Raw genomic sequence first — 1,100,465 nt, forward strand, 5'->3', positions numbered from 1 at the left:
AGAAGGAGCAACAAACACCAGAGAAGGAGTATGACCAGAGGGAGGGCACAATCTAGAATGAGGCTGTGACAGAGGCCCTGCAGAGGGCAGGTGGCCTGGGACGTCCTTGTGCAGCCCCCAGGCCTACAGAGACAGAAAGGGTGCCTGGGAGGGAACAGGAGACCTAGCCTAGACCTTGGCTGCAGGTGGGCATAATGAGGACAAAGGAAGCAGAGGCCCAGAACACAGACACAAGCTTCCAACCTATGTCTCAACTCGGACCTCTGGGTATTCCTGTGCATATTCCAGAACCCTGCCTGGCACAGAGCGTGTGCCCTATAAACATTCGTTAAATGAATGACTGAAGAAGAAGGAGATATTTCCATTAGCTTCTTAACGGCTCTCTCTGCCTCCCTCGACTCTGTGCCTTCTTGCAGCCACCCCCAGGACCACTGGGACCCTATCACTCCCACTGGGAACCTGTGGGTAGAGGTGGGGGAAGCATACCAGTGGCCTCTGAGCCAAATCTGGATCACTGACCCTCCCTGTTTGGCCCACACTGTGTGTTTTTGTTTTGTTATGTGTTAAATTTGAATCACTTGCTAACATCTAAAAATAAAAGTGCCCACAGAAAAATCTGGGTTTCTAGCCTCTCTGAAGAGTCAGTTGGGTGACATATCAACAGGTCCTGCCCACTGGACAGTGGCAGGAGCTGCTTGGAGAGGGCCTGCCCTCCCAAAAACCTCTTCCTGCCCTGGTGCCTTCAACCTCCAGCTTCCCACCCTGGGCCCTGCACACAGTGGAGAGAGTGACCCCTGCCCACAGGCAGAAGTCCAGACCTTGCGCATGTGACCCTCACTCAGGTTGAGCATCTCCATCTATCCATCCTCACTGTCCTTGCCCCCGAGATTCTGTCCACATCACACTACCTCCGATACTCCTACAACCCATGCTTTTACACACCTCGGAGTGCTTGCAAAGGTGGGACCTCGGCCACGGTGGGGACTGTTCTGATGTCTACTTGATCCTCAGTCTAGGCTCAAGGCCATCTTGGCAGAGGCGAGGCTTCCTGCCACCCCTTCTCAGGGAAGCGCCTCTCTGTGTCGTGACAGCCTGGGTACTCACACCACAGCCTGGGGACCCACACTACAGCCTGGAGACTCACACTACACCCTGGGGACTCATACCACAGCCTGGGGACTCACACCACAGCCTGGGGACCCAAACTACACCCTGGGGACTCACACCATAGCCTGGGGACTCATACCACAGCCTGGGGACCCACACTACAGCCTGGAGACTCACACCACAGCCTGGGGATTCAAAGCACAGCCTGGGGATTCAAAGCACAGCCTGGGGACCCACACCACAGCCTGAGTACTCACACTACAGCCTAGGGACTCACAACACAGCCTGGGGACCCAACGACAGCCTGAGTACTCACACCACAGACTAAGTAGTCACATCACAACCTGGGTACTCACCTCATAGCCTGGGGACTCACACCACAGCCTGTATACACACACCACAGCTTGAGGACTCATGCTACAGCCTGGGGACCCACACCACAGCCTGAGTACTCATACCACAGCTTCAATACGACACCACAGCCTGGGGATTCACACCACAGCCTGGGGACCCAATGACAGCCTGAGTACTCACACCACAGCTTAAGGACTCACACAATAGACTAAGTAGTCATATCACAGCCTGGATATTCACATCATAGCCTGGGGACTCACACCACAGCCTGCATACACACACCACAGCTTGAGGATTCACGTCACAGCCTGGGGGCTCACACCACAGCCTGAGTACTCACACCAAACCTGAGTACTCACACCACAGCCTGGGGACCCACACCACAGCCTGAGTACTCACACCACACCTGAGTACTCACACCACAGCCTGGAGACTCACACCACAGCCTGGGGGCTCATACCACAGCCTGAGTACTCACACCACAGCCTGGGGACTCACAACACAGCCTGAGTACTCACACTACAGCTTGAATACTCACACCACAGCCTGAGTACTCACACCACAGCCTGGGGACTCACAACACAGCCTGAGTACTCACACTACAGCTTGAATACTCACACCATAGCCTAGGGATTCACACCACAGCCTGGGGACCCAATGACAGCCTGAGTACTCACACCACAGCTTGAGAACTCACACCATAGACTAAGTAGTCACATCATAACCTGGGTACTCACATCATAGCCTGGGGACTTACACCACAGCCTGCATACGCACACCACAGCTTGAGGAATCCCGCCACAGCCTGGGGACCTGCACCCCTACTCATGCTTTCTGCACTGTGCTGCCAGGCCAAAGGTTCAGAGCCGTGGGAATCACACTTTGTGCTCCCTTTATCTCTGGGAGGGCCAGTCCCAACATAGAGAACAATCTTCTGGGCTGAGCTCAGCACATGCCTAAACGAATGAATCAAATAGAAGCCTTTCATTTCATGTGCAGCAGGAACATAAAAAAAATCCCCAATCACCGAAGAAATTGAGAAACCTTTCGATGGTGCCTTATCAAGAGCTGCGTTTGTCACATCTACCCCCAACACACACACACACACACACACACACACACACACACACACTGCCTTGGCAGTTCCAGGACACACACTGCCCCAATCAGGCCGGCTCTTGAAAAATAAGAGCCTTTTTGGACAAATGTTGTGTATGCACAACAGCGACTACTAGACACACACACACACACACGCACACACACGCACACACAGGCACACCATTGACTTCAGCCACAAGTACATGTATCACAGACATATCCCATGTCAACTACAGTTAAGCGCCTCCTGTTTCACCTCCACCTGAGCCCCCTGCCTCCCTCATGGCCCAAGCCTTTCCTGCCTCCTCTCCCACCAAAACAGCTCTGTCCCAAGTCCTTGGCCTTGGCTTGCTCTTGAAACCCAGCTTGCTGAATGAAGCCCGGAGCCTGAGAGCTCAGGCGTGCTGCCAGTGGTAGAGACTATCACACTGGAGAGCCAGCAACTTCGTCTAATACGTGGGGGCGCTCAGTCTAGAATCAGACTCCGAGGGGCCCCGTGGGCAGGGCCTGGCTGGGGGAGGCAGAAGGGTGCGCCAGGGGTGACCTAATCCTCATGACTGACAGAGTCCTGGGTCCTGCTGGCCCTGGTTGAGATGTGGAACCAGCCCACAGAGCCAGCGCCAGGGCGCCAGGGCCAGGTTTGCTCCTGTCTGGCTCTGGGCCTGAAGACTTGCTCTTCACCAAGAGGTTCCACATGTCGTCTGTGGCTGTGACAGGAAGGACGGGGACAGAGATAGAGGAGATGGAAACTCATATACCCGTGCTGTACAAGGGAGTGCATTCAAACGTTGTCCCGGCACATGTGTGTTTGGAGAGAATCCTCTGGCAGACAGAAGCAGAAGCGTTGGAAGGAGGGGCAGCTCCTCCTCAGTGCCCCTGAGCTGTGGGATGACACTGAAGGAGGCCGTCACCCCCACCCCCTGCCATCTGCCTCTAAGTTGCCTCCCAGCCTGTTTCTAAGAGGAAGCCCAGCTGAGCAAGGTGTCGCCCCAGGGCCCCAGGTGCATTTCCCACCCCGAAACCAAGTGGCCTGTTCCCAGCCCCTGCTCCCAGCCCCTGCTCCTGGCCCTTGCTCCTGGCCCTTGCTCCTGGCCCTTGCTCCTGGCCCTTGCTTTGGCCCTTGCTCAGGCCCTTGCTCCAGCCCCTGCTCCAGCCCTTGCTCCAGCTCCCTCCTGCCTCATTGAGAGCAGCCCAGCCCTCACTCCCTGGAAGTCTGGAAGGCATTAGCTTCTCCGCACCTAAGCCCCGGGGGCGGCAGAGGGGAGTCCTCCTGGGCACCCACCACAGCATGGGGACCCTCAGGCATCGACCGAGAGCTCCTGCTGGCTCCCCCATCTCCCCTGGGGCTGTCCAGCTACCAGAGCCCATCCCAGAGCTGACCCAATCCCCCAGGAATGCCGCGGTCTCATAAAGTGGGCCCTGGGTTAAACAAACAACCAACCTGGCTTCTAAGTCAGCTGCTCTGCCCGGTTTCTGGCCTTTCTTCCTCTGCTCTGCTCACCGCCCTCCTGCCCCAACACACCTCAGAAGTACCAGGACACGAGGGCACCATGTCACCCATGTGAAACCACCTTTAGATTGGGGGGGTGCCCAGAAACCTGAGAACTACCTCCCCTTGCCCAGGCCTCCCCTCTCGACCTACTCCCACCCCCCACCCCCTGTCTCCCACTCCTCAGAACACAGAGGAGTACTTGGGGTCTCACTCTCCAACCTGAGACTCTGCAAGCCACCTCTCATTCTGCCCTGGGACCCTATACCCGTCCCCCCTCCCCCAATGGAATAGGACATTGTACTGGAGACATCTCCCCTAAGGAAGTAAGAGACCAGAGGGGTTGGGCCAGCAAGGAGGCTCTGGGAGCCCCAACCTGCCTGACTCCATCCCCTCTTCAATTCCCAGGACTCAGCACCAGCAAAGTCTCCCTGGGCCTGGCCTGAGGGTAGTAGATTCAGTCCAGCCTCAGGGACTTTTTGGTGAAGGGAAGGTGGAACCACATCCCTAAGTGCCTATAAACAAAGGAGAAAAAATGCATCCACTCCACCCACTCACCAGAAGAAAAGAATCCACAGCTGGACAGGAATGCACACAGGTGCAGACCACACTGCTGCTCTAGTGAACTGCATTAAAGGGGCCAAATCTGGAGCTGCTGCTCCCATTCTAGGGCCCCAAACTTCTAGAGTTTCTTAAGCCACTTAAAATATTTCAGAAAGCCAACGGACATCCTACATTTAGCCATGGAGAAGCTTCTAGGATTAACAAAAATTCCAAGGCTTTGCTTTTGGCTTGGGTTACACCAGCTGAATACAGAAATTCTGGCCATCTTGGGCTGTTAAACATTCTGAGGGTCCATGTACAAGGATCAGATTGAGAGAATGCAGTACGAAATAATAACAACTGCTGTTTAACAAATTTTCCCAAACATGGAGTTTGTAGTGGAGGAAATAATAAAATGGCCCTTAGATGCTCATTTCCTTAATATACAAAGAGCCCCTACAAATCAATGAGAAAAAAGTGAATAGCTTCCCCCCAAATAGTTGAAGGTCAATAACATGATATTCACCAAAAAAAAAAAGAAAGAAAGAAAGAAAGAAAGAAAGAAAGAAAGAAAGAAAGGAAGGAAGAAATTCATATAGCTAATAAAGATAGGAAAATATATCCAGCCTCCCTCCTAAAGGCATCTAAATTTTTGAAGTGAGATGTAATTTTTCACCTATCAAATCAGCAAAGACTTAAAAGATTGATAATACTGTATTGGTGCAGATGTAAGGGTATGAGAAATCCCATACATTGGCAGAACTGTAAATTGATACAGTGTTTTTGGAAGGCAATTTGGGAACATATATTCAAATTTAAACACACACTATATTAGTTAGCTGGCAACTAATCTACAAATACAGCTGTTTATCCCAGCACTGTTTGAAATGGCAAAAACCAGAAGCAGCCTAAATGTCAAGAAGAAACATCATCAAAGAAGAAACTGGTACCTCGTCTATAGAAAGAACTCTGTAGTCATTAAAAATATGATGGGTACATGGCACGGAGAAGATGTCAAAGATATGATGTGAGGTAAAAAAAAAAAAAAGGAAGCTATAAGACAATATGGTTATAATATGGTCCCATTTGTATTTTCTTAAGATTTTATTTATTTGAGAGAAAGCCAGCATGCGGGAGGGGGCCTGGGGGTGCAGAGGGAGAGGCAGAAACAGGCTCCCCGCTGAATGCAGAGTCACTCCACACGGAGCTCGATCTCAGGACCCCGAGATCATGACCTGAGACAAACTTAGCTGCTTAACCGACTGAGCCACCCAGGCGCCCACCATTCATACTTTTTTTAAAGCGTATACAGGGACTTGCACTCTCTCTGTTTGCCTATAGAAAGACATGTCTTGGGGATAAACAAGAGGTTGCTCACTGGCTCCCTGCCGCAAAGGCCGCAGCGAGGGCCAAGAGGCGCAGAATGCCTTTAATTTGGATGTGCCCTTCTCTGTCATATTATTTACCATAATTTTTTTCTCGATTTTTTAAAAGCGATCCCTGGCAAGGACAGGATGAGAGTTCCAGTTTATAAGGACTGGACGCATCCCGAGGAGGGTGTGGGGATGGCTGCACTGAGGCCCAGAATGGGGAGGCTTGGAGGGTCCTCCGCAGAGAAAGGGAGCCCCGCAGGAGCAGGCTTCTCTCGCTGGAAGAGGAGGTCCCCTTGCACCTCCATCGCATCAGACAGGGGAGACAAACAGCGCGGGGAAGGAAGCCAAGGAGCATTGCCTGGCAGGCTGACTTGCCCTGACTTGAGCAGCCCCATGCCTTTCACCCCTCCTCAGGCCTCTTTCTCTTTCTCTTTCAACTGGGCCTGGACAAAATCTGTGACCCACAGAATGAAATCTGCACAGGATTTTTTCCCATAGGAAAAGAAAAAGTGACAAGTCTGACAGATAGATCGCTGTTCGAGAAGAGTCTTCTGAAGAGCCTAAGAGTCTGGCCAGAGATGCTGGGGCCAGCGGTGAGGTCCTAGAACAGAGGAGGACTTTTCTGGTTTTTGTGCGACCCTTCCTACCTACACACCCACCACCTTAACTCCAGTCCTCTGGAGACAGTGGGGTCACACCATCCTGACCGGGACATCAGCTTCTGAGCTTCTTACCAGGGCTGTCACTTTGCTTCCCTGACCTTCAGTTTCTTATCTGTAAAGTGTGGATCATGGTACCTTGAGGATTGACATGACAATTAGAAATGATATAAATAGGGGCAGCTGGGTGGTTCAGTGGTTGACTGTCTGCCCTCCACTCAGGTCAGGATCCTGGGTTCCCATAATCGAGTCCCACATCAGCGCCCCATAGTCCCACATCGGCCTCCCTGTGTGGAGTCTGCTTCTCCCTTTGCCTCTGTCTCTGCCTCTCTCTGTGTCTCTCATGAATAAATAAATAAAAATCTTTTTAAAAAAGGAATAATATAAATAAGTATGATAGTATGATGTCTGCCATACATCAAGCGGTCATTCAAAAGCAGATAGTTAAGGAACCTCACTGTGGTCATCATTTTGCAATATGCACACATGTCCATTCACTATGTTGTACACCTTAAATTTACACGGCGTTCCACATCAAACAGCTGGTGGAGGGTGGAAAGCAAATCTAACCATATCTGTTCATCGATATTCTCTAGACACAGCCTCGCTTCTGCACCTTTGCTCATGCTGGGTCCCTCTGTCCAGGATGGCTCTCCTCCTCCACCTGGCAGAACTTTACTCCTGTTCACAAGCCTGGCTGTGATGTCCTCTCCTTTGTCAAAACTCCTGCAGTGCCTGGCTGAGCGGAAGCTGCTCGGGTCCTCAGAGCTTCCGGGCACTCTGTTCATAGCCCTTGCGGCCCTGCGGGCTGAGTCACTGGAGGCCTGAATTCACCCTGTGCACTTGGGGTCCCAGCGCTGGGATACCCGCTCTCCCATCTTTAGCCCCCGGCCCTAGCAACAGCGGCCACGGGATAAATCTTTGTCAAACGCCCACATGAGTGGCTTCTCCTCAAACTGACAGCCTTCCCTCCTCCTCTTGAGGCACAGGAATGAGCCGAGAGGAATGGGACTTCTTTCTCCTCAAATTCCTGGATTAGGGTTGATTCCCAAGGAGCTAGGGTACCCTGAGGGCCCAATTCAGACCCCCCTTGACGCTGGGGCGCTCGCTGGGAAGGAGCAGCTGAGCATACGAAAGGCAAAGGGGCACAGTTGGAGAGCTAGGCTGGGGTTGGGGTCTACGCCCAGGAAGAGTGGGTGCCATCCCAGGGCTATCCTGTCAAGTCACCCGACCTGGCATTTTCAGTGACCATAAGCTGGCCTTTTGAGGCCTGCCCCTCCCGCCGCAGCTGTGCACAGCTGGCCTGTTCTCCCAGGGCCTGGTGTTGCTCCCTACCGCCAGAAGGGCCAACCCACTCCAGACCCGGACTAAGGGAATGTTGTGGATCGGTCCTGCCCCCTGCTGGCCACCATGGGGATGGCCCCTCAACTGGTGAAGTGGGGCGGGGTGCAGAGGGAGTTGGGCAGGAGGAGTGCCGGGGGGCTACCTGGCCACTCTGCAAGAGACCATTCTAGAAGACAAAACCACCCCGGCCCCATTGTCCTGAGGGCCTCACCATTGGCCTTTACTAGCTCAAGTGGGTGTTACACAGAAAAGACACAAAATCCTGTCCTCAACATCTAGTGGAAGAAAAAAATCGCAATCTTCACCAATATCCTGCATGAAGGCTTCTGACAAGAGATGAAAAAAGAAGTGTGCCCTCTCAGCTCAGAACCCTGGACCAGCTGAGGGGAAGGCGAGTCCGGGAGGTTCCAGGCAAGAAAGGTGGGGAGACAGAAGGTGCAGCAAGGTCAAGGCTCTGGGTACCTCTGCGGCCAGGTCTGGGGTGGGAAGGGCGTGAAGCGGAGAGGAGGCCGAAGGCAGATCTCCAGTGCCATGGACGAATCTAGAGTTTGCTTTTTTCCTTAAAGCAGCGGGAGCAACTGGAGGATTTACAAGCAGAGGAGTGACTTGTGTAGATCTCAATTACAAAGATCGTGGGACAGAGGTGGGAGGGATCAGAAGGGGAATCCCAGGGGAGGACACCCTACATGAGAGGTTTGCAGGCTGTGGTGGACTAAGGGAGGAGCAATCTGAGTCAAGGCAGAACAGCAGAGAAGGGAGATCATGAAGAGATTCTGGAGAGCTGAAGAAGAAAAACCCAGGACTCTGTGGCCACCTGTGGGGAGTAGATGGTGGGACCACAGCCGGGATGGGGGCCAGGGGGAGGAGCAGGTGGGAGCTGGGGGAGGAGCTGGCTCAGTGTGAGGCACACCGAGCCTGAAATGTTTGAGGCTCAAATGTTTGAGGCTCAAATGTTTGAGGCTCACTGGCTGAGGGTGACCGAGACGGGCGTTAGCTGGGTCAGAGGTGCAAAGGGACTGGGGCTCAAGCCGTTGGCAGAGGCCTTTTCAGCTCTCGGACTGTGGCTAAAACTATGGGAGTGGACACGCTCATCCAGGAAGGGAGGTTGAGAGGCAACGATGTGCTCATTTTAGGGCTTGTGTAATTAATCTCTGGGGAGATGGGGAGGCTAGCACAACTGGAGGCAGAGCAGTTAGAGGCACTCACACCGCAGAACATGGGCTCGTATCCCAGCCCCTCCGGATGTGTAACCATATCTTTACCTTTTTTTTCCAGCCTCAGTTTTTCCATTCATGAAATGGCCCCAACAATACCTACTTTATTGTATCATTGAAAGCCCGTCACACAGCTCCTTACCCAGGGGAATGCAATAAATAAGAGCCACTATCATGACCGGCAAACTCAGAGAGGCTACAGAAGCTTCCAGAATTGTCCAAGTGTGCTAGTGTTATGGGCCAAAAGCTCCTTTGGGCCTCCACCTGAGAATTTTGTCACCAGCCGGATGAGCGAATCCAGGCAGGACATGGATGCCCCTGAAAGTGCCACTTATGTCCCTGAGAGGCACAGACTGGGACACCGGCTGCCTGGGCCTGTCTCTTTCCCCGGGATGGTGTTCTCTGCACGGATGGAGGACCTGGGAGGGGGGGGCGGGGGGGGGGCGGGGAGGTCCCAACCCAGCGGCAACGCAGACAAGCTTCACCCCGTGAGCCGCCGCCCTCGGAGGCTTCCCCCGTGGAACAGCGGGCTCCCTCCTCCTCCTCCAGGCAGGCGCTTCGGGGCTCCCCCCTCCTCTGGGCAGGCCCCTCGGGGCTCCTCCCTCCTCCGGCAGGTGGGAGTGGGGTGCTCCTCCTCCGGGCAGTCCCCCGGCCTGGCCTTTCCCGTTTGCGATTCACCTGCCGTCCAGCAGAGGGAGCCGGCACCTCCCCGCAGCCTGGAGCCCGGGGGGCCAGAGCGCTCCTGGGGCAGCCGATGCCCCCCCCCCGCCCCCGCCCGGACCCCGCGTGCGGTCAGTGAGCAGCAGCCAGTTGTCTCCACTTCACAGATGAAGAAACTGAGGTGCCAAGAGTTCGCTCGAACCCGGCGGCTCGGGCGTTAGTGACGGCGTGGGCGGCTCTCAGGGTACCGTACTATTTCTAGGTATCTGAGCGACTTGCCTGAAAGGGGGGGCGCACACTGGGTAGATGCGGGCCTGACACGGGGGAGAATGTGATGGTCCGAGCGGGCGGCTGGGACGGGCCTTGGCTCCCCGGGGGGTCAGGACGCTAAGTCTAAGGCCACCTCCAGCCGAGGACCACATTCTGAGAGGAGGAGGGGCCAGGCACAGTGGGTGCCTGCCGAGTGACAGAGGCCACCGGCCCTCGGGGTCTCGGCCCTACTGGGGCCTCACTGCTGTCTGCACTCTCCCTGGAACTGTTCACCTCGGGGCTAGATAGGCCTGGTATTTTCTCTGGATCCCTGCCTCGGACCAAGGGGCACACCCCATTGGCTATGTCTCTCACCAAAGGCTTCCCAGGTAGGCCTCTAGGTGGCCGGGGCGGGGGGGGGGGGGGGGGGGGGGGGGGGGGCGGTCTTCGGTGGCCTGAATTCTGTGCTTGCTGTGTTCATGGGGCTAGTGATTCAGGAATGAGTTAGGGGCAGACTGGGCCAGGCAGGGAAAGGCCCCAAAGTCAGGCTCCTGCCCATCCCAAGGGAACAGAGATAAGACAGTAAAATCGGAAAAACAAACCTGGCTCCCTAACTCCAAATTGTTAGGGAGTAACCCCCTTTAATGGTTATTAGGCTCCCAGAAACCCCAGATGTAGAGAAATATTATGGAGGAGTATTAACCAGAGAGAAGGGAACCCGTGGTTTGTGCTCCTGATATTCACAAAAACATCTTGTTTGTTTCAAGTCCACCGAGTTCCTTCCAAGTATAGACAGGAAACTTACAAATCCCCCCCTGATACTGATGAGAAATTCCCCAAGGTCTCTGGTCTGTTTCCTAGAAAGATGGTTAAAGCCCTCCTGGGGAACCTTGGGTGGCGCAGCGGTTTGGCGCCTGCCTTTGGCCCAGGGGCGATCCTGGAGACCCTGGATCGAATCCCACGTCGGGCTCCCAGTGCATGGAGCCTGCTTCTCCCTCTGCCTGTGTCTCTGCCTCTCTCTCTCTCTCTCTCTCTCTCTCTCTCTGTGACTATCATAAATAAATTAAAAAATAAAATAAAATAAGTTAAAAAAAAAAAGCCCTCCTTAGCCACCGTTCCGATCCCTCTCAGGTTGAGAGCTTTCTCTGCTTAACAAATGTCTGTCTGTGGCTGTGGCTGTGCTCACTCTGTTGCCTGTGAGATTGGGTCTTCGGCTCTGTGAGACGAGAACCAAGCTGTCCCGTGTCACCATGGCCCCTCCAGCCTAAGGGCGTGGGCAGCGGAGCCGCAGGCAGGACCACCACTCGGGATCCAAGTTGGGGGCCCCCGGGCTCCTGGCCGCAGCTGCTGTCCACGTCCGAGCAGAGCACGCCGGACGGGCTTCTCTGAGGCGAGTCTGGCGCGAGCACGGCCCATGGGGCACACCCAGGGAGCCGAACAGGGAGACTGAGGGAGCCCAACGGAGTCTCTCGGGTTCAGGCTGGTCAGGCAGCAGCAGATCGGGGTGACACGCAGGGCAGAACAGGACCAACTGGAGGAAGGTAGAGCACTGCTCCCGTTGGAACCCCTGGGGAGAGTGTAAAAAACTGGATTCTGGGACTCCCTTCATGGAGTCTCCATTCTCAACCCAGTTTCCCAGGGATTCCCATGGAGCCAGCATCTGAGAAACTCCAGAGTGACCCACACGGCAGCCTGTGTGGCACCCTGCCCTCCTGGGGTGGCGGAGGGTACTGAGGAAAGCTTGCCGCATGGGGAGACACCTAGGAGGGATCCAGTCTAGTCCCAGCGGTTCTGCCAGGGTGCTGGGGGCAGCAGGAAGCACTTGTAGGAGGCCAACTTTGGGGAGCATTCATGGAGCTCCTCCCCTGCTCAGACATGTGACCCTGCTATTGCATAACCCTCACTGCCCTCCTTAGCCCCCTGGACAAATGATGAACCCGAAGCTCAGAGAGCTCAGATTCCAAGGCCACGCAGCTGCGAGCCAGGCCTGGGTTCAAACCAATTCTTTCTGACTCCAAGGTCCTTGCTCTGTCCTGTGTAGAGTCTCACACCACCTGCCCTGCTGGCAAGGTAACAAGCGCCTGGTCACCAAGAGAGTCCCAACGGCAGCGGGGAACCCGGCTTTAGGTGTAAACCAAACAGTGTGGGTTGGGAATGTGTGTGGTGGGCGTGTGAGGGCCCAGAAGTCAAGGGGAGGTTTTCAGACTCCTTGGCTGATTCTGTGCTCCCCCCCACCGACCTCCTCCCCCCCACACACACACACACACACCTCCCCGAGCCTCAAAGAAGCCTGACAGCCAGTCCAGTGCTAAACAGAGGAGGCCTGGCGCCAGCCCAAGACCTCAGTGGCCTTGGTGGGGTGGCCTGAGATTCTCAGGGGTACAGCACAGGTCTTTGGGACCCTCAACGGCCATGTGGGACAAAGGGGAAATCTGAGCCCTTCCACTGGCCTTCTCACTGGCTTTCCCAGGCTTCAGGCCACTGATCACACCCTTTAGCAGCCACCCCGGGGTGGACAGAGGTCCCAGGGCCCCAGGAGTGGCTTCCTGGGATTTGTTTGTCTTGTTTTGTTACTTTTTAAATTCCCAATTACTTTGTGTGTGGTGGAATGGGAGCAGAGAGGCATTGGTTACAAAAATAGCATGTTCTTTGGGAAGAAGTTGGAAAATGTATAAAAGCACAAAAAAGAGAGTGAAGCCACATAGAAGCACCCACACAGCTGGAGATAACTGATCTTGTTTCTTGTGGTGTCTTCTCAAGACCAGCCTCCTAGGTTCAGATCACAGGCCTATTGCTTGGTGCTGGGTGACCTGGGACTAATTACTTAACCTCTTTGACTGTTGGGCCTCAGTCTCTTTTTATGTAAATCGAAATGCAAATAACAGACTCTACCTTCCTGGGTTGCAGCAAGTGCTGCCTAAGTGTTCAGATTCACAGGGTGACCATTTTTTTCCTTGCTCAAGATTTCGTGATTACAATTTTTTTTTTTTTTACAAAATTGAGTGTTGCCATTTTGTAAGTAGGCTTTTTCATCTAGAGCTACGTGAACTTCCTTCCCTTTCCTTTCCTTTCCTTTCCTTTCCTTTCCTTTCCTTTCCTTTCCTTTCCTTTCCTTTCCTTTCCTTTCCTTTTCTTTCTTTCTTTCTTTCTTTCTTTCTTTCTTTCTTTCTTTCTTTCTTTCTTTTAGTTTTAGGTAATCTCCACATCCAACATGGGGCTCAAACTCAACAACCCTGAGGTGGAGTCACAAGCTCTACTGACTGAGCCAACCAGGCGCCCCTATCCTGAAGATTTTCTATGTGTAGACTTACATGATTGCACTGTTTTCTGTTTAGATTTACAGGATTCTAGGTTTTGTTGAGGTTCTTTCTGTTTCCATTGATAGGATTTCAGTTTATGTATTTGTTCATTGGTTTGTTTCATAAAATGAGATCACACAAAACTAGGATCTGCCATTCTGTAGCCTACCCTTTTCAGCTTATCCCCATCATGAACTTTCCCCCACATCCCGACCGGTCTTTTACACGCTGTTCTGAATGGCTGCATTGTAATCATCTTGGGCATCGAGCTGAAGTAGAGGCCAGAGCAGAAGTACACACTGGAAATGCTGGGGGGAGGCCCCTCCCAGCGCAGCCAGGGCAGCCGCTCCCCACAGGGCTGACTCAGGACACTGACCCCCTCCCAGAGGCAAGGCCTGAGCTGGGCCGGCCAGACCCCTCCCTTGAGATCGCAGAGGACACGCATGCCCTCCCCCACCTCCCAAGCCGCCCTTCCAGGCCTGCTTTCCTGAAACCCTGCTCTAAATCACAGTGCAAAGTCCAAGCCTCTGGTGAAGGGCTTTCCAGACAGAGGGCCTTTCCTCAGGGCTGTCAGGTGAAGGGTGCTGGGTGAATCCGGGCCTCTGGGACCACCTACACTCCTACCCCCTGGATGAGGGATAGGCCCCAGAATGCAAGGGAGGGAGGAGGAGACATGTGTGGGAGTGACCCAGTGGATGGAAGGCTGGAGAGAGGCGGCACCAAGTGAGCAGAAGCAGGGAGAGGAGTGCTGAGAAACCCCTAGAATGGCATCCTGCTGCCAGGGACATGTAGAGAAAGTAGGAGAAGTAAGACCTGAGTGCTGGCTTTGGGTTTGGGGGTTCAGGAGATTGAGGGACTGAGGGCAAGCTAGGTGAAGGGGGCTGGTCTGAGATTCCAATCCTGGTCTCCCAGTCCCTGGATGGGGAAGTTTCCTGGGGCACCTGGGGCCTGGCCTTCTCTCTGGAAAATTCAAGGCCGGGACACCACACTGCCTCTGGAGAATGGACCACATGCCCTGAAGTCACCCCTTCTCCCAGCCTCCTCCTGCTCCAGCCTCCTTGCCTTCCTCTGCCTGTCTGGGGAGTGGGGAGCACGGCGGAGTCTCCCCCAGCAACACCAGCCCCTCCATCTACGCTGGACCTCCTTCTTCCGCAGCTTCCTAAAGCTCCAGGCCTTTGCTGTCTCTGTTCTCTCACCAGTAGCTTCTCCCCAGCAGCAAGTATGCCAGAGTACCTCCCCCCTTAAACACATTTCTTTTTTAAGATTTTATTTAGTCATGAGACACACACGGAGAGGCAATGACACAGGCAGAGGGAGAAGCAGGCTCCTTGCGGGGAGCCCCATGCGGGACTCGATCTGGGTCTCCAGGATCACGCCCTGGGCCGAAGGCAGAGCTCAACCACTGAGCCACCCGGGTTCCCCGCCTCCTGAACACGTTTGAAAAGGTTACCATATGTCATCCCCTGACCCCACCACCCCATTCCCAGCAGAGCCTCTTGGAGGCGCCCACACTAACCCTCTCCAGCCAGCTCCGTCCACCATGGCTCCAGAGAACTGCCCTCCCCTCCCCCCCCCCACCATGGCCTCCATGTGGACAAGGACACAGATTCTTCTCTCAGCACTTTTCCCCACCTGTGGGTCACACCTCAGCCAGGTGTCTACTCCTTCCTTCTAGAACCTCTGTCCCCTCCCAGCTCCCCTGAGAGCTCAAGGGCTCCTTAGAAGGCTCCTCTTCACCTTCCAGTCTCCTCATGTTGAGTGCCAGGGCTCAGCCTGAGGCCACTGCCCTTCATTCACAGTGGCCTTCTGTGGCCTCCTCCCCTGAGAACACTGGGCATCTGTGCACAACTGCCAGGTACCGGCCACCCTGCAGCAGCTCTTCCATCGAAGGCCGCGCCGCCAACGGCGCCCCAACACGGCTGAATGGTCTTGCCACCCAGTCTTGAATCAGGGTGCATCAGGGTCATCCCACCGTGCTTCCTACCTTCTCGATGCTTCCAGCAGAAGTCACAAAAGCCCTCCAAACTGTAGCCACCCAGCAGAACTGAATCTCCTCCCTCTGTGGGCTCCTCCTCCCCTGCGCCTTCCCCACCTCACCAAGAGCCACCACAGCCTCTCTGTCCAGCCCCCACCTGGAGTCCCCCCAGGCCCTCTCCTCCTCAACCCATCTCATCCCTAGTGCGCGTGGCCAGCCCCCCACGGCCCCGCGTCCTCCCTGTCACCGCAGAGCTGCCCCCACCGCAGCCTGCTCTCCCGGCCAGGGGAAGGTTGCACCTGAAACACAAATCAGATCACACCAGTCCACTCCAGACCCCCAGTGTCTCCCAATTGCCCTCGAAGTAAAAGCCACACTCCTGGCTGTGGTCCGCTGAGGCTGGTGCTCTGTGACTGCGGCCCATGCCTGCCTGTCCCGCCTCAGGCCACTTGGCAACACCTCTCTCTGCACTCCTTAGACTTCAGTCTCCCGGCTGCCTTTCCAGCTGCCACATCTCCGTCTTGCTGCTCCCTCCCATGGGCACTTCGTCCCACTGGCTCCTTCTGAACCCCTTATCGAAGCTCAAAGCTCCCGTCCTAGTCCTCGGAGATGTCTTCTCTGATAACATGCACCCAAAGTATCCTCCCACACCCATGCCCTCAGTTACACCACCCCTGCTGGTTTCCTTCCTGTCGCTTATCAGTGCTTGAGGTATCTGCTCATTTCTTCTACCTCTGGAATGTAAACTCCAAATGCAGGGATGAGATCTCTCATACACGCCTCTACCTGGCTCATAGAAGCCAACTGCCCGCCCCCCAGCCTCATGTGCCAGGACCAGATGCAGCAGTGGCACAGAGGAGGTCTGTTTCTGTGGCTCCCCGTAGCCCCAGGACCAGGCACCAGCGCCCAGCCAAGGCCATGACTCAGGCCCTGGCTCCTGATCCGAATCATCCATGCAGCCCACCAGCAAGAGCTCTGGCTCGACCCACCCTGGCAGCTGGCTCCATGAGCCTGAGGCGCTCTTAGCTGGCACTCTACCCCTTTCAGCCACAAGCAGGCCTCTGTCCCCAAATACCAGAGTCCTGCCCTACCTCCCTTACTGCCCTCTGTGAAAGTGGACCTCTTTCCTCCAGAGTTCCTCAGCACTGAGTAGGGCCTGGGACCTGCTCTGGAGTTTCTGAGAGGCCCAGGCCAGGGGAGCCTGGAGGGACTCCTTGGCCTCTTCGGCCCTAAACCTGTGCACCTAGGTCTGTCCCTACCCCCCCCCCCCAACTCCTCAGCCACTGCTCTCTATGCCCTGAGAATCAGCAAATGGCAGGGCCTTCTGAGGAGGCAGCAGACCAGCAACATCGTCGCCACACCTTTGTCCAAAGCCACTCAGTGATTCCACTCACCACCAGGTGATGAGGACACACATATCCTCTGTCACCTGCCACCACCTCCCTGTTACACACGCACATACGTAGACACACACGGAGTTCATGCTCTGGCCATACACCACTTCTCACCACACCATTTCACCCACTTGTTCAGCAGGATTGCTACTCCCTCCACCTGGCATTCCCTTCCCACTTCACCCCGTGGCCAGACTCCTATTTGATTTTTAAAAGCCCACCCCAGCGTTCCCTCCTTTGGGAAGCCTTCCCTGATGCCCCAAACAGAGTATGGTCCTTTGTGCCTGGGATGCCACAGTCCATATATTTGTTGACAAAGTCCTTCTTTCCTCTAGACTGTGGCAAAAACTACCCTGGGTCCTCAGGAATCCTAGTCTGATGGGGACATGCCCCTCAGTGTGACATGTACAGTGATGGAGGGTCGTGTGTACCAGGGACCTGGGAGCCGAGGACCAGAGTCGCCACCAGTCCTGCGCAGTGGAAAACCTTCCAAAGGAGGCACAGCTTGGGTGTTGGCCTAAAGGCATAAAGGGATGAATGTTCCCAGCTGAGAAAGGCGAGGAGCCAGCTATAAAGGTGTGACTCCTCCAGATTCCCGGGTCACTCCAAGCTGAGTGTAAAGTGCAAGGGGCAGCGAGGTGGGGGATAAGACCGGGCTCAGAGGCAGGAGCCTCAAGTCTATGAAGCTTCTACTCTGTTCAGTAGGAAATGTGGCACCATCTGCATGCTTGGAGAAGAGTGAATACACATCTTTCGCCTGGCCTTGATTTCAGGTTCTACTGTGGACTAATTTATCAAGATAATAATTCAGGGGTGAAATGATGCCCAAAGTGCCCCCAAGCCCCAGTTTAATAAGGAATGTGATATTGAAAGCTTTTTAAGGGATTCTTTCTAAATCTTTTGAAATCTAATTCCCGAGACTTCTGGGTTTCCTAGAGTCCATCAGAATTTACCAATAAATTGTCAAATACCTTCAAAGTTTTAATTAATGTATGCATCTTTTCATGTAGGTGCATGATCAGGAGTTTGGATTGTATCCTGAGAGCATCAGGGAGCCAGTGATGGGTTTTAGACACAGAAGGATGGTCACCTTTCTGGGTGAGGATCATCCCCTATGTGCAGGGAGGAGGGAGGATGAATAAGAATATGTCTGGAACCAGGCATGGTCACAGGTGGCCAGTTTGATGCATCTGAGCTCAGGCCACAGCAGTGAGGTGGGGGGACAGGTGGATCTATCTGTGGAGACTCACAGGGTGGGGGAGGGGCTGGGTGTGGGGGCCAGGAGAAGATGGCCCTGGTCCCTGCTTGGATGCTTGGCTGGGTGTTGGTGGCTCCACTGAGCTGGGGACGTGGGTGGAGAGCCTGGGTTGTTTGGAGGGAGACACCGAAGTCAGGCTGAGTCCCAAGGTGTCTCCTAGCATCTAGCACAGGGCCAGCCGATGGGAAGCCTTCCTTTTAGAGCCAGGGAGTGCATGAGTGAGTGGATGAGGTCCCAAGCCCACGTAGCCTCACAGTTCAAGGAGATGCCCTTTGAGTCCCAGCTCTCGATGCCCCAGCCAGGATTGCTTCGCTAAAGCACTTACTTTGTGGGATGCCCAGGTGGCTCACGGTTGAGCGCCTGCCTTCGGCCCAGGGTGTGATCCCGGTCCTGGGATTGAGTCCCACATCAGGCTCCCTGCATGGAGCCTGCTTCTCCCTCTGCCTGTGTCTCTGCCTCTGTGTGTGTGTGTGTGTGTGTCTCTCATGAATAAATAAATACAATCTTAAAAAAAGAAAAGAAAAGAAAAAAATAAAGAACTACTTTGGCACCGGGAGCTTTCTCTGTGTAGAATCCTCAGTTACGGCCCCCACATCCCCAGGGGTGTGTGGCCTGGCCTCTCCATCCCTCCTAATGCCCCCTCTTCCCTGGAGTGGCTCCACCCTGGCGGGTGTCCACAATGTCCGGCCCGGAAGAATCCCTGAGTCCAGCCTCCACCCCCCAGGGCACAAAGGGCTCCTGTCTGAGGACAGCCTTGCTGCTCCCAAGGGCACCCCTACAGGGACTGTGGAGTGCAAGAGCCCATCGTGCCAAGGGCTGCTCCGTATCTTTCTGCCCTGAGGTTCACGTGCATCTCTGCAGTGGGCTGTGCTCCCCCGCCCCCCCGCCCACTGTCTGCTGTGCGAGAGCCCACTGTGCTTGCGCTGATGTCAGGGGAGGCCTACGGCCTGTCCTGAGCTGGGTAGGAGCACAGGCTTAGGTGGGCCCCCGGCCTGAGCCAGAGGTGGAATGTGCCCACAGCCTTGATGAAGCTAGGCTGGGACTGGAGGAGGCAAGGTGACAGGCTGTCCTATCGGGAAAGAAGTGAGAAGCAAGAGGCCCCCTGGGAGGCCATGGCTAGAGGCTGGCCCAGCTGGCACCTCATCCCTGGGCCTCTAAAGCTGGCAGCCCTACAGACTCTCGCAGGGGGGCTGGCCGTGGCCAGGATGCAAACCCTGGCCTCCAGACCCTCAAGGGCAGTGGTGGCTGGGCCGGGGGCTGGGAGTCAACCAAGACCTCCCAGGATGGCCCCAGGAAGCCGAGGATGGACGTGCAGACGCAGGCCCCGCTCCCAGACCACGGGCCTCCCCGTGGATCCTAACACCTAGCAGGTCCTGACCTCCGCCCAGGAGATCTGCCACCAAATTGGACTCCCCTCCCCTCCCCTCCCCTCCCCTCCCCTCCCCTCCCCTCCCCTCCTCTCCTCTCCTCTCCCCTGCTGCCTTGTTCCCTTTGATCTGTTTCCATGACCCCCTTGGACTTCAAGCTCCCAGAGGGCAGGCTGCCCAGCCCAGCCTGGGTGCCAAAGAAGTTTTTTAAGTAAAAGGAAGCAGAGGGACTGGGACATGAACAGGGACAAAGGCAACCTCCAGTCTCTCATCTTTCTCGAAGCCCGCCAGGTATGGAGCAGAGGTCCGAGGGCATAGGGCAGTGGGGAAGGAAAGTGAGTGGGGCACAAGAACTGGGGCTGACAGGTCCCCTGCGGGGTGGGAGGAGACAAGAAAGGACAGAATGGTGTGGCCCTGCCAGGAAGAGTCTCCACCCTCTGTAATGCCCGTGGTGGTCCCAGCCCCTGGTCCCCATCTGCTTTTCCGAGATCCAGGTCCTGCTCACAGGCACCACTGGGCACACGTAATCATGCATCCACACGTGCCGCACTACACCCGCTCGGGCACACGTGCCAGTCCATGGCCTCCCCAAAGCCTGGGGTCCACCTCTAGCCACCTGTCCCCGGACCACAGAAGCCAGACCTCCCTGGGCCAAGACAGTCCTCTCCTTTCGGCCCCAGCCTAGTGCCTGATGTGGACCTGGGGCCTCAGAGGGGGCACCAGGCGGCAGAGGGAGGAGAGGCCACGCCCTAAGCTGGAGGAAGGCAGAGGAGGAGGCTGCGCAGCAGGGTCCCTGGCTAAGCCTGGCGCTGCCACAGGTCCAGCTTCCTTGCTGAGCGGGTGGTGGCCTCCGAAGCCTCCACGCCCACCGGAGTCCAAAGAGCACAGGTGTGGCTGCCTCGTGGCCTCATCATCATAAGGCCCGCCTGCTCCCCAGGGCCCACGGCTCAAGGGCCCCTGTTCACAGCCGCTAACAGAGAAGCGCTGCCTTCCCACCCCCAGCACCAGACCACCAGCTCAAGCACCGGCCCCCTCAGGGGGACAAGCGCCTCTGGAACACAGGTAAGGGCCTGGCCCACAGGAAAATCGGGGCTCCGCCAGCTGCAGGTGATCCCAGGCCCAGGTCTCCAGCTCATTCCCTGCCGGGAAGAGCATGCCCCAGCAAGGCTTGGCACTTGGCTGCAGCTAGCTGGCTAGGAAGCAGGGGAGGGGGAGCCAGGGCTCCAGAAGAAACTCTGGGCTCCTTCTCCCAGTGTCTGCGATGCAGACACCCCTTCCCTGCTCCAAGCCCCTAAGTTAGGAGGATACATCTGGGAAACCAGCCTGCCACAGCTCTACTCCCCCAAGGGCAAGGCAGGCCAAAGCCAGCCGCCTCCCCTCTCCTGCTGTTTGGGATCTTGACAGTTCCCTGGACGTACCCACAGGAATCATGCTGGCATGGGGGAGGGCAGTAGGGCCAACCAAGGCAGAGTTCATTTTCTCTTCTTTCTCTTCCGGATCTAGAAGCAGGAAGTGTTGCAGCCTTGGGGGGTAGAGTAGGGAGGAGCAGGCTTCCAGCATCCTCCTCCCCTTGGAGGGGACAGAGCCAAATTCCCCTTAATTCAAGCTCCCAAACAAGGAAAATAGAGCCAACCATCTCCTCCACAATCCCTCAGTTGTTTCCTAGCAACTGATCTCCTCATCACTGACTCATCTTATCAGACCCACTGTTATTTTCATAACAGTCCTAATAAATGGGTGTGGGCTGCCTTCTTACACTTTGCCCGGGCTATTTCAGGGTTTCTGTATGACGCAGGCACATCATGGGGATGCATGGCACCCACAAACTTGACACCCTATTCATGAAGCATACACACGTCATTCAAATGACACTTACCCCCTGACTCACATGTTCAAGTCACTCCCACCCCACCCTGCACCTGTACACGCACTGCACTTACCTCCATTCCATTTCAACATGTGTGTGCATTCTGGACACACACATACACACACACACACACCCTGTGCCGGGAAGGCACTGGGGAGACAGTGGTAGCAAGACAAGTCTGTCCTTAGCATGTTGCAGCCCCGTAACAGAGACACATATACACAATTAAAGCATGGGGTTTGCAGCCAGACTGGGCTAGGCTCATTTTCCAGGAAATCCTCTCCGGTGACCTCAGGCTTGTTACCCTCTTTGAGCCTCAGAGGCCCCATCTGGTTAATGGAGCAATAACAGCACCCACTGGGTGAGGTTGTTTTGAGGATTAAATGAGCTGATGAGGGTGAAGTCCATAGAACAGTGTTCAACGTGTAGAGCCAAAGAAGTACGAGCAATGGTAGTGAAAATTAAATAGGATGTTTGTAAGGGGCACAGCCCCAGGCTCACACGCTAACCAGAGGGGCTATCTTTGTTAGAGATAAAACTACAAGGCTGGGTGTAGCATCAGGAAGGCACTCTGGGCAGGGGAGAGTGTGGTGGTCAAGGGGGGGCTTCACTGAAGAGGTGATCCTTGAGCTGGATTTAAAGAGCTGGGTAAGGGGCACCTGGGTGGCTCAGTGATTGAGCATCTACCTTTGACTCAGGTCATGATCCCAGGGTCCCGGGATCAAGTCCTACATCAGGCTCCCCTCAGGGAGCCTGCTTCTCCCTCTGCCTATGTCTCTGCCTTTCTCTGTGTCTCTCATAAATAAATAAATAAAATCTTTTAAAAATAATAAAACTTTAAAAAAGGCTGGGCAAGGGGGACCTGGGTGGCTCAGTCAGTTAGGTGTTTGCCTTCAGCTCAGGTCATAATTCCAGAGCCCTGGGATCGAGCCCCACATCAGGCTCCCTGCACAGTGGGAAGCCTGCTTCTCCTTCTTCCTCTGCTTGCCACTCCCCCTGCTTGTGTGCTCTCATTCTCTCTCTCTCTCTCTCTCTCTCTCTCTCTCTCTTTTTCTCAAATAAATAAATAGAACCTTTAAAAAAATAAAATAAAGGGCTGGGTAGAAAAGGGCTCTGAACAGAGGGTTCAGTGTATGGACAGATGAAGAGACAGGAGTCTTGATAAGACATTCAGGGAAGTGTAGATCATTGACAAACCCTATAGAGCCACATCATAAACATGCATTAACACGTGCATGCAAACAGATACACACACACAACACACACCCCTCCTGGGTAGGTCTGCAGCTTAAGAGGCAACATGGACCTCCTCCCAATTTGCAGAACTGAAACAGGCTTGGACAAAAGGTTTGCTTTGGCAAGAAAGGCTGTTGTACCTGACACTTTTCCTCCAGAAGCGAGGCATCTTCACATCCAGGCCCAAGACAGGATGTTTCCAGGTGCCTGTCCACAGAACTTTCCTAAGTCCACAGGAATGGGCTTTACTGAACAAATAATAATAAAATAAAGGAGGCCAGGAGCCTGCCTTGAGGCCTCCCAGGCCCAGCCAAAATGGGGCTCCTCAGAGGAAGGCAAGGCTGAATATGGTTCCAGAAAGGCCCCTGGAGCCAGGTTTGGGTTTGGTCCTGGAGGCCCCAAGTCAGAGTCTGGCCCAAGCCTCCGGCCTGGGTGAGTGATGAGCTGCAAGAGCAGTTCTCCTGCCAGGGTCTGTCCTGGTATTTTTCTCCCCAGCCCTGATGGCTGTCTCTTTGGTTCAGTGTAGATTCTCAGAGTCATCTAACAGTGCCAACATGTCCCGGCCCAGCAGCAGAGCCATTTACCGTAAGCTCCCCTTCTGGTCCCCTCTCCCCTTCCCTTCCTGAACCCCTTGCCAACGGGCATCTCCCTCCCCTCGCTGACCACCCCCTGTAATTGTGTCTCCCCGGCCTGTTCTGTCTCCATCCCCTTGCTCCGCACCCCTACAGTGCAGCGGAAGGAGTACTTGCAGAACATCTCCTCCGAGCCCACCTGTCTGCAGCACAGGGTGGAGGTGAGTGGGTCCAGCATGGCAGGAGGAAGGAACGTGTGAGGATAACCTTCCCTGCAAGCACTTGAACAGACCACTGTCTCAGAGGTGTCTGGGCTTGAGTTCCCAGGGCAGGCACGGGGCCGCTTGGGGGCTGGAATGAAGGCTCTGGCCCTGCCTGGGCAGACAACACCGCGAGCTCTGGTTGCCCAAAGGGCTGCTGACACCCCAGGGGAAGCACAGGCCGGAAGGGTGTTGTGGGGAAGAGCAGACACCTGATCAGGCTGGCACATCCAGGGTAGACACCAGCCCTGGGCAGCAGCCGATCCAGGCTCTCAGGGAGAAGAAGCAGAGGAGGACACAGGGCCAGTGGTCTGGAGGCTCACGGGGCAGCGGAGGCCAGGTTCCTCCAGCCAGCCGGCTTGGGGCCAGGAGTCCTGGGCCTCGCGGTAGAGGTGGGCGTGGGAGCCGGCTCCGTTTAGGCCTGGCAGGTGAAGTCAGGAGGAGATGTGTCCAGGATGCCAGGCATTTGCTCATGAGATCAGGGGCCCCTGAATATGTAAGCAGCGTGAACTCCCAGAGAGGCACTGAGGGCTGGGCTGAGAGCAGGGCAGGGGATCAAGGAGCAGGAGACAATGGGAGCCCCCCAACAAGGGCCTGGAGGGGGGGCAAGGGGGACTGTGGTGTGTGGGGGTGGAGTTTGGATGGGAAGAGGGAAGGGTCTTCTCAAGGAAGGAGAATAACAGCAAAAACCTGCCAGGGCGATGGGACTAGCAGCGGGCAAGGCTCTGAGCAAGACCGAGATGACCGTGGACCTCATCGGGCAAGAATCAGGGGCAGGGGGTTCTGGATCTTCCTGGGAGACTGGGAAGGGACAGACTAGCAGAAGTGGGAAAAGCATTCAGGGTATAGGGAACAGCATGAGCAAAGGCAAGGAGGCAGGAGTGCTGAGTCAGAGAAGAGAAGGACCAGGCTGGGGTGGTAGATTCCCAAAGGGGGCAAAGGCAGCCAGGGACAGAATTGGAGGGTCCTATATCCCGCCCAGAGGAGTTCAGACCATTTGTTGGGTTATTAGAACCCACATCTACCACCATCCAGCCCTGTCTAGTGACCTGGACTGTTAAGGGCCATGACATCCTTCCTCCAGGGTTCTAAACCCTCTAGTGCAGCTCATCAGACTCTGCCTCCAGGGCTCTATCCCAGCCCAACTGCTTCCAGCCCTCCCACTGGCCCAGAAAGGCTGCTGTGTGGGGATGGCCTGGGACCTCCTGAGCAACAAGGCTAAGAACGTGCCTTCCCCCTCTGCTGCTTTTCCCCCCACCCCTACCCCATCCCGCCACCACCTGTGGGCCCCTGATCCAAACCTCCTTTCCCCTCAGCACCTAATGACATGTAAGCTAGGATCTCAGAAGATCCAAGAACCCAAGGATGCGCTGAAGAAGCTGCAGGAGATGGATGCTCAGGGCCGGGTGTGGAGTCAGGACCTGTTCCTGCAGGTCAGAGACGGCTGGTTCCAACTGCTGGACATCGAGACGAAGGTCAGCCCCCCCTGAACTTGGCAATGGATAACAGCTAACGTGGGGTGTAGAAAAGCAAGCACCTGGCATGGGCTTCACCCTCCCTGCCCCAAAGAACAGCCTGTCCCAGTATACAATACACATTCAGGCCTAGGAAGAGAGGGGAGACAGAGGCACTGGGTCAGAGAAGGTGACACCCCTGCCCGAGGCCATGAGGAGCCACCATGACTCTCAGGGACCTCACCGCCAAACTCTGTGTGGCGCAGGAGGAGCTGGACTCTTACCGCCTGGACAGCATCCAGGCCATGGACGTGGTGCTCAGCATCGGCTCCTACAACGCTATCCTGTCCATCACGGTGCAGGAGTCCAGCCTGCCAGCCACCAGCACTCTGCTCTTCCACTGCCAGGAAGTGAGGGTGAGTGACTAGGGGTAGGGCTGGGAGCGAGAGAGGGTCCAACGCCCATCACTTCCCCCTAACATCCCTCACCCCCCAACATAAACACACACACAGCCTGCCTGACTCCTGCTTCCTCCAGGCAGAGCAGCTAAGGAACAGCCTGAAGAAGGCCCTGGAGGAGGAGCAACAGCAAAGGTAGGCAGTCTCTGCCCCAGCCCACCTGCAGGACCTCTGACCTGGGGCCTGGGTGGGCAAGGCCCTGGCCCCACTTCTGGGGGAGCCCAGAAGCATGTGACCCAACCAACCTGGGCCTGGAACTGGGGAGGGACCAGCCTGGGGCTAGGGTGCAGATGAGCGTGGGGGAGGAGCGGGGGCCAGGCCCAGGGAACACTGGAGACTGTCCCTGGAAACTAATATCGGACTGAGAGGGCCTACAGGGCAGGCACATGCGGTGGGGTGGAGTCCAGATGGAGACCAGGGAGCAGGGCAGGTGGATCTTCTAGAGAGGGATGGTAATACCCTTTGATCTGGGGCAGAGCCTCTGTCCCAAGAACCCTGTCAAAGCTGTGTCCCCATCATGTGCTCAGCAGACCCCACTCTAGAGCCCGTCACCCCAGCCAAGACAGATGGAGGGGGCCTTCTCCAGAGAGGTCATTCTCTAAGGAGCAAGTACCCCCACCAGAGCAGGGGCTCCCTCCAGAGCAGTCCTACTGGATGACCCCAGAGCACAGTAAGTTTGGGGCACGAGGGCAGGTGGAAAGGAAGGTTTGAATCAAAGATCAGAAAGGCTCATGGTCCCCCTACATTGTAGGTACACCGCCATCCCCAAGGCCCCTGCTATGCAACTCCAGTACCCAAGAATCAAGCACCCTCACTTTGCCTCCTCCAAGGCGGACCCCATCTCCCGAGAGCCCAGAGAGGGATGAGGTAACTGTAGATCATCCTAAGCTGGCTGAAGCTTTCCAGCCCAAGGGAAGACCGGGTCCCAGGATGGCCAAGGCAGGCCCGGGACTGAGGAGGGACAGGGAGGCTTGGTCAGACCCTGGGCTGGGCCTGAGGCTCTGGCTGGAGGTAGGGAAGGGTCGGGGGCAGGGTTGGGAGTTCCAGGGTGGACCCAACTGCCCACTCAAGGGCACGGGTTGTTTGGGGTCCAGGAGATACTAAGCCACATCCTTAGGGATATCGAGCTGTTTGTGGGCAAGCTGAAGGAGGCCCAGGCAAAGAGCAGTCATAAGAAGAAGAAACTAGGGAAGAAAAAAGGCAAGGATCAGTGGGGTGAGTGCTGAGGGCTGGGGGGGAGGGGGAGGATGTGGGGGTGTGGTCTTGGGATGATGAACAACCCCCCACTGTCCCCCTCCCCTATAGGAATGACACAGGCACAGTACATTGATTGCTTCCAGAAGATCAAGTACAGCTTCAACCTCCTAGTATGTGACTCCTCACCAGTTCACAGTCTTCCCCTCACCCCTCCCCAGCCACCGCTTCCTCTCTGGTCTCCTAGAACCCCAAGTCCTTTTCTTCTCCAGCTTCTCCCCCTGGAACCTCCCCTCCTCCACTTAGCACTTTTGGAGATCTCCAGGCTCCCAGCCAAGGCCCTGAACAATTATAGGGTCCTGGGGTCCTGGTGAAGGTGGGGAAGAATGATGGGTAGTAGCACATAATGCCCTGTGTCCCCAGGGCAAGCTGGCCATCTGGCTGCAGGAGAAGAACGCTCCCGAATTTGTGCACATCCTCTTCCAACTTCTAGACTCTGTGAGTTTGGGGTCGAGAGGGTGATAAAGAGGGACAGGCTGGAGTGAAGATGGAGCAGAGGCCAGGGTGGAAGGCAGGGGACAGGGAAGGTTGTGGGGTCTGCCCCTTGCTCATCACAATACAGCCTCCTCATTGACCCCAAGACACCATCCTTGCTGTCTACAGCACCTCTCAACAGACTAGAGGGGCTGGGGTTGGTCCGAGGACCCCAGGGATCTGAGGGAGACAGGAATGTGGCATTACAAGAGTTGGAAGCTCGGAATTCCGGGCCCCTTCCCACTCCTGTTTGGCCCTGGGAGACCTAGGTTGCCTGACGCCTTGCATTCCCTCCCCTAGATCCTGGCCCAGTGCCCTGAGCCTGGTCTAGCAGCCCGAGTGATTTCACCCCTCCTCACCCCCAAAGCCATCGACCTGCTGCAGTCCTGTCTCAGCCCGGCTGAGAGCAACTTCTGGAAGAGACTGGGTGCGGCCTGGACCACCAGCCGGTGAGTGAGGACAAGGCCTGAACTGCCCTGGGTCAGGACATTAGAGATGGTAGGCTCTGTTGTTGTCACAGACCAGAAATATCTCAAAACAAATTTCGGGGGGACCTCTCCGTGGAGTTCCCAACTTTTTATTAGACTAAGTACAAACAATTAAAAAACATTTTTTTAATTAAAAACCCCACCAGTCACCATCACTCACCACTGAAGGAAAAAAAGGACAGCTCTTTCCAAGAAAGTAGAGTTGGCTGCCTGCTATGAGAAATGTTCACATTTTGGTCAAGGACAAAGTGAAAACATTGTCTCACTCCAGCCAGAATTTAAGAATTACTGACATAAGAGATGCCGATGTAACATCAGTAAGACTTGGCAACCGGTCAAGGGGTTGAGGGAGAAAGAGATATTCCACGCAGTGTGATGGTGAGATAGGCCACAGCTGAGCTGGCTGATGGGAGCTGTGGGGAGCAAGTGAGGTGGGGTGGGGGGTGTGGACCAGTGGGGGTCGGCTGAGCTGAGGCGTCAGTGAGACGGTCCCCAGGTACAGGGGGACCCAGAACTCGGGAGAGAGTTCTGGCCTGCGGGTCTGAGAGAAGTGGGCACAGAAGTGGAGCACTCCAGAGGGAACCCCAAGGACCCGCTTAACCAGCGAGGCCCCCTTGAGCCCACGGGATAGGAAGGGACACTTTCACGTGTAGGTAGCAAAGGGAGCAGAGGGTCAAGGAGGCAAAGAGGAATTCCAGAGAGTTCAAAGGAGCAACCAAAAAGCAAAGGCATGAAAACCAAGAGAGAAGAGGGTTTTAGGAAGAGAGAGAGGAGTCAACCAGGAAACAAGCCAGTTGGGCTAGCGAGTCCCTTGCCTACCGGGGTGCTCTTCTCAGTACAGACTCATTAAAATAATTTTTGTCCAATCCACCTGAAGATGTGGATTATGGTTCAATGTAATCTATTTATTTTGTTGTGGTAAAACATGCATAAGATAAAATTTGCCATTTTAAAGAGTAGAATTCCACAGCGTTAGGTACGTTCTCAGCGTTGTGCAACCGTCTCTACTGTTCATCTTCAGAACCTTTTTCATCGTGCCAAACAGAAACTCTGTACCCATGAAACAATGAACTAAACAGAACTCTGTACCCATTCCTCCCTCTCCCCAGCCCCTGATAATTTCTCTTCTCTTTTCTGTCCTAGTTTATTATTATTATTATTAAAGATTTTTTTTTATTTATTCATGAGAGACAGAGAGAGGCAGAGACACAGGCAGAGGGAGAAGCAGGCTCCCCACGGGGCCTGATGTGGGACTCGATCCCAGGACCCTGGGAGTACGCCCTGAGCCAAAGGCAGATGCCCAACCACTGAGCCCCCCAGGTGCCCCCTTGAGCATATTTTTAAGGTAAAGAAAGGGAACCAATTAAAAAGGTTCAGAAACGGAATGATTTCTTCATTCCTGTTGAATAGATATTTATTAGCTGCTTCCAATATCCCACCCACTGCACTCAGGCTGCTGCTCTCAAGGGGCTCCCTAGAGTTAGAAATACAGACTCATGGGAAGCATGTGGGATACAGTGGGGGAGGAAAGTAATTGGGGTGATCCAAGAGGAAGGAAATGCCCCAGTGAAGAAAGAAAGGAACTTGCTCAAGGTGAGCAGGGGTTCCCTGGGACAGGCAAGCGGAGAAGATTCCCAGCAGAACAAGCCTGGACGCCACAAACAGCACTGCCCCTCCTGCAATAGGGGTGCAGCGGGCGATAGGGCGGGAGGCTGGGGAGCCAGGAGCAGCCCCCACTCCGGAGTCAACCACAACAGCTGCTGTGACCTCAAGCCGAGTTCCACCCATTAGTTAACTCAAAAGAAAGAGAGCTGCTGCCAAGAAGTGAAAATCAGGTCAGAAAAGCCCAGCCTGAGCCCCGGGAGGGTCTTCCAGCACTGACACTCTGTGCTTCCATCCTTTCGATCCAAACTCCCAGGGAGTGCAATAAAGTGTCCAACGTGTTCTTAGGGAGTGGATGCATCTTCACCTCACGCGCAGAGGTGAGGCTGGGCTCTAGAGACCCACGCGGACACATGCATTCTGCTTAACTGGGTGCCCCAGTAAGGGTGTCTGGGGCCTTTCATCTTTGCTCACGGGCCATGTCCTCCCTTGTAAGACGTCGAGGCCAGGGCCTGCCATCTCCTCCCTCTCCACATCCGACAGCCTGGCACCAAGTGGACTCAGCTTTGTTCTCTCCCCAGGGCCAACTGGACAGGCAGTGAGCCCCCACCGTACCAACCCACATTCTATGATGGTTGGCAGCTTCCAGAACCCTCCAACCAGGTAAGGGATGCTTAGCAAAGAGCCCTGCTCAAAGCCCTGGGCTCTGGCTATTTTCTGCCCTCCCCATCCACCATGGTCACATGACAGCTCTAAGTGGTAGGTGGGTTCAGGTAGGTCCCAGATCTGCGAGCTGGGCAGGCAGGGAGGGCGTGTGAGGCAGGCATGTGTGAGTGGGGCTGTGGTCTGATACGCCAGCTCCCATACCAGGCTGGCTGACTCCCTGCTCTTGCTCTCTCTGCTCTTTCCCCCCAGGCACCCTCGGGATACCAGAGCTCTACCTCTCTACGGTATGCCCTGGGCTTAGTCAGGACTCTATGATGGCGGGGGGGGGGGGGGGGGGGGCGGTGAGACTGACCCTATGGATCTGTGGATTCTACAACTCAGAGACCCTCTGAGCTCACTTTTGGCCAGTCACATGCCTGTACAGCACCTCCTCACCCCTACCTTGAATCGAAAAGTGGTTTTTTACCTTCCCAGTCTCCCATCCTGCTTCCTGTGATATGACCTACCATGCCTCTGATTTCCCAGAGCTCAGGTATAAAGCACTCAGAGGAGAGCTCAGACAGAGAAGAGTCCATTGCTAGCAGAGTCTTCAGAAATCAGTGACATTTCAGCCCCCTCCTGCCTACAGAAACCCCCACCCCAAGCCCTGCCTTACACTGACCTGCCATTAAATCCCAGTGGCAGCCGAAGGGTCACCACCAGATTCCAGGCAGGAGATCTCTGGGTCTCTGGGGCTGGGACAGGGACTCAGTCTCTGAGACTCCATTCTCCAGCCCTCCTGACTCTGTGTATGGTCGGGGTGGGGGGGAAGCCCTGGATTAGGGAGCACCTCCTACCTTGCCCAAGAGGAGACACACAACCATGGCCCTCAACCTGGGGACCCCAACCACGTGCCCTCCAGCTCCAGACCCATGAAGCCAGCCCTGAAAATGCAAGTCCTATACGAGTTTGAAGCCAGGAACCCACAGGAACTGACTGTAGCCCAGGGAGAGGTGCTGGAGGTGAGACTCGGGCTTGAGCCTAGAAAAAGAGGTGGTGGTGGGTGGGAGCTGTAGGCAGCCTGGCATTGGTGGTCTGGGTGTGGGGCTGCCTAGAGAGAAGGAGGGTGGGGAAGGGCAGGAAGGAAGAAAGCCGTGTTGGGGATTGGGCGTGGATAGAGGCTCCGGTGACTGAAGTAGGGACTCTTGGCAGGTCCTGGACCAGAGCAAGCGGTGGTGGCTGGTGAAGAATGAGAAGGGACAGAGTGGCTACATTCCCAGCAACATCCTAGAGCCCCTACAGTCAAGGGCCCCGGGGGACCAGAGCCAGTCGCCTTCTTGGGTACTATCCATCCTAGACCGTCCAGAAGCTACAGGCCGAGGGTGGGAGCAGGAGGGATTCAATGACAAGTGGAGGAGATAGTCTTGGTTCTATTTAATCGGCATCATCACAGGCTCCCTGTGTGCCAAGTTTATCCTGGGGCCTGAGCAGAGAACAAGGCCTTGTCTCCACCAGACAAGCAAACCGCAGAGTGAGATAAGTGATTTGATGGGAGTCCAGAGAAAGGGCCCAGATGTTGGGGACCGTGGGTAGAAATGAGATGAGACGGCCTCTTACCCGGGCTCCCCTGGTTCCAGGCTCCAGTGCTTCGACCTAGCTCGACGCCTGAGGAGGTGGCGGCCTGGCTACAGGCACAGAACTTCTCCACCACGTGAGTGTCCCGCCCTGCTGTGCTGGGAGCACTTGGGAGGGAGTCAGGTTACAGCCAAGGCAGCCCGGAGCCCCAGAACACCCAGAACATGCACCGCACAGAAGAGACCCGCAGGTGCCACCCTCTGCTGAGTTAGAGAGAGCGTGCTAGAGCACTGAACGGGGAGCCTCTGCCTCGGGGGGACAGTAGGATTCCAGGAAGCCCGAAAGAACTTCAGGTGCCAACCATCCCTTCCTGCCGCAAAATTCTCTTCCAGGGCATTCCTCTATTCAAACCCAAGAGTTCTGAAGTCGGTTTAAGCCAACATGCGTATCTTACTCCGTCACCTCCAGATACACTTTTCCCCAAATTCTGTAACCCCAGCGCCCAAGCCCAACAGCCCCTCATACTCCAAAATGTACCACGCCTCCAACACACAGGCCCCCGCCCTCCACTCCACCTGCCGACACCTCCTGTTTTTGTTCCCAGCACCGTGAAGAGCCTCAGGTTCCTCACAGGGAGCCAGCTGCTTCGCATGAGACCCGGGGAGCTCCAGATGCTGTGTCCACAGGAGGCCCCACGGGTCCTGGCGCAGTTAGAAAATGTCAGAAGGACGTTGGGGGTGAGGACACCCTGTGGCCCTGACCCTCACAGGGAGTGTGGGATGCTCCCTGGGTAGGAGGGAGAGTGCCAGGTGGACAAGCCCGCAGGCCCAGCCCTGGGCTAGGAGCGAGTGTGGCGGGTGCTGGGCACAGGACAGTCCCCTCAGAGGCCCGACTTCCCACGCGCAGCCAGGGTGCTCAAGCCTGCCATGAGGCTCCAAGCTGAGTGTTGACGTGAGCCCTGGGGATCCCTGGCCTGCCACCTTCCTCACCTCGATCCTTTTCTTTCCTCAGATGAGCCTTTAGGCACCAACCCAGACACCTCTGAGACCAAGACCCTCTCGCAAGCAGGATGGCAGATCTGATACTTTTTGGCATCCTGAGAAATCCACACTCACGTCCCCAGTTTGCAGTGAACCCCACGCCCCAGCTCACACAGCAAAGAGGATGAGCAAGCCCGGAGGCTGAGACAAACGGTGCCCCTTCTCGCTGTGTTGAGAGCCCTCCCCAGTGACCACCTATTTATTGTGTGTCTTTCCTAAGACTGGAGCACTTTGTGCTTGATTTGTCAGGACTCTCATTCAGCCCCCCTCCTCCCCAGTAAAAGCATCTGCGAGCTTAGCATGTGCCTCCCAGTGGCTTCTTCTGGGCCTGATGGGAGCCAAAGGCAGGGAGGCTGGAAGCAGTGGGATGCTGGCCGTGAAACAGTGGTAGCCCCACACCCACCACTGGGCCAGACTGTTTGAAGGTGAGTGGGAATTCCCGCCGCAAACCTGGAGCTGAGAGAATTTGAGAATAATGGCCCAAGCTCTCCTTAGTCTCTTTATAAACAAATTCTAAAATAAGGTGATGCCCACCACCTTCTACCTTCTGTGCACACTTCTCCCAGTATGTCCCAAGGCACCCAGGGCAGCTGAGGGTACAGCTCCTCAGAGGAGGAAAGAGTACTCAGGCTGACAGTAGTTGGTGTGGATCACACTGGCTGATGAGCCAGAGAAGCACTAGCAAGTGTGTCAGCTGCTCTAGGCTCTACTTGGCAACTTCCTATTTTATTTTAGTTTTCTAAAGATTTTATTTATTTATTGGACAGAGTCAAAGAGCACAAGCAGGGAGAGAAGCAGGCTGAGGGAGGGGGAGAGGCAGGCTCCCCACAGCCAGGGAGCTGGATGCCGGATCAGGAACCTGATGTGGGGCTGGATCCAAGGACCTGGGATCAGGACCTGAGCCAAAGGCAGACGTTTAACCATTTAACCGGTTAACTGACTGAGCACCACCACCCCCACCCCGCATCCCCGGGCCCCTGCAACTTTCACTTTCAATGCAACTGTTGTCCCCTCCTGTTGGGGGAGCCAACCATGAGCTCCCTCCTCAGCTTGTCTTTTAGTGGCAGAGCATAAGGAACATTGGACTAAAAGTTGACAGTCCACCAACTGGCTGTTGGAACCATAGCAAGTCACTTCACAGTCTGAATCCCTATTTTCTCAAAGGTGAAATGAGAAGTTTGGACTGTTTGTGGCTTCTAATATTTAGTATCCACAGCCTTTTCAAGTTTCATAAGCTGCCCTAGACTCTCCTCCCTACAGAACAGAGGTTATACTTTTATTGATTTTGTCTCCGAGAAGTGTTGTGCCTATGGATCAATGGCCCTGGAGGGTTCTTAAGATGTTCCCTTGAGTATCTCTTCTGTCTGGGCCCCAGATTACCCTATTTTTGGACTGCCTGTGCCATTCCCTTGAGTGCCTGGCCTCCAAAAATCACCTCTCTTAGCTGGTAACGCTGAATAGGGAAGTAAAAGCTTTTCTTCACAAAAGAGATAAATGGTGAGACTCTTAGAATCTGACTGTCAAGGGTCAGAGCCAACCCAGCAAAGTTAATTTCTTAGATGCGGAGAGACGATAGTAACCCACTGCCCTTTGGGGATTCAGAGAGCTGAAGGGGTCCTAGACACAGGAAAAGACTTCAGGGCCAGAAGGAAAAAAGGTGTTTTAGCCCAGGGCTCATCAGATTTCCCAGCAAAGACTGAGATAAGGTGAGGAGCTGCTGGGACACCCAAGCTTAGTGAACTGGCACAAGCTGTGCTGCCCGACAGACCTCGGTTTGGACCCCCGGCCACCCGTGGGAACTGAAGCTTAGAAAGGCAACTTAACCTCGCCAGGCATTGCTTATCTTCTAAAAAGTGGGCATAAAACCTATTTCACAAAATTGTTGTGAAGCTTAAAATGGAATTAATCAGCCAACCTATGGGAAACAGTTTTTTTTCTTTAAGATTTTATTTATTTGTTTGAGATAGAGAGAGAATGAGCAGGGGGAGGCGTAGAGGGAGAGGGAGAAGCAGGCTCCCCGCTCAGCAGGAGCCGAGCATGGGGCTCTTCCTGGGACCCTGGGATCATGACCTGAGCCAAAGGCAGACACTCAACTGACTGAGCCACCCAAGCACTGCAAAATACCTAGATTCTTGTCTGACATATCATAGGTGTTCAAAACATGTTTGCCTTTTTCCTCCGGTTAATTTGTGACTGGCCTTTTGTTACCTTGGAAGAGAAATGCAGGCATTTTAAGTCATCTGTCCCTATGCATTTGTACTTTTTTCCTTCTTCCTTTTAGTAAGGTGGCCTTTTAAGAAGTCTCAACCTTGGGGCACCTGGGTGGCTCAGTGCGTGAGTGTCTGCCTTTGACTCAGGTGGTGATCCCAGGGTCCTAGGATCAAGTCCCACATCAAGCTTCCTGCTGGGAGCCTGCTTCTTCCTTTGCCTATGTCTCTGCCTCTTTTTCTCTGTGTCTCTTATGAATAAATAATATCTTAAAAGAAAGAAGAGAAATCCCAACCTTGCTTCAGCAAACTAAGGGGGAAATGTGATTTCCCACACCAGGGCTAGAGGGTTGGGAGCTCAGTGTCCTGACGAGCCACGCTGTGGAGGCCGGGCCAGAACCTTCTGCGTAAGCTGCCTTTCTACCATCCTCAATAACAATTCCTTGGTGGTCAGAGTCTCAGTCCCTCTGCCCATGACAACATGAACAAACTTTTTAGAATTGCAAAAAAAAAAAGTGGGGGGGGGCCTGGGTGGCCTCAGTTGGTTGAGATCATGACCTCAGGGTCCTGGGATGGAGCCCTGCATCAGGCTCCCTGCTCAGAGGGAAATCTGCTTCTCTCTCTCCCTCTGTCCCTCCCTCTGCTCATTCTCATCTTAGGCTTATTTACTTATTTTTAAAGATTTGATTTTATTTATTCTCAAGAGACAGAGAGAGAGAGGCAGAGACACAGGCAGAGGGAGAAGCAGGCTCCCCCTGCAGGGAGCCCGATCCTGGACCCCAGGATCACGCCCTGAGCTGAAGGCAGATGCTCAACTGCTCAGCCACTCAGCTGCCCCAATATCTTAGGCTTTTTACTATGTGCAAGGCTGCAGGATTCAGAGGTATGAGACAGAACTTAGGGAGACTTTTACTCTTATCTGTAGTTTGAAATATTTTTTTAGGTTATTTGCTAACGGACAACGTGTACTCAGGGCAGAGAGAGAACCCATGCTTTGAAGTTTGGTGAAGTCATTCTGACCTTGGTAAGAGTAGAGTTTCCCTGGGAGCCCAGGAGTAGGGCCACTGACACTGAAAGTTGAAAATTTCCTTTATCATTTCCCCCTTTTGATCACTAGTTTTTCCTCAGAAAACATTGAAAATCAACCTTATTTTATGTCTCTTGGTGCAAGGGTGACTGGCTCGTCTGCCCTGGGTGCATCAAGTCCCTCGTTGTTAGGTACGAAAATATATTTTTTTTCTCTCATGAAATAAATGAATAAAATCTTTTTTAAAAAAGGCAAAATTAAGTCCCTGATATCAGGAGGTTTTTTCTTAGGATAAAGAGAGGGGGCTATGGGCATGCTCCAAGAGCTGATGATATGGATGAGGTCTCTGGAAAGGAATGCAGAGCCTTGTTCATTCAGAGGCTGGAACCATATCAACTAACCTTGAGTCCAGGCTTCTACAGGAACAGCTAGTGAATTAGTGGGGTCTGAAAAGACACAATAGGGGGTTGGGAGAAATGGTTGTTTAAAAAACAAGTTTCAAACTTTTTGTTAGTTTTAACTTCATTAACCCCATGGGGCACAGTTGCAATTCTCCTGGGTTATGATCATTTCTCCATCTTGAAGAACTGAAATGATGAGCACTCTGGCCACTTCTTTTTCTTCAGGTGAAGTAGGTTTAGGGTAAAGAGCAGTCTTGGCAGATCTTATCTGTAACACGCCTATGTGCCGGGCTAAGCAGAAGTTTTTAACTTAAAAGCCATCGCAGCAAGGGAAATAGAAGCAACACGGGGTCGGGCATACTAAATTTTTTTCCAGTTGTAATTTCCCATTGTCAGTCTTTTGCTACATTTCTGTGGGATATGGGCAAAGATCCGTCTCCTGTAACTGCTTCAAGCTGAATCAGGGTGCAGTAGAGGCTTTGCAATGGAAGGAGTTGCCATGGTATAGGATGCCGCTCTCAGTCCCTTGTGGTAACAGAAACCAACTACCAGAAATAGTTCCTTATCTAAGAACTTGGATATTTTCCCACATAATTTGGTACTATATGACATCATTAATTTTATCCCCAGTATATTTTAAGGGAAAGTAATAGTACAGTTAAACCTACCCGTCCCTCTAAAATTGATAACAATGGGTATCCAAGAGAATAGATCAGTAAACCAGTCCCAGCCACCTTGGAGAGGGCTTCTTATAGCCAAGTGGCTTGGGCCTGCTTCTATCTATATGGATTCTTATTTCCCAGGAGGAGTTCATATAGGGGCAGCAAGTGGTATTAGCCATCATATAGACTCTGCCTTAGTTAGCAAGCAATCAAGTAATCAGGAAGAGGCATTTTTATGAAAACAAAAGTAAAACACAGGTTAATGGTTGGAGCAAATGATAAACCCAGCCTCTGAGTCTCAAATGCTGCCAGTGAGATTTTCAGATGTCAAGCTTGAAGCATCCTCAGATGGAGTGGGAATAGGCAGTGGAAATCAAATGGGTTTTTCCAGTTTATAATTCAAATGTCTCCCATGATCTTTTTGTTTTTTTTTTTTTCTAAGATTTTATTTATTGGGCAGTCCGGGTGGCTCAGCCGTTTAGTGCCGCCTTCCGCCCAGGACCTGGTCCCAGAGACCAGGGATCAAGTCCCACGTTGGGCTCCCTGCATGGAGCCTGCTTCTCCCTCTGCCTGTGTCTCTGCCTCTCTCTCTTTTTAACTTAGTTAACTCTCTCTCTCTTTAACTAAGTTAAAAAAAAAAAAGATTTTATTTATTTAATTGACAGAGCAAGAGCACAAACGGGGAGTGGCAGAGGGAGAAGCAGGCTCCCCGCTGAGCAGGAGTCTCCATCCCAGGACCCCAGGACCAAGCCAAAGGCAAACACTTAACAGACTGAGTCACGCAGGCGCCCCCTCATGATCTTTTTGAATGACCCATAGAGCAACAGGCACAAAGATTGTCTATGAATGAGTTTTGTGGCAGTTACTCTGAAGCTGACTTCAAGTTGTCCAGCATCAATTTTTAGGGCTTTAGGAAAAAAAGGCAGTTTTAGTTAGGAGAATGGAAGCAGACTAGAAACCTTAGCTTGGAGAGCCATAGCCAGATATTTGAGGAAACCAGAATTCAGGACTAGTCTAGTTTATAATAAATAGTATTAATATCTAATATCTACAAAGATGTGTTACTGAAACGCATTTTCTCTATATAGTCACCCTCAGTTTTAAACATAGCCAAATCAAAACTAATTTGTTTGTAATAAATTTTTTAATAAACTTGGCCTAATTATTTACTCAACAAGAGCAGTGACTGACCATGCAGATTCTTTTAAACTTGTGTTACTAGAACTTTTTTTTTTTTTTTTTTTTTTTTTTAACCAGGCTCCATGCCTAACGTAGGGCTTGTACTCATGATTTCCTTCGAAGGATCAAAAGTTGCATGCTTGGGACGCTTGGGTGGCTTCTCCTTCCCTCTGCTGCTCCCCCTGCTTGTGTTCTTTCTCTCTCTCTCTCTCTCTCTCAAATAAATAAATACAATCTTTTAAAATTTTTAAAAAGAAAAGGAGGGTTACGTGCTTTACTGACTAAGCCAACCAGATACTCCTAGAACTTTTCATAAGGCATCTCTAGATTGAACTTTAAGTAGCCTCTTGAGGCCAAAAGCCAAGCCAAATATTGCCATCAGACTTGCCTTGTGATACCTGTAGATTTGAGTGGATTCCTCTTCTCAAGGTCCCCAAAATATCCTGAGGTTCTTGCACCTGCTGGGAAGCAATATTCTTTACTTACCTGGTAAGACTGCTGAGAACCCTATAAACAAGGGAATCAGACCAACATTTCCAAGGGGCTGTATTGGCTGGCTTCAAAAAGTCAACCTTAATTCCTTAAAATTATCTGGTCGTATGAGTCTATGCATGTCTCTCTCAAATATGATATTTCTGTCAAAGCGTTGAAAATACAACCAGTGTTTCCAAGGTGTCCTCTTATACGGAGAACAGATTTTTATTGAACTTATGTAAATAATTATAGATGCCATGAAAGAAAGAACACTCACTGAGAGTTTCTGAATTTCAGAGGTTTCAGGTAGGGAGAAAAGTTAAATGTCTCAATTTGTTCTCAAAGGAATATTTTATTATATTTCTGTAGATCACGGATATAATTAAGAGAAGGCTTCCTTAATCTGAAAGAGCAAACATTAGAGAATCAACAATGTTTTAAATAAGAGTCATAAAAAACTATAATCATCTTTTTTGATCCATTTAGCCTCATGTTATTAATTCTTATTTTGTTTGAATGCAATTTTTTCTATTAGTTCTGGAAATTTTTATTCAGCTTACATTTATGATCTTAAAAATATTAAACAACTGTATTTGCCAAAAATTCCTTTTGTGAATCTCCTTGAAGACAAAACACATTTTGTAAGAGCATGAGAACAATAACTAGAAATGACAAAAGACTCAAAAATGAACATGAGGGATCCCTGGGTGGCGCAGCGGTTTGGCCCCTGCCTTTGGCCCAGGGCGCGATCCTGGAGACCCGGGATCAATTCCCACGTCGGGCTCCCGGTGCATGGAGCCTGCTTCTCTCTCTGCCTGTGTCTCTGCCTCTCTCTCTCTCTCTCACTGTGTGCCTATCATAAATAAACAAAAATTAAAAAAAAAATGAACATGATTAAAAATCTGATATGAGTTCATTATAATATAGCTGGCAAGGAAATCCAGTTATTTCTGATATATAACATTTCAAAAATCATAATATCAAGTGATGATCTAACCCAGGACATAGTAAAACTTTAGGAATTTCATATATCTTCTAGAACAGTTATAGCATTTATCCATAAACTATAACCTAAGATTTATCATTATTTGTTTGACAGTGCTTTCTAAGTAACTTAACATACCAAAAAGACTTCATTTAGGATTTGAATTTCTGGGAAGTGTATTTAAAAAAAAAAAAAAAAACTAACCTCAGAATGTTTTAAAGCATGTGTCTACATAGGATCATAGGTTATTACAAAATTTAATATTTAATTACTGCTTAACTAAGGTGGCCATAAGAGATTTTATGGAAGGATATATAGTTCTTTTTTTTTTTTTTTTTTTTGTTTTAGGATATATAGTTCTTAGCAAAACTTAGCTCCTTTAATATTGAGAAGATTTAGTTTTGGGATTTTTTTTGTTTGGTTAGTTTTTTTTTTTTTTTTTTTAGAAGATTTAGTTTTTTTTTTTTTAAATAAGCAAAGACCTGATAAAAACAACTATGGAAACCTTGTTTTTCTGGGCAAATAGGGAAGAAAAACCACCACCTTGTTTATAATTTCTTATCAAGAGCAGACCAATAATCCAAGAAACTTTTGTCTTTTTATTAACAGAGAGAAAAGCCAAATTTTAATTTTATATCAGGGTTTTTTTTAAGACTTTATTTTCTGACAAGGAGAGAGAGAGAGAGAGAGAGCGCACGCGCGCATATACAAGCAGGCTCTACACTGAGCAGAGAGCCTTACTCAGGGCTTGATCCCAGGACCCCAGGATCATGACCTGACCTGAAGGCAGACACTTAACCGACTGAACCACCCAGGCTCCCCTTATCAGTATACTTTTAAAATTACTTTATTCCAATCTTAGTCCTGACCACACATAAAATTTTTTTTCAAGGATTCACCTTCACAAATCTTCTACAACTTTCTTTTTTATTTAGATTTCATCCTACATTTTACCTCTCTAAATAACCAGTCTCATTTCAGGATAAAATTATTTTCTTTTCCATCAACAAAAATGTTTTTTCATTCCTTATATATTCTAATATACCTCATATTTTCCTACATACAGAGTTGCTTTTTAAAATCATTTTCTAGTAGTCTCAGGCATATTTATCAGAATCCTAATTCTGGAAAACTTATTCTTCTGTGAAAACTAATTAGTAACAAATTGTGAGTCATGATCTCAGAATTCTTTAGATTGGCAAATTTATGAATATATTTTATAATTTCTCTAAACATTTTTTCTTTTCATAGTACAATCTTTCAATAAGGCACAAAGCATGTTTACCAACTAACTCGAATATCTTTAATTTCTCTAAATAAGAAGCCAAAAGCAGACAAACATATTCAGTGGTATTAGTATTTCATCTTATTTGGATAAGATTAGATATTCAACGAATTTAAACTTATCATTTAACTTAGCAAAACTTCAAAGTTTTGGGTAACCAATGATTTTTTGGAAGCTATTTTTTTTTAATGTTTTGTTTGGAAGCTATTTAAAAGTTTATCTGTAAACCTTTTTATTTATTTGACCTACTTATTCTTAACAATTAACCATAAAAACTTCGTGACAAATACAAAATTAACAACATTTTAAGTCCTCTCCAGCTAAGAGATTGAAACAGAGATAACACAAACTTTAAAAAGTCAGGTAGAGGGCTCCTGGGTGACTGAGCAGTTGAGCATCTGTCTTTGGCTCAGGGTGTGATCCCAGAGTTCTGGGATCAAGTCCCACATTAGGCTCCCTGGGAGTAGCCTGCTTCTCCCTCTCCCTATGTCTCTGCTTTGTCTCTGTGTCTCTCATGAATAAATAAATAAAATCCTTTAAAATAAATAAATAAATAAATAAATAAATAAATAAATAAATAATAAATAAATTCAAGTAGAACAAAAGTGAGTTATATGTGTAATATTTGACATTGGTAACTCTAAAGGCATGTTTATTTTAGTTAAACCAACAGCCTTGGTTTAGCTTTAATACTGAATATATTACATCTGTATCCCCTGAAAAGTCAGTTTGTTTCCCAATGGTCAATTTCCTTTGGACTTCTGTGGGGAAATCTGAAGTGAGTGGTTTAGTTCAAGGGAGTCCTTGGGCTCCTTCATGTTGATTTGGGAGGTGCTTCAGTTTATTTTAGAATAGGAATCTTAGAATAAAACCCTTAAGGAGGTAGCCCAATAGCTTGGGGTGCCTTTTCCTCCTTGATAGTGAGGGTAGGAGGAGAAGGTGGTAGAGGCACCAGGGATGGCATAGGAGCTGGCCAGGTGGGGTCCAGGGAACAGGAGGAGGCAGAGACAAAGGAAGCAGGGGTGCTGCTGGCAAGGCTGGAGGCAAATTTAAAGTTTTGGAATAACATTAAAAAAAAAAATCTCCATCTCCTGCCTCGTTGCATTTCAGCCCTCTAGAAGAGATGGAGGAGCAGGCAGTGGATTGGGCACTGACGCTTGTGCTTGGAGAGCAGGGGTGGATTTAGAATGTCTAGTGGTGGCCTGTCTTCGTCCTCCTCATCCTCATTCAGAGAGGGGTCGTCTCACATTTTTGTTCATCCGTATGTCTTTGGATCATCAGTTAGGTCCCTTCCTGTGATGTGTCTTTATTGTGGAATAACATAAAAATTTGAATTTGGAGAATTTTATCCCAGATCATGTGAACTTGAAAAGCATTTGGGTGAGTTTTTATCCTTTGAGTTTTAGCATGCCCAATCTTTACAAGTGCTAGCCTTTAAACCAATTAAATCGAGCTCTTCCACAAATTAATTTTAGCAAACCATTGGAAGGTAGAGCAAATATCTTATGTTTACAATGCACATGGAAACCTGTACACAAACAATGATTCAAATGCTTTTAGTCTATGTTTCATTATTATTTGTGGAGAGGACATTAGAGACCCAATTTCCAAATATTCCCCTTTTATTAAAACCAACCTAATTATAAGGTGGCATTAAAACTTACAGATCTATTAATTAGTTATTTTCCACTTCCAATTAGAACAAGGTCGGTTGTGTACAAAGATACCAAAAGTTGTAACAACAGACAAACCAAATGAAGCCAGAGCACCTCTGTAATTGTTGGTTCCTCCCCAAAAGCCAGGGACTTCATTGACTGAACCAAATGACTTCCTAATTTCTGGTTATTAGTCTTATAGCTGGCTTTCTCTGTGCACACAAGAAACTAATTCAGACATGTCGAAAGAACCCTATTTGGGCCATGTGAGACTCAGATTATCCTTAAATTTTCCCTTTTAAGTACATACTTGCAAGTATAGGCTCATGTGTACTATACATATAGCCTGCCAGAGTTTCTGTGGGTGGCTGCTGGTTCTCTGGGAGTTGTTCTATCCTTTGAAGCACGGTTCTCCTATTTCTTTTAGTTTCAGCTTTATTGTTAGAATAAGGCTTGAATAAAATCTAAGGATATTAAGTGTGGTGGATCAAGAGGGTACTATTCATGGGGGGCACTTTCCCAACAGCTGTGATACACTCTTAGGTGTCTCAGTTTTTCCCAGCAAGCTCTAAGACCACCAAGAGGGATCTGGAGCAGTGGATGAGCAATCCTTCTGGCTACCCCAGAGGAGCCATTACCTTACCAGATGGATGGGACCCTAACAGGGCTTGAGGAATATCCTCAGACACTTCTTCTAGTTATTCAGTCACCTGAAAGCAGGACTGGCTTTGGCTGGAAGGGACAAGTGTCCCTTCTCTTCAGAACTGAACGGTTTAGTCTCTCCTACTTCTAGCCAGAAAATTTATTCAAACTTTAATGATATTAGTATAAAGCCAAAGTGAAACAACCAACGCATGAACTCCCCCCCCACCCCGGGCTATTCCCAGCTACAGAACATTACCAGGTAGACTTTATTTTTTTTTTTTATGATTTTATTTATTCAGAGAGAGAGAGAGGCAGACACAGGCAGAGGGAGAAGCAGGCTCCACGCAGGGAGCCCGACGTGGGACCCGATCTATGGTCTCCAGGATCACACCCCCCCCCCCCCCCCCCCCCCCCCCCCCGGGCTGCAGGCGGCGCTAAACCGCTGCGCCACCGGGGCTGCCCTCCAGGTAGTCTTTAGCCGCTAGAATAAAAGTCAGGAGCTTCAACTGATTGACGAGTCCGGATACCAGGAGACCTCGGCAGATACACCTGTGAGCACTGAGAAGTCAGAGGGGCAAGAGGGGCACAGGGGTCCGAGCATCGAGTTCCAGGAGGCCCCCACTGTTCTCAGATAAGTTTCTCTGATACTGTGCCTGCTACGCCAGGAACTGCCAACGCCTAACAACAAACCTTTTAGAACTGCTTAAAAAAAGAGAAAGGAAAGGAAAGGAAAGGAAAAAGGAAAGGAAAAAGGAAAGGAAAAAGGAAAGGGAAAGGAAAGGAAAGAGAAAAGGGGGCGGGGGGGAGAGAGTTTTATTGGAGCCCAAGTCGGGACAGCGGCCCGGGATACACTATCTGCAGAGAGAAGAGAGTGCCCCTGAGAAGGAATGCTTACTACAGGGTTAGATGTGGTTTCTTGTTACATCAAGAGTCACAAAATCACCACGATGAAGGACATTTCAGAAAATCACAAACTTTATCTCAGGCTTTTACTGTGTGCAAGGTTGCAGGCTTCAGAGGTGTGAGAACAGAACGTAGGGCGATCCTTACTCTTATCTGTAGTTTGAAATGTTTCTTTTAGGTCACTTGCTAACAGACGGACAACGTGTGCTCGGGCGGAGAGGGAACCCGTGCTTCCAAGGCTGCTGAAGCCATCGTGACCCCGGTAAGAGCAGAGCTTCCCTGGGAGCGCGGAGCGGGGCCACCGACGCTGCAAGCTGAACCGTTCCTTTATCACCTCTCGGTGCTTGTCTACAGCGCCGAGCCCTCCGGCTGGAGAAGTGCTTATGGCCAGGCCGTCACCGTCCGGGGTTCACCAGGGCCCTCAGCCGGGCCGCCGGCCGCCCGCGCAGTCCCAGTCCGCGGAGCGCAGAGCCCGCTCCGGGGCGGCCCGCGGGCTCGCGGACCGAGCGGAGGCCGGCGGCGGAGGCGGGGTCAGAGCCGGCGGGGGCGGGGTCAGAGCCGCGGCGTTGGCCCCGCCCACTGGCGTCGGGTATAAAGCTCCGCCCGTTCGCTGGCGACTCCCAGTCGTCGAAGGAGTGGAGGCGCCGTCGCCATGTCGTTGTCCAAGTCGAACATGGTTCTGGGGTACTGGGATATTCGCGGGGTGAGTGCCGGCTCGACGGCCGAGCCGCTGGGTCGCGGAGGCAGGGGCCCCGCGACCGGACCTCAGGGTGGCGGCCCCCGAGCGGAGCTGAGGCAGCCGGCCGCCGAGGCGATGTCGGGACGGCGGCGGGCGGCCTAACGAGCGCCGCGGCGGCGTGCGAGGCGGGATGCCAGGCGGGCAGGGGACGTTGGGGGCGGGGCGGGGGCGCCGCGCAGGCGCTGACGGGGTCTTCTGCCCCAGCTGGCGCACGCCATCCGCATGCTCCTGGAGTTCACGGATACCTGCTATGAGGAGAGACGGTACACGTGCGGGGAAGGTAATGCGGCCCGCGCGAGCCCCCGCCCCCCGTCGCTGTGCCCAGAGGGGCCCCACGCCTGAGGCGGGTGCGAGGCGGCCCCAGTCACCCGGGAGCGCCGAGCCCCCCGCCGGACGCACAGATGCAGCCTCTTCCAAGCCGCGGTCCCACCGTGTGAGCGGCCCACCGAGTGGGCCCGGAGAGCAGAGGCCACCCTTGGGGGCCCAGGGTGCGAGGTGCTAGATCTCTCCACTCCCCTCAGGCGGGCTGCTAAGGAGGTTGGGCCCCGCATTCTCTTTCAGCTCCGGACTATGATAAAAGCCAATGGCTGGATGTGAAATTCAAGCTCGACCTGGACTTTCCTAACGTAGGTGGCCTCAGGAGAAGAGGGGTCAGACGGCAAAGCCGTCCAGTATAGCCGTGCCGCTTTCCTCTCTGGGCTAGGGACACCGAGAATGGGGGCTCGGAAGCTGGCTAAGAGAAGTAGAAAGCAAGGGTGCCCGAACTCGAATGGAGAGAAAAAGTTTTCACTAACAGTAACCACTAAAAAAGTTAACAATCCCTTCTATTGTGAATCTAGGTAATAAGTGACGATGCTGATTAGCCATGGCTGTGACTTTGTCACTAGTAGAAATTGAGTATTTTCATATCACATATGTGGCAGATACTGTGCAAAAATATTATTTACACGCATCATACTTTGAAATTATGATAGTTGTATGCCTTGCCTTGTTATTTAATGCAATAGGCACATATTACTTGATTATGATTTTGTTGCTTTGATGTTTTATAAATTTCGAAAGCATGTAATTTGCTTTATGCATTTAAAAATCTTATTCTGACAAAGGGTCTGTGGTATGCCCGTACACATGCACAGAGAGATTAAGAACTCTGGTCTAGAATCAGGTGGGGACCCAATTGCTACATTCCACATATTTTCTTCTTCCTCCTAGCACAGCATCTTCTCTCTACTTTTCACTTCCTGCAAGTCTCATGTTCCCCGAGAGAGAGAGAGAGGCAGGGAGGCAAGAGAGAGTTGGTTGTTCATCTGACATGTCATTTTCCTTCCAGCTGCCCTACCTCATGGATGGTAAGAACAAGATCACCCAGAGTAATGCTATCCTGCGCTACATCGCTCGCAAGCACAATATGTGTGAGTGGCGTAGGGCCAGGGAGGGAGGCCAGGCTGGCAGTTTTCCTGGAAGTGGATCATTCCAAATGTGATTTCTCATCTTTTGGCGTACAGGTGGTGAGACTGAAGAAGAAAGAATTCGAGTGGACATCATGGAGAACCAAATAATGGATTTCCGCATACAGCTGGTACAACTGTGCTACAGTCCTGACCTTGTGAGTTTCCTTAGCAAGCAGGCATTGAGGAGAAGGAGTGTTGAGAACCCAGGGGTTCATCCGCTGCTTCCTGCCACTTCTGCTTTCCCACCAACCCAGTCTGCAGATCTGCAGAATAGGAAAGAACTGTTTTATGGCAGGGAGGGGGGGGCTGGGGGGGTCCATTTGTTATAGGACTCTGGTGTTGGCCCCTCCCCCTTTCTGTCCTGCCACCCCTACTGCAGGCAGTAAGAGGGAGGCACACGGAGAAGGGACCACTGAGTGTCCCCCACTGGCCCATGCCCTGACTAGCTCTGAAGACGCTGACAGCTGTGCTCTTACTCTCTTTATCCTTCTCTCCCAGGAAAAACTGAAGCCTCGGTACTTGGAACAGCTACCTGGACAACTGAAACAGTTCTCCTTGTTCCTGGGGAAATTCTCCTGGTTTGCAGGAGAAAAGGTAGGAAGAAAGGAAAGAGGAAAGATGCCTTTCTATCTCCCAGGATTAAGGATCTCTGCAGACCTGACCATCTTACTGTTCTTCTAGCTCACCTTTGTGGATTTCCTCACTTATGATGTCTTGGATCAGAACCGTATGTTTGAGCCCAAGTGCCTGGATGAATTTCCAAATCTGAAGGCTTTCATGTGCCGTTTTGAGGTGATGCTCCCTACACTTTTCCTGTACAGAAACACTCGCAGGCTCTCCTGATTCCCAAGGGACCCCACTGTGGTAGATTCTCAACACCAGCGTTTGTGTAAAGGGATCAGTGGTGGTACACTTCTAAACCTACGAGTCTTGAGAAAAGGCCTCGGCTTCTACACCCTAAAGCACTGTCTACATGAAATGGTAGTGGAGGGAGGAAGGGGGGATGGTATAGAGGCAGGCAGTATGTGAGTGTCACTGGTTCGGCATGGGTCTTTTGGACTGGGTTAGAGTATCAGGTTTGGTGTGCTTTCCCTTCAGGCTTTGGAGAAGATAGCTAACTACATGCAGTCTGACCGCTTCCTGAAGATGCCCATCAACAACAAGATGGCCCTGTGGGGCAATAAGAGAATATGCTGAGCAGGAGGTGGACTTGATCTGCTTGTTTTATTCCATCCTGTGCCTAGGGAGCCTGTACTCTCTCTTCTCTGCTCTTTTCAATAAATAGCGTTTAGGCTACTGGTGTCTAGCTGGATTTCTCTTGGGACTAAAGGCCAGGGGAGAGTAAGGATATATGGAAAATGTCCAAGATGTGAATACAGTCACTGTACACTGACAATCCCCCTATATCTCAGCTGTGTTCAAAGCTAGAGGTTCTTGTCCAAGCACTAAAAACAAATGTGATATTGTACAGTTGTAGAGGACAGATACATTAAATGGGACTGAAGCCCTATGAAGAGGTGGTGTAGATACCAAGCAAAACTATATGGAACTGTCGATTTTACAGAACTGAGTTCAGAAATGGATATTTTTACACGGGAATGTAGTATGATAAAGATGGACTTTCAAACTGGTGGACTAACCAATAAATGGGATTGTATCAGTTACCAATTAAAAATAATAGTGGGGAAAAAAATAATAATGGGGCATTGGGCTCCTGCATGGAGCCTGCTTCTCCCTCTTCCTGTGTCTCTGCCCGTCTCTCTGTGTGTCTCTCAGGAATAAATAAAATCTTTAAAAAAAAAAAAAAGAGGGGGGGGATCCCTGGGTGGCTCAGCAGTTGAGCATCTCCTTTTGGCCCAGGGCCTGATCCTGGAGTCCTGGAATCAAGTCCCACGTCGGGCTCCTGCATGGAGCCTACTTCTCCCTCTGCCTCTCTCCCTCTGTGTCTCTCATGAATAAATAAAATCTTTTAAAAAAACAATAATGGGGCACCTGGGTGGCTCAGTTGGTTAGGCATCCAACTCTTGTTTTGACTCAGGTCATGATCTCCAGGTCATGGGATTGAGCCATATGTTGGGGCTTGTGCACTCTCGCTCGCTCACTAAAAATCTATAATAATAGAACCTTACCTCACACTATTCACTAAAACTAGCTCATCTACAACTTAAGGCCCAATATTAAAGCTGTAGAAGTATTAATGAAAACAGAATATTTGTGATTTTATGATAGGTTTCTCTAAATGAGACCTAAAAACAAAAAGCCATAGGTATACCTGGGTAGCTCAGTGGTTGAGCATCTGCCTTTGGCTCAGGTCGTGATCCGGGGTCCTGGGGTCGAGTCCTGCATCAGGCTCCCTATAGGGAGCCTGCTTCTCCCTCTGCCTATGTCTCTGCCTTTATATGTCTCTCATGAATAAATATTTTTTTAAAAGCCATGAAGGGAAAGATTTATAAGTTGAACAGTTAATCAGATTTAAGAATTTTCTAGTACAAAGGCACAAATACACAAAATTGAATGGCAAGATGGCAAACGAGACAAAAGGACAAAACTGACAAGAAGTCCCAACATAAAGACTATAGAAAGAACTCCCATAAATAATTAAGACTTATGGACAAACAAAAAGGAAAAAAAGAAAATGGACATGAACACATGATTTAGAGAAATACTTATGGCCAAAAAAAATGTTAAACAGATGTTTATAATCCAAAAACTGCAGATTACAACAGCAAAAGACCATTTTCTATCTAGCAGGTGAACAAAAAGAAGTTTGTGAAGTGTTGGCATTTCCTGCCAGTGAGCTTATAAATCGGTATACTTATATTGGAGGACAGTTTGCTAATATCTTCTAAAAATCAAATCATGTCCTTTAACCCAACAATTTCTGTCCTGGTGAAAACTACCCCATGTACCTAAGCTATATAACTAAGATTGTGGTATTGTTTGTGAGACCAGGTGAAAATCCTGTCCGTGCCCATCAGTACTGTGGAATACCATAAAGCAACAAAAGAATGAGATTTAACTGTGTGAACTAATGTGGAAAGATCCAAGACACATTGGTGAATTTTCTGCAAATTAGATTGCAGATGAGCATGTACAGTAAAATACCTTTTATGTTTTAAAGAAGGAAACCACGAGGTAGGCATTTTCATCAGATACATTTATGTATTGAATGGCTAGAAAAACAACTGGAGGAGGTCTCCTGGGTGACACAGTTGATTAAGCATCCAATTTGTGGTTTCAGCTCAAGTTGTGACCTCGGGGTTGTGAGATCAAGCTCCGCATCCGGCTGTGCACCCAGCATAGAGTCTGCTTGAGATTTTCTCTCCCTCTCCCTCTGCCCCTCCTGCTTGTGCTCACTCTCTAGAAAGAAAAAAAGAGAAAGAAAAGAAAGAAAAAAAAGGAAAAGAAGAAAAAGAAAGAAACATCGATCAGTCGATCTGGGAGGACACACTGAACCATGCTTATTCAGGCAAATGGGAGAGAAGCCCAGGCTTCAGGATGAATGGGGATTTTAGAGATAGGGCTAAGGATTTCTCTCTATTTTTCTAGAACCATTGTGCACTGGGGACCATCTGTACTGAAATGTCCATTTTAAAAGGCTGAATTTCAGGGCGTCTGGGTGGCTCAGTGGTTGAATGTCTGCCTTTGGCTCAGGTTGTGATCCTGGGGTCCCAGATTGAGTCCCATATCAGGCTTCCCATAGGGAAGTCCACCTCCCTCTGTCTCTCACGAATAAATAAAATCTTTTTTAAAAAATGAGGGGAGTGTATTCAAGTATTTCTGTGTAAGAGAAACTAGCTTTAAGAAAAAGCAAACCAAAAAAAAAAAGAAAAAGAAAAAGCAAACCAAGAGGAAGTGAACTCCTATGACTGAATTGGCACCAGCTCCATTTGCAGAGCTCCATTTGAGTAGTTTCCAGCCTTAAACAGGGACTTGAGGGCCAGATTGCTTTCCCCGGTAGACCAGAAGGCAAAGATCTCTCTAGGGAGGGAAAGACAGAGGATCTAAATGGCCAGGTGATATCAGGAGGACGACCTCAGAAGATATTAGACACAAAGTTTTAAGCAGGTGGTTCACCTGCCACGTGTTGCCACCCCTCGTGACAGTAGTTAGATATCTAGGGCCATATTTTGGGTATGGGGAGGCAACGGCCAGAAGAGGTACAAAGCTAGAGATTGTTTATTGCATGAATTTCAATAGTGTGAGTGAGTAAAGTGTGCCCTAGGGGAAGGAAAGGCTTTGTGGATTTAGGGAAGGCCAGAGGAGCTGAGAATGCCTCTCTAACTAGACAGAGGATGTGGCCAGAAGTCAGAAAGGGAATGTATGAGTTATTGCTGTGTAACAATCTTACCACCAATTTAGCAGCTTAAAACCACACACACTATCCCATAGTTTCTGTGGGTTAGGAGTCTGGGCACATCTCTTACAGGGTCTTCTGCTTCAGGGGCTCATCTGAAACCCACAGTCCATGTGTCAGCCAGGGCTATGATCTCATCCTAAGGCTCAACTGGAGAAAGATCTGCTTCTGAGACACAAGACTGCCAATAGAATTTAGTTCCTTGTGACCTGTTGGACAGAGAGAAGGCTTTAGGTTCTTGCTGGCTGTCAGCTGGGGCCACCCTCGGTTCCTTGAAAAGGGGGCTTCTTGCTTCATCAATACCAACAAAGGGGAAAGTCTCCTGGGGAGTCAGATACTACAGCCCTATGTAATGTAATCATGGAAAAACATCCCACCACCTTTGGGGTCCTCTATTAGAAGCAAATCACCAGTCCCAAAAACACTCAAGGGGAGAGGATGGGATTATGGGGGACTGTCTGTTCACCACAGGGAAGAAGGCAAGAAAACAGGAAATTGGCCCTGCAGTCCTCTGAGAGAAAATTCCTGAGACAGAGAGATGACAGAAGACAGCAACGAGGAAGTCAGAAGGGAGGGATTTTTTTTTTCTAAAGATTGTATTTATTCATGAGAGACATGGAGAGAGACAGAGACCCAGGCAGAGGGAGAAGCAGGGTCCATGCAGGAAGTGCCATGCGGGACACGATCCCAGAACCCCAGGATCATGACCTGAGCCAAAGGCAGGTGCTCAGCTGCTGAGCCACTCAGGTGCCCCAGTCCGTGCTTTTTAAATCTCTCCCTTCTGGGGCCCCGGGTGGCTCAGCGGTTGAGTGCCTGCCTTCAGCTCAGGTCATGATCCTTGGAGTCCTGGGATCGAGTCCCGCATCGGGTTCCCTGCATGGACCCTGCTTCTCCCTCTGCCTGGGTCTCTGCCTCTCTCCGTGTCTCTCATGAATGAATAAATAAAATCTTAAAAAAAGAAAATAGAAGGAAATAGCTTATGTGATTAAAGAAAAATGAGTCATAGAATCATTTCATTGTTGGGCCGAGTGGACTAGGGGACATTGATGGGTATGGACATGGATCTGCCTTCAAAGCTAGCTTGAGGGCCTGTGAGAATGTCTGGACTTTGCACAGAAATTGCACATTCCTTATCCTTCATCTGCAGGACTGGGTGGATCAATGAGCCCCACGAACAACATGGATTTAGGGAGTTCAGATGGACAGTAAGGAAGAGAAAAGGAATTGACCATTAGCCAGTGATTTCTCTAATGCGGAAATGTGCTCACATCCCTCCCCTCCTTTAATTATCCTTCATAATCTCACCTCTGTTTCCTTTCCAGTGACATCTCTGGGCTTGTGCCTGCCCCTGCCCTGGAGCCCTGGGTGCCAGCCTTGCTGAATTCCCTAGGAAGTAGCACACCCTCTGGAGTCTGGAGGCTGCTTGGGTAGAGATCCTGGCTCTGCCCCAGTGCACTCTGGCCTCCTGTGCCTCAGTGCCTTCTCCCATCAATGAACCCTCCCTCACTGGGTTGTTATGAGAATTAACCCAATATTTCTAGAGCACTCAGAACAGACCAATGTTATATAAATGTGTAAATATGAATTATCCAAAAGTACCGTGTTCTCTTTTATCTTCATGCCTTTATACTTGCTGTTCCCTCTCTGCCTAGACTGCTTTTGCTCCAGCCCTGCCTGCCTAATCATGCCCATGCGTCTTCTAAGGTAAGCTCACAAGTCACTGCCTCTGGGAGGCCACAACTGATAACCCCCATGAAAATGGTTAGTGATGGTCACCAAAGATTTGTGATCATTTTCCTTTTAGGAAAGTTTCACCACCCTCTTGAAATTAAGTGCAGCTCCATGACTTGCTTTGGTCAATGAAACATGAGGAGAAATTACACCCATTTTCCAGGCAGAAGCGTTAAGAGCCAGGATGTGAGTTTCCATACCCACTTCCTACCATTGTGATGACTGTGAGCAGGTGTCAACCTGAGTCTCCACCAGTCAGACAGACTGCAAAACGCAGGGCTCCTGTTGACCACATCTGACATGAAGCATGAGTAAGAAATAAACATGTATAAACCACTGAGATTTAGCTTAGAACTGACATTTGTCCATCTCCCCCCAGGCAAATTTAAATGCATTTATTTTAAATCTTTATTCCCTTAGGATTAAATGTTTTCTTCCAAAAAAAAAAAAATGTTTTCTTCCATCAACTTACTGCACTGAACTATTTGCTTGTTTAAATGTCTGTCTCTGCCATTAAACTATAAGTTGTCTGAGAGCAGGGACTGTGTCTTTTTTTTTTTTTTTTAAGATTTTATTTATTCATGAGAGACACAGAGAAAGAGGCAGAGACTCAGAAGTGGCAGTTCCCTACTCGGACCCCAGGATCATGCCCTGAGCCAAAGGCAGATGCTCAACCCCTGAGCCACCCAGGTGCCCCATCAGGAACTGTGTCTTTAAAAAAAAAAAAAAAAAGATTTTATTTATTTATTCATGATATATTTATTTATATCAGAGAAAGAGGCAGAGACACAGGCAGAGGGGGGAACAGGCTCCATGCAGGGAGCCTGACATGGGACTCAATCCCGGGTCACCCTGGACTGAAGGCTGCCCAGGGATGGAGTCTTAAGCAAATTTTTATATCTAGTGCTTGTATAGAGCCCAGCACAAAGCAGGTACTCACTATTGCATTGATTCCACTTTGTTCTGATGAGAATTGGAAGGAGAAAAAGGGTTTGCTTCAAATAAGCGCTTAATGCTCTCGGAAAACTTTCTCAAATTCTCCTCTGTTTGGGAGATGGTTCAGGTAGAAGTGCTTAAAGTCAGGACAGAAGTTCAGGTTCAGGTCCAGGGAGGTCCTGAGGACCAACAAAGAACTCCGAGCATGCGGAGTGGGTTTTAGGATTTCGGAGTCTCGCTTGTTCCTTGCTTAGGCCAGTTTGGAATGGAACATTTCTAAAAGCCAACAGGGAGAGGCTGTCAGCATTCTTTTGGCATTTTCAATGGAAAGAATTACAGGTGGCTCACATGGGATTTAATCCAGAAGAAAAGATTAACTGAATATGTGTTTATTTGAATTTCAAGTGAATAGGTGCTGCCATGTTGCCCCACATGGAGACAGAGGGCCAACTGAAGGTTATTAACAGGGAGTGTTTTCAGTGGTGCGGAGGATAGGATTAAAGGAAACAGGGTAACGTTCCGGTTGGTAGAGGCCTGAAGGACAATTAGAACAGGCCTGTATTTCATCTTCTATGGTATAATGTTTCCAAATTGCACTAACAGATTAAAAAAAAAAAAAAAAAAAAACTGTGACTGAAGGGGCACCCAGGTGGCTCAGTGGTTGAGCTTCTGCCTTCGGCTTAGGGCGTGATCCCAAGGTCCTGGGATCGAGTCCAGCATCAGGCTCCCCGCAGGGAACCTGGGTCTCTGCCTTTCTCTGTGTGTTGCGAATGAATGAATGAATGAATGAATGAATGAATAAATAAATAAATAAATAAATAAAACCTTTAAAAAAAAGAAGAAAAAAAAAAAAAAACTATGGCTGAAGCCACATCTGCTTCCTTCCAAAATTATGTTTCAAATGGGAAGAGAATGGGGAAGAACGTGGGAAACACAGGGTATGCGGACTCTGGGTGTTTTGGATGGAACTGTGCTTTTTTGGGAAATTGTTGGGGCTACCTCACAAAGTGAAGTCTGTTGGGAAAAGCCAGATCTGGTTAACTAGGAATGTAGCAATTAGCACTACAGGAAGAGTTGTTCTGGAACCCACAAGGATTGGCCCTTCTTATCCTCTGCTTCCCAGGTCTTGAGTCATGATGTAGCAGCCGGCTGGTCTCTGTGTATCTATCTGCCTTCAATAAAGATTTTGTTCATCATGTCACCTGAGTTAGGAAAATGTAGGCTAACAAAGTGGGATGACAGTGAACCTGGAAGTGTGGTTATCAGAGGGATGGAGACAGAAAAAGCCAATCGGGAATACCTCTACGCTGCTGATACCCAAGTATAAAAGCCTTATTATGCAACATCTCTTTGGAATCTCAACAAAGAAGGGCAATTAAATAAATGCAAGATATAAATAAGTGCAAAATGGCTTATCTGCAGATCTGAGTGCAGGTTACTTTCTACTACATTATTGAGTTCATCTCATTTCCCTTTTTCCTGCCTCCCATTCCTTTACTATTTTACATAGGGCGAATTGGAGGTCATTGGCATTACACTTCCGACCGTCATTTTCAAAATATCAGTGAACATTTCTCAGAGATCTCCAGCTTGGAACTGGATGCAGTACTTGATGATCCTGAGTTGTTCCTGTTTGGGGTAAAATGTGTTTTTGTTTGTATCAGGGATGGTTGCATTACGTTAGGCAGGAGCATTTTATGGTGGTGGCTATTGCTTGGAAATGCACATATGGAAAAGAAAGTGTTTATCTGGGACACCTGGGTGGCTCAGTGGTTGAGCATCTGCCTTCAGCTCAGGGTGTGATTCCAGGTTCCTGGGATCGAGTCCCTGCAAGGGGCTCCCCGCGGAGAGCCTGCTTCTCCCTCTGCCTGTGTCTCTGCCTCTCCCTCTGTGTCTCTCATGAATAAATGAATAAAATCTAAAAAAAAAAAAAAAAAAAGAGAAGAAGAAGAAAGAAGAAAGAAGGTGTTTATCTTAGGCACCTAGAGGTGGGGAATTTCTTATGTTTTAAGCCCTACCTCCCCAAAGTCGTGACTGCTAGTTCACTCTTGAGATCCATCTCCCCAGCTTCTGCTGTCACGACCCTCCGTGACTGCCGGGCACATTACTTCTCAGGCAAAAGATGTCATTTCCAATCTGATTAAATTCTGGCCAAGGAGGTATAAATGGAAGTGTTCTACTTTACTTCCATAAAGTTTCCTCAAGACGAAAAGAGAAACCCCCATTCCTCGTTCTTTCCCTTGCTGTTTGGAATGCAGATGTGATGGGGCTCTAGCAGTCACTTGGGGCCATGGTGACATAAAGAATGGGTACCGCATACTGAGAATGATGGAGCATAAAGTTAAACTAGGTCACTAAGGCTACCATGAAGCCAACGTTAACGAGTGTTTACCTCCAGGTCTTTTTTTCAATGAGAAATAAACATCTGCCCATTTAAGCCACTGTTACTATTTAGTTACATCCAGCAGAACTTAATCCTAATTAATCCAATTGTTTTTCCAGCCCCCTGAGGCTGAGGCACAGGCCTGTGACCCGGGCTCTGGTCATTGTGCACAGGAGTGCAAGACTTCAATTCTAAAAATCAGGCTCTGGGATTCCTGGGTGGCTCAGCGAGCGGTTGAGCTGTTGAGCGTCTGTCTCTGGCTCAGGGCATTATCCTGGAGTCCTGGGATCGAGGCCCACATTGGACTCAGCCTGCTTCTGTCTCTGTCTCTCTCTGTTTCTCATGAATAAACAAATAAAATCTTTTTTAAAATAAATAAAAAATAAAGAAGCAGGCTCTGAAAATTCCTTTTCTGGCAAGGACAGGAGTGGAAGGGATCGGGGTTTCGAGGCAGCAATGGTGAGAGGCATTGGCATCTGGTGCCACGTGGCAGGGGTAGGAGCTGTGGAGTCTGCGGCCCACAATGGCTGTGGGGCTTTCTCTAGAATGTTCTCACATGTGGTTAGCCACACCTCCTGGCCGCCCAGCTTCCAAGGCCAACTCACTGCTCCTCTCAGGGATTCCGTGAGCAACCTGATACCTCTAATAAATCATTTTCCTGTTTCTGCGGCAAGGAGCCTCAGGTTTATCAAAAATAAAGATTTTTTTTTTTTTTTTTTAAATAAAGATCTTGTGTTTCTTAGGACCTCAGCTAGATCCTAGTCACAGGAAGATCATCTTTTCTGGTTGCCTCAGTTTGAAGTACATACATTCTACTACTTCTACCCCCAGACTTTAAAATATACTATTTTACCTTTTATGATTTTGGCTACACGTTTAGAAAATTGTTTTTGTTTGCAATTATCTCTATCACATCGTCCCTCTATTCTTTGCTAATCACCCCTCTGTCCTTTCCTCCTCCCTCCCTCCCCATTCCCTCCCTCTATCCCTCCCTTCCTTCTTTCCTTCCTTTTCTTTCTAAACTCTGCCCCCAAAATGGGGCTTGGACTCATGACCCTGATATCAAGAGTCACATTTTCTTCCCACTAAGCTAGCCAGGTGCCCTGGTAATCACCTTTCTTATTTCAAATTTCACATTTAAACTTCCATATAGCTAATTTAAGCTTCTGGATCAGGAGTCAACTGTTTCTATAGAGAAGTTTGGAAACTATAGCCACCTGTTTTTGAATTTTCTTGGACTACATCCCCACTCACTCATTTCTGTATTGCCCATGGCTGCTTTTACACAGGGTTGGGGCAGTCATCCAGAAAATGTGGCCTCTGGTTGGCCCCTGACCTGGACCCCAGCAATCAGAATCTCCTCATTCCCTGTCCCTGGAAGGTACATTCCGTTGCTTTCCCTGCTCCCAAAAGCTGTCGCAAGGACAGAGTCTTCAGATAGTGATGTGATGTTGAGACCATCTGGACAGTACACATGACTGAACCCAGTTAAGGCCTCTATATAAACTTATGATTTGCCAGGCGGGTGTGCAGATCTACTCATCTTGCGGCCACCCAAGACAAGCCTCGTATGATCCGTTCCCATGCTTGGGTAACCTCCCACCTACCAAACTGGAGAGACCTGCCTCTTCTGTCCCTCCCTGCCCTCCTAGTACAGGGAAAGGGCTCAGATTACACCCAGGAAGCTTCCAAGGAGCTCGCAAACAGACTACAAAAGAACTGAGGTTAACTGTGACTGAGATGTGGCCCACAAAGCCAAAACTATGCACTATTTAGCACCTTACAGAAAACATGTGCCAACTCCTGTTCTAGATCTATTTTACTATGATCTAATATTTTTGTTCTGCTTATCTTTTAACTTAACGCCCCTCCTAGTTTCTATTACATCTTTCCTTTTTATTCTTAGCCCTTCTTATTCTATTGAGATATGTACGTTGACCACTGGCAGAGCTGAAATAAAGCAAAAGCACATATTTAGGGTCTCAGAATTGTAACTGAGGGAGCACAGATTTGGGTAGCAACCCAAACTGTGTTCCCCTAGAGAACAAAAGTCAAAGGTTTTAAAAGACACTTGTATCAGGGTGCCTGGGTGACTCAGTCGGTTGAGTATCTAGCTCCTGATTTTGGCTCAGGTCAAGATCTCATAGTGGTGAGATTGACCCCCTGTGGTTATGGGACCACACATGCTCAGCAGGGAGTCTGCTGCCCCTCTGCCCCTGCCCCAACTCGCACACGCACTCGTGCACACAAGCACACACACTCTACAATAAATAAATCATTAAAAAAGAAAAGATTTGTATGTATTGTTTACAAAGAATTGTGATTGGTGTTGGTGGCAGAAAACTAACCTTGGCCGAATATAATTGGTTTGCTAAGGCTAATACTGAGCAAGATTTCTTAATTCAAGAAAGTTGCAGGTATTTCGGCAGAGTTCTTGGAATAGTTGCAATTTGTCCGGTTCAAAGTTCACGGTTTCATTAATGAGGATGAGCATTAGGTCCATCTCCTTAATAGCCTCCCGGCTGCTTTTGAAAACCCCTGAAAAGAAGTCATTACATTTCATTTCACTTTCCACAGTTATCTGAGCATGAAGGAAAGGTAGCCAAAGCAGGGAAAGCACCCAGGAAGGGGTGACAGTATGTCCTCTGCAGTGGACTCCTCAAGCCCCCAGGGCCCCCAGATCACGACACAGAGTGCTTTCTGCAAGCTTATAGGCGGCACCCCATGAATGCTGCATTAAGGAGGGACTCAGGCACAAAAGGGCCTCCCTCTTTCTATAAGACCCCAGGCTGAGGCTCAGCAGTGTATGAAGTGGGTAGAAATGAGCAAGAATCCTTAAAATCCTATGTGTCCCGGGCAGCCCCGGTGGCGCAGCGGTTTAGTGCCGCCTGCAGCCCAGGGCGTGATCCTGGAGACCCTGGATCGAGTCCCATGTCAGGCTCTCTGCACGGAGCCTGCTTCTCCCTCTGCCTGTGTCTCTGCCTCTCTCTCTCTCTCTCTCTCTCTGTGTCTCTATGAATAAATAAATTAAATCTTTAAAAAAAAAAAAAACCTATGTGTCCCCTTTCTTGGCACCACACACACATCCCAATCCACTGAGCTGATACAACAGACGCCAGAAAAGGGAACTCTCATGTTCCCAAACATGGTCAGTCCTGAATCCAAAGGCCAGAAAGGAAGAACACAAGCCAGGTCATAGTGCTCAAGGCTTTACTGGGGATTAGCAGGGCTGGGCAGGGACCACCCCAGGGGAGCAACATGGGCACACCAGGTCACACCAGGCTTCAGGGCAGTGCTCCAGAGCTCAGGGGCAGGCTCTGCAGGCCAGAAGTCCAGGCCAGTTCCTGCAAGTGGCACAAGCACCGAGGGAAGAATGATCTGGTTGGCTTTAGCGTAGGAGGGGTAACACTGGGGGAGGAGGAAAATTGCTGAAGTGGATAGCTGACGTCAAGGGCCATTGATGAAAATAGGGTTGGGAAGGAGAAAAAGGAGTCAATAGGTATTTCATGGGGACAAAAAAAAATGTAACAAAGGGGAAAAAGCAGGACACCTGTTCTGGTACATGGAGCAAGCACAGCTCCAGCTCCTTGCTGGCATCTCCTCCTATGCCCCCCCTACTTGTTGCCCCACATGGCAATCTTTAGAAACAGAGGGCCTGGGACGAAGCGGCTGGACTTCATGTAGGCAGATATGTTCTTCAAGCCCTGAGGGTGGAGAAAGACATGTCAGATTTCAGGTCTGCTGACCTACTGAGCAACCTGAGGTGAGGAATATTCCTTGTGACATCCGGTATTGAGATTACAGACAATCAACCTGGGGTCTGCAGATCTCCTAATTCACCTCTCCAGCAACCTCTAACTACTGTGACATCTCAAAGAGTTACCACATCTGGAGACTGTCCCTGCACTGGGTGCTTTCAATCCACCAGAGATGACAGTACAGGTAAAGGACCCCCATCAACCACCCTACAAGACAGGTCCTACTATCTCCCTACAGCAGAAGGCAAACAGGCACAGGGGCTGCAGCGGCCTCCTCAGGCTCCCAAGGCTAGCAGGTGGGAAGGGCTGGAGGGCAGCTGGCTCTCTTTCCAGAGCTGAGCTCTTTCTGCCTCCCCCCTCCTCCTCTCCCTCCTCCACCCTCTCAGGAGGCCCTATCCCTCCCTGTCATACAAACATCCCCAAGTGCAGAGGGAGGATCCTGGCATCTCAGGGTTTGACACACACGGAATCCCAGCAGAACAGGGGCGCTCAGAATGTGCCACACAGCTTGCAGGAGAGCCCAGACCTCACCCAGTGACTCAGCAAAATCTGGAGCAAAGAGGAGAGGCTGGGGAGCATGAAAACCAGCCCAGGCCAGACTCTATTTACGCCTCAGAAAGAAGAAGATCCAACTGCTTGGCCTGGTAGCTGAGGCCAATGTCATGGGCACCACTACCTCCTCCCTAGTGCTGCTGCAGCCAGTGGGCACAGGACACTCAGGGCTGTCTGAGGCCCTCCTTCCCAGCACACGGAGGGCCCAGTGGGTTCTAAAGGACTCAAGATCCTGGGACTGCCTGTACCCAGCAGGCCACACACTGCAGCCCATGGATGTCCTCTGTCCCTCCTGCCAGCCAGTCCCTGGAGCTCTGGCACAGTCCCCAAGGCCAGTCACCCAAGCCCAAGCCAGGGCTGATAAGGACCAGCTGAGAAAGCAGATCTCTGGATGAGGAATGGGGAAGAGACTCAGACTGCAGGCTGAAAGTCCTGCTGGACAAATGCCTCAAAGCCGCCCATGGCTCACAAAGCACACCCGAAGCCCTCCAGCCAGTGACATCGGGTGAGGTCCAGGCTGTGCTCCTCCAGCACCCAGCTGGCAGCACAGCACACACACCACACGGCGGGGTGCTCCTCTAGCTCTCCAAGTGCTCTGAGCCCCAGGATGGTGGCCCCAGGCCCGGCTCACCCTTGCATCCCCACTGTGCCTGGCACGGTGCCTCACACCCCAGGGGAAGATTGGATCGGCCAACAGGACTTAAAATAAACGGACTGCCCGCCTCTGACACGGAAGCTTCACTAATGGAAAAGAAGGGAAGGGAGTCAGGGAGGGAAGGAAGGTGCCCACCACAGAAGACGCAAGGTGGTCTCCTTCCACGGGGGCACCCACCTAGGCCTGCACATCCAGGACCAACTACATTCCTGGGGATCTCAGGGTGGCCCCCGACAGGGATCAGGTGGCTGCAAAGCTGCCTGGAGATGCAGAGTAAATGCCGTCTGTGTCCTTCCTACATAGTATCATCCCCACCATGGCTCTGCTCTACTAATGCCAGCTCCGTACACACCCCCGAACATCGGCTTCATTCAGGCCATCCTGAGCCGCAGAGCCCAGCATAAATAGATCCAAGGTGTACCAACTGGCCCAGGAAAGGGAAAGCCACTCACTGCTGCCCACCCCAACCAGCCGCTACCTGGGAGCCCAGGACAGCCTCACTGCCCCTGACACACTCTGCAAATGACTTAGCCTTTCTGCCTCATTGCTCTAATCTGTAGTATGCAGGCAATAATTCCTCTGCCGTGTAGAAATGTTGTAAAGACTGCATTTCATACACTATATGTAAGATGTGAGCATGGGTCCTGGCATAACCAAATCCTCTATAAATCCTACTTCTTTTTCTTTATTTTAGCTGTAAAGCTAAGAAAGCCTTAGAGAAAAGAGAGAAGACAAGAGACCCATAACTAGTAAAGAGGGTCGAGAATCACCTCAAAGCGAGCCATGAACTCCTTCAGGTTCGGGAACGCGTCCAGGGAAGTGGGCTCAAATATGCGGTGCAGGTCAAGGATGTCGTAAACCAGGAAATCCACGTAGGTGAGCTAAAGAAAGGCAAAGAAGGAATGAGCACCTAACTCTGAACCTGGGCAAAATGACGGCCTCCCATCGCCCATAGCCTTCCCCTTACCTTCTCCCCTGCAAACCAAGGCCTCTTCCCCAGAAACTGTGAGTAGAGCTTCATCTTGTCAGGGATTGCCTTCACGTACTCAGGCTTCAGTTTCTCCTGAGACACAGAACAGCCGTCACCACCTCAGACACAGGCCCCCCGGGCAGACAGGCCGGTCTCCCCTGGGCCGTGCATGACCCCAGCTGCCGGGGGTGAGCAGCTGTGTCCCCCCCACCAGAGCCGAGTCACTGTCCAGGCTATGATTTAGCGAAGCTGTGCTCAGCAGAGTCCTCCTGGGTCCCACCGCCCACCTGTGAGAGACTGTGGAAGGCAGAGAGCACCACCTCACTGTCCCTGAATCTGCCACGGCTCCTCTCCAAACGCCCTCCCAGAGGTCACACCCAGGTGTCTGTGAGAACCCAGCAGCGCTCTGCACTCAGATGGCGGGCAGAGGCAAAGAAGCACACAACTGAAATGGCCTAGGGAGACACGGTCTATCGCCTTCTACTTGGCAGGTGATAGGTAGGAGTGGACACTCGAGTAGTTTCTGGAAAGATGTAGAATTTGAGAGACTGAGAGGAAGGAGAGGGAGTACAAAGCCCTGGGTCTGCCCCTGTGCTGCCTGCTGGGCAAATGTGCTCAGGTCTGGGGGTGTCAGGAAGACATTGCTGAGCTAACAAGGTAAACACACTATCTAGGAACTGAATTTCCACCCTGGATACTGAGTCACAGTACTCATCTGATGCATTAAATTATATGGGTCAAAAAATAAGTAAATAAATAAAAATAAAAATAAATAAAAAATATATTATAAGGGTCATTCTGGTGAAAGTACAGAGAATGATTTGCAGAATCAGCAGCGCCTTGGGATTCAAATGGCAAAGGAGACCAAGGTAGATGGCACAAAAAGTCCACTCTCCCTAAAACACCCTGTCCATCTCAGCCCACAGGTAGGAGACTCACAAAATCAGGGCTGTAGCAGATCCTGGCAAAGTATATGCGGGTGTCCATAACCTCATTCTCCAAAATGTCCACACGAATCTTCTCCTCTTCCGTCTCCCCACCTGAGGCCCACATAACAAGAGACTCACCCTCTGCATCCCACCCAGGCATCCCCAGGGGCATGTCACCTGTTCCCCTGCATCCCCACCCAGCCCCACTCACAGAGGTTGTGTTTGCGAGCAATGTAGCGAAGGATGGCGTTGCTCTGGGTGATCTTGTGAGCCCCATCAATTAAGTAGGGCAGCTGCAGGGCAACAGGGGCAGGTGGGTAGGCCAGGGGCTCCCCTGCAACCCCTCCCCCCTTGAACAAGGGCACTTCCAGAGTCTGGCTCGTGTAGCCACTCAATCAGTACACTGTAAAATGACTGAATGAACTAGAACGTAGAGCATGGGGGACAGGCAGTGACAAGAACTAGAAGGCTGAGAGGCTGAGCAAAAGGCAGCAAATCCTGAAACCTCTGAGCTGGGAAAGCAGGTGGAGTAGACACCCCCCCACTTGCCCCCACATCACCCCCACCCCCTGCACCTACATTGGGGAAGTCCAGACCCAGCTTGAATTTTTCATTCAGCCACTGGCTTCTGTCATAGTCGGGAGCTGTGGTGGAGAAGATGGAGTGAAACAAACCTCCCCAGAGCCCACCCTCACTGGGCCTGGGGCGGAGGTAGGGCCGGGAACACCCCCCACCCCCCAAAGATCAGTGGCAAACCCCTGTACCAGTTGCATCTAGAATCTGGACCACGGAGTCTCACGTCCCAGGTCAGGGGACAGTGTAGGCTTACAGGGCTCTGGGACTTGCGTGAGTAAGCTTACAAAACGTTTAGAGCAGCCCTAAGGGGAACCCATCCCAGTTCCTGACGCCAACGTCCAGCAACTCCCTCTCCCGTCCCGCCTGGGGACCCTAAAAGGCGTTAGGGTAGGGCAGGCCCTGCTCCAGGTGGTGGTGGGTGACGGAGTCAAGCCGCATGTGGCTAAGGCAATGGCTGCTGGGGGACAAATCAGCAGCAGGTGGGCCAAAGCCAGAGGGCACGGGGCTGCGTTACCGTCCCCCATCGTGTACTTCTTCTCCTCGTAGTGCGAGTCCGTGTACTCCAGGAGCAGGCGGACGGCGTGCGCCAGCTGCAGGACGGGGTTCTGGCTTGGTGCTCGCCCGCGCGGGGAGCCTCGGCGGCCCCGGGACCCCGGCCGCGCGCGCGCCCACCTGCCCCCGCCGCACCCCCGCCCGCTCACACACACGCATGCGCGCGCGGAGTCAAGAACACGCCCCATGAGGACAGACTACGAGGAAGGACTGAGCTGCAGAAGCCCTGAAGCGGACTCTGGTACACACGGTCCCCAGGACGCAAGATTTCTCCCCAGGAGCCTCCATCCACCCAACCCGGCAGCCCCAGCGCTCACCCCGCGAATGTCCCAGTAACCGAAGATCATGACCATGGTGCCGGATTTTTGCGCTGAGTGGAGGGACTGGGCACAGCCGAGCTCGCAATTTATTGAGCTGATCTGCGGCGGGCCAGCCCCCGCCCCCGGCTCTGTCCCCGGCCCCTCCTCTCGGCTCCGCCCCCTCGGCTCCGGCCCGGCCCATCCTCTCGGCTCCGCCCCGCCCCGCCCCCTCGGCTCCGGCCCCCTCGGCTCCGGCCCCCTCGGCTCCGGCCCCCTCGGCTCCGGCCCCCTCGGCTCCGCCCCCTCGGCTCCGGCCCGGCCCATCCTCTCGGCTCCGCCCCCGCCCCGCCCCCTCAGTCCCGCCCTCTCGGCTCCGCTCCGCCCCGCCCCCTCGGCTCCGGCCCGGCCCCTCCCCTCGGCTCCGCCCCCGCCCCGCCCCGCCCCCTCGGCTCCGGCCCCCTCGGCTCCGGCCCCGGCCTGTCCGAGCCCCGCCCCAGCCTGCCGCGGAGGCGCGACGACCCGGCCGAGGTGCGGCCCCGGGCCACTCGGGCTCTAGGTCCCCCAGCCGCCGGGGCCGGGCCGCCTCTGAAGGCGGGGGGCTGCGGGCGTCTGTGCTCCGGCTCCCCGCGGCTCCCCGCGCAAACCAGGGCTCTGTTTCTAGGTCTAGGACCTGACGGAACCCTCGGGACGCGCGGGGCCCCGGGATGCGCCCCCGCCCCCGCCCTGCACTTGGCTCCGCCCCGCGCTGCCCGGATCCCACCTGCGCTGCGCTCTCCGCCCAGGTGCAGAGCCGGGAGGGCGTCCTCCGTCGGGGTGCAGAGCGGCCCGGGGCGGGGGCCCAGGACTCAGACCCGCCCCAACGGCCCCCCCCCGGGACGGGTCTCCGGAACACGCGGTCCCTGCGTGGGAACTGCCGCCAGGACGACGTGGTCTCCGTGTTTGCTCCTTGGCCTGCGGAGGCCCCGGCCCTTCGGGCACGTGCCTGAGGGCCCTTGGCTCAGCTGGCAACGGAGCCATTACCATTAGGACCCAGGCTGCGAATCGGAACCCAGAACCCAGCCGTCCCAGCAAAGGGCGGGGCTGTGGGGTGCAGCCCCAGAGATGTCGTCCATGTCCAGCACAGCGACAGGGAGTGTGGTGCTCACACACAGCACGGGGCTGAAGCGGCACGGGAGCCCTGACGGCCACAGAGGGCAGCGGGGGTGGGGGGGTGGGGGGGGAGGATGGGGGGAGAGCAGGAGGGTGGAGGGCGCCCCACAGGATGGCAGTCGGGCCGGCTGCGCTCCTCGGCTATGTGGGCCCACGCATTCCAGCCTGACCCTAGCTGGCGTCCACGTGTGCTCCCCTGTATGTCAGGGTGGCTCAGATGGCCTTTGAGGCTCTTCTGTGACCTCTGACGTGTGGCACGACGTCTACAACCACGGTGTCCTCCCTGCCACCTTTCTTCTTTGGAGGCAGAAGACTATTTCAGAACTAGGTGAGTAGGCCAGAGCTTGGCCTGTGCTCGTTTCCCTTTGGATAAAGGATATTGCAAGGTCTGGTGGGTATGTGAAAACAGAAGCAGGGACCTCTTTTTTTTTTTTAAGATTTTATGTATTTATTTGAGAGAGAGTGAGAGCAAGAGCAAGCACACGCAGGAGGTGCAGAGGGAGGGAGGTGCAGAATCCACACTGACGAAGAGCTGGCCCCGGGGCTCCATCCCAGGACCCTGAGATCATGACCTGAGCCCAAACCAAGACTGGACGCTTAACCAACTGCATCACCTAGAAGAAGGGAGCCTTAAAAAACAAATGGGGGGCACCTGGGTGGCTCAGTTGGTTAAGCATCTGCCTTTGGCTCAGGTCATGATCCCAGGGTCCCGGGATCGAGCCCTGCATCGGGGTCCTTGGTCACCGGTAGCTTGCTTCTCCCTCTGCCGCTGCCTGTGCTCCCCCTGCTTGTGTGCTCTCTCTGTCAAATACATAAATAAAATCTTTAAAAAATAAATAAATAAAAATTTAAAACAACAAATGACTTCTTTTTTAAGATTTTATTTATTTACTCATGAGAGAGAGAGAGAGAGAGAGAGGCAGAGACACAGGCAGAGGGAGAAGCAGGCTCCACGCAGGGAGCCCGACTTGGGACTCCATCTCGAGGTTCAGGATCAGGCCCTGGCCTGAAGGCGGCGCTAAACCGCTGAGCCACCCGGGCGGCCCAACGAATGACTTTAAAACTCATTTAAAACACAGAAAAATGCACTACAGAAAAATAAGCCCGAAATGACTTAACACTGTGTTAGGACAGCAAAGTGCGAACCCGGTGTTTGATAAGGATTTCAAAGCACCATGATCAAGTGTGGAGTGGGGAAAGAGGAGGACACAGAGGCTTCCCCTAGGGGCACCTGGGTGGCTCAGTCAGTTAAGCATCTGCCTTCAGCTCAGGTCCTTATCACAGGTCCTGGGATCCAGCTGCGAGTTGGGGTCTCTGCTCTGTGGGGAGTCGGCTTGTCCCTCTCCCTCTGTCCCACCCCGGCTCATGCTCCTGCATGCTCTCTCCCTCTCAAATAAATAAATAAAATCTTTAAAAATAAATTAATTTTAAACATTTAACAGACAAAAACACCCACAGGCTTCCCCTGATTGATCAGCTATCGAAGAAGTCAGAGGTCTGTCCATCTGTGCTAGGCTGGGGAGCTGGGAGGGTGTGTCGCCTGAGGCCAGCAGAGCTCAGTCCCTGTTGCACGTGCTGCCCACCCATCCACCCCCAGCCAGTCCTCAGTGCTCCAGGGCTGGGTCCAGGCTCAGGAAGTAGCCCTTGGGGTCAAGGTGAATTCCAGGTAAGTCTGGCCACGGGGAGGTGATGGGGGCCAAGTGCAAACACACATGAGTGGCCCTCGACGTGGCTACACGTTCATCATACATTAAGGAGTTGTCCCTTTGACTTTTACACATCCTCAGCCTGGAACGGCAACATCACAAGATTCCACTGAGAAAGTTCTATTTTTGAAGCTAAGGATAAGCAGAGTAAGAACATGTAAGAGTGGGACAGATGTTGGTCCACTGGCACTCATCCCTGAGGTCACTCCTGTAGTGACCAAGAGTCACTGAGATGCTGTCACCAGGTGGGCACCGTGAATAAGATGATCCTGGCTGCGAATGCTGGGAGTCCCAGGGCACTGCCAGGGAGAGAGGTTTTCAACTGGGGGACACATTTCCCCTGTAAACACCAAGAGGCAGTGAGAGGCAGAGAGGAATCCAGGGAGGGATTCCTGGGGGGGGGGGGGGGGGGGGCAGTGTGTGGCAGGAAAGGACACCGAGGCAGGCAACAACTGGAGATGGGCCCAGAGCTCCCATGGCGCCTCAGAAGAAACAGGGCAGTTCTGCAGGGGTGCAGGAGGAGGGCTGGCCTGGGTGCAGGGGCCCAGAGGGTCAGGGCGGGGATGCAGTGGGTGCAAGGAGAGGGGAGCAGAGGGCCGGGGAAGCGGGAGGCTGGGCTGAGGGGCGCCAGTGTGGCCAGCGGGTGCCAGGGCTTCCAGATTCATCCGGGTTCTCTCCTGTTTTTAGACCATTGACCAGTTCATATTGAAAAGCAAATTGTGTCAGATTTTGGCTAAGGGACTTTAATCTGACCTCTGGCTTGTATTCCATAACTCCTCCCAGCTCTATATTCTAAACCCTCAAGGTAAAAAATTTTAAATCTATGTAAAATATCCTCAGGATATAAAATGACATGTTAGAAATAAATACCAACAGTATAGTATTAAAGTTCCCATGTCCTGGTGATTTTTAAAATTCTTTTGAATATTATTTGAGGGGCACCTGGGAGACTCAGTGGTTGAGCATCTGCGTTCAGCTCAGGTCGTGACCCAGGTGTCCTGTGATCGAGTCCCACATCGGGGTCCCTGTGAGGAGCCTGCTTCTCCTGCTGCCTTTGTCTCTGCCTCTCTCTGTGGGATTCTCATGAATAAATAAATGACACCTTTAAAAAAAAAAAAAAAAAAAACAGACTTTCAGAAAATGACTCTTTAGATCCCCTTAAAAACATATTGTGGTAAAATACACAGAACATAAAATTCTCCATCTCTACCTAGACCACACTTTTGGGGGCCCCCATAGAATGGCTTTAAGAGAGCAGGGCTTAAAAAAAAAAAAAAAAAAAAAAGAGAGCAGGGCTTTGGTATTTTGACAACCTGCCTGCTATGCTGGGAGACCTGGGGAAAATCTCTATGGGACTTGAGCCTTGAGCCCCTCTGACGTCAAAGCGAGCAAGCAGAAGGGATCAACAGCCCCTGGCTACTGTTTATTGCTCTTACAATAGGAACTCAAATGCCTGTGTGACCCTTCCCTTGGGCAAAAAAAGAATATCAAGTGTTTTAAGTCCTCCTGGCCTTTTTTGCGTTCCCATCAGAGAAGCAGGAGGAAGCTGTGGCTCTGAGGTCAGGAATAAGAGAGAACCAGGCCTCGCTGGCACCTGCGGCCCACAGGACCTGTGCTGAGGAAAGCACTAGGTCCTTCACCTCAGTGAGCTGCCCACAGGGTTCCAGGGAGGCCCAGAAACAGGTAACGGGCATTCCTCAAAGCCCGGGATGGATGGATCCCGGGATCATCCATGTTCCAGAAGATCTGCAACTTCAGGAGAGAGCAGGGCAGCAGGGCAGTGCACGCAGTAAAGGGGGCGGAGCCCTTGTGGCAGGGAGCCCCGTGATGTCCTCACATGGTCATTATGAGGCTCCAAGTACAGCTTGGTCCAGGAATGGAGTGGGGTAGGGGCCAGTCCTTATTGTGGTGGATCCTGAAACACTTCCTTGGAAGGATGTTGCAGTCCCTTGAAACCTGTCATGGGGTTTTCCCTTGTGGGCGGTATGGTTTGTATTCAGTACATTTAACCGGGATCCTGCAGGAAACATTCTTCTAAGGGGTCATTCCTGGAACAGGGCTGCTTTCTCCAAGCCACTGGTTCACATTTTTAATTTTTATAGGCACAGAGGTACATAACAAATTGTAATTCATTCTCGCCTTGAGCTCTAGACAAATCACAGCCAAATTTTATCATGTGGAAAGAACACGGGATCTCATGATATTCATTCTGTGTAAATCTGGCCTCTGACTCAGTGCTATTTCTTGTCTTTTTATTTCAGTTTTCCTCTGATTAACTCACTTTTTACAATTTTGAATATATTTTTATAAGACTTTTGTGGGGAGGGTGAGGAAACCAGAGTAGAAGACAGACAGTCATGGGCTCATGGACATCTGAGAAGTACAGTTATCGTAAAAGAAAGCAACAACCTTAACAATCACTGTCAGACCCGGCATTGCTTTAATATATGGATTTCCAAGAATCTTATTTTTTTAATTTAAATTCAACTAGCCAATATAAAGTGCACAGTTTCAGATGTAGTGTTCAATAACTCATCAGTTGCATGTAACACCCAGTGCTCATTCCAGCAGTGCCCTCCTTAATGCCCATCATCCAGTTACCGCATCCCACACCCTCTTCCCCTCCAGCAACTCTCAGTTTGTGTCCTAGAGTCAAGAGTCTCTCATGGTTTGTCTCCCTCTCTGATGATTTCCCATTCCATTTTCCCTCCCATCCCATGTGATCCTCTGCACTACTTCTTATATTCCACATATGAGCAAACCATATGATAACTGTCTTTCTCTGATTGACTTATTTCACTCAGCATAGGGCCAAGAATTTTAAATAACCGTGATGGACTCTGTCACTGTCCTCCAGCCAAAGACCACCAGGAACACAGAGAAGTAGAAATTGGGTTTGTTGGTCCTTGCAGCCAGGGAGAGTACACAGAGAACCAGAGTGTCTCAGGAACAGGGTGTGAGAAACACACTATCAGAGGGTTACAGTTCTGCTTGGGTGATTTGGGGGAGGGCCCCAGGAAGGGGGGCTCACTCTAGAATGGACGCTGTCAGAAAGCTGGGGAGAATTCTGTGGTTGGGTGTTTTTGTCACAGTGACCTTTTGTCTGTGATTAGGTAAAAGCATGAAGTGGTTTTGTTTTGTTTTGTTGTGGTCTCAGAGTAACTGGGAGATTGTTATTATGTGGGATTGCTTGTCCAATAGGGGAACAGAATGAAGAGGTACAAATTCCAGTTATAAAATAAGTATGTCGCAAGAATGAAAAGTACAGCATGGGGGAACACAGTAACATAATGATGTATGGTGACAGTTGGCAACTACGCTTATCATGGTGGACATTTCCTGATTGTGTTAAATGTCAAATCATTATGTTGTACCCCTGAAACTAATGTACTCTTGTATGTTGACTATACTTTAATTTTTAAAAATAAACAAACAAATAAGAGAACAGAGTCCAGCTGTATCAAAGGAACTTGCAGCAACACTGAAGCCTACACTCCATGCACTCTCTTCTGAGCCACCAGGGGCTACTTTCTCAGTCCCCCACACCCCACCTTTGGGCCAATGACAAAGTCAGACCCCAAGACAATAATTCATGAAATCCAGATTTCTTCTCCCAATGCTGAGATTTTCCTAAGGTCAGAAGAGTGTGCACGGAGCATAGTTTATACTTAAACCAGAGTTCATTTTTTCTTTTCCCTCAATTATGGGATGAGTCATTGAACTATCGAAGTGACAGTGGCTGTGCCAGTAACATTTAAGGGTACGATACACTGGCCAAGTGTAAAATAGGCAATTAACAGAAATAAAATGACTATTAGTCATGGTAATAGGTCTCCAAGTCAAAAGGTAAAGTGACAATTTCTTTTTCATGGAAATAATTTTTTAAAAGATTTTATTTATTTATTTATTTATTTCAGAGGGGGACATAGTGAGAGAGCACAAGCAGGGGAGAGGGAGAAGCAGGGATCCCTGGGATGATGACCTGAGCTAAAGGCAGATGCTTAAACCACTGAGCTACCCAGGCACCCCTGAAACGAAGTAATTAAGTTATCCTCTTTTTAATAGGATTGATGAGATTTCATTTTTCAATTGACATAAATTGAAACAGAATGTTAATCTCAATCTGAAGTCTTGAGCAGAAGCTGTTCACTTCTGAAATAGCATCTTCTAGAAGACTCCTAAGAATCTCAGTTTCAGGGATCCCTGGGTGGCGCAGTGATTTGGTGCCTGCCTTTGGCCCAGGGTGTGATCCTGGAGACCCAGGATTGAATCCCACATCGGGCTCCCGGTGCATGGAGCCTGCTTCTCCCTCTGCCTATGTCTCTGCCTCTCTCTCTCTCTCTCTCTCTCTCTCTCTCTGTGACTATCATAAATAAATAAAATTTTTTTTAAAAATCTTTAAAAAAAAAGAATCTCAGTTTCAGATTTCCAATAGCATGAACATCCAGTCCTCAGGAGGAAATGTTGTATATCTTTTGAGCTGGTATATATTACCCTAAGGATCAATACTTTACAATTCTGATGTTGGGTCAGTTAACAGGATATGTAAGCTCCTTTTCATCCAAGCTCAAGGGTAATTTACCTCAGGTGTCTTTTCCAGAGCATGAAATCTCCTCTTGTTAAGTGAGTGGTTTGGAAAGGCAGCTCAGACCTGTTAATGATAAAGCTAGAGTTATTGTATGAGTTCCTTGTAGAATATAATCATATTTCAATCATATCCTGTAATAGAATAGAATCTAACATTGGGGGTGGGATTTTCAAACACATGGACCAGCCTCTTATTAATTGATAAGAATATAACATTTGAGTCCCGGAGGGAATTCATCTTATATATGTTAAAACTAATGGTAATATTTTAGGCCATGGAAGTTTAAGGAAGCTTTGTTAATTTCAGCTTTTAGGATTCTACTAGTTTTTTGGTTTTTTTAGATTTTATTTATTCATGAGAGACACAGAGACAGAGAGGCAGAGACATAGGCAGAGGGAGAAGCAGGCTCCATGTGGGGAGCCCAGTGCAGGACTCCAGGAGCACGCCCTGAGCTGAAGGCAGATGCTCAACCACTGAGCCACCCAGGCATTTTTCCTAAAGGACTACAAAAATAAGTTAATGATAAAAGGATGACAATAATAGCAAAAGTTTGGGGGTAAAAGACAAACTTTATAGAGTTCCTTAATAACAGCACCAGTATAATGAGTGTTGTTATTAGAGAGACAAGCGGAAATTTCCTAGGATAGGAGATGAAATCAAGCAGATTTATTTTTTTCTTTTCCTACAATTAGAACCGTAGCTTCCTGGTAAGGAAAATCTTTAATATTCTCCGAGAAGAAAACAGAAAATAACCAAAACACATTTATAATCCATTGCAAGAGGCAACTGTATAAAGTCCATTAGCAAGTATGAAAGGCTCTCAAGACTTCAGTTCTTGTCCATATCCTACCTTTATGTTACACCAGGATCACATCATCAGCAGTGTGACATGTTTTAAAAACATCCTTGGCAATGCTTCTAAAGTATCCTACTGGGCAGCCCAGGTGGCTCAGCGGTTTAGCGCCGCCTTCAGCCCAGGGCATGATCCTGGAGACCCGGGATCCAGTCCCACGTCAGGCTCCCTGCATGGAGCCTGCTTCTTCCTCTGCCTGTGTCTCTGCCTCTCTCTCTCTCTGTCGTTTCTCCCTCTGCCTGTGTCTCTGCCTCTCTCTCTCTCTCTGTGTGTCTCTTGTGAATAAATAAATAAAATCTTAAAAAAAAAAATAAATAAAGTATCCTACTGATGTTGGCTCAAGATTGCTGCCGGTGTATCTCTGCTATTATGAGTAATAAGACGAAGCATCTCTGCTAAACTTCATTTAACATTATTTGAGGTTACGCATCAGCCACTGTGAGAACGCAAAATTCCTCTTTATGCAACTTCTGCTTCTGAATTTTTCCACTTTCCGGTTTTCCAAATCAGGGATTTGTCTATGACAGTTTAAAAATAGCCTCTTTGTGTTCTTCCAAGAGTTTCTTTTCACTGTGATTACTGGAACACTGTCTTGGGCAATGCTACTTGCAGAGCAAGAAGGTCAGCCACAGCACTACCGTGAGATCCCCGGTCTTAGTGTTGTGAATGATGTTCTACTTTTATTATAACTATTTCCTTAGGTAACAGCAAATCAGCTAATCACCCCCCCCCCCTTTTTTTAACTTATCCAATCTTTATGGTTTTGTCAAAGTTAGAAAGCTCTTCCTAAAGCATTCCAAATTTGCAGGCTACCCCAAAAACATATCTGCTAATAGCACTGGTGCTTGCTCTTTTCCTTTTTAGCAGCTGGGAGGCCCAGGTAAGGATAATTATCTTAATCTTTGGAACTGATTTGGTTTCTGGAGAAGTCTATATTTCAAGTGTGAATTTAGGTCTGTGCTAGCATTTTTAAATATGAGCAAATACAGTGAGGTCAGGGCTATTCAAGGGAATTTCTAACAAAATGATTTAAGAGTGTGGGGAAAGCAGTAAAGGTTCTGAGAATCATTTGGTGAAGAAAAGGAACCTCTACTTATCTGTGTGTAGAAGCACATAAGCATTTTACATGAAGGACCCCAATATTAACTTTACTCATTAAGTGCATTATTTTTGTAAGAGATTATAGTAAAGGATCTACTAATATTTCATTTGTATGTATTCAGATACACAGGTACATAAACATACAATAAATATTACTTTAAAGATTTTGGCTATTGCTTTAAGTATCATTAACTTATCAGCATATTAAATAAAATAATAGGGATCCCTGGGTGGCGCAGCGGTTTGGCGCAGGCCTTTGGCCCAGGGCGCGATCCTGGAGACCCCGGATCGAATCCCACGTCGGGCTCCCGGTGCATGGAGCCTGCTTCTCCCTCTGCCTATGTCTCTGCCTCTCTCTCTCTGTGACTATCATAAATAAATAAATAAATAAAATAATATGTATCATATTAAATTCATCATTTGAATTAACTGTAATAATTTTTCTACATAAACAGAAAATCACATCCTATTTTATATAGATATATATACCTGTATCTCCGCCGTTACTATATCCAATACAATTAATCATCCACGCTAATTATTATCTTTAGAGTAACCAATCTTTTCTTTCTTTCTGCAGACACAAGAGAAACTCAAAGGGAAATAAGTTTAAAAACCATCCAGCAATTTTTTATGCATGTTTATCTCACATTATGTAAACCTTTTAAGAAGGCCAAAACAAATATACATGCATTATCATCCAAAGGCATTTTCATGTTTTGTTACTCTGCTGGCATTTTTAAAATAAGGACAAATTAAAATTAACTTTAGTAAACAGTGTTTTGTATCCACACCTTAAAAATCAACTTAGTTCAGTCTACCTGGAATCAGGAGATCCTGATGAATGATCCTTGGTCTTTGACCAAGTCCCAGAGACACATGTCACATAGATGGTCACACTACAGGTCTCAACGGCACCCATCCCGGCCAAACACCTGCTTCCTTCGCTCTTGCTCCTATAATGTTAACACCTGTATATATCTTTCTAACTGGCAGAGTTCACCAGTGACAATTTGAAATTATACGGGCCACTTTGGGGGGACTTTGAGGTGGGCAAATTGTTCGTTTGAGCGGCAACTTAAAATGAAACAAAAGACTCCAAGTGTCCAAAAGCTGGCTTTCTTTCATTGGGTTTAGGAGGCACAGTTCAGACTCTGAAATTGCCTGAAATTTCTTTAGCATAAGTAATTACAAAACGTGAGAAACTGTCTCTCTAATCATCCACTTCACATGTGAGTCAGACCCTTTCTGCTTTTATTGTAGATGGTTTAATGCCAAAGCAAACAGAAAGTGACTGGCTTATCACTCCATTGCATGAAGTTCAGCATTCGATGAAGCATTTCCAAGAGAATTTGAGGCCCAAAAACAAAAGAAATGTCACCAGGAATTGTTCGTCCTGTTTGTCTGAAGATATCGTTTTGTATAACTACAGAAGCATCTTCTTCGTTTGCCTACTTCGGGGATTATTAAGTGCTCGCTTTTTAATCTTAGGGCTTTTTTTTAATTTTATTTATTTATTCATAGAGAGAGAGAGAGAGAGGGGCAGAGACACAGGCAGAGGGAGAGAGAGAAGCAGGCATCATACAGAGAGCCTGACACGGGACTCGATCCAGGGTCTCCAGGATCACGCCCCGGGCTGCAGGCGGCGCTAAACCGCTGCGCCACTGGGGCTGCCCAATCTTAGGGCTTTTGTATGTGCGTGTCCCAGGCTGGGTGAGGGCTTCAGAGCTAGGTGGGAATATTGCTCTCCAGTGCCTGCTTAGGTTCCCAACCTGAAACCTTGAGAAAAGTAATGGTGGACTGTCTGTCACACCTGCCCAATCTGACTCTTCTGGATCATACCTCCCTTGAAGGGGGGGAGTGGTAGAAGCTCTACAAGGGGGATATTCTCACTAACAGAGAGGATTGTCTCAGACTGGAAGAGAAGGATGGGGGATAGATGAAGTGAGGAGGGAGGGAGTTTGACCTGGAGTCTGAGGTTCAGGGAGCCCCCAAATCCATACTGATAAAGGCTGGATTCACATTTCCCATTCAGGGTCCTTTGGGAGTAATTGCCTGGGACCTTCAGCACCATTTTCACCTGTGGCTGTGGCTACTAACAGTAAACCCTGCCAGGAACACACGAGCTTTGTTAGCTTTGGTGCCTGGTACTGGGAAATTTGTTTCCTCATCTACAAAATGGAGATAACTGTACCTACCTCCCAGCATCACTGTGAGGATGAGGTGTGATGGAGCAATTGGAGGGGCCTGGCACACAGAGTTTGCTGTGAAGATGATAATGGTGATGGTGATGACGGTGATGATAATACCTTCCATCAGTCTCTCACTGGGAGGAAAGTCTTGTCAACTGCGTTCTACGGCTTTCAGTTCCAGGTGCTGAGGTAGAAACACAAGGCTGTCGACAATTGTCACCACAGAAGACAGCTGGGGAGCAGGGGGCACAGGTGAGACCAATACTCTGGGCAACAGCAGAAACAGTATAAATGATCTGGCCCTTGGGTCAAAGAGGGCTCCTGCTATGCAAACATTGGCATAAAAATGAAGTGTTATCAGAATGGGAATGGTATCTCAAGTAGTTTCGCACAGCAAAAGAAACAATCAACAAAATAAAAAGGCAACCTATGGAATGGAGAAAGTATTTGCAAATCATATAACTGATAAGAAGACAATATCCAAAATACATAGGAAACTCATACAATTCAAAGGGGTGGGACTTAATAATCTGATTTTTAAATGGGCAGAGGACCTGAATAGACCTTTTCTAGGGGCACCTGGGTGGCCCAGTTGGGTAGACATCTGCCTTTGGTTCAGGTCATGATTCTGGGGTCCTGGGGTTGAGACCTACCTTGGGCTGAGCTGGGAGCCTGCTTCTCCCTCTGCCTCTGCCCCTGCTTGTGCGCGCGCTCTCTCTCTCTCTCTCTTTCTCTGTCTCAAATAAGTAAATAGGTAAAATCTTTTTTTTAAACAAGACATTTTTCCAAAGAAGATATACAGATGGACAGCAGGTAAATGAAAAGATCACTCATCATCAGGAAAATGCAACTCAAAACCACAATGAACTATCACTTCATACCTGTCAGAATGGCTCATATCAAGAAGACAAGAAATAACAAGTGTTGGTGAGGATGTGGGGAGAAGGGAATCCTAGTGCACTACTGGAGGGGATGTAAATTGGTGCAGATACTGTGGACAATAGTATGGAGGTTCCTCAAAAAGTTAAATGTAGAGCTACTATATGATCCAGCAATCCCACTTCTGGTTATATATCTGAAGGAAATGAAATTTCTATCTCAAAGAGATGTCTACACTCCCATGTTTACTGCAGCATTATTCACAATAGCCAAGATATGGAAGCAACCTGTGTCTGTGGATGGATGAAGACATAAAGAAAATGTGGTGTATTTATATAATGGACTATTACTTAGTCATAAAAAAGAAGGAAATCTTGCCATTTGCAACAACATGGATGGACCCCGACCATTACACAAAATGAAATGTCAGACAAATACCATCTGATCTCATTCATGTGGAATCTGAAAACGCCACACTTGCAAGAATAGAGAACATACTGGAGGCTGCCAGGGGCTAGAAGGTGGGGGAAATGAGGAGATATTGGTTAAAGGATACAAACTTACAGCTCTATGATGAATAAATTCTAGGGGTGAGTGCACAGCATAGAGACTACAGTTAGCAAGAGAGCATTGTGCACTTGAAAATGGTTGGAGCTCCTGGGTGAGCTCAGTCAGCTGAGCATCTGACTCTTGATCTCAGCTCAGGTCTTGATCTCAGGGTCGTGAGTTTAAGCCCCACGTTGGGTTCCATGCTGGGCATGGAACCTACTTGAATAAATAAACAGTTTTTAAAAACTGCTAAAAGAGTGGATCTTAAATGTCACCAGGGGGCACCTAGGTGCCTCAGTCGGTTGTGTCTGACTCTTGATTTTGTCTCAGGTCATGATCTCAGGGTCATGGGATCAAGCCCTGAATCGGGCTCCATGCTTGGCATAGACCCTGCTTCTCCTTGTCCCTCTGCTCCTCATCCCCCACCCCACCTCCTGCCAAAATGTTCTCAGCATACACACAATAAAAATGGTAATACATGAGATGATGGAGGTGTTCATTTACCTTATTGTGGCAGCCATTTCACAATAAATACCTGTATCGAACCATCATGTTGTACACCTTTAAAGTCCACAATGTTTTACATCAATTACGTGGTGAAGCTGAGGGAAGAATCCCAAGTAGGCCTCCTGAGTGCATTAGTTCTTTCCACGGTATCAGCACTGTGATTCTAGACGCATCCTTTTATTTCTTCTTCATATAGCCCTAAGTTAAGGAAACCTAGCAACATCAGAGAGCAGCCCATCAACCAAGGCCATGCATCAGTAGTACCACTGGCTGTTACTGCAGATTCCTGGACTCGCCCAGACCTGCATCTTAGGTGCACGCAGTACAGGGCACTCGCACTTATTTCTTTCCAGCCCCAGAAGCACTGCCAATGGTGCAACCAGGGTGGAGAGCCTCAGACTGCAGCAAGTGTCCTGGGCTGGGCCAGGCACTGCCCAAGTCCTCCAGGTCTGGAATCTGGAAAGGAGCCTTTGGGGGTGAGGTGGGAGGGGAAATAGTGAGAAACAGGTGGAGGGGGAGGAGGGAAGATGGGGGAAGGGGGAAGCAGAGAGCAGAAGAGGACCTTAACTGAGGCAGAGACCAACACACTGGTGGCTTGTTCTTTTTCATTTCCTTCCAAATTTCTTGGACTTGGGGGCGGGCGGGGGGAGGGTGGGGTGGGAAGAACATGTTCAGACACCATCACCTCCTTCCTCACATCCTCACTAAACATGCAGAACATGCCTGGACAGCCTAGAAGGAGGACTTGAGCCTGCGTGTAAAGGCTTCCACCCACGAAACTGAGTTCCCTTTAACACCCTGGTCTTCATGAAGAACTAGAGTCTGAAGTACTTATAAACCAGACCCTTGAGGCACCTGAGTGGCTCAGTGGTTGAGCGTCTGCCTTTGGCTCAGGTCATGATCCCGGGGTCCTGAGATCGAGTCCCGCATCAGGTTCCCCGCAGGAAGCCTGCTTCTCCCTCTGCCTGTGTCTCTGCCTCTGTGTGTCTCTTACGAATAAATAAATAAAACCTTTTAAAAAATAACAGACCAGACCCTTTATTGCTATACTTTTTGTGAAATTGGGAACTTGATAGCAGATGGAGCCAAGGGCCCCAAAGGTATTTTGTCGGAGTTACACAAATGTCTACAGACAGCCAAGGTAGGAAGAACACACAAGAAGGAAAAGAAACTGGTCAAGCATTCAGTGAGAAGAGGTAGGAGGAAGACGGGCAATCTGGAGGCGGCTTCTCACTGTGGCCCGGGTTCGAATGCTGGCTTTGCCCTTTACCCTCCGGGGACTCTGGGGCGAGTTACTGAATCTCTGTGCACCAGAATCGCCTCCTCGGATTACAGTAGCCCATACATGCCCCTTAGGGTTTCAAATTTTTCTCAGGAATCTCACTAATGGGCTGGGCACTCTTGTGAAATTCAGTAGTGACCAAAATAGACAAAGTTCAGACTTTACAGAGCTTTCATTTAGTGGGAGTTGATCTACTAAGACGAGAGAAGCACTTGGAAGCGGTGCCTTGCACACAGTACATGGCCAACAAATGTGCAGCACCTCCCGTCCACGTGGGACTCCGCTGCCCTCCTGCTGGGGGGTCTCCAGCAGCTGTCAGCAGATTTGGGTGCATGGGTTCTCATCCAAGGTCCCATGAGGCTCCATTGTTCTCTGAGATTTGATCCCGCATTTGGCTCTGGGCCTTATATCTAATACCTCTGAGAACAACATCGCCTCGGCCCAGACAGAGGGCTCCACTTCTCAAACCAGCAGAGGTTGGAAATGGTCTTTCTCCTGCTTTTTGCCTTTAGTCCAGGACACTAGCACCACATGGCGGCCCCCTGTCCCCTGCCCCGTGCAATAGCCCCTTCCCCGCCTCTGCTTCCAGACGCCTCGAGGAGTGATAACTTTCTGGCAGCCAATTCAAGTGTGACAACGTTGTTTAGGAAAGAGCACTGTTTTCCTCTTTCAAGAAGTGGCACGTCTGCATTTACTAATAATCCCGGTCAATAGCCATTGAGCACCCATTGCACATCTACTACATATACTTTCTCATCGAATTCTTGAAACATCTCTTTGAATTACATATTTCTTCTCCCCTTTAATAGATGAGGAAGCTAAGGCCCAGATAAAGTAAGTAACCTGCCCAAAGACACACAGTAAATCAGAGAGGAGCATTTGGACGGCCTCTCCCGGGACACCACACTGCCTACAAGAGGCCGCAGAGTGAAACCACCGGACCGGAGGACCCAGCAACAATCCAGGACTATTTCCAAACCCTGTGCAAGCTGACACTAGACAAACTTGGCAAGTAAGCCAAAAGGTCCTCACATGCCAAGCACAGTGGATGTTTCTTAGATGGCTTTGTGTCCTTTGTATTCATTATCAGCAAGAAACTCAACTGCACTGGCCAGAATATTTCATTCTAATGTAGATCTTTTTATTTTTTTTTAAGATTTTATTTATTCTTGAGAGAGAGAGAGGCAGAGACACAGGCAGAGGGAGAAGCAGGCACTATGCAGGAGCCCGAGGTGGGACTCGATCCCAGGTCTCCAGGATCACGCCCTGGGCCAAAGGCAGGCGCCAAACCGCTGACCCACCCCGGGATCCCAATGTAGATCTTATAATCACTTCAAAGTGGTGTCAACACAGCAACAGATATGGCCAGAGAGAGACCATAAGCCAGAAAGCATGTGCTGGAAAGCTTCAGAACAGTTCACTGGGGATCAAAACCTCATTGAGCTACAAGAAGCCTCTTGTATTAAAACCTCTGGGCTTGGGCCCCTGAGTAGCTCAGTGGTGGAGTGTCTGCCTTTGGCTCACATCGTGATGCTGGGGTCCTGGGATCGAGTCCTGCATCAAACTCCCTGCAAGGAGCCTGCTTCTCCCTCTGCCTGTGTCTCTGTCTCTCTCTCTGTGTCTCTCATGAATAAATAAAATATTAAAAAAAAGAAAACCACACACACAACAAAAACCTCTGGGCTTTTGGATAACATGAGAAGATTAGTGGAGTTCTAAATACAAAGAAAGTATGCAGAGAAAGGGTGGGGCCAGGTGAGGGTGGCAATGAGCTGGATCCGGCCGGAGCCAGGCAGGTTACAGGCTGGGCCCCAGGACACTGGGGATGGCCTTGTGTGTGCTCACGAGGTCTGGCCTAGAGCAGGGAAGAAGCCGGGATCCCCGGGCACCGCGGTGGTGCTGGTGGTGTGGTCCAGGAGGTGCCGACCCTGTGGAGCATCGGGGCTTGGGGACTGCCCCGGAGTGGGGGCCAAGAGGGCTGGGTCTCACCGGGCAACGTGGGATTCCAGGCCGACCCCAGCCTGGCTGAGCAGAGCCCGTTAAACCGGAAGCCGAGGTCACGAGCTCTTGCCAAAGTGCGTGGGGGGTAAGGAAGGGCTGTGGCTTCGCAGCACAGAGGGATCAGGCCACACCTCGGATCCAGCCTGGGAGACCAGCCCCCCCCCCCCCCCCCCCCCCCCCCCCCGGCTGCTGGCTCCGGAAGCTTCTCACGCTGGGCCTGCGTCTCGCGCTGGGCCGCTCGGAAGGCGAGGCAAGGCGAGGCCCTTGGTGCACTAGCGGGGGTGGCTGAGCCCAGTCGTCCGGTCGCCTGCTCGCCTCGGGAGCTCACCCCGTTCACCGCAGAAGGTGCAGTAACCCATTTACTCGGGAGGGGGTGCAGCCTGGAGAAGGATGGGAGAGGGGCGTGGAGGCATCGTCTGGCTTCGGGTAAGCGACGCGGAAGGCTGGGGGACCCCGCACATCCCCTGTGCAGCAGGCCCCACGGCCACCAAGAGGTTGCAAGTTGAAGTCTCCGCGTCCTCTGTAAGGCCAAGTCGTCCCGGGCCCGGGCCGCACGGGTCGGGCGGCGCCCCCTGCTGGCCGAACGCGCAGCTCCCGCGCAGAGAAAGGCCCGATTCGGCCCCGCGGCCCCGAACCTCCGACCGCTTGCTTGTCCGCGCCCCCGCCGCCCCCGCGCCCCCCCGCACACCCGCCGCCCCCGCACACCCGTGCCCCCGCCGCTCCCGCCGCCCCCGCACCCCCCGCACGGCCCCGCACACCCGCGCCCCCGCACGCCCCCGCACACGCACCGCCCCCGCACACACCCGCGCCCCCGCCGCCCCCGCACACCCTCCGCCCCCGCACACCCGCCGCCCCCGCCGCCCCCGCACACCCGCACGCCCCCCGCACACCCGCCGCCCCCCGCCGCCCCCGCACACCCGCAACCCCACCGCCCCCGCACACCCGCGCCCCCGCACACCCGCACGCCCCCCGCACACTCGCCGCCCCCGCACACCCGCACGCCCCCCGCACACCCGCCGCCCCCGCCGCCCCCGCACACCCGCAACCCGCCGCCCCCGCCGCCCCCGCACGCCCCCGCCGCCCCCGCACACCCGCCGCCCCCGCACACCCGCACGCCCCCCGCACACCCGCCGCCCCCGCCGCCCCCGCACACCCGCGCCCCCGCACGTCCCTGCCGCCCCCGCATAACTGGCGCGACCCGAGCCCGCGGCACCGCCGGTTCCCTCCCTGCCGACCCCACGAGCTGCGGGCAGGAGAACTGCTGGTTTCTCCTCACTCACTTGTTTTTTTTTCTGTTGCGGCGAAAGTGACATGAGTAAGAAGTTCATAACGTGAAACTTTTTGAAGTGAGCGATTCAGTGACAGCGAGTGAGCGCATTTACAGCGCTGTGCGACCGCCACCTCTAAGTAGTTCCAAAACATTTTCATTGCCCCAACAGGAACCCCCTAAAGGGGTTCACATCCATTAAAGGGTGAGTTGTTCCTCATTATCCCCCTTCCTGGCAACCCTGGCCACCCCCAACCTGCACTTCGTCTGTTTGAAGTCCCACATCTGGCTACTTCCTGCAGGTGGAGGCTGTGTGACCCGCCAGCCCGGCTTCTGCGCTTACACAGCGCGTTTGCGGTTCCTCCGCGGCGTGACCTGTGTCCGGGCTCCTCGTGGCGGAGTAATGTTCCCTGGTGTGGATGTACCGCGTTTTGTTTCTCCATCTGTTGACCGGCGTTTGGGCTATTTTCGCTTTCGGTTATTGTAAACAGTGCTGCTATGAACACTCACACTCATCTATTTATTTGAATAACAATTCTCACTTCTTTTCTTTTATCATAGGACTGGAATTGCTGGGTCAGATGGCAATCCTGTGTCTCACTTCCTGAGAAACCATCAAACCATTTCCCCACTGGTTGCACCATTTCACATGACCCCAGCACTGTATACGGGTTTCAGTTTCTCCGTGTCCTGGCTAGCGCCTGCGATTTTTTCTGTATCTTTTTAAAAAAATATTATTTTAAAAATTATGAAGTTGTACCATGGCTAATTTTTCAAAGCGAATTAACTTAATATTTAAAGAAAATATTAAGAAAATAATAGCATGGCATATACGGATAGGGCAGGTAAGACTGGCAAACCCAAAGCCTGCAGTTTGGAGGCAGGAAAACAGATGTAGGCCAGTGTGTCACTTTTCTCTGGCCCACACTACCTCCCCTCCAGCAACCCAAGCCAAACCCAAACCTGACTCTACAGGAGGCCGGCAAACATCCTCTATCTCCTTCATCAAGGTGAGCTCAGGATGAGGCAAATCTCTTCCAGGTCAGAGGGCCTTCCTTGGGTCTCCCATCTTCTTGCTGCAGAGCCCAAACCACCTCTGGAGGCCCTACTGTGGTCCTGTGCACCAGAACGCCCAGATTTGGATCACCAGAGCCCCCAGGCCAGGTCTGTGGGCTACCTGACTTCTCCCCATGATTTTGGTTTTTAACTTCATTTTAAAGTATAAAGTACAGGAGTTTTAAGCCTGCAATTTGTGTCGTTTCACAAAATCGACACTCTGGGTAGCCAGCCCCCAGATGAAACAGAACATTATCAATACCCCTGAGCATCCCCAGAGGTTCATACTAACCCAAGAGTAAGCACTAGTTCGGCTTTTTTCTTTTAAGATTTTATTTATTTATTCGTGAGAGACACAGAGAGAGAGGCAGAGACCCAGGCAGAGGGAGAAGCTAGGCCTTCTGTAAGGGGAACCCAATGTGGGACTCAATCCCAGGACCCCAGGATCACGACCTGAGCCAAAGGCAGACACTCAACCACTGAGCCACCCAGGTGCCCCCACTAGTCTAACTTTTAATGCCACAGCTGAGCTTTGCTTGCTTTGAAGCGTATATAAACGGGCTTACAGAGTGGATACTTTTGCGTCTGGCTTCTGCTGGTGGGAGAAGTGTTGCTGTCTGTGCAACACTTCTTCACTGGAGTGTGTGACCGCCCTTTGTTCATGTCCACTGCAGTCTGGCATCCCCATTGTGTGGCTGTGCCACATGTCTTTATGTGGTCTGCAGGGGGCATTGAGTGGTCTACAGCTTTGAGCTCTGTGCCCAGTGCTCCTGTGACATTCCACCTATGACCAGGGTACACAGGCCACCGTCCACCCATGTTCTGCTTTGACAGATGCAACCAGTTGTCTGTAGCTGTGCCAACTTACACTCTCACCAGATTGCACGAGAGCTCCAACTGCATGTCCTCACCAGCACTGGGCGTTATCAAGCTTTTTCCTTTGGATTATTTTGATGGGTTGTGTGGTCATAGTTGTTTGAGGTCTTAGTTAATATTTCCCTGATAGCAAATACAAATGAGCTCCTCTTCATGTGTGTACGGGTCGTTTGGATTTCCTTTGTGAAATGCCTGATCAAGCCTTCTGTTTTCTGTCAGTTGTCTCTTTCTTACTGATCTGTAGTTCTTTATTCTGCTCATAAGCCCTTTATTATCCACTCTCATTCTGTGGCTTTTGAGAAATAGAATTTCTTAATCTTAATACAATCTTTTGTTAAAAGATTTTATTTATTTATTCATGAGAGACCCAGAGAGAGAGGCAGAGACACAGGCAGAGGAAGAAGCAGGCTCCTTGTGAGGAGCCCGATGTGGGACTCGATCCCAGGACCCCAGGATCACGCCCTGAGCCAGAGGCAGATGCTCAACCACTGAGCCACCGAGGTGCCCCTTAATACAATCTAATTTATCATTTTTCCCCCATCATGCTTCGTGCTTTAAAAAAAAAAAAAAAAGATTTGTTTATTTACTCATGAGAGAAAGAGGCAGAGGCACAGGCAGAGGGAGAAGCAGGCTCCATGAAGGATCCCGGGTCTCCAGGATCGTGCTCTGGGCCAAAGGCAGGCGCTAAACCACTGAGCCACCCAGGGATCCCCGGAATACAGAGCTTTCTTAAACAGGATACAAAAAGCACTAAGTGGGCAGCCCCGGTGGCACAGCGGTTTAGTGCCGCCTGCAGCCCAGGGTGTGGTCCTGGCGACCTGGGATCGAGTCCCACAACGGGCTCCCTGCATGGAGCCTGCTTCTCCCTCTGCCCCCTCTCTCTCTCTCTCTGTCTATCGTGAATAAATAGATAAAATTAAAAAAAAAAGCTCTGGGAAAAAAAAAAAAAAAGCTCTGTATTCCAAGTTCATCAAGGTGTTCTTTTACATTGTCATCTAAAAGCAGATCTTTAAGACATTTGAAATTAACTTTTGTAATTGGTGTGAGGTTGGGCCTGGCATTATTTCCATGTGCATATCCAGTTGCCCCAGCACTAGTTATTGAAAAGGCTGTCCTTTCCTGACCCCATTTTGGGGTGAGTGATGATAGCAATTTCTCTTCGAGTGAAGGCAGGCGTGGATGTAAGGCATTTTGCTTTCTCTAAGTCTGGGAAGAGGGTTGCACTTAGGACTGTATCTGTCACAGCCACACAAATAGCAAATAGGCCCTAGGAGAAAAAGAGTCCTGCCCAGGAGCCAGGAGGCTGTCAGGAAATGAAGGAAAAGCCCCAGGGACTGACAGAGGTATATAAATGGGACATTCACAGGGAGTTCAGGGGATGGGGTTTTGGCTTGGCAAGTGCAAGACGGAAAATGCGGGCAAAGAATTGATTAACTTTGACCGGGTCCCAGAACCAGGGCTGCCCTAGAGTGCAGGAGCTGTGGACCAGGGCCCAGGGCTGCAATCACCATCAGGATGTCCCACCCATGGAAATCTACTGAGAGGAGCTGGTAAGGCCCAGGACATAGGCCAGCCTTCCCTTGTAGTGTGAGGGGTCAGCCCCCATCCTGCGCAACCATGATGGGCCCCAGACCACCTCATCCACAGAACCCAAAGGAAGAAGGTTGGGGCACAACCCGTGGAGCATTGCCTCTGGAGACAGACCTCCTGGATTGACATCCTGGATCCACCACTTGCTAGCTGTGTAAACATGGGAAGATGACTAAACCTCTCTGTGCCTTTGTTTCATTTTCTGTGAATGGCAGTAACAATAGTGCCTACTTCCCAGGGCTGATCTGAGGATTAAATTGGGCCTACTTGCATCTGCAAGTGCTCAATAAATGTCAGCCACTGTTATTACCTTGGACGGCTAAATTCAGCCTCCCCGCTGGTGCTTTTCCCTGAAAAAGGATCTTGAACAGCACGACCTAAGGGCCAGAATGTACGTCTCCAGCCTTGTCCAGGAGAAAGCGTGTCCACATCAGCTGGCCCCTGGGCACCTCTCCTGCCGGAGTCCTGGCTCAGGCTAAGGACTAACTGGGAGGACTCCTATGTGAGCCAGCCTGTGTACTGAGCCGGCCGGCCAGCCGGGGCCCCACTGGAGCCCAGCGCATGAGTTAGCAGGTGTGGGCGCCTGGAGAGGGTGCCCAGCCCCAGAGCCAGAAGCTGCAGCCTGCAGCCGAGGCCGGTGGAGGGTCTCAGTACCGCCACCCTGTGGGAAGGTGGACACTGCAAAGAGCTACCAGGCGGGAGCAAGTTCAGCAAGAAGCGGAGATCTGCCTGCGTTCTGCTCACCAAGGAACCGGCCCTGGCCCCGCCAGGACACCTGGACGGAGGGACACTCCCTTGGCTATCCAAAGATATCAGCAGTTCTGTGAGCTGTCAGGGTCATGTCTGCCCAGAGGGCCCACCTGTTCCTAACTCAAAGGTGACATTTCGGTGAGCATCAGTCCCGGGTTTGTGCATGACCCGGTTGCCCAGGCAGCCACAGCAGCTATCTGGCGCACAGGGACAGGACAGAGGGGGAGGGAGAGAGCCGTGCACCTGGATTATTCACAGTGGGGGCTTCAACCACACCTCCGGCAGGCTTCCCCAGGGACACGTTGGCATGATCTATGTACTCCCACAGCAGCGCTGAGGCCCCCACACAACTCTGTGGGCCCTGAGCCCACAGCTCCAGAACAGGATTGGAGGCGGAGCAGAGGTGGCTGGAGCCTCACCTAACATGTAAGCTTGTGCAGGGGGCTGCTCAAGTCCCAGACCCAGCTGGGGGACGTCTACCAGGAGCAGGTGCAAGAGCCGGAGGCCTCAGTGGTAATACAGCTGCATGCACACCCGCAGGCTGCAGGGGCCCAGGGACTTCAGGGCCAGGCTGCCACCTATGTCAGACAGGGTATGCATGGATAAGAGCCCGTGGTGCTTGGGGAGCCAAAGTAGCCTGTCCTCTGCTCACCAACCTGTGCTCCCCAGCATGAGGCTGTGTTGACCCAAGGAAGGGGCATCTTTTACACAAAGCCACTCAAGAAGCCAACACGGCTCTGCCCAGGGCACATGGGTGCAGACAAGGAGGCCCAAGGCCAACGAGCTATTCAAAACCCTGGTTCCAATTCACTGTTCACTGACTTTTGGGAAAAAAAGCTTATGCTTGGTGTTTTGATTCCCCTGTTGCAAGCTGGAAAGTAGCTTGCCTGGTCTGGTGTACATTTCCTGTGAGCTGGGTTAGTTCCTGTAGACTAGAGTCGGTTCCTGTGGACTGATCATCTCTAGGTGCTCAGACGGATTGAGCATCTAACCTGCAGGACCACCCCCCACCAGCAGCCTCTTGAATCCCGTGTCCATCTCCATCTTGACCTCTGCTAATATATTTATCCTCCTAAGGCCCTCAGTGAGTACCGTAAAGGATTCTCTCCTCCCTTCTCCTCCCCTCTTTCCACCACTTTCCCAGCACCAGCCTCCCTCCCAAGCAAATGTCTTTCCTGGGATGCCTGGGTGGTTCAGTGGTTAGCATCTGCCTTTGGCTGAGGGCATGATCCTGGGGTCCTGAGATCGAGTCCCACGTTAGGCTCCCTGCCTGGAGCCTGCTTCTCCTTCTGCCTAAGTTTCTGCCTCTCTGTGTGTCTCTCATGAATACATAAATAAAATCTTTTTAAAAAACAAAAATAAAATGTCTTTCCTGAGTCTGAGATGTGATGGTAATGGATACTATCCATTCTCCACCATGGATATGTAACATTTTTTTACTTCTATTTGGATCCTACCTTATTTCAAAATAATTTTAGGCTGCTGGTAGGAGTAAGCACACCCCTGTCCAAGTCATAAGACTGTTGTAAAAATTAAATGTGGAACATTATCAAACACAATACAAGTGTGATGTTGTTGCTATTTTCTCCAAAAGGACTTAGCCCACCCTAGTCTGCCCCCCTCCACTAGTAGAGTTGCCAATGGTAACCCCAAAACTTTCCAAGTTCTCTGAGCTGAACTCAGGCCTGATGCATGATTGCCTCCTCCTCCACCACCTTCCACTATGGCTTCAAAAGTTCCATAGATGCATTGAGGGTTTTCTGTGTGTTGGTCAATGTGCTAAGAGCTTTAAATGTAGCATTGAATGTCAACTTAGTAGACTTTTGTTGTCCCCATTTTTTTAAAAAAGATTTTATTATTTATTTGAGGGAGGGAGGCAGAGAGAGAGTGTGCACAGGCATAAGTCGGGGGAGGGGCAGAAGGAGAGAGAGGAGCAGACTCCCCACTAAGCAGGGAGCTCCATACGGGGCTCGAACCCAGGGCCCCTAGATCATAACCCAAGCCAAAGTCAGATGCTTAAGCAACTGAGCCACCCAGGTGCCCCATTCCTATTTTATAAATAAGAGGACTGAAGCTCATAATTCATATAATTTACCCATGATCTCGCAGGTAATAAGTGAAAGGGCTATCCCACGAAATGGTGATTTTATCCCCAGGAACACAACTCAGATGCCTCCCTGGCAATGTGTGGATTGGGCCAGGTGTAAGGCAAAAGGGAATGGGGGGTGCTCTAGGTGGCAACTGGAGCACACACCCACCTGGGGACATTCCCACTCTCGGTCTTTTGTCCAGCCATCTGACCATGACACTGTGGCCAGTTCTGCCCCCCTGTACCAAGGCTTATGCAAGTCCTGACTGCACCCTGCAAAAGCTGCTCTCTCCCTCCCCGCTGCCACCACCCAGGTCCTCATCACTCACACCTGGGATGCTGCAAAAGCCTCCTCCGTGGCCTTCCTGCCTCCAGCTTCTCCAGAGCCAGACAGCAGCCTTTCCCTGGGTACCCACTCCTACAGACACCAGCCCCACAAACACCCAGCACTCACTGGCCCACCCCACGGACCGTCATAGAATGGAAGGAACAAAGACTTTGCAGCCAGACGTTCAGGGTTCCAATATCAGCTCTGCTATTTGCTAGCTGGGTCACCTTGGATAAGTTCCTTAACCTCCCTGGCCCTCAATTTTCTCTAAGAGGAGCGTGAGGACAGTGGCATGCAGGTGCACTGACTGTGCTGCAGGAGAATGCATGGTGGACACAAAGCTGCCAACGGGTTGGTGCTCTCTCCCCTGGGAGCGTGGCTGCCCTCCCTGGGAAGTCAGAGGACTGCGGATTGGCCGCCTAACAGAGGAGCACTCAGCTCCCCACCCAGGGCAGCGTCCCACCTGTGAGACGGAGACCAAAACTCCAGCTACACGCAGTCTTGCGTTGACACAGAGAAGGTGTGCGTGTGGCAGGAGCAGGTGCTCTGGATCTGCGCGGCTTCCTCAGGGAGGCAGGAGGGCCCCCCAGCCCCCAGGCCCTGGGGAGGAGGGCTTTGCTCGCGGGCCGGTGCGCAGGGGGGCCCCCTCCAGACCCACAGGCCGCCCCACACAATACCCACCCCAGACTGCCCAGGGCTGCCCAATCTGGGCAGCTTTATTCTCATCTTTTTTTTTTTTTTTTAAGATTTTACTATTTATTTATTTACTTACTTATTTATTTATGAGCGAGAATGCAGGAGGGACAGGAACGGGCGGACACCATGGTGCGCTTGGAGCCCAGCACTGGGCTGGATCCCATGGCCCCAAGACCATGACCTGAGCCAAAATCAAGAGTAGGAGGCTCAACCAAGCCACCCAGGTGCCCCAACCTTATTCTCATCTTGAAAACAAAACGATTTGCCCAAAATTAGGTTAAATGTGATTTAATACTTAAGCCTTTTTTTTTTTTTAAGATTTTATTTATTTATTCATGAGAGACACAGAGAGGCAGAGGCACAGGCAGAGGGAGAAGCAGGCTCCATGTGGGGAGCCCGATGTGGGACTCCATCCCCTGAACCCAGGGATCATGACCTGAGCCAAAGGCAGATGCTAACCACTGAACCACCCAGGTGTCCCAATACTTAATGCTTTATTGGAGTTTCTGAGAAATGAATTTACAAATGAAGCAATACTTTGATGGAACGAATGTTCTGTTCTGATGTAGGGTTTGGAAATTAGGATGACTGTCATCCTAACCAAACCATACCACCCCATCCCATGTGGGGGCACAGCCAGGACCCTCCCCTCCCCTCCCAGAGGAGCCACAGGGAAGGTGAAAGTTCTGTGACTGGTCAGGAACAGTCTCCTGGTGAAGAATTCATTGAGGGCCTGCTCTGCAGGGCAGACTGGACAAGGTGGGGTATTGCACTGTGGGATATTTATTATTTTGGTGGGAGCCTTTTTAAAAACATTTTATTCATTCATGAGAGACACAGAGACATAGGCAGAGGGAGAAGAAGCAGGCTCCCCATGAGGAGCCCAATGCGGACTCGATCCTAGGACCCCAGGATCATGATGTAAGCCAAAGGCAGATGCTCAACCACTAAGCCACCAAGTGCTCCTAGTGGGAGCCTTTTAAAGCAGATCAGGTTTTTTTTCTTTTTTATATGCCCATCATGGGGCTCAAACTCATAACCCCGAGATCAAGAGTCACATGCTCTACCAACTGAGCCAGCAGCCATCCCTAAAGCATATATAATACATTTTTACTTAATAATTTATAAAATCTTGGATCCGATCATTTCATTCATGGGCATCTAGACTGACGGACTATCTATAAAGCATGTAAAGGTAATACTAGCTACTACTTATTGAGCACTTAGTATTTTATATCCAGAGATGGGATTGACTGAATGATTCCAAAATCAACCCTTGAAGACAGTGCTATTATCATCCCCATGAAATGGGTGAGGACCTAGACGCACAGAGAGGGGTATTAACTTGCCCAAGGTCACACAGCCAGAATAGCAGTGGAGCCAAAATGCAATCCCTGGGCGGTCTAACTCCAGAGTGAACACCATTAGCCATGACGTTAGGCCACAGTCATTCTCAAGAGAAGAGCTGTGATGATGAATTACGGTGAAGCATACCATGGGACGGTGAATAGTAATTAATATGTATACAGGCATACCTCGTTTTATTGTGTTTTGCTTAATTGCTCTTCACAGATCATGCGTTTTTTAAATAAACTAAGGGTCTGTGGTGACCGTGCCTCGAACAAGTCTATCAGTGCCATTTTTCCAAAAGCTTTTGCTCACTGGTGTCTGTGTCACATTTTGATATCTCTCGCAATTTTTCAGTTTTTTTTTTAAGAGAGAGCACGTATGACAGCAAGCGAGTACATCTGCAAAAGCCGGTGGGGAGGGACAGAGGGAGAGGGAGAGAGAGAATCTTAAGCAAGCTCTATGCACACCACAGAGCCCAACTCGGTCGATCTCAGGGCCCTGAGATCATGACCTGAGCTGAAACCAAGAGTCAACGCTTAACTGACTGCACCACCCAGGCATCCCTCAATTTTTTCATTATTTGTCATGGTGACCTGTGACCAGTGATTTTATGTCACTATTGTAATTGAGGGGCATCACAAACTGCATCCATATAAGGTGGCAAACTTAATAAATGTGCACACTCCGACTACTCCACCCACCAGCCTTTCCCATGGCTCTCCCTGGGCCTCCCTCCTCCGAGACACAACAATGTTGAAATGAGGCCAATTAATAACTCTACAAGGGCCTCTAAGTGTTCAAGTGAAAGAGTCTCACACTTTAAAGAAAAAGAAAGAGAGAGAGAGAGAGGGAGGGAGGGAGGGAGGAGGGGAGGAGAGGGGAGGGGAGGGGAGAGGAGAGGAGAACAGCCTTACTGCTGATATGGAGAAAGTTTTGGTGATCTGGATAGATGATCAAACCAGCCACCACGTTCGCTTCGGCCAAAGCCTCTTGTAGGGGCTAATGCAGCTGGCGACTTCACCTGGAAGTCGGTACGCCTGCACAGTGCAAAGGTCCTAGGGCCCTTGAGAATTGGGTTAAATCTACTCTGCCCGCGCTTTGTCAGTGGAGCAATGAAGCCTGGAGGACAGCACATCTGTTTACAACATGGTTTACTAAGTATTTTAAGCCCACATTTGAGACCTGCTGCTCAGGGAAAAAAAAAAAAATCCTTTCATAATATGACTGCTGACAATACACCTGGTCGCCCAAGAGCTCTGATGTCAAGATGTGCAAGGAGATGAATGCTGTTTCGTGCCTGCCAACACATCGACCCTGCAGCCCACAGATCAAGGAGTCATTTCAATTTTCATGTCCTACGACTTAATGAGAATTGCATGTCGTCAGGCTGTAGCTGCCTTGGCCAGTGACTCCTCTGATGGATCTAGGTAAAGCAAACTGAGAAGCTTCTGGAAAGGATTCACTCTTCTAGACGCCATCAAGAATATTTGTGACTTGTGGGAAGAGGTCAAAGATCATGAACAGGAGTTTGGAAGAAGTGGATTCCAGCCCTGATGGCTGACTTTGAGGGATTCCAGACCTCAGCGGAGGAAGTAACTGCAGATAAGGTGGACACAGCAAGAGAGCTAGAACTAGAAGAGGAGCCTGGCGATGAGGCTGAACTGCTGCAGATTCAGGAGACAGATGAGCTGCTTCTTAGGGAGTAAAGACAGTGGCTTCTTGCAGTGGCATCGACTCCTGAAGATGAGGTGACGGTTATTGAACTAACATCAGAGGATTTTGAACAGCATATAAACTTAGTTAATAAAGCAGCAGGAGGGGAGGGGGCACCTGGGTGGCTCAGTTGGTTAAGCGGTGGTGGACTCTTTATCTCAGCTCCAGTCATGATCCCGGGGTGGAGGCCTCAGGGCCAAGAGATCAAGCCCAGCATCGGGCTCTGGGCTCCGTGCTTGGCGTGGAGTCTGCTTGGGATTCTCTCCCTCCCTGCCCCTCCCCCTGCTCGTGCTCCCTCTCAATAAATACATTAAATTTTAAAAATAAGGGGATCCCTGGGTGGCGCAGCGGTTTAGCACCTGCCTTTGGCCCAGGGCGCGATCCTGGAGACCCGGGATCGAATCCCATGTCGGGCTCCTGGCGCATGGAGCCTGCTTCTCCCTCTGCCTATGTCTCTGCCTCTCTCTCTCTCTCTCTCTCTGTGTGTGTGACTATCATAAATAAATAAAAATTAAAAAAATTAAATTAAATTAAATTAAAAAGTAGCAGGGCTTGAGAGGACTGACTCCCAATTTTGTTTTTAGATATTTTATTTATTTGACAGAGAGAGAGAAAGCACAAGTAGGCAGAGTAGCAGGCGGAGGGAGAGGGAGAAGCAGGCTCCCGGCTCAGCGGGGCTCCATCCCAGGACCCTGGGATCAGACGCTTACCAACTGAGCCACCCTGGCGCCCCTTGACTCCCATTTCTGAAAGAAGTTCAACTGTAGGTAAAATGCTATCAAACAGCATCGCTAGCTACAGAGAAATTGTGAACTGCCACCGCCACCGGCCTTCAGTAAATACGAGCAGGATCAGTCGGCAGGCCTCAACACCCAGGCAGGACCCTCCACCAGGAAAGAGATTAGGACCTGCTGACAAGTTCAGGTGATGGCAAGCATTTTTGCAATAAGGCACTTTTCAATCAAGGTATGCATTGTTTTCTTATACATATGCCATTGTATTTTTTACATATTCTCTACATATGCTGCATTTTAGACAAAATGCTATTGCACACTTTACTACAGTATAGTGTAAACATAAGTTTTGTACACATTGGGAAATGAAAAATTAACTCCTCACTTTATTGTGATATTTGCTTTCTTGCAGTGGTCTGGAACCCAGCCTGCAACCTCCCTGAGGTATGCCTGTATTTATAAAGGGTATCTTAATGACATGTGGAAGGACTTATGTCAAAGTATCTTAGGAACGCAAAATTACACATATATGATCTCAACTCTAAAATGTCTTCTTAGAAAAGAGCTGAAAGGAATTTATACATGCATATTTAAGATATATAAAAGGGCACCTGGGTGGCTCAGCCAGGCACTGGACTCTTGATTTCAGCTCAGGTCATGATCTCAGGGTCATGGGATCCAGCCCCACATCAGGCTCCATTGCCGAGCGTGGATCCTGCTTAAAATTCTCTCTCTGGGTGACAAAGCATGAGAGACTCCTAACTCTGGGAATCGAACAAGGAATAGCGGAAGGGGAGGTGGGCGGGGGGATGGGGTGACTGGGTGGCAGGCACAGAGGGGAGCCCTTGACATGATGAGCCCTGGGTGTTATATGTTGGCAAATCGAACTCTAATAAAAAAATAAAAACGAAAAAAAAAAGCTTCTCTTCTTCTCCTTCTGCCCCTCCCCCAACCCCATTCTTGCATGTGCGCTTTTTCTAAAGAAAAAATACATAAGTAAAAATAAAATACTTAAATATATCTCAGACATGCAGATGATCAGCAAATAGTTATTGAACGTGGTAGACTCTTGAGTGGGCTTTTTTTTTTCCTTCTTCCCATTTTTCTCTAGTCTCCAAATTTCTCCAAAGAAAAACTATTTTCTTTTCAGAGAAAACTATTATGGCCTTGTGGTTTTGAAATTATTTGCTCTCAGTAAATGCTTAAAAGAAAAATTTCAGAGAAACTAAAAATCCAGAAGCGTTTTTTAAAAAGATTGAGAGGTTGTGAAGAAACTCTTCAAATTGGGAACACTAGGCCTTAGCACACCCCGAGAACATACAGAGAACGTGGAATGGATGGTTGGGCACACGAGGCCCAGGCGGGGCTGGGGGCCCTGGACCAGAAGCTCATGGCCTCCGACCCACGGCCTGCCACTCAGACCTCCCGGGCCTGTTTCACCAACCAGGAACCAGCCAGGGTGGCACAATCTCCGGGTTAGCGTTCTGCTCTCGGGTTTGGTTTTAGTATCTATCCACGAGTGGAACGAATTAGTACGTGATGCCTTCTGGAGGCCGACGGACCCCTGGTCTTGGCCAGGAGTGAGCCTGGTGGCCAGCGGCCCTCGGGAGAACTGCCCAGAGGTGCCTGGTGAGACGCAGAGGCGCTGTGCCCGGGAGAGGCCCGGGAGAGGCCAGTGCACAGGAGGGGACGAAGCCTGCCTCCTGCTGCCTCACCAGGCCAATTCCTCACGCTCCTGCTGTTCCAGGGCTAACAGCTGGTGAAGCGCCAGCCCACCTACCTCCCCACTCAGCAGCTGCAGCAGCATCCACAGGCTTCTGTCACCAACCCCAGACCGCAGACAGCACAGGGCACATTCCACTCTTCTTCTTTACTCGGGCAACACACCCCAGCAACTTCTAGGCCCAAGGAGGTAGTCGGAGACCGTGCATCAAACACGAAGCGAAGCTAAGCTGCTTAAGCCTGGATTCCAAAGGCACAGGGTTGCTCCAACCCTCGTAAGAGAGCGTGCAGGTGGAACTTGCGGGTGTCCACACCACACCTTCTGCCTCCGTCAGAACCTCTGAGAGGAGGACCCGGAAATGGCATCTTAAGCAAGTTCCCCGGAAAAGCCTGATGTCCCAAGTTTGAGAACCACTGGCCTCAGGTCTGCTTGTGAGGGCAGACTCCCACGGTTACCCGAGGCTGGCAGTGAGGAAGCAGGAGGCGGAAGGAGATGCTAGCCGACACGTGGGTCTGACGGCCGTGTGCCCCAGACCGGGGGCCAAGTGTCCACTTCAGAGGGCCTGGGGAGCAGACGCATCCCCCGCGGGCTTCTCCGCCCTCCCAGCTTCCTGAGTGAGTCTCCTGCGTGCACACTCCTCAGCCAAGCCCCGTCACCCCCAGAGCGGCTCTGCCTCTGTCCACATCGCTCCTGGATCCACCCTCAGCCACCCCCACTGCCAATGGCTCCCTCTCTCCCGACAGAGATCCCACCTGCCTCATTACTTAAATAATCTTTATTTCTCATGCACTAGGAAAGATGGGATCGTATGAAACACTGCATTTCACAGCAAAGGCCTCTGACCAGAACACAACACAGGGGACCAGGTGGACTCAGGTCTGGTCAAAACTCGGGACCAGAGTGGGGATACCGCCCTCAGGGCTGCTGGCAGCTTCAGATGCCCCAGCTGCAGCGGCCCCGGACACAACACAGGGCAGCCGCCCCTCCCACAGAGGCACAGGGAGCTGACACCAGAGGAGCATGTGGACCAAAGAAGGGACAGGGGGGGCTGCTAGGCAGTGACTTGGTCAAGGCGGGGGTCTGGCACCTCCACGGCCCGAGTCGAGGGAGCCAGGGCTCTGCGCCCAGCTGTGCTCACCGCAGAGCCGCCGAAGGAGCTGTAGAGACCCCCCCGGCCCGTCTGCTCCTCAGCCACATACACAAGACAACATCTGCCCAGGCGGGACCCCAAAGGCTAGAGGGGCCAGCCCCCCTCAACCATCCCTAGCCCCTGCAGACACACTGACGCCCACAGGACAGCCAGACTTCGGAGGTTCCTGGGACAGGGCCACCGGTGTGGCAGCCAGCAGACCGGAGGCCATCGAGTAGCCGAACCAAGACCAGGGCAGGGCAGATTCGGGGCACCATTTTCACTGAGGTGGCATGGGAACAGAAACAGGTCGGAGACGTGCAGGACAGAACAGAGTAGAAAGGACACATGCAGACACAACAGGGTGGGAGGGGCCGGAGGCTAAAACGTGGTCAAGGTGCCGAGAGGCAGGGGACACGGTGGGCCGGCCTCACTGAGGCCCCGGGCTGGTGGTGACCCCGGCCTCCTCTGGGATGGTCTCCAGCATCTCACTCTGGACAGCCTGTGTGATGAGCGCCAGCTCCTGGCACAGAGTCTCGTAGCGGTAGCCCACACGGATGTCCGGCACGTTGGTACGGCGGATGTCATTGCCCTCGGGGCCCTCCTTGGTATAGTTGGGTCCCAGCCAGTGGCTCTTCACCTGCAGTGAGCACGGGTATCAGGCAGGGCTGCCGCTAGCTTTGAGGGGCCAGGGCCAGCATCCCTGGGACCCCCCCCGGATGCAGAGGGGAAGGCGGGCACCAGGCTGCAGGCAGGTGGGTGCAGTACCTTGTGGGAGAAGCCGCTCATGAGCACACTGTTGCGTGCCAGCTCACACATGTCGCAGGAGCTGAGCTTCCACACCTGGGTGGCAATGCTATACTCCTCCATCAGTGGTTCCTGCACAGGCCAGGTTCCCTCAGACAGTGCACGCGGACCTGCCACCCAGTCCCCACCTCGCATCCTGGTACCCATGCCTCCCCGCCGCCCCCTCCACCATGGGATTTGCCACAAGACTGCTGCCCTCCACCAGCAGGGGGCAGCACCAGCCCTGTGACCCAGGTGCCAGTGTGGCCTTAGAGTCCCAGAACCATCACGGACCTGGCCACCCTCTGAATTCTGACCTTGGTGAAGTGGAACTGCAGGGGATCATCCGTGGACAGCGAGACCATGAGACCACGGGACAGGTACTCAGGTAGTGGGTTCCGGTGGTAGCTGAGGAAAAGGCTGTTGTTGCTGAGCGGAGACATGGCGATGCCAATCTGGGCCAGGTAATACAGGTACTGCAGGACCGGGGCCTGTGTGGACGACAGTAGGGGAGGGCCTGTCAGGCAGCCTCAAGGCTGGGGAGGACACCTGGTTCTGGAGGGCACAGGATGCCGGGGGTGGGCAGGGAGTCTGGGCTCATGTACAGCCAAAATCAAGCTGAGGCCTCAGGGTGGAGGCTGGCGTGTGGCGGGACCCAAACTGGAGGTTTGGGGAGGAGAAGATAAGTTGCTGAAGAGGCTCAAAGGGTTGAGAGGAAGGTGAGCGATCGGGAGGGGAAGCTGTGGGTGCAGACCCTGACCTTGCGCAGAAGTAGCCCATGAGAAATGTTCTCCGCCAGCATGAAGGCTGACACCAGGTGGTGGATGGGCCCGGCTTCCCCACAGTGCGGCCTCAGTACAAACGTGTGGAAGCCCCTCTGCCTGGGGGCATAAAGACGGCCTTAGCTCCCGTGCCCGGGCTTCTCAGCCCCCCGCCCCCAGTGATTGTGCAGACCTGGGACAAAGGGCCAGGAGTGGACTCTTGGCTGTGAGGGGGTGAGCCGTGGAGCCCTGAGGGCACAGAAAGAACTTGCTGGGTCAGGGAGTGGGGGACAAGAGGTGGGTCAGGGCTCTGGGGCCCCCAGGGCAAGGTGGGTAGAGACATCACACTGATGGAACAGGCACCTGCGCAGGTGGTTCAGCATGGCCATGTTGGCAAAGGTGTAGTATAGGTAGTAGGCGTAGGGTGGGTTGTCCTCCTCCACCCAAGCCTCGGGGAGAGGGCTCTCCAGGTTGAAGACGTGATTCTCGGGCTTAGACTCATCATCCACGCTGTCAAAGCCATCCACCTGGCACAGGTCCCTGGGGTCAGGCCCAGAGCTGTGGCTGCGCCTGAGGCAGGCCACCCCTTCCCCCTGCCCCCCCTGGCCTGGTGCTAGCCCCCCTCACGTGTTCCAAGAAGAGGTGCAGCTCTGGGTGGCTGGCAGGGTGCACGGTGGCCTCAAACAGTGGCAGGAAGATGTTCTCCAGCATCTCCTGGAAGTTGGCCAGCTGGCCCTTGGTGCGGTACACGTCGCTGCAGCAAGATGTGTGCACATAGTATGTACAGGTCAGTTGGCGTGGGAGCTTGGCCCGAAATCACGGAGGGCACTGGACACTGGGTGGGCCAGGCTGGGCAGGTTCCACACGTGGAACCAGGGGGTTCTCGTCTACTCGGAGGGCTCGGCTGGGACCGGGGAGGATCCGCCACCCCAGGTGGGCAGAAGGTGGGGCTCTCCCCTCGAATTCCCCCCCGCCCCACGGGCACCCCTGCTCCAAGGGACACTCACAAGAGGCGGGGCACTTGCACGAGCCAGCGCACATTGGGAGAGTGTACTCGGTGCTTCACGGCCCAGCAGGCCAGCTTGTCCCACTCATCCCTAGAGCGCCCGTAGATGGAGAGCCGCAGCTCCGCATTCTGGTATTTGCTCTCCTCCAAATCTGACATCACCTCCTGAAAGACACACAGGGGGTGATGTCACACCCACCCAGCCACAGCACCAGACTCCCGTGCGGCCAGGGGGAGGGCTGCTCACGGCTCACGCTTCCCCTGCACGCGGGCCTGGGCAGTGACTCCTCCTCACCTTGATAATGTGGGCAAAGTACTTTCCAGAAACCCTGTTGTCAGTCTTGATGAAGATCTCTCGGAGGACAGACTCCCCAATGGGGTTGTATTTGGCATTGAACTTGTCAAAACGATGGAAGGTGTTCCTGTCCTGGGGAAGACGGACAAGCCCAGGTCACCCCTGCCCCCGGTGTACCCAATGACCCAGTCCCTCGGCCCCTCCCCTGTGCCACCAGGACAGACCGCGTGCATGTCCAGCGTGTCCACACTCAGGTCATAAGCAGTGAGATTCATGCTCTCGAACACCTCCCGCAACGTCTGCTCGCGGCCCTGCTCCACATGCACGATCTCCTCCAGGTGTCGCTTCATTGCCCGTTTGATGAAGCGCAGCAGGTGCTTCTGGTTCATGCAGGACGAGGCATGGATGTGTGTGTCCACCTGGGGCAGGACAGGGTGGGCGGTTGCTGGGTTCCCTGGAGACTGGGAGGGCCCAGGGCTCGGGCAGTGGGACGAGAGAGGAACCTTCCACAAGGGAGGCCAGGCAGGGGCGCAGGGCCGGATGCAAGAGAGAGGACCCACCTTCCGGATGTTGTAGAAATCTCGGTGTGGCACCTTCTTCTGGGCGGCCAGCTCCTTCATCTCGTTGAGCAGCACGTGCATCTGGAATTTGGAGCTCAGGTACTGTAGCCGGCGGTAGCAGAAGGACTTTCTGGGCAGGGAGAGAACAAAGGGGGGGGGGGCTCTGGGCCACACAGACACGCCTTGGGAGGGCCTGGGTAGCAAAGCAGAGGGGGGCAGGAGAGGGGTACACTGAGGCAACAGATGGAGGGAAAGTCTAGGACTTGGTGACCATGAAGGTGGTAGGAGGTGTCTGTGGCAGGGCTGGGGCTGGATGGGCCAGGAAGCCAAGTGTCTGGGACAGGCGGGGACTCACATAGGGCCATTGATTATCAGGGCCATCAACACATTGACATCTGCCACGAATTCCTGCAGGTCAGGGTACGGCAGCTCCACCTCTGAGCAACTGGCAGGTAAGCAGAGCTCGGTGAGGAGAGCAAGTCACGTCCCACAGACCCTGCTCAGCCAGTGCAGTCCCCACACAGCTCCCCTCTACACACCCTCCCAAGCCAGGGTACTCCCCACACCCGCTTACTGCTCATCGGCTTCCCTGCGGGTGTAGACATGCACCACGCCCTGCACCATGCGCAGACCCAAGCCCAGGTCCCCAGGCATGGTGCTTGGCTCACAGTACTCGTATGGGTGCTGCTCCAGCGCAGGGGGGTGCACCGGGGCATCTGCAGGATGGGGAGGGTGGAGTCAGGGCCAGGGATCTTCCAGGCCACCTGTTGCCTGGCCCAGAGGCCCCACGGAGGGTGGGAGTTCCTGCCCGTTTCCACCCACCATGTGCCGAGAGAGGTGGGAATAAGCCTGGGTGGGAAGCCGCAGGCACGGTGGAGGCTCCTGGGCACCAAAGCTCGGGGAGTCTGGGACAGCAGGGTACTTGGAGTAGGGCAAGGATGGGGGGTCCCACCAGCGGACACAGGGGTGTCAGGGCCCTGCTCGTAGGTCCGCGTCTCCAGGGGCTTCTCAGCCAGCTGCTGCAGGTACCGGCGGGTCGTGGGGCAGAAGCTCTGCAGCGACAGGGCCATGTACTTCTCCCGGATGAAGAGCGCCCGCACCACACTCTTGGCTGCGTCCAGCAGGTCAGTGAACGGCACCTGGAGACAAGGACACGGGGCTGCTTTCCTTGGTCTCAGCCCCAGACTAGGCTCACTTCTTCCCCCAAAGCCTGACCCTAGAAACCGTGTATCAACCAGTTCCCAGCCAGACCCTGTGCCCCTCCAGTTTTTGGAAAGAGAAATGCCTCCTCATTTAGCTGCACCCCATTCCCAGGCTAGGGGAGCCCACTGGTACACCGAGTCAAGGGGTGGTGGAGACCCAAGGCCCACACTGACCCCACACTTCTCCTCGCCAGAGATGGTGACCCGCTGAAATTCTCGCTCTAGCACCACGTCTCTTTCCCGTAGGCCCCGGTCGCCTTGCCCCTCACCCTTCTCCTTGTAGAGCCTATAGGAGGACAGTCCAAGGGAGGGGGCTGGAGCCAGCAGCAGGACAGGCCCCAACCCATCCCCCACCCCCCTCCGTGCCCCTCCGCCCTCCTCACTGGAGGTCTGAGTCACTGTCTGTCTTCAGGAAATCTTGCTTGGCCCGAAGCAGGATGTCTGGCTCCAGCCTAGAATTGAGAGGGGCAAGACGTCAGTCAGGTGACAAGGGATGGCCCCTATTCTCGGGGTCCTGCACCGTGCTGGCTGCTGAGCACATGTTGGTCCTCGTGGCTGCATGGGGTCACAGAACCCTGCACCCACCCTGCACTGTGGGTGCTCTCTTGCTCTACCTTAGAGATGAGAAAGCACATCCAGAAGGTGAGTGACATGTTTTAGGCCACACTGGTGGGTAGAAGACAGAACTGGAACTCAACAGCCTGACTCCAAAGCCTGCACTTCACACGACTGTTCTATGCTACCCAAAAGAGGGGGCAGGATGGGACAGGGACAGAGACACGGCTCTCAAAGTGCCCAGACAGAGACAGGCACTGGGCACTGTTCTGTGCCTCCTACCTGCCCCGCAGCCATCTGGCTGTGCCCCCTCCGTCCCACAGCTGCCCGGCCGTGCCCCCCCACCCCGCAGCCCTCTGGGTGCGCCCCCTCCGTCCCACAGCTGCCCGGCCGTGCCCCCCCACCCCGCAGCCGTCTGGCTGTGCCCCCTCCGTCCCACGGCTGCCTGTGGACTCGGGGGCTGGGGCCTTACTTGACATCCTGGCTGATCTGCCTCTCCAGGCGCTGCCTCCGCTCCTCCAGCTGCTCAATGGGGCTCTCCTCAGGGAACTCGTACGGGGCGCTGCGGAGCTCGCTCTCAGCCAGGGAGCGGCTGAACAGCTCCTGGGGGGGAGAAGGAAGGGTCAGTGTGCCAGGCACTCGGCCGCCAGGCCCTCCCTCGCAGAGTCTAGGGATGGGGTGAGGGCAGCAGGAGCCAGAGGTACCTGGGAGAGGCTAGGGATGAGGGCACAGCCAAGCGTGAAGTAAGGGGACGGCTGAGATGGAGGGGTGTGGGGAGCAGAGACAGGGCATGGGGACAGCAGTGGAGGGACACAGGGTGAGGTGTCAGGCGATACCTCAGCGATCTCCTTGCATTTGCCATCCATTGACGTGCGTAGGTCGAGTGGGAAGTGCTTGAGGCAGGGGGCAGGGCCTGGCAGGGACCGGGCAGACTGCAGCGGAGGGGCCCCCAGCCCACCCCGAGCCTCTGTGGAGACAGCGATGCCAGGGTCAAAGGGTGGAGGGCAGGGCCTGTGTGCACTGGGAGCCCTGGGCCCCTGCGTGCCCCAGGCCTGTCCCAGACAGAGGCTAGGGCCTAGAGAGTGGGCAGTCCCTCCTCGGAGGCTGAGGAGTGGGCCTGCACGTGGCTCCCAAAGGACCTCACCCTCACTGTCTGGCAAGGGGCCCCTCACCCCCTGCAGGCTCAGGAGTGGGGGTCCTGAGTCAGCCTCGAGGGCCAGTGGATTTGCTCACTCCAGAAGTAAGAATCTGAATCCTGGACTAGGGGCGCTGCCTCAGTGAGCAGGAGACCTCCTACAGGCAGACCCACGTGTACATGTTCGGGTGTGCGCACACACCGCACACACACCTTAGTGCTCACTAAGGACCTGGTGGCTGTGCCAGCAATGCCTAGGCCGCAGCTTCCAGGGCAGGCAGGCTGGCCGGCCAGGATTAGACCTGCTTCTGGCCCCAGCAAGCCTCCTCTCAGAAACCCAAGGCCTGTGCCCGACATCCCAGACCTGCAGAGACCTACACTGGCTGCCACTCGGCTCTGAGCTGAGTGCCAGCCCCCTGGGGCAGAGGAGGAGAGGAAGTGCAGGACCTGCCTGGCAGCAGGACGGCGACCTCCTCCCCAGGGGCGTGCCTCTCCCCCAGGACCCCAGGGCTGCCAACACCGGCCTGGCCCCAGCCTGCCCCTCCCACTGCTGGCTGCCCCTCCGAAGGGAGCTGCCACAAACAGTCTGCGCCACTCAGAGGCCCCAGGATCTGGGCCGGAGGCCCCAGGGAGGGCCTGGGGAAGGCAGGCAGTTTCGAAGCCAGGGTGTCCCCACAAGGAGGGCGGCACTCCTCAGCGGCACGACCAGGAGGCTGGCAGTAAAGGCCGTGCGGGTGAGGGTGCTAGTCTCGGCCGGTCCTGAGCTCCCAGCCACCGCAGACCCTCCCTGGGCTCCAGCCCCACCCTCCGGGCTAGGAAGCTCTCCACACCCAACTGGGCTCTCCCAGACTGCTCTGAAGGTACTCCCTTCCAGCACCCTCCTTTCCCCTCTCCGCCGGGTCTCGGGGCCAGGACTGGAGGCTCTGCCCAGGTGGCGTGCACCTTAAAGTCTGTGGGCTCACTTCACGACCCCCCCACCCCCGAGTTGGGTTACAAAGCTGGACAAAGGGAGGAGGAGGGGCCTGCCCTGGATCTAGGATCCAGGACCCAGCTCCCCCCACCCACTCTCCCTAGTGCCTGTCTGGATCCTACCTGCAGAGTTCGGGCGGCCCCAGCCAGCAGCCCAGGGCCCCCTGCCCTCCGGTTTGCTGAGTGAAGCTGTAGCCAGTCCCCCAGGACAGCTCAGGGGCCGGCACGGGCTGTACCAAGTGCAGCTGCATGCAGGGGAGACCCTAGGATGGCAGTGAGCAGGGGGCTAGGGAAGCCCAGGGGAGCCAGAAATCAAGGCAAGGAGTATCAGAGTTGGGAAATGAAAGGAATCTCAGAAGGGAACAGGGCCTTAACCTCTCCAGTACCAGAGTGGAGCCCCCAAGGGGGTGGAGCAGGGTAGGCCAATAAGGCCAGGGCAGTCTGGGGGGGGGGTCAGGCCTCCTCCAAAAGCACTACCCTGGGGACTGGTGAGCGGGTAGGGCCAGGGTGGCCAAAGGATGGCGGGGAAGGAGGGGGGTGAGCAGCCCTCCTGTGTGTGCACAACACTCCCAGGCCAGCTTCCCCTGCCCGGGGGCCTTGTTTTGCTCACCACTGTCCCCTGGGGCTCGGACTACGGGGTCCCCTGGGACAAAGCATCTTCCAGGGTGAGAAGTTGGCTGGCAGTGAGGAAAGTGAGTCGGTCCAGATAGAGACCAGTTGCTGAGCTCCTCTGCTGCCCATGGGGGCTGACTCACGGCTCCCCAGGCCTCCAACCTCCTTTCTAAGCCTATCGCCAGGAACAAACTGTCCAGGAGGAGAAGTGTGGGAGATAAGGGACTAGAATTTGGAGGACTTGAGTCTGAGTCGGACTCTATACCCACCTACTAACGGGTCCCTGCCTCCCGGAGGCTTCAAGTCCTGTCTAGAGTAGGGTGATAAGCAGGTCCTGCCCTGCCTAGCCACAAACTGCCGTAAGGCTAATGGAGATACGGTCTCCAAGTGGTCCGTGAAACACCATATTCTGGGATTGTGAACTCCTGAGACCCTCCAAACACCACCTATAGTGCCACCTACCAGGGAGGATGGGAGGTTCTGCACCCCGTGCCGGCCAGCACAAGCCAGCAGTGAAGGGCAGGAAAGAGAACTTGACACAGGCAGAGATGGGGGGAGGAAGGTGACACTATCTCATACTCAGAAGAGGGCAGAGCAGGAAGAGAAAAGAAAGATGGGCACCTACTCCACACCCAGGGTATAAGCCAGAGCCCAAGGTCCTCACCTGCCCAAGAACCTTGACCCTACACAACTCCTGGCTGCTTCTAGACCCCGGCGGGGCGGGGGGGGGGGGGGGGGCATGGCCCACAGACTTCCATGGCTGGTCTCAGTCAGGTCAGCAGGAGTTGAATTGAGGGTCCTATTTTCAACCTCCTCTCTTAGCAGAGTGACCCAAGATCACAGAAACGCTGGGGTGACCTGGACAGGTTCCAGCAGCTGGAGCCATTCCTCCAGGCCCCTGCAAAGGGCTGCCGGGTTTCACTAGAGGTGATAGTAGTAGTAGTAGATAGGCAGTAGTCTCCACACTCCCTGAGGCCAGGCCTAGAACACCCAGCTTCCTGCCTGCTGCTCCCTTCCCCAGAATCTATGCCACTGCAACACACGCACGCACACACACGCACACACACACACACACAGGAGCCAGGGGAGACTGCTCCCTCCAACCAAGGTCTTGCCACCCCATCTACCCTCTCCCCAGGAGCCCCCCTCACCCACTGCCAGGACCACCTCAGGAGAGAGGCAGGGACGTGCCCAAGGCTTTGACCCATAAGTCTCAGATGCTCTCACTGGGTGACCACCCAAAGATGTACAGACCTAGCCCCAGGGGACACACTCTGGAGGGCTCAGACCTGGCACAGAAAACAGACCCTCAGGACAGTACTGACCTCTGGTCAGTATTTTCAACAGCAGAAGAAAATACAGGAGGAGGAGGATCTGGCTATAGGTATAGACAGCTGCTGAGGAGAGGGGGAGAAGACACTGGCTTGACCTGGTCACCAGAATGGAGGCGGTCCTTCCTTAGCCACGAGGCCTGGGGACAGCAGACAGCAGGTAGCTGGCCCTCAGCAAGCACACACTCCAGCACCCACCAGGCCCTCAGGCGGATGGACACAGCCCCACCATGCTGCCTGCTCCAAATGATGCAGACATGCCTCCCAGAGTGGGAGCCAAACCGAAGGGTGCAGGAGCACACACAGGCAGGCAGCCCACGGCCCGGCCTGAGCCCCTAAAGCAGGCCTGGCCCAAGGACACCCCGTACTGAGGAAGCCCACAAGCAAAACCATGAATAGCCAAACAGCAGATGATGGATACAGTTGAGCCCCCAGCCCCTGGATGCCTGGCAGCGGTGAGTGTGCCCTAACAGCAGACGCCCACCCCACCCCAGGAAGGGTTTTGGAGATCTGGGGTCTTAGGAAGAACGAAGCACAGGAGGACGCCTGAGCCTGCTGGGCAAAGACACAGCCGCCAGCAGTGTGACCAGCCCACGAGCCAGTCAGTCCCACACATCTCCCTCTCCATTCACACACGCTCCACATGCAAACAGTCTTAGCACATCCACACGCTGACACGTGTGCAAACACACCTCTTGCGGCACCCACACCTGCGCTCATTCCTCTCAGAGGCCAGCAGCCGCGTCGCTGAACCTGTCACCTCCCACTGTACCTCCGTGTCCAGAGCACCTCCCTAGCCAGCTGTCCCGGGCAGAGGACTAGGAGGGGCGCCGCCCCAGGCAGGGTGCCCCAGGCAGGGTGCAGGACAGGGGCGGCCCCTCCGTCAGGACCAGCGGCCCGGGGCCAGCCGCGGGGGGAGACCGGTGCCTGGGGCTGGGCAGCACTCACCTGGCACTGCAGAGGCGGCCTGCACGCTGGCCAGCTTCTTAAAGGGATATTTGGCCTTGGGGCTGCCGGGGCCGGGTGGGTTGGATGCCATGGCTCGCGCCGCGGGGACGGCGGGGGCACTCGGAGGCGCACGAGCGGGGCCCGGCCCTGCCACATCCAACCCCTTCCTCCGCCCCGCCCCCAGCGGGCCGACCGGTGCAGGAAGCAGAAGCCCCGCAGGCGGAAGAGGCCCTGGCCACGATTCCTGAGGTTGTCTAGGCAACCTCGGGAGGGGGCCTCCGTCGCCTCCCTGCGCCCTCCCTCGGCTCCGCAGAGCCCGGCGCGCCGCGACTGCCGGCAGGCGGGCGGGGGAGGCGGGGTGGAGAGGGGCAAACCGGGAGGGGCGGGCCGGCGCCCAGCACCGCCCCGAGCCCTCCGGGGCCCTTGCCCCTCGCCAGGCCCTGGCGCCCCGGGGTCCGAGTCCAGCTAGCTGGTCCGGCCGGCCTGGGAGAAGGAAGACCATAAACGGGAGGCCAGCGCGCGCCCCAAGCTCGGAGCGCACCGCTCGGAGCGGCGGGCCCGGGAAGCCAGGCCCTCGGGGGCGCCGGGCCCCTCGCTCCGCCAGCCTCCGGGCCCCAGGGCTGGTCCAGCTCCGCGGGAGGGGGAGAAGGGAGAGCCCCGGCCCCGTAGGGAGGAGCCTGTCTTGGGAAATTCCACTGGCCGGCAGAAGCTCGCCTCCAGGAGGGCAGGGAGGCCAGGGGCAGGGGCTCCTGGGGCGCTTGGAAACGGACCCCGGCGACGGCGACTCGCCCGTGTCTCGGCGCTCGGGCTCGGCTCTCCCAGGCCCGCCCGGGAGAGGGCGGCCGCCTTCCCCAGGCCCGCAGGCCGTGCGGAGACCCCCACCCCCGCGGCACCCAGGCCCGGCACTTCTCGGAGCCTGAGCCCCTCCCCCGACGCACGCGCGCGGACACTCACCTGAGGCCATGCTGCCCGGGGCCCGCGGGGTCGGGGGGCTGCCCCGGGGGGGCCGCGGTCGCCGGGGAGCGGGGCGGGCCCGGGACCCAGACCCCGGCCAGGTCGCTCCGAGGACCTCTGCCCTGGCGCCGAGATGGATGGACTAAGAGGGTCTCCCCAGATTGCCCGGAGGCGGGACGCAGACCCGGGCCCACCCGGCCTCGAAGACCCCCGACCCCCGCTCTGTTCTCAGAGGCGAGCAGCCCACGTGCTCCGCAGAGAGCAGGACCCGGAACTCGTCTGGGCTTCGCCGCACGCTGCGGGTGTTCAGGGTCGGACGGCCGTCGCCGGGCCCTGGGGGAGGCACGCAACAGGTGCGACCCCACCGCGGGCTCTCGGCGCCCCGAGCCTCCCGCCGCCCCGGGCCTCGCCGCTCGGCAGCCCCGCCCCCACCGGGCAGGCCCCGCCCCGAAGGCCCCGCCCCCGCCGGGCAGGCCCCGCCCCCGCCGCGTTCCGCTTCCCCGCGCCACGTGGGCGTCCGCCCCTCCGCAGTTGGCCCCGCGGGTCTGGGCGAGTCCTGGGCGTCAGCTTCCTCCTCGGCGACCTGGGTGGGGCCATCGCGCTCCAGGGAGTCACTGTGAACGTGAAGTGTCAAGCACCTTTGCTCCGTGCCTGGCACAAAGTCGGTGGGCAATGAAAGAACTAGAATTGTCGCAAGATTCATTCACTTTTAGAAATCCTACCCTGGCATTCTCACTCTAGTTCCTGTTTTCTTCCGGCGGGAGCTGATAAGCAGGGTGTGCCCTGAACTCTGGCTCCCCTTCCCGCATTTACTTCTGTATTTATTGGTTAAAAGCTTAGACTCTATACCCAGAATGCCTGGGTTCAATTCCGTACTCCGCCTACTTTGTGATTGACTTGGGAAAGTTAACTGGACTCTGTGCTCTATCTCTTTTGGAAAATGACTGTAAGAGACCCTGCTTTGTATGGTGTTCGTTAAGACAAATGAGTTCATGTAAGTCTAGTGCTTACTGGGTATCTACCCCAAGGATACAAATATAGTGATCCGAAGGGGCACCTGCACCCCAATGTTTATAGCAGCAATGTTCTCAATAGCTAACTATGGAAAGAGCCCAGATCTCCATCAACAGATGAATGGATAAAGAACATGTGATACATATATATACACAATGGAATATTACTCAGCAAAAAAAAAAAGAAAAGAAAAGAAAAAAGAAATCTTGCCCATTCCCAATGAAGTGGCTGGAACTAGAGGATATCATGCTAAGCAAAATAAGTCAATCAGAGAAAGATAATTATCATATGATCGCACTCATGTGGAATTTAATAAATAAAGCAGGATCACGGGGAAGAGAGGAAAAAATAAAAGAAGATGAAATCAGAGAGGGAGACAAACGATAAGAGATAAGAGACTCTTAATCAACGGAAACAAACTGAGGGCTGCTGGAGGGGTGGGGGTGTGGGGTGATTGGGGTAACTGTGTGATGGGCTTTAAGGAGGCCTGACTATAATGAGCACTAGGTGTTATATAAGACTGATGATTATATACCTCTGAAACCAGTAACACATTATATGTTAATCAAATTTAAATAAAAATTTAAATGTAAGTGCTTAGAACAGTGCCCGGCCTGTAGTTACTACTCAGTTAATAATATCTGTGTCTTATTCTTGCTATGACCTTGGCCTTGGTTCCCTGCTGACAGCCTCCCGTGGTGATGATCCTCCTAGCACTTATAAAGAAGTGGAGCTGGGCTGTTTGGGGAGACTGTAGACACCCCACCCAGGCAGCACCCCCATTTCCAGGTGACAGTGAATCCTACCTAAAGGGAACTTGCAGGGGAGCCCTAAGACTTCCCTGAACATAATTAAGTGTATTAACAGCAATTAATCTTTTTTCTATTCCTCCACCTTGTGGGAGCCTTTTGTCCCCCACACCCAGTTGTACTAATGCTGTTTGTCCAGTTCCTCCCAGTTCTCACCACCCCCACAGCCAGATTCCTCCCCAAACTCTGCCTCCCCCACCTTTCCCCAAGCTGGATTCTGGACCCTGAACCCAATGATCCATGCGTATCTGGTGTCACCTCTATTGATCTCTGTTCCTCAGCTCTGGGCAAACTCAAAAAACCATGGCCTCCATACACATGGGGGTGGAGGAGTTCACCTCACAAAGAAGCAATAAAACCAGTCAGAGACCATGTTTACCCATCAAATTAGCAAAGATTAAAGGGAAAAAAATCCTAATGCAGGCAAGAGTGCGGTGAGATGGGACACATACACTACTGTTGGACACCAACAGCGACATAATCTTTCTGAAAGCCATTTGCTTCATAACTAATCAAGAGTCTTTAAAAAGTTCTTATTATTTGATCCTGTAATTCCACTTTCAGGAAACTGTTCTGCTAAAAAGAGCTGCCAGAAAAATATGCACAAATTTGTTCATTACTGCAATGTTTATCACATAGAAAGACTGGAAACATAAAGGTCCAACAATAGGAGGATGTTTAAATTTTGTCATATGCATGCAATGAAATACAACCATTAAAAATTGTTCTTGGAGAATTTCATGAGGTGGAAATGTTTACAATGTAAAGTTGGGTTTAAAAAAATGAATGTAAAAATCTGTACATACAGTATGGGCCTAAATATGTGACATATATGCATAGAAAACAAACACACCAAAAAGTTTACAAATGATTATCTGTGGGTGGTAGAATTGAGAATTATTATTATTTTATTTTTTAAAAAGATTTTATTTATTTATTTATTCATTCATGAGAGACACACAGAAAGAGAGACAGAGACATAGGCAGAGGGAGAAGCAGGCTCCATGCAGGAAGCCCGATGTGGGACTCGAACCTGGGTCTCCAGGATCACACCCTAGGCTGAAGGCAGAAGCTTAACCGCTGAGCCACCCAGGCGTCCCTTATTATTTTTTTTTAAAGATTTTAATTTATTTATTCATACAGACCGAGGGAGAGAGGCAGAGACACAGGCAGAGGGAGAAGCAGGCATCATATGGAAAGCCCCACGTGGGACTCGATCCAGAGCCTCCAGGATCACGCCCTGGGCTGCAGGCGGCGCTAAACCGCTGCGCCACGGGGGCTGCCTGAGAATTATTTTTTCTAAAGATTTTATTTATTTATTGGAGAGAGAGAGAGAGAGAGCACGCACACACACTCGAGAGACCACAAACAATGGAGAGGGAGAAGCAGGCTGCTCATTGTGCAGGAAGCCTGATGTGGGGCTCAATCCCAGGACCCTGGGATCATGACCTGAGTTGAAGGCAGTCACTTAACCCACTGAGCCACCCAGGTGGCCCAGAATTGGGAATTATATTTATTTCCTTCTTTATACTTATCTGCATTTTAAAAATTGCCTACAATCATATCCATTACTTTTATAATCAAGAGAATAGAAAAAAAAAAAAAACATCTGTAATAGGCTCCACCCCCCACCCCCAACAGACTCTCCTAGGTCTTAACCCCAAATTAAATGTCTTGGGATCTTTAGGAGTTTTGAAGCCATTGGGCTCTCAACAATGAATAACAGAAAATTAAAAATCAGGCAGTAGGTAACCATGTAGAATGTCATCTGCGTCCCGACAAAATGCAAATTTTGACATAGTTTTAAGGGGTGGTATTTAAGCACTGAGCCAAGTCTCATTAGGATTCCCCCATTCAGACCTACATACCTAACCAGCCCATAGGTGGCAATCCCTGCCCTCCACCTTACCCAGGCAAACCGGTTCACAAGTCCCTTCAAGCTCCTCCCTAGTCCCATCTGCAACACACCCTCCACCCAGTAACCCTCCCCTATTTCAGGCCACTTGGTACACCCTCCCTGCTAGGAAGTGTGTCCTGATTACAACAGCTACGCATCGATCTCCCCACCTACACAACACCAGCAAAAAAATCTCAGTGGGGTTCACTGTCGAGTAGAACAGTTTGGGAAATGAAAGAGTGAGTCATCCCCCTTGGCCTCCAGCGTCTTTCATGTTGGGTTCTAAATGTTTTCTTTGAGCCTCTGGGATCTTCCCTAGCTCTAAACTCAGCTTCCTCTCCTCCTACCATATTCACCAGATGGTTCCTTAAATGGCCCTCCCTGAACCCCAGGGCCCCAGTCAAGTGTGCTCCTTAATTCTCTGAAGAACGCTTGCTTCTATTAGCCTCTGGCCTGCAGCCCACGCTGAGGTCAGCCTCCCCCCCTGGGCCAGACTACTCTGCCCACACCGGACTGGGGAGGGAAGGCCGGCAGCCTCACCCAGATCCTCGGCCACAAGTTTCCCAAAGCATCCCCTATGCCTAGATCCTTCTGGAACCACACTGCCCAGCTCCCGTGCCTCAGCTCTTCCAAGCAGCCGCCCCGTCACCCCCGACCTATCTGCCAACTGTCTAGTCACACGCAGCTGTATCCACCTGTACTTATGTCTTCAAATGGTTTTAGCCACGCCGCCACCGAGGCCCTGGCTGGCTAGCCTCAATGCATTTGCTGTCCTCTCCCCGGGGCTCGGCTCGCATCCCGCATCCCGTTTCTCAGTCTTCCCTGAGCAGTTTGCGCCTCGGGCCTCCAAGCCTTCTCTCGGGCTTTCCTCTCCCCAAAATGCCTTACCCCCGTTTCTATTGTTGTTCTGCTTCTCTGTTGAAAGTCTGTTCATTTTAGTCGCTCCCTCCTTTCTTGTACAGAATTTTTCAGTCTGACAGTTAAATGTGTGTGTAATTGTCTTTTCTACCAGGGGTGGAGGTTAGGTTCTAAACAGCTCAGAATTCTCCAGCACAGTGTTCCTTTAATTAAACATTCTCTGTGAATTTGCCCCTCCTCTTCCTTTGCACTGGAAGGTCCTGAAGGCAGTTCCTCATTCATTTCACCCCCACTGCAGCCTGGGATGAGGCATGAGGCGTTACCCACAGTCTCCAGCACTGAGGGGAGAACAGATCCTGAGATCTCCCCTCAGCTAGGCAGGCAGGACCAAATTTGTTGGGAAATGGTGAGTCTTCTGTCAAGCTGATTTGGCTATCAGGATTCCTGAGCTCTGGCTGATTCTGATACTAACCTGTTTCTTAGTGGGAGGATCATCTTTCTGAGCTGCTAAATGGGAACAGGACCTACATGTCTTCCCTATTCCACCAGGAACTCAAATGCAGTAACAAGGTACAACAGCTCAGGAAAAGCACAGGAGTTGAAGATGGAAGGCAAGAGGTCACTGGTGTCAAGATGGGTCAGCACACTTAGGGGCCAGGCGAGGGTCAGGAGCTCCCTTACTCAGCTTTAGTAGTGGGAGGGGGAGCCCAGCAAACTAGGAAACAAGTAGAAGCAGCCCTGAAGCTTGCAGAGGTGGTGGCTGAAAAAGGAACAGCTTGGGATCCCTGGGTGGCTTAGCGGTTTAGCGCCTGCCTTCGGCCCAGGGCATGATCCTGGAGTCCTGGGATCGAGTTCCGCATCGAGTCCCGCATCGGGCTCCCTGCATGGAGCCTGCTTCTCCCTCTGCCTGTGTCTCTGCCCCCCACCTCTCATTCTGTATCTCTCATGAATAAACAAATAAAATCTTAAAAAAAAAAAAAAAAAAAGGAACAGCTTGAACATTTTCCCCGTGTGTGGAACAAGTTAGTGGTTCCTTTAACAACGCAAGGGCTACTGTTAGCAAGGTCATGCATTTGACTTTTTTTGTCCAAGTATTCTTTACTGGCTGCTTATGTCCAGGTGAGAGAAAGAGCACCTGACTTGTCTGCTTATTATACTACATGACCTCGAACAAATTTCTGAACCCTCAAGTCTCAAGTTATCTGGTCTGTAAACTGGGGACAGAGTAGTTACCTTGAAGTTAGTGTGAGAATGAACTGAGAGGAGCCACATAACTTGTCTAGCAGTTCCTGGCAGTCCCCTGCTCTGAACAGAGGCAGCTTCGGCATAGCTCTGGCCTGCGTGTAGGCTACCAATATTGTGGGTAGGCTAGGGCAGGGCTGGGGAGGTATGATTACTCAAACTTTATAACGAAGATTCCAAGACAGTCACAATTTCAAAGACACTCTCCTGTTTTCTCTTAAGTCGAGAAGCACTTGCCAAGTTCTGATTGGGAAAAACATGATCACTATGGAAGGCACCTTGGTGGCTACCTATTTCTCCATCAGCCCTGAGAGGCTGGGCTCCAAGCCCAGAGGTTCTCAGCCAGATACTCAGATATGCAACTGAAAGGTGGTGGAAGGAAGAAGATGCTCAGCAGTGGCTCAGGCCACCTAGAAGGTAGGAGATCCAGGTGCTACTGCCCCCTTTCTCCATCCGAGTGTATATGGGCCACTGCAGCACATTTCTACTCGAAAAGGAAAGGAGCACATTAAACCCTTCGAACTCAAGTTAAATCCTCAAGTCTTTGGATACACATTAGAATCACCTGGGGAAATTTGGCTATCTTCATGTCCAGACTATATTCCAGACCAATTAGATCAGTAGGCTTTTTAAAGCTCCCTAGGTAAATTCCAAGTTACACCAAAAGTTGAGAACCACTATTCAAGATCTTTTCTTTTTTCAAACTTGCCACATGATGATAATCACCTATATTGGCTTAAAATAGCTTCTCAGTCTCTGAAATTAGCACCATTACCAGAACATAGTATTTCTAAAACACACCTCATTTTTTTTAAAGATTTTTATTTATTTATTCATGAGAGACAGAGAGAGAGAGAGAGAGAGAGAGGCAGAGGGAGAAGCAGGCTCCCTACAGGGAGCCCAACATGGGACTTGATCCTGGGTCTCCAGGATCACGCCCTGGGCTGCAGGCGGCACTAAACCGCTGAGCCACCCGGGCTGCCCTAAAACACACCTCTTTAAAAATATACAGGGTATCTTAGTATCTTTGAAATCTGAGTGATCTTCCAATCAGTGATATTGAAGATTTTATGACACACAGAAATCAGCATCTCAGGTGATCCTCACAATTAGGCAGGTTTGAGTAAAAAACAGTTCCCTCTACTTTCTAGAGAAGCACTTTGCAAATGTTAACATCCTTAGAGTCACCTGCAATCCTGTTACAACACAGGTTCTGAATCAGAAGGTCTAGGTTAAGGCTTAAGATCTTGCATTTCTAAGAAGTTCCTAGTTGATCTGTGCTGGGCCAAGACCATTTTGTGTCACATTTTGGGTAGCAAAGTTCTGAAATGTCTTCTTCTGAGGAGGCTCCACCAGCAACTCATTTAATTAAACTGAAATAACTGGTATAGAGAAATACGACCAATGGAGAGAGTCTTCGATAGGTCTGAGAGGCAACTGCTGGACTGCACTCTAGCATTTCTCCCCAGGAAGGGACAGCTGGGATGAGGACCAGAGCGAGGGCCATCCCGACGTTTGCAAAGCCAGAGTCCAAGTTCCCAAGGAAGCAGTTTGTTATATGAGGCAACATAGATCCCCACTCTAAATGCCAGCAGAAGTTCACTCACCAACTGAAATTGGGCCTTTAGGTGGCTTTAGTGGATTAAGGGGACGCAGCCCCATTCTCTGTACACATACCCCTTTTCCTTCATTTAGTCACCAAACCTTTACTGATGGTTCACTAACAAACTACAAGGTCTGAAGCATTCAAAGATGAATCAGATTTGGTCCCAGACCCGCAGGGGGAGGAATTCACCCTGGGGGAAACCCATTTGTAAAGTAAAGTACAGTATGAAGTTATAAGTGCTATTAACAGAAGAAGCACATACAAAGAGATGAGCCAAGAGAAAGGATGATAAGAGCTTCCTGGTGCAGCAGTCACTGGAGGAAACATTTATAATCTTTCCAGATAGGGCACCACCTTTAACAAAACCACCTTTGCCAGAACCAGCCTGGTATGATGGAGAGGGTGCTCTGATGCCTTGAAGCCCTTGAAACCAAGACCCTAAAATCTGGAATCTCAGGATGGGCAGAGCTTCCTGCATTTATGTCTTTAATCTCTAGTGCTAAGATGCAAGTGAATCCCAGGAAGGGATTTTTAGGGGATCAGCCCCTCAAAAGGATGGGTCAACTGTGATCTCATTCCAGAGAGCTTCAGTTTCCCGCATCCTATCCTCCTGTGTGAGAATCCAGCAGATCATTTTCCTAGTTACATAAATACAAGTCTCTGCCCTTTGTCATACTGAGCTCTTAATTGGCTTTGCTCCGTCACATTGCTAGATATAAAGCCTACAATCCCTAGACTAAGTAGACCTCCAGCTGGATAGGGAGTCTCGGCCAAGACAGGCAGGGTATAAGAACCTAGAGCCTGCTTCCTCACCGAGGCCCCTATAGACCAGCTTTTTAGGAGGACTACAAAAGGGATACTCATCCCATTTTATTTTTTCCTTATCTTCCATCTCACAGACAGGAAGCTCTAGAGAAGAAGCTTAAGGGCCAGAAGAAACAGCTGAGGAGGAGACAGCAAAAAGATGGGGAGTGGAGTCAGTGCTGAGGACAAAGAACTGGCCAAGAGGTCCAAGGAGTTAGAAAAGAAGCTGCAGGAGGATGCTGACAAGGAAGCCAAGACTGTCAAGCTGCTATTGCTGGGTGAGCAAGATGGGAAGATGAGCCAGAGAAGGAGAAGGTACTGCTCCTTCCTGCTTATCCTGGATGGTAGGTGGGTCTTAGCCCACCCATGGAGAGGGGAGGGATGGCAGGTCATTTTTCCTTTCCCCATCGGGTCTTGGTCTAGGGAATCAGGGCTCTAGGGCTGAGCACAGCCACCCCAAAGAGGTGCAGAATGCCAAAGCTACCCTGGAATTGTTCTGCTCTTCCTTGAACCAGAATTAGTGCAAGGGCTGGGGCAGACCTATCCATCTCTAAATCTAACCAAACCTAACAATTCACAGCTTGGCAAATACCGTGAACCCTAGGCTTGCAGACAGTTACTGAATCTCCAGTCAGAGCTCTGAGTCAAGGACTCAGAAGTCCTACCATATAATCAGTGCCATGTAGTCCCAGGGACAGGCCTACTGCTTCGTGCCAAGCAAACTGGTTCCTTCTCTTTGCTTCCAGTACACAATTCATATACATTTTAGAACTAAGGAGCCTGAGGGAGGAGGAATGGAGTCTTTACGGCGGTCCTTTCCTGGCTTTCTGTTGAGTAGTTGCCCTCAGAGCCCCTGCCAGATGGGAGGTCCATCAACATGATGAGCTCCTAAGCAGATCACAGGTCTGTGCTGAAAAAAGAAAAACACTTCTATTGGTCAGAGTAAGTGGTCACAGCTGTAAATAGAACCAAGACAATGAAGAGTTTGGGACACCTGGCTTAGAGGTAAAAACTCCAATGGTAGTACAAAGGTAGGCAAGTTGGAGCAGGTGGGGTCTGTGCAGCAGCAGATTAGCTGGCTCGGCTATTTTGAACCCATTGCACCTCCTCTTCCCCAGCTGATCTGTGAGCATACCACTATAAGCTGGAACCAGACTCCAAGGAGCCCAAGAACCTACAGAAGGGGAAAGAGATGGCAAGGCCACTGAGAGATCTTTTAAGCCTAAGCAGCTTTCTTCCACATACAGGATAAGCAGCTTAGAGGGAACAAGCAAGCACAGGTTAAGTGGGAGGGGGTTAACGTATCAGGGCAGTGCAGACAGGGGGAGAGGGTTGAAGGGCATATGGAGGGGGAGCGGAGTGTGAATGAGAGGATGGTAGGGCATTTTAGCCAATAAAGGAAAAAGCAAGATGATAAAAAAATAATATTTCAGTGAAATCTGCAATACTGCCCCAAGATCACTCTCCTGAGTAAAAATAGAAGAAAGGTATTAAAGGAATTCCCTTGAATCTATCAGTGGTTCTCAATGAAATTTTGCCATCACTCCCTGCACCTCCTTGGGACACTGGGAAATGTCTAGAGACGTTTTTAGTTGTCACAACTGGAAGGGAAGAGTGCTGCTAGCCTCCAGAGGCCGGGGAATGCTTGCTAAACACCCTACGATTCACAGGACAGTCCCCCACAAAAAAGAATTGCCCAGCCCAAAATGTCAACAGTCCCGAGGCTGAGAAACTCTGCTCTAAATCCATACTGAATGGCCTGAGCTCAAGGTGGTCAGAAATTGAGGGCAGCAATCAACCCTATGTGTTCTCCCCTAACAAGGCTCCCAAACAAGTTCTAGCTTGGACTTCTTACAGGCCGTCTACTGGAGGGTTGGGGAGAACTGGTGGAAATCTGAAGCATAAGCATTTCTCCCTGCAGGTGCTGGTGAGTCAGGAAAGAGCACTATCGTCAAACAGATGAAGTGAGTAGGAAAAAAGCCCCAGAGGACTGAGGTAGGGTGAAGTCAGAAGAGCCCATAGAAGCATGGAGGATGAAGGGCTCTTCGGCCTCAAGGAACCCAGATGTAAAGGATATAAAGAACCTGATCTCCAATGTCCCTCATCTATATGCCCTTTTCTCCTCACTCTTTACTTTGGGACAGCCATAGGCATAGAAATTGGGTTCTCATGACACTTTAAATCCTTCCAGATTCTCAATCCCTTAGGTCTGGTTATTCAGGTCCACTTAAGGGCTGGGTGTCTACTCCTTGCAGGATCATCCATCAGGATGGCTATTCACCAGAGGAGTGCCTGGAGTATAAGGCCATTATCTATGGGAATGTGCTGCAGTCCATTCTGGCTATCATCCGGGCCATGTCCACACTGGGTATTGACTATGCTGAACCAAGCTGTGCGGTAGGTGGTTAACAGTATGTGGTTAAGGGTGGGAGGAAAAGCTAATGAGAAGAAACAGCAGCCAACAAGCTATGAGGAAACATGGGCCAAAAAAAGTTTCATGTAACTAAATCCCACCTACTGAGCTTCCAGTTTTTACTTCAGTTCTGGAAAAGTGTGCAATCCCTACCTTACAACAAATTACAAAAATCTGCTTTCAGCTTCCTCTGCCTTTTTGTCTTATTTTACCATTTAAATTGCTCTCCTTGGGCTCCCTACCCTGGCCATGGAACTTTTACAAGCTAAATCCCTAGTTCCAGTATTGGCCTTTTCCTAAATTGGAACCACAGAGAGACCAAAGGTGGTTTCCTGTCTCCCATGTTGTCTATTTCATGGTCAATCTGGTTTTTATTTTTTATTTTTATTTATTTTTTTTATTTATGATAGTCACAGAGAGAGAGAGAGAGGCAGAGCCACAGGCAGAGGGAGAAGCAGGCTCCATGCACCGGGAGCCCGACGTGGGACTCGATCCCGGGTCTCCAGGATCGCGCCCTGGGCCAAAGGCAGGCGCCAAACCGCTGCGCCACCCAGGGATCCCTCAATCTGGTTTTTAAATTCCAACCTTACTGTAGCGGAAGACCCACTAAAGTGGCAGTACCCTTTTAGACTAAGGCTGGAAGGTAGAAACACCAAAGAGGAAGCCCCTGGAACCTCTGTTTTCCCCTAAGCATCCCAGGACTGGATAAATTACCACCTTCTATATACCCGAAGCACATTCAAAATTATCAGTGTTTTCTTAGCATCTCCATCTTAGGCTTCAGTAGCAATGCAAAATGCGTTCCTTTCAGCAGTAGTCCCAGGAGTCTCCTGGAAAGCCATTACTCCTGTGCAGTTCTCAGCCAGGTCTTTGCCTTACAGGATTCTGGGCGACAGCTCAACAACCTGGCTGACTCTATTGAGGAAGGCACCATGCCTCCCGAGCTGGTGGAGGTCATCGGGAAGTTGTGGAAGGATGGTGGGGTGCAAGCCTGCTTCGACCGAGCTGCAGAGTACCAGCTCAATGATTCAGCATCTTAGTAAGACTCTGGGGAAGGGGTGGGATGAGGCGTAAGCAACCAGGATTTTCAAGAGAAATCACACCCAGCCTAAAATTTCAGGCACTGAAAGCTGGAGTCCCAAGGACTGAATTCAGCCTGGACTCCTGTTTAGGCTTGAGCAGTGTTCTACTATGCTTTGAATGTGATGCCCTTAGATGGACACTGCCATAGCTGTCACACTCTGTATTGCTTTACGCTGGCTCACTGCAGCCTACAGAGCTGAAGACCCCCAAAATTCAATCGAAGGTGCTCTGTTTAGTAGCCGTCAGACTGCTGTCCTCTTCATTAATTCATACACATAGCCTGTCCTTTAGAACCATGAATGCGAAGACCGACCTGCAGTCCTGCCACATGTTCTCCCAGGAGGCGCATGATTCGTGATGGTCTTTCCAGGGTGGAATTTTCTAGCTGGTAATCTAGGCTCTACTTAGGCCACTAACCAGAAACTAAAGCCTCCTTCACCCACAGCATCTCATGTCAGGGGGCCAGGGCACGGGACAGACATTTTCCGGGCAAATGAAAGGAAGTCGGTCAGGGGATTGAAAAGAAGCAACTTTGCAAGGCTGGTTCCAAAATGATAAGGTACACAGATGCACGTCAAGTCTACCTCTAACAACGTGGTCTCTATCCTAGATGGGCAGGAACTTTGCAGTCAAACAGACTTGGATTCAACCCCTCTTCTGTCACCTAATTCTGTAGTACAGTGATCATCTACCACCCACAGAGCACTACTCACCAAGGCCAAGGCACCACCAGGTGCACTAGGTACACCATCTCATTTGGTCTGCACAGTGAACCTTTGAGATACAGTAATTATTAGTCCCATTTATAGATGAAAAACTGAGGTTCAGAGAGATTAATTAATTTGCCCAAAGTCATATTGATAGATGGCAGCAGCTGGATTTGAATCCAGTTCTATTTGACCACTAAGCTGAAGGCTTTTTACAATATATCACATTGCCTCTTGACCTTGGACAAGTCATTTAACTGTTCTGAATTTTCCTTCATCTGTAAAAGGGGATATGAAATTAGGAAAGTGTATGAGGTTAAATGACCATTTAAAGGTGCAAAAGCCTGACATACAGTAGGCACTTGTCAGTTTTCCTTCCCTTTTTCTGTCATCTCACTTCATATCTGCCTTCCTGTCTTTTTAAAATTTTTTATGGTAACTGTCAAACATATATGAAAGCAGAATATAGTGAATCACCTGGCTTCAACGGTTAACAACTCATGGCCATGCTTGTTTCATTGTACTTTCATCTCCCACTGGATTATTTTGAACGAAGTCCCAGATATCCTCTCATTACACCCTAAAAATTTCATTATGCATCTCAAAAAAAAAAAAAAAAAAAAAGAGGCCCGTTTAAAAAAAAAAACTGTAACATAATCATCACACCTGAATATTTAATAATTCCTTAATATCATCAAATATCCAAGCAAGTGCTAATTTAAGTTTCCCCAGTTATCTCAAATGTTTGCTCCCCAACTTGATTCAGGATATAAATTATGTTGATACATTGCACCAATTGACACCTCTTAATGTCTCTGATGTCTTTTAGTCTATTCTTAGGTCTTCACGGAACTTTTGGCACCCATTTAAACCACCAAATCTCACTGAGGGTCTAGAAAACCTTGTAGTCATGCAAAACTTAAGGAAAATTTACCTGAGTTGACTTATATGGGCTAGAACCCCATGCCTCTCAGCCCATCCCACACTCCCTTTTGTAAGGACACAAGGGGATCTGAAGGGAAGAACCCTAGGTTTAACAATATGGATTCTAGTCTTGATTCTATCACCAAGTTAGTTGTGTAGCTTTGGGTAAGACCCTCTACCTTTCTTGGCAGTGGCTGTGGAAAGTTTAATGTCATCAATTCCAAGCTCTCTTCTCTAGCTACCTGAACCAATTAGACCGGATTACAGCCCCTGACTACCTCCCTAATGAGCAAGATGTGCTTCGATCCAGAGTCAAAACAACAGGCATCATTGAGACCAAGTTTTCTGTCAAAGACTTGAATTTCAGGTGAGTACACAGTTCCCTAGGGCACTGCAGATACACACTTGGCTCCTGGGGACACCTCAGATACCAAAAAAGGGCAAGGGCATGCTTCCTGGCCTTCACTAAAGCCCAATCTGAATGACTATCCTATTTCTCCTCCTTTCCCATCTCACTGCCAAATGGCCCCAAAGTAGCCACCTCTCTAGAGCATGTGCTGTTTTTTCCCTCAGGATGTTTGACGTGGGAGGGCAAAGATCAGAGAGAAAGAAGTGGATACACTGCTTTGAGGGAGTCACTTGCATCATTTTCTGTGCAGCCCTCAGTGCCTATGATATGGTGCTAGTGGAAGACGACGAAGTAGTAAGTGGCCTTTGTACCAAGCAACTTTTGAGAGCTCCCCCGTGATCCTTCCTCTAAGCTTTATGTCACCAATTCTTCAACTTGGCTGCTTTCAAGACAGTCTAGCAGTCCTCTAGCACACAAATCAACGTCTCAGGCAGTAATTCTAGAAAAAACTCCTTTACAGGTTCCAGGTTAGCACTTTAGAGCTCCAAATTTACTGAGAGTGAGCTTGGTCTCAGATTTAGACATCCAAGAATAACTTGGACATCACAGAGCTTACAAGAGGAACTGAGTATTAAGGGGACAAGGAAACACAACTGGATTCGCAAAGCACAGGAGTTACACTTAGGACTTTCTCAGGCTGCCTACGGAAATAAAGGATAGGAGGTGAAAATGATAGAGCAGAAAAATAACGTATGATGTGTATCTTTGTGCAACAGGATAGAGGGGTTGGACTAACCTCACTTGGAAGCCTAAATATGTACTGTCAACAGGACTAAGGAGAAACTGGCAAACCAGATTTCTTACATGCCACTTAAATTGGCAGCTGGAAGACTACCTGAGACTGAGTCTCTTGAGCCTGCAGAGCTTAATCTGCATGCCAAGTGTCAGCCCAGCCAATTACCTTTGGAGTTTGAGACAGGGTATCAGGCATGGAAAAATGCTAATGGAGGCCCACAGCTCACCCACATCAAACAAAGCTACTACACTCCCATCTCTTGCTTCAGTTCTCCCTTCTCCCTGGTAGTTCAAGTTCACATTAGAGCTCTAAGAATATCTTCTAGCCAAATTTGATTTTTTCAAGATCTCTTCTGTCTTTAACCCCAAAGTCTACGAGGTTTTAAGGGGTTCTGCAGGAGTATTAGCAATGACAAAAGCCACAAAAAGTTGATTTCTTTCTTCATTAGATGAAAAGATTGAGCACAAGTCAACTAACAGAATACTTCAAACCCTCAAGGCCTGCTCCTTTTTTTTTTTTAATTTTTTTTAAATTTATTTATTTATTTATGATAGTCACAGAGAGAGAAAGAGAGAGAGGCAGAGACACAGGCAGAGGGAGAAGCAGGCTCCATGCACCGGGAGCCCGATGTGGGATTCGATCCCGGGTCTCCAGGATCGCGCCCTGGGCCAAAGGCAGGCGCCAAACCGCTGCGCCACCCAGGGATCCCTCAAGGCCTGCTCCTTGAAAATAGGCTGGTCTGGGGCACTTGGCAACACCTAGACTCTCAGATACACAGCACCACTCCTCACTCACTCAAAAGTTCCAATCACATGAGGAAATAAGGCAGAAGTACTTGTGGTGCGGCACTGAGAAATTCTCTGGCCCTTACCATTTGACACCAAGGCAATAGTCCCTATTATGTTCCTGCCCAAACTGAGATCCAGGACTCTTTAACAGAAGCCTATCAAAATCATCCTGGAGACACATATGGGGACATGATAACTCAGGCCTAGTTTCAACCCTGTATCAGCAGGACTTACAGATGTCGAAGTCCCTCACAGTACCCCAGCAGCCTAAGATCAGCATAACAGTTACTGTACACCTATATGCCAACCACTGTCATGGACACTACATACTTGATCTCATTGAACTTCCATAATAACCCTAAGAGATAGGGAAACTGAAATTCAGAAAAGCTCAGTTATCTGTCCCAATGACAGAAAGAGGATTAGAAGAGCAGCTGTATCTCTTTGGTTCTATCCCACCCACCAAAAGGAGATAAGCTGTTCCCCAACATCCCTCTTACATTCAGAGCACTAATCTCTCCAAGGAGAAGAACAGGAAGTAGACACTACCCTGTTAGCTCAGTCTGAAATCTCTAATGGTGTTTCCTCCTACTAGAATCGTATGCATGAGTCATTGCACCTCTTCAACAGCATATGTAACCACAAGTTCTTTGCCGCCACTTCTATTGTCCTCTTTCTCAACAAGAAGGACCTCTTTGAGGAAAAAATCAAGAAAGTCCATCTCAGCATTTGTTTTCCAGAGTATGATGGTAAGTCTCAAGCCCCGGAGACAACGGTAATGCTTGCTTGGTAATGACTGGTGATTGCCTCATTTCCTATACCAAAGATACATAAAGGAACCTGTCTTTAAGAAGTACTAAGTGTATAACTCCTTTGCTTGGCTGGGTTGATGATCCCTTATCCCTTAATACTCAGTTCCTCTTATGAGCTTTGTGATGTCCAAGTGATACTTGGATGTCTAATCTGAGAAACCTGGGTATTTGGTCATAGGTTTAAATTCAGATGCCCCTGGAACAGAACAGATGTCAGATGCAGGAGAGCCACTGACTGTTCAAAGGATATCTACCAGAAATCAAGGGTGGGGACACAAAGATCCCTCTCCTCAATTTTGTCGCTCAACTCAAGTGATAAACACTGGAGTGCAAAAGAGGAGAGGATCCTCCCTCCAAAAACAGGCCCCGAACTGCAGCTGTCCAATACATTTTGAGGGTCAAAGTGGTCACCCAAAAAGTAAGTACGTAGCTAAGAAGGGTTAATTTATCCCACTTCTTCACTATTTTTTCTGGAAAACCAGGAAACAACTCTTTTGAAGATGCAGGGAATTACATCAAGAGTCAGTTCCTTGACCTCAACATGCGAAAAGATGTCAAAGAAATCTACAGTCACATGACCTGTGCTACAGACACACAGAATGTCAAATTTGTATTTGATGCAGTTACAGATATTATCATCAAAGAAAATCTCAAGGACTGCGGGCTCTTCTAATCCTCATCACTCCTCTTGTAAACATTCCATAAACAGGCTTGGAATCTGGCTAATTTCAAGCAGAAAAATCATAGGTCAGCATACCATGGCAGAAGAAAGATTCCATTCTCCCTTAGAGATGGACTTCTACATGATTGCAACTGTGTCCCATACATTCTTTTCAGAGTGGGATAGCTAGTGCAGTTTAAAGAACACAAGGCCAGAAGTCAAAGACCCAGTATAACTTACTAAAAGGTATAAATATTTCATTTCTCTGAGCCTTGAGTCACTCATCTATAAATGAAGATAACTTCTCTACTACTTCACAGGGTTACTCTAATGATCACAAACATAAACTGAAGGGAAGGAACATAAAAGCTGTGTGGTTAGAGTCACAGAAAGAAATCCTATATAAAAGCAGCCATTTATGAAATTCAAGACTAAGTTTTTAGATGAACTATCCTAAAGAAAGCAACAAACCTTCACGTTCTGCAAAAGAAAACAATTAAAAACAAGACCTCAGTAAATCTACCACTGTTTTTTACTAACAAACCTTAGCTCAGAGATCTGAATCACTGGATAGGAGATGTGAGTTTATGTTAATTTCTAAGGTACACATCCAAAACTGATCATCTTTATTAAGCAGACTATCGCTTTGCCCCCACAATTGCCATAAAGACTGAGTTTCCTAATTTATCTCTGTAAGTAACTGTATCAGGTATATAAGGCACTTTTTTTTTTAAGTAGGCTCCATGCCATGCATGGAGCCCAGTGTGGGGCTTGAACTCATGACCCTGAGATCCAGACCTGAGCTGAGATCAAGAGTCAGACACTTAACAGACTGAGCCACTCAGGTGCCCTTCAGATATATGACACTTTCTGAATAAACTTAAAGATTTCAACACACTTTCACTTGGAGTATTAATGATTTTATTGCTACCACTTCTCAATCACAGAATTTTTTTTTGTTAAGTGTATTTATTTAAGCAATCTCTACACTTAACATGGGACTCAAACTCACAACCCCGAGATCGAGAGCTGCATGCTCTACCAACTGAGCCAGCCAGATACCCCTCAATCACAAAATTTAGAATAAGCAAAGCTAAAATTTGCATTTTAACTGCTACATGTTTCAGAACAAAAAAGGCAGCTGATCTTGCTTTAGGCACTAAAAATCTTTGCAGTTGAATCCATGGGAAGCCTGGCTGAAAACAACATCTCCCCCATACAGACAACAAGTAAAAATTATTTCTTTTAACTACTCTGAGGGGAAAAGAAGCTTCCATTTATCTTGACAGGAAGTGGTGAAGTCAAGTACAGATTTAGCACTTACAACTACTATGAGGAAACCTCGTGGCATCCAAGATTTAGTATTTAAAAGAAAGTGTCAATTAAAATGAAAATCTGTTCTTTGCCAGAAACGCACATTCACACTTAGGCTGCTACTAGCAATATTGATACTAGAGAGCCATATGAGCTTGAAATACACTTAAGAACAAATTTGCAGCTGTTAAAATTGGATTCATTTAATAGTCTTTGTGATTCCATGAAAAGAAATCAACTTGAGAGAATTACCAGAGAAATAAGGGAAAGTACTCTGACTACTGCTCATTAAAAATCTTCACCAAAGAAAAAACCTGGGCAAGATTTCATGCATCCAAGAGCTGTTCAGGGACTACATTCTAAATGGCATATTCCAATTACCACTAACCTGCTTGTTTAACTCACTATACAGGGGTTATAATTCTTTTTTTATCATGGATCCCTCTAACAGTCTGACAAAACCTATGGACCTCTTCTCAGAATATTTAAAAATGCATAAAATAAAATTCAGAGAATTACAAGGGAAACCAACATACAGGAATACAGCTTTATCTTTGGAGCCCGAAAGCCCCAGGTTAAGAATCCTCACTATAGCTAAGATCTTGTCTGTTCAGGCCCCAAAACTAACGTATCCACTTATTCCATCTTCTAATAGGATAACCCAACCTCCCCACAAATTGTACCAGATTGTTTGCTTTTTTCATTATCTTTTCCTTGATCTTTGACTCCAGGCAGGACTTGGTGATAGGCCAAAATATAAAAGCCCATCCCAGGCTTCTTGGTTATGGATGTTCATATAGAACCAGCCTTACAATCCTAGCACAAAAACAGTCAGCAAGTGGACCTGGTCTTCTGGCATTCTACTCACTCTTTTATTTTGTGCTTTTGTTTCATTTTAAATTTATACTATAGTGTCAATCTTATGCATCATCAGAAATTCTTTTTTGTAACAAGGTAGGTTAAGAAGCAGTTCAACCCTATTTTCATGAACCATAATCTTAATTCTTAGAATGATAAAACTCAAAGGAATTTTAAAATAGTTCAGACGCTGGACTATTCACTAGCAATTTATAGGTAAGAAACTGAGGCCCACGGAGGTGGAATGTCTTCATCAAGATCAAACTACTAGAGGGCAGCCCAGGTGGCTCAGCGGTTTAGTGCTGCCTTCAGCCCAGGGTGTGATCCTGGAGTCCTGGGATTGAGTCCCACATCGGGCTCCCTGCATGGAGCCTGCTTCTCCCTCTCCCTGTGTCTCTGCTTCTGCTGTGTGTGTGTGTGTGTCTCTCATGAATAAATAAATAAAATCTTAAAAAAAAAAATCAATATCAAACTGCTAGAAAGTAGGAGAATTAGAACTCCAAAACAGGTCTTCCAAATCGCACACCAGTGTTCTATATATGCACCATGCTACTTTAAGTCCACCATATACTATATAAAGTCCAAGTCAATTTTCTCATTTCCCTAAGCTCCTCCCATTCCCAAATTCTTGTTTTTAAATTATGCCATCTCTAAATCATAGATATTTAACAGTATTATCTCCAAAATGAATACAAATCAGTCTCAAATTTGAATGTGAATTTAGCATAAAACAAAAACATAAGCTTTAAGTTTGTTTGTTGAAGGTGTAATTAATTTTCTGTTCATATCTTCAGAAGGCAGAGATCTGAATGCAGTTCCCTTACAGTACATTAGACACTGATGACAGTATGCCAGATGTGAATTATGTTACACTTGTGAATCTGGTGACAATTATTCTTTTTTTTACAAAAGTACAGTATGATTAACACAAAAGGACAAATATTGTATGATTCTACTTATATGAGGTATCATATCACAGTAGTCAAATTTATGAAGACAAAGTAGAGTGATGGTTATCAGGACCGGGAGGAGGCGGAATGGGGAGTTAGTGTTTAATGGGTAGAGTTTCAGTTTGGAAAGGTGAAAAAAAGTTCTGGAGATAGATGGTGGGTGACGGCTGTGCCACAATGTGAATATACTTCAGACCACTGAACTATGTACTAAAAAATTATTAAGATGGTAAAGTTTATGTTATGTATGGTTTACCACAATAAAAAAAATAGTGGAGAAATACAATATAATTGGAAATGTGCTTTTATGTTCTGTTGATAAAAGCAGCAAAAAAAATTTAGTCTTAAAAGCAATATAAAAGACATTTACTTGTAACAGTTCCTACTTGGATAAAAATTTCACTTACATGTACCCCAAATAGTCCAAATCAGGGTAGCCCAATCCCCAAGGTAAAAAATAACAGCATTCAAAACCCACTCTATAATTGGAGATGTGCCGTAGACCATAGTGTGCCGGCCATGCTGGGTGGAGAAGGTGGTGAAGGGTGAAGAGCTCTTACCTCCCACTGCCCTCTCTACCCGGCACAGCCCCCGGAGCACAGATTCCAGTAGGACTTCAGTGTTGGCCCAGAGACTGCAAGTGTGCCACAGCCACTGGTGTTCCTGCTAGGTAAAAGGATGAGGACATTTCTGTGAGGTCAAACAGACGAAGTGCAGACTGCAGAAGGGAAAGTTTCTGCCTTTTGGTCAAACGAGAAAGTAAGCACTGGTATGAACAGAAATAACTGGATTTAAACACAAAACAAAGCAAAGACCTTTCTTTTCACCCAGCTTGACAAAATTTAGAGCCACTTATAGTTAAACTTCATTTCAGGTGTTCAAAATGAGTATGGGAAAAGTGATGCTGAGAACACAGCCCCCTACGATGAATACATCTCCTGGTATTATCTTAAAAGATGACTTGTTTTGCTGTAAAGTATAATCTTGAGTATCATAAAGGATATCTACAAAGCACTTTTAAATGTTATTTCAATTGGATCAGAACCAAAGCACATCATAGCTGGAAGGAATAATTTAGTGCACCTCTAGGTAACAGATGAGGATTTTAGAAGAAAAAGATTTCATAGCTGTTTGGAAGCAAGGAAAAGACGAGAACAAGGTGTGACAACTAGCTCTCCATAAGATTCTAAAAGGTCTCAGGGACCTTTATACCCCATGAGCAAAGACGAAGAGTTAAAAAGAACAGGTAATTTCTCGTGTTTTGTTATGTCTGCTAGGAATCACTCTTACATTTAAACCAGCCTCTACGTAAAAAATATTTGGATAATCCAAAGGAATATGGGGGCAAGAGCCAGGTAGTAGAGAATAGGAGATAGATAAACCACATTGTACAGAATTTAATATTCCATCTGTCAAAGATCTTAAATCTGGATGCTAAAACATTGAGATGGTGTATCCCAACAGCGTATTTACTAGTACTGGATTATTTCTGCTACTACCTTGTTGATTCCCACTAAATTTCAGGAAAACATTAGCAGAGAGCACACAAAGATTTTTCTATTCAACTCCTCATTTGCCTTCCATACCCCTTCCCCAGCCTTTTCTCAAAAAGACTTCCCAGTCTGCTCTTTACCCACCAACTGTAAATGAATATTCATATTATTACATATATATAGTTAGACCTCTGTCACAGGATTTTATCTTTACTTTGATGTATCTTTCAATTTTCACTGAATAAATGCAGTAACACAAATGAACCAAATGTTTGGAAACTCTAAGTTTCTTGTTTTGTCTTAATTTATATAAAAACTAAATACTCTGTATCAGAAGCGTAGGAATGTTCTTTGACTAGACAGTTCTCATACTAATTTTTTTGGTGAAAGGCACTCTAAGGTCACATACAAAAGATGCTTCTTCTTTATTGGTAAATAAAATATGCCTCATTCACTAGTGACTTTATGGTTACATGTCTGTGTTGATCTTTTTTCTCTCAAAGATTTATTTATTTATTTATTTTCATTTATTTATTAAGGGGGGGGAGTATGAGTGGGAGGAGCAAAGGGGGTGAGAGAATCTCAGGCAGACTGAGAAGGGCTCAATCTCTGGACGCTGAGACCATGACCTGAGCTGAAACCAAGAGTCAGACACTTAAGACTGAGCCACCCAGGTGCCCCTATTTGTGTTGATTTTTAACACTAGGTCCTATTCAGTCATCTGCAAATGTTGGCCCAGGTTGGCTTCATCAGAACCACATAGGGAATTTATCTAAAATACATGTTCCCAGGATCTGTCTTCAATATCTCCATTTAGTACAGTTTAGCCAGGGGATCTATACATGTTAATCTTGCACCTCAGGTCTCTGCTGTTATTATAACCTACTGTATTCTCTCTCATTCCTAAGAAAACTTCAGTCAAGCCAGGTAGGTAAGCCTGACACAGTATCAGAAAAAAAACTGTCCTGTCCTAACTTTTCTGGAGTATGTTCTCCTAGCAGAGGTAACTCATATAAGTTATGAGGAAATGGGGGGAGGATAGTTAAAAACTAACCAAAGGTAAAGGAACAAAGATCTTGACCATCCAGGAAGTCTGTTCCCCAGTGCCTCACCTACACCTTTTACTTCCTGATAGATGACAGTAAAGCTAACTTTCAATTTCAGGCCTCAATGCAGCCTGGTGTTCTCTTGTGCTTAGATGACAATACAGCTATGTGGAGAGCCATGACTGGTCCAGGTGAGAACTCTGGCTTGTACTATGAAGCATGAAGAACACAAAGATGACCTAGTAGTACTGGGAAACTGAAGTTACTTTGTTCTTAAAATCGGTATAAGATATGAAAGATTTCACAAGCAGTAAGAATGAAGAAAATTTGTGCTTTGCTAGGTATGTTTAAATGAGTAGAAGATTGGTTTTTTGAACATCTGGAAAGGGAAAAAGATCAACCAAAGGGATGTTTTTAATTGGACTGAAAGACTAACTTTACCTTATATGTAGCAGCCAATACAGCAACTAGCTCTGCAAAAGGACACTCCAGAACTATGCTAAACAAATGTGTATATATATATATGAAGTAACTAGTCAGGCTAGGCAAGCAATGTCCAAATAGAGTCACAGCTACAAATCAGAGAACAGTGGCCAGGATATAAGAATATAAGGTGGGCAAATAAATTAGAAGAACCAGCAGTTATTTTTAAATGCTCTAAAATGTGCATGTAATAAAACACAAATAGAAGAACACATAAGAGTAAGAAACAAGGCAAGAAGATAGTTTTTTTAAATTTGGTCGATCTATTCTTAGAATGCAGCACCTTGTAAAAAATAACAATCCATTACTGGAAATAATAATAAAATGATACACTGAACTAAAGATTTAGAATTCAAACTATCCAAAATGAAACGTCACCCCAAAATCCACTATATAAGAATAACTGTAAAAGTCCTTGGAATTTTCATACCAGGAGGTGAAATCTGTTACAAGTCTTGAACTTATATGCATAGTTGAGGAAGACTGGCTATTAAGAATACTTCCTCTTTACCTTTAGCCTAATGAATGGTATTTTTTTACGGCCCAAGATTTTAATCAGGTGGATGTGACTGTCAACAAAATAAAGCTATTGCTGCAGTCCTTCATGCTGGGGTCTATTTACTGTTCTTTATTCATTAAAATTTATTTTTCTTATATATGCTGGTTTCTTAGATGGTCCAGAGCCTGGCCACATGAATACTGAAATGTGGTCCATCACAAACCTCCAGCATTCTCCACAGAAAACACACAAGGCAAGTTTTAATTTCTTTGATTACAAATATCAATCCTTTTTCTCCAGGCTAGTACACGTTTCTTCACCCCCGCACGCTGACTCTCCTATTAGAAAACATCTTTTATTTCAAAATACAACAATGATTTGCAAAGCCGATAACCAGAATCACTTTTTAAAAATTATAGATCACTAGCCCACCAGCCAAGAGTTAATCGCTGAGATGGATCCTGATGATTTTGACTTAAGGCATATTTGAAAACCACTGACTTGAATTGTGTTCCTGTATCCTCAAAGACTGTGCATTTAAATAAGTTATATGGACTGTAGGGTAGAGGGTGATCTTCATGTAAATATAGAACAAAGGTAAATGGTATAAAGGCAGAATAGTGGAGAACTATTTTTCATTAACATTAAAAGCTAAAAAATGAACATATCAGACAGATGTATTCAAATGAAATTACAAAGTACATTTCAAAGTATAATTAACTTAGATTATTTGTTATTTTGGATTATCAAAACACCATCCTATTAGCCCTGACTATATAAAGACTATGGTTAAAACAATATTCCACTAGTTCTCATTTCCAGATGATCTTCTATCACAGGATACAGTAGGAAAAGATATATTCAAAGTGAACAGGAACTATCAACTTATGTGTGCATAAGTTAATCACCAATTGGAGCTGATCATTTTTAGATCCAATTTTCCCAACCCTAAAAAAAAAAGAACTGTTTAGATAATAACAGTTATACCATCTACATAGTTATACTTTCCCAAAAAAGAATAAAAATTCCAATAAAGGCACTGAACTGCTGTGGCTTGCTTTCTGAACCAGCTTTGATGATCAACTTTTTTTTTTTTTTTTAAACTAGTAAAAGGTCACTCAAAGAGGACACAGAATCCAATCCAAAAAGACTGGACCCCAAAAGGCACTGCTCAAACTGCTGATTTGGAATGTTCAAAATACATTCTCTTCATCTGCCATCCCCCAAAGGCCCATTCAATATTTAAGGACATTTGCTGTACATTATACAAAAGGACCTGCAGGCTGATGTGAATAAAAGCTCTCCACAAAACCAAAATGTAAACCTGGAAAATGGATTATGACTACATGTCACTTACACAGATGGGACATAAGACCCTCAGTCAGGCCATGATTCAACAATACTATTACACCAAAGACTAGCCTAGCCCTTCAGGGAACCCTCCACCTACACCCATTCTGAGACAAAGGCCAAAGCACATTTAGCAGGGACAAAAAGAAACAAGAAAATATTTCCAGAAAGGACTAGTTACAAACAGGAACAAACCTGGACTCTTTACTCACCATTTTAATACTGCTGCCAACTATAACAGATTAAAATCTGTATACACAACATAGTGGAAAAAGTCCCAAAATGCAATCATTTCGGCAAAAGAAGGTACTAAGGATTACTACAATTAACATTGCTACAATAAAAACAATGGCAAACAGGGATTTGGCACCACATTTACAAAGTAAAAGCATGCACTGTTAATACACTTTAGATGTTTCCCAACAAAAAAGGCCATGGAAGATGGAAAACAAGGGGCATCTTTTACAGAACTCCCTATGACTGAGACAAACAAGCAAGAACCAAAGTGGTCAATTTAGTAGATCTGTAGCAGCAAAGTCACTGTTTCTGTTTGGAATTTAGCAATTTGCATTTCTAATCAACAGCTGCCCTGGGTGTGTCTGTATCCAAGAAACTAACTTTACATACTACATCAGCATTTACCTAGTAATTTGGTAATCAGCATAAACCAGGTTAACCTTAAACCATAAGCTTAAACAAAACTTAGCTAGAATCTTATAGAACTCTCCAATGTGATTACCATTTAGAAAACATAATGGTACTTTGAGCAGGAGAGTAACATAAATTTCATCCAAAAAAGCTAAAATCATAGCCCCAATAACCATAAAGAATTAATTATGGAAGTATTATGTTCTGACCATACCAAAGTTAGAAACAAAGAGTTCCTACTAAGAGGAATATTTTCAAGATGATCTGGCCACATCATGTGCATAGTTAAGGTTGTGTTTTAATAAAGATTCTTTTGCAAACAAAGAAATAAAATTTAGTCACATTATTCTCTTGGATGAAAAAAAAAACCTTTAAAAATGAACTACTGGTGGTTTGTTAAGAAGGAAAAAAAGAGTAAGCTACATATTAAAGTTCTGGAATGCAGCACCTCAACTTCACATCGGCCCTAAACTTTTGAGATTATGAAATCCAAGTGATGTCTTGATGATCAAATCATACTTTACAGTTGCTCCAATTCCAATGTCTGACTTTAGCATCTCATGTCAATTAAGAGTTCCCTAATACAGAAGATTGTGCTAAAGAGTGCTAATATTCTGCATGCTGCTGCCATTCCCTGGTCCCGTTCATGCTTGTAGCTGCCCACTGAGACAGCAAAAGAAGTCTGGTCTCAACACTCCACACTGTAATAACTAGAAAAGAAGAACATTCTTAATTAGAAAAGCTTACAATGTCAAGAGACATCACTATAGAACTAGAACTAAATTGTCTCAAGTTTTACCTTTTATTAACATCCAACCCTCTTCAGTAAAGTCCACATTCCTTTAAGTTGTTTTTAATGATGACATCTGTAACAGCATCAAAAACAAACTGCACATTCTTGGTGTCTGTGGCACAGGTGAAGTGGGTATAGATCTCCTTGGTATCTTTTCTTCTGTTCAGATCTTCAAACTGGCACTGAATATAAGCAGCTGCTTCTTCATATGTATTGGAACCTGAAGCAGACAACCAATATTCTCAGTTCAAATCCTAACAGCTGCCTGAATTCAACTAAGTCAGGCCATCACCTAAGGGAATATAACCCAAATGAATATAAGACAGATTTCTTTATTTCTGTAATCATTAGGTTATTCTACAATCATCAGACTTTTCTTGAGAGCGGACTAAGTAAAACAAAATTATCACAAAAAAAGATCTTGGGAAACAAAACCTTTTCTTTTCCTCCTTTCATTTAGATTTTTCAGCTAAAAAACCTAGAATGCATAAAGGAGACTAGGGAAGTAGGAGGACACATTGCTAGAACACAATTGTTTAAAAGGTCAGAGAGGGATCCCTGGGTGGCGCAGCGGTTTAGCGCCTGCCTTTGGCCCAGGGCGCGATCCTGGAGACCCCAGGATCGAATCCCACATCGGGCTCCCGGTGCATGGAGCCTGCTTCTCCCTCTGCCTGTGTCTCTGCCTCTCTCTCTCTCTGTGTGACTATCATAAGTAAATAAAAAAAATTTAAAAAAAAAAATAATAAAAAAAAATAAAAGGTCAGAGAGCCCGTGCTCCTCCGAGTGATCTTCAAACAATTCAAAACAGTTAATCATGCTTCTTTTCAAAATCATACCAGTTTTAAGGGGGCTTTAAAAAAGGGGGCCAGGGCTTAGCTTCAGAGCCTTTCAGCAATAACTTAATGAAAGGTAAACCAGTACATGTAAAAGCGAAAGGGGCTTGAATTTACACACTTTAAAATGTATTTTTGTGACATATAAGTTACATCTCAATAAAGCTATTATTTTTTTATAAAGGGGGGAGAGACTCAAAAGTAAACTTTATTTTCAACATTTGTAATTAACACTCATTACCACATGCTTCCTACACCATCTCATCTACCTGTGAACCTTTAGAATAGCCCTAGAAACTGACTAGAACAGGAAACCTCAACAAATACAAGTCTTCACTCCTGTAAACTAGAGGCTGTTTTCAACAAATAACATCTATGAAATTAAGTGATATTAAGCATGACAACAAATGCCAAAAGCGAAGTGTTTAAAAAAAGACTAAACAAAGAAAAACTTAAGAAAGAAAGGAGTGTTATTTAAACAGAATACTTAGAGAAACAAAGGAAGATAGGTTGGTAGGTGCTTGAAATAGGTTTCTTGAGATGAGCAGAACTTCTGTAAATTCAAGGAAAAACAGCACTGAGAAGCGAATTCTGTCTGGCAGGAACAGACAGTGATCCTTGGGCAATGAGGACTGTTAAGACTTCTTAAAAGAAAAATGAAGTCAATGGAAAACAGGCTTGGAAGGTCGCCCCCTCTACTCCAAAAAAGGATATGACACTGAGGGCTCTTTGCTTTGTGGAAGATTCTCAGTCAGAACACTGGCAATCCTCTTAAGTAAGATTTCTCTCCGCTTTAAAACTTGGCTACTTTCTATGAACTCCCCTAATTCTCCCCTCCCTCCAGATTCTGGCCACACTGCCAACTTCCCTGAGAAAACAAGGGCCAGGGGCTTAAACTATACCTCGACTCTTGAGCCGACCACCTCACTTAGAAGTCACCTATATCCCCACATATTTCTACCTTTGGTCTTACAGTGGTCTTCCTTCCAGTTCAAAATTTAACTCCTCTACCAAGATTCTTTTAAGCTGAGGTGAAATTAATATAACATACAATTTTAACATGTACAATACAGTGGCATTTAGTGTATTCACAATGTTCTGCAACCACCACCTTTCTCTAGTTTCAAAACTTTTTCACCAACCCAGAAAAACACTCCATTCCCATTAAGTAATCATTCTTCATTCCTCTAATTCTATGCTCCCCCATCTCCCGCTAACCACCAACCAATCTGCTTTGTCTATGGATTTGCCTATTTGAGGTATATCATATAAAAGGAATCACATAAATGTGACCTTTTGTGTTTGGCTTCTTTTCACTTGGCATAATATTTATGAGGTTCATACAATGTATCAGTACTTTATTCCTTTTTATTATTCTATTGTATGGAATTCCACCTACTTACAAATCTTGCTCCATTAATTACATCTACTTTTTACAACTTCTCTTGTTATAAAATCTTACCTCTAAGCATATGAACATTCTTTTTTTTTTTTAAATTCATAGAGACAGAGACAGAGAGAGAGAGGCAGAGGGAGAAGCAGGCATCATACAGAGAGCCTGACGTGGGACTGGATCCGGAGTCTCCAGGATCACGCCCTGGGCTGCAGGCGGCACTAAACCGCTGCGCCACCGGGGATGCTCACATATGAACATTCTTAAATCTTTCCTTCTCCTGTAATCCAAGCTGCTCAAGAGTAGGCTACACCGGTCTTCATTTCTTTACTTCCTACTCAAAAACTCACTGCCCTGGCTCTGCTCTCACTGACACTGCTCTCAATAACACTCACCATCTCCTGGACCACTAACTTCAGAGGGCATTTTTCAATGTGTATCTTACTTTGTCTGCACTAAACATTACTGACCACACTTCGCTTCTTAGTTTCTCAGTTTTTGATAATTTGGCTCTCCTGGTTCTTCTCTTTGTATCCAATATAAACCTTTCTTTCTCTCCTGCCAATAGTCTGGTATTCTCATTCTTTCTGTGGTCTTTTCTGTCCTCATTCTGTATCATCACCCCATGTCATTTCATCCATTTCCATGTTGTAGTTATACATGATCTCCAATCAATATATCTAAACCCCAATCTCTCATAAAAGCTCCAAGGCCACGTATGTATCTACCTATTAGATACCCCCATCTGGATTTTCCACAGATGCTTCAAAATCAAGATTCCTAAATATCAATTCAGATCATAGCACCAGCAGCCAATCAAGGCAGAATTCTACGAGTACTCTTCCCACTTCCTTACCCTAGTGACACTCTTCTACTTCATTACAGAAAGCCTTTACAGGGTCTGCTCAGCCAACATATGTTCTCCTTCCCTGAAAACACCCAACTCTGATCTAAAGGTTATAGTGGTGCAGCCCGGCATTCATATTTGTGTCCCTAACTTTGATTGAATGACTGGGCTAAGGATTTTTGCCTAAATTAATACTGGCCAGAATCTCTCTTCTAGAAATTTGAACTTGGGGCCAGCCACTATCAGTGTACCCTGGTCTTCTTTTTTTTTTTCTTTTTAAGATTTTATTTCCACATAATCTCTACACTCAATGTGCAGGGCTCAAATTTACAACATGAGACCAAGAGTCGCATGCTCTACTGATTAAGCCAGCCAAGTGCCCCTAACCTGGTGTTTTGAATACAGGAGAGATACTGTGGCAGGGCCATCTTGTATCACATAAAGTGAGTAGCACAGAAGGCTGGTAAACAGAGAGAAGAATAAAGATACATAGAGAGAAGGAGAAAAAAAAGAGACAGGGAAAAGGTGCTTCCAGAGTCCTTGACAGCTTTCTATTTCTTAGTTCTAAATGCATTCCTCTTTTTTAAAGGAAGAACTCCCTTTAAAAAAAAAAAATTCATTTATTTGAGAGAGAGAACACACAGGAATAAGGGAGAGGGGCAGAGGGAGAAGCAGACTCCCCACTGAACAGGGAGCCCAAAATTGGGCTCAATCCCAGAATCCTGGAATCATGATCTGAGCTGAAGGCAGACACTTAACCAACTGAACTGCCCAGGTGCCCTCTAAATGATTTTTTTTTTAACATTTTATTTATTTATTCATGAAAGACACAGAGAGACAGAGACACAAGCAGAGGGAGAAGCAGGTTCCATGCAGGGAGCCCCATGTGGGACTCGATCCCAGGACTCCAGGATTACACCCTGGGCCGAAGGCAGGTGCTAAACTGCTGAGCCACCCAGGCATCCCCCTCTAAATGTATTCTTTTTTTTCCTAAATGTATTCTTAAGGTATGTCTGCATTCTTGCCCTTGGCTTCTAGGATATATCCCTGTATCTTCACCTAAAGTTTTTATTTGCATCCTAAGAGACTCCTTACTAATTCAACTCCCTACTATCTTTATTGCTATTTACTGCTTATCTTTCTAAAGCACAGTTTCCACTATATCATGTACCCCAATCAAAATCCTTCAATAGCGCCCCACCATCTCCATATGAGATACAAGGCCCTCCATGAGCATCTCTGCCTATCACTCTAATGACTCTTTCCCATCACATTAAACTCTGGCAATATCAAATTCTTTCTAGGTTCCAAAAACAAAAATTTTTTTTAACAAATTTACTTACTTTTATTAATAAATGCAGGGCCTGAACTCATGACCCTGAGATCAAGAACTGAGCTGAAATCAAGAGTCGGATGGTCAACCAACTGAGCCACCCAGGCACCCCTCATGACATTTTTTTTTACCTCCCTATTTTCATATGCACTATTCCTTCTTCCTAAAAAGCTTTTAATTCTCTGTCTGCCTAGTGGTCTCTAATTCATCCTCTCATTATCTCACTCCAAATGTCATTTCCTCTAGAAAAAAGGAAACACACCAAATTTTTATTTTTATCTTTCTCTATTTTCTTCAAAAACTGAGGACAGAAATGTAATATACATAGTAAACTCAATTATATCTGGAATAGCACTTTAGACTTAAAGGGTCTTAATCACATGCTTAATGCTAATATCACTACCAGTGAACACTCTCCATAAGGACATACATACATTGTTCAAAATAAAAGACAAATTTAACAATGTCACTGAAGTGTTGATCTAAGATGTGTACCTCCAACAAAATCATTCAGGATCCCTTACCTGTGTATTCTGGATAACAGATAGTTAATGGACTCCTCTTTATTTTTTCCTCAAAAAGGTCTTTCTTGTTGAGGAAGAGAATGATTGAAGTGTCTGTAAACCATTTGTTGTTACAAATGCTGTCAAACAGTTTCATACTTTCATGCATTCGGTTCTGAGGGGGGAAAATGATGTCAGTAGCAAAAGGTAAAAGTGCATGAACTGTTCATGAAAAAAACAGACCAATAAGTTTTAGAAGAACTGAATGGCACTCATGGAAATAAGCTAGACACTGATAACACAAAAGCTAAGTCAATCCTCATTTTCGTAATCCCTGGAAGTTGGGAAGTGGGAAGAAGACTGGCTAACAAGAGGCCTTAATCCTGCCCACATACTCAATGTGCTGTCCTACCTCTTAAAGAATAAGAAGGGCATGGATCAATATTTTAAGTCTAATCTCACTGACAGGAAAAAAAAATTAAGGAATCAAGATTTGGTTCAATGAGCAAATGAATGCACATCTTCCTACGAATTATTTTCTACTTCCTGGCTACATTAAACAGAAGATCCACATACCATCTCCTCATCCTCAGCCAGAACAAGGTCATAATCACTGAGGGCCACACAGAAGATAATTGCTGTCACTCCCTCAAAACAGTGAATCCACTTTTTTCGTTCTGATCTTTGGCCACCTACATCAAACATCCTGAGTAAAGGGAAAGAATGCACAAATTCAGCAAGGTCACAAATACACCTCTCCCTAAACTGAAGTGGTTAGAGAACTTCCCACTAATGTATATTCAAAACTCCATTTATAATAGAAAAGACAAACAAGGAGCAGATAAAATGCAGTCAAACTAATACTGTGGTTAAAAGTAAAAGAGAACAACATGAGAAAATAAAATCTAGGAACAATCAAAATCCTCGTTTTAGGTAACTAGTTGCACTTCCTTTAAGTTTGTTATCAGGAGTGCCAAAAGTCAGCAGAAAAAGCACTGAAATGGACTAAAGGAAGGAGGGGGAAAAAGGACAGGAAAAATAAAGAGCTAAATAATACAACTTAAGATAATAGTAACAAAATATTAACATTTATTGTTTACCATGGTACCAAACATGATCCTATACATCTTAAGTACACTAACTCCTTTGACCCTCACAACACTGCTGCTAGTACTATTGTTTCCAGTGCACAGATGAAGAAATTGAGGCACAGGTATGGTAAATAACTGGGTCTAGGGCACACTACTAGCAAATGGGGACTGGGACTCTGAACCCAGGCACTCTAACTGCAGCACCCAGGCTCTTAGCCGTAACACCATTCGACTCCCCAAAATGGTTTACCTCTTCAGTCAAAGAGAACAATAAAAAATAGAAATATCCAACTTGCATTCTGCTTCCAGAAAGTTTGTTTTCCTTACTTTTTAACTTTCTTTTTTTTTAACTGAGGTATGGCTGAGGTATGTTTTCCTTACTTTAAGGAAAAAATATTTCAGAGATTAATTACGGGGGGAAAGTAAACTGTTTTTCAGGGTAGGACTCTTAAGAGCCCAATATAACCACTATTTCCCAACTCTATGTCCTAGTTGAATCTAATCAATAATAACAAAGCCTCAGCTGTTCACAGATTTTATGTTCCACTCCTGATTAGTTTCAGTCCACCACTCCCTTCTGGGGGGCTTACTTGACATCCTGGCCCACCTACTGCACTTCTGTCAACAGTGTCCTCATCTACCTCCTACAGTAAGAGGAACACCTGCAGTGCTCTACCTCTAGCTAGTACCAGCATCTGAGGAGGTATGTATACAAATGATTAGATGCTCTGAAGATAGATGTTTAATGACAAGGACAAAATTTTAAAAGGTAAACTTTGCCAAGCTGGTTTAGTATGCCAGATCTAAAGTGACTCAATGTCTATTTCCAAAGACTTTTCCCCTGAAGATCAAGAGAAATAAGACATAACTGAGTTTACAACCCAGTCTTTTCTTGTGGTTGATCTAGCATAGGTTTTTTTCAGCCTTTGGACATGACACTTGGAATGATGCAATCACAAGTTGGCTTTAATACAAGATCATATAATAGGTTTTAGGAAAGCAAACATCACATATGCCACAGAAATCTTTCAAGGAGAGACACATGCTGGTACAGCAATAATTTCAGTTTATCCCTCTGTTGTCTTCTACAAAGTCCATAAAAGTTGCAGAATACCATGACGTCCCAAGGGTGGGCTTTTAGCACATATAACATTTACAATATAATTCACTAACAGATCAACATGTTATAAACATTACCTCATAACTGAGAGGCAAGTAAGCAATTACACAATGCCTTGCATATAGCAGATGCTCAATAAGTGTTTGAATAAATGGATAGTGGTTTTGCCTAGAGAGAAGAGGAAAAGGAAGAAGTGATAGTACTTCATAACAAGATCTCTATGCCAATAATAAAGTGGGTGTGGCATCTTAACTAGAGCTGGCTACTGATTCTGACACAAGACCAACAGGATTTACCCAACTAAAGATCAACCCATGTCAACATCAACAAGAATGTTTCCCACACTAAATAAAGTTCACCACATTTAATTATAAATGGATTACTGATCTTGTAGTACACAAAAAGACATCTCATTCTTATAGGTTGCACAGGTGATAAATTCATATGGCCTTTGCTACTCTAGTTAAATATATCAGTCCTAAAAAAATAAGCAGCTCTTCTATTCTACTAATATTCAGCTGAACTATTTTCCTGCACCATGTTTCAGATCTGTTTTGGTTTATTAAGATTTCAAGACCTCAAATGGTATCTAGTAATACCTGAACTCTGTAGATTTCACAAATCCTGTGAAGTAACTGTTTTCAGAGAGAAGAACATGGAGAAGCTCTCAGCTAGAAATTACAATTTTGTGCAAAAGTGATGATTATCACAGACTACATACAAGCATAATGAGGTAGCTGGAACAAACATCATATATTGAAGAGAAGTTTATTCCTAATCTTAAAGGTCACAAAAGCAGAAAACGGGAACCAAAAAGACAGTTATTTACAAAAGACCATTAACACAGAGACAAGATGAAGCCTATTTTAGAAAGACTAATGCTAATGAGAAAGTCCTTTGTATTCATGTACTAGAATTCTCTCTCTCTAAAACCACTTTTTATGTTATCATACTTTACCAAAATACCTCTATGTCTATATCAATTTTCCATTCATACTACATTAAGAACTTAGTTGTACATGACATTATGCACAAATCAGTCCAAGAGCCATGACAATATTAGCTCCATTCCATTAAACTTAAAGGGAAATGTGCTTTGGTAAGGAAAGATCAACACTGGTGAGTAAAGCATTTCTATTTTAATATCAAAATGGCAGAACAAAGCCACATCACTAAGTATCTATACTTAGTATTATTGTTACCCCTTCTAAACAACAAACATTCAATACCTGTTTTGACGATTCCAACAAAAAAGCAGCTGAAAAGACTAAAATTAAAAATAAAATAAATAGATAACCATGTGATTACTTTTATTGATATTTACAACTTAATTTTGAATTTAAATTTCTCAAATAGACAAAGGTATTTGATGCTATTTGGAGAAAGAAGAAAGGTTTGGGCCCTCATTCAGTTAAAATTCAAATACTGGCTGATGAATATGATGGTTGGTTAGTTGGTTGTTTTGATGATAGGTTTTTAAAGCAAAGAATATGGCCTGGAGAAATTTTACCCTGATTAAAGATACAAACTAAAGGAAAGATATTTGTAATTCGCACATCTAGCAAAATAATGACTTACTTGAAGTATAGGTCTTTGAAGGTGAAATGAGTTTCCACAATGCCTGTGGTCTTCACTCTTGTCCGCAAGACATCTTGCTGAGTTGGAATGTAGTTGGTTTGGGATATCCTATCCAAATCATTTAGGTAACTAAATAAAACACACATTTATTTTAACTTGGTGAAGCTAACCATGTACACACCAAATCAACAACCTAAACTAGTTCCTTGCCAAAAGTAGATTCTAAACCTGTCACTAAAGTGGCAGAACAAGGGATCCCTGGGTGGCTTAGCGGTTTGGTGCCGCCTTCGGCTCAGGGCATGACCCTGGAGATCTGGGATCGAGTCCCATGTCGGGCTCCCTGCATGGAGCCTGCTTCTCCCCCTGCCTGTGTCTCTGCCTCTCTCTCTCTCTCCCTCTCTCTCTGTCTCTCATGAATAAATAAATAAATAAAATCGTTTAAAAACATACAAAATAAAAAATAAAGTGGCAGAACAAAATCAGAGCTTCGGTATCACAGAAATGATGAGGAAAAAAATGTGAATCTAGCATAGGACAATTAATGTAGGTTTTATAAATGCCACACAAAGGGGGTTTTAATTCTACCACAATTAAGCTGTGAAGGCCAATTAGAAGGAAACAAATATGGAAATGTCATTCTTATTAAAAAAGATTTCTGGGGTGCCTGACTGGTTCAGTCAGTAGAGCATGTGACTCTTGATCTCAGGGTTTTAAGTTCAAGCCCCAATGTTGGGTGAAAAGATTACTTAAAAATAAAAAATTTTGGAAAAAAAAAATCGAGAAAAACCAAAACAAAAGCCTTCAGACATTTAAAGTTAATAGGTCATTTGTATGTTCTGACATTTGATGGGACATTAGAGAATGGTGTTTGAATTACTAAAATTAAAATGAGAACTATGTTCAATAAGAATATTTTCTGGTTTTATTCAGGAAAAAAAAAGTTGTGGGTTTTTTAAAATCTAAGTCAAAAATATTGTAAATACTTCCAAGAAATTTATTCAGGGAATTAATTAAAAGATGGCTTCAAAGCTAAGTTAATTTTTTTTAAAGCTAAGTTAAATTTTTGGTAATTTCAGATTCCTAAAGAGTTTTTAGCTAGAAAACTAAAGAACAGGTAGCACTATTATAAGTGAATCATTAATGAGCCTCTATAAAACTAAGTACTACCATCAATGTTAAGGAATCAGGCAAGTCTCAATCAAATATTATGGAAAAAAAATTATTTACTTTTATATTTTTATTTAAAAGATTTTATTTATTCATTCATGAGAGACAGACAGAGAGAGAGAGAGAGAGAGAGGAAGAGACACAGGCAGAGAGAGGGAGAAGCAGGCTCCATGCAGGGAGCCCCACGTGGGACTCGATCCCGGAACTCCAGGATCATGCCCTGGGCCGAAGGCAGGCGCCAAACCGCTGAGCCACCCAGGGATCCCCAGGAAAAAAAATTTATAAATCACATGTTCTCTGGTGTAGTTGAAGGATTTAGAGCTTAATGAACGTATGATAAAAAATAATAACAATCTAGCTTTCATGACTACTGGGAGAATTATTGAAACTACCAACATATGCAACTAAAAAATATTAAAAGGTGGGCAAGATTAGAAATGACAAATACCCACCATTTCTTCGACATGGATGGAATTGGAGGGTATTATGCTGAGTGAAATAATTCAATCAGAGAAGGACAAACATTATATGGTCCCATTCATTTGGGGAATATAAAAAATAGTGAAAGGGAATAAAAGGGAAAGGAGAGAAAATGAGTGAAAATATCAGTGAGGATGACAGAACATGAGAGACTCCTAACTCTGGGAAACGAACAAGGGGTGGTGGAAAGGTAGGTGGGGGGGGGGGGGGTGACTGGGTGACGGGCACTGAGGGGGGCACTTGCCGGGATGAACACTGGGTGATATGCTGTATATTGGCAAATTGAACTCCAATTTAAAAAAAAAAAAAAGAAAAAGAAAAAGAAAAACGAAGACAAAAACAAAAAAAAGGTGGGCAAGAATCCTGAAATTTTTCTAAGGTTAAGTTTTCATTTCAAGATAACTAAGTTTTTCAAATATAATTTAACTTCTTCCTACAACAACTTAAATAAGAATGAAAGATAGGAAAATGTGAATATTGGAGAAAATACCTTAATACTTAAAAGTGCCTCCAATTAGAACAGAGATAGATACAGGTACAAAGAACTCACCAAGTTCCCAAAAGGCACATTAAAAACCTACATTCAGAATATAGATCTTATATATACACATGTTGTATAAGAGGCAAAATCAGCACATCAAAGCCTCACACAAGTATTAATTACACATTCTCTCAAACTATTTAACACTTAACAGAATTCCCTTGACAAACAGATGCTTTGACTTCTTACTAAGACTCAACATTCTCTGTACAAAGTCTACTATTGTGATCTGGCCAAAGATTTATTAGTGGTGACTAGTACCAGAGAAATCCATAGTGCAGGCCAGCCACAGAGTTGGATGCATAAAAAGGGATATCACATTTCTAATTTCCCTCACTAGCTGGCAATTAATGCAAAGTCCTTATGCAGAAGGAACTGCATTGGAAGAGATCCAGGATCCAGCTGCAAAAGATTTCTCTCCTCTTTCACTTACTTATTATAAACTACCATGGAGCTACTTTTCATGGTACTAATTCTCCCATTTACATTCCAAGAGGCAATGTTGTTCTCCAAGTCATACAAAATGACGAAGGGCTTGTAATTACCCTAACCTGAAATCATGCAACAGACTTCTAAAAGTGTCTGTTACTTAAGGTTTTGTCAAGGACAGACTCTGAACTTTCTTAGTGTCACCAAATTATTTTCTATTATGGAAAAATTACTCACTATGAAGCAGAATCATTGAGCTGATACTCCCTGGATCTGCTGAAACAAGCTTGCACGCCACCGTCTCGCCATAACCGTTTAATCACTCCTGCTAGTTCTAGAGTCATGACTCCTTCTTCGGCACTGCCAGCCAAAACAAATAATTGCCGGGCATCATCCTGAAGAAAGAAGTTAAGAGACAGAATGCTTCTCCGCTCCTTAAAGAACTTGACACGCACATTATATGTTTCATTATTTTAAGAGAAGTATTGAAGAGATCTTTCCAGGCAGGGCTGTCTGAGAGAATTTACAATGAAGTCACTCCCCCTACTCATTCCACTGTAGTTAGAAGTGCAGAGCTGAGCTGAGGAATGATTTCAGTCCCCCCACCACATACCACTATCTCCTAAAAAGATCTCTTCTGAGTGGCTTACATATCTCCACCCTGCTTACTCATAGCTTTTTGACAGAAAAAACCTGGTCTGTGATATAAACACATGTAACACATTACCATTTTGTTAACAAACCTACAATAAAAATAGAAACAAAAAAACTAGCATGTAAGAGGTAAAGTCTAAACACTTCAGAGCGAGTAAAACATTAATGGAGTTTAAGGAAAGTGTTCTCTTCTTCCTCAGCTCAGACAGAGGAACAGGAAGAGGAGACTGAATTATTTAAGAAGTCTAGAAGCCTAGGGGGGAAAATAAATCCCTGGGGGCAAAATTCAGTTTGTAGATTCCCCAAGGAATAATAATCCTTCAAATAAGAGAGGGGGGGGGGGGGAAAGAGCAAGAGGAAAAGAAAGTTACAAAGAGATGTGATCAAAACTCATGAGTCAAAAAGCTTTATAAGTGGCTAACGTTTTTAAACCTAAAACATGAACTGTAAAGAGGACAGAAAAGGGCTATGAGAACTCTGATTATTTTGCTTTATTCTACCTACCCTTACTTGTCAAATAGTTTAAAAACAAACCCAGGTCTCAATCTTTAAAAACAAGATAGAAGAGAAAGGAACAGAACAGAACCTGGCGCCTGGCTGGCTCATTCAGAGCATGCGGCTTCTGATCTCAGGGTTGTGAGTTTCAGCCCAACACTGGAGATAGAGATTACTAAAATAAATAAATAAAATCTTTAAAAAACCCCATATACTGAAATCTCATGGGATGCTCTCCCCACCTCAAATCTCATATTTATCTGCCTTAGGAGAGTTCCAAATAACTATTAAGATGCAGATACTAAAAAAATACCCATACTTACTGGGTAAAGGAAAAGTAAAGAGGGAAAAGGAGCAGTTGGTTGTATCGTAAGTGGTCATTAGGACAATAAACTAGCAAGCAAAAAGCATTTCAGACCAGAGGTGAAATCACAACCCAAAACTCCTAATACTTGTGTGTTTCCAAAACTCATGCACCCAAAAGTATGCAAAAAACAAGACTAACCATTGTGAACTCCAGTTAATGCTGTCAAACTCAAGATCTTCAGCCAAGTAATAGCCCTCCTCTAGAAGCTGCCTTTCTTAATAATAACACTTTATGCCCATCCTTCTCTGAAACTTCATCTAACATCTATATTCCCCTCTTCTCTTTTCAAAGATAAAAATTTTAAATAAAGGAACAAATGACAGAGGAAAGTTGAAAAATTACACAAATTGGCAAACATACTCAATATTGAACATGTCCTTCTATGTCTAATGCTTTAACATGTGAAGACTTTACAGTCCATTCTGAAATTTGAACTATGCTCATACAGCTATTCAAAACCTCAATAAGCATTACATTTTACTAGTGCAATTCTAATTATAAAAACTTTAAAAGAGAGAGAGCTATTGCTACATATTTCTGCTGTCCTGCCTTTGTAAGGACAATTTTGAGCAGAATCACTTTCCCCTTACCACTTACATCTCCTCCACTGACCTACTCTTGCTTCTCCACAATAAACCCTCTTTAGGCCTTTAAGGAGGCCCCTCTTTACAATGAACTTCAAACCTCCACCTTTAAGCAGATATGAAAAAGCAACCTACCCCTCACCTGGCTCTATTCTTGTCCATTCACTCTCTAAACAGCCGTAAGAAACTAGATAAAGAGAAACTTCAAAAAATTACATAGGGTTGCAGATTAGGATGGGTAGATGGTGGAAAACTAAGTGATTCAGGAGGCCTAACAGGAATGAAGGAGATGTTGACCGCATCTGGTGACATAGGAGTGTTAGGACCCAAAGAGGAATGACACTCATTTGATAAAGGGAAGGAACGAAAGGAGAACAGATGCTGTGGTCTGAATGTTTGTGTCCTTCCAAAATTCATATGTTAAATTCCAATGCCCAAAGTCATAGTATTAGGTGATGGGGCTTTGGGGAAGTACAACTACAGTCATGAGGGTGGAGGTCCCATGAATGGAATTAGTGCTCTGATAAAAGGGACTCCAGAGAGCTCCTTTCTCCTGCCATGTGAGGACATAGTGAGAAGTCTGCAACTGAAGAGGACCCTCACCAGACTTCCCATCTGACCTCAGACTTCCTGCCTCCCGAAGTGTGCGCAATAAATGACTGTTGTTGATAAGCTACTAAGTCTGTGGTGTTTTGTTACAACAGGACAAAGACAGAAAATGTCAACTGTATTGGTGACAAAGTAGTGTGAGGACCCAAACATTAATAACAACCAATTTGACAAGGGAGAGACAAGAAGGGAGAGGTTCATCAAGAGATATAAAAGAGGACAGTGAAAAATTAAAAAGGAAGGAATGAAGAGAAGACATAAAGAACTGAGATGAAGAAAAAGCCAACAAAGTGAGGGAAAGGACTAAATACAGTAGCATCGACCAGTTATAACGGATCTGGCAAACAAAACAGACACGCAGAGCTGGGTGACAGGAAGGGATAAGAAAAGGGAAGAAAATAATACTGGGGGGGGGGGGGGGTAGTGGCCAGAGGGAAGAAAAGAAAAGCAGGAGGCAGAGAAGGGACAGAAAGATGTAAGACAAAAATGCATTGTTCATTCTTACATTCACAATCCCATTTTCCCCTCAGATGCTTAGAAAAAGTCTCAGGATGTTATGCTATGACATCTTTTGTTACAAAAACATAAAAGTTGTGCCTCACATATTTCCTTGTCCCCTCTTCTGCTACTCTTCTTTCCAGTCATTTTACAAACTTAGCCCAGCTCCTCTTCCCTTAGGTCCACTTCTAGTATCCCTAATCGAATACCAACCAATTACAACTATCCTTTAGTGATTTTTTCCCATCAACAATTTCTCCACTTATTTACTGAATATTAATTTGCATTTATAATAGCTTGTTAATGGATAAATCAAGAGCAGCTAAGAGTTCCTAAGCTACTTCACGGACACACAGGCTTTGCCTTTCCAGGCAGCCTCCCCAAGTCACCCCCTTTTGTTGTCTATAGCACTCTGAACACAGCTGATGAGTCCTTTAGTTCTAGGAAATCATTCTTAGGATCAGCGTTCTCTCAGTGCAACTAGATATAAAAGATCTCCTGCCTTCATTTTGGCCCTCTTCCCATTGCAGCAAACATCCTAATTCACAAATGAGAACTTCATGGTGCACCACGTATTATGATTCATCAACACAACTTTTGAGTATCTGACATGTGCAAGAATTGTCCTAGGACATGCAATAATCCAATTGTATAGGTTACAGTCCAACATAGTACAGTGATATAGTATTTTTGAATACCTAAAAATTGTACCTAAAATTTTGACTTAGCATTCATGTCCTTCTCAAGTCTGATATTTGCCTTTTATCTTTACGCCACAGAAAGCAGATCTACCTCTTTTAGATTATTTTAATTTACTAGTATTTACTACTTTAATAAAACAGTGCTATAAAGAAGCAAATAAAAAAGATCTGTCACAGAAACCTACAGTATATCCACACAATTACATTTCTTCAATTCTTCTTTCTGGTGGTAATCTAGTATCTCCTAAAGCAGATTGCTAATACTTTTCAAATGGGCACACAGTACTTTGCTCCATCTTATCTTGTTGCTTAAATTCATTTCCCTAAAACACGAAGAAAATTTTCCTTAACTGAATCTACTAAAAGAAAGCAAGTGAAGAGGAAATGAGAAACACTTACTGCTCTGGCAGCTTCCCCAAAGTCAATCTTTAGCCGTCCCATGGCTCTTATGATCGCAATGATGGACTGTATAGTATTGCTGTAGACAACTACTTTATATTGTTTACATTCTTCCTCTGAATAGCCATCCTCATGAATGATTCTTTAAAAAGAAAACCACAAATCATTACCACAGACCTAAAAAGAAAAAGATACTATGGGCTTTTGTGCATTATGAGGAACTGTAGTTTTACAAAAGGCCATGTTCCAACTTACTTCATCTGTTTCACAATGGTGCTTTTACCAGATTCTCCAGCACCTGAAAGAAAAGAAAATCAGACTTTGAATTCACCTGTAATCAAACACAAAGTATGAAATCAATGTGAGTGCTAATTCTAGATTAATGGAAACCAAGGTCCCAGGGAAAACTTAAGTGAGGCTATCTAGCAAGAAAAATTACTAAGCTTTGTTATCAGAGTTTTTCACTTTAGCGTAATTCAGCGACCAAATATAATTCCCTAAAAGTAGCCCAGACGCTACTTGATATCATTTGTGTCAAGCAGGCATACTTAAGGAGATATGGCAACATAAACACCTCTAGGAACTCATCCTCTACATGGAATACCATGATACAGAAACTGAACATAGGCAAAAATGAAATTATTTGTTCCTGGCCTATTTGCTTTTATTAATTCCTCTGTCAGTATCTTGTGGATCTGAGGAAATATTCCAAGAGTGATCCATCCTCTCAACCATGTGACTAGAATTCAAAATAGAAGCAGAGGAGGCGTCGTCCCCACTTTTTAACTATATATGCTCTCAGGACCACATTTCCCTTGTCTGTCAACTGGAATCACTTTAGTGGTCACCCATGTCAGATCAGCCCTCTAAGAATTCCTTAACATTTCACTGGCATTTCCTTAGTCAATTCCTTCTCCCACATTACAAGATGCCTATTTCACACCATTTCCTTTCTCTCTCAAACCTTACAAACTCCTTCGCACTTCTGACTTTCACCAGATCATCTTGCCTCTTTTATTGGAAAAATTAAAGCACTCAAAAAATGATCTCATTTTCCCATAACCAAATCTACCAATCTAACTGTACTCCCACTAATATTCTCTACCTTCATCAATGGGTGAAGGGTTCCTGCCAGCATCTAAGACTAATCTTTTCAATTGTGTCCTAAACCCACTGATTTTACCTATTCAAGGTCTTGGCTACTGCCACTATCCATGTCACTCACATATGAAGTTTTCTCTTCCCACTGGGGCACTCCCATCAGTATACAAACCTGTTGCACTTTTTTCCATTTTAAATCAACATATACTCCTACTCCAACCTTTCCTTGACTCCACACATATTCCTCTGCCACTCTAATTTCTCTCTTCCTCCAAGTAGAAAAACCCCTCTAGGTTGTTGATACTCATATTCTCCAGTTCTGTACCTCCAATTCTTCTCCTTAACCCACTCTTATCCACCACTCTAACTGAAACCACTTCTCATGTTTTCCAGCAACTTCCAATTTAACAAGCCCACTGATCAATTCTAGGTCTTTGAGCAGAAATGATCCAATGATGACTTCTCCCCTTGAAATATTTTCTTCACTAGGCAGGCTTCCAGACCCCACATCCTCCTGGTTTGACCCCTATGCTCACTCCTCAGTCTCCTCCCTCCTGTCTCTGAGTCTTAAGGTTTGTACAATTTGAGTACTCCTTCCCTGGGACCTTTTCTCCACCTACATTCATTCCCTAGGTCATCTCATCTAATCTCCTGGTCTTAAACACTATTCATAAACTGATAGTAATAGTTAATACCTAATGTGTACTGTGTGCCAGATGCTGTTCTAAGCACTTTGCTTTTATTAATTCATTTAATCCTCACAATAACCCAGTGAGGCAGACACTTATTACCTCCATTTTATAGATGAGGTAAATGAAACAGAGAGATGCCAAGTTAACTTGTCCACAATTAGTAACTGGCAAAGCTGAAATCTGCATTCACACAGTTTGGCTCCAAAGTTGTTATATACTGCCTGTATGCAAATGATTTCCAAATTTGTATCTCTAACTTTGGCTCCAGAGTCATGCATCTAAACCACCTACCTGATAACTCTCTTTAGATTTCTAACAGTCATCTCAAACTTAAAATGCCCAAAAGTGAGTTACTGTTTCCCCACTGTAAGGGTGGGGAAAACAAAACCTGCTCCACCCTGTTTTCTCATCTCAGTAAATACCAGCACTCACCTAGCTGCTTAGGCCAAAAATGGCAGGTCACAAACAAAATGTGGGTGCCAGTACCAATATATACATCAAATATTAGTAAAACTTAATTTTTAAAAAATAAGTATAAATATAGTTGTAACAGTTTCTTCCTGGATCATCATGAACACACTAAAAACCATAAGCCTAGATTACTATTAAAGCTTCCTGAATGGTCCACTGCTTGAGACCTTGCCTTTCCTACAGCCAGTTTTCCACTAATAGCTGGACTGAATTTTGTGAGATGTAAATCAAATTATTTCACAACTCTGCCCCCAGGTTTGGACTACATAGGTCCACTTATACATGATTATTAAAAAAAAAAAAAACACAGTACAGTACTATAATATTTTTTCATAATTAGTTTCTTTTCTCTAGCTTACTTAACTGAAAAAATGCAGTATATAATATATATGGCAAAGTATGTGCTAAGTGACTATGTATTTTATCAGTAAGACTTCCAACCAACGGTAGGCTATTAATAGTAAATAGGTTATTAGTAGTTAAATTTTGGGAGGAGTCAAAAAGTTATATGTGGATTTTCAAGTATGTGGGGTGGGAGGGGGTGCTGGCACCCTTAACTCTATACTGTATGTCAACTGTACACTCAAAATAAAAATCCATGGGCAATAAAGGTCAAACATACTCCGGCCCCTGATGCTTACCACTTCCTACCACTTTACCCTCAATTCCTATCATTCTCCACTTCATTCTCTCCACTCTTGTCAGACCAGCTTTCTTGCCTTTTCTTCCAACATATCAAACTGGTTCTCAATGAGCTAGATCCTGACTCATGCTCTTTGCCATTTACTATTCCTTCTGCCTGGAGTAAGTTTTTACAAAATTTTCTTATTCCCTTAGAACAGCCTTCCCTGACTAATCTATTCCATCTTATTCTCTCTCCTCACTCTAGGTTATATTTTCACAAAGCACTTATCACTTCTTCACATTACAGATTTGTTCATTTCCTATCTCACTAAAATATAAACCCCATAAAGGATTATTCATCCCTGTATTCCCAGGGCCTACAACTGGGCGTGTCATAAATTAGCTAGGCAAATAAGTACTGTTGAACAGATACATTACTAATGCTTAGTTAAGCATGATCCCTTACTAAATATTTCTCAACTCTATCAACCAAAGCTGTTAGTTAAAATTCAAATAATTTAAAAATCCAGACAACTACATTTTTACACACTCAAAGAGGACATTTCTATTTGACTTTATTTCTGCACTTATCATCTAATGATAATCAGGAGTAGCACTAAATATTTACATAACACACAAGGAACTTTTAATGATATTGTTTCTCCAGGGGAGCCTGTGTAGCTCACCAGTTAGCTGAGTGGCCGACTCTTAATTTTAGCTCAAGTTCATGATCTCAGGGTCCTGGGACTGAGCCCTGCATCCCGTCAGGCTCTGTGCTCAGCAAGGAGTCTGCTTGAGGATTCTCTCCCTCTTCCTCTATCCCATCCTGCCACTGTCCCCCCAATCTCCTCACTTGCCTGCCTGTCTGCCTGCTTTCTCTCAAATAAATCTTCAAAACAAGAAGTGCTTTCTCCCATGCATATCTACAAAAAAAAAAAAACCTTTTTTTATTCTGAAGAAAAGAATACAGAAATATAATACTAGCTTAAGTACTAGTTTAAAACAGAATTCCCAGATGATTCCATGTTAGCACCAGTTACTAAATTAACCAGGAAAAGCAAAGATTAATGAAGTAATGTGCACCATTCTTCTACATATTGCAAACAGGATTTCTACCACTTACATTGGACTAAATGAAATAATCAACGAGTCCATTATCCTCAGAATCAATTTCTACTCATCTCATCAAGTTCCATCCTATGAAGGTGATTTCAAAGGAGTATGTTGCCCTGTGTCTCTCAAGTTTTTTCAAGGTTCCCTGATAAGATGTCCTTCTCTTTATTTTCAACTACATCTATTTACCCAAGGTTTTACTAAGCATCCAGTTCCTCTCCTTACAAGCACCTCCTACGGACTACAGAACTAAATACAAATATAAGATTTATCTTATTAAGTGTTCCAGGGCATTGTACAGAAATAAAGAATGAAAAAAAGAAAAAAGAAAAAAGAAATAAAGAATTGGAAAAAAAAAAAAAAAGAACTGCTTTATACCAAAAGTCTTTGACCCATTCAGCTTCCAGATCAGAAGAAAAGTGCCACCATCTTACCTTTCTTCCAAGTACGAAATCTAAGAATCATCTGGAACCCACTCACTCTTCTCTCCTTACATTAAGCTGTAACAAAATCTTTCTTCTTATTCTTTTCTCAAAGTAATCCTTTCTATTCCTCAAATGGCTGATGTTGTGCCTACTGTATGTTACTGCTGTAATTTTCTCAACTTATAGCTCAAAGCCCCTCTTCTTTCTTATCATTTCTAAATGGCACTAATAATTCTCTACCATTTTCTATAATCTTTTCTTATTAGGTCTGAATTCTTCATTTTTACTTCAATCCTATGTTTCATCTCCCACCCCCAATATATGTGATGTTTGGAACTTCCTAGTTTTGTTTACATCTTCTAAACTATCTTCCTTCAAAATTTATCACAAATTTAAGGAGAGATTCATTTGTCCATCTTCAATCTACCAGGGTAATAATACTAAGGAAACAAATAATGTAATGGATATAAAGGAATTGCAAAGAAACAACCTATGGTTAGGAGAGGAAGAAACTGAAGGTGACTCTAGGCAGGAGGGAAGGAAATGGGTGGGGGATAGGATTTTGAGAGGAAAAAAGTCTGAAAGTTCCCAACAACAGGAGGGGATGGAATCATCCCTAAAACAATATACATCTAAAGGATGTCTTATATAAAGAGGAAGAAAGGACTAAAGGGAAGCCACAGAGATTTTTGAGAGAAAAAGGAGAGAAAGAGCCAAGGCAGGCAATCTGCAGAGGATAAACAGGTAGAATTAATTTTGAAAATCTCTTATTAACAATCAAATAAAATGAGTAAGAAGTATGTGTGGCAGTTAAGTTTGATCAACCAACAAGGTCAGATGAAAAGTAATTCACCAGCACATACTCTACTGTAAAATCAGTATATTTACCTAAAAACATCCTAAGTTTTATTTTTAAGGAGCTCCTGGAAAGCAGGCACCATCACATGTTCCCTCTATTTCTTCCCATAACATATACTGTATTATGGGTATGTAAAACGAGAGATGATGATAACGTCTTTGCAAAATTTTTATAGGCCAGTGAATTGGTAATCAAATAATTATCATGAGTAAACACATTCAACTCACACGATTTTAAGAATTAACTCTAAAAGATGGCTGATACTCAAAAACATTGTATCATCCAATAGTCTTCTCTTTTCTTTCACTTTGATTAAAAGAAAACTTAAAGCCAGTCTAAGGAAGTACATTATACCTGCGCCTTCAGGTACAATGAATTTCCTTATCTGCAAAAACAAGGGTCAACAGGAGATGCTTAGAACAATAGCTGGCATATAGTAGATATTCAATAAATGTTAACCAGCTGGCTATTATTTGGGAATGCTGTTTTCACTGTTTGGAATACCAACAAGTCATGTTAGGTCCCCCAAAGTTGGGGTACCTGGATGGCTCAGTGGTTGAGCATCTGCCTGAAGCTCAGGTCATGGTCCCTGGGATCAAGTCCCCCATCCAGCTCCCCACAGGGAGCCTGCTTCTCCCTCTGCCTGTGTCTCTACCTCTCTGTGTCTCTCATGAATAAATTTTTTTTAAATCTTTTTTTTTTTCCTAAATCTCTTTTTTTTTAATTTTATTTATTATTTATGATAGTCACACAGAGAGAGAGACACAGGCAGAGACACAGGCAGAGGGAGAAGCAGGCTCCATGCACCGGGAGCCCGACGTGGGATTCGATCCCGGGTCTCCAGGATCACGCCCTGGGCCAAAGGCAGGCGCCAAACCGCTGCGCCACCCAGGGATCCCAATTTTTTTAAAATCTTAAAAAAAAGAAAAAGTCCCAAAAAGTTTAATAAAAACTCTTTGGATATTGATGTTGGTTCAAAATCCCAGCAGAAATGGTATAAATACTTATCAGCTAGTTCACAATAACAAAAATCTAGATGGAGTCTGGATTCACACACTAAAACAGCAACTTAGAACCTAAATGCCACAGCAAACTATGTCAAAGCATTAATCATTTTTTCCACCCCACCATGAGGAACAAAAACACTCTCTTCCTCAAATATATTTTCAGCCCCTAGATACTCCTAACTACCTCCTCTCCCACACTTCTCACCCATCTGTACGTTCCTTGAATGTTCTTCAAAGGTTTTTGTACCACTATCATGTATACTAGCAGTTATTCCAGTAGCAACTGAAACGTCTCCTTTTCCTTTTAAATACTAATTTCTGTGGAGAAATCTTGAAACTTATAAAAGTGCACATTATAACTAGGACAAAGCCCTCTTTCTAGAGGTCTGCATAACTTAAGACCCAGTTTAGCACTATTTTTAGATAATGCTCTAGCCAGGGTTAGACCAAAACACTCTTCTTGGTCTTTCTACAGCCCATCCTTCTCCCCCCACCCCTTCTCAGACACTTGGGCACATATGACTAAAACAGGCATAGACAGCCTTCCTCTCACAGCAGGTTAAAAGTTTGATCAGCATATATATTTGATTTTTCTAACTTCACTTAAAAAGATTTTCTTAGTTAATGATACCATATAGTAATAAATTCAATGGAAGAGTAGATTTTATTCCTAGCTTTACCATGACTAGCTGTGTGACTTGGGCAAGTCACCTAACTTCACAATGCCAACCCCCTAAATATAAAATATGAAAGACTTTGGCCTAGATGTGCTCTTTAACATCTCAGTTGCTAACATTCTATGACTACAATTATAAGGCTAAAAGCAGATTAAATCTCTACTCCTGACACACAGAGGCTTCAAATCAAACCATGAATCCGTATCTTCCTACTAACCCATTCATTCAAAATAGCTACCATAATATAATGACCAGCATGCTCTCCAATCATGCACTCCTGATCAACACAGAGAAGACAAAGAAGTAAAGAGTACCACACTGTAAGGAAGTAAGAGTTGTCAGGAAGCCAACCTTCTATATTCATGCTTGAGGGTATTCTATAATTACACAGTCTCAAACTAACAGAACATTCAAGTTAGATTGCTATTTTTAAGAAAAAATGTATCTCTAACAAAAGGTCACAGCAGCACAGTTTATGCTATTTCCAATAATAAGCTTATCTATTGCTCCTATTGATTTGTTTACTGACAGGCATAACTAACAGAGTAAAAATTCAGATTAAAGTTAAAATGACATTTCAAAAAAAAAAAATGACATTTCATTCAAAATGCTTTTCAAAGTACCAGACTTAATACAAAACCAGTTGCTCCCTAATTCAGTAAAAGAAAAGGTTAGCAGAATTATAGATGTGAAACACATATGGAGCAAATTAAAATTGTTATTCATTAAAAAAAAAAGTCTCTTGTATGTATCTGGAACCGCTAGACACAAATACAAATAAGGAATGTGTGGTCTAATGATGATGTTAGATCTATTTTATGTGTGAAATTATCAAGTTTCCATAGCCTAAAATATCAGAACAATTGCTTCACCCAGCCCACTGCCTCTTTAAGCATGCCAAGTCTCTACATATGAACATCCTTGAAAACCTTATTTAACTCAAACATCAACTTCTTGCTGAAGCCTTCTTCATTTCCTCTCAGCGGAGATATTACTGCCACTCTGATGGCTAATACAGATTCTTCCCTTTCAGCCTAAATCCTAGAGATTAATTTCCAAAACTAAGTCCCAAATTGTCCTTCCCAGGCTCTTTTTATCTCTAGCCAGGTGTGGCTACTCTAAAAAGAACTTATTTGACTGTCTTCCAGATCCTAATCTTGCTTTACATAAACTGCTAACTGGTTTTCTTGATTTTGATTAAAATGGTAATGAAACTCTTTCTAGTATGATCTGAAAACCCTTCCACATCTGTGTACTTCTCCCTCAAGGGCATCCTGACAAGACTCAACTTGGCCCTATAGTTTAGTGTCAAACACCATCACACTAATACTTAGTCAAATTACTGTAATTACTTGGGTTTATACCTGTTTAGGACTCCATTAGTCCTAAACTCAAAAAAGCACACTCCTCGAAAGCACAAAACAGTGCCTTCTTTTTGTGTTTCTACTACCCCCACCCCCCGCCATATCTAGGACAGAGTGCCAAGCACATAATAACTGTGGGATGAATGATTTGAGTTTCTATGAGATTCAGTAGTTGCCTAATCACATTTTGTAAATGCCAGCTGCAATGAATGGAATTTTCAATGTGGGCAGTTAATAGATTTCCATTCCTCTGCTATCTTTACTCAGCCCCACATCCATTCCTGGCTAGGCCTTCAGCTCTCAACCCACAACCATACCTGTAAATTTGGACTCATTCACAAGTCTCCTATTCACCTTATTCCCCTCTAAACCTCTCAAACCCTGTCACAGCTCCCATGCAATTGCACCCACCACCTACTTCAGTGAAATAAACTACAAATTTGTCCTGAACATCCTGTATCCTAAAAGAGTACATGAAACATAATGAGTACTCAAATACCTGTTCAGTGAATGAATAAATGAATGAATATATTAAAGGTAAAAGATGGCAGTTAGTTGTGATTGACAGATTATGGGTCTCTTCTGTGAAAGAGTTTTCTTCTTTGGGGGGAGGAGCGGAGCAGGGGAGAGGAAGAGAGAGATCTCAAGCAGGCTACAGGCCATGTGGAGCCTGACTTGGGGCTGAATCTTACAATCTTGGTATCATGACCTGAGCCAAAACCAAGAGTTGGATGCTTAACCGACTAAGCCAATCAGATGCCCCTGAAAAAGATTTTTCTAGGAAGCAATCACATACCAACAACCAAAAAGGCTTAAGACACATATAACAAGTTTTTGATAAAACTTTGCTGATATACAGGTGCCTAGGTGGCTCAGTCAGTTAAGAGTCTGACTTTAGGGCAGCCCTGGTGGCACAGCGGTTTAGCACCGCCTGCAGCCCAGGGCATGATCCTGGAGACCCTGGATCAAGTCCCACGTCAGGCTCTCTGCATGGTGCCGGCTTCTCCCTCTGCCTGTGTCTCTGCCTCTCTCTCTCTCTGTGTGTCTCTATGAATAAATAAATAAAAAATATTAAAAAAAAAAGACTGACTTTAGCTCATGCCATGATCTTGGGGGTCTGTGCTTAGAGGGGAGTCAGCGTCTCCCTCTGCCCCTCCCCCAGCTAGTGCTCTCACTCTCGCTGTCTCCCCTTCTCTAATAAATAAACAGAATCTTAAAAAATTATATTACACTGATACATTAAAATAATTAACTGATATATTAACTGTTTATATTAGACATAATTTCAGAATATATGTCTGCCCATAACCTCTAGAGAAATCCCTACTTCCTTTCCTCAGGGCAACTGCCTACTGAGCCACGCCCCTCTCTGTGATTGGATCAGGATACCTGACACAGGAATCACCCAGTCACAGGCTGACAGGGCCTACACCCTGTGTGACCTAGCTCCAAAAGATGGGTAAAAACATGCAGATTATCGAGGAATCTCCACTAGAAGATACAGAAAAAGTCTTAATAATTACAAGATCAAAATGTTTTAAATCCTAGATTAAGAGGGGGAGGGGGGAAGAGCAACTCACTTAGCCTCCTCCAAATGTTATCACTTGAGAATATGAAAAAGGTAACTTGAGTGTTGCTAAAGATCATGTGTACTCTTCTGGCAACTGGCCAATTAAGAGGGAGAAGCAGGGTTTCTTCTTCACCTTTGTGGAATATAAAAAGAATGCTTAAGGGAGCAGTCATTTGTGAGCAAGGAGGGAGATTATCCTCTGGGGGCCTCAATGTTCTAATTTTGGCCCCTGGTAAGTTTGCTTTTATGTCTTCAAAAGCAGGGCAACAAATAGCCATTTTGATGCTAACACTAAATTATATAGTATGTACATAGAACATGACTGAACACTATTTTTGCAAAGATGTGTTTCTTTCTAGCTCTGCCTCAAAATTTTCTTGTGAGACAGAAATGTAAAATACTCAGTTTTAACCCATACAAATAAATTTTTATATGCAACGGAGATGTCCTCCAAAGGTAACTGTAATGTTACATCCATTCACCAAAATCCATATATCCCCAAATTTTACACTTAAAGATGTTAGAAACAGGGCAGTCCCGGTGGCCCAGCGGTTTAGTGCCGCCTTCAGCCTGGGGTGTGATCCTGGAGACCCAGGATCGAGTCCTGCGTCGGGCTCTCTGCATGGAGCCTGCTTCTCCCTCTGCCTGTGCCTCTGCCTCTCTCTTTCTCTGTGTCTGTCATGAATAAATAAAATCTTAAAAAAAAAAAAGTTAAAATCATATCCCTAAGTCTCCCAAACACTGATGGCAGCACATAGCACTTTTCCACAGGTCTATTTAATTAAATGCAAATACCACATTTTGAAAATTCACAAATAGCAAAACATTATAAATTGAGTTGCCAGATCATAAGGATACCTACAATTTCAACTTCCCTTACCTTAGATATTCATCAATGCTGTAAGTCAAAACCCAGAAAGTTTGGGGTTCATACCTATATTTACTTTTACTAACCTTTTGTGACAGCATAAATTAGTATAGCAACTTAAAAAAGGCAGTTAAATACGAGGGAGGAGAATACAAAGTCCCCAGATGATTTCCCCCAAATTATATCTATATTTATCTCTGTCTGTAAACTAAAATAGGGCTGAAAAGACAGCTACTAAAAATTCAAATCAACACTCTCCAAATCCCGTGCACACCTTTCCAGCCTTATCTCCCACAGTCCTCCTATACCAACTCTTCATTTTAGGCCAATCTATTTGTTCATATTCCTGAGCCTTTATTCCCTGCCTGGATGCACTTTCTTTGTCTTTGTCTTAAGAGTTCTATTTATCCTTCAAGGTCCATCTCAAATGTTGTCTTCTCTGGGAAGACTTCCTGAGGTATTTCTTTCTCCTCCTCAAATTGGCTACTCCTGTAACCACATTCCACATACATTAGAATGCACCAATATTGTGCAGTGTTGACAAATATACCATAGCTATGTAAGATGTCAACACTAAGGGAAACCAGGTGAAGACTATACAGATACTCTATGTACTATCTCTGCAACTTTCTTATAAATGTGAAATTATTACAAAATAAAAAGCTTATCAAAAAACCTTGTAGGGGCACCTAGGTGGCTCAGGTCGTTAAAAGTCTGCCTTCGGCTCAGGTCATGATCCTGGGGTCCTTGGTTCAAGCCCTTTATCAGGTTCCCAGCTCAGCAAGGAGCCTGCTTCTCCCTCTCCCTCTGATGCTCCCCCTACTTGTACTCTCTTGTGCTGTCAAATAAATAAAATCTTTAAAAACAAAACATACGGGATCCCTGGGTGGCTCAGCGGGTTAGCGCCTGCCTTCAGCCCAGGGTGTGATCCTGGAGTCCCGGGATCGAGTCCCACGTCGGGCTCCCTGCATGGAGCCTGCTTCTCCCTCTGCCTGTGACTCTGCCTCTCTCTCTCTCTGTGTCTCTCATAAATAAATAAATCTCAAAACACACACACACACACACACACACACACACACAAACTTGTAGGTAGTCTAGAAAAACTCAAAAAACTACAAATACTGAAGAGGATGTAAATTTTAGTTATAACCATAACAACAAAAATGCAAGGATAAGAAACATACTTCTCAGGGTGGCTGTGGCTCAGTTCCTTAAGCATCTGCCTCAGGCTCAGGTCATGATCCCAGATCCCTGGGATGGAGTCCCGCATGGAGCTCCCTGCTCAGTGGGGACTCTACTTCTCCCTCTCCCTCTGCCCCTCCCCCCACTTGTGTGCTCTCACTCACTCTCTCAAATAAATAAAATCATAAAAAAAAAAAAGAAAAAAGAAATATACTTCTCCTCTGAGAAGTTGAGGAAGAGGGGTACCTGGGTGGCTCAGTTGGTTAAATGTCTGCCTTCAGCTCAAGTTATGATCCCAGAATCCTAGGATCAAGCCCCATACAGCGTGTCCTTGCTCAGCAGGGAGTCTGTTTTTCCCTCTGCTCTCCCTCAACTTTTGTTCTCTCTCTCAAATAAATAAATAAAATCTTAAAGAAAAAAAGGAACAGAGGAATGAAGGAAATTAGTTTTTAACAACCTGAAATGAACCAAAATATGTAAGTAATGCTGAAAAATGGTGAGAGAAATTTATGTTATTAAACTGAAGAATTCGGGATCCCTGGGTGGCGCAGCGGTTTGGCGCTTGCCCTTGACCCAGGATCGAATCCCACATCGGGCTCCTGGTGCATGGAGCCTGCTTCTCCCTCTGCCTGTGTCTCTGCCTCTCTCTCTCTGTGTGACTATCATAAATAAATAAATAATTAATTAAAAAAAAAGTTTAAACTGAAGAATTCAATTTCTATTTTCAAAAATAGAGAACACTGAAATAACTTCCATGGAAAGTTTAAAACTGCATTATCCTAACACATACATCAGAACTACATTATATGTGTAAATCATGGTAGTGATTTTATCATTACATCAAACAGAACCTGGTTTGTTTGTTTGTTTGTTTTTTAAGATTTTATTTATTCATGACAGAGAGAGAGGCAGAGACACAGGCAGAGGGAGAAGCAGGCTTCCTGCATGGAGCCCAACATGGGATCCCCATCCAGGGATCCCTAATAGTTGGATTTTAAAATTAAAATAGTATTCCATTAAACTCTAATAGCTTGGGCAGCCCGGGTGGCTCAGCGGTTTAGCTCCTGCCTTCAGCCCAGGGCATGATCCTGGAGTCCCGGGATCGAGTCCCACATCGGGCTCCCTGCATGGAGCCTGCTTCTCCCTCTCCCTGTGTCTCTGCCTCTCTCTCTCTCTCTCTCTCTCTCTGTGTGTGTGTGTCTCTGGAATGAATGAATAAAATCTTTAAAAAAATAAAATAAAATCCAACTATTACAGGAAATTATAAAATGACAAGAATCAAACTACCTTGCTAATTAATTTTAAAGAAGTCTTATTTATATGGTCCCCATATCACCAGAGTAATAACTATAAACAGCAGGCCACATAAACAAAAACAAGAGAGGAGCGCCTGGGTGGCTCAGTTGGTTAAGTATCTGCCTTTGGCTCAGGTCAAGATCTTGGGATCCTAGGATCAAGCCCCACATAGGGCTCCCTGTTCAGTGCAGAGGCTGCTTCTCTCTCCCCCTCTTCCCCACCCCCTGCTGTGCTCTAATAAATGAATATAATCTTAAAAAACAACAACAAAAAACAAAGTCACAAGATACAAGCACAATTTAAACACAAGAGTATGTTTTAATCATGATGAGACACACCTGACTAGACAGCTGTAGATTTAAACAAGCAACTAGAAAAAAATTTAGATTATCTACTTCAACAAAAATTTTTCAAGGTATAAAACATTAACAATTACCAAAAAAACTCAGTCTTTTTATACAAATATTAAAAACATTTACCCATTGTGAATTAGACTTGGTGACAAAAAAAAAAAAAAGACTTGGTGACAAAAAGAAGCCCATAACAGCAAAACAGTAATGGAACAATGAACATACTAATGTCATCAATAGCCCTTAACAAATCTTAGACTTTTAAGTATCTTCCAAGTCCAACTTGAAAAATCAAAGGAAATCCACTAAAGACTATACCCTCTTGAAACTTGTTTCTAAGATTACCAGGCCGTTATTCAGGTACAAGTCAAACAAATTTGGTCATTCTAGTTCTTCTTATTCATTTGTTACAACTTACTAAATATCAAGACATGAAAAATAGGGAGAGCACTGTATCAAAACTGGGACAATTAAACAGTGCTCCAAAGACAATGTTATTCAGCTCAAGCAGCTTGAATTACAGATATGACACAGATGATTGCTAAGCAGGTAACAGAATAGCCTGGAGAGATAAAGGTTTAAAGATAAACTCTAACTTGCTAAACACTGAAAAAGAATTTTACTAAAATGAAGACAGTTGAAAATCAAACACTACAACAGTTTCTTTTCTTTTTATTCTCTTGAACATTTACATTATGGGCACTTTACAAATTTATGTCTTTCAAGCCTTTTAACTATCTTCCTAAACAGTTTTATTACATTACACTAATTTCAGCCAAACTAAAGAATAAGAGAAATAACAACACAAAAGCAGCCCTCTTTATAAACCCTGCTAAAATATTTCATCTGGTTGATAATATTAACATCATAGACAAGAGACCCCTGAAATCAGACTTCATTGTACAGATACACAAAAAATGAAGCTCAGAGATTAGAACAAATCCCCCAAGTTTCAGCATCTTTGCTCTTTAATCCTATACTACATGGGATCTCCTATTTACGAATTAAGTTACCAGTTCAAAGAACTGTCTTTCATTAGTGCTAGTCTACTACATTCTTTGACTAGAAAACAAGTTTTTTGTTGTTGTTGCTTTTTTTTTGAGTTTTTTTTTTTTTTAAGATTGTTTATTTATTCATGAGAGACAGAGAGGCAGAGACATAAGCAGAGGGAGAAGCAGGCTCCATGCAAGGAGCCTGATGGGGGACTCGATCCTGGGATTCCAGGATTGTACCCTGGGCCGAAGGGAGGAGCTAAACCGCTGAGCCACCCAGGAATCCCAGAAAACAAGTTTTAAAACAAACTTCAGTTACCTGAACAAATTTAGTATCCACTGCTCTAAATAATTCTTATAAGACCCATATTTTGGGGGATCCCTGGGTGGCTCAGCGGTTTAGCGCCGCCTTCAGCCCAGGGCGTGATCCTGGAGACCTGAGATCGAGTCCTGCCTCGGGCTCCCTGCATGGAGCCTGCTTCTCCATCTGTCTCTGCCTCTCTCTCTCTCTGTGTCTCTATGAATAAATAAAATCTTAAAAGAAAAAAAAAAAGACCCATATTTTTATTCTTTGGTCTTTACTGCTAATATTCTAGTTCCTGAGGACTTAAAACATCTTTTCCTCCCCACCTTCCCTGACAAGCCCATTCCCCAATAAAATAAAACTAAGCTAAACTAAACTAACTAAATATAAGACAGAACATGGACAGCCGTAGGAATAATTAAAAGGTCACATGCTGGGCAGCCCAGGTGGCTCAGTGGTTTAGCGCCACCTTCAGCCCAGGGCCTGATCCTGGAGACCCGGGATCGAGTCCCATGTCAGGTTCCCTGCATGGAGTCTGCTTGTGTGTCTCTGCTGCTCTCTCTGTCTCATGAATAAATAAAAAAAAAAAAAAAAAAAAGGTCACATGCTTGTCAAATCTATTAATTACGAAGACCCTATTCTATGGTCATCTCTGTACTTCAGAATTAGCATACTTAGGGAAAATCGCAATATTGTAATTCCTGAAAAGGACCATATTTTCAGACTAAACAAGTAATGACATATATACATTTAAGAACAAAGAACAGTTAAGTGCAAATAAAAAACAAATCTATCTTTGAACTGTGACTTATTTTTTATGCCAGTTCATTTTCCCCCCAGACACAAGATGCATCTTCACAAGAAATCTAATAACTGCTTATGAATCTTCTGCCAAATAAATGGCAAACCTTAAAGAATATCATCCTATAAGAATTTAATTTAATCAATATAATAACAGTATTATTGTTATTACTAAGGCAAAATGAAAGCAATAGATTATAGGTATTATAAAAAAATCAAATTAAGAAGCTAGTATGGGCTAAATTAAAGGAAAAGTTAGGTATTATAACTCTAATTATCAAAAACTCTTATTTTTTTTTTAATTTTTATTTATTTATGATAGTCACAGAGAGAGAGAGAGAGAGGCAGAGACATAGGCAGAGGGAGAAGCAGGCTCCATGCACCGGGAGCCCAACATGGGATTCGATCCCGGGTCTCCAGGATCGCGCCCTGGGCCAAAGGCAGGCGCTAAACCACTGCGCCACCCCAGGGATCCCAAAAACTCTTATTTTCAATAATAAGCATATTCAGCCGGTAAATACTGATATTTATATATGAGTAATAAATTGTATAAGATTTTTTTTTTTAAGATTTTATTTATTCATTCATAGAGACGGAGAGAGGCAGAGACACAGGCAGAGGGAGAAGCAGGTTCCATGCAGGGAGCCCGACACAGGACCCGATCCCGGGTCTCAATCCCAGGTCTCCAGGACCACACCCCGGGCTGCAGGCGGTGCCAAACCGCTGCGCCATCAGAGCTACCCAAATAGTATAAGGTTTAAGTGAATTAGAGGATTCCAATCCTCTGCATGCAACTTAATTTTTGCCATACCACCACCACAAAATCCTAAAGAACAAAGCGTTAAAATTATTTTGTATAATAATGTTTTCTCAAGATCTCCTAAGGGGAATTATCAAGAAATAAAAATCTAAATATAGGGATCCCTATATCCCTATATAGATGTGGCGCAGCGGTTTGGCGCCTGCCTTTGGCCCAGGGCGCAATCCTGGAGACCCGGGATCGAATCCCACGTCGGGCTCCCGGTGCATGGAGCCTGCTTCTCCCTCTGCCTGTGTCTTTGCCTTTCTCTCTCTCTCTCTGTGAGACTATCATAAATAAATAAAAATTAAAAAAAAAATCTAAATATAGCACAGGAGTAAATCAATAACTTATAAAATTAAATTATAATATTTAATTCCTTGAGAATCTCTGAAAAGAATATATTATTTTATTTTTAAAGATTTTATTTATTTAAAAAAAAAAGATTTTATTTATTTGAGAGAGAAAGTATGAGTACACCTGCAAGCAGGAGGAAAGGAAAACACAGGCTCCCCGCTGAGCAGGCAGCCTGACATGGGGTTCCTCCACCCAAGGACCTTGAGATCATGACCTGAGCCTAAGGTAGATGCTTAATTGAGCTGCCCAGGATCCCCAAGAATATACTATTTTAAAAAATCAAATTACTGGTCAGCCCGGGTGGCTCAGCGGTTTAGCACCACCTTCGGCCCAGGGCATGATCCTGGAGACCGGGGATTGAGTCCCACGTTGGGCTCCATGCATGGAGCCTGCTTCTCCCTCTGCCGGTGTCTGCCTCTGTCTCTCTGTGTCTCTCATGAATAAATAAATAAAGCCTTTAAAAAAAAATCAAATTACCTGTCTGAAACACCCTTGAAAAAAGTAGCTAAATGATAAGCTTTCACAGACATTATCATAATAAAAGAAATTACCAATACTGAATACTTGTTTGCTAAGCATTTTACATGTATTTTCTTATTGCAATATTATAAAATAAGCATCATCATGCCCACCTTATATATATGAAAAATTAAGATTCACTGGCTAAGTTATATGCTCTGGGTCTCACAGCTAGTAAGTGAAAGGGAACTGAATCTAGTTCTATGAGACTCTGAAAGCAGTGCTCTTATCCATTCATTAAACCAATGCTTCCCAATTTCTGTCACATGATGGCCACACTGAAAAATGATATTTGTAAGGCTTACTAAGGGAAGCTGGCAGGCTTGGTAAAAATAATATATATTTTCTTTATATCACAAAATTATGACATGAAAATAAGATACAAAGTATTGCAGATGATATTAAATACTAACTGGCATAAACCTTCCTAATAAAATATTTTCAACTACCATCTTCCCAAAGTTTTTTTTGTTTTTTTTTTTTTTTAATTTTTTTTATTTATTTATGATAGTCACACAGAGAGAAAGAGAGAGAGGCAGAGACACAGGCAGAGGGAGAAGCAGGCTCCACGCACCAGGAGCCCGATGTGGGATTCGATCCCGGGTCTCCAGGATCGCGCCCTGGGCCAAAGGCAGGCGCCAAACCGCTGCGCCACCCAGGGATCCCCACCATCTTCCCAAAGTTTAAAGAAATCGTACTAAAAGTGTTCAAATATCATTTCAACTGTTGCAAAATTTTGAAAAGTTATGAAAATGATTTAAAATCTCAAAAATATAGGGGTGCCTGGGTGGCTCAGTCAGTAAGCACCTGCCTTCAGCTTGTATCACAATCCCAGCGTCCTGGGATGGAACCCCTGCACCGACATCAGGCTCCCTGCTCAGTAAGGAGCCTGCTTCTCCCTCTCCCTCTGCAGCAACCCCTGCTTACGCTCTCTTGCTCTCTCTCAAATAAATAAATAAAAATCTTTAAAAAATAATAAAATTTCAAAACTACAAAAAAAATTTACAAACAGCATACTTGTATGCCATCCTATGCACTGCATTCTGGTTGGGAAGCTTTGCAATAATATAACTTTGTCTTTCCACCTACTATTGTGACTAAACATTACTTTGGCATTTTCAAGATCTTCTCAAAAACATACCTAAAGGAAATTCAAACCAAAGGTAATCAAAAAATTGTAACACATAAGTATTCCTTAACTAATTTATTTTTTTTAATGATTTTATTTATTTATTCATGAGAGAGAGAAAGGGGGGGGGGCCAGAGACACAGGCAGAGGGAGAAGCAGGCTCCACGCAGGGAGCCCCATGCGGGACTCGATCCTGGGTCTCCAGGATCCCGCCCTGGGCTGAAGGCAGCGCTAAACCACTGAGCCACCAGGGCTGCCCTCCTTAACTAATTTAATTAGAATTTGAAACACTCTGACTTCATAGTCCACCTTGTTAATCACTATACTAAACTGCATCTCTCCAAAAGAGAAAATACAATACACCTATTGTGTGCCAGGAGAGACAAAGGTAACCAAATACATCCCAACTTAGACAAGTTGGTTAGTTCACAGAGATGAAGTAAAAACTTGCATGTACATCAAAGGACGTATTCTATAGCAAAAAAAAAGGTTATCTGTATATTGTGATGAGTGTGTTCTGCTTACTGAAAATACGGGGTAACTTTAACTTCTGTGCATTATGATATGGTTCAAGCAAGAGCATCTGTGTTTGCAACTATTTATATTTGTTGACTTGCTCAAGAATATTAAAAAATCTTACTTAAAACAATGAAATTGATAAAAATTAAAAGCAAATGTCTTAGTACTTTGATTTTTACTTACTGTTTTTGAAGTTCGCTAAGTCATGTGTTTAATTTTGTTTTTAATTAAATGCACTATTTATAAAATCCCAAATAAAGATTTTTTTCCAGACATTTGCTTGCCTAAATTCTCCCTGCCAAATCCTGCCATTTGGAAGAAAACCTCACAGTTTACAACTGTACTACAATAGGCTAATGTCCTGAGGAGATCTCTGATGGTCAATGTAATTCAAAACATTTACAGAAAATGAAAATACACCTTTAATTTCATAACCAATCAATCAATACAGACATTAATGCCTTGAGTATTATATAATGGTTTGTATTAAGCATCCGAAAGAGCCCCAAGAGCAATGTCCAACATTAGGTGGTTCATGCTAGTAAATATGTAAGAAGCACCTACTATGTGCCATGGACCATGCTCATCCACAAATGATACTTGTTAAACAGAAAGTGGCAGTCTAGAACTACAATTCAAATTCTTGTGTTATGAATATCACGTTAGATATTCAAACCAAAAGCTCAAGCTCCAATGCATAACTTTCTTCCTATATCCAAAGAGTTATTCCTAGGGCTTCTGCAATCTACAAACCACTAAATATGCTAACATGAAGAGACTAGCATGGGCACCCAGCACAACCCGGAGTACAAAATAAGCCTTGGGTTATGGTGGTGTACTCTGTCCTCTGGAGCTTTACACCATGAAAATTTGGCACTTCTCCTAACGTGACTTGTTTTTCCCAAAAATTGTTTTAAAAAAGAAAAAAGGGGGGGGGGGCGCTTTGTTGCTTACAAAAACTATTACTCCTACATATTCTTCTCTAACAGAACTTTAGAAAATACTAATAGTAAAGAAACAGTGACAACTAATTAGTAAGCTGATGCCAGGGTACTTTATATGACTTACTGAGCCTCTAGAAACTGGTCTCAAAAATGCTTAAAAATCATGCTGAGTGGGACGCCCAGGTGGCTCACCGGTTGAGCGTCTGCCTTCGGCCCAGGCGGTGATCCCGGGGTTCTGGGATCGAGTCCCACGTCGGGCTCCCTGAATGGAGCCTGCTTCTCCCTCTGCCTGTGTCTCTGCCTCTCTGTGTGTGTGTCTCTCATGAATAAATACATAAAATCTTTGAAAAAAAATCATGCTGAGTAAAACGCATCTGACTGTACCTAAAAGCTGCTCATAAAGAATGTGGGGTAAAAAAAAAACAGTAATTTCTGAAGCCAATATTTTTAGTTTGGAGAGACAGCTCACCAGAAGTTTGTCACAGCTTTTATAGTGTGTCCAATTCCATAATCTATCCTAAGATAACTCCATTCCCACTGCACATCATCCCTAGCAACTATTCAGCAACTCCCAATATGTAATCTACTGTCCACTGTATCTTTGACCACAAACCTCAAACCAGCCAGTCCTTAAATTTCCTCGGCTCACAAAACCTCCCCCTTTATATAGACAAGAGGAGTTACAAAAACTTTCAGAGAGTAAAAGTGACATAAGGCGGTGAAAAAGTATACACAGCCCGTGCACGCAAGCTCTTCTCCTTTGTATCCAAGAACGTGTCATGGATCCCAATCACACACCTTCGCACTCCTGGTTAATCCAGGGTTCCTCTGCCTTATCAATAGTTGAAAACGCCCACGTGCTAATAAAGGAGAGTCCTTACACCTCCACTCAGTCTCAGACCCTGTTTACATTACTCATTCGCGCATCCCAACTCCATCCGGTCGAGGTATCGCTCCAACTCCTAAGCCATCACACGAGCCTCACCCACACTCTCCCGTCCTCTTCGCTATCAACACGCTCCAACTCCCTGCAAAGCCTTCCCTACCATCAGCTCTCCCTTCATGAGTCTTTCCCGGGTCCCCAACACAGCCTCCACGTCCTCCTGCCCAGCGCCGACTCCAGCACGGAGTCACGCCCTCCCCGCAGCCTTATTCCTACAACCCCAAACCCCACCCCTTCCTCGCGCCCGCCGGGCCTCCCGCCCCACGGCCGTCACGCCCCCAGATCCCTCCGGGGTCCTTCCAGCCGGCCGGGCCTCCCCCCTCAGGGCTGCCGAGCGCCGGGGCCTCCCGCCCCCCCGCCGGCTCCGCCAGCCCCGCCCTCAGCCCCTCACCAAGGAGCAGCAGCTTCACTTCTTTGGCCGCTTTCTCCCCGTCCTCCCGCAAGTTGCGGTCGATCATCTTGCTCCGCTCCACCGCCGCCTTGTCCTCGGCGCTCAACGTGCAGCCCATGGCGGCGGCGGGAGAGGGACCGAGGCCGGGCTCACTCACACACCGCAGAGACTGCGGCTCCGCGGGCGCAGACGGCGTCTACTGCTGGGCGGCGGCCCTCTCCGTCAGCTCCTTGAGCGCCCGAAGCAACCGGATATCCGGCGTGTACGACACTTCCGGCGACGCCCCACGGCGGTGACTGCTCCGCGTCTCCCGCTGGGGCCGAGGAGGAGCGATCGAAGGCGGAAGTGCGGTGCCCGGCGGGCGAGGCGTCGGCCAGCCCCGGGGACGCCGCTAGGCTTACAGCTTCTTCTCCTTCTCGGCTGCTTTATTTGGATAAATGTAGAAGAACCAGGGACTGGCTTCCCCAGTTCGTGGCGCCCTCCCGAGTCCCAGCCGGCCTTGGAGGGCGGCGGAGTTCCCAGGAAGAGTCCGCTCCCCGCACGGAAGTTCCTGCTGAGGGCTTCTCCCCGGCCTGGAAGCCCCTGTGGCCCCAGGCTGTGGGGAGCCCGAGCGCCCTCCCGAGGGTGCCCTGTCGAGCTGTGTCGGCCCGGCCGCGGTGGGAGCTCGCCGCGCACCCTACCCCCCGCGCCTGCGCCCCCCCGGGGCCCGCCGCTGCCCCGGTGGGACCGCCCTCCTGGACGATCCGGTGCTTGTGCTGCTACCTGCGGCTTGCGCGGTGCCCGCGCCACGTCTCTCCAGTGTGAGCCAGTTGGGCGCGGATAGAGAGGATCCTGCGTTAGGCGCCTCGGACTCCTACCAAAATCAGTTAACCTCAGGCCCACGCCCCAAAACACACCAGCGCATCCTGTCAATCTCCCCGCTGAAATCTCCTGTTGTAGTACCACACAAAAAGGGAAGTTCTGGTAGATTTGTCTTTCAGCTCCTGCGTCACCTGAAAACAAACCTCTATGAAAGCCCTCGACTTTTCACTCCTAGTTCTGAGTACTACCTTCAAAGTGACTCTGAATTACCTTGATGGCTAAATAGCTGCACAAATACCCTCCACCCTACATTCTAGAGATGAGAACTCTTGTGGTCCCCCAAACCTTTGCCTGGGATTAAAAATTATTTCCCTAATAGAATCTCAACCTTAGCGTATAAGATCCAAACAGAAAGGTCTATATGGCGATGATTCATTCATTAGAGGGATTTCTTGAGAGCCACCTTAAACAACTTCATCCCCTATAATTTAGTAATGCCAGTCCTTCAAAGTTTGAAGAGACTCCTACTCATTCCCAAATGACTGTTACAATAAGAATGATGGCTTTCCCGTAATCGGTACTTATGGGAGAGGAGGGCAAGAAGAAAGGGAAGAAAATCCAGTATTTATGGAGCACCTATTTGCCAGGTATGGCTAGGTGCTTCCACGTGCTCATCTCTTAACCCTCACAACAACCTGGGAGATAGGTAATATCACCCCCATTTTTTTTCAATTGAAAAAATAGGCTCAGAAAATTAAGCATCTTTCCCGAGTTCACACAGTAAATAGAGGTCTGACTCCAAATTCACCCCTTTCCTGCCATGCCGCTGGAAGATGTTACCTGGGGAGACCTGACAACAGAAAGTCGTCATCCAGGCTTGAGAGCTACCGCCCAACACCACCAGGTGCAGGAAAAGTAACTAACAGGACGGCTGTCTCAACCTGTTGAGTCTTGCGCCCACTAGAGAGGTCAGATTTTATCCAGGAACAGCTTTCCCAGCCAAGGATTACATAGCAGACTCTACCAAGCGACCCTGATGACTAGAAAACAACTGGAAGGTGGTCACGGCAGAAACTATTGGGAGAATACTCAGCATAATAGAAATTTTTATTTCCTTCATGATCCCCGGCGGGGGGGTGGGGGGGTGGGGGGGTGGCAAATTGAACCAGCATGTGTCAGATTCTGTAATCAACGCCAGTGAGATCACAGTGTCAGGAAATTTCAGCCTGAATTAAAGATACCCTTGCACTTCAAATTTTCTTTTTTGATGTATGTGAAGGAAGGGTTGGAGGGCAAAGTCAAAGGAAAAGCAAAGTAAATGAACAAAATGGCTGCCAGGCAATGTTTCCAGTCCTCCCCTCTCCCCACTCCCTCTCCCCACCCCCAGGCGCGCACCTTTCCGGTTTCCACTGGACTCACGCTGCCACCTGCTGGCAATGCTTAGGGCCTACGAGCTGATCCGCGGTACTTGAGGAAGAGTTTCCCCTTACCTAAGAATGAGATGCCTCCCTTACGAGTTAAAAGGGAGGAGAGCAAGAAGAACATGTTTCTCAATCATGAAAAAGATTCTCCTTGGTAGATATACTAAGGGATTTCCTCAGTTTAATAGGTTCTAGACTAGAGTAAGTCTGATGGTAGGAAGACGGAAACCTATAAATTTCCCTAGATCTAAAGGGGGAAAGCTATTTGCCCAGTTTCAATTAACAAATTCTTTTCCTGGACTAGAGTTGCATCTAAGACCCTCACACTTTCCACAATCCCCAGAAAGCTTCCATGTAGGTATTGCTGCAATGGACTGAGCTCCAATATATTTCTCAAACATTCCTTAGTGCTTTACCAGATATAAATGCTCTGTAAAAATACAAGGTACCTGATCGAATTAGACAATTCCTCAAAGGCAGTGACTCTGTGTGGGCCCCGGAGAATACTAGGTCTTCAACTATTATGCACTGACTTGAACTGAAATAGTAAATGTTGATATCAGTATAACTTTTTATAATAAAAAGTATTTATTGGCCATTCAGAGGGAAACTATCCCACTCCCACCAACCCATCTTACCCTTTAATGTTCAATGAGCCAGGAATTTCTTCACATACAGATCAGAACACCCTCTGGTCCTGCCTCATCCCTTTAATATTACTTGATTCAATTGAGGGAAATGGATGGACAGGGAGTCCCAGATGGGTATCCTGTCCAGTTTGCAACTATTCCTCTTCCCTTGAAAATACCACCACTGATACCAACCATCAAATTCCTACAGCCTCAGTCAGTGAACAGCTGAACCCAATTCCTGTGCCCTCTCTCCACCCCAGGGCTGCAGATAGGAGAGAGATTTAAGTCTTTGTCACTGAAGCTAATTTTGAGAGCGATGAATGGGAGTAGGGAAGCATTTAATGGACCATGGAAACCCCACCCTTCCCATTCCCAACCTTAGTCTCTTGTACCCGATTGTCCAGGGGGCTGGAGGTGGGTCACTGCCATGAGGAGAGATTATCAGGGAGGCCAATCCTGGGAAGAAGAAGAAAAAAAAATTTACAGTGTTATTGGTCAAGGTGATCATCTGGCCTGGCCTCTGTATCCAACCATCTTAGCAATTCAAATGCTAACCCCACCTTCAGCCATCTAACCCCAATCTTTTCTACTTCTTCATTCTAAAAAATAAGGAGAAAGAGCCATCCTGTTGTATCCTTGCTTTACTGAGATCAAGCTTCCGGGAGAGAGACTGCAAAATAGAACAGAAGGGCTGTTCCCAGAGGGTGGGAGAGAGCTGCAGTCAGCTTTCCTGCCTTCTACTCTTTGTACCTTGCCTACTATTTCCCCTTGCTTCTGGCCAAACTCAGGAAAGGAATATACTCAACTGGCCCTCTCACTTTAAGGAAACATCATGTCTAAAACTAAAAAAGACCCATTAACCCAAATGGAAACACTTAGCTGTGTTTTATTTAGTTCTTTTTAAACCTAGCAAGGAAAGGAAAAAACACAGGTCATTTTCTTACCTTGCTTGGGTGCAGTTCCTGCCCTGAACAATTACACTGAAATGAAATATCCTAAAGGATCCCTGAGATAACTCCAGACCTGGCCTGCCGCTCTATATCCCCCAACTCCTACCCATAGAGTTTCCCTGCTTCCTGAGGCATGGAAGGTTCACTGGTTGAAAGGCATCATCTCACCTTCGTGACCCTTTATTCTCATTACCATTTCACCAGGTTCCCTCCCCCAGTAGTCAAGGATCAAAGCCACGTCCAAGGTTTGTGCCACACGTTCATCCCGTTGGCATCGTTCCTGATCCAGAAAACACTAAGCAAAAGCCATGTGCAGAGACCCCAGCCCCAGCCCCTGCTAGCCGGGAATAGGTGACCCCACAAGGTGTTCCTTCAGTCACAAGCAGCCCCGGCCCCATCTCCCTCCGGGTGTCCAGCAGCCCAGTCACGATTCCCGTCGAGGTGAGGGGGCCGGATGGAGGTAGCTGTCCGACATGATGATGTCGCTGGTGAGTTGCTGCTCCAAGAACTCAGAGGTCTCTTCAGCTATCTGGCCTGGAATTCTAAAGTCTACAGCAGGTGTCTCCTGCTTGGGGCTGGGGAGGGGTCGGGCAGCCCAGGACTCCGTGGGACAGCCGGTACCCTGGAGGAACTGCAGAAAGTTCTCCTCGATGGAGCCCTCCCGGCTGGGCAGCCTCAGCTCCTCCTCTGGAGCTGGCTTGAAGAAGCAGACAAACTGCTTGCTGAGCTCCCCCCTGATCTGTCGATTGAGACACCCATAAAAGAAAGGGTTGGAGGTGAAGCAGAAGTAGCCGATCCAGGTCACCACGTTCTCCACCTGCCCAGTGGAAATGGGCTGAGCACTGAGGGCAACGTAGAGGTGGAAAGAGAAGTAGGGCAGCCAACAGAGCAGGAACTGTCCCCCCACAGCCAGCAGGACCACTGCGGCCTTCCCTCCCCCGAACGTCCGGTGCGGGGTGGTCTGGGGAGCCCCGGAGCTGGTGACCATGGTGGAGCGGCTGCTGAGGGACTCCGAGCGTTGGCGGGGCGTCTCCATCCAGGTGGGCAGCGGGCCGCGCTGCAGGGCGGCCACCCGGGCCACCCGGAACATGCTGCAGTAGACCACGAGGATGAGGAGCAGAGGCAACAAGAAGTAAAGGACGGCGAAGACCACCACGAACAGCTGGCAGTAGGCGCCGCGGCTCCAGTGCAGCGAGCAGCCCGGGGGGAGGCCGGGGGCCCCCTCCTCCCGGGAGGCCCGGCCCAACACGGGCACGGAGGCCATGGCCAAGGCCTTCACCCACACCCCTACCAACACGGAGGCCACCAGCCCCAGCGTCATGCGCACTTCGTAGCGCATGGGGTGGACCACGTAATAGTAGCGCTCCACGTTGATGGCCGACACCGAGAGGATGGCCAGGCTAACGAAGCATATGCTCAGGAACAAGTAGAGGCGGCAGGCGACCTCCCCAAAGAGGTCGTGGTCGAAGAGGGCAGAGCTGGAGAGCATGGCCAGGGGCATGAGGGTCAGCGCGGCCAGCAGGTCCACCAGGCAGAGGTGGAAGACGAAGACAAATTTTCGGAGGGCGGGGGTCTTGGCAATAACGGCCATCACAGCGGCGTTGCCGGCCACGGCGATCAAGTCCAGCAGGAGCATAAAGAACAGGGCCACGGACTCTGAGGCCACGTCCTGCAGCCCCACCTCCGGCACCCCGCTGGCAGTAGAGGGACCTGGGGTCTGAGGGACCCTCCCCAGAGTGGAAGAGTTCCCTGATGACTGGGGGATGGGGGAGGACTCCATGGGGCCGAAAGAGGACACCCAGGGCACCTCCTGTCACAGGCCCATCCCCCATCCTAGTCCGGTGACCCTGGGATGGCCAGCCCAGGCCCAGGCTTGCCGAGTTCGAGTTCGTGCGTGGGGATGGGGGCAGGGGGTGCCTCCTGCTGGAGCCTGCCAGGCAGGCTCTAATCGCCAGCCTTCCAGGCCGGGCTGTGCATATAAGGGAACGGAGGGCTCAGCAGCTCATCTCTCCTCTCAGGCAGGAAGGAGGTGGCTCTGATCTGCCTTGGTGACCTCAAAGAAGGAGACGTGAGAGATGCCAGAGCCTCACCCACTCAACACTCCACCTTCCGAGTGGTCTCCAGCTCCTTCTTTTGCTTTTCCTTTCCACTGTCCTCCATGCCCTTCTCTTCTCTCAGGGACTGTTATCCAGAGATCCTAAATCCTCTGTCTCCCTCTCCTAGGGTCCCGCTGAGCTCCGGGATCGTGCCCCAGTTTTCAAGTAGCTTATGTAAATTTCTTGATTTCTTGTCTCAGAATGGCAGGAGCTGTTGGGGTGCAGAGGCGACACAAAATCTGGTTTCTAGTCCTAGGCCTGGGAATGATGGACTCTGTGACTCTGCTGGACTTCAGTTTCCTCATGAAGGCATCTGTAAAATGAAGGGAACAGCAGCCACTTCACAACTGTGTTTGGAGGAGCCTGTGAGACTTAATAACAATACCACCCATATGTAGTAACATGTTTAAAGATGCTTTCCAGGTGCCAAACCCCGTTCTAAGCACTGTACCTAAATATGCTCATTTTAGTGCTCACACAACCTATGAGTATTACTCTCATCCCCATTTTGCAGTTGGTGAAACTGAGGTCCAGAAAGATTAAATAACTTACCAAAGGCGGCAAGGTCCAGGTAGGTGCCCGTGTGGTCCGGCTCCAGGGTCAGTACTCCAGCCCACCTGATGGTGCCCTCTACAGCGACTGGAATGCAATAGGCATTCAATGGATAGTTGTTGCATCTGAATCATCTCCAAAAATGTCTATTAGTGCTCTGGGGCTACCATTGGGAAGAGATCACCTGAAAGAGGGAAGGACTGTGTTTGGTGTCCTGTGACATCACCACCCCCAAGATAAAGAGCTGCCATTTGGGGAGTGTTGAGGAGGAACCGTGAAAACAAAACATTCCAGCTGGAAGGAAACTGGGATGCTAGCCCATTCAGGCTCCACTGCCCCCCAAACCAGAAGGGCATAGGTCACTTGAAAGCTGCCCTTCTTTACCCACTCATTAGCTTTTCCAAGCCACCATACCCCTGCAGGTGGGGGAGGAAGTGCCTAACCTTCCACTCCCGGGGTCCTCAGATCTCTGATCATTGGAGCAGATCCCCGGCCCAGAGTCCTCTTGATCCTGGACCATTAGCACATTCCAGAGCTAGGAGGGAGGAGTAGGTGTCTGGGGGGTGGGGGAGGAGTAGGTGTGAGAGTGAGTAGGTCACTGTGATGGTGGAAATGGGTGAGCATAAAGCAGAGAAGACAACTGGAAGGCATTGAGAGGGGAAGAAGTCTGGGGTTTCAGCGTCTCTCATTTCTCCCGGCCAAATGGCAGATCAAATGTTGTATGTGTCTCATTATCCACATTAAGTTTGCATATAGTTGAAATAATAATGCCTTTAAATTTTTTCATTTCCGGGATCCCTGGGTGGCGCAGCAGTTTAGTGCCTGCCTTTGGCTCAGGGCGCGATCCTGGAGACCCGGGATTGAGTCCCATGTCAGGCTCCCGGTGCATGGAGCCTGCTTCTCCCTCTGCCTATGTCTCTGCCTCTTCTCCCTCTCTGTGTGTGTGACTATCGTAAATAAATTTAAAAAAAAAATTCATTTCCATATCCTATTCTTGCAGTCCAGTTTCTCCCAGTATAATATAGAAAGGTATGCAAACTCAAGGCAAGCTATAGATACGCCAAGTCTGTAGCCAGGTCACAAGTTCTCTGGATCACGGTTTCCTCATCTGTAAAATGGGAAGATTGAACTGGACGACCTCCAAGATTCCCATCTCTGACAACATTTGATGACTCTGTGAGTTCCTGGGCTGCCAAGGGCTTGGTGGTGGCTGAATTTAAAAACCCATCATTTCTCTGACTGCAATGATGTGGACCACGTGGGGCAGACCGTTCCCATTCCCTCTCCGTAGTTACAGCCTTACAACCACCCTTGGGTTTTGGTAACCACCAATAGTGTATTCCTTTAACTTCAAGCATGCCATGCATGCAATGGGTGCTCAGTATAACTTTGTGAATTGTATCAAACTCAAACTGATCTGTTGAGTCCCTGCCCCTTAGTACCTGCCCCTGCCCCTTCGTACCTGCTCCAAGTACACTCAGTAGGGCAGCTGCGTGCCAGCCAGAGGACTCTGCTCTGGAAAGGGTAACCTGGTCTCCTGGACTTGGCACAGCCCTAACTTTGGACAATTGCCTAGGGATTTGCCTCTCCCCAGGGATAACAGGAAGCTCATTTCACAGTTAAAATGGCCACATTGACCCAGGGTCTATAGAGAAGGTAGGTGGAGATGGTTCCAAAGTGGAGACATCAGCTTCTCATAAGACACTACCAGGAAAAATGCAGAAAGCAACGCTAGGGAAGGCATCCTTGCCCCTTACTTTCCATGCCGGGCTTCATATCTTTCTCATCCCTTCTACCTGGGAGTGGAGGCCTGAAGATGTGGCTCTGAGGCCCCGGGAGCTAAAGGAGTGAATGCCCTCCATGTCTGCATGAACATCAAGAGTCTGCCAGCAAGGCCCACCCAGGGCCCCAGACCGAGGGAAGCAGACATGGTTTCCACGTGGAGATGGAGGGGGCACTGTGCAGCCATGACGGAGCCCTAGGCAAGAAGGCACTGGACGTTTCTCGTTTCCACAGCCCCCTCGGCCTGGGCAGGATCTCCACACTGACTCCTAAATGCCAGGATTCCAGTTTCTGTCCTAACAGATGGACCAACGTGCCTGCTCCCCAGCACTCCCTACTGATGGATGGGGGTCAGGGAGGGCAGGGTTGTGCATCACAGTGTCAGAGGGGAAGCCCAGAGAGCCTCACTCCACTCCTAGCTCACAGCATCATGCCTTCTCACTCGCTCTCATCTTGCCACTGCTTCCTGACAGCAAGCCCTCCCTCACCTCCAGGACCTCTCAGCACCTGGCAGGCTTTACCACCATAGGGGCCAAGGTCTGGCCCCCTGGCCAGGGCATCGTCAAGTTACAAATATCTTTGTTTCAGGATGCAAGATGTGCATAAGTGCCCACCCCAAGGCCACAGAGATGTTGCTGGGATTCGAATGCACCTGTTTCCTAAATACAGAGCTTCCAACCCAAGGACCCCAGCACGGCCTTCCTTCAAACAACAGTATGTCCCTCCTAAGCCAGGAGAGATTTCCAGGGGGCAACCACACCTCTCCCCAGCAGAGTTGCCCACGCCCAGGACGCAGAATTGCCCATCAGCCTACATGCCAAGGGACCCATTCCTAGGATGCGGGGGACCCATCTCTATGACATGGAGGAAGACAGATGGGGAACCCTGTCTGCCTGTAGGATGTGGGTACTCCCTCTGGCAGGAGATCAACCCCCATCTCTAGGCTTCAGAGGTGCCCACACCCCAATACCTGGGAGCCCATCCCTTGACGAAACTGCCCACCATAAGGTAGGGTGGGCTGGTCCTGGGGACGCAGAGCTACCCTCCTGCAGAGTACCTCAGCACTCACCATCAGGCCCTGGGACAGGCCCCTATTCCTGGCCTAGTCGACAACTCCTACCTTTGCTGAGCAGCTCCCGGCTCCCATGTGATAGCTCCTCTCAGCTGATGCTTCTCCAAGGCTGCTGAAGCCTGAACCACTGCAGTGAGTGGTGAGAGGCAGCAGGCAGAGCAGGATGCTCCAAGAGCTTCTGGGTCCTAATGGCCTCCTGCTTCCCACCCAGCCCCTTGGAGCCACTTCTGAAGCAAGGAGCCAGGCACCAGTGCCCCCACGGAAAATGCTCAGGGGTGGTTCCAACCCCCCTCACTTCTCTTGGATTGCTGGAGTGGCATCTCAAAACCTTCTTGGGGCCAGTGACCATAGTCAGGGGAGACTCTCCTGGCCAGCCTGGTGAAGTATAAAGGCTACTCAGAATCAGAAAATCCCAGTTTAAGGGCTGGCTCTGGTACTTATGAGCTGTATGACCTAGGGCAAGTCACTTCCCATTTCTGGCCTTGATTTCTTATCTGTTCAAAGAGAATATAGGATAGATGATCCTGAGGCTCCTGACAGCCCTGCCATCGCATGCTTCTGTGTGACATCAGAACCAAGATGCTTTTGTAGCAGGTTGGTCAATGCAGACACAGAGTACCAGGTTAGGCCTGGCAGGGGCCAAGGTTCCAGGGTCAGCTGCCAAAAATGTACAGGGGATAGGTTCAGGAGTGGCATTCAGGTTCGACAGGGAGCTAAAGGCCTTTTCCTAACTCTGCATTATCCCTCAGGAGTCACATTACTATTGTTTTCTTAGATTGTATGTTTATTTGGTGTGGGCTTGTGAGAACCGATGGAGGTGGGGGGATCTAACATCCCCATGAGCCACCATAGTGGTACCACCATAACACTGTTCCCTGAAGACAGAGTGGGCACCAGGAACTCAGGAAGGCTCAGATTGCTCTGGATCTGTAGGACTGGACTGAGCTGCAGGACACCATCCTTACAGCGTCCAAGGCCATGTGATGAGCCTTTGGAGGCGAGATGGAGGGGCATAGCCTCCCACTATAAAGAAACCCTGCTCCCCTAGGTACATGCCTGACACCCAAGGATAGGATCCTAACACTGCAGAGTTGAAACACACCCCACAGGCCAAACTACCCATGTTTCTGAGGCCCAGAGAGGTGAAGACATTGTCCAAAGCCACACATGGCAGAGCCATGAGCCTAGGTCAGGAATTCAGGCATGATACCTACTCCCGAGCCCTCTGCCCTGAGACTTGCCCATCCAGAAATTCTTTCTGCCTCCAAAAGGAAAGAAAGACCAGACTCAACTGAAAGAGCCATGAAAACACTGAGTTACCCAGAAAACCCAGAGAAGTCAAGGTCTGCCCTGTGCCCCAGGTTAACTGTGAAGAGGCCACTGACCAGCCCAAAGCGCAGAGTGATCACCAGTATCCCCAAACACATTTTCTTGAGCTCTTACAAGTGCCAAGTCCTTTATATACTGTACCTTCAATCCTCACATAAATTCTATGAGGCAGCCTTTATTCACCTTATTTTATGGATGAAAATATGGGAGCCAGAGATTAAGGGACTTTCCCGAGATCACACAGAGAGGAAGTGCCAGAGCCAATATTTGAACCCAGGCCTGTTTGAAGCTAAAGCATTTACTCCTTCCTCCATGCCCCCATGGCCTCTCTGGAGACCTGACATGGGACTCTGGGCTGAAGCCCTAAAGCCTATTCCACAGAAGTGGCCGTGGCTTTCCAGGAGACAGCCTGAAATAAAACACATATGTTACTTAGTACAGGGAAATCAAATTAAAATATCAAATGTAAACCTGTAAACACCATCCTTACAGCGTCCAAGGCCATGTGATGAGCCTTTGGAGGCGAGATGGAGGGGCATAGCCTCCCACTATAAAGAAACCCTGCTCCCCTAGGTACATGCCTGACACCCTGTAAACAGCAAAATGATTTTTTTCTTTTTCTTTTTTAAAGATTTATTTATTTATTTTATGATAGACACAGAGAGAGAGAGGCAGAGACACAGGCAGAGGGAGAAGCAGGCTCCATGCCGGGAGCCCGACGCAGGACTTGATCCGGGGACTCCAGGATCGCGCCCTGGGCCAAAGGCAGGCGCCAAACCACTGAGCCACCCAGGGATCCCAGCAAAATGATTTTTATTAAGCCCTGTGCTGACATGTTGGCAAGATCATCTTGAGATCGGCCAAACCCTCTGGGATCAGGTAAGGCATGATCAGCACCCGCATGCTTCCTGAAAGGAAGCCAATGGCCCCTTCCAAGGACTGAGAAAGAACCAGAGCACACACAGGCTCACCAGTACAGGATTATCCAAAGGGCACTGGATTGGGAGGAGAACCTTGGTTCTAGTTGGGCTCTACTCTACTGGTTGGTGGTAAGCCCTTGGCCTGTGAGTTGGCCATCTGTGCCTCAGTTTATCTACCTACTATAGTTTTTTCTATCTCTAAAATTGGCAAAGATTCACCCCTCAGTTTATCGAATAGGGATAGGAAGCCTGCAACCCAAATATAGTCTTATTTTCCGGCTTGGGGGAGCTCGTACAGTTTGCCCAAGCAACTGGCATGATGGCCAGTGGGCCAAGTCTCCAGGTCCCAGAGAGCTGTTAGGAAAGGTGGCTCCAAGCAGCCAATGGATCCTGGCACGTCCTCCCAGTTGCTGGAAGACATTTTTGCTTGGGAACATGGAGTGAGAGAAAACCGCCTATCCTGGCCTGGCGGCAGCTGATAACAACCATGAACAATAAGGGCGCCTGGGTGGCTCAGTCGGTTAAGCATCCGACTCTTGCTTTCGGCTCAGGTCATGATCTCGGGATCCTGGGATCCACCACCATGTGGGGCTCCACACTCAGTGGAGAGTCTGCTTGAGGAGTCTCTCCCTCCTTTTCCCTCTGACACTCCCTCTGCTTGTTCTCTCTCTCTCTCTCTGTCTCTAATAAACAAAGAAATATTGTTTTTAAATAATAAAAACAGTACTGGAGATGATGCCAGTTTTTGAGTGCCTAGCCTGGGGAGGCACTTCTTACGCTGTATCTCGTTAAATGATCTCAGTCAGGGTTTGAAGTAGCTATTGGCACTACATTCCCCCCACCCGCTCTGCCAATCCCTCCTTTCAGACTTTAGTGCAATAGACGATGTGGGAGACGGAGGTAGAGAAACTGGGGTGGCCTCACAAGCCACATCAGAGGTGCATGGCCCACCATGCCGCGCGGAGCCCAGGAGGGGACTCCTGTCCACTGGGGCAGGGTGGCGGCCCTCCCTCAGTATTCTGGTGGGGCCCCTGGTGCTGAGGTCTGATATCTCCATCCTCAACTTGCTCCTCGAGGTGGCCCTGTCCCTCCCTTGCCCACCAGTGCCTCTTGACAGGGTCACGTCCACCCCCACCCAACCTCTCCCACCCCCTCAGGAGATCAGAGCTAACCAAGTTTATCTTCCATCCATCTGTCCGTCCATCCGTCCATCCATCCACTTATTCAATAAATATCTCTCTAATGCCTTTTAGGCTCCCACAGCACACTCCCGGTAGCCCCTCACCTACTTAGTGGCACCCATTGCCCTCCTCTGTTGTCTCTGCCTCTGTCAAAACCTGCTGTCAAGGAAGAGGCTGATAAAGCCACTCGCGCGGGTAGCAGCTAATGTGTTCTGTCTCCCAGGGATTTTAACAATCTAACAGGGAACAAAGGGAAGAAGCTGAAGGCTGGGATTCCAGCATCCACCAGGGGTGTCCCTGAGATCCCACGACACAGACTGTGGGTTCAACCGTCGGCTCCCCCAGCCTGGGCTTGCCCCCAGGACGCCAGCATTGCATCCTCTGCACCCCCTACATCCGCATGGACACCCAGCTCTCCTCATGAGACAGCGGCCTCACAGCAGGGCCCTCCCCACCGCAGCCCCGGCTGTGCCAGCACTAGCCATGCCTGCTTCCAGGCCCCCACCCCCATGCTCCCCATCTGGGGGCCAGGCTGAGGGGCTGTGGAGGAAAGCAGGGGTGAGAGCCTTTCCATTCCCTTTATTCCCCCACAGTCTGGCCTACACCCCCTGCCAGGAGCCAAGATCCAACGGTATATTCAGCCTGCAGCTGCCACTGGTCATGTGAGCCCATTGCTAGGTTACAGGGACCCAAAAATAAATCCTTCCCAACCAGATTAGAAACTGGGGGCCTTGGATGAACCAGGCTCAAAAGAGTGGCAGGAACACCCACAGTGTGTGTGCAGGCCAGGCCTGCTATGAGACTGGGGAGCCTTCCCCACACAGCCCCCGCTTCATCCACCAGCTGGGGCTCCATGCCGGACCCCCAAAGAAAAATATAGAGAGCTCCAGGCTCCTTAACGCAATAAGTCAATCTACAGGGGAATGGGCCTTCCTCACTAGCAGTAGGGGTTTGCTTGGGCAACAGCCCTCTCCGTCTTCTTCCCAGACACACTCCCCACCTTCAGCCTAGCCCTCGGAATGCCCCACCCCCAGTGCACCTGCAGAGCACTGTAACCCTTGGCCCTGGGGCCTGTGAAGCAATCTGTATCAATTCTCCTTTTGCAGACTCAGAAAGGGAGATCCAGCAGGAAGCACGGTACTGGGCACTTACACAGAGTTTCTCGACCATCTTCCAAGTAACCCCATTCACAAATATGGAAACTGGGGCTCAGAGAGGTTAAGTGATTTTCTTTGAGCCACACAGTTGAGCAGCTGGGCTCCGACTCAAAGATCTATATTTTATGAGTGCGGGGTTGTGGCAAGGAAGAGGACAGAGAAGCACAGCAAAGGAAGGGGAGTCCCTGAAAACCCTTCCCTGTGGTCTGATAACTGGCCACTTGACTTGCTCTGAATTGGGCACACTGTCTTCCACCGCCACCAACCTCTACAGCCTCTGAGTCAGGCCACAGCTGTGGGCTCTGTCACCTTCTCCGGGACTATCCAGGACTTAGGATCATTCCAGTGCTTAGGCCTAGTGGGAAAGAGGGCATGTACACCCTCCCCCACCCCCCCATAATCAAAGGGTCACTGGAAGTCAGGTACCTATTTTACAGACGAAGAAGCCCAGAGAGGAGAAGCAACTTGCCCAAGGCCACCCAGCTGACCAGTGAAGTAGACCAGGATCCAAGCCTTTGGATTCCTACTCCCTTTTCTGCCTGTTATTAAGGATGCAGACAGTTGGGGTCCATCAGATCTGATGCTGTGGTCAACCTGTGGTCCCCTATCACCAATGCCTTTCTCTAACCCACCGCATCCCCAAGACCTGCCCTATTCTCCTCAGCAAAGTGCTCCTCTTCTCCACCAAGCGTCTGAGGGTGCCCAGACTCCCCCCTCACTTCCCCATATAGGTGCCTCCCCATTCTGAACACATTCTGATGGTCTCCTAAAGCTTCAGAGCACCCCATTCCTCAGCTCTCAGCAGCCCAAACAGCAAACTCCACTCCACCTAATACAAGAAATGCGTATTGAGCACCTACTATATGCAAAACTCTGTTGGGGGGGGGTGTTAGAGAGAGAGGTATGAGGATGAAAGGAATACAAACCCTGACCTCTACAATCTAAGGTGTTTACAATCTAAGATGGGGATGAAGCAGGCTGTAAGCTTCAGCTTCCAGTCGTCGTGGAAGATTTAAAGGAAAAAAGGTGAACTTACTCCCTCAGGAAATCTGGGCAGGCTTCATGGAGGAAGCAGCATAGGTCTTAAAGGAAGGTAGAATTTTGACTGGCCATAAATGAAGGGGGTTGGGGAAGAGAAGAGTCAAGAAGGAAGAAGGTGGTCTGGAAAAAAACATGGAGACAGACAAGCTTAGGGAATATCAGGGCACTGTGACTTAATCCACGTGTAGGGAAAAAGAATAGAGAGGTAGGTTGGCAGGGCTGTGGGCAAGCCAGTCTGAAAAGCCAAAGCCAACACAGCAAAATGTTTTGGGGGGGGCGCGGATGAAGGGCCTCACTCCCGGGACCATCCCCTGTCTTCTGAGTGAGTCAGTCAATCAGTATTTACTGAACTCTCGAGTTCCAGAGTGAGAGGTTGAACTCCAGGCTGGGAGTTGTCCTTGTCACTCAGGCCTGGAGGGAGGAGGGAAAACATATAGGTCACCTCAAGGACGTAGCGTCTGTGAATATATGACAAAGTCAGCTCAGAGAAAAGGGGGGGTCAGAGAAAGCAATGAACCCATATGGCCCTTGTGCCCCGGGGGGCGTTCTCAGAGCCACCGGTGTGTCCATTCCACGGGGAAGAGGCAAAGGGTGGAGTGCTTAGGTCATTTGAGAGCCTGGAAACTCTCTCCTCGAGATTCACGATGTCCTAAGAAGTTGCCCGGCCTGATGTGCAGAGACGCAGCACCCTGGGCCACCTGGCCGTTCACACCTGTGGGAATGACATCCTCCGCTCTGGCCTGAGAACAAAGAGCTGGGCTGGGTTTCCCGACTTGAGCTCCACAGAGCAGACCAGCTGTGCCAGGTCTCTGGTCTGGGGTGGGGGGTGGGGGCGCCCCGATTTACATTTCTGGGGCAATTCCATCTAAGAGAGGGGCCCTCACCCCACCAGCCCCCTTGAGGCCCCAGGCAGCCTTCCCTTCCTTCTGTAAGCGGGGCACAGAGATGCAGGCTCTGAGGCCTCTTTCCCAGACATTCTCTTTTCCTACAACGTCCTCCCCATGAATTTCTGATCCACCTAGACACAGGATCCTCCCCGCGTTCAAGTCTTGCGCCCCTCAGTCCAAGGAAAGGCCAGGACTCCGCGGGGATTTGGAGAGATGGCTTCTAAGTGCCTCCCCAGAGGGGGTGACGCCCGCCTGAGGGCCCTCAGCGCTGTGACAGCTCCGTCTCCCCGAGGCCCAGGCTGGAAGGACAGCCCTGCGGCGGCTAAGTCGGGCCCGCCTGAGCCCGGTCCGGCGAGGGGGCACCGGCCGGGAAGAGGCCCCATCCCCAGGCCGCCCTGAAGGCTGGCGGCCGCAAGAGGGCAGTGTCGGCCACAGAGACCGGTCTCCGGAGGCCAGGCTTCTACTTGGGTCTCTCCTGCGGGACTCACTGTCCCGTGGGTCCCGATCTTTTCACCGATCTGACTTCCCACAATGTCTGCTGGGAGGTCCAGGCAGGAGCGCCAAGCCTCCAGGAGAAAATCCCTTCTACTCCTAGGAGATGCCGTGGGAGAGATGGACAGACTGGCGTCCTGGAAGGAGCTCCCAACTCGGGAGTCCAGGAGCTGCAGGTGCGCAAGTGAACAGCGCCCTTGGGGCTACCCTCGTAACGTCTCTGAACCTCAGTGTCAAAGGAGGGCTTGGGAGAAGCTTGTAGATGCCCAAGGTCCTCTGCAGCTCTAGACTGAGTCTGAATCTGCAGCCATCCCTGAGTGCGGCTTCTCTGGCCCGGGCCAGGACAGCTCGAAGGATTCAGGGCCCCAGGGCCAGCGGCAGTGGCCAGAAATAGCACTGGGCACTCCTACTCTCCACAAACCAGGCCATTCCACCGGGAATCATAGTCAGGAAGAAATGCAGTGCTGGCACTGGGAAGGGGCACAGGAAGGCTGACCAGGGTCAGCTGGGCCCCAGAAAGACCCCTCCTCTAAGCAGGTCCAGCTGACGATTTGTACGTGACTGTGTGACTAGTAGGAAGGCTGGAGGCTGCCTGAACGATGTCACCTGCTTAGGCCCAGGCTACCCAAAAAGCCTTGGGGCAGATTGGGCTGCCTACAGTGGAGGCTGGAGAAAGCCTAGATCCCTCCCTCCCAGGCCTTTGCACACCACACTCCCCAGTAGTCACCTCCTCCCTCGCCGAAGTTGCTCTGACCTCTGCTTCCAGCTCCCTGCCCACACCTTCCCAGCCCCAGAAAGCAGAGCCCACAGCCTGGATTCTAGGGGAAGATCCTTGCCCAGCCCCAGACAAGCCCTGTTCCCTGTGCCTCTTTGACCCCAGCCATTCTCACAACGCCTGTAATTTCACACCAGGCACCTGGACGCAGGGACCAGACCAGCACCTGCCCTGATGGGGCATCTGATCTGGCACCTGGGGCCTGACTCCACCCAGTACAGGGTGTGTCCTGCTGCTTGGATCCCATCTCTTTTTTCCCCCATGGCCCCATTTCTCCCTTTTCTCTCTCTTATTTGGCTTCCCTCTTTTGATCTCTCTTGAGAGTTCACTCTCAGCTCTTAGGACTCTCCAAGTCCCAGGGCCTCTTCACCGTGGGCCTCACTGCCCACCTCTCTGTTGCTTTGCCTCAGTGAACACCTTTCCCTTTCCATCTCCCTCTCCACCCTCACTTCCTCCTCTGCAGTGAGCACATTGAGAATCTGATCCATCCTTCCCTGGACCCAGGGTATAAATAGCAGAGGGAGGCCAGGCCAGGAGCCAAACTTGCTCACAGCCTCTTCCTCACGGCCCCAGGGTTGGGCGATCAGCACCAGTAGTGGGGCGGGTCCCAGGCAGGATCTTGGGGGCAAGGGGCTGGAGGGTTGGGACTGAAGGGCACTGTACAGAGTGCCAGCCCCTGATGGAGAGGGGGTGTGACAGTACACTGGGAGTCCGGAGCTTCCCCTGCAGGCCCAGCTCTCCCCGCGGCGATCCACCCCCCCACACCTGACACGGTGAGAGAAGCTTCTCCTGCTAGAGAGGAGTCTGGGTCAGAAGACTTCCCAGGGCCACTGGAGGGCCCGGCCCCTCCTCCAGGGCGCAGATGCGCGGGGCCCTGGGGGGGGGGGGGGCAGGTGGCTGCCGGCAGCCAGCAGCTGGGGATGCAGTGGAAGTGGTGCCCTCAGGAAACAGGCCGCACTCTCACCCTAGCCAGCTCCCTGGCCTAATTAGACACCGGAACGGGCATTGATCGTCCCTGAGCTCATTATGTCACAGCTGGGGAACAGCTGGCCAGTTTTTTCCAGGCCATTAGCTGCACAAGGAGGGGGGCGCAAGCAGGATCAATACCCGGTCTGTCTGTGGGGGAAGCGGCCGGCGGCTGCCTCCGTTGGCACTCGCCTCGGCTCTCTCTCGGGGCTGGGCTGCCAGGGGCTGAGCTCCTTGGAATTCTCATACAAAGCTTGTCTCCTTCCTGCCTGGAGTGACAGACCCGTGGCTCCTGAGCTGACCCTGACCTGGCCCACAGGTACCCTCTGAGTCTTCTCTCCCAGGGCCTTAGTAGGGCAGGGAGGAGGTTCGGGTTACGGGCGTTGGTCTCAGAGGACACCTTCAAAGTCCAGCTTCTCTCCACCCCCACAGCAAGATGACACCTCGTGCAGCTGCTTCTGCTGGCCTCAGGCCCACCTCTCTGTGCCCCTGGGCTCAGCCAGCGTTTGGTTTCCCGGGAGGTGGGGAGATGGCAGGGGATGCTCTGATCCTTAGGGGATTGGGAGGGGATTGAGAGGGGGTGGGAGGAGGGAGGAAAGAGGTGATAGTTCTCATTCTCTTTCTCTCTCCTCCTGGCCCTGGGGAAGCAGGTCAACTGGGTGGCACCCAAGCAGGAGGAAAACTATCCACACTGCCTGACCCCAGGAGGCCCACTATCAGAGGTGAGTTCAGGGTGAAGTGAACTGGCTTTTTATTTATGGACTCATAGAGTGTCAAGTCTGGAAGAGACCTCCAAAATATCCTGAGCTACCCTCCAGAGGCAGGAAGCAAGCTCTAAAATGCCTTAAGGTCTACTATGCCTGGCTGACTGCTGACAAGTGGTGCTAGTCCCCTCGGTTCTTCTGTTTGTTCTATACTGTGCTCTAACCTACCCCAAGGTCTCTCTGGGCTTGTCCTCAGGCTACCGGTGGAGGCAGCACTCACCAGGAGAGTTGTGAAGACTGCTGGACTCTAGACTCCCCTCCACCCTGCCTCCACCCCTGCCCCTAGCCTCACCGCACCACCACACCCATCGCTGGAAGTCCTGTTGGGTCCAGATGCTGAGTTCCTGGGCAGTTTCCCTGCTCCACTCAACAGAGGCCAGGCAGTGCCTTCTGCTTCCTAAACATACCACAGTAGCCTTGCTTTCCAGAATTAGCAGTGAACAGAGCGTGAGAGTCAGAAGTTCTGATTTCCAGACCTGAGTTCCTTCCAGCCAGGCTCCAGCCCTGAAGAGCCTGCAGAATGATACTAACCAGAAATACTGAAAGGCCAAAAGGGCCCTTAAAATGTATTCCTCATGTTACAGATGAGGAAACTGTCCCAGTGTGGAAAAGTGATTTGCTCAAGGACGCCTCACTGGTTAAGGCAGATCTGAGACAGGTTTGCCAACTGCCAGGTGGTTGGTATTGGTTCCATTCCACCACAGGGCCTGGTCTCTAAGTTCCAAAAGTCACTGATCAAGGTCTAGTGGATCACCCATGACCCATCCAGCATGTCCCAAAAGCCCAACAAGTCTGTCTAACAATCCCAGAGTGCACCCTCTTTCTCAGGGCTCTCAGAACACAGAGGGCACCTGAGGCCCATCAGAATGCTCCTTGGTCACACCACCACCAACAGAAGTAGCCCTTTCTCCTGTGAGCCCCCATCAAGTCAGGAGCAGCTGCTACTCAAGGGATCAAGCAAAGACCAGCTGGGCTCTGCTGTGTCTGATGTTTGTCTGTCTGTCTGTCTCTCTGGGTCAGAGGACAGCGGGAGCCTAGAGATAACGTGGCATTGCTGGAACTTCCTCCAGCCTGAGTCACTGGGATGGAGTACATTAGAAGAAATGAAGTATTGCTCCTTCTGCTGGCACCGTGAGGAAAGAAATGTCTACATGGACTAGAAGATGATGCAGCAAGTGGCCTGGGAATCAGAGAGGGTGCGAGATGAGCTCCCGGGGACGGCTTCCCAAAGCCACTGGCAGGAGAGCTTCATCCTCACTCTCTTCTCTCTTGGCTCCAGATAGGGAGTGACATCCTTAAGCAGCAGGTGTAAAACCCTGAACCCTTGTGTTTCTAGCAAGGCCATGTGGGAAAGGAGATGGCCAGACGGCCTGGAGAGGAATTCTAGCATAGGATGCTTTGCAGTGGCCCACCGTGGTAGCGAGCTCTGGGAGGCAGAGCAAGAGGAGAGCAGCGCCCGGAGGCAGGCCAGGGGTCATGGAAAGGGAGTGAGAGAGGTGCCAGCGACAGACCATCTCCAGTCCAAGTGTCATGGAAAGGAGGACAATAGTTAAAGTCCTGGCTTGATGTCCCATCAGTGTCATTCATTAGCTTTGTGGACTGGAGCCAGTCCTGGACTCCCGGACCGTCAGCTTTTCCTGATCTGTGAAAAGATACAGGGAGCAATTAGCTGTGCAGGTTGCTGTGGCTCCAAGGCCTACGTGAGGGAAGGTCAGCGAGAGGCTTTGGGAAGGGTACAAACAGGAATGGTGATTTTTATTACCCCACGCTGCTGTCAGCTCATCGCAGTGCATGGCATAAGGACACTGATTCCCAAGCTGCCAGAGAATGGTTTGTATCGTAACATTGTGTGCACAAGCATTTTTGTCAGGAGTGACAGAAGCAAAGGGGCTTTCCTTCTAGAAGGGACTTCCCAGGCCCCACTAGCAGATGTTTATGAATCTATAACAGCATTCATCAGTCCCCACAGGGTCTCTCTGCTCGCAGAGAAGGCGCCTAAAATTGAGGCTTCCAGGATGTGTATGCACACACACGCAAAGGATACAGACCCATGAATCATGTCAATCCCCGGTGGCTTTGTCATCAACTGTCCCCCTTCCTAGGTGCCAAGCCTCCTCGGTTCTCAGTCCATTAAAAGAGTAATCTTTTTGAGAATAACAATGTCCTGATGGTAACCAGATGAAGAACTGAAAGAGATACCAGGACTGAAGGGGTAGTTTTGCATTCGTTCGTTGTCGTTGGCCCAGGGAAAGAAGCTACCTCTCTAACAATTATATTTGGTATCATGTTTCCTGACTTTCAAAGGACTGTCATATATATTATTAAGCCACATGGCATTCTTAGGAGACACATACCATCGTCTGAGGCTTGTAGATGTGAAGTACCTTTTTCCAGATCACCCAACTGCTAGGTGACAATCTAGGTCATTTATCCCCAATCCTGTTTGCTTCCTGTGACACTTTACTACTTCTCACCTCCCGTGAACCCTCAACCCTCACCAGTGTCTCTTCTGCCCGAGACCAATAGCAGAGTGCTATGCTACTGCTACTGAACACCTACTACTAGAGTCTGTGATGTTTTTAACTTTTGGATTTGATATAGATTTTTTTTTAAATTTTATTTATTTATGATAGTCATCACAGAGAGAGAGAGGCAGAGACATAGGCAGAGGGAGAAGCAGGCTCCATGCAGGGAACCTGATGTGGGATTTGATCCTGGGTCTCCAGGATCGCACCCTGGGCCAAAGGCAGGCGCCAAACTGCTGCGCCACCCAGGGATCCCTTGGATTTGAAATAATTGCAAACTTAGTGAAAAGTTGCAAGAAGGGTACAAAGGACTCTTCTATACCTTTCGCTGAGTTCCTCGATTTGTTTTCTGTTTCAATTTTACCACATTTGCTTCATTGCAGGTATGTCTCTTTCACTTCCCCTCTCTCCTCTCCCTCCGCCCCCCGCCCATATATATATGTAAAATTTCTGATCCACTCAAGAGTGAGTTACAAGTATGGTGCCCCATTAGCTCTTAACACTTCAGTGTATATTTCCTAAAAACAAAGACATTCTCCCACATAACCGTAGTACAACAATTAGAATCAAGAAACTAACATGATACAAAACTACCATCTATTCCAGAGACCCCATTCAAATTTATCATTTGACATTTTAATGCCTTCCCTTCTCCCCATTTATATAATTATATCAACTCAACCATTCTTATCCAGTGAGTCACAACCTAATAATAAAATTATTTATTTTGATGCCTCAGTTGTCCCAGTCTTGGCCTGTAGATAACCCTTCAATCTGGATTCTGTGTATTTTTGACATGGTCCCGTCATTCTTTGAGCACATCCTTACTTTATAGCACAACCAGATGCTCCAGGCTCATCTAGTACTTTCCAGGCTGATCAGTCCTGGTTCCTTTTAGTGGAAAATGATATTTAGAAGCCAAGATCTGGGTGTTGGGTGTGCTCGCTGCTATTGGGTTATCATTGCTTCTAGGACCTCAAAACAGACAGAGCTAGAAATACATATGTGTGCACACACACACACCACTCTATATTAAAAACATGAGTTCAAAGTAGGCACCCCAATTCTGATCTAATACCATGGAGTGTATTCCCTTTCCATAATGTAACTCCTTTCACTAACTAATGTAATAAATTTCCTGGCCACATAGGCCATCTTCTCTGCCCTAGATTCACCAAATATGCCGGTTGGCCCAGCCAAATTTTGCCCCCAACTCTTCTGACCACACTAGCTGTACTGGCTAAATCCTCCATCCAGATCAAAGGGAAAGAAGACAGGAAGGCGAATTTGCCATATTTTTTTTAAAGGATTGGATTTATTGAAGAGTTTGTCTTCATCACACATTGAAATCAATTTCACAATCATTCAAATACTTGTCATATACCCTAAATATACCTGTTCCAATAATAGAGCACTTTTAATATGTCTAATAGAGTTAAGGGCCAATTATTTATGAAGTTATTTCTGGATTAATCTGAAAAAACAGATTATAATGTGTGTGTATATGCTCATTCTGCATCTCTAAAACTTCTCATAATCTAATTTATATTCATGCTGACTTGTAGAAATGGCAATGCAGAAGCCCTTTGCCTGTACTGATAAGTTTGGAAACAAAAGTTCAAAGAAAGTATGTTTACCAAACCATTTTCTTTTACCTACTGCATGCATAGCTTGACTACATTTCCCAGCCTCCCCTGCAGCCAGATGTGGTCACGTGACTGAGTTGTGCCCAGTGGAATGTGGGCAAAATTGATGAACACCACTTCCAGACCTGGCTGGGAAAACTTTCCACACAATTCTGCACGCTCCCTGTCTCTTCCCCCATCTGCTGATTGAATACAGAGGATCCTAGTAGAAGATTCCAAAGCCTGTAGCAGTTAGCAGGGCCGCAAGATGGACAGTGCTGGGTACCTGAACCATCACATCAATTGAAGACCATCAACTGAATATCAGTATTAAATAGTCATGTGAGGGCAGCCCGGGTGGTTCAGTGGTTTAGCGCCACCTTCAGCCCAGGGTGTGATCCTGGAGACCCAGGATTGAGTCCCATGTCTGGCTCCCTGCATGGAGCCTGCTTCTCCCTCTGCCTGTGTGTCTACCTCTCTCTGTGTGTCTCTCATGAATAAATAAATAAAATCTTCAAAAAAATTTTTAAAAAATGGTCATGTAAGTGAGAATGTCAACTTCTATTGTGATAAGCCACTGAAACTTGGGGGTTATATCAGTTAGGTCACCCTAACCAATACAGCAAGTAAATGAATTGTCCAAATTTACCCTTGGGATGCAATTAAGCATTGGGATACCTGGCTGGCTCAGTCATAGAGTGTGCAATGTTTGATCTCAGGGTTGTAAGTTTGAGCCCCACGTTGAGTGTGGAGATTACTTAAAAATAAATAAAAATAAAATCTTAAAAAAAAAAAAAAGACAGTGAAGCATAATGTTGAATGAAACCTTCTTATCCCTACCTGAGGGTTCCTCCCATCAGGTAAGACCATGTGGCATGCACTTGATACCTCAGGACACTGTAACTCTATCTTTCAGAATCTCTCAGTATTCTGAAAGTGACCTTTCCCTCCTTTGCCCAACTCTAAACTAGTGCCTCCCACTTCCTGCCCCTGCTTCTCCCTTTTCTTTTCCCAAGAGGACTGTGACCTGGAGTTTGCTCTTTCATGGGTTTATTTTTATCAGATGGAAACATCTGGTTTGTCTAACACCTGATCTCAGGCATAGAGAGTCTTACCTACCCTGTAGAGGTGAGTATCCCCAGTGAAAGGGGACAGCCCTTTCATTTCCTTTTCTTTTTTTAAGATTTCATTTATTCATCCATGAGACAGAGAGAGAGAGAGAGAGAAGCAGAGAGAGACACAGGCAGAGGGAGAAGCAGGCTCCATGTAGGGAGCCCAATGTGGGACTGGATCTCGGGACCCCAAGATCACACCCTGAGCCAAAGGCAGTCGCACCACCCCTGAGCCACCCCGGCATCCCAGCCCTTTCATTTCCTATAAGCAGATTCTGTGGTTGGTGTGGAGGTAGTGACAATACCTGTAGTCTCAGGATGAACCAAAATACGCGGAGGTGCAAGTTGATTTCTTCCTCTGAACACGGTAGGTCAATAGCAGTTACGGGTCATCTCCATATCCTGGCTTTTCATGGGCTGATAATTGGTTCAGCAAGTTAGCATAGCCCAGGCTGTTAGAAACTTACATCTTCCCAGAAAGGTTGTTCTTCACCCTTTTCCTTCTAGGCTAGACAAGTTTTCAAGTTTTGAGAGCACAAGAGAAGTCAAGTAAAGTGGGAGGGGAAGGTGGGGAACAGTGCAATTACAGGAAAGGAAAACAGCCTAGAAATGTGGACGTATGAGGTATTGAGAGCTTTCCTAATATCACAGTCCAAATTACAGAGTTAAAGTCACACGGTCCTATTTCTAGAGTTAGCCAAAGCCCTGAGAGTCGCCTCATCTTCGTTTCATAAAGAGGGAATCAAGGACCAGAGTGATGAAGGAGCAGGTCCACCGTCACAGAGGGAGTCAGGGGGAGGACTAGAACCCAGAACTCTCAAGTCCCAGACCAGCATTCTTTGCACTTTTCTTCTCTGCTTACAGGTCTGATGGGAACCACTCAGTTCTAACAGTTGGAGCAGCAGATGTAATTAGGATACTAAGTGCTGGAGAGTGTGCTCCCTGAGGACCTATCTCTCCATGACCTTGGCCAACCCCCAAGCCTCCCTGAAAGCCTTTCCCTGCTTCTACCAGGAGCCAGCTCCCATCACCCACCAGGGTCTGACACAAACAGCCTGTCTGGGGTGAGTCTCTCAATTCCAAGGTGAAGCTCGAGTGAGAACATCTCCACCCAGAGCTCCAGAGTATCTGGGAAGGGAAAGTCTCCAGACTGGAAAGGCATGGAAATTTCCTTGAACCCAGAAGCATGCTTGGAATAGTATCAACTGCCGCATCACCACTCCAGCCTGGCCTTGTTAGTGAGGCAAGCCACAATCAGGAGATAATTAGCTTGCTGTTATTTATTCCCTACACTAATCAGCAGCCCACTGCTTGCACAGCAGAGAGGGCTCCCCCACCCCCCCACCCTGAGCTGTGGGGGTTCTCAGGGACCTTTAGTTACCAGCCAGGAAACAAGTAGCAGACAAAGGGCTGGGGAGAGGGGGAGAGAGAGGAGGATCCCCCACCACAGGACCTGAGCACCAACCACAGGACCTGGGCGCCGCAGGCTTCCACACAGCACAGAGCTCCCTGGGGAGAGGCAGCCCTGGGATCACCAGGAGCCCCAGGCAGTGCAACACCCCTCTTCGTTTTGGTCTTGGGGTTGGGCTCTGGTCGATAAAGGGCAGCTGGCCTTCAGCTCCTTGTTCTGCCTCACTGCAGTCAAATTGCCTTTTTCCAAGGCGACTTTCAAAAAAAAAAAAGATGACATTTATCAAAGCCTGCTGAGTGGTGACCTTGGTGGGAGGGAGAGAGGGCGGGTGTACTTTCTGTGGAAGCAGGCAAAGAAAATAAGAGAAACCTGGAGGGAAGGAAATGCTTTCAAACCTCAAAGTTTTTGGAACAATCACAGAGAGATGGCTGGAGGTTTGAGGATAGCCACTCCGTGCTCACCAGCACTCTGTCCTGCCTCCTTCCTCATCCTCACCAGCACATTCTCACTGGCAGTCCTGTCATTCCAGCCCAAATAGGAGACCAAAGGTGCTCCATTCAAATAACAATCTTGGGTAAGGGCTCAGATCTGTGACTTGATTGATAACTTCACGAGATACTGAAGCTTAGGTCAGTAGTAATTCCAAAATGTCTCTACAGCACAAGCTAGGAGGCTGCCATTTGGTTGGAAGGTAGAAGTAAGGGGAGGTGAAAGGCTTGCCCTGAAGCTATGTTTGTATAGCAAGCCCATCGGGGTTCTTTCCATATATTGTACATCTTTCTGGAATGGTGTAGATAAAGCCCTTTGATGCCACTTCTTGGCCCCATTGCCACCCAGAGGACTTTGGGGGACATCTGGTCAACCTCCACCCTTACACAGGAATCCCTACAAGTTTGCTTAATACTCTTCTCTGGCTTTCTAAGCCCTCTTTATACATGGGCTCATATATTACCTGTCACCATGTATCATGACCACCTGTGTCTCAGTTTCCTTCACCAAACCATGATACTTGAGAACAGAGACAGTTTCTTATGTGTCTACCTTCATATTGCCATTTTTCTACTCCTAAACACTCTCAGGACTTCTTGCTATATATGAATGAGGTGTGTGTAATAGAATGAATGAACAAACACGTGAAAGGACATCTATGCAAAGTAGTCATCCAGCCTCTGCTTGAATGCTTCCTGCAATGGGGAGATCATTACCTCAAGATGGAAAAGATCCATTACTGGACATTTGAAATGTCAGAAGATGTTTCTGTCCATGGGATAGAAATCTGCTTCTCTGACACTTCTACCCAGTAGCACACTTCTTCCCTTTAGAGGCCCAGAAGAACAGAGAAGTCCTCCACCTAGGATTCCACGGATGAGCCTTATGAGATCTCTGCCCCCAAGAAATGTGTGTAAAATTGTGTGTGCCCATGTGCTTAGGGGGAGGGAATCCACTGGTTTCACCAACGAGTCTGTGTTACCGAATTTTACAGCCACACTACATTTGTTTACTCCCTCTTCCCCATGAAAATGTATATTAGACAAACCAAGCAGCTTCAAAATGCTTGCTTTTGTAAATTTTTCCCTCCTTACTCTTCCAAAGAAAGCAGATCTGGGCTATGTGTCATGAGCAAAATTAACTCTGCTACTCTAACCACAGATGATTGGATGGGGATCAATTCACATATTCAAGTGGACCAGGTATGGGAGGGACACACAGGAGGCTGAAGGAAAGGGTTTGATAGGACTTCTGCTCCAAAGGGTTCTCCATACTGGATGGCAGCAATCTGGCTCATTCAAAGCCTCTTACTGGGGAAGCACACATCCTAGTGGTACCCACAGAAGGTAGGTACATCTGGGCCTACAAACCTCTTTCTGCCATTTCAGACCACTATTTCAGCTCTCCAAGTCTTAGAAACATTGTGTTCACAACTCCTATAGCTAATAAAGCACCTCCCTAGCTACAGTAAACCTCTCGGTGGGACCCTGCAAGCCACCTGTCTTCGGAGCACTATGAGGGGTAACTCTTCTATATGGTTCCAAAGATTCTGACTAATCCACAACCTTTCAACTTCCCGAAGTGGTTATTATGACGTCCTCCCAAAGTAGAAGGTCTCATTGTTAAAGCACCCTTCATACATGAACTACCAAAGGATTCACATGCATTCTCATTTAATCCTCATGAAACTCCTTTATTTTCTATTTTTTAAAAAAGATTTTATTTATTTATTAAGAGACAGAGAAAGGGGGGTGGGCAGAGGCAGAGGAAGAAGCAGGCTCTCCATGGAGCAGGGAGCCCAATCCGGAGCTTGAACCCAGGACCCGGGGGTCATGACCTGAGCCAAAGGCAGATGCTTAACTGACTGAACCACTCAGGTGCCCCACGGAACTCCTTTAACAGTGGTTTTCAAATTTAGGGGTACCAAGAATCACTGGGCTTCTTACAAACAGATTCCCAAGCCCCCATCCCCAGAAGTTCTAAGCAGGTCTAAAGTGGCCTCAAAATCCTCTTTTTAATCAAGTTCCTTGGAGATTTCTGGTGCAAACAGCCTGAGGCCCACCCAGGGAGAACATGACCCTAAAGGGTAATGTTTCCTAATTGTCCTGATGATCAAAATGCTTTCTAGACTCCTCCTCAAAGATTTCTAGTTCTGTGGCTCAGGGGCTCTGGAATTTGTACTTTTAACTGAATAGGTATTACAACTTCCATTCTATAGATGAGAAAGCCGAGGCTCAGAGTAATTTATCCATTGTCTTATAACTAGCTGATGACAAGGGTGAAATTAGAACCCAGCTCTCTTGACACTCAGTCCAATGCTCTTTCTACTAGGCCACAGAAGCCACCACCTATATAGAGACCTGAATGTAACAGCCAATAGATAGATGTTTGTTAAATTGAATAGAATCCACATATATACTTTCTAGGTCCTGGGGGAAAGAGATGATTTCTAAGGCATATTTGCATCCCACTCCACCCAGCCTCACCCCAAGGCATACAACACAGTGGTCTGCCCGAGGGGTTCCACAGATGTTTGTGAGAGAATGCATTATGATATGATTACTGGACTGTGTATCATTCCATCAGCTACCTCTGGCTGTGCTCCAGGCTGTAAATGAGCTGTCCAAAACTGAACCTGATATTCCTGCTCTGGTCTGGCCCTAACTGAGCATAGCAGGAGCTTCTTTGCCCATGGTTTTAAAGGAACTACTACTGCCTGTTCTGGGAAGTTGGGCCTTGCCCTTCTTGCGGGTCTAGTTCTGTGTGTCCTCACAGAACTAATAGGAACTGACTCCATTTTGCTAACCCTGGGCCCTCCTCAACATCTTCAGCTTCTACTATGAATCCTAATCCTAGCCTCCCACTCATTAACACATAGAATCCTGCTAGGCTCAAAGTCTGGGCCCGGAACCCCTGGAGAACCTGGGCCACAGATTCAGATTTCTCCTGTTTCTATTTGCTTTGCATTGTCCCAGGAAGTGGTATCATCAGAATCCCAAACAAGGATGAAGGATGCAGCCCACTCCTACCTCCTCACACTTATAGAGCACCTACTACATGTTAGAGACTATGTTAGGTACATGAACTCAGTGAATCCCCACAACAAATCCATTAGGTAGGGCATCTTACTGTACCCATTTTACAGGTTAAGTAATAGCTCAAGTCACACAGTGAGTAGCAGAGCTTGAATATGATCCCAAGAAGCCTGGCTCCAGAGACTATCTCTTAACCACAAAGCAAGACTCCCTCTCCAGGTTAACTCAGGCCTGGTGTGAACCAGCTTGTGAACTTGACTGCTAAGGTATCTTCTAGGCCTGGTAGTCTAAATGCCTGTCATTATGGGTATGGGCCAGACAGGCTAACATTATGATTATTAGCCTTAGAATCAGCTAAAAACAGTTTAAGTGGTTAAAGAGTAGAAACTTCAAGCATAAATGAATAGCTAAGGATACAAAAGGCATGATTAGAGGAAAAAGATTAACTCGGAGAGTTAGTCAAATGGTCTTAGATAAGGGAGAAAAACCCTCAGCAGTAAACTTAACGTAGTTTAACTATAAACCTTCCCCAAATTACAACAGCACTGACTTCCTAAACTAGAATATTAACTTCCCAAATATAATGCAAACTAATCAAGGATTCATATGATAAGAATTCAGTGATAAATCTCACATTAGTTAGAATTTAATTTTAGATATAAAGGCTTTAGAAATGCCTAGATGGTTCAGTGGTTAAGCATCTGCCTTTGGCTCAGGTCGTGATCCTGGGATCAAGCCCCGCATCAGGCTCTCTGCTCAGCGGGGAGTCTGCTTTTCCCTCTGTTCCTCTCCCCCCTCAACCCCCTCCCCCCGCCCCTGCCTTGTGTTCTCTCTCTCTCAAATAAATAAATAAATAAATAAATAAACAAACAAACAAATATCTTTAAAAAGGGGGGCACCTAGGTGGCTCAGCAGTTGAGCATCTGCCTTTGGCTTAGGTTGTGATCCTGGGGTCCTGGGATGGAGTCCCGGTCAGGCTCCCTGCAGGGAGCCTCTATCTCCCTCTGCCTGTGTTTCTGCTTCTCTCTCTGTGTCATTCATGAAAAAAATAAATAAAATCTTTTTTTAAAAAATCTTTAAAAAAAATAAAACCTTTAGAAATCCAGAGAGCGGGTTGTATGTACAGGAAAATAAAATATTTCTAGACTGATGGCAAAATTTCTTAATGAAAAAAATCCTAAACTCCCTTTAGAGGACCCCCTGGTTATCCAGGTTCACATGGCAGGAGCTCGGAGGAGTCTTATAACAATGCCTTGGAACAAAATCTTCCATCTCTGGGATGTCTGTCTGGTCAGCGGCAGGGTGAATGTGGTGGTGGAACCCCACCCGTAAAGGCGGAGATAACATTTTGTGCCATGAATTTATTTGTCAGCAATATTTCAAAGATGCATTTATTCTGATGACTCAGTGCTGGGCTATTTTGAGACATCCATATGTGAGTGTCAAGAGTCAAGAAAGTGTTCGTGATTTAGCCATCAGGAACGATCCTTCGCCTACGGAAGGAGAATAAAACCCTGACCAAGAGCACAAGCTGTAAATTGAATAAGGTGCTCTCAGATTTATTTGACAGACCTGAAAAGCCCAGGACACTCAAAGGTGTCTATGGCACCCCTCCACCTGCACCAACCATTCCTCTTTTGTCCATAGTTAATATTCCTATTCTTATGGCTTCTCCCGATCAAGTGGAGCCATGGTTGAGGTGGAAGTGGGTAAGGAATAGAAAGGCAGTCAATAGTGGGTGGGAATACTAATGGGCAATTGAAAAGGTTAAAAGAATCAGTGAAATGAGTGATAGTTTATGAAAGTGGGTGGGGGATGGCAACAGGAATCCTCCAAACTGAGCACCTTTAGGGAGAAACCACAAATGGTAACATGAGTGAACTGCTAGATACTGAAAGGGCTCAGCCCAATGCTAAGGGCTCACATTTTAGCCTTTTAAGCAATACTTCACAAAGGACTAATCGTTATTGCTACCCCTCCCAGAAATAGCTTCATCTTAGAGCCCCCCTCTTTTCGGAGATACTCCAAGAACTACAAAAATAGTGCTGATATTAGTAACACCACTGGGGTTCTGTACAAAATATAAGAATGTCTCAAATAATTTTTTAAGATTATTTATTTATTTGAGAAAGAGAGAGAGCGAGAGCACACGCACACTTGGGCAGGGGAGAGGATCAGAGGGAGAGGGAGAAGCAGACTCCCCGCTGAGTAGGGTGCCTGACATAGGGTTCAATCCACACAACTCTGGGATCCTGATCTGAACCGAAGGCAGACACTTAACTGTCTGAGCCATCCAGGTCCCTCAAGAATTAGGACAATGTAGTCTAATTTGCTGGGTGCACGTAGATTAATTTTTTTTTAATTTTTTAAGTTTAAAATTTTGTTTAAAATTTGTAAACATATCTAAATTGTAAAAGTTAAACCAGTGAAGGAGATCTTATAAATCTGAATGTATGCCCCAAATACGTGATACCTTGAATGTAAGAACAAGGCATATAATTGGGCAAGGTAATTTAAACACATGGTGACAGCAAGACCAAGGGATCTCCTAACTCTTACGGAGAAAACCGGGATTTTTTTTACAAAAGTAATACTTATAAATGATAAAGCACTTTCACAAAATAACCCTATGAAGTAAGCTCAGGTTCTGTTATTGTTCCCATTTTATAGATAATGGAATGAGATTTAGTAGAACAAAGTGAAATACCCAAAGTCACACAGCCTAAATACAGCTATGATTTGTCCAAGCCCAAATCCTATGCTTATCCTTACTTCTAAAGCAGGCACTGAGACTAACATATAATAAATGTACTAATTTAATGGAATTACTTATTAATGTTAATTCAACAAACATATTTTGAGCGCCTACTACTAGCCAGACCCAGGGCAAATCCCTCCTCTCAAGGAGCTTACAACTAAGCAGTCATGTAAACAGGCAAAATAGTAGGTGAGAAGTGCTATAAGGACATATACACAATGTGAAATGGATCAAAGAAAGGGACATCTACGTGCACCCAGCAAATTAGACTACATTGTCCTAAAGAAGAGTGGCCAGCCTCATGGAGTCTTTAAAACAGAGTCAAAGGTAGCTAGGGTGCTTTAATTCCTCCAGTATTCTCTAGTTTTGATTCTGATAGCCAGTATGTACTAGCTATTAAGAAAAGAAAAAAAAAACTACTTCTAGTGTAGAGAAAATTAATTCATCTAGTCCCATAACCTGGTAGACATATCCAACCTCTTTTGCTCAAATGCTGAGCTGCCCAAACAATCTTCCAAATTGTATTTAGGAACATTGGGTTGATCCCTTCCAGCAAGATGAAATAAATACTCACTATAAATAACCTGTTTATCCTATCAAGTTCTTCTTTTTATTGTGAATTAATAGATAGTTATTCTGGCCTAGAAAGCAGCTGTGGGAGAGTTAGCTTCAGTCAATTCTCTGAGCCAGTGCTATCCAATGGAACTTTCCACTATTCTATTCAATAGGGTAGCTAGCCACATGTGGCTATTGAACATTTGAAAGGCGTCTAGGGAAACTGAAGAGGTGATTTACAATGTTGTTTAATTTTAATTAATTTAAACGACCACATGTAGCTAGTGCCTACCGATTTGGACAGCACGGCTCTAGATCCTTGCTACTCAAACTGTGGTCTGTGAACTAGCAAGGTCTACGTCACCTTATTAGTTTGTTAGAAATACACACTCTCCGGACACCTGGGTGGCTCAGAGGTTAAGTGTCTGCCTTTGGCTCAGGGCATGATCCTGGAGTTCCGGGATCGGGTCCCACATCGGGCTTCCTGCGTGGAGCCTGCTTCTCCCTCTGCCTGTGTCTCTGCCTCTCTCTCTGTGTCTCTCATGTGTAAATAAATAAAATCTAAAAAAAAAAAAACAGACTCCCAGGTCCTACCCTAGGCCTCTTTGATTCAAAACTGTATGTTAGCAAGATCTGTATGCACAATAAAATTTGAAAATGGCATGGTTACTTCTGGATGAGCTGGATGAAAAAGGATTGACTGGGATCCCTGGGTGGCGCAGCGGTTTGGCGCCTGCCTTTGGCCCAGGGCGCGATCCTGGTGACCCAGGATCGAGTCCCACGTCGGGCTCCCGGTGCATGGAGCCTGCTTCTCTCTCTGCCTGTGTCTCTGCCTCTCCTTCTCTCTCTCTGTGTGACTATCATAAATAAATAAAGGAAAAAAAAAAAAGTCTGCTAGTAAGCTTTAAAAAAAAAAAAAAAAAGAAAAGAAAAAGGATTGACTGAGGACCCTATCTGTGGTGACCTCTCTGAAATGCAGACATCCACACTTGAGACTGGTGTCCAGCATGAAGGGCCTTCTTTCTTTGTATCTGTCTCTCCTTGGGGAAACATGACCCCATGTTTCCCCATCCCTAGAACATGGGATCTAGGGAAAGTTAGTATAGAATATGCGGAGGGGGATGGAATGGGAAGAGCATGTGTTTCATGGGGATACCTATACATAATAAATGATATACAGAATAAATGATCCCTTGATAATGACTGAATATGGATGATGGGTATATGAGAGTTCATTGTACTATTTTCTCTACTCTGTGTATATTTGAAATTTTTCAAAATAAAAAAATAGATATGATTTCAAAGATGATGTGAGTGATAACCTCCAAGATGGCCCCCAATGATCCTCTCCTTCTGGTATCCATGCCTTTGCATAGTCTTCTTTCATATTGAATCAGGGCTGGTCCATATGACCAAGATGGAGATAGCAGGCCTGACTTTGGAGAGCTAGGTCATTGGGACTTCTGCCTTGCTCTCTGTTGGCTCTCTTTCTCTCTTTTAAGATCTATTAATTTATTTATTCATGAGAGACACAGAGAGAGAGCCAGAGACATAGGCAGAGGGAGAAGCAGGCTCCCAGCAGGGAGCCCAATGTGGGACCTGCTCCCCAGACCCAGGGCCACACCCTGAGCAGAAGGCAGACGCCCTACTGCTGAGCCACCCCGGCGTCCCTCTCTTGGATCTCTTGCTCTAAAGGCTGTCAGCTACCATGCTGTGAGGACACTCAAGCAGTCTTGTAGTGAGGCCTTTATGGAGAGGAGCCAAGGCCTCCTACCAACAGCCAGCTGCAAGAACGAGCCATGTAGCAAGCCTCCATGGAGTTGATTTTCTAGCCCCAGTCAAACCTTCCCATGACTGCAGTTCCATCTGACATATGACTGCAATTTCATGAGAGGCCTCCAGGCCAGAACTGCCTGCCAGGTTACACCTGAATCTCTGACCAACAGAAACTGTGAAAGGCACTGAATATATATAGTTGTATTAAGCCACTGAATTTTGGGGTAATTTGTTATGCAGCAATAGAGTACTGTTTCGACGTCATCTCAGTATTTCCTACTCCCTGAAAACTCTCTCCACCTTATCATCAATGCTTCCAATGAACAGGAAAAGACCTTTCACACTGTGCATATGTTAACGTGCTAATACCCCTTGAAGAGATAGTACATTCACTTAAATTCAATGTAAAACATATGTGACAAATATAAATTCTTTCTTTTTAAAACTTAGCAGGTTAATGTATTGAGACATTAATTTCAGTCTTGCTCCTGCTGTTGTAAGAGACTGGAAAGAATAAAAAGGTAATTTCTCAGGCTCTATCATCCCAAGAATAGCTATAGTCTTGAGTTATAAGGTCTAAGGTCTCCTTACATCTCCCTCAGTCCATGTCCACCCCCCCACCCCACCGCCACCCTACACTGATTATCAGCTTCTTGATCAGAGGGTCCTGGGATCCAGCCCCATCAGGGTCTCTGGTCAGCAGGGAGCCCGCTTCTTCCTCTCCCTCTGCCCCTCCACTCCACTCATTCTGTTTCTCTAATAAATAAAAAATCTTAAAAAGAAAACAGCTTCTTGGTGTTAAAGAAGACCACCACCCTGACCGCCCCCCCCCCCCCCCCCCCCCCCCCGCCATCCCAGCTTTTCTTGGGGATTAGGTAATAAAGAAACTATGTTAGAATTGCTCCATAAGGGGAGGGGAAAGAACTGGTCCTGGTTCAGGAAGAGGGCAAGCAGCCAGGCCAAAGGGATGAATGGCTTTCCCCGGCCAGCCGGAAAGGTTCTGGAATTTCCAGACGTAGAAGGTTGTCCCTGGCTTGTAGGAAGTGTGTGTGTGTGTGTGTGTGTGTGTCAGGGATGCAGTAGGGATCGCTTCATGGGAAAACTGGGCACGTGGGATCGGGGGGCCTGGCCGTACACCAAAGACCGCACCTACCCCTTTACCTCCACTCCGGCCCACCTGCCCGGCCCGCTGTGCGAGCGTACCCGTCGGGGTACCCCGGGGGTGGGGGCATAGTAGCGAGACTGAGACACACACGGAAACAAGGCTCTTCCCAAACCTTTCCCCAAATCTTTGAGACTTCACAGCCCTAGAGAGAGAAGTGGGGGAACCTCAGAACGTGACTAATGAATCTCCCGCCAACACTGACAGGCGGGAGCCGAGCCAGATTTCTTTAATTTGTAGGATTCCAAGACGTGTGACGCTCCCTGCCCCGGAGTCCCCGGCAGCGAAGTCACTCCGGCTCGACCCAGCTTGGCCGGGAGCGGCTCCGGTCGGGGCAGGGGGGGCGGGGGGCGAGCGGAGCAGGCGGCCGGACCCCCGCCCCCGCGCCCCCCCCCGCGCCCTGCGGCCCCCGCGCCCCCCGCGCCCCCCGCGCCCGGGGGAGGGGCACCGGCGCGCGGCCGCTCGGCTCCGACACAAACACACGCACGTGCGCCCCGCCCCCGCCGCGCACGCGCCCCGAGGCTCCGGCGGCGGCGACGGGCGCGCGCGCGGTGCTCGCTGCCCCCACGCCGCTCCTCGGCTCGGCTCGCGGCGCCTCCCGCTCCCGGCCGGCTGCCCGCTCGGCTCCACGCCGGCCCCGCGGCCCCGGAGGCGGGGGGTGGGGGGCGGCGGGCCCTGCGGGTGCAGCGGGCGAGGCGGCGCGGAGCCGGCCGGCGCCCGGAGGCGATGGGGCCGAGCGCGGGCCGCTGCGGGAGGCGGGCGCCGCGACAGGCCGGCGGGTGAGGCGCCGCGGGCGGAGGCCGCGACGGAGCTCCCGGACCCGCCATGGGCTGAGACGCGTCCTTGCGAGCAGGTGCGGTGACCAGCGGCCCCGGGGTGCCCGCCGCGCAGGCCCCGGGGACCCCAGCCCCGGGAGCGGCCCTCCCCGCCCAGCCGGCGCCCCGCGGACCCCTGACCCCGCTGACCCCGCGGTCGAGGCGCCCCCCCCGCCCCCCGCCCCGCAGCCCTGGGACCCCAGCCCGGAGGCCCGGCGCCCGCCTCTCGGCTCCGTTGGGAGCCCACCGCCTGCGCAGCGCTTGGGAGCCCCGCGGCTCCTTTCCCTTCGAGCCCCACGTAGAGGGGGAGGGGGAATGTGACGGGGGGGGGGGGGAGCGAGGGGGGGTCAGTGCTACCTTCGCGAGCCCTCGTGGCCCCACACCCGCCACTGTCTCCCTTAAGCCTGCAGTGAAAGTGACCCTTCCTTATCCCACCAGAACATGCCCGGGTGACTCTCCCAGATCTTCCTAGTGGCCTTCCTCGCCCTTCCCAGTGACACTATGCAACCCCAGCGTGACCCTCGAGGCCTCTGGCTCCTGCTGCTGTCCTTGTTCCCGCTCCTCTTTGAGGTGGCCAGGGCCGGCCGTCCTGTGGTTAGCTGTCCTGCTGCCTGCCTGTGCGCCAGCAACATCCTCAGCTGCTCCAAGCAGCAGCTGCCCAACGTTCCCCACTCCTTACCCAGCTACACCGCGCTGTTAGACCTCAGCCACAACAACCTGAGCCGCCTGCGGGCCGAGTGGACCCCCACACGCCTGATCCACCTGCAGTCCCTGCTCCTGAGCCACAACCACCTGAATTTCATCTCCTCCGAGGCCTTTTCCCCAGTGCCCAACCTGCGCTACCTGGACCTCTCCTCCAACCAGCTGCGAACACTGGACGAGTTCCTGTTCAGCGAACTGCAGGCGCTGGAGGTGCTGCTGCTCTACAATAACCACATCATGGCAGTGGACCGCTGCGCCTTCGATGACATGGCCCAGCTACAGAAACTCTACTTGAGCCAGAACCAGATTTCCCGCTTCCCTCTGGAACTGGTCAAGGAAGGAGCCAAGCTACCCAAACTAACTCTCCTGGACCTGTCCTCCAACAAGCTGAAGAACTTACCGTTGCCCGACCTGCAGAAGCTGCCCGCCTGGATCAAGAATGGGCTGTACCTCCATAACAACCCCCTGCACTGCGACTGTGAGCTCTACCAGCTGTTTTCACACTGGCAGTACCGGCAGCTGAGCTCCGTGATGGACTTCCAGGAGGACCTGTACTGCATGAGCTCCAAGAAGCTGCACAATGTCTTCAACCTGAGTTTTCTCAACTGCAGCGAGTACAAGGAGCGGGCCTGGGAAGCGCACCTGGGTGACACCTTGACCATCAAGTGTGACACCAAGCAGCAGGGGATGACCAAGGTGTGGGTGACACCAAGCAATGAACGGGTGTTAGATGAGGTGGCCAACAGCACAGTGACAGTGTCCAAGGATGGCAGTCTTCATTTCCAGCAGGTGCAGGTTGAGGATGGGGGTGTGTATACCTGCTACGCCATGGGGGAGGCTTTCAATGAGACACTGTCTGTGGAGTTGAAAGTGTATAATTTCACCCTGCACGGCCACCATGACACCCTCAACACAGCCTATACCACCCTAGTGGGCTGTATCCTCAGTGTGGTCCTGGTCCTCATATACCTGTACCTTACCCCTTGCCGATGCTGGTGCCGGGGTGTCGAGAAACCGTCCAGCCATCAAGGAGACAGCCTCAGTTCGTCCATGCTTAGTACCACACCCAACCACGATCCCATGGCTGGTGGGGACAAGGATGATGGTTTTGACCGGCGGGTGGCCTTCCTGGAACCTGCTGGTCCCGGACAGGGTCAAAACGGCAAGCTCAAGCCAGGCAACACCCTGCCTGTGCCCGAGGCAACAGGCAAGGGCCCTCGGAGGATGTCGGATCCGGAGTCGGTCAGCTCGGTCTTCTCTGATACACCCATTGTGGTGTGAGCAGGATGGGTTGGTGGGGAGATTCCGCCCCAGGAGAGGTAATGCACCCCTGAAGGATATGAGGGGATGGAAGAGAGAGCTGGCTGCCCAAGGGAGTGGGTTCCCCCGACCTTGAGGGAATTGGTCACGGGTACCATAGCTAGCAAGACCTCAACCACGGTGTGGCCGCCACGACTTTCCATATGGATATACTAATCCTCAGGCAAGTGCTACCCCCTTACCCAAAGCCCTGGGAATTCTCAACCTGGTAGAGGAAGAGGAGCATGTCTGAGTTGGGTGGGAATGAGGAAGGGGTGGGGGGAAGAGCAGATTCCCTAAACTTTTTCGAGGTCATCCTTAGCTCCTTAAGAGAAAATCATTTTGGGGGAAAAATTTTTTTTGCTATCTCTGCCCACCCACACCTGTGATGTGTGTGCTGGGGGGTGGATCTTCCACGGGAGCCACCCTGGGGAAGAGCTGTAGTATCTTCTTTGGCCAGGAAGTCACACTTCACAGCCGGGGAAATTGGAAAAGCCTTTGGCAAAATGAATCGGGAAAAGGCTGAGACCTCAATCAATAACGCTCCCCAAAGCTGTCGTGATTTCCCACCAATGCCTCTTTCCCAACGAGTCCTGGATGGATGGATCTTTGCGGGAGCCTGGCCTGTTGCCTATCAGATATGGCAACAATGTGAGGTGTGGTATCTGTGCCAAGCCCTGGAACCAGTGACCCAGAGGGAGACAGCATGAACTGAGGGGTCTATGTCACGGCATAGGTGCCAGCACAAAACTTGTAGATGGGGGATAAACTCCAGATTTGCTAATTCTCCGGTTGGTGAAATCCTTGGTTAGTTAGCATTTGGTTCCCAGCGCCTATGTGTCAGACCAGGGTGGGGGCTGCTGAAGGCAGAGCTTTTATGGATGCTTGCCTCAGACCCGGGATGTGGGGCCACGTCAGCAGTGGGAGGAGGAGGAGGGCAAATCAGCCTCTGTTATGTAGCGTCCAGCTGGGCCTACCAGATTCCCTGATGCCATCTCTTCTCTCAGCTTCTTAGCAAGCTCAGGTGGGATTGAGTTTTCCCTGATATGCTGCTCTGCAAATGGAGGAACCCTGGAAGGTCTGGCCCCAGCTGCGTTAGACTGGGCTTGGGGACGGAGGGGACCAGTTATGTGTCTTCTCTATGTTGGCAAAGCAGCCTTGGTCCCCTCTTAGGTCTCACCCTGCTGCAAAGCTGAAGCATGGGATTTCATCATCCAAGGGGTTGGAATTGGGTGGTGGTCTCTGCCCCAGCATGGCAAGTTGGAGTGCAGCTTAGAGCTCGGCCCCTCTCCACAAGGTTCCAGGCAGTCTTGTAGCAGAGACAGTGGCACTAAACTTTCAGAAGGGAAGTTCTGCTGCCGGCAGCCCTCTCAGCCAGAGGTTTGTGCTGTTGGGGTGGTCAGGCCAGAGGAGCTTAAGAACAGGCCCAACATTCCATTCCATCCAGGGTTGTGGAATACTCTGGGCACAGAGATGACTGCACCCTTTGACTATACCGCAGGTCCAGGGAGATACCTGGGTGCTCCAAGCTCTGGCAAGGGGATGAGAGGAGCAAAGGTGAAAATGTTCTCTGACGTTGGTCTTTTTCAGTGTCTCCCCTTCTCCCAACCAAGCTCCCTGTCCATTGGAAGTTCTCCAGATCTTCTAGCTTTCTGACCTGCTCTTTAAGGTTCCAAGAGGTGTCCTCTCCCTACAGGTGAGGGATGCTTGCTAGGAGGGCCTGACTCCCGCTGCCTATTAAGATTGGGAAAGGGGACTGGAACTCACCATCTTCCCTTGTCTGTTCCTGGGATGTCAAGACTGCTGTCCATCCTTTATTAGTAACCTCATTTGTCAAGAGGTGCAGCATTTCCCTCAAGTACTTGCATGCTCCTAGGTATGCATGCTTCTAGGTGTGCATGCACACTAGCACCTTGACTTCCATCAGGACAGTGACTCTTTAGTCCCCACTAATTTCCCCTGTCACAGTGGGTTCCATCTATGAGCACAGCTTTGTGCAGACAACTTTCTTGCCCTATAGGAGAGACAGTGACTACGCCAGGCTCCCCAGATACAAACTCTTGTACTTTTCGTTTCCAAACTCCCTGAAGCTTTACCTAGCATCTCCCTGGCACTGAATAACTTCTCTGCAAAGGCTGGAGTTAGGAGAACCACAGGTTGAAGACCTGAGGAAAAGGGATGATGGGGGACTGGCCAGGTCTTCAGACCCCTCAGAAACCTCCTTTGGATAGAAGGTAATATATATGAGAAATAAATGGAGAACTGGGTCAGTGATGGACCCAGAAGGAAACTGGCAGGGGAACAAGCAGCTAGAAGTTATTCTTCCTGTGTTAGCTGCCCTGGAAAGACAGGGGCATGAAGGAAAAGTTGTCTTGTTGTATATTCCAGAGACTTCTGAGGATTTGTCACTGGAGCTATAGTAACCAGGCCACCCTCCTCAGACTTACTAGGGAACCTGGGAAAATCTCATCTCTCTGTAGTTCCCCACTAGGCACCAGCTAGGGCTTTGACAATCTTTAAAATAAATGTCAAATGAAATTGGCCTTCTAGAACATTCGGAGCTCCTGAGGACTAGGAAGGCCTTTTTCTTCAGAAGTACTACCCAGTTCAGGGAATAAGAAAAGACCCTGAGGCTCTAAGTCTCCCTACTATATCCATGAAGTAGCCTCCTTGTTTGAAAGACTGGTAGATATGTCTGGCTGCCCCACCAAGAGACTGAACTGATTGGCCTCTTCCCATGGTTTCAGTTGGTAGAACCCAAAGGTAAGCTTTCCACATGGGGGATTAGGTACTCAGCCTATATAAGCTCACGAGAACGTTGTGTAGGAAACTGCCAGTTCTGGTTATAAGAGAAGGCTGAGAAATCACTCCCTCCCTTCTTCCACCCTGCACCCATAAACCAGACATGTCTCCCAGGAAGCAGGTGTCCCTGGAGACAGAATATGACAGGGCTCTACAATCTGTCTGTGTGATTATTTGTGATCTTTTTTTTCTTTGCCTGTATTTATGGGGCTCCTAGGAAGGGGCCTGGAGAGGGTACACCCCACCTGGGGACAGTAAAGCCAACTGATTCCAATTTTCTGTGTGTTCTTACCTCTGTACTTCCTTGTGGCCCTGCTGGCAAAGCAAGCAGGCCTTCCTGTGTCCAGGACCCTGCCCCTCGCACTTATGTACACCCAGGCTGGCAAATCTTGGAGCCTCTGGGCTCTGAAAACTAGACTATGATCATTAAACCTGGCTTGAGTCTCTGTTCTGGCAGTCTGTGACTGGTTTATCTTTCTTTTCAGCCTGTGGGTGGGGCTCGCTGTACCTCATAAGTGTGTGCCCTAAGGAGAGGATACTTAAATGCTGTTATAAAGGCAAGAGTAGAATCCACATCCAGGCATGAAAATAGACCAGGGTCAAGGAACTTTGACCTGAGAGTAAATACGGTAGGCTCTGCAGGCCATGAACACTCCGTTACAGCTGCTTAGCCGTGCCATGGGAGCAGGAAGGCTGCCCCAGACAGTATATAAACTGATGATTGTGGCCCTGTTCCAGTAAAACTTTATTTACAGACATTAAAATTCGAATTTCATATCATTTTAACATGGCTTTTGAGTTTTTTCAACAATTTAAAAATGTAAGAACTCTTATTAGCTCACAGACCATACAAAACCCAGCTGTGGGCTGGTTTTAACCAGCAAAGGATAGTTTCCCAACCTGATAGATTCTCAAAAGAAATGTTACTGATGCTGTAGCAGGAGAGAGTTTAGAAATTCCTTAACCTGTGGCTACTCCCTGTAGATAATGAAGTCTTTCTGGATCCCTGGGGAGGAAGATCTGCCTCCCCACAGAGTTCTCTTAAAAGTCTAGATGAAGCCTACTAACTGTGCTATGGAAAAACGCTTGCACTGGATTAAAAGAATTGGTGGAAAGTAGCTAGCTCAGTTTCAGTATTTTGATTATTACCTGTATTTTTATCATACTGTAAATGGTAACTATCTTAGTTTGGCTAAAAGCATATTCATTGAATAGGCAGGTTACTATTCATTGACACTTTAATGTGTCCTAGGCATTGCAAAGAAAGAAATGCAACCCCCCACCTTCTTGGTACAGACACAGCCTATCAGAAATTGGACTGGATTCTACTAAACTCTGAACATGCATATTCTTTGGCTACTGTCTTGGTACTTCTGGAAGGGGACTGTCATGGTAGATTCCAAGAGGGGAGAGGAAATGGTATAAGGAAAAAAAGAAAACCCAGAATTTGAATCATTACCTGATTTGCTAAATTGGTAAAATCTTGACCAAAGGGCAGCCCTCCTCTGTCTGGAAAAGTTTTGTTCTCTCTGTGAGGAACCACCAAAGTGGTGAGAGGATGGAGATACCTTACTCCAGACACATCAGACAGATCAACCTTAGCAGTCCGTGAAATCACAGATGTTGATGCCAGAGTGCCCCCATAGTCTTGTAGCAGTTTTTCATTTTTTCAAAGCAGCTTTTGCTGTGGCTGATGTTGGCCAAGAAGAGGATGCTGGCAAAGAGAATGGGTCTGGGAAGACTGCTGGTGTTTCTGCCATCATGGCCTGTGCCAAGCCCTGTCTCTGAGCCTGCAAAGTCCTCGTGCTCCTTTCTCCCATTACGCCGGAGAAGTGCATGGCTGCATCTCAGCCCCCAAACCACAAGAAGTTCTCTAAGATTCTGGTCAAGACATGCGATGTTGTCGGTCATGTCTCGCAGCTCTCTCCTTAGCTCCTCTTATGTGGCATTTTGGAGGACTGGAGGAGGCTGATCGTACTGTTTGTTGCCTTGTAGAACCGAAGTTGAGAGTTCAGTTGCACCGGCCAGCCTAGTCTCCCTCTTGACTTCTCACCTCCTTCCCCTCTGCAGTTGTACTTCTTATACCACTTACCTTGGTCTCCCAGGAAACCAAGCTCCTTTCCCCATCCAAATCATAGGGACAGTTCAGACCTTTGCCTTAGGAAGGTTGGCTTTTCTGGTCTGGCGGCAGTGAGCCCATGCTCCCCCTCCCGGGGCTCGAGAGGAAGGCTAAAAAGCAGCTGCCACATCAAGCCCCTTCATCAGGCTTCCATGCTGTTGGGCAGGAAATACCAAGTGGTAAAGATGCACAGACCAGCCCTGAGGTCTTCCAGTCTATGTCCAGTTACTGTCCCAGAAACTTAGAGGGTGTGGAACTGTGGCCTGAGAACCACCCTTCTGTGAGCCAGGACATGGAACCCTGCAGGGAGACTTCCTGGCACAGGCATACAGAAGGTGAGAGTCCTTGGCCCCAAAGTTAGGGGTGTGTGTATACACATGCATGTGTAGGTGTGCAAACATGCACATAGGGTGAGGAGTGCCATACCTGGGCAGAACTCCGTGCTGCTTTCCTCTCACTTTCCGCTGCTCCCTCCCTTGGCCAGTTTATTTTTGGTGGGGTCCAGCTGGAAAGGCCCAGCTCAGTCCTGGGCATCCTTAGAAAGCGTGCCAAGAGAACTCACTAGCTGCTTTAAAGAGAGGGGTGCTGGGGGCCCCTCATGTATACTCGGTGAGACCCAAGAGTTGAATCCTCTGGTACCACAGAATGGCCTGAAGTAGCTCTTTGATCTATAGCGGAGGTTAAAAAAAATCCTCTGGGAAATTCTGACAATAGCAGGAAGATTAAAAACTGGGGCTCTTAGTCCCCGCACACTGGTGACTAGCTAAGCTTTCTGGGTGGATGGGCAGAGGGAAGGCTGCCTTATTGGAGGTATTCTGGGTTTGCTTTAAGCTTAGCCCAGAGCTGGGAACGGTCTCCTTCAAGCCGCCCCTTAGGGCAGTTCTGGGGCCCTGTCGTTCCGTCTGTCACCTATGTCTTCTCTGTGCCCATGTTGGGGAGAAATGCCAGGCTATGCCCACAACAGCTGACTAATGTCTCGTTGCTGGATCCCAGGTTAGAAAAGAAACGATAAAAAACTGAATACCGAAGCCTCTGCACTGCTGTGCTACCTACCTCTCGGTGTGCACTCCGGGTGGGCTGCTGGCAGTTCTCAAATGGAATGGAAAGTATCCTTCCCCTAATTTAACATTTAAATAGAACTGTTTTCTTGGTGTGTGTGTGTGTGTTTTAATTCCAATGAAGTCCTTTAAGGAGGAAGGGACAGATCCTACTCCAAGGAGAGAAGCCTGTGAAGGAGCTGGGGGCCATGTGTCGCAGCTCTCCACCTCCAGTGCCTGGCATGAGGGCCCGATGCAGGCCTTGCTCAGCCTGAGGCTACAGGGGAAACCAGAGGGTCAGGGTGGCAGTGTTGTGTCCATTACTGTTGCTCCTGCCTTCCTGGCCTGTCTGCTCCACTTTTCCTTCCGAAGTGCAGAATTAGGTAGGAGAGATTTAGGCAGACTTGTGACCTGCTCCATGAACTTTGGGCTGGATGAAGGGACAACTGTGCTGATCTCCAGATTTATAATCAGCCCCATGCCTGGAAACCACTGGGTGGGCAGCACCCAGGGCTGGCTTCGCTAGGGTCATAACCTTGATGGCATTCCTAACAGTGAGTGACAGCTGACCTTGCATCTAGAAGGAGGAAGTGTGTGTTCTCTTACAACGGCCGACAACACAACCTCTCAGAGTTGGGTCCCCTCAGCATCATTTTCCGTAACTGTCGATTGCTTCCCTAAAAGAAGCGTCAAACCCAGAGCCACGCTGAGTAAAAGAGAGTCAAGGACAAGAACATACTTCTCAACACAGCTGTTTACATTTGTTTAATGCTTTGGACTCTGCAATCCCTTGTTAACATGCATTCTCTCCTCTGACCCTCACAACATCCCTGTGAGGTAGGTGGGTGGAGCAGTAAGTGGTTTGCCTTTGGCCACACCCTTGTGAGGAGCTGAACAAACCCAGGCTTCAGCTCTCCTGGCTCCCAGGACAATGCACTTTGTGCTGCCTGATTCACAGGCTCTTAGGTCAACCAGATACAAGGGTAACAGAGCACTAACCCAGAAGCCTCCCTGCTCCCTAAGCCTGCAAAGGGCCCCCAGAAATGCTGAGATTGGGGCATCAGGAGCAGGGGTGTCCTCTAGAAGTCAAGACAGGTAAGAGAAGGACAGCATGCTAGCGGTTCAGAGTCAACAGCTGCCACTGCTATTCTCAGTGGAGCCTACGCTTTGTTCCCCACGTCTTGACTTTTGTCAGGTGAAAAGACCTTAGTGATTTACTCAGAGGGTGCTCGGGCCCCACTCCCAGAGGACAGCAGCCTCAAGCCATGGCTAGGAAGTGAGCCTCCGACCCCCCTGCCCCTCCCCATTCTGTTACACTCCGGCGGGGGGGGGGGGGGGGGGAGTGGCTGACTCAGCCTGCAAGTGCCTAGAGCTCTGGAACTGAAAGGCCCCTGTGCAGCTAATGATTATTATTAACTCTGAACAGGCCTTGGCACAGCAGCCAGCTGGCTCGGGGAGGATGCCTAGATCTCCCACAGTGAGGTTTGAAAAACAAGACCCAGAGCAGCCATGCACGGGGGTGGAAGGGTGAGGACAATGAGGAAGAAGGTACAGGCCAGTGTCGGGATGGGCTGGGCAGTCGGCCCCCTGGGGTGGCACGGAGAGGAGGAACGGGCCAGCAAGGGACCCGGTAACCGACCTTTGCTGCAGCGTAGCAGCCAAGAAGGTGAGGCTGGAAGACTTCCCCAGACACAGAGCTCCTGCCATTCAACACCAACCCCAGCTACGGTGGGGCTCAAGGCAAGGAGTGGTTCCGGGAAGATGGGGGGAGGGTCTGAACCCAGGACGATAATCCTGTTACCATTTGGATTTGGTTACAAAAAACATCTACATTTCTAATGTCCTCAAGGTTGAGTTTGAAACATAATCATATTTGGAATCAAGTCTTAGTGAGCCTGATATGCAAATCTGTGCAAATGACATGCAATTTTTTTTTTTTAATGTGAGCACCCCGGCCTTTTTTTTTTTTTTTTTAAAGGCAAAACAGGCTGACTACTAGCAGCTTTCCCTAGTCAGGGAACAAGGGCAAAAGGGCAGCCATTTGCTCCTTCACCCCAGAGCCTCTGCCTCACTGCTGAGGAGCCCAGCTAACATCCCAGATGGGGAGAGACAGGGAGGTGGGAACAGGGCGTAGGGAGGAGGAAACCACACAAGCCAGGGGCTGTGCAGCAGGCAGCCACCCAGATCCCAGCTGGAGGAAGAGTGCCCTGGCGCCAAGGTCTAATGGTTGTCCAGCTGCTGCCTCAGGATGGGAGGGCAGGTGGTGATGCAGGGAGAGACGCAGAGGAGGGGGGCGGGAAGTACCCCCCAGGCTGGCCGACCGGGAAGAAGGGCTCCTCCTGGTGACCTGCTCTGTCTACTGCAGTCAGACAGGCTCGGCAGAAGACCACCTGTGCCCCTCCTGGCCCTGTGCCCCTGCCCCCCAGGCCTCCCGGTCAGAGAGGTGACAGCTGGGGCCCCCTTCCTCCTGCAGAACATAAATGACGTCCCCCTTCCTCCCAGGGCTGGGAATAGACATCAGCTGGCACAGCCCACGCAAACCACCGGCTGTCAGCCCGCCGCCCGCCGCGGCCCCCGCACCACCTGGCAGCAGCCAACACCTCCGGCAGGCTGGGCTCTGTGGCGCTGGCTGCCCGGCTCGCAAAAGCTGGTGAACCTCACCCGGACCTGACGCCCTGCTGGAGACAGTGACACTCCCAGCACTGGCTGCAATGGGGGGGGAGACGGGAGTCCCTGAGCAAAGTGACCCTGGATAAGAATGCCCTTCAGGCAGCCCCAGAAACTACCTCTCCCAAGTTTAGACCACACTGGGTAGCCTGAGAGCGGAGAGGTGACAGTGAGACAGGTGTAATCACCTGAAGAGCAGAGACCCCCTTTACATGCCCCTGGAAGATGCCATCTGACCCAGTGAGATCCACTCAGAGGATACTTCTGTCCTTGCAGTTCCCAGTGCCGGATTGTTAAACCATACCAACCTCCTGGTTTCTGAGCCACTCAGAGACGGAGGTCTTAAATCTTAGGAGGACCTAAGACATCGAAATTACTGCCACCTAGGAACACCTGCCCTGCTCCTGGGACCAGGAGCTCCAGCCCCAACACCCAGGCCTCCCAGAGCTTCCATTGAGCTGTCTACCTGCCTCAACACCAGCTTTCCTGGTGTGGCAGTCTTCAATCCTTGCCACAATCTACGGCGGTGCATCTCCCCAACCAAACCAGTCTGGCATCCAGCTCACCACTGAGGGCAGCTGGGGAACTACCTTCAGTTTGGAACAAGGAAGGGTCTCTGCAGGCAAGAGGGCCCAGCGCTTTTATTTTTTGCCAGCTGGCACCACACTTAGCCCCCTCCTGGGCCAAAGAGCTGAAAAGAGACAGCAACTGAGAAAAGCTTGGCTGAGAAGGGGAACCAGGGAGACTTTGTTTTTCCTCGATCAGAAAAGCCCTACCCCACTTCTTTAGCTTTTATTTTGTTCTAAAAGCTTTGGAATACCTCCACAGAGCTACGTGCTAAGGCAAGAGCCCGAGCCTAAGGATGGCTACGAGATGCTCAGGACTACTATGCAACCCAGAACACATGGCAGGGAAAGGCACCGCCCCATGTGCTGCAGTCCTCAAGTCCAGAATCTGAGGTGGGGCGAAGGAAGTTCTCAACTGAGCTGAGAAGCCCTGCCCGGAGCCACAGGCTTGCTGAGGCTAACGCCCTTCTGCTCCTTCAAAAGCTTTAAAGTGACTTTAGTGCCTTTATTAAAGTCTTGGAGTTCAAGAGAGCCTCATCTGGGACCCTTCTCTCCACAGTGCCTGACCCCCTGTGCCCTAGGTCCAGGAGCCCAATCAGCAGATTATTCCTGGAGGGCCATGAGGGACAGGGGGATAATGAATGTGACAATAACATCCTGAGTCTGCTTAGTGGTCCAGCCCATGGTCCAGAGCAGGAAGAGTGTTCTGTGGCATCCATCTGACAGACACTGAATGTTGGAGATTGTTTAGAAACACTCACCTGCGACACGGATGCAGAAACCGGTCCCAAGACATGTGACTTGCCTAAGGCTGCCCAGTAGAGCCTACAAGAACCATAACCCGTGGTCTCTCTCCATACTCTACCCAAAGTACTACTGCTATTGTTCATAAATTACTGGAACCCAACCGCCCATCAGCCACACAGGCAAGAAATGACTGCGAACACCCAACACTACCACCACCCGACACTTCTGTCTCCCAACAAGAGTAGAGGCTTCAGGAGCAAGCCCCCCCATCACCTTCTATGGGCACCCAGCAGATTTCCCCATCGGAGTCACCATCAGCAACAGCAGTTTGGGTTTCTGCAGCCCCTGGCCCAGCTAAGAGGTACAAAAACCCTACCACTTCTGAAGTGGATCCCCTGAAGCGCACCAATGGGAACCTTTAAGTCCAAGGCAAGTGTCCCACCTGCATTCAGAGTTTGGAGAAACTCACATTTCCATTTTCTTCTTTGGCAAGTAGGAGCTGGAGATCTGGTGCATGATCACCAGGGCAGGATAGAGGGGCAGTGCCAGGCACAGGTACCAGGCTGTACCTTTGATCTGGGCCTGGAACCACACTGAGTACATGCCCAGGAGCACCGTGACCGTAGCCGTCAGGTAGACCACCAGTCCACAAGTAAGATGGTAGAGTTTGAGGCGAGCCACCCTGGACACCCCGGCTGCTCGGGGACAGAGAAGGCAGGACCCGCACAGCGCCTGCCCACCCGTGGCCAGCAGCGTCACCACCCCCGCCCAGCTGTGCCAGGACGCCAGGTGGGGCAGCTCACTGCGGGCCCTGCTGAGGATGATGAAGCCCAGGCCCAGGGCCGCACAGAGGATGGCTAGGGTCTGTCCCGCCCAGTGGAGTCGGATCCGGGCCTTTCGGGAGCAGAAGAAGAACAGAGAGTGTTCAGGCGAGAAGAGCAGGATGGCCTCAGCCATGCAGAGGCAGAACTGTGAACACAGGAGAGGGCCAGTGAGTGCAGGCCCGGCCTGGAGGCCTAGGAGGAGGTCGTGCTTGCACTCCTCCACACTCCTCAGCAGGGAGCCTAAAGAACTCCCCCAGGACCTCCTGCCTCGGGTCAGGGTCAGCGTCTGAGCACAGGCAGGAATGGACAGCTGAGTGAGGTCCTCCTTCAGGCCACAGCCATGCCCACCTCCTCCACAGGCGGGGCTCCCATTTCCTGACCCATGTTAAGCAAATTTTTAGCAAGTGTTAAACCTCCTCCTGAACTTCGTGGGGCTGGAGTTGGGGGTGGGGGCAGGTGACTGGACACCACTTCTACTTCCTCCTTTCAGGTCTTAGAGGAGAAGAAACGTCTTCCACGGCCTCCCAACTCCCCTCAGCCACGGACACTAACTACAGCCCAGCCTTCCATGTCTCCCAACCATAAGCTGCAGGGGAAGATGGGGCCCTCATCCTCTCCCCCTGGTCTCTGGGCCTTAGGAAGGCTGGATGCTTCCCTAGGGGCATACCAAGCAAATCAGGGGCAGAAAGGAAGCCCAAACTCACCGCCAAGGCCATGAATACAGGGTGCCAGGAGAAAAGACCTAGGAATCAAAGAGAACAGACTGACAGCCGGGCGCCAGGTTTCTGCCCTGCGGCTGGCGGGAGCCCGAGACTCCGGCTACGGGGAAGGTCGGCGCCCTGCTGCCGCCCCAATCAGCAACTCGTGCGAAGTGGAGCTGCCAGTGGGGCTTACGGTGAGCAACCAAGGGGGAACCATCCACCAGGTCTGGCCTGGGCTCCCCCTCCCGCAGCTCCAGCTCAGCTCGGCCCTACACTGGCCCTTGGCCTCCTTGTATCCTCCACGAGGGGCTCCGCTTCTGCTGAACCGGTGAGTTCGGGGGGCTCTGCCTCTGCGGCCCAGCACCCACAGCGCCCCGCCAGCTCGCGGGGCCCCGCCCCACCACGCCCTGAGCCCCGCCGGGCCCCTCCAGGGACCGAGGCGCCCGGCCCCGCCCCGGCCCCGCCCCCGGCCGCCAGGCCCCGCCCCCGGCCGCCAGGCCCCGCCCCGCGCACTCACTGGTGCCTGGCCGGGACAGCGCGGTCAGGAAGATGGTGAAGCCCAAAGCCACCAGGTGCGCCAAGATCCCACTGCCTCTCCGCAGCCAGAGGCTCAGTCTCGGCTCCCTCGCCGGAGCGGGAACCAGACCCACCTCCAGGGGCTGCATGGCCGGGCGGGCTCCCGCTCCCAGCCGCCGGGGCGCGTCTTCCGGGTTTGCGATCGCTGAGGCGGCGGCGGCGGCGGCGGCGGGAGAGGCCCCTCCCCCGGGCGCGGCGGCAGCACGGCGGCCTCGCCCACAGCGCCCCCTGGGGCCTGGGGGGAAAGCGCGCCGGCCCCAGGGCGCGGGGGGCTCCAGGGCGCCGGGGGCTCCAGGGCGCCGGACGGCAGGCGGCCCCTGCCTCACTGTACCTTCCTGCCCGCGAGGGCTTACGTCTCAAGTAGCCTATGGAAATGACACTTAGGGCAACTGATCCCACCCAAACCCCAATGACCGACTTCGTGCACTGAACCGAGAGTGTGAAACCAGTGCTTTTTGAACGGTCTTCTAGAAACTCTGAATTTCTCGGCTCACACCCTCCCCCCGCCGTCCCTTCTTCTGTCTTGTAAAGGGGGTAAGTGTCCTCCCTGCCGAAAAGCAAGGAGACTGAAAGGTAAGGACCAGGTCAAAAAATCGTGCTCGTGCCTGGTGAGCTCAGGTTTGGAGGAGAAGAAACCAGCTGGTGCTGGTGAGCTCAGGTTTGGAGGACCCAAGGAGGGAGATGCAACAACAGTCTCATCCCCTATCAGCACGCCAGTCGCCAGTGAGAGAAACGGAAGAACTAGGGCACCCCCAGGCCTTCCCACCTCCACACCATCTGCTCAGCCCTGGGGAGCCAGGTGATCCGGAGGGACCAGGACCTCCCACATTCCTGCTGCCTCCCACGCCAGAAGTTTTGTAAGCGATCATACCTTTCTCCTTCCTGCCTCCAGAAAGGTGTGGTGCAGCTTAAGGCCTACCTGGGAGGGACTCTCTACCCCTTCCTGAAGGGCAAACCCACAGGCCTCGGACAGAGACCAAAACAGGCTGTCCACGAAAATCATGGACATCCTTAGAGCGGTTACCAACTCCATTCGAGCTCCCCTAGTGGTTGAGAAAACAAAGCTGCTAGTGAGAGGTGGTTAGGGCAGCAACAGTGGAAGAGACTGAGGCAATGGGTTCAGAGATAGCACGGAGGCCCAGTGTTGCCGGAGGGCAAGAAGGCCCAGACTGATGCCCACAGACCCTCAGGGCAGAGACCTGAGAGTAGAGCCAGAGGTGTGCCCCCACCTCCCCACCCATCAAGTTTCCCTTCCCAGTGGGACCAGGGTCATTTCTGGGATAAAGATTCTCGTGAGCCTTGCTCACACAGAGCCATATGCCTCATCATCCTCTCTGGAGGGAAGACTCCCGCAGGACACAAATCCCAGCCATCCCCACACCATTTAAAAGGACAAAAATATATGAGCATAAGAGACTTCTGCAGGCAGGCGCTGGGAGCTGGAGTCTGGCTGCCTATCATCTTCGCCTCCTGGGGTGCGGATGGGGACAGCAAGGATACTCATTTTATTACATCTTTTCCTTCCTTTTCTATGTTTCTGTTTTTACATTTTCTTTAGCAGCAACAGAACAGGGAGACAGTCTTGAGGTATTTTAAAGAGTTTTTTTTCTTAAAAAAAATAATATAAAGTTATAAAAAGCGGCAGCAGCCTGGGGCCCGGATCTGGAGGGGAGGAGGTGCTGGCGGCTCCATCGCAGTGGGCAGGCACTTTCTTGTTAATGGGCTTTAGACTGCAGGAAGACAAGAGGCAAGAGACACCATCAGGCTGGGGGCCTACCAGTCCTCCTACCCAGTGGACTGTGGGCCATTAGAGCTAAAGCTTGCTTTCCTCCTGGCGGAGCTGATGATGACAGCTGGACGAGGGGACAGATGAAGGCCAGCCGAGCAGGGACAGCCTGAGAACATCCGCATGCACATGCGCACACATGTGGGGCACCGTCCGACTTGCTACTCATGCAGGTGCCCGAGGAGCGGGTATGCATCTGGCCCGTGCCTACACCAGAAGAGTATCCATCCCCTTCTCACTATCAGGAAGTCCCTCCAGGATGAGATCATACAGACAGCCCATAGCATGCTGCTCTGGGGCTCCCACCAGAAGAGGCACATAAACCTGGCTGCTGGCTTTACCAGAAACCCTGGAGGACTAGCCTGACACCTGAAATCCTGGAAGTGGGCACGTGTGCAAGGTGGGCACATAGGCATACGTGGACTTGGGTGGTGTCCCTGCCTTTCCAGGCCCTGATGCCCAGAAGCAGAACCAAGGAACAAGAGTGGCCCACCCACCCTGCCACCCAGCCTATCAGGCCATGGCTCGGGGACCCAAGTTCAACGCCCCTGCCCAAACCTTTCCCATCAGAGTTCATGAAGTCCAACTTCCTTTCCTTCGGGGACAGAGGGAGCTCCAGTTCCTGGTGTGAGGAACAGCTGATTCAAAAAGTGGCCCTTTCATTACAACAGAAGCAGATGTGGGGGCAGAGGAGAGGCAGCCTCTCCGTAGCTCAAGGGAGAGAGAGGGGAGGGCCCATCAAGCAAAAGCTGGGTCACCTTTCAAAGAGCTGACCTACCTCTGCCTAGAGAAGGCGGCCCAGGACTCTCTCAGCTTCCCCTTTCATCCCTTCCCCGCACAAACATTGCCTTAGCACCTTCTCTGCACCAGGCTCCCACTGTGCGCTCTACCCTCGTCCATCCTCATCTCTCCCTGCCCATGCTCTCCAGGGAGCTGGGCTGGTACCTTCAGTGTGGAACACTTCTCCTCAAAGGCCACGGCAGGACCCGGCTTCTTGCGGCGCACGGGGCAGGCCGCATCGGCAGGGGTGCCGGCCTGGCAGTGCTTGGCCTTCACCGGCCGGCAGTAAGTGGCCAGGTTTTTCCGCTTCTTGGCTACCTCCTCCTCAGAGAGGCAATTGGTTGGCAGGGCCTTGGCTGGGTGTCCAGCCGCTCCCCGGTTGTCCAGCTGAGAAGCCTTGACGGGTGCAGGGGCCTGATGAGGGGAAGCCCGACAGTCCAGCGGCCCTGCCCGCTTCACTCTTGGCCCCACCGTCCCATTAAGCCCCACGCCCAGGGCTGTTTTAGTCTTGGCCGAGAGGCCTCGGCAGCCGGAGGGTTTGCCTTTGCCAGAGGGCTCCAGGATGCAGGTCCGTTTGAAAGTGGTGGGGCCTGGGGATAACTTTCGCTTTCGAGAAGGGGCCTCCGCCTCGGGCCCGTCCTTGCCTTTGGATGACTTGCTAGCCTTCGATGGTGGGAGTTTGCTGAAGGATGGGGACGGCGTGTTGGCAGGCAGTGGTGAGGTGATGGCCTGGCTCCCGCCCGTGCACTCTGCCTGGCTGCAGGCGGCTGCCACACTGGGGGAGCCGGCAGGGTAGCTGGGGACCAGGCTGTCCTTGGCGGGGGACGTGGAGGCTGGGCAGGCAGGTCTGGGGGGTGGGCCTGGGAGGCGGGGGCAGCTGCCCGTAGAGGATGGGCTCAGGGGAGCAGAGAGTGGGGAGCTGACAGGGTGGGATGGAGGTTCCGCTGCCGGTGGGATCTTCCTGCAGCAAAAAGAGCTCCGCTGTGACGCCACCCTGCAAACAAGAGGACCTCCCCACCAACCTCCGCCTCTGCCCCACCTAGAAATGGCCCACAGAGCCCCTGGCCTTGCTGCCATCTGCTGGGAGACCGTGGAACTGAGGGTCAGGAAGAAAGCACAGCGGGTAGGCAGGAATGGAGGGCTACAGAGACCCATTAAGAACCTCATTTCAAATTTCAGTTTGGCTGTCCCCTATGCCTAGTCACCCAGAAGGTACTGGAAGCGATGGGTAAGGGTCGGGATTCCCTCCCCCACCACCCACTCATGCCCTGCCTCAGCCCAGCCTCGGCCTGTCAGCTTCCCACCTCTCCTTCATTCTATCTGGGGTCTTGCCAAACAGCCAAACCGCATCTCTAGGTGTGTGAGAACGAGGGCTTCTGAAGCCCACGTACATCCGGGCCCCGGGGGACTAGGGAGGGTGGTTCTGGGCCGGAGAGACTCACTTCCACATGTGAGAGCTGAGGTGCCGCTCCAGCATGGAGCTCAGTGCTGAGCAGAACCGGTCCAGCCGGCGGCTAAACACGTAGCATCCTGGACTCACCAGCCGGCTCCCAAAGGTGCAGAACTAAAGGCAGAAGGAAGGTGCACGGTTAGTGGGGCCTGGGACGCAGGGAGGGCTCCTGTGCAGAGGATCTGACCTCCTCCCCACACTGTGGGCCAGGAGGGCTGGGCCACCCCCCGCCCCAGGTCCCTGCCCCAGGTCCTTACCGCCTGTGGCCGCGGGGGCCGGGTTGCATAATGGCAGTCAGGGGGGAGGTGGAGGTCCTCAGATGTCCCCTCCTCCTCACTCTCCTCGCTGGAGGCCTGGGCCCCACCCCGGGGCAGGGGAAAGGGGAACAGGCCTGGGTCCCCATCACCACCACAGGGGCCTTCATCATCCAACTCACTCTCAGAGGAGGCCCGGGACCTGGAAGGGCCAAAGGGGATGTGAGGGCGATGAGACGGGAGTGGGTCAGGGTGGGGGTGTCCCTGAACCCGCCAAGCTCAAAAAGCCAGGGCAGACACCCTGCTGGGCAGTGAGCCAGAGAGGAAGGATAGGAAGGAAGGGAACCACAGAGCTCACAGAGTAGGAGCCAGAAAGGTCAGGGGCCACGGCTCCCAAGGGATCCTCTCCCCAGCCCCTTCACTTCCCAGGCCCTGCCTCCTGAGGGGCGGGGAGGGGGTGGGAAATCTGCTCCAGATTCGCCTCCTCCAGAGCATCTTCTGAGTTTAACTGCACCCAGCTCTGGTCAGCCCAGTCAATTCTCTCAACCCCCTTCTTGCATCACATATTCCTGTGAGCCTGTCTGTGAGCTGAGCCTGTTTCGGGTCTGCCCCTTGTGTTACAGGCAGAGATGCGTGTGTGTCTCCTTCGGCCAGGCAGGCTCTCCCCGGGCTCCGGCGCAGCCTCTGCACACGAAGGGGCCAGTGAATGAATACGCGGTAGGACTGCCTCACCCAGGACCCTGACCCTTTCGGTTCCCCAGGTACGAGTGTTGGCCTGTGCGAAGCAGCTGGGCACATGGTTTTATCCCGGGTATGGGCACCGGCACCCTACGGAGAGCCTGAGGTACGGCGGTATGCTTGGTGAGGAGCAGCAGTCGCCCACCTCCGCGCCATGGCCAGGGGCCCCAGGTGTCACCCCCCCCCCCCCAGCCTGGGGCAGAGTGAGACTCCCTGGACCTCTCTCCCGGGGTCCCGGGTGGCTTGGGGCCAAGTGTCCCCAGGTGGGGGACTGGACTCTGGACGTACCTGGGCAGTGCACAGTACGGGTAGGTCTGCTTGGCACGAGCAGAGAAGGTGCTGCTGGGGGCGGCCGCTGCCACAGCCTGGCCTGAGGAGGGGTGCTCCTGGGAGGGGCGCTCAAGAGCCGGCTCCTTGCGCCCTGGGCTCTTCTCTTTGGGAGACTCCCCTTTGCGGGAATTGGCCTTCAGCTCTGCCACTAGCACGTCAAAGTCCTTGGCTCTGCCCTGGACCTCCCGGCGCTGGTGCACCGAGTGGATCTAGAATAGAGCAGGGTGAAGGGTAGGGAGGGTGTGTGAGCCGAGCAGTGTCGCGGGGCGGCAGTGCGCTCCCCTGGGCAAGCAGAGGGGCGTGTGCGCATGTTCCTGGGTGTATTCGTGTGTCTTTGTTTCACACCTGCACAGGCCCAGAACCTTCCTTTGGAGTGGGGCAATCTGCCTAAAGCTCCCATGCTGGGCCCCCTGGGGGGCACTTCCTCTCCTCTAGCCTCACCTGGAATTTACCCCCAGGCCCTGAGCCGAATCTTGGATAACACTGCAGTTTCTCTCCTTGCCCAGGGTCCGGGTCTCTGCTGTCCCCCTCACTGTGCAGTGGGACTCAGATTACCTTGCAGGTCAGCAGCCGGGTACAGATCTTTTTGGTCTCTGGGTTTATTACCCCACACTGCCTGTTGAGGTCGCACTCCTTCCCTGTGGGGAAAACAGTTCCCGTGACCCCCCAAGGCCATTTCCAGGAGGCCCGAGGGAGAAGAGCTGGGCCTAAGGCAGAAGAACCTCTGGCCTTCAAGTCCAGGGCTGCAGCCTTCTAGAGAAACTCCTCTGGGCATCAGACAGAAACTCTCTGCTGGACACAAGAACCATCCCCGTCCCCACTCCCAGCCTAGGCACTCCTGGCGAAGACACTCCAAGTCCACAACAGGGCAACACGTATCAATAAACAAAAGCAGCCATAGGCATCTGAGATGCCAGGGAAACCAGCTGTGGGAGGGGTCTGATGCCCTGGATCTAGCTGAGGACAGAGATAAAGGTCAACAGCCCAGGGTGAGAAAGAATACCTTCACCCACTTGGGCTTAAGGTCCCTTAGCTTTGAGCAGGACACCTGGGCTGGAGAGAAGCTTCCTAGACAGCAAGGAGTTCAAGTGTATGTCCACATCAAGCGGTGACCAGGGGCTCCTGCACCCTGGCAACCAGTGATGGCCAGGACCGCTCCTTCCTGAACCCCCTCCATCTAGTCCAAGGACTAAGCAGTCCAAAGGGGTCCCCACTCTACTTTCCTGACTCCCAAGACCAGGACTACTCACGGGCCATCTTCCGGTGGGTTTTGTGGGTCAGCCTGGCCCCACCAGGCTCCTTTTCAGGGGGGCTGCCTTCAGCCCGGTGACTGGGGCCCTCACTGGGGGTCATCTCGATGCTCTCTCTCCCAGGAGGTTCTTTAGAAGGGGGTGCCATGGGAGTTTTTCCAGGGGAGTCCTTGGTGAGGCCACCAGGCTGGCTGAGGAAAGCAGAGGGCGGGGCCACCCTGATTCCATGTCCATCGGGCTTCGGGAGACTGGACATCTTCTCCAGATTCACCACAGGCACGAAAAGGCTACACACGGAGAGAGGGTGTGGGCTGGGGGGCAGGGGGGCTGGGCCTGGGCCCTGGACTCTAGCCCAGAGCCATCTCCTTCCCAGCCCTTGAACTTGGGTGGGCTATAGCAGGGGTGCAGAACATGGGGAAAGGGGACCCCATATTCCTTGGAGCACCTGGAAGGGAGCTGCAGAGAGAATGGCTGCCTCCTGCTGTGAGCAGCCCCCACTGCCCCATGGCTGCCTCCATTTGTATTAACCCCTCCCTGGGCTAGGGTCAGGGTCAAGGTTGGTCTCAGGGAGTCTCCAGCCTCTCCTTACCAGAGGTTGTCCTTCTGTGTCTTCTCAGGAGGCTGGTGGCCACGGCTCCGGGACCCCTGGCCCTTCTCCCTGGAGGAGGTTTTGGTGGAACCTGGGGCCCTACAAGCTGGGCCCTGCCCATTCACTACATGGCATTTCTGAGAGCTGGCAGGGGCTGGAGGTGGGGGTGGGGCCCGGGCATAAAGCTTGCTGAGGGGCCCATGTCTTCTTTCTGTCACCAGGAGGTGGAGAGAGTAATCAAGGTGAGTGGTATCAAAACAAAAAAACAAACAAACAAAAAAAAGGTGAGTGGTATCAACTGGCTCCTCCCCCAACCTCCTAACCCTGGCCACAGACTCACGATACAAAGTCTGGAATTTCCCAAGCCTAAGATTTTAAATTTGCCCTCTTTCCCCTTGCATGAGCCTTCAAGACTCAAAATTCTAGGACTCACCTTGCTGAACCTCTTAGTTCTTCCACTAATTCCCCTAGATGCTACAACTTTGCTCAAACAAGCACCCTGACCCGCCACGATCCTCTGAAGCCACCCCCAGGACCTTCTGACCCCCCCCCCAAGGCCTCCCCGCGCTACCCACATGACCTCCCAACTGACCCTTTCCTCAGAGGCCCATGTTCCACCTTCCCCTGTCCCCTCTGTCTCCTCCCTAGGGCTCGCCTCACCGCAGTGCTTCTGGAAAGCTTGAGGCTTCACCACTTGGCTGCAGTGGTTACACACAACCAAATAGAAGTCGTCATGGGCAGGGCAGTGCCCGAAGATGGACATGTCTGCAATGAAGAAGCCCTCATCACTGGGGCTGGGGATCCCAGGGGTTTCCCTGTAAGGTCAGACAGCACTCCCACCCACCCCGCGCAGAAGACACCTCCCCCTCCCAGCTGACATGACAAGCTTTATGCTGCATGCTCTCAGCTTCTAGAGATTCATCTAAGAAGGAGCTGTTGGGTGAGTGAGCCCAATCACCTATGATTAGGATCTCCCACAACAGGTCACAGGCGGTAGGTGAATGGGCTGACTCAGATCTAGCAAAGTGAGGCTCCCCAGGCCTGCTGCTTCAAGCAGCTACCTCCTGGGATATGCTGGAAGAGAGGAAGGTGGTCCTGTCTGCCCTAGGCCCCAGCCTAATGTGTGTCAACTCCCACCTTCTTTAATGAGGGTCATGGCATCCAACTTCTTCGTGTTTTTGTTACTCTCCTCCAACTCAGCCCCTAGAGGAGAAACACAGCTCAGAAGGAACACCTCCACCCCAGAAGCCCCATCTCCTACCCAAGCGGCAGCGGCCTGGCAGCAGAGCAGCAGGAGCCCACAGTCCCTAACACGCTTCTGGTGCTCAGGATCTGGTGCTCAGGACCGCTTACAGTGCCTTTCAGCAGGTCATTCTCAAGTGCCCATTCTTCCTTCACCTGCTACCTCTGGAATGGCCTGACCCCATTAGGAAGGATCCTGTCACCTTTCTTATGGACCCTTCACTCCAAGGTGCGATTCCCAGCTCCACTGCAAACTACTGGGCGATTGTGAATAAATATGATCTCTTTTCTGGGCCCGCTTCCCCATTTAAATGGGAAACGATCCTTAACATATTTTACTACAAATCTCTAAGTCCCTTCTTTGGAGATTTCTCTGATGCGTCCTTTCTGCTACTCTGTGCCGTGCCAAACAGGTACCCTCCCAGGTCCCCATCCCCATGAATGCTATTCTGTTCCACCTGGGTTACCCTGGTACTGACAAAGTTACACCCAGCTTCTGAGGTCCTGTGCTGACAGGATGGTCACAGAGCATCCTGAGAAGAGAAACTGCTGTCTGGCTGGGGGGGTCCTCTGGCATCCTCAAAGTCCCTTTGGTCACCTATGCAAGCCCCTCCCCTCCTTAGGAGGGCTCTGGGCAAGGGTTGCCCTTCTACCTCAGTTTCTGGGTTGATGACAAAAACATCTTAGCTGTGCAAAGCAGCTCTTTCCCCCATCCCCCTACCTTACTCCTCTCCCCTCCCTCCTCTATGCCCCCTCCCTGTCCCTTGGAAAAAAAATCAATTCTGAGTCACCAAACCCGTCTGATTCCATTTCCGGTTCTCAAAGCACCCAGACCCTGACAATGGCCCCATCCTTGCCCACCCAGCATGGGGCAGTCCTGGGGTGGCCTGGGCTTCCACTGAGATGTGCTTCTAACACCTACCAACAGATTTGCCCCTTTCTAGGATGAGAAGATCACTGACAGTCTTACATAATCTCTGTATACGAGGGGTAGTGGGTTAGGCAGGCAAGAGACAAGGGGCAGCTCCCACTCTTAAGTCCCTTAAAATGCAGTGATGGGCAGAGCTGAGCTGGGAGTCAGGATGTCTCAGAGGAGAACAAGTGTCATCAGAGACGGCTCCATGCGGTCTCCTCCTCCACCTCTTCTCACTTGCAAACTTCTTCAGGGCTGTGATGCCTGCTGTCACCCCAAAGGCCACGAGGCCAGGTGCCCCCTGGGGCCCAGGAGACAAAGATCAGCAGAAGGGGCTGTCAGCCAGCTTACCAAAGGCACTCGGGGGCCTAGAGAAGGTGGGTGTCAGGGGAGAGAGCCAAGAGGCAGGGCAAGAGGCCCGGGAGAGGACTGAGGGTTGGAGGCACAGAGGGATGGATGGACGAAAGGAGGGAGGAAGGGAGGATGGATAGATGGATGGACCGACGAACTAAAGCGGAGGGGGCGGGGGTCCAGTAGCACTGCAACCCGCAGGCCCAAACGCCGTAACGGAGCAGGAGGTGCGGGGCAGAAGGCGAAGGAACAAGGGGGGTGGGAGGGGGGCACAGAAGTGGGGTGCGTGGGAAACACGTGGAGAGGGCTGTTGCGGACGGGGAAAGCCCTGGGCAGGTGCAGGAGGGGCGGAAGCTAGAGGACAGCAGGCGAAGAGAGAGATAAAGGCAAGCAGACGTGGGGGCAGGTGCCGGGCACCGGTAGAGGCAGAGGTGGGCAGGGTGGGCTGCGGGCGGTGGGCCGGCGCTAGGACCCGGAGGCGCGAAGGTGATGAGCGGGCGGGCACTAGGACCCGGCGGGTCCTTTGTTTGGGGGGCCGCGGAGCCGGACGGCGGCTCCCGTCGGCGGCTCCCCTCTGCCGGCGGGGGCCCGGAGGGGGGGAGGGGAGACGGTGATGGGGTCCCCGGACTCGAGGGGGGCTTCACTCACCGTCGGCCGCGGGCAGGTCGGCCCGTTCCACCCACGAGCTCCAGCTCTGTCCCGCGAAGTCATCGAGACTCGGCACCCGCCGCTCCAGAGCGGCCATTGCTGCCGCCGCGCGTTCACGCACCGCCATCACCGCCGCGGACGCGCGCCCGCCCCGGCGCCTCCGCCGCGCGGCCCCCGCCCCCCCGCCCCGCCGCGGGCACGCCTCCCCTCCCCCTCCCCCCGCCAGCTCACGCTCTGCGCAAGCGCGCCACGGCTCGTCGGCCCCTCGCGCTCCCTCTCGTACAGCCTTCTGGGAAGTGTAGTCTTGGGGGGGCGCTGTTGCCTACCGAGCTTGCAGCCAGAGCCCCTCCAAAATGCACAACTGCGGGGGGCGAAGAGACCGAAGGCCCGGGACCCCCTCTCTTAACCCTTGTGCACCCACTCTCTGTGCTACCAGCCCGCTCCCGCAAGCTCCCTGCACCCCCAGCCCCAGCCCTCTCTCTGCCCGAGAGCCCTTCTGAGCCGTGCCTCCGCCAGCTGGCTGGCGCCCCTTCCCGGGCTGGCGGTCAAGAAGCGACTTCGCTCCCCCGTAGATCGAATAGGGTAGGTGCAGGGAGGTGGGCGCTGTGAATCAGAAGGGCAAGGGGAGGGAGTCTGTTGGATGTGCTGAAGGACACAAGGGTTGGAGTGGGGGAGGGTCCTCGGCTCCCGTGTTGTGCCTCCTCTGTGGGCCACCCACGGTGCCCTGATGCAGTCTAGAGGGCTGGGGTGGCGTTGTCTGGGTTTGGGAGGACCTAGATGAGCTGATCAGGATCACCTGTCAGGATGACAGAAGGCTGTCTCCGAGCCAGAGCCGGCCCCGAGGCTGCTGGTCTTTGCAGCATCTCTGCTGATCCTTCTCTCCTCCTGAGAACTGCGATCGATACCCTGTACCGCCTCTTCCCAAACCCTGGCTGGACCCTGACTCCATCCATCACTTTGGCTTCCTTTTTCTAATGAATATTTTCTCTGCTGGAAGGGCTGCTACCAGAGCCTAGGCATAGGGAGATTTCTCATCAGATCTGTCATTTTCCTTACTAAGGCCTGGAAAATACCTTAATCATCCTCTTTCTTCTTTTCAGCTGATAACATTTCTTCCCACCCTCCCACAACCAAGAGACAAAGCCTGTCCCCCCTATCACATCAGAAAAGAGATACTAGTCCTCTTTTCCCTCTTCAACCCTCACAGCTCACCCCAGATTCATTCCTTCAGCTAAAGGAAACCAAATTGGAGGCAAGTAAGTCAAGGTCTGTGACTTCAAGAACTCAGACTTTCTTTTCACTTTCACCCAGGGAATGTTTAAGTACTAGGAAGATAATCTCTGAGGGCAGAGATTCTTAACCCGAGAGCCACAGATTGTGGGGGGGGGGGGGTGTCCAGGAACTTGTTGAAATTGAATTTAACATTGTGTCCAAATGTGTTTTTTCTAGGGAATGTAAGGGTAGCCTGTAAGAAGGGCAAGGGATATAGAGGTGCAAGTTTGTTCAGAAAGAACCTTCATAGTTAAAAGGGCAAGGCATATGGCCCTCACCTCCTGACAGGAAGTTTAGAAGAGCAAATGGAAATAGCACTGTGGAAGCCACTGTCTCTTGCCTTTTGAGTTTGCTCAAATTTGCTAATGAGTCTACTTGCCTTGAACTAACTGGTGCCACCAAAAGAGGAAAAACTCAGACTCTACTGCTTGGGATGCAGAGTGGAGAGGAGTAGAATAATGTTTTGGTAGAAATGCTGACATTTGTCCAAGAACCTAAAGCAATGGTAGGAAGAGAAAAAAAAAAAAAATCCCTGGAAGGGTTCTAGTCTTGGCTCCTTTATGGCAAATGCTTTGAAGCACTGTTTATTCAAATGTGTAATAACAAGCACCAGAAAACAACATGCAACATTCTCCCTCCCACCCCGATCCTCAATCCCAGAAGTAGGAGACCTATGATCATAATACTGGAGGGAACGCAAATTCAGAAAGGGTCCTTGGCGGGCACCCTGGCAGGGTCAGCATTTAGTAGGGCAGAGGGCATGTTCCCTGCCTGTTGGCCTCCTGTAATCTGGAGAAACCAGACTCAGTCCCCTACTCCAGGCCCCACCAGGCAATGCATTGGTGCCAGCCCTGACTGGAGGGGACATGAGTCCTATGAGAACAGCTCTGCCCTCAGCAGTTGGCCTAGCCCAGACATCTGGAGGTAATGAGGTGAAGTAGCCTTTCCTCTTTGGGTGGTCACGGAAAATGAGGCCATAGCCTAAATCAAGGCCCTTCTGGATGAGAACAAGCCGGCCTCTTGAGGAGGAGAAAGAACCTTCTCTGCTCTAGGAAGAGTTCTGGGCTAGGAGTCCTTGGCAGGAGTGCATACCCACCCCACCCCCCTTCCCCTAGCTCAAGGGCCAGTTGCTAACTTCAGCCCCCAAATCAGAACACTTTATCCATCACATTTCAAATAAATTATAAATACATATACAGAATCCAAACGAAGTTCCAGTAGAAGCTGCTCACAGACCCTCACAGGGGCCAGCTTAAGAAAAATGGTCACCTCTTTGTTCTCTGTGTCTCTGGAGCTGTAGGCAATACTGTTCCCCCCTCTTTCTTGAGTAACCATGGGGACAGCTCAGGACAGAGAGAGGTTCAGACTTAGAAACACTCTCAACCCCATCCCCTCTCTTCCCTCCTCAAATCCCTTCCCCCAAAATCTAAAAACAAAACAAAAAACTAATTCTTTCACTGAAGGGTTCTAGAGCATTTGAGGACGTAAATCTCACACTCCCCCTGTCCAGTGGGGAAACTCTGACCCAAAGAAGAAATGATTGGCCCAAAGTCAAAGACTCTGTCCTCTGGGGACCCTGGTAATCTGCACTGTGAATGGTGTTTAGGGAGGTGAGAAGGTTGGAGGGGTTGTCTCCGTCCTGAGGAGAAATTGGCACAGGGCACATTCACCTTTGGGATGATAAATCGGTTAATTGGCACTGGATTGGGAAATGGCTGGATTCTTCATCCTTCTTCATCCTTCCCTGAGCAGCCCGATGGCCAGGGCAGACTGAAGTGCTTCGAGTTGGGGAGGAGCTGGATGGCCTTTTCCCAGTCAGCATTGACTCTTAGGCCCTGGGGTTCAGAGAGGGACTGAAGGAGGTGTCAGAAAGAGGAGACACATCAAAGACAAATATGGAACTGGGTCCCAAAGTGAAGAAGCACCAATAGCATTGGCCTGCCCTGGACTGGGGTTGGGGTGGAGAGGGTTAGAGCCTGGGAGGGACAGAGGGCAAACCGAGAGGCCACATTCTTTCGTGAAGGTGAGACAAAGAAGTATGAAAGAGAGGCCAAAGAAGGAATTGTGGTTTGGGGGAAATGAGGAAGAAATGGGCCCATCCATCCATGTCCTGGGGCTCTGGGGCAACTTAGCCTCGTGATGGTCCTTTGGGCCCTTCCAAAGCCCTCTCTGGACCCACAGGAATGAAAGGAAGGCCTGGACAGACATGGAAAAGGATCTTGAATGCCTCAGACCCAAGAGGCTGGGGAAGGGAGATGGACGGAGCGTCTGGAGGAAGGGAGGGCTGAGATGGAGATGCTCCTAGACCCCTCATCTTGTGTCCGATATGGGAGACTAAGCCCAAGAAGGAGGACAGGGAGGAAGGTCAGGAGCTTCTAGTGTTGGTAGAAAGTGCCAGAGCCTGGAGGGGTGGGAGGATTGAGGGAATAGAAGAAACTGCTTCCCCAGACAGTTTCCTGGCTTCAGTTTCTTGAAGTTGCAAGCCAGTTGCAATATATCTGCTCCCCACTGAGTCCAGGCCTCATCAGGACCCTCTACAGAGCTGTTTTCTAGGCTAGTTGGCCTCTTGGGTTCCCACATGATAGGCTCTGTGGGTGAGCAGGGGCCAGAGGAAAAAGTAGGAGAGCTCCAACTGACAGGAGATCAGGGCAGAAACAAGGCTTAGATGACAGCCATTGAAGAGGGGCCACCAAACCACTGGTGGGCTCTTCATGCAAGAGACCAGGAAGAAGGCTGCCGGCCAATCCCCTCCCCCCCCTGACTTTTATTGAAGCCGACAGGTTGATAGAAGTGGCTGCTAGGAACCGGTCTCAGGACTCTGGTCTCCTGCCCCAAACTCTCCTGCAGTAGAGGCTCGTTCTCAGAGGCTGTAAAGGTACAAGTAAGATCCCAAGTAAGATGCTGAGGTCCAGGCAGTGGACAAGGAGCACTGAGCTCCTACCACCAGAGGCTTCAGTAAAAGGAGGGATAGGAAGCCACTGGGTGGGCTGCCCTGGGTTTCTGACAGCTGATGCCCATCCATCCACGATGACGTCTCAAAGCTCAAAGCCCAGAATGATGGGGGAAGGGGAGTTGGAGAAGGAAGAGGGAGGTCTTGGAAGCTGGAGGTTGTTGAAGAGGTGCTGTCCTGTTCAGGAGTAGCCAGATGGGGGGCTGCTTACTGCTTCTCCACCGCTCCCTGCTCAGCTGCGCTCTCCTGGCTAGGGCCCTGGCCCTGGTCCTGGCCCTGGCCCTGGCCCTGTCCATGCCATGGGGTCTCCTTGAACACAAACCAACAGTTCCCGGCCCACAGGAAGAAGTTGATAAAGCCGAAGAGCTGCAAAGACATCAGAGAAGTTTGTGAGAATGGTAAGGAAAGCATTGTGGGAACAGGGAGTTGTTCGTGTGGTGGGTGGGAGAAGAGCATAGAGGGCTAGGGAGACTGGACTTCAGGGGACGGGATGTAGAGACCGGGTTCAATGCCAGTGCCCACTAGGGGTTCTCTGGTAAAAGTCTGTAACTGTCCACAGCATGCACCTGAGCTGTAGCTTGATCACTAGGAGAATCTGGCCCCTGGAGTGAAGCATCATGCAAAACAGAGCACGGAGCAAGGGCTCTAGTGGCGCTATCCACAGCACTGTTTTGAGGCCCTTTTCCAAGGGTGGGTGGGACCAGAGCTGTCCAAGGTGCTCCTTTCCTAGGGCCAGGGACCCAGGCAGGGCCATATTCAAATATTTATTCAAAAATACTTAAAAGCCTATCAGCAGGATGTATTCGGGTGGGAGTGTGCTGATGTCTGCAGTTAACTTCAAAATGCATTAAAAATAAGATGGTTTGATGGATGAAGAGAGGCAGATAGGTATGTGATAAAGCGAGTCTAGTAAAATGTTAATGGTACAGTTTGGGCGACGAGTGTGTGGGTGTTCATTGTAAAATTCTTTCAACTTTACTGTGTGTGTGAAAATTTTTACAATAAGCTCTTGGGGACTAAAATCTATCAGCAGGGTTCTAGCAAGGTCTAGAAGGCTCCCTGGTGTGCCAGCAATGAAACTCTTCAGTTGCTGGACCTTGGGGAGTTCCAGGTCATTTTCAGGGCAGGGCTAAGGTGAGGGCACATTTGAAAAGCTCGAGGGCTCAGCTATTTACCAACTGATATGGAAAAATTTCCACAATCTTAACAACTGGGGTGGCCAAACATGTGCGTACCAGCTGGACCCACCTCTGCCCAGAGCCTCTTTCCAGTCTGGAGGCCCGAGTGACAATGAACCCCTTTTCACTCCGGGTCTGCTCCCAGTCTTGAGCCCAGCCACACTCTGTGCTCCCCTTCACATGCTTGCACGCGCACAGAGACACACACACACACATATTGTAAAGAGGCAGGAGGAGTGGGAGGCAGTCGCAGAGAGCATGCCTGGACATGGGGAGAAGGGAAATGGGAAGACACTACAGGAGGAAAGAACAGGAGGCTACGTGGCTCTTAGGTTCCCCACCCCCCAAACCAAAATGTCTTCTCAGGGTCAACCAGCGACCAGCAGCCACTCTTAGGTGCAGGGGTCACCAGCTCCAGTTGCAGGGAATACCAGTGGAGAGATGGCCTGTCTGTTCCCCTCAGAACCTGCCACCGGGCGAGGCCCAGGTACCTGAGATAGCACTGCCTCCCCGACGCCCCTTCAGTGGTCACAGGTCTCACCACAGAGATGTTGGCCAGGCCCATGGAGGGCGTGGCGCCGGCACTGCACACTGCTTCCTCCCCGTGGCACACAGACATGGCTGCAGTCAGGCTGGATGGCCGCGTGGCCCCCTTGATGTCTGTCAAGCCCTTGCCCCAGGCAGCTGCAGCTACCAGCCAGAAGAAGGTGAAGGAGACAGTCACACAGAAGTCCTAGGAGGAGCAGAGGGACAGGAAACACACTCAGAAAGGGCCCCTCTCGTTGTCTACTTTTTTTCCTCTGGTCATAAGGTCATAATGCACTGGGATCTTGGGGTCCGGGACAGCTACCCCTTGCTATCCTACCCAACACCTGGAGCCTCAAAGAGCCCAGATCATCTTAAGGAATCTCTTCACTGCCACCAAAGGAACCCTGCCACCCAGGGCTACCCCTGCCCAGGCCCTCAGAACGAAGTCAGACAACAGTCTATCAAAACAGCTGCTAGGGATCCCTGGGTGGCGCAGCGGTTTGGCGCCTGCCTTTGGCCCAGGGCGCGATCCTGGAGACCCGGGATCGAGTCCCACATCGGGTTCCCGGTGCCTGGAGCCTGCTTCTCCCTCTGCCTATGTCTCTGCCTCTCTCTCTCTCTGTGTGACTATCATAAATAAATAAAAGACTAAAAAAAAAAAAAAACAGCTGCTAGTCACTGTCACCCCCAAACCTAGGTGGCCTAAACTCCCCACCCTCGCCTTCAAGCCTTTCCTCTGATCATCATTGCTCAGCTACAACTGAAGGCAGTGTGAAAGCAGACTGCAGGAGACAAATGGGGTTCTCTAAGGCACCCCTTCCACCCTGCATGCCTGGGATAGGAAGGTGGTAGAAGGGGAACAACATTAATGATAGCTAACGCTTATTGAAGCTAACTCTACACCAGATATTTTATATGCAGCTTCACTCACCTCCCCCAAACACTATGAGATAGGTATTATCTTATCCCCATTTTATATTGAGGAAACTGAGGTCTGGAGAGGAGAAGTGACTTGTCCAAGAGCACAGTTAGTAAAGACTGTCCTGGAATTTGAACCCAGGCAGTGTGACTCCAGAGCCTACTTCTTGATGCTATTATGCTTTCTGTGAGCACAGCAAATGATGGGAGGTTGGGAGAGGCAGCGTCCTTGGAGCCGTGGGAGCCACAGAACCCAAAGGGTATGAAGGGCAAAGAGCTGGTGGGAGACTCAGGAGGTTCCACATATGGATGTCCTCTCCCCCCCATGTGGCCTCAGTCCCAGAACGCATATCTCCTTAGTTTCCCCGCCCATCCCTTCTGGCCTGTGCCCACTCACCACCAGTGGGAAGCGCCTGTTCTCTGTGTAGAGGTTGTGAAAGCGCAGGTACAGGACCAGCGCAGCCATGGTGTAGAAGAAGGAAAAGATGCCCAGGGTCACAAAGAACTCAGCAGGAGCAGAGAAATCCCCCATCAGGTGCATGATCTTGGAGGTGGAGTCATCATCGCAGAGGGGCATCTCATACTGGACCCGGTTCAACCTGCAAGTGGCAGGGGATGCCATCCTGAGCTCGGGGCAGTCCTCTCCCAGTGGAGGCAGGGGACTGTCCCTGCTCTGGGAGTAGTCCTGTGCTACTTCCCACCCCGGGACTCTTACAGAACCAAGAAAAGGAGTGTGGGGGGAGGGTCGTTCCTGGAGGCAACCTTGTAGTCAAGACAGGAACATTCCCAGGGACGCCTGGGTGGCTCAGTGGTTGAGCAGCTGCCTTCAGATCAGGGCGTGACCCCGGGGTCCTGGGATTGAGTCCCGCATCGGGCTCCCCACAGAGAGCCTGCTTCTCCCTCTGCCTGTGTCTCTGCCTCTCTCTGTGTCTCTTATGAATAAATAAAAAAATCTTAAAAAAAAAAAAAGACAGGAACATCCCTGGAATTCTGGTCCAACTCTACCTCCCATTCAGCCACTACCCAACAGTCATCCACCTTGCCCAGATATGGTGACTGTTAAACCACCAGGGAGATCAGCTTCATTTTGCCCCTGGGAAAGCACAGGTCCACGGTGGCCAGGTTAAGGTTGGACTTGCCCATTCTCAGGCCTTATTTAGTGAACGCCCCCCACCCCCACCCCATGAGACTATATGGTACAAAATCAGGACAAAGAAAAAAAATCACTCTGTTATAAACAAAAGATAGTTAACCTAACTTAGCTGTTGGTACTAAAACTTTCTGAGAAAATGAGCCCTGTCCCCGATTCTCCTCTGAACAGTTGGGATTCCCCTCCCTAGGCTCAAGCTCCCTAACCTTCAAGGCAGGAAGAAGGTTGCTGGAGGTCAAGAAAGACCTGAACAACTAGCCCCGACTCCTGGAAACCTCCATCCCAAACTGCAAGGGTTCTTCCTGTAGGAACTATGTCACCTGCTAATGGTCATCTGTGGACTGGAACATTATTATAACAATGATCTATTTGAGTTTCCTTGATGTTTCCGTATGGCTAGTGTGTCTGAAATTCTGTGTGTGTGTGTGTGTGTGTGTGTGTGTGTGTGTGTGTGTGTCTGAGATTGTTAACGGGCAGGGAGGACCCAAGTCTTATAGTTCTATCTGAACCTGGAGTGGCACTCAGCAAAAAAGTCTTTAGGTTTCTGGAGGAAGAAGAGACCAAGCAGGTCCTGCCAAACCAGCGAGAGAGGCTGTGTGGGGTCGGAATCAGTTCCTGCTCACCTGAAGGGATAGCCGAACAAAACAATGATGGAGCTCACATCTTTGGCTTCGTTGTTGCAGCGAACTGTTGCTCCTGTCTCCCCGCTGTAGGAGCCGCAGGACCCGAAGGCGAAAATAGCAAAGAGCTGAGGGAGAGGGAAGCCACTTTGAGAGTCGGAAGCCCTCAACCAGCCAAGGTATATCCCATCAAAACCACCTTCTGACTCTCCGCAGGTGCAGTTATGGGGGTGGGGGAGGATTCCCTTTAATCAAGTCCCTCCTGGGCAGGGACTCGTGGCTTCCATTGGCCTTCCAGGCTCCAGATGCCGTGTTCACTGCACCTAAGTGCTGGACCAAATAGCCAAATGAATGAGGTTGACTTGGAAGGGAGATGTAGAGAGAGGAAATGGATACTTTCCACGTCTCCCCGGTGGATGTGACAGTGGAGCACAGGTAGTCTCCTTAAGAGGATGACCAACACAAAGCAAGTTAGACTTTTGGAAATATCTAGCATAAAGCTGGACTTGAACTTTCTCCCCAAGGGAGAGCCACCCTAGAAATAGGTTCCTCTGTGCCAGCTGAGATCAGGCGTGTGTTGGAATTCCTAATATTTCTCCTTTGAAGCTGTCGTTGAATCTTGTCATTACCTCGTTGCTACCTTCCAGTGGCTTCTTTCCTCACTGGAGGTATAGCTAGAAGGGACACCTGTCGCCAAGCCTTCGGAGGGGCCAGGCAGGGAGCTGCCGTCCCATGGTCTGGCAGCCCAACCCCTCTTCCCCCAAACATACTTTTCTCGCAGCAGCAGGGCTGGCTGCGTCTATGCTGACAGTCCTGGCTCAAGCCCAGAGAAAAGTACCTTCCACTTGCCTTATCGGCCTCCACTCTTTCTCCAGTGGTGTTGCCCTTTGTAATCTGCGGGTGCTGCCATCACTCAGTGTTAAGAACCCGAGGCATTTCAGATCACTTGAATTGTTTTCCTCTCCACCTTTCATCACATCTGACTAAACCTCCTGTCTTGAGTGAGATGAAATTTCCCCAACCTATGGTTTTCAGATTTCTTTCTGGGGAAACACACTGGTTAGAAAAGGAGGTGAGAAGCTGGAATCTCTGATCCTCCCACGTCATCTGCTCAGGCCCCATTTCCTGTGCACTTACCTCGTCCAGGCTTGCACATGATGTAATCATTCTTAATAAGCACAGAGCTTATTCTGTTAATGACCGTTTTCTGTATGTTTTTCCATGTCTTGGTGTCTTGGACATTAAGCACCTAGAAGACAGCTCATCTACATCCCAGCCTTGCACCCAGAGTTTAGAGTAGAGTTGTGTGCACAGGATTTTGCTAATGCTTGACAGTGTTACAGAGGGAAAAGAGACCTGGGTTAGGAGTTTGGAAATGTGGGTTCTAGTCCGGGTCCAGTCACTCATTAGCTGGATGAGCTCAAGTAAGTCACTCCACTTTGAGTCTCAGTTTTCTTGTCTGTAAAATGAGGGCTTTGGAGCAGGCAATCCAGAGGCCTTTCTCTCACTGGAAGAGAGTAATGCTATCAGAGTGCTCTTGGCTGGGCTTGCCAGCAGCTGTACTCTGCCCCTGGGTGGTGTCTGGTGCCACTGCCCTGCCTTGCATCGCCTGGCCTGGCAGCTCTTGTCCACGCTGGAGCTGCTCACCCCTCTCTAAAGGTCATAATGAGCACCTCTCTGTCTCCATGAGGTTTAGTTCAGACAAATGAGAATTGTCTTCATTTTTAAAAACATTCAGAAAAGGAGAGAGTATAGCTCTTTCCAATGCCTGAATAACCTCATCTGGCTTCATTTACAGAGGCTGAGATAGAGACCTGTTTGCTCATGTTGACAGAGCTGAAGAGAAGTTGCCCAAAGCTTCTGCATCATTACCTTTTATATACTCCAAGCCTCCTCACTGGCATAACAATGGTGCTCCTCTAGCTCTTTTGTCATAGGAATTCTGGAATTTATGTCAGCTTCTTACAAGTTTCTTTATCCCTCTTAGCCTCTGGCGCTGAGAACTGGACACACAATTAGAGTGTCACATTCTAGGAAGGGCAGCACAGTTGGACATATTTTTATCCGTTGGCAGTTAGCGCTATAGAGGTCCCCTAAGAAAATAGGTATTTCTAACTTGGGGCAATGAGTGGTCAATTGTGGAGCTTTCTCCTCACCAGCACTTCCTTGACAGGCACATCTACAGAAGGATGACACTGAGCATCTACTGTGTACCAGGCACTGTTTTAAGCACTATCATTTAGTAGTGAACAAAAGAGAAAAATCTCTGTCTTCATGGAACTCGTAATTTAGAGCTGGACTATCCACCATGGTAGCCACTAGCCAAGTGCGGCTATTTACACTCAAGTTCATTAAAATTAAATAAAATTAAAAATTCAGCTGTTGAGTCACAATAGCCACATTTCAATAGCTACATGTGACTAGCAGGTACCATATTGGACAACACAGGTTATAGAACTTTACCATCATTGTCCAAAGTTCTGCTAATGTCTAGATGGTAACCTAGAAGTTCTGAAAATCCTAAACCCTGCTCTATGATTCCTCAAAGAGTGAAATATACCACAAATAGCTGGAGTACTAACTGTTTCCTCTTCTATTTTGATTCTTTGAAAGTCAGGAATCCAGAAACACCTTACATAATTCTTTATCAATCAGAATACATAATTAAATCTGAATATCGGGCAGTCATGTGATGCCAGATAACATAAAGTTTGCTGTGTAAGTGGACAAAGGGAAAAATCTGAGGGGAACTTCATAGGTTCACAGGACATCAGAGCAAAAAAAGATCTCAGAGATCGTTACGCCCAGTGGTCTCACTTCACAGAGGTGGAAACTAAAGTCCCAAAAGATCAAGTAACTCTCCCAAGGTCACATTTAGTGATTGTGAGAGCTAGCCTTAGAATTCACATCTCCTCATTCCCTGTCCAGGGCTTTCTACTTCATTCACTCATCAACAAACAGTTATGAACCATCTGCTATGTGCCAAGTGCTGGTGACACAAAGATGAATGAATAAGACCCAGTACCTTCTCTTGACAGTTTATGTCAAGGAGAAAAAAAGTGTAATGTTCAAATAAACAAACTAAAATTCTGCATCACAAAGTTATTAAGGCCAAAAGAGAGCGAGAGCGAGAGCGAGCAACAGAGACAGAAAGAGAGGGAGAGGGAGAGGGGGGGAGAGAGAGAGAGAGAGATCTTTCCTATGTTCAGTGAAGATTATAAGGAGGCAGGGAGGAGCTCTGCACCTGGGATGCAGGTGGCAGAGAAAGACACCCTGACCCAGCCTCCTCCACCTTTTGGAACCAGAATGTGCCAGGTGACTGAGGCACAGAGAGGAGCAGGATAGAACTGAAACCATCCATATCACTGAACACAAGGGCCTGAGTTCAGCAAACTGCTCAAAAATAGCAGTAGCCAAGGAGTCACTGAGAGGGGAGAGGTGGGGAGGGAATCTCTAAGTCTCTAATGCCAACCAGCCTTCTTCCTCTTGGAACTGTATTGCTGGGGACAGTGATGGTCATACACTGCACTCCTGCTCGTCTCTGTATCTCTGATACAGGTGACAGGTGGCCAGAATCACCTTGCCAGTTTGGTGCTGACTTGCTGGATGGTGATGATCCTTTGAGAACCCCAGTTAGTGCAGGGCACAAGGAAGATGAGTTCTCCCCCTACTCTTACCTCTACAGTCATCTCAGTGGTTTTATGGACTCTGGTGGTATTCTTTCGCATTCCCCTACACCAGCTGAAATAGCTTATTTTCATTATAGAGATCCTGGAGCCAAGTAAGTGGCTTTGGCACCTCAAAGGTGAATTATTGATTAGGGATACACCCAGTTAATGATAATATGACTTACTATGGAAACAGTGACTGAGTAATCCAGGATTCCTTGATGCCTTACCCTCAAAATGAGGATCTGGTGGTGACATTTGAGTAATCTAATCAAAGGACAAATCTAGCTGACAGTCTGTATACAGAGGAAATTTAGGGGAAAGGGGAGGTCTATAAACAAAAGGAAGGGGAGCCAACACTTACTGAATATCTCCTGGATTTCTTGGATTGAATGCTTGGATGCTTTATAGAAGTCACCTCCTATAATAGATCTCCCCTCATTTACAGATAAGAAACCACGGCCCACAAAGATTTTACTTACCCCAGGTACCCTAGATTCCATGACTAGAAAGCAGAGGAGACTTAATGTAAACCAAAGCCCATTGACCTCACAATCTGCCTTTTTCTTTTTTTAAGAAACCAATTCTTTAATAATTGGTCTATACCTATGTCATTTCACTAGCTTTGTGAAGATTTAGTGAGACATCAGAATTGGAAATGAGGTGTGGCTTGGCGGTTTAGCGCCGCCTTCAGCCCAGGGTGTGATCCTGGAGACCAGGAATCGAGTCCCACGTCGGGCTCCCTGCATGGAGCCTTCTTCTCCCTCTGCCTGTGTCTCTGCCTCTCTCTGTGTTTCTCATGAATAAATAAATAAAATCTTAAAAAAAAAAGACACTCTAAGCCACACTCCTAATGAATAAAAGACTAACACTGCTTTCTTCTTACCAGGGTATCAGCAAACTGCTTTTGGAGAACAATAAAAACACAAGTTTTCAAGCATCATTACGATAAATGCAAGATTTGTGTTTTCTCTTTTTCCTTTTCCAGTCCAGGAACATTGGATCCCCCAAGCAGGAGATGAGTGAAAATCCAAAAGGATATTTTACTGTCATTTCTGGTGCTGGTTCCTGTGTACTTTCACATTAGCTCATCCTGGAGAGACTCAGGGCAAGTGAAACTCAAGCTCTGCTAGCACGGCAGCAAAAGCAAATCATGTCTCCCTTTGACGCTGTCCTTCGAATGAAGGCTGAGTTCAGAGTCTAGCCTGGGCCCCTGGATTTAGCACTGAGAGAAAGGCATCACCCCCTCTCTGAGAAGGTGAGGATCATAAAAGTCAAATGGGTCTTGACGTAGGCATCAGTGCTGGCCCTGGGAGGAGACTGGATCATTTTCCTAGGCATCGCTTTGCGCAGCCTTTACAGAAATGTGGGTATTGGGGTGGGGGGCATTCAGAAAAGGATAGAAGGACTGAAGAGGGAAGCTTTTCGGAATCCCCCCCCCCACCAACGAAGATTCCATGGTCTAATAATGATCCTCATTGTTTCCCTCACCCCTTGACAGTCTTTGTCAAATTCCCCTTAGATCCATTTGTCTAGTTTAATGATAAAATTGTACTCTTATATTTCAGGTTCTGCTCCTCATAATGGCTCCCTTGTTCTGGATGGCAGTCACATGGAGCCTTAACATCATTCTTATATGGCCACCACTGGTACTGAGACCTTAATATCATTCTTATATGGCCACCACTCTAGTCCTGAAGGGAAGTGGGGGTGGGAGTATAAAAGAGCTCAGTCAGCAGTCCATCCAACTGCTCTTGAGGCAGTGAGGAGAATGGAAAGTCCCCACTAGGTCCCAGAGTTTGCACTTGGGAGCGCCTTGCCTGGCCTGTAGCCCCAGTCAAGGTCTCAGATATCTGGAGATAACCCTACATGCACTATTGCCACTGAATTCCAGATCTGATGATTCCCATCCAAAGGATGATTCAGGAATTGGTGACACAGCGCTAACTCCTATCTCCAGTGAGTTAAAAGCCCTTTAGAACTCCATCCTCTTCCGTATTAACGGTAACTTATTGCCTAGCTGAATTCTGTGCTGAAAGCACATAAATTAATTAAGTGAAAGCACAAATGGTGTGTGGATTGTCTAACTTAAATCTCTTCTGTTATAGTGCACTAAATGCTTCCAACAAGTTGTCATGATTTGAAAGACTGACCTGTCCACATTCCTGACTTACACTCAGGACGCCTTGGGCACTGGTAAGGACAGAGAACATACCTATATCTCCAAGTACCAGTCAGGCAAGGAGATGGTATTTCCCCTGGACCATTACAGAGGTAAACTGAGGCCACAGGCAAGTGATTTCTTCAAGGTCACAGGGTGAGTCTAATGGAGGGCAATATTCTAGCATACCAACCCGTTTAGAACAGAAGGGGACCCTAGGAATGGTGTGACTAACAGTTAACTAACGTGAGAAACTGAGGTCCAGGGAAGTGACTTGCCCAAGGTCACATAGCTGGAAAAGGCAGGTAGGTCCAGGTCTGAAACCCAGAGCTCCAGCTTCCCAACTCAATGTTTTACCTTATTTTACAAGCACATTTGGACACAGTGTGATGTTTATTGTCTTCATATTTTTTATTTAATCCTAGACCCATAGACTTCATTCATTCATCCATTCATTCATTCATTCATTCCCCCTTTCACTCAGTCACTTGAATCCAGATTATTCTGGCGACCTGGACAGGACAACTCCCAGCCAGGACCCTGTCCCCCGGAGCCCATTTTCAAGATCAGCCAGATCCTAGTGGGTTTGGGGGCAGGATGGTTTCCATCGCCCGCCTCCTTCCCTCCTCTGCCCTCCGTGGCTTTCCTCGTCCTCCTTGTCCTCCTCCCCCCTCTGCCACCGAGGAGTGGTATGTGCAGGATCAGAGTTCTGGAAAGGTTACACCCGGGTCCTGTCGCCCGGGTGAAATGTGAGCGCCCTGGGCAAGGGCTCCTTGCACATAGAAGGACCGAATCCCGGGCTCCGCGGGCCCCGCTCGCACCCCCCTGCCCCCGGCGCTGGAGGAGCAGCCCCGGCCCGCCCCTCCCCCGCCCACCTGTCGCCGCCCCCCGCTCCGGCCACATTGCTTCGGGCCGGCGTCACGGCCCAAGCTCCCGAAATAGCCCGCGGCCGGAGCCGACTCACCCACTGGAGAACTTTGATGAAGCCCAGCGGCTCCTCCAGCCGCTGCCAGCGCAGCCCCACCAGCAGGCGGTCCACCTGCGGAGACGGGCGGCGCTCAGGGAGGGTCCCGCCGACTCCCCGGGGAGGGGGCGACAGCCGGGGCGGGGAGTACCTGCTGGCGCGGCGACTTGTCCGCCGCGCGACTCGAGCCCTCGGTCGCAGACATGCCGGCGCGGCGGGGGCGGCGGGGGCGGCGGGGCGAGCGGGGACCGGCGGGGCTCGGCGGGGCTCGGCGGGCGGCGGGGCTCGGGGGCTCGGCGGGCGGCGGGGGCGGCGGGGGCGGCGGGGGCGGCCGACGCGGGGACCGCGCGCTGCCGCTCCGGCTGCACCGAGCCGCCGGGGCCGATTCAAACTTCTGTCAAACTGGCGAGCGCACTTGGCCGCCGAGTCACGTGGCGAGCGCCCGCGCACCCTCCTCCCGCCCCCGGGCTCCGGGCCCGCTCGCGGGGCGCCTTAAAGGGACCCGTGGCCTCCGCGGGCGCCTGGGCGGCGACGGGCTCGGCTTCGGGGCGGGGAGCCGCGGGAGCCGCGGTCCCCAGGCGCACCCGCAGCCGGGCCGGGCCGAGGCCGGCGCTGGGCCGCACGCTCGGTCCCCAGCCCATCCCATCCCGCCCCGTGTGCCTTCGGCGCCGCGGTGCTCAGAATCCACAGGACTTGCATAAAGCATGATCCGTGTCGAAATAAGGTTCTAGACCCCACTTGAGTTAACAAACTGCTTGCTCCCAAGAATCTCCGGGGGCCACTACAGAGGGGAAGGGCAATACCAGGGAAGTCGCTCACTTTTTATTCCGTCTAGCTGGGCGTCCGCTTAATCTTTCAACAACAAAAGGCGTTCGTATGTTAGTGGCTGACAAGTTATTAACCTTTGCAAAGTATAAACTCATTCTCCCTTAAAATACGCAGCACTACTTAAATGAGAGCGAAAGAGTCTTTGAGGAATAGGGGGCTCGCAGAGTATTTGCATTGAGAAGTTGGCAGTTGCGTTCTGATCGGCCTTACATCGGTCCCTAGTTTTCAAAGCAGTGTTTGGCAGGAGGCCCGAGGGAGCAGTTATGAATGTGACACGTTCGGCCTCCTGGATTGTAAGTGTAAGTAGTGGAAGGTTAAGGGATTTGTCCAAGGTCACCGAGTGAGCCAGGGGGCTGCGGCCAGGAGGTGACACCCGCCTGTGCCTCTGTAGAACGGGCTCGCGGTATGTATCCCTCCCACCCCGTCACAAAGTCATTACTGGAGCGCTTTAGAATGACTACTTTTTAAACAAACATTTAGCTGGGTTTTTTTTTTTTTTAAAGATTTTATTTATTTGAGACAGAGAGAGAGAGAGAGGCGGGGACAAAGGCAGAGAGAGAAGCAGGCTCCACGCAGGGAGCCCGACGTGGGACTCGACCCCGAGTCTCCGGGATCACGCCCTGCGCTGAAGGCGGCGCTAAACCGCGGAGCCACCCGGCTGCCCTTTAGCTGTTATTAATACAATTCATACCCACATTGGGTAAAGTGACTTACCAAAGTTCGGGTAGGAGGGAATGGCTGCACTTGAACGAAACTTCTCCAACATATTTCCATGCAAATCTAGATGAAATAAGAAACAAGAGAGTCCCAATTTTTAAAAGGATTTTATTTATTCCTGAGAGACACAAAAAGAGGCAGAGACATAGGCAGAGGGAGAAGCAGGCTTCCTATGGGGAGTCTGATATGGGACTCGGTCCCAGGACCCGGGGATCACGCTCTCAGGGGCAGAGGCTCAACCACTGAGCCACCCAGGCTTCCCCCAATCCAATTCTTAATAAACTATTCTACAGTTTTAGGTTCCTTAACCATAGAATAGGAATAATAATGTCTGCCCTACTTACCCCAAAGGGGCGTCAAGAGGATTAAGTGCTGTGATGTGTGTAAATGCCCACACTACACAAATATGAAATACTTATTACCAATGTTTACAACGATATGCATACAGAATATAACACAACCATAAGATTCAGAATAATACAGCAAAAATCCCACATCTACCAAGTAGTCTTACTACTTGCTGGGGGGTTGACTATAAAAGGGCAAGAGGGAGCTTCTTGGAAAGATGGAAATCTGTATCTCAATCGTGGTGATGGTTACATGGTTTCATATATTTATCAAAACTCAAAGTTGAAATATTCACATCTTATGACCTAGCCTGCTCACTTTTAGGTATAGAGTGATGTTTATCAAACTGCTGTTAGAGAACCATTATTAGGAACCATTAAAGCAATTTAGCGTGTCTCCTCTATGGGGCATTTACCCTGAAACTAATTATGGTTAATCTTCGGGCTCCCTTACTTGCAAAACCTTCTTTCAAGGCCAGGTTACTAGTTCTGTATTCATAATTTTGTGTTCTTTTTCTGCAGGAGGGCCCCAAATTTTATAAATTTTAGGCAAATTTAGACAAAACCTAGATTGGCTCTGGATGGCCAGATTTTTTTTTAATGAAATGGAATAGAAAATAATGAGAATGTTTTATGAAATGTTTGTTTCAATTCATACAATGGGCGATGACTTAAAAATTTGTCTTTTACCAGGGATTGTGTCTAAGGGGAAAAAGAAGAAAGTTGGAAATTCAGGGCTATGTGGCGACGTATAGATGTATGTATATATTCAATGCAACACTTTGTAAAAGTAAATATTTGGAAAGAACCTAAATGTCCATAGATGTGAGAATAATTCAGTGGTTTATATATATGCTGTGGAATTCTATATAATTAAAATGAAGGGACTAAAGGCACATATATCAGGCTACATGACTCTAATAAACCCACTGTTAAGTATTAAAAAAAAAACCCCAGGGATCCCTGGGTGGCGCAGCGGTTTGGCGCCTGCCTTTGGCCCAGGGCGCGATCTGGAGACCCGGGATCAAATCCCACATCAGGCTCCCTGTGCATGGAGCCTGCTTCGTCCTCTGCCTGTGTCTCTGCCTCTCTCTCTCTCTCTCTGTGACTATCATAAATAAATAAATAAATAAAAATTAAAAAAACCCCCACAAGTTAAAGCCCAATATTTAAGTTAAGTTAAAAATCATGTGAGAGGGGATCCCTGGGTGGCTCAGAGGTTTGGCACCTGCCTTTGCCCCAGGGTGCGATCCTGGAGACGCAGGATCGAGTCCTGCATCAGGCTTCCTGTGTGGAGCCTGCTTCTCCCTCTGCCTGTGTCTCTGCCTCTCTCTCTCTATGTCTATCATGAATAAATAAATAAATCTTTAAAAAAAATCATGTGAGAAACAATAGAATAAGTCTGGTGAATTTTGATGTCTTGTTCATAGTTACAGTCATTCTACAGTACAAGTTTTAAAATACTTTAGTACAGAGCTAATAAAAAAATTCAGGATGGGACAGTGGTTACTTCTGGGGAGGAAAGAGAGGGGAGGGAACGGTATCAGGGTACACACAGGGCTTCGTTTTTATATACAATTTTTATTTTGTTAAAGAATGGATTTGAGGCAAGCAAGGAACTGTTAAAATTTAGTAAGACTACTTGGTAGAGTTATTTTTTATATAAGGTATGGGATTTAAGTTAGGGTTATTATTATTATTATTTTTAGCATGTAGATATCCAATTTTCCTAACACCAGTTTTTGAAAATATTATTCTTTGTCCATTTAATTGCTTTTGCACTTTTGTAAAAAAAATCAATTGGCCATATTTGTGCGAGTCTATTTGTGGACTTTCTATTCCATCTATGTGTCTGTACCTTTGCCAATACCAATACCACATTGGCTCAGATACTGTAGTTTTCTAGTAAATCTTAAAATAGGCTAAAATGAGTCCTCCAACTTTGGTCTTTTTCAAAATTGTTTTAGTTATCTAGTTCCTTTGACTTTCAAAATAAATTTTAGAATCAGCTTGTCTATATCTACAAAAAATTCTGCTGGGATAGTGATTAAAATTGCATTAAATCTATAGACCAATTTAGACAAAATTGACATCATTACTATGTTGCATTTTCCAATCCATGAACACTGAATGCCTCTCCATTTATTTAAGTCTTCTTTGATTTCTGTATCAGCATTTGCAGTTTTAGGCATACAGCACTCATGTACATGTTTGGTAGATTTATATTGGATTATTTAATTTTTTTGGAGCCACTCGTTTCCATTTGACAATTGCTAGAAACTGATGTTTTTCTATTGATCCATTATCCCATGACCTTTCAAGGCTCTTATTTTAGTTCTACGAGTTTTTTTGTAGATTCTTTTGGGTTTTCTGTATAGACAATTATGTTGTTTGCAAATTGGGACAAGTTTTCTTTCTCTCTTTACAATCGAATGCCTTTTATTTATCTTCCTTGCCTTAGTGCACTTGCTAGGACTTCCATCACAATGTTGAAGTGCATAGTGAGAGTGGACATCCTTGCCTCATTCTTCTTAAGAGAAACTGTTTAGTTTTTCACCATTTAGTATGATGTTAGCTCTAGGTATTTCATAGACTCCTCTTATCAGGTTAAAGATATTCCCCTCTATTCCCAGTTTGCTGACAGTTTTTTATCATGAATGGATGTTGAATTTTGTCAAAAATTTTTTGTATCAATAATGATCATGGACTTTTTTTTATTAATATGGTAGATTAAATTGATGTGTTTTTTATAATATTTAAAGATTCATATTATAATTAAATAATATACTATAATAATAATATAAAGTACATAATATTTAAAGATACATATTTCTCCCAGTCCTTGGCTTGTCTATATGTATATATAACTATACTTTATTTTTAGAGCAGTTTTAAATACACAGCAAAACTGGGCAGAAAGTATAGAAAATTCCTACTTCGCCTCCCCCTCTCCACACATAACCTCTCCCATCATCAACATCCTGAATCAGTATAGTTTATTATTTATTTATTTATTTATTTATTTATTTATTGTTTTATTTGTTTTATTGTTTTATTGGAGTTCAATTTGCCAACATATGGTATAACACCCAATGCTCATCTCATCAAGTGCCCCCCTCAGCACCAGTCCCCCTAGTCACCCCATCCCCCTGCTCACCTCCCCTTCCATTACCCCTTGTTCTTTTCCCAGAGTTAGAGTCTCTTATGGTTTGTCACCCTCTCTGATTTTTCCCACTCATTTTCTCTCCTTTCCCCTATAATTCCTTTCACTATTTCTTGTATTCCCTGGATGAGTGAAAATATAATGATTGTCCTTCTCCGATTGACTTACTTCACTCAGCATAATACCCTCCAGTTCCATCTACGTCAAAGCAAATGGTGGGTACTCGTCATTTCTAATGGTTGAGTAATATTCCATTGTATACATAGACCACATCTTCTTTATCCTTTCATCTTTCGATGGACACCGAGGCTCCTTCCACAGTTTGGCTATTGTGGACATTGCTGCTGTGAACATTGGGGTGCAGATATCCCGCCGTTTCACATCTTAGGGGTAAATCCCCAGCAGTGCAATTGCTGGGTATAGTACATTTATTTGTCACAGTCAGTGAGTCAACACTGACACATCATTATCAGCCAAAGACCATAGTTTATATTAGGGTTTACTCTTTATGTTATATATTCTGTGGGTTTTGACAAATGTATACTGACATATATTCACACATATAGTATCATAAAGGATAATTTCACTGCCCTGAAGATCCCTTATGTTTTACCTATTCATCTCTCACTCCCCCAACCCTCTGGCAACCACCAATCTTCTTCTTTTTTTAAGATTTTATTTATTTGAGAGAGAGAGCACAAGCAGGGAGAGTAGCAGAGGGAGAGGGAGAAGCTTCCACTGCAGGGAGCACGATGTGGGGCTCTATCCCAGGACCATGGGATCATGACCTGAGCTGAAGCAGGCCCTTAACCAACTGAGCCACCCAGACCCCCAACCACTAATCTTACTGCTTTCACAGTCTTGCCTTATCCAGAACACCATGTAGTTGGAATCATTCAGTTTGTAGCCTCTTCAGAATGCCTTCTTCACTTAGTAATATACCTTTAAGTTTCCTTTGTGTCTTTTCATGGCTTAATAGCTCATTATTTTTTAGTAATGAATGATATCCCCTTGCATGGATGTACCACAGTTTATGTATCTACTCACCTACTGTGGGACATCTTGTTGCTTCCAAGTTTTAGCAATTATGAATAAAGCTGCTATAAATATCCTTGTGCGGGTTTTTGTATAGACAAATGTTTTCAACTCATTTGAGTAAATACCAAGGAGTGTGATTGCTGTATTGTATGGTAAGAGTATGTTTAATTTTGTAAGAAACTGCCAAACTATATCTGAAAGTGGCTGCACCATTTTGCATTTCCATCAACAATGAATGAGAGCTTGTATTGCTCCACATCCTTGCCAGCATTCGTTGTTGTCAGTGTTTTGGATCTTAGCCATTCTAATAGGTAGTGATATCTCATTGTTTTAATTTGCAATTTCTTAATGAAATATGATGTTGAGCATCTTTTCATATGCTTATTTGCCATCTGTAAATCTTTGGTGAAGTGTCTGTTCAGATACTTTCTCTATTTTAATTGGGTTGTTCATTTTCTTTTTTTTTTTCTTTCTTCCTTTCTTTTATCTTTTTTGGTTGTTCATTTTCTTTTTGAGATTTAAAAGAATTCTTTTGTGTACTTTGGGTAACAGTCCTTTATCAGATAGATATGTATTTTGCAAATATTTTCTCCCAGCCTTGGCTTGTCAACTTATTCTATTGACAGTGTCTTTCACCTAGCAGAAGTTTATGATTTTATTTTTGTGGGTTTTTAAAAAGATTTTATTTATTTTTTGGAGAGAGACCACGAGCAAGGAGAGGGATAGAGGGAGAGGGAGAAGCAGACACTCCACTGAGTCTCAATCCCGGAACACTGGGACCATGACCTGAGCCGAAGGCAGATGCTTAATGGACTAAGCCACCCAGGTGCCTCAGATGTTTATAATTTTAATGAAGTCCAACTTTTATTTTTGTTTTTTTAAGATTTTATTTATTTATTCATGAGAGACACACACACACACAGAGGCAGAGACACAGGCAGAGGGAGAAGCAGGCTCCATGCAGGGAGCCCGATGTGGGACTCGAACCCGGGTCTCCAGGATCACACCCTGGGTCAAAGGCAGGCGCTAAACTGCTGAGCCACCCAGGGATCCCTTTTTTTTGTATCTAAAAAGTCATGACTAGGGGTATGTGGGTGGCTCAGTCAGTTAAAAGTCTTGACTCTTGGTTTTGTCTCAGGATGTAATCTCATGGGTTTTGGTATGGAGCTGCATCAGGCTCCGTGCTCAGCAGGGAGTCTTCTTGAAGATTCTCTTCCTATGCTGCACCCCCCACCCCCGCCCCATCTCTCTCCTTCTCAAATAAATAAATAAATAAATAAATAAATAAATAAATAAATCTTTTTTAAAAAAGTCATCACCAAGGGCAGCCCAGGTGGCTCAGCGGTTTAGCGCTGCCTTCCGCCCAGGGCGTGATCCTGGAGACCCAGGATCAGGTCCCGCGTCAGGCTCCCTGTGTGGAGCCTGCTTCTCCCTCTGCCTGTGTCTCTGCCTCTCTCTCTCTGTGTCTCTCATGAATAAATAAAATCTAAAAAAAAGAAAGTCATCACCAAACCTAAGGTCATTGAGATTTTCATATTATCTTCTAAGAGTTTCATAGCTTTGCATTTTAGATTTAGGTCTATAATCCATTCGAGTTAGTTTTCCTACAGAGTGTGAGGTCTGTGTCTAGATTAATTTTTTTCATGTGGATGTCCAGTTGTTCCAGCACTATCTGTTGAAAAGCCTGTCCTTTCTCCATTGAACTGCCTTTGTTCTTTTGTCAAAGATCAGTTGAATATATTTTTGTGGGTCTATTAACTGCTCATTGAATATTGAGCCATCTTGAATTTGTGGTCATGACATGTTATTCTTCATATTTTTTCTTTATATATTGGCTATATTTTTACATATTATATATATTGCTGAATTCAGTTTTCTAATATCTGTTGAGGAACTCTGCTTCTATGTTCATGCGGGTTATTGGTTTGTAGTTTTCTTTTTTGGATTGTCTTTATTATCAAGGTAATGATAGCCATCTAAAAGGAGTTGGAAAATGTTCTCATATATTCTGGAGATCTACTGCTTTTTAAAAAGCTGGCATCATATTTTAATTAAACCAATTGCATATTCAAAGTAACACCATTCTTCCAGCATTTTTTTAATCCATGAAACTATTACGTAGCAGATATTCATATTTTGAAAATTCTGCCTGTTAGGAGTAGAGCCACCCTACAAAAGGAGATTGACAGGTTGCTGAATCCCTGTCCTAATAGTTTTTTGCTTGTGTGTTTGTTTGTTTTAGATAACCTTAGGAAGCACTAAAAAATTCTTGGATTTTGGGGTGCGCCTGGGTGGCTCAGTCAGTTAAGTATCTGACTTTGGCTCAGGTCATGACCTCGGGGTACTGAGATTGAGCCCCAGGTCAGGCTTCCTGCTCAGCAGGAAGTCTGCTTGCCCCTCTCCCTCTGCCCCTTCCCCCCATGAGGCCACTCTTGCTCTCTTTCGGATGGATAAATAAAATCTTAAACAAAAAAAATTCTTGAGATTTTGGTAAAATTACTTTTACTATCTGGAATCCTAATTCTGTTGGATTGGTATTTATAAACAACTTGTAAAGGCCTAATATCAAAAACCTCTTAATCTTCATCCATGCCTCAGAAGAAAATAGTTTAAGGGAAAATACATATTTGAGAGTAAAAATCAATAGCTATTATTGTAATGAAAAATAGAAGTCATGGTATTATTGTGTAAAACAATGATTTAAAGTTGTTTTTCTTTTTTTTTCCTGGAGCTACTGACACAGAGAGAGCAATTTTACATAAATAAAAGCATAGAAGTGTGAACTATTGAGGGATATTGGTGATCAGCAAATCTTGCCCTGAAAATAGGACATTTGAAGGGGAGTAGTAGAAAATAAAATTGGAAAGGCAGTTAGAGGTAAAGACCTTGCATGATAAACCCTTAGACATCATTGACCACTTATTCTCAGGTTTTGAGCAGAACAGTTAATATAGAAGTGTTAAGGACCAAGCTTCCAAGTCAGCCAGATCTGAGTTCCCTACCTCGTTCTGCCATTTAGTAGCCTATGCTTTTTTTTTTTTTTCCAAGAGATTTGATTTCTCTAAGCTTATCTTCTTATCTACAGAATAGGGTTAATGATAGTACCTACTACAAAGTTATTGTGAAAATTAAATAAGATGATATATGATGAGCCTGGTGCCTGGAACTTAGCAAATATCCAATAAATATTAGTGACTACCTAGTTAGAACTGTGCTTCAGGAATATTAATCTGGCAGCTGTGTGCATAAGTGGTATAAGCATATGGCTTTCCTTTTTTTTTTTTAAGATTTTATTTATTTGAGAGAGAGAGAATGCACATAAAAGAGCACAAGCAGGGGCAAGAGGGAGAAGCAGGTTCTTAGATGAGCAGGGAGCCCCATGCAGGGCTCTATCTGGGATCACCACCTGAGCTGAAGGCAGCCACACCAACTAAGCCACTTAGAAGACCCCAGGCTTCCTTTTTAAAACAGAACCTGGGCCTTCCAAGGTCTGTGCCAAGAATATTTCAGAAGTTAGAATCTCAGCGTGGAATTTCATGTCTCTAAAGTCAAATTAACAAGAGTTAGAGGCTACCCTGACTGAAGGTCAGAGAAGGAGTCATGATTACTGTTTTCTATATTCCAGTATTCTGGTGTACTGTACTATGTTTAAGCACTCAAATGGAGGTATTCTTGTACCATTTACATTTCTTGTACCATTCTACTACTATTGGTAGTGCAATACCATTATTTTGGACACTGGTCACCAGCTTCATTTACTCTTCTTAGGTCTCTGCAAACCCTCCTTCCTCTCTTACCCCACCCCCTCCTCATCACTGTCACCACAAGCATCCCCCCAACCCCTTTTAACCACCAGTTCCAGCAACTTCCCACCTCTTCCAAACTCCTTCATCCTCTACTACACTCTCACAGCAAAAATGCTGAGCAAGGAATAGGGAGGAGGAGGCTGCGAAGTAGGAAGTCTCCCCATAGGAGATGGGGAAGATCAGACCCAGTTCAGATCATGTCTCTTAGACTAATGGGGAGAAATCATTTTCAATCAGAGACAGTAGTCCTGAAAACTCCATGAGGAGCTAGACATCAGGAAAGCCTCAAAGCTCTTCCAAATCAGCTATATTAGAGATGATGATGGATGGATGTGGCAGGGAATAGGGGAGCAATGAAGTTGCAGAGAGCCACAATGCCAGGAGTGACCAGAAGGGTATTTTGTAATGTGTTTATAATAATTTTTGTTTTAAGATGTATTAAATAATACTTTGTTTCATTAGTTTTTTAAAAACTTTATGAATTCTGAACATATACAATTTAAAATCCAGTATTTTGGCTTTGCAGGAAATTAAAACAGAAACATTAATAACACAGTTTTGCCCTAGTATCATTAATACTCGCTGAAAGCAGCATCAAAGAAGTGTGAGAAACCCGGGCACCTGGGTGGCTCAGTCAGTTGAGTGTTGGCATTTGGTTCAGGATATCGCTTCTCGGCCTTTTGGCTAAGATCAAGTGCATTTGGTTCAGGTCATGATCCCAGGGGTCCTGGGATCAAGCCGTGGATTGGGCTCCTTGATCAGAGGAGAATCTGCTTCTCCCTCTACCCCTCTCCCTACTTGTGTGTGAGCGCACTCTCTCTAAAATGAACACATAAAATCTTACAAAGAAAAAAAAAAAGAAGAGTGAGAAACCATTGAGGACAGTTATAAAAATAAGGAATGTCACAGGATTATCAAACATTGTCCTGTACCATAGCATATTGTACTGTAAGATATGTCATAACTAGAGTCCCAAATTGTTTGTTTCCTTCCTTCCTTCCTTCCTTCCTTCCTTCCTTCCTTCCTTCCTTCCTTCCTTTTTTAATTAGAGAGAGGGAGGGAGATTTTGTAGTTTTCATTTGCCTTCCTTTGATATCAGCACCAAGTACTAAAAACTGGACTTTAACTTCATTGTTTTGAATTTATAACGCATAAGCAAATTGGAGAAGCTGCTGCTAACTCACATGCCTTCAAGCAAAAACCTCTTCTATTGTTACTTCTAACTTGCTTGACCAGAAAACCAGATGAATTAGTTAAAACTCTTTCAGTGCAGACACTCAACTAGGCTTAAGGAAAAATGTATTGCCTCCAGCAACTGAAAAGTCTGAGTTTTAGTCATGACTGGTTCCAGGGGCACAAATTATAATATCAGAGCTGGGCTCCTCCTCTCTCTGTCTCTCCATCTCTTTGCTCTGATTTCCTTTATATTGATTTCATTTTCCAGCTGGATTCTTCCCATGATATCTCACATCAGTCTGACTTTACTACTACTACACTACTACTACCACTACTACTATTACTACTACTACTTCTTCTTTCTTCTTCTTCTTCTTCTTCTTCTTCTTCTTCTTCTTCTTCTTCTTCTTCTTCTTCTTCTTCTTCTTCTTGTAGTAACATTATCCTATAGGATATAGTTCATACAAAAATGGACAATTTAATGAAGTAAAAGGTAAAAGTTGATACTATTGCTCAACCTTGGTAGAAATCTAAGGATTTGCAATTTGGGCAGGGAGGCTATGTAGGAACAAAGCTAGTCCTAAAGATAATTCTCAGTGTGTAAGGGGTTTGGGGGGCTGGACACTCATTCACAGCTGGTGAGGAACACATTTAGACAAGCTATGGCAGTATTTATTTTATTTGTAACAGAAACTAAGCTGAAACTAGTTTAAGCAAAAAAGGGGGGGGGATTTTCTGGCTTATGCATTGAGAAGTTCAAGGAATGGGAGTGGTTTATGCAAAGCTGGATTCCTTCTGTCTCTATTTCTGCCTCAGTCTTTTCATTGCCTCTGTGTGATGAAGAGATAGCTGCTGCAGACCCAAGTTTACATTGTCCTTACTGTTTACTGACTGGGTCAAGGGGATGGAGCTCTCTTACTGGCGAGGCCAGGTCACCATCTCAGCTCTGGAGCCTGGGAGATAGATCAGCTCCGCCTGAGCCATATGTTTGGGGTGAGATTACTATAGAATGGGAAGGGATTCTCCAAAGGTAGGAGAGCTGGGAAGGCAAATGTGTGTCCACAACAAGGACAACTTGGCAGTATGTACCCAAAGTCTTAAGAATATACATATCTCTGAGCTTAGCAAAACCAACCTTGGGACTTAATTCTAAAGAAAGAACCAGAAACAAACTTTTACTCCTGATGTGCCTGTGATGATGGGTAGGAAGCTGAGAAGGAGGCCAATCTGGCCTTACATCTTAACAGTCTAACAACCCCATAAGGGCTGTAGGCAAAATTGTGGGTAGGGCTCCTAATGGCCCAATTTGGGCTGCATTCCCATTTCAGAGTCAGTCTCTGTGGCCAAGGACTGGCCAGATCTTGGCCACATGCCCATTCTTGGACCTTGTGGGTAATATGAGTCCTATCAGACCCACAAAACTGAAAGTTAGAGAGACTCTAGTTTCCCCCAAAGCAAATCAGGGTGTTTTTGTCTAAAGAGGAAAGAATAGACAGTGAACAAGCAAAAGCAATAAACATACTACATCAGATAACTAAACCTTTAGAAATGCATCTAGAATCATGGCAAATTTGCTCTAAGTGAGGATCTGGGAATGTTTCCCAAAAGTTAAGTCCATCAACACTGGTATATAAATTTTGTGACATATATTTTGGAAGTTCCAAGTGGTTTTGCAGAGCTGAGGGCATATAGAGACACTCTTTTGCAGGATCATCTTCCTCTGTCAGCTCTTTAAGTGCAAGCATTTTTTAGGGTTTTATTCTCTGAATAATTAAGTTGTCACATAAACAAGCTCTGGAGAAGATGAACTGTACCATAATCTGACAAACCGTATTTCTCTCTTTCAGAATTGTACCAGCAAATCATTAGGTTTCCAAGAGAACCTTGCAGGATATTTAAGCCACCTGGAGAAGAGATAGTACAATTCCTTAGTGTAGAATTTAAGAACTAACAGAATCTGGGATTGCTTTCCAGAATGCAGCTAATTTTCAAAATGAAGAGTCAATTCAATAAATATCAACTGAACACTTTCATTATTGGTTGCTCCCACAGTATTAATACCCCCATTTTTCCAATGATAGTACCCGCATTTTGCTTAAGGCAAGCCATTCATGGCCAAATGGTTTGGGTATGATAGATCCCACTTCTGGCTTTAGAGGTAGGATCTAATTGACTTATGGCAACACCCCAGGTCATGATAATTCATTCAAGGATGGAAATGCCCCAATTCAAGCCAATTAACTCAATTCTTGGACACTGATTTGAATAAATAAGAATTTCTCTTTCTCTCTACCACCCCCCTCTAATTAGATATAAATTCACAAGCACATAACCTCAGGAAAAACTAGCAGTCATCCTTATCATCAGGAAGGGAGAGTTTGCCTGAGAATGAAGAAAATCTTGAGAAAAACTAAAAGAGAAAAACCTGGTCACATTGTTTGAGTTGCTGGATTTGAGTTGTGCTAGTCACATCAAGTTGCTGGATCATGCCATGCCTGAAGCAATATTGTTCACTTTTCAGTAATATGTACCAACAAATTCTTTTTACTTTTTAAAGTCAGCTTTTAAAAAAGATTTTATTTGACAGAGAGAGAGCACGAGCAGGGGGAGCAGCAGGTTGAGGGAGAAGCAGGCTCCCTACGGAGCAGGGAGTTCAACACAGGTCTCAATCCCAGGACCCTGGATCACAACCTGAGCTGAAGGCAGACGCTTAACTTACTGAGCCACCCAGGCACTGCTTAAAGACAGTTTGAGTAGAATTCTCTATTCTGATACCAACCTCAACTCCAAAACAATTCTGATGCTAACCGCCCAGAGTTAGTGTCAGACTTTGCAGGTGTAAGGGCACAACCCTCAGCAAGACTGCCCTTACTTCAGACATCAACTTACACTTTGGGAACCTCCAGGCCACCTACACTTTTGACCAATTAGTGAAAATTCAGGGGTTGTTATGACCTCCTTATATTCAGCAGTTCACAAGAATGACTCACAGAACTCTCTTAGGAAAGTGCTATACTTACAATTAGTTTTATTTTAAAAATACAAATCAGGGTCAGCCAAATGAAGAGACACAAGGCCAGGTCTGTGTCTTTTTTTTTTTTTTTTTTTTTAGAGGGAGAGAAGTCTTACGCAGACTCTGTGCTCTTCAGAGAACCCAATGTGGGGCTCAAATCCCGACCCTGAGATCAGGACCTGAGCAGAAACCAAGAGCCAGCCACTTAACCATTGTACTACCTAGGCATCCCATGGGAAGGTCTTAAACACAGAACTTCCATGCCTTCTCTCTGTGGAGTCCAGACATATCACCTTCCCAGCACACCCTATGCTCACTAACCAGGAACTTCTCTGAGCCACAGTATCCAGAGATTTTACTGGGATTTCATTATGTAGGCATGATTGTTTGGATCGTTGGCTGAACTCAATCTCCAGCTTTGTTAGAGATGTTTCTTCAAGCTCTCCCTCCAGTTCATCCTCTCTGTCTCTGTATTAGTTCAATCTTATCACTCATTTAGTTCCCACTCTCATTCTATGCCACATTCCCACAGTTTAGGCCTCACTCTATCAGCTTCCCTGCTTTGGTTAAGCCTCAGGGGGACTGGCTTATCCTGGAACAGCAGGGGTGGAATTTCTTTGAGCCTATTTAACCTGCAAAGTCTGAAGACATTCTTGAAGATTCTCATTACCTGAAACAGAGATGGTTAAACATTTAGGTTGTTTCTCATTACTCCTCCTTCTTGTAAAGTCTCTTGTTGAAGTTCATATCATTCATCCACTCATCTTTTCTCCCCTCTCAGTGCAATTATCTTCCAAACTCTTGGCCATTTTCCTCATTCTTTAACAAGCACCTGGTTCACAGCCTTCCTCCTCCCTCAACTTCTGCCATTCTTCTGGGCAATTTTAAGGTCCATATGGCTTCTTGGTTTCATGTTCTCATTATCTCCAATCCAATGAATTTCTTCTCAACTTCACATCATCCATAATCCTCTTCTCTTTTCATGCTACAATCTCTCCCTAAGCACTCTTATCAATTCTTACGGCTTTACACACAATCTGTGTGTTCACGACTCCCAGTTATTTTTCCAGCCCAGACCTCTCTTCTGAAATCCATACCTCTATCTATATTCAACCGAATTTTTGGCATATCCCTATACATGTCTCATATTCAGGCATCCTATACTTACCCTCTCAAAACTTACCCATTGCTCCTTTGACTCTCCTCTGGCAAATCTGCTTCATTTCAGCAAATGATCCCACCAGCCATTCAATTGTGCAATCTTCCTTCTCCATCCCATCATTTATTCTACCACTAAGTCCCATTTTACCTCTAAGATACCTCTTGAGGTACTTATTTATCTCTCACCATCCCCACTATATCAACCCAACCCAACCAATCATCACTTTTGCCTAGACCATTGCAATAATGTCCATCTGGTCTCTCTGCATTCATTCTTGCATCCTTTCAACCCATTCTTTACATAGCAAGCATCATGGCTAGGTTTTTAAAAATATATTTATTTATTTACTTTGGTTGGGCAGAGGAGTAGAGGGAGAGAGTCCTAAGCAGATTCTGTGCTCAGTGGGGCTTAATCTCACAACTCTGAGATAACAACATAAGCCAAAACCAAGAGTCAGCCACTTAACCGACTGTACCACCCAGGGGCCCTGCATCATGACTTTTTTATTTTTATTTATTTTTTATTTTATTTTTTAAATTTTTATTTATTTATGATAGTCACACACACACACACAGAGAGGCAGAGACATAGGCAGAGGGAGAAGCAGGCTCCATTCACCGGGAGCCCGACGTGGGATTCGATCCTGGGTCTCCAGGATAGCGCCCTGGGCCAAAGGCAGGTGCTAAACCGCTGTGCCACCCAGGGATCCCTCATCATCACTTTTTTAAATACAAATTTTGTCTTGTTGTTCCCCTACTTAAAACCTTTTAGAGGCTTCCTATTTCTCTTAGGATAATGTTTGAGATCCTTTGCATGTTCAACAGGGCCTTCCATGATGTGGTTTCCACAATCCAGCTTATTCTTCTGCCATAACTCCTCATTCACTGGGCCAGTCACACTGGCCTTTTCTTTTCTCTGAAGATGCCAAGCTCCCTATGTCTCAGAGTATTGGTACATACAATTCCTTCTACTTTGAACATTCTCCACGCCCTAATCCCACCTCCATATACTACTTACTATGTGACAAGAGCTATGCTCTGAGTAAAAGAACACCTCTCTTCCCTTAAGAAGTTCACAGTTTAATAAGAGACATACATATATGCAAAAAAATTCACCACTTTATAATAAATGCAATAGAAGTATGGCCACAGAAAGAAATATTTATCTATTTCTGAGAGTTAGGAGGGGCACTTAAATAGAAGAACCAGCAGCATGTCTTATAGACAGAGACAAGGACATGAGGAGATACAAGACGTTTGGTGCTATTGGAGAGTTATGGCAAGAAGGTGGCAGGAGGCACCTTGGGTGTTGTGTTAAGGGGCTTGAACTTTATTCAAAATGTAAAATGTAAAAGAAGGTGTCCCCTACAAAGAGTTTTATGTAGAGGCATTAATAGTGCTATCAAGTTGGTAGTAGTTTGGGGAAAAGGCTGGATAAAAGAAGGTGAAGGCAAAATGTCAAGTAGAATACTAAAATAGTCCTAGCAACTGATGATGACAACTGAATAAGTGCAAAGGTAGTGAGAATAGAGAGAAAGTGAACTGAAGATGTATTTAAGAGGTAGAATTTGGGACGCCTGGGTGGCTCAGCGATTAAGTGTCTGCCTTCTGGCTCAGGGCATGATCCTGGAGTACTGGGATGAGTCCCACATCAAGCTCCCGGCATGGAGCCTGCTTCTCCCTCTGCCTATGTCTCTGCCTCTCTCTCTGTCTCTCATGAATAAATAAAATATTTAGCAACAACAACAAAAGCAAAAAAAAAGAGAGGTAGAATTGACAGGACTTGGTGACTGAACAATACAGGTAACTTCCTTGTCCTTATGGAGCTTGCATTCTAGAATGGAAGGCAAATAATATGTCCAATAAACAAATGCATACATGATATGATCCCTGTAGTGTCACAGGCTGTAAAAGAAAATAGAGCAGAGTAAAAGCACAGCAAATGAAGGAGAGAGTTCTGGATAGGGTGGTCTCTGTGAGGAGGTGACATTTGAACAGAAAAGAAATGAGCCATGTGAATATCTGAAGAAAGATTATTTCAGGAAGAGAGAGTTATAAGTGCTAATGTCCAGAGATGGGATATGCTTGTCATATGTTTGAAGAATAACAATAAGACTAGAATGGCTAAAGTGCAGAAAAGAGGAAGGGGAGAGTAGAGTTAAAGTCAGAATTTATTTTTTTTTAATTTTTATTTATTTATGATAGTCACAGAGAGAGAGAGAGAGAGAGGCAGAGACACAGGCAGAGGGAGAAGCAGGCTCCATGCACCGGGAGCCCGATGTGGGATTCGATCCTGGGTCTCCAGGATCGCGCCCTAGGCCAAAGGCAGGCGCCAAACCGCTGCGCCACCTAGGGATCCCTTAAAGTCAGAATTTAGCAAGAGATCAGATGATGAGTGTCTCATAGATAATGAAAATAGCTTTGGATTTTATTTTAGTGTAATGCAAATCACTGGAAGGTTTTGAACAGGGGAATGGCATATTCCAACTTACACTGTGAAAGGGTCACTCTCAACAGATTATAGTGAGGGAAATGTGGAAGCTGGCTAGTCAGTTAGGAGGAAGGGATCTAGGTGAAAGATGGTTTGGACTAGAATAGAAGTGATCATGGTGGTGAGAGTTGGTCAGAATTGGGATATGTTTTGAAGGCAGTGCTGATGTAATGTGTTGATGGGTTGAATGAGGGTAGAGAGGAGTCAACAATGATCCCAACATTGCTGGCTTGAGCAACAGGCTGAATCATAGAGCCATTTACTGAGATGGAGAAGATTGAAGGGAATTAGGTTTGATAAATGCAAGAACTGTTTTAGACTTATTAAGTTTGGAATCCTGTTAGATGTCCAAGTAGAGTAGCTAGTAGAGATAGCACTCTGGAGTTAAAGGGAGAGGTTGAGTCTATAGATGTAATTTTTGGAATCATTAGCATTTAGATGGCATTTATGATGATAGCACTGGTTAAGATTTTCTAAGATGAAAGAAAGCAAAAACTAAATAGAAGTCCAAGGATGAAACACTAGAATACTCTAATACTTAAAGGTTGAGAGGAGAAAGACGATCCAACAAAGAAACTAAGAAAGAGTGGCTAGTGAGATGAGAAGAAAATTAGTAGAGGGTGGAAGTCAGGTAAAGATAGTTTTTCAAGAAAGGGAAAATGGGGCAGCCCCGGTGGCTTAGCAGTTTGGCGCCACCTTCAGCCCAGGGCATGAACCTGGAGACCTGGGATCGAGTCCCATGTTGGGCTCCCTGCATGGAGACTGCTTCTTCCTCTGCCTGTGTCTCTGCCTCTCCCTCTCCCTGCGTCTCTCATGAATAAATAAATAAAATGTTTTAAAAAAGAAAGGGAAAACGGTCAACTGGCCAAGCTGCTATTGGGTCAAGTCAATTGAGAATTGGATTTGGCAATATGAAGTTTATCAGTGACCTTGATAAGAGAAGTCTCAGGAGAGTAACAAGGATAATAGGCTCATAAAGTATTTTATGTATCATAAAGGTTAAGATATGTAGAAAGAAAGTGAGAAGCACCACCATATAAAGGGAACAGAGAAGTAGTGCAGTAGCTGGAGAGACATACTATCAAGGGAGAGGTTTGTTGTTGTTGCTGTTGTTATTGTTATTTGAGAAGGGAAGGAAGATTGGTGATGCAGGAGAGAGGGGGAATATATAAGTGTGGAGGCAAAGTCCTTGAGTAGTTGAGTTCTCTAGACACTTGAATATTTAGGCCTAGAGCTGAAGAAGGAGATGGAGATTGGAGATACAGATTTTGAAATGATTAACGTATATGAAAGGGACAAATGTGGAAGTGAACAAGTTGTTTGGGAGAGTGAAAAGCCAGAAGCCAAAGACAGAACTCTGAGGTATCAAAAAATTTAAGGGAATAAGGAGAGAAGATCAAGTAAGGAAGACTGAGAAGAAATATCCTCTATTTTCCAGTTATTTTTATGTCCATAGCACACGGCACATAGTTTCATCTATCACGCCTGGAAAGCCTTCCCTTCCCTGGATTCATACCCATCTCTCATAGTACTTTATGCAAATCTTTATTAGCACTTATTTCACTGCATTTACATTTTATGTTGTCTTCTTCCATCAGCCTGAAGGGTCCTCCTGCCAAAAACTTTATTCATCTTTTTATCTACAGCTTGTAACATAATGCATAGTAGGTGCTAAATAAGTGATGCATAGAGCAGCGGGAAGCTAATCCACAAATAGAATGTGTAATATATATAAGCATTAGAAAGCGTCAATATGCATTTTATGACTTTCTAAAAGAAGTATACATGTTGGAAAGAGTTCACCAGTAAAGCCATCTGGAGTTTTCTTTGTAGAAAGATTTTAAATTATGAATTCAATTTCTTTAAAACATAAAATACAGAATTTTCTAATTATTAGTCTATTTCTAGTTTTAGTCTTCGTAAGTTTTGTTTCTCAATAAAATTTTCCCTTTTATCTATATTGCCAAAATTTTTTAAAAAAATATTTTATTTATTTATTCATAGACAGAGAGAGAGAGAGAGGCAGAGACACAGGCAGAGGGAGAAGCAGGCTCCATGCAAGGGAGCCCAATGTGGGACTCGATCCTGGGTCTCCAGGATCACACCCCAGGCTGCGGGCGGCACCAAACCGCTGCACCACCGGGGCTGCCCTATATTGCCAAATTTATTGGTAATAAGTTGTTTATAATATCCTCATATTTTTAATGTCTCTAGGACCTATGCTAATGTCCTCTTTTTTATTGCTGATATTGGTAATATGTTTTCTTGCATTCTTCCTTGATTAGTCTTGCTAGGAGTTGATTAATCTTTTCAGTCCTTTTGAAGATTAGTAAGCTTTGGCTTTGCCGACTCTGTTGATTAATGAGTGTTGGCTCTTGTATATCTGCTTTCTATTTCATTGATTTCTGATTTTATCTTGATTTCCTTTTTAAGCTTTCTTTGCGTAAACTTGCTGTATCTTTCTTTAAACTTCCCTGTGAGCTCTAAATCCCATGGGTAGTTCTCTAGCCAAAGTGGCGCATTAGTAGAATCCCAAGGCTCAAAGGAATGAGTCTGATTTATTAGCCCATGATGCTCAGTCATTAGCTAGAAATGGGTTGTGAGAAGAATGGCCTCAGTTGTGAACATATGGCAGATCCAGGTCAGTAGCTGGGGCTATCAATTAACTATGTTCTGCACAGAAGGGAATCCAGTGGCCCATTTTCAGAACCACCACAATTCAACCCTTTGCCTCATAGATCTATTTCTTCAGAGGGTGCCTGGGTGGCTCAGTCGGTTAAGCAGCCTACTCTTAATTTCAGCTCAGGTCATGATCTCAGGGTCCTGGAACTGAGCCCTGTGTAGGGCTCTGTGCTCCACATTTAGCAGGGAGTCTGCTTGAGGATTTCTCTCCCTCTCCCTCTCTCCTCCCACCTCCCCTCCCCCCACTAACACACACATTCTCTCTCTCAGATAAACAAATCTTTAAAAAAAATAATTATTTAAAAAAATCTATTTCTTCATTTGGATTTAAGAAGCTCTTCCATGGTTCCCACGGGCCTCTCTTCCTGATGGGAACTTAGAAAAGTAAGTTTAGTGGGATGAACTACAGCAATTGATATAGATGCCACAACTGACACTCATCCTATCCCTTTTCCACTATCCAGTCTAAATTCCCCTCACTCTCAGTTAGCATCTTAGCAGGTCTTGGTGGTTTTTGTGGTAACATAATCCAAAGCTTTATTCTTGGTCTGAGCTTTTGGTAACCATTCTCTCTTCTCAGGTCAGGGCTGCTGAATATGTTCACAGTTACAGTGGGGCAAGGGAGTATCAGATATCCAAGAGGGACCATATGAATTCGGTAAAAAGCAGTGCTACCTTTTCCTACTAAGCAGTTATCCTTGTCATGATCGTGACTCCTCTTTTTGCCTACAGGTCCTAGGAATAATGAGTCCGAAGTGCAGCAATCATAGCTTATAGTTCAAAGGGACACTCGTTGTGTCCTTTAATAGAAGTGTGAGCCCTTTGAGGACCAGCATCTTCAACCCTATAGATCCCATATTTGTGCGTATGGGAAGCACAAAATCCTCTAGTGGGTCATTGGTAGTAAAAGTAAATGGGGCTATTCCTGCACCCATTCGTTGGCTAGTGGACCCATGTTTTTTCTTAGTGGGGTCATAAAGACCTTTGATTTAATGTATATGACATATTCTGAATAATAGCACCCAATTTTTTCAGAATGTTACCCTTCAGGGGCACTTCACCTGTGCCTTTATAAAGTCATTCTAGCTCTCTATGAGGTCAGCTTTTTCTGGATTGTATGGTATCACCATAGGATTCTATGTCTGTAGTTCAGGCAGGCATTCCATAAGCCCCAATATAGTAATGTTGGCTAAGGATCTGTGGGTGGAAAGGAAATCCCATGCCCAGAATAGCCATCTATCTCTGTGAGAATAAACCACTGGCTCCTTCAAGATGGAAGGGACCCAATGCAGTCAACTTGTCACCAAGTAGCCAGTTGGTCTCCTTGAGTAATCGTGACATATTAGGGGCTCAGCATTGGTCTCTGTTGCTGGCAGGTTGGACATTAAGACATCAATAGCTATATTAGCCTTGGAAATTTGGGGTCTATGCTTTTGGGACCTGCACATAGTCTCCATCCCTGCCACTATGGCCACTCCATTTATGCACTTGTATTAGGTTCTTAGGGCTCCCTAAACAAAGTACCACACATTTGGTAATATAAACAACACACACTTACTGTCTTACAGTTCTAGAAGCTAGAAGTCAGAGTTCAAGGTGTCCGCTGGCTTGGTTCCTCTTGCGGGCTGTGAAAGAAAATCTGTCCCATGCTTTTCCCCTAGCTTGTGGTGGTTTGCTGGCAATTTTTGGCATTCTTTGGCTTCTGCTACATTACTCTGATCTCTTGTTTTTATTTTTACATGGTATTTTCTCTGTGTATCCCTGTCTTCACATGGCTGTCTGCTTATTAGAACACTGATCATATTGAATTAGGAGACCATCCTACTCCAGTATGATGTCTTCCTAACTAATTACATCCACAACAACCCTATTTCCAAATAAGGTCACATTTTAAGGTATTGGGGGTTAAATTTTCAACATGAGAATTTGAGAGGGGGGATAAAATATAACATATTTGAGAGGAGGGATAAAATATAACATAACAGTGCCTATAACAATCATGCTGGTTCCAAGGTAGCCAATGATTAAGGCTGGTAATGACAACTAGATGAGTCATTTTGTCTACTTGATTGCTTAGTGCCTCTTCCCTGGCGGATGCAAGATGTGATCAAACATCTTCACACTTCATGCCCACTTCTGTATATTCATTCACATGACTCTATCCCAGATCTCTTGGTCTTTGATCTTCTAGTCCTCCTTCTAGGTCTAGGTTCCTGGACAGGCCATTGACACCTGCCCAAGAATCTATATACATTCTTACTTCAGTCTGCATCTCCTTATACATAAAGCAGATGATCAGGGACGATCCTTGCAACTCTACCAACTGGGAAGATTTTCCCTCTTTGCTGTTTTTCAAGGACTCTCAAGAATATAACTATAATGCAGCTACTATTTAATTTTGGTTTGCACCCATATACTAAGCTGATTCATCCATAAGCCAAACTTTGGCTTTACCCTTCTTCCTTCAGCTGGTCATGGTATTGGTGCAGCTGTGGTGGGTTACATGGGGATCTGGGCAGCCTGATCATGCAGTTTACAAGTGCCCTAGTTGTGCTTGATCTCCATCCCATACGTACTATTTCCATCTTACAAAAGATGCTGCTGGGTCCATCTGAACCAATAGAACCCGGTCCATAACCAGTGGTTCTGGACACATGGTTACTTAGTGTACCGTGGTTAAGTGTTCTGTCTCCACCAAGGCTCAGTATTTGGTTCTCACTAGTAGCTGGTTCTTAAAATGTGTATAATTCTCTGTTGCAGATGGCATGACCTTGCTCCAGAGTCCTGGGGAATGTATTGTGATTTTTCCACTAGGGCTTACCATAAGCTCTTAGCTTGGGCTGCCAAAACAAAATACCATAGACAGGGTGGCTGAAACAACAAAAATTTATTTCCTCACAGTTCTGGAGGTCAGAGGTCTAAGATCAGAATGCCAGCATGATCAGGATCTGGTGAAAGCTCTCTTCCTGACTTGTAGACAGATTTACCTTCTCACTGTGTTCTTACAGGGTAGAGAAAGAGAGGAGTGGGGAGGGAGAAAGAAAGAGAAAGAGAGAGAGCGAGAGCGCTCTGTTGCCTCTTTATCATCACATTAGGGGTTAGGGCTTCAACATATGAATTGTAAGGGGGACACATTCAGTCCATAACATTCCACCCGTGGCCCCCTAAAATTCATGTCATCATTGCATGCGAAATACATTCATTCCATCTTCAAAGCCCCGAAGCTCTTATTAATTCATTCCAGTATCAACTCTAAAGTCTCATCTGAATATCATATAAATCAGATATAGTGAGACTGGGGGTATGATTCATCCTGAGGCAGCTGTGAATCTGATAAATCAGACAAGTTATGTGCTTTCAAAATATAATAGTGGGACAGGCCTAGGATAGACATTCTCATTCCAAATGGGAGAAGAAGGAAGGGATTCCAAATGGGAGAAGAAGGAAGGGATGATGGTCCCAAGCAAATTCAAAATTTAGCAAGGCAAAAATTCCGTTAGATTTTAAGGCTTGGGAATAATCCTCCTTGGTTTGATGCTCTGCCCTCCAGGTACAGTTGGTGGCAGTATCAGCCCCAAGGTTCTGCTGGGTAGTCCCACTCCCAAGGCTGTTGAAACTGAGGCAGTGGCCCTGATGATCTCTCAATCAATTTCAGGGTCATTTTTCCCCCTTTTTTTTAAATTTAAATATTTTATTTATTTATTCATGGAAGACACAGAGAGAGAGGCAGAGACATAGGCAGAGGGAGAAGCAGGCTCCCTGCAAGGGTCTCCAGGACCAAATCCTGGGCTGAAGGCAGTGCTAAATTGCTGAGCCACCCAGGCTGCCCCATTTTTTGGTTCCCTCTTCTTGAAGAATAATGCATGTTCACAGTTAAATAGCTCTATCATTCTGTCCTGTCAAATTCAGTAAGTCCAACAGCGTTCCTTCATTTGTTCTCATCTCCACCTCCTTCAGTTTAAACTGGCTGTGTTGCTGCTTATATAATCCCATAAACTCTATCAAGTGATAATCTAGTTGTGCCATTGGTGTTCTCTTTACATCATGCTTTCTCATTTTTTGCAATATGGATAGGCTGAGTATATTTGAAATCATCAAGTTCTGGTTCCTTTTTGCTTAACAATTCCTTCTTCTTCTTTCTTTCTTTCTTTATTTTAAATATATATATTTTATTTATTCACCACACACACACACACACACACACACACACACACACACACACACACAGGGGCAGAGACACAGGCAGAGGAAGAAGCAGGCTCCATCCAGGGAGCCTGACGTGGGACTCAATCCCGGGTCTCCAGGATCACACCCTGGGCTGAAGGCAGCGCCAAACCGCTGAGCCACCTGGGCTGCCCCCTTCTTCTTCTTTAAAAAATATTTTATTTATTCATGAGAGACACACACACACAGAGATATGGGCAGAGGGAGAAGCAGGCTCCCTGCAGAGCCTGATGCAGGACTCCATCCCAGGACTCCAGGATCAGGACTTGAGCCGAAGGCAGATGTTCAACCACTGAACCACCCAGGTGCTCCAATAATTCCTTCTTCAATTCACCTCTCTCCTTTTGCATTTTACTATAAGCAATCAGGAGGAACCAAGCCCCTCCTTCAATACTATGCTTAGAAATCTCCTCAGCTAAACATTCAGTTTCATTGCTCACAAATTCTGCTTTCCACAAAATACTAGAACACAGTTCAGCCAAGTTCTTTGCCACTTTATAACAAAGTTCACCTTACCTCCAGTTTCCAGTAACATGATCCGTATTTCTGACATCTCACCAGAATTGCCCTTAATGTCCATATCTCTAGCATGTACTGTAAAACTCTTCCAACTCCACCCATTATCCAGTTCCAAAGCTGCTTCCACATTTTCAGTTATTTGTTTCAGCTGCATTCCACTGGTGGTGTCAAGATCTATATTAGCCAGAGAACTCCAGAAAAACAGAGTCATTATAGTTATATGGATGTAGGTATAAGTACACATAGATTATACAGCAATAGCCATTGGCTTACTATAAAGAATTGATTCACATGATTATGGAGGCCAAGAAGTCCCAAGATCTGCAGTCATCAAACTGGAGACCCAGGAAAGCTGATGTGTAGTTCCAGTCTGAATCCAAAGGCCTGAGAACCAGGAGGGCCAATGGTATAATTTCCAGTCCGAAAGTTGGCAAGTTCAAGATCCAAAAAGAGCCGATGTTTTAGTCCAAGCCTGAAGTCTGGAAAAGACGAGCATTCTACCTATGCAATCAAGCAGGAGTTCCTTTTTATTCAGTCTTTTTGTTCTTTTTGTTTGTGGGACTCGATCCCGGGACTCCAGGATCGCACCCTGGGCCAAAGGCAGGCACTAAACCGCTGAGCCACCCAGGGATCCCCTTATATTCTGAGATGTTTAAGAGGTTTATTATTACAGAAGGCAGAGCTAACTGATCCTGAGGCAAAACTGTAAATGAATAATTATTTGTCCCACATGTATGTGAATCATTTCTGACGCTCTTCCCGGAAAATAATTCATTCAACAAATCACTGGCCACATATCACGTCCTGATGCCTTATTAATCTGCTCCAGTAATAAGACCATATCAAGCACAGCATGTGCAGTTGGGGCTGTTTCTTGCTGAAGCCTATGGCAGTCTAAAGTCATTCTCCAGAATCCACCTAGTTTTTGCAGTGGCCAGACAGACATTCCTTAGGTCTTTAATGGTAGCACTAACTTCCATCATGCCCCCTGTTATGTGATATGTTTGTTAATTTACCATGTTGGCCGGGTGGAAGGTCATTTTCAGATGTTTCTACTTGGCTTTCCCCATTGATAGCTGTCACTTCACACGGGTCAAGGATTTAACTTTGGTATTACTGCAGCTGCTAAGTATATCAATTCCAATTACATACTCGAGAACTGGAGAAATGATGTGGGTGGGCTGTAAGCTAGACTTTAGTCAGAACTCCATTTGCCTCCACTCTAATAAGAGGCCATGATAGTACTTTGGGCCTCAGCATATTGATGTAAACTCAGACCCTAAGTCCAATAGTTCTCAAATTCTCTGGTTACTCCTCTTCCCCACTGTGTAATCACTGAAGAAAGTGGCCATAGTTATCTTTTGGGAAAGGACCAGGGAATCATTACATTTATACTCCCTGCAGTGAAGCAGGATCTTCCACCTCTAAGTCAAGCTGTTTCAGATTGGGACACTGACAAGGGATAATGACTTTTTGGGTGAAATCACCCTCAGTATCCTGCTCCTCCATGTTGGTCTGTTTTTGGGTTATTGATGTTAATAGGCTTCCCATCTATTTCATCCCTACAGATGCCCACCTCTATATCCATCTCCACAACTCCCTGTGAGTCAAGTCCCTTTGGCTGCCACTCATTAGATGTTGCTGGTCTTTATAGTTGTGGCCTCCTCGCTTCTAGTGACTAAGTGCCACCATCTGGCCTCTACTACTTGGGGAAGGGGAACTTTATTTCCCTAGTTATTAATGAGCTCTAACTCTGTGACTGCTAGTATTAGCTCAGGACTGTAGAGAATTTCTTGGTGTTGTTGCCCCTTACCAGAGGATTTCTAATGGCCTTCTGGCTTATCTTCTGGGCTCTCCTATGAAGTGTAATCCTTTGATAGGATTATCAAAGGATTGGCCTCACCCATATCCATCCCAGCATGCCCACCTCCCCCAGTCTTTTAATTCACTCTCCTACCATATATGCCTGGGCAACTCTCATGTTTCTACTTTGCTCAGCGTTGGCCATCACTTTCTCTAGGTTTCTAAGAGCCCCCCCAACAGTGAGTTGTTTTATCTCCAAGATAAAACACCCTTACCAGGGTGTTAAGTCCTGACTCAAGAAAATGCTCCTAAGTCAATAAATTCTTGATTATCTAGTCTGATATTCCAGCCTCCATGATCAAACAACTTCAAAACTCAATTGTACTCTCCTGATTTGTGTGTGCTAGCTAATTCTTACAGCTCCTTTGTACATGATCTCTTTCCTCCTTTATCAGGTCAGGCATGTTTTCAGCTGGGTAATGCTAGGATTTGGTTCTGGTTATTAGCACAGCAGCCAGAGTAGGGGAAGCTCTGCATTGTCTTTCAGCATGGAGGAAGTACTAGTTCTTACTATGAAGGGACAGACCATCTCTTTGCAGAGAACTCTGAAAGTTTTTGAGGGTCTGTAGAGCTGATATCCTTACAGTTGTGCATTCATGCATCCAGATGTCCCAACCCTTGTTTCGGGGTTCAGGTTTCCTCAACCAGGGCCCTAACCTGCTCTGGCCATACATTTTAATGTTTCTGGGGCTCTGTGCCTCTATCATGTCCTGAATCTGTGGCATAGCTGTGTCAGCTCCTCCACTATAGGAGATAGAAGCCTCTTTGTAAGTTACTGAAGAGGTCCTCTGTCTCTCATACTTGGCCATTAACCTAGGGAGACCTTTGCTTTTTCTTTATCCCTCCTGAGTATCAATATAATTTAGCAGTAACCAGCCAACTCCATTCCTTGTGCTGGGAACTACCCATGGTCCTATCCTACTCAGGATAATATTGTCTCTTGCCCACCAGGTAGTGTGTGAGCTGGTCCTGAAACCTCATTTTATTATTCAGCTTTTGTTTTAGTTTTGGGTTTTTTGAACCTCTGCCGGTATCACTTGTATTAGTTAGGATCCTCTACTCAGAGTTGCCAAGGTGGAATTTGGCATGTGTATTAACTAGGGCTGCCATGACAAAATATCACGGGCTGGGTAGCTTAAACAACAGAAATTTATTTCTCACAGTTTTGGAACCTAGAAATTTATTTCTTACACTTCTGGAGCCTAGAAGCCCAAGATCAAGAGTTCCACAGATTTGGTTGCTTCTGAGGCCTCTCCTTCAGCTTGCAGATGGCCACCTTCTTGCTCTGTCCTCACATGGCCCTTAGTCAGCACCATACCCCTCCTGTCTCTCTGTGAGTCCAATCCTCTTTTGGAAAGATTGGGATTAGAGTTCACCCTAACAGCTTAGTTTTAACTTAATTGCCTCTTTAAAGGAGGCTGTATTTGAATAAATACAGTCTGAGTTACTGGGTGTTAGGGCTTCACCATATGAATTTCGGAGAGAACACAATTCAGCCCATAACATGCAGATTTCTTAGGGGAAATGTCTATGAAAGATAGAAGGGAAGGGGAGGAGAAGGTGGAAAAGTGTATACACTGTGATACAGATCTGACACCTATGAATGAGAGGGAAAAGAAATGACTGAGTAGACAGGGTCTCAGACTGCAGCATAGTTCTAAGAGTTTCAGCTAGACTGATAGGTGGTCCTCAAGGCAAAGCTACCCATTAGAGGAGTCCCAAATATTCCAACAATGAGGCTCCACTGGTACTCCTGCCATGCTCAGTCATTGGCCAGGACTAGCCAATTATTATTTAAGAGGCCTGCAAGAACCAAAGCCAGTTAAACCTCTCAATATCCTTGGTGAAAAATCTTTGCTTATTTAAAAATATTCCTACAAAATGACTGAAGTAAAAAAACAAAACAAAAAAAAACCCAAAACCCAAACAAGGTGAAGGAGCCAAATTTAAAATGTCCCTTTATGTAAATAATAAATTGTAGCTACTAAAGATAAAAGTAGATAGATAGATTTGGGGAATATGGTATCTAGGAAGAGCAAAGGGACCTAGATTATAAATTGATTTGAAATCACTTACAGGGCAGCCCTGGTGGCGCAGGGGTTTAGCGCCGTCTGCAGCCCAGGGCATGATCCTGAAGTCCCGGGATCCAGTCCCACGTCAGGCTCTCTGCATGGAGCCTGCTTCTCCCTCTGCCTGTGTCTCTGCCTCTCTCTCTCTCTCTCTGCATCTCTATGAATAAATAAAACCTTTTTTTTTTTTTTTTAAATAAAATCTTAAAAAAATAAAAAAAATAAAAAGAAATCACTTACAAAATTCTCCACATTAAGTATATTTTATGCCATTCACCCAGGAATATCTGACACAAAGTAATAATACAGGACATTTACTAACATATCTGAATATTTTCAATATTTGTTGGGCTATTAATTTTACCAAACTATTTCATTTACTTCCAGTGGAATGACAATGCTTCTAATCTGTAGATACTTAAATAGTTAAGACCTCTGTGTTTCATTTCTTAAAATGATTAAAGCAGCTTTCAATTAGGGGATCATTTTTATTTGAAAAAATGTGCAAAAACGTACCAAAATATCTGCGAGCTCTCATTCTGTGGGTGAATGCAGAACTTTCATTAATGTCCAAATGATCTGCATTTCTCTGGGAAGAAACAGTCCTCATTTCTCAGTATGTCACCTAAAAAAGTTGTGACCAACAAACTTCTGTCATGTTTATAAAAAAAACTACAACCAACCAAACAAAAAAAACTCCACAAAGGAAATAAAAGGAAAAGAAATATTAATGTTAAATTTTAGGGATCCCTGGGTGGCGCAGCGCGATCCTGGAGACCCGGGATCGAGTCCCACGTCGGGCTCCTGGTGTATGGAGCCTGCTTCTCCCTCTGCCTATGTCTCTGCCTCTCTTTCTCTCTCTCTCTCTCTCTGTGTGACTATCATAAATAAATTTTTTTTAAAAATTTAAAGAAAAATTTTTTTAAAGTGGCAATTTGAACTGAATTTTCTACTTACTCTAATTCTTCAAGTGACACACACTCACTCACACACACACACACACACACACACACACATATATTTTTAAGATTGGACAATTTATTGAAAGCCGCCCCACCCCATCCTCGCAGTCTCTAGGTCACTTTTTCCTCTGGTAGATGTTGTGCGCCAGCCCCAGGAAGATGGCTGGGGGCAGGGGCGAGGCACATTGCTCAATGAGGCTCATGAGGCGGCTATCGCTATCTTCCTCATACTTCGTGAAAACGGCTGGCAGGTTCAGCTCCTCATACAGTGCCTTCACCCGGGCCACATTCTCCGTCTCCTTCTGCCCATAATTCTCCTGAAGGACCTTGTGCTGCTCTGGAGATGCCTGCTGCAGACACTGAACCACCAGCCAGATGCACTTGTCCTGAATGTCTGTGCCAATCTTGCCTGTCACACTGGGGTCCCCAAAGAGATCCAGGAAATCAGCCTGAAACTGAAAGAACTCCCCCATCTCCAGCAGGATCTTCTTAGCATTGGCATGGTCTTTCTCCCCGTCGATGCCTGCCACATACATGGTGGCAACCACGGGAAGGTAGAATGAGTAGAAGGCCGTCTTATACTTGACAACGTACCTCTTGACTTGTACCTCTTGTCAGTGAACCTGCTGAGACCCACACTGCCCTGAGGGGCGGTGATGAGGTCCAAGGTCTGTCCAATCTCAGTTTGGTAGGAACTCTGGAGGAAAAGCTCAATCAGGTTCAGGTAATAGGGCTGCTCCCAGCAGTAGACTTCAGCAGGCGGTAGATACATGATTCCGGAAGCAAAGCGTCATTGATGGCATCCAAGCCTATGCCTGGATTCTGATACCAACAGATCTGCCCCCATCGGGTGAGGGTCAAGTCCATGATGTCATCTGATACCAGGAAGAAAGCCTGGAGCAGCTCCACACACCAGCCCACGCTCAGCGCCCGCCGCAGACTAGTAGCATCCTGCTACCTGGGCTCCACCAGCTCCTGAAATGCTATCAGCACCGTCAAACCCCGCTGGTACCTGCCTCCAACAGCTTTGTACTCCAAGACCTCCTTGAGCCGGGCAATGGCGTCTCCCATCTCGGGGTGGCCCATGTCATCCTCGGTCAGCATCTTGACAATCTAGGGGAAGTGCTGGATGAAATCCTGCCTTGCTTGGGCATAAGCATCCAATTTCTGGTCTCCATTCATTCTGAGGGAGGAGCAAAGTGCTCTGCTCCTGGATGCCGAAGTGACACATTTTTTTTTTTTTCTGCAGCTATCCAAAGTGACACATATATTAACCTCTATACAACTAGTATGTTTACAGCAATCCATCAATAATTGTCTATTTACTCAACAATCATTCTAGAGCATATAAGAGGTGCTAGGCTGAGTAAGACATAGTACTGGTCCTCAGAGAACTCATGTTTCAATTACTTTTCTTCTTAAAAAATATTTTTATTGTGGTAAAATACACATGAAATTTACTATTTTTTCCATTTTTAAGTGTACAGTTCAGTGCATGAAGTACATTCACACTGTTGTGCAACCATCACCACAATCCATCCCCAGAACTTTCCGTCATCATCCCGCACTGAAATTCTGTACCTATTAAACAATAATTCCTCAGCCCCTTTTCCCCCGGCCCCAGGTAACCACTAGTCTACTTTCCATCCCTAATGAATGTGACTATTCTAGATACCTTATATAAGTACAATAATACAATATCCATCCTTTCATGTCTGGCTTATTTTGTTTAGCATAATGTCTTCAACCTCCATCCAAGTTGTAGCATGTGTCAGAATTTCATTCCTTTTTAAGGCTAAAATAATATTGTTGTGCATATATACCACGTTTTGTTTATCTTTAGCTAGCTAATCTCTTAATTTCTTTCAAAAAGATATGACAATGCTTTTAAAATTACTGTTTTAAGCTAGAGTATGCAGCATCACAGTAGCTCCCCAGACGCCAGTTCCCTGATTTTGCTCTGACCAAAGAACAAGGTGCTCTCTTTCACGGTTTTAGTTTTGTTTTGTTTTTTTTTTTTAAAAAGACTTTATTTATTCATTCATGATAGTCACACAGAGAGAGAGAGAGAGAGAGAGGCAGAGACACAGGCAGAGGGAGAAGCAGGCTCCATGCAGGGAGCCCGACGTGGGATTCGATCCTGGGTCTCCAGGATCATGCGCCGGGCCAAAGGCAGGCACTAAACCACTGCGCCACCCAGGGATCCCCGGTTTTAGTTTTTGAAACAATTCCTGACACTTCTGTATTTCTCCTTAAAAGTACTTGGGACAGTTATACACTTTGAGGTGTCTTTTTTTACAGCAATATCTTCTAGTTTATGTAAAGTCAGAAGTATTTAAAAATTAGGCAATTTCAAGTACGTAAAGAATTCAGTTCGGGGATCAGTTCTTACTGGCGTCCTCATTTGGGGGCATCTCCAGTCCAGCTGGGGCTTATTTTGCCACAGTTCATTTTGCTCCAGGACCAATGTGCCTAGGTTCCCAATATATTTTCTGAATGTAGGGAGGGTTTCTGAATGTAGCTCATTCTCTCATGTTTTATTACATTCATTTCTTTTTTGTCTTTAATGGCTCCATTATCATTTTTCTCAGAGGGATGCATGGTTCAACTTTTTTTTTTTTTAAGATTTTATTTATTTATTCATGAGAGACACAGAGAGAGAGACAGAGACACAGGCAGAGGGAAGAAGCAGGCTCTACACAGGGAGCCCGATGTGGGACTCGATCCCAGGATCTGGGATCACGCCCTGAGCCAAAGGCAGGAGCTCAACCGCTGAGCCACCCAGGGATCCCAAAATATTTTTTTAAAAAAAGAAACATTTATCGAATTGATCATGGTATGAAACTATACTAGGTGCTGGATTTTTAAAGCCAGGACGATCCATTTTCTTGGGAGAAAACAGGATTTCCCTGATTACGCACCATCAGCTACTGGCTCCCCTTCATTTATGATATACAGGGCACAGACACACTTACCCAGAAGAGATTCCACTTTCAAGTCGTTTTGCGAGACATTCACTGCCATACCTGAAACTAGTAGGGGCTGCAGAACACCTTGCATCCCTGAGTGTTCAGGAAATATTATTATGCTCAAGTACCTATATAGGTTTATAGGTAATACCTATGCAGGTGTATAGATAGTTACTATACATTAATTTTAACATAACTTTTAAAGTGCAGGCACAGTATATTTAACTGGCATTTTTCAATAGAAAGGTCACATTAATTGACCAGAAACCTAAAGGATACTCTCCTTTTCTCAGAAAACAGGTTTCTGAGGATTGCTACTTGAAACTTCTCGGTTTTATTAGTGTCAAACATCTGATTGGCCAGGGACCACAAAAACGATATCTCTGCTGAATTTATGAAGGCAGGAAATAAACGATGGGAAAAACAGATCTCATTACTCTAAAGGCTTATGTCTACATTCCCCCCCCCCCCGACTGAAATGCCTTGATTGTTTACAAACCTAATCTAGGACCAAATACGAACTTTTCTTGAGAGACACGGGGCCTGGGAAGCTAAGACTTGATCAGACTGACTGGAGTGGAACTGGTGTCTCCCTTTCAGTCATCTACCGCCCCCGCACAGGGCTTCTTAAGGGGCTGCCTCTCTTGAGCAAATCATTCACTTACAGCCTTTCTATGAAGCGTGAAGTTGCTCTCCTACCTTTACGGAAGGGAAGCACCAGAAGGCGGCACGGTCAGCTAAATTCTCATGAAGAACAGAAAAGGCAGCGAGCCATACGAATCCCGGATCCAAGGATGTGCGTTGGCCGACCTAAAACCCAGACTGGAGGGTGGGGGGCGGCGGGGAAGGGCAAAGAGCGGAAGGAAATGCTGCTAAGGTTACCTTGACCAGGTGACAACGTGGGAGACTCTTCCCGCTTAACGGAAACCCATCAATTTTTCTCAAACGGACCACGCAGTAGCGAGGGCAGAAGCGGATGGCCTAGGCCGCAGCGGCCCGCGCGCCTCGCCGCCGCCACGGGGAGCCCCGCGCCCCGCGCCTGGAACCCGGGAGCGCCAGAGCCGGAAGCGCGGGGATCCCGCCAGCGGCTGGGCGGGGGCACAGCGGAGGCAAAACGGGACCGACGTACCCTGGCGGGGATTCCGGGAGCCGGCAAGGAGCCTATTGAATCACAGTTCACACGGCCCAACCCTCGCAGCCGGGCTCCGGCTGCCAATCTGAGGGCGGCTCGCACCTCCTCCGGGGGAGGAACTCTCTCCACACGCCTCCGGCACCGAGCGCCCCTAGCAACCACCTGCGCTGCGAAGCGGAAGCTCGGCCCTGGTCCCGCCCTCCCCGAAACCAACCGCGGCCTGGCAGGGAGGCACGTTGGGCCAATCACGTCGGCGGGAACTACGACCAACCAATCGGAGGCCGTCACAGGCGGGCGGGCTGAAGGGGTCGCAGGCGCACGCGCGGTCGGGAGCAGGGCCTCGCGCTGTGGTGGTGCGGGCGAGCTGGGTGCCGGCGGGCTCGTGTTGGCTCTCAAAGACCCCGCGTAGCGGCTGCCGCCTTCTGCCCTCGCCATGTTCCTCACTCGGTCTGAGTACGACAGGTCTGTGCGTCGAGGTGGGGGGATGGGGCCGGGCTTCTGGGCGGGCAGGACCGGGGCCCGGCCCGGCCTGGGTTCTGCCGTGTCATGGGGCGCCCCGGGAACCCGAGTCTGGCCCGGCCCGGGGCATCTCTTGCCGTCCCCGGCCGCCCGGGGCGATTCCCCGAGCTAGACTCGCGCCGGGTCCTACCGCTGAGTCACTGCTGGGTCGCGACTGGGTGCGGAAGCGGGAAGCTGCGCTTTGTGCTCAGAGAGGCCGAGGGGCCGGGGCTCCGACCTTTAACCCGGAGGAGTCCAGGGGTCGCCGCCTCCCGCGTTCATCATGACTGCCTTTAAAAAAAAAAAATGTGCACGTGTTGCCTGAAAGAAAAAGCAACTAGAGATTCTTTAATGGCTTTCATAATTTCAGCTCCCCTTTCCTTCTAGGGAAACAACCTCGTTTTGTTTCTTAGTCGTGGAAGTACAGCGGCCTTTTCTTGAAATGTAGGAGGGCGTGCTGGGATGTGTACTTTTATGCAAAAGCGCCGAGGCATTCTCAGTTCTGCAGAGATAAAGAGTGTGGAGTCTGATTTTATAGGAACTGGAATTTAGAGTGGTTCTCAAGAGTTTCCTCATCACGCTGAGTCGACCAGACCTGGGCTTTTTTGACTTTTTAAGAAGCTTATAGCAAGCTAGTTGTGTGTTAGGGCCAGATCTGTTCTCGAAATTAAGGTTGTGAAATTGTTGTATTTATTTTAAAAAGCAACAGTTTTCAGGACTTGGAAGTACTAAATAATATTAAATTGTGCATATTTAAGCTGTAGACATTTTCACTTTCAGTTTTTGTTTTGGTCAGTTAGGTTTTCATCTACTATAGAAGGTTTTTTTTAAGCCCAGAAGGGCAGATTTTCCTTTCCTACTAGGTCCTTAGGAGCTGCATTTCTTGTGAAAGTATACGTTGACCCTGTCAAAATTTTAACACCTGGAACTACCACTTTTTTATTCTTTTACTGACTCTTAGAATAGATAATGTGAAGTTTAAAAACTGACAGCTTTTCCTACTGTCCTATAAAATGACTCTTAGTATGTATATCCCAGAGCATTAAAAGGAATCTTCTTTAGGTGATAGAATTTTGAGTTAGGGTGTACATGATAGAAATTGTTATCCTGATTTATCAGAAAACCTTTATCAAGATTTTGTGATCTTTAACATCTTCAGTGACTGCTTTGTGTTACTCATTTTTGTATCTTTCCAAGAATGCCTAAAATACAGCTTTTTAAAATTCTCTTAGCTAATATACTTGAATGCTTGCTGTGTACAAGGCACTGTTTAGTTGCTGGCCATACAGCAGTGAACAAAATCAAGATCCTTACTCTCATATGGGAGACTGTCTTTTAAAGAACTATCTACAAAAATAATTATAGTGTAAATTGGAAGTGTATTCATGTCATTAGAGAAATTCAAATCAAGTACTATAGGAGTTTTGTTGAGAGAGATTGCATTCAATATTAGAGGATTATTGAAAACTTTAAAAAGGAGCTGGTATTTAAACTGAGTCTTGAGAAAGAGGAAGATTTTAATAAATATGGACTGTAAAAGTCAGTAGTTTTTGAGGCCAAGAATATAGTATGAAAAAGGGAGGGCAGTGGGAAAGCACAGTTCATGTTTGGGAAAATTCTGTTCTGGGTGGCATGTATGATGCATGTATGTATGGGAATGGTGAACTATGGGAAAAACAGGATGGTGCTAGAATCTGAATGGTTTTTTTTTTTTTTTTTTATGTGTGGTTGAGTTCAGGTCTTACTCTTTGGGCAACCATATGCTATTAATTTTCCTGTTAAGAAGTTTTATAATTGTGTTTGCAGAGATTATTTGACTGAAATAGAGGAAAGAATGAATCAATACCTGTTAGAAGGCTATTATAATAGGTGAAAGGTAATGAGGGCGTTGAGACTGAAAGAAGAGTGTTGAGTTACTATGTGGGAGGAATTGATGTGACTTGGCATGTTGTTAATATGAGAGATGGAGAGAAATGGGTCAGATCATTCAGAACTTTCTAGCTTGGGGAACTGGGAGATTGGAGATGTTTTAAAATAGAAATGAAATAGGAATGGCAGGAGATGGAGCTGATTTTGCAAGGATGGCTGGATTTAAAGAGATATTTCTGGGATGCCTGGGTGGCTCAGTGATTAAGCGTTTGCCTTCGGCTCAGGGCATGATCCCGGAGTTCTGGGATCAAGTTCTGAGTCCTGCATCGGGCTCCCTGTGGGGAGTCTGCTTCTCCCTCTGCCTGTGTCTCTGCCTTCTCTCTGTGTCTCTCATGAATAAATAAATAAAATCTTAGAGAGAGAGAGATTTCATGTTGGAAAATGTTGAGTGTTTGGTGCTAATGGGATATCCTTTTAAAAATGCTTAGGAGGCATTTAAATTAGGAAAGAGGTCAAATTGGTAATAGAGATTTGAAAGTAGTTGGTGCTTAGTGTAAATAAAATGACCCAGGGAAACAGTAAAGTTTGAGTTAGAGGGCTAAGAGTAGAGCCCATGTTAGGATTTGGTAGTACCTCACTAGGGTGAAGTGCTTGAATTAGAGTAAAAATGCTATATTCACATAGTACTTTATACTTTACAAAGTTCTTTCATACTCTATGGAATTCAGTATTAATTATCTTGTAACAGATGCAGCATAGGTTTTGGTTTTTGCTTTTCATTTGAGGGAATTACAGCTAGTTGCAGAACTAGAACTTAAGTCCAGGTCTTCTGTCCTCGCTTTTCACTCAGTCATTTTTAAAAATTGTTCATTGGGTGCCTAGGTGGCTTAGTTGGTTAAGCCTCTGACCAGCTTGTCCTGATCTCAGGGTCCTGGGATCGAGTTCTGCATGGGGCTCCCCTCTCAACATGGAGTCAGCTTATCCCTCTCCCTCGGCTCCACCTTGTGCTTATGCTTTCTTTCTCTCTCAAATAAATAAATAAAATCTTTTTTAAAGAAGTTGTTCCTTAGAGGGGCACCTGGGTGGCTCAGTGGTTGAGCTTCTGCCTTTGGCTCAGGTCATGGTCCTGGGATCAAGTCCTCCATCCAGGGATGTTCCCTACAGGGAGCCTGCTTCTGCGAACTCTGCCTGTGTCTGCTCTCTATGTCTCTCATGAATAAATAAATAAAATCTTTTTTTTTTAAAAGTTGTTTCTTAGAGTTCTGAACTTTTTAAAAAATATTTTATTTATTCTCTGACAGAGAGCACAAGCAGGGGGAGTAGTAGACAGGCAGAAGCAGCAGGCACCCTGCTAAGCAGGTGTGGGGCCTGATCCCAGGACTGGATCATGATCTGAGTCTAAGGCAGTTGCTTAACCAACTGAGCCACCCAAGTGCCCCAGGTTCTGAACTTTTTAAATGACCTCTGGGAAAGGGGGATACTGGGATGGTGGGATTCTTCTTTCACTCCTCATTTAACCCAGAGTAATAATTCCCAGAGGTGGTATAGTGAAATAGCTAAAAGCTTGGACTCTGCAGTCACTTGTGTAAATTCTAATTCCACCTCTGCTGCTTATATGCTGAGGGACTTTGGGCAAATTAGGTAACTTCTATGTGTCTCAACTTTCTCATCTGTGAAATAGTATCTATCTCAAAATGCTACTTCGTAGGATTATTTTGAGGATTAAGTGAGGTAATCATTTAAAAGTTTATAACAATGCGAGGCATATAGTAGATATGCAGTTAAGTGTTAACTTGTATTATTACCTGTTTTATATTTGGGGGATATATATGAATTTTTTTTTGAAGACAGTTTTTGATAAATTTGAAAATGCTGTATTACACATCATATTACATGTTATAAAATCAAAACTCCATAAACCAAGGATTGTAACTATTTTCATTCATTTGTTCAAGTATTTTTGAAGTGTCCATTGTGTCCTGAAAACTTCTGTAGCTAAGACCATGCCTGATGTGTCTTCTCTATAGTGATTTCCAAAAGACTGGAGCAAGGAAAGGTGGGGAAGTGTTTTGGAGAGAAAAAGAAGTCTGGCAAGAAATGGATATAAATCTGTATGGAATAAATAAATTAGCTTAGGCTTTAGGAACTACACAGACCTCCGTCTGTTAAGATACTAATAGTAATTGCTACAAATAAATAAACGTGCTTATAGCTGACTTATACTAAAAAGTAAGATATTAACAGCAAATCCATGTAATGAGAAGAGGATAAGAATAAATACTTATTTTCTTGGGAATCGCCTGGTAGTTTTGGGGCATGAATTTATTGAAGGAATTACAGATTGATTCAGGGTTGAGGCAGAAGATCACCTGCTCTCATTTGATCAGTTTGAAGTCTCTGGGAATAGGACAGAAGTATTCCATACAGAAGTTCCATTTTCTTAAAAAGCTGTACAAAAGCTTTTACAAAAATGTACAAAAAATAGCTACAGATTGCTTTGGGTGAAAGAATAATGATATTTACATCTTGTAGCCATTTGAGCTAAATATCAAGGAACTTGAGTTTCATGTATCTATGCTTATTTTTTCTGCCAATTTTTAATACTTTTTTTTAAATTATAGGGGCGTGAATACTTTTTCTCCTGAAGGAAGATTATTTCAAGTGGAATATGCCATTGAAGCTATCAAGGTATACTATCAAGTGGCAAGTTTTTGAAATTTCATGGCAACCTAATGCTTTGCTGGCAAAATATTTGGAGTGAATGTGTATTAGCTATTTCTTTAGAAAATATTCTTTATCTCCCTTTAACCAAGAACTAACCATTCTAATAGCAATTTCAATATCATTCCTAAAACCTTTTGAACAGATAACTGCTTCATAATTCTATATTATGTAGCTTTTTCTCGTGGGGCTGAAGGGACACGTTTGTGTTCGTAATCTTCTTGGTCATACAGAGAGGGGTATAGAAGTCTAGAGTTAGCACCTGGGAGACATTTTGAACAAATCATTTAAATGATCACCTGTAAAAAATTAGTAAGTAAGCTATACTTAAAGTTAGTTATCACATGGGATTGCATTTGTTGAACTGTGGATAGTCTGAATTCTGATATAGACTGTCCAGGGTAAAGTCCAGGCATCAGTATTTTTAAGGACTCCCTCAGTGAATCTAATATCTAGCAAGGGTTGAGAATCCCTGATCTAGTCCAACCCTTCACTCTGTACTTCAATCAACTCTACATCCTCAAATATTTATAGAATCCTAGTCCCACCCAGATGTGCAAACCAAGAATAATCCTCAGTTTTGGAGGGTTTCTCCGTTAAGCTCCTTACTGTGATTTTCCAGATTGCTTAAAGATAGGTAGGTGGCATCCGATCCCTAGCCCTATGTTGGACTAAGAAATAGTGATGTGGCCTTTAATAGATGTGACTTAACCTGTGTGAAAATTCAGGCTTTTTGGTATTTAAACTACCTGGTATTTATTTATTTATTTTTATTTATTTATTTTTTTATATATATTTTAAATATTTTTATTTATTTATTCATAGAGATGCAGAGAGAGAGAGAGGCAGAGACACAGGCAGAGGGAGAAGTAGGCTTCATGCAGGGAGCCTGACGTGGGACTCGATCCACGGTCTCCAGGATCACGCCCTGGGCTGCAGGCGGCACTAAACCGCTGCGCCACCGGGGCTGCCCAACTACCTGATATTTAAACAATTTATGAGCTGCCAGTGAGAAAGCAATTTGATAACTTTAAATATTCAATAGTATGAAAGGAGCTGGAGAAATGACTAGGAATGGCTGACAAGTAGGAATTGTCATTTGAAGGTACTGTATGGATGGCATGAGTGAGATACAGCCAGCAGAAATGGAAAAAAATTGCCTTTGGAGTAGGTTTTTTTGGGGGGGGAATAATTTGTGGCAGTATCAAAATTAATGTATTATACTGAGGATCTGGACATTGGTTATAATTAAAATACTAAAGAAATAACTACGTAAAGTTAAATGTTCTCTCACTTTGCTTCTCCGTTTCCCCAGTTCCCATCAAGGGTTAGGGTGAAGTTTAGGCAGAACTTTAATATTGAAACATCTGGGGGTAAGTGTAAATGTTCAAAAGAAAATTATCTTGATTTTGATATATTTTATAAAGTAGACTGTCTTGAAACTATTAATCCTTTTTTGAGTGGAAGCTTAGGAAGTTATTTAAGTGGAGGCCAAATTGAATATGCTGAGAACTTATTCTTGTAATATGAGAATATTTCATCCACAAAATAATTATAGTACCCAGGGACTGACATTTTGCACCAGGTATTTCTTTGTTGGGGGACCATCCTGTGCAAGGTAGAATGTTTAGCAGGATCACTGGTCTCTACCCACTAGATGCCAGTAGCAATACATTTCCAACCATGACAACCAAAAATGTCTCAAGACTTTCCTCTCCAGATATATGTCCTCCAGAGAGTAAAATGGCCCCTGGTTGAGAACAACTTCGCTAGATAAAATTTAAAAGTAGGTATGAATTCTGTCCTCTTCTGTTCAGTTGGAGATTTAAGAGCAATACAGAATATATAAAACAACTAGAGAACAACTAAGTGCCAAATTAAATTCAACGATAATATTTTCTGATTAAAAATTTTATTAAGGTATAACTGTATGTAGTTTCAGAGTCAAAAGATAAAACAATTACAAAAACTTCTTTTTTTTTTTTTTTTTTTTTTTAATTACAAAAACTTCTTAAAAAACAGCAGTCCCTGAAGATTGTCCCCTTTATCTTCAGTTTCCCGAAAGCAACACTTTAAAATCTTTTTAGCTGATAATTTTCTTGGCATTAACTTCGTATTTCTAGCACAGACTTACATATTTTTGTTTTGTTTTGTTTAGGTATTATCCACAGACTTTATATTGTGGAGTGTGATAATTTCTGCCCCTAATGACACACAGACAGACAGATAGACATACACACAATTTCCTACTGTGGTGGGGGTAAGGTGACCCACTCAATATATATATCATATTTAGCATAATTTTGTAAGATCACTAGTCAACATTTTTATCTGTATGATTGTGTAAGTACTATTCACAGTAAGCCATTTTCCCATTTCTGCACAGTATTTTCCTGGGAGTTGAGTACTCTCTTCTTAAAAAAAAAAAATGTGCTTAATTTAATATTTATATATCACAAAATCACCCCAAAGTCTCTCAAAATACCCAGGCACTTAAAATAGCCTATTAAAGATTCTTAATCTTGGGGCTTGATCCCACCACCCTGAGATCATGATCTGAGCCAAAATCAAGAGTCGGATGCTTAACCAACTGAGCCACCCAGGCATCCCCTTTTTAAAGATTTTATTTATTTATTTGAGAGAAAGAGCAGAAGTGCTCAGAAGTTTGAAAATCACTGCTCTAGAGAAAACTGCCCCTTCTCATTTCATGCCTGAAGAGCGTTTCAACTAGTTTGTGAGAGCTGAACGGGGAAAGGCTGAGGTTCTTAACATTAAGCTTGTCAATTTTTACTTAATGCCCCTATTTTCACTGTAGTCTTTGACTGTGCTTAGTGTCCCCCAACCCAGAGACCACTCTATTTTACCCTCTCCAGAGTCTTCTACAGGAGTTAGGGTGAGGCCATTATCTAGCTTTACAGCACAGGGACAGGGATCTGGAAATCTGTTTCTTAGGTAGACATTGAACTGATCTTAATTTTTTTTAGCTCCTCTGTCTATTGCCAGAGGTCCTTGTTGCCACCATTTCCTTTTTTGGGGGGTTCTATGATATAAATCAGATAGTTTCTTGATTTTCTTTACCACTGGTTTAGGATTCAGAATTCACAGATCTGCTAAGTAATTTATCACTAACTCATCTTCTTTGAAATTTTGTTGCTTGTCTTTGCCCATTCTCTTTGTCCCAGTATATTTGTTTATCTCCCCCACCCCACCCCAGCCTTTAATCTTGTACTATTACCAGGCTGGGGAAAGGAGTAGAGCTAATGTGTGTGTTCAGTCTATACCTTTTAACTAGAAGTATGAATACTCATTTTTTTTACATAAAATTCTTTTATAGTTCATCTCCTAGAGTTATGCATGCAAACACTGATTAAGATATTATATAATAAGGGATCCCTGGGTGGCGCAGAGGTTTAGCGCCTGCCTTTGGCCCAGGGCGCAATCCTGGAGACCCGGGATCGAATCCCACGTCAGGCTCCCGGTGCATGGAGCCTGCTTCTCCCTCTGCCTGTGTCTCTGCCTCTCTCTCTCTCTCTCTGTGTGACTATCATAAATAAATGAAAAAAAAAAAAAGATATTATATAATAAAAAATTGGTATGTGCATTTAAAAACACTTAAAGTCACGACTTTACCCATTTGAAAAGTAGTACATCTATGTATGAGACATGATCAGTGTGCAAACATGTTAAACGTGTTATGCATAATGATTCGTGGAATTCTTTGGAATCCTTTGCAATAACAGTCTGGTGGCTTGCACTGGCAGGCATTGGTTTGTAGAACTAACTAAATAATAATGGTAATTCAGAGGAAAAAGCACATTTAGTCATGGAAGGCTTTATGAATGGTGGGTGGGATTTGGATAGTCAGAAGATTGTATTCAAGGGGAGAGACTGCATGAGCAGAAGTGCAAGGGTAGGAGATAATATAGCATGAGAAAATGGGTTAGGCTATACCTGGTGGATTTTTTTGGAGAATACTGAGTAATAAAGTTGGAAGAGAAGAGTGAGATTAGGTTTTGAGGGCTCTGGAAGCTTATTTGGATTTTATGTTACAGACAATATAGGGAGATGTTAATTCTTCAGAGAAGTATAATGAAAATAGCATTTATTAGATCAGTCAGGCCATACATGAAATATACATGAAGAGAAAGATTAAGTAGGGGAGCCTAAGTAGGAGACTATTGAAGTAATCTAGGCGTATAAGAAGAATGACTAAATTTATTATTCATTTATTAGGCACCAGGCACCATTTTAAGCCTTTTATATATTAATATGTTTATTCTTCTTGATGTATTTTGCAGATAAAGAAATATAGGAGGGTGGTGACTAGGATGGTGCCATGGAAATGGAGAGATGAAATTAAGCTATATTGTGAACTGCTAGTGACCTCAAAAGATTAAGTTAATATTTTTATGTTGGTAATGGGTGTTGCGATTTCTTTTTCTTCCTTTTTTTTTTTTTTTTCTTTTTAAAATACATTATTTTTCTGGAGGTCACGTAAATTTGAGAAATAATAGTGTTTGGGACAAGTCAAGATGGCAGAGGTGAAAAGAAAAACATTAGAGTTTTATTGTTTTTTTGCATGCATGTTTAGAACTTTAGAATCTGCTCCTCCAAAATATTGGCATTAGAGTTGATCCTTTCCCACATATTTTTAAGAACTTAGTGAACTTTCCCGTTAGAAGAACAAAATTCTGTAAATTAGTGCTCTTGCCATAGATAGGAATACTACATTACTTATTAGGGGTCTGCATACTAGATATGACTTGAAACTTCTGTCTTGTGAAGTTATTCAGAGAGATCCCTGGTGAGTATGTGAGACTGTTCTTTAACCTGTACATGATAACCATAACACGTTTCTTTTTAGCTTGGTTCTACAGCCATTGGGATCCAGACATCAGAGGGTGTGTGCCTAGCTGTGGAGAAGAGAATTACCTCCCCACTCATGGAGCCAAGCAGCATTGAGAAAATTGTAGAGATTGATGCTCACATAGGTAAGGAGTAGGGGAAAGCCGTTCTGTAGGATCTGGCTTGGGTTAGTCTTCTTTGGCTTTCCAAGGGAGGTGCATATTAGATGAATATCTTATTCCTTTGTTAGCTATGGTTTTTCAGGTAGTAGGCCAGTGTGCATAATATAATAGTAGGAAGCAGCTGTAGAGCTCACCTACTCCCAGAAGTTCCTTTCTCCTTCAAATTTAGACTTGGCATGTATGATGGTTGTTGAACTATGTAAAGGTTGAATCGGCCAGCTCCCTATGATTGGGTCTTCAGTGATGCATAATGTTAATCCTGATAGAAAACCATGAGAGTGATCATGTGGAAAACTAGAGATGTCCACTAAAAAGAGGAATTCTTAAAGCTCTTTAGGGTGACTAAGGTTCAGAGAGCATAAGAATATTTGAGCAGATCCGTCCTCTTCCTCTGTTTTCAGATTTATCTTTTTACTCTCTGTCACCCTCTACATCCCTCACCCACACCGCAGCACTTTTTTTTTTTTTTTTTTTTTTTTTGGTCTCTGTTTAAATTCTCCTGCCTTAGCTTCTGGCATCATTATAGTATTACAGGGTGAGTAGTTCTGCTTATTTATAGCGTGGTATTTTAGTTGGCTGTCCAAATTTTCTTAACCTACTAGTCATCTTATTAATGAAACATCAGTAAAATCAGTAAAATAATTACTTGAAGGCCTTAGAACCAAATGCCCTGGTGACTCTGAGAGCTTGACATTATTTCTTTCATGGATATAGAAACTAAGATTTAATCTTTTAAGATTAGAACATTGTTTCTATTTTAACTCAAGTCACCTGTCTTTTGGAGATAGATCAGTGTCACTTTAGCAAATTGAGAACCTACCGTGTGCCAGATACATGCTAGTCATCAGGGATACAGAGAGAAATGAGACATAGTCCTTGTATTTCAGAAGCATACAGCCTAATGGTGAAGGTGGACATGTAAATAAGAATATGCAGTTGAGTGATATAAGGTATTAAGAAAGGCTATAGTATGTGCTCAGTAGGGGTACAAAGGAGGAAATAATTAGTTTTGTCTGGAGCCAGTGGTAGTGGGTGTTGAGAAAAGGATTCTATAAAGGTGAAGCTTGAGCTGAGTTGAATTGCAAAAGATCAGGAAGTGTTCAAGTGAACAAGTGTTTGGGTATAGCAAGGGAGAACACTGTGGTTAGAGAGAATAGAAACCCTTGATGGTGTAAAATATGGAATACGTTGGCACAAACAGTTTGGTATAATTGGGAGGCAGACTATAGCAAGAAGTGAGCTTGGGATCAGATAGTTGGAAGTTCTTTTTATTATTATGCTAAAGAGATTGAACTTGATCCTTTGCATTGATGAGAAAGATTTTAAGCATTGAGGTAATATGATCAGATGAATATTTTAGAAAGGCCATTCTGATTAACAAGGTTGCATGGTAGAGTGAAGGGATTTGAGACTGGAAACAGGGAGACCACGTAAGAAATTTCCTTTAATCCACATGGAAATAATGAGGGCCTTAACCAAAGCAGTAGCCAGAGAATGGAGAAAGTAGGATTAATGCCAGACAGGTCAATTTGATAGAGATTGATAGAATTTGGGGTCTGATTGGTTGTGAGGGCCAAGGAGTCTAGAAGGGAAAGAACTTGATTTGAGTCAGTGGTACGTCCAAGGAGATATTAAGCTAGATTTGAAATGTGGGAATAAGGCTTAGGCTGGAGATACAGAGTTTGAGTCATGGCATATAAAGTAATAGCCATAACTTTGGCATCTTGGACCGTTAGGTAAACTTTCTCTCTAAACTATGTGGTTTGTATTTGGTCAGAAAGATGAAAAAGCTTTTGATTTTATCATAGGGTCTTTCACCATAGCTCATAGTGAGATGGTTATTTTTTTATCTTTATTTCTTCTGTTGGAATACTAGTGTTTGCTTATTTTGAAAGTGCATTGTGGTCACAAAGTGCTAAAGGGATGCTTAAGGATGTAATATGTGGAAAATCATGTTTGTTTGGCTGTTCTTTTCTGTCTTCTATCTTATTGGACTTCTGTGTTATTGTGGGTGGTTTTTTATTTATTTGTAATATAATTCTATTTGTGTTCAGTACAGATAATCAAATAATTTCCCATCTGTCTCTTGGGTATATTGCCATGGGATTGCTATATGGCTGCCATGATTCCATTTCAGTATTTCAGTTACTTCCTGAGTGGATGAAAGAGTCTGCAAGGATTTGGCCCCTGGGTCACTATTGCTTTTACATTGCAGGTTGTGCCATGAGTGGGCTAATTGCTGATGCTAAGACTTTAATTGATAAAGCCAGAGTGGAGACACAGGTAAAATTAGCATCATCTCTCTTTTTTACCATGATGCTTGAGTTCCTTGTTAATGACGATATAGCTGCCTGGGCTATCTTGCGGGTTATCTGTGTTAATATCAAATGTAGCTGTTGGGAGTGGTTTTGGATAGAATCCCTAGTTTATAACTTTCTGAGGCTTGGGGTCTAGCCATCCAACCATTGCAGCTTTAAGGAAGCTGACAAATAGTGCTGACAGTCTCTTGCTTCTTTTTGATTTGCCTTATATAAAGCAAGCTTTACACTGCCTTCTGTTCCCTAATTGACTTTTTGTGGGAGCACCATAGCAAGAAGTGGATGTAGCTAAAGAGCATTCTATCCCAACTGCTTTGGTGTTGGGCTTGCAAATAACAGCTCTCCTGTGGCAAGTAATATTATGGTTCCAGGTGACAGATACTGATCAGGAATACTGATATTTTCTGCTTGGAGAATAGACCAGTAAGAAAAAATCTGATTGGTAAAATTTTCTTTGCATTTATTTTCAACTTTGCTGTCAGACTTATATACAAGTAAGTCATTAATTTAAACGCCAGTGGGGCACTTGGGTGGCTCAGTTGGTTCAGCATCTGCCTGTGGCTCAGGTCATGATCCCAGGGTCCTGGGATTGATCCCCACGTGGGGCTCCCTGTTCAATGGGGAGTCTGCTACTCCCTTTCTCTCTCCTCTCTCCCCCACCCTGCCTTGCTCATCATGCATGCTCTCTCTCAAATAAATAAAAGCTTTAAAAAAAAATTTAAACACCAATAAACACAATGATGAGATAAGGTCTGTGAGGGAAAGTGGCACTTAACTGTTAGCATTCACTTTGTGCAAAGACTAAGTTTGGTTATATGAGGGGTTAACTGGTTTTCAATGGAGTCATCCTCTAGTCTGTCATTACTTAAGAGTCCTTTTGATCAGAGTTTATTTGCAGAGCTATTTCTCTTTCTCATGTAGTCCCAAGCATTTGAGTTTAGTGTTAAGGAAAACGAAATGGAGCTGAGCATTCAGTTTACAATCACAGTTCACAGGGATGTGTGTAGTGGGATGGTGGGCTGCTTTAATGCTTTTCTTATTTAAAAGGTAGACTGTTTTAGGGGCACCTGCGTGGTTCAATTGGTTAAGCGTCCAGCTCTTGATTTCAGCTCAGGTCATGATCTCAGTATTGTGGGAGTGAGCCCCACATCATGCTCTGTGCTCAGTAGGGAGTCTGCTTGAAATTCTCTTTCCCTCTCTGCCCTCCACCACATGTGCTCTCTCTCTCAAATAAATACATAAATCTTTAAACAAAAAAAAAAAGAAGAAGAAGAAGAGGTAGACCACATTTTGCTCTTCTTCTAGAACCATTGGTTCACCTACAATGAGACAATGACAGTGGAAAGTGTGACTCAAGCTGTGTCCAATCTAGCTCTACAGTTTGGTGAAGAAGATGCAGATCCAGGTGCCATGGTGAGTGTGGTGTTTGTGTCAAGTTTTCTTGCTGTTCTAAGGGATGCAGGATATTTGTCTTCTGAACATACCTTTCTCAGCCCCTCTGACCGCCTACTTCAATAGCCATTTATCTTAAGACCTCTTGTTTTTTGGTTCTAGTCTCGTCCCTTTGGAGTAGCACTGTTATTTGGAGGAGTTGATGAGAAAGGACCTCAGCTGTAAGAATAATTTGCCATTTTTTCCTGTTTCTTTTTTGGTAGAATTTTTAATTTGGGTTGGGGACTTGCTTAAATCAACTGAGAAGATTATTATAGAATTACAGAAAATGAGGGGCGTCTAACTCTAAAGTTCAGTGATTGTGTGCTCTTTATATAGAAAGACAAATTTGGGGATTCTATGAAAAACTATTGACACCACTGCTAATTCTGGGAAGAATTAAAAGTAACTTTGTTACTATGGTCAGGATGCATTTTAGAGCTTTGTTTTAGAACATTGATTTGCTCCTTATTCTCAAATATTATTTAGGTAAGCCTACTCAGGTGCAATATTTATATCATCTGTACTTCTGAATCTCTGAGGAATTTATTAAACGCTTTTTGAAAGATCTGGTTCTCTAGGCACAGAATGTCTTTGGACCTGTGCCTCAGTATTTTGGTGGTTTCCTGGCTGCAGAGCCAAGCATTTATATTCTTCAGTGAGATGTTTGTTTCTTAAAATGCCACCACGCTTCATTTTAACCACCCCTCCTTTGGGGGAGTTTTGTAGGTTTCATATGGACCCATCTGGAACCTTTGTACAGTGCGATGCTAGAGCAATTGGCTCTGCTTCAGAGGGTGCCCAGAGCTCCTTGCAAGAAGTTTACCACAAGGTAATTGAGCCTTCTCACAACTTTTATTATTATTTTTAAAATCAGGGTATAATTTACATATAATACAGTGGGCAGACCTTAAGAATTGAGTTCTAGGAGTTTGACGGTTATATATACCCTTGTAAGCACCACCTAAAACAAAATGTAGACTACTTCCCTCACTCCCTAAAATGCTTATCTCCTCTCCAGTCACTTTCTTCCTCCCTGGTAACCATGTTTACCACTATAGATGAGTTTTGTCTGTTCTTGTCATTTTTATAAATACACTCATATAGTTCGTATTTTGTGTTTGCTCTTTTTTGTTCAATATATTGTTTTTAGGATGCATTCACATTTTTGTACTTAACAGTAATTAATGCTGAGTGGTATACCATGGTGTAGGTTTACCACAGTTTATTCTTTATCTTTACAGCTTTACTTAATAATTATATTTCCTAGTCTGGCTCTTGAAGCAAGTAGGTATTTGGTACTTTTTATCTTGTAGGCTGGGAAAACTTGGTTTTGGAGGATTCATTGTTGTAGTTGAAGGCTGCCATACTCATTCATATGATTTACACAGGGGTGCCTGCTTCCATGAACCGCTGGTAGTTTTGATTTTATGTATGAAAAAGATTGGGTTCATGGGTTCAAAACAGTACAAGAGCAGATTTGCCAAATCAGTGGGCAACCTTTTTAGATTATTTGGGAATTCTCATTCATAGAATATTCCCAATATTATCTTGCTTCTGTATTAAAGAAGATAACTAGGGAAATGTAGCCCTTTCCACTTTTTCAAAGATCACGTAGATGAAAGTGGGTGACTTTGATCTGGTTCAAAATAAGATTTTTTTTTTCCTTTGAATAAATGTATTAACGGTTTACTTGAATTCAAGAGATACTTGTCATGCACTGTACTTACTAAGCCACTTTATTTATTAATATTTGCCAAGTTATTTCTTCAGGGAGATACAGGGGAAATCTTTGAAGGAAAGTGGAATTAAATTATAATGGCTACTCTCCTTACCCTTTTTGTTTCAAGTCTATGACACTGAAAGAAGCTATCAAGTCTTCACTCATCATCCTCAAGCAAGTAATGGAGGAGAAGCTGAATGCAACTAATATAGAGGTATTTTTTGTTCCATTATTTTTATTCGGATATCATAGCTCCTGTTGCTAAAGGTTGAATGGATGGAGATCATTCATCCCTTCAAAAGTTATTACTATCCTTTGAGTAAGTGATAACAGCAGAAGCCAGAATTGGATGTGTTAAAGAGTAGAAGGGAGGTGGACAAAACAAAAGTGGGCTCCTTTCTCAAGGAGTTATTACTATCCGCAGAAGGCAGCATTAAAGAAAGGGATTTTTGTCTTTTTAAGCATGAGAAAAGACTTGAAAACAACTTTTATACACTGAGAAGAAACTAGTGTATAGAAGCATGCTAAAAGAAACAAAAGCAGAGGTTAGTGATGGAAAACTAAAAGAGGGAAGGCATATTACAAATGAAGGAATTGATTTAAAGATTAGAACTCATTGGGATCCCTGGGTGGCGCAGCGGTTTGGCCCGGGGCGCGATCCTGGAGACCCGGGATCTAGTCCCACGTCCGGTTCCCGATGCATGGAGCCTGCTTCTCCCTCTGCCTGTGTCTCTGCCTCTCTCTCTCTCTCTGTGACTATCATAAATAAATAAATTAATTAAAAAAAAAAGAACTCATTCAGCTTAATATTGAATAGCCATTATATGTCCAGTACTACACTAGATGCCAGGGATACAGACAGAAAATCCAGTTCCCCATTCTGGGAGTATACTGTATGATATAGGGGCCATATAGATAATAACAGTTTGAGACAATACTTCTATAATAGTAATAAGAATGGATTGTCACAAAAACATATGTCCTAATATACTAGGACATTAGGAAAGCTGGCTGGAAGAGGTGATGCTAAAGAATAGAAGAGAAGGGAGTCTAGGAAGATGGAGCAGCCATGGGCAAAGGCTCAAAGATGTGAAATAATATTGTATGTAAAAGGAAAAAACTTTTAAAGATTGATTGATTGATTTGAGAGCGTACTTGTGCAAGAGAACACAGTGTGGAGAGGGGCAAAGGGAGAGGGAGAGTCCTAAGCAGACTCCTCACTGAAGGGGGAGCCCAATGATGAAGGGCTCTATCTCACAACCCTGAGATCATGACCTAAGCTGAAACCAAGAGTTGGATCTTAACCCACTGAACCATCCAGGCCCCCCTTATAAAAGGAACTTTGAGGGTTTTCTGACTGTTGGGGTTCAAGATAAATGTAAGGTAGTGAGATGGTAAGGGTGACATGGGAGGGTTGTGGACCAGATTCTGACTGCCCTTATTTAGGATGCAAAGTGTAGATGGGAGAAAAAGGGGGTGGTAGTGAGTAAAGATCAAGTAGGTTTGCAGGTGAATTGGGAGAGGAGAGGTCCTGTATTTCCTTAGTGATTGTTACATTATCTGCTGAGGGTGGGTGAATGCAACAGTAGAATTTAGGAGAATGGGAACTATTTGGAAGAGTCATTATGAATAGGGAAAAGGAAGACCAGGATAAGTAAAAGGATTGCTGGGCTACATTAAAATACTAATAGAGGGTTTCTGGGTGGTTCAGTCAAGTGTCTGCCTTTGGCTCAGGTCATGATCCCAAGGTCCTGCCATCGAGCCCCACATCAATTGATCAAGCCCTCTGATCGAGCCACCATCAATTGGCTCCCTGCTCAGCAGGGAGTCTGCTTCTCCCTCTCCTGCTGCCCCCCCCATGCTTGCTCTCTCTCGTTCTCTCTCAAATAAATAAAATCTTTTAAAACATTTTTTCAAATTATTTTTTTGTCAATTTTTTTTTTTTTTTTAAGATTTTTTTAAAAATTTATTTATTTATGATAGTCACAGAGAGAGAGAGGCAGAGACACAGGCAGAGGGAGAAGCAGGCTCCATGCACCGGGAGCCCGACGTGGGATTCGATCCCGGGTCTCCAGGATCACGCCCTGGGCCAAAGGCAGGCGCCAAACCGCTGCGCCACCCAGGGATCCCTAAAACATTATTAAAATACTAATGGAGGGCAGCCCGGGTGGCTCAGCGGTTTAGTGCCACCTTCATCCCAGGGCATGATCCTGGAGATCCCGGATCAAGTCCCACGTCAGGCTCCTTGTATGGAGCCTGCTTCTCCCTCTGCCTGTGTCTCTGCCTCTCTCTCTCTCTCATTAATAAATAAATAAAATTTCTTTAAAAAAATAATAAAATAAAATACTAATGGAGAAAAATAATTTTTTAAAATTAGCAGAAGGACACTTGGGTGGTTCAGTGGTTCGGCTCAGGGAGTGATCCTGGAGGGATCGAGTCCCACATCAGGCTCCCTGCATGGAGCCTGCTTCTCCCTCGGCGTGTGTCTCTGCCTCTCTTTCTCTCATATAAATAAATACAATCTTTAAAAAAATAAAAAACTAGGAGAAGCTGGAATCATCAAACAGATTATTATAAAAAGTCTGGATAGTAGGCATAGTATGTATGTATATTATATTTCAATTAGACAGAAATTTTAAAGGCAACTGCAGTTGTAATCACAAATCTGTAATTAAACCAATTAGCACTTACCACAGTATTTATCAGCGGTACTGAACATAGACTGAGATACTGTATGTTTGTATTAATCCCTGGTGCAGATTTGCTGGTTCAGGGCCTAAGGATGGCTTACCAATAGAGCCACTTCCACAGACTGAGTGAAAGTGGCAAACTTGGATGATGAAACAGAGGCTGGCCTAAAGGTGGGAAGGTCTGAGTGGAGTTGGAGAAAGGGGTTGGGGTTGGGGGGGGCGTTGCTCCTTGAGCAGTAATGGGGAAAGGAGGGCTTTGGAATGGAAATGGAAAATTTTACTATGTAAATACTGTTTTTCACTTTCTTAGCAAAGATCTTTAAATATTTACCCTTGCCAGTCTTTGAGATGATCAAGCACAGCAAATGCCATGATACCGCCTATCTTGACCCTTTAGGAGGGATTTTGTCATTTCCTTTCTAGTACTTTGTGTTGGTACTGAATGAGATAGGGTCTTAGCATTTCTGCTGAGAAAATCCCCTACCCCTCTCAGAGTAATTCGTAGGTAGCTCTGTTGATTTCACAATGAAAGTTCTGAGGCCTGGGACACCTTGGTGGCCTAGTGGTTGAGCGTCTGCCTTTGGCTCAGGGCATGATTCCGGAGTCCTGGGATTGAGTCCCACATCGGGCTTTCCGCAGGGAGCCACTTCTCCCTCTGCCTGTGTCTCTGCCTCTCTCTCTCTCTCTGTCTCTCATGAATGAATAAATAAAATCTTAAAAAAAAAAAAAAAAGTTTTGAGGCCTGCTTGGTTCAGTTGAAACTGCAAAGGTTTTTGGCTCATTCAATTTCAGTGTTGCTTTGTTTGTTTGTTTTTTAAATTTTTTTATTATTATTTATGATAGAGAGAGAGAGGCAGAGACATAGGCAGAGGGAGAAGCAGGCTCCATGTACCGGGAGACGTGGGATTCGATCCCGGGTCTCCAGGATCACGCCCTGGGCCAAAGGCAGGCGCCAAACCGCTGCGCCACCCAGGGATCCCTTCAGTGTTGCTTTGAAAAGAGCATCAGACGTGTCTCCTTCCTATCATTAACTGCATTAATACCTGACTGTGGTTTTTTTCACATTTAAGCAAAAGGGCACTTCGCTGTCCAAGACAATTTACTCCACCAGTACTGATGTTTCTAAATCTAACTGTCCATCAGTCTTTGGAAATGAGGCCCAGAAATCTGTATTTTGAAGTTGGGTGAGTGTGATGGTCAGTCTGAGAAAGTCGGACATTTGGGAGCCACTGCTCTAGAGCATTTCCTCCATCTCTTTTAGGTCCCTGCTCCATCAGTTGTCCCTTGGATCCCTAGCCTCTCCTCTACAAAAAAAATTTCCAAGTCACATATTTTTTAGAAAACAAAACAGGGGCACCTCAGTGGCTCAGTCAGTTAAGCGCCTGCCTTTGGCACAGGTCATGATCCTGGGGTCCTGGGCTCCATGCTCAGCTGGGAGCCTGCTTCTCTCTCTGCCCCTCCCCCACCTGTGCTGACATGTTCTCTCTCTTTCTGTCCCTCTCAAATAAATAAAATCTTTTAAAAAATAAAAGAGAACAAAACAAAATCCACTTTTGTTAACTCCTCCCCCTATCTATGTCCTGTCTTTAAAAAAAAAAAACAGAACCAACCTTGTGGAGATACAGTGTATGTACTATAAAATGCACTTATTTTAAGTGTACAGTTAAGTGAATTTTGACAAATACATAATCGCCACCTCAATTAGGGTATAGAACATTTCTATCATCCAAAAAGTTTTCTCATGTCCCTTTTTAGTCCATTTCTTCCCACTGATCTGCTTTTTGTCCCTATAGATTTGTTTTGGGTGTTCTAGAATTTCATGTAAATGGGTCACACAGTGTGTGCTCTTTGGTGTCTGACTTCTTTCACTCAGTATAATGATTTTGAGATCCATCCTGTGTGTTATCAATAGTCTGTTATATTTTATTGCTGAGAGCTATTCCATTCATCCTTTTTTGTAACCTTTATTGCTAGGTCTCTTTCCAGCAGAACTTTGTTCATTGCCTTCAGCGCTTTCCCCATCATTTGTTCCTCAGTTGCTACCATTTGTTTCTGTTCTTAATATTTCCCTCAGACTGCTTCTTGCTAAGATAACTCCTGTTGGTCAGATTTCATCGTCACATTTTAGACCTATTATTTGACCTTTCTGAAGCAGACTCCTCAAAATTTTGACAGTTCTAAAACTAAACATTATCTTTCCTGAAAACCATTTCATCTTCTCATCTTCCTAATTCTGGCAGATGACACCACTGGGGTACCTGTCATTCACAGCAGAAACCGAGACGACTCTGGCTTCCCCTTTCCCTTCACTGAATCATTCTCTTCACTGACTTTGCACATTTTTAAATAATTCTCATGTCTGTGCCCCCTCTCCCTCCCTACTTTCAAGTGCCTTCTTTTGTTCAGGAACTCCGTTTTCTCCTGCCCTGTATATTTTCAGAGGTTTCCTAACTAGTTTTCCTGCCTGTAGTCTTGCCATCCTTCATTTCATTACAGCCCCCATCATTGTGCTTCTGAAGTTGATTTTCTAAATTACACATCTAGTCTTGCTTGTTCTCCACTTAAAAACATTTTTATAACTCCTGACCACAAGATGAATTTGAAACTTCTTCCACAGTATGATGATTCACTATTCTTAAGTCATAATGTTTAATCTGTTAGGCACTTTGCTAAGCATTTTGTGTGCAATTATTTCTTTTAATCTTCACAGCAACTCTCCAAATGGGTATTCCCGTTTTACAAAAGAGGAAACTGAGGCTTTGAGAGGGTAGAATCATGCCCAAAATAACAGAATTGGTAAATGGTAAAGTCAAAATTCGAACCCACTGTGATTTTGAGGTCCTATACTTATAACCAGTAAATATACTGTCTTTCCTACTTTCCCTTCCCATTTTTATCTCATCCTGTAAGCAACCTCTGCTCCAGCCATTCAGAATCACTTTGTTTTGCAAATATATCATCTTGTTTCATGCTTTTATGCATTTGCACATTCAGTGTGCCCTTCTGCTCCTCCACTGTCTGACCCATTCTTGGAAAACTTTAAGACACAACTCAGCGGGCGCCTGAGTGGCTCAGTTGGTTAAGCATCTGAATCCTGATTTCAGCTCAGGTCATGATCTCAGGGTCTTAAGATTGAGTCCTACTTTGGGCTCCCCACTCAGCATGGAGTCTGCTTGGGATTCTCTCTCTTGCTGTCTAAAATAAATAAAATCTTAAAAAAAAAAAAAAACCTCAAAAGTTGCTTCTCTTTGAAACCTTCTTGACCTCCCTTAGGTCAATCTTTTGTGCCTCTACATATGCTTAGCTCTGTTGTAACACCTAACATTGAAAGTATTTGGCATCCAGCACCCTTAGTAAATAAGAGATTTTCTTCATTTGGATCCCTAGTGCCTAGTACAATTGTACTAGTACACACGTGCTTAATAATTATTATTCAATGAAAGAAAGTATGTTTTACCTATCTCACAGAGATTGGTCAGTTGGGTTTTTGTTTTTGTGGTGTTTTTTGGTGTTTTTCAGATTGGTTTGGTTCTTTAGATTTATTTTAGAAAGTGAGTGCACAGGGATGGGGAGACGGAGAAGAGAGAGAGAATCTTAAGTAGACTCCCAAATGATAGCAGAGCCCCACATAGGGCTTGATCCTACAACCCATGAAATCATGACCTGAGCCAAGACCAAGAGTTTGGACACTCATCTGATTGAGCCACCCAAGTGCCCCCTCACAACGGTTTTTGAAAGAATAAGAAAAATAGAAGAGTATCTTTCATATTATATAAATAAAATTATCATTATGCAAATCCAAGGGGTTCTTTTTATTCATCTAGTGATGAGTGATATTATATAAAGACTCGGTGGCTCAGTCCGTTCAGTGTTGGACTCTTGGTTTCAGCTCAGGTCATGATCTCAGGATCATGAGATCAAGCCCTGTGTTGGGCTTACAGGGTCTTCTGCTCCAGATAATCTCTCTCTCTCCTTCTGGCTCCCCCTCCCCCCACCCCCACTGTAAATAAATAGATAGATAAATAGATAAATAAATAAAATATATATTTTTTTAATGTGCAGTATTGGGCAGCCCTGGTGGCTCAGTGGTTTAGCGCTGCCTTCAGTCCAGGGCCTGATCCTGGAGACCTGGGATCGAGTCCCATGTCAGGCTCCCTGCATGGATCCTGTTTCTCCCTCTGCTTGTGTCTCTGCCTCTCTCTCTCTCTCTCTCTGTTTCTCATGAATAAATAAATAAAAAATATATTTTTTAATGTGCAGTATTCTGTTTTACCTTAGATGAGGCAGAAAATAATAAACATCCTGTAATTGGATGATGCTAATTCTGGCAGTTTTCAAATTATTTAAATATCAGTAATGAATATTACCAAAAATGCCCTAGTATATTTAATTTTAAAGTCTAAAGAAAAAGGCAATATGAGGAAATGACATCTACTGCTCAGTATTGCCCCCAAAACATGGGGAACTATGTTATCAGCAGAGGTAATGGAAAAGTTGGTAGTTTTAGTTAAATGTGAAACTAACTATCTTCTGACCTTGGTCTTTTATTGCTTAAGTAGATTATATCTGGATTGTTGGTTATTAGTAATATCTGCCAATCACAACTGATTTCCTGTTGTCAGTGTTAATGGAATCCTTTCATTTTCATTGCCAGTCCTTTTATTTTTTAATTTTAAAAATTTTTTTAAAGTTTCTTCTTTAAAAAAAAAGAAAAGATTTTTAATTTATTTGCTTGAGAGAGAAAGTGAGAGAGAGAGAGAGAGCGAGAAACAGCAGAGGAAGAAGCAGACTCCTTGCTGAGCAGGGAGCCAGAGCCAGAACCAGAGCTCAGCTGGATGTGAGGCTAGATCCCAGGACCCTGGGATCATGGCCTGACCTCAAGGCAGACAGACACTTAACTGACTGAGCAATCCAGGTGCCCCTCATGGCCAGTCCTTTTAAAAAACAAAAATTTGGTGGTTAAGTTGCCTTATGAACAATTTTAGAGAAGACAAAATATACTTAATATTTCGTACTTTTGTTTTTTATTTAGTACTTATTATAATGTTCTAGGCAGTGTTGTAAGCACTTTACATATGTTAACACATTTAATCTTCACAACTTCTGTATAAGTTAGGTGCTATTATTATCCCATTTTACTGATGGAAATTGAAACACTGAGTGGCCAAGAAACAGGTCACACAATACAAGCTTCACTTGCAAGTGGGTAAATACACTTTAAAAATATTTCTAAAAAAAAAAAAATATATATATATATATATTTCTAAAGGAATCGTTAACAGAAAAAAGTACTGATGCTATGCAATTTGCTGTTGCTTTTCTGATCCTTATTGAAGTAACTTCAAGAAATGACAATGACACCAGGCATTTGGTTAACTATTGTGTGGTAAGTTAACCTCAAAATAGAAAATTTGGTCAATAAGGATTTTAATTTGGGAGTCAGAGAGCTATTTTAGGAACCCACGGCTGGAAAGGATATCCCTGGGACAGCAGATCCCTTAGTTCCTAATGAACAGCTGCATCACTAACACAGCTTCTCCTGACCTAGTGCTATCTGCATGGTAATCAAGCCCAGCTCGTCAACCCTTCTCTGCTTTCTTTGCAGCTAGCCACGGTGCAGCCTGGCCAGAATTTCCACATGTTCACAAAGGAAGAACTCGAAGAGGTTATCAAGGACATTTAAAGAAGCATGATCCTCAGAACTTCTCTGGGACAATTTAAGTTCTCTTAAATGCTTTTAACTTTTAATTCCAGCTTCTGTTCCTTGGAAGAGATCCAGTGTATGTGCATTTTTTTATGATGTCTGTACATAAAGGCAGTTCTGAAATAAAGAAAAATTTCAAATTTGTTAATAGACCGTTCTCTTCTAATGCAGTCTTTTGTTAATATCCCTGTCCTATCAGAGTATCTGTTTGTTCTAAAATTGTTCTCGTGTCTGACTATCTCATGAATCCCTTGAAGTTGGCAAATGAACTCACACTAGTCCAGCTCCTCCCAATGGTTTAGAGATATTAATACCAATGTGAACCCATTTCAGTCCTGCAGTTTCTCTTGATTAAATAGGTACTTTGGCTGCTTTTCTTATATGAAGATGTTAACAAATTGACCATAAAAAACATGTTTTGAGGGTTGGAGTTAATTAAACCAGCTACAGTGTTGTCCCAGTTTTTCTATCTTAATAGATAATTTGGAGGGAGATTTTCGCTTTTAATGAAGTTAACTATAGAAGCCGCCATCTTTTGACCCATTGAGATTATTTAAAGAATCATCTGTTGGAGCCCCCCAAATAGCCATATGAAGTAGATATCATTATCATACTTTGACAGATGAAGAATCTAAGGCTGTGTGTCCATAGACACAGAAAATTAAACTGGGGATTTGAACTCAGATTTTCTGGTTTCATATATCAACTCTTGATTTTACAATGCCAGGTCCTTTGAGCCTACACCCCTATTGAGTGATAGGGAAAGGTCATAGAGATTTGTTTTTTTTTTTTTAATAAATTATTTTTTATTGGTGTTCAATTTACCAACATACAGAATAACACCCAGTGCTCATCCCGTCAAGTGCCCCCCTCAGTGCCCGTCACCCATTCACCCCCACCCCCGGTCATAGAGATTTGAAATATACCTGGACTATATACAACATGGCTAATCCATATGTGGATAATGCAGAATTGATTGCATGTTATCTTCATTGACATTTGTAGGATGTTGTAGTCCATGATGTCAAAATAAATGATGTTATTTGAGTAGGTTGAATTCATACTAAATTTCATACTGTGTTTCCAGGGAAAAAAAACAACAAAAAACTTGTGTTTATATACATTTGGAAATTGCAATGGCAGGAAACATTTGGAAGAAAATAATTTTGCCCTAGATACATACATAAGGAAAACAGGGAACTAGAGTTGTCACCAATGTTCTGGAGACTGTTTTGGTGACTTTAACCCTGTTATTAAATATTACATGATAGGGGTGCCTGGCTGGCTCAAAATAGAGCATGCAACTTTTGATCTCAGGTCCATGAGTTTGAGCCCCACATTGGGCACAGCAATTATTTTTAAAATAAATACAACACGATAATCATGAGATTCATTTCTCTCATGTTCACTTTAATTAGATCATAGTAGAAATGCCACTGAAAAGTCCTATCACAACTTCTATTTATTCAAATCTAACAAACTTACCGAGTACCTATCCACTATATGCCAAGCAATGTATTAGGCATTGGGGATAGAGTTGTGAAAATATTGGATATGGTCTGCTCCCACGGAGCCCTTAGTGGGGAGAACTAGACAGTACATTCCCTTTAACTATAGGTTCATGAACAAAGCATGTTCCTTTAGGGAGAGGTGGGAGTTGTGTCTCTGAATTATGGATATTATGTGGGGAAAAGCAGATCTTGGCATATCTCGCTTAGCCTCAGCTTCCACTGTTACTCCTCTCGCTGCCTGGGCAGTGTTATTTGTAGTTGGGACTATACAACTAGTGAAACAATAAATGTCATACTCTATAATTCAAACTTGATAATTCTTGAAAGAATAGAATTCCAGCATTCTTGAGAGAGAAGTTTGGTTTTCTGTAGAATTTTAAAACTTTCTACAACGTTTCTATTGTCCAATTTAAATGGGAGGAGAAATGGTCTCACTAGGAAAAGTGATGATTTTGTGATGTATAACTGCTTTCTATTGATACTTCTGCTATAGAATGTATCTTGGAGAAAAGTACAGTTTTGGGATCCCTGGGTGGCGCAGCGGTTTGGCGCCTGCCTTTGGCCCAGGGCGCGATCCTGGAGACCCGGGATCGAATCCCACGTCTGGCTCCCGGTGCATGGAGCCTGCTTCTCCCTCTGCCTGTGTCTGCCTCTCTCTCTCTCTCTGTCTGTGACTATAATAAATAAATAAATAAAATATTTTAAAAAGTACAGTTTTTAGTAATAGGTAATTGATATATTTTAGTCCTGCAAGTGAGGTAAGATCTTAACTGTAGTATTTCACAAGGGAGGTCTGACAGTGCAACTTTTGTATATAGTGCCTTTGTCAGATGAAAGTAAAATTCAAAAAGTTCATTCACTCAAAACATTTTCTCAGTGCCATATGCAAAGTACCATGTTCCTAGCAACTGGTCCAGTTTGAAGAAGGCAATATACATTCTGTAAGCATATGGTTGGTAACTAAAAGCAATATATTCAGAAGTGAAGGTACAGAGAACTGCAACAATACTTGTAAAGAAGTGCATTTGGTAATTTCTCCAGGAGATGGCACTGTTGAGTTGGCTTTTTTTCTTTTCCAGACAGACAATAGACCATTCATCTTTGTGTCACCCAAACAAAGAAATATTCCTCTGTAGCCCCTCTTCTTCCCCTAGCTAATCACATGCTACTGGAACTGACTGTCTTGTGATCTACTCCATAGTTGGCATAGATCAAAAAAATAATCTGTATTTAAAAAAATAATCTGACACATGGTAATTAATGGAAAGGTACAAATTGTACACCAGTTTTCAAGCTTTGTCATTTCAGCAGCTGAGAACCTGGAAGACTAGTCTAGTGATTTCAACACTCTGCTCAGATGCCATTCAAAAATATTTTTCATTCCTCAGTCTTACTGTGGTTGTTCTGGGGGAGGGGGGGAATGTAAATTTGTAAATCTTTTTGTTTGCAAATCTCTGTGAGTAGGATTTTAATGTAAACATCGGGTGGGTGCATTGCACCATTTTGCTCTACAGTGAATAATATAATCTCATTTGGGTTTACCTCCAGTTTATAGCTAAAAGTATCAGTGATCTTATTTGGGTGTAACGTTTTGCATATTTTGTCTCTTTCTATTTACTACCTTTTCTACTGAACAGCTTTTAGCATTCCGAAGGGTTGGAGTCCATAAAGTCAAGATTCAAAACTGGTTTTACCTGCGCTGCATGTTCTAAAAGTTAAGTCTGCGGTTTTCTGCGATAAAGGGAACAGCATGGGGGTTTTATTGATTAGAGGCAGAGCCCTTATTTGGTGGGCATCACATACGGAAAACCAAACTTGTGCAATGCACTGCCTGCGGGGTTAAGGCACATCGGTAAAGGCAGCATGCACCCATGAAATGATCGTGTCTGAAGTGGGCACTGGGGAATTCTCTGGCCCCTTTTACCCAGCCCTGATTTCTAAGCTACTTTGTTGAGTCCGGGGACACCAATGAGCCAGTCTATTCTGCCTCTGGCCTAACTCCCTGCAGGAGAGGAAGGTGAGCGAGACCCTAAGTGGTGGAGGGCTCCCGGGGCTTGCAGGAGTCACGGAGGTCCCGGTGTCCATCTGCCTCTGCAGGACCTGCCCACACAGCTCGCGTTGCCCCGTCCGGCAGCGAGGCGGCGGCTCCATCGCACAATGGGCGCTCCCTGCGCCGGGCTTGAGAACCCGAAGCACCGGTTCGTGACGAAGCCCCCTTTCCAGCAGAGCGAGCTGAGGGATTCCCTCGGGAGGCTCTCCCGGCGCCGCCGCAGCCCAGGGGCGGGGGCCGGGGAGTCTCGGCGGGCCCGACCCAGGGCGCCGCGGTGGGCAGCGGGGTCCGCGGCGGGGCGGGCGGGGCGGGGCGGGGCAGCGCCCGCGGAACTCGGGCGGCCGGCGAGGCCGCGGGGCGAGCGGGATGACCTCAGCCGCCTCGGCCGCTCCAGCCAATCGGCCCCGCGTCCCGGCCTCGGAACGCAGGACCCCCGCAGCCGGAGGCGACGCGAGCCAATGAGGAGCGGCCGCCGAAGAAGGACAGGCGGCCCGCCTATGGGGCGGAGGGGCCGGGCCGCGCGTCCGCGGAGCGCCGGGCCGGCTCGGGGGTGTGGCGCGGCGCCGGCGGCGGGGGCGGGGGCGGGCGCGGGCGCGGGCGCGGGCGGCAGGTGGCGGCGGCGTCGGCATTCGGCGGCGATGGAGCGGCCCCGGGCAGCCGCGCACGGCCTCGGCCTCCCCCTCCTCCTCCTCGTCCAGCTGCTGCCGCCCGCCAGCCTCGGCCAGGACCGGCTGGACGCGCCGCCGCCGCCCGCCGCGCCGCTGTCGCGCTGGCCCGGGCCCGTCGGGGTGAGCTGGGGGCTGCGCGCCGCCGCGCCCGGGGGCCCCGGTCTCCCGCGCCGGCCGCTGGCGCCGCAGCGCGCTCCAGGACGACCAGGACTGCGGCCGCGTCCGGGACGTCGTGGCCAAGCTGGCCAACAACACGCACCAGGTGAGCGGCCGCCGGGCCCCCCCGGCCCCCCCCCCGATCCCCCCCGGCCCCCCGCCCCTCGCCGCGCGCCTGGCGTGTCCACCGGGGCCCGGGGGCGCAGGCCGCCCCCCCCCGCCCCCCGCCCCCCCCCCCCCTCGCCGGGCCCCGGCTGCGGCGGCGAGTCCGGCCCGCGCGGCTGTGTCGTCACAGCGGAGGCAGCCTAGACTTCCACGGCATTCTTTTTTTTTTTTTTTTCTTTAAGTTGTCACAGTCTCTCGAGCGTCGTTGCTTTGCGTCGTGTCAGTAATGAGGCTCCCGTGGCCAGGACCCGCGGGGAGGCTGGAGGAAGGACTCCCCAAGCGCCGAGCAGTTGGGCTGCGCGAGGCGAAGGTGCGACCTCGCCGGCGGCCCTTCCCGGAGCGCGGCGGGGCTCGGGTCGCTGCGTGTCCGGACGTGGAGGCGCCGGCTTGCAGGGGGCTCACGGCCACCCACGCGCTCTCTCCTCCGCCTTCAGTTTGACCTTCTAGCCTGGCCTTGGCCTCGGACCGGGTTGTCTTCATCCTGCTGTAACAAGATTTCCAGCAGTCAGGACCCACATTGCGGATGGTCTCCTGTGCGCTGGGTTCTCCTTGGAAACTTCAAAAATTGTGGTAGCTCTGTCCCAGGGGACAGGCCCCTCGACCTTTGCACACTTACGGGCTTGACAAAGCCCATTGTTAAGAAGGTCCTGGCTCCTTGCTCTGGTGCAACACGGCATCTTCCTCATGTTTCTCAAGAACTAGAGCTTTAATTGTTGCCACCCGTATTTGCACAGTGTATTCTCAATTTGATATATTCTCTGTTACATCCCTTCCTCTTTCGGGAAGAGTTGCACAGAGGAATAAAGACAAGCGCTTAACTGCACTTGGCCCGGTATAACCACATCCCCTGCCTGCCCAATCTCAGTCTCTCCTTGAACTGCCCTTCTCCCTCTGCCTGGACTAGTTACCTGTGCAGAGTTCTCAGATGTGAGGTCCCCGGGGCAGCTGCAGTCAGAGCCCCGCCAGTCAGGGAGAGCCCCCACTTAAGGCCATACAGCCAACAGCTGCACCAACAGCCAAAGTAGTGCTGATGGGTGAGGACCAGTTGGGTACAGATAGGGTGGAATGAGTACCGGAGAGATAATGGTGTAGATTCCATCTCACAGTGGGGAGTTGAGAAAGGCTTTACAGCGCTGATGGTGAACTTACAACAGGATCACTTCCTTCCGGGAGTCAGCTGGACACAGAAATCTTACCCCACATTTTAGATTCTTCTCTTGCTGCTTGCCCTACCCTAGGACCTGCTGCTACTCCCGAATTATTCCCTGATTGGTTTGACTTGATATGTCTTTTGTAAACTATTGATTTCTGAAGCTAGAGGTTGAAAAAACTGGAACTTGTTCTTTTAGGTCCATATGAAAAGAAACTTCCCTCTATTTCTGTCATTTTATTTAGCTACTGTTTCCAATATATTCTTTGTGTGTGGCTTCCCCCCCCCTCAGTTTTCTTTCAGTGACCTATTTTTTTTTTATTTTTATTTATTTTTATGATAGTCCCACACAGAGAGAGGCAGAGACATACATAGGCAGAGAGAGAAGCAGGCTCCATGCACCGGGAGCCCGATGTGGGACTCAATCCCGGGTCTCCAGGATCGCACCCTGAGCCAAAGGCAGGCACTAAACCACTGCGCCACCCAAGGATCCCCATCAGTGACCTAATTTTAAATAGCTCTTTTTGCACTTGTTAACCAGCCATGGTCTCTTCTTCAGAAATCCCATCCTGTTTATAACATGTATACATGGTGAAAGTGAAGCCGTTGTGAATAATCTTCACCTTACACATAGTTGAGTAAAGCAGTTCTTAGAGGTCCATCTCCTTAACCAGGAATTACGTAGTAGGCTGTTCTGCTTTTCGGTTCTTCATTTTTAGAAGTCCTGATAAATCATCCTGAACCGTACTGAAGAGATCTAGTATTTTGGGACCTTTCATAAGCAGTGTGAAATAAAAGTATCAGCGTGATAGAACAACTTTTTATCAGGGATATTATATACTTTTTAGAGTAGCCTTTCATAAGATGGCAGGATTCAGTTCCCAAGAAAATCAGAAGTTCTTGGTTCTCTTATTTGTTAAAACTTGCTGTTCATGTTAAGCCATGTTAATTCGTATAGTCAGTGTATGAGAATGGCCTCCAAATGTCCAAGATGTGCCGGATGCTGGGGGTGCTGAGATACAAAGAAAAGATAATTCAGACTGGACAGTGAAAAGCCTCAGAAGGTTTTAGCAGATCTCCTAGACTGTTGCTTGTTTGGCCTGTGAGAATATATTGGCATTTAATCTTTACAAAGCAAGGTAAAACTAAAGCACTCTTTTATATTCTTCTGGTTTTAAGAGATCTGTGCCCTAATGACCTATAACTTAGGCTCCTTCCCTCATGAAATTTGGCAGATATGTATGTGTATTTATAAATGCCCTTCTTTTATTTTTTATTTATTTTTATTTATTTATGATAGTCACAGAGAGAGAGAGAGAGGCAGAGACACAGGCAGAGGGAGAAGCAGGCTCCATGCACCGGAAGCCCGACGTGGGATTCGATCCCGGGTCTCCAGGATCGCGCCCTGGGCCAAAGGCAGGCGCCAAACCGCTGCGCCACCCAGGGATCCCAGTGCCCTTCTTTTAGACTCAAGAAATAACCTCCTTTTTTGCCTTTAACACAAAACTGTTTTCATGCCACACTTTTAATTGATTCTTTCCTTTAAGCGCTCGGAGTGTTTGTGACATGTATAGCCTTTGCACATGAGAGAAATTGAGCAAGCACAGAAGATTTTACTAATGTTGGTTGCTAAGTTGGATTGCTTCAAAACATTCCTCCTATAAGTACCCCTTTGAGGTTAGGCATGAAAACTGTCTTAAAGAAACAGATGAAATGCTTTGGCCAGAGTTGCAGTGGTTGCTGACATAATTTCCGTACTTTTCATTCCTCGGTTCTGTTTGATAATTTCCTTAAAACTTTCAAAACTTACGATTAAAAGCCAGCAACTGCTCAGTCTCTGTCCTCCCTCTGCTCCTGTCATTAACTACTCCTTCACACAGAACTCCCCAACTTCTACCCCAACATCAAAGCATCTGGTTTCTTAAATAAACAGGCCCTGTAGAGAGACTGTGTTGTATGGCATGTGGGCTCTGAGAAGAATGTGCGTGTTTGTTTGCTGGTGCTGGCAAGGCTGAGTCCAGGCTGACAGGACTGAATGTGCCTGTTGGAGGTTCAGGGAGCTGCCGCTCCTAGCCAGTTGTGGATCTTTGTCACACCCGGAAATCTGAAGGGGTCAGTGCCTTTAACTGCCCTGGAACTTTCTAACTGCATTATTTATTACCACATCCAGCCTCTCCCCACGGTACTGTCCTCCCCAGCACTCCACAGCTCACCCTTGAGTTAATAGCTCGATCCCCCCCCCCCACCCTTGAGTTAATAGCTCGATTCTGTTCCACTCGTTTGTTTTACACCAAAGTCAAAGAAGAGGAATTCTGTTTCCTTCTTGGTCCTGGTTGAGCAGAAGGAGCAAAATCCTCGTGAGGGTTCTACACCCATGCAGTGTACTAATCAGACCTTTAACCCCTAAAGGACATTAAAATGACTTCTGCATTGGGGATTTCAGTTCCGAGTGTCAGCAGATTTGATGAAGTATATTTATATGGGGAAAGGTTAATCTTCATCTGTGGTTTGGTTGAGCTGAGGGTAGAAAGCTGTCCAGGCAGGACAAATGGCTCCGAGGGAATGCAGTGTAACAATTAGGTAAGTTCTCTGCTGACTCAAATATTTGGCTCTGTGTGTAGTGATTTTTAATTAGAAATCTGAATCTCCTGTTTGTGGAAATAATTGGAAGAAGGCTTATGTTCTGGTCAATTTCTAATGGTTATTTTCTTTCTGTAATGATAATAATAATAGGCTCTCCATCCTGCTGTTTTGATCTGATCTCTCATGTCAGGTTCACAGAGGCTATTAGCTTCTTCTGCACTCTGCTGATTTCCAATCAGCTCTTGCCAACAAGCATTGGATTCTCAGTGGGTGTCTGCAGAGACTCTGCTCCCCAACTTTGTCCTAGTTGGCCTGTTATCCTTGTGTGATCCTCACAAGAAGGGCAATGCTTAACACTGAGTGGTAACTTTCAGAGCAGGAGTGACGTCTGCTCACCTCTCTCCCTTTCTGTCCACCCCATCCCTCAAGTTGTTTTTTCTTTTTTAAAGATTTGAGAGAGAGAGAGAGCGCGCACATGAATAGGAGGCACAGAGAGAGAGGAGGAGAATCCCGAGCAGATTCCATGCGGAGTGCAGGAGCCCAACTCGAGGCTCAATCTCATGACTCTAAGATCATGATCTGAGTCGAAACCAAGAGTTGCATGCTTAACCAACTTTGCCGCCCAGGTGCCCTTCAAATTCTGTCTTTACAGAAAGTGAAATGTGTTTCAAGACTGGAGAAATGATGCTCAGATGTTTTATATGGTTAGAAGCTAATATTACGGTAGGCAAAACTATCAGATTTGACATGTAATTAAAAATACAGCTTTTCAGGGCACCTGGGTGGTTGAGATGGTTAAGCACCTGCCATCAGCTCAGGTCATGATCTGGAGTCCTGGGATGTAGTACTGCATGGGGATCCCCACAAGGAAAGAGCTTGCTTCTTCCTCTCTCCTTCTCTCCTACACTCATGGACTCTTTCTCTGAAATAAATAAATTAAATATTTAAATATATAAATATATAGCTTTTCTAGCAAAAGGCGTTGTGATAGTAGCTCTAAAAATATTATCAAATTGATAGTGCGTTTGTAAGTTTCCAAAATTTTTCAGTTACCTTCCTATCTCTTTGTAATAGTGTTTCTTTTGCATCTGTTACTATTTTAAAATTTTGGGAGAGATTTGTTCTTCCCATTGTCTAGGTAGCCTCAGGGATCTGTGTGTAGGTGGGTTTGAGGAGGAATGGCACTTGAGGAACATGCTGGTCAATTTCTAATCAAAGTCGGGTTAGTAATATGTGGCTGTGAGCTAGCTGGGTTGAATGAATCTTCCTAACAGACCCTTCAATCCTATAGAGGTTGTTAGGTGAAAGCCAGACACGTGGAGGGTTTTTCTGTTTTTTGTTTGTTTTTGTTTTTTTTTTTCAAAGATTGAGGCTCTTTTCCCTGCTCTACCCCGAACCCTAGTCTCAGGAAACCACAGTGAAAACAGAATCTTCCATTCAGAGCCTGTGGTGTTTTGCTGAGGAAGTTTTCTGTGAATGCAGTTTATTTTCTGTTTTGCGTTTCGGAATCTAGCTCTCAGTTCCTCATCTACAACATGAGAAATTTTGGATTAAATTTAAAATGTCTAAAACAATTCTGACTCATATGGAGAGGGGGAGGCCAGAGGTTGTGATCACAAATGTTTATTGGTTGTTTCCAAATTTAGAAGCAAATTAAGGCTGTTCTGCTTCCCAGGTGAACTTGAACATAGCCTGGGATTTCACATCTGGGGGTAATTTGTTACCACCTCCAGAGCTTGCTTCACTGAAATACGAATGTTCTTCAAGATAGCAGGATTGGGTTTTTTCATATAATTATGAAAGACACTTGACTCATTTGTTTTTTGAGTAATACTTTATCATTCTCTGTTGCCTGAAAAATCTAATGCTAAGCAAAGCTACTAGCTTGGATAGTCCAAAAGCAAACCCAGTAAACATGTAACAGTAAATTTTTTTTTCTTCCCTACAGTACTATGCCAAAACTGGGGCCTTTTTCTTTTTCTTTTTTCTTTTCTTTTTTTTTTTTTTTTTTTCAGTCTTGGCTGCTTGTGTGTTTGAAAATACATGATCAACTTACCCATTAATATACTCAGCCCTGTGCTAGCTAGAATCATATGAGTGATTAATTGGCTTGATTTTTTTTTTTTTGTCAGAAGAAAATGTGTGGGGTTTTTTTTTCCTTCTAGAGCTTGAATACTCTCTCTCTCATATTTGCTTTTGTTAAGAGTTTTGTTCTTTTCTTCTTGTGTGTTCTAAGAAACTAAGTTCTGATATTGTACTTAAGCCAGTTTGCAAGTCTGGTTCAACAGTAAGATCACTCTGAAGGACTAAGAGAATTTAACTGGGGAGGAAAATTTTGATTGACTTTGTACTTCCTAGACAAGATAGTTCAAATCAAATGTCGTATCTGGGGGCAGCCTCCGTGGCTCAGCGGTTTAGCGCCGCCTTCAGTTCAGGGCGTGATTCTGGGGACCTGGGATCAAGTCCCACATCGGGCTCCCTGCATGGAGCCTGCTTCTCCCTCTGCCTGTGTCTCTGCTTCTCTCTCTGTGTGTGTCTCTCATGAATAAATAAATAAAATCTTTAAAAAAAATGTCTATCTGGTACCTACTGTTTGTCAAAGGGATGCAAATGTTTTTTTTTTTTTTTTTTTTTTTTTTTTTTTTTTTTTTGGATGCAAATGTTGTATACAAAATTCAAAAGAGAGATCTCAATACCCAGATTTGAGTCCTGGCTCTGCTGCTTTATAGCTGTGTGATCATGGACAATCACTTAACTTCTCTGATCTTTATAGTTTTTTAAACTAGAGAAGCAACTTTAGGATTATTTGGAGAGTGAAATAAAAATTTTACAAAATGTTTTGTTAAATGTATTATGTTCATGTAATTCACTTAAGCACTTAGTAAACTACGTATAGTGGAGTCCAGGCCTTTTGACATCCAAGGTAAATGTTCAAGATATTCTCATCGGTGCTGCTTTAAGGATTAGGTGTTCAGAGACGGCTTGATGGAAATTTGGAAGAAGTTTTTAAAAAGGCAAGCCCACTATAATGCAGTGGTCTGGAAGACCTCTTGGATGAAGAGAGAATCAAAAGTATGGAAGTAATTCTTAAGGAGATCTGTAAAGGCATGATGGTAGGGAAATCTAGGATGTCCTCAGAGAATGGTTAATGGAAAGTTTCTGTGGAGCAGAAGGAGCTGATGAGTAGTATATCTAAGGTTTCCAGAAAAACATATAGAGAAGTCAAGAAAGGTAGGTCTTGGGCAGGGCGGGAGGAGGAAGGAGAGGGGAGGTCTGGGCAGGGAGTTGTACATTGGGACTTCCTAGGGAACATCTCTTAACAGGTAGTGCTGGACATGAAGCCAGAGCTGGAGAAAGCAGAGGTGGGAATGGGGAGCCAGGAAGAGTTGAGCGTTCAGAAGTTGGCCATTGCTGTGGTTTTGAAGAGTAGGTCTAACAGGAGGACAGAGTAGAGGGCAGGGCAGACCACCTTTTATACTTGAAGTGCTAAGGGTCCTAAGAAACACTCTTGGACTCCTGGATCTCATCAGGGGAGAATGGGAGCCAAGGCGTGAGAAACCCAAGAGCTCTGAGATGGTGAAGCCAGTGAACAGATTGCTCTTAATATTTGTGGGAAAGGATGAGGTTGAGTTCTTGCTGATAATGTGCTTAACAGTGTGAATCATAGATTGTTAGGCTGATTAGCTGCCCAGATCTCTTACTTTTACTGATGAGGCTAAATGATTTGTATGTGGGCCAAGAGCTGAGAGTAGAACACAGATGTCCCAACATGGTGCTACATTTGGAAGTGCTTCATAGAGATATTTTATTTTATTATTTGAGAGGGAGAGAGCACACAAGCAGGGGGGAGGGGCGGAGGGAGGACAAGCCAACTCTCCGCTGAGCAGGGAGCTTGACTCAGGGCTCAATCCCAGGATTCCCTGGGTCATGACCCGAGCCAAAGGCAGACATGGAACCTACTGAACCACCCAGGTGCCCCTCATAGAGATGTTTTGAATTAATGCATTTGCTTTAGGGATAAGGCAAGGTTATAGACCCCAGCTATAAGTCATAGAATTGTGAATTCTCTGCTCCTTAAGGTCATTGAACCCTCAGCAGCGCTCAGTTAGCCTTTTTTTTTTTTTAAGATTTTATTTATTCATAGAGACAGAGAGAGGCAGAGACACAGGCAGAAGGAGAAGCAGGCTCCATACAGGAAGCCTGACGTGGGACTCGATCCCAGGTCTCCAGGATCACACCCCAGGCTGCAGGCCACAGGGGCTGCCCTCAGTTAGCCTTTTTAAGCCTTAGTTTCCCTTCATATAAAATGTAGCATCATCAGGGGCTTTGAAGAGAAAATGTCTTGAAAACCTTAAAGTATGACATATGTGTGATTTATGTCATTTCTTAATAAGCCTGTTGATCTGGCTGCTGATTCCATAAGGTCCAATTGTCAGCCAGATGATCCTGATAAATACCAACCCCAGAGGAACACATGCATAAGAGGAGATACATGAGATGAGGTGGTTTTATCACTTGGCAGAGTTGGGTGACAGGCTTGGGTGGGGGTGGCAAGAAGGAGGCTGAGTCAAGATTGGCAGCAATGTGAGAAGTGTATGTGTTCTTTTTTTAACCTTCATGATTACATCAAAATTTTAACTTGTTAATATGATTGGCAGTTCTTTGAAGCAGTGGATAGGAGGGAACATGATCTTAGATCAACCTGGCTGGAGTCAAACTTCAGTGGTGAGCATGGACACATTAATCTCAGTGAGCCTTGGTCTTTTCATCTATAAAATGGATATCCTAATATCTATGTCTTAGGGTCATTGTGAAGATTAAATGAGATGTGGGGTTTAATGTGTATCCATCCTTTATCTTACAATAATTCTTTCCACAAAGATTCTGATGCATTACCAGTTAGATGCCCAAGTATTTGTGTATGTACTTGAATTTTTTTTCATTGCTGTAATATTCCTAGAAAATCATCATGGATACTCATAGAAACCAAATCTGGCTTAAGAAATATATACTACTTATGCCCTTGGACTTGGGATTTTACGAACAAGGGTATATAAAGTAAGAGAGAGATTAACTCAAGTAAGTGTCTTTTCCTGAAGCTATGGGAGATTCAGGAGAAATAATAATCCTACCATCATTTAGTTCTAGTAGTTTTCAGTATATATAGTTGTTTACTCATAGTTTTAAAGAATTTACGATGGTAAAAAATAAGACTACTTATCATTTGATAACTACTTCTGTTTCATTAAGCTGTAGTTTATTGGAGTTAGTGACTATGGTTTTAACAGCTCTGAAATGGCACGTTGCTGGCTTCACCCTCATTTGTTAACAGGCACCACTGTTAGATTTGCACGGTACTAACCTCTGTGAAGCTTTGAGAAATAGTAACAAGATGTGATAGGTGCTGCTCAGGAACTTTGCTTGGAAGCATAGCAGACCAGAATGTTAATGGAATTATTTTTTCTTAGGTGCATGTCTCTTCAGTCTAACATTTGACCATTTCCTGGCCTGTGTTAACCCTCTGTTCAGTTAGTGTGATCTGTCCACCAGTCCATTGAGCTGGTCATGTGCTATGTACTTCTCCATCTTTGTTCACATGGTTTTCCTCCTGTCTCAATGCCCTTCTAGCTCTAGTGGCTTTCTTTTTTCCTACAACATTTAATAGTGCCGCGTAATCTAGCATTTAACTGTATTATTCCATCTCATGTTCACTTTGGTTTATGAAACTTTTTTTTTTTTAATTTTTATTTATTTATGATAGTCACAGAGAGAGAGAGAGAGAGAGGCGCAGAGACACAGGCAGAGGGAGAAGCAGGCTCCATGCACCGGGAGCCCGACGTGGGACTCGATCCCGGGTCTCCAGGATCGCGCCCTGGGCCAAAGGCAGGCACCAAACCGCTGCGCCACCCAGGGATCCCGGTTTATGAAACTTTTTTGCCTCGGATTATAATTTTATTAAAGGTGGGGGCCAGGCTTGTGCTATTCCTGCACCACTTTTGCCTCACACAGTGCTGGAGGGAAGAGTAGTCATTACACCTGTAGTCTGGAAGCAGGCAGGTAGGAGTTTGAATCATTGCACTGTCACCTACCAGCTGTGTAATTCTGCACAAAGTACTCGACCGCTCTGAGGCTGCTGCTTCACCTCTAGAAGGGTAGGGGTATGTCACCTGTCATAGGTGCTCAGTAAGAGTTCACTACCATTATTGGTATTCTTTATCTCAGCCGTTGCAGATTGCATACCTTCCAGATGTTGGACATTGTACTGGATCCTCAGTCCTGGAAACTGATGGTGGCACACGGCCGACAAGAGCCAACAGAAAACATGAACGTTAAACAAATATGTAGTCATAAATATACCCGGAAGAAGAAAAGTACCAGCAGGAGAATAATTGACAGAGGTCCTTTTAGTCAGGGGACATTAAGGACTCACTGAGAAATTATTCGAACTGAGACTTGAAGATGAATAGAATTTGATCAGTAGGAGTACCATGGGCAGAGAGAACCGCAGGTTCGAAGGCCTGGGGCTAGAAAGAGCTCGGTGTGCCCAAGGGTCTGGAGGAAGGCGGGTGTGGTTGCTGCAGAGGCAGTGAGGGCTTGGTCACCACCCCCAGTGGGTCAGTGGCTGCCAACTAGGGCCTATCCCTTATCACTTTTTCTTTGAAGTGGGACTAAGATTTGGAAATCCAGCTTTTATTGGGCATAAGGAGAACTGAGTTATCCCACAAAAGTGAACTTTGCAAAAACTAAGCCCACCCTTTCAAGTTCCAAAGGTTTTTTTGTGGTTGTTTAATGAGAATCTTTCTAAAATATTTCTCTGCCTTCTTAGTCAACAGTATGACGCTGGATCATTTAAGAAGAGATTAAATTATTTTAATCTGGCGTGGCATTCATGCCCTCAAGGCTGTTGAGATGTGTGGGGCCTGTTTGCTTGTTGGAGCTTACTTTTTTGTTCTGCAGAAATGACAGTCCCCTTGGAATATCCATCTCCTTCTTGCTGCTGACCCTGTCTTGAGACGTACTATCCCCCAGATTTTATTTGCTGCCTCTGTAAGCTAAGAAAATGGGTCACTAATTTTAGGCAGTTCTGACAAGTTTAGCAAATTGATCAGAGTGATGGTCTGTAGGTTTATCTTAGAAGTCAGATGCATAAATTTCTGCTACATGGATCCTGGCCCCAGAGGCCTCCCTTGCTTCCTTCCAGTGAGTGTGTGGGTCTTTGGGGTTTCTGCCTAAAGCAGGTTGCTGTTGCCCTCTCCTTTCAACACTGACGTATTGCAGAGCCGGCAGGCTTAGTTGGTTTTTTGTTTGTTTTAAACAAAGAGCACTGGAAAAGCAAACGGAGTGGTTAAATTATTGATGAGTCAGAATTTTAAAGTTCATAAGGAGTAGAAATGTTGGCATTCCATCCCCCTCACCTTGGCTGTGAAGTTAGATTGCACTGCTCAAGTTCACACAGCAGAGCTGGAAATAAAATTCAGATTGAATGTTAGCCCAGGGCTCTCCTCTGTATCGTCTTGCCTTGCAGAAAACTGAATAATTGAGTAGGTATGAAAACTTGTGTAATATTTTGTGTTTAGTGTTTTCATTTCTAAGAATAGTCTCCATGAGAACTGGAACATTTGTGATCTTATTTTTAGCTCATGTTTTATGATCCTAGCAGCGCCTTATTTAACGGAACTGAATTCTGTTAAGATGTTCTTCCTGCCTGCAAAAGCGTCACCTAGGTTGTTTCGCAGACCTCTTCTGCACAGCCCTGTGTCCCGTCTGTCCCTGTGTTCCCTAGTTGGGGTTAAGAAGCCTGAATCTTAAATTTCCAGCTTTTATGAGATCACCAGGGCCTTGCCTTTGTATGTTATTTCATTTGATTCCTATTATTCCAGTGAGTGAAGGAGCATAATTCAGTTTTACTTCTGAGGAAGTGGATTCCCAAGAGAGAAAATAATTTGAGCCTGTTTTTCCAACCAGCGAGTTACTGGTCTGGGCTTTCATACCTACTTTCATAGTTGTATTTTCGCTGTGACAGGCTGTCGTCTCTAGATTAAAGGTCTACTAGCATGGTTAGCCTTCATTTTTAGACTTCTGCAGGAAGTGTGTTTTGGGGTATAAATGCTCCATGAGCACGGAACATGTACTCTCACTGCTGTTTCCCCAGTGCTCCAAATAGGGCATGGCACGTGGTAGACAGAGGTACTTGTCAAAAGAAGGAATTTGTGCGAAGGATGCCGTCAAGGGATTCATTCCCTCGTTTACCAGCCAGAGAAGCCATTCCTGGTCTGGTCATCTGCAAGTGGATTCTCAGTTGGGGCCAACCCTGTGAAACTGACCCATGTTTGGTTGTGCCAGTGTTGGTTCTCTCAGTGTTTTACTTTCCATCAGGTGTGTAACTAAGACAGGCAGAAGTTTCTCATTACCACATTTTCTTTCCAAGCTACAGTGACTCTCAGGACCAACTTTAAGTTCTCTGAGCTACAGCAACAGTAATTTAATTAGGCTTCTGGCTTAATTGGATGTGAAGATAAAGTTATCCTGTGAAGGATGTTGTGTTTTGTGGCCTTTCTCATTTTCCAGATGGAGCTAGCAGTCGGCCACAGGACCACAGAAATGGACATTTGTGTTAATTCATGGTCTCTAAAATGTGTGGACCTCAGACTTTAAAATGGTAGGCAGTAAATGCATGGGTAAATCTTACCATCATCTGTCAAGGTGAATGTTTCAGAAAAGGTAGTACAAGCTGTCCCCTACTTCCTAACATAATGAGTCCCTGAAAACCAATTTGGTTATAAATGCCAGCCAATGATTCCCTGCTGCCCAGAGCTTCCCTACTGGGGGCAGCAGACGGCTGCCAGTGCCATCTGGGACGTTAGAAGTCACGGTTCAACAGGTGATGAACAAGAGACTGTGAGTTTATCAGAGAAGAATGATGTTGGGATGTGGTATTAGGAAGTCTACTTTAAATTGAGACCCACCCCTGTTAGTGTGGCTGGGAGGAGCGGGGCTCTCTGACCTGTCCTGTAACCTTCTCTTGCATCCCGCTAGCCAGTATAACAGAAGAATAAACTGATATGCTCTGTGTATACTTTTTATACCACTCACCACTCTTTTATATATCCTTTTTTTTTTTTTTCAAAATAAAAAAATCTGGGATCCCTGGGTGGCGCAGCGGTTTAGCACCTGCCTTTGGCCCAGGGCGCGATCCTGGAGACCCGGGATCGAATCCCACGTCGGGCTCCCGGTGCATGGAGCCTGCTTCTCCCTCTGCCTATGTCTCTGCCTCTCTCTCTCTCTCTGTGACTACCATAAATAAATAAAAAATATTAAAAAAAATAAAAAAATAAAAAAATCTGTAGTTTTATTTTTATTTTTTAGGGAGGGACAGGGAGAGGGAGTGAGAATCTTTTTTTTTTTTTTTAAGATTTTATTTATTTATTCATGACACACAGAGAGAGGCAGAGACACAGGCAGAGGGAGAAGCAGGCTCCATGCAGGGAGCCCGACGCGGGACTCGATCCCCGGTCTCCAGGATCACACCCTGGGCCGAAGGTGGTGCTAAACTGCTGAGCCACCCAGGCTGCCCTGTAGTTTTATTTTTAAACATGATTCCTGCTAGTTGGAGGTGGCATGGGGATTAATTCAGTCAATCCAGAAAAACTAAAAAGAAGAAAAAGTGTCACCATAAATTCTACCATATAGAGACAGGTGCTGTTAATTTTTTGAAGGCCCTCCCTCCAGGTAGCTTCTAACCAGAAGTACCCACACAAGATTTCACACACTGTCCTGTAACTTGCTTTACACGCACCGCACTGCAAGTATCTTCCAGCGTCAGTGAATACCTGAAACATTTTCAGCAGCACCCAGTATGTTTCATTGCGCATCATTGCATATTTAACGAGGCTTAATCCTTCACCTAGAATATACTGAGAGAGTGATATCTATGGCGTTGTTATATGGATTAGATGATAATGTGTTAAGATGCTTTCGCACAGCGGCCTATAGGGAGTGCCCAGTAGTTGTTAGCTGCAACATCCAGGTACGATCATCCTTTGTCAAGACGTGTAATAATCTCCCTGTGATAGATCCCGAGGGTGGGTTTGCTGGGTCGCATGGTATGGACATTTTCAGTTCCAATTCACATCAGTGAGCAGATCTCCAGAAAAGTGGTAGCAGTTGGTATGCTCCCACCCACAGGTGCTGGTCTCCCTGTCCTCCTCACTGGATATGTGCTGTCCAGCTTTTCTGGAAGGTGGAAGTGTCATTACATTATTTTTCTGTGACTTTCTTTGGATTACTAGTGAAATTGAATAGCTTTTCCCATGTTATTAGCCACTTCCTTGTCCTTTGTGAATTGCTTGTTTGTGTCTTCCTCCTAGTTTCTTTGGAGGTCTTTGTCTTTTTCTTATTGACTTGACAGCTATGATAGAAACCCTTTGTCTTGTTGCAAATAATTTTCCCAATTTTTTCAACTTGCCATTTTGTGTTTTTTTTTTAATAAATGAATCTTTTTTTATTATTTATTTATTCATAGAGACACAGAGAGAGAGAGAGAGGGGCAGAGACACAGGCAGAGGGAGAAGCAGGCCCCATGCAGAGAGCCTGACCTGGGACTCGATCCCAGGTCTCCAGGATCATGCCCTGGGCTGAAGGCAGCGCTAAACCACTACGCCACTGGGGCTGCCCACCATTTTGTGTTTTGCCATTAAAATTCTTTTATATAGTCCAGGTAATCCCTACGTTATATTATGGGTTCCAGTTTCTGTATTATTTTTTGTAATTTCTCATTCTAAGATTATATCAATAGTCACTCATACTTTCAAGGGTTTTCAAGATTTGACTTTTTATATTTAAATCTTTGCTGTATGTGGAATTTATTTGGGAGTGGGGGTAAGAAAGGTTTTAAGGATCCAGCTTATTTTTTCCAAATAGCTAGTTTCCCCAATACTTCGACCACTAACTTGAAATGCCAGCTTCATCATAGGCTGAAAAAAACCTTGCCTGGTCTTGGACTTTGTTTTGTTCCATTGATCTATCTTGTCTTTTCTTGTACCAGTAACTGTGCTAGGAAATTAATAAATCTGTCTCTAGGAGTGGCAAGTTCCATGCTCATCTGCTTCTGATTGAATCAAGCTGAGGTTTTTCTTGTTTGTTTGTTTGTTTTTTTACGTAGTCTTAAACTGCTTGGTTTCTGAGCTTCCTACCATAGGGTATGATGAAGTAATCTGAATTACTGTATTTACCCTGTGGCCCCTCTGGATACTGGCTTTTGTACTGTTTGTTCATCATATAAACAGCATGTATACACGGTTTCCCTTAATTTTGGCCTGCTTCTGCAATGTGCATTTGGCTCACTGCTTAGCAATAGGAAGTGGCCAGATCATGTTCTCTTTGTGCTAAATAATCTACCTCTTAGGGATAGTACATTGGAGCAACACAGCCATTGTTTTCTGGAAATGAAACATGCGTCACCTCTCCCCACCTTCTCCATTTCAATTGTCACATATACCTCTAATACATAACATCGTTTTTGCAACACTGCTTGAGGTAGACACTCACTCTACCTTCTGTTGGCTGAACTCTTTGCCTCCCACATGTTTTTATATGTTCAGTATTTTAATATTGTGGCCTATTCATTGGTAATATTGTGCTGATGGTTTGGGGTTTTCTCCCCTTAAAGGGATTATTTTGCCTTTCAGTTCTTTCTAGCCACACAGCTTCGTTCTCTGCTCATATTTCTCTTATTCATCTTACTTTGCCTTGATTAGAACAGTTGAACCATAACTTATTGGTTGATTATGTTCAGCTGTATATATGATTGGAAACCATGCATATTCGAGAGTGATCCTGTGGCCTCATCTCCTTTTTTCTTTGTGCATGCAAGCAAATACTCTTCTTCTATACACTTTTCCTTTTCTGTATTTTTATTTTCCTTCTATTCCTACTACAACTTTTCTATCATTTTTAACAAGCACTTATAGCATCTGCTGTATACTCAGCCCTTGACTGGTGGTGACATTAGTAGGTTACTTGTGTTATCCTTTGACATCTTTCAGAAGGCTTGCATGTATCCTCATGTTTGTTGTACCTGCACAGCCACCTTGTTATTGTTTGTGTCTGCTTCCACCTCTGGAAGTCCTGCCTAAATCTCAGTATGCAGATCACTATTCTTCGTACTCAAATGTGTGAACTTCTCTTCTGTACAGTCTTCCCCTGGCCTGTGTCTCCAAACACTTTGATGCAGGCAGGCCATCTTGACCAGTTTGGGCCATATGGAGCTGATGGTAAGTATAGTGGGAAGGAGGAGTGAGGTCACTATTATGTGTGTGGGCTAGTGTTAACAGTGTTCTGGCTGGCAGAAAGGCCATAGGAAGAATCCCTATTCAGCCATTATTTATGGAAATGTTGGTAACTATGCTAGAAGGAAGATGACACACAGGTCAGTAGTGTTGGTAGCAGGGGTTTGTGAATAGACTTCTACAGAGATATTTGTGGAGCTCTTAATGCATGTAAGACCTTGTACTAGGCCTGATAGGTGATACCAGAGCACAGTGCTTGCCATCTAAGAATTCCTAGCATTATCTGAGAGGTAGTCAAAGAGGCAAATAGTTATAGTACCAGCAACATCCATAAGTGCTGTGAGAATAATAGCTAAGAAGAGATCACGTGAGCTGTGTTAGGAACCAGAATGGTTGGTTCTACATGGTAAGTTGGAATTTCAGCTGTCTTTCAGATCTTTTGCACTGGTGTAGTCCCTCTCTTGTGGCTGTCAAAAAGTCATGCCCACCGTATAATACTGAGGGGCAATGAACAAGTTCAGAAGAACAGAGCTTTTCTTTTCTAAAGCCTGCATTTAACAACTATTTTCACTGGCCATAGAATTCTGTCTTTACAATTTCCCCCTAGTTCTTTAGAGATACCAATACACTGGCTTGCACTGTGACCAAGGAGAAGTCTGCTATGATTCTTTGTTTTTCTGTGTATGATGTTTTTGTTTCTCCTGGATGCTTTTAAGATTTTTATCACTGGTTTTAAACATTTTGAATGTGATGTGCTTCAGTGTAGTTTTCATTATGCTCCTTAAGCTTGGGATTTGTAAGCTTTTTAGCTCCCTGGGTTTATACTTTTCATTAAATCTGGGAAATTTGAGGCTCTTATTCCTTTCAATTTTTTTTCCTGTTCCCACCCCCCATCTTCCAGAGACTCCTATTACATATATATTAGGTTACTTGAAACTCTGTAGCCCAGTGATGCTCTGTTCATTTTTTCCTGTCTTTTTTGCTATGTCTCACGTGAATAGTTTCCATGGGTATGGCTTCAAGTCTATTAACGGCCTCTTCTGCAGTGCCTCCTCTCCTGTTAATGCTGTCCAGGGTAATTTTCATCCCAGACACTGTAATTCCCATCTCTAGAAGTCCAGTTTGAGTCTGTTTCCTATCTTCTGGGCCTTTATTTAGCATGCTCAATCTGCTCTCTAATTTCTTGAACCTGTGGAGTATAATTACAGCTGTCTTCACGTCTTTGTCTATTAGTTCTATTATCTGTGTTATTTCTGGGTCAGTTTGATTGATTTTTCTCTTCATTATGGTTCCTGTTTTCTTGCTTCTTTGGGCGCCTGGTTTTTTTTTTTTTTTTTTTTTTTTTTTGGGCGCCTGGTTTTTTGATTGAATGTTGGACATTGTGGATTTTATCTTCTCGAGTGCTAGATATTTTTATAGTCCTATAAATATCTTGAACTTTGGTCCGAGGCATAGTTAGGTTCCTTTTTTCTTTTTTTAAGATTTTATTTATTTATTCATGAGGGACACAGAAAGAGAGAGAGGCAGAGACATAGGCAGAGGCAGAAGCAGGCTCCATGCAGGGAGCCCGATGTGGGACTCGATCCAGGAACTCCAGGGTCACACCCTGGGCTGAAGGCAGGCGCTAAACCAGTGAGCCACCCAGGGATCCCCATAGTTAGGTTCCTTAGCAGTGAATTGGTCCTTTTTGTTTTTGTTGGTTTTTTTTTTTTTTTTTTAAGCTTTTTAAGGTAAGACCATTATAGCATTTAGATGAGGGTTAATTTTTCTCCTGAGGTAAGGAGAAGTGAGGTAGTGAGGTAGAGCTTTTCTGAGTACTCTATCCAATTACTGTGACATAAGAGGTTTTCTACTATGGTTGGGAACAGGAATTATTTCTGGACCCATGTGAGGCCTGGATATGGTCTCTTTCATTTCTTTCAGGTAGAACTTTCCTTGGTCTCAGGTAGCTTCCTTACACACATATGCTGATGAGGACTTAGTTGAAGGCTTGGCAGTTTGGTTGGAGAGCCTCTGGCTGTGGATCTCAAGTTCTCTTTCTGTACAGCTCTTGCCTTTCTAGTACTCTATTCTGTGAACCCCAACCTCCACGGCCTCCACAGACTACCACCTCATCTCTTCAACTGAGGAGACCTCTGGGCTCCACCCTGGGTTTCCCTTCCCTGCACTGTGGCCTAGAAATTCTCTCCAGACAGTAAGGTAGGGCAGATGGAGGCCCTCGTTTGTTTCCTGTCTCTCGGAGATCATTGTCTTTCATTGCCTGAAGTCCAGTGCCTTGAAAACTATTATTGTTTTACATATGCTGTGGTCTTGGGGTTTTTTTTTTCAGGTGGGAAAGCACATCTGACCCTTGTTACTCCATCTTGGCTGGAGGCAGAAATCCTCTCAGAATAGAACTTTTACATGTCATACTCCGTTCTGTCATGGGGAAATTAAGTGGGTCTGGCCTTTCTACTTCATCATCTTCCTTTTCAGAGCTTCACAAGTAGTTCATAAAGAAAATGAATTGAATATTTATGGAGTGCCATCCATGTGCTGTGCTATATATTAGTTCCTAAAATGAATAGGTTTTGTCTCTGCACTAGATGGACTTCAGGGCTAATGAGGGATGCAGCCAAGGTTCTTGTTGCTGTCATTAAAAGTAATACATATTTTGAAACATCTAAGATGCCACTGCGTTGTAGAGTGACACTTGTGTTGTACCGAGTATAATCGGTCACTAACCATTAGAATTGCTAGCCTTTTGCTGACGCTTGTGAATTCTGTCTCCTAACCATGCCTTGGTTGTCCACTCTTTCCTGAACATCCAAAATCCTTCTCCCACTGAAGGGGTAGGATTATATCCATGCTTTTAGTTCCCCAGTGTTTCTGGGTTTGTCTTCTTTCCATATGTCCTTTTCTTTTCATCTGAGGTTTGGACCATTGTTAGATCTGATTTCATTTTTCTCTTTAACTTTCACTAGTATAAGAATGGTAAAGACTGGAATATAAAAAGTTAATTGCATTTGCCATAGGTGAGTGGGTTTTTTCAGTGAGTTTGCTTTCAAAAGGAGAATGTACTTGGTTATTGGGAAGGGAAGGGGGCTTAGGGGTCGCAAAAGACCACAATTATAGTTAATAAATCTGGCCTCCATTTCCAGAGGAACTCTTTGAATGATAATGAGGTCCATAATGATCCTTTGAGTTGTTCAGGTGAAGCTAGGTGTTGCTAGCGATATCTAATGATCCTCCTCCTACTGTGACTGGGCAATAGGAAAATGTGAGTAATGCCAGTGTGCATTGACTGGGTCAGGTATGTAGGGCTTTGTCCGAAAAGCCAGAGTTGCAAATCCCGATTGGCTCAAGACTATATTGTGGCCTGATCAAGATAGCCAGGACTCCAGAGATACAGGTTATCTTTTATCCCAGTCAGTTGTGACCAGAGCCTTCCTTGGAAAGATAGCCTGTGTTTAGATGACTGTGAGCCCCTGTGGTCTGTCTGGTGCCTGTGGTAGCTCTGGATATTCCTGCTCCTCAAGGAGCTCATTGATGTAATTTCAGACACTATATCCTCACTCAAGAGAACAGGCCGTCTTGCTCTGTGTGGAATATCTTACAAGACACATGGCTGTGTCAGTCTTTAAGCTTCCGGTTCCAGATGTTTCTAGCAGCCCTACTTTTTCTCCAATGCTTAGCCAGCTCACATGTATGAATGGCCTTTCTGTCCCACAGGGCTGTGAGCAGCTCTGGCTGAGCGTTTGGTGGTTATCCAGCGTTTAGTGAGCAAGTCGTCCGTGAGGCCCTGCTTGGACCTCTTACAGAGGTTCTCCCAAGGCTTCTGCTGATCTAGAGGTACTTACGATCCGGGGAGGAGACAGCAGAGGTGAATTCAGAAACCCATTCGGGAGGACCATGAAAGAAGATAGAAGATCAGCAAAACAATTCATGTTTGAAGTCATAGTTCTACAGACTTCTCTCTTGGGGCAATGGCTCAAGTGACCACGTGGCGGGAGTCCCACCATTTATAGACATGTTCTATTTATGGTTTGGGAAGGATGTAGAATCATTGTCAACAAATGCTTAGTAAGTGTGTAAAGTAGCATGGTGGGCACAGAGAATACCAAGAAGTATAAAGTTGTAGCCTCTATTCTAAGGAACTGCTCAAACTCAGAAAGGCAGGGCCTGCTTAAGATTTAAAAACTTAAAAAAGAAAAGATTTAAAAACTTAAGAAGTTACAGTAAGTCTTTGTAGGTGAAAAGCATAATCGTCAACATTTAGCAGAAATCTATACTAAACTATTAACTGCTCTCAGGGGAGTGGGGCTTGAGGTGGTGGGACGTGTGACGGGGAAATGAAAGCTCTTCACTTTTTCCTGTACATTTGACCCTTGAACAGTACAGGTTTGAGCTGCATGAGTCCACTTACATGGAGTGTTCTGTTTGTTTTATAAATGGAGTGCAGTACTCTAAGTGTATTTTCTCTTCCTTATGATTTTCTTTGTAACATTTTATTTCCTCTAGCTACTTTATTGCAAGAATACAGCCTGTAATACCTGTAACATACAAAATATGTGTTACTCTACTATTGATGATATTATTGGTAAGGCTCCCAGTCAACAGTAGCCGATTAGTAGTTAAGTTTTTAATGAGTTGTATGTCAAAAGTTATATGTGGATGTTTGACCATGCTGGGGTGTCAACACCCTTTACCCCCGTATACATTTGTGTATGGCTGGAAATTGTTACCAAGTGTCAGTATTGCCTTTTAGGAATTCTTTTTTTTTTTTTTTTTTTTTCTTTAAATTTTTTATTTTTTATTTATGATAGGCACACAGTGAGAGAGAGAGAGGCAGAGACACAGGCAGAGGGAGAAGCAGGCTCCATGCACCGGGAGCCCGACGTGGGATTCGATCCCGGGTCTCCAGGATCGCGCCCTGGGCCAAAGGCAGGCGCTAAACCGCTGCGCCACCCAGGGATCCCAGGAATTCTTTATCAGTTAAAAAATGGTAGAGACCAGGAGATTATACCCATAATGTTAGCCTTAAATAGCTCTGTGTGATAGGACTATAAATAATTTATATTTTCTTTATTATACCTCCCTAGTTTTTCTATTGTACCTACATTTTCTATAATGGGTATGTATTATTTTATAAATAGAGAAAGTATTTGAAAACCAAAACCCTAAAGAATCCATAATGATCATTATAACTACATTCCAACATGCTTAACATATCTTGGAAATAATATACCAGCTTTCCCTTTTCTTTCTCCTCACTCTTACCATGACTTTTAAGACTGTTCTGTCGTAATTCATCATGCTCATCATTACTATGTATTTATTTTTAAAGATTTATTTATTAGAGAGCAGGGGGAGGGAGAGGGGGAGAGGAAGAGAGAATCTCAAGCAGACTCTGCGCACTGAGCACGGAACCTGACATGGGGCTCGGTCTCGTGACCCTGAGATCATGACCTGAGCCAAAATCAAGAGCCAGATGCTTAATAGACTGAACCACCCAGGCACCATCATCACTATTTAAAGGTGAAGCAGGGCATCAGCTCTTGCTTCTGTCCCTTGTGATTTTGAGTGAGTGAGTTAGCCTAGGAGCAAAAGGAATCTGGCTAATAACTACTCAACTGTACTGTGAAGGCTGCCTAGAAAAATTCAAATTATGCCGATTGGGTTACAATTATATCTGTCAATGTGGGCTGTGATCTCTTGTTTTAAAGCATCCTAAGAATACTTTCTATATCTTTATATTTAGTTCTTTTGGAGAAAGCAATTAGATTATTCCATCTCCCCATCTGGTGCAGTAAGAAAACTCATCTGCTTGGCTTACTTCGTATGTGAGAGAATTAAAATGTCCAAGTTATTTGTAATTTGGGTTAAGTAGTTCAATCCTAGCTCTCCCAGATTTTTCTGGGAATCCGTATCCCCTTATAATAATGAAGTTAATTACTTTGAAAAGAATAGTGCTCTGAATTATTTAAGGAAACCGGAGATCGAAAGACAGATGACAATTCTAAATCAAATTTTTTTTTTCCCTTATAGCATGTGTTTGATGATCTCAGTGTCTCAGTATCCTTGTCCTGGGTTGGCGATGGCACTGGGGTAAGTAGCATTTTGAGTCTGTTAATTCAGTGCGGTGAGAAAAAGATGTTGATTGTAGGAGTTTAAACACTGAATGTTGTTACTTTCTGAAATGGTCTCCAACCTCCGTTGCAGAAAATAACATGTTTGCAGTACAGACTTTCAGGAAGCTGTGATTGGTTTGGTTTTGCTTTAGACCTGGGAACATCTGGTCACCTCCTTCTTCCATAATAGGAAGATAGACACCTTTTTAGTTTTTGGTAGCTGCTTGGCATCAAGATGAGCAAGAAGAAGAAAGAGGAGGAAGAGTGCCATGTGCCCAGACAAGAGCCTCACAATACTTGGGAAGACCCCTGTATAGAAGCAGAAAACTGCACGTCGCACATCTTGGCATTTTTTTTCCTCCAAACTGTTCCTGTGTCCTTTCCTGTGGTTAGCGTTGAAGGACTATGGCGCCCAGGGCTCATAGTTGTTCGACTCCATCTGTTGTCTCTTCTCCTGTCACAGAGGAGCCACTGCCAGGACTGGGGCCATGGAGAAAGAGTCCGTCAGCCCCTTATCCCTGCTGGTATATATGATTTCCCAGTAGGAGGGTGTGCTGAGGGTGGCCTCAGGTCTTGAATCAGGGCTTGGTGTTGCCCAGCTCTATGTCCTTCTGTCTGAACAAAGGCAGAGGAGGCCACAGCTCATACCCTCTGGTATTCTGGTAATGTATATATCCTGGCACTGGGGCACATAACTGCTGTATCAGGAACCAAAAGAAATAGAATTTTAGTGTTGAAAAGCAAGTTAGAAATTTCTTATTTTAATTAATTTTTAAACTTCTGGTAGAATGTCTTTAAACACATCTCCGGTTCTTCTACAATTTGAGTAGCATGCTAATTTCCAGAATGTATCCATTTATCTAAGATAGTTGGTATCTCTAAGGTTTCTTGTTATATGGCTACTTGAGATTCCCTCCCCTCTTATACTAAACTACTATCAGAATCTTTTCCTCATTCATATTTATGTCTAGAAAAATACTTATTTGAAAAATTAATTTCATGGGGAACTAACAGCAAGGAAAGGAAGAAAAGGATAAATATATGTGACATATTGACCTCTGTTAGAACACCCATACTGTTTAAACCTCTGTAAGCAGAAAAAGGGATGATCTTTGCCTGAGACTATCTTACAATTATAGAGATACAAAATAGTTGAACCCTTCCTTTATTATAATGTGTAGTTGATGAGCTCTGCCTCACTACTTCAAAAGTATGTGATGGAACCATTTCAACAAATTGAGTTGAGATCCTGTGTCATGGTGAACCCTAGTAACATGGTCCTTCTTGGTTTTCTTTTTCTTTTTTTAAGATTTTTATTTATTAATTAGATACAGAGAGCGAGAGAGAGAGAGAGAGGCAGAGACACAGGCAGAGGGAAAAGCAGCCTCCACGCAGGGAGCACGACGTGGGACTCCATCTCAGGTCTCTAGGATCAGGCCCTGGGCCAAAGGTGGCGCTAAACCACTGAACCACCCAGGCCGCCCCCTTCTTGGTTTTCTGACATTAGGCTACCACAGAACAGGGTTATTGACGATCTTTTAGATGTTGATTTAATCCCATCACATGCAAGCATGTAACTGGACTATCTTTCTTATTGACTGCATGCTTTTGTCTCTTCCCAGATCATTCTAGTCTTGACTACCTTCCATGTACCACTGGTAATTATGACTTTCGGACAGTCCAAGCTATATCGAAGGTGAGGTGCATAACATGTGGCTGGGGCATTGGCTGAGTAACACATTGTGAATGTAAGTTCCCTACTTTTATAGACATGACGGAGTCTAAAAGTTGATTTAAAGGATCTTCTAGCCATCTTAAATTTTCACCAGACTGTCACACTCAGCACACTGAGTGTCCGTTTAGCAACCTGAAGAAGTATGAAAAGGGATCTAGTTCCAAGGAAATTAGGCTGACCACACTGAGTGGCAAAACAAGAAAGGAAGATGAAGGAAGGTCTGTAGGGGTCTGTATCTCTTCATTTAAATGGGTATTTATTTGTGGGAGGGTAGCATAGAGTTTTAACCATCTTTGTATTTATTGTGAGTTTTTATATCCCTGAAATAACACAAATGGTTTTTATATCCCTGAAATAACAGTCCTTACTGTACCTCCAAATGAGTGTGATTTATCTTACAATAAAATGGATACATATTTTGAGCCCTAAACAGATTGTTTCCAGGTCAGAAGGAAGTTCTCAGGTCAGACCTAACCCAAGTGCGTCATCATATTCACACTGGTAATGATGGTGGCAGTATGTTCAGGAACCATAATCTATACTGTGACATTCACAAAGTTTTAGAGTTGTCTTCTCAGAGGTACAGCTTGGTTAAATACTAGGTTCTTTCCCTTAATTGTAAGATTCGAGACCAGCTAATTCTCAGCAATTACTAATTGTCTTCTCAGTCATTTGTGCCTATCTCATTTTCCCCCCAAGGGACCTAGAGAAGTATGACATGCCAGCAGATGACATAGAAACTGCCTCCCAGGGCCAAGCGATCTCCCAAGAGCCACAATACTCTCTCAGAGTTCCTTCTTTGACTATTGGTCTTGGTCCAGAAGGGAGTGAGTCCATGTTGAAGCTCTCAGATGGATCAGCCTAACCCCCCTTCCCTAGTAGGTATGATCACTGGCTGCTGCTCCTGAGCCTGGATCCAATGCTCTCTGCCCTTCAACACAGCAATGTTGGTTTAAAAATTGGCCAAGAAGGAATTGCCATCTTGAAATTGCTGTATGCTCCATGAAAGCAAGGTTCTTGACTAACTTAGTTCTCCACCAACTGGCCAAACAGCTGACTCATAGCAGGCAGTACATAGTAATTGAATGAATGAATACCTTGGCTTCTCTATAATTTTTAGACTGATGGTATTTTTTATTTGTTTGATAAAGATTGACAATGCATGTAGAATCCCAGTGCTAGAAAGGGCTATAATCTATAGGTGATCTTGTTTATTCAGATAGAACAGTATTTGAAGCATTTCAGACAAATGAAAAGTATCCTGTTTTGAGGAGGGGGAAAAATTGTTTTAAATTTGTAACTTCAGTAACTCTTTCCAGTGTTTAAAAAAACTTGCTGTCATAAAATCTTTCCTTATGATAGTTTTTCTTACCAGTTTACTTTTCATTATAAAAGCAAAACAACTGTATTACAAAACATTTGGAAATTTTAAAAGAAAGAAAAAAATCACCCTAAAAAAGTAAAATGTAATCTTAATTTATTTACACTTTATTATCTTGATTTTTCCCTTTTGTATTATTCATATAGCTACATAGTCTTGGGAAAGAAGCAGTGTGGTCCAGGGTAAAGTTGCCAGATTCTGTTGGCAAACAGGTCTGAGATTGAATCTCAGCACTGTCATTTGCAAGCAGAATGAATTCGAACAAGTCATTTAACCTCCCTAAGTTTTTTGTCATCTGTAGGAGAAAGATGGTAATAATGATCACCGTAGAGCTGTTGCAAGTTGTGCTTTGCAGTGGCTGGCATGGAGTGAGGGCTCAGTGGGGTTAGCGGCTGTCGGCACAACAGTCAGGGATGGCACGTAGCCAGCCTGTGCTGGCACTGCTGCATCAGTTGTTAAAATGAATTTGAAAGCCTTTGGTGCCAGTTGGTTAAAAACGATTGCCTGCCCCCACATGCTTCCATGGCTTCTGCAAATGCAAACATACCCTTGCCCCAGCAAATATTACTAACACCTGGTGTCACAACAGAATATGTCAAACCTATGTCTATTCTGTTTCGTGAGTGCTCGTATATTTTTCATAACCCCTCTACTAGTAACTCATTATTTTTGTTAGATTGACAGAACTTAATCACTATCCCCTTGAACACTTGGGTTGTAACTAATGTTTTCAGTATTCCTGATGCTGCTGTGGTAAATATCACACGTTTGTGTCACAGAAGCTGCCCTCCAATTTTTTAGTAGCAAATGAAAACCTCTTCTCTGATGGATCCCTCCCTGTATGTTGTGAAGGCTACTTGCTAAATTCTTCCCTCTCCAGGTTGAATTATCTTCTCTACCTATTGCCTTGGCCACTTGCTTGCTTGCTTTCTGAATTCACTGCCCCCCCCCCCCGCCCCGCCCTCTACACCACTCTTTAAGCGTTTGGCTAGAACTGGACCTGGCAGGTTCATGAGTCATACCCAGGGGAAGTAGAATGTGTTTTCATGACTCTCTTTCCCATCCTTTTACTTCTCAATTTTGTGCTTTAAGATAGCCAAAAAACCAAAACAAAAGCAGTATCACTAAATGTTACTGTTGAAATAACCTACCAGCCCAAACATCCTATATTTCTCTAGTCTTGTGAGGAACCCTCAACACACACTTTACTAGAAAGCAATCCTATTTGCTTCTCACATGGTCTCAAGTGACTAAGGTTCTTCTGCTTCGTGTTGCACAGCGGGGTTTTTGTTTTGTTGTTTTTTGTTTTTTCCAAGGTCATTTTGAATATTATTTCCTCCCTGCTATGAAGTGAGACCTCTTCCAGAGTTCAGGTGGAAACTGCAAATAGGCCTTGTTGCTTTTCCAGCTGGGCTGGCCACTCTGAAGTGACTCATGGTGTGGAGCATGCCAGTAATGTGTGGCTTCAGAGGGGAGGGGGCAGTTTGATTAAGAGGAGTCATGGATATGGTGAGGTTGCCCAACTGAAAAATGAAATTAAAGCCTGTTGAATCTACTCTGAAGACTCTGTTTTTCACAGTTCTCACAATTATTTATTGGATTATCTTTCTGTACTAAATCTTATGTGGCCAAAGGTTCATTTGGGATTAAAAGAAAAAGCACTTTATCACATGCCAGCTGCTCTGAGTAGTACAGCCCAGAGGCTCACAGGAATAAAACGAAGTTGTGTTTGTTAACTACACCAAGTTAGAAGGAAATATACCTTGATCTTTAGGTTATAAAAAAGAATTGTAGAAAGATTTGGGAAATAATAAATACAGTTCCTAGGCATTGATTAGGTAAAATCGAATAATATATTAATACCTTCAGTTTAAAGGAGTTATATTTAAATAGATGTAATTTTGATTCTCTGTTAAGCAATAATTTATGTAATTGTAAAGTACATTTCCTCTTTCAAATGTGAAGTTAAAAAGGAAATAAACTATATCTATGGTTAAGATGATGATTTGATTTTTGGCAACTGAAAAATGTTTTGCATGCTTTTGTCTGATGGCCTCTTGAGTAACTTTTCATTGTAAGATCAACTTAATCAAACACCACATGTAAGTATGATTCTATACCAAAATTCTGTACCCAGTTGCCATAAAACTATTTCAGGACACCTGGGTGGGTCAGTCAGTTAAGTGTGTGGATTTTGGCCTAGGTCGTGATCTCAGAGTCATGACACTGAGTCCTGTGTCAGGCTTCACGCTCAAAGGGGAGTCTACTTGAGATTCTCTCTCTCCTTCTGTGCCCTTCTTCACCAAATAAATAAATAAATAAATCTTTAAAAAAAACTGGTGCTATTTTATTTGTAATTTTTACTTTGTATCGGTAGTCAAACTTTTAGAAATTAGAGCATATTGTGAGTACTTAATTTCATATTAAATTTTATTCCAGTGTCAATGTAAATTTTTAAGGATGTTACTTGAGGTTAAAAAAAAAAAGTTAATGTAAAGGTATGTAACAGATATTAAAGCAAAACAGGGCAGCCCCGGTGGCGCAGCGGCTTAGCGCCGCCTGCAGCCCGGGGTGTGATCCTGGAGACCCGGGATCGAGTCCCAACGTCAGGCTCCCTGCGTACAGCCTGCTTCTCTCTCTGCCTGTGTCTCTGCCTCTCTTTCGCTCTCTCTGAATAAATAAATAAATAAATCTTTAAAAAAAAAATAAAGCAAAACATAGTGAACTGGCTTATCGGAGACATCTTGTATGACAGCCTTTTTAATGTTATGCTTAGTTCAGTTTTCACTGCAGTAGATTATTAATAATGATTGCATATTTTAGTTACAAGGTGAGCACAAATTACATTACAAAATATATTTTACTGTTTTTTTTTCTTAAAAAGTTTATTAAGATGTATGATGATGGCATTTTTACTACAGCTTCACTTTTATAAACTTAGGGCATATAAAAATCATGAAACTAGGTGATTTTCCTCATTTAGGAAATATTCCCATGAAAATGCCTAGTAGACTTGCCTTGTTAACCAAAGCAAAATAGAGATACCGGATACATACTCATGTTCCTTCTCATTAAAAGTTTCAGGATTTTATTCACAATGTCTTAGCCCTTTATTTTATTACTTGCATTTTCAAAACATCTACAGAAAACATGCATGCGTTTTTCGGTAAGATAAAACAGAATAAAATATTAAAATAAAAAGACATAAGGTAGCCTTAGACAGCTGGGGGTAAAATAAAAAAAGAGATAGAGACTGAGGTATTGGAAGTTCAGCTTAATGTGAATTCAAATTCTACCCATTTTACTGACCAGTCCATGATGTTGGGTCTGCTGTTATGTTGCCACATTTTAATAAGCTACATTCTCCCTGTTGGTCTTTTAACTAGAAATTTCAGTACAGTTGATTTTCATTATTTTACAAAGTCTCCATGAATACTGAATTGGCGAATACTCAAACCATTGCTCCTACGGGAAAGAAAGATTTAGGCTCCTGCAGACCTCTGGTCACAACATTCATTTTTGTTAATTGATCGGTACATAATCTGGTTTTATGCACCTTTCTGTTGAAAGACACCTTATATAATGTATATTGTTGATTCATTAACATTGAGCTGATACCCGGAAGACACTAACTCACGTATTTTCTCCATAAGGCACATCAAAGCCTTCTTGTGCTCAGGAACACTAGCCCTTTAACGCTGTGCTTGGATGCTATTCTAAATAGCAGAATCACCAACAAAAAATGCAAAATGCATGGCACTAAATAGACTGTGAAGAAGATACTTAATGGCAGTATAAGAGCTGAAACAAGAAAGCAGAGGGTCCCCTTTTTGGACCTCAGCTGGAAAAGTGCGTGCTGGGTTACTCCCAATGTTCTTCAGTCTATGCGTGCTTGCAAATGATTGCAAAAGTGCCAAAAGTATTGATTTTAGGGTTACAAATACATTTGAGTGAGTAGTCAAATTTGCAAATATGGAATCTAGAAACAATAAGGATCTACTGTATAAGCTTTGCTGATTAGTGAAAACTACAAAACAGTAGTTTGGGTTTTTTGTTTGTTGTCATCCTTGTTGCTTGTGTGTTGCAATTTCTAGCAACTTAATCATGGTAAAAATGAACTAAATAAACAGAAATGGTTAGGCCTGAAAGCCAACCAAACAAGGATATCTATACTTGTTGGGGTTTTGTTTTGTTTTGTTTTTAAGAGATAGTGAGCAGGGAGGGTTGAGGGGCAGAGGGAGAGTGATGTGTATTTTGTGCTGATAGAAAATAAACCCACTTTATTTTTTTAAAGATTTTTAAAATCTATGTATTTTAGAGCAAGCAAGCAGTGGGAGGGGCAGAGAGACAGGGACAGGAAGGGAGAAAGAATGTCACACAGTCTCCACATTGAGTGTAGAGTGTGATGCAGGGCTGCATCCCAGGGCTCTGAGATCATGACCTGAGCTGAAACCAAGAGTTGGATGCTTAACCAGCTGAGCCACCCAGGTGCCCTAAATAAAGCTACTTTAAAATCAGGTGTTAAGGGCAGCCCAGGTGGCTCAGCGGTTTAGTGCCGCCTTAAGTCCAGGGCCTGATCCTGGAGACCTAGGATCGAGTCCCACATCAGGCTCCCTGCATGGAGCCTGCTTCTCTCTCTGCCTGTGTCTCTGCCTCTCTCTCTGTCTGTCTCTGTCTCTCATGAATAAATAAAATCTTAAAATAAAAATTTTAAAAATCAGGTGTTCTATTAAAATATATTCCTTGGACTTATGTGGCCTTAACAGAACCCTACATAAATCCTAGCAGGTCACTACTAGTCCATTGTGTTCCAGTTTTTTTTTTTTGTAAGTGGCTAAAGTAGTGTTGTTGCAGATGATTTTTTTTCCCTCAGTGTTGCGCTCTTTTTCTGAAGGGCAGGGATGTGTTTGTTGTGCCAAGTTCTTAAAAAGCAAGCAGGCTTGCCAACAGGTCTGTGGAGGCTCCCTGGGGATGTCATGAAGGAGGGGAGATTTGTAAGCTGGTGATAAGCAAACCACTACAGTAACCCTATTAGATGGTTGGTTGTCTGAGCGCTGATGATATGTACATCATAGAGCCAGGGATTGTTTATGCATATCCCTTTGACCTGTTATCCAGAGGATAAGAACACTTCTTGTACTCCAAAGCCAAGGAAAGGGTAGTAAAGAATCAGTTGGGTAGTGTCTCATCCCTATTTTGTTTAGGTAGAGTAAGACAGCTTAAAGTTATGTGTATTTTACTCTACATACTGTCGAGGACCCAGGCAAATGCTCAGAGACTCTGCCTTCCTCTCTGTCTCCAGCTTCCTCTCAGCCCATCTTTACTGCCAGCCCACCAGCCCGGACAAGACTGTGGAGGTCTACACGTTGTAAGAGAAAAACTAGGGACACCCGGGTGGCTCAGCAGTTGAGTGCCTGCCTTCAGCCCAGGGCGGGATCCTGGAGACCTGGGATCGAGTCCCACATCGGGCTCCCTGCATGGAGCCTGCTTCTCCCTCTGCCTGGGTCTCTGCCTCTCTCTCTCCCTGTGTCTTTCATGAATAAATACATAAAACCTTTTAAAAAGAGAGAGAGAAGGACACCTGGGTGGCTCAGCGGTTAAGCATCTGCCTGCAGCCCAGGGGGTGATCCTGGAGACCAGGAATCGAGTCCCACGTCAGGCTCCCTGCAGGGAGCCTGCTTCTCCCTCTGCCTATGTCTCTGCCTCTCTTTCTGTGTCTCTCATAAATAAATAAATAAATAAATAAATAAATAAATAAATAAAATCTTAAAAAAGAGAGAGAGAGAGAAACTCCTCACAAATAATTAAAAGCTGCCTCTAGTATAGGACTGAGAGTTAAGAGACTTGCATTGTAGTTTCAATCTTGCCCTGAATTAACTGGTTGGCTTTTGACAAATAATTGCCTCCTCTTGAACCCTCATCTGTGAGATGAGGGAGTTGGACAAGATGTTCTCCTTAGTCCCTTGCATCTCTCGTGTTCTGCATTTCTGTGATTCTTTATTTGTTGAGGCCACTACCAAAATTGGTTAGGTCATATATATATTCTATCAGTGAAGACCCCTGAACATTACATTTATCACTTGGAACTAACTTGCACTATACAGTGGTCTACACTGATGAACATTTAGATTTATTTTTAAGATTTTACTTATGTATTCATGAGACACAGAGAGAGGCAGAGACATAGGCATCTGGAGAAGGAGGCTCCCCACAGGGAGCCTGATGCAGGACTTGATCCCAGGACCCCGGGGTCACGACCTGAAGGCAGACATTCAACCACCCAGGTAACTCTGAACATTTAGATTTAATGAATACTGAGGGTTTGCATTCTATGTCGTGTTTTAGCAGACTGCACACAGTATTAAACCCGTCAGAGGCAGATAGCTACTGACTTTTGCTTTTAGTTTTCAAAATCTAAACACGAAATTCTCTCAAAAATATTGTTGGAATGAACTTTTTGGGAAAAGCTTGGACTACCGAAGAGATGAGATTAATTTGTTTGTTTTCCTTAGCTGTGTTGTGTGCACGGCGAGCACTCGAGACCAGTGCCTGGTACAGCAACCTCTGGGAGTGGGGGTATTTTGGGACTCCTGCTCCTTAGCTTACAGCTTTATCATGAGTACTGTGCGTGAATAGATTAGTTAGGAGGCCTTGGGCTATATTTAGCAGACCTCCCAACCCAGACCAGCTTAAATAATAAGAGAATTAATGGCTCATAACTAAATACAGAAGAAGGATGGGCTTCAGCGTTGATTTAATCCAGTGTCAAAGGCTCTGCTTCTCCGGAATTCCAGAATTCCCTCAACAGTTCTCTCCACTTATGTTGGCTTATTTTTCAAGTTGTGCTCTGTGTCAAAATGCCTGTAGTAATTTTTTGCTTTGTATTCACATATTATAGTGTTGAGGTTTCTCGACCTTTATATTACTGACATTTGGGGCCAGATAATTTTTTAATTTTTTTTCTTTTTTAAAGGTTTTATTTATTCATTTGAGACACAGGCAGAGGGAGAAGTAGGCTCCCTGCAGGGAGTCCAGTGTGGGACTCGATCCCCCCCGACCGGGATCACACCCTGACCCAAAGGCAGATGCTCAACCGCTGAGCCAGCCAGGCAGCCTCAGAGAATTTTTTTCTTATTGTGAAATCATCCTGTGCATTGTAGGATATTTAGCTGCATCCCTGGCCTTTACCCATTTGATGCCAGCAGCATCTTACCCCTGCGTTGTGATAATCATGAATGTCTCCAGACATTGCCAAACGTTTGTGGTCGGGTTGGGGGATGGCACACAAAAATGCACTGATTGAGAACCACTGGTCTAAAGGAAGATCATTTTGTTAGGTGTTTGTGTTTCCTCAAAGACCCCAGAATTCCCCTTATTGGCTCAACCTGGGCCACTCCCCATTTCTGACCCCATCACTGGGAAGGGGGTGGAATTTCCTTCAGACTAATCTGCCCACCACTGGAGCTAGAGATGAATCAACTCCTCTGAGGCAGGTAGCTGTTCAGAGGAGAGCAAGTGCCTCAGCAAAGCCAGTGGGAAGGGGTAACGGAAGCCAGGCAGGAGCCCAGGAGCGTCCTTGACCACTGCGTACTAAATGTGTCTTGCTTTTCTTCCTCTCAGTGAAGACTATGGAAAGAACTTTAAGGATATTACAAATCTCATCAATAACACCTTCATTCGGACTGAGTTTGGCATGGCTATTGGTCCTGAGAATTCTGGAAAGGTGAGACTCATTCATACGCATATGAAGCTGCACTTGATACCACATGCAGGGCTGTCATGACAATGTTGGAGTGATCCAGTTATATACAGTGATGGATTTAGTTTGCTATTAGTATGCTTTAAAATTAAACATAATTTAGTGTTGTTCACAAAAGAATGGAATTCAGCACACAGGTTCTTTTTTTTGGTCCCTGGCCAAGAGCCAGCTAAACTCTTTGTAATTATGTAGCAGTTGTTTGGCATCACAGCTCATAATCCGCAAGACAGCATTTTAGTCTTTGGGCAGCTAGCTCATCGCAAACTGAGCAGGCTATATTCGTGGTTATGACCCACTATTTCAATCTAGGATAATATTTGTTATAAGACTAATCCTTGAATAGTACAGTACACCAACTAATCTGTTTTTATGACTCTTCTTTTGGAAATTTTCTTAAACACATATCTTGTGAAAATGGTATAAGAACTTCCTGTGCTTTTATAGTATTATACTCTGAATCTGAACTTTTTTCTTCCTAATCAGGTGATTTTAACAGCAGAGGTATCTGGAGGAAGTCATGGAGGAAGAATCTTCAGATCATCAGATTTTGCAAAGAACTTTGTTCAGTCCAATCTCCCTTTCCATCCTCTGACTCAGATGATGTATAGTCCTCAGAATTCTGATTATCTTTTAGCTCTCAGCACTGAAGTAAGTATAGTTGAGGAACTTGTCTTGCTTTTTCTCATTTTTATAGGCTCAAATACACTGTTTTAAAAGAACCCTTTATGAAATGTCTTTATATTGGGCTGCTTTCTAGTGACTTCGTAAAGCATGAATTTTGTATTTTTTTGCATTTTTTTCCTGTTTATAAAGGGCACAATTTTCATGTGCTACCTCTTCTAGACAAGTATGATATCTAACTGTCGTTACATATTTTTTTTAAGTAAGTGGATATGGTGTGCTATCGGAGTAATAAACTAGAAAACAGTTGAGTGTAATCATTCTTGTGCTTCAAGATTGTCGGACTCTTGACGGTGGTTTTCCTTCCCTACAGCCAAACCACATCTTTGTAATTGTTCTTGTTAGTTCCCAGTATATAAAGCATATTGATTTCTGTCTTTGATACTCCTATATTAAATATCCAGAGTTTTAAATCTCTGCATCCCCTACCATATTCCTATACTGTCCCCAGAAATCTGTGTTGTCCCCCCCCCCCCCCCAGCCCTCACACCTCTCCTCTGAAAGTTCTCTGGGGAGCACGTTTCACTTTTCCTTTCCTGGGGGACTAGTGTCCTTTACCATGGATTTTAAGGACCCAAAGTTGCTGAGTTGCTAAACTATGATAATCATAATTATACTTTACGCTTACATGGCTCTCTCTCACCTTATTTCTTAGGGCATGGTCTCCTGACCAGCAACATCAGAGAAACCCCTGGGAAACTGGTTTCATTTGCAGTTCATAGGCCCCAATCTAGACATGGTCCATCACTGACTTTCGGTTTTGGGGTGGTTAGTGTTTTTAACAACCTTCCCAGTGGAGTCTGCACACAGCAATTGGAGAGCCACTGCTGTGGTGACCATTGAGGGGACAGAAACTTGACCATCGATTTGGACAAGTCGGGCTGAGCAATGGGGTGACCCAGGAAGTGTGAAGTGCGCTGGAAGAGTGGTCTGGGTCTGGGCCTTCTGTGTGCAGATATTTGAGCAGAGGGAAGGCTGAAGACTCAAGGAAGGTCACAGTTAAGTTTAGCCAGAGGAGGCTAGAGGAAGGAAACTAGCCTGCCGGGTAGGCTTCAGATCTTGAAGCAACAATTCCAGGAAGCTGACCGCCAGCAGCTTGAGCTACAGGCCCTTCAAGGGTACAGAGACATCCTCTGAGGAATGGATAGAATCACCAACCCCCCTTTGACCACCCCATCGCCCTTACCTGTATGTTAAGATCATTGAAACATGTTCTCCTCAAGAAGAAGTAGCCTGGGCAGCCCAGGTGGCCCAGCAGTTTAGCGCCGCCTTTGGCCCAGGGCGTGATCCTGGAGACCTGGGATCGAGTCCCACATCGGGCTCCCTGCATGGAGCCTGCTTCTCCCTCTGCCTGTGTCTCTGCCCCTTTCTCTCTCTCTCTCTCATGAATAAATAAATAAAATCTTTAAAAAAAAAAAAAAAAGAGGTAGTCAGCCACAGTTGGCTTTTATACCTCAAGTTTCTTCCAGTTAAAGGCAAGTTGGAAGTAAAAATAATCAGGTTGGGGCACCTGGGTGGTTCAGTTGGTTAAGTGTCCCGCTCTTGGTTTCGGCTCAGGTCGTGATCTCAGGGTCGTGAGATCAAGCCCCTCATCAGGCTCTGTGCTGTGCATGGAATCTGCTTAAGATCCAATCTCTGTCTCTCTCTCTCCCCCCCACACTTTCCCCCCTCCCTTCCTCCCTCTGCTCCTCCCTCCGCCCTGCACTTATGCTTACTCACTCTCCAATTCTTTAAAAAAAAAAAAAAAAAAAAAACAGTCCAGAAGACAGACCAATAGGTACTAAAGTGCAGATAGATGATACCAGACCCTTTCCTATTTCCAAGTAGAATTGGGTAAATCAGGAATGTGGGGAGGTGAGTATTACCAGAGGAGAAAGGAATTACAGAGGAAGAATGGTGGGTGAGAGTGGGGGAAGCACTGCCTAGATCAGTCCCGTTTAATCGCAGTTGTTCGGGGACACTTCTCTCCCGCCCCCGTGGGGTCTGGGCCCAGGAGGCTTGTGTTGCCAATGTAACTGACATTGTCTGTCTTTACCTAAGTCTCTGCTACATTGGAAAATGTTGACCAGTCTCTTCTTTTGGGAACTGGGCTTGCTTGGCCTCTGTGACCTCATTCCTTTGGTTCTTTCTTACCTTCTAACCTTTCCTTCCTGGTCTCTATCGTAAACTCCTGTCAACCTCTTCCACTCTGACCATTTGAACTGCCGTGGTTATATATAAGATCTATGTTTCTGACTTCCTTCTAGGGCTCCAGATTTGTCTTGCTGCTCCCCTGTTGTGCGCGTGCGTGCGCGTGTACACATACACACACATACACACTCATACACTCTGCCCTACAGCGGGGAGCTCCCAGTTCTACGGAATCTAGTTCCTAGATTCTTTCTGAGCCTATTCCTCATAGCTGTGGTTTAGGGCCTCACTAACTTTTTTTTTTTACATTTTATTTCTTTATGTGAGAGAGGCAGAGAGCGAGCATGAGCGGGGGGGGGGGGCAGAAGGAGAGGGAGAAGCAGCCTCCCTGCTGAGCAGGGAGCCCAACATGGGTCCATCCCAGGACCCTGAGATCATGATCTGAGCTGAAGGCAGACGCTTAACTGACTGAGCCACCCAGACCTCACTAACTCCTAATGAACTAATATAGAACCACTTTTTCACTACTTTTCCTGCCTCTGGTCTGAAATCCATTTTTCCCATTGCCATCCAAGTATTCTGCCTTTAAAAAAGTAAAACCAAGGGGCACCTGGGTTGCTCAGTCAATCCAACTCTTGATTTTTGACTCAGGTCATGAGCTCTCGGGCTCTTGAGATCGAGCCCTGTGTCAGGCTTGATGCTAGTCATGGAGCCTGCTTAAGATTCTCTCTCTCCCTCTGCTCTTCTCCTCCTTACCCCCCATTGCACATGTGCATGCTCTCTCTCTCTCTCTCAAAAAAAAAAAAAGTAAAACTGAGGGCCAGTTCACAGAGCGGGCCCTTCTTTGCTCACCTTGGAATTTGTGCTGCATTGGTGTCTAAAAGCTTTTAGCTCCTTGCCCATGCTGTCATGTGTTCTCACCTCTCACCTTGGCTAGTACTACTGTGTATTCATGCAATAATATTTCATCTCCCCTATTTGCCTTCTTTTGGTTACACTCCTCATTATTTAATACTAGTTCCGCTGTCTTCACAAACCATCCAATGCAATGTCACCCGCTTCTTATTCCCACCCCAGCAACCATGTTTTCATAACTTACTACATAACTTACTACATCATATCAAACTACTTCTCCCCGCCCCTTGTTAAACCCAGAGCTCCTTGAGATCCTGGGTATATTTTGTCTTTGTATCCCCAGTGCAACATCTAAGACAGTGCCTGGCTAATAGTAGGCACTTTGTAAGTGTTTGTTCTTCTGAACTTCGAAAACCCTGAAGGGGTCCCCATCAGTGATGGGGGGAGGGTGCAGGCAGCTTGGAGGGAACTTCAGCGTGTGTTTCACTGCCCTGAATGATTAGATATGAATTATTAAAGGTCGTATAAGCAGCTGCACAGGACAAAGCTAGAATTCTGATAAATCCTTTATAATATTTCAGAATGGCCTGTGGGTGTCCAAGGATTTTGGGGGAAAATGGGAAGAAATCCACAAAGCAGTATGTTTGGCCAAATGGTGAGTAACAGAAGACTCTGTATGTGCAGAGCCCTAAACCTTTCCTGACAGTGCTGCCAAAAGTCACATGAATAAATATTGAGCACTTATTCTCTGCCAAGTACTCCTCAGGGTGCCATAAGGGATATAAGGGGGGAGGGGTATGACACAGATCTTGACCTGGAGGAGCTTCTAATTTTGCTGGGAAAGAATACTTAATCTCACTAAATGTTAGAATATAAAGCATAAAACTAGGCACGTGACGGAGTAGCTGCTGCCTGCAAAGGTTTATTCTCCATAAATGGTGACATCAGTTGGAGTAGCATAAAATACAGCTTTGATTTGGGGACTTACGTATTTCCCTGTACCCAGATTTATATTCCTTCATCTGAAGATCCATTTCAGTTGTGTGGAATGCAGCAGGGAATCAGGAAGAAAGCCCAGACAGCTTCCAGACCAGCAGAGTCACGCTGTCTGTGCACCAAAAATCCTTCACTTCTCTCAGTGGAACACCCCACCACCACCACCTGTGCAGTGGAGGGACTCTTACTTGGGAGTCAGGTCACCTTTGTTCTAAACTGGACAGTCAGTGGCTTAACATATCTGGGCTTTCATTGTTACCTTTTATGAAGAAAGATTTATTGGGAGAGTTTAGGAGTTGGTTGAGCAATAATTGAATTAAAAACTTTCATAGCCAAAATTCTGATTAGGCTCACACTCTTGTTTAGAGCCTCTTTCTTCTTTCTCTTTGACTAATTTTAGCACATTTGTTAGTCTAGTTTTCCTGTTGATAGCATATTGGTGCCAGAGGTTGGGTATGTGAGTGCTAACAACAAGCCCATGCCAGCATGAGAAACCTCTGCCTGGGAGCCTCGTGGAGGTGTAACTGTACAAGCAGAAACAGACTCTGATGGGATGTGATGATTTAATGCTAGACCAGGAGAGCACACGGACCTCAGTAACTTCTAATGGGAACACTGTGTTGTGGTTCCATATGGTTGATGCTCATGAATGTGACCCATAGTCCCAAGGAAGAATTTAATATTTAATGGCCTCTAATGGCCTCTACTTAGGGAGTCAGGGAGATGTGTAATACAGACATTGCCAAATATATCTCCTGAAATTAAAATACTAAAAAAATACTGCTTAGAGTAGCCTTTCCCCAGAAACTCTTGGTAAAATGAGGTCTGTGCTGCCCTGCTAGGATACACATGCTACATCTGCATTCATTCTGTGTATTTTAAGGAATGTGGTTTGTGCCTTATATGGTCTTATCAGGAAGGAAGGAATTTTAAGATTACTAAGTTAACAAATTACTTCACTCTCGATGGATCTAAAGTATATAGGGTGTGTTCAAGTAAGCCTAAAATAAATTTTGGTCATTAAAACTAACCTTGATATATATCACACTCCACAGTGTGCACTTTAAATGTTATATTTCAATTATACCACAATAAAGCCAAAAGAAACCAACAGAAAACTCATCTTTAAAACTAAACATTTAGGGATCCCTGGGTGGCGCAGTGGTTTGGCGCCTGCCTTTGGCCCAGGGCGTGATCCTGGAGACCCGGGATCGAATCCCACGTCGGGCTCCCGGTGCATGGAGCCTGCTTCTCCCTCTGCCTGTGTCTCTGCCTCTCTCTCTCTCTCTCTGTGACTATCATAAATAAATAAAGAAAAATAAAATAAAATAAAAAGGTAAAAAAAAAAAAAAAACTAAACATTTAGGGCAGCCCAGGTGGCTCAGCGGTTTAGCACCACCTTCAGCCCAGGGCGTGATCATGGAGAAGACCTGGGATCGAGTCCTGCGTCGGGCTTCCTGCATGGAGCCTGCTTCTCCCTCTGCCTCTCTCTCTGTGTCTCTCATGAATGAATGAATGAATGAATGAATGAATGAATGAATAAATCTATCTATATCTGTCTGTCTGTCTGTCTATCTATCTATCTATCTATCTATCTATCTATCTATCTATCTAAACATTTAGAGGCGCCTGGCTGGTTCAGTCAGTAGAGCTGCAACGCTTGATCTCAGGGTTGTGGGTTCCAGTCCCACGTTGAGTGTAGAGATTACTTAAAAAATTTTTTAAATCTTTAAAAAAAACTAATGGTATTTTATTTTGTATCCAATATTTTTTTTTTTAAAGATTTTATTTATTTATTCATGATAGTCACACAGAGAGAGACAGAGAGGCAGAGACACAGGCAGAGGGAGAAGCAGGCTCCATGCACCGGGAGCCCGACGTGGGATTCGATCCCGGGTCTCCAGGATCGTGCCCCGGGCCAAAGGCAGGCGCCAAACCGCTGCGCCACCCAGGGATCCCTTGTATCCAATATTAATTTTTTACTTTTATGATCCATTTCTTTGATTAGCATCTAAATGTAAGATAACTTGTAGATCTTTGATTTCTGGAATTGACAGCCTGAAGTGCTGAAAGAACATGCTCAGACCTGCACCTTGTGCTGGTGCTAATCCATAAGTACTATCAGAGTCTGAACCTGCTTTCCTGAAAACTCCCTTTCCAAGTTAGAATTTAAATTATTCAACATCTGACCTAGCTATCTATTCAAGATGAAAGAACTAATTTATTTAGCACATGCAAAGCATTGAACTAGGTTCTGAGGGGAAACAAATCCTAAAACTTCATACCTGTCCTGAAGAACCTAATAATGTAGAAGGAAAAGAAGTAAGCTGTTGGATTAAAATAATTAAATAGGAGACGGAGGAGTGCTGAGCGGCCGGTACAGAATGGCACAGTGCTCTGGAACAAGGTTTCTCAACCTTGGCACTAATGACATTTTGGACTGGACAATTCATTGTTGTGGGGGTGTTGCCCTCTGCATTGTAGGATGTTTAGCAGCATTTCTGGCCTCTTCCCACTATATACTAGCAACAACTCCCCATCCCCCAGCTGTGACAACCAGAAATGTCCCCTGGGGAGTAAAATCACCCCCAGTTGAGAATCACTGCTCTAGAAGTGTGTAGCAAAGAAGCTTTCCAATTGGAGTGCCAGGAAAAGTTTCATGAAAGAGCTAGATTTTAAGCTAGACCCTAAAGATTGTGAGGGTAAGATTTGGTTACATGAGAGAAAAAAAAGCATTTAAGCCGGAAACAGGAACAGCAAATGCAAGAGGCAGACTTGCAGAGAGTAAACAGACCAGTCTGCCCAGCTGGAAGAGTTCACGTGAAGAAGTAGTGGGCTGGAGGAAATCCTGGGGCCAGGCTGGGGGCGGTGGGGGGGGGCTTGACCAGTGAGGCTGGGAGAGTCTGGCGTACAGCATCCCATCCCAGAAGGCTGTTCCGGCTGGCCCCTGTGGATGGAGCTTATCATTAGCAGCATTGCTTGGAGCTTTGTGACTGCAGTTGATGTTCAGCTGTCTTGAACCCTGTCTTTCCTCTCTTTGTCTGTCTGTAGGGGTTCAGAAAACACCATCTTCTTTACCACCTATGCGAATGGCTCCTGCAGTAAGTAATATTTTAGTTCCAAATAAGAGTGTTCTGTTGTCCATTCATAGTAGAATGTTCTGGGTTATAAGAGATAGAAACATCAAAGATCCTTCCATTCTCTAGTAATTTTAATAGCTAAGATAACTGTCAAGGATTTTTTAAATTTGGAAGTACTGAACCTAGATCAAATAAAAATGCAAGCTATACATAGAGACAATGTACTTAATTTTACCAGCGTATTTAATAAAGTAAATATTAGGCTACAGACAATAACAAGTTGAAATGCATAGTGATTTCCGCAGAAGTGGATGGGGGTTGTGTTTGTGTCAGTGGATGTTGTTGGCTTTCCAATCTGTGACACCGTTTTAAAGCAGAAAGCATAATCTTTCATTTATTCATTCAACAAATTCATTTCATTTTTTCATTCATTGATTTTTCACACCTGCAGTAGTATGAATCACTGTTCTAAGGATGGAGAGAGGAAGGCACCGAAGCCCTTCTCTCTTGGGGCCTGAATTCCAGTAGGGGGTTAGATGATGAGCAAGAAAACAGAAAACTCAAACAATACTACTTAAAATAGAGTAAGATAAGTGTGTCGTGAAGAAAGCAAAAACAGGACGCTGTGGCTGTGATGTGTTTATGCAACACTGTATTTGAATTAAGTAAACTCTTACAGAAGGGGAGAGGGTGAGGGGTTAGAGTAACTGGGCAATGGGCACTGAGGAGGGCACTTGATGGGATGAGCACTGGGTGTTATACTATGTTAGCAAATTGAATTTAAATAAAATATTTTTTAAAAATTAAGTAAACTCTCTGTCCAGTGCAAAACCTTACATGTATAAAAATAAAACCCAAATTATGAATTCCCTATGTCTAATGTGTGGTATTTCCATGGTCACTTGACTAACATGCGTAGAATTAAAAATCCTTTAGCTGGGCAGCCTGGATGGTTCAGCAGTTTAGGGCCGCCTTCAGTCCAGGGCATGATCCCGAGCACCCAGGATCGAATCCTACATCAGGCTCCCTGCATGGAGTCTGCTTCTCCCTCTGCCTGTGTCTCTGCCTTCTCTCTCTCTCTCTCTCTCTCTCTCTGTCTCTATGAATAAATAAATAAAATATTTTTTAAAAATCCTTTAGCTATAAAATTAAGAACATTCTAAAACAGTTATTTTGAACTAGAGATTCACCTGTATGTGAAATTTTAATTCATATTTTGTCTTGTTTAAGAAGCTGACCTTGGGGCACTGGAATTATGGAGAACTTCAGATTTGGGGAAAAGCTTCAAAACCATTGGTGTGAAAATCTACTCATTTGGTCTTGGGGGACGTTTCCTTTTTGCCTCTGTGATGGCTGATAAGGTGTGTATTGCCTCTCTTGGAGGTTCTGAAATTTCTCTAAGTATGTGTTAAATGGATCCCTATTATGACTAGTACTGACAGTTTCTTGCCTTTTTGCAACATTTAGTATCGCTAACATTTGGAGGTAATTCTTTTGAGAGGCTGATTGATTCTTCTGGGCTACTCTGCACTCCAGCCTGTTGTCACCACAGGAATTCTGATATCTGTTTTGTGACACTTAGTCCCAAAGTTTGGACTTCACTCAGACACAGACATCTGAAAAAAAGCAATCCACTTGCTCGTTATCCAATCTGATAATAGAAATAGGTAACATTAATTGGGTACCTGCTATATTCTAGGTACTGTTCTAGGCCCTAGGAATATAGCAGTGAACAAAATAGATAAAGGTCCTGCTCTCAGAGCTTATATTTAAATAAGGAATTAGATACTAAATGAATAAATATGACATTATATACAGTAATGATCCAATCTATAAAGAAACATAAAACCGAGTAAGGAAACAGAATGTGCTTGGAACTGGAGCAGTCCTGTTTTAGGTAGGGTGGTGTGGATGAGCTGTCTGAGACCCAGCTGGAGTGAGAGCTAGTTCTGTGTACATCTAGGCTGAAGGAACAGTAAGCGCAAAGCCCCTCAGACTGGAACATGTTTGAAATATTGAAGAAAAGTGAAAAGGACAGCATGGCTGGAGCACACTGAAGGGTGGTCCAAAGAGGGGGAGCCAGTGGTCAGATCAAACAAGACCTTTATAGGTCATGATTAAGACCTTGGCTTTTAAAAAAAAAAAAAAAAAAGACCTTGGCTTTTATTCTTCATGTGTTGGGAAGCTGTGAAAGGTGGTGAGCGGGGGACTGGCATAAGTTGGCTTCCCTTTTGACAGAGCAGGTAGGTGCAGAATAGCCTCCTGGGGGCAAGAATGGAAGCACCAGGCGCAGCTAGGAGTCCGTGACAGCAGTGAGAGATGGTAGATGGGACCAGGCTATTAATGTGAATGAGGGAAGAAGTGGTAAGATTTTGGATATATTTTTAACGTATTCCCAATAGGATTTGCTGATGAATTAGCTATGGTTTGCGAGGGAGTAAATGAGAGGAACCAAGGATAACTTTAGAGTCTTTGCCCTGAGCAACTGGGTGAATGGTAGTACCATTCACCGAGATGGCAAGAGAACCAAGTTTGTAGCAGGAAAATCAAGAATTAGGTATTGGGTATGAGATGCCTCTTAGATATCTAAGTGGAAATGTCGAGTGAGCATTTGGGCATGTGAGTCTCCCCAAATTATATGATACATGATATATGATTATATGGTATATGATATATGAAGAATTATAAGATGATATCTTCTGGAGGGCTGAGCACTCGCTGGAGCACCCTGACGACACTGAGGGGCTGGGAAGAGATGAGAATGTAGCAGAGAAGACTGAAGGAAGGAAAACCAAGTGGACTGAGCCACGAAAGCCAAATGGAGGAACTGCCTCAAGAAGGAGGTTGGCTACATGAAACTCAACAGAGATGCGGAGTTAAAGGAGTCCTGAGAATTATCCACTGGAGTTGGCAAAGTGGTGGTTGCCACTGCACCTGGTGCCAGGAGGCTATTCCTGCCCCCAGGAGGCTATTCTCCACCTACCTGCAGACCTTGACCTTGACGAGTGGAGTTTCATCGGAGGACTGGGGTTAACAGGCTGATTACCGTGGGTTCAGAGAGAATGGGAGTGGAGAAGGGGAAGTAGTCACAGTAACCACACATAACTTCCTCCAGCAGTTTCATAAAATCTTCCCAGCAACCCTAGGAACAGGTCCTCTTGCCTCAATTTGTTTTTGAGGAAATTGAGTAAGTTGCTTACTACCCAAAGGTAGAACCATGGTCGAAAGCAGATTCCAGAGGTAGCCTCCAACAGTGTACTGCTACTATCTATAAAATCATCATCCTACTGTATGCTTTTGAATTCTAGTTTCTAAGTGTAATAATGGGTAAGATTGAAAGTAAACACCTAGGTATAAGTTAGAAAAATAAGTTAAATGTACTTGTCACTGAATTTTAAAAAGTATTTAACATAAGGAGGCCCTGGGACTAATTCTTGTGCCCTGGCCAACTGTGTTGAGCTGTTTATCAAAGAGGAGGTGTTAATTGCCTCCTTAACGGACTCCTTTTAGCAGATAACTACTCCCTGATCAGCTCCTTTATATTAATTTCTGCCTCTCCTTGGCCACTTCCCAGCCTGTGCATGTGACCTTCATTATGGCTGTTCATCGACACCTATTTCCGTAAAGAGGAGATACGTCACATCTTGACTTCCCTGTGATCTCCCAAGCATGGGTTTCATCTCCAATTTTTGGATTCTTAATTATTTAATTCTTTGGATTATGTCAGGACTATCTCAAAGGGATCAAACTTTTGTGCAGCAATTGTAATTTTATGAATTATCTGAGCAAGCATATGCAAATGGCTATAAAGCCAAACTAATGGTGGCTCCATCATACTCTTAGCTCAATTGAAGGAAATGGGAATGTCAGAGGTTGGAAAGATTCTGTCTTACAGGGCCATACTAGAATGAGGAAGCCAAAGAGGAGGCCAAGATAGCCTTACTTACAATAGAATGGATTGTTCCTTTGCCTGGAACTTTGCCGGGGGTTAGAAATTGCTTTGGTAATTGGTACTGGACCTGTCATTTACAGCAGTTATATGAGGAAATGGATGATACTCAGAATTATGAGTAATAGTGTTCCTATTCATGTCCCTATACATGGCATCTTGGCTCAGCAGTTTAGCGCCTGCCTTTGGCCCAGAGCGTGATCCTGGAGTCCTGGGATTGAATCCTACATGGAGCCTGCTTGTCCCTCCTCTGCCTGTGTCTCTGTCTCTCTGTCTCTGTCTCTGTCTCTGTCTCTCTCTCTCTCTCTCTCTCTGTGTCTCTCATGAATAAATAAATAAAATCTTAAAAAAAATAATAAAATTGAAAAGGTAAATATTGGCATTTGTTCCAGGATACAACAAGAAGGATTCATGTGTCGACAGATCAAGGGGACACGTGGAGCATGGCCCAGCTACCTTCTGTGGGGCAGGAGCAGTTCTACTCCATTCTAGCAGCTAATGATGACATGGTGTTCATGCATGTAGATGAACCTGGAGGTAAGAGCTTTTTTAGTGGCCCACCCTTGATGCATAGAGATTTAAGTTTCATGTTCTACTTTGAGCTTCCTTCTTACATGTTGACTTTTCCTCTTACCCGTAGGCATAGGCATTAATTAGTGAGTGTCCTACTGAATACACTATCTTACAGATAATACAGTCTCTGTTAAGAAGGCCCCTTGTTTTGATCCTGTAATATGGTTTACGTGTATGTCCAGGTATTCTAGAGCAGTGCTGCTTAAAGAATGGTCAGAGGACTGATACTGGTTTGCAAACTCTTTGTTACCAAGTAAGCACAGAAAGCAGTAGCAAGCACTGAGAAACATCTATAGCCATTTGTTTTTTTGTTTTTGTTTTTGTTTTTTTTGTTTTGTTTTTTTTTCTTTTCTTTTTTTTTTTTTTTTTAATTTTTTTTTTTTTATTTATTTATGATAGTCACAGAGAGAGAGAGAGAGGCAGAGACACAGGCAGAGGGAGAAGCAGGCTCCATGCACCGGGAGCCTGACATGGGATTCGATCGTGGGTCTCCAGGATCGCGCCCTGGGCCAAAGGCAGGCGCCAAACCGCTGCGCCACCCAGGGATCCCTGTTTTGTTTTTTTTTCTATAGCCATTTGATAAAGTAATCTTATATCTGTTAAATGTAATCATTTAAAAGTAATGGATCATATTTCCTCTCTCTTTTGTATTTCACTCTTCTTGTGATTAATTTTTTTATATGTCACAAAGGACCAGTTTGTGCTAATAATAATAGAAATTTAAAAATTAATTCTTCAGGGCTGGCTCAGTCAGGAGCATGTTACTCTTGATCTTTGGGTTGTGAGTTCGAGCCCCACGCTAGGTACAGAGATTATTTAAATAAATAAAACTTAGGGGAATCCCTGGGTGGCTCAGTGGTTTAGGTCCTGCCTTTGGCCCAGGGCGTGATCCTGGAGCCCCGGGATCAAGTCCCACGTCAGGCTCCCTGCATGGAGCCTGCTTCTCCCTCTGCCTGTGTCTCTGCCTCTCTCTCTCTCTGTGTCTTTCATGAATGAATAAATAAATAAATAAATAAAATCTTAAAAAAAAACTTAAGAAAAAATTAATCCTTCACCACAAATAGTTTGAGAAGAGTTGTTCTGGAATATAAAGATTTAGAGATATGTATGAAATGAATATAAGTGCATTGCCTCTGCCATCTGAATATACCTGGGAAGGGCTTTTCTGTAGCACCTAATTCATCCAACAAACAGCATCCACCATGCTGGGTGCTGGAGTTAAAGGTGGACATCACACTCATGAGTATCAAACCAGGACCTATTCTCAGGTCTGCATCCACATCATGAAGAGAGACAGTTGGCTAATGTATGCAGGCAGCCATGTGTACAGTTGGACTGTTGTTTTCTCTCTGTTCCCTCCCAAGACAGTGTTTTTGCTTGTTCACCTATTTCAGATACTGGATATGGCACAATCTTTACCTCAGACGATCGAGGCATTGTCTATTCCAAGTCCTTGGACCGACATCTCTACACCACTACAGGTGGCGAGACAGACTTTACCAATGTGACCTCCCTCCGTGGGGTCTACATAACCAGTGTGCTCTCAGAAGGTGAGTCTGGCCACAGCTGTCCTTCAGCCGAAAATGTTGGGAGTTGAGGTTTTGCGGGAGAAGAATGGTCCTGTCCCCCAGGAATGTTGCTTGCCTAGCCTACAAGCCTATCCATATAGATTCTGGTCCTTTATTTTACATAAGTCATGGTAAATAGAACTAAAAAAAGGCAAAACAATAGCAGGTAGAAAGAAAGACTTTTGGGGTTCCATGTTGTTTAGAGTAAGTGTTAAATTAAAATAAGTTTTCTATAATGAGAGGTTCAGGACTAGAGGAATGAGCTTGAGTTTGAACCACTGCCCGCTTTCCTCCTTGTAGAGGGCACAGCGGTAGCCAGCATTTCTCTTGTGTTATACTCGGTGGTTCTGCAGAGCTCACCTTCCCTCAGGCCCAGTTATACAAATAAACACGTCACTCTGAAGTACAGAACGACTCTTAAGGTTTTGTTCATATATGTATTTATTTTTTGGTAGGAGGTGGGGGTTTGTTTTTATTTGTAAAGATCTTGCAGCAGTCTGCAGGTCCTAAATGGTATTGGTCCCGTTTCCTCCCTGACCTCACCTCCCACCCCTCTCCCCTCTGCTGACCGCATTCTGGTCACTCCAGCCCTCTGCACACACGCGGGTTAGAAATTTGCGGGCACTGTTCTCTGTTCCCCAGACAGCTGTGAGGATGACACCATGCCCCTTCCCATCTCTGCTCATATGTCGCTTTCTGACTAGAACCTGCCCTGGCTATCCTGTTGGAAGCTTGTCTGCTCTCCCCTCCTCACAGACACATTCAGCCTCTCTTGAGCTGGGCAGGTTTTTCTCATAGCACTTACTATCTAACATACTATATAATTTGCCTATTTATAGCATCTGGTGTTCGTTGTCTGACCTCACTAGGATGTATGTTTCACAAAGTTTTTTCCTGTTTTGTTCACTGATAGAGTCCCAAAGGCTCACAACAGTCTTCATAGTAGGCACACAATAAATATTTATTGACTAAATGAATTGTCCTTCACTGGCCTTCTTGTTTGATTTTTCTTGGAAATCTCAACGCAAATTGTTTCTGAATTTAAACCTGCAGTAGGGCAGCCCGGGTGGCTCAGTGGTTTAGTGCTGCCTTCAGCCCAGGGCGTGATCCTGGAGACCCAGGATCGAGTCCCATGTCAGGCTCCCTGCGTGGAGCCTGCTTCTCCCTCTGCCTGTGTCTCTGCCTCTCTCTCTCTCTCTGTGTCTCTCATGAATAAATAAATTCTTTTAAAAAAATAAAAAATAAATAAACCTAAAAAAATAAATAAATAAACCTGCAGTAGTGTATGTCATTGATGAGACATGTAGAAAAAAGAAAAGGTATAAGAGAGGGTAGTGGACAGACCAAAACCAGGAATTATTATGCCAGACTTACACATATACATTCAAGTCTTGAGAGTCCCTAAAACAAGCCTGATATCCTGGCCTTATCTGAGGAAGGATTGGGATGCCTTCCCAGTGTCCATTTTACTTCTAAGGCAAGCAGGCAAGCAAGGAGAATGGACATCAGCCTGTTTGTGTTGGTGAGGAGATAAAAGGTATCTTTCAAGAGTATCAGTCTAGATGGTATCTGGAATCAGCTGGGTCCTACTGAAGTGGGAAATCTTCCTCAAGTATCCTGGAGTTCTGCTCACCAACACTGAGCCATATTTGTTGGATGTTACAAGCTTGTGAGACTCCAGACTTTTAATGGTATTATATCGTCTCGAGAGAGAGAGATGCAATGATAAACAAATTTAAGAGGGGGCACCTGGGTAATTGAGTGGTTGAGTGTCTGCCTTTGGCTCAGGTCCTGCATCGGGCTCCCCACAGGGAGCCTTCCTCTCCCTCTGCCTGTGTTTCTCCTTCTCTCTCTCTCTCTCTCTCTCTCTCTCTCTCTCTCTCGAATAAATTAAATCTTTAAAAAGAAAAAAAAATTTAAGAGGATGCTTCTGGTGTTTCAGACTTAATATCATTATTTTCTCATTCAGATAATTCCATCCAGACTATGATCACTTTTGACCAAGGAGGAAGGTGGAAGCACCTGAGGAAGCCTGAAAACAGTGAATGTGATGCTACGGCAAAAAACAAGAATGAGGTTTGTTTTACCCCCAAGTGTCCTGTGTATTGGGAGCAAGGCAGCCATCCCATTCTGCTTTGATCAGTGTCAGGCCTTTGACTAATGAACATGATTAGGGGCCACAGCTACAAGTGGAAAGTTGGGAAATGAGAGTAATGAAAGTGACTTCGAATGTAGGAAAAGGAACTGCAAAGAAAAGCCCAAATACTATGGATTATTCGTCTTTTAAAGAAAAAAACTGAAGGCTACAATTTTGTGTTTTACTATGCTGCTGAATGCAGAGTGGAAGACAGGCCAGGGATCAGTTAAGAATCAGTGTGGCAATGAATGAATGAATGAATGAATGAATGAATGAATGAATGAATCAGCGTGGCAAGGACTCCCGGTGGCTCAGCGTTTTAGCACCTGCCTTCCGCTCAGGGCGTGATCCTGGGGTCCTGGGATCTGGCTCCTGCATGGAGCCTGCTTCTACCTCTGCCGTGTGTCTCTGCCCCTCTCTCTGTCTCTGTGTGTGTCTTTCATGAATAAATAAATAAAATCTTTTAAAAAAAAGTAAAAATTTAAAAAAAATTATTTCTTTTAGAGAGAAAGTTCACACGTGTGGGGGGAGGGGCAGAGGGAGGGAATCTTCAAGCAGACTCTCTGCTGAGCAAAGAGCCTGATGCAGGGCTCAATTCCAAGACCCATGAGATCATGACCTGAGCCGAAACCAAAAGTCAGAGGCTTAACCGACTGAGTCACCCCAGCGCCCCTCAGAAATCTCTCTTAAAGACAGGACTAGGTCTTACTTTTAATCACCACCATATCTTGTACAGTATCTAAACAACGTCAAGTGTTTATCAAGTTTATCTGTGTGGAATCAGGCTTTAAATTGATCAGAGGCTTTGTATAATGCAGGAATAAGATAAACTAAGACATTACACATAAGAAAATAATTACATAATTTGCTCCCAGATATATACTAATGCATTTGGAATCAAGAATATCCCACTGGAGGGCACCTGGGTGGCTCAGTGGTTGAGCCTCTGCCTTTGGCTCAGGGCATGATCCTGGGGTCCTGGGATTGTGTCCGCCATCAGGCTTCCTGTGGGGAGCCTGCTTCTCTCTGTCTATGTCTCTCTCTGTCTCTCATGAATAAATAAACAAAATCTTAGAAAATATATATCCCATTGGGACTATAACTCAACAACAAAAAAAAACCCAAATTAAAAAATGGTTAAAGGACTGGAATAGGCATTTCTCAAGAAAATATACAAATGGCCAATAAGCACATGAAAAGATACTTCATGGGCAGCCCGGGTGGCTCAGCGGTTTAGCGCCGCCTTCAGTCCAGGTCGTGATCCTGGAGACCCAGGATCCAGTCCCATGTCAGGCTCCCTGCGTGAAGCCGGCTTCTCCCTCTCTCTGCCTATGTCTCTGCCTGTGTGTGTGTGTGTGTGTCTCTCATGAATAAATAAAATCTTTTTTTTAAAAAAAGATGCTTTACATCACTAATTATTAAAGAAGTACAAATCAAAGCCACAGGGAGTGATCATCTCACACACACAAGAAAGGCTACTATCAAAAACAAAACAACCTGTGTTACTAAGGATGTGGAGAAATTAGAAACCTTGTGCACTGTTGGTGGGTATGAAAAATAGTGCAGTCGCTATGGAAAATGGTATAGTGGTTCCTCAAAAAATTAAACGTAGAACTACCATATCCAGCAATCCTACTTCTGGGTATATATCCAAAAGATTGAGAGCAGGGTCTCAAAGAGCTATTCGTGTGTCCATGTTCATAGCAGCATTGTTCACAATAGCTAAAAGGTAGAAACAAGCCAAGTGTCCATTGACATATGGATAGATAAGCAAAGTATGATTGATTGATATATATATATATATATATATATATATATATATATATATATGCAACGGAATAATATTCTATCTTAAAAAGGCAGGAAGTTCTGACACTTGTTACAACACGGATGAACCCTAAGGACATAACACTAAGTGAAATAAGCCTGTTGTAAAACAAATATGGTTCCACTTCTGTAAGGTACCTAGAATAGTCAAATTCATAGAAACAGAAAGTAGAATGGTGGTTCTCATTCTGGGAGGTCTGGAGGTCTGGGGGGATCTGGGAATTATTGGTTAATGGGGAGTTTTAGTTTTGCAAGATGAAAAAGCTCTGGAGATGGATGGTGGTGATGGTGGTACAATATTGTAAATGTACTTAATCCTAGTGAACTGTACACTTAAACATGCATGGTCAAGATGGTAAACTTTATGGTATGTGTATTTTATCACAGTTTTTTTAAGGGGTATCCCACTGAAGTCTGGATTAAGTTCAAAACTGCCATAGAAGGCTCTGAGATGAGTAAAAAATAGCACTTTGATTTTAATCTAAGCTTTGGTTTCTTTTCACAGTGCAGCCTTCATATTCATGCTTCCTACAGCATCTCCCAGAAGCTAAATGTTCCGATGGCCCCACTCTCAGAGCCTAAGGCCGTCGGCATAGTCATTGCCCACGGTAAGCAGCTCTCCCCTCATCTCCCTGGGAACTATCAGCTGAGCACACTGAGACTCAGTCCCAGCCTTGAATCCTATAACAAAACCACCATATGTGACTTTTATCATTCTTCGTAGAATTTCTTGCACAATAATGTTACTTTGGGTTTTTCCTAGAGAGAGAAACGTGACTTCTCCCTTTCCCAAATTTTGTGGCCCTTTTTTTCTGTTACAAGAAGCACGATGGGAAATTATCAGAGAAAATTCATCGAAAATTATTCTCTCTGCAGTAAATCCCCTGTGTTTCGTTGCTGATCTTGGCTGATGAGATGGTGTATTGTGTTGCAGGTAGTGTAGGGGATGCCATCTCAGTGATGATCCCGGATGTGTACATCTCAGATGATGGGGGTTACTCCTGGGCGAAGATGCTGGAAGGACCCCACTATTACACCATCTTGGATTCCGGAGGCATCATTGTGGCCATTGAGCACAGCAGCCATCCTATCAATGTGATTAAGTATGCATGAGCTCCACTCCACCCACACTATCTGCATAGGGGGCAACTGTGGGGTGTTTTTTGGTTGTGGGGGTCAGAGTAGGCTGATTACTGACCCTGATTCAAATGGTGCATCCTGTGCAACTGTAGGGAACGTTCTTGAAGGGAATGCAACCCTTCAGTGGCTTTGCTTTTTCCTCTGACTTCTTCTAGCTAACACGTTGTCACTTTTTAAAAATATCCTTCTTTTTCTCCATGAGAATCTTACAGGAGTGTTTAAGCATTTGGGGTGGAAGATGACTCCTTAAGTATAAGTTATATAAAATAATTCCTGTTTTGTTTATTTATAAGCCCATTCTTCCCTATGAAAGAATTTTTATAAAGGCATTTTCCTCTGTACTCTTTGAATGAATCCTTTTTATCTACCCTGTTAACTGTAGGCATTAAAAATTAACATAATTGTCAGTAAGACATAACCTAAAATATGAAGGGTTTTCTCTGGTTTGGGATCAAACAGCCAGAGTGGTTTCCTGGTACTCCAGAACATGTTGATGTCTGTCCCAACTGTTCTCTAATTGTGGTTTCAGGTTCTCCACGGATGAGGGTCAGTGTTGGCAGACCTATATGTTCACCAGGGAGCCCATCTACTTTACCGGCCTAGCTTCAGAACCTGGAGCTCGGTCCATGAATATCAGCATTTGGGGTTTCACAGAATCTTTCCTGACTCGCCAGTGGGTCTCCTACACCATTGATTTTAAAGATGTCCTTGAAAGGAACTGTGAGTATCTCCCTTGGCATTTTCTACCAGAAGCTTAGAAGCCCATTTTCCTAAATAACCAATTCAGTTTCATTTCTTTGAGCTGGAATAAGAAAATGAATAGGGAAAAGGGTTGAAGGATGTCCCATGTAGGTAACCAGGCAATGGAATGGTATCAGAAATGCAGCTTCCCTCTTTGGACTAGCACTGTCCAAGAGAAATAAAACAAGGATCACATGTGCCATTTAAATTATTCTGTTGGCTGCACTATCGGAGCAAAAGAAGTGAAATCCACTTTAGTAATAATACAATCATCTAACATATCCAAAATATTATCATTTCAACATGTAAGGAGTATTAAGAATTATCAATGAAATGTTTTGTATTTTCTATTTCTTTTTTTTTTTTAAAGATTTTATTTATTTATTCATGAGAGACACAGAAAGAGAGGCAGAGACACAAGCAGAGGGGGAAGCAGGCTCCATGCAGGGAGCCCAATGTTGGGACTTGATCCCAGGACTCTGGGACCACGCCCTGAGCCAAAGGCAGACCCTCAACCGCTGAGCCACCCAGGTGTCCATTTCTCTTCTAAAGCTTCAAAATCCAGTGTAAATTTGCCACTTAGCCTTATCGTAAATCTCAATTCAGACTGGCCATAAGTGGCGAAGGCTGTCATGTAGGAGAGCCTGGCTTCGCACTGGTAGAGTTCTGTAACATTCTATAGGACTTCCTTCTGCTTGTAAGGATGGTGCATGCTTGTGTTTATCTTAAATTACTTCATGACATTTCAGGGATTTTCACCCTTGATTGCAACAGAACTGTAGAGAGAAAGCTTTAGAGGGAAGTCTATTGCAAAGAGCATCTGACTGTGTCCCTTATTAAACATTGAATGAAAAAAATAAAAACATTGAAGTGGGCAAGTTTTCATGCAAAGAGTTTTGGCTTGAATATCCGTCACAAGTGAGGCTCTAGAATGGCTACTGGGCAAGCACGAAGCCTACACTGACCATTTCAGAGTTCTGTGACTTCAGGCTGGAAGGCATGTTCAAGGGACAGGAAATGACTTCAGAAAAGGAGGTAAAATGTTCGTCGCAAGCTGTTGCTAAAGAATCACAAGCCAACCCAGGCCCCCAGTACCCAAGATGCTGACATTCTACTGAAAGATATGGAGGATAAAAGAGAAAACTGGAGAAAAGGCCCCCACCCTGTGAACTCTGGGGTGTTATAATAAAAGACTTAAGGTTTTCAGGTCACTTTGGTTGAGTCCTGGTCTCGTTATTAGATTGTATGCTGGCTCTGTTTCCTCAGAATGTTACTTCAGTGACCCCTGGAGGAAGCAGGAGCACTCGTTTGGACCTTACTTTTCTACAGGTGTTTAAATATGATTTAATATTCGAGAGTCATTATTATCCAGATTCATGAAATAGGCTGTAAAGGAGCCAGCTTACGAGTTTTTCCTTCGTAAGGCAGCTCTACAGTTATCCCTAAAGTTTAACGCCATTAAAAGATTTGGTAAGCACCTGCTTCTTAAAAGGCTCTGTGCTGGTCTTCATATCCCAAAGGATAAAAACCTAATGCACAGTCTTCAGGCCATAGCCTTTGAGTCATTTTTCCAGTATGATAAGACTCACGAAACCAGATTGACTGTCACTGATTGGAAAGCCAGTTGACTAGAGTTAAAGGTCTAGAAAGACCTTGTCTCCTTCTACTTGAGGCAAGCTAACCTAACGGTGAAATTGAACCCCTGCTTTGGGCTGGCTCTTATCTTGTCCTAAAAGGGAACACCTGGCCACTTACTAGTGGCAGCCTCTGCTGACCAAGAGCACAGGTGTACCAGACGTAGAGACAGCAGCCTCTCCACCTCAAAGGGAGCTTTGAGGTCCCCCATCCAGCTGCCCACTTTGAAACAAATAGGGTTTTTCCTAATATCCAGATGGACGGTGAGACATGAAGAGTCCTCCCCTGACATGAGTAATGCCAACTGCTAGCAGGCTTCAAGTCCTGCAACTTTCATCTGCAGTTCCAAAATGAGGCAGTAGGATGAGTCAGACACCCCCATTTCCCGTCCGTGTTCTCCTCCCCGCCTGCAACCGCCTCTCGCATGTGGGTGTGGGGCCAGGCGGTCACCTGAACAGCCTGTGTTCTCTCTAGGTGAGGAGAAGGACTATACCATATGGCTGGCTCACTCCGCAGACCCCGGGGATTATGGAGATGGCTGCATCTTGGGTTACAAGGAACAGTATCTGCGGCTCCGCAAGTCGTCCGTCTGCCAGAACGGCCGGGACTATGTTGTGACCAAGCAGCCGTCCGTCTGTCCCTGCTCCCTGGAGGACTTCCTCTGGTATTGGCCCCCCTCACATCCCTGTTAGCCCCTTTGCTGGGCGGGAGGGGGCAAAAGGCAGTTGTCTTCGGGGGCTGTAAAGGATTTCAATCCTTCCTTCCCCGAGTGTGGCGAGCTGCTGCTGCTGCTGCTTATTGAGGAGCTGGAGGCACAGAGAAGGGATCCACAGTTACAGTCCTCAGACAGGTGATCTGTCACACCAGACAGCAAGGGAGAGAGGTGTATAAGGAGAAAGAGAACTCAAACCCAGAGAGGAACCGACAGTGTGGAAACCACCGGGAAGGGCAGTGCAGCAGCTGGGGGGAGGTTGGGCCTCCTGTGCTCACTAAATACCGACCGCCCGAGTGCAGCAGGTAGGGCGCTAGGTTTTGGATTGTCTGCACGCCTGAAGGCAAAGAGTGCTTCTGTCCTGAGACAGGAGGGGGCATCGGGGTGGTGATGTCCAGATGTCCCATCAGGGTCTAGAGGCCATCGTGGTGGACTCCCTCGAGTTCAGGACCACCAGGTACAGGGCTAGTGACAAGGCCAGCGTGGAGTTAGCTGATTATCTAAGGGTGAGACAGGCCCCAGCTAGCCAAGCAGGGTAGCTTAGCACAAATGAGAGGGGCTGCATGCCGTCACAGCCAGTAACCTCATGGAACTCGTTTCTTGCAGAACATACTGGCAGGAAGGTAAGGTGAATCCTAAAGGATCTGGAAAGAGTGCAGGCAGATAGCAGTCGTGTCCTCCCGCATAGACATTTCTCTAGAACTGCGGGTGAGGGGAATGGGGGATGGAGCGAACCCCCGGTCTGACTGCTGTGGTCCTGCCTGTGTGGCTCACGTCTGTATGTGGAGCAGGCCAGGGGTGACCTGCTGTCCTTCCACAAGGAGTGGGATCCCTCAGATCACTGCGGTGTCCCTCTGGGGCTAGAGCTTGCTGACACTGATGCTCCAGCGGGCTGTCTTCATCACACAGACCAGGCTCTTAATTACCTGGCCTTCCCCTGCTTTCCAGACATGCTGTGCTCCGTCAAAGCTCCACACTGTTGTTTACGCAGCTTCCTCCACCCGTGAAGTCTTCCCATGCTCCCTGCGTGACCCCCAGGCTTGAGGAGGTCCTACTTGGCCTTTAATACATAGCGCCCTTCTTCTCCTCACGTGGGCTCCTGCAGGATGCCTGCTGCTAGGTTTTGGTTATTGTGCATGGATTGGTTCCACCGGTAAACTCCCGACTCCTTGAGGGCACATTAGATTTGATCATCTTGGAGTACACGCAGCCCCTGACGTCTACTGAGCACGGACCCGGTAGCCAACCCCATCCTGAGCAATTTACATTTAACCTCAGCAGCCTCTGAGATAGGGCCTGCTGCCATTTCCATCTCACCAAGAAAGAAGATTCAGAGAGGTCCCTACTAACTTGCAGCCCACACAGTGGCCCAGCCAGGAAGCAGAAGAGCTGGACTGTGCTCCTGACAGCCCCACTCCAGAGCCTGCACGCTTCCCTCCCATGCTTGAGAAATGTGTACTTTGTGAGCAGGAAGGACATTTTCCCTGACATGTGCGATTGGATACCTAAACTTTTTGCCAGAATTTTCCCCACTGTCAGAGGGCTGGTGTCTTGGCATCGCTTGTTCTCTTCTTACCCCGTTCCCTAAACATTTGTCAGAAACACCTTGAAGTACAAGCGCAGCATCAGTGCATTGCCTAAACGTCCATTGCATCCTTGCTGTGCTCAGGGTAGCACAAAGTGACAGTAAGTTTGTTGTTGATTGTCCTGGTCAGATGCACAGAATTATGCGGTGAAACAGTGCCTCGGGGATTTAGCGAAGGGAAAGGCCATTCCATCTAGAGCTGAAAGGCGGTGTGTCAAAGAAGGCTTTGTTGGGCAGCCCGGGTGGCTTGGCGGTTTAGCGCCGCCTTCAGCCCAGGGTGTGATCCTGGAGACCCAGGATCTAGTCCCGCGTCGGGCTCCCTGCGTGGAGCCTGCTTCTCCCTCTGCCTGTGTCTCTGCCACACACACACCCTCTCTCTCATGAATAGATAAATTTAAAAATCTAAAAAAAAAAAGGCTTTGTTGAGGAGGTAGCATTTGAGCTAGGCCCTGGCAAGCGGTAAGACTTGTCCTTGCACATCTGGGAAGAAACAAGTCCTTAAAGCCAGTGGACTGGTACAAGAGTAGATACCACCAGCATGCTCAGGAAGAGTGTGCTGGGAGATCGGCCATGAGGGGAAGTCCCCATGGCCACGATAAAGAAGCGAGTAGGGGGCAAATAGGGGATGCCCAGGCTGAATTTTCAGCTTAGATAATGGAAGGAAGGTAGCACCGTGGCAAACACAGAGAAGTGATGGGAGAGGCTGGCTTGAGAGAGAACACATGATGCGTTTTGGATGTTTTCATTTATTTGGGGTTCTGATTTAGGTGGTGATGTCCAGCAGGTACTGAGAATGGAGGCTCAGAGCTCTAGAGAGGTGAGACCTACAAGTTTTAGTTGCAACAAATAATTATGCTCAGACACAGGCTAAGAGAATGACTTGCCGACGCTGGAAAGTGTGTGCATTTCCAGGTTAGAAGATGGAAACCGAGAGAAACAGGCAAGCACAGCTGGCCAGGGGCTGGGGCAGGCAGTGTGTTAGGTGCCACAGCACAGGCCAGACCAGAGGGCCCCCCAGGGTTGCAGGCCTAGTGAGTCCTGGGGGCCTTAGAAGTTTACCCCCAAAGTTGTAGAGGGTGCTAAAGCCAACATGCACAGAATGCAAAGTAAGAGTATAACAGAAAAAATCCAAAATATTATTTTAAGAAGAGAGAGAAGGAAGAGGAAACACATAGGCTAAGGAGAAGCCCCCAGCTGCACGGGCCTGGTGGTCCCTCTACACCCTCAGGGAAGCTAGGTCCCGGGACAGGAGGAAGGACGGACCAAGGATGCTCACATAAGGCGTCAGCCTCTGAGAGGGGGCAGTGTGTGAGTTCTTAGGGGAAAGGGCAGATGGGAAGTGCGGTGGAGAGATAGGGTAGGATGGAGGGCAGGACAGGGCATTCACACTGGAGACAGAGGGACAGAAATGAGGCAGGCAGAATCTGACCTACACCCTAGGGCACCCTGCCAGAGAACACAGTAACGAGTGATCAGGAGGGAAATAAAAAGATCACTAAGCGGCGTGGGTTTAGATCTGTCGCTGATGCGACAGTTTTTTGGTGTCGTGAGTCCCTGGCCTGTGCAGTTGGCCCCTGCCTGGAGCCAGTGCTGTCTGTGTGTGAGGGGGGGGGAGGCAGTTCCCGAGGCCCAAGCTCACCAGGCCTGCCCGTAAGCTGCCCGTGGCCCCCCAGTTTGGTCTTCTCCATGCCTGTTTCCCTAAGCAGACCTTCTCTACAGATGACACTGAACTGCTTCCAAAGACTGGAATATTAATCTTCCACTGCTCCACACAAAACCTTCAGTACTAGTCACTTGACTGTCTTCCAGCAACTCTGAAAGATACTTTATTTGTTGACTCTTACAGTGATTTTGGCTACTTCCGTCCAGAAAATGACTCCAAGTGTGTGGAACAGCCAGAACTAAAGGGCCACGACCTGGAGTTTTGTCTGTACGGCAGAGAGGAGCACCTGACAACAAATGGGTGAGGCAGCTCTCCTCCAAAATCAGGGCAGACACGTCCTCAGCAGGCAGAGCGAGACCCCAGATCTCCACACAAACAGTGTTCGGAGCACGCTAGCCAAATACTGTCTGATGGAACATTCTGCGGTGCTGGGAAGGCCCTCTGATCTGCTGTGTCCGACATGGTAGCCACTAACCCTGTGTAGCAACTGAGGCACTGAGTTAATTTTAATTAGTTTAAATGTAAGTTGCCGCTGTACTAGGCAGGGCTGCTCTGGAGCAGACACAGTACCTCCCTCCCCTGCTAAACACTTCCCTTCCCCGTTTTATACCACATGTTAATGTGCTTTCCTTGGGTCACGGTTCTTTGGCCCCATCTCTTCAGGCAGAAAGGTAGGCATGCCCCTGCAGCAAGGCTGGGGATGCCTGGTCTTTTCAAGGCCTGAAACTACACAATATCCCCCAAACACTCCTGTGGCTCTCCCCTCAGGCCTAAAGGTGGTGTAAGCTTGAGAAGCTCTTCTGCAGCTTTTCATATCCTGTTTCCAGGAACGAGGCAAGAATCCAGGAATACATCCTAATGGTCTGATAACAAATGGTCTCTGCCTTTTCAGGTACCGAAAAATTCCAGGAGACAGATGCCAAGGTGGCGTGAATCCAGTTCGAGAAGTAAAAGACTTGAAAAAGAAATGCACAAGCAACTTTTTGAGTCCTGAAAAGCAGGTACATTAAAGTAGATCTGGTTTAAAGTAGATCTGCCTGGAACAAAGCAACAGCATTAAGAATTTTATTACTGAATACAGAGTGGTCAGACCACTTCCAGCAGGCCTCACTTTGCACAGGAAACCATTAGGATGGCGGATGGGTCACCCATGCAATGATAAACTCATCTACTAATGGGGGAATGAAAGTGGAACTCCATAAAGTTGAGCTGAGTCTTGGAAGCATTGGGTTGAGGACATTTCTGAGGCTAACAGTCATTGAGGAAAAAGGATTGAAGTCTGGCTATAAAGTGCTGGAGCCTTGCACATGTGAAAGAGAGGAGCCCTGGGCCATACATAGATCAGGTGGTCTCAGTGCCGAGTACGCTGAGTGCGTTCAGAGTGGACAACTGAACCATGATAGTAAGGAGTTTTTGATGTAGAAGCAAGTTATGGGTCTGATTACAGATCTGTAGGACTGAGCTGTCTGGCTGCGATGTGGGAAACGGTAAAGAGGAAACCTCTTGTTAAAGAAGCTCTGGACCAGCAGTGTGATTGGGGTAGTCAGCTGTGGGCCCCAGTTTCCTAATCCACAAAATGAGAGGTGGCCAATCTACAGTCACCTTCTTTCTGGCCTTCTAAGGATGAGGGCCTGACACGGGTGGAATTAGGAAGGTTGTGGGAGAAAAAAAAAAAAAAAAAAAAAAAGGAAGGTTGTGGGAGAGAAATGTGGCGGGGGGCGGTGTACTTGTCGGGGGGCAGGTTCCTCCTCTGCACCCCCACCCTGCACTCCTGGCGACTGTTCCCAGAGTATATGTGCCTGTGATTGCACAGGACTCCCTCCCACAGGGACACAAATTGTCCCAGAATCCGCAGCTCCACCTCCTCTTGGGTACACTGAAAACACGCTCCATGTCTCCCACCAGAAGCAGGTAGGTCTCGTCATAAATTTAAAAAAAAAAAAAAAATAGGTAGGTCACACGGTCACACTCTGACAATGATATGAAAAGGCTCATTTGTAAAAACATACCAAAAATTAAGTACAAACAAAAGTCTTAATGTCAGATGATGTCCTGCCTGATATGGCATCGGCACAGCTTCTTCCCGGGTGCCGGCCCTGTTCTAGATTCATTCAGCCCACTGTTCTCAGAGTCGTCCTTTCCCGCCATGCCCTTAAGTGCTCCACGACTCCTACACTGCTAGCGGGCAACAGCCACAATGGCTCTTTGACGCAGGTCGCTGCCAAGGCCCCCAGGGTAACCGGGACATTGAAGGCCGTACCGTTCAGGCCGCGCCGAGGCAGCCAGAGTTCTGCTCCCCCTCTGTGAGTGGTGTACTCTTCCAGTGGCATGGAGACGGACCGCCGGGGGGGCGCTGGGAAAGCACGAAGTGCCTAAAGATTGTAGATCGCTCACAGAGAAACAAAGGGGAAGGAACAGCCCCTTTGAATGCAGTCCTAGAATATGCACACCTGAAATTGTTGTGTTTTAATTTGTCCAGAATTCCAAGTCAAATTCTGTCCCAATCATCTTGGCCACCGTGGGATTGATGCTAGTCACAGTCGTAGCTGGGGTGCTCATCGTGAAGAAGTACGTCTGCGGGGGAAGGTAAGGAGCATGGATATCAGTCAGAGGTACTGAATTCAAACCACAGAGTCAGCCAGGGCCGTGTGGTTGAGTCTGCGCCTGGCGAAAACTGACTCATTGAGGTGATGTTCCTGAAGTGTCAGGCCCAGATCTTCTCAGAGCTTCTATTTGCCTTATGCCGACTATGGGCTGTGCTCCCTGTGTGTGTGACTCGTGCTGTAAGTGGATAAAACTCTGAAGGCCACAGCCCTGTAGGCAGTGCATCCCTCCTCACCGCGTGAGGGCTCACGGAGGTCTCCACCCACAGGTTTCTGGTGCATCGATACTCTGTGCTGCAACAGCACGCAGAGGCCAACGGCGTGGATGGTGTGGACGCCCTGGACACGGCCTCCCACACTCATAAGAGTGGTTATCATGACGACTCAGACGAGGTGAGACCATTTCTTCTCGAGGGGTGGTCCAGAAGTACAAAAAAGAATGTTTCTTTTCCTGTTCATGACCAAGATCCAATTGAGGCAAAAGAGGGTATATGCCAGACGCAGCAACTTGATGACTGTAAGAGCTGGCCAGCCCAGAAACTAGGTCATAACTTTCAAAATAGGAATGTTTTAGGGTGTAAATAATATGGTCTCTGTTTTTCTTCTCAGGACCTCCTGGAATAGCTCCTCAGAGGAGCTGGGCCCGAGCACGGATGATGGAACCGCAGTACCTCTCACACTCCCTGTGGCTCCGACTTGGGGGAATAAATTTCCCATTGCGAGAGACCCAGCTCTGTTTCTGCTGCTTCCACCAAAGCCAAAAGGACCTGCGCTAAAGAAATGCAGCCGGGGGAGGGGGGGGGAACCCTAGGGGGGACCCTAAGCACTCATGATTGGCTCTGAGAAAGGGGGGGAAACTTTAAATTCTTGAACTTTTTGTTTCAAGTTCTGTCTTTTTGCAAAGTGTGGGTTCTTTTGGTTTTGTTTTTGTTTTGTAAGGGAAATGAAATGGGATTGGAAGGGACCGTTTCACTAACCCCCCTCTTGCATGTTTTGCATGGCGCCTGCCTCAGGGCACCTGCCAACCCCAGCATCAACTCTCACAAAGCACTCGGTGCTGTCCCTGGGCTCTGCTGGTGACCCGAAGCAGCTGCTGAGAGGGACTCGGGGGCTGCAATGACTGGCACAGCCTGGCGGCCTTTCCCTGGCCGGGGACAGCCCTGTCCTGAGAACGCCGCACACCGGCTCCTCACACACACCCGGCCTTTGCTTGCTTGCTTTTTTTGGGGACCATAGACTGCAGTGGTGTTTCTTCCCCCCTGTTTAATTAGGCAATACCCTCGTTAATTGCCCTTTGGCAACTGACTTAACCATGTGCTTCCAAAACACTAAATCAGGAAAACTGAAAGGGCAATATTTTTAACTTGGGGCAGGAAGTAGAGAGCAGCAGGGAATCGACTAGATTTAACACCTATTAAAGGACAAATTCTTGATTCTTCCAAGATCTCTCCAGCCGTGCTTCGTGTTTGTGCCAGTGGACTTGCTCAAGGATAGGCTTAGGGTCTGCCCCGGATGTCTGCCCAGGCCGAGTCGTCTCTCTGCTGGAGCCGAGGGAGGGTGCCTGGTGTGTCCCCTGAGGACTGAGCATCACAGTCTCCCATGTCCTCTGCTGCCCATTGGCACGGTGGTGAATCCTTAGGATGGCCACTTACTTGCTTGCTTCCTCTTAGATTGCCATTGTACACGGAGCCAGAACTAGACGTGTTTTCAGATTTGTAGGCTATTTTTTTAAAAATCAGGATTTTTATTACCAGGCTCTCCTCCTCACCCCTTTCCCCAGCTTTGCCAAGTAATTTGTGGGCATGAAACTTGTGGCTAAATCAACTGAAGACACACTTGCAGCACAGGTGATGTTTTAGGTGATGCATTCAGTTCATATTTTAAATTTCAGGAAGTTTTCCATTTGACATTTTTTCAAATCAAGTTAATAGTAGAATGTAGCGAGGTGGATTTTTGGTGGCTACATAGTACTGGAAACACTGCACTAAGTAGTTTTAATACAGCTTGACCATTTGCTATCCAGGAATATAGTATGGTACATTCTTGGTCTTGGTGTCCCTACTGTGCTGGCCACAGCTTCTCCCAGTAATTATGATTGGGACGTTCTTTGGTAACTGCCATTTTGCTGCTAGTTCATTTTATGGTGATAAAGTCACGAAAAAGTAAACGTGCCAAATCAACTTTTGTCAGAATGTGTGAGCAGATGGCTATGTTCTGTCCTCCCCAGAATGGATTAACAGCAGCAGGGAAAGTGGGAGAGGGGGTGGATGGAGAAGGTTAGAGACTTCGAAGCTGCAGCAGAATTAAATGAGTCAGAGAGCTTCAAGCTAGGGCGGTTTTGTGAAGAGAATTCATATTTGTTCGAGCCAGAGAGCACTGGTCTTTTAGGAAAAGCTCTTTCATTTTGCATAGTTTTTAAATTTGAAAAAAATTCCAAAGATAGACCAGCTCACAAATGATAAAGCATCGGTCTTTGTCCCGGTCACCCTCACCTGCCCAAAGTGAATCTGATGCCCAGAAAAGTCCCACTCCTGCTGCACACCTTCTCCACTGCAGCACACACCCGCTGGGGTAGATATGCCGGTATTTGGTAATTCTCTGATTCGTTTTAGGACGTAGGAAAGCTAATCTTCTCTAACCAAATAAGGTTAGAACTCTGTGCTTATAATAGTATCTGGGATTTCTTTAGAACTTAGCAATTTTCAGAGTACTTTCGCTTGGCATCATGTCATTGGAAGCTTACAACATTCTCAATGAGATTTCCTCCTTGAAGTCAGGGGCTTGTCATTCCCATTTTTCAGGAGACAGAGCTGAGATACAAAAGGAGTCCATCGTCCAGGGTCCCTGTGTGTATCGTGAGCCATGTTGGTTGGTCGTCTTCAGAGCTCTCGACCGTTTTTAGGCGTGCAGGTGTTGCCTACCTGGAGCAAGCCGGGCTCCTTTCTGATGGATGACTTGCTGTTCTCTAGGAGAGGGGTCAGTGGCATCTCTGCCAGAGCCAGTATGTGGCGCTTTTTTGCCACGGTGGTAAACAGAAAATTTTATTCTCCTGTTTTTCATGCCAAAAAACAAAAGTTAGTGGTCATTTTGAATATGTGTTTAGAATCTGTCCCTCACCTAGTCGTGGGAGTAGGCTCTCCCTTAATGAGCCACCCTTCTCCCATATTGTTTTTTTTTTTTTTTTCCTCATCCCTGGTTGGCTGGCTAGTGAGCCCCGTCATTTGGAGGACTGCTGATAAGCCTGGCTGACCCCCTTCATTGGCTAGTTAGCTTCCCATCTCAGCCTGCTCACCCACAAATGGATGCCCTCAGCCAGAAAGTCTAACAGCTAAAACCCATGGTAGCTTCGAAGAGAAAACAATTTCTAATTTGTTCTACTGATGTTAGGTTAGGAGCATTATCTTTGAAACTAAAGCGTAGCTTGTCCTTGTATAAAATCCCAGGTTTGATAGTAGCAGAAGAGATTATTTCTGGAGGTTTCAGCAATAGAAATTGAGCACTGCAAGATACGTTGGACATAGCAAACTGTCTAAAGTGGTCTGAGCTTTTAAATCCAGGTGGAGAACTCACCATCCCTCACCTGTGACTGGCATCTTGGACCTAAGGGGGCTTTTGGTGTTTATTGAGTCCAGAGACCAGGGGTGCATGCACCTAGGCTGGTAGTTGAATGGGGACACAATTTAGGAGAGAAATATCCAGAGTGTTCTGGCAGCTTCTAAGCTGGGCTCAGGAGATTGAATAGATTAGCTATAACTGAAATCTAGAACTTGCCATCTGCCTCTGAAAAGGCTTTCAGGTGCGTAACCCTAGTCCTAGGTTTGCCTCTGGGCCTCTCCGTGTCCACGCTGCCCTTTCATCCCTGACACATTAGTAGCAAGCTAGCCACCTGCAGCCCCTGCACTGGCTCTCTAAACTGTAGCTGGTTCCCCCAAGGCCTTGGTCACAGTACCAGGATACAGAGAGGAGTGCAGGCTGGCTGCACCCACCCCGGGGTGGCAAGGCCGGCCAGCGCTCTGTATTCTAGGCCAGTCCTCCTAGTAGAGAGGTCCTCTTTCCCTTCAGCAGAGCTCTCTAAAGAACCCTGCCTCCATATGCAGTGGTTTGGAGCTCTTCCACTCATCATTGGTACATCCTCCTCACCCCATATGAAGCCTGGATACTTGGCACTGCTAAAATAAGGAATTCAGCTTTTCAGCGTCGCTACTACCTGGCCTCAAGCAGGGAGATAAACATGGACTTAAATGTCCTTTGAACAAAACCAAAGTGTAAGATGAGCCGCATGAGGGAGTGCTTGGGAGGGCCAGACCTTCGGCACTGGCCCCGGGCAGGTGCCAGACTTTCTGTTGCACCTGCCACTCGTGTGCCCAGCAGCCCTGGGAGCATCGTCCTGCCCGAGGAGAGCCGGGCCTTGCCCTCGTGGAGGCTGACATAGCAGGAGCATGTTGATTCCTCCGTTATGTTGCATTATAACAATAAGAATCAGAACATTAATTTGAAACTGTCTAGAGCAACTTGCTGTGTGCATTTTTTCACACCAGTACATTCTTAAGCATCCTTGTTTATATAGAATAACAGAAACTAATCTGTACCTTTATATATATATGTACATATATACATGTATAAACTGTATAGTGTACATGGTAACGATCTATTGATACGTCCCACACCGTCACGCGGTTCTCAGCCTCCGCATGCCCTCACTTTGCGGTCGGGTAACTTGAATGTGCCCTGACGATTCTGCTCACCTCCGTGTTTGGACGTTTAGGGAAGGAGGGTTTTGGTCGTACCCTCCTTATCCTCACGCACAGAAATGCTCAGGGTCCCCATGTGCCTGCTGTTCACCCCTCTCTTGCGTCTCATTCCCTTTCTGAGCATGTGGCCCTTCCCGGTCCTGTAACCTCTCTGCCCCCTCCCCAGGCTGGGGGCAGCTGCCTTCCTCCTAACGTGTAAAGCAGTATTAACATCATTACTGCATGTGCGCTAAAAACCCAAGTCTTCTGTTCCTTGGGACAGAACGTTGCATGTGGGGTGGATGATCAAGTTTCTGTGACCCATGTCAGTTACACAGCAAAGCCAGACCCCATAGCAAAATCCCACAAAATGGAAATCAAACTTAAATTTCTTTATTAGCATTGTGTAAATAAATCTGGATGTGTTTAACTTTGTACTGGTAATTTTCTGTATATTTGCAATATTTGGGTTAGAAATAAAACAGACTGGACTTTGTTACCTGACCTACCAAAGTGCCTAAGCTAGTTTGTTAACATGACAGGTCTCCCAGTTTTCTAGCTTCAGAAATCAAACTCCAGCAACCAGAGAATAAGCCTGTCAAAGGGCCAGGACTGCCATGGTAGCCTGGGAGGGATTAGGTAAGTTATTGGGGAAAACTTAGGTGGTTCTTGTTCTTTTCGGCCCCAAGAGGTCTAGCTCTCACGGGTGTTTTAGGACCAGCTTTCCTGCTCTTACCCCACACACCATCTCAGGCTGTGACTGCTACCCACCTCCTCTGGACATGACAGCATAGACTGAGTGTTGCGAATTAGCTGTTCCTTCTGGCAACTTTGACAAACGACAGTACTGGAAGCTTCAGTATCTTCGCAGTTGCCTCCTTAGGTTTCTCTTGCTGCCCTTAACTCATAGTCCTGGCTGATCCATTTCATTTAAGGATCTTTCAAAGAATTGCAGCTTCCCTTTCTCCTCAAATATTTATTTTAGGAGAGGTTCCTGCCCACCCACCCCCACCCCACCCCTTGAGCCTTTAGCAGAGCCTGGAAGACTGCTGCTCAGCCTGCCATCCTGGGTGACAGTTCCAACGAGTACTTACTGTGACATCAAGATCTGAAGACCTAGCTCCTGAAGAGTGGGCTGTCTGGCTAAAGAGTTCCTCCCCCAGGAGATAACGCATGCTAGTTTTATTTTCAGGAAGTCTAGCTAACCTAGTGTCCAGAGACTTACTGTACCAGAATCACGGGGTTGCTTTTTCAAATGCAGATTCCTGGACTCAACCCAGACCCATTAAAATAGACTTTGTAATGGACAATCCCTAGGAGTCTGCGTTTTTAACTTGAGTCTTTTATACTTTTATTGCAACCAAGGGCTCAGACTGGAAGCCTAGGCCAATTTCGTACCACCTGATGTGGGCACTCTGTACTTCAAAGGGCTTTGGCTGGGTCAGGCTGAAATCGGGCAGAGGCCTTCATACTAGTCCTGATGTGGTCTGAGAGCAGCCTCAGAGGTCAAGCCCCGTAGGCCCCTCCTCAGCCGTAGTAGCTCCTGATAAACAGGCTCCTGGGCCGGAAGTGTGTCTGCAGACTGTCCTGGCCCTCAGCCCCTGTACAAGTTGCAAAGAGGAATTTCTACACCCCATAGTAGCACAGGTTCCTCAGATCCTATCCACTCTGCCTCCAAATTGAGGGCTAAAGGGGAAGGGGGGGTGGAATGAGTGTAAGGAGCCCATTCAAGCACACTCATTTTTTTTCCATAAGAGAAAAGGTCAGTGGGAAGGAGGAGAGGGTATGTGAGAACCTTGTACTTTCCACTCAAGTTTGCTATAAACCAACGCTGCTCTAAAAAGTAGTCACACATACACAGACACACACACACACGGAGGAGGGGTGCTGGTCCCTGGAGCTAGTAAATTGAGAGTATGATAGGAAGCCATCTCGATGCAGTGCACAGAACGTGAGGAATGATGGCTTGGTCATCAACACGGGTCATGGCATTGTCATCCCTGGTTTCAGAGCTCAGGGCCCTGAGGTTCAGAGTAAGTGATTTGCCCAGGGTCACCTAGCTAATGGGCAAGTAGAAGTAGCAGAGCCTGGGAACCCCAGGGGGCTCAGCGGTTTAGCGCTGCCTTCAGCCCAGGGCATGATCCTGGAGTCCTGGGATCGAGTCCCACGTCGGCTCCCTGCATGGAGCCTGCGTCTCCCTCTGCCTGTGTCTCTGCCTCTCTCTCTCTCTGATTCTATGAATAAATAAAATCTTTAAAAAAAAAAAGGTAGCCGAGCCAGAAGCCACCCCACCCCCCGCGGCCTCTTGCCCTCTGCCTCTGCTGGTGCTTCATCTCCGAGGCCCGACCTAAAGGTAGCTCGCACATACGGAGCACTTAGCTACATTCTGCTAAGCACTTTACACAGATTACCTCTTGTGATCCTCACGACAACCCTATGGTCATTATCCTCTCCGTTTCACAGGTGAGGACGCAGACCCAGGAGAGACAGGGATGTGTGGCAAGTCACGCAAACTAGCGGGTGATGGAGCCCAACAGGAGTCCGTGCTCAGGGCGCAGACTCTACCTTCCACTGCCACTAGGGGTGAGGTGGAGGGGACGGGGACAGACCCCGCAAAGGGTGAGTTGGCAAGACTGCAGCTCGCCGCGGAGCAGAGCGAGGAGGAGCCGCTAAGCCTGCTAAGCCGGGCTGTCGCCGGCCTGTGTGCCGGAGTGACCGCGGCTGCGGGCCAAGCCCCCCCCCCCCCCCCCGCGTCCCCAGCTGCCGTGCGGGACTGTCAGCCCTCTCCCAGACCCGCCAGGCCACCTCGGTCCTCCCGCAGCTCTTCGGGGCTGGGCTGCCGTCTGACCTCCTCTCCTGGGCCCCTGCTCCAGCCTCCTGCCCAAGCGAGCTGCGAGCTGCGGGGAGGAGGCCAGGCCGCTCACATAAGCCTGTGGCGGCGGCCGGGCCAGAGCAGGTGCTCGGCCTGTCCCCCAGCACCAACAGCCGGGATCTCCCGCTGGAGCCCAGGCCTCGGCCGCCTGGCATGGAGGCGGCCGCGGGATCCACATGGAAGGGGGAGGAATCGAGCCCGGCCGGGGCTGAAGGGCACCCAGCTTCACCTCAACAAGAGCCCGGCAGCCCCCTTCCCCAGCTCCTGCCCCCTGTCGAAGGTGACCCGCAGGGGTGGGAAGGGGGGTGTCTGGGAGGCAGGAGTTGGGGAGGACATCCCAGCCGCTGGCTGCAGCTCCTTAGGTTTGTGCAGAGGTAAGCGCCCTCATGGGATTGGTACCTGGGATGGAGGAGCAACAGTTGGGCCCCTACCCTGTTCCTTGGTGGATTCTTTTTTGCTGCTCAAGTGTCTCTGCTGGGTTTGTGCTATTTAGCTGAGAGGTCAGTGAATGGTGTTTGTGGCACTTTACAGTGACTGTAAATGGCCTGTTTGTATTTGTACCTGTAATAAAATGTCTGTCCTGGGCACTGAGGGCCTGATCTACTGAAGCCAGCTAGGAAGGGAATGTGGGGTGAGGGAGATGGTGGCCGTCTGGAGTAGAAGGGGGAGATGAAAAGCTTCTAGCAGCTGAGAGGCTGGGTGGTGAACAGAGTATGTGACACCCTGGTTGTCCCTGGGCAGAGCCATGGGTCCAGGACCTACCCTACCACTCCTCCGGCTCCCAGGGAAACCCCAGCCTCCCAGACCTGCACTCCACGGAGGCAGGGCCCATCTAGGAGAAGCGCTGGCCTCCCTCCCCCACGGGCTTCTGTGAGCCCTCTCAGCAAAAAGGCACTTTGGAGCTGGGGGGGGGGGTCGGTGGGGCGGTGGGTGGCCCCTGTGGGGCCGCCCCCTCCCCAGCTACCCCTGGCTGAGGCCTCTGCAGCTAACAGGCCTGTGAGCCCCATGATGTTCCCTCGGGGTGTCACCCACTGTGCCAGGCTCAGCGGGCCAGAGACCAAAGGCAGGAGCCAGGCTTTTCCCTTCTACGCAGTAACTGGCAGAAGGAACCACGGGGGCTGCCTCAAACATTTAAGATAGTTACCTGCACAAAGTCCCTGCTCTTTGGCCTCTGGACATCTTGAGTGGAGGGCCATGCAAAGACCGCAAACAAAGAGCTCATGGAAGCCCAGGGTAGGAAGAGGTAGAACACCACGTCGTGATCTAGACTCTACCCTGTGCTGCTTGCCCTTGGACAAGCCAACCAGTGGCTCAGTTTCAGTTTCCTCTCTGTAAAATGGTAATTAATAACATCTACCTAGTAGGGCAGTTGAAAGGATTGTCGAGATGATCTGAAGTGCCTCGGAAGAGGCCAAACTAGGATGTAAATAGATAATATTTCCAAGTCAGGAGTGAAGACTAGGAGTTCTATCTGCAAATGGGGTGAAGTAGGGAAAGTTGGCTGCTTCTTCTCATCCTAATGGGAAACACTGGGTTTTCAGGAGCTATTTGAATGTCACAGGCAGCCCGCCAGCTGAGTTTGCTCCACTGAGAAGGAGGTCGGGGGAGTGGAAGTCATCGTGAGCATATCAGGCTGAGATGGTCTTGACACCGAAAACCAATTTCTTCCCCAAAAAGGTCCAGGGAACAAGCTACAGAGTGAGCATGAGAGCCGGGACTGGGGACTTCTGACTTGGCTGGTCTCCCCAAGGCCCTAGGGGAGGGCGTGCATCTCACCCACGCTCCTCCCTCTGGCTGCGAGTAGACACTGTGGGCCACGGGCTCTTGCTAGCTCCTGGCCAGCTCCCATGAGCAGCCTCAAGAGCCCTGGCCTTGGGTGTGGCAGCCCCCCTGGAGAGCAGGCCTCAGGGCCACCAGCGCCAGCAGCTCAACTCCTTAGCATCCCGGAGGTCAGTGAGAGTAAGCATTGCTTGGGATACTTTGCAAAGTATGTTTGCATCTGTTATCTGCTTAAAGACATGAGTTCAAATCCTAGCTCTGTTCTGTGACCCTAGGCAAGTAAGTGCACTTCTCTGGGCTTCCATTTTTTCATCTGTTTGTTTTTTTTGTTTTTTTTGTTTTTTTTATTGATAGTCACACAGAGAGAGAGAGGCAGAGACATAGGCAGAGGGAGAAGCAGGCTCCATGCACCGGGAGTCCGACATGGGATTCGATCCCGGGTCTCCAGGATCACGCCCTGGGCCAAGGCAGGCGCCAAACCGCTGCGCCACCCAGGGATCCCCTCCATTTTTTCATCTGCAAATTGAAGGATAACCTTTTGATGGCTATGGACCCCTAGGAAAATCTAATGAAATCTATGGAATCTTATCCCAGGAAAAATACTCAAAAAAGTTCTGGGAGCTCACAGAAACCCTGAAGCTCATTCAAAGGTCCTTCAGGATGCCATGGACCTGGCCTAAATGGCCCCTAGGTTCCTGTGAGCTCCAAGGCCTTTTTCTTCCTCTTAAGTCCTCCTCTACCTTATGGGGAGCACTGTGGGACCTGGAGGGGGCCCTGCAGAGAGCATGTGTGTGCATGCAAGCACCAGAGGCAGAAATTCATTTGTAACATCAAAATGAACTACATCTGGCCAACACTGAGCTTTTGGTCAAGAAAGCCTGCTACGTCACTTAACTAAGCAGAAGTAGGCAGCCGGCATTGGGAAACAAGTTCCTGTCTGCTCCCAGCACTACATGGAGGCACTGGGTCCCGGAGGCAGCATCTGGTGGGAGAAGACACCTTGAGACCCAGAGGAAGAGCCCATCTGCTGATTTCAGAATAACTGCATCTCCTGTCAATCCAAACTGTTCTGTGTCTCCCAGGCTTGGGAAGCTGGAGCCAATGCCTGGGAGTAACCTTCCTTCCTTTCTTCCTTCTTCCCTTCCTCCTTACTTTCCTATCCTCTTTCTTCCTTCTACAAATATTTATGTCTATTATGTGCCAGGCAGTGCTACAGAAATGAACAAAATAGGCAAAGATAACTCCCCTTGTGGAGATTACATTCTAATGTAAGGAGATAGACAATAAATAACCAACTAAGATATATATAATATGTCAGATGGTAAAAGATGTTGTGCTGAAAAATGAAGCAGAGGAGGACAGAAAGTGCCGGGGGTGGAAAACATGCTTGCTGTTTTCAACAGGATATTCAGTGAAGGTCTCATTAATAAGGTGCTATTTGAGCAGGTACTTAAAGGAGATGAGAGAACAATGTATGCAGATATTTGAGGGGATTGTTTTCCATGCCCAGATTACAGCCAATGCAAAGGCACCGAGGCAGGTGTGTGCCCTATGGGTTGGGGCCACTGTGCCTGTAGCAGTGTGAGGGAGAAAATGGTAGGTTTGGGGGCAGATAGGTAGCAGGACCATTGTGAAGACTGGCTCAACTCTGAGGCTGATGGGCAGCCTGGGCAGGGTTTTAAGTGAGAACTGACATGATCAGGTTTAGGTTTTAAGGCTTTTTCTTTTTTTTTTTTTTTTTTTTTTTTTTTTTTTTTTTTTTTTTTAAGGCTTTTTCTGACCACTGAGTTAAGAATAGGCTATCAGGGCAGCCTGGGTGGCTCAGTGGTTTAGCGCTGCCTTCGGCCCAGGGTGTGATCCTGGAGACCCAGGATTGAGTCCCACATCAGGCTCCCTGCATGGAGCCTGCTTCTCCCTCTGCCTGTGTCTCTGCCTTTCTCTCTGTGTGTCTCTCATGAATAAATAAAATCTTAAAAAAAAAAAAAAAAAAAAAGAATAGGCTATCAGCGGGCCTGAGAAACTAGCAAGGTCCTCAACTGAGGATGAGGATGAGGGAGAAGGTAGGGAGGTTTTAGAAGAGGAAGGTGTACAGTTGTCACCCAGAATAGGAGGCTGAATGGACCTGGGAAGTCTAGATAAACTGCCAGGGGCCATTAGTAGTTAGTGGTCACTGTTGCAGTCAGCCTTGCTTGTGTTTTTCTCCAGTGTGTGGATGGGGCATTGAGTGGATGGAAAGCTTTTACCCGGGGTTGGCCTTGCTGGGAAAGTGCAGTGGAGTGACGGGATTAAGGGAGCTGAGTGGGAGCACAAGGGAATGAGTGTAATGACTGGATTCTTGAGTTGGGTGGAAAAGAGGGTGGTAGAGCAGAGAGGGTGACAGGGATCGCCGAAGGTGCTGAAGGATCGCTGGTACTGGAGCAGCAGAGCTCGAGCGGCAGAGACTGCGCTGTCAGGGAATGCCCATTGATGTAACAAACAGGCCTCAGAACTGAAGACCCAGAAACAATAGATGTTTATTTCTATTAAAAAGTTTCTATTTATTTCTATTAAAAATAGTTCTCCATGCAGTAATTCCACACCCCAGGCCTTTTCCCTCTTGTGGCTCTGCCACAGATTTTCTCAGACAAGCATTGCCCATTTCTATGTCCTTCGGGTTTTTCTGACCTTAGTTTCAGAGTCTCCAAGGAGGTGACACTCCTGTCCTTCACAAGGTGCTTTTCGGAGGTCACCTTTGCAATGACGCTCCTCCAGACAAGTTTCTGATAAGGCCAAGGCCACATCCTCTTTCTTTTCTTTTCTTTTCTTTTCTTTTCTTTTCTTTTCTTTTCTTTCTTTTCTTCTTTTCTTTTCTTCTTTTCTCTTTCTTTCTTTCTTTCTTTATTTCATTTTTTTTAAGATTTTATTTATTTATTCATGAGAGACACACACAGAGAGGCAGAGACACAGGCAGAGGGAGAAGCAGGCTCCATGCAGGGAGCCCGACGTGGGACTCGATCCCGGGTCTCCAGGATCAGGCCCTGGGCTGAAGGCGGCACTAAACCGCCAAGTCACCCGGGGTGCCCCAACCCACATCCTGTTTCAAAGCCATAGCTCACCTTGTGCATTTGCTCTTTGTGGATAGCTGCTCACGTACACAGGCACGTGTATGCATGCACATATGCTCACAGTCTCACACTTACCCACAGACATGCACACACTGTCGCACACTTGCACACGCTGGCACACACACTGTCTTCCACATATGTGCACGCACACACACACCCTTCATTCTTGCAGCGTGTCTGGTTCTTTCAGGCTCCAGGACATAAGTAATAACATCAACATGAACTGCATAGCCCTTAAGAAATTGCTAGAAAAAAGTCTTTAACCGTGGGAAGGAAAATTTTGAGAGAATGTGAACACTCATTTCCCATGAGCATAGAATAAGGAAATGGGCATAAACTTCAGCAGAATGAAATTAGGATCGAGTTAAGAGGGATTTTCTAATCCAGAGGAGTCAAGATCTTTGGATTCTAAGGGGTCTTCTCTGCTAATTTCAAAGAAAGCATTAGACAGCATTCTGTCTAAGAGAAAGAACAGTGCTGAGAGCAGCACAGTTCAGAACCCGATGTCTCTCAGAGGACTTTTCAAAATGCCTTTTCCCCAAGACTCTGTGAAGGGCATAAAAAACAAGCTGTGGCTTCTCAAACCTGGTCTCAGAAAACCCAGGTTGTGCTGTAGGGCTCCAGTCTCTGGTTCACACCCCTCCTGGCATCTGAGGAGCAGAAAGACCTTGGGCATCAGGCAAAAGCCACATTTCCCCAAGGTCAGTACAATTAACACCTCTCTTGACCGCAGATGTGTGAAAAGAGATGCCCCAAATGAGCCTCCGATTAACATTCTTAGCAAAGGGTCAGACTGCTTATTTGGGCAGACGGGAGAGCCTGAGTGGAGCTGAGGAAGAGCATTCTGCTGCCTGGGCCGCAGCTGCCAACTACTCTCCTGCCCGCCCCCCCACCTCTGTCAGCTGCTCTGGCCTCAAGCCCATCCTCTTTCCCCACACTGGGGGCTGGGAGCCTGCTGAGAGCAATCCTCACCTACTAATCCTCAGACGCAGAACATTCTACCAACGGTGAGCTTGTTCCCTGTCAGTTCATCATCTTGTCAGGGAATCTGGCTTATAAAAGCCAAGACCCGGCCGGGGAGCCCCCAGGGAGGGAGAGACCACCGCCGGGCAGCCAGCCCTTCGCTGTCTCTCTCTGCCCCCGCCCGGGGGGGGGGGGGGGGTCTCGGGATCTCAGGCCGTTCTGTTCTCCTCCTAATGCCACCACCGTCATTCACGTGCCACATAAACCTAGTTCTCTAATTATTCTCTTCCGTTCAGGTGAAGCAACGCTGACATCTCCCGAGATTTTTCTAAGGAACCCTTCGGTGGGCACAAGTACAGGAGGCGGCTTGCACCCACCTACAGGAGCCCGCTGCCCACCGAGGCCTAGAGCCGGCCTGAGCACCGGGCTCCTCCCCTCTCCGCACCTGCTCACTCCCTGAGGCCATCCCTCTGCCTCGGCCTTTGCCTCCTCCTCCAAAGGGGGTCACTTATGCCGGGGCCCTGACCGCGCAGGGCAGGGCAGCTGCGCCACTTCACAGCCTCCCCTCCTGGGGCTCGATCCGGGGGCTCACGCGGGGCCCTCCTGGGTCCCACGGGCAGAGCCAGCCTCTCTCTGGCGAGGCTGAAGGGCCCTTCCCCACCGACAGTGCCGAACCGAGCCTGGCAAGATGAGGCCTTGGCTCTCCTTTTCTTCTTTCAGAAAACACGCGAGTCCTATCCGTTGTTCTCGGCTCCCTGGCCGCTGGCCAAGAGGCCACAGAGGAGGAACGCCCCGCACAGCCGTCTGTTCCGTGGCCCCCTGCACCCGCCCACGTCGGGGGAGGGCCCCGCCGCGGTGCCGCTCCTCCGGGGACAGCGGCCCTGAGCCGCCCCGGCCGCCGAGTTCCGGCTTCTGCTGGGCGAAAAGGGATCTCGGAGAGCGGGAGGGCGCCGGCTACGGAGGGAGCGCGGCTCTCTGAACGGCGGGCTGCGGATGAGGTGGAGGAGGAACGCTGGAAACTCCGTTTACTTTATGTTAAATTTCGCCATTTAAAAGTTTGCACTGTGTAATGCACATACTTAAACAATTCAACTTAGAAGTAAACACACATAGGCTGGGGCAGAATGTTCAGGAATGCTCTGGCACGGAAATGTTATCACACAGTTCGCAGTCCTCTGACAAGCGGTTGCGCTGTTTGCCACGGTTGTGAACGGGGTGAAATTCTCCAACTGCTCTAATGAATTGTGGGGAGAGGCGGGGAAGGTGTGGCCACGCTCCCAAGGGAACCCGGCTGGGAGGTCTGCACTTTCTCAGCGGCGCCAGGCAGCCCGAGGCGCCAGGGGAGGAGAGAGCTCACACCTGCTCAGCCTCCACACCTTGCACTCAGCACTTCCCTGAGCATCTCCTGCTTCCATCCTGGAAGCCAATGGACAGAAACCAATCCCTCTTCTCGTTGGAACACGCCTGGGAGATCAAGGAGCGGGAGGAGCGAGCCCAGTCTCCCCCAGATTCTGTTCATACAAAGCGATCCTCCGTGAACTGGAAGAGCACTGCGCAGGCTCCCGAGCCGGCAGCCCAGCAGAGGAAGAGGCCCAGCTGCCAGCTCCCTCTGCAGTGATGTCCCTGCTGCCTGGATTGCTTTCTCCTTGAGTCCGGCATCAAACTGGGTAGCAGGGCTGACACTTGGAGGTCAAGACTAACATTGAAAGTGGCTTTGAGGAACGCCTGGGTGGCTCAGCAGTCTGCGGTCGGCTCAGGTCCCGGGGCCGGGGATGGAGTCCCATATCAGGCTCCTTGCAGGAGGCCTACCTTTTCCCTCTGCCTGTGTCTCTGCCTCTCTCTCTGTGTCTCTCGTGATTAAATAAATAAAATCTTTTTAAAAAAAGGATTTTATTTACTTATTCACGAGAGACAGAGGCAGAGACACAAGCAGAGGGAGAAGCAGGCTCCATGCAGGGAGCCTGATGAGGGACTCAATCTTGGGTCTCCAGTATCACTCCCTGGGCTGAAGGCGGGGCTAAACTGCTGAGCCACCTGGGCTGCCCAGTAAATAAAATCTTTAAAAAAAAGTGACTTTGATAAAAGGAGTGTTAAGAACAAATGTAGGGGCAGCCCCAGTGGCCTGGTGGTTTGGCGCCGCCTTCAGTCCAGGGTGTGATCCTGGAGACCTAGGATCAAGTCCCACATCAGGCTCCCTGCATGGAGCCTGCTTCTCCCTCTGCCTGTGTCTCTGCCTCTCTCTCTGTGTCTCTCATGAATAAATAAATAAAATCTTAAAAAAAAAATCTTAAAAAAAAGAACAAATGTAGAAAAGGGGTATAAAGACAAACCACACAGGCTAGACCAGTCTGTGCACAAACAGAAAGAAACCCCAGTTGATGAAAAGTCAGTAGTCAAGTTACACATTAAAAGAAGTAAGCATCAGGCTCACACTCCAGTGCTTTCTGCCAAGACTTGAATGCTCTCAAGAGGGTCTTTCAGCCAATCACTCTTCCCTAAATTTCAGCAAGACAATGGGAGCAATCTTCTCATTTCCTAGGAGAGGACTGATTTACTGAGTACCTGGGTCATCTGCCCATGGAGTACGGTCACATGCAGTGTCCACTTCCTCTGAGCTCTGCTCCTTCCACCACAGGAGGCTCACCACCAACTGTTCTCTTTCCTTCCATCACTCAGAGCACCCCAAGATCTGGCTACCTCGGACCCTGAGGCAGACATATATCCGGAAGGTCGGAGACACTGTGAACCTACTAATCCCATTCCAGGTGATCATGCTGTTCCCATGCTGGGTCCATGTTGGGTCCATGCTGGGACCAGGCCAGGGTTTTGATTTGGAAATAGATACTAAGAGTCTTGCTGGCACTGGGACAATCATCCTGGCCTGGAATGGAGGGGGCCATGTCACCAGAAGTCTGAAGCAGAAGGACCCTTCCATCTGTACTCCTAAGGTGGGGTTTGGGTTGGGCATGTCCCATGGACAAGCTGAGGCTAACCTATGTCCTTCGGTCAGCAGAGGTCTGGGAGCTCTTGGTTTGGAGGGCTCTTAGGAGTTTAGGCAGCTATTGTTAGTGCAGCTGCCCTGGGGTGACTAAACTCCCAGGAGGTGGGAGACTCAAAGCCAAACCCCTTCTTTTCCCATGATCCTTAGGCTGTTGATGAAAGACATGAGTCCCCTGAGACAGTCCACTGACTTCTAACTCAAGGCATTTGCAGTTGCAAGTCAAGTCACCATGTGGACCTGGGGTGGCTCTAACCCTCCACTGAGCAGGGAGGGTCATGGGGTCTCTTGGGGGCTGCTCACAGCCTTATTCCCATTTCTTAGGGCAAACCCAAACCTCGAGCCACCTGGACACATGACGGCTATGCCTTGGATGCCAGCCGTGTGAGTGTGCGGAATGGGGAGCAGGACTCCATCCTCTTCATCCGAGAAGCCCAACGTGCTGACTCGGGTCGCTACCAGCTCAGTGTGCAGCTGGGAGAGCTGGAGGCCACTGCTACCATTGACATCCTGGTTATCGGTACACTGCGGGGAGTGGGACAGAGGTGGTCATCAGGGGCTCCCTCTCCAGGCTAAAGAGGAGCCATTACAGAGAGCTAGGGAGGCCAGGGTGACTCCCCACACCAAGGGTGGGGCACAGTGGTGGGTGAGAGGAGGCACAGCTGAGCAGAGAAGAGGAAGGGCACCCCTGAAGTGATTTCCATGCATATGTGAGTTGCACCATGCCCACTGCCATGCTTGACCCTTTCAGAGAGGCCAGGCCCTCCTCAGAGTATCAAGTTGGTGGATGTTTGGGGCTCCAATGCTACTCTGGAGTGGACACCTCCCCAAGACACAGGCAACGCAGCACTCCTAGGATACACCGTACAGAAGGCTGACACAAAATCTGGGGTGAGGCCCAGATGGGAGGGAATGGGGAGAGAGGAGTAACACATTCTGGAATGGGGCTCTGGTAGCTCCACATGGTGGGCTGAGGTGGAGTGAGTCCACAAAACAGGGATCTCATTCAAGGCATCTTCTTTGGACCCCAAAGCTATGGTTCACAGTGCTGGAGCGTTATCACCACACCAGCTTCACGGTTTCCGACCTCATCGTGGGCAACTCCTACTCATTTCGAGTCTTTGCTGAGAACCAGTGTGGCCTCAGTGAGACAGCCCCCATCACTGCTGACCTTGCCCACATCCAGAAAGCAGGTAGGGCCCAGGGCCTGGGAGCTGGGAAGAGCTGAGGATGAAGAGTCAAAGCAAGGTGGGGGAATCTCAGGCACTACAGCACGGCCCTTCTTGGTCCTCTCAGCTACCATTTCTAAGACTGAGGGGTTTGCACAGCGAGATTTCTCTGAAGCCCCGAAGTTCACCCAGCCTTTGGCAGACTGCACCACAGTCACTGGCTATGACACCCAGCTCTTCTGCTGTGTCCGCGCCTCTCCCAAGGTGAGTGAGAGTTCTGTGGGCTGGCTGTGCCACACTGCTTCCTGCTCCTGCCCTAACCTTCACTATGTGGAAGAGCAGTCTAACCCATCACCATCATCCACCCCTCCCACAGCAGGTTAGGTAAGTTCTGAACAGTCAGGGCACTTAGAGTCCAAGACAGGCTGGTGTGGATGATGTTTCCAGCTTCCGTTTTAGTGTCTGTTCCTCATATATGAAGATGTTACTTACTGATCTGCTAGCAATTGGGCATGAGCTTCAAGTTGTCTCTTGGCTGAGGTGATGGAGTCCCCTGGTTTCTCCTTAGTCACCCACTATGCCTCACCTGTTCAAGGCCATCTGCATGCCAGCTGTCTAGAGTTGAGGCCACAACCCCGAGCAAGTCTATTTCCAACTTAGTCACTGTACTTCTGTACGTTATACCACATAAAACACCACTACCAACCTTACCAAGCACCTTTTGCATAGGAGTCCGGAGCCAGACTACATGGAGAGAGAATATAGAAAGCCCACTCTACACACTACTTTCTAACCAGAGGGGGCAACAGTGACTCCCAAGCCGACAGTGGGAACAGAATACAAATGATTCAACAACATATATACAAAAAAGAGGAGATCCTGAGGCCCGGTACTTAGGATCCAGGAAGGGGCTGCTTGCACAGGATGGAGCAGGAGGTTCCACCTTTTTTCCAGTCAGGAATACTTGATGAATAAGGCAAGGTTTCAGGTGCTCTTTTAAACCAACAGAAGGAGCTTTAGAAGGTACTGGAAAGAGGGGTCCCTGGGTGGCGCAGCGGTTTGGTGCCTGCCTTTGGCCCAGGGCGCGATCCTGGAGACCCGGTATCAAATCCCACGTCGGGCTCCCTGCATGGAGCCTGCTTCTCCCTCTGCCTGTGTCTCTGCCTCTCTCTCTCTCTCTCTCTCTATCATGAATAAATAAATAAAATCTTTAAAAAGAAACTAGACCATTCTCTTAAAAAAAAAAAAAAAAGAAGAAGGTACTGGAAAGGGAACACACACAAACACACACACTGCCAATGTAAGGAACGGGGAGCTTTCCAGAAGACCATTATCTCTTCTAGATCCAGTACCACCTGTTCTTAAGGCACCCTACTCCTCTGACTTCTCTGGTCTGTGTGTTTCCAAACCTTATCAGCAAGGAGCCCAGGGATCGAGCACAGAAGGAACAATTGGCTCTCACCTCCCATGCTGCCTCCCTCATCTTTATCTTGCAGCCAAAGATCATCTGGCTGAAGAACAAGATGGATATTCAAGGCAACCCCAAGTACAGAGCTCTCAGTCACCTGGGAATCTGCTCTTTGGAAATCCGCAAGCCTGGTCCCTTTGACGGGGGTATCTACACCTGCAAGGCAGTTAACCCCCTGGGGGAGGCGTCTGTGGACTGCCGGGTGGATGTCAAAGGTGAGTGCAGAATGCATCCCCTCTCTCCACAGCTGAAAAATTCAGAGCCAAGCCACAAGCCTGCATGGAGCCAGGCTTGGCTGGCTCCCCTTGCAGGTGTTCTAGGCACTGTCATCATCAGGATGTATTTGGGGAGGCGCTTTAATTATCCAACATCTTATTTATCTCCCAACATAATTCTGTAATATAGAACGGCTAGTTCCATTCAGCAAAGGAGAGACCTGAAGCACTGGAAGCTGATCGGTTTACCCAAGTTTCCCAAAATTGATTGAGGACTTGGCACTGTGGTGGAAAGAGCCCAAGCCTCCTGGCCCTCACTCAGATTGTCTTGAAAGTATACAGTCTTTGATTTAGTCCAGGAAAGCTGCAGCTGTTAGGCTTTTAAACAAACCAGAGGGGCAAGTCCTCTGGTTTGTTAAAAGGGAGAATTGCACATCCTCTCTACCCTTTTAAAGTATTATTCATCCGTCCATTCCTGTCACCTTATTTGAATCTCCATCATTGCATTTAGCGTATTGTTATATAAGTGCCTATTTACTGATCTGTTTCTCCATTAAACCAAGAGTACTGCGAAGGCAGGGACAGTCTGACTTGCCTTTGTCCCCTCCCCCCAACCCAGTGTCAAGCCCAGTTTCTGACACACAGTGGGCACTCTCCGAGTGTGCATAGCATGAATCAGGAATGAACGGGCCATGACATGCCCTATTCTTCCCCATGTGGAGACTCCTAATTAGCACCACAGACTCTGGAGAAACCTGAGAAGTCTATCCCTTCCCAGTGCTCCACAAGAAGGCTTCCCAGAGATTTCTGAGATGTTAACTCTGAGAAATGTGTGAATTCTTGCAGCTCCTCACTGAGGCTCCCCAAGAGGATTAGGGCAACTCTGACAAAGGTAAGGAAAGAGGGACTGGGGTTCTGAATGGAGTATTCCATGCTTATGGCTAGTGTTGAGTCTGGGACAGATATGTATTCCTGAGCCTCTCAACCATGCACTCATGGGTGACTACTTTTCCTTTTAAACACTTTTTTTGGTAAGTTAATCCTATCATCTTCAAGGAAGGAATTTACCATAGACAGTACTACTTTTGTCACATCCTCTATCTATCTGTACTTGAGTTGATGATAGGTATTAAACCTAATGGTCCTCTGGAAAAGGAGTGATAGCATCTACCTAACTGTAAGGAGGTTCCATGGGAGGGAGGGGGCAGGTGCTATAAGAAAAGGCATCAAAGGAACAATCAGGAGTGGTGGATGGATGGGGGTCACCACCAGCAAGTGGCAGCAGCATGGAAAAAAAAAGACAGAAAGCCGCTCCTGTCAACTATTTCTACTTCAGTATCATGAACGTGGTGAGAAACAGATTCATTTGCTTGTTTTTCACTTTGAAGTTTATGGATTCCTTCCCTTCTGAGAGAAGAAACCACCATTACCATCATGTCAATTATAACAACATGTGGGTATGTGGTCCCATGCAGCACATACTGGCAAAGGGCAGCTCAGACCATCATTTAAAACTGGGTAACTCCTTGAGGTTCTTAATCACTCACGGTAGAAATGCTGTGTATGAACTGATGAGTAGGGTGAAAAAGCAGCTCGTGGGAGAACCAGGGAGACCTGGTTCCCAATGTCTCCTTGGATTTGCAGTTCCTGGCTGATGAAAATTGAGGATGAATACCATCCCAGAAGCCATTTATTTGAGTCCATCATTGATACACAGCAAATAAAACCCCTCAGGGATGCATTAAAGTACAGCCTTTTCAGGAGAGCTCTCCCTGTCAAGTGGCTTGCAAAGACAGTTCTCGGGCCATCCCGGGTTCCTTCTCTGTGTTAATGTCAGTGTTATGTTGGAGTCAGCCTTGTAAGGGGGACTTGCTCTGTTACCTCTCTCTCAGTCAGCACACAGAAACAAAGCTGGGTAAGTAGAGAACTGACAGCACAGGACCCCAGGACCGTGAAGAGGACTGCCTCAGCATCGTGGATGTGTGCTGGTTGTCTGCTTGTTACAGCCACAACATACCTTTTTTTTTTCTGTGCCTTTAGGAAGCCTGACTGTGGCGAGACTGTGTTCTTAAGGAGCTCCAGCACAGCATCTGGTTTGGACTAATCTAAATAAACGTGTGTGTCTTCAGGGCCTAAGTGTCCATCTGTTTGAGCCTTTCTATATGGGAAAACCATTTAGAAAGTTGGAATTCTTTAGCCAGATGGTACGGGATCTGCAGACCCTCAGACTCCTCTTTTTCCTTATACCCACATTCTCTTCCACAGAGATTCTAACACTGTCCTTTTGTCTAGAGTCTATGACAGAGCTGAATTCAACTCTATCTAGTGCCTGGTGCTGAAAGAGATTCTGAACATGACTTGCTCCCTTCCTCTGCACTTTCCAGTATAAACTGGAAAACAGGATGCACATCTATCACAGAGACAGAGACAGCAGAACACAGAAACATGTACATAGCTAATCAAAGACAGAGCACTAAGATTTGAGGGCTGGGAGATACTAACAAAACTGGCACAGTCTCATTAAGCCCTGGGGAAAGAAAAAAGGTGAGATGTCCTTGCTTACATGTTTGTTTTCATTCTTTCATTCTTATAATAGGTAAGATATTAAAGGCATTCTGTGATGGACTCTTCAAAAGATAGCAACAATTCCTCCCATCCTAGGTAGGATGGGCATGGTGCTCATCATGGTGCTCCACCAAGAGTTAGAGTCAATTTCCCTTCCCCTTGAACCTGGGCTGACCATGTGACGTGCTTTAACTAAAAGAATATAGTGGAGGGGATCCCTCGGTGGCTCAGCGGTTTAGCGCCTGCCTTCGGCCCAGGGCGCAATCCTGGAGTCGCAGGATCGAGTCCCACGTCGCGTTCCTTGCATGGAGCCTGCTTCTCCCTCTGCCTGTATCTCCACCTCTCTCTCTGTGTGTCTATCATGAATAAATAAATAAATCTTAAAAAAAAAAAAAAAGAATATAGTGGAGGTGATGCTGTGCCAGTCTGGGCCTCGACCTCAAAAATTCTAGTAGTTTCTGCTTTTGCTTTTGAAGTCAGGTCCCATGTAAAGAATCTCAGGACGGATTACTGAATTATGAGAGGCCACATGCAGGACAACCAAACATCCCTGCCAACATGCACCACAGCCCTAGACATGTGTGGCCACCTGAGACCCTTCAGCCCTAGTCAAGCCCAATCTACTCCCTGTGGAGTAGAGACAGGTGGTCCTTGCACAAGCCTGCCCAAGTTGTAAAATCATGAGACGAATGGTTGCTGCTGTTTCAAGCCACCAAGTATTGGGGTGGTTTGTTACACAGTAATATGTAACTGAAACAACCTTCTCTGCATCAGATACTGAATGTCAGGCTTAATTTTTTTAAATGGGGAAGTTAAGTTTATCAACTGTTTCAAGTCATGCAGCTGGTAAGTAACAGAGCTAGGATTTGACCCAGGTGGCCTGACTTGAAGCCTTCCCTCTTTCCTCTCCTCTCTTTCATCCAGCGACCTTCACTGTGGTCTGGGTTGGGATCATGAATTTAAGAAAGAAAAGATTTCTATAGGAGGCAGTAAATCTTAGGCAAGATTTTGGCGGCGGGGGGAGGGGAGGGGTGGACTGAGAAGAGTGAGAACGGCTTTTCTGTTCACACTACAGGTCTATTTTCAGTTGAGGCAAAGTGTCTATTCCAGCCTTTCTCAACTAGAGCACTATGAGAATTAAACCCCACTGCCTCCCAAGGCACCCACTGTATGTCATAAATTAACTCCTATGCATTCAGAACATTACTAGTTATGCAGCATCTTGGGAAAATTGAGAAAGTAGCCACACAAATTATTGGTGGGGTCTAATGCCCTTGCAGGCCCCCTGCTGAGAGTGCTGGACAGGGGAGAGAGAGAAGGGGACCAGAGTTCAGAGCCAGCTAGTCAGGTCCACGATGGCCACAAGGCCTCCCCTCAGCTGAAGCAGGGCTTAGGTCGGGAAGGAGTGGAATACTCCCAGCTATGATGCCTTCAGGATAAGTTAGACCTCTGGCCTCAGCCCACAGCTCCTTGCTGCCTTGCTGTCTGTTGAAGTACTCAAGGGCCATCCCTTATACTCTGAACAAGACTTCCGGTCATAGTTCATCTTTCCACGTTCCAGAAGGATTGTGCTGGCATCCTTAATTTTGTCATTTATCCATTCAACACTATGGAGTTCCTTCTGAACTAAGCCCTACCATGTGCATGGGAGCAGGTGTAATCTCTTTATTAATTCACGTATTCACTACCCTAGATCTTTTTTTTTTTCTTTGAGATTTTGTTTATTTATTCATGAGAGAGACAGAGAGAGAGTCAGAGGCAGAGGGAGAAGCAGGCTCCATGCCCGGAGCCCAACCAGGGACTTGATCCCGGATCCCAGGATCACGCCCTGCGCTGAAGGCAGATGCCCAACTGCTGAGCCAGCAGGCGTCCCTCACTACCCTAAATCTTAAACATCTCTTCATACATATCATTTTGAGGTTGAGCTGAGAGGGACAAATAATTCCCAGGGTAGAAACCTGAGGCTGAGGCTGAGTAAAGAACTCTTGTGCCTGAAACCTATATTTTCTGCTTCTGTTGTTATTCTGATGGAGGAGCAAGTAGTTCGATTGCTTTTTGTCTTGTACTGCAACAGCTTTCAAAATCATAATTTCGTGACAGGAAACTGAAGAGTTTCCTTAGGAGAAACCAACTTCCAATTTGCTAACACTGCCTGCGACGCTCATCCGAGGTTGGGGAAGCAGCAAGTGCTGGGTTTCCCTGCAAGGCAAGGCAGGAACGCAGGCTCCCAGCGCTTCTCTTCCTCCACGGGACTTTGCCACGACCTGCCCGGAGACAGGGAAGCTACTGGCTCCCGTCCTCCCACCTCCACAGAACCCGAGGCAGCCCCAGGGCCAGCAACTAGGCTTCCACCCGCACCAGCAGGCCTGCAGAAGACCAGGCCACCCTCTTCTCTCAGCTCTTCTTCACACAAGCCTCCCCACCCTTTCCCTCAGCACCGACCAACTCCCAGGCTCCTGCGCTCGCCGCGGCATTTATCCCAGCAACCGCTGACGCCTGCACACCTCAGGGGTCTAGGAAGTGGACCCCCAAAGCCCATAAATAGCCAAAATGATGGTTATCAACCCTGGAGACTAAGCTCGCCAGCCGGTCTTTTAAAAGTTTAGAACAGGGACCCCCGGTGCCTCAACGGTGGAGGTCGGCCTCCGGCTCAGGGCGTGACCCCGGGTCCGGATCGAGTCCCGCATCCGGCCTCCCGCAGGGAGCCTGCTTCTCCCTCGCCTGGGTCTATGCCTCTCTCTGTGTGTCCCTCATGAATAAATAAATAAAATCTTTAAAAACTAAAACAAAAAGATAAATGTTTAGAACTGCTTCTAAAAAGCCCTGTCAGCTGGCGGCCCGGCCTATTCCCAGGCAACCCCTGGTAAACAACAAAGAGAAAATCTCGGAGGAGGGTTAAGCACCTCACAAACACAGCTCGCAGTGGGAGGCAGCAAGCTGCAAACACGCTCAAAAGCCCCCGAGGCACGCGGCAGAAAACTCGAGGCGGCAGCTCGAACCCCGAACCCCGAACCGACTGCCGCTCCGCATCCTCGCCCCGCAGAGAAGCCGGGGGTCAAGTACGCTCAAGCCCGCCCGCCTCCTGACATGGAGCCTCGCGGCAATCGGACTCAGACCTCCCCGTCCCGAAAGCCGATTCTCTTCACACCTCGGCTACCTCGGGTTCCGAATGCCCTCGCTTAAAGACGATGGAAGATGTACTGAGAGAACCTCAATACGCTAGAACAGCAATGTCCCGCTGCTTCCGTAACGTGGAAAAATCACAACCGACGAGACCTGGCAAACGCGGCGCTTGCACAAGGAGCAAACCTCCGGAAGCGAATTTCCTCAGGCGCAGCGCCAGTCTTCGGGCAGAAGGCTGAGCCGCGGCCCCACCGCCGGGGAGGGGGCGGGGAAGGGGAGGAGCTCGCCGGGCGCGAGGCCTACATTCATTGGTCAGGTCCGTCGCGCGCCGTCACGAGGCCCCGCCTCCTGGGGGGGGGTCTTCCGGGCACGCGCGCGCGCTCGCGGCTTCCCGGCTTCAGCCCTCCGGATGAAGTCTTTCTTAGTACTGCTCTCCGCACGGCCCCCACCTGCAGACTTCCGGCCGGCGGCTTTTCGCCGCCCCGCCCCCGAGGGCGGGATGCTGGTATCCACCAATCACTGGGCGCAGGTGGTCGGAGGGGGTGGAGCCCGAGAGATTCGAAAGGAGCCCCACCCCCTCGGGGCTGTTTCCCGGGGCTAAGCGGTGGGAGGCGGGCGCCTTCTGCAAGAGGTGAGGCGGGGCGGAAAGTGAAGACGGAGGGTGGCCTGGAGGTGTGGTGTGGGTGCGGTGCCGTGGGAGTGGAGAGGTAATTTGGGGAGAGGAAGAAGCGGAGAATGGTGGCGGGGAAGGAGATAGGGCGTGCAGGCCGCCCCCGTTGAGGAGAGGCCAGCTCGTAGCGGGGCGGCTGGGCCGCCTGAGGAGGGAGGGTGGCGCGCTCTCCGCACCTTCCCCGGAGGTCGCAGGGGCAGGTGCTACTCCTGGGACCCCTGCTTTACCCCCAGCGTGATCCTCACCCCTGGTTTGCACCCTGCGTGCAGCTGGGAGCCTCGGGCAGGATGGAGACCTGAAGCAAGGGTGCATTTTCTCTCCAGCTCAGGTCTCAGCTGACTCGCGCTCCTGCCGGCGGGAACATGGAAGATTTGGAGGAAGGTAAGGAAAGGAAGAAGGGAAGAATGAGGCGCTGCGACCGAGAGCCGTTGCAGCGACCGGAGGCTGGCATTCATCCCTTCCTCCCCCACAGATGTGAAGTTTATAGCGGACGAGACCTTGGACTTTGGAGGGCTGTCGCCGTGTGACAGGTACCGTCCTCTAACCTCGTTGCTTTCCTCCAACTATACCTCTTTGTCTCCAACCCCTTACAGCTGAATTACCGGCTTCAGGGGTCTGGGTTGGTGATGTAGCCAGGCTGGGTGCGGTGGGGCTGCTGAGTGACTTGTTGACATGGGCCTCTGTGACAGTGCTGGGGGAAGGGAAACGGATAAGCTGGAATGAGGTTTCAGGATGTTAAGAAGCAGGGTAAGTGGATTTGTTGCATCTTCATCCTGGCATCATTTCCAATGTTGCCAAGTGCTCAAGGCATATTAGGCCCCCTAGAACCGGGTGTCTGTCTCATCACCTAGAGGCCAGATCTCACAGCCAGCATGGGCATCAGGGTTTGGGGCTGTCTCCCTGGCTTTGTAGTGGGGTGGGGAGGTTGCCCAGTCTCTTTTGCACAGTCTCCTGCTCTCATCTGCGTGGGCGTGGTGCCTGGTTTGTTCTCTGTCTCAGTCGTGAGGAGGAGGAGGACGTAGCAGTGTTGGTGACTCCAGAGAAACCCCTCCGAAGAGGACTCTCCAATCGAAGTGACCCAAATGCAGTGGCCCCAGCACCCCCAGGGGTGAGGCTCAGCTTAGGCCCCCTTAGTCCAGAGAAGCTGGAGGAGATTCTCCACGAGGCCAACCGGCTGGCAGCCCAGCTGGAGCAGTGTGCCCTGCAGGAGCAGGACAGCACAGGTGAGAGCCTGGGGCCTCGCAAGGTGAAGCCCAGCCCTCGACGGGAGACCTTTGTGCTGAAAGACAGTCCAGTCCGAGACCTGCTGCCCACTGTGAGTTCTTTGACTCGGAGCACCCCCTCCCCAAGCAGCCTGACACCTCGACTCCGGAGCAGCGATAAGAAGGGGTCAGTCAGGGCTCTTCGGGCAACATCTGGAAAGAGGCCTTCGAGTGTGAAGAGGGTGAGTTTGGAGGGTCTGGGTTGGACATATGCCCTCAGATACAGTGTGTGATTTGGTACAGCCAGAGTGGTTTCCTTGTTGGTAAAATGGAGATAGTAAAATTCTACCTCAGAATTGTTGGAATTAAGCAAAATACCATAAGCAAAGCACTTACTGTATCACAGTGACTGCACATATCTCTATAGTGGTTTTTTTTTTTTTTTCTATAGTGTTTATAATAAGCTCGTGATAAATGGTATTGGTGAGGATGATGATGTTGGCAAAAGTCTGCTCTTCCTTACTGGGATCTAGACAACTCTCCACCTCTTATTTCTCCAACAGCCAGCAGAACAGATTCTTTTTCCATTCTAGTCCTATTTTTTCTCTCTTTGTATTTCAGGAGTCACCCACTTGCAATCTGTTCCCTGGATCCAAAAGCCCAGCGTCTTCTCCTCTTGCCCGATCCACTCCTCCAATCCGGAGCAAAGCTGGCCCCAGTGGGAGAGCAACAGCAAGTGAGAAGGCTTGGGCAGCAAAGCTGTGGGTGAATGTGAGGGGAAAGGATGTGAAGCTGATGCTAAAATTCCTCTACTCCTCTCCACCAGGTCCGCCTGCGCCTGTCAGGCCAGTCTTGGCCCCACAGCCTCCAACCGGCAACTCTCAGCGCCTCTCTCGGCCACAGGGAGCAGCTGCCAAGCCTTCCAGTCGACTGCCTGTTCCCTCGGCCATCCCCAGGCCTGCCAGCCGAATGCCACTCACCAGCCGGAGTGTACCACCTAGCAAAGGTGCCCTGCCTCCAGCCTCTCTGCCAACTCGGAAAGGACTTCCACGACCAAGCGCTGCAGGGCACAGAGGTGAGGAAGAGTGGACATAACAGTTGGAAATCAGGTGGAAGAATGCTTACCGTTGCCCAACTTGAATGCGCCGTCCCAGAGCTGGGCACAGTAACCACTTTCTCTGTCTGTCTTCATTACAACTCAATTTGAAGATGAGGATACTGAGTTAGAGAGAGGATGTGGGCCCGGGCAGAGTTTGAACCCTGGTTTTCAAATACATTATTATTATTATTTTTTTTTACCTTGGGTGGCAAGAAACTCACTCTGAGAAGGTCACTTGAACTCTCTAACTCATTTCTTTTGTCAACCCTCAAGTTCCTGTTACCCAGAGACTGAATCTTCCTGTCTCTGGTGCCACTCGTAGCAATCTGCAGCCTCCCAAGAAAGTTGCAGTCCCAGGACCTACCAGGTAAGACTGGTTGAGATGCTCTCTCTCTCCTGTCATCTGGGCTCCAGAAATGTTATGCGCATGAGCCCTGAGTCTTGTGTGGCAAGATGGGGATGAGGAGGGGAGCCTGGAGGGGTAGGGAGTCCCATTTCTTCCTTCCCTGAGAAACTTGAACTCAGCCGGGACAATTTAAAGCAGCTCTTCCTTCTGACTCTTTAGGTAAAGAGATCAGGACAGCAAGCAAGAATTCAGTAGCAAACCACTACAGTCACTGCCTGGGCTCACCTATACTCAGCCTCCCAAGCCCTTCCGTGGAAGACAGGCCCTGACTCTAGCAGATTCTGGCCCAGAAGCAGGAGGAAGAGATGCCACTAGGGCTGGTGCCCCAGGAATAAAGAGATGGGAGATGGGGTGGATTAGGGTTGAGCTGGAGGGGAATCAAACCCTGTGGGTCCAAAGAGGATTAGGGAAAAGAGGTCACCTCCCAACAGTGAAATAACAAGCAGAAAATGAGAAATGCGGGAGAATAGTCTGTCCTCATCCACCCCCACTCTTGTGTTCAGTCCCAGAGAGTTTGATAATCTTCCCAGGCATTGGTTCACTGGACATTTACATGTGAATGGCCTCTGTAGCTGGCCTCTGTAGCTAACCTCCTTGCTCTCTGAGGAGTGGCCCTGAATCACATCCTCTACTGGACGCAGGCCTGTTTGGAGAGGCAGAGGCAGGCACCTGGCCTCCAGAACTTGTTTCCTGTGAATTCTATGACTCCTAAGAGGCCAGTTGACAATAAGCTTACATTGGTCTGCGTTTTTCTAAAATAAAGTGAATGTATTTTTCTAATCTCTGTATATGTGAAAGTAAATTCTCCAATTTCAAACAAATTTGTTGTAAACTATTATTCTGATGGGGGAGCCGGGATGAACTTCCCTGGCTAGGGACTAAATAGGCTGAAGGAGCTTTGTTGGCATTAGATGGGAATAAGCTGCTTTCTTCCAGGACTCATATGTTACCGAAAGGTCCAGATCAAGCTAAATATGTGAGTGAGGCTATCAAGGCAGGGTCTTGGTCAAATTATTATTTATATCTTAAGCTTGGGTGTCCTTTTCTGGCAAGAGCACGGAGCCTTCTGAGAATGCTTCAACATCTAGTCGACTGTACTGATGAGATGAGGGGACCCTTTGGTGGGTACCCTGGCATTCAGTTTTGCAGACTGCTTCAGCAGAAGACCCTGGAACACCTTGTCACGTTCTGCCTTATATCATTAGAATGGTTGGTCCTGGACCTGAGGGCTGACACTAGGTTTTATAAACCTCTGCTGTGCCTAATGTTATGATTTGTATGTGGTATAGAATTTCATTTGTTGAAAAATATTGGTGAGGGGTTGTTGAATGAATGACAGACTCATTTAACAGATTTCACTAAGGGTCTCCCTTATTCTCATAGCCATTGACTTGCAACCAGAACCAATTCCTTGGTTGTTGTTGCTTTTTTTTTTTTTTTTTAAGATTTATTTATTTATTTATTTATGATAGAATGAGAGAGAGGCAGAGACACAGGAGGAGGGAGAGGCAGGCTCCATGCTGGGAGCCCCATGTGGGACTCGATCCCGGGACTCCAGGATCGTGCCCTGGGCCAAAGGCAGGCGCTAAACCACTGAGCCACCCAGGGATTCCCCCCCACTTTTTTTTAAAGATTTATTTATGCTTGGGATCCCTGGGTGGCTCAGCGATTTAGCACCTGCCTTCGGCCCAGGGCGTGATTCTGGGGTCCCGGGATCGAGTCCCATGTCGGGCTCCCCATGTGGAGCCTGCTTCTCCCTCTGCCTGTGTCTCTGCCTCTCTGTGTCTCTCATGAATAAATAAATAAAATCTTAAAAAAAATTTATTTATGCTAGAGAGAGAGAGCACCAGGGGGTGGAAGTAGGGGCAAAGGGACAAGGAAAGAGTCTTAAGTAGACTCTATATTAAGCATGGAGCCTGATGTGGGAGCTCGACATGAGGCTCGATCTCACGACCTGAACTGGAACCGAGTGAGATGCTTCACCGACTGAGCCACCCAGGTGCCCCTGATTTCTTCTGAGTTTTGAGAGAACTTCTCTCTTTGAAGGCCAGGTGATGACTTAAGGAAGCCAGTAGGCAACTGAGTAGAGGAAGTGGTGTGTCAGCTGAGGCCCCCCCCACCTCGCTGCCTCCCACATATATATGCCCATCAGCATCCTATGTAGGCACCGAAATGTCCTTCCCCAGACAGAGAGGCCTCCACTGCTGTCTTCTCGTTTGTGGCTAATCTTCGGGTTCACTGAACACATTCACCTGTATCACAGTGGCAGCCGCCTAGGCATGCACCCTCTCCCTGAGCCTCTTGCAACAACTCCTACAGCCTCCGGGATTCTAAGAATTGAGCTGGGGGAGGGGATGTGGAAACAAACAGTACTTGGCTCTGGAGAAATCCAGCAGAGGCAAGAAAACCTCAGGTGTGTTCTCCAGCTGAGACCTGCACTGGCGTCTGGTGAGGAGGGCCGGTCGTGACTCCCTGATGGGGTGCCCGCACGCCTAGGCAAGCCCTGAGGTGTGGCCAGCAGATGGCACATGTGTGGCTTGGGAGGCAAAATGAGTGGCAGACCCACAGGCTGTTGCCACCTGGTGGCCAGAAAGGACGAGGCATGTTCCTTTCCCCTTTTGGGTCAGTCTGGAATTTCGCAACCCCCACCTTGCCTGCCTGCACAGCTGCCCCCCTGGGCAGCTACCTGCTTACTTCCTGCCCTTCGGATCTGGCTGTTTTTCTCTTTATGCACTGTAGCCCTTCCCCCTCCCCCCAGTAGCAACAATGAGGGAAGCCAACATTCACTGGCCTCTTACTATGCACTGTGAACTGTTCTAAGCACTTTACGTGTGTTAACTCATTTAATTCTCATAAAAGCTCAATTAGGCGGTTGCTATTATCATACTCGTTTTGCAGGCAGAGAAACTAAGGCCCAGAGAGATTAAGTCACTCGGCCGTCTGGAGGTTTGTGCTCTTAATCACCACCCTCTACTGCCCCCATATTAACCCCCTAAATAGTTTGCTGAACAGACCTTTGAAAAACACAACACTTGGGAATAGGAGTAATGTTGCAGAACATATAGGTGGCTTGAGTGTGAACTGTCACTTCATTTCCAACGGTAGAACACACAAAATGGCCCAAGAGGAGTGGCGTCAGGAGATACCACGTCACTGAGCCACTCAGCCACTGACCTCTGCTCTCCCTGCCTCCTGAGTTCTGTCCCCAGGGCTCAGCCCTAAGGGGCTGCACTGAAAACCTGCCTGCTCTTTGCAGCCTCTCCAGGAACACAAGTCCCTCCAGTGCTGGGGAGAAAGAGCCTTTCCTGCCACCTGCCACATCCTCCTTGGACATGCTAGGACATGGGCTCTGTGCTGATGAGGCCATCCAGGGAGCACTGCTGGGATGTCAGTAGCAGGGCTAGCTCAGTGGCCGCTTGACATCCGAGGCCCCTGTCCCCCAGCCCTCCTAGGACCCTGGCTGCTCTTATTTTCCAGAGCACTGCACAGAAGCACATGATGACAGTGCTCAACCCGCACAGAACTAGAGTTTATTCAGTAGTATGGGGAAATGAAAAAACAAACACAAAACCCTACTGTATTTACAGTAACAATCAAACTGTACAATCTGATGGTTAGTATCAAGTTAGCATCCAGCATCTTTGTATTTTTTAAGTCAAGTCATCAGTAGTTAAAAACCAGTTAAATTTTTAACTCTTTGTAGGAATTGCTGAGGGGAGAGTTCGCGGGGAGAATCCATGGCAGAAAAGCCAGCAACCAGCCTTACAAATGAGAAATAGGTACTTTTTTTCCCACCCATAGCCTCTTTTTCTAGCCACCTGCTCCAGAGTAAAGTCAGTGACAAATCCGTAAAACATGCTCAGCGCAAATGGTACCTCAAACAGCGGTTGGCAAACTAAGACGGCGGCGGGAGGAGAGGAGGCGGAAGGTGACAGCCTAGGACAAGGGGAGGGCCTCAGGCCCCTCGCCAGGGCTGCTGGGCACACACCCAACCTGTCTCGGCCACATCAGACCCCTGGGACCGGACACAAACCCATCCCAACACAAAAAGCAAATAAATAAAAATATATATTAACTCTCTCTTCGCAGGGAGCTGGGAATGGGCGCCGGATGGGGGCAGAAAGAGGAACAGGACCCGGTCCTTTGAAGAAGAGAGCCCATTCCCAAAAGGGGTTAAAAATCAAACGTGTCTCAGAGGCCACAGCAGGTCAGACAAAGTGGCATTTGCCTGATCTTGGGCGGTGGGGGGGTGGGGTGGACAACAGCACCCAGACTTGAGACCTGTGCTCGAGACTTCTGGGGGGCAACCGAGCCAGCCCTGAATTTACTCTTCCTCCCCGTCCCACCCCCACCGCACAGCAAAGAAGCGCAACTGAACACATGACTGGCCTTCCCCGGGCGGGTCAGGCAGGGAAATGAAGCACTTTTGGGTCAGCAAACTGAGCAAACGCCTGGGCTGCAGCACATGGCCAGAGTCCAGGAAAGGGAGAGGGACTGGGGTGGCCCGGCCTCCGCCCAGGGGCACGGGTTCCCCTCAAAATGTGTTCATGCAGCATTTGGGGGTTTGGGGGGCGCGGAGTCCTGCCCCCTTGCCAGACAGGGCCTTTTCAGTTCCTGGGCGGGACGGCACAGGCAGGGTGCGGCATGCCTTCGCCCTGGCCGCCCTCGCCATACTGAGGCCTGCAGGGGTGCAGCCCACAGGGCCCGATGCCCTGGGTGCGCGTGGCTTCGTCCTTTCCTTTTGGTGATGGCAAATGAGGGGCAGGCCCCCCACGAGTCCCTCTCCTCCCAGAGGCACAGCAGATGGGAAACCGAGGAGAGGCTGGGAAGTATCCTGGGAGGTCCTATCCTCTTTGGGAAGGGGAAGGGGAGTCAGTTTCCAGCATATAAAAAAAATTAATCCCTGAAGTCATGAAGAGTGGAGATCCTTTTTTAAATTCTTTTTTTCCTCTTTTCTGAAAAACTTTGTCTTGGAGATGTTGGCCCCAGGGTTCCAAAGTGCAGTGAAGGGGATGGTGGGGGAGGGAGTTGGCACTAGATGGCCTTAGGTGGGGTGCGACCCCTCCCGGCAAGGCCCGGGCTCCTCAGATGGACGTTTCATCGCTGCTGCGGGCAGGCGTTGGGGAGCAGGGGCAGGATAAAGCACAAGACAGGAGTAGGGGCATGAGTGCAGCTGGGGAAGGTAAGGGAGCCTCAGGGGTGTAGGAACCACCGGCCCAGGGTTAATGCAGGAAGTTAAAGAAGAGAAATCTGGAGAGGCAGGAAAGGAAAGTGACAGAAAAGGCAGACAGCGAATTAGTCAGAGCCGAGAAGACAGTGAGAAGCTTTCACCAGGAGGAGGAAACAGGAAAGCAACCCCAGCTCCCCACCCTCCCTCACTGTGCCTGCTGCAGGCCAAGCTGAGCCGGGCTCCACGGTTTGGGGGAAGGTCATGGTGGAGCTGGGCTACACCGGCCCATTCACCCCCCAACCGCCTGCCAGGGCAGCCCAGGGAGGCCCAGAAGCCGCTCTGAGCCCAGCCAGGGCCTCTGTGGGGCCGCACCCTGTCCCACCCAGCCAGACCCACTCACTCGGAGCCCGATGAGTCCTCATCCACCGTGCCCGCCTTGATGCTCATGGCGATGGGCATGACCCCATTCAGCTGCTCCTGGAGACTCTGCCGGGGTGGAGGGCGGGGAGGGGGCCCGCCCCGGCTGCCCTCGCTGGCTGAGGAGCCCCTAGAAGACCCTGTGCCTTGCTCCAGGGGTAGCCGTAAAAGGCTGCTCTTCTCACTGATGGTGGGCAGACACTTCTTCTTGAGGATGCCTGTGGGCCAGGGTGGGAGGGCGGAGGGGGCAGGTGCCATGAGGAGCAGGCGGTAGGATCATGGGGCTGCCCTAGAGAGCCCTACCAGCCACAGGACAAATGTGAGGTTGCTGGCCGGGGGAGCATGGCAGCCGGTCATGCCCCACTCACCTTTGTGAGGTTGGGCAGAGGGGCCTGGGAGGGGGCCAAGGGACCCCTCCCGAGGCAGGGCATCTCCATTCTCCCATGGGCGCTCCTCGGAGGCCCCATTGCCACTACTCTCCTTTGCTGTGGTCCCAAAGTCTCCCGGCCAGGGGGCCTTCCCCGGCCCTGAGCCCCCATCTGGTGGAGAAAGGAAGTCCATAAGGCCCAGAGAAGGCAGACAACTAGGAAAGTCACCACCCAGGGAATCCCTGGCTCTCTCCCCTCCCACTGCCCCTCAAAGGCCACGGCCCTGGCGCTGGCCCACCCTTGGGGGTACTGTGCAATGGCAGCCTCTCAGCGCCAGGCCCCAGCAGGCTGTCCCAGCCCGGCTCTCCAGGGAAGACGGCCTCCTCCTCCTCCTCCTCCTCCTCCTCCTCGCTGTCTGATGAGTGAGTAGAGGCATAGGAGCCACTCTGGTCATCTTCCAGGGACAGGTCGCTGTCAGAGTCTGTGTCAGGATCTGGGAGATGAGGGAGAGATCAGAGCTGACCCACCCACCTCTGCACACCCTCCACAAAAGCCAGGCAGCTGCCCCCCACTGGCCAGCAGGAGCTTCCTTTCTCACCATGCTGCTGGTCTTGACCTTCCAGGAATAGGCTGCCTGGGTCCCCCAGGCCAGGGGGCCCTTGGCCAGGGTTCAGTGTAGACTCTTCCCTGAGAAGACAAGACCATGCTGGAGGGGTCACCCATCACCTTGCCCGGTGTCCCATTCTCTTCTCTCTCCCTGATTTCCCAGTTCCCACCTGGTGCCCCTCCTGATTTTTTTTTTAAAGATTTATTTATTCATGAGAGGGGGGGAGAGAGGAATAGAGACACAGGCAGAGGGAGAAGCAGGCTCCTTGCAGGGAGCCCGACATGGGACTCGATCCCTGGTCCGCAGGATCAGGCCCCGGGCCGAAGGCGGCGCTAAACCGCTGAGCCACCCGGGCTGCCCCCTCCTGCTTCTAATGGAAGCTGCCACCCTATGAGCTAGTCAACTCCCAGCCTGGCCGGCCTGGCTTCCAACATGCGTGGGCTCTTCTCCCTCTGCTGGTGCTCCCAACACCAGGGCTCACCTCAGCAAGAAGGGGATGTAGCTGGGCTGACTCTTGCCCGAGCGGCTCGCGCTGTGCAGAGAGCCGGCTGAGTCTCCGTAGGGCTGGTACAGCCGCCCGTCCGCATAGGGGCTGGGGCAGTTGTAGGACTAGGCAGGGGACAGAGAGCTCAGTAAGCAGGGAAGTGGGACGGGGGAAGGGTGGCGAGTGGAGGGGCCGAGGGAGCTTGCCCTGAGGTCTACCTCCCACACGCCCAGGTCTAGAAGAGAGAAGCCCGTCTCTGCTGCCCCCTCCGTATAGGGCCCAGTAGTGGCTGTTGCTCAGCCATAACCGTGCCAGCCCTATGCGCCCCAAGTACTCCGGACTCGGCTATGAGGGCTTCCTGGTAAAAATGGTATAAGGAATTATCTCCCAAGAATGTGCTGGCAGACAGAAAGTTTACCAAGATTCGCCAAGTATTCTCAGATGCTGGGTATCCATGGCTGGATCCCATCTTGTCCACTTCCTCGCCTTATGCCTCCTAGTTCCATCCACTCCCATTTCTCCTGAGTCAAAATCCTCTTCCCCACCCCACCCGCCAGCCCTCTCTTCCCGGGCCTCACATACCATTTCACCACCCCTTCCTCCTTCCAGGAAAGGATGTAAGGAGGAAGATGAGGTGGGGCAAAGGCACAGACAAGGAGCTCCATGGGGCTCCTGCCTCTTCCTCCCCGCCTCAGACCCCTCCACCTCCCCGTCCCCAGCTCCCTCACCGAGGTCAGGGTGGACTTGGTGGTGAGTGCAGGATCAGGGCTGGGCTTGCGGCTACAGGCAAACTTGAGTGCTTTCCGGACCTCTTTGCTAAGCACCACGTAGGAGAGGAAGATGAAGGGGCCCTGGTGGACAAGAGGCGGCAGCAGCTAAGTGCGTGTGTGGCCCCCCCACAGCCGAGCCGCACCCCCTCCACCCATCTCCATGGGGCTGGGCCAGGTACCTGGACGCAATTGCAGGCAGCAAAGAGGTAGTGGAAAAGGAGGGTGTCGCTGTTGACAGAGAGCAGCGCCAGCAGCCACGTGGCGCTCAGCAGCAGGAGGACAGCAAAGGACGGCCTCAGGCCCGAGCTGGAGACAGACAGGCTGTGAGCCCAGTGGCCTCCTACACCCAGGCCTGCCCCCAGCCCGCTGCCCAGGCACCCGCCCCCTGTACTCACACAGGGCCTTTCTTCTCAAAGCCCTGCCGCTGGGCAGCACAGGAGGCACGGGCCGCCAGGATGTACAGGAAGACACTCATCTAGCAGGGGAGGGGGTGGGGGGAATCGTCAGGGGACAGGCAGCTTGTACCCACCCCACGGGGGCCCAGGTCCTAAGGACACATGCAGCCTGCTCACCCCACTTTCTAGCACCTACCGAGACAGCGAAGGCCACAGGGCCAGCAAAGCTCCAGATGAGCGTATCATAGATGGAGAGCCAGCAGAAGTCAGGGTTCCCATAGCCCTCAGGGTCCAGGCCCACAGCCAGACCTGGGGGTATGGTGACAACAGCAGGGGAAGGGGTGGTGGGGCCTTGGGAATTGGTCAGGTATCACGTGGGCTCACAGGGCCGGGGTGCCAAGGATTGAGGATTCCACCCACCATGTGTCAACACTGACCTCTCCAGGATGGGTGGGGGGAGCCCCAGCCCCTGGTGGGGAGCCTTGGGGGGCTGAGAGAACTCAGACCGGGGAATGGGGATGTGGGTGGGGAGAATAGGGCATGAAGGGAGACCCAAAGCCTAGAGATGTAGAACCTCAGGCCGAGGAAGGGGTGGGATGTACCTGTGATGAAGGCGGGCACGCCCCAGCCCAGCATGTAGTAGAAGCGCATGGGGCCAGCATTGACGTCACGCACTTCGGTGAGGGCCCGATAGAGGTGCAGGGCCTCCAGTAGGCCCCAGGAGAAGGTGCAGAGGTACAGGAAGTGCAGCAGGATGGCAATGACTGTGCAAGCAAACTGGGGGGCCCGGCCATGCCAGGTCAGTGACCAGGGTGCACCCAGAGCACGGATTCTATCTTGTTAGGCAGCGGGGAAAGTCGGAGTGTCAGGTGGTGCTTCGGGAGGTGTGGGCCAGAGGAAGGTACTTCTAGGGTGCCAGGGAAGTGAGGGGGAGCTGGAGAAGGGGAAACCATGGGCTGGGTGCCGGGCTGGGTTCTAGCAGAACCGGAGCAGGGACCAGGAGCAGGGAGCTGGGGAGGACTCCCGAGAGGACGGCAGGTTGTGGACAGCGTCTGGGTGAGGGGAGACAACTTACAGGGAGGTCAGCCTGGTTGATTCCTAGGAGGAAGACCAGCTGAGCCAGGCCCAGAGCAGCAGTTAGGTTCCGTCGGATGCCATGCTGGTTGGAGCGTAGGGCACGCAGGATGGTGAGGAAGAGGAAGGAGAGCAGCAGAGCGGCCAAGGTGACCCCTAGGGCCACGTATGTCAGTGTCTTCAGCGGCAGAATCTCTCCATTCTGCAGAGCGGGTGGCAGGAGGCCCAGAGAATTAGGAGGGGCGGGGCCTTAGCATCCAGCCCCGCACCCTGGGCTCCCACCCCTAGCTCCACAGCTGCCCCCTGCCCCGTGGTGGGTCCAACCTCCCGCCGGGACACATCCATGAGCACGGCAAAGCTCGTCATGTGGTTGCACTGGCAGCTGACATGGCTCTCATTGCGGAAGACGACCTCGCAGCCTCGGGCTGACCAGCCACCTGTGCCACTGACCCTGCGTGAGGAAGGCGGGATCAGGAGATAAGGAGGGTAAGGCACCCAGGGAGGCCTGGCTCTCCGCCCAAAGCCTTGGAGGTAGGGCAGTGCAGGCTCACAGGATGGAGTGGTTCCAGAAGACACAGATGGGCTTGGTGCGCTCCTCCGTCTCCAGCAGCCGGAACTGCACGGTGACCGGTTTGTCCAAGGCTCGGGGCAGAAGCTCCTCATCGTCATGGACACTGATACTCACCACGGGCGTGTTGATGACCGGGCGTTTGGGGACTCTGATGAGGAACAGGCAGGTATACAGTCACTATGGCAGTCTAGTGGCTGAAGGGACGCATCTCTGCATCACTCAGGGGTGCCTCCAACCCCTGGCCTCTCTCTAGGCTTCAGCACTCAGCCACCCAACCCACACGCCCACCCACCCTGCATCTCCCTAGCTGCTCACCTCAGGCTGCGCTTGTCCGGGTCATAGTTGTGGGGCAGCAGCCCGGCCAGAGTGCGGTAGATGATGACGCTGGCCACAGCCTCACCTTGGCTCAGCTCTGGGTGCCGCCGCTGACGCCGCGCCAGCTCCTCTGACTCTTGGGGCTCTCCAGGGCCCGCGGGCCTGACCACGGTGGGTGTTTCTGGGATCGGGACACTGTCCACTCAGCTGGGCCCTGCACAGATGCCCCAGCCTGACCCCGACCCACCCTTTAGCTTCCCACTGACCTCTGAAGACAGAATCAGGCAGGATGACCGTTGTCTCAAGGTCTGGGGGCCGCTCCCCCCGCAGCGCCTCATAGCGGGGCAGCTTGGCCCCAGCAAAGTTCCCTTTGTCCAAGCGAACTACAGAGATGACTAGGGAGAGGGTCACAGGTCAGACCCTGGGTCAAGCAGGTAGGCCCGCAGCATGGCCACCTTTGCCAGGGATTCTCTCTACAAACCCTTCCCTGACCCAGTCTCACCAATGTTGGGTGTGACAATGGTGAAGGGGTTCAGGTAGGTGTGCCGCATGTTCTGAGCCAGGGCGCTGGCATAGGCCTCGTAGTGCTGGAGAAGCCAGGCGGTGCCACCCTCCGTCTGCTGGATCAGCTCCCAGTGCCGCTTGTTGGCCGCATCCAGGAGGGCACTGCCCACCCGCAGCAGATTCTAGGGGGGGCACAGTCACGGTGTTGTAGCCCCACACCTTCTCATCCCCACCACCAGGCCTCACCTGTGCCGAGACCAGCCCCGGCTACCCACCCTAACCACAAACCTTCCCTCCTCATTCCCCAACTAAGAGCTTCCGGGTCCTGGGCCTGGACCCCCACATATGTACTAGATGCTGATTCTCCCCACCCTGGCACAGTGGGCAGGGCCTCTGCTCCAAGGAACCGGGTCACACCACGCCCCCCACAAACATTCAGTTCTATTAGCACCTTACTAGGAAAAGGGCTGCAAAGAGATGCTCTAAGTTCCATGGCTCAAGGGAGCTCCTGGAGGCCTCATGCCAGCTAGGAAGTCCCTTCCTAAAGGTAGGGAAGGCCCCCAAGTGGCCCTGGCAATAGGCTCACTCACCATGACCCCCATTTAAGGTGCCAGCCCTGCCCCATCCAAGCCCCACCTCAGTGAAGTGCACGTCCTGTGTGGCGGACAGTCCAAAGCCCCGCTGGGCACTCTCATGGGCCAGCAGCCGTGTGGCCAGCTGGTAGGCCACCTTGACATCACTGCCAAAGTAGCCGGCCGTGTGCTGGGTGGCGTTGCGCAGAAGCAGAGCCAGTCGCTGGGAGCGCCCAGAGTCCAGACCCGACTCGTTCCGCTGCAGCCGCTCAGCCTAGGATGGAGCCAGACAGGACAGGGAGCAAGGGAAATCAGCACAGGAGGGCGGCAGTGAGGTCCCCAGAGGGCAGACCTGGAACTCAGGAATAAAGGGGCCTCAGGAAAGGGGAGAAATGACCACTCCATGTGGAGGCCCCAGGAGGCAGGGCCTGGAATTCCAGAAGCCCCTTTCTCAAAGCTGGCAGCAGGGAGGGGAGAGAGGAGCTAGAGATGAGGAGGTTCACTTACAAAGCCCTTCAGCTCTGAGAAGGTGACTGATGTGCAGTTGAAAAGGTTTGGGGGGAGCCACCCCCTGTGCTCATCACAGTGGCGCACGGCAGTCCCTGGGGGAAGGAAGCCCAGAGGACAGGCCTCAGGAGAGACACAGGAGGCTTCAGGGACCTCTCTGAGTTTCTGGGGGCCAGCACCTCATAGGCCAGAGATAGAAGACAAGCACACAGGGGCCCTGCCTTCCTGTAGTCCAGGTGAGAAGAGGAAGACAGGTGCAGAGAACACTAGAGCCAAAGCCTCTGCATGATGGGCCTGAACAAGGACTATAGGAGTACGGGGCATATGTTCTCCTCAAGCCCCCAGACATGGTTACCCCTCTGCAGCCGCCCCTTGGTGCTCTCTGCCCCTCTCTGTTCATCATCAATCCAAGGACCAGCACCAGCCCCCATCCCAGCGCTGTGTCCCCTGGAAGAGCACCCAACACCCCCAACTCCCCTAACTGCCTTTCCAGTGGCATCACTGCCCTTCCAGGTGGTGAGTGGAGGATGGGAACCCTGTGTGATTCATCTTCGAATCTCTAGGACCCAGCCCTATGGCAGGCACACTGTGGGTCTTTCAGCATTTTTTGCTAAAAATTCAAGATATAGGTGCCCTTTATTCTGGCAACCTTGGGAGCAGAGAAACAGTGTGCCAAGGAAGAATGGGACATGGGGTCTCTAGGACCTGGACACCAGAGAGAGGTCCCAGGATTTGCAGTCAGGGGCTTCCCACCCTCGTCCCAGCGATGAGAGGCTGAGTCCACAATATTGCATTCGAGGCTTCCAGCACCTACCAAAGGAACCTCTGGGGCAGGGGGCAGCAGCAGGCAGCCCGAAGCGGGTACGGGGCCACCAGATCCCAGCCTCTATGGCCCGTGGGCAGCTGTCGTAATTCACTGCAGGGAAGCACACTGGGTCACCCAGGAGCAACTGTCCCCCGGGAGCTGTGCTTAGGCTCCCAGCCCTCCCTCAGCAGCCTCAGGCCTGCAACCAGCCCCCCATGCCTGGCCTCCCTGGCACACAGCGGGACAGCCACCAACCCACTACAGGAACCCCACCTTCACAGCCATTGGTGGTGACCTCAGCAAAAGGATTGTCACAACGGTCACACTGGCGCCCAATGACGCCTGGCTTGCATGGACACTGGCCGTCCTCAGGGTCACAGACGCGGGACAAAGAGCCCGTGGGGTAGCAGTCACAGAGGAGGCAGGTGGGGCTGCCAGGGGGCCGGTAGTGGTTCTCCTGAGAGGGAGGACAGAGGACGTGGGTCATTGGCTCAGGCTCTCTCTCCGGGATGCTCATGGGTTCTTTTGGTGGTGGTCCCTTTAGGGAGAGGCTCGCTGACTTCAGGTCTCCCCAGGAGTGGTATTCAAAATATTTAACTGGTAACGATTTGAGGTCACCAAATCGGTGCTCTGAGGGACATCCCAGAGACAGGCAGTGATCGATGAGCAGGCTACAAAAAAACAGTATAGCTGGCCTAGAGCTCACCGGTAACGTTATCGGTCCTGGGTGCCCTCAAACCACAGACACACAAGAGCCCATGGCCACCTGTTCCCCACCACCCACCATCAGAACAAGGGCACATAGCTTGGAGCTCTCTGCAGGAAGGCTCTCTCCACGGCCTCCCTGCAAGGGCCCAGGCACCCACTGCGAAGGCCCAGGTCAGAGCTATCACCTTGCAGTGGCACTCGCCGCTTGTCTTGTTGCAGTCTGGGTCGAAGCCTTTGCTGACGTCACAGTTGCACGGGCCGCACGTGGGGTGTCCCCACCAGCCTCGGGGGCATGGCTGGTCAATCCTGTGGAGAGGGCCCAGGAAGACATGAGTTCCTTCTGCCACCCCCATCTGCTATAGCCACATGTGGCCCTTCTGGCTGGCTGTAGCTCAGCCTGGTTCTCGGTGCTCCGAGGGACACCCCAGAGACAGGCAGTGGCTACTGGGGCCTGCTGCAGCATGCCCTGGTCCACTTACCTGGTCTCACAATATGGCCCAAGGTAATTTTGGGGACACTCGCAGGTGTAGCCGTGGGGGGCACTGGGCTTTCGGATACACACGGATTGATGTTCACATGGGTTCAGGTCACACACATTAGTACAGTTGTCACCATAGTAACCTGAAACCGTAAAGACAAGAGAGGCTCAATACCCACCCTGCCCTGGCACTCTAATTTTTTTTTTAATTTTATTTATTTATTCATGAGACACAGAGAGAGAGAGAGAGAGAGGCACAGACACAGGCTCCATTCCATGCAGGGAGCCTGATGTGGGACTTGATCCCGGGTCTCCAGGACCACCCCCAGGATGGAAGGCGGCGCTAAGCCACTGAGCCACCCAGGCTGTGCCCCCTGGCACTCTCTTTAAACTTGCCTTCAATCCACCTCCTTCCACTCGGAGAATCATACCAGCTGGCTATGGCTTTGCAGTGCAGGAGATGAGGCCCAGAGGTCGCATGACTGGCCTCAGGTCACACAGCAGAGCCGAAAGGAGTCCCTGGGCCCCCGCCAACCTGCCCATTTCCCTGGATCCCTGGCACACCTGGATCACAGCTGCAAGAATAGCTGTCCCAGTCATCACTGCAGTAGCTGTTGGCAGGACACGGATTCGAGTCACACGGGTCTGGCAGGCTACAGCCGGGCTCCACATTGACGCTTTCCCCGCGGCTAGGATCCAGACTGCTGACCCCCTCCGACGTCTCGCTTACCCTCACACCCTGGCGGGGACAGAAGCGATGTTGGCCCTCTGTGGCGCTGGCCTCCAGATGGTGAGGAGGGGAAGGCAGAGGAGGATGCTCACCTGCAAACAGCCCCGGAAGCCGCGGGCCACACCACTGGCTGGCCCAGGCACTCCCCCGACCGTGATGTTGCTCAGATGCAGCCCGTGCAGCCGAGGGCCTAGGTTGCCCTCTGCCCGCTGCTGCCCGTAGTCGAAGGACAGGATGGCGTGGCCGGGGCCCCCACTGGCTCCCAGCGCCAGCTGTGCATGGTGCCAGTCGCCATCATTGGCTCGGCCTGGCTCCAGCTGCAGAGACGAGGCCTGGAGCCCTGTGCCCTCCACACTCAGTACCACATGGCCTTCCCTCAGCTTTACCAGAAGAAAAGAAAAGAGGGTCAGCCGACTGCCTTAATTGGCTCCTGTAGCCCACCATCCTCCTTCCCAGACCACCACACCATCCTACTGGCCAGCCGAGGCTGGAGAGGGAAACCTATTATTTCTCTCAGGGCCGAGAGGTGGCAGCAGTGATCCAACAAACAGCTCTAGCTGCCTCTTCCTCCGGCAAAGGATAGACCCTGCCCAGCCATCTCTGGCCAGCCTCCTGGCCAGCCTCCGGGAAGCACTTCAGCCAGGGTCAGGGCCCGCCCGCCCCCCACCCCTCCTGGCATCACCTGCAGGGTGATGGTGCTGCGCCCTCTGGTGACAGCCTGCAGCAGGACACCGTTGGCCTGGCGCGTGCGGAACATGAGGCTGAGGTGCCAGGGCTGGGAGATGGGCAGCGAGAGGCCGTGCCAGGCCACCAGGCTGCTGCCCAGGAAGCGCTGTGGGTTGGCCATTTCTGGGGAGGCAGATAAAGGTAGACTGTGACGGGCGGAGCAGCCAAGTGCCCCGGGGGGTATGATGCTCAGAGGCGGTGGTTCCCCGGGGAGGCAGGGCAGGCCTCCTAGTGCCCACTCCCCTTGCAGGCCCCGCCCTCCAGAGCGTTTACCTGTCCTGGGCCCGCCCCACACTGTGCCCAGGCCTGCCACTGACTGGGCCCTTTGTCTCCTGTGCTCCCCTCTCAGGGCTCTGCCTAGACATGCTTTTCCACCCACAGCCCAGCGTGGTTGGGCCCTGCCCAGTGCCTGCCCCGACCCTGCCAGCGTTCCCAGCATTGTCGACAGCTCCCAGGCCTTGGCTTCTCTGGTTGCCTCCCCTACCCTGGGCACAGCTCTTGCCCCCGAAGCCCAGAGGACACTCGCAGCTGAACGCATCCCACTGGTTCACGCAGGTACCCCCGTTGTTGCAAGTACTGCTGTCACACACGTTCTTCTTGGCAGGGCAGCCTAGAAAGGAGAGCAGGGGGCTCGGTCGGGGCTCCAAACAGTAAACCTGTAGCGGAGGGGCCTCTGAACCCCCCAGCACGTCCCCACACCAGGCACAGCCCTCCCTTCTGCCCTGGGCTCCTGGCCTCGCCCCTGGCCCAGGCTCCCATACCAGGCACGGTGCCATTGTTGGCGACGAAGTCAGCCATGTCCACATGCCGGCTGTCCACCTGCAGATTCCTCATGCAGCCCACAAAGTGCCGCGTCCGGACAGGGAAGCTCTCGGGCAGGTCAGGTACCCCGCCCAGCAGCAGGGGCCCGGTCAGATCCAGAGACCTGGTGAAGCAAAAATGGTGGCCACATGAGCAAAAGTGGTGGCAGATGGGGGAGCTCCTGGCTCTTCCTTCTCCCCTCTCCCTGCCACCAGGCTAGAGTGGGGAAGGGCCGAGGCAGGAGCCCACGGGACCCTGAAGAACAGCACAGGGGAAGGGAGGCACCCCGACCTGGAGCCGCTCTCATCTGGTCCCCACCCTTCCCGGGACCACTCCACAAGACCCTGCTCAAGGCCCTAAATCTTGCCGCTTCCACCCCCAACCCTGACCCCTGCAGAAGGCTGAGGGAAGCACAATGAGGGAAGGCCCCCATCCGGACTGGTTTCCATTTCAGGGTCCCCTAAGGCCTACCCTCTCAACCCTCCCCCACTGCCACACCCCATGCCTCAGCCCCCTTCCCAGCTCACTTTTTGCTGCCACCCTGGGTGCCCTGGGCAGCACAGGAGTAGTTGCCCAGGACAGCTCCGAAACGCAGGGCCACCCCCGTGTCACAGCCATCCACGGTCACCACAGCTACCTTCTGCTCAGATGGGCCCTGCGGGAGCCCCGTCTGACCTAACAGTGGCTGTGGACAGGGAAGGGCAGAGAAGGGAAACGGTGAACAAGGAGCCCAGCAGGTCCATGGGCCAGGCACGAAAATGCCAGCACATGCTGACACTTCTTCGTACCACACATATACACATGCGTGTACACATACTCACTTGCACATACAGTGTGCTCACATGACACACATGCTCAGCTGCCTTCCTCAGCATCCACCAGACTTTGTGCTTGTTTATCAGGATGGGGAGCATCTAACGCTCTGGGGTGGTAGAAGCGGAACACCCTAGCAAAGTGGCAAGTCCCCACCCCCGTCCCTCCCTTTCTGCCAGAAGTGCCATGAGCAGCACCCCCTGGACGAAGCGCCCCCTACGTCTGAACACTGAGACAAGGACAGAACCTTCCAACTCCTTGACCCCCTCCTACACCCACCTTATTATAGTACTTCAGCTGTACTGTGTGCCACTGGCCGTCACTGACCCCTCCAGGCACGAATGGGGACACGGTGGTGGTCGACTCCCCTGGAGAAAGCACCCAGGTGAGCTGGGACACTGGATGAGGGCTGGGAATGGGGAGGGCATGCTCGTGGTTGGGACTGGACCCAGGTTTGGCTCGGGGAGGGGGAAGTGTGTGTCTTGGGGTCAGGGGCCAAGACACATAGGGCCTTCCTGAGATGGGCAAGGACATGGGGCAACCGGGGTCACCTGCAGAGAAGGTGAGCTGGACCTGCTCCTGGATCACCTCGAGGGCCACAAAGTCATGCTTCTCATTGAAGCGCCCGTTGTACAACAGCAGCCCATCACGCTCCTTGGTGGCAAACCTGAGCAGGGGTTGGGGATGGGGGTAGGGAATGGGCCACCTACCTAACCCCAACCCCCAGCCACCTAACTAGCCCCTGATCCTACCCAGGACCCTCCAGAGGGCTTACACCTTGGCTAAGGTGATGGACTGTGGAGCTAAAGTGTGGAAGATGAGCCCAAACCAGAACTAAAACCAGAGCCCCTGGCCCCTCGGGCTCCCCACCCTCAAGGGTAGGCAGGAGGAGTGATAAGGCAAGCCTGGTGGGTGAGGAAGGTCTGCTAGCCAAGTGCACAGGTAACTCTCAGTGCAGACCTGGCTCTGCCAACAACCTGCTCCAAGCACTTTTGCTGCCCTTTCTCTCACCTTGTCTGTAGAACGGGAGACACCCCAGGGGCCCACCACACTCCCCATACACCCCACCCCCAGTGTCCAGCCACTCACGAGAGGGCCAGAGTGAAGTGGAAGCGCTGGCGCAGGCCACGAAAGGTGATGAAGGAGTGGGCAGGGAAGCTGCGTGTGGTCACCTGGCAGTAGGGCTTCTCGAAGTCTCCAGATGGGCAGTCGCACTTGAAGCCACCCACCAACAGGTTGACACAGGTGCCACCATTCTTGCAGACACCTGGGGTGCAACGGCCTGAGCGGGCACTCACCTCGCAGTGCTCACCTGGGCAAGGAGAAAGGCAGAGTGAGCACCAAGTGCCTGAGGAGGTGGAGGGGAACTGGGATGCCTCCCCACCCAGCCATACCTCCTGGAACACTCCCAAATTCTCCCACACTGCCTTTCATGTCCTCACCTTCTCTGAGATCTAGGCAACCGGGGTGCTGTGCTTAGCCCACCGCACCATCCTCACCACCATCCCATTATACTGCTGCCCTGCAAGTCCCTGAAGCTCCCAGGCCCTTCTGTACTCCTGTTTGGGGCTCAAGCCACAAGCCTGCCAGGGCCCCTGATCTAAGGCCCAGGTCCTAGTTATCCTTTGGTGTCAAGGCTACTAAGAAAGCATGGGGGTGTTGTGTTCCCACAGGGGTGAATGTGCATGGAGGAAGGCACTGTAGGACAACACGAGGGCTGGTGCCAAACCCCCTCCCTCCCCACTCCCTCCTAACTGGTGCTTTTGTCTCTGTTAGGAGCCAAGATCAGTTTCCCTCTCCAGGGATGAGACCAGGCTCCCACTTGGATTGTCAGAATTATGGGTGGACACGGGTGTGTGTGGGGGGGGGGGAAGCTGGGGACTCCTGGGAATGGGGCAGAGAACTCCTACTCTCAGCCCTGGGGTCCAGACGGAGGCCCTCTGTGCACTTGGGAGATGCTGACAGCGTGGAGATGTGAGACTTGGGAGCAGACCAGGCTTTCAGTGGAGGAGATGAAAATTCCAACAACATCAGATGGGAAAATCCACTCCTCTCTCTCCCTCCCCATTCCCAGATTCTAGAGATAGGTTCTCAGCTCCTGTGCCTAGTGACTGGCTCTTGTTTCCATGGAAACTGTTGTTCGCCTACCCTAAGCCCCCCTCCCCATCCTCTTGGACAAAGACTCCCTTCCCATCCCCCAAGCCCTCCTCTCCCTCCCACCCCCACCCACAGCAGCAGCTGAGAGGAGTCAAGTCTGGCAAGTTCTGGGCGGCAGGGACGGCGGTGGGGGTCGGCTGCCACTGCTGGCAGGGCCAGTGGGCATGGCTGTGGAGGAGAGAGGAAGGCCTAACCTATCTGGCAAGGCAGGGCCCATGGAGGAGAGGGGAAGGGGGTGTCCTGAGGAGAAACAGGATCCTGCAGAGCACAAAGCGGAGGCAGTGAGCCTCCCAGAGAGGCTGGGGAGGGGATGCTGTGTCAAGACTCAGGTCACAGGCCAATGGGGAGGCCTGACCCTTTCTCCAGAACCTGGGCAGGGGTGAAGCTCTGGTGCTAGGGGTCACACAGGTACAATGACCTTCTGAAACAACCCTACCCCACACCCGAAACCTCCAGTGTCTTCTATGCCTTTCCTTCAATGCCTGGGAAGAACAGCACTGCCTATAGCCCGGAAAGGTAATTCCCTCGGTGTTGGGGGGTGGGGGAGGCCAGGTCCCAGGCCCAGCTTTGGAGCTAGTCAGGCTGTGAGGGGACACTCGGAACAAGTCACCTGATCCCAGTGGTCTCTTACATCACAGCCAACAGCTTCCAAAGCTAGCTCTTTACATGTATTAAGTTCATTATATTAATTCTTACAACCGTGCTATGACGTAAGTTGACGTGTTATCTCTGTTTGAAAATACTGAGACACAGAGAGGTTCAGGTGCCCAGGGTCGCACAGCCAGAACCCCGAGGGGCTGCCTCCCGAGCCGGCCCTGACCTCACTCACTGCGGCCCTGACCTCGCTCACTGCCCAGGCGGCCGCTGCTCCGGGAGGGGCTCGCACAGCTCCTCCCCACAGGCCCAGGCCTGTGGGGCTATGCTGGCCCCCAGAAGGGAACAGGCGCCCCCCTGCAGCCCCCGGGCTCATGCGTGGGGGCTCACCCGTGGGGCTCTCCCGTGGGACTCACCCGGGGGGCTCACTGGGGGGCTCTCCCATGGGGCCCTCCCGTGGGGCTCTCCTGTGGAGGCTCACCCGTGGGGCTCTCCTGTGGGGGCTCACCCGGGGGGCTCTCCCGTGGGGCTCTCCAGGGGGGCTCACCTGTGGAGGCTCACCTGGTAGGCTCACCTGGGGGGCTCACCCGTGGGACTCTCCCGTGGGGGCTCACTCGGGGGGCTCTCCCGTGGGGCTCTCCTGTGGGGCTCACCGGGGGGTTCACCGGGGGGGGGGGCTCTCCCGGGGGGCTCTCCCGTGGGGCTCTCCAGGGGGGCTCACCTGTGGAGGCTCACCTGGTAGGCTCACCTGGGGGGCTCACCCGTGGGACTCTCCCGTGGGGGCTCACTCGGGGGGCTCTCCCGTGGGGCTCACCGGGGGGTTCACCCGGGGGGGGGGGCTCTCCCGTGGGGCTCTCCCGGGGGGCTCACCCGTGTAGCCGTCGCGGCAGAGGCAGGTGTAGCCGCCCTCGCGGCTGCGGCAGCGCCCGTGGGGGCCGCAGGGCCGCGAGTAGCACAGGTCCACCTCGGTCTCGCAGTAGTCGCCCGTGAAGCCGGGCGGGCAGCGGCAGCGCAGGCCGCCGACCGGGTGGATGGGCCGGAAGAGCACGGAGGACGAGGCGATGAAGGGCGCCGAGGAGTCGAAGCGCAGCACCGACACGCAGCGCATGTAGTTCTCGCAGGGCTCGCGTAGGCAGATGTTGTCGTCGAAGGGCAGCACGCGCTGCGCCGAGATGGCCGCGAGCAGGCTGCGGTTGAGGTACAGGCGCTCCTGCAGGTCCTCGGAGGGCAGGAAGGGCGGCCCGCCCCCCGGCCCCGGCGGCCGGCCCACCGACAGGCTCACGTTGAGGATGTGGCCGCCCGGGGCGTCCGTGTCCCGCTGCACGTTGAAGACCACCACGTGGTCCGGCGGTGTGGCCAGCGTGGCGGCCACCGCCTGGATGAAGAGACCCAGCAGGGGGGACAGGAAGCGCTCCGGCGACATGTCCTCCAGGCGCAGGGTGATGCTGTGCGTGAGCATCTCGTCCGTGATGATGGTGACACGCAGGGCGCACTGGGCGGTCACGCTGTGCACGCCATCTGCGGGGAAGCGACACAGGTCGGGATGCGATGAGCGGGGCTGGAGGGTCAGGGCTGCCAGGCCACAGACCTAGCCCTCCCGAGCACCCGACAGGGGAGGGGGGACTGAGATCCGGCCCAGCACCCCTGCTCCGCCCAGATGCCACGATGGACTGACTCCCTTCACTAACTGGCAAAAAGTGCCCAAGGGATCCCTGGGTGGCGCAGCGGTTTGGCGCCTGCCTTTGGCCCAGGGCGCGATCCTGGAGACCCGGGATCGAATCCCACATCGGGCTCCCAGTGCATGGAGCCTGCTTCTCCCTCTGCCTGTGTCTCTGCCTCTCTCTCTCTCTGTGACTATCATAAATAAATAAAAATTTAAAAAAATAAAAATAAAAAAAAGTGCCCAAGAAACTACATGGACGTCACTTGTAGGCAAGTCACACCTTGAGGGACTAGCCCCCATAGACACTTAGGGCGATTTGATTTTCAGAGGCTCTCTTGGCATGCTTTCCCCAACACCGCCCCTCCCCCCCCCCCCCCCCCCCCCCCCCCCGTGCCCGCGATCACAACGTCTGAAGAATGGCACATGTTTGAATGTTCGTGCACCCTTCCCTGCCCAAGCGGAGGGTCTTGCTCTCTTAAACCGGAATCTCGGCTTCCCTGCACTAGAACCTGATTTTTCCTATTTCTTACCTTTCTACAGGGCCCAGAGCACCATGAGAAAGCCACAAAAATGATCATCCTGCCCCCTCAGCCTCTATATCTCAAGGCTCCCATACCCCTGACCCTGGCTGTGCTCTCTCCTCCCCGACCAAGGCAGAGTGGGGGTGGTGAACTGGGTCAGTGGGCCACCCAGTCCCCCTCCCACTGAGCCCCATAGCTGCTTGGGCGCAGGCCTGCTATCCCCATAGCAACACCCCACACAAAGCATTCTTCCTGCCCAACTCCAGGCTGCTGAAGATAGCCTGGTGGGGGCCTCACCCCAGGAAATCCAGCTGAGCCACCCTACCAGAGGCTGCACCACCCATTGCCCTGATGCTGTGAGAGATCTTGGGGGCAGAGATGGAAGGGCCTGGGCAGCTGGCCAATCCGAAACCCCAGAAGAGCCCCACGAGTCTGATCTCTCCTCTAGCCTTGGGCCTCTAGCTATCCATCGCCCACTTGGCTTACCACATTATACCCGAGTGCCTGCCACACCTGCAGGCCACACACTCACTTATTAACACCTAGGTGCTAACACACTCTAGTGTCTCACTCCACCCACACTCTAAGCCCAGAAATACCATACACACCTGAATGCACATACACATGGCAATGGGTTTTATTTAGCTCAGAAATGAAGGCTGGAGGCCAGTGGAGAGGGGTAAATGGCTCAGCAGGGCTCTAAAGGGTATTTGTATTTTTACTCACTATAATGTTCTACACAAAGTAGGTGTTCAGTAAATATTAAGATGTCTCCATAGTGAAGAAACGTCTTTATTTTTTTAAGATTTTATTTATTTATTTATTTATTTATTTATTTATTTATTTATTTGAGACAGAGAGCGAGCATGAGGGGGGGAGGGCAGAAGGAGAAGCGGGCTCCCTGCTAAGCAGGGGGCTCAGCAGGGGACTTGGGGGCTGGATCCCAGGACCCGGTGATCATGACCTGAGCCGAAGGCAGACACTCGACCTATTGAGCCACCCAGGTGCCCCAAGAAATGGTCTTTAAAACACAGCAGGAGGGGCCCTGAGTTGATATGGAAAAGGACTCCCTAGCAGGAATGGGTCAGGAGTTGTGTTTCTGGGATGGGGTGGGAGGAGGAGGAGGAACCTGGGAATAGAATCTGTCTCCAGAATAGCCAGGCCTATTTGAGGTGGCTCACTACACCAGGTGGCTCAGTTGAGCCTGAAGGCTGAAGGCAGAGACCATCTCAGCCCTGTCCTTGGTCCACCTCCCCTCCAGCCTCATCACATGAGACTGCTGAAGCCCTCCTGCTCTCACCAGCATGCTTGCTCGTCATTACCCACTCCCTCTCCTCCTACTCTTGTCTATAGCCACTGAACATGCTGTGCCTTCCCACCTGGCCTACCCAGACACCAGCTCTCTGCCCTCCTACATTTCTCACCTGCCCTAAGCTCACCGACTCCAGGAAGCCTGCACAGATTTATGACCTCAGGCTCCACTTTCCTCCCTCTTTCAGGCGGAGCTGGCACAGGACTCTTGTGTACTTGGTGCCTCTGCCCAGTGATTCCTCGATGGGACAGTCCCTCTAGGCAGAAAGTGGCCCGAGAGTCCACACAGTGCCTCTAACTTATTAGGGAGGGAAGGGGGCAAAGCCTGTGAGCAAGAGAAACCTCACCACCACTCAGCCCTGCGAACAAGCACTCCTCCCTGCACGCCCCCCCCAGCAGCCCCAGGCCCCGCCCCTGCCCCTCACCCAATGTGTCTCTGTTGCTTCCCATCTGGTCTACCATCTGTGGCCACCTGCCCCTTCCTCTGTTGTCCCCCTCCCCAGCAATCAACCTACTGCACAAGCCTTCCTCTTTGTTCCTCTCCCCTGCCTTGACCTGGCTCACCCCTCCAGTGCCAGGGCAGGGTGGGAACAGGGGACCCAGGCCCTGGACTGTGGCAGGATCAGACTCCAAGCCTCTCTTCCCCAGCAGGTGCGCTGGTGGGAGCTGTAGCCCCAGAGAGGGTCCCCCGCTCTGGGAGCTGACCAGACCACACACAGGAGCTCCTGTGTGTCCCAGCAGAGGAGGAAAGAGGCAGGGAGAATTGAGGCTTCAGGACAGCCCCCCAGCCCAAGCTGGGGCAGCTTCAGCCACGGGGAAAATGAGAGGGGGAAGTCAGAGAGGCAGGAACGCGGAGACTAAACAGGGGAAAACAAAGATCCAGGGAAAGACCCAGCAATGGAGAAAGTGGGGAAGGAGAGAGCCCCGCAGGAGATGGGGAGAGCGCCCTAGAGAGGGGCAGCACCAGAGGGCCCCGGTGGGCAGGGGCTGGGCAGGGGCGGGAAGAAAGAGAGACAAAGAACAAGAAAAGGAAAACAAAGGGGCAGTGGGAATCAATTCCCCCCCTCACCCCAGCCTCCCTGAACTTTGGGGTTGCCGTGGTGACTGTGTCCAAAGGTCAGGGCGGAGGGGACAGGATGGAGGGGACAGGATGGGGTCGGGCTAGAGGGCCAGCCTGAGGCCTTCCCTTCTGTTCTAGGGGAGCTGTGGTCAGGGGCTCCGCAGGTAGGAGCCTGAAGGCTGCGTGGGGCCTCCTCAGTGCCCTGCCACACTCACCTAGGACAGGCTGGGGGGAGGACACGAGGGAGAGCCCCTTCTTTCCCATCCCTCCCCACTGCTTGCTTCTCCCAGCACAGAGAAGGATACAGGATACAGGAACTCCAGCCCTTCCCTTCCTCCTGGAGAAAAACTGAAGCTTCGACAGGCACAGGGCCTTGCCGATGATCTCTAAAAGCTCACATCAGGGCACCTGGGTGGCTCAGTGGTTGAGCATCTGCCTTCGGCTCAGGTCATGATCCTGGGGTCCTGGGATTGAGCCCCGCATCGGGCTCCTCGAAGGGAGCCTGCTTCTCCCTTTACCTGTGTCTCTGCCTCTCTCTGTGCCCCTCATGAATAAATAAATAAAATCTTAAAAGAATATTAATAAATAAATAAAAATAACGGCTCACATGTCCTGGCTCCCATGGCCACCCGAGGAGGGGAGGCATCTGTCCAGGAAGGACCCAGAGCGAGGAGGGGGCTAAAGCCACACCCTGCATCTCACATGCCTCTCGTTCCCCATCTCGTTCCAGTCCAAGCCCAGACTCCCTGGGGTGGCAGTAGAGGGGTGCCCGGCTCTTTTCCTCCTCCATGATGTGTCTGGAGTGGGGTACCGTGGCCCACCCATCCACAGGGTGCCCCTAACAAGGGGCCCTCAAGGGAGCACCAGTTGTTCCCCAGCTAGGGAAGGGCCTTAGCAACCTGGGGCTGGCCCCCTCCTATGCCACTGCCGATCACTCCCCACAGTTGACAGAGAAGACAGAAAGCGGCCCCCCTCAACTCTCCTCCCCCAGCCCTCTGTCCAGGGAGTCTGCAGGCTGAGCGCTTGGCCAAGCAGCAGGAATGTCCAGCCTGGGTCCCGGCCAGGCTCCCACGCCCCAGGACTCAGTTCTCTCCCCACCGGAGCAGGGGGCTGTACCCTCAAAGGCCACCGGTCCCCTGGCTCATCCTGGTTCCACACTCCATTCCTTGAGCCTGGGCTGGTCACAGGAAGGCCTAACATCCTAAGAAGAGCCCATAGGGTGGCAAGGGGGCCCAGGAGGCCTCAGCCTGCCCCTGGCTTCCCTGCAGCCCCTCCCCCAAGCTGGACCCCAAACCATGGCCTCTGACAGTGGGGTCTGTTTGGACAGAGACAATGAGCTCTGGCTTCACTTCCTGCGGGAGCTCTGAAGGGATAGCCAGGCCAGGCTCTTTCTGCCTGGAGGGAAAAGAATGCTCTAGACAAAGTCCCCCTCAGCCAGTCTGGGACTCAGCCGGGAGCCAGAAGGGGCCAGAAGAGGCCCAACTGCAGGGTCCTGACCCCTCGGCGGCAACCCTGTGCCCCGTGGCCCTCTGCTCTGTCAGAAGGCTGTTATGAGATCACAGGAATATCCTGCCGGGCGTGAAGGGGTGCTGAGGGGCCCGGCTCGCCTCTCCCCCCACACACACCACAGTCCTCTCTACCCCTCCCCCAGCTCTCCTGGTCCCCAGTCTTCCCCGCGCCTTTTTTCACAATCCTGGCAGCCATGGCCAGGGCAGCCTCGCAACACTTCCCCTGCCACGTCACAGGGTGGTAGGCAGGGGGCAGCCAACCGAAGCAGCCCAGCCCAGCCTGGGGCAGCAGGCGGGGCCTACACCAGCTGCCAGGATTCTGAGGGCTCCTTCCCAAGCTGCTTCTCGCCCCTCAACCTCTGCACCAGACACTGGGCAGAGAGGCGGGTCAGCGCTTCCTTGAACCTGTGCCCAGGCCCTCCCCCAAGGGCCACCCCCACCGGACGCCACCTGGGCCCTTCCTTACCTGACACTAGCACGCTCATGATGGCCTCCAGAGGACGGTTGTTGTCCAACGCCCGGCTCAGCCTCAGTTCGCCCGTCGAGGCATTGAGCAGGACCAGGCTGAGCTCATTCCCCCTCTCGAAGCTGTAGGTCAGGCTGTCTGAGACATCAGGGTCATGGGCAGGCACGCGGCCAATGGCACCCCCAGGGAAACTGCTTGAGCGGTTGGTGACATAGTTGTTGAAAAGGATCTCAAAGTTGCCCAGCACTGGTGGGTTGTCGTTGCGGTCAAGCAGGCGGACGTGGACGGTAGCCCGACTCACCAGGGGAGCTGACGTGGCCTGGATGACCAGGATGTATTCAGGCCGGTCCTCGTAGTCCAAGTCCACCAGGGCGGTCAACTCCCCAGAGAAGATGTCCAGTTGGAAGACCTCAGGAATGTTGCCCTCCACAATCTGGTACATGATCTGGGCATTGGTGCCTTCGTCGGGGTCAGTGGCTGTGACGCGGGCCACGGCCAGCCCAATGGGGCTGTTCTCTTCCACGAACACGTCAAACTCGTCCTGCTCAAAGACAGGTGGATTGTCGTTGACATCCAACACAGTGACTGTGACTTCCATGGGCGTGCGGGCTGGAGGCATCCCCTTGTCCACCGCATATGCCCGCAAAATGTATTGGGCCACGTTCTCGCGATCTAGCCTCCGAAGCGTTCTCACGATGCCCGACGTGGACTCCACGATAAAGTCACCATCTCCATCATCGCCCCCCTGGAAGGTGTAGAAGACTCTGCCGTTGAGGCCGGAGTCACGGTCAGTGGCTGAGATCTGCAGGACACTGGTGAAGGGAGGCACATCCTCATAGACGCTGCCCTGGTAGGAGTCACGCAGGAACTGAGGGGCATTGTCATTCACATCGTTCACCAGGATCTCTAGGTAGGTTGTGTCAGACTTCTGGGGAATGCCATTGTCCCGGGCAGTGATGGCCAGGGTATAGGACACTTGGTCCTCATAGTCTAGCTCAGCCTGGGTGGTGACAGCCCCTGTGTCTGCATCAATGCGGAACTGGGGGATGCTGTCCTCCATAAAGTAGGTGATGCGGGCATTCTCACCCGTGTCCTCGTCCGTGGCACTGATCAGCACCACCGTGGTGCCTGCTGGCCGGTCCTCGTTAACGTTCACCGTATAGTGGGAGCTCTGAAAGACTGGACGATGGGTGTTGGCATCAGTGACGTTCACTACCACCTGTGCTGTGTCCTGCCGAGTGCCATCGGAGGCAGTGACAGCTAGCACATATTGCCGCTCGAGTTTGTAGTCCAACGGCAGGGCGAGCGACACGAGCCCACCACCACTCTGGCTGGTGATGGAAAAGCGGTTGCGAGTGTTGCCGCTGGTGATCTGGTAGGTGATGACACTGTGGGCATCGCGGTCCACAGCCGACACTGTCACCACGCTGGTGCCCACAGCCGCATCCTCGTTGAGTCTCACTGTGTACTCCGGTTGGGTAAAGGTGGGGTTGTTGTCGTTGACATCCAGGATGGTCACACTGACGCTGGCTGAAGCAGTGAGCACTGGGGTGCCGTGGTCTCGGGCTTCTACCCCAAAGCTATAGAAATCAACCTCTTCCCGGTCCAGCTCAGCTGCCACAGAGATCCAGCCTGTGCCATTGTTGATGGCAAAGGGGAAGTCATGCCCAACCCCAGCAAGGCGGTATTCCAGGCGGGCATTATCACCAGCATCAGCATCGATGGCCTGGACATGGAGAACCAGGTAGCCTAAGGGGACACTCTCTAGCACAGTAGCCTGGAAGGGGGTGCTGACAAAGATGGGGGCGTTGTCGTTGATATCCAGGACTTGCACTGTCACCAAGCCAGAGACGTTGGAGAGTGGGGGGCGGCCACCATCCTGTGCCCGAACCCGGAGGGTATACTCCTTGGTCGTCTCATAGTCAAGAGGGCTCACCACGTCCAGAGCCCCGGTCTGGGCATCCAGGTAAAACTGTCCCCGAGCATTGCCACTCATGATGCTATAATGCACCAGGGCATTACTGCCCTTGTCTCTATCCGAGGCTGTGACCCGGAGTACCGGGGCCCCCGGGGTCACATCCTCACGCACCTGGACCACGTAGCGCTTCTCACTGAACTGAGGGGCGTTGTCATTGTCATCCTCCACAGACAGGAACACAGCAGCTGTGGCACTCCGTGGACCTGGGTCCCGACCCTGATCACTTGCCTCCACTGTCAACTGGTAGGATTCTACTTCTTCCCTATCCACGGGGCCACGGGTTCGGATGACCCCAGAGCGAGGGTCAATCTCAAAGATTTCAGAGGGGCTGCCGCCAGGCCCCTCCAATAGGCGGTACAGAATATTGGCATTGGGGGGGGCATCGCCATCTGTGGCTCTGACTGTGAGCACCTCATAGCCAACCTCCAGGTTCTCCCTGAGGCTCTCCTTGTACTCCTGCTGCTCGAAAACAGGGTCGTGATCATTGGTGTCAGTCACCAAGATGGTGAGTGTGGCCAAGGCACTGCGTCGGGGCATGCCATGATCCTGTGCCGTGACCCTGAAGACATGGGTGCTCTTGGTCTCACGATCCAGCTCCTCGGCTGTGGTCACGGCGCCCGTGATTGGGTCCAGAGAGAAGAACTGTTTGGAGCGGCTATCAAAGAGGGCATCCATGGTGTACTCAAGGCGGCCAGCCTCGCCCTCGTCTGGGTCAATGGCCCGCAGAGATGCCACAGGGGTACCTGCCGGCTGGTTCTCAGGCACTGTGGCCTGGTAACTGGGGGGCTGGAACTGGGGGGCTGTATTCACGTTCCTTTTCCGACGCCCGCCCATGGGCTCTTCTGTTGACCTTTCCCCTGCCCTGAGCACTGGGGTCTGCACCAGCTTGCAGGACTGGCATCTCAGCCGTGGGGCCTTTAAGCACGGGTGTTCCTGGGGTAGGGTGAGCTTGCCCTGTGGGGAAAGGTGGCCTCCAATGCCCAGGAGGCGACAGCTCCACGGGCAGCCTTCGGGGGCTGGCGGCAGAGGGATGAGGGCTCCGGATTCTGGGCACCAGACCCTCAGCCCGTCGTGGTGGGGCACCAGGTGGCCAGTCAGCTCTGTCCCTGCATCCCTGCAGCGGCTGGTGTACAGCCAGAGATTGGAGGCCGAGGCTGGGCAGAGCCAACCCACGGGGGCGCAGGCCCCTGAGGAGCCCCGGCCCCCGGGCCCCAGGGAACGACAGGGCCCCACTTGGTCTCCCAGCAGTGGCGGCGGCCGCAGCAGCAGCAGCAGCAGCAGCAGCAGCAGCAGCGGCGGCGGCGGCGGCGGCGGCGGCGTTGGAAGGGGGGCGCGGGCCGCCCGGCTCTGCATCTCTCCCTGCTCCCGGCCGGCCGGGTCAACGGCGGCGGCGGCTCCCCCTCCGGCTCCAGCCGGCCCCGCCGCGCCTCATGCCCGGGCCGGGGCGCCGGTCCCCGGGGGCCCTCGTGCGCCCCGCGGGGCCTGCGCTTGGCTGTCTCGGCGGGGCCCGCGCTGAGCCCTGCGACGCAGCCGGGCTCGCAGCGCTCCCGGATCCCGGCCCGCGCCCGGGGCACCCGGCCGCCGCGGGCTGGCGCTGCGCCTCCACTCGCGCGCCCGTCTCCCGCCACCTGCGCCCGCGGGCCCCGCGCGCCCCTGGCCCTGCCGACTCCCCGAGCCCCGAGGTGCCCCTGCGCCGCCGCGGGGTGGCCCACCTGTGCCCGCCGATCCACGCACCCGGACCCCGGCCGTCCTCGACCGCCCCGCGCCGCCCGCTCGCGCCCCGCGTCCCCGCCGCGGCTGCCGCTGTCGCCGCGGCCACGGGCCCAGCCGCGCGATCCCTCGCCTCCCCGGCGGCCGGGCGAGCTCTGCAGAGCGGCGGCGGCGGCCGCGGCGGCGGCGGCTCATTACCATAGACCTGCTCGCGCCGCCGCCGCCTTAAAGCGGCGACGCCAGCCGCACCGAAGGAGGTGGGCCCACGCAGCGCCCTCCTCCGCACCGCCGTCCCGGGATTCCTGCGGGCCAGACCTCCACTCCGGATCCCCCCCAGGCCTGCCGCCAGGTGCCAGACCCCTGCCACAGGGTAGGGAGGAATTAGCCTTCAGAACCAGACAACGAATGAAGGTAATGGTGGTAGTATCCTAAGTATGCTTAGAGGTTTTCAGAAACATTTTGAAGGGCTCTCCGAGACCAAGGGCCCACCCCACCGCGCCTGCCTACCGTTGGCTGCTGATAAGAGCCCTCAGGTCCTGGGTCAACAGTATAAAGCCTCCTTCATACTCTAGAGAGACACCCCACCTCCCTCCCTGGCAACACACTTTGAAGTCCTAAACTCCCCCCACCACCCCTAATCCAGGTGGCAGTCTAACTAGGACCCCCTTGGGGTCCAACTGCTGGGCAGAATGACCCCAGGCTCATCTTGGACACCACCTGGACTCTTCAGGGGAGGGTGAGCTGAGAGCGTCAAAGTCAAAGCTAGCTGGTATAAACATACTAATATTACCAGGCTCTGAGGCCCAGAAAGGGTGAGACTTGTACAGGGTCACAAGGCCAGTTAGGGACAGAGCCAAACTTTAGGACCGGGGTTTCCTGGATCCTAGACCAGTGCATTTCTCTACCCTATGGGGCCTCCTGTCTGGAGAGATGACCTCTTGCCCCCTCCCTCCTTCCCCATCAGTGTCCAGCTGCTGTTCCCCTCCTTCTTCTCGCAGCTTTGTGATTAGCAAACAGCCCTGCCCAGTGCACAGTATAGGCCTGCAGACTGACTCTATCACTTGAAAGGGGTGTGCAGGATTCCAGAAGTCCTGGGGGTGGCCCAGGCCATGAAAACCAGACCATGAGGAAGAACCAGGCCGGGCTGGTGGAGGGTGATCCAGAAGGAGCTGCCCTCTTCCATACCCCACCCAGGGACCCCTATTCAGGGACAATGGGACCAACAGGGTGCAGTGCCAGGGGCCTGGTCAGCCTCCACCGCAACCCTCTGGCTGTGTGATCTTGGTGAAATTCCTGCATCTCAATTTCCCTTTTGTAAAATGAGGGGATTGAACAAGGCATATGGTTTCCAAAAGCTAGCAGTAGAATCTGTTTTTCAAATGAAATTTGAAGTAGAAGCCCAAAATATAAAACAGATAACAGCAGTGTTCCTGGGATGAAGGGCAGGTCAGGGCCTTGCCTTATCCCCGCTGTTCCACCAAACAGTACATCCCTGGGCCACCTTGTAGGGCTTATGCTCTGGAAGGAACCCAATTTGAAAAGCACTGAAGCACATGCTCTCTTCCAGCATGGTGGTGTTCTGGTCACATCAGAGGAGCCGAGAATGCTACCTCAGGGACCCTGGGCCCAGGGGTCACAGTATGACCATGCGTTGATACAACTGGATGTGATATCAGCTTTTCACTTTGTCCCCGGGGGAAAGGAAAGGAGATGGGCAAGACGGATTAGGATTAGACTATATTCTTGGCAGTGCTGGTGGAAAGGATGGGGAGAAGGAAGTGGGAGGAGGACCCATGGCTCATGGGAATGCTCTTGACTGAAGATGAGCTTTCTTCCTCCGGGCAAGGCCAAGGGCAGCTCCAGGAGCAGAGGGGTGGGTTAAGCAGCCTCTGCAGGGCTCTGCCTCCCTGGACTTGCTTTGACTCTGGTTTGGGAGGATCTAGGGGCTGCGTGGGCATTTTGCTCTTCACCTAATAGCCATGTGGCGCAGAGAATGCTCGGAAATTATACCATCTGTTAATTATCCTTTGAATCGGGGTTGGGTAATGAGACTCTCATTTCTGCCGAAGGCCTAAGCCGCCACATGGGGAAGCTGCAGCTCTCCATTCATCTCTTCCTTTGTACCCAAATCGGCTTTCTGGGTGGGACTGAGCCACCGCCTTGGCTCTGAATCACATGGGGATCATGGTTCTGGAGCCTAGTACTGAGACAGGGGTTGGAAGGCATGGAAGGCACAGAACAGGAAACCCTCCTCCTCCAGACGAATTGGGGATCCAGGGAACCCCTCCTTCCATCTACAAGCACATTTGGCACATAGTCCTTAATCGTCTTCCTGTCCTGCCCCCAAGGGCACAGGACAGAGCTGCCTCTCCATGCTGTGTCACCTCCTCAGCTGCTTCTGCCTCCCAAAAGCTGGAAGGAAACTTCCAAGTCTTCGGTGCACCATGGTGTCTCAGTCTAGGGCTTGCCCTGGTGGTGTTTGTTCGTTTTTTTCCAAAGTGAACAGTGGAGAAATAAAAAAAACACCAGCAGAGCCAGGCAGTAGGTTCGAGAGTGCTTTTAATGGGGAGTGACTCGGAGAGGTGGCCAGAGTCAGGGAAGTCGCGCCCGGTTGGGGAGTGTGGGGGTTTTTAAGCCTTATTGGTTCCAGGTCTGGATCCGGGTGGGTCTCTTGCCAAATTAGGCAAGGGAACACCGTGTCCCTAGGTGACTGGCTGGGGGTGGGGATAGTACAGACGATGGGGGGTGGTCCCTGGATGGAAAGTCTCCGTTTCCCGTCTAGGCTTCCACTTACTGGAGATGATGTGGTGGTCATGGCTGCTTTGGCCAGAAGATCAGCCATTTTGACCCAATTTGAGATGTCCGCCATTTTGGGTGCCCGTCTCTCAGCCAGCCCAACAGTGTTCTCCTTGACCCCTAGAAGAAGGGCCGCCTATTTTGTGGAACTTTCCAGCTGTAGGGAACCTTCAGAACTTCCCCCTATGTGGGAGAAAACCAGGGTGCAGCAAGATGCTGGAGTCCGTTCAAAGGGAATTTACTGCTCGTTTAGGCCAAACCTCCGCTGGAAGGGAAAGTGACCTGCTAGGATAGCCCCAGGCTCTCCCCCAGCCCTAATGGGTCTTCCTCGCCCAGGCTGCTTCTTGATTGAGGGTCATCTATACAAATGGAGAATACATTTTTGCATAAGGCCTGGCCCTGGCTCTCAGCTGAATAGGAGAGCCTGGGTGGAGTGCTCCAGGAGCAACTGAGACACAAAAGGCTAAAGGAACTCAGAGGAGAGAGCAGTGAGGGTGGAGGAAATCCTCCAAGGCTTCCTGGAGGAGGTAGGAAATCAGAAATAGCATTCCTGGCCAGAGGAAGTCATGAGCAAATTCATTTAACCTGGTACACCGGGGTAAGGGTCTTCTCCAAGGTTACACAGCTCGTAAATGGCAGACCTGGGATTTGAACCCAGGCAACCTGGCTCCAGAGTCCATGCTCTTAAGCATTATACTTACGAATGAATGAGATGTGTTACCTTGGCTGAAGCCAAGATGGGGGTGGGTGTGTTGTGGCCCAGCACAGTGGAGGGGACAGACAAGGCCACATTTGGGAAGAAGCATCTTCTTCCCCTGTCATGGGAAGATGCTTGTGGGCTGAAATTCTAGGACCAGTGGGCTGCTTGACAGAAGGGGTATGGATGGAGGCGGTGGAAGGGAAGGGTCTAGTGACCTTTGCTGGGCAGGCAGGGCAGTTTCTAGCAGGAGAGAAAGGTGGGAAGATCCTGATCCCCCTGGGGCCTGATCCTGTTTCTGGGCTCAGTGTTGCTTTATAGAGGGCACAGAAATGGGAGGGGAGAGGCTGTCCGTGTGGAACTCCAGACTCTGCTCTTCTGGGACTATGGGGTGGGGTAGGACGGAGGGGATCAGGAGCCAAAAATTGGAGCAGGCCAAGACCTGAGTGTCTCCTGTCCACACTTGCCTTGTGTGCCCAGTCTGCTTCCCTGAACTTTTCTCCACAGCTGAGGCTGTGCTCCCTTGAGGGTGGACACTGTCCTTTCTGGGCCCCCCGCTCCATGCCTGGCACCGAGGGGCACTTGGCAGAGTCCTGGGGATACTTGGATTCTCACCTGGTTGCTTCCTCTCCAAACCAGTCTCCACTTAGCAGTCCAAGTAATTGTTTTTAAATCGATGAACATTTTTTAAAAAAGATTTTATGTATTTATTCATGAGAGAGACAGAGAGAGAGGCAGAGACACAGGCAGAGGGAGAAGCAGGCTCCATGCAGGGAGGCCGACGGAGGACTCGATCCCGGGACCCCAGGATCACGCCCTGGGCCGAAGGCAGGCATTAAACCGCTGAGCCACCCAGGGGTCCCCCTCGGTAAACATGTTTTAAAGATTTTTTTTTTAATGTATTCATGAGAGTCACAGAGAGAAAGGCAAAGACATTAGGGAGCCTGATGTGGGACTTGTTCCCAGACCCTGGGATCACAACCTGAGCCGAAGGCAGACACTCAACCACTGAGCCCCCCAGGTACCCACATTTTTTAGATTAAAAAAAAAGTCTCCAGATTTTTTTATTTTGGAAAACGGCAAGTGTTCAGAGAAATTGCCAGAATGGTAGAATGCATCCCCAGCTACCCTCTACCTAGATTCATTCACTGACACTATGTTTTTTTTCTCCAATTTTTAGAGAAAGTGAGGTGCAAACATCATGGCACCTGCGCCCCCACCCCTCAGTGTGCAGCTCCTCCTCGCCGGGTGCTCCCCCAGGCCCCGCTGGGTGGCTGCCACACTCAGAACACAAGTGATGATTCCTGGTTCCATTTAATACCCAGTCTAATCCAAATTCCTCGCTATTCCTCAGACGTCATTGATAGTGACTATTTTCAAACCAGAGGTTTATACACGTACCTAAGTGACACGAACCTCCCTTCTTTCCTTGCTTCCTATCCTCCCTCCCTCCTTCCTTGTGATGTTGACTGCTTGAAGAGTCCAGGCCAGTTTTCTTATTGGATGGGCCACATGCTGGATTTACCAGATCGAAAGACCTCTTGTGGTGTCTTTCACAGAGTAATGCTGCAAAGTCTGAATCTGAGCATGTTTCTCCCTTCCTGAAAACCTTGCACTGGGGCTCTTTGGATGTGCTTGAATAAAAGCCAACTTCCTCATACTGGTTCACAAAGCCCTGAGGGGCCTAGCCACCGCCCCCATCACTCTGTTCTGGACACCCTGGCTTCCTTCCAGCTGTTGAATATGTTAGTCTTAAATATACCCCTTTTCTTGGCACATATCACAAGTTGTAATTACATAAAGTATTTACTTGTTAATTTATTTGGTCGACATCTCTCTTTGCCACTAACAGTCAGCTCCAGGAACAGAGAGAACATGTGTCTTGAGTACTAGCACCTAACATGGTACTTGACACATAGTAGGCAGTCAGTAAATACTAGTTAGATGGATGGATGGCAGGCAGGCATAGAGGAGTGACCAGGTGTTTGTCCATTCGTGGAACCATCTGGGAGGCCAGCTGGGTGTCTGGGCTCCTCTGTGGACAGCCCTGAACTCATTCACTTTAACCACGAAACTGTATTCCCAAGGCCAAGAACAGCTAGGAGTTGTAGGCCCGATGTCCCAGCCAAGTTATACACACTTTCTTTGAGACTCATTAAAAGATGGCACTGGGTGTCTTAACCTAGCCATAGGTTCAACCCACTATTAGGTTGGTTAGTAATAGGTGCTACACTATTTGCTGAGGGTGGCTCAGTAGGTCCAGCATTCCATATGACTGAAGTACAGTCCGTCAAAGATCCAGCTGAGATCATTTTTGGCTCCTGAGCACAGAGGGGAAGAGATGGAGCCTGGGGCTGAGCTATGAGCAGCACATCCCAGAGCAACACCTGCAGTAAGCAAATTGTTAAGGAGAGAGCCCTAGCCGTGCTCCAGGAGCCGAGCCAGGTACACAAATGAACAAGACTCCAGCTCTGGCCTCAAGGAGCAACCTGTCTAATGTGGACAGAGACAGATGCGGTGGTAGAGCCGTATTCGTGAATATTTCTGTGTGGGGCTGGAAGAGTTAGGAAGGCTGCACAAAAGAGGTGGCATTTGAAGCACCTCAAAGGGGAAGGAGGGATTCCACAGAATGGCAGGAGGAAAAGACATCCGGGCAGAGGGAAGGGCAAGGCAGATACGGAAGGGTACAAGGCAGGGTCAGTGCTGGGAGAGGAGCGCAGTTGGCAAGGCTGGGGCTCCAAGCTCATGGTGGGATAAGAAGAGAAGAGCTCACTGACCTGAACTGTGGCCATCGTGTAAAGAACGTGGGCCCTGCGGGGGAAGTCTGGGCTTTATTAGGAAAGCGGAGAGAACCGTGAGGCACGTGGGCAGGGGCGGGCAGGGGTGGGCAGGTCTGTGGCAGCCCTGCTGGCCTGAGGAGCAGCCCCACCAAAGGAGGGACGGGGTTGCTGACCACAGGAGGCGCTGGTGACAACAGCCCAGGAGGAGAGCCCGAGCAGATGTGAGTGACCCAGAGACTCAGCGGCCACTGGCGACCACAAGGAGGTGGTCCAGCGTGACTGTCAGGTGTTTGCTTCGGGTGTCTGAATGTCCAGAGGAGGGAGGGGGTGGGGATCAGCGAGGGAATTAGGCTTTGAGGCCTGGGGGGAAGCCATATGTCTGTTAGGGGGTGGGGAAGGGCATCAAGCTGGAGATGCTTGAGGGGAGACCTGGAGATGCTTGGGGGGAGGCAGCAGCTTTGGGAAGGGAAGCAGGACGTGCAGGGCAGGCGTGGAGGCCAGGGTCCAGGGGAGCTGGCATTTGGTGGCAGGTACTATCTCCTTCCCCTGCCCTCCTCCACCCTCAACACCTCCTCTTCTCCACACTCAGGCTCCCCAGGCTTCCTTCTTCCTGCTCCCTCGTGTTTCTCCCTCCTCTGGAACGTTCCACCTTCCCTCTGAGGGGGTGGGGACGAGGAGGCCCAGGAATGTTGATGAGGAAGCTGGGCCTACAAGTGGCTGCTGTTTATCTTCGAGGACAGGAGCCAGATGGGATCTGATTTTGACAGCGGAGGCAGGGCGGCAGGGAGGCTGTTTTAAGATGGGAAACCAAGCAGGTCAGTACTGCGGGGAAATGGGAGAGGACATGGGTGAGGACGGGCCTGGAGACAGCTAGCCACGTGGGGGTGGCACCCGGGAGCACGCATAAGGGCTGGCTTCAGAGAAAGAGTAGAGAAAGAGAAACAAAAATTATAGGTATTTTTTCCTCCTGAAACAAGATGGAAGAAAAGGATGAACATTACTCTAAATGGAAGCTTAATTCTCCCTCTTCTTCAGGGTTTAAAAAACAAGGCTCCCAGAAGGGTCGCACCATCTTATTAGCAATTTACACCTCAATGAAAATAATTTTCCAGACCATTTCTAACAGCAGGTTTCAGCGGGGGAGGGCAGCCCCAGTCCGCGGAGGGGCCCAGGCTGCTCCCAAACGCAGGGCTCGCCAGCCACCCAATCGGAGCAGCGAGAGAGAGGCCTTCCCCTCGGGGAAGGGGCTTTGCCCAAAGCGGTAGAGGCTGGCGTCCCAGTCTCCCTGCCCGGGTCTGCGCGGAGCGGCGGCTCTGGGCTCCCGCAGCGGGAACCTGTCTGCGGCACCCCCCCACCCCCAGGGAGGGGGTGCTCTTAAAAGGGCAACGTCAGAGGCAGTGGTGTGGCTGCCCCCAGGACCTCCCCCAGGGCGCGGGGTTGACCCCCCCTTCTGCGTGTATCTGGGAGGAGTTTGGAGCAACCCCTTGCTGGGAGTTGACTGGGGGAGTGGTGCAGGCCCCTCATTCTGGCACAGGCTCTGACACGCAGCTCGGTTCTCTGGGGCCCAGCCCAGCTCTGCCTGTCGGACTCATCCTGGGAGCGCAGCCAGGGCTGCCCCAGGCCCCCAGTGGGAGGCTTGGGGGAGGCAGAGGGGAGAGCAGACGTTCTTAGGACCCTGGGTAACCCGGAAAAGCTTCAGCGAAGGAAAAAGCAGGACAAGTCGCAAGGAAAGTGTCAGTTCCCAGGTGTGGCTTCTCACCACTGCAGCATCTGGCTCCCCAGTGGCTGATGAACTGAACCTCTGGGCGGTCTTCCCTCTCAGGCAGGCCCCTGGTCTCACACTGGGTCCACACACAGTTGCCTGGCTCTTTAGAATTTCTTTCTGAATGACTGGCTTCTAGTTGCCTCTATCTCTAGGTGGAGGGAGAGGCCAGGTGCCTCCTCTCTTGCCTGAAGCACCCAGACCTGCTCCTGGGCCCCGAATTCCTGGGTGTGGGAACTAAAGGTTGGTGAGGGACCCAGGGCTCTGACTCACTCCACCAGGCCTGTGGGGTTGTTTGCTAACTGAGCTAGTAACCTGGATAGCCGAGGTTGGAGATGGGGCAGGTCAGGGTGCCAGGGATGAGGGCATCAGCTGTGGGTTGTGGAGGCAACTGCCAGGGTGGAGTCAAGGTTATCTGGGACTGTTCCCAAGTGCTCAGCGTCTAGGCCTTCCCATCCTAAACAAGGCTTGCATCAGCCCCCTCCCACTGCTCCAGGGAGGAAAGGAGTCTGGTTTTTAGCTCACTCTGGAGGAAGAGGAAGGCAAACCATGCCTTTCCCAATGACTAGGAGTTCTTTGAGAGCAGGGACTGTGTCCCATTCTTTCTGTAAGCTCTACTTCTAATCACACCTGCCCACTGGCATGCTTTCATGTGAGCTGTAGGAAAGGACCTCGGACACAGGGTTATCCTTTCCTTCATGATTTTTTTCCTCCTCTGGCTCCATCAGTAAGAAAGGGGTACAGACCTTATGCTAACAGACCAGCTGGGCCACACACCAGCTTTCCAGGCCTAGGGCAGTCATTCCTTTTCACTAGGCAGGCTCGCAGGCCTGCACACAATGAGTGTGCAGACAGGGCAGGTAAGAGAGGGTTGGCACGGGAGCGGGGCTGCCAGCAGCACAGAGCCAGCAGCACAGAGCACAGCACAGGCTCTCTCTACATAAAGCTATAGGAGGGGATCCCTGGATGGCTCAGCGGTTTGGACCTGCCTTCGGCTCAGGGTGTGATCCTGGAGTCCCGGGATTGAGCCCCACATCAGGCTCCCTGCATGGAGCCTGCTTCTCCCTTTGCCTGTGTCTCTGGCTCTGTGTGTCTCTCATGAATAAATAAATAATATCTTAAATAAACAAATAAATAAGCAAGCAAGCTGTAGGGAAGTCTAGGTTCCAGGGGCCAAAGACTCAGAAAACTGGTCAGGTGAGAAGGTATTTCAGCCAGTGTGTGTGTGGGGGGGGGTGGTGCTGGGGGAACCAGGAGCCAAGTCAGGCCCCTACAGGCTCAGAGCCCCAGCTTCTGCCCTCCTATGGTGCTTTGAGGGTCACAGAAAAAAGCAGTGCCTCCTGGTGGAAGGAAGGTCACAGGCACCAAGAGCAGAAGAGGGGAGAAGAGGGGAGCAGCGGGGAGCAGCAGGGAGCAGCAAGGAGCAAAGGTGGCAGCCAGAGGGACCTCTATGGCAAGTTGGGGGTATTTAGAGCCACTTGAAAGTTTCTAACCCTGAAGCCCAATGGCCTTTCCAAACTGGAAGAAGGGTGTGGTGGTGACCCAAACCATCCTCCGGACACCGTATAAACTGCCTTTCTTCACACCAAATAGTTGAGGCTATAGGAATGTGCATCTCTGGTCCTTCTGAGTACATGGGAACAACTTATTCTTTTGTCTTCTTACCCTGGCTTTGTCATCCCAGAGCGAGGGCAACAGGTTACAGTAGAGGCAGTATGGTTGAGCCTACCTGTGGTCATCCTTTCAGGTGGCCCAGGTTTGACAGGGCTTCCAGTAGCAAGATTAACTGGATCAGCCCCAAGTCCTCACTGAAGACCAAGCACACAGCTGCTTTCCTGGGTGCCAAGCTCTGACGGGCCTGGGGAAGTTGCTGCTTAAGGACTAAGGAAACAGGGGCAGCCCGGGTGGCTCAGCTGTTTGGTGCCACCTTCAGCCCAGGGTGTCACCCTGGAGACCCGGGATCGAGTCCCACGTCAGGCTTCCTGCATGGAGCCTGCTTCTCCCTCTGCCTGTGTCTCTGCCTCACTCTGTGTCTCTCATGAATAAATAAATAAAATCTTAAAAAAAAAAAAGAAATATTAAAAAAAAAAAAAAGACTAAAAAGGACTAAGGAAACAGAGATGAAATAAAGCTCCTAAGTGACAGGCTAGTTTGGAGCCATGTCCTCATCTTCCAAAGAAACAAGCACTAAGCACTGCTGAGGAGAGGGGACTCCTGGCTCCCACCTGGCCATGGTGTCTCGTCTCCCTCACCTGCCTTGTAGCCTGTCTTCTGCATGACGGAAGAGGTATAATCATGTCACCACCCTCTCGTCTGGGACTGTCACAAAGATAAAAGAAAGAGATCAGCTATAGGAAGTATTTTTGGCTCCTAGAAGAGAAGCACTATACTAACATAAGGTGTTATTAAAGGAAAGTGTTTGTAGATTGCAGATGAAAGGCAGCAAGTAAACACAGAGCCTAACCATCAGCCTCCCCAGGGAAAGGGTGAACTGGCCATTAGGGCAACAGGGGCAGTGCCAGAGAAGGGAGAAAATATTCTTCCTCCCTCCCCTTTGCCCCGCTGCCTTGGTCTCCCACTTGGGGATGACTGGGCAAGAGAAGCAGCTGTTAATAAGGCCCCAACTTGTGCTCCTGAATCTGGGGTCCCACAGCTTCCTGCCCTTCCCACAGAGCCTTTCCTAGGGAATGGAAGCATTAGGTAGGAGGCTTTTTATGTCAGCTCTGCCTCTAAGCTTGGACTACCTAACTGCTTTTATGCAGGGGTGAATTTCCAGAGGAGGGTCTGGTCCTTGTCCTGCAAGCCTATGTGTCTAAGACTCAAAGTTTTCATTCTCTTAAGCTTTTCCTAAATCTACCCCTGCCTTCACCTACCTTCTCAAAGGCTGGCTGACTTGCTAAATGGAATAGCCTTCTTTAGAGGAAAAGCAGAAGTGAATGTGGTTCCAGGGAGAACTGTCAGAGACAGGGTTTGAGCCCTGGGCAGAAGACCGTGGAAGAGTCCTAGTCTTCCTCAGAGATGCTTTATTACATGGTTTCATCAGTCATCAGAGAATGGATCCTATGCCCATGCAAGGAGACAGGAACATTGCGTTGTACATGGCAGACTGTTCCCCTTTTAGCAATGCAGTCAGATGGGGCGGGTGATGAGTGGGTGCCTGGCTTCCCTGCCCGTGGGCAGGCTCTGAGATCCCAGTGGACAGAAATGAAAGCCTGACAAACTGGGAGGAAGGAATGTTCAGGAATCAGTGACCTCCATGTTCTGCAGCTGGCTTTCTAGGGGGACGTCTCTTGATGCCCCTTTCTTTTTGCTGCCCTCATGCTGCTTCTTCTGCTTCTTTGATGGCTCCTGGTCAATGGGTGCAGGCTTTACAAAGGGAATCAGTTCTTGGAGACCTGGAGGGAGAGAGCCAACTAAATAATCTATCGTTTCTCAGGAGTCAAAGCCCAAAGACTTCTGGGGAGAGTTCCATGAGACGATGATCCCTATGAACAAAAGGGCACCCATGATGGGAACTGGTTTCATTAATTCTTTTCTTCCACAGTCTGAATCTTAGCTGCACTTAAACAGGATGTCATACCTCTAGTGGCTACTTTCTCAACTTTGCCCCTGTAATGCCCAGCACCAGAAGACAGGGAAAGTTTTGGGGACTGTTTCTTTCTTTCTTTTTTTTTTTTTTTTTAAAGATTTTATTTTTTTATTCATGAGAGACAGAGAGAAAGAGAGAGAGAGCAAGAGAGAGAGACAGAGACATAGGCAGAGGGAGAAGCAGGCTTCATGCAGGAAGCCCGATGTGGGACTCGATCCAAGAGTCCTGGGATTACGCCTTGACCCAAAGGCAGACGCTCAACCACTGAGCCACCCAAGTGTCCCTGGGGACTGTTTCTGAACAAAAAAAGTTTATATATTCTGAAAGGGGGCTCGATATTTAGAGGATTATGAAGACAGAAGAAGAGGAAGATGGGCTGGACAGGCAGTTTTACCTGGTGGCATGAATTCCTTTAATTTCTCAGGCACGACGATGCCCTTCTCCGTCTGGTAGTTCTCCAGGATGGCGCAGATGGTGCGAGTGGTGGCGCACATTGTAGCGTTGAGCATATGGACAAACTCCACCTGCAAAGACAGGGTCCCCAGAAGGAGCATGGAACTCAATCTGGTCTCACTCATGACCAGGAACCAACCACTCAGCCAGACTCCCCCCAACTGTAACTATCCAAATCCAAAGCATTATTGATCTTTCTCTAGACTGACATTCTGATTAGTATTTATTGCCTATTACACAATTCCAGGAAGATTCCTCATACCTCCATGAGAGACTAGTAATAAGTCCTAGCAAACGGAGGAGAGTTGGGCCCTTTGAGGGCAGGAGGAAACTTCCATGGTGGCCTCTCCTTTTAACCCCTTTCAAGTCCCTGACTTGGAAAAGATTAGGGCCTGAAAACTGGGTTTGAAGAGATAAACTTACAAACCCAGACCTTCTTGGGTGAGAGAGAAGATAGGGCCTTCAACTTGTCTTCTGTAGACAAATGGGGATTATTCTTTATCTGGAGTCAGAGAAAACAAAGCCTCAAAGAGAAGAGCTAGAATTACCTTGTAGAATAGAGCTAGATTCAGGTTTCTAGCTAAAAGGACTCAGTCCTGATGCAGTAGAAGTCATTTTCAGATTCCCTTTTTGGTCTAGACTGAGAAGTTCAGATTTTCCCATGATGCTGGGACATAATGTTCTCTAAGGACTGAGAAATAAGATGGACCTGTTCTACATGAGGCCCTATTTCCCATCTCCTGAGGGGTCACCTACCTTGTCCATCATCTTCTTGGTTTGCCCATATCGGATTCGGAGCCGGCGAGCCTGATAGTCTGTGCAGTTAGAACAGGACACTAACTCACGGAAGGCTCCTGAGCCCGGAAACCAGGCCTCCAGGTCAAGCTTCTTACTGGCAGCGTGATTCAAAGAACCTGTAAGGAAAAACCCCTAGAATTCATGAAGGAGGGATGGTATTTCAGAAGACTGACCTTAAAAAAAAAAAAAAAAGAAGACTGACCTTTAGCAAACCTGAGGAATTCTTTAATTCTCATCCTATCCCCAGGAATGAAATCATGCCCAGATATTCTTATCACCAAATACTCCCAAGTGGCAAGAGTGTGATATTTTAATTAATGTGAACAATTAATTGGATTTGCAAGCTATTTCTTTGTGTGGCAGCTCACCCGGTGAGGGTAGTGTTCGTGGGACAAGGGAAAGGGAGTGGATACCTGAGACAATATTCACAATGTGGTAAGGGATCCCCAAAGACTGGTAGAAGTCTTCTGCGGTAGTAATCATCTCTTCGAACATCTCCCATGACTTGTTGTCATGTGGTGATGAGTAGACAAACTGTTCAATCTGCAGAGAGGGACCCAAGGAGACCGTGACAATGGGATGGGGCGAAAAAACTAAAGGGCTGAAATGGGAGATAGCCTTGCAGTGAAGACCTATTCCTATACCACTGGGAGTCAGGCAAGGCTGCCCGCTCCCTGCCCGCCCCGGCCCAGAGATTGGTGCTGGACGCGGCTGCAAGAACAAAGCTCCACGGAGTTCCTACCACATACACGCCAGGTCCTATTCTAAGTACTTTATCCCACCAACTAGCTGAATCCTCACAGCAGGCCTAATGAGGCGGGAGCTATCATCCTCCTCTTTTTGTAGAGGAGGAAACTGAGTGCGGAGAGGTTAAGTAACTTGTTCAAGGTCACACAGCTAAGCGGCAGAACTGCCACTGGGACTCGGGCAGCCTGATTCAAGAGTTGTGCTCACAGCCATTCTAGCATGTGCTTCTCAGGTAGAAACAGAGGTAGGCGGCAAGAGGGAAGACGGAAACCAGAGTGGGTCTGAGCAACACAGAGCCTGCCTCTCCTCTAACCACCTAGGAGAGACTGAGAAGGGTCCTACTCCCCACCCCAACCTGACCACTCACCTTCTCAAACTGATGGACTCGAAAGATGCCGCGGGTGTCTCGGCCATGGGAGCCCACCTCCTGGCGAAAGCAAGTGGACAGACCGGCATACTTGATTGGCAAATCCTCCGGCCGGAGCCACTCGTCCCGGTGTAGAGCAGCAATGGGCTGCTCTGAGGTGGCAATCAGGTATTTCTCGTCATAGGAATTGTCATCAGACTTTTCACTGCCTTTGCCAATCACCTGTAGGAGGAGGGACCTCTACTAGTTAAGAGTGAGGGATGAGGACCTCAGCCAGAGCAAGAAAGCACAGGGAAGATTCCAGTGATGAGATGGGAAGAATTTCCTTTAATCTCTGCCTAGAAGCGAGCAGGGGATGCTAAAAAGACAAAGGAGGGAATGAGTCACTCCAAAAATGGGATCCCTACTAGGGATCAGAGAAATGCAAATTAATAGGAGATAAAATACTATAATAATAGTTTTTTAGTTATCTAATAAATGAAGCATTTATAAATAATGTACAGTGGCCAATGATGGCAGTGCAATTAAACCTGAGCTGGTAGCAGTATAAATTAATCCACTCGGGATGCCTGAGTGGCTCAGTGGTTGAGTGTCTGCCTTCGGCTCAGGGCGTGATCCCAGAGTCCTGGGATTGAGTCCCATATTGGGCTTCCTACGGGGAGCCTGCTTCTCCCTCTGCCTATGTCTCTGCCTCTCTCTCTCTCTCTCTGTGTCTCTCATGAATAAATAAATAAAACCCTTAAAAAAAATTAATCCACTCAACAAATGTTTGTTAGGCATTTATTAAATGCCAAGTTTGCCAATGCTGGGCAAAAGGAGATAGTCTCTGCTTTCTTGGTGCTTATGAGTTAGTCTAGGGTTACACTCCTTGAAGAATCACTTTGGTGTTCAGCTAAAGAAAGTAACACAGAAGAAAAAAAGGTATAAACAGGACAAAGTTCACTGTAACATTACTTACTGATGGCAAAAAAAGAAGTCCCCTAAATATTTCAACAAGGGAAGAGTCGACTATCCTACATCCAGGCCAGGTAATATTATGTAACCATTTAAAAAATGTTGGTTATGAAGACTGTGAGGTAACACTGAAAAATGCTTCTGATATAATGCTGAGACAATTTATACACATTGTGAGGGAAATACGAGAAAATGATATATATATATGAAAAAAAGCCCCCAAAGGGATATTAAAAATGACAACTATGAGGTAATGGAAAAGAAGATGATTTCCCCCATCATTTCCAAATTTTATCATGTGGTATTATTTTAATTTTTAAAAAAGGAGGGTAGAGGGGCACCTGGGTGGCTCAGTGCTTGAGTGTCTGCCTTCAGCTCAGGGCGTGATCCCAGAGTCCTGGGATCAAGTCCCAGTTGGGTTCCCTGCATGGAGCCTGCCTCTCCCTCTGCCTCTCCTCCTTCTCCCTATCTGCCTTTCTCTGTGTGTGTCTCTCATGAATAAATAAATAAAATAATAAAAAAAAAAAAAAGAAGGGAGGAAACTTCCTCTGGGTCAGCATTTGGGGACCTAGAAGACTATGTTGCTACTTGACTGGGGGAATTTAGCCACTAGCCACATTTCAAGTGCTTAACAGCCACATATGGCTGGTGCTGTCAACTAGACAGTAGATACAGAACATTCCCATTACTGGGAATGTAGTAGAGAGTTCTACTGGACAGCACTGCTCCAGAGAAGTCACAAGCTGAGATTATTAGGCAAGAAGTGCCAGCCCAAACTCTCACTATGGGGACCTGTGATTCTTCCCATATATGGATCCAAGAAGTATCTGGAGAAGAGATGGAAAATGCAGGAAACATAGGAGGTACCTACTACCTAGTGTCTCTCTCATAATCCTCCATGAGAAACCAAGTTTCTCTCTGATGTTCCCTGCAGGGTATCTTTCTAAAGCTCTGTAAGTGATTATCCAGTCTTGGGGTTGAAATGAGGAAAACAAGAAAAGAAGGCAGATTTTGGCCGATACATGAACATTCCCTTCTTCACTAAAAGAAAAGGAAAGGACTCCTGGGTGGCTCAGTCAGTTAAGTGTCTGACTCTTGATTTTGGCTCTGATCATGATCTCAGGGTCATGGGATCCAACCCTGCATTGGTCTCCATGCTCAATGCAGAGTCTGCTTGAGATTCTCTCTCCCCTGCTGGCCCTCCCGTCACGCATTCTTGCTTGCTATAAATGAATGAATGAATGAATGAATGAATGAAATCTTATAGAAAGAAAGGGAAGAAGAGAGGGAGAATACCAAGGTTAGACTAATGCTCAGGGTTTACAGAGTATTTTGCTTCCCACTGTATCTTAAATGAAAACATAACTAGAACTCATCAATAGGACTCCTTGGGAAGAAGTTCTATTAAAGGTGAGTCAGGTGAGCCCAAGAGCATTGTCTAACTCCTGCCAATAAGAGCCAAGTCACTCCCTTCTGACAGAATGGTCTTGAAGGGGAGAGACAAGTGAAGAGTGGACTATGCTGTTGAGGGGCAGCCATTAGCAGAGACACTCTAGAAATTCTGAGTGCTAGGTATAGACTGGGGGCACCACAGCTGGTGTTGGAACCAGCTCGTCAGAATGACCTGACTCTCAACGTGAATCCTCTGGCTCTCCCTAAGATAGTCTGTGGCTGAGAAAGAGCCACAAACTGGAAGCCACATCCATCCCAAGGAAAATATGTCTCGCTGTCTAGAAACTTCCAGTTTGGGGATAGGAGGAGGAGGATAGGGGAAGATCAGCCACTTCTATAATAGTCTTCCATCCAAGCACTCAAAAAGTATGCTTCTTTTCAAAGCCCCTGGTGTTAAAGTATGCTCAATTTAGGAAAGTCATGTAGATTATCTGGGAAAGTCAAAACAGGCTCTATGTCTACATTGTCCAGTATGGTAGCCACTAGCCTTATGTGGCTATTTAAGTCAGAATTAATAAAAATAAAAATTTTACTTCCTCAGTTGTACTAGCTATATTTTAAGTGCTTGGCAGCCATGATACAGAGTATTTCCATCACCGCAGGAAGTTCTACTGGGCAGCACTGCTCTGTGTCCTTGAAGTTAAACTTCATAACTTAAGTCAGTCTGCTGTGTTGCCCCAGGCTACTCACCTTATAAAGTTCTTCGTCAAACTGGCTGAGCTGTGCCACTTCCTGCATGACCTCCTTCCTCATGAAAAAGGGGGTATAAATAGGAGTGTAGCCCCGACTCCCCAAGGTGCGAAGGGCGTACTGGATGAGCGCCTGTTCCAGGAACACCAGGACACCCTAAAGGAGCAGAGACAAGCACTGTGTGATTGGGTTCTGTTGCCATCGTGTTCATCTGCTAAAATTTACACTCAGAGGCAACTGGGGATATGCAGGAGGCCAGCAAAGACTGTGAACCCCAACACCTGACTCAAGAGAGTCTTTCTTAATACTAATGTCCAGCGTATCATCTAGGCACACTGTAAGGAAAAACAAAGTGAAGAAAAAAGGATTATGTGCCCAGGCTGCGTGGGAGAGCTTTTTTGCACTAGTTCTTAAAACACTGGGTTTCTGTATATGTTAGAGCATACTTATGTATACGTATATATGTACAGTATCTCCAAAATTATTTTCCCATGCCTTTCGGGAAGTCTCCTCTGAATTCATTTGCCCCTTGTCCCAACTGATCTGGGTTTGCTGCCTCTGCCTACCTGTGCTCACAGCTCTCACACCACAGCACTCATCACAGTGGGTCCTGATTCTTTGTTACTTGTCTGACTGTCCAATTACACTAAGGCAGACTGTTCCGATTCAGTCAGGACAACATATATTCATTATGGAGGGTCATGTAGTGGCTCTTGTTCTAGGGAATCCTGAGCAGCACTCTCCTGGCTAAGAGAAGTGCACCTAATTGCCAGTACGTTTGCAGTAGAAAGGCTGAAAACAAGTGGCGGATTTGTAGGCCTTTTTAAATAGGTTATGTTTTCCACACATATTTTTTTTTAGTTCTTTCTTTATAATCCCATCGCCACAGGTTCCTGACTCTTACCTTCAGGAAGTAACCTCGACTTCCAGCCACCACGGCCCCTTTTTCACCTTCAAAGCCATCTACCATTACCACCAGGTCCACATGAGAGTACTTCTTCCTGACTGTACAATCGCCCCAGATTCTCTCTACTTTGTTGTCAGCATCCTAAGGAAACAAGACCAGGAGAGAAAGATGCATGATCCCTGAATTCCACAACCTCAGTTTTCCAAACCCCATTCCAAGAACAACCTAGAGCTTTGCGGAACTACTGGTTAACTCAAACACCAGGTTTTGGTCATTGCGTATACAGACTAAGGAAGGGCATTTGCTAGAGCATTTGTGCTCAAAAGAGAAATAATAATTTACAAATTCTTAGTAGTGATTCTAGCCATGGAACTGAAATCATGAATTTCTAAGAGATCTGTTGTATTCTCACTTTTTTTTTTTTTACCCTTTTAAATGACTCCCTGAAAATCTAGCAACAGGACCCCCCACCCCCCATCAGCATTGCCTGGGGTACAGAGGAGAATGTAGATTTTTTTTTTTTTCCAGGCTCTCATTGGTCCTGGGGCCGTATGAGGGCGGGCTCAGGGCCCTGACCTCCCGAGTCTCCCACCCTAGCTTGCAATGAGTTTAATGCTCGTTCACCAGGGAATGAATGAAAGAGGCACAGATGGGCCCAGCCATGGCTGGGGTGTCAGGGAACAAAGGCAGGGCTCAGAGCAGCTTTGTGCCGGGGAAGCTCCCACTCAGCAGGAAACTTTTATCATGCAGATTTCCCTTCAACCTGCAGCTTCTCAGCAGGGTGTGGGTGAGGGGTGAGGTTGGTTTAGCAGATCCCTCCCACAGGACTCACTGCTACCACGGGCAACACGCAGTGGAGGACAGCAGCCGGATTTAGACGAGATTTCTGTGCCAGGAGTCTCCTCCTACCTGCCGTCTCTGCTACTTGCCAATCAGGCAACAATCTGACTCTTTCAATTCTCAATTGGTGGGCAGAGCGAATATACAAAGAGCCTGGTTCTGACACAAGGCCTATTATACAGAGAGTGCCAGCATTTCCCTGTCCTCCTCCCACCCTGCTCCCTCCCCAACAGAGAGGAGCACCGGCTAGGCAGCAGCCTGCTGTGGCACCCCACACCTACCTCATCATTGCTGATGGGCACTGAGGGATGCAGAAGGTTCCCGATCTCTCGGAGGTTCTCAAACCGCTCTGCTTCCAGCTTTATCCGCTCAGCATCACATTTTAGGATGGCTTCATCGATGAGGAGTCGGACTTTTTTAATTTGTGAGACTTTCAGGTTCTGTAGATGAACAGGCCAGGACTTAAGCAACAGCAAGCCGAGGACAGAGTAGGAATAAGACTCTGTTGTCCTAACCTTGTTGTGCTCTAATGACAACCCTTGTGATAGCATTTTTCAAATCAGTAATGAAGGCTTTCAAAGAACTGAGATTTCACACACACATACACCAGTACACAGTTTTGCCCTTACAAATGCATTGGCATTTTCTTCTGGGGTACCTAAGGCAGAGACGGATCAATTCTGGCCATTCTTTTCATTCCTACATATCTCAGGGGTTTTAACCCTGTAGCTCTTTTAAGAGCTCTTTCCCTTAACTTGTACTTTTTGATTTCCTGATTTAGCACTCTTATGTACTACATTTAATTGTTCCCTAGGAAGATTATAAATTTATTAGGAGTAAGAGACCCTGTCTTAAGCTATTTTGGATTCCTTCCTTTTTTTTTTTTTGGATTTTATTTATTCATAGAGACAGAGAGAGAGAGAGAGAGAGAGAGAGAGAGGCAGAGACACAGGCAGAGGGAGAAGCAGGCACCATACAGAGAGCCTGATGTGGGACTCGATCCCGGGTCTCCAGGATCACACCCTGGGCTGCAGGCGGCGCTAAACTGCTGCGCCACGCCACCAGGGCTGCCCTTGGATTCCTTCCTGCAAGTGTTTCAAACTATGATTTCCTGGGGACAGGAGAGCCCTTAGCAAGTGGGGCTGGACAGCAACAGCACCCCCAACTCAGCCCTTCAGGTACAGCAACTTTGTTTTTGTGTATTTATGCTCTCACTGTGCTTTTGTGTTATAGGTTTTAAGAATGGGTTTGGTGACCAAAAAACTTGAAAATTATTTTTTCTAGGTTCACTGTTGTGAATATTTACTGAATTATAATAAATTGAAAAATTCCTTGACTTTGTGAAAACAGATTTCTATAAACCAAACATAGCTTGGCTCCTTTTATCTTTTCTTCCTACTTTTGACTTTTCCACTTCATCCGTCCCCGGCTACTCGATCTAATAAATACTCAAGTATGGAGTCCAACGAGGGTGGAGGGGGACATTTCCCCACTGCACACATTCAAGGATGCCACAATGCTGTGTGGCGCCAAGTGTCAGCACTCACTTGTCTAGGAACAGAGTTACGATGGAAGAACAGAAATCCAGCCTAGAAAAGGGAAGGATAACAACTTACAGCTAAAGTGTCTGCAGTGAGGTCATCAAGATTTAATGCATCTTCTGGAATGGACTCATCTCCCACTGGCTCTTTTTTCTGCAAGGGGAAACAAAACAATACTACTAAATAAAAGAAAATTTCTGACATAGTTTTATAAGTACACCCCAGATTAATATATAAACAAACCTCAGAACTTGCTATATATCTGAAGGCTACAACACGTGAGAGAAAAAAATTAGTAAATTGGAAGCAAGAAAGTTTCGAGTCCTTATCCTGCTACTTTCTAGCTTTTTTGATCCTGGACAGATCAATTAATCCAGCGAGGTCAGAAAGCTGACATCAATAGGAACGTAAGAAGAATGACTGCCCTGGACATAGAGTAGTTATGGGCACCAAGAATGTGTGAAAAGGTTCACACTACTGTCCAGCTCTGGGGCAAGTGCCTGGGTGTGAATTTATGAAAACTTGTCCACACACTAAGAACAATTCCAGCACTGAGGCTAACAGGAAAAAATGGATAGGATAATAGAATATTAGGACGCTAAGGAACACAAAAATTTTGAGGAAAAAAGTCACAATCTGGAACTAACTTTAGAGCAATCAATGCAACTTGGCAAAACCATAGAACATACCCAGGGCTAGATTTTCTCCTCTCTGGTTTCTCTTCTCCTTCTTTATGATATTTTGTCAAATCATTTCCAATCCTTGCCCAGAGCCGTGAAGAAGATAATTTTAAGAGTCAGATTCTTCCCAAATTAAAAGGAATTAAAGAAAATTATCAAAGGCTATAATAACAAGATATGTAAGACCTCAGCAAAACTTGCATAAAAACAAGTTGAGGAAGTTCAGGGTCTGCTTTGCAAGACTAAATCACGTGCAATGTCCTAAAGATTTTTTTTTAATTCCATACATTTAACAATAGGCAATTATATTTATACAACCTCATATACCACTGCACAAAGCTGAGTCTTATAAAGAACTAAATCTTCTGAGGGTAAAGCATAGAAATTCTTTAGATTTATTATACACTCTCATATACTAAAGTGAGAAGTCAGGATGCTAACCATAACAAACTTACATCCTTCAGTGACTCAAGCAAAATCATCTTTAAAAACTGCAAAAGTCTGAAAATCTCAGAATGAGTCTTGTTAAGAATAAGCAGAGACAACTGAGGTTGAAATAAATGGCCTAAATCTCAAGATTTTCCATTTAGTAGCCAAGAGAGCTGAGGCCCCTCTGTTATCTGATAATCCCTCAGGGCAGCAAATTCAAGTTCCTGAGTTCAAGTTCTGACTCTACAACTAATTTATGTGATTTTAGGCAAGACCCTTAATTTCCTAAGCCTATTCTCTTGCCCTTTTAATAAGGTTGACAAATGTACTGTCCATATTCCAGGTTTGCAGCAAAGATCAAAACCACTAAAATAGGGCAGCCTGGGTGGCTCAGTGGTTTAGCACGCCTTCAGCCGAGGGTGTGATCCTGGAGACCTGGGATTGAGTCCCACGTCGGCTCCCTGCATGGAGTCTGCTTCTCCCTCTGCCTATGTCTCTACCTCTCTCTCTCTCTGTGTGTGTGTGTGTGTCTCTCATGAATAAATAAATAAATAAAATCTTAAAAAAAAAAAAAAAAAAACTACCGAAATGAGATGTAAGCAGAAGAGTTTTTAATACTTTCAAGTGCTATACAAATGAAAGCACTGCTAAAATCATTCTAGTTAAATATTTTATTTATTATGACAAACACAGAGAGAGAGAGAGAGAGGCAGAGACACAGGCAGAGGGAGAAGCAGGCTCCATGCAGGGAGCCTGACATGGGACTCGATCCCGGGTCTCCAGGATCACGCCCTGGGCTGAAGGCCACCGGGCTGCCCCTAAAACCATTCTAATGCATAGTAAGGGAGTAACTTAGTAGACAGTAAGTTAACACTGGTTGTGGAGCTACAATGAAGGGATATAAGAACGCTATTGCAAATGAAAACACTCCCATCTTCTTGCTAGGAAAATGCTAGGCTGGCATTATCTATATATGTGCTCCAAAGAATATACAGGCAGGAGTGCACGCTGGAATTAACATAATTATGGGGACTTTGACATGCAAATATTAAGCATCTTGAGTCCCAAAGGAAGAAAACTGTATGATTATTGGTATCAATTTCCACAGCCAATCACAAGCTGAAAGTGTAACAAAATACCGTTAAAGAGAAGGATTCAGACTATCTGTGAAGTGTAAGGTACTAGAATCCGGAGGGAGTCTTTCTATTATACTCTTTACTGGTTCAGGTTCCAAAATTTTATGATTTTGTGGTTTAGTTTAGAGGTTTACAACTTAAAAATGAGACAGGTTTGAGGGAGCAGTTAATATGTTTTTTTAAAAAATGACTAAGGGGCTAAGAGGATGTTTTTGAAGAAAGATTAAAAGCATAAACTATTCTGGATACCAAAGCAAGGCCAAACTAAAACTTAATATTCTTCAAGCACAGGAAGGATTTTTTGGATGAAGGCCAGAAACTACTTGCCCTCCGCTGTTACTTGCAATTGCAGAATAACTACAATGTTCTAGGCATTGTGCCAGGTTCTCCACATTTAAAAAATTTCGTTCTCACAATTCTGTTCTATGGGTAACTGTTAGTATTGTCATTTCACAGATGAGAAAACTGAAGCTCAGAGGTTAACTTGACTAAAGTCACACAGCCAACAATCCAGGATTTGGACTCCTTATATGTGCTCTTTCCATTAAAGAGCATGACTACAGTGAGACAGAAATCTCAAGTCCGCCCTAAGAAAACCTTTCTGGCACTGTAGATTACACTTAAGGAGTAATTGGATAAGAAAAAAAAAAAGGAATAATTGAATAAGATTGCTGGTGGAATTTATATTTATTATAAAAACAAAACAGGCAACGAATGAGCAATGTGGCAAGAATCTTACCTGGCTACATACAGACTCTGTGCCCCCCAAACTTACATGTTGAAACCTAATCCCCAATGTGCTGGCGGTTGGAGGTGGGGTCTTTCAGAGGAGATGAAGTCATGAGGACAGAGCCTTCATAAATGGTATTAGTGCCCTTATAAGAGACTCCAGAGAGCTCCCTTCTACCACGTAAGGACACAATGAGAAGGCAGCTGTCTATGAACCAGGAAGTGGGTCTTCACCAACACGAAATCTGTCAGCGCCTTGATTTTGGATTTCTCAGTCTTCTGAACGGTGAGAAATAAACTGCTCTTGTTTATATGCCGCCCAGTCTATGGTATTCTGTTACAACAACCCCAAGGCACTAAGACTTATCCAAAGACAGAAGATGGACTCCCCGATCCCTGAAAGTACTTCTTAGTTCCCTTGCCCACTACCTTTCTTTTTAAAGATCTGCCCCTTTGGGAAGAAATTCAGTGTCTCACAGAATTAGTTACACACTAGGTCAGAAACTATGTGAGTATTAACTAAGAGTAAGATGAAATACCTCTGGCTCAAGCTCTCAAGGCTGTTACCTAGTTCTCTTACCTTCATTTTCTCTCCAATTGTCTTGCTGCATAGGTTCTTCAGCTTGTTCAAGTTGTCTGCCCGAAATCTGCCTGAAGAATAAACAATCCAAGAATATATCAAAGATACGCACATAATTAAGAACAACACCCGTTCCCCCATCACAGCTCAACAGTCAGAGCTAAAGGATCTCATGAAGTTGTGAAATCTTACAGCTTTAGAGTCCCAAATTTAGTTGGCAAATATTGGTGACAATGGGGTTCCCCCAGGATTTGGTGACAAGGGAAATTACCTTCTGGGACTGAATTTGGGAAGTATCATAACCTGGATGATGCCACAGTTGAGTAACACATCTGAGAAACCTGGGAAAAACTCAAGTAACTGTAACCTGCTCAATCGTCTTAAAATCCATTAACAAAACTGTGTGGTAAGCACTGGAACCTGGAGAGAGAGCAGGCCTGTTTCTAGTCCCATGAACTTGGTGGCTGCATCTCTCTGCCAGAAATGGTTAATGTTACTCCCTTTGCTCGACAGAAATCTCACCCGGCATCCTGGAGAATAGTAAGTTTCTTATGCTTTAGTTTCTTTGGGGGGAAGACGGTGCACTAATCAGCCTACATGGGTATTCTGGCCCAAACTAATATGTTGGTATTATGGTTCATTAACCTAAGTCTAATTAGCAAAAGTAGAACCTCTTGAATCCAAGCTTGAGCACCAACATGGTAAACAGCAAGTTTTTGACAGGTGTAATTGATAGAAATGAGACAGCTCCTAGGCAGCTGTTTTTCAAGGTTTTGCCAAACTTGAACTAAACATTAGTACAAAATCATCTACTTTCTCATTACACTGATTAGAGAGATGGGAACAGAAACATAGTCACCAGGGCCTGGAGAGGAGAGGGGAGAGAGAATGGACTCCAAAGGGACAGTAAGCGGGATCTCTGTGATGATGGAACAGTCCTGTCTTTTTTTTTTTTTTTTTTTAAAGATTTTATTTATTTATTCATGATAGACATAGAGAGAGTGGGGGGTGCAGAGACACAGACAGAGGGAGAAGCAGGCTCCATGCTAGGAGCCCGACATGGGACTCGATCCCGGGACTCCAGGATCATGCCCTGGGCTGAAGGCAGCACTAAACCACTGAGCCACCCAGGGATCCCGGAATAGTCCTGTCTTGAATGTGACAGTGCTTACACAAATCTACACATGGGATAAAGTTGCATAGAACTACACACACACACATACACACACACACACGAGTGCATGTGAAACTGGTGAAATCTGAATAAGGTTTGTGAATTGTAGCAATGTCAATTTCTTGGCTTTGATACTGTACCAGTTGTGTTAGACGTCATCAGTGGGAGAAACTGAGTGAAGGGTACACTGGACCTCCTTGTACTATTTTTGCAACTTCCTGTGAATCTATAACTATTTTGAAATTAAAAGTTTTTAAAAACTTTATTTAGTCCCTTCTATTTGCAAGGTCTCGTGTTAAGGGCTGGGAATAAAAAAGAAAACATCATGCTAGGTACTGAAAAGAAAACAATTAAAAAATAATATAACTGCTATTTCAATCAATGAATATAGTATATTCCTTCATTATCTTTAATTTCTTTCAGCAATGTTTTACAGTTTTCAGTGTAGGCACCTTGAATGTCATTTACTAAATGTATTCTAGGCATCAGATGCTTTTTGTTATTTGTATGTACAAATATCATTGATTCTGTATATTGTATACAGTGACCTTGCTAAATTTAAGTAGTTCAGTTCTGCATACACAATCAAGTCATCTGCAAATAATGACAGCTTTACTTCTATACCAATCATTTTTTTTTTTACTGAGGTATAACTAATATACAACATTGTATTAGTTTCAGGTGTACAACATAATGATTTGATATTTGTATACAAGGCAAAATGATCACCACAGTAAATCTAATTACCATCGGTCATCACACTCTACTCCAATCTTTCTTTTTTTTTTTTTTTTAAGTAGGCTCCACACCCAAAATGGGGCTCAAACTCACAGCCCTGAGATTAAGTGTCACATGCTCTACTGACTGAGCCGCCAGGAGCCCCTCCTTTTTTTTTTTGCCTTATATCATACTGTCTAGAACCTCCAGCACAATGTAAATCAGAAGTGGTGGTAACAGATATACTTGTCTTGTTCCCAACTCAGGGGGAAAGCATTCAACATTCATCATTAAGAATGTTAGCTATAGGTTTTTTGATAAATATCTATTATCAGATTAAGGTAGTTCCCTTCCATTCCTAGGTTCCTACATTTTATCATGAGCAATTGGAGCAACATGGGAAAAAAAATAAACTTCATCCCTATCTCACATCATATACCAAAATCAATGTGGAATGAATCATCCACCTAAATGTGATAGGCAAAGTAATAAAACTTCTAGAAAATATATTGGAAAATCTCTTCAGGAACTTGGGAATGAAAAGATTTCCTAAACAAACACAGGCAGCAAAAACTACAAAGAAGAGAGCAATAAATTAGACTTCATTAAAATTAATGAACTCTTTAATTAATTAAAGTGAACTATTTAATTAATTAATTAACTCTTTAAAAAGAGTCAGACTCTTTTTTTTTTTTTTTATATTTATTTATTTATGATAGACATAGAGAGAGAGAGAGGCAGAGACACAGGAGGAGGGAGAAGCAGGCCCATGCCGGGAGCTTGATGTGGGACTCAATCCCGGGACTCCAGGATCGCGCCCTGGGCCAAAGGCAGACGCTGAACCGCTGAGCCACCCAGGGATCCTGAGTCAGACTCTTTTTAAAAAGAGATTTACTTATTTTAGTAAGAGAGAGAAAGAGAGCATGAGTGGGAGGAGGGGCAGAGGGAGAAGGAGAGAAATCTCAAGCAGACTCTCCACTGAGCTCAGAGCCCACCATGGGGCTTGATCCCAGGACCCTGGGATCATGACCTGAGCTGAAATCAAGAGTCAGATACTTGGGATCCCTGGGTGGTGCAGCGGTTTAGCGCCTGCCTTTGGCCCAGGGTGCAATCCTGGAGACCCGGGATCGAGTCCCACATTGGGCTCCTGGTGCATGGAGCCTGCTTCTCCCTCTCCCTGTGTCTCTGCCTCTCTCTCTCTCTCTCTCTCTGTGTGACTATCATAAATAAATAAAAATTAAAAAAAAAAAAAGTCAGGTACTTAACCGACTGAGCCACCCAGGCACCCCTAAAATTAATCATTTCTGTTCATTAAAAGACTGAAAGAGTAAGAAGCAAGTCACAGACTGGGAGAAAATATGTGCAATATAAATATCTGACAAGGTCTTATATCCAGAAGGGATAAAGAATACCTACAAATAAATAAGAAAAAGACAGGTAATCAAATAAAAACTGGTCAACATTCTTGAACAGACACTTCTCAAAATAGGCTATCCAAATACTAACAGGGATATGAACAGGTGCTCAATACCTTTACTCACCAGGATAATGCAAATTAAGACCACAAAGAGATACCACTACATATCCACCAGAATGGCTAAAATTGAATAGACTGCCAATATTTAGGACAAGGCTGTAGAAAAACTAGAACTCTTATTTTGCTGGTGAGAGTGTTGATTGCCATTAACTACTTAGGGTAACTATCTGGTAATACCTACTAAATCTAAACATGTATCTATCTACTTTATGATCCAGCAACTCCACCCATATATACCTAACAGAAATGAGTGCCTCCATATACCAAGACACACAAAGCAATATTCATAGCACTTTATTCATAATACCCTCAAATTGGTAACAATCAGAATGTCCATCAATAGAATTGATTGGTACATTTACATAATGGATAATTGGTATATTTACATAACGGAGTACTACATAGCAATGAAAATGAACCAGCCACGAAGCCACATGAAGATAGAATAATTTTATAGACATAATTCTGAGGGAAAGAATCCACATACAAAAATATCTACATAAGTCCATTTACATTAAGTTTAACATCAAGCAAAATTAATTTATGGTGACAGAGGGCAGAACACTGTTATTTTTGGAAGGGGCATGAGAGAGCATGCTGGGGTGCTGTAAATGTCTTCTTTGATCTTGACCTGGGTGGTGGTTAGATACATATACAGCTTTATAAAACCCATTAAGCTGCACATGAAAATCTGTACATTTTACTGAATACATCTCCATAAAAAATAAGTTTAAAAAGGTTGTATCTAAAAGCAGTATAGGGGCACCTGGTGGCTCGGTTGGTTAAGCATCTGCCTTCGGCTCAGGTCATGATCCCACATCAGGCTCCCTGCTCAGGGGGGAAACTGCTTCTCTTCCCTCTGCCACTCCCCCTGCTTGTATTCTCGCTTGTGCTCTCTCTCTCTGTCAAATAAATAAATAAATAAATAATCTTAAAAAAAATAAAAGTAGTATAAATGTCACAACAAGATATATAATACGTGGAGAACACTCAACAAATGAGGTAGTGCTATGGGAGCAGAGTTAATTTCGCGAGGAGGCTGATGGGAATGGGGGCAGCAGCCTGATAAGGAATATCCAAGAAGAGGCAACAATCATGGACATGTGAAAGAGCAAACATGTAACATAACAAGTCTAGAACAAAGAGTGGAGGACAAATGTGGGAGAGTGACAGAAGGTGAGGCTAGGAAGACATGCAGGGCTTTGTAAACTGTCTTAACTAATTTGTATTTTTATGCTTTAGGGCTACACTGTCTGATATGGTAGCCACTAGGTAGGAAGCATTTGAAACATGGAAGGGGAGGGGGAGAGGGAGAAGCTGACAAGCAGACACCCCACTGAGCAGGGAGCCCAACTTAGGACTCGATCCCAGGACACTGGGATCATGACTTGACCTAAAGTCAGAAGTCAGACACTTAACCAACTGAGCCACCCAGGGGCTCTCAGACAGCACTGCTTTAAGGTAAGAATATCAACTGCAAGACTTAAACCTGTAAAATGATTAGATTTGTATTCCAAAAAAAAAAAAAAAAATCACATGTCCTGGATGTGGCCTTGCGCTAGATGAGATCTCAGTAAAACTGAAGGCAGTGAGAAAGTGCTCGAAATGAGGACCCGGCTTAAGGAGTGTGCAATAAGGCAGTAAAGAAAATTTTCATTCACAATAGCACAGGCTAGATAGAATTCCTGTAACTACCAGATTTCAAGATACGTTGAAATCTAGCAGCTTTAAAAAAAGAAAAAAATCTAGCAGCTTTGTAAATAGTTGAGACAAATGCTTATTATATACCCAAATGTGCCCTTGCTATATTACTCTGAACTAAAAAGAAGAATCACAGTTTGAATCCTTGGAGTTAGAAGAGTTGTGGTAAACTTCAATGTGATACTACGACTCCAAGTTATAGGAGACGTCTGTGTTCCACACAGAGCCCTAGTGGCATGTTGCATGTCTATAGGTAGACAAATAGATATACGTGTGAAGCCTGCTCTGTCCTGTCAGGGAACATATGAGTTTTTGGTTTTTTTTCTTTTTATTTTTTTAAGATTTTATTTATTTATTCATGAGAGACATAGAGACAGAGAGAGGCAGAAACACAGGCAGAGGGAGAAGCAGGCTCCATGCAGGGAGCCTGATGTGGGACTCGATCCTGGGTCTCCAGGATCACACCCTAGGCCGAAGGCGGCACTAAACTGCTGAGCCACCCAGGCTGCCCAACATATGCGGCTCCGCGTTACACGTCCTTGTTGCAGCCAATGACAGAAGAACCTTGATATAAGATAAGATCTGTCAATGTCCAACAGGGGCAGCCCAGGACTTGGGAAAAAAAATCATTAATTCCTTTTGGCTGCAAAGAGAATATTGGGAAGGGACATTAGGTAGAAAAGAATCAAATCAACAAATGTGTTGAAAAGAACCTACATAAACTGTTTTTCATACAGAAGGCCAAAGTGCCCCCAGTACAGAAGATACTCGTGAATTCACTAAACCTTTGTCAAGCCCTTACCAAGCACCAGGTAGATACTGGGATGTTATTTATATACCCCCTGTATGTGTACGTATACCCTTGCTATTGGGACATACAGGCGAATAAAACACAAACCTGTCCCCAAAGAACTCCTCCTCTCACCACAAATCCACTCATTAAGCAAGCAACAAAACTTCCTGTGGATGTGTACATCTTACACAAGAGACTAACACATTCAAAGTCATTTAACAGCTGTACACAAAATCAAATACTTCTGACTTCCAATTCAGTAAAAGTGTCCAGTCTGGTTTTTTTTCCTTCCTTTAATTTAATTCCATTGCAACTCAAAAATTCAGATTGAGATTTAGGTGGTGGGATCTCATGGTCAAACAAATAACACATCTGAATGATTGAGACTACAGAATCAGCAGAAAACAGAAGTTAAACAAATACCCTCTATCCACCCAATACTCTGATAAATTTAGGAAAACCAATTTTCCTAATAAAACTGCACCGCACTCTTGGACAGCGAGGGCCTTTGCAGCGTGCTGTCATAAAACCTGGCTCCCAGTTGCTTACAGACCTATTGCATCAGACAAAAAAATGAATCACGTGTGCTTGACAGCTTCCGGCCAGTCAGTGACTACCCCGGGTCAACTCAGGCAGAAGCTGATAGGCGGTTCTGTGGTTTTATTTAGCTTCATGAAAGATGCCCGGATCAGTCCCAGGTTCTAGACCAACTCTGATAACGTCTTTTCAGGAAAACTTGCACAAATCACAATTAAACGGGATCCATGGTTACAAGGTTGTTCTCGCCCACCGCACTCCTCTCCCCGTATCTAGTCTCCTACGGAAAAGGCCTCCATCCATTCGTAAAGGTACGCCTGCAGGTCACAGGGATGACCTTCCCCAAAGCTCCCGGTTTTAGCCAGGGGCGGCTTCCAAAGTCCCCAAATACTTGCAATGTGGGTGGACCGAACTATTAGGCGGCAGATGCGAGTCGGTGTCAGGCTGGAGCCTTCGGTCCTATCAGATTAGAGGCGGACCGCTCGGGGGCCTCGCTGAAGACAGGAAGGGACGCAAGGGGCCCAGAGGGGAGTGTTAGGAGCCCCCCCCCCCGCCCCGTTCTTCTGGCTACTCGGGCGGCCCTGGCCGGACGGCCCCGGTGCGCACGCGCCCCGCTCCTCCGCGACACCACAGCCCGGCGCCGGCGCGCCAGGAGGGAAGAGATGGGACGGCCGGGCCGCACGCCGCCCTCTAGGGCCCAGCGAGGGCCTGGGCGTCACCGCCGCGGGGCAGGCCGCCGGGGAGGGCGTGGGGGAGGCCGCCGGGGAGGGCTGGGAGCGGTCGGGAGAGGCAGCGTGGACTGCGCCCGGGCTACCCCGCGCTTCCCGGTACTTACAGCGTCGCCACTCGCCGTCCGCCCTCACCAGCTGGTCCACGAGCCCCGGGTCCTTGAAGCGCTTCTCCTGCGTCTCTCGGATGAGGGCTGGGTCGCCTCCTTTATCCACCCGAAACAAATCCAGATCCAGCACCATGTTTCCTTGCCGCAGCCAACGCTGAGGGACGTGAGGAACGGAGCCCGGCACCGGCGGCCGCCGCACTGCGCCGGCGCTGACACGCCCTCCGCGCGCAGGCGCGGCCCGAGCGGCCCGAGCGCGCGGGCGCCCCCTCTCGGCCCGAAGCAGCGGCGCGGGGGGCGGCCCGCGGGGCGGCTGGGCCTGGTCCCGGGCTCGTGCGTCCTCCCCAGGGCCGCGCTCTGTGCGATCTCAGACTGTCCGGTAAAAGCGAGTGCCTGTCAGCATGGTCTCTGGCTTGGAAGCTAGAGCTTCCGATGGATGCCAGTCTTTGTTTTAACAGACGCGGTTCCTAAGGCTAGGCACTGTCCTTGAACCTCTGTTCCCTTCTCCATCTTCTTGTGGACAAGAATGACTACGGGCCTTAGTCCCTGGGTTACCTCAATTCGAGATTCCTGCTCTCCTGCCTTACAGCTAGAATACCTTTCTTAGCCTGATGATTGAGCAAATCAGATCGTCCTATTTCCAACCTTTAGAATCGCAGGATTGGAAAAGTGAGATTGAAATATTTTAGAGAGAGACATGAGATTTTTCCAAGGGCCTAGCAGATTTGAAGGCAGTATGAGGTATGGAAGTCACATCTAGGGTCTATTTAAAACTCCTTGAACAAAGATTTTACCATATTTTCATTTTATAATGTTTAGGGCTTTACAGTGGAATATTATGGTTGCATTTTGGAGCCAAGGTTATCAAAAAGTACTGCTGATAAGGAGATTATTTGGAGGATTAGGGAATAGATGATCTGTCCACCCCATCCTTCTAATTTACTGAGACTTTAGAGCCCCACCCCTAGTGCCCCACAGCTGGCTGTGCTAAGACCTTCTTGACCTTACAGCACTTGTATGGGTTCCTGTGATGAGGATATGGCATTGCTATCCCTGCTCCACAACAAGGAGTTACCAAGCCAACTTAGATGTAGTAGGGCGCTAAGGACAGTGGTAGAAGCTGACAGGTAGAGCACTGGAGGGAGGCTTGGGAAAGGGGGTTGTCTGGGTTTGCCTCCCTAGGTTCACTTTGCTTGGGATGCTAGATTTAAAACCAGTGGAAAGGACAGCTGCAGTCTCTGAAGAAAACATGCAAGAAAACTGTCTTCATAGTGTAAGGTTCCCCACAATCTTCTGAGGGCAAGGTCTGATAGGGGCTGACTGCTTCCATGTCAATGAAGGCACTGCCAAAGTGTGTAGTTTGCTAAGTTTCAGGACAGTGATGGGTGTTCCTGAGGCTACACTGGGGCCCAGGCCTAGGAGAGGAGGTTCACTGGGCCAATCCTATAAGGAGGTCATCAGTATAATTGGAAGGATGACCTTAAAATTCTGGCGGCTCCAAACTTTCTTAGGAATCAGAATGCCTGGGTGGCTCAGCGCTTGGGGGTCTGCCTTCAGCTCAGGGCCAGGATGGGATGGAGTCCCACATCGGGCTCCCTGCATGGAGCCTGCTTCACCCTTTGTCTATGCCTCTGCCTCTCTGTGTCTCTCATAAATTAAAAAGAAAAAAAAATTCCTTAGGAATTTTTGCCATTGGTCCGATCATTATATTATAGCCATCTTCTTTTAAAATGCTCATGTTACCTGATTAATAAATTAGCATAATAGCATACTTCATTCATCAGCTTAAAAATCATAAGATTTTTTAGAGCTGGAGGTGAATGTTAGCTAGCTACTAGACCAATAATTCTTTTATTTTTTTTAGACCAATAATTCTTAATCTTTTTTTTTTTCTTTTTAAATTTTTTTTTTTTTTTTTTACGATAGTTACAGAGAGAGAGAGAGGCAGAGACACAGGCAGAGGGAGAAGCAGGCTCCATGCCCCGGGAGCCCGACATGGGATTCGATCCCGGGTCTCCATGGTTGCGCCCTGGGCCAAAGGCAGGCGCCAAACTGCTGCGCCACCCAGGGATCCCTAATTCTTAATCTTTTCATCACCTTGTCCCTCATGTTTTAAAATGTTTGTCTAACAAACGTATTACAAAATTCATTTTCCTTTCTTACTAATCAGATAGTAATTAGAATTTCTGATCTACAGAAAATAAAGTATTACTACACAATGTTACTTTTTGCTAACACAAAAGCAAATCAACATAATACTTTAGTGATGGAGTGATGATGTGAAACCCTACCATTTTTGGATGTGTGGTTTCTATTAGGTTTTATTACTGAGAATAGCTATATGTGCTACATCTGAGGACTCGGGCTCGAAGGTTCAAGGAAAACAACTAGGCCAACCCCTTTATCTTCTGTACAAGAACACTGAGGCCCAGGGAAATTAAGCAATAGAGCCAAAACCTGAATACTGGTAAGACACTAAGATAGTCTCATGTTTGGGCTTGTCTGTTAGCATTCCTTAAGCAGAAAACAGAGGCTTGAGGAACTTGCTAGAAAATGTGGCTTAATTGAACACCAATAAAAAAAATAAATTTATAAATAAATAAGTAAATAAATAAATAGAAAAGAAAGAAGAAAGAAAGAAGAAAGAAAGAAGAGAAAGAAAGAAAGAAAAGAAAAGGAAAGGAAAGGAAAGGAAAGGAAAGGAAAGGAAAGGAAAGGAAAGGAAAGGAAAGGAAAGGAAAGGAAAAAGAGCGGCTTTTTCTCATAGGGCAGAGACTAGTTTTTGTATTTTTATTTCCACAGGACCTAGCATAGTGTCTTACACGTGGTAGGTGCTTATTATATCCTTATTGGGTGAGTGGGTTGCAGGGAATAGGCTGAGAGGTTAGAAGTTTGTTACAGGTTCAGGGAGTAGAGTCCTAGCTGCGATATTGCCTTGGGAGTCTGGGGTAGCTATTGGGCAGACTGAGGAGAATGGGTAGCTGTAGGGAGGGAGCAAGAAGTGAGGGAGCACCCAGCCACAGACGCCATCCTCAGATTTTACCAGTGCACATGCTTGGCAGTGTAGGAGGGCTCTCCTAGGCCTTGTTTTAGCACCTCTTTGCATTCCACTTTCTGTCTTGAGTCTAAGGGAGGATTTCTCAGTGTTGGACAAGCAAGCCCTATCCTCTCATTCCCAACTAGAAACCTTCAGTGACTACCTGTTGCCCTTGGGAGAACATCTCAACACAGCTTGCAAAGCCTTCCATGATCTGCCCTCTACCAAATTCTCTAAAATCTTCCCCTTATCTCTTGGCATTCCCTTCTCACATTCCCCATGCTGAGCTACTTGTAGCTCTCCTTTCTTGTCTCTGAGCCTTTATACAAACTGCTTCTACCTGGAACTCCCCTTCCCTCCTCTGATACTCCAAATGGGCTAATTCCTCCATCCTAGGGGAAGCTTTCTCTGATACACTATTCACCCCTCTCCCTGATTGGTGCAGCACCCCCCCCCCCCTTCTAGGTTCCTACAGCCCAGTAGCATTTATCATACTGGTACAGAAGAAACTGACAACCCAACTTCCAGCTTGAGGCTGCCCACTCCCTTCTATCAGAGAGACACAATAACAAAAGAAGTTAATGTTGCTGTCCTTGGACAATGAAGGAGGAAACCATCTAAAAATAACATGGGCAGGGAAAGCTGCCAGGATCTGGGGCGACTTTGATCCTTACTCTCTCTCTGTTAGAATTGGAATGAGGTGTCCATTCTCCTACCACACTGTATGGTTTGGGGCATTACGTTTTATGTGGGATTGTTAACTTCACTGATACGGAGTTAGTTTATATTCCAAATTCTCCTTGAATAGCTCTTACACTAGCCATGATTTTTTTAAAAGATTTTATTTATCTATTCATAAGAGACAGAGACCCAGGCAGAGGAAGAAGCACGCTCCTCACAGGGAGCCCGATGCAGGACTCAATCCTAGGACCCCGAGATCACGACCTGAGCCAAAGGCAGATGCTCAACCACTGAGCCATCCAGGTGCCCCTAGCCATGAACTTTTATATATGCAGCCTTACATGAGTTTCTTTTTTTTTTTTTTTAAAGATTTTATTTATTTATTCATGAGAGACACACAGAGAGAGAGGCAGAGAGAGAAGCAGGCTCCATGCAGGGAGCCCGATGTGGGACTTGATTCCAGGTCTCCAGGATCACTCCCTGGGCCAAAGGCAGGCACTTAACCACTGAGCCACCCAGGCGTCCCTTACATGAGTTTCTTTGTCTCTTCAACAGGCATTGTAGCTCTGTGGTTTTCTTTCTTTTTTTTTTGTGGTTTTCAATTAATTGTCTTCTTTAAGGTTTAGACCAAGACATTAGTATCTTCTTGCCTGTTCAGCTGACAGTGTATTTCACTTCTTTGTCAGTGATTGGGAAATCTTTAAAATAATTCACATATCCCACCTCCCATCCCAACCAATTTCTTTTCTTTTAAGATTTTATTTTTAAGTAATCTCTACACCCAACATGGGGCTCAAACTCAAAACCCTAAGATCAGAGCTGCATTCTCCATTGTTTGAGCCAGCCAGGTGCCCCTCCCGCAGTTTCTTTCTTTCTTTCTTTCTTTTTTTTCAAGATTTTATTCATTTATTCATGAGAGACACACACAGAGAGAGAGAGAGGCAGAGACAGAAGCAGGCTCCATGCAAGGATCCCGATGTGGGACTTGATCCCGGGACTACAGTATCACGCTTTGGGCCAAAGGCAGACGTCAAACTGCTGAGCCACCCAGGGATCCCCTCTCCCGCAGTTTCAAGCTTAGTCATGTCTGTTGTTTGTTTGTGACATTGGGACACTGTACAGTATATGGTTGAATCCATGTAAATTAACTATGGTACTCCCATGTCAGTGTTTCTTCACTATTGTGTCCGCAGTGGGTGAGCCAGGGTAAGTTTCACAGTGGGGTGATTTTGAAGGCTGGGTAGGGGTCAGTCGGGTGAAAAGGAAGGGGAGGGGCAAAGGCAGAGGCAGAGGCCGACACAGGGAGGCATGAAAGAGCTTATAAGTGAAGGATAGTCAAGTTGCTGGGACAGCAGGGTGTCTGACTTGCTCAGTAGAGCATGCAGCCGTTGATCTCAGGGTTGCAAGTTTTGAGCCCTACACTGGGCGTGGAGATTACTTAAAATCTTAAAAAAAGAAAAAAAAATCTTAAAAAAAGAAAAAACAACTTTAAAAAAATGTGGGTAGAGTAGAAGCAATTGTGGATAGAGAGGGGCAGGTATGCTATTAGGGACCTTCCATGCCACAGTACTCTGTTGGAGATGCAGTTTCTTAATCTATTACAATGAGGATAGTACCTGTCTCTAGTTTGGACCTTATACATAAGCAGGGGTGATATGTAAATATTAAGCCATCAGTACAACCAGGTACAACTCAGTCTGAGGGAAGCAACCAGCTGAGGGAAATCTTTTTATGGGGTTAAATGCTCTCAACTAGAGTGAAGGAAAAGTACTAATGCAGGAAAAGCCAGCTACCCCTGGAAATAATGGTAGGTCCCGATATCCCCTAGGATTTTCTCCACATCTCGTCTCTAAGAGTCCACCTCAGGCCCAAAGAATAGAATTTTACTTGTCTTTGTAGATACATTGTTATGTGGCTGGCCTCAGTGCCACCCCAGAGGAAACTAAACTGGAAAGGAAGGGAGGGAAGATGCTAAGTGATTTATATGAACTCTTTGATCCTCACCCAATTTGGGGAAGTGAGGCATCATTAGATGCATTTTATTACCTGGAAACAGGCTTTGCTTGTTGGCTGATCCCTCAACAGATGGTGAGAGGCTTTCTAGTCTAGGTCCCTTTTGCTCTGAAGCATGCTCTTTTCTCGGTTACTCTGGAGTTCCAAAATCCTCCTCACCTTCAGCTAAAGCTTCAATATCACTTCCATTTCTCACTCCCCCATCCAGCCGCCCGACCCATGTTCAAAAAAGCAACTTGAAACATATGTTTTTATTTGACAAAAAAAGAAAAGGGGAAAAATGTGACAAGCCATAGCCATCCCCTAACAAACTACAAACTCTTGGAATACAAAATAAAAAGGAAATCCAAGCAGTCTTGATGAGATGAAAATTTGGTTTCACAAAGCTGAAAAATCCGTTACAAAGTCTCTATTGTATAAATATAGTCAGTCTTATCTTTAATGTAGAGTCAGACCAAAAAAAAATGTGTTGGTATAAGAAATCGCCCAGTCCTTGAATATACCAAAATGCTCATTTGTCTTCCCAGCCAAATCAGGTGATGCTTACATGAGAATTACTTATGCCTTCCACTCTAGGTAACCAAATGGGATTTAAGTATTTTATCTCCCCCTGTGCAAACCATTATAGTCTTGGTTTAAGAGAGAAAGGCTTTTCCCATATAAAATCTAACATGTGTCTGTTCTAAAATTGATTATGGTGATTGCTGCACAATTCTGTGAATATACTAAAATCCATTGAATTGTACATTTTCAATGAGCCAATTGTATGGTATGTGAATTATATCTCAATAGGGCTGTTAAAAATATAAAATATGTCTAAGGAACAGGTGATTCCAATATTATAACTCAGGAGCTCCTGGCAGGACATAGGGAAGATCTGTAGAAGTCGGTACACTAAGGGATAGCAAAAGGGAGATGGTTAAAGCATTATGCCTAAATCAGTGGAGTCTGAGGTCAGTCTGGGGGCACTCAGTTTCAAGATGTCAGGATAAAGAAGTCAAGAGGGTATATACTTTTTTCTACTGCTTCCAGAGTCATCTAAGGACCTTGTATGGCTCTTGTCACCAAATAAATTTATTCAGTGGGAAAGGAGATGCTTTCTGGGTGTTGCTGAAGCTACAGAAAACTTTACACTAGAGTTCAGGAGCTAGGTATCTGCATCCATTGGGAGAAATTCCAATATCGCTACAGGATCTGAGAGCCTGACTCCCACGAGAGGAGGATACCCCCCAAAGCTTCTAGATTTATTGAACCAATGGGACTGCCTGCCTTCAGTGATGCTACTGATGACCAGAGGTCACAGCAGGGCCCGGTTCTCACTGACCCTTTTCTAAGGCCACTGCCAGGGCAGCCATGCCTCATCAGAACAGCAGACCCTTTTTTTTTTTTTTTTTTTTAGCAGACCCTTTTTATGGCAGACAAACCACCCTGAATTGCTATCCCATGCTATACCTACACTGTGGGCACCAGGTGGCCACTCAGAAAAGGAGATAGGCACAGCCAAGGATAACTGGACCCTTGACCAAGGGATGGGCATGCCAGCCTGACAACATGGGAGGGAGGATCACCAGTAGTAAAAAGAAAATGGGAATTTTAAACTCTTGCACTGATTTTGCCATTGTAGTTACTTGAAGTCCATCAACTATACTGGGTATAAAAGTGGAGAAAAGAGGCACAGAGGACACTCACTTTACTCACCTTTAAGAAAGGATGCTGCCAGAAATTGGGACTAGAAGTCTTTTTAGTTTTTTTAGCACACAGAAGAAATGGGAACAGGAAACAGAGAAGGTTAGGGGCTTGAAAGCATGACATGTACCAGTTTGCCAAATATCTTGTTCAATTCCTCTAGTCTTTCCTCCATGAAGACTGATCTGGTCCTCTGGCTCAGGTATAGGCTGGGAGTCAATTCCCTTTTTTGGCCAGCCTAGAAAATGTTTATTCTGCAGCTGAGCAGATGGTTAAGCTTAGAAGCAGACATCCTAGCCACCTCGGGTCCTTCCCGTTGTGGGCCGGATCCTCCAAGACAGCCCCGTTAAAACCTTGGCTTCCTTATGTTCTTTCAAAATAAGATACCCCTGTTCCAATGATAAGGCTCAAATCTCTATGAATGGGGCCCTCAAGGACAGGAAATTTTCCTTACTGGTAAGGTTTGTCATCTCTGTGGGTCAAAGCAAGCAGAGAAGAAAGCTAGAACATCTGTGTTTGGGGCTTACCTGGCTGTCTTTAGTGTCCTAGGGAGATGGTGGGATGTTAAAAAAAAAAAAAAAAAAAAAAAGTGTGTGTTGGGAGAATAGATCCACCAGGGCTTTCGGTATTTTCTTGGTGCACTTTTTCCTTTGGCTCCTGTGAGAATATTTATTGCTTACTGAGAAAAAGGGAGTAAAGTACCTAGTTTTAAAAATAAAACAAATAAAACTTTCCTTCTTGCCTCTCTTTGTGCTTATCGAGCCTTTTCTTCCCCAGGCCTTACTCACCTTGCCCTCAGCCTATGTGCACGAAATTCAATGTGAGCTGGTTATCCAGGAGAGACGAATCCAGGCTACCATGATGGTCCAGGAGGGAACGCCAACACCCTCCTTACCCAGCCTCTCTCCTCAAGAGATCATGAGCTGAAGGGCATATCATCGGACAAACCTCCAGCTGCTTCTGCCCTTAAATAAGGGGACAGAGGAAGTTGTTTCTATATTTAAGAAGAGAGAACTATTTTCATTCCAGAGCTATAAGAGTTATGAGCAGATGAAGCTATGACTCTGGCGGCTGGACCATTTTGGGAAACAAGATGCAAGCAAGGGAGTAATATACAAACAAAGTGTGGGTATATTTGACAGGTTTGAGGCAAGCAGAAAGGAGGGCTTGGGTATTCTATAAAAAACCTAATATCTGAAATTCAAACTTCTTCTGATAAGGCCACAATGAAGAGATTTCCAGCAGGAAGCTGGCACCCAAATTGCCACAGGCTTGCAAGGTGACGTGCCCAGGTGAGGAGGCAGGGGAGGCAGGACAGTGCCTCTCACAGGTCCATGTCTGGGCCTCCTGAGGATGTCTTCAGTGGCACGGAGTCAAATCCATCAGGAGTCCTCTGAAAGAGAGATGGTGACAGGAGCTGGCTGCTGCACCGGGGCAAGTTTGGGAAACAAAGGAGAGAAATGGAAAATGGGTGACAGAAGGAACCCTTACGGAATTCCTGCTTCCAGTAGCTTTGTGGAAACAGACATAAGATACCCTCTATTCTTCTTGGTCCTTTCAGTCAGTCAGAAGATAAGAAAAATCTTTAAGATCCCCTGCTTTGCATCTTTCCTGATTTCTAAAAACCCAGAAAGACTCAGGAGTCCCAGGGGAAGTTGTTGTCTCATTGATTAAATACATGCACGGGCACGCAATGCAGGTTCATGCAACGTCACCGTGATAGGTCAGCATAAAGGGAATGAGATTCAGCAATCTAAACACCCACCAGCCCTCCCCTCCCCATCCCTCCAGTCCACTCCTCTCTGTTACCACCCTCCCCACCCACACCTGTTTGATGAACTGGTTCAGGGCAGCAGTGAGGTATGGGTTCTGGCAGACTGGGGATGCAGAGGGCTGTGGCCCTGGAGGCGTTTCTTGGATGCTCTCTGCTCACCCCACACCCAGCGACAGTGTTGTCAGCATTGCATTTATGAGCTTCAAATTTGCTCACCCACCCACACATACACAGCCAACTATCCGGCCTCCACAATGCTCAGCCGTGAGCACCATGACTCAGCCCCCCAAGGAACCAGGGCCCAGACATCAGGGGACAGCACCCTCCACTGGTCAAAGGAGAGCCTTGCTTCTATCAGAAGTTGATCCTAGAGATCACCTCTTCCCCACCCTCCAAAAAAAAAAAGGGGGGGGGGGATGATTCTTACAACGTGGATGGTTCAATACTCCTTCTGGAAGTTAAAAGGCCCAAACAGTCCATCAACTGGAGTGCATGTTGGGAGAGAAGGAGCCTGGTCAAGAGCAGCCTTGGGCCCCATGGGAAACAGTAATGGTGTGGAAATACTGAAGGTAGAAGCCAGGATTTTGAGGGTGGGGGGATAGAACAGTTGGGAGGGTGGGGAGTAGAGTAGTGAGTGGTCCCTGAACAGTGTGGGACCATTCAGTGTCCTAGGACTGGTGTCTTCTCCAGCCCTCCAGGCTGACCTCAGTAGGGGCGCTGGCCAGCCTCCCTACCTTGGAGGTAAATGATTTGATCTTCCCAAAGAGTGATTTCTTGCTGGTAAAGATGAGGTCATCCTCCACATCCTCGCCTTCCATGATGGCACAGCTGTCGGCTGCTGGCAGGTCACAGTCCTTGAGCGTAGCGTTCATCACCAGCTTAGAGTACTTGTACTCCAGTCTATGAGGCAGGGGGAATGGGAAAGAGAAAATAACAAATTGTGGAATAAGGGAGAGGGGAGGGAGAAGGACTGGGCCATAAACAGGTAACCACAGGTAAGGAAACTGAAGCATAACAAAATGGTGTGAGGCCTGGGCATATAGCTAAGGAATCTTGATTTCCAGCTCAGCAATCTTTTTTGTTGTTGTTGTTGTTGTTGTTGTTGTTGTTGTTGCTGTTGTTAAGGCTGGCTGTTGCTGTGTACCCAAAGCCTAATAGAAATATTGGAATCACAAAGTTATTATTTTAATTATTAATAATAACAACAAATTGAGGATACTATGCTTTTGAGCATCTAACAGTCATTTATAGACTGCCATGTGGTACTGTCCCTGTTCCTGAACAGGGTCAGGATAGCCAAGGTATACATTGGATAAGTGGCTCAACAAGTCTCTGGCCAGAGTCACAGGGTCTGTGGCGAACTCCAGAGAAAAGCCTCATGAATTTATTTCTTGGCTATTCTCTTCCCGGTTCAATGATCCAATCCTGCCCATCCCCAAACTCCGATACCCATCATGTACTTTTGATTCTTTTTCCAAAAGTAACAGGTCAAGACGGTGAGCAGGATGGCAGTACAGGTGCCTGCAGAGATGCCCACTTTCAGCCAGAAATCGATCGTTTTGCAGATGGTGACTCTCTGTTCAGGCAGGGAGATGCCACCCACGCATAGCTTTGGTTCTCGCCACACATAAGTAGTCTTCTATTGGGGAGAAAAACAAAGGAACTCAGAGATCACATTCCATCCTCTCCTGGGACATCCTCAAGCAGAGAAACCCACCTGGATCCCAGCAACGCAGCTGCTGACGATAGCGTGGTAGTCAGCAGGGGAACAGAGCGGACAAGCAGCCAGGCTCTCCCACAGGAAGTGGAAGTTACAGCCATCACAGGTCCCATCGGAGCATGTGCTAGCAAAGCAGAAAGGAGACTTGAGTTGCTTACTCGTTGGATGGTGGGAGTCCTGTCACCTGATAGCTAGCCTGTACCATCCTCTCCTTGCCAAACTGTTAGCCCCACCAGGGTCCTCCCAATTAGTCCTTAATACAGATTTTGCTCTCTGATTTCCCTGATGACAAGAGGCCTTTCAGCCTCCACTGGGCTGTCTACTCTATGCCTGTTTGTTTCTCCTAACGTAAGATGAGAGCTAGTGTCAGGTGTCTGAGCTATAGCATGGTTGCCCCAACCAACCCCTCAGAGGCCCCTGCTCTCCCCCATGGACTTGTGACATTTTGCCAAAGCCACTGTGATGCAGCTTCCTGGGGGATGGGTTTCAGGAATGAACTTCAGGCCATGGATATCTGTTAGGTACTTTACTGTGATGTTTACAACAGCAAGAACAGTGTCTTCTGCTTTGACAACACCGCTGAGCCAAAATAGCCTGCTTTGCTCCCTATCTCCCTGAGCAGCTGCTATTTAGAAGCAGCATTTTCCAAACCATCTTCCTCAAGACACCTGTGCTTCAAGATGTTAGTAGGGGTTATATGGGGTGGGGTGGGGTGCAGTGGGGGAGGAGTACTATAAGCAAATAGGTTCCAGAGTGCTCAATTTAGTGTACTTAGCTATTAAACTCAGAATTGGGTTTTTTGGTTGGGGAGAGATTCCTAGGATTCTTTAAACCATTACTTCTAATAATAGCTAGTACATGCCAGGGAATCGAAAGTCCACAAGTCTCACGGTCTCATTGAATCCCCACAACCACCCCCTGAGGGAACTTCTTCTTATCCTCATTTTACAGATATGGAACAAGAAGCCCAGGGAGGATAAGAAATAACAATAACAATAGCTAGTAAGTGGAGGACATGAATCCAATAACCACTTGGCTATGCCACTGTCCCCATAATGGCATGAGAATGTGAGAGTAGCTTGGACTCTTCCTTCTGCCCCATTCTTGACATCTGAAGATTGAGAATTTGGAGCCATGCCTGTGTCCCCAAGAGCCCATCGATGGTTCTCAGATTGTTTTCTCTTTGGTTCTTGGGATGAAACGAATCCAAAGAAGCAAGACCTTGTCACACCCCTTTACCTTGGCAGTGACAGACTTCCAGGGGCGGGTTTCAGTGGACTGCATCTGACACGGATGGTGGTTGACCTCCCAAAACTACAGGACTGGGTCACATCGTTGGACCTGCAGAGAAAGCCAGCAGGGGAACGAGTCACTCACCTGTTTCATTGGAGAGTCACTCACTGAGGTCAACATGGAACAATTCCCTTGCTGGGGAAATCAGGACTTGGGAGTGCACAGGCGTTGGTTTATACACCGAGAGAGTGGGGCTCAGGGAGATCCGGTCAAGGGGAAAGGCACTGGTCCAGGAAAGGTTAGCATATGCATAACACCGGAGTCTCCTAAGGCAGAAGGGAAGTCAGCCACAGATAAGCCCATGTTTCTCCCTGCCTCCGGGGCAGACCTGCCCCAATAGTACCCCAAAAGCTGGGATCAGTGAACTCCCAGCCTGTAGCTGTCATTGCTGGGTGAATCTGCTAGACATCGGACATGTTCTGGCTTGATAAGTAGGTGGCTGGAGAGAGGGATGCACCAGGAATTGTGGAGGGGCTAGGTTTCCCTTGCATCGGCCTGGTCTCTCATCTTCACCTATAAAAGAAGATCACGTCCGGTATTCCCAAGGACTCCGGGTGGAAAAGTTCAGCTGGGGAGGTGATTCCATCCAGAGTCATATCTGTTGTCACCCCTGCCAAATTAGAGCTCCTAATTAGTTGTCACTAGTAGCATGAGCCAGCAACCACTTCAATTCTTTCAATACCTGTCAACATCCAAACCTTCCTCCATCTCCTCACATCCCCGAATGGCTCATGAGAGGGCGAACCAAAGTTTGTCAGAGGCCCCAGGGGGCACTTGGCACCCCGGGAAGCAACAGAAGACAGAGATCAAGAGGTTGGGTCCCTCATCTGGGGCCTTTTTACCTCAGAGCCCGGTAGCCTCACTGTCTCATACACACATACACGCTCAACGAGGCTGGAGCGGCTGGGTTACTCACCAATAAGTCGGTCGGCGAGGCTGACAGGCTGCGAGGACACTCCAGCCTTGTAGCCTGTCACCTCTGGGGGGATGATGACCGCCTGGCAGACGTAAGCTGTGATGGATTTGGAGAAACCCGACTCACCCTCAGGAATCCGGAGGTCAGTGACATTGTCTGCACACACGGACATTTTCTTACCCTGGGTTGGGGGACGTTGGGGGGAAGGAGAGGGATGGAGTGAATGAATGGTCACAGAACTCCCAAAGTGGAGGAGGCCAGAGTGCTTGCACGTTTGAAATTTCAGCCTTCCAACAGTATGTCGGTATGTCGCAGTGGAATGATTCATCCCAGATCTAATTACAAGACGGATTTTTTTTTTTTTAAGCTAAAAATAAGACCTCCGTGTCCTAGTTACTGCAACTCTGGCCCAGGGTCGCAAGCCTTGTTTCCTTGAAGTCACATGGGAGCCTCATATGAGCAGGGTTGTGATGGTGGCAACTGATCTGGAGCTCTAATCTACCAACCCACCAGACAATGTATGATTTTCAATATTCTAAATTTTATTACAAATGAAGTTATGTCAGTTGCTAAATATGGTGATTCTTAGTTTATTTTTTAGCTTGTAAGATATAAAGAACATGAGAACAGAAAGAAACCTTACATTATGGTATAATAAAGAGTTATTTTGTCTTTGCACTGACAGTCTATGGTGTGACAGTACATAGTAAGAATTTCTGAAAAGAATAAAGGAGCAAAAACCAAAAAAGGCAATCTCTTCAAATTCCCCATTTTCATCTCTCTCCCAACTCACTGAATAACTTTGCTACATGGGTCTTGCTTTAATCAGTTTCAATTCCTGAGTTATCACTAACTCACTTCGGAAGCTTCATTTTAACTTATTCAAAGATTTTAAAAACAAGATAGAGACATGTATCTCTAATCTTCCATAGGTTAGTTTATTTCTTTTTTAAAATTGAGATATAATGGCCATGGAACATTGATTAGTTTATTTCTTGGCATGTTCTCTCTATAAACACAAATCAACTTTTTTTGCACACTACAGAAGGTGGTAGAGCTGTGCTGTGCAAAGGTCTCACGACCACACAGGGTCACAGACTAAAGACTCAAGGTGCCCTTTATTTTGTAACATTTGAAACTAACTCTCAAACTGCTAATCCTGGCTTGTTTGTAATTTAGTTAAGTGCAGAAGTGGTGTTATTACTCTACACTTCCGTCTTTGAATTTTGCATCCAAAAAATTTACAGCAGCATGAAATGGCTAAAGGTAACATTCTTTCCATATCCTATAACGCCTTTTACACTACTTTTTTTTTTTTAAACGGTCAGCAAAGGTTCTTAGAGATGAACTGCAAATAGTTTATTTTATCCAGCCTTTAGGAAACAAATGACAAGTGCCATGATTAGTGAACACTGCTTTTTAAAGGGAAAAAAAATCTTCCTCTGGCATTATTTCTATATATTCATTTTGATAGAGAGTAAAAGTCAAGTAGGAGTAAATGAGTATCTTATCTTAAACACCTTTATTTTCCTAAGTGTTTATAATCCAAATGAAATAATTTTAGATCCCAAGGTCCTCTGGAAGAATAACAATCACTTAGAAACCCTTGCGTTTTCTCAATGGCCTGCTGCCTGGTTTTTCGGGCTTTTGCTCCTGTGTCCGTTTCTGGCTCTGACCCACTGGTGTCCCCTTTCAATACGACACAATCGGTACCCACACAGCTTACCTGGTTTCCACACAGACTGAGGGTAAAGTGATGGAAATATTTCAGCCCTTTGGAAGTGAAGCTTGGCCCTCCGGCCAGAGAGACGGTGTTTGCCAAAGCCAAGAAGTTGTAGTCCAGAACCCTGGTGGGGGTGCCGATTGAGAAGGTGCAGTCATTGTAGCACAGAGAGTGGATCTGAGGGGAAAGGGCCCGTCAGGCTGGCTACTCAGGCGGCGCCCTAAGGGGACCGCGGTGGACAGGGGCTGCTAGTGTCCTCGCCTTGTCCAGCCCAGGGGTGGGACAAGTGGACGTAAGGATTGGGTAGCCATTAAAATAAGGGAAATGGGCGAGTGGGGGTTATGTACAGCCCATGGCTCACTTGGTAGCACATATGTGATGTACAAACCCAAGTCTACGATTTTTCAGTAAGGAATTCGGTCGGAGTTTTAGCCTTGTCCCTATGCCTACATGATCGAACTCTCTCTCTCTTTTTTTTTTTTTTTTGCTCGAACTCTCTTAAGACACAAGGTAGCGCGTCTTGCTTTTCAGCAGAAGACAGTGAGGTGCTAACAGGATGCAGAAGAGAAACTACAAGCCTTGCCTGTGCCCCATTTAAAACTCACTGAAGCCTACCTCCTCCCTCCCAGGTTCTCTACAGGACACTGAGTTTTGGGAGGGGATTTAGGGGCGCCTGGGTGGCTCAATGGGCTATGCGTCAGATTCTTGGTTTTGGGCGCAAGTTGTGATCCCATGGGTCCTAATCTCACGGGTCACGAGATTGAGCCCCACATTGGGCTCTGTGCTCAGAGGGGAGTCTGCTTCTTTCCCTCTGCCCCTTCCCTCCCTTGAGCAGTCTCTTTGGCATAAATAAATAAATCCTTAAAAGGGGGGGGGGGGCGGTATTTATTTCCCATAAGTCCTATAGACCCCTTACTCCCATGTTAGGATCCTCATTCAGCAACTGTCATTCCCTCGCATAGCAGCAGAGGGAGCCCCAGGGGAGGAAGTTTGTGGCAAGGCTAAGGTGCCCAAAAGAGGTTGCCCAGGATCTGCAGAACGGTTGCATATACTGCCCAGCTAAACTGAGCGGCATTTATGTGACTGTATAAATGCCTTACAGATGTTTGTGTGTTCATGTGGTTGTGATAGGTAAAATCCAAGCTCATTTAAAAAGCATGAATGAATACCCAAGAGCTGGGCAGCCCTGGTGGCTCAGCAGGTTTAGCGCCCCCTCCAGCCCAGGGTGTGATCCCGGAGACCCAGGATCAAGTCCCACATCGGGCTCCCTGCATGGAGCCTGCTTCTCCCTCTGCCTCTCTCTCTCTGTGTCTCAATAAATAAGTAAAATGTTTAAAAAAAAATACCCAAGAGCTTTTTGTCATGGTGCTTTCTTAGCCTCAGAAAGTACATGGGGGCAAGAACACTGTTTTTCTACTTTAGAAAAAACCTCTAGGATATAAGACAGCAATGCCAGTTAACTGTATGTTCCAGCAAAGGCAGCTGCCCTCCCAAGGGAGACTGGGCAAACGCTCATGATAATATGCTTGATTGAAGTAGGCTGAATGTGAGCCCAAGCTCTTATTCCTTCCCTTTAGGTCTCTACAGAGATCCAGATAACCCTCTGGACCAGATGGTCACAGACCTCCCTAATCCATCTCTTGAAGATGAGACTTCCCATGGTCCTGAAAACCAACCTCTACAGCTAAGAATTTGCCCTCCAGGATCACAGCCTGGGTGCGTGTTCTCAAAGACTCTCACCAGGGAGTAAGCTACAGAGCAGGCTTGGGTATGGCCCCTCAAGAACCCCACCCAGGTCCTGACACCCTCTGAGGTGGGCCATCCAAAGGAGCAAGGTGAAGATGCATGACACAATGCTGGCACCTTGTTGCTCTTGGTCCCTGGACCACAGGGTATGCAGGCCTGAATGCCGTAAGGCTGGTGGGCTTTCAAGATTGTGTTAGGGGGGCAGGAATGGCAGGTTCCTGAATCCCGATCAATGTAAAAGCCAGCAGGACAAGAGGTGCAGGAGGAGCCCATGTCAGAAGCTTCTAGGGCACAGGGACGGCAGTAGGAGGCCACCCCGTCCATGACGTTGGTGACATTGATGGAGTAGATTTTGGCGACGTCATTGGTGTACTTCCTGCCCTGGAAACAAGAGGAGAGAGGGCACAGGCCTGAGACACCGGCAGCAATTGAGTTCTCTAGGAATAGCATATGACTATTTAACACTCTTTATCCTATGATACTTGAGAAAAATCTTAGAAACATCCTAATCTTTTTACTCACTAAAGAGCAGTTCTTTGTTGTTGTTATTTTTTTTTAAGAGTAGCTCTTTGTGAACATTTTGTGTCACATTAAACCAAGACTAACCCATTCTAAATGTTGTATAAAAATATTAAGTGCCATAGGGGAAATATGCAGTAGATACCATCATATGAAAAATAGCAGGTCTTTTCCTTGTGAAAGGGGAAAAAAATGTATTTGAACTTAGAGTGTCATTTTCCCTGGGGGTTGTTTGGATAAGGCTGGATGCTTCTCAGAAGCTGAAATAGGAGAGTTCTATGCTTGACTCCTTCAGATCCTTCTAACCCCTTGGGTTCTGAACCTCACATTCATACTTAAGCTAAGGCCAGGAATCATCCTGGCCCAGAGGTCTCTCCTGGGAGCCAGGAGTCTGGAGAAGGGGAGGAGCTTACTGTCTCATGAAAAGTGGTCCTCTGGAAGGCCCAGGTGAAGCTCATGGTAGCATTCTCCTCGATGATATAGGTGTAGGACTGTTTGCCTTTGGAACCTTTCCATGTCTCCACGGGAGTGTTGGTCCTAGAATTCACACCCTGAACCCAAGACAGACAAGTGAAGAAGACACAATGGCTGGGTGGCTGGTAGGGGACAGGGTTCCCCTACTGCTGCCAAGCCAGGGCCCATCACGGTTGGGCAGACTCATGTTAAACTGTGAAGTCCCTGATGGACAGTCTGTGCCCTTCCTCTGTGAAATCACTATAATTGGGGGTGTCAGTTATGTTGATACACCAAAGGGGCAGAGGGGGACCAACGCTCCCAACAGTCCCAGGAAGCCCCATAGCAGACAAAGAAAGCGAAACATACCACCATGAAGTAGAGCTCACAGTTCACAGAACAGATGGTCTCAAAGACAAATGTGATCCTGGCCACCTCTTTATTCTCTGTGTCTGCCATCACCGACTGTGGAGGTCTGTGGGGGCAGAAGCTGAAAATTAGTGTCAGGGACCAGGCAGCACTTACTGAAGAGCCCGGACGGCAACCAAATGTCTGCTGGGGGACAGGATTAAGTTCTGGGTATGCCGGAAAGAGCGTGGATTAGTCCAATTCTGCTACCTGGCTATGTGACCAAATTGTAGTTTCCTCATCGGTAAAATGAAGGTGATAATACCTTTCTTATCTACCTTCCATCGCTATGGTGAGATCCCAGGGCATAGCAGATGTGGGAGTGCTCGGTAAGATGCTATAGAATCTCACCAGCCGAGCAGGGTCCTCGGAGCTGCAGCATTGCCCTCACCTGAGCTGTTAGAGGCACAGAACCTCAGGCCTCCCCAGACCCACAGAATCAGAATCTGCACACTGCCATGATTCCTAGGTGATGCGTGAGCACATTAGGGTTTGACAAGCTCTACCACCATTAGGTGTAAATTACCTACGTTCACTTAGCAGCTCCCTCTCTCGGGTGGTAGGAGCTTTCCTTGGGTCGAGGGAGTAGATATTTCAGTTTGTCATCTCTTCAGCCAAGTTCTCAGGCTGGTCCTTCTTTTGGGAAAGAGAGAGCCATGCGGGGGTGGGGAGGATAGGGGGGTGTGAGTGAGGGAGGTGAGGAAGCACTTTACTACAGTAGTCAGCTTTGTAAATCGAAAAGTAGTTTTGGGAATGTTACTCCCCCCAAAGCCTAAAAAATTTGCTCACCTTGTAAACAAGATAAAACTGCTCACCTCTGAGTAGTGTAAATCAAGGAAAGGGAAATGAATACCTTTTGAGCAACTATACCGTGGGCTAAACACTGTGCCGGCGATGGAAAGGGGGAGCTTGAAGATGGTAATGGAGACACCAGACTGGCCATAGGGAAACCCATTCAGTGCTCCCATCTCATCTTGAAAGTGTATATCGGCAAAGATTTTGCTTTGGCTTTGGAAATCCATTTATAGCTTAGCTTTTCTTTTGGCTTTGGCCATTTGCTTGTATCCTAAAGACCACCAGTGCCTGTTCCCGTCTACACAGTTATGCCAACCACTGGACTAGAAGAATAATCTCAAAAAAAAAAAAAAAAGAATAATCTCAACCTGAGTTAGTCCAAAGTCACAGACTGTCAACCCACCTTGTTTTACAGATGAGAGCCTAAAGCCCAGAGGAGCACGGTGACTTTCCCAAGTTCACAAAGCCAGTAAGTGGCAAAGTTCAAGTTCCCTGTGTTCAGTCCAGTGTTCTTTCCACCTTACCACACTGTTTTATTTATTTATTTGTTTGTTTGTTTATTTATTTATTTTAAGATTTTATTTCTTTATTCATGAGAGACAGAGAGAGAGAGAGAGAAAGGCAGAGACACAGGCAGAGGGAGAAGCAGGCTCCCTGCAGGGGGCCCAATGCAGACCTTGATTCCAGGACCCCAGGATCAAGCCCTGGGCGCAAGGCGGCACTAAACCGCTGAGCCACCTGGGCTGCCTGTTTTGTTTTTGCTTTTTTTTTTTAATTTTTATTTATTTATGATAGTCACACACACAGAGAGAGAGAGAGGCAGAGACATAGGCAGAGGGAGAAGCAGGCTCGATGCACCGGGAGCCCGACGTGGGACTCGATCCCGGGTCTCCAGGATCGCGCCCTGGGCCAAAGGCAGGCGCTAAACCGCTGCACCACCCAGGGATCCCCTGTTTTGGGGGTTTTTAAATAACATTTTATCTGGTGGCGTGAGGAAGAAGAATTCAAGTAGCATGTGGCTAATTAATGAGAGAAGCCAGATGAGAAAGAGCACCACCAGTGGGTCTGCCAGTGTGGGCAGCAACTAAAAAGCCACGTTACACTCAGGTTAACTCTGTTAGACCATTGCCGTGCTCTCCTGTTCTGAGCTCATGCTTGCACATGCCGGGAGCTCTCTCCTCTACAACATTCCAAGCTCTGTGGGACTTGGATGTGGCCAAGGTGGTGTGGGCTTCCCCTGAGCTTTGTATTCCTCACCTGAATCCTGGCACAACCAGAGTGAGAATCATGAAGTCATTGTCTGAGGCTCCAACAGCCGTGTAAATGTGATCACCAGCCACCTCCCAGCCTGGAAAAGGAGAGGGGAGAGTTAATGCCCCAGTGGTCACAAGTGCAGGGCAAACGTGCACCCAGATGATACCCTGAAAGAGAGAGAGAACACCATCCCTTGAAGCGACCAGAACCACTGCCAAAACCAAACCATATTATTTATCCTGCTACTTGGTCAAGGACTCTGAAATTCTCAGAGCAAGCCCTTTGAAGTGTGTGCACATTGTTTCTAGCTCTAGTTTGATCTCTAAAACTAAAGTTTGGCAGAATAAAGGTCCATGAGGAGTGGAACTTTCCAGAGAATGCATGGCATGATCAGCTCATTTTTCTCCAGACATCACTGCTATGAAGAAATGCAAAGTGAGGGAGCTCCCCCTCCGCAGGGAGCCGACAGCTCCCAGTAGGTGAGGAGGTACTCACCAGTCATGCCCTTGTACTCAAAGTTGATCCCACTGAGAACGGTGGTTTCCATGTTTGAGGGCAGCGTGTTCCACCATTTGTATTCAAATCCCACGGCCGGCTCAGTCCCAGCTGGGCAGTGGCTGCAATCTGGGGGAACCACAAGACCCACACCTTCAGCAGGAAGGTTGCAGCCACCCTGGCTGAAGCCGCTGTCACAGAGACAAGTGGCAATAGGTGTGGGCAGCCAAAGGAGGGTAATACTGAGCACCATAGCACAGTTATACCAAGTTGACTCCCAAACATTCTGATAATATCTTTCACATATTCAGGACGTAAACACAGACCCTGAATTCCAAAACTCCAGCTATCCTACTTGCCCACCAAAGTGTTCATTTTATGAGTGGGAAATATCAGAGAGGGTGATGGAACATGAGAGATTCCTAACTCTGGGAAAGGAACAAGGGGTAGTTGGAAGGGGAGGTGGGTGGGCGGACGACGAGGTGACCTGGGTGACGGGCAGTGAGGGGGGCACTGGACAGGATGAGCACTGGGTGTTACACTACATGTTGGCAAATCAAACTCCAATAAAAAAATATACAAACCCCCCCCACAAAGTATTCATCTTAAAACTTGAGTGTGTCTTCTAGTCTGATGCATACAGTTCATATTATTGTCACATTATTATCAGTAAATGCATTTACATGAATATGTACACAAGTCCTCCCAACACCCTTCTGTGGCATGACTTATGGTTCTGATCGTGTAAGGCCGGCCATCCCAGCTCCCCAGACCTCCTGGTTAGCATCCCTGCTGCATGCTGGAAGTCTATGTTGTGAGGACTGGGTACTTTAGGCCGGAGTCACAATTGCAGTTGGAATAGGAATAGTTGGAATAAGGTAAGCAGTTCTCGACTGTGACTCTGACCTACGGACAGAGCCCCCACCCTGACCTCACTTCTCTTGAACTCAGTCCTCAGAGTGGCCTGGCCCTTACTGCCTCCCCTGGGAGGACAGAGTGCACATTTGGCTGACACTCTGTGTCCCCACGTGACCCACCCATCTGGGGTCACGTGGGTATGGACAGAATGCAGATAAAGAGGTTACCAGAGCCGTTGGAGTAAGAGCCATAAGGGCAGGGCTCGCAGGTGCTGTTGTTGGTTTTGAAAAAGCCTGGGTTGCAGGGTGGGCAGCGGGTCTTCACGCCAGAGGCAGGCAGCTTCACAGCCCCCTCGAGATCCTCACCACAGATTTTCGGCTGGGCCCATTTGTACATGAGCTGTGTCTGCAGAAATGGATTAAGAATGGCTCAGCCTGTGTAGGATTTAGCACATCTTTGGGAATACATCCTGAGAGTGGAGGGAGAGGAGGGGACTCTGGGCTACAATGAAAGTTTCACCAGGGCAGGGAACTCGTTTGGTCACTCATTTGGTGTATCCCATGATCCTAGCTCAGAGCCTGACACATGGCTGTGCTCAGTAAATATCTGTTGACTGCTGACTAGATGAAGAGGGATATACTTAGCGAGGGCATGTGTCACCGAGAGATGGGAAGGACCAGTTGTCTCCAGAGAGAGCTCTGATTCCAATGTAGACTCTTATTACTACCAAGATCACTTGGAAAAAGTAGCTGATGAAAACCCCAAGACATAAAAAGGGATGTCCCAATTTGTCTTCCAAGCATTTTCTTTGCTTTTTCACTTATTCACTAGACATTTATAGAAAGCCTAATACATCTGTGTGCCAGACCTGGTGGCTCAGAGATGAATGAGATGAATGGTCCCTGCCCTTAAGGAGCTCACCATCTAGCAAAGGCAACAATCACATAATAACTGCCCATGTGGGTGGATGGACACTGTGTTCTCTGGGACATTAAGGCAAAAGGGACATTGTAGGGGGAAAATGTGAAATGGAACAGTCATCCATCAGATCAGTGGACAAGGGAAACATTGTGTCTGTCACTCATTAGGGCCATCCCTACTCTTTTGATGGAAGCACTGGACACAGAAGAGGGGATGACCTGCAGGAGGCTCCTCATCTTAAAACTTGGCAGCTCAAGCCTCCTATGTGGCCCTTGGGCCAAGTCAGAGATGAAAGATGCTCTTATGAATTGCATTGAAGGGATGATGATCTGGGCAGCACTGCCATACGTGTGAAGTAGTGGATGAATAAGGCATCTGTTCATTTTATTCAGGATAAGAAATGACAAGTCTTAAGAGGAGTCTGTGCTGCCTTCACTGATGGGAGTCCCTGGGGCTTATCCTCTTCCTGTTCAGCTCCACTGTGAAGAGATTCCTCCCTGTGAAGAGTAGCCAATGGCCAGAGCCCCAGGTTTGTGCTCTAACCTGGGTGCTCTCATCCAGCTAGTCCACTTAAGTCTCATGGAGAGAAGGGTCTGGGGGGGGGGGGGGCGGGCGGGAAGATTGACTCGGACCATCTCTTAGAGCAGCACATGCAGCAGCCCCAGGGGAATGGCCAGCCTGGTCCCTGAGAAAGCACCAAGGCACAGCAAAGGCCACAAGGGCAATCATGGGAGTCAGCTCGAGTTATGATCCTTGATTTAAAAATACAGTTTAGAAGACAAAGTGAAATCATGAGACTGAGCAGAACCAATGCAGGCGTGAGACACGAATCATGAGAGTTCTGTAAGGTGTTCCTGATGAATGCATATTCATGTGCACTCATGCTTCGGGGCCCCTCCCCTGAGCCTTGGCTGGGCTGCAAGAGGAGCACTGGCTCTGGACCGACTGAGCATCCAAAGGCAAAGGCCCCAGGGTGTTCAGGCAAGAGCAGACATCCAGGCTGGCAGGCAGCAGAGTTCACTACAAGAGGGCCTTGGCCTGAGGCTGCGAGGGGAGAGACTGGGGCAGAAGGACGCAGACAGCCATGCATTCATGTGTTACGCTGAGGAGGGAGAAGAGGAGCAGGATTACGTGTTGCCATTTAATTAGTGAGTCAACTGATGCCAAGAAAATGAAAATGATTTTTACAAGGTCATACAGAAGCCCAGACACTGCATGACTAAGTCTAAGGTAAAACTGATGAGAGGTGTAGCCATTTTCCCTTGGCTGCGGGCGAAGGGAATGATGTTTCAAATGATAGGGCCGGGGTGTGGAGGAGGCTGGAGAGTGAGAGCTAAGGATGAAAAACAATCACTGCTAAGGACCAGACTTTATCCCATGCTTATCTGGCAAAGGGAGAACTCATCCAGCCTTCCAACCAGCGAACCCTTATGCATCCTAATAGCCAAGCACATGCTTATACTGAATGCAGATGTCCCAACTTCTCTCTTCCTGAGAGGCTGTGGTTTAGGGGTACAGACAACTCATCCAGAATGTCTAATCTAAGACAAATCCCTCCACTTGTGTCCCTGAGCCATCCCAGCTCACTTCCTGCTGTTCCTGGAATTCACTGGGCACAAGACTGCCTCCTCCACACCTGCTGTGCTCTTGCCAGAAAGCACTGTGGTCACCACTTATGTCACTCAGGTCTCTGTTCAAATGTTAATGTTCTCAAGTGTCATCCCAACCCTCTCTAAAATAGCATCTCCACCCTCTGTCATTCTCTGTCTCTGAATCTTTTTTTTAATTTTTTTCTTCCCCTTACTGCCATCGGATATACTCTAATTTGTTGTTTATCTGTTGTCTCTCCACTTGTTCCCCGGCGAGAATTAAGCTCCAGGAAAGTAGCTGTCCCCTCCATTCGGTTACCTGCTGGATGCAGAGGGCCTGGCACCTTAACTGACTGTGGAAATGAACACATGACCTCCCTCTGAAAGGCCTTCCTTGGCCCCCCACACCTCATTCACTCCTCTTCCAGCTTCCAGCTTCCCCCAGGCTCTTGCTTTGGTCAGGGCCTGGTTCTTCTCCCTCACCTGCCCTCACAGACTGTGGGCTCCCAAGGGCAGGAGCCTTGATCACCTCGGAGCCCCCAGCAGGAGCCCCATGCCCGCACAGCATTAATCCTTAGAACACCCTGCTGAATCAGAGGCGATGCACGCTACAAACGAACGTCCTTCTGAGGCAGAAAGCCTCTCCCTGGGAAGAGGGAACCAGCAGAGACTGAACGGTCAGCCCATTCTCCAGTGAGCCCAGAAGTAGGAATCCATTCCCTTTGCCCACAAAAGCAGCTCCTAGGAGACAGGTCTGATGAGCTCCAAGAGGAAATGAGTGCGCATGGACAGGCAGTCATTGCCCAGGGGGACTAAGCAAATGGATGAAACCAAGCAAAAGAAAACGAAATGGCTTCTTGCAACAGAGCATATGTGAATAAGCAGCAGAACAAATGCGGTGAAACAGTTTCTGACCTGAAAATGAATGAGGCCATCTTGTTTTGCCTCCCCTCACCCCCAACCCCCTCCCCACCCCTGGCTCTGGGGTCACTGTGGAGGTCTGTGTGGTCTTCTCCAAGGTAAATGTGGTAAAACCCAAGGAGTGGGCAAAGGAGCTATCTGGGGCAAAGGGGCTCCATGCTACCCACCTCTCCGTTGGCATCACAAGCTGTGTGAGTATAGAAGTAATCTTTGTCCGTGCAGGCTGGGCGCACTTTGCAGGAAGAGGATCCCTTTTCTAAATTGCAAAAGGACACATAGTTGAAGTTACTTAAGAAAGCGGGTCTCTTGACCACTTGCTCATGACCCTCTGACATCCAGGACCCTGGGGTACACGCCACAGGGACTGCAGGAAGTAGAAAATTCTGCATACCCACCCTTCCCTTTACTTCACTGCCAATCCCTAAAGCCCCACTCAGATATCCCCTTTGCACCCTGGTGCTATGAGAAGCTACTGGGCCCATCCTGTGGGGAAGGGCATATGGAAGGGGACCAGCCAGTGGGTCAGTATGGAGGGTGGGTAGCCACTGGAAAGAGCATCTTGCAGGCTGACCACCACTAACTTGAGTTCTCAACACCTGCCACCTTCCAGGTGCTTCCCAATCCTGACTCTATAGGTGGTTTTACTACTCCTGAAGGATTAAAGCAAAACACTGGAAAGCTTAGGACAGTGCCTTCATACTCTTATTTCAGTTCCTTCTCTGCAGTTTCTCTTACTGTCCACCTCTAATGAAGGCCTTCCACCTTTGGAATTTCCCCTTCTTCGTGCAACCATCCTACACAAATGTGATAATTTCCCCTGGGTCCACTTAAAGTGTAGAGTTCTTTCCACTTTCCCCACCCTCACGCATCCTGCTACTATTTCTAACCCTTGACCTGTTCCTAATAAGAAAAGGTATCAACTACCATTTTACTTATTCCACTCTCTGTACATTAGTTCTGCTTTAACCTCATGAATGCCTGGATAGGAAGTACTATTTCAGTGTCTCCCTCTTTAAAGTAATAGACTTTACCTTTTTTGAATTACAAACATTTTGAGAATTTGAAAAAAAAGACCTGTTTCCTCTCCTGAAAAATATACATAACTTATGCAAATACATTAAAAAATTTCCAAGGAATTTATTTTCTCCAAAATAAAAACCACTGCTTTATAGAATGCCAATACTACTACTACTACTACTACTACTACTACTACTACTACTACTACTGTCACTACCATTTCAGGTGACTACTGTGTCACCTGAAGGTAAGCACTTGATACGAATGAGCCTTCCTCTCTCTGTATACACCTGGCAGGCCATGTGATAGAGTGGAATGAGATTTTTTTTTTAAGATTTTATTTATTTATTCATGAGAAAGACAGAGAGAGAGAGAGAGAGAGAGAGAGAGAGGCAGAGGGAGAAGCAGGCTCCATGCATCCGGAGCCTGATGTGGGACTCATCCAGGGACTCCAGGATCACACCCTGAGCCAAAGGCAGACACTTAACCGCTGAGCCACCTAGGCGTCCCTGGAATGAGATTTTTTTTTTTTAATTTATTTATGATAGTCACACAAAGAGAGAGAGAGAGGCAGAGACACAGGCAGAGGGAGAAGCAGGCTCCATGCACCCGGAGCCCGACGTGGGATTCGATCCTGGGTCTCCAGGATCATGCCCTGGGCCAAAGGCAGGTGCTAAACCACTGCGCCACCCAGGGATCCCTGGAATGAGATTTTTAAATCAGATAGATCTGGGTTTGGATCTTGCTTCATTCAGTAGCTGTGTCACTTTAGGCAAGTTACTGAACCTCTCTGAGTCTTAGTGCTCTTATCTGTAGAGCAGGAATAATAACATCTACCTTACTGAGGCCAGCACATCCCCTGGCTGCATTGTAAGAAGGGACTCACTAAATTCTGGTAACTCTTATTACCTGAGTTTGTGGGAATTATTTTTATTTGGTAACCGTCTGTGGGAATTATTCTTATATGGTAACTGTCATGGGATTTTTTAAAAAAGACTTATTTATTTGAGAAAGAGAGTAAGCAAGCACACAGGGGAGAGGGAGAGAGAGAATCTCAAGCAGACTGTCTACTGAGCATGGAGCCCAACCTCATGACATTGAGATCATGACCTGGGCCAAAGTCAAGAGTCAGACACTCAACCAACTGAGCCTACCCAGGCCCCTCTGTCATGGTATGTTTTATTTTATTTTATTTTATTTTATTTTATTTTATTTTATTTTATTTTAAAGATTTTATTTATTTATTCATAAGACACACACAGAGAGGCAGAGACATAGGCAGAGAGAGAAGCAGGCTCCCTGTGGGGAACCCGATATGGGACTCGATCCCAGGAGTCCAGGATCACATTATACGATTTTAAGTAAGGATTGAAAGTTTCTTTCTCTCCCTTCCAGTTAAGGCTTATTCCTCAACTGATCCTTTCTTGGATCTCCGAGGTACCAAAGGAGTCGCTAGAAAAGAGAATCTCTTAGTTTCAGCCTCGTCAGCCTATCCTGGGGAGCTCCCTCAACTGCACATTCCCACACCTCTTCTGTCCCAGTCTTATTATCCTGGGCAAGAGGGAGCTACTGCCTGGGAAACAGCTGGAGTCTTCTCAGCTCATTGACTTAGTTAACAAGCAGAATGCCTCATTCGCATAGAGGGATCCAGGGATTCCTGCTTTTGACAAGCTAAGGCCAAGAGGATTTTGGAAGGAGATGCTGAAAACACACCAATTTCCAAGAACCTCCATATATGGTCCAGCAAATTACAAGTTCCGTGTTAGGAAGTACATTCTGCACATGGACCTTTCTCTCCTTGTCAAATATTTGCTCGACCTGATACCCTAGCTCCAGGTTTCAACAAAAGTGGTCCAGCTGTTTACACACTGACAATTGCTAGCGTCGTTTATATCAATGATTAACCCAAACGCTGAGCCTGACCTCAGGTTTCATCAAAGTGTTGAAGTTGGGTACTGGTCAAGTTTGAAAGATCCGCCTAGATGTTTGGGGAGGGAGTGAAAAGTGATTCCTGTACCGTAGGCCCCAGGGTAAAACTGTGCGAAGATAAAGCTTATCACGGGGGTGGGGTGGGGGGGGGGTGTTCGGATTTCTTTTTCTGAGCCTTCTTCCTTTCAGGACCTTCTCCCCACCTCCAGGAGTACAATATCCTCTCATTCGGATCCATTTCATCAAAGGAAAACATTTCCCCTGAGGATTGAAGCACCTAATGAATGCTTGGTCCAGCTTAGATACCACAGCTTAGATACCAACAGACTCCGGGCAAATCCCTCAACCTCTCTGCTCTGCCTCTTCTTTCTCCTCCTCCTCCTCCTCCTCCTCCTCCTCCTCCTCCTCCTCCTCCTCCTCCTCCTCCTTCTTCTTCTAAGATTATTTATTTATTCATGAGAGACAGACAGAGAGAGAGAAAGAGAGAGAGAGGCAGAGGGAGAAGTAGGCTCCCTGCAGGGAGCCCCATGCGGGACTCCATCTCAGGACCCCAGGATCACACCCTGAGCCAAAGGCAGATGCTCAACCACTGAGCCACCCAGGTGCCCCCTTTATTTTTTTTTATAAACAGGGAGATCTCTCCTGCACTCTGTTGTGAGTAATAATCGAGAAAATGTTTGGTAAATTGTAAAGTACTATCCAAGTGACTCGTTATGGTTGTTACCTGTTAGGTATGAAAGTACCTAAGAGTACTTTCATATTAAGAGAGGACAGCTGGGAACAAGCTTTATCGTAAAGGAACACATCTGACCCTTAAACCACACATGTTTGAACTGGGCGTGTCCATTTACATGCTGTTTTTTTTCTTTTATAAATACAGTATTGTAAATGTATTTTCTCTTCCTTATGCTTTTCTCTTTTTTGTTTTTTTTCCTTATGCTTTTCTTAACAACATTTTCTTCTCTCTAGCTTCTTTTATTGTAAAAATACAATATATGATATATAAAACATACAAAATACGTGTTAATCAATTGTTTATGTTATCAGTAAAGCCATTAGGGTCATTAGTAGCTAAGTTTCTGGGGAGTCCAAAGTTATATGCTGGGGAGTGGGGAGGTGAGAGGGATGGGGGGCGGTGTTGGTACCTCTTGTCCCTGTATTGCTCAAGGTTCAGATGTGATAAAATTAGTGCTTACTAGATGCCAGGCACAATTCTAAATATTTTATGTGTAGTAGTTAATTGAGCCACACAAAACACTATGAAGTAGATATGATTATTGCCATTCCCATTTTATAGACAAGGAAACTGAGGCACAGATAAATGCCTTGCCCAAGATGGCAGAGCTAGTAAGTGGTGGAGTAGGGATCTGAACCTTAGTAATTTCGTCCTGGAGTCTGCGCTTTTAAACTCCATGCTGCTCTATTAGGAAATGAATCCCTAATATCGAATGTAACACAAAGGAATTCTTCTTAATGATCACATTTTAGGTATCAATAAGAAAGGTGCATTTAGTCAAGCCTTTGTCCTTAACGTCTGCAGTCCCAATAGCTCCATCTTCCTTAGTCTAGGTCCTGGATACCAGCAATGGTGTCTTGTGAAATCTCTAGACTGAGGCCTCTGCCTCCAGGTGTTTCCTTCCTCATCCATTTTCCAAATGGCAGGTAAGAGTGGTCTTTCAAAATCACAAGCCAGATCACGTCACTCCCCGGCTTAAAATTCTTGAATGGTCCCCACTGCTGATAGGATCAAATCCCAAATACTTAGCAATGGCACAGAAGGGCTGGTCCACTGTCTGTTCCCTGCCCATCTCTTAGCCTTGGATGCTAGTTCTTTTCAAGTCAACTCCTGCCATGCCGGGTTTTTCCAAGATCCCCAAGCCTTCTGGCTTTGCCTACACTCCTTCCAGAACATCCATCAAACCACCAATTCATCTTTCAAGTCCACAGCCACTGAAACCTTTTCTCCCTCCCCAGAGAGGACTGGCCACGCCCCTTCTTTATATCTACTGTCCACCACACTCAGAGCTCCTATCCCAGCAGCCGCCATATCGTGGAGTTACTATACACTTGGGTGTTCCTAGAACCAGTTCTCACTTTTCAAATTAAGCTGCAGGGCAGGCACCAGTTCCGAGTCTAGCACCAAGTCTAAGCCTTGGCACCTGGCAGGTGCCTGGGACTTCTTTGTAAATGGATGACTAAATGCTCACTGGGTCTTCAGTCACTCCCTTTAGGCACATTCCATCATGAGCTCTGATCAGATCTCCCCGCATTTTCCCAGCCTCCCACTGACCCTGTTTTCTGGAAGAGTCAAGTCACGGTAAAAACTCACTTTCCAGTCGAAGAGGTGGATTGAGTAATTGGTGGCAAAAGGAAAACCGACTCCAAGAACTCACACTTCTAAGCCGACACTTTCATAACAGCTCTCTGGATAACAATCAGTTTACATAGAGAGTTGATCAAAACATTCCCAGGAGGTTTTTTGAGAGCCACCTTGCCATTCAAACCCTTGTACGACTGCTGGGCTGGAATGGCAGCTGGAGACTCAGACGAACAGGGGCTGCCATTGATAGAGCAGGGAACGGGAATGAGAAATTCAAGTGGAAAAACAGGAATTTAGACTGATAGATTAAAGACTTCCCTCGAGATCTAAACATTCCTGTTCTCACTGGAAACTAGACTCACTTGGCAAGATCTGTGTCGATAAATAGGACTTTTGTTTTAGAAATAGTGTATAAATAAGCAGTTCACAAGGTCAATGGCTGGTCGTGGCTGAACAAACACATAGTGTAACACCTGCGTGAAGAACGGGTGTGTCTATGGACAGACTGGAGGGTCTGCTCTAGAGAGATCCTCGAGCTGGGTGTGTATGTGGTTCTGCGTAAGAAAAGAAAAATGGAACTGTTACGGGCTGCCTGAACAGAGTCCTCTGGGGGAATGCCACCTTACAGCAGAGTCCTGCTGCCCTGGGACTCCCTCAAATGGCCAGGCTCTGGGGCACCTGGGTGGTTCAGTGGTTGAGCATCTGCTTTTGGTGCAGGTCATGATCCCAGGGTCTTGGGATCAAGTCCTGCATTGGGCTCCCCATGGGGAGCCTGCTTCTCCCTCTGCCTATGTCTCTGCCTCTCTCTGTGTCTGTCATGAATAAATAAAATCTTAAAAATAAAATAAAAAATAAAATCTTTAAAAAATATATTTTGCTTATCAATATAGCCTCATGGCTCTTCTAACCTAGCTTTGATAAAATTATTATGAATTAAAATATATAAACATATACCTTTTGTTTACTGTATCTATTGTCTGTAGTTATAATCTTATATAAGGTTTCATTTTTACAAACTTCACTGCTTAGGGGGAAAAAAAAGACTGCAACCCCTTTCACTAGTTTTCCTAATCCCTCTAACCCTGAACTGCTTTTTATTTTTACCACAGCACCCTGCACATTTTACTGTCTACCATACTATAATTTATTAGATATTTATTATTGTCATTGTTTATTGTCTCTCTTCCCCCCACTACCAGAATGTAAATTCCATGAAGATAAGGAACTTTGTCTATTTTCTCCGCTAATATAGTCCAAACACCTAGAATAGGACCTGGCAGATAGTAGAAGCTCAATAATTACTTGCTGAATGATTTCATTTTTGTTTTCAGAGTGATCAGTGGAGTATAAATCAGCAGGGCTCTTCCCATGTCCAGAAAGTAAGGATTGAAGAAGGGTCGTTTTCAGCATGGCCAGAAGGATGGTTCTCCTTTCTGTTTCTCCCTGTGTTTATTGGCAGCCCCCCTACCAAACTCCACCCACCCTCAGAAACCTCACCTGAGTATTTGTCAGGGTCACACGGGTGGCAAGAAGTTTCTCCCTTGTTTGAATAAGAGTTGGCTGGGCAAAGTTCGCAAAAAGAAGAGCCCTGCTTGTCTGCATATGTGCCAGGTTTGCAGGGGAAGCATTCTGAAGTGTAGGCCACCCCTAAGGAGGAAGAACAACATAGAAAAGCAAGGGTTGAGCCTAGAGACTGAGCCCCTCCAGGGACTGGCTCCCACCCTCCCTGCAGAGTCAGGAAGTCAGCAACAGACCCCAGGCCCAGCTCCCCTCTCGGTACCTGTGATGGCGATGTTTCTCACCAGCACAGGCTTGGAGACTTTGGACCCCACTGAGAAGGCTGTGGTTCTCCAATAGAGGACATTATTGCCTCGGTTTAGCTCGACCTAAAAACCACAAACGGGAAGACGGCTATCCCTAATCCATCAGATTAGCCTCTTATGGGGGCCTGTCCCCTTAGAATCTAGGGGTCAACACCTTTTCTCATCTCCCACCTTGACTTCCTCAGCTTTGCCCTTCCTCCCAGCTCAGCTTAGCTCCTTTCTGCTTTGAAGCTTCCTCTTACCACCCCCTGATGGTCTCTCCCTCACCCACCAGGATCTCTAAAGTGAGATCCACAAAGGGGCCTGGAGGTATTGACAGAGGGTGAGTGGAGTTCCCTCCTTTATCTCTGGTTCTGTGTATCCACATCCCATTCCTAGAAGACCTGGCCCATAAAGCTGGCAAGCTGCTGATCCCTGGGGTCAAGCCATGGATGCAAGTCATCCACACCTCTCTTCAGTCAACTCAAGAGGAAATTATGTTATCCTCACATATCAGACCCCTGGCCTTGAGGGTGGAAGCCTAGGGAAGGGTGGAAGCCCAGGCTGTGAAGAAGCTCTCCTTGGAGGAAATGCCCTTTGCCCCTTTGCTGGTCTTCCCAGGAAAGGCTCCAGGAAGGCTGGAGCGATACTCACACTGTGGAATTCCCATCCTTTCTCTGTGGTTTTCATCCACCTGGAGTCATCTACATTAGGCTGGCACTGGTCATTCTGAACCTGAGATGGCAGGAGTTTAGGAACAGAGTCTCAGCTTTCCAAGAAAATGGGTTCCTTTACCCCCTGTGCTGCCACAGCCTTCCAGAGGGCCCTTCTTATAGGAGAATAGTTGCCAATTTCCTTTAGGGATAGAGCCCAGAACACATGAGTCTTGAAGCAGGGCGGGAGCTCATCACACACACAAAACATCAGGGCATTAACACCAAGAAACAGCTTTAACTCAGAAGCCTTTACATGCGCTTTCATGTCTGCATGGACAGAACACTTAGGGTCTCCTGGATCCTTCTCTTCCCCTTCAAAGCCCCCCAACTTCTGCCTTTGTCCTCGCCTCTCGAAGTCTTGGCTCATTTTGTCCACAGTTCTCTCCAGAGGGAAGACAACTGTGGAAAATCCCCAACCAGAAATATGCTTGTGATTCCTGTAAATGAATCTGACCCTTGGAGAGTCTTTTACCTCCCATCCTCCCCCATGGCCAGGGGCTTACAAAAAACTCAAAGATGATGCTGGAGTCTGGGTAATAGTATTCGAAGTTGACAGTGCCAGACTGCTTCAGGTTGACAGCGTACATCAGCGTGGCTGTGCATTCGTCCGTGTTGGAAGAGATGTAGTCACCCAGGGGAACCCACTTGGACCTGTGAGGGAATGGGAGCCAAGTTCACCGGCAGTGGCATGGCCCGTCATGCTTTGTATGAAGTACACGTTTCATGTCCTGCTGATTCTCTGAGGAACTTCACATTTGTGATTCACAAGCGGGAATTGAGACATGAACATGCTCAGTGAAGAATGACCTCCAGATCAAGGAGCCTGGGGATACAGCTGACACAAGGCAGACAGGTAGGTGCCCCCCCGCACCACCACATTATACAGAACTATCCAGAAGATAGATGGCAGGTGTTTGTGAGGGGGAGCTGGGTAACATTAACTGGTTGTTTACTATCTCCCAGGTACTCAACTACATGTTCTGCATTCAGGACTTCTTTTCTTTCCCATTTAATGGATGATGAAACTGAGGCTTGGCAAGTACCTTGCCCAGTGTCACGTAGCCAGCAAGTGGCAGGGCTGAGATTCAAACCCGGGTCTGCCTAACTCCAAAGCTATCAAAGAAAGTCAGCAGACACCACAGAACCCAGAAGTCCATCCGGTCTAGCCCACCTATTTTTCTGGAAATGCTCACTTTTAGATGCTGCATGTAACTGGTAACCAGGAAGAAGGAAGACCAGAGAACCTCAGAGACAATCAATCTAGTCTCGTGATTTCATTTTCTAAATATCTCTCGGGGGATCCCTGGGTGGCGCAGCGGTTTGGCGCCTGCCTTTGGCCCAGGGCGCGATCCTGGAGGCCCGGGATCGAGTCCCACGTCAGGCTCCTGGTGCATGGAGCCTGCTTCTCCCTCTGCCTGCGTCTCTGCCCCTCTCTCTCTGTGTGACTATCATAAATAAATTAAAAAAAAAAATATCTCTCAAATTGGTTCAACCCTGCCCCAGGGCTCTCCCTCCTCCTTGCACCCACCCACCCACCTCCCCAGTGCTGAACCAGCCCCTATCTCACCTCCTGTATCCAGTCCTGCCTCCTGCAATTCCTCCTCCACACTTGCTGAAGACCTCCTCCAGAACAAAAATCTGACCATGCCACTTCCCTGCTTCAAACCCATTGCCACCTGCTGCCCTTAGAATAGGGCAGAAATCCTCACCCATTCTCTAGACTCCAGCCAGCCAGCTTTTCTTTCACCTCCTCTGCCAAATTTCCCTCCTTCTGGGTGTTCCTACGTGCTGTTCTCTCTTCCTGGAACAAACTACCTCCTCCCTCCCTCCATTCATTCATTCATTTAGAGGAGGGGGAGAGGCTGAGGGACAGGGAGAGAGAGAATCTTAAGCAGGCTACAGGCCCAGTGCAGAGCCTGACACCGGGCTCAATCTCACAACTCTGAGATGATGACCTGAGATGAAATCAAGAGTCAGATGCTTAACCAACTGAGCCACCCAGGCATCCCTCCTTTCCTCTGTTTAATTCCTACTTGTGTCTATGTCACCTCATCTGAGAAGTCTTCCTTGACTCTACTGGCCTCTGCTATGTGAGCCCTGAGTTCTCATCAATTCTTTTCACCTAGCCACAATTCTCCTCTACTTCACTTACACATATTATGAAAGACTTAAGACCACCATCCTGTTTAAGAAATATAATACAGAGGGTGCCGGGTGAGTGTGTGTGTGGGGAGTCAGTTGGTCAAGCATCTGCCTTCGGCTTGGGACATGATACCAGGGTCCTGGAATTGAGCCCCATGTCGGGCTCCCTGCTCAACAGGGCGTCTGCTTCTTCCTCTCCCTCTGTTGCTCCCCCTGTTTGTCTTCTCTCTCTGTGTCAAATAAATAAATAAATAAATAAATAAATAAATAAATAAATAAAATCTTTGAAAAAAAAAAAAAGAAATATAATACAGCGGAAGCCTTGGTGTTCACCCAGAGAATCTCAAGCCATTGACTATCAACTATTCTTTTCAGCCAAGTAACCAATCACTTTCTGGAATATGGTGCTTACCATCTCCACGTGGTTCTTTACCTTTTACTAATTATGCAGGTATTTCTAAACAACATGTCCTATGTGCTTTTGCATGCTTTTAAACCTTATGTAAATGGCATCATACTTACTGAAACTTGCTTTTTTTGTTTGTTTGTTTCACTATAATAATTGTGGGATACATTCATATCCACACATGAAGCTCTTTTTTCATTTTTTCATTTTTGCTACTATACAGTTTTGCCTTGCGTGGTTCTACAGTATTATTTACCCATTACTCACTGATGGACTTTTAGATTGTTTCCAATTTTTTGCTATTATACACACTGTTAGAAACATTCTTGTTTCTCTCCTTGTATGTGTGTGTCTAAGGCGGACACCTGGGAGAACCTATGTTAGAGGGCATATGAACCTCTAACTTTACCAGCTCCTGCCACACTGTTCTCCAAAGTGGTTGCTACTGACTTACACCCACTGGCATGTGAGAAAGTTCCTGATGCTCCACATGCTCCCAAATTTGGCTGTAAAGTTGTTGCCAACGTGATACGGTAGGAGATGATGTCTCATTGGGCTTTAAATCTTACTTCCTTGTTTATTTTCAAGTTGGCTTCCTCTTCTGATCACATTCTAATTTCTCTTGAATGTATTTAATTCTCCTTTAATTATGTATCAAGCTGGCTTGATGGACGCTGTGAGGGCAGAGACCAAACTTACCTTGCTCAGTATTGTAGTCCTGACACCAAGCCCTGGGGGCCTGGCACATTAGGAAGGACTTGGGATAACACAGGTAAATGTGGAAAGTGGCGACCAAAGATAAGCCCACTATTTCATTGTTTTGCCTGAGACCAGCCCAGGCAATTACTAATATGGCCAGTGAAGGGGACCTTCAATTAGTCCACTAGTTTCCTGCTGCGTTTGTTAGAATATTAACGTGTACTTCCAGTTCTTTGATAGTGTTATTCTCAAATGGAAGCATATCCAAAATACCTAAACTGAGCTCACCCCAACACCCCAGCTAACCTAACGGTATTGATTTCTCCTGTTAAAAGAGACAACACTTAATGTCGATGTGCTCCATGGCATTATGTATAAATAACTCCTAAAGTGAGGTGAATAACTGAACAGATGCCATAAGTGGGCTATATTTAGACAAGGCATCAGGATTCTGGATTTGTCAGAGTTGTCTCTGGTGAAGATCAATTCACATTCAATAATTACAACATGTTTTGATTGATTTCTAGGGCCAGGCATTGCTCCAAATTCCTCACATGGATCATCTCATTTAATCCTTACCACAACCTATGAGAAAAATACCTTGTTTATCACTGTTGGTTTGGGTTTTTTTTTAGGACGAGGAAATTGAGGCACAGAAGTGATTAGCAAACTTAACTAATCACACAATTAATCACAGAGTAATTAGTCTGATAAGTGCCATAAGGAGAACTATAAGATGGTGCAAGAGTGGGAATCTAAGGGCTCAGGGCTGGCATCTCCAAGGAAGTGGCATTTAGGTAGACACCTGAGGATGAAGCAGGAGTCAGCCAGAAGAGCCTGAGAAGAGTGTCTCCAAAGACCAGGTGCTCCAGGAGAGGAGCACCTGGGTGGCTCAGTGAGTTAAGTGTCCAACTCTTGACTTTGGGTCACATCATGATCACAGGGTTGTGAGATGGAGCCCTACGTCACAGGCTCTGTGCTGGCTGCGAAGTCTGATTGAGATTCTCTCTCCCTCTCCCTCTGCCCCTCCCCCTGGTCCTCTCAAATGAATCAATAAATAAAATCTTTAAAAACAAAAACCAAAGACCCAGGAGGGAAGAAGCATGGTTGCCAGAATGGCTAGAGCCTAGTAGGCCAGAGGGATAATAACTTGAACAAAGCTGGAGAACTGGGCAGAAGCCAGAGGCCAGACCAGGCAGGGCCGTACAGGCTGTGGCAAGGTATTGGATCTTATTCCAAGAAAACAGGAATCCATGGAATCTGGAGCCTTGAGCAGGGAAGTACTGGAGTTAGACTTATGTTTTTGTTTTTTTTTTTTTTTTTTTTTTTTTTTTTATGATAGTCACAGAGAGAGAGGCAGAGATACAGGCAGAGGGAGAAGCAGGCTCCATGCACCGGGAGCCCGACGTGGGATTCGATCCCGGGTCTCCAGGATCGCGCCCTGGGCCAAAGGCAGGCGCCAAACCGCTGCACCACCCAGGGATCCCCTGGACTTATGTTTTAAGAAGATCAGTCTGGCTGCTGGTGGCCAGTGGCTTGACAGAGGCTGGACTGGAAGCCAACATTGGCTGGGGGGCGCCAGAGCCAGAACAGGCTGGAGGTAGAAGGCATGGATTCAGGTAAATACACCGTTGAGCAGGAAAATCAGGAAATCAGTATCTTGGTACTAGCTCAATGATCACTTTTCTGAGGGCAGTGGGGAAGTCGCAAAGCCTCTCTAGGTGCCCATTTCCTCTCGGTTTCTTCAGAAGAGAAACATCCTTTCCTTCCTCCCACGGAGGTCTCGGGATGCCTTAAGATCCAGGCCCTGAAGCAGTTTGTGCTGTGCAAACACAAGTTGTCATTAACTGGCCCACATCCTGTCTTGCTGAGTGGTAATGATTTCTAGATGCTCAGTGAGGTCCCCAGAGAGAGAGAAACTTTCTTCCTGCGTGTGTGGGTAAGAATTGATTGAATGAGCCAGGCCTGCCCCTTGTTTGGGGTCAATCACAAGGTCTATTAGGACACAAATGAGCCCCTTTCAGCTTTAATTCTCTCCAGCTTTATCTCTGCTGCCAACGCTGTCACGCCAATGATTTGACACATAATATTAAACTCTAAAGTGACATTAAAATTGGACTATAAAATGCCTGTTGCCTGGCTCTGATATTGGTACTTCTTTTTTTTTTTTAAGGGAGGGGGAAGGGGAGAGGGAGAGAGTCTTAAGCAGGCTGCACACCCAGCACTGAGTCTGACATGGGGCTCCATCTTACAACCCTGAGATGATGACCTGAGCCGAAATCAAGTCAGATGCTTCACTAACTGAGCCCAGGTGGCTCTTCTCCCATCTTCTTTGTCAATACAACAAAGAGAAGTGGGTGATTATCTTTTATATGTGTGCATTCTTCCCCTATTCCTCCCTAAGGACCTGACATTGCCTTGCATACACTACGTGTTATTTGAGAGTGTCTGCATGCGGCAGTAGAAAGCTTGGGACTGGGTTTGAATTCCAATATCACCGGTTCTAGGCTGGATAAAAAAGGACAAGTCACTTAACCTATCTGAGCCTCCAGTTCCTCATTTTCATAACGGGAACAATAATACCAATTTCACAGGGTTCTTGAGAGGACTGTAGAAAGTAACACATGAAAAGCATCCAGAATAGCACCTGGAAGGCACATCATTTAATTCCGGTCCCTGGAATGAAATATCCAAATATATGATAAGGATAGCTTACTTACCAGTTCCCAAAGAATCTGGGGCTGAGCCTTTCAAGTACTGAAAAGATTCCCTTCTGAGCTGGAAAATTTTCTGGTCCCTGGGGTCTCGGGGGGTTTGGACTGCCACTGACCAAAGCTCTGGTCCTAGTCTATCCACTGCGCCCCCTCCCCAAACCTATAAACTCCATTTGGGCTGACCAGTTTTAGAAGTTAGCATCAAAGCCAGGAAGACACCAAACGCTTTGCACACTGTGTGGCAATCAAGTTGAGGAAGTTGATTGCTGATCCAAAATCCCATGGTGGAAATCCAGTTAGGTTTTAAGTGAACTGGGCCATTTAACCCTTAACCACGTTATTCACCTCCGCCCCCCCCCCCCGCCCCATTTTTCACCTCTCACAAATGCCTGTTGGTCACTGGTAAGTTTGGATCAGTAAGAGTGGGCTGAGGCAGGCGTCCAACAGTCCTGTGGAAAGTTGCTCCAGCCTCTCCTTGGCTGCTTGGCTCCCTCGTTTCCATCCTCCCCAGCCCAGTGTGGTAGGAGTGGGGGTGGGGGGCACACTCACGCAGTGCAGTTCTCCATGGACTCAGTGGTGCTGTCCTCAATCTCCATGTTAGTTGAGAGGCTGGCAAAGCCATGGGGCAGCTCATCCCACTCGTCGAACCGGATGCCTGTGCCGAGGGAGTAGCGGCCCTCAGCGCAAGGCTTACAGGACTGGTCCTTCATGTCCAGAAACTCCCCAGCTCTGCAGGAGAAGGCTGGAACACAGAGCAGGGATAGGACAGGGTGGTGAGGCTGCTGCCACCCCAGGAGAAGTGGGTGGCTCATGGGCACCCTACAAGGGGAAGCAGAGAATCGAGGTCTAGGAATTTGCTCCCCAAAGATTTAGAACCACAGCACATCTTGTATGATTCCGTTTTCTATGGAAATATCCAAAATAGGCAAATCTGCAGAGAGAGAAAGCAGATTTGTGGTGCCATGGACTTGGGGGAGGGAGCATGGGGAGAGATTGCACATGGACATGATGTTTCCTTTGGGGGTGATAAAAACATTGTAAGTTAGATAGTGGTGGTACAAATGTGGTCATTCGAGAAACCACTGGACTTTACACTTTCAGAGGGTGAATTTTATGACATACAAATTATGTGTCAATAAAGCTATTATTAAAAAAAAAATGAGTTAGGGCTGTGGCAGCCCTGCCTTGCTGAGGGACTTTGGGCTTGCAACTTCCTAAGGGAAAGTGTTGGACATGAGAGAGCTCTCCAGGAGAGGATACCATGATCTCTTGTGCTGACCCCTCTGAATGGTTCCCAGCCCTTCACCCATGAATTCCTCTCTCGAGCCTCTGGCCTCTGACTCCTTTCTGGTTTTGCTGCCACCAAACTGGTTGGGATTCTCGTGCCTATTAGCTCAACCGCTGAGGCGGTGTCCTCCTAACTAGTTCTCTGTGTCCTGTTTTGCTCATTCTGTGGTCAGAGGTATCTTTCTAAAACACTGAGATGTACTATTATTCCCGTTATTAAAAAAATCTTCAGGCACTCTTCCTTTGGCTATAGAATTAAGCTCTCGGCCAAGTATTCAAAGTCTTCCCTCAACCTAACTTTCTTTTTTTTTAAAAAAAAGATTTTATTTATTTATTCATGAGAAACACACAGAGAGGCAGAGACACAGGCAGAGGGAGAGTCAAGCTTCCTGCGGGCAGTCCGATGGGTGACTCAGTCCCAGGACCCTGGGATCACAACCTGAGCCAAAGGCAGACACTCCACTGCCTTTGAGCCAGCTTGAACCACTGCCTTTGAACCTTTGAACCACTGAGCCACCCAGGTGTCCCTCAACCTAACTTTCCAGCTTGATCTCCCACTACAGGCTTTTCTCCTCCACAGCCTGGTCCATCATCTCCCCGTGTTACATCTGCCCCAGACTACATGTTCTTCTGGAATGTGTCTGGTGTTCTCCCACCTGCAGACTTCTGCCCGAGTGGCTCCCCCAGCTATTCCTGATCCCTAAGCATCCATAACTCCCATTCTTCTTCATCTCATAGTAACACATCATGATGTGTGCCTTCCACCAGGCTCTGAGCTCCTCCAGGGACAGTGGCTCAGACATAGCTGGGGCTTCATAAAGGTTTGATGAAAAAAAAAAAAAAAGAATGGATGAAAGAACAAATGTCTGCTTTTCCACCAGACTTTAAGAGTCTGATGGCAGAGAACGTGTCTTCTCTCTCTTTGTGGTTCATAGCACGAGCATGAACATGCTCAGCAGAGGAGGAGCTCTGCTGAGTCCTGAGTTACCCGAAGGTGGCTCATTTGTTAGCATAGTCACACCTCCATCCTGCTCAGATCTTAGCAATATCTGCTCATTATTTTAGCAGGCATTTATTTGCTCACAGAATAAACCAGGCACTCTGCAAGCTTCTTTTCTAAGAACTTAAGTGTCCCCATGGGACACCTGGGTGGCTCGGTGGTTGAGCGTCTCCCTTGGGCCCAGGTCGTGATCCCGGGGTCCTGGGATTGAGTCCCACATTGGGCTCCCTCTGCCTGTGTCTCTGCCTCTCTCTCAGTGTCTCTCATGAATAAGTAAATACAATCTTTAAAAAAAAAAAAAAGAATTTACATGTCCCCAATCTCCTTTCCAAAATTCAAATATTCCTTGATTCTACTCCCTGTTGTTATTCCTCCGCATTTCTAGAAAGGGCAAAGGAGGGATGTCTGGGTGGCTCAGGGCGTGACCCCAGGGTCCTGGGAGTCCTGCATCAGGCTCCCCGCAGGGAGCCTGCTTCTCTCTCTACCTATTTCTCTGCCTCTCTCTCTGTCTCTCATGAATGAATGAATGAATGAATGAATGAATGAATAAAATCTTTTCAAAAATTATAGAAAGGGCAGTGGAAGGGGTAATAGCTGCCAGCTGTAGAAAAGTTGAGATTACAGAGTCACAGAGGTGGAGATGGAGCCACAGACAAGGCACCACCTTTCTGATTTGTGCAGGCAGCTCCACAGCCAGGGCAGATTCTTGTCCCTGAAATGATTGATGCCCAGTGCATTTTAAAGATCTGTTTCTGCAGAAATTCATCTTCTCTGGTTTCCTTTTCAAGAACAAGAGCAAATCACAGTCTTTCCTAATGACTGATTGTGGCTGCTGAGTGTAGATTGGAGAGATCTACAAGAGCCAATGGATGCAAACAGAAAAAAAAAAAAAAAAAAAAAAAAGACCTGAGTGGCAGGCAGCTGGAGTTATTCATACTTTATTCCTTGCTGGGATTTAAATTCAAAGAAAAATGACAATAAACGCAACTTTAGATATCCTGTTTGCATCCATGAAATAAAATTTCTTGCACCAAATCTCAAAGAGGTGGAGGGCTAACTGAGGGAAAGGTCTGATTCCTTAAAGTCAGCTGCACAGTCAGGGAGGGCCTAGCTTGGATGGCAGGAGGCTTGGGGCAGAGGCGAAGGGTGAGCAGCAAGATTGCTTACAGCACTCAGTGCCCTTGACAGGGTCGGGGAGGCTGGTGCACAGGCCCGGGGTGTGTGGTACAGCGACCCTCCACCTGGATCCCGTGCTGTCGCACGCCGTGTATTCGTAGTGGTACTCAGACTGCAGGAGAGACAACAGTGGGCAAAAGGTGCATTAGCGGTAACCAGACATTAACAGCTTTCTACCCACTTCCTGCCCCACAGGATGGCTACTGACATTTATGAAGGTGGTAGCACACCCACCCCTCATCCTTGACCCCTGCACCCCCCACACCTCCTCAGCCCCCCATCCTCTTCTACCCCTTTAAAACCCTTGCACCCCCTCCAACCACCCCCACCCCCACCCCACACCCAGCCCTTAGGGCAAAGAGCAAGGATCGTGGCACCCAAACACTTTTTCAGAAGCCTACAGGAGCCACAACGATTTGGGTCCTTCCTCTCCATCCAGCCATGGTCTAGTCCTTAGAAATCCCTTCTGTGCAGTGACTCTCTTTGCTGTTGTATATAGGTAGTGACCTGACAGACATAGTAATGTGAGAAGGTAACTACAGAATAGGCTAGAAATAGGTGCAGTTTTTCTTGTTTCAGACAGTAGAATTACGAGCAAAGTCTGGTCCATGAAAAGCCTGCAAAGGATGGTCACTGAGGCTGTATTGCCCTGTTCTTCAGACTCCCATCTGCCCAGAAAGACTCTGAATTCCCCCATCTTGCATTTTATGAAAACATCATTATTTTTGCCCAGGCAGCTCTCATCACCTGAATCTGTTCACGCCTAATTTCTCCGTGCACTGTGAAATTCACAGTTCAGTCGCTTTACTGAACTAAGAATAACCTAAATAACAGCCAAAAACAGCCAAATCGAGCATTAAATAGGAATATAGTAACAACAAAAATAATAAAAAGCACTATGTGGGAGGAAAAAAGACCACCATAGATGCATCCCATACACTTAAACACTCTTCCTCTTTTAAGTCTTGTAACAAATGACAGGCCACAGGACTAATGTAATTTTGGCTCTGACAAGTACTTTACAAGCCTTTACCTATTCCTATATTTAAGTGCCAAAGTACTTGGTACTATTACATCCATAAGAAAAATAGATTTAATGTCCCCTTTCAACCCACCTAAAAGTATAATTGCATACCATGTGTAATGCCAGGAGTGAAGACTAAAAACGAGACAGTTTTGAAGTTTGCTTTGAAGTTTGCTAATCTAAGAATGCATCAGAACCAAAAGGAGAAAGCTTTACTTTTTGGAAGAGGTAAACACACTGCACTTCATCTGTTCTAAGATGCATGTTTCTTTCACATTTTAACATCTGTGAAATCACAATCGACACAGTAAGAAAGCCCTGTCATATTTTAACTGATAAAAACAGATAATTTTTTCTCTCTTTGCAGTACACAAAAAATGGTTGGTCTTAGAAGCAAGGGTATCTCAGATTTTTGGAAATATGGTGAACATGTTGTTTCTCGAGCTGTAGTTTCAGAAACTTAAGATGTTAAGAGAACAATTTTATTTCGCTCTATTATTAATATTTGCCAGATATATGTTTTATGCCCAGCTATTAGAGTTAATAAGTGTTGTGTCCAGTATGGCTCAAGATGGCTGCAACACAAACTCAGCATTTCCATCCAGAGGGATAAGAGGCAGATTAAGGGGAAAATTGCAGTAACTGTGAGCCTAAATCTTCTGAGAATCTTTGGCTTTGGACTTAGATGTCAGGACATCAGGCTGGCAATTCTTTGTTTCCTCGGGCTACTATCTCCCTGGGTCTATTTCCCCCCATAATTCCAGTCTTTTCCTTATCTCAGAGAACCCTGAGATGAACAGAGCAACTACATAGATAGCAATTCCAGGTCTAAAAACTATACTCTCCAAAGGGTTTTATTGCAAGAATGAGGGTTAAAATCCACAGTGTGTAAATTAAATGCAGAATTGAGTGAACCAGGCAGAAAGGATTTGATGATCTGCCTGTGTACATAATTATGCTGGTCGTCTGCATGGTGATTTTACAGTCCCCAACACAGTCTCATTTGATCTTCAAATTCCCCATAAGGCAAGCAGAGCGAGAGTGTTTCCCCCGTTGTCCAGATGAGAAAACACGCTCAATGGCGTGAAATGGCCTGTCCAAGCTCACACAGCTGCTAAGTCACTGAGCTAGAACCCTGGCCTTCCCACCAGAAATCCGCCACCCTTACGCATACAATCAAACACAAGCTCACCCTGGGCCAAATTTCACAGCCAAATCTAAAAATTAAATAAGATAGTGTTGGTTGTCTGCCAGCAGCTAGGCTCACTTCGGAGGCCTGAGAATTGGTGTTAAAATACCTAATCTGTTCGGGCAGATAATTTCAGTTTACTGGGACTGCATTTGTCTTTTTGGAGACACACGGGCCAAGTCCATTTCCTTTTGCTGCCTTTCATTTGGTGTCCCCTGAGTCCCACTTGGGTGGGAGGTTTGCTGGGGAAATGGTTGATTCCAAATCTTAGAAAATTTCCCTTTCAATATGTGCTAATTTACTTCATGCCATTTGGGGATATTTCCACCATCCAAGGTGGATGGGTCTGCTGCAGCTGTTTCATATCTGAACTACATTTTGAGATCTCACCATTCAAGACATAAGCTTAGACACACAGTTAAATCAGAGACATTAACTGGCAGCACTTCTTGACTATAGTCAGCATTCTACGAACAAATCAAGTTTACCCAGTGATCTGTCTTTGAAACCGTATAGTCTGCATAACATACAGATTGACAAAGGAGACACACAAACATATTTGGTAAGTATGTCCAGCACATAATTCCTTGCTCCCCACTGCACAGTGATAGGACACATATCCAAATCACAATTTTATTTTTATTATTTCTATTTTTTTAAGATTTCTTTTTATTTGAGTGGGGGCAGCGAGGGGCAGAAGGAGAATGAGAATCTCCAGCAGACTCCCCACAGAGCACAGAGCCAGCCATAGAGCTTGATTCCCACAACCCTGAAATCATGACCTGAGTCGAAATCAAGAGTTGGATGCTTAACGACTAAACCAGCCAGGCATCCTCCCAGATACAATTTTAAGTGGGGCATAGGAGGCAGTGGCTGCTGGCTGTCATCAGGAAAAGAAGGGTAGGGTTTGGAAATGAGGGTGGGCACCTTAGTCAATCTGCCTTCTCCTAAGTCATCCAGCCATATGTCATACTCCTGGGGAACATGAGAAAGAAGAAAAAATCCCAAAGTTGGAATTTCCTTGGTCAAATACCAAGCTATCTATTTGGCAAATGAAAATTATGCCAGGTGAATTAAGCCAGTCACAAAAGGACAAACACTGTATGACTCCACTTGGATGAGGTACCCACACTGGTCAGATTCACAGAGAAAAAGTAGAATAGTGGTTGCTGGAGGTTGGGCCCCTGAGTAGAGTTTTGGTTTTGCAAGATGAAAAGAGTTTTGTCAATGGTGGTAGTGAGGACTCCACATGTGAATGGACTTAATGCCTGACCTATACACTTAAAAATGGTCAAGATAATTTTATAGTAAAGATTTTTATTTGGGGTCCCTGGGTGGCTCAGTCAGTTAAGCATCTGCCTTTGGCTCAGGTCATGATCCCAGGGCTCTGCGGTAGAGCCTGGCCTCAGACTCCCTGCTCAGCAGAGTCTGCTTCTCCCTCTCCCTCTGCTGCTCCACCTGCTTGTGCTCTCTCTGTGTGTCAAATAAATATATAAAATCTTTATAAAAAGTAAAGAAAGATTTTATTTGTTTGAGAGAGAGAGAGAGCGAGCATGAGGGAGAGGGAGAGAGAATCTGAAGCTGACTCCATGCTGAGCACAGAGCCCCACACAGGACTCGATCCCACAATCCTGGGATCATGACCTAAGCTGAATCCAAGAGTTAGACGCTTAACCAACGGAGCCACCCAGGCACCCCAAAAATGGTCAAAATAATTTTATGCTATGTGTATTTCACTACAATTTAAAAAAAAAAAAAAGATTATGTTACAGGAACATGCCCAATCTCTGACTTATCCTTATATCTACACCAGAGAGTAGAAGCCTATGATCTGGTAGTGTGCATTCAAGAAATATCTTCAAAAGAAAATAATGTGTGTGTGTGTGTGTACCAAATTAAAAAGGCACAAGAGGGAGGAATGGATGAGCACCTGGGGGGTTCAGTCAGTTAAGCATCTGCTTTCAGCTCAGGTCATGATCCCAGGGTGCTGGGATTGAGTCCCAAGTCGGGCTCTCTGTTCAGCAGGGAGCCTGCTTCTCCCTCTCCCTCTACCCCTCCCCACTGCTCATGCTCGCTCGCTCTCTCTCTCTCAAATAATAAATAAAATCTTCACACACACAGAAAAAGAGGGAGCAGTGGAGGAAGGAGTGGTAGACCACAGAGTGGACATCATGATAGTCTCACTAGATATGTCCATGGCAGTTCCCTGGTGCCTCTGTGTTTGCTACTGACAGCTGTTTGAAAGAATTATGTTGCAGTTGTGCAAAAATAGACATTAGGTGCCAAAAAATATTGTTTTTCAAACGTTCTGCTCTTTTCAAATTAAAATGTTGAAACTCTGGAAATACTGTTAACTTGGAACATGTCGGGTCTTCCATGTTCTAGGAAAATGGTGTCCACTCAATTCCACATCCAACAAGTAGTTCTTGAGAGTCTTTTCTGTGCTAGGTCCTGGTGAAGCAGTGGTGTCTGAAATGCAGTCACAGCTCTTAAGGAGTGTAGATGCCTATGTGGTGGGAAGTGGCCTGGCAGGGAGGAAGGTAGATCATGAACACGTATATAGGTAGGCTAACTTCTGGTCTTCCACTATTCTCTGTAATTAATTATCATTGCACATTCTTGCTTGCCCTCACTTTCCCCAGAAAGGGTTTTGATATCTGTTATGGACTGCATGTTTGTGTCCCCTCCAAATACACATGCTGAAGCCCTGATATGACAGTATTTGGAGGTGAGGCCTTTGGGAGATAATTGGACATGAGGCTGGAGCCCCCATGAAGGGATTAGTGTCCTTATAAGAAGAGGATCAGAGCCTCTTATAAGAGAGGATACAGTGAGGTTATCTGAAAACCAGGTAGATTGCTCTCACCTGACGCTGGATATGCCTACACCTTGATCTTGGACTTCCTAGCCTCCAGAACCATGAGTAAGAAATGTTTTAACTTTTTAAGCTCCCCAGTGTATAGTACTCTGTTACAGCAGCCCAAATGGACCAAGACCATGTCTAAGAATTCTGGCAAAGACTGTAACACGTCCCTGACCCCAGTGACACTAAACCATTGAACCACACTGTTTCGTTTTCCACTGATGGTGGTTTGAAAACCACGACAAGGCCAGGCACCACAAACATTAACCTCACTACTTAGAAGTAACCTCTGTGATGGCAGAGCCGAGGAGACAGAGATGGTCGGCCAGGGCTGTGGAGGGAGGCAGGGGATGGTCAGGTGGCAGCGAGGCCCATTGTTCCTCTAACCTTCTTCCTGCCAGGGCAGTTCCCCAGTCCAGCTGGCCACGGATGCTGGCAATAGGTGGCCCCGACTGGCTTAAAGGCTGCTCCCCCAGCGGGGCCTGCAGGGATGAATGCAGTAGGCCCAGGAGCCGGGCTGTAGAGGAAAGCCTGGGAAGGAAAGCGAGGGCTCCGAGCTGCACTAAAAGAAGCAGTCTGAGCAAATGCCTCTTCTGGGCCTCACTTGTAAACTGAGAAAGTTGAATTTAGGCCATTTCTAAGATTCTTTCCAGTTCCGATACCTTATTATTTTACTGCTGGAACCTGCTTGGGGAATTTGTTCTTTTTTTATTTATTCACGAGAGACACACACACACACAGAGAGGCAGAGACACAGAGAGAGGGAGAAGCAGGCTCCATGCAGGGAGCCCGACGTGGGACTCGATCCCAGGTCTCCAGGATCGTCCCCTGGGCTGAAGGCAGGTGCTAAAGCCCTGAGCCACCCAGGGCTGCCCAGAATTTGTTCTTTCTTCTGCCTGTTCCCCTGTTCCCCTTACTTCCTTCAAAACGGCACTGCTCAGTTTTTTAAATAATTGTGGGGAAGCCTGGGTGGCTCAGTGGTTGAGCACCTGCCTTTGGCTCAGGGCGTGATCCCGGGGTCTTCCAATCGAGTCCCACATCGGGCTCCCTGTGAGGAGCCTGCTTCTCCCTCTGCCTGTGTCTCTGTCTCTGTCACTCATGAATAAATAAGTAAAATCTTAAAATATAATAATTATCAAGGTAATCCATGCTCATTGTAGAAAAGATGAAAGTAGAGGCTACAATTAAAATGGCAATAAAAATCTACCACATGCCTAGCAAGCACAGATCACTACTTTTTTTATTTTTTTAAAGATTTTACCTGAGCTCAACCCTTGAGCCACCCAGGTGTCCCACAGATGACTACTTTAAATGTACGATTGTATTTCTTTCCAGATTCTTTTTCTATAGGTGAGCATGCATTTCTAAAAACAAAATGAAGATCATAGAGTTTGGAGTTTTGTACTTTTTTTTTTTTTAAACAATTTTGGTCACAAGCACTTAACCGTGTCTTTAATGGTTCCTTTAACATTGAGTTTTTTCCAACTTTTTCCTTATTTTAAAGTAGCACTACTCTAAAGCCTTCTGTGCATTCTCATTATTTGATTTGGATACATTCCCACAAGTGAAATTACTAGGGTAAAGAGTACAAGTTTCTTTAAGTTTCTACAAACATCTCTAAGTCCTTTTTCTTTCTTTCTTTTTTTACTTTTTATTGTCATAATGTCAAATATTTACTTTTTAAAACAGAATATAATGATCCCCACTCCCCAGTTTCTTTCTTTTTAAAAAAATGATTGTATTTATTTATTTGATAGTGAGAGAGAGAGAGCATGAGCCAGGGGGTTTGGGAGGGAGAGGCAGAGGGAGAAAGATTCCCCACCGAGCGGAGAGCCCGACCTGGGGGTGGGGGGGCCTCGATCCCAGGACCCCGAGATCATGACCTGAGCTGAAGGCAGATGCTCAACTGACTGAGCCACCCAGGTGCCCCCATCCCCCAGTCTTAATACTAAATATCTGCCACTCTTGTTCATCTACCTGCACCTACTCCCCTTTAACTTCCACCTATACCTCCCTTCTAAAAGCTGTTGTCATTTTTAATTTTTGGTAAAATTTATGCACATTGGAATGCACAAATCTTAACTGCTCAATTTGGATAAATGGCTACACTTGAGGAAAACACTGACAGGGCAAAGAATCACTGCCAGCAATTATGCGCGGGGCAGGGAGAAGGAGATACCTCCTCTGCCACAGGCAGGATAGACAGAGCCAAGTGGGGGGGGAGGGTCTCACTGTTGCATAAAGTCACAACCACCTACTGAAGCAGGACCATAAACATGACTTGGGTTTGTCTTGGCTGGGACAGGGCTGCATCAAGAAACAGGTTCTAAAGTAAACCCGGATTTTGACTCTAGGCCTTGGGGTCTGGAGGAGGCCACCTCCTGCTCTTCCCCCAACTGTAGGCTCATCCCCTTCTCTCACCGTCCCTAAAAAGCAGATCCTATGCTTGATAGGGCGGGATCAATAGGTATTTTTTTAAATTCAATTTGCCAACATTTAGTATAATACCCAGGGCTCATCCCATCAAGTGCCCTCCTTAGTGCCCGTCACCCAGCTAGCCCATCCCCCTGCCCACCTCCCCTTCCACAACACTTTGTTTCCCAGAGTTAGGAATTTCTCATGGTTTGTCTCCCTCTCTAATTTTCCCCACTCAGTTCCCCTCCTTTCTCTTATAGTCCCTTTCACTATTTCTTATATTCCCCATATGAGTGAAACCATATGATGATCAATAGGTAGTTGTTGACTCAGTGGCAAATACTTCTTTGCTTGGAAACCACCTGACTCAGATGGGAGTAGATCCCATTAAGCAATCCTGACTATCAAGGAGACACTAACCTTTGCTGGGAGGGACAGCATACAGAATGTGGAAAACCGCAGGGAAATATCAGAATTTGAACATCAGGGTCCCAATGAAACTTTCTCTTTGGCCCAGCCCCAGCTGGATGAACTCCTGTTCTTTGTTCTATTTGCTTTGGAGTACCCTCATTCGGGTTTTGGGTGAACGCTCTGGCTGAGGCTCAGGGACGCAGTGACCTCAGTTTCCCAGTGTGAACACAGGATCTTTCCTATTGTTCTCCAACCTGTTAGACTGGGGAGGGCAGCAACACTTCTCTTTCTCTCCTACCTCCTCCTCACCCTCATAAGGACTGCTAACTCAGTAGCAGTGTCTCCTGAGCCCTAGGGCCTAGACCTACCACCTCCAGACCCCTGGTGCCCCCGTCTATCTGATCAACACAACTGCCTGGAGATTATGTTAAAAATACAGATTCCTGGGCTCCATCCCCAAGATTTTTATTTTCATTTAGATCTTTTTCCCCTTCATCTCTCCCTCCTTCAAAACTCACTCTTCTATGCCTCAGGACTTAAGTATTTGTCCCATTTGGAAGTAAATGGTAAACAAATGTCCCATAAGACAGAGAATCTTAATCTACAGCCCAAGGACCACTTCCCCGATACAAGATGCAGAATTGCAGGTATGTGCATTTTCCTGCTCAGAGAGTGTACAGACTTCATCAGATCCTCAAAAGAGTCTGTGATCTACCAGCAGAAAACCATGAAAATCTGTCATAATGTATTAGCAATGTTAAAATAGATTAGGGGCACCTAGGTGGCTCAGTGGTTGAGTGTCTGCCTTTGGCTCAGAGTGTGATCCCAGGGTCCTGGGATCGAGTCCCACATCAGGCTCTCCCACAGGGATCCTGCTTCTCCCTCTGCCTGTGTCTCTGGCTCTCTCTCTGTGTCTCTCATTAGTAAATAAATAAAATCTTTTTTAAAAAATAGCTTAATATTTTGCCCCACAAAGGCTGTTCCATTTTTAACAGTGGGCTGAAATAACAGGGGGCCAAGGATTTTCAAATTATGGTCCAGAGTCTAGGCATTTACAAAGCCCTTTTGGAGGGGAGTGGGGATTCCCGGCTTGAACCAAGCAACGCTGTTTTTTTCTAAAATCTCTTTTACATATTTATTATTCTCAGTGAAGATTTTGTTGTAACCAAAAGTTTCACACCCAGGGAAGTTTCACACCCCAGACTGTGCTTGAAGGAGCATATGGCTCAAGGTGGAATTGCAGGCGTGAGGCAGATTCAGAGGCAAGGATGTCTTCCTGGCCTCCCTTTAATCACGCCAGCTGCTCGCCAGCTGCTCCGTAGTCAGGCACTTCCTCTCCGTGCAGGTGACACAGCCTCTCCACCGGAACAGCCACCAGACCCAGCGGTGGCCAAAGCGAACAGACCCCAGGCCGCGGGCCCCTGCTGGCTGTCCTCAAGCGCTTTGCTGTTGCCTAGCAACACGGGGCCGACGCCCTGGGGTCCCAGCCCAGGGAGTGTGGGGGAGCCCTGGCCTTACGCTGTCCCTTCTTTCAGCTTCTCTATTGACTCTGGGTTTTCAGCTTCCATTTTGATCCAAAACAGCAGGGACAGCGCTCAGTCACCCTGGCAGGACCTGCCCTGCTGGTCTGGTCGTGGACACGTTGCACAAAACTGAATTCTGGGCTTCACCGCCCGCTGGGCCAGCTTGGGCCGCCATGCCCCGGGCAGGTAGGCCCCTGACCCTGCTGTCCAACCTGTCTGGAACTTGAGCTGTCTGTCCATTTCGGGTACAGCCTTGGCTGGGGGGTGCTCCCGGGAGACGGAACCGGTGTGGTGAAGACAGCCACCACTAGTGAGCACCTATGAGCACCCCCTGCAATGGGCTCTGGGCTGGTCACTTCACGGGCATCTCCCGTTTAGCCTCCACCAGCACCCCTGATGCTACCCCTAGGGCTGTGACCTCCCTATTTACAAATGCAATCCAATCCCCTCCACCCCACTGATCCTCGACTCCTGAGTGACTTCTTTTTTCCATGCACTTCCCACCTTCAAACACACTCTGTAACTTAGTTATTCATTATGTTTATTGTCTATTTCTGCCCCTGCCCTCACTCCAGATCAGATGCAAACTCTGTAAGAAGAGGCATCTTTGTTTTTGTTCACTGATGTAGCCCAAGTGCCCAGAATAGCGCCTGACACATAGTAGCTGTCAGTATTTGCTGCATGACTGAATGGGGGTGGGGGGGGGTACAGTTCTCGAGCTGTGCAAGGTGCTCTTGATCAGAGCCCGAAGATCCAGACTCTCATCTTATGCTGCCACTCCGGCCTGCACAACTGTGGACCAGTTGTTAAATCTCCCTGTGATCATAAAACAGGGGTGACAATGCCCTGCTAAGATGATTTTTAAAAATTAACTAATTATTATTATTTATTTCTTAAAAGTAGACTCCACGCTGGGCCCAAACTCACAACCCTGAGATCAAGACCTGAGTTGAAGGCACCTGGGTGGCTCAGTTGGTTGGGTGTCTGCCATCAACTCAGGTCATGATCCCAGGATTCTGGGGTCAAGCCCTGTGGTGGGGGTGGGGTGGGGGTGTCCCTGTTTAGCAGGAGGTTTGCTTCTCTCTCTAACCCTGTTCCTTCTCTCTCTTGTTCACACACTATCTCTCTTCAAATAAATAAATGAAATCTTAAAAAAAAAAAAAAAGACCTGAGATGATATCAACAGTCAGACGCTCAAATGACCAAGCCACTTGGGCGTCCCACATTTTATTTTATTTGCTTGTTTGTTTTTAAGATGGTTAAATAGATCCCCACTCATCCACCTACTCAAACTGAGTAACATCAAATTCTCAAGACATTTAGGAGATTATGTTCAGGGAAGCTCTTTGTAAACTGGCTAACACAAGAAAAAAGGAAAGAAAGCCAGCTACTGCTATGACCCTGCCTGGAGAGAGCTCACAGAGGGGGTGCTGAGGCTCTTCATTCCCCTTTCTGGTAATAGGGCTGTGAGGAAGGAGACACTTGTGGCCTAACAGCAATGATGACAGTAGCAGTTAGACACCCCCTGGCTCTCCTTGCTGTTTACCACCCGCCCTGACTCACCCTCTGATCCTAGTCTGCTCATACATATGAAGTAACATCTGCCCTTTTTCCACTTTTTCTCCCCCACCAACTCCCCAAAGCTAATCTCTCCAAGAGAAAAAGGCTGGTTGCTGACATTTAGACACTTGGTACCTGCAGCCAGTCTGTCAGGTGCAGAGAGCCTTTCTGTATTGCTTGTAAATATCCCTAGGATTGAAATGGCTTTGTCGCCAGGAAACACAACGTCCCTTTATAAATTCCAATCCCTTTCTGCTAGGTGAGAGTTTGGTACACACAACTGTCTACAAGGCAGGGCTTTATGAGATTATATTTCAAAGATGTGCTTTTCTTATTTTTTTTAAATGAAATCAAAATGTTCCACTAAATTTGTTTCACCTGAACTTTTAATTATGTATGAAAAAAAACAAGCCAACTAGGTATTGGCCTGTGTAAAACTCTCCTAGGACAGTTTAGTGTTCAGATGTGATAGATGTTTATGATGGAGAATTTGAACTTGGAGGTCAGACTTCTAGCCTGGAGAGCCAAGTCAACAGACAGGGCTTCTATAACTTCAATGGAGCAATCATCTCCAGACGGCTACAATAGCACAGTCTCCCAGAATAGGAGACTGTTTTCTTAAACTGAGGGTTAAGAGTCCTCAAACTCTTACCCATCAACAATCACTCTCCATCTTCCCCTACCCCAGCCCCTGGCACCAGTCTACTTTGTGTGTGTATGGATTTATCTATTTCTGACACTTCACATTAATGGAATTATACAATAGGTGGCTCTCTGTGTTTGTTTGTTTGTTTGTTTAAAGATTGTATTTATTTATTCATGAGAGACACAGAGAGAGGCAGAGGGAGAAGCAGGCTCCCCGCAGGGAGCCTGATGCAGGCAGGACTCAATCACAGGACCCCTGGATCACGACCTGAGCCAAAGGCAGACGCTCAACCACTGGCCACCCAGGTGTACCTTGTTTTATTTATTTATGTATTTATTTATGTATTTATGTATTTATTTAATTTTGTTTAAACGATCTCTACATCCAATGTGGGGCTTGGACTCATGACCCCGAGATCAAGAGCCTCATGCTCTATCAACTGAGCCAACCAGACATCCCCAATAGGCAGCTCTTTGTATCTGGGTTCTCTTAATTAGCATAGTGTTTTTGAGGTTCATCCATGTGGTAGCATGGATCAGTACTTAATTCCTTTTTACAAGCCAATAACACTCCATTGTATGAATATACCACATTTTATTTATTCATTCATCATTTGGACATTTGGGATGTTTCCACTTTTTGGCTATTGTGAATAATCCTGCTATGAACATTCACACAGTTTTGGTGTGAATGTATGTTTCCAGTTCTCTTGGAAATATACTTAGGAATGGAATTGCTCGGTCGTACGGTAACTCTATGTTTGACTTTTCAAGGAACTGCTGAACCACCTTCCATGGTGGCTGCACCGTTTTATATTCCTAGAGCATGAAGGTTTCAATTTCTCCACGTCCTCGTCAGCACTTGTCTGTTAACTGTCTTCACAGCCACACTAGCCGTCCACTTTATCTCTTAAGTGTATCGGACACTACCCCGGACAGAGCCCTCCGTTTCCATCAGGACCTGTGTCCAGCTCCCGCGAAGTTCACTTGCTCACAGCAGGGCCCACAGCTGATTGTGCTCATCCGTTCCCAGCCCCACTTGGTGCACTGATAGCTTGGTGCTGACTCTAGAGGGAGCATTTACACCCTGGAAGTCAGCAAACATGATAAACCAGGGTTTCCCCCCACCTCTAAAAGCAAGTTGTTAAACATTGACCAGCACACGGCTAACAGCATCCGTTTAGTCCTAATGCCACAGCGTTCTTTGCTTTGCTCTTTTCCTCGGCTTGTAAATCTATCCTCTTACATACGCATTTTCTAGTTCAATTAAAATCCCACCCTCTCCTAAAACTCAGTTCCAATCTCTCTCTCTTTTTAAAAATATTTATTTACTCATGAGAGACACAGAGAGAGGCAGAGACACAGGCAGAGGGAGAAGGCTCCCTGCGGGGAGCCCGATGTAGGACTCGATCCCAGGACTCCAGGATCACGGCCTGGGAGAAGGCAGACACCCAACCGCTGAGCCACTCAGGTGTCCCTCAGTTCAGATCTCCTACACAAAGCTATCTCCAAAGTTTCAATTGCCTTCGAGGACTGATGATTGCAAGTTTACACCTTGAGCTTAGACCTTACCCTGGAGCTCCTGATGCTGATCTCTAACTGCCTATGCAGGGTGTTCCTTAGGCACATCAGATCCAACATTTAAAAATAGTTCTCAACTACTCTTCCCTACTGGTGCTCCATACCTAACTGAGTGATGCCACCATCCACCTGTGGTGGCAATACTGGTCTTCAGAGTTTATGGAATAATACTTTTTTCTCATTAATTTTATCTGCTAACAATTTATATTGGAATGACAATAATGTTTATATTTTTATAAATGTACATTTTACTTGATGTAATATAGAAAGTGCATTTAAAAAGCTTATTTAGGGATCCCTGGGTGGCTCAGCGGTTGAGCATCTGCCTCCAGTCCAGGCCGTGATTCTGGGGTCCCAGGATCAAGTCCCACGTCGGGCTCCCCGTGTGAAGCCTGCTTCTCCCTCTGCCTGTGTCTCTGTCTCTCATGAATAAATAAATAAAATCTTTTTTTTTTAATGAAAAGCTTATTTAGTTTTACCTATTTCTTTAAAATATTTAATAAATTCCACTTAAAAAAAAATAAATGCCAGTCTTGGCATGGTCTTCTTATTCAGTTATTGAAACTGCTACATTCAGCCCCTGCTCAAGCCAGGAAGTGTAGTCTCAAAACCTCTCTGTCTTAGGCCCCACATAATCAGCGAGACCTATTCGTTTTCTACCTCAAATCAGTCCACCTCTCTCCATCCACACTGCTACCAATGAAGTCAAAACACAGTTACTTCTTGCCTAGCAGAGTTTCCTTACTGGTCTCCCAGGCTTTGTCCCCCTCCTTTCCTCCAAGCCACTCTCCAGGGTGACCCATCTGAACTGCAGAACAAAATGTATCACTGCCCTACAGAGTAAGCACCAGACTCCCTGCAAGGTTCACTTTACTCTCTGGCCCATGCTTACTTCTACCATCTATCTCTCTATTCTGACCCTATACCCTTGCCATAATACTTTGAGATATTTTCCCACTGTAACTCAGCTAAAAATCTTTACTACAGATAGGGTAAGGAGATACAAATATGCTCAAGGTGGCCCTGGCATATATGGGCCCAGTACAGTTTTCATTTTATGGGATGAGAGAGGGAGAATCTGTTCCATGTTTCCCTCCTAGCTTCTGGTGATGACCAACGATCCTGGGATTTCCTTGGTTTGTGGCAGCATAACCCTAATATTTACAAGGCATTTTCCGTGTGTGTGTGTGTGTCTGAATTTTCTCTTTTTATAAGGACACTAGTCATATAGAAATGGGACCCACCCTAATGACCTCATCTTAACTTGACTACAGTCTGCAAAGACCCTATTTCCAAATAAGGTCACATTCTGAGGTGCTGGAGGACATAAGGGGTACACTAAGGTACATACGAATTTTTGGAGGACACAAACTGATAACAGTGCCCATACCTCGAATTTTCTTTTTTCTAAACTTCTTTTTAAGATTTTATTTATTTATTCATGAGAGACAGAGACAGAGAGAGAGAGAGAGAGAGGGAGAGAGAGAGGCAGAGACACAGGCAGAGGGAGAAGCAGGCTCCATGCAGGGAGCCCGACGTGGGACTTGATCCAGGGTCTCCAGGATTAGTCCCTGGGCCGAAGGCAGCGTCCACTGAGCCACCCGGGCTCCCCTCTAAATTTTTTTTTGAGGACTTTTTTGTTTTGTTTTGTTTTTGAGAGAGAGAGAGAGTGTGTGTGAACGGGGGTAAGGGACAGAGTGGGAGAGAGAGAGAGAGAGAATCTTAAGCAGACTCCATGCTCAGCACAGAGCTCAATGTGGGGCTTGTTCTCAGGACACTGAGACCATGACCTGGGCTGAAGTCAAGAGTCGGTTGCTTAACCGACTAAGCCACCCAGATGCTCCTTTACCTCAAATTGTCTATCTAGACAAAGAGAGAATCATAGCTCTAGGTCCCATGCTATAAAATTTGAGAATTTCTTTTTGGACCCTCCCTACCCCCCCCGACCACTCCCCCCCCAAAAAAAAACTAAAAGCAGAACCATGTTACCTTCTATGAAGGAAATGAAGTGAATATTTATTAGACATCTCTCAGGGGCCTCAACCTTTGCAAGTTTTATCTTTTTAATCTTCACAACTACCCTAACTCCTTCACATCAAAGACAGTCTCACCCATTGTCAAGTCCCTGCTGCCCAACTTAGAACGTGCACTGCAATCCTGCAACAAGTATGTATGTGTTGGATCAATGACCTGTGGGGTAGATATTATTTACCCCATTTTCAGAATGAAGAATTAGTTCAGTGATGTTCAGGCACATGCCCCAAAGTCACATGGCTAGTGAGTAAGCTGCAGGTTTGGGATTCAAGACCAAACCCACCTGTCTTCAAGGCTCTTATCATTTCCATTACATTTAAACCAGTGGTTCTCAAAGTGTGGTCCTAATACCACCAGGCCCAATTAAGTTTGTGTTAGAAATGCAAAATCTTAGGCCTCTTCACTGACCTGCTGAATCAGAACCTCTAGGCCAGGGCCAACAATCTGGGTTGTAGGAAGCCTTCCACCAGAGGCTTAGACCAGCTGCAGTTGGGAGTTGGGAGCCCCCTACCCCCACTCCAAACCAGGCAGCTGGCCAGAAGAGGTCCAGGGTAGTCCAAAGTCGGTAGGGACTGAGAAACTGACTTGGTTTTTTTGGTCTTTCTTTCTTTCTTTTTTTTTTGAGTGCCCTATGCAGTTGCGAGATTTCCAAAAACCTTGCCTTCCAAGTGCAACCACTATCACTATTTTTTTATGCTGAAAAATGACATTACTCCAGTATTTTTAAAAAGGAAGGAGGAGAGAGAGTGCCTGAAGGCAATTACTTCAGTCCTGTTTCTTTCCTCTGCTGGAAATGATGAGACATGCCTGGGAGAAGCTCTAATAAAACACCCCCCTGAGGACTTTCCACCTAGAAAGGAGAACTGACAGTCCTCTCCAGGATAAAGTGGGCAAGATGCTTTTGAAAGTTGCCAAAAGGGCTTCCAAGTTGCATGAAGTAAGGATGAAGGTGGAACCAACTAGCTCTGTGGAATTTCATGGAGATACTCATGAAGAAAAGACCAGAGCAGGAGACCCAGCAGCCAACTGAATAGCTACCTGCTTCTTATCTGTAAACTGAGGAGATGGTAGTAGAGGCCACCTGTTCACTGGACAGAAGGCCAGGACTCAGCAATCCTTTGCAAAGATGATATTTTTTTTTAAGATTTTATATATTTATTCATGAGAGATACACAAAGAAAGGAGGAGAGACAGAGGCAGAGGGAGAAGCAGGCTCCCTGCAGGGAGCCCGATGGGGGACTTGATCCCAAGACCCTGGGATCACCACTTGAGCCAAAGGCAGATGCTCAACCACTGAGCCACCCAGGTGCCCCAAAGATGGCCTAGTTCTTAAAGGAAGTCACTTTTCTTTCTGAGGGTCTTGGTGGCAGCTGAGTATGGCAGCCAGATGCCAGCCTCCTGCAGGGGAGAGGCCTGGAGCCCCTTGAGGTGGAGAAGGCCTGCGAGAGGCCCAAACCAGAGTCCTGCGGCTGGGCTCTGCCTGGAGGAGGCTGTGAGGCTTTGCAGTGGAAAATCTGAAAACACCTGAAGCTAAAGCAAGGGGAGGAAACAGTGCCACTGACTGGCCTGCAATGCTTTGCTTTGGGCAATTGGAATACTGTCCATCGTGAGAAAAAGAGATGGGGCTGGGGGGAGGGGAGCCCCAAGAAAGAACAGAATCCAAAGCCGAATGTTCAAATTCAAGCCGTGTTGCCTGCATTCACTTTTTCGGATGGCTTCTGCTACAACAAGGTAGAAAATGAAAGCCTTCTTTACGTGTACTAAAATTGCCATTAGAGTTCCTCTTGCCCCTCCCACATCCCCCCCCCCCCCGCCCCCCAGTTAGTCAGGCGAGGTTCTGCTGCCTGTGCATGCCGCAGTCTTGAAAGGTTTTCCTGGGACCAGCCTGTGGCACCGTCACTCAGAACTTGGTTCACATCAGCACCTCTTGCTTTGCCAAATAGAAATGGCTTGAGTCCAAGAGTGAAATTCAGTGGAAGAAATTAAAGCAGGATGCCATTCTCCCTAATTTTCAGGAAGGCCTCAGATGGTCCTCTGGCTTTTTAGCAGTCACAGGAGGAATCAGGACAAATCTCTCCTACTTCTTTATTTTTATACTTATTGATCAACAAGCAAGCCATCCTTGATTTTTCCTCCCACTCCCAGCAGTACCAGCCTCAAAAATGGTTAACAGATAGTCATGAAACAGCATATCCCCTGCTACTTCAATCTGAGGCCAAAGGAAATTACTCTGGCTTAAAAAGAAGCTATATTCCATTTCTACTTCATATATATAGAGGAGACAAATAATAATCACTGGTCCCATAATAGTCTCCACAGATACTGGGAGATAATATCCACAGATACTATAGTTTCAGTAATTAAATTAACTGATCAGTGAACCTCTCTCCAATGTCTTCTTCTGATGTTCCTAATCTTTTCCATTCTCATGCCACAGCTTGCCCATCAGTACATCTTCCTATTGCATCTGCCTGCTAAATGATTTCCTCATTTAGCAGGCAAATGATGGGCTCTGAGCACTACATGTCCTGTAATGTTTTCATTTTTTACGTTGGCCACCAGGGAGCTCAGGGGCAAGTTTCCAGTACATTTGTTTATATAGTGTTCATATATTCATTTAATTATTCTTTTTGGGGGCACCCCCGGTGGCGCAGCGGTTTAGCGCCGCCTACAGCCCGGGGTCTGATCCTGGAGACCCAGGGTCGAGTCCCGCTTCAGGCTCCCTGCATGGAGCCCACTTCTCCCTCTGCCTGTGTCTCTGCCTCTCAGTCTCTCTCTCTCTCTGAATAAATAAATTTTAAAAAAAAATTATTCTTTTTGTATTGTCATTCTAGATTGTACTTTTTTCCAGCCATAATCTTATTTCATATTTGGATTTTACTAATTTGATGAAATATTTCCTGAAAATGGAAGTCCTTATAGGTGGAAGCACTATTAATTACTTAATGAGGGATGCCTGGGTGGCTCAGTCAGTTGAGTATCTGCCTTTGGCTCAAGTCATGATTCTGGAGTCCTGGGATCAAGTCCTGTATCAGGCTCCCTGCAGGGAGCCTGCTTCTCCCTCTGCCTATGTCTCTGCCTCTCTCTGTGTCTCTCATGAATTAAAAAAATTTTTTTAATTAAGTAAAATAAGACCATTCATAGTTTGATTGCCTTCCTCTCCTACCTCATTTCTCACCGCGTTCTCCTTCTTTCCTTCTCTACTCCTCACACTACACTGGCCTTCTTTCAGTCTTCTGTACCTACTTCAGGGCCTTTATATGTGCTGATTCCTACCCCCTCATGGCTTATTACTCCTGGATATCCTTCAGGCCCCAGCTGGATTACTGCTACCCTAAGAGTTCTCTGAACCTCCTGCTTAAGTCAAACCCCCTAATAAGTGCTCTCAATGCACCTTGTACCTTCCTTTTGCAGCATTTGTCACAGTTGTAATTTTATCTGTAATGATTTCATATACATATATCCCACTAGACTATAAACAATGCCTGCACACAGTGGGTATGCTATAAACTTTGTTGAATGAATGAGTGAGTGAAGGAATGAGTTCATACATACAGATATACTGGTTTCCGTGGTTCAGCTTTTTTCTATTCTTCAAAACCACCTATCTAAGCATTCACTACCCTCCAGAAAAAACCTCTCCAGTGTATTCATAATCAAGTTCAATTTTTCTCCCTAACACTATCTATTCTATAAGGGCCTCAAGGACTTGCCTCAATCCACCTTCCCATTCCCTTTCCTTCCTCTTCAATGAAAGCCACCTGGACAGCCTGAAATGCCCCCATAAGTAACTCTGCACATTCCCATCTCCTGGCCTAGAATGTTTCTCCCCACAGACGTGCCCTGCATCTACTCTATACCAAGAGGTGGCTAAGGTTAGGATGCTACCCTAGGTGCTCAGATGCCATTTACCCCTACAGTCTTTTCTGATTTCTGCATTTTCTCTCTTATAGTGCCAACCCAAATCCTTTTGTTTATATTCACTTTTATCTCTTATATAAATGCATTATATTTATTACACATTCCCTTTCCCACTGGACTGTAAACTCCTTGAAGGCAAGCACTGGGCCAATCCATTCTAAATCCCCAGCTGCAAGCACAGTGTCTGGCACACTGTGAGAAGTCAAAATGATTACTGTATTAATATATAATAATAATAATAGTAACATGGAGATGTAGGAACATCACATTTAGGAAAACTAGTCCAACAGCTAAAGGAATGGATGATTTCATGATATGCTGTGATGTGGTGGTTTTAAAATATGTCCATATATTCTTGGATGTTCCTCCCTCCAAAAGGAAGAGAGAGCTTAATGCTCCCCCTGAGTGTGTGCTGGACTCAGAGACTTGCTTCTAATGAAAAAAAGAATGTGGCTCAAGTGATGGTGTGTGACTCTTAGATTAGGTGGTAAAAGCGGCTGAGGCTTCTTTCTTGCCCTCTCTGATTACCTGCTCTGGAGGAAGCTGGCTGCCGTGTCATGAGGGCACTCAGGCAGCTCCATAGAGAGATCCAAGGCGAGGGTCTCATTCCTGCTAATAGCCACATGAGTGAATCATCTTCGAAGCTGATTCTCAAGTTCTAAACAAGCTTTTGAGGACTGCAACCCTGGTTGACATCTTGTCTGTAATCTCATGAGAGACTCTGAACCAGAATTTCCCAGCTAAGACACCCATAAATTCCTGACCTATAGAAACTGAGATCATGAATGTTTGGTTTTTTTTTAAACCACTAAGTTTTAGGGTAGCTTGTTATAAAGCAGTAGATAATAGATAATATATATGCTTATCCACTCAGAAAAAGATTATAGTTTTTGGACCAAAGGAGATTTCTGTCTCATTAATAGCTGATTTTACAAGGTTAATAATCCTTTTATTAAAATATTAATACACTGTTCTCCCCACCTGATAGATTCTCCTACACCTTCAGTCCTATTTTTTTTTCTTAAAAAAAGATTTATTCATGAGAGACACACAGAGAGAGGCAGAGACATAGGCAGAGGGAGAAGCAGGCTCCCTGAGGGGAGCCTGATACGGGACTTGATCCCAGGACCCAAGATCATGACCTGAGCCAAAAGCAGATGCTCAACCACTGAGCCACCCAGGTACCCCTACACCTCCAGTTCTTATCTAAATGTTACCACTTCTCTAGGGGGGCCCGGTTGGTTAAGCGTCCAATTCTTTTTTTTTTTTTTTAAGATTTTATTTATTTATTCACAAGAGACACAGAGAGAGAAAGAGGCAGAGACACAGGCAGAGGGAGAAGCAGGCTCCATGCAGGGAACTTAACGTGGAACTCGATCCCAGGTCTCCAAGATCACACCCTGGGCTGAAGGCGGCGCTAAACCACTGTGCCACCCGGGCTGCCCCACACATTCAACTCTTGATTCTGGCTCATCATGATCTCAGGGGGGCAGGGTTCCCCATTGAGTGAAGAGTCTGCTTGAGATTCTCTCTCTCTCCCTCTTCCCTTTCCCTGGCCCATGCGCACTCTATCTATATATAAAATAAATAAATAAATAAATCTTTTAAAAATAAATAAATGTTACCACTTCTCTAAAGCCCTGCTTGACTTTCTCACATCTTTTAAGAAGCTCTCTTAAAGAGAGCTTAAAAGAGCCCCTACTGAAATAACTTTTTTCTGTTCATTTGCACTTCGGCTCTTGATAACCATAATCACTTCAACTTATTGAGTACTTACTATATGCTGATGTAGCGGTTAAATAATGTCCCTCCAAAATTCACGTCCAGCCAAAGCCTCAGAAGATATGACCTTATTTGGAAATCAGGTCTTTGCAGATGTAATTAGTTAAGATAAGGACATACTGGAGTTGGGGGCGGGGGGGGTTCCCCCGAAATTCAGTAACTGATGTCCTTGTAAGAAGACCATGTGAAGACACAGAGACCTAGCAGGAGAAGGCCATGTGACAACGGAGCAGGGATTGAAGTGATGCAGCTACCGATCAAGGACTGCCAAGGATTGCTGGCAACCACCAGAAGCTAGGATAGAAGGGAAGATTCCTCTCTACAGCCATCAGAGAGAGCATGGCACCAAGGCACTTTGGATTTGAACTTCTTGCCTCCATAACTGAGAGAATAAATTTCTGTTGTTTTACAACACCCAGCTTGTGATACTTGGTTAGTGCAGCCCTAGCAAACGAATACGAGTCACTGTGCATATCTTGTGTCTCATTTCTACTTTCGCAAAAACCCTTCAAGTTAAATATGATTAGCTCCTTTGAAAAATGAGTCTGACAGCCAGTGAGACTTCACCAAGGATATGAACCTGGTCTCCAGAGGCTGTGCTCTGCCCAGTGCTCCTCCCTATCTGCCCTCATGCTCTCACGCGCTGATCTCTCTTTGTAACCGCTCGTTCCTTGAAAGGCCGAATGTGCCACCGCTGTCAGTTTCATGGCCTATCATTCTTCCATGTCTCTTTCAGTCCATGATGCTCAATAAATACTTGGCAAATGAATTATTTTAAATTTCAGAGGATTAAAAATATGAGAAAAAAAATAAGTATCTGGTAGGGAAAACTTGACAATGGCCCCTGATCTCTGGAGGAAATCTGTCATTAATGTTTTCAAACTGTGAGTACTCTGATGATACCAGTTCTCTGGGACCAGGTACCAATAGGGACAGTATCTGTCAATATTCCTTTTTTTTTTTTTTCTGTCAATATTCCTAAAAACAGAAAGGGTCTAGCGTGGAGGAAATGTCAGAAACAATGGAGCCATCAGGTGCCCAGTTATGCTGTCTCACCTTTACAAAGTTTAAAAAAGAGTACTTTTTACCCTAATTGTAGGGGTCCACTCCGTAAATAACGAGCTCTCATTATCCAGTGTAAAAAGTACCCTTTTTTTAAACATTTGTAATTGTTAAGCAATATAACCTACCTGAGGGTAAACTCTCATTCTGCTATCTTAGGGAGCTGGTAAGGCTGCCTCCTGTCTGGATGGCTACTAAGATCCAGCTTAACACCAGCTTTTTGTGAGGTCACATATTTTATATCTCCCCAGAGTGAACCAACCTGTTGATCTCCTTGGTCCTCAGTTTCTGCAAGTATAAAATACATATTTTAATGGAGATGGGGTGATATCAATTATAATCAAAAGCAAAAAACCTGAGATTTTAGGTTATCTAAAAATCAAAAGGATTTCTCATCTTTCAGAGAAGCTCCTGAGAATGTTGTATATTCCCAGCGGTACAAGCTTTATCTGCTCATACTTATTCACGTCCACTCCCTTTGGTCACTCATCATCTGACTAAAATGATAATTGCAAAAAAAAAATAATAAAATAAAATAAAACTGGCAATTATATTAAAGACAATAAATAAAGCACACTGACCACGATCACACATTTTTCTGAAACCGTACCCAAATCTATCTCTACCCGAGAAAAACTAGCTGGTGAACATGAAAATCAGGAGTAGTCTTTTGGATAATCAAGACTAAAAATGCGGGATCCCTGGGTGGCGCAGCGGTTTGGCGCCTGCCTTTGGCCCAGGGCGCGGTCCTGGAGACCCGGGATTGAATCCCACATCAGGTTCCCGGTGTATGGAGCCTGCTTCTCCCTCTGCCTATGTCTCTGCGCCTCTCTCTCTGTGACTATCATAAATAAATAAAAATTAAAAAAAAAAGACTAAAAATGCTATGTATTCTTTTAAAAATGTGCCTCCCCCCGCATAGTTCTTTGTTTTCTTCTGACTGTCTACTAACCTGTTTCTTACTCTGTATTTGGTCATAGCGCCTTTTCTTGTACGGATGATTTATACAGCTCAATATTTGCAAATGGAAGCTCTAGCACTAATCTTTTTAAGAAATATTTTACAAGAAAAATAAGTTGATCCATTAATTCAAAATTCATGGAGCATCTCATCTGTGTCTAGCACAGGGCTTGCCGGGCACACCTGACTCCTCTGAAGTGCTGTCCTAAGCCAGTACCATCCTTATGAGACTTTGAACTAAGTCAGATGAACAGATATAACTGATGTTTCCTTTATCTTTTTTCTTGGTGGCTTACTAGCCACTCTTTTATTTTCATATGATTGAGGTTGGAGGGCAAAGTAATCAATTTCAAGCAGAAAATTCACCAATTTCAGTTTCCTTTCTTTTTTTTTTTTAAGATTTTATTTATTTATTCATGAGAGACACACACACACACAGAGAAAGAGAAGCAGAAACACAGGCAGAGAGAGAGAAGCAGGTTCCATGCAGAGAGCCCGACATGGGACACGATCCTGGGTCCCTAGGATCACGCCCTGGGCTGAAGTCAGCGCTAAACTGCTGAGCCACCCGGGGTGCCCTTCAGTTTCCTTTCTAATTCAGAAACAGCTTTCCTTGACTATTGCGCATGGGATAAGGAGAAGAATGCTCCAATTAGCAAGCAGTCTGATCACATTAAAATCCAACTATTATCACTAGTTGTTGCATTTTATTTTGTATTATCAGTATGACTCCAATTTAGAAAATCATGTTCTAGGCCTGTGAGAGTCAGTTTATTTTTTCACTCTGCATAGTTCTATGGGTCTTTTTTTAAATGCCTTTAATAACACATGTCAAATTGAAGGAGAAGAATGGGTGATAACCTCATATTAGGGTTCTCAAGCTTAAAAAGATTTTGAAAAGCGCAGAGCTACAAAGTATGAAAAATATATTTTCTTTCGGCAGCTGTCAAGCACTAACTATAATTATCTGTTCTGTGCTTTATCTGGTATGACATAGAAGGAGAGCTTAAGAAAAAATTGTGACAAACGGCACAATTTTTATCACTTTACTAGAGGAATGATACAGACTGAGGAAGAGCTCTGAGTTGGACCAAATTATTTTCTGAAAATCTGGCAAAATTAGCCATCAGGCCCATCTGCCCTGACTGGGGAAAGCTGGCAGCTTGATAAAGCTGACAGGCTCTCCAGCCTGGCCCTCCCAGTCTCAGTGATTCCCAGGGGAGAATAAATTGGCGGCAGCCTTCCCAGACAAGGCCTCCTTCCTCCCTCTGACTGCAGATGGAGAAGGCTAATGCTATCTTTAAAAATCCATGCCCCCAACCTGACACACATCTATCGAAATGTTAAACACTTGGACTCTTTGACCCACTACGTCTACTTTTAAGAATTTATCTGACAGATAGACTCAAACAAGTACGCTTCAATACACACTGGAGGATATTCACTGCAGCACTATTACCATATAAATGACTGGAATTGACCTATTCATCAAATTTCTGTTTTAGTAAATCATGGCACATGCTTATCATGAATCACAATTTAGTTGTTAAAAATGACGATGTAGATCTATAGTAAGGAAAATAGTAAAATACAGAACAGGACAAATATTCTGATCTGATCTCTATAGAAAAAAAAGATTAGACAGATGTGCTTGTTTAGGCATGAAACACTTCAAGAAGAATATATTTAAGCGGGAGTTGACAGAGGTTAGCCTTTGGGGACTCGTGAGGGGGAGGGGAAACTTTTACTTCTCAGCTTATACCCTTTGCACAATTGGGGCTGACGTGCAGAAAATAGCACAGTGGTTAAGAGCCCAGCTGCCTGGATTCCTGCTCTCTTAGCACCCAAGTAACCTCTGGCAGGCTAATCTCTCTGTGGCAGGCACAGGGAATGTAGAAATGATTAAGATGGGCAAGAATACCAGCCCTCAAAGAGTTTACGTTCTAACCAGAAAATACGGACAATTAAAAAAGTATGTGGAAAATACCAGATGGTGGAGAGTGCTGTGGAAGACAGTGGAGCAGTCAAGAGGAGAGGGTTGGGGTGGAATGGAGGTGGGGTAGTAACAGTACTTATTTCATAGAGTTCTTATAAGGAACAAATGAGTTAATGCCTGGAGGTCACTTAGGGCACTCAATAAATGTGAATTATTATTATGAGCATAGCTACCTTATGATGTAAAAGTAAATAACAATTTTTGAATAAACCCATGTCCCCCCAGGACTTCTGATTAAGATTTCATAGCTTCTTTTAATAGTCTTGAAATTTCAAAATGGGGATATGCATTTTTCATTTTGAAGTGTAAAATTATGTTGTCCGGCCACACTAGCCTTCTGTCTCCTAAGCACAGACTTTTTCCTGCCTTGCATTTATGTCTACTTCTCTTCACCCGCCAAACTTCTCCATGGCCTTCAATCAGCTCGCCACTTAAACCCACTCCTCAGAGAGGCCAGCTCTAACCTTCCTGATATACAGATCTAGGGTAGATCTATGATCTATGAATAGGTCTCCTTGTTATATCTTTGGCTTTTCTTTCATACCGCTTAGCCAAATTTGTAAGTCGACTGCATTGGTTATTTGGGAGTATCCAGTCAGCTTTCCAAGCCCGGTTCCTCCCCAGGACCATCTACGTGGGGAAACTGGGGAAACGTGAAAGAGAGCAGAGGGGAGCTAGACACAGTGTGACAGAGTTTTCACTCCCAGCTGGTAGAGAGAGAAGCAGCTAAGAAGCAACTTAGAACAAGATTGATGTATAGGGATTTGTTTGTTATAGAATGAGTTAAGATGCTGTTTCTCAGTTGCAGTAATGGCTTCCAGAAACACCCTGAGGCTAGGCTAGTTGGGAGCTCTAGATGGGGTCCTTTAGCAATGGACCTAGCTAAAACAAAAGTGTGTGTGTGTGTGTGTTGCCTACTGATTTGCCAAGTTTGAAGGGATTGACAGTATTGCCAGAGATATGAGAAAAGGTGAGGACATGCAAAGTTCATGGAAAATGAAATTCGTGTAATTTCCCCAAAAGAGAAATCAGATAATATGGTGCAATATAAGATTTATGTGTTCTTTGATCAAGAAATCTCCATTTCTAGGAATATAGCTTGAGGAGTTAACAGGATGACAACTGAGCAAATGTCTACAAACGTATATGCAAAAGCATTCATTTCAGTATTGTTGATAGTAATAGAATTTAGAAGCCATCTGAATTGGTTGGTTAAGTAGATTATATTATATACATGTTACAGAACTCTATGTAGATGAAGTTAGACCTATATTTATTAACAGATAGAGATGTCTTTTCCAAATTATACCATGAAAAAAAATGGGCTCTGATACAGCATGTGTGATATGATCCATGTATGGAGAATCATATATTTATATCTATACATTTAAGTATAAAAGTATAGAAAGTCTATAAGTATATAAAGAAGTCTGGAAATATGCAACAAAATCTCTATAGTGATTTTAGCCAATTAATGAAATTTTGGGTAAGGTTTGTGTCCCTGTTTGCATTCTATACTTCTTGATATTTTAGAATAAGAATGTACCACCGTTATAAAAATAATAAAGATATTTTAAAATTGTATTTAAATAGGCCAAAAGGGAATAAGGCAATCTGGAGTTCAATCCCATTCCTAAATTTTCAAAAAAGATATAAAACAGTAACAAGCACAACACTTAGTAAGCACTGACTGACTATATGCTATGCATTTGGCAAAGCACTGTAAGCATTATTTTGCTTAGTCCTCTCACCAATCCATAAAAAGATAAAAACTACATTATCTCCATTTTCCAAGTGAAAAAACTGAGAAACAGGAGGGTACCTTACCCAAGACAATGTAGTTGAAATGATAGCTGGGATTAAATCACAGATGACAACTTGTATAGCCATCACTGGCAAGCCAACACTGACTGTCCCATAGAAACATAATGCAAGCCACGTACAAGATTTTTAAACCTCGGGGATCCCTGGGTGGCTCAACGGTTTGGCGCCTGCCTTTGGCCCAGGGCACGATCCCGGAGTCCCGGGATCAAGTCCCGCGTCGGGCTCCCGGTGCATGGAGTCTGCTTCTCCCTCTGCCTGTGTCTTTGCCTTTAAATAAATAAATCTTTAAAAAAAAAAAAGATTTTTAAATCTCCATTAGGCACATTTGAAAAAGCAGAGGCACAGGTGAAATTAAATTTTTTAGGTGAAATTAATTTTAATGATACATTTCAACACACAATCAGTATGCAACATTATTGAGATATTTTGCATTCATTTTTCTGTACTGTGTTCCAAATTTGGTATGTATGTTACACTTTACCATATGACTCAATTCAGATGCTAAATTTTCATCAAAATTCTGTGGTTCCTATTTAGATTTCATAAAATTTCTGGTTAAGAAAGTAGATGGGGACCCCTGGGTGGCTCAGCAGGTTGAGTGACTGACTCATGATCCCCATTCAGGTTGTGATATCAGGCCCCACTAGATGGAGCCCCCCCACCCCGCCCAGGGCTTCGCTGTCAGTGGGGAATCTGCCTCTCTCCCTCTCCCTCTGTTTCTCTCCCCATTTGCATCCCCATCTCTAAAATAAATAACTCTTAAAAAAAAAAAAAAAGTAAATGCACATATCCAAGTAGTTCCAAAGATAGCTAATAATTTTTCAATGACCGAATTGGGTGTACATTTTAACTTTAATTAAAATTAAATAACATTAAAAATTTATTTCCTCAGCTATACTAGCTTTATTTTCATTGCTTGGTGGTAGCCACACAGGGCCATAGCCACACGGGCTGGTGGGTACCATATCCAGAGAGCATAACTCCAGACCTTTGACTACTATGCTTTCTTCCCTCTTTGCCAAATTCTACCAGCTTTGTCCTCAGAACATCTTTCACATCTACTCTTTTTCCCTTTCCAACACTTTTACCACTGTTCAATTCTTACTAATTTTTTACTACTATAAGAACATATTAATCATAGCTCCACTAAAAATCTGCAACAGTTAACGTTTATTGAGTATTTGCTATGCACCAGGAACTGTTCTAAGTACTTTACATGTATTAACTCACTTAATTGTCATAATATAGTAATCAATAAAGTGGACTTTATTAATATTCCCATTGCAATGATGAAGAAGTTGAGGTGTAAGGAGATTAAGTGATTTCCCCCGGGTCATGCCATTACTGAGTGGAGGAGCTGGAAATTGAATCTATCCCACCCAGTATATCCAGACCCCACACTCTGTACCACTACTCTGCCTCCCTCTCACAAATACATACATTAAAAAATGATAGTTGGAGTGCTAGGAATATAGGTGATTTTTACTCTCTTCTTCTTACTTATCTATCCTTTCTCAAGTTGTCTGCAAATGAAATGTGTCACTTTTACAATTTTTAAGTTTTTCTTAATTTTTAATTTTTAAATTTAAATTTTTAAATTTTTTATTTTTAAAATATTTTTATTTATTTATTTGAGAGAGAGAGAGAGCATGAGAGAGTGCAAGCAGGGGGAGGGGCAGAGGGAGAGGGAGAAAGAGATTCCCCACTGAGTTCAGAGCCCTACATGGGCTAATCCCAGGACCCCAAGATTATGACCTGAGCTAAAGTCAGATGCCTAGGCACCCCTAAAGTTTTTCCTTTAAAGTAAGTCAAATTGGGGTGCTTGGGCAGCTTGAGTAGCTCTAGGATGTATTTATTTATTTGGGGGCGGAGGAGCAGAAGGCAAAGGAGGGAATCTCAAGCAGACTCCGCACTGAGTGCAGAGCAAGATGCTGGGGCTCCATCCCATGATCCTGAGATCATGACCCCAGCGGAAACCAAGAGCCAGAAGCTTAATGGACTAAGCCTATTAAGGTGCCCCTCAGGAGTCACTTTAGATTTTAGGCTTTCCGTAAAATATTTCCTGAAAGTTCAGGGGTCCTGAGTGTTTTCTCGATCTACTACTTTCCCTATGGAATTCAAACCTTGAATAACGAGTTAGAACCAAACACAGGAAAAAAAAAAAAAAAGAACCAAACACAGGAGGAAATATAAAAACCCAGAAGCTATGATCATACAGTAAAGTATCATGCCAGGGTCTCAGGACTTTCTCCCTCCTGGGAGAGGGGCTGACCCCAGGGAAGTCAGAATTGTGAAAGGTCATCACTCTGCTCCTAAAGCTGTTCTTTCTGCATCTCCCACAGCTACTCTAAAACCCTGACCAAAACCTTTGGCTTGCCCCTCTCTTTCACTGTATACTTCAAGTCAGTTGTCAAACCCTCCAACCTCTACCTTCGGCATATTTTTCATATCTACACCTCTCCATGTGTCCCACTGCCACCAGCCAGTACAATCCCTCTGTTAGCCTGCTTCTTGACTGGTCTCCTTGCCCCCATCTTCCGCTCTCACCTTCTGGCCTACCTCATGTTTCTTTTAATTCAGGCTAATCCACTCTGAACACTCCACTATCTCTGCCAGAAATCCTTCAGGGATTCTCCACTTCGGCTTTCTAACTTTCCAACCTTGATTTCTATTGTCTCCCACACCTACTCCACATTCCAACCTTATCTCCTCCTGCACTCACATCTACTTCACATTTCATCCGCCTGGTCTACTAGCGGCCTTGGGAATCCCAGGATCCCTTGCATTTTCCTTGTGGACGTTTCTGCAGGCTCCCTTTTCTACCTAATCCACCTCTGCCCATTGCGGTCCTACTGATTTTTCCAGAAGTAGGTCAAGTAAGTGCCAACTGTTCAAATATGTTTCCTTCTTCTCCTTTTCACCTCTGTATTGCCACTCCTGCGTGGTTTACCCCATGTTAACTTTGCATTATCATTTCTATATCCTTATTTGTGTACCTACCTTTTCTGCCTACCAATATTTCTTCAGCACCTGCGACATGTCAAGGGCATGCACTAGGCATTTTATATGTGTTATCTAACTTAATGTAATCCTAACAACAGCCTTGTGAGAGTAAGAACGATAATGAGTATTACCATCCCCATTTTACAGATCTGGAATTGAGGCCACGAGAAGTTAGTCAACTTGTTCAAAGTAGCATCCTTACTAAGTGCCAGAGTCATCATCACTCACTCATCCAATTCTATTACAATCCATGTATGCCGGGTTCCCAAGCCCGATGGACTCTTCAGTATAGACTGGGAAGTGTCCCTTGAGGGGCAATTAGCACTGGAGCCTCAGGGTAGAGCAGATCAGTTAAAGATTTCCTGCTCCTCTCTCATTTGATTCATATTTATTGTGCTATAGGAAATGCTCCTTTGGCTCTCAGTCAGCACTTGGCCCAGGCTGGCAGAGGGCTAAAGAAAGGATTCATGGGGCAGCCTAGGTGGCTCAGCGGTTTAGCGCCGCCTTCAGCCCAGGCCGTGATCCTGGAGACCCAGGATCGAGTCCCACGTCAGGTTCCCTGTGTGGAGCCTGCTTCTCCCTCTGCCTGTGTCTCTGCCTCTCTCTGTGTCTCTCATGAATAAATAAATAAAATCTTAAAAAAAAAGAGAAATGATTCATGAAAACAAATACCATACAGGATGCCTAGTTCCACTGGTCATCCGATTATTGTAAAACTGTGAGAGCAAAGGCCTGTCACCCCCCAGCACAGGTTTAGCAATCTAGAACTCCCATTCTCTGCCACCTCAGTGTAGGCCTCATGCTAAACCTCTATTTCCTGATTAGATCTGGGGGGGTACCTTAGATTCAGAAATGAGGCTGGAACAGCATTGCTGTCATATCTGGTTGGCCTGATAAGACTCCCTGCCAGTATACCCACCATGGACTCCCAAGAAATTCATATGCAGATTAAGAGAAGGGTTAGTCTACCCTGAATTGGTTTTTCATCTTTTAGGGATGGAAGCCCCCAAACTTGTTGAGTCAGTTCATATTGCCAAATGAAGACTGTTGTAACAATGGGTTTATTCTCTTCCTTATTATTTGGAGTCAAGGGTGTCTGGCAGCCACTGTTTGCTCAAGGAGAGTCTAAACAGGATTTGCTATGCCTGTGGCCAATGAGCACAACTCCTAAGTCACTTTGACTCTGGCATGAGGTATGGATCTAAGGGTAAGGAAGCTGAACAGAAAAGGGAGTTAGGCAACTCTAATTTGCACTTATTTTGTATTTTCTCTTTCAAGACGTAAAGTGATCCTTTTTGAGGTAGGTGTTACTGAAACACCCATTGTACAGATGCAAAAACTGTGTGGTAACAGGCAGGGACTAGAACCCTGGTATGTCCAGTTGCACAGATTTCCACTGTCCTGAGTTCATGCTCTGCAACAAGATCTTTTGCTTAGACAAATGTCAGCCGTTTAAAAAGGACTAAACAGGGCAGCCCGGGTGGCTCAGCGGTTTGGTGCCGCCTTCAGCCCAGGGCCTGATCCTGGAGACCTGGAATTGAGTCCCATGTCGGGCTCCTTGCATGGAGCCTGCTTCTCCCTCTGCCTGTGTCTCTGCCTCTCTCTCTCTCTCTCTGTGTGTGTGTCTCCCATGAATAAATAGATAAAATCTTTTAAAAATAAATAAATAAAAGGACTAAACACAAAATTTGTACCCCAGTTAGAGTTCTCAAGCATCAATATTCTTCCATCCCTCCCAACTGACACGATACAAAGTGTTTAGCTTCTTTTTTTAAAAGATTTTATTGGGGATCCCTGGGTGGCTCAGCAGTTTAGCGCCGCCTTCAGCCCAGGGCCTGATCCTGGAGTCCCGGGATCGAGTCCCACGTCCGGCTCCCTGCATGGAGCCTGCTTCTCCCTCTGCCTCTGTCTCTGCCTCTGTGTGTGTGTGTGTGTGTGTCTCATGAATAAATAAAATCTTTTTAAAAATTTATTTATTTATTTGACACAGAGAGAGCAAGTACAAGTAGACAGAGTGGCAGGCAGAGGGAGATGGAGAAGCAGGCTGCCCACTGAGAACTGGAGCAGGGCTCAGTACCAGGACTCCGGGATCATGACCTGAGCCAAAGTCAGACGGTTAATGGACTGAGCTATCCAGGCACCCATAAAGTGTTTAATTTCTTAAATGTCTCACATTTTCCAGAGTTGACAAGATCTCACCAAGAAGTAGTAGTTGAACTGTATGATTCTTACCTTCCACTCAGGAAACTTGCATGGTGGATTCTTAGGCAAGTGCACTTGCTTGAACTAGTTATCTCAGTTGGTTAGACCACACACCACCAAGGCCAGTAAGCCACAGTCACTGAGAAAATCATCCTGTTCCTAGCCATCTTTAAAAAAGGTCATAAAGGGGTGCCTAGGTGGCTCAGTTGGTTAAACATCTGATTTCATCTCAGGGTCCTAGGATAGAGCCCCACGTCAGGGTCCTAGGATAGAGCCCCACGTCAGGCTCCCTGTTCAGCAGGAGCCTGCTTGTCCCTCCCCCTGCTCATGCCCCCTCTCTCTCTAATAAATAAATGAAATCTTAAAAACAACAACAACAACAAAACAGGTCCTAAAGTGGCTTAGTGGAAATGTAGATGGCCCAGGGCAGGTCATCATTGGAACTGTTAAAAGTTACCAAAAGTACCATTGACTGGGATCACTTGTGTCATCTTTATGAATGAAGTAAAAAATTCTCTCTCCTCTCCCCAACTTCCACTCCTTCATGACCTGTTATGTTGTAGACAGTCTACTGGATAGAGCACCTTCATAATAATGTATTTCCATATGGGAGGGGGTTGTTGTTATTAATCAGTTAATACTGACAACTTACAAAAAGTATTTCAGTCTCTCAAAACCCTAACCAAGTATGACATTGGAGATTTTTTTTACAGGGCTAGACTCCTGGTGTATTACAAAATCTTTCACGTTTCACAGAGATAATAGAACAACTCTTATTTTGCCTTCCCCAATGCAGTTCTTGTATTTTGTTGCTGCCTCTGCCATATGGTTAGAAAAGGTTACTCGGAGAACAACCAAATAATGTTACTTCAACACTGTAGAAACTACTGAGTTTTGTTACTCCTTAATACCTTTCTATATCCCTCCAAAAAGAATTCTCAAAGAATTTTTGGTTGGAAGACATTCACTACCTACTGTCTGAATTGTGTTGGCAACATTTTAGAAACACCTTGAAGAAAAAACAACAAACAAAAAAAAAAAACTTATGACATATGTCAGCGGAAGTCCAGAGAAGGAAAGTGGAGACGGGTGGAAAGCCAGATATTGCAGACTCAAAGTCTGGTCAGAGGTGGTCGTGTGCTGTCAGGTACATTAAACAAACGGAACTGGAGGAGGCAAAGTAATTAGCAGCTGCAAGGCAACTGGAGGTTTAACAAGGGGGAGGGAGAGGTGGCGGGTTCCTTCGGTCCCCTGGCACATCTCCCACCTTCACACTCCTTTTCTTGAAGCCATGATAAAACCACAAGGATTCCCACTTTGCTCCCCTACTTTCCTCTGGCCTTCCTAACTCCTTTCTTAACCCCGCTCTTTCCTCTCACTTTCTAATTTGCCCCTCTGTGCATAATCTTTTGTTTTCAACTACTTTTACGGTAATTTCACTGCAGCTGGAAAACAACCCGTATCTTCTTCCCTCATCCCCGAGCCCAGGGACCTGGGACCTTGCCCTCCGAGCTCAGCGGCTCAGGCTGTAAGGATGATCCGTTTAGTGAGTCCTCCAGTGGGCCGGCCTCTCCGTGACGCCAGTCGGCTCCTCTTCCCTCCCGCTCCCCCCTCCCCACGCCTCATCCCCAAAGAGATGTAAACTCCGTGGCCTCTGAAACTGTGTGTGCCTGGGTCCCCAAGGTCTCCGCCAGGATCTAAGATTTTTCTGACCAACGTGGGGTCGGGTCGGGGAAGACAGTACCTCCTTGCAGGCGTGAAGCTCCGGGCCCGCTCCCCGGGTCACCTGGACGGCGGTGCCAACCCAGAGCAGCAGCCGCAGGAGCCGGAGCGTGCGCCGCTCGGTTCTCCCGGTGCCCCCGGCAGAGGGATGGAGGCTGCGCCTCGGCTCTGCCATAGCGACGTCCTGGGCGACGGCAGCAGCGGCTCAGGTGCTGCGGCGGCTGCGGCTACTGCTGGCAGAAGGCGGAAAAATAGGGGAGGGAGGTTCTCAGGGGGAGGATGCAAGGGGCTGGGCTCGCTTCGGTCACCTCCCTGCGGCTACGCCGAGGCCGCCCATCCTTCCTCCTCCCTCCTTCCTCTTCGCCTCCTACCCACGTCGCCTTGGCAACCGCCTCCTCTCGCTGCGCGCGGGTGGGTCGGGGACCACGAGCCCCTCCGCCGCTCACCTGCCGGTCGCCATGGCAGCCGCCGCCGCGGGGGATGCGCGCGCCGGGGGTCCGCAACCGGCCCAACAGGCGGGCGCAGGGGGCGTGCGGAGAACGCGGTAGCAGCAGCGCCCGGGCCGCCGCCGGAGTCGCCGTTTCCTCTGCTCTTTCGGGCCGTGGGCCATTTGGGAGCATCTCTAATGTTTTGCAGACGTGGCGTTCGACAACACTTTGTGTGCAGCGATCGGAGGACGATTGGGGCCCCGTCTCACCTCCGGAGGTTACAGCCTTGGGAGCGTGGCTCCGGAAGGTGTCACCTGCTGCCGCAGCCGCCTCTGGAGATCCTGCTCCGTGCGGCCACATCCACCCGCGCCTCTCCAACCGGCTCCGTGCGAAGCCTTGAGGCTGGCCCCGTTAAACCGAGGTTAAGCAAGGAGTGTTTGCATTAGCCTGCAACTTTCCAAGCACGACGCCTGGGCTCTTCCGCCTCATTCTCTCACTGCTTTGAAAAATTCTTCTGTTAGATGCGACGGAGTGGCAAATCCCTGGGTCATCTTTTGGGGCTTCTTTGCTGGACGGAGGTGTGTTGCAGGACTGCTGCCCGGCGGAGGCCGACGTTTTCCCACTGAGGCCCCCGAGTGCACACGCAGGGCTCCCTGGTTCGCCGCCGGCGCTTTCGCCCTGCGTTCCCGGAGCTTCCTCCCGAGGGGTGTCTCCGCGCCGGACCGCCAGGTGGCGCCCTTCTCGAAGGGAATTCGCCTCAGTCACAGATGGCGGGGAGTTGCCTGGCAACCGAAACTGGGCGTTCCAAACAGTTGGGACCCGGGATCCTCCGCCTGCGTGGTGTGGGGCTGCGCGGGCTCCCGGCCCTCGCACCCGCGTCTCGCTCCGCCTTTTACCATGCCTTTCCCCCGAGACCCTCTCCAGCGCCCTACGTTGGAAAACGATGACTCCTACCTGGGGAAACTCCGGGCTTCCAAGGTACTGTGGTTTCTTGCTTAGATTCCCAGCAGGCTCGATGGCACGCTTCTTTCTGTTGGCTGATGGGTAGAGATGGTAACTTAGAGCACTCTGGTGAGGACACTGGGTCAGGTACCGGAGAAGTTTTTCTGCCCGCCTCCTTGGCTCCGTATTCAGGTCTGCTAACGTTTCAGAGGTGCCCTCGAGGAGAGGGAAGTAGAGCTCTAGCCCAAGGAACAGGGGCTCTTCTTCCCCAAAGCAATGCTCGGTATAATGTGGATTAAACGGGCCCAGGTTCCCACCAAGCCACCCTTTGCCCTGTTTGGAAAAGTGTTCTCTGAAGAGGTAGGAGATGTGGAATGGGAGAGAAGCCTCTGGAAGCCACCAGGTCATGCTTTTTATGCATCTACCCTCACACCATCTCTGTCTTTTGGCCAATGCTGGAATGTGTTCTTTGTATGGGTGTCAGTGATTTGGGAACTTAGATGATTCTTTTTTTCTGGTAGAAGTATTTGGGATGCTTGAAGTGTTGCAAAATGAGGTGAATTCAGTAGGAATTGTGGCTTGACAACAGTATCAAAGAGCTTCCTTTGATTTATTCAACATTTATCATTTACTATATGCCAAGCATTCTGCTCAACACTGAGGATGTATAGATGAGTTAGATAGGGCTCCTGCTTTAGAGGAACTCTATCTAGTAGAAAAGCTGACAACAGCAACAGCAAAAATGCCCAATAGCACATGTGTTGTGGCAGAGTTATACATCGTGTGTCACTTAAAGGAAAGCTTCCCAGAGCAGGTGAGTTTTCGCATCCACCTAGGAGTTACCTGGGCCAGGTGAGGGAGGAATGTGACTTAGAAAGAAGGAAACAAGAACCAGATATTCAAGGCACAGGGGGCAGCAGGTGCGCATACATGGAAAGGAGAGGAAGAGTGCCTCGTTTGGGGCCAAAGAGTCTAGAATGTTTGGAGCATCCATGTGAGATGGATGAGGGAAGAGAGCAGGAGCTGGAGTCACCTTGTTGGGCTGGGTGTGCTGTGTACACCATGCTACTGAGCTATGATTCCATCCTGGAGGCGCTGGGGAATCACGTCAGGATTTTAAGCACTAGAGTGACACAATCAATGGGTATTTTTGGAAAGCACGGTGGCTAGAACAGAAGTGGGGACAAGAGGAATCAGCAAGAAGGCAGGAGCCTCAGAAGGCAGAAACCTCCAGGAGGAATAAAAGATCTAAGGCAGGGGATGGCAATAAGGTGCAGATGTTAAAAAGTTGCCAAGGGCAGGACTGATGAAACTTTGTGGCTGGATGTGCACTCAAGAGAAGGAACAAGTCTAGGATAGCTCCTAGGTTTCTGAGGGCTTCATTGATATCATTTACTGAATGAGGCATCCAGGGGAAGCCGGTTTGGGGAGAAAGAAGTTCAGGTCAGTTAGGTAGATGTTGCTTTTGTGGTGCCTGTGGGACATTTAAGTGGAGTTGAATAGCAGGCCACATGGTTGAGAGTTCTAGGTTGAAGCTGTGCGTCTGGAAGCCACAGCATCCATGTGGTGGTCAAAGCCACAGGAAGGAATGAGCTCATCCAGTGAATGTGAGAATACAAAAAACAGAAATGAAACTCCTGGAGAATGCACTAAGGAGCAGAGAGAGAATGTAGAGCTGACAAGGGAGCTGAACAGTAACAACTAGAGGCAGGAGGAAAATCAGGAGGATCTGGCCCTACAGAGCATAGACGGAACATTCGAGGAAATCAGAATCATGGTGCCAGAAAATGCAGAAGCCAAATAAGATCAGGTCTGGAAAGGATCCACCTAACGTAGCTAAAGATAAAGATCAGTTTCAGTGCTTGCTTAAGAAAGAGGCCGGACTGCAGTGGCTAAAGAGAGTTTGGAAATGGGGAGGAAGTGGAGGTAGTAAATGTTGACTCTTGAAGAAGTCTAGTTCTGAAGGGAAAGTGATAGAGTGATAGCGAGACAGTGATGAAGGAATGAGAGAGGGGCTGGGTATAGGGGATGCCAAGATGGTACAGGTCTCTGAAGCACAAGGAAAGGTTAGTTTCAGGGAAGAAAGGTTCTTCATTTTTATTATTATTTTTGAAGTATAGACGACAAATACAGTGTTCCTATTCATTTCAGCTGTCCAGCATAGCGATTTGACAATCCTATACATTACTCAGTGTCTACCACAGTAAGTGTAGTCAACGCCTGTCACCATACAACATTATTACAGTATTACTGACTCTGTTTCCTATGGTGTACTTTTCATGCCCATGACTTATTTATTTTATAACTGGAAGTTTGTATGTCTTAATTTCTTCACCTGTTTCACCCATCTCTCCACCTACCTTCCTTCTGGCAACCATTAGTTTGTTCTCTGCATTTATGGGTCTGTTTCTGCTCTTGTTTGTTTAGTTTTGTTCTTCAGGTTGCACATATAAGTGAAATAATATGGTATTGGTCTCTCTTTGTCTGACTTATTTCACGTTGCAAATACCATCTATCTCCATCCATGTTGTGGAAAAGGGCAAGATTTTTCTTTTTTATGGCTGAGTAATATTCATTGTGGATAGATAGGTAGGTAGGTAGATGAATGGATAAACAATGAAGCTATATATAGATATACATATATAGATAGCACATTTTCTTCATCCTTTCATCTATTGATGGGAGCTTTTGTTGCTTCCACATCTTGGCTATTGTAAATAATGCTGCAGTAAACATAATGCATATATCCTTTTGGATTAAGTATTTTCATTTTCTTTGGGTAAATACCTAATATTGGGGTTACTGGATCATATGGATATTTATTTATTTATTTATTTATTTATTTATTTATTTATTTAAAATATTTTATTTACTTATTCTGAAAGACACACAGAGAGAGGCAGAGACATAGGCAGAAGGAGAAGCAGGCTCCATCAGGGAGCCCGATGTGGGACTCGATCCCGGGATTCCAGGATCACGGCCTGGGCGGAAGGCAGGCGCTCAACCGCTGAGCCACCCAGGGATCTCGGATTTCTATTTTTAATTTTTTCAGGAGCCTCTATACTGTTTTCCCCAATGGCTACACCAATTTACATGTTCCCTTTTCTCCACATTCTTGCCAACACTGTTACTTCTTGTCTTTTTCATACTAGTCATTCTGACTGGTGTGACGTGGTATCTCATTGTGGTTTTGGTTTGCATTTCCCTGATCATCAGTGATGTTAAGCATCTTTTCATAATCAGATTAGGTGTTTTGGTGTTGAGTTATGTATAAGCTCTTTATATATTTTGGATATTAATTCCTTATCAGATATATCATTTGCAAATATCTTCTCCCATCCGGTAGGTTCCCTTTTCATTTTGTTGATGGCTTCCTTTGTGCAAAAGCTTTTTATTTTGGTGTATTTCCAATAGTTTATTTTTGCTTTTGTTTCCCTTCCCTGAGGAGATATACCCACAAATATGTTGATAAGGCTAATACCTAAGAAATTATAGCCTATGTTTTCTTTTAGTGGTTTCAGTTCTCACATTTAGTCTTTAATCCATTTTCATTTTGTTTCTGTGTATGGTGTAAGAAAGTGCCCCGATTTTGTTGTTTTGCATGTAGCTGCCCAGTTTTCCCAGCACCATTTATCAAAGAAACTGTCTTCCCTATTGTATATTCTTGCATCCTTTTCCATAGATTAATTGACCATATAAGCATTGGGTTTATTTATGGGCTCTCTATCCTAGTTGATTGATCTATGTGTCTAATTTTGTGCCAGTACTGTAGGGTTTTTTTTTTTTAAGCTTATTTGTTTTAGCAATCTCTACACTCAAGTAGGGCTCAAACTCATGACCCCAAAATCAAGAGTTGCATGCTTTTCTAAGCCAGAAAACACCCCAGGTACTATATTGTTTTAATTACTATAGCTTTGTAGTGTATCTGGAAATCTGGGATTGTGATACCTCCAGTTTTGTTCATTCTCAAGATTGCTCTGATGTTCAAAGTCTTTTGTGGTTCTATAAATTTTAGGATTATTTTTTCTACTTCTGTGAAAAATGCTATTGGTATCTTGATATCTTGATGGGGATTGCACTGAATTTGTAGATTACTTTGAGTAGTATGGACATTTTAACAATATTAATTCTTCCAATCCATAAGAATGATATATCTTTCCATTTGTGCTATCTTCAATTTCTTTCACCAGTGTCTTATAATTTTCAAAGAATAGATCTTTCATTGACTGGGTTAAATTTATTCCTAGATATTTTATTATTTTTGGTGCAATTGTAAATAGAATTGTTTTCTAATTTGTCTTTCCACTTTTTTATTGATGTATAGAAACAACAGATTTCTTTACATTAATTTTGTATTCTGCAACTTTAGGGAACTCATTTATTAGTTCTAATAGTTTTTTAGTAGTCTGTAGGGTTTTCTATATATAGTATCATGTATGTGCAAATAATGACAGTTTTACTTCTTCCTTATCAATTTGGATGCCTTTTATTCCTTTTTCTTGTCTGATTGATGCAGCTAAGACTTTCAGTACTATGTTCAATAAAAGTGGTGATTGTGGACATCCTTGTTTTGTTCCTGACCTTAGAGGAAAATCTATCAGTTGTTCACCTTGAAATTGATGTTGGCTGCGGGTTTTCATATTTACCTTTATTGTGTTGAGATACATTCCCTCTAAATCTACTTGAGATTTTTTATAATAAACAGATGTTGTATTTTGTCAAATGCTTTTTCTGCATCTATTGAGATGATCATACAGTTTCTATCCTTCCTTGTTAATGTGATGTATCACGCTGATTTGTGAATACTGACCTACCCTTGCATCATTGGAATACATCCCATTTGATCATAGCGAATGATCCTTTAAATGTATTATTGAATTTGACTTACTAATATTTTATTGAAGATTTTTATGTCTGTGTTCACCAGAGATATAGGCTCGTAGTTTTCTTTCATTCGTAGTCTCTGTCTGATTTTGGTATCACGGTAATGCTGGCCTTGTAGAATGAATTTGGAAGACTTCCTTCCTCTTCTGTTTTTTAGAATGGTTTGAAGAGTGTTGGGGCAGCCCAGGTGGCTCAGCGGTTTAGCGCCACCTTCAGCCCAGGGCGTGATCCTGGAGACCTGGGATCGAGTCCCAAGGACTCCCTGCATGGAGCCTGCTTCTCCCTCTGCCTCTCTCTCTCATGAATAAATAAATAAAAATCTTTTTTTAAAAAATGAAAAGAGTGGGGATCCCTGGGTGGCTCAGCGGTTTCGCGCCTGCCTTTGGCCCAGGGCGCGATCTTGGAGTCCCGGGATCGAGTCCCGTGTCGGGCTCCCGGCATGGAGCCTGTTTCTCCCTCTGCCTGTGTCTCTGCCTCTCTCTCTCTCTCTCTCATAAATAAATAAAAATAAATCTTAAAAAAATAAATAAAATAAAAATAAAAAAATGAAAAGAGTGTTAACTCTTTTTAAATGTTTAACAGAATCCACTTGTGAAGCTATCTGGTCCTACACTTTTGTTTATTGGGTTTTTTAAATTATGATTTCAGTTTTATTACTAGTAATTCATCTGTTCAAATTTTCTATTTCTTTTTGATTTAGTTTAGGAAGATCCTATACATTTTTTCATGGTATTTTGCTATAATTCTCTGTGTTTCTGTGATGTTGGTTATTATTTCTCCTCCTTCATTTCTGATTTTATTTAAGTCCTTGCTCACTCTTTTTTTTCCTGAGGAGTCTGGCTCAAGGTTTATCAATTTTATGTTTTCCAAGAACCAGCTCTTGGTTTCATTTGGTTTCCTTGATCTGTGTGTGCGTGTGTGTGTATTAGTCTTCATTTATTTCTGCTCTGATCTTTATTATTTTCTTCTACTAATTTTGTTAGATTCTTTGTTAGGCTTTGTTCATTCTTTTTTTCTAATTTCTTTAGGTATAAGATTAGATTGTTTGGGATTTTTCTTGTTTCTTTTTCTTTTCTTGTTTCTTGACGTAGGCCTGTATTACTATAAAATTCCCTCTTACAACTCTCAAAGGCTTCAGACAGTGTGTTTCACTGTGTTTTCATTTTCTCTGTATTTTTTTATTTCCTCTGATTGCTTAGTTGACCCATTGGTTGTTTAGTAGCATGTTGCTTAGCCTCTCTGTATTTTTTCCAGTTTTTTTCTTTTCTGCTAATTAACTTCTAGTTTCATACCACTGTGGTTGGAAAAGTTTCTTGATGTGATTTCGGTCTTCTTAAATTTATTGAGACTTGTTTTTTGGTTTGATGTGTGATCTCTCCTGGAGAATGCTCCGTAAGCTCTTGAAAAGAATATGTGGAATGTTGTGTATCTATGTGTCAGGTCCATCTGATCTGATTTTTTAAAAAAATGGTTCAAAGCCATCATTTCCTTGTTGGTTTCCTGTCTGGATGATCTATCCGTTGATGTAAGTGCATGTTAAAGCCCCATAATATGGGTGTATTACTGTCAGTTTCTGCCTTTATGTCTATTAAGGAAAAATTTGCTCTAAGTAGTTAGGTGCTCCTATTTTGGGTACATAGATATTCACAATTGGTTTTTTAAATTTTAAAAGATTTTACTTATTTATTCACAAGACAGAGAGAGAAGCAGAGACATAGGCAGAGAGAGGATAAGCAGGCTCCCTACAGGGAGCCCAATATGGGACTCCAGGATCACGCCCAGAGCCAAAGGCAGACGCTCAACCACCAAGCCACCCAGGCATCCGATCTTCCCAATTGTTATATCCTCTTGTTGAATTGGTCCCTTTATCACTATGTAATGCCTTTAATGTGATTCTTGGTATAGTCTTTGTTTTAAAGTTTATTTTGTTTAATATAAGTATTGCTGGTTTTTTTTTTTTTGCTTCAATTTGAATGTAATATCTTTTTCCATTCATAAGGGTTATTCTTGAGTAAAAGGTATATCCCTTTCTTTGAGATAGGACAATGGATATGAGGATGGTATTCATGCTTGACAGTCTTACTTTCTCAGTGGAGGACAGTCTCATTCTTCTGCTGAATGAGGACATGATGAAGCTTATGTAGCCTTTGAGGAATTGGAGGAGAGCTGCCTATGCTTGCATCATGTATTTCTAGTTTTCTTGTTTCATTTATCATATTTTTTTTTGTGACAGCACACTGTCTGGTACGTACTATTCAATTAATGCCTGACCCAAGTTACACAAGCACTTTGTCATATGTAGAGGAGGGTTCCAACACTGAATAGATTGAATTTGATTTCTACTAGGTTGAAGCTATACTCATTGGAATGCAGTCATTATTCAAACAATATTTCATTTTTGAATACCATGTGTTAGGTCACTGCGCTAGGTACTAAGGATGTGAACAATGTGGCATTTTACATTAAATGAAGAAATCAGTTGTGTGCTTTTCACATTGTTTATGAGGTTCTTTCCTGATTCTCCTGTTTCTGATTACCTTAGTATCTTTTCTCTCTCCTCCCCCTCCCCATTATAATATTGTGCAATCGTGAGCCCTTTTGGCCACAATCCTTTTTGCAGGCTTTAGCCACTACTTCATGTGGATGATCCCCAGACCTCTATTACTTGCTCTGAGCTCTCCTTCAAGTTTCAACTTCCCATGTTCCACGTGTTGACTGCATTCGGGCAACTTAACCTTTTCTTCAAACTCAGAGGACATCTAAACATGAGCTCATCTTCCTTCTTATCTTCTCTGCACTCACCACCCCGTCCCACTCCACCCTTTTTCCTGTATTCCTGGCCAACTTTTGTCAGTTCTAATATTGAAAACCTAAGAGCATCAAAAGCCTGGGAGTCTTGCCTCATATCGTTCTTCCCTTTGAAGAGACCCCCTGAGCTTCAGTTACACTAGGATGGAATAAGGAGATGGATGTCACTGAAGCTATCATATCAGCAAGGCCTCCTGTAACCAGGTCCTGCTGTGGTTTCTCTTTTGCAGAAACTGCCATATAAGAACCCAACTCACCTTGCTCAGCAACAGGAACCCTGGAGTCGGCTCAGCTCAACTCCCACAATCACCTCCACGAGGCGGGATATTTATTTTCTTGATCCTGAGGTACCCAGCATTGAAATACTATTTCTCTTCATACCTGCTTAAGATTCATATATATCTTTTTTGAAAGGTAGTCTGTCCTCAATGGCATCAGCATCTTTATTTTGTCCCTAGTCCAAGGTCCTACCAAACCTAAAGCCTAATATCAATTTATCTGGCCTCTGGGAAGTCGGAAGGCTTGTGTTTTGCTACAGTAGATTATCTGGAGCAAATCATTTTCTCACCAGACTTTTCATTCTTCTGATAACCATACATGACATAAGGCCCATTAAGCCCATGTGGAGGACAATATGATTTCCATATCTCCAGTGAGAGCTCACCCCCCCCCCCACCCCATTAGACCTATAACACAATTCTATATTGACAAGAGTCAAGATGCCTTTGATGTGTAAGGAGCTGGTGGACATCAAGCCCAAAAGGAGTTCACTCTGCTTTTGGGGAAAAAGTAAGCCCAACAGAACTTGACTAGAGTTGAGGTAAAGGTGGCAAGTTAACCCTGGGTGGATTGACTTCTTCTGTAGATACCAAAGGATGACCTGGATTTCCGCTTAGCAGCCTTGTACAACCACCACACAGGGACATTCAAGAACAAAAGTGAGATACTTTTACACCAGGAGACCACCCAGGATATCCATGGGTAAGTGGTGCAGGCAGGACTTCTCCACCCTAAGGACAATGCCACCCAGTCATGTAAGGTAAAGTGTCACCTGGGAAATAAGATAATCAATAGGTACTCATTTGTATACATTTTTCTGTGCTTTTTACATCTATAATGCAATTTCTGTATTTTTATTAACTAAAGTGAATAGAGATCCTCCAGCATTTTGCTCATCTGTATAAACAAACAAAATATTCAGCTAATTCCCAGAGGATAAAGGTCTTTGGCTGCATTATTTTTGAGGCTGCATGCAACTTTCTTTCCCTCCTCACCTTTCTTCTTCTGATTGATTTCACTCTCCCCTGTTCTTCCCCATACCATCTTCTAGAATCATCAAGACCCAATTCCCTGGAGAACTTTTACCCCCTCCTCCGCCACCTTCCGTCACTTCCCGAGCTAACATCAGACACTGGATCAACCCTAAGAAGGAGTCTATCCACAGCATCCAGGGATCCATAGGTAAGGGTTAGAAGACTGGATGGGCAGATGGGTGGTACAAGAGCTTTTTTAAATTGACCCAGGAATCAGGGAATTGAGGTGATTGGTCATTAGAGAACTTCAAGGATAACTGAAGGTCTTAGAATAGCAGTGACTAAGTTGGCACTTTCTCAGATTAATACCAGAGGACATACTGCCTATAAACTAGAAGATGAATTTTCAGAGCCTTTAGCTCTGTCCCCTAAGTCTAGGGGACAAAATGTCTATCAAAGGACAGAAATCTGGGGGTGGAGGACCCTACAGCTATCTCCCATCAGTCCTCTATAGGCCAGTTTCCCCAGATGTTATAAGAACCTCCTCCACAGTACCCAGCAATGTATGGGTGATTACAGGTTCCCAGAAAAGGCAAAGGATTTGCAATTCACAGCCTACTCCCTCTTCTCTTTTCTCCACAGTGTCCCCTCACACTGCTGCCACCAATGGAGGCTACTCCCGAAAGAATGATGGTGGCTTCTTCTCTACTTAGTGTTGACAGGCTCCTGGACTAATTAATCATAGTGGAACATACTGCCGCTCACCTCCATTAAATAGATTTGTGCTGGATGAAGCCTGAAGTGCATTACCCATGGACTGAGAGTTGCCACTTAACTGCTTTTAAAATGTGGGAGGCGGGATCCCTGGGTGGCACAGTGGTTTGGCGCCTGCCTTTGGCCCAGGGCGCAATCCTGGAGACCCGGGATCAAATCCCATGTCGGGCTCCCGGTGCATGGAGCCTGCTTCTCCCTCTGCCTGTGTCTCTGCCTCTCTCTCTCTCTCTCTCTCTGTGTGTGTGTGACTATCATAAATAAATAAAGAAAAAAAATATTAAAAAAATAAAAAAATAAAAAAAAATAAAATGTGGGAGGGATGTTTCCCAACTTCTAGAAATTAGTCCTCGTGGACAGATTTGCAATTTGGAAAGTCATCTTGCTGAAAAGCTAAGGATTTAGAACTAAACAGCACATGGGTGCCTGCGTGGCTGTTAACTGTCTCAGTCTTGATCTCAGCTGAGGTCTTGGGTCTTAGGGTCTTGAGTTCAGGCCCCACATTGGGCTGGGTGTGGAGCCTACTTAAAACAAAAAAAGAAAAAAAAATCTTGTTTTCAGCAGGGGACAGGTATTCATATTTTGTAAAGTGGACTCATTCCAAACTTGTATGTCAGACACTGAGATAAATTTTGGGGAAACAAGAGTGGGCACAGCCCATTCTCTTAATGAGCTTACCAAACCATAATTCTGGAAGCTCTATGGAGAATTAGCGTTTATGCTGAGGTCATTCATACTTAACAGATGTCAGACCTTCCGAATTTAGTCATCTGCTGGACTCTACTTTACCATAAGGGTTCCATTTTCCTGGTCCTGGTTCCTTGCCATTGTTCATTCTCTAACTCTGCTCTCTTCTTGCCTGGGAGCCAATTCCCTTTTGTCAATTTGTGCTGTGAAATACAGTCCTTGATTCTTATAAACGTGATTCAACAACCTGGTGCTTGGGTTTGAAGGTACCTAAAAACTGACGCATTGATGTGGTTTCTAAAATTACAAGTCACTCAGGGGAACCTGATGTTAGATTAGGCAAGAAACTGCAGACCTTTCAGAATACCGTAGGATCAGTTCCTATTTCTAAGTTTGGACAGCATATGCATTGTTGCATAATTCAGATGAGAAAGCTGCTTCCTGTTACTCAGGTACAGGGTCCTTAAACCATCAAACTATCACAAGCCCTCTTCCAGAGACTCCAGCCTATTCAGATCACATCTGCTGCCAAGTGGCAATATGAAGTTTCAGTTCTCTCTCTAAGATCTTATTTATTTATTCATGAGAGACACACACAGAGAGAGGGAGAAGCAGGACCCCGTTTCCAGGATCTCACTGGGCCCCTGGGCCTCCCAGTTCTCACTGTTTAGACCTGATGAAAGTGGCAGAGAGGAAGGGCTCTGGGTAATCATCGCATGCAGGTTATTTGATACTGAATCTTTAAAAATTTATTATCGTGACCCCATACATCGAGGTTTAAAAAAGCCTCCCTGATAATTGTAATTCCGTAAAGCTGGGGCCAGTCCCCGCACTCCGGACCCTGCAAGCGCTCCACGCTCTCACGGGATACGCATGTGTAACACCCGTACACGCACGCCCGTAGACCTAACCTGCAGGGTCAGACGCCGTACAGAGGCCACCAGGGCCACCAGGGCCAGGCCTGCGGGGAAGGCAACGGGCGGAGGGAAACCGTGCAGCGCACACAAGCCCCCCGTGCCTGCGGCTGCACCCGGGGCCTCCGGCGGCCGCGCCCCGGGGCCGGGCTCAGATCAGAATCGCCTCGATAATCAGCGGCGCGGGACGGGCCCGGCCTCGTCTATCTGATCAATTCATCACTTCTGAGCGCCGGGCCCCGTCAGACCAGCGCCGGGGCCGCGGTGCTGCCGCCGCCCGCGGGCCTCGCCGCACAGCGCCCCGCGGAGGGGGCTTCGCAGGAGGGAGCTTTTCATCTCGGGCCGGCCCGGCGGGGCTGGGTCACAACCCGATCAAATAAGATCAAGGTGTAGACGGGGGGAGGGGCTCAGGGACGGCGCACACACGCTCGCCTTGCACGCCCCACGTGGACCCACCACACTCGCGCGCCCACTCACTCAGCCCACACGCGCCTTCCACGCGCCTTCCACGCACATCGCAGCACCACACACAGCACCGCCGCCCCAGGCCGCTCTCCCTCCGGGAAGGGCCGGAAGTCGGCACCCCCCTTTTAAAGGCCTCCGCCCCGGAGGATTCTGGGAGGAGCCACTGAGCGCAACGCCCTCGGCCGGGTGCGCCCTCGGTGCGCTCTGCTGCCCTCGCGTGGCTCGGAGGGGGAACCCGGGTCCCCGGGAAGGTTTGGACAAACAACTCCGGCAAGACTAGACCGCAAGATCGTGCTTGTCTTTTTTTCCCCCCTCTCTTTAAAGATTGTAGTTATTTATTCATCACAACACACACACACACACACACACACACACACACACACACACGCGGGCCCCATGCAGGGAGCCCCACGTGGGACTCGGTTCCGAGTCTCCAGGATCACGCCCTGAGCTGCAGGCGGCGCTAAACCTCTGAGCCACTGGGGCTGCCCTGATCGTGCTTGCCTTACGCACGATCTTTGCCCAAGTACATATTTATATCCGTATCTATAGCTTTCCTTTGATCTTCGACCCACGTCTTTGATCCAAGTTCTGGATATAAGATGAGTCAGTCGCAGGAGATTTATAGATGATGACTGCTGTCCCATGGAGAAGGCAACCCTGGTCATTAACCAGGATCGGCGCCCCCAGGAGCTCCTTCTCCCAAGGGAAAAGGAAAACATTTTACCAAAGGGAAAAGTGAGAATAGATTATTTAAATCCAATGATTTAGGGACGCCTGCGTGGCTCAGCGGTTGAGCGCCTGCCTTCAGCTCAGGACCTGATCCCAGGGTCCCAGGATCGAGTCCCCATCCGGCTCCCTGCATGGAGCCTGCTTCTCCCTCTGCCTGTGTATCTGCCTCTCTCTCTGTCTCTCATGAATAAATAACAATCTTTAAAGAAATAATAAATCCAATGACTTAGCAGTCAGGCTGTGAAATGAATAAAAGCAGGAAGGCATATCCCTGTCATTTACAAGAGCCCTCTTACTACTGGGAGCTTGATTTTTTTTTTTTTTAAGATTTTATTTATTCATGAGAGAGACAGAGAGAGAGGCAGAGACACCGGCAGAGGGAGAAGCGGGCTCCATGCAAGGAGCCCGACGCAGGACTCGATCCCAGGTCTCCAGGTTCATGCCCTGGGCCAAAGGCGGGGCTAAACCGCTGGGCCACCCGGGTGCCCGGGTATTGCTGAGCCTTCACTTACTGTCCATTAAAGCATGTCTTTCAAATTCCAGAATGAGTAGTGACTATATAATGAGAATTAGCTCCTTTCACATCAAGGGACACAATTTTTTACATGTCAGTTCCTTCTTTCTCCTTTTTCAACGAAAAACGTTTGTGTGTGGATAAGGTAAATCAGAAGAATTTTGTGGATTTATAATTTGTAACTGTGCCAGTTCCACTGTGCACTTGGAATAAACAAATAGGGGAAAACTATCCATTCATGTCAGAATCCCACTGGCTCAAGGATTTTCTGGGTGCATGGATGGTAAACCTGATAATCTCATGTTTCATTTTTTGGTTTTTTTTTTTAAGATTTTACTTATTTATTCATGAGAGACACCCAGAGAGAGAGAGAGAGAGAGAGAGAGAGAGAGAGAGAGAGAGGCAGAGACACAGGCAGAGGGAGAAGCAGGCTCCATGCAGGGAGCCCGATTTGGGACTCCATCCTGGAACTCCAGGATCATGCCCTGAGCTCAACTGCCCTGCCACCCAGGCATCCCTGATAATCTCATTTGAATGAAGTTTATGACTGGTAATGACAGATATTTGTATTCCATTGCAGTGGTAGATAAAATGTATGGAGTGTTATCTGCCTTATTTAATATACTTTAAAACTTATTCATATATACATGCTTATATATAAGCTGATACATGTATCAGTTCCCTCAAAGGAGGAAACTACACCTTCATAAATTCTGAACTATATCGCATATTTGCTGACCATTACAAGGGATTAACAGGAATAAACTAATAGTTTATTAGTCACTAATAAACTAAAAAGGTATACTTGGGTAGAACCCAGGGGACTGTTGAACACTTAATGAATTCATCATGTGACAAATAAAATGGACAAAAATAGTAGGGAAAGAAATTTTATTTTCAAGGATTTGTGCATACAGTGGTGAATAAAAAATTGTATTTCAACTATAAAAGGCTGACTCCATCCCACCCTGGTATTCAGGGTTTATGGTGATGCCAGTTTGAATCTGAGGCAATATTGCTATCCCCCTGCTTCCACCCCTAAAAGACTCCCTCAGAGGAACAACTTCCTATAATTTTTAGTCAAAATATATATGACACATCAACCAAAGTAATGAGTTAAACAGCCGTCTGCTCATCTGCTTACATAAAGGCAAGAAATGAAATAAGCTGTGTATTTGTTTCTTGCTGTAAATTACCTTCATTTTGTGCACGTTTTTGGTACATTCTCGTATGAAAACATCTCAAAATATAACAATTTAGGTCAAGGTGACCCATCTGGGAGGTTGTAAAAATTGGTTTGAACTAGAACTGTGAAATGAAATATGAAGCAGCTCTACTCACCAAGCTTAGAGACATTAGCCCTATTGGAAAACAAGTCATTAAAGCTACAAAATAAGTGCAAAACATGCTAAACCTGTATTTCCAGGGAGTGACATTCCTGCTGGCCAACAGGTCCCAAACACACCTACAAGGTGTAACTCTTCCTTTCTATTCCAATAGATGTCCTTTCCCTCATGCGAAAGATCCTCAGAAGTGACAATGGAAAACACATTAATCATTGAAATTTACCCTGCAGGCCAATTCTGGAAGAGGCAAAAGCCACAACTCTGAGATGATTAGACATGTAGTGTTTACTTGAGGACTTTCTATACCTCTAGAAACCCTCAAAGCACTGAACTGCCTATTTTGGAACCTAAACTTCCTAGCAGCTTTTCTTTGGGGATAAGAAAAAAAAACAATTTCCTGCCACACAGGGGTCAACCACAGCTAACCTGTCCATAGTCAAGTTTTACTGTAATGGACAATCCAATTAGTTCCTATACTTTTGCTTGCTTTTTACAATAATTTAATTTTAGACCAACTCTCTTTTTTAAATGGGTCTTTTCTCAAATGTTGAGTCATCTAAAATGATTTGTGTAAGGTATCATATCCATGGAAAGGCCTATTAATCTCTATTGCAAACATCTGTTTTCCTTTACTTTAGAAAACACCCTCATTTTATCCATGGATTCTATGAACTGTCCCAACATGCCCGTGAATATCAACAACTTCTCTCACTCATTTGAATTTACCATGTTCTTATAATACAGACAGAGAGTTTCCAAGATACCTAAAGAGTACTGCAATATGAGGAAAACTAAGAGTTGCCCAAGAAAAACAAGCAATCAATTAAAAATTGCCATAATAACCCAGACTCAAACACAGAATAAGGCTGTGTCTTGGATAACATGACAAAACATCCATCTAACATCACAATAAATTCTTATACTAAATGACTTTACTAGTGTATGAATTATATACTAAATTTTACTCTAACTGCAAATATATTAAAAATTATTTCTTCAATACTTTCTCTTTTCCCTAGTAATGGCATTTAAGACTGAGTAACGCTATTTAGTACTCAGTAATTTAGAGTACATAAAAAGGTTTTAGGAAAATTACAACAGTGGATTCATTTTCTCTATACCATTTGATGGGATGAAGTCTCTTTTGGGGGATACTGGCGAACAGAACATTTTTCTCATCCCAAGTTACTGCTTTCTGGTCTCATCACAGACAGATAATTCCTAAATCTTATATAGGCCCAGATTTTCTTGGCAAACTCTTGAGCTACCAACACAGCACAGCTATTTCATCTCTCCTCTTTTTGCAGTGAGGACCATGCCTCTCTTTTCTGTTCCCAGATGGGTATATGAAAGAGAAATTTCCAAAGCTGAACATTTTTCTTGGTATTGTTTAACTCCTATTCCCCTCCTCCCCCCTCACCCACCTACCGCCCCCCCTACCACCCCCACCAATTTGCCAAATCCAAATCAAACAGTGGAGGGGGAAAAAGTCAAGTCTTGAAAATCCTCCTTCCAAGAGGTGTGAATATAGCCTATGTCCTTCCCTAACGAGGCTCGGTTTGAAAAGATCCTCAGGATGGGCTGAAGAACAAAATGGGTGACAGGTTTTGATGCAGGAGGTATGTAATCTTGTCACCGTGGGGTGTAATTTATCTGGACATTATATGCTCTCTGCTGAGGACTGATTCACACACAGGTCAAAGGAAGTTGGCCTTCTGGAGTCCCCTGAAGCATAAATAATGTTTGTAACCAGGAGGAATTTCCCCTATATACAGTAGGGGCAGATGCTGTGGCGTCATCTTGGGGACTTTGATGATTTTAGCTGAGCTCTCTTACACTGGGCCCAGGCCCCGGACAGTTTCTTCACCCTCATCCTCTTGGTTGGCAGCTGATGAGATGGATGCTTTGGAATTCATTTTACAAACAGGACGTAAAAGGCCATTACAACGCAGGCGATTGCCACAGCAGCATGCAGCCTGGTTCCAATCACAGCGGCTAGCAGACAAAAGTAAAAAGAGAAAAGAAATCACATCTGCCCTTCATGTAAGTCCTCAGTTTCAAGGTGAGCACTTAAGGTGCTATTGCCACAGCAGCATGCAGCCTGGTTCCAATCACAGAGGCTAGCAGACAAAAGGAAAAAGAGAAAAGAAATCACATCTGCCCTTCATGTAAGTCCTCACTTTCAAGGTGAGCACTTAATGCTATTAAGATATTTTGAAACCTGTAGTCACGATGAAGAGACCTATCAAGGTTCTCAAGAACCCACTCAGGAATGCATTTAAATACTATCTTTGGGGGCACCTGGGTGGCTCAGTGGTTGAGTGTCTGCCTTCTGCTTGGATCATGATCCCTGAGTCCTGGGATCAAGTCCCAAATCAGGCTCCCCACAGGGAGCCTGCTTCTCCCTCTGCCTGTGTCTCTGCTTCTCTCTGTGTCTCTCATGAATAAATACATTTTTAAAAATAATTAATTAATTAAAAAATATTAGACTTAAGCTCTAGGTTCTAGGTTAACATACTCTTTGTATTTTGCCCTGTTTTGACAAAAGATTTAGGTAGGTAGGATTTACCTATAATAAAAAGTGAAAAAGCATTTGAATTAATGAAACTTAAAAGAGAATCCAGTATATTCTTTCTAGAAATTCAGAAAAACTTTACATTGAGAAAATATTACAACAATTCTAGTCCAGTCTAAAATGCTTTAATTTATATACTTTTACTACATGGAGGATATTAAAATTACCTTGATGCGAAAATAAATAGTTATATCGCAGTGGAACCAAATATAATGCCACAATAACCTATCCCACCTCCCCCACACGCACACTTTGTAGCACCTCACTGTCCAGAGATGGCAATCTCCTCTCCCTGTCCAGATAAGATCTTACCTTTGTAAAACACACCCCAAACTCCTTTCTTCTCTGATAGCAGCCAGGTTTTGAGACGAGGTACTTTCTTGAAGTAAGCACAGGTGCAAACAAAGAGCAAACCAAACACCAGAATTCCATCCAAGGAGTACACTATTATAGAAAGAAACACACACACACACCTTTGGTACTAATCTGGCTTGGAACAGGTGATCCCATTTGAGAATGCAAAGGAGAACAGAGTGATATCAAGACATTAAAATCAATTAGCAATGCCAACCCTTGACAAGAGGAAGCCTAAAATCCTGGGACTGACAAGGTTACTTCACTGTTCCCCAAATTGCTTGCAGACAGCCCTCTTACAAAGATTTCACTGCACCTTCTCCTCCTCTTTCAAGAGCTACAAGTCTCGGGGATCCCTGGGTGGCTCAGCGGTTAAGCGTCTGCCTTCTGGCTCAGGGTGTGAGGCTGGAGTCCTGGGGATCCAGTCCCACGTTAGGCTCCCTGCACTGAGCCTGCTTCTCCCTCTGCCTGTGTCTCTGCCTCTCTCTCTGTCTCTCATGAATAAATGAATAAAATCTTAAAAAAAAAAAAAGAGCTACAAGTCCTGAGAACACTGCATCACTTTACTGGAATCAGCCTCCCAGGAATGGCCAGTGTTGATAACAGTTTGAGAGAGGTGTGAGAATCCTTGGAGCATGAGCGGAGGAAAGTACACATGTTCCTATTATCAATCACTCATGTGATAAAGGAGAGCTAGATGTTTAGCCAAGTCTCTCAGATCTGCATTTGCTGAAGAATATGTTAAGGCAAAAAGTAAAGCTAAACGGATATAGCAACTTTCCTACGCTTATCTTACACTTTATGCATGATACTCTACTTACAAACCAAATTTCTGCTACAATAACAACACATTCTTGTTTAAAAAAAAAAAAAAGGCATCTGAGGCATTGACATAGAACAACTGTGGGGCACCTGGGTGGCTTAGTCCGTTAAGTGTCTGCCTTCAGCTCGGGTTATGATCCCAGGGTCCTGCATCCGCCCTACTTAGCTGGTAGTCGGCTTCTCCCACGCCCTGTGCCCCTCCCCACTGCTTGTGTGCGCTCTCTCAAATAAATAATCTTTGTTTTACAAAAAGGACAACTGCGGGAGCGGGGGGAAGCTTTGAACAACTGGTTCTACTTCTTCCATATGTTAACATGCTATTTCTTGTACGCGTACGCACAATGAAGCACCTAACTGCAAAAAAGAAAAAAAAATCAGAACAAAAGAGGAGGGAAAGTAACTAAAATTTGCTCAGTTATTATTATCTTTCAGACTGCTCTCTTATTTCTTGGTTCTGATTATCTCTTCCTCCCAGTGATGTCCCAGTACTGTGCCTCGGTAACCTTAGACCTGTGACCTGCCCAGGAAGCTCCTGAAGGATATTGTACATAATCAGTACCTGCGAGTTCCGGGCCACTCTATCTCCCTCTCTTCAGTAAAACTATCTCACAGCCAGTAAATTAACACATACACTAAATTCTTATGATGAATGATACTTCAACGTATTATACTTTAATTAAGTTCTTGCAGAAAATACCAAAATTCACAAGGTGAAGTTTGAGTCTCCACTGCCTGGCTCGTGGAGAAGGTACCTCTGGGAAATGCTTTCTTGTGCCCCTCAAATCATACTAAGAAGCCTTCTCTTCTTTCCAGTAAAGTTGACTCTAAAGACCATAAAGGTCCTGCCCCTGCACTTCCCTGGAATTCGGAAATCATGTCCAGAAAGTGTTCGGAGACGTTTGGAAACGTAGGTGGGATAAACGGTTGCAACCGCCACCTCGTCGGGAGAGGCAGTGTTTAAACCCGACCCGTGCAGCCCTGGGCGGGGTCTTCGGATGGGACCAGGCAGACAGGGCTTTAGAATCAAACAAGTGGAAGCTTTCCGGCATTTTTTCAAAACAAGGAGAACTTTAAGGGTCTACGTTCGCCTCCAAAAAGTGTGAGGCTTGACCCTGTAGTTTCTCGTCCTGCCCCCGAGGCTACAGTCCGGGAGTCTGAGAACGTAGGAGCCGAGAGAAGGATCCTCTTCCCCCTGGTGCTCAAGCAACAGTGCGGCCGGGCCCGGCCTGCCTGTCTTGCAAGGGCTAGAACGCACTTCTCGGAAGGCACGAGGGAAGCAAGGCCAGGGGCTGAGCACCGGTGCGGACGAGAGGCCCTGGCAGCCCAGGTGCGCACGGGACGGCGGGGCCGCCAAGGGGCCTGCGGACCAGCGGCAGCCGCCCCGAGAGGCCCCCGCGGGGCTGGCCTGCGAGGGGGCGGGAGACTCGCCACGTCAGGCCCGGGCCCGCCCGCCACGTTTCCCCGGGCCCTTTCCTCCCATTCTCCGCTCTGGGCGTTGGCTCTCACCGTTCGTCATGGCGGCTGGGCCCGGGCCTGGCTGGGGGCTCCGGGATCGGCTGTGCGCGGCCGCGGCCAAGACTGGGGAACCAGCTCCGGGTTGACACTTCCCGATCGGGGTCGCGGCGACGCGGGAGGCGAAGTACGCAGGCGCAAGGACAGACAGGCGAGCGCCGAACGCAACCAGGCGGGGCTAGCGGATTGCGGAGCCAGGGGACGCGGCTGGGCGGTGCCTGCTTACGCACGCGCGAGAAGAGCGGCGTCCGAGAGCCTCCCGGCTGGCCGCAGTGACCCGGCTTCTTCCGCGGGAACCTGCAGCGGGAGCGCTAGGCCTGGCCTGGCCTGCTCGCGGCCGTCTATTTGGATAGGTCAGGCTTGCAGCTTTGCGCTTTATTCTGCGCTGTGGCAGCTGCTGTGTGTGTGTGTGTGCGCGCCCAGCAACCTTCCTGCGAGGCATGGTGTGTGTGTGCGTGTGTGTGCGTGTGTGCGCGCCCAGCAACCTTCCTGCGAGGCATGGTGTGTGTGTGTGTGCGTGCGTGCGTGTGCCCGCCCAGCAACCTTCCTGCGAGGCATGGTGTGTGTGTGTGTGCGCGCGCGCGCCCAGCAACCTTCCTGCGAGGCATGGTGTGTGTGTGCGTGCGTGCGTGTGCCCGCCCAGCAACCTTCCTGCGAGGCATGGTGTGTGTGTGTGTGCGCGCGCGCGCCCAGCAACCTTCCTGAGAGGCATGGTGTGTGTGTGTGTGTGTGCGCGTGTGCGCGCCCAGCAACCTTCCTGCGAGGCATGGTGTGTGTGTGTGTGTGTGTGTGTGCACGTGCGCGCCCAGCAACCTTCCTGCGAGGCATGGTGTGTGTGTGCGTGCGTGCGTGTGCCCGCCCAGCAACCTTCCTGCGAGGCATGGTGTGTGTCTGTGTGTGCGCGCGCGCATGGCCAGCAACCTTCCTGCAAAGCATGGTGTGTGTGCGCGTGTGCGCGCCCAGCAACCTTCCTGCGAGGCATGGTGTGTGTGTGTGTGCGTGCGTGCGTGTGCCCGCCCAGCAACCTTCCTGCGAGGCATGGTGTGTGTGTGTGCGTGTGTGTGCGCGCCCAGCAACCTTCCTGCGAGGCATGGTGTGTGTGTGTGTGCGTGTGCGCGCCCAGCAACCTTCCTGCGAGGCATGGTGTGTGTGTGTGTGTGTGTGTGTGCACACCCAGCAACCTTCCTGCGAGGCATGGTGTGTGTGTGTGTGTGTGTTTGTGTGTGCTCGCGCGCGCCCACAGCACCCTTTCTGCGAAGGCAAGGTCTCGGTCGGGGACTCCAGTCAGGAGAACCCTGACCCAGGGCTCAGGAGGCGGCCCCTGCAGCCTCGAGACCTGCTTTTACTGCACTGCCCCTTCTTTCTTGCCCTTTCCCCTTTCTTTCTACCTCCCTTTTTGCTATTGGGGTATTACCAGAATCACCACCCCCCGGTTTTATTGAGAAATAATTGACCTACATCACTTCTCTTACTCCTTATGGAAATCAGAATAGGCTCCGTCTGAACTCACAGAATGAAATAAGAAACATTATAACAGAAACAAGTCACATATTTCAGATCCTAAAGCTCCATTCTATCGGGAAACATTCAGATAGATGATTGCCTGTTTGTTTCTGTGGGTATTTCTTTAAACTTTCAGGAGACTCTCCATGATCTGTATTTGGTTAAATGCTGGAGTCACCTTGGCCACTTTAATCAGGAATGGAGGATATCAGGACAGAGCTTTTCACAACCCTTTCATGAGCTGAGGAAAGTTTAATGATGGAAGTAGAGTGGAGGAGACAAAGCCACAGGTCCCGTTTTGTAAATCGCAATCTTTAATTGTGCACAGTTAGACCTGCTTTATTAAAATGCAGGGAGAGGCGCCTGGATGGCTCTGGGGGTTAACTCTCCGACTCATGGTTTGGGCTCAGATCAAGTAAGGTCTGAGGGCCCGGGATGGAGCCTCGGGCGGGTGCCCTGCTGCAGGGAATCAGCTTCTCTCTCTTCTTCTGCCCCTCCCTCTGCTCATGCTTGCTCGCTCTCTCAAATATTTAAAAAAATAATAAACTGTGGCGACAGTGCAGCTCAATCTTCTGAAGCTGAAATTATGTGTAAGGTTACCAGTCGGCCGTGATTGACAGGGTCCTAAAAGAACTCTGTCCCCTCTTGCTGCAGTGCGATCTGCTGACTGCCTCCCGCTTCCTTACAGAAAAAAAAAGCTACCAAAATGCCTCCTTCTAAGAGCTGGAGTGGAGAAGCAAGCCAAAAGAAGCCTGATGCAGGACAGACTCCTTGTGAAAATATACATAAATGCCAGGGGGGAGGGGGCGGTGAGGGAAGACAAACAGGACAAAACCTAAGACAAGGCCAGATATATTTATGCACATACACACGCAAATCCCCCTGCCCAAATGAACTGCTCACGACCACTCAAAAACAACATAAAAACCCCTAATTGTCTTGGCCTTTAAACCTTTCATCAATTGTATCTAAAACATCATCAGCACTAATAACATCAGAGCAACTGTTAATTCCCTATAACTATAGAGCCCAAACCAGGTCCTAAATAAATTCATATTCACCAATTTGGATTGAATCATGTAGCTCAACTTCAATTAAAAAAAAATTCTCCTCTCTTTTGGATACTATTGAACTGTGCTACCCTCACTGACCTGCACCTAATCGTTGTCTTTATTCAGATTCTTCCACATAAATACAGATGTTCCTAAGAAACTACACCCTTTCTCTTTATTGACTCTCATTTGGCGACCTCTTCTGTTCATAGTTTCAACTACTACCTCTTTGCAGAGTTCTGAAGTTAATGTCTATCCAAGCTCCAGCCTTACATTTCTTTTTTTTTTTTTCCTTTAAGATTCTGTTTATTATTCATTTAGAGACTCACAGAGGCAGAGACATGGGCAGAGGGAGAAACAAGCTCTCTCTGGGGAGCCGGATGTGGGACTCCATCCCAGGACCCTGGGACCAAAGGCAAGATGCTCAACCACTGAGTTGCCCAGGCATCCCCAGTCCTACATTTCTGATAGATTTTCTGATATCTGAAATATTTAAAGTCAAATGCAATTTCTCTCTGATTTCCCAGTTTCTATGATGAATATTTCTTTCCCCCTAATTTCTAAAATTCAAATTTGTAAATTAGTGTTGAGTCAATAAACTTTTTTCAAAAGTCATTCAGATTGTTCCCTTTTCAATCCTGCAGCCATCATATTAATGATTTTACTATTTCAGTCTTCTTTATTTTTTTTAAGATTTTATTTATTTATTCATGAGAGATACAGAGAGAGAGAGAAGCAGAGACACAGGCAGGAGAAGCAGGCTCCATGCAGGGAGCTCAATGTGCAACTAGATCCCAAATCGCGGGATCACACCCTGAGCCAAAGGCAGACGCCTAACCACTGAGCCACTCAGGCATCCCTATTTCAATCTTCTTTAAACATCAATTTTATCCTCCAGTAGTGAAAACTTACATTCATATAACATTTTGACATTTCCAAAGCCAACACACCTTGTCACATGATCCTATTTAATCCTTACAAGTGTCTTGTTACCCTATTTTGGAGATAAACTGAGATTTAGGGTAAAACAACCCAATGTCACACTCAAACAATAATTCTGGCCTTCTGAACTGAGTAGTAAAAAATTGTGCTCCAAATCACAATAACAACACAACTGTTGTTTCCTGTAACAGCAACTACTGACTGCTAAATACTGTTTAACTCCTTACCCTGTTACTCATGGCCTTCCTGCAGCACTTTCCACTGTTTGCCTAGGTAGACTAAGCTTCAGCTGTGAAAAGACTTCTGTTCTTCAAATGTACTCTTTGCTTTCACACTTTTTGCTCATGCTAATTACTCCTTTTGGTGATAACTTTATCTTACCGTTTTGTACTGATGGAAACCACTCCAATTTTTTTTTTTACAATTTATTTATTTATAGAGCATACAAGTAGGAGAGGGAGAGAATCTCAAGCAGACTTTGGACTCCCCATTGAGCACAGAGTCTCATGCAAGGCTCGCTCTCATCACCCTGAGATCATGATCTGAGCAGAAATCAAGAGAGGGCCCCTTAACTGACTGAGCTACTAGGTGCCCCACAGCCACTCCAATTTTAGCCACTCTCTAAAAGATAAGTGTTTTTTCCCAATCACTCTCAGAATTTAAGAATAAAGTTTAAGGACAAAGACATCACAGTTGGAGAGACGAGAAGAGTGATTAGTTGGCTAATTACTATTTCAAAGGACAGTGATAAACCACAATATCTTACTATGATTAAGTAGTTATTTTATACTCTGCCCAGAATTTGCCCATTTCTAGTTTTTCTTTTTCCATATGTCTTTCTTCTTCCTACTCCTTCCCACTCCTACATTCTCTTACATTCATCTTTTCTCTCTCTACATTTTTTTCTCTAGGTTTTATAAGGTAGTTTATCTTTTTATTAAATAAAATGAATCATGGGGCACCTGGGTGGCTCAGTGGTTGAGCATCTGTCTTTGGGTCAGGTTGTGATCCTGGAGTGGGGATCGAGTCTAGCTAGCATCAGGCTCCCTACAGGGAGACTACTTCTCCCTCTGCCTCTCTCTGTGTGTCCCATGAATAAATAAATAAAATCTTAAAAAAAAAAAAGATGAATCTCACCAGATTTTTCTTTCTTTTTTTTTTAAGATTTTATTTATTTATTTATGAGAGACAGAGAGAGAGAGAAGCAGACGGAAAAGCAGGCTCCACACAGGGAGCCTGATGCAGGACTCAATCTTGGAACCCCAGGATCATGCCCTGGGCCAAAGGCAGGCGCTAAACCGCTGAGCCACCCAGGGATCTCCCCAGATTTTTATTTCAAAATTTGTTATACCAAGAATTTTGTATTTAAAGCAATTGTGTTTTCTTTCTGTAAAATTGGGTTGTATTGGTTGCTCCTTTTTATGGTCTTTGAAGGACTAAATGAATTACTGTTTACAACAATACCTGGCATGCACTAAGCACTCCATAAATGCTAGTCATTACTATTGTTGTTGTTCATTTGTTTAAAAAATATTAACCAGTGTCTAATATGTGCTGAGCACTTTGCTAGATTTTGCAGGAATAGAGGCAGAAATGAGTCCCTGCCCTCAGGGAACAAACGGTATCAGAGAAGATAGATGAATGAATACATTTAATTGAGCACAGGCATTATGTATGTAAAGACATTATCTTTGATCTTCATAACTGTTCTGTAGAATATTTTTAAAATTAGAAATCTAAGATTCAAAGGAGGCACATGGGTAGCATCACATAAGTAGTTAGGATCCAAGCCCAGGTCTGTCTCACTTCAAAGCTTCCTTCCTCTTGCTTTTATACTGCAGTTTGGAATGCTTTCCCATGATACTGATCTTTGATGGTTTTGTTCCAAGCCTGTCACCCTGGAAAGCACCATAGCCTTACATTAGGCCAAAGCCTGGGCCACTGGCTCTTGCAGCCAAACTATGGGGGAATAAATAGAGCTTCCTCAGTTCATTTCAGCCTCCACTGGAAGACAGGCAGTTGTTGCCAAACATCTGTCAGTCAAGAACAGTGGCCTGTTTGTTCAGGTTGTTGTGGTCACTGCGGTAAACACTAATCTGTCATGGGGACTATGACTATGGCATTCTGGTTGAACCAAAGAATAAGTTCAGTCCCAAAGGCACAGCTTGCAACAATAGCTTCATTTGAATTATAACATATTTGAAAAGGGATGTCAAACAGGCATTAATTTATGCTACAAATATTTGTTCCAGGACTTCAGAGTCTAAGGAATGTGCTAGCCTTTGGGAGCTGAAAGATGAATGAGAAACAGACTCTGTTTTTAATAAGATTTAGAAGACAAGATGTGTGTATAAATTGCCAGAAAATGTAGTATAAAGTGAGAAGTGTTGAAGGGAAATGAAAATTACATGCTGTGGTAGAGAAAATGAGAAAGTACTTTCAGCTGGAGAGCCCAGGGGAGGTTTAGTGGAGGTGCAGACATTTTAGCTGGGCTGGAAAGGTGCGTGTAGCATTTCAACAAAAAAGAAAGGTGTTCTAGGGGCACCTGGGTGGCTCAGTGGTTGAGTGTCTGCCTTTGGCTCAGGTCGTGATCTTGGGATCCTGGGATCGAGTCCCGTAACGGGGGTTCCTTGCAAGGAGCCTGCTTCTCCCTCTGCCCACTCTCTGTCTCTCTGTGTCTCTCATGAATAAACAAAATATTTAAAAGAAAGAAAGGTATTCTAGTGGGAAAGGAGGAGAGTGATCAAAGCCATGGAGATGAGAAAGCACAGGATAAGTTTGGGGCACAGCACACTCTTGCCTTTCTCCTTCACTGGCTGGCTCCATTCATCCCTGAGGTCTCAGCTCAAACCTCACCTGTTCAAGGAAGGCACCTCTGAACTTCCTGGTTGCCTTCCCCCATCATAAACTATCAGAGCATACATATATATTCGGTTCATGTCCCCCTACTATCCTGTAAGGTTCATGGGCCTGGAACTGTGTATTTTCATTGTTTGTCATTTTATCCCCAGTCCCATACAAGTGCTGCACATCTTATAGATGCTTGTTAAATATTTGTTGCATGAATAATTGAATGTGGCCTTGTAGAACTAGAATGTAGAGTTCATAAAGGAGAACAGCAGAAGATGCTACTAAATAATAGGTTCTGGAATAAAAACAGCTGACACAGAATGCTTACTACATGCCAAATATAGTTCAAAGCACCTTGTGAGTATTAACCCACCCAAGCCTCATAATAACCTTTTAAGGTTAGTAACTTATTATCTCCATCTCACAGATAAGGAAGGGATGTATTGAGAAGTCAAATAAGTTGTCTCAAAAGGAACATAACTGGTAAGTAATACAGCTAGGATTTTTTTGGGGGGGGAGGGTCAGAGGGAGAGAGAATCTTTTTTTTTAATTTTTTTATTTATTTATGATAGTCACAGAGAGAGAAAGAGAGAGAGGCAGAGACATAGGCAGAGGGAGAAGCAGGCTCCATGCGCCAGGAGCCCGACGTGGGATTCGATCCCGGGTCTCCAGGATCGTGCCCTGGGCCAAAGGCAGGCGCCAAACCGCTGCGCCACCCAGGGATCCCGGGAGAGAGAATCTTGAGCAGATTTGTGCTGAGTGCAAAATCCAATTCAGGGCTCGATCCCATGACCCGAGCTGAAATCAAAAGAGGGGTGCTCAACAACTGAGACACCCAGGTGCTCTGAGTACAACTAGGATTTTAAAGCCAATTCATCTGATCCCAGAGCCTGCAAGTTTAACCAGAGTATAAGCATTCTTTGGTAAAGAAGCAGATGGTTAAGACTGCACAAGATTATTGTGGAAATTCTGAAGGCCACTTGAAAAAAATGACACCACCTCCCTAAGCTCTAAACAGAGAGTAGCACTGCAGAGGTCTGTACCTTGTGGTGGAGGGGTAGGAGTGAGGGTGGGGTGCATGGTGGGGCAGGGTGAGGGTGGGACTGCATAGCTTCTACTGGATTTGGGGTCTAGTTGGTATTACCTGCCTGCCCTCTCCTATCCCATCACTGATGCATGCCTCCCTCAAGCCCACCTCTGAGCCTCCTGTTTTCTGCATTTCTGGTAGTCCGTCCCACTGCCTTTTTGTCCAGATTTTTCTCCCACAACCCAGCTCTTCTGTTCCCTTCTATCAACTACTGCTGTCTGCCCCTCTGCTGACTCCATTCTTTTGTGAACAGATCTCTTTTGTCATTAACCTTTTCTTTAGAAGCTCATTCCTCTTTTTTTGCTGTAATAAAAGCAGAAAACTGTTTTTTCTAGCAGTTCGCTAAGTGTTCTGGAACAAATCACAGCCTTACTCATTTGGTAATCATTTATTCAAAGTCTGCCTTCCTTGATTCTGAGACTCTTTTCCTCTTTGCTTTTTTAATCCTTCACTGTCCAACTATACTCTCATATCTTTTTTTTAAAGATTTGTATTTATTTATTCATAGAGATGCAGAGAGAGAGAGAGGCAGAGACACAGGCAGAGGGAGAAGCAGGCTTCATGCAGGGAGCCTGACGTGGGACTCGATCCACGGTCTCCAGGATCACGCCCTGGGCTGCAGGCGGCGCTAAACCGCTGCGCCACGGGGCTGCCCTATACTCTCATATATTAACCTCTTTTTTTAAAAAAGATTTTTTATTTATTCATTTGAGAGAGAGGGAGTGCTCGGGCATGCTCAAGAGCACGGGGGGGTGGGGGGTGGACAGAGGGAGAGGAAGGAGCAGACTCTCAGCTGAGCAAGGAGCCCTACAGGGGTTCCAGGTGGGGCTCCACGCGGGACCCTGGGATCATGACCTGAGCCAAAGGTACTTGCTCAACCGACTGAGCCATTCCTTAACCGCTTATAATCTGGCTTCCATTTTTGCTGTCGCCCTGGAACTATGCTGTCCAGATTATGCTCCCACCTCCTAATTGTCAAATTCAAGGCCTCATCTTAAATCTCTTACACTCTTATTTTCTGTGGCACAGAGGACTCCTGGCCACTTGTTTTTGAAACTTTTTCTCTTTTGGCTTTCAAAATATATTCTTTTCATTTTCCTCTTTTGTCTTTTCCTACTGTTAAAAATGATTAAGGAGATTTAGGAAAAGTCCTTGGATTTGAACATTTCATGAAGTGGACAGTCTCTCAGAGCTGCAAAGTGAGGTGGAAGTCAGAACACTTTTATAGGATAAAGAATAAAGCACAAGAAAGAGAAAATGAAAATATCTGTTTGGCTGACTGATAGTCAACCTTGTTTGGAGTGAGACAGCCCAGAGTTGGCTTGGCATTTGGGGACTGGCTAAGGAATATGCTACATTTCTCGTCAAACAGAGAATTAAGTTTCCATTTGCTGACATGGCAGGAATGGCTCCATTGTGGGCCTAGAAATTTATCTCAATACTACCTCTTGGACTATTCCTTCTGTTTTTTCTGTTTCTTGATGTACCATTGCTAAGGATCTGCCCTTTGCCCCCCTTCTCTCTTGCCTTTGTTCCCATATAGTCTTTAATTATTCTTTTTAAGATTTTATTTATTTATGTGAGAGAGAGCAAGAATGAGAGAGATCACAGGAGAGGGAGAAGCAAACCATCTGCTGAGCAGGGAGCCTGACTTGGAGCTTGATCCCTGGACCACAGGATCATGACCTGAGCTGAAGGCAGATGCTCAACCAAGTGAGCTGCCCAGGCGCTTTGCCGTGCAGTCTTTAAACTGTCACCTTTGTGTTGGTGTCTCCCACACCATTTCTTCATTCCTTTCTCTGTGGATTTCCAGGCCTGTACTTCTGTCTATAGGACATCTCTAGACTCTTAGACTGAGCTTACTTTTCTCCTTCTGCTCCAATTGCTTTCCCATTTTACTTTCCAATTTATACTACTAACATTCTATCTGGGTGCCTGGGTGGCTCAGTGGTTGAGCATCTGCCTTTGGCTCAGGTCGTGATCCCAGGGTCCTGGGATTGAGTCTCGCATCGGGCTCCCTGAGGGAAGCCTGCTTCTCCCTCTGCCTATGTCTCTGCCTATCTCTGTGTCTCTCATAATGAATTAACAAAAAATTTTAAAATAACATTCTATGCATCTGGTTGTAAACCTCTTTCTATCTCTCTTTTTTTTTAAGGATTTTATTTATTTATTCGAGAAACAGAGAAGCGGAGAAGCAGACAGAGGGAGAAGCAGGCTCCATGCAGGAAGCCTGACATGGGACTCAATCCCTGGTCTCCAGGATCAGGCCCTGGGCTGAAGGCGGCGTTAAACCGCTGAGCCACCCAGGCTGCCCAAAACTTCTTTCTCCACAGCTCTCAGATTCATTCAGACAACAAAGTCCTATAAATTCTACCTCCTAAAGTTCCTTCTTTTTAATTCAGGTTCTAATCATCTCTCATCCTAGGTCTTCCTACTAAAGTGATCTTTTTTTAAAAAAAGAAAGATACCGCGCTGTGTCTCTTCTGATTCTGCAGTGTGAAATTCAGTCTCCAAAAAGAGCATTCCAGGCCTTTCACATTCTAACTCCAGCTTCATTTCCAGCCTCATTTCCTTCATCCCATCTAACAAACCTGGCTCTGGTAATTCACCCAAAACATCTTCTAGAAGCACACAATGACTTTTCACCCTCTGTGCTTTATTTCTGCTCTGCTCATAACTGCATTTTTTACCTTTTATATTTTGGATCTCAGGTTCAGAAGGTTGAATTATTGATGCTCTAGTTCATGACATCCTATTGTAATTGGTCCTTCCAAAGTCTTTCATCTGTTATTTAGCTGTGCATTGCCCCACAACCTTTCAATGTATTTCAACCTTTCAATGTATTCAATGTCTTTTTTTTATTTGCTCCTGTAAGATATCTATTTTTTGTGTCTCTATATTTAATTTAGATAAATGGTATTGCTATAGATATAATTATTGTTTATCATATTGCTATCGTTATATTGTTATATTGTTATTGATATCATATTGGTTTTTTTAAAATTTAGTACTATGTTTCTAAGCTCTGTCCGTGTTGTTAGTCTATTTATTACTTCTGATTGCTGCATAGTACTTCTTGGTGCACACCCAGCACATTTTATGAATCCCCTGAAAATGGACACAGTGAATGTTTTATACCTGAACCCCTGGGCAAGGCCAGAGTTTCATCATTACCTAACACAACAATTCTCAACCCTATCAGACTCAAAATCTTTCTTAAATAACAGAAGTATTATAATGTCTCCTTTATGATTCTGAAATGACATTCACAGATAATATAACCTCTCAGAGAACACACAATGACATCTGCCTCCTGGTATGGTATACCCATCTTTGTGTAATCCCCTCTCCTTGAGTGTGGGCTGTACCTACTTGACTTCTAGTACATAGAATAGGACAGAGTGATGGGATGCCACTTACAAGATTAGGTTACAAAAAAACTGTGGTGTCTGTCTTGGGCGTTCCTGATTCTCTCCTTCATTTGTGCTGAGAGAGGCAAGCTGCCATGTTGCAAGCTGCCATATGGAGAGGATCCTGTGACAAGAAACTGAGGGAGTTAGTCTACTAACCCAAAGGAATGAATTCCTGCGGACAACCATGTAAATGATTTTGGAAGTGGATCTTTCTTACTTCAGTTGAGACTGCAGCCATAGCCAACATGCTGCCAGCAACATAAGGGATCTTGAGCCAGCTAACCTGCACACAGATTCCTAACCCACAGAAACTGTGGTGAATGTTTGTTTTAAGCCACTAAGTTAGGGGATAATTTGTTTTTTTTTTTAGGGGATAATTTGTTATGTAACAATAAATAACAAATATATCTAACTATCCAATAATATAAAAATAATATATGATGTCCCATTGTAATATAAAGATAAAATACAGTGAATTATCTGTTTCAATACATGAATGCTCTGGCTTGAATACACTAGAGAGTATAATGATTTCAGATGCTTGCACCTATATATAGAATCACCATGAATGTAGGGGCTACGAATGCAGAATGATTTCAGTGAGCATGGGATACTCAGATGTGGATTTTGGTGACATTATTTCCTGAAATGCTTCATAGCTTGTTTGATAAGCTCAAAACAAAGTACAATATCCCTCCAATTCTAGGGCACTTGCTATTTTGGGAAAAACTGTCAGTTCATCCCTCCCTGTGTGTCTTTATTCCTTACTTTCACACAGAACATTTCACTTCTGACACTTCTGGTCACCAAATGTGTGTTTCTTTTCTCATAGCAAATAGTTCTATGACACTAGCTGGGTGTCCTACAGTCTAATTCAATTCTGACACTATCTACCTGGACATAGTGTTAGATCCCACTGGCTAAGGGCTCAGTCCCACAAAACTGCCTCCCATTTTAGATGCCAATCACAAGTAGGCCCCAGGTTATCCACATGTCTGTCCAACTTGGCTACAAAAGGTCCCCATGATTTCCTCCCTCTTGGATTTATTTGCTAGAATAGCTCACAGAATTCAGAGAAACATTTATTTAGATGAACAGCCAGATGATGAGAGTGAGGTCTGAGAGGGTCCTGAGTGAAGAGCCTCTGTCCCTGTGGAGTTAGGGGTGTGTAATTCTTTCCATAGGTAGATGTATTCCCCAACCTGGAATGTCTCCAAACTCCATATTTTTGGGGATTTTTATGCTTCCTGTAAGCATGATCAATCATTAACTACATTTCTAGCTTCTGTCCTCTCTCTGGAAAATGGGAGCTGGGACTGAAACCTCCAACCTTTCAATCATAGCTTGGTCTTTCCGGTGACCAGCCCCCAACCAGGAGCCCACCCTAAATTGCCTACCCTAAATTGCTTCATGAGAATAAAAAATGCTCCTATGCTCTTATCACTTAGGAATTGCAAGGGTTTTAGAAGCTTTGTGCCAGGAACTGGAAGCAGAGACCAATATATATATATATTTTGTTATCCCACAGTTTCATTCCTAGAAAATGTGAGTTAAAAGCTTAAGACAGGGGATCCCTGGGTGGCTCAGCGGTTAGCGCCTGCCTTTGGCCCAGGGCATGATCCTGGAGTTCCGGGATCGAGTCCCACCTCGGGCTCCCTGCATGGAGCCTGCTTCTCCCTCTGCCTGTGTCTCTGCTTCTCTCTCTCTCTATCTCTCATGAATAAATAAATAAAATCTTTAAAAAAACATAAGACATGTTTAGTATCTAAACAAAGTTAGGTTCTAGGCTCAGATAATTATAGGTTTTTCATTCACATGAATGTTTAGCAGGGCATTCAGAAATATTGTGGGACAACTTCTCCTTGTGTGGCATCATGCCTTGCATTGCAGAACATTTGATATCCCTAGCTTTAGCTTTCTAACGCCAGTGGTTTTCTTCATTGTTCTGATCACAAAATTCCCCACAAATATTTAATCCTCAGTTTAAGGGGGTGATGTTTTCCTCTTAAAAACTAGCGGCGAAGGAAAACATACCCAATAATCAGTGTAGTGCTTGGCAATTAATAATAGTGTAACTAGGGATCCCTGGGTGGCGCAGCGGTTTGGCGCCTGCCTTTGGCCCAGGGCGCGATCCTGGAGACCCGGGATCGAATCCCACGTCGGGCTCCCGGCGCATGGAGCCTGCTTCTCCCTCTGCCTCTCTCTCTCTCTGTGTGTGTGTGAGACTATCATAAATTTAAAAAAAAGAGTGTAACTAGGGCAGCCCCGGTGGCTCAGCGGTTTAGCGCCACCTTTGGTCCAGGGCCTGATCCTGGAGACCGGGGATCGAGTCCCATGTCGGGCTCCCCGCAGAGAGCCTGCTTCTCCCTCTGCCTGTGCCTCTGTCTCTGTCTCTCTCTCTCATGAATAAATAAATTAAATCTTAAAAAAATAATAATAGTGTAACTATAGGTTGTTAAAATTGTGTAAACACACTCTTCGGGCATCCCAAGGACCACTGGCACCCCAGTGATACGTAGCTTCACAGCCCCGAATCAGGGAGCGGTGATTCCATACGTAGAAGCCAATTCAGGGCCACAACATACACACTGCCCAGTCTACGATTTCCTTTTCTTTCCTAATACGTAATCAATCCGTGATCTTGATCACAGAACCTGCGGCTCATCCCCCTGTCCGCTTGCACCTGCCGTTAAGTCTCCGCGCGACCTCCTCGCGGGTTGGCCGACTAGGCCCCGCCCCGCCCGGCTCGGCCCCGCCCCCTCCCCGCCCTCCCGGCTCGGCCCCGCCCCCGCCCCTCCCGGCTAGGCCCCGCCCCTCCCCGCCCCTCCCGGCGCGTCACCGGAAGTGAGGCAGAGGAACTAGTGAAGCGGCTGCAAGCGAGGCTGCGGCTTCTAGGCTGGCCGGCGGCATGGCCGACGAGGAGGAAGACCCTGCTGTGAGTGACCGCCGCCGTTCCCACCCACCCGTTTCTTCATTCCCTGGGGGACAGGAGCGGAGCCTGAGTTCAGATTCACCTTAGCCAGTACACTGGAGAGAGTTCGGAGACTTCACGCCCAGCTAGCCTTTCCCTTCGGGTTCATCTCTTAGTACGTGGGGCAGGACGTGAAGAGTAGGACGGTGGCTGCTTGCTTCTGCTTGCTTTTGCTTTTGGTGTCTGTTTGCTGGACACTCCGAATCGCCTGGAAAGCCATCCGAGGACAATGCTAATTGTTTGTTAGCGCGCTTTATGAACCGATACTGCAGCTGATAACAAAACTATGTGCTTACTGTAGAGTTGTGGGAAAATAATGGACCGAAAATCAGGGAACCTGGATTTCAAAACCTCTTTTATCTCTGAGCCAGTTTCTTAACTTTGAGCCTTTGTTTACATGTCAAAAAATGGGGTTCAGGCTTATTGGAGGGAAGTTCCTAGTCCTGTGTAAGCGATGCTTAGTAAATACTAGTTTGCTTACTTTGATTCAGTACCAATTCTTAATAGTAAAAACTGTAGTAATAGACTAACTAGTTGGTTTAAAAAAAAAAAAACGTATGGTCATCATAACTTCCAGGAGAGGCAGTAGGATTATTTGTTAGGGACATCGTAGAAGCCATTCCTGCGTAAGTGGAAAGTTGGACTGGATAGTCATTAAGGTTCTTAAAACGCTGAGATTTCATGATTTTTTGCTGCTTGCTTTAGGCTTTCTGGCACAATATCAGTGTTAGAAATGAAAAAAAAATTAAACGTTAATTATTTAATAATCAAATGCAGCACTTGACATTTCACATATACGTTTTAATTTGTAGTTTGAGGAAGAAAATGAAGAAATTGGAGGAGGTGCAGAAGGCGGACAGGGTAAAAGGAAGAGACTTTTTTCTAAAGAATGTAAGTAATATTTGACAATGATTCAATTACAGAGAATAAAAACTTTTTTTTTTTTTTAAAAGATTTTACTTATTTATTCATGAGAGACACACAGAGAGAGGCAGAGGTAGAAGCAGGCTCCATGCAGGGAGCCGGATGTGGGACTTAATCCTGGGACTTCAGGATCATGCCCTGGGCCAAAGGCAGGCGCTAAACGGCTGAACCACCCAGGGATCCCGACAATAAAAACTTTTAGACATGTTTATTCAAAGTAGATTAATGTTCTCTGTGGGAACAATATTCTCAGACTTGCCCATAAAACGTGTTTAACTTCTGAATCAAATAGTAGTGATCCTAACCCCAATTTGTGTGTGTGTGTAGGTGGGTGGGCGTGTATATGCACTTTTCTTTTTAATTGAAGAAATGTGATCAGTGTTTCAATTCAGGGCCAAAAAACATACCTCCATTACTTTTTGTGTCCCTTACTATTGCAGCAGAACTCCTAGACTACAAGTCTAAGGTTATGATGGATCCTGGAACAGGTACTGATGGTAGGAATTAAGTTGGGCCTTCGGACTAAAGCATTGGACAAGACAGAAAGGTGATGAGTAGTGTAAGACAGTACAGTGGCATAGAGATTGTAATGTATTGGTTCTCTAGTGTATTCCCTCAATAGATAGGCTTGACTCTTTTTGGCAGCAGCAAGAGGGAGAGCTGCTGTTCCTAGTGACAGTCAAAGCTAGTCCCTGAAAGGCACTGTGAGAATGTGCTCTCCATCCTGTGTCTTTTACATGTAGTTATGGCTGAGTAGTGACAAAGGAGGCAGCACATGAATATATGGTTTATTTATGCTGGGTCGGACTGAATGATTCCCAAATGCTCTTGAAACTGCAGTCGGTATATATTTATATTTTTTTAATGACTCAAATCCTCCATATCTCAATGTCTCACCTAAAGTTGACCACTCCTTAATCCATCTTTGATACTCTTTATTCTGTTTTTATTTCTTATATCAGCGTAAGAAGGGGATTTCCACGGCAGAGCATCCCAGACTGATGTTTGCATTGTCACTTCTTAGCAGAAATGTTTGTTCTGCTTGGCTTGTTTTATTTTTGTGATGATAAGAGTTTGGAATATTCACAGCCTTCTCCTTGTCTTACTTTAATCTTGTATAATTTATTGGCTGACATCTGTTATCCGAAACTTTGTTTTTTTTTTATTTTTTTTTATTTTTATTTTTTTTAAATTTTTCTTTTTTTTTTTAATTTTCATTTATTTATGATAGTCACACACACAGAGAGAGAGGCAGAGACACAGGCAGAGGGAGAAGCAGGCTCCATGCACCAGGAGCCCGACGTGGGATTCGATCCCGGGTCTCCAGGATTGCGCCCTGGGCCAAAGGCAGGCGCCAAACCGCTGCGCCACCCAGGGATCCCTTGTTTTTTTTTTAATTGCTACTTTATAACACAAAGTTTCAAATAATTCACTGGTATTTGTGTCTTTACAAACCCTTTAACCAAATGCAGTTAACATATATACTGGTGAATTATGCTCATCAAAATGTTAATGACAAAGTATCTTCCTCAAATATTTAAGGAAAAATAGTAAGCTTGCAATGGAGAATCCTGGCAGACAAGTAATGTCTAAAGTATTAGCTGATGATCAAAGTCAACATCACCAGTAATGTATAACATCATGTACCTCCAATATGATGCATTAAGAGGGCACCTCACCTGTATGGTACCCTTTCTAGTAATGAGTACCCACAGTCTAATCATGAGAAAACACCAGAGAAACTCAAATTGGAGAACATTCTACACCATCACTAACCAGAATTCTTCCGAAGGGTCAAGGTCATGAAAAATGACCTTAATTTGAGAAACTGTCACTGATCAATGGAAAGTAAGGAGGCATGATAACTAAATAGTGTGGGATCCTGAAATAGAAAGAGGACATTAGTTGAAAAACCGGTACTGGGGATCCCTGGGTGGCTCAGCGGTTTAGCGCCTGCCTTTGGCTCAGGGTAGGATCCTGGAGTCCCGGAATCAAGTCCCGCATCAGGCTCCTGGCATGGAGCCTGCTTCTCCCTCTTCCTGTGTCTCTGCCTCTCTCTCTCTCTCTCTCTCTCTCTCTCTCTCATAAATAAATAAATAAATAAACAAATAAATCTTTAGAAAAAAAGAAAAACTAGTGCAATCTGAGTAAGTTCTGTACTTCTATAAATGTTAATTTCTTAGTTTTGGTAAATGTCTGTGGTTCAGTAAGATGTTAAGGGGAAGATGGATATAGGGTATTTGGAAGCCCTTTACTATTTTTGCAACTCTTCTGAAGTAAGTCCGAAATTATCCCACCCCACCCCCCCCAAAAAAAGGAAAAAAAGTCATAATCCAAAAGAGAAAAAAAAATACTGGCTCTTGTGTTCATTTTTGTACCCCCTATATCTGGACCTAGGCCTGGTGTACTTCATTCTCCTTTCAGTTGGACCAGCTTGTACTCATTTCTTCCTTTGAAGTGTTCTAGGAGATCCATTTTTTTTCCCCCTGTACTTAAAAAAGAGTACTAGTCTTAAGCTAACAGCTTGATGAATTTTAGGTATTTACATATACTTATAATCACCCCCAGATCAAGATACAAAACCTTTTCAACATTGAGAGAGGTTTTTTTTTTTAACATTTATATACTCCTTTCAGAATCCAGTAAGAGTTGATTATTCTTTGCAGAAAAATGTACATACACAAATAACATATAAAATTTTTGCATATAATTTCAGAAGGGCTCAAGGATTTCTCAGAGCATGTCCATAGACTAACTGGGAGTTTAGACTATAGGATGAGAATCTATATGGATCCCATCTGCCTTAAACTACCAAGAAGTGTAATACTGTAGAGGGTAGGAATATAGACTCGAGCCAGATCAGCTGCTTTCAAAAGTAGGTTCCAGGGGCGCCTGGGTGGCTCAGTGGTTGAGCATCTGCCTTTGGCTTAGGGCATGATCCCAGGGTCCTGAGATCAAGTCTTGCATTGGGTTCCTTGTGGGGAGGCTGCTTCTCCCTCTGCCTGTGTCTGCCTCTCTGCATATCTCTCATGAATAAATAAATAAAATCTTAAAAAAAAAAAAAGTAGGTTCCATCTCTTGCTCTATGTAACCTTGGGCAAGTCACTTAGGTCAGTCAGTGCCTCAATATTCTCACCTATATAGAATAAGGATAATAATAGTATCTACTGCAAAGGATTGTTGTGAGGATTAAATGGGTTATATATGTGAAAGGCTTAAAACTATATGCCCGGTAAATAGCTGTTAGCATTTTTTTTTTTTTTACCCTGTATTAGTTTTTTTTTCTCCTCTTTTGCATTATTTATTTTTTAAACATTTTATTTATTTATTCGTAGACAGACAGAGAGAGAGAGGCAGAGACACAGGCAGAGGGAGAAGCAGGCTCCATGCAGGGAGCCCGACGCGGCACCGATCCAGAATCCCCAGGATCACACCCCAGGCCGCAGTGGCGCCAAACCGCTGCGCCACGAGGGCTGCCCTGTTTTGCATTTTTTAATGGTTCTTTCAGATGAAGCCTGAAAAGAGTTTGTTAGCAGAGCATTAATCTAGGAAGTAAACTGTCAAGATTCCACATAGTTTGCTTTCTCCTTTTGATTACCGTGTTCTTCATATAAATAGTATTTGGAGTATTTTCTCTCATGTCCCTTTTCCCTGTGTTAGTGTTAGAAAGGATTTTGCCTTCTCTTTTCTGATGCTCCATGCCCCTCCCACCCACCAACACCATAAACACACAGAACACTCTCAGTAAGGGCTGAGCCATTGCTACTTATCCTGTCACTGCCATGGAGTTTTTTACTTAAAGGTATCCCAGGGTTGTTAGTGAATAGATGATAGAAGTTAGGGAAAGAATATTGATGTCAGGGCTCAGTAACTGGGAGGGAACAGAAATTCCTACTAGGGAAGAACAGGTAGGAACAGTTGGTTATGAAATGTGGTTAAAATCTTTTACATCAAAGTCCATACTTGAAGATGACAAATACAGTGTAAGTATACGTTTATACAAGTATCTTCTCTAATTTGGTCCATTTCTAATTTGAAAAAGTATCAGTAAGATTGTTAAAATTGTTCAGGTAAACAAAAATGACATCTTTTACAGTGCGATGTATGATGTATGGGTTTGGGGATGACCAGAATCCTTATACTGAGTCAGTGGATATTCTTGAAGACCTTGTCATAGAGTTCATCACTGAAATGGTAAGATTTCTTTGTAATTGGTCTTAGTTACTTGAGTAATATATTTGAAATTCTAGCTTTTAGATAAGACTAGAACTTTGCCATCCTCTTGAAATAAGCTTATCCATTTGAGTGCCTTTTTGTGGAACTTACTGGTTATTATTTATCATTAAAGATACATAGATATGTAAACATACATGTATGTAGTATATGTATACATACAATATTCTACCCTCTCAAAAAAAAAAAAACACAATATTCTACTCTCTCCTGAATTTTATTCCTAAGGACATAATTATAAGATCCTTGAATAAAATATTAAAATATTAACCATAATCCTGTCATCTAATGTAAGTTTCCCCCTTCCAGTATTTATTTAAATGTATACAATGCTTACATAGTGGTAATCATGGTAAATATTTATTTTACTCAGTTTTATAGTATGTATTTCTTATATTCTAATCACAATTATTTTAATAGTTACATAAAATTCATTTAAGTTGTTTTCTAATATATTTAACCATATCTCTCTTATATAAATCATTTGCAGATTATTTTTCATTGAGTAGGTAATTTTGAATGATCATATTCATGAAATGTCCTCCCATCTCCTTGTATATACTTACAGGGATGGGGATACTGAGTTTGGTTGTGTTCCTTGACTTTTTCTATTTATTTATTTTTCTTTTTCTTTTTTTTCTTTTTTTATTTTTTGTTCCTTGACTTTCTACCTTGTATTATATTATAGATTATTTCTGCATCGGGCTCCCCTCAGGGAGCCTGCTTCTCCGTCTGCCTGTGTCTCTGCCCCTCTCTCTCTCTAATAAATAAATGAAATCTTAAAAAAAAAAGATTATTTCATTAGTACAGAATAATAGAAGTAAAATTCCTGTGAATATTCCAGAATATGCATTTTTAAAAATTATTTTCCATTTATAAAAATAATATTAAGTTTAGGCGATATTAAAAGGTTCAGGAAAGAAAATAGAAATCTGCAATCCTTCCACCTAGAAACCATTTATGCTGAGATTTTGCTGAATATTTTCTTGTTTTTTTTTTTTTTTTTTTTTTTAAAGATTTTATTTATTCATGAGAGAGAGAGAGAGGGGCAGAGACACAGGCAGAGGGAGAAGCAAGCTCCATGCAGGGAGCCCGATGTGGGACTCGATCTCGGGTCTCCAGGATCACGCCCTAGGCTGAAGGCAGGCACTCAACTGCTGAACCACCCAGGCTGCCCTTCTTGAGTTTTTTTGCACGTATTTTTAAACTTTATTAAATTGAAATCATATAGTATATTTAGTCTTAGAGCTTGCTTTTTCAATTAGATAAGTAGAACTCTGACCCCCAGGTCGTTGCATAACACTGTAATATTTTTAATGGCTTCTTAATATTGACTGGATATGCCCAAATTTTTTTATTTAATGCCTTATTAAATACTTAGTTTCCCCTTTTTTAGTCATTAGAAATAATGCTATGATGAACCTTTGTTTTTGCACAGGATGAATATGTGATATGAGATGAGATTTATTTGAATTTGAGAAGACCTACCACTATTTATCAGGTACTGAGACAGAAAGCTTTAATGAAATGTGCAGTTAAAAAGAAATTACAGAATTATTTTATATAAATAACATAAAACAATAACAAAAAACAAAAAAGAAACCAATAATTTGGGCAGCCCGGGTGGCTCAGTGGTTTAGCGCCTGCCTTCAGCCCAGAGCATGATCCTGGAGACTCGGGATCGAGTCCCGCATTGGGTTCCCTGTGTGGAGCCTGCTTCTCCCTCTGCCTGTTGTCTCTCTCTCTCTTTGTGTCTCTCATGAATAAATAAATAAAATCTTAAAAAAAAAAAATCACGGGATCCCTGGGTGGCACAGCGGTTTGGCGCCTGCCTTTGGCCCAGGGCGTGATCCTGGAGACCCGGTATCGAATCCCACGTCGGGCTCCTGGTGCCTGGAGCCTGCTCTCCCTCTGCCTATGTCTCTGCCTCTCTCTTTCTCTGTGTGACTATCATAAATAAAAATTTTAAAAAAATCAATAAATTTGATAGCTTTTATATCCTTAGTATTGTAAGATGTTTATAAACCATTAAGAGAAATGTTGCTGTAATACAGTAGAAAGTGGATAAACGACATGAATAGAAAGACAATTTACAAATGAATAGCTATAAAAATTAGAAGAGAAAATCTTCAGGTTCACCAATATTAAATAATTGGAAATTAAAAGAGTAAAATACTAGATTTGTTTTAAGTTAATTTATTTCTTTGTAATAGACTCACAAGGCAATGTCAATTGGAAGACAAGGTCGGGTACAAGTCGAAGATATCGTCTTCTTGATTCGAAAGGACCCAAGGAAGTTTGCTAGGGTTAAAGACTTGCTTACTATGAATGAAGAATTGAAACGAGCTAGAAAAGCTTTTGATGAAGCAAATTATGGGTCTTGACACTTTCTGTATTTTCTGAAGCTTCATTATTTTCTGGGGAAACCGTGTATAATAATTGTATATTTTCCACAGTAAGGTCCCAGTATCTATCCATGTATATCCAAGATGGAGAAACAAAGTTTTCAGCTTTTATTTTCAGATCTTCAATTTTAGAGTGAAATTTGAGCCTTGAATTGCCTGCCCTTATATGACTATACTTGAATTACTTGTTGGGTTTTAATGACCACATGTAAGTTGAAATACCTTGCAAACCATGCAGTTCCTTCTGACTTTGACCGTCTAAATGATGAAGTAGTATTTATGTGTTGAGTGTATTTGTGCCATTGTAGGCTATACAATAGCTGTTTAATATATGAAATCTAAAGGGCACCTTTGATTATGATTGCTAAGATGTTTCATGTATTCTAAAGTTTTTAGACTACAGAAGTCTAAGAAATTATTAAGAGAGTGAACTGGTTTGCATTTTTTTTTAAAGGAGAAGGTAATACAAGAAAATAATAGTGTTTTGGAGGAATGTTTATCGGTCTTAAGATACTTGTTTTTTAATATTCTTTAGATTACAAGAATGATTTTTTTGTTTGTTTTTTTAAATGAAAAGTTTCATGTGAATTCTTCCGTATTGGAAGGCTTTGATTTAAAACCTTTTGGACTTAATAATGAACTAGTTGTCAAGTTTTAAGAGAACTCATTTTCCTAGGTCAGATTAAAACTTCTGAAAATAAATACTTTCAGTAGTAGAAATGGTGTTGCTTAAAAAGCTGATGGCAGGATAAGCATTTGAGATAGTGTTTTATTAACATGTTTGTTAGTAATTGTTCATTGTGGAAATGTGTACTTGACTAAAATTATATATGGCTATGGAAACCACTTTTGTAGTTCAGGATATACCATTTTTGTGTGTGTTAAGCTTATTAAATTATTGCATTTAGATTAAAATAAGAAACTGCAATTAAGGGGATTACTGAATATTTCTCTGTGAAATAATGTTTTGTGTGCTGCTTATAAACATAAATCAGTATGTAGGAGAATTTCACTTTCTTAACCTGTTGATACAAGGAATAAAATGAAAAATTAGGTTTATAATTGAATTTGACTGTGATTTATCAGCTTTTTCTCCCCATTACTAGTAATATAATTTTGGCTGCTTAATTTCATTAAAAATCGTTTTTTCTATATTATTCTTGTAGTCCTTCTGAATTGATAATGGGATTCAAGATAGCTGGGCTGATCTTTGTGTTATTTAAAAAAGCAAAAACTGGGGTTCCTGGCTGGCACAGTCAGTAGAGCATGTGACTCTCAGTCTCAGGGTCATGAGTTCAAGCCCCATGTTGGACATGGAGCCTACTTTTAAAAAACAAAAAACAAAAAGGAAAATCCAATTGAAAAGCTACTCCAATCTAAGCTGAAATCAAGAGTGCAAGTAGAATAATAAGATCTCAGCGTATCACTTTTTGTTGATCAGGGTATACTTCACCCTGAAAAAAGAACTGGTAATAACTAGTGGGCAGCCCGGGTGGCTCAGCGGTTTAGCGCTGCCTTCAGCCCAAGGCCTGATCCTGGAGACCCGGGATCGAGTCCCATGTTGGGCTCCCTGCATGGAGCCTGCTTCTCCCTCTGCCTGTGTCTCTGCCTCTCCCTCTGTGTCTCTCATGAATAAATAAAATCTTAAAAAAAAAAACAAAAACCTAGCACTAGGGGAGCTATACTGGTACTTGTCTTAGTTAGCTAGGGCTGCTATTACAATATCATAGACTGGGCAGCTGAAACAACAGAAATTTACTTTGTCACAGTTCTAGAGGCTGGAAGTCTAAGATCAGAATGCACCATGGTTGGGATCCAATGAAGGCTCTTCCTGGTAGCTTACAGACAGCTGCCTTCTCACTGTGTCTGTATTTGTCTGAGAGAGCTCTGTTGTTTCTTCCTCTTTTTATAAGGGTACCAGTTCTGTCAAATCAGGGTTCCACCCTTACGACATCATTTAACCTTAATAGCCTCCTTAAAAGCCCTATCTCCAATATAGTCAGGTGGAAGGGGAGGGTTAGGGGCTTAAACATAACAAATTTTAGGGGGTTATAGTTTAGTCTATAGCAGTGCAATTAATCTTACTATTTCGCCAGTCACACTGGCACATAAGTTTTTTATGGGACCTTGTAGATTGCAAGTGATAGAACTTGACTTAAAAATAGCATAAGCAGGGATCCCTGGGTGGCGCAGCGGTTTGGCGCCTGCCTTTGGCCCAGGGCGCGATCCTGGAGACCCGGGATCGAATCCCACATCGGGCTCCCGGTGCATGGAGCCTGCTTCTCCCTCTGCCTATGTCTCTGCCTCTCTCTCTCTCTGTGACTATCATAAATAAATAAAAATTAAAAAAAAAAAAAAAAAAAAGATTTAAAAATAGCATAAGCAGAAGAGAGGAATTTATTGGTTTATCCAACTGAAACAAGGGAAAGTGGGGATGAAGTTGATTCCCCAGAGTTGACTGGATTTAAGAACTTGAGGATTGGGATGCCTGGGTGGCTCAGCGGTTGAGCATCTACCTTTGGCTCAGGGCATGATCCTGGGATCCCGGGATTGAGTCCCACATCGGGCTTCCTGCATGGAGCCTGCTTCTCCCTCTATCCATGTCTCTGCCTCTCTCTATGTGTGTCTCTCATGAATAAATAAATAAAAACTAAAAAAAAAAAAAAAAACAAAAAACCCAAAACTTGAGGATCAAGACTGTGTCCATCTTTATCCAAATTTTGGTTTTACTCTCTCAAGAACCTCTGTGTCAAGCGAACATGATAGCAGTTCTAGGGTTTCCATCCATAAAACTGATCCAGGGAGTTACTTCACTTACCAATACAGAAAATCCCCAGTATTGAGGGTAGTAGGTAAGAGCTGAGTATTATTAATGAGAAAGGGAAAGAGAGGCTGGGCAAACAAAAAGAACATGTGCATTGACTCGATTCATGAACTTACTTATTTGAATTCTAAACTTTTTTTTTTTTTAAAGATTATTCATTTGAGAGAGAGAACATGCAAGCGCACGAGCTGGGCGAGAGGCAGGGAGAGAGGGAGAAGCAGACTCCCCACTGAGCAGGGTGCTGGATGCAGAACTCCATCCCAGGACCCTGGGATCATGACCTGACCCGAAGGCAGAAACTTAACTGACTGAGCCACCTAGCCTCCCCTACTTACTTGAATTCTAATAGTAAGGTAATATGGCTCCCTTCTAATGTCTAGAGCTACACTGTAATATGGTAGCCAATAGCCACATGGGACTAAATATACTAAATTTACTTCATTCAAATTAAATAAAACGAAACCTTCAATTCCTCAGTTGTACTAGCTGTATTTCAAGGGCTCATGAGCCCCATGCCTAGTGGCTGCAGCATTGAACAGTGCAGATGCAGAACATTTTCATCATCACAGAAAACTATTTGAGTCAGTGCTAATTTGTAGTGTTCAGGTGCTTTTTCTGGAGTCAAGTCACTTAAAAAAAAACTTACTATGAAAAATCTCAAGTATACACAACAATAGAATAGTATTGTGAGCCCTTGTCTTCAACAATTAACCTTTGCCAATTTTAATATCTATTCCCCTACCTTTTCGGGGAGAAGGGAGGTATTATAAGGCCAGTCACAGCTTTCATTGTATCATTTCAACTATAAATTCTTCTGTATGTCATCTCTAACAAAAAGTTTTAAAAGATAGCCAAAATACTATTATCATACCTTAACAAAAATTAACATTAATTCCCCAATACTCGATTTAATAATACCCCATCTCTGTTTAAATCTAATTTGTCTCAAAATATCTTTTGGAGTTTGTTTTCTATGGTTTCTATAACAGATTACTGTAAATTTAGTGACTTAAAACAACACTAAGTCATTATCTTACCAGTTCTTTAGGTCAGAAGTTTGACATAGGCCTCACTGGGGCTTAAATCAAGCTACTGCATTCCTTTCTGGATGTTCTAGGAGAGAACCTGTTTACTTGACTTTTCTGGCACCCAGAGCCTGAATTCTTTGGCTCTTAGTCCCCTTCTGTCTTCCAAGTTAGCAATGTTCCATCTTCCTTCCATAGTCCTATCTCTCTGACCACTGCGGGGAAAAGTTCTCTGCTTCTAAGGATCCATGCAATTATATTGGACCCATCTGGATAACCCAGAATAACCTCCCCGTTTTAAAAGCCTTAATAACTTAATCATACCAGCAAAGTCTCTTACCATGTAAAATAACATATTCACAGGTTCTGAGGGTTAGGATGTCAAAGTGTTCGGGAGGGGCTCTTGTTCTACCTCCTACCATCTGTTTGCAATATAATCTAAACAAGGTGTCACCCATTGCTGTTTGATTACCCATTGCATTGGGTAGGTCTAAATTTCTGTTAATCTCTAATAGCTCTTCCTCCCCCACTTAAGTGAGGCTCTCTCTTTAAAAAATCATACTTTCCTTTTTTGGCTAGCATGTTTATTTGATGCTCAAGCAGAACATCTAATTTATGATTCTCTTGAAATTGGTTTTACTGTATTTAAACTGATTTTCTTAAAAGCTGTAATATTCTCAGTGTAGAAATTTTTAAGTGGGGCAATAGCTCACTTGGCTTCTCATCAGTCGAAAGAAGTGGTGTCTGGAGAGTCGCTTGGCCACTTCCCAAGAGGCCTCAGGAGGTTGCATTACTTGGGTGAATATGTAGTCCAGGGTTTGATTTGCATCACTGCAGACTTGGAAACTGATTTCACTCGCAAAAGGAGAGCACATCCATGTTTCAGGGTGGACTTCGAAACCAAGCTTGTAAAACCAATGTATGAACATGGATGCCAATTTATAGATATAGGTAAAACTTGCATGGGTTTGACCAGCAAATTCTTCCTCATCCTAGGCAGACAATGTGGGGAAATCAAAATATAAATATGAAGGTGAATCAGAATGAGGGGAGTTAGATGAATGCATTGCTTGGAGCATCAGGTAAGAGAAAGATAAAGTTAATACAGAAACAGGAAGAATGGCTTCCCCCAGAGCTTGAAGCTGAGCGCCATGTTTCCTGAGGAGCAACCTTCAAGATTCCTTTGTTACTAACACTGGAAACTTGGCTTGAGTTTTTATTTTCAGTGACAATACCCATCCAAGCCTGGTCTGTTTGTGGCTTTCAGGTGGCTTGTATACTTCTACTCTAACTTATTCAAATGTTGAGCTCAGAGTTAATTCAAAGAGGGCAATTTTACTTCCAGTATCTTCAGGGAAACTTCAAAGTTGCTACCAAGAGCTGATACTTCTCACTGTGCTTGGAAATCATGAACTTTTTTTTTTTTTTTTTAAAGATTATGTCTTTATTTGAGAGAGAGAGAGGGAGGGAGGAAGGAAGAGCATGAGCAGGGCCTAGGGGCAGAGGCAGAAGCAGACTCCCCACTGAGCAGGGAGCCCGACACAGGGCTCGACCCCAGAATACCAAGATCATGACCTGAGCCAAAGGGAGACACTTAGCTGACTGAGCCACCCAGGTGCCCTTTAAAAATAACTTTTTAAGCACTCTGCCTGTATTCCAGAACATTCCCGATTCTCTATACCTGATTTTCTTAGGGTCCCTATGTTTACCTCCTTAACACAGAGACTTAGAGGTGGATGACCAGTGAGCAAGGTGTTAAATGTGTTATAGACTGCTGTTTTTCCTAGATCTTAGTGAATGATTATATGACCTAGACTGTTATATTATAGGATAGGATCACAGAAAACATATTGATATATCAGCAAGTACTTATTAAGCACCTATTTTATTTGAGGCATAGCACAGATATGAGTTGGCTGTATAGTATCTGGATGAGTAGAACTCTAAAGTTATAGAGGTAAAGTAAGGAGCAAATTTCTTTTTTATAGATTTTATTTATTTATTTCATTTATTTATTTCACAGAGAGAGCACACAACCACACAAGCAAGGGGAGCGGCAGGCAGAGGGAGAGGGAGAAGCAGGCTCCGTGCTCAGCGAGGAGCCCAAAGCAGGGGTCAATCCCAGGACCTTGGGATCATGACCTAATCTGAAGGCAGACGCTTAACTGGCTAAGCCACCCAGGTACCCCATGAGCAAATTTCTTATATGTTACCAGTAAGAGTTTCAATCTGAACTTTTGTACAAAACCCTAATTCATGTGTAATTTGTAGCATTGAGACTTCGGTTCACATGCTCACTTTATTGTACTTACACAGAAAGCCTGGTAAACTACTTTGAACTTGGGTGTATTCTTTTAGGATGGGAAGAACAAATGGTAAAACAAAACATTTTGTCATGTGCTTTTATGTGGCTATTTATTTTTTTAAAGATTTATTTATTTATATAAGAGAAAGAAAGTGGGCACATGTGGGGTGGGTGGGGAGAGGGAGAGGGAGAGAATCTTTAGGCAATTTCCCTGCTATGTGCTGAGCACAGGCCTGACTGGGTGCTCGATCCCACAACTCTGAGATCAGGACCTGAACAGAAATCAAGAGTCAGATGCTCAACCAACTGAGCCAAGCAGGCACCCCTGTGTGGCAATTTTAGATAAATAACTGTAAATTTAGTAGGAAAGAGCCTATTTAGTTACCAAATTCTAAAAGAGATGCTAATACTGTACTTAATTTCTCTGAAATAGGATTTTTGTAAGTATTTTGGGGGCATGATACCTACCTAGACTCATTTTCATGAATCTCATGTTTTTCTTTTATCTTTCTAGCAAGTTCTTTTTTTTTTTTTTTTTTAAGATTTTATTTATTTGTTCATGAGAGACACAAGAGAGAAAAACAGAGACACAGCCAGAGGGAGAAAATGGCTCCATGCAGGGAGTCCCATGTGGGACTCGATCCCGGGACTCCAGGATCATGCCCTGAGCCGAAGGCAGACGCTCAACCACTGAGCCACCCAGGCATCTCCCTTTCTAGCAAGTTCTACTAAATAGTTTCAAGATTCTCACTAGTAAGGTATTAACCTTATCCTAAAACAGCCATTCCAAATTATGCTGCTTCATGTGATTGATGTTTTATTAACATTTATTAACCTATAGTTTCCCCTTTTATGGATTTTAACGTATGTCAATGACTTCATTAAGGTAGGATAACTTTTTTGTGGCAAAACAAAATATTTTCAAATTTTTACTTTTGTTTTCAATATAACATCTTGGGTGCCTGGGTGGCAGTCAGTTAAGTGTATGCCTTTGGATCAGGTCGTGATCCCAGGGTCCTGGGATGGAGCTCCTAGTAGGCTCCTTGCTCAGCAGGGAGTCTGCTTCTCCCTCTTCCTTTGCTCCTCCCCTTGCTCCTGGGCGTCCCAATAAGTAAAATCTTAAAAAAAAAAAAAAAAAAAAAAAAAAAGAGAAGTGCTGGTAGACCCAGGTATTCCACCTACATAATCCTTAAGCCTATTTGAAAGAGAAGCAGCAGTGATGGTATTTTGTTTGTTCTCCCAGAGCCGGCAGTGCCCTGGCTCTAAAGCACACAGCTCTTTGGTGTGTGTATTTACGTGTATGTGTTCTAAGAAGGAGAATGGAACTTTTAAAATAAGTGCTCCTATACCTGCTGAACTTCCCCTGAACAGCTTGAGGCAAGATTTCCTAATTTAAGCTTGTGCTCAGATTCCTTTCCACTGTTTGGAGAAAACCAGAAATGTCTATTTCCCTTTTTAGAAATGAAATTTGAGAATCTTTATTAAAAGGGGTCCACCTTAGCCTATAGGCATTTAAGTCACAAGGTACCATGAATCATTTCCACAAGTTAGAACCTGCATTTTCAAATGATGCCTAACCTAGTTCCTGATCCAGAGTAGGCACTGGATATGTATTTGGTGAATGATTGAGGCAGTACCTTGGAATCTAAGGACAGTCCTTCAACTAAGAAAGCCTTGTCCTTTCTGAACAATTTGCTGCTTTGCAGCAACTAGAGTGAAAGACAAGAAGATCTAATCTTAACCAGTGTGGCTGAGTGTAGAAGGAAAGGTGATACTGTAGTCAAACAGCTATTAAGGTTGTAGTGTAAAACTTGATGTTACATTAGGAAGCGAATATATAGTCAATGCATTTATCACTGAACAAGTGATGAGACATACCAGATGTCTTGTATTTCAGTGTCTGGTTCCTTTCTATCCCCCATTCCCTTTTTCTGGAAATATAATGGTTACACATTTGCTTCTAACAGTTCTGATGACTACTTGTTGAAAATTTAGATCCACATAACACTATATCACAGGATATGGGGGGGGGGGGATAAACATGAATTAGACCTCTTATCCCCTCTACCTTGTCAGAATAAGGTCACTTTTTCAAACTAAAAATTCCAGTTGATACACTGAAGTAGAGTCCAAAAAGAAGGGTTTAAGAATCATAATGGTTAAAATCTTGGCTCTCCTACAGATCAGCTGTTTGACCTTGGGCAAATTATTTTCCTTAATTTCTAAAATGGGAATAGTTAACAGGCATCTTAAGGGAGATTGTGAGGCTCAAGTGAGAACATAGGCAAAGCACTTCATGTTATGCTTAATATGAATGCCCAAACAAGTCTAGTAACAGATCAGGTTCTTCCTTTTGTGTAGTGCCCTGCCCTTAATAGGTGTCAAATGTTTGTCAGATTGTCCCTGATTAATAACCCTTTGTAGAGCTAGTTGAAAATTTAAATAAATAATGCTTGGTTCTTGCAACTGGTACTGTTTGAGAATTAAGATCAAGAAGTGGGGTACCTGGGTGGCTAAGTGGGTTAACTCGTTTGCCTTTGGCTCAGGCCTTGATCTCAGGGTCCTGAGATCCAGGCCCACATCTGGCTTCCTGCTCCACAGGGAGTCTGCTTCTCCCTCTGCCCCTTAACCCCTGCCACTTCTCTCTCTCTCTCTCTCTCTCTCTCTGTCTCTCTCTCAAATAAATAAATACAATCTTAAAGAATCAAGAAGCAGATTCTCAGATGGATTATACTGGCAAAAACTATACTGGCATTTCTGGAATATATCTGACCACTTTTTCAATTTAAACATTCTGTAAAATTTTGTCTTGTTTTTTTTTAATATCAAGACCCTGGATGACATTAACTTGTGTTTATATTTATTTGCCTGTCACTACTTAGTGAGAAAGTTCTGAATGAAGGCTTTCTTCTACGAGTTAATCAGGCCTAGGCAATCCAAATTGTGCATAAACTGTTTTCCCTGAATTTGTGAATTTTTTTTAAAGATTTTATGTATTTATGAGAGACATACACACACAGAGAGGCAGAGACCCAGGCAGAGGGAGAAGCAGGCTGCATATAGGGAGCCTGATGTGGGTCCCAACCCGGGAATCCGGGATCACGCCTTGAGCCAAAGGCAGGTGCTCAACCGCTGAGCCACCCAGGCCTCCTGTAAATATTTTTCTTAGAACCGTTCCCTCACACAATCGCTTCTTTTATCTTAGGTTGGATTAAATCCTTCCTGTTCAGATATGTTTTTGATGTTTATTATCACCACTCTTTTCCCGAGTGAGCTTCGGGAGAGCTCACTCTTGGCGTTGGGCCTTTATGAGGACAAGGCTCTTACAGGTTTGTATCACTTTATTAGCTCTTCTACATGGTTATACCCACTGAAAGCTCAATTCAGCTCGGTGAAGCATCACGTAGATTTGTAGAATTACTACTGCACCAGTGGGGTAGGAAAGTGAGTTGTCAAGGAGCTTACACCAAGAAGGGTAATAAAAAAACAAACCTGCGAGTCCGGTTAAGTGTTAAGTAACCGAAAGTGCTCGAAGGCATGTCAGCATCCCAAAAGGAAAAATCAAGAATAGGGCAAATAAAGCTGCTGGAGTTTTCAGGGAGGAAGTGGGGCCTGCCAAAGCGGAGACAGAGGGGAAGGAGGCCCAAGTTATTCCATTAGCCTTTATTAATAAATTGTCGGTAGGAATATTGAGGACTCTAATGCGCTGACGACTCCTCGGCTCCGAGGCGGCGACAGCGCCCTCTGCGCTATTTCGGGACGCGAGGGCCCCGGCAGCGCCCCGGCCGCCGCCTCCCGGCCAATCGGCAGGCCGACCCCCGGGGCGCCGCGGGTCCTCGGAGGCAGGCTCGGCCGCCTGGGCCGCTCCCCGCCTCTCAAGCTTGCGCCCGCCCGGCAGGCTCGCCCTTCGGCTCAGGCACCTGGCTGGCCGCCCCTCGGCGGGGTCCTGAGGCGCCTCGGCGGAGCGCGGTGATTGGCTGCAGCTCGGGACTGAGCTCGGCTCGGCCGCTTGACAACCGCAGTCCGCCGGGCTGAGCCGAGCGGCCCTTCGGGAGGGGCGGGCGCGGAGCAGGCCGGGCCGACCGATGGAGTGACGCGCGGGCGGAGCGGGGAGCGCCGACGCCAGCCCGGGCCCAGACCTCCGCCCTCGCGCTCCAGCTGCAGCCCGGAGCCGGCCGTGCCGGGGCCCCGTCCGGGAGCCCTCAGGTGAGTGACTCCCGGAGGCGGAGGCGGGGTCGGCCGCGCCGCAGCTCGGGTTGCCATGGTCACCGGTCGCCACCTGTCACCACCTGGGCTCCGACTCCGGCCGCCCTCGGCCCGCAGGGCGGCGTGCGCGGCGGGGAGAAGGGTTTCGGGTAGGCTCGGGTGCCGCCTGCCTGGGGGCCGGGGTCGTGGGTGAGGCCCCGCCGCCGGAGGCGGCCCTGGAAGCTGCCGGCCCCTGTTCGGAGGCCGCCGCCCCTGGACCCCACCTTCCGGTCTCGGCCGGCCCGGCTCGGGGGCAGAGCGACGCCCCTCGCGCTGGCGCCGTCGGCGGGGGAGCGGGGGTGGGGCGGCGGGGGGCGGCGACCCGGGAGCGGGCGGCGGCGGGCGGCGGCGGCGGGGAGCGGCGGGCGGGCGCAGGCTGGGTGCCCTGTGGCCGCTGCCGAGCGGGAGGGGCTGGCGCTCCGAGCCTTCCGTGCTCGCCCCGCTGCCGGGCCGTGGGACCACCGAGGGGCGTCTGGGCACGCCTGGGCCGCGAGGAGGGGACGAAGCTGCGCGGCGGGCGCGGAGCCGAGCTCGCGTGGGGCAGCTCGGCGCGCCGGGCTTCGGCCTGATCTTACGTCAGTGGTCGTGCAGCAGCCGCTGGGGGTCCGGGCGGGGGTCGGGGCGGGGGCTGCCTGGGCTGGGGACCGGGCTCCGCTGGGGCGGGGGGCGCCTGCGTAGGAGACGCGGGAGCTGCGGAACTCCTAGGGCTCAGCGGGTCCCGCGCACTGGGGAGAAAGGTCGGGGTCAAGCCCTGCGGCGAGGCCTTGGGCTAAGGGGGCGAGGGCAGGAGTAGGCCGGGGCAGCTCTTGACCAGGGGCTGATGTTTTTCTTCTCTATGCCCAGACGTGCAGTCAGTAACCGCGCATGGTAGCTGAGCCGAGCGTTTTTGGCAACTTGGTTCTCTGCATAATGAAAGGAGAAGTCTTTGTTCCACCCAGATTCATAGGTTGTGATCTAACACTTATTTCCCTCCCTTTGTTGTAGACTTCATAGGATGCATCAAGAAGTTAATGGCACAGAAATTAACATGTAGGCTTTAAATATGCTACAAATCTTTTTTCACAGTAAATCCAAGTAGTTTTTTTTTTTTTTTTTTTTGTCTCCAGTATTGGCATGAGTTGCATTGAAATTTTACTAGAAAGGAGAAACGCCTAAGAGCCCATTTTCCTTTATATGGCATATTCTCGAGATTTCATTTAGGATGAAGATGTAATGAACAATTTTACCTTAGGTTTTAGAGGGTAGATTGCTTCCACACAGCAAAGAAAAATTATTATATAATAAGGGAAAAGAATAGCAATTAAGCCATTAATAGTATATTGTCTAGTAAAAAACCCAACACTCAAACTTAGATGTCATTATAAATACATAGTTTTTTTTTGTAAAAAGATTTTAACGTGTTTATCTCTCCCTCCTACTTCCTAATTCTTTTTTCTTTCTCTCTCTTAAGAGCCAGTATTAGGAAAATATCATAAAAGAAAAAGGGTATTATCCTAAGTTCCTAGTTATGTAATTGTGTTCAGCCTCTTTTTCTCTTTGTATTATTGAGTTTATCAGTTACTGAATGGACAGCATGTGATATGGTTGATATATACTACAGTTTAAGAAACACTTCAAAATACATATGAAAAGATGCATTTTTCCTTTGTAGATCAGTAAGCTGGAAATCAGATGGCCTGGATTTAAGTTTCATTTTGCTATTGATTACAATATACTTTGCTATTGAAGACTACTTATCCTACTGTTGAATCCAATATCTAGATCGGTAAAATGGGGATAATACCTATTATTTTAGTCTGGAATGGGCCCTTCCTTAGGTTGAACAAAATAATCTGTTTGAAAGCCCTTTGGAGAAAATTTAAGGCATCTGTTGATTACCTTTTAATAAAGTGGAACATTGGCAAAGATAATTAAAATCCTCTGCATGATCCATTTAGCATTTTGAGGTCCAGGACTTCTTTCTTACAATGACTTTACAGGGCTCACAGGAGCTATTAAAGTGCATCCTTACTCTTTGATGCAAGTTCTTTTATGACCATGGTGACATGGAAAAAGGGTGTTTCCTTCCATATGTGTGCAGTGATTGCTTTCCTGCTTTTAATAAGATGTTCTCAAATTTAGAAAATAAGGCGGTGGATACTCTGACTTGAGATTCATTTGGTATTAAGCAATCCTCAGGGAACCCTGGGTGGCTCAGCGGTTTAGCACCTGCCTTTCACCCAGGGTGTGATCCTGGAGTCCCGGGATCGAATCCCTCATCAGGCTCCCTGGATGGAGCCTGCTTCTCCCTCTACCTGTGTCTCTGCCTGCCTCTCTCTCTCTCTCTTTCTTTCTGTCTCCATGAATAAATAAATAAAATCTTAAAAAGAAATCCTCATTACGGATCATTGCTTCTTGAATAATCAATAAATCATTTAATCCCTTTTATCTATGCTTTTCTTTTTTTTTTAAATTTTTATTTATTTATGATAGCCACAGAGAGAGAGAGAGAGAGGAGGCAGAGACACAGGCAGAGGGAGAAGCAGGCTCCATGCACCGGGAGCCCGATGTGGGATTCGATCCCGGATCTCCAGGATCGCGCCCTGGGCCAAAGGCAGGCGCCAAACCACTGCGCCACCCAGGGATCCCTTATCTATGCTTTTCAAATAGTATTTGTTACAGATAAGCTGCAGTGTGCCTAGTGATAAATCTGTGGTCACCTAACATGGCACTCACTTAAGGAATGTTCATCAATTTCACTTGAAAAGTTGGATTAAAAAAATGCTGTTTTTACATTAAAGCACAAAATGATGACATGGAGAATGTAATCAGTAATTTCTAAGGTAAATTTCAAAAGCTTCAAAAAAAAAATTACATCCTTAAGGGCTCCTGAGGATGGTTCAATTGTTCTCTGCCCTTACAGAAAAAAATTTAAGAAGCATTGCCTTAGACTTACTCAGCTAATGAATGGCAAATCACTACATAGCACAGGAAATAAGTTGAATTCCAATTTCTGAAACTTTGACATTAGGTTCATTATCCCAAGTATCCCCTCTTGTTTTCTCCCCATGTAAATGTCAGAATGTTATAGTGGGAAAGTCAAAGGGTTTTAGTCCTATAGACCCTGTCGTCCCTTTCTTCTGCACTTTTTGGTGTATGACCTTAGACGAGTACCTAACATTTCTGAGAATTAGTGTAATCATCTGTGAAATGAAATTATGGAGTTGTAAGAATTTGTAAATACTATATAGGAACAGTATTTAAGAGCCTGGCATAGTAAATGCACAATAAATCTTAGTACCTTTTCCTTTACCATCTTTATATTAAGATATTAACAATCCCTCAGACCTATTCTTAGCAGAAAACCCCATTACTATTGTGAACTTCCATGGCATTTTATTTGTAATTCTTTCATGGTGCTTTTTATATTTTATGCATATTACCTTTATAAAGAAGACTTGAACCCAGGTCTTCAAACTCCAAATCCAGTGCTGGCTCATGCCTAAGGATACTTTTTTCCCCCCCATGTGGTATTCAGTATCCATTACACTGAATAGCCAAAGCTTATATATTTCAACTGATTTTTCTTCCTTTTTGTTTTGAGTTTATGTTTGTGTGAAAAATTATCCTTAAAAAACGCTACATACTCCCTTATAAACCTTTCTTTCCTGTTTCATATTTTTGTTCACCATAGTAACTCAGTCATTGTATCCCCAGGATGCAACATGGTGCTAGCACTGAGTATCACTCAGATATATATTTTTTCATTTTTATTTTTAAGGGGGGAGAGGGAGAGAGAGAATCTTAAGCAGGTTCCACGTTGGGCACTGAGCTCTGTCTTACAACCCTGAGACCATGACCTGAGCTGAAATCAAGTGTTGGATGCTTAACCAGCTGAGCCACCCAGGCACCCCAATACTCAAATAAATAAATAAATAAATAAATAAATAAATAAATAAATAAATAAATATTTTATTTATGATAGAGAGAGAGAGGCAGAGACACAGGCAGAGGGAGAAGCAGGCTCCATGCACCGGGAGCCCGACGTGGGACTCGATCCCGGGTCTCCAGGATCGCGCCCTGGGCCGAAGGCAGGCGCCAAACCGCTGCGCCAACCAGGGATCCCTCAAATATATTTTAAACAAATACGGACTTAAGCATTACCACAGTAGAAGTGTCTTCATATGGCATCTTCAACATACTTGATCTGATCAAGCTTCCCAGTATTTTAAAATTACACCGAAAGGGGCACCTGGGTGGCTCAGTGGTTGAGTGTCTGCCTCCGGCTCAGGTTGTGATTCCGGGGTCCTAGGATTGAGTCCTGCATCAGGCTCCCCCAAGGGAACCTCCTCCTCCCTCTGCCTATGTCTCTGCCTCTCTGTGTGTGTGTCTCATGAATAAATAAATAAAATCTTAAAAAAGTTACACCTTAAAAAATATATATATATATATTTTTTAAAGATTTTTATTTATTCATGAGAAAGGGGGGGGTGTAGAGACACAGGCAGGTGGAGAAGCAGGCTCCATGCTGGGAGCCCAACGTGGGACTTGATCCCAAGTCTCCAGGATCAGGCCCTGGGCTGAAGGTGGCGCTAAACCGCTGAGCCACCTGGGCTGCCCTAAAATATATTTTAAAACAATATTTTTAAACTATTTCCTAAAATATATTTTAAAACAATATTTTTAAACTTTTTCCAACTTTTAAACTTTTATACTTTATCTACAGAGCAGTAGCTCTTCCATAGCATGGTATTAGCAGCCCTTTTGACATACTGGTTTTACCACGGATATGAACTCTTAAGGGGAGAAATATGAACTCTTAAGGGGAGAAACTCTTAAGGGGAGAAATATGAACTCTTAAGGGAGAAATATTTATTAAGCACTATTCAGATACTTGCCAGTCTGTCTGGACCTTTATCTTATTTTACAAACCAACACCCTATATTCTATAAATAGAATATATTTATATTCTATAAATAGAACAGTTCTATACAGAAAAAATATATAAACATTTATACTATTAGATACATTTGATACAGATAATGAATGAATTCTATGAAATAAACACATTTCTAAGGCTAAATTTCATGTTTTGTGACTTTTGTTGATGTATTGAAAAAGAAAATAGAATCTTATTTGAGAAAACTTGAAAAACTTCAGTATCCCTGAACTAAAATTGGAGTCCTAATACCCATTTTTTGTTTAACCTTTTTTTTTTTAAGATTTTATTTATTTATTCATGGAGACACAGGGAGGAGAGAGAGGCAGAGACCCAGCTGGAGGGAGAAGCAGGCTCCATGCAGGGAGTCCCCTGTGGGACTCAATCCCCAGTCTCCACGATCAGGTCCTGGGCTGAAGGGGTTCTTAACCGCTGAGCCACCCGGGCTGCCCTGGTGTAACCTTTTTAAAATCTAAGTTTGAAAGCCTGGAAATTGAATTGAGTTGATTTTCCTTCTAACTTCTAGATAATTTTTAGAAATGAAATTCTGGGAAGTACAAAAACAAGTATCTGAAAAACAGATGTTGATGTAAAGCAACTTTAGGTTTTTGGGTGTGTATATAGTGCCCCATATAGTATAGTGCCCCATCATGGGAAGTGTTAATTTCAGTATATACAGTAGCTGGACATGACCATACCTGGAGTATTGTGTTCTGTTTTGGATGTTTTAAGAGGGAGATTAACACATGTTCAGAGGAAAAGGACTAGAAGAGTAGGGGATCGGTAAGCTGTGTGAAGAAAGGTTGAAGCAAATAGGAATATAAACATGATTATTGTCAGATTCAAACATGTGAAAGTTTTAAACATAACAAACTTGTATCATTCTGATCCTGAAGACATAACTAGATGAAAGTTACAAGAAAGTAGATTTCAGTTCAGTATGAGGAAAGCAAAATTTTGGGGTGTCGGCGTGGCTCAGTTTAAGCATCCTACTCTTTTTTTTTTTTCTTTTTATAAGCATCCTACTCTTGATTTCAGCTCAGGTCATGATCTCTGGGTTGTGAAATGGAGCCCTGCATCAGACTGCACTGGTTGTGGGGCCTTCTTAAGATTCTCTTCCCCTCTGCCCTTCCCCACCTTAAAAAAAAAAAAGAAAAGCAAAATTTTTCTACTTGTGAAAAAATTATAGGAGTCGTCCTGTATTGTCTATTACTGAGTGATAAATGATAAGTTACGTTTTCCAAAACATAGTGGCTTAAAACAACAAATATTTATCTTACTGTTTCTGAGGGTCAGGAATCTGGGCATAGCCCTACTTAGTGCCTCTGATTGATTGATTGATTGATTTAAAAATATTTTATTTATTTATTCCTGAGAATACACAGAGGAGAGAGAGAGAGAGAGAGAGAGGCAGAGACACAGGCAGAGGGAGAAGCAGGCTCCACGCAGGGAGCCCGATGTGGGACTCCATCCCCAGACTCCAGGATCACGCCCTGGGCTGAAGGTGGCGCTAAACCGCTGAGCCACCCGGGCTGCCCAGCGCCTCTGATTTAGTCTCTCTTAAGGTTGCAGTCAAGCTGCTGAGAGGGGCTGTGGTCTCACCTGAAGATACAAATCAGGGATAAACTTCCAAGCTCAATAACTTGGGCCTCTGTTACTGTGGGCTGTTGGACTGAGGGTTTCCATTCTTTACTTTGCCACTTGGATGTTTCCACTCTTTACTTTGCCACTTGGATGTTTCCACAAGGTTGTCTCATGGAATGACTGCTGTCTTCCCCCAGAGTGAGCAGTCTGAGAGAACAGGGCACATGGGTACACTCTCAATATCATCAAATCTTGGAAGTGACATCTCAACATTTTTGCTATGCTTTTGTGTAGAAGTGAGTCACTTAAGTCCAGCCCATATTTAAGGGCCAGTGAGTAAAAAAGGTTGTAAACACTAGTAGGCTCGGTGACCATCTTAGAGACTCCCTTCCACAGGTGCCTTGTGAGAGGGGTATAAAAATTTTCTGTCATTGGAGGCATTTATGTACAGATTGGCAGACCAACTGTTAAAGGTAAGTATTTGGATATTCTGTACTAAATAGTAGGAGAATGGACTAATGTACCTTCCAACTCAATTCTGTGATAAATATATACAAGCTAAGGATGGAAAACTTTAATAGGTAATTATATAGTATATATTGTACTTTTTTCAGTAGTTAATGTAAAATTTTGGCTTTTTCAGTACATTTTCAACTTTTTGTGACTCTTGATACAGTACATTTCCCTATATGTTTCCAAATGTTGACCTATTGACTTAAATCCGTTTTTTATGTAGTTCAATTTTTTTTAAGGATTTTATTTATTTATTCATGAGAGGCAGAGACACAGGGAGAAGGAGAAGCAGGCTCCTCTCGAGGAACCCGATGTGGGACTCCATCCCAGAATTTTCTGGGATCACACTCCGAGCCAAAGCTCAACCGCTGAGCCACCCAGGCGTCCCTATGTAGTTCAATTTTTGAAGTATACACAAATACCTTAAGTTCTGCTTTTTCTCTTTGAAAATAATAAAGTATGTGTGGGAATAAACAAGGACATGAAGGACATTTTTAATCTGTTTTACAAAGACTTTTTATCTTGGTTTTAGTGTGCTAGAAAACTATATTGGAGGTTTCATTATATAATAAAAGATGAAATTGTGTTCTTAGAACATTCTTTTTAGGGATGCCTGGGTGGCTCAGCAATTGAGCTTCTTCCTTTGGCTCAGGGCGTGATCCCATGGTCCTGGGATCGAGTTCTGCATCGGGCTCCCTGCATGGAGCCTGCTTCTTCCTCTGTCTCTCTCTCTCTCTGTCTTTCATGAATAAATAAATAAAATCTTTAAGAAAAAAAGAGACCATCCCTTTTACCATAAAGGTAAAACAGAAAAAAATAAGGAATATTGTATGAAATTATATGAATATTTTACTTTGACCTTAGTTGATAAAGCGCTAATTTGTGCTTAGAGTTTAGAATTAATTTTTGTTATAAATATTATAAATATTAAGATTATAAACTTTCTATATTTCTGATTTACATCTTTATAGGTTGAAACTCTGCTTAGTAAAAAAAAAAAGTTTTTTTTGAAATTTGAATTTTCACCATGAGCTGCTATGATGATTTAAGGAATAAAAATATTTAAAAATCCTTTAATTCTTTTTTTTTATAGTTTTATTTTATTTTTTTAAATTTTTATTTATTTATGATAGAGAGAGAGAGAGAGGCAGAGACATAGGCAGAGGGAGAAGCAGGCTCCATGCACTGGGAGCCCGACATGGGATTCGATCCCGGGTCTCCAGGATCGCGCCCTGTGCCAAAGGCAGGCACTAAACCACTGCACCACCCAGGGATTCCAAAAATCCTTTAATTCTTTGTTATGATTAACACCTAAGCTTTTGGCTGCAAGTCAGGAGACCTGGAGTTCTTAGCTCTATCTAATGTCACATAAAAATTGTATATCAGGTGGTGGCACTGTTGCTCATTAGTAAGTGGGAATCCCATTTTGAATTGTTTTAAAGAATGGACTCATTTTGGTCTGTCCATTTGGTCTTGAGATCAGTGACACAATCTGTGAGTTTTCTGCCTAGAAGCTGTTTGTTTTGAGACCAGAGAACACAGCAAAGGTCTGGTAGGTCTTAAAGAAATCACCTGAACCATGTTCTAAGCCAGTAAGCTGTAAGTGTATTATTTAAGAATAAAAAAATCTCTACACATTTTGTTTTTCAGTCTAAAATTCTTATTGCCTTAGGGGTGTCTGGGTGGCTCAGTCGGTTAAGCATCCAACTCTTGATCCAACTCTTGATTTTGGCTCTGGTCATCATCTCAGGGTTGTGAGATTGAGCCCTGCTGGGTGTGGAGCCTGCTTAAGATTCCCTTTCCCTCTTCCCCTCTCCTTCTGCCCTATCACCCCTGCTGCCCACTCTCGTGCACGGGCACGTGCTCACTTGCTCTCTCTCAAAATAAATAAAATTCTTATGCCTTAATACTTTTGCTTTTAGTTCTCTAAAAATTATGTTTAGGGATCCCTGGGTGGCGCAGCGGTTTGGCGCCTGCCTTTGGCCCAGGGCGTGATCCTAGAGACCCGGGATCGAATCCCATGTCGGGCTCCTGGCATGGAGCCTGCTTCTCCCTCGGCCTGTGTCTCTGCCTCTCTCTCTCTCTCTCTGTGTGACTATCATAAATAAATAAAAACTTATTAAAAAAATTATGTTTAGTAGTAAAGCATTTGTTACAACACTGTTAAATTTATCTAGGTTTATCTAGATTTCCCTATATTTGGTGTGGTTTTCATAGGTACTTTAAAAACTGAAGTCCATTTTATTTTATATTTATTTATTTTTAAAAGATTTTATTTATTTATTCATGAGAGACACAGAGAGAGATTGGCAGAGACACAGGCAGAGGGAGAAGCAGGTTCCATGTAGGGAGCCTGATGTGGGACTCGATCCCGGGTCTCCAGGATCACGCCCTGGGCCAAAGGCGGCGCTAAACCGCTGAGCCACCGGAGTTGCCCCCATTTTATTCTTTAAAGATTTTATTTATTTATTCATGAGAGACACAAGGCAGAACATAGGCAGAACATAGGCTTCTCCTTGGGAAGCCCAGTGTGGGGTGAGACTCGATCCCCAGACCTGGGATCATGCCCTGAGCTGAAGGCAGATGCTCAACTACTGAGCCACCCAGGCATTCCAACTGAAGTCCATTTTTATTTTATTTTATTTTATTTTATTTTATTTTATTTATTTTATTTTATTTTATTTATTTTATTTTATTTTATTTTATTTTATTTTATTTATTTTATTTTTATTTATTTTATTTATTTTATTTTATTTATTATTTTATTTTATTATTTTATTTTATTTATTTTATTATTTTTTTATTTTATTATTTTATTTTATCTTATCTTATTTTAATTTTATTTTTTTAAGATTTATTTATTTATATATGATAGAGGCAGAGACACAGGCTGAGGGAGAAGCAGGCTCCATGCCGGGAGCCGATGCGGGACTCGATCCCGGGCCAAAGGCAGGTGCGAAACCACTGAGCCGCCCAGGAATCCCCCTGAAGTCCATTTTAAACTTGAAAATTAAACTCTGGAGTTCTTAGATCTCATTTTTTCTTCTTCTTCTTCTTCTTTTTTTTTTTTTCTTTTCCTTCCTTCGGGTTCCCTTCCCTGCTGTCAGTTTCAATATTGCTTTTTTGATGACAGTATTCATTTAGATAACATAATTTTAAACTTAAGTGGGGCTTATTAAATGAGTTAAGAAGTGTCTTTTATTAGACCTGGAGAGATTTTTTTAAGTTAAAAGTAATATCTAATTTTATTTTAGTTTCTTACACAGTTGGGCTAATACTTTTTGTCTTTCTAGCTAAAAGTATATGTTTAGAAATCTGGTTAGACTTATTAATGCAGACTTCTGTTTACCTAACCTATTGGAAGTCTATTTACCTACCCTATTAACATTGTTTAATAGAAAAATAATGTGAAAGATCATAAAACTAGGGTCCTCTTGGAATAATTTTTAAAAATTATTTCAGTACTATGAAGCTTTTTCATTTTGGCATATTTAGGTGACTCTTTCCATTTTCTTTCCTTGTCTTTGTAAGATATCTTTACTCTTCACTTGCTTGGGAATTAGTGTGATAGAGCAGAAAGCTTTAGAATCTCAGACTATGTTTCTAATCTTGCTCTAGGATTATGACCTTTGACTACTGTATTTCTTTTCTTTTCTACACTTTCTCCTTTTCTCTTTCTCTCTCTTTGCTTGTTCTCTCTGTATCTGTATTTCTATCTCTCTGTCAGCCAGAAATTCTAATTTTCATTGCTACAAAGCTTAGGATATGAATTGGGGGAAGGGGAGACAATTTCTTGTCTGGCTACCAAGATAAGGCAGCCCAGATGTTTAAGGAAAAAATGAAGAGTTCAAGTTGCTCAAATGTTCAAGGAACTAATGAAAAATTGATCTAAAGATTAGCCATATATATGATTAATATAATAAAGATAAATTACATATATAAATTATGTAAAATTGCCTTCCCTTTGTTTTGCTACCCTGCTAAATAGATGTCCTCTGGTACTTGTTAACGATTTCCTGGTTGGTGTCCACATGGATGCTGATATCAGAATAAATGTCTTTACACACTGTTGAAAGAAGTATTTAGCTGCTTATGAAATACATGTTTAGTCTTAATGTAAATACTGGGTTAAATTTTTTTTTAGTTTATTTAAGTAATCTCTACACCCAGTGTAGATGTAGATGTAGGGCTTGAACTCGCAACCCTGAGATCAAGGGTTGCATGCTCTTCTGATTCAGGTGCCCCAGATAGTGGGTTAATTTCTTAAATTTACAAAGCCAAGTGTCTTCATCTGTAAAATGGGGATGAAACTGCCTATCCCATAAGATTGTTATAAGGATCAATTAAACAATATAAGTAAAGATCTTAGAATAGTACCCAATAGTTTTTGCATTGTAAACATAGCAGTTAATCCTATCTTTGGAATCCTATTCTAGTTGTTACATTGATGTAGAAGAGAACCTTTGAGATCTAATCCTTTAATTTTTTCATAGTTTTTTTCTTTTTAAAATTAAAAATTGTATTCATACAAGAAATGTGTGTGAAAATATACAAGTAATGCACAAATATGTATTGTTTGTAAACCATTCTGATGTTACAAATGATAAAGAGTAAAAAAATCCCCCTTCAGGGATCCCTGGGTGGCGCAGCGGTTTGGCGCCTGCCTTTGGCCCAGGGCGCGATCCTGGAGACCCGGGATCGAATCCCACGTCGGGCTCCCGGTGCATGGAGCCTGCTTCTCCCTCTGCCTGTGTGTCTGCCTCTCTCTCTCTCACTGTGTGCCTATCATGAATAAATAAAAATTAAAAAAAAAAAATCCCCCTTCAATCCTTTTGCATTCCTAGCTTAATGCCTTGTATCCAATACCATTCCTGTCTTCAGAGGTAACCATTCTGAACAGTTTGATATGTATCCCACTAGACCTTTCTTTGTTATTTATTTAGACACAGAGATACTATGTCCTCCCTTTAAAAAAAATAAGTGGACCTATTTATATTCATTCAGCAAATATTTATTGATAGTTATATTGTTCTGTGATGTGCCTTTGCTTTGTGAGAATGCATTTGTATTCTGTATTAATGAATTTACCGTAATTTAACAATTCTATTGATGAGAGCTCAGTTCATTTCTAATTTTTCTCTATTACAGGCAGATCTTCAAGGAACATCATTGTATATGTATCTTTGTGTATATTTGCAAGTACTTTTTCAGGATAGGTTTCTAGAAGTGGAATTGGTGAGTCAGAGTATAAACATTTAAAATTTTTGTAGATAAAAATTCTATGCTTTCAGATTCTCTTTCAAAAAGTTTGTCCCAACTTACATTCTTAATATGTGAAAGGGCATTTACCCCCACTCTTGCCAGGTCTGGATATCAGGTCTTTTTTTGCAAAACTAGTAGGCCATAAATTATATCTTATTTTAATAACGCTAGTGACATTGAACATCTTATCATAAATTTATTGGTCTTTTTGTCGTTCTGTGAGCTGTCTGTAGTCTTTGCTCATTGTTCAACCAGAATTTTGGAGGCTATTGATTTGAAGATGCTATTTATATGTTCTCAGTGGTAATCACTTAACCTTTTATGTGTGTTATATTTATTCCTAGTTTGTCTTTTGTCCTTTTTTTTTTAAGATTTATTTATTTACTTGAGAGAGACAGAGAGTGGAAAGGGGTGGAAGGAGAGAGAGACAGAGAGAGAAAGAGAGAGAGAGAGAGAAAATCTCAAGCAGACTTCCTGCTGAGAGCGGAGTCCAATGCCCAGCATCAATCTCATGGCCGGAGACCATGACCTGAGCTGAAACCAAGAGTCAGACACTTAACTCACTATGCCACCAAGGTGCCCTTGTCTTTTGTTTTCTTTAACTTACTTATGGCAACTTCTATTAAAAATGGAAGGTTTATAGTTTACATTTTGCTAAATTTGACAGTTCTCTTTCTTTACATTTTCTGGGTTATGGGACTTAATTGTATAGTCTAAGTCAAAAATACTTTTTTTGTTTTGTTTTGTTTATCTTAGAAATTTTCAGTTCTTCAGCAATTAACTATATTTTTAAAATTCTTGTGGATTTGAATATGGAAAGAACACAACTACTTTAATCTCATAAAGATTGAAATATTTGAATCAAGGGGAGGAGCAAGATGGCGGAAGAGTAGGGTCCCCAAATCACCTGTCTCCACCAAACTACCTAGAAAACCTTCAAATTATCCTGAAAATCTATGAATTCGGCCTGAGATTTAAAGAGAGACCAGTTGGAATGCTACAGTGAGAAGAGTTCGCGCTTCTATCAAGGTAGGAAGACGGGGAAAAAGAAATAAAGAAACAAAGGCCTCCAAGGGGGAGGGGCCCCGTGAGGAGCTGGGCTGAGGCCGGGGCGAGTGTCCCCAGGACAGGAGAGCCCCGTCCCGGAGACGCAGGAGCTGCACCGACCTTCCCGGGCGGAAAGGGGCTCCCGGGGAGGTGGAGCAGGACCCAGGAGGGCGGGGATGCCCTCGGGCTCCCGGGGACACTAACAGCACCTGCGCCCCGGGAGAGTGCGCCGAGCTCCCTAAGGGCTGCAGCGCGCACGGCGGACCCGGCGGGACCCGGAGCAGCTGAAGGGGCTTGGGCGGCGGCTCCGCGGAGGGGGCTGCGCGGCCCCGGGAGCAGCTCGGAGGGGCTCGGGCAGAGGAAGAGGCTCCGTGCGGAGGGGGCTGCGCGGTTCCAGGAGCAGCTCGGAGGGACTTGGGCGGCGGCTCCGCGGAGGGGGCTGCGCGGCCCGGAGCGCGAATCCACCAGCGCAGGCTCCGGAGCACAGGGCGCTGGGACACAGCCCAGGATCCCGCCTCCCCCGGGACAGGCAGAGGCCGGGAGGGCCCAGGACAGCAAGGACGCTCCTGCCCCAGCTGAGCACATCAGCAGCCCCGCCCCGGAGCCTCCAGGCCCTGCAGACGGAGTTCCTGCCGGAGCTGAATCCAGGTTTCCAGAGCTGCCCCGCCACTGGGGCTGTTCCTCCTGCGGCCTCACGGGGTAAACAACCCCCACCGAGCCCTGCACCAGGCAGGGGCACAGCAGCTCCCCCAACTGCTAACACCTGAAAATCAGCACAACAGGCCCCTCCCCCAGAACACCAGCTAGACTGACAACTTCCAGGAGAAGCCAAGGGACTTAAAGTACACAGAATCAGAAGATACTCCCCGGTGGTTCTTTTTTTGTTTGTTTGTTTTTGTTTTTGTTTTTGTTTTTGTTTTTGTTTTGTTTTGCTTTTTGATTTGTTTCCTTCCCCCACCCCCTTTTTTTCTCCTTTCTTTTTCTTTCTCTTTTTCTTTTTCTTTTTTTTTTTTCATTTTTTTTTCTTTTTCTTCCCTTTTTTTTTCTTTTTTTTTCTCTTTCTCTTTTCTTTCCTTCTTTCTCTCCTCTCTTTTTCTCTTTTTCCCAATACAACTTGCTTTTGGCCACTCTGCACTGAGCAAAATGACTAGAAGGAAAACCTCACCTCAAAAGAAAGAATCAGAAACAGTCCTCTCTCCCACAGAGTTACAAAATCTGGATTACAATTCAATGTCAGAAAGCCAATTCAGAAGCACTATTATACAGCTACTGGTGGCTCTAGAAAAAAGTATAAAGGACTCAAGAGACTTCATGACTGCAGAATTTAGAGCTAATCAGGCAGAAATTAAAAATCAATTGAATGAGATGCAATCCAAACTAGAAGTCCTAACGACGAGGGTTAACGAGGTGGAAGAACGAGTGAGTGACCTAGAAGACAAGTTGATAGCAAAGAGGGAAACTGAGGAAAAAAGAGACAAACAATTAAAAGACCATGAAGATAGATTAAGGGAGATAAACGACAGCCTGAGGAAGAAAAACCTACGTTTAATTGGGGTTCCCGAGGGCGCCGAAAGGGACAGAGGGCCAGAATATGTATTTGAACAAATTCTAGCTGAAAACTTTCCTAATCTGGGAAGGGAAACAGGCATTCAGATCCAGGAAATAGAGAGATCCCCCCCTAAAATCAATAAAAACCGTTCAACACCTCGACATTTAATTGTGAAGCTTGCAAATTCCAAAGATAAGGAGAAGATCCTTAAAGCAGCAAGAGACAAGAAATCCCTGACTTTTATGGGGAGGAGTATTAGGGTAACAGCAGACCTCTCCACAGAGACCTGGCAGGCCAGAAAGGGCTGGCAGGATATATTCAGGGTCCTAAATGAGAAGAACATGCAGCCAAGAATACTTTATCCAGCAAGGCTCTCATTCAAAATGGAAGGAGAGATAAAGAGCTTCCAAGACAGGCAGCAACTAAAAGAATATGTGACCTCCAAACCAACTCTGCAAGAAATTTTAAGGGGGCCTCTTAAAATTCCCCTTTAAGAAGAAGTTCAGTGGAACAGTCCACAAAAACAAAGACTGAATAGATATCATGATGACACTAAACTCATATCTCTCAATAGTAACTCTGAATGTGAACGGGCTTAATGACCCCATCAAAAGGCGCAGGGTTTCAGACTGGATAAAAAAGCAGGACCCATCTATTTGCTGTCTACAAGAGACTCATTTTAGACAGAAGGACACCTACAGCCTGAAAATAAAAGGTTGGAGAACCATTTACCATTCGAATGGTCCTCAAAAGAAAGCAGGGGTAGCCATCCTTATATCAGATAAACTAAAATTTACCCCAAAGACTGTAGTGAGAGATGAAGAGGGACACTATATCATACTTAAAGGATCTATTCAACAAGAGGACTTAACAATCCTCAATATATATGCTCCGAATGTGGGAGCTGCCAAATATATAAATCAATTATTAAGCAAAGTGAAGAAATACTTAGATAATAATACACTTATACTTGGTGACTTCAATCTAGCTCTTTCTATACTCGATAGGTCTTCTAAGCAAAACATCTCCAAAGAAACGAGAGCTTTAAATGATACACTGGACCAGATGGATTTCACAGATATCTACAGAACTTTACATCCAAACTCAACTGAATACACATTCTTCTCAAGTGCACATGGAACTTTCTCCAGAATAGACCACATATTGGGTCACAAATCGGGTCTGAACCGATACCAAAAGATTGGGATTGTCCCCTGCATATTCTCGGACCATAATGCCTTGAAATTAGAACTAAATCACAACAAGAAGTTTGGAAGGACCTCAAACACATGGAGGTTAAGGACCATCCTGCTAAAAGATAAAAGGGTCAACCAGGAAATTAAGGAAGAATTAAAAAGATTCATGGAGGGATCCCTGGGTGGCACAGCGGTTTAGCGCCTGCCTTTGGCCCAGGGCGTGATACTGGAGACCCCGGATCGAATCCCACGTCGGGCTCCCAGTGCATGGAGCCTGCTTCTCCCTCTGCCTATGTCTCTGCCTCTCTCTCTGTGTGTGTGTGTGACTATCATAAATAAATAAAAATTAAAAAAAAAAAATAAAAAAATAAAAAGATTCATGGAAACTAATGAGAATGAAGATACAACTGTTCAAAATCTTTGGGATGCAGCAAAAGCAGTCCTAAGGGGGAAATACATCGCAATACAAGCATCCATTCAAAAACTGGAAAGAACTCAAATACAAAAGCTAACCTTACACATAAAGGAGCTAGAGAAAAAACAGCAAATAGATCCTACACCCAAGAGAAGAAGGGAGTTAATAAAGATTCGAGCAGAACTCAACGAAATCGAGACCAGAAGAACTGTGGAACAGATCAACAGAACCAGGAGTTGGTTCTTTGAAAGAATTAATAAGATAGATAAACCATTAGCCAGCCTTATTAAAAAGAAGAGAGAGAAGACTCAAATTAATAAAATCATGAATGAGAAAGGAGAGATCACTACCAACACCAAGGAAATACAAACGATTTTAAAAACATATTATGAACAGCTATACGCCAATAAATTAGGCAATCTAGAAGAAATGGACGCATTCCTGGAAAGCCACAAACTACCAAAACTGGAACAGGAAGAAATAGAAAACCTGAACAGGCCAATAACCAGGGAGGAAATTGAAGCAGTCATCAAAAACCTCCCAAGACACAAGAGTCCAGGGCCAGATGGCTTCCCAGGAGAATTTTATCAAACGTTTAAAGAAGAAATCATACCTATTCTCCTAAAGCTGTTTGGAAAGATAGAAAGAGATGGAGTACTTCCAAATTCGTTCTATGAAGCCAGCATCACCTTAATTCCAAAGCCAGACAAAGACCCCGCCAAAAAGGAGAATTACAGACCAATATCCCTGATGAACATGGATGCAAAAATTCTCAACAAGATACTGGCCAATAGGATCCAACAGTACATTAAGAAAATTATTCACCAAGACCAAGTAGGATTTATCCCTGGGACACAAGGCTGGTTCAACACCCGTAAAACAATCAATGTGATTCATCATATCAGCAAGAGAAAAACCAAGAACCATATGATCCTCTCATTGGATGCAGAGAAAGCATTTGACAAAATACAGCATCCATTCCTGATTAAAACTCTTCAGAGTGTAGGGATAGAGGGAACATTCCTCGACATCTTAAAAGCCATCTATGAAAAGCCCACAGCAAATATCATTCTCAATGGGGAAGCTCTGGGAGCCTTTCCCCTAAGATCAGGAACAAGACAGGGATGTCCACTCTCACCACTGCTATTCAACATAGTACTGGAAGTCCTAGCCTCAGCAATCAGACAACAAAAAGACATTAAAGGCATTCAAATTGGCAAAGAAGAAGTCAAACTCTCTCTCTTCGCCGATGACATGATACTCTACATAGAAAACCCAAAAGTCTCCACCCCAAGATTGCTAGAACTTATACAGCAATTCGGTAGCGTGGCAGGATACAAAATCAATGCCCAGAAGTCAGTGGCATTTCTATACACTAACAATGAGACTGAAGAAAGAGAAATTAAGGAGTCAATCCCATTTACAATTGCACCCAAAAGCATAAGATACCTAGGAATAAACCTCACCAAAGATGTAAAGGATCTATACCCTCAAAACTATAGAACACTTCTGAAAGAAATTGAGGAAGACACAAAGAGATGGAAAAATATTCCATGCTCATGGATTGGCAGAATTAATATTGTGAAAATGTCAATGTTACCCAGGGCAATATACACGTTTAATGCAATCCCTATCAAAATACCATGGACTTTCTTCAGAGAGTTAGAACAAATTATTTTAAGATTTGTGTGGAATCAGAAAAGACCCCGAATAGCCAGGGGAATTTTAAAAAAGAAAACCATATCTGGGGGCATCACAATGCCAGATTTCAGGTTGTACTACAAAGCTGTGGTCATCAAGACAGTGTGGTACTGGCACAAAAACAGACACATAGATCAGTGGAACAGAATAGAGAATCCAGAAGTGGACCCTGAACTTTATGGGCAACTAATATTCGATAAAGGAGGAAAGACTATCCATTGGAAGAAAGACAGTCTCTTCAATAAATGGTGCTGGGAAAATTGGACATCCACATGCAGAAGAATGAAACTAGACCACTCTCTTGCACCATACACAAAGATAAACTCAAAATGGATGAAAGATCTAAATGTGAGACAAGATTCCATCAAAATCCTAGAGAAGAACACAGGCAACACCCTTTTTGAACTCGGCCATAGTAACTTCTTGCAAGATACATCCACAAAGGCAAAAGAAACAAAAGCAAAAATGAACTATTGGGACTTCATCAAGATAAGAAGCTTTTGCACAGCAAAGGATACAGTCAACAAAACTCAAAGACAACCTACAGAATGGGAGAAGATATTTGCAAATGACATATCAGATAAAGGGCTAGTTTCCAAGATCTATAAAGAACTTATTAAACTCAACACCAAAGAAACAAACAATCCAATCATGAAATGGGCAAAAGACATGAACAGAAATCTCACAGAGGAAGACATAGACATGGCCAACATGCATATGAGAAAATGCTCTGCATCACTTGCCATCAGGGAAATACAAATCAAAACTACAATGAGATACCACCTCACACCAGTGAGAATGGGGAAAATTAACAAGGCAGGAAACAACAAATGTTGGAGAGGATGCGGAGAAAAGGGAACCCTCTTACACTGTTGGTGGGAATGTGAACTGGTGCAGCCACTCTGGAAAACTGTGTGGAGGTTCCTCAAACAGTTAAAAATATACCTGCCCTACGACCCAGCAATTGCACTGTTGGGGATTTACCCCAAAGATACAAATGCAATGAAACGCCGGGACACCTGCACCCCGATGTTTCTAGCAGCAATGGCCACTATAGCCAAACTGTGGAAGGAGCCTCGGTGTCCAACAAAAGATGAATGGATAAAGAAGATGTGGTTTATGTATACAATGGAATATTACTCAGCTATTAGAATTGACAAATACCCACCATTTGCTTCAACGTGGATGGAACTGGAGGGTATTATGCTGAGTGAAGTAAGCCAGTCGGAGAAGGACAAACATTATATGTTCTCATTCATTTGGGGAATATAAATAATAGTGAAAGGGAAAAGAAGGGAAGGGAGAAGAAATGTGTGGGAAATATCAGAAAGGGAGACAGAACGTAAAGACTGCTAACTCTGGGAAACGAACTAGGGGTGGTAGAAGGGGAGGAGGGCGGGGGGTGGGAGTGAATGGGTGACGGGCACTGGGTATTATTCTGTATGTTAGTAAATTGAACACCAATAAAAAAAAAAAAAAAAAAAAAAAGAAATATTTGAATCAGATCTGAGAAGAGGTCTTGTGTTATAAAAAAAATTACAAATCATTCTCAAATTTGTTCTTTATATTCATTATATTACTAATTCCTTCCAGTTACTTGCAATTAGAATTCTGAAGTAATTTGTAATGGGAAATTCATTACTTATGTTTCATATTATTATTTAAAATTTTTTTGAATAGGTGATATTTGTATATGGTACAAAAGTCAAAAGGTACAAAAGGGTATGTAGTGGAATGTCTTCCTCCTGTTCCTCTTCTTTAATTATCCAGTTTTCCTTTGATACAATCATCTTTATCAATTTTTTTGTCTTTTATCCCCCAGAGATATTTTATGCATATATACAACATATAGTTTATGGTAATTGAATTCTTTTCTTTTTATAGCTATATTAAGCTGTACCTGCTTTAGAGATAATTTGGTCTTTAGGCCAAAATTATTCACAGTTCCAGAAGGTAAATTAGAATAATTGATGAATAGAGAACAGCTGTCAACAGTAAGAAGGGCTACAGGCTACATTCGTGTTATAAACTTTAGCTGAGGGATCCCTGGGTGGCGCAGCGGTTTGGCGCCTGCCTTTGGCCCAGGGCGCGATCCTGGAGACCCGGGATCGAGTCCCACGTCGGGCTCCCGGTGCATGGAGCCTGCTTCTCCCTCTGCCTGTGTCTCAGCCTCTCTCCTCTCTCTGTGTGACTATCATAAATAAATAAAAATTAAAAAAAAAATTAAAAAAAAAACTTTAGCTGATAAGATAAAAAAAACTTTAGCTGATAAGATAAAAAAAAAACTTTAGCTGATAAGACATTACAGAGTTTTGCAGGTAGAAGGACTTTTGTTTGCATATATGATTTAAAACAAATCTATTTTCTCTTACTTACCTGGCCTTATAGATTAGAGACTTTAATTATCCCACACTTTATATTTCCCACTAAGAAATTTTGTTTTTGTTTTTCCCACTAAGAAAAATTATGTAGAATTCTTGTTATTGAAATATGACTTAAAGCAAGTCATAAAACTTGAAATAGTAGAAATTACCGAAATTAACCCTCTTGTTTTATATATGAAGAAATTGAGACCCATGGAGATTAAGTGACTTGCAACATCACATTTATAATTCCAAAGGCCAGACATTTATAGTTAACTGACCTGGTGGTAACATAAATTTTTAGAATGCTATTTTAAAAAGATAGCAAATTTATTTCTCTATTAAAAAGAATTTATTTATTTATTTATTTATTTAATTTTTATTTATTTATTTATTTGAGAGAGCACGGATGGCTGGAAGGAACAGAGGGAGAGGGAGAAGCAGACTCCCTGCTGAGCAGGGAGCCCCACTGGGGCTCAATCCTAGGACCCCGAGATCATGACCTGAGCCAAAGGCAGGCATTCTACTGACTGAGCCACCCAGGTGCCCCTATTTTTCCATTTTCTAAAAAAATTTTTATTTATTTATGATAGTCACAGAGAGAGAGAGAGAGAGAGAGAGAGGCAGAGACACAGGCAGAGGGAGAAGCAGGCTCCATGCACTGGGAGCCCAATGTGGGATTCGATCCCGGGTCTTCAGGATCGCGCCCTGGGCCAAAGGCAGGCGCCAAACCGCAGCGCCGCCTAGGGATCCCTCCATTTTTTTTTTTTAAAGGAAAAGGTGCAGTAGTCTTATGTTGCAGTTTGGTATTACATAACAAGGCTTCATAATACTTCAGTTCTTTATCTGCATTTTTGCCTGTAAACAGGAATGGTAAGACAGTGTTATTCATTGTTAGGCAATCTGTAGTACTTGGAAGATTAAAGAGAGTGGTTTTTATGGTATGGGATGGAGTTGGAGATTAATAGAGTCATTCTTAAGCATTCTTTTCTTGACTATAAAATTTATAAGGGCTGTACCTTGATTCCCTTAATTTTATACTTGTGAATCATTCTTAGCTTTGTGCATTTTTCTTCCTTCCTTATCTGTATTATAAGTGAGTAAAGGAACACTTTGAATGTTCCTTACTGCAAAGGAACATTTAAAACATAGTTATTTATATTTGATTAGAAAGCTACCACTGATATTTTTTCATGAAACTCTTTCCATATCTATGTATAGAAATATACATAGAAGTTAATATATTTCTGTTGACATTCTGCCTTTTTTTCTTGTTAACATTTTACCTTTAATCTTAGATTTTTTAAAAAAATTTTTATTTATTTGGCAGAGAGAGACCACAAGTAGGCAGAGTGGCAGGGAGAGGGAGAAGCAGGCTACCCGCTGAGCAGAGAGCCAGATGTGGGGCTCTATCCCAGGGTCCTGGGACCATTACCCGAGCCAAAGGCAGATGACTAACCAACTGAGCCACCCAGGTGCCCCATAATCTTAGATTTCTGAAAATAATTTTATTTCTTGCCCCTTAATATATTCTTCTAATGTTGTTTGAGATTAAGCTCAGTATGAGGATAGAGACCTCATCTGGAATTTAGTTTCTGTTGATATTATATTTTAAGTACTGAAATACTAACTATTTTCCAACTGGTATCCAGAAGTACTTATTATGGAGGAAAACTTATTTCCTTATTTTACCAAGTCCAGAGTTAGATATTAGTAAAAACTTACTTCTTAAAGGAAAATCCATAGAAATGTTTTTGTGAAATTTATAGGTAAATTTGTCATTTATTATGGAAATACTGACACCTCTAAAATTTTTTTTCATTTTGTTTTCTGTTTTCAGTGGAAAACACTTTATTCTTGGCCCTACAGAAATTCTGCCTGGTGAGTAATTGTTCGCATTTACCATGGGCTGGTGTGTTTACCTAAGCTATTGTCAGAGCTGACTTTGGCTAAATAGATTAAAGGGCCAGAGGTCTATCCTTTTATTTCTTTTTTTAAGATTTCATTTATTTCTTTTTTTTAAGATTTCATTTATTTATTTAAGAGAGAGAGTATACACACAAGCAGGGACAGGGGTAGAGGGAAAGGGAAAAGCAGTTTCTCACTCAGCAGGGAAGAAACAGGCCTAGATCTCAGGACCCTGGGATCATGATCTGAGCCAAAGGCAGATGTTTAACCAACTAAGCCACCCAGGAGCCCCCACTCCTTTCTTAAAGATTTACTTATTTATTTCAGAGAGTGGGAGTGGAAGCAGGAGAAGGGGCAGAGGGAGAGAATATCCAAGCAGGCTCCCACTGAGCATGGAGCCCAACTCGGGGCTGGATTCCCATGATCCATGAGATGAGGACCTGAGCCAAAACCGAGAGTTGACAATCTGCTGAGCCATCTAGGCTCGCCTCTCTCCTTTTGAGTGGCTTTTAGAATAGTAGGAAAGAAAATCATCTACTCTGTACATTTTTAGACATTTCTTCATTAATTCTTGCATCTTAAGTTAATTCAACTAACATTTATTGAACATTTAACATACTGTGCATCTCGTTTTAAAAGATAATTTTAGTCGTTTCTAAACTAGTTAATTCTTTTATATCTCCCATGAGGATGGGGGATGAAGCATTTATTACTGAATTCTACTTCTGAATTAGAGAAAAATGCTAGCTTTGTAGGGATTAACTGTTCAAGGGAATTTAAAATGTTTATGAATTATGTTTTTATATGTTATGTTATCTTTAAAACTTCTATTCATAATGTTCTTAATTTCTAAATTATATAGGTAGGATTTTGGGTACCTCTATAAATGTTTCAGTAATACAGGGTGGTTAAAAAAGAATAAGATACAGTCATTAAACATATATCTATGTTTGTTGTGTTTTGCTTTTTAAAGAATTTATTTATTTGAGAGAACACAAGAGGGGAAAAGGAGAGGGAGAAGCAGACTCCCTGCTGAGCGGGGAGCCTGATGTGGGTCTCGATCCCAGGACCCTAAGCTGAAGGCAGATGTTTAACTGACAGCCACCCAGGTGCCCCTTTATCTATGTTTTATATTATATCCAACAACAGTGAATCTTATAAAAAGTAAAATTCTAGGTTGGGTGGTTAAAATACTATACTTTTCTCCTAGGAATTTCAGAGTATAGATTTAACGCTTGTCTTTTTAAAAACCCTGACCAATTTAGGTTAATTAGAATACATTTCCTGTAGCTATTCAAACCTTAAATGTAAAGTCAGTGTAGAATATGTATTTGTAAGAATGTATTTCTTTTCTTAGGCTTTATTAATCAGAAATGATGTCAGCATTAAACTTGTAGTTATGATTTAAAGTGGGCCTGTTGCCATAGATTTATAGTAACTCAAGAGTTACTCCATATTAAGACTGAATATTGAATAAATGGAGGCAAAATATTCAGTATCATTGGGTATATTGAACAACACTAGAAAATTGCATCTCACTTCTGCACTAGGTTGTATGGTTAGTACATAGTTATGTAAGTGAAGTGCCCTTTAAGAACTTAAGAGATGGAGGGGGCAATTATTTTTCTGATAACTAAATTAGTAAAAGCCATTCTTATGTTAGTAAGAATTATATGAAGGTTTGGAAAATGCTAAAATCACTAATCATTGTGCTTTAGTTGTAATATCAGGGAAGCAGGTCTGAAATGTAATTAGAATTTACTGAGTAGAGGGGCACCTGGGCGGCTCAGTCAGTTGAGTGTCTGCCTTCCACTCAGGCCATGATTCCAGGGTCCTGGGACGGAGCCCCACGTCTGGTTCCATGCTCAGCAGGCTGTTTCTCACTCTGCTGCTCCCCCCTGCTTGTGCCCTCTTGCTCTGTCAAATAAATAAATAAATAAAATCTTCAAAAAAATTTACTGAGTAGAAATATCTTTCATGGTGTATCTTCTTCTGAACAAAGTCTATGAACAGGAGGACAGTTACCTCAGCAGAGAGCAAAGAGAAACTCAAAGCACGGGGAACTGGGGCAGCTGCTCTGCTGAGAGAGATTGGTGATTTGTTTGTTTCTTGAGGCAAGCACGTCCATATTGTTGGGGTGGATGTAGGAGATTAGCTTAGTCTAATGTCATTAAATATTTGAATCATGTAATTATCTCCCCATGTTTTCTGTCCCTTATTTACCCTACCACCTTCTCTACCTAAGAAAGAAAATGTCTTCATTTGATAGTATTCTAGTATGCTAGATATTTGCACTTATCATTATGAAGAAGTTAATTGACAAAATAATAAATTGGAAAAAAATTAATGTTTGCATACATATATGTATTTGTTTCTGTGACCTTGGTTAAAGTTGATACTGTGAGAAAGATGTACTTGCAGTCTGTTTGATCTGATAACGCATCTGCAGCTAATCTCCTTAGCATGGTAGTCTAGTCTTTTGTATTGCTCTGAGCCTTATCATTTGAAAATTGCAACAACGTAGGCCATTTAACTTGTGTGGCCTCATCTGTGAAATGACCTTCAGAATTACTCCTAGTTCTAAGTCTTTATGAGTTTATAACCTATGTGATCAGTTGTATCACTGCACACTTAAAGATAAAAGAAGAGCTTGTAGAGAGTTGAAATATCTTTGTTTCACATTTAGGTTGATAGTACCAATATGACTTAATGTTGCACTTTTTTTTAATTTTAACTTTTTTTAACGTTGCACTTTTTAACTAGCCTTGCTTTGTTTGGCTCCAAAGTACAAGGTATAAAGGGATAAAGGTATAAAAGGTATAAAAGGTATAAAGGTATAAAAAACATTTTACATGTTGCTGGTAGACTATAAGCTTCTTAAGGACAAAGCCAGTTTTTCCTAAGTATAGAACTGTGCCTGTCAAAGAAAAAAAGCAGTTAAGTGCATACTGAATGAGTGTATACTTAAGGAAAGGTAGTTAGAACAAAGCTAAACATGGTTTGGTTATTAGTGACTTTTTAAAATATTCTTTATTATGGCAAAATTTAAAAATATGTAAGAATAGGCAGAATAATATTGTCTCAGTCCATTTGGATTGCTGTAACATAATACTAGACTGGCTTATAAATAGCAGAAATTTATTGCTCACAGCTTTGGAAGCTGGAAATCTACAATCAGAGTGTTATCATGGTCAGGTTCTGATGAGAATTCTCTTTCTGGTTGCAGACTGCTGTCTTCTCATTGCATCCCTACAAGGTGGAAGGGTTGAGTTAGTTTTCTGGGGCCTCTTGAAAGACACTAACCCCACCAAGTCAGATCTAATCAGATCTAATCACTTCCCAAAGTCTTCACATCCTGATACCATCAGTTTGGAGATTAGGATTTCAATAGATTAATTTTGAGAGGACACAAATGTTCAGACCATAGCAAATATGTGAACTTCCATTTACCCATTACCTACTTCAATAGCCATGATTCTTGTTTCCTGTTTACCTCTTCCCAGTCTCCTCTTGTATTATTATGAAGCAAATCACAGACTTTATATCATTTAATCTGTATTATTCATTGTGTATCTCTCAAAGATAAAGACTTAAAAAAATTAACTAATTTTTAACTTAAAAAATTAACAAATAACCTTTATTATATCTTAAAGAATGACTGGTTTTGATAAATACTAAATTAATTTCACTTCAAAATACCTGTACTATTTCCAAGAAATCTCTTATGTGTAGTTCCAGACAGTTAATAACACTTAGAAATAAAACAGTAAGACTAATTTTTGTTTTTGTTTGGTTTAATATTTAGGCTATCAACATGACGGCGGAAGAAACAGTGAATGTAAAAGAGGTTGAAATCATTAAGCTAATTTTAGACTTCTTGAATTCAAAGAAGCTTCACATTAGTATGTTGGCCCTTGAGAAGGAAAGTGGAGTCATAAATGGCCTATTTTCAGATGATATGCTTTTTCTAAGGTATGATTTCATTAGTATTATGAGGTTTGTAGCTCTTTCAAAGAAGTATTACGTATTAATAAGGTAATATGTGTACTATGGGTAGGTACTTATAGTCATGAAAAGGCTATATAATTTTTAAAAATAATGTTTTTGTAATGGAACATTAACAAAATAATGTTTTATATAGAATGTTTTCAGTAGTAAGATCCAGGGGTCCATTAAAAAAATGGGAGTTACAATTCCATTATGGTTGTGGCATCATCACAAAAAATACTTGATTTCAAGAAACCAGAGACTCCAGAAAGATAAAGAAAATATTTCTGCAATACTGTTTTTTTGCCATAGAAGTGAATATAAACATATTCATTATACAAAATATATAAAAATAAGAAAAATCACCCACCACTTAGACACACTACATACTGATAATTTTCTGTGCATATTTTTTAAAAACCCAGCAATTCTGTTTCATTTATTTTTTTTTTCTTTTTTCTTTTTTTTTCTGTTTCATTTATAATTTAGTGTCCTTATTTTATTTTATTTATTTATTTATTTATTTATTTATTTATTTATTTATTTTAGTGTCCTTCTTTATCCATTAACATCATAAGGATTCTGTGTTATTACAAATTTATATTGTAAAAATTTTTAATTTAATTTTCTAAAGATTCCTCTATTTTTAGACAAGTTATTTCCAATTTATCTTAAATAAATGCTCTACTGAGTATGTTTTGTACATGTGACTTTTTCTGTATCTTGGATTATTTCCTTAGAACAAGATTCTTGGAATTGTAGAGCAAAAGGGAATTAACATATTTGCCAAAATGAGAGGCTAAATATATTCTAACTTGAATTGGATGGAAAAAGAAAAACGCAGATTTCCAGACAGAAAATTTATTCTCTGCTTATGTGATATTGAATATCTTTGGCAAAGAGTACAGATTCTTGGACATATGGCATTTTGTGTCATGAAAAGCCTTAAAAAATGAAGCATTCCTAAGTCATGAAAAAGGAACTTTAAAAAAACCCTTCAATATATTAAAGAGAATTTATTTAAATTCCTTGAACTTCCCTGTATTTGATGTTGTGAATGTCATTTAGCTCTGTGGAGCTTAGTTAATAATTGTCAGGAACCTATCATTCTTTTGGCCCTGTCTTTCAAGCATTGCTACTCCTGGAATTTAGCAGTGACTCTAAAATAATCCCCCCTCCAAGAACCTATTGAGTTTCTAGATGAAGTTTTACTGATATGAGGTGAAATGCAAAGAATTTTGGAATGGGGGGGCACCTGGGTAGCTCAGTGGTTGAGTGTCGGCCTTTGGCTCAGGTCATGATCCCTGGGTCCTGGGGTCAAGTCCCACATCGGGCTGTCTGTGGGGAGCCTGCTTCTCCCTCTGCCTGTGGCTCTCTGTCTCTCTCTCTGTGTCTCACATGAATGAATGAATAAAATCTTAAAAAAAATTTTTTTTTGAATAGCAAGTTACTTTTTTTTTATTTTTTAAAAGATTTTGTTTATTCATGAGAGACAGAGAGAGAGAGAGAGAGAGGCAGAGACATGTGCAGAGGGAAAGGGAGAAGCAGGCTCTCTCTAGGGAGCCCGATGTGGGACTTGATCCCAGAACTCTGGGATCATGAACTGAGCCAAAGGCAGATGCTCAACCACTGAGCCACCCAGGTACCCCAGAACAAGTACATTTTTAAACTAAACGTATTTATCTTAAAGGACTAGCCTTTGAAATTATGTCTTCCTACTTTTTAAATATTAAAATACCTCTTTATAAAATTATTATATATAGCATGATTGCTTTTTATTAATATTCCTTATTTGCAGACTCAAAAGTTGACAATCTGATATAGATCTTCCTGCCCATCCCTTTTAAAATTTTACTGTTCTAAAAATCCTAAAGTAGGGAAATTGCTATTATAAAAGGGCAGCAATAAGAATGTTTTATAGCTTTTGGAAGTCCCTATAGACCACCAAAGTAGGATGAAATCTGATCTTATTCCTTGCTGTTTTTATTTTTTATTTTTTTTCCTTGCTGTTTTTATTTTCAGAGTATAAGTTTGAGTGTAAAATGCCTCGAAGATGTAGAAATCAAAATTTAGAGCAGGATTTCTCAGCCTCAGCATTTAGTAACATTTTGGGCTGGATAATTCTTTGTTTTGTGGAGGTGTGTGGGTTGTCCTGTCATTTGTAGCATGTTTAGCAGCATCTCTGACCTATACCAAGTTAATGCCAGTAGCACCCCTAATTGTGACAACCCAAAATGTCTCCAAACATTACCAGATATCTTGCGGGCAAATTGACCCAATTAAGAACCACTGATTTGGTGAGTCTGGAACATACCCACACACTGGCCCCTAAAAAATATGAAAGAGCTTTAAAACTGTAAGATAAATAGGAAAATAAACTTTTAGACTTAGCCCAGTGTTTTTATATAGGTGAAAACACAGGTGTATTAGAATGAGAAGTGGTTGCAGAGCACAAATTCTTCTCATATAGGACATGTAGTTACAAATGTTATGAAAAATTTATTTAATTATGTTTGAGGAACCAAATACAATGTTAACCTCATTACAGATTTCATACTGAAGTTTTTGTTTCATTTTGTTTTTTTCAGACTGAAGTTTAACGCTATCATATTTATTCTGCTTTTAATTAGTATAACCCAAATTTGATAACATGCATGGGTTTTTTTTCTTTATATAGGCAGCTAATCCTTGATGGTCAGTGGGATGAAGTTCTTCAGTTCATTCAGCCTCTAGAATGTATGGAAAAATTTGACAAAAAAAGGTAAGATTTCTTCTGGAGTTTTTAATGTCTTATCATTGGTAGAAGCTTAGCAGAACAAAACAATAAACAAAAATGTAAAAATAAGGCTGTGTTTTTAAACTTTCCTACTTAGCTTTCCTAGAAAATAGTATACTCAATCCAATTGAGTTGGAGTACTTCTAGAGGACAAGTTGCATGTACTTCAGTTGGTTGAAAATCTGATACATAAACCTACCTGTTTTGGTAGTGTCTATACAAAAAGCCACAAGGGCCGTATCTGAAACAGTTGTTACCTCATAATAGTATGAAGTTTTTTTGTTTTTTTGTTTTTTAAGATTTTTATTTATTCATGAGAGATACAGAGAGGCAGAGACACAGGCAGAAGGAGAAGCAGGCTCCATGTAGGGAACCCGATGTGAGACTTGATCCGGGAACTCCGGGATCACTCCCTGAGCCAAAGGCAGACGCTCAACTGCTGAGCCACCCAGGTATCCCTAGTATAAAGATTTTAAAGATGTCATTCCAGGGCAGCCCTGGTGGCGCAGCGGTTTAGCGCCGCCTGCAGCCCAGGGCGTGATCCTGGAGACCCGGGATCGAGTCCCACATCAGGCTCTCTGTGTGGTGCCTGCTTCTCCCTCTGCCTGTGTCTCTGCCTCACTCTCTCTCTCTCTCTCTGTCTCTATGAATAAATAAGATAAAATCTTTAAAAAAAAAAAGATGTCATTCCAAAAAAAAAAAAATGTCATTCCATTGTCTCCTGGCTTCCATTATTTCTGATGAATACTTAGCTGTGTTTGTTTGACAGCTGATGTATGACATACCTGATTATCTTGTATGTTTCCTTTTCCTTTTTCTTTTTTTCTTGACTGCCTTCAAGATTTTTCTTTTTTTCTTTTTTTAAATATTTTATTTATTTATTTATTCATGAGTGACACAGAGAGAGGCAGACAGAGGCAGAGAGAGAAGCAGGCTCCATGCAGGGAACCTGATGCGGGCGGGACTCGATCGATCCCTGGACTCTAGGATCATGCCCTGGGCCGAAGCAGGGCCACCCAGGGATCCCCTATTCCTTTTTCTAAATTGAGATATATTTAACATACAAATAACATTATATCGGCTTTAGTTGTACAATATAGTAATTGCATATTTGTATATATTGTGAAATCATTACAGTAAGTCTAGTTAACATTCATCCCTATACATAGTTACAAAAATTTTTCTTTCTTGTGAGCAAGATTTCTAAGATCTCTCTTAGCAACTTTAATATGTGCAATACAGGGACACCTGGGTGGCTTAGCGATTGAGCATCTGCCTTTGGCTTAGGGTGTGATCTTAGGGTCTGGGATCGAGTCCTGCATCAGACTCCCTGCGAGGAGCCTACTTCTCTCTCTGCCTATGATTCTGTCTCTCTGTGTCACTCATGAATAAATAAATAAAATCTTTTTAAAAATATGCAATACAATATTATTAATTATAGTCACCAGGCTGTATGTTACATCCCTGTGACTTACTTTATAATTGGAAGTTTGTACCTTTGGCTCCACTTTACCTGTTCTGCCCACCCTTCCCACTCCTGACTCTGGCAACAAGATTTTATCATTGGCTTTGAGCAGTTTGATTATGATGTACTTACATGTAGTTTCTGTTATTTTTCCTGCTTAGGGTTTGCTGAACTTTTTGAATCTTTAAGTTTATATTTTTCATCAAATTTGGCCATTACTTCTTTAAATATTTTTTCTGCTCTTTTTCTTTCTGGGACTCTATACAGTATTAGATGATGATATTGTCCCACAGGACTGAGGCTCTGTTAAGTTTTTAAAAACTTTTTTTTCTGTGTATTCTTCAGTCTGGATTATTTCTACTGATTTACCTTCAGTGTTCATCAGCACCTTTTTCTGCTATTAGCAGTCTGCTCATAAACAGTGAATTTTTCATTTCAGATAATTGTACCTTTCAGTTTCAGAATTTACCTTATAATTTTTCTGCTATTTCCATCTGTTTACTTGTTGTTACTATATTTACCTTTAAGGCCTTGAACATATTTATGGTAGGTAATGTTTGCTAGTAATCTTTGTCTGCTAATTCCAACTTCTAAGTCATTTTAGGCTCAATTTCTATTGATTTGCCTTTATCTTATCTATGAGTCACTTAAAAAATATATTTAGTCATTTTAAAAATGTATTCTGCACATTGTGGATTCATTGCTGGGACTCTGGATTCTGTTATCTTCCTTTGAAAAGTGTTGATTTTTATTCATACAGATAGTTAACTTGATTACACTCTCACTTAGTGTATGCCAGCTGAGATCTTTGTTCAGTTAATTAGCCTTCCATCTGTTGCTTTCTTTGGGCTCCTTGGAGTCTCCCTTACGTCTTCTCAGTTTGAGGGACAGCCAAAGATTTGGACTGAGTTTTTATAGTGGATTTTTGTGCATTTTTCATTATGGCTTCCTTCTTTTTTGGCTGTCTCCTTGCTTTTCAGTTACTCTTGCAGCACCAACTTGTTCGCTGACTTTTCAAGAAAGTGAAACTGCAACTTTGTACTTGAGTTTTAGCTCATACTGTGTTGACTGGAGAGTGTCCCCAGCTGGAGAGCCTTATACCCTTGAATCTCACCTCAAAGTTTCTTTTTTTTTTTTTTCAAGGATAGACTTCCCTCTAATTGTGCCAGCTTTTTGTTGTTTTTCATTGCTTTCAAATACTTATTTTTTAAAAACTTTTTTTTAAAAAAGATTTATTTATTTATTCATTCAGAGAGAGCGAAGAGAGAGGCAGAGACACAGGCAGAGGGAGAAGCAGGCTCCATGCAGGGAGCCCGATGTGGGACTCGATCCTGGGTCTCCAGGATCACACCCCGGGCTGCAGGCGGCGCTAAACCGCTGCGCCACCAGGGCTACCCCTTAAAAACTTTATCTAGAGTTTATCATTGTTATCTGCAGAAAGGTTAGCCAGATACAAGTTATTCGACCATTAATGGAAGTACAGCCTTATATTGTTTTTTGATCCTCCATTCATACCACTAGTTCTATATGATACCTGTTTGCTTTTGTATATTGTTCATTCATCTGGAATAGTATTCCTTTCATTGTCTCCTGCCTTTACATTGCACATTCCTGGTCATCTTCCAAGAGTCAGCTCTTACAAGATTTTCCTTATACTTCCCATCTCTTCTAATAGAATTGGTTTCACACTCCTTTGAGACCTTGCTGAAACAGTATACATATTGCATACAATTTATTAGATGACCCTCTTTTTGAAGGCAAGGATTTTGTTTTATTGGACACATATTTGCTACCATAACAGTGGTTAAAGGAATGACTGAAGGTTCATTATTATTTTCTTTTCAGTCCTTAGAAATAATTTTTCTTTAAGGTGCTTAAGGCATCCAACATTTGTCAATTCTTGGACAAGTCAAGTAGACTCTTCTCCCTGAAAAATCTCTGTTAAAAAGTTTTAAAGTTTAAAGGTTCCTGGGTGGTTCAGTTGGTCAAGCATCCAGCTCTTGATCTCAGCTCAGGTCTTGATCTCAAGGTTGTGAGTTCAAGCCTTATGTTGGGCTCTGTGCTGGGCATGGAACCTACTTGCAAAAAAAGTTTTAAAGTTTATGGATTATTTTATGACTTTTCAGAAATGTTGTTCATTTCTTATGATCTTTTAGTTGGCTTTTTATTAGACCGTTCTCATCTTTGAAAAGAATAAAGACATGTTTTGAATAAAATGCAAAGTAATAAAACCTAATAAACAAAACATTTTGAATGTAAAGGACTTTGATATCATATTAAATGATATTTGATATCTTCCATAAAACTTGATTCTTGTTCAGAATTAATATTGGAAGTAGAAATCTCCTTTCCTTTAAGTATTAAGTTGTATTTACTACTGAAATTATTTTGCTTTTATTTATTTATTTTTTAAAAGATTTTATTTATTCATGAGAGACAGAGAGAGAGAGAGAGAGAGAGGCAGAGATACAGGACAGAGGGAAAAGCAGGCTTCATGCAAGGTAGCCTGATGTGGGACTCGATCCCAGATTTCGAGGATCATGCCCTGGGCTGAAGGTGGCGCTAAACTGCTTGAGCCACCCAGGCTGCTCTATTTTTTTTTTAAATAAATTTATTTTTTATTGGTGTTCAATTTGTCAACATACAGAATAACACCCAGTGCTCATCTCATCAAGTCCCCACCTCCTGCCCGCCACCCAGTCACCCCCGCCCCCCACCCACCTCCCCTTCCACCACCCCTAGTTCGTTTTTAAAGATTATATTTATTTATTCATGAGAGACACAGAGAGAGGCAGAGACATAGGCAGAGGGAGAAGCAGGCTCCCTATGGGGAGCCTGATGTGGGACTTGATCCCGGGACCCTGAGATCATGCTCTAAGCCACCCAGGTGCCCCACTACAGAAATTATTTTAATTGTGGCTTCAATGTGGTAAGTTTTCAAGAATATATATATATTTTAAAGATTTTATTTATTCATGGAGAGAGAGAGAGAGAGGCAGAGACATAGGCAGAGGGAGAAGCAGGCATCATACAGAGAGCCTGACGTGGGACTCGATCCAGGGTCTCCAGGATCACGCCCTGGGCTGCAGGCGGCATTAAACCGCTGCGCCACCGGGGCTGCCCCTCAAGAATATTTTTAAAGATTTTATTTATTAGGGAGAAAGCATGAATGGGGGTGGGAGGGTGTGAAGGGAGGGACAGGTAGAGAGAGAAGCAGACTCCCCGCTGAGTGGGAAGGCTGATGTGGGATTTGATCCCAAGACCCTGGCTGGGATCATGAACTGAACTGAAGGTAGATGCTTAACTGAGCCACCCAGGTGCCTCAGTTTTTAAGAATTTTAAGAATTTTTTGAAAGCAAATGTAGTCATGGTAACTTATAAGTGCATTTGATTTATGAGACATTGGAAAATTAATTTTTAAAAAATCTTTTCTTAAGGGAATAATTAGTCCTTTAGGACAAATGTGTCCAGTTTTGCTCTGGGAACTTGGGTTTCATTTCCAATCTTTGACATTGCTATAACTCAGCTTTAAAAAAATTCTTTTTAAGATTTTATTTATTTATTCATGAGAGACCCAGAGAGAGGCAGAGACACAGGCAGAGGGAGAAGCAGGCTCCATGCAGGGAGCCTGATGTGGGACTCAATCCTGGGTCTCCAGATCAGGCCCTGGGTTGAAGGCAGCACCAAACTGCTGAGCCACCTGGGCTTCCCATAACTCAGCTTTTTAATTTTAACATTTCATATTTTATTTTTTACAGGTTTCGTTATATTATCCTGAAGCAGAAGTTTTTAGAAGCTCTATGTGTTAACAATGCAATGTCAGCAGAAGATGAGCCCCAGCATGTAAGATTTTTATTCCTGAAGGTTTGCGCCATAGTCTTGTTTCAGTCATAAGTATTTTATACACTAAAAAGATCAGTATCATGAGTTTTCAAAGTTTTGAGGTGGGAATTGGATAAGATTTACTCTTTTGCAGCTGTAGTACTTTCAATCTGTAATGCTTCTAAACTTGTTCCAAGATTTAGGCAAATATGATAAATGAATGGCTGACTGGAGAGTGTACATTCCTGTTTAAGGTGATTTAGATTGTAATAGATGTTTGAGTTAAAGATGCTACATTGTGCTTCTTTCTTATCCCAGAATTGGATTATGTTTCCTTTCTCTTTCTGTTTTTCAGTATTCATTGATCCAGAGGTGTTTTTTCCTCCCAAGTTTTTATTTAAATTCCAATTAGTTAAAAAAAAAATTCCAATTAGTTGTTATATTGTATAACATAATTTCAGATATAGAATCCAATGATTCATCACTTATTTACAGTATCCAGTGCTTAGCACAACAGAAGTGGTTTTTGATAAAATCTTTATGCCTTTATGACAAATTAAATTTAATGATATAAAGAATCTTTTAAAACATTTCTTTCTTTCTTTCTTTGAGAGAGAGCAAGCATGAGCCAGGGAGGGGCATAGGGAGAGCGAGGAGGAGAGGCAGACTTCCCCCTGAGTAGGGAGCCTGCCACAGGGCTCAATCCCACGGTTCTGAGATCATGACCTGAACCAAAGTCAGACGCATAATTGACTGAGCCACCCAGGCACCGCATGAAGGGTTTGTTTGATTAGAAAAATTTTTTTTAAGTTTTAATAATAGTATTGTTACATCTAAACCAAGGAAACTTATTGTTAGTAAGTGTTCATTGAAATAAACTCAAAAGATATTACAGTGAGGAGTTTCATGTATACTAGAGAAATGTTTGCTAGATAATGATGTTTAAATGTGGGAAGAACTCTAGAGTGTAAGTCAAAAGACCTAATTTTTTTTTAAAGATTTTATTTATTTATTCATGAGAGACACAGAGAGAGGGAGAGGCAGAGACATAGGCAGAGGGAGAAGCAGGGTCCATGCAGGGAACCCGATGAGCGACTTGATCCCAAGACCACAGGATTATGACCTGAGTCAAATCAGAGCTCAACCATTGAGCCACTCAGGTGCCCTTAGAACACTATTTTTGTAGTTAGAATTTAATTTACTAATTAAATTATTTAATATTTTTATTTTAGTAGTGAAAAGCATTTTGATTCCTGATTTGAAAGTTATCTTGCATATTATACAAATATTCTGTGACACTAGAGTTTATCCTTTTGCAGTTGAATAGTTTGTAAAGTATCTTTGTATATGAATAAAATACTCTTGTTTTCATATCTCACAGAATCTCTGTTTATAGTGATCACTTAAATTTTTCTTACAGCTGGAATTTACCATGCAAGAAGCTGTGCAGTGTTTGCATGCCTTAGAAGAGTATTGTCCTTCTAAAGATGATTATAGCAAGCTCTGTTTGCTTTTGACTTTGCCTCGTCTGACCAATCATGCCGAATTTAAGGACTGGAATCCGAGCACTGCACGAGTTCACTGTTTTGAAGAGGCTTGTGTTATGGTTGCAGAATTCATCCCTGCTGATAGGAAGCTAAGTGAGGCTGGTTTTAAAGCAAGTAACAATCGTTTATTTCAGCTTGTAATGAAGGGCCTGCTTTATGAATGCTGTGTAGAATTTTGTCAAAGTAAAGCAACTGGAGAAGAAATTACAGAAAGTGAAGTACTTCTTGGCATTGATCTTTTGTGTGGTAATGGTTGTGATGACTTGGATCTGAGTTTATTGTCATGGCTTCAGAATCTCCCATCTTCTGTCTTCTCTTGTGCTTTTGAACAGAAAATGCTTAATATTCATGTTGACAAACTACTGAAACCTACAAAAGCTGCATATGCTGATCTCTTGACTCCCCTTATCAGCAAACTTTCTCCCTATCCATCATCTCCAATGAGAAGGCCTCAATCAGCTGATGCCTATATGACCCGTTCTCTGAATCCTGCTTTAGATGGCCTCACTTGTGGACTAACCAGTCATGATAAGAGAATCTCAGACCTTGGAAACAAAACTTCTCCAATGTCACACTCCTTTGCTAACTTCCATTATCCAGGTGTGCAAAATCTTAGTAGAAGTCTCATGCTTGAGAATACAGAATGTCACAGTATTTATGAAGAATCCCCTGAACGGTAAGTATTTACTCATAAAAGTTAGAAAATATTCACAAGTGTGAGATTGTGTATATTTAATGTTCAAGTCCATTTATTGTTCTTATTTATTTATTTTTTTTTAGAGAAGGAGGAATGGGGAGGGGCAGAGGGAGAGAAAATCCCAAGCACACCCAGCACAGAGTTCGATGTGGGGTTCAGTCACACAATCCTGAAATCATGATCTGAACTGAAATCAAGAATCCAGTGCTTAACCCACTAAGCCACCCAGGTGCCCCTGTTTAAGTCTCTTTAGTTGAAAGTCCTTAAATTTTACAAAGCATTTCTAAAATTTTGATAATTAAAATTATCAGGGAGAATCTTTATATCCTATTATTCTTTTGCTGGTTATTAAGGCAATACATGAACATTGAAGAAATTTTGGAAAATATAGAAGTGTGAATATGAGAATTAAAATCCCACATAATCTCACATATAGACGACAAGTCTTTTTTCTATGAATACATTTTTTAAAATTGGGACTATAATATATATTCCTTATCATAGGACAGCAGATTATGTCCACTTTTTTTTTCTATAAACAATACTGAACACGTGAAAAGTACTGAATAGTAAATAGTATTGAATGTACATAAAAATATCTGGTTATTTTCACTTCTGTTTTTTCTAGTAACTCTTTTTTTTTTTTTTTTTAAAGATTCCATTTATTTATTCATGAGAGATACAGAGAGGCAGAAACACAGGCAGAGGGAGAAGCAGGCTCCACACAGGGAGCCCGACGTGGGTCTCGATCCTGGGTCTCCAGGATCACATCCCGGGCTGAAGGCGGCGCCAAACCGCTGAGCCATCCAGGCTGCCCCATGTTTTTTCTAGTAACTCTTTTTTTTTTTTTTTTAAATAAATTTATTTTTTATTGGTGTTCAGTTTGTCAACATACAGAATAACACCCAGTGCTCATCCCGTCAAGTGCCCGCCACCTAGTCACCCCCACCCCACCCACCTCCCCTTCCACCACCCCTAGTTCGTTTCCCAGAGTTAGGAGTCTTTCATGTTCTGTCTCCCTTTCTGATATTTCCCACTTATTTTTTCTAGTAACTATTAAAACATGAAAGAAATAAGTGTTAAAGCCACCACTCAGTTTTTCTTTTAAACCTGGCATGAGGGATCCCTGGGTGGCGCCACGGTTTAGTGCCTGCCTTTGGCCCAGGGCGCAATCCTGGAGACCCGGGATCGAATCCCACGTTGGGCTCCCGGTGCATGGAGCCTGCTTCTCCCTCTGCCTATGTCTCTGCTTCTCTCTCTCTCTCACTGTGTGCCTATCATAAATAAATAAAAAATAAAAATAAAAATAAACCTGGCATGAAAGAATAATTTCCTGATTAGCAGTTCTTTATTTCAAGAGTTAGAAACTTCCCTGCCTCACCATTGGGACATATAGTTGGTTTCCTACACTCAGATTGATACTCTGAAGTATTACTATTGACTGCAAAAATTTATTGAAAGAACACAAAAACTAAACCTTATTCATATAAGATAGTTAGAGGTATTCTTTATTGAGGAGAAGGGAGCACTGGACTTGGAATTTCTTTTTCCAATTAAAGTCAGAAGAAATCTTTAGTTAAGACATAAGAAATCCAAGATAAATACATATGGAATCATTTTCTTTTTTTTTTGGAATCATTTTCTATTAAGTTGCTATAGGTTTATAGAGGAGGGGATTGTGATATCTTCTTTAATATTCCTTAAAGAGAAAGGAGGATTTTAGGATGTTAAGTGAGGAGACTTCCTAAAGCCTAGGGTGTCTACGGCCATACCACCCTGAACGCTCCTGATCTCATCTAAAGCCTAGGGTGACTTCTTAAGGCATCTTATTTTGCTCTACTTGAAAGATAGAGATAATATCTAGTCATGAAGATGGATGAATATAACAATATAGGAGCATCCTGTTATCTAAATCCCAAAGGAATAGAGAGTCTTGAGCATCAGTAGAAACTATCTTTTTTTTTTTTTTTTTTTTTTTTTTTTCTTTTTTTTTTTCTTTTTTTTTTTTTTTAAAGATTTTATTTATTCATGATAGTCACAGAGAGAGAGAGAGGCAGAGACACAGGCAGAGGGAGAAGCAGGCTCCATGCACCGGGAGCCCGACGTGGGATTCGATCCCGGGTCTCCAGGATCACGCCCCGGGCCAAAGGCAGGCGCCAAACCGCTGCGCCACCCAGGGATCCCCAGTAGAAACTATCTTAAACTTTTCTTGGACTTTCCAATCTCTAAAGAAAATTTTCAGCGTTTAGGATGTTAAGCTTTAGTTCTGGGGGAACTGCTGATATTCTGAATACATAAGATGATCAGAACTTTTTGGTCAGTATAATGAATGACATGTTTGGACTTGTACACCAGTGAGATTGTCTTTATAAAGAAGGAGAACATAAAAATCCAGCCAGATATGACTCTGCATTTGCTGTTGCCAATGAAAAGAAAGTAGTAGAAATTGAGGAATGACTGGATAATGATGGAAAAAAGTGGAAGATAAGTTACTAGATTACAGGATAAGCAGAGAGGTAAAAAGTGACCTATCAAAAAGTGAGTAATACATGTGTAATTAGCTGAGCAGTAGCAGTATCCCAGAAAACAATTGTCATGCTTGTGAAATTGGAAAAATTATGAGACAAAGCAGTGTGAAATAATGAATAGAATGTGATCTTTGGAGTCAGACTTGGGCTTGAATAATAGCTTTGCCATTTATCAGTTGTGTGACCTTGAGACAGTTCCTTAATTTCTTTGAGCCTAAATGACCACCTCTGTAAAATAGGGTGTTGTCTTGTGAAGTGAGATAACGCTCTTAGCAGAGTGGCAAGTATGTAAATGGTGCTTAGTAAATATAAATTTCTCCCCTTCTGAGTGTCACACTCCTGGTCATGACAATATGTCAAAAGGGCTGCTAATAACATGCTATGGGAGAGCTATTGTGCTGTGGATAAAGTATAAAAATTACTTTGGAAAAAGGTAACTTTGTCTTTAAAAATATTTTAGGTATAATGTTAAAATATTGGGAAGTTTAATTAGATCAATTATGTTGAAGATGCCACATGAAGAAACCTCTTATTTGTGGTAATTCATGTTTGAAGTCCATATTTGTTTAAAAATATTTGAGTGTCTACTCTGTGCTAGCACCATGCTGCATCCAGGTATAGTGATTGGGTTACTATGGTGAACAAGAAAAATTAAAACATAAAGGTTTATAGGAAAGTGTGTAGTGTTTTGCAAAGATAGCTTTTCACTCAAACATAAACTCAAAAAAGGAAGAAAAACGAGTTGAAATATATAAACTTTGGCTATTCAGTGTAATGATCTCAAAATTGAATGCCAAAAAAAAAAAAATTCTCAGAAATGGGTCTGCATTGGATTTGGAGCCTGAAGATCTGGATTCAAATTCTAGTTTTATTTACTGGCTATATTATTTAGGAAAATCCCTTTGTTCCTCATCTGTGAAATGGGAGTCACAATCTATTTCACAAGTTACTGTGCAAGTTAAATGAGATAATGCATGTAGAAATGGTATATAATTTGCAAAATTGAATGTTACCTTATGAAGGTCATTTTATTCTATATACAGTTAATAACTTAAAAAATCTGTCTTGTGGACATAAAATGGGACCTCTTGTCATTATTAGGTTACAGCACTGAATGGTAGCTGAAAGTTTTTCCTATATCTTTCACTTCCTCCTCTGAGTACATGTCTGATTATGTATGTTGAGATACTTATAAATTAGAAAGCTCCTTAACCAGTGGTGCCTTTGTGAAGATGACTATTTAGCTCTGCTTCCTGAACCCTAGACCTGTAGTTTGTTATGTCTTACATACTTCTGCCTGGAGAGGCCATTAAGAAGCCATCTCATAATCCAGTTCCTTCAAGGCAAAGATCGTTTTACTTTTGTACATGTTCCCACGGTGCCTTGTGCCAATAGGTAATCCATATTTGTCTGTGGTATTTTGGATGATGTTAGTTTTTTAAAATTTTGAACGAGTTACTATGGAAAGAAGAAATATTAGGAACAACCTGATAGAATATATTAAGCTTACTAAGTAGTATACATTAAAAATATTGGAAAGGGGGGCAGCCCCGGTGGCTCAGCAGTTTAGCGCCACCTGCAGCCCAGGGTGTGATCCTGGGGACCTGGGATCGAGTCCCACATCGGGCTCCCTGCATGGAGCCTGCTTCTCCCTCTGCCTGTGTCTCTGCCTCTCTCTCTGTGTGTGTTTCATGAATAAATAAAATCTTAAAAAAATATATTGGAAAGGTGTATGTTTGGCTTTTATGTTAAGTGCAAATAAACCAAAGACAGTCTTTTTTTTTTTTTTTTTTTTAAGATTCTACTTATTTATTCATGACAGACACAGAGAGAGAAGACAGAGACACAGGTAGAGGGAGAAGCAGGTTCCATGCCGGGAGCCCGATGTGGGACTGGATCCTGGGACCCCAAGATCATCCCCCAGGCCAAAGGCAGGCGATAAACCACTGAGCCACCCAGGGATCCCCTAAAGACAGTCTTTTAATAAAATCTTAACAATTCTTAGAATTTTGTTGAAATCTATTGGAGGGAAAAAATTAATGTTCAGATAACAAAATCACAGATTAAGATACATAAAGAGAATTCAGGCATTAGGTCATTGAGCTTTTTATTCAATTCAATTTATAGATGAAGCTGAGCAACAGAGGATGTAAGGATTTTCCCAAGACCACACATCTTGTTTTAGACTGGAGCCTCTACCCTCCTTACTTAATAATCCAGTGCACTTCTGTGATAAGCATATTCTATTTGTTTAAAAAATCCTTACATAGTACCCTTAAGAGGAGAAAGGAAAATTTAAAAATCTATTTTTTGCATATTTGATAAACATTTAGACTAAATATTCATTGTGTTAAGTAAAATTTCTCTAAAATATATTTTCCTTCACCCCAACCTCTTCCTATTTGTTTTTTGTATCTTTTTGGAAGAAGTGATACACCTGTTGAGGCACAGCGGCCTATAAGCAGTGAAATCCTGGGCCAGAGTTCAGTTTCAGAAAAAGAGTCTGCAAATGGAACACAGAATCCAGGACCAGCTAAGCAAGAAAAAAATGAGGTAATGTTTAATATACCTAGTGTCTTTTAGAATTATTCTCTTTGAAAGAAGTAATAGCATTTGCTTGGGTAGAAAGTAAAAGGAATTTTCCGACATTTGGGAGTGAGAGCATATCTAGACTTTCTTATTAATTGTCATTTTCTCTCTTCCCTTAAGGATATGGTATTTTTAGTTGTGTATTTTATAGCACAGGTGAACTTATTAACAATCAAAAATACCACAGTTTACATTAATCGTATGTTTCAGGACTCAAGTAATTGAACTCACATTAAATGTGGATAGTGTGTATTTTTAAGATATATCCTCTATATTTTACTACTTAGATTTAATGAACAAGAAATTATGACATGTATAATATAAAATGCTTTTATCCAAGTCTTTAGAGTTCCAAATTATTTTTCTCTGGTGTTTTGGAAAAGAAATTGTATTATGAAGGAGAGTATAAATTTTATCTTATATAGTATGCCACTTAGAAGAGATGAAGAGGCTTAATAAGTTTATTTTTTATTTTTATTTTTTAAATTTTATTTATTTATTTATGAGAGACACAGAGAGAAGCAGAGACATAGGCACAGGGAGAAGCAGGCTCCCTGCGGGGAGCCCGATGTGGGACTTGATCCCGGACACTGGAATCACACCCTGAGCTCAGGCAGATGCTTAACCACTAAGCCACCCAGGCATCCCATTTAATAAATGTAAACATTTTTTTATGTTTTCAACTACATATTAAGAATGAGGTACAAAAATTACTATTAAAAATACATATGGGGACACCTGGGTGGCTCAGCGGTTAAGCGTCTGCCTTCAGCTCAGGGCATGATCCTGGAGACCCAGGATTGAGTCCCACACTGGGCTCCCTGCAGGGAGCCTGCCTCTCCCTCTGCCTGTGTCTCTGCCTATTTCTCGGTGTCTCTCATGAATAAATAAATAAAATCTTTTAAAAAAATTAAAAAAATAAAAAGACATATGAATATGCACCAAACAACAGAACCCCCAAATCTATGAAGCAAACGTTGGCAAACTTGAAGGGAGAAATAATAGTTGGAGACCTCAGTACCATTTACAGTAATGGGTAGAACATCTAAACAGAAGATCAATAAGGATACAGAGTACTTGAACCTACTCTAAACTAACTAGACCTAACAAACATCTATAGAACATTCCAACAATATTGTTGTTTTGGAAGATGCACCTTTTCTTTTTTTTTAACCCAGTGGTACCTGTATTAGTTTTTTTTATTTTTTTATTTTTTAAAGATTTTATTTGAGAGAAAGAGTGTGCATGAATGGGGGGCGGGGCAGAAGGACAAGCAGACTCCCCACTGAGCAGGGAGCCTGATGCAGGGCTGGATCCCAGGACCCAAGATCATGGCCTGAACTGGAGTAGACATTTAACTGACTGAGCCATCCAGGTGCCTCTGTATCAATGTTTTTAGAAGTTGTTTTCTTAGACACCTTAGGTGGGTGTTAGTATTTCAAGTGCTGGTAACTTTGTGTTGGGAATATGTGAAATACTAACAATATGTGAATACAAATATATAAATAAAGTGATACTAACAAGAAAAAAAGAACACTCCAACAATAGGAAAATACACATTCTTCTCAAGTGCATATGCAACATTCTTCAGGATAGAGCATATGTTAGGACCCAGAAAAAATCTCAATAAATTATAAAAGATTGAAATCCAGATTGGAAAGGAAGAGTAAAGCTATCTTTATTTACAGATGACATGCTCCTATTTATAGAAAATCCCAAAGAATACATAAGAAAGCTACTAGAGCTTACAAACAAGTTCAGAAAAGTTGCAGGGTGCAAGAATAATACATAAAAGTTGGTTGTGTTTCTCCACTGCCAGCAATGAACAATTTGAACAGGAAATTAATAAAACAATTCCAGGGGTGCCTAGGTGGCTCAGTCGGTTAAGTGTCTGCTTTCAGCTTGGGTCATGATCCCAGGGTCCTGGGATCAAGCCCCAAGTCAGGATCCCTTCTCAGCGGACAGTCTCTCTCCCTCCCTCTCTCTCTCTCTCTCTCTCTCTCTCTCAAATAAATAAATAAATAAATAAATAAATAAATAAATAAATAAAATCTTTTAAAAAGTAAAACAATTCCACTTATAATAGCTTATAAGAAGATAAAATACTTGGGAATAAATTAAACCAACAAGGTGAAAAATTTGTACATTGAAATCTGTAAAACATTGCTGAAGCAAGTTTTAAGATCAAAAGAAATGGGAAGATACCCTGTGGTCACAGATAGGGAGACTTAATATTGTTAAGATGTCAGTACTAACTAGTATGATCTACAGATTCCATGTAATTCCTATAAAAATTTCACAGCCTTTTTTTGCAGCAATGGAAAAGCCAGTACTCAAATTCACATAGAAATGTAATATGTCCTGAATAGCCAAAACAATTTTGAAAAAAAAAACGAAGTTGGAGTACTCTTACATAGTTCATGATTTCAAAGCTACAAAGCTACAGTAGCTATACAAGCTATAGTAATCAGACCTGTTCAGTACTCTCATAAGACTAGAAGTATAGCCCAGTGGACTACATTTGAGAGACCAGAGGTAGTCCCATATATCTGTGGCTAATTGACTTTTGGCATAAGGTGCCAGGTCTATTCAATGGAGAAAGAATAGTTTTTTCAACAGATGATGATGGATCAATTGGATTTCCACATGGAAAAGAATGAAGTTGGATCTCTACCTCACATAATGTACAAAAATTAACTAAAAACAGATCAACTACTATATTATAGGAACTCAGTATAAAACTCTTAGAAGAAAACATAAGGGCAAATCTTCATGATCTTGGATTTTATAATGTGTTCTTAGATATGATAGCAAAAGCTTGAGTAACAAACATAAAAATTGGTAAATTGAATTTCTCAAAATTAAAAACTTGTGCATCAAAGGACTTTATCAAGAAAGTGAAAAGATGGTGAGCAGAATGGGAAAAGTATTTGACAATTATATATCTGATAAGGGTTTAATATCTAGAATATATAAAAAACTACAACTGAACAAAAAGACAGTCTGACTTAGAAAAAAAGAGTTGAATAGACATTTCTCCAAAGAATATATTCAAATGGCCAATAGGCACATGAAAAGATGCTTAGTACCAGTAGTCATTAGTGAAAGGCAAATCAAAACCACAATGAAATATAGCTTCACAACTGCTAGGATAGTTAAAACAGTGGAAAATAATAAGTGTTGGTGGGGAAGTGAAGTCTAAACCCTCATACCTTGTTGATTTGAATGTAAAATAGTGCACTATGGATTGGTGGTACCTTAAATAGCTAAAAATAGCTAAATATACAATTACCATATATCCCAGCAATTCTACTCTAAAGCATTGAAAACAAGGACTCACACGGACATCTATACATCCATGTTCATAGCAGCATTATTCACAGTGGTCAAAAGGTAGATATAACCCCAGTGTGCACCCACAGATTAATGGGTAAGCAGAAGTGGCATGCATATTCATTAAATGGAATGTTGTTCAGCCACAAAAAGGAATGAAATTCTGACCTATGCTAGAACACAGATGAACTTTGAAAACATCATGCTGAGTGAAATAAGCCAGACAGAAAAGGACAAGTATATAATTCCACTTATATCGAATATCTAAAATTGGTGAAGTTTTGGAGAAGGTAGAACAGAGGTTACCAGGAGCTCAGGGGAGGGAGAAGTAGTAAGTTACTGCTTAACGGTTACACAGGCACTCTGTAGGTTGGTGAAGAATTTTGGAAAGAGTGGTGATTATTGCACAATGTTGTGAGTATAATTAATGCCACTGAATTGTACTCATAAAAATGATTAAAGTGAAATTTTCTATTTTACCAACAATAAAAAATTTAAAAGGACACATAATTTTGTCTCAGAGTTATTGCTCTAAGTCATGAAATAGAGGAGGATTGCTATTATTTCCTGGAAAAGGGGAGACAGCTTTAGCTTTACTTAGCTGTATAAGACGCTTCATTAAGCTTATTATCAGTGTGGGCCAATTTTAGACATGAATGACCTGTTCCAGGGGCACCCCAGTTCACATGATCCGTGTTATATGACTGGATTCCAGCTTGTCAGGAAAGTCTTTCTATGCCAATATTGGAATTTACAAAATATGTATGTCCTGTAAGTTTGGGTGCTATATAGTTCTTTTAGAAGAACAAAGTAGGAGTGTTGAGATTAAGTTTACTACCCATGTATCCCACTTTCTTGTGAAAGGCCATTTGAAACCTGAATTATAGTTGTATTTGAGGAAAATTTTTAAAAAAGATTTTTTTTATTTATTCATGAGAGACACAGAGAGAGGCAGAGACATAGGCAGAGGGAGAAGCAGGCTCCATGCAGGGAGCCCGATGTGGGATTTGATCCCAGGACTCCAGGATCACGCCCTGAGCCGAAGGCAGAATGACACTCAACAGTTGAGCCACCCAGGTGTTCCTGAAGAAAATTTTTAAAGTTTCTCTCTAGAGTAACATAGTAAACCATTTACAAGCTTAAATTGTTGGACAAAGTTAATATTGTGTTTATTAAATATTAATGTAGCCTTTCAGTATTTTTTCAAGAGCTATACATCTAATTCCGTGACCTTATGACCACTATATTTGTATATTTTGGGTTAGTCAGAAATCCAGGATGACCATTCATTTTGGTCTTGCTATAGAATAAAGCAAATTAACTGATCTATTTGACTTTGAAAACTCACGGATACTATGTTATTATTCAAAGAACAACACATTAAGTGTTTTGTAATTGTTAAATATAGCTACTTGCATATTTCATCCAGTGTTTATAGAAGTTACTGTTGGGTAGAGACATATATTTAATCATAGTCTGCTCAAACATATTACTTTTTCTAATATTTTTCAGCTTCGAGATTCAACAGAACAGTTTCAAGAATATTATAGGCAAAGATTACGCTATCAACAGCATTTAGAACAGAAAGAGCAACAGCGACAGATATACCAACAAATGCTGCTTGAGGGAGGTGTGAATCAGGAAGATGGTCCTGATCAGCAGCAGAATCTTACGGAACAATTCCTTAATAGGTATGTCTTTCAAACACATTTTAAAACATAAGGAATCATTTCAAAGCTATTGAAAGCACACAATGACTGCTATTTTCTATATATAACTTGAAATTTTAAAGTGTTTTTAAAAAAAAAATAAAGTGTTTTAAGTGTTTCAAGTAACAGAGAAATATCTTCCTTTCACAGCATCCTCAGGGTTATCTAATTTTGTTCTTCTCTTTAAACCTTTTTTCACTTCTAAGCAAGGAGAGCAGAAATAAAGTGGTTCGGCTCATAACTGGAAGGACAGCCAGGTGGATTCAGCTGCCCCAAGGGTAGCTGAGATCCTAGGAGTCCTAGTTACTTAGTTTCTTTTTGCTTGTTTTCTCATCTACTTCATAGAATAGCGGTGAAGGTGAAATGAGTTAATGTATGCAAAGTGCTTAGAATAGTACTGGGCATATAGTAAGCACTATATTAAGTGTTCACTATCGTTTTTATTGTTATATGGGGTTCTTGAACTTTCAGAAGTCAATATTAAAATTATTCATTTAAAATTATTCATAATTTCTGCCAGGACAATATGCATTTACATTGTTCATAATTATAGGAGGTGTGTGAATGTATAGATAGTAGTGTGTCTTTTTAAAAATCAATAAACTAGAGGGCAGCCCTGGTGGCGCAGCGGTTTAGCGCCGCCTGCAGCCCAGGGCGTGATCCTGGGGACCCTGGATGGAGTCCCACTCTCTGCATGGAGCCTGCTTCTTCCTCTGCCTGTGTCTCTGCCTCTCATTCTCTCTCTGTGTTTCTATGAATAAATAAATAAAATCTTTAAAAAAATCAATAAACTAGAATATGTATATTTAAATGAGCAAAGGTTGTTGGAAGATTAAATGAGTTAATATATAAAAATTACTTAGAATAATTCCTAGCATATAGGAAATGTACCATAAATGTAGGTTATTATTGTGATTATGATTAGGCAATGCAGTAGTGACTGTCAGTTCTTTACTTGGTTCAATAACATTGGAAGTAATCTACTTGATACTCTGAGGGTTGTGCAAGTCATCAAGCCTAAAATTGATTCAGTCTTCAAGCCTTCACACAAGGAATGTTTATAGTGGTAATCTAAATAATCTGAGTAGGCTTCCAAACCTTGCATTTGAGGATCATTTGCTTACCACCTCTGATAAGTCAGTAGCTTATCAAAATTATCCTATTTTGATGAACTGTCATTTCTGGTTTTTGGATATCTTCTTCATATCCATTAGGTCATGATTGCAGTTGGTTTTCCTCACCATCTTATTTTTCAGATAGCTAGCATTAAATCAGAAGATAAAGTGGCAAGGTTCTGTGATCCTAATAGTGGTAAGGGAAGTACCTCCACAGAAAAAAAAGTTAAGCTGTTCAAGATGGTTTATCTTTCCTTTAAAGACAATTATAAATAGAAATCAAGTTACTTCGTGTTATTTAGCTTTTGTAAATTAGTTTCATATAAATTCTCCCTGTTATCTTAACTCTCATCTATTGTTTTCTAGCCCTTTAATAAAATGATTTTATTCAGTCCTTTTTTCCTAGGCCTTTGGTTTCATATATCTGAGCAAGTATCAGGACTTTAAAGTACCTAATGCCATGGACAAATTGGATAGAAAAAGAATCTACAAAATAAAATATCCTTTCTCCCTCTAATGTTTTATTTTTTCAAATCATTCTAGCAATTAAGCTAGAATGTTTTGAGATTTAAATTTTGTATCTTTTTCTAAGAGTCATAGAAAGAAGAAAAGTCATATTACATAATCTTATTGAAAAAAATCAACTAAAGTATGATAGAATTTTTGTTAACAGTACTGTATTATTTATACTTCTTGGTATTTTGTTTCTGTCAATTCTAGTAATCATCACCACTGATTTGGCACTTAGTATAAGCATATTCTGCTCCATCCTCCCCACTTTTAGAGAATCAAAATGATGTCAGCTTTTAGACTCTTTATACTTAGCATTTTCCAAATTGACTTGACCTCTGACTCATTCTTTATCGGGAGCATTTCACAGGATTCATAGAACACAATTTTGGGAAATGCAGCTTAGTTTAAAATTTTAACATAAATATTTAATAATGGCTTCCATTTCTTTTTAGTAATATTGAACTGCTCTTTTAAAGTCTTTCCTAAGCCCTGAGTATACATGCACGTGCGCACGCGCACATACACACACACGTACCTTCTAATGTTTAATGTAGGAAAACTAGAAACTACAATAAACCACAACACTTCTTGGTAATTATACCACTGTACTCCTCTCTCATGTTGAATCTAGGTTGTAGAAAGTGTACTGGGCCAGTTCTGGGTCTAAGTTTTAACAGAGCTTGTCAGCTTCCCTTTTGTGCTGCGTGGAGCTCTGAGTCCAACAAAAGAAGTCAGTCTATCCTGATACAGAAGACTTGTGATGAGGGAAAGACCTTGAGGCTAACTTGTTTTGCTTCCTGTTTTATCTCCTTAGTGCCTAGATCATAGTCTTCGTAGAATGAATGAATGCGTAATAGGATGCCACTTGACTTTGTCCCATCATGGCCTGCTCTAATCATACATTTCTTAGTTGATATGATATTACTAGAGAAATAAAACGAAAATGGCATGTTTTGTCTTGGTGAGAAGTTTTAGTAGTGGTGATATTTTTGTTGACTATTTTGGGAAATTAAGTTTTAAATTGAAAATTAAACCAAAGTTATAATGGAGAAGAAATATGTTTTTAAAAATGTTTTTATGGTAAAAGGTGCTTTTATGCCTATATCCTACAGTGACATACTGTAGGAAAATTTGAAATTTTTTTTCAGTATCATGGTTATATCTTAAGCCAATGATGGTAATTTTTAGTACTGAATTTACCATTTATGTACTATATGTGCATTAATTTACCTTTTCAAATTTGAAATCTTCTATATATATTTTTAAAGATTTTATTTATTTATTTGAGATAGTACATGAGAGAGAGAGAGAGCGCGAGCACGAACTGAGGGGAGGGGAAGAGCAGAGGAAGAAGCAGAAGCAGGCTCCCCACTGACAGGGAGCCCAAAGAGAGGTGGGGTCAATCCCAGGACCAGGATCATGACCTGAGCCAGAGGCAGATGCTTAACCAACTGAGCCACCCAGGCACCCCTTTTCTATGTGTTAAGAATGTGATTAAGTTTTCATTTTAATGTAATTGCATTGTTTCATTTTACAGGTCCATTCAAAAGCTTGGTGAATTAAATATTGGAATGGATAGCCTTGGTAATGAGGTATCAGCACTCAACCAACAATGTAATGGGAGCAAAAACAATGGATCTAATAATAATTCTCTAACGAATTTTGTTACACCACCCCAAGACTCTAGTCAGAGAATAACACATGATGCTTCAAATATTCACACAAGCACCCCTTCTAATCCTGGATCAACAAATCACATACCTTTTCTTGAGGAATCACCTTCTGGAAATCAAATGTAAGTACTTTAATTTGTAAAACCTGGAAATATTAACATCCTATTAATGAATGGAAACCTAGAAAGTTGAACTTCTCTCTGGAACCTTGCAAACAAGTTATTGGAGCCCATTACATACCAAATCTTTTTCTAATCTGTCTTTTCTGCCTTTATATTCTTTTCTACTACTTCTAAATTTCTTAGTAGCCTTTGTTCTCTTATTTTTATTTTTTATCTTTTCTTTTAAAGATTTATTTTATTAATTTTTTTTAAAAGATTTTATTTATTTATTCATGAGAGACACACTGAGAGAGAGGCAGAGACACAAGCAGAGGGAGAAGCAGGCTTCATGCAGGGAGCCCAACATGGGACTTGATCCCAGGTCTCCAGAATCAGGCCCTGGGCTGAAGGCGGCGCTAAACCGCTGAGCCCCCCCGGGCTGCCTAGATTTATTTATTTTAAAGAGAGGGTTCTCCTATTTTTTTTTTTAAGATTTATTTATTTATTCATGAGAGATAGAGAGAGAGAGGCAGAGACACAGGCAGAGGAGAAGCAGGCTCCATGTAGGAAGCCCAATTCGGTACTCAATCCTGGAACCCTGGGATCACTCCCTGAGCCAAAGGCAGAGGCTCAACTGCTGAGCCAGCCAGGTGTCCCTCAGTTCTCCTATTCTTATTTTTGCTTTCTTACTACCACCAAGACAATTCTATTTTTTTATAAGTTGTCATAAGAGATCTTAAGGTTTTATCTTCTCCCTGGTTTTTTTTTTTTTTTTTTTTGGCCATTGATACCTTTCAGCAAATAATATATTTTTTAAAGACTTTATGTATTTATTCATAGAGACACAGAGAGAGAGAAAGGCAGAGACACAGGCAGAGAGAGAAGCAGGCACCACGCAGAGAGCCTGACATGGGACTCGATCCAGGGTTTCCACGATCACGCCCTGGGCTGCAGGCGGCGCTAAACTGCTGTGCCACCGGGGCTGCCCAGCAAATAATATTTTTAATTCACAGACTTTGAGAGCGCAAGATGTTTTGTAACATTTTGGGATGATTGCAGCAAGAAAGTCTTGGCAACTCTGGCGGTTATAGCAATTGAAGACCTCTTGCATATTTATATTTTCACTAATCAGGGAAGTTTTTTTTTTTTTTTAAGATTTTATTTATTTATTAGAGAAAGAGCACAGGCAGGGGGAGGAGCCGGCTGAAGGAGAGGGAGAAGCAGTCTCCCTACTGAGCAGAGAGCCCCATCCACATTGGGCTTGATTCCAGGATCCTGGGATCATGCCCTGAGCTAAAGGCAGACACTTAACCAACTGAGCCACCCAGGCACTCCTCAGGGAAGATTTTTTATTTTGCTATGATTAGTAAACAAGTGTTAATATATGCAATAGGCATAGTTAAGGAGCACTTTTTTCATCTATTCTTTTTCTTAAGTTTTTAATCACCCAATGCTCATTCTCACAATTGTACTCCTTAATCTCCATCACCTATTTCACCCTCTCTCGACCCATAACCATCAGTTTGTTCTCTATAGGTAAGAGTCTGTTTCTTTGTCTTTTCCCCCTCTTTGTTTGTTTGCTTTGTTTCTTAAATTCCACATAAGAGTTTCTTCATCTATTCTTTTTTTTTTTTTTTTTTTTTTTTTTTTTTTTTTTTTTTTTTTTTTTTTTTTTTTTCTTCATCTATTCTTAACATTAAACATCTTTGAGAGTGCATAACTTGCTTCTGGCCTTTGGATGCTTACAGAAATTAGCTTTATAAATTTTGTATCAAAAATTATAGTTTTATATTTAAGAGCTTAAGTTTATCTAATACTTACTTCCTTATTACAGTTTCTATAACTGTATTTTTGCACTCCCAAAACTAGAACTCAAATTTTAAAATTGATTTTTTAAAAATTAAAGTCATATAAATAAAACAGCGCTTCAAAGCTATCTTACCCATCTTTGTCTATGATTTCTATTTCTGTCATTTTTAACCCACTTAGCTATTTCTTGTGCTATATATCTCCACATTTCTGAATAACACGCTTCTGTTACTATTTTTATTATGTCCATTCCCTACCAATTTTAGACTTAGCTACCATACTCTTCACCCACAATACATTCACATTGTCTACTCTTTCTTTCCAGTATGTATCATTTTGTTTAAATCAGTATTCAGTGTTAACATTACCATGGCCATGTAAATTTTACTTATATCTGAGTTGTGTAATATAATATGATTATGTTTCCTTTTTATACAACTTTTGTTTTTCATGGAGACATTAATTGCCTCAGTTTTGGTGTGCGAACATGCTTAATTTTCTTAGTACCTCTCATTAAACACTCAGTTGATAGTTGTCTCTTTTCCATTTTATCCCCCATTGGAGACATTCTGCAGGATCACTCTTGCTTCACTTTATATTCATTACCTCTAGGCCATTTTATTCAGGCGTGAGTCCTGAGACTTGCCTTCATTCTCCTTCTGGGAATTTCCTTTGTCTCCTCTCTGTATTGGATCTCTTGTTTTCAGGATCTCCTGTAGCTTCCTGAAAATGGGCACATTAGAGGTAAAGTTTCTGAGACTTTCCATGTCTAAATATTTCCCATTTGATTTGTTAGTATAGCTGAGTATAGAGGGCCAGGATGGAAATCATTAGTTAGAGTTTCAAAGGAATTGCTACATGTTTCAGTGTTCTTATTAAGAAATCTGATACTGGGATCCCTGGGTGGCGCAGCGGTTTGGCGCCTGCCTTTGGCCCAGGGCGTGATCCTGGAGACCCGGGATCGAATCCCACGTCGGGCTCCCGGTGCATGGAGCCTGCTTCTCCCTCTGCCTGTGTCTCTGCCTCTCTCTCTGTAACTATCATAAATAAATAAAAATTAAAAAAAAAAAAAAAAGAAATCTGATGCCATTGTGACCAGATCCTCTCTATGAAGACTGCTGCTTTTTCCATCTGGAATTTTTTAGGACTTTCTTTTCCTTCTTTTCCATGATGTTCTAAAAATTTCATGATATACATCAGAATAAGATTCTTTTCCTTCTATTCTGCTAGGTAACAATGGGACCTTTTAGGCTAGAAACTTAAGTTCTTTGAACTTAAAAAAATATTTTTTAGTTAGCAATTTCCTCATCTCCATTTTGTGTTGGTTGTTTCCTACCATATTGTTATTTTCTAAGTTCCACCCAGTGCTGCTAACCCCGTACTACCCAGGCCTCTGCCTTCCCACCCCTAGACCAGCCATTCCCTAGCCCTGGCAATACACCACATGTGAGAAGTCCCAGCCTGCTGGTAGGGGACAGGAGGGAGTGAGGAGATGGGAGCCTTACAAGAACTGAGGCATCTGTAGGTCCTGCTCATCCCCCAGGTTCCCAGGGCAGAACTGGAACTAGGGCCCAGGTACAGCCACTGAGGCTGGGCCTGGGTCTCTCAGCCATTTGGCTTTGTTTCCCTGCCCCTCTGTTTACTTGTAAGTCTGTCAGTCTATTCCTGGGAAGCTCATTACTATGAGCCCTGGTACCTTCCTGGTCTGTCCCATACCGTTAACCATAAACTGATCTCTTACTAAAAAAAAAAAAAAAGTTTTCCTTAAAAGAATTTTTTTTGTACATCTCATTTTTGTTTCTTGGTTTTCTTTTTTCCTCTTACATCTCTCAGAATTTAAATTGTTTTTGTCGGTTTTGTTTTCTGAAATAACTCTTTCCAAATCCCCCCTTTTTAAATATTTATTTATTTTTAAAGATTTTATTTATTTATTCGTGAAAGACACAGAGAGAGGCAGGCAGAGACATAGACAGAGGGAGAAGCAGGCTCCATGCAGGAAGCCTGACATGGGACTTGATCCTGGATCTTCAGGATCATGCCCTGAGCCAAAGGCAGATGCTTGACTGCTGAGCCACCCAGGCATCCCTAACTTTTTATTTAAATTACAGTTAGTTGGGATCCCTGGGCACTTACATGCAACACCTGGGCTCATCATAGCAAGTGCCCCCCTTGATTCCCATCACCTATTTCATGCATCCCTCACCCACCTTCCCTCTGGTAACCATCAGTTTGTTCTCTATAGTTAGGAGTCTTTTCCTTGCTTTGCCTCACGCTCTTTTTTTTCCCCTTTGCTTGTTTTGTTTCTTAAATTCCACATATGAGTGAAATCATGTGATATTTGTCTTTCTCTGACTTACTTCATTTAGCATTATACTCTCTAGCTCCATCCATGCCATTGCAAATGACAAGATCTCATTCTTTTTTATGGTTGAATAACATTCCATTGTGTGTTTATATACCACATTTTCTTTATCCATTCATCAATCAATGGACACCTGGGCTGCTTCCATAATTTGGCTATTGTAAATAATGCTGCTGTAAACGTATCATTTTATATACATGTATCCCTTTGAATTAGTGTTTTTGTATTCTTTGGGTAAATGCCTATCAGTGCAATTGCTGTATTATAGGGTAGTTCTATCTTTAACTTTTTGAGGAACCTCTATACTGTTTTCCAGAGTGGCTGCACAGTTTGCATTCCCACCAATAGTGCAAGGGGGTTCTCCTTTCTCTACAGCCTAGTCAACACCTGTTGTTTCTTGAGTTGTTGATTTTAGCCATTCTGACAGGTATGAGGTGATATCTCATTGTAGTTTTAATTTGTTGTATTACAAAGCCATAGTGATCAAAACAGCATGGTACCAACAAAGAGACACATAGATCAATAGAACAGAATAGAAAACCTAAAAATGAACCCACAACTATATAGTCAGTTAATTTTTGACAAAGCAGGAAAGATTAACCAATGGGAAAAGGACAGTCTCTTTAACATAGTGTCGGGAAGGTTGGATGGCAACATGCAAAAGAATGAAACTGGACCAGTTTCTTATACTATATGCAAAAATAAATTAAAAATGGATTAAAGACCTAAATGTGAGACAGGAAACCATTAAAATCCTAGAGGAGAACACAGGCAGCAACCTCTTTGATATCTCCTGTAGCAACCTCCTACTATATGTGTCTCCTGAGGTAAGAGAAACAAGAGCAAAAATAAACCATTGGGACTTCATCAAAATAAAAAGCTTCTGCACAGTCAAGGAAACAATCAACAAAACTAAAAAGGAACCTTTGGAATGGGAGAAGATATTTGCAAAAGACATATCTGATAAAGGGTTAGTATCCAAAATATGTAAAGGACTTACAAAACTCAACATCCCAAAAACAAATATCCAGTTAAAAAATGGGCAGAAGGCATGCATATACATTTTTGCAAAGACATACAGATGGCCAACAAATACATGAAAAATTGCTCAACATCACTCATTATCAGAGAAATATAAATCAAATTCCTTTTTCTGTTTTATTTTCTTTTTAAGATTTTACTTATTTATTTGAGAGAGAGTACATGCAGAGGGAAGGGCAGAGAGAGAAGCAGACTCCCCACTGAGTGCAGAGTCTGACTCAGGCTTGATCCCAGGCTTGATCCCAAGTCTCTAAGATCATGACCTGATCCAAAGTCAGACACTTAATCAACTGAGTCACCCAGTTGCCCTGCTTTTTCTGTTTGTTTTAGTCTCTGGCTTTTATCTGGGAAGCTTTCTTCAAATATCTGGAAATCCTTACTATCTGTGAAGAGTGAGGTATAAAGGGAAAAAAAAGAATTGGAAGGAAGTCTGTGTATATATATGGATTTGTCTACATGACAAAAAGTGATTAAGGGGAAACACTGTTTTATTGAAGACTCTCAACTGTCAGTTTCTATTAGTCTTTTCTCTTGGGCCAGATAATTTTCCTAAAGAGCAATCCAAGTTCCTGCCTGGGGTAACATTTAACCATAGCATCCAGGCTTCTAGAACTCAGCAGGTGAAAGCTACTTGACATCTTACTATAAAACTTGTGGACCGGGATCCCTGGGTGGTGCAGCAGTTTGGCGCCTGCCTTTGGCCCAGGGCGCGATCCTGGAGACCCGGGATCGAATCCCACGTCGGGCTCCCAGTGCATGGAGCCTGCTTCTCCCTCTGCCTATGTCTCTGCCTCTCTTTCTCTCTCCGTGTGACTATCATAAATAAATTTTAAAAAAAAAACAAAAAAAAAAACTTGTGGACCTTAACTTCATCTCCTTTCCAGAATGGCTTCTCCCTCCTTACAACTACGCTTGGCGTCACTGAATCCCAGAGCCTCTTAATAAATGGCATCAGAGAGTTACTTTGATTGGGGTCAGTGTGGGTCATTTGCCAAAAAAAAAATCAATGTTAGAGATTGAAAGGATAAACTTAGTTTCTGTTTTATATTCAGAGTAAACTTTATTTGAATTTCTATTCACACAGCTCATCAGAACATTCGGTCAGTAAGCCAGCTCTTGGAGATTCTTCAGGGAATCTGTCAAGATCAAGAGGGGAAGAGGTAATACTTTAAGGAAGGAGGTTTCATCATTATTTTTATTTATACTTGCAGATTTTGCTAAGAATTCTCAATTCATAGAAAGAACCATTTTTAGAAATAATCATTATTTTTAATGATATTATTTGCCTCAAGGTAGTTGAGCTTTCACTGGGTAAGCGAAGAAGTTGTCTCAGAAAACGTTGAAAATATTTGAAAGTATTCATTTTAATGGCCTAGTAGCAAATCTTGGCTCATGAGTTAAGCACTAGTCTCTGAACCCTATGGTTAATTTGTTCAGATATTATCGGTTTTTCCTTTGGGCTTCTCATCAGTGCAGCTCTTTTTTTTTTTTTTTTTTTTTTTTTTTTTTTGCTTTAGAACCAAACATCCTTCCCTAAACTTCAGCTTCATTCTATCTTATTTTCTTTAGTTCAAGTTTTACCCCATAAACAAAGCCATTATTTCAGATGGTTATAGAGCCAAATAGGTAACATAAACGAATGAAATTGACTATTGTGATAAGCACATAAAAATATTTGTCCTTTGCACAAAGAAATATACTTATCTAGTGTTTCCATTTCTTTTATTTTCAAGAAATTGTAGGACTGTAGATTTCTATGTTGAATCGATTTTAAAAATAGCAAGAAGTTTTTAAAAAAATTTAAACACACCGAAGAACAACAAATAAAGTTGATTGGTGACTGCCACATCTGTTCTAAAGCAACCCTTAATAATTATTATATTATGCTATAGGGCACTTAATTAGTCATTCCTATTTTTCTTTTATCTACCAATGCTGTTCATTTGGCAGTCACATTTCTTGTACGCGGGTTAATGGGAAATGTAGCATTTCTAATCGAATAATTTCAAATGAATAAGAATTCAGTTACATAAATTAGACATAGTATGACCTATCAGATTTCCCCCCAATTCCCCCATGAGGATGTATTTATTGTATGAATACATAAAAGTTTGTGTAGTGAGAGGCATAATCTCTTCATTGATGTAGTCCCTGTGGGTCCTAGAGCTGAAGTCATTTGCCTTTGTGTGTGTACTTGACACTCATACTTCCCAAAGGCAGGATTTGGTTAGATCTATTGACCACACCGAGTCTCGAGGTCCCTGTTCCAGGTCCAGTCCATTGTCATGGTAGCATAGTAGTTTCCAATAGATTCTAATAGCAAGAGTCACAAAAGCTTTTATATAGAACTTCTTCGACTTGCCTTTTTCAGAATAGGACAGGTTGACAGTTTAAAATAAAAATGAGATTTAAATTAAATGGTCTGATTAAAATCACTTTTACAATTTTAAAATGGTATTTTACAATTTCAGTTTGAAATATTAAAGTATTCATTGCTGGAGATAATGGTAAACTATCCCCCCACCCAAGTGGGTCGAGTTATAGTCTTTTCTTCCTACTTTTAGAAACACAAATGACATTCTGTTAATTTTATAAGAATTATATATGTGAGCTATTTTTTTCTTGATAGTTAAAGATAAATATGAGAATGCATATTCTTATGTTTTGTCATAGCAAAGAAAAATGTGAACATTTATGAGTTCTCTGAACTTAGTTAAGCAATGGGCAGCAAAAAAGTAGAAAAACTGGGTTAATTTGAATTTGCCATTTAAAAGCATATGTGATTGTAGATAGTGAATGTAAAGTGAATAATAGAGTTCAAATGAGTTTAAAATGGGCTAAAGATGAATTTTTTCAAATTCATTTTTTTCATAGGATGACTTTTATATTTATTCTTTCTACAGGATGACAAATCAAAAAAGCAATTTGTTTGTATTAATACCCTAGAAGACACACAAGCTGTTAGAGCAGTAGCTTTTCATCCAGGTGGTGGCTTATATGCTGTAGGTTCAAATTCAAAAACTCTGAGAGTATGTGCCTATCCAGAAGTAATTGATCCAAGGTAAGGATAGATGGTTTGTACTGTCATTCTTGCTTTAGTTTTTAATTTAGCTATATTGGTTCCTTTTTCAGGATTGCCATTCAGTAGTGTTTCATTTTTATTTCTTTTCTTTTTATGAAGCTTTTAAACTTTTATTTTCAGTGCTTAAGAAATATACTTAAGAATCATTGGTTAATGTTGCGCGCGCTGTGGCAACACGATTAGGGTCCTGAGGATAAGGGGATGAGGAAAATAAAAGTAAAAAGATGGGGACAGGAGGGACACAGTGGATGATGTCCAAGTAGCGTCAGCTTTATTCAAGGTTTTACAACATTTTATAGTATGAGTAAAACAAATCTAAGAAGGTGTCTATTTTTAGCATGTTTGTGAAACCCTCCACAAAGTTTCCCTTTCTCAGCATGCAAGACAGACTCACGGGTGCCAGAAGACCCTGGTAAATAGATAAGCTTGTTGATCCAGATGTGTATACTTCAAAGGAATATTAGATATGGTAAACAGACCAGCAAGGACAGCACAGACCCTTATTTACATTTATGACCAGGCCAGAATAAGTTGTATCTGTTGTGTTATGTGGGCGATCACGTACAAGCGAGCCCTGAGAACCATTGCTCAAGCCCTTTCTAAATCATCAACCAACTATTCACCCTTTAGGCTCCGAGCCTTTTGAGTGAATGAGGGACGCAAGTCCAGGCCTGGTTTGGTTCAGTTACTCCAGCTAGTCTGTGGTCGCCCACAGGTTAATTTTATAAATTTTTGTCATAAAATGTTTTGATTAGGCCATGAATTAAATAGGCAACTGAAAAGGGAATCTTTTGATCTATTTTCTAGATGAATATTAAGCACCTTCTAGGTATTGGCAATTAATCAGTCTTCTTTTTCTGTTTTTAATTATGAAACTTTTTGAACGTGTACAAAAATAGAGATTAGTACGCTGAAATGCAGTAATTGTCAAGATTTTTGTCATATTTGCTTCATCTTTTTATTTGTTTGCTAAAGTATTTCCTAGATATAAATCCTAGATATATTATTTCACCATTTAGGATGAATCTACAAAAACGTATACATTTTCTTATATAGATCTGGTGTTACCATATCTAATAAAATTTTTAGTACCCTAATATTAGTCTGTGTTTTAATATGCAGATAAGATACTATTACTCTTTTAAACCAATATTTGACTCCATTGAAGGCCAAACTCCTGAGGAACATGGCATTCAGGACCTTCTACAGCCATGCCTGGAGCTCTTCACCTACTATGGTGTCCATCTGCTTAGTTTCCATTCTGGAAGCCCTGGGCTTCTTCCTGCTACCCCACAGTCTGTTTCCTGTACTGCACATTCAGCTGGCACTTTCCCTACAATATTTTATCTTCACTAGAACTATTCTTCTGCCATCATCAGAATACTGTAAAAATTATCCCTGTCTGTTAAGGCCTAAGTACTTTGTACTGAACTCAGAACATTTATACCTACCTGCCTTATTGTATGCAGATAGTCACAATATCAACCCTTGCCAGATTTTAAACTCTAGAAAGAATTCTTGCCTCTTATTTTTTATTCATCTCTTGCCTTCCCTCAGCCCTAGTTAGTTGCTCATCTTACGTATTTAATAAATGTTTTTTTGAACTTTTTGAATTTGGAAGGATTAGAAGCTCTTTTTTCATTCTTCTAGGTTTCTGAGTTAAAATCCAGGAAAAATGTGTGAAATGGAGACTTCTTAAAAAAATAATTTTGAGGTGCCTGGGTGGCTTAGCCAGTTAAGCATCTGCCTTTGGCTCAGGTTATGATCCAGGGTCCTGGGATCAAGCCCTGCATTGGGCTCCCTGCTTCATGGGGACCCTGCTTCTTCCTCTCCCTCTCCCTGATGCTCCTCCTGCTTGTGTGCTCATTTTCTCTCTCTGTCAAACAGATAAATAAAATCTTAAAAAGAAAAAGTCTTGTTTGCTATGTGATCTGAAATAAGAGGTTAGTCTAAAAATACTTCATAATTTTACTTCTGGATTTTTAAAAATTATTTTTTAAAAGAATTTATTTATATTTATTTATTTATGATTTATTTATTCACTCATGAGGGACACAGAGAGAGAGAGAGAGGCAGAGACACAGGCAGAGGGAGAAGCAGGCTCCACGCAGGGAGTCCGATACAGGACTTGATCCCAGGATCACACCCTGGGCCAAAGGCAGGCACCAAACTGCTGAGCTGCCCGGGGATCCCAGATTTAAAGATTTTAAAGATTTTTATTTATTTATTTTACAGAGAGAGACACAAGCAGGGGGAGTGGGAGAGGGAAAAGGAGAAGAAGAAGCAATCTCAACACAGAGCCTGATGTGAGGCTCAATCCTAGGACCCTGGGATCATGACCTGAGCCGAAGGCAGATGCTTAACTAACTGAGCCACCTATGTGCCCTACTTTTGGGTTTTAAATATGCTTTAAATTCTTTCCATGAATTTTTAATTATTATTGGCATGTTGTCTGATACTTTTTTGTTCCCTCCCTCAAGAACAACTATAATACAGAACTTCATTAATTTAAACACGCAAGAAATTGAAATGTCTTTCTGTAATTTTTGTTTTTAGTGCATGTGACATCCCTAAGCAGCCAGTGGTACGTTTTAAAAGGAATAAACATCATAAAGGATCCATTTACTGTGTGGCCTGGAGTCCTTGTGGACAGCTGTTAGCAACAGGATCAAATGACAAATATGTCAAAGTGCTGCCCTTCAATGCAGAGACTTGTAATGCAACAGGTAGGTCCCAAGTATGTAAGCAGTGGCTAACCAATGTATTCTTAATGTTCTATGTTGTATCTTTGATATATCTCTGTATTACTTTCAATTTAATCTAAGAATATAGTCTTAAGAGTTTTTTATATTATAATTGCTTAGTTGCATTCAACTACCAGCAATGCATTAATGAATATGTTCCAGAGAGTACCTGTCTTCTCTTTCATTTTCTTTGGGATAAAAGAGAAGGTAACTCCATAGCTTTGTTTTAGGGATGATGATAACTGAATCAGTATTTTGATTTCTTAAAGTTCTTTGCTCAGTAAAGTGAGATTGATTATAGTATTAATCCCTAAATGAAAATGTAAACCACATCTCTTCCATTATTCTTGCTTAGTTTTGAGACAGTTTGGCAATCTCAAATTATCACAGTAAGTTGAGCAGCATCTTTTTTTTAAATTCTTATTGTTGTTTCAGGACCGGATCTGGAATTTAGTATGCATGATGGGACAATTAGAGACTTGGCATTTATGGAAGGCCCAGAAAGTGGTGGAGCCATTTTGATAAGTGCTGGAGCAGGGGATTGTAACATTTATACAACTGATTGTCAAAGAGGACAGGGCCTGCATGCTCTGAGTGGACATACAGGTATGCAATAGTCTCAGATGCTACTTATCTTTTTGTTCAGCCTGTGCTTCCCCCCCACCACTGCATTTTCAGTAATGGGGTATATTTTATCAAAAGGGACTTCTTCAGGCAGCCCGGGTGGCTCAGCGGTTTAGTGCTGCCTTCAGCCCAGGGCCTGATCCTGGAAACCTGGGATCGAGTCCTGCGTCGGGCTCCCTGCACGGAGCCTGCTTCTTCCTCTGCCGCTCTTGCGCGCGTGCGCTCGCTCTCTCTCTGTCTCTCTCTATCTCTATCTCTGTGTTTCTCATGAATAAATAAATAAAATCTAAAAAAAAAAAGGGACTTCTTCAAGACAGGAAATTTTTATTTTAAAAATTTAAATTGGGGGATCCCTGGGTGGCGCAGCGGTTTGGCGCTTGCCTTTGGCCCAGGGCGCGATCCTGGAGACCCAGGATCGAATCCCACGTCAGGCTCCCAGTGCATGGAGCCTGCTTCTCCCTCTGTCTGTGTCTCTGCCTCTCTCTCTCTCTGTGTGTGACTATCATAAATAAATAAAAAATTTTTAAAAATAAAAAAAATATTGGGACAAACTTGGGTACAACATAGTAATGATAAATAACATTTCCCTGGTATGCTAAGTCCTTTGTTTATACACATAATTTCTTAATTTAATCCTCACTACAACCTTTTAAGGCATAAAGTTTTATCTGTATCTTACACATGAAATGAAATTTGAAAAGGTAAGGCTTGGCCAGTATCTTATAGCTAAATATGGCAGAACTGAGATACAACCTCAGTTCTGTCTCTTGCAAAGCCACTGTTCTAACCCCATGATCCAGTGCTTTGCCATCATTTGCCATGATTTCAAATGATAATATTTTTTTCAGTACTAATTACGATATCCTGAAATACTGAATCACAAAAAAGATTGTTTAGTATGGTTTTCACATTGTACATTTTACTGAATTTTAGTTTTTTGAAAATTGCCGATGTATTTGATATATGTGGAAAATCTCTACCAGCTAGTATACTTGATTAACCAGATCATCACATGTAAGGAGTGCCTAGCTTTGAATGTGTTTAGGAAGAGCACTGTTCCACAGTAATAACTGAGTATATGATCTTTTATAGGGCATATTTTAGCACTTTATACCTGGAGTGGCTGGATGATTGCATCTGGTTCCCAAGATAAGACTGTTAGATTTTGGGATCTTCGAGTACCAAGCTGTGTTCGTGTTGTTGGGACAACATTCCATGGAACTGGTAGGTTTTTCTGGAATTTAAATGAATTTATGTGAGAAAGAAACTTTATAAAATGCACTTGCTTCCTCTCCCCTGCAACACATATGTTAAAAAAAAAAAGGAACAAATAGTAAAATAAATGCGTGGTATTTTATTGATTATCTTAAATTCTTTCAAAATACTTTTCATCTGTTACTTTCTTTGTAAAAATAAAATTCAGCTTAGGAAACTGAGGCCCAGGGAGATTAAGTATCATGCCCCAATTATTACATGGCAGGGCTGTTTTAGAACTTATACCTTTAGGGATACCTGGGTGGCTCAGTGGTTGAGTGTCTGCCTTTGGCTCAGGGCATGATCCTGGGATTCGGGATTGAGTTCCGCATCGGGCTCCTTGGGGAGGGGGGGCTGCTTCTCCCCCTGCTTCTCCCTCTGCTTCTGTCTCTGCCTCTCTTCCTCTCTGTGTCTCTCATGAATAAATAAATAAAATCTTAAAAAAAAACCTCCTACCTTAAAATATTTTTTTAAATAAATATGCAGCAGAGAAATTGAAATTGAACAAGTCAATTTCTTTGAAGTCACTCCTTTTCTTTGGTGTCTTTCCCTAAGGGACGAGTTTCTTATTTATTCTTCTATACAAAATCTGTTAGTATAATCAAGAAGTTTGTATATATCATAATCTGTTGTCTTTATTTATTATTATTATTTTTAAAGATTTTATTTATTTATTCATGAGAGACACACAGAGAGAGAGAGAGAGAGAGAGAGAGAGGCAGAGACACAGAGGGAGAAACAGGCTCCATGCAGGGAGCCTGATGCGGGACTCAATCCTGGGTCTCCAGGATCGTGCCCTGGGCGGAAAGCAGCGCTAAACCACTGAGCCATGCGGGCTGCCCATCTGTTGTCTTGAAACATACATACACATGCACACAGAAATGGTAGTTATAATACATGCCTCACATTTTAAACCTAACAGTATACACCTGGATTGTTCTGTGTAAACTGAGGGTACTGCTCTTTGTGTTGTATCATAGATGTTGGTATCTGAGAGTGATGCAGTATTCTACTATTTTAAACAGTTTTAAATGCTGGTATCTAAGAGTGATGCAGTATTTTACTATTGTCTTTATTTTAGGGTCCTTTTTCTGCCTTTGTAGTTTTTTTGTTTTTTTTTCCTTTGTAGTTTTTAATAGCAATTCTATGGCACTCTTCCAAGTGAAACACCTTTTATTCCTGCTTTTTGGTGATGGTTTTGTTTTATTTTGATGCTTTGTTTATTCTCTTGACTTTCATGGCCTTTTTTTTTTTTTTTTTAGGAATATTTTACTTACTATTTTAATAAAACTTTGACTAGAGGTGCCATTGAATTAGCATCACACAATATACAGCTTACTGGGGACTGGCGTTAACTCAGTGAATATTGCTGAGTGTTTCATTTGAGGCTCACTCAGTGCTCTGGGTTTTTATTTTTAAGTTTTTATTTTAATTCCAGTCAGTTAACATGCAGTGTTATGTTAGTTTCAGGTGTACAATAGGGTGATTCAGCACTTACATACATCACCCAGTGCTCATCATAACAAGTGCATTCCTTAATCCTTGTCACCTATTTAACCTATCTCCCCTACCTGCCTCACCTCTGCTAACCATCAGTTTGCTGTCTCTAATTAAGAGTGTGTTTCTTGATTTCTCTCTTTTTATTCTCTGTGCTCATTTTGTTTCTTAAATTCCACATATGAGTGAAAATCATGTGGTATTTGTCTTTTTCTGACTTACTTCACTCAGCATTATACTCTCTAGCTCCATCCACGTCATTGCAAAAGCTAAGATTTCATTCTATCTTATGGTTGAATAATATTTCATTACATTTATGTACACACACCCCACATTTTCTATATCCATTCATCAATTAGTGGACACCTTCCATAACTGGAAGTCCAATTGGCTACTTCCATAATTTGGCTATTGTAAATAATGCTGCTATAAATATATTTTATATGCATATATCCTTTTGAATTAGTGTTTTTGTGTTCTTTGGGTAAATACCTAGTAGAACTACCCTACAATGCAGCAATTGCACTATCTTTAACTTTTTGAGGAACCTCCATACTGTTTTCTAGAGTGGCTGCACTAGTTTGCATTCTCACCAACAGTGGAAGAGGCTTCTCCTTGCCAACACTTGTTTCTTGTGTTGTTGATTTTAGCCACTCTGACAGGTGTGAGGTGATATCTCATTATTTACATTTCTCTGATAGTAAGTGATGATGAACATCTTTTCATTTATCTTTTAGCCTCTGTTTGACTTATTTAGAGAAATGTCTATTCATGTCTCTGTCCATTTTTAATTGGATTATCTGTTTTTTAAATTTTGAGTTGTGTAAGTACTTTATATATTTTGGATACTAATCCTTTATCAGATATGTCATTTGCAAATATCTTCTCCTATCCTGTGGGTTGCCTTTTAGTTCTGTGATTGTTTGCTTCACTGTGCAGATGCTTTTTATTTTGATAAAGTCTCAGTAGTTTATTTTTACTTCGGTTTCCCTTGCTTCAGGAGACCTGTCTAGAAAAAAGTTGCTTTGGCCAATGTCAAAGAAGTTACTGTCTGTGTTCTCTTCTAGGATTTTTATGTTCTCACATTTAGGTCTTTAATCCATTTTCTTTTCTTTTTTTTTTTAAGATTTTATTTATTTATTCATAGAGATGCAGAGAGAGAGAGAGGCAGAGACACAGGCAGAGGGAGAAGCAGGCTCCATGCAAAGAGCCCGAAGTGGGACTTGATCCAGGGTCTCCAGATCACACCCTGGGCTGCAGGCGGCGCTAAACCGCTGCGCCACCGGGGCTGCCCATCTTTAATCCATTTTCAATTTATTTTTCTGTATGGCATAAGAAACTGGTCCAATTTCATTCTTTTGCCTGTTGCTGTCCAGTTTTCCCAACACCATTTGTTGAGTATATACTGTCTTTTTCCCCATTGGATATTCTTTCCTGTTTTGTCAAAGATTAATTGACCTTGTAGTTGTGGGTTCTATTCTGTTCTGTTAATCTATGTGCTTGTTTTTGTGCCAGTACCATACTGTTTGCTGACTACAGCTTTGTTACATAACCTGAAGCCCAGAATTGTGATACCTCCAGCTTTGCTTTCCTTTTTCAAGGTTACTCTGGCAGTTTGGAGTCTTTTGTGATTTCATACAAATTTTAGAAAATTTTTTAAAGTTCTGTGAAAAGTGCTGTTGGTATTTTGATAGTGATTACATTAAATGTGTAGATTGCTTTGGGTGGTGTAGACACTTTAACATTTTTAACAATATTTGTCCTTCCGGCAGCCCCGGTGGTGCAGCGGTTTAGCGCCGCCTGCAGCCTGGGGTGTGATCCTGGAGACCCAGGATCGAGTCCCGCATCAGGTTCCCTGCATGGAGCCTGCTTCTCCCTCTGCTTGTGTCTCTGCCTCTCTCTCTTTCTCTCTGTGTGACTACCATAAATAAATAAAAATTAAAACAAAAAAACAAAAAAAAAAAAAAAACAAAAACAAACAAACAATATTTGTCCTTCCAATCCTTAAGCATGGAATGTGTTTCCATTTCTTTGTGTCCTCTTCAGTTTCTTTTATCAGTGTTTTATAGTTTTCAGAGCACAGATCTTTCACCTCTTTGGTAGGTTTAATTTCTCTTTCTGCTGCTTCATCATTGGTGTATAGAAATGCAACAGATTTCTGTACATTGATTTTGTATCCTGTGACTTAAATAAATCTGTTTATTAGTTCTAGCAGGTTTTTGGAATTTTTAAAAAAAAATCTATATCTTTTATATAGATAGATAGGTATCTATATAGGTATATAGATATATAGGTATATAGATAGATACCTATATATAGGTAGATATATATATAATCATCTGCAAATAGTGAAAGTTTTATGTCTTCCTTAATGATTTGGATGTCTTTTCTTTCTGTTGTCTGACTGCTATAGATAGGACTTCCAGTACTATGTTGAATAAAAGTGGTAAGTGGTAAGAGTGAATATCCTTGCCTTTTTCCTGACCTTAGAGGAAAACCTCTCAGTTTTTCCCCATTAAGGATGATGTTAGCTGTAGATTTTTCGTAAATGGCCCTTATTATGTTGAAGTATGTTCTTTCTAAACCTACTTTGTTGAGGGTTTTTATCATGAATGGGTGTTGTACTTTGTCAGATGCTTTTTCTGTGTCCATTGAAATGATCATATTATGGTTCTTCTCCTTTCTCTTATTGATACAATGTATCACATCAAATGGATTTATGAAAATTGAACCACACTTGCAACCCAGGAATAAAACCCACTTGGTTGTGGTGAATGATTTTTTAATGTATTGGATTCAGTTTGCTAGTATTTTGTTGAGGGCTTTTGCATCTCTGTTCATCAGGGATATTGGCCTGTAGTTCTCTTTTTTAGTGGTGTCTGTCTGGTTTTAGTATCAGGATAATGCTGGCCTCATAGAATGAATTTTTGGAAGTTTTCCCTTCCTTTTTCTGTTTTTTTGGAATAGTTTGAGAATAGGTCCTAACTCTTCTTTAAATGTTGCACTGCTAGGTATTTATCCAAAGGATACAAAAATATGGATTCAAAGGGATACATGCACCCCAGTGCTTATAGCAGAACTATCAACAATAGTCAAAATATGGAAAGAGCCCAAATGTCCATTGACTGAATGGATAAACAGGATGTACATATATACAATGGCATATTATTCAGCCATAAAAAAATGAAATCTTGCCATTTGCAACAATGTGGATGGAACTAGAGAATATTATGCTAAGTGAAATAAGTAGTCAGAGAAGGATAAATACCATATAAATCCACTCATATAAGAAATTTAAGAAACAAAATAGATGAACATAGGTGTAAAAAAAAAAAAAAAAAAGAGAGAGAGAGAGAGGCAAACCCAGAAACAGACTCTTAACTATAGAGAACAGACTTAGGGTTACGAGATGGGAGGTGGGTGCGGGGATGGGCTAAAGGGGTGATTGGTACTAAGGAGGGCACTTGTCATGAGCATTGGGTGTTATAAGTAAGTGATGAATCACTAGATTCTGTAGTTGAAACTAATGTACACTGTATGTTAACTAACTGGAATTTAAATAACAATTTGAAGAAGAAAAAAAAACCTAACTTATTCTTTCATTAAGTAAGTAAGTAAATAGAGTTCTCCTGTGGAGTCATCTGGTCCTGGACTTTTGTTTGTTCGGAGTTTTTTGATTACTGATTCAGTTTCCTTGCTGGTTATTGATCTGTTCAAATTTTCTATTTTTTCCTGTTCCTTTTCTGGTAGTTTACATTTCTAGAAATTTGTCCATTTCTTCTAGGTTGTCCAATTGTTGGCATATAGTCTTTCATAATATTCTCTTAAAATTGTTTGCATTTCTGTAGTGTTGGTTATTATTTCTCCTTTCTTATTTGTGATTTTATTTATTTGACTCCTTTTTTCTTTTTTTTTTTCTTGATAAAGCTGGCTAGAAGTTAATCGGTTTTACTCATTTTTTTTCAAAGAACTAGCTCCTAGTTTGATCTGTCCTATTGTTTTTTTTTATTTTTTATTATTTTTTTTTTTCAAATTTTTTTTTTTATTTATTTATGATAGTCACAGAGAGAGAGAGAGAGAGAGGCAGAGACACAGGCAGAGGGAGAAGCAGGCTCCATGCACCAGGAGCCTGATGTGGGATTTGATCCCGGGTCTCCAGGATCGCGCCCTGGGCCAAAGGCAGGCGCCAAACAGCTACGCCACCCAGGGATCCCCTATTGTTTTTTTTTAGTTTCTACATGGATCTTTTTCTATACTTTGATTCAAACCAGATATGATTCGTTCTAGCAAACTTGATTCTGGAGTATGCACACATGTATAATTCTGTTTTTATATTTGAGTATATTATCATTGATTTGTTAAAGTTTAGTTTGCATTGTCGCCAAAGTTAAAGTATAACATGGTTTAAAGAGGAACACCTGGGTGGCTCAGCAGTTTATTAGCACCTGCCTTCTGCCTGGGGCATGATCCTGGAGTCTCGGGATTGAGTCCTGCATCAAGCTCCCTACATGGAGCCTGCTTCTTCCTCTGCCTATGTCTCTGCCTCTCGGTCTCTCATGAATAAATAAATAAAATCTTAAAAAAAAAAAAAGTGCAGACTCTTTACCATGCCCAGAGCAGTGCTCTTCAATTTTATTTTCATTATTGCAAGCATCCTACCCCCACGCAAAGAGAAAAGCAAAATTAAATTTTTTCCTAACCAGAGAAATTAAATACTAGGAATAGATTTTGTTGGATGGAGTAGTAGTTCATCTTTGGAGGGCTACAAACTATTGTTAATATTTAAGTTTTTTTTTTTGTCTCCTGGGAACCATTTTGCATCCCCTGGGTGGGGGGGCGTTATTGCCTTCATTGAAATTGTACGGTCTAGATTTAGGGCTGCAGCCTGTGGACTCAGCATTTATTTTCATCTGATTTCTACTGGCTGTTATTGGTGTGTTGCCTAAATACATTTCCTACACTGTGTCCTAAAACATTTTATTATTTTAATTTCTTGTTCCCCTAACTAGACTTTAAGCTGGTTATGGGAGTATTCTGGATACTTACCCAGCAGTGATAGCACTGCCTTAGGAAAAGTAGCTCATCTGTTGCACTATTGTACTATAAGTAACGGTGTTCCAGAGAGTTCCTCAAGTGACCAAAAAACGGACTTTCTCATTTCTCACAGGATCTTGCTTCATACTTTGTCTCTAAAAAAGGATGCAATTGTTATTGGTTGAATGCTAAGTTGGACTTTTCCTTAACAGTTTTGATAAGGTACATTAATTTTTCCTGTACGGTTCAGTGAACATAATGAACAAAATTAGCTGTTGATTATGTTCATAATCATAGCTATATTGATTTTTCCATATGAAACTTGTATTCTTTGTTCTATACAGGTAGTGCAGTGGCCTCTGTAGCTGTCGATCCCAGTGGCCGTCTCTTAGCCACAGGACAAGAAGATTCTAGCTGCATGTTATATGACATAAGAGGAGGAAGAATGGTACAAAGTTATCACCCTCATTCCAGTGATGTTCGCTCTGTTCGATTCTCTCCTGGAGCTCACTACCTGCTGACAGGATCCTATGATATGAAAATAAAGGTGACAGACCTACAAGGTGAGGGAAATTGACCTCTTTCCGTGTTTGTAGTCTCTCCTATTTCAGATCTCTCTCTCTCTCTTTTAAATCTACATACAACTTTTTTAAAACTTTATTTTTGAAATTTCAGTATAATTAACGTACAGTGTTGTATTAGTTTGAGGTATACAGTATAATGATTCAAAAATTCTGTACATTAACTGGTGCTCTTCAAGATAGTTGTACTCTTAATCTCCTTCATCTATTTCACCCATCCCCCCACCTATCTTCCCTCTGGTAACCATCAGTTTGTTCTCTACAACTAAGAGTCTGGTTTTTCATTTCTCTTTTTTTCTTTGTTTTATTTCTTAAATTCCACAATAAGTGAAATCATATGGTATTTGTATTTCCCTGACTGATTTCACTTAGCATTATACCCTCCATCCATGTTGTTGCAAATGGCAAGATTTCATTCTTTTTCCTGGCTGAGTAATATTCCGTTGTGTGTGTCTATACCACATCTTATGTATCTATTCATCTGTTGATTGGTATTTGGGTTGCTTGCATATCATGGCTATTGTAAATAATGCTACAATAAAAATAAGGGTGCATATATATTTTTTTGAATTACTGTTTTTGTATTCTTTGGGTAAATACCCAATAATGGAATTACTGGATCATATGGTAGTTCTATTTTTAATTTTTTGGGGAACCTCCATACTGTTTTCCACAGTGGCTGCACCAGTTTGTGTTCCCACTAACAGTGCACGATGGTTCCTTTCTTTTTTCTCCAATCCTCACCAACACTTGTTGTTTCTTGTGTTTTTAATTTACCATTCTGACAGGTATGAGGTAATATCTCATTAAGGTTTTGATTTGTATTTCCCTGATGCCGGGTGATGTTGAGCATCTTTTCATGTGTCTGTTGGCTGTCTGAATGTCTTCTTTGGAGGCATGTCAGTTCATGTCATCTGCCCACTTTTAATTGGGTTGTTTTTTTAGTGTTCAGTTGTATAACTTCTTTAGGTATTTTGGATTCTGACCCTTTATCACATATGTCATTTGCAAATATCATCTCCCATTCCATAGGTTGTGTTTTTGTTTTGTTGATTCTCTTTCTGTGCAGAAGCTTTTTATTTTGTTGTAGTTCCCAATAGTTTGTTTTTGTTTTCGTTTCCTTTGCCTTAGAAGACATATCTAGAAAAATGTTGCTACTGCTAATGTCAGAGAAATTACTGCCTGTGCTCTCTTCTAGGATTTTTATGGCTATTTGGATCTTTTTGTTGTTGTTAATCTGGTGTAATCAACTTTATAACATTTTCAAATTTTAGTTTTATAGTATTTACAGAACAAATTACTGGTGCCGTATTGATGTGAATTATAGCAAATAGTTAAATCAAGTGAATAGGTTATTTTGTTAAGTATTTCTAAAATATTTGAAAGAATCAACATTTAATACACTGAATCATTTTGAGTTCAATGATGATAGATGTTAAAATATGCATTATGTACTATTTGCTTCTACTTTTAAAAACTTAGGGTATAATCTGTATAATTATTTCTTCAGCATCTAGTTTTATTTTTAATAAGTTAGTAAGCAAATATTTATTTTGTATCAACTAGTGACAGAGAGATGAATAAGACAGGTAACTTCCTCCTTGATTGAGCTTACATTGTGGAGGTAAATAAAAAGTAAACCAATAAATGGTGTAACTTCAAGTATTGGTAAATGCTATTAAAAAATCAGCAAGGTGGGAGAGAGTGACTGTGTGGGAGAGAGTGGGGAAGGCTATTTTAGGCAGGCTTGAGATGGTCTCTCTAGGGAAGTGCCATTTGTGCAGAGACTTGAGTGATGAGAAGGCACAAGGTAGGTTAGGACCCCAGGAGGAGACCATAGCGAGTGGAAAGGTGCTGAGGCAAGAGTGAATTCAGCATGGTCATGACACTGCAAGAAGCTAATGTGGCTGGGACTTAGAGAACTAAGGAAGGGAAAGACAGAAGAAACTAGCGGCAGGGTTTTGTAGACATTTATAAAAAGCATAATGGGAATTCTTTGGAATATTCAAAATAGGGAGTCATCTGATATCTATTGGTATCTGTTTAAAAGATAATTTTGAGTTATGTAGGGAGAATGGATTATAAGTGTAAATATCAGTGAGGAGGCTATTGGAACAGTTCAGGTGAGGAATGATGGTAGCTTGGATTAGAGTGGTAGATGTGGGGTGATAAGAAGTGACTGAACTTGGGATGTATTTTTATATGTTTGGTTTAAATTTAGGGAGTGAGGGGAGTGCTGACTCCTAGGTTTTTGGCATGAGGAACCAGATGGTGTCATTAATTAAGATACATAGGAGGAAGAAGAGGAGCAGGTTTGGGCAAGCAAGAGTTTGGTTTAAACAAATTAGGATGACTATCAGGCAGTCAAGTGAGATGTCGAATAGCTATTTGGACAGTGGTCTGGAGCTCAGGTGAGAAGTCAAGGTTAGGGGTGAAATGTGTGAGTCATAAGTATACAAATGGCCATGATACCATGGTACTAGATGCAATTTCATAGGAAGTGGGTGTAAAGGAAACGGGAAATCTGAAGGCTGCCTCCTGGGAAAGGAGCAGCAAACCAGCAAAGGAGACCAGGGTGCAGGGGCACCAAAGTCATGGAGAAGTCAAGCTAAGAGAGTTTCAAGGAGACAGTGGCAGCTATGTCAGTGTTGCTGTGTATATTTTACTGAATACTACTGACATAATTAGGTATTTAATAATTTTTCCCTGTTTAAACCTTTAAATGTATTAATGTAGTTTAGGACTTGGTATACTGTAATGCCTTCAGGTACCAGGAAGTCTGTGAAATCTATGCATATGCTTATTTTGTATTGTAAATCAGTGTCTCTCTTTTTAATTTAGGAGATCTCACGAAACAACTTCCTATCATGGTGGTGGGGGAGCACAAGGACAAAGTGATTCAGTGCAGGTGGCACACCCAGGATCTTTCCTTCCTGTCATCCTCTGCAGACAGAACTGTAACCCTCTGGACTTACAATGGATAGAGTATACCCTGTGTCAGTCTATGCAGTGAAAGCACAGAGACTTAAGACTACTGAGTTGTGAAAATTAACAATTTTGAAGAACATAGCTGATCGGAAAAGTGGCTTAGCACGAGGAGGCCCCTTCTTAACGTGTATCCCTTTGATAGGAACTGTTGGGTGGTGTTATTCTGCAGTGGTTTCAGTCTTCCATGTGAGCTCGTGCTGCTGTGACCTGCTGTATGTAGTCTTGTTGCCAAAGTCTGCGGAAGAGCTCTTACGTTGTCAGTGTGCACTCCAAGTCAAGGTGGACGATGTGTTTACGGTTTAGTATTAAATGCATTCCTTGGTCTTTGCCTAAATAACAGTTTTATATACACACTGAAATTGAACTATACTTTAAGCATATTATTACATGTAATGCAACCAAGTTCTACACAGATTAAACATAGGTGTTCAGAAATTACTTTTCTCACAGTCCCATGATATTATACCACTTGTCAGCTAGAGGTCAGAATTTTCTATGTCTCTCAAAAATTACATGGTTATTTTCACTAAGGATTATTATGGAATTTAAAGATGGATGGAAAACTGCTTCTTAGTTCATTACGTGGTATTGGCGTTTTCTTTTTTTCTTAAACCCAGGGATAGAATTACTATTTTGTCACATTATTTTGCTTCAGGCTTAAAAGGTAAATAAATATGTTTGCTTCAGAAACTTGTTAATTTCAATGTTTTGAATGCAACAAGATACCTCCCTTCTAAACTGTACTGTAGAAGCAGAGCAGCAGCGTTATGTGATGCAACACTCGATGGTACAGTAAATTTACTGGCTGGCATTTATCCTCTTAAAAATTAAAAACATTGCCATAGACTATAGCATGGTTTGAAATGCTATGTCTGCATGATAATTTAAAATGGAAAAATTTTAACTTTGCACTCCAAAAGCTTATTTGAATTTGTTCCTTGCACTGTTTTGTGTGATGCAGAATAATGATTTTATTCCTATGGCATTGTAGATCTAACATTTATGTATCTTTATTTTCATATTGTACAGTAATTTTACTTTAAATTATTAAATAGGCTATTTATTTTAAATGCAGTTGAGTTGGTTCTAATTATTGAACTGTCTGTGCACTGTGTGTAGCAAGCATTTTTAATCTATTGTATACAAGTGGAAAGGGTATTAGAAGTGTAACTGTGCTATTATTTCAATAAAGACCTCTTGACACCTGAAAGTATTCCTGTTCCTCAGTGTCTGTGACTTTCAATTTAGAATTTTTTTTGTTCCAGTTTACTTGCAGGTGGTGTGGTCCAGGGGGGGAATCCCACAATTAGTTTCTTAAATTTCTTTCTAAAGTTCAACTGGGGCGCCTTGCTGGCTCAGTTGGTGGAGTGTGTGACTCTTGAGCTCAGGGTTGTAAGCTCGAGCCCCATGTTGGGTGTGGAGATTACTAAAATAAATAAAGTTGTTCTACTAACTTACTTTTTACTTGGGCAACTGCTTAACTTTTGTGTGTCTCTTGTCTCTTTTATTCAGGACCTGGGGGACTTTCCATTCTGGAAAAGTGAAAGCTGATTAATAAAAAGCCCAGCAAAATATATAAATTGTAAGTTAGATTAAAAATATGTTGAACTGAGTGCTTTAGAAAAAAAAAAAAAAAAAGAAATCCCATTAGTTGTATATATTCAGTAGGTACACAGTTTTCCTACCTTTGCAGAGGGAAATTCTGCTAAATGTATGCCACAGTCTCTTCAGTTTACTTTCATGCTCAATTTCATACATTCTAGACATTACAGCAGGTCATTAGTGTTAAGTTTAAAACTAGGAAAAAGCATTTCTTGATATAGACCAGCGCAACTTCATGGTAAAAAAAAAAAATGTTCATAAAATTATTCCACTTTCAAGGAGAGAACTTTAAGATCCTCCTGTATATGGGGTATGGAATTCATTTTGGAGTACATTAGATAATAATCACTAGAAATATAATCACTATATTACATAATTTAATACATATCTGTTTACATATGTTAGTTTTCACATGCCTCCATACTGTCTTCTCCATGGAGGTTAATAGATTCTTGGAGGGTCATATGAAAAGGTAAGAGAACTGAAGTATCTATGTTCTTTGAACCCTTCTCAGTGGGGGTATGGAGAAGGAGAGTAGGGATAAGGAGTTGCAGAAATTCTTAGCTCCTTTCCACAGAAGTGTCAGAGGTCTGATTGAAAATTTATTTTTTAACAAATTTTAAGAAGATTTTATTTATTCATCAGAGACAGAGAGGCAGAGACATAGGCAGAGGGAGAAGCAAGCTCACTGCAGGGAGCCTGATGTGGGACTCAATCCCAGAACCCTGGGATCATGACCTGAGCAAAAGGCAGATGCTCAACCACTGAGCCCCCCAGGTGCCTGTATTTTTAAATATTTTTAGTTGTAATAAGCCAAAGGATATAATACACAGAAAATGCAACCCACAAAATGGGAGAAAGTATTTGCAAGTCATATATCTGATAAAGGATTAATATCCAGAATATATAAGAATTACAGCTCAAAAACAACCCAAAGACCAACCCGATTAAAAGATGGGCAAAGCATTTGAAACATTTCTCCAGGGCGCCTGGGTGGCTCAGTCAGTTAAGAGTCCAACTCTGTTTTGGCTCAGGTCACGATCTTGTGGTTGTGGGATGGAGCCCCGCATTGGGCTCTGTGTTCAGTATAGAGTCTGCTTCAGATTCTCTCTCTCTCTCCTCATTCTCTCTCTGTCTCTCTCAAATATATAAAGTCTAAAAAAAAAATTCTTCAAAGAAGATAGACAAATGACCAATAAGCACATGAAAAGATGCTTAACACTACTAATCATTAGGGAAATGAAAATAAAAACCACAGTGAGATACCACCTCACAACCACTAGGGTGGCCGTTATCAAAGACACAAGATAATACGTATTGGCAAGGATGTGGAGAAATCGAAACTCTTGTGTATTATTGGTGGCAATATAAAAGGGCGTAGCCACTATGGCAAGAAAGAGGCCGCTACCCTAACTCCATCTAATCCCCAGGCTCTTAGACTTCGATAATGCCCAAGTTCAAACAAGAAAAAAGCTGAAAGCCAAAGTGAAAAGATTATTAAAAAAAAATAAGCCTCTCACTTCAAGCTAGTTACCCCTCCCCCTCCATCACCCTCACTAAAAATAGTGGCTATTCCTTCAACAGATAACACTCCTTAGCAGAAGCTGGCTAAGATCAAACCAGAACTTCAAATTTCCCACTATCAAAGATACAAAAAAACTTAAGACAAATAAAGTGTGATCTATATACAGCTGATGCCAGAACTGCACGGCCAGAGTTTAGGCATATTGAAAGACCTCACCTTTCCACCCCATTATTGCCGCCAAGAACTTCACAGTCTAAAACAGTTTTGCATTTTGGAAAGTGAATTATGCAAACTCCAGGAGGCATTGAAAACCATCACAGAAAACTCATGCTGTCCAAGTTGTGGCCAAATGTGTCACATAAGTGGGAAACTTCCAAATGTGCCTGCCTGTGTTCTAAACCATCTCCCATCCTGCCACAGCCAGCAACTCACCTTCCTCCTCAGCCATTACTGCCTCCACTCCCCCCCGCCCCCTCTCTGCCTGTACCTCCATCACCTATAGCATCTTCGCTGCCCAGAAATCCTGATTGTACTAAAGCATTTCAGCCTGGATCATTAAAAAAAGACGGACCCATGCAGACAAGTTAAAGATCTAACTAAAAGAATACACGGGTTTTTTTTTTTTTTTAAGATTTTATTTATTCATGAGAGACAGAGGCAGAAACACAGAGAGAGGGAGAAGCAGGCTCCATGCAGGGAGCCTGATGTGGGACTCGATCCCGGGACTCCAGGATCACACCCTGAGCCAAAGGCAGACGCTCAACCGCTGAGCCACCCAGGGGTCCCAGAACACACGGTTTTGAAGAAATTTGTACCATCACCAAAAGCATAGCATCCACTCATTAACTGTCTCTGACCTGCAGTGTGTTATCCTAAAACCCAATTCCAAAGTGTTACCAACTCAACTTACAAATGTCTTAATTACTCCTGGTAAAAAGCCAGATAGATCTGCAGAAACTATGTAGAAAAGTCACTATAGAGAGGAGCACAGGTGGAACCTCACTTTCCGATAAAGAAAATTTGGAAACAGGAGCTAGGCTGACTCCAGTAATGACCTGGGCCTGGAGGAGAAATTTCAGTATGCTCACCCCAGAAGCCCAACTCAAACCCTGCCACTTTCTACAAGCAGATTTGTTGAACAAAACTGACACCTACCCTATCCTGACTGCATGTGATGGTCTGTAAGATAGATAAAATCACCCCAACTTTTTTTTTTAATGTAGTAGGCCTTTATAAATAATTATCCTAATATATAATTCCTTTTTTTTTTTAAAGATTTTATGTATTTCTTCATGACAGACACACACACAGAGAGAGAGAGAAAGAGAGAGGCAGAGACACAGGCAGAGGGAGAAGCAGGCTCCACGCAGGGAGCCCGATGTGGGACTCGATCCCGGGTATCCAGGATCACACCCCGGGCTGAAGGCAGCGCCAAACCACTGGGCCATCGCGGCTGCCTCTAATATATAATTCCATTTGAAGAATTAAAGTATGTTTGGAGCCCATTTATACTGTGGTATTAAGTGAGTATTTGGATTTTTTTTTAGTTTGCATGATCAAAAAGAGAATAGATGGGAAAATGCAATCCCCAAAGTGGTGTCTATCCTGGAATTACCCAACTTAGGTTGGAGAGGTTGTTCAAATTTAACTAGGTAGCTAATTTGTACTCAATAGGTGCAGCTAGGACATTAATAAACTGGTGGGTCACGGGGGTGACTCGGTTAAGTGTCCAACTCTTGTTTTCGGCTCAGGTCATGATCTCATGGACTGTGGGGTTCAGTTCCGCATCAGACTCCATGCTCAGTGGGGAGTCTGCTTAAAAGATTCTCTCTCTCTGGCCCTCTCCACACTCATTTGCTCGCTCTCAAAATAAATATTTTTTTCATGCAGCTAAATATATTTCATGAGGACTTCACATGAACCCTGTATTTTCCACAGTGCCCCAAAGGATTCTCTGAAATCCATAGCTGATTCACCGTGAGGCCTAATTCCCTGTCCTCAACAGCCTGTGGATTCAATAACAGCAATAATACACTCCTCTTTGGATTTTTGTTCTTCCCGGCCAGTCCAGGGTTGCCAGGTTTAGCAATTATAAGTACATGACACTCAATCAAATTTGTATTTCAGGTAAACAACAAATAACTTTTAAGTATAGCTATGTCCCATCAAACAATGAATGGTTTCTTTTAGTCTGTCCCAAAGTATCTCCCAAATATTGCATGGGACATAGTCATGCTAAAAAAATATTCAGTATTTATCTGAAATCAAAATTTATTTAAGTAGGCATTCTGTATTTTATTTGGCAACTCTCTTAGATCTTTGCAAAATTGCAAAGTGTTTCTGGGCATCCCCAGTCAATCAGATCTATGTATGTAGCAGTGGACCCTCCTATAGCTTCAGCCAGGATCCCCATCACTGACGTGGAAGGGGGACTGTCATTAGGGTGCATGTGACTGAAGGTGCAGGATTCGCTTTGATGCTGATGACCTCCACTGCAGTTCCAGGAAGGATGGCAGAGCCTTATGGATGGGAACCAAGGAGTTTTAGGTCCTCGCTGAACTTCTAGCCTGACAGGAAGCAGCTACTTCTATGATATCCTTGAAATATCCCCTGGTTAGCATAGGCTAAAAAAGATATTTTAGAAACTCCCCAGAAATATCTGTTTTTCCACAGATAAATACTGTTCGAGAGGCCAAATAGGGTTGTGGGAAGTCACGGGACCGGAAAACAGGCCTGTGGATGATGTTTTGTTTTTATGAGACCCATATTTATGTTCACGACACATTTATGAATGAAAATTAAACAGATAATGAAGAAACATGTCTGATTCTAGTTTTTAAAAACCAGGAGCTACATTTATATAAGAACAAAGGGAATGATCACTGAGAATAGAACATTTAAGTATTTGTAACAACATTTTATGAGGCACTTATAGCGTTTGAAATATTAATAAACCACATTGTACTGTCTCAATTTAAATGATGTGATGATTTGATGCTTCTTATGGAATAATAGTTCATAAAAATGCTACAGGATAAAAAAGATGCTATAGAAATCCTACAAATACTTGTAAAGCTGTTATTGCCATTGTAACAGTATTAAAAGGTGGTCTACCTTGCATCTTTTACTAACTTTTATGGCAGGTTTTATATTGTTTCCATTTGAGAATCCTGTACATGCTATGGCTTCAATAAAGGTTGCCAATCCTATAACAAAAGTTTCAGCCACTGTAGACACAGCATAGTGGTTTTAAAAAAATTAAAAACAGAAGTACCATATGACCTATCAATCCCACTTCTGGATATATACCCCAAAAACCTGCACGCAGGGATTGAAGAGATCCGCACATTCAGGTTCAGGGCAGCATCACTCACAAGAGCCACAAGGTGCCAGCAGCCAAGAAGTCCGCCAACACATCAATCGATAAACCGCGGTACGCAGTACAATGAAGATTGATTGATTTTAAAGATTTTATTTATTTATTAGAGAGACAGAGAGAGAGAGAGAGGGGGGTGCAGAGACATAGGCAGAGGGAGAAGCAGGCCCCACGCAGGGAGCCCGACGCGGGACTCGATCCAGAGGCCCCAGGATCAGGCCCTGGGCTGCAGGCGGGGTTAAACCAGTGAGCGCCCCCCCCCCCCTCCGGGCTGCCCTGAAATGTTATTTAGCCTATAAAAAGGGAATTTCTATGCCACAGTATGGGCGAGCCGCAGTACCAACGTCATGCTAAGTAAAATCAGCCAGCCACAAAAGACAAGTACCTTATGAGTCTCCTTAGGTTCCTAGTTTTGTCGAATTTGTGAGACACGAAACAACCAGGGAAGAGGGGAGGCGGGTGCTGAACAGGCGTTTAAACGGGCTGGTGGCTCAGTGTCGCCGGGGGAAGGAGCTGCGGGGACGGCTGGGGCCACACGCATGCCCTGGACGACCCCGAACTGGCTGCCTGCACACGGTTACGACGGTGAACTTCACGTCCTCTGTATTTTGACTTAAAGACCGTAACGAGCCACATGTACACGCCAGCGCACGACAGTATACACCGAATTCTGACAGACTTCTACATTTGTCGCCACTCTTGCGCACGCTTCTCATTTCCTCCTGGTGTGTATGACTCAGCAGTTCCTCCTTGGAGAGTTTCCTGAAATTGCAAGGCCAAAAACAAAACAAAATTTATTATTTCCAGACTACAGCACAATGTGTAGTCCCCCCCCCCACCATGTAAGACCACCGGAGTCCCTCACTATACCCTGCTTAAGTAATGACTGCACAGGTCACACATTCGGATCACAAAACAAATCAACACTAAGAAAACGTGCTTCGCGCTCGTGAACATTCGGCCTCCTCGTAAGGCTTGCCGGCGGGCGGCTCAGCAGCTCCCAGCGGGACAACCCGGCCGCCGCCCGCCGCCCCTCGGCGCCCCGCCCCGCCCCTCGGCGCCCCGCCCCGCCCCTCGGCGCCCCCGCCCCGCCCCTCGGCGCCCCGCCCCGCCCCGCCCCGCCCCTCGGCCGCCGCGCGCCGGGCAGGACGCACAGCCGCCGGCCGAGCGAGTCGATGAGCACGCGCGCGACGCCCCGCGCCCGCCGAAGCGCTCGGCGGCTCCACAGCGGCTCGCCATCTTTCCCAGCCGACCGGCCGGGGGAGCGTCTTTCTTCCCGCGACGCGGAAAGGCGGGCGGTGCGGCGGTGAGTCGGCGCGGCCGGTGTCGGCGCCGCGGGCGGGCGGGGAGGCCGCGGGGGCCGGGGCCTGGGGCGACCCGCCGCCTCACCCGGGGTCGCAGCGCCGCTGCTGTCGCGTCACCCCGTTCCGAGAGCGGCCTGGGGAGCGGGACAGGCCGGCGCGGAGCGAGACCCCGACACAGGCGGACGCCGATGTTGTGGCCGTTAGTTACCCCTGAAAGCTGCTCCCAGAACTTGAGCAGACAGCGTCAGCGGCGTAGTTCAGACTTGGCCGCAGTTAATTTTTCAAGACTCCAAGTCGGACTTGAATGTAAAAAGCTGGACGGCGAGTGGGCGTGAAGAGCCGCGCGTTCTCCCTCGGTGGCGGCGGCCAGGGAAGCTGGCCCCGGGGGAGCGGCCCCCGCGCGCGAGCCCTTCTGCCCGCGGGCGCCCGACCTGCCCGCGCAGCGTCCCGGGGAACACAGACCTGACTCGGCAGTTCGTCTTTCTCAGGCAGTTGTAGTGCATCAGATATTTTTTTGCTGTGCCCATTTCCTCTTCGCAGGGACTTTGCTGGGAGATCTCAGTCCTTTGCTGGCTCTCCACCCAGTTTGTTTTCCTGATCTGTCAGACGAAGATAGCCACACTAACGTGAGTTTCTGCGAGAATCCAATGAATGTCTGTGACAGTGTTTGGCACATAGTCCTCAAACACTGCTATTGTAGATATTATAATTTTGAAATTAATGTGAAAGCTTGAAGCAGATGAGAAAGGCGATTTTAGAAAAGGAAGAACCGGAGGAGAGAGCTTAGTATTAACTGCCGAGCAGTAGAATCAGGTGCCTCCGTTAACCTGAACCAACACACGATGGTCGTTTTTCCTGAACACTTTGCTTCTTGGACTGAGATCTGCCGTCACCAGGAGCTGTTAGAAGTGCAGAATCTCAGGCCCACATCAGACGGGCTCCGTCGGAAGCGGTCTTTCACAAGATCCCCAGCAGGTTTAGACGCAGTTTTGCTGGGAGGAAGTGTGAGATCGACTGTGGGATTTCTCCCGGAGCTCCGGCCTTCGGTCAGTGACCTCGGGCCTCGCAGGAGGGCTTGCAGCTGGCGCCGCTCTTCCACCTCACCTCCTTGACTTTCTGGGTTTCTTCAGTTCCTGGTCCTGGGTAAAGCTCTGCATCTGCTGAAGGTCATTGGAGAAAGTAGCATGGCCCAGTTACATGACTTTTGCGGGTCACAGTCAAAACTCAGCTTCTTGACAGGTTTTGGATGAATCTCCCTTGGTGTAGAGTTCCCGGTAGAGCTGTCTTGCCGGGTGTTCATTCCCGCATTCCAGCTTCCTGACACAGCGACACACTCCTGGCTTCCCAGGGAACCATTCCACCGTCTTCTTGATCATTACACGGATGTGAGCTCTGTCGGCTTCTGTTTTTGCTTTAGTACCTTTCTTTCTGTCCCTTTGTTCGTTTCTGTTAATGAAGGACGGTGAAACCTTGTTGCCTTTGAAAAGCCTTTTCCGTAAGCAAGCTGCCATCTTCTCGGAGCTTCTGCTCAGTTCAGAGACTCCCTTTGTCACCTCAGTCCTTCACTACTTAGAAGTACGTTTCTCCTTGGCAACCTGTGGAAGTCATTTCACAGATAACCAACTAATTAAGCAATCCAGTGGCTTCCCTGCCCCCGGATTTTAGTTTTCTCAGCTTCCCTGAAGTATTTAATACAGTTGACTAATGCCCCTTTCACTGTAAGGCCCTATTGGTTTCTGCAAATTGCATTTTTCAGCTTGTGCTCTACTGCTTTATTAGTCTTAACTCCCTTCTCTTGTGTTTGGGTCTTCTGAAGGCTTTATTCCTTAGTTTAACTCTTCCCCCCGCCCTCCATAAAGTGTACAGGCATCCAGTATTTCTGTTTCTAGAGTGCAATGGAGATCCTTTCCCACTGTTATTATTACTTGGTATTTTGGTTTTTCATTTTTAAACATAAAAAGTTGTGGGTTTTTGTTTGTTTTTACTATTAGTAGTTGGCTTCATTTATCAGTATGCTTGACCAGTTCCTTTGCTCAACATTGTTTCTTTTATTCAGGCCTTTTTCCTTTGAGGTTAAACTTCTGTAATATGTCAAGAGTCCATGGGCTGGAGACTTTCTTAGTCTTTTTACATTGGAAGAAATCTCTATTAGTTTGCTGTGGCTGCCATGACAAATTCCACAGACTAGTACCTTAAATAACTTATTTTCTTGCAATACTGGAGGCTGGAAATCCAAGATCACAGTGGCACCCAGATTGATTTCCTTCTTTCAGCTTGTAGATGGTTACCTTCTTCCTGTGTCTTCACCTCATCTTCCCCCTGTGTCCAGATTTCTTCTTATAAGGACACCAGTCATATTGGATTAGGGCCCATGCTGATGACGTCATTTTAACTTATTACCTCTTTATGGAGATACCATCTCCAAGTATAGTCATATTCTGGGGACCTGGGGTTTAGGATTTCAACATAAGAATTTTGGAGGAATATGGTTCAGACCATACAATGTCTCAATAATCTTTCCCATTTTATTTATTTGACATACACACACACAGGACAAGCAGGGGGAGAGGGAGAAGCAGGCTTGGCAGGGAGCCTGCTGTGGGGCTCCATCCCAGGACCTGGAGATCATGGCCTGAGCTGGAGCCAGGCGCTTAAACGACTGAGCCACCCAGGCACCCCTAGTCTTTCCCATTTAAAAAAAAGCCTTTTGTAAAATATGAAATACAGAAAACTGTGTAAAATATAAATGTTCATCCTTGCAAATTATTAAAAAACATATACCTTTGTGATTACTGTCAATATCCCAGAAACCCTCCAGAGCTTTTTTTAATCATTTCATTCTTGATCTCAGAGGGAAGGATTTTAGTACTTACCATCACGTGCAGGGTTTGCCTATAGTACACTTTCTGGCAAAGTTTTCTTTTATTCTTGGTTTGCTAATTGTTTTAGTCATGAATAAGTTTATCCTGTTTCACTCCTGATACTGATTTTGGTGGCCTTCTCTTTTTCTTCTTAATCTTACTATAGGTTTATCACATTTTTTAAGTTCTTTCAAAGAACTAATTTTTGGTTTTATTTATTGCAAGTTTGTGTCCTAACTTATTGTTTTTCACACGTGTTTATTTTTGTATTGAATCCTTTCTGTGGTTCTTTTTCAGGCCTGAGGTGTTTCCTGCTATGTATGCATTGATCAGAGCCTTGCTGAAGACTCAAGGGAGTCTGGTTCCTTTTTTTTTTTTTTTTTTTGGTATATTTTTTTTATTGGAGTTTGATTTGCTAACTTATAGTATAACACCCAGTGCTCATCTCATCAAGTGCCAAGGGGGGTCTGTTCCCATACCAGTTCTCTGACACAGACTGGATGTCCTGCAGTTCAGTTCAGACACAATATACCCAGAGTAGTGCACACCCTCACAAGTTAAGGTCACAGTCCTGTTCAAGGCTGTCTCCATGACAGACACACACCTTGGGGACCACCTTTGTGTCCTCTCTGTGAAATCCAGGCATGTCACTTTCCTGGCACATCTGTGTGTCACCAACCAGCTCCTCTGAGTCTCAGTGTGCAGAGTTTTTATTGTGGTTTCAGTATGTGGGCATGACTGGTTAAATCATTGGCCATGTGATTGAACGTCACCATTTTCCTTCCTTCCCTGAGGTTGGATGGTTGAAAGTTCCAACCCTCTAATCATGTGCCTGGTCTTTCTGATGACCATCCCCCACCCTGAAGCTACCTTGGGGCCCAGCAGAGTCACATCAGTAGCACCTCATCACAAAAGACACTGCTGTCACTCAGGAAATTTCTTGGGTCTTTGGAGGAACTGAGGTCAAAGACCAGATGTCCTTTATTATATTGCAGGGGCCCTGTGCAGATCTCTGGAGCTCTGTCTTTGCAACTTTCTCTTGTCTCGGTCCCCAAGATTCTCAGCTCTATTTCCACAGGGGCTTTCTGGGCTCCGTCTGAGTTCCCCCTTCCTGTGCGCATGGCCTGGAAACTGTTAGGAAGGCAGTAACCTGGGGCAGTGGAAGGGTTGTCTGCGTTTGGTTCCCATTTTCCAAAGACTGTTATACTTGCTTGGTGTCCAGTGTCTTGAAAACTTGCTTCATAGATTTTGTGCAGTGGTTTTGGTTGTTCAGGCAGGAAAGTACACCTGATCCCTGTTACCTCATTTTGGCCAGTAGCCTGCTACTGGGGGTAGTAGCGCTCTGGGGATCATGGGGTACGGTAGCGTTTCAGCCTTCCTGCTAGTCTTTGAGTGCTTCAAATTTTCTCCACCCTCTGGTCTTTATGGTTGCTAGATCTACTCTCTGGATGTTCTTTTCCCAAGTCTTCCTAAGGTTAGCTTCTTATCATTTTTTTTCTGCTTAAATATTATGGTTATCTTTTTTTTTTTTTTTTTTTTTTAAGATCTTAGTTTAGGGCAGCCCCGGTGTCTCAGTGGTTTAGCGCCGCCTTCAGTCCAGGATGTGAATTTGGAGACCCGGGATCGAGTCCCACGTCGGGCTCCTTGCATGGAGCCTGCTTCTCCCTCTGCCTCCCTCTCTCTCTCTTTCTCTCTCTCTCTCTCTCTGTGTCTCTCATGAATAAATAAATAAAATATTAAAAAAAAAGATCTTATTTTATTCATTTGTGAGAGACCCAGACACAGAGAGAGAGGCCAAGACATAGGCAGAGGGAGAAGCAGGCTCCCTGCAAGGAATCCAATGCGGGGCTCAATCCCTGATCCCAGGATTAGGACCTGAGCCGAAGGCAGATGCTCAACCACCGAGCCATCCAGGCGTCCCAAATGTTGTGGTTATGTACTGCTGTGTGACAAACCACCTCAAAGTTTAGAGGCTTTGAACAGCCATTTTATTTCTCATGATTCTGTGGGATTATGGGCCTTAACTGGACTCATCTGCATAGTTCGTTCGTTCGTTCGTTTGTTTATTTATTTATTTATTTATTTATTTATTTATTTATTTTTAAGATTTTATTTATTTACTCACGAGAGACACAGAGAGAGTGAGAGGCAGAGAAACAGGCAGAGGGAGAAGCAGGCTCCACGCAGGGAACCCGATGCGGGACTCGATCCCAGATCTCCAAGATCACACCCTGGGTGAAGGCGGCGCTAAACCTCTGGGCCACCGGGGCTGCCCAGTTCTTTTATTTCACATGATTTTGGCTGGGTTACCGTGAGATTGGACTGGGACCATGAGGATGACTCGGACTGGAACCATGAGGATGACTCATTCACATGGCTGGCCATTGATGATGTTTGCCAGCTGGGAGCTTTGCGACCCTACACATGGCCTGTCCATGTGGCTAGGCCTCACAGCATAGCAGCAGAGGTACAGTAGTAGGCATTCCAAAGTGATAAAGTAGAAACAGCTGAACCACCATAGGCCAAACCAGGCCCAGAACCAACGCAGCATCACTTCTCCACAATATTTTGGCTAAATATTGTGAAGCTTTATAAAAACCTTTGCTCATAGAAGATTGTGATGGAAACTTCATCCTGCTTTTGAAACAGGAATTGCATTCTACTCTTGAACTGGGCGAAGGCATATGACTGAGTACCTGACTGCTGTTATCTGTATTTTTAACAAAAGTTGGACCCTCTGCAAAAGGGATTTTACTAGCAACTAACATACCTAGAAAACAATGAATTGTAAATTGTAAGATCTCCCATTTATAATTCTTGGTAAACCGCTGATGTAAGCTTATCTTATACTTTTTCTTATAAAACCCCTAACTTTTCCCCTGCAGTGGGCCACAATTTGGGTTGCTCCCCAAATTGCAATTCTAAACCCTAAATAAATGCTTTTATTTCAGTTTTTCCTCTTTCTGTAGCCAACGGTGGTCACAGTCCAAAGTCAGGAGGAGGGAAAATAAACTCTGTCTCTCAATGGGGACTTGACAGAGTTCTTGGTTATCTTTAATCTCCTCAGAGACCTTCCCTACATTGCTTAATCCATCTGTGCCATTGTCCTTCATTTTTTTTCCGCAGGACATTTCACTGTCTCAAATTGTTTTGTCAACTTATTGTCCCCTCTTGTCCCCTGTTTCTGTGTACCCTCCCCTCCATGTGGCTTCTTAACAAAACCTGGCCAGGCTAATTTCCTGGTGTCCCCATCATATAAGACAGTGCCCAATATTCGGTAGGTATTTAATAAATGTTGAACAAACGAATGCTGAACTTTTCTCCAAAACCATGTTCTCATTCTGAATTTCTTTTGACGTTAATAATACCACCTTTTTGTTGTTGGTCAGCCTTGAAATCTTGGCCATGCTTGCTGTTTTCTTTCCTTACGTACATTCAGCAGCTGAGGCTTATAGAACTGAACTTTAGAATGTGATTCAGCATCCTTTTGCTATTTCAGCCTCCTTGTAGGACTCTCTGAATCCAGTACATTCTGTACACTTAGTACTGTGATTTCCCCAAATGTGACTCCCTCGCCATTCACAGCTACTGTTAGCAGTTGAGGTTGGCCATCGGCATTGTCCCACAGCCGACCTGTCATACAGCTTTCTCCCAGCCCCACCATGTCCATCCTCGAATTTACAGTTTTGAAGGTTCATGGACTCCTCAGCCACCCTCACCTTGCCCTCTTAGGCACACTTCCCTGTCTCTTGCCGATGCCCATTCTTGTGCCAGTTTCTCCCAGTCAGATGTGGTTGCTTCATCCTTTGAATCCCTGTATAGCTTTGACCATATGCATTTGCTGCTTGACATGTATTGAATGTCTCTCATGCGCCACCCACTGGGCCAGGTGTTGGGCTTGGAAAAGTGGAGGGGGCAAGATGGAGAGTCCTCAGGAAGGTGAATTCCGATTGGAATAAGATAGTACTTTCTCCTGGAAAAGTTCACATCATAGCACAGTGGTTTTCTAACCTCACTGCCAGTTGGAATCATCTGAGATGCTTTAAAAAGCCAACGGCCTGGGTCCCACCCTTAGAGATTCTGATTTGATTGATCTGGGATGTGGCCAGGAGATTGGGGGGGGGGGGGGGTTAGAAGCTTGCCAGGTGATTCTAATGCACAGCCAAAATCCCCAGCCACTGTGCCAACAGAAGAGACTGACCAGTGCATGGCTAATTTGATTGTGTGTTGTGCTAGAAGAATAAAGACCATGCTAGGAGCACAAAGGAGGAGTGTTTAATATAGCCTGGAGTTGCTTTTATTTTTACAAATAAAAAGACTAAAATCTCAGGACTTTCTCATCTGGGAAATCCCTTATTTGATTTTTACTCATCGTAAATATGGAACAGGCTGTCCAAAAGAACTTTCTGCAATGATGGAAATGTTCTATGTCTGCCCTGTCTAGTGTGGCAGCCACTAGACCCATGTGGGAGCACTTGAAATGCAGCTAGCATGAATGAGGAACTGAATTTTTAATTTTATTTAAAATAGCCACATGTGTTTAGTGGATACTGTATTGGGAAGTATCGAATAGAGGCGGTATTGAGTATTCAAATGATTTGACAGTGTTTCTGCAGAGCCTTAGATGAAGCAGATTATTTTCTCTGAATGGTTTGGGAGTTCAGTCACCTTGCTTGAATCTTCATACCTTTCTATTGTCCATGTGTTAAAAAAAGAATTTTGAGGGAGAGAGTGGTTAAATACCTCTTCTTTTCTAAAGCAGTTTTACTGAGAAGTGTCTCATATACTATTCCCTCATTCAGAGAGCACAATACAGTGCTTTTTGTATATTCACAGACATGTGCAGCCATCACCATAGTCAGTTTTAGATCCTTTTTCATCACCTCAAAAAGAAGCCCTGTACCATTTAACTACCAACTCTTTGTTCTGTCCCTAGCCCTGAGCACCTACTAATCTACTGTCCATCTCTAGATTTGCCTGTTCTGGACATTTCATATAAATGGGATAATTTACTATCTGGTCTTTGGCGCCTGGCATCTTTCATACAGCACAGTGCTCTCGAGGTTCATCCATGTTGTAGCATGTGTCAGTACTTCATTCCTTGTTATGGCCTAATAATCTCCCATTGTATGGGCACACCACATTTAGTTATCCATAGACATTTGAATTGTTTCTACTTTTTCCGCTCTTGTGAATAATGTGGCTGGAAACATTTGTGTACAAGCTTTTGTGTGGGTATGTGTGTTCATTCCTTGGGTATAAATCTAGGATTGGAATCCTGAATCATACAAAAGGTTCCTATTTTCTTTTTGCCTCAGCAAGAATATGTGAATACCATTTTACTGAGTATTTTTATTTCAGTTATTATTCAGAAAGAAAACATTATCTTAGTGTTAGAGGGAAATAGATAGTATTTATTACAAAACCATTTTTCTATAAATAATTATATTTCATTATGTCTATTACAAATTTTTTAGCCTTCATGCAGGATGCTGTATTCTCTGCTGCTTTGTGAATGTCTGTGGCTGATAACTGGTTATGCTCATGATGATGACTGGATTGACCCCACAGACATGCTTAACTATGATGCTGCTTCAGGAACAATGAGAAAATCTCAGGTATTAAAAAGTGCATGTGCAAGTGGGTAAGACCTTATTGGTCTGTAATGGAAATAGTCTCCTTCTGTTACTGTTTCTCACAGTTTCCAGGATCAAGAGTCATGTATCAATGACTGCAACCATGTAGAATATCTCCCTGATTCTTAGTCTGAGAAGATTTCAACTCCACCTGTTTATTTCTGTCTTAAATATGAACGTAAAGCCCATTGAGCCACAAACTTACTTGATTTTAGTTCTTGGCTAGTATGTAAACGTGAGACTCTTTTTTGGTTGTTCAACACAGATGAAAAATATAACAGTCATAAAATGATGAAGTCACATTTTAGTGTTCTTTAGGTTATTTTCACAACTGAACAATAAAATAAAATCTCTGTTTTGCTTTAGGTAAAATATGGTATAGCAGAGAAAAAGGAATTCAGTCCTGACTTGTCACATGCTGACGAATTGTCGGAATGTTATAGCAAACTTGATTCTTTAACTCATAAGGTTAGAATATTTTTAATTCCTGAATTTTATATTACTTATAGTATGTTAAATTGCTGTTTCCCGTCTTTGCTAACATTATATATGTTTCTGTGTATTGTACAATTTGTATATAATTTTTTCTTTAGTTACTCTAGCCTCGTTTTCTCTTTCATTGCTCTGGCCTTTTTTTTTTTTTTTTTTTTTTTTTTTTTTTTTTTATTTATGATAGTCACACAGAGAGAGAGAGAGAGGCAGAGACACAGGCAGAGGGAGAAGCAGGCTCCATGCACTGGGAGCCCGACGTGGGACTCGATCCCGGGTCTCCAGGATCGCGCCCCGGGCCAAAGGCAGGCGCCAAACCGCTGCGCCACCCAGGGATCCCCCCCTTTTTTTTTTTTTTTAATAGTACTTTTATTTTCCTGTTATAACATTTATCTTGCTATGTTGTAATTATTTCTTTACCAGACTGAGCATTTCTTGGAACAAGAAATATGTTTAATTCATTGATTCTCTATCAGCTGTCACAGTGCTAGGTTATGATGGACTCATGACAAAGGTACCCATGAAGAAATGGGCCTGTGACCACCTGATGAACATAAGAATACTCTTATAAATAGAAGGGATTATTATAATTTAGTGTGTGGTAGCTATTCCTTCATTTATTCAATCCTTTTATATGTATGGCTGAAATAGAGTTTATAAGAAAGGAAATAAATCAAAATTATTAAGGGGTTTGAATGGATGTTGGCTGTGGAGACTCAGCTGGTGGCCCAGTGGAGGGGGCCTCAGAAGGAGACGGGTGGCAGAGGTCTAGCAATGCTGAATGCTCCAGCCGACATAGTGATGGGTGTCACAGTGATGGGTGTCGAGGAGGAAAGTGTTAGGTTTCTCAAGGTGGAATAGGCAAGTTTGGGGAGCTGAGGGAGGAGGGAAAGGGGTGGAGTGAAGGAGGGAGGTTTCCAGCTTGAGAGGCTTGGGGAGCTTGTGAACAGAGATACTGAGATCTAAATTCCAGATCTGCAAGCGCTGCTGTGGTTCTTACTGGGTGTAAATGGTCTCACCCAGGTGCTTGCCACGAGACGCTTGGATAAAATTTGCCTCAGTTTAACTACGTTTTGTAGTATCATGAGCTTGTTTGGTTGTATACTGGGAAATGCCCCGGGGTGTGATCCTGGAGTCCCAGGATTGAGTCCCGCATCGGGCTCCCTGCATGGAGCCTGCTTCTCCCTCTGCCTGTGTCTCTGCCTCTCTCTCTCTCTTTGCACCTCTCATGAATGAATAAATAAATTCTTTAAAAAAAAAAACTCAGGGCACCTGGGTGGCACAGTTGATTGAGTCCAATATTTGGTTTTGGCTCAGGTCGTGATCTCAGGGTCATGAGATTGAGCTCTGCCGTGGGCTCCATGCTCAGTATGGAGTCTGCTTGGGACTCTTCCTCTCCCTCTGCCCACCTTGAAAATAAAGAAATAAATCTTAAAAACAAAACACCCCACAGACAACATTCCCATAAAGGGGCCCCTGGGTGGCTCAATCAGCTAAGCATTCAACTCTTGGTTTCAGCTCAGGTAGTGATCTCAGCGTGGTGAGATGGAGCCCCCCATCTGGCTCCACACTAAGAGCAGACTGTGCTTGAGATTCTCCCTCGCTCTCCCTTTGCCCCTCCTGCTCATACACTCTCCCTCTCTCTCTGTCTCAAGTCAGTCAGTCTTAAAAGAATTGCTGATAGTCAGCAGAAACACTGCCAGTCAGGGCTAAGTGCTGGACTTGTATTCCTCATTTGTTGCCTACCTGCCCTTTGCAAAAGAGAGCCCACAGAAAGTAGGGAGTTCTACGTTTTCATATAGCTGATAATTGCAGGCTCCTTACCTTGATCTCGATGGGGCCACTAGGCTAGAAACTTGACCCTTACATGAAACTTTGATGCTATCTAATGTTGGATTTATTTTGTGATTACAGATTGATGAGTGTGAAAAGAGAAAGAAGGAAGACTATGAAAGTCAAAGCAATCCTGTTTTTAGGAGATACTTAAATAAGATTTTGATTGAAGCCAGAAAGCTCGGACTCGTGAGTATTGGTGTGATACTAATCAGTGTAGTGGATATTTTCATTATTTATTTCAAATGGGGAGAGGTGCTTTAAATTTGCTATTTGAACTTTACTAAACAGTTGGAAATTTAATGCATTCATAACTTGGCAAGGAAATTCCATGCTGGCCTTTGTTTTCTACTACTTGCACATGTTCTCATTCACACTGATGTAAGATCATTCTATGCTGAGAAAAAGAACAATGTGTTTTAAGTAGTTCTTCCCCTACCCCCACCAAAGCTTTTTACTGTGGCAAGGGCTACTTTATAGAATTGTATATCATGTGCGTATTGTTTATAATTAATGTTTTTCACATGTATGATCTCTGGTTTTTATGTGAGACAAATAGGTGGATAGTATTACTTTTATTTTATACATATGAAATGTGAACCACATATATATTTACTTCCAAATTGGCTTTTCTCTTGAAATATTTCTCTTTTCTATTTTTTTTCTTTTTTTTTTTTGGCAAATTTAATTCAGCCTGAAGAAAACAAAGATGATATGCATTATGATGCTGAGATTATTCTAAAAAGACAAACCTTGTTAGAAATACAGAAGTTTCTCAGTGGAGAGGATTGGAAACCAGGAGCCTTGGATGATGCGCTAAGTGATATTTTAATTAATTTTAAATTTCATGATTTTGAAACCTGGAAGTGGCGATTTGAAGATTCTTTTGGAGTGGATCCATATAATGTGCTAATGGTAAGAAGGGACAAGGGGGGCATAAGTTACAGCTCATTTTTAGAAATGCTTTAAAAACTCAACCATAAGTACGTTAAGAACTTGTACGAAGACACTCCTGCTGAATTGACCATGCAGCAGAATGGCAGAGGTGATGTTGCATATCTGAGGCCAGTTCTTTTGTTTTTGCTGACAGTTAATCATTTTGTGGTGGGGAGGATGGCTTGGCAGTAACTCTGCTCTCCACTTCTTCCTGTTTTCCAGGTGCTTCTGTGTCTGCTCTGCATCGTGGGATTAGTAGCTACTGAGCTGTGGACGTATGTGCATTGGTACACCCAGTTGAGGCGTGTTTTATTCATCAGTTTCCTCTTCAGTTTGGGATGGAATTGGATGTATTTATATAAGGTATTAAGTAGGTAGAAGGTTTTCAGATGTTTTAATGTTACTTCATAACAGAAGACTTGGCTCTGATTGGGGCTGAAGGCAGTGACTGGAGATGCCAGGGAGAGGGGAGGACACTGGCAGCCGCTCACCTGTACCTGGTGTTTTGGTCCCTGACCAGTTTGGTGCAGGCCTAATTTTCATAACCCAATTTCTGATGGGTGGTATCTGGGCCAGCTAAATCAAAATAGAGCTAAGTAGATACATTTTTTTTTATTTTTTAAGATTTTATTTGAGAGAGAGAATGAGAGAGAACAAGTGGGGGAGGGGCAGAGGGAGAAGCAGATTCCTCGCTGAGCAGGGAGCCTGACATGGGACTCAGTCTCGGGACCCTGAGATTGTGACCTGAGCCGAAGGCAGATGCTTTACTGACTGAGCTGCCCTGGTGCCCCGGTAGATACATTTTAAAAATTTTTATGTAGGTAGTTGAGGGTATATGCTTTCATTCTTTGCCAGAAAAGATATCAAAATATTATTAAAAAAATATATTATTTTTTAAAAGATTATTTTCTGAATATGAAAATGATATGTTAATAATAATAATAATAATAATAAGGTCATAAGGTGAAATTTGATTTTTAAAAACAATTACCTATAATTTTGTCACCTAGAGATAATTGCTGTCAATATATTGAGATATTTCTTTCCAGTATTTTTTCTAAATTTTAATCCTTTCAAAATTGGGATCATGCTGAATATAGAAAGTCAAATGAAGCACCTACTGTTCCTGTCAAAATAGCATTGAAGGACAATTTTAGATCTTTCTAGCAGGGTGAGTCAAGTAGCAAAATATTTTCAATGAATTTATCGGATTAAATCATTGTAATACATCCTTAACCTTTTGCTCTAAGTTCTATAGCTTCTAGAACTAATTACTTACAAATTAAAGGAAAAAAGTTTGGTTGAATATTGCTATTTTGGCGATTTCCCCCAGGGTTTGTATATATTAAAAAAAAAAAAAAACCCAACACATTATATAGGCCATTTGTGCTGAAACCAGAGTAAAACACCATTTTATCGTGAATTATAAAAGAAAATGAGTAGTCATTTAATATATATAATTATATTTTTGGATGTGGTATGAATTATATCTGAACTAATTTTTTAAAACAATCTTTTCTAGTCAAAGATTTACCTTTCTCATCAAAATTACCTACAAAGATATAGTTCCTTATCCTTACTCGTTGCATTAATACTGTGCTTTGCCATGAGCAGAGAAGAGCTATTTTAAAAATGTATTTTTTTTTCTATTAAAAAACCATCAGCAATCTGTTATCTGGTGAAGAAGACATACTTTGAAGTCAGGTTTTTGGATATGTAGACATAACCTTCATGTTCACAGCCGCTCATAGCTCCCTTTTGGTGTTGGTCAGCTCGCGTTTGCACAGCATCAGGCTGAGGTTGCCAAGATGGAGCCATTAAACAATGTGTGTGCCGAGAAGATGGACTGGATTGGAAGCCTCTGGGGTAAGGTGTTGGTTCATCAGGCCTCATTTTGAATAGAATTTCCAAGAAGGAGAGACCGTATATTCGTAAATACAGAGAAATGATAAAATACCAGAAGGACGCTTTTCCTGACTAAGTCTTCAGTATCAGAAGAACATGCAAGAAGGGTCAGGGTTCAGTCCATGACTCCTGTGCTCATGTAATATCACAGGGAGGGAGCAGGAACCGTGTCTTTACCAGCTCTCGTATTACCGGTCTTCTCCATAGACTGTGATGGAGGTGATGCTCATCTTGTCTGTCTAGTGTTAGGAAGAGTGTCCACAATGTTACTAAAGAAGTGAGTCAGAGTTCATATGAATTAATAACCATTTTATGCTTAATATCCTTATACTGACTTATGAAATCTTATGGTGTAGCTTTACTGTACATTTTTTTTTAAAGATTTTATTTATTCATAGGGTCACAGAAAGAGAGAGAGAGAGAGAGACAGACACACAGGCAGAAGGAGAAGCAGGCACCATCCAGAGAGCCCGATGTGGGACTCGATCCAGGGTCTCCAGGATCACACCCTGGGCTGCAGGCGGTGCTAAACCACTGTGCCACCGGGGCTGCCCTGTACATTTTTTTTTTTAAGAGGAAAGTTCTTTAACTTTTTTTTCCCTCACAGACTGTATAACATTCTCACTACTGTTGACTGCCTTTGGTTCTGTATATTTAGCAACAGGAATGGTTTAGTGCTCAGAGGCACTTTATAAACCCAAGTCCATAACTGACACAGATAGAATCTCCGCAGATTGTACAAAACAGGGTATCCAAAGTAATGTTTCTTTAAAAATTATGGGAACTAACCCAACCCAGTCTTGCTTCCTGGCTACAGGGGAAAACTGACTGCCTCCTCTAGCTCAGGCTAGTATGTAATGTACATAAGCCTGATTTAGAAAAATTGGGAATAGGGGCAGCCTGGGTGGCTCAGCAGTTTAGCGCTGCCTTCAGCCCAGGGCGTGATCTTGGAGACCCGGGATCGAGTCCCGCATGAGGCTCCCTGCATGGAGCCTGCTTCTCCTTCTGCCTGTATCTCTGCCCCTCTCTCTCTCTCTCTCTCTCATGAATAAATAATACTAAAAAACAAAAAACAAAAAAAAAAGAAAAGAAAAATTGGGAATAATGTTCTTTATTTTGCAAAATAAGAACTGACTTTTTAAATTGAAATTTTATTGAGATGATCCTAGATGCACAGGTATTTGTAAGAAGTAAAACAGATGGGTGTACCCTTCCCCATTTTCCCCAGTAGAAGTGTCTTACCTGACTATAGCAATCACAGCCAGAATATTGACTTTCGTGTAATTCAGCAATCTCGCTCAGATTTCTGTGGTTTTACTTGGCTTCATTTGTAGGTGATAAGGAACAGTTTTTAAATATTTACCTTTTAGAAATTTTCATAAAATAAAATGTTTTAGCCACATAAGACTTGTCTAATTTGAAGAAATTTTTAAAATATTTTGGACACAAGGTGAAAAATTTTTAAATCAGTGTTACAGGGGAAGCTATTTGTACAGCATTTAAATTTGGTTGGTGGCAGGGACAGGGACAAAACCAAAATTGTCTTATTTGGGAATGAAATGTGACTTTTTTTTTAATGACTCAGTGTTTTGTCTGTTTCTTTAAATAGAATTGTTTAGAAGTTCATGGACCTATAAGGATGACCCATGCCAAAAATATTATGAGCTCTTACTAGTCAACCCTATTTGGTTGGTCCCACCAACAAAGGTAATAGAATACATTTTGTAAAAGTTGCTTCTACAAAGTCTGTGAAAAATCTCTTCTATCTATTAAAAGTTGTTAGTGTTTTTTACAATCATTTTGCTAATAATAAACTCTTGTAGAAAATATACTTCTGTTGCACAGTGATTTTCACATTAAAAGCATTTTAATTTATGAACATAATTTTGATCCCAGTGCATGGTGAATTTTGGCTCATTCTGTGTGCTCCATCCTTTGAGGGAAAAATTAAGTTGCTGTGATCTTTTGTTTTAGGCACTGGCAGTTACATTCACCAACTTTGTCACGGAGCCATTGAAACACATCGGGAAAGGAGCTGGTGAATTTATTAGAGAGTTCATGAAGGAGCTCCCAGTATTCCTTCACATTCCAGTGCTCATCATCATGGCGTTAGCTGTCCTGGTTAGTATAGAGCACTGTTGACTGTCAACAGGACTTGTAGAAAAAATGCAATTATAGAACTTAGACTTTTCTGCTGTTGTAAATCAGGCTAAATTATGCTTATTGGTATGAAAAGATGATTTTTAAGTGATACAGATTTTTTTTTTTAAATTTTTATTTATTTATGATAGTCACACACAGAGAGAGACAGAGAGAGAGAGGCAGAGGCAGAGACATAGGCAGAGGGAGAAGCAGGCTCCATGCACCAGGAGCCCGATGTGGGATCCGATCCCGGGTCTCCAGGATCGCGCCCTGGGCCAAAGGCAGGCGCTAAACCGCTGCGCCACCCAGGGATCCCTACAGATTTATTTATACTTACATATATATATTCCTTTAAGTGAGGACATGATTCTCATTTGACTGTAGATGTCATGGCAGTGACTTAGAATAATAACATCTTTTTAAATTTGTTCTTTAACTTGGTGAATTAATATACATGAAGGCAGTTGTTTAGTCCTCTTTGAGAAAGGGGGCCTTCTTATCTCAGACTGAGTTTTTGCCTCACCGAGAAGGGAAGAGCATTGGTGTTCCCATGGAATCCGGTCAGGATGTGGAAGAAGGTAGGTTACTGAGAAGCAGTGGGGGGGATCCAGGAACAGGCATTTATTAAGAAGAAACATTATTCATCATTCTTCTGTGGTCTCTTTGGCTTTTTTATTGTTGAGTTTTGGCCTCTACCTTAAGAGAGCAATTGTCACATAAAATGAAATGTAAAAACCCAGATGTGCCTGGGAAAGGCCAGGTTTGTATTTGTAAAGAAATGAACCTATTTAAGGTTTATGACTTTAAATATTTTCAGTGTTTACTTTCTCTGATGGGTATGAATAGACCCAACATAAGAGCAATTATCAGACAATTAGTACCTTCCAGTTTAAATTATTAAAAAGAATTGTGTTCCCTGAGGATACAAAATTTACTACATCTTATTCACTTTGAAATTATTCCTGTTTTGGTTTTGTGTTTTGGCTTGTGATTACAGGACTCCGGTTTAGGGGTATGGTTTTGTTAGGTGACATTAATTGTATAGTAGTGCAGATTTTCCTGGACTTCGGATGGGATTACATCCTGATAAACCCACTGTAAGTTGAAAATATCATAAGTCAAAAATAGACTTGCTGCACGTAGCCTTCAGGAATCGCAGCCTGGCCCAGTCCGCCTTAAACATGCACAGAACACTCCTGTTAGCCTGCACTTGGGCAGAATCATCTAACACAAAGCCTGTTTATAACAAGGGCCAGACATCTCACAGTTCATTGAACGTTGTACTGAAAGGGAGCAGCAGAATGGTTGTGTGGGTACGGAGTGGTTTTGAAGGTAGGGGTGCTCCACCCTCGTGTCTGCATGGCCAACTGGGGGCTGCCCCTGCCCAGCATCACCAGAGGGGATCGTACCCGAGGTTGTTAGTCCAGGAAAAGATCCAAATCCTAAATTTGAAGTAGTTTCTTCTGAATGCACTGCCACTTTCCTGAGCACTATGAAGCCGAACAGTTCTAGGTCAAACCATCCTCAGTGGGGGATGATGGTTGTCTCTGAAACTGAAATTATAAACAAAAACCCATCATCTCTTATTGCTTCATGTGCCTAAGAAAAGGACTTTTACTACTATTGTCTTCAAATGGTTTCTTCAGCACAGTGATTTTCAAACTTGTTTTTAGGACCCTTTTGCATTTTTTTTTAAAGATTTTATTTCTTTATGAGACAGAGAGGGAGGGGCAGAGACACAGGCAGAGGGAGAAGCAGGCTCCATGCAGGGAGCCCGACGTGGGACTCGATCCCGGGTCTCCAGGATCCCGCCCTGGGCTGAAGGCAGGCACTAAACCGCTGAGCCACCCAGGGATCCCCCCTCTTTTGCATTCTTAATTACTGCAGACCACAAAAACAAAAAAGCTGAAGACAAAAAGAGCTCTTGTTACGGGGGTTTTATTTTTGATACTTACCATATTAAGTACACAAGGACACCATCCATGAGCCGTCAGAGTGTGGAAGTCATTCTAGCCCCAGGAGACCTCCCCAAACGCTCAGAGGGGAAGAGTAAAAAAAGACTAAGGTCTTTGAAATATGAAAAGTTTGACCTCACAGAGTTCCTGAAATGGTCTCTGGGATCACCCCCAAGGACCCCTAGACCACGCTTTGAGAACTGCTGCCTATTTTTCTCATGAAACGGGACTCAAAGGCCATTGAACTTAGCTGTCACTAGAGTCAAGTTTGTATTTATTTGTAGAAAAGTTACCCACATGAGAATGTTTATGGAATCGATGTGCAACTCTAATGTTTAGCATTTACCTCAGGTGGGTGTGAAAATAGCTGATGAGCAGTTCACAATTAGTACCTTCTAATTCGAGTTTCTAGGTTTTAGCCAAACTGCCCTTGTTACAATTCAGTCAAAATGTTCAGCTGATTAAAATGTCTACTTAACACTTAATCTAAAAAGAGGTCTCTAATGAATCAATAGTGAAACAGGTTTGTGTGTCCAAATGCCATAAGTCAAGTTAGGTAATTTTGTTAGCACCTTGGATGATTTCATTGTGAGTCAGCAATTTAAATACTCAGGACTATGTATTTCTTTTCCTTCTAGAGTTTCTGCTATGGTGCTGGAAAATCAGTTAATATGCTGAGACATTTAGGTGGTCCTGAGAGAGAACCACCCCGGGCACTTGGGCCAGGTGATAGAGGACGGCTGAACGAAGTTGATTATAGACCCCATGGTGGAGCAGGTGATGCAGATTTCTATTATAGAGGCCAGATCAGCCCCATTGAGCAAGGCCCTTATGACAGAACATATGAGGGTAGAAGAGATGTTTTGAGAGAGAATGATGTTGACTTGAGACCTAAGACTGGCAACAAGAGCCCCGAAGTGCTCCGGCCATGTGATGTACCATACGCAGAGGCGAGGGAGCATCCCAAGATGGTACCCGGTGTAAGTCAGCAACTGTTTATTTTGCTGTCCCTTCATGCTAGGCTAAGTGCTTCCTGAGAGCGTCTGGCTAGGCATTTCTTCTTTTACTTTCCATGGTTAATTATGTCAATATATAATTGTTTACTTTCTCTTTTCTGGTCAAATTTCAGCCCTCTCAGAAGAAATAAAACGAGATTTAATTTTTATGTTATATACTATTTAACAGAACAGGTGGTAATTCATAGAAATTTTATAGGAAACCAAGTGTGACTGAAATTTTTGCCTTTGAAGAGCTCAGAGAAAAGTCCTCACTGAAGGCCTGGAACCCCGAGGAACCTGCAGGAGAGCCCTAAAGGCTCAGCTGGATGGAAGAGGGGTCAGGAGGGGTCATAATACCCCGCTTTCCCAAATCTTTGGTATCATTGGCTAGACGTTTTATTTTTATTTTTTTTTTAGATTTTGAGAGAGTGAATGAGAGAGAGCACGCGAGAGCATGAGCAGGGGGAGGAGCAGAGGGAGAGGGAGAAGCAGACTCCCTGCTGAGCAGGAGCCCAACGTGGGTCTTGATCCCCCACCACTCCAGGATCGTGACAGGAGCCCAAGGCAGACGCTTAACCAACTGAGTCACCCAGGCGCCCTTAGACCCTTACTTTCTACCTGCAGGATTGGCCATTTAAAGAGACATTTACATTTCTGTTTGAGAGAGAAATTTACATTGTCATTTGCAAAGTTTAAGTTGCACCTGTAAACCTTTGAGAAATAGTTATGAGCACAGTAGAATCTAGAAAATCAGAATCCTTCCCATGGAGTTTCTTATAAGAATAAACATACCCATATACATCTAGAAAATTTTCAGGTGTTCCTTTCAGCTTTACTGGTTAACGGTAATGCACCGCTCATCACGGATCCTCCAGGGATTTCCCGGCGCACTTGAAGGGAAAGCTCGTGATCTCAGTGGCCTGGGGCCTGGAATGTCCCACAGTGGCCCTCCGTTAGCACGTGGCTCTTCTCCTCCTACGCTCACTCTCCTTTAGCCGCAAGGGCCTCCTTGCTGTTCTGTGAACTTAGAACCTTTTTACTTGCTGTGCCCTGTGTATTCGTGTGGTGCGTTTCTTCAGGCCTTTACTGCGGTACCACCTTTCTACCCTAATTTAAGCAGCAGTCCAACCCCAGCTTGGTATTTTGTTAATTTGTTGCTTGGCTCCCCAAGCTAACTGGAAGTTCGAGTGAGGGCAAGGATTTTTGTCGGTTTTGTTCCTGCTGTATCCCCAGTACCTGGGACTTAATACAGACTCAGTAAATTTTGTCGAATGAATTATTCTCACCAGGCAAGAGGAGTTAGCAGTCCTGGTCACCAGTCCTCTTGGCCTTCCTCAAGCTGGGTGACCAGACCACCTGGCATATCCTAGGTGCCCCACTCCTCCGCACACAGCTCTGTGAGGCTTAATAACATTTACATAATTATAGCACCACACCGGAGCTGGGATTTGAGAGTTTGGTACAGATTTGCATAGGAACTTGTTAAATGCATTTGATTTGATTATTGAATCTTCATATTATGTTAAACAACTAAAATGTAATTCTCTGCAGCATAAATTACCTGTTTTGGATACAAAGCCCAAAGGAATGGAGGGAATCCAGGCAGAAAGCACACCCTCAGAAAGCAGTACTGAAAGCAGCCAGTGTGTGAGGCGGGGCTCTGGCGCAGACGCCTCAGAGAAGGTGGAAGGTTCTCCGGCAGAGAAAGAGGCCCAGCTCAGGACTGATGCCAGAAGCAGCCCAGAGGCAGGCAGCGCGTGCAGCCCAGCCAGCTGTGGAAAGGATCCGGATGGCGGCCCACATGCCTAGAGGAGCACAGACTTCGACCGCAGCTTGGAGGTCATCTTTGGGTTTTGTAAAGTATACTCTTCACAACTACCGCTCTTCTCCAGATGTCCTTTTACTCCACAGGTGCTGACTTACATACCGATATTTTTACTGACCATCAGAACTACCTAATACATACCTCAGTTTGACTTTATCTTTTGTCTAATTTCACTTTCATACTGATACCTCCTGTGAAGTTTGAGGTGTTAATTTTGCAGCAGGACCTTATAAATGAACATATGGCAAGCATCTCACTAGTTTCAAATAATTAAAGAGGATAGTTTGGATCAGGGGACATTGAAAACTGAGTTTTATGGTTCACAGGCATATATAGGAACCAACTAGCCAACGTGGGTATTTCCTAGTGAAAGTCCTATAATACCTACTTCAGTTAATGATTTTTTGTGCATTGGATTCGCTGTTTCCAAAAGTGGTGGGGAAGGCCACTAGTCGGCTTCACCGTCTTGGTACGCTTCAGTGTCTTGATGCAGTCTTGGAGTCCGCCCCCATCATCGTGGCCTCGGCCTTCCGAATCTGCCTCCATCGCTCAAGTCTTCCAGTGGCGACTGGGCCTGCTTCCTTAAGCCCCCTTTCTTTCTTTTCCCTCAGCTAAGACAGAACTGAAGATTACCAGAATTTAGTTACCACAGCTGGTTAATAAGTAGGTAATCTTGGTTTTCCGTAGCCAGACTAAGAATAGCTTTACTCCTTCCCTGCCAAATGCATACTTTACACATTGGTCGAGTACATTATTTTTGCTAAACAGCAGAGTCTCTGTACATCCCTGGTGAAGTTTAAAAAGATGCCATTGTCAATGAAGATTTTAAAAAATCACCCCAGCAAGAGGATGTAAAACTTCACGTTCATATTATTTTCTAGTTTAATACTGCAAACACTTTAGTAACTCGTCAGAAAGGTAGTTTTTTCCAGCAAATGCAATAGGATTTTATATAAAAGTTTACATCACAGTAGATATGTAACAAATGAACTACTGCAAGGCTGCCTGCAGTTGGGAGTGGATTTATGAATAGCCGTGCTTATTAAGTCCTCCCTGAGGGCCAGACCGACTCACACCAACCTGATGGGTAAATATGTGCCCAGGGTGGTAGCTGTCCTCTGAGCTGACTGGATTCTGAAGAGCAGTGACTGTCTCAGGTGACAGCCTGGAGCTGTGAGAGTGGAGTTAATGCTGTTTGAACTCGACTGCTTTTTATCCGAGAATGAATCTGTAAAAAATTAAGTAAAATCTCTTTGTCTTCTTTTATTACAGATAACCGTTGGGGGATGCAGTCCACTTTGAGAGCTAGCAGGGCAACACACTGCTGCTGTTGACAGCAATTTAGGGAAGACACTAAAGCAGACTGAGCAGATCAAGGCCAGTTCATAACTCGAATAGAATTGTTTATTGTCCAGCCCATATTTATTATTAAAATCAAGGATTTTAGCAGCAGGCTTTTTGGAAAATCACAATAGGTTAGACAGCTTTTTAAAAGCAGTTCTTAAAAAAAAAAAAAAATAAAAAAAAAATAAAAGCAGTTCTTAAATGGAATAGATAATGTGGAATGTTTACAGGGTCTAAGAACCGTATACACAAAATAAACACTTATTTTTACATTATTATGGTTCGTGTGCTGTCTTTGCTCATTGAATATGCTTCTAAGAAAAAGCCCCCATGAAATGAGGGTTTTTAAAAGGATGCTATCTAGGACGTTATGTCCTATATATAATCCCTAAAGCATCACATGATCCAGGTGTTCACTGAGTACTTTTGACAAAATCTGATCTTAGAACCAAGAATAATCTCTTTCTTCCTGAGCCTTTAATGTGATTCCAGACAGAGTAACTATTTTTGTGAACCTGGCCATTTGGAGAAGTGGTTCTCACTGCCCACCAAGTCCCTGAAGGATTTTTAGAAAGAACAGAGCCCCAGAGCCCATCCCAGCTATGCAGTCAGAAGCAACCAATGGTGAATGAGTTGCCAACTTGTTCTGGGGTGTGAGCATCTGCGTTCCAGAAGTCTCCCTGAGACTAAGGCCCTGCCTGCTGTGTCCCATCCCTGCTGTCATCTTTTGCTAAGCTTACTTTATGTCACGTCCTAGTTTACGCTTGTAAACTACTTCAGTGCCTGGGAGGAGGGGAAGGCTTAATGATGACTGAGGACAACCTCCATCTTCCATAATTAAATTTTGAGTTTTCATCTGTTTTCTATTTTCATGGCCTACGTTCTTGATACAACTACATGAGTTTTGAGGTTGTGGTGTTTTTTTGACATTAGGTCTTAAAAAATTTAACAGCAGTATTTTGATATAGTTCTAAGCCACACACACTTTAAAAATAAAGGGCCCAAAACATGCTAGAAGTTTATTTAAGAGTTGTTATAAATGGCTCTCATCTAGTAACATTGAAAATACGACTTTCTTAGCAGAAAAAAAAGATCTAGATTTTTAATAAGATTTTTTTTTTTTACACATTGGGCAAGTATGTTACTTTCACTAAATAGCATAATTTCTCACTACCTTCATAGTTCAGTATTAAAAACGCCCTTGTCCATTAAGATTTTAAAGAATTAGCATGAGGATTAAACTCTAGATTCATTTACCTTCCTACTTTTCAAGCGCTAGGTAAACGAATCTAACAAGTTGCCAAAAAACACAATCCTGAGCCTTAACCACAAAAGTTGATGAAGCACCTTTGATCAGACCCCTCCACCCCGAAACAAGTCTGTGTCCAGAGGAATGTTAATACACTATTAAAGATTAAATATTTACATCATTCTAGAGCATGTTAAGCTGTATTACAGTGCTATAATTTCTCCATTTAAGGAAACATAAATTGAATTTCTTTGCTGTGTTCTGAAAGGAAGATCGTTTTTAAAGAACTAGTGGTTTGCTTATTTTTTCCCCGTATTTTTAAATTCCAACAATGCTTTACTTTGCAAAAGGTCCTTCAGTCCAAATTCAGTGTCTCGGTTTTGATCTCTTTGTAAAAGAACTCTCTGTTCATCCATTCTTTTCGCCTGAGAACGTAAAATCAAGCTAAAAAAGTCCTCATCTGGTACTGTTGGTCCCTTTGTAGTGGCAGGTGGTGGAGCACATCTTTGATCATCTAATCTGGACCCCTGAAAAGAGATTAAAACACAAATTCTGTGTTCATGTTTGTCAACCCAATAAAAACTTTTTTCACCTCATCTCCGAAATGTAATCTTTAGACCTGAAACCTAATAAATCTTTTCCAGGACTTTTATAATCAGAATATAGCAAGTATTATGGAGAAGTAGAACTTCACGGCTTTGGTAAAAAAAAATACAAACACTTAACAGTGTACAGTCTGGTGGAGTAGCTCCAGAGCGGGAATCCACTAGCTGACCTTCGAGTGCCCACTCCTGCTGGGCGCTGTGCACTGACAGGCCTTGGCATTTAACGCCACAGCCCTGTGACCCTCACAGGCAGCTGCTCACTGGCCTCTGTGTGAGCAACCCCCTGCCGCCACACACACACACACACACACACACACACACACACACACACACGGCTCGTGCTTCATTTCTCCTTTCATGGTGAGTTCATTTCATCGTCCTCCAATTTGTCCAACTTGGGCGCTTGGGGCCCTAGACCACTTCCGGTCTTCATTCTTTACCTCTGCCTTCTCTGTAAGTTCCCATGGTCCCAGGCCGAACTTGGTCGTTTTCAATAATTGCACTGCCTTTACAATCATGATTTCAAACATCTCATGGTGACCACCACCTCCAATTTTCCAGTTCAGGCTAGAGAGTAATCCCCTAGGAAAATCTTTTTTTTAAATTGTGGTAAAGTCTAACACCATTTTTAAGTGTACAGTTCAGTGTTAAGCACATTCATCCTGCTGGGTGGTCATCACCATCCACATCCAGAACATGTTCATCTTGTAAAACTACAACCATAAACCTACTGAACAGTAGCTCCCATTCTCCCCTCTCCAGCCCCTGGCAACCATCATTCCACTTTGTATGACTCCGACTACTCTACCTCCTGTGAGTGGAACTGTACAGTATTTGTCCCCCTGTGACTGCCTACTTCTCAGCATAACGTCTTCAGGGTTCACCCGTGTTGTGGCTTTTGTCAGAATTCACCTCATTTTTAAGGCTGAAAAATACTCCATTTGGTATGTGGGCCACATTTTGTCCATCTGCAAGTGGGCACCTGGTTGCCTCTACCTTTTGGCTATTTGTGAATAATGCTGCTTGTACATGGGTGTACAAATATCTGTTCATATCCGGGATTTCAACTGTTTTGGGTATATACCCAGACACGAGGTTGTTAGATCAGATGGTACTTCTATTCTTGAGGAACCACATACTGTTTTTCATAGCAACTCCACCATTTTCTGTTCTCACCTACAGTGCAGGACAGTTCCAGTTCCACATCCTCACCAATGTGCTTGTTTTGTCGTTAATGGTAGCTTCCTAATGGGTGTGAGGTAGTATTTCATTGTAGTTTTGATTCCCATTTCTCTAATTTGTGATGTTGTGCATCCCTTCTTGTGATTATTGGTCATTTGTACATCTTCTTTGGAGAAATGTCTGTTTGGATTCTTTGGTGGTGGTGGGGAGAGAGGGGGAGAGGCACAGAGAGAACCTTAAGCAGGCTCCACACCAACACAGAGCCCAACCAGGGCTCAATCTCATGACCCTGAGGATCATGACCTGATTCGAAATCAAGAACTGACTCTTGATACCTAACCGACTGGGCCACTCAGGTGCCTCTTGCCCATTTTTGAAATAGGTTTTTTGGTAGTTACATTTTAGAATTCTCTATTCTCGGGGATCCCTGGGTGGCTCAGCGGTTTAGAGCCTGCCTTTGGCTCAGGGAGCCATCCTGGAGTCCCGGGATCGAGTCCCACGTCAGGCTCCTGGCATGGAGTCTGCTTCTCCCTCTGCCTGTGTCTCTGCCTATCATAAATAAATAAATAAATGAATGAATGAATAAATAAATAAATAAATCCCTTTAGAATTCTCTATTCTCAATCCTTTATTGGTTTTATGATGTGCAAATGCTTTCTGTGAGTTGCCTTTTTACTTTTGTAAAAGTGTCATCTGATGTACAAAAGTTAAAAAATTTCAGGGTCATCTGGGTGGCTCAGTTGGTTAGGTGTCTGCCTTCGGCTCAGGTCATGATGTCCTGTGATCAAGCCCTGCATCGGGCTCCCTGCTCCAAGGGGAGCCTGCTTCCCTCTCCCTCTGCCTGTCACTCCCCCTGCTTATGCTTTCCCTGTGTCAAAAGTTTTACATTTTCATGACATCCAGGTTTGTCTATTTCTTCTTTTGTTGCCTGTGCCTTTGGTGTCATAACTAAGAAATCACTGCCAAATCAAAAATCTTGAAGCTTCCCTTTATGTTTTCTACAAGTCTTAGCTCTTACATTTGGGTCTTTGATCCATTCTGAATCAGTTTTTATATATGGTGTTAGGTAAGGGTCCAGCCTCAGTCTTTTGCATGTAGATACTTTTCCCAGAATCATTTATTGATGAGACCCCTTTCCCCATTTAGTAGTCTTGACACACTTGCTGAAAATCATTCAAGGATTTATTTCGGGGCTCTCCTTCCTATTGGTCTCTCTGTATGTCTGTCATTATGCCAGAACCATAACTGTTTGACTACTGTAGCTTTGTAGTAAAATTTGAAATCAGGAAGTGTGAGGCCTCCACCTTTGTTCTGCTTGCTCAAGACTGTTTCAGTTACTTGGGTTCCCCTGAGATTCCACAGAAATTTCAAGATGGAATTTTCTGTTTCTGTAAAAAACCTTACTTACATTTGGATAAGGAGTGCATTAAATGTATAGATTATACTCTGGGTGGTTACTGGCATTTTAAGAATATTAAATCTTCTAATTCATGAACATAAGATTCTTTTCCATTTTATTTATGAGGTTTCATTCTTTAAGAAATTGTAGTTTTCATTGTTCAAGTCTTTCACCTCCCTGGCTAAGTTCATTCTGGAGTAGCTCATTCTTTTTGATGCTATTTTAAGAATAACTGTTTTCTTAATTTCCTTTTTAGTCTGTTCATTGTTAGTGTATGGAAACACAACTGATTTTTGGATATTAATTTTGTATTCCCGTTATTTTGCTGAATTTCTTGGTTGTACAGGGATTTTGGTTGTTTTTTTTTTTGTTGTTGTTGTTGTTTTTGGTGAAATCTTTACGGTTTTCTATATAGAAGACTGTCATTTCTGAATGATTTTACGTTTTCCTTTCCAATCTAGATGCTTTTCTTTTTTTTGCCTAATTGCTCTGCTAGAAGTTCCAGTATTACATTGAATAGAGGTAGCAAAAATGAGCTCCTTGTCTTGTTCCTGATCTGAGAGAAAAGCTTTTGCCTTTTACCATTGAGTATGATGGCAGCTGTAATTCATAAATGATTTTAAAAGACTTTATCTATTTATTTGAGAGACAGCATGCACACATAGGGCAAGAGGGAGAGGGACAAGCAGACTGAGCCAAGCACAGAGCTCCCCCCACACAGTGCTCAATTTCACAATCCTGAGTTGAATTCAAGAGCTGGACCCAACCAACCGAGCCATCCAGGTATCCCCCCAAAATGACTTTTATAATGGTGTGATAGTTTCTCACTATTCCTAATTTGTTGAGTGTTTTTAACAAGAAAATGTGTTGAATTTTGTCAAATGCTTTTCCACATCAATTTAGATTATTGAGGTTTTTTTCACTTTCTATTAATGTGATGTATGTAATAGACTGATTTCCCCTATGTTGAACCATCCTTGCATTTCAGGAACAAATTACACCTGGGCATGGTGTATAATCTTTTTACTGGATTCTGTTTGCTAGTATTTTATTGATGATTTTTGCATCTATATTCAAAATGGATATGGCCACATAGTTTTCAAAACAGTAGTGTTTTGTTTGGCTTTGGCATCATGGCAATAATGACCTCATAGAAGGATTTCAGAATAGGAAGCATTCCTAATTCCTCTCTTCAGTTATCTGGAAAAGTATGAGGACTGGTGTTACCTCTTTAAATGTTTGGTAGAATTCACCAGTGAAGCCATCAGAACCAGGGCTTTTCTCTGTCAGGAGGTTTTTTATTACCGATATAATCTTGCAGATTATGGGTCTATTTTCTATTCATGATTTAGTGTTGGTTGATTTTGTGTTTCTAGTTATTTAAGTCCATTTCATATGGGTTATCCAACTTGTTGGCACATAATCATTCATAGTATTCTCCTAAAATTCTTTTTATTTCTGTAGAATAAGAGTAATGTCCCCTCTTTTGTTCTAATTTTAGTAATTTGAGCCTGCCCTTTTCCTTCCCCTAGTTAAATGTTTACCAGTTGTATTCAATGTTTACCAGTTGTTAAACTTTTCAAATAACCAGGTTTAAGGTTTTATTTTTTTCTATTTTTCTGTTCTCCGTTTCCTTCCTTGTGCTAACTTTAGATTTAGTTTGTTCTTTTTCTAGCCCCTTAAGGTCTAAAGCTTTAGGCTGTTGATTTGAGATCTTTTTTATTGTAAACATTTACAGCTATAAAATTCCTAAGTACTACCTTCACTACATCCCAGAGTTTTGGAATATTGTGTTTTTATTTTCATCAGTCTCTAGGTATTTTTTAATTTCCCTTGTGATTTTTCTCTGCCCATTAATTCCCACAAATTTGTGAATTCTCCATTTTTTCTTCTGTTATTGCTTCTAACTTCATCCTGTTATGGTCAGAGAAGATACTCTATATGATATCTATCTTTTAAAATTTTGAGACTTCTTTTGTGGCCTAACATCTGAGCTATCCTGGAGAATATTCCATATGCACTTGAGAAGAATATATGTTCTGGGGATGCCTGAGTGGCTCAGTGGTTGAGCATCTGTCTCTGGCTCAGGGTGTGATCCCAGGGTCCTGGTCTCAAGTCCCACATTGAGCTCTCCTGGAGGGAGTCTGCTTCTCCCTCTGCCTGTGTCTCTGCCAGCTCTCTGTGTCTCTCATGAATAACTAAAATCTTAAAAAAAAAAAAAAAGAGAGAGAGAGAGAGAGAGAGAGAGAGAAAAGTATGTTCTATAAGAACTAGCTGGTTTATTGTGTTGTTCATTTTATCATCTGCCTGGCTGTCCTACTTATTATTGAGAGAGGGTGCTCCAACTATTTTTGTAGAAATGTTCACTTCTCCCTTTAATGCTGTCAGTTTTTGCTTCATTTATATCTATCTGATGGTCTGTAATTAGTTATGGGTCTTTAGAATTTTTTTAAAAACCCATGGGATCACTGTTACTTTTCACTTCTAAACCTTTCATTTCCTTACTTTCCCTTCTTAGATGCAGCCTAGATTTCAAGTCCCTTATTAAAATCATTCCCTGGCATGTGTTTCTCTCTCCCTCCATCCTATTCTGTCAAAATACTGACCTTGATTAAATCTCTGTATCCTTAAGTAACTGGTTATGCCTCGAGAAAATACACCACTGTACTGACCTGTCTTACTTCAGTGACAGTGAATTTCAAATGAGTCCTCAGGGTAGCTCAATAATCCTATTACTTTTCCCTGGTCAATATGCTTTCAGTTTCTCAAAGTAACTTCTTCAAAATCACAATGCTTCAACCCCAATCTCCAATTATGTCCCTACTTCTTACTTTGCTAAGAAAATAAAAACAACCAGAGAGAAGTCCTATCTACACCTATCTCTAAATCTGTAAACATATATATATATATATTCTGCTTTCCTTCTCACCTGCACAAAAACTTCAATTATCCCATATTCTGCTGCATCACTGGTTCTTCCCTCTACTTGATCATTTACATCAAGAGACATGCAGTATTAACTCCCAAAATAAGAAAAAAAACCCCACCTCTATCCTATGTTTACTATTTCCCCCTTCACGCTTTCCATGTTTTCAACCTCCTCAATCCTGTGTCCCCATCATGTCCCTAAAACAGTGTCTTTCAAAATGACTAATAATCTGCATGTTGCCAAATCTAGATCAGCCATCATCTTAGTTGGCTTCTTAGCAGCGTTTGACAGAGTTCAACATTCCTTAAAACACTTTGCCATATAAAGGAGTAGGGTATCTAGGGGTGTTGGTGGTTAAGGAAGATGTTCCAGGACTGGCATGTGAACAGAGATATGAATGAGGTGAAACAGCCATGTGAATATTTAGTGAAAGCATTCCTCCAGGCTGATGGCTGCTTTGCTGGCTTATCTTCCTCTATTCCGTTCAATTTTGTAATGCCCAGAGCTTAGTCTTCGTGTTTCCTTATCTATTCTTTAGATACTATCTTCCCAAAGCTTTAATACCAGCTATATACCAGTCATCAGTATATAGCGGATGACTCCCCAAGTCTTTTCTCTCTGGGGCTCCAGATTTTTATATATCCAATTGCTTATTCAACATCTCCACTTGAGTATCTACTTACATAACTCAAATTTATCTACCTAAAGTACATCTCCTGCTTTTTCTTCCCAAACCTCTTTCTCCTTTGACTTCTCCATTTCAGTAAACTGTACCATTCACAGATTCAGTTGTTCAAAGCCAACAAGGTTGGAACCCTCTTTGATTATTTTTCTTTCTTATAACTCCCATCCATTTATTAATAGGTCTTTCCAATCCAACCATAACTTCAAAATATATCCCTATTTCAACTGCTACTTATCATCTCTCCTAACACCATTACACTAGTCAAAGTCACCAGTATCTTTTCCCTGAATTACCCATGTTGGTTTTCTTTCTTTTCTTTTTTCAAGATTTTATTTATTTATTCATGAAAGACACAGAGAGAGAGGCAGAGACACAGGCAGAGGGAGAAGCAGGCTCCACGCAGGAAGCCCAATGTGGGACCTGATCCCAGAACTCCAGGATCATGCCTCAAGCCAAAGGCAGATGCTCAACCACTGAGCCACCCAGGTATCCCCCCATACTGGTTTTTTAGCTAGTTTTCCTACTAACTCTTTGGCACTTCACATACTTTCAGCAGTAGCTGGGATGATCTTCCAGACCCTCCAATGTCTTACTATCACATTTGGGATACAAGACCTCATCATAGCCTATAAGATCTAGGCTGGTTCTTTCTCCATCCTCATCTCCTACTGCTCTCCCTTACCCTTTATTCACTCCACACCGGTCATACTGGCAACCTTGCCATTCCTTGAACCTGCTAAGCTTTTATAGCCAAGAAGAGACTTGCTGTGTCTGCATGGAATGCTTCCACTAAATATTCACATGGCTGTTTTGCCTCATTCAGATCTCTGTTCACATGGAACATCTTCCCTAACCACCACCACCACTAGATACCTTACTCCTTTATGTGGCTTTAATTTTCTTTATAGCAAGTATCAGTGTCTAACATATAATATCTATACATATGTACAGACTTATTTACTGTCTCTCCTAAAGGATCCTAAAATGTAGGCTCCTTTAAAGGCCAAGTATGTGTCTCAAATGTCTAGACTAGTGCCAAGAACACAGTGTACGCTCAATAATTTTCTGTTGAATGAATGAGAGGTAGGTAGTATGTATGTGTCATTATGTCATTACCTCATCTTTTTATGAATGAGAAAACACACAGAATCAGGGTCAGACAGAGGAAATGTCTCTTTAGTGAAAATAAGGATTATTTTTCTGGTTCTATTCAAGCCATTTGAGATATTCCTTAACCATTTTGGCAAATAATTATTAAAATAACTAAAAACGAAAGCTATCTTGGTATGTGAATTTCTCCTAAAGCAGTCTAGAAAGGGCTCCCGCTAGACTCTCCCCATTAATCACTGGCTTTTCCTGATACTCTCTCCTACCATTGATAAAAGAGGGTGTCTTTTCTAGGTCTCCTTCCCTACCTTTCATAATTTCCTCTCCACCACAGCTCAGAGTCATCAGCAACATCTCATCTTGCCTTACCACCCAAAATGATACAAAGAAACTATCATAGGAATCTAAAGAGTCTGATGGACCCCTGAATGGTAAGTGTGTCCCTAATACAAAATAAGCCCTTCCCAGATTAGAATTATAATACTGCCAAAGCTCTCAACAGTATCTGAGCCATACACAGAATGACAAAAATATGCATACATACTTGACATTTTACAAGGATGTCAAAGAAATCTTCATCAGGCTCTTTGTTGTCATTAGTCATCAGGTGGCCAAGTACAGACTTATTGTTGTTTTGTGTTAGACGAAGCCCTGGCAAATTACTGAAACTGGCCCTTTGGTCATCAAGACGGCGGCTCTGTGAGCTGGCAAGAAGGTCTAAAAACTCATCCGTGTTGGGGGACACCATGGAAACAGATGGTGCTATGAATAGGAAAAAAATCCGTAACATCACAAAAATATTTAAGCATATTTTTAATATACATATAGTTCCTTTCAGCCTTGTTCAGTCCCAACATCCACTCTGTCCCCCTGCTTTAGCTTTGTCACTGAGAGTCACTGATACACTGGGGCCTATGATATGGGCAGGTAGGGAAGAACAAATCCCAGAGTACTTCAGATGATCCACTTAAAGGTTATTCAGATTAGACTATATTTCTTTTTATCTATGCCCACTCAAAATATAACTTTACAAGGGGTGCCTAGGTGGCTCAGTCAGTTAGGTGTTCAACTCTTGATCGCAGCTCAGGTCTTGATCTTATGGTCGTTGAGTTTGAGCCCTGTGTTGGGCTCTATGCTGGGCATGGAGCCTACTGCCCCCCAAAAAGATAACTCTACAAGATCTGGGGCTAGATTTCAGAAGGTAATACATTGTCTTATATCATTTCTCACGTGAGGATGAATGAGACAGTCTTTATTCTATGCCCTGGATAGGAACCATTTAGCTAACTAAGAGTTAAGTCCTAGTCTATGGCAGAGGAAGTCTTTTGGTAGCTGAAGTAGAAAATTTTAAGTAACCCTTCTAAGGCTCAGGCAGGCCTTAGCTTCCGCCTTAGTCATAGGTTTCTCCTCAGTCTGTCTTGGCTTTTTAAAAATCCAGATAGGGGGATCCCTGGGTGGCGCAGTGGTTTGGCGCCTGCCTTTGGCCCAGGGCGCGATCCTGGAGACCCGGGATCGAATCCCACATCGGGCTCCCGGTGCATGGAGCCTGCTTCTCCCTCTGCCTGTGTCTCTGCCTCTCTCTCTCTCTCTCTCTGTGACTATCATAAATAAATAAAAATTTAAAAAAAAAATAAAAATAAAAATCCAGATAGGAAGCATTTGTGATTTACACAGAATTATAAGGTATGTATAACTTAAATTTTTCCCTTTACTATTTTTACTTTTAAAGTTAGATTTTTTTCCCAGTCCCAAAGACTCTAAGGAGACAGTATGTTACAGTTAGTTGAAAGTGCACTGAACTAAAATACAAATAAACCTAGGGGAACTGAAACAAAACTTTGTTCTGAACTGAAGAAATACCAGCATTTCAGATACACCTGGGTTCAGGTTCATTTACTGTACTTGCACTGAAGAAAACTGAACTCTCAGAAAGAAATCACACGAATATCAAAGGAAACTATTAAAATTGGGGGAGAACCACAATTACTCACTTTTAAGCATCACTCTAGGGGGAGTGGAAGACGCTGCAGTTGAAGCTGGCCCACAGCTCTGTTCCTGTAAACAGCACCTCTGATCATCCATCCGATTGCTCTGAAATCGGCTTACCAGGTCAAAGAACCCTTCATCTCCAATAGTATCTGTACTGACTTTCTGAAATATTGAGAGAAAAATCTTAATATTCCAGCATTATCATCACATCATCAATGGAGCAAAATCATGATACATATGCAAAAGATAAAGGATGAAGATTAAAAATAAAAATTGACATTTTCATTATAAAGATTTCAAGATGGCAACCTTGATAATAAAGTTATTTCAATCCAACTAATAAAAAGCATTTCTCGTTATATTTTATTTATTCTAGTTATGTATTTTAATTTTTAATCCTTGTAATTTCTAAGGCTAAAGAAATGTACCTCAGACTCTGGGGAACTACTTCAGATACTAAAAGATTTATATAAAAATTAAGTGATCCTAGGCTCAAAGTTCAGTTTTAAGATTCTACAAAAGAATTTAAAAGTAAATTAATCTCTCTAAGAACTTAAAACTAACAAAGCATAGTGATTTTCCAAGGTCCTTTACTATATTTAAAGATTTGAAGCTCTTTAAAAAAACATAAACCTCATATAAATAAATATTTAGGGCAGAAGGAAACCCGTCATACTTTACTTGGAAACTTCAAAGCTTAAAATGACAGATGCAATGTTTAATAAAAAATATTTTGTTTTTCATAATGATATAAGTATTATGGTAGAGGTACATTTATATAAAAAATTATAGGCTTCAGGAGACGGGCAAAACTAATCCTTTAGGGAAACTGTGATATTTGAATTGGCTCCTGAAGAATGAATTCACATTTACAGGTATATGCTTCATAGTGATTAATATGCGATGCTAAAAGTTTGTAGTATTCAGGGGATAATGAACTAAAGGGGGTAGGAGAGGTGAAGAGGTGGGAAGAGGCCACCAAACAAGAGCCTCTGTATGACATACTAACAAGTTATCCTATATGAAGTAAGAGGAGCATTGGTAATAATAATTTTAAGCAGCTTTGAACAGAAACAGAACTGGCCCCTCCAAATGGCTGCAGAGGTTAATGCAGGGAAAGCAATCAGCTCAGTTGCCTATTCCAAACATCTGGGTAAGAGATACAGTAATGCACTAAGGACTATGACATACATAGCAGCAGAGGTTTATTTTCAGAAAGAAGGGGCCGGAGGCAGATCTGAGGGATGCAGGGATTGACTGGATGTGGTTAGTGAAAGAGGGAGTCTAGAATGACACCTGGGTTCCTAACCTGGGGGACAGAGAACATGGCATATATTAAGGGAAACAGGAGGGGTTCAGAGTACAGTTCTTAACATGTTTAGTTTGAGGACTGGGATTAAGTATGTACATAAGCTGTAGTCAGATGCACTTGTAATCACTCACAAGACTTTCCTAGGGGCAAAAAAGGCTTGAATTCAAAATACTGAACATCAAAACACAGGGAGGCCTCAGAAGTATGGACATTTTCAGTTGGGCTAAGTGGGCTTAGTTAAGACCTCAAACCTTGAACAAAGGTATGCCTCTGAGATCTGCTCTAGGTCTAAAAAAATATTCATGGTCCATTATATACCCCATAATATTTCCTTTTGTTAGTCATACACTTGGAAAAAACTACTGATAAAAATCAAGACAAAGGACACCACCAGGGTACAGACATAGGTGGAATGCTGATAAGAGAACCAAAAGAAAGCTGTAAGAAAGAAAGAAAGAAAAGAAAGAAAGAAAGAAAGAAAGAAAGAAAGAAAGAAAGAAAGAAAAGAAAGAAAGAAAAGAAAAGAAAGAAAGAAAGAAAGAAAGAAAGAAAGAAAGAAAGAAAGAAAGAAAGAAAGAAAGAAAGAAAGAAAGAAAGAAAGAAAGAAAGAAAGAAAGAAAAGACTACCATAAGTTTTCCAAAAGCTCTCATTGAAAAATGGACTTGATAATTTGACGTATCATCTTTGTGATTTATTTTGATTCTTTTATCAGAGTGCAGGTTAGCTTAATTAAAGATACTTCTGATATTTAGAAATAAAATATTATATAGTTATATTTAGTAATCTGAGTCCTGTGATCACTTTTCATCAAAATAGTTTTTAATTCTATTATAATTTCAGTATAAATAAATAGAAATTGATGCTAGCAGATACTATCTTAAATTAGTATTTTAAAATCCTTCAACCTCTAAGTTTAATTTGTTCTAACTTCTAAACTGAAAGAAGGACAGTTTTACTGGGAGACACTGCAGTAAAAAAAAAAAAAAAAAAAAAAGATAGTATTTTTGCAAACAATGACAAACAATTACTATCCAAAGTAGTAAAGCAACATATCCATGAATGGAGTAATTATAGTTTCTAGCTTGAAAAAGAAAAGATAGGGAAATATGCAAGACTTCTTTGAATAAAAACAGTATTTTGTATTAAATGTCTAATACAAATTACGGAATATTCAGTCTGAATACAAGAAAACTAAAATGTAGATATTTGAAGCACAACACTCAAAAACTTATTATTATACGTACCCTCTGAGAATTTGGAATTCGGCGATCAATGGAATTACTGGCATCCTGGAGAACTTTAGTGGAGGAATTAGTTTTGCACTTTTTCCCCTTTAATCTGTTGACAAAGAGCAACTTTGCAGAAGGTTTGGCAATAAGAGGCTTTTGTTTAGCAAGAATTTCACTGTTCCAGTTCTGTACCTATAAAATTATAAACATAAATGGAAAGCAGGGCATGAAAAAACAGAGCTATCTTTGGTTTTCTATAATATTAACCTGTCTTACCTGTCTTCACCGCCCATTTTGTGTGTGGGGCAGCTTAGATCTCTTAATAAATTCCTTTTTGCCAGTATTTCTATTTTCAACAGCTTATACCAAACGTATACTGTGGACTTCTCATTATCAAAACATTAAAATGGTGACTTTTAAGAACTTAAGAGTAATAAAACAGAGTTTGCCAAAATCCCATAAAAATAAAATTTGAGGGGACCCCTGGGTGGCTCAGCGGTTTGGCGCCTGCCTTTAGCCCAGGGCATGAACCTGGAGACCTGGGATCAAGTCTCATATCAGGCTCCCTGCGTGGAGCTTGCTTCTCCCTCTGCCTGTGTCTCTGCCTCTCTCTCTCTCTCTCTCTCTCTCTCTCTCTCTCTCTGTGTCTCTCATAAATGAATAAATAAAATCTTAAAAATAAAATTAAAATAAAATAAAATTTGGTCAGGGAAAGAGCAAGTTTTATTCTGGATAAGAGTTAATTAAAAATGTTACAACTGGAAATTTTGGACATATGCAGAATTTTAAACTGTAGAAATTAATATCTAAAACTTACATAGCTGTAGCAATTTTTTGGTGATACTTTTTGTTTTCACTAACTACTAAATTCTCAACAGGCAAAAACCATCTAATGAGCAATTTATATAGGCCTAGATCTGGTTTAAATATACTTAACATCTAAAAAACAGACTCAATATAAAAAATATTTACTGAGTAGAAAGGAAAACACACAGTATGTACAGTAGCTACGTGACATTTGCAACTTTAACATTTCAATCTTGTTTGTAAGTAAATCCAAAGGTCTATGTTATGTAATAACTGATAATTTTGATAAAACATGCTTTTTTTGTAGTTACCTCATGAGGCACAAATTAGAGTTAGGTCCTGCCCTCAGGCTACCATACCTCAGAGAGACAGGCAGCTAGTGAGGAAACCAAGCTATCTGCATCAAATGAAGCTTTTTTCTCTCCCTCTGTTCCTTTTCTTATACAGGTTATAAGGGGAAGGTGATACTACTGCTGGAGTGAACTTCAAGGTCTCCTGATTTTAGAGACAGTAAATGGCCCCAGATGTTAGAACACCTAAATCCCAAGTAGAAATGTGAAAAACTTTAAATGTTTCCTATATACTTATTTGGACTTCTCTCTCTCTCCCTTTTAAAGATTTTATTTATTTATTCATGAGATACAGAGAGAGGCAGAGACACAGGCAGAGGGAGAAGCAGGCTCCTTGCAAGGGAGCCTGATGAGGGACTTAATCCTCAGACTAGGGTCATGCCCAGCTAAGGCTGATGCTCAACTGCTGAGCCACCCAGGTGTCCCGGAAATAATTTTCCTTCATAATTCTGAGGACATTGTTCCAGTCTGTATTCTTGAGTGTTTCTGTGAGAAGTCCAAATAAGGGATGCCCAAGTAGCTCAGCGGTTGAGCGTCTGTGTTAGGCTCAGGGCATGACCCCAGTCTGGGGACTAAGTCCCATATTGGGCTCCCTGCGAGGAGCCTGCTTCTCCCTCTGCCTATGTATTTGCCTATGTTTCGTGAATAAAATCTTTAAAAAAAAAAAAAAAGAAAGAAAATTATTTCTAACCAATAATTCCACACTAAGCAGAATGACCAATCAAATGTGAGAGTAGCAAAAACGCATTTTCCAACATCTGTGGTCTGCAAGAGTTCCCTGCAACTGTGCTTTAAGAAGCATCTCTAACACAGATGTTTCTTTTTCTTTATAAATGGTTTTTTACTTTGAGAGTAATGAAATAACTCGATGCAACTTTATGATGAGGAAAAGAAAACACAGAACTAATCCCAAACATATTTAAAGATAGAATTTTGTCATTATTTGGCTCTTGGAAAAGCCAACTTTGAGTTGAATCTGGTCACTTTTTTTTTTTTAAAGATTTATTCATTTATTTATTCATGATAGATATATATATAGAGAGAGAAGCAGAGACAGAGGAGGAGGGAGAAGCAGGCTCCATGCCGGGAGCCCGATGCAGGACTCGATCCTGGGACTACAGGATCACGCCCTGGGCCAAAGGCAGGCGCCAAACCCCTGAGCCACCTAGGGATCCCCTGAATCTGGTCACCTTCTTAATGGAATCTACAGTTAGTACCCTACAGAGCTAGGCACAAGAGTAAATTAATCAGTACATTCCTACAAGAATAAAAAAAGAGACCTAAATTGACTTAAAAGTTTTTTTAAAAAATAATTTGCAGATTAGATAGCTTTGAAACTGACAAGATAAGAGGTAGATACTTGCAGGAAATCACAAAGTCCTTCAGAGTTTTTGAACAACTTTAATTGTTTGGAATAAAAAAAAAAAAATTGTTTGGAATAAAAAAATATTGGCTATAAATTCAAGTTAATTAGATGTTAGTCTTAAGAAAACTATTTCCACAGAAATGTCAATATTAAAAAATCATATGCCTATTATAATACAGCAGAAAAATGTTTAATGGCATGAAAATGATGTATTAACTATGTATTATAAGATCTGTAATATAATATTCATATAAAAATGCAAGATGAATAAATATCAAAATATTAATAACTGTAGTTACCACTAGGAGGTGAGATTACTCATAATTTTAATTTCCTTGCTGAAATTTTCTGAAGTTATTATAATGAGCCTATTTTATAAAGAATATTTTATAAAATATACCACAGAAGAACAACCTACCTTAACAATGTAAAATTAAGTTAAGCAAAAGTGGAAGCAAGCAGCCTTCATTTTTTTTCTTCAAAAACCTTTTTACAGGGTGAGGGGATGGGTGAAACAGGTGATGGGGATTAAAGAGTATACTTGGCATGATGAGCACTGAGTAGTGTACAGAAGTATTCAATCACTATATTATACATCTGAAACTCGTAACACTGTATGTTAACTAAACCGGAATTTAAAAACTTAATAAAAAATAATAAAGAAAAATAACCTTTTAAAAATTATGTTATGTTAAAAGAGAAAAAGCCCAGACAAGATCTTGAATAAAAGTTGTTAGTTAAGAGAATGCTTTTAAGAAATGTAGCTAGAGGGATCCCTGGGTGGCGCAGCGGTTTGGCGCCTGCCTTTGGCCCAGGGCGCAATCCCGGAGATCCGGGATCGAATCCCACATCGGGTTCCCGGTGCATGGAGCCTGCTTCTCCCTCTGCCTGTGTCTCTGCCTCTCTCTCTCTCTCTCTGTGTGTGTGACTATCATAAATAAATAAAAATTAAAAAAAATAAAATAAAAAAAAAAGTAAGAAAAAGAAATGTAGCTAGAAAATATAGCTTGCTCATAAATATCATTAACCTTGCAATAATGTTGCTGTTAATGCAGTGGGGGGGGGGAGCCTCTTAACCTTTTTAAGTTTTTCTGATCTTCTTTTAGTTAAAAAAAAAAAAAAGAATACATGTACATGTTAAAATATTCAAACAGTTCAAGCTATATATGAAGTAAATATCTCTCCTAATTCAGACACCCAGTCCTTTTCCCAGAAGCAGTTGTTAGCAAGTTTCTTACATATTCTTCCAGAAAGGCTGCATGTATCTATAAAGAATATATATGCATAATACTTTTCTTATACAGATGGCAACATGTTATACACATTCTTTTTGGACTGTACTTTTTTCTGATTCTTTTTATTTTTATTTATTTTTTCCTCTGATTCTTTTTAAAGGAAAATTTTAAAGTGATACCCATACAAGACAAGGTTTATTTATATTATTCATTTAAGTTAAAAGTTATTTAAATATTTGATTTTAACAGTTCAAGAAATGTAAAACACAAAAGCTGCCAACCTTTTCTGGTGTTAACTTCATAAGTTCCATGTTTTCCATACTGTGTCGGCGTCCAAACTTGGGGCGTGCACCTTTGTAAAAAGAAAAATAATAATAATAATTCAAATAAACTGGGGACCCCTTAAGACTACAAGTTCAGCATCTCTAGGTTATTCAATTTTAAAATGTGTAAAACAAGCCCATATGGAAGCAAAAAACGTACAAACATGTATTCTTTTAAGAATAATAATTTTCCATACCAACTACATAAAAATAGAATATCCACTCCCTCTAAAATGCTTTGATGTAAGGAAGTTACATTTTGGTTGGAAACTGACTTTGGTTACTAACAATACCCCTTAATTTAGAAAAGGCGTTTTATAATAACTGGTTTTATACTATCCACATAGACTTAAAAAAAATAAGAAGGAAAAATCTTGTATGATCTTACTTATAGTGGAAATCAAAAATAAAAAAAGAAGAAGAAAAAGAAAATATCTGAACTAGGAAAAAGATGGTAAACTTGAGTTTACCAGAAACAGAGGGGGTTAGGGAAGGGAGTAGGGGAGGGGAAGGTGGTCAAAAGATACAAACTTCCAGTTATAAGGTAAGTAAGTATTAGGAATGTAATGTACAACAGGATGACTATAGTTAACACTGCTATATGATACTTAGGAAAGTTGCTCGGAGGGTTTATCCTAAGAGTGCTCATTGCAAGAAGAGTTTTTTTTTCTTTTTTTCCCTTCTTTTCTATCTGTATGAGAAGATGGATGTTAGCTGAACCTACTGTGGTGATCACTACGTATGTTAATGAGGCAATCATGCTGAGTACCTTACACTTAGTCATGTATATCAAACATTTCTCAGTAAAACTGGAAAAAAACCCAAATCAAATCAAAATAACATCCTTAGTACTATATCGTTACTTTCTTTTCTTTCCTTTTTTTAAGTAGGCTCCATGTCCAATATAGGGCTTGAACTCATGACCCTGAGATTGAGTTGCATGATCTACCAACTGAGCCAGGCAGGTGCCCCTGTTGTTACTTGTTGTTACTCTTCTCTAAGTTACTCATTTCTATTTTAAGAATGAATTAGATAGTAAAGTTAAAATAAAAGGTTCTCAAATTTTTTCAATAATCATTAAATATAGAGAATTTTCATATCAATTCAGTCTTTTAAAGATCAATATTTTAAGGACATGATATAAGGAATATATGATACCTAATACCCAGCTTAAGAAATAAACCATTTTCAACACATTAACTCCTCCTCTGTGGGCAGCCCCGGTGGCACAGCGGTTTAGCGCCGCCTGCAGCCTGGGGTGTGATCCTGGAGACCCAGAGTCGAGTCCCACATCAGGCTTCCTGCATGGAGCCTGCTTCTCCCTCTGCCTGTGTCTCTGCCTCTCTCTCGCTCTCTCTGAATAAATAAATAAATCTTTAAAAAAAATATCTAACTCCTCCTCTGTGACTCTCTCTATAACTTGCCTCTTTCTCTGTAATCTTAATATTTTTATTACATATGAATAGATCTCTAAGCAATATAGCTTATAATAAATAAATGCTTCCGTACTGTATATATCATCTAACTTGATTCCTTCAAGCAACATTATGTTTTTGAGATTCAGCCAAGTTGCTATGTGTAGTTTAATTTTTTTTTTTTTAAGATTTTATTTATTCATGAGAGATAGAGAGGCAGAGACACAGAAAGAGGGAGAAGCAGGCTCCATATGGGGAGCCCGATGTGGGACTCGATCCTGGGACTCCAGGATCATGCCCTGGGCCAAAGGCAGACGCTCAAACACTGAGCCACCCAGGCATCCCCAGTTTAATTTTCATTACCATTTTAGGACTAGGAAATTCTTTATCTGTTCTACTGGGGACACAGATTTATAGACTGGTTCCAATTTTTTTTTTTTTAATCAGATAAGCAGTACTCCCAAAGAAATTCTTGGAAATGTATCTTAGTGACATGAGCAAGAGTTTCTTCTAGTTTGGGTATTGGCGGTATGTAACTGTGAGTAGAACTGTTGCTCATATGCTTAGTACATCCTCCACTTTACCAGAATGTTGTCAGACTGTTCTTGAGAGTAGACATATTTCTATCATTATCAATACTGAGTAAGAGTTTCCATTACCCACATTTCAATACTGGTGTTCTCAGACCTTTCATCTATTTATTATTTTTTTTTAAAGATTTAAAAAATATTTTTTAAAGAATTTATTTATTTGACAGAACAAGAGCACTAGCAGGGGGAATAGCAGGCAGAGGAAGAGGGGAGAAGCAGGCTCCCTGCCCAGGAGGGAGCCCTATGTGGGGCTGGATCCCAGGACCCGGAGATCATGACCTGAGCCGAAAACAGATGCTTAATCGACTGAGCCGCCCAACGTCCCGTCCCTCTAGGAGCATTTCTAACCCCTTTGCACTTCAGTGGACTGGGGTTTCTTACACCATGCAGGTAGAATAAATCAAATTCCAAACCAGTACATAGGCAGGCTTAGGAATTCAGATTCTTTTTTTTTTAAATTTTTATTTATTTATTTATGATAGTCACACAGAGAGAGAGAGAGGCAGACACATAGGCAGAGGGAGAAGCAGGCTCCATGCACTGGGAGCCCGATGTGGGATTCGATCCCGGGGTCTCCAGGATCGCGCCCCGGGCCAAAGGCAGGCGCCAAACCACTGCGCCACCCAGGGATCCCAGGAATTCAGATTCTTAAGGAACACTCCCTTTCTCTACCTTGAGCCAACACCAGAAACTGGTGTTTCCTTGAAGTTCCTTTAGCCAGCAGATTTTTCCTGGCACTGGAGATACAGCAATGAATAAAAGAAACCAAAAAATACCTGTCTTCATACAGCCACAAAGAGCAAAGAGGGGAGTGGTAGGAAGTGATGCTGAAGTAGGTTGAGATTCCATAAGGCCTTTTAACCATGGTGACAAGTGAGGATTTGATTCTAGGTGTGATGGGAAATCATCAGAGGATTTTGAACTGACAACATGATTTACATTTTATTTATTTTTTAAGATTTTATTATTTATTCATGAGAGACACAGAGAGAGAGAGGCAGAGACACAGGCAGAGGGAGAAGCAGGCTCCATGCAGGGAGTCCCATACAGGACTCGATCCTGGGACTCCATGATCACACCCTGGGCCCAAGGCAGGCGCTAAGCCGCTGAGCCACCCAGGGATCTCCCAATGATTTACATTTTAAAAGAGCACTCTGGCTGCTGTGTGAAAAAGTCAGTGTGAGGGATTATGAATGGAAGAGAAATAGTTGATAGGCTAGTACCCTAATGGGAAACGTTGGCAGTTTGTACTAAGATTGCTGCAGTGAACATTGTAATAGAGATTAGGCATATATTTGGAAGGTAGGGTTTCTGATAGGCTGGATGTAGGAAGTGAGTGGAAGAAAAGGAACAAGGATGACTCATAGGTATTTGGCCTGAAGACTTAGATGAATGGTAGTACCATTTCCTGAGATGGGGCAGACTGGAGGAAGAACATGTGTGGGAAGAAAAAACAAGAGCTCTGTTCTGGACAGGTTAAGTTTTAGATGCCAATTAGATATTCAAATGGAAATGTTACATATGTGAATCTCAAACATAAGGGGAAAAATCATGAATGGAAACATCAATTTGAAAATCATCACTATATAGAAGATATAAAAGCCAATCAACAGAATGAAATCATCTAGAGTTGTGCTGTTTCATACAGTAGCCACTAGTCCCATGTGGCTTTTAAATTTTTAATTAATTACAATTAATAATATTAAGAATTAATTTTCTCTTTTGCAATAACCAAGTGCTAAAGTGCTCAAGAACCACATAAGGCTAGAGGCCATTATAGCGGACAGACTGGATATATAATATTTCCATCTTCACAGAAAGTTCTACTAGATGGTAGGGGAAGGAAGAAGAGGTTCAAGAACTGATCTCTGAGCACTACAAATTTCAAGGGTGAAGGATGATGAGGAGAGAATAATGAAGGCTGAGAGTGGCCAGTGAGGTGGCACTGGAGATACAGCAATGAATAAAAGAAACAAAAAAGCAAACCAAAAAAAAGGAGGATAATCCTGGAAGCCGAATGACCAAAATATTTTGAGAGGGGAATGATCAGCAGTAGGAAACATTGCTGAGAAATCAAGTAATCTGACATTTGAAAACTGAGCAGTGATTTGGTAAAATGGAGATCTCTGGTAACCTTGAAAAGGTTTCGGTGTCATGATGGAACCAAAGCCTGAGTGAAGTGAGTTGAGCAGAGAATGGGTAGTGAATGGGAACTGAAGAAGTAAAGAAATGAACTACTATTTTCAAGTTTTGTTTTAAGTGGGAACAAAGTAATGAGTCTACAGTTAGAATGGTCCAGGAGAACAAGTGATAGTCTGCTAAAATATAAGAACTAGGGATCCCTGGGTGGCGCAGCAGTTTGGCGCCTGCCTTTGGCCCAGGGCGCAATCCTGAAGACCCGGGATTGAATCCCACGTCGGGCTCCCGGTGCATGGAGCCTGCTTCTCCCTCTGCCTGTGTCTCTGCCTCTCTCTCTCTCTCTCTCTCTGTGTGACTATCATAAATAAATAAAAATTTTTTAAAAAAGATAAGAACTATTACAATACAGCCTCCTTGAAAATTAAACCTAGGGAACTCCTTAGTCCATTACTATGCTGCAGAGCACACAGTCCATACACTGCTCATACTTCAGTATCTTTCATTGAATGTTCTTTCAGTCTTAACAGGACAACTAGTTACTGACTTCTTTTCCTTCTTCCTTTCTTTATATGGGTTTAGAGAAATTAGAAAGATGAAAGCTCAATTTGTCACCAACTTTCAAGTCCCAATACTGATGTGAATTGGTGACTTTTCTCAGACTGAGAATTTTTAGAGCCTCCACCAGATCTGTATAATGGGGTCTCACACAATCACAGAGCACTGGAAATGTAATCTGATGTCCTTATTTCTTTAATCAGAAGCAGAATTTTGGGGGGCACTTGGCTGGCTCAATCAGTAGAGCATGCGATTCATGAGTTCAAGCCTCACATGCGATTTGAGACTTACTTAAAAAAAAAAGTACAATCTTTTTCATGTAGAAACAGAGACATTCAAGCATGTTTTCCCTGTAACAATGTCAAATCTTCCTTTAGGCGCTGACCTAAAGAATATTTCCCAGTTTTCTGGATTAAAAAAAAATAGTAATAATACTAAGAGATCACTTTAGAAAGTAAATGGGAGGGGCACCTGGATATCTCTGTCGGTTAAGTGAATGACTCTTGATTTCAGCTCAGCTCATGACCTCAGGGTCATGAGATCAAGCCCTGAGTCAGGCTCCACATTCAGAGTAGTCTGCTTGTCCCTCTCCCTCCCTCTGCTTGCTTTCACTCACTCACTCTCTCAAATAAATAAAATCTTAAAAAAAAAAAAGAAAGAAATTAAATGGGAAGAAAAGAGCTACACAAAAATCAAATATGTAAAAAACACTTGAATTTAAAAAAATGTTTTGATTTTGTCATCTTCACATTTATAAATTTTTCAGTGAGCCTATAGATAATTTAAATGTATTAAAAAATACCTTTACCATTCCTAACTTCCTGATATCAGCTGTAAAATACTGTATTCTTTATTGATAAATTAATAGGACTGGGGTAAAGCAAAAAAGTATTATAAAAAGTTGAACTTCCTCTGTAATATTCTCTCTGGATATGATAAACATGTGATACGTAATATAAATGTAATTGAGGATAAAGAAATTGGATGTGAAGACCTATTACTTACCATGCAAGCTGTTATCAATTTCAATATTTTCAGACATTATTGAATTATTTGTGCTGTAGCTTAGACCAAGAACCATTTGAAGATCTGAGAGATTCAGTCGTGCTGTTAGTTCACCACTTCTATCCCCAACCTACAACCACAAACATTTTTTTTCAACCACAAACATTTAGAGTAGTATTAAAGACAAAGAATTATGAAGATTAGCTGAAAATGTTGTGAGCCTAAAACTCGAATAAAATATAAAGAAATGAAATAGTTATATTAGAATTAAGAGACTGAACAAAATGGTTTTTTTCAATAGTAATTGTTTTAAAGAAAAGGGAAATTTCTAAAATATGGCAATAGGAAAACTAATTACATTGTGTTAATTCATTCTCTAAATATTAGTTAAATTTCTACAATCATTTAGTAATAATGTAGGTTATTCTGTGATACATTAACTTGTCACCACAGGATTAAAATTTCCTTAGAATATTTTGTTTCCATTCCATAGTAATAGTATGTATTAAGCCAGCACTAAACATTACACTAGGCACTTACAGACACTATCTCTAATACCTGCAAGTTAGGTATTGTTCTTCCCATTTTACAAATGAGAGAAATGAGCTCAGAAAAGGTTTCCAAGCTCAAATTGCCAGAAAGTGGCAGAACTGCAATAGGAACCAATCCTTGATTATAAAAACCATGTTTACAAAACAAAACAAAACAAGTTTTTCTTTCTATACCATCTACTTTTCCATGTAGAAACAGGAGGCATATTTTAGCAACCTTTCCATTTCCTCATGCCTGGCCTTACCTTCCTGTTTTCCTACCTCAAGGCCAGTGCAAACAGACCTCTGATCTGTATCTCAAAATGCTTTGTGCAGTTCTTATGCCAAGGGAATAACATACTTAAATTTATTACTAGGTCATATAGGAGCGATCTAGAAAAATAATAGGACTTCCTCCTCCTCTGCAAATTGGTGAATCATAATAGCAGAAAGGTTTTTAGTTTCATACCTCTCTTGAAATTTCCAAGTGCTTTTCAGCAAAATGCATTGCTTGATCATGATTCCCTAGAGCAGTGTACGCATTTCCTAAGCTCCAACATGCTCTTCCTTCACCAATTCTACAAAACAATTCAAAGCTAACATTCAGTTATCTGAAAGAGCTGTGTATAGAATAAAAGCTATCTAGCAGTAATTAAAGGTATAAATAATGCTCTGGATTTATTTGGTCTTTTATATAAAGAACATAAATATATTCATACTAGAGACATTAGAATACCCAGATAATACTGAACTCAGAATTAGATATTAAAATGGGAAACATTTAGGGATCCCTGGGTGGCGCAGCGGTTTAGCGCCGCCTGCCTTTGGCCCAGGGCACAATCCTGGAGACCTGGGATCGGGTCCCGCGTTGGGCTCCCTGCATGGAGCCTGCTTCTCCCTCTGCCTGTGTCTCTGCCTCTCTCTCTGTGTGTGTGTGACTATCATGAATAAATAAATAAAATATTAAAAAAATAAAATAAAATAAAATGGGAAACATTTAAATAAATAAATAAATAAATAAATAAATAAATAGGAAGCAGTCTTTTAAAACATACCATATATTATAAAATAAAATCTCAGGGATAGGTCTTCTAGTTAAACGACTCCATTTTCTTTTCATGATAGCCCTACCAGGTAACCATTCAGTCCACATTTGAATACCACTGGGGAGAGAGAACTCACTCTCTCTTGAAGTGGTATACTTCATTTTGAACAACTACAGAGAAGTTTTTCTTCATACTGAAGTAAAAATCTGTCTTCTTAAAGCAAATATCATGGATTAAATGACTGTAGAGATACACTGCTTTTTCATACAGTTTTTAAAAAAAATAGCCATCAACATTTAAAAATCAGAAGATTTCATATAAAACTCAGGACTTCCAGCTTCTCTTTAAAAAAGAGGAGTATCTGGACATAACACATCCTCAGTCCTGCCTGGCAAGAATGAGCTGGAGCTGAGGAGCAGATGTTCCCTTTACATTGGGCCTTATCTGTAAGTTTACCATAATTCCCACACTGATCTAGTCAAGACGACCTTTGTAGGCAACTGAGTTTGTGACCTATTTATTGATCTTGGTTCAAGGCTCTATGGATCAGTCTAATCTTCTAAGACATGCTAGCCCTTCAAAAACAGTAATATAGAGAGGAGGAGACTAAAACAAGAAATTCCTTAAAAAAAGAATTAAAAGGAAAACAAAGGAAACAAAAACAAAGGAAAAATTCTAGAGATTCAATGATGCATCTATATTTTACTATAATTATAGTAAAAAGCTGTATAACTTACCTATCATTTAGCTCTTGAGCAATTGCTAAGTGCTTCAGATGATAATCAATGGCTTTTTCATAGTCTTGAAGCAAAGTATACGTGTTTCCAAGACTATAACAAGACTGTGCTTCCACAGCTCTGTCTTTAAGCTGTCGAGCCAATAGTAGTGTCTTTCTAAAAAAAGAAGTTAATTCTTACACAATGATCATTTTTATTTTTGGCTATAATAATCATAAAACTCACACTTTTCCTCCTGCCTTTAAAGTAAATCTATTTTATAACTTCTCTATACTTCCAGACAAAATGAAAAGATGTCTTAGAAACACAAAAACCAAATCTAGACTCTAAGAATAAATTGGAGAGTCCTATTAATTCTTCAGAGAAAAGGAATACTGACATGAGGTCAAATGCCTCTAAAGATTATATAATATAGTATTTTTAACATTAAAAAAAAACTGTCCCAGTTGTAATGGCCATAACTCAAAGAGAATTTTGTCTACATAACTTGTCTTTGCAATCATATGGTTGTCTTTGCATTTTGACAAAATTTAAAATATATAGTTAAAATTCTAATGCGTAGATCATTAGTCATTGATTCATGAAAAATACTGAAGACCATATTTAAACATTAACCAAATTCTACCTAAGACCCATTGAAGTGTCAATGAGAAGCTAGTGTAGCAGTTAAGATTGTGAATCCTAGAGTTTCGACTGGGTTCAAATCCCAACTTTGCCAACTATTAGCTCTGTAATGGGCCAAGTCACTCAACTTCTGTTTCTTCATATATAAAATGGGGAAAATACCCACAGGGTTTTGTGAGGATTAAATGAATTAATATATATGAAATGCTTAGAATAGATCTCGTTCACAGTAGATGCTAATAAATGTTAATACTTAAATGACTTCTATAATCTCTGCTCAATAGTGAAAATATTTCATATGATTTATAATTATATGAAAATAAGTATATGATAAAATATGATGGTTTTAAGCAAACAAACCTGAAATTATATATTTAATGGTGATACCTTCAAAGCTGTTACCTTGGGAGGTTACACACTTATTCTAACATTGCCCCCTCTCAAACATTTTTGGAAGACTTTTGGGTTCGCTTTCAGATCCTGGGGTATCTTTCTGGCACACCATTACTCTTTGAGTTGATTTGTAAATGTTCAGAAGTCCTTCTGGAACCAAATTCAATTGCTAATGTAGGCTTACCCAACTACTGCTTTCTATCCTGAAGGATATAGATTTAAAATGTTAAGACAGTCTTCTTGTGTGATCCTGAAAACAGCTCTAAAGCAGAATCCTCCCTCAGTTCTAGCCTACTTATGAAGAGGGCAGGAGGAGGAAGTTTTATTACTTAACACTAATATTTTTTAGTCAAATAGCCATCATCTGCTTTATTACAGAACTTTCAGTATTTAACACAAGTAGTTCATTTATTAAGACATTTCTATGTCTTTTGCTTTAAAATATAAGACATTTTAATATTTAAAATCAAAATATATACTCTATATTTAGTAATATATTTTATTTGGGAAGATATTTCATATCTAACTAACCAACAAATATTAACCATTGGTCAATGTTTATAGTAGGTTGGGATGACATTCTATTTTTTTGATGGACCTAAAGCAATTTTACCTTTGTTTGTAGATGGCAAACTACCCCAAACTCTCTCACACTGGATTCTTTAACAATAAAATACAAATCAATCACTGTATCCATGTTTTAAACTGGCTCTGCCTAACATCTGTATGGGCCTTCAATCCCCACTAATTAGAGAAAACTCCAAACTAAGAAGCATAGACTGGACAATGTCAAAGAGTCTATACCTTGCTATTATCTATGTTTCAAGTGTATTGATAGATCAGAATGACTGTCCAGAAGAAGCTGGGTTTGCCAACTTCTCAGGTAAGTGAATGGGGCCTCAGCTTATGGTGAGGATCAAAGATGGACAGAGGAGAATGAGCCAACTGTTCAACAAGGGGGTGAGATAGTGGGCAAAAGAATTCAGAGATGCCTGGCAAAAACTAGGGCATATTTTTATTACTAGGCTTTCTCATGGTTTTTCTGAAAACACATAACTGGGTGAGAAAAAGCATATAAGTATATACACCACACATGCTGAACAGGCTAAGAAGACTTTAAAAGTTTAGAATTTCATTTAAAAACAATTAAAGATAAAAGAAATATAAAGGAATCATAATACTACCATTAAATCTAAGGTACAATAATATCAGGTCCTATGCAAAGTAAACAGTTAATATAGTCTTTCATTCAATCCTCACAATACCAAAAGCAAGGAATTGGCATGATCTGTTACAGATGAAGAAATTGAGGATTAGAAGCACAAGATCCTGCTGCTAGTATGTACAAAATGCAAGTTTTAAACCCAAAGCCTATTATTTAATAGGTTTGCATAACTACTCATTTTACATTTATCTACAGAAATATTACACTAACTTGTAGTATTCAGAGGCAGTTTCAAATTCACCAAGAAATATATATGCATTTCCAAGGTTGCTATATGCTCTTCTTTCAGCTGCTTTATCTCCAAATTCTTTTGCAATAAGGAGACGCTGAAACAGAAAATTCTAATTAGATATAGCTATAATAAAACTAAAGAATAATCACTGTTCAAAACCTGATGGAAAAAATGATCTGGATCCAAAGCCTTGCACTGTACCTGCTCATGAGCTATAACTGCATCCCTGAAGTTGCCAAGGAGGTAATGTGTGTTTCCAAGATTTCCAAAGGCACGTCCTTGGGCTGCTCGATCACCCAAAGCAGTCACTAGTGATAGATTTTCCCTAAATGATAACAAAGTTGTGAAAAAATAAGTTTGAGGAAAAAATGTATTGGTTTGATTTACAAATCAAATTCTTTTTATCAAAAAAAATTAAACAAGCTTATAGCCATAATGTGCCACTTTTTAAAAAAGATTTATTTATTTATTTATTCATGATAGACGTAGATAGAGAGAGAGAGAGGCAGAGATGCAGGAGGAGGGAGAAGCAGGCTCCATGCCGGGAGCCCGACATGGGACTTGATCCCGGGACTCCAGGATCATGCCCTGGGCCAAAGGCAGGTGCTAAACCGCTGGGCCACCCAGGGATCCCCACATTTTAAAGATATATCTATGAAAGGGGTGGCTGCAGGGCTCAGCTGGTTGAGCATCTGACTTTTGATTTCAGCACAGGTCATGATCTCAGGGTCCTGAGATTGAGTTCCATGGCTGGCTCCACACTCAGCAGGGAGTCTGCTTGAGATTCTCTTGCCCTCTCCCTGCCCCTCCTGCCGACTGCATGCACACAAGTACTCTAAATAAATAAATAAAATCTTAAAAATAAAAAGATATATCTATGATGGAGGGTGATTATAGTAAATAACTGGGAATACTTTACTGAACAATTAAGGCAGGCTCTGTTCAAAGTCAAGAACAGAGTCAGTCTTGGAACCCTTACATGTAAGAAGTTCTATGAAATCCTGGTAAGAGACTAAATTTACTTCACATAACTTAGGCTAATGATTGATATTTCTTGTTTCTGCCACTAAGTGGCACTAGTTAACAGTTTAAAGGAAAGCTTTCCAGGGGAGATTACTACTAACCTAACACTATAACATTTAGCAGCTATTTGATGGTTTATTTTTATTTGCTAGTCCATAATTCTTTTCTTTTTTTAAAAATATTTTATTTATTCATGAGAGATACAGAGATAGAGGCAGAGACACAGGCAGAGAGAGAAGCAGGCTCCATGCAGGGAGCCTGATGTGGGACTCAATCCTGGGACTCCAGGATCACACCCTGGGCCGAAGGCAGGCTCTCAACTGCTGAGCCACCCAGGCCATCCCTAGTCCATAATTCTAAAACCTTTGCGAAACTTAAAAATGTATTATTGGATAAAGAATGTAGGATAGATCCAAGGCTTAGGTGGGCCACGTGAATGTATCAGTGCTACTTACTCATAATAATCCACAGCTGCCTGCAGGGCATTTCTCACTTCTTCTGGAAATTCTCCTATGTCCTGAGGACCAGGGCAACCAAAACTTTTCCCTTTGGCATGATACACATTTCCAAGATTGTAAAGTGCTCTTGCTTCTCCCACCTAGATGAAGATATCAGCAGAATTTACATTTTGAAATCAGAAGCCAGGCATTCTAATGCTGATCATGTATTTATTTATAATATCCTTGATGATTAAGAGAAAGAAACATTTACATTGGCCATCCACACAGAACCAAATGATTACTTATGAAAGAAGAATGTGTTATTATTTTTTCTCTGGTATTTTAAATTTTTTATTTTTTTTCTTTTATTTTTCTATGAATTTTTTGTATTAACTTTTAGTAAACTACAGATTAAATAGAATTAAAACACAAAGCAAGTTCAATGAAAACATTTGGCCTGCCATCCAATGTTCCTTATTACCTTGTCATTAAGCTCTCTAGAAATATCTAGATGTCGCTGACAACAAACTACAGCTTCATCAAAATTCCCAAGAACTTTTAAAGTGTTTCCCAGATTACCACTAGCTTTGGCTTCCCCCAGCTGGTCTCCAATAGTCCTGGGGAAAAAAAAAAAAAAAAAAAAAGCAAGTGGTGTTAAAAATAAAGCATCCAGAGTACAGTTTTTCCCAGAAGACAACTGACATCCTTTAGGAAAGAAGGACCCATTAGCTACTTTAAATAAAAATTTAAAACTGACATTTCTATATTTAAATTTAATTAATTTTCATTCATTTAATTAAACTCTAAGGTCATTTCACTACCATTAATTCATTTAATTAAACAGTGATCAGCCTAAAGATTAGTTTTAAAATGCAATGCTATGAATGAGAGCTCACTAAAATGTATTAAGTTCGTTTTTTTAATTGAATGAAAATATTTTTAAGGGATATTTAGGGAGAAGGAATTAAAATTCTTTAATTCTTAAATTAATTACCTTGCAAGAGTTAAATCATGATGATGGTATTCCAATGCTTTGGCATAATCATGCAGATAGAAATAAGCATTGCCCAGCTGGCTGTAAATAGCACTAAGTGTTTTTAGGTCTTCAGTTCCAACTTGAACTGCAGCTTCAAAGAATGACACACCAGCACGGCAGTCTCCTGATTTACACAGACGTTCCCCTTCCAAGGCCAGTTCTAGGCAAGAAGCTTCCATTCTATAATATTATATAGGACAGACATTTACAACATTACATTATAACTATACCACAGTATTTTTAACTTCAGGTAATATAATTTTAATGCTGACTGTGCCTACTTGCTCAGAAAAGCTGCCTCTATATTTGAAGTAGATATACATTATTGATAAAACAGTAAACTATTATTTATAGTATGGGCTAATTTGCCTAATCAAATATCTGAGCCTCTGAGGTCTTTCATAAAGGGTAGCTAAATCTCTCTATATGGAGCCCATTTTAAATGGCCCATCCAGAGCAACCCAGTTTACCAATGAGAGAACCTAAAGTATGTTTCCTAAAGTACTCTGAGTCTTACGAACTTCCTGAGAGTCTGGGGAGAAAATGGGTAGCTGGGGAAGGTGAAGTCCTATAATACATACCCTTCTCTATCCACATATCTAAATGATCTACTCATCTGTCCATCAACCCCTCCTACAAACATCCACACCTCTTACTCTCTCATACACCCATACACACATTCCTGTTCTCACCACCACACGATCATCTATACCTCAGAAAAAAGGAGGAGCAAAATATTTTCATCTATAAGGCATACCTCCATAAGAGAACTAGGTGTCAAGAAACTTCAGGTTAGAAAGGAATAATTTCAAGATTTACAGAAATTTGGGGCAGCCTGGATGGCTCAGTGGTTTAGCCCCTGCCTTTGGCATGATCTTGGGGTCTTGGGATCAAGTCTCACGTTGGGCTCCCTGCATGGAGCCTCCCTCTACCTGTGTCTCTACCTCTCTCTCTCTGTTTCTCATGAATAAATAAATAAAATCTTAAAAAAAAAAAAAAAGATTTACAGAAAGTCTAATCCTGTAAGTCTGTCACTGGATTTTTAAAAACCAGAAGAATTAGGTACTGTAAATCTAGGTAGGAGAAAAACCACTGATACTTCCTTCAGGTTTTAATACTAGACTTTAGTGGGGGCCTTTTGCCAAACTTACCACTGTGTTTCTTCAACATTTTTATGATTTCTGCAATGTCTATGTATTACCTAATCATTCACTTAAATGTTTCTATAATTTGTAAAATTTCTTTGAAATTGGCACATGTCCTTACAAAAAAAAAAAGAAAAATCTAGCTTCATCCAAAGCAGTATCATGAAACTGTTTGATGTAATACTTATGTTTATTTTTTAATGCACATTAAAACAATATGTAGTATTAGAATAAAAAAGTTAAATTACCATATTACCCTTTAGAAAACCCTGGTTGAGCTCATCAAGCATTTTAATTTTGTGAGCAGCATGAATTTACTCCTTAGTAGAATTAGCTTTGAGCATCTCTAACAGAGCAGTGATTCTTTTTTTTTCTTTTTAAGATTTTATTTAACAGAGAAAGTGGCTGCCAGAGAGCACAAGCAGGAGGAATAGCAAAGGGAAAGGGAAAAAGCAGGCCCCCCACTGAGCAGGGAGTCTGATCCCAGGATTCTGAGATCAGGACCTGAGCTGAAGGGAGACGCCTAACTGACTGAGCCACTGAGACGCCCCTGGAGAGTGATTCTTCATCCTGGTTATACAACAGCAGAGCTTATGTGGAGTGTTTTTTAAAATTCTCAATGTGGGGGACCTGGGTGGCGTGGTCAACTTGGGTTCGGTTGGTTTCGGCTCAGGTGGTGATCTCAGGGTTGTGAGATCAAACTCCGTGTCAGGCTCCATGCTCAGCATGGAATCTGCCTGAGACTTCCTCTCCCTCTCCCTCTGCCCTTCCTCCACCACTCTCTCTATATAATAAATAAATAAATATAAACAAACAAACAAACAAATAAATAAATCTCTCAATGCCGGGACCCTCTCTGGGTAGGAGGTCTGGCTCGCAGTATTTTTTTTTTTAAATACCTCCAGGTAATTCCAACATTGTATGCCAGAATTGAGAATCACTGCTTTAACAGAAAATGTGATTTAAACCACCACTCACCCTAAATTCATTCAAATATGATTATACTTTTGTATTTATGGTAGCAGGTCAAGTAACATGTTTCTTCTTCAGATGCTTTCTTTTGGCTTATAAAATGTCAAGGCTCCTTAAAGCCATAAATTAAAATGGAATTGCAAAAGTGGAAAAGAAATCTGATAAACCTAAAGAGAAGTCTGGACTAAGATTAACAGAGCTAATTGCAAAGGTTCAAAGTAGATTCAGTTCGAAATAAACAGGTTTATTTAGTCATTTCTGATAGGTAATTTTCAAGTTTTACATGCAGGTATTTTTTTTTTTATAATTCAAGTAATGCTGCCAAAGGATACTGTCCGTTCACAGTCAGACTAGTGATTTTACCCTCACTTTATGAATCTAGGCAAAATGATGCAAGTAAACCTCTAACATCTTGCTTAAACAGTAGACCAAGTCAATTAGATACAAAGAACAACTTAAGTACATGGAAAAATTAATTGGTTAAATCAGAAAGAGGAAATTGCTACATTTATATTTATGTCATTTCAAATTAATAAAACCAATTTTTGTCTTTCACAAGTGAAAACTGCCATTTAGGACTGTATTTTTTTAAAATTAGAGACTTCATAAAGAAAAAGATTATTTTTGTTTAAAGTTTCATGAGGTTACTGGTACATTCTGTGTGTGAAGAGAAACAAGGCAGCAAAAGACTATTTGGTAAATATGTGATTTTATTGAAGAGTTCTTCTACTACATAAGCTACTGAAACTAGCTGTCTTTATTTGTCTGAATACCAAAACCACTGGACTTTCAAAATTACCATAGGAAAAAAAAAACAAAAAAAAAACAAAATTACCATAGGAAAAAAATTGGAAAAGGTATTTTTACATATAAAATATATTACCTTTTTTATTTAAAAATTTTTAATTTAAGCATGATTTCAATTATGGAAGTTATATACTGAGCAATTTCACTGCTAGTTATTAAAGCTGTATGTACACAAATTCATATAGATATGTGAAAGGATGTTCACAGCAGCAAACAAACAAAAAAAAATAACCCACACAATTTAAATGTCCATCAATAGAGTATTAAAGAAAATTGCATGCCACTGTACAATGGAATACTAATGATAATAATCATTGAGTATTCACTGAGGGAGAGGGAGAGAAATAGTTACACACAGCAGCACCATCTGTTCAGGACAGGCAGCTGGATGGCGAGGAAGTCAGAGATAAGCCAGAACAGGCTATTAAGATATAAGACATGTAAAAATTGGAAATATACAACATGTTTGCTATATCCATATAATCCAAAGAAATGTTTTCTTCAAAAAAATATCTTCACCACAAATATTTGACTTTCTGAATTAAACTTATATCAAACCAAATGCTGTATATAATATTAATTTAGCTACAGATTGAATGGTGTCATAACAGCTACTAATTTTTAAAAAGTCATTTTAGATAATTTTCATTAGAAAGAGTGACGGCAAATTGGAACCCTACTGGCTACTGAGCGGTCTCTGAAGTCCATGAAGTAAGAACGCCTGTAAGGGAAACTACCTTAGAAAAGATATTTCAGTAACTAATTCCCAAAACAAAGTCCCAAATTCTCTAGTTTATGATTAATTCTGAGAAATACTGTGGCTCTGGTATAGTTTCATTAGAAAATAAGTCAATATTCTGACAAAATCTCCCAACACCTCAATCAAATATATCTAATTGCAAAATAGTCAAGGCAGGTTGGCTTATAAATTTTTTAGAAGATCATTAAATAGTAAGAGAGAAAGTAATTTCATAGCCTCTTTGTCTCTATGAGAGATTAGAATTACTTCATTTGTTTACCAGCTGGGTTGGAAACAAAGAACATAACCAGAGTAGAAAATAAACTGGGAAAATATCTCTATCAACATATAACCCACACACCTGGTTTCTTTTATTCTCCCTAATGGCCTATCTAGTTATATAATCAAAGAAGTACACTCCTAATAACTATAAATAAACACAGTACTACTATCCTTAACTGAAATGCTGTTTTTGCTAATAGACCATTATAGCTAGAATTTCTTTTTCTTTTGCACAAACTCATGTCATTTCAATTTGATTTTTGTATTTTATTATTATTTACTTTTCTTCCACACTAGATTTTTCCCTTTACCTCCTTAATTTTGGTTTCTTGTATTCACTGCATACCAATGAAAGCAAAAAAGGATTAAAACCTCAATGCTAACATCATTTTAAAAGATTTACTACAGATTATGTAGTAATCTGTAGTAAATTTGATCCTCCCCTCAAAGGGTTTACATACTATTCAAGAATAAACAATGGAACTGAGAACTCCAGATTCAAAACAAGAGTGCTCTGCATTTTCTCCATTTTGCTGTCTTCTGTGGCTGTCAAATCTCTTTTTACAGACCTTAGCTCCCTCTACTTTCAGTGGGTTCTAATCTGGCATGGGTCTTTCCCATTATCAATCCTATCCCCCACAAACAATTTTTATCCACCTAATTTACCACATATATCTAGTTATTCTAGTTTACTTTGTGAGAGGGAAAGCCGTGTGAATTTATTTTTATTTAGATTTGAATTTTGATTGGTAACTTTGTTTTGTTTTTTGTTTTTTTAAGATTTCATTTATTTATTCATGAGAGACACAGAGAGAGGCAGAGACATAGGCAGAGGGAGAAGCAGGCTCCATGCAGGGAGCCTGATGTGGGACTCAATCCCAGAACCCCAGGATCATACCCTGAACCTAAGGCAGACGCTCAACCGCTGAGCCACCCAGGCATCCCCTGGTAACTTAGTTTTAAAAGTGATTTTACTACATATTATATCAAATTTAACACTCAATATAACCCTCTGAGATAGGAATTATTATAGAAGAGGAAAATGATGCTCAGATAGGTTGAATGACCTATTAAAATCATATGATTACAAAGATGAGAAAATGAAATCCTGTCTTTGTCACCAAATCCAATGCTATTTCCACCATTCTGCATTACCTCAAATTATTCTTCAGGAAAGAATATTAACAACTACATTTACCTAGCAAAATGAAGAATTCAACAACAAAATTGTATTCCTTTACAACTTATGTGCAATAGTCTAATTTTTACAATATGAAAGTACTGAAGTGTTTATTATTCATAGTAACAAGTATGAACAAAGACTTTTTAAAAGAAATATAAAACTAGAGGAACTAGTTTGATAATGAACCTGATATATCCATTTTTCAACATCAACAATACCAATATATACTATTACCAGTGTATTTTAGCTCTACTTCCATCCTCACTCTCCAACCCCAGATTTTTTTGAAGTACATTTCAGAAAGCATATTTCACTTGTAAATATTTTAGCATGTATCTCTAAAAGAGAGCAGTTTCAAAAAAATTTAATATTATGCCTAAAAAATTAATAATTATTATAAAATGAATCATATGCCATTTTAAAGTTTAGAAACTAATTTCACTTTACTATCAGTCTCCATTTCTCTCTACCTCCACAAATAGATCACAAAATATAGCATTCTGGTATCCATCAGGAGCTTCCTTAATGTCTGAAGGATTATTCCATTTCAAAATTACAAACTCAGTGTGCCACAGAAACTCCTCCAGGGATGACTGTTTGCCACAGTCATCATATGGAAAAGACCATATGGATACCACATTACATGCTACCTGTTTGCCACAATCAAAGAACCATATGGATACCACATAACATGCTACCTGTTTAATAGAGGAGAAGAATAATTTATACTAGGCCAGGACTCCTAACATAAAAGATACAAAATATTACCTGCAATTATATAACAATCCAGTCATTATTCAGAATGCTGATCTGAGAGCACTGATGTAGTCAGAGTTTGGCATATTCTTACTAAAAATAGTTACAGAGTTTAAAGTTCCTTTTGGTGAAGTCCTATACCAATATATAAACTATGTTTTATATAGTTTTGACCTATCAGGTTAAAAGGACAAATCTAAGACCCTCCTACAGGCAGAGGTAAAATCCACTCCTCCTTACCTGCTGCTCTTACAGTATTAAGGAGTATATCACTCTTAAAAATGTTTAGTAAGACAGATAAAATGTTACTAGACTTATCTGATAGTTATGTCCAATGGAATTACATGGACATTCCATCAAACATGTACTATGAGTCAGACAACATGCTAGGCATCGTGGCTGCCCTAAGGAAATTAATAGTCAAGGAAGGGAGTAGTCAAGGAGACAAACATATAAAGAAATACAATGAATTTTAATATAGTTGATGCAAAGGAAGAAATACGCAAAAGATGTTACGTGAGCACAGGGAGGGCACACAGTCAAACAATCACATTTAGAAATGGTTTCCAGGAGTAGATAATACAAGTCCTAGGGTACAACATGAGCAAAAGCACAGAGACATTGAACAGCAAGACATGTACAGGGAAGCAGAGCTCAAAGTACAACGTGAAGACTGGAGAAAGTAAGGACAAAGGAATATATAGAGGCTAGAAAATGGAAGATCTTGTATATATGATAAGCCTGGCTCTGCCCTACCGATGACAATGAGCCACCATAGCGATAAAGCAGAATTTGCACAGTTGGCTCTGTGTTTTTAGACTAAGCCCTCTAGCGGCAAATTAAAAACATGGATTCTAAAAGACAAGAATGGAGAATGGAGGGAGTCTACAGGGAAGATGATGGGGGCCTAAACTATACCAGTGATAGGGAGGATCCAGATGGATAGGTCAATCTGAGCAACATTTAGGAGGTAAAACTGGCAAGGCTTCACACTGGATACAGAGAGTAAGTGGGGAAGAAAAGCACATAAGATAACTTCCAGGTTTCTGGAACTATGCCCAAGAGAGTAGAGAGAGGGCCTTTAAAAGCTCATTTTAATTATGTTGAATATCTTCCATTTCTTCTATTCAAAACTTTTTTTTTTAAAGATTTTTATTTATTTATTTAGTCATGAGAGACACAGAGAGAGCTAGGCAGAGAAAGGCAGAGGGAGAAGCAGGCTCCATGCAGGGAACCCAATGCAGAACTTGATCTCAGGACCCCAGGATCATGACCTGAGCCAAAGGCAGACGCTCAACCACTGAGCCACCCAGGTGCCCCCTTCTTTTTTTAATAGAAATACCCTTATCTTACCTATATAGACTTCTGTGGTGGCACCTTGCCCTAACATGAATCATGTGCTCCAACAAATCTACTTCCTAAACATGTGTTAAAATATCTAAGATTTGGCAACCAACACCTTCAACTTATTAGAGATGCTGAATACTACTCGTTGCTGCAAGTTCTGATGTTTATTTAATATTAATTTATAACAGTTTTGATAAAGAATCTATTAGTATCAATTAGTATTCTAATCACCTTAGTAACAATCACATGCCTTTCATCCCAATATTTAGGTTTATGCTCATTTTACAGTTTAGTGCAATGACCAGAACTTCTAGAATAAATGTTAAATAATGATGCTAAGGGCAGCCCCGGTGGCGCAGCGGTTTAGCGCTGCCTGCAGCCCAAGGCATGATCCTGGAGACCCTGGATCGAGTCCCACATCAGGCTCTCTGCATGGAGTCTGCTTCTTCTGCCTGTGTCTCTGCCTCTCTCTCTCTCTCTGCATCTCTATGAATAAATAAATAAAAAATCTTAAAAAATTAGAAAAAGATAATGATGCTGATATCAATGCTTTGTTCCTTTTTTTTTTTTAAAGATTTTATTTATTTATTCATGAGAGACACACAGAGAGAGACAGAGACACAGGCAGAGGAAAAATCGATCCTAGGATCCTGGGATCACGACCTGAGCCAAAGGCAGATGCTCAATCAATGAGCCACCCAGGCGCCCCAATGCTTTGTTCCTAAATGTATACAAACGGCCATTAACATTTTATCACTAAATATTAAACTGGCTATTAGTTTATGTTTAGAAAGTATCCACCCATTTCAATGTTACTCACTTTTTAAAAAGCTTATTTATAAAAGATCACCATTAAAAACTGAAACACAAAAATTAGGTCATTCATCTGACATATTACAGTCCGTCTTTTACCCCAAACATTTAGAAATATATTTTTTATATTTGCATTACAACAGTTACAAAATATAAATTATCCATAAACTTTTCCATAAAACATTAATAAACTATAACACATAATTAGTTTTTACCACCATTTTCCTATAGAAAGGATATAAAAACTTACAACCACCACAACAAAAAGAAAATATCGTATACAGGAGATATTAAGGCTAGTTTATTTTGAATATATTCAAATTTAAATTTGAAATGATCAGAGCTACATACATGTTTATATAAGGATTAAAAGCTACCAAGAAAGCAGTAGTCTTACCTGTAACGAACATGAAAAGAATGGTCTTCCCTCATGCTTATCAAATTTTCCTCCATCGAGTCATATTATAAGTTGAGTAAAATTGAAATTATTTTATTTTGTGCCAATCCAGTTCTTTACAATGTAGAATTGTTGCAGAACATTGTCCAGTTAGTATATTAATGAGTTGGTGTTAATACATCCTAAGCTCCTGCTTCTTCTTTATTAATAATGAAAGGAGGTCAATGTCAGACAGCTTAAAGGTTCAAAATGTGTCCCAAATCCTTGCATCTCTGGCCCTTTCAGCAGCACTTCAGCAAAATTTCTGCAAAAGGAATACAAGATGCCTTGCTTGAAGTCCTATTTTCAAATAATAACCTAAAGTAATTCCAAGCTGTAGTACATAATCTCACAGCTAACTCCACAGACTGCTGTCATATCAATCACAGAAGAAAAACAGCAGAGGGCTTAACTGTCACCACAAAGCTTCTAAATAAGGATGTGAATACATTACATTTATTTGGGACCTGTACCTTATTTTTAAAATCGTTTTAAAATACAATAATTTATGTAATGTTTTCTATTATAAACCAATATAGAAGAATGTGTTAGGGTATCTAAAGAGAAAATTATTATTCTTTAAGCTTTTAAAAATTGCTATTATAAGAGGTAAAATGAGAATTCAGTAATGATTTGAACAAGCCAATTCCAAACTTTAAACTTATTCCTTCAAAGGTATCTGTGCTGATAATTAGGTTATACTTTGTATTCATTTGCTCTCAGTATATTCTATTCTTACTTTTCTTTTTAAAGATTTTATTTATTCATGACAGACAGAGAAAGAGAGAGAGAGAGAGAGAGGCAGAGACACAGGCAGAGGGAGAAGCAGGCTCCATGCAGGGAGCTCGACATGGGACTCGATCCTGGGACTCCAGGATCACGCCCGGGCTGAAGGCAGGCGCTAAACCGCTGAACTACCAGGGCTGCCCTTATTCTTACTTTTTAAGGTCTTTAAAATGTTTTTATTAATATTGAGTAGGTAAAAAAGAAATTTAGAAAATATGTGTATAGTAGAATGACACAACAAACATTTATATAACACCACCCAGTGTAAGATAAAAAACATTATCACTGCCTCTGAAGTCTCCTGGGTGCCTCAACCTAATCAATCACACCTTCCTTTCCCCTCTAAGGTAGTCTCTAAACTGAATTTTGTTCATTATTCCATTGCTAATTATGGTACAATCCATCGGCCTAAAAATTATATGATTTAGTGTTGTATGGCTTTGCTTAACATGATGTTTTCGAGATTCATCTCACTTGTTGCACATAGCTACAGTTTGCATATTTTCACTACTGTGTCATATCCCATTAAATACCAAGTATTTTTTATTCTGTTGATGGGCATTTGGATTGTAGTTTTTTGGATTTTTTTACTACTATTAAAAAAGTGATGGTATGAACATTGGTATTAATAACCTGCTAAAGAGAGAATGTGTGAATTAGAAGAATATCTGAAGAAATTATCCAGACCTTCACAAAGAGATAAGAGATGAAAAATACTAGAGCAGTTCAGAGAAAAGGAAGACAAAATGAGAGGCTCTGACAGAGGTCTGATTACAGTACTTGAAGGAAAACAGAAAAGTAAAAATATCTTCAGTGATAAAGAGAATTTTTCAGAAGTGAAGATGGACTTAAATTAGCAGACTGAAGCAGCACACACTAAGTCCTAAACAGGAAAAATGAAAATGAATCCCATACCCAGGTATATTACAAAGAAACTATAGGCCATCAGATATAAACTATAACTTCTAAGGTAACAGTTGAGAGAAACAAATAAGGTAAAATATATGTATGTGTGTATATAAATAAATAGATACAGTTTACACACACACACACACACACACACACACACACAATTATTAAGTCCTAGAATCTCAGTGTTATAAACAACCCTACAGGTCAGTTAGTCTAACATTTTACTACAGCATTCCCAGAAGGGTCCCAAACTGGCTAATCCTAATTTTGAATAGTCCTTTTAGAAATCTGTTCCATGCTTTGAGCAATCTTTCCATTTCTCCCATTTTTCCCTTCTGCTGCCATCCAATAAGCCTAATTCCTTTGCCATATAACCATCCTTTTAAATACTTCAGCTAAAACATAAACTAGACTCTAAATCACACACACCCACTACTTTGTTAATCAAGTACAGTTAGAGAGAGGTTAGTAAGGAACAGAACATAAAGGACCTGTGAGGAGGAGGAAGGTGGAAAGGACCAGCCTCAGGAATATCGACAAGCTTCCCAGGGCAAATGAGATTTTCATATTAATAACCAGTTTGACACATAAAAAACAGAAAACATCCCTTTATCTCTTCCCTTGTCCAACAAAGGAAGTAGTGTCTTAAGAAAGGCTGAAAAGATAGGGTAGCAGCTATTAATCCAACAAATCTTTTTCTATTACTCAGAATTCTATTGTGTCTCCTTCATAAATACAACACTATAAGGAGAATTAGTGTAGATATTAATAGCAGTACCTTCAAAGTACATCTAGATTATACAACAGCTAAACTGTCAACCGAAGGTCTTCCCCTACCCATGCCGAGGTTTAGGCTGTTATTTATAAAATGGGGTAGACGGTGAAATATTAAAATCAATTTAACTTTGAATTAAATTAAGTTACAATTTAACTGAAATATTTTTTCATCCAGATCATAATGAAATTCTAAATTTTACCAATCAATAAAAAATATGCTAACTCCATACTGATTAAAATGTAAATATGGAGTAAAATTAACAAATGTCTATCACTGGAGTTGTGAAATAACCTTACCTAAAACTGCGTAGAGAAACATTTTAAAAATAATTAAAACGAGCAAGAAGATATATTACTATCCACCATTACAATAAGGGCAATTTGTAATATGGTTTTACAGTTCTCAGAAGAAGTGTATCCCAAAAAGTCACTCTTACATTACAATCTCCATAACAAAGTAGCATTTCTTATAATTATTCACTGAACTAACAAGCGATTCTTGATCCAATGATTAATTCTGCAAGAATTCTCTAAACAATTCAGTAACCACTGTTCATTCATGTACCACATCACAGAGTTAACAAACCCAATTCATATTTAACATATAGTTTATATATTACCAGTGTAACACTAATAAAATCTGCAATAAATATTAAATTATGTTTGCTAGGATAAGAAAATTTAACAAGACCAGGAAATGGAAGTTATAGGTTTGAAAGAACGTTAAGAGGTCATCAAATTAAAAAAAAAAAAAAAAAAAAAGGAGGTCATCAAATTTAATCTCCAATCTCCATTAACACTTATAACTAGTAATTTACAAGGAAATATATGTCCTTAATAACACCTTCCAAGTTTTAAAAAACAGTGCTCCCAAAACCTCACTGCTAACAAAAACTCTCAGCATCTTTCGGTCTAATCACAGAGAAATAAGGAGAAAGAAGTAATTTTTTTCAACATGCTAGAAACTGATAAAAGCATATAGAAAAATAAAGTGGTATATCACTAACTGCCTCACATTTAATTACCTGATTAGGAAGTCAAAATAGGTGGACTAGGCACTGTCCAAGGTATGGAATCAGAGTAAATAAATCCTAGCCTTGCTTTACTCCACTGGCAGTAAAATATTTGCAAACTAAGTGATGGTAGATACACAGTTACATGTAAATCTTTTGTCTTTTCAATTTATCCAAACTATCCAAATTAAGTGCCAATAATCTCTGGTCTTATTCTTTAAGTATCTCCATAAACTGGCAACACTCATCACACAATAAATATAACTTACTTTTCTTGTGTATAGATTAGATGATCTAAATTCTTTAAGCTTTTCTTATCTTAATAATTCCCTTTAAGGTACAACAAATTCCCCAAATCCCTTTCAGTTGTAGTGTTTCAAGTCAGATACAATAGCCCTTTATCAATGTGAGCAGGGATAAATATGGAGGAAGAATCAAGAACATATTTTAAATGAAGATCTTTTATATTAGAGTAGAGGTTATAACAACAAATACACATTGTAGTAATAATGGGAGTCATAAAGAAGGATGCCACAACAAAGTCCAACAGGGAGAAAAGTTCGGAGCTTGGTTTTAGTGTGGCAGGTGTTAAGGAGCCAACTAAAAGCAAGAAAAATTATTTTGATATCAGAGTATATAACTGATGTCGGAAATTAGTGCTTGAAGCAAGGGAAATCAGACTCAAAAATGGCAGGGTCCTTAAGTAAGGAGTTTCTTTAGAAACTCTAGCTAGGAGTTTCTAAAGAAAAATGAAAAACAACACCCACTCACTAGATGTGAGAGGCAAAGGTCAAGCAGTTAACAGAGAACTTAAAAGATTTCCAATTTTCAAGATAGATGGAACAGCAGTAGTACACAGTGACCGACAAACTGGATTGCAAGAGGGATAATTCCAAGAGGAGAGGGATCCCTGGGTGGCGCAGTGGTTTAGCGCCTGCCTTTGGCCCAGGGTGCGATCCTGGAGACCCAGGATCGAATCCCACGTCAGGCTCCCTATATGGAGCCTGCTTCTCCCTCTGCCTATGTCTCTGCCTCTCTCTCTCTGTGGGTGTGACTATCATGAAAAAATAAATAAAATTAAAAAAAAATTCCAAGAGGAGAAAATAAAGCTATTCCTTCAAATGGGAAAAAGCAGAATCCTTCTATTAAACTTGTACTTGGTAAAGTGCTATATTCACAAATAATAGCTGAAAAAAATAAAGATATCAGACTTGAGATCATTTGAAATCATATAAAATTTGATAAGTGGGAAAGAATCTGAGGGGTAAAAAAAAAAAAGTAGAATTGAGTGACTGACATTTCTCAATTTTTGTGCATCTTTAAATTAAAATTTTCTTATAGTACCAATAAGTCAGTGGCAAAATTAAGAAACAAGTACAATGAAAGAAAAAATTAAAGCAATGCATGACAGTTTTGATCTTTTCAACATACTCAATCTCTAAACCAGTAATATAACCAAATTTTTACATAATACTCTGAACTAAAGATAGATCAAGCCTATGTATGTGTGTGTGTATATCCATGAATACTCACGTATAATGCTGAACATGAAGTTAGTATCCTCTAACAACTGTCATACATAGCAAATGTAAATTACTTTCCATAGTCCCAAAATAATAAAATAAACAATCATAGTGCTTAGTTAAGCAGATTATTCTATTCTCTATCATTCTGGAGAAATGCAAATTTACCAAGTTATGCTATAAAAACTGTATGAATAGGCAACCCGGGTGGCTCAGCGGTTTAGCGCCGCCTTGGGCCCAAGGCCTGATCCTGGAGACCTGGGATCCAGTCCCCTGTCAGGCTCCCTGCATGGAGCCTGCTTCTCCCTCTGCCTGTGTCTCTGCCTCTCTCTCTGTGTATCTCTCATGAATAAATAAATTAATTAATTTTTAAAAACTGTATAAATAAAGTTTTCCTTAAGCAAATATATAATCCTAAATTATGTACTCCAATTAAGGTTAAGTCTTAATTTATTGCTAATCTTTATGTGTGCAACAATCAAAGGTTAGTCTGTGAGATGTTAGGCCAGGTATGTTTAGAAAAGAAGCATAACTGTGAAACTGCTAACTAAAACACATATTTTATTATAGAAACTTTCTAATAAGCTGTCTGTGACTATTAGCTAAATAGAATAAAATTCAAAGAATAGATTAATGGTTCTAGATTCCAATAAATCTATATCTTAAAAGTATACCACCAGTCAGAAGGGTTTCCAAGTGTATTTGAAATTAATTCTCAAAGGCCAATATGAAAGATATCAAATACATACAAACTAAAGATACTATTAATTTCAAACTCTCATTTTTATTCTTGGCAGATTAAAAAAAATTCAGATCTAGAGCCATGGCCTTTAGAAATGTCAAAACAACAAATGCAACCACTTCAGAGTAGTATGATCCAAACAATTTTAGCAATATACAAGAAAAATTCCTTTTCATGTTTTCAGTTTATACATAAAAGCTTACCACTCTAAACTAAATATGCATGAACTTTTTTTCTTTTGTTTTAATATTTATTTATTTTATTTATTTATGATAGAGAGAGAGAGAGAAAGAGAGGGGCAGAGACACAGGCAGAGGGAAAAAGCAGGCTCCGATGCGGGACTCGATCCCAGGACTCCAGGATCGCGCCCTGGGCCAAAGGCAGGCACCAAACCACTGAGCCACTCAGGGATCCCCGAACTTCTTTTTTTGATGAGAAACATTTATATTTAAGGACTCCAATGAACTATGCTTCCTGAATAACCAGATACAAATAAACCATATATGAAAATTCAAATTAGATAAATACTAAAACAAAATGTAATCTAGAAGAAGAAAAAGATTTGAATATTTCAAGCCTTCACTGTTGTTATACAGTGAGAAAGGATCAGTATGAGTCTACTTATATAAGAAATGCTGAATGTAGGTCACCAGTAGTTTCCAAAAGTCTCTACACAAAGTACTATGGATATAATAATTATTGCATGAACTCTTAGTGTCTTTGGTTTGGCAGCCCATGATAAAGAAGATTTTTCATAGGGGGAGGTGTGTGTTATAAACAAGAGAGGGGCTCTATTTTTAGGTTATACATGGAGTGAATTTGAATTATGCCAGTGACTACACTAATCACCAAAACTTTTGTTTTGTAATTATAATCCTCCATGATTATAATTCAAGAGGATGAAGCAGTTGCTTAAAAATTTCAAGGAGAAAAGGGAGATTGCTTTTATGTAACATCCCTAATCTTGGTTTCCTTTTTCCCTACAAAGCAGTTATCAAAAGTCCTGCTCCAACAAATTACTATTTTTTTTCAGTAGGCGCTACACCCAATGTGGGACTCAAACTTACAACCCCGAAATCAAATCACATGCTCTACCAACTGAGCCAGCCATGTACCCCAAGATTACTTATGTATATTTACAAATATGAATGTAAACATAAATATATTTACAAATATAAATAAGTAATCAGTGACTCAGTTGGTTAAGCATCCGACTCTTGGTCTCAGCTCAAGTCTTAATCTCAGGGTCATAATTCAAACCCTGCACTGGGCTCCATACTGGGCACGGAGAGAGTGAGTGAGTGAATGTATGTGTGTGTGTGTGTTTGTGTGTGTGTGTTCAACTAAATGAGTGTGTTTATTAGAATAAAATTAGTACTTTTCTCCATTACTTAGTTTTATTTCTCATCAAACCGAAGCCTAGAGTTTAAAAATAATGTTAATTTTCTTCCCTATAAAATGTTAATGGATACGTGTTGTTTTTTTTTAAAGGATTATTTATTTATTTATTCATGAGAGACAGAGAGAGAAAGAGACAGAGAGACAGACAGAGGAAGAAGCAGGCTCCATGCAGGGAGCCCAACATGGGACTCAATCCCAGGGCTCCAGGATCACACCCTGGCCTAAAGGCGGCGCTAAACCACTGAGGCAGTCAGGCTGCCCTAGATACAGATTTTCAATCCATTAGTAAAATTAATAACCTTTTGAAAGAGTTTCAGTTACACTTGTGTAAGAAATATGATTTGTAGTTGATTGTTATAAACACATAAAAACGGATACTTAGAAGTATTACAATACCAAAGTTATAAAAGACCTATTAATGTTTAAAAAAAAAAGACATTCTACATTTTCATCAATCCCAATTACATTTTCAGTGCTTTCCAAATGACTATTCAGGTTACAAAACCAGGAGACCACAAGAGTATGTCTGCAATCCAAAAAGACTGAGGATTCAAACCAAGCCCAATTTCTACCAAAAACACCCCAACCTCTGAATGTATATATATTAGTACTTGCCCCTTCTGATCTATAATCTTTTTGTTAATAAATATGTAGAAGTTTATGGGTTTTTCTTTTTTAGGGCCTATGTACATTATTGGACAAACATGATGCAATTAATAGGGGCTCAAAGAAACAAATTCAAAATAAATATAGCTTTATGAAGACATTATTATGTCAAAAAAAAAGAAAAAAAAAGAAAAACCATAGGGAACACACAAGTTTGACAAAAACTGGTTACCAATCAAGAGAGAATATTGGCCTATATAGCCATTTAGTACCACCAATGTTAGTCGGCCATCGGCTTAAACCAATATATATATGAAAAACTCAGTAGTGAATAGAAGTAGTCCTTTCTATTGGGCATTGTTCTTGAGTTAAGTAAATGACAATAAACCAGTTCTCCTAATTAGAGGCAAAACTGATTTCAAAATTTTAAGCAGAAATAAATCCCAAATGCAAAAGGGTTAAAAATGTCTACAAGAGTCACTGAGAGTTTGAATTCAGAATTCCGTATAGGAAAATATAACTTTGTCTTCTTCCAAAAATTATCACTATCCTGTGGAAAATGTTTTTATTCAGTTCAGTAATGTTATGAGAGGATATGGGAAGAATGATTCTAAATAAAAAGGACCAGGGAAAGCTTTATAGAAGCAAGGATATCTGTACTGCACCTTGAAGGATGGGTAGACCTTATTAGGCAAATGAAGCAAAGGCATTCCAGTCACAGGGAAATGTCTCCAGCAGAAGTAAGGAGGTAGGAATGCACAGAATGTATGCTCAAGACAAGCACACTGGGTTAGGAGGAGGAAAAGAGAAGTCTAAGAAGGCACTAAAGTGTTAGGGATTGTGAATATGTATGTGGCCTTGTATTTAATATTGTAATTTTTTCAACAAAGTAATAGCAAAGTTGGATCTGTGTTAGTAAAATAAACTGGCAGCAACATGTAGGGGAGAGGAGGGAGACAGAAGAAAGATACTTCAAAAACTCCAGGAGCAACTGCTGAAGAGGAAGTTTTCTTTTGTCATCTCAAAACACCAAGCAAATTGCCTTGGACATAATCGATGTGCAACATACTTTTTTATTTTTTTGCCTGGGAAGAAGAACTATGAACCAGCAAAGAATCCTATAATAGTGAGAACACTGGACTTTAAGACATATCTTATATACTATACTTATATATTTGTATTAAAATATTGGGCAGCCCGGGTGGCTCAGCGGTTTAGCACCTGCCTTCTGCCCAGGGCCTGATTCTGAAGACCCGGGATCGAGTCCCACGTCGGGCTCCCCGCATGGAGCCGGCTTCTCTCTGTCCCCGCCCCTCTCCTGAATAAATAAAATATTTAAAAATATATATATATAATATAATATTTGGCGGTGCCTGGGTGGCTCAGTGGTTGAGCGACTGCCTTCAGCTCTGGGTGTGATCCCAGGGGTCCCGGGATCCAGTCCCACATCACGCCTCCCCTCCCCCTCAGGGAGCCTGCTTCTCCCTCTGCATATGTCTCTGCCTCTCTTTATCTTATGAACAAATAAAATCTTTTAAAAAATATATATTTGTAACACTACATGTCTGATTTAATAACACTGGAAAACACACCTAAACTGCTGCTCTTGCCAAAGCTGATTTTGTGGGCAAAGCCTCTGCAACACTTCCTTACAACTTTTTACTTTGTATCTGCTCCACCCCTTCTAGTGCACATGCCCGCCCACGAAGGAGCCTGCCGGTTCACCATAGACGTAGAGCGGGGTAGTCTGGCACTGCCCTCCCGCCCCCCGCCCCCGCCCCCCAGTCCTCACTCTCCTCACACACACCCAGGTCAATCAACAGCGAGCGTCCCTTTGTTCACAAGTGAGCAACAGAAGAACCAACCGAAGCTGCTTCTCGAATAAGGGGCAACCCAAGCAACAGTGGTCTTTATCAGAGGTAATCACAGTGGCGGCTATCACACCGGAAATCTCCGGGCACCCTCCTAGAGTGGCGGCTTGAAAATTCAGCTCGGGTGGCATGCTGAGCCCACACACGCTACCCAGACTCCAACCCAAGTCGACAGAAAGGAAAGCCAAGAAGCGGCTTCGTGCCGCTCTGCGCTGCGCAGAGTTGAATTATGCATCAAGGCAAATAAAATTTCCACCCTTACCCGTTTTCTTTAACGGAGTCCAAGTGATACCAGTTAAAAGGATACGACTGGCAACCATGAAAACAAAGAACTGACAGATTTCCCACTTTTTTTTTTTTTAACTCCTCAAGGATAGTCTATAGATTATGCAGCTTTTCGGACAAGGGCCTTAACGTCCTCTGCTCACCGGGGCGTCTTGCAGCCGCCTACCAGCCCCGTCGGGCGCGGATTCACGAACCGCGACGCGCTGGACGCAGGTGCGCGCCGGCCCGCCAGCTCCGGGGCCAAGCGCGCGGGAACGCCGCCCGCCGCGGCGCGACTCGGCCGGCGCTCGGGGTCTTCGCCCACCGCCGCCGCCCTCAGAAGGCGTGAGGAGTCGCGGTGCCCTATCGGACTTTTTATTTCTGGAAAGTTGGAGCACAGAGCTCTTACGCGGGACCCTCCTGCAAAGCCTCGCCACAGGAAAACAGCTCGCGCCCTCCAGCCGCGGCTCCTCTCCCCGCTTCTGGTTTCCTCAGCCTCCCGGCCGACCCCCGGGACGCCGCCCCGCGCACCGGCCCCGCGCGCACACACGCCCCCCGGCCGGCTCCCCGCGTGGGGCGCCCTCGGACGCCTCCGCACTCACCTCCCGCGGGCCGGCGAGTCCCAGAGCGCGGCGGACGCCACGGGGCTGCAGCGGCGGCCGCCTCGGGCGCCGGACGGTGGCCGCGGCCCCTCCCCCAGGCGGGCCCGCGCGGGGGGCGCGTCTCCGGGCAGGGGCACCAGGGAGGCAGGCGCGCCCCCCCGCCGCTCGCCGTGGGTCACGTGGGCCAGAGCTCGCAGGGCCGTCCTCGCCGCCCGGGGCCCCTCGGCGCCGCCCGCCCCGCCGGTCCCCCTCTGCGCCTGCGCCCCAGCTGCCGTCGCTCCCATTCAAACCGACAACGCCCCGCGTCTTTCGGACCCGCCAATGGCCGGCGCGGGGGGCGGGGCGTGGGCGCGGGGGCGGGGCGGGGGCGGGGCTGCGCGTCCAGCTGCTCGGGATCGGGCGGGGAGGCCCGCCCGCGACCTGACATCAAGTGGGGACGGAGGGGGGACGGCTTTCCTGGCGTCTTTCCGCAGACACCGAGGGGTGCAGCGGTAAATGTCGCGCAGCGTGCGCAGAGGGGCTCTGGCCCAGACCCCGTTAAAAGCTGGTGCTCAGAGCAGATGCGTCCTGCACTTACGGCTCCGTGCCTCCTGGAGAACGAGTTTCCCAAGCGGCATCGGCGGGATGTTTAAGAAAAAAAGAGGGACCCGTGTCAAAGTCTGAACGAGGCAGCCTCCGTTCTTGCGGCCCTGTCCCAATTCTGGCATTTCCAGCTGTGAAGACAGCAAACTTGTGTCGACTGCGGAGTTGCCGGTCCCCGGGAAAATGGGTGGCACTTAGCTCGGCTTCAGGCCAGTGTCCCAGACACAGCGGGGCAAGTCCGGGTGGCATCCGTGCACCTCCTCTCTGTATCAAGTTCAACAAAAACGCGGATTTGATTAGATTATTTCTCCACTGAAACGAAAGTTAAATGTTCCTGCAGGCTTAAGGATGTGTCAGGGAAAACCCCAGATTCAGTATGTCTCTGAATGGTGGCCAAAACCAGCAATCCAAGCAGCATTTCTCTTACTGGGGGAACGTGTTTTGGCAAATTGGTCAGAATAACAGCTTTGGCATCAAACTTGACCTGGATTTGACTCACATCTTTGCCTCCTGTGGGCTGATTGACCTTGAAGGAGTTACTTATCCTCTTTAGCCTCCCTTTCCTCAGCTGCAAAACACAGGTAATGAAGGTGGTGGTTATGCTTCCGTGAAGTAAGTTTTGCTAAGCGGCTAACATAGTGGCTGGCTGCTTAATAAATGGTAGCTCTTACTATTATCAACAACAACCTTTAATATCAGGTACTTATAAACATCAACTGAATTAGATGCCTGTACTGTTTCAGAGGTAGGTATTATAATTCCTTCTCACCCATAAATTCTTTTTTGGGTGTTGATAGGAAAACCACAAAGGAAGTGTAGTGTATCGAATTCAACATGTCCAAAATGAATCATTATTTCTAACCTGGCAATCTTCTCCTACACAAGGGATTTTCTTTCACGGGTGTTAGTTATCTTCATCTTACTCAAGTTGACTTAGTTTTTTAATTCTCCTTTTAAAAGGCATAAATCAGATTATGTCACTCTCCTGTTTGAAAACCTTTAGCGGTTTATCATTTGATTTAAAATAAAATCTAAATTCCCTACCACTGCCCACCAAGCCCTAAGTCATCTTGCCCTACCCACCTCTCTACTCTCCTGTATTTTCCTCTCCTAGCTTACTTCCCTTCCAGTACACAGAACATTCCTCCATCCCTAGAATACACCAAGCCTCAGGGTTCCCTCAAGGCCTTCTCCCTGGCAGTTCTCACTGCCAAGATTTTTTTCCCTCAGGTCCTTTAAATGGCTGGCTCCTTTTCAGCCCTCAGCTTTCAGCTTATTCATTACAGTATTTAGCAAGTATTTATTAGGTTTATACTATGTGTCAGGAACTGTTCTAGGTGGTGGGAATATAGTAAGGAGCAAGACAGAGCACAGCCCCTGCTTTCATGGAGTTCAATAAAAATAAATACTAAGAAAAGTATCAGGTTGTGACAAGTACCGTGCAGAGAATTCAAAGGAGGGTGATGTGAGAGTGAGTGATTGAAAGATACTTTACATTGAGGGTCAAGGTAAGAAAGTCCACTTTGAGAAGGTGGTATTCAAACCAAGACTTTAATTATTATAAGGAGCCAACTTGAAACTTGAGAACAAGCTTTGTGGGTTTGAGAAACTGGAAAAAGACCACTATGGCTTAAGTGAGGTGAGGTAGAGAAGAACTTACAGGGTCAAGTCACACCAGATTATGTAGACGTTTGTAAGCCAGGATAATGAATGTGGGCTTTATTTTCTAAATGTTAGAATAGCCAGAGATTTTAAACACGGGATAACTTCATTTGTTTGTATTTTTAAAGGAACACTCTGAAACAAAACCAAAATTTCAGATATTCTATAAGACAATGAACTCAGACTCTTCATGAACATCATTGTCACGAAAAACAACCAAAGGAGGTACATGAGTCTTGATAGACTCCTAAATCAGAGAGAGATGATGAGAGACTATAAAAAACATTTAAGAAACAATTGGGGAAATTTGAATATAGAGAATATATTAGATAAAAAGGAATTACTGTTAATTTTCCTAGAGATAACATGGAATTATGGTTATATGGAAACTTTTTTATTACTTTTAGGAGATGCAAGCCTGAGGTACTTAAGGATTAAAAAACCATGACTTCCACAACTTACATTCAAATGGTTCACCAAAAGACAGAGAAAGGAGAGAAATACAAACTAAATGCTAACAATTAGACCTGGGTAAAGATATATTTCTTATTCTTGTACTGCACTATTTACATATTATTCTTTTACTTTTTCTAGAAATTTGGAGTTTTTCAGAATAAAAAGTAAGGAAGAAAATCACTCTGTAAACTTCCATGTCTAAGAGTAATAACCCAGATACCCTGTTCAACACTCCCACTGAAAACAACCTAAAATGCTTTCAAATATTTAAAAAATAAAAAGAAAATTTATTATTGACCTAGGATTCAAGTAAACATTATTTGGAAGCTAGGAACTAGTAAAAATCGATAAGCAGATGAACTTGAATTTTAGTTATCATGGTCTCATGAGGCATGGAAAAAAGAGACAAAGGCCAGGTCCTACCATGATGGGAATCTAATAAGAGACTTCACACATAAGCCAGGATTCTCAAAGTTCCCTCCTACCTTTTCCCAGAAGACAGCAGAAGAAAATTGCCTATGATCATCCTTAATATAAAATAGAGGAGGAAATCTCTTCTGATGTTTTTTTGTTTGTTTGTTTGTTTTTTTACCAAAGACAAAATCTGCTCTACCTGGCTCGTCTGAAACTCAAACACATAATTTACTTTAAAGTGGTTTCAGGTTAATGGTACCTCCAGGCAACTGGCAAAGCTAAACCAAATCACCTCTAGAGACTGAATGTTTGTGTCTCCCCAAAATTTATATGTTTAAATTTAATTCCCATTGTGATAGTATTTGTGGATAGGGCTTTTGTAATCAAAAGGTCAAGAGAGTGGAGCACTCATGAATGAGATTAGTGCCCTTATAAAAAAAAGACCTGAAGGGCAGCCTCACACACAAAGACACAGTGAGGTGACAGCCCTCTAAGAACCAAGAAATGGGCCCTCGCCAGACACAATCTGCTGGCACCCTGATTTTGGACTTCCCAGCTTCCAGAACTGTCAGGAATAAATGTTTCATTTAAGCAACCCAGTTTATGATATTTTGTCCGCTTGAGTTGACTAAGACACCAACTTAATCCAAACCCCTAAAATTTACACAGAAGAAATTCCAAGAAATGCAAACTCTTGGTCAAACTATAAATCATACAAAGAAACAAGGCGTCTTATATAAGAATTAGTGGGGGAAAAAAGCAAAATCAAACTCATAAAGACATTGAAATTGGAATTACCAATCATAGAGTCATAAATATGTTTAATAGATTTAAAGCAATTAAATAGAAGATTGAAAATATAAATAATGAGCAAAGTTCTGCCAAAAATGAACAGGCAGGTTTTAAAAAGAATTCAAAAAAACTTCTAGACTTAAAAAAAAAAGGAGGGAGGAGCAAGATGGCGGAAGAGTAGGGTCTCCAAATCACCTGTCTCCACCAAACTACCTAGAAAACCTTCAAATTATCCTGAAAATCTATGAATTCGGCCTGAGATTTAAAGAGAGACCATCTGGAATGCTACAGTGAGAAGAGTTCGCGCATCTATCAAGGTAGGAAGACAGGGAAAAAGAAATAAAGGAACAAAGGCCTCCGAGGGGGAGGGGCCCGCGAGGAGCCGGGCTGAGGCCGGGGCGAGTGTCCCCAGGACAGGAGAGCCCCGTCCCGGAGGAGCAGGAGCTGCACCGACCTTCCCGGGGGAAAGGGGCTCGCGGGGAGGTGGAGCAGGACCCAGGAGGGCGGGGATGCCCTCGGGCTCCCGGGGACAGTAACAGACACCTGCGCCCCAGGAGAGTGCGCCGAGCTCCCTAAGGGCTGCAGCGCGCACGGCGGACCCGGCGGGACCAGGAGCAGCTGAAGGGGCTCGGGCGGCGGCTCCGCGGAGGGGGCTGCGCGGCCCCGGGAGCAGCTCGGAGGGGCTCGGGCAGAGGAAGAGGCTCCGTGCGGAGGGGGCTGCGCGGTTCCAGGAGCAGCTCGGAGGGGCTCGGGCGGCGGCTCCGCGGAGGGGGCTGCGCGGCCCGGGAGCGCGAATCCAACAGCGCAGGCTCCGGAGCACAGGGCGCCGGGACACAGCCCAGGATCCCGCCTCCCCCGGGACAGGCAGAGGCCGGGAGGGCCCAGGACACCAAGGACGCTCCTGCCCCAGCTGAGCAGATCAGCGGCCCCGCCCCGGAGCCTCCAGGCCCTGCAGACGGAGTTCCTGCCCGAGCTGAATCCAGGGCTCCAGAGCTGCCCCGCCACTGGGGCTGTTCCTCCTGCGGCCTCACGGGGTAAACAACCCCCCCTGAGCCCTGCACCCGGCAGGGGCACAGCAGCTCCCCCAACTGCTAACACCTGAGAATCAGCACAACAGGCCCCTCCCCCAGAACACCAGCTAGACGGACAACTTCCAGGAGAAGCCAAGGGACTTAACACAGAATCAGAAGATACTCCCCGGTGGTTCTTTTTTTGTTTGTTTGTTTTTGTTTTGTTTTTGTTTTGTTTTGCTTTTTGATTTGTTTTGCTTTTTGATTTGTTTCCTTCCCCCACCCTCTTTTTTTCTCCTTTTTCTTTCTCTTTTTCTTTTTTTTTTTTTTTTTGTTTTTTTTTTTTTTCTTTTTCTTCCCCTTTTTTTTTCTCTTTCTCTTTTCTTTCCTTCTTTCTCTCCTCTCTTTTTCTCTTTTTCCCAATACAACTTGCTTTTGGCCACTCTGCACTGAGCAAAAAAAAAAGATATATAGGGGCAACTGAGTGGCTCAGTGGTTGAGCATCTGCCTTTAGCTCAGGTCGTGATCCTGGGATTCTGGGTTAGAGTCCCACATCAGGCTCCCCGTGGGGAGCCTGCTTCTCCCTCTGCCTGTGTTTCTGCCTGTCTCTGTGTGTCTCTCATGAATAAATAAGTAAAATCTTTAAAAAAAAAAAAAAGACATATAATAACTAGAATTTAAAAGTCAATAGGCAGGGGGCGCCTGGGTGGCTCAGTCAGTTAAGCATCCAACTCTTGATTTCCACTCAGGTCATGGTCTCAGGGTTGTGAGACTGAGCCCCACTCCAGGCTCTGCACTGGGGATGGAATCTGGAACCTGCTTCAGATTCTCTCTCTCCCTCTGTCCCACCCCCCACTTGCTCTCATGCTTTCTCTCTTAAAAAAAAAAAGAAAAAGAAAGAAAGAAAGTCAGTGGGCAGGTTTAACAGCAGATTAGATATGGTGAAGAGAAAATCAGCAAACTGAAAGATAGAATCAAATTAATTTTTTCATATAAAAGTGAAACATAGAGGATAGAAGATCTAACATGTGTCTAATCAAAATTCTAAAATGAGAAGAAAAATAGACAATAATTTACACAAGATTTTAAAAAGAGAAAAAGAAAAAAGATATTTACACATAAGATAATGAAAATGCAGAGCACCAAAAACAAAGAAGTAGCTTTGTATCAAGTACAAGAGAAAGAGCTGACTACTTCTAATGAAACAACACTTAGCTGGTGACTTTGCAACTGTAAAAATATAAGCCAAAAGAATGTACTGAGAGAAAAATGACTGTCAACCTAGAATTATTTAACCAATGCAGATATCTTCTAAAAATGAGATTGAAATAAAGGCATTTTTAGGTAAACAAAAACTGGTTTTGCCATCACAGACCCTCACTAACTGAAGTTATAAAGGTTATCCTTCAAGAAGGAAAATGATCTTGGATAAAGATGCAGAAAGCAGATGATAACCACAGTAAGTGGCAAATATGTGGATAATACTATAAACCAATGTCATTGCTCTTTCTTGCCTTGTAGATTCTTTCATTCATCTGTTCAAGAACACATGTGTTTAAATACCTATTATGTGCTAAACACTATATTAGGGGCTAGGGACATAGCAGCAATTTTATTGCATTTCCATATGACTTGAAAACCCCTCTGATGTTAACACTGCTGATATTGGCACTTCCTTGATCATTTCCCAGTGCCCTGGAGAAGGGAGAGAGCCTTGAATACACATAGTACTACAATGTGCAAGGTTGTTAAGATAGCCCAAGCTTAGTGTTTTGTTTTGTCTTGTTTTGTTTTAAGATTTTATTTATTTATTTGAGAGACAGAGAAATAACAACAGAAAGAACAACCAGGAAGGAGAGGGAGAAGCAGGTTCTTGATGGAGCAGAGAGAAGCAGGCTCTCAACTGAGCAGAACCCTGGGACACGATCTGAGCTGAAGACAAACACTCTACTGATTTGAGCCACCCAGGTGCCCCTTGTTTTGTTTTTTAAGGTAAAGCTACAGTGGTTGGACGTTCCTCTAAATTATAAAGAACTCCATTGAGTCCAGGCAAATTTGAATAATCCAGGAGAAAACACTTGTTTCTTCCCTTTTCAACAAAGTCTATCAGAGAATAACAGTGCTCCCTTAACAGAAACCAAGAATATTAGATGTAGAAGTTCCTCAGCAAGAATGTGGACTTGGTAGAAGTTCCTCAGCAAGAATGTGGACTTTTGGAATAAAAGAGGGAAAAAATGAGGGGAAAGAGCTTTCCAAAGGAACACCTAAGAAAAGGGGCATGGGAAGGAGACCTCAAAATCCAGGAGAAACAGCCTATTAACAGACTTAATCTTCTATTTGAAATATAGAATGACTTAATAGGGGTGCCTGAGTGGCTCAGTTAGTTAAGCATCCAACTCTTGGTTTTGGCTCAGGTCATGATCTCAGGGCTTTGAGATAGAGCCCCATGTCAGGCTCTATGCTCAGTGGGGAGCCTACTTCTCTCCTTCTCTCTCTAACTCTGCCCCTTTCCTCTCTCTCTCTCCCTGTCTTTCTCTCAAATAAATAAATCTTTAAAAAAAGAATGTAGAATGATTTAATAAATAATAATAACTAAGAATTATTGATGCTAAATATATACCAGCATTGTTCTGAGCACTTAGATATTTGAAGATTATACCTGGACCCTCATTGGTAATAGGAACTAAATGGACTAATACATATAAAGTGTTTAAGACAATGCCTTATGCATAATAAGTATCTTTACAACCATGTGACACAAGTATTAATAGCATATTCATTTTACAGAATCTTAAGTTGATTCCCTAGAAGCAGGTCCTGAAACAAGGATTAAATATGCATGATTTATTGAAGAAGAGCTTTCAGGATGAACCTGTAAGAAAAAGAGTAAAACAGGATAGTGAACAGAAAAGGGTCAAGTAAGAATGGATCTTAGAAAATCTTAGCCTTGGTCTGACTCATACAGGGAAGTCTCTAGAGTCTAGAGCATGAACCATAAAATTAGCCCCCCACTTTACAGAAGAGTGGCAGCTTTTTGTATCTCCATATTGGGATGGGGTGGGGTATAACTTCCCCAGCTCCTTGTAGTGCAAACTCTACAGAGAGAAGGACAGCTATAATCCTTAACAGCCAACCTCACAGGTCTGGGAGATGAAGGTACTGGTGAGTAAAGGGTATCCAGACAGGGCACCTAAGCAGCATACACCACAGCTGGCAAATGGCAGAGCCAGTCTGTCTCAGGGGCTAGGCTTTTAACCTCTCCGTATGTTGCTTCTTATAAAGTCAAAAGGAAGATGACAAATGAGACATGTGATAGACAAAGGGTTAATATTAAATACTTATATTTTAAGAGCTCTTACTATGAAACAACCCAACAGAAAAAATGGCAACAACCCAATAGAAAGGAAAGGCCAAGGACTAACACTTTAGAATGGAATTTTAAGAGCCCACAATAAGCCCACATATGAACTTCAGCATCACTAGGGTTTAAATAAACTCAAAACAATGGGATACTTTTTTTGCCTATCAAATTGTAGATGAAAAAGGGTGATAATACTCAATATGATGAAATTAGTCCTCTCACATATTGCTGTTGGGGCTGGAAATTGATATAATCATTTTGAAGGAAGGTTCTGTAATATATATCAAAAACTTTAGCACCTCTGGACCAATTCCAGAGGTAATAATTCCATTTTTAAGGACTTTACCTACATAAATGATCAGACAAGTGTGCAAAATAAATGTACCAGTGTTCATCACATTCAGCACCCAACCATTTAAATATGGAAAGATTAGACACAATTTATATGCCCAGAGATTAGTGAAAACAGTACTTGTTCACCCATACAATGGAATATTACACAGCCATTAAAAATTATGGCTTAATACACAGTCTACCCAGGGAATGACCATACACAAAACCATTCCTTCAAGTTTAGGAGAAGTAGCTGTTTTGCCTAATTTATAGAAACAAACAGGACATCAAGCAAAATGAAGAGACAGAAGAATATGCTCCAAATAAAAGACAAGACAAAACCTTGAAAAAAGAGCTAAATGAAACAGAGATAACCAATCAACACAAGAGTTCAAAGTAAAGGTCATAAAGATGCTCACTGGACTGGAGAAAGGAGGGATAAATTCAGTGAGAACTTCAACAAAGATTTTTTAAAAAGAACCAATCAGGCATCCCTGTGTGGCACAGCGGTTTAGCGCCTGCCTTTGGCCCAGGGCGTGATCCTGGAGACCTGGGATGGAATCCCACATCGGGCTCCTGGTGCATGGAGCCTGCTTCTCCCTCTGCCTATGTCTCTGCCTCTCTCTCTCTCTCTCTCTGTGTGTGACTATCATAAATAAATAAAAAATTTTAAAAGAACCAATCAGAATTGAATAATACAATAACTGAAATGAAATATACATTAGAGGAAATCAATTGTAGATTGGAAGATGGAGAAGAACAGATCAGTGATCTGGAAGACAGGGTAATGGGAAGTACATAAACTGAACACCAAAAAATGAAAAAGAACAAAAAACAAGAGGTTAGAGGATCTCTTGGATAACATAAAGTGAGCAAGCATTTGCATTATATAGATGCCAGACGGAGAAGAGGGAAAGAACGGGGCAGAAAACTTATCTGAAGAAATAATAGCTTAAAAATTCCCTAAGCTGAGGAAGAGTATAGATATAAGGTTCAGGAAGCACAGAGAGTTCCAAACAAGATGAAGCCAAGGAGAACCATACTACAACATAAAACAATTAAAAAATATATCTACAAAATTAGTTAAAGGGACTCACAAAATAAAAAGATGTGAAATATGACAACATATACATAAAATGTGGTGGGGGGTAAAAATGAAATTCTTTTAGAATATGTTTGACTTTAAGTGGCCATCAATTTAATAGAGACTACTATATACTTAAGATGTTATATATAAACCTCCTGGTAGCCACAAACCCAAAGCCTATAATAGATACCCTAAAAATAAAGAGAAAGAAAGCCAAGTATAACACTAAAGAAACTCATCAATCACAGGGAAAGAGAGCAAGGGGAAAAGGGAACAGGGAACTAAAAAACAACAACAACAAAAAAAACGAGAACAATTAACAAAATGGCAGTAAGTATATACCTATCAATAATTCCTTTACATGTAAATGGTCTAAATAATGGCCTAAATTCTCCAGTCAAAAGATATAGGGTGACAGCAGGGATGAAAAAATAAGACCTACCTACCCACCCATATGCTGCATGCAAGAGATGTCGTTCAGAGACCAAAAGACACCTATAGACTGAAAGTGAAGGAATGGATAAAGATATTCCATGTGAATGAAAACAGGAAAAAAATAAAGAGCCAGGGTAGTAATACTTATACAAAATGAACTTTATTTTTTTCTTTTTACTTTTCTGACATTTAAAATTTTTAATTTCAATTAACATATAAAATGAACTTTAAAACAAAGATTGAGGGACGCCTGGGTGGCTCAGCGGTTGAGCATCTGCCTTGGGCTCAGGGTGTGAACCCGGAGTTCTGGGATCAGGTCCCACATCGGGCTTCCTGCATGGAGCCTGCTTCTCCCTCTGCCTGTGTCTCTGCCTCTCTGTCTGTCTCTCATGAATAAACAAATAAAATATTTAAAATCAATCAAACAAACAAAGATTGAGGGATGCCTGGGTGGCTCAGCGCTTGAGCATCTGCCTTCAGCTCAGGGCATGATCTTGGGTCTGGGGATCAAGTTCCACATCGGGTTCCCTGTGAGGAGCCTGCTTCTCCTTCTGTCTATGTCTCTGCCTCTCTCTCTGTATCTCTCATGAATAAATAAATAAAACAAAGATTGAAGAGGCACCTGGATGTCTCAGTAAGTTAAACACTTAACTCTTGATTTTAGCTCAGTTCATGATTTCAGTATTATGAGATTGAGCCCTGCATTAGGTGCCCTACTCAGAGGTGAATCTGCTTGAGATTCTCTCTCCCCCTCTGCCTTACACCCCACCTCCCCACTCTCTCTCAAATAAATAAATCTTTTTTTTAATATTTTATTTATTTAGTTATTCATGAGAAACACAGTGAGAGAGAGAGGCAGAGACACAGGCAGAGGAAGAAGCAGGCTCCATGCAGGGAGCCTGACATGGGACTTGATCCCGGGACCCCAGGATCACACCCTGGGCTGAAGGCAGGTGCTAAACTGCTGAGCCACCCAGTCGTCCCAATAAATAAATCTTTAAAAAAAAAGATTCTCAAAAAATAAAGATTCTCTCTCTCCCCCCTCCCCCACCTTCTTTCTCTCAAAAAAAAAAAAAAAAGAAAGACTGCAGCAAGAGACAATAAGGGTATTCATAATGATCAATTCCAATAAGAGGATATAACAACTGTAAATATTTATGCACCCAACATTGGAACATCTAAACACATAAAGCAAATATATGTAATGGAAAAATTGACAGTAATACACTAATAAGTAGAGAACTTTAACACCCCACTTAGATCAATGAATAGATTATCCCAGCAGGAAATCAATAAGGAAACTGTGTCTTTGAATGACTAATAGATCAGATGGACTTAAAAAATATATACAGAATATTCCCTTCAAAAACAACAGCATACACAATCTTTTCAAATGCACATGGAAGATTCTCCATGACAAATCACATGTTAGGTGACAAAACAAGTCTTAATACATTTAAGGAGCTTTAAATCATATCAAGTATCTTTTCTGCCCACAATGGTATGAAACTAGAAATCAATCATAAGAGAAAAACTGGAAACAGCACAAACACATGAAGGCTAAACAACATGCTAAACAATCCATGAGTCAGAAGAAATAAAAGGAAATTTAAAAATACAGGAAGACAAATGAAAATGAAAACACAACAGTCCAAAATCTTTGGATGCAGTGAAAGCAGATCAAGAGGGAAATTTATAGTGATACAAGCCTACTTCAAGAGACAAGAAGATCTTAAACAATCTAACCTTATACATAAAAAAAAAAAAATGGAAAAAGAAGACCAAACTCCAAAGTCACTAAAGGAAAGGAAGTAATAAAGATCAGAGCAGAATTAGGGACCCCTGGGCGGCTCTGTTGGTGAGGCATCTGACTCTTGATTTTGACTCAGATCATGATCTCAGGATAGTGAGATTGAGCCCTATGTTGGGCTTTACACTCAGCAGGGAGTCTGCTTAAGATTCTCTCCCTCTACCCTTCCCTCCTCAAATAAATAAAAGTAAATATAGTTTTTAAAATATCAGAATTAAATGAGAGACAAAAAAAAAACCCAGTGAAACCAAGATCTAGCTCTTTGAAAAGAAACAAAATTAATAAACATTTAGCAAGATTCATCAAGAAAAAAAGATAGGACATGAATAAATAAAATCAGAAATGAAAAAGGAGACATAACAACCAGCACAATAGAAGTACAAAAGATTATAAGCAACTACAATGGAACATTATATGCCAATAAATTAAACAACCTAGGAGAAATGGATACACTCCTAGAAGCATACAACCTTCTAAAACTGAATCAGGAAGAGGTAGAAAATCTTAATAGACTGATTACTAGTAATGAAATTAAATTGGTAACAACTCCCAACAAACACAGCTCCAAGATCAGATGAATTCACAGGTGAATAGTATCAACCAATTAAAAAAGACTTAAGATCTATTCATTTCAAACTATTCCAAATAATATAAGAGGAAGGAAAGCTTCCAAATACCATTCTATGAGACCAGTATTACCCTGATACTAAAACCAAAGACACTACAAAACAAACAAACAAACAAACAAAACAAAAAACAAAAAACTACAGGCCAATATTCCTAATTAATATAGATGCAAAAATTCTCAACAAAATATTAGCAACCCACATTCAATAACATGTTAAAAGGGTCATATACCAAGATCAAATAAGATTTATTTTAGAGATGCAAGGATGGTTCAATATCTGCAAATCAATCAGTATAAAAAACACATTAACAAAATGAAAGATCACACAATAATCTCAGGTGCAGAAAAAGCCTTTGACAAAATTCAACATCCATTCATGATAGAAACTCTCAAAAAAGTGTTTTTATTTTAAAGTATATTGTTTCTCCTTTTTTTTTAAAGCTTTCATTTTTATGTAATCTCTATACCCAATGCTGGCCTCTAACTCATGATTCTGAGATCAAGAGTTACCTGCTTCACTGACTGAGCCAGCCAGGTGCCCCCAAATAGTGGGTTTAGAAGAACATATCTCATGCTTGCTTCGGCAGCACATATACCAAAAATTGGAATGATGGACACTTGAGTTCTTTCCATATATTGGCTATTGTAAATAATGCTGCAATAAACATAGGGGTACATATATCTTTTCAAATTAGGGTTTTCATTTTCTTTGGGTAAATAACCAGTAGTGGGAATACTGGAGCATATGATATTTCTATTTTTAATTTTTTTGAGAAATCACCATACTGTTTTCCACAGTGACTGCACCACTTTGCATTCCCACCAACAGTGCACAAGTGTTCCTTTTTCTCTGTATCCTCACTAACACTTTTTATCTCTTGTCTTTTTGATACTAGCCATTCTGACTCATGTGAGGTGATATCTCATTGTGGTTTTGATTTGCATTTCCCTGATGATTAGTGACGTTGAGCATTTTTTCATGTGTCTATTTGCCATCTGTATGTCTTCCTTGGAGAAAATTTCTATTCCGTTTCTCTGCTCATTTTTAATTAGATTATTTGTTTTTCTGATGTTGAGTTGTATAAGTTCTTTATGTATTTTAGATATTAATCCCTTATTGGATATATCATTTGCAAATATCTTCTCCCATTCAGTAGGTTGACTTTTTGTTTTGTTGATGGTTCTTTCCTTTGTGCAAAAAGCTTTTCATTTTGGTGTAGTCTCAATAGCTTATTTTTGTTTCCCTTGTCTAAGGTGAGGACATATCTAGAAAAATATTGCTAAGATTTATGTCAAAGACATTATTGTCTATATTTTCTTTTGGGAGTTTTATAGTTTTGGATCTCACATTTAGGTCTTTGACCCATTTTTAGTTTATTTGTATGTATAGTCTAAAAAGGTGATCCAATTTTATTCTTTTGCATGTAGCTGTTCAGTTTTCCCAGAATCATTTATTGAATAGACTGTCTTTTCTCCATTGTATGTAATTGGTGGTTGTCAGAGAGAAGGGGTGGGTGTTATTGAGCAAAACGTGTTTAAGGATAGTGGGAGGTACAGGCTTCCTTTCATGGAATGAATAAGTCACAGGGATGAAAGGTACTGCATAGAGAATATAGTTAATGGTATTATAATAGGGTCATAATGTAACATTTGGTAGTTATACTTGTAGTGAGAATAGCATAATATATAGAGTTGTTGGAATCACTATGTTGTACACTTGAAACGAATGTAACATTGTCAACTATACTTCAAAAAAAAGATGGCTTAGATGTATCCTGGTTGACACAAATACAATATGTTGAATTGAGTTCTTACATTTTCTAACACCTTTCATAATGAACATGTATTATTTTTGTAATAACAAAAAAATAGTCATATTGTGGATAATAGTTAAATGAGCAAAGGACTGAGAGAATTCACAAATGAAAAAATTAAAGAGCTAATAAACATATGAAAAATGTCTAGACTTTCTAGTCATCAAAGTACTGCAAACTGAGACAACACTGAAATACTTTATTTGTTGACAAAGATTTTTTTTAAATGCCACTGTTCAGTGTTACAGAGCATATCAAACTATCATTGCCATGTTGCTGGTGAGAATATATGCTTGTACAGACTTCTTGAAATCATTATTAGGAACATTACAATTTTTATACTTGTCCTAATACTTGCTCACCTAAGAATTTATCCCAAGGAAATAATTTAAAATACAGGTAAAGATAAAAATTTTGAAAACTGGAATCAATCTAAATATCTGTTGTTAGGAAAATGATTAATTACAGTGTAGCCATGTAGTGGACAGAACTATTAAAAATAAACATTTATTTCAAAGTACAATAACATGGGGAAATGTTCTTTATGTTTAGTGAAAAAAAGCATGTTGCAAAATTGCTTAATTTATTATGATCACAACGATGTAAAACATGTTTAATAAACACAAAAGAATTATGCAAAAGCCATCTGAGTCTGGACATTTCTGTACTTTTCTCATTTTATACAATAAGCTAAAAGCATCAAGCAATAAAAAGGTTAAAACTAAGAAAAAATACTATGGATTTGAACATTCCCCCACAAGCGTGCTCTCTGTTACTTCCTTCTGGTGGCTTTCTATAAAAAAAAATACATAGAAAAAATAAAAAATAAAAAAAGACATATATATGAAACAGGCGTAAATTCTTAGGGGTCAGGGGATAACAGTTTAGGAGTTTGGTAGAGTTGAGGGAATCTGCCCTACACTAGGGTGACTAATCATTCTCAGACTGAGGGCATCCCAGGATGCAGAACTTTCTACTTTAAATCCAGGACAGGAATTGGAAAGGGCAAGTGAGCAAGGCAACACTTTAGGATTCGTGGAACAAAGAAAATAGGTTTAAGAAGCCTTTCTGAGAAAGAAAAGCAAGTGGTAGTTCAGGGCTTTAACCAGGAAACACCCTGTGTTCTTTTACTGGGTTAACTTTTGGGGTTCTCTAAAGTTGAAGTGTTCAATATCATGGCTTAACAGTAGATCTGGAGGCTGCCTGTTAGCAAGGCAATCAAGTGCTTTTAATTCACGTGGTGTCATGTACAAAACAAGTTGCACAATGAAACTTACTTACTATCCTGTTATTCCAAATATCACTTAGTAGGATGGATTGCTTAGAAAGGACTATGATGACTACCCTGGCAGTCTCCTGTGTGTTGAACTTCTAAGAGTCTATTTGCCTTTAGGATAATATGCATGCTCAGATGTTCTTCTCTGAAGATTATACCCATTATTTTATGACACTTTTATCAGTCTTAATTATGGGATTGCAGATGTGCCCAGAGGTTCCCTTGACAGCAAATTGCACAAATCTAAATTGTGGTCATTTAGAACTCTTTCTACTTTAGTGGCTAGACTCCACCTCAGTAAGTGTCACAGTTGGTCCTCCCCAACCATTTTTTTTTTCATCAGTAGGACCTCAGTAGGATCCTGATCTCAGAGACATAAAGGACTAAGTAACTTTTTAGAGGTTCCTCACTTCCCAGTTGGCTCAAATTCCTTCTAAGAAACCAGGTATGGTCATCCTACATTTACTTGCTAGCTTGCTAAAAGGATTACGAAGAGTAGGTCTTTCAAAAATAGTGAGCAACATTTCAGATCAGTGTCTATGAATGCCCCTCGTTGCTTCTACTCACAACCCAGCCCTGAACCACAGGCTTTTTAAAAGACATTTTTGAGTTCTCAGAGTTTCCAAAACCCATTTAAAAGGCTTATAGAAGTTCTTTCCATCAAGCTAGGCATAAGGGTTTTTTCAGTCCAGCTTCCTCAACTAAACTTCTACATGTACCTGCCCTTCACTTAGGGGAAAAGGAGGAAGAGGGGGAAAGAAGATTTGATATTTATTGAACACCCTCCATGTGTCAGACGCTGAGCAAGATACTCTATGTACTTCTGTCATCAAATTCCTATAAGCACCCTTTATCCTCATTTTGTGGATGAGGAAACTGAGGTGTAAATCACTTAGATAACTTATTCAAGTTCTCAATTAATAAGGAATAGAGAGCTAAGAGTCTGTTTTATAGAAATGTGTGCTCTTTCCACCTTCCTCAAACAGCCAAATGGGTCTTCCTTTCTGCTTGCCTTCCTCCTCCTTCCGTCTTCTCTCTCTTCTTCATTCCACCAACATTTTAGAATTGTAATAAAGGCTATTAGAGAGATACGCAGAATGCTCTGAAAGCTTCTTAGGGGAAGCAGGCCTAATAAAGGAGATGAGGGAAGGTTCTAGGAAATGACATACTGAGGGATATGTAAGAAATAACCAGGCAAAGGGAGGAAGGTGGAGCAGTCACTCTGGGCAGAGTGAACAGCATGAAGTGAAGGTCCCACAGTGGGAAGGAGACCAGGTATCTGAGGAATATGAGATGAAGGGGAGACAGTAAGAGGGAAGAGTGACACTTGCCTAGTGAGAGAGATAGGGACAAGGAGAGCGAGTGTTTGCAGCTGGGGGAGAGGACTTTGGCCCTTCCCTGAATGCACCTCCACTCACCTGAAGCACTGAAGAAAAGTATTTTTAGTCTTTACAGAGAAAATACTTTTTATCTTTACAGTAGTATTTTTAAAAATTAAAGCCTTATTGGCACGCTGGAGGTGATCATTCTTTGTACGGGGCTGCTCTGTACCTAGCTTCCCTCTTGGTCTCCAGGTACTAAATACCAGGAGCACCTTCCGAGTCAGGCAGCACTGTGGTAACCAGAAACACCCTACAGTTTCTGAACCCCTCTGCAATGGTCCTGCCTCCTGCTGAGAACCATTGCTCTCCTTGGGGCTGCAGTTGCGTCATTGCCACCAAGGTCATGACCATGTTTTATCCCTTCATCTACCAATAGCCAAACTCCTCTTTTCGTGGATGTCCTTCCCTACATACACCCTAATGATGGAGTTTGTTCTATGACATACTGGGAGCATTTCTAATTCCATGAAATAACTGTTGAGTCTCTGCTATATGCCAAGGTCAGGAGTACAGGTAGGCCAGTGACAGAAACAGAAGTGAAACGATTAGTTATAATATGGTGGGGAAAGTGTAGCCGAGAATGGTTATCTAGGAACTGGAGGTGGCGGAGGAGGAGGTGATGGCTTCCCCTGGCCAAGGAAGCTGAGAGGAGGGCAGTACATTTTATGGAGACATAAAACACCAGGTGAGCTTGGACAACTATAAATAGTTTGGCATTGTTGAAGCATGAATTTCAAGTCCAGGTGTAGTAGGAAGACAGGTTGGAGAGGCAAGAGGCCCACACAGTTCACAAAGGGCTTCATATGCCAAGCTAAGATAAGCTTAGATAATATGCAAAATAAACTCCCAAATGTATTATACTTGCAAATCTTCAATCATCCTGAAATGATAACATCTGGATGAGGTGTGTAAGAATTTTCTGCAGAGCTATATAGATCAGGTTATTTTGCAGGGTGACACAAGTTTTTCTTTAGCTCTTTCACCTCATTATGAAGTCCTTGTGAGCCTTGGAGGTTTTGAAGTTTCTTTTCATGTATTTTTTAACAGCTTTATTGAGCTGCAATTGACATATAATAAATAGCACATAAAGTACACAATTTTTCAAGTTTGACATTTGTATGACATATTTATACATCTGTGAAACCAACACCACAATCAATATATCCATCAATCCAAAGGAGGTGGATGGGGGATGCGGTAGCTAGGTGATGGGGATTAAGGAGGGCACTTGTGATGAGCACTGGGTGTTGCATGTAAGTGATGAATCACTGACTTTTTTTAAAGATTTTATTTATTTATTCATGAGAGACACAGAGAAATGCAGACACATAGGTAGAGGGAGAGGCGGCTCCCTCTGGGGAGCTTGATGCAAGACTCGATCTCAGGACCCCGGGATCACCACTTGAGCCAAAGGCAGATGTTCAACTCCTGAGCCACCCAGGTTTCCCTGAATCACTGGCTTCTACTCCTGAAACCAATATTGCACTATGTATTAACCTGATAGGAACAGATACTACACTTGATCTTAGCCAAAAGACCAAGAAGCAATTACACTGTGCATTAACCAACTAGAATTTAAATAAAACTGAAAAAGTTGCTGAGTGAAGTAAGTCAATCGGAGAAAGACAAACATTATATGTTCTCATTCATTTGGGGAATATAAATAATAGTGAAAGGGAATATAAGGGAAGGGAGAAGAAATGTGTGGGAAATATCAGAAAGGGAGACAGAACGTAAAGACTGCTAACTCTGGGAAACGAACTAGGGGTGGTAGAAGGGGAGGAGGGCGGGGGGTGGGAGTGAATGGGTGAAGGGCACTGGGGGTTATTCTGTAAATTGAACACCAATAAAAAATAAATAAATAAAAATTAAAACAAAACAAAACAAAACAAAAAAAACTGAAAAAGTAAATTAAAAAACTATATATATTCATCAATACTAAAAATGTTCTTATGTCCCTTGGTAATCCTTCTCCGGGCCTGCATCCCAACCCCAGACAACCAGTGATTTGCTTTCTGTCACTGTATACTACTTTGCATTTTTTGAATTTTATATAAACATGTACTCTCTTTTGGCTTATTTCAAATGGCATAATTATTTTGAGATGCATCCAGGTGGTTGCATGCATAAATAGCTATAATTTATGGTTTTTTATTTTTAAAATTATTAATTAATTAATTTATTTATTTAGGTGGGCAGCAAAGCAAAGTTTATTGAGCGATTGTACAAAGCTCCCGTAGAGGGAGGGGACCCAAGAGGGTTGCCCAATTTTTTATTTTTTATTTTATTTTTAAAGATTTTATTTATTTATTCATGAGAGACACACAGAGAGAGAGGCAGAGACACAGGCAGAAGGAGAAGCAGGCTCCATGCAGGGAGCCCAATGCTGAACTTGATCCCAGGACCCTGGGATCATGCCCTGAGCCAAAGGCAGACGCTCAACCACTGAGCCACCCAGGTGCCCCAATTTTTTTTTATTTTTTAAAATACATTTTATTTGTTTACTTATCTGAGAGAGAAAGAGAGAGTGCACACTCATGAGTAAGAGGGGAGGGGGAAGGGCAGAAGGAAGAGAGGGAGAAAGACAAGCAGATTCTGCACTGAGCATGAGCACACAGGGTTTGATCTCATAACCCTGAGACCAGGACTCTGAATCCAAGAGTCAGTCACCTAACCAACTGAACCACCCAGGTGTGCCAATCATTTACTGTTTTTTTTTTTTAACTTTATACTTTTGAGATATGTCCTCCTAAAGTATTTACTGTATCTCAAAAAGTTTGCTCCATGAGATGACAAAGCTCTATTTTAGGAGTGGCTTTGTGGGTAACAGGTACAAGAGAAGAAATGATGAGGCATAGATCCTGGTTTTCTAAGAACTCTCCAAAATATAAAATATAGTACTGTGATAAGCAAAATAATGGCCCCCAAAGATGCCTACATTTTAATCCGTGGAACCTTTGAATATGTCACTTTACAGGTCAAAAGAGGTTTTGCAGATGTGGTCCAGTTAGGGACTTTGAGGGGACGAGAGCATCTTGGATTATCTAGGTGGACCCATTTTTGTAATCACAGGGGTCCTGTGAAGTTAAAGGGAGGTATGAGGGTCAGAGTCAAAATGAGATTTGAAGATGCTATGATGTTGGCTTTGAAGATGAAGAAAGTGGCCACCACTCAAGGAATGCAAATCACCTTTAGAAGCTGGAAAAAGCAAGGGAATGGATTCTCCACTAGAGCCTTCAGAAGGAATGCAGGCTGCTGACACCTTGATTTTAGCCCACTGAGACTCATTTTTGTACTTCTGACCTCCAGAACTGAAAGATAATGAATTTGTGTTGTTTTAAGCCACTAGGTTTGGGATAATTAGCTACAGCAGGAATAGAAATTAGTTACCAATCCTGTTTTTTTTAAAAAAAAAAAAGCTCTGGTGAATCTGACCACTATTTCTTTTTCCACTTTGTGACATGTGGTCTAATAGGAGCAGAAACAAATTGTCTTTAGAATCAGTCTGAGCTGTCCTAGCTGCATTTCTGAGCTCATTTCCTTAGCCCATAGCAGGGATGATAGAGTATTTATCTCAGGGGCCATGGAGAGAATTGATGAGATGAAATACACAGAGGGCCCAGCACATAGTGAGTCCTCCATAAACCTTTGCTTTCTTCACTTTCCACCTAATACTGGAATCCAAGGGACTAAATCTTTGCTGCTAGTGACCCTCTGTGTAATTCTGGCTAATTTGCTTTCTCTCCTTCAATCTGTTGAGGTTAAGGGGAAATACTTATTAACCCTCTGAGACTGTTTAATTAGAGTTTGTAATGTGGCTGGATACTCTTGGTTGGAAAGTGTTACTTAGAAGCAAAGCACGGCTATCTTTTGAGCAGGTAATTATTTCCTGGCCTAAATTGTTTAGCACTGTACTGAGTTTCCATTTCTGAGATGACGGTATTGCTTGAGTGGGTGAAGAAATACCTCCTCTGGGTATTGTGTGCCTTAATTAATGTTTATTAAGCCTACACAAGCCCAACATAATAGGCTGAATGCTGAACCTTATTTTCCTTTTGTATGGTTGTCGCTTCTAGGATCTTAATATAGCAAGTAAAATTGATAAAAATTGGCATTTTAGCATTGGATTAGGTAATATTTACTTCATAGTCATGTTGGGAAGAGTCTAACTGATTACTAAAGTGCCTTGAGCTTTTTATAAGAAAGGGGCTAATGAAGTAGTGCTATTATTTTTCTATAAGGACATAATTTATATTCTGGCCCCTCTTATCTCTAAGAGTTGCCAAACTTAAGCTAGAAAGTTTAGGGAAAGGAAAAGGTTTTGTTTTGTTTTGTTTTTAGATTATAGGGATGCCTGGGTGGCTCAGTGATTGAGCGTCTGCCTTTGGCTCAGGTCATGATCTCAGGGTCCTGGGATCAAGTTCCATATTGGACTCCCTGCAGGGAGCCTGTTTCTTCTTCTGCCTGTGTGTCTCTGCCTCTCTCTGTGTGTCTCTCATAAATAAATAAATAAATAAATAAATAAATAAATAAATAAATAAAATCTTTCAAAAATTACACTTCTTTAAATCAATGTTCTTTAAAATTTGTGATTAGAATTGTTTGTAGAAAATCAGTTGGCAAGAGTTTTCGAACTGTTTCCAAAGCACAGCAAAGGTCTATGGTTCATAGCACAAATTAGACAATCCAAGATAACTACATGGTTATGTCAATGGGAAAATTGGATAAAGAGACAGCACTGACTCCCAAAAGGCAGGTATACCAAACAAAGGCTGCTGATAAAACACAGGGAGGAAGCTTCTCCAAATACTAGTTCACTCACAGTTTCAAAAGCCTTTTGCTCAGATTTTTCAAATAGTTTCAGGATAGATAATTTGTAACAGGTGGTCATCAGATTCATGCACATTTACCAAGGGTCTGGGTCTGTATCTCCAAGATGGGCTGTAAATAATATACCCAGATGGCTCTCGAGGGAGCACTGGGTTGATTTGTTGCTCCAACAGAGTGTCTCCCTTCTGCCATTCAATGACAGGAGGAAACCAGACGGCCATACTGCAAGGTATATGGTTGCAGCTATATAGACCCTATTTGTGTGCACCCACATTTCTGAGATAAAGTTAGCTGATAGCATTACCAGCACGTAATCAAATGCAGTCATTGCAGAGGGAGCCTGTATCATATTGCCTTTGAAAATACTTGAATCTAAAACACCATACACTGGAGACAAAATCCATGAATACCTGGCCTTTGGGCATAGCCTACGACATATTATTCTAAACCATCTCCTATTTGCCTTCATGGGTAAATAGAAATCTTGAGCTAGAAACAGAGAGAGAGAATTTGAAAATTCAAAGAGTCAAACTAAGTATTTTTGCATGCACCTAAAAGACCACACACACACACACACACACACACACACGGACAAGTTTAGATCACATCAGAAGTTCCTTAGGTAGTTTTCAAAGTTAATTTCTTGCAATTGAAGGAACATGGAAGGAGCAGGCCACCATGGTTTGGATGCTCGGTTTTTGTTCTATTACTTAATTGCAGCCAAATTCCTACTATTGAAAACAAGGAAGATGATTTAGAATTAAAGGATTTCTCATCTGTGCTGAAAGGTTCATGGCTTCACTCCATGAGGTGCAGAGATCCCAGGATGGAGGGGAGTCTCTATTGCTACCACTGTCATTTTACCTCTTTGTGTTGACGGTGGTGTGTGTTGGTCGAAGACTTAGAGCTTTAGGTGGTAGAAAAAACCGTAGCAGGGGCACCTGGCTCCATCAGTAGACTCCTGCCCCTCTTGATCTCAGCGTTGGGAGATTGAGCCTCATGCTGGGTGTAGAGATGACTTAAAAATTTTAAAATATATATATTTTTAAAAGATTTTATTTCTTTACTTGAGAGAGAGAGCAAGAGGAGGGGCAGAGGGGGAGGGAAAGAAAGAACCAAGCAGACTCTGCAGGGAGTGCAGAGCCCAACGTCGGGCTCAATCTCTCAACCCCTAGATTGTGATCTGAGCCAAAACCAAGAGTTAGATGCTTAACTGACTGAGCCACCCAAGCGCCCCCAAAATAAAAGTCTTTTTAAAAAGATTTCATTTATTTGAGAGACAGTGAGAACACCCAAGTGGGGGTGGAGGGGCAAAGGGAGAGGGAGGAGCAGACTCCCCGTTGAGCAGGGAGCCCGACTTGGGACTAGATCCCAGTACCCTGAGATCATGACCTGAGCCAAAGGCAGATGCTTAATGGACTGAGCTATCAAGGTGCCCCAATACAAAAAAACCAACCAAACCAACAAAAATAAAACTTATATAATTGGATCATGCACTTAAAGTTTCTAACTGTGACATATATGACATATAAAGAAGGAAGAAGAATTTGGATCTAACTGTAAACTGCTTTTATTACACTTCATAGGGTTGATCTTAAAAGAGTAGGGTTCAGGACCTGAGTGTTAAGTGGCTTAATTTACGGAGGAAGTCTTGAAGGGTGGGTAGAAACAATGTCTGCTTTCTCCCCTGCCTCTGCGTCATAACCTGTCTGGAGACTAGCAAAGGTCTAAACACAATGGTAGGTATTCGAAATGAAGTTAAGTGAGTGTCACAGGCACATGGCCCCACAGTTTTCCTTTGAAGATGGGAATAATCCTCCAATATAAAACATAATACATAACGTCTTATTACCACTAAATGGGCTTAGTGAATAAAACAAACATCACCTACTACCCAGAAACAATGATTCACTGACCATCTTTGATCTCTAACCACTAAGGAGTTTTTGTTTTCCCTTCTTTAGACATTCTTAATTGATTCCATCAGATTCCTAATCATCCTAGCCATGGTTACCTTCTCTTAAACTGGGCAAATTACTAAGCACAAGTCACCACTTCAACACCAAATTCAGACTTTATAAAAAAGTAAACCACACAGGGGATATATGTCAGCATGGTGAACACCTGTTACTTAGGTCCCAGACTGAAGTGTTTTCACAGGGCTGGTCACTGGGGTGTGCTAGCCTTATTTGCTCTAAGTGTTCATGCTCAGGGTGATTTGTGAGCTATTGCTGAGCACATAATGGTCAGTTAGCTACATAAGCAGTCATGGCCTTAGATGTGTTCACGTGAACTCAGTAAACCAAATTGGGTCTATACAAAGGTTCTGTTAAGTTCTGACCAGAACCTCTTCAGATTCACCTTTGGATTCCGAGATTGAGCTGGTTTCGACCTGAGAAGATGTTCCAGTTCCTTACAGCTACCTGTAAGACGTCCATTAAAATGCTAAGGGTGTAGATTATTTTGGTAGTCTCTCTCTTTTTCTTTTTCTTGGCAAAAATTAAATGGTATCAGTTTAAGTGGGATGATATTTGAGTAACTAGGATCCCGCTAACAAAAGGTCTTTTCTTTCTTAAGCAAAAAGGGCTTAGAGGTGGGGCACCTGGATTGCTCAGTGGTTGAGCATCTGCCTTGGGCTCAGGGCGTGATCCTGGGGTCCTGAGATTGAGTCCTGCATCAGGCTCCCCACAGAGAGCCTGCTTCCTCCTCTGCCTATGTCTCTGCCCCTCTCTCTGTGTCTCTCATGAATAAATGAATACAATCTTTAAAAAAGCGGGGGGGCCTCGGGGTCAGCAAGGAGCATCTCAAGATACAAAGAAGGCATGAGGATGAGTTTTGGGGCTGTAGCTTGGGTTACTAAAGTCCTGCAAAGCTAGACTTCATCTCTCTTTTCTCTTTTCTCTGCAGGCGCTTAAAGATACTCTTTTTTTCTCTCAGAAATCAGACTTTTTATTTATTTATTTTTTGAAATCAGCCTTTAAAAAATTTATTTATTTATTCATGAGAGACACAGAGAGAGAGGCAGAGACACAGGCAGAGGAAGAAGCAGGCTCCATGCAGGGATCCCCATGTGGGACTCGATTCCAGGAACCCAGGATCACGCCCTGGGCCAAAGGCAGATGCTCAGCTGCTGAGCCGCCCAGGCGTCCCAAAATCAGACTTTTAAAATGAAGTATATTTGACATGTGGAATTATGTAATTTTGAAGTATACACATGTTAATTTGATACATTTATATATTATAATATGACTGCCTTTGCAGTGATAATTAGTACCTCTATCATATTACATAATTGCATTTCTTTCTAGTGGTTGGAATAATTAAGTTCTAGTCTCTCAGCAAGTTTTATGATTATAATACAATGTTATTGTCTATATTCATGATGCTGTGTATTAGAGCTCTAACACTTATTTACTATTCATTGAAAGTTTATATCCTTAAACTACATCTGTTCAACCCCCCACCCCCATTCCCCGGTAATCACCTTTTTACTCTCTGTTTTTAGGAGTTTGGCTCTTTTAGAGTCTACATCTAGGTGATACCATTCACGTACTTGTCTCTCTGATTGACTTATTTCACTTAGTATAATGTGCTCAAGGTCCATTCGTGTTGTTGTAGATGTAAGGATGTCCTTCTTTCTCATTTTCTTTATCCACACATTCATTGATGGGCACTTAGGTTGTTTCCATATCTTGGTGATTGTGAATAATGCTGCAATAAACATGGAAGTGCATATATCTCTTTGATATTCTGTTTGCATTTTCTTTGTGTATATACCCAGAAGTAGAATTGTTGGATCATATGGTAGATCTATTTTTAATTTTTTGAAGAAACTCCATATTGTTTTTCATAGTGGCTGAATCAATTTACATTCCCACCAACAGTGTTACAAGGGTTCTCTTCTCTCCACATCCTTGCCAACATTTGTTGTTGTCTTCTTGATGATTGCCATTCTAACAGGTGTGAGGTGATATCTCATTGTTATTTTGATTTGCATTTCCTGATGATGAGTGATGTTGAATATTTCTTCATGTACCTGTTGGCCATTTGGATATCTTAGACACATTCTATTTAAATTTATTTAGTGATAGTTTCACCATCAAACAATATATTCATTTACAGGTAGATTTTAAAAATAGTTTTAAAACTCTTATACAGATCATGTCTTATATACACCATTTTTTCCTTTATCCTTTAAATATCCGCACAGAGTACCTAGCCTTCTGTATCTGAGCATTCTTCAGTATTTCAACACTGAGACTCTTTTTTCATTTTTAAACTACCCTTAATTGAATGCTTACTCTGTGCCAAGAGCTTTACTCTGTGCCAAGAGCTTCTTCTAGCAACCCTATGAACTAGATATTATTATTCTATTTTTTCAGAAAAGGAAACTAGGACTCAGGAAAATTAAGTAACTTGCCTGATGGCATATAGCTAATAGGTAGAGAAGCTGGAATTCACATCTATATCTCTCAATTCTTGCTTTTCCACCATGCTTTTTTGACTTTTCTGGAAAGCATTTTCCCTTGTTCTTCAATTTGGGTTGGAGTAGCCTACAATTCTGTTTATGAAGATATACCTCACTTTATAGTAAATATTAGGCTCTAAATAATTTAAATTAATCCTACAGTGATTCTTCTTCTTCTCCTTCTCCCATCCTCCTACTCTCCCTATTCCCTCCTCCCCCTCTTCTTCTTCCTCTTCCCCTTCTTCCCTTCTTCTCCCTCCCTCCATTCCCCCTTCCTGCCCCTTCACTTTAAACAAATTATCTTTTTGATTTGAGTTCTCTAACATCGGAGCATATCTATAAATTAAGATTTTTGAACAATGTTCTGTAAATGTCTTTACCACATTTAGTTTATACTACCCTTTTTCTTGGAGAATTAGCTCATTTTGGGGGGGTTAAACATATTATTTTAGATTTTCAGATTATCTAATAAACCACAAGTTCACAGACTCATAAAAATTTAAAGGAGGAGACAGTTTCAGAGATCCACTCATTCAACCCTGTCATTATATGAGCAAAGGAGGGAGCTGGTGGCTTCAGATCCCCTGGTTGAGTCAGAGCTTCAATTACTCCATTTAAAACTGGAGGAAATCTTACTGCTTCTAAGGAGTTGTTCCAAAAGTTTGCAAGTCAAAAAGAGATATCTAAATGGATGTTTTCGAGTTTGTTTAAAAAAAAAAAAAAGAGAAAGAAATACCGATATCAAATGGCAGATAGTTTTGCTCTGACCATTTTCTGAAGTGCCCCTAAGATACACTGCTACAACCAGGCTGTGGCAACCAGGTGGGACTGCTCAGAGCAAAGTAGCCTCTCCTCTCTGGGTTCTGCCCAGGTTTTAATTAGAAAAGGGAGGCTGGCGTTCAAAAGCACTTTTTGTTCCTTGGTCCTATTTCTATTAGTCCTCTGCCTTTCTTTAACATACAGGAGAAAGGGGGAAAAGGACAGGGACCAGAACGTCTGGAGGGACAGATGGAAAAAAACAACAACACCAAAGCAGAGAAGGCTGGTGCTTATATTTGAGCTGAGCCAGCTTTCAGTACCATGCAATCCCTGGCACTTTATTTTATTTTACTGATTTATTTTATTTATTTATTTATTTATTTATTTATTTATTTATTTATTGAGGAGGGGAAGGCCCAGGCCTGCTGCCCCCTCCCCGCCCTCTGGCACTTTTTTTTTTTTTTTTTTTTCCTCTGGCACTTTAAAATAACAATCTTTCACTTGCTTCCTAAGCTCCTATTTGGGTAGAATAAATTCCAAATAGCATTTCTAAGGAGAAATTGATAAATATTTGGGAGACCAGAGGCCAAATTCTCCCCCAAAATTCAATAAATAAAAAATTTTAAATATCCTCCCAAACTTTTTTTTTCTTGCTTTTTTTAAAAAAAATATTTATTTATTTATTTATTTATTTATTTATTTATTTATTTATGATAGACATAGAGAGAGAGAGAAAGGCAGAGACACAGGAGGAGGGAGAGGCAGGCCAGGAGCCTGACGTGGGACTCGATCCTGGGACTCTAGGATCGCATCCTGGGCCAAAGGCAGGCGCTAAACCACTGAGCCACCCAGGGATCCCCCTTCCTTGCTTATATATCACTTGGCTGAGCATTCTGCATACATGGTCGTAACAGGATTTCCCTAAATGAAAAGCATCCATTTTGTTCTGGCATAAATAGCAACATAAGCATAGTTTCATACCTTATTCCAGTATATTTAACAATGAGGTTCTTCTCATTTTGCACAGAATAGGACATGCAATGAAGACAATCAATGAAAACCAGAAGATCTACTATTACAATTAACATCAAGAACAGGCAACAAAGGACAAAGGAGGTCAGGCTGCATATACATGGACAAAGCCAATTTCTCAGAAGCTACAACTTCTAAGCAACCAGAAGATTTGCCTTATGATGGGGATTTCTCCCAAACTAAGATATACAATGATTATAATTTTACCTCAAAAAATGACATCCTTGATGTCTTAAATCAAATTAGTTTAACAGTAGATGACCCTCAAGGAAAGGCTACATATAAAGGGACTTGCAGAAATGCAGACATAACCATGACTCTGGGTAAAATGACTAAAAGTGTTATCAACAAAAACTATGATACAGAGAAGCAATCTACCACAAATCTTGACATTCTGACTAATGAAAGAGACCCTTCAAAGTCAAACATTTCTGATATTTTACTCCATCACCTTTCCAATGAGGAATTCTTAAAAGGTCAAGGCATTAATTGTGAAACTCTCCCAGAGATTGCTGATGCTGACAGTTCTGATGAAGCTATTATTAAAAACATTATTTTGTGCCATGTTAAGAATTCTTGGCCAAAAGAACAAACCCCAGAACTCACAGACCAACTGAGCCCCAAAAGGGATGGTGAACACAGCAATGTGCCCTGTTGTTCTCTAACTATGACAGAAGAAAACACCTCTGATATACAGGCTGCTGGAGAGAGCAGCCATCAAGAAACTTTAAATTTTCTAACTAAAATCAGGAGTCCACATGATAAACCAAAAAGTTGCCAAGGGCAGCCACCCCAGAAACTGCAGACTGAAAAAGCAGTTTCAGGCAATGTGTTCAAACATGGCCATGGTCAGGTTCATTACCAGTTATCTGATTTCTCTAAAGTTGCACCCAAAGTGAAAACCCCTAAAAACAACATAATTAATAAACCCCTTACAACAGATAAACAAGCCAGCTTTTCTCCTAAATTGAGAGATAAGTCAGTTATTGTGCAAGTTATTTTAGAAAGCATGTCTAGGTCAAACTGTATTGAAAAACAAGAGCAGAAAAGGAAAAGTGCTGAATCTTCACAACAGGTAGAGGTAAGTGAAAGCAATCTCTAGGAAATGCATACTTGGGGCCACTGCTCATCCATATCTGTGTGAGTCTTTGTGAGGCACATGGAAAGGACTTCTAGTCTTTGACCTGGTCAGAAGCTCAGAAGGTGTCTTCCTGAGAAGAATCAGGGGCTAGACAAAAAACAACACCATCAGAGAATAAACTCCAAATTCTTTGACCTAGAATTTGAGTTTCTCCATGTTTTTGGCTCCATCCTACCCTTATAAACTTAGTTCTCGTCCCCCAGGAGTCATCCTCAGTGACCTAGCTGGTCCCCAAGCTCTCTGGCCCTGTACCCTCTGAGTTCCTGCCCCACGTGGAACATCCCACCCCTGCTTATCAAAAACCTCCTTGTTTTCATGGCCTCCTTCAATTGCCAGTTGACTGCGTGACTTTCCTGACACTCATTCCCATCCCCAGTTAGTCCTTCATATCCTCTGTTGTTTAGGTTTCTTTTTTTTTTTTTTAGATTTATTTATTTATTTATGAGAGAGAGAGAGAGAGAGAGAGAGAGAGGCAGAGACACAAGAGGAGGGAGAAGCAGGCTCCATGCCGGGAGCCTGACGTGGGACTCGATCCCGGGACTCCAGGATCGTGCCCTGGGCCAAAGGCAGGCGCCAAACCGTTGAGCAACCCAGGGATCCCCTGTTGTTTAGGTTTCTGTCAGAACATTTATCTCAGCCTGCTTTGGATCATAGTAATTTGGGAATATCTGTTTCTTCCACTAGACTTGAGTACTCTGGAGGGCAGCAACCTTGTTTTCATCTTTCCATTGCCTAATTCCCCCAGGGGCCTGGCCTTCTGTCTTCCATACATTACACCCTTATTATTATTAAATCAAATCAAATTAAGACCTTTAAGAACTTATTCCAAGCTTGCTATATTGGTAACTATTTAGTACCACATTTTTTTAACACTTACATTGGGATTTGATTTTATTTTTTAAATAATCTCGAACCTAACATGGGGCTCAAACTCACAACCCCAAGATAAAGAGCTTCATGCTCTACCGATTGAGCCAGCCAGGTGTCCCCGAAGACCAAATTTTGTTAAGGTTTAATTTATACTATTTCTCCTTTCCTCATCTTCCCATCCCCCCATCCAACTTCCCAACACATTGGGGCTTGGGATCTCATTGATTATTTGAGGTTCAATTGCTAGCATTTTAGTTTTCTGGCACTTTGCCATCAAAGGATGATCTTTCCCTTAAGCTTTGTATGAAGGCACTTTGGACTGAACACTCTCTGCCTGTTTCCATTTCCACCCCTTCATGTTTCAACTCCCTTCTCTTTTGGTTGAATGCTCTGGGAAGCTTGAGCAGAACACTCAAACTCACCCGCTCTCCCCCCCACACACACACACACCTGAAGCTGGCAGCCCACCTGGCCTTGACTCATAATGTTTGTGTCTGACACTGGCAAGTCTCAGAGGTTCTCATTCTGCTTGCAGAAAAACACCCCTGGGTGTGCAAGTCCTCAGTGTAGGAGCAGAATGGATGTTAGGCACCCCTCCCTGGCAGTGGCAGTCCAAAGTCAGGTGTCTGATTTTTCTCTAGTCTTGTCAGTTTAGGTTGAGGAACTAGACTATCCATCATACAATTGAGATATTCATAATAACCAAAGTCTAGTTTGACCACCACTGTTGAGTTCTCGGGTACTAGCATGTTTCTGAGCTTTTATGTCTTGAGAATAGTGGGAAGACCCTCAAGGTGGGTCACTCTAGAATTTAAGCTCCTGTCCTGTTTGTCTGTGGTGAGTAAACAATCACTATCTTGACTCACATTTTGGAACTTAATGCGTATTTTTTTATGTTATTTTCCAACGAATGGTTACCGTGCATGATATTAGTGATAGCAGAAGCAACAGAGCTGGTGACAACAGTTTTAGGAAAAATGTTTCAGTATTTCCCATAATAGCATCAAACATGGTAGTAGTAACAACTGGCATGTTAGGAATGCTTACCATGTACTGGATATTATTTCATTTCATCCTCATAACAACCTTAGGAGGTAGGTTCTATTTCTATCCTCATTGTTGAGGAATTTGAGGTTCACGGAGTAATTGCCTTGAGTCACCCAGCAGATAAGTGTCAGAGTAGAATTCAACCTTGGCACCAGGGACTCAGCTCTTGACACAACTCTGGGATGCCCCCATGATGACCACAACACTTTGGATTGCTTGGAATAATGGCGTCATTGACCAGTTTCATCAACAATAAATAATGTTTCTTATCCTTTGTACAGATGGAACCCACAATACATATTCACCAAGAATATCTCACAGGTACTAACATTTAAATTTTATTTTTTTATTTTTTTTGGGGGGGGGGGCAGAGGAGATGGATGGAGGGGCAAAGGGAGAGGTAGAGAGAGAGAATCTTAAGCAGGCTCCACGCCCATCATGGAACCAGATGCCGGGCTTTGCTCTCTTGACCCTGAGATCATGACCTGAGCCAAAATCAAAATCAGATGCTTAACCAACTGAGTCACCCAGGCGCCCCTAGGTACTAACATTTTTAAACCTTTTTGATTTAGATATACATTTTGAAAACTTTTTTTTAATAGCAAATGGTGGTGGTTGCTACAGACTTCTATTTTTAGTACTTAATAAGTCTGCGGTGAGGTTGAGACAAATGGAAGCCAAAACTTATTCTTTCTTATACAGGAATAGAATCTGAGGCCAGTCTCTTTAAGGTGTCATCAACCTCTCAGAAAGACCCTTCCCCAAGTTCTTCGTACATATTTCAAAAGATAACCCGAGGGAAACAGATGTGCCAGAAGTTAAAAGAACAGACTGATCAACTGAAGATTAAAGTAATATTTTTAAAGCTAATTATGGCCAATAGAAGACCAAATTCAGACATAAGACATCATGCCATTAACGAATCATTGCATTTTTCCACTGCAGGTACAAGAATTTTCCAAAAGCATAGCACAGGACGTTCCCTATCATTTGCAAGACAAGAAACTGGTAATAAATTTTATTCAGTTTTAAACATCTTTGTTAAGGAACTTGACATGAGTAAATATAAATGACTTTATAGCACCATGTTTTCTCTACATTGGTGGGGGTGGAAATGCTTTGCTGAAGATTAAGGGCAGTAACCTCAAGAGGCCTGGCTTTGTGTCTTACATATATTATGTCCTTAATTATTAATGCTGACTTAAATTAAGATTTAAAAACATATTTCAAAAATAAATAAATAAAAAATAAAAACATATTTCAAGCTTGATATATTTGGTAACCAGTACAAAATGTTGTCAGTGTTTAATTTACATTTTTTCCCTTTCCCCATCTTCCCATCTGCCCCCACCCAACTTCCCAACATGCTGAGGCTGAGTATCTCATTGGTTATTTGAGGCTCAAGAGCTTTGTGTTACTGGGGCTGAAAGAGCTTAAAACTCTATTTCTATAGTTATTTAGCCCTCTCTCATTCTTAGGTGAATCTGTTACTTATGGCTATTATTTCTTAGCAGTCACCCCACAATAAATCTGAGACCATAGTAGCCTTAAAAGAATAACATGTCAGTTATTATAAAGGGCAAACTCATCCAGAGTTGTTGGGTCTTGGGGGATACGTTTATAAAATGTGACAGTATCTGAAAACTCAGTATATAAACCTTTGAAAACTTAAACTGATCTTAAAGCTATGCTTTTCAGATCAAAATCTGTGACTTTCCCATCCTTACTTGTTGTTGCATTTCATCAAATCACTAATTTATATTGTAACCACACAGCCTTGTTCTTCAGTGCCAGGGTTGTGGGAAGTGGGGGGTGGAGCATGGCAACGGGGTAAAAAGCTGAGATTACTAGAGCCAGAAATGTGCAAGGTCAAATATGTCGCTCAGGCCATTAGGTCAGCAACAGGTGGTCAGAAGGCAGGTGGTCAGAAGTCCTGATGTGAAGAACCAAAACAAAACTCAGGGTAGGCTATGCAGTAGAAACCAGACAGCATAGACAAAAACTAGGAAGACTCCAATGTTAAGAGACACAGTGCATTATTCATTCACTCATTGAATTAATTAAATAACTCATTCATTCATTCAACACACACTTATCAGGTACTTCCTATGTCCCAGACTTTGTACTAGGTGTTAGGGATTTGGAGATGAAAGAGCAATTTCAAGTGGCTGACAGTCTCCTAGGAACAACAGATTGGTAAATAGACAAACAGCATGAAGCTCAAGAAATGTTACATACGATGCTAATAGCAGCCTCGGAGAAGCTCACCCTTGCCAATTAGAGGGCACTTTGGAAAGCTCCCTAGAAGTAATTGACCTCTGAGCTTGATAGTGTAGGATGAATATGTGTGAGACTGGCAAAGTAGGGGTAAGGGGGTGCTCCAAGAAAAGGAATCAGCAGCTACAGTGGCACAGGGGACAGAAAGTGCTGATAGTTTAAGGAACTGTATGGCATTTTAATTGGCCAGATGGAGCTCAGGGTACATGTGGTGAAGAGAAAAGGAGGAAACTAGAGGGAGAGTTAGGACTACATCATGCAAGACCTTTACACACATGATAAGGAGCTTAGATTTGGTCCTGAGATTGAGTGATGGGGCAACATTGGAGTATTGAAAGCCAAGGATTGGCGAGCCCCTGGGGACAAGGCTATAGCTAGGAAGTCATACTCCAGGTAACAAGTTATGAGGGCCTGAAACAAAATTGGCAATGAGTATAGAGAGGGGAACAAATCTAAGAGTTTAACAAAGTGGTGGCAAATTAAGACCGGTGAATAAACGAAGGGAGAGGCTTGGATGAGTTTCAGATTTCTAGCTTGGGCAACCAAGGTCAGGACTAAAAATGGAAGATCCAGTTCCTAATGGGTGTGGGAGGCAAGCAGGAGACAAGGTGTCAAGTTCATGCTGAGGTCCCTATAGGACATCCAACTGGAGAGATCCAGTAGGCAATTAAATCAGTGGATCTAGGCCTTAGAGGAGTTGTTCGGGCCAGAAAGGTGAATTTGGGTCTAGCTGTGGGTTGAAGCTATGAAGTCTATGAGATTGCCCAGGCAACATGCAAAGTAAGCAGTAAAGAAGTGAAAGGAAAGAATCCGCAAACAGAGGCAGGTTAAAGAAGAGGGGTCCTCAACGGAGACCGACGAGGAGTGGCCTGAAAGGTCAAGGTGGACCTACAGGGGGCAGAGCTGTTAAAGCCAAAAGAAGGGATGTCTGGGTGGCTCAGAGGCTGAGCATCTGCCTTGGGCCCCGGGCCTGATCCCGGGGTCCTCGAATCAAGTCCCACATCGGGCTCCCTGCATGGAGCCTCCTTCTCCCTCTGCCTGTGTCTCTGCCACTCTGTCTCTCATGAATAAATAAATACAATCTGACAAAAAAAAAAAAAAGAAAGAAAGAAAGAGAAAGAAAGAAAAGAAAGAAAGAAGAAAGAAAGAAAGAAAGAAAGAAAGAAAGAAAGAAAGAAAGAAAGAAAACAAAGGGAAATGTCAAATCAAGGAGTGCATAGGATTCAGCAACCACGAGATCACGAGGGACCTTGGCAAACCTGGTTTCAATAAAATGGTAGGTCTGTAGAAGCCAGATTGCAGGAGTTGAGGAGTGAATGATAAAGGAGAGAGCAAAAAACCCTGGGCTTTCAGGAACTGGGGGAACGCAGATTTTCAAAGGGCTGAACAAAGCAGAGGGAACTGGTTCCAGGCACCTGCCTTCTGCGGCTTTGATCCAGGAAGTTTCTCCTTGATGCTAGAGGACATGTGGGGATTCATGCTAGGAGAAAGAGTCAAGGTGACTCCGCACAGCGTCAGCCTTGGCCTGAGAGTTCCAGATCCATTTGGTTCAGTGCTGGAAGAAGGTCAGCAGAGCTAAAACTAACGTCAGCATGAGCAGCACCACAGGATGGAAAGCAGTTGGATGTTGGAGCAGATACGCTGGCTCTATGCATTGGTGGTTATGACCTAAAGCATGTGGTGTGTCTCCCCATCTCAGAGTTCCTGTGAGAATTATAGGAGGTAATTTATGGCTAGAAAACCATGCCTTCTCTTCTGAGAGAGAACACAATTTAAATCCCAAGATCTTAAGTTACAACTTGTGACTGGCTTTCTCTCTTTTCTCTTTCCCTTGAACACCTAATTCCTTCTCAAGGTTTTCACTGCCATTCCCATCTACCAATTCTTAAATTACTGGTCCTAACTTCTCATCCACAGCTCCAAATGCTTGTGGGTATCTCCACTTGGTTCTCCTGCTCTCACTGAAAATTCTACTGGTCTAATGTTGACAGCTTCATTCAGATCCATTAGCTTTTTCAAATTCCTCATTTTAAGTCGGGTTTCTCATTTTTTCTGCCTCCCGAGTTGGAAGCCTGAGCTTTGTCTGTGAGATTTACAGTGTCAGTCAGGGTCCTCACAAGACCCTGGTGGTTTACTCCAGTGGAGCAACCGAGGAGAGTTTACTAAGGCATCATTTTACAACAGTGCTGGTAAGAACAGTGGGGCAGAGGGGAGGAGGAAGAGCAGATTTTGGAGCCCAGGGAGAGTAGCTATAGCTACAGGAGTAGCTGATACAGACAGGAGGACATCAGGGACATAGAGACCCCTCCCTCATCCTTCTGCATTTCTCTCTTCTCCTGTTGCCTTCCATTGGCTGAAACCAATGCCGGGGCGAGGGAGCCTGTAGAGGTGGTCCACTGAAGGTCAGCCTCCCGGCTGGCTCGCAGAAAAGGCAGAGGATGAATCTGGGGGTAGGGGACATGGAAAACATCGACCACACCTGCCATTTTTTATGTCCTTTGGCCAATATGTTTCCAAACTTGTTTTTTTTTCATTTTTAGAAATCAGAATTAAAATCAGAAATCTGATTTTAGAAATCAGAAATCCTGGCACTCAGCATGAACTCATTTAATTTTCACAGTATGAGGTGAAGGCTATTTTTATCTCAGATGACAAAACTGAAGTTCAGAGTTCAAGCTGACTAACATCACACAATTATTAGGTGAAAGAGTCTGAACTTGAACCCTGGAATGTCTGATCCCGTAACCCCATTGTGTTATATGCAATATCTCGCCAGTCATTTCTTGCTTTCCATGTTCATGAACACTGCCTGGTCCAGGCCCTCCTGAGCATTCTTCAAGCCTGACTTAGGTCTCACTTCTTCTACTGAACCGTGGCAAAATCCTCAAATCCAGTCTCTTATCCCAACTGGAATAAAATCTCTGAGACCAGGTATTGTTGTGCCTGATATAACTTTTCTTTCTCATACTTTGGCTGAGGGCCACACCCAGGCAGTGCTCAGATTGCTGAAGCTTCTACACATCAAGACCAGACCTTAACTTGCATGGTGTAAGTATTCATCTGCCCAAAGCTGTGTGTATGGATGTCTCAAAGACCCATTCGAAACTCTGGCTAAACTTCCTGATGTCCCTTCCCCGTCTCACACTCCACATGCCATAGACTTAAACTCGCGTCCTCTCACATCAGTCCCTTTTAAGGTCTACGTAGCTTCAGACATCACTCCTAGAGCTCCGATTTCCTCCTGTATGCAACTGAGATAATAAAATCTATTTTGCAACATTGACAACATTGATGTGTGGATTAACTAAGATAATGCACAGGAAAGTGCTCTATAAGCTAAAACTCGTTCTGCAAAAGCGCAGATTATTGACATCCTATTAGGGGAGTTCAGAAGCCCTTGATGGGGTTCTGCGAGAGAAATCAGGTCAGCGTGCTGAAAAGGCTGTGTGCTAAGAGGATGTTGTAAACATGGAGGTGGCTTTTCGGATTGTCTGCATTTTAGAGGCCAGACTCTGAAACAAAACAATTGCCAGGAGAAGGATGGTGACTTCATTTTGAACCGATTGTAGAGTACACCCTCCTTGTATTTTGGGGGGAAACAACCACATGCAGAGGCTTACATGTGTATGATTCTGATGACTTCACTGCTGCAGGTCCTGGAGAAGCTACAGGGACACCTTGAACTGCTGGAGCAGGAGTTTCTGGACAACAAGGAGAAGCATCTGACTTTGAAGCAAGTTCACAGGCATGAATCCCCAGCTGTCGGTGACTTTGATCCAGAAAGGTCAGGCTTAAACTGTGTGAGGTGGAGGGGGCAGAGGCAACCTCCTTCAGGTGGGATTCTGATGTGGCTGCTGGCTTCGTGCCTGCACAGCCCCTGATCTAGGATCAGCTAAAAGTGTGCCACCAGTGCCACTGTCACCCCCTGGCGACACACAGCGCAGAATTCCTGCTACATATGAGGTCCTGTGCTGGGCACTGACCCGGATGGAGGCCTAGAGAAGAACGGCTGTCTCCTGGGGGACAGATTTTGTACCACAATCTTGTCCTTTGTTGGGTGTCAGAACTGGTTCTGAGACCCGGAACGGCACAAGAAAACCCTAGAAGGGCTCACACGTTCACCCCAGAGAGCCTTCTCTCCAAGCTCCTCATGTCCTGCCTCTATTCCCCCTGGCTGGTTCTTCTGTCCCCCTCTTTCCCATCCACAGACAATTCCAGAGGGGCAGTGGGCACAAAAGCACCATTGTTAGGTAGGTTAATGTGGGGCTGAGGGACCCACAGATCCCCATAAAGGGACAATATTAAAGCTTAGAGGGAAAATGACTTCTGAGTTAATTCACATTAGAAACTTGGAAGCAAACTCACTGAAGTTTCCAACTGGCCATGTTTTCTGGCCCTGTGCTCCTCTCTCTCCAACCCAAATAATTTTAAGATGTATTCCAGGACTTAAGGCTAGGATTGTTTCCATTTAATTTCCTGGTATGGTTTAAAAGAATTCATTCAGGAGGCTTAATCCTTGTAAATTCAGCCCTTTCTATTCATAGCGTTTTAACATGGAATCATTCTTGATGCCAGATTACTTGAATGGTTTATATTTTGGCATTCATGTCCTGAGGTGTTTTTTTCCCCAAAGTACAATTTTACTTTCTTAAGATGAACGGCATCTCTGTCTACTGTTATTTCAACACGGAGTAATTAGACAGCAAGGATGAGGTTTTAATATTGACTTCTTTCCCCCCACCCCAAAGGCTTATTTTGTTTTGTGGGAAAGAAAGGTCTCTACATATTTTCACTATTTATTTAAAAACTAATAGAGGGAGGATATTTCTATTCCAAGGAATCCCACTTGTCTGAGCAGTCATTTTAAAGTCAGGCCTCTGTGTGCAGTAAGACCAAAGTTATGCAACGCCGTATTTATATCCTAGTTACACCCACAGTGTGCTGGACCCAGTATAAATCAAAAGAGTTTCAACTGCAATTATATCCCAGATACAGGAAAAGCTTTCAATACTGGGGCACGGGAAGGACCCAGTCTCTTCTCAAACTGAGTTAAAACCATGTCAGAGCAAGTGAGGCTACCCAGCTTGACACTGGTCCTCTTGTTCTCACATAGGCATAATGTGGCAAGGAGCAGAAACCCATACAATTAATTGTCCAGAACCTTCTAAGTGTTGAGTCCAAAGGCCATTTCAAGGGAAAGAATTCTGTAGATTCACTGACTAATTACTTGCTTAAGTCCACTATGTGCTCTTGTGAAAACCTTATTGTTGCTTTTAAAAGGTAATAAGCAAAAAAAAAAAAAAAAAAGAAAGAAAAGAAAAAAAAAGGTAATAAGCAAAAATAGTTATTTTATTACATGCATCTTGTCAGAAAGCAGTCTGATGGTCATTTCACATGCTAACACCAGAAGCCAGGGGGCCAAGAAATGGGGCCCTGCCTCCACCAATTACTTCTCTCTGATATCAGCTTGTCTTCTGCTTTGCAGAAAAAATCACAAATTCCCTCAAAAATGTCTTTTCCTGGGCGCCTTGCTGGCTCAGTTGGAAAAACAGGTGACTCTTGATCTCAGGGTCTGAGTTCAAGCCCCACGTTGGATGTAGAGATAACTAAAAGATAAATAAACTTTTTTAAAAATGTCTTTTCCCCACCTCCAGAGCTGCATGTTTTCACTTCCTCTTTCTTTCCTCACTCACTTCCAACCCACATGGCCATGGTCCTTAAACCCATTTCTTCCCACGACCTTCAGGCCTTGCTCCACCATTTTACTTCCTTCAGATTTTCAGCCTCTCCTTGTCCTCTGCTCAGTTCTTGTTTACTTGCTAGATTAGAGGATATTTTCCTATTTTTACTTGATGATGAATATAGCTTTCCATGCTGAGATCTTTCTCCTGCTGCTTCCTGAGTAGAGCAGGCTTTTCCACTGGGTAGAAAAGCCACTTTTATCCTATTAAGAAAAAAAAAAACCTCTCCACGGGTAGACGGGACTGGTTCTCTTCTATCCCACTGAGTTACGTTTCTATTTCCACATTAACCACACAGTTTTAAATGACTGCAGTGCAGTGTATATTTTGAAATATTTCTTCTTTAAATTTTATTAGCTGTTCTTGCACTCTTCTTACCCATAAAATTTATAATCAGCTCGCCGAACTTCCTTAATGAAATTCCACTAGAATTTTGTTCAGGATTGTGTTGAATTTACAGATTAAAGAGTTGAAACCTTGCGATGAGTGTTCCCATCCAGGAGTGTGTTTTCTTCATGTAGAGTTCATGTATGTTTTGTTAGACTTATTCCTAGGTATTTTATAGGTTTTCTGAACATGAGTAACAGATGTTTTCCATAATTGTTATACAAGAAACAAAGAAAAATCATATATTCAATTTGTGCTGGGCCACCTTACCCAATTCTGTTCTGTTTGTTGATTGTCTTAGTTTTTAGGTATGACAGTCATAGCATTTGAAAATAATGATAGGTTCCCCTCTCTCCCAGTTCCCTCCTAAATATTTATACTTTATCTTTTCTTCCCTCCAATTCTTATATATCACATTTCTTTTTACTCGTGTATTTTATTTGCTAGGTTTTCTAAAACGATGATAAATAATAGTAGCAAAGCAATCATTCTTATCATGTTCTGAACACTAAGGGGATTTTTTTTTTCCAAGTATGACGCTTGCTGTAGTTTCAAGTAGATAAGCTTTATCAAGAAAGTTTTCTTCTACTCCTAGTTTATTAGGAGTATATTTTTTTAATTTAGGAAAATGTTTAATCAAATGGAGATAGAGATCTATTTAGTTTATTTCCTAAATCTATTAATATAATAACATATATCAATAAATACCCTAATATTTAACAATAAAATGATTTGGGAAATTTTCCCTTTTGTTTTTATGTTCCATAAGTGTTACTTAGGGGATCCCTGGGTGGCTCAGTGGTTTGGCACCTGCCTTTGGCCCAGGGCACGGTCCCGGAGTCCGGGATCAAGTCCCGCATCGGGCTCCCAGCATGGAGCCTGCTTCTCCCTCCTTCTGTGTCTCTGCCTCTCTCTCTCTCTCTCTCTCTCTCTCTCTCTCTCTGTGTCTATCATAAATAATAAATAAATGAATCTTTTAAAAAGAAAACAAAAAGGTTACTTAAAAGTCTTTCTAGAACTCATAATCCTACTTGTATTTGGTGCCTTTTTAGGGGATAGATTCTCAATAATCTTTTCTATTTTTTTTTCTGTTTTTTTTTTTTTTCAGATTTCCTACCTCTTTTTGAGTAGATTTTAATAATTTATGTTTTCTTAGAGACTTGTCCGTTTCACCTAGATTCTAAACTGTGTAGGCATAGAGTTGGTCAATCTTATTTGATTAAAATTTTTTCTTCTGTTTTTTTTCTCATTCTTTTTTTTTTTTAATTATTTATTCCTGAGAGACACAGACAGAGAGACAGAGACATAGGCAGAGGGAGAAGCAGGCTTCATGTGGGGAGCCTGATATGGGATTTGATCTCAGGACCTGGGGATCACGACCTGAGCCAAAGGCAGACAGTCTACCACTGAGTCACCCAGACATCCCTATCTTTCCTTTTTCATTCTTACTATTACTTATGCTTTTCAGTCAGACTTTTTACTGATTTATTTTATAGATATTTTCAAAGAAAATGTTTTGTTTTATTGGTCTCTTTTCAGTTTCATTTATTTCTCCTTTAAGGCGGTTTATCTTGTCGTTCTTTTTCTATCTTCTTGTTTTGAATATTTACATCATTTATTTTGAACATTTCCCCCTAGTAAATGCATTTTAAGCTCTAAGTTTTCCTCAAAGTACTGCACTAGCTATGTTATATTGGTTTTACATGTTGTTTTCTCATCTATTACTCACTTGTAGAGTATCCCTAATCTTTATTTTTATTTCCTAGGAACCCAAGAGTTATTAGTATGAGTGTTAAAATTTCCAATTAGTTTTTTTATTGCTGTTGTTGCCATATTTTTGTTATTACTTTCCAATGATCAAAGAATGTCAGTGGTATAATTTTTTTAGACTTTATTTTTTTTTTATTTTTTATTTTTTTAGACTTTATTTTTTAAGAGCATCTTTACCTTCACAGGAAAATTGAGAGGGAGGTAGAGAGATTTCCCATATATCTCTGCCTGCACACATGCACATAGCCTTTCCCATTATTAGCATCCCCCACCAAAGTGTATGTTTGTTACAACTGATAAACCTACACAGATAAATCATAATTATCCAAAGGCCATAGTCTGCATTGGGGTTTACTGTTGGTGCTGTACATTCTATGGTTTTGAACACATGTATAATGACTTGCATCCATCTTTGTGGCACCATACAGAGAATTTTCACTGTCCTGAAAATCCTTTGTACTTCACCTATTCATCCCTCCCCCCACCCCAACCGAGGCAATCACTGATCTTTTTACTGTTGCTATAGTTTTGCGTTTTCCAGAGTGTGCCACACAGCTGGAATCATGCAATATGTAGACTTTTCAGATTGGGCTTCTTCCAGTTAGTAATATGTGTTTAAGGTTCCTACATGTCTTTTCATGACTTGATAACTCATTTGTTTTTAGTGATGAATAATATTCCAGTCTAGATGTACCAGTTTACTTATCCATTCACTTACTGAAGGACATCTTGGTTGCCACCAGGTTTTGACAAGTATCAATATAGCTGCTATAAACATCTGTGTGCAAGTTTTTGTGTCGACATAACTTTTAACTCCTTTGGGTAAATACCAAGGAGTATTTGAATGAAATGGTGAGAATATATTTAGTTTTGAAAGAAACTGTCAAACTGTCTTCCAAAGTGGCTGTACCATTTTCAGTTCCCACCAGCAATGAATGAGAGTTCCTATTGTTCCACATCCGTGTCAGCATTTGGTGTTGTTAGCATCCTGTATTCTAGCAATTCTACTAATGTATAGTGGCATCTCATTGTTGTTTAAATTTGCATTTCCCTGATGATGTATGGTGTGGAGCATCTTTTTATAGGCTTATTTCCCATCTGTATATTTTCTTTGGTGAGGTATCTATTAAGGTCTGTAGCACATTAAAATTGGGTTGTTTTCTTATTGTTGAGTTTTAAGAGTTCTTTGTACATTTTGGATAACGGTTCTTTTTTAAAAAATATTTTATTTATTTATTAATGAGAGATAGAGAGAGAGAGAGAGAGAGAGACATAGGCAGAGAGAGAAGCAGGCTCCCCGCAAGGAGCCCAATGCAGGACCTGATCCCAGACCTGGGGATCACACCCTGAGCCGAAGGCAGACACTCAACCGCCAAGCCACCCAGGTGTCCTTGATAATGGTTCTTTATCTTTTTTTTTTTTTTTTGGGTTCTTTATCTTTATCAGTCTTTTGCCAATATTGTCTCTTGGCTCTGTGGCTTATCTTCTTATTTTCTTGACAGAACAGAAGTTTTAATTTTAGTGAAGTCTCGCTTATCATTATTCCTTTCACGGATGGTGTCTGATTTTGTATCTCAAAAGTCATCACCATACCCAAAATTATCAGATAATTCTACTATGTCATCTTCTAGGAGTTTTACACTTTTGCATTTTACATTAGGTCTGTAATGCATTTTGAGTTAATTTTTATGAAGGGTATAAGGTCTGTGTCTAGATTCATTTTTTTGCACATGGCTATCCAATTGTTCCAGCACCATTTGTGGAAAAGACTGTCTTTTCTCCATTGCACTGCCTTTGCTCTTTTGTCAAAGATAGGGTGACTATAATTACGTGGGTCTGTTTCTGGGTTCTCTATTCTGTTCCACTGATTGATCTATTTGTATGGTCTTTTGCCAATACCACACTGCCTTGATTATTGTGGCTTTATAGTAGGTCTCGAAGTTGGGTAATCAGTCCTCCAACTTTGTTCTTGTCTTTCAATATTGTGTTGGCTATTCTGAGTCTTTTGTTTCTTCATATAGACTTTAGAGTCATTTTGTCAATATCCACAAAAGAACTAGCCAAGATTTTGATGAGGGTTGCATTGAATCTACAGATTGAGTTGGGAAGCACTGACATCTTGACAATATTGAATCTTCCTATCCACAAACATGGAATATCTCTCCATTTATTTAGTTATTTGATTTCATTCATCAGAGTTTTATAGTTTTCCTTATATAGAGCTTGTACATATTTTGTTAAATTTATACCTAAGTATTTCATTTTTTTGGATCTTAATGTAAATGATATTTTTAATTTGAAATTCCACTTGTTCATTCATAATATATAGCTAAATGATTCACTTTTATATATTAACCTTGTATCCTGCAACCTCACTATAGTTGCCTGTTAGTTCTAGTTTTTCAGTTCTTTTGGATTTTCATCTGTGAACAAAGACACTTTTATTTCTTCCTTTCCAATCTGTGTACCTTACATTTTCTTTTCTTGTCTTATTACATTAGATAGGACTTCCAGTACAATGTTGAAAAGGAGTGGTGTCTTTTCCTGATCTTAGTGAGAAAGCAGTGGTATAATTTTTAATGTTTTGGAATTTGTTGAGATTTTTCTTTGTGGATTAATATGAGGTAAATTTTTGTAAATGTAGTGGCTCGGGGAAATTAGGTATTTATATTTATGTGTATATTTATACATATACATATACATATACATGTACATATATGTACATATGCCTATAGATCAAGCTTTTAATCAGATTATTCAGATATTTCATGTTCTTCCTCTTTTCATTTGATATAAATCATTATTTCCATAGAATCATAGCACTTAAAACTGTAAGGGACCTCAAAATAATTAGATCCAGATGGGCAGAGTATTGTTATCCCATGTTATAGTTGAGACATTGGAGGCATAGTAAGATTAAGTGATTTTCCCCAAGGATACACAGCTAATGAATAATGAAATAAGGATTAGAGCCCAGGCCTTTGGAGTGAGACTATAAACAGGATGCGTGTCAGGGCGGGTGTCCATTATCCTTCCTGTCTGAAGCCAAACCACATTAATAATATAGATCAATGCTATATTCACAAACTGTTGCTACTAATTAGAATGTTGACTGCATACCCAATACGATGCCTGTTTATGTCTATTAGAGAAGTGGAAGGTGAAATCTTCAAGTTGGAGATGCTACTTGAAGATGTTAAAGAGAAAATTAATAAGGGCAAATGTACGTCAGCCGTCTCTCTTCCCGTGAGTTCTCCAATCATCCCGGATGACTTGGCATCCACAACCTCTCCACCCTCAAATGAGGTAATACAGCAACCTACAGCCTACTTTTATGCCAGGAAAAATGTTTTTGATGCATTTATGGAATCCTAATTCATGAAATCATGAATTCTATTTTAATATTTCATGAAAATTTAACTTTCCAAAGTCCCATGAATCATACAATTTAAAATAGAAGCAGCTTTTACAAATTAGAAGCAATTTGAAGTGTTGGTGTTTGAAATATCTTACTAGTTTAAGATGTAACAATGCAGTTTAAACTGATGAACCACTGAAAAGCTATTTCTTCAGTGGTTCATCAGCAACATTTTTGGGATTGTGCCTGGGAGAAATAATTTTTATTAATAGTCTATTCCCTCTTCTACGTAAAAAATAACACACTCTATGGGAAGAACTATTTCCCATGGGCCCACTCTGCATTTTCCTACTCTCAAGTTAAATTCTTTTGGATTGTCCACATATGCAAGATTAGGAATTCAAATCAATCACTACTGTCTTTCTATGCTTTTTGTTTTTGTAGCCTTAAGTATCAGAACATTTCAGATGAAATTAAAATTCTGAGAAACTGAATAATCTGGATAATTACCTTAAGGTGACTCCTTTTTATTTTTCCAGACAGTATCTGAAGTCACAACCTGTGGCTGATACTCAAAATCTGAATAGATTTTTGTCACAGTTAAGAACAAGATGTTGATAATCATGTAAATACTAGCCCTGCCAAAATGGTGTGTTTGCCCCTTCAAAACACTTAACCCTTCCAGCAAAATTTCATTCATGGCTCAGCTTTCGAGTTAGGCCATTTATATAACTTTGACACACAGTCCCCCACCCTGGGCAGAATTCTTTGCTCAGACGTCTGTGTCCCCAGAGCACTGGGTCTCACTTGTCCTTGTGCCTTTGTACTTATCCTTGTATCCCAAATATTTGACTAAACACCTGGTCTAGCATGAATGCTCAGGATAGTAACCTCTGAGCCCTTGAGGATTTAACAGTTTCAATGCTTCCCAAGTTGTGAACTTGAATTAGCTTGTGGGTAGTATGAGGGAGCCCGGGGAGTGAGCCTAGCCTTCCACCCAGCAGCTCTCTTGGGTCTGGGTTTGCTTTTCTTGACTGGGTCCCAGGTTTGCCAGCAGCTGTTGCACAATAATGAGAACTCTATAACTTTATGATAAGTGGCTCCAGAAAGAGAATCCACTGCTAGGATTATTCATTCATTCAAGTATTTATTGGTAAATGGTAGGCATTTTTCTAGGTATTGGTGTAAAACAAACAAAGCAGACAAATCACCTGCCCTCAAGATGCTTACATTTCTGTGAGGGACACATATGATGAACAAATAAAATTAATGTGTAATTACAGAATGTTAAAAAGCACAATGCACTGAACATAATACATTCCTGTGACTCTGGAGCTGAACTGGGTCTGAGTACTGGCTCTGTCACTCATCAGCTTTGTGACCTTGGGCAAGTTACGTAACGTCTCTCAGTTTCCTCCTGCATAAATTAAAGATAATACTTGCCTAAGCTTCCAACCCCTCTTCTGCAAAAAGTCCTTGCAAACTGTAAAGTTCTAAACCAACAGAATTATTCTTGTTTGATTTTCCTTATAATTTTGCCATTATCATTTTAGACTCACAGATTTTTGTTCCCAGCACTTCCAATAAATTTGTAATGAAATCATCTCAAGTGTGGTCCCCAGACCAAGAGCATTGCTATCACCTGGCAGCTTGTTAGAAATTGTTATGTTGTTATCGTGTCGAGTTAACATAGGTAGAGTGCTTGAAACGGGGCCTGGCTTATAGTAAGCACACTACCTGGGTGTTAGCTTTTGTGACTATTAAGTAATGGCATGTGACCAAAAGTCACTCACTGTGGGAGGGCCAAGTCACTTGGGAGACATGGTCAGGGCAGGTAAGATTTGAACTGAGTTGGGAGGGAGGGATAAGAAGGAGACAGGTAGGTGAAGAGTCAGGCACAGGAACTCCAGGCAGGATGTGATGGTGCCTCAGAGGTGGGGTGGGAATGCTGAACTGATTTGAGTCCCTCCCCGTGGAACTGCAATTCTAAAGGCAGCTCTGGGCAGCCCTGTGGATTCTGAAGGAACACCGGCTGCCCTTTGGGGCAGCAACAGACCCCTTCCTTCACATCTATGCTCCCAAGGGAGGGATGGACAAGTTCTGAGAGGAGAAAGGGAGAGTGGCACATGATGGCCCCACCACCTTCTACCCCAGGTTGTACCTTCCCATCACCCTAGGAATGCTGCAGTTAAATATCTGATGACTCTTAGCCAAGAATCCCACAAAGTGAGGCTCCCACGGAGCTCAAGAACTGATTCTAAATTTAAACTGCCTAAAAAAACAACCACCAAAACCCCCCCACCCAAACCCAACAAACAACAATAACACAGACTAATCTGATTAAATGGCCATGAGGTTGTCCTCTGATTCCAGGTCATGGCCAGCAGCCCAGTCCTGCTCAGTTCAGTTCATTCATTCTGTTGGCTCTCTGACCATAACCAGTGCTCCTTGAGCGTGGCTCTGAAACTGGCATCATTGCGATCACCTAGCTCTTATACTACCTGACACCTTGCATGTTAGTGCTGGCGACAGCTGCTGGGAAGCTAATACTTCCCACTCTTGGTGCTCAGAGACACTCGCCTGAGGTATCTGCTCTAGATCAGACCTTCTGCAACTGCAGTATGCCTTGGAATCGTGTGCAAATCTTACTGTACACAGGCTTTGATTCAGTGGGTCTGAGGTAAGCCTACGAGTCTGCATTTCTAACAAGCTCCCAGGTGATGCCAGTACTGCCGGTCTGGGGGAGCCACACCTTGAGATTATTTCATTATGAATGAGCTGCAAGTACTGGGATTAAAAACCCTTACATCTAAAATGATAGTGACAAAATTATAATAAGCAGTAAACAATACTAGTTCTGTTGGTTCAGAGCTTCACAGTTTGCAAAGACTTGGAGAGAGGAGTTGGAAGGTGAGGAGACTTGCCCAGGACAAATGTTAGGGGACATTAGATCCCAGTTTCAGGAGGAGGGCACCCGCCTACATTCTGCTCATGTAAATCTGCCTTATATGTGAAGGGCAGGGTTACCCCTGTAGCCCTCAAAGTGAGAAGTGATCAAAGGAAACACGGAGGGAAAGCCTTTATTTTTTAAATTATAAAAATAATTTATTCTTATTGCAAAAATAAGTCAGAAGATAGAGAAAAGTACAAAGAAGAACATTTCATGGAGAAAAAATTCTAGCTAATACATTAGAGTATATCTGTACAATCTTCTCTGCAGACACGTGTTTGCAAAAATGGGATCCTATTATGATTTTTTTTTCATTTGGTATTCTACTGTGGGCATCTTAACAATGTCATAGAATAAACCTACAGCTTCATTTTTAAGGACTGCATTGTATTTCATTATGCCAATTCACTTAACCAATCCCTTGCTGGTGGACATTTAGTTTTTTTCTGGTTCTTTGATATTATAAACGTTGCTTTGGTAACATTGTTTTATATGCAGGCTTTCAGCCGTTCTTGATTCTTTCCGTACAATAAAAACCTAGCAGTGCGGTCAATGGTTCAAGAGGCACAGAGTGAAAATTCTGATAAACTGGCCCTGAGCAAGTTGGTGTCATGCCCCAGCTGCACATGGGAAAAGAGATGTGTTCCCCTGAGCCCACCCTTGGGGAATTTTTTTCTTTTTCTTTCCAACTTTGCTGGAATGATAAGTGAAACTGGTATCTCATTGTTTTGAGCTATATTTCTCTGACGATTTGTGACATTCCACTCATTTTCATGTTTCTTGGCCATTGTCATCTCTTCTATAACATCAACATTTTAACTAATATTTACAAAAAAACCGCAGCCACTTTTTTTAAAGGCAGACAAGTTGAAAAATGTTAAGAACAAATAACATTCAATAGAGATATTTATTGTACAAAGTGCTCTGGCAAGTGCACAGAGGAGCAGTAAAATTGTGGTTAAGAACACAAGCATACGGGTAAAGGTCCAATCCCAGTTCTGCCACTTACTGTGACCTTGTCACGTTGCCGAAATTCTGAGCCTCAGTTGATTAAAATGGGCATTCAAATGGGTACAACATGCCAGGATGGCGAGGAGGAACAGACGAGGCTGTATGAGAAGCACGTGGCACAATGAGCAATCAACAAATGATCAATTTTATCAATCAGGAAATACTGAAACCCTCCAAAGCTGTAAAGGGCATGAACTAGAATATGGAATATGAACTAGGAAACATAGCCAATAAATAAGCACATGGGGAAATGTTTATCTTCTTTAATAACAGAGGAAATGCTAATTACCCACAAGATGCCACCTCCCCCCTTTTTAAATTAACAAAAACATTTTCAAGGATGATTCCTGATGCGGAGGAAGGTGTGGTCAAGTTGCACTGCCCACATTGTTGGCGGCTGTGTAATTCTTCCAACGTTTGCGGAAGGCAGTTTGGCAATATGTATCATCACGCAAACATGTTCACAACCTTTGACCTAGACATTTCCTAAGGAAGTAATTCAAAATGTGGAAGAAGCTATCTGTACAACGATGCTTATGCCGGCAGTGTTTATAATGGTGAGAAAAGCACCTTTTCTGTTTACAGAAAGGATTAAAAAAAAAAAAAAACAGAAAAAGAAAATACACGCTGGGTGGTGTCAGGCCCTTCAGTGAGGTAGTGTAATTTTTCTGTGTTAAAAAGGGACATATAAACAATAATTTAAGGCTCTAAATAGTCCCTACACCCTGTTTTAATTCATAGTTGAATGCATTTCTTTGGAGAAGCTTGTAGAGCTCTACGAAGAGCAGTCAGATTGATGGATTTAAAATTATCTGCCTAAATCTGTTCATTTAGCTCCAGTGGAGCTTCAGGTAATTTGACACTAAGGAAAGAAATAAAGGGGAAACATATTCTCTTATCTGTAAACTAAATTTTTAAATATCGGGAGGAGAGAAGCGGGGCCAGGGCCGCAGCCTCTGCAGCGGCTGGCCGTCCTCCCCCTCCTCCCGCCAGGCGGGTCCCCCTGAGCCAGCCCCCGCCAACCAGGTGGCCCCCTCCAGTGGCCGCCCCCCCCCCCCCCGTGGCCGCCCCCCTCCCGCCAGGCCGCCACCCCCTGCCAGTGGCCGCCTCCCCCAGGCCGGACCCCCCAGCCAGGCCGCCCCCTCCCAGCCAGGCCGTCACCACCCCCCCCCCGTGGCCCCCCACAGTGGCCGCCCCCCGCCAGGCCCGAGCACACAGCCAGGAGGTTGGAGCAAGGAGTCGGCAGGCCCAGGGTGCGGGCGGCAGGCCCGAGGACCCTCCTGGCCCCGTCCCCGTCCCGGGCCCCATCCCCGTCCACGGCCCCGTCCCGGGCCCCGTCCACGGCCCCGTCCCAGTCCCAGTCCCCGTCCCCGTCCACGGCCCCGGGCCCCGTCCACGGCCCCGTCCCGGGCCCCGGCCCCGTCCCAGTCCCCGTCCCCGTCCACGGCCCCATGGAGTGTGCTTTGCGGTGCAGGAGCAGCCGGAGCGCAGCGCGGGGAGGCAGGACCGGGCGGAGCCGAGCAGCCCCGGCCGTGCGGGTGGCCGCCGGGCCCTGGAACGGTGAGCGCCCCTCGCCGCCCACCCGCGGTGGGGGGGGGGGGGGACTCCGCGGGGTCGGGGCGGGGGGCGAACAGGTGCGGGAAGTCGCCGCCTCCCCGATTCCCGAATCCTGCCGCTGTGCCTCGAGGGCTGCGAGCGGCGGCGCCCCGGGGAGATGCGCAAGCGGCGGCCTCACCCCCGTGCGGCCTCCCGGGGCTGCGGCCTCGGCAGGAGCACTTCTAGCCATTTAGTTATTTTAAAGATTGTATTTACTTATCCATGAGAGACGCAGAGACGCAGAGACCCAGGCAGAGTCGGAAGCAGGGCCCCCCCGCGGGGAGCCCCAGGCGAGGCTCGATCCCGGGACCCCGGGGTCACGCCCTGGGCCGAAGGCGGACGCCCCACCGCCGAGCGCGCCCCCCCCACCCCCCCCGAATACTTCTTTTAAATCTGCTCAAGTGATTCTCCCAGGTTCCTCGGTGGAGCCCAGGCCACAGCGCGTCCGGGCCGGGCTGCAGCCGCACCTGGACAGCAGCGTGCCCCGCCCCCTCCTCGCGTCCCCCGAGCAGCTGCCCTGCCCCTCCGTCCGCCCACTGGAATAAACCCAACCCCACATCTCGGGGGATTTTCCAGAGGCGAAGAAGCTATAAATCGTGCAAAAACCTACAGATGTGAAATCCTACGGAGAAACCGTAATGTTCTCGGAAACTTTCGTTTTGTTTTTAAGATTTATTTATTTATTCTTGAGAGACACGGCGAGAGAGAGAGGGAGACAGAGACACAGGCAGAGGGAGAAGCAGGCCCGGAGCGGGGACCCCGGGACCCCGGGGTCACGCCCTGGGCGGAAGGCGGCGCTCAACAGCTGAGCCACCCAGGGCTCCCGGAAACTTTCTTGGGATCCGCTGCCAGCCCATGTGGATTCGGAATCATTTGGAGCTTCTGTTGCGCCCTCAGGAGGCGCTGTGGACGGGACCAAAGCTTGGCTCACTTCCCTTGGAGAGGTCAGGGGTCAGGAGGCAGGGCCGCTCCGCCACAATCGTCCCGCACAGAATGGGCTCTAGTAGGCGCAGGTGACGAGGTCTGAGGTTGGAGCGCGATCCACCGCGGGAATGGGCGCTTGTCCTAAGTGTTGGTATTGCTGAGTTTCCTCCCCCTAAAAAAGGAAACAGCTCCGTGTTTGTGCTAAAAATGACCGTGCGGCGTCGGCTGTGGACCGTGGCTTGGAACTGACCTGCCAACCACAGGCTTTGATTCTCCTTTAAATATAAGAGGCAATGATGATGCCGACTCCCTGAGCCGCCCCAGGCCCACTGTTACTATCAATTGAATTAAACCCAGGTTTGGGAATTTTTTTTAGATTGTATTCAGTATAATAAAAACAGTTTTACATTTAAAACACATTCTGATTAAGCATTCAAGGTATTAAATGCTTCTTTTCCAAATTCCTAGTCTAGACCTCACAGGTACTCTGTAGTACCAAGGCAGGGATCGATATTCCAGACTAAAATTTCTCTTTAATGATGGACAAGAGGGCAGGAAAAGCACAACCAAGTGTGAAATCAGATCTAACAATGAATGTACTGATGGGGTGTGAAGTAGAGATACACATGCTTTATAAATTAAAATCTTGGTAAACTACATAACACCTGAGGGACTAATTGAACAAAGGACTCTATATACTCTTTCCTCTTCTAGAAGATTAGATATCTCTGTTAGGACATGTGCTTTATGACATTTGCTGACATTTGGAGGGTATTTATATGCACATAAAGGATATATATGCTGCATATAAAATGCTTATCCCTTTGTGCTGTGCCTGATGCAGGATTCTGGATTAAGAACACCCTTTAGTTACTTTATCTTCTTGGAAAACTGTCTCCTCAAGTAGAATGGCTCTTGGTTTTTGCATTTGGCAAGAAGATTTTAGTGTTCAAAGAAGTTTTAAAGAGGCAGAAAAAGAAAGTCATGTGTGGGCCTGAACTCACTTGAAAGAAATCCAGGTTTTCCACTTTGGAGAGCAGATGTTCAAATGCCCCAAAGGCGGAGGGTGGAGACAGAAAATGAGGTGTGAGAAAATATGTGAGTCAGGAAGAAAGCATGTTTTTCCGAAGGGAAGGGCCCAGCTTCTCAGCCCCCAGCCCCACCAACTCCAGCCACAGTGCTTCTCTCCACGGGCAGCAGGCCTAGCACAGTTGGGTGTGCTGCATTTGCCAGGGAATGCCTAGGGCTTGTCCCCCATCCCCCAGGGAATGCATCTCATTCCGCCCACCAGCGATGTCCAGGATATCATGGGCAAAGTGCCTTCCACACTAAGAACGAGCAACTTTCCTGGAGGCTATTACTGTATCTCAGGGGCTCAGCAAGGGCTTTATTAGGAATTGTGATTAATCAGAATTTCTCTGAAGGAGTTAGAATTTCTGTGAAGAAGGAGGCTGAAGCTACAGACAGGTCACAGAAAGTGTCCTGGTAAATGACAACTGTAAGGTATCTTTCTTGATGCCCCCTGGTGGCCTTGTACAGCTAAAACTAACCCTGTCTGCTCCCATAGCTTTTAGCCCCATACACACTGGACAAAATCCATCTTGCTGGATTCATTGGGTGCATTCAGCTTGCACTTTATGGAGCCAAAGCCACAAAGGCTCCTATGTGACCTAGTACTGATAAAGAATTGATTTTAAGGGGCGCGGGGGGGCTCAGTGGTTGAGCCTTTGGCTCAGAGCATGATCCCAGGCTCATGGGGATCGAGTCCCACATTGGGCTCCCCGCAGGGAGCCTGCTTCTCCCTCTGCCTGTGTCTCTGCCTCTCTCTCTCTGTCTCTCATGAATAAAGAAATAAAATCTTTATTAAAAAAAGAATTGATTTGGAGACATGAATAAAAGAAAACTCCAAATTTTATAATTCCATACAAATACAATGATATAATTCCATACAAATTTGTACAGAATTTTATAATTCTGTACAAATTTCTGTATTGCATCTATATTTCTATATTGCATGATGATTAGATGCTATCCTCTGGGGAACAAAGCAGATTTACTTTTAACATTTAGCATACACATTCTTACCAGGCCACCTGGTGCTGGGGCGAAGTTTCTTATAGAAAGACAGGCAGAAGGGATCTCTGTTATGAGGACAACATGCCACTCCCATTATCGCCCCAGGCTCTGATACAAGAAATTGAACATTTCAGTTTTATTTTTTTTTTATTTTTATTTATTTATGATAGTCACAGAGAGAGAGAGAGAGGCAGAGACACAGGCAGAGGGAGAAGCAGGCTCCATGCACCGGGAGCCCGACGTGGGATTTGATCCCGGGTCTCCAGGATCGCGCCCTGGGCCAAAGGCAGGCGCCAAACTGCTGCGCCACCCAGGGATCCCGAACATTTCAGTTTTACCAGTACTCTCATGATCTCTGTGAGAAGTGTACAAAAAGTTTATGGGATCTTATGCACCTCTTATAGGAAGGAAAACATGGAGAAGAAAGGGCACAGAAGGACCAACAGCAGAAAGTGTCCCACTGCCATTCAAGAAGAGGCGCTGCGTGCAGATTCTGTTGTCAGTAAGTTGAGGGGCCCCAGGGCTGTGGGTGTTCCAGTCTCCACGGTCCGCTCACTGCAGACAGACCACCTGCCACACCAAACAGCTTTACCTAGACTAGGGTGTTGCATATTGTATTTTTGGAGGCAATATGTAAAAAATTAATAACTGAATAGATTCAAATAGATCAAATGTGGTCAGACAGGGTGAAAATGCCCATGTCTGTTTCTGTGGGAATCAGAGGACTCCATGCACTGGGTCATGAGGTGGCCTCAGCTCTGTGTGTCACCCTTCCAGCGTGACCCATAATCTGCACCTGGTGAGCTTACTGGCCGTGGGAGAATTGCTGCTGTCTCGTCCACACACATTTCACAGAAGCAAAGAAAATGAGAGCTGGGAGGAGGCCAGGAGAGCACCAGGGCAGGGCATGGGATTCAGTGATTTTTTTTTTTTTGGTCATAGCCGCCTTCCTCCAAAGGTAGTTGAAGTAGAAAAACATCCCCTGGCAGAAACACACTGGTGAGGAAGAGGTGAGGCCGAGGCCTGCCTGTCCAGGCGACTCCCGAGCCTGAGAGTCACCCCTGAGCCTAGTCCACCCTGTTTGTACCCGAGAAACTGGGGCCAGAGTGCTAACAAGGCTTGTGGATGTTGATACAGACTGGTAGCCCAGAGTCTTTCCTTCAACTCGGTGTTCTTTCTGTTCTGTCCCATGTAGTCCTACTTCTTCTCTGTAGATAATTCATTTGCTAACAGTAACAGTAATGTTTCATCGATTGAACACCTACTATACCAGATATGCTGTAACAGTACAGGGTTTCAAAGTGTGGTCGGAAGGCCCTGGGGTCCCTGAGACCCTTTCAAGGAGGGCGGTGAAGTCCTCTCTCTCCCAGCTACGTATCCATGCAAGGCCAATACTGCAACAGATTGAATGGAATCCAGCTGCCTTCTATTAAGCCAGATCCTCAAGACGCTTGCCAAAACATAAAACACTGCCACTCGTCTCATACTTTTCTTTTAAATTAAAGCCCATTACTTTGGGGCACCTGGTTGGCTCAGTTATTGAGCGCTGGACTCTTGGTTTCAGCTCAGGTTGTGATCTTGGGATGGTGGGATCCAGCCTTGCATCGAGTCCCATGCTCAACATGGGGTCTGCTTGTCTCTCTCCCTCCCCCTCTGCTCCTCCCCTTTCTCTCTCTAAAATAAATAAATGAATAAAATGTTTCTGAAAAATTAAAAATAAAAACCTGGTATTTTGTCAGCATGAAATGAATTACTATTGGTTCTAAATGTCAAAATAAATAAAATATTTTTAAATCCCTCAGTTTAGAATTCTATTTAAAAAAAAAAAAGCCCTTAGGACTGTCCATTCAGTCTTGGAAAGATTTGAATGATCCTGCAGAAGCAAAAATGACTTGAAATTTATAATACCAGTCCATATTCAACTGACTGAATGTACTATAATAGCTCTTCTCCAATGCAGGGTGAGATTTTTCACCACAGGCATAAAAAAATGGCACAAATTATGATATATGGTAGATAAAAACTATAAGGAAAAGCTCTTTAGGGTCCTCAATTAGGGTCCTCAATTTTAAGAATATAAAAAGGGTTCTGACATAAAGAATTTGAGAACTGCTGATATAGTATATAACATATCTACCCTACACTCCTGTAAGCAGGAATTATCTTTATTTTACAGATAAGGAAATGGAGACTCAGAGAAATTTAGTGACTTGCCAAAGAGCTGATGTATTTCTACTGCTGTATAGTGAAGTATCCCAAAAGTTAATGGTTCACAACCACAGATGTTTTCTATCTCGTTATTTTTTTCTTTTTCTTTTTTTTTTAGATTTTATGTATTTATTTGAGAGAGAGAGAGAGAACAAGCAGTGGAGAGGGAGAAGCAGGTTCCCCGCTGAGCAGCAAGCCCAATATGGGGCTAGATCCATATGATCAAGATTTGTGTCGAAGTCAGAAGTTTAACTGACTGAGCCACCCAGGCATCCCTCTATCTTGTAATTTCTATGGGTCAGGAATTTGGGAGCAGCTTAGCTCGGTGATGCAGGCTCAAGTTCTCTCATGAGGCTGTAGTCAGATGTTGGTCAGTACTGCCATCATCTGAAGACTTGCCTGGGACTGGAGAATCTGCTTCTAAGAAGGTTCACTCACAAGGCCATTGGGAGGAGGTCTTAGTTCCTCTACATGTGGGCCTCTCCAGTAAGCTGCTTGAGTGTCATTATGACATGGCAGCCATGTGATCCAAGACCAAGTCCAAAATGGAAGCTTCAGAGTCTTTTATGACCTAGTTTTGGAATTTATTTATTTTTTATTTTTTTTATTTTTTTTTAGTTTTGGAATTTATACGTCATCCCTACCACTTTGTGATTAAATTCAGTCACTAAATCCAGCCCACACTCAAGGAGAGAAGAATTAGGCTCTACATTCTGAAGAACATATCAAAAAATTTTTGGACATATTTTTAACCATCACCACTAACTAGTGGCAGAACCAGACTTTAAACTCGGGTCTATCTGAACCTCATTCTCTTTCTACTATGCAACCTTCCCAGGGTAGGCCCATGATCCTCTATTGTAATTTCCTTCAGTTATAGATTGAGAAGAGATTCAATAATTTTATTTATTTATTTATTTGAGAGAGAGAGAGACAGCAAGCTCACATGAATGGGGGGAGGGGACAAAGGGGGAGGGAGACAATCTCCAGCAGACTCCACACTGAGATGGAGCCCGACCTCAAGATCAAAACCTGAGCCAAAACCAAGAGTCAGATGCTCCATCAACTGAACCACCCAGGAGCCCCTCAATGACTACTGACTGAGATATGGAAGAGAAAAAACATCCCCAGAGCTCATTCCATTGTGACTTACTCTTAGAAAGATAATGTTACAAATGAGCATAATACTGGGTGCACAAGGCAGGTAGCACTGGCAGTCTGTCCTCTGGCCTCATCACTCCTGGAGCTGAGATGCTGCTTGGACCCCAAGCCTGTTGTGCTTGCTTGTCTGGCCCAGGCTCTCACACTCCAGCCTTATCTGGAAGGCTCCATTGCCCACAACCTGCCAGATTCTAGACCTGCACTAGTCATACACACTCTCTACTACCAGCCCCTCTTTGGTGCAGATAAGGGCAAAGCTATAATTCAGTTTCCTGTATCAGCTCATGGATTTGATGTAGAGTAAAACATCTAGGTGAAAAAACACAAGCTCTTGGCCACAATAAGATCTAAGAAAAGAACATGCGTGTATCAGGGCAAATCAGGAAAAATACCAATCTTGCATATGTTGTTAATTCAGTGGACCGAATTCTCACAGACCTCTCTCATCGATTCAACAGACCTCTAAGCCCCTACCTGTGCGAGGAAAAGCTTGAGGCTAAGATCTACTACTTACCAAAACATCTCTCAGTTGTCATAATGGGATTCCAAATGTCATCCCTAGGCTGGCAGCTCCCTTTGGGAACACAGCTGGGGAAATTGAACACTTTGGCGCCTACGGCATACCTTGCACGGTTAGAACTGTACTCTCCACACCGCATTTTAGGACTCTAATGAAGAAACTCTTCCTCTGTGTAACTTGGGCTTTTTCAGGTTCTGATACCAGCCCCAGCTGCCATTCTGCTTCCAGGACTGGATTGCAGAGTAATAAATGTGAAAACTATGGCACTGAGAATCACAATTCCAGAAGAGTCTGTCGCAAAGAGCCACTCAAAGGTGAGTGCGGCTCAGAGGACTTGCAAAGAGCTCGTGAGTGGGGACAGCTGTTGTTTGCAGGTAACGAGTTGTATTTTTCATCTTTTCTTTTTAGAATTTCATTATAGGTACAACAGCCCAGGACAGAATTACTTAAATCCTAACGAAAGAAGTGCCTTTGTCAAGCTCTGCTTTTTAAATGACAATAAAAATTCTTCACCTTGTAAGTATATCTGCTGCATGATCTCATCTTTGTAAACAGGCTGGTCTCCTGGGCGTGCGGGACCCATATCACACAGCCTACTGCTTCCCTTTGGGGAGCCCTTGCCCTCTCCAGTCTGCTGCTTGGCTCTCCAGTACTCATCTGATGCTTTTACATCCTGGATGGCAAGAGACTGGGCCAGGGCTGGGAGATAGGAGATCCTAGCAATAAAGTTATCAAGTGCTAACTCAGTGTAAGTGGGTAACAAATTGTAAATATTTGCTAAACAAATGACCAACTGAATAATTACCACTAGTATTGCTATTATTCAGGTGAAAGCTTTAAACATATCTCTACTAAAAGTCGTCATGTAAAGAAACAGACTATTTTTATACTCCTTAAACATCATATTGCTAATTTCAATATAAAATTTTGCTGTCTTTGGAAAAAATTAAAATCCCACAAACATTTATTTATAAAGATGAATAAGACATGGCTCCTCCCTCCCAAGGAGTTCATAATCTATTGAAAGGAATTCATACCCAAATAAGGAAAATTCATGGCAAAATGTGATGTTACAATGAGCAAAGGGTGTGCTAAGAGAACAAAAGGGAGAGAAGGAAATACTCCTTGTTTTGCTTCTGAACAACAGCCATAGCTGCTCTTTGACATCCTCTGCCTGAGGGAAAAATTCATACCACCAGAGCACTTTTTCTCCCTATCTGGGACAGGGCATCCAGGGGAATGTTTCTTATCTTTCCCAACTGCCAATTTCCAAGATGAAAGAATGCCATCTACCTCATTGAACTCAGCTGTGCGTCCCTTACACCCCCAGCTGCCAAATCCTTCAAATGGATGTATGCTTTCAAGATGACAGCCATTAAAACTCTGCAGAAGCAACAGGGCAGATTTCTTTACTGTCTCCTTGGCCTTTGGGTCTATAGCCCATGAGACTTGTTATTCCAATATATGAAGGAATGAGGGGTCAACTGAGTCATCTGAAGTGTGACTTTGAACTGCATTAGTAAATGTATGTGGCCAAGAGGGTAGAAGTCATAGAGAGGCATTGTTCAATGTTGATAAGAATCTTCCAGAAATTGGAATGGAGTGGGTTGCTGTGGGAGGTCATGAGTCCTATCTGTAGAGATGTCTCTACAGATCCCATCCGGAGACAATATACTCCATCAGGATATTGCAAATCTATAGACCAGACTAGAACTGGACCAGATGACCCTATGGTCCTTCCCAACTCTGAGTTATGATGTTTCAAATAAAATCCAAAATTATATTTGGAGAGCAAAGAATTAAGACTGAACTCATTAGTATCTCTGCTCATCATGACTTAAGTTTGGGTGGTCAGCATGACTAATTTGAGCTTTCTGGCTTCTGCTCTGCCTTCCATGTCTGAGAGACAATGTCTCCTAGTTCCTTGTCAAATAGAACCCTCCTCAGGGGGTGTGAAGCCTAGCTATGAGAGACGGACGAATAAGACAGGAGACCTGGAAGGAGAACCAGAAACAGAGAAAGCAGATTTTAGGCCATTGATTCTTCTCTCTTCCTTTCCCTGACTTTCTTCTTATCTTCCATGGTGCCTTTCCTATATTTATCTTCTTTTCAGTTTAGTCTCAATTTTCTGGAATTGTCTTAGTAACATAATTTAGTTTCTGACTCCTAGAAGCCTTGCTCTTGTGTTTGGAGAGGACTTCAGGAATCCATTTGGTCCATGCTATGGAAGGGATTATCCCTTCACTTGTCAGATGAAGTAGTTGAGTCCACAGAGGTTGGACAGATGCTCAAGAAGCACACAGCTAGCACCCCAGAAACCTAAATCTAGACTCTTGGTCTCTTGGGTACTGAGAAAACTCTTTTTAAAAGTTGGATTTCTTAAAATAAATAAATAAGTTGAATTTCTTTTCGTGAATTCAGAATACTTGAAAGTTCTTTGTTTTCTATGTTCCCTAATCTTCTTATTCATTAAAATTGCATGAAATATTTCATTCATACAGAAAAGTTCGGGAAATGATACCCATATATCCACCATTTGGGGATCATTTTTGATGCTCTGAATTTAATCATAGCTAACATTTTTCAGCTTGTTCAAAACCAGAATGGATCTGTTCCCAGACATCGAATCCAAAATCCTCTCATGATGAACATGAGACCATACCAGGAAAGTAAGTATTATTTTATTATTAATGATAATAAAAATGACTACCCATTAACTGGTTACATACAATATGCTTAGTGCATTAAATTATTGGCCCAAGATCACCTAGATCATAAGTAGTAGAGCCAAAATTCAAACCAAAGTATGACTAATACTTCAAACATTTGTTTATTCATTCAACAAATATTTGAATGTCAGTAGCAGTGTCCCATGCCAGGGGTCACCCCCATCGTTTCTAGTGAGAGATTGCATGACAAGAGTGCCACATGGGAGGGGGATTATGGTCATAGAAGGACTCCCAGCCCCAAGAAGGCCACCAGGCATGCACCATGCACCAAGAAGGCCCCGCATGCACCTGCTTGGGGAGGACACAGTGAAAAATTAAACTACTGTTCCTGCCCTCATGGAAGTTACTTTTTTGGTAGAAGGGCCAGTCTTTGTAAGTGCCACAAAGGGAGTGTACTGAGTACTAATACCTAATTTGGGGGTTCAGGGAAGCTGAACACCAAAAGATAAGTGTGAGTCAACTAGCAAGAGGATGTAGAGGCTAACAGTGAGGACATTCTAGTCTGAGAGCTTGCTGGAGTGGGAAGGGCCCTTGGCAAGTTCAGGAACAGTGTAGAGCGTGTGGCTGTGGGGCAAGATGGGGCTGGTGAAGGGATGGGCAGGGCAGACCATGTAGGGGCTTGTCAGCCACAGGAAGGATTTCAAACTCTTGAGTATAACAAGCCAATGAAGTTTTAAACCAGAGTGTTTTTAAAGTTTCCTAGTGTTTTAAAAGATCATTCTAACTACTAAAGAAGCAGGAATGGAGTAGAGGAGTCCAGGCGTGAAGCACAGAGGCCAAGTAAGAGGCTGGGGCAATAATCCAGGTGAGATGATGGTAGCCTTCGCCAAGGGTGGTAGAAAAGGAAAGAGAGCGGTCAGGAGGCAGAACCAATAGTGGTGTAGCAGGGTGGTTAACAGTTTAGGCTCGGCACTCACTCAGTCGGAACTCACTAGCTACTATCATAATGCAGTGTGGTGTTCAAGAATGTGGCCTCTGGGGTTATTTTGGGTTTGCATCTTGGTTCAGTGTTCTTGAGATCTCTGTGCTTTGCTTTCCCCACTCTGTTTGCCCATTATTCCCCAAGTAGGAATAACAATAGTGCCAAATTCATTGAGGATTGAGCCAATACATATAAAGTACTTGGAAAGGTACCTGGCATTCAGCAAGTGATGGCTGTTATTGTAGATAAGGTGACTGATTGGATGTGGGGAGACAGTGGACTCTGAAGCCTATGCCCTTCCCACTGCACCACACTGCCCTGCCCTGTCCTGTCTGGAGATTTCTATTAGCTAGGGGCTCCTGATGCTGATGGTCTCTGATGCTGTCAACCGGATGATAGATCCAATGTGTTCAACTAACCTGCGGAACCAACTCATGTGAATGTGGTAGGGGAGGGAGATGAAGGGACACATTGGGTCACAAGCATTTGAGGTCGGACTTTCTGGAGATGACTGCCACAAGTGTTTTATGTACCAAAGAAGTAATGCTTAACAGAAGGAATCCCAAGCCAGGGGGTTGTGAGGATGGCTCCATAGCTCACCTGTCAACAGGCAAGGTCTTGTGGCATCCATTAAGGCCACTACTCATGGTTGTGCAAAGCAGAACACCAGGCAGTGCCCTTCACATAGTCTTTGTGAATGAAACCTCCCAGAGCCATGCAGTGCACAACCAGGAGGACTGTACATAGTGATGCCGGCCCCTCTTATTCACCCAGACCATCAACAGATGTAGTCATACTTACAGTGTAGTAGTTGAGGGGTGCCTGTTTAAAGAGGTGCTGCTTCTATCTTCCTACTGCTGCTGCCTCCTTGCTGTGTTAAGCTTACCAGTGATAGAATGAACTCAAGTCAAAGTGCCTGCAATTGGCAGATTTGTGTGCATTTGCTTTATAAATATGTTGGGTAAAAGGTTGGTCCAAAAAGAATAAAAACTGAATAAAAATTGGAGTCTCGCCTCTTTCTGTGGCAACAGAAGTAGAGACAGATTCTGAGAGGAAATGCCCTTCGTGGTCGTGGAACAACTCATTTCTGTGGTCAACCACAACAGGGCTATGAGAGCTACAAAAGGCAGAGAGTGCATAAACTCCTCAGTCCCAACACACACACACACACACACACACACACACACACGGCCATTACTGAAGTACCACAGAGCAAGGGGGAGAGGAGAGATTGATACAAATATGCTTTTGCCTTCTAGAAAGAATCTTAGGGTTTTCATGACCTACAATTCAGACCTTGCTACACCCTCACTCCATTTCTACTCCTGCAGGATTTCTGGAAGCAAATCCTTAAGAAACTTTGGCAGTACCAAAGAAACAAAATCTGAGGTGAGGACTCGGGAAAAAAAAATCTAGAATCCTTGCAGCTTTTAAGTATGGGCTTGACCAGAAAACTGATGGCTTTTAAATTATTACAGCGTGGGGGCACCAGAAAATTGGCTCTGCTAAAAACAATGTGTGCTCAGCACTAACATAAGGACACACAGCCTGAGCAGCCACATGGTTTGTATTATTCCTAAATTGGTTCCAAGGGAAATTTCCTGGAGAAAGTGTTTTGTGGGTGGTGCCTCAGCCACAGGATCCCCTGAGCCAGGACTGAAGGCAGCAGCGACTGTTTCCAGCCACTCACAAGTCTGTTCGAGTGACACTGGGGTTAGAGCTGCCAGCAGTTCCCTATTTTCAAATCAAATCCCAGGCCACTTTCAAAGGCTTCCAATGCAATCACTAATACCCCTCGGTGCCCCCTCTGGGGTTATGACCCCCTAAATCCCCTTCGATGACTCCCAAGAGCTTTCCTTCTTTCTCACGGACCTCTTCCTCTGAAGCAGGGCAACAGCCCAGCAGGTTGCTGACCTCACCCTCTGATTCACACTCATCAGTCACGTGTTGGGTGTTTTTTCTGTCCCTTTCCCTAAAAAATATATTCCATCTCAGATTGGTTTCCTAGGAAACTAACCGTCAAAAACAGGAATAGACTGGGTGGGAAAAGAATGCTCCAAAAATTCCATCTTGCAATGTTAATAATGAGATAACCCAATTAACAGAAACAGTAACTTTTAACGTGTGGACTTTTCCTCTGTAGATATTAAACTCATCTTTGGATCATGCCCTAAGGACAGCAACCATTTTGAAAGAAACTACTGATCGAATGATTAGAATTATTGCAGAAGATCTTGCCAAAGCACAGAGATGGAGGAAGCAAATGAAATACTAGTTCGACCCAAGGCAACTGAGGACTTAAAAAAAAGAAAAATGCTAAGAAAACTTGATCTTCCCCCCAAAAGTATCTTACTATACAATTTAGGAAGGTGACTTTCTAGAGAAAATACCAAAACCATATGAAATGGGGGGCACCAAGTGCTTAAAAGGAAAAAAAAAATGGACCCTTGATTCTTAAAATTAATATTTATTTTAAAATAAATATGTTTTTCCTAACTCATAATAAAAGAAATCAAAACAATAAACTAGGAGTGCCTGGCTGACTCAGTGGGAAGAGCATGCAACCCTTGATCTCAGGGTCAGGAGTTCAAGTCCCATGTTGGGTGTAGAGATTACTAAAAAAAAAAAAAAAAAAAAAAAAAAAAAAGAACAAAACAATAAACTATACTTTTGTCTATTCGTATGGCAAAAACTAAAGTTTAGAAAAGCCAGTGTCAGGGAGGCTGGGGGTGACAGGTGCTTTTGTATCCTGAGGGTGGAAGTGTAAATTGGTGCAACCTGGTGGGAAGGCAACTTGGTATCAAATTCCACAAATGTAAAAGCACTAACCTTCTGAGCAGTGATTACTTCATAGTAACTCCCACATTCCCACATAGGCCATGGGATCGCACATGGATGGGCACTGGAGCACTGATGAGAAGAGCCCCGAGATGGAATTAATTAATACCCTACATGGTGATTCATAAATACCAACAGTCATGCAGCTAGTGCTCTGCAGCCACTGAAGAAAATGAGGTGGATTATCTTACAAGATAGCAAAAAAAAGCAAGATGACTCATACTATATGTAGTGTGACCTCATTTGCGTGTTTTTCAAAGGGCATGCCTATTTTCTGGAACAATACACAAAAATATTCAGTGGATCTCTAGGAAATGGAATTGGGAGTCATTCAGGGAAGGAAGACTCTATACTCTTCACTCACTTTCTGTACGGTATGAGAATTCTTCCAATATGTTTGTTATAAATTACGTGAAGATCTCTTGAAGTCAGATGCAAAAGTGTTAGTCCTAGATTAATGAATTTGGGACAAAAGTGAAGATAATTCACTAAAACTATGTACCAGGGATTAACTAAATTTATAGTATTTCGTGTAGAATGCCAGGACAAGATTTTGATTTGCTTCAAGACTGATTTATAACCTCTCGAATGACAGAGCAGCACATTATTGGCTCTTTCTCTGCTTCCTGAGGCCTCTATTCACTCCAAACAGTCAACAAAGGGTTTCCCAACCCCCAGAGCTTTGCTCTGTGGAGGGAGAATTGAATCTATTCCCACTTTGAAGATTTTTTGTGGCCAAGGCAGTTGCTATTTGTCCATCTGGCTGGAGAATGGACTATTTTTAACTTTGGGACTTGGAAATTGGTTTAGGGTGCCTTACAAGAGATAAAGCAGAGGCCACCCTGAAGATACGTCTGATTTTGTGGCTAATGGTACTTTAAGCTGGGGTACTGTAAGGATGAGAGCAAAGACTGGAAGTAGCATTTTATTTTATTTTAAATTTTTATTTATTTATGATAGTCACACAGAGAGAGAGAGACACACACACAGAGAGAGAGAGAGGCAGAGACATAGGCAGAGGGAGAAGCAGGCTCCATGCACCGGGAGCCCGACGTGGGATTCGATCCCAGGTCTCCAGGATCGCGCCCTGGGCCAAAGGCAGGCGCCAAACTGCTGCGCCACCCAGGGATCCCTGGAAGTAGCATTTTAAGAGGAAAAGAAGGGAGCTTAAACTGTGTATATGCTAAGAGGCTTCTAGTCATCACTTACCTAAATTTAATCACAACTTGATAACCTGGTTTTGTGTGCCAAGCATCACTATCCTGTCTCCAAGTTTAAAATTACACTTCTCTGCCTTGAAGGGCTCTCATACGATTCATTAGTTCTTAACCATTTTTGGGCTCAACCGTCTTTGAGAATCTGATGAAAGGTATGGAGTCTCCCTCCTTTATGCTCCACTCTTCAAGGAAAAGGGATATACGCACACACAATTTTGCACACAATTTTTTAAAATATTTTTTTTCTTAATTTATTTATGATAGTCACACACACAGAGAGAGAGAGAGGCAGAGACACAGGCAGAGGGAGAAGCAGGCTCCATGCACCGGGAGCCCGACGTGGGATTCGATCCCGGGTCTCTAGGATCGCGCCCTGGGCCAAAGGCAGGCGCCAAACCACTGCGCCACCCAGGGATCCCCTGCACACAATTTTTAAAAGTTCAGGGACACCTAGAGCAAATCCATGGAGCCCAGGTTAGAAAGGACCACCATAAATGAATGTTCTTAAAGCCTCAATTAACCTTTGTAGAAACTTAACTATTATAATCATGTATTTAAAAATATAGCCCATCTCTGCTTTATTAAACTATATTCTAAATGTAATTTTACACTTCCTTGATGACTGAGGGTCATTATGATACAATCACTGCAATGTGTTTAATCCAAGAACCAGAAACAGAGCCATGTCCTTAAGAAGTTCTGGGAGTGCTAGGCCCTGGGTGCCTGGATGGCTCAGTGGGAAGTGTCCGCCTTCAGCTCAGGTCAAGAGCCCAGGGTCCTGATCCTGAGCCCTGTGTGGGCCTCTGCTCAGCAGGGAGTCTGCTGCTCTCTCCCACCCTGTTCGTACTCGCTCGCTCGCTGGCACTCTCTCGCTCATCTTTTTTTAAAATAATGTGCCAGGTTCTGATTTACAAAGGTTATTTTATATTTACCAATTATGTAGCCTTGGGCGTCTCCTCCCGTCTTTGTGCAAATTCTGACAGATCTGTCTTCTAACTCTGCTGCAGGAACAGACCAGAAAAACAAGCTCATTAACTGAACATAATTGTATTTTGAGATTCAAGGGCTCACCATTGCGAGGGCAGCCATATGGGAAGCCAACACCGGGCAGTTTCCACTGTTCAGAGGCCTCTTTATGTTTATTTCCAACGTGTGGCTGTGCCCTGGTGGCTTGAGGCTGCCAGGAGCAAGAAGCAGGATGAGGGAGGGGGGATGTTTTTAACTCTTCAATAAAGAAATTCTAGCCATGCACTTTAACTATTAGATTATACAAGTGAAAAGTCCTCTTATCACTCCTTTCAACTGTAAACTTATGGCTAGGGATTTAAAATAGACCTAATTCCTACTGAATTTGAATACGTTTATATTTAATACTCAAAATGTTGCTTTGGTAGTAGAAATTTTACTGTGGGATGAAGACTTTTTTGCTCCTTTGATTCTAAAAGAAACCTGCTTGCATGCAATTTGACAGCCTTCACAAAGGGTTACAAATACCTAGAGAACTGAGTTAGGGACGCATCACATCTTAAAAAATAAACTGTCAAGATCTGGATCTTTGGAGCTCACATGCAAGAATTTTTTTGTGTCTTCACCAACAGCCGGTAATTTCCTTACTTTTTTGTGAATATGGCAGAACAATGTGAATCCACTATACTTTACAAATGAAGCACATATTAACAGGAAGCAAACGTGGGCTTCCGAGATAGCGAATAAATGGTTTCAGTTAGTTTTAAGAGCAAAGTATCTTTTTCAGGGTCTTATCAGAATCGGTAACTGCTAATTCTGGAGGTGGGATCAGTTTATACAAGGAATTTATGTGAGATGACAACCTATGTCTTTGAATTCAGTAAATTTAGGAAACAGGGTCTCCCCAATTTTAAGCCTAAAATATACATAAATTGGAGGCCTCAAAGGATCTCACATCACTGACAGGACAAAGTCATCACTGAGGTGTTAAGTGACTGAATGATTGGGCCAGTGTTTGCTGTCATCACACTCTTGGTTCCATCTGTCCCAGGGCACTGGATCAGTGTAAGTCTCTGTTCCACATGTATTAACTCTGGACAGACAGTAACCAAGGTACACAAGGGCCTCAGATAGAACAAAGACACCAAAAACTAACCCTTTCACTGGCAGTGAACCGTTCCCATGTTCCATGCACGAAGAGAGCTGTGTACCAACATGCACGCCCAGGTGACATGACATCATGTGCTCCAGTTTTCTCAGCTTTCAAATGGAGATGATAATAATAGTGCCTATTCTCACAGGATTAAATGAGAAGATTAAATGAGGTAATATAAGCACTTTGAAACAGCGCCTGGCATGTATAAAGCTCTAAGTAAGCACTTCCATGTTATTATTTTGCTATCACTAATAAAATAGCCAAGTTATGAAATTAACATATCAAACCAATAATGTTCCTATATAAAGATGTTTGAAAATATAAAAAATCTAATATACATGGAACACAATATAAAGGTATTATGGCAACTACAGTACCTATATGAAGAAAAATAAAGTTTTTTTTTTAAAGATTTTATTTATTTATTCATGAGAGACAGAGATAGAGAGAGAGAGAGAGGCAGAGACACAGGCAGAGGGAGAAGCAGGCTCCACGCAGGGAGCCCGATGCAGGACTCGATCCTGGAACCCCGGAATCACACCCTGAGCCAAAGACGCTCAACCGCTGAGCCACCCAGGCATCCTGAAAATAAAGGTTTTGAAGGTCATAAAGATTTAGGTAAATAAAAAGACATTCCATATTCCTGAATCTCAAGTTTCAATATTCTAGAGCTGTCAATTCTTCTTAAATTAACCTATAAATTTACTGCAAACCTAATGAAAATCCAAAATAACTTGGTATTAACAAAATGATACTGAAGTTTATTTAGAAAAATGTAATAGCTAGAAAATCTCTGAAAAATAACAGTGATTTAGATGTGGGTGGAGTAGAAATTGTATCTGTCATACATTAAAATACAGCACAAATTAGGGGTGTCTGGCTGGCTTAGTCAATAAAGCATGCCACTCTTGATCTCAGGGTCATGAGTTCAAGCCCCACGTGTGGCATGGAGTTTAAAAAAATTTTTTTAATAAAATATAGCACAGGGCAGCCCGGGTGGCTCAGCGGTTTAGTGCCTGCCTTCAGCCCAGGGCCTGATCCTGAATACCTAGGATCGAGTCCCACGTCAGGCTCCCTGCATGGAGCCTGCTCCTCTCTCTCATGAATAAATAAAGTCTTTAAAAAAAATAAAAATAAAGTATAGCACAAATTAAAACAGGGAAAAACAACATTATGAACTCTAAGTCAATAAAAGAGAATTCAGAAACAGACCAAAATACAAATATAGTGTATGATAAAGATAGTATTTCAGACTCAATGAGGAGAGATTACCCAGTACATTGTACAATACCTGACTGTTTAGGAAGAAAGCTGGATTCCTGTTACATACTGCTTGTGTCAGGGTTCACATAGAACAGAAATTCCACAAGGTATTTCAAAGAATAGAATACAGATCCTTAAAAATCAGAGGAAAGAGGCGCCTGGATGGCTCAGTCGGTTAAACGTCTGTCTGCCTTCTGCTGAGGTCATGATTTTGGGGTCTTGGGACTGAGCTCTGTGTTGAGCTCTGCATTCAGGAGGTGCCTGCTTCTCCCTTGCTCTCTCCTCCACCACCATCTCCCCGCTTGCTTGTGCTCTCTCAAATAAATAAATAAATAAACAAACAAACAAATAAATAATTTTTTGAAAAATCAAAGAAAAAGCTGAAGGGGCAGAAACTGGGGGCCAACATACTTTTAGACTCAAGGTTCTATCATCTTCTGTGATCCAGGGAACAGGAAGCCAGTGCTGTTGGTGGCAGAAGCTTGCTTGTCCCACTAGTACAGTCATGGTACATAATCTCCACCTTCTAAATCTTGACGAAATGCAAATCATTGGCAGAACCTAAACTGTCCGGAACCCTGCTATCTTTAAGTCTGCAAAACTGCATTTTTAGCCTTTCATCCCCTGTGGTATGAGATGGGGAGGCATGAGACCTAATGCCAAGTGCTAAGAGACAATACCTAGCATACATTCTCACATTAAAGTCAATTCTAGATGGATGAAAGAATTGCCTGTAAAAATAAAATGAAACCTATGGAAATGTTCTAGAAGAAAAAATGAGTGAATTTATAATCTTAGTTGTAAAAGGTATTTCTAGGTTTGTTTTTTTTAAATTTAATTTAATTTTTAAATTTTTTATTTATTTATGATAGTCACACAGAGAGAGAGAGAGAGAGGCAGACACAGGCAGAGGGAGAAGCAGGCTCTATGCACCGGGAGCCCGACGTGGGATTCGATCCCGGGTCTCCAGGATTGTGCCCTGGGCCAAAGGCAGGCGCCAAACCGCTGCGCCACCCAGGGATCCCATCTAGGTTTAACATATAATTCAGAAATCAAAAAGGAAAAGTAATAGGTTTACCTACATGAAAATTTAAAATGGTAGTATCAGCACAGTTGATTCTTGGACAACACAAGTTACACAAGTTTGCACAGGCCCACCTAAACATAGATTTTATGGATAAATATAGTAGAGTATTGTAAATGTATTCTCTTATGATTTTAACATTTTCCTTTATTGTAAGAATACAGTATACAATACATAAAGTACAAAATTTGTGTTTATCGACCACTTATGTTTTTGGTAGGCTTCTGGTCAACAGTAGGCTACTAGTAAAGTTTCTGAGGAGTAAACAGTTTTTCAACAGATTTTCAACTGCATGGTTTGGAGGCAAGGGTCAGCACCCATAAACGATGTTCAAAAGTCAACTACATTTTAAATGCACAAATACTTTGGCCAGCTATACCATTGCTAGAAATTTATATCATAAAAGTATTTGTGTAGGGGGCACCTGGGCACCTCGGTAACTCAGTTGGTTAAGCGTCTGCCTTCAGCTCAGGTACCAATCCAAGTTCCCTGCTCAGCAGGGAGTCTGCTTCTCTCTCTCCCTCTGCCTCTGCCCAACTGTGCTCTCTTTCAAATAAATGAATAAAAATCTTAAAAAAAAAAAAAAAAATAGGGGACACCTGGGTGGCTCAGGGGTTGAGTGCCTGCCTTTGGCCCAAGGCGTGATCCTGGAGACCTGGGATCGAGTCCCATATCAGGCTCCCTGTGTGGATGGAGCCTGGTTCTCTCTCTGCCTATTTCTCTGCCTCTCTCTCTGTGTGTCTCTCATGAATAAATAAAAATTCTTTAAAAAAAAAAAAAAGTATTTGTGTTTGCAAAGGTATGTACCCTAACAATGCTGCATTATATGTAAGAGCAAAACTCTGAAGATGAGTAGTATATTAAACTATGAGGCCACTATGAGGTCGGGTAAAGAGAGATTTGAAATAAAGACACACCCTTTGCTTAACACATGTGTATACGTATCTTTATATTATCCAACCTTATACAAATATGACATTATTTTTATAAAAAGTCAACAGGATCTATCATGGTGGGAAGATTATGGCGCATTTTCTTTTTTGTAACTTTCTGATTTAGAACTTTTAAACTTCCCAACTTCTCCTTCTTCCCTTGCCCCCCAAAAGATAAATTTTTGTAACTATACATTTACTTTCTCTTAGAATATCAGACTTATTTTTGGTCTTCTACTTTAAACATATATGATTTTGAAATTATATAAAATTGTGTTCTTTAGAAGTATTTGGGTAGACAGTATACACTGTGAAATTATTCTATTAATGACAGAATTAATTTACACATAAATGAATTTCAAATGAAAAAAACTATTTATAGAAAATCATTCTATCATACAGTTTTACTTTTATAACCTTCTCATTTAAAATCATTCTTTCCCAAAAAACTATATTTGATAGGTAATCTGATAAGTAATTAGTATGTACATAGGTAGTTGTGAAAAATTACCCATAATTCTAATATATTCAGTTGCAAAAGTGAAAAATTTCCTCTTAGAAAGCATTTTAACAAAAAAAAAAAAAAGAAAGCATTTTAACATTTCTTCTCATCATCTACAAAGCAGCAACACTATTTAAATTATTAAAAATGGCAAATTTATGATATGTAATCATAAAGTCCCTTATGAAATATATTTGAAAAATCATTATTCCATAAAATATTTACATTGTTTAAATGACATAACAACTTTGTCTTGATTTTAGTTGAACATGTTAGTAAGAATCTCCAAAAGAAATGAAAATCATTATTCATCCTTAGTAAAGGAGACTTTATCCTTGGGTTTATTCAGCATCTTTATATCATCCAAAAGTTTCCTGGGTGTCAAAACATGTGTAGAACCTGGCAGGATAGAAGATACATTTTCAGAGTCCAGCAGTTACATATTCTTCTTGACTAATTATATTGCCCTCTTCCTCAAATTTGCAAAGTGTCATAGCTTGGGAGCAATTTAACAAAATTTCTATAGGACACATTCCTGAAATCTGCCTATACCTCAATATTTCAGTCCTTCCCCTTCATTGAACAGCAGCATGCTCAGTAAACCACTCCTAGTACTTTGTCTACTTTGTGCTATGCATTGATATGCTGAAGATCAAACTGGAGGTTATCGTATCCTTGTGACAGAACAGAATAGTCACTGTTCAATCACAGGATCATTAAGCAGAGCTGTAGATTTAGACCTGGTACACAACTGTGCATGAGGAGAGCTTCTGTATCAGTGGCTTTGACTGAAAAAAAAAATTTTTTTTAAAGATTTATTTCAGAGAGCGAGCGAGCGAGCGAGGGAGCAGGAGCAGGGGGACAGGCAAAGGGATCAATCCCTGGAAGGGTCTGACTCCTGCTCAGAGGGGAACCTGCTTGTTTCTCCCTCTTCCCCTGAGTGTGCTCTCTGTCAAATAAATAAATAAAATCTTAAAAACAAAACACCTAAATTCCATTCAGGACTTGCCAATGTCAAGTCCACACGCACAAAAACATTCAAAAGTATTTCTGTAGTAGAAACGTATTTATGTCTTAAAACTTATTTAATATTAAGGGCAAGTAGAGAACATAATATTTTAAAAGACATATTTAATAATATCTAAGTAATATAATATTTTGAAGCTTATTCCTCTGAAAATAGAATATTTAAAAATCAAATTATCAGAAAGGTCAATCAGGAAAGAACTGTGGCACATTAGATAAAACACTATGATTAGTAAGTTCTTCTGTATTCAACAATTTAGTCCGCTATGTAACTTAGAATATAACGGTTTGCATTGTTTAAAACAAAACTGAAAAGAGGAAAATGTCTTACCAATAATAACCTCACAGGATTTATGGGCCTGAGAAACTTCATAAGCACAACGCATTTCAGAGTATGTAATTCCTCCAATTACAAAAATAATCAGCTTTGACCCATTTTTTCGGTCCTCTAAATAATTAGTTCTAGGTTTCTGGCGAGCACTAAAAAATAAATACCCACACGTTAAAAATATTTCCAAAGCCACAGTGCTTGCAGAGTTTTTAAAAAGCCTAACTCAAACAAACTCAAATTTGACACCAATTATACTTATTTTATGGAAATGACTTAACAATGGTATGAATGGAGAACCAAGACAGGTTAGGTAGGACAGCCCCATTTTAAGTTTAATTTTGGTCTAACAGAGTTTGGACAAATCGCTCATAACCTAGTTCAGCATTTTTACACATAAAATAGAGCTGACACTATATACCTGAAAAGTCTAGGACTTTTTTTTTTTTTTTTTTTTAAGATTTGAGAGAGAGAGAGAGAGTGAGCGAGCAAGTGCAGGGGAAAGGAGCAGAGGGAGGAGGAGAAAGAAACTCAAGCAGACTCCATGCTGAGCACAGAGCCTGACATGGGGCTCGATCCCAGGACCCTGAGATCACCCGAGCTGAAACCAAGAGTCAGATGCTTAACTGAGTCACCCAGACACCCGAAAATATATGACTTTCTTTCTTTCTTTTTTTAAGATTGTATTTATTTATTCATGAGACACACACACACACAGAGGCAGAGACATAGGCAGAAAGAGGTAGGCTTCATGCAGGGAGCCCAATGTGGAACTCTGTCCTGGGAGTCTAGGATCACACCCTGGGCCAAAGGCAGGCGCGCTCAACCACTGAGCCACCCAGGCATTCCAAAATCTATGACTTTCTGAAGTCTTTAAAATCCTCTTGTTTCAGTGCCACTCCCTTCATTTTTTTAAACTTTAGGAAGTCATAGACTTCTCAGATATATTATTTCTTCATATGAAGCAAATCAGAGAGTGTCAGCTCTATTTTATAGCACAGGGAGGGATGCACAGGTACAGATCTGGAGCTGATGTGGTACAGGGAAATCCCATGCTGAACTCAGTAAGGTATGATGGTAGGAGTTTATCAAGGACATATCTGCACTTCTGTGTTTACTGCAGCATTATTTGTAATAGCCAAGACACAGAACACTTAAATATCTGTTGATGGAGAAATGGATTAAGAAAATGTAGTGTGAAAAAAAAAAAAAAAAAAAGGAAAATGTAGTGTGTGTGTATGTGTGTATATATATATATGCATGCATGCAGTGGAATATTATTCAGCTTTATTTATTTATTTTTTTTAATTTTTATTTATTTATGATAGTCACAGAGAGAAAGAGGCGCAGAGACACAGGCAGAGGGAGAAGCAGGCTCCATGCACCGGGAGCCCGACGTGGGATTCGATCCCGGGTCTCCAGGATCGCGCCCTGGGCCAAAGGCAGGTGCCAAACCGCTGCGCCACCCCAGGGATCCCATTATTCAGCTTTAAAAAAAAAAAAAGAAGAAGAAGGAAATGGGCACCTGGTGGCCCAATGAACCAGGTAAGCATCTGCCCTCAGCTCAGATCATGATCTCAGGGTCTTAGGATTGAACCTCACTCATGTCAGGCTCCATGCTCAGCCTTCTTTCTCCCCTTCCCTCTCTCCCTCCCCACCTCCCTGCTTGTGCTCACTTTCTCACTCTCAAATAAAATCTTTAAAAAAAATTAAAATAAAATAAAAACTTAAAAAAAAGAAGGAAATCCTGCCAACTTTAACTACATGAATGAACCTGCAAGACATTATGCTAAGTGAAATTATGTTGGGCTCAAAAAGACAACTACTGCATGATCTCACTTCTATGTGGAATCGGAAACAATTAAATTCATAAAACAGGGACACCTGGGTGGCTCAGCAGCTGAGCATCTGCCTTTGGCTCAGGGCGTGACCCCAAGTCCCAGGATCAATTCCCGCATCAGGCTCCCTGCATGGAGCCTGCTTCTCCCTCTGCCTGTCTCTGCCTCTCTCTCTCTGTGTCTCTCATGAATAAATAAATAAAATCTTAAAAAAAAAAACAACAAAACTATTTCAAGGGATGCCTGAGTGGAGCAGCTGTTAAAGCGTCTGCCCTCGGCTCAGGGCATGATCCTGGATCCTGGGATCGAGTCCCACATCAGGCTCCCCGCAGGGACCCTGCTTCTCCCTCTGCCTCTCTCTCTGTGTGTCTCTCAGGAATAAATAAATACAATCTTTAAAAATAAATAAATAAATACAATTTCTTTTTTTTTTTTTTTAAGATTTTATTTATTCACGAGAGACACAGAGAGAGGCAGAGACATAGGCAGAGGGAGAAGCAGGCTCCATGCAGGGAGCCCGATGTGGGACTTGATTCCAGGTCCCCAGGATCACGTCCTGGGCGAAGGCCGTGCTCAACTGCTGAGCCACCCAGGCTGCCCAATAAAAACTATTTCAAGGGGCAGCTGGGTGCTCAGTAGTTGAGTGTCTGCCTTCCGCTCAGGTTGTGATCCTGGGGTCCTGGGATGGAGTTACGCACTGGACTCCCCGCAGTGAGCCTGCTTCCCCCTCTGCCTATGTCTCAGCCTCTCTCTCTGTGTCTCTCATGAATAAAAAACAAAAGCTTAAAGAAAAAATTTTTTATAAAAAAAAAAAGACTATTTCAAAAGTGCCTGGGTGACTGAGTTAGTTGAGTGTCCAACTCTTGATTTTGGCTCAAGTCATGATCTTAGGGTTTTGAGATCGAGCCCTGTGTTGCTCTTGCTCAGTGGGGAGGTCTGCTTGAGATTCTTTCCCTCTGCCCCACTCTTGTGCGCAGGTGTGCGCGTGCGCACACACACACACTCTAAAATAAAAAAAAATTTTTTCAAAAGAAAAAGCAAAAAAAAAAAAAGAAGAAAGAAAGAAAAGAGAAAAAAGGAGATAATAATGCCCAAAACAATTATGTGATCCCAATAATTTTTAAATTTCTGAATAGCAATTTTAGGACAATGGGATTATAAATATAATCAAACAAAATAAAACAAGTAATTTGTTTTGCATACATGTATAAGGTGTCGTGCTGGTGTTTTACATTCTGATAGATAAAAAATAATAATAATAAAATCCCTAGATCCTGAAATCTCACTCTAGGAAGCACCTAGAAGCTTTGGTTAAAATAAGAGTGAACTCCTTTTTAAAAGCACAGCTGAAAATAAACAAATAAGAGAAATCTCCAAAGGCTAGCAGTAAAGAGGAAGCTAAACACTGGAGTGGTAAACTAAGTTGAGGCTTGTCAGCCTAGTGGAGTGTTAGTCTAATCTTAGCAAACAAGAGACTTGGGTGTTTACCCATTTAATGAACAAAAGAGACAATGGTTTGGTATTATGTAAAGTAGGGTGGGATTGGGAGTTGACACTCCAGTATAAGGTAGGAAACTTTTTTTTTTTTTTAATGATACAGTACATTTTCATACTGCTTACCTGGAATCACTTAAAACAGGTTGAAGTTAAAGAAAACCTGTCTCTTAAGTGACTATGCCTCCAGGAATGTTGCCAATATTAGAGTTACTTCTGTACCATTTCAATTATTAGTCTGCAATATCATATCGACAGTTTCACCGGCTTTCATTGATAGGTTTTACCTTACAGCTCCTGAGCCATTCCATACTGCTGGACACTGGGAACAATATGGCCATTCTTTTGAATCTAATCTATTATCAATGGCATCCTACGGAAGAAAAGAATTAACACCAACAAAAAAATGTAAATTCCAGGATTTTTTATTTGTGCATTTTACATAAAACTCAAAACTTGTGTTTACAAGTCAGGGACCTAAAGGTATGTAAATATTTAATGAAATAAGGTTAGCTTTCTCTCTGATACTTACAAATCTTACTTGCTTCAAAAACTAATGCAATCATTTACTTACTTATTAAACCAATATTTACTGAATGTCTACATTTCTTCACGTGGAGGGTCTCCAATACTGGTATAAGGAATGCAGAGACCTTATCAAAACATTTATCTCTAGAGTGCTAGGGGTTTCTAAATAACATCCTAGTCCTGACATACCTCTTAGGCTACTGGAGAGCCCAGGCCTTGCCCTTCATTGCAGTGGCTCTAAAATAGGATGTGCATCCCTGACCTAAGGGATGAGAGAACTTTTCCTTTTGTTAAAAAAATTTTTTTAGGGTTTGTGATATAGGATTTGCTAGGTATATAGATTATGTTTCTCACCAGCACAGTAATACATAGTTTATAAATAGTCATATACTATAAGCTTATGTTCACAATTTTTATGGTTAAGTTATGCATGATTATAACAATCTGGAGACCACTGCATTACAGCACAGTAATATAAAAGGTATTACTAGTACATGGGCATAAAGAATGAGCAAAAGGTATTCAGTAATCCAAGAATATTTCATTAAAACTATAAGAAGCAAAGAAATCAAGTTTCAGGAGAAATCCTGAAGGTCTTAGAATGCCACTGAGCCAAAACTAAACTTTTTAAATTAACATGCAAATACTTATTACAGGATTCAGGAAGTCAATTCTTATTTTAAATGTACCAGCCAAGAAAAACTACTCAGCTAGATCCTTGTTATGGGTAGGTTATGTTGTAGAAAACAAAGTCTAAATTCTTTAAACTTTTCACCTATGGTTAAGAATGTGTGAATGACAAAATCAGCCAAACAAAACAGGAAAATTATAGTCATAAATTATACACATTTAGTTCCCAAAGCAAAGTTGAAACAGGTTTAAGTCAAAGGAAAATTGGAATAAATGAAACTATAACTGAACAATCAATGTCATGATTTTATTGCTCATAATACAACTTTTATTAGTTCATTTTCTAATTTCCCATAATTGAATATTAGTTTCTAAAAGCAAACAGTACTAAAGGCATAAGCCATCTGTTGGACGGAACAGCAAACTATAATTTACAATTTACAGTTTAATAACACAAATACTTTTCCAAGAATACCAGAGTCTAACTGGTTGTATGCAAACGTTATTTTGTAGAACTTTCATTCAAATAAATTATTTAACCTTCTGCTACATATAGTTATTTAAAACAACAGGGTTTTTTTTTTTTTCCAATAAGGCAGTATGTATGCTTACTTTTATTTATTTTGAGGCAGTTTGTAAGTTTGTTTGAGATCTTTAAAGAATCTTCACATTTCCTTTCCACCCTTGACCCCAGATACAGCCTTCTTTTATGAACCCTCCCAGTACAGCAGAAATTTCTGACCAACAGATATGCTCAGACTGACAGATAAACATAAAAAAGGAAAAAATATTCTACACAAAGGCACTTAGGGTATAAGTAAAATTTAATGAATTTTACCTCCAAAATATCTTTGATAAAAGGTGTCCATCGAGAGAGTTGAAAAGTTTCTTCTGTAGACCTATCCTTTCTTAATGGTTTACTTTGTTGAGACTAATAGAAGAAAAAAATTTTAAACCCGTAATCTTATATAGTAATATTATTACATTTCTTAAAAAGGTATTTAAAGTACAGCAAATACTATGTTGACTGTTTGACTCAATAAAACTAAGAGTGCAGGGGCACCTGGATGGCTCAGTGGGTTAAGCATCTACCTTCGGCTCACATCAGGATCTCAGGGTTCTGGGATTGATCCTTGTGCCCCATGTCAGGCTCTCTGCTTGTGGTGGGTCTACTTCTCCCTTTCCCTCTGCCCCTTACCTTCTGCTGTGAGCATTCTCTCTTGCTCACTCTCTCTCAAATTAATATATTCTTATAAAACAACAACAACAACAACAAAAAAAACAACTAAGAGTAGAAATGCCTACTCAAAAAATCTAAGTAGGAGGAGTCACATAATTTCATAATTTTGTGCTCTGATAAAATATGTATCAGTACCAGAAAATATATTTACTCAAAAGTGCAAAGCTTGATGGGAAAGAGAGATTCTAAACAGAGTTCTTTCAAGATTTACTATAAAAGGAATCAGAGAAAAGCATAAAGAGTAAATTATAACAGAAGACCTAAGATATAAATTCACTAGAAAAATGTATTTGTCCAAATTACTCATATACAGAAAACAAAATGTAAAAATTTTTACTTACCAAATCTATAGAGTAAAATTAAGAAGATTATTTACTTGGATTCCCACATAAGAAAACATATTTAATGCAAACAACCATATACGTACAGATAGGAATATATATTGAACGAAAGATTTCTTACTGGGGGGACAATGGGAACACCAAGGTAACTCCAGTTACGGATCATGTCACTCTCATTTTCTATCTTTACGTTCTGGATCAACCTGTCCAAATTTTCTTCCGTAGTTCCTTAGATAAAAATATGAGTGCACAATCACATAATTGCTACCACAATCATGTCTAGTTTCAGGTAGTACCCATGAATAAAGCTTTTTAAATAAAAGCAAATGTTTAATTATATATCCTTCAATCTTCTCCCAATTTCCAATTTTTCCTTATATTTATCTTACCCAACATAAGCTACTACTTTTGAATTTTCTAAGACTCTCCTATGATCAATAGTAATTACTTATTATAACGTGATTTTAGATTTGAGTATTTTAATATATTCATAAAAATAAAGTCTCTATTACCATTAATACTGAAGATGTAAAGTAGAATTGCTCTTATTTTATCATAATTATCATGACTTTTGTTGAGCAGAACTGGAAGGAGTACTCTCATAGAATCTTTCACTTTCTGTCCTTCTGCATCAGTTCCAAGTGCCAGGTCCTTAATGAAAATTAAATATAGTCAGTGGCCTATAATCCAAGTTCACTTCTCAATTAAAAATCTCTTAAATCCAGGGGTACCTGGCTGGCTCAGTCAGTAGAGTATGTGACTCCTGATTTCAGGATTGTTAAGTTCAAAGCCCCACACTGGGTAGAGATTAAAAATAAAATATTTTTTTAGGGATCCCTGGGTGGCGCAGCGGTTTGGCGCCTGCCTTTGGCCCAGGGCGCGATCCTGGAGACCCGGGATCGAATCCCACATCAGGCTCCCGGTGCATGGAGCCTGCTTCTCCCTCTGCCTATGTCTCTGCCTCTCTCTCTCTCTCTCTGTGACTATCATAAATAAATAAAAATTAAAAAAAAAAAAAAACCTTAAAAAAAATATTTTTTTAAAGATCTTAAATCTTGCTAAATTTTTTTTTTTAAGATTTTATTTTATTTATTCATAGAGACAGAGAGAAAGCGAGAGACAGAGACACAGGCAGAGGGAGAAGCAGGCTCCATGCAGAGAGCCCAACGCGGAACTCGATCCAGGGTCTCCAGGATTACGCCCCGGGCTGCAGGCGGCGCCAAACCGCTGCGCCACCGGGGCTGCGCAAATCTTGCTAAATTTTAATGTAACATTGATGATACTTCAAATACAGGCATTACTTGTAAACTACTGATTGTACAAAATATAAAAAGTCAAAAAAATAATTCAGAGAAAAAAAAAGATTAAACCTATGCTTCTAGGGTAATCCTGAGCCACATGTGGTTAATGAGCACTTGAAATGTGGCTAGCCTGAATTAAGCTGTGTTTATAAATGAAAACACTAGATTTTGAAGACTTGGTGCATAAAAAGGAATGTAAAATATGTCACTAATATTTTTTATATTGATTACATGTTGAAATAATGTTTGGAAAACATTAGATCAAGTCAAATACATTGTTTATTTTTATTTTTTTAAAATACATTGTTTAAATTAACTACCTTTCTTTTTACCTTTTTAACGTGACTACAGTTGACCTTTGAATAGCACGGGTTTGAAGTGTGCGGATCCACTTATCCATGGATTTTTTTCAAAAAAATTTTTTTTTTCATTTATTTATGATAGTCACACAGAGAGAGAGAGAGAGAGGCAGAGACATAGGCAGAGGGAGAAGCAGGCTCCATGCACCAGGAGCCCGATGTGGGATTCGTTCCCGGGTCTCCAGGATCGCGCCCTGGGCCAAAGGCAGGCGCTAAACCGCTGCGCCACCCAGGGATCCCTTTCAATAAATATAACAAAGTGCTTTACATGTATTTTTCTCTTCCTTATGCTTTTCTTAGAAACATTTCCTCTAGCTTGCATTACTGTAAGAATACAGTATATAATACATATAACATACAAAATGTGTGTTAACCAACTGCTTATGTTATCAGTAAGGCTTCTGGTCAAATAGACGGTTATTAGAGTGGGGGAGTCAAGTTTTGCGGGAGTCAAAAGTTATACATGGACTTTTTTACTGTGTGTGTGTGTGGGGGGGGGATCAGCACCCCTGATCCCCATCCAAGAGTCAGCTATACTGTAATATTTAAAATTACATATGGCTTGGGGTGCCTGGGTGGCTCAGTTGGTTAAATGTCTGACTCTTGATTTCAGCTGAGGTAATACATAATCACAAGGTCATGAGATTGAACCCCTGCTTAAGATTCTCTCTCCCTCCCCCATGCCCTTTCCCTGTTCATGCTCTCTCTTGCTCTCAGTGTCTCAAAAAAAATCAAACAAATAAAATTCAATAGCGCTTGCATTCCATTTCTCTTAGCACCGGTCTAAACAGTTTTGGCATTATGGCGGTGGTGGGGGAGGGGGGGCAGGAGGGACTCTTAAAACAAGTTAAATGTGCCAATGTAGTATGCTGCAGGGTGCTGCATTAAATGTTGCACCTATTAAGAAAGGCCTGCCAATAGCATTACTCTGAAATAATGTTCCAAACACTAAAATTATCACATTTAACCCAAAACACACAATTATAGATTAGGAAAGACTGCTTATTATGATACCTATAGCTACCTGATAATGTTGGAGAGGAATGATGTATTTATTTATTAATTTACTTTTATTTTTATTTATTTTATTTTTAATTTTTATTTATTTATGATAGCCAGAGAGAGAGAGAGAGAGAGAGAGAGAGAGAGAGAGAGAGAGGCAGAGACATAGGCAGAGGGAGAAACAGGCTCCATGCACTGGGAGCCCGACGTGGGATTTGATCCCAGGTCTCCAGGATTGCACCCTGGGCCAAAGGCAAGCGCTAAACCTCTGCGCCACCCAGGGATCCCTATTTATTTATTTTTATTTTTTAAGTAGGGTCCATGCCCAAGTGTGGAGCCCAACTCGGTGCCTGAATTCCACCTTGCAGAGATCTACACCTGAGCTGAAATCAAGTCAGATGCTTAAACCGACTAAGCCACCCAGGTAACCGGGGAGTGATGTATTTAAATACTGCCAAGTTGAGCCTCCTTCTAAAAGAGATTCTGTGATTTAGTGCATCTTACAAAGTTTAATCTAGAAGTTTATGATGACATAGGTATTTCTCACTCTGCACATACCTGTTCACTTTTACAGAGTTTTTCTATATTAGGCTTGAATTTACTCATGCAATCTTCTGCTAAGTTAAGATGAACAACTTGCTGAAAAACAAAAGAAATCAATTATTGAATACATTTTAACTTCTTTTTGTACAATTGATAATATTAAACTTGTGAGATGGGCACGAAGGAAATTATGGGCTGAGGTGGAAAGGAGGTACCACGTAAAAAAGGAAAATAGTTCAAGAAAAAAGAGAAGTGAGAATTAACATGGTCCACAGGGGACAATCAAGAGACAGCAAAAAATAAAATGGAAGGGTTGACTATGTGTTTAAGAGTAATGATAAAGGTGGTCAGGGGAAAAAAAAAAAGCTAAGCCCTAAAAGTCCAACAGAAAAAGTTTTTGAATTTATATTATCGGTTCTTGATCAGGGTGCCATATGATAAAAAAAAAAATGTGTTAAGATTATTCTGACAATGACTCATAAGAAGGATTGATACAGCAAAATGAACAGTTTAAATGCTAACACGGCTTAGCTGCTCTTAACTACTAATATATAATTATTAAAGAACCAAGCAGAACCACCACTGGTTAATCCAATGTTGAATTTTCTTTTTAAGTTGATAAACACAAAATTCTCTAGCTGCTGAAGACAAAGATACAAAAAGTTGAAGCTGGATTTGGATGAATTTTAGAGGGTAACTAATACCAAGTATCCCAAGACACCCACTACTAATCCTGACTATAGAACTGGATGGACTAATACACTAAAAATGATAAAGTAATCTCATATACAATACTGCTTACCTTAGTAATCTGTTTACGAAAATGGGGCATCTTTTTCATGAGCTGGGCAAGTGCACTAAGTGATGTCTAGAAAAAAAAAGTCAAACATTTTTAAAACAAACTTATAATGCAGATATCCTGTATAACAATTTTTGCAGTTTCTTAATTTTTTTTATGATTTATTTTTATTTATTTGAGAGAGAGAGTGCACGCACAGAGGGGAGAGACAGAAGGAGAGAGAGAATCTTAAGCAGACTCTGTGCTGAGCCCGGAGCCCAAGGAGGGGCTCAATCTCATGATCCTGAGATCATACCCTGAGCTGAAACCAAGAGTCAGATGCTTAACTGACTGCTCCACCTTGGTACCCTCTATATAATAATTTTTAAATCTTGTAGTTTTATTGTTAATTTTTAAAAAATATTTATTTATTCATGAGAGACAGAGAGAGAAAGAGAGAGAGAGAGAGAGACAGGCAGAGGGAGAAGCAGGCTCCATGCAGGGAGCCCGATTTGGGACTCAATCCTGGGACTCCTGGATCACGCCCTGGGCTGAAGGCAGGTGCCAAACTGCTGAGCCACCTAGGGATCCCCCTATTGTTAATTTTCTAAATATGTGGCAAATTAAAAAAAAAAGCTCAAAAGACTGTAAGTTACAACAAAGTAGTTGGTATCAGAATTAGTCTCCCTCCATAAACAGAATTGGACAAAATACATAAGAGCTCTCAGCCAATGTATGAGAAAAAGAGCTTAAAGCTAAGATACTTGAGCAAAAGAAAGCATAGGTGATCCTTGTACTGACCCTGACGTTTCACTGGGACATTTTCCCAAACATAGGAAAGAAAGCAGAATTCATGTAAAAAGCTCTAGTCTCTCTGGATAGAGGAAAGAGATCAGAGCTGGGGCTCGTGAGGTAGGGTCGGGGCGGCGGGGGGGGGGGGGGGGGGTTGGTGCTACAGAGAAAGAGCTAGTCACAACATAACTCAAAGAAGGGTTGCTTGAGATCCCTAGCCAAAAGCTAAGGTGCACATATAAACAGGAAAACTCTTAAAGGACTGCCACAGAACAACTGCTGGGTGGCTAAATGCTAAACAAAGATTTCAGAGGGATCTTAGTGGTAAGAAAATACTGGTATTCTCTGATCCAAAGAAGAAAGAGCGGGATCCCTGGGTGGCACAGCGGTTTAGCACCTGCCTTTGGCCCAGGGCGCGATCCTGGAGACCCGGGATCGAATCCCACGTTGGGCTTCCTGCATGGAGCCTGCTTCTCCCTCTGCCTATGTCTCTGCCTCTCTCTCTGTGTGTGACTATCATGAATAAATAAATAAATAAAATCTTTAAAAAAAAAAAAAAAAAAAGAAGAAAGAGCTAAGTGAACATACCAGACATTCAGTACTAGGACTATGTCTTTGAACTAAGTACAAAAGGAAATACACTCACCATAACAGCACCTTGTATTAAGTCTCAACAGAATTAAAGTTACTTATCAGCAGATTAAAGGCAGACACTCAACTGCTGAGCTACCCAGCCATCAGAAAAGAACTTAATACTATTTGCAAAAAAAAAAACCAAACAAACATCATTTAGAACCTCTGAAATATGTTATCTGAGATGTCTACCATACACCAAAATACTACTGGACATGTAAAAAAGTGATCAATAGTGAAGCGATAAAATAGTCAATAAACATAGATCTCAGACAAAGAAGATGTGGTATATATACACAATAGAATATTATTCAGAAATAAAAAAGAATGACATCTTGCCATTTGCAACAACATGGATGGATCTAGAGAGTCTAATGCTAATGAAATAAGCCAGTCAGAAAAAGAAATACCATACGATTTCACTCATGTGGAATCTAAGAAACAAAACAAATGAACAAAGAAAAAAAGAAACCAAAAAGCAGACTCTTAACTACAGAGAACAAACTGATGGTACCGGAGGGGGAGTTGCAGGGGGAATGGGTGCAATAGGTGATAAGAGATTAAAAGCACACTTTATGATAAACACCTGAGTAATGTATGGAATTGTTAAATCACTATATTGTACACCTGAAACTTATATAACACTGTATGTTAACTATACTGGAATTTAAAAAAAAAAAAAAAAAAAAAAGGCTGACCTAAGACGATCCAGATGTTGGGGAGTTAGCAAACAAGAAATTCAAAAATTACATATTTATGTTAAAGAAAACAGGAAAAGATGGACTAAATGGATGAAAAAGATACAGTATTTCATCAGAAAATTAGAATTTATTTAAAAAATTCAACAGCTATCTTAAAACTAAATACAGTATTAGAAATTAAAACCACTGTCGGGATACCTGGGTGGCGCAGCGGTTTAGCGCCTGCCTTTGGCCCAGGGCGCGATCCTGGAGACCCAGGATCGAGTCCCACGTCGGGCTCCCGGTGCATGGAGCCTGCTTCTCCCTCTGCCTGTGTCTCTGCCTCTCTCTCTCTCTCTGTGTGACTATCATAAATAAATAAAAATTAAAAAAAAAAAAAAAAAAACACTGTCAAATATGTCTGGGTGGCTGAGTCGGTTAAGAGTCTATCCTCTCCTCAGGTTGTGATCCCAGGGTCCTGGGATTAAGCCCTCCATAAGCCTCCTTGCTCAGTGGGGAGCTGCTTCTCCATCTCCTCCCTATTCGTACTATCACTCTCTCTCTCTCTTTCAAATAAATAAATAAAATCTTAAAATAAATAAAAATAAAACCAAAGTGACTTCCTATAATGGTGGTGGGAGTATAAAATGGTACAGCCACAACAGTTTGGAATTTTCTTATAGTTAAAAAAGCATTTACCATATGACCCAGCAATTTCACTCATTTACCCAAGTGAATGAAAACACCTGTTTATACGAGACCTGAATGTTTTATAGTGGCTTTACTCATAATTACCAACAACCTGAAAAAAAAAATGTTCAACAACTTGAGTAGATAAACTGTGGTATACACAGAAACTGGAACACTACTCAGTATTTAGTTGGTGAAGCCACTGTTACATGCAACATGAATACAAGTGTATTACAATAAATGAGAAGTCCTACTGTATTATAAAGGCTACACTATAGAGACAGAGAACAGAGTAGTGGTTGCCAGATCAGAGCTGAATAGAGGGGTTATCTACAAGGGACAAAAAGGAATTTTGGGAAGGTAATGGAAGTATTCTATATATTGACTGTGGTTATATGATTGTAGGAATTTGTCAAAACACACAGAATTTTATATTATACAGCAAGAACTTTTATAAATCAATGTAAAAAGAACAATATATAGAATGACTTTAACAGGAGAATGGACATCAACAGAGACAGAAATAGGAGACTCGGGTTAATAGAAAACATTCAATTAAAGCAAAGAGGAAAAAAGTATGGGGAAAAAAAAAAAGGAACAGAATGTAAAAGATGTAGAATATGGTAGAAAAAAAAGAAATCTAACTCAAGTAGATGGAGTCCTGGGAGGAAAGGAGAAATAGTAGGATGAAATCAAGACACGAGGAAATAATGGCCAAGAATTTTACAAATATGATGAAAGTTACTAATCCAGTGATTCAAACAGCTCAAGAAATGCAAGGAAGAGACATACCAAGAAAAATATATTACAGTAAGAAACATGATGGCTAAATTGCTAAAAATCAAAAATAAAGGGAAAATCTTTAAAAAGACACTTAAAATTTTTTGATTTATTTATTCATGAGAGACACACAGAGAAAGGCAGAGACATAGGCAGAGGGAGAAGCAGGCTTCTCACAGGGAGCCCAATGCAGGACTTGATCCCAAGACCTGGGATCACGCTCTGAGCCAAAGGCAGACACTCAACTGCTGATCTACCCAGGCGTCCCAAAAGACACTTTATCTTCAGGAAAACAACATGAAAGCTGGCTTCCTTAATATAAACTATGGTAGCCAAAAGGTGATGCATTGAAATCTTCACACTGCTAAAAGGAAAACTGCCAACCTTGAATTTTAAATCTTGCAAAAGTGTACCTGAAAAGTTTGCAAAGCAAAGATATCCTCAGATAAAACAAAAGTTGAAAATTCATCCAGCCTTCATGGAAAAACACTGAAGAGTAGTAAGGAGTAAGTAACAATAAATTTCACACACATGTGGGTAATATAAAAGTCTACTGAGAATTGGGGCTCCTTGGTGGCTCCATCGGTTAAATGTCCAACTCTTGGTTTCATGATCTCAGGGCTATGGGACAGAGCCCCATGTTGGGCTCCATGCAGGCCATGGAGCCTGCTTAAAATTCTCCCCCTCCCCACCCCTTCCACACTCTCTCTCTCTCTAAAAAACAAACAAAAAACAAACAAAAGTCTATTGAGAATTTAAAACAAAAATAACATTTTTTTAAAATTTTTATTTATGATAGTCAGAGAGAGAGAGAGAGAGAGAGAGAGAGGCAGAGACATAGGCAGAGGGAGAAGCAGGCTCCATACACCGGGAGCCTGACGTGGGATTCGATCCCAGGTCTCCAGGATCGCGCCCTGGGCCAAAGGCAGGCGCTAAACCGCTGCGCCACCCAGGGATCCCAAAAATAACATCTTTTTAAAAGATTTATTTATTTATTTTTAGAGAGAGAACAAAAGAGTGTGAGCATAGGTTGGGGGTGGCAAGGGGCAGAGGGAGATCATTTTAATCAGACTCCCTGCTGAGCATGGAACCTCACACAGGGCTTGGTCCCTAAGATCAAGACCTGAGCAGAAATCAAGAGTCAGATGCTCAACCAACTGAGCCACCCAGGCACCGCCCCCGCCAAATGATATCTTTAGTCTATAAAACACATGTTGTAGTAAAATATATGAAAACAATAACACAAAAGAGGAAGGGATAAATGTAGTTAAACTGTTGTAAGATTCTTGAATTATTCAGGACATGGCAAAAGTATACTTTAAGGTAGACTATGAAAATATAAGGATACATTCTGGGGTGCCAGGACAGCTCAGTTGGGGAGTGTCCGACTCCTGATCCTGGCTCAAGTCATGATCTCAAGACTGTGACATCTAGCCCTATACTGGACATCTTGTGCTCCATACAGTCTGTGTGAGATTCTCTCTCCCTCCCCCTATTTACAAGTGGCTCTCTCTAAGTAAATAAATAAAATCTTTTAAAAAAAATAAAAAAGGAATATGACAGGGAAATATTTCTCATAAACCTGGAATTAAATATCCCAAGCAAAATTTTAGCAAATACATTCAGTGTTATAGGAAAAGGATAATGCATCAAGACTAGTGCAACTTATTCTGGGAATACATGGTTGGTTTGTTAGAGAATCAATGTAATTTGTCATATTAACGGAAAAAAGGAGAAAAATAATTTCAATAGATGCTAAGAAAACATTTGATGAAATCTAACACCCATTCTAATTACAAAAACCTGAACATCCTACTTGCAAATTAATAATAGGATAATCCTGGATAAACCTAAAGGGGCACCTGAGTGGCTCAGCAAATTGAGCATCCAAATCTTGATTTTGGCTCACATGATGACTTCAAGTGTCCTGGGATGGAGCCCACACTGGACCGCATGCAAGGTGTGTAGACTGCTTGGGATTCTCTCTCTTCCTTGCCCTCAGCCCACCCCTCCCGATCTTGTGCTTTCTCTCAAAAACAACAACAACAACAACAACAACAACAACAACAAAAGGATGTATCTAAAATACAACACTCAAAGGTGAAATTTCAAACATGTTTCTCCTAAGGCTGGGAATGAGACAATGATATCCTCTATCATCAATTCTGTTCTACATTATAAAGCTAAGAGATATTAACTACAAAGAAAACTATTTTAAAATGTATAAAGATTGGAAAGGATTGGGTTAAATTTTCTTTATTCACAGATGATATTATTGTATAATCTTCTGGAATGATGGAAAGGTTTTCTATCTTGATTTAGGTGGTGGTTCCAAATATATACATATAAAAGTAAAAATTTACTCAGTATATACTTAAGATTTGTGCACTTAGGGGATCCCTGGGTGGCTCAGCTGTTTAGTGCCTGCCTTAGGCCCAGGCGTGATCCTGGAGTCCTGGGATCGAGTCCCACATCGGGCTCCCTGCATGGAGCCTGCTTCTCCCTCTGCCTGTGTCCCTGCCTCTCTCTCTTTTTCTCTCTCTCTCTCTCTCTCTCATAAATAAATAATAAAATAAAAAAATCTTAAAAAAAAAAAAGATTTGTGCACTTAGGTAAATTACACCTCAATATAAAAAAAATATCTAACAAAAAATGCACTGATGAAATCAGCTAAAATGGCCTTTTAAAAATAAACTCAGGAAAAAAAAATAAAAATAAAAAATAAAAATAAAAATAAACTCAGGGACACCTGGGTGGCTCAGTGGTTGTCTGCCTACAGCTCAGGATGTGATCTCGGGATCCGGGATTGAGTTCCACATCAGGCTTTCTGCAGGGAGCCTGCTTCTCCCTCTGCCGATGTATGTCTCTGTCTCTGTGTGTCTCTCATGAATAAATAAATCTTTTTTAAAAAATTAAAAATAAAATAAAAATTTAAAAATAAATTCAAATGAAACAAGACAGACAAAATGTTGCTAACTATTGAGATTAGGTAATAGGTACATGGGAATTCATTTTCTCTACTTTTGTGTATGTCAGAAATTTTGCCAAATGGAAAATTAAAAAGATAAAATAAAAACTTTAAACACATTTTAAAACTCACCATATTATTTTGAATGTTAAATAAAAGTCTTACCTTTCCTTCTGTTGCCTTCTTTGTTGATGAAATTTCCTTCATTAGTTTGGGAATTTCCCTGTCAAATTTGAGGAAATTCTTTAGATTTCCAAGGTGTAACTCTTTAGAGAAATATTTTAGATTATAAAATACACTTTCATGTACATAGTGCCTGAAAAATATGTAATAAAAATTAAAGTGGGTTCACATACTCTAATACAACTGCAATATGCCGATGTCGAATTCTGACCCAGAGGTCATCATCTTCTTCAAGGATTGCCTCCTTCTCTTTCCCATCTGTTTTGTATCTGCAAGTAGACAGAAATATAAATCTTTTGGATTACCCCCCACCAAAAGTGGAAGAAACAGTTTTACAAATACTAATTTTAACACTCAGCTCAAGAAATTGAACAATACACACTATTCAATCAATATTTTAGGAGGATAATGAATACCTAATCAAAACTATGGCATATTGCTATCCTTACATTAAAAATCAAAGTGCTATCTACCAAGATATTTTTGTTTTCAAATGTTAGGATTTAGCTATATTATAGTTTTAGGGTCAGCAAAATGGTATTTTATGAAACAAAAATTCAATGTCCTACAATCAACTCTAAGAACAACACTGAATTTATATTAACATCTCCTAATTGCTTAAAATACTATTTTGATGTGTTCATCATAACCATCAACATAACTATCAAAGACTCGTTAAGTGAAGAACAGAAATTCACCCCTAATGTAGCCTATTAAATACTGATGTCAGAGTTCACACTTTCATAAACATGTATCCAAGTAAATAAATTCATAAACATGTATTATCTGTTTCTATATTCTTCCCTAATCCTATAAACCACATCTCCTTTGAAGAATGGGAAAGGAAATGAGAGAAAAACTAATGTAGTCATAAAAAATTGTGATTGCTTTAATGAGTCCTACTGAAGCAAGAAGCAATTCAAGGAGTTCATGAAATTACTCAAAATGGGCTTCCTGAATGCCTCCCCAAATGTAATTTCTCCCTTCTCTTTTTTATGCAGATAGCCTCCTTCCATCTGTGGAGCTAGGGAGATTCAATCACCCTTGCAACTGTCAGTTTCCTGAGCCAAGATTAGGAAGGGCAGCTTTGAACTTTCCCAGCCCTAAACTGCAGACAATAAATGTAGATTTCTACTGTATGAGTGCACTCACTTCCAGAATTCCCCAAATTATAGGCCCCCCTATAAAACCATTTACCTATGTGGTCTTAATTGCAGATATCCAAAGGTAGAGTGACTGTGCTCACTCAGAATACACTAAGAACGGAAGCCGCCCATTTGCAATTTAAAATGCCACTTTGTACTCATATAATATCTTTAACCTTTGATTTATAAACAAAGATTACGGCAGGCAGTAAGCCTAACAATAATAAAAGAAGATGACAACCCTATTTTAAGAGTACATTTAAAGAGATCACCAAAAATCAATCAATCACCAAAATAAAAAGTAGAATATGGATACTGAGAATTTTCTGCTTTGTATTGGTTCCATTAACAATTGTAATGGACTACAAAACATAAGTAGTTCAAGCTTCCATCTTAGTCTTATCTCTGGACTTTCCTGATTCATAATAGAGTATTGCTGGCTTTTTTTTTTTTTTTTTTTTTAAGCCTCTTCTTTACTCTTAAAAAATTAAACCTGGCTTTCTTTGCCATCAAACCTAGGGAGAGAAATTTTTTTTTTTAAAGTAGGCACTACACCCATCACAGAGCCAAATGAGGGGTTGAAGGGAGATGACGGATGGATGGATGGAAGGGGAGGGGCAAAAAGACAGGGAGAGAGAATCTTAAGCAGGCTCCATACCCACCCAGCTCAAAGCCTGACATGGGGCTTGATCTGACCTGAGCTGAAATCAAGAGTTGGGATGCTTTAGACAACTAAGCCACAGGTGCCTTGTGAGAGATAAATATTGTAAATACTAGGTTATTTACATGGGGCAGCCCGGGTGGGTCAGTGGTTTAGTTCTGCCTTCAGCCCAGGGCCTGATCCTGGAGACCCCGGATCGAGTCCCACATTGGGCTCCCTGCATGGAGTCTGCTTCTCCCTCTGCCTGTGTCTCTGCCTCTCTCTCTTGTCTCTCATGAATAAAAATAAATAAAATCTTTAAAAAAAAAAATCTGACATGTATGTTTATAGTCTGAAACCAAGTCCTTTAATTCCTCTTTTTCCTTTTTAAAAATTTAATTCTTAGGGGATCCCAGGGTGGCTCAGCGGTTTGGCGCCTGCCTTTGGCTTAGGTTGCGATCCTGGAGTCCCGGGATCGAGTCCCGTGTCAGGCTTCTGGCATGGAGCCTGCTTCTCCCTCTGCCTGTGTCTCTGCCTCTCTCTCTCTTCTCTCTCTCTTTCTCTCTGTGTCTATCATAAATAAATAAATAAATCCTAAAAAATAAATAAATAAATAGATAGATAAATAAATAAATAAAAATTTAATTCTTTTTTAAATCTCTTGGGCAATGAAGGTTTAGAGACTAAACGACGAGAGATAAACAGTATCTCTTCTGAAAACTCTGAATAGGGATCCCTGGGTGGCGCAGCGGTTTGGCGCCTGCCTTTGGCCCAGGGCGCGATCCTGGAGACCCGGGATCGAATCCCACGTCGGGCTCCCGGTGCATGGAGCCTGCTTCTCCCTCTGCCTGTGTCTCTGCCTCTCTCTCTCTCTCTGTGACTATCATAAATAAATAAAAAAAAATTAAAAAAAAAAAAAAAAAACAGTGAAAACTCTGAATAAACTGTTTAAAACTACTTTTATATTAGAAAAATAGCAATACTGATTCCTATATATCACCAGACAGTAATATAAATTACACAGAGAAAAATTTAGGAGCCAGGATTTGACCAGAATACAAATAAACACACAACAAAAAACACATAAATTACAATACACACAATAGAAAATAGATCTTTTCATCTATTAGAATTACTAGATTAATTTAAATATAAAATTTCAGAAAACTAACTCATTTTCCTTTTTCTACTATGCTTAAGCAGTAAATCATAGCTGAAAAATGCCAATTTGGACTTAGAGATTATGATATTAACATGTAATATATACATGTATGTACATCTATATATGCTCAAAATGATTCACAATAATACAATAAAATAGTTCCTTGATAGAAAAGTTATTTCACTTTTCATTTAGCTTTCTGTTTGGCATTACTTTTAAACTACATATGCTTATATTAGAGATAAGTCAATAGGTATCAAATTAGTAACACTATGCCCATTCTTAGTAGTTATCCTATTCAGTTTTCCAGTCTCCTAATCTTCTTAAATACATTATATTGACAAGACATACACACAGACACTTTTGCATGTGTGAGTCAGAATAATTATAGCCTAACAAGTTTGAATATGGTTTCCACTTCAACAAATATAGTAGTGAGCCTGGTATTTACTCTTAACATAAGCAAAAAGTCCAAATTCTACCTGTTTAAATGTACCTTTGTTGTACACATTAATTAAGGAAGTAACTATACCAAAAAAGCTTTTTCAAAGCAAATTATCCATTAACTTACAAGGTCAAGATATTTTTAACAAGTTATGATTATAGCGGTAAGAGAATGGTTAGGTTTCTGAATATCAAAGTTACAGGGGCTTTAGATTTCTGGTGCCTACATGAATGCTCATATCCTATATATTCTGTTTGTATATGCCCTTTATATGCCCTTCAAGTTATACTTGCTTGTATGTATCATTCTCAATTGGCAGTAGATCATATGCCATTGCCTGAAAGGTCAGTTCATGCAGGACAGTGGACACAGGATCAAAGCCACGATCAATTATTATGAGCTGGGAATGAGTTTTACCCTGGAATAACAAGATAAAATTATCTTCAGAAATTTGAATTTCTTTGTGTGAACACCTTGTTAATATCTCAGAAAACAAAAGCAGACTTCTCCTAAGTTCTGTCTCATTCTTAAGAACATGAAGTTCTATTAAAATAGAAATTCAGAGTGGCACAACAAAGAGAAAAACAAGACTATAAAACTGAAAGCTTTCATAATTAGATTAAGGGGTTATATTCAATATTACAATATTGTGAAAATTCATTGTAAAAAAGTAACATCTGCCTTGCACTAAAATCCATTTTCTGAGGAATTCAGCTCCATAGACCCTAAAACTGATATAAATTATGAATAGTATTTACTAAAGCTCTAAGCACAAGTGCTAAGCAAAAAATATATAATTTAATTCTTATAGCAACCATGTGGGGCAGGTATTATTATTTCCATTTGACAAGGGCATTAAAGCTTAAAATTTGTAACCTGCCCAAATCACATAGCTAGTCAGTGGCAGAACAGATATTCCATCCCAGGTCAGTTTCACTCCATGCCTGTGCTCTTAACTGTTATGCTATTTAAAAAGATTATACTCATGCCAGCTAGGATGGCAAATCAAAACGAAAGCCGTGTTATTAATTCACAAATAGCACTAATCATGAAACAGTGAATAACAGTGGCGGGAAAAGTATTGTTAATATCAGTATTTTCCATACTTCGTTTTAGAAATTAATAAATTTTTTGAATTATTAAAGCAGTAAGAAATAACTACAAATCCATGCACGTGATGAATCACCAAATTCTGCCCCTGAAACTAACACTATATGTTAACTTGACTTTAAATAAAACCTTCAAAGAAAAAAATAAGTAACTACAACTCATTAGACAGATGTTTCCTATTTATTTACATATATGAGACATAGTTAAATTACATGAAATAGACCTTTAAAAATTTTTAATTAACCATTTTCATTTAAACCTTGAGACAGGGACAACCCTCTTGGATCCCCTCCTACTTTGGGAGCTTTGTACTACCACTTTACTATCTCACTCAAAAACTCTTGCTTTGCTGTAAAATAAACCTTGAGACAAATACATGGTTAAGAGCATGGCCTCTGGAATCACAGAGATCCAGGTTGGAGTCCAATTTTGACCACTATTTTGCTATAAGACTTTAGACAAACTGTTTAACTTGTTAGTATCTCAGTATTTTCATTTGTAAAACAAAATACAACCAGAACCTCTGCTGTTCTGTAGAACCGATGACTGTAAAGATTTAATGTAATAACACCATAAGACATTTAGTGCCTAGCACTTAGCCTTCAATTCATGTAAGTTTTAAGTCCTCAAAAACACAAATAGAAAAAGTGCAATGTAAGTTGATATTAAGGATTGGGGTTATGATATGTGGAAGGAAGTATCATTTGACCTAAAGAGTCAGGAAACGCTTCGGAAAGGAGGTGACACTTCATTATGCCCTTAAATGAAGGAAAATTATCCAGCATTTGAAGGATGTATAATTTCCCAGGCAGAAAAATGGAAAGGACAAGTTTGTTTATTGCGGATTCTTTTTTTTTTCATTGAAATTATGAAGGACAAAAGGGTATTTACTAACATACTGATTGTATGTCTCTTCTCTCATTCAACATACATTTATTATTACTATGCTACCCACTGAGCCACTATCCTCCTAACTACAACCAGAACAGCTTTCACCAGACCTCTAGTAACTTTTAAAGTTCTAGACTAACACTACATCTAAGCTTACACCCTCCCATTTCAGTGCAGCTGTTTGTGAACTTCCCTTTTTCATTATGCCTCTGCCAAAGAATCAGGTTATTAAAGCAAAAAGTCCCTCTTCTATAATGTACTGATTCTTTAAGCTCAAGAGCCCCTTCCACTGGGATGCCTTCCAAGATTCCAAATAGAAAAAGATTCAAGCCCTGCTTTCGTTCCCTTTACATTCTATGTATTATTCTTTTCATTTCACATACTAAAAAACACTTTATCAGTGGTTTCCTCTCTCATCTCCTCTTAGTTCTAAATTATCAACAGTTTCTTCCGTTCACTTCATATGGCTCCCTAGCCTCTGGCCCCACCTCCTTCAGTCTACTCACTTCATTCTCCAACCCAAGCCTAAATGCTGGTATTCTCCAGGTCTCAACCTTAGTCTCCGATTACTTTATACTATTTTCATAAGATAATAATAGCTGCCATTTATTAAACTCCTATATGTGCCAGACACGTTAATTTGCCTCATCTTCATACTAATCAACCAAGCTAATATGTTTACCTCATCCATTTTATAAATGAAAAAACTCAAGTAGATAATTTGTACAAAGTCACAGAGCTAGCAATAACTAGAATATACTGTTTACTCAGTAGCAAGCATTGTTATAAAAACCCTCTCTCTACTTTATAAAATAGGTATTCTTATTATCCCCATTTGTAGATAAAAAAACTCAGGCACAGAAAAGTTATATAAGTTGCCCAAATGGACATATCTATAAATTAAATGGCAGAGCCCAGATTTGGACATAGTGCTTACTTCAAACATGTATCTTCCCCACAAAAACCACACTATTAAGGTTTCAGCTACCATCTATGTTAATGATTCCCCAATAAGTAGTGGAAAATGAACAATAGCTTTTTTGCTTTATGAAGAAATAACAGACTTTGTGCATAATCGCTATTTGCCTTTTATACATTACCTTTATTTGGCTCTTTTCATCAATTTTGTAGTAGTTTTCAAGTTTTTTTTCAACAAGCTGGGCAAGCTTACTGGCATTATCTAGAGGTTTACTAAAAGTGGAAAAAATGTTCAAACAATTATCTTTCTTTCAAAACATATGTTATAATATCTAAAGCTGAATTCTAAAATTAAACCATGCTAGTTTATTAAAAGTTTATCAACAGAAAAATTCAGATAATAACAAATATAATATTATACTAATTTGTCTGGATTTTACAAATGTAAACCTTTTATGTGCTTCAATTTTCTTAATGTAAAGAAAATAATACATATAAGTAAAATTGCAGTTCCTTTTATTTCCTTCCCAATTCCTAGGCTTCTCCACTACTCTATCTAACCAAGATCATGAATTTGGTGTGCAGTCTTCCTGTCAATGCTGTTATATATAGTTACTATTTTATATATGTTTTATATATGTTTGAGATCTATGTTGACACATATATACCAAATTTATCATTTTAGTTCTAAATAGTATTCGATCATATGATTCTACTGGATTCTATGTATTCATTCCCTTAAGAATAGACATTTAAGTCAGTATGTTTGCCTAAAAGTATAACTGCCAAGTCACAAAGTATATTATTTTTACTTTTCTAGATATTAGCATATTGCTCTCCAAATAAGTTGACCAATTATCCTTCCCACTAGCAGTGTGCGATATCCCAACATGTTCTCTAACAGCTGATCATCTTTCCAATATAATCTTTTGCATAAAATCTTGTATATCACTCTCTTCTAAAATGATAAAATCATAGTCTAACTTAAAACTTCATGATCAGTGACATGTTATTATGGTACTTTTGAGTCTACAAGAAAAATGCTGGAAAAGGCTCCTCAACTAGCATACCAACCTCAAAAACAGAGGATCTCATTGTGAGGACTTTGGAGAGTTAAATAAAGCAGCAACTATAAAGAATAATTTATTACCCATTTTGCTTTAAAATATTTCAAGGTATCCCTGGGTGGCGCAGGGGTTTGGCACCTGCCTTTGGCCCAGGGTGTGATCCTGGAGACCCGGGATCGAGTCCCACGTCGGGCTCCCTGCATGGAGCCTGCTTCTCCCTCTGCCTGTGTCTCTGCCTCTCTCTCTCTCTTTCTGTGTGTGTGTGACTATCATAAATAAATAAAAATTTAAAAATAAATAAATAAATAAAATAAAATATTTCAAAAGGAAGTAATTTTATGTTAGAATTACACTGTAACAGTCCAGAAGATATAAAGGAATACTTTGAGGGATCCCTGGGTGGCGCAGCGGTTTGGTGCCTGCCTTTGGCCCAGGGCGCGATCCTGGAGACCCGGGATCGAATCCCACATCGGGCTCCCGGTGCATGGAGCCTGCTTCTCCCTCTGCCTGTGTCTCTGCCTCTCTCTCTCTCTTGCATGGAGCCTGCTTCTCCCTCTGCCTGTGTCTCTGCCTCTCTCTCTCTGTGTGTGACTATCATAAATAAATAAAAATTTAAAAAAAAGGAATGCTTTGAGAAAATACATGTAGAACTTTAAAAGCCTAAATTATTCTTTAACTATTTTAAGAACTCAAAACAGGTCCATAGGTGAGCTTTTTAAATTATTAATTGGTTATATTTACTCATTTCCCTCAACAGAGCTAATACCAAGAGCAGAAACTTGAACACTGAACTCTACCAGAAGATAAACCACTTAGCTCTGTTCTCCTGAAGTTGAAATGTAATTAGTACATTACCTATAAGAAAAAGAATGTTTTCAAGACCTGATGTATGTATGAGTAGAGCTTATTAGGTAACATCTGAATTAATGGGATTTGCTATACTTTTCTAAGTAATTAATAGATTTTTTAAGTGGTTGAGAGTAATATAGCTTAAGGTATCACATGAATTTGAAATTAAACAGTTGGGCCAACAAACTTGACCAATGCCAATGTTTAAATTAAAGAAACTTCTAAAAGAGAAGTGAGTGATAATACTTATAGGAAGTACCACAGTATATTTATACTACTACCATTTTACTAGTGCCATGCACTATTCTGAAAGCTTTACAGAGTTCTAACAACAACTTTATAAGATGGGTATTATTATCATTCCCATTTCATAGATAAGGAAACTGAAGGCATAAGGGTCACACAGCTAGTAATTAGCAGGGATTAAAATCCAAGTTGTCTGGTTACATACAACAACATAAATGACTCTCAGAACATAATGTGGAATAAACAAGCCAGAAACAAAAAATATTATATAATTTCATTTTACCAAGTTCAACATCAGGCAAAACTAAAAATGTGTTAGAAGTCAGGATAGCAGTCACCTCTGGGGAGGAGAGATGGTGTGATGATCAAGGGGGATCATGAGCAGAACCTCTGAGATGCCATCTACATTCTATTTCTTGACCTTGGTGGGGTTAGAGGATATGTTCACTTTGGAATGATTTACCAAGCCATACATATGTAATTAATATACTTCACAGTAAATTTTATTTTTAAAAAGAAGCAAATAAATAAAAGTACATAGTATCAAAGTCAAACTTTATCTTTTTAAAAAACCCCAATAATCTATTTAAAATGGCCACTGGAATTAGACACTATGAACACTTCAACACTAAAACCACTATTCAGATAATATAGCAATTCAAATTTGGTGAAAATGTAATAAAACATTAACTTTAAGACTGTATTCTCTATATCACAACAAAGACCCTTCCTCTAAGCATTTCTTAAACTCATGAAAAAGTGCTTGCAAATCACACCAAATTTAAGCTCTGAAATTTAGTAATAAAGGCTGTTAGTTGCTCTGAAATTTCAACCTTAAACTATATCTTCTATATGTACAGCATAATTCTACATGGAAAATAAACTGCAAACCAATGAACACAAGCACAGAGACATTACTTACCTTTACACTAGAGATCAAATAGAAATCGTAATATACAGACACTACTGAGTATCTTACCTTTTATATCTTACTCCAGGATTTTCGTCCAGGGTAGCACACACTGTTACTATCTGCTCAGCCATTGCTTCCATAATGGCATCTTTTCCATTTGCATTACTAGGGTCTGGACTGTAACAGTAATAGAATGCATCTGGTACATCAAGAGTATAAACCTAAGTTAGGCCGAAAAAAAGGTCACACTGTCAATTTGCTGACTTAATTTAAAAAAAAATAAAAATAAAAAACACAGCTATTATTTGGGACATTAAAAAAATTACTTGCACTAACCACGCTGTTTCCTGAGGCCACTGTGTCTTTACCTCATTCAAGTCTCATTTTCTCTCTGTCCTCTTGATTTCATCCCTATTTCTTTTCTCATTCTCCTTTCCTGTTTAGTCTACCTCTCTCCGTCTTTACCTTAATCAAGTCTCATTTTCTCTCTGTCCTCTTGATTTCATCCCTATTTCTTTTCTCATTCTCCTTTCCTGCTTAGTCTACCTCTCTCCTTCAATTCTTGTTTCATATACAGATTGTACTGTTTGTTTTTCACTACCTGTGCAACAGATGAACAAATCTGAGGTAGTCAAACTAAAAAATCTAATACCTGGCACAAATACAACAAAGCCAAAATTGGTCTATATATTTGACCTACATTAAGCAACTTAATCCATTAGAGAATAACCCAGAAATTTTCCATAGTTGAGATGTTTCTTCAATTCCTCCGGTAGTCTTCATTTCCTTAAAATAGAAACATATTTCCCAAAAACACCTATTGTGTCAGACCTAGTAATTGGTCTAATCATAGATACACTGAAATCTCAAAGACACATTTATTCAACTAACAAAAGCATTTACTTATGTACAAAGAACTGGATTAGAGATTTACTATTATTGTGTTATTTGAAGAGTACAAAAGAAGCAGCTCTCTAACTGGGGTTGGGAGTTCTCCATTAAACCAATTTTTATTTTTTAAAAAATAATGATAGTAATCCCTCTTAGCCTAGGATAACGTATTGAGTGTAAAAGTAGGTATATAACAATTATCATAGGTTAACTACTAAACTATGAATAAGCTTCCTCGTGAAAGTTTCCTTTCACTGTAGGGCATTCATTTCTTTGAACGTAACACATAACCAAGAGCAGCAGCCCAAAGAGGGATGGAGATTTAGCCATAGCTAATCCACTTATGTCTGTGTTGCTCAAAGTGTTGGCTGTTGTATTAAGTGCCAAAAAAGCACTTCTCATAGTACATTATCACACAACAGTAGCTAATATTATCTGTTCAAAAATACTTACTGCCCTGGGACAACTGGGTGGGTCAATCAGTTAAGAGTCTGACTCTTGATTTAGCTCAGGTCATGAACTCAGGGTTGTGGGATCAATCCCTGAGTTGGGCTCTGCACTGGGCTCTGCACCTCCTTCAGATTCTCTCTCCCTCTCCCACCCCCAACCTCTGCTCTTTCTCTCTCTTTCTATAAATAAAAAAAATAATAATAATAAATTAAAATAAAATAAAATATATAATAAAATAAAATAAATAAAATAAAATAAAATAAAATAAAATAAAATAAAATAAAATAAATAAAGCTTACAGTCCTTCCCTAAAGGGCCTCTCACTCACTGAAGTTAGCGTTAGCTATCATCAATGGGAATGAGTAGAAGTGACCCATTCTACTTCCCCACAAAAGCTTTAAAGCCATTGGTGGGGGTGGGGGGGTGGGTAAGTGGAAGGAGCCATTGTGTGGCTCTACCATTTCTCTTTTACCTCTGCTACGTCCCAGACAAGGGCTGCTCCTTGAGCTTAAGACCTGGAATGAAGAGAATACAGAGCACAGCCCCAGGCAAACCACAATGGACAAAAACACAAATGAGAAACAAACTTGGTTATTGTAATATACTGAGATTTAGGAAGTTGTTACCACAGTTTAAATTAATCTAAACTGATAGTCCAATAAACCAAAGAGAATTTCAGAGCTGGTTTTCATTCTACACTCCCATTTCTTCCATTTCCTTCCTCCCCTTCTCCACTTTTCATGTCCACTATTACATGTTCCTTTAGACTATTATTACCAAATACTTTCTTCAACGTCATGATCCATAATCAGCTCCTTAAAGACTCTCCCCACCCCTACCACTTCCATCTACTTTTCTTACTAAACTATAGCTGGCTTAGCTCTATTTCTATCTAGACATCATCTAGCACCCTCTCTACTAAACTCCACCAGACTCTGTACTACCTAAGGTCCACCATCATCAGTTTCCCATACATTCTTGAATGTCTGACATCTAATTGCTTTAATGTATATGTGACAGCAGTAATTATCTTAAACTCTCTGAGAGATTTCTTTAATCTCTTTGACTCAAATTCAGGAGTGAATCAACCTCCTTCCTCTCTGTGCAACCTCTAAATGTGCTGAATGTCCAACTTTTCTTTGGAGCACTATCATAACTGATTTTAATAATCTCTCCCCAATGGTCTCCTGACTTCTACTTTTCCTTAAAAACATTAGGACCAGTCCCATGGTCTTCTGCATCAGTGCATTTTCTGCCATTATTCTTGGTGGGACCTGGAGCCTCTTACAACAGTCCCAACCTACCTATAGAGACAGATCTATCTAACATATCTTCAGCCTTTATAATGCACACTTCTGCTGCTCCCCTCTACTTTTCTGCTTCTGTATCTCTGCATTCAGGCTATTCTCACTTTCCTCTTCTTTCTCTCTTTATTACTACCTTATGAAATTCTATCCATTCTTCAAATATTTTCCCATTCTCCCAGTACAAATTAATCTCTTTTCCTTGCCTCCCCCAAAACCATTCTTCCCGTCCTTTTCAGTAACCACACCAATTCTCTGGGGGAAGCAGCCACATATCTACATATGCATAGCTAAAAGACTACATTTTTTTCCTCATACATTTATGTATACCCATGTGACTAAATTTTAGCCAACAAGATATAAAGGAAATCTATATACTTTCTTCTTTCTCTCCTTCATCCTGCTTCCCCAAATGAGGATGAAATTATTCTATAGTTACCTTGGATCATGAGGGTCATCCCTAGAATAGGCCCTTGACAACTTTGTAGAGTCAGCATACCTGCCATACATAACCCATTTCCTGACTTCTTTTATATTAGTAAGAAATAAATTTCCATTTTGTTTAAGCTATTGCAAGTAAATTTTTCTGTTCTATGCAATTAAATCTAATCCTAATTGATATCATTTTGAAAATGTTTAATTGTTTGGACTTCTTTTACAGCATTCAGGTACATGTAGGGCATATATCATACTCAGCACAACAAATCACTTTGCATCTAGCAGACAGCATCCACTGCACATGATCTTGCATAACTCAAACAGCTTAGTTGTATTTATTATCTTCACTCACAAATGAACAAAAGTTCAAAGTACTTTCACTATAATTCCTCCATAGCAGTTAAGTTTACTACATAAACCTTGTTAAGATATCAAGGAAATAAAGGCAAAAACTTCATAGGGGAAAAACAAAGCAGATAGACAGGACCTTAAGTAATCACAACATTTTGCAAAGACCAGTAAGATGATTCTCATGAGAGTCCTCTATATAGACAAAGACAAGTTATTTCCATCACCAATCAAATTGGTCAGATAGCTACACAAATCTCTCTTTCAAAAAGAGCAACTGCAGAATTTTAATGAATTCTGAGACTAAAACTATATTTACCATCTGTACAGCAGATGCTCTGGATATGCTTGTAATATTTCTCACACTACTGTTTATATCCCACGTCATTTAGGAAGCCCATTTCATCCTACACTAAACTTACATATCATATTAAAAGAAATAGGTCTTAAGGTAACCTTTGGAAACAATCTAATGTTAAATGGTTATCTTAAAATTTTACAGTTTGGATTTAATTTTTTTTTTGCCCCAAACTGCAACAGCTTAAAAGAAAAATCTCTTTTCTAGAGCCTTTCCATCTCTTAAAATACTGACCTTATGGTTCCAAACAACAGTGAATTATTCTAATTCTATGAAATGTTAGAATCCAAACATAGACAACAGAGCACAACAAAGCTGAGCAATGCACTCGCTGTGTGATTTGGGGCAGTTACTTAACTTCTCTGATTTTGCCATTTTTAAAATGAAGATGGGATTACTGTCTATTAATAGAACTATTATGAGGATTACATGAATATATTTACGGAAAACATTTAGCAAAGTGTCTGGCATAGAGAGTACTATATAGGTGTTTCCTATCACTTTTATTATTATTAATTGGAGGCTAATAACTATTCCAAAGTCAAAATGAATTTTAAAAATTCAAAATTTTTTATGTTAAAATAATCTAATAATGTTCTATAAAAAATTTATTGAAGAACATTTGTTTTGTTATTACAAATGGTCACAGAAGCTGAAAGTATTTCTTTGGAGTCATCTAACATAGACTGTGCTCAGAATCTTTGGATTTCATAATCTGGTAGTGCTGTAAAACTTGACATATACAGGACTTAGTGGCAGCCGTAAAATTTAAACTCCACTTTCATGATGTTCTATTTCAATTTATGCTCTTCTCCTTTCCTTCATCATGAGAAATGTCTACTTGTGAATTGTTCAAGATTCACTAAATACACAGTATATAAAACATCTTTAGGATATACCTTATTAACAAGTAAGTTCATAAAAGGTCATAAAGTCAAATTTTAAAATCCATTGTGAGCTAAAATTAAAAAAAAAAAAAAAAGAAGAAGTACCTGAGATTCAAGTGGAATGAAGGAAATATTTATTTCTTTACATCTTCTTATTGATTTGGAGCAAGAAGCCTTAATTTTGTTAAAGAGACTATCAGGGCAAACTGAGATGGAAAAAGAAAAATTAGAGTATTAACTCCATCTAAATTTTTATTCTTTTGAATTAATCATTTCAACATTCAAGATTTTTTCTACATAGAATTCATGACTTTTACAAAGTAATTTACTATGAGTACAGAGATAATATGTAAATATTCTTCACTTTACAGAGCAAATATATTCTAGCGAAGAGGACTGTAACAGAAATTCCATTTTCCCAATTCATAGGAACCATATCTAAGATTATTTCCTTAGAGAGCTGCTTATAGCAAACTAAAATTGGCAGGAAGTAAAATCAGATCCAAATCCGGGACTTAATAAACTTTTATAAGACTTTCAGAACTTCTTAGGAATTTATACTAGTTCTCTAAATTTTAATACTAAGTGCAACCACACCAAAACTAACCAAAGTATTAGTTTTCCCTTCTATGTATTACAAGAACTTCTCTGAAGATGGGAAATCCTGAGACTGATAAATTCCAGATCTTAGAGCCTGTTCCACCTCAACCTCACCTTTAATCTAGGTTGGAACATCAATCATTGGGTCCTAGTGTCATTTAACATGATGTTCTTTAGTCTCAAGATTCCTTAAGATGCTTCACACTCATTAACTTTTATCAATTCCATAAACATGAATTTCTGTATAGTAAGGCTATTTAAAGGATTAAAAAGTTATGGCATGGTATTTAAAATGCAAAGTACTACAGGTATGAGATAAATAATAACTTACAGGAAAAATATACTAGTTAAAATGATGAATCTCTAATAGCACAGACCAAGACTGCACTTAGATGAATGGCATTTTTATTTTGCAGTATAATTATGTAAGGTATAACATAAAGCAGAAGTATGTGTTTGTGGACTTCTCCGTGATTTAGTTTAGCTGCTTTCTATTTGAACATACGGTTCAGTAAGAGAAATGTGATAGATTCTCTCCATTAATATTTGCCAAACAGATGGCAATTTCTTCAGTACTCTCCCAAAGGGTCTTATTTTTGATTATATGATCAAATCCTCAATTAAAACTTTGATTTAAAAAAAATTCCTGTCAGCAGCATAAAATTTGATGGATAGCCCTCACCACCAACCCCCCACCATTGTATACCAGCAAAAATGACTAGTTCGGAATTTAATTTTCTATCACCTTAATGCAAATTAGGATAGATTATGATACCTTTAGATTCTTTTTAACCAATTAGAACAAGCAATAAAAAATCATAATATCATAACAGTATTGTAAGAAATACTCAATAAGATTTAAACAATGAAGCAATACTACAAAGCTACTTACAGTCAGTGAAGTATATATACGCTGCTTTGTATTTGTTCTCGGACTTACTTGCAAAATCGCGTAAAAAACAGTCTACAGACTTAAAGAAGGTTAGCTGTTAATACACATTTAACCAAATACTAATTTAAATATGCTATAAATATCTAAGATTATTCTTTTTTGATAAATAAAATAAAACCTTAACAGTTTACTTTATAAATTGATTTTTTTAAAATGCTATGTTGTCTAGACAGTAATAGCTAAAGACCTAAGAAGCAGTAAGGTAATATGTATGAACAGAGTATTGTTTCAGCAATGAGAAGATCCAGGAATGATTCAGTGACTGGGAAGCTAAAGACCCACAGAAGACCCTGTTAGAAGGTAACAAATCAAGGAACTGAGAAGCCAACGAACATACTGGAAATGTTATCAACCTGGATAATGAAGCCATTGAGACTAGAAGAGGTGCTAAAGAGAGGAACAGTCAGCTAGGAGTAAAGTTATCAAGGGATAATGAAAGACCCAGAGGCTGGGAAATGACTTCAAGGAGGAGGAACAGCAGGTAATACAATCTAGTAGTTGTTTGTTTGTTTACTTATTATGCTAATAGTTTTAAAGATACAATGATCTGGAAGCAAAAATGAAAAACAGAAGAACATAGATTTTAATGATTTCTCCTCCATCTGTTCCTTTTTGTACTTCTGGAACTCCTAGAATCGCATGTTAGATCACATGGATCTATCTAGCAAGTCTCCATTACTTTGGTTTTTTGCTTTGAGATACTCCATTTTTATCTTCTAGGCTATTAATTCAAATTTTGATGGTGATTATCCTTTTCTGCAATTAACTGAGAGAAATCACAGTTTTGAGCTTCAAGAAATTTTTTATGTGCTATACTAGACTCTCCTTATGTGTATTATTTTTCTGTTTAGGTCGTCATCCTTCTCTCCAAGTAGCTACATTTTGTAAGATGTATATTTTCTTCATTCTTACTGAAAACTTCCTCTCTGGCAGCTTGATCCACTTAGATATGTCAACGCTTTCCTTTGTCAACTCATTGGAGGTTTGTTGTTGAGGATCCTAAAAACAGGCAGTTTCACAAAAGGAGGAAGGCAAAAAGATTTCCCCTCCTGAGGGCTATAGGTATATAAATAAACAAACCACAGGGCTTCTCTTTTTCACTAGCGGACCTTTCCCCTGGGGTTCAGAAATCTCTTACAGCCAAACTCTTTCAGAAATCTGTCATTTTACGACCTCTGGCTGGGAACACTCTGACACTGGTCTACAGATGCTCACCCAGCCACTGAGGAAGGAAGTCTCTCACTAGGTTTCTCCACTGGTGTTGCATGAGCCTAAGCCCACACTGATACTCACAGAGTTGTAGAACCCAATAGGTAATTGACTCAGGACAGAAAGAGAAGCTAGAGTTGGTTGTAGCAAAAAAAAAGGAGTCTCATTCGGGTACCTTTTTCTCTGACTCCTTTGCTGCTTTATTGAACACACAATTTTGTATCCTGCTCCTGTTACTTAACATTAAAAATAACAATTACCTAAATCATTAAAATTTCCTAGAAATCTCATTTTCAATGGCCACATAGACTTTTACATCATTATCTGTTAATGCTAAGAATTAGCATTAGGATACAAAATATCATTAAAACCCACCAGCAGCCAGGGGCGCCTGGGTGGCTCAGTGGGTTAAGTGTCTGACTCTTGGTTTTGGGACAGGTCATGATCTCACGGTCCTGAGATCAAGCCACGTTATCAGACTCTTTGCTCAGCACAGTATCTGCTCGGGTTTCTCTCTTTTTCTGCCTCTCCCTCTGCCCTTCCTTCCCATTCTCTTTTTAAAATAAAACACACACACACACACACACACACACACACACACACACACACACCAGCAGCCAATATACAGAGCCTGAACAGTGAATAATTGGGTTTTTTTCCCCTGCTGTCTGCTAGAATCAGAAGAAAAGAAACTGGAATCTTCAACTTTAACATTCTGAGTGGGAATATGTCAAAGTATGAATTGGAAAATTCATTCTAGGGACGCCTGGGTAGCTCAGTGGTTAATGTCAGCCTTTGGCTCAGGGCGTGATCCTGGAGTCCCGGGAACGAGTCCCACATCGGGCTCCCTGTGTGGAGCCTGCTTCTCCCTCTGCCTGTGTCTCTGCCTCTCTCTCTCTCTCTGTGTCTCTCATGAATAAATAAATAAAATCTTAAAAAAAAATTCATTCTCAAATATTGTACAGAATAAAGGAATCTGGTATTTACTTCACTCTAAAAGTTTGGCTTTAAGTATGAGCCCAATCACAGATCATAAACTAAGATATACCTTTGACATAAAAAATGTATTTATATATACACTTACATGCATACATACATGTGTATATACATATACATAAATGTATGCTATAGAGAAGTCACTAAGATAAAGAATTAATCCAAGACTAGTTCTTTTATGTACATTGCTGTCCTCCAAAAAAAATATGGTTGCACAGGAAAGCACTGAGTTAACAAATTACTCAAAGAAACTCTACCATTTTATACAATTAAATTCTTTTTCATATATGGGAGAAGGGGAAGAATTCTTTCACTTATATATTCTTATTGACAAGAGTACAAATGAAACAATTTCTAACACAGAAAAACTTTCCTAAGCAAACTAGGTTGTAGCACTAATTTTCTAATTAAGAATGTATATTTGAATTTTCTATGAGAAAATGATGTCAATGGTGAATGAAAAACATATTTTTTAAAGATTCAAAATACTCACCTTTGATGTTGGAGAGATAAAATAAAGAGCTTTCATCTGTCTGACAGGTTCTCGATTCTTATAAATATTCTCCACAACTAATTAAAAAAAAGTCATTTTATATAACCAAGTATTTATACACTTGAAACAATTTTAAAATAAGCTTTACTTCTTATTTATAATAATAGGGAAACACATTTACATAACTAGGTTTAATATTTCTTTGTCTCCATTTGATATTTCAAAAAATCCCCAAAATGTAGGGACACCTAAGTGGCTCAGTCAGTTAAGCGAACAACTCTGGATTTGGGCTCAGGTCACGATCTCAGGGTCCTGAGATCAAGCCCCCCACTGTGCTCCATGCTCAGCATGGAGTTTGCTTGTCCCTTCCCTCCCCCTCTGCCACTTGTGCACTCTCTCTCTCTCCCTCTCTAAAATAAATAAAATCTTGGGCAGCCCGGGTGGCTCAGCAATTTAGCACTGCCTTCAGCCCAGGGTGTTATCTTGGGAGACCCAGGATGGAGTCCCACGTCAGGCTCCCTGCATGGAGCCTGCTTCTCCCTCTGCGTTGTGTCTCTGCCTCTCTCTCTCTCTCTCTCTGTGCGTCTCTCATGAATAAATAAAATCTTTTAAATAACTAAATACTTAAAAAAAAAAAAAAAGCCTCCCAAAAATGTATCTTCCCTAGAATTCAACTCTGGACTAAGTGTGGATCATGAGAAGAAAAAGATAAAGCAGCTATTTCACAGTTAGGACTACAAGCATAAGCGAGCAACATGCCATAAAGCAAGAAATGCTACTTGTGAGATTCAAACATACATCAGTATTTTTAAGAAAACCTGAGCATTGGGAAGATTAACTAAAAACTTTTATAATGTTTATTTTGATATTTATATTGGACTTCTTTGGTAAATAGGATGATTTATCTTCCATTCCTTCATTTATACTAGTAAAGTATAGGTTTATCATAGCTTCTACTTAGGATATCAGATAAGGTTTCCAAGGAGATACTTAATTTTATTTTTATCCCCATTCCCAACAATTGTAATTCCACTTTTTTAAAAGATTTATTTATTTGAGAGAAAGAAAGCACAGCAGGGGGAGAGGCAGGCAGAGGGAGAAAGAGAAACAGCCTCCTAACTGAGCAGGAAGCCCGACACAAAGCTCCATCCTAGGACCCTGGAATCTTGACCTGAGCAGAAGGCAGATGCTTAAATGACAGCCACTCAGATGCCCCTGTAATTTCACCCTTAAAAGATTAAGGTTAGGGGCTCCTGGGTGGCTTAGTCAGTTAAGCAACTGACTCTTGGCTTCAGCTCAGGTGGTGATCTCAGGATTGTGAGACCACCCTGTGACAGGCTTCCATGCTAAGTCGGCTTCAGATTCTCTCTCCCTTTTCCTCTACCCCTCCCCCTCATGCTCTCTCTCTCAAATAAATAAATCCTTAAAAAAAGATTAAGGTTGAGACACCTGGGTGGCTCACTAGTTGAGCGTCTGCCTTCAGTGTGATCCCAGAGTCCCTAGATCGAGTCCCATGTCGGGCACCCTGTGTGGAGCCTGCTTCTCTGCCTCTCTCTGTGTGTCTATATGAATAAATAAAATCTTTTTAAAAAAATTTAAGGTAAAATCTGTAAACTTATTTTACTGCTTAATACTCAAAATCAAGTGCCTTACAGTCATCTTATGCTATATATCCTATTATGCTTGGTGAGTAATGTATATGTTAAAATGTGAAAACACTGTGATATGATTTAGAATACAAACTTTGAAAATATTCTTAAAAAAAAAAAGAAAATATTCTTAAACGTCTGGTTATTAATAGCAGAAAATGTCACTTCTTCAATTTCCTGAAAGATGGGTATCTAATAGATTTTTTAAAAAGATTTTTATGAGTATTCCTGTAATAGTAACAAAGGATTCATTTAATTCCCAGTCTTTTTTTTTTTTTTTTTTAATTTATTTGACACAGAGAGAGAAAGAGAACACAAGCAAGGGAAACAGCAGAGGGAGAGGGAGCAGGCTCCCCACAGACCAGGGAGCCCAACGTGGGGCTCAATCCCAGGACCCTGGGATCATGACCTGAGCTGAAGGCTTGATACGTAACCAACTGAACCACCCAGGTGCCCTTGCCCCTGTCTATTTTTTACTATTTAACTTTATTCTTCACTAAAGTAGTATCATACATGCATATTTTTCTCATTTATTTTTTAAAACTTCGAAAATACTACTGAATAGTTTCACAAATGACCTGAATGACCACAGAAGGTATGACCACCAAAACTGCAATGCTGAGTTTAATTGAGGGATTCTTAATTAAAGAATCAAGAGCACATGTGGGACTCAAAATGACTGTGACAAGTTCAAGTTGGTAGATATGATTATGATTAAACCAAGTAAACCAAGGTGACAGCAGAGGATATAAAGAAACAATATACTCCATGATAAACAGTCCTTATGAAATGCTTCTCAAAAAAAAAGCTTTCTTTCTAAATAAATTTAGAAAACTGAGTACTACACTTGAACCCAGGAGATCCACATACATGTTGGCATACAAAAAAAAAACAAAAAAACTCTGGAAGTCCTAAAGAAACCTCTTTAGCTTTGTCTAATGTTACTTCCCAAACTTACATGGCAGCAGAATCTTTTCTGTAGATTCACAGAATTTTCATACACATTAGCAAACGGTTCTCATTCTACTGCAAATCAGAATGACCTCTGGAAACTTAAAAAACTTCATGGCTTAATTGGTATTACATTTGTACAACAGTTGAAAAATCAAGGTTTTAATCTTCTGATTTCTATTGGAGAGCTTTTTCCACGGAAAGGCCATAAAGACAAACTGAATATATAATCAATAATAAGAGATTATATACTAAAGATTTTATATATAAATATCAAAATAAACATTATAAAAAATTTTAGTTAATCCTCCCCTTGTACACAATGCTCAGGTTTTCTTAAAAATACTGGTGTATGTTTGAATCTCACAAGTAGCAGTGACAGAGGGTACACATTCTACATTAGGTTACAAAATATAAAAGAAATAATTATTTTCGACTTTGAGTCTCAGTTTCCTAGTTACCAGTGAGGGTATTTTAAAAATCTCTGAAGGGTTGTCGTGAAGATCAAATTTAAATAAATGAGTGAACGGATGAGGAATTTAAGGATGATGATAGGATTATAAATATTGTAAAATATGGGTATTATTCCTAAAACGTAACAGCAATTAATCTCATTAACACGATCCTGCCTAATGGAAGGTAACTTTTGGCAGCATAATTTTTTTCATAATGCCATTCTAAAGCTGACTTAAACTTATAATTAACTGCCTCATTTCCAGGTAATAAAGAGAAACTTAAAAAGTCAATATTATACACTTGTAAATATGTATAAAAGTTGATTTATAACATAAATCTTTCTATCCATTTAAAAGCAATACATGAAAACCACCAACATTAATAAAAACACTGAGGTATACCCAGTATGTCGACATACAAAACCTTTATCAAATATGTAAAATTTAAAATTTTAAATGACAAATTCAACAAGGCAACTAACTTATACTCTTGGTCAGAGGCTATGAATTATAATCTCAGCTGAAGAAAACTTCCAGGAGTTATTCTGAAGATTTACAGAGAAAAGAATGTCCAACATAATTATTATGGCTAGAGTTATAAAAATAATAAAACACAACCCCCTCAGAAACACAATGACTAAAATTTATTAATACTTCAAACTTTCCCAGTCACAGTAAAAAAAAGTTTTCATGATGAGTATTGGTAACACTTACCAGTTATACCCTCTGCTAGAAGATCTGTCATTTTGCAACATGATGCCAAAAGCTTAGTGGTAAATTCATCTAAAAGCATTATCTTAAAATTAACATAAATTAAGAAATAGTGTAAGTACTTGATTGTCAAGAATTCACAAGACAGAATACATTAAATCTATTCAAATATAAACCTTTTATAATGTAAAATGAAAATATCAGGACAGTAGGCAAATGATCTCAACTCACCTTTTCACTTGTAGGACCTGGAGATTTATTTTCTCAATATACATACATATAATATATATAAGTAAGCAAATAAAACATTTCCATTTTGAATCAGAGAACTTATTCATTTTTTAAAAGAACTTGTTCATTTTAAATGTATCTTGTGTTTAACATCAAATTTTCTTAAAATTATAAAATTCTATTTCTGGAATAACAAATGTTCCAGGTACTGTTCTAATCATTTGCCATGGATTAATTAATTTAATCTTTACAACCACACTATGAGGTAATACTATTCCTATTATAGAAAAAAAAAAAACAAAACAGAGAGGTCAAGTAATTTACCCAAGAAGCCACAGCTATCAAGTGATGAAGTTGGGATTTGAATGCAATCAGTATACTTCCAGACTCTACATTCTTATACAAGTATAATAATAATACATTGTCCTCAATTAAAGGGCAAAATATGCAAATTCTACCTTCCATTCGCCTTCTTTCTTGCAGTCATCAAACACTGTTGCTTTTATCTCTGCAAAAAAAAAAAAATTATTCACAAATCTTAATGAACAAATATAATAACTACTCAAAAGATCAAAAACATTGGGAAAGTATCCAATTTGAAAATCTGCTAACTTACATAAAAAGTATATATACCTGTTAAACTCAAAGTAAAAATCCAGTTATCTTTAATACCTAACATTTATTGATTTTGAGAGACAGAAAACACATGCATATCTAATTGGGGGAAGAGCAGAGGGAGAATCTCAAGCAGATTCCCTCCCCTGACCCTCAACCCTGAAGGAGGAGCCCAACTGGGGGCTGGATCCCATGACCCTGGGATCATGACCTGAGCTGAAATCAAGAGTGGGATGCTCAACTGACCACCCATACAACCCCTACCTATCTTTAAACTGTAGTATGTTTTTAAACTTTTGAGAATAAAAGTATTATAAAAAACTAATATATTTAAGTATATAAACATATCTGGAAAATATTTCTGAAACTATTATCTGATTTGCTTTTTCCTATTTTACTTAAATCCCAAGTAAACAAGAAAAAAAAAAACTCATAGGAAAATCCCTAAATAGCCTATTGCTAAATTATATCTGATAATCAAAACTAGGTAAATACTTTTCTTTCTGGTTTACTGCATTACCATTTTCATCAATTTATATTTAGTATTAGATAAAAAAAGTTCAGTCTTGACTTATAATCAATAAATATAAACATGTTCCTTGCAATGATTTTCAAAATTCATCTATTTTTAAATTAGTTCACTGATTTACAAAAACTTTTTTCTTATGTATTAAATAATGTACATAGGCAATTCACACAAATACCTGTTGTTCTAATTTATAAAAAGACAATTCCCAGGGCACCTGAGTGGCTCAGTGGTTGAGCACCTGCCTTTGGCTCTGGTCATGGTCCTGGGGTCCTGGAATCGAGTCACACATCAAGCTCCCTGCGGGAAGCCTGCTTCTCCCTCTGCCTATGTCTCTGCCTCTCTGTCTCTCATGAATAAATATTTTTTAAAAATAAAAATTAAAAAATAAATAAAATGACAATCCCCCACATTTAATGTTTCATTAATTTTCAATTTTGAAAACTAATATGTAGTATATAATAGATAAAAATATAATTTAAATATAAATTATAGTAACTTCTAATTTCATTAATTCCTGGTAATGAGTGTTTACAGAATTCATTTAAACTCACCTACTTAATTTATATTTAAGTTAATGCTTGTAGAAATATACCATCAATTTTTAGCATCATATTAAAAAATGACATGGTAAAAAAAAAGACATGTTCAAGCAGAGGGTATATTTAATAAGGATTACCAATATTCATAGAAGTATGATCTGGAAGGTTTTATTGTATTTGGGAAGGATTGAAAGTGTTAAGAAATACTAGTTAAGATGCTTATATATGTTTGCTAGGGAGATTATAATGTTAAATGAGAATTATGGCAAAAGCCTAGAGAGTTTATTACTAATTTAAGCCTAAAGCACTGGTTTCTTCTACGTTAAAGGCAGAGATGAAGGATTTCTCAGGCAGAGTTTATTTTTTTTAATATATTTTTTTTTAAAGATCTTATTTATTTATTCATGAGAGACACAGAGAAAGAGAGAGAGAGAGGGACAGAGACACAGGCAGAGGGAGAAGCAGGCTCCATGCAGGGAGCCTGATGTGGGACTCGACCCAGGGTCTTCAGGATCACGCCCTGGGCTGCAGGTGGCGCTAAACCGCTGCGCCACCGGGGCTGCCCTCAGGCAGAGTTTAGATACTACTATACTACTTCTCTTTCTAAGCTTGCTTTATTTTTATATAGCTCAACTGGTAGGATTTCACCAGAGGGAAATTGAGCCGTGGCCCAAAGATGAAAAAGTACAATTTTTATGGAAGAGGGAACGATTCCTTCTAAGTATAGGGTATTTGTTGCAAGGAATAGGTGACGAAGACTAAAACGTAGGTTGGAGCTAAATAGTTTAGGCATTAGGTGGTGGGGAACCATTAAAAAGCATTTTTTTTCCCTCTCTCAATATAATGAGTATTGCATTTGTTCCTTCCCTGGTCTCCTAGGTTTACCTTATAAAGACTTTATTTATTTATTCATGAGAGATGCAGAGAGAGAGAGAGAGAGAGAGGGGCAGAGACACAGACAGAGGGAGAAGCAGGCTCCATGCAGAGAGCCCGATGCAGAACTCGATCCCGGGACCCCCAGGAGTTTCCATTTTTGCCACTATAACATGGCAATGAAGATCTTTATACATATGTCTTTTTTTAAGACTTTGAGAGTGTTTGTGTGTGTAAGAGAAGGGCAAGGGCAGAGGGACAAGCAGACTCCCCACTGAGCACAGAGCTCATTGAGAGGCTCAATCCCAAAACCCCAATATCATGACCAGAGCTACAGTCAGATGCTTAACCAACTGAGCCACCCATCCTATCCATGGGCCCCTATCTTTATGTATCATTCTTTTTATTTCTGAAACACAGGTTCCCATAAATGAGACGGCTGGCACCAAAAGTTATGTCTTTTATTTTACTGTATGTCACATGCTTTTTTTTCTCTTCCAAATGCTTTCTCAAAAAGTTTTTAACCATTCACATTCCTACCAGCAAGCTTCCCAATTATAGCATGGTATCAATCTGATGGGTCAAAGAAAAAGAACTGGTCTTAATTCACATTTCCACTAAAAAAACAATCAATTCAATGTCCTAATCTGCAAATCATGTTCACATCCTTTATTTATTATTCTGTTGAGTCATTATTTTCTCCTTATCAATTTGCAGATACTCTCGGTATATTAACCCTTTCTCTCCTATGCATGGTCAATGTTTTCTGTGAATATAATTTAGCTGGTGTCTTCTACCATATAGGAATTTACAATTTTTATTTATCAAATCTTTTTCTTTTAAAATTCTTTTTTTTAATGTTTTTTAAATTTATTTATTAATGAAAGACACACAGAGAGAGAGAGAAACAGGCAGAGACACAGGCAGAGGGCGAAGCAGGCTCCATGCAGGGAGCCTGACGTGGGACTGGATCCGGGGATCCAACCCCAGGCTGAAGGTGGCGCTAAACCGCTAAGCAACCGGGGCTGCCCAAGTCTTTTTCTTTTAAATGAGATTTGAGTTTCGGGTTTTTTTAAAAAGTCTAACTCATGCTATCTTATATTTTCTCCACGTTTTGTTGTTTTACTTTTTCTACTTTAGATCTTTAATACACTTATGGAATTCAAATTATCTTGCCAAGTTGGACTAAGATCATGCCTAAGTAAATAAACAAGGAGCAGAGAATCATGCTAAACAAATTTCAGAGCAAAGTGCCTAAAGACACAGATGATTTGTAAAATGTCAGTAAATGGGACATCTGGGTGGCTCAACGGTTAAGCGTCTGCCTTTGGCTCAGGCCGTGATCCTGGGGGTCCCGGGATCGAGTTCTGTATCAGGCTCTCTGCATGGAGCCTGCTTCTCCCTCTGTCTGTGTCTCTGCCTCTCGCTCTCTCTCTCTCTCCTCTGCATCTCTCATGAATAAATATTTAAATCTTTACATCTTTAAAAAAATAAAATAAAATGTAATTAAACAATGAAAACCTAGTATTAAATATTTATAACTTAACAAAAGAGAAAACTTTTAGGAATGCAAATGGAAATAAAGAAAATATACAAAATGAAGATCTAAAAAAATGGAAACATGAATTCAAACTGAAAAAATCTTGAAAAACATGTAGTCTAAACTCCTCATTCTTTAGGCTGGGAAAGCGAAGTATAATCTGGAGTAGACACCAAATCTTCCAACGATTAGTCCAATGAGAAGAAATAATAAACCAGTCTTTAAAAGTAATGCAAATGACAAGGTGTTTGAAAAATCAAAAAGTCAAAAGTCAAAAGCACATTGGTAGGCCATAAAGAAATTTACATTCTCAGAAAACTTATACATGTTACTTAATTCTTAATTAGAAACCCAACAGATTCTGCTGACCTGTGGTGGCCCAAGTTATTTAATGAATGGTTAAGAATCTTTTTTTTTTTTTTAAAGTCAGCCGCAGACCCAGCATGGAGCACAATGTGAGGCTTGAACTCATGACCCCGAGATGAAGATCAATCAAGAGCTGAGATCAAGAGTCAGATGCTTAACTGACTGAGCCCACCCAGGCAAGAATCTTTATAAAGGTAAACCCAGGAGACCAGGGAAGGAACAAATGCAATACTCATTATATTGAGAGAGGGAAAAAAAAATGCTTTTTAATGGTTCCCCATCACCTAATGCCTAAACTATTTAGCTCCAACCTACGTTTTAGTCTTCGTCACCTATTCCTTGCAACAAATACCCTATACTTAGAAGGAATCATTCCCTCTTCCATAAAAATTGTACTTTTTCATCTTTGGGCCACGGCTCAATTTCCCCGTCTGGTGAAATCCTACCACATTTCAATTGCACTTCCTTTTTGAAGTCTTCCTTGATCCAATCCCAGAGAGGAAATGATTCCTTTTTCTTCTCTTCTCCCATGAAACCGTTCTGCACTGCTAATATACCAAGTGCTACTTGTGTAACATCACCCCCCACTACACTGTAAATTCCAGGAAGTCAAGGTATATGCACCCAAATCAATCTGCAGCATAGAGTACCCAATTAATACTGGCTTAAGTAAATACAGGACTGTGCAAATATCCAAAAATTAAAAGAATAATATTTTGCTCAACAAGATAAACTTAAAATAAGCAGAATGAAAAAATACATAAAAATAATTGATTGAAACAAAAAAATATTTTACATATGCTTATATTTGCATGGAAAACTTGTAGAAGAATTTGTGAGAAACCGGAGTGGTTGTGTCTGGAGAAGGAGGCTGGGAGAATATATCAAAATTTCTTGCTACATCAAGGTATTTAAAGACACCTGAAAATGTTAATAGCAAAGATTATGAAATAGCATGGAAAATGCCACATCAGTATTAGGTTTAAAAAAAAAAAAAAAAAGGAAGCCATAGAATGACAAAAAATAAAAAATATATGTGTAGCTATATAAGGACTAAAAGGAAAACTTAAAATATGGTCTGATTACTTTTATTTGTAATTTTTCTAAATGAACTTTCTCTTAATATTTCCTATAAAATATATGCTATGAATCACAGACATCAGACAACTATTTACAGACAACAAAATAAGACTGTGTTAAGGAAAAAATGCCACAGGTGGCCTGAGATTGCTCTGTGGTAGATTTAATTACTCTTGTTTTGTTGCTTTACTTTTTAAATAAATTTCATCAAAAAATTTTTTTAGAGATTTTATTTATTTATTCATGAGAGACAGAGAGAAGCAGACACATAGGAAGCGGGAGGAGAAGCAGGCTCCATGCAGAGAACCCAATATGGGGGACTTGATCCTGGGACTCTGGGATCATGCCGTGAGCCACAGGCAGACAGACGCTCAACTGATGAGCCACCCAGGCATCCCAGCTTCATCAAATTTTTATTTAAAATCTTATATCAATGATATTTTTGCTACTGCTTTTCTGTAGCAGAAAGTGGCAAATAAGCAATACCAAACACTAGAAACTTTCATTGATTTTAAGTATGGAAATTAGCTTTATTAATACAGCCTTTCCACTCAAAATATTAAAGCTTTTTTAAATTTTATTTTTAAAGATTTTTATTTATTCACGAGGGACAGAGAAGAAGCAGAGACACAGGCAGAGGGAGAAGCAGGCTCCCTGCGAGGAGCCCAACGTGGAACTCAATCTCCAGACCCCCGGAATCACGCCCTGAGCTGAAGGCAGCCGCTCAACCGCTGAGCCACCCAGGGATCCCTAAAGATTTTTTTTTAAAAAAGTGTTTTTAAGACAGTCCTTAAAGGCTGATCTCTTCTCATGTTTTAGGTCTCAGATCAAGTGTCACCTGCTCAGAGAAACTTTTCCTGATCCATCTAGTTAAAGCAGCCCCTGCCCATATATATATATCACAAACTGAAATATTTTTTGTTTACATATTTGTCTTCTATTATTCCCTAGACACAATAGTGGACACACAATAGTGGACCCAACTTTGAGAAGCCTATCAAGAGACATTAGGCAGTAGTGAGAAGTGTCATTTGAGAAGGATAAACCAAATGCTACAGAAATGTAAGAGGCTGGGTTAAAATAAGAAGCCACTGTGGAGATAGTAGCCCCATTTGAGCCAAGACTTGAAGGCTAGCTAAAATTTGGACAGGTAAAGAACAGGTATAGGGGGAGCATTCTACACAAAAACTGTCATAAAGATGTAGAGGTAGAAGATTTCAAGAATAAACAGTATAGACTAGTTGAACATCAAGATTATACAAGGAAAAGGTAGAAAATAAGCAGACTATTTGAAATGATCTCTAGACAACTGGAGGGGTCTCTCTCTACAGGTCTTCAAGCAAATAACATGATCATAGCACCTCACTGTTACAAGAAAATTATTCTGGCAACTATTAGTCACATAGACTGGAGTGAGAAAGAACAAGCACTTAGAGGCTTAGTTAGGAGACTACTGCCAACAGACGGGGCATAAGATAAGGCTCTGAACTAAGGTTTACATTAAACATTACAGAAAATCACAGACATATAACACATTAAACCCTGCAGCCAGAAAGAGCTGGGTATGAATACTAAATCAATCAATCTATCTTTCTTTCTTTCTTTCTCTCTCTCTCTTTCTTTCTCCTTCTCTCTTTCTTTCTTTCTTTATTTTATTTATGGGACACAGGCAGAGGGAGAAGCAGGCTCTGTGCAGGGAGCCTGATGCAGGACTCGATCCTCCGACCCCAGGATCACGACCTAAACCAAAGGCAAGCGCTCAACCGCTGAGGCAAGCAGGGTCCCTAAGTCTATATTTAATACTGTTATCAGGTTTCTTAGAAAAAGCTTTATTGAGATATAATTTGCATACCATATAATTCACCCAAAGTGTATGATTACATGGCTTTCAGTATATTCAGAGTTGTGCATCCACCACCATAATCAATTTTGGAACATTTTCATTACTCCAAAAGGAAACCATCCCCTTAACCATTATCCCCGAGTCTCCCCATTTTCTCCACGCCCCCCAGAGGTACACAACTGTTAATCTACTGTCTCTCTATATATGTCACTTCTGGATATTTAATGTAAATGGAGTCACACAACATGCGGTTGTGAATGGCTTCTTCCATTTGGCCCAACTTTTTCAAGGTTCATCAATATTGCAGCTTTTATCAGCACTTCATTCCTTTTTATTGCTTGATAGTCCACTGTAGGGACATACTGCCTGTTATTTACCTATTCATCAATCCATGGGTATTTGGATTATTTGATTTTTTGGCTCTTAAGAATAATACAGCTATTATAATAGCTGTATCAGTTTTAACATCTATGAAATAAAGGTAGTAATTTCTACCAAATTTTAATAGATATAAAGAATAATGCCCGGCACAGAATAAATATTCAAGAAATATTAGTTTCCTTCTTCCTACATTTTGGGTAAATTGAAGGTTAAGTTATTTAGCTCTCTACCATGACTTAACTGCACTATCCCCACTCTAGCAAAACCTTTCCCCAGTCAACTGTAGGATTCTCCTACCTCTTAGGAGATTCCTCCATCGTTTCCTCCAGACTCTGGTATCTCTTGCGAACAGAACTGAGTCCCTCTTCTCTCTCTACTTCCTATACGCTGAATGAATGTCATCTTGTGTTTTAGTTATGTTTCTATTTATACAAAGATTCAAAGACCTATTTTTTAAGCCTGACATCTCTTTCCTTCCTTTCAGTATCCCATCTTATCTTACACTTCATCTGACATCCTGGTGCTACGCCAAGTTAACAGCACGGACGGAAATTTTTTTGTCTCTAAGCTCTCCCTCTTGCCCAGTTTCCACACTAGCAAAACTGAAGTTACTATCGTTACCCTTTTTTCCTGATAAATGCTGATGTTAAAGACCACACAGATCTCGGAAATTATTTATACAATGCAATTCACTACCCATGTTCATATAAATGTACTTACGCTGTAATTGAAAAATACTACCGAATCTTAAAAGTCACCCATGCAAACCTGAAAACACAGAATGCCAACCTTATAATTTTCAAGTTTTAAAAAGATGTTATTGTAATGTATTCTCCCCCTTCTATTTATACAGTCGTTTTTAGTATCCAGTTACGTTCAGCAACAGGCCAGTTACTGATTTGGAGTTTTAATTTTACACAAGAAGCTCCCAGGATTTTGTTAACTCGTCATTTCTACCCTTCGCTCAACAAGTCGGAGTCAGAAATACTAATTAGGTGTCAACTCCCTGTTCCACGGCTAGGCCATAATTAATTTGAACGCAGCGAGCCAAACAACGATGGTTCTTCCTGCTTGGTGGTTGCTGCCCCTGTCACCCAGCACAGCGAGCTCTGCAGCGAGTTTTACGAACTCGCGGAGGAGGAGGGCGGCACGTCCGGCACCGCCAAGCAGCAGCTCAGTCCCCACAGCAGGGAGGCCCGCAGCGCGGCGGGGACCGGGCCCCGACATCTGACCGCTCAAGTGGGTCTTTCTCAAGGACCCTCTGGAGAGTGGGCTCCTCTCGTTTTGTTTCTCTTCGAGGGGACACTGAAAAGCGCAGTGATAAAACCCTGCTTGGTACCGAAACGAAGCAGCACAATAAGCAGTGCCTGGAAACCCGGGGGGCGGCGACGGGCGAGCCGCGGCCACACGCCGCACAGACGGCGCCGGGGGACGGACATCGCCGCCGGGCCCGACGGGGCCGCTGACCCGGGCGCCGCCTCCAGGCCAGAGCCGGGCCGGGGCGAGGGGTGCCCGCGAGAGCCAGGAGGCCGCAAGTCCCCGGGCTGGCAGGGGCCCCAAAGCAACAAGTGCCCGCGCGGCTGCCCGAGCGGCCCGGGGCAGGAAAGCTTGGCCTTCCCTCTCAGCCCCCGCCCCACCGCACTCACTCTGCCACACGACGCTCTTCAGCCCCCGCTCCGTCGCCGGCGGCGCCATCTTCCCAACACCGCCGAGGCGCAGCCACTGGAGCCGGCCAAGCTCGGCGGCCCCGCCCCCGCCGCGTGACGTCACGCGCGGCCGCCCGCGGATTCCCGCCCACTTCCGGGCGGAGGCTGCGCAGTGCGGGCGGGTCGGCCGGGCAGTCGTGCGCCCCCCGGCGGGGGCTCTGTCCGCGGAAGGCCCCGGACCTGGGGGACCCAGCAGCGGCGCGTGCGGGTCAGGTGGGGAGCGCGACGTCCGACGCTCGGCGTCCACGCTCGCCGTCCTGGAGAAGGACGTCCCTGTCGCGAAGCCGTTCGCAGCGCGCGGCCCTGGGGGCGCGCTCAGCTACCCGCTAGGAAAGGTGTCCCGCGGAGGTTGGTGTCGCTCCGTTTTCAGGACACAGTGATTGTGTACGGCTCTGAGGCCCCCTCCAGGGCGCTCCTATGAATGAGAGACCCGCTTGCGAGGCCCCTTAAGCCTCGTTTGAGGCCTTTCCCGGCCGACGGTAGTCGGAAGTTGGTCGGAAAAGCGAAGGCCTTAATGAAGACCTCGCCGTACAGGAGCCCGCAGGACGGCGGCTGTGTCCTCAACAAGCAAAAGTTGACGTACGAAATTGTGTGGGAGGGGTTAGCAATGCCTTCGGGGTCCAAAGAAGGGATTGCTAAAGAAAGACGAAGGAATTATTGTTAAGAGCCTCTTCACAAAGGAGCTGATTTGTGCTCAGACTTAGAAATTTGGGGCAGAAAACTACTTCCTGAGAGGAATCTTTTGAGGCGAAATCAGTTAATCACAAAATAGGGGCGCCCGGGTGGCTCCGCGGTTGAGCGTCTGCCTGCGGCTCAGGTCATGACCCCCGAGACCGAGGATCGAGTCCTGCGTCGGGCTCCCAGCGCGGAGCCTGCTTCTCCCTCTGCCTGCGTCTCCGCCTCTCTCTGTGTGTCTCTCCTGAGTAAATAAAATCTTAAAAAAGGAAAGACTTTCCTGCAGATTGCAAAGAACCAATGATCTTAATAAGTGGAAGTGGTTAGTTACTATACTAGTAATGATAGTGGCTAATATTTACGGAGTGCTTTAAGGTGAGTGGATTATCTCACGGATCCTCCTTAAAGACAAGGAATCTGAAACTTGCCCAGGAGGCCGCGCTTGCGGTGGAATGCGGACTGTGTCTAAGCTACACAGAAAGCAATAGAGTATCCTGTCTATGGGATAATTTACAATATATGCTCTGTAGGAGAGAAAAGGAGAATGAAGAATAAAAGCAGCCATAAAATGGGTTCGAGCACAACCTGTGGCATTAATGGCTTTCCCATTCATGGCTTGTATGGGAATGGAAGCCAGAGCCCTGGCCTCTTTTAAACTTGCTTTAAATGGACTCAGCTGTTCAGGATCTTAAATGAACACATTATTTCCCTCTCCCTTTTCAATTTAAAATCAGATTCTGCTTAGTAGAGGAGGTGGAGCCCCAAGCCCTAAGAAAAAGGCGTGACAGTGCACTCACCCTTCTAAAATGGAGCTCCTTGCCCTAGAGAGGCAAACCGAGGCAGAAGAGGGAGGTGGGTGAAGTGCCTCCATCTCCTACCTTGAGGAGAATGACCAGGTGCCCGGGAATGACACAGAAACTCCCTCTGGGGCTGAAAGTTTGACTTGGATCATGTCGGGTGCAGCTGTGGCTCACGCTCCTGAAGGCTGGGTTACCAGGGAGCAGTGTGTTCTAATGGAACAAATGTGTGCCTTAGCTGCACAAAGATACAGGTCCACAGCACAAGATGCTGTCTCTGCCTTTTAGAAGCATGTGACTTCAAACACCTGTTTCATTGCGTTTGTGTGTTAAATAAGATAAAACCTCACATGGCCCAAGATGAAAATTCTTATTGCCATTTTACAGATGTGAAAACTGAGACTCAGAAGCGAAATAAACCACTTAAGACCTCAGAATGACCCCAAGACCATTGCCCTTTCTGTTGTACCATACTGCATACCCTCCCTTGCTCCCTTAGTTTCGTATAACCTCCCTGAGCTGTCTCTCCACCTCTTCTAGTCTGTTTGCCTGGGCAAATTGGACAAGGAATTTGAGTCCCCTGAACATGAGAGGACAGAATAGAAGGTCAAATCCAATAACACTGGTCAGAGGCAAAACACCTGCTTTGCGGGGAGGGGCGGGGGAATTAAAAAAAAAAAAAAAAGAAAAATAATCAAAATAACTAAGAGCTGAATGTAAAAGCTCTTGAGTTAGGGCAAATCACTCACCATCTTATTCCCAGGCCTTCTTCATTAGTAATGATGACTTAATCATGATAATCCAAATAAATATCCTCCATAAAAGTATCATGGATTAGTAGTTCTCATCAATGCTGCACGTTGACTTGGCTATGCAAACATGAGTGGGGTACTTGACCTTTCTGAGTCTCATTTTCTTTATCAGTATAAAAGAGTAATATTTTAAAAAAATAAATAAATAAAAAAAGAGTAATATTATCTAGCTCATAGAGTTGTTCTGAGAATGAACTGAGTATGTGGGAAGCACCTAGAATAGAAGCACATTTCATGTGCTACATCCATATTTTAGTTTTAGTGTGGACCACCTTGTCTTCTGTGGAACTCTGACCAAAACAGCCCAGCTCAGATGCCTAAAGTAGATGGCCATTTCATTTTGTGGCCCTGGTATTCATAAGGTATAGGTGTACTGGTCCCAGCTCCCTAGCATCCTAGAACCAGGGATTCTGACCTACATTTGGCCTTAGCCTTTGACCATTCTAATCAGCAATGAACACAGCTCTATTTGGAAGAACACCCTGCTGGCAACTGGGCTCAGCACACAGTCTTGCATGGACCCTGCACCACAGCCCAGAACACTGCCCGAGTTCATGTCTGCCCTCACAGGGCATGGACCTACTCTGAACCTCATGGACACCCCCAGATCTTCTCACCAATCTTTCTTTATATGCCACAGCCATCTACCTTCTGTTAAACAAAGAGGCCATTAAACTGAGGTGGTTCTAATGCCTTAGCAGTCTGTGTAAGCAAACCAAAACCTACACCTGTAAGTGTCTCAAGGTTAAGAAATCAAAATGTGGGGCATCTGGGTGGCTCAGTTGGCTAAGTGTCTGCCTTCAGCTCAGGTCACGATCTCAGGGTCCCTACTTAACAGGACAGTCTGCTTCTCCCTCTCCCTAATCCGTCTCCACCCCTACTCATGCTCTCTCTCTCTCCCTCTCTTCTTTCTCTCTTGCTCACTCAAATAAATAAATAAATAAAATCTTTTAAAAAGAATCAAAATCTAAGGACAACCAATCAGCCAATTGGGCTTTCCCAAATGTGGAAACCACTTAAGCTACAGCCAATCAAATAATATCCTTGCTTTGCTTCTCTCTTCTCTATGAAAGTGTTTCCTTGAGATCCTGTCAGTGGAGTGCCTGTAACCACTTCTGGTTTGGTGCTACTAAATTAGAATTAAGTTCTGCTCAAACTCGTAAAATGTTTAATATGCCTCAATTCATCTTTTAACACTTCCTAGCCTCCTGTCACTGAAATTTTGCTTCAGGGAAGAACTCGCCAATGTAAACCTTTTACGTTTCTCAAACCCGGCCACATGTCACTTGGCAAGTTTGTTAAAAATATAGATGCCCAAGCCTGGACCCAGATGTACTGAATTAAAATCTCCAGAGGTAATGTCTGGAAATCTTTATTAAGCAATGAGTTCTTCAAATGATATAGATAACACCTAGTTCAGCTCCTGTTTATATACTGTTGTTTAAGAATAGCTCTGGTGGCACAGCGCTTTAGCGCTGCCTTTAGCCCAGGGCCTGATCCTGGAGACATGGGATAGAGTCCCATGTCGGACTCCCTGAATGGAGCCTGCTTCTCTCTCTGCCTCTCTTTCTCTCTCTCTCTCCCCCTCTCATGAATAAATAAATAAAATCTTAAAAAAAAAAAAAACTGAATTAAACTCAGCCCTACTCTGTGGTGCTCTCTGATGCAACAAACTCCATTTTTCCTACTCACATTACTTTTTTTAATAAGCTTTCAAAGGACATTTTCTAGGTACAACAGATTTCTATTATATATCATTGTCTTCTCTCGAGATGAAAATATTGCAGTGGGAGCATGGGGATACGACCAACAAGATTGATGATCCTCCCCACAAAAGATGTGTGCCTGTCAGTCTGCCACTGTTGAAAGCTTTGCCTTGGCTGTCCCTCCATTGAAGTTTTTGCTCACTCACAACCTTGACTATAATCCTTCCAGCAAAAAAAAAAAAAAAAAATCCTTCCAGCAACAGGCCAGCAGCTATACTTGCCCAGATGTTCACGCAGAGGTAACATCACAGAATGCTTTGACTTGGCAAACAATATCTGCAACTTGCTTTCTTCTTACTTGAGATGATTTGTTACTACAGGTTGCCCTGGCAGCTGTGGCTCTCCAATCTACGCCAAAGTCCTGCTGGAGGTCTTGAGATGAGCAGTGTCTCTGCGTGGTGGCTGGATATCAAGCTCTCCAGGAGTGAACATTTGCAGTCCTTGAACGGCAAGTCCTGGTGTCCATGAAATACCTATAAGTGGATGTGTTGAAGTCTGTGTGGTGTTTGGATATGAAATCCCAGAGACAGTCTCTGCTAAACAGATCTTTCACACTTCCAGAATTTTCCCAGTGTGCGAGCACACTCTGGCAGTCTTCCAGAGCACTTTCTGGATTAATTTCTCTGAGTCTTCTCCATAGCAGAGCTTGAACTCCTGTGCAGATGAGGACATGCCTGACCTTGCTTGCCTTCAGGAAGTGGAGTCAGAGTTGTCCTTACAGAGGCCAAAAGAGCTTATCCTACCCTACAGGCATTTTTGTATTCTAATAGAGCTTTTCCACCTCTAATCACACTAACAATTTAGTCAACCCTGCAAAAGATATGGGAAAAAAATTTTAAAACAAAGCCAAAACACTTTGCCTTTGACTCATTTCAATGTAAGTTACTCACTAAGTCTGTTTTTAGCCAGGGTTCCCTGTGTCATTCTGCATTTCTTTTCCCCCTGTAAATCACTGGAAGGGAAGAAGCCACAAGATACATTACATATGCAGACATTTTCTTAAAAAGCCCTCAAATGTCTCTGAAAGTTAGCTTAGTATTTTGATTCAAAATGCTGTTTTTGTAGCACTTCACAGCAAGAAAACAGGAAATTAAGACAATCTGAACTGCTGAAAGGGCAAGAAGAAACTAACCAGTAGGTTCCAACTAATCCAGGTGCTTCAGGAAAAGACCCCGCCCACAACCTCTACCAGTTCAGACTGCCTTGACTCAGGACAAAGAACTTTCCTCTCTACCCCCAGGCCAATTTGCTCTGTTCTCAGACAGCTTTCAAATTTTATTGATTCAGGGAGCTGTGTAGGGACAACATACTAAACCCATTTCATTGCTGAGGAAGTTTTGGGGAGGAAAATCCTCCTGAAAGTGCAGGTGAGGCTAGATGCTGAGGACTAAGAATGCCTCCACAGAGTGATGTCAGGCTACCTGCTGTTAGAGCCCCATTGCCTCAGGTAGACTGTTTTCCTTTCCCTTCCAACGTGAATCAAATTCCCAGTACCAAAGTAGCTTCTTTGAATTAGAGCTGTGGTTCTCAAACTTTAGAGTGCATCAAAATCACTCAGAGGGTTTATTAAAACAAAGATTGCTGGGCCCCTGACTCATCACTCATTAGGTCTATGGTGAAGCCTCACAAATTGCGTTTCTAAGAAGTTCCCAGATGTTGCTCATGCTGTTGGCCCTGGGGCCACACTTTGAGAGCCAATGAATTAGGGTATTATGAAGACTGACTTCACAATGCACATATCCTGGAAGTAGCATGCTAAAATGTTAATAACTGACACATGGGGGCGCCTACATGGCTCAGCGGTTGAGCATCTGTCTTGCGCTCAGGTTGTGATCCCCGGGTCCTGGGATCGAGTCCCAGATCAGGCTCCCCGGAGGGAGCCTGCTTCTCCTTCTGCCTATTTCTCTTCCTCTTTCTGTGTGTCTCTCATAAATAAATAAATAAAACCTTAAAAAATAATAACTGACACATGATGTAATAAAGCATGATATGAGCTTAAACGGATCCTGAGTTAATAATAACTATCATTTATTAAGTGCTTACTATGGGCCTGTCATTATGTCCAAAGTTTATACCTCATAACACCGGACGAGTTGACTATTTCAATTTTCAGGAAACCTAGGCTGAGGGAGAATTGAAGCAACTTGCCAGAAAGGGTAATAGTGGTAAGATTTGAACCCAGATCTGTCTCTTAAACCATTCATGCTATTGAAAAGCCTTAGGATAGGGACACCTGGGTGGCTCAGCAGTTTAGCATCTGCCCTCGGCTCAGGGCATGACCCTAGAGTCCCAGGATCGAGTCCCACATCAGGCTTCTTGCATGGAGCCTGCTTCTCCCTCTGCCTGTGTCGCTGCCTCTCTCTCTGTGTCTCTCATGTGTTTCTCATAAATAAAAATCTTAAAAAAAAAGAAAAGAATAATCCAAGAGCCAAGGAAGACCAAAAGTCTTAGACCAACAAGATTCCCAAGGCTTCCCTTGGCCTATCTGGGAGCCCCATGTCACCCAGTGACCTAATTTGATATATGGAGGAGAAATGCTGAAGCTAGAGACAGCAGTTTAGAATTCCTCCCTAGATATAATGATTACATGTGATGTAGAAACTCTCAAATGATCTGGCTTACTCTTATTTTTGAGAGTCTTGAGGATCAACTTAAAGAGAAGTTAAGATTTCAAGCTTAAGCCTGAATCTTGCTGAGGCATGGATAAGTGATGACCAGGGGCCGCGCAGAGGGACCAAGGAAGGGGAGAGTGGTGACCTAGGGAGCTACTGCCCAAACTCCAGAGTATCAGAATCACTTGGAACCTGATAGAAATACAGAGACCCAGACCCTATCCCACCTCAACAACAGCCTGGGCATCTACATTTTCTTTTTAAGTAATCTCTACACCAACCTGGGGTTCAAACTCACAACCCCTAGGGTCTAGAGTCACATGCTCTACTGACTAAGCCAGCCTGGTGCCCCCTGAGGCTACACATTTTGAACAAGCTTTCTGGTAATGCTGATGAATAGCAGTGTTTGAGTGATGGTTTTCAAGTATTTTTTTTTAAAGCAGTGCAACTCTATCTTTAACAAAATCTTAGGAAAGGCCTGGATAACATATCACTCGTCTCCTGCCAGTGGCCCCCGAGTCACTTCCATTACTCTTCTGGGGCTCAGGGGAACACTGGCTTAATACGTTCAAAATACTGGATATAGTTTCCAAAAATGCAGACCCAGGCCTGTGTACATTTCACTAAAGACCAGGGTTTGTGGTCATGAATACTGTGAGAATGTTTTCAAGAATTTTTTTTTTTTTATTTAGACGTTTCCTCAGTTTGTTTTTAATAAGTCAAGCTGGTTTCCTTATAGTCCCTGGAAACAAAAACCTTTTTAAAAATAATAGGGCTTATGCTTATTTCAGACCTGCAGGTGGGCAAGAATTGAAAAGCATGTGTCTGCTGTCCTCAGAGAAGCAATGGGCCAGGAGAGGAAACAGAATAGGCAGTGGAGAGAGACTCCAGAGCCAATCCCTGCCAGTGGAAGGAAGTGTTGGATTAGGAGCTGGCCCAAACTGGGAGGCTCTCCTGTGGGGTTTACTGATAGGAAGACTTCATTTCTACCCCTACCCTCTGAAGTCAGCCATGTCTGACTGGACAAATGGCTGTGTGTGTGTGTGTGTGTGTGTGTGTGTGTGTGTGTGTGTGTGTATCCATCCTGTTTGTAGTTTGGGGTTGAAAATATTCCCCGGGGGTTTTCCCAAAGCCTCAAACCAAGCAGGCCCCTCCCTACAAGACAGGGCAAGATTCCTCATGAAGCAGCACATGCTGCTCACTGGGTTAGCACTCAGGTCTGTGGTCATCCCTGCAGCCCTTCCCAAGAGAAGCTTCCATGTGTGGCTACTAGCCTCCTAGCTGAATCAGTCCTGGGGGTAACCAAGGAGGCAGCAAGGGTTATCCATACTCCAACTCCCCTTTTAGCACCCTCTTTTCCTCCACTGGGCATATTCACCCTTGCAAACTGGAACCAGACATGTTGGCTCTTTGCAGGCTATTAACAGATTCCCTCTAACACCTGGCTACTAAAAGTGTGGTCAGACACGCAGCATCAATGTCACCAGCATGACCAGGACCTTGTTAAAAAGTGCAGTCTCAGATCCTCCCACACCTACCGAATCAGGATCTAGTTTTAACAAGGCCCAGGTGATTTGTATGCACAATAAAGTTTGAGAAGGTCTGCTCTAAGCTGCAGTTCTCAGGGTTGGCTATGCTTTAGAATCACCTAAGGAGCTTTGAAAAATCCTGATCTTACCCCAGACCAATTAAATCAGACTTTCTGGGGATAAAGCCCAGGCATCAATTGTTTTTAAGCTCTAGAAGGTGACTCAATGTCCAGCAGGGCTGGGAACCAGTCTCTGAAGTGAAGGATGAAGCGGCTGCCTCTACTGAACCATATTTACATTTTCCTGTGGGACCCTGGAAACTGAAGAGACTTCCGAATGCAAAGGAATTCATCCTAACTGGTGAAATCTGAGGGGAGACATTGCAATAGGGGAGAAAAGGTTGTGGGAGGGGAGAGCAAGAAAGAAAGAGTCAGCTTTAATCCCTACTATATTACATCACCCGAAAGAGCAACAACAAAAATTCTATTTTATCCATGAGAAAATGACTTACCCATTCCAAGTGTACTTCCAGAGCAGGTTACTGTAATGAATAAAAACAAAAGCATTTAAAATATATTAATGAACATATTTAAGATGGTGAAGATATTAAAAAAAAAGATAGTGAAGATATAACTTAAAGAATAATGGGATAGTGAACCAAAGAGTGATTAAGACCCAGCTTGAGTGATAAAAGGATATAACTACTAGCAGTATGACCTTGGACAAGTCACTTCACTTTTCTGTGCTTTAGTTTATCTGTAAAGTGGTAAGAATCAGAATGTCAACCTCATAAGGTTGTTACAGGGATCAACTAAGTTAGCATATGTAAAGCCCTCAAAATAGTGCTGGACACATACACTCAATAAACATTAGTCATTATTATCATTTATAATATTGTCTTAATTATCAAAGGAAGGCACCACTGATATCGAAAAAAAAAGAAACTCAAGAAACAAAACCAAAACTCTTTCCCTAAACACCTGTTTCTTTAGCAGAGAGATGGAGCAAAAGTGGATTCCCTAACTGGAGTCTAGACACCTAATCCTTGCTAATGTGGAATGACTGCAGGCTTGAGATGGCATCCCAGCAGTGGGTATTGGAGTTCCTTTTTTAATTATTTTTTAAGATTTTATTTATTTATTTGATAGAGCACAAGCAGGGGGAGAAACAGAGGGAGAGGGAGAAGCAGGCTCCCCGCTGAGCAGGGAACCTGCTGTGCGGCTAGATCCCAGGACCTGGAGATCGTGACCTGAGTGAAAAGCAGATGCTCAACCAACTGAGCCACTCAGGCTCCCCAGGTATTAGAGTTCTAACTAACAAGGACTTCTGGTGATTAACATACTGGCTGTAGGATCACAGGCAACCAGAGAAACTCATTAATTTATTCATTTTTAATTTAAAATATATTGGGTGATAGTTGTGTGCTTTGTGTTGAGAATCCAGAGATTATCATTTATTAGGGGAAATAACACGTTTTCAATTCACAGTCATATGATGTCATAAAGACACAGGTGATATGGGGTCATAAAGGAGGTAGCAAGAAGAATAAATCAACCTCTAGGATTTGGAAACTTTACAGAGGAGAAGAAATTTGTGCTGGTGGAGTTCCTTTGATGGAGGTGGAATTCCAGGCAGAGAAGAGTACTGCATCAGCTCAGAGGCAAGCTGGGCGTGGTATATGTGTGTGGTGAGGGCAGGTGTGTGTGGCTACACTGGAGAATAGAGTCTTCTCAGGACAGATGTTGTGGAATGAGCCTAGAATTATATTGCTTAACCAGCAGGCATTTGTCACATGTAGCTGCTGAAAACTCCAAATGTGGCTAGTCTGAACTGAAGTGTGCTGTGGAGCATAAAATCCACAGCAGATTCTCAGTATGAAAAAAATAATGTGAAATTTTTATACTGATTTCATGTGGAAATTATAATATTTTGGATATATTGGATTAACTAAAATGTATTATTAATTTTACCTTTTTAATTTTTAATGCAGCTACTAGAAAATTTAAATTTTTTTCATACATGGCTTGTACTAAATAAAAAGATATTTAATTTTTTGAGAGAGAGGGCGAGAGAGAGAGGGAGAGAGAGCAGGAGAGGCAGATGGAGAGGGAGAGGCAGACTCCCCGCTCAGCAGGGAGCCCAACATGGGGCTCGATCCCGTGTCCCAGGGATCATGACCTGAGCTGAATGTGGATGCTTACCTGCCTGATCCACCCAGGTGCTCCCCTTTTTAAAACTTTTAAAGTAATCCAAAAGAGGACAATGCAGGTGTAGGAAGACCAACTAACAGACAGACAATGAGGAACCTTGAATGCCACGCTCAAAGTATTGACTTTTTTCCTATTGGGAAATGGAACACTTTTGAGGATTTTTTTTTTTAAAGATTTTATTTATTTATTCATGAGAGACACACACACAGAGAAAGGCAGAGACACAGGCAGAAGACGAAGCAGGCTCCATGCAGGGAGCCCGACATCGGACTTGATCCTGGGTCTCCAGGGTCAGGCCCTGGGCTGAAGGCGGTGCTAAACCACTGAGCCACCTGGGCTGCCCATTTTTGAGGATTTTGAAGCATAAAAGAAACACAAATTCAGTGTCCTGGAAATCCCACGTCGGGCTCCCGGTGCATGGAGCCTGCTTCTCCCTCTGCCTGTGTCTCTGCCTGTGTCTGCCTCTCTCTCTCTCTCTCTCTCTCTCTGTGTGTGACTATCATAAATAAATAAAGATTAAAAAAAATAGTATGGAGGCTGACATGAGTTCAGGAAGACAAGACTGGTACAATATTCTAGGTGAGAAGTGGTGTGGACCTATTATATAGCAGTAGGTGTAGGAGAGAGAAGAATTTGGATTTAAAAACCATCATGAGGGATCCCTGGGTGGCGCAGCGGTTTGGCGCCTGCCTTTGGCCCAGGGTGCGATCCTGGAGACCCCGGATCGAATCCCACGTCAGGCTCCCGGTGCATGGAGCCTGCTTCTCCCTCTGCCTATGTCTCTGCCTCTCTCTCTCTCTCTCTATGTGACTATCATAAATAAATAAAATTTAAAAAAATTAAAAAAAAAAAAAAACCATCATGAGGGGCCCCTGGGTGTCTCAGTGGTTGAGTGTCTACCTTTGGCTCAGGTCGAGATCCTGGGGTCCTGGGATCAAGTCCCACATCAGGCTCCCTGTGGGGAGCCTGCTTCTCCTTCTGCCTCTCTCTCTGTATCTCTCATGAATGAATAAATAAAATCTTAAAAAAAATAAAAACTGTCTTGAGAAGTGCTTGGCTGGCTTAGTTGGTAGAACATGCAACCCTTGAGTGTGGGGTTGTGAGTTCAAACCCCATGCGAGGTACAGAGCTTACTTTAAAAGTTTTAAAAAGGGGAGCACCTGGGTGGATCAGGCAGGTAAGCATCCGCATTCAGCTCAGGTCATGATCCCTGGGACACGGGATCGAGCCCCATGTTGGGCTCCCTGCTGAGTGGGGAGTCTGCCTCTCCCTCTCCATCTGCCTCTCCTGCTCTCTCTCCCTCTCTCTCTCTCTCTCTCTCTCTCTCGCCCTCTCTCTCAAATAAATAAAAGCTTCAAAAAAATAGTTAAAAAGAAAATACATCATGAAGTGAACAGGACAGGACTTGGAGACCCCTGAGATCGGGAGGGTGAGGGAGAGGGAAGCTGACTCCCAGGTGATCAGCTCTCATACCTGAAACAAGGATGCCAGGAGGAAAATTAGAAACTGCAGGAGAAGATCAGGAGGATCTGAGGAGTTGGAAGCCCTGGGGCACCTCCAGGTAGAGGTATACGAATATGAATTTAGGGATTAGAAGAGTCAAATATGAATTTGAATATTAATTTAGGGGTGAGAAGAAGAGAAAGGTTATAGATAGAGATGTGGGAGCCGAAGCTTCAGTTTTTTCATTTATGAATTGGAGATAATAAGATTTGTTAAATCTAATTCAGAGTTATTTTGAACATTTAATAAGAGACTGAATGTGAAAACACTTGATAAATCGTAAAATGTAATGCAAATATGATGAAACACTGTTATTGAATGAAAGTCTCTTTTTTTCCTAAGAGCTGACCCTCACCCCAAGAACCTATTCCTGTCCTTTCCCATAGGGCACTACTCTAGGCCAGCTTGTCCTATGGACAAGATAATGAAAAAATGAGGAATCAGAGCATGACAGCCATGCGCAGCAAGAACACCAATATGAGGAACTGGCCTGGTTCTGTCCAGGGGCCATTTGAGCCCTCGTGCCACCTATATGTAATTGGGAATTTTAGATTCTGGTTTTCAGTAAAGGTTTCTGAGCTAATATTTACTCCTCTTTCTGTGATCACCTATAAAGTTCTAGGACCTTATCATCTCATTTCTTTACAAAATTTTTTTAGAAATATATGAAAAATATATGACTATGCCCTGGGCAAGGTAGCAGAAGGTGCTGGAATACAGAGCAGGAGAATTGCTAACGTTCTTCTGCTAGTTCTGGTGAGATGGCAGCTGCTGACAGTCTTGTTTTGTGATCACAGACTGTCTGCCCACTCATATTTCCAAACCTAGCCTATGATTTATAAATTCATTTTTTCCCCTGATCCTCCAACTTCTGCTTAGTCATAAGTCTGAACTTGTGCAGAGATTCAAGTCTCTTAATTTCCAACATTTCAGGGTGTCTCTCGTTATCTCTGAGACTATGTTAAAAATCTATTCCCAAACCTCAAAGCAGAAAATCATTTTAAATCCGCTTTACTATTTAAACAGCAAGCATCTGGTCCTTTTTCTGAAAAAGAAAGGGTCAGCAAGTGAAGAGAGGAGTGTCTCCAAATCATATGATAAGAAAGCATCACAATTCCAAAGAAGCTTGAGGTCCCTGTACCCAGAATCCGCATGCAGGGTGTAGAAAATTTCACACCTCCCTGACCTCCTACATAGCAAATAAGTGTAATTGCTCTGAGTCTTGATTCACAGATGGAGTTCAGGGTTTTAAATAGAGGGTTTAAGGGCTCTATTGCTCTACCTGAATATATTTTTTTTGGACAGAAAGTAAGCTTCAGTCCTGTCTCAGACACTGGTGAGACCATCACGGTATATACATCCCCACAGGGTATCTCGGTGACATCACAAAAACTGAGGCCAGCGCTTGGGGCACATGTGAAAATGCCTTTGGAACCATAGAGGTCAGTGCTGTAATTGGCAGAGCCCCTGGAGGCTTGCCAGTAGATTCGAATGCCATTAGGGCCCAGTCTATACAATTTCACTCCCAATGGGCAGCAGGCACCTGCAGGAGAAAAACAGACACAAATCACTTATTTCATCATCAGATAAACATGGAAGCAAAGTAAGTTTCCCCTAAAAACCTAAATAATGCATAATTAGAGCATTATTTGAAGGGGTATGCAAGTTCTTTCCATGATTAGAAATCCCTATATGACAGTGAGGTGGGCCATGAATTTTTAATAGAGAACAATGGTGAGGCCAAAAGTCCCCACTTGGCAGCTACAGTATCTCAAACTATGTGAGTCAAATGCACAACATCCTTGTCAAGAGATTTCATAATGTCCTAGTTCCATATGATTTTAGTGGGATTGAATTTAAATTAACTGCATTCAGCTTTAATTGAAAAGACCTATTTTGCTAGCTGAGTAGCATGATGCCTGGGGAACAGTGACTTACATAGCAGTCAAGTGACCAGGCTTTGCTCACCCCACTTTGTCCATGCTAGCTCATTAGATCCTTCTTTTTCTCTTCTCTAAATGCCTTGAGCAGGCCACACACTCTGTGTCAAGCAGGGCACCAGATGGTGGACTACTCAGTAACTAAGATAAAAATGTTGTTGTACAACAATTTAAATTAAAATCCAGTTACAGATAATTAGGTTCTTTTGATTCATTCTTTCCTTTAAAAAAAAAAAAAAAAAAAAGCAGCTTTTTACATGGGAAGATAAGCAGCAGGCCATATTCCCAGAACTGGATATCAGGGTTAGAATTTAGGCAGCAAATCTGATGGAAAACAATAGGCCCAAAGAAAATATGAAACCCCTTACATACGTATAGCATGTTATAAATGCTTTCACATTATAGTTATTACTATTTCTCTTACCAATGAGGAAGCAAGGGAAGATAAGGCAACACAGCTTATAAGAAGCCATGTCTCAGGATGCCTGGGTGGCTCAGCGATTTAGCGCCTGCCTTTGGCTCAGGTCATGATCCTGGGGTCCTGGGATCGAGCCCCACATTGCAGGGAGCCTGCTTCTCCCTCTGTCTGTGTCTCTGCCTCTCTCTTTGTGTCTCTCATCAATCAATAAATAAAATCTTAAAACACACACACACACACACACACACACACACACACACACACACAGCAAAAACGCCATATCCTTAGGCTCCTGGCTGAAGATTCTTTTATTGTCCCTGGGGTGGCAAAATTTCAGCTCTCCCATCCTATGTCCTGGGGTAGACACAATAAACTGATCATTGTACTCTTATTAAAAAGGTGTTTTAAGGAGTTTTGTTTCTTTTTTCTTCCTTCCTTTCCTTTTTCAAAACAGTGCTCCAAAGCCGCCACTTCAGTGGACTAGAATCATCAAGAGAATCTTCTTTGCTAACCCTGTACCACTTCTACCCTCCCCTGCTATTCCTATTGATTTGGTCTTTGTGAAGAACAAGATACAAAACTGTCAGTAGACAGTGCTCCTTTTAGCCTGTTGAAATAAGAAACCATAGAAGGAGCTGGAGTGGTTTAGACAAGAGAGGTAATAGCGTAATATAATGAGAAGAAAAGAATTCAAGCCAAATAGAATGTGTGACCTCAATGCTTTCCGAGAACTCTAACAGACTGATTTACTCTGTGCTGCAGGTAGCTGTGTCATAGAAAAATCTGTCCTCCCTTCAAAAAAAGTACATCTGAGCCATGTTACCCAGGAAATTAATTCAGCAACCACCAACAGGAGCCTCTGAAGCTTTGAGGTTCTTTTTTTTTTTTTTTCTAAGATTTTATTTATCTATTCATGAGAGACACAGAGAGAGGCAGAGACATGGACAGAGGGAGAAGCAGGTTCCATGCAGGAGCCTGATGCAGGGCTCGATCCCCAGACCTGGGATCACATCCTGAGACGAAGGCAGACGTTCAACCGCTGAGCCACCCGGGCATCCCTGAAGCTTTGAGGTTCTAAGCTAAGAGGAAAACTGTAAACATTTTAGAAAGTACTATGAATGTATAATGCTAGCTAGATGGAGATGCAGTATCTTTTTAAATGAGAAGGAGGGGCTTGTGTCTGGATTTATAATAGTCAAAATCCTTATTGGTACTCCATAGCTGGAGTTTAGAATTCACTTACTAGAGGAATAAGCTTGGTAGGTGCAGTCTGCCGTCAACCCAGTGGCACTAATCGCTTTTAATGCCACTGTGTAATTGATGCCACATGCGATGCATCCCAGGAGGCACTGGTTTTGATGGGTGAGACACTTAGACTGTCCAGTGTGTGACTCCAGAACCGTCACATAGGTTTGGGCCCCGGTCCCAGCAGTCCAGCTCACATTGATTACTGACTGGGTGACCTGAGTTACTGTCAGACCAGCCGGACAGCATGGCACTTAGATGGGGAAAAAGAGAAAGAATTGGGGATTTATTGTGGACAATAACCAAGAATGGTATTTTGTCTATATTTCATTCAATATCCTAAAGTTCTCAAACCTTCAATTGTTAAGCAAAATCTCATTCCCTCTGATACATTATTTAACATCAAGTGTACATAGGGGGTGCTTTCCCCCAAGAACGGTGTACTAACTAGCTGTGGGTAATGTGAGTTCTAGGTTTTTTTTTTTTTTCAGATTAAGAAAGAAATCCTTGGTTGTTTCCCAACTTTAACCATTCCAGTTGCAAATTTCAAAGCAATGGCTGCATTCACCTCTTCTCTCAAAATAACATTTCATAGCCTTTACAATTCAATGTGTTTTGCCTTTTTCATGTATTTCATAGTACATAATTGATATAAAAGCTCACAATATTTTTAGCCACTTAAGAATTCCACAGCCAATTCTCAGTTTTTCAGGGGCCCATTATTCAGGATATAGGATATCTAGAATCTTCCTGAATATTGGGCATTGTCTCTGATCTGTTGCTTTTTATGTTTCAACTCATAGTTCAAAGCTCCATATATCGTATATAAGAGAAAATAATGTCCAAAGGCTTTAAGTAATTTGCTAAATTCCCCTCACACCTGGCGCTATGAAGCAGGAGCAGCGTTCTCTTATGCAGCTCTCACTATGTGTCAGGCACCATGCCAAGTGCTTGCAGCATTAACATTCACAACCACCCAAGGAATCTACGATCCTCCTCTCACCAATTAGAAAACTGAAATTCCGAAAGCATTTTATACAGAAAGATTTGAAAGGGGTGAGCCCAAGAAATAAAAAATGAGCCAGATCATTTGGTCACTTGCTAGTTGTTTTGGGAGAGGAAGTCACAGAGGAATATGAATTCAAATAAATGTTTTGTAGAGTCAATGCTTTCCTCCTTTGATGTCAGCATATTAGAGTCTTCTGATGATATTTTTACAGAAACTGTGTCCAAATATTGCAAGTTTTATTTTCTAAGACCAGGGCTGTTCATGAGTTCAATGTATTTCTATCACACTTCGGGTAGATCAAATGAGAAAGTTCATGTCTTATAACAATATCTAAGGATGACGCTGAAGTCAATGTTCAGGCTGGTGGTTGCTACCTACCTGTTTCTAGGGGCACACTGTAGCTGGGCAGGCTCCGTCCTGCCTGTGTTTCAGCCACCACAGTGATGGAGAACATGGAGCCACAGGGCAAGCCCCCCATGGTGCAGGACTCTCCTCTGCTGCTACACAGATACCGCCCTTTCTCCCCGTGAGCAGTCACTGTGTAAGTGGCATCATCATTAGTGGATCGCCAGTGCACGTTAATTGTGGAGAAAGCATCCTTCGAAACATTTTTTATTTCAGGCCTGCAAGGAGCTGAGATTTTAGGTTATTAATGGGAACAGTTGAGTCAAAAATATCAGGTGTGCCATTTGTTTTAAACCGATTTTTTCCCCAAATGAGATCATCACTACTTTCAACCTGACAAAGCACATAGGCCAGATTCACAGAGCTTTTGGGTGGAAACATGGTATTAGATTCCTATAGCATCAGACTCACTGGAAAACATTGAGGCATTTTGAACTCCAAAAGCAAAAGCAATTAGGACAAACATTTGGGGTCTTGGGGTTCCTGGATGGCTCTGTGAGCTAAGCATCCAATCTTTTTTTTTTTTTATGATTTTATTTATTTGAGAGAGAAAGAAAGCACAAGCTGGGGGCAGGAGAGAGGGAGAAGCAGGCTCCCTGCTGAGCAAGGAACTTGATGCAGGGGCTCAATCCCAGCACCCTGGAGTCACAACCTCAGCCAAAGGCAGATGCTTAACTGACTGAGCCACCCAGGCACCCATCATCCAACTCTTGATTTTGGCTCATGTCAGGATCTCAGGGTCCTGAGATCAAGCCACATCAGGCTCTGAGCTGGGTGTGGAGCCCACTTAAGACTCTCTCCCTCTCCCTCTGCCCCTCCCTACTATAACTCTCTCTCTCTCTCTCTCCCCCTCCAAAAAAAAAGAAAGAAAGACAAAAGATGTGGGCTTGACTTTCATGGTGTGAATATAGACAAGCCCGCAAAAGTCAGAGGAACCGAATGGCTGAAGTAATCCCTGGGGAAACCTTCCACTCTTCCATGACCTCCTTTTTTTGTTTTCTTGTCTTCCCACTTCCCCTGTTCTACCTTCCCTTCGGCCTCTCTGTAGAAAGACAGGGGCTCTAATGGTCCCCACAAAGAGCCGTTTTATAGTTCTTGCTAAACATCCATTCCGAGGGACATAGCTGGGGTGAATTGTTCAAAGTCAGTGAAGGAAACCACGTTGTATCATACCTGTGGTTATGAATTGGGAAGTACACGACATGTTGCTGCCCCGGACTTCACTAAAGGAATACACTGTGATGTTGTACTTGGTGTCACACTCTAGAGCTGAGAGGGTGCAAGCAGGAGCCGTGTCATTGCACTCAACCACATTGAACCCATCTACAGCCTTGGTTTCATAAAGTTCGGCACCACGGACAGGAGACCAGACGATCTCTACTCTGTCACTGGACACTAACACCGGGTTAATGTCAGTAGGACAACAGGGAGCTGAAAGCAGGAGCAGAGAGAGAGAATGGAGGTCAGTGAAGGAGCAGTGATATCAGAGGGACCTGACTTTCTGGTGCCCAGAGCCTCTGCCACTGGTCTCCTAAATTGCTGCAAGAATCTCCATGGGGAGCCTGAGTGGCCGAGTCGGTTAAGTGTCTGACTTGATTTCCACTCAGGTCATGATCTCAGAGTCTCTAGATTGAGCCTGGCATTGTGCTCCGTGCTGGGTGTGGAGCCTGCTTGAGTTTCTCTTTCCCTTTCCCTCTCCTTCTATCCCTCTCCCAAATAAGTAAATAAATAAATAAATAAATAAATAAATAAATAAATAAATTCTCCTACAATTCTCTTCCAGCTCCAATCTTGGCCTAACACCCACTACATAGAGGATAATTCCTTGACGCATGACGTCTAAAGGTCATTAAAAGCTGCATCCAGTCTACATGTTCAGTTGTGCCTCCCCCATCACCGGCCACACCAGTCTTCTCAATTCCCCAGCCCACATATGCTCTCATTTCCCTATGCCTCAAGGACTGTTAACCCTCTACTGGAATGCTATTCCCCTCTCTGCCTGAGAAAAATCATACCTTGTCTAACAGCTAGATCCTATCAGTCTTTCCAAACACCAGATAAAACTGAGGGCTTCAGGAGGGGCAAACATCATTGTATTAGTAGATCTTAGAAGAGACCCTATATCATCATGTCGTGGATGAATTCTGACAATTCTGACAAATGTCTAGCTCAGCTTGGACTTTCTCTGGGATGCCCTTGTCCCACCTACATTCCATCCACCCTTAAACATCCAAGTCAAGGCCACTCCTTCTGGAAAGCCCTCCTATGCTTTTGAGACTTGATTGGTAGCCCCTTAATTCCATATTCTAAAGGCACCAATTATTTGATTCTTTCGTCTTGGTAAAATTTATTGTAATCCAGCTAGTAGTGTTATTATGTAATGATATTCTAATGTTCTTATTTGTAAGCATGGTTCATTAATTTCAAGTCACTCCATTCATTCTTCAGAAATCAAGCCTCTCCTATAGGTTGATCACACTATGATAAGCATTGAGGATGAAGAGGTAAATAAAACAATCCCTGCTTTGTGGAAGATCCAAGCCTGGGGGTGGAGAATAATAGTAGTAATGATGCTAATAAAAATACTTTGCATTGTGCTTTACCACATACAAATACCTTTCATACTTATGCTCTCATTATTTGTCCGATTTTGCTGTGGAGGATACTAAGGAACTAGAAAGCTAAACATCATTATCCTTATTCTGTAATGGGTTAGTGGTCACAACGGGACTTAAACACAGGTGTCCTGCTGCAGAGCCTTTTGTGCGATGCCACGACTTTGCAATTGCATCTCTGGTTTTGGGTCTTGGGGAAAGAGTGAACTCCTGAGACAGGAGGACTGCATCCCCTTCGGCACCTTACATAGGGTGCTAAGCACTGAGTAGATCTTGGTGGGGGGGTTGGCTTTTCAGAGCAGGTGTGAACGACCATATTCTTTGCTCTCTTCCTAAGCCTTGTGTTCTCCTCAAGCTTGAGTCCATGTAGCCAAAATTTCCTGATCTGGAAAGAATGTGAGAGGAGAGCTTCTCTTTCTGTTCTAGGCCATAGCATGACTCTCAGGTATTCTAGGTAAATCAATTGGGTGATCTACGCTGCTGTTAAGTGAACTCCAGACTCCCTTTATAAGCATCAAGTGCAACTTACCTGTGGTATAATTGACCACATCGCCCAGAGGACTCTGGCCTGCCTTGTTATAGGCAAAAACACTGATAAAGTAAGTGAAGCCACATTCAGATAAGAAATTGCACTGGGTGAGGGATGTGTTGCAGTGGACTTCCAAGCCATCGTCACTCTTCACAAAGGCCACATAGTAATCGCCCAGATCTACACTGGACCAAGCCACAGATAGGTGGCCAGGAGGATCTTCTCGGATGGTCACTCTGCCAGGTGCACAAGCAACTAGGAAATAGTAAATAATGAACAGGTATGAGTGTCTTGCAAGAGATTTTTCTTTGCATCTTTGCAATTGTCCAGGATTGTTCACACGCCACGGACAAGGAATGCATCAGATAGTATGTGCAGGCCAACAAGACATTCTCACATGTCTTAAAATTTATCTTACACAATACCTGCTAGTTAGACCATGTCAAAGAGGCATGGATCCCCTTTGTTGCTACTGCCTGCATTTCTGTGTTAAGGCAACGCCAGGATCAGCACAGAATTCAAATGAAGTTTATTCTTTAAAGCTCTAAGCTTTTAAAATTTTAGCCATCTCTAGTGGGAATCTTCCTAAAATATATTTCACAATTCTGGAACCTGGGAAACACACAGCATCTTCTAAACATAGTTCTTTTATTGATAACTGTGGGCTGTTCCCATGATCATGACTAACTGTTTTATGCCCAAAGTGCAGTGGTGCCTCCCTACTGTAAATGTGCAGGATTGCTTCCCTGCCACTTTACCCTGGCTGCACATTAGAATTCACGGAGGAGCTTTTATAAACCAGTCATACCCAGACTCCGTGCCCAGCAACTCTGATTTAATTGGTCTTAGGTGGATTTGTGAAAAGCTCCCCAGATTCTCTTAATGTGCATCCAAGACTGGGAAACACTGGAAGGTTCTCTCCTGCATTAAATGACTAACTTGGATCTGCTGTGCTTTTGAAAGTGTATTCTTATCTCTTCCTTCACTCTCAGCTATCCCGACCTCATGACCCTTCCTAATGTGCCGACCAGAGTAAATTACAGCTGTCAGAAGAGAAGCCAAATCACCAGGTTTGCTATCAGTGACCTTAATTTAACACAACTATAAGAAACTGTGGAGCTGAGGGCTTGGCTATACTGTTTCCCTGTGAATAACAGTGCATCGACTTGGTGATAGCTCTTTTCCTCCCTGTTCAGAAGCCTTTTATACTTCTAGTGATGTAGTTCTGACTGTTGGGTAAACTGGACATTATTGTGATTATCTACATTTTCTTTGGCTTAGAGGACTAAAATCAGGCAATCCTAGGCTTGAATCTAGCTCTAGCACTCACTGTTGGTGTGCCTTTGGAAAAATTATTTCACTTCTCAGACCTAAAACTTTCCTGTCTGAAAAAGGAGGTAATAGAGCCTACCTCGTTGAGTGGTCATGAAAATTAAATAAAATCATGTATTTATAGTGCCTGGTACATAGCAGGTCTTCACTAAATTTTAGTTCCCATCACCAAAATGTACAAATATTTCTAGAGGAGTAAAACTCCATATTTGTAAGTCATTATTTCTCGATAAGATGAAAATGAAGATATTTAAACACATACTGGGATGCCTGGGTGGCTCAATTGGTGAAGCAACTGCCTTCAGCTCAGGTCATGATCCTGGGGTCCTGGGATCAATCTCCATATCTGAGTCCCTGATCACTGGGGAATCTGCTCTCTCTGCTCATGCTCTCTCTCTCTCCCTGTTCTCTCTCTCCCTCTCAAATAAATAAATAAATAAAATCTTCACACACACACACACACACACACACACACACACACACACACACGGGCAGCCCGGGTGGCCTAGTGGTTTAGCGCCACCTTCAGCCCAGGGCGTGATCCTGGAGACCCAGGATCGAGTCCGACGTCGGGCTCCCTGCATGGAGCCTGCTTCTCCCTTTGCCTCTCTCTCTCTCTCTCATGAATAAATAAAATCTTTAAAATAAAAAAAACAAACAAACACAGACACATACTAAGAATTATAGACTGCCCATCTTTATCTTTAAAAAATAGCTCTCACCAGGTCTAGGTCTGTGAAGCATGATGTAAGGAAGAGGCTGCTATCTGTACCACATGGTTAGAGCTGTGCATCACTCCAACTGGATCTTAGAATTTGTACAACTTTACAAAGGATAAAGAAGATTAATTAATGATAGACTAGAATAGGAGCCAGGACTTCAATGAATTTTCAAAGAAGTGCTTTTTCCAGTGTATGATATCTGGTTTCAGTATCACATTACTAAAACTCATTAGATTGTCCAATTCCACGCTTTCATTTAGACTAGGCTTTCATTTTCACCGCTTCCAGAATGTTCTGGAACATTATCAGGTGATTATGTTTCCCTTCTGGCAGTCACTCTGGTTCACAGGCCCCACAGTGATCTCACTCTTGTTTACATACCAGTTTTTAGGGCCTCCGCTGAAGTTGATTGGCTAGAACCAGCATCATTACTTGCTAAAACTGAAATGAGGTACTCAGTCCCACACTGGAGGGAGGAGATGGTACAGGTACTGAGAGTTGTACTACAGCTCAGCTTTGAAGAATCACTCGAAGCCATCACAGTATAGTTGAAAGCTCCTTCCGTTGGGGCCCATGAAACAGAGGCCTTCAGAGCCCCACTGTCAAAAGAGACTTGAATGTTGGCAGGAGCTTGAGGACCTAGATTTTTGAGAAACAATTAAGATTTTGCAGTACCTTTAAGAACCCAAGTAAGATTTGACCTAACGATATCCTAAAGCTTGGGGGATGGGGTGCCACCATAGTAGGATAATTGCTAGTATTTAGAGCATAGCATTGGGATTTAGGATAATGCATCTGCCATTGACTATGAAAACTCTAGCTATGTGACTTTGGCCATGTTATTTAGTCTGTTATTTAATTTTTTTATCAACTGTAAAATGGATCTAGGGATCCCTGGGTGGCGCAGCGATTTGGCGCCTGCCTTTGGCCCAGGGCGCGATCCTGGAGACCCGGGATCGAACCCCACATCGGGCTCCCGGTGCATGGAGTCTGCTTCTCCCTCTGCCTGTCTCTGCCTCTCTCTCTCTCTCTCTCTCTCTGTGACTATCGTAAATAAATAAAAATTAAAATGGATCTAATAAGATCGAGTCCCTAACATATATAGTTGATAATAAGCATATTTTGAATGAATGAATCAGTGAATGCACAACACAATAAGTGATTGAATAATTAAATGAAATTGTATACATGAAGGGCTAAAAGGACCATGTGGGTATGTTACTATTAAGTGGGAGGTCAAATATTCTATTATTGATTGATGAAGCTGAATAGATTAGGCTTCAACAATATCCCTTCTTTACCTTTTATTTTTTACTTATTTTTTAAAAGATTTATGTTTTTAAATTTATTTTATTTATTTGTTCATTCATTCATTCATGAGAGACACACACAGAGAGAGAGAGAGAGAGAGAGGCAGAGACACAGGCAGAGGGAGAAGCAGGCTCTGTGCAGGGAGCCCAATGTGGGACTCGATCCCAGAACCCCAGGACCACGCCCTGAGCCAAAGGCAGACACTCAACCGCTGAGCCACCCAGGCATCCCTATTTATGTATTTTAGAGAGAGAAAGAGCTTGAGTGGGGAAAGGGGCAGAAAGAGAAGGAGAGAATCTCAAACAGACTCCCTGCTGAGTGCGGAGCCTGATGTGGGGCTTGATCCCATGGCCCTGGGGTCAAGAGTCAGATGCTTAACCAATTGTCAAGCAGTCTCTATAGCCAAATTGGGGCTCAAATGTACAACCCTGAGATCAAGAATCATGTGCTCTACCAACTGAGCCAGCCAGACATCCCTCCCTTCTTTACTTTTGACACATTTTTTATGTAAGAGCTTTTAGGTCATAGCTGTTTCTAGAAAAAAAAAAAGAAAAAAGCAGACTTTCATTCCATTCCAAATCAAAGGGAAGGAAGGAAAATATCAAGTATGATGGTCACATATTAAGGCACACATTTTGGTGTCTCCAAAACACTTCCGTCTACATTCTTAGAACTATGCCTTCCTATTTTTCAGGGTTATCCTCTTGAAAAAGCTTGAGGAGTATCCTCTTGTGCCGAGAGAGGAGAAATTGGCCTCATACTCCAGAATCTGTGCTGTGATGAAGCCCATCTGGTAAGCATTAGAGACCTGTTGCACAGCATGTGAGCAGAAACCACCTTCTGGGCACAGACGGTTGTACAAGGAAGGCTGAGGAAACGGGTACTCAACTCATCCTCTGCAAGGCAGGCACCTGCCATGTTTCTCCTATAGGCCATCTTCACAGGACCCCTCCCCTGTTTCATGGTCAGCTCATCTGCAGAGGCAGATCTACTCTGGGGTAATTCTAGGCTCAAAGCTAGTAAGGGTAGCCTGCAGTATTTTAGGACAACCTGTCCTTCCCTCATGGGGCGTGAGAAAACCTGGAAAAATGAGTAGTCGGTCCTCTCAAATTTCATATGTTGAAGTCCTAACCCCTAGTACCTCAAAATGTCATCTTATTTGAAAACAGGGTCATAAGAGATGCAATCAGTTAAGATGAGATCATTAAAAAAAAAAAAAAAAAGGTGAGATATTAGTATAGGCCCTAATCTAATACGATGGGTGTCCTTATAAAGACAGTCAATTTTGTACTGGCTTCAGTAGCACATATACTAAAACTGAAATTAGTATGGCATGGGCCATACTAATTTGCATGTCACAGGGGTAACATGCAAATTTCATTTAAAAATAAATAAAAATAAAATAATAAAGAGAGGAAATCTGGACACAGGCATATGCTTCCAGGGAGAATGCCATGGACTATGGAAGGTGCCCTATACAAGCCAAGGAGAAAGTCCTGGAACAGATCCTTCACAGCCCGGAGAAGAAACCAACTATGCTGACATTTTGATTTCAGACTTCCAGCTTCCAAAACTGGGAGATGATAATTTTTTGTTGTTTGAGTTAGTTTGTGGTAGTTTGTTATGACAGCCTTAGCAAACTATAGAGAGGCTAAATCTAAACTCTACAAAATTTTAAAATACGGGAAACAAATGAAGAGGAAGGCTTTAAGAAAACAGTCACTTGTAGGAGATTGCTGTCCCCAGCCTAATGTAGAAGATTCCTCCCCCACAACTCCATGCCTGCAAAACCTTCTCTCAAAGCACTTGTCACATAGAACTATAACCACTGATTGACAATTTGGTCTCTCCCAAGACACAGTCATTTCTCTGAGTGTGTAGGGATTATGCCTTAATTGATTTTCTATCCCCATCAGGTAAACTATGTTCAGCACATAGTGGGTCATTGTCAATGTTTGTGGAAAGAAAGAAAGAATGAATATCTAGGAAAAAACCCCAGGGACACTAGTTTATCACAGACATCCTGACGCACCAGGCCCGTCATGAATTATCTTTGTGCCAACTTGATTTCACCTGAGAGAAGCATTATAAAAGGCAAATCCTTTTCTCCCTGAATTTCTGTCTTGACACATAGACAACAGGGCTTCCACTCCCCTCCAAACTTAGGGAATGTTGGGGAGAACATTTCTGGTTTCTTTGCATCCTTTCCTTGGTCTTCTCCAAGGGATGAAATAGCTAATTTTCTTGGTGAGAATCTGGTGTCTATTAGGCCATATTATCAGTGGATGGCTTACTTTGGCTCAAGAGAAGAAAAAAATCTCTCTCCTTCCCTCTCTCTCCTTCTCATTCTTCTGGCTTGCTCCAGCAACTCGGTTTGGGCTTTCATTTATCATGCACCTGACCCTGTGGTCAGGGTACCCCTGCAATGGGGATGGTGAGACACACGCCATGCTCTAGCTTCTCAGCCTGTAACTGGAAAAGAGGTGATAGGAAGCCCCATGTTTACCTCAGGCCTAAATTGAAGTTTTAGAAAATATAATTGAGGGGTGCCTGGGTGGCTCAGTCAATTGAGTGTCTACCTTTGGCCCAGGTCATGATCCCAAGGTCCTACCGTCAAGCCCCACATCAGGCACCCTGCTATGCAGAGAGCCTGCTTCTCCCTCTCCTTCTGCCTGCCATTCCCCCTGCTTGTGCTCTCTCTCTGTCAAATAAATAAAATATTTAAACAAAAAGAAAGAAAATATATCTGAAACTCTGATTCCCCACCACAGCATAAAGTACTGTAACAACAGGAACTTTGTTTTGTTGGTGGCTGGACCTCTAGAACAATGCCCAGAGTTGGCATACACTCACTAAATGTCTACTGAGTAAATGAATTCCTGTTTGTCCTATTTCTTTTTGTTTATGCCATTGGTCTGAACCTAGGCAGGGTATGGGAGACTGGTAAACCTAACATAAATCATGTCCTGCTGTGTGATATTGAATGTGTGTGCTTGAAAATAAGTTGGTGTCAGTGAGGGGGAAGCCATACTCTGTGTATTCTGAGCAGCATTTCTTTATACATGTAGTAAGCATCTAAATTACCAAGAAGGAAGAGCCAAGGCACTATAAATAAACTAATAAATCTAAATATCTGCTGCCAGCTGTTCTGTACTTATCAGTTAACACACTGCCTGATGGCTACAATGCATCGGCTCCTCTCATTAATCAAGAGGGAGATTGCTTGGGGCTGAGCTGGGAAGTCCTTACTTGTTCTCTGATTACAGGTGGAGTCATCCCCAGGGGTTCCATTGGCATTCCACGCGTAGGCCTTTATGGTGTAGAGAGTCCCAGCATCTAAACTGGTGAATGTCAACGAGGTGTTTGTGGTATTCTCTTTCCATACTCTACCCAAACCATTAGCTCGCATAATGGAAACGGAGAATCCAATCGCCATATATACGGCTTCCCACTGCACAAGAATAGAATCTGGACTCGGAGAGCTCACTTCTAGAATTGGTGCAGCCAATACTAGAAGGACAAAAACACATGCGTTTGCAGATAGAGGATAATTCAAATTTAGGAACAAGTAATTTGAAGTTGATCATCCATATTATGAGACAATTATTTGCTTTGTGAAAGGATTTACAGCAGAGTTTCATGAAATAATTAGTGACTAAATGTGTATTAATCATAAATGACTCGGCAGAGGAATGAGGAACAGAAAAGGTCTAATATTAGGCATTACTTTCAACTGGAGGTTTGTAAGAAATTATATAAAACATCCCTATAATTATAACTCGGGGGGAAACGGTGGTTTATAATATTTTAATGTGTAACAACCTTTTGGAAATAGGCCTCGGTACAACTTTATCAACTCCATTTAAGTCATGTTGATGACAAGCTAAGTACTTTTATTTTAAGCAAGTCAAAATGTAGCAAAATCCTTTCTACCTGTTCTTGATTTAGCATGGTCTTTATGGATAACTGAGGTTAAAAACAGAAATCTCTTTTTCAGAGATTTAAAAGCAAGAATGTTCTCAAAGATGGCCAGAAATGGGTTTTGTTTTCCAAAGCATCTGAAATTTAAATACCACCTGCTCCCCAGATATCTGAATCAGCCAAAAACATCATTTGGTGGCTTTTACCCCTGGGCTCTGAATTGTAGGCACTCACATGACACTTTCACAATTCTATCATGTACTTGAAGCCTCAGTATGACCGATCTAGGTCATAAACACTAGCTCAACAGAGGCCGAGCATCCAGCTACCTGTCTTTGCCTGCTTCGGAGGCGATGCTTGGCTTCTCCCGGTGGCACTGATGGATCTGACGGTGATTTGGTACAAGGTCGCAGCCTTCAGGCCTGTCACAGTGCCCGGGGAATTGGCCACCGTGGTTTCAATGACAGTGTCTCCATCTTCAGCCGTAAGGAGATAACTGGTGGCCCCTGGCACGGTGGCCCACTCCACAGTGATGCTGTTGCTGATTTTTGAGTATGCCTGATCAATAGTGGGTATGTCAGGAGCTGAAAGAGATTTTAAAGATTTTATTTATTTGTTTGTTTGTTTGTTTTAGAGCGGGGGGGGGGGTGTGGAGAGAGAGAGTGCACAAGTCAGAGGCAGTGGCACAGAGGGAGGGAGAGAATCCCAAGCAGACTCCATGCTGAGCGTGAGCCCTGCAAGGGCCTTGATCCCACCACCCTGAGATCATGACCTGAGTTGAAATCAAGAGTTAGATGCATAACCAGCTGAGCCACCCAGGCCTCTTGGGAGAGATTTTGAGGTTACATTGGCTTGGATACCTATGAAGATTATTTCTTTCATCATTTTACTTTTCAAACGAAATCATTTTCCTGCCATCCTTTAGACATAAACTTTGCCCTTATTTTCTTTTCTTATTTATTCATTTATTTGATGGAGAGAGAGAGCAGGGCGAGTGGCAGGCAGAGGGAAAGGGAGAAGCAGACTCCCTGCAGAGCAGGGGACCTGGGCTTGTTACCAGGATCCTGGGATCATGAGCCAAACCAAAGGCAGACGCTTAACCGAGGGAACCACCCAAGTGCCCTTTCTTTTCTTTTGTCTTCTAAGATTTTATGTTTAAGTAATCTCCACACCTAACATGGAGCTCGAACTCATAACCTCGAGATCAAGAGTCACATTCTCTACTGACTGAGCCAGCCAGGCGCCCCTGCCCTCGTTTTCGGGATTAAGACAGAAATAGAGAAAAAGAAAGGCAAAGCTACTCTCCAGAAGAGAGCCAGAAAGCTCAAGCCTCTCATTCAGTAACAGGATTTCAGAGACATTTTTCCCAGTTGCCTCTGGGATAATTTGCATTTTTTGTACTTTTCAAAGAGTTAAATCAGAATGGGGAGGGCAGGCCCTGCCTGGCTCAGTCCGTGGAGCATGCAACCCTTGATCTTGGGATTGTGAGCTTAAGCCCCACATTACGCACAGAGCCTACTCAAAAAAAAAAAAAAAAAAAAAAAAGGGTGGGGGGATGCCTGGGTGGCTCAGCGGTCAGGCGCCTGCCTTTGGCCCAGAGCGTAATCCTGGGGTCCTGGGATTGAGCCCCACATCGGGCTCCCCATAGGGAGCCTGCTTCTCCCTCTGCCTGTGTCTCTGCCTCTCTCTCTGTGTCTCTCATGAATAAATAAATACAATCTTAAAAAAAAAAAAAAAAAAAAGAGTGGGCTGTGATTGTGGGGAAGAACTCTGAGAGCTTCATTCTGGAGGCTTCTTCTCTGGTTCGGCACCTGTGAACTCCCGCCCGCCCTGTCCCTGACTCCTGCTCCACTGCCTCTGCCTGACAGAGAGGGGCCCACCTCTGCCGAGCCTGTGTCTCCACCTCATGCACTTGCACATTTCCCACGTGGTTTTTAATCTAAATGGAAGAAGAGGAAGAAATGAGTTGTTTGGGGATTGCTCTATCATACTTCCATATTATCAGAGTAGAACCATTTTTTAGATTCTGCTATATAAAATAAAAATAAACTTTTTTCTCCCCTTCTCCATCAAAACGTCGGCCCCAGCATGACAATGAGATGCTGTGGTCCCTCCTCACCCGTGCCAGGCCGTGGTTTGTCTCGGGGACCTGAATGCTGACATCAGGAGTGTATATAAGACATTCCCACACTTCACGTAAGGGGCAGGAGATACAGCATGGTGACAAGATTTACTACATTGCAAAAATCCACAGACAGCTAAAATGCCCTCGGTGTAGGAGGTCCACGCAGAGAAAAGGTCAAACAAAAACATCTGGGCTTAAGTCTGCAACTGGCACTTGGACTTTTATGTTCAATATACTGCATTTGCTGGGTAAAATCCCCATATACCAAATTCCAAACTAAACTCTAGGGCAAAGAGGAGAAAGTAAATACAGACCCATGTGTGGCTTAGCAGTACCAACGCCCCGCCCCCAGCAGGCCCCCAGCAGTTCCCCGCCAGCCAAATCCCTGCGTGCGTGACACAGACAACCTCCTTCTGTACCAACAGCCTAGAGACTTGGCTCTGGCGCTAGCTCCGAAACGACCATGCGGCAAGACGGAACAAAGTCGCCACTGTGCTCTGGCCAGACATTCCTTGAACATCACCCAGGACTGTCTCCTTTGCCATCAAAAGAAAACTGAGACTTATATCTGCTGGGGAGACGTTACAGACCTGCTCATCGTAGCCGTCGACCCGCAGAAGGTGACTCCACTGGAAGCATCCATGTCCCCTCCCACCCACGGCAGGACAGAAAGGCCCGGCAAGGGGCACCTGGCTGGCGCAGCTAGTTAGGCATCTGACTCTTGGTTTTGGCTTAGGTCACAGTCTCAGGGTTGTGAGATCAAGCCCTGTGTCCAGCTCCTTGCTCAGAGCAGAGTCTACTCAAAATGATCTTTCCCTCTCCCTTCCCCCTCCCTGCTACTCACACTCTCTCTCTCTCAAATAATAAATAATGAATCTTTAAAATATATATGTTAAGGGGATACCTGGGTGGCTCAGCTGTTTAGCGCCTGCCTTCGGCCCGGTCCCAGGGTGTGATCCTGGAGTCCTGGGATCAAGTCCCGCATCGGGCTCCCTGCATGGAGGCTGCTTCTCCCTCTGCCTGTGTCTCTGCCTCTCTCTCTCTCTCTCTTTCTCTCTGCCTTTCATGAATAAATAAATAAAATCTTAAAATATATATATATATATGTGTGTGTGTATACATATATATATATTTAAAAAAAAAGAAAGCCCCAGCAAGGGCCTCCACTTTTATCCCTCCCACACACTCATCACTTTTCTACTCCCAGTTTTTTTTTTCTTTTAAGATTTTATTTATTCATGAGAGACACAGAGAGAGAGGCAGAGACCCAGGCAGAGGGAGAGGCAGGCTCCCTGCGGGGAACCTGATGTGGGACTCGATCCCAGGACCCTGGGATCACTCCCTGAGCTGGAGGCAGACGCTGAACCACTGAGCCACCCAGGGGCCCGTGCTCTCAGTTATTTGCCTTCTTTCCTCTAACAAACTTTGTGACGTCTCTCAACTCTGTCTTCCTTTGTCCCCGCAGTGTATCTTGTCTCCTGGGTTAGCTACTCATTCTCGTTGGAGTGGACCAGCTTCCTGGAAAAATGACACCCAAACTAGCCATCGGCAGACAAGGCCTGGCAGTGCGTTCATGGAGTGGTTGGAGAGGCACCGGAAAGGCTAGACTGTCTCCTCCCAGGCCTGCCAAGGGCTGACAGCGCCACCACATCGACCACCGTGAAGTGAGCAAGGTCAGAGGAGTAGCGCGTGACCCCAGTGTCCGCGGGGTAGAACAAGGTTGCCCAGTGGAAACAGCATATACTTTGGATCCAGCGGCTCCGGGTTGGAGGCCTGGCTCTGACATTTACTTTTGCATGTGATTGTGTCCAAGTCATTCAGCCTCTTCCAGCCTCTGTTTTCTCCCCTGAGCATCTAGAATATTGATCTTGTCTGCATTTTAGGATTTACTTTGAAATGTAAAATATTTAAAAAAAAAAGAAATGAGAAATATCTACATCTTGGGATTGTTGTAATGATTAAGTAAAATAGTGTGTTCAAGGGCACTTTGAAAGGTGGGAAGGGGGATCCCTGGGTGGCGCAGCGGTTTGGCGCCTGCCTTTGGCCCAGGGCGTGATCCTGGAGACCCGGGATCGAATCCCACGTTGGGCTTCCGGTGCATGGAGCCTGCTTCTCCCTCTGCCTGTGTCTCTGCCTCTCTCTCTCTCTGTGTGTGTGACTATCATAAATAAAAATAAAAAATAAAAAATAATTTAAAAAAAAATTAAAAAAAAGAAAGGTGGGAAGGGTTGGGGCACGAGTGGCTTAGCGGTTGAACCTCTGCCTGTGGCTCAGGGCATGATCCTGGGTCCTGGGATCGAGCCCACATCAGGCTCCCTGCAGGGAGCCTGCTTCTCCCTCTGCCTGTGTCTCTGCCTTTCTCTCTCTATCATGAATAAATAAATAAAATCTTAAAAAAAGAAAAATTATATAAATTAGACTGCTATTTATGCTTAAAACTTTATTTCTTTAACTAGAATGATAATCATAATATTTTACTAATGGCTAAATGTATTTGAGAAAATCCATGACTACATGACTTTCTATATCTCAGCACTTGATAGGAGTATCTTTTTTTTTTTTTTTGATAGGAGTATCTTATGAGGACTCATAAGTTTGATCCATGTATCTGTCTTATCAGTTACACTCACAGTGTGAGTGCTCAGGAGATGCTGAATATTTTTCCTGGTAGAGCTTTTCTATTTCAGGACAGCTCAAGAATTAACAATGGAAATTAACGTCAAACATGGTGAGGAAAAACTTGCATTTCAAAAAATTTTACCTGTTTTTGCTGAAGCAACCTGAAAAGGAAAGTTTACAAAAATTAGAACCATGGAGAAAAATACCATTTGGGGAAACATAAAACATAAGTCAGAGCAGCAATAAATTTATTACAACATTTTAATATGTTATGTGAGCAATATTTGAATCCATACAGAGTAGTTATTTGCACAAATCATTTCCCAAACTCAAATCTGCCACAAAGAAATCCAAATAGAATTTAGAGGCTGGAGGCAGATCACATTACTATTTCATTTTTCTCACTGAGTCTGCCTATTGAACTAAGTCAGCAGCTGCTGACAGATTTCTCAAAAATCTTTGTTCTTAAAATATAATGATAATCTTGTTTTCTTTCTCTAGTAAATTGCATTAAATTTCAAACATGCAAACATATGCAATCTTGGTATGGTCCAAAAGTATTTGTTTTCTATCTCCCTACCCCCTAGTCTCTCTCAAAAAAATAAAAAGGTAATAAATGTCTCTCTCTCTTTTTTTTTCTAACTAGTTGCAGGTCGGTTGGAATGATGAACTCACCAATTTAAGACAGATAAGAGTGAATCCAATCAAAGGCAAACATTTCTTGTGTCCACCAGCCATCCTGTTGAACATAGCACTCACATGGCACACGCAACAGAGTGATCCGGGTCCTCTTCGGTCCCCAGGAGGGCAGCACTGTGGATTGCTGGGGCTGTAGGGCTGCGATCCTGGGAAGTAGCTCCTCCTCTTCAGTGTGGAACTGACCCGTTCCTGGGGGCACTTGGAGATTGGCAGGGACAGATATTGCCAAGGCTGAAAAAAAGAAGAGTTGATGAAAACCACCCCAAACTGGCCATAAAGGTACTGTAACCTGGGTTTCAAGGTAATATGTAGAATGCTCTCTTCTTTAAAAAAATTTTTTTTCAAAGATTTTATTTATTCATGAGAGACACACAGAGAGAGGCAGAGACACAAGCAGAGGGAGAAGCAGGCTCCCTGCGGGGGCCCAACATGGAACTCCATCCTGGGTCTCCAGGATCACACCCTGAGCTGAAGGCAGACGCCCAACCACTGAGCCACCCAGGTGCCCGTTTGAGCTCTTTATAAGCATTTAATCTAAACACTATAAACAATTCTAGTAATAAGCAAGTATGTAAATTAGTAATAAACAGTATTAACTGACTTTTATGGAATCACACAAGTATTACATGGTGGAGCTGGGATTAAAATTCATCAGACCTCTGTTTCCAACTGAAATAGGGCAAAAGGGAATGGATTTACCACCTATGACTTCGACTTATTATAAAACTACAGTAATTAAGACAGGATTAATTGGTTATAATGATTGGCGTGAAGACGGATAAATCAATGGAATAAAATAGATCAACAGAACAGCATAGAGAGTCCAGAAATAGACCCAAACATATATAGACAATTGATTTTCAACAAACGTACAAAGGCAATCCAGTAGAAAAAGGATAGTCTTTTCAACAAATGGTACTGGAATGATTAAATAATCAGATGCAAAGAACATGAGCTTTGATCCATATCTTACCCTACATAAAAAATTAATTCAAAATGGATTATAGACCTAAATGTAACACCTAAAACTATAAAACTTCCAGAAAAAACTCGCTGTGATGTTAGATTAGTCAAAGATTTCTTAGATACCACACTGAAAGCATGATCCATTTAAAAAATTGATACTTTGAACTTCATCAAAATCAAAAACTTTTGCACTATTAAGGGAATGAAAAAACAAACCACACATTGGGGGTAAATATTTGCAGATCACATATTTAATTTTTAATTAGGAATTTTAAAAATATGTATATACTCTCAAAACCTAATAAGAAAACGACTTAAGGGATGCTTGGGTGGCTCAGTGGTTGAGTGTCTGCCTTTGCCACAGGGCGTGATCCCAGGATCTGGGATGGAGTCCTGCATTGGGCTCCTTGCATGGAGCCTGCTTCTCCCTCTGCCTATGTCTCTGCCTCTCTTTATGTCTCTCATGAATAAATAAATAAAATCTTTTAAAAAAAAGAAGAAAACTTAATAAAAAATGAGCAGAAGATTTGAACAAACACTTCACATAAGATATATACCTGGACATATTTGTGTGTACAACATACACCTAGTATATGGCCCAACCATTTCACCCCTAGGTATTTACCCGAGAGAAATGAAAGTATATGTTCATACAAAAATTTATATACACAGGGAAAGGCAATTATCATATGGTCTCACTCATATGTGGAATTTAAGAAACAAAACAGAGGATGATAGGAGAAAGGAGGGAAAAATAAGATGAAATCAGGGAGACAAACCATAAGAGATTCTTTTTTTTTTTTTTTTAAGATTTATTTATTTATTCATGAGAGACATAGAGAGGCAGACATAGAGAGGCACTGGCAGAGGGAGATGCAGGCTCCATGCAGGGTCCTGATGTGGGACTTGATCCCAGAATTCCAGGATCACACCCTGAGCTGAAGGCAGAGGTTCAAGTGCTGAGCTACCCAGGCATCCCCCATAAGAGACTCTTAATGATAGGAAATAAACTGAACGTTACTGGAAGGGAGGGGGTGGGGTGATGGGGTAACTGGGTGAGGGCATTAAGGAAGGCACAGGTTGTAATGAGCACTGGGTATCATATGAGACTGATGAATCATTGAACTCTGCCTCTGAGGACTAATAATACACTATATATTTATCAATTGAATTTAAATAAAAATTTAAATTAAAAAAACCAAAAACTTATATACAAGTATTCATAGTAGCATTAACTTTTTTTTTTTTTTTTAAGATTTTATTTATTTCGGGCAGCCCGGGTGGCTCAGCGGTTTAGCGCTGCCTTCGGCCCAGGGCGTGATCCTGGAGACCCGGGGTCGGGTCCCATGTTGGGCTTCCTGCGTGGAGCCTGCTTCTCCCTCTGCCTGTGTCTCTGCCTCTCTCTCTCTCTCTCTGTATCTCTCATGAATAAATAAAATCTTTTTTTAAAAAATATTTTATTTATTCATAAAATCTTTTTTAAAAATATTTTATTTATTCATAAAATCCTTTTTAAAAATATTTTATTTATTCATAAAATCTTTTTTAAATATTTTATTTATTCATAAAATCTTTTTTAAAAAATATTTTATTTATTTATTCATGAGAGACACAGAGAAAGAGAGAGAGAGAGGCAGAGACACAGGCAGAGGGAGAAGCAGGCTCCACGCAGGAAGCCCAACATGGGACCCGACCCCGGGTCTCCAGGATCACGCCCTGGGCCGAAGGCGGCGCTAAACTGCTGAGCCACCCAGGGATCCCCAATAGCATTAACTTTTGAGTATTTTTTATTGCTCATGTTTATCATTAAACTTTTGAAAAAAAAAAAAACAGAAAATGAAAGGGAAAAATACATAACCCTGGATTATTAATGTTTTAGTCTCTCTCCTTTATGTACACTTTATCATTGTCATGGTTACATATATAGAAAATGCTAGTAGTTTGAGTTTGACGATGACAGTACAATAACAGACATCTGTGTGTTCTGTGAACATCTTTCCACAACACTAAATACATGCCTATATTTATCATTCTTTAGTTCTAATTATCATATATGGAACCAGTACCACATTGTAGGACTGTAGGATGTTTCCAGGTTTATTTTGCTCTTATAAGTAAGCTCTCAAAAAACAACAGACAGAAGCCTGGAACCCAGTAAGATGCTCAGTTATAAGAATCTCAAATAGAATTTGCACACAGCAGTACACGAGACGCGCCACCTCACAGACGTCAGGAGTTGGAGAACAGAGGGCTGTGTGTTTGGAAGAATTGTAGAGAAGGGTCTGGAGCTGAGCCTAGGAGATAGCTGCGGTTTGTTTTGTTTGAATGTAAAGGAAGAACATTTCATGAGAGGGAAACAGCATGATTCCTTTTAATTTACGAAACAATAGCGCCTCTAACAATGATGCATGCAAAGCTTTTGTTGTGTTTTTTGTTTTTTTGTGACTATTGCCATCCAGTTCTATTAACCTGGGAGTGGATCTTTGTATATGTGGCCCATTTTACCAGAAACCTGGGATTGTTCTAATTCTTATTTCAGTGAATTTATATATCAAGCAGAAAGCTTTTATTACAAGATAGCTCATAATTTTCCAACAGGTATAAGTTCTCCTGGAGTTACCAGAAATTTTATTTCTCTTTTTGTAAATTTAATTTCACAGATACCAACATTTTTCTTTCTTAAAGAGGCCAGTGAACTATTTAAGGGAAATAGGAATCTTAATTTTGAAAGTTTTCAGTTGTTGTGTATGTGTATGTGTGTGTGTTTGTGTGTTTTAATGAATCTGGCTGTGAAAAAAAATTAATAAATAAAAAAATGAATCTGGCTGTGGCATAATTGAACCCATGTTTTCGCCACTAGAAAAACTTGATAGTTGAAAACGTTTCCAATGTTCAGAGATTAGTTAGGAAAAGTATGTCCCTTTGTAGTTATTTGATGTATACCATAAGCGGCTATAAAAATACAGGTTTTCCCTGAATAAGACAAAGGCCATGGGTATTGCTTCATATTGAAACATAAAAAATCCTTTTCCATGAGTGGTTAAACATGGAATACTACTCACCAATAAGAAGGGATAATAACTAAACTATTGATACACACAGCAACTTGGGTGAACCTCAACAAAATCATGCTGAGTGAAAAAAAAAATTATGCAGAGGAGCCAATCTCAAAAGGATACACACCTCATGATTCTGCTGGTGTAACATTTGTGAAATAACATAATTATAAAGATAGGGAACAGATTAACAGTTGTCAGGAATTAGGGATGGGGGGAGGAGGTGGTCTGGATATAAATGGAGCCTCATGGTGATTGTATAATTGTGCATCTTTTTTAAAAAAGATTTATTTATTAAAGAGAGAGAGACGGATCCCTGGGTGGCGCAGCGGTTTGGCGCCTGCCTTTGGCCCAGGGCGCGATCCTGGAGATCCGGGATCGAATCCCACATCAGGCTCCCGGTGCATGGAGCCTGCTTCTCCCTCTGCCTGTGTCTCTGCCTCTCTCTCTCTCACTGTGTGCCTATCATGAATAAAAATAAAAAAAAAATTAAAAAAAAAGATTTTTAAAGAGAGAGAGAGAGGGCAGGGGGAGGGGCAAAGGGAGAGGGAGACAAGCAGTCTCCCCACTGAGTGCAGAGCCCTACTTGGGCCTCGATCCCAGGACCCGAAGACTACAAACCAAGCTGAAATCAAGAAGGGACGCTCAACTGACTGAGCCACCCAGGCACACCCAGTTGAGCATCTTGTGGTGGTGGTTATGCAAGGCTATGAATGTGATAAAATTGCCCAGAGTCACTCACTCACGGGGATGTGCGTGTGTGTGCATAACTGGTGACATCTGAATAAGAGCTACAGCCTGTAGCAATGTCAGTTGCTTGGCTATGATGCTGTACCATCCTTGTATAAGGTGTTACTACGATTGACAGAAACTGGAAGAAGTTTATGGTACTTCTCTGTACTTTCTTTACAACCTCCTGTGAATTTATAACTACTTCAAAATGAAACATTTGAAAAAGAAAAACAAACCTTTCCCAAGTGGACTAAGGACTAAGAAGAGACTACACAGTGGAGGGGGAGCTTTTCAGAAAGAAAATTACTTGACTGCACTCCTGATCTAGGCAGGCTCAATATTCCTAAAAAGGGAGTGAAGAAAAAAGAAAAGAATAGCATTGGGAGTCTCTGAAAGAAAGGTACCATTAGAACTAGAAGCCAAGGGTTTCTCTAACCATATGGCAATTCCTATTAAAATAAAAAATTTTTTTGAGAGGAAGAAAGGAGGGGGGGTATGCAGAGGGTAAGGGAGAGAGAGAATCCTGAGCAGGTTCCATGCCTAGTAGAGTCTGACCGTGGGGTTCAATCTCAAAACCCTGAGGTCATGATCTGAGCCGAAATCAAGAGTTGGATGCTTAACCGACTGAGCTACCCGGGTGCCTCCCCATGAACAACTTTTAAAAGTAAGCTACAAAGTAGCTACAAAATGAGTTCTTGGTTATAACAGGGGATGGAGGTATTTAGCATATTTCTAACAGAATTCTGGGTTGAGCTATGTTGAGACTTACATTCAAACTCCATTTCCCCATATGAGTAATAAAATAGGGTCAAGTTCAATAACGTGGGAGAGGAGAGGATTTGCTTTATATCATTTATAAATGAGAAGTGGGTCAAACAGAAACTTCTCTGCCTAGGAAGAGTGAAAACTAAATACCTAAATATAAGATTCTTTTCCATGTTTTACTGCTAAGAAATACATGTAGAGAAGTGTGTGTGTGCTGGTGAGATTAGAGTGCTCCTTTTTTATATAGAAGTCTACAAGCCCATTGATGAGCCACAAATATATATGTACTTCAGTTATATCTCAATAAAGTTGGTTTAAGGGCGCCTGGGTGGCTCAGTTGGGTAAGCATCTGCCTTCGGCTCAGGTCATGATCCCAGGGTCCTGCGATGGAGCCCACATCAGACACCCTGCTGGTGAGAAGCCTGCTTCTTCCTCTCCCTCTGCCTCTGCCAGCCGCTCCCCCTGCTTGTGTGCTTTCTCTGTCAAATAAATAAATTAAATAAATAAATAAATAAATAAATAAATAAATAAATAAATAAATAGATATTAGATAAATAAAATCTTTAAAAAAAAATTTGCTTTAAAAAAACAGTCTAATTCCAACACTCTGAGGTCCTTCCCCTAAACCATTCAAGGGTGGCACCTGAGGGGCTTAGTCAGTTAGGTATCTGCCTTGGGTTCAGATCATGATTCTAGAGTCCCAGGATTGAGCCACACATTGGGCTCCCTGCTCAGTGGTGAGTCTACTTCTCCTTCTCTCTCTGTCCCTCACATCTGCTCATGTGCTCTATCAAAATATTTTTAAAAATTATTTATTCATGAGAGACAGAGAGAGAGGCAGAGACCCAGGCAGAGGGAGAACCAGACTCCCTGCAGGGAGCCTGATGTAGGACTCTATCCCAGGACCCTGGGGTCACGACCTGAGCCGAAAGCAGATAGATGCTCAACCACTGAGCCACCCAGGCAGCCCACCTTAAATAAAATCTTAAAAACAAAACAAAACAAAAACAACTCTGCTTTCTGCCAGTGAACTACTGTGCATTCAAGGCATTTTTGTTTGTGCCCTCAACAAGTATATATTGAGCACTTACTGCATACCAAGATCTATTCTGGGCACTGGGGACATAAACAGAAACAAACCAAAGCCCTGCACTGATGGAGCATGCACTCTAGTAGAAAAAGGACAAAATGGGAGCCCGGGTGGCTCAGCGGTTTAGCGCCACCTTCAGCCCAGGGTGTGATCCCAGAGACCTGGGATCGGGTCCCACGTTGGGCTCCCTGCATGGAGCCTGTTTCTCCCTCTGTCTGTGTCTCGGCCTCTCTCTCTCTCTATCTCTATCTCATGAATAAATAATAAATAATCTTTAAATAAAAGGACAAAATAAGCAGCTAAAGTAATAAATATCTAATATTTCAGGCATTGCCAACTGTGGTGAAGAAAAATAAAGCAGAGCAGAAGGAAAGAATATTGAGGGACGGAGTTTATTTACTGTGGTCAGGGGAGATTTCTCTAGCAATGAGGTGCTTGAGCAGAGGCTCCAGGGAAGTGAGGAAGAGCCCTCAGAAAAGAGCTTGGCAGGCCGAAGGAAGAGGCAGGCCCTGAGGAGCAGGAGGGCTTGGCGAGAGCCAGGTGAGCGCCTCCTAAGTGGGGGAGTGCCCTGGTGGACAGCCCCAGGGAGCCTCTCACGCTTGCCCTCAGCTCAAAGTCACCTGGCCTAAGTCATACCCTCTTCCAGGTGATGCCTCTTCCACCTGATGCGCTGGGAGGTGAAGGAAGTGCCCATGGCCTGAATCCAGGACAACTCCGGAGGGGCAAGGGGAATGGGGCACTTGGGCATCCACCAGGGGTGGGTGACAGTGAGGAGGGGGAGGTTGGTTCACAGAGAGGTTGTTTCACTCTCAGGTTCATAGGAGCCCAGAGTCCCGGAGGTTTATGGTCATGAGTTCAAGAGACTGCTAGTTAGCATGACTGTGAATGGTCTCCAGGTATTTTCGGCCACTCGTGCTCAGGCACAGAGGCGGCCATGTGGAGTGTTCAGCTAGGACCCGGGAGGGGCGCCTGGGGGGCCCGGTGGTTGAGCCTGACCTTTAGCTCAGGTCATGATCCCGGGGTCCTGGGATCGAGTCCCGCATCGGGCTCCCCACAGGGAGATTGCTTCTCCCTCTGCCTGTGTCTCTGCCTCTCTTGCTGGGTCTCTCATGAATAAATAAAATATTTTTTAAAAAGTGGTAAAAATAAATAAAAATAAAAAAATAAAAATAAAATTTAAAAAAGTGGTGGAAAGGATATTAGAGGAAAGCAAACAGAAAATGTGGAAGTTGGGGATCCCTGGGTGGCTCAGTGGCTTAGTGCTGTCTTCGGCCCAGGGCATGACCCTGGAGACCCAGGATCGAATCCCACGTTGGGTTCCCTGCATGGAGCCTGCTTCTCCCTCTGCCTGTGTCTCTGCCTCTCTCTCTCTCTCTCCCTCTCTTTCTCTCTCTCTCGTTTCTCATGAATAAATAAATAAAAACTTAAAAAAAAAGAAAGAAAATGTGGGAGTTGGTGATTAGAAGAATGGGATGTTTGAAATGGAGGCTGTGGACGAGTTTCAGTTATTGACAATGGCCAGTTCTCGGATGTTACTATTGGAATTGGCAGCTGAGGTCAGGTGGAGGAAAGGAAAAATCACTAGAGTTTAGATCAGGAAATTCAGAGTTCCAAGTATTGGAAAGATTGTTCTGTCACTAAGAATCATGGCAGGAGGAGTGAGAAAAGAGGTATCGGGACACGTGTTAAGACTAAGTATTTACATTCTAGGGGAGTATCTCTCAAGGTCTGTGGATGACCTGAGCTGTGGGCAAGCGGATGACAAGAACTTTAGAGGAGCTGGGAGGTTCAGAGGAGAGGGAGAAGCCGTGTCTGGAGGTACAGTGATTTTATGCGACCAACGGGGTTTGGGCCAGCGTCAACTCCTTGGTTGTTGTCAAATAGGTTCTGAGTGAGTGTTACTGCTAAAAAAAAAAAAAAAAAAGTGTTACTGCTGAGCAGTTCCAATGGTAAATGATGCAAATAAAGCAGTTGTTTCATAACATAAATTTACTTTAAAACTTTATGTTTCTAAATTTGCCAGCTGTCTGTAATTCTTTCGGGACCAGAATTCTGCAGAGCAGTAAGTGCCAGAGTTTAGGTCCTGAGGAGCGTGGAGCTAAGGCAACTAGAAGGGGAAGTGGCTGCAAGAGTGAGTCTGTTTAAACATTCTTAGTGTGCTAATACGGTAATGCCAGGGAAATTAAATTAGTCAAGAACCCAAAGGCCTGGAGAGGAGCTGAAAAGATAAAGACAAAAGTCTAGAATGAGAGAAAAATGTTAGGCCGCTGCCTGTTCAGAGGCACGAGCTTTCTAGCTCACGATACCTGTGTCTGTGCTTCCTGACATCCAACGTCCTTTACTAAGCTAACACTAAACATTTTAGGCTTTGTTACCTGGTATAGAATTACAGATATCAAAACTATAATGTTAGGGGGCACTTGGCTGGCTCAGCGGTTGAGCGTCTGCCTTCGGCCCAGGGCGTGATCCCGGTTGGGGATTGAGTCCCGCTTCGGGGTCCCCGCGGGGAGCCTGCTTCTCCATCTGCCCGTGTCTCTGCTTCTCTCTGTCTCTCATGAATAAATAAATAAAATCTTAAGAAAAAAATAAATCAAAACTTGGCTTAAAAAAACTATAATGTTAGGATTATGCTTTTCTGAGACTGACAAAAAAACGTGGTGGCTTAAACAGAAGAGTCTTTCGGGTGTAAAATAGTGGAGGCAGAGCGTCTAGAGCTGGGAGAGCAGTTCTGTTCCATGGGAGTCTGCAGAGACCTAGGCTCCCTTCAATATTTAAGTCTGCCAGTGTGTAAGCGAAGCTCTCTTCTTCTAGTCCAAAATAAAGTGCCAGTTACCCTATGAAGGTTCTAAGCAGCGGAGTTCAGGAAGGTGGTGGGGCGGGGTGGGGGGGGGAGCTGAACTTTATGCCAAGAGGCTCTTTTTTTTTTTTTTTTTTTTTTTTGCCAAGAGGCTCTTAAGGGAGGTTCCTGCTGCCAGTTCCATCCCAGTATGCAGAAGTTGGTCTCATGGCTATGCCAAGCTGAAAGAAAATAAGGCACACACGGTCAAAAAATGCTATTGTTATAGAAGAAGGGAAGGATGGATATTGGACAGTTGGCAGCCTTGGCCACATGAAAGTAGAATTCTAAGTGTAGGGCAGAGTTGACAACACGTAACGACGGATTAAAAGTGACAGAGCTAAGGAGGAAAACAGGACAGATGTGACCGCAGCTAGTGTCGTTTGGGGGAGAGGGGACAGCAAGTTGAGGGATAGTGTCTGTCTGTGACGGGAGAATGAGTATGGAGGTGCAGGAGGGACGTAAGAAGCTAGCGAGGGTTGAAATAGGAAATAAGCAAGTTCTTTAGTGACAGAGAAGGAACATGGGAGAAAGCCTGATCGTCCAGGGAAGAAGCGGACACTGAGATTTACAGTTGCCCTAATCCCTACTCCATTTTTCTTCCATACCTGTATATCCCTCTTCTGCCCCTGGGCAATTTCTGTCAAGGAAAAGCAACCGCACTTGGGGCTTCTTCGTGGACTTCTTTGCCAGGTCCAATCAAGCAGATGACATTTTCTCACTGGTGTCGAGCACAGATAAGATTAAATGTCAAGGAAATGTCAGGAAGACAGACCACTCATCAGAGATCTCTGATGGTTAGGATTAGAGAAACCAATGAGGCTTGTGGGTTCCCAGGAGGAGAAAGGCCATTTGAAGGAAGACAAGCCCCAAGCACATCCAGGGACCAGACAAAACAAACAAACATACAAACAAACAAACAAACAAAACAGAAATGAGAAAGCAGGAAGCAAGGCAGCTTCAGGTTATTCATTGTGCCATCGCTTTCACGTGGGCATCCTCATAAGACGACACAAGCCTTATCCACTCTTCTAGGGGCTCGACCACTTCTAGCTCTCAGCCAAAATTCTGCTAGGGAGCCAGTGATTCACTTAGATGCTGCTCAGCAATCTTAACGGGTTGAGCCCTGTATACTCCACTCCATCGGGGGCTATCACCCAGCCTGCCGCGGTGGGCACCCTTGCGGCCGGCATCTCAATCCACTGTACCAGGCAGGGTCCAGTCCGAACCGGAGACACGGCAACTTGAACAGGGGAAGAGTGATGTAGAGAACTAGTACCCAGGAACAGGGGATTAGTTACTAAGGGTGGAGAGAACTCAAGAACACAGCAGTAGTGGCTACAGGAGCAGCCACTGTGCCTACAGCTAAGCCAAGTGACCCACGTAGGAAACCAATTGGAAGAGGTTCCTTTGCAAGACTGTCAGACTGTTGGCGAGGGCATGGTTGTGAGGTTTGCTACTGAAGCCCAGGGCTGGAGGAGAGGGTGTCAACAAACCTAGCTTGGAAGCAACCCTCCCGCCCCAGGGCTGCCAAAGAACCCTGCTGGGAAGCTGGCAGGGGGACCGGTGCACTTGCTGGGAAGCACTCTCCCAGGAGCCACCAGCCCCCACACACTACAGAAGGAAAAAACCCCACTAGAACCAGGATGAGCAGCTTTCTTCAGCATCCTTCCAGTATCCTCTACTGACAAGTTGAATACGTGCTAGCAGGCAAAGGCTTGGAGGGCTCAGGCTCACAAAGAGGGATTTGGGAACTGAGAAGAAATCCCCCAATAAATGGCACATCCACAATCACTGGCAGTCCCGGCACAAGGTCATCATAACTTCCCAGAATGGGAACCAGAGAGGAGCGCATTTTATCCGGGGAGGAACGTCACTGAACTGGCTGCCTGAGCCCAGCACTTGAGAAACTTCACCTTATTGATACTATTAAGGACACTGGTAACTTCAGAATTTCTAAGAGGGAAGTTGGGCAGGCAAAAGGACTGCTCTTGTGTTTGCTCAGCAAGCACTTTTCTCTCGGAGATTGTACATTTACTGAGGATGTGAGGCCTGGCAGGACTTGCAGGGAGTGACAAGATCCAAGGACCCGATGGAGAAAGAATTCAGCTTCAGAATGGCCAGAGCAAGTACTGACCAGAGAGCTAGCTGTAGACGAGTGCACTTCGAACGTCAGAGAAGTTTAAGTTATTTCCTTATGATGGCTTTTCTTTTCCTGATCCTTCTGATAAAGAACAAAACCAAAAACCTCATGGTTTGGGTATTCTATGAAACACTAAGGCCAACTGATCAATTTGAACAACTGGAACTCGTTTTTGTAACATGCTGAAGACAACCTCCCCGACACCCTACCTGTGTGATACATTATGGGCCAAGATTATGTAATAGAAATTTGACTATTAATGGTCGGAGAAACAGAACGGATTTTAAATCGGCTGAGAGTAACATTTTTGTTTTTATTCACTGTCATGTTTCCTACAGTAACAAATGTTGATAGCCAGTGATCCTAAAATGAAAAATGCCACTTCAGTAGTATTTGCCAAGTGCTAAGAGATCCCATGGGACGGAACAAAGGAATTCAAAGACAATCAGGAAGTTTCCTTTTCCATAAAAATAAAGTCTCGCTGTAATTGGATGAATTGCTCAAGGCTGTGATATAATCAGATTAGGACCAGAACCAATTTAAAGTCTGTTAGTTGGCCAATATAACCAGAGAGAACTGGTCAACTAGTCCTATAATCCAGGTTGTGCATTGGAAATCAGTGGAAAGATGTATAAACTGCCTGTCTGGGCCTCATATCTGATTAAGTTAAAAAAAACTTTCTATTCATAAAGGACAACTCTTTTGGGGAAGATCTTAGTATCATTAAGCTTCACGCCCCCCCCCCCCCATTTTTTCCTTTTAACTAAAAAACAAAAAAACCCTAAAAGCTATATTACCTTTAGTACTCTCAGAAACAAACTTCCTATTCATTCCCTGTTTATCTAATCATAGCTTTAAAAAAAAAAAAAGGTAAACAGTACAGAAGCCCTAGGGCAGTTTAGTGCTTTTGAAATTGCATTCAAGTTTTAGAGTACTTTTAATTTTTCTAGACATGATTTGTAGCTTTCATTAGATTCCTAAAAAAGAGCCTGTAACTCAAAGGTTAAGCAGCACTAAACCTCAACTGATTATAAATTTGGCATTAAAACAAAACTTTTATATTAAAATTTCAAGATTAATAATAAACTAGCCCATGTATAGTATTTAATTGCAAATGGAACATTAGAAAACAGATGAAAGATATTAGTACACAAAAAGGTGAAGTCATTTCAGTAAGCCGAGAACACACCGAAAGAGGCTATTTATAACGTTCTGTCTAAAGCTTTTCAAGTTTGCTCATGTTGTAAGAAATAATTCCGAGGTCTTTTGCAGCCACTTGTTTTCCTGGTCTTTCAGGAAGCTGCTCTTCAAATTAAACCATGCATATGTTTGGCAACAATTAGTATTATTAACATATTCTACTACTTATCAAAATGTTCAAGGGTCAACTTAAACATTAAAAATCAGAGGAAATCAAATACAGCTTATAATATTTTCATCTCTATCTGAAATTCTTTCCACATTTTACGTAAAATACACTGTGAAATGAACATTACAGGTGGAACTATATTTAGGAATAGCACCATAATTCAGGTAGGCTAAAAATATTTAAAATTAATCTTTCATTACTTTAAAATGCTTTTCTAATTTGTCAATTTACTTGATGCTCAATTTAAAAGGCAAGATGACTGAATCTTCTACTTATTAAAAAAAAAAGCGTAGCATTTTTTCAGTGAGGAATTCCTTCATTTAATGAGATTTTTCTGGAGTTAGGTAGGTACAAATGTTAAGCCCACATATGAAGGACTCTTCCAAATGTACTTGTTTGCCCCATGTAACACTTTGCAAGGTGGTTTCCGAGTGCCCATCGAGTTGGCCAATATAAACAGTGAGATCAAACATGGGAAGATGGTCTACATACACTGTCTGGAACACTCCCTTTTAGTCTTGCTGTTGACTGAACAAATCACCTCGGACCTCAATTTCTTGTTCTAAAAAAACTGGAGGAGTGGTCTTATATAAAAGTCACCTCAGGTCCAAATTTTAAATGATTCTAGTATGTAATCCAAGTGCAAAGTATCTCATTAAGCACCTTTGATGTGAAAATTAAGTAATCACCCAATTGAAAAGAACCTAGCGACACACAGAATACCCACTGACAAAAGGAATTGCTGATATTAAGAACTCTAGTAAATATTTTTTTTCCTAGTAAATATTATTGACTATCACATATCCAATTCAATTCTAGTCTACCCCGTTTAAAATTCACTGGTCATCTGGGCACTGAGATATCCAACCCTCTACACAAAGTGTGACTCTAACACTGTATAAATTTCCACAATAAAAATATTTAAAATGTTGACAAAGGGGAAGGGGGGGGAAGCCAACACCCAGAATAAAGGATTTAATCCAGTATTTATTCCACACTCATGATCGTTGATCGTTCTCTGTAATCAGAATACAAGTCATAAGAACAATCTTTCAAATAATCTGCTGATAATCTTAAATAATGCAGCATAGCATTACTTTTAATATTTCTCTGTCCTAGATTAAGTTTAAAAACTCAAAACAGCAATCTTCATCATCAATAAAAAAGTTTTGAATTTTAAAAAAAGGAGACTATTACCAAGCTGTTTCATAATTTAAGTTTTTTCCATTTATAAAAATCCTTTGGAAGCTTGAGGCTTGAATCGATTTCTCTACTCATCTGCCCCACCCTCTCCCAATTTCACGTTAGTATAGGGTTGCTGCAAGAATGCTAGGCTTTAGACATTAATTTTTTCCTTTAATATAGTACTTTAAAATCTGAGAAATTCGAGAAAAAAGATTACATGACATGTATTTTTTCAAATAAAAAAGGAAAACTAAGTGAATATATTTTAGGCATAATAACAGTGTCCCTTTGAGGTAGAATGCTAAAAGGACTTTTGATCGAATCACAGCCTAATTGAAACTTCTGCCTCAGAAACTACCTTGTCATGAATCTAAAAGTTAACTGTGGAGAATATTAAGTGTAACACATTAAACAAGAGCCTTCCAAGAGAATATACAGTGGACAATGTTAATCCTACAACTGCTGCCCTCGTGTACACTGAAAGCACACAATTCTCCCAGAATAGACATCCAAGATCCATTCTCAAAGTCTTTAGCATTCTATTATGAAAAGCACAGCCATGCTAACTTCAGTACACAAACCATAATCCCACACCTACAAAACAAAAATAGAATTAGCGGCAGTTTATTGCCTTATACAAATTTAACCAACATGGCAACCATGCCAAAGGAATTAAAACATTTTCAGGACATATGTACAGACTGTACATCTCAAAAACAATTAAACAATAAAAATGCAAGAACAATCTGTGCATCATGTATCAAACTCAACAATTGGGTGAAAACATCAATGCAATAAATGGGATTACAAAGGCACTTCCCTACACAAAAGAGGAAATGAAAATGCAGCCTACAGGGAGCTTGAAGAGTGCTTAACTACGGCACAATCTCAACTTGGGAGGAAGAAAAAGAAAGCAGATTTAATCAAACATTTATAGGATTCAATGTGATCCACTTTTACAAAAAAAAAAAAAAACTTCACACAGTCTCATCTTTGTTTTTATGTTGCCTTTCTTGGCTCTCTGGTTCTATACTTTGGCTCCTTCGACGATCGTGTTTGTCAGACTGGTCCTTACTATCACTGTGATCTCGTTTGTGGGAACGTTCTTTGCTTCTGCTACGCTTTCTAGATTTTTCTTTGCTGGGGCTATGCTCCCGTTTTCTTGATTTTTCAACACTGTCAGTTCTTCCTTGACTGCCACTTCTACTTCGTTTATTTGATTTTTCTTTACTTTCATTTTTATGTTTACTTGATTTCTCTTTGCTCCTGCTTCTGCTTCGTTTCCCTGCATTCCTACTTCTACTCCTACTTCTGTGTTTCCTTTCTCTGCTTCTACTCCTACTGTGTTTTTTCTCCTTCTTGGAATCTTTTTTGTCATCTCTATGCCGCCTATCATCTTTATCTTCTTTGTGTTTCTTCTCTTCTACCTCACCCCTACTTCTCCGTTCCTTGGACCGTTCTCTTGATCGCTCTCGCTCCTTTTCTCGGTCATTACCTCTTTCCTTATCATAGTCACGATCTCGTCTTCTACCTCTCTCATTTTCTTTTTCTCTTTCCCGATCCCTGTCTCTTCGGTCCCCTTTCCTATCCCGACTTCGACTACGACTTCTATGCCTTTCCCTACTCCTGCTACTCCGCCTGCGTTCCAACCCCCGATCAATACTTCGGGATCTTCGCCTTTCTTTCTCCCTTTCTTTGGCTTCACGCTCTAGTCGCTGGCGTTCTTTCTCTCTTTCTAATTCTCGATCAAAACTAGAAGACCCATGGCCCTCCCGATGATGGCTTCTACTTCTTGATCTTCTTGGGGACCTCCGTGGACTCAGTGATCTCCTCGGAGACCTAATATTTAATAAAGTAAGGAAAAAGAAAATTTCAACAAATAAAACATATCCTAAAAATTTTACTTTTGAGAGTGTTATTTATTTAGGTCCCCAACTTACATAGACATGTTAGGAACGATTAAAGGCCCCAAAAGGCAGAAAATAACCTTTCAGGGTTAAAAGCGACAAACTCATAAAATGAACAGCATACAGATAATTTTCTAAGAATTTGCCGCTGATCTCCGAGGACCTTTTATAAAGCCTATCTTTCAAGTAATTCCAAGAGGTACATTACCTGGAACGCCTGCGTTCAACATGTCTGTCTATTTCCTCAGGACCTTCCTTCCCATCCTTCTTGATTTTTCTGGGGCGGGTTTTAATCTGTTGATCAATATTCTTCTGAACTGGAACTGGAATTCTTGGAAACAGGGTAGAAAACCACTCCAATTTTGTGAGAAAAGACCGCAGCATTTCTCCAATGGTCATTACACAGCCTCCACCAGCCTTCACATCTAGGTCCTACAAAAACACAAAAGATACCCTAGCCGTCAAAAAAATAATAATTTCAATATATATGTGAATACTATAAAAATATTACCATCTTTGGAATCTCAAATACAAAAAAATTCTAACGAAAATTTTAATTTGTGTACCCTACTAATCTGGTAATGAATGATACAGAGAAATACTTGGGCTTAAGTGTGTGCATGCAGGTGCGAACAAATCCTGCAGCCTCGTGGGCATAAAGAGCATTGATCTCACTCAGTTAACAGGAACATGAAACAGCCCCTTACATTACTAAACTCTGTGGAACATAAACTTAAATTAACATTCCACATACCTACTAAGTATGTATTTCTTTCTGTGGACACATTTGCACACATCATTCCTAGCACTGTAGCCTAACTGCATATGAACTACTTCAGACAATCCTCTCTAAAGATTATCTTTTAACAGCTCTAATATAAAATGAAGCCCTCATAAAACTGGAAGCAATAGCAAACCAACTGCCATGAAGCAGTGAGGTTTCTAATTTAGAGTCATGTAGAAAATAAATAAATGAACAAATAATTGGAAACGCATAATCCATGATGACCATTGTCTCTGAAAAGGGTCATTACCGCATGAAGGCCTTCTTGCTATGCCCTCTCACAGCTCAGGACATGTTAGTCAGCTATTGTCAGTCCCAAACCTATAGTGCAAGCACACAAGGAAAGTGAGATTTGTTATCTAAACAGGAAAACAAGAGCTAAAGGTAAAACTGCTTGCACTCACACACATTTAAGTGTTCAGATATACAGTATTTCCAAATATAATCGCTGCAGATATCTAAGGAAGAAAACAATAAGTTAGCTTAAATAGAGATCCTAAGGTTTGTAAATACAATAAAAAACAGATTAAATAGAAGCATTCAGAAACAAACCTAATACAATACCAATTACGAAGAGGGACATGCTTTTTAAATATAGAAGGGAGAAGTGTTTTGGCCTGAAAAATCTCTTCTAAAAAGAAAAACTACTTTAAAGATTGTGATTTATCACCTAATACATTTTTTGCTTCTTCAGGAAAATGAGTAATTCAGTAAATAGCCCCTGCCAAAAAAAAAAAAAGGCAGACTAAAATTCTCCATGTCTACAAGAGAGTTTTAGGTGTGCACATAATATAAAAACACACTAGGAAGACCTATTAGAACTATCCTTTAATTCAACAAATTCTTTGTACAAATGTTTTAAATATTACTATTGAAGCATGGGACTCAAAGTTTATGCTATGAACCTTAAAATACAAAGTGGTGGGGGGCATATGTATGGATAATACAGGTATGTATGAAGTACCTTTTTGAGATCTTGGACATCACTGTGTAAGCATATTAATACATAACTGTGATTTAAATATGACACAGCAATGTTTCCAAAAGTAGCTAGAATTGAAATACTTTGATCATTTTGGATATATCATCTAAACTCTCACCCTATTGAATCCCACCCAGCTCTTCAATTCTGCACGTCTACGCAAGTGGGAGTATTAAGATACATGGAAGAAGTTAGAGTGTAGAGAGCTGAAAAGTTCCAAAAGAATAAAAGCACTATAATTAGTATTGTACGGGCATGTCTTAACACCTCAATCCTGAGACTGGCCCACTTAAAAAATTACTATCAACTGTACAAGTCAAGATCAATGCAATACACAAAATGTAATCAGGAAGAAAAAATTTAATAGTCACCAAAACCATTTAAACAATTAAGAAATAAGAAATTTTAAAAAACTTAATGATATATAAAATCCACTATGTCTTAGTAAAAGGACAGCAATTCCAAAAGTAAGAGTGAAGTAAACCTAACTACAGGAGATTGTGAAAAACATTAAGCCTCCAATAAAAGATACTAAAAACATGAGAGCAATGAGAAGAAAACTAATTATTACCCTTGTTGACATACCTCTTCATCATCAAGGAAGGATTCAAACCAGTCCCATAGATCTGTAGGGGGCTGTGTGTACCTAGAATTACAAAAGATTGATTAGGTTTACATGAATTAAAATGATATACTTAATGGAAATGTAGATAAATGCATGCTTACCTTATATACATAAATCCAAGGGCTCTAATATATGGAGAGTCTGTGTGCGTTATGAGACCCATCACTTGCTTACGAGTTAGCTTCAGAGTAAATAATTTGTATAACAGGCAGAAAGCTGTAGAAACAATTCCTCCTGTTCCAACACCTCGAACCTTTAAGGGAAACAGTTAAAAAAAAAAAAAAAAGGTAGTAAAAAAACAGAGATATTTAACACCAATTGATTAATTCCATTAGGTAGTAATAACAAGATATGATCCAAAACTAACATTAGAGCATTATTAAACAGCATGTTTTAACCCCATTCACGAGCCACCTGGATTTAGATAAAAGCAAAACTTCTAAGCTTTGCCAACTGTCATTTGAGTAACTGTCACTTTTAGTTTCCTAAATATAAACTTAGTTATCAGACACAGAAAAACTGAAAAATGCACGTACTTCTACTTACCCCTCCGCACATCCCCGTTTGGCCTGCTGTTTTCCTGCTTCCTTTCTCCCACGGCTCAACATGCGTGACCTGAAATAGAAAAGAGGAACACAACAAACATTCATACTTCGAATTTTTTTAAAGCTATGATTAAAGTAAACCCAAGTCCATAATAGAGCAGATTCTTCCAAAAGTTTGGAAGCTGAGTGTATTGACATTATATATTTTGCTTACATACATTATATAAACCATCTTTGAAAAACTGCTTAGTTTTTTTAAAAGCACCAATAAAACTGCCAGAGTTTGGCAAAAACCTCAACAGTTTCATGAGCAGAAATTCCATTAAAACAGCTCTGTAGAGAGCTGATTCTTGTTGAGCCAAGAGATTTCTAGGAATCTCATATAATTGTAAAAAAAGTGATAATATATTAAAATTTTGTATCTTACTCTGAGTTGTTTAAAAAAATAAAGATTCTCATTTTAAAATGGATTTAAGGCTTCAACTTGAAGCATCAATGAAGTTTTAGTATTTCAAAAAATAATGCTCTTAATTTTATGATTTAAAATTCTACATCAAATAAAGAAAAATGACTTAAGTATGTTAAACAGCAACAAGTTACTTCTAATGCAAAATTATGAAACTGTACATTTTTTTTTACCATGAATAGGCATTATGTTCGTTCCTGATTAAAGATGAAATTACAAGGGCCACACCTACAAAGATCATTCTTGTTGGGTTTATTTTCAGCCTAATTATGTAAACCAATTCAGTTTTCCCCCAGAAAAACAGTATAAACTGTTAAAAACTGAGTGTGACTAGTCATTATATTAAGTATAATTGATACAGTATCTTTGTTGAGATGAGCACCCTATAAAAACCACATACTTTACCTACAAATAGCAAAGAAAGAATATTAATTTGGTAACACATAACTCAAGGTCTTTTAGAAAGATCTGTTTCTCTTAATTTAAAACAAAATCAAAGTAAAATCCTGTTCTTTCACTATGCATTCCTAAAAGTGTAGCTTCACCCACCCATGGTTACATTTTTATAGCCTTTTTCAGTGGCTTCAGACAGAAAAGCATGCATTTGAATGTAAGCATTACACTGTTAGGCTCAGCACTGCTTTAAGGTTTCATTTCCTTCCCCCAGTTTGCTATGAAAGATGTTTCAATTCCTTAAAGGCCAGCCAAAGGGGGGGATGCAACACAAAACTGACTTAAAACTAGAAGCCTACATATTTCAATGATTATTTAATCTGGACATCCTGATAACAAAGCCTCCATCTTTAATTTTTAAACTATATTTAAATAATTTCTAGTACAATCTTAAATTGTTTCAAAACACAGTATTTGAAATTTGAAAACAAGCTTTTCCTCTATCACATTAACATCTGCCTGTGTTACTAAACAGAACCTGCTACAGAAAGAGCAGGAACCCAATTTTCCATGGTTTTTTTAAGTTTACTACACAAAACTAAGAATATCCACCATACTGTATTCATGCTGAAAAAGGTCTTACCTTTTAAAAGCTAATAAACCTAGTTCAAAGTACTACAATTACTTACAATATACTCTTATAAAAAGATAACAAAATTTCAGTGTAGTTTACATACCCAAAGTTGAACTGTACTCTCAAAGTATCATTTTCTATCAAAAACTAGTATCTCAAAAAAAAAAAAAAATCCTTTAATACCCTAATCGCTTAAAGAGGTGGGGTGGGGGGAGGATTGTGGGCAGAATATAACCTAAAAGCAAATAAAGAGAATTTCCTTCTGCTAACACTTCTACAGGTATGTTCAGATCACAGAAAATACTTTGTGGTCTGTCAAATGTTCCAAGAATTAAATACTCAAAATGGATGGTGTTTTGTTACATGTTCTAGCTAAAATATTTAAAGATCATTAAGACTATTAACATTCCTTAAAATATGAATTAACCTTACGAGGCCTGGAAGATATTTTTAAAACTACATAATTTGCAGGGAAGTGGAGAAAACCTATCTAGTTGGTGAAGAAAAGCCCAAAACCAATGGCCAAAAAGTACCTAATTAGCCGTTCATTTAACCAGGGAAATGCATTTATGGCGATTGAGCATGATTAATAGTGCATACCTCTACCTGCGACCCTGGGCTGCTCCGAGCCTCGCTGCAAGACTGAGTCAATCCTGCTAACGAAACAAGAACTGAGACAAGAGTGCAGTGAGGAGGCGCCAGGTGAGCTCCCCAGCACAGCCAAGCCAGCACCGACCCTGCCGCAGAAGCCCAGGGCCCAGATAATTCTAAACAAGCCCAATGCACAAGTAACTGAGACCACTTACTCCTGACTTCCTGCTGGGAAATTTTCCAGGCCTTCTGTACACCTCCTGCCCTGGCACCTCTCCACCCTCAACCCTCCCACCCCCACCCGACACTCGCACTGACCACTTCCCTGTCTGGATCGGATAAAGAATACCAACAACACGAGGCCAACATCGAAGTCAATACACGCCCTGGCCCGGGGTGAGCGGGAGAAGCACCAACAAGTTGGCGCTGAGTAGATCCACGTCAAAAGGAATAATTTTAAAGCTGTGAACTGGAGAGGATTCAGTCACCCTCTTCTCCCCTCCCCCACCCCTCCCGCCCAACTCCCCCCAGGGGTGGGCAGGAGGTTGGGGGAGGAGAGACTTCAATGGTGGCGGGCTCTCCCAGCCCTAAAAATCTGAAAAAGAAAGGAGAGGGCGGGCGGCCCGTCTGACCCCTCCCTGCCGACTACGGAGCACCGCTCCCCCACCCAACCCCCCGCGCCTACGGACGCTCAGACCTCAAGGGCCGCCTCCGCCCGGCTCCTCCACACCCCTCCACGGAACTGACCCGCCCGCCCCGGCCCCCCAGGCCTAGACGCTTCGTACCTTAAAGTAGATCTCGTCCACCACCTCGTGGTAGGTCTTGAGCTCGTAGAGCTGCACTTTGAAGTAAGGCGACGACAGGATATTGGTCAAGATCATGGGGTTGAGGTTCATCGTCTTCTCGTTGCCCCACAGCGGCAGCACATTCCCCTGCTTGCCCGAGACCGCCGGCTTGGTGGCGCCGCCGCCGCCGCCGCACTGCTGCTGCTGCTGGGCCGCGGCCGCCGCCGCCTGGTGCTGCGGCTGCGAGTTGCCTGTCAGCGCGGGGCTGTTGTTAGCCATGTTGCGGCGGAAGGAAGGAGGGAGGGAGGAGGGAGGGGGAGGGGGCCAAGCTCGATCTCGCTCCTCGGGACAACGGTCCGGGACCCTACTCCATGGAACGCCGTCGGGAGAGGGGGCCGCCTCGCTGTCCCCCAGCTGGGTGAGGGAGGGCAACGGGGACGCCGACAGAAGGACCCTGAGGTGAACGTAGACGCCGAAGCGCGGGCCGCGAGAACTCCCGGCAGAAGGCGAGCCGGCGGCCACGGAGCGCGATCTCTTCCGCCAACTGCCCCTGGGAACAAGATGGCGGGCCCGGCGGATGTGACGCCGCCCGCCCCAGAGTTCCAAGCGGGCCGGCAGCCAATCAGGGACGCCCGGCTGGGCGGGGCCTTCCTCTTCCTGGTTCCGCGCGTTCTGTGCGCGCCGCGGTCCCTGCGGGGTCTTCCGCGCGAGGCTCCTAGGAGGGTTCCCCTGGGAGCTCGGGCGCCCACCTCGTGTGTCTTAGTGCCTGGATTAGGGGCCCGCCTCCTCCTCTCGAAAGCCGGGCAGGAAGCGAGCCGCAGGGATAGATGCTCGCGAATGCGTGACTCGACGCCTACGGAGCGCTCCAGGCTCTCGAGTTACCGATTCTGGATTCCCTGAAAGGGATGGTGACGCGGACTTGGTGCCGCCGTGTGGTTCCGACGCAGTGGTTACAGCCTTCTGTCCGCCGGCGGCACTATTTGTTTGCGTCCTCAGATTTATTCGGTTGTAAGATTGGGAAACCTTGGGCAGCCCGGGCGGCCCAGCGGTTTAGCGCCGCCTTCGGCCCCGGGGCGTGACCCTGGGGACCGGGGATCGAGGCCCGCGTCGGTCTCCTGCCTGGAGCCTGCTGCTCCCTCTGCCTGTGTCTCTGCCTCTGTCTGTGTGTGTGTCTATCATTGGTAAATAAAATCTTAAAAAAAAAAAAAAAGATTGGGAAGCCTCATGCAGCTGCCGTGTGGAGCGTCGCGGGCTCGTGGGGGCGTGGGCTAGGGCTGTCTGTCCTCCCCGCTCGGCCCCGCTCGAGCCCGTCGGCTCTGCGGCCCCTTCTGGGCGCGGGGAGGAGAGGCGGGCGGGAGGACGCGTAGCTCTTGTCGCTCAAAAGCTGTTGTTAACCCAGAGGAGATTCTTGGTTTGGGGGAGCTAGGAGAGCCTGCCGAGAGCCCTGGAGTTTCTACAGGGGCTGTCACCGGGCAGTTTCAGCCTGGGGGTTTGTAGAAGCAGGAGGGCCAGACTCGTTGGACGGTGACCGGCCCAGGACGGGAGCCGCCGATGGAGTAATGGCTGGGGGAGGCCACGATGAAACAAGGAATGCGCTGGCGTTTAAATCCCAGGACTCCGCGATTACACCTGTGACCCCCAAATAATATTCTCTGGCTCCAATCATGCTTCAGAGCATTGCCAGATTCTTCATCCCAAACGTGTAACACCCCTACCCGAGATCTCACTCAGTGACATCCTCATTGCCATGCTAAAACCTAGTGACCATTTCCACTCTTAATCATATATGATTCCTGTGACACCCCCCCCCCTTTTTTTAAATTTAAGTCTTATTTATCTCCACTTGCATCGTGGGTCTCAAGCTCACCACCCAAGATCCAGTCACACGCTCTTTGGCTGAAGCCACCCAGGTGCCCCTGTGGCACTTTTTTATCATTTATTCTTTCCTAGACACTGGGTTGAAAGTTGGAAACTGGAGGTCCTAACTTTTCAATGCCTCATATACAGAGGAGAGGAAAATCCATACCTGCATAAAGATGAACCAGGAGGGAGAAAACAGAAGTAGGAGGTAAACGGGGATAACCTAGTATGACAATGCAAGGAAAGGTAAATGATAAATAAATAAATGGTTGGAGGGACACGTGGGTGGTTCAGTCAGTTAAGGTTCAGCATCTTGCCTGCGACTCATTATGATCTCAGGGTCCTGGGATTGATCCCCAAGTCAGACTCCCTGCTGAAAAGAGAGCTTCTCCCTCTCCCGCTGCCCCCCACTTGTGCTCATGCTAATAATTACATAAAATCTTTTAAAAAATAATAAATAGGGACACCTGGGTGGCTCAGTGGTTGAGCGGCTGCCTTTGGCTCAGGTCGTGATTCCAGGGTCCCAGCATCGAGTCCCACATCAGACTCCCTGCATGGAGCCTGCTTCTCCCTCTGCCTGTGTCTCTGCCTCTCTCTCTCTCTGTCTGTCTCTCTCATGAATAAATAAATAAAATCTTAAAAATAAAGAACTGAAGCTTTGAGAGAAGTGGTTTTCACATCCTAGTAGATCTTGTTTTTCTATACTTAGTTTATATCACTGTACTTACCAAGGAAAATTGATGATCCCAACATCTAATGAATTACTAAGTTGAAAATACAATGAAAAAGAATGTTGAACCGAGTTTTTTAAAGATTTTATTTATTTATTTATTCATAAGATACACAGAGACATAGGCAGAGGGAGAAGCAGGCTCCCTCCCGGGACCCTGATATGGGAGTCTATCCCAGAACCCCCAGGATCAGGTGCCCGAGCTAAAGGCAGATGCTCAACCAATGAGCCACCCAGGCATCCCTCTCACAGTTCTGAATGCTAAGGAGTCCAACCAAGATCAAGGGACATGCTCTTCCCTGGGTCAGAGTTGACACCTAGCTGTACTCACATGGCTGAAGATGGGGAACCTCCTAGGATCTCTTTCATAAGAAAACTGATCCCATGTATGAGGGCTCCACCCTCATGATTTAAACACCTCCCAAAGCCTTCACCTCCTAATACAGCCACTTTGGAGACTTCGAATTTCAGGGCAGCCCAGGTGGCTAGGGTCGGTTTAGTGCTGCCTTTGGCCCAGGGCCTGATCCTGGAGACCTGGGATCGAGTCCCACATTGGGGTCCCTGCATGGAGTCTGCTTCTCCCTCTGCCTGTGTCTCTGTCTCTCTCTGTGTGTCTCTCATAAATAAATAAAATCTTTAAAAAAATTTTCAACGTATGCATTTTGCAGGGATACATTCAGACCACAGCACTCATCAACCACAATCAAGATAACCTTCCACCGCCTCCAAAAGTTATCTTGTGCCCTTTTGGAATCAATGTCTCCTTCAACTCCATCCCCAGGCAGCCATTTTCTGTCAGTTTGCATTTTCTGGAATTTTAAATAAATGGAATTATACACTTCGTTCTTTTTTGCCTGGCTTCTTTAGGTCAGCACAAGCCTGAGATTTATCCTTGTTGCTTGTATCAACAGGTTATAAGATTATATATGTATTATTATTGAATAGTATTCAATTGTAGGATTTCCTACAGTTTGTTCAATCATATGGTGATGGGCATTTGGTTATCTAATTTGGGGCTATTATAAATATAGCTGCTGGGGTACCTGGCTGGCTTTGTTGGTTAAACGTGCCTTCAGCTCACGCCATGATCCTAGGATCAAGCCCCAAGTTGGGCTCTGCACAGCAAGGAATCTGCTTCTCCCTCTCCCTCTGTGCTCTCTCTCAGTCTTAAATAAAAAAAAAAAAAAATTAAAGGTTTTATTTACTTAATAGAGAGAGAGAGAGAGAACACAAGCAAGGGGAGTTGCAGAAGCAGAGGGAGAAGCAGGCTCCCCACTGAGCAAGGATCCGATGCAGGGCTTGATCCCAGGATCCTGGGATCATGACCTGAGCTAAGGGTAGATGCTTAACTGACTGAGCCACTCAGGTGCCCCTTAAATCAAATCAAATCAAATAAATAAATAAAATTGCTATCAACATTGTGTACTAGCCTTTGTGTAAATATGTTTTTGTGTCTTTTGGCTACAAACCTAAATGTAGAGTGACTGTTATTTGATGTGTTTAACTTTTATTTTTTCAATTATTATTTTTAAATAATCTCTGCACCCAATATGGGTATCAAACTCACAACCTCAAGATAAAGAGTCACATGTTCTACCAACTGAGCCAGTCAGGGGTCCCATGTGTTTAACTTTTTTTTTTTTAATTTTTATTTATGATAGTCACAGAGAGAGAGAGAGAGGCAGAGACATAGGCAGAGGGAGAAGCAGGCTCCATGCACCGGGAGCCCGATATGGGATTCGATCCCGGGTCTCCAGGATCGCGCCCTGAGCCAAAGGCAGGCGCCAAACCGCTGCGCCACCCAGGGATCCCTGATTAACTTTTAAATATTTAAAATATATATATATATTAAAAAAAATTTTTTTTTCAACGGAGAGCACACACAGGGTGAGGGAGGCAGAGGGAGAGAGAATCCTATGCAGGCTTCATGCCCAGTGCAGACCCAGTTGTGGGGCTCAACTCTAGAAATCATGACCTGAGCTAAAATCAAGAGTTGGAAGTGTAGCCAATTGAGCAAGCCAAGTGCCTCTAAGTTTTAAAGAAACAGTCAAGGGACACCTGGCTGCCTCAGGGTTGTAAGTTCAAGTCTCATGTGGAGTGTGGAGATTGCCTAAAAATAAAATCTCATTTAAAAATAAAAGAAAAAGAATAAAACAGCCAAACTGTTTTCTAAGTGGTTGTACAATTTTACAGTCCCACCAGCACTGTATGAGAATTCCAGTAGTACCATGTCATCACCAACACTTGGCATGATAGGTTGTTTTTGTTTTAGCCATTCTAAGAGGTATGTCATCACTCAGGTGTCCCTCATTGTGTGTGTGTGTTTTTTTTTTTTTTTTAAGATTTTATTTATTTATTCATGAGAGACACACAGAGAGAGGCAGAGACACAGGCAGAGGGAGAAGCAGGCTCCATGCAGGGATCCCGATGCGGGAATCGATCCCTGGTTTCCAGGATCACGCCCTAGGCTGAAGGCGGCGCTAAACCGCTGAGCCACCAGGTTGCCCTATGATTCGTGCTTTTATGTTTAAGAACTACCCGGACACGGGATCCCTGGGTGGCGCAGCGGTTTAGCGCCTGCCTTTGGCCTAGGGCGTGATCCTGGAGACCCAGGATCAAATCCCACGTCGGGCTCCCGGTGCATGGAGCCTGCTTCTCCCTCTGCCTATGTCTCTGCCTCTCTCTCTCTCTGTGATGACTATCATAAATAAATACATAAAAAAAAAAAAAAAAAGAACTACCGGGACACCTGGGTGGCTCAGCGGTTTAGCACCTGCCTTTGGCCCAAGGTGCGATCCTGGAGACCTGGGATCGAGTCCTGCGTTGGGCTCCCGGTGCATGGAGCCTGCTTCTGTCTCTGTCTGTGTCTCTCATGGATAAATGAATACAATATTAAAAATAAAATTAAAAAAAAAACACACAACAGGTTTCAGGTTACCCTAGACTGGGGCACCTGGCTGGCTCAGTAGATAGAGCATGCAACTTTTTTGATCTTGGGGTCCTGAGTTCAAGCCCTAAGTTGGGTGGACTGCTTACTTTAAAAAAAAAACCCTTAAAATATGTCTCTCTCTTTGTGGGTCTCTCATGAATAAAAAAATCTTCAAAAAAAAAAGATCTATTAGCCCTTGGACACATGGGTGGCTCAGTTGGTTAATCATCTGCCTTCAGCTCAGGACATGATAATCCCAGGAACCTGGGATCGAGCCCCACATTGGGCTCCCTGCTTAGTGGGGAGTCTGCCTCTCCCTCTCACCCTCCCTTTGTTCTCTGTCTCAAGGAAATAGATAAAATTAAAAAAAAAAAAAAAACTTTCTCCCTCCCCCCTGCGTGCTCCCACTCTCAAATAAGTAAATAAATCTTAAAAATTGCTTTGGTTACTCTATCCTTTATGTTTCTGTTGTTTTTCTTTTTCTTTTTTTATTCTTTTTTTTAAAAGATTTTTAAAATTTACTTATTCATGAGAAACACAGAGAGAGGCAGGGACACAGGCAGAGTGAGAAGCAAGCTCCCTGTTGGGAGCCTGACCCAGGACTCGATACCAGGACCCCAGGATCATGACCCAATCAGAGCAGAAGGGAGATGCTCAATTGACTGAGTCACCCGGGCACCCCTCCATCAATTTCTTACAAAAAGAAAAGCCTCTCTGGAAAACTGTGTGGAGGTTCCTCAAAGAGTTAAAAATAGACCTGCCCTACAACCCAGCAATTGCACTGTTGGGGATTTACCCCAAAGAACAGATGCAGTGAAACGCTGGGACACCTGCACCCCGATGTTTATAGCAGCAATGTCCACAATAGCCAAACTGTGGAAGGAGCCTCGGTGTCCATCGAAAGATGAATGGATAAAGAAGATGTGGTTTATGTATACAATGGAATATTCCTCAGCCATTAGAAATGACAAATACCCACCATTTGCTTCAACGTGGATGGAACTGGAGGGTATTATGCTGAGTGAAGTGAGTCAATTGGAGAAGGACAAACATTATATGTTCTCATTCATTTGGGGAATATAAATAATAGTGAAAGGGAATAGAAGGGAAGGGAGAAGAAATGGGTAGGAAATATCAGAAAGGGAGACAGAACATGAAGACTCCTAACTCTGGGAAACGAACTGGGGATGGTAGAAGGGGAGGAGGGCGGGGGGTGGGGGTGACTGGATGACGGGCACTGAGGGGGGCACTTGATGGGATGAGCACTGGGTGTTATTCTGTATGGTGGCAAATTGAACACCAATAAAAAATAAATTTATTATTAAAAAAAAAAAAGAAAAAGCCTGGCATGTTTTCATGTAGTAACTGCTCAATACATATCTATCATGGGGCTCAGTCAGTGAAGCATCTGACTCTTGATTTTTGGCTCAGGTCATGATCTCTGGTGATGGGATGGAGCTCAGCACGGAGTCTGCTTGTCCCTCTCCTTCCCCCTCTCCCTGACCCCATGCTCACACACTCTCTTTCTCTCTATAATAAATAAAATCCTTTAAAAAATAAATATGTATCATTCATGAATAAATGAGTAAAGAATTAAAATAACTACCATGTGTAATTAATATAAATGTTCTGGTGTTTTGAACATTTTACTATTTAGAACTATAAATCGAGAGTAACATAAGATGCCATTGACTGAGGTACCCTGGAACTAAAAATCTGATATGCACATTCAGGGATGTGGAAATAAACAATCAAGGGTATTGGACAAAGCTACCCTTATTTATTGGTTATTATTTCAAAGTACTGAATCAGAAGAGGTATGAGTTGAAATTTAAAAATTACTAGGGGTGCCTGGCTGACTCAGTTGGTATTACAGGTGACTCTTGATCTCTTGTGAGTTTGGCCCCATACTGGGTATAGAGGGGGATACCTGAGTGGCTCAGCAGTTGGGTGTATGCCTTTGGCTCAGGTTGTGATCCTAAGGTTCTGGGTTCAAGTCCCTCATTGGGCTCCCTGCAGGGAGCCTGCTTCTCCCTCTGCTTGTGTCTCTGCTTCTCTTTCTGTGTCTCTCATGAATAAATAAAATTTTAAAAATCTTAAAAAATATGTAAATGATAAAAAAATCCACCTTAAAAATGTTAATGCAGTCGAGATGCCTGGGTGGCTCAGTTGGTTATGCATTTATTTTCAGCTTGGGTCATGCTCCCAGGGTCCTAGAATCAAGCCCTGTGTCAGGCTCCCTGCTCTGTGGGGAGCCTGCTTCTCCCCCTCTCTGCCACTCTCTCTCAAATAAATTAAGTAAATGTCTTTTTTTTTTTAAGTATAAGATTGATGAATCACTGACTACCTCTGAAACCGATAATACATTATATATTAATTAATTGAATTTAAATAAAATACACTTAAACAATTTAAAAAACGTTATTGCAGTCTTATTTTCTAAATCTAACTGTTGTCTTTTTACTTCCCATTAGGAATCTAAATTGTGATACAGCGTTTTGCCAGAGACATTTTTGTGTGGCTGCCAACTGTGTAGCATGGCCAGGATTACAGAGGGGATAGATCTACTCAGCAGATGGGTCATAAACTTGATACCAGATTTATTTTAAGCTGTTCACAAGAAATAAGGAATATTTCAGAGGTTCTACCTCAACCTTTGAAAATCATTTAAGGGAGAATAACTGTGAATAACAACCTCCTCTCTGTGGCTTTTGCACACCCATTGCCCCTTCTAAGTGTAACTGTTTCACTCCTAGTGCTGTTGAGAGGGCAACCCTATGTGGCCATGATATATACCTGGTGACCTTGGCCATCTGGCCGTGGCCACTTGGACCAGAGGTAGTACAGATCCACATGCTGTGACCTGTGATGTGGCTCCCTCTGAATGAGATGAGCTGGGGCTTCCAGACCCTTGCTGGGATTTGAATGGAACAGAAAATCAAGCAGTTAGCAGGCCCTGAAGCAAAAAGAATGTGTTTTTTGGGGTTTTGTTTTTAGGTGGGCTGCATGCCCATCAGGGGCTTGAACTCATGAACTCATGACCCTGAGATTAAGAGTTGTGTGCTCTACCGACTGAGCCAGTCAGACATCCCAATAAAAGAATGGAGGATAAGGAAGGAGTCATGGAGTCATATAGATTCACCCAGGCTCATACCCAGATTCTGAGGAAGCAAGGAAAGAAAAAAAAAAAAAAAAAACAAGAGCAAGAACTTGTTAGAAATAACTGGCCCTTGAGCAGCCCGGGGGGGCTCAGTGGTTTAGCACCGCCTTCAGCCCAGGGCGTGACCCTGGGGTCCCGGGATCGAGTCCCACACCGGGCTCCCTGCATGGAGCCTGCTTCTCCCTCTGCCTGTGTCTCTGCCTCTCTCTCTCTCTCTCTCTGTGTCTCTCATGAATGAATAAATAGATAAAATCTTAAAAAAAAAAAATAACCAGCCCAAAATGGAGTCATTTGTGTTAAGCCTCACCCACCAAGATTTAATAGTTAATGCAGTTTCAGCCTCTTCTAGGAGTGGAATTTTATTTATTATGTTTCAAGTTAGTAGGACGCCTGGTGGCTCAGTGGTTGAGCGTCTGCCTTTGGCTCAGGGGTGATCCTGGGGTCCCAGGATAGAGTCCAACATCGGGCTCCCCGTGGGGAGCCTGCTTCTCCCTCTGCCTGTGTCTTTGCCTCTCTCTGTACCTCTCATGAATAAATAAAATATTTTTAAAAATAAAATAATAAAATAAAATAATAAAAACAATAAAATCTAGTTAGTTAACACATAGTGTAATATTATTTTCAGGAATAGAATTTAGTGATTCATCACTTACATATAACACCCACTGCTCATCACAAGTGTCCTCCTTAATACCCATCACCCATTTATCCCCTCTCTCCTCCCACCTCCCCTCCAGCCACCCTCAGGTTGTTCTCTACAGATAAAAGTCTTACTAGGAGTGGAATTTTAAACCATTCAGTCTCAAATTTCCTGATCAGCCTGTGTGAGCTCATCAGCCTGATAAGACCCTGGCCCTGGAAACTTGCTTGAAAGAATGCAATCTTTTAACTTTCTTGTCCCATCCTTTCTGCCTATGAAAGCCTTCCATTTTGTACAACTCCTTTCTATTTGCTAGATGGGATACTGCCCCATTCATGGATCCTTGGAAAAAAGTTAATTAGATCTTTAAATTTACTCAGTTGGGGGCCGTCAGCTAAGTGTACAACTCTTGATTTTGGCTCAGATCATAATCTCAGGGTTGTGAGATTGAGCCCCACACAAGGTGTGGACACTGCTTAAAATGCTTTCTTCCTCTCCTTCTGCCCCCTCCCTTTAAAAATAAGTAAGGAGGGGATCCCTGGATGGCTCAGTGGTTTGGTGCCTTCTGCCCAGGGCATGGCCCTGGAGTCTCGGGATCAAGTCCCACGTCGGGCTTCCTGCATGGAGCCTGCTTCTCCCTCTGCCTGTGTCTCTGCCTCTCTCTCTCTCTCTCTGAATGAATAAATAAAATCTTTAAAAAAATAAAATAAAAATAAGGAAATAAACTAATTAACTCAGTTGATGAGAGATGTCCCATAGGCCTGTCCTTTCTGGCTTCCTCGGTCACCCTGGACTTCCTAGGAGGCAGGAATCCATGACAACAGGATGTGGGTGGGCAGGCGGGCAGGGGATTTTCTCAGGCTTCCTGGCCAAGAGGCCACCATGCCTCCAAATGTCCCCATTTGGGGAGTCTGGGCTGAGCTGAGGTACAAGGTTTTGGATGCGAACATGACAGCAACTAGAGTCTCTTCGCAATTGAAACCAAAACTGACCAAAGCAGAGCTGTTCAATTAATAGGGCACCGGATGCACCGGATGACCCTCCAAAGAGCTCCCTCCCGTGTCCTTCAACGACCTGAGTGCTCAGAGGAACCCAAGGAAACCCTGATCCAGCAGTTGAAATCCTTCGAGGTCTCAGATCACAGGGTCTGCCCTCAACCCGAACCTAGTGTTCCAACATCCGTCCTGCCTTCTTTCTCTCTCCTCAGGAAGAAGATTCAAGCATTTGAAAAACTGTGCTCCCAGGACAATCCCCAGAGCAGGAACCTGCTTCTCAAGGTAGTATGGGAGGTGTTGGGATAGAAAGAGAGGCGGCGTGGGAGCAACGGTGTCCTACGTGACTGAATTAGGGACTGGCCCGGAGCATTCCTTCGGCGAGTGAAGCCTTTGGCATGAACGTGGACGCAGCCTGGGGTGAAAAATCCACCAGGGGTGGAAAAGCAGCTGCTGCTCAACCAGGATCCCTGAGCTGGACCCTCGCGCTCCCTGTCGCCAGCCGGTCCCGATGGGGGCCTCTCCCGAACTGGAGAGCCCAGAGGACAGGCCTGCGCCCATCGAGGGATTTGAATGGGATGAGGGCCCCAACGGGGATGGTAGGAATAGGACCCTGGGTCCTCGGGAGACCGAGGGAGGGAGCTGGAATTCGCCCCTTTCCCAGTGAGGAACCAGGCTCAGGGAGGCCAGGCTGCAAGCTCCAGGTCACACAGGGAGTGAATGCTGGAGCTGAGGTTGTTCTGGAATCCCTCACGGGAGGCTGAAGGAGGACGTCGCGGCTACCCTCTGCTTCTGGTCGATGTCCAGGGTGTGAGGTCAAAGATGGGTGGTGGAAGGGGAGGTGGGCGGGGTGTGGGGGCGACTGGGTGACGGGCACTGGGAGGGGCACCTGATGGCATGAGCACTGGGTGTTATTCTATATGTTGGCAAAATGAACAGCATTAGAAATAAATATATACATAAAAAGAAAAGAAAAAAGAAAGTTTGGTGGGAGTAGTGGCCCGAGGTGATCACGGTCTTGAGGAACTTGTCCTTGGCCCTACAGGACCGGCCGGCTAAGCTTGGAGCCCTGGGGATCAACATGCAGACAGCATGGAAGAGGCGGCAGCAGCAGCAGGTGAGCGAGCCCCGGATCCGTGGCCTCGAGCCCAGAGGAGAGGGTTCTCCCCAGAGAGCTGGAAGGCCCCAAATCAAGGCAGGTGGGGCCTTCCGACTCCAGCTCTGCCTCCCGTAGCCACAGCTTCGACAACCCTTCTTTCGAGGTGACCCGGAGGAGGGTCTATACAGCTGGAAACAATGTGTCTGTGGTGGCAGGGCCCAGAGCACCTACACCCCGATGTCCTACAGCTCGCCCTTGACGCGCTTAGGAGGACTCTGGTGTTGTGGGAGGGTGAGGGGGGGAGCCCAGGGGAGGCCCCAAGGGTCCTGGTCTGCACCACGTGGGAGCTGGGGCGGGCGGGCCGGGGTGCTGACCTGTCCCAGGGAGGGACCCCGGGGACCCGAGAGCAGGGCCTCATTCCTTCCCCGCCCCGACACAGGGTGTCGTCCCCTTCCTGGGCACCTTCCTCACCGAGCTCTTCATGCTGGATACTGCCATGGAGGAGTACCTGGAGGTGCGTGGGCCCGGGGCTGGGACGGGGGGCCGGAGTCCTGATGTGGGGGAGCACAGGGCCCCTGAGCCGAGCCCCGAGCTCTCCGTCCTTGGCAAGTCTCCCCTCCTGAAAGGCTCCCCGCTGCCCTGGGAGCGCGGGTCCAGGGCCCAGGGCTGGGAGGAGTGAGGGAGGCTGCACCTAAGTCACGGGTCCCGAGATCGAGTCTGCGGCCCGAATGCCAAGCAGCCGAGGTCAGGCTGGGTGGGCCTCAGCCTGTGGGGGCCGAGTGACGTCAGGGTCCCCGGCCTGAGCAGGCCCTTAGCGAGCCTCGCATCTCCTGCCCACCTGAGGCTTTGTCCTCCCCTCCTGTGCTCCGGGACGCCAGATCCGCTCCCTCCCCGCCAGGTCTCCTTTCCCTGGACCCGGGGCCTGGCCTGGATCGCAGGCCTGTCACTGCGGGGTCCTGGCCCCTGTGTGCCTGGCCCTAGGGCGGCGTGAGTGGGGGTGGGTAGCGGCACCCAGTAGCACCCGAGGCCTCTCCCCGATGGACTGTGCTTGTCTGCTTTCCAGGGCAATGAGGTCAACCACCGGAAGAAGAACAAGGTGAGGCTCTCTCTGAGCTCCCGCACGGAGGGGGAGGCTGGGGCTGTCAGAGGGGTCCCCGGGAGCACCACGCCGGGCCTCCATCCCCTCATTGTCACATTGTCGGGGACGGTTCCCTGAGAAAGGGAAAGTCCCCGCAGTTGGCCAGGCCAGAGGCGCGGCCATCAGGGACACCTGGCCAGGGCTGGGCCGGGTGTGCTCCCCTCTGAGAACCAGCTGGGACGGGAGGAGTGTGCAGGATGGGGGGTCGCCACGTGTCAGAGACCAGCCCCGGGCCCCTGTCCCCGGGCGCAGCCCCCGAAGGCCTCGCCGCCCCCAGGCTCCTCATGCCCCCGTCCTCTCTCCGGGCCCAGGAGTACCGAGTCCTGACCGAGATCCTGCTGCTCCAGGTGGCCGCGGATCGGTACCGCATCGAGCCCGAGCAGCCGTTCCGGGCCTGGTTCCAGTCTGGGACGTGGCTCAGCGAGGAGGAGAGGTGAGGCCCCCAGGGCTGAGGGCGGGAGGGCGGCCTGCTCAGGGGCCCCTCAGGGATCCTTCTCCTTTGGCTCCCGGGGCGGCCTCCAGCCCTGCTGCTGGGGCTCCAGGCTCCAGCTCCTTGGAAATCCCAGGGGAGACTCCGGACCTGAAGCTCCTGCTCAACTCACACGTGTCCCTCTGTCCTCAGCTACACCCTGTCCTGCCAGCTGGAGCCCCGAGCCGGCCACCAGACAGGAGGAGCCGGCCGCAGTCACCCTCAGGCCTGAGCCGAGGTGCAGGGGCCTCAAGGGGACGGGGCCCGTCTGTGCGACACCACTTCCTCCCGCCTCTTCTATTGGGAGGACGATATGTCATGGTCTTAACTCATAAATGGAAGATTTCAATGTTGTGATATTAAAGCCGCTTTACTGTCCAGGAGTCGTTTGGGTCTTTTGCTTCCTGTTGGAATCTAAGAGAATCAAAAGGTCTCATAGTCATTTTCTATCTTTTCCATCCAGATATTGTTTTCTTTATTGACGAGGGACAGACAGAGGCGGGCTCCGTGTGGGGGGTCGGTCATGGGCCTGAAACCCAGGGCTCCAGGGTCAGGATCTGAGACAGAGGCAGAGGCCCCGACACTGAGCTACCAGGCGACCCTCTTGTGCTCATTTTAAAGGAGAAATCTTACAGAGTCCCCAGCTCCTGATGTGGGAAGAAGTAGAGGATCCAGCCTCCTCCCAGCTCCTGAAGCACATCCCCAGGCCCCCTTCCCCAAAGGACAGTGTCAGGAACTTGGGCAGACAGCAGAGACACCCCTCAGAGCTGCTGATATTCAGAGGGTGCAGGGACTTCCCCAGGAACAGCAACACCCCTGACCTGGGGGTCCTGAAGGGGACCGCCCGCCAGGACCCTCTCCTGCCCAGGACAGGGGCTCCCTTTGTACACTTTCAAGGAAGGAGGACTTTGTCTTGCCACTTCTTCTGATGTGGATTCTTTTGGCTTGGGTTTCGGGTTTGCCATTCCCATTATTCGGAGCGTGGAGTCGTCTAGGTCAACCTCTGCAATTGCATCAACACCAAAGTGGGCACACACGTAAAGAGACCCTGTGCTGCACATGGACGGCATGAGGCCAGGGGAAGATCATTAGTGGATGACCTCAGGGCAGGCACGGCTTCCATCCTCAGTCTCGCTCTCGGGTTCCAACTTCACCCCTGACCAAGCCTGGAATTCTCCTGGGTCCTTGACAGTGATCTCTGACGTCCTTTTCCCTCTTGGTGTGCATGAGGGGGAGAGATATTTGTGTACATGAAGGCCACACCTGGGCCAGCTTCCATGAACTCCTGTGCTGACTCCTGAGCTAAGATCTCCTGCCTCCCTGTACCTCCCTGGGCAGCTCTCTTGAAAGCAGCAATTCCCTGATGGCCCCAGTTTCTTGGTCGAGGGCCTAGTGGCCGCTCTTCCCTGCTGGGACCTGATGGGTCAGACATCGGCTCCCCCTTGCCAGAATAATGGTTCGGCCGCAGAAACCCACACAATCTCCCTGCGAGACAGGTCTTTGTTGTTCTGATGTCCGTGGTCCCAGACATTCAGCAGCTTGCACACTCAGGCTCAGTGTACACACTTACACTGTCTTGTCTGGAATCGCTAACTGAGCCTGACGCCTTAGGTCTTATACTTCGGTTATGTCATGGGGGCTCATGAGCCTTTGCTGTCTGGATCGTTGATAGATGATGAATGAGAGAGGAGCATTCAGGGGCTTCCGTGAGGGCAATGCCACCAAGCTGATGACCTGAAGGATCAAATGGCAATAAATATATTCCTATCAATTACCATACGAATGGGGCAGGGGGCAAGGGGGTGGAAGAAGAGGGTCCGCAGGTCACCTGCCCCCCCCCCCCAACTTACCTAGATAACTTTAGCATCATCCTGAAAACCTATGAATTCGGCCTGAGATTTAAATAGAGAGTAGCTGGAAGGCCGCAGTGAGAAGAGTTGGCGCTTCTCTGAAGGTCGGAAGATGGGGAAAAAGTAAACAAATAAAAAAGGCAACAAGGGGAGGCCCCCCGAAGAACCAGGCTGAGGCTCCAGGGCGAGGCCCCCAGGGCAGGAGAGCCCTCCCCCCCCAGAGGAGCATGAGTTCCAGTGAGTTTGGCAGGATCCCAGGAGGGTGGGGAGGCCCTCAGGCTCCCGGGGGCACTAACAGAGCACCTGCGCCCAGGGGGAGCCCCCACCCCGCGGCCAAGATGCCTAAAGGGCTGCAGGGGGCCCCAGGGCCCCGAGTGCGGATTCCAGCAGCGCAGGTCCCAGCGCCCAGGGTACTAGGGGCACAGCCCAGGACCCGGCTTCCACCCGGGACAGGCAAAGCCCAAAGGCCCAGGAGAGGAGGATGTTCCTGCCCAGGGGGATCCAAGTTGTGCAGGTCCACGGCCCTGCCCCCGGAGCATCCAGGCCCCTGGAGACTGGGAGCTGAGGTAGCTACTACGGGAGCTGACTCCAGGGCTGGGGAGCTGGCTGCCGCCACAGTGGTTCCTCCTGGGGTCACCTTGTACCTGGGATGAGCAGGGACCTCACAGGATGAACAGCTCCCACTTTGCCGTGCACCTGGCAGGGGCCTGCGCAGCTCCCCCAGGTTCTCATTCCTTAGAAACAGCACAGCAGGACCTGCCACCAGAAGACCACATAGAAGGACAGCAGAAAAGCCAGTTATTGCCCAAACAGCACTGCAAAGGTCCAGGGGAAGTCGAGGGGGTTACAGTACATAGATTCAGAGGATACGCCCCCTGGCTTTTGGTTTTCTGTTTGCTTCCCCTCCGTTTTTTCTCTTCTCCTCCTCGTCCTCCTCCTCTTCCTCCCCCTCCTCCTCCTCCCTCTTCTTCTTCTTTCCTTTTTTTCTGCTCTTTTCTCCTTTTCCCAATACAACTTGTTTCTGGCCACTCTGCACTGAGCAAAATGACTGAAGGAAAAACTAACCTCAAAAGTGAGACTCGGGAACATTCCTCTTTCTCACTGAGTTACAGAATTTGGATTACAATTCAACGTCAGAAAGCCAATTCAGAAGCACAATTATAAAGCTACTGGTGTCTCTAGAAAAAAGCGTAAAGGATTCAAGAGACTTCATGACTGCAGATTTTAGAGGTCACCAGGCAGAAATTAGAAATCAGTTAAATGAGATGCAATCCAAACTAGAGGTCCTAAAGACGAGGGTTCATGAGGTAGAAGAACGAGTGAGAGACATAGAAGACAAGTTGAAGGCAAAGAGGGAAACTGAGGAAAAAAAGATAAAAACATTTAAAAGATCATGAGGATCGGTGAAGGGAAAAAAATGACAGCCTCAGAAGGAAAAATCTCCATTTCCTTGGGGTTCCCGAGGGCGCCGCAAGGGACAGAGGTCCAGACATGCATTTGAACAAATCATAGCTCAGAACTTTCCTCACTTGGGAAGGGAAACAGGCATTCAGATCCAGGAAATGGAGAGATTCCCCCCCAAAAGGAATAAAAACCAGTCAACACCTCGACATTGAATACTGAAACTTGCAAATTCCAAAGAGAAAGAGAAGATACTTAAAGCAGCAAGAGACAAGAGATCTCTGACTTTTATGGGTAGAAATATGAGATTAACAGCAGACCTCTCCAGAGAGACCTGACAGGCCAGAAAGGGCCGGCAGGATGCATTCAGGATCCTAAATGAGATGAACCTGCAGCCGAGATTACTCTATCCAGCACGGCTCTCATCCAGAATAGAAGGAGAGATCAAGAGCTTCCAAGATAGGCAGGAACTGAAAGAATATGTGACCACCAAGCCGGCTCTGCAAGAAATACAAAGGGGGACTCTGTAATAGAAAGAGGAGGTCCAAGGAAACAATCCACAAAAACAGGGACTGCATAGGTATCATGATGACACTAAATTCCTATCTTTCAATACTAACTCTGAACGTGAATGGACTTAATGAGCCCATCAAAAGGTGCAGGGTTTCAGACTGGATGAAAAAGCAAGACCTACCTATTTGCTGTCTACAAGAGACTCATTTCATTTTTATTTTTTTAAGATTGATTGATTGATTGATTGATGATGGACATAGAGAGAGAGAGAGAGGCAGAGACACAGGAGGAGAGAGAAGCAGGCTCCAGGCCAGGAGCCGGACGTGGGACTCGATCCCGGGAATCCAGGATCGCGCCCTAGGCCAAAGGCAGGTGCCAAACTGCTGAGCCACCCAGGGATCCATGAGACTCATTTGAGGCAAACACCTACAGCCTGAAAATGAATGGGTGAAGAACCATGTACCATTCAAATGGTCCTCAAAAGTAAGCAGGGGTAGCCATCCTTATATCAGATAAACTAAAGTTTAACCCCAAGACTGTAGGAAGAGATGAAGAGGGACACTATATCATACTTAAAGGATCGACCCAACAAGAAGACCTAACAATCATCAATATTTATGCCCCGAATGTGGGTGCTGCCAAGTATATCAGCCAGTTAGTAACCAAAGTTAAGACATACTGAGATAACGATACACTTACTCTTGGTGACTTGAATGTAGCGCTTTCTACGATCCACAGATCTTGTAAGCACAACATCTCCAAAGAAACCAGAGCTTTAAATGATAGACCGGACGAGATGGATTTCACAGATATTTGCAGAAATTTACATCAGACTAACTGAATACACATTTTTCTCAACTGCGCATGGAACTTTCTCCAGAATAGACCACATACTGGGTCACAAATCAGGCCTGAACCGATACCAAAAGATTGGGATCGTCCCCTGCCTATTTTGGCACCATAATGCTTTGAAATTAGAACTAAATCACAAGAAGAAGTTTGGAAGGATTTCAAACACGGGGAGGTTAAGGACCATCCTGCTGAAAGATGGAAGGCTCAAGCAGGAAATTGGAGAAGAACTAAAAAGATTCACGGAAGCCAATGAGAATGAAGATACAACCGGTCACAATCTTTGGGATACAGCAAAAGCAGCCTGAGGGGCAAATACATCGCAATGCAAGCATCCATCCAAAAACTGGAAAGCACTCAAGTACAAAAGCTAACCTTGCATGGAAAGGAGCTGGAGACAAAAAAGCAAATAGAAACTACACCCAGCAGAAGAAGAGTGTTAATAAAGATTCGAGCAGAACTTAATGAAATAGAGACCAGAAGACCTGTGGAACAGATCAACAAAACAAGGAGTTGGTTCTTTGAAAAAATTAAGAACATAGATAAACCATGAGCCAGCCTTATTAAAAAGAAGAGAGAAAAGCCACGAATTAATAAAATCATGAATGACAAAGGAGAGATGACCACCAACACCAAGGAAACACAAACGATTTTAAAAAACATATCATGAGCAGCAATACACCAATAAATTAGACAATATAGAAGAAATAGACGCATTTCTGGGAAACCACAAACGACCAAAACTGGAACAGAAAGAAATAGAAAACCTGACAGGCCAATAACCAGGGAGGAAATTGAAGCCGTCATCAAAAACCTCCCAAGACACAAAAGTCCAAGGCCAGAGGGCTTCCCTGGGGAATTCTGTCAAACGTGAAAGGAGAAACCATACCTATTCTACTAAAGCTGTGCGGAATGATAGAAAGAGACGGGGTACTTCCAAACTCGTTCTCTGAGGCCAGCATCGCCTTTATTCCAAAACTAGACAACGAACCCAGCAGAAAGGAGAATTATAGACCCATATCCCTGATGAACATGGACGGAAACATTCTCAACAAGATACTAGCCAATAGGATCCAATGCGACATTAAGAGGATTGTTCACCATGACCAAGTGGGATTTATGCCCGGGATGCAAGGCTGGTTCAACACTCTAAAGCAATCAATGTGATTGGTCATATCAGCAAGAGAAAAAACAAGAACCATGGGATCCTCTCCATAGATGCAGAGAAAGCATTTGACAAAATACCGCCTCCATTCCTGATGAAAACTCTTCAGAGTGTAGGGACGGTGGGGACACTCCTTAACTCTTAAGAGCCATCTACCAAGAGCCCACAGCAAATATCATTCTCAATGGGGAAGCACTGGGAGCCTTTCCCCTAAGACCAGGAATGAGACAGGGATGTCCACTCTCACCACTGCTAGTCAACATAGTACTGGAAGTCCTAGCCTCAGACCCTGTCTGGCTCCTGGAGCGTTACCACCACATCGTGGTGCGCCCATCGAAATGAGGCCAGAGGAACCTGCTATTGTGATATTCCATTGCTGGAGCCCAGGCCTCTGCCAAGCGGTGCTCCATGGCTCATCCCACCCCTTCTGGTCAATCTTCCATCCGTATATCTGTGCTTCAGATACACTGGGTACCAGCCCACACGCCTTATAAATATCATGCATAGACCCCTGGTGATGTGCCTAGGAAGTAGATTCTAGGAGATTCCAGGCTGATCTCCACAGTGCAGGTTGGGAAACTGTGAACTATTTGAGAGACCCAGTGGGTTAGGTATGACATAGCACTGAGAAAACTCAGAAATAAAGGTCTGAATTCAGCTCCGTGTCCTCACGGGTAGACCTCATTGCATGTTCAGTGGGTTGTGTCTATGGCATTTCTTGGCACATGATGTAAAGCTAAGGGGATGGCATGGGGTAAGCATTCATCTGCCAAGAAGGGGCTCTGGATAGGGCTGACTGGAGGAAGGGGCCCAGGTCCCAGTATCTTGAAAAAGTGATGTCACTTCCTTGGTGACAGGCCTGCAACTGATTTGGAACTCTGGTAACCAGGCACCTGCATTCCACAACCGCTCACTTTACTGGAGACGGTTGAGAGAACAAGATGTCCTCTTGCTGTTGTCCTACTTTGAGTTGCTCTGGGCTCTGGAGAGTCCAGAGTGAGAGATGTTCACGTAGCTGTCGACGTCAGCTCGGCCCTCTTCTCCGACGTTTCTGCTTATGTGGCAGGAGACCTCAACAGGTACAACAAGGCAACCTGGGGAGGCCACTGGAGAGCAGGCACACTGTGATCTCAGCTGAGCGGGCTCCCACCTCTGCCACCTCCTTGTGTGTGTGTCTGTGTGTTTATGCGTGTGTGAGTGTGTCTGGGTGTGTGTGTGTATGTGTGTGTGCGAGTGTAGAGGGGACCGAGGAGAGGAACATGCCCTTCTGGGCACAAACCAGCTGCCAGCTGTTGGCAGCCTGACACACCTTTGATGTTCAGACCCCAGGCCATAGCAGGCAGATGAGAAGGGGGGTCCTGGGGACCAAGCTCAACTCCCAGTATGGGAGTCATGAGCCCAAGAGCCTCTTTCATCTGGCTTCCTCCTTGCCAGATGTCTCCACAGCTGCCCCTCTGGCCTGAACAGGAGAACGTGGTTTCTAATGCAGGTGTCCCCTGGGGGTGATGTCGCGGGAGGACCCTAAGGTCTCTTGGCCCCGTATTTACGGGGCACTCTATTTGCAGAGCTGCACCCAGGAGGTCTTGGAAGAGATGGTCTCTGGCTTCAACTATTCCAGCTCCCTAGACAATGATCTGGTGCTCCCGACAAACAGGGATCGGTGCTGCTCTGAGGTAAGAAACGGAAGAGGGCTCACCCCAGAAATATGGCCCCCACACGAATGAGGAGAGAAAGCTGGGGCCCTCCCCTAGTGTGTCCACATGAGTGTCCCACAGGCCCAACCGCAGAGAGATCTGAACCTCTACGCCTAGCCTCCAGCTACGTGGGATGTGGGAGGACACTCTTCACCTGTGTTGGAGTGGTGCAGGATATAGTTCATGTTTTGAGGAATTGGAGGGCTTTGTTTTGTTTTGTTTTCCCAAAGCCATGAGTATCTTTGCATTCTACTCCTGTTTTTTTTTTTTTTATAATAAAGTTGTTTTTATTGGTGTTCAGTTTGCCAACATACAGAATAACACCCAGTGCTCATCCCGTCGAGTGCCCCCCTCAGTGACCGTCACCCACTCACCCACACCCCCTGCCCTCCTCCCCTTCCACCACCCCTAGCTCTTTTCCCAGAGTTAGCAGTCTTTATGTTCTGTCTCCCTTTCTGATATTTCCCACACATTTCTTCTCCCTTCCCTTATATTCCCTTTCACTATTATTTATATTCCCCAAATGGATGAGAACATACACTGTTTGTCCTTCTCCGACTGACTTACTTCACTCAGCATAATACCCTCCAGTTCCATCCACGTCGAAGCAAATGATGGGTATTTGTCATTTCTAACGGCTGAGGAATATTCCATTGTATACATAAACCACAGCTTCTTTATCCGTTCATTTTTCGATGGACACTGAGGCTCCTTCCACAGTTTGGCTATTGTGGACATTGTTGCTGTGAACATTAGGGTGCAGGTGTCCAGGCGTCTCACTGCATCTGTATCTTTGGGGTAAATCCCCAACACTGCAATTGCAGGGTCGTAGGGCAGGTCTGTTTTTAACTCTTTGAGGAACCTCCACACACTTTTCCAGAGTGGCGGCACCAGGTCACATTCCCACCAACAGTGTAAGAGGGTTCCCTTTTCTCCACATCCTCCTCAACATTTGTGGTTTCCTGCTTTGTGAATTTTCCCCATTCTCACTGGGGCGAGGTGGTATCTCATTGTGGCTTTGATTTGTATTTCCCTGATGGCAAGTGATGCAGAGCATTTTCTCATGTGCGTGTTGGCCACATCTGTGTCTTCCTCTGTGAGATTTCTCTTCATGTCTTTTGCCCATTTCATGATTGGATTGTTTGTTTCTTTGCTGTTGAGTTGAATAAGTTCTTTATAGATCTAGGAAACTAGCCCTTGATCTGATACGTCATTTGCAATTATCTTCTCCCATTCTGTAGGTTGTCTTGTAGTTTTGTTGACTGTATCCTTTGCTGTGCAAAAGCTTCTTATCTTGACGAAGTCCCAATAGTTCATTTTTGCTTTTGTTTCTTTCGTCAAAATCTTATAATGGTACATTGTCCTAAGGCATAAAAACCTCAGGGTCCAAACATGGTGTCGTTTCTCAAAAACAATGTTGGCACTGGTGTTGACAAGGTCACTCCAGTGACTAGACAGAAAATCCTTTTTTGGGATGCCTGGGTGGCTCAGCGGTTGAACATCTGCCTTTGGCTCAGGGCATGATTCCAGGGTCCTGGGAGTCCTGCATCAGGCTCCTTGTGAGAAGCCTGCTTCTCCCTCTGCCTGTATCTCTGCCTCTCTCTCTGTGTCTTTCATGAATAAATATATAAAAATCTTTAAAAAAAAATCCTTTTTTTGGGTGGGGAAGAAAATCCTTTTTCAAGTCAGGTGGTTTCCAATAAAATAGGAAGGGGACCTAATCAAAATGTCTACAAAATAGACCCCATCAAAAATGACTTTGGAGGGGCCTGACTGGCCCAGTCAAAAGAGCATATGACTCTTTATCTCAGGGTCATGAGTTCAAACCCCACAATGGGTGTAGAGATTATTTAAAAAATAAACTTTAAAAATTGTTTTTTTATGAAATATCAAATCATCATCGTTTGGTATTGTTAAAAAAAAGACAAAATTCAACTAAGTACAGTTAAAAATCTTACTGGCTTTATTCAATGATCATGATTCAGGCAGCGTCCCATCTAGCAGATATAAAAGGAGCTCTGAGGAGCTACACAAACTGGAAGACTTTTATAGGCAGAAGGAAGTGGGTCAAGGAAGTTATTTTAGCAAAAAGCGGATTCTTTCGGCCAAGGCCAGGCCTCCTATGAGGGACCACAGGGGGTCCGTCAGGCAGATTACCTCATTGGTGTTGATCAGAAAATTCTAGATTGACAGATTAATATTATGTCCTGGGGAGCACCTGGGCCTTAGTCCGTTATGTGTCTGCCTTTGACTCAGGTCATGATCCCAGAGCCCTGGGATCCAGCCCCGAATTGGGATCCCTGCTCTGTGGGGAGTCTGTCTCTCCCTCTGCCTCAGCCCCAGCTTGTGCTGTCTCTCAAATCAATAACTAAAATCTTGAAAAAAATAAGATTATATTCTGGAAGAGTCTGAAACTGCAATTAGGTTATTGATTCTTTTTTTTTTTAATTTTTATTTATTTATGATAGTCACACAAAGAGAGAGAGAGGCAGAGACACAGGCAGAGGGAGAAGCAGGCTCCATGCACCAGGAGCCCGATGTGGGATTCGATCCCGGGTCTCCAGGATCGCACCCTGGGCCAAAGGCAGGCGCCAAACCGCTGCGCCACCCAGGGATTCCCTGCAATTAGGTTAGGTATTAAGTCTTGGTCCGTTGATGTGGGCTTAGCATAAGTGATTCCATTTTGGGTCGGCTGTCTCTTTTTTTAACAGCATATAACTTGGAAGTAGTTCAAAGAATCAAGTGACACTGCTATAACAAAACCCCTTCAGATCCATCTACTCATTTCTGTGAATAAGATTTTCCAGCAATTACATATATAAAAATGAAAAATAGGGACAATATTGATAACATATTCTGTCTCACTTTAGAAATCAGTAATATTCATAAATAGCTAAATGTACTAGTTGCTTAAAAATATATATCATCTTTGAACACCTAGCTGGCTCACTCAATGGAGCATGCAACTTTTGATCTAGGGGTTATAGGTGCAAACCTCATGTTGGGTGAAGACATTACTTAAAAAAAACTTTAAAAAATATGTGTATATATATGTATATAATCTCATTAAATGATGTATTTCTTTTTTTTTTTTTTTTTTTTTTTTTAATTTTTATTTATTTATGATAGTCACACAGAGAGAGAGAGAGAGAGAGAGGCAGAGACACAGGCAGAGGGAGAAGCAGGCTCCATACACCGGGAGCCCGACGTGGGATTCGATCCCGGGTCTCCAGGATCAGGCCCTGGGCCAAAGGCAGGCGCCAAACCGCTGCGCCACCCAGGGATCCCAAATGATGTATTTCCAATAAAATGTTACGTTTTGTGTTTAATATTTACCAATACTTACATCTCTGCTTTTTTGATCAGCTATATATAACTGTTAAATAAGTACTATAGAAGAAAATAAGCTTTAAAGCTCTTAGGAAGTTTAAAACATTTTTTAAAAATATACTTCTACTTACAGGGAAATAAAATAATTTGACCAAAAAAAGATGTGTGAACATAAAAATGTTGTTAGGATAAAATATTATGAGGGAAGTGGAATGAAAATACTAGATCAAGAAGAAAAATAATGAAATAAAATTTCTCACTTCCAAAGTAGCTTCATGTGTTTTTATTATTTATTTATTTATGTATTTATGTATTTATTTATATTTTATTTATTTATTCATGAGAGACAGAGAGGAGAGAGAGGCAGAGACACAGGCAGAGGGAGAAGCAGGCTCCATGCGGGGAGCCTGATGTGGGACTCCATCCAGGGTCTCCAGGATCACGCACTGGACTGAAGGCAGCGCTAAACCGCTGAGCCACCCGGGCTGCCCTTCATGTGTTTTTAAAATGCCTAACAGTATCAGTTATAGTATTAAATTTCACTGACTATCTTTAAAGGAGTGGTATATTATTGTCAAATATCAATATTAATAAATCAAAGCGAATTATATCCATCACAGCTCCATAAAATTTTGATGAAAAATTTTAGGAATGTCAGTTTAAAAATGTGTGAGAGATCAAGAGAATTATAAGAGAAGCCACGGGCTTGTAGAAAATATTTGTAAAAGATACATCTAATATTTTTTAACATATTGATGGATAATCTGGCTCTCATCCAAAATATACAAAGATTTTATTTACTTATTTAATTTTTTTTTGAGAGAGAGGGAGAGCATGAGTGGGGAGGAGTAGAAGGAAAGGGAGAGACAGGCTCCTTGAGTGCAGAACCTGATGTGGGGCTTGATCCCAGGACTTTGGGATCATGACCTAAGCTGAAGGCAGACACTTAACTGATTGAGCCACCCAGGTGCCCCTATACAAAGACTTTAAAAATAAACAAAAAGAGGGGCATCTTACTGGCTCATTCAGTAGAGCATGTGAACCTTGATCTCAGAATCCTGAGTTCAAGTTCTGATTTGGGTATAGGGCTTATTTAAAAAATTAAATTAAATTAAATTAAATTAAATTAAATTAAATTAAAAAGTCAAGGGGTACCTCCTGGCTGGCTCAGTTGGTAAAGCATCTGACTCTTGATCTCAGAGTTTTGAGTTCAAGCTCCATGTTGGGTGTAGACATTACTTAAATCAATAAAAGTTTAAAAAAATAGTAAACAACCTAGTTAACAGATGCCTCACCAAATGTCATCAGGGAAATGTGAATGAAAATGAGATACCACTACACATCTGTAGGGGGGCACAGGGTGCACATTTGAAGTTCTCTTTCACGCCCATTAGAATGGCCCAAATCCAGAACACTAATACCACCAAATGCTAGGAGGATATGGAGCAGAAATAACTCTCATTCATTGCTGATGATAATAAAAAATGGCACAGCCACTTTGGAAAACAGTTCAGCAGTTTGCTATAAAACTAAACATACTCTTACCACATGATCCAGCAATTGCCCTCCTTGGTATTTATCCAAAAGAATTAAAAGCTTATATCCACCTAAACACCTGCTCATAGTTGTGTATAGGAGCTTTACTTACAGTTGCCAAAACTTGAAAACAACCAGGTAGGTAAATGGATAATCTGTGGTACACTCAGACAATGAAATATTATTCAGCACTAAAAAGAAATGAGCTATTCAGCCTTGAAAAAACATGGATAACTTAAATGCATATTACTAAGTAAAAAAAGCAATCTGTAAAGGCTATATACTGTCTGATTCCAACTGTATGACCTCTGGAACAGTCATACTATGAAGACAGCAGTTTCCAAGAGATAGGTAGGGCACAGAGGATTTTTACAACAGTGAAAATACTCTGTATGATACTACTGGGGTGGATACATACCACATACATGTTAAAACCCATAGAATATATGACAGCAAGAGTGAACCTTAATGTAAACTATGAACTTTGGGCGACAATTATTTGTTAATATACTTTCATTGATTGTCATAAATGTTCTACTGTAATGTGGAATATTGCAAATAAGCAATATTATGTTTATGGCGACAAGGGTTTTATGGGAACATTATACTTTCTGCTCATTTTTGCTGTGAACCTAAAACCGATCTGAAAAATAAAATCTCTTTAAAAATAATTTGTCAGTTTTGGATTCCTCGATTCCAAGGTGACCAAGAAAAGAAAGAGCAATGGTTGCACCAAAAAGGGCCCTGACCATGTGCCATCTGTGAGTTACCACCACTTGTTATTGGAGGAACTTTATCACATTCTTTATGGCTCTGCTGGAAGAGGACCCTGTAGGTTTGTGCTTGGCTTACTCCAGATTTTGCCCCATGGATCTTTTCCCTTTGCTGAGTATGTTTTCCTTTCACTGTAATAAATCAGACTCATGACTACTACTATGTGCTGAGTCCTGTGAGTCTTCCTACTGAGTTATCCAACCTGAGAGCGATCTTGGGAACCCTCAACATATTACCTAAAACAACTTTCTCTTCCTGTCTCTCTTGAATGCTTTCCTGCCTTAGGAATCTGTTGACAGTTCCCAGCACAGGAGAGAATAAAATGCCAATGTTTCTCTAAGATGAAGGTAAACTTGGCTGGCTGGGTTGCTAAGAGCCTGTGACTCTTGATCCCTGGGGTGGTGAGTTCAAGCCCCATATTGGGTGTAGGGTTTATTTCATAAATAAATAAATTTTTAAAAAAGAAAAGGAAGTATAGGTCATGAGGGCAGGGAAAACCTTATCTACTCACCAATCCCAGAATTGCCCCAGGTACCATTCAGATAATCAGAATCCTGTTTGTATGGGAGTCTCTCAGCCCCACCTGGCACATAATAACAGGTCTATGAGATTAGTGGTGACAGGATTGGTCTAGAATCTTATAGTGGAGAGCTCATCCCAAATCAACAAGAATGTTCAAGGAAAATAGAAGTTAATACAAGACAAAGTGAGTCTAAGAGCTGTTTACAGCCCTATCCTCAGGGGAAAGGCCTACATTTTTCGACAGTGGTTTTGGGGAAGGGAGGCTTCCTTCCCCCAGGTCAGAAAGGTGTGTGACTGGGGCAACAAAAGTTAAAGCCTGCTGGCTACGTCAGACAATGTCAGAGCCTAGAGCATTCTTGTTAAAACCTATGACTGCAGATTTTTGAGAAGTCAGAAGCATTTTTCTAATTATTTCTTCTTCACTTTTCCTTGTTCTAAAGAGGTTTTAAAGAAGAGAATAGAAGTAGGAAGTAGCAGAAGTGTAGAGAGGGAGGGTAGCCTGAAGACCCCAGCCTTTTTTGCATCCCTCTAAATAAAGTGTAGTTGAAGGACATTTTCTCACCAAGGGACAAAATATCCACACCCAGCTCCATCCAGAGCATGATGAAAGCCAGACCGACTGGGGCTCTCAGTCCAGCTCTGCTGCTTACGGAATTTATGATCTTGGGTAACTTCATTTACTTTATTAAGTTAAACTTTTAAGAGTTTTTAGAAGTAAGCTGTACACCCAACTTAGGGCTTGAACTCAGGACCCCAGAATCAAAAAAGTTGTATGCTCTATCTACTGAGCCAGCCAGGTGCCCCAGTCTTGGGTAACCTTAAATCTGTTTATTTTATTTTTAAGATTTTATTCATTTATTCATGAGAGACACAGAGAGAGGCAGAGACACAGGCAGAGGGAGAAGTAGGCTCCCTGTGGGAGCCCGATGTGGGACTCAATCCCAGGACCCCGAGATCATACCCTGAGCCAAAGGCAGACACTCAACCACTGAACCATCCAGGCATCCCAAATCTCAGTTTTTTTAACATGTAAAATGGAATCAATGGTACTCCACTTACAGGTTCTTCAAGATTAAACAAGTCTATATGTGCAGTGTCTAGCGTCACAGTAAACACTGAGCAGTTGCTTACTACAAATTACTTGTATTAATTATTGCTTTATTATTATGGAATTATTTACCATAACCTAGCTCCTTTTAATTCTTTTAGTGGCTTTTATGGCCTGAGACATAAAGGTGTACTTTTCTGAGGGAGAAATTCAGTCTTCATAGCTTTGAACACCTCCTTAAATTTGGTCATTTTCCACATATTTCCAAATAGAAGCCCCACCTGCATCTCCCAAAAAACTACACCCCAAGACTCTTACAGTTGCATATAAACTAGGCTCAACTTCTTAGACTCACCCATAGGAGAACTAGATTCAAAAGTGAGCAATGGAAGAAGGTGGCCCCAGATCTAGGGGTTAATCTTCTGACAAGCATGGTCATAGGGTGACAGAGGTTTTGACATCCAAAGTGGAGCCTCAGTTGTGGAATTTTGGGTGCAGGTATTTTTGCTAAAGAATCCCCTTGGTTGTTGGGGTTTGTTCTAGGCTGTGTATAAGAGTTGTTTTCCCTAGCTTCCTAAGAGTTTAGGTGAGATTTCAATATCCTATAATAAATTTTTTCCCACTAGGAGCCCTGATTCAACACATTTCTAACAACAAAAAACACATTTCTAATTTTTTTTTTAATTTTTTTTTTCATTTATTTATGATAGTCACACAGAGAGAGAGAGAGAGAGAGGCAGAGACATAGGCAGAGGGAGAAGCAGGCTCCATGCACCGGGAGCCTGACGTAGGATTCGATCCCGGGTCTCCAGGATCACGCCCTGGGCCAAAGGCAGGCGCTAAACCGCTGCGCCACCCAGGGATCCCAAAAACACATTTCTAAATAAACAAATATCAGATATCTTTCTCTTTAACAAATATTTCTCTTCATTCCATCTACGCCATCTTTTATCAGAGCACTATTGAATATTCAAAGTCATTTGGGTTTTAAAAATAAATTTATACTATTTAGACCTTTTAGTTCACTTTTCTCACCATAATGACCTTCAAGTAGGTCAGATGGATCTTTTTAATCCTCATTCTACAGATAAGGAATCTTAAGTACCTCCAGTATATCTGTCCTGTGTCCTCTCCAACCATTCTAAGAAGTCCTGCTCTCCCAAGCCCACAGAGGCAGCCCTGTGTCCTCAATGAGCTTGACCACCTGCCTAGACCTTACATGTGATTGAACCAGGGTGGAGATTTGACCAAAGTTGACCACATTTCCTCTCCTGTTGGGTGCCAGGACCACCGTGTGCCTGAGGTCCTATTGGGAGAATGGGATCAGGGTAACTGTGATGTTGTACAAGCAGTTCCTCTAGGCCTGACCCTGGCAGGGCAGATCCAGGTTTGTGGGTTTACACAATGAGGCGTATACAACGTGGGGGCTTTCGTTAAGAACAAATATATATATTTAAAATTATAGATATAATTTTGCACATCTGATAACGGGAAGACTCTTCCACAGACTCTAGAAATCATGCATTTCAAGTCTAATTTCTTACTTTTTACTTCCCATGTAGCTGCAGAGCTGGCCCACAGGACACATTCATTGTTATGATTTTCCCTCTGGGCCTGCTCCATCCCATCAGGATGCCAGACAGTTCTGCGGCCATTCTCACACGAAGACAGCCAGCACTACTAGCAGAAAAAAATATCCAGCACTTGGGAGACTGATGATTGCATGATATTTTTAATATCATGCCAGAGTATAAGCTGGCTCACAGACATCTGAGGTACTATCTGTGAGTGAGAAGCCCCAGTGTGCAACCCTAAAAAGTTACAGGTTAACGTTAAGGAGGGCTAATTTGTTGTTTCCTGCTTGAAAACAAAGGATACTCTGAAGGTTAGGTTTTTATTGATCGTTAGGATATTAATCAGTTCCATACCTAGCTTAGCAATCTTCATTCTTTCCTGCTAACGCTATGTACTCGCTATTCAAATCCTTTCTTCCGCAGCTGTCATTCCATTGGTTCCCTCACTGTAAGTTAAATAAAACTTTGTCCCATGCTCACTACTTGTATGAGAATCATGCTCTTACCAATGTGAGAATTTTATTTTACACCGTATGTAAGTGCCCGAGGAGCAGCTGATTACGTGGATACCCAAATCAGCCTCTTAGGGAAGGTTCCTCCAGTTCTGCCTGAGCCAAGTGGAAATACGGCAAATGGCTGTTAGTGGGGGAAGAAGAAAGAAGTCTTTATCAAATACAAGTAAATGCAAAATATATATTTTTAAAGATTTTATTTATTTATTCATGAGAGATACACACAGAGGCAGAGACACAAGGCAGAGGGAGAAGCAGGCTCCATGCAGGGAGCCCGACGTGGGACTCGATCCCAGGACTCCAGGATCAGGCCCTGGGCTGAAGACAGGTGCCAAACCGCTGAGCCACCCAGGGATCCACCAAAACTTATTTTAAAAAATTATTGTGTAACACATGCTAAGCCCTCTGTCAGGACCTTGGCTGGTCTGATTGAGGGGAACTGGATAAACTGAATGAGATTTTCTCCTTCTAATTTACCTAACCTCAGCTATTACATATTATGTTACTTCTCCTTCATACTGGCTCCATGTTAATTATGTGGTTTAAAAATTGTCTTCATAGAGGATCCCTGGGTGGCTCAGTGGTTCAGCACCGCCTCCTGCCGGGGGCATGATCCTGGAGACCCGGGATGGAGTCCCACGTCAGGCTCCCTGCATGGAGCCTGCTTCTCCCTCTGCCTGTCTGCCTCTGTCTCTCATGAATAAATAAATAAAATCTTTAAAAAAAAACTTGTCTTCATACTATAAGTAATCTTCAAATATTCGGTGCAATGCACTTTGGGGAAATCCTTTTGTTAAAAGGCATTCTTATTCATTTCTTTGTGACTTGAATTAATTTCCTTTCTTTGGAAATCAGTCTTCCCCATTTCACCCTACACAGCCCAGGGAGAAGCTACCAGTTCTCAGTAGGTGTCTCTGACCGACTCTAAGGCAGAATGAATTATCCTCTATGCTCCCACTGGTATTTTACTTCCTTCTTTCATAGTACCTATTTCATCCACTATAATTTATATCTTTTTCTCCAACCAGGGTCAATGGAAACACTAGGGAGAAACTTCTCAGTAACATCAAGAGATAAGAGAATGCTTCATAGAGAAGATAACATCCTACAAGTGCATGGGCCCTGTGTTCTTTCATCCTATAAACATTTTTTGAATATGCAGTTGAGGACATTATTCCCACCCTCAAGGCACTAGGTAGTGCTTTATGTAACATTGGTAATCAACACACATTTGTTGAAAAGCCATCTTCAACACAAGAGTAACATGAAAGAAAATGAATGGTAACACAGATCTTACTTTCTTGAATGGTGAATAGACTGCTCAATAATTTTAGCCTGCCACCCCCCCTTCTTAAAGCAATCTCTATACCCAATGACCCCAACATCAAGAGTTGCATGCTCTACAGACCGAGCCAGCGAGGTGCCCTAGATTGCCCTTATAATGCAGCTTGTCTTGGTTAGGTAGATTAGATGACTGTGCTGGCACAATTCTTTCCTGTAAAATATTTTCCTTACTCTGGAGTATGTAGATAGCTAAAGATTAATGGTTTCTGACAGTACTGCTTTGGCAGCATTTTAAACTCCTTTTAAACACATTAACTTTTTTTTTTTTGATATGAGAAAATGTGTGACAAGTGGCATAATTTAATCAGGATCCATCTACCATCTGATGTTAGGAAGGACTGACAAACTGAAGACCTAAAGACAGATTTAACTCCTTTGTAATTTTTCTACAAATTATCATTTTTAGTGGCTTTTAAATGGCTTATGTACTCAATAGGAACAGGAGAATAAAACAGACTTTCAATAATTTAATGATCCAACCAACAATCATTTCTTGAAGGCCAACAATGTGCCCAACACTGTTAAGTAGGGTAACTATCAGAATGGGTCATCAGTAAACATTTATGAAAGTTTTTCTGGTCCTTTAAAGAGTTAAACACTTCTAAAAAATATATTTATTTATTCATGAGGGACACACAGAGAGAGGCAGAGACATAGTCAAAGGGAGAAGTAAAAAAAAAGTAAAAAAAAAAGTAAAAAAAAAAAAAAAAAAAAAAAAACAAAGGGAGAAGTAGGCTCCTTGCGGAGCCCAATGCGGGACTGGATCCCCAGACTCAGGATCATGCCCTGGATTGAGGGCAGACGCTCAACGGCTGAGCCACCCAGGTGTCCCAAGAGTTAAACACTTAGAAAGCTACCCTTATGAAATATCACATAATGAAACACACTAAGCAGTGTGGTTCTGACAAGTGTAAAATCTACTTGAAGAGCAAGATTAAGGATTGGAGTATGAGAGGTTTGTTATAAGTTTATTGGACACCTTCTGGATTTTAGGCACCACAGCTGGGACATAAGGTTAAAAGTCTCTGGCCCTTGCCCTCAAGGAATTCACAGCCTAGGGGATCTATCTACCCATCTATCTATATAAGCAATAGATAATAGCAATATAACTATGAATGTTGTGCTGCTGGAGTCCAGAGGAAGGAGCCCCAGCCTGGCTAATAAATTTCTCAGGATATTTGACATTTGAGCTGCATCTTGAAGAATGAGTTAGAGAAAATAGGTATTCCAAGAAGAAAATAATAAAAAGCATACAAAACACTTTGAGGGAGACAACTTTCCTCCTGGTTATTCTGGGCATACCAAATTTTAAATGGTCATGACAGTCCATATGTATTCAAGATTGAATGCTGCCACAAGAAAAGCAGAGCTGCCCAGGAGAGCCCAGTCGAGATGTGTGGATCCACAGACCCATGAGGAATCATAAATGACTTTTTCTACAGTTGTTCTAAATTGTAGAGTTTGGGGTGATTTGTTATATAAAAATAGTTGACCAATACAGAGGTATTATCATCCATTTATGTATGGGGTCAATGAAAGGGTATTAGGAAGAGAAGAATGGAGTTGTTGTGCCCAAGATTTTGAATCCGAGAAACCACCAAGGAGCCAACACTGATGCAAGCACACGAGGGCTTATTAGCAAGCTCGAGCTTGGGTCCAAGTATGCCCATCAGTGGGGCAGGGACTTGGACCCCTAGGTGGGTTACAGCTGGATTTTTATGGGCTGCTCTAGGGGTCTTGGTTCCTCGTTCCAGCCATGGACCTTCGCCAAGGGCTTGCCCTTCACTTTCCTCTGACCACAGACCACACCCCTAACGGATAGCCCCAGAGCGGAGGCAGGGGGTTTCCAGAGGGGTGGGGGGAGTTTCTCAAGTTCTTAGTTCCTCATTCGGATAAGGGTGTGCTCTGCGGTTTTCCTTGGAGCTGACTAGGGCTACAGCCACAGTTGTTGCTTATCTAGGAGCCGGGTGGGTGACATTTTCTGAATTTCTTGGGTCCCACATTCCTCCCCTTTTCAGAGGAACCCAATGCAGGACCCAGTCATGGGTCCTGAAAGTTCAGTGGTTGGTATTGTTGCCTTAGCACCAAGAGTTGAACGGGGTTAACCCCATCCCTGACAAAAGCCACTAGTTTATTAATGAAGCAGGGTCAAAGGTCAGGAGGAGGATGATAAGTGGGCCGGCTAGGGAGGACAACAAGGTAGTTAGCCAGGGGGAATGATCAAACCAGGATTCGAACCACTCCTGTTGCTGCTCTTGCTCTCACTCTCCTTTTTGCCTGGACAATCCTTCCCTGACCTTTGCCATTGATTCTCTGCCCATCCCTGAGTGGTCAGTGCAGAAACAGCACTCCGTCCAGGGCAGCAGACTCCCCCTTGCTGCAGAAAAATTTAGGTCTAAGCCCCTCCTGTTTTGGAGCACCACTTCAGATAAAGATGTTAGGGATTCTTGGAGGTGGGAAGTGGAGGTCTCTCTGCTCTATTTCTACATCAATGGCAGCCCCAAGGTTACTGTAGTGGAAAGCCTGGGTGGCCAGTGAGGCAATACCTCTTCCTGCGCCAGCCAAACCAATTCCTAGTAGGGTGGCGGTGGTGACAGCAGATATGGGCTCTCGTTTATTTCGCCCGTGGGGGGTCCATCCATTGAAGTGCCTGCTCCTCTGAACAACAGATGATTCTAGGAAGTAGTTGAACCAGCACGCAGAAGCCCCCAGTTCTGTTCATAACCTGTCCCTGAGTGCAGGGAGTTAATCCCTCGAGCAGGCCCCAGCTGTCTTGGGGCGGTAATGACACCGGTCCTGTGTATAGGCCGCCTGCCATCGCACAGGACCCGGTAGTGGCCTGGAGGCCTAGGCAGGGCCCCTGGCCTGACACAGATTGTAAGGTGAGGCCTTTGCTACCGGGATTTTGGCTCCACCTGCAAGCATTAGGGTAGAAGGGGGGGTCGGGTGTCATAGCACAGCCAGCAGGATCGGGGTAGATTTCTCCCGTGGCTGCGTTATGAACTATCCACGTCAGATTTTGGTGAGTGGGGGTTAGTTTCAGCCGCGAGGGGCTACAGCGCAGGTGATGTTAGCGGGTAAGTGGGAGCGACGCAGCCCTAGCTTTAGGGGATGGTCCTCGGCGGGCCGCCTCGGGGGTCAGCTGGCCGGCGCGGGTGCAGCGACCCCGGGACTTACTTCCTAACAGCATCTAAAAGCCCGACTAGATCTTCGGGTTTTCCGAGCACTTTGCATTTTGGGTTCTTCTATTACACGAATCACTGCTGGAGAACGGCCAGGACCTCGGTCGCTCTCGGGGCCCGTCGGGGGCGGGGCCGCCCGCGCTCCGGGACCCGCCAGGGAGGGGCGCCCCGTCTGCAGCCCCCGGCGCCTCCGGCAGGGCGGCGGGAGGATCAGGTCCTGGGGGAGGAATCCTGCACGACCGGATAAAGGGGCGCTTGGGTCGTAGAGTCGGTCGCCTTCTCGGCCTTTCGCTGGGCTAGAATCTTGGGAGGTCCTGCTTGGGGGTAAAAATGGTTTTAGCCAAGGAGGGGGATTCTCGACCCTGTCCCGCCAGGCCAGGACGTAGGGCACCTGGTCGAGGTGGCGTCCGGTTTGTCCCTGAAGATCACGGCCTGAACCTGTAGGATAATAGGTCTGAAATTTCCCTCTCCGAATGTCCGTGCTCGGATTGAGCCCTTTCCCTAAAGTCCGAGAAGCGGAAGAGTGTGGGGGGGTTGTGTCCGCCCCACCATGTCCCCCCCCCCTCCCCGTCCACGCCGAGGCACAGACAGCCGTGGCGATGAACAAGGACACAGTAACGCAGACAGACGTCCCAGTGCGGCCGCGGAGACAAAACAGAAAGTGAACGAATGGGCCGGCAGCCGGCCCTCCCCCCAGGTGAGGACCCCGCCCCCCAGGCCCCCGGCGCCGCCGCCAGCGCGCCCGCCCAAGCCAGTGTCCCCCTCTACGGGTTGGCCTTCCTGCAGGTAGGAGGAGGGCAGGGAGCTCAGAACAGGTGCGCAACAGGTAGAGGAAAGTTGAGTGCACTCACCAGGCGTGGGACCCTCCGGGTGGGGTCCTGGGGTCTCTCGGATCCCGGACGAGCCCCTAAATGTCGTGCCCAAGATTGCGAATCCGAGAAACCACCAAGGAGCCGACACCGATGCAAGCGCACGAGGGTCTATTAGCCAGCTCGAGCTTGAGCCCAAGTGTGCCCGACCAGGCGGGGCAGGGACCTGGACCCTGGGGGCTTCCGGCTGGGTTTTTATGCGCAGGTCTAGGGGATTTCCAGAAGGGTGGGGGAGTTTCTCAAGCTCTTAGTTCCTCATTCCAATAAGGGCGTGCCCAGCGGTTTTCCTTGGAGCTGACTTGGGCTACAGGCTGCAGTTGTTGCTTATCTAGGAGCCAGGGGTGGGGGACATTTTCTGAATTTCTTGGGTCCCACAGAGTCCGTTTTTTTTTCTGACAGCCCAAGAGAGAACACACAGGAGAGAACTCAAAAGCTGTATCAAGCAGGGTTTTCCAGAGAATCAAATGTGTGTCTGTTATATATTTTTATATATATATATATTTATATTTATTTATTTAAAGGACTTAGCTTATGTTATTGAGGAGGAAGGTAGGTCCAAAAGCTGCAGGGTGGGCCAGCGGGGTGGAGACACAGGGTGAAGTTGTATTTGGAGCCCAAGGCAGTTAGTTGGCTGACTTCCCTCTTGCTAGGAGGCGATTAGTCTTTATTCTCTTAAAACCTTCAACAGATTGGATTAGGCCCACCCTCATTGTAAAGGGTTATCAGCTTTACTGCAAGACTACAATTTAGATGTTAATTTCAGACAAAAAACACCTTCATAGAAACGTCCAGAAGAATTGCTGGGCACTGTGGCCCAGCCAAGCTGGCATATAAATTTTACCCTGGTACCAGTTGAAAAAACTGTGGACAATGGGAATGCCTCTAGGAAGCTTTGAATGAGTTCATCACAAAGTCCTGTAGCTGCAGGGCACATAGGGCTGAGGGCACTGCACAGATTCTCAGAAATGTCCTGGAGATTAATGGTTTGCTAGAAAAGCTGATGGCTCACGTTTTAGTTTCCTAGGATATGTTTTATTAAGTTTTAATTTAAGGGGTGCCTGGCGGGCTGAGTCCGTGCAGCCTGCGGCTCTGGGTCTCAGGGTTGTAAATTTGAGTCCCATGTTGGGTGTAGAGATTACTTAAAAATCTTTTAAAGTTATTTTCAGCTGGTTGAAAAGTGATTGAGAGGTAAGCTGCACATTAGTTTATCTTTCTAATAATCTCTACTTGATGTCCTTTATGCATCTCAACGTTGGTATATCTTAGAATGAATGCTTGATTTTTAATCCTTTCCAATCTTCTTTCTCCATAGTCTTTTCCACCTAGTAATTCCATCCTCACAATTGATCGCAGCAGAAACCCAGTAAATATTTTGGCGGGGATATGTGTGTGTGTGCCACAATTGTTTTATGACAAATATTCCACATCTTGACCCTCCCCATTCAGAAGTTCTTTGAGATAATGCTGTCAACCTTGGCCAGATAGGGTGGAGTCATCTGACTCGCCTCTCCTGAGAACGCTCTGTAGATACGATAGATTTTGAACTGCCTGTTGACCTGCCTGTCACTGTGTCAACCTCGGCCGTGTTCATCTGGTTGGACACGATGATATAGTTGTTGGCAAAGTGTTTCTGCCTCACATCTCTCTCAAGGCCTCTAAATATTTCATCCTATTTTGAGCATCAGGCTCAATCTGGCATCCAGGATAACTGTTGGTCACTTATTGCACGGCAGACACGTGAAAGAGGACCTCTGCTGCCTCCATTTTGACCTGTCTATACTTTCTGATTAAGTTCTTTGTTTCCAGCTTACCTGTTAACTCATGCAAAAGACCCTGTGTGCAAAGCATCCTTGGTGGGAACTGAAACTACTCCTCAAGAATAAAGACTGCCCCGGGTCCCTAAGGTCCCGAGTGATTGACCCCAGGTCAGTAATTGGCCTGACCTTTTTAGCCTACCTACATGTACCCCCAACCTTTGTCCTTCATTTTCCTTATATAAACCCGGAAGTAGTTTCAGCACTTTGGAGACAGTCTTTGAGAAGTTAGTCCACTGTCTTCTTAGTGTTGGCCTCACTAAAATAAATTCTTTCCTTCTTTTACCACCACTCTCTCTGCCTCTGGATTTTATCAGCAGCCAGTGGCTGAACCTGATCTGTTTGAGACCCTTGGAGCCAGCTGCCCTTGCACCCCCGTGCTCCTGTTACACACCCACAACTGCTGGACTGGAAGTCATAAGTACCTCTATCTTTTTCACTCAAACCAGTACTTGGTCTATAATAGGTATACTGTACATTTATTCAACGGGTAAATTTTTTTTTTTTTTTTTTAAGATTTTGAGAGAGCACAAGCAGGGGGTAGGGGCAGAGGGAGAGGGAAAATCAGGCTCCCTGCTGCAAGGGAGCTGATGTGGGACTCCATCCTAGGACCCAGGGATCATGACCTGAGCCAAAGACAGATACTTAACCGACTAAGCCACCCAGGCACCCCTTGAATGGGTAATCTTATTTCTCACTTTTCAGCTGAAAAGTTGACACTCAGAGGAGTAAGTAAATTTTGAAAGGTTAGAGAGTAATAGCCAAATCAATATTAACATTTTTTAACTATAAATAAAATCAGTATAATTGTGTAGAAAATTATGAGAACATAATCTATGTGTGTCTCTCTCTTTTTCTCTGTCACATACATAAAAGCACACACACAAACTTGTTTAGAATTATGGAAATCATTGTTACAGATGTGCACGGATCCATCCAGAGACCTCCTCTCAGTTGGCCAAAGTCCAATATTTTATTTTACCATAAAAAGAATTTTACAACAAAAGGCACCAAATATGATAATTCTTTATCTAAGAAAAGTTTACTGAGGGCCTGCGATGTACCAGGCGGGTAGTGCTCTGGACACTGGAGCTAACAAATTTGAGTTCCTTGTAGCTAATATTCTAAGAGGAGGAAACAGGCAATAAGCAAATGAACAAATATATAGGTTATCAGATGGCAGTAGGTGCTACGGCAAAAAATAACACCGGGGAGGGGCGCCTGAGTGGCTCAGGGTCTGCCCTTGGTTCAGGTCATGATCTCGGAGTCCTGGGATGGAGGCCCATGTTGGGCTCCCTGATCAGCAGGGAGTCGTCCTCTCCCTCTCCCTCTGTCCCAACCACCACACCCCCTGCTCACTCTCTCTTCTAATAAATAAAATCTTTAAGAAAAATAATACAGGGTAAAGAGAAAAGAAAGTATGGTGGGTGGGGACAGGTTTATTTGGCCTATTCAATTTAAATTCATTCCGAAGGTGTAGAGCATGGTCTCAGTGGGACTTAACAATCTAGTGTAGGAAGGTAAGATTAGGCATGAAAACAAGACAACAAAGGGTAAACAAGGGTACTGGCCACTGGAAGGAGCAGATGCAACTGACAGCTTGAAGAGGTCAAGATTTGGCGATTGTCCAAATGTGGGAAGGGTGGAAGTGGATAGAGCCAAGGATGATTTTCACACTGAAAGAGCAGGAGACCAGGAAAATGATAAAATAGGCACATTCGGAGAGGGAGTCAGACATGAGAATTCAACATCATAAGTGATCCAGCTAGCAGCTTAAGGCAAAAACTCTAAATCCAGGAATCCTGTACAGATCATTTATTAACTTAAAAAGTTTAAATATTTTTAATATGTAGTAAAATATTCATAACATTTAAATTTTTTTCCAGCTGTATAAGGATATTGATTTGACAAGTCTGTATGTTATGCTAAAACTTACCATTTTAAGTATATAGTTCAGGGGCATTAAGTACATTCACGTTGTGTGCAACCATCACCATCATCCATCATCCCAAACTGATGTACTCTGTACTCATTAACCATTAACACCCAATTCCTCCCTCCAGCCCAGCCCCTGGCAACAACCCTTCTGACTCCATGAATTTTGGTATCTCATATAAATGGTATCATACTGAAGGAGAGGAAAACTAATTTTCCTTCTACCTTTTTGAATTTTTGGCTGAGACTCCTGTATTAAAAGACATATTAACATATGAAAAATAAACAATCTATTAACATGTATACCTCATGTATACAGGAGAGATACTTGGGAAGAACAAGTAAATCCCAGAGGAAGCCCGAGCCACCATTTTATTTTTATTTTTTAATTTTTTTTCTTAAAGATTTATTTATTTATTAATGAGAGAGAGAGAAGCAGGCTCCACAGTGGGAGCCCGACGTGGGACTCAATCCCGGAACTCCAGGATCACACCCTGGGCCAAAGGCAGGCGCTAAACGGCTGAGCCACCCAGGGATCCCCCAAGCCACCATTTTAAATACCATCTTCAGAATAGACAAAGAAAGATGTTGGAGTGGGGGTATTGGGGAGGCCAATTATGGGAGGCTATCAGGAAAAGCACTATAAATAAGGACAAGGTTTGTTTTGCACATTTAAATCAGTCTCTTCTCCATTTATAAGATTTCTTGTGATTTAGTATAATTTTTCCCTGCCTGGCATAAAGAGGGAGACACCATTACAGATGGCGATTTCCTTTATAAAAGTAAATTTCCCTTACAAAAATAATTTCAATTGTGTTTTCAGAGGTTCTCCTGTGTTTTCTGTTTCCGGAAATAATCAGTTCAAAACAACCCTTATGCCCAAGAGGAATACTTTGGGGTGACATATTCTACTACTCAAATTATAACCTTTGAAACTTCTTCAAGAAGTTTCATATCCAGAAGCTCAGTTGGTAGTTTTTCCCAGATCTCATTGAATAGTCTCTTAACCCTGAGACTAGGTCAATTAGGTTAAAGAGCTGTACCTCATTTCAGGAGGTGGTGTTTCAGGTGAGCTCCCAAAGTCAGGCCTACATGAGGTGCAAGCAATCAGGATTTAATAAGAGGCATTTCTAGGGGTGCCTGGGTGGCTCAGACGGTTGAGCATTCGACTCTTGTTTTTTGGCTCAAGTGGTGATCTCAGGGTCCTGGGATGGAGCCCAGCATCAGGGTCCACACTCAATGTATTCTGTTTGAGGTTATCTTTCCCTCTCCCTCTGACCCTCATGCTTGTGCACTCTTTCTCTCAAAAAAAAAAAAATCTTAAATTTCTATGGCATTTCTATGGCAAAAGAAAAACAAAACTTAATGAACAGACTATAAGCTGAGTTTCTGGGTCCAGAGGGCAGTTAGTGGAGAAGATTTCTAGATATTGGGCTTGAAGCATCTTTAGAGTGAGGAGAGGCAGTGGTAATCAGATTCTCCTGGGTTGCAGTTTGAATGTCGCTGGTGACATCATCAGGTGTTCCAGTGACCTTTCTGGTTTGGCTCACATAGCAAGGCATGAAGGTTATCCATACATGAGCTATGAGCTATTGTGGTGACTTCAGTGGAGTTTTCATCAACTCATCCAGCTTCAGCTCTCAGGGCGTTAGGAAAAGGATGGTTTCTGTTCTTATTGATCCCAAGTCAGAAGGATGGGAGAAAATTGAAAATCTCCATATCTATTGGAGAAAACTAGAAGAATTCAAGATCGAGCCCAGTTTGCAGGTAGATAACAAAACCTCAAAGACAATGAACAGGACTAAAACTATGATATTCCTGAAAAGTGTGGCACTGAAAATTATTTTTCCTCCTCCCTCTGCCCCTTACGGTATTTGTCCTTTTGTGACTGGCTTATCACTTAGCATAACGTCTTCATGGTTCAACTATACTGTAGCATGTTAGCATTTCCTTTTAAAGGCTGAACGATATTTCATTGCATGTATATACCACCTTTGTTCAACTGTCGGTGGACATTTGGATTGTTCCTACCTTTTCCTGGTCTGAATGATACTGCTATGAACACGGGTGTACAAATATCTGTTTAAGCCTCTGCTTTCGGTTCATTTGCATATATACTGTTAATAGATAAACTGAAGCATATTGAAATTTTTAGGAATTGGAGCAAAAATCAATTTGGATCGGGTAGGTCCTAACCACTGTCAGGAGCTAGAGGGAAGACTTGTATAGGGAAGATGCCAAAGCAAAGCAAGGAAATTATTTGATTGCTTACTGCTTAAACAGGTACCTTATTTGGGAAGGACTGTCTGCCGCTGGACATTCTCAGGTTTCCATGTTTTAACCTTGAGGCATCTACAGGCTTATGTTTGGGTTTGCTGATGTGTAGGCTGCCCAAGCATTAGAGCCACCTCAATACAATGGCCTCCTTGTTGAATTAATCTAAAAATACCCAGAAGTGGAATTCACTTATTAATTTTTAAGATTCTGTTTAAATGATATACCTGTAATAAGGAATATATTCCTCTAATGAAGACAATCGACTAAAGCTACTGTTTCTGGACGCCTGGATGGCTCAGTGGCTGAGCCTCTGCCTTTGGCCTAGACCCTGCCCAGGGTCTAGGGATCCAGACCCACATCAGGCTCCTGGGAAGGAGCCTGCTTCTCCCTCTCCCTCTGCGTATGTCTCTGCCTCTCTCTCTGTCTCTCATGAATAAATATCTTAAAAAACAAAAAACGAAAAAAAATAGTTTCCTCAGGCCAATAGGAACGTCTCAAAACAGTGACCCTTGCGTTGTATGTTTACTATGAGACTAGACCCCTCAAAATACCCAATTGAGTAAGCTATTTGTGATATTCCAAAGCTGTTATTACTGTCCTTTGCATATTATGGCATTGTTTGAAAGTGCAGTTCTAATATATAATTTACGGAATATTAGGTTATCGATTCATTAATAAGCACCAGCTTTTGAGTCTCTTAAAATGACTAAAAATTTTTTTTCCCCTAAAGAATGCAGCTTTGCCTCTCGGCCTCCTGAAACTAACTCTTCCACCGCCCACAATAAAGACATAAGTGGTTATAAAGTGTCCAGTTGGACGTCTGGCAGGGGAAGGACACGAGATGCAGCAATGTTTCTGAGAGATGGTCCAGTGGCTGCCCTCCCTGCACAGGTGCCCTCCCTGCACGCGGAAATGACCGGTTGGAGGTTTGGGGCTGAAGGAACGTTCTTCTGAGCTCAGAGGTCATCGGACCCGCCTTACCGAGCGCCGAGGCCCCTCCGGGCCCCGCGGGTCGTTCTGAGGCTCCGGGAGGCGGCAGGTTAGGAGGCGAGGTGCCGCCCCTGGACGCGGGGCAAGGCCGCCCGCGCTCTGCTCGTCGCTGGGGGCGGGGAGCCCCCCGGGGAGCCCCCCCACCTCTGCGCTCGCCGGCCAGATGCCCCCCCCCGCCCTCGCCGCCTGGGCAATGGCCTGGGGCACGCGCCGGCGGCCGTTAGGAGCCGCGAAACCGACGCCCCCAAGCCCCGCGCCTGGGAACCCGGGCTGCCCGAGACCGGGGCGGGGGGCGGGGGGGGCCCGGCGGGGGGCGCGGGTGTGGACGGCCCGGGTGTGGGCGGCGTGGCTGGGGGAGGGGGCGGCGCGGGTGTGGCCGCGGGCGGGTAACGCGGGGCGGCTCAGGTGTGGCCGCGGGTGTGGGCGGTAACGCGGGCGGGGCGGCCGGGCCTTGGGTTGAACCGCGGGGGAGGGGTCGGCGCGGGTGTGGCCGGCGCAGGTGTGGCCGCGGGCGGGTAACGCGGGGGGCGAGCGGCGGCTCCGGAGTTGGTGACGGACGTGCGGGCCACGTTTTAGGCTGAGAACCAGGGCTTTAAGTCCTGAGCGGGTGTCGGACGCGCCTTCCCCGCCCCTGGAGTGCACCCGCGGTGGCGGGAGGCAGCCTGCGAGCGTCGGGCGGCCCAGCGGGGGAGCGGGCGCCTCGGGGTCGCGGGGTCGCAGGGTCGCTGTTCGGAGCCGCGCGTTTGGAGCCACTTGAGAAGTCAGTTACTGAAGTTGGGGGCTCTGAACTCATGGTCCAGCTTGTATCAAATTTAACGGAAAGGGGACCGATGGGGGTTACTGTATGGAGCTGGGTTTGTCCTAGTGAGAAGTGACTGTTGGTTTCTGAGCCTGTTTTGTCTGAAGCCCTGCTTAGGTTGAGTAAATTCTGTTAATTAAATGGTAACAGGTAAAGAGAAGGGAGGGAGCTTGCTCTTTTTTACTCATTTAGGCAGCTGTGGGGTCCAGACTCGCCTAAAAAGTGGTACTTTGTATTTACAGCGAGTGCTTGCCGAATCAGCTCGGATACATCGGCTTTTTTGTTGCAGCAAAACTTGGAAGCAATGGGAGAAAACAAAGAGGTAATGCTTCTTTTCTTAACCTGCTTGTAGGAGTATCAAAAGGGATTCGTGAGATGGATTGAGGTAAACAGTACACTCATAGTATTTAACTGGTGTTAATGTGCTTTTGGATCAGCGAGTTTTTAACTGAAGATGGTGATTGAGGCGTGTGGCCTGAGAGGCCCGAGAGTCTGCGTTTCCAAGAAGTGTCTGGATAAACAGCCCCATGAACACTTGGAGTACGGAGGTCGTATTTCTGTGCTAATTGCTACTGTGGTTACTGAACACCTGGGAAAATGCCTTGTTAATAAAAATTAAGTCTTCAGTAGGGAAGAGATGGTGTTCAGTTCCATTTTCAACAGCCGGGGATTCATAGCCAATGAGCAAACAGAAGGGCTGTGTGGATGGAAGAGACCACAAGGGAGTGGGCTCTTGCTAAACTGATTTAACAGGATTCTTGGTAAGGCAGTAAGACAGCTCCATCAGATTTTCAAGGGGTGGTTACAAATTTGATCTGGTTGACATTAAGGGTTCTTGGTGCCTGGGTGGCTCAGTCAAATGTTTGTCTCTGGCTCAGGTCATGATCCCAGAGTCCATGGACAGACCCCTTCATTAAGCTCACTGCTCAGCAGGGAGTCTTTCTCAGCCCTGCACCCTACTTGTGCTGTCTCATTCTCAAATTTCAAGCTGGCCTGAGCAGGCCCAAGAAGATGGTGTCCAGGTCAAGGCCTAATCAGAGGGCTTGGGAGTAGTTTGGTCAAGGAGTCTCATTCTCCCGCCTACTTGAACTCCAAGCTCTGGTAGTTGCCTAGAGACTGTTTTAAATGCATTAGCTCTAGGAAGTATAAACCCAAAATCTCACTTTTAAGACTGGAGGAGCTTATGTGAACTGGAGGAAATACCACTGAGTTTTTTTTTTTTTTTTTTCCCCCAGACACAGGTGGCTGTAAGGACAATGTATTGAGAGTGGTGAAGCTCATTTTTCCTTACTTAACTCCTGAATTTGTGGCTGATTTTAGAACACCTCTTTTCTGTTTCAGTGCAGCAGTATGGTTGATAATTGTGAAGAAGTGCCTACCAAGGAAGTGATTGAGTTCAGACCGCCACTATATAAACAGAGATACTTCTTTGTTAAAAATTTAGTGCAACAACATAAACCCAAGAAGGTATTTCTTTCCGACTGTCTTAACTGAGTCATAAAAAACCCGAAAATTTAGTTAGTAAGCAGATTATTTAAAGACTTGTTGCAAGAAAGGAAAAAGCTTTTTTTTTTTTTTCAATAATGGAGTAAACATTTTTGGCAGGGGATACAAGGGTGGTGTGATTGGATAGTATTATGTATTAAGCTGAGGTTATCCTTTTCTAGGAGGGATCCTTAAAGTTTCCTGTAAGAGCTGTAATTTGCTCTTGGACCAGATTTTTTAATGCTATGAACCCTTCTCCCACTGTCCCATAAATGTGCCTGCTTCAGAAACCCTTTACTGAGTGCAATATTGTGGTAGATTGCAAGGCTTACCTAAAATATTAAAGGTAAAGGTTCTTTGGTGAAACAGGTTTGAGGAAAAATTGGATTGAATAGATCGAATATACCTTATTGCTAAGGGAGAGTTAGTCCCTTTTTTTTTCACATGGGAATTAGTGCTGTAATACTTTGGTTTCCTGATAGAATTGAATCAGATTTAACACGTTGCTTTTTAAGATAATATTATATGGAATCTTGTCTTGTATTAAATCCCTGGATTCCCCCTTAAAAGCCATTTAGTTACCCTAGAAGCTGATTTGGGTTATCTATCTTTGGGATTGGGTGCCATTAAAGTATTCTCCTAAAGTGGAAATCCATAATTTAGTAGGTGATTTTGCTGTGGTGAATGCAGACTTCTTGCATAATTAAGATCCATTTAATTATCTAATCCCCTTAATGTACATTTATATTAACACTGAATAAATCCCTAAAACGCTGTTCAAGATCAGATCTGTCTGATGTTTGGTATGCACACTTAGCATTTTATAGGATACCTTCCATGTGGGTTCTGGGTGCCAAAAACACAATTTACTCCCTGCCCACCCCTCGCCTGTTAGGTTTCAGGTTAATTTTGTTCTACCTAAAGATCTTGACATAATGGTTTATATGGTAATTCTCAACCACTTGAAAATTTTGGTCATTTGACTTCTATTTCAATGTTCTGTTTCATCTGTAGGTTGCAGACTTGGGCTTTGGAGATGCCACACTTATATGGATGCTAAAATACCATCATTGCATTGAACATCTTGTTGGAGTAGATACTTACGCTGGCAGTACCTCTCAATGGGAAATGTAATATCAAGTTTCTGTGCATAATTTGAAATTAGTGGCAGTGTGAGGAAGTGTCCATACAGCTTGGTTTAGAAGATTGGCACCATGATAGCCTCAAGTGCACCCGAATGACTTTATTATAATATGGAGAATAAGTTTTTCTGACCAGTGGAGAAAGCATAGCCTCAGTTAATTACAATAGCCAAACCACTGCAGATTTTCAAATGGCAAAATCTTTAATGCTGGACACCAAGAGAACTTAAACTTAAGACATTGTCCCAGGCCTTTTAATTTAAGCAGGACCAGCTCTTTAGTCTGACCAGTAATCTATGAGGAAGTTACCCTGTGACCTGGAGCTTAATACATCAAGTCATGGAAAACTGATTTAGATAATTATTAGAATTCTACAGCTGGTGAGATTCTTAATAGATTAGTATTGAAAGATCCCTTCTATGTTTTTTGCAGAAGTAATTTGAGCCCATCAGTGGGGGATTATCTAGTTCCTCGGGACCTAGATTTGACTATAACCTTGTATCGTGGCTCTGCTGTACAGAAGGACTCTCGTTTGGTTGGATTTGACTTGATGACATGTATTGAATTGTAAGTATTAAACTGATTCTTCCTGTATAAATTAGAAGCTGTATATAATTAGTATCAGTAAATTTAGTGTTCTCTAAATTTTATAATTTAAATTTGTAAAGCAGATTGCTTTGACAGGATTGGCTTTATTTTCAGATTTACAGATAAGCTGTAAAAATAGCAGGAGCACCCGTTTTTTAAAAAATATTTTATTTAGGGCAGACTGGGTGGCTAAGTGGTTTAACTCTTGCCTTCGGCCCAGGGCATGATCCTGGAGTCTCGGGATCGAGTCCCACGTCAGGCTCCCTGCAGGGAGCCTGCTTCTCCCTCTGTGTCTCTGCCTCTGTCTTTCAGGAATAAATAAATTTTTTTAAAAGATTTTATTTATTCTTGAGAGACAGAAAAAGATTTTATTTATTCTTGAGACAGAGAGAAAAAGATTTTATTTATTCTTGAGAGACAGAAAAAGATTTTATTCTTGAGAGACAGAGGCAGAGACACAGGCAGAGGGAGAAGCAGGCTCCCCGCAGGGAGCCTGACGTGGGACTCGATCCCGGGACTCCAGGATCATGCCCTGGGCTGAAGGCAAGGGCTAAACCGCTGAGCCACCCAGGGATCTCCCCAACCATTTTTCTTTTGTCTAATGTATGAATTTAAAGAAATTTCACTCAAGTGCATTATAGCTGCAACTACACATTTTGTGTATTTGCATTCATACTGCAAGGAAGCCAAATTGAAGACCCAGGATGCTGAGTCATGTACCTATGCATCTTCCAGTTACTGGTCTGGAGTTAATCTCCTGCCCCTATCACCATCCAGCTGAGCTGTAGTGGTTATGGGGAGTTGGACAGCATATTTGCCCTAAAAATGTTTGTTTATATTGTGTAGAGTTTTTCTGTCAACTAGTGTCTCTTGCTGCATCAGGATAGGAATGGCTTCCCAGGTCTAGTGGCTGTACTTAGTTGATCTGGTTCTTGAGTGTGGGTGAGAATCTACTGGTATCTGATCCTGAAGCCCACAACTAAGGCATGTATTCTGGTCTCCTAGACCTGCAGGTTTCCTGGGAGCTTATACTTTTGCTCATTTCTTTAGTTACTTTCATTGAAGCCCAGAGAGCCCTGAAAAGGAGTAACGTGGATGAAGTGCAAAGTGCGAATATGAAGAGTTGGGTTTAAGTCATTTAAGTACTGTTCTATATTTAGAGAAGGGGTAAATCAATGTAGCGATGGAAATTTTTTTAGGGACCCCTTGGTGGTCAGTGGTTAAGCATCTGCCTTCAGCTCAGAGCATGATCCTGATCTAGGATCCTTGCACGGAGCTGCTTCTTCCTCTGTCTCTGTCTCATGAATACAGTCTTTAACTAGGAAAATAATTGCATTCTTTCCTGTTGACCATTTCAGGATAGAACATTTAGATTCTGAAGATCTGGCCAAGTTTCCTGAAGTTGTATTTGGCTATTATTCCCCACGTATCATCATCATCAGCACACCAAACTCTGAATTCAATCCCCTGTTTCCAGCATCAACCTTTAGACACTTAGATCACAAATTTGAGTGGAACAGAATACAGTTTCAGACCTGGTGAGTTCGAGTCTTATCAATGTGTGTGTGTGTGTGTGTGTGTGTGTGTGTGTGTGTGTGTGGTATCCCACAGGAGTTTAAAATGCTATGATGTCTTTTTACATATAAATTCCCAATATTCAGCTTGGCGCATATAAAGGAGCCTCCGTATTTGGGCATATGAGACAGGCAAGCATGGAAAAGTGTATGGGGGGGGGCACCAGGTGTCTTGATACGAAGGCCTAAGTAGTAGTGTGAAGATGAGGAAACAAAGCAGAGGGCATAGGGCACTGTAGGTGAGCCTTGCCAGGGGGGTTCCTTGCCAGGGCCTTGCCAGATGGTCATGTTTCTGGCATTGCGCAACAATTGGGATTGTAACCAGTGTGGTCTCCTTTTTTACCCATAAACTGTGCTCTAACTTTTCCTTTCTCCATATTTTTGCAATTACTTGGACACTGACACTCAGGACCCTGAATCCCTCAGAAGGAAGTAAACCCTGTGTGTTACTGTGTTGCATTTAGTAAATCTTAGCTCATTATGTTAACACATTTCAAAATTGATTTCAGGGCTTCGGATGTGGCAAATCTCTACGATTACTCAGTAGAGTTTACTGGTGTGGGGTCTCCACCAGCAGGAGCTGAGCATGTTGGGTACTGTACCCAGATAGGGGTCTTCCAGAAAAACGAAGCAAAGGCAACTGAATCATGCATTTCCACACCAGAGGAACATGTTTATGAAACCGTGAGTATTTTGTGAGGTAGTGACCAGGGAAAGAAGCAGATGGGTTAGGATGCTGAACTCTGTAGAGATAAGTGTAAATGATCTTAGGAGAAGCTTTCATGCCCACAACTGGGCATGGGTTGATTAGAGACCACCTCCTTAGAGACCACCAAGCTGATGTGCCAGCGACCCTCCCCCTGTCAGCAGCAGCAGGAAAGAGGAAAGCCAGCAGTACTTCATAGTGGGGCTCAGGAAAGGAATTACCCCTGAACCTCCAAGCTTCTCAGACCCTTGTTTTCAGGTTCTGGTGTGAAGAATAAGCACGTTGCCCTTTTAACAATTTTTTAAAATATTTTTATTTATTTGTGATAGTCACAGAGAGAGAGAGCGAGAGAGGCAGAGACATAGGCAGAGGGAGAAGCAGGCTCCATGCACCAGGAGCCCGATGTGGGATTCGATCCCAGATCTCCAGGATCACGCCCTGGGCCAAAGGCAGGCGCCAAACCGCTGCGCCACCCAAGGATCCCTCTTTTTATTTTTTTTTTAATTTTTATTTATTTATGATAGACCTTTTAACAATTTTTATACCCTTTTCCTTCTAATATCAAGTTGGAACATTGGGTTGGTGTGAATTGGTAGAAACCTGGCTTTGGGATACTTTTTGATCATCAGGATTAAATCTTTGCAGAAACTGTGCCAGTAGTGATTCCCATTATGTTGCACTCCCGGCTGATAGGGTTTGATATACAAGTGTACAGTTAATTCGCGATGCAGGAAAGTGATGAAATTTTTTTCCTTCAGGTTTTTACAACAGCATATCCCAGTTTACAGGAGAAGAAAAACCTCCTGTTAGTCCTGAGTGCAGAGGTGTTAAGAGCCTCCAACTCTATGAGACTGCGGTTTATCGTGGATCCGAAGAAGAAAAAGGTGAACGGTAGATTGGTGCCAGAAGACAGTTGCGTCCCACGGTACGGATTAATCGTCACCGACGCTCAAAGGGCCCAAATTGAGAGCTCCCCCAAGCCTTACTGTGTGGGAAAGAAATTCTACGTGCCCCTGGAAAGACTCATTACTTTTCCAAAGGTGAACCGCTTGGTTGATAGTGTTGAGCGGCTGCGCAGCCTCCTTTCCGAGGCGCTGAAGCTGAACAGGGATCAGAGTGCCCTCCAGGTGGACTTGCATGATCACTACTCGCGGACCATGCTTTCCTACTGAAGCCGCGGACCTTAATGATAGGCCTAGTTCGAAAATTGTACGTTTAGGCAACTTAGTTTTGAATTTCCCTATCCTTGTGTGTTTTCATATGCTTTTTGGGGGTGGTGTAGGGTTCACGTTCACACGTTTCTGTTGTACCTGTGTTAAATGACTTAAATTTGTAAACTATGAAATAAAACTTTTCCATTGGAAATAAGAGTAACTTTTATTTCTAGGATTCTCAGTGCCTGGGTTGCTTAGTCAGCATCTGCCTTGGGCTCAGGTCATGATCCTGGCTCCTGGGAGCGAGTCCCGAGTCCGGCATCAGGACTCCCTACTCACCAGGGAGCCTCCTTTCTCTCGCTCTGTCACCTGCCCCTGCTTTCTCAGTCTTAAAAATTCTAGGATTCTCTGCCTCTTGGGATAAATTCTAACCCATAAACTTTGCCTAAAACAGAATACAGGAGATGTTTGAAAAGCAGCCTCCTCAACTTAAGCACCCTTTGGCAGCGTACTGCTTGGAATTGGTGGTATTAGCAGTTGAATTATAGCTTCACATTTTGGGGGAACTGGTCTCAATGAGACCCTAGGAGTGGCTAGGTAATTATGCTTGGTGGCTCTGCCACCAGAGGGACCTATTCATCTACCTCCCTGATGGACCTCAGGGCTGAAGATGGATGGTTGAGTTTTAGCTACCACTTGCTCTTTCTCTTTGGAATGACGTGGAATCTGCAAGCGGACAAGTACAAGGGCATGTGCTGGCTCTCTGATAAGGTTATTCTAGACCACTGTTTGTTCCTTGTTGAGCTTTACCACTCTGAAGCCAGGAGTTGGTTTTTATTTTGGGCTTGTGTGTGCCCAGTTGGTGTCACCTGAGAAGGAACAAGGAGAGGAAGGAAGGACATTGGCAAGTTGTCAGTCTGCCACAACTGGCGTACCCTCACAAACTGGGGCCAGACTGCCTGGGAAATGCCTCTTGGGGTCATAGTTCTTCAGTTTTTAAAGTGGATGGAAAATGGATTTGGATAGGGGGGTGGGGAAAGAAGGGACTCAGAGAATATGATCACATAAGCCCTGTTAAGGAGCTGTTCATAATTTCATAAGCCTGCTCCATCAGCCCCCTGCCTTTCTAGACTGATACTTCTCTCTTGAATGCATAGGACATGTAGATGTACTCCGGCTATGCTCCCCGTCAGCGCAAAAGGTGCTTGTCCTATTTCTAGGCCTCTGCATGACTTCTACCCATGGCTTCTCACCTGTTAGAGCCAAGGTTTCAAGCCCAGGCCAGCACTTTGTCCTGTTGTCCTCCAGGCTAATGGATTTACTTCAAGCTTCATCCCCTCCTGAAAACTTTAAAACTCAGGGCAGCTCTGGGTGATAGAGATACTGTTCCCATTCCCATGACTCCCATGTCTTTGCAACATCAGGACCCACATCATTTCACTCTAATACAGTTCTTTGTACATGGAAAGGTTATTAATGCTCTAAGCCAGGTATCTGATCTTGTAGATGCAGAGTGAATCTTTGTAGCCTTGCAAACTACTGAGCTCTCAGGAAATTGCGCTGGAAAAGGCCACAGATAATGCGGATGTGGTGTGCCACTAAAGGCAGCTGTTGGTTTTGTCTATAGTTTGCTGTTTTAAAAAGCTATACCTTTTAGCAGTGCAGAAATGGAGATCTTCATAAAGGGACAAATGCAATTAGAAGCTTCATTTTCTATTGGTGTAAACCCAAGTTGGGTTTGTTAGAGGCAAATTTCTGGCCCACTGAGTGTATGCTGGGAGCGATAACTGCCACGGGGAGTTCTAAGCAGTGAGAGTGCCTGGCCCACAGTAATGTTGCTGACGAGTAGCTGTGTTCATCTTAGGAGTGTCGTTAGGTAAAGGCTCATTCTTGTATCCAGGCAGCCAGTTCTCACAAGGTATGTTGAGGTCTAGAAAGTGAACAGTCCTTTAAGGTTCTAAGACCAAGGGACCCCGGGGTGGCTCAGTGGTTGGGCCTCTGCCTTTGGCTTAGGATGTGATCTCCAGATCCGGATCGAGTCCCGCATCGTGAGGAGCCTGCTTCTTCCTGTCTCTGCCTCTCTGTCTCTCAAAATTTTTTTAAAAGGTTGAGACCAAACCAAACACTTTAAGAAAAGTGGCAATATTAGGGGTTAGTTACCTGGCTGGCTCGGTTGTGTCTGCTCAGGTCGTGATAGGGTCCTGGGATCAAGCTGCGTTGGGGGCTCCCAGCTGGAAGCTTGCTTCTCTGAGTGCCCCCTCCCTGCCCCGGGCAACTCCCCCCCCCCCCCACCGTCACCTTGTGAGCGCCCTTTGTCTCAATCTTAAGTGGCAACCCTATACGTTGTAGAGTGTCTTGTGCTTTATATATAGAATAAGTTGTGTAAAGTTCTCACCAGATTTCAGGTGCCTCAATGTAGAGACCTGTTGAAATAAGTCTAGTCCTCCCCAGCCACTGTCTGTGTTACACTTGCTACTTGTTCTCCCTTTACTACCCCTCCCAGGGCTTCCCCCGCCTCATGTAAACACGCCCCTCCAAGGAGGGCAGTGTTAGACGGCCACCTCCCCCTCCTCCCTACTCTATTTTCCAGCAGCTTCCTGTGAAAGGGGACATGAGGAAACTAAAAGTTCGAATCATGCCTAGCTATTCATGGGTTTCTCCCCCTGTGGGTTGCATGTTAGGCCCCTTCTGGGGAAATGTCTGAAAATCTTGAAGAAGCTTCCCTTTGCTTTCCTGTGGGGGAACTCCTACTGCTTGTACGTTGTCCTTTACATGTCGGGAAAGCAGAATTCCTGTTCTAAGACCAGGGCTAAATACTGGTTTGAGAAGCCTTTGGTTCCAGAGGCTGCTGAGCAACAGGAAGCAGGATATCTGAGGTTTAAGCTCTGACTGAAACTTGATATTAAGGTGTCTGAAATCGTGACGAAGGTGGTTGGTACCTTTACCTGTAGTCTCCGTCCAGAACCCCAGAGAATGAACAACCCTGCTGATTAACGAACAACCCTGCCGATTAACAACTGTAAACACTGTAAACTGGATTTTTCTATGAACTAAACAAATTTAAATTGCAAAAGTAACTGTAAAAATGGAGACAATTCATAACCATCTAGAACTTAAACATCTGCCTTTGGGTCAGGTCATGATCCTGGGGCCCTGGGATTGGAGCCCCGTGTCGGGCTCCCTGTTCAACGGGGAGCCTGCTTCTCCCCTGGCCCCCCTACCACTCATGCTCTCTCATTCTTCTCTTTTCTCAAATCTTTTATTTATTTAATTTGTTTAAAGATTTTATTTATTCATGAGAGACACAGAGAGAGGCAGGCTCCAGGCAGGGAGCCTGACAAGGGACCCGATCCCAGGACCCCAGGATCACGCCCTGGGCTGAAGGCAGACGCTTAACCGCTGAGCCACCCAGGGGTCCCTCCTTTCTCAAATTTTAATGATCACTTTTTTCTTAACAAAGCATAATGCAAGTTTATGCTAAAACATCCAGACTGTTAAGGACAAAAAAAAGTCCCCGAATAGTTTGTACTCCTGCCCTCACTCCTTAGAGTCAATAAAAGTTCTTATATTCACAATAACTGGAACTACACGGAGATTCCAGTTTCGCAAGAACCAGTGCCTTTGTCAGGGGGCAGATTGTTCCTTTGTGTAGGAAAATCCTTGGACTGGAACCCAAGGCTTGTAAGGCAGGAAGAGCAGCCCTCAGCATTGGTGTTTGCTCCAAGGACTTGCGCTGCCCTGAACGGCCATGGCCTGCGGTTGTGCAGGAGAAGAAGGCTTACCCGGCTTCTCAAGACGGGGGAGTATGGCCACAGTCCCTGCGGGAGCAGACGTGCAATGTGTGTCACCAGGCACTAGCACTGCCCGGCCCTTGATCTAAAGATTGCTCCAGTTGCTTCCATGGGCTAAGGCCGAGGGCCCCGGCACTGCGGCTCCTTGAGGCTCCCGCGGCGGGCTCTCCCTGAGGTGCCTTTCTCAGTCCCGGCCCCAGGCCCCCAGGCCCCCCCAGCCCCCCCAGGCCCCCCCCGCAGCACCTTGCACCGCCCCGAGGGGCCGCGACCGCCCAGGCCAGGCCGCCCATCGCGGAATGCGCTCGCGGCCGCCAGCCGCTCCGCCAGGACGCACACTTTCGGGGCCATCCCGACATAGGGGACACTTAGGGGTTTCCTGACATCTACCAAAGCAAGCTCGTAGGAGCTGGAAGCCAGACACTTGTACAGTGAACGTTTCATCTCCGATGCAACCGGGCTTTGAAGGCCGCGTGCCGTCCGCCAGGCTTCTTACACAAATCCTCTTCGGGGTTTGGGAGGGAGACTAGAGGGAGGAACCCCTTCCTCTGAAGTCACCCACCAGTGCTCTGCCCGTTTCCTTGGGCTCTGCGAGTGCCACCCCCCCCGCGGGGCTGCAGTCCGGCCTTCCCCGTTCCTCCCCGTGTGGGCTCCGCGGGAATGAGTCACACTGAGCTCTGGGCGTTCCCCGCGCTGCTCCCCGCGCTGCTCCCCGCGCTGCTCCCCGCTCCGTGCTCCCCGCACCCCGCACCGCTCCCCGCACCGCTCCCCGCACTGCTCCCCTCTCCGTGCTCCCCGCACCCCGCGCTGCTCCCCGCACCGCTCCCCGCACCGCTCCCCGCACCGCTCCCCGCTCCCCACCGCAGGCTCGACCCCCGGATCCCCTGCTTTGGTTGGAGAGGCCGAGGCTCCAGGGCCCCGTTTAGCCTCCTCCCTCTGGAAGCCAGGGCTGATCACCCGGTCCTAAGGAGGAATCCTTCTGGAATGGAGCCAACCATCTTTTACTGATCCCATATCAAAGGAAGGCAATTTACCCTTAAGTAGGGAAAGAGTCTGTGACGCCTCAAAATCTTTTTTCCAAGTATTTCAAATTGTGTAAAATGAGTGCTGGAAAGGGGCACCTGGCAGGCTCAGTGGTTAGAGCATGCAACTCCTGATCTGGGGGTTGTAAGTTCAAGCCCCGTGTTGGGAAGAGAGTTTGCTTTAAAAAAAAACTGATATTGAAGAAATGTATTTTTCCTTAGTTCCACAGGATATTAGGAAAGAAGGGCACACACAGGGTCACTTGGGAGAGTTGAACTGAATCACTGAAGCTAACTACCACAAGGTGGCACACTTTTCCCACTTAAAGGTAATTGCACTCTTGGTTTGAGAACTCCCCAATATAAATAAGCAGCAAAATAACTTGAAGATTCTTACAGTTTTACTTGAAAATAACTGCTAACTGGTTTAAAGGTCTAGTGGTGAAGTCAGTTGAAGAGAAATGGTGAAGGAGAAATCTCTAGGGGTTAAGGGCCTCGGAATGGGGTCTGAAGCCATTCACGCAGGAAGGTCTCAGGCTCCTTGTCCCATGGGGCCTTAGGGAGTAGAGTAGGCGTCATCGACTCAGGGGATGTCCACGTGTAAGCATTTTCTGTTTCATACACTTTTGTTACGTTTAGTGTAACGTGGGATGGGTTAACTCTCCCAAGTTTCCTATCAGGCAGATGGGAGAAAAGGTTGGTCCATCCCCGGTCTGTGGGGTGCACCTGTGGGAATGAAGGAGCCAAGGGTGGTGAGGCAGGAGGAGGGAGGGAGAGAGGGGTAAACTCTACGGAGCCTGGGCCTGGGGACACCACGCCGGAGACGTGGGTAAGGAGCTGAGGGCAGATCAGAGGGCCCTGCAGCTTCTGCTGTGATCGGGCAGCAAGTTATCCCCAAGTTATCCCTGTGTCACCTCTCCCAGCACTCTCCCAGCACCGCACGGCTCCTGGCTCCTCCTGGCTCCTCCGTGCCAGTGACCTTTCATCACCCGCACTCTCCAGGACGCCACGGCGATCTGCGAGAAAGACAAAGACGTGGGGCCAAACCCATACTGAAGCACTGTTCTTCCACTTCCTATTGTTATTTTATTTATTTATTTATTTATTAATTAACTAATTTATTTACTTACTTATATATTTAAAGATATTTTATTTATTCATGAGAGACACAGCAAGAAAGGCAGAGACCCAGGCAGAGGGAGAAGCAGGCTCCCTGCAGGGAGCCCAATGTGGGACTTCATCCCAGGACCCCAGGGTCACACCCTGAGCCAAAAATGCAGGCCCTCAGCCGCTGAACCACCCATGCACCCCACTATTGTAATTTTAATGTCAGCAGAGGGAATGTGCTGGCATGGTTTTTCCTCTGAGGACTAGTCTGTACAGTGGTGACACTGAGTATCACTTAAATTTGCTTTTAAGATTTTATTTATTTATTAATGAGAGAGAGAGAGAGAGGCAGAGACACAGGCAGAGAGAAGCAGGCTCCATGCAGGGAGCCCAATGCGGGACTGGATCCTGGGTCCTGGGCTGAAGGTGGGCGCCAAACCACTGAGCTACCCAGGGATCTCCCTGAGTATCATTTAAGTGGGGACCTTACCCTCGAATAGTGGCATATTTATTGACCATCTTCGTGTCTAACACTAGAATTGAGGTATGCATGTAGGTGCTGCTTGCACAAAGGCACAGTTTGGCTCGATATAAGCGCTTACTGTGCTATTTCCTGATAGCTCATGGCTTCTTGCTCACAACCAGGAGAGTTAGTGATAGTATTATCTTCATCTGGATTAGAAACAGGTTCAGAAGGGAGCTTGAGTTCAGACTCCACTCTGTCTTACTCTGGGGCCCATGCTCCCCCACTGCAGGGTGATCCTCAGAGTTCAAAAGAAGGGTCTTTCACTGGAGGATTCAGGTCTGTGCTATACCACCTGGTAATAAGTGAGGGGAAACTGTCAGGGAAAAGTTCTCCTGACCTTTCACTTCTCTTTTTTTCTTACCTTGGCAAGAAGCTGACAAGATTTCGGACAGAATCTTAACTGACACTTTATAAACATTGTAAAGTTTAAGATGATTTTTATTGAACAGGTATAAGATTCACCTTTACATTATTACAAATACAATAAAATTTTCTTGTAAAAAAAATTTCCTGGATTTATAGTTGTACAGTAAAACAAAGAAATATATAAATATGAAGGTCATTTTCCAAGTATTAGAACAATACTAATGGAATCACTTCCATAACAATTTTTTCATAAACATTTACATGAATACGCACAAGTATATTAACTTTCAGAATAAGATGTATTTCCAAAAAACAATCAAACAATATATCCTGTGTTCCTCTGCATGGGATTTGGTCATTGACTATCAGCAAGAGAGTTCTGTTATATATGTAAGATGAACATAAACACTTGTAAATGCAGACTATATTGTCTGTGTAAATAAAAAATTTTGCCAGCTTTATCATATAGGGAGTAGCTAGAGACCACCTACATGACTATTTAAAATATACTGTGTATATATTCTCTTAAGAAAAATCACATATATAAGGTAATAATAAGGCCTTTATTCCAGAGTAGTCTTAAAACTTATATCATCCTTTATATTTTTAGAATTTATATTCTTAAACATCTCAGCTATTAAAATTATGCATAGTACCTAAGCCAACATAGAAAGGGGCATTAACAATTTCAGTTACAGTACTTGAATATATTCACAATGACGTACCATCTAAGAGAACCAACCAAGTATAATTTCTGAACTGTCTCAGTTAGACCTGTTAAAATAAAATGCAAGCCCATCATATAAGCCCAGTTCTTCCAAGCATTATTATAGAGGATTATGTAAGTGTTAGGTAGTCTAACACTTCAGAGTACTTAAATGAAGTATTTAATAGTGTTAGCTTGAGCTTGCAAAGTGGTCTAGTTGGCATGGAAATCACAGTCTAAAATTACTTCTGGAGCAATGTTTTGGCTGGAGGTTAGCTGAAGATTTGTTTTCCTTCTAGTAACAAATGGGCTAAGTGGTGGAACTCGATGGCTCAGAGTTTTCCTAAAAAGTGAAACAAAATAATCTAAGTTTGGGTATCATTACTCTGATGGTATTTTCCTGGAATGAGATGATGGACTTTAGGATTCTTGGTCAAGACGTTCTCAGATTTTAAGTACTAATCCACACCAGGTGGAAGCCTGCAACACTACAAAGGGGACTCAACCATCAAAATGCAAACTGGTGGCCCAGGGCTGCTGGCAGATGCCTTTATATCTGCTCTGGTCTCAGTTACCAGCTCCAGTCACGGGAAGTGTGACCTTCACAAGAAGGCTGGCTCTGATCAAGTCTCTGTATTCCCCCAAATAGGGTATTTAAGACTTCCTTATCTGACCACAAATAAATAGCTTTAATATATCATTAATCTTTGTCTAGGATAGAATTAGAAAAAGACTGTTATACATTTGTAAATTCTCCAAGACTCAGTGATTTGAAATTTGACTTTAATATTTAAAGATCAATTTATTAAGATCTAATTTTTCAAATCCAATTTCCTAAACTCCAAATGGAACCAAAAGGGTACTTAGTATTTAAAGAGCATTTTTTTTTTAAACAGCTACATGGTTAACATATAGCTACACAGTACATGCTCTAAGAAAACGCAGTAAAGGGAGACATTTATGCAAACTTTAACAAGTATTTCTAGCGGACTGTAAATAAATGTGATTGCAAAGTATGCCAATGCCACACAAAATAAAATGAATCCAGACTTGTGCTGACTTTTCCATAATCAATGTATCTATTAAAATGATTTTTAAAAATAATTCTATATCTTTTTAAATACTGAGAGCCAATCTTGTATAAAGGTATCAGGCCGAGGGCAGGCAAGGATGAGTAAGATGGACAATGCCTGGATTATGGTATCTTTTATATATCTGAAGAATGTCCTCACTGAGCCTCGCTTACAATTGTTTTTATCATTTTCAATAGCTTTTATCATTTCAAAACAGCAAAATTATTTGCAGAAGTGCTGATAAAAAATATAGCCTAGAAATAATATTTTGAAAATAGAAAAATATGTTCTTAAAACATGTCATAAATACCTCTAAACACTAGTTTCATATCTCTATTAAAAACTTTTACTTCCCCCCCACCCCCCATAATATATAATGGATGGATCAACTCACTTGATAATCATAGAGAGCAAGCAAGTCTTTTCTACTTAAGCTAACATTTTCCTTAAGTGGTCAGGTGAATTTTTTTCCTCTCAAAATAAAGTAACAAAAGTATTACTAATGACTCAGAAACCCCATGTCTCAACATTCAAAAGATTCTAAAATGGGGTTTCACCTTTTTAAAAATATCTATTTGCTACAGAACTGGATTACTTTAGAATACCCAATCCTTGAAATGTTATAGAACTAAAAACCCTAGCATGAACTACTCAAAATTTTCCAAAGCTCTACATTTGGACATTGAAATATTCTCTTAATACATTTTCCCCTTACTTTGCCAACACAAAAATACCTAGACCAAAGTTATTCTAACATATCACATTTTTTTGGGCTTAGTTGTGAAAGTAAGGTCTGGTTCTATAGAATCTGCATTTTTCTTCAGTGACTGAGTGATTCCAAGAAAACTAAAACTTGTCATATAAAACCAGAAAAACTTCCCACCTGATTAAAAAAAGATGGTCTATCTGCTGAGCTTGTTAAACTGGATCCAGATCAGATATTCTTACTTTAAAACTATACTAGATTATGTTATATTCTATTGTTTCAAAACAGCTACTGTTATACGAACGAAAAAAAATATAGTATCCCATTGTGGGGAGTTATGTCCATGTCAATAATGTCAAGCTGCTGTCCCCTGTCTTATCTGCACCTCCTTGGAATAATTTTCAGTTTCAGTAAGTCTGAAGTGACACAGAAAAGGCCACTGTTTCCGATCATGCTACAATTTTCCTCCTGTCCTGAATTCTGACTCCTGAAACCAGCAGATTTATTCAGTTAGACAGCTAATAAGGTGCCTTATGGGAGCCTAACCTATTAAATATTAAACTTACTTTGAATCTCATATAGTGCTAGTAGTTCTCCAGCTCATTTAACATTAACTAGTAACAATACGTATTGCATAATAATGGCATTACACTCATTCACATAGCTCAGACTTAAACACTTATTCCATTTATGACGGATACGTTTAGAATTAAGCATTCTACACGTTTAAATTGTATAACATTTTTCCCAAAACATGAACACCCAAACTTTATATCAAGTATTCAATCAGGAAGAGTTAATAATCAGTACAATAGTGTAGGTAGTATATAATATGGAAGGTTTCCTTAAGAGATTATAACTATCTTGACAGAATTTATAGGGTTCAAATTATTCACTTATTACTTCCCAAACATTAAAATTAAATAATTAAAGCCCAAACCTGTTGAGCACCTCTACTACAGGTTTTACACTTCAGTACTGAACTATACTCAGATGCATAGTGTTGTTTTCCCACCCGGATATTTTGAAAGAAAAAGCAGGCTTCATTATCCTGGGCTGTGACCACAGAAACTGTGTACCCCTAAAGACATGAGGCACACCACCTTGATACTATGGTTCTGATGCTTCCTTTTGGTGGGTGGGACAGGATGGTGGTGGGCACTTTCAGAGAAGAAATCAGTGTTGGCTTTCCTCTAAATCGAGGAACATGCTTCTTTCATAAAATATGTTCATTTTCTCATAAACGCTTGAATGAAGTGCCTCAACAGCTTGACCGCCCACGTCACAAGCCCCCAGGGAAACTTCAGTTTACCAGCTTGACTTCTAGCGTTTGATCACAACTTGTTCATAAGCTCCAGACCCCACTCTACAATAGGAGGGAAAAAAAAAATCAAAATCTTGAGCTGTAATGCTTGAAGTTGTTCCAGTTAACCCTGTGCTTGAAGAGATGGTGAATTAGGCATTTTCTACTAGCTTTGGTTTCCACAAGGTTTAAAGATATCACAGATAGAAAATACTTGAAATATTAAATGTTTATAAACAGTACATTGGATTAGTCTAGTCACATTTATTCCTACAATAATCTAGTACTGTTCCTAAATCTTGACCTGTGGCAAGAAGTCTTCTCTTGAAACATGTTTATATATAAATCTTAGAAATCAGTCTCATCCAAGAGTATATACTGACTGGCAATTTATCCAGGCCTTGCAGAGTTAACGGATGATCATTTTTAGGGTGTAGTGTCTTAATTTACCTTTCTAGAAAGTACAAGAATCCTTTTAGTCAACATGCCAACCCCTTTATTTTTATTTATAAAGGATTTTATTTGACAGAGAGTGAGAGCAAACATGCATAGCCATGAGCAGGGGGAGGAGCAGAGGGAGAGGGAGAGTAGGCTCCCAACTGTGGGGCTTAATCCCAGCACCCTGGGATCATGACTCAAGCTAAAAGGCCTTGGCTTAATGAGCCACCTAGGGGCCCTATGCAAATGTCTTCATATTTGGTCAGTAATGTAATTTATACTGGTGTAAAGATTTAAAGTGATTTTTTAAAAAAGATATATTCATTTATTAGAGAGAGTGTGTGTGAGAATGGGCAGAGGGGCAGAGAGAGAGGGAGAGTGAGAGAAAGAAGCAGACTCCCTGCTAAGCATGGAGACTGGATCCCATAACCCTGAGATCATGACCTGAGCAGAAATCAAGAGTTGGACACTTAACTGACTGAGCCACCCAGGTGTCCCTAAAGTGACTTGAGGAGGGGTTTATTTCCTCATTAGCTTAGTCTGGCATACTGCTGGTTGTCCCCCTAAATCTATCCTCTCCTTCTTCATGGTTGCAGCTGGCTGTAGGCTGTACAGGCTTCTCAGCTGGAGGCCACATTTCCTAAACTCCTTTGTTGACAGGTGTTGCATGTGACTAAGTTCCCCGCAAGGAACATGAATGCAGATCTTGTCAATTTCTGTTTCACTTGCTTAAAGAGAAGTTGCTTGCTCTGGACTGGTAGCCATCCAAGTTTGACAACAGGTAGGGAAGATGAAGAACAAAATGGAGGGAATCTGGGTCAGTGAATCACCTTTTGAGGCAAAGCTGTCTCATCAGCCTTGGCCATTGTATTTTGGTTATCTTTGTTATAGCAGCTTAGCCTTTGCCCTGATATTCCAGATACTGACTGACCTCTATTAACGAAATATGGAGAATACTAAAAACTTCAAATTTGCAAGCTTTGTGACTAAAACATTTTTTTAAAGATTATTTATTTATTCATGATAGAGAGAGAGAGAGAGAGAGAGAGAGAGAGAGGCAGAGACACAGGCAGAGGGAGGAGCAGGCTCCATGCAGGGAGCCTGACGTGAGACTTGATCCCGGGTCTCCAGGATCAGGCCCTGGGCTGAAGGCAGTGCTAAACTGCTGGGCCACCCAGGGATCCCCTGACTAAAACATTTAAACGAAGTACTGGCCTCATCCACATAAGGTTTGTTACTGCAGGTGTACCTACGGCCTTGGCCCTATGTTATAATGGAATGAACACACACGTTTCCTGTTTCTTCATCTGGGAGGATAAAGATTTTCTACAAGTCTATAAAAGCACAGTGTCTTTTTGATGGCAGGTGAGTTTATTTTTAGATGAGGATCCTCAAGCCCTCCTGAGTAGTCAGGAGGGGAGCTGAAGTAGTGGTGTTGCATGGAAGGGAGGGTATTATTGCTTCAAGTTATCATCAGTACCCATCTCCTCATGAGTCAAGATGCCAGGGGCTGCATTACCTGGCCATTTCACTGTGAGTATGCCCGAGATCAGTAAGACCAGAGGCAGCCACCATGACTGGTCTCTTCCCGTAATGGAATTTTAAGAGGAAATTCTAAAAAAATGGGAGTAATGTAGTGGTTACCAGCCCACTGTGGACTGAATTGGGACTTCTCAGTTGACTGCTCAGAGGCTCCTGTTCTTACAGATACATTCTGCAGAAGAAACAGGAACATCGTCAACAGAACACCAGTGACCAATCATTCATAGCTACAATCAGAATTTGAAGGAACCTTGGTGAGCACTGCCCCTGCACACTGGCTTTCAGAAGCCCTTAAACAGTTCTATTCTGGCAATGATGGAGTAACAGGATCTAGCTTTCCCTCCTGCTTTTTTATTTTTTTTATTTTTTTTATTTTTATTTATTTATGATAGTCACACACACAGAGAGAGAGAGGCAGAGACACAGGCAGAGGGAGAAGCAGGCTCCATGCACCGGGAGCCCGACGTGGGATTCGATCCCAGGTCTCCAGGATCGCGCCCTGGGCCAAAGGCAGGCGCCAAACCGCTGCGCCACCCAGGGATCCCTTTTTTAAGATTTTATTTATTCATTTGAGACAGTGGGGTAGGGGGGGAGAGAGAGAGAGAGAGAGAGAAGAGAAGACAAGACATGGGAAGGGAAGGGAGAGGAGGGGAGGGGAGGAGGGGAGGGGAGGGGGAGGGCATGAGCAGGCAGAGAGTAAGAGGGAGGAGAAGCAGACTCCCCACTGAGCTGGGTGCCTGACATGTGGCTTGATTCCAGGACCTGGAGATTACAGCTTGAGCCCAAGGCAGATGCTTAACTATCTGAGCCACCCAGGCACACCGCCCACCCCTTTTTAAAAGATTTTATTTATTCATTTGAGACAGAGGGAGAGAAAGAGAGAGAAAGAGAAAGAGAGAGAGAGAGCATGATCAGGGGGAGAAGAAGAGGGAGGAGATCCCTCTAGCTCTAAATAACGAACATTTTTACAGAACATGTAAACAGTTTCACACCCTGGACAAAAGGCAGTACAGGACTGGTCCTGAGAGAAGGGAAAGCAATGAAGAAAGCCCCAAGTTTCCTTCAGGGTCTTTCCAGCCTGCAGTGCCGGGAGGGCCCAGACATAGCCAGGTGGTCTTTCTGAGTGCAGGAGTCAGAGCTCATGGAGGCTGGGGCTAGAATCTGTAGGTTAACAGAAGGAGGGGTAGAGAGAAATAATGTCTGGAAAACTTCTAAATTTGATGAAAATTGTAAACCACAGATCGAGGAAGCTCAATGAACCCCAAGCAGAATAAACACAAAGAAAAACACACCAAGGCACATCATAACCAAACTGCTAAGAACCAGTGATAAGATTTTATAAGTGGCCAGAGATGAAAGAAAAATCATATAGAGGAATAGAAACAAATGAAAGCAGACTTTTTTTGGTTAGAAACTGTCTCAAAGGCAAGCGGGGAGGGGGAACCCTGCAACTTCCGTAGGCATCGCTGAGCTGGTCAGGCTGCATCCGCTAAGCTTCAAGTGGATTACCAGGGATGTTCCTCCCCAGGTCTCCACTGCTTGTTGCTCTGTTCTCTTCATTCTCATGGGTTCCCTTTCTTAACTACGTGTGTGTGGTTCTTGTGCCTCTTCAGTGCCTGAGTAAACGATTCTAGTTTCCTCCTATGCTGCCAGTTTCTCTTTCAGAACAGATCTACTGCTAACATATTACTTCTTCTGATACACACCGACTAGTGACGGAGAGCCTATGTATCCAAGTATTGTGCTAGGCACTTCAATAGATGGTTCTCCACAATAACTCTTCAAGAGACCCTTAATGAGTGCATATTAAGTACTTAATGTTTACTGCATGCCAGATTTTGTTTTAGTCATTTACATGTGTTACCTCGCTTAATTTAAGCCTTACAACTCTTATGAGGTGGGTTCTGTTATTGTCACTATTTTGTATTTGTAGGTGAGGAGACTGAAGCAGAGAGAAGAACTTATTGAAGATGCACAGCTGATACTTGGTGGAGCTTGGAACCGAACCTGGGGATCCCAACTCCAGAGCCTGTGTTGTTAACCCCAGCAATATGTCTTTTTGGCGGCAAGTAAGAGATGTGGTTTGTCAGGATCATAGCCAAGCTGGGTCATGATGGCTAAGCCAGGAATGAAACCCATGTCTGACTGCATTGCCCATTTTCTTTTTTTTTTTTTTCTTTTTTTTAAATTTCATTTATTTATTCATGCGAGACACACAGAGAGAGAAAGGCAGAGACACAGGCAGAGGGAGAAGCAGGTTCCACGCAGGGAGCCCGACGCGGGACTCGATCCAGGACCCCAGGATCACAGCCTGAGCCAAAGGCAGACATTCAGCCACTGAGCCCCCCAGGCGTCCCCCATTCTCTTTCACCACGATACACTGTCTCTAACATTCCTCAGCCTTTCTGTGGCATATGACACTAATCATTTACTTCAACTTCTAATTATCACTTTAGGATTTCATGCATTGGGTGATGATTCTTCTAACATTCATTTGGAAAGGGAGTGGGACTCAGAATTATGAATGCCTTTATATCCTAGGTTCTAGATATTCTCTCAAATGGAAATTATTTTTCTTTCTTTGAAAACAACTATATATACACAACTAGTCTAACAATGAGAGCTGTCTGTGTCTTAGGCGCTGTGTTAAATGCTTTCTGTAAGTTATCAAACTTAATCCTCTGCAAAATCCTATGAGTTAGGTAGTATTTATCACTCCCATTTTTCAGGTGAGGAAAGTAAGCCTTATAGAGGTTATTCACATCAGTGAAGCAGATAGGGGCAGAACTCTGCCTTAGATGCTGAGCAGCCTGAAATGAGAGTAGAGGAAGCCTGTGCTTTGGGGCATTTACCATTTTGGTCCCTTTTGGTTGGAACTGTATTGTTTGCTGTTCTTCTACCTAAATAATTGCTAGAGCTTATGGAGTACATTATGTCATTTACTCTTTAAGTCAATCCTATGATTATTCCCACTTGTCACCAGGGGCAACTAAGATTCCACCAAGGTTAAGAGATTTATTGAGTCCCCAAAATGGTCTGGCTAGGATATGAATTCTTTAACTCAAAAATACATGTTCTTTCTACCATACCTATCACTGTCCTCATAAATGTTATTTTCTACCTGTCCCTGTCCTCGCTCCACTCTCCTCCCCACCTCCAAATTATGGCTAGTTTCCTAAGAACCCATTAGATAGATCACTTTCCTGCAAAGAATGATCAAACTGTACATGTGATAAAAAAGGATAATGAACTCTTGGTTGTGGTGATAGAGGCCATTTACAATGTGGCTTGGAGATTGTTGTCAACTCAGGTCCCACAGCTCCCTTCATGTGCCCCTCCTCCGAAGTACCTGTTTATTGGCAGCTCCCTAAGTAGGTTATACTATTCACAAGCAGCAAGGTATGATGGTTCAGTACCATGAATGTGTTTGGACTCAAAGAGACAGCAGTTTGAATCATTTTTTCCCCCAAATTTTTAATGATTTTTAAAAAAGATTTTATTTATTTATTTATTTACAGAGAGAGTGGGAGAGAACACAGGCAGGAGGAGTGGCCGAGGCAGAGGGAGAGGGAGAAGGGAGCCTGAGGCAGGGCTTGACATGAGCCAAGGCAGCCACTTAACCAACTGAGCCACCCAGGCGCCCCTGAATCTTGGTTTTATCACTTATTAGTTTTAAGGTTCTGGGAAAATTAACCTCTTTGTTTTCACTTTTTAAATACTAACAATAGTACTTTGTGAGTAATGAAAGAGATAATGTAAGAACTGAATGAAACACATACATGTGCATATATAAAAGCTCAATAAGTGTTATCTAAAATTTTTCTTTATTTATTATTATATGATTATATATTATGATTATTATGCCTATAAGTTCATTCTATTTGAACCTATTACCAGGAATATTTGTCTTCCTCATATCTACCTGTTAAGCCCCACTTACCTTTTAATTCTCCCCAACTCTCTTCAGGTGTCAACCTTCTAGGAAGTTTTCTCTGTGTCAGTGAGGTCCCATCTCTGTCACTCAGAGTTTCCTCTACTTCTCTGTATTATAGTACTTACTATATTACTATGAATTTTAGTTTGTCTATCTCACCTGCTAGAAAGAGTCAGATAATAAATATTTTAGGCTTTGTGGGCCATTGTGGTCTCTATTTTACTACTCAACTCTGCTACTGTAACATCAAAGCAGCCATAGAAAATATATCAATAAATAAATGCTGTCTTCCAATAAAACTATTTTTACAAAAATAGGCAGTGGGCCAACTTGGCTTACAGGCTGAATTTGCCAAACCCTATGTACTAGGAACAAAAACTAGCTGAGGGTGAACTGGGTCTGTTTTGTATCCTTACCCATGACTTGACCTAATAAATAGTTACTGAGTTTAATGAATGGATAAGTCAGTGAGAGTTAACGAAAACTATAAATTGTGCTTACATCCTCCATAAACCCCAGTTCAATATATTTTTTAATTTTTATTTATTTATGATAGTCACAGAGAGAGAGAGAGGCAGAGACACAGGCAGAGGGAGAAGCAGGCTCCATGCACCGGGAGCCTGATGTGGGATTCGATCCCGGGTCTCCAGGATCGCGCCCTGGGCCAAAGGCAGGCGCCAAACCGCTGCGCCACCCAGGGATCCCCATAAACCCCAGTTCAAATTAACTATTTCCTCACAGTCTCTTTATATGTCCCTCTCTTATTTACTTATCACATCTGATTATAGGAATTTACTGTATCTTTCATATCTTTTAGACCTTGCAATGTGCTGGACACATAGGAGGTACTCAATAAAATGAGTACTGGTGGGGAAAATGAATGAGAAATTTTTTTCAGGTTCTGAGCATTAGAGAATAAAATAACTGTCTTGGACTGACCGAGGGGGCACCCTAACACAACTCTGACTTATTCTGGAACTCTACATAAATATTACACAAAAATACTGAGTATCAGGGATGCACATAAGGGCAGAGATCAGCATTCCTAATGTGTTCTGAGCACTTGTGCTCACTAAGATTTGCTGCAGTGCTGGGAATCAATGATAAGTCTGGCAGGTGTCTTTTCTTCATCTGAATCTGAACCTCATGTCTGCTTTGTTTCCTGAACTTTTTTTAGTAGGTATGTTAGAATCTTGTAGGGTGGAGAAAAGAGGAGTACAAAAAAGGTAATATTAAGTGTGTGCTGCTGAGTGGCTGTGAAACTGCTCATAACAGACAAGGTCACTGACTGAAATGCAGTTCTGCTTTGCTCTTTCTAAAATATAAGACTGAGAACCCTTTCCTTTTTTTTTTTTTTTTTTTTTTTTTGAGAACCCTTTTCTAAACATCTTTTTTCATTGCATCTTGCCCAGTGCTCTTCTGGTCCTCTACTAATACACTCTAAAAGCACATTTAAGAACACCAACAAATAAACATATAAAAAAATTTCAAACATACTCAAGATAAGGAAAACTCAGAGTTGCAGTTCTTCTCATGGAAGCAGTATATGTGTTTTCTAGCCACAATCTAATGTAAACTTTGTAACCTTCATCTTTCACTCAAGAACATTTAAAAGAAAAAGTCAGTGTATTCTTTATTTAATAAGATATTATCAGGACCACATACCTGTTTGGAAGATGATGGCTGCCGAAGGTTGTACTTCCCCCAGGACCTACAAATAACCTCAGGCCTTCTTCTGCAATTCATATTTAAAATACTTGTTTTAGGCACACTTGTTATATTATTGTCAAATAATATTCCTATTATACTCAAAATTCATATTTCATGTTTCAGTTTCATTAATGAAATATAATTTTAAAAGCTACACGCACGTTTTCAAACAGGCAATTTAGATATCTTAATAGTTATTTCTCTTCGACTTCCTTAAAGCTTTCTTTAAAACTGAGTAAAGAAGACATCTTTTCCTATACATTTCCACAAGTAAGGTTTAATTATTTCTCTTTATAACCAGTTACATAATGAAACTAAGTCCATTGTTAACTCTTCTCTGTTCACACCAGCCTGAATAATTACACCTTTCACTGGTAGCATGTAAACTTTCAGCCTTCGTGCAAATGCTGAGGAGGGAATAAAGTATTCTATTATTCACTATCATCTTAAGATCACCACCTAACCCTCCAAATTGCACAGTGATATGAAGTACTTGTGTCTAGTTATGACACAGCAGATGTAGACATCCGCCATAAGGTATATGAACATGGTGGATGTTGATGCAGACACAATAAAACCTTTCTTTAAGATTGATATTCTTAAACTAAAGTTCGTTATTTTCCAAATTTAAAATCCATTCCTGGAAATAAATGAGCTATGAAGTTATCCTCAGATTTTCATGGGCAATTAACTTTATTTTACACATGTCCAATAGTCAGTGTGATGTAGAGCTCCTTTCCTGCTGAGCACACAGACCACACAACCCTGGGGTGCAGACATGTATGTACATTTAATGTTATCTACGCACCTTCTGCACTGGAATCTAGGCTGAAATCTTGACTCTGTAGTATTTTCTCCACAATATCATCTGCATCCACTCTGGTGTCATCAACTCGCTTCAGCTGAGATTCTACAGAATCTTGCTTCACTGCGCATCTTTGCAAATAAGTAAAAAAAAAAAGTTTCCTCCTTTTTCTTATGTTATGAAGACAAAGTTGTTTTTTTTTTTTTTTTCTCCCGCTTTACATGCAGACTGAAAGGATACCTGCTGAGCAGTTCTGAAGCTGTATCTTCTCTGCCGGCTGTATCAAGATTTGGTTCGGCTATTTTTTGCTCAACTTCATCACACGGTTCTAGAATGCTTTCGATTCCTGTTGATGTGCTTCCCACTGACGTGTTTCTCCTGTGGCAGAGCTCCGAGAAACTGGATGACCGGGAGTGGCATGTGCTATACCCTGCCAGAGAAGAGCGCTTTGGATAAACTACGGCTATCAACTACAGTGCAATCAAGTTTTCTTCTCCCACACCCCAGCAGTTTCAAGTAATCCTCTAGAGTCATAAATGTCAAGGGAATTCAACGGCTCCGTTAGCCTCTACCTGATACTTTCGACTGCTGGCTGGCATAGCTTGATGTTCTAGAATGACCACAGGCACCAAGTTCCTCGGGAACGGAGGCACTCTTCGCTGAAAGATCTGTAATATGTTATAATGCGATGTTACTATTACTGTTGACAAGTCAATGGTCAGTTTGTATTCTTATCTGCAGATTTTAGAAACTGCCAAGTTCATTATCCAGAAAAATTAGTTACCAAGTGAAAGAGACCCTTTTAAATTGGCACAATTAAACAACCGCTTAGCAAGAAATACAAAAAAACTTAAATACCTTAGTTTATTAAAGAAATAGGTTTTTTTTTTTTTCATAAGATTTGACAGCACTCTATCTTAAAACCATTTCGCTTCTTACGTTCAGTATTTCTCTAATAAAAATGAGTCAGATGTATTCTTATATTCACAAAATAGCCAGGTTTGGGTATGCTTTTTGAGGAAACCTTGCTCTCAGAAACCCCATCACGGCAGTAAACTAAAGAGTACTTTGTTACTTTCATGTTAGTGTTGCTAGTGCTAGGCTATAATTTGGGCAAATGTCTGTGGTTTAAATCAACACAGCATGGAGTGTAGCAGTGACAATAAAAGAATAAAAGTTCTCAGGAACTGATTATAGTATTTAGTTTCAAAGTAAATGCACCAAAAAAAAAAAAAAAAAAAGGCCCCAAAGCCAACCCAGTGTCAAAGCCATTCCTAGCAGTTCCCTGATAATATGCATATTCCAGATGCCAATTATGTCTTTCCAGAACCAGGTTCCCCAGAATGCAAAACTGTGGCCATTTCCATTATCATGAAATATTTAGAAACTAGAACTGATTTTTCACGTTAGAGGCAATTGGAAGCCAACTGAGTAACACAGCAATGATAGCAGCAGTTCTATAAATGATATTGGATGCAGCCAGACCAAAAAATGCTGCCAAACAAGCAAGCTACTGGGGCGACCTAGCCCTTCTACAAAGGTTTCTCACTTCTGACAGGCCAAAAGATAGAAATCCAAACCAGCAAATCTAGTCCTGTGTTTAGGACACAAAAGTGAGCTACAGCAAGATCGAAACCCAGTATTGGCTCATATTGAGAACTATATAGGACTGACCATTTACTCCTAGAGTTGGCTCAGATTTTAATTTATCCATTTATCTATTGGTTTTCAAAATTTATTCATTCAATAATTATTTGTTTTCACCAAGTCAGGTGCCAATAGACAAGACATAGGGGGTACAAAATGCTCAGGGCACCTGGGTGGCTCGGTGGTTGAGCATCTGCCTTTGACTCAGGTGGTGATCCCGGGTTCCTGGGATGGAGTCCCCATCGGGCTCCCCAGGGGGGAGCCTGCTTCTCCCTCTGCCTATGTCTCTGCCTTTCTCTGTGTCTTTCATGAATAAATACAATCTTAAAAAAAAAAAAACAAAATAAGGGGCAGCCTGGGTGGTTCAGTGGTTTAGCGCCGCCTTCAGCCCAGGGCCTGATCCTGGAGACCTGGGATCGAGTCCCATGTTGGGCTCCCTGCATGGGGCCTGCTTCTCCCTCTGCCTGTGTCTCTGCCTCTCTCTGTGTGTCTCTCATGAATAAATAAAATCTTTAAAAAAAATAAAAAAATAAAAAAATGCTCAGAGGTTAGAGGTAGAAGCAGTTAGAATACAATGTGGCAAGCACTAAAATACAAGCTTCAAAGGACAAGTACCCTTGAACACTACCTGGTGGTGGGGGGGGCACAGCTTCAAAGAGGAGGTTAACTCTAGGTCTTTAACAGTGTATACGAACTCTAGCAAGACTTGGTTGGGAAAAGGATTCCTCATTTGCAGTGAGCAGACAGTCTGGTACAGTCAGAACATTGGGTAGTTGGGCAGATGACTGAAGGGAAAAGAGAGATGAACAGATGCCTGGTAGTGAGGGCTTTCTACGGGTTTAATGAAGGAAATAATTCAATGGCTTTCAGCAAGGGTGTGACATGACCAAATCTACATCCTGACAGCAGGATGAACAGTGGGTGAAGTGAAGGTTTTCAGAGTAACCCAGTTGAGAGTAAGAGGTGGTCAGCAGGCACAAGTGGCTGGGCTCGACTTGCTAGGGTAAGAAAGACAAGATGCAGGAGGAAGAGTTGGGAAGACTTGTGCCAGGTGCGCAGACCCTGAGGTGCCTGAGGACATCCATTTGCTATGCAGTGAATTTTTCCTGTGCCCCTGGCATTATGCTAGAGGTACAAAGACAAAACCTGATTGGGAAGAACTTGGAATCTAGCCGAGGAGAAAGGATCTCTGGGATCACACCCCGGGCCAAAGGCTGTGTTAAACCACTGAGCCACACAGGCTGCCCTTAGCCGAGGAGAAAGGAACAGATGGATTTCAGTATAACACGGAAGGAACATGAAGTGGGCCTTCCCAAAAAGCATTTGGCAATGTGCACCTGGAGTTTAGGAGGGAGGTCTGGAGGCAACACAGATCTGTAAACCAAAGCTTTTGATTTATATTCACTTTTACATTTATGTGATAGTTAAATCCAAGGCTATAGAGGATATTGTGCAGGGACAGTGAGTAGAGGGAACAGAACCTTGTGAAACCTCAGTATTTAAGAGGAAGGTGGAAGAAGATGAAGAGGCCTCTGAGGAGCTAGGGAAGGAAAGGTCAGAGAAGTGGGGACAAAGGGAAAAGAAGGCTTCAAGAAAGAGGCCACATCAGTTGAGAGCAGAAGAAATGCCCACAGGTGGTTTTGACAGTCATGTTACTGGAGGCATCACAAGGCAGGGCAGAAGCCAGAAGCCAGGTGGCACACGTATTTAGGGATAGACACCCAGCAGGTTCTTCCTAGAAGTCTGGCTATAATAGGTGTGAGAGAGGGGAGGGGAAGACGGGAGAAGCAGGGGAGGCAAGGCCACAGAAAGAAGAGCACAAACCCACAGAAGAGCAGTAGACAGAGGATGTAGGGTCAGTGAGTTTTGTTTGTTTTTAAATAAAGAATTCAGAATATTTAAGTACTGCAGAGGAGGAGCTAATGGAAAGGTTGAAAGTCGAAAAGGATTCACTGATCCTAAATCAGGAGATTTGTAGTCCTTATTATCTGTAAGAAACCTTATCTTTGCATATCTGGAAAGGTGGTGCAAGTGTTAATCCGCATCACTACACCCTTCTTTTTGTTCTTACAAATAAGAGCCCTCCTCACATCATATGAGAGAAGGAAGGAAACTCCTAAATCCTTTTTCTTTCAGCCAATTTAACATTTTCCCCGCCCTGTTTGGCTCCCAGAGCCCACTCTGACTGTGGCTGGGAGTGTCCCGGTGTGGCCCGGGGCCCAGCAGCATCAGTGTCCCTGGGGAACCAGGTAATGCAATTAGGCCCCAACCCTGACCCACCGAATCAATTGTCTGGCTGCAGGTTTAACGAGCGAGCACACCAGGTGAACTCTGATGTCCACTCGTGTTTGGGAACCACCGACAGACAAACGTGATCCACGGAGGAGAAGCAACGTCTGACAGCTGGCTGGCGCAGTGGGCCAACTACTGTAGTATCCTGGGGCGTCTGGAGGGCCGCGGTACACAACGGGGGCGTGTGTCACTGCAACATCTAGCTCTTAATCTGTCAGGGCCTAACGTTTTAGACAAATGAAGCATTGGCTTAACCAAAAATTACATACTTAATACTGCAAAATTAAAACTCTTTCTGGCACATTTCAAGCCATCTACCCACAGAATTTTAAATGTGGGTGGGACTCTGGGAATCTTTTAGGGTGTCTAATAGGGAAAAAACAAAACAATGAGCCACACACCCATACCTGCTATTCCAAGATGGATTTTGAGAGTCTCTCCACCTTTTCTGTCCTCTTCCAGAGATTCAGATTCACCAGCAATTGGTATAGACATCGATGTAGAAGGAGGCCTATGAGTAAATAGTTCTAAGGATCAGAACTTGATTGACAGATGAATGAATCTGAAAGCTTCAAACAGTGTTAAAGACTGGTCGTGAAGTCAGTACACAGCCTTAAGTAAGGTGCCTGCTTTAATGTTACCTTTTTGAGGGTGAGTGTAAGAAAAATCAACAAATACAGGAAGCCCGGGTGGCTCAGCGGTTTAGCACCGCCTTCAGCCCAGGGCCTGATCCTGGAGACCTGGGATCGAGTCCCGCATCGGGCTCCCTGCATGGGGCCTGCTTCTCCCTCTGCCTGTGTCTCTGCCTCTCTCTCTCTCTCATGAATAAATAAAATCTTAAAAAAAAAATCAACAAATACTTTATGTAACAGCATCCTCAAAACTGGCATAAGATTCATGGGGGAAGAAAAGGATTTTTGCTCAACAGGAGCTGTGCGGCTAGAAAAGGGCACTGCCTTCACAGAGTCTGGGAAAGACAGGGGGGCTCTGTGTATCCCCAGCACCATCGGGTAAGATGCTTCAACCGTCAACTCTCAGAGAAGACAGGGAGGTGTCGGAGGCAGAGAAGGGCATCAAGCCCCCCGTATGTGAGGTTGGCAGAGGTTGGTGGGGGGAATACCTCATGCTTCCTGCTCCATGGCCCAAGTTCCCTTGCTGGTACCCATGGTTTTAACTTCTGCCTTCTCTGTGAACAGTTTCCTTGCCCCAGGGGGAGTCTGTAAAAAGCTCCAGTTGTATAGATTTGCTTTTTGGGCTGGATTCTCTGGGGGTAGGTGATGGATACATTTTCACTGGCTAATTCAAGGCTCCTATCTCCATGTGGAAGCTGTGAAGCAGGGAGGGGCTAGTTTGAGTTCTAACAAGAACTTTTCTTCATTTAAAAAAAGAAGACATCCCTAACCTTTTGAGGTTGATAGTCTATAAAAAACAAACAAACAAACAAACAAACAACCACACATCTTGCAGCACCTGGGTGGCTCAGTGGTTGAGCATCTGCCTTTGGCTCAGGTTGTGATCCTGAGGTCCTGGGATCAAGTCCTGCATCGGACTCCCTCTGCCTCTCTCTGTCTCTCATGAATAAATAAATTAAAAAAAAAAAAAAACAAAAACCACATCTTTCTAGAGACTATCCCTGGGTGACCTGAGATAAAATAGGAAGGTGGCTGAAGGGATCATGAAGCTAACCTACTACTGCAATCCTTTTTTTGCTTCTGTTATTCTATATTTATTGAAATTCAAAACAAACCAGCAAAGTACTGCCAAAACAGAGATAACTAAAATAAACTAGGAAAGAGTTTCCAAAATAAAGATGACCAAAAATTGGCCTGAGTATATTAGTTCTCTCTTGTTGCTGTAACACATCACCACAAACTTAGAGAACTTAACACAAATTTATTACCTTACATTTCTGTAGGTTAGAGGTCTGACATAGGTTCTACTGGACTAAAATCAAGGTGTTGGAAGGACCACATTTCTTCCTGGAGGCTTTAGGAGAGAACCTGTTCCTGTCTTTTACGACTTCCGGAGACCACCTACATTCCTTGGCTCATGGCTCCTTCTTCCATCTTCAAAGCTAGAAAGGTTGCATCTCTCTCTGACTGTTCTGTATTTCACATTTCTCTCTGACTCTGACACTCTTCCAATTACCTTTTCCCTTGGGTTATACCTCTTCCCTTTAAGGACGCTTGGGATGGTATTGGGCCCATCTGGAAAACCCAGAATAATCTCCTTATTTTTAGGTCAGCAGATTAGTACCTTAATTCCACTTGCCACCTTATTTTCCTTTGCCATTTAACCCAACATATTCACAGGTCCTGGGGATTAGGAGGTAGATATCTTTGTGATAAGGGGTGCGGGTGGGTGGGTGGACGTTAAATGCTACTCTAATGCCACACATTAAATACATCACAGTTTAATAATTTCATGATAGTTCAATTGTCATTCAGTTGCCTTAATCTACAGACTTTATCTTTTTAACCTTTATAAAACATTAAACCAGATGAAACAGTAACAAAAAAATGTAAAGCAATACAAAATTGTACATTACAATTGGTTACACAGATTCTCTCATATTTTTCCTATTCATCATCTCTTCTCAGCCTCCACTAATTACTTCTGTTTGGTCTTTGTTTTGTTTTTAATATTTTATTTATTCATGAGAGACACAGGCAGAGGGAGAAGCAGGCTCCCTGTGGAGAGCCTGATGCAGGATTCAATTCCGGGATCACAACCTGAGCTGAAGGCAGACACTCAACCGCTGAGCCACCTGGGGGCCCTCTGTTTGGTCTTTGTACCTCATGACCATAAGAGTCTCCTAGCTAGTCCGCCTCTCTCTACCCATGCTACTGTCACTGTGCTCTTTCTGAAGTGTGCACATGAACACGTTACTCTCTGATTTAAAACACTTCAATAGCTCCTTCCAGATAAAGTTCAAACTCCTTAGAATGGTAATACAAGGCCCTTTGCAGTCTGGTCTTGGCAACCTCTTAAATTACCAAAGGCTGGATTTTTAAATAATGTAAAACGATAGTAGAACCCTCCCCCAGCCCCACCCCGCATTTGTATTCCATAAGAAAAAGTAATATGCAAAACAAATACACTTGGAGAGTGTATTTTATCATGGATGGTGACTCATGCCCACCTGTCCTATCTTTTTAATGCCAGGTACTTTGTTTTTCCTTTCACAGGTGGCCTCATTTTCTTTTTTAAGATTTTATTTATTCATGAGAGACATAGAGCGAGAGGGAGAGAGAGGCAGAGACACCGGTAGAGGGAGAAGCAGGCTCCATGCAGGGAGCCCGACATGGGACTCGATCCTGGGTCTTCAGGATCACGCCCTGGGCTGAAGGCGGCGCTAAACCGCTGAGAGGTGGCCTGATTATAGTATCTCCATCCCTCAACCTCTTTGACCTGTTTTCCAACCTTCAGAGCTCCCAGTCTGTGGCTTCTTTCTTTCTCCCCCTTATCAGTCTCCCTCTGGCTCCACTCTTTCCTGTCCAGCCTGACTTCAGGGCCACACCCCTTTTAGCAATTGACCTTCAGTTTGGTACACCTTGTTCTGCAGGTTCAAACAACTTAAAGAACCCCAATCTTTGATAGATGTTAGCCTTTAAAAAAAAATTATTTATTCATGAGAGACACAGAGAGAGAGGCAGAGACATAGGCAGAGGGAAAAGCAGGCTCCTCGCAGGGAGCCTGATGCAGGAATCAGTTCCAGAACCCCTGGATCATGACCTGAGCTGAAGGCAGACACTCAACACTGAGCCACCCAGGTACCCCAAATTTTAGCCTTCTTCATTAACTGCTCAAATACTGGGGCAACTAAGCATTATGGAGAAAATTCATTAACCATGGGGACTGATACTAAGGCAGACTTACAATTTAAAATCTTAGCTGGGGGCGCCTGCGTGGCTCATTCTGTTAAGCGACAGCCTTTGGCTCAGGTCACCATCCTAGGGTCCTGGGATGGAGCCCTGCATGGGCCTCCCTGCGCAGCGGGGGAGCCTGCTTCTCCCTCTGCCCCTCCCCCCACTCGTGCTCTTTTTCTCTCTCACTCTCTCACAAAAACAAATAAATAAAAACCTTAAAACAAAATAATAAAAAAATAAAATCTTAGCTGGGCCTTGAAAGCTCTAAGTCTCCCTAGACAACTCAGTCGGGTCTAATAAATAATCAGAGTACTCATTACCCCTTTTTGTTCTGAAAATGTATTTGTATCCCTTATCAGAAAGTGTTTAATATAGCTGAATTACACAATGAAAGAGATGGGATTTCAACTTCACAGTAATGTTTAGAGTATGTGAAAAATGACCTAAATGACAATGTATTCATGTCCTGTAACAATGCCACAAACTCATGCAAGCCATTTTCTTTTCCTGGAGTGTCTTTACCTACCTCTTCTGCTGCATAATTTCCTATTCATCCTCTTAAAATTAGTTCAGTGTCACTCCCTCAGTGAAGACTTATCCTGGCTTTCAAGAAAAAGTAGTCCTCTATGCCTTGATAGCATCATGTTCTGTGTCCATCTCCCACATTATTAGTGAATCCTTCAGAGCAGGGGCTTGTCTTACTTAATTTGGTAAATGTTAGCACATAGTAGACAATGCACGAATCTTGGGACCTTGGACAAATTAGTACCTTAACCTCTGAGCCTCAAGGTCCTCACTTAAAAAACATGGATAATGCATCACAGTTGTTTCGAGAATTAAATTGGGATTTAATAGTCATTAAATCATTTTGACAAATAGTTAATTTCCTTCCTTCTAGAATCTGAATGCTCCAGAGCCCTTGCTGCTCAAGAGGATTACATCATCCCCAGATCTGCTTTACCATCAAATTGTCAGGTGCCAGGGTAGCATATAATTTCTCTCTCGAACTATCCTTTTTCTTTATTAGCACTAGTGGTTGGGCTTTCTTTTCTGCCAGTTTCATTCTTTTACAACAGTTAGTGGATATTTGATGAGTTGCAGAGAACTACAAAACGGAGTTTAGGGCAGGTAGTTAGAGGCTGACTGACCAGCTGTCTTATCCATAAATACAGGCCCTAAGGTATGAAATTTGTCTTTCAGAAAAATAATTACAAATAATTACAAATTACGTTACAGATCCTCTGCTCATAAAATATCAAAACTAGAGTTTTAAAGCTGAGAATGCTAACAACCTGCTGTCTTCTCGTTAGTTTCTCCAGTAGGTTTTTAAAAACTTTACATCATGAAAAATTCAAAGACAGACAAAAGCAGAGAGAATAGTAGAATGAAGCTTCCCAACATCTAGGTCTTATGGACAAATAGTTGTGTTAGTCAATTGCTTTGTGCTTTAGCTCCTCATCTGTAAGATGAGAACTTGGATTTTATGATACTTTTAAAACTGGCTTTGTGAAGGTCCCTTAGAGAGTTTAGGGGTAGTAAAGTACTGTATCTTTTTGCTCCTCAACAGAAAAATGTTACATACCAGGATTTATAATATTCTAGGAAAAATAAAGTCCCTGGACTAGAAAACTTCCAACATTCTTTTTAGCTCTAAAGTACTGTGATTTTACCTTTCTGATATATACTGAAATGTAATCTAATAAAAATAATTTACTTTTTATATCAGAGGTTTAAACACTTTCCTATTCAGTCCATACTCAGCAAACGCATGGAAATGTTACAGCTGCCCTTTTTCTACTGATGTGTACGATTTCAGATGTTCAGAGAAAAGAGACAATAAATATTGGGGGTTTGGTTCTCTTGAAAAATACTTTCAGGTATCCTGGGATTAGGTTTATAACGAGTTATAAACATCGTTTTCTATAAATATAAACCCTAGACTGTCAGAATTACATTCCTGGAGATAATACAGAACATAAAATGATCTATTTTTGAAACTCTCATACAGAGTTTCTGCCTCTCTGTATGTCTCTCATGAAGAAATAAATAAAATCTTAAAATTATTTTAGGGTGAAAAGAGAGCATGGGGGAAGGGGCAGAGGAGAGATAATCTCAAGGAGACTCCTTGCTAAACACAGCACCTCATGCAGGGCTTGATCTCATGACCCTGAGATCATGACCCAAGACGAAATCAAGAGTCAGACACACTCAACCCACTGAGCCACCCAGGCAGCCCTGCACATTACTATTAAAAACATGAATTTGGGGACCTGGGTGGCTCAGTCAGTTAAGTGACTGCCTTTGGCTCAGGGTCCTGGGATTAAGTCCCATGTTGGGACTCTGCTCAGTGGGGAGTCTGCTTTTCTCTTTGCCCCTCACTCCAGCTCATGCTTGTTCTCTTTCTCTCTCTCTTGCAAAAATAAATAAAAATCTCTAAAAAACCAAAAAAAAACCTATGAAGTTGATGCATAGGGAAATAATTAAGGTTTTCTTTTCTAAGTGCATTTTCTCAGATATTTAAATAATATATAATTGACTTTCTTTTTTAATTGTCTTCAGGATTGCTAATGAGCAATCCTATTGCTTCTTCCCATTCAGTTCACTCTTCTATGCTCTGAGAGGACTTTAACACATCTTTCCTCAAACCCCCACCTCCCATCTTTCCCATTCCCACCCTTCAGTGATCTTGTTTCCTATATCACTGAGAAATCAGGAGCAATTTGAAGATAGCTTCTATAGGCTCCCACTTTTCACATAACTGCATCTGAAGCCATATTCTTTGCCTTCATTCCTCTCAACAATCCAAGGACACTGTCTAGCAACTGTCCTTTTTCTCTCTGACCCACATTTCTCCTTCTCTACTGAACCATTCATATCAGTATACAAATAAGCTGTATTCTCTCCCATCTTAAAAAAACCCCAAAGACTTGACCTTGACCCCATTTCCTCTTTTTATTTGTAACTCCATTCTGTTCCTTTTTTTTTGCAACAAAATTCCTCATAAGAATTGTTTATACTGTCTCCAATTTTTCTCCTCCCAAGCCCTCTTTAACCCACCCCAATAAGGCTGCAGGCTCAGAGCATTCTACCAAAGTGCTTGTTGAAGGCACCAATGGTCTCTGTATTGCAGATCCAGAGGTCAATTCTCAATCCTCATCTGCCATGATCCACTTCCGTGGTGTGGGACAGAGCCAATTACACTCTCCTTCTTGAAACACATCTTTCACTTGGTTTTCAGGGCAGTCCTCTCCTTTGGTTCCTCCCTCCTCTCACAGTTGCTCCTTTGCTGGTTCTTCCTTGTCTCCCCAATCTCCAGCACCCTGGAGTGTCCCACTCCTCTTTATTTATACTTACTCCCTCTATGTCATTTAATCAAATCTCATGGCTTTAACTACTGTGTGCTGATGATGTCATGATTTCCAAATCTGTATCTCTAGCCTGGCCCTCCCCATTGAACTCTGTAGTGCTATATCCAACTGCCTACTTGATGTGCCTGGTTGGATGTTTAATAGGGATCTCCAACAGAGGATGTCCAACACCCAAGTTCCCAACCTCTAACCTATTCCTTTTAGAGGCTTTCTCATTTCAATAAATGAGTTACTCAGGCCCCAAACCTTGGACTACTCAAATAGCCTCCTAATTCATCTATCTGTTTCTGCCCTTGCTCCCACTGTTGTTCCTACAAATTGTCTATTCTCTATCCAGCAGCCATAAGTCAGATAATTTTATTCCCCTGCTTGAAACCCTCCAGTGGCTTTTTATTTTACTAAGTTATAAGTGGCCTCGGAGACTCTTTATCATCTGATCTCATCTCCTATCCCCCTCTTGCTTATTCTTTCTGTTCTAGACATACTAGTCTCTTGGCAGCTCCTTGGACATGCCAACACACTCCTCCCTCCAGGCCTTTACTCCTGTTTCTTCTACCTCAAATGCTCTTTCCTCAAATGTCTGCATGGCTTCCCACCCCTGTCAAGTCTCTGCTCAAATACCATCTCTGCCAAGGAAGACTTTCTTGACTACTCTATAAGACAGCAACCCTTCTCCCCACTATGTCCACCTACCCTGCATTATTTTTCTCCAAAGCACTCATTGCCATCTTTAAATTATACATTTATTTATTAGTTTGTTGTTTGTTTTCCTCCTAAGAATATATGCTCCAAGAGGTCAGAGACTCAGTCTATTTTTTTCACTGCTGTTTCTTTAGTGTCCATAACAGGACCTTACACATGGTAAGGCACGTAACAGGTATTTGTTGAAGAAATGACTAAGTCCACCAAAGTCAAATTAAAAAATTTAATTTGTATTGTTTCACCCAAAACTTGAAGATGATGAAGATGATGATGAAGATTATTTAAGATCTAGCTTAAATTAAGAGTGTGGGGGGCTCATTTAGTAAAAGCTTAATAGTAATTTCTATGTGGGTCAGGTCAGTATCTTAGGAAAAGAACCATCCCTTCACTGGTTAACAACAAAATATGAATGTAAAAATTTAAACAAAAAAATCACTATTATATTTTCAGATATTTCAGATAAATAATTCATTTACTGAGCATCAACTTACGTTTTAAAACATGGGTCACCAGACATCAGCTGCATACTGATCAAAACCTGGGTATTAGAGAAAGAAATATGATTATAAAACTTCCCTTGAGACGAGAAGCCATGTTCTGCTAATCCATGCATCCTCTACAGAACCTAGGCCAGTATTTCCTATTTAGAGATTATTAAATAAAACAATTGCTGAATTGGGTTACATCCAGTATTAAATTGCTGCTTTATACAGACACAGATTAAAAACCATTTTTTAACATTCAAACTTTGTAATGGCAAAAATTGGAGTGGGAAACATGGACATGGAGAGCAAGTGTTGTACTAGGGACAGCCCTGTGGGCACATGCTGCCCTGGTCTCGGTTCTGTCTTTCCTCCAGGTTTCCTGTGGTGCTTGCTTAAGTGTCTGGAATGTTTCTCTCCACCTTGCCATGCTGACGCTTGACGGGGTGCCTGCAGTGGCCTGTGAGAGCACAACACTTCTGGCTTTTGCTCCAGCTTTAGAATTTAAAGCTTTGCTAATGCTTTCTGAAATGCTACTGTTCTCTAGCTGCTGACTGTCTCTTAAGACTCAGCCATAGGGGGATCCCTGGGTGGCGCAGCGGTTTAGCGCCTGCCTTTGGCCCAGGGCGCGATCCTGGAGACCCGGGATCGAATCCCACATCGGGCTCCCGGTGCATGGAGCCTGCTTCTCCCTCTGCCTGTGTCTCTGCCTCTCTCTCTTTCTCTCTCTCTCTCTCTCTCTCTCTCTGTGACTATCATAAATAAAAAAAAAAAAAAAAAAAAAAGACTCAGCCATAGGATCTTGTTATGTTCTTTAGGGACAGATAATGATAATAGTAGTAATAATAACATTAGCAGCATTTGTGATTTGAGAATTAATTATGTGTCAGGCATAAGCTAAATGCTTTATACTGCATGATTTTATTCAGTGTTCAAAACTCTTATGAGGGACTGATCCTTTCCTTTTAAGCTCAGGAGATTAAGTGATATTTTCAAGATCAGGGAGCTATAAAGGGCAGAGCAGAGATTAGAAACTAGGACTGCATAATACTGAGACTCATGGTCTCTATGAAGAAGAGAGTATTTTTATAATGTGCATATTTTCTACCTAGTGGCTGACTTGTAGACTTTAGAGCCTCATTTCTTTACGCTAGTGCCTCCACTACTGTTTTTTTTCTCTTTGAGTGCTACACTTATTAAATGTGTGACCTGGGCCTGCCATGCTGGCATCCTTAACCCCTCCGCTTTCACAGAACTCCACAGTCTGGTTTTCCACTACATCAAAATGTACTTTTGAATATCCTGAATGTCTCAGAAGGGATGGGGATGGCACATGCAGCTTTTAAGAAATTGTGTGGGAAAGCAGAACAGAGAGAGTGGGACAGTGGCTGGAGGAGGACAGAAGTGGTTTTGTTTTATTTATTTATTTTATTTTATTTTATTTTATTTTTTTATAAAGATATTTTTAAGATTTTATTTATTTATTCATGATAGACATAGAGAGAGAGAGAGGCAGAGACACAGGCAGAGGGAGAAGCAGGCCCCATGCAGGGAGCCCGATGCGGGACTCGACCCCGGGACTCCAGGATCGCGCCCCGGGCCAAAGGCAGGCGCTAAACCGCTGAGCCACCCAGGGATCCCGGTTTTGTTTTAAATACAGTAGATGTGAGTGGTGTGTGGAGATGCGAGGAGAAAAAAGGTATAAAATAGAGTATCTGAGAAACTGGGAAAGGATGCTTACAAAGGAAGTATAGTTGCTAGATGGTGGTGAGCAAGACTGTAGGAACAGCAACTGGATGGTTGTGTGATCTCTAACAATGTTCAGCAACTAGGATGCAGTCCCAGAGAGGGCAGTTGGAGTTTGAATGGGGTCAGGGATTTGCCAGGGGAGACCAATGAGGGAGATGGGTGAAGGAGCAAGGAGTATTTTTAAGCATAGGAGAATCATGGATTCTGGAATCTAAGCTGGATAAAGAGGGAAATAGAAGCAAGTGGAGGCTGGTAGAGAGTGAGAGAGCAGTAAGGTGAAGGATAGCTAAGTGAGTAGCAGAGCAAGAGAACTGGAAACATAAGAATATACTGTAGCAGAGGGGAACTCAGCTGGTGAAGTTTCTAGAGGTAAAAAAGTCTAGAGTGGCTATCGGGGAGGAATTGAGATGAATAAAAGGAAACAGTTGCTGGAGAAGGGTAGTTTAAGGAAAGGAGAGGCCTCAGGCACATAAAAGATCACCCAGAGGGGGAGAATACATAGAGAAGGCAGTCTACAAGGACAGATCACCTACCACATGGTGAAGTCACCAAAACATGATGACAGAAGGTCTGGAAAGAGAAACTGTGAGCCAGAAGCTACGTCATCAATGAGCAGGAGAGAGAGGTAACCAGATGGACAGGCGATAACAGAGCTCAGGCCGGGAGAGAATGTGAGAGCAGAATGGTGTGATCTACAAAAGAGTAAGTTATGGGGCTCCTGGGTGGCTCAGTTGGTTGAGTGTCCAATTCTTGGTTTCAGCTCAGGTCATGATCTCAGGGTTGTGAGACTGAGTCCTGTGTTGGTCTCTGTGCTCAGTGGGGGTATGCTTGAGGTTCTCTCTCTCTCTCTCTCCATTCTGTACCTGCCCCTGCTCATGCATGCATGTGTGACCACTCTTACTCTTTAAAATAAATAAATAAATCTAAAAAAAAAAGTTTGTTGTAGGACCATGTGGGAGAGATGGTGTGAAAAGATCAAAGGGGGGCCAGAAAGAAACTACTCCAGGAGTTGGCCCTAAGGAGTGGGGTGAGGATGGGGGAGTCTGAAATTAGAAAGTCATTTCAATTTCCAATGAAAATACTATAATTCAGAGAAGGATTACCAGTCCTCTTGCACTGCAAATATGAAGAAACTGAATTTAGTGGCTTGTTTGGGGTCAGTCTAAGAATGAACAGTGCAGTCTGTTCCTCTGAGTGTGGTGCTTGGACAGCATGGAAACATGAAACAACTGCTGACCACACAGCAGAAGGTACGCATTCTGGTCTTTGCTCTGCCACCGATGACTTTAGTCAGACACTTCATTGAGTCACAGCTGCTTCATTTATTCTAAATGGAGAGAATCCACCCCATCTATCCAACACTGTTAATGTCACACAGGTATATGTAAGTGCTCTGAAATTTTTTGTTATATTTACTGAAAACAAAGTCTAGAAAGTATAGGTATAGGGTAATTCTTTGCTCCACTAACTTCTGACCATCCAGTTTTTATTCTGAATTATTTTTCTTTCTTATCATTAGATAACTTACCATCATGGGGTAACCTAACTAAAATACAGCAAAAGGTCTGTCCAGTGAGTCTTACTAGGTAAAAGGCACTTATATTTTTTCAACTGGTCTCATTTACTACCCCCAGCAACTCTGAAGTGTATGTTCTTTCTGTCACCCCCGGAACAGGAAGCTGCTGATGGTCCTTGGAAACAACAGGGCGGATGCCTAAAGTGAGCTTCAGTGTCACTTTGCTAGTTACAGGAGAGCCCAGTGACTTTTCTGCGCCCTCCACAGCTGCTTGGGAAGTCACTTTTTGAGAGCGATAAATGTGTCTAAGGTGTTCACTCATCATGTTCCTTTCTCTCAATGAGCCCTTGCTGTAGCAATTCTAGGTACTATTCCCTGAATGTTCACAGCCCCAGAAACACCTTAGGATTGCGAAGGCGAACCTCTGTTCCCTTTCACTGCTCCTGTGACTTGGGTAGCTTCTACCCCTAGATGGTGAGTGCATATTTCAGTGGCTTGGTCAGTCTATGATCTCAGGACTGATTCCCATCTTGCCCTTGACTGGATATACCTTTGCTTATTTACAGGCAGAGATTCTCATTCGTTGACATGTAAATCTCAAAACGTGCTTACTTTAAGAATGGAATTATCCTGCCTTGTATTTTTGGTATCATAGCCTTCCAGTAAGCAGCGGCGGGTGGTATTTCCTGATCCAGCAAACTCTGCCAGGTTCAGATCTGCAAAGCCCAGCTATGAAAGGAAAGGGAATCATATTAATAGAATATCTACTAGGCTTCCATCATATTCTCCTTAAAATGAACATTCGATCCATGTTCTAAACAAGTTCTCTCAAACTTCAGTCATCTGCAGTTTTGGCCATCTGAACAAGATCTGCTCTACTGGTTGCTTATTTCATGTCTTTAGATGGGCTTGTTTCTTTGTAAAAAATTATTACCTATTCTATTCTTGTCTTAAGCAATGCAATCCCTGAAATCAGATTTGATGTGCTAAATATATATATTTTTCTGTACATACTGAAATATAGAACTGTTGAAATAAAAATAATGCTTATCAAACAATTAAAATCATTGCAAGTAGCAGTGGTACTCACCCCACACCATGGGAGGAAATAACAGCAGACCAATCATGGTCATTTGCAAATTCATAAAGCACACTGATCAGACTTTCTTCTCCCTATTCTGGTTCTGGCTCCTTTCCCAGTTAACCATTGCTGACTGCAGACAGTTGCAGGTTATTAAACTCTTACTTTTCATGCAAGAAATAGAATGATTTAAGTGCATCACGTGTTTTTCTTTGGTATAAGGCTGTTCTCCTTCACCACCTTCCACAACATTTGCCCTGCTGATCACACTTAAGCTAAAACTCTCATTATGAAACCTTCTTCTCCCCTTCCCCAAAGCTGTGCCCCACAGCCACCCTCTACGCTGCTCTCCAAAAGTTCAGCTTAAACCTGTTCTTCCCTTTCGTTACTACCCAGGTTCAGTCCCCATTTTCTGCAGCTACCAAAAATTGCCCTGTAGTCTTTCCTGCGATGTTGTTCAACCCTTATTTCTCACTTCCGAGTGGTACAAGAAATATGATTTGTTTTTTTTTTTTTTTTTTTTTTTTACAAACTAAGTCTGTTCCATTTTTTTTTTTTTTAATTTATGATAGTCACACAGAGAGAGAGAGAAAGAGGCAGAGACAAAGGCAGAGGGAGAAGCAGGCTCCATGCACTGGGAGCCCGATGTGGGATTCGATCCCGGGTCTCCAGGATCGCGCCCTGGGCCAAAGGCAGGCGCCAAATCGCTGCGCCACCCAGGGATCCCAAGTCTATTCCATTTTACATGACTAAATGCATATGGAGTCTTTTATTATAAACAACAAAGAATGTTTTAAGTTTGCAATTAAGCATATGTCCCTGAATACCTAATAAAAAGTATTAACCATTTCTCAAACACTGCTATAATATTAAGTTGCCTGTTTTAAGATTTTAAAACACATAAACACATACTGGATACATAAGAATGACATTCAAGATGAAGATTTTAACTACAGGCTGGAGCATTATTTTAGTAGCTTTTAACTGATACAAAAAGAATGAAAAATAAAACTTACAGGCCAGTTGAAGGGCCATGATTCCTAAACGCAATAGTAAGTCAGAACATATTAGGCCACAGTGACATCTACCTAATTTTCACATGGCTCCTCTGGCCTTACTGCCTTTTAGGGGTCCAACAGATCAGAAGAAAAGTCCGGATGTATCCAGGGAAAAGCCACATCTCAATGAGCCTGTGAAGATTCATGTGGCTATTTGATCACACATCATCTGAAGGCCCTATTTCATGCATTACCCATTCCCTTTAAACCTCTAGCATACCTCCTTTTCATCCAAACTCTCTGCTGATGCTTCCTAATTCACTCAGAAGATAAAAGCAATCAAAAGAGCGCTTAACTTCCACAAGCTCTTATTGTCAGCCACACCCATTCACCTGCTTGCAGCTATACCCTGAGTACTATAAATGAACTGGCTACACTCCAATCTGACCAGACACTCCCCTCCCTCCTGCCTACTCAAGTTTGTTGCTTCAAGAATTCCTCGGTCTCTTCTGCATTCTAGTTTCCCTTCTCTACGGAGCCATTCCCATTAGCTCACAAACATGCTAGAGTTTTTACCATCTTAAAGAACAAAAGATCTTGTCTTTTGCCTCCCCACCATCATTCAATGTTCTGATACTCCTTATTAGCAGAGCCCTGATTTTATTTTTATTTATTTTTTAAAGATTTTATTTATTTATTCATTAGAGACACACAGAGACAGAGAGAGAGGCAGAGACACAGGCAGAGGGAGAAGCAGGCTCCCTGCAGGAGCCCGACGCGGGACTAGATCCCAGGACCCCAGGATCACGCCCTGGGGCAAAGGCAGGCACCAAACCGCTGAGCCACCCAGGGATCCCAGAGCCCCAATTTTATTCAAATGTCCATCCTTAGCTCATCCATGTGCAAAAGGAAAGTAACCCGACCTCTAGCTCATTGTTAAATTGTGATTAGTCTAAGCTAGCCATGCAATCCATTTCTATTGCCCACGACTGGTTTAGAAGTGGGCATATGATTCAATTGTGGCCAATGAAAGGTATGAGGAAATCCTGAGGGCTGACTAGGAAAAGCTTTCTCACTCAAAGAAAGACACACATGGAGAAGCAGCTGGGTTTTGTCATATGTGAACGTGTGGACTAAAACTCAAACCATCTGGTGACAATGAGAAGAGCTAGCCAAGAACAAAGTCATCACACAGAGAATGGAAAAATGTAAAGAGAAAAGTAACATGGGTTCTTGATGACATCCTTCAGTCAGTGGATTAACTAATCCTGGAGCAGCTCTACCTCACATCTGCAGCTCCTTGTCATATCTACTTGCTTTGTGAAATTAAACAAACAAAAAAAGTATCTCTAAGTGAAGAGGATATTCTGTTACTTGTAGCAAAGACCACCTGACACTGCAACCAAGTCCTTTTAAGGAGTTACATACTTTTTTTTTTTTTTTAAGATTTTATTTATTTATTCATGAGAGACACAGAAAGAGAGGCAGAGACACAGGCAGAGGGAGAAGCAGGCTCCCTGGGGGTAACCTGATGGGGGACTCAATCCCAGGACTCTGGGATCATGCCCTGAGCCAAAGGCAGACACTCAACCACTAAGCCACCCAGGCGCCCCGGAAGTTAGGTAGACTTGATGGTTAAACTAGCGTCCTGGCTCAGGTGACTGAATTGACGGAGATACTATCAGAGACTGAAAATAAAAGAGGAGTCTGCGCATTTCTGGCAGTATTACTAATTACTTCTATTTGGCAAAAAGGTGAGCATACTCATTAGAAATTCCACATAGCTAGTAAAAGTATAAGGATAGTAGTGGTCATATATTACACAGTGCTAAGTGCGCACAGAGGAGAGGTCCTATTCCACTGGGGGGTGGGGGGAAATGGGATTGGTAATACTTCCCAGGGGAGACCGAATGAACAGATGCGATTGCTTAATGGAAACCAGAGATCATCTTCTAGCAGGGAAGCTGAAATATAAGAATAACATCCCCTAATCAGCTTTTAGAAAAAATGTGCTTATAATTTATTGCTGGATCCAACTGTTCAATCTCCAAGTTGCTTTATTTAAAAACAGCCAACTTGGGGCACGTGGGTGGCTCAGTTAGTTAAGCCTCTGACTCTTGATTTCAGCTCAGGTCACTAGGGTCGTGGGATCCGGTGCTCAGCAGGCAGTGTGCTTGTCCCTTTCCTTCTGCTCCTCTCCCACTTGCACTCTCTAAAATAAATAAATAAAATCTTAAAAAAATAAAAACACCCACTTGAATAGCAATTAGAAGAGCAAACTATTTGATTTTTAAGCTTATTTAGTGAGCGATATAAGTTCCAAAAGAGTTAAAGAACATCTACTTACCTTTGCATAAGCTTTTCCACCTTTCAGTTCCTGCCAAAGATAAAAAACACTGTAAGACTATCATATGATTAAAGATTTAAAATTAAACATATGTCAAATAATTCTGAAGTAGATATTTACATATTTACATGCTGGCAAATACTGATAGTAAATTTATAATAATCTTAAATTCAATTATTTGGCTATCCCACCTCCATCCCCCAAATTATCAGATTTTAATTTAGAATTTAACTTAAATCTGAAACAGGTAAATGGTAAGAAGACAAGCTAATTTTTCTGTTGAAGAAATTGCCAAAAAGTGTCCTTGACATATTGTAAAGAAATTAAATCACTGAAGAAGTGTTAAATTGCCTATTTACTTAGCAAGTACATGAATGACATTGTAGAAAGATTTTAAGCGTTGAAACCCCTACCCTAGAGACGACTGTTACCAATTTTTAGGAACAGTCCAAAAAATGCTATGTGTGTGTGTGTATTTCCCCCTTTACTCAAATGTACCATACTAAACACACTGTTCTACGTATTTTTCTACTTTATATATGTATCAATATAATAGCGTATTTTTTCTACTTTATATATGTATCAATATAATAGCGTATTTTTTCTACTTTATATATGTATCAATATAATAGCGTATTTTTTCTACTTTATATATGTATCAATATAATAGCGTCCATGTTAATATATAGATACATAAATACATGTAATATTGATGCATGTTAGTATAATAAAATCCCTCTTCATTAATGCAAACAAGACTGGCAAAAGTGAAAAATAATAAATATACAGCGATCTTAACATTTTATTTTATTTGAAATATATAACTGTACACTAATTTGCTAAATCTCTGGATTTAGGACACCACACAGTTGTGAGAATTAAGTGTAAAACACTCAGAACAAAGCCCAGCCCACAGTGTACTCTGTATGTGTGCCTGCCACATTATAATTAGGGTCAAAATCTCCTCTCCCTACCCACTTAAAAAAAATTAGTCTTAGGTGTACAACACAGTGATTTGACAATTCTAAACATTATGCAATATTCATCATGGTAAGTGAAGTCACCATCTGTCACCATACAATGCTATTACAATATTAGTAACTATATTCTCTATGCTGCACTTTTCATCTCTGTGACTTATTTTATAACTGGAAGTTTGTACCTCTTAATCCCCTTCACCTATATTGACCATCCCCTCATCCCCCTCCCCTCTGGTAACCACCAGTTTGTTCTCTGTATTTATGATTCTGTTTCTGATTGTTTGTTCATTCGTTTTGTTTTTTAGATTCCACATATAAGTGAAATCAAATGATATTTGTCTTTCTCTGACATTTCACTTAGCACAATACCCTGTAGGTCCATCCATGTTGTCAAAAATGGCAAGAGTTCACTCTTCTTTATAACATTTCCATCTTTAAAGTGGTGAATTTAGGGGCGCCTGGGTGGCTCAGTGGTTGAGCATCTGCCTTTGGCTCAGGGTGTGATCCTAGGGTCCTGAGATTGAGTTCTACGTTGGGTTCTCTACAGGGAGCCTGCTTCTCTCTCTGCCTGTGTCTCTGCCTCTCTCTCTGTCTCTCATGAATACATAAAATCTTTTATTTTATTTTTTAAAGATTTTATTTATTTATTCATGAAAGACACAGAGAAAGAGAGAGAGGCAGAGACACAGGCAGAGGGAGAAGCAGGCCCATGCAAGGAGCCCGACGTGGGACTTGATCCCGGGACTCTAGAATCACGCCCTGGGCCAAAGGCAGGCACGTAACCGCTGAGCCACCCAAGGATCCCCAAATAAAATCTTAAAAAAAAATAAAGTGGTGAATTTAAGCTCTCTGCTTCTCCCTGTTTGATAGTCAGCCACATCTTATAGTTCAGTACCAGCCCTGTCCTTGAGACACAATGGTAAAGGTCAGAGTAAATGGATTTGGCCTTATTGGGCACCTGGTCACCAGGGCTACTTTTACAGCCCGCAAAGTGAATATTGTCACCATCAGTGACTCCTTCATTGACCTCAACTACATGGTCAACATGTTCTGGTATAATTCTACCCACAGCAAATTAAATGGCACAGTGAAGGCTGAGAACAGGAAACTTGTCATCAATGGAAAGTCTATCTCCATCTTCCAGGAGCAAGATCCTGCCAACATCAAATGGGGTGATGCTGAGTATGTTGTGGAGTTAACTGGAGTCTTTACCATGGAGAAGGCTGGGGTTCACTTGAAGGGTGGGGTACCAAAAGGGTCATTGTCTCTGCCCCTTCTGCTGATGCCTCCATGTTTGTGATGGGCATGAACCATGAGAAGTATGACAATTCCCTCAAGATTGTCAACAATGCCTCCTGCACTACCAACTGCTTGGCCCCTCTGGCCAAGGTCATCCTTGACAACTTTGGCACCATGGAGGGACTCATGATTCATGACTCCATGCCATCACTGTCAGCCAGAACACTGTGATGGCCAAGGGTTTGGTCAGAACATCATACTTGCTTTTACTGGTGCTGCCAAAGCTGTAGGCTAGGTCATCCTTGAGCTGAATGGGAAGCTCATTGGCATAGCCTTCTGTGTCTTCACCCTTAATGTGTCAGTCATGGATCTGACCTGCTGCCTGCAGAAAGATGCCAAATACAATGACATCAAGAAGGTGGTGAAGCAGGCATTGGAGGGTCCCCTCAAGGGCATCTTGGACTACAGTGCAACTGTCTCCTGCAACTTTAACAGTGACTCCCACTCTTTTACCTTTGATGCCTCCATTGCTCTCCAAGACCACTTTGTCAAGCTCATTTTCTGGTATGACAATGAATTTGGCTATAGCAACCTTATGGTCTACATGGTTTCCAAGGAGCAAGAGCCCCCTTGACCATCAGCCCCAGCAAGAGCAAGAAGAGAGAGGCCCTCACCTGCTGGGGAGTCCTTGTCCCAACTCATTCCCCAATACACTGAGAATCTCCTGACCTCTACACAGTTTCCATCCTAGACCTTGTGAAGAAGGGGAAGGACCAGGCTTTTGTCCTCATTTTCCCTTTGTAATGGCTCTTTAGATGACCAATAATGTCCATTTTTGTTAAAGCCCAAAGGCTGTCTCCATCTTACTTAACCCTCCAACAGCATCTTACAGGCTTGGCTACTCCACCTCCTTTCCTACATCTTTTTCTTTTCTAACCTTCCATGGTGCTGTAATTGCCTGGTTTTACTCCTGCCCCACTGGCTGCTCCTTCTTACTCTCATTTGCTGGACCTACTCCTGTATTCAACTTCTGCAGAGAGAATGCTAGTTGTACTCCAACCATCCATTCCCCTGCTCTTCAAAGTAGTAGACACCTGTATTTTTAGGTGGCCATCTGGCTATGTAAAATAATGACAATTTTCTTCTTTTTAAAAGTTTTTTAAAATTTAAATTCAACTTAAATACACTGTATTATTAATTTCAGAGGTAGAATTCAGTGACTCATCAGTTATGTACAACATCCAGTACTCATTACGTCAAGTGTCTTCCTTAATGAGCATCACTCAGTTACCCCATCCCCTCATCCACTTCCCCTCTAGCAACCCTCAGTTTGTTCCTTATAGTTAAGAGTCTTTTATGGTTTGCCTCCCTCTCTGATGTCATTTTATTTAATTTTTCCTTCCCTTCCCCTATGTTCATCTGTTTCGTTTCTTAAATTCTACATGAGTGAAATTATATGGTATTATGACATTTTCTACCTCCCTTTTGTGCCATGGCAGTGTGACTAAGATCTGGCCAAAAGGATGTAAGAACTGACACACACGAATTCTTGCTCCTCTCCTGTTAACAGTAATTCATACTACCTTGAGTGTTAGAGTGATCCAGGATTTGGTTCAGGGCCTCTTGTATTCTCTATCTACACTTTTTTCCATTCAGTTCTGTTGCCTTTTTTTTTGGATTTCATTTATTTATTCATGAGAGACATACAGAGAGGCAGAGACATAGGCAGAGGGAGAAGTAGGCTCCTCATGGGGAGCCTGATGTGGGACTCCATCCCAGAACCTGAATATCATGCCCTGAGCCGAAGGTAGATGCTCAACCACCGAGCCACCCAGGTGTCTTTTTTTTTTTTTTTTTTTGAGAGAGAGACTGTGAACAGGGGGAAGAGCAGAGGGAGAAGGAGAGAGAGAGAGAGAGAGAGAGAGAGAATTTTTTCTTTTTTGAGAGAGAATTCTAGGCAGGCTCCACTCAGTGCAGAGCCCTACATGGGGGTTGATCTCACAACCCTGAGATCATGACCTGCGCTGAAACAAGAATTGGACACATAAGCAACTGAGCCACCCAGGTGTCCTAATTCTGTAGCTGGTAACTCTCATGTCTCTGTCTCTAGTCTGGCTTCTGAACCTGAGTGCAGACCAGTATCTTTAAATGACTACTAGACATTCCTACTTGGTATCTCATAGAAACCTTCAAGTTAACATGGCCAAAATGGGCCTGCTGATCTCTGCTTACCAGTCCCCAAAATTATTTCACTCTGAACTTTTGCCATTTCAATAAATAGCACAATTATCAACCGATATGCTCAGGCAAAGGTCTAAGAGTTATCTTCAATTCTCTTCCCCTCATTTACATCGAATCCATTAGTGGGGGGTGACCTCCAGAAATACATCCTAAATCATACTGCCTCTGTGGTTATAGTTCCATGCTGATACAAGCTTTCCTCACCTGAACCATCCCCTCCACCTATGTGGCCTATCTGCATGCAGCGGCAAAAGTGATCTTAGAAGATCCTATCTTTCCTTAGTAAAATCCTCAAATGGATTCCAATTATAATTAGCATAAAATCCAAAGTCGTTACTGTGTCCTTTAAGGCCTTACCTGATCTAGTGCCTCCATCTCATCTCACCAAGAGCTTTCCCTCTCTGTTTTCCATATTCCATCCAGGCTGGTCTTCTGTCATTTAAACATGACAGATTTGTTGTTTATCCTAAATAGGGTTTATAATATTTTTGAATCTGTGGCTCGGTATTTTTTTCATCAGTTTTAGAAGAGTCTCAGCCACAATCTCGTTCTCCTCCTTCTAGGGCTCCAATTACAGATATGTTGTATCTTTATGCCGTTTCCCATGTCTTATGCTCTTTTTTGTATTTTCTACTTTTTTCCTGTGATTTTGTCTGGATACTTTCTTTTGTCTTACTTTCCAGTTTATCGAATCTCTCTTCAGTTTTGGTAAACCTGCTGTTAAATCCATGTGTTGAGATTTATTTTTATCTCTTTAGCTTTATTCATTTTTTAAAAAATTTTTAAAAATATTTTATTTTTTTAAGTCATCTCTATACCAAAGATGGGGCTCAAACTCACAACCTGAGATCCAGAGTTGCATGTTCTACTGACTGAGCCAGCCAGATGCCCCTCAACTATTTAGTTTTAATTAGTTATTTTCTCAGTTCTAGAATTTTTTTTTAAGATTTTATGTATTTATTCACGAGAGATACAGAGAGAGAAGCAGAGACGAAGCAGGCTCCATGCAGGGAGCCCAATGCGGGACTCGATCCCAGGACCTCAGGATCACTGCTCCAAACGAAGGCAGACGCTCAGCCACTGAACCACTCAGGCATCCCTCAGTTCTAGAATTCAATTTGCTTTTTGCTTTATAGTTTCTACTTCTCTAATAAAATTTCCCATATTGTTCACTCATTATAGTTACCGTAAAACTTTGTCTCTGATCTCCCCAAAACTTGTATCTTCCATGACTCTGTTCTTATCTACTTTCCTTTCGATTTTTGGTCATGCAGTCAAGTCTCTTGGTGTGCTTGGTAATTTTTGTGCGTGATAACTTGAAGTAATTTGAGGCTTAGAGTAACATTATTTTTCTTTACAGAAAATACACATTTGCTTCCGGCAAGCTTTGAAAGGGGCAGATACCTCCTCTAAGCAGGGGTTAAGCTGATTAGAAGCTGAGTTTCAATCTTTATACAGGCTGATCTCTATCCACTACATTCCTTCTAGGTTGAAACTCTTAGGAAGTCCCAATGTAAAGTCTGGGATGTTTCCCAAGGCCCTTCATGCTGATGGGTCCTGGACTCCAGTTCTTCTCCCTTTAGTCCTATAAAACTGCTGGGATCTCAGCTAGCTTCCTTGCCTCTCAGCCCCTGCTTTTAGCTCAGCTTTTTCTTCCTCTTCTTCTTCTTCTTTTTTTTTTTTTTAAATTTTTTATTTATTTATGATAGTCACAGAGAGAGAGAGAGAGAGAGGCAGAGACACAGGCAGAGGGAGAAGCAGGCTCCATGCACCGGGAGCCTGACGTGGGATTCGATCCCGGGTCTCCAGGATCGCGCCCTGGGCCAAAGGCAGGCGCTAAACCACTGCGCCACCCAGGGATCCCTTCTTCTTTTTTTTTTAAATAAGATTTTACTTATTTACTAATGAAAGACAGAGAGAGAGAGAGAGAGAGAGAGAGAGAGAGGCAGAGACATAGGCAGAGGGAAAAGCAGGCTCCCTTCAAGGACATCATGACCCAAGCCAAAGGCAGATGCTCAACCACTGAGCCACCCAGGTGTCCTAGCTCAGCTTCTTAACCACTGCTTGCAATTTAGCAAATGATTTGAGGGAAAAAGCAATGCCAAATATCAGGCTCAGCTCTTTATACTTCTCTTGTATATATTCTAAGCTTAAGTCTTTACTACCTTGGTGGCTTCTGATGCCTTCAAGCAGCTGTTTTTAATATTTTGTCCAACTTTTCTATTGTTCTCAGAGGGAGAGGTGGTCTTTAATAAACTGGTCCATTAATTTCAGAAGTATAAATCTCCAGGTTTATTATAATCTTAAGGCTTGTTATGGATTACATTGTACATTTCTCTCCTCTGACCTCCCAAGATATTTTGAAGTCCTAATCCCTAGTACCTCAGAATGTGACCTTATTTGGAAATACATAGGTAATCTAGGTAAGAATGAGGTTCTAATCCAATATGACTGGTGCTCTCATGAAAAAAACAAAGGAGATGCGAACACAGACACACACAGAGGGAAGATCATGTGAAGACACAAAGGGAGAAGGCAGCCATGTAACTGGAGTGATGCATCTACAAGCCAAGGAATGCCTGAAGCTACCAAAAGTCGGGAGAAAGGCATGAACAGTTTCTGGAGCCTTTGGAACATGGCCCTGCTGACACCTTGATTTTGAGGACTATAAGACAATAACATCTGTGTTGTTTTAAGCCACCCAGTTTGTGGTACTTTGATATAGCACCTCTAGGAAACTAACACAGAGCCTTTTTACTTTCAGGTATGGTATGGTTATGTGCAACTTACTGGGTCATGGGGTGCCCAGATATATGGTTAAACACTACTTCTGGCTATGTCTGAGGGCGTTTTTGGATGAGATTAACATTTTAATCAGTCAACTGAGGAAAGCAGATTGCTTTCCTCAGTGTGGGTGGGCATCATCCAATCTGTTGAGGGCTTGAATAGAAGAAACAGGCTGAGAAAGGTTAAATTCTCTCTCTTTAACTCACTGTTTGAATTGGGACATTGGTTTTCTCCTGCTTTCAGACCAGGACTTATACCATCAGAACTCCTAATTAACTCCAGCTTTGACTTGCACTTACACCATTGGTTTCCTGGTTCTCAGGACTTTGGACACAGACTGGATCCACACCACCAGTATTCTAAGGTCACCAGCTTGCAGATGGCAGATTGTGGGAGTTCTTGGCCTCCACAACTGTGTATGCCAAATTCCTTATAACAAATCTATTTCTATATATATAGCTATGTCTCTACTCTATATTGATTCTGTTTCACTGGAGAACCTTGCCTAATACAAGGTCCTACTCCTTTAGGATAGTCTTTTCCTAGATTTTTACATGGGTACCTCCTCTTCAAATGCTACCTTTCAGAGAAGTCTCCACTGGCCGCTCCCCCTAATTTTCTAAGATGATTTCCTCTCCCTGAGTTATTCTCTATTATCTCATTGTATTTCATATACAACACTTACAACATCCACTTATTTGGTTACATGGTTAGTCTGTCTTTCCTACCACTCTTCCTCCCAGCTCCAATCAGAAAGCAGAGTCCTTGAGGGCAGGAGCCCAATTCCAGTTCACCACTGTCCTTTCAGTGCTTAGAATAGTACCTGGCAGTTTGTAGGAACTCACCTATTTGTTAACAGGTGATGGACTGCTTCCCTGTGTCCTAGGCAACAGAGTGTATTATCAAACTTTTTGATCTTTGTTAAATTTATAGGTAAAAAAATGGTGCCTTATTTGTAGTTTTAATATACATGAGTGAGACTGAGTAATTTTTTATAGATTTGAAAGCTATTTATATTTTCCATTTTGTAAAATATATATTCTGTCCCCTGCCTATTTTTCTAAAGGGCTATTTATCTTTTCTTCTTGATTTATTTGAAGGAGCTCTTTCTATATCAAGGAAATTAGTCCTCTGACATGATGTGCAGATGTTTTCTCTTATAGCTTTGCTTAAGGTATTTTTTTGCAATGTAGAAAACGTTTATATAGAAGAGTTTTCTAATTTTTCTTTATGGGTTCTCACTTTTATTCTCATGTGGCCTTTTCTCTTTTCTCATTGGTTGAAAGATACCAAGACTGGAGTAATTCTCTTGGATCTAAAAACGTGTACCATATGGTGAAGATGGCAGAGCTGCTCTCCCAGCCCTGGACCCCTGGGCTATTACCCAAGAGAGACAGAAACTCTTATCCTGTTTAAGTCATTGCATATTTGGGTATCTGCTTCAGCAGCTTATTGTACATGCCCGAATACACTGAACCTCACAACCTGAGGAACTGGATTATTTCACATGAACTAGTCCTACCTTAAATTACAAAAAATTAGGTTTTTGGTAATAGACTCTGAGGGTTTTTTTTTTTTTTAATTTATTCATGAGAGACACAGAGAGAAAGAGGCAGAGACACAGGCAGAGGGAGACGCAGGCTCTATGCCGGGAGCCCAATGTGGGACTCGATCCCGGGTCTCCAGGATCACACCCTGGGCTGAAGGTGGTGCTAAACCACTGACACCCAGGCGTCCCAACTCTGAGCTTCTTATTATTAGCAGTTAGCTTTACTCTAAACTAATATTATAATGTTATTTATATGTTATTTATATACATACATACATATATGTATATATTATTATTATTTTTAAAGATTTTATTTATTTATTCATGAGAGAGACACACACACAGAGGCAGAGACACAGGCAGAGGGAGAAGCAGGCTCCATGTCGGGATCAGGCCCTGGGCTGAAGGCGGCGCTAAACCGCTGAGCCACCTGGGCTGCCCATATATATTATTTTTTTTTAAATTAAAATTCAAAGACTGGTCATCTTACAAAAATCATGACTAGAATTCCATTTATAAAAGTTTCAATATAAGAGCTACAGCAGCAATTAAAGCAGAAAGAGAAGAAGGTAGGATGCTTTACTTATATCTCAGTTAATGCTTCCAAATTCTGGAGAAAGCAATTATCATAACCATAGTTTGGGTGGAAAAATGGATTTTTTAGAAAGTCAGGAGAGAACTACCTAATGTCTCACAGTTAGAAAGCACGTATCTGGGACTCAAGCTCAGGTCACTACAATGACACATACACTTTCATTGCATTGTACTTAAGGGAAGCTTTGATGCAATTATTGCTGCTCCAAGTTAGACTTTTTTCTTTCTCTCTTTCTTATTTTAAAAAATTTATTCATGAGAGACACAGAGAGGCAGAGGCATAGGCAGAGGGAGAAGCAGGTTCCCTGTAGGGAGCCTGATCTGAGACTTGACGCCAGGACCCCAGGATCATGACCTGAGCAGAAAGTAGACACTCAACCACTTAGACACCCAGGTGCCCCCAAGTTAGTCCGTTCTAAAGGTCTACAATCATTAAAGGCTTAAAACCTATAAAATGTTTATATGTATTTACGCTATATCTTAACTGAGTAGATTAAGCAATGTAAGAATTTAAAATATAGCCACATACAACATGGTGCTATCTGCTCACTCAAAAAGCAAAGAAAATTAAAAATACAACTTTTTATCTCATTAAGAAGGACACAAGACTAAAATGGAAAATAACAAGGCAACGGGCTCTTGCTTTTCATTCTGAGTCCTTACCTTAATTTTCGAACAGGTACATGTATTATTTTGGTAACTTAAAAAATGTATATAAGATATAACATAAAGGTTACATTTTATTTTTTTTTTCTTTTAAAGATTTTATTTATTTATTCACGAGAGACACAGAGAGAAAGGCAGAGACACAGGCAGAGGGAGAAGTAGGCTCCTCACAGGGAGCCCGATGTGGGACTTGATCCCCAGATTCAGGATCACACCCTGAGCCAAAGGCAGACACTCAACCGCTGAGCCACCCAGGCATCCCATAAAGGTTACATTTTAAAGCTAATAGTTTCATTCACCTGTAGTGGTGACAAAAGGATTCCCTCTTTTTAACTCCCCAAAAAGTAGGATCATATATTTCTACATATATTAAGTTGATCTACTTGAGATTACCATCTTTGTAGATCATTGGTAACATGCTTCAACCTAATACGTGGAAAAGAAATGATATAAAAAACAAAACACGGCCTTAGAATTAGAAAGATTTGTATTTGAGTCCCCATTTTGCCATTTCCTAGCTATGTGATTTGAGCAAGTGACAACCCCTCTGAACCTCGTTTTCCTGAAATTGCAAAAAATAATACCCATTTTCACGTTTGTTGTTAGACATAATATATGTAAAGTCCCTAAAATAATGCCTACAAAGAGAAATTTAATGAATGGCAGGATAAAGATCAGCCTCCCAAAATAATACAAATAGAGTTAATACTTAAATGTATATCAATCGATAGTGAAATAAGGTTCTTGAGTAATACTTTATAGCTTCAAATTTTCTTAAATCATATTTGTCACAGTAAATTAAATTATTGATGCAAGTGTAAAGTGGAATTACATGTAACAGTTCTAACGATGAAGTAGAGCTAAATAAAATGAGTCAGTGACTATGGAACTAATTATGGTTTCTGAAAGGGGAGACGTAATTGGCTATTTTTATACCTTCCTCACAGATACTCTGTAGATACAAGGATCCAGGATGCCTGTGGTGGCACTTGCACTCATCTTGCACATAAATGAGAACTTCTTCCTCCAGTGAACACAGTTGGCTTGTACCACTTCCCTGAAGAGGAGACAGAGAGAGAGAGAGAGAGAGAGAGAAACAATTATTATTGATGACAGGTTAAAAAAAAGTACACACACTCTTTCACTCAGGTCTATAACGCAAAAGTGATATATTAAAAGGCATGGAGAAAACAAACTGCTAACAATGTGATCTGAAAATCCCTAGAAAGGGGGATCCCTGGGTGGCACAGCGGTTTGGCGCCTGCCTTTGGCCCAGGGCGCGATCCTGGAGACCGGGGATCGAATCCCACGTCGGGCTCCTGGTGCATGGAGCCTGCTTCTCCCTCTGCCTGTGTCTCTGCCTCTCTCTCTCTCTCTCTCTCTCTGACTATCATAAAAAAAAAAAAATCCCTAGAAGGTTTTTTTTTTTTTTTTTTTCCCTAGAAGGTTTTAATTACCCACAGAAACTCAAATTTTTAAAAAGTGAAATTACTCATCAATTGAATCAATGTAAATTGAAGCTTCACTATTCATTCATTCAGCACATAAGACATGTTTATTTTTGGTGAGCTATGTGCTAGATGTCTGAAATATGATGATAAGAATGACAGTGCTCCTAATCTTGTAGGGCTTATAGTTTACAGGTAGTATCAGAGACTATGAAATGTAAACAAATACTTATTCTGTCATTCCACTGAGCCACCCTCCTTTTTTTTTTAATTTTTAAAAGAGATTTATTTATTTACTTGAGAAAGAGAGAGAGATGGGGTACCTGGGTGGCTTAGTCAGTTAAGCATCTACCTTCAGCCCAGGTCATGATCCTAGGATCCTGGGATCGAGTCCCACATTGGGCTCCCTGCTTTGAAGGGAGCCTGTTTCTCCTTTGCCTCTGTCTCTCTCTCATGAATAGAAGAAAACAATCTTAAAGAAAGAGAGAGACAGTGTACGTGCGTGAACAAGCGCAAGTCAGGGCAGGAGCAGAGGGAGAGAATCTCAAGCAGACACCTGGCTGAGCATGGAGCCCTTCATGAAGCTAGAGCTCATGACCCATGAGATCATGACCTGAGCCAAAATCAAGAGATGGTGGCTCAGGGTGCCTAGGTGACTTAGTGGGTTAAGCATCTACCTTTGGCTCAGGTCATGATCCTAGATTACTGGAATCAAGCCCTGCATAAGGCTCTCTGCTTCTCACTCTCCTCCCCACTCCTGCTCTTGTCCACTATCTCTGCCTCTCTTTTTCTCAAATAAATAAATAAAATCTTAAAAAAAAAAAGAGATGGATGCTCAACCAACTGAGCCACCCAGGTGCCCCTCGACTGTATCCAGCAGGAGTGCAATTTATTTGTATGGTTACAACATAGGCAGAATGAGCTATGTGGCAAAGAATGGATCTGGAGGTATTTGTCAGGCAACATGAAGCATCCTCAGTAAGATACGCAGTAGCTAATGTGCATACTAAAAAATAAATGAATTTTTGAAAAAAAAAAGCAACAAATAACAATGAAAATAACAAGGAGGAAAAAATAAAATTAGAATTTAATTTTAAAAAATTGTTTCCCTCTCAACATCTTGGGGCCTTGAGAATTGATGGAGGCATCAGTCATGGCCTCTGGAGCTCCCAAAGAAGGTGTGAAGGTATACTAAAGGCTGGGCCCTTTAGGAGCACCCTCTGCTTCAAGGCACTTGGTTGTTTCTGTCACTGAGGTCACTGATGTATGACCAGGAATCACACATTTAAAACAAAAACAAAAAACAAAATCCCTGTACTTTCCTACATAAAAACTTCTGGTTGAAGATAGCCAATTGACAGCATGTATTAACTTACCTCTGCTCTCACCCCAAAACATTCTATTTAATTTTTAAGGCATCATATAGCAAGATAAAGAGAACCAGAGAGGAGACAAAATAAAAGGTCAGGAATTAACAAGTGATAATGACTTAGCAAATTAAAGAAAGCTGAACATTATGCTGGTAATGGTGAAAGCTAAGAGCAGGTATCTTATTTTTTTTTTTTTTAATTTTTATTTATTTATGATAGCCACAGAGAGAGAGAGAGAGAGGCAGAGACACAGGCAGAGGGAGAAGCAGGCTCCATGCACCGGGAGTCCGATGTGGGATTCGATCACGGGTCTCCGGGATCGCGCCCTGGGCCAAAGGCAGGCGCCAAACCGCTGCGCCACCCAGGGATCCCAGAGCAGGTATCTTAAATTAGCATTGAAACAGAACAAAAGAGGGACAAATTGCAGAAGAACTGATGGAAAACTGTTTTAGAAAGAGTCCCTCAGATCTTGCTGACCCCTGCAGAGGACAGATTTATTCTCCTGATGAGGTGCAACAGAGGGATCTCTGTATTACCTGACCTGAAGGCAGGTATTGAAAATAGCACCACGGGTTTACCATATTGGGTGGGGTAGGGGGCTAGACACAGGATGAAAGATGACTTACTGAATGCTGAGACTTTTTCCCCTAACGTGGCTTCTCAGGATATATTCTTTAAGAAGATGTAAGAAGAACATTCTCCACGGAATCCAACCAGACCCAAAGAAAAGTCTATTAAGATGAATGTTGAGGGTTACAAAATGACTTCGCCAGCTCAATCTACAACCTGAATCAATGAACACTCTCCACATGCACCAACTCTCAAAGCATCTTTGACTTCTTCACAGCTAAATATGAGCAAGCACTTGAGTTAGGTCTTTCAATATGAACAAACTGAGGGGGTGCCTGGGTGGCTCAGTTGGTTAAGGGGCTGCCTTTGGCTCAGGTCATAATCTCAGGGCCCTGGGATTATGGGGGACTCAGGTCCCCTGAGTTGGGCTCCTGACTCAGCAGGGAGTCTGTTTCTCCTCCCTCTCCCTCTGTGCCTCCCCTCTGGCTCACGCTCTCTCTTGCACACACACACACTCTCTCTCAATAAATAAAACCTAAAAAAGAAAAAAAAGAAGAAACAGACCAAAATGAATAGCAAAAAGGAAACTTTTTAAAAAACAGAGGCTATGGTGGAAGAAAAAAAAAAGATTCTCAGAGAGAAATTTCATCTATCATAAAAGTATAGGAAGGAATAGGATACTATAAAACAACATACAGGGAACCAGAAAGTACTCATGGAAATCAAAACTAATTGAGTTGATTTTTTTTTAAATATTTTATCCATTTATTAGAGAGAGAGCAAGCACAAGCAGGGGGAGCTCTATCCCTCCACTCTACCCTTCTCTGTGGGCTTTTAGGGACTATGTCAACCAGGCTCACTTCCCCTCTGCCACTGAACGTAGTAAAGGTACAAACATCAGAAGGATGGAAGGCTGCAAAATCCTAAAACTCTGTCTTATGTTCTGCTACTTTTCACTTGTTTGTGAAATAACAATAATTCCTCAACAATACTAATTAGAGAAACTATTTATTTATTTATTTAGCTCCACGCCTAGTGTGGAACCCACTGTGAGGCTTGAATTCGAGACCTGGTGATCAAGATCTGAGCTGAGATCAAGAGTCAGATGCTTAAGTGAATGAGTCACCCAGGTGCCCTACAGAAGCACCTCTTTGGACTTTTATCTAATTTAAAACATCCTTATAAGACAGCAGCCTTTACATACCAAAAAGTATATGCTATCATTTGCACAAATGGGCAGCTTTGGCCTGAGTAACAAAAGTAAAAGAAGTCAAGTGAACTCTGTATGTGAGTGTTTCTCTAAAAAAACAAACAAGCAGGGGTGCCTGGGTAGTTCAGTCAGTTAAGCATCTCTTGGTTTCAGCTCAGATTGTGATCTCAGGGTCGTAAAATGGAGCCCTGAATTAAGGCTCCGTGCTCAGTGGGGAGTCTGCTTCTCTCTCTCTGTCCCCACCATACCCCACCCCAGCTTGTGTGTGTTCTCTGTCTCTCTCTAAAATAAATAAAAATCTTTAAAACAAACAGGAAAGGAATATTTATAGAAATAGTGATCTAGTTTGGCTAGAGAGTAGAGGAAGGCAATATTAACTCTGGTGGGCTTGGGAAGAGATTACAAAACTTAGCACCGCATCATAAATGTGGGCAGAAATTATAGTGAACAGAGGTGAAGAATGTTTTCATAAAAGATGTGACATTAAATCTTAAAGGAAAAAATACATCTCCATAACCCTACGTTCCCATCATGAAAGCATATGGAAGTATAAATCTCACTGGTAAAGGTAAATATTTAGATAAATACAGAATAATGTAATATTGTAAGAATGGTGTGTAAATCACTTTTAATGCTAATATAAAAGTTAAAAGATGAAAATATTAAGAATAACTATAACCACAAAAATTTGTTAATAGATACATAATATAAAAAGAATTAAATTCTGACATCAATAACAAAGTCTGTTGGGGGACATAGAAGTGTAAAGTTTTTGTATGTAATTGAACTTAAGTTGCTATCTACTCAAAATAGACTGTTATAAGAAGTTTTACACAAGCCTCATGGTAAACACAAAGAAAAAAACCTACAACAGAAACAAACAAAGAGGGTAAAGAATCAAAGTAGATCACTATGAAAAAGCCAGCAGGTCATATAGGAGGACAGCAAGAGAGGGTGAGAAGAAAAGAACCACAAAAACTGATAGAAAACAATTAACAAAATGGCCACAGCAAGTCCTTACCTATTAACAATTACTTTAAATGTAAATGAACTAAACTCCCCAATCAAAAGGCACAGAATGGCTGAATAGGTAAAACAAAAACAAAACCCCAAATAAGACCTAACTGTACCTTAGCTGTAAGAGATTCAGTTTAGATTTAAGGACACACATAGACTGAAAATGAAGAGGTAGAGAAAGATATTCTATGCAAATGGTAACCAAAAGAGAAAAGAGGTGGCTATATTTATATCAGACAAAATGGACTTTAAGTCAAAAACAAAGACAAGGTCGTTGTTTAATGATAAAACAGTCAATTCAGTAGGAAACTATAACATTTATAAATGTGTATGTACCCAACACCAAAGTACCATCAAAGTACCTAGATACATAAAGTATCTTGGCAGATCTGAAGGAGAAATAGACAATAATATGGTAATAGTAGATTTCAATACTCCATTCACTATAATGAAAAGATCATCCAGACAAAATCAGTAAGGAAACAGTAGAACTGAACAACACTATAAAACAAATGTACCTATTCAGAGCTTTTTACCCATTAGAAGAATACACCTTTTTTTCTCAAGTGCACACGTAATATTCTTTAGGACAGATTACATATTAGGTCACAAAAGAAACACATTTAAGAAGATCTAAATTATTACAAGTATCTTTTCCAACACAAAGAATGAAACTAGAAAATAACAATAAGAAGGTGGGAAAATTTATTAATACATGAAGACTAAACAATATAATCTTTTTTAAAAAAATATTTTTATTTATTTATTCATGAGAGATACAGAGAGACAGGCAGAGACACAGGCAGAGGGAGAAGCAGGTTCCATGCAGGGAGCCCAATACAGGACTCCATCCCAGGCCTCTAGGATCACAACCTAGGCCAAAGGCAGACACTTAACCACTGAGCCACCCAGTTGCCTAAAAAACATACTCTTGAATAACCATGAGTTGAAGAAGAGATCGAAAGAGAATTAAAAAAAAAAAGAAAATCTCAGCACAAATGTAAACTAAAATACAACATACCATAACTTATGGATTGTAGCAAATGCAGTACTAAGAGGGGAGTTTATAATAATAAATACTTACTTCAAGAAAGAAGTTAGGGGTGCCTGGGTGGCTCAGTCAGTTAAGTGCCTTTGACTCAGCTCATGATCTCAGGGTCCTGGGATTGAACTTCAAACCAGCTCCCTGCTCAGCTGAGGATCTGTATCTACCTCCCCCTCCCCTGCCTCCATAATTCTTTATTTATTCATGAGAGACACAGAGAGAGAGACATAGGCAGAGGGAGAGAGAAGCAGGCTCCCCAAGGAGGCTGATGTGGAACTCAATTCCAGGATATCAGGATCATGCCCTGAGCCAAAGGCAGATGCTCAACCACTGAGCTCTGCCTCCCTATTTGTGCTCCTACAAAGTTCTCTCTCAAGTAAATAAATAAAATCTTAAGAAAAAAAAAAGGATAGAACTTAAATAAACAATGTCACTTTATACCTCAAAGCTAGAAAAAGAACAAGGCCAAAATTAGCAGAAGTTAGAAAGTTATAAAGATGAGAGCTGACATCAATCAAATAAAAATAGAAAAACAACAAAAATAAGTGCTTTTTGAAAAAAATAAACAAAATCAAGGGATTCATAGCTAGATTAAGAAAAAATAATACAAAATAAAAAATGAAAAAAGGACATTAAAACAGTTGCTTCAAAAAATAAAAAGAATCATAAGGGACTATTATTAATAAATATATTCTAACAAATGCTAGCAAACTGGATAATCCAGAAGAAATCAATAAATAAATTCCTAGAAACATACACTTACCAAAATTGAATCAAGAAGAAATAGAAAACTTGAATAAATCAGTAACAAATGAGATTGAATAAAAAATCAAAAACTTTTGAACCACCACCACTACAAAAAGCCTGGGACTAGATAGTTTCTTGGATGAATCTACCAAACACTCAAAGGACAATTAATACAGTCCTTAAACTTTTCCAAAAGACAGCAAAAGAGATCACTTTGAAATTCATTTTTTGAGGCCAGCATCACTCTGATACCAAAGTCAAAGATACCATTAAAAAAATAAAAAGTAAGAGAAAAAAGAAAACTAAAGGCCAATATCCCTGATGAACACCGATGCAAAACTTCTCAATAAAATACTGGCAAACTGAATTTCCTAACATGTTACAAGGATCATCCTATGCAAATCAGTGTGATAAACCACAGTAAAAGAATGAAAGATGAAGACTACATTTAGATAAATAAATGCTTTTTCTGCAACATCTACTCACGATAAAGACTTTCAACAAAATTAGTATAGCAGCAACTTACCTCAATAAAGACCATATATGAAAAGCCCAAGCTAACATAATCAGTAAGGAAAACCTGAAAGTTCTTCCTCTAAGATTTAGCGTAATACACAGATGCCCTCTTTCACCAATTCTTGACAAGTATGCCAAGAAAACAATGGAAAAAGGATAGTGATGCTGGGAGAACCGGTTATTCACATTAGAAGAATGAAATTGGGCCCTTATACTATATACAAAAATCAATACAAAATGGATTTAAAAACTTAAATGTAAGACCTAAAATAGAAAGAAAAAAAAAAAAGACCTAAAATAGTAAAACTATTAGAAAAAATAGAGAAAAAGCTTCTTGATGACACTGGTCTGGGCAATGATTTTTTTGGCTATAACACTAAAACACAGGCAACAAAAGCAAAAATAGACCAGTGTGATTGCATCAAACTAAAAAGCTTCTGCAGAGCAAAGGAAATGATCAATAGAATGAAAAGGCAACTTATGAAATGGGAGAAAAATATTTTCAAAGCATATATCTGATAAGAGGTTAATGTCTCAAATATATAAGAAACAGAAACAACTCCATGGCAAAAACCAAAATCTCCACATAACACAATTAAAAAATGAGCAAAAGACCTGAAGAGACATTTCTCAAGTGAAGATTAAGGTGAATAGGTATAGGATTGTAATCACTAATCATTAGGGAAATGCAAATGAAAACTACAATGAGATATCACTTCACACACATTATCAAAAAGACAAGAAGTAAGTATTGGTTAGAATGTGGAATAAAAAAGAACTCTTCTACATGGTTGATGGGAATATAAACTGGTATAGCCATTATGAAAAACAGTATGGAGGTTCCTTAATAATTGAAAATAGGGTGCCTGGGTGGCTCAGCCAGTAAAGCATCTGCCTTCTGCTTAGGTCATGATTCCAGCATTGGGCTTCCTGCTCAGTGGGAAGTCTGCTTCTCCCTTTTCCCCCCTTCCCTGTGCTTGTGTGTGTACTCTCTCTCTCTCAATTAATAAGATCTTTAAAAAAAATTAAAAATAGAATTACCATATGATCCAGCAATCCCACAACTGAGTACATAGCCAAAGGAAATGAAATTGACATTGTAAGACATTTGCACTCCCATGTTCATTGCAGCATTGATCATAATAGCTAAGATATGAATACAACCGAAGTGTTTGTCAAGGGATGACTAAAGAAATTGTGTGACACACACATACACTGAGCAATGTTATTCAGCCACAAAAAAAGGTAAATGTGATAACATGGGTGAGGATGGAAGACATTATAATAAGTGAAGTCAAACACAGAAAGACAAATATTGCATGACCTCACTTATATGTAGAATCTAAAATAGTGGAACTCACAGAATAGGATGATGGTAGCCAGGAGTTAGAAAGTGGGGAAATGGAGATGTTGGCCAAAGGGTACAGAATTTAGTTAGGCAAGATGAATAAGTTCTGGAGATCTAATGTACAGCATGGTGACCATAGTTAACAATGCTATATTGCATATTTCAAATTTGCTAAAACACCAGATCTTAAATGTCCTCATCAGAAAAAAAAACAGGTAATTATGTGGGGTGGTGGATATAATTAGCTTGATTGTGGTCATTTTACAATATATACATAAATCTAAACATCAAATTGCACATCTTTTAAAAAAAGATTTATTTATTTATTTGCAAGAGAGAGAGAGTGTGAGAGTGTATGCATGAGTAGGGGGAGGGGCAGAGGGAGAGAAAAGCTCAAGCAGACTCCCCGACTCCCCGTTGAGTGTGGAGAACAACACAGGCACGATCTCAGGACCCTAAGATCACGACCTGAGCTGAAATCAAGAGTTAGATGCCCAAATGACTGAGCCACCCAAGTGCCCTATCAAGTTGTACATCTTTTTAAGCATATTTAATTAATTTGTCAATTACACTTCAATAAAGCTAAAAAATAAAATAAAATATTATGGATGAATGCTTTGTGCATATTTTTGTATATATTGTACATATTTTTCATGACCTGTATAGGTGCACCCAGGGAAGCCACAAATAAGCTCAGATCTACTTGCTGGAAATTAAGACACTATCCAGACACATGAATATTGTCTCCTAAGTAGCAGACTGACATATATGCCAAGACTCTGGAACACAGGTTCTTTTTAAAAATTTTTATTTATTCATGAGAGACACAGAGAGAGGCAGAGACCCAGGCAGAGGGAGAAGCAGGCTCCCCACAGGGAGCCCGACACGGGACTTGATCCCAGGACCCTGGGATCATGACCTGAGCTGAAGGCAGATGCTCAACCCTTGAGCCACCCAGGTGCCCCTGGAACAAGTTCTTATGTGAGGATAAGAAAGTCTAATGAGCCAAGAGATCAGGTTGGGATGAACTAAGGCTATGAAAAGTGTAATTGACTCATGATGTCACACAACAAAGAATCCTTATTGGAGGAGGAACCCAGAAATGATGAAGGCAAGAAATAAGAGCCCAGCATAACACTCTGGACAATACACTGCCAACCACAGTAACCACTAGATAAATATTCACTGACTGAATGAATAGATGTCACGAATCAGTCACAAATAAGCAATCCCAGGTACCAATTCTTGCCTATGCTACTTCACAATCATTCCTAAATCAACCCCTTTTCTGGGTCTAGGACCACTACCCTAATTCAGTACCTCAAGAGGTCTTCCCTGAAATATGGCAACAGCCTCCTAAATGGCCCTCACTCAAACCTACCTTCCTCATTGCTACCAGAGAGCTCCTTCTAAAATACAAATTTGATAATGTCATTCCTCTGTTAAAAATCCTCCACTGAGGGGATCCCTGGGTGGCTCAGCGGTTTAGCGCCTGCCTTTGGCCCAGGGTGCGATCCTGGAGTCCCGGGATCGAGTCCTGCGTCGGGCTCCTGGCATGGGCCTGCTTCTCCCTCCTCCTGTGTCTCTGCCTCTCTCTCTCTATCATAAATAAATAAATAAATCTTAAAAAAAAATCCTCCACTGATGGAGTGCCCGGGTGGTGCAGTCAGTTAAGCACCCGACTGACTGGGTCATGGCTCAGGTCATGATCTTGAGCCCCGCATCTGGCTACCCGCTCAGCACAGAGTCTGCTTGAGATTCTCTCTCCCTCTCTCCCCATTGCTCTAAAATAAATAAATAAATCTTGAGAAAAAAATCCTTTACCACTTCCCCATATTTTGGAGGATTAACTCCAACCTACTGAACACTGTCATGATTAGGTCCCTGCCTATCTTTGGTCTCTTGACCCTTTCTGTCTCATACTGATTATCATTCCCCATTTACTTCACACTATTTCTCCTCTGTATGCCTTTGTATGCACATATGAGATTTTCTTTCCTCTGTATGCCATATACTCTCCCTTTCAACTTCCCACATTTACCAATTTAATTCTTGGTTTAGTCATTACCTGCTCTAGGAATCAAGCCCCAACCCAGCCTACAGGTGAAAGCCTGGTGTCAGGTGTGACGTGGTCTGTCTGCTTCCCTGAGTGCCTGGCTGTCTGCCGTTCTGTATCCTGGAGCACTGCCTTCCACAGAAGGGGCTGGCAAGCGCTGGCCGAGTTGGCTTCCTCCATCATTCCATTTAGTTCCCATCTCCCAGGACGTAGTCCCACTTTCCTTTTATTTCTGCTTTGTCTCCGACAGATGCTCTTATGATTACATACATTTCAAATGAACCAATATTTGCAACAAATTTTTAAAATTTATAAGCTTAAATATGGCGATGTCCTTTCTTAAAAGGAATTCAAGTAGAAATAGATAATTTAGGCAATCTTTCTGATTTTATATCATCAGAGTAATAGCCCTAGAGTATCAGACAATTTCTCTAAATAAAGAAAAAATTTTGTGTGCCCAAGGCAATTACTCAGAATTTTTTTGTGATAATCTTTAATGTGTACACATGCACGCAAATATACATGCACATCCACACAGCAGCTGCCAGAAAGCTGTCCAAACTACACAAACAAACAAAAAGTGGCAAAGCTATTTCGTGACAGTTCGTTATACTGATGGGTTACCATGGAAACAAACTCAGACTACTTGGCAACTGAGACAAAAGTCACATTAGTAATGTTTTCCGTTATGTGAGTCATTAATTTCCTATGAGTTTTATATGGTTGCTTAACCACTTTCAAGAAACAAAGTAAGAGAATAGGATTTGTGTTGATACTGTGGAAAGCCAAGTATTTCTAAGATAAATGATAAAGTTGCTGATTGTGAAATACATAAGCAAAGGACTTAAAAGAAGATAACTGTTGCTATCGCCATGGTTTATTCTTCAAGAGTAAAAAAAAAAAATTCTAAAAAGTCTTTAAAAATTAATATAAAAGAAAGTGAAAATTATGGATCCATTTTCTGTGACCTACTGTGCCAGCAAACTACAGTACTTAATATTCTAAGAATAACTTGCATATGTATACCCTACACATATATTTAACATTATTCCATGTCTTGGTAATTTGAAGTATTTTTAACTTTTTGGAAACAGTGATCAAAAACTGCTGTGAGGAATGCAAGCTGTTTTGCCAGACAATATTATTGCAGTGCTTGTATCCAGAGGCAGTCGGCTTGGGTTCAAATCCTGCCTCTGCTATACTTGCCACCTGTCACACTGGACACATTCCCTAACGTCTCTGCATTTCTGTTTCCTGCTCCATGAAACAGGGGTGGTAATAGTACCTACATCTCAAGAGAGTTTTTGGAAACTAGGTGAATAATTACACACAGTGTTTGGAACAGTGCCTGGTTGATAGTGGATCTCATAATAAATTTTAGAAGTTGTTTTATTAAGAATATAAGTAGTTCTAAGGCTACTGACATTTGCCCCCACCCCCCCAGAGAGAAATAATGATTAAATTTATAAGTAGAGAATTTCTTCAACAATCAATGGAGGTTTCTATTTTCTAAGAGCTAGAGATTCGTGAGAAAATAAACCTTTGGGAACTGAAGCAAAATAAATATCTTAAGATTCCAAGGATAAATTAGATCTATAAAACTGTGACTTTTAATTACAACACTAAGTGTACATGAATCTCTCACGTTTGAGAGGTATTTTTAGTTTGTATAACTGGGTGGACACTACTAACATTCAGTGGAAAAAACTGAGTACAGAGGATTTTCATTCACTCATTCACTCATTCATTCATTCTGCTGGTACTGTTAGACATTGAAGGAAATTGGACAGTTTGAGGTTGAGGAGTCTGAGAGTCCCTCATTTGGAAATGTCTAGTAAGTATATAGATATTGAGACCTAGGACTCAAAAAAGAGGACAGGGCTGAAAACATAAATGCTAAGTCCTTGTGACTTAGTGATCATTGAGATCATGGGAATGGATAAGGCCATTCAGGGACAGTGGGTAGAGAAGGAAGGGGAGAGGGCAGAGCCTGGAACTCTAGGAAACACTGATATGAAGGTATAGGAGGAGAAGGGAGCAGCAAAGGAGACCACATGGTAAATGGAGAAGCAAAGGAGATCATGTTGTCCCCAAAACTAGGGAAAGGATTGTAAAGAAAGTGTTGCCCAAGAATATCAAATGTGGCAGAGAAGTCAGGTAAGATAATGACGAAAAGGAAGCAACAATGAAGTCACTGATAACACCCACAAGTATAGTTTCAGTGCAAGGCTGAGAGTGGAAGGCAGATTACTATAGGAAGTAGAGACAGTAGTAATAAAGTAGAGAAAATGAGGGTGGAGGTGGATGGGGACTTGGGGTAGAAAGAAGATTTCAACTGACATGCAAGACTTAAGCATGTTTTGGTGCTGCCAGGAAGAACTACTAAAGAGAAAGAGTCAAATGTCTACAGATGTGAACTGTGGGTTCCACACCCAGCCCAAACTATGCATATGTATGGAGGAAAAAAATCTTCTGTCAGACGTGCAAAGACTAAGAAAACACAAAACAACAACGAAGCAAAGCAGAGCAAAAAGTGATCATTCAGGTACCCTTTCTAAATAAGACACTTGAATTACGCAAGAATAAGAAAAATGAATTAAAAGAGCTTAAGAATCAAAAAAAGGCAAGAAAGAAACCAAGTCAGTAGGTTACTTGCTCTTTCAAAAATAAAAAAGATTTTATTTATTTATTCATGAGACACCCAGAGAGACAGAGACACAGGCAGAGGGAGAAGTAGGCTCCACTCAGGGAGCCTGACGCAGGACTCGATCCCAGGACCCGGGATCATGACCTGAGCCAAAGGCAGACACTCAACTGCTGAGCCACTCAGGTGCCCCCAAAATGCCTTACTTTTGGACAAAAGAACTTTCTTGTTCTTTCTAAATTGTCTAAAAACATGTGTAAAAATAACAGCTATAAACAGCTTCTTCTATCACATATTCTGTTAGCCAGTGCCTAGATGAGGAAATGCATGACTCCATTTTGTCTGTAAATTAAATGCCAAATTCTTCAGCTACATACTCAGCCCTCTCTGGCCTGCCCTTAAATTCTCAAATTTGATGCCCTATTATTTATCTTCACTGACTTCACTAAACTAAATTACCCACTATTCCCTACCTGGGCCCCATGTCCCTACACTACACACCAGCCTTCAGGATGCTCTCTCCCTTGGGGTGCCTTCCAAACATGCTCTGTCCTCTTCCTACCACCCAATTTCATCTACGTGGATTTAAGTCTAACTTTTTTCTGTTTTTAAAGTAGGCTCTGCACCTAGTGTGGGAGCCCAATGTGGGGCTTGAAATCACAACCCTGAGATCAAGACCTGAGCTGAGACCAAGCGTCAGATGTGTAACTAACAGAGCCACCCAGGTGCCCCTCAAGTCTAATTTTAACACTGAATGATGTGGAACAAATTACATTCCTCTATATAAGTTTCCACTTTTATGAAATGTTTTGTAGTCAGCTACAGAGTGGTAAACATGTCACCTGAATCTATAAAATGGTATAAAAACTTACTTCAGAGGTAGTTTGAAAGTTAAATATTTATTTAAGATTTTTTCATGAGAGGCACACAGAGAGAGGCAGAGACATAGGCAGAGGGAGAATCAGGCTCCCTGTTGGGACCCCAATGTGGGACTAGATCCCAGGACCCCAGGTTCATGACCTGAGCCAAAAGCAGATGCTCAACCACTGAGCCACTCAGGTGCCCAACAAAATTTTTTTTTTTGGAAAATGTTAACAATTTTATGTTTAGACACCAGCACTAGAAAATTCCCAGAAATTGCTATTGAAATGTAGTTGCAGTCTGTGAATAAGGAAATGTATAAACTTTTAACTGGAAAGAAAATGTCACTAAATGAGTTTATTTTAATGCTCTAATGATGACTCACTAGAATGAAATGAAGCAAACATGTAAGGTCCAAAATCAATACTATGGTTACTTCCTCATTTCATTAAGATAAAATAAGACTTGGGTATAAACTAGTTTCTAAGCCACAATGTTTGGAAATAGCATTTGATTAGGAAAAGCCTGAGAATTTCTTCTGAAACCAGTAAACAGATTTCAGGACAGAAAATTCTTCTTTTCTTTGAGATAACAGAAAAGGATTCAATCATGGGTTTGTTTTAAATATTTCTATCCCTATTTTCTCTTGCACTGTTTCTTTCCCCCAACCTAGAATCATGTTTGGGTCTCAATCCTAGAAATAAATACACAAAACGATTGTTTTTTTCCTATTTTCCCCCTTTCACTTAATTCGCTTTTCTCCTTTTCATTAACAAAGTTCCCAAAAGAACACTTACACTTAAGACTTCTGCTGCTTTACCACCTGCTCACTCCCTAACCCCTTGAAACTTGGTTTGTGCTCCTATGACTATAATGAAACTACATTCTGAAGTTCACCACTGGACAGCAACACTCGAAAGAATAAAATCAGAGCACTATCCTACATCATACACAAAAATTAACTCGAACTGGATTAAAGACTTGGACATAAGACTTGAATCATAAAAATTCCAGAAGAAAACAGGTAGTAAGCTCCTTGACATAGGTCTTGACAATGATTTTTGAGGTTTGACAAAATCAAAAATAAACAAATAGCACTACATCAAACTAAGAGCAAAGGAAACCATCCACAAAATGAGAAGGCAGTCTCCTGAATAGGAGAAAATATTTGCAAATCATATATCCAATAAGGGGTTAAGATCCAAAATTAGAACTCATATAACTCAATAGTAAAAACAACAACAACAAACCCAACCTGAGAATGGACAGAGGAAATGAGGAGACATTTTTCCAAAAAGACATACAGATGACCAACAGGTACAGGAAAAGGTACTCAATACCACTAAATATTAGGGCAATGCAAATCAAAACCACGATAAGATATCACTTTGCACCTGTGAGAAAGGGTAGATTCAAAAAGACATGAAATAATAAGCACTGGTAGGGATGTGGAAAGAAGGAAATTCTTGTACACTATTGGTGGGAATGTAAATTGGTGTAGCCACTAGGGAAAACAGTATAGAGGTCCCTCAAAAAATTTAAAATAAAACTACCATATGATCTGCAATTCCACTATTGGGTTTTATAGAAAACAAAAGCAAAAATTCTTTATAATAACAAGCATTACTTACAATAGCCAAGATATGGAAACAGGCTGTCACTGACATATGAATGGATAAAGAAAATGTGGTGCATACATGCATACACACACACACACACACACACACACACACGCAAAATACTATCCAGCCACAAAAAAGAAGGAAATTTTGCCATCTGTGCCAACATCTATGGACCTTGAGGTCATTATAAGTGAAATAAGTCAGATAGAGAAAGACAAATACTGTATGATATCACCTTTTAAAAAAATATTTCTTTATTTCAGAGAGCAAGAGCATGACAGGGAAGGGCAGAGAGAGAGAGAGAGAGAGAGAGAGCAAATCTCGAGCAGACTCCTCACTGAGCACAGAACCAAACTTGAGGCTGCATCACACAACCCTGGGATCATGACCTGAACTGAAACCAAGAGTTAGATGCTCAACTGACTGTGGCACTCAGGCACCAATGCAGGGCTCGAACTCACGACTCTGAGATCAAGACCTAAGCTGAGATCAAGAGTCAGACGCTGAACTGACTTAGCCACTCAGGCACCCCTGTATGATCTCACCTTTATGTAGAATCTTAAAAAAACAAAAAATCCAAACCAACCTAACCCAAATTCATAGATTGAGAAAAGACTGGTAGTTGCCAAAGGGTAGGGGTAGGGTCAAGGGGTTAGAGGGTGGGTGAAACAGGAGAAGGGGGTCAAAAGATACAAACTACCAGTTATAAAATAAGTCACAAGGATATAATGTAGACTGTAGTTAATAATACTGTATTGCATATTTGAAAGTTGCTAAGAGTAGATCTTAAAAAGTTTTCATAACAAGAAAAAAATTTTTTTGTAACCATGAATGGTGGCAGACAACTTATTGCAGGGATCATTTTGTAACATATACAAGTATCAAATCATTACATTGTATATCTTTTTTTTTTTGTATATCTTAAACTAATATAACGTTACGTCAATTATGCCTCAATTAAAAAAAGGTTCACCAGGCTTGCTGATTGTCAAAGAGAGCAGCTCTTACACCACTCTGCTCTCACACTATGGCAGAGCTGGACACTCTCTCCCCTGGAGGTTTTTCCTTAGCTTCTGTGATATCATGTTCCCGAAAATTCTGCACTCATTTTCCTTAATTAGATCTTTGTCTACCAGGGTTCTATCCTCAGGCCTTTGTGTTTTGTTCTATATGCTATCTCTGGCTTTAATTGCCTGTCCATGTCCATGTGGATTATTAAAAAATCTAGTTATGCCATCCTGACTACCCTGCTCAGGTCAGACATAAACTTCCAGCTGCCTACCATACATCATCACAGACTTTGCTTGTACTTCACATTCATATGTTCATGGGAAAGAGCTCATAATGGGAAAGGGAAAACAGGACAAATATCCAAAACAGAAGAATTGTTACTTAATTTATATCCCATTCATGAAAGAAGATTATGTACGGCACTACTAAAATAACATGATAAAGTGTTTAATAGTGTGGAAAATGCTTATAATGCTCAGTAAAAAAAAAAATCAGAATAAAAATTGTGTATGTAATTTGGCTTCAACTGTGTAAAAAATGAACTGGAAAAAATAGAAAAAATACATTTCAAAAATTTAACAGTAATTATCTCTGATGGGTAATATTTTCATCTTTGTAATTTCATGTGTTCTTATAAATTTTCTATGCTGATCTTGAATTAATTTTAGGATCAGAAAAAAAGGGGGTAGTGGGTTCAAGGTCACATTGCATACAGAATTAAGATTCAGTCTTCACAGAATGGTATCCAAGGCCTGCCAAAATCCAGCCCCTGTAGTCACTACAGGGTGCTGTCCTGTAGTTCACTACAGCCCCAAACATTTTGTTCTGCTCCACTACCTAGACATGTTCTCAACACTGTCCACTTTTTAAAGATTTTATTTATTTATTTTTTAGAGGGAGGGAGAGAAAGAGAAGCCAGAGCACAAGAGCAGGAGAAGGGAGAAGCAGACTTCCCACTGAGCAGATGCTTAACCAACTGAACCACCCAGGTGCCCCAACACTGTTCACTTTTATGGTTCTGTGCTTCTGCTTATCAAGTCTTGTTTTTCTCGCCTACCCCAAAGCAGGACATTTTGACCTTGAAGACTTTTACTTCCTAAACTGTAATGCAGAGCTGGAGGACAATGCTCAAAATTTTCTCTTGGTTTAGCTAAGAAAGAAAAATTCTGCAAGTTTTTAAATCCAATCCATAATGAATAGTATTGGTATCAATAATAAGCATAAAAGTGGCTAAAGGGATGCCTCAGGGCTCAGTCTGTTAGGTACTGACCCTTGGTTTTGGCTCAGGGGATGGTTTCATGGGTCTTGAGATCAAGCCCCATCAGGGGCTCTGTGTTCAAGGTGGGGTGTCTGCTTGAAGATCTCCCTCCTTCCTCTCCCCTCACTCTTGGGCATGCATGCCTGCTCTCCCTCACAAATAAATCTAAAAAAAAAGTGGCTAAAGTAACTCACTGCCTAAAATGGTTGATTGCTTTTGACTATATTAATTCTCACAAAAATTAATTCTTAACAGTTTTATTTATTTATAGATTTTATTTATTTGGGAGAAAGAGAGAGAGAGAGAGAGAGAGAGAGACAGCATTTGCACATGAGCTGGAGGGGAGGGACTGAAGGGGAAGGAGAGGACAAAGGAAAGAATCCCAAGTGGACTGCACAGAGCACAGAGACCAATGCAGGGCTCTATCTCACAACTCTGAGATCATGACCTGAGCTGGAAAAGAGAGTCCCTATGCTTAGAAGAGGCAGCCACTCAGGCACCCCTTAACATAGTTTAGATATGTAAAATCTGATCCTGAAAAAATTGGATTTTATGAAAAAAATTGCCACTATACACATTTTAACATTATGATTAATAAAAAATAGGATATTATAATTTTTATACTTGTTTTATAATTCATGTTCATTGTAAAATATATAAAGAGAGAATAATAACCAAGGAAAATAATTTTATGAAAAATTCAAGTGAAAAGTAATAAAAATAGTTCAACTGCCTGGAATAGTGCCTGGCACATAGTAGACACACAAGTATCTGTTAAATGAGAGAATGAACTGTATAGAAAATTGTCCAAAGACTTAATTTGATTGGCTTAACAGAATTTTGTTTTTTAATTAATTAATAATGATATTATTATTTGAGAGAGAGAGAGAGCACGCACATGTAAGCATGAGCGGGGGGAGAGGGGAAAGGCAGAGAAAGAGAATCTAAAGCAGGCTGGAGCTGACACAGGGCTCAATCTCACAACCCTGAGATCATAAGCTGAGCCAAAATCAAAAGTCAGACACTTAACTGACTGAGCCACCCAGATGCGTGCGTGTGTGCATGCTATCTATCTATCTATCTATCTATCTATCTATCTATCTATCTAATTTAAAGTGGGCTCCATGCCCAACAAAGGAATTGAACTCATGACCCTGAGATCAAGAGTTGCATGCTGTATGGACTGAGACATCCAGGCATACCAGAAAATGCTTTTTAAAAATGACTTTATTGAGATATAATTCACACACTATACGATTCATCCATTTAAAATGTAAAATTCAATGTTTTTTTAGTGTATTCAGATTGTGAAACCACCACAATCTGTTTTAGAACATTTTTATCACCTCTGAAAGAAACCTCATCAGTAGTCACTCCACTTTTCTCTCCAACACCTGGCCCTGGGCAACTACTAATTTACTCTCTGTCTCTATAGATTGAACTTATATGAATGTCCAGAAAGGAAATCACATAATATGCCGCTTTTTGTGATGGTTTCTTTCACTTAGCTTGATCAGTACTTCATTTTTTTATTGTTGAATGATGTTCCATTTTATGGATGTCCCACATTTATCCATTTGATCAGCTGACAGACATAGGGGTTGTTTTGAGTTTTGACTATTATGATTAAGGTTGCAATGAAAAGTCACGTATAAGTGTTTGTTTTCTCTTTCTTTTTTTTTTTTTTAAGATTTTATTTTTAAGTAATCTGTACACCCAGTGTGGGACTTGAATTTACATTCAAATCAAGAGTCACATGTACCACTGATGGAACCAGCCAAGCACCCCCACAATGAGTTGTTTTCATTTCTCTTGGGTATATCAGAGGAACTGTCAGATTGTATGGAACTCTGTTTAACATCTGAGGAATTGACAGTCTGTTTTATAAAGTGGTTGCACTAAAAAATGCCTTTCTAATGAAGATTCCGTAATAAGGTAGTGCTCTTTAAAATGGTCTTTAATGATAAAACACAATTCAAAATTATTGAAGTCAAAATATCTGACATCCTATCATCCCATTTCCCCCCTACTGGATAAATCCTACTACGCTTTCAAAGCTTAGTTCACATGCTACCTCTTTTAAGGAGTTTTTCCTATTTTCTCGGTTTCCTTTCTGCTTTGAACTGCCATACAATTTTATTTGTACATTTACTGTATACTTTGTCACTCTGCCTTATATTGCATTTAACAATATATGTGTTAGTTTCTCTCACTAAAAACTGCAGGCTTCTTGATGATAAAAATTATATTTTATACCTATGTTTATAGTAACAATTAGGCTATATTATTATATATTAACACATTATTTTAATATATTAATAAATTGTTATAAAAATATAAAAGGATATATCATTTGAGATAATGAAAAGGGCTCATGCAGAAGATGAAACTAAATGTCCTACATAGTATTTTCATAGAATAAATTTATTAAGGTAATATGTTTAATACAATATAAACTTGAAATAATATCAATAAATGCTATTTGTTGATGAACAGATAAGATATATCTCAAGACTTACAGTATAAGCAAAAATGGCTTAAATAAGCAGAAATACAAGTAGGGAAAAAAGGGACTTGCCTAAAATTGTTAAGTAAAAATTAATTACTACATAAACCTATATCTTAATTTTATTAAATCATATTAGCTTCCACAATGACTGAATGGGCTCATCAATGCTATTGCAGAAAATTCATGGTAAAATGCTCCTGTATTATGAAATTTAAAAAGCAGAAAATATTCTTCTTCTTCTTTTTTTTTATTTTTTATTTTTTATTTTATTTATTTATTTATTTTTTTAATATATTTTTTTCAATTTTTATTTATTTATGATAGTCACAGAGAGAGAGAGAGAGAGGCAGAGACACAGGCCGAGGGAGAAGCAGGCTCCATGCACCGGGAGCCCGATGTGGGATTCGATCCCGGGTCCCCAGGATCGCGCCCTGGGCCAAAGGCAGGCGCCAAACCGCTGCGCCACCCAGGGATCCCCCCCTTTTTTTTTTTTTTTTTTTTTAGAAAATATTCTTCTTAATACTAATCAACTTTACTTAAATATACTAATATGTAAATATTTGGCTTGATCTAATAAAAATTGAGGTGGGGGCTGAAACACTTATTCACTTAAAAACTGTGGTAAAGGGGCACCTGGGTGGCTCAGTCAGTTAAGCATCCAACTCTTGGTTTTGGCTCAGGTTATGATTTCAGGCTTGTGGGATCAAGCCCTGTGTTGGGCATCATGCTTAATGTGGAGTCTGCTTGAGATTCTCTCCCTCTCCCTCAGCCCTTCTCCCTCACTTGGTCTCTCTCAAAAAAGAAAAACCTGTGGTAAAATACACATAACATAAAATTTACTATCTTAACAATTTTTAAGTGTGAGTTCAGTAGTCTTAAATACATAACATATTGTATCAAATCTCTAAGAACTCTCTTCCTTTTATAAAAGTGAAACTCTGTATCATTAAACAATTTCCCACAGGGTATAGAACACCAAGAGTGAACCTGAATGAAAATCATGGACTTTGGCTGATAATGATGTGTTAGTGTAGGTCCATTAGTTTTAACAAACGTACCCTCTGGTGGGAGATGTGGTTAATGGGGGAGCCTGTGCATGTGTGACACAGGGGGTATATGGGAACTTTCTATACTTTCCACTCCATTTTATCGGTTTGGCAGTCCCTCAACAGAAGGAAGAACATTTATCCTCTGAAACATGGTGACAAGATTAGGGAAAGTAAAGATCAAGTCTGAGACAGAGAGAAAGAAACACAGATGATCAAGCAGAGGGCCTCCTAGGACGTGGAAGTCGAGACACACATGACCTTGCTCTTGTACTCCTAGTAGTAGAGACAGCTGGAGCAGCTGTCTTGTATTACCTTGGCCTTAGATAGAATGCTTAATTATTTCACATCCATACTGGAAATCTTCAGGGCATTCAGTTCTATGCACACCTCTTATTGCTGTAATCCACAGGAAAAGACTAAGATGCAGGTAGGTCCTGGTCATCTAGCCTCTCGGATTCCCTGGCAGGCTCTTTCCTATTGTTCTATTCCACCTTGCTCTGATTCATTCTCCTGCTGCTGCTCTTTTTCCCAACTAATTGGACCACGTCACCTAAAACCAGATCCCAGAGAGTTAAGTAAGCTCCTACAGTCTCAACCTCTTCATGTAACAACACTCCGCTCAATGCCTAACCAAAACCACCATCTCATGAGGACCTTATTTGTACTGAAGCCTTGTAGGAGGTGATGTTTATTTTCCACCCCCATCTTCTACAGAAGGCAGCACGAGCATTTCCCTAACTCCTCAATGTTATTTGTAGGCTATAACTCTTCTCCTTCCAAGCTTGAGGCACATAATAACATGAGGATACACTCTTCCTCTTCTAGCTAATGTCCCAATGAAGGACCTCCTTTTTCATCTCTTTTTGTCCCAACATCTGTAATCATGCTAGCTATTTTAACACCATGCAAAAGAAACAAAACCCTAAACCTCAAAAGGACCCTCAAAGCCTCAATATCCTGTTCTCTGAGCACACCTCCTACTCCAGCAACTCTGTCACAGCCTCATTCCTTTCACATGTACCACAATCACCGAGGCCTGCATCTTCTAACCAGTTTATTTTCCTAATTTATCTTCCTGGCCTGATTTCTTTCCTTATGAAGTGTGGACCCTATTAGTGACTGCTTAAATTCCTTTCTCACCAACACTCTAATTCCCTTGCATCCTTGGCCTTTCTTTCAAGCCTAAGCCTGAATCAAACCTTCTATTCCTCCTCCCCCCCCCATTTCAAATCTACAAGCATGGCTGGAGAAAAATGCATGAACATACACAGTGCTGTCACTAAAATTCATGTTTTTTTTTTTTGTTTTTTTTTTTTTTTGAGAGAGAGCAAGCGAGCTTGGGGGAAGGGGCAGAGGGAGAGAGATATTCTTAAGTAGGCTCTATGCTCAGTACAGAGCCCGATGCAGGGCTTGATCTCACAACCCTGAGAACATGACCTGAGCTGAAATCAAGAGGCAGGATGCTTAACCGACTAAGCTACCCAAGTGCCCCTAAAATTCATGTTTTAATTTCCAATTGGTCTTTTGGCTTTGTCTTTGGTCAGCTTTCTCTCTCATCACTTATAGAAGCTTTTCTGATCTTTTATCATTATCTTCATGTTCCTTATTTCTCCCCTTTTCGTTTGCTACTGAGAAAGCTAAGGTCATCAAATAAGAATTCTCTTAAATTCCAGCCTTAAGCCAACCTACTAACTTTGCATAAGTCACTCTTCTGATTTTGGCTCTGTAGATCCTACAGTATCAAACAGTATCAAAATTAAGTCCAGACTCCTTGTAGAGACTATTCTCTCACCCTCTCTTTATGTGTCAGCAGTAATATACAATTATAGTACCACCCTTCCCCTCATCTGTGGGGGATATGTTCCAAGACTCCCAGTAGATAATACTGAACCCTAAGTGTACTATATTGTTTCCTATGCATAAATACTTATGAAAAAGTTTAATATGTAAATTAGGCACAGTAAGAGATTGAAAAAGATAATAATGAAACAGAACAATTCTAACATACCATAACAAAAGTTATGTGAATGTGGTCTCTTAAAATACTGTACTGTAAAAAATAAATAAATAAAAAAATAAAATATTGTATTGTAGTCACACCCTTCTTTTTGTGATGGTGTGAGATGATGAAATGTCTGTGATGAGTGAGGCAAATGACATAGGCATTGTGATATAGCCTTGGACTACTACTGGCCTTCTGACCATACGTCAGAAGGAGGACCATCTGTTTCCTTATGCAGTTGACCTCTGGTAACTGAAACTTCAGAAAGAGGAACCATAATAAGGGTGAAAAATCCCACACACTGGTATTCCTTACTTTCTGGAAGTCTGTGTCGTATCACTTCACATGTAGGGAAGACTTACATTAGTGCCTGCTAACTGCAAGAAATCTGAAAAGGATTTTTGCTTTTTTTTTTTTCTTTTTCTTTCTTTTTTTTTTTTTTTTTTTTTTATAAAGCCCGCTGAGCCACCCAGGCTGCCTGGATTTTTGCTTTCATATAAAAAGCTGTTATCACAAGGTAGATCTTTCCTAAATGTGAAGTGGTGTAATGTGAACTTTTGGAAGGGGAAGTTTGTTACTCTATGCCATTGGCTTACGAAAGATTTCATAGGAATGCTCTATGTTCTGATAGCCAGGTAAACCTATATTCAGAGTGCTCCCAGTATACACCATGCTGCTCTTCCTTGCCACTGTGTATATGTACTATTCTATCATTTCATTTCCTTCTCCAGCTAGACTTTTTTCAAAACCTTGCTAAGGAATTCTCTTTCATGAAATTCCCCTGCCCTCCACCCCCATCCCCCCAAAACAAACACTTGTTTCTACCTTTTCTTGTATTTATTTTTACAACTGAAAATTTTACACTGCATGGAAATTTTCATAAAGGCAATTGAAAGAACAAATCAGGTAAAATCACTGGTAGGTAGAAACAAGAACTATAGGAATTGAGTTAGAGATAAAATCTGAGTGGGACAGTGAGGAGAAATTTCATTCATTCAACAGATAACCAACATTTATTTAGGACATCGTATGTGTAGTAAACATTGCAGGAAAGCAGTGGGTGGATTGTAGGTTGGGACAGGTACGGGCATAAAGCTGATGAAACATTTGATTTAGCTCTTGAGGAATGGCTGGAATTCGAATCAACTACAAGAATGGTGAAGAGGTGGGAAAAGGAGAGAGTACCACGGAGACAGAAACACACGAACATCTGGCTACCATAACTGACCAGTCTTGGCTAAAAAGGGAGACTTAGGAAGAGTGGTATCAGGAAATACAACTGAAAGCCTAATCATAGAATCCTGGAGTCAGAAAGAGCCATGAGAATCATCTAAGTCACCAAGCCTTCTAATAAAGGATGTCACTGACAAATGGACAGGGTACTGAGGTAGCCAATTCACTACTGAACTCTCTTCTAAATATTAGGGATTATTTTTCTTTTTCCTTTTCTGTAAAGGTTTTATTTATTCATTCATGAGAGACACACAGAGAGAGGCAGAGACACAGGCAGAGGGAGAAGCAGGCTCCATGCAGGGAGCCTGATGTAGGACTCAATCCTGGGACTCCAGGATCACGCCCTGAGCTAAAGGCAGACGATCAACCACCAAGCCACCCAGGCGTCCCTCGAGATTACTTTTCTCATGTACTGGATAGAGATATGCCTTCTTTAACACTTCCCCACTAATCTTAGGCTGTGCCCTCAGATGCACCCTGCATACGCCTATTCCCTCTTCATGGGACAGTCTTTTAAATATCTTTCATTTAATTGATTTGTGACCTTCAACAAATTATGTGCTCTTTTGAGGATCAACTGTCTCAATTCTAAAACAGTGATGTTGACAGGGGTGCCAGGGTGGCTCAGTAAGTTAAGCATCTGACTCTTGATCTCAGCTCAGGTTTTGATCTCAGGGTTGTGAGTCTGGCCCCGTGTTGGGCTCCATGCTGGGCATGGAGTCTACTTCAAACGAACAAAACAGTGTTGTGACAGAGCCTGTCTCCTGATATCTATCCTCCACTTTTCTTTATCATAATTGAATCCTTTTCTGGGCCCGTGGACATCCAGCAAAACTATATTTCTTAACCCTTCTTGGGGCTAGATGTGGCTTTCTGCTTAAGTTCTGGTCAATGGGCTCTGGGCATTAGGGACCTCCCCTTCCCCTTCCCTTCTCTCTAGTGGCTAGAATTCAGATGTGGGGTGAACTAACAGTCCCTGTGGATGAGAACAATACCTGGGCATGACAGAGCAACAAGATAAAGCAGGGCCCCTGACAGCTTGACAGAGCAGAGCCACCACATCAGCTTGGAATTCATATAAGAGAGAAATAAACTTCTACTTCTTTTAAGTCATTTACTATTTTTTAATATATGCATTACAGCACCTAACCCAAAAGGAGGTAACACTTCTATAAAAGGGACTTTATAAGAATTAAATAAAATTAAGAATGTAAAATACACACATACATTTTTGTTTTAGTTTTTGAAGACTATCATCTTTCTCTTGAGACTCACCTCAAAATTCAAGATTCCTCAGAATCTTTTAAAAATATTTATTTATTTATTTGAGAGCAAGCGAGGGGCAGAAAGGGACAGAGAGAGAGAGAGGGAAAAGAGCAGATTCTATGCTGAGTTCAGAACCAGATGTGGGGCTCGATCTCATGACCTTGAGAACACAACCTGAGCTGAAACCAAGAGTCAGATGCTTAACCAACTCTGCACCACCCAGGCACCCCAGATTTCTCAGGGTCTTAATATATTTCTCTAGATCTCTATTTGACAGTATCTCTCAAAGGCTGATATCCCAAACTGAACATTAATGCTTTATAAGCTATGTACAACAGCATATACTTCCCCAAATGACTTCCCCATATATTTAATTTAGGGGTCTCTGTGTTATTGTCATCTTTAGCAAAGCTACAACAGATCTTCTCTACAAATACCTCTTTTCCTTTTCCTTCTTCCTTTCTTCTTTCTTGATTTTTAATTTATTCATTCATGAGAGACAGAGAGAGAGGTAGAGACATAGGTAGAGGGAGAAGCAGGCTCCCTGCAGGGAGCCCAATGTGGGACTTGATCCCAGGACCCTAGGAGCATGCCCTGAGCCAAAGGCAGATGCTCAACCACTGAGCCACCCAGGCATTCTGTATTCTTTCAATAAATATAATTATAAACTGCTTACTCTGCAAGACTTAAGTGAAATAATAGTGAATATCAACTTACTGGTATAAAATGGTATTAATATTATTTTTATAAGGCACAACTACCCAGTAATGAGATTGAGCGTTGAGGACTTCCAACTGGAATGTCACATCTTGGGGGGAAAAAAAGCATATGCATGAGTAGTTTGTTTCTCATATACAGTAATTTGGGGGGAAATCTAAAGGGACCTGTTTAGTGGTGTCACATATGGGAACCAGTTTTCTGGGTCTAGCTTTCAGAAGAAGTCATACCATATATATTTACCTACAGTTTTGTTAAAACATAAAAATGAGAAAATAGGTAACATAAAATTTGAAAGACATCAAAATTTAGCGATCAAGAGTATACTCTACCTCCTACCTCTCTGTTGCTTACTAACTGCATAACTTTCAATGCCTCTCTGTACTTCTGTTTCCTCAAGTATATGATGAAAGTAGTAACATTCATAATGTAATAACAGTAACTTCATACTAGGGGTATTCTGAGGATATAAAGGCTTAGAAAAGTTACATGGTACCTGGGAAAAGTTACATGGTACATGGGAAAAGAGTACAAAAAACGTTAGCTACCATTATTATAATATTGTATTGTAATATGTGAATAGATGACCCCATTTCTGGTCAGGGTATAAAGAAGTCTGTGATACATACTCAATGGCGAAAAGCTGAAAGCTTTCTCCCTAAGCTAGGGAACGAGACAAGGGCAATAACACTTGTATTCCACATAGTACTGAAAGTCCTAGCCATAGCAATCAGACAAGAAATAAAAGGCATCCAAATTGGTAAGCAAGAAGTAAAATGTCACTATTTGCAGATGACATGATACTATACACAGAAAATCTTAATGATTCCACTAAAAAACTACCAGAACTGATAAATGAATTCAGTAAAATTGCAGGATACAAAATCAATATGCAGAGACCCATTGCATTTAAATACACTAATAATAAAGAAAAGAAATTAAGAAAATCCCATTTATAATTGCACCCAACAAAATAAAATACCTAGGAATAAACTTAACCAGTGAGGTGAAAGACATGTACTCTGAAAACTCTAAAACAATGATGAAAGAAATTGAAGATGATACAAACAAATGGAAAGATATTCCATGCTCATGGACGGAGAGAAAAAACACTGTTAAAACATCCATACTACACAAGGCAATCAACAGATTTAACGATCCTAAAATTTATATGGAACCACAAAAGATCCTGAATAGCCAAAGTAATTTTGAAAAGAAGAACAAAACTGGGAATATCACCCCAGATACCAGGATGTATTACAAAGCTATAGTAATCAAAACAGTATCAAGAGTAATTAAAGCCCGGATAAAAATGGACAAATCAATGGAACAGAAGAGAACCCAGAAATAAACCCATGATTATATGACCAATTAATCTTCAACAAAGGAGGCCAGAATATGCAATAGGAGAAAGTCTCTTCAACTAATGGTGTTGGTTAAATTGGAGTTACATACAGAAGAATGAAAATGAACCACTTTCTTACACCATACACAAAAATAAACTCAAAATGGATTAAAGACCTAAATGTGAGACCTGAAACCATAAATATCCTAGAAGAGAACACAGGCAGTAATTTCTTTGATATCAACTGTAGCAACATTTTTCTAGACTGCTTCCTAAGACAAGGAAAACAAAAGCAAATATAAACTATTAGTATTACATCAAAACAAAAAGCTTCTGCACAACAAAGAAAACAATCAACCAAACAAAAGACAATGTACTGAATGGAAAAAGATATCTGCAAATAATATATCTGATAAGTGGCTAGTATCAAAAATATATAAAGAACTTACACAATTCAGTTATCCCAAATAATCCAATTAAAATGGGCAGAAGACATGAAAAGACATTTCTCCAAAGAACATACAGATAGTCAAAAGACACATGAAAAGATGCTTAACATCACTCATCATCAGGGAAATGCAAATCAAAACCACAATGAGATACCATCTCACACCTGTCAAAATGGGTAAAATAAAAAACACAAGAAACAAGTATTGGTGAGGTGTGGAGGAAAAAGAACCTTAGTGCACTGTTGGTGACAATGCAAACTGCTGCAGCCAATATGAAAGAGAGTATAGAGGTTCCTCAAAATATTAAAAATAGTACTATCACATGATCCAGTTATTGCACTACTGGGTATTTACCTAAAGAATGTGAGAACACTAATTTGAAAGGATATATGCACCCTTAGGTTTACTGCAGCTTTATTTACAATAGCCAAATTACGGAAACAGCCCAAATGTCCATCAATTGATGAATGGATAAAGAAGATGCGGTGTATGTGTGTGCTATAAAAAAAGAATGACATTTTGCCATTTGCAACAACATGGATGTATCTAGACAGTATAATGTGAAATAAGTCAGTCAGAAAAAGACAAATACTATATGATTTAACTTATATGTGGAATTTAAGAAATAAAACAAACGAACAAAGAAAAAAGAGACAAAAAAAAAAAAAAACCAAAAAAACCAAACCAAAAACCCCAGAGTCTTAAATATAGAGAACAAACTAGTGGTTACTAAGGGGAAGTGAGTGGGGAAATAGGTAAAGGGAATTAAGAGTACACTTATCATGATAAGCACTGAGTAATGTATAGAATTGTTGAAGCACTATATTCTATACCTGAAACTAATATAGCAGTATATGCTAATTACACTGGAATTTTAAAAAAAATGAGTAAAAAAAAAATTCTGTGAGTGGGGTGGTGGGAGAATCCAAGATGAGAGCCTAGGAAGATCCTGAACTCACCTCCTCCTAGAGATACACCAAATCTATAGCTACATATGAATCCTTTCTCTGATAAAGATCTAAAAACTAGATGAAGTACTCTTCACAACAAAAGGAAAAAAGAACACATCAAGATGAGTAGGAGAGGCAGAGAGATAGTCACACACACACACACACACACACACACACAAAACTCACTTCTGGTGTGGTGACATAATAGGGAGGGATCTCCCCAGACAGACACTTCTGGAGGAGTTAGGGGTTGGTGCTCCACAATGGGCAACTAGTCCCTGGGATCTGAACCATGAAGATGAGCCCACAGAATGTCTGGTGTGTAAAACCAATAGGACTGATATCTGGGGGTTCCAAAGTGTTCTAGGAAACTGAGATTCCCCTCTTGGGGGGCTCACATATAGTCCTACTCACCTTGAGACCTTATGAAAAAACAGCAGTTTAGAAAGAGGCAAGGTTCTGTGTGAGAGAGATTCATCTGCTGATCTGAGGGCACTGACCAGAGTAGAGGATGCTTCTAGAATGCTTTAGATGCTTCCCAGATATGAAGGCACTGGCAGACGCCACTGTTGCACTCTCCACACTACCTACTACCACAAGTGGGTGAGACTAGATGCGGTACCCTCTGACTGCCTTGCTGGGATGGGTTGGGTGAGCAGTCATGGCACCTGCTGAGACCAGGGAGCACAGTTGTGGAGTTCTCCTGCTCCTTAGCTAAGGTGTGCCAGCCCTGGCTGCAGACTGGTTGCAACCGTCCCCTACTCCCTGGTTGGGGCTGACAAGCGTGAGTAGTTGGGGCATCTTTCCCCTCCCAAGCCTAAAGTCAATGCATATACAGACAAGGCATTCACTCTCTTGCTACATTGCTAAATCATATGAGTCCATTAAGTCAAGACATTTTCCCACTGCTTTACTAAAGCTGGGGAACATGTCCAACCCTGACACCAAACCTTCCAGCTCCTTTACTAAAGCCAGTGGGCATGTGCCATCTATATAGCAACCTATATAGGGGACATCCATTGATTGTCTGAGCCTGGTGGCCAAGAGGACTGGTATTCTGAGCTCCACAGGACTGTAACAGTCCAAAAGACAGTTCTTGGCAGGTCACCTTGCCCTGGACAGCAGACAAAAACAGAACCCTAGTTTTCCTATAAAAAAGGCCTATTTACTTAGCCTGGAGCTTTAGTCTGAGGGACAGGCTTCATGTTTCCCACATATCTAGATATAGAAGCTAAGGAGGCATACCCAGGGATGTAAGCAGGGAAATACCATCTTTGCGCATCCTACTAGCCTTGCTACAGCTCAATGAGCCTTCCTAGATTTTTACAACTGTTGTTCAGGCGGTACTCAAGATCTCCTGGTCTGGAAGCTAATAAGCTGTGGAGGAAGTTCCACAGGATTGTATATATTTGCAAACTGTAAAAACTCCTGCCTGGCTTCCAAACTAGGTACTAAATGAGATTCCTCCCCTTGGATCCCTCACTAATAGGTCTTGGCACAACCTCAACAATAGGGGCATATCAGGACTAAATCAGGTGGCTTAGACAGTCACAAAGGTTTGAGAGACAGCCAAGAGTTAGGGCAAATTTGAATGAGAAGGATCATCACTTACACAAGGTTACTCCTTCAAGATAGAAAGGTAGCTATTTCACCTAATACACAGAAACAAACACAGAGAGTCTAGTAAAATAAAGAAACAGAGAAAAATGTTTCAAATAGAAAAACAAGACAAAAACCTCAGAAAAAGGCCTTAATGATACAGGTGTAAGTAATTCACCTGATAAAAAATTCAAAGTAAAGGCCATGAAGATGCTCACCAAACTCAGAAGAATGGGTAAACACAGTGAGAACTTCAACAAAAAGATAGAAAACAGGGGCACCTGGGTGGCTCAGTGGTTGAGGGTCTGCATTTGGCTCAGGTTGTGATCCCAGGATCCTGGGATCGAGTTCCACATCAGGCTCCTTGCAGGGAGCCTGCTTCTCCCTTGGCCTCTTTCTCTGTGTCTCTCATGAATGAATGAATGAATGAATGAATAAATAAATAAATAAATAAATAAAATCTTTTTAAAAAAAGAGATAGGAAACATAAAAAAAAAAAGTACAAACAGAAGTCACAGAGCTGAAGAACACAATAGCTGAACTGAAAAATATACCATAGGGTTTCAACAGTAGACTGGATGAAGTAGAACTATGGATTCATAAGCTAGAAGATAAGGCAATGGAACTCACTCAGACATAGCAGCAAACAGAAACAAGAATTTATTTATTTTTAAAAGATGTTATTCATTTATTTGAGATAGAGCAAGTGAGAGAGAGCATGAGCAGGGGGAGGGGCAGAGGGAGAGAGAAGTAGACTCCCCACTAAGCAGGGAGCCCCATGTGGGGCTCAATCCCAGGACCCTGGGATCATGACCTGAGCTGAAGGCAGATGCTTAACCCGTTGAGCCACCAAGGTGTCCCCAGAAACAAGAATTTAAAAGGTGAAGATAATTTAAGGAATGTCTAGGACAACATCAAGTGAAATAACATTTGTATTTTAGGAGTCCCATAAGGGGAAGAAAGAGAATAAGGGGCAGAACACTTACTGGAAGAAATATGATTGAAAACTTCCCTAACCTAGGGAAGGAAACAGACGTTCAGGTCTAGGAGGCCCAGAGAGTTCCAAATACAATGGAGCCAAAGAGAGCTACCAAGATACATTATGATTAAAATGTCAGAAGTTAAAGAGAGAATCTTAAAAGCAGCAAGAGAAAAACAAAATTGTTATGTACAAGGGAAACCCCAAAAGGCTATCAGCAGAAACTTTGCAGGTCAGAAGAGAGTAGCATGGGGTATCAAAGGGCTGAAAGGAAAAAACTTCCAACCAAGAATACTCTACTTGCTAAGGTTATCATTCAGATTTGAAGGAGAGAGTTTGCCAGACAAGCAAAAGCTAAAGAAGTTCGTCACTACTATGCTGGCTTTATAAGATATATTAGAGAGACTTCTTTAAGCTGAAAAGAAATGGAACTAATTAATAAGAAAACATGTGAAAGCAAAAATCTCACTGAAAAAGTAAATCTACAGTAAAGGTAGTGGATTAATAACTTATAAAGCTATTAAAAGGCTAAAGACAAGGGCAGTAAAATGAACTAAAATGACACAAAGTTAAGGGATACACAAAATAAAAAGATAAAAGGTGACACCAAAAACATACAATGTGGCAGAGGGGAATAAAAGTGTAGAGTTTTAGAACATGTTCAAAAAATTTTTTTGCTTGCAACTTAAAATAGACTGCTATATATAAGATGATATAAATGAGCCTTATGGTAACCACAAACCAAAAACTTATGGTAAATACCAAAAGAAAATGAAAAAGGAATCTAAACACAATACTAAAGAAAGTCCTCAAATCGCAAGGGAAAAAAGAGAACAAAAGAAGAGAGGAACTATATACAACCAGAAAACAATTAACAAAATGGCAGTAAGTACATAGCTATCAATAATTACTTGAAATGTAAGTGAACTAAATTCTCCAATCAAGAGACAAAGAGTGGATGATTGGCTTAAGAAATAAGACGTATCTATTTATTACTTACAAGAGACTAACTTCAAAAGAACACGCAGAGACTGAAAGTGATGGGATGGAAAACTATATTCCAGGCAAATAGAAACAAAAAGAAAGCTGGTGTAGCTATATATTGGACAAAATGAACTTTAAAATAGCTTATTTAGGGATGCCTGGGTGGCTCAGTGGTTGAGTGTCTGCCTTCGGCTTGGGGCATAATCCTGGGGTCCCGGGATCGAGTCCCACTTCGGGCTCCCTGCATGGAGTCTGCTTCTCCCTCTGCCTGTGTCTCTGCCTCTTTCTCTGTGTCTCATGAATAAATAAATAAAATCTTAAAAAAAAACAAAATAGCCTATTTATAACAAAAATGTTTAAGGGCATAGTCCAGCAAGAAGATGTAACATTTATAAATATAAATGCACCCAACATAGAAGCATCATCATATCTAAAGCAAACATTAACAGACTCGAAGAGTGAAGCTGATAGCAATACAATTATATTTTAACACCCCATATACATCAATGGATAGATCACCCAGATAGAAAATCAATAAGGAAATATTAGCCTTAAATGACACATTAGACCAGATGGACTTAATAGATATATACATCCATCTAAAAGCATCTGAATACACATTCTTCTCAAGTACACATGAAACATTCTCCAGGATCAATCACATTTTAGGCTATAAAACAAGTCGCAATAAATTCAGGAAGACTAGAATAATAGCATGTCATCTTTTCTGACCACAATGGTATGAAACTAGAAATCACAAGAAGAAAACTGGAGGGGTGCCTGGGTTGCTCAGTTGGGTAAGCCTCTGCCTTCAGCTCAGGCCATGATTTCAGGGGTTTGGGATTGAGCCCCACATCAGGCTCCCTGCTCAGTGGGGAGCCTGCTTCTCCCTTTCCCTCTGCTCTTCCCCTGGCTTGTGCTCTCTTACACACTCTCTCAGATGAAAAAGAAAACCAGAAAAACTCTAAGTACATGGAGATTAAACAGCAGGTTACCAAACAACTACCAGATCACTGAAGAAATCAAAGGAGAAATAAGAAAATACCTAAAGAAATACAACATACCAGAATCTATGTGATACAGTAAAAGTTGTTCAGAGAGGGGAAGTTCATAGCAATACCTCAAGAAATAAGAGAAATCTTAAATAAACAATTTATTTTTACACCTAAAAACTAAGAACAACAAATGAAGCCCAAAGTTAGTAGAAAGAAGAAAATAATAAAGATCAGAGTGGGGATCCCTGGGTGGCGCAGCGGTTTAGCGCCTGCCTTTGGCCCAGGGCACGATCCTGGAGATCCGGGATCGAATCCCACATTGGGCTCCTGGTGCATGGAGCCTGCTTCTCCCTCTGCCTATGTCTCTGCCTCTCTCTCTCTATCTGTGTGACTATCAGAGTGGACATAAATGAAATAGAGATTAAAAAGACAAATGGTCGGGCAGCCCCAGTGGCGCAGTGGTTTAGTGCCGCCTGCAGCCTAGGGCGTGATCCTGGAGACCCTGGATGAGTCCCACATCAGGCTCTCCGCATGGAGCCTGCTTCTCCCTCTGCCTGTGTCTCTGCCTCTCTCTCTCTCTCTCTCTGTGTCCCTATGAATAAATAAATAATCTTAAAAAAAAAAGACAAATGGTCAATGAAACTAAAAGCTGGTTCTTTGAAAAGGTAAATAAAATGGACAAACCATTACCTAGACTTCCCAAGAGAAAAAAAAAGATGGCTCAAATAAATAAAATCAGAAATTAAAGGGGAGGGCACTTGAGTGGCTCAGTCGATTAAGCATCTGATTCTTGATTTCTGCTCAGGTCATAATTTAGGGTGGTGGATCAAACCCCACGTTGAGCTTCACACTGGGCTTGGACCCTGCTTAAGATTCTCTCCCTCTCAGGATACCTGAGTGGCTCAGGGGTTGAGTGTCTTGGGCTCAGAGCATGATCTCAGGGTCAGGGGCTCAAGACCAGCATCGGGCTTCCTGAGGGAGCCTGCTTCTTCCTCTGCCTATGTCTCTGCCTCTCTCTCTCAATCTGTCTCTCTCATGAATAAATAAACAAAATCTTTTTTAAAATTTTTTTTTTTATTTATTTATGATAGTCACAGAGAGAGAGAGAGAGAGAGAGGCAGAGACACAGGCAGAGGGAGAAGCAGGCTCCATGCACTGGAAGTCCGATGTGGGATTGGATCCCGGGTCTCCAGGATCGCGCCCTGGGCCAAAGGCAGGCGCCAAACCACTGCGCCACCCAGGGATCCCTAAACAAAATCTTAAAAAAAATTCTCTCTCTCCCCTCCCTCTAAAAATAAATAAAATAAAAGAGGGAGAAGTTACAACTTATACCACAGAAATAGAAAGGATAATAAGCTACTATGAACAATTACATGCCAACCAATTGTAAAACATACAAGAAATGGATAAATTCCTAGAAATTGGGATCCCTGGGTGGCGCAGCGGTTTAGCGCCTGCCTTTGGCCCAGGGTGTGATCCTGGAGACCCAGGATTGAATCCCACGTCAGGCTCCCGGTGCATGGAGCCTGCTTCTCCCTCTGCCTATGTCTCTGCCTCTCTCTCTCTCTCTCTCTCTCTCTCTCTCTCTCTCACTGTGTGCCTATCATAAATAAATAAAATTAAAATAAATAAATAAATAAATAAATAAATTCCTAGAAATTCACAATCTTCTAAGACTGAATCATGAGGAAATAGAAACTGAACAGACTGAGTACTAGTAAGGAGATTAAATCAATAATCAAAAACCCCCCAACAAACAAGAGTCCAGGACCAGATGGCTTCACTGGGGAATTCCACCAAAACTTCAAAGAGTATTTAATATCCATCCTTCACAAACTCTTCAAAAACAAAAAACAAAACTTAAGAGTGAAAACTTCTAAACTCATTTTATGAAGCCAGCATTACCCTGATATCAAAATTAGACAATGACATCATAAAAAAAAAAAAAAAGAATTACAGGCCAATATCCCTGGTGAACATAGCTGCAAAAATGCTCACAAAATATTAGCAAACTGGATTCAACAATATATTAAAAGATCATATACCTAGATCATATGGGATTTATTTCAAGAATTCAAGGATGGTTCAACATCTGCAAATCAATAAACTTAATATACCACATCAACAAAACAAGATAAAAAGCATATAATTAGCTCAATAGATGCAGAAAAAACAATTGACAAGATTGAACATCTACTTAAGATAAAAACTCTCAACAAACTGGGTATAAAAGGAATGTACCTCAACATAATAAAGGCCATAAGTGACAAAACCACAGCTAATATTATACTCAACAGTGAAAATCTAATTTTTTTTTGGGGGGGGGGGCAGTGGGAAAGGGAGAGAGAGAATCCTAGGTAGGCTCCATGCTCAACACCAAGCTCAATCTCATGACCCTGAGATCATGATCTGACCTGAAGTCAAGAGTCAGACAGTTAACTGACTGAGCCATCCAGGCACTCATCAACAGTGAAAATATAAAAGCTTTTCCCCTAAGATCAGGAACAAGACAAAGATGCCCACTATCTCCATTTTTATTCAAATAGCATTGGAGGCCTAGTCACAGCAATTAGGTAAGAAAAAAGAAATAAAAGGCACACAATCTGAAAATGAAGAGAAACTGTCACTGTTTGCAGATGACATGATACTATATAAGAAAACCCTAAAGACTACCAAAAAATTGTTAGAACTAAAAAATGAATTCAGTAAATCTGCAAGATGCAAAATTAACATATAAAAATCAGTTGCATTTCTATAAACCAATAATGAAGTAGTAGAAAGAGAGATCAGGGAAATAATCCCATTTATAATTGTATAAAAAAGAATAGAATACCTAACAAATAAATTTAACCAAGTACATGAGAGACTTACCTATACACTGAAAACTATAAGACATTGATGAAAGAAACTGAAGATGACATAAATGGAAAGATATTCTGGGTTCATGGACTGAAAGAATTAATGTTGTTTAAATGTCCCTACTACTGAAACAATCTATCTACATATCCAATGCAATCTCTATTAAAATTCCAATGACTTTTGTCACAGGACTAAAACAAATAATTCTAAAATTTGTATGGAACCACAAAAGACCCTGAATAGCCAAAACAATAATATTGAGAAAGAAGAACAAAGCCTAAAGTATCATACTACCTGATTTCAAACTATACTACAAAGCTGTGGTAAGCAAACACTATAACACTGACATAAAAACATATGCATAGGTTAGTGAAACAGAAGGGAGAGATCAGAAATACACCCATGCATATATGTTCAAATAATTTAAGACAAAAGAGGCAATTACATACAATGGGAAAACGACAGTCTCTTCAATAAACATTGTTTGGAAAACTGCACATGCAAAAAAATGAAGTTGGAGAAAACATAAATGGTAACCTATTTTACACTGGTCTTAGTCATGTTTTTTGATCTGACTCCAAAGGCAAGACAAAGCAAAAGTAAACAAATGAGACTACCTTAAACTGAAAAGCTTCTGCACAGCAAAAGTAGCTATCAACAAAATGAAAGGGCAACCTACTGAATGGGAAAAGATATTTGCAAATCATATATTCAATAAGTGGGTTAATATTCCAAATATAAAGAACTCCCACAACTCAATAATAAAAAGACAAACAATCCAATTAAAAAACAGGCAGAGATTTCATTTTTTTTAAAAGATTTTATTCATTTGAGAGGGAGAAAGAGAAAGCATGAGTGGGGGAGAAGCAGAGGGAGGGGCAGACTCCTCACTTAGGGGCTTGATCCCAGGACTCTGGGATCATGATCTGAGGTGAAGGCAGATGCTTAACTGATTGAGCCACACTGGCACTCCATTTCATTCTTTTTTTAATGGCTGAGTGATAATCCATTGTTTGTATGTGTGTGAACAGGGAAAATCAAAACCATAGTGAGATACCACTTTATACTTGTCAAAATAGCTATTATCAAAAAGACGAGAAATAAGTGTTGGGGAGATCATGAAGGGAATCCCTGTGTGCTGTTAGTGGGAATGTATATGGTGCAGCCACTATGGAAATTAGTATGGAGGTTCCTCAAAAAAATGAAAAATAGTACTATCATATGATCCAGCAATTCCACTATGGGCTATCTATCTGAAGAGAACAAAAATATTAATTCAACAAGATATATGTACCCCCATGTTCACAGCAACACTATTTACTCTAGCCAAGATAATGGAAACAACCTAAATGTTCACTGATGGATGAGTGGATAAAGACAATATGGTATACATAAATAATGGAATGGTATGCATATATAATAGAGTATTATTCAGTAATAAAAATGAGTGACTCTCTTGCCATTTGTGACAACATAGATGGGTCTTGTATAATAATAAGTGAAATAAGTCAGAGAAAGACAAATACCATACATTTGGTATTTCACTCATCCACCATTTCACTTACATGTTGAATCTATAAACAAAACAAAATTGAGACTCATAGGGAACAGATTCATGGTTGCCAGAAAGAAGACTAGTTGGGAGGGTATGAAATGGGTGAAGGGGATTATGTTTGTGAATTACACATGAAAAAAGAATTCCTTATCATATGGTCAAACAGCATTTTCTAATACTGGTTATTTTTTATATTTGCTAATTTCATTAGTAATTTTTAAAAAGTTTTTTATTATTTATTTATTCATGAAAGAGAGAGAGTGGGGCAGAGACATAGGCAGAGGGAGAAGCAGGCTCCCCGTGGAGAGCCCAATGAGGGACTCTATCCCGGGATTCCAGGATCATGCCCTGAGCTGAAGGCAGATTCTCAACCACTGAGCCACCTAGCGGTCCCAATTAGTAGTTTTTTATCTTAAAAAGTCAATTTAATGAACTAAAGGGCTAGTTGGTAATATCTATCAAGGGCATTAGAAATCTACATGCTCTTTGACTCAATAATTCCATTTCTATGTAAGTATTAATCCTAAAAAATAATAATGGATGTGCATAAAATTTGGCTATAATGATGTTTACTGTAGTGTGTTCATAAAAGTATTAATTAAAAAGATAGCATAAAGACTATTTCAAGAGAGGCATAGTTCAATAAACCATGGAAATCCATACAATGGAATGGTATGCAACTATTAAAAATTATTTTTACAAAATAATTGAGTAATTGAATATGTAGTGATATGGAAAGATACATTAAGTGAGAAAATATGTTAAGTACATTAGGATACCTTTTTGGATTTTATTTTATTTTTCTATTAATGAGAGGCACAGAGAGAGAGGCAGAGACATAGGCAGAGGGAGAAGCAGGCTCCCTGAAGGGAGCCCTATGTGGGACTTGATCCCAGGACCCCAGGATCACATCCCGAGCTGAAGGCAGACGTTCCAACTGCTGAGCCACCCAGATACCCCCTATTGTGGATTTTAAAAATATAATGTGTGTGCAGGAAGGTACAGGACGGTGTGTATGTGTGGTGCGTGTGTGTATGGATCAATAAAAACTCCCATGTTATCCATCAAAATATTATAGTGATTATTTCCAGTTGGCCCTTCATATGCAATTTTTTTTCTTTTTTCTTTTCTATTTTCTAAGTTTTTCCATAAGAACCTATATTAGTTTTATAATAAGGAAAAAAATTACTGAAAATAAGTACACAATGTGCAGGAGCTAAAATCTTGAAAACATGAAGACATATTCTGGCCAAAGAAGAAATCCCTTCAGCTTGTTTACAAAGTAGAAGATCCAATACACAGATGTGCTCATTAGCTTCCTGGACACTCCCTGAATTCACATGGTTTTTGCCACAAGCTCATGTGAAACTTAGAAAAGTATTTAGCAATGAGCACAAAAAAAGATGAACAAAAAGGGCAAATTTGGGAATCCTAAAAATACAGGAAAATTTTCTTATTCCTTTATTAAAACAGACCAGAAATGAAACCTGTTCTGACAGTCTTAACACAACTCAAAAGAGATTTAAATGCTTTTACAAAAGGAGTACGTACTTTAAAAATTTCAATAGTGTAATTTTCTTTTTTAAGGTTCAAAAATATTTTATTAGTCAATAATTTGGTTTCAGTTTATTATATTACTCTAATCATACAATGTATTTTCTGAATGTTTTATTAACTATGGTATATAAAAACCGACAATTTTAATAACACTTATTACAAATAAACACCTTCTATTCTTATTTTTTTTCTAACCTCTTCATTAAATATACCTTTCCAGCAGAAACTGGATCCTTCTAAATGAAACAAAGATTCTTTCTGACTTCTTTCCTGTCATGTCATCAAGGCATTATCATTTTATCAGCCACTTACATGAAAAACCTCCAAATTCAGGTTCTTAATAGCTCTTGCCTCAGTCACTTTAACAGATTCCTAATCTGTCTCCCCATTTCTAGTCTATCCCCACTTGGATCTGAAAAACATCAGCCTGCTAGCCAGCTTAAGTATCACTTTAACCACAATACGATGTAGTGCAAGAATCTCAAATTGACTTTTATCCTATAAGCAGCGGAAAGCAAACTATAATGGCATTCAAAGCCTTTATCTTTTGCATCTATTCAATGTGAATTCCCTCTACAGTCAGGCTGATCTATCACCAGCTCCTACTGATGATCGGTTCAAGCTGTCCTCTCACCCTCCCTTCCTTGTCAATGCAAATTCACCTTCCCAGCATGCTCAATCGAAAAGCTCATGTGGTTTTCAGTAATCATTACAGTTGCAAATAAATTCTTTACCTGCAGAATTTCAACAACACTCACATATTGTCTGACCCATTGATTAGGCACTAAATCATACTGTCAAGTAATTATACATCTCTGATCTAATTTCATGAAGTAGAGCTAATTCCCATATGGGCCTTTATATGTGTGGTGCTTCTTAGAGCCCTTGCCACACAGCTTGAAACCTGGTAAGTGCTCAGTAAATGTGTGGTGAGCAATGAATGATCTGCCTCCTTATTTTCTGTGTAAAGTCAAATATATTTCTAATTTGTGATGTACCTCTAAGGCTTTCCTCTAAAAAAATGAATTATTATTTTACATACATTCATGTATCAGGGGTCCTCAAGACCATCCCCAGTTTGAGGGATCCATTAGGAAGACTCCTAGGACTTAGCATAGTCAGACTCATGTCTAAGATGGTGGTTTTGTTTTGTGTTGTTTTTTGAGTAATCTCTACATCTAACACGGGGTTCAAACTCACAACCCTGAGTTTGAACTCTTGAGATCAAGAGTTTAATATTCTATCCCTGAACCAGCCAGTAGCCCTATGTCTAAGATTTATTATAGTGAAGGATACAACGCAGAATCAGTAAAGCTAAAAGGTCCATGGACCAAAGTCATGGGAAACCAAGTGGAAGCTTCTAAGAATCCTCTCCCAGTGGAGTCACCCACAACATAATTTCTCCAGCATCAAATTAGAACAATATATGTTATCTACCAAGGAAGCTCATTTGGGGGCTGGTCATACAGGCACCCTCCCGCTGACACAGACCAAAATTCAAGACTCCTAGAAAGTATTCAGCATAAATTACATTGTTTGTAGTCTAAGCACAGGAAACACTCTGAAATTTTACATCAGTGTAGAGAACTGGCACCATTCTCAGATGCCAGCAAAAGGTCTTACTAAGAAAAGCAGTCTTGAGTCCACTATGTTAACCCTTTTCTATGTAGTTAATTTCTTTAAAAATAAAAAAAAAAGATTTTATTTATTCATTCGTGAGAGACACAGAGAGAGAGGCAGAGACACAACACAGGCAGAGGGAGAAGCAGGCTCCATGCAGGAGTCCGATGTGGGACTCGATCCCCGGTCTCCAGGATCAGGCCCTGGGCTGAAGGCAGCACTAAACCGCTGAGCCACCCGGGCTGCCCTAATTTCATATTTTTATGGGAGAAATGTTACCGTGTTAACCATATATAAGAGGCATAGAGTGCTTTGTTTTTTTCGGGGGGGGGGGTGGCAACAGGGTTTTTTATTTTAAAGATTTTTTAATTAATTAATTAATTAATTAATTAATTAATTTATTGGGGGGGGTTGAAGCAGAGGGAGGGGACAAGCAGATTCCATGCTGAGCATGGAGCTGGACTCAGGACTCGATTTTACTACCCTGAGACCATGACTTGAGCCTTAAACAAGAATGGGACACTCCCGGTGGCTCAGCAGTTTAGCCCTGCCTTCAGGCCAGGGCGTGATCCCGGAGACCCAGGATGGAGTCCTGCGTGGGGTTCCCTGCATGGAGACTGCTTCTCCCTCTGCCTGTGTCTCTCATGAATAAATAAATAAACTCTTAAAAAAAAAAAAAAAAAGATGGGACACTTAACCAATTCAGCCACCCATGCACTCCTTATTATTTAAAAATTAAAATCTAGCATTTAATTAGAGATGCAATGCCTAGACTGGCATCCAAGAATTAAAAGTTATGCAATTTAAAAATAATTCACATGCTTTAGGTCTTTCAAGTTTTATTTCTTTTTTTCCCCTTGTAAAATGAGGTATCTTTTTCAAACCAACACTTTTGCAGTTGTCAGGATAAGTATCAACATCTTAATTGAAGCAAACCCTCTTGGGCAAGCACCTTGTCTTCCCTTTAAACGCTGACTGGGTGCTAGAGCATTGTGATAGCTGTTTTCAGTATATCATCTTACTAAACCCTCACAACAACCCTATATGGTTTCAATTTTAACCAGAAACTTTGAGAGGCTGAGTAACCCATCCTGGTGTATCATGGTAGAGGTGGGATTTAGGTTCAGATCTGTCTCATTCTAAATCCTTGCTCTCAGTTTTACACCAACCACCTCTAATAAGGCACAGGCTCCTTATTATGAAAAATTTCCCTCCAAACTGTAGGGGCTTTTGTTTGTTTGTTCAGCTATAGAGAGCACTATTCTTAACCTTTCTGATTTTCATTAAGGCCACATTTTTTGTTGGAAGAGAAAGGAGTTAAGTTTAACCCAGGATACTTTGCTGTTTCCTTTCCAACTCTTGCAAATTACAAATCAAATTATACCCCTTGCTTGTAAAAACCATTAGGAAGTTCCCCGTTCAGCACAGCACTTAATTTTCTCCTTCATCAGCATCCATCTATTTGAAATTAGGCAGACCTGTATCAAGATCTTGACATTTCACATATCAGATGTGCAGGCCTTGGGAAAGTCAAAGTTTCTGAGTCTCAGTTTATTCATCCACAAAATGGGAATCCCTACCTCATAGGTTTGCTGCTGTAAATGAAATAAGATAATACACTTAAAGGACCCAACCTACACGTATTTGCTGAATAAATGAGTGCCTGCATTACTGGAATGCCTGATTTCTGAGTAGGAAGCCAAATCAATAATCTGAGGGAGAAAGAGGTAAGAGAGAAGTACCCTGACCACCAGGTGTCACCACTGACCCAGAGAGCCGGTCTAACTGGCAGAAACAGGGCGTGGGACCCTGCAGCAAACAGGGTAAGGGCAGTCATTTTTATCTACGGGACATTCAAGACTTTAAGGGCTGGTACAACATTCGCGGCACCATTTTAAGTTACACGGTCCTCTTACCAGTGTGTTAAGAATGATTGTAGTGGGGCAGCCCGGGTGGCTCAGCGGTTTAGTGGCTGCCTTCGGCCCAGGGCGTGACCCTGGAGACCCAGGATGGAGACCCAGGATGGAGACCCACGCAGGGCTCCCTGCAGGGAGCCTGCTTCTCCCTCTGCCTCTGTCTCATAAATAAATAACTCTTTTAAAAAAAAGAGAATGATTGTAGTGTAATTAATTAGCGGAATAGCCAGAAAAGATCTGGAAGCACAGTTTAATATTAAAAAGTATCCTTGGCTAACTTTTCTAATTCTAAGGGTCGATAATGCTTTATACATCCTTTGCTTTGGCCAACTGGCCATTTGTGTTTTCTGGCTTCTAGAGGCTTCAGTGTTGCCACCGCAGATAATTTTCTGGCCCCAATTCCACAACTCGCTGACCTTATTTCCTTTACACTCATAGGGATGGCCGATAAAAAAGGAAGCAGAATATCTTTAGGGGGAAAAAAATCTCTGAGTCGTCAATTTAGGCAAAATAAGCATTAATGGGTAACCTCTTCCCTTGATCTCAGGAACTTAAAAATTTTGTTTAAAGAAATCTGTCAATTTCCTATTTTCTTAAGAGACCCTTACCTTAGGGTAAACCTGTCAACCTACCGAAGAGACCTCAAATGTCCAGGAAGACAATCGCCCCTGGCTTCAGTGCGCCGCCTGCCAGCGCCCCACCCTGCGAGTGCCCGGGGCTCCGGGCAGGAGGCGGCAGGTGCGGGCCCCCCCACCCCCGGCGGCCCCTCCCCGCGGCGCAGCGCCCGCCCCCAGCGACCCCGGAGCCCGACCAGGCCCCGGGGCCTCGTCCCGGCCTTCGGAGCCCCGAGGACCGGAGCGCGGGGTCCTGCTCGGAGCCACGGCTCTCGGAACTCAAGCAGCTTCGGGTATTTTTGCTTTGGTTTTAAGCAACAATTCAAGTCCCACTTTGCATTTCACAAACATGGAAATGCCTTAGGAGAAGCAGAAGCATTGTCCCCCTTCTGCCGCTGCTCCCGTTCCCGGGAATTTGGGAGGGAAGAGCAGATGCCGGGAACCATCTGGAAGCCGGGGGGCGGGAGCCAAGCGCAGCGCGATGGGCCGGTCCGCGGAGCGCGCCGCGCGGGTCAAGAGGCTCCGGCCGGATTCCAGACGCGCCCCCGGGACGCGGGGCTCCGGGGCCGGGCGCGCGGTGCAGCCCCAGGGCGCAGGGCCCACGCGCGGGCGCCGTACCTGGGGGACTCGGCCGTGAAGCTGCCGCCGTCCAGCAGCCGCATCTTGCAGAAGAGGACCCCATTGACGACGGGCACGGAGGACAGCTCCGCCAGCTCGAAGTCCACCTTGAACTTGAACTTCTTCTTCTTCATCATCACGAGAGCCAGACGCCGGCGAGCGGGAGGCGGGGGCGGCCCCGGGGGGCGCGGGGCCCGGCGCCGCAGCCTCAGCTCTCCCGAGCCCCGGGCCCGCGCAGCCCCATGGCCGGGGCCGCGAGCTGCGCGCGGGGGCGCGGCCGGGGGGCGCCGGGGGCCGGCCGGGGCCGGGGCCGGGGCCGGGGCCGGGGCAGGGGCCGCCGCCGCCGCCGCCGCCGCCGCCTCTCGCGGCAGCTCGGACCGGAGCGCGGCGGCGCGGACCCCGCCCGCCCGCGGGGAGCGGTCGCGCTGCAGCTCGCCTGGGCGGAGGGCGCCCTCTGGGTGTGCAGCCCGCCGCGCCGTCCCCGCCGTCCCCGCCCCGGCCCCGCCGCAGCCGCCGCCGCCGCCGCCCGTCTGAGCGCCGGGAGAGGCGAAGCCTGCGGACCGCCGCCGCCTCCGCGCCGCCGCCGCCGCTCCACGGGGCCCGGGGCGCCCCCAGCGGCCACCGCCCGCAGCGCACCCGGGCGGAAGCGGCGGGGCGGCGGGAGGCCGGGCGGCGGGGCCGGGCCGGGACGGTGACCCGCGACGGCAGGGAGAGCTTCCCGCCTGCCGCCCGCCGCCCGCCGCCTGCCGCGGCTGGAAAAAAACAAGCCCGACCGAAGCGGAGCTTCCTTCTACGGCTTCTTCTCGGCCTTGTTTCGGCGTCTGCTCCGCCTCCCCCCCGCGCCCCTCCCCGTCCCCTCCCCCCGTCCCCTCCCCCGTCCCCTCCCCCTCCACTCCCCTCCCCTCTCCCCCCCACCCCGTGATTTCTGTTTTTCCGTTGGGGTTTGAGAGTCACGGGTTCATAGGGTTAATCGGAATCTTCGCGATGTTATTTTCGTCAAATTGAAATCCTAAAGCAGGAATTTCCTTTAGATGCTCTGAATTCACAAGGCTTGGAATATCAAGTGAGGACGAGGTAGGGAAAAGGAGAAGGACTAACTAACTGTGCGCTGCCGGCGGGGCTCCTCTTCCTCGTCCGTCCCGGATCGGGCAGCGCAGGAGGGCTGACGTCATAGCGGCCTTCCAGGACCGGGCTGGCGTGGCGGAGAACTGAAAAGCCTGAGAGTAAAGTCTCCCCGAGATGCACAGCAATTGCCCTCTTTCCGGAGTTAGGTATATGTTGTTGGAGTACGTGTTGCCTACTTGGTTACATAAAGTGAGCGTTTTCATACCGAGTTATTGTCCTTTTACCTCCAAGACTCCTTACCACTGATCTCTGAAAGCATGCAACTGAAGACATTCTCATTGCCAGTTCACTCCTTTATTTATGCATTCATTCCTATAAAATAGTTTTTAATCGCCTAGAACGTCAGTCGCAGGTTAGACTCAGTGATCAGAAAACAACAACAAAGACAAAGACCTGCCCTCAAGAATTCCACCATCGGGACACCCGGGTTGCTCGGTGGTTGAGCGCCTGCCTTCCGCCCAGGGCGTGACCCTGGAGACCCAGAATCGAGTCCCACCTCGGGCTCCCTGTGTGGAGCCTGCTTCTCCCTCTGCCTGGGTCTCTGCCTCTCTTTCTCTCTCTGTGTCTCTCATGAATAAATAAATACAATCTTAAAAAAAAAAAAAGAGTTTCACCATCTACTCAGGCATATATGTAAGTCAGTCACTAAAAACCTGGCATCAAGTTGTGTTCAGAATAAGGAAGCAAGTATGTCTGGAACTTAGAGGAGGAAGAAAATAGGTGAAGTTAACCTGTGTTCTGATTTTCATAAGAATGTACAGGATTTGCCTGAGGTGTTCCAGGTAGAAGAAATAGAAGACCCAGAGGCAGAGTTTAAGGATTGGGGCTGGGGGTCGATAGAGCTGGTTGCCCAGCAGGACAGGGGAGAAAAGGCAGTGAGAAGAGTTAAGGGGACTTTGGGGTTTGTAACTTGGACTATAGAGATGCATGTTAATTTTATTGGCTGCATTTTGGAGCAGGAGGAGGCAGGGTGGGAATGGAAGTTATTTGAACTGCCTATGAGATACCCAGGGGGAGAAGGGCAGCCTTAGCTCAGATGAAAGGTTAAGATTGACAACATGGGGGAATTAAAAGTATTCTCTGATGGCTGAAGCCCCAAAAGTAGATACAAATGAGTTACTCTGATGAATATTTAATGGGGAGATGGAAGAAGAGGAGTCTGTGAAGGTGCCTGAGGACAGTCAGAGAAAGAGGAGATCAAGAAAGAGAGATGGGAGAATAAAAAGAAAGAGCGATGACCCGGAAACCAAAAGTTTTAATCATTTAATATTCATAGTTATTAAGACCTATTGTGTGTCAGGCACTATGCCACTATGCTTGGGACTAGAGATAGAAATGAACAAGACACCCAGGGGCATGTGAATGGATGGAAGATGGATATGCAAACGGACCAATGAGAGTGAGAGGGAGAGAGAGAAATCCATGATCCCCAGAGAACAGAGGAAGGAGTTTCCAGAAATTGCCGCAGACCATTCCTAGAGTATTTGGACTGAAAAGAATCTATTAAATTAAAGATCTAGGAGGTCATTGGTACTATTGGCAAGAGAAGTCCTCATAAAAGGTGGTGGCAAAATTAAAATGGTCTGGGAAGTAAGTGGAAGGTAGTATTGAGGAGTGGGTGACTAAAAACTATTTTTTATGACTTTTGTCAGTGAATGAGAAGTGACAGGACGGTAGCTAGAGGAGGAGAGTTCAAGCTTTTTCAATAACATTTAGGTACCATCCAAGATTTATTGAGAGCTCGTTATGTACCAAGCACCTTAATAGGTCCTAGAGATCTGAGCTGCAGTCCCAGTTCTGTATCTTAGGGAATAGATCTAGTATTTGTATGCAGGCAGTTGCAGGACAATGTACTGCAGTACATTGCGGTACAATGTAACATTGAGTTCTATCTGTATGTGATGGTGAACAGAGGCTGCCTTGGAAGCACAGAATAACCTCTAACTAGGACAAGTAGGTTTGTGGAAGAGTTTCTGGGGTAAGTGACATTGGCACTGATGTCTGAATGATGAGAGAGGCGGTAGGGAGCAGTTTCTAGGAAGAAGCTACTGCATGTGGCTCAGAGGAAGAGAGGAAGAGAGACCCTGTCACACGAGGAAGTGAAAATAGTTCAGTCTAGTTGCACTTTACAGTGGGGTGTGGTGACAATAGGCAGCCATTGACAATTTAACACAGAGCAAAGTGAAGGGTCCTGATTTGCATTTTATAAAGATCTCCAGCTGGAGGAAGGGAGAGAGTCTAGTGCTCTCTTTTCCATCCATGGTTTACTTATTAAACACCTTGTATAAATTGAAGCCCAGGCAAGAGACAGACATCATACTCAAAGTGTTTAAATGAAGAAAGTTCAATAAAAAAAAAATAAATAAATAAATAAAAAACTCTTTAGTGAGGGCAGGGTAAGGGACCCACAGTCTGCCAGGGAGCTGAGAGGAGGAGGGATAAATATCCTGACCTCTCTCACTTCCTGCCTTCTGATCTCCTGCTGGTACATCCCATGATCTAAAGCCAGAGGGCAAAAGAACCTGGAAGATACAGTTCATAGAAGGTGGCCTCCCCCAGTACCTGGCATGAGTGGGTATTCAATAAATGTTTCTTGAAATGCTCTGAATTTACGGACCAATCCTAAGCGTTTTACCTCTCAGGTAAAACGATAAAGGTGTTAGGCATAAGCTAAGACTACTTGTGTCAGAGATTTGGTAGTTCTTATAGTCCCCTCTATATGAGAAGAAAGTTTTAAAAGTCTTCAACTAAAAGGAGAGGGCAAAAGACAATATAACTATACTGAACAACTAGAGAATAATTATATAAGTTAAAGTTTGGTTAAGCTACAAATAAAACTCAAACAACAGTGGCCTAAATATGACGGAAGCTCATTTCTCTCTTAATTAAAGTTGGCAGGTAAACAGTCCAAAGCTGGTAGGAGAATTCCATGATTATCAGGGACCTAAGCTCTGTTTTTCCATCATCCTTAACATGTGCTTTTCACTCTGTGGTCTAAGATGGGTGCTTGAGCTCCAGCACATTTCTCAATTCCAGCCAGCAAGAAGCTGGAAGGAAGAAAGATATATTCCCTCCCTTCAAGAGCACTTCCTGAAAGATGAAAACTCTACTTTTACTTAAATTCTATTGGCCGGTGGAATGTGAGCAGAAATAATGGCACTGATTCCAGGCCTGGCTCACAGAAACTACCCACACACGATCCTCCCTTTCTCCTGGTATCTGCTGGTTGGAATTTGGGGTCAAGGGAAACTTTTGAAGTTACTTGTTGAGGAGGACAGAGCCACTAAAAGCCTGGGTCCCTGTGACTGTGTCCCTTGCTCCTCCACCCCTGAACAGGAACACTTATTCTGAACTGTTAGGTGAGCAAGAAATAAATTTTACTGTGACTTTTTGAGGTATGTTTGCCCCAATAGCTAGCATTACATTAATACAGCAATTTGTTACAGAATAGGGTGCCTTCATGTAAATCTAAAATTAGGCAGGCAATAGACAACAAGGAAACTATTATTAGGAACTGGAACTGGAAACCCAGGGCAAGACATTTGGTAAAAAAAGTTTCGTGCAGAAGGCAAATAAGGTATGTACAAAGTTCATAGCTCTAGAAGAGTTTGGAAAATGAAATGTTGGTAGGTTAAGTTTACTGGCTACATTTAACAAGATATTAGAAAAATGAGATGAGCTCATGCAATAATAAGCAGGTAGGCAAGCATAAATGAAAAGGAATATAGAGATTACACAAATGTAGAGCCTCAAGGGATTGGGAAAAAAGCTCTATACTTCAAAGAATAGGAAATAAGATTGAAAAACCTGGGGTGACTGGGTGGCCCAGTTGGTTTACCATCTTCCTTTGGCTCACGTTGTGGTCTCAGGATCCTAGGATTGAGCCCCACACCTAGGGAGGGGCTCCCTGCTTGGTAGGGTGTCTGCTTGACCCTCTCCCGCTGCTCACACGCTCTCTCTCTCTCTCTCTCAAATAAGTAAAATCTTAAAAAAAAAAAAATTGAAAAAGCTTTTGAACAACAAGGCCCAATTAAAATTCAACAATACAGCAAAGATTAGATTTAGGATGTGGCCTTCACATTAAGTCTGATAGCCGTTTGAGAGGAGAAGCATGGGGGTGAACAAGCAAAGAAATAAATTAGAGTTGAGAATTATCTCTAGGAAGAACTTTAGTGTTACCCACCTAGCAAACTGACTGGATGCAAATAAATCAGAAGTGTCTTCATTTTTAAGGGAATGTACTACTAAAGAAACCATTTGTCTTTGTTAAAAGCTGTACTTTTTACAAGGAATTCATATTTCCCCACACCTACCTCACACTTGGGCTTAGAGGAAAAACTTTTAGAGGGTAGAGGTGGTGACCACAGAGAACAATTAACAAGTGGGGTCATTGCAGAATGTAGAAGCAAGGTTTAGCTTAGGAACCTCCCCCACTGCTAGTTCAGAGCCATCACATGTCTCCATGCAGAATTTTATCTTTGTAGTAGGCCAGTGTTTCCCTTTCTCCTCTTTCCCACCTGCAAGTATTTGTTGCATTACATTTGCATTTGTGCATTTGTGATCTAAGGGTCCATCAAGACCTGAGTCAGACTCAGCGGGGAGTCTGCTTGTCCTTCACCCTCTGCTCCTCCCCACACTCTTTCTCTAATAAATAAATAAATAAATAAATAAATAAATAAATAAATAAACAAATAAATAAATAAATAAATAGAAAAAATCTTTTAAAAAAATGAGTCTCATGCTCTTCAGACAGAGCCAGCCACGCACCCTGGGTGAAATAGATAGTGAACGACCAAAATAGATGGACTATGGCATCGAGTGCTAGGTCATCACCAAGCATATTTTCTCTTTTTCCTGAGTACACAGATTATATTTTCCAGTCTCTTTTGCATGACTAAGTTCCAGCCAATCGAATATGTGCAGCTTCCAGGCCTGGTCCATAAAAACCTCGTGCATGTGACTCTTTCATTCTTTTTTTTTTTTTTTTCTTTCATTCTTTTCTCATCTAATGTCTGAATGTTGATGTCAATTTGGTCTTAGAAGCCAGGTGCTGAAGATGAGTAAGCCTCCATCAGCCTGGGTCTTTCCATTAGCAACTTATAGCAGAGCTCCTCACTCATTCTCCCAAACCCCTGAGCAGAATATAGATCTGTGAGGTGACTGAGAAATTAACATTTAATTTTGTGGGTGTGATTTTTAAAAATTATTTTTAAAAATTGTGGTAAAATACATATAAAACTTACCATTTTAACCATTTTTAAAATATGTAATTCAGTGGTATGAAGTACATTCATATTGTTGTGCAAACATCACCATCATCCATCTATAGGACTTTTTAATCATCCCAACTGATAATGTTCATGCATTAAACCATAACTCCTGATTTCCCCTTCCCCCAGCCCCTGGACACCACCATTCTATTTTCTGTCTCTATGAATATGGCTACTCTTGTACCTCATATGAATGGAATCATTTAACACCTGTCATTCAAGCCACTGAAATATGGGATGTATTTATTGTACCAGCTAGACATACACAACTCTGTGGCTGGAACAGAATAGATCCTCAAATAAATGTTTGCTGAATAAATGAACATTCAACTACTGTAATTAACTTGAAACATTTGTTTAGGACATTATATTATATTCAATTTGTAAATTCATATTGTTTTATAGCTATAGGGTCTCTAATTTTATGTTTAATATAGATTTAGGAAATCTTTTAATTATAGTAACTTAAATTAACATTGGGAGTCCATAACATTTTTCTCCTATATGTTGTTCATTTTGGGGAAATACTGCTATATTGCATTGTTTAGAAAAAGCGTATATTCTAAAAATGTTAAATCAAATACTTGCCTTAATTTTCCATTGCCAAAAACCAAACTAGAGTTATTAAGGAATGATTATAGGAGAAACACATAGTAGGAATTTGAATAATAACATTCCTAGCCAAGCAAAAACTTTTAAATTTCACATCAAAGGAAATATGGTAGTAAAAACATATCCTCTTTCTTTGGTCTTACAGTTAAATAGGGACGTTACTGATACATAAGTACTGATATTTAGTTGTCTTAAATACTAGTTTGCCTGATGGAAGAATGAAGGCTTTCAAAGATAGAACTAGATTACTTTCTGAGGTGCCTCCATTAACTCTAAAACACTTTTTTTTTTTTTTTACCTTTTTTCAAATTTCTATGGAAAGATGGCAAAATGCCTTTTTGGCTTTTAAAAACAAACACTGAATTGTACACTTTTCTACCTGAAACCGCAACATTTAGTCAACAACTTTCCAGTCAGGGCATAACTACAGTGGACGAAGATGGGTTCTTTCACTGAGCAAGTGTTATAGACTGAATGCCCTAGGCTGATAGCATTGAGGGGATCCTTAAATCCAGATTTGGTCCTTTCTTTGCCTCCTTCATGACCTAATATTAAGAAGGGAATGATTGCTTCTTCATCTCTTTTTTTTTACTTCTTCATCTCTTTATAGTTATTCTTTTTTTAAAATATTTTATTTATTTATTCATAGAGACACAGCTAGAGAGAGAGAGGCAGAAACACAGGCAGAGGGAGGAGCGGGCTCCATGCAGGGAGTCCGACGTGGGACTCGATCCAGGGTCCCCAGGATCACGCCCTGAGCTGCAGGCGGCGCTAAACCGCTGCGCCACCGGGGCTGCCCTATAGTTATTCTTATCAGGGAGAACTAGATTTCTTTTTCCAGAGAACAATAAATAATAGTTTCATAAGTAAATACATTATGGAAGTTGTAGAAAATAAGGCTCTTTCTATAAGAGCATTTTAGAAATTACTGTTGTTCTCAAAAAAAACCCGAGAAAATCTTTTAAGAATTCATACCAAACCAATCTTGAATCCTAAATCTGAATAAACTTTATTAATTTGTTGATTTTGATCCAATTTTTTTTTCAATTTAGTAAACCAAAGAAAAATGCTTTAAAGAAACAAATCTAAAAAAGCAACCACGAAATCAGAACCTATTCTATACATTTTCAAATTAAATTGGCAGAAGGCCAGGATACTATAATATTTTGTTTAGCTAGGCACCTGGAAAGCATTTTTAAAATTAGCATAGTTTTCTACTTTTACAACAGAAGTATACAGAGCTTCTCGGCACACTTTTTAAAATCTGTCATCTTTTTCCTGTTTATAAAACAGGAAATTGTAAATTGTAAATTGATCGATTACAATAGAAAAATAAAGTACCTTCTAGGCAATCATAAGACAAAGACCATACCTTCCATAATATCACCAACTCTAAGTTAGGGTTATATATAATTTGAACTCTGAAATGAATCAGTTATGATTTAACAATGATGGACATTGATTTAGGAATTCCAGGTTTTAATCCCAGTTCAGCTTTTCTTGGTTTGATTTTGAGTAAGTGACACCTTTCCTGAGCTCATTTTCTTCTGCAAAATGAGGGAAATAGTCTAGACCAGCACTGTCCAATAGATGGGAATAGTCTCTGCTCTGTTCAATATGGTAGTCACTAGCCATAGGTGGTTATCAACCACTTCGGATGCGGCTTGTATGATTAAAGAACTGAATTTTAAATTATATTTAATTCTAATTAATTTAAACAGCCATGTGTGGCTAATGGCTACCATATTGGATAGCAGAATTCTAGTCTCACCCTCACTCAGCAGACGTTTGAGTGCCTACAGTTTGCCAAGCATCAGGCTACATGGGGGTTATCACAACGTCTGTGCATTCAAGGAGTTAACATGGAGAAAAGCTAAATAAATAGTTGCTGATACATGTGGTTCAATAATCATATGCAAAAAGCATAGAAGAGGGAGTAATTGCCAGAAGGCAAATCATCTCTAAGATCCTCTCTGTTTCTAAAATTATATAAATTAAACTCAACAAATATTTACTGAGCACCTATTTTCTGTCCAGCTCATTCTTGGCTTGATTTCTGAGTACAGCATTTTCACTCAGAGATAGTAGCTAATGAATACTATCAGCGCTCTTATTTTGTAGATTCATTCATTCAGTATTTCATAGTGTTTATGTACCAAGCACTTTGCTAGACATGTATGAAAAAAATTATTTTGATGATGTTTTATTTATTTATTTTATTTATTTTTATTTATTTATTTTTTTGATGATGTTTTAAAGGTGATCTCAAATCACCTCTCAGGTCATACTTTGAGTCAATAGTGTTTCAAACGTTATTTCAACTACTTAGACATAAGTCAGCAGCATTGACTAGTATTACTAATAAAAGGGGGGGGGAAATGAAAGAAGTAAGCATGTTTGTCCATTAAAAACCACTCATAAATTTCACAATAGAATATATCAGAATAAATATTTTGAGGAGATATTCCTTAGAAAAGATTATTTTATGGTGAACACACACATGAAAAAATGCTCAGCATCATTCATCAGGGAAATAGAAATCAAAACCACAATGAGATACCACCTTACACCAGTCAAAATGGCTAAAATGAACAACACAGGAAATGACAGGTGTTGGCAAGGATGTGGAGAAAAGGGAACCCTCTTGTACTGTTAGTGGGAGTGCAAACTGGTATAGTCACTCTGGAAAACAGTATGGAGGTTCATCAAAAAGTTAAAAATAAAACTACCCCATGAGCAGGCAATTGCACTATGAGGTATTTATCTAAAAGCTACAAAAATACTGATTTGAAGGGGCACGTGCACCCTAATGTTTATAGTAGCATTATCAACAACAGCCAGATCATGGAAAGAGCCCAAATGTCCAACAACTGATGAATGAAGAAGATGTGGTATATGTATACACTGGAATATTACTCAGCCATCAAAAAGAATGAAATCTTGCCATTTACAAAGATGTGGATAGAACTAGAGTGTATTATGCTAAATGCAATAAGTCAGAGAAAGACAAATATATGATTTCACTCATGTGGAATTTAAGAAACAAAACAGATGAATACAGGGGAAAGGAAGGAAAAATAAAATAAGATAAAAACAGAGGGAGGAAAAACATAAGAGACTTTTGACTATAGAGAACAAACAGGGTTGCTGGAGGGGAGTGGAGGTGGGGGAGTGGGTTAATTGGGTGATGGGTATTAAGGAGGGCACTTATGATGATCACTGGGTGTTCTACATAAGTAATGAATCACTAAATTCTACTTCTGACATTAATACTATATGTTAACTAACTTGAATTTAAATAAAATCTTGGAAAAAAAGAAAGACTATTTTATATTGGTATCTAAATATAAATATTATTTTTTTCAATGTTCCTTTTTCTTATTATTGCTGTCTAGCTACAGTATCAAGTCCAGTATTTTTCTATGCATTACATTACGTCTTATTTTTTTCTTTTTTTAAAAGATTTTATTTATTTTTTCATGAAAGACACAGAGAGAGAGGCAGAGACAGAGGCAGAGGGAGAAACAGGCTCCATGCAGGGAGACTGATGTGGGATTCGATCCCGGGTCTTCAGGATCACACCCTGGGCTGAAGGCAGACACTCAACTGCTGAGCCACCCAAGTGTCCCACATTATGTCTTCTTTACATAAAACTTTTACTTGCCTTAAATGCCTCTTATTTATTGAATATGTACCTATTTATTTCTTCAACTATTATTTATTTAATTGACCAGTATGCAATTATTCAATTAGAGAATACAAAAGGAAGTAAGAGGTCAATCTTCTTCTTCTTTTTTTTTTTTTTTAAGATTTATTTGTTTTAGAGAAAAAAAGAGAGAGAGAGACAGTGTGGGAGGGGTAGAGGGAGAGAGAATCTCAGGCAGACACCTCCCTTCCCCCACTGCAGAACCCCACTTGAGGCATCACCCCGCAGCCCTGAGATCATGACCTGAGCTGAAATCAAGAGTCAGACACCCAACCCACTGAGTCATCCAGGCACCCCAAGAGTTGAATTTTCTAAAGGATTTGAGGGTAGGGAAAATAAAACAGAAGAAAGTTGAGAGAGAGGTATTTATATATCTACCAGAGCACTTCAGGGGAGGAAGTAATTACTTCCAGATGAGACATTAAGAGAAGGTTTTGTGAAGGATGTGGCATTGAGCTGGACCTTGAGCCCTGAAGGAAGGGTAGGTCGTGCCAATGCAGAGAAGGAAGGAAAGGCCACTTCCTCCTTGAGCCAGGGCAGAGAGGCAGGAAAGCATGAAGTTAGGGAGAAGTGGCTGAGTTGAAACAAAGGAAAAAATAGCTAGGAAGAGGAGTAGAAGAAAACCAGGCTGGAAACATAGATTGTGGCCAGAACCTGGTTTTAGTTGCTAGGCTGGGTAGTCTAGACTTTATTTTGAAGACGATGAGGCATTTGAACAATGGAATAAACAATCAGATATGTTCATTAGGAACTTTGCCTTGACAGGAGTATTTAAGATATATTGGGCAAGGGCAAGGGAGAGGCTAATGGAGGCGCCAGTTAGAAGGCTAGTTATTATAGCAGCACAGACCATAGGCTCTGAATTGGGATACTAGCTGGGGCATTAAAGAGAGAGGACTCAGGAGAGGTTATGGTGAAACTAGAGTCAATAGACCCTGGAAACTTCTTGCATAAGGTGATAGAATAAGGGGAACAAGTAAAAATAAAAAAATGACCCCAATATTATGAGTCTCTGTGACAGAGAGGATGGTGGTACTTCAAGCTAATTTAGGGGATGCAGGAGGAGAAACAGATTAAGATGGATATAGAAGGGATCCCTGGGTGGCACAGCGGTTTGGTGCCTGCCTTTGGCCCAGGGCGTGATCCTGGAGACCCAGGATCGAATCCCACGTCGGGCTCCTGGTACATGGAGCCTGCTTCTCCCTCTGCCTCTCTCTCTCTCTCTCTGTGACTATCATAAAAAAAAAAAAAAAGATGGATATAGAAAATATGCTCTTGTAAGGAAGAAATATATTTATACTATATTCTGGAATTATATATATTCAATTGAAGATTGAACTGAAGCCAGTGATGAAAATGTGAAGTGCACTCTGGGACATCTTGAATTTTGCACTATGATAATAATGAGTGTCCAGGTTACTTATATTCAATGCTTTCTCCTTCATTATTTAAGTATATTTATGTTCTCAGACTGATAAATTGGACAAATGCCTCTTGTAAACTTAGCCTGACCTTCTTGGTTAGCCAAGTGTCTGAGGTATATAGATTTTTTTTTTTTTTTTTTTTTTTTTTTACTGCATTCAAAATCTTTAACCAAGGAGATTCTTAAAATAGCAAAAGACCTTTATCTTTAACAACAAGGAAAGTGCCCATCCATGATGGGCTTGATTTAAGCTTTAAACTTACATGTTCTTTGAATACTTGAAGTCAGGGGCTTTCTAGATTTAATCTGGTATGGTTAATATAGTTCAAATAAACAGCTCAGTGATAGGTACTGCATTCAAATATAATTTCCCAGTTGAAAAGCATAATTTTTATTTGTATAATCTTTCTAAGAAGAAATATTCAGATTTCAGTAGATAGGTTAAGATTTTTTTTTTTTTTTAAGGTTTTAACAATTGTTTTACTAGAGTACTTTCTAAGTGGGTAGATAGGCATGATCTGTTAAAGTGAGTCCATTTATAATACAAAATGTTCTAAGCAGGCCCTTCCTCCATATCTGTGGTTTTTAATTTTCAATGTGAAGAGAATTGTAGTAGGGATATGCAGTAAGTCTACTATTTATTCTGATGTCTTTAATGCCATATTTAACTTCACATGTTTTAAATTCTCCTCTGAATCTTAAGAGCTATCTTTATAAAAAGCTATTTTTGTTGTTGTTGTTGTTGTTTGAGAGAGAGGAAGGCCAGGACTGAAGGTACGCTGAGACATCCAGTATCATTTCCTCTCTTTGGCATGCTTCAGAATCCTAGCTAAGAAAAGATGGGAGGTGGCTTCGTGGGAACAAAAAGACTGCTTCATGCTTGGCAAGTCAGTTTGGCCAAAGAAGATTGTAGCATAATCTCATCCTGATGGTTTTACTATGAAGCAAAAAAAACTCAAAATAATAATGTGATGGTAAAAAAAAAAAAAAATGTTTTTCCAATGACATGTAGGAAAGGAAATGAAGATAAGTGCATAAATGAATTTAAAAGGAAGTTTTGCCAAAAGTATCCAGTGACTTGCTTTAATTTTTTGCTTTATGTTTAGTGCAGACTTGATTTCTTAACATGTATTTTAGTTAATCAGACATGTTCATTTGTGGAAATGTTTGTTGAGGCCTTGCACTAATGTGATAAGCCTGGGCTGGAGCGAGAGTGAGGTTGCTGCCTCCCAGATAGAAGTTATTAGTAAAAGGGGAATATAGATAGAGGTTATGTGGTACAGAAGGGGCAAGGGCACAAGGAGAGGTATTCCAGCTGTCCTTGTTGATTAGAGTGACATTTTGTATTGAAGAATACAGGTGTGCTTTGACTGAACACCATAATATGTTCCTGAAAAGTTGTGTATAAGCTCATTCTTTTGTTGTTGTTGATCGAATCTGAATATCTATGCTACATTTTCAGAATTCCTTTACTTCCATTTCTGATTGATATTTAATTGGTAGAGGTTCCTAAGACTTTAACTCTAAAGTTCTCTATTTCTTACCTCTCATGGTAGTCAAGCCCTGCTTTGTTAATCCTAATACATGCTTATTGGTTATGATTTTTAAAAACTGTCTTTCTACCGTATCAATCTAAACTTTGCAAATCCGTATTTCTGTTATTCCATGTATTTGCCAGTATTATTATTCCATAATAACAGTAACTATATCTGCATTCATTGAGCACTTACTATGTAGTAGGCATTGTTTTAGTCTAAGCATCTTCATTTGTTCAAATCTCACCATTCAATGAGGTAGATATTGTTCTTTTGTTTTATAGATGAAGCTGAAACACATGGAGATTATGCAACACTCTCAAAGTTACACAATCAGTAACTGGTAAAATCCTGTTGTATCAGGGTTTCCTAACTGAGGTATACAATGGTAACTGAGTCAAACTTGGGAGGCTTAATAGAAGTGGTCCATTTCCTATTTTCTGCCTATACCCCAGTAGCTAGCACTTAGTCCCATGACTGCACCTAACTGCAAGGGAAGCTGGGAAATGTAGTCCAGTTGTATACGTAGGACGAACATAGAAATGCTTTGGTAAATAGTTAGAGTCTCTGGCCATAGGACCACAAACTGGTAAACATGCAATTATATGATTTGTGATAAATGTGATAAAATAAAATAGAGTATTTGAGTGAGAATACTGGAGTAAAGGTGGGGAAAGTCCTTTGTAGTAATGAGATAATATTTAAACTGAGACCTGAGAGGTGAGAAGACAAAGGGTGGTAGAAGAAAGAACATGCAGCATGCTATAGAACATATTAAGGGGTTAGCATTTAATCCTAATGGCAGTGGAAACGCATATTAATCTTTCTTTTTTTTTTTTTTAAATTTTTATTTATTTATGATAGTCACAGAGAGAGAAGGAGAGGCAGAGACACAAGCAGGCTCCATGCACCGGGAGCCCGATGTGGGAATCGATCCCGGGTCTCCAGGATCGCGCCCTAGGCCAAAGACAGGCGCCAAACCGCTGCGCCACCCAGGGATCCCCATATTAATCTTTCTAATAGGATGTTAAAACAGGACTCTCTCTGACTCACCGACTCAGCTGATTCCTTTCATTGCCCCCACATTCCAAAGTGAAGTGTTAGAGTCAGATCATTAATGGCAGAATTATGGAGAAGGTGCTAAAAACCAGTTCTGTGGATCTTTACCCCACTGCCTTGGGGATACAGAAGGGCTGAGGCTGAAGGGGCTGAGAAGCTAGTTGAGATTTAGAAGTTTTCCATGGAAAAAATCTTTCAGTGCATTTCAAGTCTTCTCTACACCCCTGGGAGACTGGTGGGACAGGTGTTCTTACTTCATGTCCTTAGTGGGGAAGGCTTTAGGGAGACAGGATGGAGAATTTGACTTGTATCCCCTGGATTCCATGGAACACAGAAATACTTGGAAAATAGTTTACTGGCATCAGAATAAAGAACTGTATTTGGAGAGTAACTATAATCCTTTCATTGGCATCTTAAAAGTGTGGAAGCCTTGATAGGAATATATGCCCAGGTTCTTTAAAATGGGATCACGCCCAGGAGGCCTTATGCCTAAACCAGACAACCTTAGCAGAAAGAGGCTACGGATGTGCCGTCAGAGGCTGAGGGTGAGGCTGAGGCTGGAGTTCCTGCATAAGTGTCCAGTTCAGGTGGAGGTTTCAGCACGTCAAGGAAGCTATAGAAAAGGGGATGCACAGCAGGATACCCCAGGTGCTCTTAAAACCCACCTTGAGAGCCGCAGTCAGCTTTAAACACGTGCCATGGCCAGAACAGACCAGAGCTAGGTTACATGCGTGCCTGTCAAACAAGACCTACCTCTTATCTCTCTATCTCCTCTGGCCCCTCCACTCCTGGCTGACCAAAGGCCAGCTGAGAGAATGAAGATTCACTAATCCCCACAGCAAAGGCCTCCAGCCCAAGCAGTAGGAGGAAACATTAACTGCAGTAAAGTTCAAAGTTTTAACCAACACACCGGACTGGCCGTTTTTATTATTGAATTGAGGCTACTTCGTGACTAATAAGAATTTTGATTAACTGAGCCATGCCAAAAAAGTCAAGGGACTTTCCCTAGGCATTAGGAAAGAACCTTTCTGTGGAGCTGATTTGATCAGACTTTGGGGAAGGGAAGAAGAAAGCTGTTTTCAGCTCTCACCTTAAAAGAGTTTCTGTTCCTGGGTAAAGGTCACTTGTTTTAAGTAATCACACTGGCTGCTGAGTGGATATCAGACCAGAGGATGACAGGTATGAATGCAGAGTGTGAGTCAGGAGGTGATTCTGGCTTTCCCACCTCTTTAGTTGTGTGACTTTGGGTAAGTCACTGGACTCCTCTGTGCATGCTTCCTCAGAGTGGGTAAGGTAACAGAACACTGTACAGGGTTGTTGAAAGGAACAAATGAGCTAACAGGTAAGTACTTAGAGGAGTTCATGACCCAAAGTAAATATTATGAAGTATTTGTTGCTATTTTTTACTTTAAGAATTATTGTTGTAGCAGCCCAAATGAGAGAGAGTGGGGACTGAGAATATCTTTACTAGAGAGCATGAAGAGGCTCATAAGAGATCTGCAGGAAAGTAGCCTGCAACATGAGGTGCTGCGAATGAGAGCCACCCAGTTGTCATTACCAGTTTGGTGGTCATTGCCATGCCCATGGCCAAGGGGAAGACCAGGAGACAGAAGTTTGGTTACAGTGTTAAATGGGAGCATCTGAACCGGAATGCTTGATGCAAAGCAGCTCCACTGATGGAGTGTTTCCACATCCGACATGCCTGGGACCATGGCAAATCCGTGCAGCAGAACCTGGCAGAGATGGGGTTGGCTATGGACCCCAACAAGGAGGTGCCCCTCTGTAAGACAAAGGTGAGGCCATGCCAAGGAGGTGGACATGGAGGAGAGGCCTAAGATGCTTGTGCAGAAGCCCTATGTGCTAAGTGATCTAGAGGCAGAAGCCAGCCTCCCAGGAAAGAAAGGAAGCACTGTCTGGAGACCTCATTGTCTATGTGGGCTACATGGTGGAGAATCACGGGGAGGACCATAAGGCTATGGCCCGGGTTGAGAAAAATTACTATCAAGATACTCCAAAACAGATTCGGAATAAGATCAATGTTTATAAGCATTTTTACCTAGCAGAGCAGCAAGTCTTCATTGATTTTTTGCAGAATAAGATGGAGGTTGAGTGATTGGCTTATGTCTTCCCGAGGCTGAGGTCTCTCCTGGACCAGAGAAGCTGGAGCCAGGGTTCAAGGCAAGTAGGGGCATGTGGCTAGATGAGGCTGGTCAAACCGCATGGAATCAAAAGGTTACACACATATGCACATGAACACACACACACACACACACACACACACACACACTCCCTTTACTGGGGAAGGAACTGTCTCTAAGAAGCTTCCAACGGCCCTGAAAAAAGCCAGAACCTACTGTTTTCAGATGAGTGGTTTGTTTATATATAGTCTGTACATAATAAAACAAGGCTATTTTACTTAAAAAAAAAAAGGGGTGGTGGTGGTGGTAGACACCTGGGTGACTCAGTGGTTGAGCATCTGCCTTTGGCCCAGGGTGTGATCCTGGGGTCCCGGGATCGAGTCCCACATCGGGCTCCCTGCAGGGAGTCTGCTTCTCCCTCTGCCCGCTCTCTGCCTCTCTCTCTCTCTCTGTCTCTCATGAATAAATAAATAAAATATCTTTTTTAAAAAGGAAAAGGTTCATGATATATTTTTAAATTATCGTCAATTGGATTTCGTAGATGATTGGATATGATAGAGGGAGAGAGCCAGAATTGCTCCCAGGTTTCTAGCTCGGACATCTGCATGGAATCGAGATTATTGAGATTGAGGAGGACAGGAATTGTAGACCAGCCTAATAAAGATTCCTGGTTGCTGGTGCTTTTAAAGTCTGCATTTTAATAGCATTGAAAGATTTGGGCACCACAGGAATAGTTCTTCTGAAATCGAAAGTGCTCTAAAACAAAATCACCTTCTGACACTTGCCCCCACCATTTTAGAAAATGGGGCAGAGTGGGTAGGTAATTGTGTCAATATGGTTTTACTTTCAAGAATCAAGAATGACCTCAATGGGCAATCAATCTTTCTAAAATAAACTTTGTCTGAAAAAAAAAGACATAATATCAACAATCCTAAAACTAGCATTGTTATCTTTGATTGATGTCCTCCCAAATTTAATTGTCCTATGTTTAATAAACTCAATAAACTACATAATAAACTTATCCAATGGGAGCTACAATATGGTTTTCATATTTTTTTTTCCAAAGCAGGTACACAAATGCACAGATAAAATTTTAGCATTTACTGTTTTAAATGAGTTTAATGGTTTGTCACTTTACCTTTGATGTAGGTAAGCTAATCTTTATAGCAGGCTTTCCCATCCTAGTGATATACTGTGAAGATTAAGGAACCTTTTGTTCTGTGATATTAACTGTTACTGTGTTCTTCTCCACCCTGTGGGACAAGATGAGTGTTGAGAACCAGAATTCCTCTTCTGCCTGAGGTCTTGCTGATAGTGTCTTTATCAACCCCTCCAGCCTTGCTAGAAATTGGAAGAACATTAGTATCAGATGCCAGGGCTGACCAATGAATAAGTGGCTAAGGGCTTTGGCCCTTGTGTTTTGTCGAACCCTGTGTAGATAAGCATAGCCCCTCATTATCAGAACTTTCCTCCCAGTTCTTGACAGCACTGTGGAAGAAGATGCCCTGTCCTTCAGGGGTCCTCTGGAAGTGAGAAGAAGCCTTCTGTGTCTAAGGTTACACCATCGACCAGGGCTGGGGCCTCATCTTGGTTTAATGATTACAGGATTCCTGTTGTAACAAACATTCTTTTAGGTAGAAGTACTAAATCTTCTGTTTAGTGACAGGTGTTTGGTTTGGCATCTTACTTTTGCTTTTGACAAACTCATAAAGAGGCAAAGCCAACTCACATGATCTAGAAAGAAGAAAAGGAAGTCAAATGCTAAAATACTAGACTAATTCTCTGGCAGGCTGATATGAGAGGAGATCTTTGCTTTCAAATAGAGACTATTTGAGATAATTGAGGAACATTTTGAAATCCATACAAGTGTATAGGAAATCAAAGTGCTGAAAACCAAATGTTTAATGTTATTTCATTTTAAAAATATTTTATTTATTTATTTAAGAGTGAGAGAGTGAGGGAGAGGGAGAGAGAATCTGAAGGACACTCTGGTGAGTGCAGAGCCAGGTATGGGGCTCCATCCCACAGTAGTGAGATCCTGACCTGAGTCGAAACCAAGAGTTGGAGGCTTAACCAAGTAAGCCACCCAGGCACCTCCCCATTTTAATTTTTGTAACCATGGTGATCAACTGGAAGCACCCACTCTGAAAATTGTCAAGGTTAGCATCATCTTGGCCTTCATGACATGGTGCTTTGGGAAACTGTTGGATATTTGTTTCTGTGCTGGAGTAAAGACTAGATCTGTTTATTCTTTATCTTCTTTTTAAATTTATTTCCCTCTTTCAATTTTTATCAAAATGATACATACATGTGGCAAAAATAAAACAGAACTGAGGAATTTATACTGAAAAATAATATCTCTCTGTCCCTACTTCTGAGTCCTACGTTCCAGAAGCAAACAACCTTCCTTTGGTAAAAAGATTAAAATTATTTTTAATAATTACTAATTTTTACTCTTTTATTCCTTAAACTATCTCCTAAGAAGTTATAGCTGCAAGTAATCTGGTCTGCATCCTTCAAGTCTTCATTTCTATGCTTATAACAAACATATATACACACATGAGGTAAGATATACTGGGTTGTTTTTGTTTTTGTTTTTTGTTTTTTTAGAGAGCAAAAGGGAGAGAAAGAGAGAGAGGGAGAGAGGCAGAGACACAGGCAGAGGGAGAAGCAGGCCCCATGCCGGGAGCCCGATGCAGGACTCCATCCTGTGACCCTGAGATCATGTTCTGAACTGAAGGCAGATGCTCAACCCCTGAGCCATCCAGGTGTCCCTGCTTTTATATTTCTAAATAATATACCTCTAGGTTTTGTCTCAACAGACTTATCTATAATATCTCTTGATTCTTAAACTATATTTATTCATTTAATTATTACTTGTTGAGTATCTACTATGATGGTAGGCACTATTCCAAGTGCTCAGTGATCAAAACAAAGATCCCAGACTCACTGACCTCTACATTCTAGTGGGAGGAGGGATGTTGAGACACATAAATTATATAGTAGACATTGACATATTTAATGGGAAAAAAAGTAGAATAAGATTAAAAGGAATTAGGAGGCAGGGAAGCAGGAGTAACACTTTTTAATTTAATTTTATTTTTATTTTATTTTATTTTTAGGAGTAAAAATTTTAAACTGGGTGGTCATATTTGGCCTCAGATGTTTGAACAAAGGGAGGGAGTTATCCACATGAATATCCTTGAAGAGTATTCAGTCAGAGCATATAGCAAAGGCCTCAAAGCAGGAGTGTGCTGGCACATTCACGGATTGGCAAGGATGGTAGCATGACTGGAATGGAGTGAACAAAGGGCCCTGTGGTGGATGACGAGATCAGAGAGATAACAGAAGACAAGATGATATAAGGCCATTGGGACCAATATAAGGACTTCTCACTTTTACTCTGGGTGGAATGGGAAGCCATTGAAAGGTTTTGAGCAGAGAATAACATGGTCTGTCTTGTACTTAGAAGGATTTATATAGCTTCCAGGGGTACCTTCTACCCTTCTGCCTACAATTTTCTGTCATCCATACTTCTGTTTTTGCATTTTCAAGGTTAATGCCGAGTTCATTCTTTATTGTAACCTGTCTTTCATGTGTTTTTGATAGGTCGATCCTAAAACTTAACAATCAACCCGTTTCTACGTAATTATTGTTCATAGCCAGATAATGTGCAGAAATTACATTTAAACAGAAGTAAGTCCAAGGTCATGACCACTGGGCTCCTTGAAGAAGAATGTTCTAGCATCCACATCAAGTAAATTTTCTTTTGTAATTTCAGAAATTGCTTAAAATTATGCCACATTTTAGCTGTCTTCCTTTTTTTATCATGATTTTTTTTTTCTTTTTTAGAAAGAGAGAGAAAAGGAGAGAGAGAGAGTGCTTGCACATGTGAGCAGAGGGTGGGAGCAGGGGGCAGCGGGAGAGGGAGAGAAAGTACCTTTAGCAGACTCCATACCTAGCATGGTGCCCCATGTGGAGCTCAGTCTCACAACCTTGAGATCATGACTTGAGCTGAAATCAAGAGTCGGATGCTTAACTGACTGAGCTATCCAGGTGCACCTATCATGAATTTTTAAAAATGCAATTCTTATTGTTCCCAGAGCAGCCTGGAATTTCTGACTGCCATTTTTTTTTATCTTGTTGAGAAAAACAACAACAACACGTTTTCTTTACCATATCATCAATACCATCCATTCTATAGTCATTATATCTTTCGCACAGACTACATTTCATTTTTCTTCTTGACATTGTACCGGGGATCCCTGGGTGGCTCCGCGGTTCAGTGCCTGCCTTTGGTCCAGGGCGTGGTCCTGGAGTCCTGGGATCGAGTCCCCTGTTGGGCTCCCGGCGAGGAGCCTGCTTCTCCCTCTGCCTCTCTCTCTCTCTCTCTCTCTCTCTCTATGTCTATCATGAATAAATAAATAGAATCTTAAAAAAAAAAAAAAAAGACATTGTACCTGAGGCCCACTGACTTCCTCTTCTGATTTAGGTTGTAAACCCTATGCACAGCCTCACCCTTGAATTGTTTTACATTAGACTCCTGAGTTCCATCTTTTTTATATTCCATATCTCCCTCTTTGTTGGTTTCCATCTCATTTCTCTGGAATATATTAAACACAATTTCAGCAGAAAACACCTGGTAGGGCACCTGGTGACTCAGTGGCTGAGGGTCTGCCTTTGGCTCAGGTCGCGATCCCGGTATCCCAGGATCGAGTCCTGCATTGGGCTTCCCACAGGGAGTCTGCTTCTCTCTCTGCCTTTCTCTCTGTGTCTCTCATGAATAAATAAAATCTTAAAAAAAAACAAACAAACATAAAAAGAAAACACAGATGGGAGAGGAAATTTCTGAGTATCTGTAAATCTGAAGACATCTTGTCGTATGCCTTCACATTGATTTATAATTTGGTAGAGCACAGAATTCTTTATTCAAATATTTTATTGCCCTTGGAACTGTGAAAGTTTGGTTCCACTATCTTTTAGGGTGAGAATTATTGACAAGCAGTTTGATGTTTACTGTTCCTTGGTAAGTGACCTTTTTTGCTCTTCTTCTCTAAAGGCTTTAAAAGATTTTCTCTCCTCGTTTTCACTGCAGTATTATTCACAATAACCAAGATGTGGAAACAACCTAAATGTCCACTGATGGATGGATGGATTAAAAAAAAAAAAAAACAACCTAAAAAACCCAAAGACATACAATGGAGCTTTATTCAGTCATAAGAAAGAGGGAAATCCTGACACATATGACAATACGGGTGAATCCTGAGGACATTATGCTAAGGGAAGTATGCCAGTCACAGAAAGACAGACAGTGCATGATTATACTTATAATAGGTATCTAAAGTAGTCAAATTCATAGAAGCAGAGAGAATGGTGGTTACCAGAGTCTGGAAGAAGGGAAAAATTGGGAGTTGGTGTTCAACAAGTATGAAGTTCTGATTGTGCAAGGTGAATAAATTCTAGAAATCTGCTGAACAACATCGTGCCTATAGTTAGAAAACCTTGTGTTTTGTGTTCTTCCACAATAAAAAATTTAATTAAGAAATCTTTTAAATTTTGGTGTTTTAAAATTTTGTGATGTTATGTCTAGATGATCTTCTTTCATTCATTTTGCTTGGCACTCATTTATCTCCTTTACTAGAAATACTTATGGCATTCCTTAACTCTGGAGGGGGGATGTATATATATATCTGTCCTATATATATAGATCTATCTATATATGTATATAAATACATCCTCCTCCAGAGTTAGGAAATCACACACACACACACACACACACACACGGAAAACTTTAATTTTATGTGACATATATTATGGAGAGCTAAAAAAAATTTAAGGACTACTTATTTTCTTTCTTTTTTTTTTTCCTTAACAAGATGGAATTCACTATGTGGAAGACTCTTGATCTGTGATTATTTAACCATCTTTTTTTTTTAATATAAATTAGAATGAGATCCAATGTGATTGTGATTACTGAATGAATTTGTTTGGAAAGTTATATTTTATTTGTGAATTTAAAAAGTCAGGATAACTAAACTTGACTGGTATATTCAACTTTTCACTATGTTGTTTTGTTCTTAGCAATAATGTTTGTGACCCATTGACTAACATGATAAATTTCACATGCATTTTGTTTCCCAGTGAGTTGTGTAAATTTTATTTTTGTTGAAATTGCCTGTGGAGTCAATGTTATAGTCCTCATACCACCTTTTGAGAAGGAAGTTCTGATTTTAAATTGTATCATTTCTTTCAAAATGAAAGGCAGTGCTTAAATAAGAGATTGATGACATCTTTTAAACCCTATCCTCTCTACTGTGCCTTATTAATATAATATCTGTAAGTCATTTTGAAAAATGCTATGAGGGTTTCCAATAAACCATATATTAGAATTACCTGAATTTATGTGATTTTTGCACTTGTGTATCTTTTTCTGCCATTTTTGATCCAAATTCAAGCTGCTCAACTTAACTGTGATTTTTTTTCTAAGAATATTGGTGGTGTACCATCTTTACATTACTCAGTAAACATTTTGATGAATTCATTTAGTGACTTAAAGCCTTTCATTTACTGTATGAGAATTAATCACCCATTGCTTCTAGGAAAAAAATAAAATAATAACAATATATAAATACATATAAACACATGTTTTAAAAGCTAATAATAATAAATAATAAATAATAATAAATAATAATAATAATAAAATCTTAAAAAAAAAAAAGGGAGGGGGATGCCTGGGTAGCTTAGCAGTTGAGTTTCTGCCTTTGGCTCAGGAAGTGATCCTGGGGTTCCGGAATTGAGTCCCACATTGGCTTCCTGCGGGGAGCCTGCTTCTCCCTCTGCCTGTGTCTCTGTCTTTCTCTGTGTGTCTCTCATGAATAAATAAATTAAATCTTTTAAAAAAATAAAATAAAATCTATTTCTTTCTTCTTCTTCTTTTTTTTTTGGTGGATATTGAATCTTTGGGACTTGTTTTATCTTTTTTTTTCTAAAGTTTTCCCTCATTTTATCTTTTGCTTTGTGTCTTAGGAGTGGTCCTAGACTTTGTTTTTGAATTCTTCCACTGATTTAAAAAATTTTCAGCAATAACATTTTTTAATTTCCAAGACGTCTTCTTTTGGATTTTTATTTTGGTATGTGTTAGGGAAGTCAGGATGAGAGGTAAGAGCATCCAGTTGGAATTTTGTGGAAGCAATATCTTTTTAAATTTCTCTGATAATGCTAATTTAAAAATTTTACAGCTTATTTTTCTCCTCCAATAATCTCTGTTCTTTCCCTAAGATTAGTACATGTACTATTTACCTCAGTCTTTCTCTCTTATGTTGCTTATTTTCTGTCTTGTGATCTTGAGTTGCTCATCATGTTTAAGAATGTAACTGTTCCAGATAGCTTTTAGGAGTTTCTTACTGTTGTACATATAGGTCTGTCTTCCTGTGGGATGGCTCTGTGTACATGGGGGGCGGATCACTGATTATGGGAATGCCAGTTACCCAGATAAACCTCCAAATTGCAATGGCTTTACACAATAGATTTGTGTCTTATCTGTGTCATAGTACAATGCGAATGCCCCTGATTGGCAGGTGAGTTTCTTGCATGTGATAATTTAGAGGCCCCGAATTTTCTCCCCTAGTATCTCCTTGAGCCATGGTGCCTTCTGCTTTGAGCTGCCAGAAGGGTAAACAAGAAAGTGAAAAGGCACACCTACCTTCTCAAAAGCCCTGGCTGGAAGTGACACATTTCCCTTCTACTCACATTCTACTAGTTAGATGACTACACCTGAGTGCAAGAGAGACTGGAAAATGAGGTCCCTGGCTGGATACTCATTTCCCAGAAGAAGTATATCACACTGAAGAATGAGGAGCACAAGATCTTGGTGGACAGCCAGCCACTGCTTCTATAAATAGACCTAACCACTGGTTGTCTTCATTTTAGGGTAAGAATTCTGGAGCCTTTTAATTTTTTAGGGGGAAGATTTGGCGCTCAAAAGGCAAGACTAGAGAGAGCTTTACTTAGGGCGCTGGCATCCAGCCTGAGCACTCTTGGTTCTCCTCAGTTTATTCAGTTTTTTAATAACAAAAAACCTTTTTAAGGGAGGCTGGGGAAGCAGGAGTCAAATGCTTGGTGGTACTCCATGTATTAGGAATGGGAGGGGAAGGTGGGGAGTGGTGGTTGGTGTGTGCTGCAGTCATGTATTAGACATGATTTCAACTAATCCCTTGTTTTAGCCTCCCCTCTGACTCCTGCCCTCTGATGTACCTGCCAACTCTTTCTGAATCTTCTGTGGGAGACTGACCCTCTCCTACACCGAATGTCCTTCCTGTACATTCTGCACTGCTTGTTCTCTATTATCTAACCACAGGTTTTTAGCCTCCTTCCATTTTCCGCATACTGGCTTGAATCTCTCATCCACTGGCAATTCTCATTCTGTTCTCCTTATTGTTCTGGGTTTATTCTTGTGTTATCAGTAGGTCTCAGAATCTCAGAAGATAGGAAGGGAGGGAAGACAAAGCTTCCCTGTCCCCACCTTGGATTTATTGTATTGAACTTGAGGGCCTGAACTGTTTCTTGAGGAAAGTCCTGAGTTTTCTTACAGGAACCATATGAGTATTTATCTAAGAGTTTATTTATTTATTTGTTTGTTTATTTATTTATTTATTTTTAGAGAAAGAGAGGAGGAGAGAGGGAGGGGAAAGGGTAGAGGGAGGGAGAGAGAGAATCTTAAGCAGGCTCCAGGCCCAGCGTGGAGACCAATTCAGGACTCAATCTCACAACCCTGAGATCATGACCTGAACCGAAATCAAGTCAGATGTTTAACCATTGAGCCACCAGGCATCCTTATTATTCTTTAATTTTTTTAAAAATGTAACTTTAATCTCTGCTTACTTGTTTATATTTTAATTTCAGTATGTTTAACATACAGTGTTATATTAATTTCAGGTATACAATATAATGATTCAATAATTCTACATTCTCAGAACTGATCAATGATAAGTGTACTCTTAATCCCCATCACCTATTTCACCCATTTCTCCACCCATCTCCTGTCTGGTAACCATCAGTTTGTTTTCTATAGTTAAGAAGTCTGTTTCTTGGTTTGTCTCTTCCCCTACCCCTTTGTTCGTTTATTTCTTAAATTCCACATGTGAGTGAAATCATGTGGTATGCAAATGGAAAGATTTCATTATTTTTTATGGCTGAGTAATATTATTGTATATATATGCTACTTTTTCTTTATCCATTCATCTCTCTATGGACACTTGGACTGCTTCCATAATTTGGCTATTATAAATAACGTCGCAATAAATATAGGAATGCATATATCTTTCCCAATTAGTGTTTTTGTATTCTTTGGGTAAATACCCAGGAAAGTAATTACTAGATCATATGGTAGTTCTACTTCTACTTTTTTTTTTACTTTTAATTTTTTGAAGAATCTTGTCACTGTTTTGCACAGTGGCTTGTACCAATTTGCATGAGAGTTCCTTTTTCTCCACATCCTTGCCAACACTTGTTGTTTCTTGTGTTTTTGATCTTAGCCATTCTGACAGGTGTGAGGTGCTATCTCATTGTATATTTTTTAAAATATGCAGTGGAGGGTATTATGTTGAGTGAAATTAGTCAATTGGAAAAGGACAAACATTATATGGTCTCATTCATTTGAGAAATATAAAAATTAGTGAAAGGGAATAAAGGGAAAGGAGAGAAAATGAGTGAAAATATCAGTGAGGATGACAAACACGAGAGACACCTAACTCTGGGAAATGAACAAGGGGGAATGGAAGGGGAAATGGGTGGGGGGGGGGGCGGGGGTTGGGGTGACTGGGTGATGGGCAATGAAGGGGGCATTTGGCAGGATGATCACTGGGTGTTATGCTATATGTTGGCAAATTGAACTCCAATAAAAAAATTTAAAAAAATTTATTTATTTAAGAAATCTGTACCCTCAAAAAAAAAAAAAAAAGAAATCTGTACCCTCAATGTGGGAATTGAACTCACATCCCCAAGATCAAGATTCACATGCTTTTCTGACTGAGCCAGCCAAGCAACCTTCTCATTGCAGTTTTGATTTGCATTTTCTTGATGATGATGATGTTGAGGATCTTTTCCTCTCTTGGCCATCTGTGGTCATTTGTATGTGTTCTTTACATATACAAGAATAACCCCTTTGAGTACTAACCCTTTACTGGGAATGTCATATGCAAATATCTTCTCCTATTCAATAGGTTGTCTTTTGTTTTGTTGATTGTTTCCTTTGCTGTGTAGAAACTTTTGATGTAATCCCTATAGTTTATTTTTGTTTTTGTTTCTGTTGCCCCAAGAGCATTATCTAAAAAACGTTGCTACAGTTGATGTTAGAGAAATTATTGCCTATGCTTTCTTTTATGATTTTTTAATGGTTTCAGGTCTCACAATTAGATCTTTACTCCATTTGCATTTATTTTTTTGTATGCTGTGAGAGAGTGGTCCAGTTTCATTCATTTTCATGTAGCTATCCAATTTCCCTAAAACCACTAGTTGAAAGAGACTGCCTTTTTCCCATTGATTATTCTTGTCTCCTTTATTGAAGATTGATTGACTGTAATATCATGGATTTCTGGGTTCTCTATTCTGTTCCATTGATTTATCTATTTTTGTGCCAGTACCATACTATTCTGATTACATTACTATAGCTTAATAGTATATCTTGATATCTGGGATTGTGCTACCTCCAGTTTTGTTCTTCTTTTCAAGATTATTTTGTTTATCTAGGGTCTTCTGTGGCTTTATACAAATTTTAGGATTACTCATTCTAGTTCTGTGAAAAATGCTGTTGGTATTTTGATAGGGATTGCATTAAATCTATCAACTGCTTTGTATGGTATGGACATTTCAACTATTTTTTCCTCTCAATCTGTGAACCTGGATTTTTTTTCCATTTATTTGTATCATCTTCAATTTCTTTCAATAATGTTTTATAGTTTTCAGAGTACAGGCCTTTTACCTCCTCGGTTACGTTCATTCCTAAGTATTTTATTTTTTTGGTGCAATTTTAAATGGGATTGTTTTCTTAATTTCTCTTTCTGCTGCTTCATTATTAGTGTATAAAAGTGCAACAGATTTCTGTATATTGATTTTTGTATCTAGTAGTGTTTTTGGTGGCATCCTTAGGGTTTTCTATAGATAGTATCATGTCATCTGCATATTGTGACAATTTCACTTCTTTCTTACCAATTTCAATGATCTTTCTTTCTTTCTTTCTTTCTTTCTTTCTTTCTTTCTTTTCTTTTGATTTATTTATTTTAGAGACAGAGAACATGAGCAAGCAAGAGTAGGGGCTGGGCAGGGGTAGAGTGAGGGAGAGAGAAACCTAAGCAGACTCCCTGCTAAGCACGGAGCTCAATATCGGGCTTGATCTTAGACCCTGAGATCATGATCTGAGCTGCAATCAAGAGTCAGAACCTTAACTGACTGGGCCACCCAGGTGCCCCTTTTTCTTTTTCTTATCTGATTGCTGTGGTTAGGACTTCCAATACTATGTTGAATAAAAGTAGTGAGAGTGGATATCCTTATGTTATTCCTGATCTTAGGGGGAAAGCTCTCAGTTTTTCACCACTGAATATAATTTTAGTAGAATTTTTCATAGATGGCTTTTGTTGTGTTGAGATATGTTCTCACTAAACCTACTTTGCTGAGGGTTTTTTTTTTTATCATAAATGGATGTTGTACTTTGTCAAATGCTCTTTTTGCATCTATTGAAATGATCATATGGTTTTTAAAATCCTTTCTCTTGTTGATGTGATGTATCACATTGATTGATTTACAAGTATCAAGCCATGCTTGCATGCCCAGAATAAATTCCACTTGATCACGGAGAATGATTTTTTATGTATTGTTGGGTTCAGTTTGCTAGTATTTGGTTGAGGATTTGCATCTATGTTCACCAGATATTTTGGCCTCTAGTTCTCTTTTTTGCAGTGTCTTTGTCTCATTTTAGTAACAGGATAATGCAGGCCTCACAGAATTAATTTGGAAGCTTTCCTTCCTCTTCTAGTATTTGGAATAATTTGAGAAGAATAGATGTTAATTCTTTTTAAAAATTTTTGATAACATTCACTTCTGAAGCTATCTGGTCCTGAACTTTTATTTGTTGGGAGCTTTTTGATTACTAATTCAATTTCATTGCTGGTTTGTTCAAATTTTCTATTTCTTCCTGATTCACTTTTAGGAGGTTATATGTTTCTAGGAATTTTTTTTTTGTTTGTTTCTAGGAATTTATCCATTTCTTCTAGATTATCTAATTTATTGGCATATAATTGCTCATAATATTCTCTTATAGTTGTATTTCTGTGGTGTTTTTGTTATTTCTCCTCTTTCATTTCCAATATTATGAGCTCTTTCTCCATTTTTTCTTTTCTTTTTCCTTTTTGTTTTTGTTGGATGGTCTGGCTTAAGGTCAATCAATTCTGTTGATCTTTTCAAAGAACCAGCTCCTGGCTTCATTGACTTGTTCCATTATTTCTTTAATTTCTTTGTTTATTTCTGCTCTAATCTTTATTATTTCCTTCCTACTACTGTTTTTGGGTTTTATTTGTTATTCTTTTTTCTAGCTCCTGTAGGTGTAAGGTTAGATTGTTATTTAATATTTTTTTTGCCTGTTAAGGAAGGCCTGTATATTTATAAAATTCCCTCTTAGAACAGTTTTTGCTGTATCCCAAAGATTTTAGATCATTTTGTTTTCATTTTTGTTTGTCCCTGTGTATTTTTTGATTTCCCCCTTGATTTCCTGGTTGACCCATTCATTGTTTAGTAACATGGTGTTTAACCTCCATGTATTTGTGTTCTTTCCTGATTTTTTCTTTTTCTTTTTTTTTTTATAAATATTTTATTTATCTTTTCATGACACACACACACACACACACACACAGAGAGAGAGAGAGAGAGAGAGAGAGGCAGAGCATGGGCAGAGGGAGAAGCAGGCTCCTCATGGGAAGCCTGATGCAGCACTCAATCCTGGGACTCCAGACTCCGGGATCACGCTCCGAGCCAAAGGCAGACACTCAATTGCTGAGCCACTCAGGTGTCCCTCCAGATTTTTTCTTATGGTTGATTTCTAGTTTCATAGTGCTATGGTTGGAAAAGATGTAGGATATGCCTTTGATCTTTTTGAGTTTGTTGAGAAAAACTAGTTTTTCTGGGAAACTTGTATTAGTTTTGCTGGAGAGAATGTTCTTGGCTGCGGTTTTCTTCTTTCTATTTTAAAGATTTAATTAATTAATTAATTTGAGAGGGAGAGGGAGAGAACATGAGTGGAAGAAGGGGAGAGAGAGGGACAGCAGACTCTGGACTGAGCACAGAGCTTAATATAGGACTCAATCCCATGACCCCGAGATGATGACTTTAGCCAAACTCAAGAGTCAGATGCTCAACTCTGAGCCACCCAGGTGCCCCTGCATGTTGTTTTCTTTCAGTACTTTCAATATATCATGCCGCTTCTTTCTGGCCTGCAAAGTGTAGCTGAAAAATCAGCTGGTAGTCTTATGGGATTTCCTTTGTATCTAACTGTTTTCTGTCCTCTTGCTTCTTTTAAAATTCTCTATCACTTTATCTCTTTATCACTTTTAACCATTTTAATTACTGTATGTCTTGGTGTGGACCTTCTTGGATGATTTTGTTCAGGGCTCCTGCCTCCTGGATCTAGATTTCTGTTTCCTTCCCCAGATTCAAGAAGTTTTCAACTATTATTTCTTTAGGAAAAATTTCCCCCCTTTTTTCTCTCTTCTACTTCTGGGATCCCTATAATGTGAATGTTATTATATTTTATGGTGTTACTGAGTTCTCTTAGTCTATTTTCATTTATTATTATTATTATTTTTCTTTCTCTAGTTTAGCTGGATTGCTTTTATTACTCTGTCCTTCGAGTTGCTAATCTGTTCTACTTCCTCTAGTCTACTATTTTTCAGTGTAGTTTTACTTGAGTTTTTCATCTCTGATTGGTTCTTTTTTATGTTTTCTATCTCTTTTTAAAGGTCGCGCTGATGTCCTCCACCCTTTTCTCAAATCCAGTGAGTATCTTTGTGAACATTACTTTATATTCTCTATCAGGCATATTACTTATCTCCATTTCATTTAGGTCTCTTGGTGTGATTTTGTCCTATTATTTCATTTGGGACATATTCCTCTGTCTCTTCTAACTTTCTGTGTCTGTATGTATTAGGAACATCAGCTACATCTCCTGCTCTTAAAGGTAGTGGCCTTATGGAAAAGAAGAGCTGTAATGCCCTGCAGTGCAATGTCTCCTGTTCACCAGAACCTGATGCTTCAGGGATATCTTCCATGTTTGTGTGTGACTTGCCGTTGTGGCTGAGCCACTTTGTCCTTCAGTCCAGTCATCTGCAATAGCTCACTTTGCTTGTTGGGGGTAGGGTTTGGTCCTTGTGTTGTCAATGGGTCAGTCTGGCGCCACCTTGGACTTGTGTGGAGTCATAGCCAGTATTTGACCGAGATGCAGTAGCACAAATTCCAGGGTGCTTTCCCTGTGTTGTCCCCCTGAGGACCTTTCATTGGTGGGAAGGGCCTGCATTTAGACCAGATTGTCTGCCTCTAGCTGGGTTCACAGTTGAAGTGGAGTGTGTGGTTATCTTCCCCTCTCCCTGGGACAGCAGTCATTTTCAAGTGGTGCTGGCCCCTGTCAGAACTGCTTTCACACTGCCAGAGTTGTGGCACAACTTCGATGAGGCTCAGGCCAAGAAAATATTGGAGGCGCAGGTCTGCAGGAGAAAGTAGGAGCAGGGCATGTGGTGCTAGCAAGGTCTGCAGTAGTCTGCTCAGAAGGAGCCATGCAGCTTCCTGGGAAAACTGCCCAGGCCTGTTTGGAGGTGATGCATTGCTGAGGCTTTTGGGGGCAGGGCTAGCTGTTAGCAAGCTAGGTGGAGAGCATTGGTGCTGTGCTAGTTCCCACAGGTGTCTATGTATCTAGGCTGAGGGACAGAGGAGGGAAACGGTGTCTGTCAGTTCTAATTCTCAGAGAAGTCTCCCAAAGATCCCTGCCCCTCCAGCACGTGCTCTGAGATTAGTTAATAAATCTTCTGTTATAGTTTGGGCATTTTCAAACTGCTGCTTCTAGGTTATATCTCAGCAGGGCTGCTTATTATGCTGTCTCTTTATGGATGGGGACTCCACTCTCTTGGCTCTCCCAGAGCCAAGCCTGCTGATTTTTAAATTTCCAGGTATTAAACCCCACTTCTCATATTCCGAGCCAAAGGCTATGGGGATTTCTCTTCCTTGTGCAGATCCCCTATACCTGGGGTGCCTTCTATGGAGTCTGGTCCTCTCCACTTTCTGCGCCGGCCATGTCCATCCCTCATATGGGCAGTCCTACATGTCTGCTTGACTCCCGATCATGTCTCTACCCTTTCTACCTTCTTTGATGCAGCTTCTCGTACATATTTAACTATGGAAAGTCTGTTCTTCCAGTGTTTGGGTCATTTTCTGAGTTATTTACAGGGATGTGGTATTATTTAGTTGTGGTGAGCTTAGGCTCCTCCTACTCTGCCATCTTTCCCAGAAGTCCTCCATTTATTTGTTTTTTAAAAAAATGTCTAAGTCTAGCAGCTCAGAATATTAGCTTCTTGAAGTCCCATCAGTGAGTACAAGCTGGAAGAATCTTCCACTGCACACCTCTCAAAAGGCCAGGTAGGGGAGTAATATTTGGGGAGGTATGTTTGAAGGATATTTGTTTCACTCTTCCAGTTACTTTAGCTTCTGTTCTTGGAATAAGCTGCTACAATTATTGGGGTTGTGTTGTCTTCCCCATCCCCAAAACTGCCTTGGCTGAGTTGTGTTTTAGTGTTATGACCTCCATTTTAACAAAATTGTTGACAAGTGGCCTTTCCTGTTATTGCAATTGCTTTAGGAATTTTTGAAGGACATTATTTTCTTTCATTGCTCAAGGAGACATTTTTTTTTTTTAGCAACTCATTGCTAAACAAAATTTTGGTTCTCCCAGGGAGCTAACGTGCTGTCTCCTGTCTAGCACAATAAGAGTTGTGCTACTGACCCTGTTTCCCCTTATCATCTGTAGTGTAGCATTCTCTGGTCTTGATTTTCTAGTCTAAAAATTGTGATAATCTCTTTGACATGATATGAATTCAGATAGAACTCAATTGGCAATTAGCTCCCATCCTCCACCTGGCTGCAATGCTCAACTAAGGACCAGTTAAAAGTATTATCCTCTGCAGGGTAGAGTGTTAGAAAATGACTTTGTGATTATCTGGGGCTTTCTCAATTCAATGTATGATGCACATTTTGTAATAATTTGTCTATTTCTTACACATCTCATAAATAAAAACCAATAAATTAAAACACATAGTAACGATTAACTGAAAAAGGTTGTTTTCTTCAACATTGCAATAATGAGACTATGAATTTTATGTAATGGAATTTTGGGGATTGCATTTTATAGAGATGGTTTTATCTTCATTTATTACTGGATCTCTAATTTCACTGAGTCTCAACAAAAATTATACTCTATTTATTGACAGTGAGCCACATAAATTTTATGTGTGCACATTACTAAATGTTTTTATTATATGATAACTCAAAGCCATTATAGAACAAGGTAAGGTATATACACATGAATGTGAAATTAAAGTAGAATAAAAAGACTCAGTTGAGTACACTTTGGTATTTGTCTATTCTGAGTATGATACATTCAGTTTTTATATTATTTCCATAAATGAGAACCAGCTAATTTTTTATCTTTTAAGATTTTAAGATATACAAAATAGCATTACTACTTGTACTGAATAAGTATTCCAATAAAAATTCATGGCCACCCAGAACCTCAGAATTTGATCTTATTTGGAAATAGAGTACTTTACAGATGTAATTTGTTAAGATGAGATCATACCAGGGCCCATACTAGTTGGTCCTAAATCCAATATCTGGTGTCCTTTTAAGAAGGCCATGTAAATATACAGAGAGACACATAGAAGGCCATGTGATGATGGAAGCAGAGATTGAAATGATGCAGCTAAAAGCCAAGGATTGCTGGCAACCACTAGAAATTAGGGAAGAGACAAAGAAAATATTCCCCTTTAGAGCCTCCAGAAGAAAGTGATCTTATTTACATCTTGATTTCAGACTTTCAACCTGAATTGTGAGAGTAAATTTTTGTTGGGTTAAGCTACTAGTTTTTATAAAAAATTTTGGTAATTTGTTAATTATTTAAAACTTAAATTGGGCATCTAGTAGATGTTCCATAAATAACTCCATCTAGCAGATGTTCTATAAATTGATATCCTTCATAAAGGAGAATTAATTAAGCCTATAATAATCTGGACAAGAGTGGCACTTCTACAATAATTTTAAATGAAACACATTCTGATGAGGAAAAGCTTGCTTTCTTTCTTTCTTTCTTTCTTTCTTTCTTTCTTTCTTTCTTTCTTTCCAAAGCACACTATGGTATCATAAAATGCTTTACTGCAATTGCATTTTGAAAAGTTTTGATTTCAGAATATGAACTATAGCCAAAGAAACTGACATAAATGAAAGGGATCAAATTTTGTGCTTCAGAATGTTGCTACCCACAGACAACATAAAGATTTTATCATTTACCTTTTGTTAACAGTTGTAAGTGGCTCAGTGAACCAATTACATTGGGTTTCATTAACTTGACCACTCTTGAAAAGATATTGATAAAACAAATAAACTATATTTGCAACTCTTATAGGAAAAAATGATGTGATATATTTCCTTAACTGGTGAAATTTCATGATATTGTAGGACAGAGAGAAAAAATGTAAAAAGGAATGATAAATAAAAGGAATAATGAAATTAGTTATTTTTCTTACCAACTGTTTCCAGGAGATGAACCATGCATTTTATTCAGAATGGATTTATATAATTTGTATGATCATAGTTTAATATGTCAATGAGTGGGGGAAAATATTAATTGGATGAATTATAGAAAAATGTTTATAACACGGTCCATAAAGGAATTCTTAAACTGTCATTCTGATGTTTTATCACCCTCTACTGATCAGTGAGCCAAATTACATTTAGCTTTTTTCCCTGGCCAAAGCCGTTTTCTTTTTGGAAGACCAAAAACGTTTTGGCAGGAGACCAGAAATAATGGTGGCTTATGGTCTGTGTTTATTTCTGTTTCATATAAACGTAGTTCAGAGGCTGACATGATGGTTCTGTAGTCATCAGGATGCTTAGTCTTTCTGTCTTTGTGCTCCATTATGCATAAACTGTATATGCTGAGTGGAATAAATAGATGCAGAGCCTTTGGGAGAATAGACTAGATAAAGTCCACATCATAGTACAGTGAAAGTTGGTATATTTATAGTTCTGACCAAGGGTAGTGATGTGATGGGCTAGATCCATTGCAACTATAGGGGACTGGTGTGCCCAATTCTGGCCTACATGATGCACATTAAGTTTCACAAATTGATATCCTATAAATTCATGACCACAAATTGGTACTCATGGTGCCCCCAAATCTTACCCAAGCTTCTCTTATAGCATAGTCTTCCCACTCTGCACAATAACTATGCTATACCTTCTCCCATTTTAAAAAATTTCTGGCCCTCGTATCCTTTTTTTCTGACATTTAGCATCCTCACATTTAATATCCTCATTTTCACCAGTTCTTCGTTTTCCGTTGAAAGAATGGAAGCCATTGCATGGGCATCCTTCATCTTTCCAGTATTGTACTTACAAACTTTCAACTTTGCATCAATTTTTCCATTGCATTGGAGGAAGGGCATCTACAGCTATAGTCAGCCTATGCAGTAAGACCAATTAGGAAATTCTTGGAGTGGTCAGCTTGAACTAGAGTGGTGGCAATGGAGGGGAAGCGAAGCAGGACAGATCATGATATATTTTAGAGATAAAATTGAAAGAACTTTATGAAATATTAGATGAAGGATATGAGGGAGAAGTAGAGATGAAGTTGCAGAGAATATGATGAGTTTGATTTACTCAAGGTTTTATGGTTTTGCAAAATGAATAAGGCAAAGAAAGAAGGAGCAAATGTGTAAAGGGATATAGAAGGTAGTGATTAAGATGATGGATTATGGAATGTAAGTGGAAGGAAAGAGACAAATGAGAGCACAATGAAATGAGGACAGTGACAGTATGGAAACATGAATAGACTGTAGGTCTTAGTGAGATCCCGTTTATATTACTTGCCTGTTTCTTAGGTCAATCGTATTTTTCTTACTGATTTAGGATTCCTTAAATATTCTTAATACTATTTTATGGAAGTCATAAGGTTGGATTTTCTATCTATGACTCTTTTTTACCTTTTTTTTTTCTTTTTTCTTTTTTACCTTTTAAATGATGTATCTTGATGCACAGATATTTTCAGTTTTATCAGATTTGTATTCTATGGTCATGCTTTTTTAATGTCTTATTTTGGAACTCCTTTTCTACACTGAGATCAGAAACGTTATGAAGAAAATGTAGAAGAATATGTTTCTTTAAGACTTCACATTTTACCCTTAGGTCTCTACTTCACCTGGAATTTATTTTTGTACATAGTATGAGATAGGGATCAGTCTTTAACCTGTCTGGTTTCTGCTCCAGAAATGCTGATTCATTTTCTGGATTCACTGAAAACGCTGATGCATTTCTTTCCAAATCCAAAAGACTGTTATGGTCCTAGCTTTTAATTTTACTCAGTATTTGACACTGTTAGCAGCCTTTGACATGCCCCCCTCCCCGTTAAGTCAGCCTCTTCTCATGCTTTCTTTAATAGCATACTTGCCTGTTTTCTCCTAATTCTGTGAAAGCTTTCTCAGTCTCCTTTAATAAAAATAATATTAACAATAACTACCATTTATCAAGTGCTTCCTATGTGCCAGGCCTCATGTTAAGTATTTTTTCTACTTAATCCTCACTACAGACAGAATGTTGAGACATAACTAATATTGATGAGGAAACTGAGGTTCAGGGTAATTATGTCATGTGCCCCATGTGCCCAGGATTTTTCAGTTGTAGGCAGTTTGAATTTGAGGATGAGCTCTTTATCACTATGCCATCTTGGCTCTGTTGCCTGCATTTGAAATGTACATTTTAGAGTTTTCCAGAGCTTAGTCTAGGGCTCTCTTCCTACACTCTATCTTCTAAGTGATATTCTTCTCTCCTACGGGGTTAAAAGTTATCCGTATGCCAGTGACTTCCAAATTTATATTTCTAGCTTGGACCTCTTTCCTGAGCTGTGCATGCCGTTTTGACACTTGGCATGACTCACTGTCATCTTGACAAGTCTAAATTTGAACTCTTGATCTTAATCCCAATCTCCTGCGCCTTGAGATCGACAACTCCATCTACATGATGCCTCATGCCAGAAACCTACAAGTTGTTTTTGATACTGTCTTAGTCCCTTCATGCTGCTGTAACAGAGTACCATAGACTAGTTGACTTATAAACCACAGAAATTTATTTCTTTCAGTTCTGAAGGCTATAAGTCCAAGATCAAGGCATCAGCAGATTCAGAGTCCAGTGGGGCCTACTTCTTGGTTTGTAGATGCCTACTTCCTGTGTCCTTACATGGTGGAATGGGCAAGGGTCTCTTTGGGGTGTCTTTTATTGGGGCACTTAGTCCCATTCAGGAGGCATTCCCTTCATGACCCCAACTGCCTCCCCAAAGACCCACCTCCTAATACCATCACATTAGGGGTTAGGATTTCAACATATATTTTTTTAAAGATTGTATTTATTCATTCATGAGAGACACAGATTGAGAGAGAGGTGGAGACAAAGGCAGAGAAAGAAGCAGGCTCCTCACAGGGAGCCCGATGCAGCTCGATCCCAGGACCCCGGGATCACAACCTGAGCTGAAAGCAAATGCTCAATCACTGAGTTTCAACATATTGATTTTGGAAGGACATAAGCATTCAGTCTATAGCAGGCATCATTTTCTCCCTCATTGCCTTCAATCCTTCATAAACTTCTTTCAATTTTACCTCTAAAATGTATCATGATCTGTCCTGCTTCTCTTGCCCTCCACTGCCACCACTCTTGTTCAAGCTGACAACTCCTAATTGATCTCACTGCCCTGGCTCCTGACTTTCCCCCCATTCTCCACACAGTAGTTAGCAGGATATTTACACTGTTAATTTTTTTTTTTTTATTTAAAACTTAAAACAAAAAGATTTTATTTATTTATTCATGAGAGACACACACAGAAAGGCAAAGACACAGGCAGAGGGAGAAGCAGGCCCTTTGCAGGGAGCCCCATGTGGGACTCCATCCAGGGACTCCAGGACCACACCCTGAGCCAAAGGCAGATGCTTAACTGCTGAGCCACTTAAGCGTCCTGACACTGTTAAATTAAACCATGTTATTCTGCTGCCAAAAATGCGTAAATGGCTCCTGGTGTAGGCTGTAATATTTCTCAACAATATTCAGCATTCTTCCCTGCAGGAGACTTGAAATCAAGAGAGTGTGTCACCTGTTTTGGCCAGTAGAATATACAGAGAAATTGAATATTGCACCTACAGGCAGAGGCTTTAAGATTCATAGCCTGCTTTTCTATATTCTTTTTGTCCCTTTGCCATGGCTACCGATAATGCTCCAGCCAGTGGCTGCTTCATCCCAGAGTAAGGATGAGGCATCCCAAGAGCAGAGCCTGTTGCTGACCTATGATGGTGTACAGACAAATGAGACATTCACCCTGTAGGTAACTGAGATTCTGGAGTTGTTTGTTGTCACAGCATAACCTGGGTTATCCCGGCTGATATAACTCTATACTGTTCTTGAGATAAAAGCCGGAATCTTTGATGTGGCCTGTGTTTTTAATCTCAGCGTGTGCCATTCTTTCTGTTGTTTATTATTCTCTAGCGACAGTGGCCTTCTTTTAGTTCTTTGAACTTTCTAAATTCTTTTCTTCTCAGGAATGTTAAAAATACAAGGAATGCTATTTTCCTCACTTTTAATGGGCAAACCTCTACGTATCTTTCAGATCTTGGCTTAAGTATTACCTAAACTAAGAGGCCTTCCTTCATCCCCCAACATATATTATGGTCCCTGCTATGTTCTCATAGAATAATTCCAAACTGAGATGAGTGCAATTCTCCTTCATTACATTCATCTCAGTTTGTAATTATTCCATGAGTAATGATTTTCTATGAATATGCTTTCAGCTGTGATGGAATGCCCAGCAGAAAGTGGCTTAAATAACAGAGGTTGGTTTGTTTTCTGTCCAAACAGGTCCAGTGGAAACTGGTTCCAGAGTTGGTTCACTAGCTCAGCAATGTGATTAAGAGCTTGGGCCCTTTCCATATTTCTGCTCTGCCATCCTTAGTTTTTTTTTTTTTTAAATCTTAAAAAAAATTTTTTTTTAAAGATTTACTTATTTATTTGAGAAAGAGAGAGCACTCAAGGAGAAGGGGCAGAGGAAGAGGGAGAGTGAACATTTCAAGCTGACTCCCCACTGAGTGGGGAGCCCAGTGTAGGGTGGATCTCACAACCCTGAGATTATGACCTTAGTTCATGACCTGAGCCAAAATCAAGAGGTGGACACTCAACTGACTGAGCTACCTAGGCGCCCCTCTGCTATCCTTAGGTTTTGACTTTCACCTTGTTTTGTTGCCTCAACATCAGTAGAGATCATAAGGAAACAATCAGCTGTATCAGTTCACACAGAGGTAATTTAAAAACAGGGGTTCAGAATGATACTAATGGAACAAAGGCTCCTAAATTTCTGCTCATACTAAAAATCAGATATGTGCATAAAATGTATTTTACTTGCCTAACCTGGTGTTTCTGATCTTTTTCCTGAGTCCCACCTGCTGTATTAAAAAAAAATTGGGGGATCCCTGGGTGGCTCAGCGGTTTGGCCTCTGCCTTTGGCCCGGGGAGTGATCCTGGAGTCTCGGATAGAGTCCACATCGGGCTCCTGGCATGGAGCCTGCTTCTCCCTCCTCCTGTGTCTCTGCCTCTCTCTCTATGTCTATCATAAGTAAATAAATAAATCTTTAAAAAAATTTTTTAAGTTAACCAAATATCTAATTTGTTTCAATGCTTAGACAGTCTGATAACTGATTAGCCCCTTTATTTATTTATTTATTAAAACATTTTATTTATTTATTTGAGAGAGAGTGAGAGTGTGAGAGAGTACATGAGCAACAGGTGCGGCAGAGGGAGAGGGAGAAGAAGGCTCTCCGCTGAGCAGGGAGCCTAGTGCGGGGCTCAATCTCAGGACTCTGGGATCATGACCTGAACTGAAGGCAGATGCTTCATCTACTAAGCCATCAGTAACCCCTGATTATCAGCTCCTTTAGATAGTATTTACTTTCTTTTGGATAAAAAGTGGTTGCTCACTAATTTTCTCCCTAGGAGAGAATCTGGGTGTCTGAGGTTGTAATGTGGTTTACTTGTGACTTCTGTGCCACTGAGCTAAGGGCCAAAATGCCTTTTTAGGTCCTTAGAGCATGCTGGTTGGCATCAGTTTGTCCTTTTGTTTATGTGTTCAGTGCTGTTCTCCATTGCTCAACCACCATGGCTGATCTGTTCTCTTGACTTGAGCAGTGCTTCTGATGGCAATCCTTGGTGGCTGCTGGTTACAGGCTCTGGGATTTCTTTTCTTTTCTTTCTTTCTTTTTTTTTTTTTTTCTTTTTAGACTCTGGGGTTTCTTAACTAATCTTTCATCTAGCCCACTGATGAGGTGGTCAATCCCATTACAGAGGAGCAATGGGTTCCACATTTCTTTGTTCACTCACCCACAATTTGTGTACACTTAAGCATTATATATACATGCAGTTGTCAGTTTATGTTAAATATTAGAAAGTTTATTTTCCCTTTTTTCTTTTTTAAAATTTTATTTATTTATTTATGAAAGACACAGAGGGAGAGAGGCAGAGACATAGGCAGAGGGAGAAGCAGGCTCCCT

The 1,100,465-nt window shown here is 44.0% G+C and overlaps 30 protein-coding genes, 12 long non-coding RNA genes, 1 other non-coding gene and 4 pseudogenes across 140 annotated transcripts; 23 read left to right on the top strand and 24 right to left on the bottom strand.

Annotated features, from left to right (window-relative positions):
• The first annotated feature begins 19,541 nt into the window (after positions 1–19,541).
• EPS8L3 (EPS8 like 3) lies at positions 19,542–32,606 on the top strand. Of its 5 annotated transcripts, none has more exons than XM_025417324.3 (20): positions 19,542–19,674; positions 20,202–20,445; positions 23,008–23,071; positions 23,215–23,279; positions 24,635–24,793; positions 25,039–25,188; positions 25,310–25,365; positions 25,758–25,900; positions 25,982–26,097; positions 26,325–26,445; positions 26,536–26,597; positions 26,848–26,922; positions 27,259–27,407; positions 29,630–29,711; positions 29,964–29,998; positions 30,616–30,715; positions 30,906–31,034; positions 31,331–31,404; positions 31,873–32,005; positions 32,280–32,606. In XM_025417324.3, exons 3-20 carry the CDS (start codon positions 23,041–23,043, stop codon positions 32,289–32,291), a joined length of 1,692 nt encoding a protein of 563 aa, XP_025273109.1. In that variant the 5' UTR covers positions 19,542–19,674; positions 20,202–20,445; positions 23,008–23,040; the 3' UTR covers positions 32,292–32,606. The 5 variants fall into 5 exon arrangements, with proteins under 5 accessions (XP_025273109.1, XP_025273106.1, XP_025273105.1 ...); XM_025417321.3 differs by having other exon boundaries at positions 23,013–23,071; positions 30,526–30,715; XM_025417320.3 differs by having other exon boundaries at positions 19,543–19,674; positions 30,526–30,715.
• Positions 32,607–44,099: 11,493 nt separating this feature from the next.
• Positions 44,100–47,217, top strand: LOC112640700 (glutathione S-transferase Mu 3). 2 transcript variants are annotated; one of them, XM_025417325.3, is made up of 8 exons: positions 44,274–44,434; positions 44,675–44,750; positions 45,032–45,096; positions 45,801–45,882; positions 45,976–46,076; positions 46,420–46,515; positions 46,603–46,713; positions 47,020–47,217. In XM_025417325.3, exons 1-8 carry the CDS (start codon positions 44,384–44,386, stop codon positions 47,116–47,118), a joined length of 681 nt encoding a protein of 226 aa, XP_025273110.1. In that variant the 5' UTR covers positions 44,274–44,383; the 3' UTR covers positions 47,119–47,217. The 2 variants fall into 2 exon arrangements, with proteins under 2 accessions (XP_035573831.1, XP_025273110.1); XM_035717938.1 differs by lacking the exon at positions 45,032–45,096 and having other exon boundaries at positions 44,100–44,434.
• Positions 47,218–49,074: 1,857 nt separating this feature from the next.
• LOC112640701 (glutathione S-transferase Mu 1) lies at positions 49,075–63,839 on the bottom strand. Of its 8 annotated transcripts, XR_007411344.1 has the most exons (11): positions 63,638–63,839; positions 62,772–62,836; positions 62,404–62,485; positions 62,203–62,303; positions 61,261–61,356; positions 61,064–61,174; positions 58,879–59,032; positions 57,677–57,866; positions 52,221–52,304; positions 50,273–50,487; positions 49,075–49,281 (listed from the first exon to the last, which is right to left on the bottom strand). XR_007411344.1 is itself a non-coding variant. In XM_025417327.3 (8 exons), exons 1-8 carry the CDS (start codon positions 63,671–63,673, stop codon positions 57,822–57,824), a joined length of 612 nt encoding a protein of 203 aa, XP_025273112.1. In that variant the 5' UTR covers positions 63,674–63,797; the 3' UTR covers positions 57,607–57,821. The 8 variants fall into 8 exon arrangements, 3 of the variants coding, with proteins under 3 accessions (XP_025273112.1, XP_025273111.1, XP_048967559.1); XR_007411343.1 differs by lacking the exon at positions 52,221–52,304; XR_007411345.1 differs by lacking the exons at positions 52,221–52,304; positions 58,879–59,032.
• LOC118355035 (uncharacterized) lies at positions 50,896–52,542 on the top strand. The gene is made up of 2 exons (XR_004816645.2): positions 50,896–51,982; positions 52,083–52,542. It is a non-coding gene; the product is annotated as an uncharacterized LOC118355035 (long non-coding RNA).
• A 1,827-nt stretch (positions 63,840–65,666) lies between the features above and the next one.
• Positions 65,667–80,581, bottom strand: LOC112640703 (uncharacterized). Of its 4 annotated transcripts, none has more exons than XR_007411346.1 (6): positions 80,415–80,579; positions 75,862–77,356; positions 75,215–75,392; positions 71,057–71,125; positions 67,417–67,576; positions 65,667–66,606 (listed from the first exon to the last, which is right to left on the bottom strand). It is a non-coding gene; the product is annotated as an uncharacterized LOC112640703 (long non-coding RNA). The 4 variants fall into 4 exon arrangements; XR_007411348.1 differs by lacking the exon at positions 65,667–66,606 and having other exon boundaries at positions 66,875–67,576; positions 75,862–75,945; positions 76,526–77,356; XR_003124161.3 differs by lacking the exon at positions 65,667–66,606 and having other exon boundaries at positions 66,875–67,576; positions 75,862–75,945; positions 77,141–77,356; positions 80,415–80,572.
• A 32-nt stretch (positions 80,582–80,613) lies between these two features.
• LOC112640702 (uncharacterized) lies at positions 80,614–82,442 on the top strand. Its single transcript, XR_004816665.2, has 2 exons — positions 80,614–80,771; positions 81,734–82,442. It is a non-coding gene; the product is annotated as an uncharacterized LOC112640702 (long non-coding RNA).
• A 12,916-nt stretch (positions 82,443–95,358) lies between these two features.
• Positions 95,359–107,262, bottom strand: AMPD2 (adenosine monophosphate deaminase 2). Of its 5 annotated transcripts, none has more exons than XM_025417328.3 (18): positions 106,842–107,262; positions 101,729–101,859; positions 101,365–101,495; positions 100,721–100,789; positions 100,512–100,623; positions 100,088–100,274; positions 99,710–99,851; positions 99,491–99,580; positions 99,136–99,265; positions 98,800–98,994; positions 98,576–98,707; positions 98,282–98,445; positions 97,902–98,028; positions 97,638–97,801; positions 97,274–97,394; positions 96,831–97,004; positions 96,496–96,606; positions 95,359–96,367 (listed from the first exon to the last, which is right to left on the bottom strand). In XM_025417328.3, exons 1-18 carry the CDS (start codon positions 106,849–106,851, stop codon positions 96,158–96,160), a joined length of 2,400 nt encoding a protein of 799 aa, XP_025273113.1. In that variant the 5' UTR covers positions 106,852–107,262; the 3' UTR covers positions 95,359–96,157. The 5 variants fall into 5 exon arrangements, 4 of the variants coding, with proteins under 4 accessions (XP_025273113.1, XP_025273117.1, XP_025273115.1 ...); XM_025417332.3 differs by lacking the exon at positions 106,842–107,262 and adding an exon at positions 105,888–106,210; XM_025417330.3 differs by lacking the exon at positions 106,842–107,262 and adding an exon at positions 103,120–103,962.
• Positions 107,263–115,170: 7,908 nt separating this feature from the next.
• GNAT2 (G protein subunit alpha transducin 2) lies at positions 115,171–123,700 on the top strand. Its single transcript, XM_025417338.2, has 8 exons — positions 115,171–115,349; positions 116,993–117,035; positions 117,327–117,468; positions 118,366–118,523; positions 120,437–120,565; positions 120,772–120,901; positions 122,727–122,880; positions 123,426–123,700. The coding sequence occupies exons 1-8, from the start codon at positions 115,232–115,234 to the stop codon at positions 123,614–123,616; spliced, it is 1,065 nt and encodes a 354-aa protein (XP_025273123.1). The 5' UTR covers positions 115,171–115,231; the 3' UTR covers positions 123,617–123,700.
• Positions 123,701–131,795: 8,095 nt separating this feature from the next.
• On the bottom strand, positions 131,796–171,644 carry GNAI3 (G protein subunit alpha i3). Of its 2 annotated transcripts, none has more exons than XM_049111025.1 (9): positions 171,599–171,644; positions 148,916–148,958; positions 148,661–148,802; positions 144,591–144,748; positions 141,737–141,865; positions 138,524–138,653; positions 137,969–138,122; positions 133,045–133,258; positions 131,796–132,955 (listed from the first exon to the last, which is right to left on the bottom strand). In XM_049111025.1, exons 1-8 carry the CDS (start codon positions 171,627–171,629, stop codon positions 133,068–133,070), a joined length of 978 nt encoding a protein of 325 aa, XP_048966982.1. In that variant the 5' UTR covers positions 171,630–171,644; the 3' UTR covers positions 131,796–132,955; positions 133,045–133,067. The 2 variants fall into 2 exon arrangements, with proteins under 2 accessions (XP_048966982.1, XP_025273121.1); XM_025417336.3 differs by lacking the exon at positions 171,599–171,644 and adding an exon at positions 169,958–170,219.
• A 1,100-nt stretch (positions 171,645–172,744) lies between these two features.
• On the bottom strand, positions 172,745–179,469 carry GPR61 (G protein-coupled receptor 61). 3 transcript variants are annotated; one of them, XR_007411059.1, is made up of 4 exons: positions 179,312–179,469; positions 176,410–176,593; positions 173,930–176,170; positions 172,745–173,267 (listed from the first exon to the last, which is right to left on the bottom strand). XR_007411059.1 is itself a non-coding variant. In XM_049111024.1 (3 exons), exon 3 carries the CDS (start codon positions 175,539–175,541, stop codon positions 174,186–174,188), a length of 1,356 nt encoding a protein of 451 aa, XP_048966981.1. In that variant the 5' UTR covers positions 175,542–176,170; positions 176,410–176,593; positions 179,312–179,469; the 3' UTR covers positions 173,911–174,185. The 3 variants fall into 3 exon arrangements, 1 of the variants encoding a protein (XP_048966981.1); XR_007411060.1 differs by having other exon boundaries at positions 176,410–176,496; positions 179,312–179,419; XM_049111024.1 differs by lacking the exon at positions 172,745–173,267 and having other exon boundaries at positions 173,911–176,170.
• An 8,183-nt stretch (positions 179,470–187,652) lies between these two features.
• Positions 187,653–193,459, top strand: LOC112640709 (uncharacterized). The gene is made up of 3 exons (XR_003124164.3): positions 187,653–188,330; positions 188,662–188,733; positions 192,971–193,459. It is a non-coding gene; the product is annotated as an uncharacterized LOC112640709 (long non-coding RNA).
• Positions 193,460–205,923: 12,464 nt separating this feature from the next.
• AMIGO1 (adhesion molecule with Ig like domain 1) lies at positions 205,924–211,297 on the top strand. Its single transcript, XM_025417346.3, has 2 exons — positions 205,924–206,076; positions 206,477–211,297. Exon 2 carries the CDS (start codon positions 206,540–206,542, stop codon positions 208,019–208,021), a length of 1,482 nt encoding a protein of 493 aa, XP_025273131.1. The 5' UTR covers positions 205,924–206,076; positions 206,477–206,539; the 3' UTR covers positions 208,022–211,297.
• A 3,436-nt stretch (positions 211,298–214,733) lies between these two features.
• LOC112640712 (probable transmembrane reductase CYB561D1) lies at positions 214,734–220,267 on the bottom strand. Its single transcript, XM_025417347.3, has 3 exons — positions 220,020–220,267; positions 219,506–219,543; positions 214,734–218,946 (listed from the first exon to the last, which is right to left on the bottom strand). The coding sequence occupies exons 1-3, from the start codon at positions 220,165–220,167 to the stop codon at positions 218,443–218,445; spliced, it is 690 nt and encodes a 229-aa protein (XP_025273132.1). The 5' UTR covers positions 220,168–220,267; the 3' UTR covers positions 214,734–218,442.
• On the top strand, positions 219,996–228,835 carry LOC112640713 (uncharacterized). The gene is made up of 3 exons (XR_004816552.1): positions 219,996–220,074; positions 224,972–225,109; positions 227,284–228,835. It is a non-coding gene; the product is annotated as an uncharacterized LOC112640713 (long non-coding RNA).
• Positions 221,661–230,583, bottom strand: ATXN7L2 (ataxin 7 like 2). 6 transcript variants are annotated; one of them, XM_025417343.3, is made up of 12 exons: positions 230,410–230,583; positions 228,393–228,458; positions 227,916–228,020; positions 227,256–227,466; positions 226,667–226,953; positions 225,972–226,054; positions 225,375–225,625; positions 224,352–224,550; positions 224,087–224,208; positions 222,810–223,605; positions 222,423–222,486; positions 221,661–221,808 (listed from the first exon to the last, which is right to left on the bottom strand). In XM_025417343.3, exons 1-12 carry the CDS (start codon positions 230,534–230,536, stop codon positions 221,804–221,806), a joined length of 2,316 nt encoding a protein of 771 aa, XP_025273128.1. In that variant the 5' UTR covers positions 230,537–230,583; the 3' UTR covers positions 221,661–221,803. The 6 variants fall into 6 exon arrangements, 2 of the variants coding, with proteins under 2 accessions (XP_025273128.1, XP_025273129.1); XR_007411057.1 differs by having other exon boundaries at positions 222,423–223,605; positions 226,667–226,857; XR_007411056.1 differs by lacking the exon at positions 222,423–222,486 and having other exon boundaries at positions 222,643–223,605.
• Positions 230,584–230,640: 57 nt separating this feature from the next.
• Positions 230,641–245,249, top strand: LOC112640718 (uncharacterized). 2 transcript variants are annotated; one of them, XR_004816555.2, is made up of 5 exons: positions 230,641–230,991; positions 231,510–235,029; positions 239,119–239,204; positions 243,682–243,951; positions 244,262–245,249. It is a non-coding gene; the product is annotated as an uncharacterized LOC112640718 (long non-coding RNA). The 2 variants fall into 2 exon arrangements; XR_003124172.3 differs by having other exon boundaries at positions 230,645–230,991; positions 234,974–235,029.
• SYPL2 (synaptophysin like 2) lies at positions 232,218–279,907 on the bottom strand. Its single transcript, XM_049111026.1, has 6 exons — positions 279,729–279,907; positions 247,361–247,426; positions 239,029–239,153; positions 237,653–237,854; positions 236,351–236,542; positions 232,218–234,997 (listed from the first exon to the last, which is right to left on the bottom strand). The coding sequence occupies exons 2-6, from the start codon at positions 247,418–247,420 to the stop codon at positions 234,839–234,841; spliced, it is 738 nt and encodes a 245-aa protein (XP_048966983.1). The 5' UTR covers positions 247,421–247,426; positions 279,729–279,907; the 3' UTR covers positions 232,218–234,838.
• Positions 275,934–280,115, bottom strand: LOC112640714 (farnesyl pyrophosphate synthase-like; annotated as a pseudogene).
• A 165-nt stretch (positions 280,116–280,280) lies between these two features.
• PSMA5 (proteasome 20S subunit alpha 5) lies at positions 280,281–304,109 on the top strand. Its single transcript, XM_025417352.3, has 9 exons — positions 280,281–280,440; positions 284,967–285,033; positions 289,931–290,057; positions 292,309–292,376; positions 293,717–293,824; positions 293,966–294,024; positions 294,572–294,674; positions 295,693–295,779; positions 303,861–304,109. Exons 1-9 carry the CDS (start codon positions 280,412–280,414, stop codon positions 303,936–303,938), a joined length of 726 nt encoding a protein of 241 aa, XP_025273137.1. The 5' UTR covers positions 280,281–280,411; the 3' UTR covers positions 303,939–304,109.
• On the bottom strand, positions 303,940–307,800 carry LOC112640717 (uncharacterized). 3 transcript variants are annotated; one of them, XR_003124171.3, is made up of 3 exons: positions 306,480–307,800; positions 304,886–305,034; positions 303,940–304,076 (listed from the first exon to the last, which is right to left on the bottom strand). It is a non-coding gene; the product is annotated as an uncharacterized LOC112640717 (long non-coding RNA). The 3 variants fall into 3 exon arrangements; XR_007411061.1 differs by having other exon boundaries at positions 305,906–307,800; XR_003124170.3 differs by having other exon boundaries at positions 307,092–307,799.
• A 343-nt stretch (positions 307,801–308,143) lies between these two features.
• On the top strand, positions 308,144–374,623 carry SORT1 (sortilin 1). Its single transcript, XM_025417353.3, is given in 21 exon segments — positions 308,144–308,344; positions 308,346–308,450; positions 330,557–330,616; positions 332,262–332,335; positions 341,376–341,478; positions 341,998–342,162; positions 345,762–345,835; positions 349,228–349,277; positions 350,487–350,617; positions 353,598–353,742; positions 355,173–355,328; positions 357,316–357,422; positions 359,816–359,918; positions 360,245–360,413; positions 360,980–361,170; positions 363,301–363,490; positions 366,970–367,086; positions 367,679–367,787; positions 369,266–369,372; positions 369,659–369,782; positions 369,999–374,623. Coding segments are annotated over 21 exon segments (2,481 nt in total). The 5' UTR covers positions 308,144–308,158; the 3' UTR covers positions 370,014–374,623.
• Positions 374,624–376,925: 2,302 nt separating this feature from the next.
• Positions 376,926–391,262, top strand: MYBPHL (myosin binding protein H like). The gene is made up of 7 exons (XM_049111027.1): positions 376,926–377,271; positions 385,514–385,602; positions 386,160–386,355; positions 386,587–386,726; positions 386,869–387,028; positions 387,132–387,268; positions 388,501–391,262. Exons 1-7 carry the CDS (start codon positions 377,145–377,147, stop codon positions 388,870–388,872), a joined length of 1,221 nt encoding a protein of 406 aa, XP_048966984.1. The 5' UTR covers positions 376,926–377,144; the 3' UTR covers positions 388,873–391,262.
• A 3,518-nt stretch (positions 391,263–394,780) lies between these two features.
• PSRC1 (proline and serine rich coiled-coil 1) lies at positions 394,781–398,573 on the top strand. Of its 3 annotated transcripts, none has more exons than XM_025417355.3 (8): positions 394,783–395,082; positions 395,369–395,426; positions 395,518–395,575; positions 396,045–396,489; positions 396,869–396,983; positions 397,074–397,322; positions 397,620–397,713; positions 397,912–398,573. In XM_025417355.3, the coding sequence occupies exons 2-8, from the start codon at positions 395,408–395,410 to the stop codon at positions 397,913–397,915; spliced, it is 984 nt and encodes a 327-aa protein (XP_025273140.3). In that variant the 5' UTR covers positions 394,783–395,082; positions 395,369–395,407; the 3' UTR covers positions 397,916–398,573. The 3 variants fall into 3 exon arrangements, with proteins under 3 accessions (XP_025273141.3, XP_025273140.3, XP_025273139.3); XM_025417354.3 differs by having other exon boundaries at positions 394,783–395,006; XM_025417356.3 differs by lacking the exon at positions 397,912–398,573 and having other exon boundaries at positions 394,781–395,006; positions 397,620–397,717.
• Positions 398,574–401,260: 2,687 nt separating this feature from the next.
• Positions 401,261–427,435, bottom strand: CELSR2 (cadherin EGF LAG seven-pass G-type receptor 2). 5 transcript variants are annotated; one of them, XM_049111000.1, is made up of 34 exons: positions 423,848–427,433; positions 418,189–418,836; positions 415,657–415,879; positions 415,119–415,234; positions 414,847–414,935; positions 414,282–414,439; positions 413,715–413,878; positions 413,438–413,563; positions 412,910–413,076; positions 412,320–412,607; positions 412,062–412,236; positions 411,499–411,640; positions 411,205–411,325; positions 410,585–410,768; positions 410,321–410,422; positions 409,507–409,601; positions 409,064–409,273; positions 408,426–408,609; positions 408,190–408,318; positions 407,924–408,104; positions 407,589–407,756; positions 407,362–407,488; positions 407,039–407,239; positions 406,566–406,740; positions 406,160–406,272; positions 405,964–406,043; positions 405,748–405,874; positions 405,527–405,649; positions 404,796–404,923; positions 404,306–404,394; positions 404,006–404,200; positions 403,708–403,878; positions 403,323–403,557; positions 401,261–402,603 (listed from the first exon to the last, which is right to left on the bottom strand). In XM_049111000.1, the coding sequence occupies exons 1-34, from the start codon at positions 427,176–427,178 to the stop codon at positions 402,597–402,599; spliced, it is 8,772 nt and encodes a 2,923-aa protein (XP_048966957.1). In that variant the 5' UTR covers positions 427,179–427,433; the 3' UTR covers positions 401,261–402,596. The 5 variants fall into 5 exon arrangements, with proteins under 5 accessions (XP_048966957.1, XP_048966956.1, XP_048966955.1 ...); XM_049110999.1 differs by having other exon boundaries at positions 401,261–402,855; XM_049110998.1 differs by having other exon boundaries at positions 401,261–402,858.
• An 11,141-nt stretch (positions 427,436–438,576) lies between these two features.
• SARS1 (seryl-tRNA synthetase 1) lies at positions 438,577–458,994 on the bottom strand. Of its 2 annotated transcripts, none has more exons than XM_025417373.3 (11): positions 458,757–458,994; positions 451,463–451,533; positions 447,984–448,061; positions 446,649–446,807; positions 445,525–445,668; positions 444,621–444,776; positions 441,525–441,746; positions 440,824–440,953; positions 440,369–440,526; positions 439,554–439,683; positions 438,577–438,965 (listed from the first exon to the last, which is right to left on the bottom strand). In XM_025417373.3, exons 1-11 carry the CDS (start codon positions 458,890–458,892, stop codon positions 438,808–438,810), a joined length of 1,542 nt encoding a protein of 513 aa, XP_025273158.1. In that variant the 5' UTR covers positions 458,893–458,994; the 3' UTR covers positions 438,577–438,807. The 2 variants fall into 2 exon arrangements, with proteins under 2 accessions (XP_025273158.1, XP_048966980.1); XM_049111023.1 differs by lacking the exon at positions 458,757–458,994 and adding an exon at positions 455,657–455,779.
• On the top strand, positions 458,000–472,554 carry LOC118355028 (uncharacterized). Its single transcript, XR_004816628.2, has 2 exons — positions 458,000–458,232; positions 466,951–472,554. It is a non-coding gene; the product is annotated as an uncharacterized LOC118355028 (long non-coding RNA).
• ELAPOR1 (endosome-lysosome associated apoptosis and autophagy regulator 1) lies at positions 464,724–534,864 on the bottom strand. Of its 6 annotated transcripts, none has more exons than XR_007411054.1 (24): positions 534,506–534,864; positions 500,758–500,878; positions 497,853–498,045; positions 491,846–491,993; positions 491,281–491,361; positions 490,605–490,710; positions 490,322–490,471; positions 483,726–483,814; positions 480,355–480,532; positions 479,270–479,398; positions 478,778–478,868; positions 476,687–476,792; positions 476,278–476,415; positions 475,463–475,726; positions 473,603–473,776; positions 471,877–472,057; positions 471,474–471,570; positions 470,907–471,008; positions 469,665–469,791; positions 469,408–469,586; positions 468,682–468,847; positions 468,375–468,430; positions 466,962–467,597; positions 464,724–466,830 (listed from the first exon to the last, which is right to left on the bottom strand). XR_007411054.1 is itself a non-coding variant. In XM_049111003.1 (24 exons), the coding sequence occupies exons 1-24, from the start codon at positions 534,656–534,658 to the stop codon at positions 467,533–467,535; spliced, it is 3,126 nt and encodes a 1,041-aa protein (XP_048966960.1). In that variant the 5' UTR covers positions 534,659–534,864; the 3' UTR covers positions 464,724–467,532. The 6 variants fall into 6 exon arrangements, 5 of the variants coding, with proteins under 5 accessions (XP_048966960.1, XP_048966961.1, XP_048966959.1 ...); XM_049111003.1 differs by adding an exon at positions 467,665–467,727 and having other exon boundaries at positions 464,724–467,566; XM_049111004.1 differs by having other exon boundaries at positions 464,724–467,566.
• Positions 534,865–535,664: 800 nt separating this feature from the next.
• CFAP276 (cilia and flagella associated protein 276) lies at positions 535,665–545,592 on the top strand. The gene is made up of 5 exons (XM_025417374.3): positions 535,665–535,889; positions 543,776–543,892; positions 544,411–544,526; positions 544,876–545,006; positions 545,441–545,592. Exons 1-5 carry the CDS (start codon positions 535,809–535,811, stop codon positions 545,509–545,511), a joined length of 516 nt encoding a protein of 171 aa, XP_025273159.1. The 5' UTR covers positions 535,665–535,808; the 3' UTR covers positions 545,512–545,592.
• A 1,729-nt stretch (positions 545,593–547,321) lies between these two features.
• Positions 547,322–547,738, bottom strand: LOC112641108 (small Cajal body-specific RNA 2). The gene has a single exon (XR_003124508.3). It is a non-coding gene; the product is annotated as a small Cajal body-specific RNA 2 (non-coding RNA).
• A 2,017-nt stretch (positions 547,739–549,755) lies between these two features.
• TMEM167B (transmembrane protein 167B) lies at positions 549,756–555,691 on the bottom strand. The gene is made up of 3 exons (XM_025417375.3): positions 555,485–555,691; positions 553,115–553,246; positions 549,756–552,222 (listed from the first exon to the last, which is right to left on the bottom strand). Exons 1-3 carry the CDS (start codon positions 555,492–555,494, stop codon positions 552,140–552,142), a joined length of 225 nt encoding a protein of 74 aa, XP_025273160.1. The 5' UTR covers positions 555,495–555,691; the 3' UTR covers positions 549,756–552,139.
• A 13,465-nt stretch (positions 555,692–569,156) lies between these two features.
• Positions 569,157–661,809, top strand: LOC112640728 (transcription initiation factor TFIID subunit 13). Of its 14 annotated transcripts, XM_049111013.1 has the most exons (19): positions 569,279–569,423; positions 570,121–570,199; positions 599,433–599,519; positions 600,303–600,575; positions 609,658–609,698; positions 613,531–613,697; positions 616,390–616,473; positions 621,712–621,817; positions 623,196–623,998; positions 628,974–629,100; positions 633,982–634,160; positions 637,344–637,601; positions 643,877–643,952; positions 645,696–645,853; positions 648,431–648,600; positions 649,054–649,224; positions 650,335–650,466; positions 657,372–657,590; positions 660,450–661,809. In XM_049111013.1, exons 6-19 carry the CDS (start codon positions 613,540–613,542, stop codon positions 660,590–660,592), a joined length of 2,784 nt encoding a protein of 927 aa, XP_048966970.1. In that variant the 5' UTR covers positions 569,279–569,423; positions 570,121–570,199; positions 599,433–599,519; positions 600,303–600,575; positions 609,658–609,698; positions 613,531–613,539; the 3' UTR covers positions 660,593–661,809. The 14 variants fall into 14 exon arrangements, with proteins under 14 accessions (XP_048966963.1, XP_048966964.1, XP_048966965.1 ...); XM_049111012.1 differs by lacking the exon at positions 600,303–600,575; XM_049111014.1 differs by lacking the exons at positions 569,279–569,423; positions 570,121–570,199 and adding an exon at positions 587,039–587,230.
• Positions 661,810–663,645: 1,836 nt separating this feature from the next.
• On the top strand, positions 663,646–665,490 carry LOC112679089 (proline-rich protein 11-like; annotated as a pseudogene).
• A 2,756-nt stretch (positions 665,491–668,246) lies between these two features.
• Positions 668,247–690,602, top strand: CLCC1 (chloride channel CLIC like 1). 7 transcript variants are annotated; one of them, XM_049111022.1, is made up of 12 exons: positions 668,271–668,405; positions 676,742–676,882; positions 677,267–677,368; positions 679,304–679,411; positions 679,916–680,137; positions 680,381–680,521; positions 681,931–682,024; positions 683,673–683,770; positions 684,038–684,184; positions 686,799–687,140; positions 688,710–688,997; positions 690,256–690,602. In XM_049111022.1, exons 2-11 carry the CDS (start codon positions 676,754–676,756, stop codon positions 688,965–688,967), a joined length of 1,641 nt encoding a protein of 546 aa, XP_048966979.1. In that variant the 5' UTR covers positions 668,271–668,405; positions 676,742–676,753; the 3' UTR covers positions 688,968–688,997; positions 690,256–690,602. The 7 variants fall into 7 exon arrangements, 6 of the variants coding, with proteins under 6 accessions (XP_035573805.1, XP_048966979.1, XP_035573806.1 ...); XM_035717913.2 differs by adding an exon at positions 668,944–669,029 and having other exon boundaries at positions 668,356–668,405; positions 688,710–690,602; XM_049111021.1 differs by lacking the exon at positions 668,271–668,405 and adding an exon at positions 668,895–669,029.
• GPSM2 (G protein signaling modulator 2) lies at positions 678,624–740,336 on the bottom strand. Of its 7 annotated transcripts, none has more exons than XM_049111018.1 (17): positions 740,063–740,308; positions 729,527–729,830; positions 721,044–721,265; positions 720,531–720,666; positions 720,065–720,207; positions 718,788–718,911; positions 718,565–718,680; positions 716,113–716,268; positions 714,799–714,907; positions 713,800–713,929; positions 708,054–708,124; positions 704,030–704,206; positions 701,475–701,634; positions 700,028–700,245; positions 691,917–692,103; positions 690,064–690,211; positions 678,624–678,798 (listed from the first exon to the last, which is right to left on the bottom strand). In XM_049111018.1, exons 2-17 carry the CDS (start codon positions 729,580–729,582, stop codon positions 678,639–678,641), a joined length of 2,313 nt encoding a protein of 770 aa, XP_048966975.1. In that variant the 5' UTR covers positions 729,583–729,830; positions 740,063–740,308; the 3' UTR covers positions 678,624–678,638. The 7 variants fall into 7 exon arrangements, with proteins under 7 accessions (XP_048966975.1, XP_025273176.2, XP_048966976.1 ...); XM_025417391.3 differs by lacking the exon at positions 740,063–740,308 and adding an exon at positions 739,459–739,581; XM_049111020.1 differs by lacking the exon at positions 678,624–678,798 and adding an exon at positions 684,221–685,758 and having other exon boundaries at positions 740,063–740,306.
• Positions 740,337–740,489: 153 nt separating this feature from the next.
• On the top strand, positions 740,490–803,401 carry AKNAD1 (AKNA domain containing 1). 11 transcript variants are annotated; one of them, XM_025417405.3, is made up of 15 exons: positions 764,195–764,359; positions 768,189–769,274; positions 771,533–771,572; positions 771,954–772,102; positions 772,197–772,259; positions 777,182–777,312; positions 784,576–784,732; positions 790,220–790,305; positions 793,746–793,843; positions 797,422–797,544; positions 797,639–797,746; positions 799,818–799,899; positions 802,141–802,270; positions 802,360–802,444; positions 803,025–803,164. In XM_025417405.3, the coding sequence occupies exons 2-14, from the start codon at positions 768,294–768,296 to the stop codon at positions 802,411–802,413; spliced, it is 2,202 nt and encodes a 733-aa protein (XP_025273190.1). In that variant the 5' UTR covers positions 764,195–764,359; positions 768,189–768,293; the 3' UTR covers positions 802,414–802,444; positions 803,025–803,164. The 11 variants fall into 11 exon arrangements, 10 of the variants coding, with proteins under 10 accessions (XP_025273186.1, XP_025273187.1, XP_025273185.1 ...); XM_025417407.3 differs by having other exon boundaries at positions 802,213–802,270; XM_025417401.3 differs by lacking the exons at positions 764,195–764,359; positions 802,360–802,444 and adding an exon at positions 740,490–741,225 and having other exon boundaries at positions 803,025–803,397.
• On the bottom strand, positions 758,502–758,653 carry LOC112641112 (U2 spliceosomal RNA; annotated as a pseudogene).
• Positions 790,994–797,428, bottom strand: LOC125755296 (uncharacterized). Its single transcript, XR_007411351.1, has 2 exons — positions 795,988–797,428; positions 790,994–791,437 (listed from the first exon to the last, which is right to left on the bottom strand). It is a non-coding gene; the product is annotated as an uncharacterized LOC125755296 (long non-coding RNA).
• Positions 803,402–804,704: 1,303 nt separating the features above from the next.
• On the bottom strand, positions 804,705–860,835 carry STXBP3 (syntaxin binding protein 3). Of its 4 annotated transcripts, XR_007411349.1 has the most exons (21): positions 860,695–860,835; positions 851,741–851,790; positions 851,055–851,136; positions 847,286–847,362; positions 844,528–844,606; positions 843,141–843,241; positions 838,426–838,580; positions 835,467–835,557; positions 832,659–832,783; positions 829,147–829,242; positions 828,956–829,013; positions 822,272–822,337; positions 821,485–821,565; positions 818,777–818,915; positions 818,386–818,492; positions 817,522–817,614; positions 815,813–815,898; positions 812,197–812,345; positions 811,065–811,238; positions 807,059–807,191; positions 804,705–805,937 (listed from the first exon to the last, which is right to left on the bottom strand). XR_007411349.1 is itself a non-coding variant. In XM_025417412.3 (19 exons), exons 1-19 carry the CDS (start codon positions 860,741–860,743, stop codon positions 811,144–811,146), a joined length of 1,779 nt encoding a protein of 592 aa, XP_025273197.1. In that variant the 5' UTR covers positions 860,744–860,835; the 3' UTR covers positions 810,325–811,143. The 4 variants fall into 4 exon arrangements, 3 of the variants coding, with proteins under 3 accessions (XP_025273197.1, XP_025273199.1, XP_048967560.1); XM_025417412.3 differs by lacking the exons at positions 804,705–805,937; positions 807,059–807,191 and having other exon boundaries at positions 810,325–811,238; XM_025417414.3 differs by lacking the exons at positions 804,705–805,937; positions 807,059–807,191; positions 818,386–818,492; positions 818,777–818,915 and having other exon boundaries at positions 810,325–811,238.
• Positions 860,836–864,371: 3,536 nt separating this feature from the next.
• On the bottom strand, positions 864,372–893,599 carry FNDC7 (fibronectin type III domain containing 7). The gene is made up of 13 exons (XM_025417415.3): positions 893,525–893,599; positions 892,992–893,010; positions 888,435–888,689; positions 887,434–887,694; positions 883,255–883,512; positions 880,820–881,074; positions 878,849–879,106; positions 877,649–877,903; positions 876,260–876,514; positions 873,941–874,201; positions 869,457–869,486; positions 865,695–865,756; positions 864,372–865,614 (listed from the first exon to the last, which is right to left on the bottom strand). The coding sequence occupies exons 1-12, from the start codon at positions 893,597–893,599 to the stop codon at positions 865,725–865,727; spliced, it is 2,214 nt and encodes a 737-aa protein (XP_025273200.1). The 3' UTR covers positions 864,372–865,614; positions 865,695–865,724.
• LOC112640738 (uncharacterized) lies at positions 881,811–907,458 on the top strand. Its single transcript, XR_007411350.1, has 6 exons — positions 881,811–881,889; positions 884,879–884,977; positions 890,656–890,850; positions 891,696–891,903; positions 893,496–893,827; positions 901,868–907,458. It is a non-coding gene; the product is annotated as an uncharacterized LOC112640738 (long non-coding RNA).
• Positions 907,459–908,298: 840 nt separating this feature from the next.
• On the bottom strand, positions 908,299–916,324 carry PRPF38B (pre-mRNA processing factor 38B). Of its 2 annotated transcripts, XM_025417410.3 has the most exons (8): positions 915,403–916,324; positions 914,936–915,086; positions 914,627–914,679; positions 912,535–912,603; positions 912,090–912,241; positions 911,949–912,009; positions 909,806–910,029; positions 908,299–909,529 (listed from the first exon to the last, which is right to left on the bottom strand). In XM_025417410.3, the coding sequence occupies exons 1-8, from the start codon at positions 915,679–915,681 to the stop codon at positions 908,668–908,670; spliced, it is 1,851 nt and encodes a 616-aa protein (XP_025273195.1). In that variant the 5' UTR covers positions 915,682–916,324; the 3' UTR covers positions 908,299–908,667. The 2 variants fall into 2 exon arrangements, with proteins under 2 accessions (XP_025273195.1, XP_025273196.1); XM_025417411.3 differs by lacking the exons at positions 914,627–914,679; positions 914,936–915,086.
• A 9,472-nt stretch (positions 916,325–925,796) lies between these two features.
• LOC112640740 (ral guanine nucleotide dissociation stimulator-like) lies at positions 925,797–928,797 on the top strand. 5 transcript variants are annotated; one of them, XM_025417425.3, is made up of 7 exons: positions 925,797–926,521; positions 926,759–926,830; positions 926,948–927,103; positions 927,252–927,326; positions 927,876–927,908; positions 928,262–928,383; positions 928,573–928,797. In XM_025417425.3, the coding sequence occupies exons 1-7, from the start codon at positions 926,513–926,515 to the stop codon at positions 928,649–928,651; spliced, it is 546 nt and encodes a 181-aa protein (XP_025273210.1). In that variant the 5' UTR covers positions 925,797–926,512; the 3' UTR covers positions 928,652–928,797. The 5 variants fall into 5 exon arrangements, with proteins under 5 accessions (XP_025273210.1, XP_025273213.1, XP_025273214.1 ...); XM_025417428.3 differs by having other exon boundaries at positions 925,829–926,528; XM_025417429.3 differs by lacking the exon at positions 926,948–927,103 and having other exon boundaries at positions 925,883–926,521.
• On the bottom strand, positions 928,779–957,729 carry LOC118355029 (uncharacterized). The gene is made up of 5 exons (XR_004816640.2): positions 957,590–957,729; positions 945,182–945,311; positions 930,914–931,025; positions 930,270–930,367; positions 928,779–930,153 (listed from the first exon to the last, which is right to left on the bottom strand). It is a non-coding gene; the product is annotated as an uncharacterized LOC118355029 (long non-coding RNA).
• On the bottom strand, positions 946,984–950,943 carry LOC118355032 (uncharacterized). The gene is made up of 2 exons (XR_004816641.2): positions 950,565–950,943; positions 946,984–950,027 (listed from the first exon to the last, which is right to left on the bottom strand). It is a non-coding gene; the product is annotated as an uncharacterized LOC118355032 (long non-coding RNA).
• On the top strand, positions 950,249–965,260 carry HENMT1 (HEN methyltransferase 1). 10 transcript variants are annotated; one of them, XM_025417417.2, is made up of 9 exons: positions 950,368–950,410; positions 957,339–957,499; positions 958,640–958,719; positions 959,744–959,864; positions 960,897–961,012; positions 961,457–961,591; positions 962,971–963,150; positions 963,696–963,870; positions 964,651–965,260. In XM_025417417.2, exons 1-9 carry the CDS (start codon positions 950,383–950,385, stop codon positions 965,062–965,064), a joined length of 1,410 nt encoding a protein of 469 aa, XP_025273202.1. In that variant the 5' UTR covers positions 950,368–950,382; the 3' UTR covers positions 965,065–965,260. The 10 variants fall into 10 exon arrangements, with proteins under 10 accessions (XP_035573810.1, XP_025273202.1, XP_035573811.1 ...); XM_025417424.3 differs by lacking the exon at positions 950,368–950,410 and adding an exon at positions 950,419–950,499; XM_035717917.2 differs by lacking the exon at positions 957,339–957,499 and having other exon boundaries at positions 950,249–950,410.
• Positions 965,261–970,287: 5,027 nt separating this feature from the next.
• On the bottom strand, positions 970,288–1,060,316 carry FAM102B (family with sequence similarity 102 member B). Of its 4 annotated transcripts, XR_007411352.1 has the most exons (12): positions 1,059,719–1,060,315; positions 1,015,116–1,015,236; positions 1,004,124–1,004,153; positions 1,000,310–1,000,426; positions 996,442–996,488; positions 988,419–988,522; positions 984,645–984,740; positions 984,313–984,502; positions 984,076–984,203; positions 983,223–983,292; positions 981,564–981,719; positions 971,907–975,706 (listed from the first exon to the last, which is right to left on the bottom strand). XR_007411352.1 is itself a non-coding variant. In XM_035717925.2 (11 exons), exons 1-11 carry the CDS (start codon positions 1,059,853–1,059,855, stop codon positions 970,842–970,844), a joined length of 1,071 nt encoding a protein of 356 aa, XP_035573818.1. In that variant the 5' UTR covers positions 1,059,856–1,060,316; the 3' UTR covers positions 970,288–970,841. The 4 variants fall into 4 exon arrangements, 3 of the variants coding, with proteins under 3 accessions (XP_035573818.1, XP_025273218.1, XP_025273220.1); XM_035717925.2 differs by lacking the exons at positions 971,907–975,706; positions 981,564–981,719 and adding an exon at positions 970,288–970,872 and having other exon boundaries at positions 1,059,719–1,060,316; XM_025417433.3 differs by lacking the exon at positions 981,564–981,719 and having other exon boundaries at positions 1,059,719–1,060,312.
• Positions 1,060,317–1,076,025: 15,709 nt separating this feature from the next.
• LOC112679090 (nucleolar protein 16-like) lies at positions 1,076,026–1,076,561 on the top strand (annotated as a pseudogene).
• The last annotated feature ends 23,904 nt before the right edge of the window (positions 1,076,562–1,100,465 follow it).

The sequence above is a fragment of the Canis lupus genome, chromosome 6, assembly GCF_003254725.2.
Source record: "Canis lupus dingo isolate Sandy chromosome 6, ASM325472v2, whole genome shotgun sequence".
NCBI classification, from domain to species: domain Eukaryota; kingdom Metazoa; phylum Chordata; class Mammalia; order Carnivora; family Canidae; genus Canis; species Canis lupus.

Bases quoted from the DNA above. Each gene is read 5' to 3' on its own strand.
- EPS8L3 (XM_025417321.3), top strand. From the start codon at position 23,041: ATGTCCCGGCCCAGCAGCAGAGCCATTTACC. The intron at 24,794-25,038 runs GTCAGCCCCCCC...TGTGTGGCGCAG, and splicing joins TGCTGGACATCGAGACGAAG to GAGGAGCTGGACTCTTACCG. The intron at 26,598-26,847 runs GTATGTGACTCC...CTGTGTCCCCAG, and splicing joins AGTACAGCTTCAACCTCCTA to GGCAAGCTGGCCATCTGGCT.
- LOC112640700 (XM_035717938.1), top strand. From the start codon at position 44,115: ATGGCCAGGCCGTCACCGTCCGGGGTTCACCAGGGCCCTCAGCCGGGC. The intron at 45,883-45,975 runs GTGAGTGGCGTA...TTTGGCGTACAG, and splicing joins CGCTCGCAAGCACAATATGT to GTGGTGAGACTGAAGAAGAA. The intron at 46,516-46,602 runs GTAGGAAGAAAG...CTGTTCTTCTAG, and splicing joins CCTGGTTTGCAGGAGAAAAG to CTCACCTTTGTGGATTTCCT.
- LOC112640701 (XM_049111602.1), bottom strand. From the start codon at position 63,821: ATGGGCCGGGCCGGAGCCGAGGGGGCGGAGCCGAGAGGAGGGGCCGGG. The intron at 62,304-62,403 runs GTGAGTGGGGCT...TGTGGGCCTCAG, and splicing joins TGCTCGCAAACACAACCTCT to GTGGGGAGACGGAAGAGGAG. The intron at 59,033-61,063 runs GTGATTCTCGAC...CTCCACCCTCAG, and splicing joins AGTTCATGGCTCGCTTTGAG to GGCTTGAAGAACATATCTGC.
- AMPD2 (XM_025417332.3), bottom strand. From the start codon at position 105,978: ATGGCATCCAACCCACCCGGCCCCGGCAGCCCCAAGGCCAAATATCCC. The intron at 101,860-105,887 runs GTGAGTGCTGCC...CTGTCTCCACAG, and splicing joins GGCCGCCTCTGCAGTGCCAG to AGGCTCGGGGTGGGCTGGGG. The intron at 100,624-100,720 runs GTGAGGAGGGCG...GTCCTCCTATAG, and splicing joins GACAGTGACTCAGACCTCCA to GCTCTACAAGGAGAAGGGTG.
- GNAT2 (XM_025417338.2), top strand. From the start codon at position 115,232: ATGGGGAGTGGAGTCAGTGCTGAGGACAAAGAACTGGCCAAGAGGTCC. The intron at 115,350-116,992 runs GTGAGCAAGATG...TTCTCCCTGCAG, and splicing joins TGTCAAGCTGCTATTGCTGG to GTGCTGGTGAGTCAGGAAAG. The intron at 117,036-117,326 runs GTGAGTAGGAAA...TACTCCTTGCAG, and splicing joins ACTATCGTCAAACAGATGAA to GATCATCCATCAGGATGGCT.
- GNAI3 (XM_025417336.3), bottom strand. From the start codon at position 170,075: ATGGGCTGCACGTTGAGCGCCGAGGACAAGGCGGCGGTGGAGCGGAGC. The intron at 144,749-148,660 runs GTAAGTGTTTCT...TTCTTTCTTCAG, and splicing joins TTGGGGAAGCTGCCAGAGCA to GATGATGCCCGGCAATTATT. The intron at 138,654-141,736 runs GTAAGTCATTAT...CCCTTTACTCAG, and splicing joins TTCAAAGACCTATACTTCAA to GATGTTTGATGTAGGTGGCC.
- GPR61 (XM_049111024.1), bottom strand. From the start codon at position 175,541: ATGGAGTCCTCCCCCATCCCCCAGTCATCAGGGAACTCTTCCACTCTG.
- AMIGO1 (XM_025417346.3), top strand. From the start codon at position 206,540: ATGCAACCCCAGCGTGACCCTCGAGGCCTCTGGCTCCTGCTGCTGTCC.
- LOC112640712 (XM_025417347.3), bottom strand. From the start codon at position 220,167: ATGCAGCCCCTGGAGGTGGGTCTGGTTCCCGCTCCGGCGAGGGAGCCG. The intron at 219,544-220,019 runs GTGAGTGCGCGG...TTTGATTCCTAG, and splicing joins GCTGTCCCGGCCAGGCACCA to GTCTTTTCTCCTGGCACCCT. The intron at 218,947-219,505 runs GTGAGTTTGGGC...CTGTGTTCACAG, and splicing joins CTGTATTCATGGCCTTGGCG to TTCTGCCTCTGCATGGCTGA.
- ATXN7L2 (XM_025417343.3), bottom strand. From the start codon at position 230,536: ATGGCGGTGCGTGAACGCGCGGCGGCAGCAATGGCCGCTCTGGAGCGG. The intron at 227,467-227,915 runs GTGAGGCGAGCC...TCCTGGTGACAG, and splicing joins AGCTTTCCAGAAGCACTGCG to AAAGAAGACATGGGCCCCTC. The intron at 226,055-226,666 runs GTGAGTAGTCCT...TTTTCCCCACAG, and splicing joins AACCCACCGGAAGATGGCCC to GGAAGGAGTGCGACCTCAAC.
- SYPL2 (XM_049111026.1), bottom strand. From the start codon at position 247,420: ATGGAAATATGTTGGAGAAGTTTCGTTCAAGTGCAGCCATTCCCTCCT. The intron at 239,154-247,360 runs GTAAGTCACTTT...CCTCTCCCTCAG, and splicing joins TCCCTCCTACCCGAACTTTG to CTCTTTGCTATTTTCGCCTT. The intron at 234,998-236,350 runs GTGAGACCTGTG...ATGTCTTTGCAG, and splicing joins GCCTGGCCAACATCTCTGTG to CTCTTCGGCTTTATCAACTT.
- PSMA5 (XM_025417352.3), top strand. From the start codon at position 280,412: ATGTTCCTCACTCGGTCTGAGTACGACAG. The intron at 290,058-292,308 runs GTAAGGAGTAGG...TTTACATTGCAG, and splicing joins AGAGATTGATGCTCACATAG to GTTGTGCCATGAGTGGGCTA. The intron at 294,675-295,692 runs GTAATTGAGCCT...TTTTGTTTCAAG, and splicing joins TGCAAGAAGTTTACCACAAG to TCTATGACACTGAAAGAAGC.
- MYBPHL (XM_049111027.1), top strand. From the start codon at position 377,145: ATGGAGGCGGCCGCGGGATCCACATGGAAGGGGGAGGAATCGAGCCCG. The intron at 387,029-387,131 runs GTAGGGCCCAGG...TGGTCCTCTCAG, and splicing joins TGCCCACATCCAGAAAGCAG to CTACCATTTCTAAGACTGAG. The intron at 387,269-388,500 runs GTGAGTGAGAGT...TTTATCTTGCAG, and splicing joins GTGTCCGCGCCTCTCCCAAG to CCAAAGATCATCTGGCTGAA.
- PSRC1 (XM_025417356.3), top strand. The intron at 396,490-396,868 runs GTGAGTTTGGAG...TTTGTATTTCAG, and splicing joins GGCCTTCGAGTGTGAAGAGG to GAGTCACCCACTTGCAATCT. The intron at 397,323-397,619 runs GTGAGGAAGAGT...TCAACCCTCAAG, and splicing joins AAGCGCTGCAGGGCACAGAG to TTCCTGTTACCCAGAGACTG.
- CELSR2 (XM_025417359.3), bottom strand. From the start codon at position 427,178: ATGCAGAGCCGGGCGGCCCGCGCCCCCCTTCCAACGCCGCCGCCGCCG. The intron at 413,879-414,281 runs GTGAGCTGGGAA...TTGCTTCACCAG, and splicing joins ACCCAGGGTGGCAGCAAAAA to GTCTCTGGATCTGACCGGGC. The intron at 404,201-404,305 runs GTGAGAAAGGAA...CTCATCTCCCAG, and splicing joins AGGTCAAGACCAGCAGCATG to ATCCTGACACAGACTCTGAC.
- SARS1 (XM_025417373.3), bottom strand. From the start codon at position 458,892: ATGGTGCTGGATCTGGATTTGTTTCGGGTGGATAAAGGAGGCGACCCA. The intron at 444,777-445,524 runs GTAAGAGTCAGG...CTGCTCCTTTAG, and splicing joins GTCGAGGTTACTTCCTGAAG to GGTGTCCTGGTGTTCCTGGA. The intron at 438,966-439,553 runs GTAAAACTGCCT...CTCTCCCTCCAG, and splicing joins AAAGGAATTCATGCCACCAG to GTCTCCAAGAACTGATTCCC.
- ELAPOR1 (XM_049111002.1), bottom strand. From the start codon at position 534,658: ATGGCAGAGCCGAGGCGCAGCCTCCATCCCTCTGCCGGGGGCACCGGG. The intron at 476,416-476,686 runs GTATGTTTCGCT...TCTTGGGTTCAG, and splicing joins GTGAGCTCTACTTCATGGTG to GGTGTGAATTCTAGGACCAA. The intron at 467,598-468,374 runs GTAAGAATCATC...GCCCCGGTGCAG, and splicing joins AGTATTGAACCATCCACGTT to CAGCCAGCTCCTGTCACCAT.
- CFAP276 (XM_025417374.3), top strand. From the start codon at position 535,809: ATGCCTTTCCCCCGAGACCCTCTCCAGCGCCCTACGTTGGAAAACGAT. The intron at 535,890-543,775 runs GTACTGTGGTTT...TCTCTTTTGCAG, and splicing joins GGAAACTCCGGGCTTCCAAG to AAACTGCCATATAAGAACCC. The intron at 543,893-544,410 runs GTACCCAGCATT...CTTCTTCTGTAG, and splicing joins TTTATTTTCTTGATCCTGAG to ATACCAAAGGATGACCTGGA.
- TMEM167B (XM_025417375.3), bottom strand. The intron at 552,223-553,114 runs GTAAGATCTTAT...TTTGTCTGCTAG, and splicing joins TTGGGGTGTGTTTTACAAAG to CCGCTGTGATTGGAACCAGG.
- LOC112640728 (XM_049111006.1), top strand. From the start codon at position 569,246: ATGGCCGACGAGGAGGAAGACCCTGCT. The intron at 629,101-633,981 runs GTAATGTTTAAT...AATATTTTTCAG, and splicing joins CTAAGCAAGAAAAAAATGAG to CTTCGAGATTCAACAGAACA. The intron at 643,953-645,695 runs GTAATACTTTAA...TTCTTTCTACAG, and splicing joins CAAGATCAAGAGGGGAAGAG to GATGACAAATCAAAAAAGCA.
- CLCC1 (XM_025417394.3), top strand. From the start codon at position 669,246: ATGGTCGTTTTTCCTGAACACTTTGCTTCTTGGACTGAGATCTGCCGT. The intron at 682,025-683,672 runs GTAAGGTGTTGG...TTCTTTAAATAG, and splicing joins CTGGATTGGAAGCCTCTGGG to AATTGTTTAGAAGTTCATGG. The intron at 687,141-688,709 runs GTAAGTCAGCAA...AATTCTCTGCAG, and splicing joins ATCCCAAGATGGTACCCGGT to CATAAATTACCTGTTTTGGA.
- GPSM2 (XM_049111018.1), bottom strand. From the start codon at position 729,582: ATGGAGGAAAATTTGATAAGCATGAGGGAAGACCATTCTTTTCATGTT. The intron at 714,908-716,112 runs GTAAGTTATACA...ATTGTTTTGTAG, and splicing joins GCTCAAGAGCTAAATGATAG to AATTGGTGAAGGAAGAGCAT. The intron at 700,246-701,474 runs GTGAGTAATTGT...TCCTATTCATAG, and splicing joins CCCTAGAGTGATGCTTAAAA to CACCATCTGTTTCCATGGTG.
- AKNAD1 (XM_025417401.3), top strand. From the start codon at position 768,294: ATGGACAAAGCCAATTTCTCAGAAGCTACAACTTCTAAGCAACCAGAA. The intron at 790,306-793,745 runs GTGAGCGCCCCT...CACCTCTTATAG, and splicing joins GGCCGCCGGGCCCTGGAACG to GAAGGAAAACATGGAGAAGA. The intron at 799,900-802,140 runs GTAAGTATTATT...TTTGCCTTCTAG, and splicing joins CATGAGACCATACCAGGAAA to AAAGAATCTTAGGGTTTTCA.
- STXBP3 (XM_025417412.3), bottom strand. From the start codon at position 860,743: ATGGCGCCGCCGGCGACGGAGCGGGGGCTGAAGAGCGTCGTGTGGCAG. The intron at 835,558-838,425 runs GTAAGATACTCA...TTCCACTTTTAG, and splicing joins CCTGGAGTAAGATATAAAAG to TAAACCTCTAGATAATGCCA. The intron at 829,243-832,658 runs GCAAGTATAACT...GTCTACTTGCAG, and splicing joins ATTGAGAATGATACATACAA to ATACAAAACAGATGGGAAAG.
- FNDC7 (XM_025417415.3), bottom strand. From the start codon at position 893,599: ATGTTCAACAGGATGGCTGGTGGACACAAGAAATGTTTGCCTTTGATT. The intron at 881,075-883,254 runs GTATGTAAACAA...ACTATTTCCTAG, and splicing joins AGCGGAGGCCCTAAAAACTG to TTGCTTGTGCACCTGGCAGA. The intron at 877,904-878,848 runs GTATGATACAAC...CTAAAATCTCAG, and splicing joins TTCCCAATTCATAACCACAG to CTCCTTGCAGGCCTGAAATA.
- PRPF38B (XM_025417410.3), bottom strand. From the start codon at position 915,681: ATGGCTAACAACAGCCCCGCGCTGACAGGCAACTCGCAGCCGCAGCAC. The intron at 912,010-912,089 runs GTAAGCATGCAT...TTGTAATTCTAG, and splicing joins CTTGGATTTATGTATATAAG to GTACACACAGCCCCCTACAG. The intron at 909,530-909,805 runs GTAATGTACCTC...ATTAAATATTAG, and splicing joins GTTGAACGCAGGCGTTCCAG to GTCTCCGAGGAGATCACTGA.
- LOC112640740 (XM_025417425.3), top strand. The intron at 927,104-927,251 runs GTGAGGGGGGGA...GCCCCGACACAG, and splicing joins GACTCTGGTGTTGTGGGAGG to GGTGTCGTCCCCTTCCTGGG. The intron at 927,909-928,261 runs GTGAGGCTCTCT...CTCCGGGCCCAG, and splicing joins ACCACCGGAAGAAGAACAAG to GAGTACCGAGTCCTGACCGA.
- HENMT1 (XM_025417417.2), top strand. From the start codon at position 950,383: ATGGGCCGGCAGCCGGCCCTCCCCCCAG. The intron at 957,500-958,639 runs GTGCCCTCCCTG...TTGTATTTACAG, and splicing joins TGGCTGCCCTCCCTGCACAG to CGAGTGCTTGCCGAATCAGC. The intron at 958,720-959,743 runs GTAATGCTTCTT...GTTTCAGTGCAG, and splicing joins CAATGGGAGAAAACAAAGAG to CAGTATGGTTGATAATTGTG.
- FAM102B (XM_025417433.3), bottom strand. From the start codon at position 1,059,855: ATGATGAAGAAGAAGAAGTTCAAGTTCAAGGTGGACTTCGAGCTGGCG. The intron at 984,741-988,418 runs GTATGGGTGTGT...AACATATTACAG, and splicing joins AATCCATCTTGGAATAGCAG to ATCTTTCAGCGAAGAGTGCC. The intron at 983,293-984,075 runs GTGCGTAGATAA...TATGAATTGCAG, and splicing joins CCTAGATTCCAGTGCAGAAG to AAGAAGGCCTGAGGTTATTT.